General features: G+C 46.0%; 1 protein-coding gene and 1 non-coding gene across 5 annotated transcripts; both read right to left on the reverse strand.

Moving 5' to 3' along the window:
* Positions 1 to 149,007: 149,007 nt before the first annotated feature.
* Positions 149,008 to 878,398, reverse strand: ALLC (allantoicase). 4 transcript variants are annotated; one of them, XM_069605008.1, is made up of 12 exons: positions 878,263 to 878,398; positions 826,964 to 827,057; positions 724,557 to 724,607; positions 723,513 to 723,600; positions 675,065 to 675,190; positions 595,480 to 595,559; positions 534,806 to 534,938; positions 505,290 to 505,445; positions 422,296 to 422,369; positions 349,079 to 349,187; positions 281,752 to 281,879; positions 149,008 to 149,332 (listed from the first exon to the last, which is right to left on the reverse strand). In XM_069605008.1, exons 2-12 carry the CDS (start codon positions 827,051 to 827,053, stop codon positions 149,180 to 149,182), a joined length of 1,188 nt encoding a protein of 395 aa, XP_069461109.1. In that variant the 5' UTR covers positions 827,054 to 827,057; positions 878,263 to 878,398; the 3' UTR covers positions 149,008 to 149,179. The 4 variants fall into 4 exon arrangements, with proteins under 4 accessions (XP_069461109.1, XP_069461110.1, XP_069461111.1 ...); XM_069605009.1 differs by lacking the exon at positions 878,263 to 878,398 and adding an exon at positions 866,673 to 866,744; XM_069605010.1 differs by lacking the exon at positions 505,290 to 505,445.
* A 187,994-nt stretch (positions 878,399 to 1,066,392) lies between these two features.
* On the reverse strand, positions 1,066,393 to 1,066,508 carry LOC138460427 (U5 spliceosomal RNA). Its single transcript, XR_011263138.1, has one exon. It is a non-coding gene; the product is annotated as a U5 spliceosomal RNA (small nuclear RNA).
* Positions 1,066,509 to 1,082,486: the final 15,978 nt, after the last annotated feature.

A 1,082,486-nucleotide genomic window follows, 5' to 3' on the forward strand; every position in this document is an offset into this window, starting at 1 on the left:
GAAGAGAAGGAAAGAAAAAGCTGCGTGTCATCGGCATAGAAATGGTGAGAGATGCCAAAAGAGGAGATCACAGGTGCAAGGAGGGAGGTGTAGAGTGAGAATAGGAAAGGACCAAGCACCGAGCCTTGGGGAACTTCGTATTCAAGAGGGTGGGAGGGAGAGGAGTGGCCTCCCCAGGAAACAGTAAAAGAGCGGGAGGAGAGGTAAGAGGAAAGCCAGTTGAGTACAGAGCCTTTGAAACCAAAGGAGGAGAGAGTGTTGAGAAGAAGGAGGTGATTGACAGTGTCGAAGGCAGCCGAGAGATGAAGGAGAATAAGGACAGAGGATTGCTTAGCGTGTCGGGCAGAGAGGAGGGAGTTAAGGATGTAAGTGAGGGCAGTTTCAGCAGAGTGTTTGGGGCGAAATCCAGATTGAGAGGGGGGAAGGAGAGAGCGATTAGTGACAAAAGATGAGAGCTGCGAGTAGGCAAGGCGCTCAAGAAGTTTAGTGAGGAAAGGGAGAAGTGAGATAGAGCGGAAGTCAGAGGTGAGCATGGGATCAGCTTTAGGTTTCTTCAGAATCGAAATGATAGTGGCATGCTTGAAAGCAGAGGTGAAGGAGGCTGAGGAAAGGCAGATATTGAGGAAGGAGGTTAGGTAGGGAATAAGTAGAGGGAAGATCTTAGGAATAAGAAGGGAGGGGATAGGGTCAGATGGGGCAGACGAGGGATGGGATTTGGAGAGGAGGATAGAAACATCAGAAGGGGAGACTGGGGAGAATTCAGTCATGCAAGCAGAGGGTGAGGAGGGAGAAAGGGGAGGGGAGAGAATGAAGAGGAATTGATTTTTTGTCGAAGGGCAAGAATCTAGTAATTCAAGCATGCAATGCAAACTGGATATGGTGCTAATTTCGTCTTTTAGAAAACTCAACATAACAGTGACATTTTTGCAAAGTACAATACATATACACTGTTGGGCTGTTTTACTATTCAGGCTTGGGCTGCCCAGGTGAGGAAAGGAGTATGTTACATGCAGCTTGTAAATCAATTGTATGTTGTCGCATACATTAAACAATATAATTGGAAGTTTCCTTTCATGTGACCATCAAAATACCACCCGTCGAACATGACATAATTTCATAGTACAAAATGCATCATTTTAATTGGATGGCATTCTTCATGGTGTAATTGATTAAAAAAAAAGCTCTACCCTAATTGTACTGCAACACCTGAGACAGTTTGGGCTGTAGCATCCCACAAGGCGAACTTTGTTGCAACCCATGGAACACAATCCCTTACCCATAATTTGTCCCTAATGGCTTTCCGCCCCTTGCACCTGCTCACTCTGCAACTCCCATCTCGATGCATATTGACAAACCTAGAAGCAAACTTCTAGTTATTTTTTGTCATGGAGTAGCTGCATGAAAAAACATGACTGAGGCCATGCTACTGGAAATAAACGTCTCCTATTTATTAGTTTTAACTCCAACAATTAGCTGAACACTGTTCTGCATCCCTTTCCACCGTGACCGTGGCTGCTTGGAGCCTTCTGCCCAACAGCAGAAATAAAATTCTATTAAATGACTATAGCTCAGAAATGCGGCCTAGCGTACTAAATGGCAAAATTGGCAGCCTTTAACAATGGCCTATTCTAACATGGTAGACCTCTTGCTCATTAAGACTAACAACTATGTTTAATAAAGCTCCATCTACATATTCAAAATAAATCCAAGGTACATAACCTTATCTAATATAGGTGTGGGGAAATTAATAAAAAGAAAATCTTTGCTACATGTGTGTTTTATTATGCAGACGGCCTGAAACTTCTTAAAAGTGTGGAAAGAAACGAAGTCTACCCTATTGACAATGTCACACCACAAAAAAGTCACGTGATCACTGCATTGTTAAGGTGGCCCCAATATCCCAGCTATGCCCAGAAGTATCCAACTCAGTCCAAGCCAGACTCAATGACAGAGTAGACTTTATTCACATGGAAACAAAGCCGGGACAGCATACAAGTATTCAAGTCCCGCTGCTCTCAATATGTTAATCAGAAACATTAGCTTAAGTACTACAAACATGTCATCAATTACATCATATAATTTTACAAAGCCTACAGGGTAGGTTAGTGGGTTTGGCTACATAGAGATTCCATAGGGGTTAAACATTTCATTGGGTTACAAGTATCTGATGGCTCCACCTGGAACCACACCTATATTGATAAAGAGTGAAATGCATCACTTCTACAAGTGCCTGGTTGGTATACCACTTCATGGGCAGCGTGACAAGGATTCTGATGGGTTGGATCAAACCTTGAACACTTGACAAGCCAAGATATGAGCCAGGCACAGAGTAGGGGAGAGAGGCCTATGGACTGTTCATCTTTCAATTAATCTTTCAGGACAGTCCCCAGGAGTGCTTGAAATAGGTAGAGCAGTCTAGGGAGCGTCAGCATCTTCATGCACCATTCTACCCATCCAGGAGATCTTAAGCGCCTTCCACTTTAGGAGATCTGCCTCAATGGTTGCCAGCATGGACGGGTAGTTGGCTGCATACCAGCCAGCCAGGTTTCGAGTGATCCTAATTCCCAAGTATTTGATCCCCCCAGGGCTCCATATAAATGGTGACTCAGCCTTCAACCCTGCCACCTCCCTGCCCTTGACCTTGAGGTTCAATAGTTCCAATCAATTTAGTTCGGTTGATCTTGAGGCCGATGCCACCCCAAAGTCCAATAGGATTTCCCTACTTGCCCTCAAGGATTCCCCTGGATGTGCTAAAATCAAGAGCCTATCATCTGCAAAGGATACTACCTTGTGCTGTGTTCCACCAAATGGTATCCCATGCACCTCATTTCACTCCCTTATTAATTCCAGCAATGGTTGTAAGTATATGGCATATATCAAGGGCGAGAGGGGGCACCCCGGCTTGGTTCCCTCTGCTCAGTTGAGTACCACTGGACATTGATCCGTTAATCTGCAGATGCGTCATTGGAGAGACGTAATTTGCCTGTACCATTTACAGGAAGCTCCCTCCGAAACCCATCCTTTCCCTCACATGGAATAGAAAAGGCCACTCCACTCGATCATCCGGTCCTGGCGCCTTAATGGGGAGGAGTTCCTTATAACCCTATGGACCTTGTCTTCTGTGATCTCCAGCCCTAGCTGCTTGCTTTCCTCCTCTCCCACTTTGGGAAGGCAGATCCTCTCCAGGAGGTCCTCCTGGGCTCTATCCGGCGGGTTCTGAGACGTGTATAGATCATTATAATAGTTGACAAAGCACTCCTGAATCTTCTGTGTGCGGGTATGGCAGGACCCTTGATCGGCTATTATAGCAGTGAAATTATGCCCCCCTAAGGAGTCTTGCCAGTAACCTGTTGGCTTTATTCGCTTTTGCACAAAATCGCTGGTGAACAAACAATAACAATCTTTCTGCTTTCTTGGTCCTTAAAACATTGAGCTGGCCCACTGCTTGCTGATATTCCCTCAATGTTTTCCTAGATGGAGCATCTGTGGCCGCCGTCCTACTAACTTCAACTTTGGCCTCTAGCTGGGTTTCGAGGGCCCTCAGTTGTCTATCACTTTGTGCTTTTAAGGCGATAAACACCCCCCTAATTGTAGCATTGAACACATCCCAACAAACACTCTCCCCCGTGTCTGAAGCTTTATTGAGGGCAAGAAACTCCCTAATCTTCCCCTCCAATTCTCCCCTATTGACCGGGTCCCTCAGAAGTTCTCCCGGCACACTCTAACCGCACATCCCCGATCACCGCCCGGACAATTTCACGTCCATTGTGACCACTGCATGGTCTGCGATCCCTAATGGGCCCGCCTCAATACCCGACACTGCTCCCAATAGGCCCACCACAATTATACATCTGCCCCTTTTATCCGCCCGGGAGGCTTTAATCCTGAAGTCCAACCCATCCCTAATAGCTAGAGCCATTCCGCACATCTTCGGGTTGGAGGCGTAGTAAATATTAGTGTAGCCCCTCAATTTTAATTGTGCCTTATCTTTCCTCCGGAGGTGGGTCTCCTGAATTGCCAGCACGTTGGGGGTGAGTTTTCTAGTAAACAGTCCCATTTTCTCCTTTTGAGAGGGGAATTGAGGCCTCTCACATTATGTGTGGACCACTTGAATGGTTGCCCTCCAAGGATGCCCTCCCCATCACTCCCAATTCTGCCTCTTTCCCCTATTCGCTCTCCTACTCTGCTTCTCTCTCCTCTCTCCGCTTTCTCTGCTCACTTCCTGTTGCCCTATTGCCATATCTCTCATTTCCCCCACCTGTCTCCATAACCCAGTCCCCTGCTTTCCCCCTGTTCCTTCCCTGTGCCATCTCCCCCCCAACTTGGGGATGTGACCTCTCTCCCCCCAAACCCTTCCATCCTTCTTCTCCCATCTGGGCGCTACCGCCCTAACTGAAACCAAGATGGAACAACCTCCAATGCTCCTACCGCCCAAATCAAGTCTTCGTTGTCCACCACCCCTTTTAAATTTAGTCCAGTTATCCTTTTTCCTCCATTGTTGTTACCCATCTTTCCTCTTTTTAGCCCCCAGTTTCCCCCCCGCTTCGGCTGTGGACCCCCTAAGGTGGCTCTTCGCCTGCATCGTTCTCCCACTGTTGTCCATTCCCATACAATGGGCCTCGACCTATTCTCCGCCTGGAGGAGACAGTCTTCCTGGTGTCCTTGCGTCGTGTCCAGCTGTCGAAATTCTCCTCCCTGCACAGATGTAATACGTTTTTGGACCCTTTCCCTTTTAAATACCAGTCCATAGCGGAAAGTCCATTTGTAGCGGATTCCTTTACTGATCAGCTCCCTTATCACCAGCCCCATCTGCCTCTTCTTGAGCAATGTGCTTATGGCCAAATTCTGAAAAAGGGCTATTGTGGTGCCTTTGTATGTGACTGGTTCCTGCGCCCTGGCAGGACCGCTTCCTGCTGCGCGTATCGTGAGAATGCCACTAGTACGTCCCATGGCCTGCCACTGGGGCCCCTAGCTGTCCTGCCGGATCGGTGGATTCTATCCAGTTCAATGTTTTCCCAGGCTTGTAGCTCCCAGGAGGTCTGCGAAGATCTTCTGAACCTCCCACTGTCTGTAACGGTTTCGGGGAGGTTTTTGACTCATATTAATTCTCCATGAGCGGTTCTCCATGTCCTCCATCTGCAGTTCCAGGTTTTGTGTGGCCACCTGGAGCTGCTCTATTGCTTCTCCCTGTGCCGTCGTATCTTTGTCCACCTCTTGAGCCCCTTTTCCAGGAGATTCGTCCTTTCCCCTACCTGACCAACCTCCTGTATTATTTCCGCTAGGGCCAAGTTAAGGTCCAATCTCATTAACTTAAATTGTTCCTGGAATGCTTTTGTTAGTGTTGTCTGTAGGGACATCATGTCATTATGGAGATCCTGTCTTGAGATGGAACCCACCGGCTCCGTCCCCTCGGGCTCCCTTTGGTCTGACATTTCATGGGACCCTTTGCCAGGATCCCTCCCCTCTGCAGGGCCCCACATGGTAGGAATGGTGCCCGGCATGTGCGCCGCTGCTGTCCCCTGTTTTTTTTTTTTTTAACCTTTTTTTTATTAGTCTTGACAACTCACAGAAAAGACACAGGGAGCCACATGACTCCAGCAGCAATAACAATACACATACATCATTACCAGTATACCATGACCATCTTATGGAAGCGAGCCGGAGCTTCGGATAGCACGTAGAACATTGGCACTTGAGACAAGGAGACCAAGGTCACAGAGTGGTCTCATTATGGGGAACAACCTGGAGAAGAATGAGCAGAGTTTGAAGGAGAAGCCACTGTGCATATGTGGGTGCCTTGGGCCGGAGCCAACATAATAATATACAGCAGACCGCCAGCAACATACAGAGCCCCACCAGTTTCTTCGAGTCACGTCCCAACTGGGGGAAGTCATGGAAGAGACAATGCAGTGGGGTGGGGTTAATGGTGTGCTCCAATATATCCGATAACGTGGAGCAGATGTCAGACCAGAATTGGGTCAGGCACGGGCAGTGCCAGAGCATATGAATGTAGGTTGCCTGATCCGAGCCGCACCTGTGTCAGTAGGGATGGGATTCGCTGAATATACGATGTAGTCTCTGAGGTGTATGATGATACCTCTGCAGTACCTTGAATTGTATTAGCTTAAATTTCGAGTTATAAGACACATCATGGGTGCGAGCGCACATTCGGCACCATCTCTCGTCAGTGATCTCAACCTCCAGGTCCTCCTCCCAGCTGCGCCTCAATTTTGTAAAGGGTGGAGACACTCTAGCCTGTGATTGGGAGTAAAGCCTTGACACCTTGCCCCTGAAGGAGGAGTAGGGGCAAAGTTCTGCAACTATGGGTTCATCAGGAGGTAGTGTGGGGAAGTCTGGATATCTCGATTTGAGGTTCCTCCGGAGGGAGGAGTATTGCAGCCACGCTGTGGGCCGACGCCTGAGGGAAGGGGGGAGTTCAGTCCACTCAATAAAGTTGTCCTGTGTGTATATATCGCGGAGCGCCAGGAAGCCAGCATCTGACCAGCGGGTAACGATGGATTGTGGAACGGATGGGACATCAGGGACGAAATTCCATAATGGCAGGTCCCCTTGGAATGGGTGATGTGCATCAACCATGGCCCACAGCTTGGCTAATGCTAAGGATGTACTAGCTACAGGGTCTGCAGAGTCGGGGTCGGGATGTAAGGCTTTAAGGATAAGGGAGCCAATCACCCCGTCAGAGACTGTCAGTTTCTCCAATCGAACATGCGGGGGGGGGGTCAGTGGTATTGAACCAATGAGATGCAAATTGGGATTGAGCTACCACCCAGTATCTAGTGAAATCTGGGGCGTTAAACCCACCTAATTCCTTAGGGGTGGTCAGCGTAGAGAGTTTGAGGCGGACTGCGCCCGAGTGCCAGAGGAAGGTGTTACAGATTTGACGTAGTGATTTGAAGAACGTGTCCTCTGGCCATATGGGCAGATTGGTAAAACGATAAAGAAGCTGAGGTAATACCACCATTTTAAGTATTCCAATCCTGCCTGCAAGCGAAATGGGGAGCCTAGTCCAGCTTGACGTTTTCGTGGTCAGGTTCTCCAGATAACTCTGGTAATTGTCCTCGCGCAGCTGTGATGTGTGTCGGGAGACCGCCATCCCCAGGTAAGTGATGCTAGATTGAGACCAGGTGAATCCTCCCAGGTCCAATGGGGGTTGTGTGGAATTCGTAAGTGGAAACAACACAGAATTGGAGCAGTTAACCCTCTATCCAGAGATATCGCTGAATCGGGCGACGTCCTCAAGGATAGGGGCATGGTTGGTATCAGGAGAGCGGATGTACAGAAGAGCGGCATCTGCGTAGAGGGAAATTATATCGGATTGACCTGCTGTGCGTAATCCCCTATGGGAGTGAGACTGGCGAATCATGTCGCCAAAGGGCTCAATGGCAATGGCGAAGGTTAGTGGGGAAAAAGGGCATCCCTGCCGCGTCCCTCTAGATATCTGGAAGGGAGTGGAGCACCTATCCTCCGTGCGCACTCTAGCTGAGGGGGCTGTGTAGAGTAGCTTAACCCAGGCACGGAAGTTGGGGCTGAACCCGCATTTCACAAGAACCCGCCAGAGGTACCTCCAAGACACCGAGTCAAATGCCTTCTGCATGTCCAGGGTGGCCGCTATCACCTGTGTGGTGGGGTTGACCCTGCTGATCACATTAAAGAGCCTCCTTAAATTTAGGGATGTGGATCTGCCCGGGACAAATCCTGCCTGGTCAGGGTAGATAATGTGGGGCATGATCGGGGCTAAGCGGATGGCCGGAAGGTTAGCGTATATTTTAATATCACTATTAATCAATGAGAGGGGGCGGTATGAGCCACACTGTGTAGGGGGCTTGCCGGGTTTGCGGAGGACTGTTATTAATGCCTCGCAAAGGGAAGGAGGAAGTATACCCCTATCACATGACTTCTCCCATAGGGCCAGGAGTTGCGGGACCAGGAGTAACTTGTATTGCTTATAAAACTCCATGAGGAGCCCCTCCGGGCCAGGTGCTTTACTGGACGCCAATGACTCAATGGCCTCAGTGAGCTCGTCAGTGGTAATGGGGAGTTCCAGAGAGCAGCCAGCCTCCTCGGATAGGACTGAGAGAGGGAGATTATCCAGGTAGGAGTCGATTTCTGGTATAGGGGGGCCATCGACCTCCGAGTACAGGGAGGTGTAGAACGATGGAAACTCAGAATTATTGTCCTGAGGGGAAGTGGCCAATGAGCCATCAGATCTTGATATAGCTGGGATATTGGGGGCACCGAGCTCACGGCGGAGCAGTCTTGCCAGTATACGGCCCGGGCGTTCCCCCTCACCATATGTTCTTACCGAATGGGGAGAGTCGAGGAATTTGACCTCTCGTTCCGCCAGGCAGCGAAACCTGTCTAGTTCCAAGCCTAGTGCTGACAGAGTGGTTGGGGAGGGGTCTTGAGCATATTGGGTCTCAAGATTAGCTAGGGTTGATTCAGTAACGGAGATGTCTGCGCGGATTCCCTTTAGGATGCCACATCCCTTGGACATGGCGATACCTCTTGTATATGCTTTAAAGGATTCCCAGAGTATGGCTTGTGTTGTCACACAGTCTGCGTTGACCTCAAAGAATTTCTCAATGGAGGATTCCAGTTTGGTGGCGAAAACCTGATCTAGAAGAGTATGGGGACCCAACCGCCATTGTCTCGTCCTTTCGGCGTCTGGGCCCCAGTTCAGTGAAATAGGTATTGGCGAGTGACCTGATAACGTTCTGGGAAGGATAGACTGATGAGTATGGATCTAACTAGCATATCGGTTATGAGCCACCGGTCTATTCGAGAATGGGAATCATGGACTGAGGAATAAAATGAGTATGTGCGGGAGTCGGGGTACATTAGCTGCCATGCATCTACTAATGCCAAACGCGGGAGCACGGTGAGTATGGTATAGGCTGCTTTGGAGAGTTGGTGAGGTCGAGAGCCCGACCTGTCCAGGGTGACATCCAATATTGTATTAAAATCGCCGCCCCATATAATCGGTATTAGGGGGTAGCTTTCCAGGATCGAGACTAGGTGTAGATAGAAATCGGGGTCGTCAACATTCGGGCCATAGATGTTCAGGATGGCTACCTCCTGGTGTTGTAGTGTACCGATGGTCAATACATACCTACCCAGAGGGTCAACACTTGAATGGCTACACACAAATTTCAGGCTTCTGTGAATTAAAGTGAGCGTGCCACGGCTCTGCGTGGAATAGTTAGTGTAATACCTTTGGGGACCCCATTGTTTGGCAAATCGTTCACATTGTTCAGAGCGAGCATGGGTTTCTTGTAGGCATAACATTTTAACTCCATGGCGTTCCGCATGCAGTTGTATCTGCCGCATCTTTTTGTAGTTGCCCAGGCCGCGGACATTCCAGCTCATAAACGTCAGGTCGTTATTTGCCATTTGTGTGGTGGTGTTGTCTGGGATTCTGGACAGAGACTTCCAAGCAACAGAAAGACGGTCATTCTGGGTGTAAGTGGAACCCTGCCAATGTGTTCATGATGTGCTACTGTAGCGGACGCGGCGTCCCCGATGGTTGTCAAGAGTTTTTTAAAAAACATAACATTCCCCCCTCCACTCCACACCCACATCCCTCCACCAATCAGAGAGACGAAACCCCAACAAACTCATAACAACAACAATTCACTCGGCATCTGCGCCTGTGGGGCTGTTAGCCTGGCGATGGCGCGCTGGACTGGGGAAGAGTGTAAGGAGGTTGTACAATACAGCAACATTTAACAAAAGTGTTCAATGCAGCGGGAGGACACATAGAGCATCGGTCCAGGAGAAAGAGAGCAGCTGAAACAAGGATCTTTAACCGTGTACCCCAGAGCACTGATATAAGCGCATAATATCGGCCCAGGGTGGCTCAGGGCCATCCAGGATCACAGTGACCAATCACCGGGGGGAGGTCTGGGGACGGCTGTAGGATAGCTTCCCAACTGGGACTGCATCTGGGTATCAAACCGCTCTAAGCGCCATGAGTCTGCGCGACATATGAGGCCACATCGCTGAGGATCAATGGAGCAACAAAACGAACTATTAATCAAAACATTTCCATTGAAGTGTAGGGGTCAACTGGGAAAGTGTTCATCAATGAATTTCGATGCCTCCTCTGGGATGGTGAAGAAGTGTGTTTGATTCAAGCGTTCGATCCTCAACTTTGCAGGGAAGAGCATGGAGTATTTGACTCCTAAATCACATAGTCTCTTTTTCATATCCATGAAGGTTCTGCGCTCCTGTTGCATAGCGACACAGAAATCAGGGTAGAGATGTATCCTCGCCGAGCCCAGACGTAGTTGCCCTTGGTCCTGGCCGCACGTAGGAGGGCATCTCGGTCCCGAAAGTTCAGGAGCCTGGCTATGATGGGACGAGGTGGTGCCCCCGGTCTAGGTTTGGCAGTAAGAGATCGGTGTGCCCTTTCAACAGCAAACTGTGCGGAGAGATTCGGTGTATCCAGGAGTGTTAAAAGGATACATTCGACATAGTCCTCCATGGGCTCTTTGATGTTGTGCTCGGGGACTCCAACAATACGTAGGTTGTTACGTCTAGATCGGAACTCAAGGTCGTCGTTCTTCTTCTCCAATGCTGAGACTCGGTTGGTGAGTGCGGAGACTGTAGCCCGGAGAGCACCAAGATCATCTTCAGCTGCACCGACCCTAGTCTCGACCTCGGCGACTCAGCTGTCAGTTCTTTCGATATGGGCTTTTATGGAAGAGATGGTGCCGTTCATGTCGTCCAATTTAGTATGCAGCATGGTAAATCCTTCACGCATGTATTCCATCATCTTCTGTGAGTCATTAGAGGTTGAGGGTGTTGGGACGGTGGGGTCGCTCCCCGGGGGCTCAGGCGGCAGTCTGGACGGTGTCTTGGCAAACATGTTTAGCGAGCCCTGCTTCTTTCCAGCCCCGGATCCCTTTGTCATAGTGCCAGTAAGTGTAGGGTACCGGAGTCCCTGGGGGGCGTCAGCGATCAAGGGGAGCAGGTTTTAAGATGATGACTGCTCGAGTGGGGGAAAGCCAGGAGAGTGATGATGAGGCTCAGCTGGAGTAGTGTCTGTGGAGCGACCCCTGGCACTCCAATGCTCCAATGTATCTGCTGGCGTCCGTAGGGTACGTATGTTATCACACCACTGTGGGTCTGGTGTCTTCAGGAGCAGCGTGATCAGAGAAGCTCAAGGAAGGGCAACCCCACTCGAGATGATGGCAGTAGGGGCCCCTGGGGCGTGGTGCAGTGAAGCAAAACGCGTACGTAATGCAGTTCTGTGGTGAGCTATGAGTAGAGTTGGCCCGGGTGTCTGGAGTAGAGGGGTAGCCTCCAGGCGGGGACTGCAGGTATTATCCAGGTGGAAATAGCAGCCAGAGGGAGTGCCGGGGCAGCCCGAGGGGGCCAATGTCCGCCCCACGTGGCCACAGGGTCCCGGGGAACCCACACCAGAAGCAGGTGCAGTCGGTCGGCAGCTTGTGGAGTCCCGCTTGTAGGAGCAGAGTCTATGCCTGCAGTAATGAAGCTCAGGGATGGACGTCAAGCGTTACCACCATGATGGGGTGTGTAGCAGGTTTTACACTCAGGTATGATGTAGCACAGCGGGCCCCCGGGACCGCAACAGGTGTCAGGAGGCAGAGGGGGTGAACTGGGGTCTCCAGAGGTGACAATGCCGCGTAGACAGGCCAACGCGTGCAACCCCACGGCTCCCGGGGGGGGGAGCACCAACCCAGTGAGCGGCGCCAGCGGGCGCGGGACAGCTAGATCAGGCCGCAGTATGATCTCAGGCGTGGGTGAGGTTAATGGTGGCCCGGATAGCAGGGCCGGATGATCTGAGATACCACCCCCCGCACCCCCCTACCTTGTCGTGGGCACGTCTGATGGTCTGTAGAGGGGGGGCGGCAGAGGAGGACAGGCAGGTGACGTGAATCCGCGGGGGTCCGCGACATTGTCTCTGCCTTCCGCAGTGCGAGACCCCACAGCGGGAGAGTCCGGCGTCCAGGCGTCACAGCGGCCCACAGGAGGGGACAGTTGCAGCCCTCATTAGGATGCGTGGGGATCTCCGGGAGGGTGATGCTGGAATTTGCTTGAGCATAGGGCGACCCCGGGAGCCGGCGGGCCTGGGTCACCGAAGAGGGATCTGGTGCCCCTCCCGCACAGGGGCCCGTCGCGCCGCACCCTCAGGTAGAGGGAGAGAGCCGCAGTCGCTGGAGCCGCGGCGCGGCTCGGGACAAGCTCACTCAGTCCCGGCGAGAGCAAGTGGGCACACCACAGTTTCTGGAATGCAGCGGGGTCCCGAAATCCGCAGGGCTGCAGCAGATGTGATCCCGAAGGGGTACCGTCGGCTTGAGGCAGGATAGCCGCATGTAAGGAGTCTTAAGCGGGATTTGAACACTCTCCCCGTCCAGAGCTTTGCGGGTAGGCGGCCATCTTATTTTGGCGCAACAGCGCCCCCTTGCTGCCGCCTGTTTTGAGGCCTTCGCTTTGGATGATTTGGACATTTGTTTCGTGCCCATGACCTTCCTTTCAAGGCCCTCACCGATGATCAATAATCTTGTGCCAGGCCTCCTTATCCCCCCCTTTCCTATTCTTGTGATTGGCAAATAGGTCTCTAGGCCTCGCCACGTTGTCTGCTTTGTGCCTTACACTTCCTCCTGCCGGGTTCTCACCCTGTGAGTGTACTTAAATGGGTAAGTTCTACCTCTAGGCCTCTGGGTGGCTTCCTCTCCCTGGGCCTATGGCTAGGGGCCTGCCTGGGTGCTGTGTCTTGTGGTTCTCCCCCTCCAGGTCTCTCACCTTCTTATCTATGCTCTGCTCTGCAAGGGCTGCACTTCCCTTGTCTCCCACGATTCCAGCTACCGCTCCTTTACTTCTTTGTGCCGTGCATGTCTTGTGGATCTTCTCTTGTTGTTTGCCTGCTCCCGTGGTGCTTGGCTTTCTCCTTGTGACACCGCAGCCTGGGCGGCTCCTCGTCATCGGGTACTTTACCCTCTTTCCTTCCTCGCTGGTGTTCCCCAATCAGTGGGGATGCCGATCTCCCCACTGCCATGGGGGGAGAGGTGGAGAGTGAGGGACAGGCCCGACCGAGACCTCTCTGATCCCCCTCTCCTGTGCCGTGAGCCTTTTCTTTTATTGCAGCGCCTCCCCAGGTGTCCCCGCTCCTCCTCTTCTCGGGATCCACCGAGGTGTTTATGCTGCCTCAGCCAAGCTGCCGCCGCCCTCTCGCAGCCACAGGCAGCGGACCAAACCGAATCTTTGCTCCTACTGCCCACACGGATGTGCACTCCTGACAGCGGCCTCAGCTGCTCGACACCGCACTGCCCCGCACGCTGGCTCCAGTGTGGTTTTTCTGCTTGTGTCCCCTGCCGGCTCGTTTGCAGGAGCTCGCCACTTCCCTGAGCTTCCCTCCGCCCGACAGTAGGTTTTCTCGGTTCCGGGGTGGTGGAGAAGCCTTTAAACCTTACAGGGCTTGCGGAGCGGCTGCCAACACGTCACCTAGTGTCTTCGGCCATCTTGGAATCCTTATCCAATCTTTTGAGTAAATAAAATAGCACCTTTTGAAAAATCTTCACAACGTTGTCCTTAAATGGGTAAGTTCTACCTCTGGGCCTCTGGGTGGCTTCCTCTCCCTGGGTCTATGGCTAGGGGCCCGCCTGGGTGCCGTGTCTTGTGGTTCTCCCCCTCCGGGTCGCTCACCTTCTTATCTATGATCTGCTCTGCGAGGGCTGCCCTTCCCTTGTTTGTTTGTTTGTTTGTTTATTCATTCATTTGTATTGCGCTCCAGGCCCAAGGGTATCTGGGTGCATAGGTTGCAAGGAAGTTCACAGCTTATTGACACAATAGATAAATTATAAATTTCAGCATTATAGAATATACACATTACAGATGCATACATATGGTAGCCCCACAAAAGGAGTGATGTTAAGCAGGAGATGCAGATGACGGCATTGGGCCCCCGTGAGGATTGCTGAGATAGAACATGTTGGCCCAATTATAGAGGATAGCGAGCTGGGGTTAAAGATCAGTGGATTACAGCCAGTTAGCGTAGTTGTTCCTGAAGTTCTGGTATCATTGATTTTCCCGGATTGAAAGTAGCAGAGAATTCCAAAGCTGGCCCGCTTTGATAGGAAAGCTGCTGCCTCCCACTTTGGATAGTTTGAATATGGGGACGTGGAGGCAGTTTATTTTAAAATGTGTTTATTGGCATTTTTTAATAATAGCTGTTACATATCTTCCACATTGTGCCTTAGTCATGCTCAAATGCGATACATTTTACTTTTAACTTTAAAAAACAACAACAACTGTCTCCTTGATATTTTCGCATGTTTCAGCTTCCCTCGTACCAGGGGGGAGGGGAGGGTGGAAAAGGTCGATCAGGTTGGTCTTGGGGTGTGGGGGGGGGTGCTTTCCCGGGGCTCATAGTGTCTCTTTTGGGTCCCATTGGGTTTCCTTGCCTGACTTGCAGGTATGTTCGTTTCTGGGCATTGGCTCAGGGTGGTTTGTCGTCGGTGGGGAGAAGCATGTTCCTAGTGAGTTCTTTCCATGCCTCGAGGGCTCTGCTTGACTCGTCTGTAGATCTGGCCACACTTTCCTCCCAGGCCTTAGTCTCGGCCAGCAACCATCGTTCTGCCTCTCCTTGCCATGCTTTATATTGTGGTCCAGCTGTTTTTTTCCAGGACATGGCTATAGTTCGTTTGGCCAATATGCACGCTATGTCCATAAGTCTGACTGTGTGCTTTAACTTGGCTAATCTGGGATAGGTTCCCAACAAACACTCCTCGGGCGACCATTTGTATTTGGTCATGCCTGTTTTCTCGCATGTCTGTTTCACTTTTTCCCACAGTGTCTTCGTTTTGGCTATCCGTTTCGGAGTTAAGTAAGTTCGATGCAGTACATTCATCTGTATTTGCCGAAATCGGTGGTTTCTTGACACCTCTTTGGGAAATATTAGCGCTCTGTTCCACTCCCCCTCTGTCAATTCTTTGCCTATATCTATTTCCCATTTGCTTTTCATCTCCGTGCTTCGGGGATTAGGTATATCACTCAAGTGACTGTATATTTGGGATATTGGTCTGCATCCCTCTCTCATGTTGTATAGCAAGGTTAATAGTGATTCAGTGTCCGGTTCTTCCGGCCATGTTTCCCATTTGCTTCGTGCCGCAGCACGGACCTTCTGGTACCAGAGGAACTTTCCCGGGGGAATGCCTTCTTTGTCCTGTAGCGTGGCAAATTCTCTGAAGGTGCCTTCCTCGTATAGGTATCCCCAGGTGTACACCCCCTCCCTTTCCCATGATCTGATTTGGTTCAGGTCGGTAGCCGTTGTGTATAGATCTGCAAGCAGTGGGATTTCTGGTGCGTAAGCCTTCTGCGTGTGAGTGAGTGTTCTCGCTCTTTGCCATATGTCCCTCCCCAGGGTGACTATGTGGGGTGCTCTTCCCAGCAGCTTGGAGGGTACCCAGACCAGTTCTTTCAGGTGGAGCGGGAGACTCATGGTCTGTAGCAGGGGATTTTCATTGGTAGGTTCGTCAGAAAACCATTTAGATACAAAGCTAAGTTGGGCTGCTAAGTAATATTTTTCTAAATTAGGAAGCTGAATGCCACCCTGTTTGTATAGCAGGGTTAGTGTCGACAGTGCTATTTTGTGCCTGTTTTCTCCCCATATGAACTCCTTTATTAGTGACTCCAGCAGTCGGAAAAAGGGTTTTTTGATATAATAGTGTACGTTTTGGAACCCAAATAGGAATCGCGGTAATACAATCATTTTGACTATTGAGGCCCTCCCCATCATTGACAGGGGGAGTCGTGACCAGAAGCTCATGGAGCTGCGCAGTGCCGGGAGTGCTGCCTTTGTGTTGTGTTCATGCATTAGTGTGGGGGTGTGCATTATCTGGATGCCTGACGTGGAGGCAGTTAGTGTAGGCTAGCCTAGAGGGTCTATTGGAGGTTCTTCTATGGAATCTCTCAGCTAGGTAGCTGGGGGCAGCATTATTCAAAGATTTATGAGTAAGAGATGCAGTTTTCAGCTTGATTTTATTGTTAGTGGAGAGCCAGTTGTTTTGTTGCCTGAGATCAGAAATGTGATTTCTTTTAGCCACTCCAAGGGCCGCTCTAAGGGCGTTGTTTTGGAGGCTTTGTTAGAGCAAATGTAGAGGGCGTTGCAATAATCAAGCCTGGACAGAATGAGGGCTCGGGCCAGGATGATACAGATGTTGTTGGAGAGGAAGGGTTTGCCTGTTCTGATAATTTTGCAGGTGTACACAGTAGTGTAGACCAGGGTGTAAACTAGCTTAGTGAAGGAGAGGGTTGAGTCTAGGTAAAATCCCAAGGTTTTAACCTTGTTGGCCACTTCAATGAGGTTGCCATCAATTATGAAAGAAGTGTATTCAGAGCCTAGTTTATTAAGGCTGGTGGGGGTACCCAGGATGATGATCACTGTTTTATCATCATTCAGGCCTAGACCATGAGTTGCCAGCCATGCCTGGATGATGAGATAAACTCTATTCACCAAGGCCAAATCCTTAACATAATACCCTGAAAGTGGGAGGAGAATCTATGTATCATCTGCATAGTTAGTGTAGGTGATACCGAGATTGTCCAGATCATCTAAAAAGGGGCTTAGTGAGTATGTTATATAGCGTAGGAGATACACAAGATCCCTGGGGTACACCGTAGGTGTTGGGGATACGGTCTGCAGCAGCTGAGGGAGAGAATACCCACATAGTCCTCTCACTTAGAAATGACTCAATCCAAACTATAGCTTCCCTGGAGAAGTGGGCAGCTGAGTCTAGATGACTGCATAAAACCCTGTGGTCCACAAGGTCGAATGCAGCCGAGAGGTCGTGGAGGAGGAGGGCCGACTTCCCTTTGACCCTTAGTTCATCGACTTGGGTCTTCGGGTCAATGAGGGCAGTCTCTGTTCCATGTTGTGGACGGAAACCAGATTGGCGTGCTCCTAGAAGGTGGTGGAGTTCCATGTACTTCTGGATTTGTATGTAGGCAACCTTATCAAGGATTTTTAAAAGGAAGGGTACGGTTGTGGTAGGCCAGTAATTGGTAGGGATTAAAAGGTCAAGTGTTTGTTTTTTTAGTAAGGGGAGCAGCCATGATTCTTTGAGGTTAGAGGGGATAGTACCGGATGCAAATGAGGCGTTGATAAGCTTGGAAATAAAGGGAGCTAGATCCCTTGCTGCATCTTTGATAAGTTGGGCTGGGCAGAGTTTGCCCTGGCAATTGGACAGTTTAAGAGAGAGTGTAACTTTTTCTACCTCAAGGATTGTTTTTTTAGAGAAGTTGAATTGAGTGATTGAGGATTTAGGTGTAGTGGGAGTCATGGGGCGAGAATGTGAGACGTTGGTGGGAGGAGAGTTGGAAGTCGGTAAGTTTACAGATGAGTTCAAGGAAGATTTCTTTTGGGCTGTTTTATTTTGGAGGGTAGCTACTTTGTTAGATAGCGCATACTGGATACCGGAGCACCAGCTTTTGTCTTTAGTAATAGTGTCTAGCGTGGAAATGGGGGTTTCTAACTCTTTGAGGATTTTGAATAGCTCCTTCATACTAGAGTTGGCTTGAGAGATCCGGTTATTATACGATTTTTTTTGGCCAGGCATATTTCTTTTTTATAGAGTGAGGAAATCTTGCTAAGTTTAATTTTGTTGGCTTCTGATGGGAGTGGTCGCCAGGCGGCCTCGCAGGTTCTTTTTCTTTGCCTTAAGTCATTTAAGTGTGGGGTGAACCATTGGTTCAGATGAGTTCTGGGCTTGCTAGGTCTCAGTTTAAGCAGGGCAATAGTGTCTAGAGATGTTGCCATGATTTTGTTATACTCATCAACCAGTGTTCCTGGATCGGTACTATCTGGAAGGGAGTTAAGAGTGGGGAGGATAGCCGGGATAAGTCTTTCAGCTGTGATATTCTTTTTGTTTCTCGTTAAAGTGGGCGGGGCAGTGGGGACTCATGGTGGTGAGGGGTCTCATGGTGGTGAGCGCGAAGGACACAAGGGAATGGTCTGTCCAGGTTTGTGATGAGATGGAGGTAATATTAGCATGGCAGTTGCAGTCAGCCACCGTCTAATATTCTTCCTTTATTATGAGTCGGTGCAGAGACTTTTTGGAGTAGGCCAAGTTCAGTCAGAATGGTAGAAATATTTGTTGCAGATTTGTCAAGAGGATCATTAAATCCCAGATTGAAGTCGCCAAGGAATAGAACTTGCAATGAGTTTTTGAGATTGTTTGAGAGTATAGTGGAGATATCGTCCTCAAATGTTCCAATAGGGCCTGGTGGTCTATAGATCAGATGTATAGTTAGGGTTTGGGAGTTGACCAATGGTAATTTGAATGTAAGTGATTCGCATGATTGGAGGTTTTGGGAAGGGGCAAGTCTCAAGGAGAGACTGGATTTGGCGATGATAGCGATGCCTCCTCCTCGGGCATCAGGTCTATCTTGTCTAAGGATGGTGTATCCATCGGGCACTGCTAGCATTAGTAAGGGGCCTGCTGCAGCATGAAGCCATGTCTCAGTTATAGCGAGAAAGTCAAGGTTGTCTGCTAAGATAAAGTCTGCAATTTCTGTGGCATGTGCTACCAAGGACCTAGTATTTAATAGGGCCCCCTTGAGAGAGGGTATAGCGGGATCTTTTTCAGCCGTGTGGCGAGTGTCAGACATCTTGGGATGAGGAGCCATGCAATGCTTAGAAGTGGCATTAAGGGTGGGAAGGCGATGATTACGTTGTTTGGAATTAGTAATGTTTTGGCTAGAGGAGTAGTTAATATTTACTTTAGAGATGGGTGTGAATCAGGCAAGGGGTTCGAAGAGTTTGGTTAGTCTAGATCTTTGTCTAGTGTTCCTGCAATTAGTGTTGAAAGGGTAAGAAATATTGAAATTTGGTGTCAAGATGCTATATTGAGTTGCGTCCAGTGTAGCAATCGTCGTCATTGTGGGGCCAGTCGGGCACAGGGATGCACGAGTGAGAGGGCTGCAAGGCACAGAAGGGTATAGACCATAAGTAGTGAAGCTGGTGCAGAAAGGTGGACTGTGGTAGGCATACTAAGGTAGTACTCTTGGTGGTAAGGTAAGTGCAAACCGTGGCGAGGGCGGGCTTGGTGGAGCCGGTGGGGTGGACTAGACCGGCGGTTGCAGGGGACCCACTTTGGATTAGACAAATCTAGTAACGATAACAGGATAGGCTAGTCCCATATGTCATGGATAAGCAAGTAGTGTAGGCGTTAGCAGAAGTAGAGGCCTGCTAAGGAGTTATGAGGCCTAGTTGCAACAGCAAAATAGTCTAATGCAGTTTATCAGCAGGCTGGATAGATCAACATGATCAGCTAAAACTGTCAGAGGGCTAGATATAGCAGCAAACATAGGTAAAATCAAATGATCAACATGATCAGCTAATACAGTTTGTCAGAGGGCTAAATATAGCAGCAAAAATTTGCAGATTCAAATTTTCACGTGGCTCGATATGACACCAGGATCAGCTAGTGCAATATGTCAGAGGCTAGATATAACAAAGAAATTGCCTAATTCAGCTTAACAAGCATCAATGTGGGCTAGGTCGCTTTGTCATAAGTGTGTATGAGTATATCGTATCATGACTGTGCAAACGTTATTCAAAAGTTAGAATTTAGCAGCAATTGGGGTATGCTAAGGTGTTAAGAAGCCTAGTTGCATCAACAGAATAGGCCAATTCGATTATCGTTGGAGTGGTTCATAACATGGTTAACTTTAACAGTGAGCGGATAAATGGTATGATATGGGTAAGCTTACTGAGCTATGCAGAAGCTATGCATATGCAAATTCAATTGGGCCTGGCCGTACACACACAAGTCACACAATTGTTTCTTCACCGTTATATGCTCGACAAGATCATTGTAGGTACAATAATGCGGTAATATACAAAAGGGTAAGTATCGGAATATCTTGTACTAAATCACCAAGTCAGCGACTGGGATTTACAAGTGCGTTACCGCCAGAAGGTACAAGGCTACATGCCCATGTTTGGGCAGCCTACAGCATGTGCAGGGGTGGTATGCGCAAGTCACATTATGAGAGTTTCAATAGTCAATAGTCATAGGCTCATGAGCATGGGTAGGTAAGCGTGGAGGGCAGGGTGTCTTACCTCGAAGTAGGGACCTGGCATGGGACAGGCAACAGCACAACCAGTGCACGAACAGGTACCGAACAGGGCCTTTTCATTCTAGGCCTTCGTGTGGAAGGGCCGGCTTCCGCCTGCCGACGGAGCGTTGTGGGTAAAAGGTGTAATGTTGCCTAGTAATATGTACACAGCCTCATTTTCATGCTGAGAGGCATGGCGGCCATCATTGAAACAGGCGTTGTGTGGACAAAGGCCTCAATCAGGCTGGAATACCCCATGTATTTGGAATGATATTCAGAAGAAATTTCTCACCTCTCTGTAGGCAGCGCTAGATAAGTGTGTCGGATGGGCAATATGTAGCAGCAGTTGCTGAGGCACCAAGTGTGCGGCGATCAAGTGATGCTGTGCAGGCTCTTGTCTCGCGATTCCAGCTGTCGCTTCTTCACTTTTCTTTGTGCCACGCGTGTCTTGTGGATCTTCTCTTGTTGTTTCCTTGCTCCCGTGGTACTTGGCTTTCTCCTTATGACACCGCGGCCCGGGCGGCTCCTCGTCATCGGGTACTTCCCCCTCTTTCCTTCCTCGCTAGTGTTCCCCAATCAGCAGGGATGCCGATCACATCACCTAGTGTCTGTGGCCATCCTGCAATCCTTATCCAATCTTTTAAGTGAATAAAATGGCACCTTTTGAAAAATCTTTGCAAAGTTGTCCGCCTCACAATTCTGACCCCTCACAGACCTCCCAAGTAAAACAGTGTACACCACTTCAACACCCTCATATTAATGTTATAGAAGAATCGGTCTGGGTAGCCTACTATGGCAAAACATATGCTAAAATGCATCATTACAAGACAAGTAACTCAGAGTTTAAACACACAATGATAACATAGTTGAGTTTACAGTAGAGGACATTCATCTAGTGGCAAAAGTAAGCCCTCTAGGGCATCCGGCCCAGATCATATTGCCACAATTCCGATTAAGTATGATCCGGAGCTATGGAGGGCCATTCTGTTCCAACTCTTTCAAGATGTTGTTAAGAACCTAGTTATTCCACGATCTTCGCACATCTCATATATCATACCCCTGTTTAACAAGCATTGGCAATGCTAATAGTTTAGGAGTTTACTGCTGTTCTTTGCATTTTGCATTTAGGGGCACCAGGGGGTAAGGAGGAGAGTGCAAAGTTTGAAAGGGGTATGCAATAAGAGGTGCGGGTGTGCAATAGAATGAGAAGGGGAATAGAGCAAAGGAGAAAGCCATTGACAGAGGGTGCCATTGAATATGAGCAAGAGGAAATATGAGCGAGAAAGGTTGAGTGTGAGAGGGTAAGAAATAAAGTGAGTTTGAGAGGAAGGATGAGAGGGGCTAGGGAGAGGGGATAAGGTGGGGGGACAATACAGGAAGTAGGATGAAAGAGGGTGGGTGGGTTGGTGAAGTGTTGGGTAGAGAAAGAGGTAGGCTGGTTAGCAGGAGAGAGGGGGGTAGGTGGGGATAGAGAGAGTGGGCAGGGTATGTGGATGGGGCAGAGCGAGTTGGTAGCATGTGTGTGGCTAGAAAGACTTGGTAGGGTACAAGGCATTAAATAACCGGTATCACATCGCAATTCACTAGACAATAATGATTAATTGCTTTTCATTTCATAAATCATGTTGCACTAACTGCGATGTAATTTCAGAAAAGATTAGCATGTATATTATTCTTTGCACCAAGCTCTAGGACAGTTCACGCCCTATACAAAGGAAAGTAGAGATCCAGGCTGCAGGCTGACCGCAATGTTTACTTTTAATGAGCTCTTTGGCTGATGGAAACTGGAGATAACTAAGGGTGTGTGAGCTTGTCTGTCTTCCAATTTAAATATTAGGAAGGAGTCAGAATGATACTAAATAGGGTAGCCCTTCTCTCTGATGGGTCATTTCTTCCACCTCTATTCACCAGCATTTTTCTATTTAATTATTGTTATGCTCACTTTTGCACCCTTTATTGATGGTCTTCCCCTTTTATTCACGTTTCTCTGAAGTATCCAGCAGACCCTATAACTTTATCTCTTACCCATCTCCCCTTATCTCTTGTGAGAGGCTCTTCTTTCATTTATTACTTTCTCACACCTCTTCTTGCTGCGTAAATCAATTGTCTTATAATTACCCTTTATTTGTTGAGCTCTATATTCCACTCAGGCTGCAATGGCCTTAAATATGATGGGCTTGTTTTATTTATTTTATTTTATTTTGTATTTGTAGAGCACACTACAACCCACAGGCAATGAGGCGCTTTAGGGAAACTTAAGGAGGCTTGCTTGAGGGTTACAATAAACGGCCCAAGAAAGAATGCTTAGATACATTTTGTTAGGTTATAGTTGTTCACAGTTTGATACGTTGTAGTTGTTCACAGGATGTGAAAAGCTATTGTGCGTATGCGAAAAGCTATTGTGTGCATCCATCTGAAAGGATGTGAAAGGCTGTATGCGCATTTTTGGTGTGCATGCATGTGAAAGACTATAGTTTGTGTGCCTGAAAAGCTATGCTGAATATGAAAGGCTAGGTGTGCACATGTAAGACTGAGGTTTGTGTGCTTGTGAAAGTCTGCATTGCTCATACAAAGCAGTGGTGACTTGGAATGTGTTGCTCTGGGTATTGTACATGTTACTATTTGACCATCTTAATTTAATGACCGCAGCAAAAGCCAAGATTATGGTTAACCCATCTTTTACCAGGTTCTATAGTCCGAACAAAGCGTGTCAAGCGAGGGCCAATCTTTTAATTAATGCACATGCCATTTGATGGGAACTTGATGTGCATGCTGGATGTGCAAATGACATTCAACTTTCATGACAAACGTGAAATTTGCTTTCCATTGAAAGTTGCCAGCTGTACGTGGCTGTGTGAAAAATACATGCAACCCCAAATCTGCATATGTATCGACATAGCGGAAAGTGATACCACAGAAAATTAGCTCATGTGTAGCCTTCGATACTCAATGTGATGATAATACATTACATTACAAAACGTTTTTTAAGTAAGCCAAAAGACAAATAACTTTGATGTGCAGATTAACAAGTGCCATACTTTTATATGAAGCTGTACCTTGAGTGAGCCTTTTTGTGTAGCGTGCACATGTTAACTGAATGCCTTGTGGGTACTTCTAATTCTGGCAGATAACACACAGTGAGATAAAATGATTTGCCAAGGATCACACACCTTAGTTAATTGTGATGACAGGATTTGAGACCAGTCTGCAACGCAAGGCTCTTAATCAAATATCTTCCCAGCTTTAGTTGGTAGAAATAGTTCTTTGGTTTTAAAGAATACTCTGTTTTGTAGAGATGTTTTGAAACTTCCAAAAAATAATCAGCCAAGCTAAAAAATATATAAATCCATATAGAAATATGTTGAGAACAAATAATATGGTTGCAGCTTTATGTACCCATTCTTGAATTCAAAACTACAAGAACGCAATGTAATGTGAAGCCAAGAAACATCCTATAAGTTTGGGAAATGTATGTTTAAGACTTAGACATACATTAAAGGGTATTGTATGATAAGGTCACCTTCTTGTAGTCATTGTTTGACAGAATCATGCTGGCTACTGCATATCATGCGAAGGAAAGTGAACACTTGTCAGAAACAATGGTTGATCAATGAACCACCACTAATAAGGAGCTTGCCATTTAAATGCTCTTCCGATAGATACGGGTGTGTGTTTACTATTTGCAAGGCCCTACTGGGAAGCCCTGTTGATTTTGCAAGGGTAGCGGTGTCATGTCACATGTCCAACTAAAGGCATTCTCATTATAGTACCAGTGGTGAAACAATCCTGCGAGGTCCCTAGGCCTCCTGCTGCCGTACAGGGGGTAAATGTCTTGCATTGGCCCTGATTGAAAGTAAGGATATACACATTTGCTAATCAAAATATTATTTAGCAGTCTCTACTAATCAGTTTTGCAAGACTCATTTATGTCTTGGGGTGGGTGGGGGTAGAGAGTTGGTAGGCTGGATGGATGGCGGTAATGAGACATGGGTAAGGTGGGTGGGTGGGGGTGCAGAGGGGGTTGGTTTGGTGGGGGAAGAAGGGGAAGAAAGGGTAGGGGTTGGATGGGTGGGGTTAGACAGATTGGGAGGTGGGTGGGCGATGGTAGAATGAGTGGGGTGTAGGGTGGGTGGGAGTAGAGAGAGTGGGGTTAGGGTGTGTGGCAGTAGAAAGGGGTTAGAGTGGAGGGTAGGGTGGGTCTGGTGGAGAGGGGGTTGGGTGGGTGGGGGTTGGTGGTATAGAGTGATAGGGTGGGTGGGGGTAGAGGGAGTGGGGGTATGGTGGGTAGGGGTTGTATGGGGATAGGGTTGGTGGGGGTAGACAGTGAGGGTAGGGTGGGTGGGGGTAGAGAGAGTGGATGGAGGTAGAGAGTGGATGGAGGTAGAGAGTGGGGGTAGGGTGGGTGAGGGTAGAGAGTGGGTGTAGGGTGCGTGGGGGTAGAGTGTGTATAGGGTAGGTGGGGGTAGAGAGAGGGTAGGGCGGGTGTGGTAGAGAGAGTGATTGTATGGTAGAGAGCATGGAGTAGGGTGGGGGTTCAGGGTGGGTGAGGGTAGGATGGGTGGGTGGGGTTAGAGAGAGTGGCGTTTGGGTGGGTTAGGGAGAGTGGGGGTAGGGTGGGTGGTGGTAGAGGGAGTGGGGGTAGGGTTGGTGGGGGTAGAGAGAGTAGTCGTAGGGTGGGTGGTGGTAGAGAGAGTGGGGGGTGGGGGTAGAGTGCAGTGGTATGGTAGGTGGGGGTAGAGAGAGTGGTGGAAGGGCGGGTGGGCGTAGAGAGTGAGGGCATGGTGGGTGGATTGAGTTGATTGAGTGGGGGTAGGGTGGGTGGAAGCAGGTAGAGACAGTTGGAGTAGGGTGGGTGGGGGTAGAGTTGGCGGGTGGCCATAGAGAGAGTGGGAGTAAGGGTGGGTCGGTGGGGGAAGAGAGATTGGGAGTAGGGTGGGTGTTTGCAGAGAGACTGGGGGTATGGCAGTGGATGTGGGTACTGTGGGTTTGGTTAGAGAGAATGGGGGTAAGGGGCTGTGTTACAGAGAGTGGGGGTAGGATGTGTGGGTTGGGGTAGAGAGAGTGGGGGCAGGGTGGGCGGTGTATAGAGAGTGGGGTAGAGAGATGGAAGATAGCATGGGTGGGTAAGGGTAGAGAGAGTGGGGGTAGGGTCGGTGGTGTGAAAAACCTGAAGGTGTCTCACCCGCTAGTCTGCAGGGATCTGTCATCCAGGTGGCCAGGACATGGCCATCACTATTGGATCCAGTTCCTGGGGCTGGACCAGTGCGGGAGGATCACCTGGATGGGGGGGGCTTCAGGGGATTGGAAGTGGGAAACCGAAGGTTGAGACGTAGTAAACCCTTTCCTGTAACACCCTTTCCCCACCCTACCAGGTAGGATATCTAGAAGCTCAAACTTTCACGACACAAACACTTTCTCATGGACAGTTCATCATGAGCAACAACAGACTAACACAAGAGCCGTATACCTGACATGTCCCAACACCCTGGTCAGGCAAGGCCAGGCAATTACTAATCATTACACACAACTGACTCCCATCACACTTCGTCACACGGATAAAAGGCAGAGCACGAAAGCACACTCTGAGTGAGGAAAAGCACACGAGGAAGCAGCAGTTCCAAGGTGGCAATTTAACACGAGGAGAAAGGAAGCGAGACTGGAGAGGGTTGCAAGGAGGGAAGTACCCTTGACCTCTAGAAACCGCTACTTTCACAAGACTTGGAAAGTCTGAAGCCTAACACCGGGAGCTGAAGCTAACCTTCATTGTGCATCAAAGGTATCCAGTGCAATCCTGTGTCGATAACCCCGGCCGGGAGGAGCGATTGCTGTCATGGTACTGTCCCCAGGCTCCTGCAAGAAAGCAGCGCCAGTAAAGGCAGCACAGCCGGTGAGTCGGTGAAACCGATGCGAAATCAGCTTGTGTTTTAACCAAGGTTGCAAGAAGAAATCCATAAAGAACAGCGTTTGAAGCGCATGTGATGAGAGGCGCGATCAGGTGGAAACTATAGGAGTAAATGTACTTTGAAAAAGCTGAATAAAGATACGATGTACACAGTGGTCCGGCACCACATGGGTGCTCATTCGAAGGTCTCTGTTAGGTATCCAACTGGATGGCAACTGCATTGTGAAAAGAGGACTTTTTATCAAAATGGTCATGCAACGGGTCTTGCTAAACCATGCACATTCAGATGTGTTTGATAGTTAAAGTAAAGGCAATTGGTCTGAGGGAGACTTATTGAACCTTGTTTTGGTTAAACGGATCTGAGCCCGGAAGAGGGGGATCCAATATTGAACTTTCTATTTCTGAAAAGGATCTGAGCCCTGCTGAGAGGGATCCGGGAGGGAGCCGTGAGTCACCTGAGAATTACATTTTGGAATCATAAAATAAGAGGATCTGAGCCGGCTAAGGGGGATCCTGGGCGAGACACCCGAATCATATAGCGATAAGAAGAAAATAACTTTCTGTTTTTGGTTTGTACATCAGGCCTTCCAAATCAAGAAACTTTGATGGAAAAGAGACTTGAGCACAGAAGGCTCTGATGCTGAACTTGGAACTGTTTCCTCATTTCAAGGAAGCCAGAGTGTGCGCTTTTCTTGAGTGAACCGCCTTGCTCCGTGCTGAAAACGTGGGGAAGGGAGGCCAACGGCCCAAGTATCCTGACTTATCATTTTGTGAAAACTTCTTTCTTTTCATGAACTTCACCCCACACTATTTGTAGTTTAGTAGTAAGGTTTTGGCAATAGGTTTTTTAGTATAGGCCCTTTTTATGTTGACCAGACTCCACTAGGACTGCCTTCTTTATTATTTGATGGTCGTAGCTTGCTTCCATGTGTAGATTTAGTTTTAGATGGGCGTTATTCACCCCCTTGCAAAAGTTCAATAAACCCTGTTGAACTGTGGTCACTTCTGTCTGTCTTATTTCGATACAATGCCTTCTTTACAGTGGATGTAGAGAGAGTTGGGGTAGAGTAGGTGGGGGCAGAGAGAGTGGGCTAGGGTGGGTGTATAGAGAGTGGGGGTAGGGTCTGTGGGGGTAGAAAGAGTGTAGCAGAGTGGGTATGGGGGTGGGATAGAGAGAGCTTGGGTTAGGGTGGGTATGTGAAAATACATGTTATAGTAACATACACTATCCTAAGACTCTCACATGTGTCATAAATGTTTGTTATTTATAGATTGAACGCATTTTATAAATAACGGGTGGAGTGTGGGCGTGGGGAGAGTGGGGGTAGGATGGGTGCGTGGGGGTAGAGAGTGCAAATATGTAAATACTACTGGAGAATGCAGGCATCGATCCTGCTACCTCTCACATGCTAAACCAGCACACTTCCATTTGAGCCAACTCCAGTTCCATGTAATCTGAGGAGCATGTTCTTTAGATGACTCATGTACGAAGGTGAACTGCAGAGAGATATATTTCTATAAAGCCTGTGAAGGGGTCTTCCCTTTTCACGTAGTTTACACAAGTCAGGGCAAATAAAACCTAACATGGCATGCTCAAAGTGACAACGTTGTTCAATATATGTAAATTATAGTTGGGTTATAAAATAATATTTAAAGGGTGCAAAGATTGCTGCTGAAGGTAGCCCACAAATAGCCCAGTTGTATGCAAAACAGCCAAAAATTGGAGAAAATTGTGTTAGGGAGCTCCTCATTTGAAAGTACGGTAGAGGAGTTTGGAAAAAAGACATTTTAGTGAGTTGTCCATTTCATACGTGGCATTGCTGGTTGCTATGCTAACCAGATATTCTCAGTTTAGAGCCCCATTTCTGTTACGCTCACCTGGTATCCACAGGGACGCCACCTAGCTGGGTTACTCGCTGGTATGCTTCTCAGCTTTGCCCTGATGTGGTCTGCGGGGAAGGTTCTGCCTGAAAATAAGAGGAGGACTGTGTTCAAGACTGACCGACTGGGGTAAGTATCCTCCCTCCACCCCCGTATGCTTTCAGTCCCTCTGGTGCCCTCTCCTCACCTTGTGGTAGAATTAGGCGTGCTCTCCGTCCTGCCTTCTTTGCAGGGGCACGTTGTCTTTCATGGGCGAGTGCGGTCCAGTTACTTCACTGACGCCGGCCCGTTTGATATTGTGCAGGTAGGTCTTATTGCTGTTCTTTAGTTTTGTTGCTATCCTGCATGCCTTTCTTTTTTTAAAATGTCTCTTTGCTTTCCCTTAGGTATGCAGAGCTTCAGTGCAGCGAACTGACTCGGTTGAGCCCTGCTGGTAAATGATGGCGCATTAAGAGCGCTATGATGCGGTAAGTAAGCGCTATGCGCAGCGCTGCAAAGTCTTGCCTTTGCTAACCTGTGTTTTCCTTCCTTGTAGGTCGCGGTGTTCTCCAGTGCGAGTGGAATGTCCGGAGTGGTGCCAGCCGAGAGGCGATCAGCCAGGTAAGCCTTTTGAGCAGTTCATAATTTGTAAATGTCTCTACAGCTTTCTTTAATTTTGCCTCTATCTTCCTCTTTCAGGTTGTTCTGTCCAGGAGGTGTGTAGATTCGAGGAAGCTGTTCTCAGTAGCTGCGAGTGTTTAAAGATGAAGACTGCAGGTAAAATGCTGCTGCTAATGATGTTCCTTTTGTCTCCTTGCAGGTTCTGCTTCTCCGAGGTTCGAGGGAATAGCTGGACACGGTGAGCGTCACGTTGCAAGCTGCAAAGTAACACGAAGCATGTTCTGCAGTCAGGGTGTGGTTTATATAGCCCAGGTAAAGTAGTACCAGGGAAAGAAGTTCCAGGCCTGCCACACCCAAAACACTAGACCGCATAGCTTGGCTCTTAGGAACCAAGCTATGTGGATGCCTCCATGTTGGCTGACAATACAATAAAGTAGTTCCTAAGCACATTGTTGTTCATGGTGTATGAGCCTGGCACCATAGGCACCAGGACTGGCCCCATGAGGGCTTTTGAAGAGGATGCCAGGCTCTAGAGGCCCGAGTCCTGACTCCACCTGGCCAACGGGTTTGACAGATGGGATTTTGGGTGAGGGTCGTGACAATTTCCCTCTCTCTCTTTGTAACAATGCAGACTCTCACAGTGGGTAAAAACCACAGAACAGGTTATCATGCTATGTTCTTTCGAGAGAGGGGTCCTGCTAACTTTTTTGCCTCTTTGTAACAATAGTTTTGGCATGCGCCATAAAAGAATTGCCAAAACCAAACAGGGCGCTAGGTGTACATCTGAGAATGATCACCCTTTTGCTACCTTGGATGCCTCAAGCAGGGTTTTTGCATCTCTGCTTTTGGAACTTGATTTTTGGGTTGATAAATGGAACATACTCTCTAAGTTCCAGGTAGGTTTCCAAAATAAACTAGGTACATCCTTAAATGGTACTGTTATGGCCTACTTGCAGGAATTGGCCAAAGGTAAACAGGGTCTTTCAATCTATATTGCAGGTATGGATTAATCTAATCCATTTGATCGCGTTATACATGAAAAACTCTGGGCTAAAGTAAGAAACTGGGGAATTCCAGAAGCTCTAGTTACTCTTCTTTCTATGCTGCATGAAAACACCCATGTGCGAATTACAGTAGATAATGATGATATTCTTAGTAGACCTATCGATACCTATCTCGGACTGAGGCAGGACTGCATTCTGGCTCTGATGCTCTTTAACTTGTATATATCTAATATTCAAAGTTTCAAGACCAACTAAATTCTTTTCTTGCAAAATTGGGTGCCCTTGCATGCACTAGTTAGCCTTTGAAGACAATTTGCTTCTATTTGATCTGACTTCAATTGGTTTTCAACATCAGTTAACAAAGTTTACTTCTTATGCTATAGATCACACTCTTTTGATCAATGGTACTAAGTCCAAAGTTATTATATATTCAAATAGAAAAGTGCCCAAAACCAGCAATTGGTCCATTTGAGACCTTAAACAGGAAAGGGTGTCATCCATCAGATATTTGGGATATACTATCTCTATTAGTATATCTATCTAAGAAACAAAGGAGAGACTATGAGCCAGAATGCCTCCCTTGTCTGCTCATCTCAAAAGAATTGTTTTACAGTCTTTGCAAATACTCAATTTTACCTGCCTTAGAATTCTACACAGCTAAAATTGTTCCAGCCTTGATAAATGGCCTTGAAGTCATTCTTGCTGATTTGGGTCTATTAGTTAATACATTACAGGGTATTATATGGAAAAAGACCTTAAGTTTCTGACTTTACATATCCAATTTTATCATTAGACACGAGTTAGGGCTGACATCTTTGGATTCCATAGTATGCTAGAAAAAAATGCGCCTTTGTGACAAAATGATGTCCCTTTATCAATATTTTAACCAAATTTTAACTGAGAGATCTATTCCATCTTTTAATAAATATAGTCGTATTCTAGATGATCTCCTTAAAAATATCAGTTCTAATATAGACAAATTAGTCAATAATCCCAACAAGACGAAAAAGAGACTTTGAGGCAGATTGGATACAATCTGTTGATAAATTGCGCCATTGCTCACAATACTTTGAATGTACTAGGTTTATAAAAAAAAGAGAGCTAAATTATCTAAATATATTCACTTATTCTCTTGTAACTATGTGAGAGCCTAATATATTAAATTTAAATTGAATCAATTACCCCCTCTGGAATGTAGGTTGGGATTGAGCTTGGAGGATAGAACATGTAGGCTGTGTAGAATGAAGGCTACTCTAGACCTTGAAACTATCAAACACCTGGTGATTTACTGTCTGAAAACTGGAAAGTTTAGACAAGCCCAATTTTCGAAAGATTAATTTATGATTCCTTTGATGAAGATGCTGAAATACTGTGGGCTCGTTTAATGGGAGGACAGAACATTTCTGTGTTAGTAGAACTTTATTGTTTTTTACTGCAATGTAATGAACTTTTAAAACTGATTTATTAGAGCACTTTTTAACTGTAAGTATTGTTCATATGAACTAACAAATATATATTTTATATGTTAGGCACACTTTGTTCTGATTATGTATCTGACATATGTTGTATGGATTAATTCTTTTTTTATATCCTTGTGTAAGGTTTTAATTTATTAAGCCAGAGCACAATAAAACAATTTCAAACATTAAGAAAAGAGGTAATAAACTGTCCCCAAACCTGAGTTCACTCCAAAATAAATCTCCAGGGATCATATCTACCCCAGGGGCATTCCCTGTATTTGTTTGGCTACTGCTCATTTTATCTCACATATATTAAATTCTAAACCCCCTGATTCACAGCAATTAGAGGCACTTTGAACAATTTTGGGATTAATGGCCAATGCTAAATTATCAAAATAGAGGGTAGAAAAGTACCTCAGCCAGGATCACTAAATCGGGATACTAGGCTCCAGAAGGCAGCCTACCTAAGCATTGCCCAATTTATTGTGTTGATGATACTTTTATTTTTGGTTGATAAGAACTTTATATTGAGACAGAGAGACTTTAGCATTCTTGCATATTGTTGGTTTGGTCTTTCTTTAATTCTATTTGTAATCAAGATGTCAAGGCTCTGCAATTTTGATCTTACCATGCATTTTCCATTCTATATTTATGGCTCAACTTTCAGCCAACCGTCACGTGTTATAAAAGGTGTTATCGAATTACATAAATGTATATTATCTGATGATCCACTACAAACAAAGGCCTCACAGACTGTTTTAAGCCCTGAATACATTTCTGCATGATAATGTCCTGTTCTCAACTGTGCCATTTAGTTTGCTTCCTTTGGGTCTTACAATGAGGATTATTTTGGCAACAAGCATATCTAGGATAAATATCCAATACATTTAATCTCAGGCAGACTGCATTGTGGTCACACTCAGATCTAATAATCACTTCCAATATGTCTGCTTTCTAAATTCAGAAGGATATAGTCAAGATGAAACCTGACTGTGCCTCTCATGAAGTAGGGGCTGCTGAACGGTAACCTTGAAGCCTGCCATTAGTAGTTCTAAGTACTGTAAAGGAAAAATGCATTCACACAATCCAAATAATGATGAGGTAGGTTTGGTGAAGATTTTAATAGCAGAAAAGCAAAAAGCAATAACATATATCGACAGACCTAAGGTAGAAATTTGGTGGCATGACCTCCTGAAATGGGCAGAAGTGGAAATGGTGGTATGGAGTGAGGCAGTCAACAGAGGAGGGGATGAAGAGGCGGATACACTAATGGCCTGGAGGCACTTAGTGGCCACATTGCCCGGGTCCACTCAGACCTGCCTGGAGAATCATGATTCCTCTGGGAGAATGGAGGGAAGGGTACCCCCAGACAAAACATGATAGATGGTGAGGCGGAGTAGGCTCGAGTTCGGAGGGGTGGGTAACGGGGAGACGGTGGACATTTCATGATACTGCATATGATGCTCTGAACTGTGTATGATGTTCACTGGTTGGTTTGTTTTGTTGTTGATGGTTTATTGTTAAAATTAATAAAAATTGTTAAAAAAAACATATATCGACAGGACAGGTTCCACAAACAAAAACCAACCCAAACATGCCCCTCCCAGAGTACAGCAGATCTTCTACACTTCCAAGCACATCGAATCCTTTGAGAGGGGCATGGACTTGCAGATTCAGAGAGCATCTTTAAGGAGTACTCTTTTAGTTTCTTGCTTATGACAAGAACTTCAAAGAAGAAAAGTAACTCAACTTGCCATTCTGCAACTGCGGGCTTACTACAGCTGATCTAGCTTAGTCTACAAAGCAGTGTCAGCCAGTGTTATCCAGTGCAATTGTAATGGTTATGGTTTAAGAAAAACAACCTCACCCTCCAGTGCCTGAGTGACGAAAAAAATAATTCTTGCTTATGAGTGAGTGTATTCCATGTGCTGCCATTTTAAAGCATTCAAAATGGAGGCTAAGATTCTTTCTTAAATCAGCAATACATTGCTTCATATTGGATCAACACTTCATATTTCATAACGTACATATTTATTTTTCCGCCACAGTCCTGCCTTAAAGATGTGTTTAGTTCCATTCCTTTTAATACTTCTAGGAGAATGATATATTGATTTCCAGTTCCCTGTTTAACAACTCCACAGATGTCTTCATATGTAATAAAAAGCCGAATAAAGATACGATGTACACAGAACCCTCAAAGTACTTGTGGCTTTCTTCTCCTCTCATGAAAACAGACACTTCGCCAGGACAAATAAAGAGTAAGCTCCTAAAAGAAGTATGGAAAGCAACACGATTATATGTAAGCTAGAAGCTCCTAGTGAACTTATGGAGCCTGTCAGCCAAGACCACAGAGACCATGCAGAGGTAATGTCTTGATGAAGAGTGGCTACAGTTTTACAGACATAAGCAATGATGTTCGTGATATTGTCACCATAATTAGGAATACAAGTGCAACATTCAGACCCAATGAGAGTGCACACGCTCCTTCTACAGGCCAAGATGGTGTCTAGCGCGGTGTGCAGTCATAATGTCGAATGACAAAAATGTCGAAAAAAAAGTCGAATACTATTTTTTTATTTATATGTATTTTTTGGGTTTGGTAAGTATAAAAAATGGGTGAAATAAAAAAAAGGGGTTTGGGGGGAACCCCCCCATTTCGAAAAAAAAAGTATTGAAAAAAAAATCAGACTTTTTTTTCGACATTTTTTTTCGACATTATGACGTTCGACATTTTTGTTTTCGACAAAATGACTATAAACCGTCTAGTGCATTTTGATTTTCAAGTATCGTAGTTGGGATAGTTACCTGTTCGTGATTTACTAAGGAAAGGGACATGGTTGTATCATTGGCTACCTTTTTCAGCAAAAGGGAAAGCTTTGAGAATTTATCTCGATTCAGCTGAACACTAACTCTGGGCATTATGTATACCATGCACCCAAGGAAGGTCTCCTAGCCTGATTCTCTTTTCCGTCTGGGAGCTGAAGGTAATTTTGAAGAATGTCTGATCGGAGATAGGATTTAGCCCATACAACAACTCCCGCTGAAATCCATGGGCAACCAGGAATAAGCATTTACTCCAAATGTTAAATATGTTCTGCAATAGGTAGCATACTTGGACTCAACAAAAGTGAAACCCTTGTCAAAGGAAAATATAACATTGTTAAGGATCCCACTGGCCAAGGTCGAAAGGTAATAACATCTATTGATTCATATTTATATAAAACCCTGGTTGGTATAGCAGAGAAGACTTGTAGCAGGAGCGGATAGATGTATGGAAGCAGGTATCCTTGATTGGGAGGACCAGTAAATACCATCAGAGAATGGTACCCAGTGCAAAGTTTGGGACCTTGGATACCAGAATACAATCTAGGATCAGTGCACATCTAACCCCAATTAAATGTAACAGGAGCTACAGGGAACCAATAGGCCAGATTGTGGGGTAGATGATCACGAACCCAGCAGTTAGGGATGTTATTTTCTTTTTTTTTTAAATGTTGTATTCATTTATTTTACACAGGTAAAAGAAAAAACAATACATGGGTATAAAAGTAGGAAGCTCCAACATATTTCAACCTCAAGTAAGTTCAGACACTTGGTCACATACGGCAACCACCTTGAGAGTCCACTTCAAACGGGGAAGGGCCCGATATGCTCAAACTTGTGGCACACAAGCCATCATCAGATGGTGCCGAGGGATGTCCACGGAAATCTAACACGATATCCGTAGGCCTGCATAGGGACCATACTTAGCATAATGCTCAAATGGCCTGGAAGGTTTGCAGTAGAGGATGGGATCAGCAAAACACTACAAACATGAGCTAACTGGGCCATACATGTTGTTGTAGGAAAAAGACCAGACTATATTATGAAAAATAGGAGGGGGTGGTAATTGCTTGCCTGTGAACCCTGCATCCTGCATCGGCATTGGGTGGCTTCTCAAGAGGAATGGATTGCAACAATTTTTCAGCTCCTTCAGCGCCCCAAAAAAGGTAGTCCTTCCCATTCCAGGATACCCGGAGCTTCGTAGGTCAGAGCAGACCTGCTTTGCCACCGCGATCCAGAAGGGCTTTTTTCACGACATTTAGGGACTGTCTCTTCTTCTCAGTGGCTGATGAGAGATTTGGAAAAAGATGGTTTCTATGCTCCTTAAATTCCAGGATTTTCTTAACTGCTGCTGCCTTCAGAATCCTGTCTCTAACTCGGGAGTCACAACCAAAAGCGTAGGGCCCACCGATGAGGTTGATTTTGCTTTAGGCGTAGGCATTTTAAGCCTATAGCATTTGTCTACCCATATCGGGTCGTCTTCCACCTCAACGTTTAGCAGTTCAGGTAGCCAGGTCAAGACAAAGCCTATCAGGCCATCCCCTCCGCCTCCGATGGGAGAGGGATAGTACACAGCGGTGAAGCTCGGATTGCATTCTCGAGAAATTCAAGTCTGTTGTCTGTCATCTTGCTTCCCCTTCCCACTGACTCCGCTTCACAGTTGATTTTCTGCACCAAAGGTAATGTTTGTGTACATTGTTTGTCCAGCTTGCAGGTCTTCTGTTCCAGTGTAGAAGTTCTCGTTTCCAGCTGCGCCACTTTCTCCGTCAGTTTGTTAAGCTTGCCTTCTACTGCGACATCGACTGCTCAATCCAACCTAGCACTGCCATTAATGGATCCTGGGGTGCAGGTTTTTCCTGGCTACGCTGCCCACCCTGTGGAGCGAAGAAGTCTGCATCCTCAGCAGCAGTTGTTTTTGTTGATTTCTCCAATGCCATTTTCCTTCTCTTCTTATTCAACTACGGGACCTCAGAAGGGTAACACAAAACGTTTATGACCCACCTGTCTCCAGCCTCAATGGCCACAAGGATACAAATATTCCCCTGAGCTCCAGCCAACACATAGAGCACACTGCAGTATCCTCACTCACCTCATCCCAACCTGACTGACTCCGTCCCACCAAGGCTTCTTGGTAGGCCACACACTGTTTATTCTTCAGTGTCCGTAGTGAAGGTCAAAATACAAGTACTAATCCAGTCCCTGCTACATTAAACACTTCCAAATGTACATTTGCGGGAGATCACCCCTCATTCATGTAGGCCATGCGTCTGACAGCGGAAGCCAAGTTCCACTGTAGCCAAGCTCCCTGCTCGCTGGCCAGGCTGACCGAGCAGCGGCGGGTGTGCCAAGTGAGGAGGGTCTAGACCCTCATCCAGCGCCTGTAAAGGTACAACCACGGTGGAGCATCGCAGCTGCTTCGCCACAACTCCTCTTTCAGGTCACCTGGCAAACACTCTGGGTGCACTCCTGCTGCTCCTCTCACCTAGCCCCACCCTTTCGATTGGTGCCCAGCACCACGTTTGGGTTGACAGCTCCGGGGAAGCCAATCAATCTGGCTACTATCATGGCACAACACTGCAATTTAACAGTACTTCGTCTCGTCGGGCCCAGCCTTGCATTGCGGCACTTCACTTGAAGGATACCATCTTATTCGGGCTTGTGAGCGCACCCCTCAGGGATGTTTTAAATAAATGCGTACTGCAAGGCCGCATGAAGGAAGGTGTTTTTACTGTCCGTCCACCTAAGATTGTGCACCAGTGCCTTGTGATCTGTGGCAGATAGTAGTAAAAGGCAGATTTAATATTGGTGCTTACCTGATCATGGCATCCCAAGAAATTCTCAAAGGAAATTGTAACATTAAAAGAACAATAATTCAAAAGTTTCTTTCCAGGAAATAACTCTTGCCGCTATGCCAAGTAAAGTCAGTATCCAGTGATAATGTTGCAGTAAAAATGGCGCCCAGGTGGTGAAATTTCCTTAAAAATGCAGCCTCCAGACAATCAAACACTTTCGCAAAATATTCTATGATTGGCGGTAATAATACATAATTATACCCCTCCTCTCCCCACTGGACATAATCACATGGAACCCGCCGTAAAGTCAATGTTCTAGAGTTCTAGAACCAAAGTCAGATCAATAATTAAGCAATATTCCCTGAGCGCAGGGGGCATTACTGTGTCAGGTAATGCCCCCGCCGCGAGGGGCATATTGCTATTAGTACCCTGGCCCGCAAGATCTGCGAGACCAGGGTACTAAAAGCATTTTTTTCTGTCCCTAAACGCTGCGGCGTTTCGGAACAGAAAAGAATAAATCACTGAGAAAATGGCCGCCGGGGAAGGGAAAAACGAAGTCCGCTTTTCCTTTCCATGGCAGCCATCGGGAGCGGACGTGCTAGGAACACTTCTGTTCCCAGCGTGTCCACTCCCGATGAAAAAAAAAGAGAAGGTAGGTGGGGTTGGGAGAGCAGAAGGGAGAAAAAAAAAAGAAAAAATAAAACGTACTTGGGTCCCCGGCGGGGGACGATGGAAGCCTCCAGCCGTGTGGAGGCTCGGAGCGGGGATGGCCCTGCTTCGAGCCTCCTCATTGGCTGAGGGGCTGCCACGCCCCCCGCCGGGGACAAAGCAGTGGAATCCGAGGGATTCCCGGCAGGGTAATGCCCCGGCAAGGGCCAATCTGATTCTCCCTCGCCGGGTACTAATAGGAGTTAATTCACTAGTTGAGTCCAAAGTAATAGTTTTCCAGACAGAGAACAGAAGAACAGAAGAGTTGAGTAGGATGAAAGGCAGCCATACATCCTTATTAGGATTAGCAGACTGCTTATCAGTAAAAACAATGCAGCGGCTCCAGCACAGCAGGAAAATCAAAATCCTTTCGGACAAGCAATGTGATGGCAGCACCTTTGAATATCCTCTTTGCGCTCCTTATGATCCAGAGGAGACATTAAGTATGGAAATATTGGCTAGTGAGTTAAAACACAACTCACTAAAGCAGTATCTCCTCAGCTGTGCCAAAGGCCATCCTCTGCCCAATCGAAGATTGCATTTTCCTTGAGTGGCAAGACAGAATCAAGTTGTGCATCGACAAGCTGCTGGGGCTCTGAGGCTGGAGTCATCCTCGACTGTTAATGAATTTCCAGGGCTTTCTGGAGCTGACGGAAAAGCAACTTCTGGAGCATTTCCACAATCTCGAACAGTTGAAGCAGGTCAGGAAGTGGTGGAATCTGCAGGTGTCCCTGCTGCAATATCTATTGAAAAATCTGGTATTGATGAAATCTTGGTTGCCCGGGGGGCATTTGGTGGCATGTTTTGCAGTGAACAAGATTAGTTGAGGTCTGTGCCAGCGGGGGTTGATGTGCTGATTTCCAGTGGTGTACATGAAATACACTTAATCAGCAGGCTGCAGCGAATGACAGGGTTCAGGAACTAGTTCTGGCATGGCCTCCTGAAGCTGAAAATGAAGAATTTGAGTAGATTTTGCGAGGGCTTTACAATATCTAAATATTCTCTCTTCTTTTGACTGGGTGTTAAAACAGTGTGCTGTCACAGGAGGTAAAGTACCCAAACACAAGGCGATATACCATGCTTCTTGTGAGAGTTATTGTGCATATGTAGGAGGACTAAATGCAAGGTTCATGACACGTTTAGCCAGTTTCCTGACAGACTTTTGTAAGTCGAAGTTTAATATTTCGATTTCAGGGTTCTGTTGCACTGCTGGACTGGGAGTCATAAGCACAGTGAAATTGCTGGGAAATATTAAGGGCTTTACATATATCGGACAATGTGTCCAATAAAACGGGTCCCTTGATTGCTATTAATAACAAGTGCAAGTCCAAACACCAGCTCCATCTCAGACTTGAATGCTTGATCTTGTAGCACAACCAGACCTGAAAGAGTTGCAGTTTGTCAGAGTTCAGCTGAAGCACAGATATCATTAGTAGCCAGGGGCCCATTTAAGGCTACATTTCGGGCTGATTTATCTTCCAGATTGTTTCCCGCTGCAGTAAAGGTCTGTGGAGTTACTTTACCTCAGCATTTATTAACTGCCAAAGCATAAGCGAGCAATAAAGTTTACAATAATTCAGACACATATGATCGATTAAGAATGTGGGTACCAGCAGATGTCAAACAGCCTCTTTCTTGCCAGAATAAGATAAAATCATGCACTGCTCTGTGTGTGTATCGCTTTTCAATGTAAATAGTAGCAGACTTATTCTTTGCAAGGATAAAGATACGGATAAGGGCTGTCAGTTCAGCCACCTGAGCTGAATTTACATTGGGCAAAGGATGTTGTGAGGGTGTGGAAGAAGTAGACTGACACACAGGTGGCATGATTGTTGCTAAAGACTTTTATTCATGAGAAAAGGAAAACCCATATTTGACCCTGTTACTAAGAGATGTTTCCCCGCCTCAACTTAATACTAAAAATATGTCAGGATGTCAACAATCAAAAGTCCAGCATCCTGTGTCAAAACCTATTTCCTTCCCTTACATTTCTAACTAAACCAAAAGACTTGTGACTCTTCTTAATATAGAAGAATGACACCCTTCTTCAGTAGAACAAAGTCGTCTGCAGGGACACTTCTGAGGTTGCAGTTCTTTTCAAATGCAGCACATCAAGTTCCAGATTGACAAAAGTCTCAATTGAGAAAAATAAAGCAAAGTTCTGACTCAAAACCATGGTATCAAGAGAGTGCTTCCCTTCTCTTGGTCTTTCTCAGGCTTCTCACAATGTCAAGAAAATGGCTCCCTTCCCTTGGCCTTAATTACAATGTTCACAAACACCAGGGGGTATGACTCCCTTCACCCGGTCTTCCTTAGTCTTTTCACAATGCCAAGAGAATGACTCCCTTCCCCTTTATCGTAATGTTCACGAACACCAGGGGGTATGACTCCCTTCCCATGGCCTTCCTTAGGCTACTCACAATGCCAAGAGAATGATTCCCTTCCCTTGGCCTTAATCACAATGTTTGCAAACACCAGGGCGTATGACTCCCTTCCCCTGGTCTTCCTTAGTCTTTTCACAATGCCAAGAGAATGACTCCCTTCCCCTTTATCATAATGTTTACAAACACCAGGGGCTATGACTCCCTTCCTCTGGCCTTCCTTAGGCTTCTCACAATGCCAAGAGAATGACCTTTGCTTGGCCTTTATCACAATGTTCACAAACACCATGTGGAATGACTCCCTTCCGTTCTTTCTTTAGGCTTCTCCTCTCACAGCACACCTGGTTCACTTTCCTGCCTGGGACTGTGACTATGAAGAGCAGTGCTGATCTTCTTTATAGAGGTGAAGGTCTCCGACTCACATTTCTTCTTTAATGACCTCCTGGGTAGACTTGGTTCACTGTCCTTCCAAGTACTATTGGATGGCCAACCATATGAGTCTCTTGCCTCTGGTATGGATCCCACACCCTGCATTGGTGGACTCCTTTGCTCTGTTGTATTGCAGGCAACCTTCTTAGTCCCCCAACACCTTTCGGGCCACTCGTGCACCTTGCTTTGTGGTCTGCGAGGGCTCCGGACTCTCCAGGGCGTTTTCAAGCATCTGCAGGACTTCTGGGGCTGCCGAAGACTTCCAATGGACTGCAATCGCTGTGCAGTCTCCATTCTCCGTGTTACATGGTTCACTTTCTCTGTGCTTCTCTGGCCTTGTGGATTCCGGGAGCCTTTGTTCACCAGTTTATTCAGTTGTTGTTTTTCCGCCAACCAGCATCGGACCTTCGCACTCCCTTCTTGGCAGCCCTGCTTCCTTTGCGGCTCCTCCAGGAAGGATTAGAAAAGCCATGAAGTCCTTCTTCTCTTTTTATGGTGAGGTTGGAGTTGCCTGTTCCCAAGTATCTGGGCCGCTCATGTTGGTTCTGCAGTGCACTCTGCCTTGCTCTGCACTTCTTCCACTTCTCAGTATTGATATTCTCATTCTCTACTGGGTCACATATGCTCTTCTTCATCCCAATTTCCACACATGGCTCACATAGGTGGTCCATACTCTTCTTCGTCCCAGTACCTTTTAGTGAGGTCAAGTCATCTACTCTACAGAGGTGCAATCAAGTTTGTGGGATTATGGAACCCTGTAGTGGGTAGGAGGATGAGGGAGTTGGTTATATGTTTTGGGCATACCGCATTCTCCCAAGACAGTTGTTCCTAGTCCCATAGGGGTGGATCCCTCTCCCATGAGATCCACACGCTGATTACCACTCCCAGGGTAGTAGCTTCACCTCCCTGACCTCATGGGAAGGGGATCCTCCTAGGGGAGAAGGGACGACATCCGACGATTTGTCACAATATGCTTTCAGAACCTCATGGTCTGTACATAGAGAATAATCGGCGAAATGACCCCTCATTGTTATTACTTGAACAAGAACCATCATAAAACGAAAATCAGTTCATAATTATGCTAACGTTCATCTTTCAGATCAGCTCTAGTAGACATCAGGTTTTCAATTATTACAAAGCGATCATGGGGATCCCAGGCATAGGGGTTGACAGCAAAGAGGCAGGTTTCAGTACAGATGATCTATTTTGAGTGACAGCAACTGATTTGAGCAACTTTGCAACATTGTCTTGTTGTCCCTGTAATAATGCATCTCCTTTTTCAACTAATTGCGGTAGCCAATATGGGTCAAAAAAACAAAGGAATCGAGTTATCATATCGCGTGACGGACCCCGGTGAGTCCAGTCTGCCCAGAAACTCTGGTGGTTTTCCTAGAGGAGCTGCAGCTACTGTGTTCCAGTCCTCTTTCTCTGGCGACTATGTATAGCATCTTACCGCGCGGAGCGCGGCGCGGAGTCCGGCAGTGAGTCCAGTCTGCCCAGTCCGCCTCAGACCGCCCTCAGAGCGCCCTAGAACGCCAAAGACGATGTAAATGTCTCCAGGTGGTGCGGAGACACCACAACTGGGCGTGGGAGCGCACACGCGAAATCGTCTACATCAGCTACGGAAGCAGCACTCCAAATCAGGAAAATGCAAGGTAAGCGAGCAATGCCTTATTACCGATGTGCTGCCGCGGAAAGACGACTCGCGACTAATTGGCTCTATATCCTCGAAGAATGCGCTCTCGCTTCCGAAAGGAATCGATGAAAGAATGAGTATCGCTCAGATAGACATGACTGATACGTTTGCGGTATCAGCTGAATTTGCTGAGGTCGAGGCTGAGGCTGAAATTGTCAAAGCCACCGTCGACTACTCAACGCACGCAGGCAAAGTGGCTCCTGCCACTGAGGTTACTGTCATTGAAACTGAGGCGGCTCACCAATCGATTGCAAAAATTCTGTTGCAGCCAGCACTGAAGCCAAAGTTGACTTCGGACCTAAGTGCAATCATGGAACATCTATCTAGATGTGAAAGAAAATATTCAACATGTGAACCGACAAATCATCCCCAACTCGTTTTAGAAGAGCCGTTGGGGCCTCCTCCTACAGCATACTTAGATGCATCTGAAACCTTATCGTTCGATATAACTAATGCCGACCTGCTGGAAATGCGATCCCCGTCAGTCGGAATCTTGAAATCACCTTTACTGGAATCTTGTCCCAAACAGTCTGACACACTGACAAAAAAAAATGTGGCGCAGCATGGTCACATTAACACACAGGAACACCAAAAAATTACTACACAGACTGTCATGGGGCTTGTCACCCAAGAGGGTGCTTTACAATTGAGTGCAACAGAATTAAAACTATCATGCACCTCAAACAACGATGTCGTAAATGCACCAATCAATGAGAAAAATCTACCGACATCGTACGCACTGGAAATAAAACAGAATGCGGTGTCCTTGCCAAGACTGTTGCCGATTTCTAATACGAGCACTTCATTGTCTCATGATGTTGCGGCTCGCGAAGCACGGCTGACTGGCCGCCTAAAAGCAGACTTTAATCTTATGCGTGAACGTCTAAATGACAGTTTTTTAAGTGATCACGATAACGGGCGAACCCCAGCCTGCAAAGCAAGCACCCAGCGGTAAGAAGCAAACCATCTAGTCCACAAAGCTGTAGAGCCGCTTAACTCGAGTGCAACAGTGGGTGCTTTCAACCTGGACGTGCTGGATGACTCCCAGCAAAAAAATTGATGGAAACAGAGAACAGACAAAGAAAATTCCGAGGAACCTGAACTAGGTCAAAATGAATGCAATCTTTCAGGAAGAGGACAGTTTGAAACTGGTGCAAGTAAACCCGTAGATAATTCTACAAATACGAAAGGAAACATTTCTATCGCAGCTGGAATTCAGATTCATAACAATGTCCTAGCAGCAACATCAATAGCACTGATGCCATTCATGAAATTGTACGAAACACTGAATGATACAGTACGTGATCAAAACTCAATTTTGGCACTGCTAAATAACAAATTGATGGCACTGGAAAAATGTTGTGAGCAGTTAAGCAGTCGCTTAGACTTAGAAGCTGCATCCACACACCAATGGCACTCTCGTCTAAACGAAAAAACAAGGAGCCCCATGAAAAAATAGATCTTGCCGAGGCTCTCGTGGAATGTACCAAGTGGATTAGGCATAATGTTGCTGTTCAACCTCGAGGCAACATGATGAGAGAGTCTTGTATCTGCAATTACGACAACCCCGACCAAGGTACGAAGCCACCGCCTAATGTGCGACTTGACCATCTTCTGTTGCCATTTAACGAAACCGAGCTAAAAGCAGCAGAAAAAGAGATCAGTGGCTCAAAAATCATGAGTATGATTAATATAAACAAGGAACATTCAATCGTTCCCACCTCCGTCGCTGTGACAACCAACTAAATAAGATCTACAGATAGCGCTTCAACCCTAACAGATGCCTCTTTCACCACAACCTTAACAGATGCCCATCTCACCACAACTACAAACAATGTGGCACCCTCTGCAAACTCTGGAACAGCAACGATTGATATGAACTCAATCTCGCAGACTGGTTCTTCAAATAATGTACCATTAACAGAGAATAAAAAAGTCTCCTTTGACATATTCACCGGAACGGCAAAATCAATAAACTTAACAAAGACTCGGGCCATGCCGAAGGCAAAACCATCTAATACCTTGAAAACATCAAGGAAAGGTCCGGCACCAAAACGATCACATACAAATGAGGCCAAAAAATTCATAAGGAACTTGACCACGCCGCCACGCCCTGAAGCAGGAAAAGCCATAGTAGTGCCAAAAAGACTCGCTGACCAATTCGTCGACAACAACCAATCAAATGATAAAGTCAGCAACTGTGGTGAAACTTCAAAACGTGGACGCAACGACATCAGTCCATCTGTTGTCCAATCTACTGATGATTCAATAGATCTGTGTGATTTATCTACTTATACAGTTGACGAGGAGAATGAACTAGAAGGTGACTCACAAGCGAGGGGTGATCTGACAAAGAAAAGTGATGGTACAAAACAACCTACCTTTAATGAGAGAATTGTGCAACATGAACGTTTAACAAAGCTAGGGGTAGAGGTGCACTCCTTGAAGTTTGACTAAAAATTGAAAACAACTTAAGCAAATATCTTAATAGCCTTATCAAATTCCAGGTGCTCCCTAGTGAGTCTGTGCTACCAGACCGTAGAAAATGTGCAAAAGAGGATGCCCTGAAATAACAGGGTATAACTAGGGGCACACACAAAGAACTAACTAGTTCAGTATTTTAATTAAACAGAGTAAGTGATAAACAAACATTCAAAACAAATACTTTTCAATTGTTCAATGCTTAATGAATAATCAAGCCTATGTGTCACTTCCAGGTAAGTGTCGATCGTTTTTCAAGACTGTTTTAATTTCACCAAATAATATATACATAAACATTTCATTCAATTTCTCATGAAAAGTTTGTATTCATAAAAAAACAAATAACATCATTTTCCAACACTTCTAAACATATATGTGTGTATGTGGATCTCCAAATACACAGACAGGTAATGTTGTTCTATACCTATCTATCTAGCTACTACGCGTTTCGGGCCAATCCGGCCCTTCTTCAGGTAAAGGAATATCCAGAGTAATTCATTCATTAGGGTCTCCCAACTCCAAACTTTGTAAAAAAACTTTTGTTTGAACCAAAAACAATTTGTGTCTGTCAATATTCATTCATAATCATAGATAAATCAAAGAGATGCTGTTCTGTTCATCAGCCTTTACTGGGAGCGAGTTTTTAGGGCGAGATCCGCCACTTAGGTGTTCTTGACTGCAGTTTCCTTCTTCACAAAAGGACCCTGTGAGAAGACATCACTGTATTACTACCATCGATAGTATCGCCTAGTACAGTCATCATCGGAGTTTGTGTGGGAACAGGCGCAAAAGTATGCGCTGGGTCCCACTCCAAACTCCTAGTTACATAGATTCAAGTGTTATGTTCAACCATTCCAAAAGTACTCACTCGTGGTATTTTTTTGATCTGCTCCGAACTGATTGATATCTGCAGATTCCCTTGGACTGCCCTGTCTGTAATGAGATACCCGAGTCTCCATTAGTGTGTTTTAGATTAGCCATAGGCGTGTCTCTGGTGACTTGTAAACATAAGAATAGATAGGCATACCTGTGGGACTACGGTCCCCTTAGAGTCGAGAAAACGACCCCCGTTGGCATGGATGAATCAGTTCTCAGTGTTGCACTGTAATTCGTGTCGCCAGAGCTGTGATAATGGGCTCCTTATGAATGAGACAGTTCCAATTAGAAATAATATGGGTCTAAATTCAGGTGTAAAACCTACCTCGCGCGGACGCGCCACATACAGCACGGAGCATGAAATGCGCCCGGCTGGTGCGCGTGAGCCACGTTAGTGTTCGGCTGCTTCCTCCGTGGGTGGACAATCTGTCTGAGCTGCTAATTCTCCCGACTACTCTGACCGAGTGGCGGGTACTGTGAGTAAACACTGTACCTTGCTAGTTACTCCCTCTAATCTACGCTGCCACATCTAGTGCGTTACACTTCAGCACCTTGACCTCCATTTTGGGTGAGTATCAAAGCACTTACCAAGAATGGTGTAGATTCTGCAAGTCACGTGATACGCGTGTTAAGGTCACGTGATCTGTATTTACTAGATGCTAATATTTTAACCATCTATATGAATCAAAGTACTCACCCAGGAGGGTGCAGATTCTGCAATTTGATCATGTGATGGGCATGTTGTGGTAACATGGTTAATATTAATTAGATGACGATAGTATAACCATCTATATCATGGGTGCACAACATACGGCCCGCGGGCCAGTTGTGGCCCGCCATGCTCTTTTGTCCGGCCCGCGAGGCACAAAGACTTTCCTAATGGAGGGCAAAACACTGGCCCTCATTGGCTCAGCAAACACACGCATCACGTCGCTCCTACGAGCCACGTAATGCGTGTGTGCTGCACCAATGGAGGGCCAGCACTACGGCTGGCGTGGTCCATAAGGCTTGATGCCGGAAGCATTTCAGCCTTGGACCACGCCAGCCGTAGTACGAGTCCAGCGTTCCAGCTTACCTGCCGCTTACCTGCCTGCCTTCCAGCAGGTCTCCGGTAAGTGGTCTGTTTGTGTTTGTGTGTCGGGTCTGTTTTGCTTTGTTTGTGTGTGTATGTTGCGAGGGGGGGTCAGATGTGTGTCGGATGTTTGGATTTTAATGTTTTTTGTGTGTATGTTGAGATGCGGGGGTGGGGGGGTGTCGGATGTGTGTCGGATGTTTGGATTTGAAGGTTTTTTGTGTGTATGTTGGGGTGGGGGGTGTTGGATGTGTGTCGGATGTTTGGATCTGAATGTATTTTGTGTGTATGTTGAGATGCGGAGGTGGGGGGGTGTTGGATGTGTGTCGGATGTTTGGATCTGAATGTATTTTGTGTGTATGTTTGTGTGTATGTTGAGATGTGGGGGTGGGGGGTGTTGGATGTGTGTCGGATGTTTGGATTTGAATGTATTTTGTGTGTATGTTGAGATGCGGGGGTGGGGGGGGGTGTTGGATGTGTTTTGGATGTTTGGATTTTAATGTTTTTTTGTGTATGTTGGGGTGGGGGGGTGTTGGATGTGTGTCGGATGTTTGGATCTGAATGTATTTTGTGTGTATGTTGAGATGTGGGGGTGGGGGGGTGTTGGATGTGTGTCGGATGTTTAGATTTGAATGTATTTTGTGTGTATGTTGAGATGCGGGGGTGGGGGGGGTGTTGGATGTGTGTGGGGGGTGGGGGTTTGGGTATGTATGTTTGCATGTTTGAGAGTGTGCTGAGTTGGGGGGTGGGGGTTCGGGTCTGGTTGGGTGCTTGTGTGTGTGTGCTGATTTGGGGGTGGGGGTTTGGAGTTGGGGGGGTGGGGGGTTCGGGTCTGTATGGGTGCATGTTTGTGTGTGTGCTGAGTTGGAGGGTGAGGGTTCGGGTCTGTGTGTGTGCTGAGTTGGGGGGTGGGGGTTTGGGTCTGTATGTTTGCATGTTTGTGTGTGTGTGTGCTGAGTTGGGGGGTGGGGGTTCGGGTCTGGTTGGGTGCTTGTGCGTGCTGATTTGGGGGGTGGGGGTTTGGAGTTGGGGGGTGGGGGTTCGGGTCTGTATGGGTGCATGTTTGTGTGTGTGCTGAGTTGGGGGTGGGGGGTTCGGGTCTGTGTGTGTGCTGATTTGGGGTGGGTGTCGGGTCTGTATGGGTTCATGTTTGTGTGTGTGCTGATTTGGGGGGTGGGGGGTTGCAGTTGGGGGGGTGGGGGGTTCGGGTCTGTATGGGTGCATGTTTGTGTGTGTGCTGAGTTGGGGGTGGGGGTTCGGGTTTGGTTGGGTGCTGATTTGGGGTGGGGGGTTGGGTCTGTATGGGTGCATGTTTGTGTGTGTGCTGAGTTGGGGGGTGGGGGTTTGGGTTTGCATGTTTGAGAGTGTGCTGATTTGGGGTGGGGGGTCGGGTCTGTATGGGTGCATGTTTGTGTGTGTACTGAGTTGGGGGGTGGGGGTTTGGGTTTGCATGTTTGAGAGTGTGCTGATTTGGGGGGTGGGGGTTTGGAGTTGGGGGGTGGGGGGTTCGGGTCTGTATGGGTGCATGTTTGAGAGTGTGCTGAGTTGGGGGGTGGGGGTTCGGGTCTGGTTGGGTGCATGTGGGTGTGTGCTGATTTGGGGGGTGGGGGTTTGGAGTTGGGGGGGTGGGGGGTTCGGGTCTGTATGGGTGCATGTTTGTGTGTGTGCTGAGTTGGGGGGTGGGGGTTTGGGTCTGTATGTTTGCATGTTTGAGAGTGTGCTGAGTTGGGGGGTTGTGGTTCGGGTCTGGTTTGGTGCTTGTGTGTGCTGAGTTGGGGGGTGGGGGTTTGGGTCTGTATGTTTGCATGTTTGTGTGTGTGTGCTGAGTTGGGGGGTGGGGGTTCAGGTCTGGTTGGGTGCTTGTGCGTGCTGATTTGGGGGGTGGGGGTTTGGAGTTGGGGGGTGGGGGTTCGGGTGTGTATGGGTGCATGTTTGTGTGTGTGCTGAGTTGGGGGTGGGGGGTTCGGGTCTGTGTGTGTGCTGATTTGGGGTGGGGGGGTCGGGTCTGTATGGGTTCATGTTTGTGTGTGTGCTGATTTGGGGGGTGGGGGTTTGCAGTTGGTGGGGTGGGGGGTTCGGGTCTGTATGGGTGCATGTTTGTGTGTGTGCTGAGTTGGGGGTGGTGGGTTCGGGTCTGGTTGGGTGCTTGTGCATGTGTGTGCTGATTTGGGGGGTGGGGGTTTGGAGTTGTGGGGGTTCGGGTCTGTATGGGTGCATGTTTGTGTGTGTGCTGAGTTGGGGGTGGGGGGTTCGGGTCTGTGTGTGTGCTGATTTGGGGTGGGGGGTTGGGTCTGTATGGGTGCATGTTTGTGCTGAGTTGGGGGGTGGGGGTTTGGGTTTGCATGTTTGAGAGTGTGCGATTTGGGGTGGGGGGTCGGGTCTGTATGGGTGCATGTTTGTGTGTTTGCTGAGTTGGGGGGTGGGGGTTTGGGTTTGCATGTTTGAGAGTGTGCTGATTTGGGGGGTGGGGGTTTGGAGTGGGGGGGTGGGGGTTCGGGTCTGGTTGGGTGCGTGTGTGTGTGTGTGCTGATTTGGGGGGTGGGGGTTTGGAGTTGGGGGGGTGGGGGGTTCGGGTCTGTATGGGTGCATGCTTGTGTGTGTGCTGAGTTGGGGGGTGGGGGTTTGGGTCTGTATGTTTGCATGTTTGAGAGTGTAATGATTTGGGGGGTGGGGGTTTTGGAGTTGGGGGGGGTGGGGGGTTCGGGTCTGTATGGGTGCATGTTTGAGAGTGTGCTGAGTTGGGGGGTGGGGGTTCGGGTCTGGTTGGGTGCTTGTGTGTGTGTGTGCTGATTTGGGGGTGGGGGTTTGGAGTTGGGAGGGGTGGGGGGTTCGAGTCTGAATGGGTGCATGTTTGTGTGTGTGCTGAGTTGGGGGAGGGGGTTTGGGTCTGTATGTTTGCATGTTTGAGAGTGTGCTGAGTTGGGGGGTGGGGGTTCGGGTCTGGTTGGGTGCTTGTGTGTGTGTGTGCTGATTTGGGGGGTGGGGGTTTGGAGTTGGGGGGTGGGGGGTTCGGGTCTGTATGGGTGCATGTTTGAGAGTGTGCTGATTTGGGGGGTGGGGGTTCGGGTCTGGTTGGGTGCTTGTGTGTGTGTGTGTGCTGATTTGGGGGGTGGGGGTTTGGAGTTGGGGGGGTGGGGAGTTCGGGTCTGTATGGGTGCATGTTTGTGTGTGTGCTGAGTTGGGGGGTGGGGGTTTGGGTCTGTATGTTTGAGAGTGTGCTGAGTTGGGGTGTGGGGGTTCGGGTCTGGTTGGGTGCTTGTGTGTGTGTGCTGATTTGGGGGGTGGGGGTTTGGAGTTGGGGGGCGTGGGGGGTTTGGGTCTGTATGGGTGCATGTTTGTGTGTGTGTGCTGAGTTGGGGGGTGAGGTGGGCCAGGGTGAATAACATCAGAGACAACTGGCAGCCTTGCCTGGTTCCCTGTAGGATCACACAGGCAAGTGAAATGTGTTTGCCAGTGCGAACCCTGGCCACTGGCCTGATGTATAGCAACTGCACCCAGTGTGTAAATCCCGGGCCAAACCCAAATCGGCATCACCATGTAGCTCTGTTCCCATTTAGTGATGCTCTTTGGCATTCGCTGCAGTCCCCTAAAGATCATACTCCTAGGTCCAGAATTGTCCCTGGACATGGTATGATAGTAACAAATGTTTGCCCCCAACCCCCACTTACTATCCCCTCTCCCTCTCCAGCACTATCTGAAATGTCGTCAGGCCTAGTACGATAAAAGCTTGTTTTGTTCCTCTCCCTCCTTTCTCCTCCCCTCTCCCTCACCTTGTGTAATTCTCCGGCTCTACCAGAAATAAACTATCATAGCATATCATTAGAGATGTTGGGCCAGAGTGCCAAGGGTCAGCAGTGGGTGTGGTTATTTGTACATTCCTTAAGCTTTCAAAATCGGCTGCAGCCTTTTCTAGTAAGGTCCTGGATGATGTCTGCTCCTGTAATTTTGCAACTAAACCTCGATCAAGCGTTTGAGACCCATTGAGTGTGGGTAATTGTTACCTTTCTACAACCCCATCAAGCATTGTTTAGGGGGATAGAAGCACAAGCAGAAACTATTTCTCTGGCGCTCCTGCCAGTTTTGCCCTGCCCAGGAAGAAACTGAAATCAGTTTCTTTGTATGTTCACTAAAGTAATTGGTCATCCTGTGATAATTCCTTTCAAAAGCTCATAATTTGGCAACAGCTTGTGCTTTGAAATGTTATTTTTTTAAAAAAAAGTATGTCCTCAATTTCCACCTTAATCTCAAACATAGCAGGTTGATATGCTATGCAGCCCGCTATTCCTCAAAGTATCCATGAATAAGTGCATGAAAAGGTATGCTGGTAAGGCTATGTTCTTTATCTGATCTTGTTCTTTTGTCGCTTCTAGGATTCTCCAAAAAGTATATAATTTGTATATACTCTAGACTTGGACCGTCGTAGTGGGAGCATAACAGTGTATTTCGTATCTTTATCCAAAGATGTCCCTGCCAATGTTTAGTGCAGTAAAAAAAAGAAAGATTGACCAGGAGCACCGTCAATTTAAGGATGAGTGGACTGAGAAGTTTTTTGTCATCGAGTCCAAACCTGATGTGTACTCGTGTCTCATTTGTCTCGAACGCATAGCAGTCCCCAAGGAATATAATATCCGCCGCCATTGTGAATCAAAACATTCACAATATAAGGATTTGCAGGGGGAAGCGAGAATTAAGAAAGCTGGGGAGCTAAAAACACAGCTGGCTAAGCAACAGGGTGTTGTTGCCCAGAAAAAAAAAGAATCTGAATGTGCCACCTTTGCGAGTTATAAGGTTGCTCGGCTTATTGCAAGGTCAGCACGTCCTTTCACAGATGGGGATTTCGTTAAAGACTGCCTGATGGAGATTTGCGAGGCAGTGTGTAAAGAAAAAAAAGATGTTTTTACAAATGTTCCCCTTTCACGTATGAGTATCCAGCGGCGTATTGTAGATATGGCTGACAATTGTGACAGCCAACTGAAAATGCAGTGTAAGGATGTCAAGTTCTTTTCAGCTGCCCTTGATGAGAGCACAGATGCAAGTGACACAGCCCAACTCTTAATTTTCATTCGGGGGGTCGATAATCAATGCAAAGTATTTCAGGAACTGGCTTCCCTGGTATCTTTGCATGGCAGGACTACTGGTGCTGACATTTTTAATGCCTTTCAAAAAGTCATTGATGATTTAAATTTGCCATGCGATGCGTTGGTAGGCGTGACGACTGATGGGGCGCCAGCCATGGTTGGGGAGCAAAATGGGTTTATTGGCTGCTTGAAAAGGAACTTAGGCAAGAAGGCTGTCCATTTAAAAAATTATCACTGCATAATCCACCAGGAGGCATTATGTGCAAAACATTTGAAATTCACTCAAGTGATGGACTTTGTTGTGAAAACGGTTAATTTTGTCCGTGCACGCTCTTTAAATCACCGATTGTTTCAGGCGTTTCTAGAAGAGGTAAAGGCGGATTATGGTGATGTCCTATATCACACCGATGTTCGATGGCTTAATCGTGGCAATGTGCTGAAGCGATTCTTTGCTTTACGGCACGAAATAAAAGCATTCCTTGATGAAAAGGGAATGGACACTTCTGTCATGCTAGATATTGACTGGGTAGCCGACTTTGATTTTCTGACTGACCTGACAGGCCATTTCAATGATTTAAATTTACAGTTGCAAGGAAGCCAAAATCTCATATCGGATCTGTTTGAGGCAGTTTGTGCCTTTGAAATAAAGTTAAGGCTTCTGACAGCCCAACTGGAGAAAGGGATGCTGGCGCACTACCCCGCATGTGCAGAGGTTTTCCCCGAAGACAAGTATGGAGGGTGGTATCGGCATGTGAAGGTCCTGAAGGAACTGCAAAATGTTTTTGAGAATCGTTTCTTACAATTCAAAGCCCAGCGAGCCTCTTTTAAACTTTTTGCAGACTCTTTCTCAGCTGATGTTGACAGTGTGCAACCTGAACTGCAACTGGAACTGATTGAACTTCAGTGCTGTAGTGCCCTCAAAAATAAGCACAGAGAGATGCCTTTATTAGTCTTCTATCAGTCTCTGGACACTGCGCAATTCCCCAATCTTTCACGGGAAGCATTAAAGATGGTTTCTATGTTTGGCAGCACTTACATTTGTGAGCACGTTTTTTCACAAATGAAACTACATAAATCCAGCCTAAGGACAAGACTAACTGACCAACATCTCCATGCTATCCTGAGAGTAGGAACTACCTCACTGGAGCCCGAGATCCAGAAACTGACAGCTGAGAAACGCTGCAATGTTTCTCACTGATCAACTATGTCTGGTTCACTGTTTCATCCTGTATGATTTGGGGAAATGTATAGTACAACATGTACGTTTTAAATACAAATAAAATGGTACACCTCCAAAAAGATATTTTTTCCAACTGCTATAGTGTTTGGTTGGGGGTAACGGGGCCATGGGGCATAATGTTTGGTTGGATGTGAGGGGGCCATGGGGCATAGTGTTTGGTTGGGGGTGAGGGACATGGGGCATAGTGTTTGGTTGGGGGTGAGGGACATGGGGTGTAGTGTTTGGTTGGGGGTGAGGGTGCCATGGGGCATAATGTTTGGTTGGGGGTGAGGGGGCCATGGGGCATAGTGTTTGGTTGGGGGTGAGGGGGCCATGGGGCATAATGTTTGGTTGGATGTGAGGGGGCCATGGGGCATAGTGTTTGGTTGGGGGTGAGGGACATGGGGCATAGTGTTTGGTTGGGGGTGAGGGACATGGGGCATAATGTTTGGTTGGGGGTGAAGGGGCCATGGGGCATAATGTTTGGTTGGGGGGGGCAAGGGGCATAATGTTTGGTTGGGGGTGAGGGGGGCAAGGGCCATAGTGTTTGGTTGGGGGTGAGGGGGGCAAGGGGCATAGTGTTTGGTTGGGAGTGAGGGGGCCATGGAGCATAGTGTTTGGTTGGGGGTGAGGGACATGGGGCATAATGTTTGGTTGGGGGTGAGGGGGCCATGGGGCATAGTGTTTGGTTGGGGGTGAGGGACATGGGGCATAGTGTTTGGTTGGGGGTGAGGGTGCCATGGGGCATAGTGTTTGGTTGGGGGTGAGGGGGCCATGGAGCATAGTGTTTGGTTGGGGGTGAGGGACATGGGGCATAATGTTTGGTTGGGGGTGAGGGACATGGGGCATAGTGTTGCACTCCAAGAGTGAACCCAATAATAAAGCTAAAACAGGCACAGTAGGGAGATGTTCATCTTTGGCTTTTTGAGGAAACCTGACTCAATGAAGGCCATACTCCTCTTGGGCAACCCAAATAGCAAACTGTAGCAGTCCAAAATAACGGCATGTCCAATCTAGGGTCAATAAAATATATATAAGTTAACTAAACATGCGAGATACAATAACTAAATAGAAATAAATTATAACAATGGAAAATGTGTAGTACAAAATGTAAGTTTGAAATGCAAATAAAAATCGTTACCCCTCAAAAACATTCTTTTTCCATGTGTTTAGTAGAAATTGGGGGTTTAAAAAGCCTCCTGCCACGCCCCGCCTACAGCCCCGCCCACATTTACTTTTCGGCCCACCATAGCCCTCATGTAAGGTACTTTCGGCCCTCTGTCAAAATCAGTTGTGCACCCCTGATCTATATGAATAAACACCGTGGATGTGCTGATGTCGGATATATTTCTTTAAAAGTTGATTATGAATCAACTAAAAACCCTTCTTTAATAATGTAATCTATGCGTTTACAGACTGATTTTCGCGTGAACCAGCCCACAACATGTCTTTCTAATGTACGCTCAAGTAGGGAAATGTTGAATGCATATATTATACTAAATTCCTTACTTTGGTCCTCAGTGAAATGATTCAATTGCAGCAACACAAATGTATGTACAACTCTTGCTAATATGTAATATCTTGATTAAACATGCCTCTTGTTCGAAAAAACAGTGTTATCACATCTCCCTAGAAAAGCACCATATCGTAGTTGGCATAAAAAGTGATGTAACCAATTTCTGCTTCAGTACTACTATAAGGGTTCTCGGATAACTCAATAGACAGAACAAATCCAATATTGATAGGTGACATACCATCTGGTCTATACGTGTATTCTCATTGACATTAGTACATGAAAACATCAAAGCCAGGGAGCAAACTGTTTGGTATTAAAGAACAAATTTACAACTTGATTTTTCACAGGTAACAAGATAGGTCCCAATCTAAATTCATCCCCCGGGGGGACATTGAGGCGAGCGTGTCTATCCAATACACTTCTCTCTGTTGTAACAATTTCATTTGGTCCCCACCTCTTCTGGGTAAGAGCACATGCTCCAGGATTATAAACTTGACTTGTGCAACTGTATGTTTGTATTCTTTAAAGTGCATAGCCACCGGGGATTTAGGTGAAGGTTGTCTGATGTTCGACTTGTGTTCTCCCCATCTAACTTTGGCCTTCCTGCCCGTCAGGCCTACATAGAAAAAACCACATGGACATTTTAACCCATAAATTACATTCATAGTGTCACATGTGGACATGTGTTTTAGTGGTATTGAAAACCCTTTATGAGGGTGATTTACTTGGTTGCCTTGGATCACATTATGGCAACAATTTCAATTGTTGCATGGCAGTGTTCCCTTGTGGATCTTTAATGTGTCTTTCTTGTGACTGAAATCTGATTTGATCAAAGAATCACAAATACTCCTACTCTTGCTATAGGCAAAGAGTGGTGTCGTTGGGAAGAGTCTTGCCAGATTTGGGTCAAGGGTTAATAATCCCCAATTCTTCTTTAGTATATTTTTCACTTGATTGCTCTGCTGTGAATAGGTGGTAACATATACTAATTCTGTGCCTGATTTCTTGGTACTTGGCTCCAATGCTGATTCTCTAGTCATACTCTTGACTTTATCTGCCTGTGATTGTAATTTTTGAGAATCAGATCCTCTTGCCAGAAATTTCCTGATGAGATCAACCGATTTTCTTTCAAATTCTTCCTCTTCTGAAATTATTTGCCTATACCTAAGGAACTGGCTCAGTGGAATACTCTCAATGGTATTCTTAGGGTGAAAGCTTGATGCCAGTAGTATACTGTTCCTGTCGGTACTTTTTGTGTATACTGTGGTTTCTAGGCGATTCTCTTTGTAATATACAAGAACATCTAAAAATTCAAGTTGCTTCTTGCTTGATTTGTGCGTGAATTTGATCCTAGGTGATAGTGTGTTCATCCAATCAAAGAAACTATTCAATTCCTCGTTTGTACCTCTCCATATACCGAAGAGGTCATCGATGTATCTCACAAAGAATTGTAGTTTTCCGTTCCATAGGGTACTGTTTAAAATCTGTGTTTCTTCCATGTATGCCATATAGATGTTAGCGTAACTTGGGGCCATGGCGGCCCCCATTGATGTCCCAGAGGTTTGTAGGAAGTATCGATCTTCAAATTTAAAGAAATTATTATTCAGAATAATCTTGAGAAGTTTCAAAACAAAAACTTTGTCGGATTGGACATTTTGTATGGTATTCAAAAGCATCCATTCCACTGCTTCTAGACCACTCTGGTGTGTAATATTAGTGTATAAACTTGCCACATCCATAGTAAACAGGATGTCGGTTTCTTCAATGAATGTGGAAGCACTGAGTTTCCTCAAAAAGTCATTCGTATCCTTGATGTAGGTGGTGATCGTCGGCACCAATGTTTGTAGAATCTTGTCAACATATTGTGCTAGAGGTTCAAGTAGGCTGTTGGAGGCCGCTATGATTGGTCTTCCGGGAGGATTATGTAAGTCCTTATGAATTTATGGAAGAATATACAAAACTGGCATGATAGGGTGTGTATTGTTAAGAAAAGTTTTTGTTTTGTGAGTAATAAGTTCATCCATCTCTGCCAAATCAAGTGTATCTTTAATAAGTTCTCTGACTTGTGCTGTAGGGTCATTGTAGATTTCCAAGTAAGTATACTGATCAGATAGTTGTCTTTCTATTTCTGATTTGTACTTCTCTGTATCCCAAATCACGAGAGCTCCCCCCTTATCAGCGGGTTTTATAATTATTTCCGGATTGTTCCACAATTTTTTCAAAACCTGTTTTTCTCTATTAGTCAGATTCCCTCGAGATCGATTTTGAAATTTCATTTTCTTCATATCATTTAGTATAGATTTCTGTTGAGAACTGTTGTAATGTGGGACAAAGGAAATTCCTTTTTGCAATCGAAAAATCCCAGACAGCCCTATAATAGAGGAAGAAAAACGCCTTCATCCCCCCCAACAACATCGGACGCCTCAAGAACAGAGGCTGACAACACGGAAGCATCTGCCAAGAACCAACCAGAAAGGAGTGAAGAACCCAAGAGTTCAGAACAGAGACCCAGTACTTCCAGACAGATACCTTCAATCGATCCTGTCAGTTATTCTTTTTTAGATCGGGTCTGTGCAGACGAGGGAAAAAGAAAAAATCCACCAAGGAAAGTAAGTCAACCAATAAAGAGGACTTAGTTGTTAACATTTCGGCATACAATTTGAGTAAGTTTGAGAAAACTACCTTGCAAAAAGGAATTTCCTTTGTACCACATTACAACAGTTCTCTACTGAAAGAAAAAATTTCATTCTTCAAACTAACAAGGAAAATGAGGTTGAAGTTGTTCTTTGATTCAATAGACCTAACAGACACCAGGCCGGAATCAAAATATCTAGAGATGAAACCAAAAAGTGTTTTTATGCCGCCCATTCAATAAAACATAATGGATGCTTTTCAGAAATCTGTGCTAAATGATATGAAGAAAATGAAATTTCAAAATCGATCTCGAGGGAATCTGACTAATAGAGAAAAACAGGTTTTGAAAAAATTGTGGAACTATCCGGAAATAATTATAAAACCCGCTGATAAGGGAGGAGCTCTCGTGATTTGGGATACAGAGAAGTACAAATCAGAAATAGAAAGACAACTATCTGATAAAGATACTTACTTGGAAATCTACAATGACCCTACAGCACAAGTCAGAGAACTTATTAAAGATACACTTGATTTGGCAGAGATGGATGAACTTATTACTCACAAAACAAAAGCTTTTCTTACCAATACACACCCTATCATGCCAGTTTTGTATATTCTTCCAAAAATTCACAAGGACTTACATAATCCTCCCGGAAGACCAATCATAGCGGCCTCCAACAGCCTACTTGAACCTCTAGCACAATATGTTGACAAGATTCTACAAACATTGGTGCCGACGATCACCACCTACATCAAGGATACAAATGACTTTTTGAGGAAACTCAGTGCTTCCACATTCATTGAAGAAACCGACATCCTGTTTACTATGGATGTGGCAAGTTTATACACTAATATTACACACCAGAGTGGTCTAGAAGCAGTGGAATGGATGCTTTTGAATACCACACAAAATGTCCAATCCGACAAAGTTTTTGTTTTGAAACTTCTCAAGATTATTCTGAATAATAATTTCTTTAAATTTGAAGATCAATACTTCCTACAAACCTCTGGGACATCAATGGGGGCCGCCATGGCCCCAAGTTACGCTAACATCTATATGGCATACATGGAAGAAACACAGATTTTAAACAGTACCCTATGGAACGGAAAACTACAATTCTTTGTGAGATACATCGATGACCTCTTCGGTATATGGAGAGGTACAAACGAGGAATTGAATAGTTTCTTTGATTGGATGAACACACTATCACCTAGGATCAAATTCACGCACAAATCAAGCAAGAAGCAACTTGAATTTTTAGATGTTCTTGTATATTACAAAGAGAATCGCCTAGAAACCACAGTATACACAAAAAGTACCGACAGGAACAGTATACTACTGGCATCAAGCTTTCACCCTAAGAATACCATTGACAGTATTCCACTGAGCCAGTTCCTTAGGTATAGGCGAATAATTTCAGAAGAGGAAGAATTTGAAAGAAAATCGGTTGATCTCACCAGGAAATTTCTGGCAAGAGGATATGATTCTCAAAAATTACAATCACAGGCAGATAAAGTCAAGAGTATGACGAGAGAATCAGCATTGGAGCCAAGTACCAAGAAATCAGGCACAGAATTAGTATATGTTACCACCTGTTCACAGCAGAGCAATCAAGTGAAAAAAATACTAAAGAAGAATTGGGGATTATTAACCCTTGATCCAAATCTGGCAAGACTCTTCCCAAAGACACCACTCTTTGCCTATAGCAAGAGTAGGAGTATTTGTGATTCTTTGATCAAATCAGATTTCAGTCACAAGAAAGACACATTAAAGATCCACAAGGGAACACTGCCATGCAACAATTGTAGTTGTTGCCATAATGTGATCCAAGGCAACCAAGTAAATCACCCTCATAAAGGGTTTTCAATACCACTAAAACACACGTCCACCTGTGACACTATGAATGTAATTTATGGGTTAAAATGTCCATGTGGTTTTTTCTATGTAGGCCTGACGGGCAGGAAGGCCAAAGTTAGATGGGGAGAACACAAGTCGAACATCAGACAACTTTCACCTAAATCCCCGGTGGCTATGCACTTTAAAGAATACAAACATACAGTTGCACAAGTCAAGTTTATAATCCTGGAGCATTTGATCTTACCCAGAAGAGGTGGGGACCAAATGAAATTGTTACAACAGAGAGAAGTGTATTGGATAGACAAGCTCGACTCAATGTCCCCCCGGGGGATGAATTTAGATTGGGACCTATCTTGTTACCTGTGAAAATCAAGTTGTAAATCTGTTCTTTAATACCAAACAGTTTGCTCCCTGGCTTTGATGTTTTCATGTACTAATGTCAATGAGAATACACGTATAGACCAGATGGTATGTCACCTATCAATATTGGATTTGTTCTGTCTATTGAGTTATCCGAGAACCCTTATAGTAGTACTGAAGCAGAAATTGGTTACATCACGGTTTATGCCAACTAAAATATGGTGCTTTTCTAGGGAGATGTGATAACACTGTTTTTTCGAACAAGAGGCATGTTTAATCAAGATATTACATATTAGCAAGAGTTGTACATAAATTTGTGTTGCTGCAATTGAATCATTTCACTGAGGTCCAAAGTAAGGAATTTAGTATAATATATGCATTCAACATTTCCCTACTTGAGCGTAACATTAGAAAGACATGTTGTGGGCTGGTTCACGCGATAATCAGTCTGTAAACGCGTAGATTACATTATTAAAGAAGGGTTTTTAGTTGATTCATAATCAACTTTTAAAGAAATATATCCGACATCAGCACATCCACAGTGTTTATTCATATAGATGGTTATACTATCGGCATCTAATTAATATTAACCATGTTACCACAACATGCCCATCACGTGATCAAATTGCAGAATCTGCACCCTCCTGGGTGAGTACTTTGATTCATATAGATGGTTAAAATATTAGCATCTAGTAAATACAGATCACGTGACCTTAACACGCGTATCACGTGACTTGCAGAATCTATACCATTCTGGGTGAGTGCTTTGATACTCACCCAAAATGGAGGTCAAGGTGCTGAAGTCTAACACACTAGATGTGGCAGCGTAGATTAGAGGGAGTAACTAGCAAGGTACAGTGTTTACTCACAGTACCCACCACTCGGTCAGAGTAGTCGGGAGAATTAGCAGCTCAGACAGATTGTCCGCCCACGGAGGAAGCAGCCGAACACTAACACGGCTCACACGCACCAGCCGGGTGCATTTCATGCTCCGTGCTGTATGTGGCGCGTCCGCGCGAGGTAGGTTTTACACCTGAATTGTTTTCTAAGTTCGCTACTAAGCATATTTAAACACTGGAGTTCAGCGGGACCATAATTTAGACCCATATTATTTCTAATAGGAACTGTCTCATTCATAAGGAGCCCATTATCACAGCTCTGGCGACACGAATTACAGTGCAACATTGAGAACTGATTCATCCGTGCCAACGGGGGTCGTTTTCTCGTCTCTAAGGGGACCGTAGTCCCACAGGTATGCCTATCTATTCTTATGTTTACAAGTCACCAGCGACACGCCTCTGGCTAATCTAAAACACACTAATGGATACTCGGGTATCTCATTACAGACAGGGCAGTCCAAGGGAATCTGCAGATATCAATCAGTTCGGAGCAGATCAAAAGAATACCACGAGTGAGTACTTTTGGAATGGTTGAACATAACACTTGAATCTATGTAACTAGGAGTTTGGAGTGGGACCCAGCGCATACTTTTGCGCCTGTTCCCACACAAACTCTGATGATGACTGTACTAGGCGATACTATCGATGGTAGTAATACAGTGATGTCTTCTCACAGGGTCCTTTTGTGAAGAAGGAAACTGCAGTCAAGAACACCTAAGTGGCGGATCTCGCCCTAAAAACTCGCTCCCAGTAAAGGCTGATGAACAGAACAGCATCTCTTTGATTTATCTATGATTATGAATGAATATTGACAGACACAAATTGTTTTTGGTTCAAACAAAGGTTTTTTACAAAGTTTGGAGTTGGGAGACCCTAATGAATGAGTTACTCTGGATATTCCTTTACCTGAAGAAGGGCCGGATTGGCCCGAAACGCGTAGTAGCTAGATAGATAGGTATAGAACAACATTACCTGTCTGTTGATTTGGAGATCCACATACACACATATATGTTTAGAAGTGTTGGAAAATGATGTTATTTGTTTATTTATGAATACAAACTTTTATGTTTGGTACTTTTCATGAGAAATTGAATGAAATGTTTATGTATATATTATTTGGTGAAATTAAAAGAGTCTTGAAAAAAGATCGACACTTACCTGGATGTGACACATATGCTCGATTATTCATTAAGCATTGAACAATTGAAAAGTATTTGTTTTGAATGTTTGTTTATGACCTACTCTGTTTAATTAAAATACTGAACTAGTTAGTTCTTTGTGTGTGCCCCTAGTTATACCCTGTTATTTCAGGGCATCCTCTTTTGCACAACATGAAAGTTTCCCATTGGGCCCAGTCAGATTACGGTCATTGGGACGCACAAAGGATCAAGCGAAATTTTTACCAATAACACGTCTGATACACAATGCAAACGTTCCAGGGCGCCTGAAAAGCCAGTATTGAAACTCAACCCTAAATATACAAATGCGCAAACGAGAAATCTAAACCAGCAAAGCCCTCAAAGTAGAGCTGAGCAACAGATGCCAACAAATGGAAGTCGGTGTAAACTGGAACTCGAAAACATCCTAGAAGATATAAACGAAATAAATCTAAATAGAGCCAATGTGATGAGATTTCTGCATAATGTACCTACATTGCGAAACATCCGATCGGATGATATCGGAATTGTGGAATACAAAAATGAGTCAAGATCAGACTGGGTAATTCTGCATATGAGGTCCAAAACTGTAGCGAGATCACTACTGGACGCAAAGGATGACCAATTGTTCTTTGGCTTCAATTTAACAACTGCAATAGAACAACATCCCTCTCCTAATTTGACCATCGAAAAAGGCCAGCACCAAATGTCGAACATTACCAAAAGGGAAGTTTTGAGGAAGCAACTTAAACATCCGTCGACGTATGCTACTGTTGCTAACAGACGAAGAAGCAATGTATAGGATGACGCAGGGTCAAGTTGCACGACCCGATTGTTAACGTCATGGAACACCAGAGGATTCGCCCATTTATTCAAAGAAGGAAAATCCCAAGAAATTAAAAGCCTGTTCATCTGCCTGCAAGAAACTTGGCTCAGAAAAACGCCTTCTTGTGACGGCTATACTATTTATCTAAATGATGCCAGTAAAAACCAAATGGGCCGTCCTTTCTCCGGCTTACTTGCAATGATAAAAAATTCCTTGGGATGGGAAGTGATTAGAACCCAAAATCCGAATCTATTCGTACAAGCGATCACTCTTCAATCCTCAACCCACAACCAACAGGGAAATAAACAAAAACAACAGCTTCTGTTGTTAAACACCTATTGGAACTCAGCAATGATTTCTGACGTAGATTACCTGACGTCAGTAACTACGCAGATAGACAGCTGCCACGCATCGTTCGTCGATCCATTTATACTAATTTGTGGAGATTTAAATTACACTTGGTTCGACAAAACAAAAAAATGTAATGTGAATGACATGCAAGAGATTCCAACTGAAGATTCTGATCGTGGTACGAAATGGGCCTATGAATTATCAATACAAAATTGTGTACTGTTGAATGGATGTACCAGAGGTGATATTCCTGCGGCCACAACGTGGCACCGCGGTGGCATAAACAAAACCCTAGACTACATCTGGGTGTCTGAGAATTTACATGCTTCAATCTCAGACCTACATGTGAAAAAATCATCCACAAGTGACCATAATGCTCTTATTCTAGCTTGGCATACAAGCAACACAAGAACTTAGTCAAGTCATACTGCACAACTGGACATTAATAATACTCAAAACCGGTTGCGAATAAACAGTAAGCAGATTGACACATTGACAATGGATTTTATTCACACATGTTCTACCAACCTATATGTAGAATATGCATCCCTACTAAAACAGTATACCAACACAAATAAAAGGACGATTAGAGATTACATCCATCCCTTTAGTCCTGAATTATGCGAAGCAAAAACATCATTAGCTAGAGACTTGAAAAAACTGAAGGCAATTGGTTGTATCAACTTGTCTCAGCTAATAGCCAAAAGGCGTCAACGGTACCGAAATTGGTTAAAGTCTTTTAACAACATACACGACCAGGAACAAGCAGAACTAATGTTGCGCCTCCTAATTCAAAAAGATAGCACTAACATATGGAAGATAATAAATAGTGGCCATTTAAAACAAGAAAACTTTCTAGCAATTGGAGTGAACGCAGCCACTTGGATGCAACATTACAACGCGGTATTCAACAATGATAGTGCCGACAACATTCTAAAGAACAAAATGGAAGAGTGCAACTGGGAGGTCATTGAATCAGTTGAGGAAATTACACAAGCAATTCAAAACCTGAAATCATCACGAGCTGCAGGCCATGATGGTGTCTCAAACGTCATGCTAAAAATGAACAAAGGAAAGTGGGCACAATTCATCAAAATTCTATTTGACTAAATTGCCCAAACATCAAAGATCACTGACTCCTGGACTAAAGCGAACATAGTCCCGGTGTTCAAAAGAGGAAATCGAGAAGACCCAGCAAATTACCGGCCCATAGCGTTGCTAGACACTATGGGGAATATATTTGCATCATTCCTGCAAAAGAAAATCTCAAAATGGGCAGAAAAGAATATGATCTATGACGTGAGACAAACTGGGTTCACCAAAGGTGTTGGTGTGGAACTCAATCTGCTGCTATTAAATCTGGCTAAATTAGATGCATTGAAACATAAAAAAAGATTGTTTTGGGCTTTCATCGATCTAAAACAAGCTTTTGATAGCATCAATCGCAACCTCCTGTGGCAAAAACTGAAGAGGTGGGGCTGCCCAAACAAGCTACTATCACCGTTGATGGCACTACACGCTAATACTAGCATTCGCGTGCGCCTAAATGCAGAAGGCGAAATATCAGATGAAATAAAAACCACAAAGGGCGTAAAACAGGGTTGCCCTCTTGCAGCCCTGTTGTTTAAACTTTTCATTGCCGATCTGCCTGAGGCTCTTTCACTAACACAGTGTTTTCCTCCGAAAATAAATGGAACTCATGAAAGCCATATAATCTATGCGGACGACGTAGTTGCTCGACAGCACCGAAATAGGTTTACAAAGATCACTGGCAGCTTTACAGTCCTTCTTAACGGCAAATCACCTAATGATAAATGTGAAGAAATCTCAAGTGATGGCTTTGGGACGGAACACTAAATCAAACAAAGCGAGGTTCAACTGGAAAATAGTCAATGAGATACTATCCAGAACAGATGCCACTCGATATTTGGGCGTCTCCTTTAATATATCGATTAGAGAATGGAGTTAGACCAACAAAATCATCTCGCCTATGCGAATGTTTGCCTTGCAAGGACGAAAACTGCACACAAACTACGGGAGATTTTCACTTGAACCAGTGGTAACTTTTTACCTGCAAAAAGTGACACCGGCAGTATGCTTTGGCAGTGAAACGGGGTGGAACATCAGTGCAAGGCTCTGGACACAACTAGAGGGCTATTTTTGGCGCAAAGTTCTCCACCTGCCACAATGCGTCCCAATGGTGGCATTGAGGCACGAATTGGGTCTCGACTCCCTACATTCCACAGTACTGTGGAAATCCATTGCATTGTTAAGGAAAATGAGATTATCTCCTGCATCACAGGCATATTCAATCCTGGCCACCAAGAATCATGACACATCTGTCTCTTTAATAAACAGCTGGGAAGAGAAACTATTAGAAATTTTGGAGGAAGCAAACATAAAAATGTCTTTGGTCATAAAGATACCGCAATTGGCAAAAGTCAAATTCAAACAATGGAAGTGGATTAAAAATGCAGAAAAGCGAGTCGCATTAACCTCAGGAATAGATCTTGGTCTGAGCGCGCAACAAATGGGTGTACTGCCAAAGTATCTGGCCAAATGTCCATCTAACTACCACCGGAATCAATTCCTGTGGCTACGCCTTAACCTTTATAACACAAAGGAGCGACTGATGAGAATAAAGACCCAATGACTAGGAACGATAAATGTCGCTTTTGCAAGAAGGAGTCTGAATCCGAAAAACACCTAATAATTGAATGTCCACAGATTAACGGCCAACATTCCCTGCATCTTGAACGTTATGCCCCTAAAAATGGCAACATGACAGAATGATGGACCCATCTGATTATGGGAACAAATGTGCAGCTAACCTGTAACGTGATTAACTTCATGGACAAGATCCTACCACGATAATTGTAACTGGAACTCTTGACTAGCCCACGTCTGCAAAGTGGAGAAGTGCAATGCATAACGACGTGGGTTATGGGATTGGAAATGGGAATGACAAAAAGTTTGTTTTCTTTTACAAAACTAAAAGTCAATAAAAATAAAAAATTAAAAAAACAAAGGTAGCCCCTCAGCCACAGTGTGTAGTGCCAAGCTGCAATATGCAACCAGACAAGGATTGTGATCATACAGCTGCGTTGGCACACCTTGAACAAACCCACCTTGTTCATCACAAAACAATGTAGAAGACTGCTGATAATCAGGCAAACCTAGATCTGGATCTTTGGACAATTCTTGCTTATTACGACAGAGGTGCCAGAGGCCGCCACTGCTGCGCTGTGGTGTGGCTTGATGCTCTTGTTCGCTGTGTTGTTTATTTTTTTGTTTTATTTATTGAACATTTGTATGGCACCTATACATCAGAAAGTGTTTCCAGGTGCCACAAGACAAAAAAGAGGGGTGGGAGGGACAGAGGGAAAAAGGTAACAGTAACGGTCCTACTAGGCCTTGTGACATTTGGATCGTTCAAGGGCAGTATAAGGAAGTGCAGAGAGAAGGGAAGAGGGAGAAGTGTAGGAAAGATGGTCGTAGGAGGAGGGCATGTGCAAGGGAGGCCCAGGAGGGAAAGTGCTCAAGGGAAACGGGGGGAAGAGGGAAGTTAGTGTGAGGGAGGGTGACCCAGATTAAGTCAGTTGGTCAGGGAAGGGTACTCAAGGGCAAGTGCTGGTGGGGGTAGAGGGGGAGACTGGTTGAGGAGGGCCTGGACCTGTTAAGGCTCATGGGGGAGATAGGTAACCAGTCATAGAGGCAGGTGGAACTAGCAGAGGAGGGAGAAGGAGGAGAAGAGGAAGGTATTGAGAAGCTTCCAGAATTTAAGGAGATCCGGCTCAAGACAAAGAGGGGCAGGATGGCCATTGCAGAGGGAGGCTCCTGTCGAAGAGAGAGATCTACCCCCACTCTCTGCTTGGAGAAGCGTTTGACTTGCAGAGAGTTGGAGCTAGAGGACTGAAGAACTCTAGCAGGGAGGTATTTAGGGAGAGAGAGAGTTGGATGTAGTGAGGTCCCAGTCCCCAAAAAGCCTTGTGGATAGTGCAGAGGTGTTTGAATTTGATCCTTGCAGCCACAGGGAGTTCTTAGGTTCTCTCGTCAAATGTTGCCAGCTGTTGAGCTGGAGTTTCTATCCTGAGGAGCGGAGCATGTGTAACACTGGTGGTGGTTCTGCAGTTGTAATCAGTCGTGCCTGGGCCGTGGAGTCTGGAGAAGGCTTGTAGAGCTCTGAGCAGGCTTCACATTCCTGGGGAGAGTGGTTCTCACTATTGGGCAGCAAATTCTAAACAAAAATGCCTCTCTAGATCATGAAAGTTGAGTGCTACTTAAGCGCTATACTGTTGTTTACTGGCTGTTAGCTGGAGCTGTCTGTGGGCCTTTGATAGGTGGCATATGTGAGCATAGGCCCTAAAGGATCTCTGTGTGGACTAACAGTGAGGTGCTTTCGATCTTTTTCTATAAGCAGAAGGAGGGTGTTATTTTTATTTTTATTTATTTGGGACTTATATAGCGCCTTAATACAAAGCGCTGCACCTAGCAACATGGTGTTATGGTAATATATCTGTAGGACCAAAACCTCATATACATGCACCTACCCCTATTCCACCCATGATCAATTGATGACCAGCTGATCGTCTACTTCTATAAAGTAATTGGAAGCGGCCAGTGCACTGGTACAGCTTGTGTACTTGTGCTAACCTACTACAATGTCTGTGTGGGATATGGCAAGGCTCCTTTCTCGTGCTTGCCTGCTTTCTGGCTTTTCATGTGTTTTTTGCCTGCAAGGAGTGTTGTCGCTTTTAATATCTAAACAAGAGAACACAGAAAAGTGCAGTACACAAGGGCGACTGGGGCTTCCTACTTTCTGACAATTCAATTCAGATAATTGGCTGGTTATGAAGTCTTTGTAGCTGAGTGCCACTATTCGCAGTTAGAAGCAGGCTGAAGCTCTAACAAATGGTGTCGTAAGGTGCCCCCTTACATTATTACTGACTGTTGTGAAGCAGCAAAGTATGTCAAAGGGAAGTTGCAGTCTGCTAGTCGACGAGCGTGGAGTGTGCCCTACCTGTTTTAGATGGCGGGGTTGGTTGGCACTGTAACTTGCTTTACTGATTGTAGTTGCTCTGAACTCGAGAACATCTGTTGGTCTCAGGCAACTTGCCTTTGAAGGAAAATGTACAAACTTTACATCAGGGTGACTGAACCAGTAAAGTCCTCGGAGCCTGTAGTGGCTGATGCCCCGTTTCCCTCACCAAACATCTTCAAAATTAAAAATTCTCTTGAACTTGGTTCAGCAGCAATCAAAATGGTGCAGCATTGTAGAAAGAAAATACATGACTGCCCCACCTCCTAAAAATCTAGAGATCGGGAGTAATTCATAGATCACTGCATTGGGTTGTGAGGAAGTGGAAACCCCTCAAATATCCCCCGCTGTAATCAACTGAAGGCGGCTATATGAGGGAGAGGGGAATTTTGGCAGGCCATTCACGGATACTCTGGTTGGGTCACATATTGAGGAATTTTGCTGTACTGAAATTCCCTCAAAGAGTTTTTCTCTTCTAACACTTCTGCCATCTTCAAAGCTAATCTGGGAGATTTACTCTTAGATACCTGCATTATCTTCCCAGCGCCCGGATCAGGTTGGGGCCCTATGATAGAGACCTTCCTAGAGACCTTTCTTCTTTGGGGCTGGCCTCTAAATCTGCTTTGAACTTGTTTGTATCCTCATTGGTGACATATGACAATATACGGGTAGAAGTAAAGCATCACACTGATATCTTAAATGCTATGCAAATGGCTTTGGGAAAGGTCCTTGAGAGAGATGTCTGTCCTTCACATCTGAAAACAAAGCCACATAAGATTATACCTTGGCAGGAGGACAATATGGGGGCGGTGTTGCCTTTCATTGCGGACGTGCTAACAGATGACTGGGGTGTCATAGCAGGGCCCGATGAAAGAGAGATTGATATACATAGAGAAGAAACTATTGATGATCAGGTTGACTTGATCCCATCATCTGTCAAACTTGTTTCATTTTGGAGGTGGCAAGATTGTATGCCCTCCAATGATTATTTAGTCAATCTTGTCCCAGACTCATTTGAAATTATATCCTCCCGTTAATAAGAAAACAAAAACCAGAAGAGACCTAAGCATAGCAAGAAATCTTCTAGAAAATGTCTTCATGTACTTACTTTGAACGAGGTGTGGGAAAGGACAGCCCCCGCAAAGACTACCCTTTTAGTGAAACCCCCTAAGTATAAGAGGAAAATAAAGCAAAAAAGTCAAAACACTCCTGAGTGTGGTAAAGTGGAAGAGCATAGGGGGGATTCTGCTGGCGGGCAGCAGTCTCCATACCTAGACAATGCTGTTACATGTGTCCAAAAGACTTTAGAGGGTAAAAATCAGCACAAGTTAATCGACAAACCCTTGGATACTTTGGATATGAGTCCTGCAAAGTCACTACTGATGTGCCCTAGAACTGGCAAGTCAATTCTACATGTTCAGTCAGCAAAGCATAATCTGGGGCCTAAAACAGATCAGTTGGCCCCATTTTTTCATGTATCGAACATACTTAGTAGAACGCAGCCATACTCTTGTTTAAAAATTCAGATGCTGATAGCCTGGGTGCTCAACTCAGGGGAAAGCCCATTGGATCATTCTCTATGCAAAACAATAGATGCCTCAGGCTAATCTTGTTTATATTACCTGAAAATACAAACCCTTACTAAACCGCTCAAATGTGCTGGCCTTGTTTTATGAACTGTCAAGACTCAGATTAATTGCCTCTCATGACATTGAACAGGCTGAATTAATCCATGAGGGCTGGGTAGATGTTGTTACCCTTGAAATACCGTAAAGGATAGTCCAAGATTTGATATTTTCTGAACCTGAAACTCTGAATTCAATGGGGTGTGATAATTCACAGGATCTCATCCCTTCTCCCCAGAGGGGAGCCTTTCCCTGTGAGGCTATGGGGTTGAGCCCGATATGCAACATTCCCCATTAGGGGGGTCGGTAAATGGGACCTTTCAGGGAGAGACTCCCCTCTTTGGGACAATGACTCCCTTTCCATAATAGAACTAACTACCCAATGTTCCTATGAACCCTTCAGACCATCACTGCCTCAGAAGACACATCTTGAACAGACCATGCTGTGCTATTGTGATACCACTGCCAATTTTATTTATTTTTTTAAATATTTTTATTGGTTTGTTACAAACCTTTAAAAAAAGAAAGTGTACAAAACAATCATAAAATAATTTTTTCTTAAAAAAGAAGAAGAAAGAGATTCCTCAAGATGGAGCTTAAAGAAAAGAAAAGAAAAGGCAAGAATTAAAAAAAAAGCACAACTAGGTGCTTAAAGAGATAAAAAAAAATTATTCAAAATTAATTTTCCAATTTTATGCCGCACTTGTGACGGTTTTTAGTTCATTTTCCTTTTTTTACAATTTTTCAACCATCTTTTCCAATAGAAAGTCAGTTCGATTGTTCAGCTACGATCGACGTCTTGATACGTCTCTCTCCACCAGTCATCAGCAGACATTGTTGGTCTTGTCACGATGAACCTTCCCAGGTGTGTAGTACGTTCTTGCCTCAAGTTTGTACAGAGAAGTGTGAGGTGTTTTAATGTTTCATTTTCCTCCCCACATAAGCGACATAACGTAGGGGTAGCTCCATTCTTTTGTCGAATCGCAAGCATTTCTCTCGTAGGAAATTGATTCAAGCGATATTTCATGTACAGGAATCTGCGAACAGGGTCTGGAAACTAAAGCAGATAGGCTTGTGGGTTATTTAGTTTTTTTGCTTCACTTGGACATGTTTTCATGATCCTGTTGGACCTTTGTGTGTCACAAGTGGCAATCCAGTCTTGATGCCATAGTAATGATTTGATCTTGATTGGGTTGGCATGGAGAAGATCCCTGCTGGCACTTATATCACTTAAGATGTTTTCACATCGTGTTGACCATTGATACAGAACACTGTCCGTATTACTTGCCGGAGTATTGGATAAGATGTGATATTGTGGTACAGTTGGTGCAATGGTCATCTTTCTGTATTCATTTAATGTGGTCCACATAATTATTGCATTGATGGATAAGAGACTTAACTCATATTGTATGCAAGCGGTTGGAACACCAATTGGAAGTCTCAATACTTTGGACCAAAAATGATGTTCTAACGATGATCACAGCGTATCAGTACATCCCAGGGCACTGTTTGCTCCATGTGTTATTAATGGAATGAATTTCATTTTATAGAAATCCATAACAGGTTTTAGGGAGTGTTTACCATAATTCCTATTCAGGATGCATGCCTGGGCTGTCAGTTGTTTGCATTTGTCTTTTGCTTTTGAAACCCACGGAGAGTCATTGATACTAGAGCTAATGCACATGCCAAGATACAATGTCTGATCAACAACCTTTATTGACTCTTTCCCAATTCTCCATGCAAACTTTTTGCATCCCACACTTTTTTTATTTTTTTGAAGATTTTGCAGAGTTAGAATTTCTTTTTTTTTTAGTTCACGGTCAGACCATTTTGTTGGACATATTGGTCTAGTATGATATGATATGATATGGCATTTGTAACGCGCCTATACACAAGTGTTTCGAGGCGCAATGAGGCAGGGAGGGGGGAACAAGGGGAAGACAGACAAAGATCCTACTAGGCCAGGTGACATTCAGACAGTCAGTCAGTTTCCGTTGTAGTCCTATGGGTGTTAGATCAAGTAGGACTAGATCATCCGCATATAAGAGCCAGTTTACATCCTGCCCATTGATTTTTTGGGGGAAAGCTTTTATATTGGTGTATGCATCTCCCAGGTCTGAAATGAACAAATTGAATATTATGGAAGCAAGGGGGCAGCCCTGTTTCACTCCTCAGCATGTTTTTATTGGGTCCGAGAGGAGGCCCTGTTGATTCAATCTGACCCTTATTACTGTATCAGTATGCAAGGCTTTGATGGCCAAGAGGAGACTAAGTGGGCACTTCCAGTTCACCATTTTTCCCCATAATAGCTCTCTATCGATGCTATCAAACGCTTGCGAAAAATCCACAAACACGAGATAGATTTTCTTGTTCGTTCTTATTGCATCCATTTTCATTATATTCAATGTTAGCAGATTTAGGCCACAACCAACTGCATGGACGAAGCCCGTTTGTCGGCAATCCAAATGCTTAGTTGTTTCAATCCAATCCATCAGTTGTTTTTGAAGCTAGATAGCGAAAATGTTGCCAAAGGCCTATAGTTGTTAGGGTCAGCTCTGTTGTCCTTCTTAAATATAGGAATTACAATGGCCGATTTCCAGCTCGATGGTATGCTGGCTTTCTCTGCTATCTTTGTAAACGGGAACATCAGAAAATCAGACCAATCTTCAGGATTTTGTTTGATCAAAAAGTTTGTCAATCCATCTGGACCAGGCGCCCTTGAGGATTGAAGCATGTTGTATGCTCTGTGCTATGCTGTCTTTGTCAAATTTTAAGTCCCATTAGGTGAGCTGCTGAAGTTTAGGATCAATGGTTGTACTACTTTTTCTATAAACCAATTCAAAATGTGAGGACCACTCAGCTTGGGTCACCATATTAGTTTGAATTGCACTTTGTTGACAGTTCAAGTTGTTTATTAGTTTCCAAAAGTCTGAGGGATTCTGGTTGTTTAAAGACATGAGAATAGATTCACTGTCATGTTGATATTGGATGGATTTATGTGAAATTAGCCAATTTCTGTAGTGTTGCTTTGACACTTTTTTTGCATGTTGACATTGTTCAGACTCGAGTTGCAGATGTTGTCGCAGTTCTTTGCGCAATTGCCGCTTTTATATCACAATTTCGTGATCATAGCAATGTTTATGTTTAAAGTCCGGTCTTTTTAGACCATTCTGCACAGTCATAAACTGTTCTAAAATGGGAATATATTCAAGACTGTTATCTGGCGAGTTGGTTATGAGGTTGTGATATGATTCAATGACCAGTTTTACATGATGTGGTTTTATTTTCAGGCGAGTTCTATTAGGCTCAACTACAACTTGATTTCGCCAACTTTTTGGTGTTTCTGTGGTAGGCGAAAGCAAAGTAAGTGTTTACTTGCTATGATCGCTGTTTGGGTCATCGGTTATTAGCAGTGATACTGCAAATTGATTTAGATTTTCCGAAATGAAAAAATAATCAATGGTGGATGATAAGTTTCTACTTTTCCAAATGTTTTTTTGCAGGAATGTCTCTAGACATATTGTCGTTTGCCATTATTATGTTTCTTTCTTGCATAGCTAAACACCATTTTACAGCCAATTTTCCTACTGTGGCCGATGTAGAAGGGTCTGTCACATCCTCAATGCATGACAAGTTCATGTCGCCACAGCAGATTATATTGGGATCAAGTTGCTCACTGTTGATCTCATCAATCAGATCCAGAACTATGTTCATGAATTTGATTGTGCCGGCTTCTTTATGATGCCAATATAGATTGATTATGTTGAGAAGACATTTCTTTTCGGCAGCCATTAGTGTAGCTTCAACAGTTGTGTGTTGAATGTATGGAGTATGATTTGTTGTACCTATCACTTTCCATCCCGATTCTTTTTTCACCATGGTGATTAGACCAGCGGATGGTCGACCCTTTTTTCTTCTGACCCTTAGTCGTCTGACATTGGGCACAGAGACACCCAAGTTTCCTGAAGGCATATCACAGTTTGATTCAATGGGCTTTTTTTGAATTCATTGAAAAGGTGAGTAAATCCTCGGGTGTTCCATGAAAGGACGCTCAGGTGTGGGCTAGAACGCCCTTGTTGGCATTAACTAGAGTGCCCCACTAAGACTCCAGCAAGCCTATTCCAGTTGTTCGCGACGTTGTTGAGGTCTGGGTTTTTAGAGGAAGAGTTTCCCTCATTGTGGGCTGAAGTTGTACCCATAATCGTGATTTTGATCTTTTCCTCCATGTTATATTTTTCCTGGGAGGGGCTGTGTTGAATGATGTCTTTCACAGGATTTTTACTTGCTGTCAGATTGAAATCTCTATTGGTTAGTTTTATGTTGTCGGCGCTTCCAAAGGTAACCTTGCATATTGGAGGTGTTTTATTGATCATTTCTTTTCCAGACCTTGTCACAAACGGGGCTGGATCTTTAATTACAACTTCCTCATGAATGTCAAAGCCCAAGAACAGCAAAAAAGAGACCACATTTAGAAGTAAATCACAAATTAACCTGGAGTTTATATGTAATCGCACTTTATCATTCTGATGATCGTTGAAGAAGTCCACCGTTTGAATGTCGTTAGATTCAATTGAACGTAAGCCTGGGACCTGATGTAATAGGCGGAGCACATTATTTCAATTTAAAGTTAAGCCATCTTTTGTGTCCAAAATTCTTTCCATGATAAACGTGTAGTTGGCTGGTTTTCCGGTTTATCTTTTTTCAAAATTGAGTTTGGTACAGTTTTTCCTCGGTTTTTGCTATCTGGGTAAATTGTTGGAATTAATTTGGCTTCACTCGAGATTGGTTGTCCCGAGTTAGCCATATTTGTCGCTGTTGTTTTTTTTTTTCATCGCTGAATCTGTTTGCAGTTTATTGAGAAGAGTGAAGCCAGTCAAAGCGCTTTCGTTTACAGCCTTTATAGATTAATTCTCAGCGCCCAACCGTCTTCTTTTGTCCGCCATAGTTTCAAACTTTTTCTCTTTTTCAACAGGCGCCGGAGGGTCGATCTTAGCTGGCGGTAATATTAGCTCGCAAACTCTCCCACCATTTAAAACGGCTTCTTCAATCGGGGCGATTTGTCTATCTGATTTTGCCGAGGCATCAAGGCATACCTTTCTTTGCGGAAGACTATTGTCATCCATTTCCGGGCTTGAGTCGTCTTCATAGACTGATAGGTCCATAAGCTCCTGTTGATCAATTTCAGCACTTTCGTTGAGCGTAATTACAGAATTAGGTAATGTATTCTCGATTTGCTTAATTACCGGATTTGATTTATTGCCTGTTTCGGTAACCTTCTCTGTGTTGACAAAAACGTTAACAGATTTTAAATTCCTTAGAAATTTCCTTGAGCCTGTATTATTGCGTTTCCGTTTGCATTTTTGGTTTTTTGTTTTTTTTTCCTGCAATTTATTTGCCTCAGCATTTTGCGGTTTCTGGAATATATCATAAGTTTTGTCTTTTTTATCAGAACAAGTAATTTCGTTCTCACTAGAGTTGCCAGCGACTCCATCAGGATTGGCTGTTTTATCAGGGCAAATAGTTTCTTTTTCTCCAGGGTTGCCAACAACTTCATCAGCATTGGCAGACGTAGATGGTGGAGAGTTGTTTGCAACAGGCAAACCGTTGCTGATGGAGGCATCTGAAGCAGATGACGACATTTTTACTGAGATTCCAGGCTGAGCGGAGGTCAAACTGGTACTGATTTCATTGGCCAACTCTTCCTCCGTTTGGAAGGACCGTTGAAAGGTGATTACGTTGTCTTGTTTTGCCAAAGATACAGAGGCGGGTGCCGCCACAGGGTCGAACATTGTCGAGAGTGGAGGGCTGAAACTTGCTGACAATCCACACCCACTGTTTTGAGAGGCGTTACCAATCTGGGCATTTGATGCGACAACCACATTGTGAATGTTGGGCTCAGAGTGCTGGGGGACTGAAAGACTCTCTTGTTCATAGCTCATAGGTTTTTGGACTTGTTTCAACAGACTTAGGGCTTCTAGTGTTATTTCAGATAGTAAGCGCTTCTCGTCGCTGTTTGCGCATTTTTGATCCGCTAAGTCCTTGGTTAAGGCTTCAATTGTATGTATGTTTTCAAAAACTTTTGTAACACATCCGTTATGAGCCAAATCTGCAGCTGAAAGTTTGGAGTTTGTAAGGGCTGCAAGAGTGATTTGGTCTTTTAAGTTGTCGTTGATTTGTTCATAAAGCTTGAGCATTGGAGCTATAGCTATGGTCAAGGACGACATAACATATGGTCTAAGGTCACCTAGAGCCTCCTTCACAATGTTCTGTAGATTGGCCTCTCTCAATGTTTGTGTTGCACTTTTTCTAGGAATGCAAATTTTTCCTTTAATTTGCAGCGGTTTAAGGGGTGAGGCGTGCAGCGTCTCGTCTATGGATGAAGTCACATGCCCTTCATCGTCGCTCGTGGATATTGGGAGCCTTGTATTAACTTTTTTGAGACACCTAGGCGACAATGGGGAGTTAAGAGTCGTGGGTAGTCCACGCTGGGGCTTCCTGTTTTGAGAGCATTGCATCGGAGGAGAAACACTGGAATCGACTCGTCTTCTTTTTATGAGGCCTCTCGGCCATGAATCACATGGTCGATTGTTCTCAACCGATTCTGTGTGAACTTGTGTCTTTGTGCAGGACTCAGTAATAAGATGCTCACTGATGAGGCCAGTATCATTTGATGTTGGTTTGGCATTTATAGAGCTGTTCATCTTTTTTAGGTCTATTAGTAATTGGTTGACTATTGCCAAAGAATTGCGCCTTTCGTCGTGAGGTCTACTTGAACCATTGGGTTCAAGCGATTTGGCAATAGCTTGGGTGTCCTTCGGTTCCCCTGAGCCCAGATCCGCGCGATTTGGCAAGCTTACAGGTACGGTAATTGTCACAATTCCATCAGCATCCGCTCCATCATCTTCATTCATGAACAAATCACAGGAGGGTGTAAAAGTATCAGCATTCTGGGGGGCTGGAGAGTCTCTATTTCGTTGAGACTGTGGGGGACTTCCCAGAGAAATCAATGGAAGAGATGGCTCACAAGCACACTTTGAGAAGCTATGCATATCAAAGGCGGTTTCGAGCCACGAACTGGAGACTTCAGATGTTAGTCTTTGGGATTTGCGGTTACGGTTGTGGGGTTCCCGTGTGTCAACAGTCGGTAGGCTTATAGGCATTGCGTCTGTCAGTGAACGCATGGGCACAACCCGATCAGGAAGCTGAGTACAAGAGGACTGTTCCTCAGCTGAAGTGTCTGAAATGTCGGGTTTGCTTACTCCAATCAATTCGTCCATTTCGTGAGCCACACTCCTTGGGGACTCCCCCGCACTTACATTCCTGGGTTCAAAGGGGGCACCATTATTTTCCCTGTCTTCAAAGGACTCGCTCCCAGTCATCCTGAAACCGCAACCCAGAGTTAGATTTCCTATTTCTTTGGGAATCAGTGCTCTGTCAGAGAACGAACTACAATTCGAATCGTCAGACGCGCAGTTCGAAAGAGTAGCAGGGGCGAGCGCAGAGCTGGATTTACTTACGTGCAGTTTGTCCATGGGCGCTTGCGGTAGAGAAATTATGCGCGCAGCCGGGGAGGAATTAAGGTTAGATTTCCTTACTTGGTTAGTCCCGGCTGTATTGTTGAAGCGAGTCCAGCACTCAGGATGCTTAGCTTCGGGACCTTCACCCACGCGTTTCAGCTGCAAGCGCGTGAGTGGATGATGTATGACCATCGACGAAGCTCTTGGAATTTTCCCTCGATCCATGAAAGGTTGCAACACTCAGAGCCTCAAGAGCCTCCAGAGACTCACGAGACTCTGCACCGACTCTGCGCCGCTCCGTGCTGTTCAAGGGGATTTTAAAGTCCCCTCCCCTCAGCAAAGTTGATGGTAATAGAAAGGGGACTACACACGCACAGTAGTCCACAGTAGTCCAGCAGCAATCCATCAGGGGTTGAAGCAGAATAGCAGACTCACGAGACTCTGCACCGACTCCGCCCGATACCACTGCCAATATTAGATGTCAACACAAACCCACTGAGAAGAAGAAGAAGAGTGGAGGAGTAATGATGATCACTCCTCTATTGCAAATAGAGAGTACTGTGAAGAGTGGGAAGTATGGAGTAAGAAAGAATACTCCAGAGAAAGAGAAGGAAAATAACGATCATCCGCTGGGGAGGACCCAGCTAAGATGCATAAAAACCAAAGAAGGACTTGCATTCAGGAGTTGTGTTCAACGAGCAGGTGAAGGCTGGGAAGTTCAAAACCCGGGGGAGAGAAGCCAGAGCATTCCGGGGAGGTCCTCGGCGAGAGAATGTGGAGAACCAAGGAGGAAAACAGTGCAGGAGCCAGCAGGGAGCGGACTTGTGTGTGTGTGTGTGTGTCGCAAACATTGCCAGGTTGTGGCGTGACCTCGGGGAGGTGTACCGCGTGGTCCAACAACGACACTGAAGCCATACAGCAAGTTACTCTGTGGAGACGAAAGCAGAGAAGGAGAGGAAGGCACCAGAAGCATTTGTCGAGACAGCGTGCTCCCGAACCCACAGGAAGAATCAGTGACGCCAGCCCCGGCAAGTTAGAGGTAACGGGAATGGCGGGACCCTGAAGGGGCCACAAGCAGACTCTAGACAGCAGAGAGTATCATGAATACTGAAAGATTCATCATATTCATCCCAGTAACTGTAACAAAAATCACGAGTATAACAAATACTGAGAGACTCCTCATACCCGTCTCAGTAACAGTAACAGCAGTAAAGAATATAATTAATACTGAGAGACTCATCATACTCATCTCAGTAACTGTAACAGCAGTATAGAATATAACAAATACCAAGGGACTCATCATACTCGCCCTGGTCAGAGTGAAGGTGAAGAGTACATAGTGAATCCAAAGAGACTCCTCACGTTCATCCCAGTGATTACGAAGGTAGTAAAGTTTGTAAAGAAAGTCAAAAGACTGGTAATCCTTGTCTCAGTGGTCGAGAAGATCAAGACAATGGGGCCTATTGCGGGCCTGTAAAAAATGGCTGGCACCTGACTTCCCGATGCCACCAGGCTATTACAAGTACAGCGGCCGGAAGTCAGGAACCAGTAATTTTGTTAATCCCCATTCCCATCGGACTCTATGGGAATGGGGAAACGGAAGCACTGGTGCCGTTGTTAACAGTGCTGGTGCTTCTGTGACGGCTGCATCACAATCTTGCCTGAACGTGCCCCGACTCCAGCGGTAAGGCTCAAACAAGCACATTTCTACCAACTTTTTCTAGAGTGTACATCAGGGCTCCACCTGCACGGTCGAGGCAGTGGAAACGTGCCTTCAGGAGGCCAAACGTACCCTAAATGCACACACGGGTCCTGCTGTGAGCGTGGTTGTAAGCAATACCCTGCTGCTTTTGTGGATCACGCACAGGGGTCATTAGCCAGGGCAACTGTGGTTACTGAGAGTTACCTGCATGGGAGAGGCACAGGCATAAAACACAGTGTAAGGTGTGGTGGTGGACTTACACAATATCAGGTCAATGGACTACTTGTGCATGCACATGGACCTTCATTTCACGGAATTTAACTATTCTATGTCTGTGCATGCAGTGTCAGTCGTGTCATGCATTGTTGATGCTTCACATGCACCATGTTCCCTTGCAGCATATGTTGCGTAAGGTGTCTGTCGGTGACATGTGCAGCAGACATGGTGGCTGTCATGTGGCAGTGTATTTCCACTGTGCATGTGGCATGCTGGGTTTCCCATGGTGGGCACTCCCTCGGCATCTAGTGCCAATGGGGGGGTGTCGTGGGCTGGCCGCACATGTGTGCATGGCTGTGGTACTGGCATGGTTGTTGTATGAGGCAATGTGGCCATTTGTTGGCATTGAGTTGGTAAGTGCAGGTGGCATTGTGGTACCTGTAGTTATATTGGTGTAAATGGTTGCTACTGTATATGTACTACTGCTTCTCCATGCAGGTAAGTCGGACATGTGCAAGCTCCCTGGCCTGTACCCTGACGATAGTGCGGGAGGAGGTGAAGTACAGATCTTGCATTTACTTGCCATGCCTTTCTTTGTGTAGTCATTCGCAACCACCCATATGGGCATGTGCTTCGTGGCGCATGTGTGTTGGTCTTTCTACTCACCCACTACACAGGTCTGTTGTCCTCTGTGCCTCTCTGTGTATCCTGGCAGTGTGCTGTTTCGAGGACCATGGCATCGTGTGTTGAACCAGGGTAGCAGGCACAGCAGTGGGTGATGTACAGGTTGGGGTCGCAGGTTACCTGCACATTCAGGGAGTGGTAGTGCTTGCGGTTTTGGTACACTGCTTCATGGGCCTGGGGGGCCACCTGCGCAACATGGGTACAGTCCAGGGCAGCAATCACATTTGGGTAATGGAATAGGACTGTGCCTTCATAGCATTGACCTGGGCTGGGGAAGTAGGCAGTGAGATGTGGAGGAGGGCTTCAAGCACCTGGGCCAGCACTGCACAGATTGTGGGCGATGCCATGCCGTGCATCATGGCCACAGAGTGCTGGAAGGTGCCAGTTCCAAGAAATTGTAGAACAGACACTATCTTCAGCAGTGGGAGCACAGCTGTCCGGATGTTGATCCCGCTCACTATGTCGTCCTGTATTGTGGTGAGTAGCTCTGTTACGTTCTCCCTGTTGAGGCGGTTTAGGGTGACCAACTGAGGTGAGGGTCCAGTTTGAGGGCCTAACCCTGGGGATTGGTGCACGCCTTTCTTGGTCTCACCTCCCCCCTTGTACTCCCTGTGGCCTGGCCTGGTTGTCCTGCCTCTCTACCTCCAGGCACAGCATGAGCAGCTTCCCTTCCCAGCTCACAGTGGCTTATGGCAGCATGGTGTTGGAAACAGTGTATTGGGCAGGGGTGTACCTTATGTATCCCTTTGGGGTGGCAATTAAAGGATAGTTCCGGGACTTTTTTTTTATTGTCCCTACGGTTCGGCCAGGTGTTTTTAAGCATAAATCGGTAGATCGTAGAAAACTTTCCTATGGACCTTACCCGACTTTTCGTCCATTAACGCACTCGAAATCAGCCGCCATTTTCTGATAATCCTATCATTTCCCCCCATCGCCCTGGCTCACCTGCTTTTGCGGCACTAAATCAAATCCCCCGCCCCTGAGCCTGACATCAGCAGACGGGTACCGCCCATTTCCCAACGCCAAAGCACGTTTCGTGTCAACAATCGCTGCGCCTCAGCTAATGAAGTGTTGCCATGGAAATGGCAGGACGCCTCTTTCCTCTATAAGTATAAACACACCGTTTCACAACACACAGCAGCAGATTTTCGATTCCATTACTCTCTCTGTGTTACTTTGAGTATTCTGTGACTCGTTTCTGTGCTCTGGTCAGCTACCTTCGCCGCTTCTAGGCCTTGTGAACACCTGTACCATCTCTGTAAATTATTTTACTTTCTTTACCACACAATGGCTACAATAATGCCGTATATGTACGAGCCCGAGTACACCGAGGAAGAACTACTGGAAAGGCAAGCACGCGAAAACGATGGGGATTCGGACGGCAGTTGGGAGGACCAGTCAACGGATGAAGAGCCTGGACCATGTCGCATGGACGGCGTCTCCACCTGGTGCACGTGCAATCGGTGCGAGCTAATGCCAACTGAGGAGGAGAACTGCTGCTGCCGTGAAAATTCCGGGTGATTAGCCTACATTTCGGAAGGCGCGCCAAGTCCGCAATGCATCACCGAGCTGCCAGAGTTCAGGGAAGCCTGCCTCTCACGGACCGTGTTGAGGATGATGATGGTGCTTATGCACGAACTTCGCGGCACTGTTCGTCCGCGTAATCCGAGTAACGAGTAAGTATACTCTGGTTGTGATGTCAGTGATGCCACTACTATGTCATGGTCGTCTCCCACATATAAAATTACATCTACATATCATTCGAATGCATGTAAATTGGTTCCATATTGTGCATTTTCTAGACAGAATTTTTTTCAAAGCAGAATGACATTTTTTACCTGAATCGACAGTGATAAGAAAGTTTTGTCATTTTAATACAGTTTGCATCTTTCATTTTCACAGGTGGTACAGGCTGGTGGCCTATCGTTGCTTCACTTGGTGGCTTCACGGGAGGCTCGGACACCGCGTTCGGAGAGTAATACCTGCCTGTGCGGTACTTGCCATTAGACAACATTTCCCCAGCGACAGTGGACAATACCGCGGATTTTCCCTGGATGTGCTGCAACCGGAACTTTACAATGTGTAATGTTTATTATTTATGTTCAATTGAAATTAAGATCTAAAATAAAACCCAACATATATTTTAACAATGGTTGTTTTGATTTTTTAAATGAATCTAGTGTGTCTCCATTGAATAGTCTTCCTGTGCCTTGTCTTGTCACACCACATGTCTCCGGCCAGCATCCTCCCTCACGCTGGCCGCCCACCTTCAATCCACATAACCGTTGAACCCATATGCAGCAGACATACATATGTTATTTTGCGGGTTGGCATCAAGCCTCCCGGCCTTGCCTCCTCCCCCAAAAATACTTACCACACCACTTTGTTCACGCGTTGGCAATAAAAGGAAGGCCGTTGGATTTTATTGATACAAAACATGGTTATAGGTAAATAATCCATATGGTTGATCATAATAAATCATCCTTTTGGGCACCGGGTACAGAGATGACCCCCTCTGGCCCGTGCCGCCTTGCCACCACAGGCCAGCCTGCTGCTGACTAACTGCCAAGGCATCCAGGGTCTCCAGGGTGAACTGCACCCATATATTCTCCTGGGAGGGTGAGGTATTTATAAACTCACCCCCCTGCCTTCCATGTACTAGATCCTGCAGCCTGCCTCTTACATGCAGTTAGATGGCCTCTCCTTGGTGAGGCCCTGCGGCAAACGAGTCTTGTTTGCACGACCACCGCCCCAATCCACCCCCGCCCTATCAAAGGCAGTTCGCACCGGGGTCCTTGTGCTGGCAAGTGGAGCTGTCAGGGAGCGATAAAGGCCAAGAGGTGCAAAAGACCATGTACACTTCAAAGTGGTCTATAGAGCATGGGTTGTTGTTCCCATGTCTACCTCCAGACCCCGTGTCTCCTGCCAAGCATCCCCCCTCACGCTGGACGGCCCCCTGCAATCCACATAAGTGTGTCTCCATTCACGAGTCTTCCTGTGTCTTGTCTGCACGACCACCGCCCCAATCCACCCCCCCCGCCCTATCAAAGGCAGTTCGCACCGGGGTACTTGTGCTGGCAAGTGGAGCTGTCAGGGAGCGATAAAGGCCAAGAGGTGCCAAAGACCATGTACACTTCAAAGTGGTCTATAGAGCATGGGTTGTTGTTCCCATGTCTACCTCCAGACCCCGTGTCTCCTGCCAAGCATCCCCCCTCACGCTGGACGGCCCCCTGCAAACCGCATAATGCCACGACATATACACGTCATTCATTCACAAACACACCCCTGTTTCGAATTCTTTATAACCCACTTCATATTTCTAATGAGAACTTCTTTGCACTTTGCTAGTCAACCCGTGAAGGTGCTGGTTATCTGCTCTTCGTCTCTGTGAACTTCCGTGACCACTTCGAGGAAACTCGTCAGTTTGCAACCTGTGAACTGCTCCCTGTTCTACGACAAGAAACTACTCTGATCCCTGCATCTAACTGTTTGTTCGTCAAGGTAAGGCCATGTACCATAATCATTTTGCGTCCAATTTCTTTTCGTTCAAGTACATGCAAGGAACTAGTCACATGTTCTGAGTTTAGTCAAATTATCTTTCTATTTTTTTAAAGTTATTCAAATACTTATCCCCATGTGAATAACGTGTATAGTTCCAAAAACCAAAACAAACCTTGCATTGAACCTTTTATGTGTCATTTAATTTTTTAACACATTGGTATTCATAGAGAATTGTTGATCTCTACTTTTCAGAACTTTCCACAATGCCTGCCTGTTCCATTGGCGGTTGCCCTTCGAAGACCCATAATAAATCTGAAGGTACTATAATGCATGTTTTCCCTAAGACAATAGATCAGATAAGAGAATGGGTCTGATATTGCGGATATCCACCGTCTGAGCTTGAAAGTAGAGTCCTAGAAGTCTTTGCGGACAAGAGGGGTGATCGATACCGCATCTGCAGCAGGCACTTTAGCTCAGACATGTACTCCACATCATTGCTAATAAAGAAGAACACACCGCGAGCGAGGCGAAAATTGCTCTCAACCGCTATTCCCACTCTATTCGTCCACATCCCTCCACTGGTGAGTCAAGTTTACGTATTTATCTCTCGGCCTTGCGGTAGTGTGTAGCATTAGCTAACAATAATTTCCCCATTTATGTATCCACTCAATATGAAGGCGGAAGATTCTCCACCCGTGTCGTTATTGCAGTCATCAGCCACTTCAAGCGCCTATCGGGTAATCTTACTTAGCTATTCTGCCACTGACTTGTTTTAGGCATGTAAATCAATAGTTTTAATTTATCGTGTGATTATTCTACCTAATGGTACACCCTTGTACTCGTCCTCTAGTCTTTTATTTCAGTTATAATTATTGTTATCCAAAATAATGCAAGTACTGTCTTTCAGGGAGATGCTGAGGAGTCCAACGTATTGACGACAACCGTTGATGTCACTCAGATGCTCGAGGTACGTTTCCGGACAGTTCCATCGATGGAGATCATCAGATCTTGCATTCTTGTAGCGTGATTGTTACACACAATGTTTCTTTCGTTTTTAGCCATTGATATGTCCTTCTGTCGTCGCCCTCCTATGTGTCTTCTTTTTTCAATATTGTGTTCATTACTAATGAAAGTCCTATGTTTCAGGGAGTCGATGGAGCATTAGTCCAAGAAGAAGGGGGAGCATGCAGTTACGGGTCGGCGCAACAGCTTGCAGAAGTGTGCACCGCAGTTACATCGTCCCTTGATGTTCTTATGCATTTCGAGGTATGGATACTGACAGTTCGATCAAGCGAAATCATATGACGTGATTACATCCGCTATACTTCCTTCTTTATTAACGCAAGTACTATGTTTCAGGGAGATGAGGGAGCTTCTTCTACAAGAACATCACCCCTAGTAGTTGATGCAGATATCTGGGTGGTGACACTTCCAACGATGGAGCAAATCGAATCATATTTAGATATCCATTATTTATTTTAGACAACTGATCATTTGTGCAGGTCTATTTAGATGAGCCGTTGACGCCTGCACAAAGTGTATGTTCTTTTTAACAAAATAGAAAACCATACTAATGCAATTACTGTGTTTCAGGGATTTACTGAAGCATCATCTTCAATAATATCATCAATGGAAGTCTATGAGGAGCCCGAGGTATGGATCTTGACAGTTCCATCTAACTAGATCAACAATGCGTGAATAATTGTCGTTTGAATGTTCTACACAAAGCGTTCATTCGTGTTTTGCTATTGAGATGTACGTGGGTATTGGTCCCCAAGTACATTTTGTGTTTTCAATATTATTATACATACTAATGAAAGTTCTATGTTTCAGGGAGTCGATGGAGCGTCAGTGCGTGATGGATGTGCTTATCATGAAAATATAGTCGTTGCAGCGCAAGAGGAAGTGGAGACATGCACACACGAGTCGGAGCAACAGCGTCCCGATGTTGAAGTTCGAGGCAAGAAAGTTTCAAAGAAAAGAAAGCAAAAGAAGGTTAGTGCCTTGGTCACTATATTATGTTGTTTTTCACTGTTAATAGTTCAATACTGTAAGTTGTGTTTAAACTGAACATCCCTTTTCCAATCTGTCCTCTAGTTGCGAGTGGGTGTACGAACTAGATCTACACAGACAGTGAAGCGAACGAGAGATGTTGCTTGTCAAACCTTTTGGCAGGGACTTGAGACTGGAGATGCATCGTGCCAATGGGAAGAATATGAAGTGATTGACAAAGGAGCTATACCACATCCAGCCATTGATAGTGAATGTCCTCCTGGTAGTTCGGATGCAGTCGGAGATCAATTCACAGAATCCACACCCGCAAAAACTAAGACCGCGAGAAAGTTGAAGAAATTGTTTTATTCACCCATCGCCGGAGAAGGAACAGATGTTGCAATGGAAGAGAATGAAGTGGACGACAATGAAACACCATCAATATCACTGAACATAGCGGAAGACGATATCAGAGATTCTACCTTTCATGTGAGTGACATGTCCTCAACGTTACAGGCCGAACCAGCTGGGATGCAGAGTGACAGTATAAGGAAAGAGGCCAAATTCATTGTATTCGATAGTTGTTTGATTGATATTATTATTCGGATGAAATGTGGGCATTCGGTTGGTGGGGAAGTATGTGGGGAGCCATTGATTAATGTGACGCGTGCAATTCGAGGCACTAACCTTAAAATACATGCCACCTGTACAAAATATCATCCTTTCTCATGGTCTGCACAACCCATGCTGGGGCAACTGCCAGCAGGCAATCTACTTTGTGCAGCGGCTGCACTTTTTAGTGGTTCAAGTTTTAAAAAGTTAGAGTCTTTCTTTCAGTTTGTGGGAATCCATTTCATTGCGAAAACTCAGTTCTACAAATACCAAACCGATTATCTATTTCCAGCCATTAGCGAAGCTTGGAGAATGGAAAAAATGTCTATTGATAGTACATTCGCGGGCAAACGGTTCAGGCTAGCCGGTGATGGACAGTGCGACAGCCCAGGATTTTCAGCCAAGTACTGCACCTACCACTTTCAGGACATGGAAAGTAAGAAAATTGTGAGTTCGGTGGTCGTGCAGGTGTCACAAAGTACATCCTCAGTGGCCATGGAGAAAATTGGCTGTGTAGCATCATTGCAAGAACTACAATCGCGGGGAATGGTGATCGACCTGATAGCCACGGACAGACACGTTTCAATTGCCAAGACAATGAGAGAAGAGTACAAAAATATAAATCACCAATTTGACGTTTGGCATCTTGCAAAAACAATCAATAAAAAAATGTCGGCTGCAGGTAAAAAAAAAGATATGCAAGGTATTTCACAGTGGTCCAAGTCAATCAGCAACCATCTTTGGTGGAGCTCAAAAACATGTGGAGGGTCGTTGGAAATTCTACTGGAAAAATGGCGGTCAGTAATGCTACACTGTAGCAACGTTCACCGCTGGACCACAAACCAACATTTCCACAATTGTGAACATGGCCATTTGTCCACAGAGGAGGCACGGAAGAAGAAGTGGTTGATTCCTTCATCACCCACTCACAAAGCCATTGAAAAGATTGTATTTGATAAAACTATAACAAGAGATTTGAGGGGACTCACGGAATTCTGCCACACAGGAGATTTGGAGGTGTTCCACAATATGTGCCTAAAGTACAGGCCAAAACGATTGCATTTTGGCATGGAGGGCATGATAAATCGGACTCTTCTAGCGGTCTTGGCACATAACCATAATGTTGGCCGTCAACAAAGTAGGACGACCGGAACTTTAGGGACGCTTCGCTACAATAAGGCCTTCACAAAAAGAAGTAAACAATGGGTTATCAAACCAGTGTTTGAGGATATGCAATATGACTTTATTGAGAGACTTATTGTTGATGTCCTAGATAGGCACATACATGGAGTTGTGAACGAACCTGTGCAGGGGACAACTGCATTGCCACCCAACATTGCCTCTGTTCCATGTCCACCTAAAGAAGAGCTCATTGAGAAATACACATCACGGTTTAAATGATTGTAATTTGATTGTCTTTTCTCTCGAGTCTCCTCATGTCGCAGGCCCATTGAATATGTGTAGCTATGTATTGTGTAAATAAAAGTGATTGCTCTGTGAGTCCTGTGAGATGGCCTTACACTGAATGTAGCTAACTAGGAATGTGTGCTCGTTCAAAGTGAAGGTCAGCTGCTTTGATTTTTTTCTCGGGTGCCGGAATGGCCCACGACTCAGTATAAGGTTCTATTGTTATTTGACCTTGACAGGCCGGGACCATCCCGAAAGACTTCTTTTTGGGGGTGTGGGGCAATAACGTAAGAAACGATAATGAATATAATTTCAGAAACGAAAGCCATTTAATGTTCGTTCATTAGAAGAAATAACGTCGGCATAGAAGGAGTGGTATTTCGGGGCTGCCCTACGCACAAACACAATGGACAATGCAAATATAATGTAAGTAACTCTTTAGATGAGTTTATACCGCAATTTAATTACTATACAGTAGCTTTAAAGACGGGTTAAGTTGTACTTGTTCGTTCTATGTGGCATATTGTTTTGTACCGCGCACTATCCTACAGCCCCCCCCTTGACGTATAATACCCAGTTGCACTGTCCTAGCTATGAAATAATTTCCCGACCTAATATATAAAATGAATAATTTTAATAAAGATCTGATGGTGAGACTAATTTCATTTTTTATGTTTTTAAAACAGGTACATCCTTCATTAGTGTATGTGTCACGAGTACCAGACACCGGCGGATGGCTTTTATAACCGCCAGTTGCTTCTCCGCGTGAACAACGTTACCACCCTGACCATTTTATGGGACGATCGCCAAGTACAAGTATGCCCTTATGCGGTACTAACGGCTAGATGCAACATACAGACCATTGTGGTGGCCTAGTGCCTCGTTGTTGGAACAGCCATGCGATTATCAGTGCGACCGAAGAGCTTATTTTATCGTAAACCAACACCCTGTGTACTGCACACGAACATCGCTTGCCTCAAGACGAACTATTTTGGATCGAGAGCAAAGAAAAATGCAAATCGCAGAATATTCTCTAAAAATTTGATGTCCAATAAATGTACTTTGCCAAATGGACAATCTTGCTGTTTGCTTTTAAACCACAGTTTCATATTCCGAATTGTGGCGCTGTATTGTGAGATGATCTAAGACCCTGTGTACAGCAAAGGAACATTGCGTGCCTCAAAACGAACTTTTTGGAACGTGAGCAACTAAAAATGCAAATCGCTGAATATTCTCTAAACATTTGATGTCAAATAAATGTACTTTACCAAATTTACAATCTTGCGGTTTGATTTGAAAGTACAGTTTCATATTCCCAATTGTGGCGCGCTGTGTTGTGAGCTAATCTGTGTTGGTTTCCGGGTTCTGTGTGGAGTCGCGTAGAAGACGCCTGGGCGCGTTTGCCTATGCAGCACAGTCACGTCACGGATAGAGGCGGGGAATATGAATGTTTTGATAAAGTCTGTTTCAGGGGCGGGGGATTTGATTTAGTGCCGCAAAAGCAGGTGAGCCAGGGCGATGGGGGGAAATGATAGGATTATCAGAAAATGGCGGCTGATTTCGAGTGCGTTAATGGACGAAAAGTCGGGTAAGGTCCATAGGAAAGTTTTCTACGATCTACCGATTTATGCTTAAAAACACATGGCCGAACCGTAGGGACAATAAAAAAAAAGTCCCGGAACTATCCTTTAAGGGCGGCTGTAATAGCACTGGCTGCTTTTGCAGTCTGCAGTATTTGTGCTGGCTCATGATCCGGTGGAGCGGTATTCGCAGTGCGATAGCAGACACATAACCAACGACAGCATGAGACTTCAGCGCAAGTAATCCCCCTCCCTCCTGTGCCCAGGTCTCTTCTACCGACAGGGATACATAAGTTTCAATGGAAGGGGTGTGGTCTCCTTGCAACTTTATTACTGACCAAGAACAAACCCTCATTATACAGCCTTTTGATGCCAGCTGCGCCCAGCAGCTCTTGTTAGTGTTATCAGGTAAGACAAGAAAAAACGTTGTCCACAGTCCGTGGAGCACTGGTGTCCCCTGCACACCAGATGTGTTTGTAAAAACAAACAAAACTTTGAGATATGTTCAAGTAGGTTTTCTAACAAACAAGTTTAAAGAACGTCAAGGTCACAAAGAAGTAATCTACACATACATTTTGGCAATCAAAATTAATGTTATTTAATAAATCAGCATAACATGTGGATTGTACACATTTTTTTAGATCATACTGTATGATACATTTAATTAAATCAGTAAATACATGAAATTCTTATTTACTATAAAAAACCATGAGCTCTATGCGTTTCGGGACATGGGTCCCTTCATCAGGAGCAATATTTCATTGACTTTTCATCAATCAACCTTCAATCTGCACTGATCTGCATTTCAAAATAGGAAAAATAATGAACAAAATGAATGCTAGCTAATCTTAGGCTAATATTTATAAGCCATATTCGAAAATTCACAATTCATCAAGTGATGACTCTCATGTGTATAACTTGGACAATTACCTGTTGAAGATCAAGGAGAATACGTGACCGTAAGTTTAAGACGATTGCATATGGTGCCGATCTTCCTTGTGTATGGCAACCTGCGGCACAGAAAACAGTTTTACTCAAGCTGCCTTATGGATGTAGGTATAAGAAGAGGATACCTACCTGGGAGTCCAGGAAGATGATGTTCTTGATGCAGATTATAATGTGGACCTCCATCATTTAAATGGCTCCATGTTGCCATATCAGGCTGCAAAGGTTCCTTCAGAGCGGTGGGACCGTCTTGGCGGAACAGCTCTCTATGTGCGTAATAAGGGAAAAATAAAGTGTTTCAGGACAGTGTTTCTCCATACTATCTTCTGGAGTCACGATATATGCTCAAAGTCCTAATGCTCACCTGAATTAGGAAGGATTTCGATCTGTGGTGGTGTGTCTGCGTGCCGCTTGGGCAGCGTCCATATGCGTGTGAATCTCAGCCGATGGTGAATTCTATAGAGACCACTGCTCATGTGCAACCGCCCAGTGATATCACATATAAACAGATGACGTCACTGTGCGGAGACGCTGCAGGACCCGTAAGTGGGTTTATGGAAATTGCTTAGAAACACAGAGGAAGGTGTTTATTGGGGTCAACCCATAGCGGGAAATTAACAACATAGTTGAACCCTGCAAAATGTATTAGACACAGCTATTCTTTCGTCAAGTGCATAACTGGAGTTGTTATTTAATGTGCATGTAGGTGGAAGTCCAAGTGGTACACAGGCTCACATTCTGTTTTATGTCGTTGTGTATGTCATTTTTACAATTCCATCAATATACAATAGCAAGAATATCTCGATTTCTGAGCATGTTATTAAAATATTTTTAAGGAAGGTATAACTATTTCCCAGTAGTGTTACTGATACTGGATGATTCCTACATGGATGATTGTACGTGTTAACAAATAGATGTTAAAATGAAGTGTATAAAGTGTAGTACATAAAAGGTACATCTAGAAAAATGATAACATCTGTGGGTCTAAAAATTTGAGTACTATCCCAGCTAAGTAATTCATAAGAAAGTTGTCTCACATGAAAAGGTTTTACTTATTACTGGATGAACATTACAAGAAAACACCCAAATAAAGATCTTCATTCATTCCATTCGGGTTAAGACTGTCAAGCTTGTCAATCCAGTAAAGTTCTCTTTGATCGAGTTTCTTGGCATGATCTCCTCCTCTTGGTGATTAGTGTACAATTTCGATAATCATAAATCTGAGCTGCGCCACTGTATGTCTCTTCTCCAAAAAAATGTCTGGCCACAGGTTAGCGGGTATTATTGGTTCTGATGTTGCTTTTGAGTTAATTTCAGTGATCTTTTATTTTTATCACTGTTTGTCCCACATAAAATGTCCCACAGGGACAACTCAATCCGTAAATAACTGACATGGTGTCACATGTCACAAAGTCCCTTCATTTGATTTTGGCCCCAGTGCGGGGATGTCTAACATAACTGCCTTTCTTTATGTTATTGCAGTTGCTACAGTGCAAGCAGGCAAACCTGCCTATTCTTTTCGTGTTCAATGTGGTCTGCTTAGTCATGCTCACTGTCTCTGCTTTCACCAATTGGTCCCTAAGGTTCGTGCCTCTCTTGTATGCAATCAGAGGAGGTTGCAGGAATACATTCTGTAGTTGAAGGTCCAATTTGATTAGCCTCCAGTTCTTCTTAATAAGTCTGGTAATTTGATGGCTTTGACTAGAGTACTTAAGTGTACAGAGAAAAGGAATTTCTTGCTTTTTGGGCTTGCTCTTGAGGAGGTCATCCCGGATAATCTGATGGGCTCTTTCTCTAACTGCTTCAATTATCTGTTCTGGATAGCCTCTCTCTGTGTACTTAGAAGTCATCTTCCCAATCTCTAATACCAGAATATTCTCTTCTGAAATAATGTGTTTAGCCCAAAGGAATTGGCTATATGGGAGATTATCTTTAAGATGTTTAGAGTGTTGATTTAGGTAGTGCAGACTATTGTTAACGTCTGTAGGTTTGTGGAACACATTGGTTGTTATCTTGCCTTCTCTGAGTTCTAATTCCACATCCAGGTAATGTATTTGTGGAGTTCTTACCTCCATTGTAAATGTAATGCCGTCATTCACAGGATTCAGGTATGTCAGAAACTTGTTTAATTCATAGCTCTCCCCTCTCAAAATTATGAAGACAGTGTCGATGTACCTTTTCCAAGTCACCAATTTCTGGCCCCAATGTTGGTGGTTTAGTATCAATTGCATCTCTAGGTAATGCATACAGAGGTTTGCATAGGCTGGGGCCATGGCAGAGCTCATAGATGTTCCAGATGCTTGTAAGTAAAGCTGTTTACCAAACCTAAAAGGTTGGTGTATAAGATTATTTTTGTGAGTTCTAGTGTGAATAACTTAAATGCTCTGCAGTGTTCTTCTCTCAAGAGAGCCCATTGCAGTGCTTCCAGTACCCCCTCATGGGGGATGGACATATTGTTAAACTCACCTGGTCTCTGCGGGGGCGTCGGGCACTGTTTGGCGATAGACAATCTTCCCCTGGTTCACTTGTGGGGATAGCTTGGGACAAACTCCTTGGGATCTGCTCCTAATATTTTGTAATGATGGACTCTCTGTCCTGCCGTTCTTGCAGGGGCGCTATTCTTCCCAGAACCAGTTACTTCACTGATTCCCGATGAGGACTGACCCAGGCCTGCTGTGGTAGTCCTGTGTTTTTCTGCTTATCTTTTCTCCAGCAGTTCATTATCTGTCTTTGCCCCTTTATGTCCTCCTTGTTTTCCTCTGTGCATTGTCAGTTCTTACTGTCCGTGTGTTGACTTAGTCCCTTTTCCTTCTTTTAGGTGTTGTGGCGGCTCTTGTGTTATTTGTTAAATTGCTTGTTGTCCTTGCATTAACGCTGTTTTTTCTTTATCAACCCAGGTGTTGATGCAGCTCTGAAATTGTAGCACAGTAAGCGGGAGCAGCTGTGAAGGAGAAGGGAACCGCCGTATGCAGATGTGCCAGCCGCAGGCTGCAGCAGACACGGGCAGAAGGTATGTAAGCTCAAGCGCGAGCGCGAGTGACTTGAGCGCTGCACATGTTTTCAATGTGCTAACCTTTCTCCTCTCCTTCTCTTTACAGCGCCGTGGTCACGGTGAGGCGTCAGGTCCAACGGTAAGTATTTGCAGGTTCCAGGTTTATTCTCCGCTCCTACAAGTAAGGTCGACTCTGCATCTAAGCGTAAGTTGCTGTTTGCCAGGTTCTTGCGTGGATGAGGATGTGTCTTCTGTAGACTAGATCACTGCGAGAGTTACTGGATGAGGATGTTTCTTCTGCAGACGGATCACGGTGAGCGTTATGTTGCAAGCAAAGTAACGCGAAGCACGAACCAATGTGAGGGCGGGATTTGAATAGCCTTGAGCTGCTTAGCCCCGCCCTTAGGTAGCCTGGCTGTACACGCCCTGTCACACCCGATGGAAGATGCTGGACACACTCTGCAACACCCTATGCATGATGCACGGGCAGCATGAGCCTGGCAGTTAAATAGGCTCAGAACTCAACATGGTTTAGCCTTTCTCATGAGCCTGGCGCCCCAGAGGCGCCAGGACAACACCCGCCTGGCTCCATGATGCATTCCATGGGGAATTCTAGATTCCCTCAAGGAGTCCCCTGAATAGGGGTGGATGGGCATTGCTGCCCATGACTGGGTCACCATGACACATACAGAGGCTTTGTACATCAAAGGTTGCCAATAGGTCCCCGTGCCTAATGTCACTGAATTCTTTTAGAGTCTTTAAAAAGTATGAGGTATCTCTTAAAGTGGGCGTCAGGCTTTTGAACTATAGGTTGTAGTACTTGGTCAACATATATGGCTAAAGGATCAAAAATGCTGTCCGTCCCAGCCACAATAGGTCTGAGAGGTGGGTTTTGGAGATTCTTGAGAATTTTGGGAAGTGCATAAAAGACTGGGGTGATAGGATTAGTTTTGTTGAGGAATCTGTGTTTTTTTTATTAATCCAACCATTCTCCACTGCTTTATCCAGTGTGGTTTGGATTAGGGTCATAATCATTGGTGTCGGTTCTCCTTCTATGGGGACATAGGTATTAATGTCACTAAGCATTGCCAAGCATTGGGTGTTGTAAAAACTTGTATCCATAATGACAATAGCGCCACCTTTGTCAGCCGGTTTCAAGGGGATGCAAGTGCTCCACTGACTGTGGACACCGGTTTTGCTTGTCTTTTGCACCTGCAGCCTAGTGCCAAAGCTGCTACACACTCCCCTGCACCTCATCACAATCCAAAATAGATTACATTTTCTATGTTTACACCATAGGAGTTCACCTGTACAGCATTCATTTTCAGTTTCAGTGTTATCAGTTAAGACAGCACAGAGAAATACATTTCTTCAAGGTGAATATACTGCCTAAAGCTTCGCACTCACTTCGAGGCAGACGAGAGTCCGGCAGACGAGAGTCCTTGTAATATGATGACGTCTGCCAGCTAAAGCCAGCCTTCACTAAAAAGCGAGAAAATGCTAGCTATGCCAAAGAGGATATATGCGTGAAGCGTGAAGGCTAGCATTAATTTGCGGTGGGTGAAGCGATTTTCTAAAGGTGACATACGCAGTGTAGTGTACCATCTTGATTTATGCAGGCTAGAGACAGTGGTTTAAACATGGCGAGTGGCAAACAGAATATAATAGTACACAGTGACTTTATGACGGGATACATAAATGAGCATGCCTTATAACTTCTTTTCCTCCACAGTCCCCTCCTATGAGACCTCCTCTCTCCTCTCCAGTCTCATTACACACATTTTTAATAGAGCATACTTTGCATCTGGGCAGATCATAGCAAATCGTGTCCACTATAACCTGACAATACATTACTTGAGAAGCATCTGAGCAAGAACTGACTGCATGTTGACAGAGGCATTTACCCACCATTGACAGGCAGGGCTGACCAATGGATGTGCCTAAAGGTCCTAATAACCATACAATCCAGGACCCAGAAGACCAGGAGGTTTCATCATTACTGTGTAGTAGGGTTACAGTATGATGAATGTGAGTGATGATGTCTGTGATATTGCTTGCACAATTTAGTATAAAAGTGTAGCACTCCCTTTTTATGACTGCACAGATGCCCCCCTGTGAGGCTAATACAATATCCAGAGCCATACAGTGCTTGAGTACCATGGTTCAGATGAGTAGCTGTTCATGGGACAACAGGGATAATGATGCAGTGGTGGCACTGGCAATGTCCTCAACCAACCGGGACAATTAAGTCAATTGGTTCCTGTTTATTTTTACCCCAGGGGCTGGTATCAGATATCCCACCCCTACAATGAAGGACTCACAATCTGTGCTCCTCTTGGGTCGGGTGGAGCAGGAAGAGTGGGGGGGTGACACACAGTGGGCAGAACAAATCTCATGTAACAGCTCCCGTCCCAGTTGATGGGCAACCATGGATAAGTCTTATCCCTGCAGATTATCCCTGCAGATTAAGTAAATTCCGGGATAGGTTGAGTACCCGGATTGAGTGAATGAAAATCCGTGATCAAAGGCAAACATGACATTATTCATTATTACGCTAGAGTTGGTGGGCATGTAATATTGGCATTTGCTAGCTCCAATAGAGCTTTAATTTGTATAGCATAGAAGCCCAGTGCCTGCAGAGGACAGTTGAAGCATGGCTGGTTTGATCTGTAACTTGTCTAGGGTAGGGAACGTTGGGTGCCCAAAAAAACCTATGAGGGACTGGGTGTGTCGACAGCTCCCGGGTCCCACAGACTGGGTTATTAACTTAAAATCCAAACAGAGCTCTCCTCACTGAAAAGGAATGGGTGCAATGGGAAAGTGGGACACCAGATTGTGGGGCAGATGGGCACACACCCAGCAATCGGTCACATGGAAAATTCAGGCATATTTCCAGGAGATGTGCAAATAGGTGTTTGCACTATGAGTCCAGGTGTGCGCAGCAGGCCGTCATTCTCATGGCATGATGTGCGAAAAAGAGTCAGACACAATTACACAAGAGAACATTATTAATCATGCTATCACTACAATGAAAGAAATATATCCAGACATTTTTATTTTAAAATGTATTTATTGGGTATTTATAATGCGCCTATACACAATGGGCCTCATTACACGGAAGGCGGTGAGCCATGGCGCTATTAGCGCCATGGCTCATGCAGGTAAAATACCGGCACCGCCTTGGCGGAAAGGGGATTTACCGCCCCATTCCAAGGTTGGAGGGGCGGTAAATCCTCCTTCCGCCATTGCCCTTCCCCATTCCCATTTCTGCCCCATAGGGCTCTATGGGAATGGGGAAGGCGCTAATTACGGCACCGCAATTTTGCGGTGCCGTAATTAGCTCCGAGGTCCCTTAGCGGGTTGGTTTTTAATGCCTGCAAAAAACAGGCGTTAAAGCACCAACCCGCTAAGGGACCTCGTAGTAAGGCGGTAGGGATTTACCGGTACCGGTATTTTACCGGTACCGGTAAATCCCTACCGCCATCCGTGTAATGAGGCCCAATGTGTTTCTAGGAGCAACAAGACAAGGGGGTAAGGTGAAAAGGGGAGGACAAAACAAAATGATCTTACTAGGCCTTGTGACATTCAGATTGTGCAAGTGCAGTAAAGAGAAGTGCATGGGAGGGGGGGTGGAGAGGGGCATTCAGTGCGGCAGGGCAAGAGGGAAAGCGAGTGCCAGGGGAGGCCCGGTGGGCAGCGCCAGGGGAAAGCAGAGAGTACACAGGAAGGAGGTTCCACGAGCTAAGGTTTAAGTAAGGGGCTTGATGGGCTGCAGGGTGCAGGCCCAGCCAGGCTAGTGCAGGGGGAGTGGTCCAGAAGTACAAGTGCAGGTTGAGGGTGGGGGTAGACTGGATTTGGGGTGCCCGGTGCCCAGTAAGACGCTGAAGGGAACAGGCAGCCAGTCAAGAGGCAGACAGGGACATTAGCTGGGGAGGGGGAAAGGAAAGGAAGAAGAGAAAAGTAAAGTCTTGAGAAGCTTCAGGAATTTAAGGCGATCCGGCTCAAATCTGAGAGCTTCAGGGAGGCCAATCCAGAGGGAGGCACCTGCGGTGGAGAGAGATCTATCCCCCACTCTCTGCTTGGAAAAGCTTCTGATCTGTAGAGATTTAGAGCTTGACAACCAAAGGGCTCTAGCAGGGAGGTATTTTGGGAGAGAGAGTTGGATGTAGAGGGTTCCCAAGCCTTGTGGATGATGCAGAGGGTTTTGAACTTGATCCTCACGGGAGCCAGTGGAGAGATTTTAGGGCTGGAGAGAAGCAGTCCCTGGGCTTGAGGCCAAAAATAAGTCTTGCAGTCTTGTTCTGGATTAGTTGAAGGGGCGAAGGGAAGTGGTAGGCAGATTGAAGAAGAGGCTGTTGCAGTAGTCCAGCCTGGAGAGGACCACAGCTCTGGAGACATTGAGTTCCTGCGGGGAGGTGAGTAAAGGGAGAATACCTCTGAAGAGGTGCAGCTGAAAGTGGACCTTCTTGGCAAGGTCTGTGATGTGAGGAGAGAGAGGCATTGAAGATGACACCAAGTTTGTTTGCGTCACAGGAGGGTGAGAGGAGGGGGCCCATGGAGTGCGGCCAGTGTGTGGAAGGGAAAGAGTGAGCTGGGGTCCCAAGGAAAAGGATCTCTGGCATTAAGGCAACATGCCTGAATAGCAGACAGGCAGTCAGGAATGAGAGAGGAAGAGGAACAGACAGAGGAGGGAAGCTTGAAGGAGAGCTGTGCATCATCCGCATAACACTGGAAGTTTGGAGAGATGGCAGAGATTAAATGGACTGGAGGGGCCAGGTAGATGTTGAAAAGCCAAGGTGAGAGAAAAGAGCCCTGAGGGACACCGCAGGTGGAGAGCGAGATGGTGGAGAGAAAAGGGCCCAGTTGAACCCGGGAAGGTCGGTCAGAGAGGAAGGAGGTCAACCAGTCCAGAGACAGGTCCATGTTTGCAAGGGTATCACAGAGCCGATTTATCAGGGTGGTATTATTGACCGTAACAAAGGCAGAGGAAAGGCAAAGAAAAGTGAGAATGGAAGGAGAGCTGGAATTGAGATTAGCAGTTTCCGTGCCTCTGGCAGCTCTGAAGCCAGACTGGTGGTTGTGGAGACAACAAACAGATTCATTGTGGTGGATATGCTGGGAGATGGCCAGCTTCTCCAACAGTTTGCCCAGGAAGGGCGTAATGGAGATAGGGCCGTAGTTTGCCAAACAGGAGAGGTTGTCAGGGGAAGGCAGACATGGGAGTGCTTGAGGAGTGAAGGGAATGATCCAGTGGCAAAGCAGTGATTGCGGAAATCAGCCACGGCTGGAGCAAGGGAGACAGTGTTGTCCTTCAAAGCTGTGGAGGACCAGGGGAGCACCTGTTTGGATGAGACTTTCATAGAGCAGACTTGTTGAGAAACCTCATCAGGTGTTATGGGAGAGAAACAGGGGAGTAGGAAGGGAGGGGCAGGGGGCCCAAGGGTGAGGAGTAGAGGAGAGTGAGGACAAGATGTCCTGAGTTTTAGAAATGAAGTGAGAGGCCAGGGTCATGAAAGGCAGAAGAGAAGTGGAGACCGCAGTAGGGTTTGGCTGGTTCCTTGCAGATTTTGAAAAGTTCAGCCGTGTTGTTAGGGGCTGCAGAGATGCAGGCTTGGATATAGGCCCTTTTATTTTAGCAGATGCAGAGTCTGTATTGCCTTCAGAGCAGGCGGCAGGCCAGTTTGTCAGAGAATGTGCTTGAAGACTGCCACTTCCGCTCAGCTGCTCTGTACTTGCGTTTCAGAGCGGACATGTTGGAGTCATACCAGGAGTTACACTTGGAAGCAGGTTTCATGCAGATCCTCATGACAGGAGCAACAATGTCCAGAGTGTTGGCGATGGAGAGTTGAAGGTTAGTAAGGGCAGTGTCAGAGTGAGAGTCAGTGGCAGGAGTAGGAGGGGGAGTGAAGTTGGCGGCAAAAGCAGCAATTAACGCTCGCTTCATAGGTTGAATGACGGAGAAGGAGGCTAGCAGGGGCTTAGCCAGGGTACCCAGGAGGTCCAGGTGAGATGGCAGGAGAGCATGATCAGACCACGAGAGAGGAGTAATGAGAGGGTTGGAGATGGGGATGTCTGAAGAAATGAGAGCATCCAATGTGTTTCTGGCTGAGTGCGTCGGACTGGAGGCTAGAATGGCGAGGGAAAGAGAGTAACAGAGGTTGCGGAAGAGCCCAGAAGCTGCAACCGGGGAGTCAAGGTGAATATTGAAGTCTCTGAGGAGGAGGAGCTTGGAGGAGGAGGCCAGGGAAGAAGAGGTGAGGTCAGCCCATTATGGGAGGAAGTGAGAGACCTGGCCAGGGGCCTGTAGATGGTGGCCAGTGTCAGAGAGAGGCCAGGAGAGACACCAAGCCTGCAGACAAGGCATTCACAAGAGGCGTAGGCCTGAGTGGGTATGATATGATATGATATGGCATTTATAGCGCGCCCATACACAAGTGTTTCAAGGCGCGACGAGGCAAGGGAGGGGAAGACAGTGGAAGACAGACAACAATCCTACTAGGCCAGGTGTCATTCAGATCGCGCAAGTGCGAGGGTAGGAAGAAAGGGAAGAAGTGCCAGGGGAAGGGAAAGGGGAAAAGTGCAGCACATGGGAAAGAAGAATAATACAATAAATAATGGCCTGAAGGTGGCAAGTGCAAGGTAAGAGCAGACTTAAGTGCTGGTAAGGGACTGATGGGATACAGAACTAGTCCCCAAGGGCAGGGGGTTGCCAGGGAGGCAGGGCAGGTGAGCAAACGGTGGGACCTGGCCCCAAGATCAGAAAGGGTGGCCAGGTAACCAGTGCCAAATCGGCAGGGAATATCAGCAGGGGAGAGAGGCAGAGAAAGCAGAGGCAAAGAGGAAGGTTTTGAGGTTCTTCCAGAACCGGAGATAGTTCTCCTCAAGTTTCAGGGAGGCAGGAAGGCTGTTCCAGAGGGAGGCCCCTGCCGGGGAGAGAGATCGACCACCAACTCGTTGCTTGGAGAAGCGGCTGACCCTGAGGGAGTTGGAGGCAGATGAGCGAAGAGCCCGAGAAGGAAGGTATTTAGGAAGAGAGAGTTGAAGGTAATGCAGTCCCAGGCCCCAGAAGGCCTTGCGGATAATGCAGAGGGTTTTGAACTTAATCCTTGCAGCCACTGGGAGCCAGTGCAGAGATTTCAGTCCTGGAGAGATACGATCCCTGGGCTTGAGGCCAAGGACAAGTCTCGCAGTCCTGTTTTGGATAAGTTGCAGAGGGCGGAGAGTAGAGGCAGGCAGATTTAGATAGAGGCTGTTGCAATAGTCCAGCTTAGAGAGAAGCAGAGCTCTGGAGACGGAGAGCTTCTGGGGGAAGGAGAGGAGAGGAAGAATACCTCTGAGGAGGTGCAGCTGGTAGTGTGACTTCTTAGAGACGTCGGAGATGTGAGGAGAGAAGGAGAGTGTAGAGTCAAAGATGACCCCAAGGTTTTTAGCCATGCAGGTGGGAGCAGGAAGAGGGCCAAGGGAGGCCGGCCAGAGGGCTGAAGGGAAGGAGGGAGAGGGGGTGCCAATGAGTAGAATCTCGGTCTTACTGGCATTAAGGCAGAGGTCGTTGGCAGCACACCACTCCTGGATAGCAGACAGACAGTCAGAGATGAGGGAAGGAGAGGAGGAGGCCGAGGGTAGCCTGAAAATGAGCTGGGTATCATCCGCATAGCACTAAAAATTGGGGCAGAGAGCGGCAATGCGGCGGGCAAGGAGTGCCAGGTATTGGTTGAACAGCCAAGGAGAGAGGTTAGAACCTGGGGGGACGCCACAGGTAGAGAAAAAGATATCAGAGAGGAAGGACCCAAGTTGGACCTGGGAGGGTCGGTCGGAGAGGAAAGAAGACAGCCACGCCAGAGCCTGTCCAGTGATACCCAGGTTATCACGGAGACGGTTGAGCAGGATGGCGTGGTTGACAGTGTCAAAGGCAGAGACCCATAGTAGCAGGGACCCACTCAGGGAAGGTTGGGGCAACTCCGCTCCCGGGCTGGTTAGGCCTAGGCTTAGAGAGGATCTTGTACCCCTCAGGAATGAAAGTGGCAAAACTCATGACAGAGCTGGCCTTGAACCACGTCTCAGTGAGAGAGAGGACGTCTAGGTCGAGGTCTTAAAGGAGGTGGCAGATGTCAGAGGAGTGTTTGACAGTAGAGCGAGTTGAGTGTAGCTAAGTGGAGTAAGTTGCCACTTTTGAAGGTCTTCTGAGGAGGGGTACAGGAGTGTGGTACACCTGTCGGAGGTGGCAGAGGAGGGGTGGCAGAAAGAAGAGTAACTGCAGAAGGGAGGAAGTTGATGAGAGAGAGAAGACGCCCATCAAGGAGGAGGAGGGTTGGCTGAGAGCCCTGGACCATGACAATGCAATTTAAGTAGACATTCATGATGACCTTAGAGGAAAAGAAGGATGCCAAGAGTACCTCCCAGAGGGTGCCACCATTAATGGGAGAGGAAAAGAAAAGGAAGAGCACGGAGACTGTATGGGGAATCAGAAGGTCCAGAGAAAGAACGATAAAGAGGATGTTGGAGAGAGTCTGCCTGGAAGAAGCGTAGACTTAGGTGTTAGGGATGGACAGACCTGGATTGGAGACCTGGAGATCCTTCTTGAACTTTTTCCTTCGAGACCTCGTCAGAATGATAGGATAGGTGATAGAATAGCAATTAGAGAAGATAGGGGAGATTTAGAGCACCATTGAGGGAGGGTGCAGAGAGAAGGAGGGGGGAACTGCAGGGCACTGGATCAACTACAACCAACAGCAATGCATCATTCTACAGTCAAGTGTCCAGGAAGGGAAAAGGCCTAGATTACAACAAAAGCATAAAGCATGCCACCTTGAAGCGAGTTAACAGGAGCAGAGTGAAGAACTAACATAGAGGGGAAAAGCCTTATTTTTTTTTTATTTTTTTTTTATTATTTGTATTTAATCAGTTTTGATTTTTACAAAGACTTTTTCTGGTTGTAGAATAAAGAGAAGAGTTGTTTTCTGTACTTTAGTAGATTTCTCGAGCGGGTGCTTTAACGAAGAAAGGACTCTTTTACGTCACTTGCATAGTCTTCTCCATAGCGATGGTTCTAATTTTGGCTGCCGCTATTAGCCAACGCGTTTGGGCTCCTGTGATGAGGCGGTTCCACCAGATGTTTTCGTCAATGATGTGGGATGCTTTATACACAGGACCGAGGAAGGCCTCTCTTTCGAGGTCAATTGCCGGACAGACTATTAAAAGGTGTTTGATAGATTCAGTGGCTTGGAGGTCTCCACATAGTCTACAGGTTTTTTCTTTAGAAGCGGATCGAATTGCTAAGACTTCCTGCGTCGGTAAGAGGTTTAGACGGGCTTTCAGCAAAGTTCTCATGAGGGATTTACTTGGATATTTGGTGCAGTACTCCATCGGCTGTTTCAATTTGTTGAAGACTGGCGGCAGATGGGTTAGTAATTTGTTCGAGACTGCACTGTCGTTGGTTTTTATCCAATCAAGCCACTCCATTTTGGTTTTTCTTCTCATAGGATTCTGGAATAGCTCTTCTTCTGAGCAAGCTATTTCTTGCAATATGCGCCTTTGGTTGTCTGCCCAGTTGTTTAGGAAACTGTTGCTCCCTTTAGATATTTCCTCGGAAATCATCCTGTATATTTCCAGGCTATCTTGGCTCCGAATTTTCCTGTAAATTTGGATCGTACTCTGAGCGACAACTGCCTCCATAGAGAGCAGCCCAAGTTCACGCCTTATGGGTGCTATAGCTGTTGATTTCAGTAAGCCTAGTGTAGTTCTCCAGATGAAGCCTTCTAGTTTGGACCATAGGGTCAGTGGGATAGCGGGGTTAGCGTCCATGCCATATGTCAATGCTGGAATTACTTTTGACTTATACAATTGGATTGTTGGAGGAGGCTGTATTTACCGTATTATCTGTCGACGGCGTGGAGTTGGGCTGTCAGGTTTTTTGTTTTTGACCACAAAGTTTTCTGCATACTTAAAGATCTTTTCGAACTGTCGATGTCAACTCCAAGATATTTGAATGTTGAGACGATTTCGATTTTCCAGTGGTCTAGGAACCAATTCAATGGCTCCTTTTTTTTCCGTCCCTGCTTCTGTAGAATCAAAATCTTCGTTTTTGAGTTGTTCATCTCCAGATTGTTCTCCTTGGTGTATCGGGCCAGGTTGTTTAGTTGGCGTTGAAGGCCCACTTGAGTGTGGTCTAAAATAATGAGGTTGTCTGCATATAGAAGTCTGGCGACCCTTGTACTTCCGATTTTCGGTGGGAAGCATCTGATCAGTTCTTGTGAGGTTTGAAAATCGCCAAGGAAGGAGATAAAGAGTGCTGGGGCCAGAGGACAGCCTTCTTTGACTCCTCGATTAGATGGTATGGATTTGGACAGTAGCCCTTGGTGGTTTAACCTGACTGATACAGTATTGCCGGTATGCAGGGCGATAATTGGGTTGAGGATTTGGCTTGGACAGTTCCAGTTCTTCAATTTGGCCCACAGTTTTGGTCTGTCCACTTTATCGAAGGCCTGGGATAGATCCACGAAGGCAAGTAAGATTCGGGGAGCTCCAGGCAGAACTTTTTCTCTTAGGATGTTTACGATCATTATATTGGCAGCAGTACTGGCGTTTTTCGTGAAACCCGTTTGAAGTGGGTCTCTGGCTGGAGAAGATCTTTGGCCAATTCTGGAAGTGAGTCAGAAGAGAGGTAGCAAAGACTTTGCCGATGACATCTAATAAGGTAATAGGACGATAGTTGGAACGGTTTTCTCGAATGCCTTTTTTGAAGATCGGAACAACAATAGCTTGGTTCCAGGAACTAGGTATTATCTTTCGTTCTTTGCAGTGTTTGAAAATCAAGCTCAAGATCGCTGACCAGGCCTCCGGATGTTCTTTTAAGTCGGTATTTGCTAGACCATCTGGTCCAGGAGCACGTGATAGTTTCAATTTCGAGATGATTGCCCTTATATCATCTGTGTCGGAGAGATCGACCCAGTTTGATTTGGTAGGAGATGTCTTCTCCGTAGCAGAAGCAGGGCAATCGAACACTTTTGAAAAATGGGTGATCCATCGTTCTTCGGAAACCGCATTTATTATCTGCGAATTTGGCTGAGCTTTGATGCTGTTGATTAATTTCCAAAATTCTCATTTTTTTTTGCTGGATATGGTCTTGATCATGTTTTCAGCATCTGCTTGATAAAGTGCTGATCTGGTGTTTCTTAGCCATTGTTTGTAGGATCTCAGCTTGAGAAGATAGGATTTCCATAGCGTTGAAGAGCTCGCGGTCGTTGCCTCTTTTTTTAGTTTTCTTAGGTGACGACGCCTGATCACTAGGCTACGATTGTAAGTGTGGGTGTGGTTGCTAGTCAGGTTTCCAAGCCCTTTTCTGGGTTTTTGTATGTCAGAAGCAGTGGAATGTAGCTAGACTTAAATGTTGCATCGTTTGCTTCGATATCAGAAGTAAGAGTTTTATAATCATCTCCCAAAGTTTTTAAGCTGAGTATTGGTCTCGACCGCTACGTTGTAGAATTGTTGATCCCGATGCTGTATACTGCATGTGAGGTTTAGCAGGTTGTGGTCACTAGCCTCAGTTCTAATTACTTCAAAAGAGGATATAATCGCGTACATTTTTTTCTGAAACAAAAATGTAATCGAGATTAGCTGTTGATTGGTCTCGCTCCCATGTAGGAATGGTGGTTTGATTAGTGGATTTTGCAGCGCTCCAAAGGTTTTTAGATTTCATTAGCGATACCCACTGTTTTCCTCTTTCTGCTGCCGGTGTGTGATCTGACGGGTTCAAGTAGTTGGAGCTGAGGTCTCCACAAATAAGAATATTCGATGTTTTGTGTTTGATCATTATTTCATCGATGATGTTAGCTGCTTCGTCGCAGAATTTGTCGGCAGAAGTTTTTTGTGAGTTCCAGTAGGCGTTGATAATAGCCCAGACTTCAGAAGACTTGTTGTTGCCCGTTGTTATGAGCACTGCCAAGAAAGCATATGTGGCTATTATAGTCTTACTGATGATTATATTGGATCCCGTCCGAATTGCTATCAGGAGGCCGGAAGAGGGTGTACCCAACAGACCTTTTAAAGCTGGCGAGATTTCGATGGAATAGCCATCAAGGACAGGCTTACTCAGTAACTACGTTTCTTGTAGACATAGGATATCGTGGACTCCTATGTTATAGCTCCCAGTTTTGGTTAGGTGTGTGTGACCTCTGGTGTTCCATGATGCTATGGATATACTTAGGTTCTGAAGAGTTTCGTATTTTGCTTCGGGTAGCCGTGGAGACGGATAGGCTCCCCGCATTTGCTGCTATCTCTTGAGGCCTGGGGTGAAGGCGTCTTGCAGCCAAGACCATGGCCCTCATTACGACCCTGGCGGAGAACCATGGTGCAATTTGCACCATGGTCCATGGCGCTAAGCTGCCAATTCCGCCATGGTGGTTGGCGGACTTACCGCCCCTTCCCGACCTTGGCGGGGCGGTAAATCCCCAATCCCCATTTTGCCCTTCCCCATTCCCATTCTTGCCCCATAGGGCATAATGGGAGTGGGGAAGGCGTTAATTACGCCACCGTAAATTACGGTGGCGTAATTAACAACAAGTCCCGTAGCGCCATGGATTTTTCCGCCTGCAAAAAGCAGGCGTAAAAATCACCATGGCGCTACGGAAACTCGTAGTCAGGCGGAAAGGTACGCCATGCTTTACGCCGGCGTAAATCCCCTTCCGCAAGGGTCGTAATGAGGGCCCATGTATCCTTTGTTGGCTTAGGGTCTGGGTGGGTAGTAGACTGGTTTATGTTCAGTTTTGATCATCTATACTGGTCTGGCGATGCGGGTCTTCGTTCCTTATGGCGCTCTGATGATGTATAGGTGGACGTGGGTGGTTTTCTCAGCTCTTTGCTATTTCTTGAATCACTTTTTTCTTCAAATCTTGCATTTGTGTCCCGAAAATATTTTGAGTCGTTGGTTCGGGGTGGATAGTTCCCCGAAGTTCTAGGTTCATGGTGGACAGGCTTCTCCCAACAGGGCGTTGTTCTACCCTGTCTTCGCGATCTGTACAGATCCTCAGTTTGTGACTTGTAGCTGTAGTTTTTTACTGGCAGATTTTTGTAGCCTTAATTTTTTAAGCAAATGCAAGAACACACAGATTGGACTATCCTAGAAAGATGGAAGAACCCTAATTTTTAAACACAGCAGCAAATGGAAGAACACACAGATTGGACTTTCCGAGAAAGAGGGAAAAGACTAATTGTTAAACACAGCAGCAAATGCAAGAACGCACAGATTCGACTTTCCTAGGAGGGGGAACGCCTCCCAGTCAATGATGACAATTCACCAATGCCAGAAAAGGAATAACATTCAACTGCCAAGAGCAGCAGACTGTAGAATTAGATAATAGAAGTAATAAGAGAGGAGGGACAGTTAAATAGGGAGCAATAATGGCTGTTCTCCCTTACCGCACCTTTCTTACCTTGTCAGTCACTGCTGGTTGACGGCTGCACTGCATGCTCCCACGGCGAACACCAATGAACACCCTCTGGAGCTACAACTGTGGGAGCTGCCCTTTGCCTCGGGCTCATGGCCGGAGGGGATGCACGGGCAGAGGGGCTGCCCTGGAGAGTGGTGTAAAGATGGAATTATGGGCCAATCAGGGGAGGGAGATGGGCAGGAAGCCAGGAACAAGGAGGAAGAGGGAACAGGGAAACAAAGGCTACAGCGCTCTGAGTGCAGGCAGGTGGAAAGAATCAATTCATAGGGCTTCATTACATGGTAGGCGGTAACCATGGCGCTATTAGTGCCATGGTTGCCGCCGGTACCGTACCAAGTCCGCCATGGTAAATGGCGGAATTACCGCCACATTCCAAGGTGAGTGGGGGCGGTAATTCCCCATTCACCATGGCACTTCCCCATTCCCATTTGAGCCCCCATAGGGCTCAATGGGAATGGGGAAGGCGGCAATTACGGTACCGCAAATTGCGGTACCGTAATTGCCTCCAAGGTCCCTTTGCGGGCCCGTTCCTTAACAGCTGGTAAAACCAGCCGTTGAGGACGGGTCCCGCAAAGGGACCTCGTAGTAAGGCGGTAGGGGATTACCGGCACCGGTGCCCTTACCGGTGCCGGTAATCCCCTACCGCGTTCCGTGTAATGAGGCCCATAGTCTTTGACTTTCTCTGGCTATTTACCTGGCTATCCTTTTATAACTTCCAGCTTGTTACCAGGTTTCCTGTTTATTATAACCAGTTCTCTTATTTTACTTAGACCTCTTTGTCATGAATTATTATGAATTGGGTCATTCCCAGAATATTTCTCTTTCACTTCTCTTTCTATTGATTGTACAAAACCTCTGTCTCAACTAAGACAAATACGATTCTCATTCACTCTTATGTTTTCTTTCTTGACTGTGACGAATATAAGCATTCCAATAATGATTCTCAATCACTGTTGTTATATTTTCTGTCTCTTGACTGTGACGAGTGTGAGCACTCCAACAATTATCCTCATTCACTCTTGTTATGTTCTCTCTCTCATCTGTAATGAGTATGAGCTTTCCCATAAGGCTGTTCCCATTATCCCTACTACCTTTCGTTCTTAACGCTAACGTCACCAGATGTATCCTTTGATCGGCTTCCTCTTCTCCTAATCTGGCATATTGTATCTGTTCAAATTAACAAGGGGGTCCTGGGAGTCCCTCTGCCAGACATTAGTCCTGGTTGCGAGAGATGTACCCAGAGTCTTTAGCTCACTATCTTTCACAGAGAAAAAATATCCCAAACATATCAGTCTTTGTCCTGCCCTGGGGCAGTCCAGCACCGAAATGCTAGGCAATTCTCCTCTGAGCAAGAGTACCAACAGAAACCCCAGACACGTGTTTCGGTCTGGTTGGACCTCATCAGTAGGGTGGATCTGTGCCTCTCTAAGAATAGTGAGCAAGGCGTCCTCGTCTGGATTCCCCTAGTAACTTAGGGTGAGACCCAAAGTTACTGAAATATGCAAATTAACAAGGGGGTCCTGGGAGTCCCTCTGCCAGACATTAGTTAAAAATCATGCATTATAGAAATACATCAATACTAATTACCTGTAACCGGTTTAAGATGTCTTAAGTCTATGGTGGGCTTTTGTTACAATTAAATATTGGTGTCACTTCTTATGGTAGTAGAAAGTGCCTTAGGTTACTAATTATTTAGTATATTGTAATTAAATTATTTATTTATATTGTAAATTAAGGGCCGCTCCTCTGATAATTCATTTGGTCAGGGCTTGTAAATTAACTTTTAGCCAAACTTAATACTCACCAGCATTCTTTGTTGTGTAGCTGGTGAGCGCGTGGTACATGTGCATCAATTCACGGTACTTGCTAGTACTCTCTGATGTCAGTAGGCACCATGACCTGTTGGTAAAATGCACACGTTACGCATAGTAAATGCGTGCCATTTTATGTCTACATTTAATTTTCATGTTTGCATCCTATCATGTAAGATTGATATAAAAAAAAGTGAGTCTACTCACCCTCCACGGTTCAAAGATGCAAAGAATTAGGATTATCAGGTCTGTTTGTCGTGGAGCCAGGTTACCCCTGCCTCATCGGTCTCTGTGGGGAAGAGTCAGGATTAATGCTAGTACGACGGTTAGTGTTTCGTTCTCTCTAAGGTCCAAGAATTATCATGAGAGTTCTCTTACCTAACTGAATTTCAGTGTGTTCGTGAACAAAACTATCTTCCGCAGCAATGTTCTGTATGTGTTTGTTGCTAAGCAACATATTCTTCACAATTCAGCATGCCGTCTGTCTAACATGCCCACGCTCTATGAGCTAAGCCCTTTGGGATATTGAATCCACTTTAACCTAATGGTTTAATCATGTTACTGACTTGTTCTGAAACTGAAGTTTCAAGTATAAGGAAATTTAGTAAGCTAATCTCCATCATTATAAAAATCTTGTTTAATTATCCTGTTGTATTTATCGAGTGCCAAATTCCATATTCCTTCTTATTATAAATCAGCGTTACCTATTCAGTTTATGGTTGGGTCATAGTTGACTATGATGCATAGTGCTTTCTTCATTTCACAGCGGTATTCTATGTGCCTTATTAGATCTCATCAACGGAGCAATACTGGCTAACATTCTATAACTTGTATTGCAAAAATTCACTGTTAGGTCATTCACATTGTATTAAACTACAATTCAACATCAATTTTCATATTACATCAACAATTATTTTATAATCGGATGCAAACTCTTGCTTGGCTGTCAATCTCGTGATTCCTATTCTTACACATAGATTCAAAGAATACCAGATTTAATGATAAATGTGAAGGACCACTTCATACCCGAGTGGTAACTGTGTACATTCAAAGAAGGGGGTATATGTCATACATTTTTAAACTGCTGTATACAGTGTGATAAGTGTAATGGATGTATTTTGTATTGGTCATGGTACTCCAGTTGTTGGTTTTCCCGAGTTCCATCACCTTCATGACCTCAAGTGACCTCATCATTCACTTAGTAGTTACATAATTTTCACTCAATGATCAGGTACTGGCAGTCTGTCATCATAGCCATAGAAGGAAGTAAGTGGTTTCTTCATAGAAAGATGGCTAAAGAGAATTCTTCATTCATTCCTCGAGGTTCGAGTGAGTCTAACTTATGAATCCAAAACATCTCCCTGCGTGACATAATGTTTTGCAGATTCCCTCCTCTTGGTGGTCTTGTTATTGTTTTGAGGATTACAAATTTCAGTTGTGATATTGAATGATGTTTGTTTGCAAAATGTCTAGCCACTGGAGACTTTTCATTTTTTGTCCGAATGTTTGATTTGTGTTTCCGAAAGTCTTTCTTTTAGTTTCCTTGAGGTTTGTCCCACGTAATATTGTCCACATGGGCAGATTAATGCATAGATTACGTATCTGCTATTGCAGGTAGCGTAATCATGCAATTCTATTTTTTGACCTGTATATGGATGCCTTATGTTTTTGCCTTTTTGAACATTGTTACAATGGCAACAATTAAGGCAGGGGAATGTGCCTTTCTTTGGTTTCATAAGAAACATTTGTTTAACTTTCTCCACTCTTTCCGCTTTGACCAATGAGCCTTGTAGGTTCTTGCCCCTTGTCTAGGCCATTAGAGGTGGTTTAAGAAACAGTTTACTAAGTTGTGGGTCTAATCTTGTGATTTTCCAATTCTTCTTTAAAATGCGTGATATCTGAGAACTCTGTTGTGAATATTCTGTTAACTATATCAGGGGTGGATCATCTTTTGTTTTCATCAGTGGAGTTTTTAAACCTGATCTGCTTTTTACTCTGCACTTTTTTTGCGGCATCTGTTAGGATATTCTTTGGAAAGCCTCTTTCTTTGAATCTTTTGATTTGATTCTTTTCAGCCTCTTGATATGTATCTTCATCCGAGACAATTCACCTTATTCTTAATAAGTGACTTAGAGGTAAGTTATTTTTTAAGTGTTGTGGAGGATGGCTGGTATAGTGTAAGCTGTTGTTTGCATACGTTGGTTTTCTGAAGACTGTAGTATCTAGTTTGTCTTTCGGTGTGATTTTGACATCAAGAATGTTCACATCTGGCTTGCCAATCTCTAAGGTAAATTTAATTCTTGGATTACACGTGTTTAGGTAGTTTAGGAAAATGTCTAATTCTGTTGTTGGTCCTTTCCAGATTCCAAAAATGTTGTCTACATATCGCCTCCACATTGCTAGTTTCTTTGACCATTCGGGATGTTCCAAAATGTGGAGAGATTCAAAATGAAACATAAAAGTATTGGCGTAGGCTGGCGCCATTGCTGAGCCCATTGAAGTACCTGAGATTTGGAGGTAGAATTGCCCCTGAAATCTGAAGAAATGATCATACAAAATATGTTTTGCCAATTCTATGGCAAATACCTTGTTTTTTTGCAAAGTATTGCTCTTTTAAAAGTAACCATTCTAGAACTTCTGGGCCCTCTCCATGCAGTATTGATGCATATAATGATTGGACATATAGAGTGAATAGTGTCCAGTGTTGTACCATGACTTCGATTCCATTCAATGGCCCTCATTACAACTCAGGCGTTAAGGATTTAACCCTTAACGCCTGATTCACACTTTAACGCCTGCAGGCGTTAAAGTCCAAGGCGCTAAGCGACCTTGGTACTAATTACGGCACCGTAATTTACGGTGCCGTAATTAGCGCCTTCCCCATCCCCATTATGCCCTATGGGGCAAAAATGGGAATGGGGAAGGGCAAATGGTGAATGGGGAATTACCGCCCCACTCACCTTGGAATGGGGCGGTAATTCCGCCTCCACCATGGCGGAATCCGGCATGGACCATGGTGCTAATAGCACCATGGTCCACCGCCTGACTTGTAATGAGGGCCAATATATTTAAGAATAATATGTTGATGATTTCTGTATGATCGGTTGAAGTAATTTATCCAAATATTTAGACAGCGGATCAAAGATGCTTTCTGTCGCAGCGACAGTTGGTCTGCAGGGTGGATTGGTTAGGTTCTTATGAACTTTGTGAAGTCCATAAAATACCGGAGTTATTGGTGTTTTGTTTATTAAAAAGTCATTAGTTTTGTTTGTTATCCAATCTTCAGTTTGTGTGCTGTTGATAACCTCTTCAATCATTAGCTGGATCTCCTTTGTAGGGTCCTGTTCTAGGGTTATATAGGTCTCTTTTTCCTCTAGTAACAATAGGCATCCATTTTTGTACATTGTTGTGTCCATAATTACGGTTGCTCCATCTTTATCTGTGGGTTTGATTTCAATTGTTCTGTCATCTGCAAGTTGTTTCAATAATCTATATTGATTTTTACAAAGATTATGTTGTCTGGAGTCTGTGAATTTGAGGAGTTTAAATCCTTCTGCATTTTTATTTCAAATAAGCCCAAGGCTGAGTTTCTTACATTGGGCATAAAGTTACATTTTTCTTTCATTTCCAGTGTATCTGTAACGCTCACCTGATTCCCACAGAGGCGCAGGTCGTGGCAGGAAGGTGTCTGTGACTCGAAAGGTGATGTGCAGGACTCGATGGGCTTCTGGGGTCGAACCTCTTCGCACTGTGTGACGAACTTGTAGGGTGAGGTTTCTGCAGGTGAAAGAATATAGGGGTTAATGGTCTGGGTTGTTTAATGTCTCTCTTCCTCTCTCTCCCAAGCTTCTCCGTAGAGCCCCCAGGCCAACGTGCTCACCTTAGATAGGTGAATGCTGGACTCTCCATCTGCGTCTGATGCGGGGCGCTGTTGCCAGTTCCTTCACTGGTGAAACATAGGCCTGTTGGACTCAGAGGACCTTTACCGTCGTTAATCGCACGAGCGGTGAGTTTCCAGACACCTTTTTAGTCTTTATAGTCTTTAGAGTCTTTAGGTGCAAGGCACGTTAACATTGAACAGGACTTCGTATGATGCTTTTCTCCCCTTTCACTTGCAGGACTCTTGAGGAAGATGAAATAAAGCGCCTGGAAATGCGTGAGTAAATGTAAGCGCTCTAGCTGTTTTTTCCCTTGCAGCGTAGTTTGTGCTGAAGAGGCACCGGAGTATTTGCAGGCGTTCTATTGTGAAGAGCGCGATGGGCGTAAGTAAATACCTGTCTAATGTCTCTTCTTTTGTCTTTCAGAAGCTTGTTTGCAGCGCCGGAGTCCGCGGAAGGCCCGTAAGTAAATACGATGCTTTTATCTCCGCAGGTGGTGATGCAGCGTGAAGAATTCCAGAGTTCACGGAGTGCCGGTAAGTAATGACAATGCTTTTGTCTTCACAGGCGAAAGTACAGCGTGGCGAAATGACCGCAGCCGATGGATCAGGTGAGTAAGCACTGCGAGTTAAGACTGCCTTGCTAACCTGCTGTTTCTTGACTCTGCAGATGCTGCTGTCGACTGGATACAGGAATGGTGAGTATGATTCTTGCAGATTGAGGAAGAAAGGCTGGAACAGACTCGGTGAGCGTTCTGCTGCAGATGCAGAATAACGCGAAGCACGTTTCATCAATCGGGTGTGGTTTAAATAGCCTTGGAGTGATGAGGCGTCTTCTTCCACGGCCCCGCCTAGGTAAGAAAAGAGTTCCAGTTCCAGAAGCTTTCCCCATGCTGAATCCAGGGAATGCAGCTGCCCCACCCAGGTAAGAAAGTAGTTCCTGTTTACAGAGGACTTCTAAGTGGCTGGTAAGTAAGCAGCATGGTCTGCTGCAGGTAAGTCCACCCAAACATCTGCACACATATTATGAGCCCGGCGCTTCCAGTGCCGGGACCGATGATTCTGATGAGCCTGATGCCACCGGCGCCAAGACAAGGTCCAAAAGGTCCCCGTGGGGACCGGCTGGTGCCTAGGATTAGGGTTAGGGGCCTGCTTCCAAGGACGTTGGGCTGGTCCTGGCTCCTTGGAAGCAGTGATCATGACAGTATCAAAGGTAGTTGATTTTTCTTGTGTGGGTGAAATTGTATTGAAAAACACTTTTTTAATTTAATTTTCCTTTTTAGTTTGGATATGTTGATTTCTTCATTGAACAAATTTGAATTGTTCATGGGGACAAATGATAGTTCTAAGCTTAGAAGGTCCATTAGTGTCACGAGCCTCACCCCAGACCCCCACTGGCAAGCCCACTTGCCAGGTGGGATCAGGGCTCGGGTCTCCATTAAGGACCTGAAGGCCTGGCACCCACTTCCAAGGCTCTCTTGGGGCCAGTCCTGGCGCCTGTGGCACCAGGCTCATACACCTTGAAGAACATGTGTGCAGGGGACTACTTTTTTCATTTGGGGCCTTCAGCCAACATGGAGGCACCCACATAGCTTGGTTCCTAGGAACCAAGCTAAGTGGTATAGTGTTTTGGGTGTGGTGGCCTATGGTCTACTTTACCTGGACTACTTTGTTGAGGCTATTTAAACCACACCCGAACAAGCAAGCACGCTTCGCGTTACTTTGCAGACTGCAACGTGACGCTCACTTTGTCCTGTGATACCCAAGAGCCTCAGAGAAGCGAACCTGCAAGGAGACAAAAGGGACATCGTTAGCAGCATCTTACTTGCAATCTCCATCTGATTATCCACTCGCAGCTCCAGTGAACAGCTTCCTCTGGATCCGCATGCCTTCCGGACCGAAAGACCTGAAAGAGGAAAGGAAAGGATAATATTAAAGAAGACATATTTGACATTGCAAAACCACGAACTGCACAAGAAGCTTACCTGGCTGGTCGCCTCCCTGCTGGCATCGCTCCGGAGTTCCACACACAATGGAGAAACACTGAGACCAACAAGGAAGGAAGAAAACAGGTTAGCACAGGCAAGACAAGGCAGCACTGTGCATAGCGCTCACTTACCGCATCGTAGGGCACATTACGCACCATCATTTACTGGCGAGGCCCAACTCAACCAGTTTGCCACGCTGAAGCTCCGCACACCTAAGGGAGAAAAAAGACATTATTAAACAAAGAAAGGCATGCAAGAATAACAACGCTATGCATAACGGCTGCAATAAGACCTACCTGAGAGACACCAAACGGGGCTGCGCCAGTGAGATAACTTGGCCGCACACGCCCACAAAAGACAATGCCCCTCTGTCAAGAAGGCAGGATGGAGAGCACGCCTAATTCCACAACAAGGTGAGGAGAGGGCCCAGAGGGGCCAAAGTCACACGGGGTGGTGGGAGGATACTTACCTCAGTTGGCCAGTCTTGAACACAGCCCTCCTGTATTTTCAGGCAGAACATTCCCCGCAGACCACATCTGGGAAAACTGGGAAGAAGATAACAGCAACCAGCCCGGCTGAGTGGAATCCCAGTGGATACCAGGTGAGCGTAACAATTAGTTGTTTGGAGAAAGATTTAGTTGAAACGTTAATATTCAAGTTGGTGTTTCTTTTTGCTTCTTAGCTGTCTTACTGCCTCTTCTGATCTTCCAGGCCTCTTTCCGGTATTCGCACTTCTGGTATTTGTAGTCCCGAGTTTGTTGGTATTTCAGATGTTGGGTCTTTGCTACCACTAGATGTGTCACTAGATGGATATGTACTTTTACTCTCCCTTCTTGGTGGTTTTTGTGGAGGATACTTCTTAAAAGGTTGTTGTGGTTGCTTCTGTTGATAAAATTCCTGCCACGAATAAACTATATCACGGGAGTAATAAAGTGTGTCCCTGCGGAACTTCCTTTGCTCTGTCATGTTTGTATGCATCCAATTTTGGATTACTTGTCAGTAAAATGTTTTTAAATTCTTCTGCTGATGTCAGATTGATCCGTTGTTCCTTTAATTCAGTGATTTCTGAATCCAGTTTTGACAATGATGAGGCTAATTCTTCTATTGTCAGAAGAAGAATTAGATCTAATGAGCACTTATTTAGAATGCATTCCCATTTGGCTACAAAGTCACTGTTTTCACGGCAAAGAGTAGGTTTTAGGTAAACCATCAGTCCCCGAGGGATTTTTGTGATTTATAGTATTCTGTCAATGTTGATGCATGTAATTTTTGAGCTATTTCTTTACTAATCAATTTCTCCAGGTTATTGATTACTCTTTCTGGGTTTTCAGGGGTAGGAGTTGATTTGCCTGTGCTTTTAATTTGACCAAGAATTTGAGTTGCCTCTTCATCACTAAATGCTAAAGTTTTAGCGTGTTTTGTAGTTAAAGCATTGATCTTTGAAAGGACATAATGTCATATAAATTTTATAAAAAGGAGCTCCGATGCTGACCACTAAATGATACCACTCCAAATCAATGGGAAAATGTAATTCACAATTGAGAAGTGGTAAAGCACACCATATTTTGCTAATAATGTTGTGTTATAATTATTTAATTGATGATATGATATGATTTACATGATTTACATATGTGATATCTTCAAATTTTGAATGAATTGTCAGTTGGGTCAATTCAAATTTCTTAGGAATTATATTACCATTTACTCAGTTAAATAATTTTTATAAGATTGAAAGTATCCTTACAATTTGACTGAAATATTTCTTTCAGTGTCCATAGGTGTGCAGGGGACGGGAGTGTCCATGAAATATGTTCTCCATACAGGTTACTGACTTTCGATACCAGAGTCAGCTTTTTCTACCCTGCAACCTTAGTAAGTATTTATTAACTCTTGAAGAGCTACCATTCAGCTCTTTGTTTCCTCCTCTATCGCCGCCCAGAGGAGGAAACAAAGAGACTATGTTGCGCAAAGGTGAATCAAAATGGATTTGCATAATGGACACGTGTGTATCAGGCCTTCATTGTGACATAGAGATGTTTAATTGGTTATAAATTGACAACTATAATTTCTTGATTTGTTTACTTTTTTTAAAATTTGATTATTCATCTTTTTCTATCCCTCCCTTTTTTTCTTCTTTTTTCTTTTTTCTTTTTTAACCATTTAGCGTTAGTTAAACTTAAGTTCTGAAATATGGCCAATCATAAAGATTGAAAATCTGCACCCTTATGTGAAATATACACCAAAACGATAGGGTAAATGGTTAGCCAAGCAAAGCACTTTATTATATACTCTGTGTATATTTGCACCAACACCAGTGATTCCAATAAAGTAGACAGCCCACTACTAATAAAATGATCCCCACTGAGCTTGTGCTCTTATCTTGATCCCTACTCTTAATGAAAACTAGGACCCAAAAGAAAAATGATCCAAATATCCAATGAGTGTGTATTTGGAGTTTTTTTTTCACTTAAATGAAACAATCAAAAACAAATGTAACAATACAAAAAAACAAAAAATGCAGCTAGCGGTGGTAAACGCGGTGACATCATGATGTTACGCTGCAGCGCACGTGATGTCATCCTGTTTTTCGTGCCACAATTTCGGCAATATAAATAGACCCAATCAGAATGCATATGCTGTGCATCTACTTGAACACCACCATCCTGATGTTTAACATGGTATGCACTTAATCCTCAAAGGTAAGCTTTGTAGTTTTTTTGACATAGAACCTGATCTCTTTAATTCTTTCTTTATTTTCCAGCCAAAAGAATGTTTGACCACTAGCACTTTATTTTGCTAAAATTATTACATGTTTTTAACCAGCATTAGCTTAAAATGACAATATCATCTATAATTATAGATATTTTTCATATAATAAACAAGTAATTTCTTCCCCCTCTTTCTTGTGATAGTTAAAATATGGACGGATCTTTGACAAAACTTGGCATAACGTTTCCATATTACCAACTGGATTTTCATCACTATACTAAACCCTTGGATAAAATAAGAAATTTCTTTTGAAAGAAGGAATAAAAAGAATATTGGGGTGTCAATAAGTTATATATTTAATTTAAAATGGTGCAAAAACTTTGTCTTTCCAATCTGGAATTTGCAAATTTTATACAACAGCCCCTTGCTGACTTAAACAACTATATTCACTATCTTTTCATTCTCTTTTTTCCCTTCCTCTCAGAATATCCCTTTCTCTCCTGATGAACCATTGCTACAAACAATGGGGAAACACGTGTTGAAAGATTATTGAGAGATTATCATTAGCTTTACAAGCTAAAACAAGCAGCACTTGCTAGACAAAGCTACACTGTGGTTAATCCCAAATTCCTTGTTTGTTTGAATGAGGTGTGATGTAACACCCAACAATTTTCTTCAATTTTGCAACAAATTAAATTGGATCATTCAATTTTTTTAATCTAAAAAAATGTTGTTTCATTTCCTTAATTGGCTCACCAACCAATCTTTCACAAACTAGGTTGGCGCACTTGAGTTTCTTTCTCATCACTACCTATTTATCATTAAGCGTGTGTGGCAGCCACCCACATTGGTGAGGAACTTGTGCTTGACAACCATTTCCTTACCTTGATTACCAATTGTGCTTACTATTGCTATTGAAAAATCATATAGAAGAAGCGCCCAGGGAGAGCTCTGTAGGCTGCAATATTTACTTCTCATTTATAGCGTTACACTCAGCAATGTCGTTAGGCACTGGAACTTGCCCTTGTCGGGAATCGGTACGCCTTGGGGGGTGACAAGGCGTGATCTGTAGTAAGTTGCCCCCGCAGTTCCAGACCAGAGGTACAAATGGGCTCCCACGTCTTAACAGATACATGTATATTGTCGGATGTCCAGCCGCGCAAGAGGCGTGCTGCAGCAGTGTTATTGCCCACTCAGAGTTCTATCTTGTAGTGAGACTAAGGCCCAGATATGTCCCAAACATTAGTTCCTAACGGGGACACACACCGCCAGCTATTTATCAGGGTTTGTCTTGAGCGCGTTGTTTTTTCTTGGGCTCACTTCTATAGCAAACACTATGTCGCACAGTTTATGCAGTGTGCGTAGTGTTTCCTCACCTGTCCCGTATGCAGGATACAGTACGGGGTACGCCCCGTGGGGTCTCAGTCCGCACGCCGGGCTGCAGTCCACATCAACACCACAGGTCCCCTGGCACGCCGCACCCGTCACCCCCTGCCCTGACTCGGCCAGGGGCCGGAGCAGGAGGGATTTTAGTAGCCAGGCTCTAGCAATCCAGGTCTGCAGGGAGTCCTGTTTGGTCCGCCCCATGCCTAGTCGCGGTGTCAGAGGCCAAGAACCATTGAAGAGCCGGGTCAGGTTTCCACTTCCAGGTTAATCACCCTCCCGTAGCCTCTGCATTGTTATATACTTCAGCAGCCAGTGGGAGGAGAGTGTCGGGTCCTCACTGTTGCAGGGATGTGGATCGGGGTCTTGAACACGGATCTCCTTCTCTGTGTGTGCCGATCGGATCGCCAAGTTCGAATAGGGGCAGATCTACTCTTTGTAGCGGTATCCTGGTCATGGAGGTCGGCCACCACTTGTGAGCAATGCCAGTGTTTTAGTATAGCGGTGGTGGGCAGGGGAGAGCGAGTCTTCGCTTGTCGTATGGTGGTCAGTTATACTCCGCCCCCTGTGCGGCCTCCTGGTGTTTCTGAGCCTGCGATTTTGGGTGATGTCAGCGTGGTTCTCCCCTCCGGCACCCGCAATGGGTCCCCGGCGCTGAGATTTTCTCTCGACGACCCTCGCCTATGTATGTGCTGCAATTGTTCAGAGTGGATGCTCTGAGTGGCTCCAAAAAGGATGTTTAGCAGTTAGGATTTATTTTCCGAAGAGGAGCTCAGCTACTAAGCGGCCATTCTGTGTGCGCGCAACAGCGCCCTCTCGCAGGGGACTGTACTTTTAATGACAGAGCAAGTACAGATAGAGAGGGAAAGGGGTGGTGACTATATGGTAACAGGTTTGGTAACTCTAACAGTCTGTAATCAATTGAAATTTGAAAGGATCGAGTATGGTCTGGTTTAAGAAAAACACACATATACATGGTATTGGAACATATTATAATAGACTGTTAAGAATGTTCTTCGTCAGTTGGCGACAAAGTAGGCAGATAGTGGGTCATGGGATTAACGTCAGTAACTAAAATAAGTCATCTCCTAATAGTCAAAAGGCGGAAGGAATGAGTAGACGAAGCTGGGTGAATGGGTATGTATGTAGCTGCCCTGCTCTGGGATTGACTTGGCTTCCAGCCACCTTGAAGAACCACCAAGGCAGTGGGTATCGAATGAAAAGGGTAGTTGGTAAATTCTGTGGCCGAATACCTTTCTTTCTGATCCTTCTGTGTCTGCAGAGCTTTGTATTATTTTCTTTCCTCCTCAGTGCCACTTAGCAGAGTTTTCTTTTCCTCTCTCATTATTATAGTAATGAAAAGAAAGCCACTCCCAAACCTGCGGTATGTTTTGGATGATTTCAGGTACGGTGTTCCAATATGCAAATGTTGTGGTCTGATAACACTGGCAGCAAAATATTTCGCTCTGCAACAACCATAAATCTACCAATTAAAGCCACCATAATGATCTTGTTTGTCGATGCAACAGCTGCTGTCTGCCCCAGAGCACAGCTCGCTATGATCACTGACTCAGTGGTTTTTGTCTTTTAATGTTGCATTGTATAGACCTACATGGTATTGATATTGATATTTTTTTTCTATCGCGCTCGTACACAAGTGTTTCAGAGCGCAACAAGGCAAGGGAGGGGAGCAGGGGAGAACAAAACGACGATCCTACTAGGCCCAGTGACATTGAGATCGCACAAGTGCATGGGAGAGGAGGAGGGGAAAAGTGCATGGAAGGTGGGAGAAGTGGAAAGTGCGAAGCAAAGGAGAAACAGATAAATAATAATAAATAAATTAATAATAAAGGCAACAAACAGTGGTAGTGCAGCCAGCAATTGCAAGTGCTGGGTTTAAGGCAGCAGACAGGGTAGGTCTGATAAGAACAGAAAAAAGAGGGGGGGCTGTATGAATACAGATACAGACCCCAGAGCAAGGGATGGCCCGGGGGAGTGCGGGAGGGTGGCAGGGTGAGCAGGTACCTGGGCTCGGAGGACAGAGGGTGGCAAGGTACATGGTGCCAAGAGAGGACAGATCAGTAGGGGAGAGGGGGTGAGGGGGAGCGAAGGCAGAAGCAAAGAGGAAGGTCTTGAGGTGCTTCCGGAACCGGAGATGGTTCTCCTCAAGTTTTAGAGTGGCGGGGAGGCTGTTCCAGAGGGAGGCCCCAGTCGAAGACAGAGATCTACCCCCAGCTTGTTTCTTTGAAAAATGACTGACCCTAAGGGAGTTAGAGGTAGAGGAGTGAAGAGCTCGAGAGGGGAGGTATTTACGGAGGGATAGCTGAAGGTATTTTGGACCCAGGCCCCAGAAATCCTTGTGGACAATGCAGAGGGTTTTGAATTTAATCCTTGCATCCACTGGGAGTCAATGGAGAGATTTCAGAGCTGGAGAGATACGATCCCAGGGCTTGAGGCCTAGGTCAAGTCTTGCAGTTCTGTTCTGGATTAGTTGCAGAGGGCGCAGACTAGAGGCAGGTAGATTTAGAAAGAGGTTGTTACAATAGTCCAACCTAGAGAGAACCAGAGCTTGGGAGACCATGAGCTTCTGGGGGAAGGAGAGGAAAGGCAGAGTACCTCTGAGGAGGTGTAGTAGGAAGTTTGACTTTTTAGAGACATCAGAGATGTGGGCAGAGGAGGAAAGTGTGGAGTCAAAGATGACCCGAGGTTCTTAGTCTCGCAGGTGGGGATAGGAGGAGAGCCAAGAGAGGGCGGCCAGAGAATGAGGGTAAAGGATGGTGATGGTGTGCCGATGAGGAGGATCTTCGTCTTGCTGGCATTCAGACAAAGATCATTGGCGGCACACCAATCTTGAATGGCAGTTAGGCAATCAGAGATGAGAGAGGGAGAGGAGGTGGCCGAGGGCAGCCTTAAAATGAGTTGAGTGTCATCAGTGTAGCACTGGAAATTTGAGCAGAAAATGGCAATGCAGTGGGCGAGAGTTGCCAGGTATTGGTTGAAAAGCCAGGGCGAGACGTTAGAACCCTGGGCAACACGACAGGTAGAGAGGAAGACAGATGATATGATGGACAAAAGTTGGACCTGGGAGGGTCGATCAAGAGAGGGAAGAGGTCAGCCAGGCCAGAGTCTGATCAGTGATACCCAGGTTATCACAGAGATGGTTGGGCAGGTTGGTATGGTTGACTGTGTCGAAGGCAGAAGAGAGATCGAGGATGAGGACAGAGAGAATGTTAGAGTCAAGGTTGGAGAGCAGATCTTCACGGATGTTCAGGAGAGTGGTTTCCTTTATTCTGGCAGCTCTAAAGCCAGATTGGTGGTCATGGAGACAGCGAACAGTATTACCAACAGTGGTAATATAGAGAAAAAGAAAGTACACTGTAGTCTATTATTAATCAATTTGTATTGATGTTTCGAATTAACATAAACATTTCTTGACCTCCTCCTCTCACCCCCAGCTCCATCTGTGACCAAGGAGGCTGTCTGGGAGAAGCCACCAAATATGCCTTGGGGAGTTGATTGGCAATTGCAGCACTTCAGTGTCTTTGGGGTCACAGGTGCAGTAATATTATGGCTGCTTTCATTGAACACTGAAGTGAAGATGCTGGTCTGAAAGCTCCCGTAGCTAGAAGAGGGGAAAAGTCTATGATGCCTGGTGCACAATCATCCACTAACAAGGTCCATTTGAGGTCCATGGCAGGGGAGCACATTAAAGTCTGGAATGAATGTGCTGCTCTTCTAGAATGATGAGAAGATTCAAGTGTGGGGTGTATGACTGCAGCAAGGAAAGAGATAAGCTGGGATAGCAAGAGACAAAAAATTTGATTTGCCTCATCATCTGTGCTGTAATTAAGTAATAATGCACAAGAACAGTGCTGAATGGGTTGCCGGCGGCAGTTTGTGGGGAGTGTACACTGTACTGTACAGTAACTTGGAGGGCTGGAAAAACAATTGTCACTGTCATCATTATTGGAAATATCACCTGACACACTATGCACCTTTGCCCCAATACAAGACCCTTTGTCTCTGCGACTGACTTCTGTTTTGTGGTCAGGACTAAAGGATGTTATTGGAAATAGTGCTGCCCATGTGTAAAGTTTTGCCAGATCTGATTTAGTGTTATTTTTGTAATTGCAGAAACAGACATGCATTTGGAGAGGTAATGAGCGTCAGGTTGTACAACGCAATGTGATTGTCACTGTGCAGCTGAGTGCATTGTCACTTTGTTAGCTGAATGCATTTTGAGGTATGTGGAATGGATTGAAACTCATTTACATGTCTGGAGGCTGCATCATCACAGTGTTAGTTGGGAAGCGAAAAGTGTGTTTGCCTCCATTGTCCAGGAGCTGGGTTCGATTGCTACCTCCACCAAATCCTTCTTTTAAATTTATTTTGTTGTTTCTGTTTTGATGTCCTCCAGCAATTAGAATACAGAAAACAATACAAATAATAGAATACTAATATTTACACACATATTTATAATACCCAACAACGCTACCTCTAAATGTTGACTTCTTTATTCATATGTGTATTATGGATTGACATGCCTTTCTTACAGTATCATTGAATTTTGGATTTACAGGTGGCTAGGTTTGGCGGCTGTGGGGTGAGGACGAGAATGCACCAGCTATACGGAAATGCTAATCTCTGGTCATTTGCAAGGTGTTCACAACTTTTGACGTGTGATCCTGATTTTGTCAGGTGTTAATGGCTGGGGGAGGGGAGCTGAGCGATAGAAAGGCATCTTGAGATGAACAGAGCTTTTGGGTAAGGTGGTAGACTGGGGCTTATGGAGATGTGCACGAGTATGCCCTCTTGCACTCCGTATGTACAGAAAAAACAATAAACACTGAACACATTCATCACTGTTTATTTCAGCTGCTTATTTCTTGCACCCCTCAAAAATAGAGTATATGAAAGAATGTGAAAACACAGAGGATACATCAAAACCAAAGCCATAGAGAGATACTTATTAAATGCCACATGTGCCAAATATACATCAAAAGTTACAACATTGGGATGGATTGAATCAGGGGAACCAAGTTGATTAGCTGTCACAATGCCCCTTGAAGCATTTGGGATCCTTTGAGTACACTTTATACTTTCTATTGTCTGGATCAAGGAGCTTTAGTTTGATGCTGCGTGCCTGAAAGGTGTCCTTTATCCTACATAGTGCAAGGTGGATGAGACATTGGGCCTCATTACAAGTTTGGCGGTAGCCTTGACGGTAAAACTGGTAGGCTGCCGCCAAACTTGCACGTTTTTGCGGCACCAGAAAATGGGCAATTACCGGGTCATTACGGCCCGCCGGACCCGGTAATTGCCCATTTGTAGGCACATTAAATGCTCCCCTTTCCCATTGAGCCCCATAGGGCTCAATGGGAATGGGGAGGTTGGATGCACCAGCACCATCCATGAATGGTGCTGGTGTATCCAACATGCTCCGCTCTGCTCACGGGTGCCTGTATGCCCGTACAGGAACCCACGAGCAGAACTCGTAGTTTGCCGATCCGGTAAATACAGTACTGGCAAGCTTACCGGTACCTTAGTTACTGGACTGGCAAACTTCTAATGAGGCCCATTGTGACTCTACTAAGGGTACCTCTTGAGGTATTAAAACTTTGGGTGCCCCAGATGCATGCAGTATTAAGGAACAAACATAGCAACTCATGTTGGTCGTTCCTCTTCCCATGGCACTCATATCCGAGTACCAGCTATTCGAGTGCCCAGGATGGCGGAGGTCCTCCACTTTATCTAGTCCTAAACCAGGGGCGTAAGAGACACATAAAATCTGGGAGGGACAGGGGACACCTTGTGGACGTTGCTGTTTTTTAATTTATTGTGTTTTAGTCAAAGAACACGACTTCACAAAATTAAAATTAAAATAGCAGTAAGTATTAAATTACGTATATCATTACTGTATGAAACAAGTGAAAAGAAGAAAAGAAAACAGAAGAAAATTAAGAATAAGAAAAGCAGTTCAGAGTATAAAATCCTTCAATTTGGCGTCTCACTTCAAAAGGCTCAGTTTATGTAAAATTTTTACCACTTCCCAGGTCAAACAGCTTCCCAAAAAGATTAGCCACCCACCATATCTTGTCCACAAATCTCACAAACTTTACAACTGTCTTAACAGGGACTTTGCTGCAGACACAAACCACAGAGTAAAATGATCTGCCAATTATTTTGTAGTGAGTGATGATCATGAACATTTGTTCAAAAATCCATATCCCATAAAGGAGTGCTTTAATCTAATGTGTAATGTAAATATTGGAGAGGTGGCTTAAGACAGACATCCAATGTTACAATATTTTTTTTAAATCAGGCCTTCCGTGCTCATGGATGGCTTAGTGAATACCAGAGGCCATTAACAGCATGTACTGCAGTTAGTATCAAATTATTGGGCTAGGACTCACAACATCCCTTTACCTGGCACAGTGTCTATTGGGTGTGGCACCAGGCCATGCAGAAGCATTAAGTTAAAAAGCGCTCTCTGCTGTAGAGCGGAGCAGGGCATGCAGCGGGCTGTTGGAGTGAGAGCTGTGTGTGCTTTCGGTGGCAGTCCATCCCAGCCAGCCAGTCCGGTGTGTGACAACGGTCTCACAGTTTGTGACTAAGGAGGTAGAAAGGTATCTTGTACAATGTTGTATATAACACAGGAGGACAACGCTGTATCTCCCCAAAGTAATGGAGTGGTGGAAAGTGTTAATCGCTGCCTGATGGATGTGGTGCAAATGGCGAGTCCAAGTGATGTGGACAAGAAGGAGGCGATCCATGAAAGAGTGAGTTGATTGCACCGATTTCCACACAAGGTCATGGGAGTCTGGGATTGAAGGTTGCTGGGAGAGGAGGCTGAGGCTTGCCATGCAGGGGCTTTTTTGATGTATATGGTGTGGAACCTTCAGAGGTGGTCAAAGTACATGTGAGACATTGCTCAAATTGTGTACAAAGGGGAGATGTGTGTTTGTGTCATTGCTTGAGCTCATATGGCTCCCTCATTCCAAGTCCTTCCTAGAAGGGTGTCAAATGAAGAGTCCCAACCTTATAGGGTATTCTATGTCCACAAAATGACAAAAGGCTGTGCTCCCACATAAAAATAAAAGTTCCCTTCCTCTTTGAGGTGCCTGAGCACCACCAAACCGCAGTGGTTGAACCACTGCAGCTGGTTTCAATCTCGGCTCCTGTGCTAGTGGGCTCAATCCAAACAAAACACATGGTCCAGGATAATGCAATTTGCTTCACTGCAGGCCTCTTTTTGCCCACACCTGTGAGAAGAATGCATCAGCCCACCCGTTAGCCAAAACATGCCTTAGCATCACGTAAAGTAGGGCTGTGAGGGCTCCCCATATATAGGAACTGCCCTGTTCATGCATCCCCTATCCCACAATATATAAAGCTTCTTTTATTACAAGGGTTTATTTGCAGATGTTTATTCTACCGTGAATAACTTATTTTTGAAGTCCCACGTCTAAGTGCTTACATCTTACTTTCACCAATAGAGTACATGTACTCACACAATATCTTCTTCTATTGATTTTATCCTAATTGATTTGAAAAAGAACAAGCATTGGTAATGCCAACAGTTTGGGCTTTTGTGTCAGCAAAGTCACTTGCGGCGCAAGTACCTGAGCATCTAACAGCAGTTCTTGGCAAATGCCTAATACTTGTTCACAATATTTGTTTTTACCAGGACTTCAGTGAAGGACACACATAGGGCCTCATTACGACCCTTGCGCTCCTGGAATGAAGGGGGCCGGTACGGGACCGGCCCCCTTCATTCCGGGAGCGCGTATTACGAGGTTCCCTTTGCGGGACCCGGATCAGACGTCTGGTAAAACCAGACATCTTTTCCGGGTCCCGTGTGGGGAAGTGGGAGGTAATAACGGGCCAGATGTGATCTGCCCGTTATAACCTCCCTCACCATTCCCATTGAGCCCTATGGGGGCTCAAATGGGAATGGGGATGGGTTCCTGCAAGGAGGAATGACCCGGTTATTCCTCATTGCAGGAACCCGGTAAAGGAGCCTGGTTTGGAGGCAGCCATGGAGCTAATAGCTCCATGGCTGCCTCCAAACTCGTAATGAGGCCCATAGTGCTTATAAATCATGTGTCTGAGGACGAACCTGGTTATGACATTTTGATTACACCTAAAAGAGCATTGGCAGCCGCAACATCTCTTTCTCAGCTCTGTGCCTACAATCTGTGGGAGCTTACGTAGGCTGGTGTAGGCTGACGTAGGCTGGTTTAGGCTGGCATAGACTGGCGTAGGCTGGTGAGGCGAGCGTGTTTTGGCAGCATTCTGGGAAGTGCTGCGGCTGAATGGGACAGAACTTCAACTGAGTAAGCAGTGATTAAAGTACCTAAAGACCCTGGGTTCCAGACTGGTGAGGCTCCATGAGGCTGAGTGGAATTTACAATTAAGGTCGCTTTGGATACTTCTCTATTTCGAGCGTTACTGGTTGCGCAACGACATGCATGTGCAGTTGCTTCACGAAGATATTTTAAGAGAAGGAATCAGGATATGTGAATAAGGGTCAGGAGCTACTGTCTTATTATCTCACTGACGTCTGACAGACAGCAGCTTCTAGCTGCTATATGGTTAACAGCAAGGCCTAGGAGGACTGTCATTGGGGTTTTCTTCCCTGTCCCCCGCTCCCTTTTTTGTCTTGTGGTGCCTTGAAACACCATTTTTCTGTATAGGCGTCCCTTAAGTGCCAAGGACGAGTATGCTTGTCCTTTTTACATAGACTTGAATAATAGCCTGGCACTTAAGGGGTATACCCAATACATACATAAATAAATAGCTATGTTCTCATGACACCATGCACCCAGCAAAGCATTGGATTAGTGATGCACAAATGCAGGAGCTGAAAATGTCCTGTTGTTGTAAACACACCAATGCAAGTGTTGTGTTGCAAAGGAGCTTTCAATAAATACAAAGTTGATATGTTGTGGCAAAGGTTTCCGATGATTACTTCATGTAATCGGTGAATATCTGAGAATGATAAACTGATGATTTGATCTGGTTTTCACACTGACACTGCGGTGGAAAAAGAGTATGCGTTGCCACTCCTGCCCTCTGCACTCGGAAACCCTGCCTGTGTGCAGCACGTCCTCTGCCCCAGCATGCTTTGGTTGTTCCCAAATCACTTTTCTATCATGTTAATGGCTTTAGCATATACTGATATACATCCTAATCTTCAGCCGGGGTTGGTGGTGTGCCATCTGGCAGTCTTTGGGTTTAAATGCCATACCAAACTATGTAGTTTCTCACAGCTATGCCATAGGCTCCAAGGAATAGCTAGTTTACCTGGGTGTGGCAGAAACGGCGGCGGGGTTGTGCCATTTTGCACTGAGAGTCATTAGGGAGTTTTGTGTCAGCTGGGAAGTGCCGATCCCGACTCGTCAGCAATGTCATGTAAAGACACATTTTTGGGCCCGACTCATGGAATTTTTTGCACGGTTGAAAGTGCCTTTGCAAGTTTGCACTGCTGAAAAGTGACTTTGCACTGGCACTGCTGACCCAAACCCTGATTCATGGAACCGTGCATGTGTTTGCAGTGACCTTACATGCCAAAAATGCACTTTACACAGTTCCAAAAATCAGGGTTTGTGTTGGCAGTGCAAAGTCACGTTTCAGCAGTGCACAGCCTACAGAAGTATTTTTACATGCTGCATGCAACTGCAGACAGTGGCAGAGACACAGTGCACTGTGAACAACACAGACATATTCTGGGGGGGATAAATGCCATTATATCCCCCCCACTTAACATTGTGGGGGGGGGGTGATTTGACCCCCCTTTCCCCCCCATGTCCTACGCCCATGTCCTAAACCATGGTATGCATAATATTTGTGCTGGCGTGTTTGCCGTATTTTTTCACTATGGTGCAAAAGAGATTGTTGTTTCCCTACCAGGCTTCCACATGATCTTTTTTTTTTGTTACATAGTGACCTTTGTAATAGCTGGACCATTAAGCTACTGCACAGTGTGGACCGGGAATCGCAACACGCAGCATTTGTGGTGTTCGGTATTACAGACAGTTCACTACTCCTTGGTAAAACATTTTCTTCGTATGGAGTTTATTTAATTCGACTGTGACTAGGTGGGTGGGGTAGGATAATTTCCTTCCCAACAGCAGCTTGACTGGAAACTAGAACTCACCAAGAAAGAATGGAAACAGAAAGGCTCAATCCCCCAGAGATTCTGGGAACTGCTTAGTACGTATATTCTTACGAAATTAAACGAGCACACAAAATCCACCTCTCGCAGCTCATTCACAAAGGGACTAATAAACCTAAGGAATTATTTAACATAGTTGCTAAATTCACACCTCCCTTTGCCAATCACTCACACAGGCGTCTTTGCTAGACTGGTGCATCAAGATGCACAACTCTCTCAAATCCAAAATTAAGAGAATAAAGGGCATCCACCCACACAGAAGCCTGATGTAGGTGAGAATGCATAATTCAAATGCTTTGTTTTGTGTTTCTTCTAACTGAGGCCTAAATATTCCACTGTTTTATGTTTCTTTTATTCCATTCCTTCGGTTTTTAATTCTTTTCTTACAGCACGGACATTCAACATAGAAAAAGGCTGTACGGTTGCTGATGTATTTCCAGGACACAACAATGAATAAAGCTGATGGTACATTTTTATGAGGCCAAGCAACCTTAGGATGTCAGCACGATAACCTGCTGACTTAGCAGTGGGACAGATAACTAAACAATGGAGAACTGTTTAAGAATATAAGACAGTGGAAAGATACTGACTATGCAGGAAAGGTGAGTGGCAAGTAGCCCCAGTGATACCGCTGATTATGGACATTTGAGGACTCGGTCATGTGGTTAGATACCACAGGTACATCGGATAATGATGACGGTCTAATGGAAAAATAGTAGAAGGACTTCACTTGTCGTGCTTCCGAAGATGGCGAGTTGCGCCTTTCCTAGGAAAACCAAGGCCATATGAGATCACTTACTTTTCTTAAGTTTCTTTTTAGTCACTGCATACTTTTCATCTAAAACAGTGTGTCTCAGCTGTGGTTCCAGGTTGCTGCTGGAAGTTTAGAATGGGACATGCTGTTGATGTGTTTCTCATTGCTTTGTAATGCAATAAACTGTCTCTGTTCCTTAGTACCCTTCAAATTATATTGTGTGGGCTTTTCCAAAATATGGTGCCATGCAACTGCGACCTCTGAGGTCTCCCTTGTGACCTCTGAGGTCTCCCTTGTGACCTCTGTGGTCTCCCTTGGGACCTCTAAAAAAAAAAAAAAACGAAAACAACATTTTATTTGTTTTTGTACTGCAAGCTCCTGGGCTATGGCCAGCACCATGTGGCTCTTTAATTCTGGAGTGTCTGGCTTTCTTGTTCAGGCCCCTTAAAAAAAGAAGAAAAATAAGAACAGGAGTGACTTTCAGCACTGACGCTAAATATGAAAGAGTAGGAATACCAAATAATGTGTCTTTCTGGAATTCTATACAATAATTGCTAGGCTCATTAAAGGTTTATTTCAGGCACACTTCAGGGGGTGAGTCACTGATTTAGTCTGTTCTTAAAAGCCTCAACTCAGCCTTTCATCCTTCTGAGGTCGATAAATGAGTACCAACACAGGTTGGGTGATATTGGGTGTATATTCTTTCTATATAAAGCTCTTAAGCGAAAGTGCTATATAATAACACATCATTAGCATTTGGTTATGGACGTCTGCTTGCATTCACAGTAATTTGGTAATATGGGCCTATACACACTGATCTTAACGATACATATGGTGATCCATTCTTGTATGAAATGTACATCATATTGTAGTGATATCATAACCATATTTTTCGTAGTGTAAAATGCTATGTGATGCCACTTCCTGTTTTGTCAACGGTGAAAGGTCGTATTTTATCGCTTCCCGCGATATCTCTTTGGGGTGGGGTCAAATTACATCATTCCTGTGATGTCATCAGGGGGTCAAGGGTCGTGTGATGTCACTTCCGCTACCCCTGGCATTTTGGTGAAATAACGTCCCTGATCAGGCTTAAGAAAATACACATGTACATGGTATTGGAACATATAATATGTCACTGTTAAAAACGTTCTTAGTCAGTTGGGGCAGGGTAGGCAGATAGAGATAGTGGGTCATGAGATTAACGTCGGTAACCAAAAGAAGTCAGCTCCTAATAGTCAAAAGGCGGAAGGGATGAGTGGACGAAGCTGGGTGAATGGGTATGTATGAAGCTGCCCTGCTCTCGGATTAACTTGGCTTCCAGGTATCGAATGAAAAGGATAGTTGGTAAACTCTGTGACTGAACAGCTTTCTTTCTGTACCTTCTCTGTCTGCAGAGCTTTGCATTATTTTCTTTCCTCCTCAGTGGCAATTAGCAGAGTTTTCCTTTCCTCTCTCATCCCAAATGTTCCACATTCAGTGTGGCAGAAAAGTGGAGTTCAAGTGTGTGCGTGTGTGCATGTGCGTGTGCGTGTGTGTGTGTATAGAGCGGTCAAAGAAAGGGGCTCTCTGAGACAGTGTCTGATTACTTCCGTTAACGCCAGGGTTTCTTACACACGTGTGCCCAACATTTCTGCTTCCATAACAAAATGACTCTATTTATAGTGCACTGAGTGCTGATTAATTTCTCAGGACTAAATGCTTTCAAACAATGTTATTGTTTTTTTCTTTTTCTGTTCTTGCATCAATTATTTAGTGCAAAACATTTTTTTTCTTTTTTGCCAGTTTGTTATTCATTACATTTTCAGACCACATCAGAGGTATGTGTAGTGAACAACAATTGTGTACACATCCTATTGTGCAAAGCTACAGTGAAACAAAATTCTAAAAAATACCCTGTGCTGTGATATCCACTAGACACGCACATGAACACTTATTGACACGCATTTCAAATCAGGGTTTACATCTCCAAATTTATGGACAAGAGGACAATGATTTCTCCTATTAAGGCTTTGTACAGAGGGGCGTTTCAGTGGTTCTGTAATTGCACCACCTTACTCAGGACCTTGTGCAGCGTTGGGACCCTGGAAGAAAACCATAATTATATGTAATCTGAATTTAAAAATAATTTAGTAAAACTGGTCAATTAGCTGAAGTTCCTATCCTGTTGTAAATGTTTCACTAATTACTAACCTTACACTTCGCTTCACTTCTTCATTTCCCCCACTCATAGCATTTTAATATGCCTGCTGATTGTGGTTTAAGCATCTGGCGTTAACTGCATTAAAATAACCAAAAATGCAATTGTGACCTTGTACAGGTTCACTTGTGTACCAATTCTATCAATAGAAATGAAAGCTGGGTGTCTTACCGTATCTTGGTTGTTTATTCTTAAGCACACCGTTCGTCAATGCAAGGGTATGAGGGGTCATTGCAGTGCGTCACTGGTAACTCCCCTGTGTGTAATTCTCGTATTCCCAAATATTTTAAGAAATGTAACCTGTGAATGTTTTAGACAGGAGTCTAGAAACATTATTCTAATTGTAAATGTATAAGATTCAGGTACATTAACTTTATGCAGTGTTCCCCTTCAATGACTTACCTGTCCAACGCTATAATTTCCTCTCGTGTTGGTAAACTGTAGAACAGAGAAATCTTCTGCCGTACCTCATCAAACACTGTTAACTCCAGGGTTAGCAAATCTAGCCATAACAATGGTGACGGAAGAGTCTAAGGAGCTGCTGAGAACACCTGGAGGCACCCAAGCACAATACATGTATGTAGGAAAATTGGTATAACCGATTCCTGTGTTGGGGTACTTTTGATGGCAAAAGGGCCTCAAATCCAGCGAGGAAAGAACAAGGCTGGGAACAGGTGGGATTTTGACCCATACCTGGTGGAGTACCAATTGAAAGGTGTGCCCGTCCATCGCTTTAAAGAGGAAGGGAAGCCCCAGAACTACCGGACCCTTTATTGTAACCACATCCTCTTGCAAAGTGATGAGGTGGACCTTTCTGCCTGGCACCAGAAAAATCGGAATTGACAACAGGATCTGCCACCTGGAGGTGCCAGAAAACCAGATTACGACCCTATATTTATTCCCAACACTGGCCAGAATGTAAATAACCCTGATCCCTTTATACAACCTTCCCGATCAAAAGCTGCACCAAAAAGCAAGGATCAAAACAGCAGAGAAACTGGCCTAGCTCCTGAAGTGGAGAATGAAGAGGAAAAGCTAGAAGGCTTTACCCAGTTGTGGTCTTCCTCTCCTAATCCTGAATACCCCCTTCCTGTGATCCCAAGTCCAGAACCCAATGAAGAACTATCTACTCAACCTCCCACCGCTACCCTGTTGCAAGCCTCGATGGTACCTTCTTCCGTCCTACCTTCATGTTTTAATTCTGTACAGGCCAAACTGAATTGTGGGCTGTCCTTGCCCATCTTTTAAGTCTATTAATCCATCTGCATACCCACACTAATCTAAACATCAGATAATATCTTTCTGGTCAAGTTTCTTCTCCAAAAACTAAACATAGAGGATTACATCAGGGATGCATACTGGCAGTGTTTCTTGTTAATGTATACCTCTTGGATATGGGTATTGCACTATCTAGGGCAGCTTTTAGTTCTCCAAACATTTATAACACACAATTATCATGGATTTGTATGCTGATGGTGTTATTCTTTTATATTGCACCCAAATACATTTGCAGCACTTACCCTCTGCTTTCAAACGATATACAGTGGCAAACAACCCCGTCATTAATGCTAAAAAGACTAAGAACCTGCACTTCACAGCTGGATGAAAGCTGTATAGACACAACTGCTGGTTGTCCGGCCATAGATTAGAGATTGTTCTATTTATTATTTCAGCTCAGCCAAACAAAAGGTTTCTTATGCATCAATTGAAAAGTAAAACCTTCCACCTGTTATCACAAATGAAACATCTTCATACAAAATGTGGCATATTTTCACTCTTGTCGGTTAGTCAAATTTTATTAAATGAAAGTGGTGCCATCCCTAATTAATGGTCTTGAAATCTTTCATGTATCACTTGACTTCCATCTGACCACGCTGCAGGATTTGTTCTGGAAAAATGTCTTACTGTTTCCAAAAGGAACGCCAATGGCAGCAATCCGCTATGAATTCGAGATTATTTCCTTGAATATGCGTATTTTTTGGCAACGATTGATTTTGTGTGGGAAATTCTTTGAACCTTCTCGCTTTTCACTGTTAAAGGATTTTTCTTGTTCCAAAGTTGGTTTTAAAAATCTTTATGTAACTAAATGCTGTAATTTGTTTTCTACTAGTGGGCTAAATGTGGTTGATGACATTGCAAATCCTTCTTGTACAAAAAAAGCTTCAATTGTTGGATTAGTGTTTGACTTGTGAGAAGTTAGGGAGCTATAAGCACCTTTCAAATCTAGCAGCCACCCACAAAATGTTAGGCAAACAACCTTTATATTTGGAACGCTCTCCTTGCCCAAGGCTCAGGGACACAATCTTGAGATTCAAATTAAATCTCCTGTATACCAAAGAGAATTTGAGTTTGTGTGATTGGTCCAATATTTTCAGCCTCCTCACGAGTTGGGCGGTATCCCGACTGGGATACTGCCCAACTGTATTTGCGTTACCTCCCAACCCTCTGGCGGTAATATCGCTGGATCATGGGTTGGTCGGTGAGAGGATACATAAACTTTGCAGCCTTGTGGGCAACTATTGGTGAGTTAGATAGGGTGTCATTTTTTCAGTACCTGTTGGTAGTAGAGTGGGCTGTGGTCTTTGGTGTTGGCACTGAGGCTGCCTAGTGTTAATAAGTACTTAATCAAAACAGTAAGATCATCTTTTAGTTCCGTGTGCCCTTTAAGGGAGATGAAAAAGTCAAAGTAAAGCCACTTGTTGTTTGAAGTTTGTATTTGCACAAGTTGGAAGACAAAAGTAAATAACTCATTAATTTCACAGATTGCGTGACAAAAATACATATCTTGTTAGTTTCACAAGTTTTTCAAAGAACAATGTTGTTGGCTTGTTAATTTCACAAATTGTGTGACAAAAATAAATGTCTTGTTAGTTTCACAAGTTTTGCAAAGAGCAGTATTGTTGGCTTGTCCACAAAAGCGAATTTAAGAAACAATATTTTCTTTGTAGTGAGTTCACTTCTAGAAGTTGTTGCTCCAATTGGTTGTTAGAGAAGGTTTATTGAATGTTCTTTAAATATATGTTGCTTCACATATATTATTGTTAGGGGTAGTTTAAGTTCTTTATTGAAGCCCTCTTCTTGTATGGTGAGCTTCGATATATCAACCCCAGAATATTATGTTATTGTTGTGTGTGAAGGTCGGATTTTGCCATGCATGCTGTAGCTCATAATGGCCCATGTAGAGGTTGGCATATGCTGGAGCGAAGTTGGCCCCCATCGCTGTTCCTTGTTTCTGTTTGTAGATCTTAGAGTCAAATAGAAAATGTTTGTTGTTTAGTACAATGTTGAGCATCTCTAAGATCATTGCATTCTGAAGGTAGTAGGAAATTGAGAGAGTTTTCAGAAAATAGTGAGTGGTCTCGATACCTTTGTAATGTAGTATGCTGATATACAGCGAAGAGACGTCTAGAGTGACCAGTTTGAAATTATCTTCCCAGTTTACTGCTGTTAGTCGTTGGATGATATGTTTGGTATCTTGTATGTAGGATGATAGACTGGCTGCCAGGCGTTGAAGATGTTTGTCGATAAATTCTGAGATAGGCTCTGTGAGTGAGTCTATACCATTGATGATTGGTCTTGTTGGTGGTAGGTCCAAGCAGGGCTTATGGATTTTTGGTATAAAGTATGCTGTTGCTGTGATTGGGTAATTGGGTGTCATATAGTCCCTTTCTTCATCTGTAAATAATCCTTGTTCATGCCAGTAGTTGTTCATTTGTTTCCATTCTGCTGTGAGTGCTGGTATTGGGTTTTCCTGTATTTCGTCATAACATTCTGTATCTTGGAGATGAATGTTCGCCATTGAGATGTAGTCCTTGGCAGTAAGTAAAACAATTTTACCTCCCTTATCTGCAGGTTTTAAGATAATATCCTGGTTGTTTTTCAGATCTTTTATAGCTTTCATTTCCAGAGGTGTCAGATTGTTTCTGGTCTTTTTGTCTTGTTTGTGATACTCATTCAAATAGTGATGTCTGATGTCATTGATCACAAGTTTTTGAAATATATCAATTGAGGTTGTGATTGGTAGGTTAGGATAGAATGTTGATATGGATTTTAGTTTAATTTCAAGTGCCAGTCCAAGGTCTAGATTCAGTTCTGATGCTAATTTTTCAATGGATTTGTCTTTGGAATCATCTTGTAGGCTTAACAATGTGATGGTGTGTTCAGCCATTGTAGTTGTGATGGTTGAAGACGAAGGTGCTGATTTTTTGGGTTTACAGATTTTGGTAGAATAGAGCTTTTTCAATTTGAGTTTTCTACAAAACTTGAAGAGATCGACATTTATTTGAATATAGTCCATTTTGGTTGATGGACTGAAGGAGAGGCCTTTGTTTAGTACCTTAACTAGGTGTGGGGAAAGGTTTAATCCTGTTAGGGTCATTACTATATTTTCTTTTGTTTATTTGTTTTTTGACCTTGTGGAGACTCCTGGTCTGTCTGTGTCACTTGGAGCTCCCCTTCCCCCTTGCTCCTATCCTCTTTGGTTTCCAGATATTGAGATATTGTTGTTTGTTTTGGGTAGTAGTGATTTGAAGACCAGGTATGTTCGTGCCAGTCTGTATCGTTGCTATTCTTCTAAAAAAGGATACAAATTTTCCACCGTTGGTAGGGCGGTCAAGATATCTTCGGCTGTTGGCATGCTTGGAGTGTCAGTCTCGCTACCACTTGCTGAGTCTATGTCTGAAGATAGTGGGGTTGGTGTTTTGGTTGCTTGTTTAGATGGTTTGTTAATTTTTCTGGTGTTACGTGCTGTTGTGGAGAGTTTCTGGAATGTGTAAACTCTATTGTACTTGTAATCTAATTTGTCTCTGAAGAATTGTCATTGTTTTTTGCCCTTTAATTCGTTGGTGTAGATGTTGAGGAAACTATCTAGTATCTGATAGTTTTTAAAGGTGGCTTCTGGCATGTTGAGGTTTTTCATTAATTGTTTGGTAGTTTCCATTTCTTTGAGTACAGTAGCGTGAGTTTTTTTTGCTTGTTCAGTAAGTCTGGAAATCATTTCTTTGGAAGTATTTATAAGTAGTTGTTCCCAGTCTTTTAATGCTTCCACCTCCTCTTCTTCAAATGACGGAAAGATACAGATACGTAGCCCTCTAGCTATTCTTTTCACTTCTATATACTTTTCCAATGTTGCGATTTCCCACCATCTTGATATTTCTTTTTGGGATTGTTGTTCTAATTGTTCAAAGAGTTTCTTAAGTGAGTTTATGTTTGGACTGCCTTGTCCATTTTTGGATCCTTGACTTGGTGTGGTTCCCGAGAATAATTGTTTTGCCTCTTCCATCCGCGATTGAAAATGCTGGGACGAGCCACCAGGGGGCGCTGAGATGAGCTGAAGTCTCTCAGCCGATCTCCTACCTCCACATTGTTGAGCGGGTAATGTTTTGATTTTGAGCCTCCCCAGCCCGGTGTGTGCTGTGCCCTGACCCCCCCTGGTGCTGTTTGACACCGTAGAGAGTCCAAGGAGTGGAAACCCAGTCTACGGGAGTGCCGGGAAGCGGTCGTTTGCAGCTATTTTGGTAGACGACGGACAGAGCCTGGTGGGCAGCCCTGCCGAGAGAACCGCACGTCGATGGTCTTGCTGGCGGTGGGGGAGGGGCTGAAGCTCTCTGGGTACCCGCGCTTTCGGAGTGGAGGCCTCTGTCCTGCGGACCCCTGCACCCATGGACCCCCGCTCTGGAGGTGTGCAAAGTGAGTCACCGGGCCGGGGCGAGCTGTGGGCGGCCAGCAGGGGAAGAACTTGTGTGGCCCGTTGATCTCCCGTGCCGCGGACGAGCAGGAGGAGCGTCTACCCGCGGGAGAAGGTGTGGGGCTTGCACGTCCCTAACTGCAGCACGGCGTCTGCTGTTGGTGAAGGAGGGGCTTGGAGACAGTGAGGTGAGTGGCGGCCAGGGGACTGGAGGTGTTCTTCTTTCCCTGCTGTCCCGGTAAGTCTGCATTCAGCTGGGACGTTGCTGAGGGCCCCGGTGAACCTCCAATGGACCTGGCGGGCTGAGCGCCTCTGCAGGGACGGGAGACCGGGTGAGAGTTTCTTTGGTCCTGTGTGCGGCGGGGTGTGCAGTTGGCCCCCCCTCTTACTATCTTGGATGTTTGTCCTGGAGGGGCCGCCCGCTGCAATTTCTGATCCTGCACTGTGAGACTACCCTAATACCTGGGATACTTTTTTTTTCTTTTTCTTTTTTTCATGGTGTCTGACTGCTACGGACTTCTTGGAGTCTTGATTCCCTGACACCCCTGTGGGTCTCTGGGGTCCCCTCCACCTGTGGCCCAGTTTCTGCACGCGTGCCCTGTCTCCTGCACTCTCCCATAGTTGGATTGCCTCTGCCTTGGGGGACCTTGAAGAGACTCTGTTTGTTTGTCTCCCCACACACATAACGCCCAGAAATCTATTTAAGAGGCCTCTGAGACTCTAACGCCTCACTTCAGCAGACCCCTGGCCAGTACCTAGAGGAAGAGGGGGCTTGAACTGTTCCATAACTACCCTCTCCTGTGTGTCTTAACTGTATTGGAGTGCTTCCGGGAGCGGGGGGTAGATCTCTCCTCCTCAGTTAGAAATCCGCAGTGTGACTGGCCGGGGGTGTGCAGTGTTCCCTCGGAGCTGAAGAAGAGAGGGAGGGTGCCTGCTCCCCCCCCACCCCGTGGGTCACGCAGTCTGTGAGTGCGCTGAGTGCGGTTGTTGATGCGCGGAGTGCAGGCTCTGCAGCGGTTTAGGCGGTCAACTCAGCGGCTGGAGGGAGATCTCACCATGCAGGATACCAACCAGCTCGAAGCTGCGGACACTATCTATGAGTCGGAACATGGCAGCACTGCTTGAGGAGATTCGGGGTTTTAGAGCAGACATAGGTAGGAGGCTGGACTCCCTTGATAAAAAGGTGGTTGACGTGGAGGACCGCGTCCAGGCCCTTGAAGCTAACCAATCTTTGGCTGACCTTTTTCAAACCCAGTTTGACATGCGGCTGGCGGACTTAGAGAGGAGGGAGGAAAAGATCATGCTCAAGCTGGACGATTTGGAGAATCGGGAGCGACGCTCCAATCTGAGATTCCTTGGTATTCCAGAGCAGGAGGGGGAGACGCAGGCGGATATTGTGAGAAAGTTTAAGGAAATTGTCAAAACCTTGTGTGGTGGGGAAAATACCAGCATCCCCACCATTGATAGGGCTAACAGAGCGGGAGGTAGCGCAGGTGGTCCCCGCTCAGTCCTGGAGAAAATCAAGATCCTGGAGTTGGCTCGCCGAAGTGGTCCAATTGACTGGAACGGAGCTAAAACTTCTATATATCAGCCATTACGCTCGCCCGCCAGAGACTCTGCAGGCCTCTGACAACATGGTTGCAAGCCAAGGGGGTGCGCTACAGGTGGGGTCACCCGTTCTCGCCTTCTTTCGAATTCAACGGCAACAAGTACTCTCTCTCCAAATCGGACATACAGAGAGCGATGGATGAGCGTCTAAGGGACCCTCCTATGTTCAGCCGAGTGACGGCTCAGACAAAAGCCGTCAGAAAGGTTCCTCAGAGTTCTTGGGACGACGTCGAGGACATAGGAAGTATAGAAAGATGACTCCGCCCTCCCCGGGACAGTCAACTTCTTGAGGCGGAAACAGAGGTCTAGTCAAGGGTTGTGCTGACAAGTCCTTGAAACTTGGGTGAAGGGGTTGGGCCATGTTGGAGTTTATGATTGCATTTCTGTTTGAACTTCTGATTGATTTCTTGACTACTTTTTCTTTCATTGCAGAGGGGGGGCTCAGAACATTGTGCTGCTTTGAGGGGGTTATCGCCCAGGTGGGGGCGATCCATGGTGGTCTGGGGGCTCGGCGGTTGGATGTCGAAGTCCTTTCAGGCGCTCAAAGGTTGGGAGAAGGGGTGGGGGTTGGGTTTGTTGGGGAGGGGGGAGGTTTTAAAGCTACAAGTCTTGTAGGGTTCAGTGGCTTTCTTTTTGGTTCTCTTATGCGTACGGGGAGTATGGAGCTGGGTTCGCATGAAGGCCTCCCATGGAAGGTGGACAAGTTAACTGGCTTTTCCAATGGGTGATTCTGTTCAATACCTGTCGGTGGGATCCCTGAACAGGCGGGGCTTAAATTCTCTGACCAAGAGGTCTTTGGTGTTGAGGGAATTTGTAAGACTTAAACTTCACTTTCTTTTTGTGCAGGAGTCTCACTGGGTAAGGGGGAAGGAGCCTACTCTCAAGTCCAAAGCTGTCCAGCAGGTGTTTCGGTCCTCATACGGGTCGAAAAAACAAGGGGTTATTCTCTTGGTCTCTCCGAATGCGCACTTCTCCCCGAGGGCCCATAGAGTTGACTCAGAAGGGCGCTACGAGGGGTTATTCTCTTGGTTTCTCCGAATGCACACTTCTCCCGAGGGCCCATAGAGTTGACTCAGAAGGGCGCTACATCATGGTTAAGGGAGAAGTGAAGGGTCATAGCTTCACTTTTGTGGGGGTGTATGCCCCGAATGAAGGGCAGGACACTTTTTGGCTATTGATGGGGGGGGGGAAATTAGAGAATTTGCAGAGGGAGCTTTGATAGTCAGGGGATATTTCAACATGGTTCTGAACCCGGACAAAGACAGGAAATCCTCCAAGCCCTGCCCAGATCTCAGGTCCCAGCTTAAGTGTGCGGATTCATTCCACCGGGTCAATGAGGAGCTGGGTTTGGTTGATGCGCACCCTGCTGGGAGAAACCGGGATCCATTCTACACTTACTTTTCCACAGTGCACCAATCCTTCTCCAGGATCGACTATGTGCTTGTAGACTCATCCATCCATGACTGTATTTCTGAATTTAGTGTAGAGACTGTCCCCTGGTCTGATCACGATCTTGTTTGAGTTACATTCGGTGTTCCCCTGTTGGCCCGGAGCAAATCAAGATGGGTTTGTAATGATTCCCTGCCAATGGATGGGGAGATGAGGAAGTCCCTCTTGGCCTCTATCACTGAATTTCTTTTGTTAAACGACACTGGGGAAGTGGAAATTAAAAATGTGTGGGACGCGTTCAAGGCCACGATGAGAGGTGTCTTGATAGAGATGGGAGCTAGGAGGAAGAGGGAAAGGACTAGAGAGGAGCTTAAGTTGAGGGAGCAGATCTCTGCCATCCAGCTGGGGGGGTAAATTGAAGATGCAGATGGGTCCAGGCAAGCGTGAGAAGCTCCAAAATCTTAGGGCGAGGTTGTCCGCCCTCCTTGTGGGTCAGACTGAGAAAAAGCTTGCGTTCCTAAAGCAGCGCTACATGGAGAAGGGAGAGAGAGCGGACAAGATTTTGGCCTGGAGGTTGAGGGAGCTTCGTAAAAGCAGGCGAGTCAACTTTATTTCCAATCAAGAGGGTGAGAAGTTGCTTGGTGATGAACAAATAGCGGAGCAGTTCAGGCATTATTACAGAAACCTCTATACCTCTGAATATGCTGGGGATGGAGCTGATGTGGACCGGTTCTTTGACTCTCTCCCAATACCGCGTCTTGCTCAAGAGAGTTCTGCCTCCCTGGAGCTTCCCATCTCTTCTCAGGAAGTAACTGACGCGATTTCCTTTTTGAAGAGTGGCACTGCTCCGGGAGATGATGGGCTCACTGTCCGGTTCTTTAAGGTATTCCGGTCCGCGCTGGCTCCCTTTCTAGCTAAGTTATTTAACGACGCCTTGGACACGGGTTGCCTCCCCCCTTCCATGATGTCTGCTTTAATTGTGGTCATTCCGAAGGAAGGGATGTACCCTTCACATTGCCAGTCATATAGGCCCATTTCCCTCCTTAACATAGATGTTAAAATATTAGCCAAGCTCTTAGCAAATAGGCTCTCCAGATTCCTTCCTTCGTTGGTCCATGGGGATCAAGTCGGTTTTATCCCCGGGCGACAGGGCTCCGACAATATTCGGAAAATGTTGGGTCTTATGCATGAGGTGTCCATGCGGGAGTCTGAGGCTTGCCTCCTCTCGATGGACTCCGAAAAGGCCTTTGACCGCGTGGAGTGGCCATATATGGGAAAAGTGCTCCGTAAAATGGGTTTCGGTGACCGATTTTGTGGGTGGGTTTCGGCCCTGTATAATGGTCCCACGGTGCGGGTGTTAGTTAATGGTAGTACTTCCCAGGGCTTTTCGCTATCCAGAGGAACTCGCCAGGGATGCCCTCTTTCCCCCCTTTTGTATGCTTTGGCAATGGAGCCTTTTGCCAATGCGATTAGAGACGATGCGGGTGTCACGGGGGTACGGTGTGGAGATTGTGAATTCAAGTTGTCTCTCTTCGCGGATGATATCTTGGTGTATCTGACTGGTATTCACGACTCCCTCCCGTGGTTGTTAGACTTAATTCGTTGTTTTGGAGCGTTCTCTGGGCTTAAGATCAATGTGTCCAAATCCTGCATTATGCCGATGGGTATGGTAGACCGCGAGATTGGCGGAATGACAGAAATACTTGGGATGAGGGTTGAGAGCGTTAGTACTAGGTACCTGGGAACCAACATATCTAGGGATCTGGGGAAGATCTACGAGCTAAACTTTCTCCCCCTGCAGGCCCAAATTTTCAGGGATTTGGATAGATGGGCTCCACTCGCCCTTTCTTGGTTTGGACGTATGACCTCCGTGAAAATGAATATTCTCCCCCGGCTTCTCTATTTTTTTCGTCTCTCCCTTGTATCATTCCGAATTCTTTCTTTGACTCTCTCCGTCTTCGCCTTCTTCATTTTGTCTGGGGAGGAAAGAGGGCCAGGGTGAGATACAACACCTTGACTCTCCCAAAGGCGTATGGAGGTTTTGGCCTTCCGGACTGTAAACTGTATTACAAAGCAGCTCGGCTGTGGGGGATGCTGGAACACCTCAGGGAGGACCTTAGAACGTAGTGGACATATGTAGAGGATGTGCAGGTTCATCCTTATAAGGTCAGGGATTTGCTCTGGACCCCTTCAGGCGCTTTACCGGTGGTGGCCAAATCCCATCCAATCCTTCCGGTTCTCTGGGCACTATGGAAGCCGAATAGAGTCAACAGGTTCCTCTCTTCGTGGCCTTCCCCACTGTTGTCCTTGTGGGGCCCTCTGCTAAATCTAGGGACTAGAGGATTTCGAGGGACTCAGTTGTGGTCGGACCAGGGGCTGGAGAGGGCTGCACAATTGTTTAATCAGGGTTGTTTTGTTGACTTCGCCCAGGTGTCTGAAGTGCTCCCAGAGAAGGCAATCTCTATTTTCGATTATCTGCGAATTAAGGGCATTCTTACCCAGAAGGATTGGGTGGTCCCCCTCTCTCGTCCTCTAACTCCCTTTGAGAGAATCTTTGTGGAGGCCAGTTCCAGGAAAGGATCTCTTTCTAAAATGTATAATGTCCTGATTACAGCAAATTTAGAGGACAGGCAATCGTTTAAACATGGCTGGGAGGAGAGGTTGGGGGGGCCCTTGATGATCACTCTTGGGAGCTGGTTTTTCGGGATATTTACAAAGGGAGGCTGTATACTGCGGCAATGGAGCATTATTTTAAGATTCTCCATTCTTGGCATCAGACGCTGCCACCCTGTCCAAGATGTTTCCTAATGTAACCCCCATGTGTCCCAGGGCTTGCTCTGGCCAAGGCACGTGGTTCAACATGTGGTGGGAGTGTCCGATTATTCAGGTTTTTTGGGCAGAGCTGCTCAGCTGGATTAAGAGCATTCTGGGAACGTGTCCCTCCCTACATCCCATGGAGATCCTTCTGGGTGTCCCCAAGCATGAGAGTGAGATGTTGCCCTTCTCTACAGTGACGGGAGCTATGTTGAGGGCGGGTAGACTGACCCTAGCACAGAAATGGAAAAGTCCTCATGCTCCAACGAAGACAGAGTGGCTTAATAAACTTTTGGCAATCTTTACGTATGAGAAACTTGCGGCGATAGCCAATGACAACATGTCCTCTTTGTTACAGGAATGGATGACTGTGCAGCTAAGTGCGGAATGTGAAGCCCTAAAGCTCTAATCTCGAGCTGTGAATGGGGTTCAAGGGCGAGAGAGGGTGGCCTGTACTTCAATGTGCCTCGTTCAGTTGGGTGTTTGCCTGGGACCTCACCGATGGGGATGGGCTATAGAAAAGTCACACCTTGTTCAATTCCTTTGCTCTATCCTTCTTGCACGTTTTGTGTATTGCTCATTGAACCTTATGTAGCTCTCTGTTTGGGGGGAGGGGTTCTTGGGGTGGTGGAGGGTAGGCGAGGGGGGAGTAGGGAATACAATGTTTTATTTGTTGGAAATGTTTTGTGAGTGTTGAAATTTGAAATGCTCAATAAACACAAAGTGGGAAAAAAAAGAAAATGCTGGGACATGGGTTGGCCAGTAACTGTAATTCCCCATTCCCCATTGGGTCCGTTGTACCCAAGGGGGAATTTTTGTGCTATTGAAGCCCAGTAATTGTGCTGAAAATCTGCAATTTTGCAGCACATTTACCCCCAGTTTAGAGCTGGAGGTGACTGCTGCCAGACCGAGATTGGGCAGACCCTTAAATGCGACGGTAATAGCGTTAACGCTGCATTTAAGGGCTACCGCTCAACTCGTGATGAGGCCCTTTGTGGCCTTTATGTCGATACAGCTCACAACACATTGAAAATCTGAAATCGGATTTAAGGCTCTTGTGTTGTGGAAAATGTATTTGCAATCTCTGGTGTGCCTGCGGGAGATGATACTCAGTGGGAATTCCATTGCATTATCAATTTCTCTAACACAATTTTTATACAGGATCAATTAAAGCTGTTGGGGTTTTCCTTTTTAAAAATTTAGAAGGTGGGAAGAACGTACTCTCAGTTTTAACTTTGTTTACATTTTACACACATTGGGCCTCATTACGACTTTGGAGGCAGCCATGCCCTTAATAAGGTTCTCAATGGGAATGGGTGCTGGAGCTAACAACGGGCCGATTACGACCGGCCTGTTGTTAGCTCCCTGGTCCCCTCGGGGGACCCGCTCTCGACGTCTGATAAAACCAGACGTCCACATTGGGTCCCGAGAGGGAACCTCGTAATAGTGAGGAATGCGTTTAACGGCGCCGGCACCATTACCAGCGCCGTTAAACGCATTCCGCACAGGTTGTAATGAGGCCCATTATGTTTTATAATATCTATGAAATGTTGTTGTTAATTGTGTAATGTTTGATTTTAAACCAAGAACATAATAAAAAAATGATTCTGTACCTATGCCTGTGCTATTTCAGCAACTCAGTACTGATGTGCAATCCTTTGGACCCTTTTTCTGAAATGGGGATGTCGAGAGGATTTAGTTGAAGCCATGAAAGCCCTATACACTGACGCATCTGTCAGGATCCGTTTGTCAAAGAAGGGGTCTCTATCGGAAAAAATAAATACCTTTAGAGTATTAAAGCAGGGTTGTGCATTGGCACCTCTCCTGTTTTGTCTGTGGATAGCAGATCTGGATGAGTCTCAAGAACTAGTAAGGGCTTTCCCGCGGACGGTCTGGTCTTTCTAGATCAGACCCAGATTGGCCTACAAAGGAGATTAAGTGCCTTTGAGGCCTTCCTCTGCCAAAATGGCATGAAGATCAATGCCAAAAAATCAAAGGTCATGCCGATGAAAGCAATTGGTAGAAGTAGGAGTGAAAGGTTCACTTGGCGAGTGGAGGGAACTCCCTTAGAGATTGTCAAAACCATCATTTACCTCGGAGTAACCATCAATAAGAGCAGGTGTGAACACGATCACTACCTATATCTACGAGCAAGGCTTTCGATATTGATAAATCAAGGGCAGAGTTTCCAGAAGAAATATGGGAGATTTACACTCATACCGATAATTGCTTTTTATAAGCAGAAAGTCGCTGAAATATTAATTTATGGAGCAGAAGTGATCCTCCATCTGTCTTTCTCTGTGTGGGATAGGTTCGAGGGCCAGTTCTGGTGGAAGATTCTGGGGCTCCCAAACAGCTTGCCAACTAGTGTGATAAGACTAGAATTGAAATTACAATCACTGGAGTCCATGGTGGTATGGAGGACGATGGCTCTATACCGCAAATGCACAGAAAATCCCACTGCTCGTCCATTTGAATTAATGAAAGGGGATCATGAGATCTTTGATAAATATCTGGGTTGTTGGAAAGAAAAAGTTGAGAAACTTTTGAAGGGGAGGAACATTGTGATTGGAGAATTATTGACAAACTCTTGTAAGGTGAAGAAGAAGCCCCAGGCGTGGGACTGGATTGATACTGTAGAGCGGTGTGGGAAAGTTAAACTGGGGCATTTGTTGATTGAAGATGAAAAGGGTATGATCGTGCTTCCAATGTTCCTCCTGAAATTTCCCTCGCCAAAGATACGTGATCTTCTACCTCGATGTCATTTAAACATCTTAGATACAAGGGAAGTTCAATGGAGGAGGAAATTACCAGGGGTTTCAAATCCATGGTGTAGTTTTTGTAAGATACCGGAAATGATGGAATGGCCAATGCATTTGATAAATGCTTGTCAAGCACTGGTTCAAGTCAGAAAAGTCTTTTTGAAAGACTATATGGAAAAAGGGAAGACCCTGAGCCCGTTGAAATGGTGGAAATGGGTACTGAGAGGTGAGCAAATTGGATTGATAATTGCCACCATGAAAATGTTGGAGTCAGTATTGTTATTGAAGGGAGAGGGTGATGGGGACATATGATTTGCTCCTACCGCTGAGTTATTGAATGATATTTGACAGATGGATGTTGATTAAGTTGTAATGTTAAAGGTTTTATTTATTTAACAGGATCATGTAACATGTTTTTGTTCTTGAGTTCTTGTTTCTGTTTTAAACCAATAAAACATTTTAAAAAAAATAACAGTGAACAACACATCACTAAACAAAGTGTATGAACCATAATGCATATTGTAAACCATGTTCATTACTCTGGTAGTGCTACACAAGCGGCGCAATGAAACATAACATATTGATAACAGAGTATATACAATCATAATGCATAGTGAAAATTGGTCATATATAATGCAAGATAATCAAGAACAAACACACAAGGCCAGTGTTCATTCCAAATTTAAAAAAAAGGATGATCCACAAGCAAAAGACAAACATAACCACAAAACAGGAGAAAAAAAGAAAGAAAAAAGAGACCATGTCAATATTGCATTCTAGAGAAACGATGCATGCATGCTATGATATCATGATGCACGGAAGCCTCAATCGGGATCTACTCAGTGGTGACCGTAAAAACCTTTCCCCAAAAACAGAGCGTTACCTAGCAATATCCACACTGTTTTCACCAATGCTTCCAATTCACTTACCTTACTTTTCTTGCACTCTTTCTTTGTCCTGCTTGAGCAGTTTTTCGGTCATATTAAACTTGATATGATCTGTGTCTGGCATTCCTTGCTTTCATAAACCCAATTGCTCACTGTTCCAGTAGCATAGTGTTGGTCATGGAGGTCAGTCGAAGAGCGACTTAACGATCTGCCCAGCCTTACAGATAATTAGTAGCATGCTTGCGGAGCATTTCAATACTTTCTGCATGCGCGGTTAATAGATAGGGTCCCTCTTTCCTTCTATACATGGGGATTCTTAGGCATCCTCGTACTCATACTCCCTGGTGCGCATGTGTAGCAGTGCAAGGCAACACCCCAAGGCTCCTCATGCTCCCAGCATTGACCACACAACATGTCTCCAAGACCACCAATACCACCCCACTCCATGCCAGGCCATATAGGGTTACCTGTTGGTAATGGGTATCATAATGGAGGTAGCTCTTCTACCCTGTTCGTTGATGTATCATGCAGTGGCAGGGATTGAATACAGCCAGAGTTTGTACTAAAAGTGGTTGTCATGTACTGCAAAGGGTCAATGGGCAGATATTATTGGCCTTTTGGTCATATGTGATCATTGTGCAATGTTTCCATTGCGTGTTTATCCTTAAAACATGCTGTTTCCGGAACCCTCCACCAGCCCTGATTTTAAAATATGCACTCATCCCACGTCCTGCCTAAACCCTTGACCCATACAGTCTGGGAGGGGAGATTAGGTGGGCTGCAGATGGGTTCTGAGGGGATCTCCTGGAGCTCACTATTGTGCTCCACTTACACCCTTACCAGTCCCCGCCTTCCGGTCTCTTCCAGTCCACTTTCCTTTTCTCTGTGTTTCATCCTGGGTCTCCCTGCTCAGTCCCTCAGTTATACCCCTCTACCACTGATGTTCTCAGCCTCAAACATCTGCCCTCCCTCAGACCTCCTCCTACTCCCAGGACCCTGCCTAATCCCATCCCCTCCACAACTGCCAGCACTCCCATCATGCCTACACTTGAATGTTACTCACCACACGTTCAGCCCGTTGTCTTCTCTATGCACCCCCAGCTCTCCGTTTTCGTGCCTGTTTCCCACTAAGCCTGTCCACAAGCTTCCCACACTCATTTATTTATTTATTTATACATTTGTATAGAGCACAGGGCAGCCCCTAGGCATCGCGGTGCTGTTACTTGTAGTTACACTTAGTTACAGGAACAGTACAGTACATTATGCATTTAGGGGACGCTTACATTACATTATGCATTTAGGTGAAACGGTACATTACATTATGCATTCAGGCAGGTGTCGGTTAGGTAGCTGTTGTGTGGCGTGGTTACGTGAAGAGTAGTGTTTTGACAGCTTTTCTGAAAGCTAGGTGGGAGCTTTCACCTCGGAGTGTAGGTGGCAGCGTGTTCCATCGCGTAGCTGCTAGATAGGGGAAGCTGGTGCCACCAGCTCGCGCTCTCTTAAATTTGGGCACTGTGAGCATGTTCGCCTAGGGAGTTCTAGTAGGTCTGGATGTAGAGATAGGGTGGACGTTCTCAGAGAGGTAGGTGGAAGCGGTTTGGTGAATACATTTGTGTGTCAGTGCAAGGGCTTTGAAGATAACTCTCTCTTTGATAGGGAGCCAGTGTGCTTCTTTTCTGGCATCTGTGATGTGCTGTCTTTTAGGGATGCCTAGGGCTGCCCGTAGGGCATTGCTTTGAATGACCTGTAGTTTGGCCAAGTTTTTAGTGGAGGTTCCTAAGAAGAGGACATTGCAGTAGTCCAATCTTGATCCAGTAATGGCTTGTGCAATGGTAATGGAGTTTTCTTTAGTTAGGAATGTTCTGGCTGCTGTCATGAGTTTGGCATGGTAGGTTGCTGCAGAAGCGATAGCATTGACCTGCCTTGTCATTGATAGTTTAGAGTCAAGGTAAACTCCCAGAGTTTTTACTGCTGGCAACTGGGATTCTGATATTATTGATGCTGAAATGGCTTAACTTAGGGTCTAGGTTCCTGAGAGTATCGCTTGTGCCAACTAGGAGTAGCTCGGTTTTGTCTGAGTTGAGGCATAGACCATTTACGGCCATTTAGCTTTTGATTGTGTTGTAAATGTCGTTTAGGGTCATGGAGTCAGTGTCATAGACTCCTGTTAGGGTAAGGAGGATCTGGGTATCATCTGCGTAATTAGTATAAGAGATACCCAGTGCATCTAGAATGAAGAATAGGGGGCACGTAAAAATGTTGTAGAGGGTGGGTGAGATGCACGACCCTTGCGGTACAACGCACAGAATGATGGTGGGTGAGGCCGAGGCAGAGTACGAGAAGACTTGCATAGTTCTTCCTTGCAGGAAGGATGATATCCATGTGGTGGCTTCTGGTGAGAATTTGGCTGTGGTCCTTAAGTGGTGGCATAGGACCTTGTGATCAACAAGGTCGAAGGCTGCTGAGAGATCTAAGAGTAGGAGGAGAGCCGGTTTGCCGGCATCCCTAGCCTCATCCATCTGTTTTTTTAGGTCCAGTAGTGCGGTTTCTGTCCCATGTCCTGGGCAAAAGCCTGATTGGCGTACCCCAAGGAGTTTGTTGTCTTCAATTAATTTTTGCACCTGGAAGTAGGCTGCTTTGTCTAGTATTCTGAGTAGAAAGGGCACTGTGGTTATGGGCCTGTAGTTATTGGGAGATGATGGGTCCAGGGTCACTTTTTTTTTTATAAGTGGGCGCTCCCATGCCTCCTTGAGGCAGGTGGGGACTTATCCCGTGGCAAATGAAGCATTAACAAAAGCTGTAAGGAAGGGTGCGAGTGTGCTTGTGCATTCTTTGATGATACTGGCTGGGCATGTGTCCCCTTTACACTTGGATGGTTTAATGGATTTCATGATATTGATCATGTCCTTTTCTTCAATTTTGTTGAAAGAGAAGAGAGTGCATGGGTCCCTGGGTGATGGTGGTGCAGGTGTGGAGGGTGGTGAGGTCTTGCGTGTTTGGATGATTCAATTTTGATTTGGAGTGTGTTTGACAGAATACACATGGACGTTTGAAATGTGTGTACACACCCATACCCATTGGTAATGCTGCTCGTTCGTATCCGTTTGCTTTGGTTGGTCTTAGATTCTTGGGCCCTGTTTTACTAAGTTTGGCCTGAAAATGCGCAAAGGTAGCAAAATGCCCTCGAGCATATCTCTATGAATGGCATTTGGTCATGAGCATCTCCAAGACTCCTGGGCCTTACCATATTTGCTGCATCTTTACTTATTGAGAATCAGGTGTAAGGTGTAAGGTAACACGTGCACCTCCGAGACGCTCGTTGACATCTTCTGATTGGCTCCAGGGCACATCATCATACAGCAGGACCTTGGCGCTTGTTCAGCTGTGCTCACAGTAGCGGAAGCACGTGCATCTGCTGATCCTTCTTTGCCAATCTCGTTCACGTAATGGTGAAGCTCATATTATTTTACAAATGTTAAAGATATTACTGTTGTAGAAGGGGGTTGGCAGTCAAATCATTGACTGAAAGATAGTTAAGGCATTTGCTTAAACAAGTGACTTTATTGTATATATCCCTAAGAACGCAACAAGGAAGATATAGCGAACAGTAAATGCATTTTATTTTCAAGCCAATCATTAAAAAAGCTAAAAGAGTTTGAGTAAAATAGAAACTTAACAGGTGATATGGCAAGGTGTAAGCGTTGACATCACACAAGCTGTACTCTTGTAAAACATGTCATGGCACTTCCTATTCAGCTTTGAAGACCCATCGGTTTCACTTGATTGTTGAAGTTAGAGCTCGGGGAAAGCCCCACAGGCGCATTCTGCTGATCCCTCCATCAGGGGCCATGGTTAGCTTTACGTGGGTGATGACGTCACGGCATTCGAAACATCTGCTTTCAAAGAAATGCCTCTTGTGAGGGCTAAGCTGAAAGGGAAAATACACCTGTTATATCTGTAGCATTTTTAAATGTTACATCAAATTCATGCACTTGGAAAACAGCAGGCAAAGTGTCAGACGCACAACACCCATTGGGGACACACAGAATACTAATGAACTGAATGGGGGTGTTCACGCCCACTTTCACTGACCCAACGAGCAGGGGGGATCACACACATGCCGAGAGATAGACCTAGCCTCATGCCACTGTTATATAGAGGGAGGCTGACAGCCCATCAAGGGTAGGTCAAGGAGGGACACAAATAGTCGCAGCCAACCGAAACAAGCATTGGCAATGCCAACAGTTTGGGCGTTTACTGCTGTTCTTTGCATTTTGCATTTATAGGCACCAGGGTGCAAGGAGGAGGGTGCAAAGTTTAAGCCCGTGCACGCAAAGGGCGTTTACAGGACTACCTGCTGTTGTGCTGTGGCTGCGTGGGAGTGCCCACATATCAGCTGTGCTGCTCTGATCAGCTGTTCTACACCAGGAATCAAGTGGAATTGTGCGCGGAAGACAAATCGCTGTTGCGCTGAGAAGCCCCGCCCCCTTTTGCCCAGAGCAACGCCCCGCAGGAAGTGTGTCAGATAAAAGACCCTCCCAGGCACCCTTGCAGCGCTAAGCCTGTGCGCGCAAAGGGCGTTTACAGGACTACCTGCTGTTGTGCTGTTTGGCTGTTTGCTGTGGCTTTGCAAGCCACCTTACCCCTAGAGAGTGGCCAGCTGTACTCGGATTGGAGGAAAAGCAGAAAGAGGAGCTGCACGATGAAATGAAGGGCATCCCCGCTGAAACATCTACAGCTGCCTTAAGAATACGCCTTCTGGTAAAACAAAGGTTCAACTCCTTTCCGGAGGTTGAGGTAAACCTTGATCAGCCGTTGACATCAGTGCAAAAGGATATGACTTTGCTAAAGCAGACACGCCTACCCTTCAGCACCAAGAAGCGTAAGAGCCTCTCAGTGGGGGCAGATGTGACAAATGCTAAGAACTTACCGACTTCGTTGGAAGTCGACATCCAGAATGCTAGCCTGATTGACACTCCTACTGAGCCAATAATTTCACCATCCTTGGACCCTTGTAAAATTCAACCAGTTGAAAATGGCTCAGATCAGAGGACCTTGGGAGACAAAGAGGCAAATACCTCAGGAACAAATAGTCAGTCCGACTTCCTCATTCCACCCAAAGAGCATGGCATCAGCTTGAATCATGCAAGCTCAGACCCGCATGTGGCCATTGATAAAGCTAATGAGAGGTCGGCAACTGGGATTGATATTGTGACTCCAGAGCAAAGTGGAAAACCTAAAGTCAGAGAGGAGGATTGCTCCTATTACTCCCCCAGTGGAGAGTCACAATCTGGTGTACATGGAGAAGGCGAGCGAGCTATCAATCAAACTGCGAAAATTGGTATTGATGTCGATCTGGCCGTCACAATTGGGGACGGGCCGCTCTCACCAATCGAGGGTCGGAATGACCAGCTAGGCAGCATGACTGAAAGCATGAAAGGGGTGAAACTGAAGACTCCTCCTACCAATTTCTACACCGAAAAGTTACCCCTAAACCAACTCCCAGATGCATCTGCAGTGTTGGATGCCTCATGGGAAAATGCTGGTCCCTGGGACTTGACCGAGTTAGGCCACTTGGATGAGGCCCTTCGAGACTCCATGGTCGCCAAGGGAGAAAAATCTCAGGAAACATATCTTAAAAAAGAAGCCTTGAGGGACTCAATAGGGGTGGAATCTGCAGGATTTGATATTTTCCTGCCATATAGAGAAGATAGCCTAAACCTAGGATCCAAGGATAGTGAGTACCAAAGTAATACACACATGGAAGGAAGGACTTCGGTTTGTCTTTATTCTAAATCCATCCAGGAAAGTACAATGGACACTCCCAATCAGGGATGGAAAAACAACCCAGCCCGGCCGTTAGCTAGCAGAGTGCAACCATGTGGCAGATCAATGGACAAAGATCATCCAACCTCACTAGGAGTCAACCATAGTAATTCTAGCCTTGCAAATAAAATCATGGAAGACATAACGATTCTAACAGGGAAAATTGAAAGAGAGAAAAGGAAAAGTTTCTCTTTCATAAAGGAGAAGATGGCAGCGCTAGATAAAGAACCAGTGGTAGGGAGATCCTCCAATGATGAGATCCCCATCATGATCTCGCCTAAGCTCCATGAGAAAAAGACATCAACCAAAATGTCTCAAATAGCAGCCAGTGAAGAGAAAAGTCGGCCTCAAGTGGAACTGTACAAAGAGAAAAATCTCACAAATCTCACAAATAGTCAAGGACGCCTGCAAAGCAGAAAGGCAAATGGAAATTGATCATACCCAAAAAGTGGTCATGGCATTGAAGTGGGAGAATGGGAGAAAAGACTCCCCCCAATCTCCTCGCGCCCCTGGCCTAGAGGATCGCGACCCAGACACCCGCCACAAGATGAATTTGCCTATCTACCAGACGACTAAATACCCTGGTACAGGAACATACGGATGTGCCCATCAGCCTGCCCACCAGCCTGCCCTGCTCAAGCCGACACCTGCGGCATGGATGAACTCGACTAAACCCTTCAACAGTAAATAAACACATCATTAGAGATGCCATGACGACCTAGCCAACTGTCAGAACACCCGTGCAACCATGCACACTGGACACCCCCACACCAATCCACACGAAGAACATACTCAGTGCTATGACGTAGGTGACGGACACACCCACTGACGCACATCTTTATTATTTTTCACATAGGTTTTTCGAAATGCAGAAACGCAAGACGCACAAAGCACTCATCTAAATGCTTGCAGACGCTTCTCCTAACCCTTGCATTGTGATGAAAATACAACGAAGACATGATCCCGCCTATGAAGCAATGTGATACCGCATCTTAAAGTGCCGTGCATTTAACATCCCCACCTATGCACCAGGCCCAAGTAGGCCGCAAGCAAGAGCCTCCACGAACACTGGACGAGCAAGAGTACAATTGCTAACCATGCAGAACGCGCCCAGCGAGAACTTACAGCCAAGGTAGCGATGTTGCAACTCGCATGCCACCAGCCGACGCCAAGGTCACACCTGCACGCTAAGCCAGACACACAGTGGAAAATACAACTTTAAATGTGCAGAATTCTGCCTCAACCATGGTCCCTCCTCACGTGACCAAGCCAAACCTGACAGGGTGCCAGACCCAGGAGGGAGAAGTCGCCTGGGTCCCACGTTTGAGACACAGGCTGCAACAATGAAATGACCCAATGGACACCTACAGCGATGGAAATGGTCTGCTCTCAAGCATATGAGCAAATCCACGCATTGTCTGCACGAACACATAATTACATATTGTTGCAAATGACAGGTACACCGCGAGCTGGGAACGATGGTCCCAGGCTGGGGGGCTCGCGAGTCGACCAATCAGAACATGGGGCACTCATCACTGACGCCACTAACATTAACCAATTATTAGGGGTCTTCGTGTAACAATTTTCAAGTATCTAATAGAAGGGACAACCCAAGTATACCACCTGACTGACCCTTAACCACTAACAGCGTTCTCTATACGTATGCTATACTAACCCTACCACTCGAGGAACCAATCCAGAGTGGCGATAGGTTTTTTGCTAACTTTCCCAGGTGACGCAAGTAGCGCGTCATACTGAGGCAAAAAGGGGCCTGCGAGCCCCACAAATTTTGAGAGTCAGGACGGACGCGTACGATCCTAGACCCATCCCTGCCGTTATTCAATAAACAGCAGAAACACCTTGCTTCTTGTGTGTGTCTCATACTCATTTTTGGGATACGCTGGAGGAGTTGGGGCCTCTCAGCCCAGAGGTCCGCGGAAGGCCAGCCGACCCTGGGAGAAACCCCCCGACAAGTTGGAGGCACTGCTGAGATCTGTTTAAGATCTGCCTTTTATTTTCCCGAGTGCTCTCGTTGCGATGAGGCCCGACGGCGCGGCCCCCTCTGCCGCTGCCCCCTTTTTGAGGACTACAGGACCATCGTGGAACTGCGAGAAGACCGGACAGCGCAATCCGGATATTGGCCCTCGGGAGCCGGTTGAGAAGTATCCCGCCCGCGGTTGGCAAGTGTCCAGACGTGGTCCGGAGGAGGGGAGGTGGCGAGCCGCTTGGAGGGGTGCACGCAGTCGAGCGGCCCCGCATCAAGAGAACTTGGTGAGTATGCCACACCGAACAAGCAATGTGAAATTGTGAGGGAGGGGGGAGGAATAGAATACGGGAGGTGGGAGGTGCTACCGAGGTGCGCGGCGAAGATTTGATAAATTAGTGTTGACGGTAAAGTGAATGGTAGTTGGACAAGTGCGAGAGCAGTCCGCTACGCTACGAAGAAGGGTGGGCGGAGCACGAAAACATCACGTGCGGCCGCTCGTAGACACTGATTGGCCTAGGTCGCGACCACCTGTAAGGGTGTGTGTGTGCGCGGTTTCCTACGAATTGGCGATTATTGATCAATGAGTAGATGAGGATCCCTATTGATCCAGCAGAGAAACTCGATAGATAGATGACGTTTTCCTGTAGGCGGTAGCTAGCTGGTTGCCTAATACGGAAGATAATTGGCTGGTTAAGCCCTCCTTTTGAGGGGCGTATCACACGCGAGGCGACGCAGCGTGCGCAGTCTGATTATATTGTTGATTACCTTGTTCCAGGCGTGACAAGAGGACAGCTGTGGGGTTAACGGGGATAGATAGCAAACTTATTTTGAACTTTTGAAACATGAAAAGAACTTACCGGTAGTTTTGGAAGAGGTTGGTGACGTCACCGGTAGGGCTTTCATAGGATACCTCCAGCACAAGGCATTGTTGAAGAGTGGTGGGGAAGAGAATAGTGGTAAGGGAGTGGACACGGAGGTAAACGGTAACGATTATATCGGGGCAAGGTGGAGAGAGGGACGAGACCGCGCACGGAGAACGCCGGCCACGACGAGTGAGGAAAGAGGAGGAGGGGTGAAATAAAGTGGGACAGCTGTATAAGCACGTCACACAGGGCACGCAGCCGCAGGGGGCTACGTGCGCCTCGGCCGTAGAGGGGCCGTAACGGTGTTAGGTGAAAGAAGAAAAGACAGAAAAGAATATATGATTGCAAATGCTATATTTTATTATTTTCTTTAGCGGACGATCGCAAGTCCCCGAAATTACGGGGCCAGGTAAAATATCCGAAATTGTATAGCGTTCATTATTAGCAAGATACCCGCTACCATATCGAGGGAGGATAACAACACAGTGCTACCATGTCATACGGGACAGGATCGGGAGGGTGGGGGAACACCCTCACTACCCCGCTACAGCATATATGTAAAACACTGTCACCCCATAGGGAGAAACTGATTAAATGCAGCATAGAATGGACACAGGGGACGGACAACAAAATGACGACACCCTGGCCGCCTAATGGCAGTTTCGACCCATATGTCCAACACTCACTATTGACCCATCTACATAACACATACAAGGGGAAGAAGTTGTCACACCATGTGGAGGTGTTTAACTTATGGAGGATGTTCCAGGGGTCCCGACCAGGACCGAACGGAATGTTCACTGTGGGGGAAACAAAGGAGGAGAAGAAGGTTAAGGAGGAAGAACAGAATGGGGAAAAAGAGAGTGAAAACACACAGTGCACGGGGAAAGGACAAGAGGGAGGAGAAAAGAGTAGCAACGCAGATGAAACAGAAATAAAAAAGGAACAGGGCGACGACATGCCCCTAGCGAAAGTAGTGAAAAAGGAGGAAGGGGGCTTATATCCTATAACGGAACTACGGGAAATAGTGAGAGAGCAATTAAGGGCGGCTGAGGCGTATTCGAACCCAGCATACAGCCCACCACCATATACAGCCACAGGTGGCTACACGGGAGGAGAGGCGACAAGTACGGTAGGGTCAACTTATACGAAGATGCCCGTAGAGGAAGGGAAGACTAGCGAAGAACAAATTGCAGCCATAGGACACGACGAATGGGTAGCTGCGCAGGTGTTATTAAAATTGCGAGGTTCATTAACAGGAGAAGAGAAGGAGGTAGTAAGGAAAATGAACGAGGACAATGACAGTAAGAGCGAGATGAAAGGGTAAGGGGGGAAAAGAAAGGAGGAAGAGCTGTTACGAGAAGAAGAAGAGATTTTGGAGGAACGATTAGCGGAGTTAAGGAATGAGCAAAATGCCCTGATCAAACAGCTTGAGAGGGAGGAAAGAGAGAGAAGACGAGAAAAGAAAGAAAGTGAGAATGAGTTGGAAAAAATGAGGGAACGAACTGAAGAACGAAAGAGGGAAGCTGAAAGGGTGAAGGCAGCAGCAGAAAGGGTATCTCGAGCAGCACAGCGCGACAAGAAAAGGGAGGAAGAAGAGAAAGAAAAGGAAATGGAAATATGGAAGAGGAAAATACTATCAGAAACGACAAAGAAATACGAAGAAGGGAGGATGATAGAAAGCATATTAGAACGGGAAAGAGAGATGGGAAAGGAGGAGAGAGGAGGAAAGGCTATTGGAAAAGATGAGTAGTGAAGTAATGGAGGAATTAAAAAAGAAAAGAGAGGAAATGGGTGGAGAGATAGTAGAGAAAAAAGAAGGGGAACGTGAAGATAGGAGAGGGGAGAGTGAAATAAGGAAATATGTACGCAGGAACACAGAAGTAGCAACAACATCAGCGCAAAGGGGAGCAATTGGTAAAGAGGAAACGGGAGGAACGGATTTAATAGATTTAAAAACAGTGACGATTAGGGGGAAAAAGACGGATTGGGGGTTGTCACTCCTGGATGACTTTTGCAGCGAGGAAGAAGAAGGAATGGAGAGAGAAGGAAGAAATAGGGAAAGGGAAAGCTTAGATAAATTGTACATCACCTGGACTAACAGGGAGTCACCATGGGCCTGCAGAAGGAAGGAAGAACTGGGGGGAAGTGAGGGAGAGGAGCAAGGAATGGCGGGAAGGCACACACGTGCAGCTACACCCTCATCATCCCGTCCAACATGCTCCACCACCCCGCACTCATCCCGTGCAACATGCCCACCTACACCCGCACCCGCCCCTCACGAACACACACCCTACGCTGGCAGGCTTAGAGATCTCTCTGGACGTAGGCAGGAAGAATGAATACACACGCCCACATCAAATAAAGGAAATGATAAACAAAGGGGAAGAGATGGAGGGGAAACAGCTACGAGCAGGGGAAATATGGACATAACAGACGATGTAGACGACACGGAAGAAGAGGAGGGGTATACGGACTCAACACTGGGGAACCCGGGGGGTAAGATAGGACACAACCTAATGCCACCTTTGGAGAGAGGAGGGGTTAGACCACAATACATCCCTTGGAAGCATGCAGACAAGGAAAATATAAAGTGCAGGCTCCCATCACTAAGTGGAGGTGTGGGGAAATGGATATATGAGATGGAAAAACACACCGCAGGACAGAAACTGGCAGTAGGAGACGTGAAGGGCCTACTAATATCAATATTGGGGGATGCAGCAGATGACATCTGGAAGAGAGCGGGCTTCCCCGGGGTCCCAATAACAAACACATCACACGACGGGGCGCCATTCGCAAACTGCAGACATGCATTATGGCAAGCATTGAGGGTACAGTACCCAGACACATCAGACATAGGAGCAATTACATCGCGCAAGATGCGTGAGAATGAAGATCCTGTTGGTTATATCCAGGAAATTCAAGAGAAGTGGCGTATGGAAACTAGAGAGCAATGGGACAAGACACCAGCAATATTTTATCATATACTAATACAAGGGCTCCCGGAGGCAGTGCAGAAACAATTGAAGAAAGTAGTGGGGATGGAAGCAAAGGCTTGGCCGGAAATACAACTGACGATAGTACATCATTGTAGGACATGGCAAGAAAAGATGAAACAAAAGGAAGAGGATAGGAAAGCGGAAGAGGCTAAATTAGTGTAGAAAAAACTTACTAAGTACACGATGGAAGGTGCACTAATAACTACACCTACAACAATGACACCAAACCCCACGCAAGTAGTGGCCGCACAAGATCCCTCCCAAATACAATCACCACAGATTGTAGCACAACAGCTGCCACCACCCCCACCATACACGACTAACATGGGAGGAGGATACTCAACACCAGGAGCTGGATATTATAATTACAACAGGGGAAGGGGAGGAATGATGAGGGGGAGGGGATACGGCTATAACGCACAACAGCAGGGGGGAGGATTCAGAAGCTTCTATCCCACTGGGCAACAAGTATACCAGGACAATTCAGGAAGTTTCCCATGGCAGACCAGAGAACCACCTGTATGTTGGATCTGTGGATTGTTAGGACACATGTCACGCACATGTAGAATGAGACCCTCCACACCTGGGTGGGGAGAACAGGGACAACAAGGGCCTACAAGGGAACAGCAGGGTCACCAACAACAGCAGGCACTGCAACAGGGCAGTACGCAGCAACAGTTAGTAACGCAACAACAGCCACAGACATATTCACAACCGCAACAACAGGTAGCGATATCACAACAACACCAAGTGCAGCAAGTACAGCAGCGCACTCAAATTCAGGGCAATAAGGTAACCTCCACCAATACACAGCTACAGCAAACACAACTGGGAAGGGTGATTGTCCTGGGACACAACCCTTACACAGGAAGTGGTCCATCATTATACCCACAATAGGACAGCCCACAGACGTCCTTGGTGTGTCCCATCCTGTCGGTAACACCTAATAGTGCGGAGGAACCACGCATAGAGGTAACGATAGGTGACAAAAAGTTACCATTCCTTGTTGACACTGGGGCAACCCGGTCTTGCATAAGGGAAGGTAAATTTAAGATGTCAGGTGAGGCCATGAACACCCAAGGATTCTCTGGGGCTAGGGGGTTGGTTCCCTTTACTGATAACATCCCCTTATCAATAGGGGATTATGACATGTCCGTCCCACTTTTATATTCAAGGGACTCGCCAGTAAACATACTTGGGAGAGACATAATGAGCAGGTTGAATATGACAATCTCCTTCACGGAGGACGCCATAATTTGTTCCACCCCTGAAATAAACATGCTCACTTCACCGCAAATTATGCAAGCATACTGTGGGCAGACAGTGACTAGGGCTGAGCCAGTAGATGGAGAACTGTTCCAGTACGGAACAGACATGGCATTCGCATGGATGCCAGGAATAGAAGGGAAGATCTGGAGGAGGCCAGCAGCCTATCTGTTCAGACCTGAAACACCAGCCAATGAACCAGAAGGAAAGGTGATTTCAGTGAGCATCGAGAGCATTATAGCGACTGCTGATTATATCGCAGTACATGCCCAAGACCAGGAAGGAAGAGCATGGAGGGCAGTGATAGCGCTGGCTGAGGGATGCAGGCTCACCCAGGTGCCAGATGAGGAGCTCTTTTCAGAAGACAAGGAAGAGGGTGAAATGGTATTTATGATGAGTGTAGATATATGGCTAAGAGTGACATACAAGCAAGTGGCACAGAAAATTGCAATGGCACTTGAAGCACCCGCATCTACCCCAGTTCCCTTTTACGAGAAGGATATGGCAAAAGTTCCAACATCACTGTGGACCACTAGTCCCTATGACGTGGGTTGCATAAAGAGTATCGGGGGAGTAAGAATAAAACTGAAAAAGGGTGCAATACTCCCTAGAGTGAAGCAATACCCACTATCAAAAAAGGCAGATGAGGGAATATATGAAACAATAACGGCCCTTATAAATAATGGCATACTGGTACCATCAGAATCACCATGTAACACGGCCGTGTATCCAGTGCGCAAAGCTAAAGGAAGGTCTTGGCGTTTCATCCAGGACCTCAGGCCCTTGAACAACATTGTAGAAGCAGAATACACCATAGCAGCAAACCCAGCCACCATAATATGTGGAATTCCAGCAGAGGCCTCACGATTTACAGTGATTGACCTCAAAAATGCCTTTTTCTCAATACCCCTGCATCCAGATTCACAAGACCTGACAAGCTTCACGTACAGAAACACAAAATGGAAACACACCAGGTTACCACAAGGGTACTGCGAGTCACCCTCAATTTTCAACAGAGTAATACAGATGGTCTTAGGAAACAATGAATTGGAAAGTACGGTGCTGCAGTATGTTGACGACATAATAATTTGCAGCACAAGCGAAGAAAGGTGCAGGGAGGACTCATTGAAAATGCTGACAATATTGGCTGAAAAGGGGTATAAGGTAGACAAAGAAAAGTTACAGTACTATCAGGAACAGGTATTATACATTGGTCAACTGATATCCCAACACGGAAGAAAGATTGCACCACAAAGAGCACAGGCTATATCAAACACGCCATTGCCACAAACAGTGAGGGAGCTGCAGCAGTTCCTAGGATTGTGCAACTACTGCAGAGCATGGGTTTTTGATTACAGCTCATACATAGGACCCCTACTTGAAGCATTGAGAGAAGCAAACAAAGGGGAGAAAAAATTGGGGTGGACAATGGAAATGAAGGAAGCATTTGACGAATTGAAACACGCAATATCAACTGCTCCGGTACTGGCCACCCCAGATTATGAACGACAGTTCTTTATCTTTTCACATTGCGACTCAGCAGTAATGAAAGCAGTGTTGGCTCAGAAAACAAGCATGGGATACAAGCCAATAGCATTTTACAGCGGTCACTTGTAACCCTGTTATGTTAGGTCACTTCCCTTGTGAACAAGGCCTTGCTGCAGCTGCCTTTGCGGTAGAGAAATCATCATCTATTACAATGGGGTGCCCAACCACACTATTTGTGGAGCATGCACTATTTGCAATATTGAACAAGCCTAAGTCCACACTAACCACGCAGAGAGCGTCAGGTTATGAGATTATCTTATCTAGACCAGAACTATCTATTGTTAGATGCAGTACAGTTAATCCTGCAAGGTTTATAGCGGAAGTTATTGAGGAAGGTGACTATGCTCATGATTGTACCCAGACTACTGAAATGTACTCATGTACTAGAAAAGTCGAGGAGGATGCGCTAAATGGAGGAGAGCTCTTGTTCATTGATGGGTCATCGACAATTGACCAGAGTGATGGGATAAGGAGAACTGGGGCAGCAGTTGTAAAAATGACAGAGGAATTGGTGTATGTTGCGGTGAAATGTGTACAGTTACCACAGCATTATTCTGCTCAAGCAGCAGAATTGGTTGCACTGATCTTGGCGTTGCAGGAAAGCTTTTACAAAAGAGTTACTATATATTCTGATAACGCATATGTCACGTCAACTGTCCACTCAGGATTGACAAAATGGCGGAGAAGGGGGTTAAGGAGAGCTGACGGCACCCCAGTGCAACATGCTCTCTTGTTAGCTGAATTAATTGAAGTAATAAATAATCCCCAGGAACTAGCTTTGGTTAAATGTCCCGCACACACTAATGGAGAAGATCATATCTCAAAAGGGAATGAAGCAGCAGACGCACATGCCAAGTATGCTGCGTATTTTGGTGAAATATGGAACCCCCCAGAGTCAGAGAGAGGGAGAGGGAGGGGGATAGCTAAAGAGATGTTGATGAAAGAAGGGTACACCCATCTCCCAGCCACACAGATAATGGAATTACAAGCGGCCGCACCAATGGCAGAAAAGGAGATATGGGTAAAAAGAGGATGTACAATGTCACCAACTGACGCACTATGGCGTCAGGGTAACACTGGAAAAATGGTCATGCCGTTGGCACTATTGAACACCGTCCTGAACCAGCTCCATCACCCAGCTCATACAGGGAAGGAAGTTATTGCAGCACGAATTAGGGAAGACTGGTTCTGCCCCGAGTTAAATTCTCATGTAACAAATTTTATCAGCAATTGCCTTACATGTCAACAGTTTACGGCCGGTCACACGCTGCAAGTGATAAAAGGTACTATACCCCGGCCAGAGGGACCCTTGCTGCACATTCATATTGATTATGTCGATATGATCAATGTATGTCAAGGAAATAGGTATATGATTGTAGTGGTATGCCCATTCTCCAGGTGGATTGAGGCAGGACCCTGCTCACATGCGGATGCTTTCAGAGCAGCTAAATTTCTAGTGAGGGAGGTTTTCCCCAGGTGGGGAGTGTGCGAAGTACTGTGGTCAGATAACGGCCCGCACTTCGCTAATGAAATGTTTCAGCACATCACGTCCTTACTGAACATCAAGCATACATTTGCGTGTGCATATCACCCGCAGGCCAACGGTATATGTGAACGCCTGAATGGCCTATTGAAGGAGGCAATCGCAAAGATACAGCAAACAACAAAGAAGAGTTGTCTGTATTGTCTTCCGCTAGCTCTATTTGAGCTAAGGAATAGGCCAGGGTCCGACCACCACCTCACTCCTCACGAGGTGGTGACCGGACGTCAGATGCGCCTTCCCCTAACGCCAACATCAAGAGCATTCACAGACTATGAAAATACTGCAACTGTTCTTGGTGATGAAATGTACCAGTATGTGTCTTCTTTGATTACTAGTGTAGCGTTTGTGTCTCAACAGCTCGAGCGCATGCGGGCGGGTCTAAGAGTTACCAACAAGAAGACGCCGACAAAGAATTGGAAAAGGAAAGACTGTGCAAAATTGCTAAAGGTGACCACGTGCTACTCCACAACTTCAATAGAAGGTGGAACAGCCCACGCTTCACTGGTCCCCACTTGGTAGAGGAGGTATCTACGAGAGCGGTGAAGTTGCAGGATAAGCGTGCTTGGAATCACTTACACGACGTGAAGATCTGAAACTCCAGACCCGCCCTAGCGTTACCGACAGGGCCATTGGAAGAACAGCGACAGCATCACCTACGGAGAAGGAGACGTCTACCACAGCTGACGACCTCAGTGTCACTATACCTTATCACCCCCCCCAGAGTGCCCAGAGACAAGTAGTGAAATAGACACTAGTCATTTGCACACCGCCCATCCCATGGTCACAAGATTAAAGAGTAAAAAGACTTCCGCCAGTTGAGCCCCAAACCCCCTGCCCACCACAGCCACCACCCAATTGAAGGACATTGTTTTGCACACATACACATGTAAACACTTGTATGTTTTCTTTTTCTTTCTCGCACATGCAGGTACCGTGTGTAATTGTATTGTTAAGAAAGTAGGTAACTAACAGCGTACATTGCCCAGGAGTAGATGTTACCCACAGACGATAACTACCCTGAAGCCCTATCACACCAATTTGTATATCACATAAAAAGGCCAAAGTACCTAAAAAGAAGGAGGGTACGTGTTTACTACACCGCATTTATCTTGGCCATAGAACAATCAATGCCCCATCTTCACCAGCACTTACCTGCTCTAAGAGATAGATCGCTTAGATTGGCGTGGGAGCAGCTCTTCGCCTGGGCACTGGACGACTACCTGATAGGGAGGGCTTGATAACGACAACTAACCATAATAACAAGCGTATTGAGAATTTTCAGGCAGGCAACTTTAACGTCGCAAGAATAAGCTGCCGGACTGCAGCAAGGTAAGAGCAAATGCCGATGAGACTAGCTTTTGTAATAAAAATTATTTTTGGTCATCACTGGTTTTGTGGCTGCCTCTGTATGGCAGAAAAGTTATGCTATCAATATTATGGCTGCACCCAAACCTAACGTACCCCCACCCACGGCTGCAACAGGTGTTACGTCAGGTGGTACTAGCAACCCTCCACATAAGGGAAGTAGAGTTAAACGCAGCACATACTCAGATAATAAAGGTATTGATAATTACATAACAGATTGAGCACACGTCTCAAACAACATGTGGTACCAGCACATGACCCAAATAGGTAAGCAGACAACAGAAGACAGCTGCTATGTCTGCTCATTGATCCCATACGCTATGAGCGCTTCTCGAACATTCGTTGCCACAGAAATAGAAGAGAAGACGGCACGATGTATAATCTATCTGGCACTATTCCAAACGAGAGGGCGATTTCAAGGAACGGTGGTGAGACTAGTATGGAAAACGCGAGACACATATCCATACGAAAACAACTTCCTCAAGTCATATTTGAGTTACCACAAGAGCAGTTTGCATGCTGAAGCGTTCAGATACATGACAAGTGGTCCTGAAAAGGGAGAAACGAAGAAAGTAACACTACAATACCTACCATGTGACTGGTATGCCACTGAAGTTCCTGGTACACAAGGCTGTTGGGAAAGACCACTGGTAACAATAACCGGGAAGGTATACATGAACAATAAATGGGACATAGGAGTGGTTGGCAGCAACATGGTGACAAGAGAAAATATTACCACCATAGATGAACACAACAACAGATGTTGGACGATATGGGGCAAGTACGTACCCATGCTGACATGGATGGAGAAGGATGAAGACCCAATGAGCATACTGCCACTGACTGCACCTAAGCTATGCTACCAACACAGAGGAGATGTGGACGTGGGATACAACACCAACTGTGCAAGCGTGTTAGAGTTACCAGAGGGGGGAGCAGGAACAGCAGTGTTAATGGACCACTACTGGGCCTGCGGAAATAAGGCATACCACACCCTGCCCCCGCTGTGGAATGGTATAGGCACAATGGTACACATTAATGTACCATCACTAGTGGTGCCCCAAAAACATGTGAACATGGCGAACTTCCCCAAAATGGATGAAGGAAACAAGAGGAAGAAGAGATCGGTACAATCTCAGAGGGGGTCAGACAACGACAACAACAACAATAATGTCCTGAACAGGAAAAAGAGACAAGGAGAACCTCTGACAGGAAATTACCTATGGGGAAGGTCGGAAACAGCACTCACTTCAATCCCACCAGAAAACAGATTATTCAGCAGAGCAGCAATGTTTTTCTCGTCAATAATACACCCTGGACTACAAGCTTATGCAAACGCTAAATGGCTCCAGATAACCCAATGGGAGCTGATGATGACAATTAATTCAACAGTAAACGGATTCAATGCAATAAAAGAGGAACTACGAGCGGTGAGGATGGTAGCACTACAGAACAGATATGTATTAGATCTCCTTACAGCAATGGAGGAAGGAGTTTGCGCAAAGATAGGACAATCATGCTGCACATTTATTCCTGCTAACGATGCCGACAATGGTACACTCACCAAAGCAGTATCACAACTGGCCCAAATGCACTCCAAAATGATGGAAGAAAGTAAAGGAGTGAAGAAGGATGACAGCTGGTTTTCATTTTTATGGTCATGGATGCCATCATGGCTGGCGGACGGGCTGAAGATTATAGTTGGATGTATAATACTGGCTGGGGCTGCATTGATTATAAAAAGGTTCTGGAAAGCCCGGAAAGCACGCACTACAGACGAAATGATCGAAATGGTTGGTATGCACCCCTTGATGCCAACTGATGATGACCAGCACACAGACACAATAATAAAGGAAAGAGAAAAACTGCGCAAACAGATCATCACCAACCACCTGGACCCGCCATCAGTGAAGCTCGAAAACCCAAGAAACCCGAGGAGCTACATCGGGAAATGGGTATACTGCACACCGGGAGGAAGTTGTGTGTATATGTATTGGTCATTTGAGGACCATGTCAACCACTATGGACACCTGGGAGGAGTAACTAAAATATGGAGAGTAAGAGGAGATAAGGAAAAGGATATGTTTGTGGTCAACAAGTCCACCAGAGGGGGGACTGAAGTGGGAGAATGGGAGAAAAGACTCCCCCCAATCTCGTCGCGCCCCTGGCCTAGAGGATCGCGACCCAGACACCCACCACGAGATGAATTTGCCTATCTACCAGACGACCAAATACCCTGGTACAGGAACATACGGATGTGCCCATCAGCCTGCCCACCAGCCTGCCCTGCTCAAGCCGACACCTGCGGCATGGATGAACTCGACTAAACCCTTCAACAGTAAATAAACACATCGTTAGAGATGCCATGACGACCTAGCCAACTGTCAGAACACCCATGCAACCATGCACACTGGACACCCCCACACCAATCCACACGAAGAACATACTCAGTGCTATGACGTAGGTGACGGACACACCCACTGACGCACATCTTTATTATTTTTCACATAGGTTTTTCGAAATGCAGAAACGCAAGACGCACAAAGCACTCATCTAAATGCTTGCAGACGCTTCTCCTAACCCTTGCATTGTGATGAAAATACAACGAAGACATGATCCCGCCCTTGAAGCAATGTGATACCGCATCTTAAAGTGCCGTGCATTTAACATCCCCACCTATGCACCAGGCCCAAGTAGGCCGCAAGCAAGAGCCTCCACGAAGATTGGACGAGCAAGAGAACAATTGCTAATCCTGCAGAACGCGCCCAGCGAGAACTAACAGCCAAGGTAGCGATGTTGCAACTCGCATGCCACCAGCCGACGCCAAGGTCACACCTGCAAGCTAAGCCAGACACACAGTGGAAAATACAACTTTAAATGTGCAGAATTCTGCCTCAACCACGGTCCCTCCTCACGTGACCAAGCCAAACCTGACAGGGTGCCAGACCCAGGAGGGAGAAGTCGCCTGGGTCCCACGTTTGAGACACAGGCTGCAACAATGAAATGACCCAATGGACACCTACAGCGATGGGAATGGTCTGCTCTCAGGCATATGAGCAAATCCACGCATTGTCTGCACCAACACATAATTACATATTGTTGCAAATGACACGTACACCGCGAGCTGGGAACAACGATGGTCCCAGGCTGGGGGGCTCGCGTGTCGACCAATCAGAACATGGGGCACTCATCACTGACGCCACTAACATTAACCAATTATTAGGGGTCTTCGTGTAACAATTTTCAAGTATCTAATAGAAGAGACAACCCAAGTATACCACCTGACTGACCCTTAACCACTAGCAGCGTTCTCTATACCTATGCTATACTAACCCTACCACTCGAGGAACCAATCCAGAGTGGCGATAGGTTTTTTGCTAACTTTCCCAGGTGACGCAAGTAGCGCGTCATACTGAGGCAAAAAGGGGCCTGCGAGCCCCACGAATTTCGAGAGTCAGGACGGACGCGTACAATCCTAGACCCATCCCTGCCATTATTCAATAAACAGCAGAAACACCTTGCTTCTTGTGTGTGTCTCATACTCATTTTTGGGATACGCGGGAGGTGTTGGAGCCTCCCAGCCCGGAGGTCCGCGGAAGGCCAGCCGATCCCGGGAGAAACCCCCCGACAGCTTCCTTAAATATAACACTTGCTCCATTTCTGAAACTCTACAAGGTATTAAAGGATTCCCTCTAAGAAGTTGCTAGCACTAATACCCAAATAAAAGAGGCTAACTTGCAAATGGAAGCGTCCCTGCAGAGATTGGATATACGAACCAACAAGGAAGCCGAGCAAACACAACTCTGGCAAAACCGGCTCAGTGAATTAGCGAGAAGAGACGCAAATGATTAATCTCTACTGATGGAGGCAGTCCTTCAGGACTGTAAATGGATGAGAAGTCTCTACAAACAGAAAAACGAACCGGTTCATCTACGAGAAAACAGAAAGGCAAGTAAAGGCTCGATGAAGCTGAAACAAGTCGGCAATATACATCCTGAACAAATAGACCAACCACTAGAAGAGGTAATCCTGATCTCTCCGCGAACGAAGGCAGAGGAAAGATGTGCTCCTACATCTAAACTGCAGCACTTAAATTTTGCCATCATTGCAGGTGGCAACCTAAATGGCCAGGCCCTCTCGACTGGAAAGGAGGCGCCAATAAAAAAGCAGGAAAATGTGATTATATCAAAAAATGAAAACCTAAAACGGAAAGTAAATGGCTCAAGAGCTTTCCTGAGGAATTTGAGAACACCACCAAAAAGAGAAAGTACACAATGTGCAAAGAAGCCAAGAAGAGAATTGAAAATGAGCAAGCTGGCTCCGTCGGTTGATGACAGGGAAAAGTCAATCGAAAATGCAGCAGCAACAGATGAGGAAGAAGGTCCTGAGATGGAGCAAAGTGTCCACTTAAGTGATCTAATTGAAATAATGGACAAAAACAGGGAAGAGGAGAAATGGGATAACATCAGCCTATCTGAATGGCAAATTATAGACAACTGGGAAATTGCCGATTCAAGAGCGAAAGCTAAAGAGCAAAAGATGAGGAAACCACAAAATGACAATCTGTCAAAACCGAACAAAAACCCTGAAAAAAAGACAGATGTTTTGAACAGTTGTTCCCTTGACGGGAGTCAAGACGACTTCACCTCTTTTAAAACTTTGGAACAAAAAAGGAAAGAGTATGATGTCAAAGTCAAGCCCGTACGAGATAAACAAGAAAAGCCCCACTTTAATTTGAAAAGCAACAGAAATGAAGGGGAACTTACGGAAGATGATTTGAGCCCAGTCCCGCCTGTGCAGACCACCGGAAAATCTAGACAATCTAAAGGATGTTATTTAAAACTAGAAACAACATCAAAAGGTCCAAAAAGGGTGGTGCTAAACAGGAGCTATGTGATGACGCTCTGAAATCAAACTCCTGCACTCCGTATGATATCAACAGATGACATAAAAATCGTGGAATTTCCACGAGAAAAACGGATGGACCAAGTAATACTTCATCTAACCTCCAATAGGATCAAACCGAAATTGTTGGAGGCCAGTGACATCCTTAAAAAAAAAGGGCTTCCGCTTAGAAAATCTGGGAGAAAACCTAGAGACTAACAATAATAGAGAACCAAAGCAGCCAGAAAAGGAACACCAGGACCCAAGAAAAATAAATAATAGGGAAAAAATCAACGTAAAGGACTGCAGGGAAAAAACCAGGGTGATCCCAGTGGCTGATCCTAAGAAGGCCCCTAGATTAAATGAGAAAGAAGGCCAGAAACTCAAAGTGAAAATCCATCCATAATAAAGACAAGTGCTGAGAAATTGAAAACCTTGAGGTTCACCGTGGATAATTCAGGTAACCTGACCAAGAAAATAAATTCTACTGAGGGGAAAAAGAAGTCCAATGAATGGACATGGATGGCCAGCACTCTAAACACGAAGAGGAAACAATAGATTGATGAGGAGCCCCTAAGATCTGTCTTTTGTGCCTCATGGAACACCAGAGGCTTTAAACATCTGTTTTCCAAAGACAGTAGCTTCTTGGGGAAATACAACCTTATCTCTATTCAGGAATCCTGGCTGCACGAACCACCGGTGTGCGAGGGATATGAAGTGTATATAAATCCCGCCAGAAAGGGGCCAAAAGGGAGACCTTTTGCGGGCCTAATGATTCTAAAAAAAATAGACAGCCACCTGCAAGTACTGGAACACAATATCCCGAACCCCTACGTTCAATCGTAAACATTGAAAATTAAAATAGCATTTTTAAAAATAGCATTCAATCCAGAGGAGAAAGAAGGTCCATCAAAGATACTACTGATTAACACCTATTGGAGCGAAAACATGCCGAATCTGGAGGGGTACCTAAAAGCTATCATGAATGCCATTGATCAATCTATGATGGAAGACAAAGACCAGCTAATTCTCCTTAGCGGGGATCTAAACATCACATTTCTGGACATGGAGGGTAAAATTAAAAAGCCTGAAAATCTAGTAGGGAAAGAACAAAAATGGATGGAGGAAATGAGAATCCGAGATATGAAGATGCTAAATAGCCAGACGAGAGGCGATCTGTCGGGAGCGAATACATGGCAGAGCGGGAATTCAGGAGCCTCCCTGGACTATTGCTTTGTAGCAGGGAATACTCTTGCATGGATAAATTCATTCATAATCAAACAGCAAGCTCACAGTGACCATAGTCTTTTGGAAACAGAACTTGCTTGGAAAATTAGATCACTTCCAAGAAAAAAAGGCATAAAGGAAACTGAGGTGTCTTGGGGAAGAAATTGACTAAGGTTAAAAAAAACAAAGTTTGAAAGGAGGATGCGATAAGGGGTGCAGGTGTGCAATAGAATGAGAAGGGGAATGGAGCAACGGAGGAAGCTATTGATCGAGGGTGCCGATGATGAGCAAGAGGAAATATGTGTGAAAAGGGTGTCAATGAGAGGGTAAGAAATAAAGTGAGTGTGTGAGAGGAAGGGTGAGAGGGATAGAGAGAGGAGGTAAGGTATGTGGGTGGGGGAATAGAGGGTATAGGTTTGGTGGGGCTAGAGAGGTGGAGTGGGTAGGTGTGTGTGGGTGGGGGTAGTGTAGAGAGAGGGGGTAGGATGATTGGTGGTAGAGATGGGGGTGGTGTGGGAGGGGATAGGGACAGAGGGGGTAGGATGGGTGGATGGCAGTAGAGAGAAGAGGTGGGGGTAGAGAGAGTGATGGTAGGGTGGGTTGGTGTGGGTAGAGAGAGTGGGGGTAGGGTTGGGGTGGTAGAGAGAGTGGTGGTAGGTTCCGGTAGAGAGGGTGGGGTAAGGGAGAGTTGGTAGGGTGGTTGGGGGTAGATACATTGGAGGTAGGATGGGTGGGGTAGAGAGAGTGACGGTAGGGTGGGTTGGTGTGGGTAGAGAGAGTGGGGGTAGGGTTGGGGTGGTAGAGAGAGTGGTGGTAGGTTCCGGTAGAGAGGGTGGGGTAAGGGAGAGTTGGTAGGGAGGTTGGGGGTAGATACATTGGAGGTAGGATGGGTGGGGGTAGAGAGAGTGGGGTCGAGGCCAAATCTGGAAACATTTTAATAGAACTAAATATAGAGTTTGGACAACATTCTTGTATTGTAGCTTCACATTTACATTCTAAGAAACTGCTTCATAGAACAGTTTGTGAATGTTAAAATACAGCACTAGAGTAAACAAAACGATGGTGCTATAGCTGCCCTTCAGTTAACATTGGATGTACTTTGTATTACTATTCCTACATTGGATCACATTGTTAGATCAGTACCGGTGAAAACATGTTTACTACTATAATGCATTTTTCATTGGTTTACATTCCAGCCAGGTTGGATCGATTTTCCAGGCTGTTAAAGAGTATCAGGTTAGAAAGACTAACTGCGTATAACGAGGTTCATGCCACTGTTGGGGATCATTTAGCATATGTCAAAACAGGATTGATAGTTCTGGGGGTGAAAGGCTAACTGGACCATATGGCGATGCGTTGCATTCCATATGCTGACTTCCCGTGCATGCTTAAACAGGCATTACATATCTGTATCCTTGGGTAATCCAGCTGTGCCTTAGCACTGCAGTGATCAGTAGTAATGCATTCGTAAACAACCTGACAAGGGTAGAACAATATCGCTGCAAAGCCACAACCATCGCAGGGGATGCAAAGAAAATGCTGCTTGAGCAGGGCTGTCAGAAGATGTAGTGTGGCCCGGGGCAAAACATTTGGTGAGGCCCCCTTACAATTTTTTGCACTGGGCCAACGGCGGCACCTCCGCAAATAGGACACTCGAGAAAACTCCCCTTGAGTTTGTGTGCAGGATCCCAAATATGGTTTATTACTACAACTCCAAATCAACTAGAGCAAAGTTCGACTTCTCTACTGAATAAAGGTTTATGCCAGACTAACTTTTGTATCATATGCAAAAATATATATAGGATGGCATGAGCTCTCCACTGCACCACCTCCAACTCTCTGAGGGTCAGTCACTTTTCCAAGCAACGAATTGAGGGCAGGTCTCTTTCTTCGGCTGGGGCCTCCCTCTGGAAACAGCCTCCCTGCCTCTCTGAAACTTGAGCAGAACCATATCCGGTTCCGGAAGCAACTCAAGACCTGTCTCTTTGCTTCTGCCTTCTCTCTTCCTCTCCCTTGCTGATCACCTGCCTGATCCATGCACTGGTCACCTGGTCAAGCTCTGAATTCGGACCCAGGTACGTGTCTGTCCTGTTGCAATCACCCACTCCCTCTTGGCTACCCTGCACTTGTGGTCTGTATCTGTAACCCTACAGTCCCCTCCCTTGCACTTATTCTCCATCCATTGGCTGCACTTATGAGTACCCACACTTGCCACCCGTTGGCTGCACTCTTGTTTCTCCTTTGTTCCTGCACTTCTGCATCCTACCCCCCACTCTGCACTTCTCCCCTCCCCATTCCCTGCTCTTGCGCGATCTGAATTACACAAGGCCTAGTGAGATCTGTGTTTTGTACTACTCTTCGTTTGTTACCTGAGCAGCTAATAGCAGTGTCTGGCAAATGCCTAATCATATACACAAGCCAAAACTGTTGCTTTTGACAATGCTTGTTTTTAACAGAACTTCAGCGAAAGACACGCAGGGTGTTTGTAAATCGAGTGGCCAAAGGCAGATCTGATTTAGACATTTTTATTACACCAGTTCCGTGTTTACAACTCCAATGAAGTCATGAACTCTCAGAAGACTCCTCTGAGGAAACACTTGCAGGCACATTGAGGGCAAAGTTTGATGGCAAGGCTCGTTTAAAGGTAGCTCAAAGAGTTCTAGTGAGGAGGAGTTTTGGGTGGGGAGTGCAGGAACTGAGTGAGAATTGCCATAGGGATTAGCATGGCCATGAGAAGAAGGGAAGTGGTGACATGATACATCTCATTCTCACAGCAGTCCGTCCTTAAGTGTGACGTTTCAGAAATGAAGGCAAGAGGTAGCTGCTTGTAAAATTGAAGCTTCACCAGAATAGTCTCATTCGAATGTGGAAAGATATTAGGTGCCCCCACACAAGGAAGTTTGCCCCTCCCTCACAGCCTCTGATGTTAGCGCCTCTCTTAACATTTTAAGTGTTAGTCCCCACTACCCCCTGACATTTTAGCCTAGGTGCACCTCTGATGCCATGAACCCACCCCTTAATGAAGTGGCCCCCAGGGCGGCTAAATATAGGGGTGGGGCTGAACACACACTCACATAAAACACTTTCACCCATGCATTCATCCACCAGTTACACAACTCCATACATACATACATAAAACTAAACACAGCACTGACACAAACAAACACCAACATGCATGCATGCATTCATACATACACATATACATACTAATTTAAATACACATATATACACTTTTAATTTAAAATAAAAAACACTTACCTTCATGCACTCCGACACGTGGACATGCTGTCTGACAGGAGAGAACTCCTCTCCTATCAGTCATCGTGTTCACACTGAGCAACGTGAACACATTGATTAACAGGAGAGGAGTCCTCGCTTGTCATTCAGCATGTCCACGTTGTCAGCTGAACAACGGGAGGCAGCAGAGCTCACTTCTGAGCCCTGCTGTCTCCCATTATTTTGCTGTTTTGTTGCGGAGCCAAACGGCTTCGCAACAAACAGCAAAATCATTTCAGGGGCAGAGAGGAGACAGCACAGTCCCCCGTGTGAATAATGGACACGGGTGGACTGTGCTGCCTTCTACTTATGAGAGGGGGCTGCGAGGCCCCCCGCAAGTGCGAGGCCCGGGGCAGTTTGCCCCCCCCCCCCGGACCTCTCTCGTAACGGCCCTGTGCTTGAGCACACCATGGCACTTCTATGGGGTTATTGGGCGAGGGTTTAGCTTGTCGGGCACTGCTGGGAAGTGTGCGGGGCACGTACCAGTGAGCTACGGAATCACAGCACTATTGGGTGATGGGGCTTGATAAGCTTCAAGAAATGTCTATTTTATAAGACCCCGCTGTTTCAATTCAGAGGAATGTGCATTTCCATGGCCACACGGCTGCATGGCAATCTTTCTGGCATGGTTAGGCGAATAGTCGCGGGCACCACGCAGAGCTCACTAGCAAAGGCACCTTGGCAACAACACATCACACATGGTTTTCAGTAAGGGGGAGTTGGAAGGCTAGACAGGAAGCAGCATGCAAGCTTCAATGGCATTCTCATTTGTTGACGCTAGGGGCATCATGGAGGGAGTGCTACCTTAGTGGTCAAAAGGCCACGACATAGCAGAGCCGTTCAGAATGGCAGAGCGCAACAAGCGGACATTTTGTAGACCTACCCAGCACCCCCATGTTATAGTGATGTTCATTTCAAAATAATTCGGCATGAAAAAGTTAATACTGCGTCACAAAGCTTCTCGTTTAATATACACAGATTTGTTACAGGGGTCAAGTCCTAAAAATTGAAGTGGGGGGACTCATCAACAAACGCAATGGGATGTGACGTGGCCAGAAATTAGCACATCAAGGTGAAATATGCACATTTCATTAAATTGGCTTTGCATACCCACCCAAATTGAACAGGACGAATGGCATTTGCCTTTCATAAAATCAACTCACAAAACCAAGAGGGGATATTTCCTTCTAATAGTGTTTTTGAAAACTGTAAAAGGTGTGCATGTTTTAAACTCCAAGAACCAATACAAATGTTTTCCCTGGGACTTGCAGTACCAAAATGGTACATTTCACCTTTAGATTGTTATTTTTCCTCAGGTTAACTAGTGCAGTGGTGTCGCCTAGACAGTGTAGTAGTGTCCCATCTACAAAACTAATGATTGCAGTTCGAGCCTGAAGTCGGCTTTAATTCATAAATTCAAAGAGAACATTCAATGTTTCTCATTTTAGCTGGGGGGGGGACTGAGTCCACTCTCTGAATAAAGTGGGTGGACTTCGTTCCCCCGCGTGTGCCCTCGACTTGAGCCCTGGATTTGTAGCAACTAAATAAACACAACCCTATAGTCGTAGCACGTGTCCTGTCCAGACTGGAACCGAACGCTCACAGTTCATGGGGGCGCTTTGGGGCACTCTTGATGTAATCATTGAACACGAGAAGAGGACGTCCAATTTGTTGTTCACGCCACATAAACGTTTTGGACATTTTCCGACACATCTAAGGAACTCTTGCGAGGTCGCAGCCATGGTCTTGTACATTTATGGGCAGGTATTGCTACAAGCAGAAAGAGATTTCACCCATAGTCAGCCAGGTGAAGCAATAACATGGTCCGATTGTTGGGAGGGCGAATTATTGGAAAACCATGTATTGTGGGGCCGGCAGTGGGCACATCGCCGGCCTCACAGGTGCCTGGGGGCACAGCACCCTGTTGGGTTGCCGGGGCCAACCAGACTTATGGTGGTTGCAGGGTGGGTCCCTGATAGACCATTAGTACACGGCCTGGGTGCCGGCGGCACCATGGATGCCAGGAGCATCTGTAATGGAGGGTGCCTGGGTGGACCCAGGGCCCCAGGCTAATCTGGGGGGCCCAGACCAGCAGGGACCTGCAGGACCCTAATCACACTGCGTGGGCCTGCAGGCCAGGGCTGCAGGACCGTGGTCACATGGTGTGGGCCTGCAAGCCATAAATGAGAGACATTGTTGGAGTCTGCAGCTGTTCTGAGGCACGTGCATGCAGGAGCTCCTTTTTTATTAGGTATGGTCCATCTTGAAAGGGCAACACACTTGGGAGGGTCACACATAACACTCCTCCTTTTTCATAACGAACAAAAACAAATGTTACTGAAACATAAATGATTCCCCCCGTTACAGAACAACAATACTTATACCATTTGGGAATGGTAAGATAGACCAATGATATACACATAGGGACTCAGGTAATTGCAGGCATATGACAATTATCAAACACTGTACACATATTCAGCGGGTGACAGTCGTGATTGGCGAACTGCTGGTGGTATGTTGGCAGTTCTACCAAATTTTACAAGACCCTTTATTAACCTGGGGTAAGTTGAACTTCAACCACTGAATGATGTCATTGTTAGCTGCTGGCACCACTTAGTGCATGACTACAAACTACGGGAGCACAGATCCATTTAACCACTTTAAGCATATAATTTGCATGCAGGCTCATATCATCTAAACACATGTTTTCTTCGAGCACTTGCAAGACTGTAGGAGACCAGTTCATTTTGCATCAGTGTCTGTTCAGGATAGTCACTACCATGGGTCAAGGTCTGTTGATTGCACAGTTCAGCGGCCGGCAAAGGTGCACCCGGGCAAGTGATTGGGTCTAAGGAACTATCTAAATATACACTCTATACCAGTATGGGACAATGAGTGAAAGTGATAGGTTTCTTAACATCAGATGGGGCAACTAAGCCATCCCTTCAAAATGGCGACTATGAACGTCACTAAATACATAATGTCCCATTGGCTACACAACTATAGGACCCCTAATTACGTGGCCCCCTACAATTGGCTGGCACTCTAACCTTCGTCAGTACTTTTCCACCTAAATCTAGCAGCACACAGATTGGACTTCCAGGTGCTGGTGAGCTTGTTTAAAACAGAGCTTCCCACCAATTAGCATATTCTTCTATCATCACCTCAATGGTTTGCTGACAATTAAGACTTTGAACTTGTCCTTGAGAGTGTTCTTAGATCTGTAGAATTCAGGGGTGCGAATGCACGCTCTGCCCTCATGCGTAGGTGTGACCATCTCGTCTGTCCAACTTCATCTGTCCACGTGACTGTAGATCATGATTTTGAGCTTTTTGTGTATTAAAATACTATTTTCTAATAGACCTCTGACGTCTTTCTTGTTTTGTTCATGCCTTTGGAACAGGAGCTTGTTCTTTGACACGATTCTGTATCCAATGCCTGCTCATTCCAGCCTGAAAAGACCTTGAATTTCTTGGCTTGGCTTCATGGTTCATCCAGCCTCGCCTTTCTGAGATTCACTTTTAATTCATTTGTTTGCTTACTGCGACGCACTGAAAATGAGGCCTTCCTTTTTTCAGTCCAATTTTGCTACAACACGTAGTGGAAACATCCATCGTTTACTCTTTATGCATGTATGTATATGTTGGCGCATGCTGTAATTTATTCACTACTTAGCTAGCCTTAAGAATACTTTGTCTACTTGCGTTTCTCTGCATCTGTTCACGTGTAAAACAACTTGATATCTTTATCACTTCTGTGGCATAAGCTTCTTCACCTTGATCCCAAGATGCCACTTATCCTTGATGATTCTTTCTTGATGCCTTATTAGATTATCTTCATTCTCTTGTCTCTGCATCGCTTCTATGCACGTCAGCTTGATGCTGCATGACGTCACCATACATCTTGGCCTTCATTTGCTCTGCTTCTTCTGGGATTTCATTCAAATGGCCATCATGTCATCTCATATGCAGGCATGGTTTTCTCAATGGGAACCCTGCTTCCAGGATTCCCTTCAATATTGGTATTTTTACTGGTACCACACGTGTCTCACACTCTGGCTCCCAACATGTAGGCAATATGGGTGAAGTGGTTGAGGTGAGGGAACTTGGTTGCTCCTCTACTCTCCCCCCTCTGGGTGATTCATCAACCACTCTCCCATCATCCTTCATATCTAGACATCCTTGTCTGAAGAAATGCTTCTTTGGGACCCATATCTTTATGACTCCTTTCAGGCATCCAGCTGATTTCACATGTTCATCTTTGTTCCAAGTCATGAGCATGCACTGTCCACTTAGACTGCAGTAGATCCATCTTGCCACATACTTCTTATGGTTCTTAGGATACAGGAATTCCGTTCCCTCAGGTTCATGGATACTGGCCTTCATAAAGTCTCTGATTTCCTCATCTGTCAAATCTTTGGCCTTCCATCCTGATTCGACATCAATCATGACCTTTATTCCTATGGCTTTCTTTGCTGTCTTCTTGCATTGCGTAATTATTATCTTGATTACACAGAATCCAAGCAACACCAACACAATCAGGGCTCCAAGGAACTTGAACATATCTGCCATCCATTGTGGAACCCAAGAAAAGAGTAATCCAAACCAGATGTCATCAGCAATGTCCTATACTTCATCTATCATCTGGACATGTAGCTTCATGAGCATCCCTATGGCCTCCGTCAAGGTTCCATTCTCGTCATCATGAGAAGGTATGAATGTGCAACATGATTCTCCAATTTTTGCAGAAACACCTCCACCCATAGCTGTGATCATGTCTAGGACCTATCTGTTCTGGAGAGTCATCAGTCGTATGGCTCTCAGCTCCTCTCTGATAGCATTGAATCCTTTTCTGGTTGTATTGACCGTTTTCAGAAATTTCCATCTGGTAATCTGCAGCCATTTGGTATTTGCTCCAACCTGGATACTCGGCATAAAGATCAATGTGAAGACTGAAGCTGTCTGACTAAACAGTTTATGCTCATAGGGAATAGCATCAAAAGCTTCTATAGATTTTGCTGAGAAATAGTTCTCTCTCTTTACTCAATTTCAGCAGATCTCTTCTTTCTTAAATGTGCATCTGCTTTTGGAAATCCATCAATATTCAGGTCACTTTTCGGAATCACCAACACTGAAACATGAACATTCACCAGTGAACAATGTCCTCCCCAATCTGCAGGTAGCTTCATACATGCTCTGGATCCACAAGCCCAAAAGTGATCCATGATCACTGCTGTTCCAAGTTTCATTCCTGGTACATCAAAGATTCACCCACAATTCTGGTTCTCTCCAACTTTTCTTGTGCCATTATTTCTAAAGCACAATTTTGCATTTTCCAAAGCACTACCTGCGAGGGTCCTCCTCTGTCTTTGACCCAGGTCAGTAGCTTACAAGTCTCGGCCATAGTGGTTTGCATCCATTCTGCACTATGTCAATGGTTGGTTGATAACAACCAATGGCCACCCAGGTTCTGCAGATAACTACTCCTTTTTCCCAGCCAAATGGTCATAATACTGATCCCCAAATTTGCATCTGGCCTCTGTTTTTCCATCTACAAACCTCGTCTGCAGATTTTCCTGGACTCTCAAGTTTTTTCTTTACTTCACATCTAATTCCAGCTCCTTTTACTTCAGGTTTTTCATGCTTGATCACGTGATTCTTAGTGTGAGCTCTGTTTCTTGTCTTCGTGTCTTGTACATAGGCATCTTCATCTGGATCTGTACATTCAGTTGCCCAGTTGAGATAGGCATCTCGGTCCATAAACTAGCCTCTTGTGCGGCAAAGTGCTATGTGAGATAGACAATGTGCTGTCTGAACGTCTATTTCAATAGCTATGAAGATCTTAGAATTGCCCATGCCATAAGGCATGAGTGCACATACAAAGCATTCTGCCTCCGAGGTCCTCCTTCCAACTTCCTTCATATGCTGATACCACATGTTGTTTTCCAAATGTGCTGTACTATCCAGGTAACCATTTAACTCATGATCATCCTCCCTAGCACTTCTCCTAGGTCTCTTTATTTTCTTATGAGTTTCTATTATCATTTCTTGAAGTATGTTAGCATAATTCCTTCTTACTGGACCAATTACAGAAATATTTGTCAGTGGACTTGGTGTTTTTACATGTACTACCTGTGTAGGAGAAAGTTCCAGAAGCTTCATCCTGTCAACATAGATTTTAGGCATAAAAATGTCTTGCATAATCTCTATATGTGATCTCTGTCTAAAAGGTAACCCAGGCTTATTCATCACAGGAACAGGTGCTCTTGTGTGGATCTCTAAGGTAGGAATAATCACATAAGGTCTCAACTGCCTTGTAATTGCCACGTCTGTACTTTCCTTCTGTTCAGGAAGACTCACAGGAGTTCTTGCTCCATATATGTCTATGTAATAAAACGTACGCACTGTGAGTGAAAGCAATATCACTATAAACAAAATGCAAGCATAAATCACACAAAGATACGTCAATTTTCAGCAACGGTTCTTCATACATCATGAACATCTCTCAGGATCTGGCATGACGATATTGCTAATAATGCTGCCCATTTTTCTCTTCTTTTTTAAGGAAGGAAAAACACTTTTTGATTAGACAACACTATGCACTTCTTGAACCTGTTGAATTGGCTCTGTAAGTCTCCTCGATCAGCAGGCTGCTTACTGGATGATGAACACAAATTCCCAATGAATGCCACAAATTGGCCTCTCACCAGACGACATGATGATTTTCTTTCAGCATGAAACAAACGTTTCTCTTACCAATGGATCTCAGATCTGTCCCTCGAAAGAAAGTCTCATTCAGTTCTTAATGTTCTTTCAGAGAACCCATTCACTTGGTTTATAATGTCTCTTAAAATTTCATTAAGCGCTGCATTGTTCCTCGGGTCTTTTAGAAACGTTCGGACATCGGTCTGTCTCCCAACAAGATGTGGGCACTCTTCAATAAAGTAATAGAAGACTAAACTCACCAGTCTGTGTGCATTATCCGGTGATAGGGGCATTCGTATTTTCCCCACTGAACTCAGGAAGCTGTGAATCTGCTCAACAATGGCTATGAGCAATCTCCTTACGATCAGACTATTTTTAGGATCTTGCAAGAAAACATGAACGCTAGTAGTTCTCCCCACAAGTGCAGCGTATGCGTGCAGTATGAACACACAAACTGCAAGAATGATCCTTGAAACCTGGTCATTGGGCACCACCATATGTGCCTCTAAGCAGGAACTCAGTAAGAAATGTATCTGGATACCGCTCTCTTATCCATTTGTCAAAAATAAACTCCAGATCTGGCATATCCTTTTCTTTTCAATAAAGGCTTAAGCATGTCTCAGTCCAATGTCACCAAACTCCTGTGGCTTAAGAGCATAATAACTTCCCTTAGCTCTTTTTTTAATGACTGAAAAGAGTGTCCTGAACTTAGCCACAGTCCAATTAACTTTTTATCTTTATTTAGCAGCTTCTACGTCCTTCTTCCTCACCATAGATGTAGTCTGCACATGCTGTGGTTCTTCCCCGATGCTTGCTTCCGATGGGTGTGAGTGCGTAGAGGGTTCTCCAGCATAGATCTTTACATCACCTAGAAAAGTCCAAGCAAGTCTGCCCTGCACCTTGACTGCAGACGGGGTGACGTCTTCTACAATTAAAGGGCCATTGAAGCGAGGTTGTGCCACTTTCGAGTGTGATTGCGTATTAAGACCGCATTGCTGGGGAAAAGTTTGGGAAGACAAAGTTCTTTATTTCCATTTGTTGAAGCATCTCCTTCTGTGTTCTGCGCTGCCCCACACCCTTGTCGCTTGAGCTGATCTGAAATGACAGATATACTTGAAGTTATACAGATAAAGTAATCACGTAACTCCTTTCCTAACAGTTCTGCAGTTGATTGGGCATCCCTTCTAACCCTAGCTGGAGGTGTGAGAAGTGTCCTCATTCACCTCCCTGTCACTATTTCGTGCGAGGTAAGATGGTGGTCAGACCCTGGTTGATTTTGCAATGCGTACAATGCCAATGGTAGGCAATTCAAACATCCTTTCTTCAATGTAAGCTTCAATTTAGCTATTTTTTTTTTAAGCAAGCCATTGAGCCTCTCACAGACACTGTTCGCTATCGGGTCATACGCCGATGAAAACTTGTGCTTTATGGCAACCAACAAGCTTATTTGCTCAAAGACTGTGTTAAAAAAAATTAGGGCCATTATCTGATCTTAATATTTCACATATTTCCCATCTAGGAAACACTTCTTGTACTAAAAATTTAGCTGACAAAGAAAATGGAGAACCCATAGAGCATTAGTCCTCCCGTCCCCTGCACACCTATTAGCACTGGCAGTTATGTCCAGTCAATATTCATATGACTTTTATATTTAATACATTGAATGTTTGCTGATATCATTAGTTGTCCCTTATATGACTTCATTCAGATAGTAATTAAAGAAACAGTTAGTCATCAGTATTTTTATATCCAATGTATTATTCTCATACATCTATTTTGTACCATTGAGGTATTTTGCAAGAAAAGGTTTCTAACCAAATTAACACAATCAATTAAAGAAAACTTAGTCAAAAAAGAAAAAGAAAAAGTAAGAAGGAGGAGCTCAACGCGTTTCGAGAGATTAACTCTCTTCTTCAGGAGCAATATGATTTAAAGTAAAGTCTTTCAATGAGTCAAGTGATATTAGTTAATCTGTGCTGTCTTCTTCAGGTGCTGTTCATTCATAACATCAGTGATAACATTTAACTTGTCAATCACGTAAATTCACAGTGCGGAGTGATGGTTACTCTGATGCCATCAAGTGTGGCCTATAATTCAATATAAATAAATAAATAACATAAGGTTATTTCAATATTCCTATTTGTGGATTACTTCAATATGGATCTCCGTAATAAGATGTGTCCATTTACTTGTGCCGTGTTTAAGTGGTGTCCGATCTAGGTGTGGAGGTTGTACTGATGTTTGCAATAGGTTACTACCAACTGTGTGGTATCTGAAGACTTCCCCCTTTGTAGAGTGGATCCTGACCTACAATACAGGTGAATTGTTTTACTGTCTTTTATTCAATATGACTGTCCATCAATTAAAGAAGATGCAAATGTGCAGTACTGTGTGTTGTAATCTACTTTGTATGCTCACAGGGGTCACCTGTTAATGGTATTGTACTCCCCTATGTTGCTCACCTTATGCACTTTTGCTGCTTCCACGGCTAAGATTTAGTGCCGAGTATAACATCTTTGAGCTGGAATCTGATAGGTACCTGTTTCCATTCGTGATCTGTTAAAGATAATATCCTCTTAGTGTTGGACTGCGTTATGCATTCTAGAATGCTGTTCTCACAGCTAATACGAAGTGACAAGAAGATTAACGGATTCACTTACACTCGTGATCTGCGTCTGCTGCAGAGCTCATTTTTCATGTTGTAGCCACAGCCGTGTGTCTGAATGATGGTTGCTAGGAGACCGCTGTCTAGTGAGTGGCGTGTCTAATTCAAGAACATGCGCACGTAAGCAGCACAGATTTCTGGGATTTGAAGTACGTATCAGTTAGTTCCCTATTACAAATGGGTTAATCTGATAAAGATTATCTTCATCTATGTACTCTACTTCAGATTATGATTCATCATGAGAACATCAACTTCAGGTATCTCAGGCCAAACTCTTTACAATGAAAGCTCTATCCAAAAAGGCAATCCTGGTTTGTCCAGTATCAGTATATACATCATGCACAGTGATTTGGCCCTCAGCAGATCATTTTACATCATAAGTGTTAAGTATGTTCAATGACACCATAGTCCAGTGATGTCCACGTTAGTGACTATGAGACAGTCTGTCACTTTCATAAGAACACGTTTAAAGAAAATTCTTTGTTCATCCCTCAAGGTCCGAGGGATTCCAACTGAAATGTAAGCATTCCTAATTTACCTGAACAACTGCAACCCCAAGATCAAGTTTACTCTAGAAAGAGGCACACCAGAAGTGAACTTATGTCAAGGTAATTCCGAAAAATAATCAACTACACACCACTATCTTCAGGAAACCCACAGATGTCAATAACAGCTTATTCTACACCAGCCATCATCCACAACATCTCAAAAACAACCTCCCACTAAGTCAACTAATGAGAATCAGACGGATAGTATCTGAAGAAGAATCATACGCAAGAGCGGAGGCTAACCAAATCAAATGATTCCAAGAAAGAGGCTTCCCAGACGAGACCCTAGCACGAGCAGCGACTAAAGTCAGAGAAAAAACACGAACAGAGCTACTACAACCAGGGAACAAGGCACAGAAAGAGGAATTTCCCCTAATATATTTATCACAATTCTCACAACAGAGTCCACAAATTAGAAGAATAGTGACGAAAAATTGGAAAATCACAAGATTGGACTCACAACTGTGCACACTGTTTCCAAATCAACCACTAATGGCATACAAAAGAGGCCGTAACTTGAGAGATGCGTTGGTGACAGCCGAAAAAACAGACAAAACCAAACAAAGAGTTCTTTCCAAACCCATGAAGGGTACATTCCCTTGTCTAAACTGTTGCCACTGCAATAATGTTCAGAAGGGTAAATTCATTAGACATCGATACACTGGGCAAAAAATTGCACTTCATGACTATACAACCTGCGACAGCAAATGGGCGATCTAAGCATTGATCTGCCCATGTGGACAATACTATGTAGGGCAAACCACAAGGTGGGTCAAAGATAGGATCTCAGAACACAAATCCAACATCCGAACCAAAAATGAAAAATCTCAGTGTCCAGACATTTCCTGAATAAGCACCACACAATTTCACAGTGAAGATTTGTAATTCTTGAACTGGTAACCAGACTGCTACGGCGTGGAAATAGACAACTTATGTTATCTCGCAGAGAAATGTTTTGGATTCATAGGTTGGAATCCCTCGAACCTCGAGGGATGAATGAAGAATTTTCTTTAAACGTGTTCTTATGAAAGTGACAGGCTGTCTCATGGTCACTAATGAGGACATCACTGGACTATGTTGCCATTGAACATACTTAACACTTATGATGTAAAATGATCTGCTGAGGGCCAAATCACTGTGAATGATATACTGATACTGGACAAACTAGGATTGCCTTTTTGGATAGAACTTTCATTGTAAAGAATTGCGCTTGAGATACCTTAAATTGATGTTCTCATGTTGAATCATAATCTGAAGTAGAGTACAGAGATGAAGATAATCTGCTTTATATAATGTTTTATTGTATTTTATTTTATCAGTGATTTGCTTCAAATATAGGGTTAACATTATTTACTGAAACTCACTGTTGCCTAATTAGTGGACATAGGAATGTGTAATTCATAATAATATTTAATCTGCTTTAAATAACCAGTGTGAAATGATGGAAACCAATCTATGATGAAATGCTAAATTCGCTCATCACTGGTCAACAAGCGACCACCTGCAGAAATATACATGTACGTAGAGTGATTGATACTCACACGTGTCAGTCGTCTGATTTTCTGTTTATTCCGTTATATCAAGGTGGACATCTTTATCAGTTGAACCCATTAGCAATAGGAAATATACTCTCACGCACTGAAAATCCCAGTAATCTGGGCTGCTAATGTGACTTTGTTATATAAATGTGGACATCTTTATCAGATTAACCCATTAGTAATGGGGAACTAACTGATACGTACTTCAGATCCCAGAAATCTGAGCTGCTTACGTAGCACGTTCTTGAATTAGACACGCCACTCACTAGACGGCAGTCTCCTAGCAACCATCATTCTGACACACCGCCGCTGCTACAACGCGGAAAACGAGCTCTGCAGCAGATGCAGATCACGAGTGTAAGTGAATCCGTTAATCTTCTTGTCACTTTGTATTAGCTGCGAGAACAGCATTCTAGAATGCATAACGCAGCCCAACACTAAGAGAATATTATCTTTAACAGATCACGAATGGACACGGGTACCTACCAGATTCCAGCTCAAAGACGTTATACTCGGCACTAAATCTTAGCCGTGGAAGCAGCGAAAGCGCATAAGGTGAGCAACATAGGGGAGTACAATACCATTAACAGGTGACCCCTGTGAGCATACAAAGTAGATTACAACACACAGCACTGCACATTTGCATCTTCTTTAATTGATGGACAGTCATATTGAATAACAGACAGTAAAACAATTCACCTTTATTGCAGGTCAGGATCCACTCTACAAAGGGGGAAGTCTTCAGGTACCACATAGTTGGTAGTAACCTATTGCAAACATCAGTACAACCTGCACATCTAGATCGGACACCACTTAAACACGGCACAGGTAAATGGACACATCTTATTATTGAGATCCATATTGAAGTAATCCACAAATAGGAATATTGAAATAACCTTATGTTATTTATTTATTTATTTATATTGAATTATAGGGCACACTTGATGGCATCAGAGTAACCATCACTCCGCACAGAGCATTTACGTGATTGAGAAGTTAATTGTTATCACTGATGTTATGAATGAACAGCACCTGAAGAAGACAGCACAGATGAACTAATATCACTTTACTCATTGAAAGACTTTACTTTAAATAATATTGCTCCTGAAGAAGAGAGTTAATCTCTCAAAACGCGTTGAGCTCCTCCTTCTTACTTTTTCTTTTTTGACAAATCTTTCTTTAATTGATTGTGTTAATTTGGTTAGAAACCTTTTCTTGCAAAATACCTCAATGGTACAAAATAGATGTATGAGAACAATACATTGGATATAAAAACACTGATGACTGTTTCTTTAATTACTATGTGAATGAAGTCATGTAAGTGACAACTAATGATATTAGCAAACATTCAATGTACTAAATATAAAAGTCATATGAATATTGACTGGACATAACTGCCAGTACTAATAGGTGTGCAGTGGACGGGAGGACTCATGCTCTATTGGTTCTCCATTTTCTTTGTTAACTTCTGGTGACTTTTGATACCAGAGTCATTCTTCTCTCCCCCGCACCCTTGACACACAACTACCGCTGGTGAGCTTTAGGGGCTCTGAATGCTAGAATTTCTGTCATTTAAAATTGATTCTAACATATGGTGTGCTTGTACTCTATTTGTTCTAAACATTTAGCTGCACAGGTGGGGTCTGAGTGAGTACATGGTCCAGCCTCAATCCTCCTCCCTCGAGAAAGGACATACCACCACAATCATATATCTATATCCATTACATACTTGCAGCATGTCGACATAGTCGATATGCAAATGCTGAAAGGGGCCACTAGGTCTAGGAATAACTCCCCTGATTGTGCGCAATTTGTGCGCAGCAGTAAACTTTTGACAAACTATGCAATTCATTACATAGAACGCAATGTGTTCTAACAGATTTGGAACAAACCAATCCTCTGCAATAGTTGTAGCGAGGTTCTCTCTACTTGTGTGTGCAGGGTAGTGTAGTTGGTCCAACACCACTCTTAATAAGGCTACAGGCATCACTGATTTACCAGTACTGTCTTGTCGCCACATCGCTTCAGAGGGGTATAAAGAACACCCTCTCTGCTTTCATAAGTCCTTCTTGTCTTGGGGTGCTTCCCCCTGGATCTCTGTCAATTGAGTTCTAGACAGATTTTTATAACACTCAAACACACTCATCACCACCACCATGCTTTCATTCACATTCGGTGTGTCAAACGACATAATGTCATCTGAACATACAACTTGTTTAGCTTCCTCGTCTGCTTTGTGATTTCCCTGTGAAGTAAAATCTGTCCTTTTAGTGTGAGCTGCGCACTTGACGACTGCAATGGCTACTGGTAGTTGAAGGGCTTTAATAAGCCTGTCTAATAGGGCTGCATGTTGCACTGGAGTGCCGTCCGCTCGGAAGTAACTCCTCCTTTTCCAGCGGGCTAACCCTGCATGTACTGTCGACGTCACATAGGCAGAGTCACTGTACACTGTTACTTCCTGGTCTGCGTGATTCTCGAGCGCGACAATCAGCGCCACTAACTCTGCAGCCTGTGCTGAAAAATGAGACGGTAGTCGTGCACTTATCAATACCTGAAACTTCCCATTGGCCGTGTGCTTTACCACAGAGGCACCTGTATATCTTTGTCCATCATTTTGATCAATTCTTGAAGAACGGTCAATAAAAAGAATTTCCCCAGGTGCCAATGCATTCTCTTTACTCTTGGAATCTCATCATAGAACTCTTCATAGTTCAAACAATCATATGCATGCTCGTCTTCTGCCAGCGGTTCAGCTACAAACATGGCAGAATTCACTATTTTGCATCAAACTATTTTAATCTCTGGATTTGATATGACTACGTCATAAGCAGAAACCCTTTGAGAAGTCAATGTACCCTTAGTTTTTTCCAAAATGGCAAATAATGCATGTTAAACAAATAACATCATGGAACATCCCATTACTATACTGTCTGCATTCTCAATAGCGAACGCAGCAGATGCCAAAAATAGTTTGCAAGGAAAATGACCCTTCATTACTGGTCCAGAATCCCACTGTAATATGCAAGGGGCTTGTACCCCAACGTGGTTCTCTGCGTAAGAACGGCTGTCATAACAGTACCATCCGTGTGTGAAAACCAAAAGAATTCCTCAGCATGATTAGGAGTCCCTAAGACTGGAGCAGTACAAATTGCTTTTTTCAATTCATCAAACCTGTCTTCCATCTCCTCAGTCCAGACAATTTTTTCCTGAGTTGCCTGTGCTTTCTTCACAGCTTGCAATAAGGGGCTTATGTATGAACTGTAATCAAAGACCCATGCTCTCACATAATTACATAGCCCCAAAAATCTCTGCATGTGCTTTATCTTCTGTGGCTTTACTGTTTTCAAAATAGCCTCAGCTCTTTCAGGAGTAACCTTCTTTCCTTAATGCAAGATTAACTGGCCAATGTACAACACTTCTTGCTGACAGTACTGTAACTTCTCTCTGTCAACTTTATATCCTTTTTCAGCAAGAATAATCATTAGCTGAACAGAATCGTGTCTGCACTTTTCCTCTGTGGTGCTACAGATCAATATGTCATCTACATACTGTAAGACAACACTTTCTAGATCAATATTGCTTAGGTCCATCTGCAGGACCCTATGGAAAATCGATGGAGACTCACAGTACCCTTGGGGTAGACGAGTGCTTTTTAGGCGAGTCTGTCTGAACGTAAATGATGTCAGATCTGGCAAGTCTTTATGCAATGGGATTGAGAAATATGCATTTTTCAAGTCAATCACAGTGAAATATTGTGCCTCAACAGGTATATTACATAAAATTGTTGCAGGATTAGGAACTAGAGAGAACTCTGCCTCTACAATCTGGTTAATCAATCTTAAATCTTGAATTAGATGCCATGAACCCCTTTCCCTTTTTGATAGGATAGATTGGGGTATTACACGAGGACTCTGATGTCACTAAGATGCCTTGTTCCACCATAGCTGATATCGTCTTAAAAATTCCTTCATCTGCCTCTCGAGACATGGGATATTGCCTTGCTCGAGGTAAAAATGCTCCTGGTTTCAATTTAATCTTCACTTCTCCAATCCCCTTTAATAGGCCTACATCATAGGGGCCTGTTGTCCATAATGAAGCTGGCACTTTTGCCATGTCTTCCTCAAAATACTCAGGATGTTTTTGTGCTAGCATCATTTTCTGGGGAACTTCATGTTTAATTGCTCTCACCGAATAAGTAATACTGATCTCAAATATCACTTCATCATCTGATGGATGATCTCCAAACATATCCTCATCAGTGACATCAGTCAATCGGTAACCTTCCCCAATGGCAATCACTGAGCACCATCCATCGTCTGCCATCATGATCATTCCCATCAAGCAAAGCCATTTCTCCTCTCACTATGGCTGCTTGTAATTCCAAAGGAAAGATTTGCCCTTCCTCTTCATTCATAGATATCTTTGGCACAAATAAGAATTAATCAAGTATTATCATAGTCCTGCCCACTAAACCTGCAACCATGTTAACAAAATGCGTACACCAAAGTGAAACACTTCTGGTTCTAACGGTACTCCTCGTATGGCCATTTGACCTGCTAATGCCATAATAAATTCACTCACATTTAAATAATGCATTCCTGGTGTTGAACACACTATGCCTTCATCATTAAATTAAATTCTCGTATTTAACTTGGTCATCAAATCTCGACCCAATATATTAACAGGTGTCTGCCTTGAATATAGCAATGGCATGGACATATTACACTCTCCTATAGAGACTGGTAAATCTTTAGCAAAAGGAAATCTGCTTGTAGCTCCTGTGAAAGCTTGAGTATTCATGGCATTTCCATAAATCGAAAACTTCCCCTCTCGTATACATGAGCGCGTTGCACCTATGTCTACTAAAAATGAAAAAGACTTGCCTCTTATATTGACGTCAACCCTTGGTTCCTCTTGAGGATTAGGCGTCACAGATAGTACTGAACACATCATGCCTCCCAGTGAGCTGTCCTATTGTGGATACATGACAAAAAGTGAGGAACCTCCAGGGTGGGTATTCCTTTGTTGGACCTCAGCGCCCTTAAGTGTATTTTTATGGAAGTTTCCTTATGCACGGTCACATGGAATAGTAACAAAGGAGTTCTAGGTTCCTAGTTCGATAGGTTCGATAGTTTCTATGGCAGTGTTGTATCTTATGGATGTATAAAGGGATCTCACATCTCAGGTGGATAGGAGATGGTCTTCTTGTTGCCAATTTGTTGATTGCTGCAGTTGTGTCTCTTAGGTATGATTTAGTTTTCGTAGCCAACTGCCATAGAAACTATCAATTACATTTTTTCCAAGGAAACAGCATTTAACTATCAGTCAGTAAACATGCTTAAAGAAATGTTATTATTGACACTTGAAAACAATGTCTTCATATTTGATGGACAATTTTACAAACAAACCAGAGGGGTGGCAATGGGGATCAAATATGCCCGTCCCTTGCAAACTTAACAATGGCTCTGTATGAAGACAAGTACATTTATGTAGATGAGTCTTATGAATCAAATGTGGTACTATGGACATGATGCATAGACAATGTCTTGCTTATTTGGAAAGGGAAGGAAGAAGGCCTGGAGAACTTCAGAAAAAGAGCCAATCAGAACACAATGGGATAGAATTCACTGGCAACTCAAGTCCAAACGAGATTAACTATTTGGATCTTAATATCTATGTTTCACTCAACTCTCTTAAAACGAAAACCTACAGAAAAAGTACAGAAGCAAATTCAACCTTACTAGCTACCAGCTGCCACCATCACCCAGTGATCAAGAGCATACCCAAGGGTGAATTTATAAGAGCCCGTAGGAACTGCTCTGAACAAGAAAAATTTGAAAACGAATGTAAATTACTTACAAGGCGGTTCAGGGCAAGAGGCTACGGAAAGAAAACCATAGTGAAAGCACAAGAGAAAGCTACACAACTTAACAGGGAAAGTACCCTAACTACTCACAGACTGGATTCAACAGACAAAGAGAAAATAAGCTTCATTACCACTTATTGTGATGACAATGTTGTACTACGGAAAATACTCAAGAAGAATAGGCATCTGTTACAATTAGACCCTAATGTGAAGAAATATATTGCAGATAGTCCATCCATGATCTACAAAAGAGCCAAAACAATTAAGAACATTTAAGTGCGTCTTTCCTTCCAGAGATGAAGACTGTTAATCCAACAACATGGCTCCCGCCATTACCGAAAGGCTTTAGCAAATGTGGCATATGCTCAATGTGTAAATATGCATCTAACAGCACATCAAGACAAATATGGCATCACATATATGATTGAGGATCAGATCAACTGCAAAACAAAATATTTGGTCTATGCTATAATTTGCCAATGTCAAGAGATCTACATAGGAAGCACAATCCGGTAAATGAGAACAAGAATAAGAGAACATTTATCAAACCTTGGAAGCCAAAACATAAACTTTCCATTGGCCCAACATTGGCAAGGATACCAGCAGTTAAATGATAAAAAACTGCTGAGGTTTGTTGGTTTTAAGAGAGTGGTATTAGTCCCTGGGGCGGAGACCAAGAAATGAAGCTCAGACAAGAAGAAGCAAAATTGATATGCAAATTTCGTTCAGTAGAGAGGGGCCTGAACTCTGACAATGAAATGGCCTCTGTTTTGTAATAGGTAACCAACAATGATGTTAAAATGGCAATGTATGGTATTGGGTGATAGGAGACCCATCAAGGGTTAATAGTTCAAAATATGCAAATGACACATTTTGCACAATTTTAAAATATAAGTTGACAAGGGACTTACACCTAACACACTTTTCAGAAACTAACGGTACTCTTTACAAATAGACTGTCCTAACAAAGTGCAAACTGGCACCCCACTTGCTCCATTCCATTTAACCAAAAACAATAGATGAGAGAAGAACATGGGGAAACACATTTCAATAACGTGAATTTTAGCATAATTATTTTCAAAAGTATGATATAGCACAAAATAAATTCAGTAATGTTAATCAAAGAAACATGAGATCAGCGCTATTACAAAAGTATGAACCATGTAAGAGTAAAATGACATGCTGCACACAACATGGCCGCCGCAGTAAAAACAAAAGAGAACTTGAACACAACATGAGGCAGCTTGACGTACGTTGTATTTATTTTTATTATCTCACAAGACCCATCAGGTCTAAACAAGCGCTTACTTAGAGTAAATAAAGTAATGTGAGTCGAATCTAAAAGACACGTCAAATTGACTTACACAGTTTCATATATCCAACCAGAAAATAAGCCCAAAGTATGGCTGCCGTTAGTAACACAGGAGGTAGGACTAAGTTGCCTAGCAACACTTGTATTTACAGATTAGAGCTCGGCAGGGTTGCGGAGCACAGGAGGACTTATTCGTACGAGAACAAGAATGAAAGGTAAGCGTGCATGTGGGCCTCCCCAGGCACACTTTTGCTCTAGACACACGAGCCAAAACGTGATTTGCTTGCGCTTTCACAATGATGGCAACACGGATACAGAACAAGCATTATTGAACCTTTTAAGCACACTCAAAATGCCGGCATGCTATTTAAGTTATTTTTCAAAAACAAGGGGCAACGCGAAAGGACTGTATGCCAAAATGGGGCTTTTTAGTGCCGTAAAACTTATCAAGATTTTTGACAATACGGGGAAACTTTTAAGGACTAAGTAGCCGTTTTGCATATATAAAAGACAACGCTATGGGGGATTGTTAAAAGTGGATATCCTCCCAGAAGAATTTAGTAATAATTCAACATAACATGCAAACCACGTAGCGCATAACTTTTAAACCACAAGTTCACCATCAAACTAGAATAGGATTTCATCACGAACAACATCCATTTATATTCATTATATATATATCTTTTCAATCAGCTTGGGATTCAACCCGTGACTTGACACAAGAGACTGAGGCATAAACGTGGACAAGTACAATTGGGTAAACTCCACAACCTTAGTACCATACGAACCACTTATTCTAAAGATGGTAAAGTAAATGCAAAGAAATAAGAAATGAGTTACTGTGATAATTGCTTACTTGATGTTCCTTCTATCATCCCTAAACACTCCTACCCTTTACCCGTCCCTCAACGGCCAATCTTTCGAATGGGTTTTCTGTAATGGATGTTTAACAATTACAAAAATATATACTATGGCTGTTTATAAATACATTACACTTGAAAATGCGTGTTACAATTGCATACAACATGAAATGTAAATGGTACTCCTTTATGATTTTGTGAATTTGTAAAACAATAAGCCCTGATTTGAGAAAGACGGAGATATCCTCGAAACACATGTTATAAAGGGCACTGTTATTTGAAAAAAGAAAAAAACTGAAATATTAAAAAAATCCCAAAATTGCATTGGAAAACTGAGAAAGAGGTCATGTGTCTTTTTTCTCAGAACAAACGTGGGCGCATGGACTACATGTTAAAGTAACTGCACAGTTTTTCTATTGTGGAAACAGCCTCATCCCTGTACCTGTGAACGGATTCCCTCCATCAACAGTTACCCCCCTACCCTAGGAGTCATTAACTGTCCTGTGCTCATGCTTTGCTGTATCTGCATGGGCGAATGCTGTGAACGCCCTTGTGGCATGCTCATTGTCGCCTGCTGTGTCTGTAAACCTTGCTGTACTCTCGGCCCTTGTGTCTGCTGCACTGTTTGATTCTGGGCAAACTCATCTCCACTCTGTTGCGAATATACAGGCGGGTTTGAAGTACTCCCTCTCAAAAATTGATTATTTTGAACGATTCCTTGACTTCTACATGTGCGAGAAAAATGACCTGTCATGCCACAAGTCCAACATATAGGTGCAGGTCTTTCCATTTGTCCTCCCTGCATGCCTTGATTATCATTCTGAGAATTCTGAAACCCACCTTGATTATTCTGGAAATTTCCTTGACTGTTCTGAAATCCTCTTCCTCGAAAACCTCCCCTTCCTTGTGGTATAAACCCAGTATTTCCTTGAACAAACTGCCTCTGATTATTTATCTGCAGTATGTTTACTGCTTGCTGTAAGCTCAATCCATCCCCACTGGTTAACATTGCCCCTTCAATGGCATACTTGGAGAGTTTTTTCTGCACTCTTTGCCTCTTCGCTTTTCCTATTATCGTCTTTCTTGCAATTCTTTTATTGTAAGAGTCTGCAATAATGCACGATGGTCAGCTGTATCGTCGACCATAGTTTTGCCTCCATACCCACCAATTTCTTGAGCTGTTTCTGTACTGCTTCTGGCAGCCCCTGGCATAATATATGATAAAACACAGGTATAGATTTCCCCCAAGCTTCTTGTGTCTCCATGCTCCTCTGCTATTGGAAATTCTGAATGTAAACAAGCGGATCCTCCACTTCCTGCAGCTTTTTCGTCATTATAGCACCCACATCTGACGTGTCTGACTATATAGCACTCTAAGCGCTTTCCAAACTGCTACTCTGCAATTATTAAACAATGCTCCATCATGAGCAGTGTTTACTGTGGTAACACCAGAATATCCTGCTCGTGCCCAAATGTCATCAGCCCTTTCCCCAAGGATTGCAATCAGGAGACCCTTAATATCCCCTATAGCCAACATAATACCTCACGTCATTTTCTCTAGCTCATGTATCCATTTTCGAGTGCCAGAAGTTAAACTCGGGAGTTTACACCTTTAATTACCCTTGTCCATTTGTGGCCAAGGTATATACTGTGGTCTAGCTCCTCCCTTTTCCAACAAAGGAAATTGTGAGACCCCAAATTCGCCTTCATCTCTCATCATTTGCCTATCCATAGTAGGGACAATGGTTCTGCACCGCCTTCTTCCTGGCAATGGGGACCATGGGACTGCCCTTTAGTTGGTGGATTTAGCCGCGTCAGTGACTCTGACGTCTGAGATTTAGGTAGGTCTAAATCTGACCATCGAACTTCCTTATCCATTGTAAAACATGCCTCAGGTCTACATGCATTATCTCCCTCTTCCCCATGGAAGGTTTCTCTGACTTCATCTGATATCTCCTGTGCCCAACTCGTATGACCTCCCTCCTCCTCGTCTGTATCCAAAGTCAGTCTATCTAAAGACAGCTCTCTGGGCTCAAAACTATACAAGGCTTCTTCTTTATAGTACAACTGTGTACTCTCAACTCAGTCATTTTTGCCCTTCCACTGCACCGCTTTCTGAGTTTTCATATCATGATAAACCTTATCAATAGCATCTCCAATGCTTCTGAAATTGAACTCATCCTCTAGATTTACTCTAGATGGACCTGCTATTGGCTATTCTTCTGGCAAGAACTCTTCTAAATCTTCCAATGATACCACTGAATCAGGATTCTTTACCTCCTTCTCCAGGCGATCAAGATTGCATGCTCTCTGTCTTCTCTTTCGTTCCAACTCATCGTCAAACTCTCTTTGTTTTCTTGCTTCCTCTCGTACCCTGTTTTTCTCTTTCTTTTTCATCTCTTCTTTCGTTTGCCCTTTGTATTTCTTTATTTCTACGCCTTTGCATTCTTTTATCCCTTTATTTCTGTTCCTTTCTTCCACTCTTTTCTTTTCTAACCATTCCCGCTCTTTGATTGCTTTCTTTCTATTGTGATATTTTCTTTGCTATTCTGCTCTTTCCTGTTTCTTCAACTGTTCATCTTGTTATGTTATGTTATTTTGCACTTATATAGCGCCTTATATACCATTGGTATGGTCTGAAGGCGCTGGTAGGTTGAACGCCCTTGGGAACCGAAGTTCAGGTCAGTAGAGAGAGTAGGGAGATTCAACGGCGCGTGTGCGCACCGGTTATGTGTGCAGCTGGTGTGGTATTCGTGTAATAGCTGCTTCTTAGCGGTAGGTGTGGTGGTTGAGTTCAGGGGTAAGTGTTTGTTCTGGCAGGATTTATCCAGACCGACAGTGGCTGCGTTAGTGCCTGAGGAGAACGCCTGGCTGGGGGGTGTATAACCAGCAGTGTTTACTTAGAATGATGGGGAGTGAGCGGGAGATGTTGGTATGAGAACAGTTATACCGAATGGTGTCATAGTATCTCTGTGTTCTAGTTGAGTGGTGGTGTAAAGAAGAGAGTAAGCGTGGGGTGTGATATGATGGGTTACATGCTCTTTCAAACGTTCCCTGCATTCCAGACCATACTATTTATGTCGCGCAGTTCTATGCGCTCCAGTCCGTTCTATGGACTTTTATTTATTCCATGCATCCCCGTCTGCTACACACTCCGGTCTGCTCGACGTACTCATGCACTCCAGTCCGCCCCGCGTGCTCACGTCTGCCCCGCGCGCTCACGTCTGCCCCGCGCGCTCCAGTCTGCCCCACGCATGCACTCCTGTCTGCCCCTGTATTACGCAGTCACCCATACCCCGCATTCACCCATTCCCCGCATTCACCAGCTCCCCGCACTCATTTGCTCCCCGCACTCATCCGCTCCCCCGCACTCATCTGCTCCTCGCACTCATCTGTCCCCCTCATTCATCAGCTCTCCTCACTTCTCCACTCAATGCACTCATCCGCTCTATGTACTCATCTGCTCTATGCACTCGTGCTTTCCTCGCTTCACTCATCCGCTCCCCGCGCTCATCAGTTCCCCGTACTCATCTGCTCCCCATACACATCTGCTCCCCATACACATCCGCTGCCCGTACTCATCTGCTCCCCATACTCATCCGCTCCCCTTACTCATCCGCTCCCCATACTCATCCGCTCTATGTACTCATCCGCTCTATGTACTCATCCGCTCCCCATACTCATCCGCTCTATGTACTCATCCGCTCTATGTACTCATCCACTCAATGCACTCGTGCTTTCCACGCATTCAACTCATCCACTCCCCGCACTCATCCGCTACGCACACTCATCCGCTCTATGCACTCATCCGCTCTATGCATTCGCGCTTTCCACAAATTCAACATTAATATGCACTCATCAGGCCCTTAGAGTCATTTGCTAATACGCAGTAATCCTGTTCTATAAATTCATTTTCTCTCTACACTCATCCGCTCTATAACCTCATCCGCTCTATAACCTTGTCCGCTCTATAACCTTATCCGCTCTATAGCCTCATCCGCTCTATAACCTGATCCGCTCTATAACCTCATCCATTCTATACCCTCATCCGCTCTATATGTTCATCGGCTCTATATACTCAACCGCTCAGTGCACTCATCGGCTCTATACGCTCGTCCGCTCTATACATTCATCCGCTCTATACACTCATCCGCTCTACACACTCTCCGCACTTCCATACTCATCCGCTCTACGTACTCATCCGCTCTACATACTCATCTACTCTACATACTCATCCACTCTACATACTCATCCATTCTACATGCTCATCCACTTTACACGCTCCTCCACTCTACACGCTCATACGTTCTGTGCATTCATCAGTTCTACACACTCCTGCGTTCTATTCGCTCTTCTGTATTTATGCATTCATCCGCCATACACACTCAACCACTCTATACGCTCATCCGCTTAACATGTTCATCCATTCTATACCCTCATCCGATCTACATACTCATTCGATTTACACATTCATTCGATCTATGTAGTCATCTGTTCTTCCACTCATACATTCTTCCACTCAATGCATTCATCTGTTTACACTCAACCACTCTACACACTCAACCGCTTAACATGTTCATCCATTCTATACACTTATCCGATGTACATACTCATTCGATTTACACACTCATTCAATCTATATAGTCATCTGTTCTTCCACTCATGCAGTCTTTCACTCAGTGCATTCATCTGTTCAACACGCTTCATCCATTCTAACTATTTCATCCACGCCATTCACTTTGTTCCCTCCTCATGCATTATGTGCCTTTCAGCAGTTTACATCTCCTTACTGTTTCCCTATGATTTATTCTTATTATCCACTTCACTATTTTGATCTACTTTACTCGTTTAATTCTGTTTGTCTTTCTAGTTTATATTCAGGGTTATTGGCTGTCAATTTCTCGCATCAGGTAGTTTGTTGGGTTGGTGTCGTTGAGATGCGGTTTGTCTGTTTGGGTTAGTTTGGTACCGGTTGGTTTTAGGGGAAGAGCCAGGTTTTCAGTAGTTTGCGGAAAGATGTTAAATCCTCAGTTTGGCGGATGTGGGGTGGGAGTGAGTTCCACAGGGTGGGGGCCAAGGCTGAGAATGATGATCCGCCTAATCTGACTGAGTTTGTCTTAGGTATGACTAGGAGGCCGGCTGAGCTTGATCTTAGGGTGCGAGGGGGGTGGTAGGGTTTTAGTTTGTCTTGAAGATATTGAGGTCCTGTTTTATGCAGTGCTCGATGGGAGATGAATAAGGTTTTGAAAGTCACCCTTCGGGCTACTGGAAGCCAGTGCAGCATCTTAAGGGCTGGGGAGATGTGGTCTCTTGGGCCGAGCGCAAGTAGCATTTTGGCTGCTGCGTTTTGTGCCCTTTGGAGTTTATTCAGTTGGTACGCATGGATTCCGAGGTATAGGGGGTTTGCATAGTCCGGTCTTGATATAACGATTGATTGGACCGCAGAGAGTTTGTTAGGAAAGGAGAGATATGGAAAGATACGCCTAAGGGTTTTAAGGTGTAGTGGCAGGATTTTTAGATGTTTTTGACTTGGCGTGAGAGTGTTAGGTCATAGTCAAGGGTGCATCCAAGATTTTTCACTGAGTTGCAGGGGGTTGGTGAGCTGCCATGGCGGATGGCCAGGGTAGTGGATGCTGAAGAAGCTCGGAGTTGCGACATACCATGATTTCCGTTTTGGAGGGGTTTAACAAGAGGTGGCTTTGGGTCATCCAGAGTTCTATGTCGAGGAGGCAGGAGGCCAGGTTAGGTCGGGAGTTGGGATTTGAGTTTTAGAATTAGTTGAGTGTCGTCGGCGTAGTTGTAACACAGGATGTTGTGTGAACTAATTATTGGAGAGAGGGTGATCAGGTAGAGATTGAATAGGAGGGCAGATAGGCATGCTCCTTGTGGGACTCCCGTGTCGACTGGTCGGGCTTGGGAGGTATAGGTGGAGAGTATTGTTATTTGGTACCTATCTTTGAGGAATGAAGCTATCCATTTAAGAGCGGTTCCACAAATTCCTAGGGAGTGGAGGTGGTCTAGGAGGATTGAGTGATTGATTGTGTCAATGGCGGCAGATAGGTCAAGAGGATTAGTGCAGCGCATCCCGCGGAGTCTGCCGTCATTTTAAGGTCATCCCAGATTGAGGTTAGGGTGGTTTTGGTTCCGTGACGGGCTCTGAAACCTGATTGTGCGGGGTCTAGGAGATTGTTGGCTTCGACAAAGGCATTTAGTTGGGAGTAGGCGGTTCGGTCAATGAGTTTGGCAAGGAATCTGGTGTTTGAGATGGGGCGGTAGTTTTTGGGCTGGAGAGGGTCGAGGGAAGGTTTTTAATTAGCGGTTTGACATAAACCGTTTTGAATGCGTCGGGAAAGATACCAGAGGAAAGGGAGGCATTTATGATGAATCTTGCGTGTTCTCCTGCGCAGGTGGAGGCGAAAATTTCTTTGAGGGTTGTGGTCGGGCAAGGGTCCAGCGGGGAGCCAGATAGTTTGCGGGCAGATAGAAGTTTGAGAAATTGCTCTGGTGATATTGGACTAAAGGATTCGAACGTTGGTTGCGTAGTGGTCGCAGCTGGTGGGCTGGCCGCTATGGGGGGAGTATTGCCTGGTGGATGTAAGAGAGCTAGTTTGGTGGCTAGAGTATTTGTTCTTTCGAGAGCCGTGGTGTAAAGGTGGAGGGAGAGTGAGTCGCACAGTGATTGTGAGGGGGTTGGTGAATTCAGAGATGATTTTGTGGAGTTCCTTGCTTGGGTTTGTGCAGTTTAGGATTCGGGAGTTGTAGTGGGCTTTTGATACAGTTGTTCCTGTCTTTGCCTATCCTTTCTTTTTGCCCTTTTGTCTTTCAATCTTTCTTCATCCCTTTTATCCTGCACGTCTCGATCTTCCCTTTGCCTTACGTCCTCGATGCCTTTACCATTGAGTTTGATCAAAATCTGACCACCCGTCCATTCGTTCTGTATAAGTGCTAACTCATCAGCCTTATCTCTTTCTCCTTTCCATTTTTTATTTATCGTCCTATATCTAAAGATGTTCTTGACCGTTCACCTTTGTCTTTTTCGCGTCTCTCCTTGTCCTTTGGGACCTTAGAGATTACATCTCTCTCAGTATTTTTCTCTGGGCCCTCGTCGCTGCTTTGCGCAGCTGACTCATATGCCGGGTCACTATGCTCTGCTGCTGCCTTAATCTTTCTTACTATCGCCACTTATTTCAGGCGTGGCGGGTAGAGCAGAAGGCTCCTCACCCCCCTCTCTGCATACATTAAGTATCCAATCTACAGGAGGCGGCTCTTCTGTCTCCTCCTGATACATTTTCCAGAGCTCGCTAGTTGTTTATCTTACTTTTTCCTTGTATATGCAGCATGCAAATATGTCGTCATATGCTGCAGGACTACCCTCGATAGTGATCCCCTTGTGGCCACAACATGAACATTTTATCTGCAGTTCCCTTAACCCATTCTGCACTGTACTGTCTGAGCTTGGGTGCGTGTTTCGGCAGCTTTTTACACAAGTGTATAAGTGGAGTAATATCCTCCATTTTGATGTGTCACTCTTTTAATCGTCAATACTCACCTTTACTCTTTGCAAATTTCAATAATACGTTAATATGAGCGTGCACCAATCGTTGGAGGCTCCAATCCCTCTATATAAAATGTTTTACTTTAATCTGCAAAAAAAATCATCAATTCAAGTTCTTCAAAAAGACTCACTTAATTCTTTAACTCTCGTGTTTCTCCTTTTTACGTTTATCAATCTTGTTTATTATTTCATCATCATTACACAACCACATAAAACAAAACAGACAGACAAATACACTCGGCCGGCCACAAATATCTTAGTCTTTTTCCTCAAGACTTCTCTTCTGCCTCTAAAATAATACTCCTACGGAGTTTAAACTGCCCTCTTTAGAACCGTCTTTAACCGGGACTGTTTTCTAAGTCTTCCACTATGGGACTTTAGGTGCTGTTTCTTCTGACCATTCTTTAAAACGCAGGTATCTAGGTGTATCCTTTCCTCGTGGAATTCTCCCCTCACGGTATCTCTTAATTGCTTGGCATCTCTCCTCAAGCCAATTACTTAGTATTCAACACCCATCATTCTCCAATTTACTTTACCCCAACCACCCTCCGTTACTCGTTTTTCCCCTTATCACTTTTCTCATTCATTGCCCATACACACTTTTGCTACCTGGCGGATATTCATCTTCCGACTCTCGGGATCGTCCGCCTCGTTATTGCCTCTTCAACTTTCCGTTTGTTCGGCTTCCCATAGACGCTGGAGGGGATTCCATAGAAACTGGGGGACCCATCACACCCGACCTTGCAAGCACAACGTTTTTATCTAACACTGCTATCTACAGGGAGCCTCACGCACTTTCAGCCGAATGGCAGAGGTTGTGCGATATTTCCGGGACCCGAAAGCTTACTTTATCTGGATGGATATCTAACCATCCTCTCTCTGCTACCACGTGAACTGTGTGATCTACAGGACTTTAAGTTGAGTAGCAATACCCTTGAGATGGATGGGGATGCAGAATGTATTCAAACATCAATAATCGAAACAACTAAGGTAGTTGGAAAAAAGGATAACTGTTTTAATATCAATTATCTAAAACCGGGAGTACAACCGACATAATCTGACTTCGCAAAGCAAATCTCTCAATGCATTTAAAAAAAAGTAATCTTATATAGCAAAAAACGTCATAGGTGATGTTTAACCAACGTATTACTAATGTCATCCTCTGTAGCAAACTACAAAAACCTATTGAGGAAAGTGTTTGGGTCTAAGGAACTATCTAAATATACACTCTATACTAGTATGGGACAATGAGTGAAAGTGATAGGTTTCTTAACATCAGGTGGGGCAACTAGGCCATCCCTTCAAAATGGCCATTATGAACGTCACTAAATACACTACGTCCCATTTGCTACACAACTATAGGACCCCTAATTACATGGTCCCCTACAATTGTCTGGCACTCTAACCTTCGTCAGTACTTTTCGACCTACGTCTAACAGCACGCAGATTGGACTTCCAGGTATGGTGAACTCGTCTAAAACAGAGCTTCCCACCAATTAGCATACTCATCTATCATCACCTCTGTGGTCTGCTGACAATTAAGACTTTGAACTTGTCCTTGAGAGTGTTCTTAGCTCTGGAGAATTCAGGGGAATGAAGGCACACTCTGCCCTCATGTGTCGGTGTGACCATCTCGTCCGTCCAACTTCATCTGTCTACTTGACTGTAGACCATGGCTTTGAGCTTCTTGTGTATTAGAATACTATTTTCTAATAGACATCTGACGTCTTCCTTTTTTTTTGTCATGCCTTTAGAACAGGAGCTTGTTCTTTCACACGATTCTGTATCCAATGCTCGGTCATTCCAGCCTGATAAGACCTTGAATTTCTTGGCTTGGCTTCATGGTTCATCCAACCTCGCCTTTCTGAGATTCACTTTTAATTCATTTGTTTGCTTACTGCGACACACTGGAAATGAGGCCTTCCTTTTTTCAGTCCAATTTTGCTATAACACGTAGTGGAAAGATCCATCCTTTATTCTTTATGCATGTATGTATGTATATGTTGGTGCATGCCGCGATTTATTCACTACTTAGCTAGCCTTAAGAATACTTTGTCTATTTGCGTTTCTCTGCATCTGTTCACATGTAAAACAACATGATATCTTCATCACTTCAGTGGCAAAAGCTTCTTCACCTTGCTTCCATGATTCTCTTCGATATTGGTATTCTTTCTGGTACTGCACGTGTCTCACACTCTGGCTTCCAACATATAGGCAATATGGGTGAAGTGGCTGAGGTGGGTGTACATGGCTGCTCCTCTACACTTGCACTTCAGCGCACTGCTCTTAAACAGCAGGCGCATTTGTTTGAGGTGTTTGTATTGTGTGTGGGAGGGGGTGTGGCAATGGGGTTTGTGGGGAACAGGGCAGGCCAGCATGGAACATAGTTCCACTACTTCTTTTCATGCACTTTGACCACTGCTTGTTACACTTCTTCTTGGTAGCGGGTGTCAGGGCTGCATCACTTCTGCACTCCCATTGGAGCTTGATTGCAACACCTTCCTCACCTCACTTACTGCCACTGTTGCCACTGCTCCAATGCACAGCTACACAATGTTCACCCCATCACCCCCTACCAGGCTAGGGTTGTTGGCATGATACTGAGGGCACTTTCCCTCCCCCAGGAAGGAGTATTATTGCCATAGGAGGGCGCACAAACACTCATGAGAGCTGCAACCCAATGTTAGTTACACTTCCCCATTACCTTATCACTGTTCTTGTGCGGGGGGAGGGGTGCGCAGGTTACACATGCACCTTCATCACTTTCTGTTCTTCTCATCTCCCACTGGACCTGTGTAATGGCGTGGCCTGTTGTGCAGTTGTGAGATGCTAGGCTATGTATGGGATCTCGGCGTTGGGTTGGCAAGGTGTGCTCTTAGAGAGCATTTTACTTGGTTCACACTCGATGACAGAAGTACTGCATATTTCAGCGCTAGCTGGCCTGGGATTTGCAGGGGAGGGGCTCTCCATCATGTTCCGACATGGAGCGTATTACACTTCACCGTTGTGTGGCCAGGGATCTTACCAGGGTGTTTATTTTTACCTTCACCAGAGCTCAGATTTCTCACTGCTGGATGGCCCTGGATCATTAGAGGACCGCATGCGTGTGTGTGTGTTGTTCCCTTGCGCCACAATGGAGCACTTCCTTTTGCCATTCGCTCTTCACTATTACCGCCCTCTGGCCGGGATCACTGTGGGTGTTGTACGCTTTTGTTTTCTTAACGCCGACATGGATCACTACATCTTTTCACCAGAGGGCACCCTGAGAACTGTTCTGGGTGGCGGGGCCTTTAATTCCTTAGCTCCGACACAGATGGCCTCATTACACGTAGTGCGGTAAACCATGGTGCTATTAGCACCATGGTTCAATACCGGTAATTTACTGGTACCGCCTTGGAGGAAAGGGGAATTACCACCCTATTCCAAGGTTGGGAAGGCGGTAATTCCGCCTTCCTCCATTGCCCTTCCCCATTCCCATTTTTGCCCCATAGGGCTCTATGGGAATGGGGAAGGTGCTAATTACGGTGCCGCAAATTGCGGTACCGTAATTAGCACCCTGGTCCCTTTGCGGGTTGGTTTTTAACGCCTGTTAAAAAGCAGGCGTTAAAGTACCAACCTGCAAAGGGACCTCGTAGTAAGGCGGTAAGGGTTTACCGGTACCGGTGCCCTTACCGGTACCGGTAAACCCTTACCGCACTACGTGTAATGAGGCCCAGAGTTCTTTATGTGTCACCGGCAGAGGCTTGGGATTTTATTTTTTTCGCTCCGATACCATTCGCAGCGCTTCCTCCAATACTAGGAGAAAACGCAATTTACTGCCGGGTTGCCCAGGTGTCTGCAGAGCAGCAGATTCTTCCTTTTCTCCACGGGTAGTTAATCATTTAGGATGGCATGCCCAGCTGCAAACAGCTGCTTCACCGGCCACCCCTCCATGCATGCCGGAGAGGACTACCACTGCTGCGGCAGAGGCTGCTTCTCTCTGCCTCCCGGCGGCGCTGGGGGAACAACAGGGTTCTTTCTTTCTTTGCTCCGACACGGAGCACTGCGTTCTCCACGGCCGCCTGGCCCGGGATCTCAATGAGGGCTTCAGCTGGGGCGGGCTTGTCACTCACCTTCTTCATTTTCTTTTGGAGCTTCGTGGTGGAGCTGGGCATTTTCTGGGCATCCCGTTGACGAGAGCACAACGAACACACTTGCTGACAGATGCCACAGGGGCTGCGTGCCGCCCCTCATCCCGGCCGCACAAGCACCCTCTTCGCAGAGGGCTGCAGCCAAAGAGGGTCTGCCGGGCACCTACTCCTTTTCTACTGCAGTGGATGCCGCTTCCTCTTCTTTCAGGGAAAACCACGGCAGCGGATGAACCCTAACTTTCCTTTTCTTTATTCCCTTTTTTTCTTTTGAAAAGGGGGGGTCAACAGGGGACGGGGCGCATCGCAGGGCTTCTTCTCCTTCATCGCCATTTGTGTGTACTGTTGGGTTGCCAGGGGCCCCCAGACTCATGGTTTTTGCAGGGCGGGACCCTGAAAGGCCATGGGGACATAGCCTGCTGAGGCACGATGGATGGCGGGAGCATCCACTACAGAGGGTGCCTCCGATGGACCCAGGACACCAGGCTGATCTGGGGGGCCTAGAAGAGCAGGGACCTGCAGGACAATGATCACACGGTGTGAGCCTGCAGGCCCGAAATGAGAGACGATTCAGCAGTTCCATTGTTGGACTCTGCAGCCGTTCTGAGACACGTGCATGAAGGAGCTCCCTTTATTAGGTGGGGCCATGACATAGTCATGGCCCATCTTGAAAGTGAACTACACTTGGGAGGGACACACATAACACTCCCCATCTTAAAAGGACAAACCATAACACCATAACACCATGCTGGGTTAATTATCATGTTCGAGTTCAATGGGCAAGGTGAGCGACGCAAAAAGCGCTTGATACGATAGGCAGATATGGGCATTATTCAGAGTTCACTACCCCAATCGCATTTAGGTAGGGTTCGGGCTCCAAGCACAGTACACAATTGGAACACATTCTGCAGTACAATTCAGCCACTCTTACAATGTAGCACCTCACGTACTGCCTGATACAGAGGAGCTATTGGGGAGCAGGGACTGGCAGCCTGGCTCACAGTTGAGTGGGACACACATTAGTCAAAACAACAGGTGGCGCTGGGCATGAGGAAGCAAAGCCCGGGGGCCACGGGCAGCAGAGCCCTCGGGCACAGAGAATTCTCAGGAACTCTCGTATGTTGCTGGGGTACTCACTGTCGCTCCTCCGCTCAGGGTAGATCTGGTGGTGGGGGGAGGGCAAGAAGAAAAGAGGTTAATCACAGAGCTGCTTACAGTGATATTCAGGTGAGGGCGGGTAGGTCTAGTTGTGGAAAAGGGCACACAATACTTTCAAAACATACAAGTCTATTTTTCAAAAGCGGACTGCCGCTTCATCTTGTGTCTACAGGTCTTGGGGTCTTCCATGCCAGTCTCAGCCAGCTTCTAGGGAGTTAGTTCCTCTCGGGTAAATCACTGCTGTGGACCTGTTGTGTTCGAACCACAAATCAGAATCCTGCCGGGCTGTCTCAGTCTCCTCTTGCAAACATATCACTCCGAGGCTAAAGTCACACAGACAAGTGACATGTGATAGTACTCCTGTTTAGGAGAAAATATGTTAAACAAGCCACTATTGGACAACCTAATGACTGCTTCTTGGCCCTCAAGAACAAACTGAAATGTATGAGTTTTTATAACAAGCTGAGTAGCACCTGGGAGTACATTTGTTTAGGAAATTGTGTGGCAAATGGTGCCTCATTAAAGTGGTTCACAATAGACGTGAACACTGCTCCATACTTATCTGTCAGGTCAGCCCTTTGGACATTGCTACCTTTCCCTATGGGCCAGTCCGAGACTGAACACCATTCAGTCAAAAGCAAAAGATCATCTTCACTTTAATATCACAGATTCTGACACATTATTTCCCTACTCCTTCCTGCTGGATTCCTCAGCGCATTGCTTCAAATTTTCACCCAAGAATGTGAGGATACATCTACAAAGGGCTTTTGGTACAGTGAGGTCATAATTACGTATTCCAACTCACTTGTGCCCGTGTTTAGCGAGGGTCTCGGACTCTATGTTTCATTTATCTTTTAACAAAGACAAATGCTACCATACAGAACTCAATTTAAGTGAATCTTAGCCAAGTCTGCTGCGGTTAAAATCAGTGCCCTTCTTGGCAAGCCTGAGGAACTTTGGGCTAAGGTGGTCTGTATGGGATGAGCTCTGAGGATGGATTGGCTGCTGTATCAGAGACTATATTTAGTACACCAATCCACCTTTTCTTAGTCAAATCCCAAAATAAGGGCATGAGATCTCATGCCCGAAGATCAGGAACATTTGGAGGCTCAACTTGTAAGATTTATTTTCAACTACCCCCCCTCAGTTATAGGTAGGGGTGACCATTCTCACTACTTCTATTTCCACACAAGTAATATAACCATAACACCACAAGGGTGTGGTTGAGAATACGACGATTCTAAGTCAAGACCGGAGGCGATCATTATGCTTTAAACTCTTTAATACCACTTGTCATAGCAGCTCAATTCAAAACTTTTACTTTTCCCTTTTCAACAACTCAGAAAAACAGACTAAAAATAGTCCCAAAACAGTCCACAAAACTACAGCCATCCGGAACTACAACTCCCCAAAAGTCCCAGGGATCCTGTAGTTTTGACCTCGAACACATAACCAATCCAGTCCCAGCAACAGTCCTTGCATCACGTCCTGTTCTAACTTCTTCCTCGTTCTTTGCTGCTTCTCTGAGATAAGTACCCTTTTCAGCTGAGCTCTGTCATGTGGGGTTGTTTAGTATGTCTGTAAGTGGTGATGGTCAGGATTTGTTCATTTTCAGTAGCAGTTATTAACAATTGCGTGATATTCAAGTTTCGGAGAACTTACTGGTTTAGGAGCAGTGTAGCACAGCAGAGCCTCTAAGGAGGTGTGGTCCCAGGGAGCGTTTGCACGTGGCAGGAGCTTCGTAGAGAGCAGCAGAGCATTATTCAGGTGAGCACCGGGGCAGCGAGTCATCTTGCTCACTCTCAGGTGACCAGTGCTCTCCGTGGTAGGCTGTGGGACCGTTTAAAGAAACAGACTTCTCGCGACTGCGTATGCGGTTTAGAGAAGAGGACCCACAGGTTTCTCCCGATCACGTGACGGGAGCTATTTCCGTCCATGCACAAATCGGAATTTCAGCTGTATTACCGCGAGTGCGGAGTTGCAGCTACTTCTCTGGCCCACACGACCTCGTTAGCGGGGAAATTAAGCGCAGAGCCTCTTTCTTCAGGCCCCCTGCAGCTACACCAGGCACACCATAACAGAATTAGAAAAAAAAAGAAAAAAAGAAGGGACTGATTCTGGGATATTTCTATCATTTCTACAATGGAAGAAAGCACCACTCCTGAGTTCAGTGAGGAGGAGTGGGAGGGGGACAAGGATCTCTCCCTCAGCTTTAAGAGGGTCCTGGGTGACTCTCTGGCAGTGGCTGTGTCCCAGGGGGTTAAACCTATTCAGGGGCGCTTGGCGGCGCTAGAGTCCCTCATAACAACTAAAGTCTCAGAAAGAAGGAAGAGAGAGCTCAGTCCTGGTAAGGAAACCTCGCAGGGACCGCAGAAGAAAAAATTGACAGCGCTAAAGGGGGTGGACAAGACCCGGAAGAGCTCTCACTCTTCTAACCCCCCCCCCGGGTCAGATGTCAGAGGATCAGATCAAGCCCCGAGAGGTAGCCGGACCCTTTGATAAGTTGAAAGCAGCTTTTCTAAGGGAGAAGGCTGTGCTGAGCCTCGTACCACCTTCCCCAGGGGTGTTAAATATAGGGGACGCCGAAGAAGGCGACAGCTCCTCGAATGCAGAGGAGGAGGAGGTCGAGGAAGTGCTTCTGGAGGAGGAAAGAGTGGGCAGAGACAAGGCACCCGGGAGTCCACAGGAAGACGATATGATGGACATGTTTGATCCGGATGGTATCAGACACCCTAAGTCCACGGAATGGTCACCATACCCAAGAGTGGACCGGTATATGGCGGATCTGATTTGAAATCCCTTAGAGAGGGAAGTGCACTTCAGAATGAGGGCAGAGTGCCCCAGACCGGGACTCCCTGGTAAGATTATGGAAACACTGGAATTGGACGCCAAGATAGTCACCTTCGTCACTAAGGCGAAGGATGCCACGAGTGGAGTTGACCGTGCCTGGAAGTCCTGCCAGGATAAGATGCTGGATGTGGCTGGGCCTCTCGCTAAGATTATGGATCTGGCAGAGAGGTCCAGGGATACCGGAGAGCCGGTGGACCAGCAGACCTTGGCCAATTGGGCGCAGAGGGTCGTCTGTTTTTTGGGTAACGCCAGTTGTGCGATTTCAGCTGAAAGGCGCTGCAGCCTCTTGCTAAAGATTGACAGCAAGTTAGGGGACCTTGCTAGTTATGAGGCTGGCGGAGCGGCAAAATGTTCCCTTTTTGGGGAAGCTTTCGCCAAGGAGATGTCCCGATTTGTTGGGACCTACACAGCACTCGAGAAAGCCCAATCGAACATCCGTAAAATATTCCCCAGGCGTGTTTTCATCGGAAACCGGTCACCTCAGAGGCCGAGCGGCCGGTCGTGCTTTCACAAGACGGCCTCAAGGACCCAGGACCCAATACTGGGTGAACCGGCAGCAAGATGTCTTCTTTCCCACAAGAGGGAGAGATTTCTGTGGAAGGAAAGGCCGGGGGAATTTCCGGCAGCAAAACTCAGCAGGTGGTAAGTGTGCAGAGCGAGGAGTACCCCAGGGTTGGGGGGCGGGCGGCTTTGCATGTAAGCAAGTCGCACAAATTATCAAACGATGCTTGGGTGTTACATGCAGTGATAGGTCTGAGTCTAGAGTTTGTAGGTATTCCCCAGCAAGCCTGTATGCCAGTGAGCATGCATGTGTCGAAAGATGAGGAGTTGCTTCTGCAGAAGGAGCTGCTAGCCCTAGTACTCAAAGGAGCGATAGAAAGGTGTTCTAACAGTAGTCAGGGATTTTACAGCAATATGTTTCTGGTCCACAGGAAAGGAAAGTCGAGACCAGTGATAAATCTGAAGGAGTTGAATGGGTGGCTGGTTTACAGACACTTCGAGATGGAGGGCATTCACCTCCTCAGAGACATGTTACGCAAAGGAGATTGGGTAGCGAGATTGGATCTGAAGGATGCCTATCTAACCATTCTGGTGGCTCAGGAGTTCAGGGATTTTCTCAGGTTCCGATGGAAGGGACAGAGTTGGCGTTTCACGTGTCTGCTGTTCAGCCTGGCCTCGGCCCCAATGGCTTTCACGAAAGTCATGAGGCTGGTTGCAGAGGAGATCAGGAACAGGGGCATCAGGAAAATAATATACTTGGACGATATCTTAGTGCTAGCTCAGAGCAATGCGACCTTGGAAGCGCAGGTGCAGTGGGTATCCACGCTCCTGTGTTCCCTCGGATTTCCGATAAACCGAGAGAAATTGGAACCCAGTCCAAAGCAGCGTCTGGAATTTCTGGGGTTTGTGATAGATACCAGGAAAGCCACGTTGGAACTGCCGCAACAGAAGTTGAAAAGTATAAAGAAGGAATTGAGGACCGTGATGGGGAGGTCGCATATTTCGTTTCGGAGTCTAGCTAGGATAGTGGGGCTCTTGGCAGCGTCCATTCAGGCTATCTTTCCGGGGCCTCTTCATTACAGGGCGCTCCAGAGGCTGAAGATCAGGCATTTGCAAGGTGGAGTGAAGTATCACCAGTTAGTGCCGCTAGATGTCAAAGGGAGAGCTGAGCTACAGTGGTGGTTAGAGAACATAGAGGCCTGGAACAGCAGAGCCATTTTCGGAGACGTACCGCAGCTAGTTATAGAATCACATGCAAGCAGATTTGGCTGGGGCGCCAGCTGCGGACAGTTGCAGACGGGAGGAAGGTGGTCAGAGGAAGAGCTAAAACTTCACATAAATTACTTAGAGTTGCTGGCTGGGTCGTTTGTGGTGAAAGCTCTTGCCAAGGACAGAGTGAATTGTTGCATTCTGCTGAGAATCTCGGCAGTGCGGTATATAAACAAGTTAGGAGGAACAAGATAGAGATTGCTAGCCGAGATAGCAAAGGATTTCTGGCATTATTGCCTATAGAGGAAGTCAGTGATAACAGCGCAGTATCTTCCGGGAAAGCAGAACGTGATTGCAGACTGGAACTCCAGGTATCTGTTAGATTCCAGCGATTGGATGTTGAGAAGGCAGATGTTTGCTCAGTTGCAGGAGATTTGGGGCCCAATGGAGATAGATCTCTTTGCCTCCAGGTTGAACACTCAAGTTCACAAGTTTTACAGATGGAGGCTGGATCCTGAAGTTGTGGGGACGGATGCGTTTCTACACAGTTGGGCAAGAACTCTTTGTTATGCGTTTCCCCTGTTCATAATGTTGATGAGCGTGCGGGAGGTGGTCTGTCAGGAACGAGCAGAACTTGTACTGATTGTGCCGTTTTGGAAATCGCAAGCGTGGTTTCCGGTTCTGATGGAACTTTTTTCGGATTTTCCGAGGCTGATTCTGGGGGAAGCAGATCTTCTATGTGACGCAAGAGTTCAGGTACATCCCTTAGTCCACACGGGGGACCTGCAGCTGCTAGCTTGCATAATTTCAGGAGACGATGGGAGTTGCCGGGTCTTTCGAAAGAAGTTGCAGACTGTATCAATGAATCATAGGCCCCTTCCATGCTCAGGAGCTATGATACAGCTTGGGCAAAGTGGAAGAATGGTGTGAATAGCAATGTGTTCATCCCGTTTCGGCTCCTGTAGTGCATGTGTTGAATTTTTTGGCGGAAGCGTCTCGTAGAGGACGAGCCTTTCGCATGCTGGAGTGAAAAGTGGGAGCAATGGTGTGAACAGCAACGTGTTCATCCCGTTTCGGCTCCTGTAGTGCATGTGTTGAATTTTTTGGCGGAAGCGTCTCGTAGAGGACGAGCTTTTCGCACGCTGGGAGTGTATAGATCAGCAATTTCAGCAGGGCAAGAAAGTTATGAAGGTCGTCCGATCGGAGAGCATGCAGCTGTAATTAGGTTATTGAAAGGGATCAAGATGCGTAAGCCTCCAGTCCCCAGATATTCTGTTTTGTGGGATGTGGAGGTAGTATTTCTCCTTTTTTAAACAATGGCCAGATAATGAGTTTCTGTCAGTACAGCGGCTTTCCGGCAAGCTCCCTATGCTCTTGTGATTAGTATCATGCAGGAGAGTGTCCCATGTGAAGGCATTGGAGGTTAATAGGAAGATTTTCTATCCGGACGGACTAGCCTTTCAGATTGCACAGAGAACTAAAAGCGCATCTTCAGTGATTTCATATCCCTATTTCCCAGACAAACCTAAATTGTGTGTAGCACGCTGTATCAAGGAGTATGAGAGAGTGACTGAGAGTTTTAGACCTCCAGGTGTGCAACAGCTATTAATAGCGCGTAGGAAGCCATTTCATGCAGTAGCTACAGCCACCAGTGCTAGATGGGTGAGAGAGGTAATGCGCTGGGCTGGTATAGATCTGAATTGTTTTGGGGCTCACTCAGTCAGGGGAGCTATAGGGATGTAATTGTATGATATTTTGAAGGCAGCTGACTGGTCTTCGGAATCTACGTTTAAGACTTTTTACTTTAAACCAGTCTCTAATGTGGCCAACCGGGTGTTGGGAAGCTTTGAACGAGCATAATGATCGCCTCCGGTCTTGACATAGAATGAAGATTACCCAAGCATTAACCCTCCCTTATGTGCAGGGGAATGGGTGAAATGTGTTTTTCTTGGAATGTGTTTTTCTTGAAGTTTATTGGTCTGTGTAATGTATATATTGATGTGACTATGTCGGCGTATTCCCTCCCTAATGATGTGGAAGAAGCCAAGAACACCTGAGGGAGTAAGATGTCATGGCTAAGGAAGCCAGAGCAAGGAATCGACGGGAGGCCGATGGTCTCTAAAGAGTTACTGTTCCACGTTTGAAAGTTGATGAGTTTCGGTTCATGGTTCTAACAACACATCAAAGAAAGAGGAAGAAGTTATAACAGGACGTGATGCAAGGACTGTTAGTGGGACTGGATTGGTTGTGTTCGAGTTCAAAACTACAGAATCCTGGGGACATTTGGGGAGTTGTAGTTCCTGATGGCTGTAGTTTTGTGGACTGTTTTGGGACTATTTTTAGTCTGTTTTTCCGAGTTGTTGAAAAAGGAAAAGTAAAGGGTTTGAATTGAGCTGCTATGAGAAGTGGCATTAAAGAGTTTAAAGCATAATGCTTGCCTCCGAGTCTTTAATAGAATCAAGACTACCAGCGCTATCAGCCTGGCTAATCTTCATTGTAATCTCGAAGATGTGGACTCAAAGAAATGAAGAAAGTGATCATTCAATGACCACTGTATCCCTGGTCTTTATTACAGTCATAACAAATTGCATTTGGCAATGCCTCAGAGGAATATTTGAAATGCCTCTAGTAGAAATCTTCTCAGCCCATAAAGCTGCAGTCTCATGAATCAGCTGACCGTAGACCAGTGAAGTATAGCCAACTCACAACTCAAAAGTTGTAGGAATGGATAACCTTATTCATCGGCTCACAATAGATACTGGTGGCTTTTGACCCTGCTGACCAGACCCAAAGATCAAAATAAGATGCAAGTCTGAAATTCCACTGAACATCATAAACTATTAAAAGGGTGCAGAGCGCATCACTATTTGAATGTGTTTCTCTTCCAGGCTGACTGGATCTGGAAACAAGATGGCAAAGCAATAGCATACCCATCCTGGAAGGTGGAAAAAGATTGGGTTTAAATCCAAATAGGGTGAAGGACAATCTTGTTAAACACATCTTAAAAAGCAGCTCATTGCCCAACCACATCCAACACCCAAGCACCAGCAGAAACAATGAGTTATCTGAGCATCCCCAAAAACGAATCTAGGGGTACAAAAAGGAAGAAGCTGCATCTAAAGCTTTGGCATGGAGTATCATGCAGGCTGAATTTGTGCAGGAACAGTAATTTTTGTAGGGCTGTGAGGATGGAGGTAGGAGGGGAGACACCAAGGGAGCCGGACCGGGCTTGATGCAGGGTGCTTTGGGGGCAGCGGAGCAGGCAGCGCCTACTCTGCCGCGGCCAGCACAGTTACGGGACGTGAGGGAGATGTCGCCGCCGACGGCACTGGTGTGGAACGCTGGGAAGGGGCCGCGGACAACGGGGATGCCTTGTCGGCCTTCCGCACCGAGGCCGCCTGCACTGCCGCGACGCCGGCCCCTCTCACATTGGCCCAAGGCACTGGCGCTGCGGCAGGGCAGCACAGAGGAACCCCGCACCAGCAGGATACGGGCCGGCACCTTGCCCTCCGGCGTTGAGCAGCGGCAGAGCTTGGGGACACGAGAGCCAGGCTTGGGCCGGCCGTTCAGCGTCGGAGGGGCTCACTGTACCAGGAAGAACGAGGTCAGGGGAATAAGGCAAAACCCCCCCTCCTTACCTGAAAAGTCTGCCTACGCAGGACAGCCCACGAGACGGGCTGACAATGGAGCACCATGTTGGGGGGGTGGAGCATATGGGGAACACGCACGCCAGGCAGTGCTCAGGTGCAATGGCAGCAGGGTGGGAGCTAGAAACTTGGAGGGAGGTCTGGCACCAACCAACAGAAGGAAGGGAAGAGGAGGGGGGAAGGCAGCTCTATTTCTAGAGGGAGGGCTCCTTGAAGTTACACCAATCCGAAGGGGGGGAGGGAAAGAGTCCCTGATTGGCCCTTTTACAAACCTAGGACCAGGTATACAAGGGACTGGCCTAATGGTAGTGTGGTGGCTTTTTGCAGGGAGAAGGAGAGGAGTGTGGAAGCAACTGGTGGGCCTATCCGGGTCAGAGTGAATAGGAGACACATCACAAGGAAAGCAATTTCTGGCTTAATCCCACTGTGAAGGAACTGTGGGACTACCGGGACCCCAATGTTATTGATTAACACTGAACATTTAACCCGTGTATAAATAAAGTTCTCTCAGCATCAACCTCGACTCCTGTCCTGATTGTCAGAAGTGGCGTAGTCGGCAGGATTAAGAGAACGCCATGGAGAAGATCATCCAAATGCTGTCTGAGGGGCAACAGCAATTACAACAGGTCCTCCAATTACAGGCCCAGCAGGTGGCTGCTGACCACCAGGCCTTCCAACAGGCAATTCAAATGCAGGGTACCCTTCAGTCCACATCACAGGATAAACATCAAGAGACCATCCGGCACTTAACGGATGCGGTGACCAGCTCCCGAAACCAACCTATGGTCCCCTCTGCCGTATTTCTGAAATTTAAGGAAGGCGAAGACCCCGCTTTCTTTTTTACGACGTTTGAGAGAGTAGCCCGAAATGCTCAATGGCCTGCGGACCGCTGGGGGCAGTACGTCGCCCCCCTGCTATCAGGCATAATGCAAGGAGCCTACCAAGCGGTAAACCCAAATGGAACCACCCCCTATGCTGAAATTAAGAAGGCGGTATTAGATCGATTGAGTCTAGATGAGGAAGCCTACAGGATGAGGCTACGGGACACTAGACTTAAACCTGGTGAAAACCCCCATCAACTCTTCTACTGTGTTAAAGATCTTGTAGAAAATGGCTACTAGTGCCGGGTACAGGCATACAGGATGTATTGGATAAGGTCACCCTGGAACAGTTTATCGAGGCCCTACCCCCTCCAATGCAAAGGTGGGTCCGGCAACATCACCGACCCACCTTATCAGAAGCTGTGGACATAGCATCTGCCTACCAAAAGACCGGGGGGGGGGGAAGCAAACCCTTTGGAAGTGGCCCATCCAACCGCAGCCCGATACCCCTTACTGAACCGGTCATAGACAAGGGAAGAGGGGTTTTGCCTAGATGGAGATCGATGGAGGAACGCCCTACCAGCCCGGATGAGAAAAGACCAGCCCGAAAGCCGGTCCACCCAGTTGCCTACAGGATTCCGGCAACCACAATGTTATGACTGTGGCAAATGGGGCCATATATCCCCGTTTTGCCCCAGAAGAATAGGCACAGAGCCAATGGAAATCGGATTTATGAAGGCGGAACAGGAGCCAGGGTGCCAGGGACCCTACAACATGGACATCTGAGTGGACGAGATACCAACAAGAACCTTACTCGACAGCGGAAGCCGGCAGACAGCCGTACTACCAACCGTAAGTGACTTGCCTTACCTCTCTAATGTTCAAATTCCAATACGATGCATACACGGGGACCTAAAGGCATACCCCATGAAAACCATAACTCTAGAGGTGGGCCCTAACATTTTAGAGATGAGAGCTGCCATCCTACCTTCCTGGCCCGCCCCGGTGGTTATTGGAACCGATCTACCCCACTTCCACGAGGCTCTAAATGCCATGGACCAGGGATGGTGGGACGAAGCACCCTTTTTCTGAGAATCGATACAACCAGGCACCCAGGGCCGTAAGAAAACCAGTACGGAAAGAAGGGAAAGCCGACTTGTTAAATGTGAGTCTATGTATGCCACCCAACGGATAGCATGGAATCCCGAGGATCATGAAGAATCCATCCGGGGAGAAACCTTAACAGACCCCACCTTAAAAATGGCTCACGAAAGAGCTACCATAGATGAGGATCCAGACCTCACCAAGGGAGCAGGTTTTACATCTAGACATGGTCTACTCTATCGGGTCTACCAGACGGAGGGAGGAATACGAAAGGAGCAGTTACTCCTACCCAAAACCCATTGTGTGATTATCCTCCAACTGGCACATAATCATCCATGTGGGGGCCACATGGCCTCCCTAAAAACACAGCAGAATATCCTAAAAAGATTCTACTGGCCAGAGATCTATGGAGAAGTGGCGAAATTCTGCAAGGAGTGCAAGACTTGCCAGCTGACGAGTGGGGAGAAGCCAGCCAAGGCTCCATTACAACGGATGCCCCTAATCACCATACCCTTCCAATGGATCGGTATGGATCTGGTAGGCTCCCTAGAACCAGCCAATAGAGGGTACCGGTGCTTGTTGGTTATTGTGGATTATGCCACCAGGTACCCTCAGGCCTTTGCCCTAAAGGGGACATCCGCTAACCAGATATGCGATCAACTCATCGCTTTTTTTTCACAGGTGGGCCTGCCCACCGAAATCCTTACCAATCAGGGTACGAACTTCATGTCATCTGTCATGCAACAAGTCTGTGAAAGGCTGCAGATCAGACAGTTGCGCACCTCAGTCTACCATCCCCAGATGGATGGTTTGGTGGAGAGGTATAATCAAACCATAAAGAAAATGATTAAAAGAGTGGTAGGACCGGAGGGGAAGGACTGGGATAGAGTCATACCTCTGATCCTAATGGTGCTGAGTGACACGCCCCAGTCCTCGACTGGGTTCTCACCGTTCGAGCTGCTGTTCGGGAGACAGCCTAGAACCATTCTAGATCTGGTCAAGGAAGACTGGGAAAACAACAAGGAAACATCCCTAACCAAATACGCCGAGGAACTACGGGAACACCTATCCACCTTGAGAACAATGGCTGAGACCCATCTAGGTCTAGCACAAGACCATCAAGAGAGGGCGTATAACAAGGGGAGCCGTCTAAGGAAGTTAGAGCCAGCGGAGAGGGTACTCATCTTGTTACCCACCAGCACCAACAAGTTGTTAGCTCGATGGAGAGGTCCGTATGTGGTAAAGGACGTAGTGGGGCCGGTGAACTATCGAATACACCAGCCCGATCGGACCCCTACGTATAAAATCTACCATATCAACCTCCTGAAGAAATGCACAGAAACTGCCCCGATTGTTGTTCTGGCCACTCACAGGATTTGTGTGAATCCCACACCCAACCAGTTGGATGCAGTACAATGGGGCGAATTCCTGACGGAACACATAAAGAAGGAGATCCAGGAAACGCTCAAACCCCACAGTGAAGCCTTCTCCCCATTACCTGGCAGGACCAACCTCATAGAGCATCGGATCGAAACCCAACCCGGACAAATAGTCCGGCTACGACCTTACAGGATCCCGGAGGCCCGAAGACTGGTTATAAAGAGGGAAATAGAAGAAATGATCAGACTGGACATCATCGAACCATCGACCAGTGCTTGGTGGTCCCCCATCGTACTTGTGCCGTAACCGGACGGGGCTGTCCGGTTTTGCATGGATTATAGACAGCTTAATACGATCTCACAGTACAAAGCCTATCCCATGGCTAGAATGGATGAACTACTAGAAAGGCTAGGTGCTGCCCGTTACCTTAGCACCTTGGACCTCACCAAGGGGTACTGGCAGATCCCGCTCTGGAAAACAGACAAGGAAAAGACGGCCTTTGCAACACCTCAGGGGCTTTTTCAGTACAAGGTTCTACCCTTTGGGTTACATGGGGCTCCGGCCACCTTTCAGAGACTAATGGATGTTCTTCTGCAACCACACTGTCACGCTCACCTGATTCCCACGGAGGTGCAGGTCTGGCTTCGAGTGCTGATGCTTCTTCAGTGGTGAAGCGCAGGACTCTGAAGATGGACTGGAAGGGCCCCTCTACTCTGGTCTTTTCTGGCTCGCAGGAATATTCCCCTGTGCGTGAAAAGGGAGTATTACCTACTGATGGAATAATGCTCAAGCCTCCCACTCCCTTCCAGCCCTCCACGATACCCTTCCACGATTCCCCGTGAAGTCTCACCTTAGGGTCTGGAAGGATGAGTTCTCCATCCTGCTTCTGATGCAGGGGCGCGTTGAAACCCAGTTACTTCACTGGATTGAGGTTTGATGGGAGTTCAAAATAAGCTTGACTATTCAGGTGAGGCGCTGTAAGAGTTCTGTTGCAAGTTCAAAAGTTCAAGCTTAATAATAATGTTCATTGTCTTATTGCAGCAAGCGCTAATGCTTATGTCTTTTTTCCCCTTAGGGGCCGGGGTTCGGAATGCCGGAGATATGGCGCCGACCCGAAGTGAAACGTGCAGTTCCAGTAAATGACAGGTAAGTTCTGGATGAGCGTTCAGGTAATGTCTTTGCATTCGCTCATTCAATGTGCTTGTCTTTTTTCCCCATAGGGGCCGGGGTCCGGAATGCCAGGAAGCGGCAGGACCCGAAATGAAATGGGAATAACCCAACAGGTAAGTCTTAGAAGGAAACTGAGCCTTTCCTATTCCCTTCCTTCTTTCACCTTGTTTTCTTGTCTTTTTCTCTCTAGGCTCTGAGAAGTGGGTGCGGATCCGGATGATCGCTGCTGAAGATGGAGGCGCCCAGGAAAGGTGAGTGAAATGCAGCGCTGCAGCGATCGAAGCGAAATGCTTTTAAAATGATGTCTTCCCTTTCAGGATCGTCGGTGTGATGTCTCTGTTATGCAGCTTTAGCTGGTAAGGTCTTCTTTCTCTCCAATTCTCTCTTATCTCCCTTTGCAGGCGACCCAGGATGCTGACAGGCGTGGCTGAAGTCCAGATGCAGGAGCTGACACGGTGAGCGTCCAGCTGCGAGGAGCAGAACAACGCGAAGCATGAGTTGCTGATCGGGCGTGGTTTAAATAGCTTTGGAAGAAGGTCCAGGTATGTATCCTTCCACCGATCAGGTATGTATCCTTCCCCGACCACACCCAGGTGGAAAGTAGTCCCACAGGTAAAGTAGTTCCATTCAGGCCTCAAGAGGGCCTGGATGTAGCAGCATGGTCTGCATCAGGTAAGTGCACATTAAAACACTTGAACACATGTCTAGCTTTATGAGCCTGGCGCCTAAGGCGCCAGGACAGGGGTCTAACATGAGCCTGGCGCCTAAGGCGCCAGGACTGTGTCCAAAGGGCCCCAGCTTGGGCCCGCTGGCACTTCGGTGGGGGGAATGATGCCTGCCTCTGGGGTTGCTGGGTCGGACCTGGCTCCTTGGAGGTAGGCATCATGACAGTACCCCCCCTCAAGGCCCCTCCCAAGGTTGTTCCCTCCGGGGGTTTTGGCTTGTTCGGAAATCTCCGGTGGAACCTTTGTATTAATCGAGGTGCGTGAACATGGTTACTAGGCTCCCACGAACTCTCCTGAGGTCCATATCCCTTCCAGTCAACAAGATAGAAGAGTTTTGACTTTAACACCTTGGAGTTTAAAATGTCTTTAACTTCGAATTCTAATTCCCCTTCAATTTGAACTGGGTCTGGAGGCTTGGACAGTCGGGTCCCTGGTTGTACTGGCTTCAAAAGTGATGCATGAAAAACTGGATGAATACGCATGTTAGACGGTAAATCCAGTTTAAAGGCCACGGGATTGATTATAGCCTTGATGGGATAAGTTCCTATGAATCTGGGATTGAAGGTTTGCGGGCCCTTGAGGGGTAAATGTTTCGTTGCTAGCCATACCTGGTCTCCTACTTGGTAAGGAGGAGTTTTACTTCGGTGCAAATCAGCGTTTTCTTTATACTTTTTCTTGGCTTGCTGTAAATGAGTTGCAGCTTCTTTGAAGGCTCGGGTTATTGTGGAATGCAGATGATTTACTGCGGGCATTTCCAGGGTCAGAGGTGGGTCTAGGTCAGAGGTCCGAGGATGGTGACCATACAAAGTATAAAAAGGAGTTTGTCCGGTTCCAGAATGCACTGAATTGTTGTATGCATATTCTGCGATCCAAAGGATGTCTTTCCAATTTAACTCGGATTGGTGTAACATGCACCGAAGATATTGCTCGAGAGTCTGATTGGTTCTCTCGGTTTGTTCGTCGGTCTGGGGGTGGTGGCTGGTGGATAACCGCACATCTATTTGTGCTAGTTGGCAACACTTCTTCCAAAAATGGGAGATAAATTGACTTCCACGATCCGAGACTAATATGGAAGGGAAACCATGTATGCAAACTATATTCTCCAGAAATTCCTTGGCCAAGGTGGAAGCTGAAGGCAAGCCTTTTAAAGGGATAAAGTGGGCCATTTTGGAGAATAGATCCACAATTACAAGGATAGTGTTGTAACCAGCACAAGGAGGCAGGTCAGTTATAAAGTCCATTGACAAGGTGTGCCATGGTGCCGGTGGAATATCCAAGGGTTGAAGTAGGCCGGCTGGCCTTTTCTTTTGACCCTTGTTTTGGGCGCAAATTCCGCAAGACAATACAAAAGACTTTATGTCTTTTCTCCAAGAAGGCCACCAGAAGTGGCGTTTGATTTTTTCCTCTGTTTTAGCGATACCAGGGTGTCCTTCCATTAATGATTCATGATGATGGGCAATAACAAGTTCTTGCAATTCTTTACTTGGCAGAAACAACCGCTCCTGGAAGTAGGGTAAATCATCCTTAACGGTGTAATGAGGACCCTTTTGACTCCATTCCAGTAAGGCTGAAGAGTCTAGAAGTTGTTTTACTTGCGTTTGGATGTCCTCAATAGTTTGCAATGAAGTTAGGCCTAAGATTCTTTGTTCAGGTATGATTGGCACAGGTTCTAAACTCGAATTGGGTTCTTCCATGCCAATCCGGGATAAGGCGTCCGCTTTACCATTCTTGCAGCCAGGGCGATAGGTAATTACAAAATCAAATTCCGCAAAGAATAGAGCCCATCGGAGTTGTCGTGAAGATTGAGCTTTGGCCGTCTTTAAATACTGTAAATTTCTGTGGTCCGTAATTACGTTGATGGTGTGTCTTGCCCCGAGAAGGTAGTGACGCCAAGCCTTGAAAGCAGATTTAATAGCCAGTAACTCTTTGTCGGTAATTGCGTAGTTGATTTCAGGAGGAGAAAATTTCCTGGACCAAAAGGCCACAGGGTGTAGTTGGTTAGTTTCTGGGTCTCTTTGCGACAGGACAGCTCCCATGGCCGAACTGGATGCGTCGGTTTCCACAATGTAAGGGAGACCTGGGTGCGGGTGCTTCAATACAGGTGCAGAGGTGAATTTGGTTTTCAGGTCCTGAAAGGCTTGTTCGGCCTCAAGAGTCCATTCAAAGCGTTTGTTTTTCTTTAGGAGAGCTGTGATGGGTTGGACTGTTCGGGAAAATTCCGGGATGAATCTACGATAGGCTCTGAACTCCCTTCACCGAGCTAGGAGATGGCCATTTGAGGATGGCGTCCACCTTTCGCGAGTCCATTCGGACTCTTTGAGGTGTCAGGATGAATCCGAGAAACTCAACTTCTGTGGTATGAAAAACGCATTTTTCGAGCTTTGCAAATAGTCTGTGCTGGCGCAATTTCTCAAGAACTGCCCTAACATGTTTTCTGTGATCGGATTCTGAAGAAGAGTACACCAGGATGTCGTCAATATAAACAATGACACAGACATCGATAAGTTCCCGAAGAACATCATTCATAAAGTACTGAAAGGCGGCAGGTGCATTGCACAAACCGAAGGGCATCACCTGATATTCGAAGAGCCCAAATTTGGTGCGGAATGCAGTCTTCGATTCGTCGCCTTCTTTTATACGCACCAGGTGATAAGCTCCTCGGAGATCTAACTTGGTGTACACACAAGCGTCTTTCACCTGGTCGATAAGCTCAGGGATCAGGGGCAGAGGATAACGATTCTTAATCGTTATTTGATTTAGGGCGCGATAGTCTACACATGTTCTAAGGTCGCCCTCTTTTTTCGGCACGAAGAACAGAGCTGAGGAGACAGGAGACTTGGACGGGCGAATAAAACCATTGGCTAGGTACTGATCTAAATACTGACGCAGATGCAGGTTCTCAGGTTCCGTAAGAGCATAAATCCTACTACAAGGTAGTTGAGCATTGGGTACCAGATCGATTTGGCAATCATAAGACCGATGGGGAGGTAACGTGTTAGCCTGTTCCTTCTGAAAAATGTCTTGGAATTCTTGGTATTCTGATGGTAGCTGTACAGGGGTGGAAGTTGCTGAGGCTAGACCCATAACTGGATTTCTTGGATAACAAGTTGGTTCACAATCAGGAAAACTTATCTTCTTTGCTCGCCAGTCAATTCTGGGATTATGTGTTTCTAACCAAGTAATTCCAAGGATTACTTGAAATTGTGGGGCCTTGATCACATCAAACACAATTGCTTCCCGATGTCCATCCTGACCCACCAGTGTCACTTCAACAGTGGAATGCGTTACAGGCCCTGAGGCTATTTCGGTTCTATCTACTGTAGTAATGACATCTTAGGTTACTTTCGGGCGGAGAGGGAGCTTAATCCTAGAAGCCAATTCATGGTCTATGTAATTTCCAATAGCTCCACTGTCGATGTACGCTTTTATAGCATGCAACTGCTGAGGCTGTTTTGGGTCCACGAGCACCATTGGCATGACAAAATGCGAGGTCAAAGAGTTTGTTTTCAAGCTCGGCAAGCGGACTCCTACGCTTGTCGGGCTAGGTCGTTTCCCGAATCAGGTGTCAATAAATCGTTATCAGTGGCTCCAACCACCTTCTTAGGTGGTTTAACCGGACAATTTCGAAGAAAGTGACCGGAAGTCCCGCAATACAGACAAAGTTGCATTTGCCGCCTTCTCTCTTGTTCCTTCTGCGTTAATGGTCCTTTAACACCGCCGATTTGCATAGGTTCGGATACGTCGGGACTCTTGGAGTTAGCGTGGGTTTTGATCGGTACTCAGGTTTCGTACTTGAACCGATCTGCTTTTCTATTAAAGGTGGCAACGTAGGACAGGAGATCCTGATTACCTTGTCGTAAGGATAGCAGTTCGTTATCAAGGGCCTGTCCTTGAGAGTGTCGAGCAAACAATCTTTCCATGCTGGCCTGGAAGCCCTGAAAATCCTGGAGAATGGGATCATCCTGATTTACCAATGGAATAGACCAATCGGCAGCACTGCCACTGAGGTAAGATAGTATAAAGGCTACCTTGGTCTGGTCGTTAGGGAAGGCCCCGGGTCTGCATAGAAAGTGTAAACGACATTGGTTCATAAAGACGGCATATTTCTTGGGATCCCCCGCAAAACGTTCAGGCGGGGCCAAAGGCATGTGTCCAGGTAGATTGATTTGAACCGGGTTATTCAAACCCATTGATGTGGAAGTACCTCCGGAATTAGGTAAAGTATTGTGCCCTGCCTGGGCCTGCAATAACCTTTTGGCCAGGTCATCTGTTCTTTCCTTTGATAGGATCAGTTCTCTTTTGAGAGCGTTAGTCTCCTGGCGGGCTGAGTGCACTTCTGCCCGTAATTCCCCCAAAAGCTGGGCCAGCTGATCTGTCTCGGAAGTCTCCATAGCGCCCGGGTGGGAAATTGTGGGTAGGCTTCGCGTTCTGTCACGCTCACCTGATTCCCACGGAGGCGCAGGTCTGGCTTCGAGTGCTGATGCTTCTTCAGTGGTGAAGCGCAGGACTCTGAAGATGGACTGGAAGGGCCCCTCTACTCTGATCTTTTCTGGCTCGCAGGAATATTCCCCTGTGCGTGAAAAGGGAGTATTACCTACTGATGGAATAATGCTCAAGCCTCCCACTCCCTTCCAGCCCTCCACGATACCCTTCCACGATTCCCCGTGAAGTCTCACCTTAGGGTCTGGAAGGATGAGTTCTCCATCCTGCTTCTGATGCATGGGCGCGTTGAAACCCAGTTACTTCACTGGATTGAGGTTTGATGGGAGTTCAAAATAAGCTTGACTATTCAGGTGAGGCGCTGTAAGAGTTCTGTTGCAAGTTCAAAAGTTCAAGCTTAATAATAATGTTCATTGTCTTATTGCAGCAAGCGCTAATGCTTATGTCTTTTTTCCCCTTAGGGGCCGGGGTTCGGAATGCCGGAGATATGGCGCCGACCCGAAGTGAAACGTGCAGTTCCAGTAAATGACAGGTAAGTTCTGGATGAGCGTTCAGGTAATGTCTTTGCATTCGCTCATTCAATGTCCTTGTCTTTTTTCCCCATAGGGGCCGGGGTCCGGAATGCCAGGAAGGGGCAGGACCCGAAATGAAATGGGAATAACCCAACAGGTAAGTCTTAGAAGGAAACTGAGCCTTTCCTATTCCCTTCCTTCTCTCACCTTGTTTTCTTGTCTTTTTCTCTCTAGGCTTTGAGAAGCGGGTGCGGATCCGGATGTTCGCTGCTGAAGATGGAGGCGCCCAGGAAAGGTGAGTGAAATGCAGAGCTGCAGCAATCGAAGCGAAATGCTTTTAAAATGATGTCTTCCCTTTCAGGATCGTCGGTGTGATGTCTCCGTGATGCAGCTTTAGCTGGTAAGGTCTTCTTTCTCGCCAATTCTCTCTTATCTCCCTGTGCAGGCGACCCAGGATGCTGACAGGCGTGGCTGAAGTCCAGATGCAGGAGCTGACACGGTGAGCGACAAGCTGCGAGGAGCAGAACAACGCGAAGCGTGAGTTGCTGATCGGGCGTGGTTTAAATAGCTTTGGATGAGAAGTTCCAGGTATGTATCCTTCCACCGATCAGGTATGTATCCTTCCCCGACCACACCCAGGTGGAAAGTAGTCCCACAGGTAAAGTAGTTCCATTCTGGCCTCAAGAGGGCCTGTATGTAGCAGCATGGTCTGCATCAGGTAAGTGCACATTAAAACACTTGAACAGATGTCTAGCTTTATGAGCCTGGCGCCTAAGGCGCCAGGACAGGGGTCTAACAAGAGCCTGGCGCCTAAGGCGCCAGGAATGTGTCCAAAGGGCCCCTGCTGGCACTTCCGTGGGGGGAATGATGCCTGCCTCTGGGGTTGCTGGGTCGGACCTGGCTCCTTGGAGGTAGGCATCATGACACACACTATCAGTACTCCGCAGAGTATCTTGATGATATCGTAGTATACAGTGCGTCATGGAGTGAACACCTGGTTTATCTACAGGAAGTGGTCTGCGCCCTAACCCGGGCCGGGCTCCATATAAATCCAAACAAAACGGTCCTAGGGGCCCAAATAACCAAATACTTGGGTCATGTCGTGGGTGGGGGTGTGATCAATCCCCAGATATCAAAGATCGAAGCGATTCAGAATATTCTGGTTCCAACCACCAGAAAGCAAATAAGGGCATTTTTAGGGTTTATCGGGTACTATAGACGTTTTATACCCAGCTTCTCAACCCTTGCCGCGCCTCTACCGACGCTTTGAAGAATGGAGGTTCCCCGGACCTATCAGACAATTCTGCGGCTCTCCTGGCGGTGGAGGGATTGAAACGCAGCATATCCACGCATCCGGTGTTATTGTGCCCTGATTTCCAGTAACATTTCTACCTGCAAACGGACGCCTCAGGCCTGGGGTTGGGTGCTGTATTGACACAGGAAATCAATGGTTTCCTGCAGCCTGTCTGTTTTGTGATCCGGAAACCTCTTCCGCATGAAATTATGTATTCAACGATAGAAAAGGAGTGCCTTGCTATCAAGTGGGCAGTTGACACCTTGCGTTATTATCTGCTGGGAAGATTCACGCTGTATACTGATCACGCTCCATTGCAATGGCTGGCGAGACACAAAGACACTAACCAGAGTGTGTTGCGTTGGTTCTTGTCCCTCCAGCCCTTCCACTTTGTCACCTTACATAGGTCTGCCAGCTTTTAGTTGGTGGCGGACTACCTGTCCAGGTGCTCGCTCCGGCCCGACCGGCCTGGATCTGTGGTGGGGGCATGGGGGTATGTGAGGATGGAGGTAGGAGGGGAGACACCAAGGGAGCTGGACCGGGCCTGAAGCAGGGTGCTTTGGGGGCGGTGGAGCAGGCAGCGCCTACTCCGCCACGGTCAGCACAGTTACGGGACGCAGGGGAGGTGCCACCGCCGATGGCACTGGCGCTGGGGAGGGGCCGCGGACAACGGGGACGCCTTGTCGGCCTTCTGCACTGAGGCCGCCTGCACTGCCGCGGCGCCGGCCCCTCTCACATTGGCCCGAGGCACTGGCGCTGCGGCAGGGCAGCACAGAGGAACCTCGCACCAGCAGGATACGGGCCGGCACCTTGCCCTCTGGCGTTGAGCGGCGGCAGAGCTTGGGGACACGAGAGCCGGACTCGGGCCGGCCACTCAGCGCCGGAGGGGCTCACTGTACGAGGGAGAACGAGGTCAGGGGAATAAGGCAAAACCCCTCCTCCTTACCTGAAAAGTCTTCCGACGCAGGACAGCCCACGAGGCTGACAATGGTGCACCGTGTTGGGGGGCCGAGCCTATGGGGAACACGCACGCCAGGCAGTGCTCAGGTGCAATGGCAGCAGGGTGGGAGCTGCAAACTTGGAGGGAGGCCTGGAACCAACCAACCAACCGAAGGAAGGGAAGAGGAGGGGGGAAGGCAGCTCTATTTCTAGAGGGAGGGCACCTTGAAGCTACACCAATCAGAAGGGAGGGAGGGAAAGAGTCCCTGATTGGCCCTTTTACAAACCTAGGACCAGGTATAAAAGGGACTGGCCTAATGGAAGTGTGGTGGCTTTTTTCAGGGAGAAGGAGGGGAGTGTGGAAGCAACTGGTGGGCCTATCCGGGTCCGAGTGAATAGGAGACACATCACAAGGAAAGCAATTCCTGGCTTAATCCCACCATGAAGGAACTGTGGGACTACCGGGACCCCAACCATATTGGTTAACACTGACCATTTAACTTGTGTATAAATAAAGTTCTCTCAGCATCAACCTCGACTCTTGTCCTGATTGTCACAAGGGCCCACATGGAAAATGTCCTGTCAGATAGGGAACCAATTCCACCTCTGCTGTCACCACCCAGAGCAGCATTTTTACTTCCAGGTGTGGTACGGGGAATGGGGGATGTCCTGCAATAGTGCGAGTTACGTGGTTGCCAGATAAGGCATCTGGAAATACAAGGCACCTGGAAACACAATTCTGTTGTATAGGCATCTAGCAAATGCTCAATAAATTAATAACATAAATTCTCTATTTGTGATGCCCTCTACCTGCAATTGCACAATGAAAGGCATACTGTTAACGTCTTTTTAGAGTTACATGGTGCCATTCGTATGGGACCACCAAATGGCTCTTAGTGTGGAAGACAACCTGTCGATCTCTATGTAGCAGTTCTGTCGCTATTCTGGCTTTACAGGGCAGAGATAACCTGGCTCTCAATGTAGCTCTTTTGCCAAATCATGTATATCTTGACTTCACGTGCAGTTCTTGCCAGTGTACAACAGGCTGTATGAAAAAGTACACATACATATGACCACGGAACTGTTACATTTAGTATGTTGTTTTTGCTTCGTTGGAGCGGAGGTTTTATATCTGCTGGAGGTTTGGTGGACTACTCTGCATGCACCACAGGGATAATGTCCATCAATGAATGGCAATGAATGGCAATCCAGAAGATTCTGTTAATTTGCTCTGTCACCTTACATTTTATGATGACAATATCATTGCAAACTACAATGTTGCGCATTATTTTTTACTATTTGTACATACAAAGGGGAAAAGGGGCTTAGGAAAACAATAGCAAACACAATTTAGCGTCTTCTAAAAACGTAATTTGATTTATTTGATAGACACAGGAAAATGAGAGAAACTAATCACACAAATCAGAGACGCCTTGTTATACTCTTACAGGGGGACTGGTGATTATTTCCAGTTCTGTTCTCTTATTTCAAGAGTAAGATACTTTAAAAAAAACATATTTGTATTGCATTTAACAGTACAAACAACAACATTGACAGGACAATATAAGTGCACTTGGGCAGTGCCCATGTGGGGAAACCCAAGATACAATTAAAATTCAATTACCAGTACCATCCCCCCACTCCCAGCAATATCTATTCGGCATACCATTACTTCCCATCCTCCCAGAAAGTCATGTCCCCTTTCACCCCGATCGGAGCGTTCGCAGACTGGTCTTAATTTGGGTGTCGAGCCCCTTGAGGTATGGATCAAATAGTTCTTGTATTGTCCCCAAATATCCCTCTGTCTGGCAGGGCTCGCTACAGTGCTTCTGTACTCAATATGCTATATCTTGCATCCATGCCCGCACCTGTGGTAGGGAACCCTTCCCCCACACCTGAGCAACACACTGCCGAGCCAGTAACAACATTAGCCCGGTTAATTGCCTCGAGTGCTCTGGGCCATCTTTCATATACTCCAAAAATGATACCGTGGGAGACCTCTCAATTTGTGCTCCAATGACCACTTGGGTTCTCAAGAAAACCCCCTTACAGTTTACCCAGCTGTTAAATCAGACATACATCATTTGTGAGCAGCAGTATCTCCACACCTCATCTGGTATTTGGGTTTGGGTATATTTGACCTAAAACATTTAACCTAATCACATTTGATCTAATTTATTTTACCTTTTTTTCAGTCTAAAATGCGGGGGAAGTCCCCCCACAACCGCCCCACACTCCCTCTCAACCTAATCTATACCCATACCCACCCCATACATATATTTAATTAAATTTGACCGAAAAAAAGGTCACAAAAATTCGATCAAATGTTATAGTTCAAATGTTTTTAGGTCAATTTTGCTAATATCGGTATTATGTTGGTGTATTGCCTCCTCCATACAACACAAGTTGCCTCGGACCAGCCCATAGTTCTATCTAGTATCCCAGCATACAGGTCCAAAGTTAGCCTACCCTCCCCCTCAGCAGCCATGACCTGGTGCAAGAGTTGTGTAGTGTGAGGCTGGGACGGGAGCGTGGGGATGAGTTTCTTAACCACTTTACGAGTCCTGAAGTAAATGATGCTCTCAAGAGCAGATATATCTCCCTGCTCCCTAAACCTCTCAAGAGTTATACATTGCCCCCCAGGAAATATATCCAAAAATGTGCTCAGGCCTAGCTTCTTTGCCATACTCTGGATATACAGTTATTCACTTGTGAACTGGATCCCCGGTATATGTGTGATGGGCAAGTCAGGTGAATAGAGCATAGCCTCCCCCAGCTTCCCCTCTATTTTATCCCAGACTCAGCATGTTCAGGACACCACATCGGTCACCCCTGCCCGTCTCGGACTAGCTGCCAGTATAACAGACCTGAAAAGTGATGGGGCAGCAGTCGCCCTCTCCATTTGGAGCTCTATCTGGATGAAGAGAGTACCAATATGCCAAAATGTGTTCCTGGGCCGCAAGGTAATACAAATCAAAATCTGGGAGAGCCAACCTGCTCCTGACCAAGGGGGCCACAAGGTTGCTCCAGCTAAGCCTTGGCTGCTTACCAGCATATATAAAGACCGTGACAATGTTCTTCAATGTTTTGAAACATGTGCACGGTGGAACAAGAGGCACAGTAAGAAACAAATAAAAGAACCTCGGGAGAAGAGCCATTTTAATGAGAGATATTCTCCCGAATAGCGACAAAGGCAGAATCTGGCACCTGAGTGTTGCTTCTTTAGCCCTTGCCAGCGTTCTGCCATAATGTTCCTGTCAGACTATGCAGAAGTCCCTGGATATCTGCACCCCAAGGTACCTAGTCCTCACTGCATGCCATTGAAAGCCCTGTGTGTCTGGGAACATCATGGCCTTGTTTGTTAGAGGGAAAAGGACTGACTTCAGGGTGTTAATCTTGATCCTAGAAAACCAACCAAATTCTTGCACGTCTTGCATGCCTTGCTCTAGATTGGTCTGAATAAAAAAAAAAAAAATATGGCCATATCTTCGGCATGAAGGGAGATTATCAGTTTGTGCGAATAACGCTGACTACCACAGTGTATGTGGCGTTCCCTTATTAATCATGCCAGTGGCTCAATAGCCAGCGCTGTGGTAGCCAAGATCGGACCCCTTCCCAAGGGCACCCTCGGCATCCACCTCAGCTTCCAGCAAATAAGAAGATTAGACACAGACTGATGGTAAACCAAGATTCTTGTATTAGATATCAAATACACAGCATACAGAGTGGACAGCTGATAAGCAGAAAAATACAGCAGGACAAGTGTCCAGGCAGTCAGCACACAGAGCTCTGAGGGACCTTCCCTTAGAGTGCAGGTTATATAGCATATCCTAAGCAATCACTAATATATAATAGCAGTTTTACAATGGGGGGTGTTACTTGGCATGACATTGCAGACATTTGGCAATAACTGTCAGCATCTTATTTGCGACCTTGTGACGAAGCCATGCGGGTACGTTGTGTTGGAACATGGAAAAGGGGCTTTCACAGAAACACTATTGTTATCTGCCATATATGGTGCTCATGCTATACTTGGAGATAGCAAACGGAAGCGAAAGTCTGACGTGTCCCTTTAACTTGCTAAGGGGTGTCTAATCTGCACAAGGCAGGGTTTGGGCATGTCAGAGGAGCTGAGTGCAGAGGTAGGCAGAGGGCGAATTGGAGGCCTACATGTATGAGAGACAGAACCTTCTGTAGCATACAGTAGCATAGCATAGCCTAACATAGCATAGCATCACATCCTTACACATCAATCCCTGTTTGGTCGTCCCTGAGAGCAAGGGGGACAGGAGACACTCCCTGCCTGGTACCCCTCCCCATTGAGAAATTAGCAGAGAGAGTACCATTAATGATTAACTTGGCTGTGGGTTGAGTATATAATACAGACACCAGAGAGAGGAATTTAGTTCCAATTCCCATCCTCCCAAGGACCGCAATAATGAATGGCCACTCTATGGAATTGAATGCCTTCTCTGCATTTATTAGGGCAACCTACGGCTGAAAGGTCAGAGTCCATGGTGCCAATCAAGCCAAAGATCTGTCCAAGACCATAAGAGGTGGATCGGAATGGGATAAACCCGGACTGGTCAGCCATCGCACATCTGGACATGAAGGGTGCCAGCCTGTTCGCTAAAACTTTGGCAAGGATTTTGTTATCTGTATTTATTAAATAAATCGGGCTATATGCTGAATAGTCTAGTGGGTCTTTTGCAGGTTTCAGGGGCAGGTTAACTACTGCTTCTCTCTTTGAAGCCGGTAGTGAGTCCCTTTCCATTGCTTGCTGGTAGACTGCTGGGAGATTCAGGGAGTCTTCAGGACAAGAGACCCTGCATATTTCTCATAGAAGTCCGGCCCCAGGGATTTCCCCCCCAGGTAAGTTACGAATTGCCACTAGGATCTCCTGCACCATCACAGGGGCGTACAGTACCTCTCTCTTTGCTCAACTGAGAACCAATAAGGCACCAACCAATCCAAATATTCCTGTAGCTGCTGCGTTGAGATGGGGAATGCTGAGGCATAGAGCGTTGTGTATTATTTGAGAAGCACTCTCAAAATGTCAGCATCAGTGTGACACACAACGCCCTCATTATCCTTTATAGTGTATATAGTTGTTCTAGCCCTCTCTGGCCGGGCTACCCAGGCTAGTGTTTTTCCCAGCCTCTTGTCTTCGTCGTAGTGACAGTGCGGAGTGTATTTGCTCCTGGATACCCGGGTCATCAGCTCTATCCCCATGTCTCTCAAAATGTTCAATTTTCTGCACTTGTTCATAAAGCTCACGCCTTATTGTTCTCAAGATTCCACACTCCTTAGCAATGCAGACTGCTCTAATAATACACTTGAATGCCTCCAAAAGCATCAAAGGGGAGGATACAGAACCCATGCTTTCCTTAAAGAAATGATCAATACCAGCTTGGACGGTCTCCCAAAAAAAACAAATCAGACAGGAACCCTGGCTAAAGCCTCTAGTCGATTGCAGCATTCCTCCTGCCCGGGATCTCAAACCTCAAGATCACTTGGGAGTGATCAGACAGCATGCATGCAAGTATCTCACATGTTATGGACCACCTGTCCCCAAGGCTGGACATGAGAACAAAATCAATACGAGAGTGGTGCACCGACGAATAAAACATATACTTCTGTTCGTGGGGATGTCTTGCCCACCAGATATCCACCAGGTCGCTCATTTGTATATTCTTTCCCGCCGCTTTGGTGCACAATTTATGACTGCTGGTTGAGCTGCCTCTCATGGGGTCTAGCACCGTATTAAAATCCCCACCCCAAATGATCACATTGTCCCTATTGTGCAGCAACCGCTGACTATCCCACTCCAGGTATGCCAGACAATGTATTTGGGGCATAACATTTAATCAGCATGAATGCACAATTATTTATGGAGTACGTAACTGCCAGAGCTCTACCCTTAGGGCCCTAAACTACCTCAATAAATTTAAAACCTAGTGACTTGCGCAGCAATACGCACCGTCCTAGAGAATGATGTCTATGAGAAATAATAGCAATGGCATCCCCACTGCTTCCAAACCTCATTCCACGGGAGCAGATGTGTCTCCTGCAGGAAAGCTATATCTGCATGGTGTATGTTAAGGTACAACAGGGCTTTTTGCACTTTGGAGTGGCAGTTCAGCCCTCGAATATTCCATGAGAGGAGGTGAAGCCCCTTATCTGTATGCAGAACTATCACGCCTTGCACAGTCTGTGAAAGGGCACCCACCACCAGCGAGTATCGCCCGCAAATGACCATGTGACACCGTGCCGTTAATTACTAATGAGATCCTCTACCACTATTACGGGCCCTGTGCTCTGTATGTGCTGCCAAAAAATATAAAACAACTAAATACTTTCCTACAAACCTTGAAAAACATTCTCCTGTTCCCACCCCTTCCCCGACCAGCATTGCAACCTGACAGTCTGTCCTCCCTCCCCCTAGCCAACCCCACTGCATGTGTACTTCACAGACAGGCTCTCTAAGCCAACAGCCTACACCCCTAAGATCACTGTATAGTAAACCAGCTACATGTGAGGCAAGTGACTATACCCCATCCCTCACTCAGGATTACATACAATAGTTCCACCCAGCCGCACTGCCCTGGCGGTTCTGAAGTATTTTCTCTCAGAGGGCAAGGGGATCAGGCATTCGTCAGTAGCAAGGTGTCCCAGAAGTCACAAGCACTGTATGGTGTGGTAAAGAAGATGGCCTTCCCTTTATGTTCCACTCTAAATTGCTCAAGGAACAACATGGCATACTTTAAGCCTCTGGCCTTCATGTTGCGCTTAACCTCCAAGAAGGATTTCCTTGAAGCCTGAACCCTGGCAGAAAAATCTGGAAAGATGCGGACGTGATCCCATTGTACCACAGGGGACATTTCTTGCATGCCAGCTGAAGGCCATCATCGCAATCTCGATAATTGAGCAGGCGGACTATGGAGGTGGAGGAGCCCCAGGAATAGGCCTTTTTCCTGGGGTTCTACGTGCCCACTCCACCAGAAAAACAGAAGAGAAGCTGGTGGGCCTAGTACCACCACCAGGAGATTCTCCACAAACTGCTCCATGGAGCCATCAGCATTATTGCGCCGGTATCTTGACTATAAGTCATCCTGCTTGTATATGAGGGCCTTCGGTGCCTTCTTGACTTTTTCTATGTCTGATGATAGTGAGATCACTCCGTCTTCTGCTGTCAAAATGCACTCGTCCGTAGTATCCAGTTGTGCCCCATGCTTGTGCAACCATGCCTTCATATGGTCAACTTTCCACGTGAGGGAATCTAGTTTTGTGTACCGGTTGTGGATGCTTGCCTGCAACTGTAAAAACATCTATTTAACATCCCCCACTCCTACTGTCGCTTCTCCAGCTGTCTCTGGTAGGATCACCTTCTCGTGCTGAGTGGCACATGATACCTTGCCCTTCCCACCAGGGCCTCCAACCTCAAAGGACAATTGTATCTGGTTTATGTTGTGCTTGTGTTGGCGCGCTGGGCTCACTCCACAAGTCAGACCCACCACAGGTTCCGGCCCATGCTCAGGTGGTAGCGAGGTTGGGGCTAGGTTTCCATGCCCTCTCAGGTGCTTCCTGTCTGTGTTCCAATATCTTCAGGTCACATTCCTTTCATTTGTAGCTGGGATGCATGGCAGGCTTCTCTGAACAGGATGCAACTTGTGTCAGTTGCCAAATCCAGTTATAATCATCCCTCGCTGACGCGCACTCCAACTTTCAATGACAATGTGCCTTTGTCAAAACATCCATAAATAGCCCTTTTAAATGGGTGTACCATAGTTCTATGATGTCTGCTGTTTGGCACGTATCCCCAAGGATTTGTTTTGTTGCATCCCACTGGGCCGCTGTCTTGTTATCTGGGGTGCATCCCACGCTCCCAAGCGGGCACCTGTCCTCAGTGCACATCGCCTCCCACTTTGCTTCTGCTCCATCAGGATATCACCACAGGACAGGCCGGGCCAGGCAGTGAGGCAGTGAGGCTCCTAGGGATGCAGTGCATCCTGCTCTCCAAGCTGACCCACGCTAACTTCACTTCGATGCAGTCCTTAAATCCAAATGTCGCTTGACGGACTGTGAGCTCCTCCTTCAGTATCTACCTGCACTGTATTTGTGTGAAGGCTGCCAGCCGCTGGCCCGGCTGTATTCCCCAACGAACTGCTCCCCTGCCGGTGGTGTGCACGGCTCAATTGCCTCTGCGTTGTTGGTTAAAGGGTCTTAATGCAGGATTTGTGTCAGTGTTACGGGAGCTCAGCTAAGAGGGGCCATCTTGGCTGGGTTCTCGAGCGCACCCACCTCAAGTGTAAGATTCTGAGATACCCCATGTGCCACATTCCTCTCAAGGGCATACTTGCTCCTAATATTCTGGTGCAGTAATGTTTCTGTGGTGTCTTAAAAACTGCCCAAAGGGTAGGTTGTCCCCATGTGTTTATCAGGTGAACCTGTTGTACTGCAGTATGGAATTGCAGTCAGTCTTTTCAGTATGGCTTGACTATGAGTCGGCCTGCACCACTGTAAATTGTCATGGTTAGGATTGAGTTCCACTTCTTAGATAATATACGTAAACCGTTGAAATTGGTATAGGGTATTAAATGGGTATAAGGTATAAGGAAAACCTATGCAGCTTAATTGCACAGTCCACGGTCCACATGCTGAGGATGCCATCTATGTTTCTGTTGCACAATGTGATGTATTCAGCAAATGCATTAGATGAATGATAAAGATATGTTGCCTCGAACCATTCCATGTAGGGATTCACCACACTAGGGGCCATCATAACCCCATGGTCAGTACAGAAATGTGTTGGGAAAGGCTGCCATCAAACACAAACAAATTCCTGGTCAAGTCCATTACTGTGCACCACATGATGAAATTCTTGGGCACCTCCAGATTGTCTCCTGAGTAGACAAGTACATTGTTCTATTCTCACTGACTCCTGCTGTGGAATCCTCATATAGAATGGCTCGATAAGCAGGTCTTCACACCCAATAGGCAGTAAACCTTCTAGGGGCAAGATAATATGAGTAGTTCCCTTCAGACTCGAGAACAATAACTTCCACGAATGAAGTCAGCATATTGGGGTAGTGGTTCTAGTACTAAATCGATGCCAGAAACAATGACAAATCCTGAAAGATTGTCCAGATGTGTATGAATTTTGGACAGAAAAGAGAAGATAGTCCCAAAATCCTCTGGCACAACATATTCTGCCTTTTGTGTTGTTTACCAAACGTGATCTCTAGATTCTGCCACTTTCTGCTAGATGGTTTACACCAGAAATGAAGACCGCAAAACAACTATATAAATCCCTCGAACGCAAATGGCAGAAAGACAAAACCACCCCGAGCAGATCCACCTTGGCCTGGCACAATCGCCACTACAAAGCCAAAATCCGGAAAGCAAAAAAAGTCAGAATCCTGAACTGTGAAAACCCCAGCAAAGAACTCCTCAAAATCATCTCTGAATTCACCAAACCATCATGTACCACCACCTAATTGAGCCCCTCTCAATCACTATGCGACTCTATCTCCACTTCCACACCACTGCTCTCGAAAGAACAAATTCTCTAATCAACAAACTAGCCCTCTTGCACCCACCACACAATCCACCCACCCCACCCGCCAACCCATCACCTGCAACTGAAACCCACCCGACTTTCGACTCTTTCACACCAATATTAACTGACCAATTTCTCAAACTTCTCTCCGCCCGCAAACCATCCGGCTCCCCGCTAGACCCCTGCTCAGCCTCAACCCTCAAAGAAATATTTGCATCTACCTGTGCAGGAGAACACGCAAGAACCATCATAAATGACTCCCTCTCCTCTGGAATTTTTCCCGACGCATTCAAAACTGCTCATGTCAAGCCTCTTCTAAGAAAACCTTCTCTCAACCCAAATTACCGCCCCATCTCAAACACCAGGTTCCTTGCTAAACTCATCGACCGAACCACTTACTCCCAACTAAATGCCTTTGTTGAAGCCAACAATCTTCCTAGAGCCCGGTCAATCATGTTTCAGACCCCAACACGGAAACAAAACCACCTTAGCCTCAATCTGGGATGACCTTAAAAACACTGCAGACTCTACGGGATGCGCTGCACTAATCCTTCTTGACCTATCTGCCGCCTTTGACACAATCAACCACTCAATCCTCCTCGACCGCCTCCACTCCCTTGGAATCTGTGGAAATGCTCTCAATTGGATAGCATCCTTCCTCAACAATAGGAACCAAATAACCCTACTCTCCTTCTTTACCTCTGCCGCCCGACCAGTCGATACCGGAGTTCCACAAGGAGGGTGCCTATCAGCCCTCGTTTTCAACCTCTATATGTCCACCCTCCCACGAATAATCCGCTCGCACAATATCCTGTGCTACAACTACGCGGACAACACCCAACTAATCCCAAAAGCTCCTTAACTCAAAACCCAGCTGTCAAACCGACCTCGCTGCCTGCCTCCTTGACATTGACTACTGGATGACCACAAACCATCTCCTTTTAAACCCCTCCAAAACCGAAATCATGGTGTGTGGCAACACCAAACTTCTTCCGCACCCTCTACCCTGGCCACCTGCAATGGGCAATTCCCTGACAACCTCAACCTCAGTAAAAAACCTTGGATGCACTCTCGACTCGGACCTAACCCTCTCGCACCAAGTCAATAACGTCTCTAAGTCCTGCCACCACCACCTCAAAATCCTTAGGTGCATTTTCCCATATCTCTCCTTTCCCAACAGACTCAATGCGGTCCAATCAACTGTAATGTCAAGACTAGACTATGCTAACTCCCTCTTCCTCGGAGTCCATGCGTACCACCTGACTATACTACAAAGAGCACCAAATGCTGCAGCCAAACGGCTACTAGCATTTGGCCTAAGGGATCACACCTCTCCAGCTCTCAAAACTCTGCACTGGCTCCCAGTTGGCCAAAGGGTGACCTTCAAAACCTTATGCATCTCACACTGAGCAATGCATAAAACCGGACCTCAATTTCTACAGGACAAACTAAGACCCTACCATCCACCACACACTCTAAGATCAAGCTCTACCTGCCTCCTAGTGATACCAAAAACCAACTCAGTTAGGTTAGATGGATCATCATTCTCAGCTCTGGCCCCCACTCTGTGGAACTCACTTCCCCCTCACATCCGACTCACCGAAGACCTCATGTCTTTCAGCAAATTACTGAAAACATGGCTCTTCCCCTAAAAATCGACTCTTAACACAAACAGTATAAACAGCAACAATAAACAGTAACCCATGGTTGCTGAATCAAAAAAGCATCGAGAACCGATCATGAAAAATGGAAAACTAAAACTGCCAGTGTAAATTAAAATGGATAAACTAAACAGAATCAAATGAAATGGCTGAAAGAAATGAAATGGATGAAACAAATACAACGGATGCAATGGGTGAAACGGATGCAGTGGATTAAACGGATGAAATGGATGCAGTGGATGAAACGGATGAAGAGGATGAATCGGATGCAGTAGGTGTAACGGAGGAAGCGTATGGAAGGGACGAAGTGGCCGGAACGGATGAAGTGGATAGAGCAGATGGAGTGGATGGAACGGATGGAGCGGATGGAACGGATAGAGTGTATAAAATGGGTGGAGTAGATGGAACAGATGAAATGGATGGAATGGATGAAATGGATGGAACGGATGAAGTGAATGAAACGGATGAAGTGAATGAAACGGACTGGATGGAATGGATGAAGTGGATGGAACGGACAAAGTCGATGGAATGGATGAAGTGGATGGAACGGCTGAAGAGGATGGAATGGATGAAGAGAATGGAACGGATGAAGAGGATGGAACGGATGGAATGAATTAAGTGGATCAAACGAATGAAGTGGATGGAAAGGATGAAGTGAATGGAACAGATGAAGTGGATCAAATGAATGAAGTGGATGGAATGGATGAAAAGGATGGAACGGATGAAGTGGATGGAAGGGACGAAGTGGATGGAAGGGACGAAGTGAACGGAAGGGACGAAGTGGACGGAAGGGATGAAGTAGACCGAAGGGATGAAGTGGACGGAAGGGATGAAGTGGATGGAAGGGATGAAGTGGAAGGAAGGGATGAAGTGGACGGAAGGGATGAAGTGGATGGGAGGGATGGAAGGGATGGAACGGATGGATGAAGTGGATGGAACGGATGAAGCGGATGGAACGAACAAATCAAATGGATAGAACGGATGCAATGGATAGAACGGATACAGTAGACAGTACAGTTAGAGTTGATGAAAGAAATGGGGCGGAGGGAACAGATGGAGTGGATCGATCTGATGGAGTAGATGGAACAGATGAAGTGGGTGGAACAGGTAGAGTGGACGAAACTAGTAGAATGGATGGAACAGGCAGTGTGGATGGAACGGATGGAGTGGATGGAACGGATGGAGTGGATGGAACTGAAGGAGTGGATGGAACCGAAGGAGTGGATGGAACAAAAGGAGTGGATGGAACAGAAGGAGTTGAACGAAAGTTGGAATGGATAGAATGGATAGAGCTGATGGAACAAATGGAGCGGATTGGAGTGGATGGAACAGATGTAGTAGATGGAGTAGATGGATCAGGTGAAGTGGACAGAACAGATGGAGTGGATGGAACGGACAGAACAGATGGAACGGATAGAGCGGATGGAACCGATGGAGTAGATGGAACAGATGAAGTGGATGGAACAGATGGAATGGATGGAACGGATGGAGTAGATGGAACGAATAGAGCAGATGGAACAGATCAAGTGGATAGATCTGATGGAGTGGATGGAAAGGATGGAGGGGATGGAACGGATGGATCAGATGGAGTGGATGGATCGGATGGATCGGATGGAGTGATGGAGTGGATGGATCTGATCGGATAGAGTGGATGGAGTGAATGGATCAGATGGAGTGGATTAATCGGATGGAGTGGATGGATAGGATGGAGTGGATGGTTCGGATGAAGTGGTGGATCGGATGGAATGGATGGAGTGGATGAAGTCGATGGAATGGATGGAGTGGATTGATCGGATGGATCGGACGAAGTGCATGGAACGGATGGAAAGGATGAAGTGGATGGAACGGATGGAGTGGATGGAACCGATGGAGTGGATGGAATGGATAGAGTGGATAGAACAGATGGAGTACATGGAACGGATGGAGTGCACGGAACGGACGGAACAGATGGAGTGGATGGAACGGACGGAGTGGATGGAACAGCCTTACTGAAAACCACTATATCATACTACCACGCTTACTCTTGCCCATACACCACCACTCAACTAGAACACAGCGATACTATGACACATTCTGTATAGCTGTTCTCATACTAACACCTGCCTCTTACTCCTTAACATCCTAATTAAGCACAGCTAGCTGAGCACACACAGCTAGCCTAAGCGTCTCCTCAGGCCTAACACAGCCAGAAATCAGTCTGGGTGTCAACCATCCAGCATGAACACATATTCCTGACCTCCCAAACACCACACCCACCGCTAAGAAGTAGCTATCATGCAAGTGCCACACCAGCTGCACACATATCCGGTGCACCCACGCACCTTACAACTCTCTCTCTCTCTCTCTCTCTCTCTCTCTCTCTTTCTCTCCCTCAACTGACTTGAACTACGGTTCCTGAGGGGGTTCAACCTACCAGCACTTTGATGAGATCATACCAATGATACATAAGGCGCTGTATAAATGCAAAGTAACATAACATAACATTTGTTGCTGCAACGACACAGTCGGATCTTGAGTGAAGGGTAGATAATACCTACTACCTTCAGAGATTTTCCTAATACAATCTAAGACATTCAGAAAATCCCAGGCAGGAACAGGAGTATGCATAATTGCTCATCAAACCGGAAAATACATAATTATCAGTTATGGGAATTTTCTACTAACACTTTTGAAAAACCCAGATCCTTGCCTCTTGCTTTCTGGGCACCTGGATCATTAAAATCAACCTTTTACATGAAAAGAAATCACTCTTTTCCAGTCATCCATTGTCAGATAAACAAAATGTGCACTAAACAGATCCAATCCAGTCAAAGGTAGCCAGAGAATTATAATATTGTGTGCAGCATCAGTTTTCCATGTTTTGAGAATGATAATAAACTGTGCTGACAAATAAGATGCTGCTGCAGAAGGTGTGGCACGCGGGACATAACATTTTGCATCAGATAACAAGTGCACCTGCAGCTCCTTATGCTCTAGCAACTCTGAGCATTCCAGTCCTGAATGAAGTGCAGTAAAAAGGTCTGGATTTGTTTAATGAATGCATGGGCTGAGTAGGCTGCATACACAAGCGCTCAGAGTACCATATTCGTTGTGGAGTATGCATGCTTTAGTTTTGGCTGATTGGCGGCATGGCACCCAATGGCCAATTTTTGGACTTACTTAGTGGCTCATTGAATCGACTCGGGTAAGTGTTCCATTCCTCAGTGTCATTGTTTGTTTTTGTGTAACTTTCGACGTACCAAGTAATATCTTAGATGTTTAGCATGGATTTCAGTTGGTGGGGGCTTAGGAAACTATCATGTGTTTTGTTTATATATTTTTATTTTACTTAAACCTTTATATAGTGTTGGTCCCACCCAAAGGGCCTCAGAGCGGCACACACAGCTCAAAAGGGAGGAGGTGAAAAAAAGAAGTTACAATGTTTTCAGATTAGGATTAGAAAATTCGGATAGCAAAGGAAAGCAGAGGAGGTGATCTGGTTGGTTTAGGTTTGAGGAAAGAGATATTTTTTGAGGCTGGTGCGGTATGGATGAGGGGTGGGAGGGAGTTCAAGGCACTGGGTGCCAATCGTGCAAAGGATTGTTTTTGTGTGCAGGTTAGCTTGCAGAGTGGAATGCGTATGCGATTTTGGGTGGCTTGTCTGGTGTTTGTGTGGGTGGTGGATTTCTATTTGTGGCGGAGGTAGTATGAGTTTTGAGGTGGATGGCTTTGTATATAATGCAGAGTCTTATGAAAGCGATCCTCTGGGGTTTCTGGGAGCCAGTTGAGCTGGGAGAGAGCTGGTATGATGTGTGTGTGTTTTGCTACGTGTAGAAAATTAGACTTGCAGCAGCGTTATGTATGGCTTGTAGGGGTCTAGAGTGTTGTTATGAAGTCCAGTGAACATAGCATTTCCGTAGTTCAGCTTAGATAGCACTAAAACGTGGACTGTGGTACAGAAGTCATCTGAGCTAAGGATGTGCCTTATCCTATGTTGATGTAGCTGTGGGTTGCATATGTGGTGTGTGAAGGATATGTGGGGGTTGATGGTGAAGTCTAGCGACCTAACTCTTGTATAGAGGGATATGTTTTGCTTGTCTGTGGTGAGTTCTTTGATCGAGGAGGTGAAGTTGGGTTTGTGCCTGGGGGCAGATGAGGAGGTATTCTGTTTTGGATGGGTTGAGAGAAAATGGGCCTCATTACGAGTTGGATGGTGAGTGGAAAAAGTAACAATAATGGATTTACCACCCCTTTTTCAACTCCACTGAATTAAGGAACACTTTAAATGGACGCAAATACTTCCAGCGCAACTGGCCCCGGCGGTATTAGCACTGGCAGAATTAGTACCGAAAACAGACAGAATTAGCTGTGCCATGAAAAAAAATAGTAATTCCAACACATTAAAAGTGGAAATATATATAGCCAAAATACAGTCAAAAATGGCATTACTTCTGCAAAAAACACAGTACAGTTACCTCCACCCAAAAGGTAAATGCATACAGGTGATGGAACTGAAGCCACAGGTGCAACCAAATGGTCCTGAAAGGGTATGCAAGGCCCCCACCTTCCCCAAACACACTTCCCAGCACCATGCTGCCAGCAGAAGCAAACATCGAGATCCACAACCTCCTTCTGAACATTGAGCTGTAGAGAGGTGCACAGCAGCACCACAGACAGCAAGTGGCAGAAAGGCCTGTTAAGAAGAGTCCTCTTCCCCAGGACATGCCATAACACGGGACACTAAATGATTGACAGCTAGTAACACTGTGCTGCCTTGAGGGGAGACAATAGCAGGGCAACTCACTCTGATACAGGATGATCTACAAAGCAGGATTTACATAAGAACAGCAATACCACTACTGAGGAAACTTGAGTCAGTGCTGATTTTCTTGGCACAAGCTCTTTCCAGCACACTGTGGGCATGCTGCATGACATGCCAATGCCCATGTTTCCTTTCATTCCTGGCCAGGTCCTGGACATGCTCATGCAGCATGCACCCCAGCACATCTCCCTGCCCACTACCCCTGCATAGGTAAACGCAACTAAGACACACTTCTATGCCGCTTTCCATTTCCCTAATGTCATCACAGCACTGGATTTCATGCATGCAACAGTGGTGCCCCCACAGACATTCGAAGAGGTGTAAAGGATCAGGGAACAATAACATCCCCTTAACGTTCTGATGATCTGTGACACAGACCTCACAGTGACACACTGCTGCACCCAATTTCCAGGTGCCATGGGTCTGCGAAACAGTACATCGCCTGCATATATGGAGATCCACAGTCATCAACTAACCTGGATCCTGGGTATGCACAGTCACCATTATACACCCCACACATGCTTCTCAAGACAAAATAGTATTGATGATCAGTGGTGGGGTCGTAAACAACTATCTGATGTCTATGCAATGCATGCTCTGTCACAGCCCTGTGCATGAAGGACCAGCCTTCTGACACAGCCATCTGACACATCACATAAGAAGTAGCAGCCCACCGAGGGCAATGTCATAGCATGACAGAAATGTATGTTCCTAAATGTGCTAAGATTGAACTACAGGTACCACAATGCATAGGAAATCCATACCTACATAGGAAACAGCACAGTTTTCCTCTGGACAATGACAGCACAAAATTAAGAGGCAGTGATGGCATGATGGCATGAACGCTGCAAACCATGTATGTAATTTTCCAAGAGCAGAAGCACCATCACAATGAGAGCAAGATTAGCAGTACGCTTATCAGAGCACATGCATGAGTTCCCAGTACTGGACATCCCAAGCCAACATGTTCATTACAAATCCAGTTACTGTGTATGCCTGTTACATCTGGGGGTCTGTGATGTGTGAAATGGGGGATTCCCTGTGACATTGCCCATTTCTCTCCATATTCCCTGAGGCATATATAATGTTGGGATAGACAACTAGTGATTTCAAATGTGCCATGAGTATAGTAGCCGACATGTTGACCATGTTGACATGTTGATAATTTCCTAGAACATAGAGCCAATACTGCACTCATCACATTCTAGATGCAGTGACATTCGATTTTGTACACGGCCAGTTGGCTTGATGAATTTTTGTTTTTTTTAGTTTACTGGGCGCATGCAGTGGTTTCTATATAACTTGCTTGCACTCTGTTCAAGTGCTTGAGGTTTGGAGAGGGTCTGCAACGCGAGACTGTCGTGCCCATGGCTGACTAGTAATATTAAATAAAAATCAACAAAGCCAATATAGTCAACGGGGGAGAAGACATGACTGCATCAGATCACCAAAGTTCTATTGGATTCAGCCAACATCTGGTGCTACTGTTTTGACGTGCGACTGTGGGCGGCAAGCCTTTGAACCCCGATACTTGACTAATTATTTTCAGAGGGCGACTGCGGGCCATGAGCCTTTTTGGCCCTCAAATCAGGTTAAAACTCATTTTGGAGGGTGACTGTGGGCTTTGAACCTTTCCATCTGGTTTTGCTTACTTTGGAGGGTGACTGCAGGCCTTAAGCCTTTGAGCCTTCTTATTCAATTAACCTATTTTGGAGGGTGACTGTGGGCCTCGAACCTTTGAGCCTTTCCATCCGGTTTTGTTCACTTTGGAGGGCGATTGCAGGCCATGAGCCTTTGAGCTCTCCCTTTGGTTTCACTTTAGAACTTTGGGAATCCTCCACTGTTTATTGACTCAAGCTTGTGGTTTGGCAGGCGATTGAGGTCTATCCTTGGGTAATATACTTCTCTACCGGTTTTTGGTGATTATTATTGATTAATCTTACGCACCATACCATAGAATGCACCTGTGAAGTCATCTCTCAGGGGAGGAAGAGAGTTTGGGCACTGAAGCCATCTTGTTAACGATAAACACATCCTTGGTTCCTAATATTGTGGAAGTGATGGCTGGGGAAAAGGTTAATTTGACAGAATGTTCCAGTTATCTCTCTACTCCATTGAGAAATCAGATTTATCGTAAAGATTTAGAAGTTAGTCTAAGCAGAGTTTGGGATACATGACCCCCATCCCTGAGTTCTCCTTTGTACTTAACCCCGATAAAAGCCACAACCGAATTTGTGGGCGATGGAAGCATGTCTACAGCCATCTATGCTGCCGTGCGAATCCCCACAGGCCAATCGTCCACTACAGTCACACTAACTCCACAAAAATCTATTGCCCCAAATGGGAAAAAAATTATTGCAAGTACGCCCAGGCTGATGTTTTGTGGGCAAGATAAACAGCCTGTTCTGGGACTCTCATTACCCCTGTCTCAACATATTGAATTAAAGCCAGCTGGATGAAGTATTCTGAAACACAGCGAGTTTTTGGAAATGAATGCAGAGCTATTAGAGGTTTTGGCTAACGTCTGTGAAATAACTTCTAGACAGGGAGGGTGGCCGGAACATGGATTGTTTGGAACTAATAAATAACTCACTATTACAGAAGACTATGAATGTGGAAAGTCAACTAGTGAATAGTGAATCTTGCTTAATAGTGACCGATCCCATAGTAAGTACACTAGAAAAAGATAGGGCTCTTATTACTAATAAAGAGGCCACAACTCATAAGGTTATGGTCCATGCAGAAGGTTCAAACCATCACCTTAAAAAGAGTAATTTAGCTAATCAAGATCAGGAAAATTGTGGGTCAAGAAATCAGAAGACACTGAAAAAAAGGATTGTGTGGCCTAGACCATTTGAGAAGAGGCTTAGGTACTAAGAAAAATATTCCAGACTACTTTATGAAATCGGGACCAATGAGGAGTAAGGGGATTAAAAAACGTATATCTGAACGACTGGATGAGCCTTCTATTATGACAAATTCAGTTTCTATTAGTGAGTTTAGTCTTTTGGAATTGGCACCTCAAATGGATTAGTTAAAATTACTGCTTATGGAAAACGAGACATTCACTACCCCAAACTATTGGAGGTGGAAGATTTCCTGTTCCAAACTGATCATCAGACTAGCATACAGGAAATGGCGCAAGTACATCAGATGAACAATTCAGACCCCCCCCTCATCAGGTATTGCATCATACATTGCAAGAACTTGACAATCAGATTAGATTAACTGCATCTGAGATTTCAGCATTGCATATGGTGCTGAGTTCTTTCTCAACGCTATATGATAGTATACACTTGAAATTAAATACACACACGTTGAAGTTAGGTAAAATAAAGATTAATCTGGAAATGGTGCACGATTCTCTTAAAGACATTACTGGAACAGCTAACATACGTGGTAATTGGGAAAATGGAGCCCAAGATACTGATGGGCCAAACAAGGAGGAAGAAACAGCTCAAATTGTATCAGAGCGACCAATCCCAAAACATCTGAGATCAAAACAAAAGGGAGGGAAAAAAAGGGAAGAAAAATAGGAAAGCTGACTCAAGAAAATGTCTAAGAAAAGTCATTTTCATCAACGAATTGATAACTGCGACGAGAGGCATGAGCCCAGCTAGGAATCAAGAGTATGCCATAGTGGGCAAGGTAGTAATGAGTAAGCCTAATCCATTCCCTGAGGGAGAAGAAAGAGATACCGTAGTTGCTATTGGGGAAGTAATTGACTGTCCTATTTTGGTCTTGGATAAGGGTAATGAAGGAAATATAGTTGGCAAACAGGACATCAAAATAAATACAGTGAGTAATCAAATGGGAGACTGAGAGAAATTGGATAACCTGATCCCAGCAGTGGCGAGAGAGGAAAGAGACAATTCTACATCCACTGATGAACTAATAAGCTGTCTCAATTTATCTGAGAACTTGAACATTGCAGGTTCTTCTGCCTACAAATAATCTGGATTAAGAAAGGAAAAATGGTTCCCTATCATTAATTCATTATTACAACAAGTTGTTTTAAAGTCAAATATTGTTGAGCCAATTGTGAAAAATATGGCAGGGGAAACAGGAAGGGCTAGCAGCTCAGAAAATGTGGACATTCGGGCTGGTGTGGTCGAATTGAATCAGGGTTCCCATGAATTTAAATTAGGTCCCTGATTCGATTAGGAGAACAATGTGGTGATAGCTACATGTAAAGATATGGGTGCGGGTGTGGGGTCTCGGGCTGCCCCCTCCAAAATAAGTCAATTAATGTCTTTTGAAATCAGTGATAAGGGGAGGATTGATTCTAGTGTGCCCAATATGGCCTTGTTGATGAAGAATGTTGGTAATCCTCTGCTTTTTACCTCTAAGTGCACGTGGAAGACAACGACCAAGGGGTTTGATAGTCATATGCACCAGATTTCTATAAGTAAGAGGGGCCAAGCTTGTGATTTACCAGTTAAAGAGATCTGTAAGGCCCGTGATTTAAGTTTGTGCACTGATCAGGCAAGGTATACTTCCCCCTTGTTGTCAATTTTGACTCCTTCCAGAGAAAGTAGATTGGATAATGTACCCATTTGTATGTTTAGAAAGAATGTTCACGAACAGGACCAAGCACATGATATGAATATGGTGGGGTCTGTAAACAATCAAATTGTACCAGTGAAAAGGATGGAAAATATAAATCAGGGGAGTCAGCAAGAGCAAGCTAGTTGTAGCAGTCTATCACTGAAGATAGAAAATAGGGGGGTATCACAATGTCATCTGGGAGTTAATAGAATGAGACCTCTAGAACGATGGCACCTAGAAACACTTGGGTACAGGTGCATTATAAATGCCATATCAATCAATCAAAGCCCCTGAGAGTAGGCTCTCATTATCTGCTCAGTACCTGCAATTGTGGGAAGGTAGAATAAAAGCCTGCAATTCTATTTCAGATAAAGTATATAAAAATCAAAAAGAGGAGGGGTGTAATGTGTCAACTCTTCCTCTTAGATTTTTTTTCGAAAAGATTGTTAAAGGCCCGTATGAGGTCACATTGAAGCAGTCAAATATAATTTGATTATTTCACGTGATCCCACAACTGAGATTATTGGAGTCTAGAGATGTTGAAACGGTGTTCTTCCATGACTACGAAATACTAGACAGTGTATTATTGGAGTTTAAATCCAACATAGTTATTCAAATGATTTTGAGTGAAATTGACACTCTAAGGGCTCTCAGGTACGACTTAAGGAAATATGAAGAAGAAGCTGTTCTGGTGACTTAGAGGATGGATGAGTCGGGTGCAGATTTTGTCAGTTTGTGGTCTCGTCCTTCTATGAAGATTATATGCAAGACCAACGACATGACTGCGAGGAGGGTTGAAGAGCAAGTCAAAAAAGGATTCTCAAGATTGGCTGTAGTTGTCTCTGAATCTCACAAAACCATTTAGGAATCTAGAAGATCTCAGGACAGATATCTGCCACTATTCAGATTTTGAGTAGTAACATCTGGGGTTTTAATAGTTTCCTGGGTAATGAGATGAGATAGGGCATTTCTTAGGACAATCATATCCTGTTTCTGCAGGAGGTGTGGCTGACGGACCCATTAATTGTTGATGGCTTTACTAGTCACCAATAAATGGCATCAAAGGGGCAAGGAGGAGACCTTACGGAGCTCTTACCATCTTGGTACACAACTCTATCTTGGTAGAATCGCAGGTAATCTCAGATTCAACATATGGTTTGTTGGTTATTAGTGTAATTCTGAAGGGTGTAGTGCTACAAAGATCTCTTTTACTAGTTAATATCTACAGTAATCCTTGCCAGATCAATCTGTTAACGCTAATGGAAAAACTGGGTGAAGTTATGGGTCATTTTTTGTGCAAGAACAATGCAATGCATATAATGATATGTAAGGACCTAAATGCAGATTGCTTGCAGGACCCCAGGACCCTTCGGTCTACAATGCATCCGGATGCATCTTCACTGAAGGCACCACAACAGATGGCTCTACCTTCTTCCTAGGGGAACTGGACCTGACCACTCACACGAGGTAACATTTAAACCCCCCCTGCCACCTACATCTTTGCCAGCCACGCACGCATACCTACCTCGGCCCAACTAGCACTCAGCACGGCCGATCTGCGCTCCCAAGTACTCTCTGCAACCACAACAGAACTACCCCCTCTAACTGCCATGCATGTGGCATGCGATCCTACCCCACCTAATGCATGGTATGTCCATCGCACTTGCACTGCCCCAACCACCAGTATTCCATGTCCCGACCATCCTGAAGTAGGCGGCATCCTGCACCTGGTCTGTGCACTGCCTTAGCTACAAGCAACCTACCTATTGCTGATTTTGCACTGCCTCAGCCAAAATCGAACCTGCCTATTGTTGATTTTACACTGCCTTAGCTAAAATCGAACCTGCCTATTGTTGATTTTGCATTGCTCTAGCTAAAATCGAACCTGCCGATTGTTGATTTTGCACTGCCTTAGCTAAAATCGAACCTGCCGATTGTTGATTTTGCATTGCCCTAGCTAAAATCGAACCTGCCTATTGTTGATTTTGCACTGCCTTAGCTAAAATCGAACCTGCCTATTGTTGATTTTGCACTGCCTTAGCTAAAATTGAACTTGCATCTACCATGCTCCTTAGGGCGCTCATCCTTTTATTATTGTTGATTTTACTGTTCCATTCCCTGCCATCTGAAATAACAATCCTCACTCAGCCACGCACGCATCCGATACGGCCGACTCACCCTCAGCCACCCTCAGCCACCTGACACTATGTCACTATGTCTCGCCTCAGTCTTGTCCCACAGATTTTGCGCATGGCATCCAACACCTCATTACGACTTCAATCCCTACCTCAATGACCCAGCCCTCTGGCTGGAACACTTTGCCAGCAAACCTACTCTGACCCAACCATGCCCCTCATCTCTACCCGCTGCAACCTTCCCAAGCAATCACGACACACACTCCCGTGCCCACCCGCTGCACCCAACAACAGCAAACCCCCCTCTACAGAGGCGAAACTGCCTGTCATCAAAGGCGCCCTTATCAACGCTAGATCCCTCCCTGCCCACGCCTTAGACATAGCAGACCTTATAACATCGTCAGATCTTGACTTCCTTGCCATAGCTGAAACTTGGCTACATGCTGCTTCCGGTCCTTCACTGTCCCTTGCCATACCACCTGGCTTTAGCATAATGCGATGCCATTATCCATAAAATCACTTTGGACCTAAGAGTAATGACCAATACCAAACTCGAGTCAGCTGAACTATTATCAGTCAAACTCACACCAACACCCAACCAAACAGCCACCCTCCACCTAATTTACCGGCCCCCAGGCCCTGCACCCTCCTTTGTCGGCGACATATCCACCCTCCTCCTTGATAACGCCAAAACTAATTCACAAATCATCATTCTTGGCGACCTCAACTTGGGACTCGGTGACCCTAAAGATCCTACGGCACTTGATTTGGAAAACTCCCTCTCCAACTCCGGCTTCACCTTGCACATCCAAGAGCCCACGCATTCTAAAGGCAGGACACTTGACTGGCTAGCCAGCTCTAATTGTAATATCAATGTCCTGGCTATTACCCCCTGCCTCTGGTCAGACCACCACATTATCACCTTTAATATTGAAGCCGCACCCCGCATCCCGACCGCGATAGTGCCTGCGCTCCCGACCAGAAACAAAAAGGACATAACCAAAGAGAAACTCCTCCCTCTACTACTCCCTACACTTAAAGCGGCCACTGATTCCTGTAACGTCCCGACTGCCTTAGCTGACATCTACAACTGCAGCATGCTGACAGCTATAGATTCTATGGCCCCCATCAAACTGAGGAAGGCCAAACCACGTGCACACTTGAACTCCTGGTTCACCCCACAGCTAAGAGTACTATGTAAAACCAAACGCTGCGCCAAAAATCGATGGAAAAGCCACCCTTCTGACGCGCATAAAGACGCTTCTTCCTGGCCTCGCTCACCTACAAAGCAGCCATTATAGAGGCGAAAAAAGAATCCCTTAATAATCACATTCTGCATGCTGACTCCAACTCCAAGGAACTATTTAAGATTCTAAAAGAGCTCGAAACCCCCGTTACACGTCCTGACACCTGCATTAAAGACAGCAAATGGTGCGCCAATATTCAGGCAGTGTTACTGAATAAAATCACCATGCTTCAATCTAAAATCACAGCCAAACAAATTAGCCTGAAACTGGACAATCACCCTCCCACCTCCGCAGGGGCCCTCTCCCCTGACGTCCCAAACTGCAAACGATTTGCCTTCTCACCGCTCACCATTGCAGAGGTAGAAAACATTATCCTGAGGATCAAACCGTCCAACTGCCAGGGTGACCCCTGCCCTGCCCCAATTATTAAGGAATCCGCCCACGATCTGACCCCATTTATCACATCCTTCATCAACGCATCCTTTAAAACGGGAACCGTCCCCGACAACCTTAAGGATGCTTAGGTGATCCCCTTGCTTAAAAAACCTTCCCTCTACCCTAGCATACCTACCAACTACCGACCCATCACCACTGTCCCATTCCTGTTAAAAATTCTAGACCGTGCAGCATACCTGCAAATCCAAGAGCACTTGGAAGCCAATAATCTCCTAGGCCTTAGACAATCTGGCTTTCGCCCCAGACACGGAACAGAGACAGCTCTACTAGACTTAAAAACCCAGATCGAAGTGTTAAAGGACAACGGCAAACTTGCCTTGTTACTTCTACTTGACCTCTCTGCAGCCTTCGATTTGCTCAATTACCAAATCCTATGCAAGCATCTTCACTCGGCCGCCCATTTCTCACCATCAGCTACGGCCTGGATCAAATCACTCTTGAGTAATAGATCTATGCGGGTCTTCTCTCAATCTGCAGCTGCAGATCCTTCCCCAATTCACTGCAGCTTCCCTCAGGGCTCTTGTGTGTCGCCAACGCTTTATAACGTTTTTACAAAACCACTCTTTGATGTACTTAACTATCTGGGTGTCTCCTATACGAACTACGCTGACGACACCCAGATACTCATTTCCATCACTGGTGACTACGTGGCTTACACTAAGGCCCTGAATGAGGTCTACCTGGTCATCCATGCCTTAACGATGACAAGACTGAGCTCCTCATCTTGGGCACTACGCAACGTCTTAGTAAACTTGAGCCATCTGACCGATCATTTATCATCGATGGCAACACCATCCAAGTTTCGAAAGACACCAAGACCCTAGGCGTCTATCTTGATGCCACTCTATCACTATCCCGACAAACAAATGCAGTCAGATCTTCCTCAGCATACACCTGCAAACTCATTACTGCTTGCAGGCCATTTCTGACTACCCCCAACATGCTCACTTTGGCCAGAACTCTCATCATGGCCAAAATTGACTATGGGAGCGCCCTCTACCTTGGAACGAGCGAAGAGAACTTGAACAAACTGCAAATTACCCAAAATAACACTATCAGAGCAGCCCTAAACATCCCACGAAACCACCACATCTCGGAATCCAGATCCAACCTACACTGGCTACCGGTCAAACAGACAATTTCACTGAAATTCTTAGGCCTCACCCACAAATGCCTAGCTAACCAAGCCCCACCATACCTCTGTAGGCGGCTATCCCGACACGCACCTACCCGCCCGCAAAGAACGGCTCAGACCCACTGCCTAACCATTCCTAGGTTCAAACTACAAAAGGCGGGTGATCTAGCTTCCCCGTCCTAGCCTCCAAGCTTTGGAATGCACTCCCCCTCACCATCCGATCTGAAGAATGCTTTAGCGCCTTCAAATCTAAAACCAAATCCTGGCTATTCAACCAGCCATGATGCCCGGACCAACCCCGGGAAACGCCTGCCCTAAACTACGGTCTGTAAATATGTATATTGCTGTATGCCTCGAAAACTTTGTACTGTTAATGTGTTGAATATATTTAATTGTATGCTTATGTAACCATGTCTAAAGTTGCGCCCTGATGGTGCACGTTACAAATAAAACAAATACAAATACAAATAATGGGGAGGGACTATGAAAATAGACAACAGGGAGGAGGCAATACGTCACAAGCTAAAATCGACAGAAAAAAATGGACAGATTTTTTTGAGAACTGGGACCTAAAGATTGTGAATGGCACTACTAGGGGTGATAGACCTGCTAGCCATACCTGGGTATCAGGAAATAAGCTGGCGTTGCTTGACTATTTTGCCTTAAACTCAGAGTTTCTTGGACTTAGCATAGATATGTATGTCCAGGAGACAGATCTCAGTGACCATTCACAATTAAGATTGGAACTAAAAGGCACTGTTTTAAGGCCTCTGACCCTGCATCTGCCAATGTACTGATCAACCAAGGTGGAAATAGAATTAGCAGAAATATTTGTAATCTCAATAAGTATAATAGGAGGATGTTGGATTTTATACATGGCACCTCATTAGAGCAAAGACTGACCACCATTACCCCAGGGAATTTTCAGCCATTTTTGGATGGCTTTGATACGAAGGCCACTAGAGGAAGAATCTTGGAGAGAGAATTGGCCCGTTCTTATGATGCCATGGTTCAAAGTAAAAAGAAAGACTTGAGAGGGGAGATCAGAATCTTTATTGCGAAAGAGTCAGAGGCCTGAAGCAGAAATTTAAAAACTGGCTGAAAGGATATAGCTATGACTGAGGTAAAAAGGAGCCCCTGAAAATGCTGGCCATAGTAACCAAACATGAGTCTAGGAACGTTTGGGAAACGATTAACTTGAATAGATCTTAGAGTTCTTTGCAGAGCAATCCTAAAATAGGGGGTGACACACTTTGGTAAAGTTTACAAAAAATCTATCCGACCAATTCTGTTTAATATCCCAGACATCCCATTGAATATCTCTATTTCGGTAGAACACATCGAGAGACTCATAAAGAGATCTTCTAACTCCGGGGCCGCTGGCCCCAATGGGCTGTCTAATGTCATTCTAAAAGTATATCCCACCATGTGGTCTTCCATACTCTATATCATTTTTTTAAATTCTGTCCACTTGTATATACCAGTTTGATGGAATTGTGCAGTTGTAATCCCGATCTATAAGAAGGGAGATAGGGCTGATCCTAACAACTATTGCCCTATCACCCTTCGGGATATCAAACGTAATATGTTTGGGCCTCCTGTTCTCAGTGACATGGTGGACTGGGCCACAAGGGTGGGAAAACTGCAAAGATATCAAACTGGTTTTAGGAGGGGTCTGGGAGCTGAGTTGAACGGACTAATGATCAATTTACTAAAGGAGGATTCTGAAGTAGCAGGAACATTACTAGTATATGTGGCCACTGTTGATTTTAGCTAGGCCTTTGATAGCATCAATCATAAATTATTGTGGACTAAACTGCTGAATTGGAAGCTCCCGGAATCACTCTAAATGATCTTGGGTTATCTCCATGACCAAACATTGTTACAGGTGCAATTGTACAGGCAGGGTGCCCTGACAGAGGCCTTCCAGGCAGACAGAGGACTCTGCCAGGGCTGTGTTTTGGCTCTCTGCCTCTTCAATCTATGCCTAGCTGACCTGGGTGATTTCCTTTCTGGTTTTGTGTTCACCCCGGCCCGCATTGCTACAAAGATGGTGCCATATCAGCCATATGCTGATGATGTCGTTCCGTTAGACAGAACTCTATTGGGTCTACAGAAACAGCTGAACACCATCTCTGAATATGCAATGTTAAACAAATTAATTATTAATGGCAAGAAATCAAATTTTATTAGATTCACAAGTAACAGTAGATCAGAAATGGGCTCCACATGGATGGTTGAAGAACAACATCTAGAACCAACAACAAATTCTCTCACGTATCTTTTCTTTCAACTCCACACAAAGTAAAAAGTTGGTACTTAAATGTTGAGACTGATGACTAAGGCTTTGCATGGAGGTATCAAGATGAAAAAAATCAGGGCACGATACTGTAGGTTTACAATCTCTCCTGTGATAGATTATTACAGTATGAAGGTAGTACCTTCTCTACTGTATGGTATAGAGATCAGTCATGCTTCCAGAAATCTAGCTTATGATCGGGTGGAATCACGCGTCGGGAAGAGGGTTTTAGGACTACCAGAATGTGTTCGATAGCCGCGCTCAGGTTTGAGCTATGGCTTACATCATTGAGTTGTCTGGTAGACCTTAGAATATTGACAATGTACAGAAAGCTGTTGGTTCCACTAAAAGATTCTCTTTATATGGACTTGGCTGAAGGACTGTTGAGAGCAACATCGTATGCTATGATTAACTTAAAATAGAGGACCGAAAGAAAACTGGCCATAGCACAACTCTTGACTCAAGATCTAGTTGAACAGCCCGACCGGATAAAAAAGATCTTGATTATGCGGGACAAGATCAACACTTTCGGGAAAATGAGGGGATACAGACTTTATAGCAGTCTGTCCTCCCTAGATAAACCTCTGGGAGTAATCCTGAGGTATCTAAGGACATTTCCTAATGGGTATTGAGCCGGCAAGTTTCTCCGCTACAGGCTCAATCTCCTTCCAATGGGGGAAATCTGTAATGTAAGATCAATAAGTGAAGAAAACTTAAGAGGATGTCTTTTGTGTGATAATGTCACAGTGAAAAAGAATAGGGAACACATTCTTATAGATTGCCCTGCCCTGATAAGAGAGAGATCTATTTTGTTGGGAAGATTTGTACATAATTTTTTTTTAAAAATCTTTATTATTTCAACACTGAACAAACAACAAAACCAACAAAAAAAACATCACACTATAACTGGCACGTTGTGTTGGGAACCGCACTATATCTTCTGTCTCCTTGGCACCTCAGCTAGGCTCTCTCCTCGTCTGGCCATCACATTCAGTTCTGTACATCTTTGGTTCTCGCATCAAACTTTTGCGGCCTGTCCACCAACTCCTTTAAGTTTTGTCGCTCACATTGTCCTCAGAGGGTTGAGGGGGTGCCTCCTGCTCCAGCTCGCTCGAGCTTGTTGTGTCTTGCCCTTCAATGTTACTGAATAGATCCAGTATGAGTGAGTTCCATGTGAGTAGTTTAGCCCCGCTCTCATCCTCCCCCCTCTGTGTCGCCCTTGTCCACACTGTTGTTTCCACTTTTGTCTATTTTTTCGGGTCCGCCCCCCACATTTCTGCTGATGGACCTGTGCTCGTATTCCATGCCATCGCTATTCAGCGTTTCGCTAGGATACACGTTAGGTCTTTCATTTTCTCGATGTGGGTCCTTTGCTTGCCGTCCCTCGGGAATAGCCCCAGGAGGTAGGATTCCGGCAACCATGCTTCCATTTGGATCCCTCTCGCCTCTGCCCTCGTTTTCACTGCGTCCCAGAACTTGAGTATCAATGGGAAGGACCAGAACATGTGTATCATGTCTGCTTGCTCCTCTGCGCAACGTGGGCAACTTCGGGTTTGTCTGTGTCCTATGTGCGACATTCTCTTGGGTGTGAGGTACGCCCTATGCAAAAGGTACAGTTGCATTTGCTTGAATCTCGCATTTCTGGAGACTCTTTTTGTAAAATGAAGTGTCCTCTTCCACTCCTCATCCGTGAAGGTCTTGTGGAGCTCCTCTTCCCGTCTGGCTCTTGTTTGTAGCTCCCTTTCATTATTAACCTGCAGGAGCTGTTCATAGAGTCTGGATACCGTGTGCCCTCCTTCTGACACATCGTACCAGGCATCCAGGGCCGGTTTTACAACAGATTGCACACCAGGCGGGAAGCATCGTTGGCGCCCCCCCCCCCCCCAACCTTTGATCTCATGCATGTGTCATGGGCTGAGCAGTGGGAGTGGGAACTATGAGTTAACAAAATTGTCAATGCTGGCATCTGCTGAATTTCATGAACCTCAGAAAACAGCAATAAGAGGGTCAAACCCGAACAGGCCTGGTTATGTTAGTTTGCTTTTGCTCTTCATTTTTAGTAACAATGACCAGTTTGCTGCTGTGTCTCAGGTCATAGAATCGACAATTTCAGATCTACACTAATGTAATTCGAATGACCTCAAACATTTAGCCACTCTTAAAAAGATGATGAACTGGTCTTGAACAGAGTTACTCAAACCTCCAAGAACAAGCACCAGCAACATACCCACCGATAGCTGTACAATCCCGTCTATCTCAGCATTAAAATACATGCATTTATGCAATATGTATTGCATCAAATATTTCACGGGAAGTTATATATATTTAGGAGGGACGCACGTAAACAATATCACTACTCCATGTGAGTGATAAAGTCTACTTTAAACATATGCAGAGAGTCAACATGCATGTACAATTCAACAAAGCTCCCAATGTTAAGGTTGGAGAGGTGGCGTTCTAAAATTATGACATTACAATGTGGACTTTACATTGAAACACACTGCAGTGCATTACCGTGGAAGAGAAATGGCAGTTTGAGTATTGGGGTTTGTTTTGCTCATGCTTGTCAACGCTCCAAATTCTTAAATGTTTCCTTCGTGATCACTCATTTTAGCACCATGAAATTGTAAGATTACAAAGAAAAACGATGTCTACCATCCCACCATAAAAACAAAAACAATCAAATTCTTAAAGGGTGGAAGATGACCTTTTCTTGGGACTCGTTAAGTTTATTTCTCGCAAATTACTAGTCGCGTGCTGCTTGAATAACAGCGACCCTTGCACATTGTGCAGTGTATAGATGAAAATCATTTCAAGGCACTTGGAGTACTGCTGGTATCAGGGGAAGCATCTCCAGTGTACCCCAAGTGTAGTGCACTTTTCCCTCCACCGTCACCCCCCAGCCTTGCAGCCCTGCGCTTTTTCACAATCTCCATTATGGTAAAGAACATTGTCCCGAGCTTGGGAGAGAAATGGACTATGCAGAAGGAGCTGCCTTCCCAGGGTGTGTTTAGCTGCTGGTGTATGAAATGCAGAAATGGGTGGCATCAAGAGCCCCACGCTCAAACATCTTTTGCGCACTGGTGGGTCACACGACAGAAAGTATGAGCAGGTGATTTCCCAACACTTGAACCATTCTTTAGAGACCTGGCTTTGATTAATGTGGCGTTAGCTAGTCATGGCCATATCCCAGCGTTTGTGTTTAAGGAGATTGGAAGCTGCTCCGTGCAGTGTATTTTAAAGGCCATGAATTGATGCTACAACATGTCGCCCCCAATGGAACAAAGAAAGTGAAGCATGCATCCTACCAGTCTGGGTATTTGCATTATACGGAAGACAGGCCAACTCATCGACAGAGACGGTTTCTACTGTAGTTCCTGAGTCGCTTTCCCAAGCCAGCTGCTGTGCAGACTTCGCTCAGCTTTTGGTCCAGCGCCTGCATCGTTCCTTCACACCATCATTCACAAGGTGCGTTCGTGTAGGTGTTTGTTTATCTCGTTAGACTAGCGTGATTACTATTCCAAACAAAAGAAGCACAACGACAAAGAAGAGTATAAGAAAAGTCTGAGCGAACAGTGAAATGTATGAAACTCTTGCACTAAAATAAAGTCAGCAGTGCACGCCCAGGAAAGAGGGAACAATATGCTCGGGAGCGGGAACTAGTAACCCCCAAACCGGCCCGAGCGTGGTACCGGTCCCCAGGGCCTCCCACTGGAAGTGATTTTGGCCCGGCCAACGGACCGACCAATCCAACCCTGCTGGAACGTGCAACTGTCTAAGATCTGCTGACGGTGACACTCTGCCCAGGTCTTCCGAGAACCGGCCTTTTGATCTCCTGAGGAGAGTCCACCACCAGTGCTTGCTTCCTTTTTCATGACTACTTGAGCCTTGACAAAAGTGTCTAGCTTTGTGGCCTCCAGAGGCTGTTCTTGGATGGCCCAGTCATCTCCGCAGTACCAATTTAAAATAAATAAAACGCCTATGCAGCAATAGGCCTCACCTACGAGGACGGGAGCAGGAGGAAAGAAGTGTGCTTGCCTCGGCAGGCTGTAGTTACTGCCGGTTTTCCTGAAACAAGGCCAATCAGTAAGGGCAGGATGCAGAAACTGTTTGTATTTGCTGATTCTGGTGTTGCTTGGCAGTGTGTGCTTGTGATGGGAACAACTTCAGGATTTAGTGACCCACTCGCTCCTCTTTTCTGTAATAGCCGGGGCCGACAACACCAGCCAGCCCCAATCGATCAACACTTCAGTGTCAGTTCAGTGCACGCCCATAGCCTGGAGGAGGGCACACTGCACGTGCGCCCATGGGCCTGGCTGGCGCCAGCAGCGCCGGCGCCACCCGGGTCCGGGGGAAGGTAATAAAGAAACAAATGTTGCTAATTTATTTGCCAATTGCCCTGCCCTGCCTGAGGGCCGAGGGCAGGCCTGTTTCTTGGCCCGGACGAGGTGGGCAACTGACTGGGGCACAATAGCCCCAGGGGACGCAATTGCCCCGGTCCCTGGAGCCTCTGGAGGGAATGGAATTCCCCAGTTTGAGGGGCGGCGCACTGACGTGGGGAAAGTTCTGCAGGTCAGGTGCTGGCGCTTGCCCCTTCCAACTTTAATGTCACGTAGTACAAAATGTCCTGCCGCCATCTGCAGCGTCATCCTCACTCGTCGCTCCTTTAATTATGTTCCTTCTGGTTTGCTTAGCCTCACTCTCTTTGTCTTCTGGGCAGATTCACGTTGTTATTGGCATTCCTGAGTTCCCCTTGCAGGATTCCCTGTTGATCCATCCATGCCTGGGCTTCCTCTGTCTCTGCACCAGGATGGTATAGTCCGGATAGATCGTTATTCTGGAGGAGTTCCTGGTTATTATCCCTCCTTCTCTAGAAAATGTTAATATTTTCTTGCGGTCTTTAAAGTTCATTATCCTTGCAATCATTTATGACAGGGGGCGCCTGGTTGGGGCCTTCTGGTCTGAGCCCTGTGGGCTCTCTCCACTGCAAAGCCTTGGGATAGTACCTCTGCCCCAATCTCCTGGAGCAAGGAGTTCTCGACGTAGTTTGTAGGGTCCTGGCCCTCTTCTCCCTCCGGCAGTCCGACAATCCGAATGTTGTTTCTTCGAGCCCTTCTTTCTGCATCCCCTGCCCTTTGTTGCAGGATCTTGATCCTTCTGAGCACGCCCGACATTTGGTTCTGAGTGGCTGCGATGTCAGTAGTGTTTTGCACTTGTTGTTCTGTCGTGCTCACACAGTCCGCCAGGGTCCGTACGTCCTGTTGGAGGAGGCCCATGTCCACCATCACTGTGTCCATTTTATCTTCAAGGCCGCTATGACTGTGTCCACCTTGCTCTCAATAGATGCCTTCAAAGCCATTATTGCCTCCAGTATCGGGTTCTCCCCTTGATCCTGGTGTGCTGTACCTGATGAAGCCATGCTCGCCTCCGAGAGAGTAGGTTGGCCATTATCTGACTTCCTTGGGAAGGGCTCTATGCTAGTTTGCTTGCCCCTGTTTGTTTTGGCTTTGTCTGGCATGCCTTGTCCTAAGTGGGTTGTGTGCCTCCCCGTCTGGCAGTCTTCTCCCACCTGAATATGGATTGTTGTTTTGTCCTCCAAGTGGGTTGTGCTTTCCCATGTCTCCTGACTTCAGCCACTCTCGCTGCGTCTCCTGCGGTGGGTCGTCCCGTAGCTGGATGCTCGTGTTGTCACAAATCTCAGTGGGAGCACCTGCTGCCCTCTGTGCTCATTTCTATGTCTAGCCAGTCCTGTGCTAGGTTCTCCACGCTATGGCCGCAGGCCACATTGGGAGCTCGATGTCAACTCCTTGCTGCTGTTCTTCTCTCCTGGAAGGGGCCACCCTGTCCTGTAGACAAGGAGCCTTTTGTGTGTGTTCCGGTGACTGTATAGACTGTGCCTGCACGCTGGTGGTCCAAGGCGATCAAGCAGACCTTCCTTTCCTGCCTGTCTCCCCTCCTCGGACCTCTGTGCTAGTTGAGCCTGTGCCAACTGAACTTCCTGAGGTGCATCAAGGCGCAGTCCGATCTGGTCTCTGCTCCTTGATCCTCATCCTGCAGTGCTTCCTTGAGTTGGTGCAAGTCTGTGCTTCCTATCCCGTGCTACCTCTTTGCGGAGAGGCCTCCTGATGTTGTGTGGTGTGGAGCGGTCCGCTCCTTCTCCTTTCCTCCTCTTCTCTGGCCAGCTCACCTCAAAGGTTGCAGCTACTGTCTGTGCGATGGGTTGTTGTGGCCACTACCACGCTGCTTTCACATTGGGCACAATGTAGTAATGCAAAGTTTGCTTCCCTTATAGAGCCCCTCTTGCAGGATGGCCTCCTGTTGTGCTAAGGTACGGAGGGGTCTGCTCCTTCACAGTGTCTTCTCCACCCTGGCCAGCGCGCCTCGGAATTTGCAGCTCCCATATGTATCCATGGCGTGCTGTGCCCAATGATTCACTGCTGCGTTTGCCGTTTTGCATGGGGCGGACCCTAGAGGGAACCAGCATCTTTCCCTCCGAGTGCCGGTCCGACTTGCAACATTGTTCAGTATGTAATGAGGTTTGTGGGGGCGGACCACACTGGAAACCGAGCTGCTGCTCCCTTGCGTACGGCCGCCCAGCCTGTCTCCTTGTCCGCCTCCGTTTAGGTAGCGTTATATGTATAGTATTGGAGGCAGACCCTAGAGGGAACCATCCATTGTTGTTGTGCCCGCACTCCGCCGTGGCCGTCATTTTTAATTTCCTGCCTGCAGCGGGTTACTGCTGCTCCGCCGACTCGTGCCCCACTCCAGCACCGGCAATCCTCACTGTCTTCATGCACTTTTGTGCCCGTTTACCTCTGACAGCCAATTTTCCATGTGTCATGGACCCTCGCCAGCTGGGTCCACGGTTGCCAGCAGGATACTGTAGGATCCCCGGGAGCTCTCGATGAAGACATCCTCAAAGCATGGCTACCAAGCCACGCTGATAGATTTGTGCATAATTATGCATTACTTGACCCTGAACTTTTTTTGAAAAGATCTCAAGTGACGATGAAACATCTCTGACTATTGGTGTTATAAGGCTACTTAAGGCAGCAGTGTTGATTAAGCTGCGATTTTAATGGCGGGCTATTCTTTTAATTCTAAATTTTGTAATCATTATGTAGAAGTGACATTGTGTTATTTTAATTTCATATTGTATTTGTTTTTTTAATCATTGTATGAAAATGTATTTTGTTCTTTTACTTTTTACTGTGTAATATTGTGTAAATACAACTGAAATCCCTAATAAAATAAAAATATCATGCAAGTGTGAGTCTCACACTAGCTGTTCTCAGGGATTCTCTGCTCCCCCTTACAAGTGTCACCTGATGACACATGTCTGGTCTACTCACTTCAAGAGAAGGACATTAACTGGTGTATTGCCACCTCCTAAAATCTCTGCTACTTCCTCCCACAAAATTCATGTGAGGATCAGTCTTGCACAAGCTGCCCTCAGAGATTCACTGCTAGTCTAGCTTCTCCTCCCAGGTGTCACCCAATGGCAAATCTCTTGTCCGCTCATTTCAAGAGACAGATGTTAACTGCTATATCACCGGAGTATCTGCTACTTCCTCCCACACAAATCACAAAAGCATGAAGCTCATGCAAGCCACTCTCAGGGACTCCCCAGCTGCTGCTGCTCTTTCTCCCAGTTGTCACCTGATGGCACATTTCTCATCCACTCACTTAAATATACAGTCACTGACAGATGTATCACCTGCCTCTCTGAATCTCTGCTGCTTACTCCCACAATAATCATGTGCCAATGAGTTTAACCAAGGCTGCCTTCAAAGATTTCTTTCTCCTCCTGCTACTTTTTCCAGGTGTCACCCAATGGCAAGCCATCTCATCCAAACACTTACACTTAGTAGTATATCACCTGCCTCCCCAAGTCTCTACTACTGCCTCACATAAACAATCACACAAGCATGAGTCTCACAAAAGTTTCTCTCAGCGATTCCCTGCTCCTTCTCTTTTTACCGGTTGTCACCCAATGGCACATTTCTCATCCACTCACTTCAAGAGACAGACATTGACTGGTGTATCACCCGCCTTACTGAATCTTTGGCACTTCCTCACACACAAATCTTGCCAGTCTCAGTCCCACTCTAGCTACCCTCAGGGATACTCTGCTTCCTCTCCCATGTGCCACCCAATGACATGTGTCTCGTCCACTTACTTTACGACTACGGACACTGACTAGTGTATCACCCGCCTCCCTGAATCTCTGCTTCTTCCTCTCACAAAATTCAGTGAGAGTCTTGTACAAGCTACTCAGATTCTTTGTTCCTTCTGCTTCTCCACCAGGTGTAACCCAATGCCATTTGTTTTGTCCACTCATTTAAAGAGACGTATACTAATTGGCATAGCACTTGTCTCCATGAATGTCTGCTACTTCCTCACACAAGCATGAGTCTTGCAAAAGACGCCTTCCACACACACAATTAATTCTAGCATGAGTCTTACACTAGTTGCTTTTAGGAGGAGTTCTAGGGGTTCTAGGCTCATTTTGCTCTGGCTTAAACAGGTTTTAGTGGAATCCCTCCTGGGGTTTGAAAGGATTTATGAAGGATTTACCTTCCTAAGTACCGCCCAATTCCCCAGCTATCCTGCTTTTAGTGAACTACCAAGGTCTGGGAGTTAGATTTGAAGAAAATTAACCTGTATTTTGATAGATTCTAATGATATCTTGCCAGCTTGCAGTGATACATTTGAAAGAGAGTGAGAACCCTAATTTGTTTACCCCTACTTTTTTTGAAGTACACTTTCTCTCCGCCTTCATAGGGGTGCTACCATCATAAACACACAAACACTCCTGTTGAATGTCCACCTCCTTCCATCTTTGTCTATTATCTTAATTCTCCCTTCCAAATTTCGATTTTGTAACTCAAGAGCATTGTTTATTAGGGAGTTTTGCTAATTTCTCATTTTAGCTATGTGCATATTTACTTAACCCCCTAACCCCCACACTTCAAATTCTGGATGTAACTGAGGTTTTGTTACACAAGCACGTTATGATGAGGCATTCTATGTCATGCTATATCATCTCATGCTTTGTTATGTCATATTTGCAATGTCATGAGGATTTGTACAAGGCTGACAAGGGCTTGGTGACATGCAACACACAAACACACACTCGCACTCTGTATCTCTCTTAATGGCAGTCAGTTCAACAAAGAGCCACATCACCCAATGTAGACCTACAAAAGTAGATTTCTTTTCAAACTTATGTTTATTCAAATTATATAAACAAGAGCAATAATATGAATACAGTAGCTTTGATACCTGAAATAACATTTTGAGAGTACATCATAACAGCTCAATTCTCCAAAGGGTGTAAGAAAAATGGAAGATGAAGAAAATAAAAGATTGAGAAATGCCACCAAGAAGAAATGAAAAACGAGAAAGAGAGAGAAAAAAAACTTAGATTATGAGAAACAACTAAGCATATAGAACATTAAATCCTCCCCATATCCTCTCATATTTATATAGTTGATCCTTTGCATTAAAGGATACTTTCTCTCTCCAGGACAAGAAGGACATACTCTATAACCAATCATCCACACAGGGGGATATGTCGCTTTTCCAAAATTTAAGAATATGCTTCTTAGCGAGAAGAAGAGCTCTATATATCCAAACCATCTTACTATTAGACAACACAATACCTGAGGGGAACAGTCCCAACACACCAAGAAGAGGGTCTCTTTGGAGAGATTGCCCCAAAACCAAATCTATTCTCTGGAAAACAGCATCCCAGAATAGCTGAATCTTTCTACACAACCACAACATATGGAACGTGGTGCCCACCTCTCTTTTACAGTTCCAACAAACATCTACATTACACAGCTTACACGATCGCATCTTCCAGGGGGACCAGTACAGGTAGTGATTGATTCTCTGCTGTGTGTATCTTAGATCTAAGTCAATTATTTATATAATTGGCCCACTGCACACTTGGTTCCATTCAGAATCTGACAATATGCAATCCAAATCTGATTCCCAATTTCTTCTACCACATTGTGCTGTTAATTGAGATGTAGGAGGGGGGGGCAACTAACTTGTATAAAGTAGATGTAGACAAGGGCATACTCTTTGAAAGGCGCAAAATTGTGGGTGGATCATCTAATGCAGCATTCATTGAAGAAAGTACAGCAAAGATTTCTTTCAGAACATTGTAACAGCCAATTTCATTTGCTTTCAGCCTGTATTTAAAATGCTAAAACTCAAAGTGCACCATATTTTGACCATCATGCACTTGACCAATTCGCCAAATATGTGCTTTTTGCCATGAGACCCACGAAGCTACACAGTTACCCTGCTTTACAGCTGGATTTCTCCACGGACTGGAGTCTGCACATAGAAGGTATTTCTCATCATGAATTTCATTACTCTTGCGCCACTCCTTTACACCATGTTTTATAAAAGGTGGAGTTGTACTAACCGTCAAACTTTTGTCTGAAAATAGAATGACATCTAAGGTTGTGGGCGAAACAGATTCCTTCTCTATTTTAATCCACGCTGCACAACCAGTTTGGTCAACCAACAACCAATGATGCAGAGTCTGCAATGAAAATGCTGTGTGCAACCGTTTTATGTCTGGATAACCAAAACCACCTAAATGCACCAGTCTCAAAAGGACCTCTTTTGGGATTCTGGCACGACCTTCTTCCCCCCAAACAAATCTATTCAAGGACTTGTTAATACTCAGTAATAGTGTATTTGAGAGAGGTAGAGGGAGAATACTAAATACATAGAGTAACCTTGGGAGAAGGGTCATTTTTACTACATTAACCTTACCCCATAGGATCAATTTCAACTTCTCCAATTTACAGCACAATCTATTTATTTCCTCAATTTTCAGGTAGATATTATTTACCAGCAGAGATTCAATATCCCTATTGACACGAATGCCCAATTACTTAAGCCCTGAGCCTGCCCACATCTCTCGGCCCACATCAAACAGACCCCTGTGACAAGCAAGGGATATGGGCAAAATGAGAGTCTTTGTAACATTTATTTTATAATTAGAGACACGACCAAATTCCTGCGACGTCAATAAAAGTTCCAGATAAGAACGTTCTGGATTTGAGATTAAGACCAAAAGGTCATCCGCATACAGAAGGACCTTTGAGACATAATCCCCAAATGGAATACCCATTATACCCGGATGATTTCTAAGCAATGGCAAGGGGCTCAATAAATACATCAAACAACAATGGAGACAGGGGACAACCTTGTCGAGTCCCTTTCAGAATCCGGAAGCAAACCGAGCAACAAACACTAACGGCTACAGCTGCTTTCACATCATCATAGAGAGCACTAAAGAGTTTAAGGAATTGCGACCCACAGTTTAGTTTAAGCAAAACCTGACATAATAAAGCCCAACTATCGAAGGCCTTTTCCACATCTATACTGACAGCCGCGTATGCTTCTGCAGAATCTCTCTTCAGGTAGATAACATCTAGTAACTCTCGCAAGTTATCATTACTACTTCTTCAGCTTACAAAACCAGTGTGATTCTTATTAACCAGTTTTGGAATCAAGCCATTTACTCTTCTAGCAAATAATTTTGCTAAAAGCTTTACGTCTACATTTAAGAGCGAAATCGGCCAATAGTTTTCACATAATGAGGGGTTTTTACCTGGTTTTGGGATTACTGTTATTAATGCAGTTTGCATTGATTCAGAAACCTTTTCATTATACAAAATCTCTATGTATAGTTGTGCTAGATAAGGTAACAAGAAATTTGACTAAAGGTTTTATAAAATTCTGATGGAAATCCATCAAGACCAGGACATTTACCATTTGACGATGCTTTAATTGAAAATTCAATCTCCTCCAATGTTATTGGTGCGTCAAGATCTAATCTTTCGTGCTCATTCAAACTCGGCATATCAAAAGAACTGAGATCATTGTTAATTTCCAGTTTGGAAGCAGTTCCATCATCCTTGTATAAGGCAGCATAATACTGTCGAAATTCTTCACAAATTTCCTCAATCTTTCTCTTTATTATTCCTCCCTTATCTACAACAAAAAGTAACTGCCTATTATGCTCCCTCTATTGTATAAGGCTTGCCAACAAACCTCCTGACTTCTCACCCAGTTCCCAAAAAGCTTGTCGGCAATAAAAAAGTTGTATCTCTGCACTATAGTGAAGTTCACAATCCAAGGCTTGTTTTGCCTGGGACAGAGCCAACATTTTCTCTCTATTAGGGCTACCGCAGTAACGTACTTCACATGCCTTATATTCATCCTCTAACTTGACCATGACCTCCTCCCGCTGGCGTTTCTTTTATGAGGCAAAAATAATGATTTTACCACGTAATGTTGCCTTCAATGAATCCCAAATTACAGACATAGAACTAACCGTATTTAAATTCCTGCATAAACAAAGATGTTTCTATATATGTATCAAATTCTAGAACAGAAAGTGGATGTATATTCAAATGCCATTGTTTCTTAGATCCTGAACCACTCGGAGATTCGTCCAATGCCAACATAATAGGAGCATCATCTGTAATTACTACTTTACCAATATCAGCATTACAAACATCCCCACATAAACCTCTACTGACAAGGAAGAAGTCAATACGTGAAGATGTTCCATGCACCATTGAGTGAAAAGTATATTTTCTACTCTTCTCATTTAGATCTCGCCAAATATCATGTAAATCCCATTTATCTACAAATCTTAAAAGTCTTTTTCTTTCTTTAGCCTCAGCATAAGAATTAGCTTGCGTTGTCTTATCCACATCCATATCAATTGTGGTATTTGCATCTCCCCCAACAATAACATCTGTACAGTGTAGTTGTTCCAAAACTCCACCTAGCACTTCAAAGAAGGCAGCTTGGTTCACATTAGGCGCATAAATGTTCAGAATTGTGAAGCACCGATTTTCAACTTGTAATTTTAATGCAACATATCTCCCCTCCGGATCTACGCACACACATTCAGTTCTATATCTCAAGCCTTTACTAAAAAGAATAGATACACCACAGGAATTGCGTGCAAAATAACTCGAGAATTCTTTGACATACAAACACTTTAAAATATATCCTTCTTGGTCCCCTCTCAGATGAGTTTCTTGGAGTAATACTATATCTGGTTTTCGTTTACTGAGCTGCGATAATATTCCCCTCCTCTTAGTAGGGTTATTCACACCCTTAACCTTCCAGCTTATAAATGTTAGGCCTGCTGGCATTTTCCAAGACACAACAAGATACTAATGCCAACTAATCTGTACCCTTTGACACTTTGCTTCAATATTAAGTACGTCTTCTTCCTTGTACTCCTCCCTCCCTTCCTCCTCTCTCCCTCTAGTCCCCCACCTTTCATGCCCTCTCCAAGATAAACACATTAAAAAAAATCATGACTATTATAAATCGAAAGAAAAAAATAATTAGGTGAATGAGAAAAAGAACAGAAAAACAAAAATAGTGCGGGAAAGAGCATACACATCAGGATATTCAACAGTATTGTAGTCAAAAACAAACTCATTAATTTGCTCTGTATACTTTGCAACTAGAACCACCAACATCATGCGTACAGTAGCAAAACAGCCATAGATTACCCAACAGCCAAATATCAATGGTAGACCCATACTAAATTAACAGGTTGAAAAAAAGGGGAAAAAGAAATTACTTAGTCTATATTATTTTGCACAATAAAAGACAAACCGGAAGCTATGTACAATTACACATATCTACTCATTTAACTTCATGTACATGCATACAATACTCACATACTCATATCTATAACCGTACCTATATCCTTACACCCGTACCTAAGTAAATACAACAGGGAGTCTGACGTATCTAAGCGAGTGTAGCTCCAACCTAACTATTCTAAAATATTCATACCATCAGGTTGTGTCACTGACTATGCAATATGAACACCCACTGGAGAAGTCTAATTGAAACACAACAAACATGCAACCCCTCTATTGTTCCCCCATGGTCTTCAGCTCTGTAGGATATTAACAAAACAATCATGAGTGTATCCAAAAATAAATAAATAATTACTTCCCTTCTAATGACACTGTTGTGCTGATCATCTAAGCCACAACAGTAGCATTGATAACAGTACCATATATAGAGGATAGCCTTTGTGATTGACTCCTTTAGTCCAAGAGCTTAACAACAGCTCAAGCCCCTATGTAGTTCCGCTTTACAAAGCCCTTGTGATCCCCATTGCATATCCATGTGCTCTACACAGTGATGAATCACAAGGGGCTAGCCCCTTTTGTCTTGCCCCATAACTGGATGCATTTCATAACCTCCCGCAGACCCCACAGCCTTTCAGACCAGCAGTGCGGGCCGCGGCCTGGACAACATCATCCAACATTTACACTAATATAACTCTCTCAAATGTCCCACCTAAATAGATCTACCAAGGATGTCACACAATACATTTTTTTTAAATCTATAAGCCATTTTCATAAAACATTCAGGTTTGGCCCAGAGACAAAGTTTTAAAAGTACTTTTACGCAGACACCAGGTATACAACTACTCTTGCATCTCTGCTAGACCCATGCCCTCAACCTCCCTCTCACCCCACAATAAGAGCAAGCAACTATGCTCATCAGCATTTCACAACCACACCACTATGACAATGCTCTGGATTTATGTTCATTGCTCTCCACCATTGAACTTTGTATTTGGGAGAAAGTGAAAAAGAAAACATAGAAGTGGGACACAAGGCACATATTATTTCAAGGGTACATGCAGCACTGTGTGCGCTATAAACAGGCACCTTATTGATAACATAGAATCAATTCCACACGAACTGTGATGCCAATTCTAAATCAACAATCACGTTTGTTGTCACAGCAAGGCTTTGTTAATCAGAGACTTGACTGTGTCTTTCCCGAGATTCTGGAACAGTAATATTACAGTACAAGTAATAAACGTGCACGCCCGTAATTGCACCACAATAGCATGACACACAAGGCTTGCACAGTCCAATTAAAGCAAAACCCGAAGGTTCAAATGAGGTTCCGCCAGTACCCAGGCCAGTACATTTAAGCCACGTAGTAATGTAGTTCTCTGTCTCTCTTGATGAGCGACCCCATTGCGTGTTTTGTGCAGGACATTTGGATTGGAAAATATATTTTGCACTTTCCGTGCTTTTTAAAAAAAGAAATCGCATTTTGCTTGTTCCCACATCTTGCTTCCTGTTTGGGTATAGGCTCCCTCCTCCTCTCTGCCTTCCACCCAATTTGGAGAGATAGAGGTTGAACGGTTTAAACACCAAGAATGCACGTTTTAAGTAAAATAGGGTGCCCCTTAATACATTGCCCCATCATTTGCTTTACACCGTCCTTTTGACTAGTTAAAGCCATTTTTTCGCTCCATGTGAGAATTCAGGCAGGTGCAATGTAGATCCACATGAGTGCGCACCCCAGCACACTAGATAGCATAGCAGAGTGAGACTTGCGCAATGTTCCAACCGGGATGGGATGTACTCTTTGCCTCGGTCTATAAAAAAACATTTTCGTTTAAAGGGCAGGCAGCACACTGGATTGATCCATGAAGCACTTAACTAGAAAAACAGTCATTTGTGAAACCTCTTGCTTGTTGGATTTTGTACTTGCGCTTTGATTGATTGCAGAAAATTGTCATGTTCTTTTTGAATTGCTTACAAGTACCCCTTGTATATTTTCCCTTACGCAACACTAGAACCACATAACTTTATGTTAATTGTAGGAGTGTCACTTTGTCTCAGGCTCCAACCTCCCCTCCACTGGTCACCAGTACATACCAGGATTAGTTCAAGTTAGCCCGCCCAGCATTCAGATGCCAGCCATTCGCCTGCCACGCGATCTGGTACACTACATCCTTAAACATAGCCTGAGCTCTGTGTGGGAAAGCCTGGCCAGGCCAAGATCGCAACCGAATACAACGCAGCCTGTGCATTCTCGGAGCAGACAGCAAAACAATGGAATGCACTCACCCGCTTAAAATAAGATCTCTTCCTTTTCTGGCTGGCTGGCTTTCAAAAGTAAAGGAAATGCCCCGTTGTAGGCCCTGAAGCCGATGACCAGCAGAGAGAGACCGTCGGGAGTAGTGCACTTTAGAAGCATGCCTGCAAGCCAATAAGCCATTATTACTCTGGCAAACCAGCAGGAGACGGGGGTAGCAGGGGCAAAGGACCAGGAGTAAAGAGGCTTGCCGAGATGAAGAAGCGCACATGTGGAATGTTTTCTTTGGATTAGCATTTGTGAAGTATTGGAAAATCAGCTCATCTAATTTAATTATGAATCATTTCTTTTATTCCTTTCTCTCGTCTGATTAATGTATCTATGGTGGAAAAGTGTATTTTATTTTTTATTTTTTCTTCCCTTATTCTTTTGTTTGCTAGATAATTAGCTTTTTTAGTTCTGCAGTTATTACTCCTCGATTTTGTTGCTGCATGTTATTTTTGATTCTGTTTTTTGTAAAGGTTCATGCCAGAATCATATACAAATAAAAAAATAAAATAAAAACACAAACATAATCCAAACTCCCAACACTCACCCGACGCGCTACCCAAGAGGGCTTGCTTCCAGTATCGTGCGCTGCATTCCAGCTAACAGTGAATTCCCTGTTGCACCGTTCATCTCTGATGGCCACATCACTGTGCAAGTCACTGGAGCGCAAAAAAAAGATAAGGCTTCGAAACAGCCTCCGTAGTCAGTCGTAGATTTTAAAACCCTTCCGAAAGTCAGATTACCTTACTGCCCTCCATTAACAGGGTAAGGTACACCCTGCGGCCTGGTTTGAGAAGGGTAGGCAATACTGGATTATGCTGATTAATTCCCAGAAGAGCCCTGACTCACGCCAAGAGAAGTCCAACCTCCCACACCACTATTACCATGCCCATAAAGTCCCTAGCAGGCACAAAGAACTTCCAGGCAGCCCGATCCACTGGCCTGCCTCACAGAGAAGCCACAGATCACTTAGGCGTGCCATTAGTTCCTCCCTGCTTTTCTATATATAGAACAAGGCTGTTCCTCGGCCTAGGGAATAAGTAAAATGGTGTGTGTCTTCATGGTCCCTTTGGCATCGCTTGAACACAAAATCTGGAACTCCCTTCTAGTCTCCATCTGCCGCATAGAGGACCCCCTTGCCTTCAGGAAGGTACTCAAAACCTGGCTTTTCCCCCCAAGCACTGTTGCATATATAATCCAGACCTTTTCACCAACACGACTTCCTAATCTTCCACAAGCCTTCCTCGCAGGGAATCGCAAATTTCAGGGTACACAGTTAGGTGGTGCATCGACGAGGATAGCATGCAGTCTCTCTTGTGAGGTCCGGATACTCCCATGAGACCGGCAATAACACAGACATCAAGCTTCATCTTCCATAGGTGGCTACACAATATCACCTCCACGCATGAATCTGACATAGTAGTTTCTACTCAACACAAAGACGGTAATGACAAAAGGAAATACAGCATTGGCTATCCGTGTTACACCCTAGATTTGTGCCTGTAACTGCATGCTGTCTTCTTGCATGCCATAGAGGGAGAGTGGAGCAGAGTGTTCGGTGCTCTGTGGCTTTGTGGTGAATGCGAATGTCCATGTGAACATGATTGCTTGCACTTAGGAAGTTGGAGACTCTGTGGTGCATTGCATCGAACTGTAAATTGACAATTCCATCTCACATTGAAGATCTGCATAAAGTTAGCTGCGTGAAGAACTGCCTAAGACTTGCATAAAGTCTTGAATGAAATGATTATCGTAACCAGCAATTACAGGGCACAGGAAATCAAAGCCCTTTGAACCGGCAAGTGAAACTTTCATATGTGTATTTTCTGTCGGTGACTGCGGGGCACAGGAAATCAAAGCCCTTTGGACTGGCAAGTGAAACCTTAATTTGTGTACTTTCTGTTGGTGTCTGCGGGGCACAAGAAATCAAAGCGCTTTGAACCGGCAAGTGAAAAAACGGCCATTTGCGTTTTTGTTTTCTTTTTGTGAATTTGGAACTACTAAGTGCTCATATTTGAGCGCAGTGTGCTCTTGTGTGCTCTTGACCGCTTTAGTAAACTTCATTGATAGTGGATTAAAGGGAAGCACGCACAAAAGAAAGCTAATAGTTTGATGACGCATGAGTAAAATTTAAGAAGTGCTGCAATGTGTGATGATCTGCGTGCACCGGAGTGGGTTGAATCGGCTCCTCTGAGATTACAACATCAACAATTGAATGGATCATTATTCAGTCAAGAGCAGCAGAATTTTCTACCTGCTCCGATCCCAATAAGTATTGAACAAACTTCATCAGCCTTGGAAAAAGAGAGGCGCTAAAACTTGGCTGACGCTTTGATAGCATCTATTAGATTACATGACTCCCATAAATTGTTTGAAAAAGGTTTGAAATACACTCTAACACATCAATAACGAGAAAAATTACAGACTTTTTTATGAACGAGAAAAGCAAACGTTTGGGAGATGCTGAGTCTTTGGGATGTGGATTCGCACCATTAAAAGGGGTTGTTTGTGACCCTGGAGTTGTAACAGCGACACTGAATACCGTAAGTAGGAGACCAGTCTTAGCTGAGTGTTCATCTTGCTCTTTAACTGATTCTCTTTCAAGTCTGATTTTGTCCCACATAACATCTGCACAAAGGAATGGTCAACCAGATGAGCTGAGACTAACTGCAAGACAACAAACACCTTCCGCTGATGTAGATGGGTGGGGTGCGAAAGACATTAGTGGTGACGCATTGTCAGCTCTGAACTTTATTAATACTTCATTGGTAAATGTGTTTGATCTTTTGAAGAATGAAGTACAGAGCTTACAGGAATCCTTTTGGAATTAATGAGGGAAACTGCTAATTGTGATTAATCACTGGTGGGACTTCAAAAATACATCAATTTGAATGTGTTGAAGTCTTTGGAAACTTTGAAAAATGAAATTAAGCAACAAGCTTCTGGTCTCGTTAATTTACATGAGAAATGGTCCTCAACTAATATGGTTGTGGAGAGCCTAAGTACAAATGTACTTGTTTTAAAAGAGATATCAAATACTCAGGACCTGATTACAACTAAGGAAATTCCTGCTCTTACAACTACTATCCTTCAATATCCAGACGATACTCCTTTATCTGAATCTGTTGTGGAAGAATGTATAAGATTGGGCCAGATTTCTGAGAACTTACCGATTGACTTGACAAATGTTAGAAATGTAGATCAAAGTTCTACTGTGAATCAATGTGAAGTGCTGATTCCTATACCAAAAACAAATAAGAAAAAGCTGATTAAAAGAAAAAGACTGTCAATAATATAAATGAAGCGGAGAATTGTCAGATGGAACCAAAAACAAAGAATCAGAAATCCTGTAAGATTAGGAATAGACCGAAAACGTATTTTGTACATGCTATAAGATACTTCTAATAGAGGTTAGTGGCAGAAGGGGGAAAACTGTTAATGCATCAAAAAGTTCACCCCTGAAGTTGTTTCGTGATGTTGGACAACATACATCTAAGGCCCAAACTCCAAGGATTTCTGTACAATCTCCTCTTCTAGTGATTAAACTGTCTATTGGGGAACAAAATGGTGACAAGAAAAAAATGGGTCATATAGCAAAGATGCGGGGCCTAAAGATGCATTGGGATGCAGAACAGCAGACCTTTTGTGCTTTTAGTTCAGAGGAGAATACAAACAAATGTATCTTCCATCATTGAAGCTTCTCAGTCCTGTGTGACAGTAAAGAACATTACTATTGGGATCCAGACAGACTCTAAGCCTCCTCCCTCTAAATGGGAACCTATTTTCTATCAAACAAAAAAGTATCAATCTTTTCTCTCAACTCCTAGTGAGGGATTAGAAACTGTGATGATCGAGAATAAACAGAGTTCAATCAATGACAAAACGAGTGGTTGTTCAGGCATCGCTGCGAAGGCAGAGATTCTGCAGCGTAAATTATCACCTGTGTTGGTAGACATCAGATCATTGGGTGTCAAAACACTCATACAGGAGAGACTAAAATAGGTTCATCTCAAGATGTGCGATTTAACTCTTCCTTTGCAATTCCCAGAGTCTGGAAGAGTAGTATGAGAAATGATAGCAAAGCATTTAATCAGAGTACAATCTGAACGATCTCTAAGACTACTGTGACTTTAATTTGTTTTCTTTCACTGACATAGAGTACATTTGTTTTCCTCACTCCAAATGTACAAACATAGTTGAAATGGGCTTAAAGTCCAAACTGGGAGCAAATGCCATTCTGGCAGCTAATAATAAATTGAAAGAACGGGGCTGTGAGGTATCTAGTGAATTTATCAAAAAAAGTGTTCAGGGGAATTATGGGACAGAGGAGGATGATAAAGGTGAGACATTGTGGGATCAAAGAAATGTACATGTAAGCAAGCCCGGGGTATAGAGGGATGCCCGGTCTATGAACAACTGCTCAGGCGACACAAAGACTAAAGTTTGGTGCCTGCTAATACAAATTCTCTCACAAATCTTTGAGAAATTAGGGGCTATTGAGGATTGTCTCTAAAAAGAACAGAGCTTAAATGGATGGGCTGGAATACGAGGGGTTCAGTTCTTCTAAGAACCAATTGATGAGGGAGACAATCTTTTGCAAATTTGACATTATAATGCTGCAAGAGACATGGTTGACTACCGTTATAGAGTTGTAAATGAGGAGCCAAATACCTCTACCGGAAGTTCCGCCCCTATTTTGCCTATATGTTGGAAACTGGAAATTGCAACATGCACGACGCCGATAATGGTACCTATCCCACGAAGAATCCTTGAGACAAGGTATCCATTGAGCAAGCCCTATATAATGTACCCGTGGGGAAATGACAGTCTTTTAAAAGAGGCTACCTGAAGAAGTGTGAAGTGACAAAGGCAAGAGACTGGTGACGTCACATGAAGCAGGGATGACGCACCAAGAAGAGATGCCAAGGAAGAAAGTATATGGACCTTATAGAATCTGATGATAAGTGAAGAGTTCAGTAACATTTCATGTGCGAGAATGAAGATTGCACATGCGAAGAGCACTGAAGAAAAAGCGAATTGCTTTACAACTGTACAGATGCTGTAACGCAAGTAGACTAATCATAAGGCTGACTATACGTAGTGAATAGACTGCAGGCGGTGCCACCAATATATATATATTTGTGTATAGAATCTGGATGTTCCACGTCGTATTTTAGCAAACTAAGACCCCATGAGCAAAAAGGGCTGAAAGTGTGGTGCAGCAAAGAAAGACGGCTGACGATGGAGGAAGAATCGAGAAGGCTTGTCTGGCCCAGTGTCAAGGGTTGAGGCAGCCAAGAAACTGGTTATCTATTCGGGAAGCTACAATGAACGTGAGAAGCGAGGCAAACTCCTATTGAGGTGCAATGGAAAAACACTCTGAGTGCCAAGTCTTATTTATTTAATAGTATTAAATGTGAGGAAGGAGCTAAAACACAGTCTCCTGTCACATGGTGTAGATGGAAATAAACTTTGGGCAAACCACGTCGAGACTGAAGATAAGACTGTGCTCACTCTCCCCTTTATTCTCAGGCAGAGTGATACTTTGCAAGGCCGAGTTCAAAGACAATTCAAATGGAAGACAGCAGGAGTGATGATGGATGATCGGCTAATTGGGTGGGAAGGCATGGCCAAGTGCACCCACAAGCACCTGTGGTACCAGGTTGCGTGCTGATAGCGAGTGGAACATTCCAGAAGGGTACAAGCGTGCCAACCAATTATAGAGGGCCATATAGCAAAGAGCCCTATAGTTTGAAAGCCAATGAAACGTTGTGTATTTGATGACATCGAAGATAACTTGCACTAGGGTTGGGCATGAGTTTTCCACCTGACAATAGAGGTCCAATCGCAACCCTATCCCCATAGAAAGTATACCAAGATGTTCCCCTTAAGCCAACCACAACCCCAAGTAGGTGTTCTTATTTCCGCTTGTAGTATGACATCAGTCATGAGGTGTTTTTGCTATAAATATGTATTTTTTCATGTGAAACGTTGAGAGAGTAGAGCGAATGTCTGTTGATGTCCGTTGTACTCCCTGTTTTAGATAATTGCAAAAAAAACAGCTAAGTATTGCCAACTTCCTGAGTCGGTCTTATTATTGGTGTTAGAGTAAATTCTGCATCCCCATCTATCCAATAAATCATTACCTCGCTTAAAGGGCCTACGGGTTCAGAGTGGATGGGTTTCTGATTTTGGGGCAATTAGCCATTTACCGGGGAAGCGGATGACCAGTAGGGGGATTAGTGATTGCAGTTAGTAATTCAGTTTTCTCTAACATGGTATCATTGAGTGGGGATATCCAAGGTATACTGGTTGTAAAAATAGAATTTAGTGGAGACAAGGCTATTCAACCTGTTATAATAGTCAACCTTTGTTGGAACCCCTTTGATTCCAATCCGTCAGGTTTTTTTGTCATGATTATCTGCAGTATTGTTGGAAATTAAAATACTACACGGTCCGGAATCATTCTGGAAGGTGATTTTAATTCTCAATGTGTTTCATCTAGTATTCTGGGAGCTATGAGAGGTAGATAGCCTTGCCAGAATGGTCATCGCTGGTTTGCATTTTTCAAAGAGTGGAACCGTATGATGGCTAACGGGAACATAGAGGGGGACATTCCTTCGGGCTGTAAATTGAAGCAAGGTTCATCTTGGTCAACTATTGATTAACTAGTACTATCTGAGGACTGGTTCTCAAATTGTAAGAGCATTTGCATAAGAGAGGAAGGCACTAGTGATCACAGCATATTGACAGGGCTCTTTACTCACCCAGTTTTGATTTCAGACAAGCAGCATTTAGATGCTATGTGTGTCAATGCTGGACGGAACAGAGTAGTTAGGTTCAATAGGGGAGGTGCTGATTTAAACCGTAGCCTCCATTACAAGCTCCCTACTCTATCATAATTTGACTTGAACACTCTTTGTAGTTCAACAAATTTTTTGATGGATCTTCTTTGGAATTTTGCCATTGCAAAATCCAATGAAAAGTAACCAAGGGCATTTAATACTCACTCTTTTGATGAGGAAAGATGGTCACGCAAAAGGGTGTTGAGGAGAGCCATTAGGGCTTCAAAGGTAAACTCTTTGAGTAAATCAGAACATTTACTTGAGGTGAGGTGGTTACGTAATAAATATAAAAATTGGTCAAAATCTCATAGATTTCTGCGCCATCAGAGAGATGGGGAAGTTATGCTAAAGGAATTGGGGAATGCAAATGCCAGAAACCTCTTGTCCTTGATTAATTATACCCAGTCCACGCAAAGTAGTATGCAAACTATTGGTGTGTCAGAGAACTCAATGCATATTTGGAGAATTTATAAAGGAATTTATATAGGAAGCCAAATGATTTAGAATGTATCCAAATGAATAATTCCCATTGGTCTCTTTATATAACTGAAGAGATTGTAGCAGACAAAATCATTAGATCGTTGTCTTCTAGAGCAGTGGGACCTAACAGTCTTTCAAATCAGATTCTAAAGACAGATGTGGAAATATGGCCTCAGATCCTGTATGTTTTATTTAATCAGGTGCTGAAGAGGAGATGTCTGCCAGACTCATGGTGTTCAGCTATAATTATCCCGATCTATAAAAAGGGCGATCGAGCGTATCCTCCGAAATACCACTCGATTGACCTTTAGGAAGCGGATAGTAACATTTTTGCCTGCTTGATATTAAGTGAGCTGAAAAGCTGGGCAGAAAGTAAGGAGATCCTATAAAAACATCAGATAGGTTAACATAGGGGTCTGTCTACCTCCTTACATATAGTCGCCGAGAAATGACATAGGCAACATTATATATGGGGATAATATATGGGGTAAATGGGAACGGGGGCTGCAGGGTTGTCCCCCGGATGTTCCCTATGACAATCTTGCGACATTGTTGCGGGGAAATTATCACATGGAACCGCCATTAGGGGCCTGAAAAAAAGGTTTGGCCTTCCGGCGTTCCGTGGCACCTACCAGCATTGTTGTAATATGGTGGTCCGGAAAGGGTGTCGGTACGTTATTTTCAGACCACCATACTTATAATGAGGGCCTCTGTCTTGTTCTTCTGATGGTTCTCATGAACCATTCGACCATCCCGTTGGCTTTTGGCCACAACGGTGTGAGCTTTTGGTGTTGGAAGCCGAGATGAGCTGCACTCTTAGTAAATTTGTGAACTTGGAAGGGAGGTCCCTTGTCCATTTTTACCACGTTGTGTATCCTGCATTCACTGAACAGTTTATCTAGTGTTCTGACAACACTCTGAAATGCTGTGGAATGTACTGATTTGACAATGGGATTTGGAAAACTCATCTATGGTAACCAGAGAAATCCCGGGCAAGCTGTTGCCATGCTCCTTTGGGAAGAGGTTTTAATCTGGTGGTGTTGACCTTGCTGCGCATTGACACGCTGGGCGGTGTGTTAATATGTCCTCGACAACTGTGTCCATGTCAGAGAACCAGACCTGGTTGTGTAGTATCTTCTTGGTGTTGGAGAGCCCTCTGTGTCCTTCGTGCGCAAGGTTCACTACAGTTTTCCTTAGGGTCTGGGGTACCACCAGCCTGTTGCCCCTTAGTAGAATTCCTTGAGTGGTGGTCAGTAGTACATGGTTTACTTTAGCCAGTCTGTCCATTTCTTTGAATGTCCACCACTTGAGCTGACTGTAGTTTGCTTTTGTAGTTTCTCCACTTGTTTCCATTGGTGTATTGAACGGCTGTCTGGATGGTTGGGACCTTTGTGTTTTTGCAGGCAAACAGTGCCAGTGTGATGGTTGGGGGAAAGGGCATTCTCTGAGAGGTACTGAATGTATAACTCTCCTTCCCTTTCAAGCATGGTGTTCACTGGGGTCCATGGGTGTCTCGACAGGTAGTCCGCTGGGTTCAGTCCCCCCCCCCAGGTTTGTTCCTGTAATCTGATGCAGCATCATTCAATCTGTGGTGGCATACGGGTCTTCGGGTTGCGAAGCAGGGACAGTAACGCTTGGTGGGCCGTAACGAGGGTAAACTGCTGTCCTATGATGAAGTGGTCAAAACGCTTGCATGCCCACACTGCTGGCAGGCTTTCCTTCTCAGCATGCGAGTATGCTGTCTCAGTGTGTAAGAGGGCTCTGCTGGCATATGCCACATTGTGCTTTACCAGCTGGGTTTCTGAGTCGCTCTGTGCCAGGATGGCCCCAGGTTCTATGGGGCTAGTGTCCACCGTATCTTCTGTATACCATTGGGGTTTGAACTAGGCTAGTTGACGACTGGTGGCAAGTTCATCCTTGATCTCCTGGAAGGTCTTATTGCAGTTGTTGTCCCACAGGAACCATGTGTCCTTCTTTAAGAACTTCCTGAGTGAGTCTGTGAGTGTGGCGTAGTTTGGGAGGTACCGTGCACAATACCCCGTAATTCCTAGGAACGACCTGTGTTCCGTGACAATTTTAGGAGGCTCCAGGTTGATAATGGCAATCTTGTCTCAGTCCGCGGTCATGCCCTGGTTGGAAAAGGTGTGTCTGAAGGACTTTAATCGTGGTTTGTTAATGTCACACTTCTCCCCATTGAGGGTGAGTCCTGTGGCCTGTAGTATTTTGCACACTTCCACCAATGTTTTGTTGTGGAGTTCTTGGGAGGTCCCAAATACAAGAATATGGTCACTGTAATTGAATGCCGACACTACCAGTGATAGGAGCCTCCTGATGGTTTCTTGGAAAATCTCAGCGGCAGACGAGATGCCAAAGTTGAGTCTCTTGCACAGGAACAGACTGTCATGGGTTGTTTTCTAGCTCCTTGTAGCCATGATTCAGGTCGGTTTTGAGAAATGAACCACCTGGTGATCATGTCTAATATGGTGGGCCCTGGGTGTCTTTCATGCTGGATCGCAGCATTTGGGATGTGTATGTCCACACACAGTTTGAGTCCCCCATTATCTTTGGGTACTCCTACCAGTGCAGACACCCAAGGTGTCGACCCACTAACTCTTTCTATAATGTCATCTCTGAGAAGATACCTGAGGATGTTGTGGCACCGGCATGATCGACCGGTCTATGTGGACAGTTATCACAGTGTCCCTCAGCATGCCTACTCCTTTGAGAAGGTTGGGGAATTTCAATTATTTTATGTGTTGTATGGACAGGCGTTTCTCTTCCATGGTGCAGATGGTCCAGCGTGTGACAGGGTGTCCTTGGACAAATTCCAACTTGTCGTATTGGATGTCTATGAGGGCCAGGGCCTGAGCTGTTCTGTAGCTCAGCACACATTTTCCTATTATGGGACTCTGAATAACATGGATCATGGTTGAGACTATGCAACCTTTGTGGTATAAGTTGCAGGTGAATTATCCAGTTGAGTGCACTGGTTGACTTGCTCCCCATTGGAATGTTCTTGCGCTAGACATTGTCAGGGAAAGTGCTCCTTAATTTGTTGGTAGTCTTCCGTGTTTCTCACATTGACAGTGGCCCCTGAGTCAACAATGAACTTGTGATTTCGGCCTCCTAGCTACAATTTACTCTTGGCGCTGGGTCATCATCTTCCTTCTCACATATAAGACGTACACATTCTCTGCTATATCTGTTCTCATGAACATAGTATCCTTCTCCGGGGTCGGCTTGTTCATGATATTGTGACAGGTTGTCATATTGTTCCCTTTGGTATTGCCTCTTATAAGTGTCCCTCTGGTAATCTTATGCATCTCTTGGGATGTGATGGTATTCTGGCTCATCTTATTGTTCCTTTGGCATCTGCATACGCATTTCTTACATCGCCTGCATTATCTTTCATTAGGGTGTGAATGGCATGTTTCTTCACAGAGATGGTATTCGCAGGTAGTTTTGCAATTACTGTTTCTGCATGTTGGATGTCCTTTGGGACTCCTGGCATCCCTCTACTTCTTGTGTCAGTGTGCGTTTGTATCCTGGCAGGCATGGTGGTCTTTCTATGCACATTGATTGGAAGTGGTTTTCTTTTCCGCACCTAATGCATATTTGCCCCATTGCTGGGCATGGCCCACAGTGAGAAAACATAAATCTGCACCATGGTCTCTCTCCATGGTTTCTCGGAGGCAAGTTTTCATAAGGCTATCTCGGTGGTCTCCCCTGTCCTTGACCATTTGGTGCATGTGTTTGTTGCATTATTACTACGCACTCAGCTTTATTGGGGTTTTCCATTGTGCCCACCTGAACGTCCACCCTCCCGTGAATGTGAGCTAGTGCTATTATTTCTGTTAGGGTTATGGGTTTCTTAAGTAATTGTTTTCGGAATGCTGCTGAGGTACATCCCTTTATGATCCTTAGCTGTATGGCTTCTTCGTCTGAGAAATTTGCAAACTCACAATATGCAATTTCTGGAGGCGAATGACAAATTGGTTAAATGAGTATCTTTCATAGTCCCTGTTGGGGAGTATTATTAGTTTCTTGTTGAGGGCAGTTGCCCGCTTCACCCGGGCCAAGAAACCGGGCCTGGGTGGGTAGAAGGTGTGTACTGACTCATCACTCTCCCTCTGGAATACTGATGGTGCGCCTCCCCTTGTTGTCAATTTTCCTTCTGTTTTGTGTGGAAGTGTGCACTTCATATCTTGCTCTGGTGTATGTGATGATTGCAGGTCACGGTCTCTCTCTTCGTCCTTGTGGCCCCTATTTCCTTGAAGTTCTGATTGATCGTGATTTGTTCGTTTCTATTAGTGCACTCCCTTGGCATTACTATATATTTTTTTGTTTTGTGTGTAATGTGTGCCCTGTTCCCTTGTTATCTCTTTTCCCAAACGTTATTGGTCTGATCCTTCTCTGTGCTGGTCTTTTTTTTTTGTTGTTGTTGCTGGTGCTCTCTTTTGGCATCGCTGTACTTCTCTTCACTCTGAGCTCTATTTATATGGTGGGGCGTGGGAGGTGTAGCGGCCTGCAATGTAGGCCTGTCCCTGGCTGGTGAATGATGCACTGTGATGTGCTCCCGGGCGTGTGCATTACTTGTTTGTCTCTGTCTGGGTGTGGGGTGAGGTTGCACACCTTACCGGCGAGCTAACGTCTTTTCCCTTGCTCATGTCTGATATTCCTGGCCGATCTCCCGCTGCTCACAACATGCCGCAGGCAGGTGTCACTGTGCTCCGGTTCTCTTACCCATGCGTGGTAGCCGCTATCTCTTTTTTTTCGTGTCGTTGACGGTCTGCAGGATTGCTGCTGCCGTGGTCACTGTCTCCTCGCTCCTGTTCACACGTGGGCCTTTCCCTTCGTCGACAGTTGTTTTATGTGGTTCTGGGTATTCCTTCACGTGTGCATTACCCTGCAATGACCCAGGACACATGGGCCAGCCAGTTTCCAATTCACAATTGGGATACAGAGCCCAAAGCTAAATCAACTTAGTTTATTATCTCACAAAATCGCACTCCCCTTTCCTTCTCTTACCCCTGTCTCCCATTCCTTTCCTTTTTCAAAGTTGTCCTTCACTTAAGGACGTTCAGACCCGATTTCCATACATAACAGCAGGGTAGTAGAGATGATCCATTTGGGGTTCTTGGAGACCTTCCAGAAATTTGAAAATGGAATGTACTGTTGCTGGTTATAAGGACAGTATAGGACCATTGTTAGGTCCAGTGATAAGAACTTAGGATTACAACTACGGAGCGGCCTCGGATTCCTTCCAGAAAAAAACATGTAAAGAATCTATTTCTTTCTCTCAATATAGATAAAACGGTCAAGCAAAACCGAGGATCTATGCTAAAAGTTAACCAAAAGGGTTCAATCCCGAAATTAAGTAATAATATATCAATAACCGGTAAAGTCATGCATACTTGTGCTTCATTCCATCTACTTATGAAATGGTCATGTGTAATTTACATATTGTTTAGTGTTCATAGATTATGTACACTTGTACAATTACCTTAGTGATGGGGAGAAGAGGTTTCCATTTGCAACCATTATTTGTGCTCCATTTCTGCAAAATTTGTTCTTTTTCCTCTTGTGGGGTCAACACACACACATCAATTTTACATGAATCTGGGAAGTTACCTGAAAAAAGCAAGTCAGTTCATGAAATACCAAATTTGTATTCAAAACACACCTATGTTATAACTAATTGCTCCTTATAACTAGTTACTCCAAAACATAGCTGAACACTTTTTTGTATGTACAAAACAAATTAATGCAACACAATTTTAATGGAAGGAGCGATATCTTACTTTGTGAAAGAATAAATAACCCAGTTATTTGCTCAGAAACTAAAAAAGATACACAAATGATATTTTAGGGTAATATGGCAAACCTCAGCTGTTTACACAACTGTTGTAACAGTAGGATATAGTTACCTTAAGAAACCAAGCAAAAAGTGGTGTAGCATCATGCTTTGCAATGCAGAACTGGGATACTGCACTAGAATATGTGACAAATCGAGGGAATGTGTCCCTTCTCCTCAAGGGGGAGCCCATTCCTGTGAGGCTAGGGAGGTGAGCCTGCTCCACAACACCCCCCTTAGGGGTAGAGGCAAGTGGGACCTCACCGGGAGAACTTCGCCTTAGGGGACAAAGACTAACGTTCCTGTGTGGAACACTCTAAAGCTGTATGTGTCATGGCCTACATGAGATGCTCTCAAATACCAGAAACCTCTTTACACCAAGATTGGGACAAAGAAAACTCTGCAGAGATGTCGGTATCTTACTGAAAACTACTATGTCCCTTTAAATGAAAACCACCAATTGACTGAGATGAGTGCGTTGATTAACGTAACCTCAACGAACCAGAAGGGAGAGAGAGAGAGAGAGAGAGAGAGACTGAGGAAAGCATACGTTGGCCTGGGAAGAACCAGAGCGGCGTGACACCTGCAGGAAGCAGGAACCAGTGAATTTCAAACTCGCTCTACTGGACAGAGTGGAACGCCAGAGCGGCGGCATAGCAGCAACGTGAGAAACAAGTAGGGCAGGTGCCCGAGAATAGATGGTGTCAGGACCACGGGAAGCATACATGGTGGACCGCTGGTCCAACCGACTTCGCTGAGCCCTTTGTGAGGGAGAAGCCAGAATGTATCCGGTCCCCCATTTGAACTCTGGAGCACTGAGAGGAGGTGAGAAGCCATGAGGAAAGGGTAGACTGCAAGAAAGCAAATGCTGATGACAGAAAGGCACGAGCGGCCCAGTCCAAGCAAGAAGGATTCCGAGAGACCCGACTCCGGATGGCGTTTTCCCTCGAAGGAGGCGGCAAATGGGAGTACGGGAGTTGTGGGTGGCCTCAAAGAGGGAATCATTATGTTGTAGAGCCAACTCGTCTCAGTACTAATTATGAAACAAAGTTGATCTTGAAATAAGACAATCTAAAGAGAGAACATGAAAGAGGAAGCTATTGCAAAGCGAGAACCAATGATTGCTATACCCTGCAAAAAGATGAAAGAGTCTAAAGTAAATTAAAAGTGTGATAACCCGAAAGCACAAACTATTGAAAAGTTGAATGAAGAGAGAGAAAAGCCAGTGATAATAATACCTTGGGAAAAGGTGTAACACATACAAGGTCGGAGAGACCAAAGTGAACTGAACTGTAATATACCAAGGGGCACAACAGCCCTAAGCCATGACTATAGTCATGAATATACTGAGATAAACAATCAAGAGGGTGAAAGTTGTAAGAGATATAACAAGGTGATTCCTAAAGGAAGTCGAAAGCTCACAGTCCCATTGGAAGAGTTACAGAGAGCGATCAAAGAAGTAACCAGAGTATATTTAAGGATGTAATACTATTTAAAGACTGATACTAGAAGTATCCTAAGGAGAAGGGAGACATTCTCCGAGCCTTACTTAGTACATATGGTGGTAGGGTCAGTTTGGGAAGTTTTGGACAGTGGACTTCTTTAGTTGGACTTCCATGACAGAATGACGAGCACATTAGTTAGTAGGATAGGCAGGGAACACCCATAGTGATAGGGAAAGTTAAGTCTTACGATTTTTACTTTAATAAACCATCCTGAAAATGCCATCTGATACTCCGTGCCCTTCTTCTGACTTGCCACAGATAACCTAATGTACTTTTATTTATCATCTCAGAGACTTGCTTTACTTCAATCTTTCTCCTGGTGTATTTTTATTTCACTATGTTGCTCCTTTCTCCCATATTTGGAAGTGAAATAAACAATGGCGAGCATGTAGCAAGGGGGGGCCAAGGTGTTGTGGCAATTGATTGGTGTGTTATACTCATTGGCAAGTCTAATAGGCAATTATTATTATCAGGGTATAAATTGAGCACGGACCTAGCTTCGGGAAGCAACTGAGCGCTTTACAATCAATCATAGGGGGAAGAACACGGTGAGGGAAGCAGATAAATAAGGGAGCTTGAAGCTAACAACAGCAAATGGAGAGGGTGGGCAATTTGGCAGCAAGAGATCTAAAAGCAAGCAGGGGAGGAAACAGTAGGGACCGTCTGATTGATGGTCCTAAAAATGTAGCACAGTGCTGATTGGGTACGGAACAGAGTAACTAAAAAAAATGTTTATCATTTATATAACCACATAATTCATCAGCGGAGTCATGCGCAGAGTCAGTCTGCGTTAGTCCACTTGTTATTTTGTCTCGAGAGGAGCTGCAGCGACGTGATTTCTTCCGGCGGATTCATTAAAGCTGGTATCCGGCACTGTTGCTTTAAGGATTGCTGGCTGTGGGCTGAATTTATAAAACTCTCAACCATGCGCGGAGCGCGCGCAGAGTCATGCGCAGAGTCAGTCCGCGTTAGTCCGAGATTGGCCGTGATTCAGGTGGTGCTCCCCGCCATGACTGCGCAATCGGGCCATAGCGGTCCGGTAACAAGACGAAAGACCATCCAACAATGTCTGATGCAAAACCCGTGGACCGCTTTAAAGGCTGATCCTGCCTCTGATGTTTCCAAGGTAAGCACTGTCTTACGTGGTCGTGTGTCAAATGAGTCATTTGAATCTTCAGAAACCTCAGAACCTTCGCTTGACTCTGCGTCTCTTTCTATAGCAGGTAAAAACTCTATAGCTTCATCTTTGGTCGGATTGTGTATGCCAGTGGGTGAAAAGGGAGTAAAAAGTGCCACAAAGGGTCACTCTCCTTCATCTGGCAACCCTGATAACCCTGATAATCAGTTGGCCCAAGCCCACGCCCATTTCCACTCTCATGTGCAGTCCCCCGTGGCCCTAGCAGCTGTTCAAAATCAAACCGTTCGAGCTGAGGAGCTCACTGAGTTTGAGTCTGAGGAAGCCGAAGTGGCTGTTTTGACTGATAAGGCTGATTTGAATATTAAAATATCTTTACAGAGACCCCTATTAACTTTAATTGACTTACCTCCTGTTGCTTTCAGTTCATCAAGAACGTCTCCACTAAATGACATAACACAGATGACGTTGAATTTAATTACCTCTGAAACAGCGGATGAATTTTTTTCTCCCTTCGGGATAACGGATGCAGAGCTAATAGAAGCTTCTCAAGGTGACGATGGCAGCAATAATATCCACAGTTATGCCTGTTAACAACGAAGAGGTGGCCGCGGCTGATGGCTCTTCAGTTGCTGACAGTGCAAGAAATAATGTACATCGAGTCAACAGGAAAGCAATAATCAAAGCTTTCAATCCAGCGGATTGTGCAAGGAAAACGCCACCTACGATGTTACACAGCGTTTTTAACTTAGCACAGCCCCAGTCTGCTGAGGTACACGAGATGCTACGCACTTTCCAGCCTCCTCATGTTCATGTGCACTCCACCGTTAACTTAAGAGAATCAGACTCTCTACACCGTAGCAACAATGACGTTGGCACCGAACACTTGCCCGCATGTCAAAGTGAAATATCCTGCATTTCAACAGAGAAACCCAACATCACTGGACTAACACCAAATGAAAAAGGAAACACTGGTGTTGTAGCGGATCTTATTATGAACACGATCCACACTAAGTCACGTGTGCGACATAACAACAAGGATCCATCCAGTACTCCGAGAAATGTGGGCTCACGCTCCAAGTCTGTACATTTACTGCAAGACACCCCAGCCACTCCAGCTGTGAACTCATCGACAATCAGTGATCTCCACTCTGAGACTGTAAATAGTTCACACTCATGTCTGGCTGAAAAAACTGGCTCCAAATCAAAACCCGGCCTTTCTTCTGCTGCAGCGATGCAGATCTATAATAATATCCTGGCAGCTTCATCTGCAGCATTGCTTCCATTCCTAAAGATGTATGAATCCCTGCATGAGGCCTATAAAGATCAGACATCGCTTATAATAACTTTAAAGGAAAAGATGGACAAATTTGATTCTGTGACTAACTTTCAACAATCTCAGTTGACACAAGAAGCTAAACACACAATGCGATGGCAAGAGCGATTGAGTGATCTCGCTGCACGTCACCACTGTCAGAACGATACCCTATCTGACGGCCTGCTTGAAGCCATAAAATGGATGCGACATTCTTCTACCATGATGGGGTCAAACATCAAGTCACTCAAGGATCCATCGACGTCTGCTGCTAATTCCAATGAGGTATTTTCTTCCAAGTCTCAAAGACCTATCCTGGATCCCAAGGAATCGCATGAACGAATAATAAAAATAAAAATCAACACTAACTCCCTTGGTGAACGCAGCTCCAGGAAAGGACGCCCTTGGTCCGGCTGTCCAAGCTGGAACTATAAATTTGGACGTGCATCACTCTGACCTCGCCCCGGTTTCTATGCTGAACCAACAAGCTAGATGTCAAGCCTTAAGTTCTACCTCTGCAAATCCACTGGTTTCCTTTGGTATTTTCGAAGGATCCGCAAAATCGATAGAGGCTACATCGAGATTGGTTAAAAAAATACCGTTTATAAATGCTCAGCAAACAGCGCCTGTACAAAGAGTGCATGACACTAAAAAACGTCCACAGAAAGTGAAGCCACGGAAATACATCAGAAATGTAACTCCTTCTGTTAAGTCAGGCCTATTTTGCAGAACCGAGTTGCCAAAACCAGATGCTCAAAAAATTGTTTCTCCCGAGGTCAATTCGACCAGGGGACACGTCCGCACTGTTGTTCCGGCAAACAAAAGACAAAGAGCTGAATCAGACTTGGAAAGTATCACGAGTAAGTCATCAGGGTCAGAGATTGACATTTGTGACCTTTCCACATACTCTGATGAAGTTTCAAATGATCATACATCTGTCCACTCTCGTGTGGACTCTGAGGCTTCTCGTGTTGGGCTCCCGTTAACTTCAAAACCCGAGGTGCGTTGGGACAAGAAACTGGACAACAGGACGAAGGATTCCGAGCAAAGACCAAAAATGCCTGTACTGTTGAATCCCAAACATACTAGATCCCAAGAAAATAAGCAAGCTCGCTACACCTCACGTGCCCATTCATCCTTAAGTTCCGGAACAAGTTCCTTGAACTGTAAACTGAGATTGCAAAATTTGCATCAGGAAGATCGTGACTTGAATCTGAATCGTAACAATGTTTTGAAATTGTTTACTTGCATTCCCTCGCTCCATACGATAATGTCTGAAGACATACGAATTGTTGAGTATGCTACTGAGAAGTGTTGCGATCAAGTTCTGTTACACATTACCTCAGCTTCAGTTTGAAACACCATTCTGAATGCTTCAGAGGAACTGTTAGTCTTTGGGTTTGACATAACTGTTGAACCAACGTGTTCTAGGCCTGGCACGACTGCTTTAAGTCCAAGGAGCGGTTTTCAAGGAAATCAAGAACAAAGATGCGCCGACCTACGCAAAGCAATGTCAATTCCAGAAAATAAAAGACAGAACACTACCAGCGCTCCAAAGAATGCCATCTATAATGATGTAGCTGGTCGGCGTTAGCCACTAGTGACCGCAACTGAGTGTATGCGTGAATTCATATCCTGGAACACTAGAGGATTCATCCATTTATTTAATAATTTTGACGTTGAGTTGGAAAATGTTTTTGTCATCTGTCTTCAGGAGACATGGTTGAGTGAGCCACCGTCTAGAGATGGTTTTTTAACTTTATTAAATCCAGCTATCAAAAATGTAAAGGGGCGACCATCTTCTGGTTTACTGATGTTGATCAAAATAAATCCCTGGTGGCAGATCATGGATTCGTTCAGTCCCAACCCTTTTGTTCAAGGAGCCTTGCTCCAGACTGTTGATGAAAACCCCTCTACAAGGAAGCACTTGCTTATTCTAAACGGATATTGGAATCCAAACTAAATAAGCACAAGGACTTTTATAAACACGTTCACATCATATATTTATATGGTTCTCCTTAAAAACAAGAACCTATCAATAATATGTGCTGGTGACCTAAATTGTTCATGGTTTGAATATTACCATGTTTACCAGATGTTCAAATTGTTACCAGATGACGAGGTAACAAGCCGGGGGCATCAGTGGAGTCTTGCACTCCGCAACTATAACATGGTGAACGGAAATGTACCAGTCGACCAACCATCCCAGCTAACTTGGTCAAATCACAAAGCCCAGTCAATAATCGACTATTTTTGGGTATCCCAAAACTTATTCGAAAGCGATATGATGCTTTCAATAAGTGCTATGCCAAACAGTGACCATAACCTTCTCCAACTAGCTTGTATGGTGGAATGGACAATTGAATGTAAAAAATACTAAATTCCAATTTCTGTTAATGCTGGTGGTAATCTCCTCAGGAAGGACAGCTTCAAGATTCAGAAATTAAGTCAGAAATGTCTTCAAAACGCAGCACTGTCGGTTCACTATGCTCCTTTACTTCTTGACTTTACCATAGTCAAGGCTTTTGATCGTACAATGGGTTTAAAGCACAAACACTTATCGTCCATGGTTTTGTTGCAAGCAAAACGGGCGATGCGACGCAACATCAGAGCCTTGAAAAAGTCTAAAAATGTGGCCAGCGATGTCATGGCGATTAAAATTGCCATTCGCTTGCGTCGTCAAGCTTATCGAAACTGGTTAAAATCTACACAAAACACGAGCACATTACTCCAGCCCTCCGCTCATTAGACTGGTTGCCAGTCAAGTACCAGATCATTTTTTAAAGTATGTAACCTGTTTTTAAGAGCCTCTAACATCCCAGCAAAACTTCTCTTTGAATGGAGCTCAGCAGATATGCCTTCATGCGCTCTTCAACAGCAATATCGGACAAACGATTGACTGCGCCCAGATAAAGGAAAGAAAGATCAGGCAGACTTTCCGTCTTGGCCCAGGCTATTTGAATCTGGAACACCCTACCTTCCGATCTCAGGAGAGAGCCTAATCTTATGCCTTTTCGGAAGAAACAGAATACCTTTCCTTTTAATTTATAATAGGTCTTCCTGATCGGCTGCAGTAATTCTATTTTACACATTTAATTTCTCAAATAGCACCGAGATCCCCTCAGGTGCTTGCTGCGCTCTACAAAACTACCATACATCATAACATAACACCATGGTAAACATATGAGGTACTAAAACAGGAAATCAGTAGTAAAACAGCCCAGAGATTATCCCATCAGGGATGTCCCAATCAGTGGCGGGGGCAGCGGTTGGAGACAAGGGGGGCACCAGCTTTATATTTGATTTATGGTACATGGGCCAGAGAGAAGGCCTGTAAGGAATGGCCAGCCGTTGGCCTCTCACAGAACCTTGTCTTCCCATAGGATCCCTAGCAGTATGGGTGATTAATTTTCCAGTTAGGGATGACTCAGTATTTGGCCAAAATTGGTGCAGCAATCAAGCTTTATCTAAAGATCAAGTGCATCAACAACATCAATTGACTCAAGAACTGCATTTCCGTCATTCAAGCAGGGGATGTCATTTAACCAAAATGACATCACATGACCCTTGACCCCCGATGACATCACAGGAAGTGATGCCATTTGACTCCCACCTCCAAGTGACATCACAGGAAATGATGGCAAACAACCTTCAGATTTTTCAGATGCATCTAGCACCTGTGTTTCCAGGCACTCTGCTTTCAGCCAGATCTAAGAAGCGCAGCACAGAGGGAGGTGCGATTTGTCCACAAGCACACATTTGAGGAATGTCAATTTCCAGATTCGATGTGGGGTCTATATGTAATACATACATAATGCAGTACTTGTAACAGAGTAACTGAAATCTCTAACGCAGGCTACAGCTAGTATATAAAACATCTATAGATCAACGGACACAGAATTACTAGTTATCTGTGGCATTGCCGTGTTAATTTCTTTAATGTTTTCCTAGGAAATCCCCCATGCATGCCCAAGTTCACAATTCGTTGATGGGAATGAGGCTCAACAGATTCATGCCTCACCTATCACCCGCTACAAAATCTTTTGGCTTTCCTATAAACTTTAACATTTCTTTCAAAACACATATCGCCAAGAAATCCCAAGGAGCATGGTACTAGTTTGTGCTCCTCTGCAAAATTAAGCCTTTCATCATTGCCACATGTTCAGAACAATTGTCCAAACCAATAGCCAACATGCAGGAGTCTGAGATGCCACCTTGGCCTCTCTGAAAGCCTTCAAGCATGCTGCAACACGCTGTGGTAAATCAGAGTCAAGAGGTGAACAAGAGATCATGTTTCTGTTGGGATGCAAGTGCAGCATCACAATCATGGGAAAAGGTTCAGGTTGCACAACATATATTAATAGGCCTTTAGTGTTCCAATTTTACGGTTTGGCACGGCAGTTTGCACACGTGTCATTTGTAGTTAGCTTTGATATACATTGGAAGCATCACAAAGCCTTACAGAAATAGCAACAGTGCAATGACGTTGTGGATATCGAGGTTACAGCCAGGGCGACGTGTAGGACTTTGCGTATTTAGCAATAGCGACGTATGTAGTGCTTTAAGGAGTTTGCCAACAGGTAGTTGAACTAGGTTTCAAGCAAGAAAGGGAATCAAAGACATATTGTGGTGTACGCGGGGGTTATGTGCTGAGTTAGCGAGATTCTCGCCATGTTGGATCTATGGCGTAGTTGGAATCTGTGTCTTTTTTGGTAGTAGGAGAAGCAGGCCTCATTTGAAGTTGAGGCTCTGTCCATTTTGAATTACAAGAAATCCATTTTGCTCCCAGGGAATGTTCAGCCATCCAAAGTCGCAGGAAAAAGCGCTGTGCAGTGTGACAAATCAGAGGATCTTGTCCCTTCTTTTAGCGGACAAAATCCCACCCAGTGCCACCCCACCCCATATCCAAACCTAGGCTTTTCCTCAAAAGTCCCACTACACCACCAGTTCTAAATCCGTATACATTATCAAAATCCATGTGTTTTTGTATGATAGTACCAGTAAGAGGTAGAGTTAGTACTGGGCCAAAAAAGAGTAAAAGAAACCCTATAGAAAACAATGACTTAATTACTGAGACAAGGGGTGGAGGAAGAAAACACAAGAACCTAGGTCAAAGTTTTAGTTCTTCCTTATTAACCCAAATGAATAAAAACATAAGAAGTGAGGAAAGCCGAGGTAGCAGTGGTGGCTTGGAATGGAGAGGCAGTCAGAGAAGTGAAACTTGCAGAATCCAAATAATAACGGCTTGCAGGAAACCAGAAGGAGAAAAACAGAGCGAAAAGAGGAGTATCGAGCAGACCCGCAACCTCTTTGGGAGGTGGGGCACCAGTGACCGAATGCAGGTGCTGTTCCCAACGTCACAGGGAGCCATACAACCGACACCCAAGCACAGACGACGCCCACTGCCAGACCTGGATATCGTTTCCAGCAACAGTGCAGACAAAATGCCTGAAAGCTCCCAACCTTTTTTGTCACCTAGGCGGGTGAAAACACCCGATTTTCTTTTTGGCGGGTGAGAGGCCCATTGAAGTGAATGGGCCTTTGAGGGACTTGGCGGGTGATTCGTCTGCTTTGAAGGCGGGTGACACCCGCCAAAAGCGGGTGAGTTGAGAGCAGGCGACCCCCGACGCTCTTCGGAGGTCGGGTGAGGAGCCCTGAGGACCGGGCCTTTGTCAGTTGGTGTCAGCAACGTGGATCAACTGGAGAGTGGCAGCGTCCCTGGAACGCCCATTGGGAAGGAGTAAGCAGCTGTGAGGCAGGCCTTGCTGCATAGCCATATGAGAAGGTACCGCATGGGGGAGAGTGGGCTCTAGCATTCCGAGTGGGTAATGACAAGACTAAAATGGGGTAGAGAATAGCCCCAAAGAGTGTTATAAGCCTAAAAGTAATGTCACACCACATAACCCGTAGGACTACATAAACAATTGACAACATGTGGACATGAGAAAATACCAGGCAAACAAAAGGCAGCATAATTTAAGAGAGACATATGGAGAACTATTAGGCAGGTTAAGCAACCAGGTATATTTGACAAGTGAAAAGAAGCAATCACCTTGGCAGAAGAGTACACCAAGGCTATGAGTTAAATTGAAGCCCAGAAAAGATCCCAGTCTACCAAAGAGCCAAATTATGTAAAAGGTTCACATAGACCATGGCAGGAGAGTAAACCAGGGCTACGAATCAACCTAAAGCTTGATAAAGAGGAAGCACATTCCCTAAAACAACAGAGACTGTAAAGGGGAAGGGGTATAACCCTGTTTAAACTGTATGGAACCTTTCTTTTGGAACACTTTGATTTTCTTGTTGGAACTTTCATTTTGGAAACTACAAATCAAGGCTGCAGGAAACCAGCCAAGAGACACATTTCCTCTTTTGCACCTTTTTGTTGAGTTTAGATTGTGAGAGTCAGATTAGGTTTTGGACACGGGACGGAGCACTTTATTTTGGACATTCTGACACAGATATTAGTTAAGTTTGTTGAGGCTGGGGTACCCCTCCTGGGTTTAGGGAAAGTTAGGAGTTTTTCCCAACCCCCTCCTTCTTTTACTTTCAATAAAAGTGTATATGAAGCAAACCATTACTCCTGTGTCTGTCTCCTACCTCTGCACCCTCACAGCAGATAGTGGCTAATTGTATCAAGCTGTGCAGCTCACAGGCACTGGAACAGAATGTTGGGTCCGGACCTAAAGATTAGGGATCCATATGCACAGGCTAAGTCTGTGAGAATAAAGCAGAGTGTGCAGGGTGCCAAGTGTTTTAACTAGATTCCGGAGCAATACTCTATCGAAAAGCGGCCAACCCATTTGAATTGCAAGCGACTGCACAAACGGGATAAATGAATACGCAAATTCAAACCTAAAAAGTGGTGCTCCAATCACATCATTCATGGGCACCTGTGTTCCCAGGGAGATAAGGGAGGAAACGTGCTGGAGATGTACTGTGTTCTGAGACGGGAGTAGCAGGAAGTGATGCCAATACATATAATTACAAGGTTGAGGGAGATAATTGTGCGTGCCACAGTGTCTGGCATAATGAAAGGACCATGGTATTATCGAGCAGAGGTGACCTTGTCATTCACATTCACTTCCTGATTGGCTCCTGTTGGGAATATACACATCACTAGATGGTACACACTACCATAACCAATAAGGACATTTTATTAGTGCAACAAAGTAACTGAGTATAACACACCAATCAAATTACAGTGGTGTACAATGATTACACATTAGATAATCTCTGAGAGGTTATCTTTAGCTAAAGTATGACCAATAGGACCAATTGGGTAATGAACTATAGGGGGAGGTTTACATTTGTTGCATAGGTATTGACCAACGGAGAATGTGGGATTATGTTGTGAAACTAATTTGGTTAGTTTCTAGTTTCCGCTATAAAATATGTAACCTGAAAAAAACAAGCTGAGTTCTTAGTTTTGTTTTCAGTTCCATTGGATTTACGGAAATTCCCGGCCATATTTGTATGTAATACACTGCTTATTTGACCCTCTTGGATTTGTTTTTATCAATCAGGTTGTAGGTCCGTGCCTACAAATTGTAAAGCTTTTATTCTCAAAGTAAATAAAGCCTATCTTTCCCTAAGTCTAAAGCGGCCTTTGCATAGTCTACAAAAGAAAATAGTAAAGGTTCTCATCAGGGAGTCTTTACAATGAAAATTAGTCCTCTGTCACAAATCTAGTACACTCTAAGTCTGTCCCTACAACTAACGAAAAGGAATATCATACATTTCCCCAGAACACGCCAGGAAAGGGACTTTGTCTCAGTCCTCAAACTCTTGGCTCATTTCTGACCTCTGCCAAAATGTCTCTCTGTTGTCTTTGCAGTTATACAGTTCAAAGTTCCATATGAAATAAAATGTCTCTTTACTCAATTTTCTCCCAAGCTACATCCTTGGAGGTACAGTTCACAATTCAGAAGTATATTCTCTTCCCCTTCTCGGGTTTAGTCTCTGGTACTCCACCATAGGCTAGTTGGCTTGGAGGTCTTTCTCTCATACCCTGACTTGGGGATCTTCCTCTCTCGCCCAGGTTTGGGGTTCTTTCTCTCACATTTGTGCTAGCGGATCCTTCTCTCACACCCCCAGTTGAGACTCTTTCTCATCTACAAAACAGTGATGAATAAAACATCACTCTACCTGGCTGCAAAACTCACCATCTCCGAAGGTCAATGCACCACCAGCATCTGCAGACTGGGAAAACAGGACTGCAAGAGGGAGATCTGTCAGCTGTTTTGAAAATGTATTCGAGCAACCCCATGCAAAATGTTCAAATGGTAACAAGATTTGTTAAGAAGACGCTACACATCGTGCATAGATCTCACAACATGTTTACACTGTGTCAAAATGTAAAGAGGACTGCAAGAGGGAGATCAATAAGAAACTGGCCTCTCCCTGGTACATACCCTCTCTATAGAAAAGCACGGACGTCATTTAGGGGTCGCCAGAGGTTGCAACTGTGATCCCTAGCTCCCTCTTTGCCACCCATGGCCCATCCTTTGCAACCACATGGCTAGAGTCACAGTAGCAGCGTCAGGGAAAGAATGTAAACAGGGCCCACTCCCAGCCTTTCATTTTCCAGCAACAAACGGGATGCTGCTGAGCAGCTAGAGCCGAGAGACAAGGGGAGTGGGTGCACCCATTTTGTCCTGCCACAACCCCTTCAGCAACCCCCTAAGCAGGCTCTTATTTGCAGGTGAGAGAAAAGAGGAGGGGCGAGAGGTGGGTACCCTTTACTCCCCTTCCCAATGCCTAAAAGAGCGCAAAGGCTGGAGACTTGGATCAGCCCCTGCCCTCCTATGCGCAGCACGCAAACAACTCATGAAGGGCCCTTTAGTGTACAAACTGGAACATTGCACTGGGAGCAGGGTGTTAATATGGGAAGGGTCGTTGAATCCACAATTGCTGTATCAGTGCCCAGGAGCGCAGAGAACTGCTCACGTTTGTAAGTCGGAAAAGGTAGGAAACACTTTTGTACCAACATCTTAGTCACGTGCAATGATAGACTGCATCAGCATGAGTGTCGTTTTGTCTGTTCGTTTACTTTAGCGAAGTGGAATGTGCACTTTCCCAGAATGAACAAGATTTGCAGTGCACTGAGATCTAATATAGAAAGGCCTGGCGTTGGGGGGTGGGGGGGAGGGGTCAGCAGTGCTACATCTCTCTACCAACACATGAAGGCAGAAAATACAGATTGCTGTTTTTGTGGTGCAGCCGAAGCACACATATATGTACTGGTGGCAGGTGCATAGCTGCTTTTAACAATGACTCCTCGCTCAGGGTTTAAACAATGTCAACATTTAGCACATCTGTTTTGGATTAGAGTTGTGGGTGACATGCAATGAGAGATATCACAGAGATCTAAAAAGGGTAAAAAGTAACAGTGAATTAAAAAAAATGACAATGAAAATGAAAAGGAAAGCAAATAGTATAAAGTGAAAGATAAAGAGAGAATAAGATCAAGGAATGGAGGGGAAAAAAGATAGAAAGATGCCTGCACCTTGTCATAGACAACCCGGGTACAGGCCACCCTGCCAGAATTGAGGGGTGGGTGATCAGAGACGGAGATGCAAATTACATCATAAAAAAAATGAAGGAAAGGCTAAAGAGAAATATATACAAATGGAAAGAGTGCGCCAACGAGTGCTGTTTTGCTGTGTGACTTTGTTGGAACGCAGGTGTTTGGCAGCGTTTGGATCAGTGAATTTGGCTCTTTCCCCCTTCTTTGAACCTTCGGAATAAAAGCAGCTCTCTAGCACACCAGTTGAGTGCATCAATGACTGCTGTACTGATGTTTGTTTGGCTGTTGGCGCAAAGCGGTGAGAAGAGTCTATGGCATGTTAGAACTGCGGCCTGAGAGAGGTAATAAGGCCACAATTTAGCAAAGAGGCGTGGCTCGCAGTTGGGTACCTTGCTGCTCCCTTAAAATCCAACGCGTTTCTGTGGTATGTGGAGGAAAGGCGCCAGAGGCGTCCTGATGTTACAAGGTCAGGACGTAAAGAGAAGTGATAAAAAGCCCGACAGTCGGGAGTGAAAAAACGACCAGTGTGTCTGTGTCATTTGTGCTCCCCAGCCAGCCCTGCTGGACCCCAGCTAGCGCTGAGGACCAATCTCACAACACCACATTGGCGACGAAGTAGAAACGTGCCCACAGAAGGCGTGAAGCAGCTGACTTACCTGGTGCCTGCGGTGGTGAGAAAGAACAGCAGCTGAAGCACGGGAAGCGCGCCACCTAGTGGCGAATGCCTGGAACCCCACCCAATGGGGAAAAATAAACATACAGTTCCTGATAAAGCACACGTGCATGACAGGAGCAAGGGGCTCACAGCCTAGCCCAGAAGAAAAAAGCTAATGGAAGCCACCCCATAGCCAGGTAAGCGGTATCAGCATGCACCACAACATAGGAATTTTGATGCCCACTAGAGTAACAAGAATGGAGAAGCCCACCAGACACTAACCCACGTGGGGACAACTGCACTAGTGAACTGCCACCAAAAGGGACACAACCACAACTGCGCCAGGCGATCATCCAAATAGATGAGCCTGCAAGGAGACACCATGTCAGAAATGCAACAGGCGGCTAGTTCCCACAGCCCTAGAGCCTCGGGAGAACCCTCCAACCTACAGGCTGCGTGACCTAAGAGAAACATGTGGCATGACTCTGCCCAAGGAGCGTTCATGAAGCCATTCGACCTGTATGCGGAGGGGGCAGCCATTCAGTGGGAACTCTGGCTCCATCAATTTGAGCTACACATCAAATCCAAGAGAATCATTGCAGAGAAAAAGAAGCACGCACTCCTCATGCCAAACTTAGGCATGCTCGCACTGCGGATCTTCAACACATTACCAACCAGGGGCCAGGAAGACGACTACCAGGCTGCTAAAAGCGCTTTGAATGGAAAATTCCATCCACAACTGAATCCCGACTATGAGCGGTTTCAGCTGAGCCTAGCAAGGCAATGGCCGGCAGAAACAATCGACAACTTCTACTCGAGAATTTGTGAAATGGCTATAGGCTGCAAATTCCCCAATGAGGAGTTCTCTGTGAGACAGCAGAACATCCACAGAGTGCTGTCCGAGAAGCTCTGAAGGGAAATTCTATCTGAAAGAAACATTCCATTAGACTGCATTCCTGAGATGGGGCACCAGAGAGAGAGAACAGAAACCCAGCCAGCTGCAATGGAAGCAGCCATCAGTCGTCTGCCGATGGACACAGAGACAGAAACAGCGGTCGTCTCAACGGTCGACATCAAAAGGCGTCTAACAGGGGGAAAGCCCACTCTTCCAACGCAGTCAGTGCGCAATCAAATATCATGCAAGTGTTGTGGAGGAGCATGGCACCACGACAAACCCTGCCTGGCAATTGGAGCCACGTGCCGGTAGTGTGGAAAACTCAACCACTTTGCCTCAGTCTGCCTTAGCACCGACCCCCGAAGAGAAGGCCCAGAAACCCCTTTGCAAGAGTGATACCGTTCAAGAGCCAGCCCGCAGGCAAATCGCAAAGACAAAGCAAGAACAGGCGAGCTCTGAACTTGCACAAGCAGCAGTGAAAGCGAAGCGAGCGAGGGTTCGCAAGATGAATCGCCCCAGGGATGACACATGGGGCACCGCAAATGGTGCTCGGAAAGGGTACACCTCATTTCGGCAGTAGTGCCACACAAAAAGTCAAAGAAGACAACACGGAAATCCCAGCCAACCTGCACGGTGCTCATGAACGGCATGCCGCCCAGAGTGATCATAGACACTGGAGCAACAGTCAATGTCATACCTCTCACCAGACTCTCGACCATGCACGAGAAACTCATGTTGCAGCGCAAGACAGTTTGTTTATACGCTAATGGCAGCAAATCCCCCTTCCTTTAAAAGGATAATTCAAGGCAGGTGTTGTATACAATGGCGAAACCTGTAGAACCAGATTCTACATAGTGGACACCGGCGTCGAGACTCTACTAAACTGCAGAACGGCAGAGAAACTTCGGATAACCAGAGCTAGACAACATCATTGGGAAACACCTGAAACTCTTCAAAGGCATCCGCTGCCTAAAAAACAGGACGTGGCGCTCCGCATCGACCTGACCATCGAGCCAAGAGCAGTCTGGTATCGAAGGGTACCATCAAGGAGGAACTAAAAAAACTAGAAGATCTCCGTATCATAGCAAATACCTTCGGACCTACCCCCTGGGTCTCCCCTATGGTAGTTACCAAAAAACCTAAGCAGCCGAATGCAGTCTGGATTTGCATTGACATGAGACTCCCAAACCTGGCCATCGGGCGCAAACCAAGAATTGATGAAATGATTGTCGCGACTTTACCGGGGCGACAATGTTCAGTAAGCTAGATCTCTGCTCCAGCTACCACCAGATCCGACTGGCGAAGGAATCCAGGTATATAACAACTTTTTAATCGTAAAGTCCTGCAAGATCTGCCAGGGACAACAAATGTGAGCAATGATACCCTCCGCAGCTTCTGCAACCCTTATGAAGTCCAGCATCACAGGTAATGTATGATTCCCGCTCTTACTTTTTTATTTACAAAATTGTTAAGATTATAGAGAACATTTAAGCTTCCTCTGGGGCCTCTTCCACTACCCTTCATTATCACGAAGAGGGTGTCGGAAGGGTGGAATCGCCTGTCTCGTCTTTCTCTCCTGCTACACTGGATCAGGTCCTTAAAGTTGTTAATCAACTTAAATCTTCCTCCCCAATGAACCCAATCCCCTTAAAGATAATAAAAACGTTTGGCTTTAAATTAGTGCTGTTGCTTACTAATGCATTTAACCACTCCTTGAATTCTGGGTTTATTGCATCAGCACCGAAACGTGCTATTGTATCGTCTTTCCTGAAGAAACCCACCTCCGATCCCGCAGTTTTAGCACATTTTCAACCTATTTCTTTTCTGATGTCTCTGGTAAAGGCACTGGAAGCTATTGTCACCCCCAGACATAAGGATTTTTTAGAACACTCATCTATTCTTTATGTATTTCAGTCCGGTTTTCACCCAGCAATGGGCACTAAGGCAGTGCTAGTGTCTGTCAGTGACGATCTGACCAGTATCCTTAAGCAAGGTGCAGTAGGTATACTAATATTGTTAGACCTCTCTGCAAAATTTGACACAATGTATCATTCTATTCTGTGTCAGTGTCTTGAGGAGATTGGCATTGTGGGACTGGCCCCGGACTGGGTCAGGTCTTTTGTGGCTGACCGGACACACGTGCTTTCACTTTCTCCTTTTCTTTCTGTTCCTTCCTCTTTGACTTGTGGAGTCCCTCAGGGATTGTCAATTTCCCCTCTACTCTTCAATATTTATGCTCTTCCTCTTGCTAAACTGATCCATTCTCATGGGTATTGGTTCTATTCTTATGCAGACGATACACAACTTATTCTCAGAATCAATCGAGGCCAGCATTTGAGGGCTTTCCGGCTCAGAGACTGTTTAGCTGATATTGGCAGCTGGATGAATACCAATTGGCTAAAGGTAAACGCTGAGAAAACCGAGGTTATGGCTCTCTGCGTTCTCCAGCTATCCAATCACTCTGGACGCGTGACTTTTGGTCTTCATCACTGGGTTCCTTACCTACTCGGGTTTCTCTAGTAAAAATTCTCAGAGTAAAAATAGCCTTGTCTCTTTCTGCTTCCCCTCAGGTTAATGCAAGATGTAGTTAGTTCAGGCCACGCTAAACTTGTTGAGGAAAATGTGCCCATGTATTCCAGCAAACCACTGGAGTCTGGTTGTCTCTGCTTCCATCTCAGGGACTCTTGATTATTGTAACGCAAGGTTGCTTTCCCAACCCAAGTTTCTAATACAACGTCTTCAAGTGTTAGAAAATTCCACTGCTCGATGTTACTGAATTTAAGGCTCTATGACTGGTCCATCGGGCCTCTCATGGCTCAAGTGCACTTTTTCTGCGCAAGAAGCTCATTAAGTATGCCTGTGCGGAATCTTTAATCTGCAAACTAGCTCTTGCTGTGTGTCCCTCGTTTTTCCAGATCCACAATTGGGGGACAAGCTTTTTCTGTCTCAGCCCTGGGGTTATGGAATTCACTTCCCTTGGCACTGTGGGCCACTGTTGACCACCTTGCCTTCCGAGGGTGCTAAAAACATATCTGTTCTAGTTTGCCCTTTTGTCTCATTTCACTGGTCTTTCCAAATTGTTTTCCTTACTGATAGGGAACCCATAGCCCCAAGATACCCACGGGTCTAAGCTACACTTTAGAAGCTCTTTGACATTACATCACATAAAAACCAAGTAGCTTGAGTCACACCTGTCTGACATTTTTTTTACACTACGCACTGCTTTACAGCTGCTATTAAGACATTGGCCCTCATTACGACCCTGGCGGAAAGTGACTGACCTGACCGCCACAGCGTAAATAGCGTTTCCGCCATTGCACGACGGAGCAAAGTGCGGCTAATTCCGACCCATCGGGCACGAGCACTACTCCATGGCGGAAGTGCAATGTCCGCGATGGCGGAAATGTCCCCAAAACGCCCCCCACCGCCGTCGTACGGAGCCCTAGGTGCAATTCCGCCAACCATCTTAGCGGACACCGTAATGAGCGGCAATCGGAAAGTAGGGTGACCGTAAATATACGGAAACGGAAGTAAAAACATGGTCCCGGAACGGGAAAGAGCACGCCGTACACCTATAAAATCAGAATTCCCACACAACCATTAAAAATACTACCCTGAGACACATCACAACCCGTCATCCACCCTAGTGAAAACAATAACAATGGGAAAAGTAGCGAAAAAAGCGTGCGACCGCAAGCGGCAGGTCCACTTCTCCCGTGAGGAACTCACCGTGCTCACAGAGACCCTCCAGGAGAATGCTGCCGTCGTCTTCTCGACGCAAATGACCAGGACGGCACTTGCGAACAAGAAGGCCATATGGGCCCTGGTGGCACAGCGGGTAAGTGCGGTGGGGACCGCACCCCGCAACCCACAGCAATGCAGAAAGCGATGGGACGACCTGCGGATACGCGTCCGGAGCATACTTTCTGCCAACCGAAACATTGCCACAGCTACCGGGGGAGGATCGGAATCACCCATCAAGTTGACCCCCTGGGAAGAAATCTGTGCCTCCACCATTGGAATGGAGAGTATAGAGGGAGTCGGAGGGATGGAGAAAGGAGTGCAGACATCCGAAGAATCAGGTAGGTGGGCCAAATAAAACAATGCTAAATCCACAATGTCCAATCATGTGAAGTACCATGTGTCCACATAGTGCAACAGTAACACATGTCCAGGAGAACGTCCACATACATTGGCCTGATAGCGCACTTTAAAACTCACAATAAATACATAAATAATTAAAAACCCTAAAAACACCCTCTACACGTGCAGCATGCACACCCTAACTGCAGGCTGCAAAACAACTGCATCCTCAATCCACACAAAAATGAAACCACCTCCAAGGCCCCGACCCAAATCACCCTCAGGTACCACCCCAATGCATGTGATACATTGCCATTCCAATTTCAACAGACCCATTAATAACGCTCGCCCTCCTTTACTCCACCACAGGGTCCGATTCAAACGACGAGCTCCAGGACACCCCTACCAGCACACCTGCAAAGAGGGCCAAGACCAACGGCCAAAGACCCTCCACCTCAGCTGCACGCATCAAGACACGGCAGCAGCACAAATCAAGTGACAGCACACAGGAGGGAACTTCAACAGGCACCCCAGCAGCCAGCATGCCCACAACAGCACCACCACAGGTCCCCCCAATGGATGCCACAGAAGGCACTGCTTCTGGTGGCAGCAGCACCATAGGTGACACTGCATTAATGGCAGCATGCTCCGACACAGAAAACGGGGATGTCGAAGTAAGATCCATCCATGACCTGTCTCAATCCCCCTGTTTGTTCCATCCCGTACACCATGAGGATACCACGCAGGGGCACCCACAAGACGACGACTGGCCATCCCCCACAAGCCCTGTGGCAAGGCAACATGAGGTGACCAGCCCCTCTGTGACACCACCGCAAATGGCCACGGCCCAGCAGAGGCAACAGTCCCTCGACCAGGTGATCGTGCAACAGCAGCAACTGGCCACGCTCCTCAAGGACCATGCTGATGAATGTGGGGGTACTAAGTCAGCCATAGAAACATCTACTGAGACACTTAGGGCAGAAATGGAGAGAAGTACAGAGACACTAAGGGCACAAATGGAGAGCAGCACCGAGAGCCTGAGAGTACAAATGGAGAGAAGCACCGAGAGCCTGAGAGTACAAATGGAGAGAAGCACCGAGAGCCTGAGGGGGGAACTGCATGCGACGTCCAAAGACATATGTGCTGAACTTGCCGCTGTGCGCCGTGTGCTCACTGAGCTCTCACAAACCCTTAGGGACATGCATGGACGTGAGCAGGCAGAGACATCATCCGTTGCAAGTTCCGTCCAGGGCAGCCCCCAACGTAGATCTGGGAGGAACCTGCGCTCCACAGGCAGGGGTGCCCCTGATACCCGGAGAGGGGGCTTGCAATAGCGTCTGCCCACTGACAATGAGCATCTTTGGACACTGGTGTTCGGGGGGGAGGTAGGAGGCTGGAGGGGGTGTGTTGGGCTCACTTGGGTGGCGGGTCGATGGGGTGTGTAACATAATTTCACATATGCGATAAACATTTCACTATCATCCAATGAGATGTGTGGACATTGATCTTTGTGTACGAGGCCATTATAGGCGTACAGTCCATATTGTGCATGTTCCAGACACACACATTGCCACAAGTCCCGTGTCCATGTATCAGCCACCAGGCGTGAGTGCTAGAAGCATGAATCTATGAGAATCTGACGAATGTCTCGGCCCTCCTGTGCCTCGCGGACTCCTTGAGGTGCTGCCACATCCCCACCCTCATCATGACCATCTTCAGGTGCTTGCAGTTCTGCGTCAGGGGGCATGGGCACATTTCTACGTACGCACATGTTGTGTAGCATGACACATGCCATGACCATCTTTGCCACCTTCACATGGCGGTACAGGAGTGCCCCGCCAGACCTGCTGAGGCAGCGGAAACGAGTCTTCAGTAGACCGAATGCCTGTTCTATGACTACACGGGTACGTGAGTGGGCATGGTTGTAGTCCTCCTCATGCTGGTTCTGTGGGTTCCGGAGTGGTGTAAGGAGCCATCTCTTCAGTGGATACCCGGCATCACCTGTATGTGGACAATAAAGGATGTTTGTGGAATGACATTGCTACGTACGGCCCCCCCCCTTCCTGCCAGGTCATTGCCGCATCACATACCCCACATTATCATGCATGAAATGAGACTCACCGAGTAGCCAGGATCTGTTCCCTGCGTGTCGCTCCATGTAGCGTGGTATTGTAGAGTTCCTCAAAACCATAGAATCATGGGTTGATCCAGGAAATCGGGCACAACAATGTGTAATGATTCTGTTGGAGTCACACACCATTTGTACATTCAGAGAATGAAATTGTTTTCGGTTGCGGTACTGGGCCTCCATGGCATGCGGGACGACCAATTCCACATGGGTGCAGTCGATGGCACCAATGCAACCCGGTATGCCGCCAAGTGCATGGAATCCCACTTTTGTGTTCGTAATTTCCTGCTCCGAGCGTGGTAGAGAGATGTAGTCGTCTGCGTGCTTCAGGAGGGCATCGAGCACTTGCAATAGTGTCCGTGAGAACACTGGCTGTGAAATGCCATGCAACTGTCCGACTGTGTGCTGGTAGGTGCCTGTGGCCAGGAAGTGGAGTACAGACACCACCTTCAGTAGGGGTGGAATGGCGGTTGGGCTATCTATCATGCTGACAAGGTCAGCCTGTGTCATCTCCACAATGGCGGTTATGGTGTCCCGGTCCAAACGGTAGAGGGTGTGGATCTGCTCATCCGTGAGGTCGAACGGATGTGCTCGGAGGCGTGGGATTGCGGGCTGCCTGCGTGGTGGTAGTGGCTGTGCTGGCGGGCCTTGCTGGCCCTGCCTTGCCCTCCTCCTCCTCCTGCGTCTCCTCTGTGCGGCCGGTTGTTGTAGTAGTTGCTGTTCCTCTTCTTCTTGAAGTTGGAGTACTTGCAGTGCAATCAGGTCCCCCAGGGCCAACATCGCTAGTCCTGCCGGTAGCATTTTGGTGTGGGTGTGGGAGGGGGTTGGGTGTGCAATTTATGTGTTTTCAAGCTGTATTGCCTCCACCTGTGGTGATTCATTCCACCTGTGCAAGCTGCAATCCCCTTTGGGCGAGCACGTCCCGCACACAACGCTGCAATTCGACGCATGGCATCTTGCTATTACAATCATGTATATGATCCCGATGGCAGTGAAATATTGGTTCATATGTTCATTCTGCTATGGTCCCATTGTTTCACATACTATCTTTGCAGTCGAGAACAAACTTGTGAAGGGTCAGTGGAATGTAGTACTCGATTAACGGTGGACCCTCATGCAGCACTGTACCGCGGTTCACCGACGGGCGGGGCGTCCCATTTGTGAGTGAAGCCAGTTTGCATTTACACACAATGCCGCACTACATGGATGAATTTGTGATTTCAAGCGGTCACAGATGCCTTTTCGACGTGATGTTGCAAATGAGGTATTTGAAGGACGGCGCTTTCGGTCTTCAGCTAGCGGCGAGGAGACGCCCACAGGTCTGACTGCAAATATAACGTTCTATTGTTTAGTGTCCTTGGGACAGGGGCCATGGCGAGAATGCAATGATTGATATGAATAGTATGGGATGCGCAATAGCGTAGTGGACGATGAGGCAGGACGTTCCCAAATACATCTTACTTCACAACGCTGGAATCCCGGCCTGGAGCACAGTGGATTTTGCAGACTGCATTACGCACAGACTCAATGGAAATTTCACATGTGATGTGAGTAAATAATCATGCGTTTTCATACCGGGATGAGGAAATGATGTATGGATGCATGGACAGATGATTTAATGGAGAGTTTGCCATGTACAGGGCTTTTTGGAATCTATCCACCTCCCCTGCGCTATGTGATGCAGAGCTGCCATAGTGGGACCATCGTCTATCTGCCCTTGTTGTACCCTCCGTGTCTCGACGCGCCTTCATACACTTGTGTCTATGCACGTTACTAATCCCATCGAATGGATTCTGTTTTGACGGACGCATGCACACAAGCACTCGTGTGTAATAGTGTTCCCAGCTCGATTTTTATAGTTATGATTCGCAAGTGATTTTTGGGTGGGAATAATCCTTTGGAGTGGGCTAGCATGCATATGGCTGTAGATTTAGTGTGATCATTGAAGTGAGTAATACGAATCAAGTTCTGATGGCCTACTATTCTTTTTCATTTCATTTGGGTGACAGGTATCTCCTCCCCTTTTGCCGCTGCCATCTGTATGCCACTCCTGCAGATGGCTTTTACTCCCGGCAACTGCTGCTTCGAGTTAATCAGTGGAGCACCATTACGATCTTATGGGACGATCGCCAATGGGCCACATGCCCTTACGCAGTACTAGTGGCTAGGAGCAACATTTCGAGCTTTCAGCTGGACTAGTGCCTACCTAATGGGACGGCCCTGCGGTTGTAGGCGCTTCCATGTTGCCTTTTTGAACGTGAATGTAGCCCCTGTGTACCATGAAGGAAGAGGGCGTCACACAAGAAGAAGCTGGTCATTTATTGCGGATGCAGCCCACAATGATGAAATGTATTTTGGGGTTCATGACCTAATGGCTGTATGGGCTTGGTGATTTTGTGGTGCATTAAATGTCTATTCTGATTTTAACCGTGTAGCGTTCTTCTTTGTTAGTAATGTAGCATATTCCTATTTGTGGTGCGATGTTTTGTGAGAAGATCTGCATTGGGTTCCGGCTTCTGAGTATTGTTGCGTGGTACTGTACTGGCCGCGTTTGCCTACGAAGCCCAGTGTGGTCAGGGATAGGGGCTACCATTGTGACTGTTTTAATGATGTCCTGCTCATGGGCGGGGGATTAGCTTTTGTGTAACAGATGCCGGTCAGCCAGGTGGATTGGTGGAATGATGTGATTATCTGAATATGGCTGGTCACAGGTGCCTGTGTTTGCGTGCGTTTCTTGGAGGGAGACTGAGGTCATGTCCATTGGAATGGCTTCTGTATTCGTGCCATCTGTGCCCTGCAGCTCCCATTGGCCACTCTTGAGATGTGCCTGGCTGCTCAGTCACTCTGCCAACTTGTGTGGTCCATGCTTATGCTGATGGTTGGTTGGTTTACTGGCAGGAGTACAGGGCTGGTGCAGTCTCCCTCAGGATAGTGCTTTGTATGTTGCCTTACACTGGTGTCAGTCGATGGGGGGGCCTGTTTTTGTTTGTCTCATTTTTCTGCTCATGTTGCTGTACTTGAACCTTCACATGCCTGTGCTGCATCAGTGCGGCAATGGTGCCATGGCATGAATGGATGGCCACTCACAAGGCACTTGGAGCACCTAGATTCATTTGTTCGTTGGCATGCATGGGTGGCTTGTACATTTCACTGGTTGCATTTGTGTCTTCATTGCACCTACGAGGAGTTGTGCAATGTGGCCAGGGAGTGGTGTACAGGCACTCAGTAGGGCCGTTTACGGTTGATTCGCGAAGCCGTACTTCTCACCATGGCGGAATGGTACTTTCCGCCATGCTTGATGGCGTTAGGTACATGTCCGCTTGGATCGGAATTCGCGTACCATTACGGCATGGTGGTAATTACGGTTTGGCATGGCGCGCGTGCGCGTACTTGGTGCAGTTAGCGTTGGCGTTCACTACGGTGTTGCTAATGGCATCGTACTTTACGGTGACGGCTCATAATCGCACCGAGCGCTATTCGATGGCGGTATTGCATTTCCGCCATCGTTTTTCGATTTCCGCCAGGGTCGTAATGAGGGCCATTATCTTTCCGAATGATGCTTAGGGAGCCAGACCCATAGAGGCCATAGTTTGATGTTACTGCATCAGAAGAGCTTGCTCAGAGACTGGGTGGGTAGAGGTAGTGGTGGGAATGGCTCTGGTGACGGAAATTACCATGGGTGGTCAATGTGTGGCTAAAGACCCACAGGCCATGTGTCCCTCCTCACAATAGTTTCAGCAACCCTCAAAGCATCACTTAACATACACAACCAAAAATGAGTGCACTCGCCCTCCTAGCTGTGCTTTTCTTTAATCAAAAGAAGCCACATTGTACTCTCCTTGTAAATAAAGGTGACCTAAGTGTCTCTGCAGTACCTGTCACCCACACGTTCATTGTATTCAACTAAGACATGTTATGAGTAGTGGTGGATTTAGGCTTGAGCCCAAATAAGTGCATGCGTCCCACCCCAACTTTACCCTACCTCTGCTAGATTCTGCACCTTCACCAGATTCCGTCCCTTCAACAAACCCTGTCCATGTTGTCCAAACTACACCCCTTGGACCATATTTTGTCGCCCATTTTGGCTGCATAACAAAGTAAGGACGTTTTAAGGTTGCAGGGATTAGAAATGTATTGCTTCCTCTCTATTCATCCAAACCTATCATCTTCTGTGTTATGCTAGTGGAAAGAGTGTTTTTTTAGATCTCTGTTGCCCAAGATTTGGAAAAGGCAGTGTGTTCTACAGTTGAGTGCAGTAAAGGTAATTGTTACAGTTAATTTTCTACTTACGGTTAGGTCTGAAAATAATCTTTTAGAGGAAGCGATAAGAACATAAGCTGTCTGCCAACTAGACACAAGTGAGAGAAAGTTTGAACGAACAATTCTGGTTTCATTGCTAATATCTGGTTTCCCTCACCAATTGCCAGCTGTCACTCTATAGGAAGAACATAGATGGTCTGTAAATATTAATGCAACATAGCTACATTTCGACATCGGCTCTTGTGAAATGGTAAAGTTTACATATTAAGGGGGTAATTCATAGAATTCAGCGCACAAGTGGCGCACGCGGCTTTGCGCACAGTGTGCGCGTGCGGCAGTCTGCGCGAGCCGCGTGTGCCAAAATCCATTTCTGCGCATAGCATATTCATGGATTTTAACATCCATAACCAGCCGTGGTGCAGAGTGGCGCAGCGACCCTGCAGCTGCACCAGTTACGCCCCCAACCCCTCCCCGTGCGCCATGAACAGCGCACAAATCCCGTACATGGTGCACAGGCCAGTGGACCAGCATACAGTCCCCCAACCACGAAAACGTCCGTAAAAATCCCCGCGCACCCCTCCGAATACACGTACCCCGCTGCGTGGGAAGTGTTACACGCGATTGGCCCTGTGCGAGTGGGGTACATGTATTTTGGGGGTGCGCGGGAAGTTCTACACGTGATTGGCCTTGGGCGAGCGGGGTACTTGTATTTCTCGGGTGCGCAGGAAGTTTGCGAGCGGGGCACGTGTATTTCTGTGGTGTGCGGGAAGTTTTACACGCAATTGGCCCTGTGCGAGCGGGGTACGTGTATTTCGGGGTGCGCGGGAAGTTCTACACGCGATTGGCCTTGGGCGAGCGGGGTACGTGTATTTCTGGGGTGCGCGAGATGTTTGCGAGCGGGGTACGTGTATTTCTGTGGTGCGTGGGAAGTTTTACACGTGATTGGCCCTGTGCGAGCGGGGTACGTGTATTTTGGGGGTGCACGGGTAGTTTTACACGCAATTGGCCTTGGGCGAGTGGGGTACGTGTATTCTGAGGGGTGTGTGGGGAGTTGCACACGCGATAGGCCTTGGGCGAGCGGGGTACTTGTATTCTGAGGGGTGCGTGGGGAGTTCCACACGCGATAGGCCTTGGGCGAGCGGGGTACATGTATTTCGGGGGTGCGTGGGAAGTTTTACACGCGATTGGCCTTGGGCGAGTGGGGTACGTGTATTCTGAGGGGTGCACGGGGAGTTTTACACGCGATAGGCCTTGGGCGAGCGGGGTACATGTATTCTTGGGGTGTGCGTTAACTTTCACATGCAATTTCGCTGTCTGAGCGGGGTACGTGTATTCTGAGGAGTGCGTGGGAACTTTCATACGTGAATTCGCTTGCAGAGCGGGGTACGTGTATCCAGTGGGGTGCGCAGGGTGTTACACACGTGAATTGCCAGTGTGGGTCCTCCGAGGTGTGCCCTCGACCCCCTCCCCAGCCAGTGCAGGCAACCCACACCACACGGGACTACCCTGCAACCCTGGTCGCGTCCCGCAGGCAGCCCATCCACCATGGGCATGCCCCACAGCCAGCCCACATGTCGCCTTGCACTAGTGATCACTGACTCATGTCCCTCAGCACCCCCACCCACCCAGCATTGAGGGGCACCTGCCAGCAGGCCCCGACTCATGTCCCTCAGCACCCCCACCTACCCAGCATTGAGGGGCACCTGCCAGCAAGCCCCGACTCATGTCCCCCCAACACGTCATAAAGATGCACAATCATGGGCCTCATGTGCACCAAAATCCCACAGCAACCCAGCCCAGTCTTGAGAGGCAATCAAGTCCCCAATCCACCCCACACTGAAATGGCTTTTGCATGACACAAACCGAAAGTCAACTATGTACATCAAAACATGTCCCTCACACACTCACCCTGGGTGCAAGTGATTGTCTAAATCTACTTTTTCACATGCAGTAACCCAATGAGCGAATACCACACATGGAAGTAAGAAACAAAAATGTATTATGAACAAAATGAATGAAATGAAATGAAAGCATAAAACATATTTCAAACGATGAAATGAAATGTATGTCTGAAACATAATAAAAAAACATATGAAGAACCAATCCAAAGTGATGAAAAAAAACATGTGTCAAAAACATTTCCAAATGAAATCCAAAGGAAACGTAAATTGAAAAATCCATTGATCCATGGTAATAAAATAAAATAAAATCCTCACATGATCCACTGTTCAACTATGTACACAGAGTTCATCCAGGGTCCATGAGCCCAACGAAAGAAATGAAACCTATCCAAAAAACTACCTAAGAAAAGAACTATATACAAATGTGTGGGGCATGGTCCAAACACCCAAAATCAAAGGAAAATGAAAATGAAACCTAACACTAAAAACTATATCCAATGGCGGCGGGCTAGTCCGACGGCTCACTTTCCGATTTCCCGGGCCAGGGCATCATCGAACTCCTGCTCAATATTCTGGAGGCGGTCCTCTTCCATGGCCCGAGGGTTCGCAGGGACGATGCCATGTTCACCTCCAGCTCCCTGCGAATTGCCTCAAGGCACTCGGCCCACCTCAGTGCCCTCCGCATGGAGTTATCCGCCCTGACCATTGTGAGCCGTGCCTCTTCCGCCTGCCGCCACTCCGCATATTTGGCCTGGCCCAACCGCTGCCATATGGAAGACACTTCCAATCCTGGGTCCTCCTGCCCTCTGGCCGATGCCTGCCCCTCGGATGTTGAAGACCTCGAGCCATCATGGCTCCCACCTTATTGCTGCTGCTGCTGTGCCTGTGCCCTGGCTCTTGCTGCCTGCACGTCCTCCTCCGGCTGGGGTGCAGTTGTTGTGGTGGCCACCCCTGCTGGACGTCCGACTCCCGACTGTGGCAGGGATGTGTCCTCCACTAGCCTGGCCGCAGGGTCAGAGGCAGCTCCACAGGGTACCCAGGTGATACATGGGTGGGAAGATGGCATGGAGGATGACTAGCGCATAGGGGGTTCAGGTGAGGAGGGGGTCGGAATAAGGTCCAGCATACCGAGGAATCCAGCCCTGGTGACCCATCCCAGTAGGTCAACGCGATCAATGAGGCATCCAAGATGATGTGCAGTTTATTCACGAAAACACTGCAGGTCACCTCGCATGCCCCGTGTTGACGCAACGCTATCCCAGCCAGGACAGGCTCAACCCGGTCCCGGATTGCCACGTCCACAAAGAGAGGAAGGCCAGTTGTTATGCGCTCATCCCCTCCCTGAAAACGGGTCTGGACGTAGGCATCCCTGCTGGTGCAGGATGATGCAGTCACAGGATCGGGGACAGGATTACACACAGGCACCTCCGCGGCTGCCTGTGCTGCCTCCTGTCCCTGCCCCTGCACTGCACCACTAGCACCAGTGGAATTCCCACCTCCAGACCCTGTGTGTGTCCCTTCCACCGCCTCCTCCTCCACCAAACCCCCCACCAACCTGGATGACTCCATGCCATCTCCCTCCGTCGGACCCTGTGGGGTCTCAGCTGTACCTTCTGCTGCCGAGGAGTCCACCTCCGACCTCCGCCTCTTGGACATACCCTCAGCGGCTGCGGCCTGGGACGTGGCACCAGACTTCTCACTCCCCGACGAGATGACAACCTGGGAGGGGAGCCGAGCCTTGTGTCTCCGGCTGGTGGTGCTATCCCTGCCGCTTTGCTCCACAGCACCCTCTCCGCCCTCTTCATCAGTTGACGCTGCAGACAGGGAGAGATAGAACACAGGCATCAGGGCACTGTACAATGGACTGATACACACATGACAGTTGCACATGAGTGGCAGTGTAAAACTACAGACATCACACTCCCCAACACACATGCCATTTCAACTCACACACATGAGCAAATCAAGAGGAATCTTGCACCAGGCAGCACCGTCCATACACAAACAACAGCACGAGCAGCCGAAGGTGAGCCTGACGTCACATGAAACACGGGGAGTGCACAACACATGCACACACACCACCAGACACATGCATATGTACATCTCCACCAACTGTCGCAGTGATGAGATCGCCATCCATGTCACATCTCGCATTCAGCCTTCTACATGTCAGTGTCACATGAATCCATGTTGCATCACAGTTGCACACTTGTCAAATACACCCACATGCACATGTGCATAGTGCAGATACATGCAGCATGAACCAGCATCCATGTGTGACACCACAACCATGCCACAGTACATACTCATAATTCATTACATGTGTGCACCCACACATACATTTGCACAGCATGCTTACCAACACATACACCATCGATGTGTCTCACACTTGATAGGAATCACATGTGGCAGGTTCACGTCCCTGTACATACGCAGCCATACATGTCCCTACAAAGACATATATGCAACATGCACACTCCTGGCACACCACAACACGCACAGTGTCCGATCAGTATGCATGTACACGTACCGCTCGACTCCAGACGGGTCTGCTCCTCAAGGACATGGACGTGGAGCGCTGGGCGTATGCATTCCAGGACCCTCATCTGGTTGTCGGTCAGGTGGACCCGGCACCCCTTGGCATCCGCTGCCTTCAAGAGGCGCCGGGCCTTGTTGAGGGTCCTGGACCTGAAGTCCTCCCAGCGCTTCCGGACATGTTTGATCTCGCGGACTGCCACCCCCTCCTCGTTGATGGCAGTCACGATGTCCATCCAGATCCTCTTCCGTCCTTCATTGTCGGCGCGCAAACTTCCAAAGAGGGCATCATACTGCCCCAGGACTTGCTCCACCAGGACACCAACTTCACTGGCACTGAAGCTGCTGGCCCTCTGCCTCTCTGCCTGGGGGTTGCCAGTCGTGCCAGATGATGTAGTGTCCGACATGGCAACCCCAGAGGCAGGTGTGGGTGGGCAACTGGGTCCTGGGGCTGGGCTGTGGAGCGATGGTATCCCAGTCGGGAGTCTTCAGTTCCAGCAGGGGTGGTCACAGAACCTGTACCCCTGGCTGACGTGCAGGCACCAAATAGCAGGGCACGTGGGCAGCAGGCAGGCAGGCAGCAGCAGATGGCAGGTGGCAGCGTGCTCGTGGCTCTGGGGGCAGGAATATGGCCTTCTGGGCAGGAGCGTGGTCTTTCGTGTGTTTTCACGTGGCCAGCTTGATACGGAGTGATTTGGCACGTGAAAAAAAGTGCACGTCAGCGTGAAATCCGAGGAAAGGCCCTTAGCGCGTAAGCACGTAAGTGACATTACGCGCGCGGGCGTTCCGCACAACACGGGTGCATAGTGAGACAGCACGTGAGATAACTGCACATCACCATGCTATTGGAGGAAAGGGCCTTAGCGCGTAAGCGCGTAAGTGACGTTGCACTTGTGGGCTGGCTTAAAAGGTACGATTATGATGCAATTTTCTTGTATGTGCTTTTTGTGGAGAGCGTGCGGGTGATTCTTGTACTTGTTGGTTCACACGCGATTACTTCACAATGTTCTTCTTTTGGCGGGGGTGTTGCCAGCGTGCACACGTGTGTCTTTTTCACGTTCTTTTTCAAGGCAGATGGTGAGTCGTGCACATATTTTCCAACTGTGGTTGCCCCGTGTGTCGTGTACCCCTTCAGAGGACATTGTAGGCTGCGTGTAACACGCGTACGCTTGTTTTTGTGTTTCTGGGTGCCACAGCGTAGTGCGGGTTCATTTTTCCACGCACGTGGTCTACCAGGGGTTGCGTGCACTTGTACTTTTGTTTTTGTGGTGCCTGTGCGTTGCGTGACCCGTCATCTTCCCCCAGGGGTCACAGACAGCCTTGCTAAAGCACTAGGGTACGAATTCCATCTAGTACCCTTTCACCCCAATTGCCCAGGACAATTGTTTACTGCAACTCCCATACGCACAACAACATCAGTGCCATGGTTGGGAAGCGACCAAGCAGTAAGGGAGGCAAAGGTGGCCGATCTCAAAGAGGTGGGCGTGGTGGGCGCTGTATGGGACGTGGCCAGGATTTGCAGGGTGCCCCTAGAGCCAGTGTGTGGAGGACCAATCGGGGCTACCTATGCCCCCCCCAATGGTTGTGGGAAACGTAGCTGACACCATCCCAGCTCAGCCCTTGTTGGACCGGCCCATTCTGTCAACTGAACCGGCACAGGATGACTCCCAGGCTGACTTCCAGGTCACCAAGTCTAAGCCAGGTGTGGCGGTGAAAGTTGCTGTCACCAGGCCACGTGGATCTAGGGCAGCAATGTCATCTGCTGCCCCAAGTAGCCAGGATGGGGAGGCTGCAGGGGCAGCTGCAGCTGCAGCTCAATCCACCCCAGCTCCGAGTCTCCCAGCCGGGACACTGCGGTCCAGGTCCATCACACCGACGTTGGCCCTGCCACCATCACCCTGCAGCCAATGCCAGCACCAAGACCTTTGGTCAGTGTGCCTTTACAGGCTTCAAGTACCCAGTCCACCTGCACTTCTGCCCCTACTGACCAGAGCGGCATAAGCCACTCAGGATCTGCACCACCTTACAAGAAGAAGAATAAGGGTGCTCTTGCACTACAGGCTGAGACCCCAGACACGGCTACACACTCCGGCACGTCAAGGAAGCCTAGCTTCAATGACGCCGAACTTGATGCACTTGTGGCCTATGTGTTGGCACATAGCCGCAAAATGGTGGTGACTGCAGGCTGCAAGACTACGCCTGCTCAAAGTAGGGCCCACTGGCAGACCATCGCGGACCACATTAGTGCCCTTGGATTTGTGAGGCGCACAGCTGATGATTGCTACAAGCGGTGGATTGACCTGAAAAGCAGAGAAAACAACAAGCTGGCTTTCAATCATGCTTCTACTCTGGTGACTGGTGGTGGGTCTCCAGCAAAGGACGACCAACTCACTGAACATGAGTCTGTTGCTGGAACCTTCGTCACAGAGGAACAGATCCAAGGTGTGGGAGACCTACCAGATTATGAAGTATTGTCCGGTGAGTGCCCATGCATGTGTGTGTAATCCATGTGTATGTTGCTAGGGTGATGTGTTATGATTGAGTGCCAGGTGAGGGTGTGTACTCATGAGTGGTATGGGTCACCCATGTGCTTCCTCCAAACCAGTCACCGGTCTTGCATTTGGGTATGACAGTATCCCTTCTGACCACAGTGGCCAATTAGCACCACATTACTGCAGTTGCCCTTGAAATGTCATCTTGCAACAACAATGTTCGGAATTTTCATTGTTCATTCAGCCTGATTGTTTCAATAATCCCATTTTTGCAACACATTTTTCAGCCCTAATGCCACATATGTGACATGCTTCTGTCATAGATTACACCCCACAATGTCCCACATTTATTACCATGTTATGGGAATGATTTGACCATTCAGGCTGATTGAGTAAGTGCCTGCTCACATCAATTTTTGTGGATGTGGAACATGATTGTTGTTTCCTGTCATGTTGAAGTGACCAACCATTGATGTATCCATCTGCCTGCCATCACTGTATAATTGTACACTGGATGTGTTGCAGTGTGTGGCACATGCGTGTTTTGTCACACTATTTTGCATTTTTCATCTCATGTCCATCTCACATGGATGGGTGACAGTACTCATTGACTAACATATGGCTGTACTTGTCAAATGTACCATGGCTATGCTACGTGCCATCTGTGTGCTGGCATGTGTCATGTATGTGTATTGGACATGCCACTCACAGGCTAATGTGTGATGCCAGTGCTATTCAGCATGCAGCAAATGTGTTGCTTTTCCATCTTGGAGTCCTCAGTGTCTGCTTTTTGCCTCCCCTTCCAACTCATTGACAGTGCATGCATGCCAGGGTTATAGTCATGTGGGACATGTGTAATTCATGTACTGGATCTCTGGCTTGTCTGGCCTATGTGTGTGCTATGGTGCTCATGCCTGTTTCCATTTGTTGTCTTTCATGTTTTTGCAGGTGATGACGCACTTGATGCTGTTGAGGTGGAGGAGATGGTGCAGACCCAGGAGGAATCTCAGCCACAACCGGGCACCAGTGGAGGATGTGGGGTGGTGGTGGGTGAAAACCCAATCCTCTTGCAGACCATACTGTCCACCGGTGTCTCTGAGTGCACCTCCCCAGACCTCTATGATTCAGGTGCTGAATCGGAGAGTGAGATATATGTGGCGTCGCAGGTGAGTGTTACTGGGAGGGATGCTGGTCTGACCAACCCACCTGCACCAGGGGGAGACCCCTCTATGGGGATGTCAGTGTTGGTAACTCCGCCTTTGCCGGTTACGGATGCAGGGTCACGTTAAACAACATCTGATCCTGTTCCTGGGCCAGCAGATCAGAGGGGGAATGCAGTCCTGCAGCCTCAGGCAGTGCCAGCACAGCAAGGTGCAGATCGCCTTGCCCCAAACAGGTGTGGTGCCCACCGACGCGGTGGCCGTACGCCACCAGGCAATAGTGTATGGGAAAACTCCATGTACATTATAGCAGCACAACAGGGAGCATCGGATGAAATGATGGCTCAGGCAACGGATAGAGTGGCCACTTCCATTCTCCCCCCTGAAAGGCAGATGGAGCAACAACAGCAGGCAACAGACTCCATTTGCCAATCACACAGGGAAGACATGTTGGCGTCCAACAGGGACCGACGGGCGGCACTGGAGACTCTGCGTGAAGCCATATCTGTAGAGTCACAGGGCCACAGGGAAGCCCTGAGGTTAGAACTCCATTTCCTCAGGGAGACTCTGGGTGAACTTGAGGCTTCCCAAAATTTTAGGTCACAACAGCAGCTGGAGCAGCTCACACGTTCACTCTCAGCAGAGCTCCAGGCAACACGTGCGGAGGTCCGGGCATCATGCGAGGCCATGCAGGTAGAAATGCAGGCTACCCGTGAGGTGCTGCATGGGGTTCTCCGCACTATCATCCTCCAGAACTAAACCTTCCACGCCTGCATGCTTGCTGCCATGGAGGACCATACCAGGGCTTTAGGTGGGCTGCCTCCCATAGCACAGCCACCTCCTGATGTAGCAGCAGAGGGTGAAGAGAGCGACAGCAGTTTTCCCACAATAGCGTAGCAGTGCAGGCCATGAGTGTCATGATGCCTACCCCCGGGCATCCGGATCGAGTCCATCAGCCCCGGGACCAGGCATCCAGATACTCATTAAAACCCCAACAGCCCCGGCTGGGGGCTGTTTGGATTCAGTCCTGGTGCCTTAGGCGCCAGGCTCATCATAGAAATCAGTCCTGGCGCCATAGGCGCCAGGCTCATAGACCTTACTTACCTTATGCAGACCATGCTGCAAATGAGTCCAAGCCAACGTGAGGTCTGGATGGGACTATTTTATTACAGGGACTATTTTTTACTCGGGTGTGATTCTGGGGAACTTCTTACCTGGGACTACTTTGCAGGCTATTTAAACCACGCCCGAACAGCAGCTCATTCTTCGTGTTATTCTGCATCCAGCAGCGTAACGCTCACCATGTCTGCAAGTCAGCATCCAGTCTTCTGCCACGCCCACCTCGATTCCGCAGCTCCTAGACAAAAGGAAAAAAAGGAGAAGAGGTTAGATCACAGACATTAGTTGATTCCGTACCTGATTCCGGACCCAGCACATCTCCGAGCCTGGAAAGGATATTATTTCAGCACGCGTCGCTTCACCAGCAGCAGCGCCGCGTTATACTCACCAGTCCACCGCATCTTTCAACTCAGCGCTGCCTCCATCATTTTCTTCATCGAAACTCAGCACCTGGGGGGAAAACAAAAGGAATAACAAGGTGAGCCGGGAAACCGACAAAGACAATCTCTTTGCCACCATAGGCTTACCTGCTTTACCACCAGAGGTATTATCCTTTAATTCGCCGCATCTTTCTATGCTGCACCTATAAAGGGAGAGAAAACAGCAAGTTAAACTCATGCAACTTTTACCGGACAGTGTTTGGTAATACAGACTCTTACCTGAACGCCATCAGCTGCCTCCAGGCAATATTCTTTTGGACCCAGCTGCAACCTAACGAGGGAATGGAACAAGAGTGAACATCGGACATATTGAACTCTATGAACTTTATAGACACTGGAGTCAATATTCCTCCGGAACTCCTCCAGTACCTTCAAACCAGTGAAGTAACTGGTATCTACGCGCCCCTGCATGCCATGCAGGATGGAGAGCTCATCATTTAAAAACATAAGGTGAGGTTACCAAGAGGGGATATCGGAGGTGATTAGTGGGGAGAACGAGAACAGTTGGGGGGGGCATCACTAAAGTCCACGGGTGGCTAAATCCCTTTCTCCACTTGCAGGAGAATACTTCTACGAGTCCAGCAGACAAGATTAGGCGGGCCAGTCCAGACTGTCATCTCTTCACTACGCATCACGTTGGTGGAGACCGCAGCTGTCCGGGTCCGATCGACGCCCCTGTGGGAACCAGGTGAGCGTAACAATGAGCCCATGGAGGTATTTTTTTTCGTATCATCCACACATGTGGGTGTTGGTGTGCACCCTGTCCTCGAACCTCCTGGGTGGCCTCCCTCCCTGGTCCACACATTGCCATTTTTGGTTTTTATTTTTTTTTACAGTGTGTTTCCTTGTGTGGCTCCCGTGGGCATCCACTGTATATTCCGGCTGGGCACATGCAGGCTTGTCCTGTCTTTGGGTTAGATGCTTGGGTACCTGACACACACACCCCTCCTGCTTCCCGTTTCCATGGGCTTGCAAAGGGTGTGACCAGGTGACAGTAACCTACACAGTGACATTGGGCTCCCATGAGCTGTGTGGGAAGTCTGTAGTCAAAACCGTGTGTACATCCCTAGTGGGGCTTGTTGTTGGATTGAACACTGCATGGTGTATTGATATGTGCTTGTGCATCCATGACTTTCTCTTTATTCACATGTACCTTCTTCATGTCTTCACAAGGCCGTCTCCTTTGCAGATGCAGTTCATGTTGTATGCAGTACACTGACACATTTGCCTGACAGCAACACTCTGCAGTTGGAAGGGGTCGATGTGCTGCCTTAGTCAGGTTGCGAGACTTGCACTACTTTGATTTTGTACTGTCGTATTTTGACAGTGTTTTATCCTGTGTTGCTGTTCTGTGTTGCTGTTAAGTATTTGTTCATGTGTGCTGTTTCTTATTGATTACTGGGTGCATATTTTCTGTGGCCTGTTTACATTTAGAACAGTGCACTTTGTTACACTGGTGTCATGTGTTGTGCATTCATTTTGTTGCTTTCACATTGCATGACATGTCATGGTGTGTTGGGTAGCTGAGATAGGGAGGGGTTGGGTGACATGGCAATATTTTCATGTTGTATTTTTCAAGGGGGTAGTCATTCATGCAGCATGAAAGTGTTTTTATTTTGTCACACATTTGATTGGAGTTTTGGGATGGTCTTTGGTTAGATATTGTTTCTCTTTAATGGTAATAAGTTCCAAACCATACCATCGGTCCAACATGATGTCATATTGTACTTTGTACTCTGGGTAGGGGTTACAGGGCAGTTTAACATAATTACTAGTATCATTTAACTGCCGAGCTGTTTCTGTCTGATAGTCCTTGGTGTTAAGGACTACCACATTTCCACCTTTGTCCGAGGATCTGATAATGATCGATGTGTCCGCTTGTAAATTTTCCATAGCTGTATGCTGCGATCTCGTCAAATTCTGAACTGTGCTTCGTCTGATCGTCATTTTTTTGAGGTCATCTATAACAAGATCTTCAAATAGATCTATCGTGGGACAAAATAGATTGGAGGGATTGAATTTGGACTTGTTTTTCATGCCACTTGGAGCTGCCATACAGGAATCTATTTCTGTTGGTAATTCGATTTGCCACTCATCTTGTACTGCATGTTGAGGAGTCTGAGTAATCACCTTCTCTCCCAAGTTTACAAGGTCTCTTAAGGCTGGTATGTCACTGATGTTTAGATGTGAAGGAATTATGTTAGGTCCAGGCATTGACACGTTGTTCAGGTTGGCATGAAATTTAGTCAATCTTAGTTTGCGGATAAAGCAATATAAATCAATTCTTGCTTGGGAGTAATTGAAGTTGGCTGTGGGGCAAAAAGTCAGACCTTTTCTTAGTGCTTCCTGTTCGTGTTGAGTTAGGGGTCTGTCTGATAAGTTAATTACTTGCATTGTGTCCTTTACTGAATATTCTTCTTGGTTTTGCCAGAGCGTGTCAGACGGCCTGTCGATTGGTCTCCTTTTCTTCCTCTTTCCCCGGCGCCCCCTTGTTGGCCTCCTTTTGCTGACGTTGTTTTTTGAAATTGCTTGTTTTTGTTTGTATTTCGCACTTGTGTTGTTTTTCCCACTTGGTGTAAAAGTCTCATTTCCTCTAAAAAATTTAACCTAATAGGAGTGTCCTCACTGCTTGAGTTTGAGACATCTGTGGAAGTGCTAGCGTCTTCTTCAATTTCTGATTCTATCAGACTCGCATTTTCATCATTGACCTCTGCCTTTTTTTGAATGGTTTTGCGAACATTATCATATTTTCTTGCAAATGTATAAATACGACCTGTGGCATAGTCTTCTTTGTCTCTTAAAAACTTTCTTTGTTTGCGTTCCTTTATTTCTTCTTCATATTTACTAATATTGGTTTGCATTTGGGTCTTTATTTTACTTGCTGCTTCAGCATCTGGACCATTGTATACGTCCTGCTCAAGTATTTCAATCTCCTTGAGCGCTTTGGTTCTATCACTTTTAGCATATTTAACCAATATTGTCAACATTTTAAAAGAGCATTCACTGGTGGCTTCCCCCAATTCATTTAGCATTGCCGGGTCTGGGTCTTCATATGTTGGTATAGTGAAAATTCGAAGGCCTCTAGGTATTCTCCGATTGTCCAGGTAATTTTGTAAGGACTTGATTTCCCACCATTTGTTCGTTTCCTTTTTATGCAATTTTTCCAATTTTAACATCTTCTGTTGTATCGTTTTCATTTGTGGTGGCATTGCTTTCTCAGTCTGTTTTGGTAGTGATTGCAAGGTTTCATTAAATAAAATGGACGCCTCTGCATCTCTGCTGCCTTCCTTGTCTGCCATTGTAGTGTAGTAGTGCGTTTGATTTAATGAATAAACAAACACATGCACATTGCTGTTGTGGATAGAGTTAATGCCTTTCTTCCTTATTACATTAAGATGGGATTGAAACGTCAATAGTCTTTTTATTAGTATCCCATGGTGTAAAAGGAGTGTTGCCATGTGTGTATAAAACTCTGAATATACGGAGTGTTAATGCCGTTCTGTGTTTTAAATGGAGAAGATATAGATGATCAATGTTTTAAACACTGATGAAAATGTCAGGAAAACAGCTGCCCTACCTGTATTGTGCGGGTCCTCCGACTCGTATATATATATATATATACATTTTTCCATAGGAAAAGGAAATAAGGATTGCCCATTATGTCTAATAAGACATTCAGTTATGTAGTCCTTCCACCTGACTATGGTTTTTTATGACCCCAACCAATGAGGTGGCAGGGCTTAAGCTCCACCCAGCCATCTTCAGATTTTGAGCTGTATAGTGACTGCATATATGATGACTGCTGGGCCTTGGAGCAGCCTCTCAGGGGAGGCGGGAGGGCGTATGTGAATCTATGAAAATAACAATACTGGAGAAATACAGTCACAGGTAAGTAACTAAGACTTTCCCAACATTGAATATTTCATAGATTCACATGCTTGAAGCGAATACCAAACAGTAGAAGCATGCCAGCTACTTCACAGAAGCCCACATCAGGTCAACAATAGTACCAAAGAGAGTACCCTGAACACATTATGCATGCTTGGACCGGATGGGAAGGAGGGAAGGAACAAAGGCTGCTCCTACCTCACGCAAACATGTGCTGCAGGACAGCTTGTCCTGACGCTGACTCCTGTCTAGTGTTTTCTCTAAAAGACAGCAGTGTTTGGCGAACGTACAGAGTGTGCTCCAGGTTACGCCCTGCCTAAATCCTTCATTGCCATTCCTGCCTAGAAAGCCAGTGTAACTGCCCCCCCTCTGGTTGAATGGGCATTAGCTGTACTGGTAAGCGGGTTGCCCCAGATTTTTTGGTAGTGGGTAATGCAATACACCACCTGATAGGGCAAGGCCGTGTCTAGAGATGCCTTGGCCCAGGCAAGGCCCTACAACTGAAATGAACAATCTGGAAGACACTCTAAAGGGCACTAATGCGCTGCAAGTAACATTTACGTACTTGCGACTGGTGCAGTGAATGCAAGGCGTGTTGGTATGCCTGCCGACAAGAAATTGGCAGTACGGTGCGTTCTGACAGAGTGAAATCTGATACCACCTTGGGAATGTTAAACGGATGGTAAATGGGCAAGTCTGCAGTTCGCTTATTAGCCTAGCAGATGTGGTTGCCACTAGGAAGGTAACTAAGAGAGGAAGTTTAGATCGCATATGTGGATGGGCTCATATGGAGGAGCCCTTAATGCTGTTAACATTGTGCTGAAACTCTAGGTTGGAGTAGGTGCTGGCATCTGTGGGAAGGTCGTTAGCAAAACCCTTAAAGAGGGTTTTTACTGCAGGGTCAGAGATGAAGGATGTAGCTCCAGGACCTCTGGAGAAAGACGTGGTAGTTGAGACATGAACCTTGAAATAAAACCTGTGATAGGTGCGCTTTAGGCCAGTGGAGCAGGTAAGATAGTATATTGCTTACTGTGACCGAAAAATGGGTGAAGCTGTTGTGTTGCACACCAGGTTGTAAACCTTTTCTATTTCTTGTTATACGTGCCTACTGTGACTGAAGACGGGTGGATCTGCTATGTCCCACAACAGGTTGTAAACCTTTTCCATTTTTTGTCATACGTTTTGCGTGTGGAAGGTGTCTTGGAAGACTGAAATGATATCCCAACATTTGTCAGGCAGCGTAAGGTTGGAATGTTTTTGTTGCTCAGCAAGCAAGCCCTGAGAGATAGCGATACTGGGTTGTGGTGAAAGATGTGCTTCTTCGGATGCATAAGCAACGCTTGGTGCGCTCTGAGGCGGATGGGAATTGACGCTGCATTTGTAGGAGAGTCGGATACCAGACCTGCCTGGCTCATGCTGGAGCTATGAAGATCATCCTGCAGGGTATCCTGTGGCCCGCCTGAGTTCCCTGGACATCAAAGGTAGCAGCGTGAAGTGTAAAGGAGCTTGCCTGCCCATGTAAGAGAGTAGGCATCCCACAGTGAAATTTCTGTCGGGTAGCTGGATGCAAAATAGAGGGCAGAATTGGAGGTGAGCCCATGTTCTGAAAATGTGTTCGAACTCGGTCCAATCGAGTTCCGTTCAGCCTTGGTCCAATTGAGTTCCCAATCGTGGGATGTGGAGAATTCCCATCTCAGTTGATTTGCCAGAAAGTTGTCCTTCTCGGGAAGGTGTTCTGCTCTGACCCGAGTGTTGTGGGCGAGGGCCCATTTCTAGGGTTTGTGCAACTCTGCAGATCGCAAAGCTGACCTTTTGCCCCCTTGCATGATGGTGTAATGCATAGAGGTGGCATTGTCTGTGTAGGGTGACCACCGTCACGTGAGGATAGGTTGAAAAGACTTCAGATCCCAAGAAAAGGCTCTGAGTTAGAGGACATTGATGTGGTGGTTTGATTCTTGTGCGGACCATGTATCCTTTGTCTGTTAGCTTCCGAGATGGGCTCCCCATCCAGACGAGGATGCATTTGTTCTGAGAAGAAGCGTGGCGTGGGGGCATGGAAAGTTCTGCTTTATTCTAGGTTCTGCTCCCATCGCCAATCTGGTGGAAAGGAACTGGCAGGTGCACAATGTCCAGTTCAGTTCTCAGAAAGAAAAGGTGCATGCTTTTTGTTTGTCAGCTTGACCACTGATTTACCGTTGTGATGGAAAAAAGCTCTACCTTGTTGATGGTCTCCTTTGTTTGCCTGACCGCCTTGGTTGTGTGCATCCTTGACCTTGCTCTGATGAGCCAGTCGTTGAGGTCCTTCCACACCTGCTCTTCTTAGGTGCGCTGCCGCTGGGGCAAGACCTTTGGTGAAGACCCTAGATGCTGACCCTAGGCCAAAGGAAGCACCCGGAAATGAAAGTTCTTGTTTAACACTGTAAACCTGAGGTAGCACCTAGCACCAGATGAATGGGTACTTAAATTAAAACAGCTCATCACCAAGTAACTGTTGGCTGTTGAAGGGAATGTGGAAGATTTGCACCTGTACTTCATGCCTGAAGTTGAAGTCTTCATGCATGTTTGGAATCGGAGGACCGCTCCGTGAGCTAACTCTCTGAGCCTAGAAGCAGCCGCATCCCCTGCCGAGCAGATTGTATCATGTGATCGGGAGCTGTTTCTTCGTTTTGAATGATGGCATAAGCCTCGTTTTGAAATTCAGCTGGCAGTTGCCCCATGAACTTGGACCTCTTGTCCCACCCTCTGTCATATCTCGCTGTTAGACGAGAAGTGACACCCAAACAGGGACTTGAACCCTAGACACTCAGATAAAAAATCTGATGCTGTACTGACTGAGGTATCTGGGCTCTGGGAAAGCAAGCAAGGGCATTGGCTGTTGTAATAGACAATGATGCTGAAGCTGAAACTTTGCTGTCTACAGCCTCAAGGTTCCTGCTTTCTTTGCAGGCAGTGGTGAAGCAGGATTTGTGTTTCTTCCTGGCAGCCACAGTGGTGACTGGATCAGGTTTCAGGTGTCCCTGCAATATAGTGGTGTGTCATCTGGGGTCTTGTATTGTATTTGTGGCCTGGCCACTGTGGGGGTATGGTGTGGGGGTATGGTTATAGCAGTAAACCGTCCCCTTTCTTTTGACTCTATACCGATACAGCCCTGACTTATTCTCTGCAAACAATACTTGGAGATGAAACATTGCTGCAGTCTTGCAATTTGAATGGAATGAAGAGCTTCCATGGGAGTCATGCCGCTTTTGCTTCTCAATGACATACTCCTCCCATAGGTAGGTGTCCAGTTGGGGTGAGTTTGGAGGAATCTCCACCTTTTCAGGCTTGTCTGTTTGTGTTTCGGGTTCCGAAAAAAAGGGATCATGAAATAGGTTCCTGGCAGTCAGACACCGTAAAGAAGGTGCTCTTAATGACCGTTTTTGGGAGAGACTTCCATGTGTTCACGGTGGCCCAGGCAGAGCCCCTTGACTGACTGCTGATGATATGCTTGTCATCACCAGTGGTGGCAGCCAAGCGCATCCTTTGCCTTTGGAGTTTATTCATGGTGCTTCTAGAGGGTGGTGCTCCTTGGGTACAGACTGTGACCTGTCCTTTTTCTTTTTTTCTTTTTTAGTCAGAACTTTTGTCTTGCAGAATTATGTTAGGAAGTTTACCCATTTCCATGATGGGGGGACAGGTTAGCATTCGAAAATGAGACCTATGGCACTGACAGAGTATGTTTACGACTCTGTTCCGTGGAGTCGTGGACGAACAGCCCTTAGACAGTGTTTCACCCCCGTCAACTATGCCTTTCCCGTCGATTGTTTACCAACCGTCGCGATGTAGTCGTGGACGAGGGCTCCTGTTGACGAGGACTTCGGGTTAGCCATAGACAGGGATCCTCCAGTCGACGGGGGCAGATTAGCCATGGACAGGGATCCTCCCATTGACGAGGATTGCCATGAACGGCGGATCCTCCTTTTGACGTTGACCTCCTCCCCTCCATCGACGAGAACTTCGGTTAGCCATGGACGGGGATCCTCCCGTCAATGGGGACAGATTTGCAGTGGACGGGGATCCTCCCATTGACGAGGACTCCTCCCTCCCGTTGATGAGAACTTCCGGTTAGTCGTGGATGGGGAGGACCTTCCTAGACGGAGACCGGCCGTGTTTCCTTGATAGGCTCCTCGTGGACGAGGCACTAGTCGATGTCAATTAGCCATTGACGACAGGGCCATGGACGTTGATATGCCCGTCGAAGAGTGCCTCGTGGACGAGGAGGTTTTACCTGTGAATTATGATGTTATTTCAGCAAAACCTGGAGTGCTTTTGGATATTTCCGAGGCATCATTTACTCCTTTTGTGGCTGCATCTTCTTAAGCAGGCGGTGCTGTCCCCTTTTTTACTGAAGAATCTCTTCTCTTGGAACCTTGCTTCTTAGGGTTTTACTGAGGAAGCTCTTCTCTTGGAAGCATGTTTCTCAGGGGTCCTGTGGGAGTGACAGGAGCTATGCATCTGATGAATGACACTCACTCTCCAGAGAAGGAGTTTCCTGTGCCTGTCCTGTAGGGTCTTCTGAGAAAGGTTTGACCAAAGTGACATTCTTGAATGTCATGAAGGTAAAGACAGATATGCACTCCCGAAGACGTTTCTCATGAAGACAAACCTTATGGAGCACCTGGGGCAAAAGAGGTTTTCATTAGGAAGGGCCTTTATAGCCTGAAACCCCTGTTGCCATGAGGGGCCAGTTTTTAGGATTTTCCCGCAATGATTTATAGGTGAAGACTAACGTTTCCAGTACTGCAAAACACAGTATGTGTAGAGCAGAAGACACTCTCTCTGCTAGTGAAATATTTACTTGAAAAAAGACAAGGAAAAAACTGTATAATAAGACAAAGCTTAGGAGAGCTGTGGAGGATTCCCTAGTCACTAGACCGCGGTGAAGAATCTGAAGATGCTGTTATACAATGCCTTCCTGTGTATGTGTTGAGCTGGTGATGTCATGTGGAGTGTTGCCTTGTGAATGTCACAATGTTTACCCAAGGGTTCCACGCTCAGGCAGTTAGAGCTCCCCAGCCTGGTTAATGGGAGCTAGTGTTATGTCCTGTCCACTTATGCCCTTACCTTCTGCAACTGTATCTTAAGTACTTGTTAATAAACCCTTGTTGTAACCTAAGTAAGCCTGGAAGTCACTTTACTACTATGGTGACGAGTTGATCTTAAAGAAGAAGAACCCAAGTGCAATTAAGAGAAGAAAGGTGAAGTTGATGAAGCCTGCTGCGGTGGTGCAGAAATAAAGAAGGACAAGAAGATGCCCCAGGACAAGTAAGACCCATCACCAAGGGAACCTAAGGGGGGGGATGAGAGCACCATGACTGGAGGGATAAGCTGCCCATGTAATGAGGAAGGGAAGCTGTGTCCAGGGGCTGGAGAGGGAAGCTGCCTCGTAAAAAGGAGAAGGGAGGCTGCCACAAAACCTGGAAAAAGGGAAGCTGCGTCCATAACCTGAGAAAAGAGGGGGCAGTCCCATAATGTGGGGAAAGGGAAGCTGTCCCATAAATTGTAAAAGGAGAAGCTGCACCCATAAACTGAGGAAGGGTGAGGTCCCATATGCTGGAGAGGGAAGATGTCCCCATTATCTGCGGAAAGGAGGCTGTCCCCTAAAAAGTGTGAAAGGGAAAATTGTGCTCATCAGTTGAAGAGGATAAACTGTGAACATTAGCTAAGTGCTCGGGCAAGGCAGAGAACTTCCCAAGGTATAAAGATGGCCAGATGTGTGCATTGTGCGTTAAACCCTTGGTAAAATGAGGAAAAGAAGTAACGGTCCCATACCGTTGTATGCAGCGTTTGAAATGCCAGAGTTCTGCGAAGTGCTGTGGCCTGTGTGGGAATGGTGACGTCACAGGAGGCACTTGAGTCTTGGCAATCCGTTGGAACACTTAGGTGTGTGTTCCAATAAAGAAATGTTACTTTCCGCAGTTTGATACGCATCAAAGGCGTAACTGAAAATGAAGGGCACAGTAAGCTTGGAGAAGTATGGAGTGATCAAAGTAAAGGACCCTAGGACGTGCGTCGACGTGCCTAGGAGACAGCGCTGAGGGGAGCCTGGCTCCATGTTACTTGAACGCGGAAACCGTAATGGCCCTAAAAGAGGTAACGCCTCTGTAGGATGATGGCAGTTTGGAGGGCTTGGGTGGCACTAAAGGGAAAGAAACGCCTATGTTCTGGTGTAGATGTTCCAAGCAGACTTGGCGATCTAAAGATATTGCACGCCTCGTAATAGAGGGAAGCGGCCACGCTTCTGGTGGTGTGTTCACCGCAACTGTGCCTGTAGGTTTGGAAGAGAATGGTCGTAAGAGCAGCTAGCAATGCCACCCAAAGTGACAAGGATTTTGTTTCAAAAGTAAAGATGAATATGAAGCGGTCCATACCTTCATGTATCCTTTTGTAGAAGCTGAGTGGGGTTGGGGGTATGTGGACTGCAAATAATGGTGTAAGATGCACTGCGCATTAAATACTGTTTGATAGGCATTTTCTTATGTCAAAGGTTGATTAGATGTAATTTTTGAGGAGTTGCAGCAGTTATGTTGCCACGATGCGACATGGACTCTTAGGCTCTTGGTGAAGCGTTATGGTTGCCATTAACGCAACATGTATGTGTAAACTTCGATAGTGACAATTTGGTTAAGGGGGAGTAACGCCTAAAAGACTGTAATGTTAATATTACTGAAGAATATGGTAAATGCAAATCGGGATGTGGGCGTTTACTAGCAGTTGAGCTGCAAACATGAATACAGATGGATGTGAGTTGATAATAAGTGAGTCACGTGTGAAGACTATATATAACATTTTGAGGATTTTCAGATGTTACGTTGATATAAAGCAACATGGACTTTTAGGTTTGGTGCACGTTTTACAGCCTTTAATTGGGCATGGCCTTTTAGGAAAAATAAGCATAAAGTTTAAGAAGTCTGGAAAAGTTCTGGGAAATGTTTTAACGTTCTCAATCTGTAATATGTTGCTAAAGTAAGTAAGTTCAGAGTTGGTCAGTGTGAGTTGTGTTTGTGTGAGGCAGCGCCTCCAGTATTTAGTGTTAGTGTATTGAGTGTGGTAGGGTGTGCCACAGCGTGCTGGGTGGTAGCGCCTGCAGTTTTTGTATGAGTGTGGTAGTGTGTGCCACAGAGGTCTGGGTGGTAGCACCTCTAGTAGTGAAAGGTGAATGTGGAGAGTGTGTGACGTGAAGATGGGGGGAGTTTAGTGTGCTGCATTGTTTCCGGATGGTAGTGCATCTTATGTGACCATTTCAGTACGTTAGAGTTGTGAGTGTGGTCAGGAACACCACAGAGGTTTCTGGGAGGTAGCGCCTCCAAGTATAGGATAAAGGTTTTATGTTAGTTTCCTCGTCGTTCCAATCTGACTATTTGTGTGTAAAATGAAAGGTCTATCTTGAATGTCCTTTCTTGTGAGGTCTGGAACAATCAGCATCACACGATGTTCGTTGAAGAGAAGTGTTAGTTGGTGGAAAGTGTTATCTCTCTTTGAGTGAGGTTGAGGACATATGGCTTCCACTTGCCCGTGTTCTCTGCAAGGAAGTTTGCGCTGCCCCATCTCTATCAACACATCTTTGGTGACGTCTACGTGCGGCGCGGATCAGTTTTCGTGTGAATGAGCAGTGTGTGACATGATTCCCCATGTGTGGTGACATTCGTAAAGATGGGAGATGTGTTGTGTTGTGCTCCATGGTGTACCTGTGTGTGTGTGTGTGTGTGTGTGTGTGCTATGATTAGTAAGTGAAGGACATTTGTCATATAGTGCCTTCCTGTGTATGTGTTGAGCTGGTGTTTTCATGTGGAGTGTTGCCTTGTGAATGTCAGAATGTTTACCCAAGGGTTCCAAGCTCAGGCAGTTAGAGCTCCCCAGCCTGGGTGATGAGAGCCAGTGTTATGTCCTGTCCACTTATGTCCTTACCTTCTGTAACTTTAACTTAAGTACTTGTTAATAAACCCTTGTTGTAACCTAAATAAGCCTGGAAGTCACTTTACTACAGATGGCTGCCTGGTTGGAGGTTAAGCCCTGCCACCTCATTGGTTGGGGCCATAAAGGACCAAAGTGAGATGGAGGGACTACATAAGTGAATGTCTTATTAGACATAATGGCCAATCCTTATTGACTTTTCCTATGGGAAAAATGTATATATATATATTTATTTTTAAATTACCAAGGATTCTCAGTCTGACGACGGGGAATATTCAAGCATGTGGATCTATGAAAGATCCAGTGCTGGAGAAATACTGTTTACATCATTGCTGTTTGTGTAATTGTTCAAACTACCCAACACTCCAAGAGTAAAAACTACTGTTTTCTGGAATCAGAAAATTTGAAAGGAATTGGAGATGCAACTAAAGAGAAGTCAGCATGAGACGGAATAAGGCAAGATACATATATGAACTTAAAGCAATTGAAAAAGGCCTCAACAAAGAAGCAGAGCTTAGTATTATTTTAGACAAGATGCTAGTAATTTAACTGATTTTGAATTATGATGAATATAGTAGCATTGTGTGATTATGAAGTTGACCTGCTTTTGATTCCTGCCCCCATTGTGACTGCCCGGGTGCTTTCAGAAGGGCATAGCCTGATCCTTTGCAGAGGATGGAATTGTCATCTACCCAGCTTAGCTTTTGAATAATTATAGCTTTTGAATAATGATCATGTACTCAATTCAAGAAGCTCTGTATCACTAGATTTGGGTGATTCAAGCATTAAATATCAGCATTTAAACCACAACATTACCAGGGACTATTTGAGTTTGTAGGTACTATACATAATTTGTATCGCTCAATTGTAATTTGGGACTAATCCAAGGCTAAGTGTCCCAGAAAGGTGTCACCAGTTCGTATCCTAACAATATGCATAGGATTCTTTATTCTCCAATAACATTGAGAACTATCTTTGATATGCTATATAAAATATTCCTATATGTTGTCATTAATCCACATATGATCAGTATGAATAGAACTACACTACCTCCATTAATAGTGAGACCCATTTTGAACTTGACACAACTTTACCAGATTTTGCCATATGCTCTATCTGCTTTCCACAACTAATAATAATAATACTATTGTCTCATAGAATTTAGAGATTTACAGGAATTCAGGTATCACTTCATCATGAAGTAATAGATACAGGCACTTCATAGCGCATGAGACAATATTAAATGCAAGGGCACTAAGATGGTGCCCGCTGATCGTAGCAAGGAAGAGCACATACAATGAGAGTCCTTTCGCACTCCCCATTATACACGTCCCCATGACAACCCAAAAAGATATATATCATGTGCTTGTGTCAAGCGCGCTTGTATAATGAGGAAGAGACACTGGGAAACCGGACTGTCCATCAGATAGGTATTGTGGGATGTATTTACCCATGCATCAGAGCCCTACCTCAAAACTGTGCAGTACTGACATGGAAAACATCATGATGGCCAGAGCTTCCCAGAAAATGCCCAGGGAAGTGCATGAAGAATAGGCTGCCACCCATTTTTGCCAATGTTATGGGCACAGAAGGGCACTGCCTAAAAACCCCATTGGACTACCCACACAGTAGCCTGAAACCATTGGGAATGGAAATGCTGATTGCCAAAAGCCACCTAGAACTGTTGGGAATTCATTTTCTTAAATCCCCAAAAGGGGTGCAGTACCAGTACTCACCACTATCCAAAAGCCGGCGTTTTAAAACCACCAGCTTTTGTAGAAAACTGAATAAATGAACCCAAAACATGCCAAAGAAAGACATTTTAAGAGGTGGATCCAATGTAAGGTTATATTCTGAAATGACTTGAAGGTTTATAACAAGACTGGCTGAGCTGTGGATTTCAGCAGTTTAAGTAAATTTGGACTGAAAGACACTACAAATCTAAATGTTTAAAAGAAATGAGTGACCTACTTTGAGTGTCACATAGGTTACAATTGTTTAAATGTCATAGTTTTAAACTTAGAATCAGCATCCTAGCTGCATATGTAAACATTGTCTTGACTTAAACTGGGTAACAAAAAGTGACATTTTATCTGAAACCTGGCTTAAGGAACTGAATTCTGCCTGGCAACTACCCCCATCAGGAGTGAAACTTGAGTCACAGCTGTGTTCCCAGGCCTATCTGCCTTTTGCTGGCCACACTAAGGATATGCCATCTCTCTGATAATTGAATTAAGGGGAGCCCCCACTGAATACAGGAGCTCTGAACAAAGCCCTGTCCTGACTCAGGCAAATGTTTTATTGGCGGCAGTCGTAAATGGAGCTTCCTCCTGGAAGTAAAGGGGAGGAGCACTGCCTGTGAGAGCAAGCTGGCTTGGCAGAACTGGAAAAACCAGAAATTCAACCTTGTGCTGGGGGAAAACCACACCCCTTTGGGGCCAGAACATAACTCTAAAAAGATGAATTACTCGTAGTACGGACTTGTGAAAATTATTTAAATGACACCATAATTCTTGTGATTTTTCTGCCCACATTTTAAGAGGTTTTTAGAACCGGTGGCATGTTCAGGGGGGTTTTAGCGGAAAAGAGGATATTACTCAAAATGTGTGCATGTGAAAAATCTGACACTTCATCAACTAATGTCCATACTCCTTGCGCACATGTGTGTAAATTTGGGGTAATGTCCGGTATTGCAAACCAGTTAAAAAGTGCAAAATATTGCCATTTCTGAATGCAAGCTCCCAGGAAGAGCAGAGTTTGAACAGGGTATACCTCCTGTGATATGTGAGGGGTGCATATGATTTTAAAACAATATGTACCTCTGCAAATATGTATTTGGTTCAAATCTAGATTTGTGTGTAAGTTGACAGGAGGAGTGGACTTTCTGCAGGCTGTAAAATGACATCACTCTGACACAACTTAGCTCCCCCAATCAGGGGAGAAATGAAAGCTTGGCCAATGATAAGTGGAGAGGGGTAGGGTCTAGTGATGCTGCACACACACCCATAAAAAAAACACATAAAATCAGACAGACAGGACAGATAGGGACCTTCAAATCCATTTGCTGCGGGACGCTCTGCTGGAAAATCCATACTTTACCTCCATCAATCTCTAGAGAAAGCTGTGCAGAAAGATCCAGACTTTAAATCCCTCAATCTTCAGAATCCAGAGAGAGAGCAGACCCAGATCACTGTGAAGTGCAGAGACCAGAGTCCAGTCTAAAACCTGACCAGATCCGTGGCGAGGCCCATTCTAATTCAAGAATATAGTGTGAGTACCTAGCAAGACTGTGCAGAACCAATCTCTTAGTTAAAATAATATAATTCAATCCTATTTTAATCTAAGTAGAACTGCCTCCTAACTGTCACCTGTGAGTTGCTAGTTGCAAGCTGCACTTGTCTTTGTGAACTTTAAAATTTCAATCTGAAAAACGACCTTTATTTAATCGCTCATATCTCCGTGACCGTTTGTGCTAGAGACTTGCAGTAACTTTCCTCTGAAAGCTGAGAATCGTGGCTTTTCTACGAACCTAGAAGCGCATTCTTACCCCCTATAGTTTTGCCGCAATCGTGAAAAACGCACTCACGAATTTACCGCGATTTGCCAATTTCTCCACGTGTAAAAATCTGCTGTTGCTTGCCTTCCGTTGCAAAAATTCGTTTGCAACCTGACAACCATTATAGAGCATTGCTAAAGTGATCCTGAACTTATTCAAAGCATAGGTCACTCACCTAGAACCTCTAGAGGGAATTAAAAGCATTTTAGCATATTTTTCACTCCATTGCCAGCACATATAAAAGCATTTTGCCTGTGTTTAAAACTCCGATCTGTAGTCTAAGCTTGCTGGGGTGAATTGAATCACAGTTGATTGCATTTCTGAGAACTGTGTGCCTTCCTTCCATTTCCTTGCATTGCATAAAAGGGGGGGGGTGAATTGTCCAAGAAAGTGATTACATTGTCTTTTGCTGAAATCCTATCAAGTTATTTTCTGTACTGCATTTCATTCCACATTGCATCCATTTGAAACCATAAAAGTATTGTTGCTACCTTATCCATTTCATGTCAACTCCTTAGTGATTATAAAGAAGTGTGCTAGTGCCAGATTCTCCGTTGTTAATCTTTAGCATATCAGATTAAGTGTGATATTCAATTATTAATTATTAAAAAGTGTGATAGATATATATTGCTTTACTTCTCAAATAAACCTTTAAACTTGCAAAACAGAACTACTTCTTGGCTCAGTGGGGTCAGGGGGATTCCAAGGGAGGGGTGTTATATAGGGGTAGTCATCCAGAACGCATGAACTGGACATAAAGATATATCAATAAAGGTTTCCATTCAGTATCCCAGACTAGGCATTGACTTAGCTGTAGTGTTGAATTGAATCCTCTTACAAATTGGGGGCTCGTGCCGGATGTTTGGGTTAGATCTACCATTTGTGCAGATTAATACAGCGTGCCAGCTGACCAGATACACATATCCGGTCGGATCACCACGCTGTGTTACGCTGTAAAGCACTCGTCAAAGGAACGCTCTTAGGAAAAGGTCTGTTTTGCAAAAATAAAATACAAACTTCTGTAAGTCAGGACAGAGACCAATCTCTAGAATGACGACCTTAGTAGACATGAAAATAGCCAGAGAGCACCTCTTACATAAACTATTTGTGAGAGGTGAATGGACTGAACAGGGCCAGGATGCCTGGTTGCAGGCCATCACGCGACAGGTCACTGAAACAGGGTCAGACCTATGGAGAGATCAGGGTCCATTACATGTGGCCCTGAGTGAACTATATATGGCTCCTAAAGCCAAAGATGAACACAATAAGATTGCCAGGATAGCAGCATACCTGTACCTATATATTGGAGACATGCAGGATAAATGCACTGAAAGCCAAGATCTGGCAAATAGGCAACAGATGGCAGTAGAGAAGGCCCGATCTGATCTGGCCTCTTCTGAGCAGAGGCTGCAGAAGAGCCAAGCCAGGAGTCAGAAAATGATAGTAGGCAATATATCATTAAAATAAAAGAGGATATGGGCATCCTACAACAGGAAAAGACAGACCAGGATACCAGATTTCTGGCCCTGCAGAAGGAGCACCAAGACAGTTTGGAGTCCTTACTGCAGAACCAGAAAAAGTTGGAGCAACAGATCAATTTCAACAGGGCATGCGCGGAGCAGGTAGTCACCCTGCAAAGCCAGCTAGATAGAGAGAAAGAGGAGAGCAATAAACTGATTCTGAAAGACCTGGATACCCAGGCAGAGTTTGATGAGGAGCGCCAAAAAGCTGGTGCCTTTCAACGACAGAGGGACGACCTGGCAGCACAGATGCAGGCTCTTAGTCAGGAAAGGGATACCTTAGGCCAGGAAGTCTGCCACTTAAAAAAGGAAATTGAAGAAAATCACCTGGCCCTCCAGGGGCTGGGTGACCTCCAAAAAGAAAACCAGAACTTGGTAGAGCACACCAGAAGGGTGGAAGATGCTCTGGCAAGAAAGGAGCAGGCCAGTAGGGATGGGACTCAGGAGGTAAACCTCCTGCAGCAAAGACTGGCCCAGTTCTCCAGGACCAACCAGGAAGCACAGAGGGAAAATGAGGCCCTCTGTCAACACAATGATAGGCTCCAACAACAGGTAGCGATGCAGGAGAGACTGATAGAGTCTAGTAAGGCCTTGACTGAGGAACTGAAAGCACAAATGCAGGCTCTTGCATTGCAACAGGGAGCAGGGGCGGATAGAGATGAGGTCCGCTGGGAAAGAGAGACTCCTGACCATAACCTCAGGAGCCCTAACACCAGGGGCCTTCATCTCTCCCAGTCCCTGGACTCTACCACCCCCATGTCCCCTGGCGCACATGAGCACAGGGCCACAGGGATGGCAGATTACTATCCAGCTAAAAGTATGGGGCTCATAGGCCAGTACCACTCAGGAATGGAGGGGTGGGCATCCGGGTATGGGCACCCAAGTACAGTACAGTTCAGTGGGGAACCCCAGGAGAGTAGGCCCCTTAAGGGCATCCTGAAAACCTCTGCCCAGTTAGGTCAGTGGGGGGGTGCCCAGCAAATCCTGGCAGCAAGGAGGGATCTGAGGACTCCTCTGAGCACCACAGGAAACAGGAGACCAGGTCCCCACATTCTGCCAGCCATTCCCAGGCTCGCAGAATCCGGGAAAACCTGGAAGAACAGACAGGAACCTCTGGGAGCAGTGCCTCTGAGTCAGAGGATGAATGGACAAGGGTTACCCGAACCAAAAAGGCCAATAAGGCAAAAAGGGCCTTGCTTAAGGACCCCTTAAAGCAGATTAAGGCGATCAGGAGCGTCATCACGCCTTACCATAAGAACGCTAAGTATTCTGTTTGGGAGCACTTAGAGTTGTTTGAGCAAATGATGGAGACTTTCCATTTGAAGGACAGCCAAAGCTGTATTCAATATGTAAAGTGGACCTTCTCCCCGGAATACTCCAGTTTCTTTGCGGGGCTGGAGGACCAAAATCATTTAAGATGGTCCACCTATAAGGCGGCCATCTTGAAACATTTTTCCATTCATAGAAATCCTCAAGAGGCTCGCAAGGCAGCCTACAATTTGCAATGTGGGGAGGATCAGGCCCCACAAGAATTTGTGCAAGAACTGAAACGTGCTTTTGCGCAGACCACCAGAAGGGTGCGCACAGACAGTAGAGAATTCATTAATACATTTTTTCATGCCTTGCCCAAATACATAATGACACAGCTCGTGAGGGATTTTCACGAGAAAAGATCTTTAGACTGGGTCATTGAACAGGCTACCCGGATCTATGAGGTGCAGAAACCGGTAGAAAATAAAAATAATGCGCCCAAAAACCCCAAAGCCAACAACACCCCTGCTGCTGCCAAGGTGGCAGAGGTAAAGGTCACCCCTGTTTTAGAGTTGGAGATGGGGGGGCCTAAAAACCTACCTGCACCTAATAATGCTAGGCCCAGAAGGTCCTCGGGCCAGTCACAGACAGGGAGCCAGGGAGGCAGCCCCACAAATGGGGTCCCTCGCTCTCCTGATTATGTAAGTCCCCGTTACAAGGGAAATCGACCCATCCTGGGTTATGTGTGGACTCCTCCAGCCCAAGGGGGGGGATCCAGCCAAGCACCTAACCCAGGGAACTTCCCTCCCAACTTCTCACAGGAGGGCAGAAACTCACCAAACCCTGGGCAGAACTTCTTCCCCAGGTATCCACCCAACTTCCAGCCCCAAAATCCTCCATCCTTCTTTCCCCAATTCCCTGAGCCCAGACAACCTAATCCGGGAGAGGGGAGGCCAAGGGTGGAGGGGTACCCAAATCTTCCCAACCCGGGGTACTACCAGAGAAGGGATAGCTACCCTTCCCGGGATCAGCCCAGGGGAGAAAACAGGGCCCCGTATCAGCCTGAGCGGGTTTCCCAGTTAGAGCGCCAGGTTCAAAACATGGCGCGGGATCTGGGTCACATACTGAGGGCTCAGCAGAACCCTCAGATCGGCATGCCGGCGCAGAACGCACCCAACTCTGGACCTGGTGCTCCAGAACAATGACGGGGGCAGCACCCCGATAACTCACCGGTTCCCAGGGAGGAGGCACAAAGGGAAGGGGGGTGTAAAGCCTTGGAGGAAGCTTCCTTCCTCACTTGTAAACAGCCCCTGGAAACCCAGGAACCGGAAACAAAATCTCTTGCCCCTGAAAGTCTGCCTCCTAAGGAGCAGACGGGGGGTAGGAGAAACAAAAGACCCAAACAGACTCAGTTTGAGGAGGAGGTACAGGTCTTCCAATTTGAGGGAGAGGGATCCTCAGAGGATCCTGGGAAAAGGATCTTCTCCTTCAGAGAGGGGGGAACTCCTCCCAAAGAAAAATGGGTCCCTAGGGATGCAAATCCAGACTGGGGAGATGTGGAGACTGAGCTACCGCCGCCCACCATCTCATCCCAGAACCAACAGCAAGAAAATCCCCTGGTTCAAACCCATCCTGGTGACTGCCTCCAAAAAGGGGGGGGCGGCCCGGAACCGGAGCCAGGGGAACCCACAACGGCTCTGATCTCCAGTTGCCAACTTTTTCTTTCAGATTCCCAAGGCTCTCCACAGAATTCTGCCCAAATCTCTTCGCTAGCGATGTCCAAAACCAGAAAGTTAGCCCACCAGTTGTCCAAAAATGTGCATTATCTGTGCCCCCTTGAGGAGAAGGAGGGAAGATATTATGCCCCGGTACAAGTACAGGGGCAGGGTACGATTTCAGCGCTGGTGGACACGGGATCTCAGCCTACCCTTCTGTCCAGAAGGGCCTTTGATGAACTGAATGCAGGAAGGGGAGGGAATTACCAAATTCCTCTCACCTCTCTTCCTGGACAACTCCAGAACTTTGACGGGAAGGAAATTCCCGTCGAGGGGACGGAAGACTTGGACATTAAAATTGGGCGACACAAGTTGAAACACCCGGTCATAGTTGTGACCCCAGAGGGCACCCCTTGTTTACTAGGGAATGACCTCCTGAGAAGGTTGTCACCCCTAATAGATTGCGTAAACAAGGTCCTCTGGACCCAGACTAGCCGACCAATAAAATTAAAACGGAGTGTCAACCATGTTAGTTTAAACGGCACCTGCCACATGGTTGAACAAAAATCTGACCAAGTAGAATTTCACTTCCAGAATAGCCAAATTCCAGACGTGACAGTAATAGCAGTAGGACAACAGACTGGTGATGGAGGGTCCTCTCTATTTCTGAAAATCAACCTGCCTTCCAGTCTAAAGTGGTACTCCACGCTGGAAGGAAACACTCTGAGATTCTATACTAATCCACAATCAGAAACTCCCACTCCTATAGTCCAGAAAGATGTGAAATCAGCTCAGAGCCTGGCTGATATTCAGCAAATTGGAGAGCAGTTGTTCATCCCTGTCCAATTAAATGATGGGAAGGACTCTGTTCTCGCTCGAGTGTGTGTGAACAACGGTAAGAGCTTCATCAGCGAAGCCATGTTCCGCCAACTCCCAAAAGATCCAGCCATTCCCACATTCAAACTGATAGACAAATGGGAAATGGACCTGGAAGCGCCTAATTCCAAACATCTCCTGCCAAGCAGGTGTATGCTCAAAATCTCCATTGGCAACAAGAGCATAGTCCATAATTGTTGGGTCGTGCGAGACGTCCCTGCCGCCTTTTACTTAGGCAGTGACATTCTCAATCGCTTCGCCATTAGTTTGGACCTAATAAACTTCAAAGCTTGGTCCCGATTAGCGGATAATCCCATGGGCTTTGATGATCCAGAAAAAGCATTTAGGTCAGCTCAATTGCTACCTTATGCAGTTGAAATTCAGATTAAAGAGGAAGTCACCATCCCAGAAAGGACCCGACAATTCTCCCTGGAAGTGAAAGTTAAAAGAGGACAACATTTGAAAAACCCTGATGCTTACATACATCTAAATGCTTCTCTCCAACAGCAAGGGTTGGGGGTAAACCCAACACCATTAGTCAACATAGAACATGACACCATTCCAATAGAGGTGGATAACAGCGACTTAAAGAGTATTACTCTAGCCGCAGGCACCATTATTGGAATGGCGGTTGATGACCAACATTTTTCCATTGATCTTGGAAATGAACTGTTAGGGCCAATCCCCAAGGACTGTTTTGACAGTGACAGTGATGACAATACAACACCAGACAGGATTTTTACCCGGCATGGGGGGAACTTCCTGGTGTACACTTCCTGCCCCTATGGTAAGGAAGATGTGACTTGTGACTTCAGGAGGGATGAGGTGATTTTCCAGGTCCATGAGGGCTGCCTTTCCCACCTGAAGCCTCCGGTCCAAATCAGCACTCTGACCAGGGACTTCTCCACCCAGCTGGAGGAGGCCGCGGAGATAGCCAAACCAGAAGTCTTTCCAGGCTTCAGGCAGATGGTGGAAGAGAGAGTCAACCTAGCTGATGCCTGTGTGACTCTGGAACAAAAGCAAAAGTTGAAACAAGTTTTCTTGGATTTCCAAGATCTCTTTGCGGTAGACTCATATGACTGTGGCCGCACCGACATCCACACAACAACAATCCCCACGGACCCTGGCATGACTCTTGTGTTTGTGAAGCAATATCGCTTGCCTCTCGCATCAATGGAGTCCCTTACTGAAATAATTAAGAACCTTGAGTCCAGGGGAATAATCTGTCCCATCCACAGCACCTTCAATAATCCGGTGCTGGGAATATTAAAGCCAAACGGCCAGTGGAGACTCTGTGCTGACCTCAGGGAGCTCAACAAACGGGTCCATACTTCCCAATGGCCTCTGCCCTACATTGACCAAGGGCTGGCCCAGATCCAGGGGTCACAGGTATTCACAGCAATAGACCTGACCAATGGATACTGGACCGTGCCTATCAGTAGGGAGGACCAATACAAGCTGGCTTTTACCTTTGGGGGCCAGCAGTATACATGGACCCGGACTCCCTTCGGATACCTCAACTCCGGCAATGAATTCAACATTTTTCTACATAAGGCCATGCCCGACCTGGGTGCGAGGGGTAACCTGGCTTATGTAGATGATGTCCTCATCAAAAGTTCATCTGTGGAGGAACACATAGCGGAGATCTGTTATGTTCTGACCCAGTTGAGGGCCGCCGGAGCAAAACTTTCCTTTCAGAAAGCACAGTGGTGTAGAACCCGTGTTAATTTCTTGGGGCATGAGATTACTCCTCAGGGTCTCTGTCCCCAGGAAAAGAAAGTGGAAGCACTTCAGAAACTGAAAGACCCCACAACTCTGCGAGAACTAAGGAGCCTCCTTGGACTGACCAATTACAGCAGAAAGTTCATTGAGGGCTACGCAGAGATCACCAGACCCCTGATTATTCTCCTGAAGGGGGTGGTCAAGTGGGAATGGGGTCTAGAACAAGCCGAGGCAGTAAGACAACTCAAGAGAAGCCTCTCACAAGCGCCTTGCCTAGCTTACCCTGTCAGAAACAAGGAGTTCTTCCTGGAGACAGGGTTCTCTAATACGTGCTTGACGGCAGTATTATACCAAAAGCATGACAAGGTCAATAAAGTAATCTCCTATGCGAGCAAAACTTTATCCTCTGTGGAGGAAAAATTCAACGATTGTGAGAAGGCACTCCTGGCAACGGTGTGGGCATTGAAGAATTACCGCCCGTTTATCCAGGGGGAACACATCATAGTGGAGACTCCACACCAGCCTCTGCAATATCTCCAAAGTGATAGAATCCGGACCGGAAATGTGAGTAATTCCCGAATTACTTCCTGGATTCTGTCAATGCAAGGCTTTCCTGTGGAAATCAGATATGGCCAAAACAAGAAGAGTCCCCTCGCGCAAGGTCTGGCTGACTTGCATGATTGTGCCAGAGAAAACTGTCTCGAGGACGAAAGTCTAAAAATCAAGGACAACACGGAGGCATACCTTAATTCCCCACACAAAGTCTTTGAAGAAGACAAGTGTGAGGGAATGCCCACTGTGTATGTGGATGGATGCTCTTACCATGTTGACAACAACGGGGAGATAGAACTGGTGGCCGGCGTAGGGAATGCATGGGTGAATGAGTCCCCAGAACCCTCCGCTGGATACAAAGTTGGTCCCCGAAGTAGTCAGGTGGCAGAATTGATGGCTGTGCATCAGGCCATCCTCACTGCTGTCCAGCATCAACTCCACGAACTGGTCATAATCACAGATTCGGATTATGTACGGAACGGGTTCGTGGAGCACCTGGTTAATTGGAAAACCAGAGGCATGTTATGTGCTAACAACAAACCCTTGAAACATGGGAAGTTGATCCAAAACATTGATGATCTGGTCACCTCGAATGAGATGACCATCTATTGGAAAAAGATCAAGGGTCATTCCAAAGTAGAGGGACCAGACAAAGCTGGAAATGACTTAGCTGATCAGCTGGCCAAAACCGGGGCCATCCAAGGGGATCTAATTGAGATTGAGTCCTTGTTGGGGGAAATCCAGGTCACTGCTATCACTAGGTCCCAGACAAATGCTCACAACGACCTTTCAATTGCACAATGGAGTAAGGAGACCCCTGATGCTGATTTGATTACCGCTCAGAAGGGGGATCCAATTATTGGTAAGTTTTACCAGCACCTTGAGGACCCTGAGAACTTTCCCCTGACGGATACCGATTACATTGGGAAAGAGGACCTAAGGGTGTTGATGAAATGTCCAAAAATGTTCCGGATCCAAGACGGTTTGCTGGTAAGGAAATCCAAAGCTGGCCACGATCAGTGGGTGGTTCCTACCTCATTCCGAAGCCTGATGTTAAGTCACGCCCATGATGCGGCCACCGCCGGTCATAGGGGGTTTCACACAACATTGGAAATCTTAAGAGAGGTTGCATACTGGCCACACATGGGGCAGGACCTTGACCAATACTTGAAGGGGTGTCTTGTGTGTGCACAATTTCAGCCATCATCCCTCACGCACCGTGCGCCTGTCCAAAAGAGGGGGATGACCCTGCCATGGTCAGATTTACAAATCGACTTCGTAGGCCCCGTGATTCGCTCGGCTAGGGGGAATAAGTACATGTTGACTGTGACATGCTTGTTTACCAAGTGGGTGGAATGTCTCCCAGCCCCAAATTGCAAGGCAGAAACCGCAGCTGCCCTGATGATTAACCATATCTTTTCCCGTTTTGGTCTACCTCAAAGGATTGAGTCAGACAGAGGTAGCCACTTCACCAGTGAAGTAATGACAAAGATGTGGGAGATACTGGGGGTCAAGAGAAAGCTACACATTGCTTACAGGCCAGCTTCTTCTGGAGCAGTGGAACGCTACAACCGAACCATTGTGAGCATCTTAAAAAAGTTTGTGGCAGATTCTGGGCCAAGTTGGGATATCCGATTACCTCTGGTCCTAATGGCCATCAGATCTACCCCTTCATCTGCAACCAAAATGTCACCATTTGAGTTGATGACTGGGCGCAAGATGGTGCTTCCGCAGCATTTGCTCTATAGGACCCAAGAGCAGACACTGATAAATGCCTCCACTACTCATGAGTATGTGGAGAATTTAAGGAAACACCTCCAACATGCTTTTGCTTACGCTCAGCGGAATCTAGAAAGATCGGCTGATAGCATGAAGACCCACTATGACCGGAAGACTTCCAGGAAGGAATATCAGGTGGGGGACCGGGTCTATCTATACAATTTCCAAAGAAACCAGGCAAAACAGCGGAAATTTTTGCCTACATGGAAGGGACCCTTTGAGATCATCGACAAGATCTCCCCTGTGGCCTACAAAATCCACATCCCCAAAGGTCCTTTGGCAGCGGGGGAAGACAAGTGGGTCCACATAAACCAGTTGAAATGTTGCCATCCCAGGCACACTCTGCAACAACTGGAGGAATCCTCTGGAATCCTAGCGGGTACTGTCTCAGACTAATTCAGTTCCAACCATAAAACATACCACATCTAGTCTCTAAAATATTGTGATTTGCATGAAACTGTCTCTTAGTTATACTGTTCTTTTTTCAAAATAAGAATGTAATGTTTCGTTATGATGAAATGCATATGCTGCCCCACTATCTCAACAGTGGTGGAAATGTCCATGAATAGGTATTGCCGCTCTTCCTTTGTCGTCCTAGGAGAAAGAAAACCTGGAGACGGGCCAAGGAGGACGATCGGGAGACCGGGAGCAGAGACGCAATGGGCCCGGGGTACCGCCCAATATTCCCATCAGGACCGGCGAGGAGAACCGATCGATCAGTACCGGATGGAGGAAAAGATGCTGAACTGTGCCATCTACCGGAAGAAGATGAGAACTACATCCCAGATCTTGCGGGTCCCACCAGTGAAGGATCAGATGGCCACCGCAAGAAGGGGGGCTTGTGGGATGTATTTACCCATGCATCCGAGCCCTACCTCAAAACTGTGCAGTACTGACATGGAAAACATCATGATGGCCAGAGCTTCCCAGAAAATGCCCAGGGAAGTGCATGAAGAATAGGCTGCCACCCATTTTTGCCGATGTTATGGGCACAGAAGGGCACTGCCTAAAAACCCCATTGGACTACCCACACAGTAGCCTGAAACCATTGGGAATGGAAATGCTGTTTGCCAAAAGCCACCTAGAACTGTTGGGAATTCATTTTCTTAAATCCCAAAAAGGGGTGCAGTACCAGTACTCACCACTATCCAAAAGCCGGCGTTTTAAAACCACCAGATTTTGTAGAAAACTGAATAAATGAACCCAAAACATGCCAAAGAAAGACATTTTAAGAGGTGGATCCAATGTAAGGTTATATTCTGAAGTGACTTGAAGGTTTATAACAAGACTGGCCGAGCTGTGGATTTCAGCAGTTTAAGTAAATTTGGACTGAAAGACACTACAAATCTAAATGTTTAAAAGAAATGAGTGACCTACTTTGAGTGTCACATAGGTTGCAATTGTTTAAATGTCATAGTTTTAAACTTAGAATCAGCATCCTAGCTGCATATGTAAACATTGTCTTGACTTAAACTGGGTAACAAAAAGTGACATTTTATCTGAAACCTGGCTTAAGGAACTGAATTCTGCCTGGCAACTACCCCCATCAGGAGTGAAACTTGAGTCACAGCTGTGTTCCCAGGCCTATCTGCCTTTTGCTGGCCACACTAAGGATATGCCATCTCTCTGATAATTGAATTAAGGGGAGCCCCCACAGAATACAGGAGCTCTGAACAAAGCCCTGTCCTGACTCAGGCAAATGTTTTATTGGCGGCAGTCGTAAATGGAGCTTCCTCCTGGAAGTAAAGGGGAGGAGCACTGCCTGTGAGAGCAAGCTGGCTTGGCAGAACTGGAAAAACCAGAAATTCAACCTTGTGCTGGGGGAAAACCACACCCCTTTGGGGCCAGAACATAACTCTAAAAAGATGAATAACTCGTAGTACGGACTTGTGAAAATTATTTAAATGACACCATAATTCTTGTGATTTTTCTGCCCACATTTTAAGAGGTTTTTAGAACCGGTGGCATGTTCAGGGGGGTTTTAGCGGAAAAGAGGATATTACTCAAAATGTGTGCATGTGAAAAATCTGACACTTCATCAACTAATGTCCATACTCCTTGCGCACATGTGTGTAAATTTGGGGTAATGTCCGGTATTGCAAACCAGTTAAAAAGTGCAAAATATTGCCATTTCTGAATGCAAGCTCCCAGGAAGAGCAGAGTTTGAACAGGGTATACCTCCTGTGATATGTGAGGGGTGCATATGATTTTAAAACAATATGTACCTCTGCAAATATGTATTTGGTTCAAATCTAGATTTGTGTGTAAGTTGACAGGAGGAGTGGACTTTCTGCAGGCTGTAAAATGACATCACTCTGACACAATTTAGCTCCCCCAATCAGGGGAGAAATGAAAGCTTGGCCAATGATAAGTGGAGAGGGGTAGGGTCTAGTGATGCTGCACACACACCGATAAAAAAAACCACATAAAAGCAGACAGACAGGACAGATAGGGACCTTCAAATCCATTTGCTGCGGGACGCTCTGCTGGAAAATCCATACTTTACCTCCATCAATCTCTAGAGAAAGCTGTGCAGAAAGATCCAGACTTTAAATCCCTCAATCTTCAGAATCCAGAGAGAGAGCAGACCCAGATCACTGTGAAGTGCAGAGACCAGAGTCCAGTCTAAAACCTGACCAGATCCGTGGCGAGGCCCATTCTAATTCAAGAATATAGTGTGAGTACCTAGCAAGACTGTGCAGAACCAATCTCTTAGTTAAAATAATATAATTCAATCCTATTTTAATCTAAGTAGAACTGCCTCCTAACTGTCACCTGTGAGTTGCTAGTTGCAAGCTGCACTTGTCTTTGTGAACTTTAAAATTTCAATCTGAAAAACGACCTTTATTTAATCGCTCATATCTCCGTGACCGTTTGTGCTAGAGACTTGCAGTAACTTTCCTCTGAAAGCTGAGAATCGTGGCTATTCTACGAACCTAGAACCGCATTCCTACCCCCTATAGTTTTGCCGCAATCGTGAAAAACGCACTCACGAATTTACCGCGATTTGCCAATTTCTCCACGTGTGAAAATCTGCTGTTGCTTGCCTTCCGTTGCAAAAATTCGTTTGCAACCTGACAACCATTATAGAGCATTGCTAAAGTGATCCTGAACTTATTCAAAGCATAGGTCACTCACCTAGAACCTCTAGAGGGAATTAAAAGCATTTTAGCATATTTTTCACTCCATTGCCAGCACATATAAAAGCATTTTGCCTGTGTTTAAAACTCCCATCTGCAGTCTAAGCTTGCTGGGGTGAACTGAATCACAGTTGATTGCATTTCTGAGAACTGTGTGCCTTCCTTCCATTTCCTTGCATTGCATAAAAGGGGGGGGGGTGAATTGTCCAAGAAAGTGATTACATTGTCTTTTGCTGAAATCCTTTCAAGTTATTTTCTGTACTGCATTTCATTCCACATTGCATCCATTTGAAACCATAAAAGTATTGTTGCTACCTTATCCATTTCATGTCAACTCCTTAGTGATTATAAAGAAGTGTGCTAGTGCCAGATTCTCCGTTGTTAATCTTTAGCATATCAGATTAAGTGTGATATTCAATTATTAATTATTAAAAAGTGTGATAGATATATATTGCTTTACTTCTCAAATAAACCTTTAAACTTGCAAAACAGAACTACTTCTTGGCTCAGTGGGGTCAGGGGGATTCCAAGGGAGGGGTGTTATATAGGGGTAGTCATCCAGAACGCATGAACTGGACATAAAGATATATAAATAAGGGTTTCCATTCAGTATCCCAGACTAGGCATTGACTTAGCTGTAGTGTTGAATTGAATCCTCTTACAGTATGCAAATGTGACAAGGCTTAGATCTTCTAAGCATAGCTTGGAATTATAAATTTTTTGCATGAACACGCTTTTTTCTGTATGCAATGTATGATAAATTTAAAGTGAGTTGTTTACAAAACCAGCGTGAAATAACGCTGCTGCACAGGTTTTAGTTCATATTATACACATTTATATCTTTTCAGCTCAACGTTATCAGGCGTATGAGCCATGGACTGTCTACTTGCTATAATTGGACACATAACTACACGCACTGAACAGTACCTCATGGGTCCACTTCGATAACAAGAGATACGCAAATGATAATAAGCGCATTAACGATTTGTTTCCCAAATAAGAAATACACAAATAAAACTAAATGCTCATCACTTAGGCAAACACACATGTGAGTCACATAAATCAACTATGGTAGCTTCCTTAGAACCCAGTTTACAAGTAATTTAGCATATTGAAAACATGGGAACTTTTCTTATTTTTCGTGCAGCAGAGCAATCTTCAGAAGCTATCTACCAATCTGAAGACATTTCCGACTCTTGATGCATTAACATGGCATCTCCCAAAATATGGTTAGTACAACTTGCATCCTATTCAACACTTGGATATTTTATAGGGATCTTAGATGGAGAAGGTTAGAACACAAAGCTTAAAGCTAAAGATGCACCTTCACTGTTAATAATGTGTCATGTTTAAATTTAAGGTGTGCTTACCCACCTTAGGTAGCACTCGGACACAGCACGTCTATGGGGAATCACAATGAAAGCAACTTTTTTCACCACTGACGTGAATTGTACATGTAAGGTTATTAAACCGATCATTAGTGAATGTTCACAGAATAAGTGAATACCCCTATCTAATATTTGCTTTTTCATGTTCTTTGTTTGTCCTTCCCTCATGTTCACATTAATATATATTTATGATGACATAACGCATTGACAATTTATTTTCGAATGCTTAATCATCCATAAAGATTTAATTTTTCCATCACAATGTGGTGTGTGATTATGTTAACGGCAGTTTTAAAGTTACTGGCAGATGACAATAACATCGATCATGTAGAAATTACACACGGTACTGACATCACTCATAAGAAATATTGTTATGATTGTTTATGAAGAGCTATATCATTTATACTCAGAGCCCTGAAGAAGAGAAGCAGTTCGAGAAACACGTGTCGGCTCAGTGTACGTCGGCTTAGACTTATTGTAAATTGGATCAGTTCACTTCAGGTTCATAAGATTCACACATGAATCAATACATTTTGTTATCACATGTATATTTATTTTGACAGTGTATTCTGTATGACAGACCATTTCATCCACACCACCACGATAACAGGAGGTTGAGCGCATTAGAAACTTGAAGACATAAAGTTCATAGGAAGAGTACAATTGAGCAATGGATCGGGCGGTCCAGCACAACATTACCTTTGTGGGTGTGGTTTGGCTATGGGTCTTGGCAGCTTACAGTTAAGGTATTTTGAAATGTTTGTTAACTCCGTAGAGTTGGTTAGACTGTACAATACATATGAACATTTTGAGATATGTGGGTATAGATATAGATATAGATGTCCTGCTGTCGTTTGAAGTACTGTTTCACAGTAAAAGTATTAGCTTGCATTTAAAATATAATTAATGTAAAGATTACATATACTCATCACAGTCATGCATTGTGTGACATACTTTACTTTTCTGAAGGGAAAACCCCTATTTTTGGTTTAAAAAATGCATGTCGTGTATTTAAATATAAAAGTGATTGCTTAACACAAGTGTACGTGTGTATTGATTAGAAAGAACTCCAAAGATATTGTGAAGTGTCACCAATGAAACCAATTAGGTTTTGGCTGTTTTGCATATTAAAGATCATTTTGGGAAGATAAGAATGACCAAAGAGTGTTATATCTGATATATATGTCTGTGAGAATTGTATGACTGAATCACTAAATACCTAAAGCACAAGGGGTTTGGTATGCATTTCCTTTAAAAAAAAATGTCATCCTAACAATAAAGCGTTTGTAAATATCAAGCATAGATAGAAGTTGGCCACCAAGCAATTTAGCTGTCAGAGTGGAATGACTACTAACAGCTCAGAATTACTCACAGTGTTGTTGATTGGGCAAACAATATTGGCTTTATATTTAAATATTGACAAGCAGTAAATTGAAAATAAAATGCAGCTTCTCTGGCAATCTGCTTCCCTGGGCCTAGTAGGCTGTGTTGTAAATATGTCTATGGTTATGAAACCAGTCTTTAGAGAAATGGCTATGTTCCCGGGGCATGTCTTCCTCTTGGTTCGGAGTATGCCAGTCCGCTCTGCTGTTCAGGTTGAATCCTCACACCTACCCTTTCAGATACATCCAATGCCATGCAATGCCTTACATTTACAATACAAATCCCTAGCCTAACAATGCCCAATCGACCACTACAATGTTGCTGACCCCTTCCAATCGTGTCTACTGGAGGCTACCCAGGGATCTGTAGCCTTATTTGTAAAGACACTTTCCCAGTGACTACGCTTTCAAGCAGTAACTTCCTCTACATGGTGGTCTCTAAAACTAGAACTCTGCTGCATACTGTATGCAAATCTGGCTCCATGAACAGAAGATGAGAAGAACATTTACCAAATATCCCTTATGACTCCACTGCACGTATCCTTTATGACTTGTACTTCCTCTCCTCAGCTCCATTTAGCCAATACCTGATAACCTCGCATTTGCCTTCCTTGGATCTGCAAAAGGTTATCTGCCTTGTCCGTATGTCTAATTGTTTTATGTTTTTCATGATATATATATATATATATATGACGTGTAAGCACCAGAACTTCTGTAAACAATGGTGCCTTAGCAAAAGTATCAACCACACTTTGTAACACAACTGTCAGCTGTGATCTCTGATACCGACTGTAAGTAAGCAAACTATTTGGGCATGTAGCCTCATCCCATGCTTGCTATTCCTTGTATGTATGTCACAACTTTGAAATGTATCCAAGGTGCTGTTTTCTTTTTCCCGTGCGCTTTGAAGACACACACCTGTGAGTTAGCACATTACAAACTCAAACATAAATAAATTATATAAGTAAGTGTTTCAATCTCTGTTTTTGTCTATGTCGATTGTCTTCAGCTCTCTGATACAGTATTTACAATGCACATAAATGCATGCATATGTTAATACAATGTATACATGTAAATAGATATAATCCATGTTCATAGTTACCTTTAAAGTGATTTGTGTCTATCTCAATGTGCATTATACGACCAGTATGGCCCAGTCTGAAAACTGTCCACTCACTGCCTGACACCTGAAGGATACCATTGTCGTCAATCTGTATAGCAAAATTTAAGAAAAATCTATTAGAGACAGCACAAAATGAATAGTCATCAGCATATATTAAAAACTTGAAATGTAGGTGCTTGCTGTGGAAAAAGAGATCAAAGCAATTTGATTTTTCAACCAATTTGATTTTGCAACAAAGGTGTGCTCATTGTATACAACCATGTTTGTGTAAAAAGCATAGTCTGAGATACAGAGCACCTTAGGCAACCAGACATTGTTTAGTAGCAAAATAACACACTCCGTCCCCCAACCTGCTCTAGACCCCTTGTATCCAACAGCAAAACCCAAAAGTACAATCCCGCTCATGTCAGTGTTAAATCGCGCAAATAAATTGGTTTATACACTTTTGACGGGTTATCATTGCAATATTCTATCACTACTAGCGAAATCTTAAGATACACATCCATTCGATCTTCCAACGTAGCCAGAGTTTTCTCAGCAACCAGCACCTCAAAGACCTGAGCCCACCACTTAGGAAGCACCGGCCCCTCCATAGATTTCCAACATTTTGCCTCTGTAATCCTGGCAGCCAATAGCAAATTGTGAAAGCAGCTGAGCGTTGCTACCGATATGTGGATATACCAATTCATCCACTGTACCTAGTAGCACAACCCATGGGTCCAGTGGGAGACTCATACTCGTTATAGCCTTCAATGTATCTAGTATCTCGAGCCAGTAATTATGTATTCATGGACATGACCACTACAAATGGAAATAATATTCCATCTCACCACACCCCAGCCAGCGAACAGGAGAGTACGTTGGGAACGTCTTGTGTGAACGAGTGGGAGGAAGATACCATTTATAACACAAGTTGAAAGTACATTCCTTATTTGTAAAGCACCTAGATGCTGTGTAATTCCTTGACCAAATATCACTCCATACCTAATTATCAATAGGGTACCCCAGGTGTGCTTCCCATTTGGCCCTGTATTGTGAACCCAATTCCATGGTATACTGTTCAAGTAGTATATATAGTGTTGAGACACTGACACTACCAAGGCCCACCTCCTACGTCAATTTCAGTGCTAAAGCAGGTCTGGATCCATCCATCTTGACCAGTGGATGTGTGGCCCAGTGGCGAAGCTGCATGTATCAAAAGCATTCCGTCTGAACTACCTGAAATTTGGCTTTACAGCCTTCAAAGGATATACCCCTCTCATATAATTGACACAGTTTTGGTCCACCCTCCCTCCATTGTTGAAAGCAAGATAAACCATTGCCTGTAGCGAAATCAGGATTAGATCATATCAGCGTCATTGGGCTCCGCACAGGTACCACCCCCATCTGTGCAACCCCTTGCTCTAAAGAAAGAGGGCTATTTTTGTAAAAGGGAAACAAGGTTGAGGTGTGCCGGAGAGGTGAGGCGCTGGGTAAGACCAAATTTCGAAGAGCAAACTGAAGTAGATGAGACCTGGGTAAACAGATAGGGGAGGGTTGCTGCACGAGCGAGGGTCTAGAAGTCACCTCAAAACTTCTGATAGATATAAGCACTGAAAAAGTGTCACCTACGAGTCATTGCGCAGCCCTAAGCAAGTAATAAATGACACATTAAAATTGTGTATATAACTGAAAAGCCGATACAATGTAACCAAAAGTCCAAGGTAATAAATTCTTGAGCCAAAAATGCTATTTGAGCAATTTTATGAATTGGTGCGGAAACAGAAATGCCGACACGTGTTTCGACCCAAAACAACGGGTCCTTTTCAAGGCAAAGCGTGTGTTACTCGAACTGAATCGCAAAGCCCCGAGCCCTCCGTAGGAGCAAACATAGGGGCTGAATCTATAATGGCTGGTTCTGCTCAAAAGTATATGAATACCAAATAGCTGGATCAATCACTGATGCTAATGTAATGTGGTACAATCCCAGAACATGAAGGTTAATGCGAATGCTGTAACTGCAGGTTCCGGGGATGGATCCCCACTACGGCCATAATCCTCATGCTATGGAAAGTTTGTGTTGTGTTCTCTATCATTGCTGCATGTATGAAAAAATACTGAAAATAATGAAAGGCTCGCTTGTTTGTCCTATATTTGATATAGATATCTCTGTTTTTTATAGATACCTTGAGACAATACACAATTGACCTTGTGACATTCAGTACCCTCTAACACGAGGTTTTGAACTGTGTCCTGAAGATAGCCTTACATACACGGCTAACCAATATAAGAACATGGACAAGTCGTTGTGGAATTAAAACATTAAGGCTGGAAACGAATTTGCTTACGTCGACACAAGGAAAATGGGGATTGTTTAGCTTAAATATTAATAAGCAAATTCAAAGTCACCCATGTGCTACTAACATGACTTTTTGTTATAACGTATCATGTGAATGAACACAAAGATCCAAACTATTGATTCATTGTCTCTTTTTATGTTTTATGTTTGATGAGATTTGCAAATGTGACCGAATGGTCGGTTTTATTACAAAATATAATAAATATATGAGATATTTTTGTTAAAAGTGAGCCCTCCATCTCTTTATATTTGCTAAAAGACTGATGGTTTAGGAATACATGGACATGTTTTGAGATCCAGTTTTGTAACCTCTGGTGAGGATATTGAAAGGTAGCTTGTTGGTATTTCCCCCTTGTTTCTCTGTGTACTTAGTCCTCTGCCAACAAGCTCCTAGAAAAAAAGAGGACCCATGCTGAAATAGCGTGCTCATTGTTTTTTCATAGTTTTTTGGACAACCCTTTGGTTGGTTGAGTTTCTTTTCCTAAATCACTATGGAAAATGTTAACATATTGTCCTTTACTGACGATATATACAAACATTTTCTAGATTTACCATCGATTTTGGTGACCCCAGTCGCAGGTCCTACTCCTTCTCTACCTATAATCTCTAGTGATATAGATCTTCTGACACAAAAAACTAAGAAATGTACACAATCACATGGCCAGCTCATGATCGAGTACCTTAAAGCAGGGGTTATCCCCGAAGGCCTCCAAATAAAAAATATACCTAGAGTTTTGTTAGAGAATCCTAAATCCTATAGGCTTCAGTGGTGTTGGAAATAAATGTTCCCGCGACTGGGTGATCCTAATAATCGAGACAGCGGAAGAAGAAGGGAAAAACAAAAAGAAGAACTAGATTGCCTTGAAGCTAAAATTAAAGAAGAATCAGTCATTCCCGACATCAAAACTACTCTGGAAAAAATGAATGACGAAATGGCCAAATTTAAAACTTTGACTCTGGACAAAAAAGTTTGGAAACTAAAAAAAGACATTGCAAACTATAAAGAGGAAACTACATGCCCATACTTGGTTCCTGGATTTTTCCAGCAATATAATAAGAATCAAAACAACTGGAAAGGCCAAAATAGATTCCAACGCAGTAAGAAGTTGGTATCTTTTTCCAATTCCTCTAACAGCAGCAACTCTGACTCCACCCAAAATGGCCCAAGTACAAGTGGGGCACCGATACCACAAAGAGGCCCACATAATCAATTTTTTCAACCGCGAGGGAATCACGGAAAAAACAGATCATGGAACCACCACCCAATGCGAACACGACAGTGGGTCCCGCCTCAAACTTGGTAAATCCTATCTTAAATTTGAGGACACACATATTAACACCTGCGGAACAATCTGTTTTGAGCAAAGGCTTATCCTTTGTTCCAGTTTGCAAAGCCAATGCTTTCAGACTGAAATTGAGATGAGGAATTTTTTTCGTATCATCAGGCTTACATATTTTTTCCATGATAAAGATCCCAAAAATGCTATCGATGACAATCGTTCAGGCAAAAAGCCGCCCTCTATCTTTATACCATTACAGTCTATGGTATCGCCAGAAATTCTGGCCTTTGAGAACAAAATTCTCCGAGAGATGAAACTCCTTTGTGAACACAAAAATCGGTATAAAGATAATCTGTCAAAATCAGAATGAATAGCTCTAAAAAGCCTTGAAAACAACCCGCTATTTGTCGTAAAACCTGCCGATAAAGGGGGAGGGATTGTCCTGTGGGATTCTAATGTATATAATTCAGAAGTGGAAAAACAACTTGGTGATACATCAGTATATAAACGGATACCAACTGACCCGACTCCCGATATTTTGGAAGAAATAACAAGCCTGATGACACATGCCCTACAACAAGGGTGGATAAATGATGATGAAAATAGTTTTCTTATTAATAGACAATCAGTCATTCCAGCTTTCTATTGTCTACCGAAAGTCCATACAAATCTGAATGCTCCACCTGGTCGCCCTATTGTCTCGGCTATTGGTTCATTGCTTGAACCACTATCAGTCTATGTAGATGTATTTCTCAGGCCATTTGTTAACAAGATAAAATCATTCGTACAGGACTCCACTTCGAGGATAAAAATTCTTGATGAGCTGAAAATGGAATCACAAGATTTGTTGGTTACATTAGATGTGACGTCCCTCTACACTAATATACCACAGAAAAAATGTGAGGAGGTGATGCAAAACTTGTTGGAAACACGCGAGGATAAACATCCACCGTCAGCATTCCTTGCTGAGTGCATTCATCTTGCACTAACTAGGAATCTTTTCCTATGTAAGGGGGTCTTTTTTCAACAACTGTATGGCACCAGTATGGGGGCAACATTTGCCCCAGACCTTGCCAATCTGTACATGAACAATTTTGAAATCATGAACATCTATGCCAATGACAACCCATATCAGGAAAACATCAAGGCCTGGTATCGCTACATAGATGATATTTTCATGATCTGGCGAGGTACTAAGGATGATCTCGGTTTGTTCACCTCATGGCTGAACACAAGAGAAGCTTCAATACGATTTACATGTGAATCGAATTGTAGTGAAATGCCATTTTTAGATTTATCAATCTACCGTATGCCAGATAACAAGATTGGCACGAGTCTTAACAAAAAACCCACCCAGAAGAATACTTTTCTAGAATTCCATAGCTACCATCCGCAATCACTGAGGGAAAACTTACCCTTTGGCCAGTTTCTCCGTATTAGGCGCAAACTGCTCTGATATAGCTGATTTCAAAAATCATAGCCAGAGTCTGAAAACCAATCTAAAAGATAGAGGATATCCTTCGTATATTATCCGAAGAGCCTATAAAAAGGCTGCTAACATATCAAGGACAGATTGTAAATCTAAACAAGATAAAACTACGCTAGACAAAATTACCTGTGTGTCCTCGTTCACACCAATTAGCAATGATTTGAGAAAAACCATTTTGGCTAACTGGAAAATGATTAATACAGAAGATTTCAGAATCCCTCCCCCCCGCTTTGCATTTAAGCGCCTCACTAACATCAGAGACAAACTGGGCCATACTTATCTGGTGCCTAAAATAAATCTAAATGCCCAAACCACACTGTGGCAATTACCTCCGGTAATAGGACATTTTAAATGCGGAAAATGCAACATGTGTCAATTCACAAAGAATTTAAAAACTATTGACCTTAAAGGTAAAACGTGGAAGTTTGAGACCTTTAGTAGTTGTGCAACCAAATGGGTTGTGTATTGTATTATATACCCCTGTGGGCTTGTGTACATTGGAAAAACAAAACGCCCGGTGCGCGCTAGAATCGGAGAACACTGTGGGTGTATAAAAAACAACACGGCGGACAAGCCATTGGTCGAACATTACAAAAAAGCAAAACACACACACAATGATATCTTTTGGTGTGTGTTACAAAAGATGGATGACCATCCTCGTGGTGGTGACCGTGACAAAAGGCTGCGAAAACTTGAACAGAAATGGATATATAATTTGGACTCAGTAAAACACGGTCTGAATTTATATATTGAATGGGGACTATTTTTGCACAAATAATACGCCAATATTCCACTGTGGCAAACAATTCCGGAGGTACATTTACCAAGAAAGCCTCGGAATAACGCATCTGTTACTTTCTAAATAATATATAGTGACTCAATGTAGTCCAACATACTATAATTTGATTTGTTTGCCACACAGTGTATTAATTTGCTGATATCAAGCTCCTTTGCAAGATGGCCGGCCTCTGAGGAAACAGATTTTGCCCCACTGACGAGTATTTCCGGCCTTTGGCCGTGTCAAATGACCTGATCCACTATGGTAGTGTCTAAATGACGGCGATACGAATAGCAGCTCCATGCTAGTTGCCGGGAGCATTCGTCTGCAGTCTGAGTCGATCGAGAACTGCAAATAGAATCTGTACATCTCTACTACATTTAAAAGGTAATGTGGGAACACTTATAGAAATAGTTTAGTTTTCTTTCTTCTGAATTGGCCCGTGTTAGTAATCGCTGCCGCACACGTGTTCTTTGTTTCCGTCCTGCACACTAGGTCCGGGCGGACACTCGCTCCATTTAGTGACTTCATGAAACTTGTTGCTTTGAACTTGAAATCAGTAACTCAGAACACACGTGGTAGGTCGTAACACTTTTATTTGTCTGCTTCTGGTGTTAGATTTAAATCATTGACACTTTGTCTGCAAAATAGTAAAAGACCGCTTGGTGTCTTTTTCTTTGTAGTCACAGTAAAGACTGACTAATAACAACGGCTCGTGGAAGAATTGCCGTTCTAACTGCGAATTAATATATCGCTTGTAAGGAGCTGAAATAGGTATGCCTCCTTATATACATTTGAAAAAATAGGCAACCGTGGTGCTCGGTGTGAATATGACCAAAGAAAGATATGTCTACACTAACAAACAGATCCACTCTGTTGATAAATGGAGAGTTAGCTATCCCTCTCTGTTATATGAATTGTATAGCATAACTGGATTGACTCCACTGTATGATACCCACCCCACTAGATAGAGAGGTTTAACATAGGTTCTCTATCATTGCTGCATGTATGAAAAAATACTAAAAATAATGAAAGGCTCGCTTGTTTGTCCTATATTTGATATAGATATCTCTGATTTTTATAGATACCTTGAGATAATACACAATTGACCTTGTGACATTCAATACCCTCTAACACAAGGTTTTGAACTGTGTCCTGAAGAAAGCCTTACATACACGGCTAACCAATATAAGAACATGGACAAGTCGTTGTGGAATTAAAACATTAAGGCTGGAAACGAATTTGCTTACGTCGACACAAGGAAAATGGGGATTGTTTAGCTTAAATATTAATAAGCGAATTCAAAGTCACCCATGTGCTACTAACATCACTTTTTGTTATAACGTATCATGTGAATGAACACAAAGATCCAAACTATTGATTAATTGTCTCTTTTTAGAGATTTGCAAATGTGACCGAATGGTCGGTTTTATTACAAAATAAAATAAATATATGAGATATTTTTGTTAAAAGTGAGCCCTCCATCTCTTTATATTTGCTAAAAGACTGATGGTTTAGGAATACATGGACATGTTTTGAGATCCAGTTTTGTAACCTTTGGTGAGGATATAGAAAGGTAGCTTGTTGGTATTCCCCCCTTGTTTCTCTTTAAACTCTGTGCAAGTAAACTTTGGTGTGAAAAAACGAGCATCTACTTTGATAGCTGTATTTCTCCCTGCTTTCTTTCATTGAGATTAAAGCAGTGTTTACAATCTTTCTTTGGTCTGTTGATTATTTGGTCTGTGATAGTTATTGGTAATGCCATCTAGCCCAAAGAAGACGCTTCAAGGTGCTTGAGCACATTGCCCTCTACCATTGATCACAATCAAAGTGGTAGGCCTTTGATAATTAGTGTAAGTGGGACCAAGGTACTCTGTAAATAAGGCCAATCAACCCGATCAAATGCCTTTGTCACGTCTAACGAGATCTCCTCTGGGTCCAAACCGTGCATCTCTGCCACTTCAATTAAGTTCCCTCTTTTTTTTTGTTATTGTGAAATGTGATTCTACAAGCAATGCACACTGTTTTATCCGAATCCACCAAAGACAGGACAACCCTGGCTAACATGCTGGAAATCACCTTCGATTATATTTTTGCATTCTTAATCATCAAGGTTATCAGTCTATATGATGTGCAGTCGCCTGGGTCTTTACCTGGTTTTTACAATAGAATGGTTGCAGATTCGGCCATGGTCAGTGTGGCTGCCCCTGAGATAAGAAAGGAATTAAAGATAGACACCATATGTCGTACCAAATAGGATTTATAGGTCTTATAAAATGATGCAGGGAAGCCATCGGGACCAGGAGCCTTATGCTTCAAAAAAGCAATCGCTTCTTTCACCTCCTCTGTCAATATAGGGCCATACAGGAGTGTCTGATCCACATCTGATATGCATGGTAGGTAGGTCAGCATCCTATAAATAAACCTGCTGTGCCCGAGAACATAGCAGCTTCCTTAAAATTAAGGTCCCAAAAGATTTATGAACCATCTCACTCTTTGTATCCTCCCCACAATGCATCTCCCAATCGATGTCTCTCAGGCCCACTATATAATTCCTTGTAAGTGCCTTCTGCCGATTTTTGCACTGGTAAACAGTTAGCTTTGTTCTCGCGCCCTATCCTTAATAATACTGCCTAGTCTTAAGTATAGCATGTGCAGTCCTGTCAGCTAACAAGTGGTCCAGGTGTGCACAAGCTGTTTTGAGATCTCTAAAGGCTGTTCGTTTATGTTCAGTTTCACAAGCTTGAACTTCCCTCTCCATTTGTTCCTGTGGTTCCTAAGCGTACTTGTAAAAGCTGCAGTGTTTGCAATAATTTCCCCCCCAAACACTGATTTAATTGCATCCCAGAGAATTTCCACAGCACAACCTTCCTCCGAGTTCTACGCAAAGTAATGATCAATAACTGACACTATCACACAATTGCCACCGAAGTCTTACAGGTCGCGATAGTTCCTTCACTGCCAAATCTCCTTCCAGTAGCGCATGATCTGTTAGCATGCTGTGCCTGCCTATACTCGCGTTAGAGAAACATGGAACCAGAGTGTGAGAAACCGAAAGCAGATCCATCCTAGAAACACTCTTATTCACATGCGAGAAGTATGTAAAATCCTGCATGTCTTCATGCAGGAGCATGTAGTTCTCGGAGTACTCTTGTAAAGGCCAGTGCATTTCTAAAATCCATTAGTGTAAAGGGGTGAGATTTATCCCGAGTCGGGTCAGGGTCCATATTAACATCTTCCCCTAGAATAATCTGTCCTTCTACATAAACTGCCCCATCACACTGAAACTGCAAAAGGAATTCCCCCTGTTTTTGTTCTGTGCCATACAGAGAAATCAAGGTAAACAAATGACCAAACAACATTACCTTCACACAGATGTACCTCCCCAGGGGATGTTTTAGTATGTCAGGTTTTGTGAACCTGTCATTTCTTGCCATCAAAATCCCCAAGCCCCACTTCTTAGTAACAACTGAAGCTAAGTATAGCATTTCCTACTAAGCAGCCTACTCTCATCCTGGGGACAAGTGTGTTTCCTGAAGCATTGCAATCACCAATTCCTTATCGGCTAACTGCGGCAATAAAGATCTTCGTTTTTCTGAGGAGTTAAGGCCCCGTAATTAAGGGTTGCCATATGCAGCGTGTCTAGGGGCATCATCGCTAGTTGAGACAAATTCTCAAGTGTATCCCCCCATATTCACCATACAGCACACCTATTTTCTACCCCTTATGATGTCTATTCCTTCCCTTTTGCATCCCATTCAGACCACACACTTCAACCTTTTGAACAACTTTACCCTTCCCCACCCACACATCAACCCCCCCCCAAATAGAACAATGACAAACATATTGCCAAAGAAAGCCCTGTGGCACTGCCGCATGCAGGGGATCAGAATCATTTCAGCAGTATGTGTGTCCATCCCTATATGGTGAAGAAACCCATGCCCACTCTGGTAACAGTAGGACCAAAGCTTTGTCCAGCACACCCTACAAAAAGTCGACCAGGAATGAACATCTATGACATCTCTAAGAGCTGTGGCTTCTAAGAGGACGCACACCCAGTTGTAAGCCGATTTCAGCCACTGCCTTTCTTCAACGCAGACTTAAGTGCCTTCTCCACTTTCGACCAGCTGTTGTGCTGTTGTGCTGCTGCATTCGGGTCCCGCCTCTGTTCACACCTGGCAATGGAGTCCTCTGCATTCGATCCATCTTCCGTTGCCAACAAGTCTTCGGCTGGTTTTCGTTTCTTTATCGCCCATTTCTTGTTGTCATTGGAGAACAAATGCGTACTGGGAAAGCCTCACCTGTATGGTATCTCCCTTTCATGTAACCAGGTTGTGAAAGGCCTCAATTATCTCTTTTTTACAAGGGTGGCAGAGGAAGTCCTGATTGTTGGGGGGGGGGGGATCGCCTGCCATGTCGATCCGGCAGGCGCCCCCGGGGTGCTGCTTCCTCACAGCACCAAACAGGCCCAGCGCCTGTGGGAGTTTGGGGCCTGCCATGTCCATCCGGCAGGCCCCGTGGCACTAGGGGACATCAGTGCCACCGGGGTGGGGGACACAGCCTGCCAGGCTCCTGACCATGCGGACCTCTGCCACCGTCCTGGCACGATGGTCCCATGGCAACAGGGCCTGCAGGCCTGTGCCGCCCCGTGTAGGCATCCGGACTACATCAGGAAAGGAGACACGGACTCAGACCAACCTCTTATGGAGTCTGCAGCCGTTCTATCTCACGTGCCTGCAGGCGCTCCCTTTATTAGCTTGGGCCATGACGCAGTCATGGCCCATCTTAAAGAGGCAATACACGTGAGGGAAACACATCCCCTTAAAGGGGCAATACACACGGGAGGGTCACACCTAACACTCCTCCTTTTTCATAATGAACAAACAAAACAGTGCTGAGACATACAGGCGTCCCACCTGTTACAGAACAACAAAGTACTTCTGAGTTTAGGATTTGTGGGGTAGACAAACGGATATGCCACTGACACATACATGGCTAACTCCAACAGTCACAGACAGAATACATACCAAGCAATTCTAAACATGCTTCGCAGGTGACAGTCGTGACCAGTGAGCTGCCGGTGAAATATTGGCAGTCCTACCACACTTTACAAAACCCTTTATTAACCTGGGGTTCGGAACTGTAACTACAGACAAAGCGCCAGGGTTGGCGACTGGCACTATGTGCACGCCTCGCCACTGCGGGGCCACATAGTCACATTATTATTCTTTATTGAGACCACTCTTAGCAATCGCAGGACCGCAGGAGACCAGTTCTCCTTCCATCAGCATCCATCCAGGAGCCACTTCCCAAGTCCAGGGCCATTGATGGTACAGTTCACGGCCGGCAAAGCCACACCTGGTGAATACTAGGGGCCACTTCGGCATGGTCCTTGGATGTTCCGTGCAGAGCAGTGAGACACAGGTTGCATGGCGTCCATGCTGCTCCATGTGCTGTTGATAGGACAGTGTTCCCCCAGTCGGGAATATCTCTTTCCTCTCCCCTATGGACGCAGGAGGGTGCACAACAAACCATTTTCTGCCTGATGCACTGCCTCTTGGTATTGGGGCCCAGGGCTTCCTAGTTAAATGGTCGGACGCAGGTTATCGGCTGAACTTCGGGCTTCAGCAAGTATCTCCCTCACGCCCGTCTATCCTGGTCCTTCGATGACATGGCATGCAGGGTGTCCGTAGTGCTAGGCAGTGCGGGCCACCAACACAGCAGGCAGGGAGGCTTATGTTTGATGGGGCTGTGCCAGGAGACGATCGTTTCCATGCTGTTTGGCCTTCCATTTACTATTGCTGTTATAGGGCACCAGTCCTTATTTGGCTGGCAAACACTGTGCTGGATTGGTGCCCCAGGTGGTGCGTGGTGGGAGTCATCCTCTTGAACCACCCGACAGCGCCTCGTGCCTCCTCCTCAGAGTTGGGACCATTCACTTTGTCCACCCTGCACAGGCAGCATGACTTGCTCATACATCTTGGTGGGGGTGGGCACTGCCCAGAACACTGGATGTCCTATTGCTCCTGGTTCTGAAACCTGAGGGGCATGAGGGTGAAACTCCCACGTCGGCCACGGTGATGCCATTGTTGGTGCCGGGTCACTGCCGTACCATGACTGCAGAGGGCGGTCTTTTGTGCACATAGTCATCTGTCCATCGCGTTCAGCATCTGGGGCATCGCACTGGACGTGAGGTGCATGATGCACAGAGTACCGTGTGTTCACATACCCTGGGCTTGCCGATGTGGGGCTGGTACATTAGTGCTGTGCTGTGGCATGGGTTGGCATGGAGTACGCGACTGCCTACATTCTCCCGGGTGGATCTGGCTCATCCGGCTTGCCCTCCCTCCTGGTGCCTGCAGAGCAGCCTGCCTCCCAGCTTGCCTCCTCACTTCTACTCTGGTCTGGAGTACCTGTCGTTTCCCCCTTTTTCTTCTGCGCACCTTCCTGCAGTGCAGGGGCATGTTCACTCTCGCAGTGCTGCTTCCGACTGGAGCACGTCATCAACTTTCCGGCGAGTGGCAGGCAGGGCAACTGCAGCGGCTCGGTGGTGGGACTGTCCAATCGGGCAGACAGCCAGGGCGGCTTCCGTTGCTCTGTATTGGGCCACTTGTAAGACCAAGTCCTGTGGCCACTGATGTCTGCGGGTCTTGGGTCAGCTAGAATACGTGTGGTAGTGGAGCACTGTTGACTCACTAATGAGGCTTTCTCAATGTCTTCCCCACCCCCCTCTCCACCCCCAGGCAGGGAAGGGCACACCTCTGTCCTTCCGCTCTGGCAGCAACCACTCTTCCACCTTGGTTGTGTGGCCACCAGACCACCAATCCGGTTTCCCCATTCCGCCGGGGAAGCACTGTCCTCACTGCTCCAGACCGGAGCGGGTCCCTATGTGGCCCTCCCCATGGTCCGGCTTTCGGAGGACCATGTGTTTCTTGGTTTCAGTGCCGGCAGGGCAGGGAGCATGCACATTTTCAAATTATCACCGCCTGGCCTGGGATCTCAGTGACACTCGAACGGTGTGGCACTACCGGGGAGAGGTGCCGCTGTTTGGGCACTGACAGGAACCTGATCTGAAACCGGGGCAGCTTGACTCTCTCTCCACCGGGCCCCAGGGTCACTGAAGGGCTCGGGCAGCGGCATACACCCTCCACTGTGTCGCTGTCCGCAAAGGGGGGCAGAGGGGCCAGTGCGTCCGTTGTTCCGGACCTGGGCAATGAGGTTGCCCGCCGTCCGGCAGCCCCAGATCCTGATACAGGCTGTTGGCATTGTTGGAGCCTTTTGGGTCCCCCCCATAGCTCGGCCCGGGATCTTAATGGGGCTCTGGTGGATGGTGGTATAGCACAGAGTAGGATGGTGCTGTCGCCTGCGAGGTCATTCTTCCCCCGCACTGATGTTGCGTCAGCGGATGCTTGGTTCTTTTTGTTGTGGGAGGGCAATCGGGCCCTCCCCTTTTCCTTCCTTCTCTTGATGACAAATGCCAGGGCTTGGGTTCTGAGGCCGCACAAAGGCTATGGTCCGACCCTCCTATGGCCGCATGAGAACCCTCTTATTGGAGGGCCGCGGCCATGGAGGGTCCACTATCCGTGTCCCGCTCCTTGTCTTCTCTGCCGCGGGTGCCTCTCGGTTTCCTCTGATGTGCCAGAGGGCACAGACAGGCACACCGCTCGGGGTGGGCACACCCGGAAAGGGAAAATCTGCACCCCCCCCTCCGCGGGGCGTGCACGGCCCTCCTCACTTGCGGCGGGTGCCACCGCCATCCAGGCACAGAGGGCCACACCAGCACTTTCGCCTCAGGCGCTCCGTTTCTTCTTTCTTTTTTTTTTTATTTGGCAGCTCCGACGTCGGAGCTTCGTTTCACCGCCGCAGGGCCCAGAATCTTAATGGGGGCTCGAGCGGCAGCACAGATCAGGATGTTGCTCTGCCTGACTTACAGGGGCACTCATCTCCTCCCTGCGGCTGCATCCGCTTTAGCCTTGTGACATGGATGACCTGGTCTTCCCCTGTGGCCCTGCTTCTTTTGTTTCGGATGTGGGGGTGGGCACCCCACGCCTTTCCGCTCCACACCGGAGCATCAAGTCAGAACTTCTTTCCCTTCAGCAGAGGGCCACAAGGGTCTGTGGGCGACTCCCACCCCGGCCGCACGAGCACCCTCGCCAGAGGGCCGCAGCCGGGGAGATCGCGGGCAGGGCTCCTCCTCTCTTCTTTGAATGGGAAAAACAGAAGAGAAAAAACAAAGCAATGGTGTTTTCTCCTTTGCGGCTGCGGCAACGGCCACGGCCAGGTTCTGCTTTGTGGCGGAAAGCACAGAGAGGGGCACTCACACCCGGCCGCACGAGCACCCTCCTCGCAGGGCCGCGCATGGGGGCGATCGCTGGCGTAGGTCCCCTGCTTCCTTTCTCGCCATCCGAGCCGGGATGGATTTCACTGCTCCTCGCTTTGCAGCAATGAGAAAACTGCAATACAGGCACTCCCCATAAGGGGAACAGGCCACAGCCTCCCTCAGCAGCCGCAAATGGGAGAGGAAAAAATGAAAAAATCAACGAATAACGGGGAGAGGCAGTCCTCCCCCGGGTTCTTCCCCTCGTCGCCATTGTTGGGGGGGGGGGATCGCCTGCCATGTCCATCCGGCAGGCGCCCCCGGGGTGCTGCTTCCTCACAGCACCAAACAGGCCCAGCGCCTGTGGGAGTTTGGGGCCTGCCATGTCCATCCGGCAGGCCCCGTGGCACTAGGGGACATCAGTGCCACCGGGGTGGGGGACACAGCCTGCCAGGCTCCTGACCATGCGGACCTCTGCCACTGTCCTGGCACGATGGTCCCATGGCAACAGGGCCTGCAGGCCTGTGCCGCCCCGTGTAGGCATCCGGACTACATCAGGAAAGGAGACACGGACTCAGACCAACCTCTTATGGAGTCTGCAGCCGTTCTATCTCACGTGCCTGCAGGGGCTCCCTTTATTAGCTTGGGCCATGACCCAGTCATGGCCCATCTTAAAGAGGCAATACACGTGAGGGAAACACATCCCCTTAAAGGGGCAATACACACGGGAGGGTCACACCTAACACTGATACACTTGAATCGAGAAGCCTTCAGCACCTATTGACGTCGAATTTCGCAACACCGCAATGTTTTTTTCCTTCAAAGAGTAATAATACACTCTAGTGAGGACATCCATAGGAAGATCGTGTCTGAAGGGATTTTTAAAGCGTAACCTGTGGGTTCACCCCCTTTTCCAGTTCTAGCAGTACCAAAATAACTTGTCTACAATATAGAGCATTGTCAGCCAGCGATCTCAGGATTTCTCGCGGTTTGGAGTTGCTCCTATGGGAACGATTTTCAGTGTTTTCCTGTTTATGTTGAAGAGGTTCACATTTAGTTTCTAAATCTTTCAGGCGTGTAGGGAGTTCCACTGTTTTATAAGATTGTTTGCAAACCATTGCCTCTTCCTGTTCTATTCAGTGTTTAGCCTCGTCCATCCACTTATCGAGTGCCACTATTTTAGTAGAAACTTCTGCCATGCCGCCTTGGAAATCCTTTTAGATGTCATCCAATAAATTCATGAAATCCAATTTGGTGGCCGGTGAGCCCAGATCTTGTTGCCCCATAGAATTAACAGTCCCCTAGGCCAATGTCGGCTCAGACTTCTTCCCTTTGTCCTGTTGCTGCAGCATTGTGGCGATATCCACAGACTTCACTTGTTTAGCTTGTTTTTGCCATGCTGCACTGTCACTCTGGCCTCTGACCCCTTCAAACCGACACCCAGGCTGCAGATTTGGGTCACTATATGCACAGCACACCGTCAAGATACAATCTGTGAGTACTGACAGCCCCACTATCAAACTCAGCCATTTATCACCTGCTCCAAGACCTCTGAATGACTCATAAACATTAGAAAGAAACTAGAGGGCCTCCGATCCTCAATAACATCGGTGTCCCATCAACTGGTTCAACTTTGGGGCGTTAAACTGTTACTCTGACAAGGCATCAAAGACTCACTTGTGGCTCTTTAGAGGGTCGCGGCTAATACCCGTGCACCTGGCCTCTGCGCACTTGATTCGAAACAGCGAGTGTGTATAGATCATTAAAGGAACCAGAGGGCCAGCGCCACCAGCTCACATTCCAGTCACCATCTTGGTGAAGCTGCAACGACTTTGCGTTTACATCACTACCACAGGTGTTGCAGGGCCCCGTATGCCCCTTCTGCCTCGACACGGATAGGCACGTTTAATCTAATTTAACACCCAGAGGGTCTGTACAGAGAGCTTTTTGAACCCTGTGCACGCGAAGGCACTCAAGGAGACATCCTTCCACTGTCCCGCTTGGCGACACTCCGCTAAAACAGCTAAAAGTATCAAGAACTGACAAGTTAAAGCAGTCCAATAATTGTTCTGCTGTGATATTCGTAATGGGATCCGTCCCAACCTGTACTCCTCTCACATGTTTAAGACCCTTTTAATACTGACATTTGGCCCCTAGTCCGCACCAGGCGTGTATTATATTGGAATTATATTTGCTAACCACTTGGCTACTACAGTTTTGTAGCTCTTAGCATCCTGGTTCAAAATGACCATAGGTCTGTAGGATAAGTATTCTGTAATGTCCGTGTCTTGTTCCCCCAAAAGAATATGAGACGTGGCCATGGATTTAGCAATCGAACCCTGTTGGAGAAAGCAGTTGAACATTTTCATTAAAGTACATCTTTGAATTTTTTTTTTTTAAAGCAACGTTAAGGCATCAGGGCATGACGATTCATTGGTGGTAAAGAGACTAAAGGTGTATTTGATTTCTGCTTCTCAAATGGTTTCTTCCAGAGCCTCTCTGTCCTCGTCACTGAAGACTGGGAGTATAACAGCTCTTCGATGTATGTCCTAGAAGAATGGGTCCAGTTGTTCCCCCATTTATAGTGTATGTAGTTTCCTAAAGTATGACAAGACGTCTTTTCATCATCTTTATTTAAAATAACTACATTTCCACTTTTGATTGCTCTAATGTGGTTTCGTGATTGTCGCTGTTTAAGTTCATAGGGAAGGTGTCTCTTAGCTGTGTTGTTTCTATCATAGTAGAATTGCTTTGGAAGGAAGGAAGAAAGGAAGGAAGAAAGAAAGGGAAAAAGAAAGAACGTTAGAAAGAAAGCATCAAAGAAAGAAAAAAAGAAAGTTAGTTTTGTGGTCTTGAACTTTGTCTAATGATTTCTGTTAAATAAGTCTTACCAATGGAGATGTGTGCCTCTGTGCACATAGTGTGAGGAGGGGGCCTTGGAGCACGGTGTGGTATTGTTTCCTTGTGTATGGCGGTCAAGTGGCACAGCGAGTAGAGCGCTCGCTTTGACATTCGTGCAGATCCTGCTAACGCAGGTTCGAATCCCGGCGGGGCCAAACTCAGCCTTTCATCCTTCCGAGGTCGATAAATGAGCACCACACACCGTGGGTAATAATAAGCAGCGCTCAGATACCTGAGGGTTTGTAGCGCTATATAAAAGCCTAATTATTATTATTATTATTTATGGCTTTTATTACAGCCTCTCGATAATACGGTTTCAAAAACTAGACAAAACGAATGTGTGTGTCTGTGTGCACAGTGTATATGTGTGTATACTTAGGTTAAAGTATCCGTTTTCTTTATTCTATTATATTCTGTATTCCTACCGCTTTAATAGAATGACTACTATTGAGGAGGCAGTGTATTGAATTCTGGTAATAGTCCTGGAGTATTATGTCGTCTAGTAGTCTTTTGTCTAAACTTGTCTCTGATGAAAACTAGGGCTTTGGTGCTGTCATCAAAGAGGGACATCCAGTTGTTGCCCTTAGCAACACCGTTAAGTCTGCAAAAGATTCAGGCTCCCTCTGTTTGTAAACTGGCCCCAGATCTAAGTCACTGTGAATCAGAAAAACAATGCATTGGAACATCTCTCGCACCTCAAAACACCATATATTCATTTTATGGGTATCATGTATAATCTTCCATGTATTGCCAGCTTCCATTCATAACTTCTAGTTAACATGCCTTCACTACTTAATATGAATGAAATACAGGAAAGGAATCCGTTTTTTTTAATAGGAGAGAGGTTAGCCGTGACACCCCCGCATATGTGGGCAGAGAAATGGCGGAAGGTTGCCCTGAAGCAACTCCGGAAAAGCACGCTGGACCTCATTACAAGTAGACTAGTAAATTGGGCGGGAATTTCCGCCAGACGCAATTACCATTACTGCGGTGGTGTCCGACGGAATTCCTGCTATATTACAGGTTGAGGGAGCGTGCACAAACGATCAGCGGTAAGAGCCATTCTGCTGGCGGAATTAACGCCAGGGCTAATGACGCTGGACTTCAGTGGTAATTCCATTTCCTGGAATGCTTAATTGTGCAGAGTGGTAAAAGTGGCGGTAGCGGAATTACCACCACTTGTACCACTTACCGCCATACTTGTAATGAGGCCCCTGTGTTTGTAAAAGACACAACAGTAAGTTACTATTCTGTTCTATACTATATTCTATACTATTTTCTCTTGCTATTGAGCAGGGGCAGACTGAGAACCATGTGGTTCTCTGAAAATGTTTTTCAAAGTGGCCCCATACTATGCTCTACAAGCAAGTTGAACCCCTTTAATAGGGCTTGGGGGAGTTCTTCCACAAGACAATATGAACATTTGAAAAGAAATAGTCCGAAAAGTAGAATTTTAATGGCCACTACCCCTATATATGGATCAAAAATGTAATTCATCTTAACAAAAAACTGTTATGTAACGTGTTCAGCCTGTGAATAAGTAACTGGGCTCGTTTTAATCAATTTGTTACCCACACAAGAGGCCCAGGGTGCAGAGACCCACTTAGAAATCTCCAGACGTCCTGTAGGCCAATCCACCTCTGTGTATTGAGGGTGCAGCTCCATGCATGCATAACGGAAGAGCAAATTGTGTTAATGAGGGGATTAATGGTGGAGGGAAGCACTTAAATGGAGCATCCATGGGAGCTGGGTTCAAACGTCTCTGTTAGTGTTCAACCAGGCCCCATGATGTGCGTGATTGGTTGGTGTGCTGAATGTTGTTTCATGTGTGGGTGGCTTTGTGTTAATGTCTTTCAAGCATGCTACTTTAATCCTGACTGGGTCACTCCGGTGATATGGAATCATGTGTGAACATCCTGTTAAGTGCACAATACTGCACTGAGATTGTGTTGCCTGGCTTCTTGCCAATGTGTGTATTTGGACCTTCCAGATGGTCTAGTCATGTGTATCTGCGATGACAGGGCCAGGCTATTGAGGCGCCACATCTTGATTTCTGCAATCACACCTTTCCTCAATGAAATTCTCGACTTTCGAGAGCATCATCACCCCGCTTGCTCATACCCAAGGAGCTGTTTTATGCCCACTTTCTTCGCACATTGCAATGCATTGGCTACTCTGTTTAGTCATGCCATACTCTCCAATTTTTTGATACTGCACATTGCCTAAAATGATCAGGCCAGAGTTGAGCACCAAGCCGAGGGGGCTCTTTGCTGCTCCGTGTACCATTAAATAAATCAATAATTATTTTTAAGTCAGAATTTCCCTCGCTCAGTTTGCTATCCACTATGATACCGGCTGGAAAGCACATCCTCAGATGAAGATAACTAGTACATTCTGTAGGGTGTTGTAAAGTCAGTGCGGGACAATGGAGGAGCTCCATTTGATAAAGCAAGCGTTTCGCATGATCCTGAACACTAACCCTTTTACATTGCTTTTAGGCATTTGTGTGCGATCTGGAGAATAATTACATCTCTGCTGCCCACAATTCATGGGAATGAAATCAAAATGGATTACTATACCCTGTTCAGCAAGCGCTGAGTTGGAAATGGTACAGTGCACCTTGACACAACAGAAGGGGTGATGGCTGGGAGGTTTAGAATTAATCTGAACCTCTGGCATTGCTCTGGGCAACTCTCCAGACCATTGTTCTTTGCCTGCCAAGCCATTACAAAAGGGAAAACACCATATGCAAATCAGGGTTGGTTCCACCCATAAACGAGCAGTCTAGCCTGAACTGCTTGGTCAAATCCCTTCTATGCGAGACCACAAGCATCTCCAAACATGTTTCAGCTACATTGGGCCTCATCAGTGAGGAGTAGCTTGGGTCTCTAGGGCCAGGATGCACGAGACCCATGTCTGGGCATATCAGCCCCACTCGGGGTGACTATAGCAAAACAAACGGGGTGATGGCTGGAAGGTTTAGAAGTAATCTCAGTCTCTGGCATTGCTCTGGTCAATCTTCCTGACCATTGTTCTTCACCTGCCAAGCCATTACAAAAGGGGAAAGACTGTCATGGTCATGAAGTCAGGGGCACAGGCATGCAGAGGTCGCATGCACAAGAGACCTGGGTGGACACTGTCCTGGCGCCTTTGGCACCAGGCTCATGAACAAAAGTAAACCAGAACATCCATTTAACACCAAAAAACTTTTATTATGGACATACCACTTCAGATGCATTAACCTTGAACATTCCATCCATTAAGCAGGATGCATTAACCTTGAACATTCCATCCATTAAGCAGCCCCAAGTGTATTCTTGGGTGTGGCTGCTAATGGATTGCCTTCACACATGCTCACTCTCTAGAAGTGGCAGGGTGTTGCTGGTAAGCCGGCCCTAATGGGCGTTCCCACAATCTCAGCTTTATAAGCTGCCCCGATCCTCAAGACAGACGCTCAGCATTATTCTGCACTTGCAAGCAGTGTAACGCTCACAGTCGTCTGAGGTCAGACTTACCTTTGAAGATCCTGCTTCCTGGACATCCTGCTTCTTGCCAGCTTACTTACCATCTGGGCGAAGCTGTTCTTACCTGTACATCTCTTTGGCGAACCAAATATTTATCTTTACACTTTCCGGAACACCGCAATCTTCATCTTGGCACTGCAGCACGACACGCTCCATCGTCGACAGCAGCGCCTTCAAGGAAAAAGAGAAGACTAGGTTAGACAGCGAAAAACAGTCAGTTTAAGGTTGCGCTTCGCCATACTTTGTGCTTTTCTTAAACCATCACTTACCTGCTGTCGAACATTGCGGTAGCATCCATCTTCTATCCGGCCACGTCTCGCGTCTCACAGCTGCATTGAGGCCGCATTACCATCTAAGGGAAGAAAACAGAAGAGAGACATTATTGCGGGCATAAATAGGAGCAACATAGTAAGCGATTAAACAGAACGAACAGCATTGCAAGAGCTCAAGAAAGACTTACCAATCATAAGGAGAAGCATAGTCGCAGCTGGACTGGACTAATCCTTATCAGGGATCAGTGAAGGAACTAGATCCCATTTGACACCCCCTGCCAGAAGTAGCAGGACGGAGAGCTTATCTTCCATAATTCACAGGTGAGCTTTATGGGCTGGCATATGCTCACAGAAACCGTACTTTGGGGTGAAGGTTTCGAGAGGTAAAACAATCACAGATCGGCGCACTCACACACTCTTATCTCCACGCAGGAGCAGTATCACCACGTACCAGCGCTCACAGCTTTTCTACTGAGGGAGAGGCCTGAAGGGGGTGATTCAAGTTCACGGAGGACTGTAACCGTGCCCCAACGTCTCCGCAGATACCAGCGGAGCTTAACAAAGACCATATGCAAATCATGTGTGGCCCCACTCCAAAAGGGGAATTCCAGCGTGAACTGCTTGGTCACATCCCTTCTGCACGAGAGCACAAGCATCCCAAAACATGTTACAGCCACATTGGGCCCCCATCAGTGAGGAGTAGCATGGGTCTCTATGTCATCACCGTTTTGGTTTTGCTTTGATGCACCTTCAGTCAGACTTTACTGAATTTTCATAAGCAATAAAACCTTGTTCTTCCTGGTGAAAAATGCCCATCTTAAGGTTTTGTGTATGTTGAACGGTATCTTTACACTACTATGCAGTAGGAGATTCTCTTTCTGACTGTATGCAATTAGATGAACAAACATACTGTATGAGCGGTAGCTCTTTTAGAAACATGATATCAAAATCTGACATATGGTAGATATTGTGTAAACCTACAATTACAAATGAATAGAGGGGAGATGTAACACAAGGGGTCGGGGGTAAAAAGAGCTTAACTATTTGTGCACTGTTTATGTGCAGTGTTAATGTAGTGTACAGTATAGTGGGAAGTACCCGAAGTACGGCTGTTGGCTGGGAACGCTGGGACAGCTCGGACTGCTGGATTAAGAACGCCACTGAGACGCCGTTCTTCGCGGCGTCAAAATACCTCGTAGAAGAAGCGGTCAGGACGTACATAAAGGCAACACGGAAGTTGCCTGACTCTGAGGTGCATGACGTATAAACTTTAATAGCTAAACCTTAATAGCTAAAAGCTATCTGTTATAACGGTTCTGAATAATAAGGAAGAGGACGAGGTGTGTTTGTTACTGATGCTTTGCCCCTCCTCTTTCAGATGTTCTGATTGGCCATTTCGTTTGCAATCACGCCCTGACCCCGCCCACTCGTAGCGTCAAATACGCTGGTCATTGCGCACTTGCGCGCGCACCTGGGAAGTACCCGAAGTACGGCTGTTGGCTGGGAACGCTGGGACAGCTCGGACTGCTGGATTAAGAACACCACTGAGACGCCGTTCTTCGCGGCGTCAAAATACCTCGTAGAAGAAGCGGTCAGGACGTACATAAAGGCAACACGGAAGTTGCCTGACTCTGAGGTGCATGACGTATAAACTTTAATAGCTAAACCTTAATAGCTAAAAGCTATCTGTTATAACGGTTCTGAATAATAAGGAAGAGGACGAGGTGTGTTTGTTACTGATGCTTTGCCCCTCCTCTTTCAGATGTTCTGATTGGCCATTTCGTTTGCAATCACGCCCTGACCCCGCCCACTCGTAGCGTCAAATACGCTGGTCATTGCGCACCTGCGCGCGCACCTGGGAAGTACCCGAAGTACGGCTGTTGGCTGGGAACGCTGGGACAGCTCGGACTGCTGGATTAAGAACGCCACTGAGACGCCGTTCTTCGCGGCGTCAAAATACCTCGTAGAAGAAGCGGTCAGGACGTACATAAAGGCAACACGGAAGTTGCCTGACTCTGAGGTGCATGACGTATAAACTTTAATAGCTAAACCTTAATAGCTAAAAGCTATCTGTTATAACGGTTCTGAATAATAAGGAAGAGGACGAGGTGTGTTTGTTACTGATGCTTCGCCCCTCCTCTTTCAGATGTTCTGATTGGCCATTTCGTTTGCAATCACGCCCTGACCCCGCCCACTCGTAGCGTCAAATACGCTGGTCATTGCGCACCTGCGCGCGCACCTGGGAAGTACCCGAAGTACGGCTGTTGGCTGTTTGCTGCGTTGTGCGTTGTGCGGTGTGCAGTTGTGCATACGTGTGTGTGCTGAATTATATAATCGAAGGCCTGTACGAAGACTTAACAACAGGGCAGCCAGTTGACAAAGGTAAAACATCTATTGGAGGGAAAGAAGTCGATCTGAGTAAGGTACGTGAAGGTAATCACGTGTGTATGCTTGATTGAAGGTACGGTTTTTTTCGACACAGATCATAAGAGTAGTAATGAAAAGGAAGTTTGCCAGGGGTAAAAGAGACCCAGCTATAGCAATGAATATAATAAAAACGCGCCGTATGAGCATGGCGCATGCTATTGCAATAGCTCTTCCACTACCCTCCGATTCGGATGAGGACCTAATTGAATGTGCCCAAAATGAATCCGACAGATTAATTGTTGAAAATCTGAATGATGTGATCCCTGTCTCCTCTCAGTCCCTGTTCAATGAAGAGCAGAGACTGGATACTGTCTCATTTATTGACACACCTCACATATTTACCTCTGGAGAAATAACTTTACTGGGTTTATCCGAACACTTTGATTCATCTACACAATGTTCGAATGAAGTACGGAACATAGGGAATGTAGAGGAAGCTCTAAGTGAGCCCAGTCGATCTCCGAGATCAGAGAGAAAGGATGAGATTCAGGATCTCATACTAAAAGAAATGAAGTCGCAGACTCATACTCTAAAAGAAATCTTGCTTGCCTTGACAGCTCTCCCGGAAATGCTAGCTGAAAATATGAAAAAATGGAAATTAATGTCAGGAGAAGGCGCCCCCAATACTACACCCAATACACTGAACAATGGGGATCAGGACGCGGATGAGTTACACCTAATTCTCCCTAGTTCAGATACGGGTGACATTGAACAGAGTGTTATCGAGGTGCACAATACTAGGAAGAAGGATAGCTTGACGAGAGATTTGCATATTCCTGCTGCCGCCAATGCTCCTATCAGAGTGGCGGATATATTTAACGTCAGGATCTCTAAAAAAAAAATGAAAAAAATAGACAAAAACAGGCTCGTGCTCTAAAGGCCATGAATGCATCTGCCTTAAAGTCCTTGAGTGATATTGAGACACGTAACCCTGATTCAGCACGGGGAGTGAACTCAGCTACAGGACAGACAAAGGATGTGGTGGATGCATGTATGGACGCTGATAAGCTTAAGAGAAAAGGGTCAAAGTTAGGAATCACCTGTATAAACTCTACGAACAACAAGTTTGTGGGGAATAATGCCCAACCGAGCTCTGGCAATGGCTCAATCACTGATCCCAGTTTGATTTCGATCCTTGACACAGAGCTTATTAATGAGCCAAAGGTGTCAAGCTACTCGGATGCGGTCAACAACTTATCAGATGCTATGAAAAATAAAATAGTCACTGATAGAATTGATACTAACTTGAAAAATTTAGAACTGGGCATGCTGGATATCTTTGATTTATTCAAGAACTCGGATGCTCGGATGCGTACAAAGACACCCTTCAGCGAGCCGAACGGGAACGATAAGCCAATGGAAATTGTCGAGAATGCTAGTAGCTTAAGAACAATACATGACGAGCTTAAGGGTGCTCAAAGAGATAGATCTATGGAAGCGAAAAGTCTTGAGAGAATTAGTAACGAATTCTATCCTATAGAGCAGACGTGCACAAATAAAGGGGTTCAAGACAAACGAATCCCTGCGGAGAAAAGGAGAGATAGCCCAGCACGAATGCCTGTACCAGAAATAAGGTCAATGAGTGACATCGTACAATCTAAAAAAGAGGACACAGAGGAAAAAGAACAGCCCTTGACTGTTTCAAGTGTGAGAGAAATAATTCAGGAAATTTTGTCAAATAAAGTAGGAAGACTGCCCGCTTTAGAAAATGCAATCACAAGAAATGATATGTCGCTTAACAATAGAAATAATGAACCGAGTAAAGAGGCCTGGGGAAAACCTAGGCTTGAAGTGAGTATACAGGAGGCGACTAGTTCTCCTCATGAAGACGCTACTAGGGAGCGCGAGGTGCACCATCATCGAATGCAGGACATGGCATACGATAATTATGCAAATAGGAAAAATCTGAATGGTAATCTATATGATAAAGTGAGACGGCCTGAAGAATCTAGTGAACCAAGTTTGATTGTATATTATGTGTTTGATGATGGATATCATCCCATCTTAAATAGATCTTATATCTTGAATTTGTTTAGAGAGATACCAGAATTAACTCTTGTATCCTCATGCGATATTCAGCTAGTGGACTTTATTGATCCTCATAGGATGGATTTTGTGCGTTTAGTGATCACTTCGCCCATGGTGCGAGCTCTTATACTCAAGGAAGCCGGGGCCCTGCAAAAGAGGGGGTTTGATACGTATGAATATGTTGATCATGGTGAGAATACACGTGTGAGACATGTGGAGCAATACCCCCGTAGTAATAATAATACAAGAGAGAAATATAGGGCGGCGAATCAAGCAGGAGGTGAGCATTTAACCCTAAGTGAAATGGATGAATGGAGATTGATGGCGAACTCTCTTAGAGATACTTTGGAACAACTAAAGGGATTGGGTAAATCCCTTTAGCGATGAGAACTTTTTTAAATTGATATCCTGGAATTCTAGAGGACACACACACCTGGTACAAAACAAAAAAGTATGTATGAATTTAGAGAAATTTGACTTTGTTTTGTTACAGGAAACTTGGGCATGTGGTTCACTTCTCTGGGATGGATTTGTTGCCCTCTGTTTGCCTGGTACGAAGGGCACGAGAGGTCGCCCGAAGGGTGGCATGGCGCTTGCGTACCGTAATGACCCAGATATATCTTTGATAAAAGAGACGCATGTACATGAGTCATGCCTAATGGCCAATTTTAAAATCCTAACTAAAGAGAACATTATTCACCTCATGATCATTAATATCTATTGGAATGATGTGGAAAATGATGATTGTATGCTTGAAAAATTGTTGTCCGACCTGAATGTACTGCTAGATGAATGGATAGTGGCGACCCCAAATGGTTTGATAATTCTAGCAGGCGATTTAAATGCGGATTGCGATGTAACAAGTAGCGAAAGAGCAGCAAGATTAAGTGGGTGTTGCAACCAAAGAAGGCGACTAGATAATAAACGAAAGAGAGGAGCCCTATGGTGTAACTTTGCAAACTCATGGGGGCTGATACGGTTGTTTAATGACAAACCCACTTGGAAGGCGCGTGGACTTTCCTCAATTATTGATTTCATTTTCGCAAGCGAACATCTAATTGGTAATAGGACCAGTATGCATGTGGAAGACAATTTAGAAAGTGATCATGCAATGTTATCAATGTACATAAATATAAAGAAACAAAATAACCTTACCAAAGCATATTGTGCCCAAACAACTGTTAATGTCAGAGGTTCGAGAATTAAGTGGAACATGAAAAAAACAGCGAAATTTAATGCTATGATGATGCATGATTTTGAGAAACGTACTATGGAGGTAAAAAAGACCCAATACTCGGGTGACAAATTTAGTGAGCTCTTGGGTACAACCATGGCCAAGGTGGAGCAACCAACAGCCAGAATAGCGCTAAAAGATAAAAATCATAGGCACGCCTTTGATCTTGAGATTAAGATGCAAAGGGCATGGTTGAACAAAGATCTCCGTGTCATAAAAAAACAAAAATTACCTGTTGAGGATGTAAGGGAGCAATGTAGACGGAGACGTCAAGCCTATAGGAACTGGAGGCTGCACCATCAAGCCTACTTATTACAGAAGGATGGTGAAAAAATGCTGAATGCAATGAAGGAAAGCAACTCGCGAAATTATTGGGCCATCATCAATAGTACTGAGATCACTCAATCCCAATTAAACACTAATCCAATCAGTGAAAAGGTATGGTGTGAACACTTTGAGAAGTTGTATGCTCGCTCGGGTAATGAGGATTATATGTTTGAAAAGACGACCTGTCAATGGTCCCTTGATGTCTCTGTGGAAAAAATATTATCCATAATAAAGAAAATGAAAGCCTCCGGCACCCCGGGAACCAATAATTTGTCCATGGCGGTGATAAAGCAGAATGAAAGGATGTGGGCGAAAATACTCCACATACTATTTAAAAATGTAATTGAGACGCAAACTATGCCAGTTTCCTGGAAAGTTTCTTACGTAATCCTGATCTATAAAAAAGGGAACAGACAGAGTACGATTAATTACAGACCAATATCTTTATTAAATATAGAGACAAAGATCTTTTCGGCCATAATTTTAGAGAGTTTATTAAAATGGATGGAAGATAAAGATATACTAGATATCAGACAGATGGGTTTTCGTAAAAACTTAGGAACTGATGCTGGGGGCTTAGTACTTACAATTATGCAGAATCAAAGATCCAAAAAGGGGAATGGACCAATTTATGCTGCCTCAATGGACCTTTCGGCTGCATTTGATACGGTGGATAGGCTTCTTTTATGGCAGAAATTGGCAAGGTTAAACATAGAGGGCGGCTTACTTTCCATGATCATGCACCTGTATTCAAACACAACTCTAAAGGTGCGACTTAATAATGATGGACTGATGTCTAAGGAAATTCTTGCAAAGAATGGTTTGAAACAAGGCTGTGCATTGGCAGCAATCTTATTTAACCTATACGTCTCTGGTGCGAATGCAAGACTGGACCCTGCGGGACTATTATCCCCCAGGGTTGGTGGAATTGAGATTAAATGGTTGGCTTATGCGGACGATTTCATTCTTTTTGACAGAACTAAAATTGGTCTTCAGAGGCTTATTGATGCTTTTGTTAGATTTATAAGTGATCTGAAATTGAAAATTAATCCGCAGAAAACAGTGGTCATTAACCTAGGTGAAAGTAAAAAGAAATGTGCAAATCCGGTTTGGTATGTTGAGGGTATCGCAGTCCCCCTACAGAATGCATTCAAGTACTTGGGTTATTCTTTTGTTAGTAATATGTCATATAGTTTTGTGAAACAATGTCTGGAAGCAAAAACCACTGATGCGGCAAACCAAATGAGAGTTATTGAAAGCAAGTATGGTAAATTTTCGATGAATGCCTGTAGAGATTTCTATCTAATGAAGGTGGTACCAAGACTGTCTTATGGTCTTGAATTCTACCCAGAGAAAGAAGCTTTACAGCTAAAAAGTTTTGAATCAAGAATTTGGAAAAAGTTACTATTTTTTCTGCCAAAATGTATACCGATGGAGTTAATAAGATATGAGTTTGGTTTTAATTAATTAAAATGCTGCATGGATTGCAAAAAAGCGATGATTTATAGAAAATGTGTTCTTGCCAAACAGAATTCAATATACCAAGTTTGTAGGAATGATACGGGGACATATATGTCTAACTTGAAGGCAGAGGTGGAAAAGATCCTGAGAAATATGGGTGTTACAGTGAATGTCCTCCTAAAAAGACCTGACAAAATCAAAACAATGATCAAAGCCTTCGATTGGGTTGCGAATAATTCTGTAATAATAAACTCAAAATTGTATGCGCAAGTACTATCGGTCTGGAAATGGTTTCCAATACCCGAGCAATACCTAGTAAAATGTCCTTCACGGAATTTGAGACACAGTATTATGAGATTCAGAATGAATGTAATGAATACCAATGAAATATGTGCAATAAGAAAATTGACCCCACAGAATTTGAAAGTATGTAGATTCTGCAAGTCTGAAGATCTTCCTGAATCTTTGTCACATTTGCTGTTAGGCTGTACCATGCTAAAGAATGAAAGACTTGCCTACTTTGCTGAATTTGTCACGGATACCTCGTGTGTATTTAGAGAGCAAATCTGGTTTGAAATGCTACATGGTCGCAATATCATACTAAAAATAAGGGTGATAGCGTTTTTGGCAAATGTATGCAAAGTTACATAGAAGGATGGAAATCTGTCATGGGTGGTCACACGGATAAATGCCTGGGAAAAATGAACAAATGTATGTAGTTAGATGGAAAAGGGAATTATATACAGTTGAGGTCTCCAATTATGGATGAGGAAAAATCAAAGAATTTTAATTACCGTAATTTTTTATTTTTGTTTTTTTTAGCAGAAAGAAAAGAATTGAAGACTTGTATGTGAGTCCTTTTAGTTGTCGGGTGTAAAATGCTTATTATATGTGTAAAATGATGTTTTAAAATGGAGGTGAAAAATGATAAAATGTATTTTTGTACAATTTTACGTTTTGATAATGAAAATTTGTAAAGGTTTTTTCAAACCAATATACAATAAATAAAAAAAATAAATAAAAAAAAAAAAAGTATAGTAACAGTATGTTTTTGGAATGTCTTATGGGTCCCACATAAAATCAGTGTTGTGACCAAGAAGAAGTGGGTGTTCCATACAAAATACTGGATAGATACAAGTGAAGATTTAAAAAGGATGCTGTTCACTGATGAAACTTCTATGGTACTTGGAACTTTTCAAGAGAATGTCGTTTCAGACAAATGGATACCTATGTAGTAAATCACAGCCAAAACATCTAGTGAAAGTCCTCATCTGGGAGGCTTCTCCGAAGCATAGCTTAAAACCAATATCCATCTTTGAGGGATAATAAGCACTTCCTTCTTCAAGCAGAACGTTATCTCTGGGGCGCTGTCGAAAAATGTGAGAGCATTCTATGCCCAGAAAACCTGAAATTCCAGCTAATTCTGGACCATGACCAAAACCTTTCTTTAGCTAGGGCATTCACGGAGAGCCAGGGGCTTAGTTGGGTCTGGACTCCATCTGAGTTGTCAGACCTAAATGCAATGTGAATGGTATGGGCACACCGCAAGGGTCATTTGAAGCATGGTCACATGCAGGCCTAGCCTTGCTTTCCATTCTCTTGGATGCAGAGGATTTTCAATGAACTGTGCAGCCAGATGTGGTTTATGCAACAACTAAGCAACAACATGTGCTTTTAATAGATATAGTACAAACAGAGCATGGGGAGCTAGATGCAGAGGTCAAAAGGCAGGGAGAAACAAAGAGGGCACTGGTTGAGTGGGCACCCCAGAAGGAAGAACCCATTCATTCTTCTCCAGCCTCCCATACCTTCTAACCCAGCACCCTCAAATATCAATGCCAGTGCTCCACGGACTGAGTTCATCTTCACATCTTCATTCATCTCCTCAGTGCCCCCATTTCCCCCTGAACATGACTCCTACTGGAATTGACTGCTGAAGCCTCTATGACACCTGTTGCCTAAGTATCCTCTTCTGTGGGTTTGCTGCTGCCGGTGTGGTAGTAGTTGGATGGCCACATGAGGGAACCTCTGAGAGTTACAAGCCATTACTGGATTTGTTTAATGATATACCTAGTACCGAAAAGCTCCTGCAGCTTTGTTCTCATCTCTGGGCCAATGGTTTTAGGCATTTCATAGTTCAATGAAAAGTGTGGAGTGCAGCAGGGTGAAGTATCTCACACGTTGCACTGCACAAAGATGGAAAAATGTGTTCAAAAAGCACATTTTAAAGGAATAACAGGCAAGGGATGAGAATACCATTTTGGGTCTGTATAGACCTGGAGTCCTAATAATCAAGGACAACTAAGTTTATATCCTTGGTAGACAGAAATCACTCATATGAAAAAGAGCGACTTGGCACCTTGCAAGAGATCAGATGACAGGGGGAAGCCAACCTCAGTACAGTTCGGGGTACTTTCCAGGGAGCCTCACACAGTTTTACAATAGTGTGCAAGAAAGGCATTGTAGCAAGGACACTGATCCATGAGACAACAAAGACACTGAGCCACCCATTAGGCAAGACATGGGGCCTTGTACGTAAATAGAAAGCAGGCAGAGTGGGTTGAACACAGCAGACTGTATGGTGGTATGGTGACTACAAACAGTACACTGACCCATAAACACGCAATGGACTAACCTGTTCAGATGCAGCCAGCCGCAACGTTAGTAAGAATCCCCCTACCGTCTCTGCCAACCGCATGGAAAGAATTAGGTTTGCAGAACAGCAGTGAAACCCTCAAGGGGGGAAAAACCCTATGGTCCTATGTTCTTTGATAGTGTTGCCCCTGGCTCCTCCTGAAGGCTTTCCGCGATAGTTTTTCCCCTGTGCGTAGCAGAGAAGGGCTGGTAACTAGTGGTGGGCTGAGTTGGAGGGCTGTGGAAAGAGCAGAATGAATGCTCTGCACCGCTTTTGCACGCCAGACCAGTCTTCACCAGAGAAGGCAGAAATTACCTTTAACAGGAATAGGGAGGTTTGTGAACCACGAGTGAAGACGGGTCATTAGTGAGAGGATTACTTGCACACAGTTCTACAAGCAAGAGACATACAGTGAGTACACACAGGAAAGGACAAGAGCAAGGATAGTTGTGATTAGCACGGAAAGACAGTAGAAAAGGAAATAAACTCACAAGCGTTATGCTGAGACATAGCAACACACCTTATCTCTGGTCTCCCCTGTACTTGAGCAATTCTTCCACTGTTGACAGACGCTGAGGCTGCAGAATTCACGGACCAGAACGCCTCCATTCCGAAAGACTAGACTTCACATGGCACTTCCGTAGCCATGTTGGGGGAACCAGGGAATAATGCATAAACCCTCCTCCAGCGATGAGGAAACAAATGCTGGCGGAAGCCGGATATGACAGCTACATCTTCTACTGGATAACATTGCATTCAGTGGCTGTGGCAGGAATCTCTATGGGGATCTGATAGAGGGCACTCGTGCTCATTGCCCACAGACAATCTTTCAGATCGTGTCACTTCTTCCCAGGGCAGAATTCCATTCCATGAGGCTAGGCAGGTGAGGCCGCTGACCAATAGTCCCCCTAGGGGTGGTAACATGCGGGAGGATCTCATGGGAAGGGACTCCTCTCCTGGGGATAAAGATGTGATTGGGAGGTATGGCCCCTTTAAAACCCAACCCGGCAGGTTGAAGATAATGCCTGAATCCTCCACACCTAAACTCATATTTGAATTGATGTGTTATTTGAGATATCAAACCATCTTGATGTCATAGGTACAGAGACGGAGAAGAGCTTGCAAACGCTACAATCATGCGGGACAAAGTCTCAATCAGCTGCTGTCAATTGGACCAACGTTATGTTGGGGCGTCCTCGCTATTTAAACTGAACAGAAAAGGAGGACTGGGGTCTTCGTTATCCTCTGACCAGTCCACCAATAGCCCATGCGGTTCTGGCATGCCCGAGAGCTGTTGTACGTCCAGAAAGAGAACTCGATGTCCGAAGGGGCAGCGGCAAAGCCCATAAGACTGGACTTGGGTTTCGGGAAACAGCAGCGAGGCACGTCTCCAAAACAGAACAGAAAACAGTGGGACTCCCGAGAAGCGTCTTGTGAGTCCCAAAACTCCCACTTGGCCCCCCTTCTACTTCTCACCAGTATCCAATAAAGAAGTAGAAAGCATCATTAAGGGCCTCAAACCCTCCAGATGCCAAGGGGACTCATGCCCAGCTCCCATCATCCAGGAAGGCGCCAACATTCTGGCCCCCTTCATAACAGCCCTTATCAATGCATCCTTCAAATCAAGCTCAGTGCCCAGCAGCCTCAAGGAGGCCTGGGTCATGCCACTACTAAAAAAACCTAATCTAGACCCCAATAACCCAACCAACTACAGGCCTATCACCACCGTTCCCTACATCCTAAAAATCTTAGACCGAGTGGCCTACCTGCAAATACAGAAGCACCTGGAAGACAACAACCTCCTAGGTCTTAGACAATCCGGCTTCAGCCCAAGGCACGGAACAGAGTCAGCCCTACTGGACCTAAAAATCCAGATGGACGAGGCAAAGGACAAGGGTAATCTAGCCATTCTTCTACTACTAGATCTATCAGCAGCCTTCGACCTCGTCGACCATCAGATCCTCACGGAACATCTGACAACCTCAGCGGCCTTCTCTAACCAGGCGACTACCTGGATCCAGTCCTTCTTAGCCAACCGAACCACCTGGGTTTTCTCCCCGGGGGCCTCAGCACTCCCTGTCCCCATCACCTGTGGCGTCCCTCAAGGCTCATGCGTCTCGCCGACCCTATACAATATCTTCACTAAGCTATTGTTTGACCGTCTAGATAACCTGGGTGTCCCGTACACAAACTATGCTGACGATACCCAGGTTCTCATCACCCTATCAGGGTGCTACGATGAGGACTCCACCAAAATCAACAGCCTATATTTGGAGATCCAAGCCTGGATGGCAGAGCACGGTCTATGCCTCAACGACGAGAAAACTGAGCTCCTTCTTGTCGGCTCCCAACCACAGCTAAACAAACTAGACCCCCGTTATGCGTCCATCAACATAGACGGCAACCTAATCACAGTAGCTAAAGAAACTAAAACCCTTGGGGTTTATCTAGACTCTACTCTCTCTCTCAAAAGATAGGTGAATGCCATAGCCTCATCCACAGCTTATACAAATAAGCTCATCAACGCCTGCAAACCCTTCCTATCTCCTTTCAGCTGCATTACACTAGCCAGAGCGCTAGTGCTCTCAAAAATTGACTACTGTAACACACTCTTTCTCGGCACATCAGAACGCAACCTGAACAAACTACAGGTGCTTCAAAATAATGCCCTCAGAGCCGCCCTCAGTATCCCTCGACACGCTCACATCTCCAGCTTCAGGCAAGACGCTCACTGGCTCCCTGTACGAGACAGAATCACTCTCAGATCCCTCGTCATCGTCCATAAATGCTGCTCCAATGACGCACCCAAATACCTGACAGACAAGTTCCACAATCACACATCTACTAGACCAACTAGAACGCCATGTTCACATTGCCTCTCCATTCCCAAATTCTCCCTAAAAAAAGCAGGTGGCGCCAGCTTCCCGGTCCTAGCTGCCAAACTATGGAACGCTATGCCTCTAACTCTTAGAGCAGAACCCTCTTTTTGGACTTTTAGAGCCAATACTAAAACATGGCTTGCCAACAAAAATTCTGCTTAATGTACTCCATCTCCGCATGTCCTTGTTGACCATCTTGTAACCTGGTCCAACACACTTTAATGTTGTTATTTCACAGTCTGTATTATATATTTTGCCATGTTGTAACTGTCTCTAACTCTCCGGCGCTCGGTTACTCCAGGGTTCAGCGCGCGGTACAAATAAAGAAACTAAACTAAAATAAACTAATTGGTAACTGGCGTAATGAACCTGGAGAGAGTGGGAGTACTGTCGGGTCCGACAACAGTGCTGAGACGCCTGCCACAGCCTACACCAGAGCCATGTGGGCAAAATTGTGTAGAGTGCAAAAGACTGTGGGGTTGGCATGACCTGACATAGGTGGACAGAGGGGTCTGACAAAGACGCTGAGACCGCCAGTAGTAACTGGTTGTGGAGAGATGTATGCCGCAGAAAAAGCATATAGGAAGACATTTTAGTAGAGAAAGAGAACCTGCGACCCCTGGTGAAACCGGTGAAGAGCTCCCCGGGGAGAAGGTAACAGGAACAAGTATACGTCTGCGAGGGGGCTGGGAAGAAGCTTAATTGTAAACAATAGGGAAGCTGATGGAGTAGTGAACCATTTTGTAAGACAATTCGCTGGCCAGTTTGTTAGGGAGAATTCTCAAAAATGTGCCAATTCCCTTCACCTTAGAGACCCCCAGCAACTTTGCTGGATTTTGAGGACTTGATTTTTTTTACCTGGAAAGAGTGTGAGCCTTTTTTTCCCACTCTTTCATGTATTTTGATGTGTGTTTTACACGTGTTGTTTGATTATGGAGTTTTAGATAACTCCATAGGCATCATCTTTTCATGTGTGTCACACAGCACCTTCAATGGAGTGCTGGAGACGTTATATAGTATCCCCTGTGTCTAAATACTCATGTAGCAGTCAAATGCTACCCTTTCCTATTGAAAAGGCTGGTGGCAGTGGTTTTACAATGAACTACCATGATTTTTGCTGACCGCGAACACCAGTAGCTAAAAATCATGGGAGCCATGTTTTTCAAGATGGCGCATTAAGCCCCTTTGTTTAAATAGGTCCTGGTCTTCTTTTTTCGCCGTTTCTTTTTGGAAAGGTCCTTCTAGAATTTGGACTAATAGTGAAAAATGCCTCACTACCTGCGCTTCCCAACCGTCATTATGTGAATAGGCTATATCTGAATAGGTATATGTACCCACAAGTTTCACTTATAAAGTAAAATGGCTGACAGCAGTCTCATTCTTATAGTTACAAAAATTTATTCACAGAAAACACTACACGCCAACACGTGTTTCAGCCCTCTCTGGGCCATCCTCAGGGCGTTTAAAGAATGATATATATGTGACTGTCAATCAAATGAAACAATATCAAACATTATGGCAAAACATTGAAACATATCCATAATCGCCAAGTGGTAATTGTGACAATTGTGATGTGAAAACATAAGAGCAAAACAAAGACAAGATAGGGGAATGGGAAGAGAGAGCACAAAAGGAGAGAAAGAAACATATTAATTAGGACTGACAATTCCTCATTCTGGGCAATGTAATAATACATACTTCAAAATAGATAAGTAATGGGTGCTGAAGAACCACATCACAAAAAGAAAGAGCAGTCCATGTGCGCGGGCTACCTGATATAAGGAACACTAGAATTGTGTGTGTTGGTTAGGAAAGTTGTCAACTTGCATATATTTCTGTAAAAGCAAACAGGGCCTATTTTTAACAGATGTGTAAGGCATAAAGTAATTAATCCGTATTTGCAAAGTAAAATGAAATGCTCGAGTTTACCAGCAAGTCACGAGTTTCCCATTATACACGTGAGGTTATGAGCTTTTGTTTCCGTAACGGGTATCATTTAATTCGTCATCTTGTATGCTAGTTGAACGAAAATAGGGAGAGAAAGAAATAGGGGGTTGCCGTCAAAACCTGTATCCAACAACTTGCGGTGTAGGTGCTCTGATTAGCGGCGATGCAAAAATGTGCTTACCATTAGCCGCTTGAATGCGTGTCTGTCTGGTGATTCCTGCCGGCTTGCCGGTCGTACGCATGAAGGAATGTGGGTATTGTCTGGGCTGTCCTTTGGCAGCTCAGCAAAGATAATAAAGACATCGGTCATGTGACCTTTTGCAACCATGGTTGCCTAGCAACCTTGTTCGTAGTTTCAGCTTTGGGAAATTCCTTTGTGTTTAGTTTGTTCCCCGAATCCCGAAAGGATCTCTATAAGCGTCCCCATAAAAGTAAGAATCACATATGTCAAGCAGCAACATCTCTTAACAATTAATTCATAGTCCGTGCACTACGGAAAGTTATAAAATGACGGTGAATGCTGAGAAGGTACAACGTCTTAGAACCCCAGGTGCCTATCGATTTTTGAGCCGTGCTCCAAATTAACATGCTCTTTTGCAGGAGCTCCGCTAGTTAGCTGTAAGGAGACTGAAAACATGAACTTACTGAAAAGCACATGTGAGTTTTGTAATAAAAGATAAGATAATCAAGGCTTGGAAAAAATATGTAAATAATGGTGGGTTATAGTGAATTCGCACAGAATTATTTTTTTGAAAATTGAAACTGTCACTGTATATGAGTGGCTATAATGCCAATATGAATGTTATTTGCATCATGAATCATTTCCACTCCAAAATAAGCTACATTAATCATGTAAATCGGCATCTCTGTAATATTATTGGGAGCCGAGCTGGCCATTACACGTGCTCTTTTACAAGGGCTCCGTTGGTTTGCCGTATAAAGACTAAAAGCTCACTGAAAAGCACATGTGAGTTTTCAAAAATACCGGAATACCAGAAACAAGAAATACAGTAAGCACTGCTGAGGTTACCCGCGATCCAAATACCATTCAAATTAAAGAAAGTGAGGCACAACAAACTCTGTTGAATGGGCAAGCTCTTCCTGAGAAATTTGACATAATACCTCAGATCCTGAAGAGCCCAAGCATCGACACGGAAGTGAAAACAGTCTGTGAAGTATCTGTGCCCCACACGAAAAACCTGCAAAGGCCTCAGATCGAGCTCTGTCTAATCCTTTATCAATATTCGATCAGACCACTACACAAACACCAGAGGCAAAAAATCAGATCTTACACAAAAAAGAAGCTTAAAAAGCACATGCAAATCAAAAAATGCAAGGAACAAAGATTCAAAAAAGATGTGTGGTTCCAGAAGCTCCCTAAGAAATCTTAAAATACCGACGGAAGAAGCGACTCCAAGCACTTCTTCTGCCCTGCCACCTTGTGAGAAACTTCTAGGAGCATCGCTTAGTCCGCCTCCAGTGGCAAATTTGCCGCAACTACTATCATCCGACGATTTAAGTGAATATGATGCTAGTATCCAAGAATTGCTGGATTGTTCTGTCTACGAGACCGAAAACATAGTAGAAAACAAAAATGAATCTCAAGAAAGAGTAATCGTGGATTTTAACATATATGAAGCTGAGGATGCATGCATAGATCCCACAGTAAATAAAAATGAGATTCCGGAACAATTGTTAACCCTAAGTAAGAAACGAGAAAAAAAAAATCTCTAAATGCACAGAAGTAAGTAAGGAGTGGAAGACGGCACCGTCACAGAATAAGCCACCAAACCCAATTTTGAATAATCCTCGACCAAAGGAGTCAGACAGTGGGACGCCTACTCCAAATGAAATACAAAGAACAGAAAAAATCAATGGACCAAACAAAAAATGGAGTAAACCAAAACAAAAGCCCACAGCAAACACAGTGGTTGTCCTGGAAAGAATGTCAAGATCTTCAGATGGCCTAATACTGAATAGAGCAGCTATTATGAAAATCTTACAGTATGTAACGCAATTAAAAATCATAAAATCAGAAGAAATTCTAACTGTAAGTTTACCTAAAGAATCAAAAGTTGATTTAGTCGAAATTGTCACCAACTCTGTGATTCTTGCATCTATTTTGATAGAGGCTACTGAAAACTTCAGATTACTAGGTTTTAAGATTGGAAGATCAGAATCAGATGAAGGCCTAGTGCCAGAAATTGGAGTGGTGAAAAAAGTAAAAATTACACAAAGAACAGGAGAGGCCAGAATGATGCAGATCACCCAAAATTTTAAGTAAGAGAAGAGAAGCAGAGTGCAAAACATAGAGAAGATGTACAAAAAGGAAATACAAAGCTTTGTGCTAAAAGCACAAAGGAAAGAGAAAATACGGAAAACATTCCATCGCAGTACCAAGAAAATGAAAACGGAGAAATCCAAATAACAAATCTAAAAAAAACCATCTAAATAAAATAAAAATAATGATCAAAAGCACTCAAAACGTAAGCCAGCAAAATGCTACAACTCAAAAACCAAAAGACGATCCCAAATACTGGAATTGGCTGGCCGGCTCCCTTGTAATGAAACCAAAATGTAGCTATTTCAGAAAACAGAAGGAGAGTAGTGGAAAATAGGGAGCTGGAATACCAGAGGTGTCCGCCATCTCTTCAATGACTTCAATCAAAACCTCAGCAGTCTCGGAATTATTTGTATACAAGATTCTGGGTTAAGAATCGCGCCTATGGTAGACAGATACAATGAGCTACTCAATCCAGCCAAAGGTGGTTTGATCGGTAGGCCCTTTGCAGGCCTAATAACCATGATAAAAAATGGATCAGGGATGACGGTGATCGAGTCCTCAAACATAAATCCTTATATACAATCAACAATAGTGCAAATTGAGTCAGAAACTCCAACATCACATCAACCACTATTACTATTGAACGTATACTGGAAGCCTCTGAAGAAAGTAAGTAAACAATTCATAGGGCCTCATTACACGGAAGGTTGGTGGGGCGGTAAATCCCCCTTCCGCCATTGCCCTTCCCCATTCCCATTTCTGCCCCATAGGGCTCTATGGGAATGGGGAAGGCGCTAATTACGGCACCGCAATTTTGCGGTGCCGTAATTAGCTCCGAGGTCCCTTAGCGGGTTGGTTTTTAACGCCTGCAAAAAGCAGGCGTTAAAGCACCAACCCGCTAAGGGACCTCGTAGTAAGGCGGTAATGGTTAACGGTCACCGTTACCATTAACGGTGGCCGTTAACCATTACCGCCTTCCGTGTAATGAGGCCCATAGACTTAATCATGGACTGTCTAGATTGTAAAAGAGCGGTATACCAAGATATGGACATTATCATCTGTAGAGATCTTAATGCAAATTGCTTTGAGGTAAAACAGAACACACAGACAGGAACTGATGGCAGAATTGGGAAGAAATGTGAACGTGGACAGAATTGAAATGAAGAAATGGATGTTAGGTGACTCCATAGACTAAATGGAAACTGAAAGGGGGTATTCTGCCTGTTAATACCTGGACAAATGGTAAGACGAGCAAAATATTAGACTACATGTTCGTCTCAGAAAATGTCATAGGAAAGGTGGTCGATGACTGGAAAAAAAAGTGCGATCAGACGCTTGAAGAATTGGGTCTTAATACAAGCATCATAGCAGAAAATCCAAAATTGGTCAAAAGAACGATATGGGCTGAGGACTGGTCTAAAACTGAAATAAAAAGAGCAACATCAAAGACCCACACACTGCTAAAAACAAATTGTGGAGTGATGTCTATAAGACCTGAATATCTGAGAAAATTTCCAAACTGCAAACAAAGAGACCTATTGCTGCACTTCAGATTAAATGTTCTACACAACAAAACGAGTATGGCAAGATACAGCAAAGAATCAACATGTACAAAATGCAGACTATGGCCCTCATTACGACCCAGGCGTTGGACCATGGTGCTAATAGCACCATGGTCCATGCCGGTAACTTACCGACTCCGCCATGGCGGAATGGGGAATTACCGCCCCAATCCGAGGTTGGCGGGGCGGTAATTCTCCATGCCGCCATGGCCCTTCCCCATTCCCATTTTTGCCCCATAGGGCCCAATGGGACTGGGGAAGGCGCTAATTACGGCACCGTAAATTACGGTGCTGTAATTAGCTCCTAGGTCCCTTTGCGGGTTGGTTTTTTAACGCCTGCTAAAAGCAGGCGTTAAAGTGCCACCCGCAAAGGGACCTCGTAATCAGGCGTTAAGGGTTTAACGGCGCTGCCACCTTTTACGGCGCTGTTCACCCCTTAACGCCTGGGTTGTAATGAGGGCCTATGCAAACAAAGAGAAGAATCTATCCAAATTCCTAGAGCAATCACTTAAGGCGTTGGAACTTTTCCAGCGAAAATGATGAAATGTTGCCAGACACGACTTAAACGCCTTCCTTAAATCTAATGTTAAAATGTAAATTGATCATGTCCGCATGTGATGCAGCCTTTTTGTTTGCTGTGTCTGTTTTTCTTTTCTCTTTTAAAACCAAACTGTAGATTGTGAAAGGTTTGTAAAAAAAAACATATACACTTAATAATATAAAAAAATAAAAAAGGCCATGGGTTTAAAAGTGAAATGCACAGTGCATGCATCCAGGTATTCTCATAGCTTCTTTGGTGAACCGTCATACTTTCCAAAGGAAATACCTCCCAGGGGGTGTCGACTGGAGTGGGTTCTCTGGTGGCGAACAGGTGATGGAGCATTGCGTTTTCAGCCTTAAGGTTCTGTACCTCCAAAGTGAGGCTTTGAACAGCGTTGATTAGTTCTTGGATTTGTGCCATGGCTCCCGGTTCGTCTGGGCGTTGCAAGCTCTAATGAATAGGGCTCTTAACTCAGTGGGTTACCTTGTGCAGTGGTGCTGGAACAATTTTTTTGGTCGCGGGGGTGCTGACCATTGGCGGTGCCTCACTAAAATCATAGGACTTACAAAGGACTGTTACTTAGAAAGCAAATATGCGAATGAGCAAAACACTCAAAACCATTTTTGAATATTGAATATCTAAGTGCATTGTAGCACATTTTTTGTTTTTAATCTGATATGTTTTAAACATGTATTAAAGCTGTTATTCTGGCACTGGTTGATTAATCTTTATGTTAACTAGTATGCTGCTGATTGCCGTCGAAGAGAACACCTATATCCCTAGTGTTTCAGAAAAGTATATATGGTAAGAGTTTCCAATGTGGCTAAATCATGTTATAGTGGATTGCATAAATGGTGAAACATAATCTTCTTCAAAATTCTTGAGTATCCAAAAAGGAAAATATTTAATCTTTGCAGTGTACCTGTCTGTACCAACCCCTTCTTACATGGGTCATAATTGATACAGTATTAGTTACACTGTACTCTCCTACATTAACTCTATTGGATGGTTTTTCATTTTGTATTCAAGGAAATCTAATGTACCTAATGCAATGTCGATTCTCAGACCTCTAATTAACCATGACATATTTTCCTTTTTGGATACTTAAATAGAAGATTTGAAGATTATTATGTTTCACCATTTAAGCAAGCGGATATCGCACCATTTAGCGACATTGGAAACTCGTATTGTATATGTTTTGAACATACTTCTGAACGAAATCTCCTAAATGAACCCCATATTTCCTCTACCCCACACAAAGTAGTATCCTGCAGGGTGAAACTAATGTATATGCATACGTCATACACATCTTGTGCCCACTTGGAACGTTTATGGCTCCTAGGAACAAGGTTAGTAACAGAAAATGGATTTGCCAGAAGTATTCTACAGTAACAGAAGCAATGCTGCTATGCCCCTGTTGGAAAAAGAAGCATGAGCAGTACAGTACAAAAAATAATGCAGTATGAAATGTTCTGCATTCTGTATAATAATGCCCCATAGTGTACTGTGTCATTTCGTTATCAAGCCACAGAACATGTCTTCAGGATATTTTGCCAAACATAAAGCTATCCTGCAGTTAGCAGTCTAAATAAACAGTTTAATACATAAGAAGATATATCAAATGCCATTGTCTTACGTGGGAAAAAAGGTAGAGAAACATGCAAGCCTGACGTGCTGTGTAGCACTGAAGACATTTGAAATGCCGCCTGAGTGCATTGTTTACATAGTGTCAGGTACTTAAATCGACCTCTACTATAATAATCACACTCAGGGCCCGATTCTTAAGTTGTCGCAGTGAGCGTGCTAAAGAACACAAATCACTGTACCAAATCAGGACTCCCAGGCTCCACCACTACTCTCAAGTGGGCCTGGGCGGCCTTGTAGTGCACGAAAGTGCACCGCCTTCATTGCGCCCGTTTCTGGGTACAACAGGCGCAATGGAGAAATATCGGCAACAATTTTGTTAAATAACAACATAATCGTTATTTTACGAAAGTGCTGCCGAGAAGACGGGTAAACATGAGCACTTTCCTTAAAAAACGACATAATCGTTATTTAACGAAAGTGCTGCAGAGAATTTTTGTGCTTCAAAATGACATTCTTTTGACACAACAAACTGTCCCATTCCATGCTGCAGTACTATGGTAGAAGGAGGGATCTGGTCCCTTCTTCCATCGCAGTACTGCATCATGGAAGGGGGCATTTTTTTCATCCTTCTACCACCCCGCACTCCCTCCACCCAAACACTAATGTTTGGCCACTCACCTGCACTGCGACCGGCTTCCTGTGGCACTCCTCAACAATACCGGCACCAAAATGGTACCGTATATGTGCGCCACTTTAACGCACATTTAAAAGTGGAGGAGTGCCACAAGAATACCAGTCTTACATGGCAGGTAACAAATGTAGCAGTTGCTAGGTCGGTTTCCCACCCATCCTAGCAACCGCAACATATTTTCTGAAAGTGGTGCTTTCATACCGACTTCGCAGGAATGTGCCACCTTCAGAATAGGTCTTAAGTACCGAAAAGGTTGTTAATGCATTTTACTACCTTTTCGGTACTTAACACCCACTTGAGAATCGGGCCTTCAGTCTTGTTCTTTGCTCTAATAAAATGTTTTTAGTCTCTGAATGAAATTCTTCACATGGGTCTAAGGCAGATTGTTGCTTTGTGAAATTGCCCTCTGGTACAACTACTGATGATGCTCTTTACTGGAACATTATCAGTTTATACAGCTTCCTGGTTTGAAGCCTTAGGACTTGCAGAAAATCTGTGATGTAAGTTAATATTCCTTTTATGATTTCATTGGTGTAATTCTCTGAGTTGAATTAACTATCTCTAGTATGAGGTCGTTGTAGCCCCCTTTAGCATACATAACGTTCTGAGCTTGAAGGTAGGTTCTGTATCTTATAGCCCTTTTATCTATAACACTCCAGGGGCCTCATTACACGGTAGGCGGTGGACCAAGGTGCTATTAGCACCTTGCTCCATGACGGTAAAATACCGGCACCGCCTTGGAGGAAAGGGGAATTACCGCCCTATTCCAAGGTTGGCGGGGCGGTAATTCCCCCTTCCCCCATTGCCCTTCCCCATTCCCATTTTTACCCCATAGGACATAATGGGAATGGGGAAGGTGCTAATTATGGTACCGCAAATTGCGGTACCGTAATTAGCACCTTGGTCCCTTTGCGGGTTGGTTTTTAACGCCTGCTAAAAAGCAGGCGTTAAAGTACCAACCCGCAAAGGGACCTCGTAGTAAGGCGGTAAGGGTTAACGGTCACCGGTACCATTACCGGTGACCGTTAACCCTTACCGCCTTCCGTGTAATGAGGCCCCAGGATTGAAGTCAATGATGCAGTTATATGGCTGTGCTATTGACTGTCTCTAGTGCAGGGTTATCGGCTGAAAGTGAATTTTCTTAAAGATGGCTTGAGCTTCAATCAAGTGTTGGTGATGTAAGTGGTATGCCTTATGATATAATATGATAAGATATGATAGGTTATTTATAACGGCCTCTGTTGTAACACAAACACATTGGGCTTTATGTAGTTTTGTGTGGTAAAAGGTACTGATCTTGAGTCAGGTTTCTATGATGTAAAACACTGTATCTGATAGCATAATATACTGTCTGATCTTGTGATATTGCAATGGATAGGGCAATGGGTTTGAAGTAGCTTTATGTTTCTTCAATTAAGATTCGGTGTGTGCACTTTATAAATATCTCCGTTATTATTACCACCTGTAAGTGGCGCTGTGTGCCACTCCTCTGTCTGCTACACTCCGTGGCCTGACGAGCCCTGTGTGAGAATCAAGGCCAAAGATTTTACATGCCACAGCAGGGCCAGGCCTATGTATTTTTGTATTCAAAGTATGTTCGTGTTCCAAGCTATGCTTTTTTTTTTTTATTATTAAGTTTATTGAATTTTATAGAAAACATACAAGCAACAAACTTATCAGCATTGTAATCGTAGAACTCATTGCATAGAATCCACACCCCATATCCATCCCCAACCTTCACAGAATCTAAAAAGCAAAACAGGCCAACTTATTATCACATGTCATCCAAAAACCCACCCCACATATCATCAAACAATTTCAACTTTTTGTTCCTGCGAAGGATAACCTTCTCAATTCTGGCCACTTGCCTCAAGTCCTCCACCCATTCTGAACAGGTCGGTCTCTCATCACATTTCCATTTTCTCAAAACAATTTTTTTCGCAGAATTTGTAGCCCTAAAAAACCAGCATTTCTGTGGATAAGTGAGATCTTCCACTTTATCATCCTCACCCAAGATGATAGTGTTATAATCAAAATCCTCTTGCAGTAATAGAACCTCATTAATCTTTTCAGTGACACTCCTCCAAAATGTCCTCAGTTCATAACAGTCCCAGATCAAGTGTTCAAAGGAGCCGACATCATGCTTACACCTCCAACAGGACTCTGAGTCAATCATCCCTCTCGCATAAAGTCTCTGGGGAGTCCAAAACACTCTATTAAGAATTTTGATTTGGCGGCATTGTTCTCCAAGATTAATGGATGTCAGAGTTACGTTTTTACAAAGAAACCTCCACCTCTCCACAGTCATATCAGAGCCAAGGACCTCAGACCACTTAGTTAACAACCCCTCTGCTGGCGTGTACTGTTGGCTCAGATTTCTATATACTTTGGACGCCATACCACCTAATGTCTTATATTCAGGTAGCCATAACTGGCAACCACCGCCATCAACAGTTCTCTGGTTCCGCAGCAAACCTCTCAATTTTCTGTATTCACCCACTGTACAGTCTCTGAGATCTTTAATTTGTGAAAGTCTTCTATAGCTGATCCATTTGCCGTCTTCCATCAGATCACTCAACCATAGTACACCACTCAGGAGCCAGTTCAACCACAATAGCGGCCTCCCATTCAGCAAAATACCTGGATTCAACCAGATAGGGATGTAATCATTATCACATACCTTACGCTTACTTTTCTTCCATAGTTCCCTCCAACAAGTTCTCAGGAATCTTGTCGGCGGAAATGAGCGATATTACTGTTTAAAGGCCAGTGTTCATGGAGGACGAGGGCTGTTTTTCATGCTTTTCTCCAGTGTTAATGCTTTTTTTAACTAAAAGCCCAAATGTTTGCCGTTGATGCTGCTGTTGTTTTAAATAAATGAAAAATTGATTTAAAAAAAAAAAGATTCTGTGGTGTAGGAATCAGGGTATGGAGGTACTCTCTTTATACATTTTGTACTTTAAGTCGCTTTCGGTTCTACAAGGCTGTAACCTCGAGTCTTGTTTCTGTGGTCTACATCACTGTGCTGAATGATGTGATGTACTGCACTGGATAATACACAGGCTGGGATTGACTTACCATGGTATTAGGAATTGCTCTTGAATCAGGTTTCTGTGAAAGGAACACCTTGCCTGATGGTATTTTGGAATAACGAACTGGGCATGAAGTTAAATCCTGTGTCATTAGGCTCTGATCCTTAGTCAAGTTTCTGTGAAGTAAGGCACTGTTCTGTTGTTTTAGTAGTTTTCGCTTGTATAAGGGTCTGATTTTGAGAGAGATATGTCTGTCATATATGGCACCCTTCTTTTGGTATGATGCACTGAATTTAAAATGCTGCATTGATTAAAACAGTGGGTTTGAAGTTCATTTCTAATATGCAAGGCTCTCTTGATTCAGGTTTCTATCTGCTGATGATACTGGATGGTATTATATTCCAGGCACAGAATAGTCTTCTGTGGTATTAAATTCTGATATTGGATCAACTTTCTATGATGGTAGGCACTGTTCCTAATGGTACGGCAGTGTACTTTAGTACAGCACTGCGTATAATGCTGGACTTGACCTGTCCATGGCGTAAAGCTCTGATCGTGAGTTATGCTTCTGTGGTTGATGGCACTGTGACTGGTTTTGCTTAACGTATATCTTTCTGGTTAATAGATGCAGGCCAGAGGACCGTTTCTACTGGATTAGATATCCATTTCAAGCATAAAAGATTCAGAGCTCAAAGACACTCTTCTTGATATGAATCCTGTTATTGACAATTAACAGTGCTGTGCCTAAACTAACCATACCTGGTTCACACATCTCGATTTTAAGCCTTTGTCTATGGTCACAAGTTAACTATCTATGGTAAAAGGTTCCCGAGCCTGAAGCAACACTGTCTGATTTACGCTTATAGTATAAAGTGTGAGAATGATCTGAAAAGCAAGGGAAATAGTCTTGTGATGCTATACAGAGGCGTAGCCAGGATCGTCTTGCAAGTGGGGCCTGAAGCTAATGTAGTTGAGCCCACCACAGTGACATTAACGCTGCAAATGCCCACACAGCGCTGCTGAGTGGGCATTTATAGAATTTGGGTGTGCCTTGCCTGCTCTGGCCCTACCCTGTCTATGCCTCTGATGCTATATAGCACCAAATGTTTCTTTATAATCAGGTTTCATGCTAATGAACTTTTGCATCAAAGATTTGAAGTTGAGGCTATCCAAAATGTCACTATGTACATGCATAAGAGCCAGGTGGGTTAGTCTTTTTTGACTCATTAAGTTACCATCCTAAGTTTTCAGTCGTCGAAGAGCTGAAAAAGTGCACTCTGACCCTGCAACCGACACAGGTAAGCATAGACATAATTTAATTAGGTTTTCAACATTTATAAAAATTCCTCTAGTTTGCGGTTGAAGTGTTCCAAAATATTCAGCAATTGTTCCGACAGTAGGTAGTGCCTTTTCTTTACTCCAGCACATCCAAAATGCTGCAGCCAGACATCTGGCTAAAGCCAAAACCGTACAACAAAAGAAAATTCGGAGGCCCACCTTTCTCTCACCTGACACTAATAACCTGGCATGAGCTACCAAAAAACATACGTAACACAAGGGATAATCTTCAATTCAGAAAACTACTCAAAACTTGGCTGTTTGGCCCAGAACCAGAAAGAAATGACTAGGAAGCATATACAGCGGGAAACAATAATCCCAGAGAGGGAACCCATCCTGCCTAACTTCCCAACTTATCTTCCCTAACCAGTGGATGGGGGAGGATGCCATTACCGCCATACCAAAGAGGAAACGTAGGTAGGTCAGGATACCACCTGGGAATGGGCCAGGAGGAACACGGAGAGCAGGGGGAAGACGCCATGTCCACATCCCGCTAGTCCACAAAGGAAACATAGGCAGGTAAGGACCATCAACATGGGAATGGGCAGGATGGGACCAGAATCCTCTATACTTAGCATCGCCAACACCAGGGTGGGCTAACACGCCGGCTTCAACCAGGTACACAAACCAGTAAAGTAGCACGGAGGAAAATTGCCACCCCATCATACCTGCAAACTAGATGGACAAACTACAATTCCAAACTCACAGGATAACCATAGATGTGGAGCAAAAAAAACCACAAAGATTAAGAGGTAAGAAACTAAATTTAAAACAAAACTAACCTCAACTATAAAGAAAACTCAACTTTCTGCATGCACTTCTCACACAGAAACCAACAAAACCACAACCACCTCTCCGCACACCAATCTGCATGTACTTCAGCACACTGCCACAACAGACAGACAACACATAACCCGTATGAACAGCACATAGAAACTCTCACCGACCTGATAACAGCACTAAAGTTCAGCAAACAGTGAAAACCGAACTGAAGCTGCCAACAGAACAAAACAACTCTCACTCTCACATTCCCACTACACCCTACTGACCACCCACCCCTCCTCTTTCAGATCCGCCAGAGCACCTGGGGACCACTCGGGTGGTGAGGGTGCGCGGTACAAATAGTTTTAACATTAACATTAACATATCCCCTAACATTGTGAACTGCATATGTAACTCAAATACATCAAACTGCAAAGGAAGATGAAGCTCAGATATTGGTACAGAATCAGTTGACAATAACCTCTTGCCTCTAGCTCCTGCACACTCAATAATAAGCTGTTCCATGTGTGCTGCTACAGTCATGCCATGCTGGTTGAAACACTGCTTAAGCTCTGCACTAACAAGATCTAATGCTTCATGAAATTCCTGCTTCCAAGTACCTTTATTGGTTTCATGAATATGCTAATCAACTGTTGTCGTTTGCCGGAAGTGAATTGGAGTTTTGCTAACCCTTTTGGGCTGTGGTACCTTGAGACTATTCTTAGAAATGCAGATGTTAAGTCTAGCAAGCATATCTTGAAAGGTGGCATCCTTTCTCAGAACAGTTACCCTTTCTGTTAACATTTTTACAGATTCCAAAGCTCAGGTGCATTTACACTTGCATTTACACTTTGGAGGCCTTTTGCTACCATTTCACATGGCTAAATATAGCTTCACTCATGTGATGCCCTATGGAAATGAAACATCAATATTATGTTTCAAAAATAGCATGATGAGGAGAGGAGACTAAAGACTGTGGGCCTCATTACACGGAAGGCGGTAAGGGTTAACGGTCACCGGGAAGGGTACCGGTGACCGTTAACCCTTACCGCCTTACTACGAGGTCCCTTTGTGGGACCCGACCTTAAAGCCTGGCGTAGACCAGCCGTTAAAGTTGGGTCCCGCAAAGGGATCTTGGTGCTAATTCCGGTACCGCAATTTGCGGTACCGTAATTAGCTCCTTCCCCATTCCCATTATGCCCTATGGGGCAAAAATGGGAATGGGGAAGACCCATGAAGAAAGGGGGAATTACCACCCCACCAACCTTGGAATGGGGTGGTAATTCCCCTTTTCTCCATGGTGGTACCGGTATGGAACCAGCGGCAACCATGGTTTACCGCCTTCCGTGTAATGAGGCCCTGTACCTTTAAAAAGTCATTTTATTTTGTTATAATTTCATAAAAAACAGATAAAACAATTTCAATCAGACAATTTAGACAAATTAGACAAAACAATTAATTTAATCAACAGTACCCATTTTTTTTGTTCTTGTGCAAAATACATTATTTGTGCAACACAGAGCATTATTTGTGCAAAAAGGAGCATACAACAAGCATCTATTTATGCTAAACAAAATAAAATGACTTTTCAAAGGTATACAGGGTAATTCATAGAATTTCGCAGAAAAGTGTCGCAATCGGCTGGCGCAGAGTGTCCGCGTGCGATTGACTGCGCCAGGCACGTGCGATAAAACCGATTTCCGCGCACAGCGTATTCATGGATTACATGCTCCCAAACCAGCCGTGGCGCAGAGTATCGCAGCGACCCTGCAGCAGCGCCAGTAACGCCCCCAAGAACGCCCTCTCGCAAGGAAAAGCCAGCAAAATCGCTAAATCATCGCAAAGGGCTGCACTAACTCTGGACCATTTTACAGGGCAGCCAAACAAGGAACGCAAAGCGGGTAACGTGCATATCAGGGGTACACGTGAAGTCATACACGCGATTAGCCAGGGTACGTGTATTACATGGGTACGCGGGAAGTTTAACACGCGATTGGCCAGGGTACGTGTATTACAGGGGTACGCGGGAAGTTTAACAGGCGATTAGCCAGGGTACGTGTATTACAGGGGTACGCGGGAAGTTTAAAACGCGATTGGCCAGGGTACGTGTATTACAGGGGTACGCGGGAAGTTCAACACGCGATTGGCCAGGGTACGTGTATTACAGGGGTACGCGGGAAGTTTAACACGCGATTAGCCAGGGTACGTGTATTACAGGGGTACGCGGGAAGTTTAACACGCGATTAGCCAGGGTAAGTGTATTACAGGGGTACGCGGGAAGTTCAACACGCAATTAGCCAGGGTACGTGTATTACAGGGGTACGCGTGAAGTCATACACGCGATTAGCCAGGGTACGTGTATTACATGGGTACGCGGGAAGTTCCACACGCGATTGGCCAGGGTACGTGTATTACAGGGGTACGCGGGAAGTTTAACAGGCGATTAGCCAGGGTACGTGTATTACAGGGGTACGCGGGAAGTTTAAAACGCGATTGGCCAGGGTACGTGTATTACAGGGGTACGCGGGAAGTCCAACACGCGATTGGCCAGGGTACGTGTATTACAGGGGTACGCGGGAAGTTTAACACGCGATTAGCCAGGGTACGTGTATTACAGGGGTACGCGGGAAGTTTAACACGCGATTAGCCAGGGTAAGTGTATTACAGGGGTACGCGGGAAGTTCAACACGCAATTAGCCAGGGTACGTGTATTACAGGGGTACGCGTGAAGTCATACACGCGATTAGCCAGGGTACGTGTATTACATGGGTACGCGGGAAGTTCCACACGCGATTGGCCAGGGTACGTGTATTACAGGGGTACGCGGGAAGTTTAACAGGCGATTAGCCAGGGTACGTGTATTACAGGGGTACGCGGGAAGTTTAAAACGCGATTGGCCAGGGTACGTGTATTACAGGGGTACGCGGGAAGTTCAACACGCGATTGGCCAGGGTACGTGTATTACAGGGGTACGCGGGAAGTTTAACACGCGATTAGCCAGGGTACGTGTATTACAGGGGTACGCGGGAAGTTTAACACGCGATTAGCCAGGGTAAGTGTATTACAGGGGTACGCGGGAAGTTCAACACGCAATTAGCCAGGGTACGTGTATTACAGGGGTACGCGTGAAGTCATACACGCGATTAGCCAGGGTACGTGTATTACATGGGTACGCGGGAAGTTCCACTCGCGATTGGCCAGGGTACGTGTATTACAGGGGTACGCGGGAAGTTTAACAGGCGATTAGCCAGGGTACGTGTATTACAGGGGTACGCGGGAAGTTTAAAACGCGATTGGCCAGGGTACGTGTATTACAGGGGTACGCGGGAAGTTCAACACGCGATTGGCCAGGGTACGTGTATTACAGGGGTACGCGGGAAGTTTAACACGCGATTAGCCAGGGTACGTGTATTACAGGGGTACGCGGGAAGTTTAACACGCGATTAGCCAGGGTAAGTGTATTACAGGGGTACGCGGGAAGTTCAACACGCAATTAGCCAGGGTACGTGTATTACAGGGGTACGCGTGAAGTCATACACGCGATTAGCCAGGGTACGTGTATTACATGGGTACGCGGGAAGTTCAACACGCGATTGGCCAGGGTACGTGTATTACAGGGGTACGCGGGAAGTTTAACAGGCGATTAGCCAGGGTACGTGTATTACAGGGGTACGCGGGAAGTTTAAAACGCGATTGGCCAGGGTACGTGTATTACAGGGGTACGCGGGAAGTTCAACACGCGATTGGCCAGGGTACGTGTATTACAGGGGTACGCGGGAAGTTTAACACGCGATTAGCCAGGGTACGTGTATTACAGGGGTACGCGGGAAGTTTAACACGCGATTAGCCAGGGTAAGTGTATTACAGGGGTACGCGGGAAGTTCAACACGCAATTAGCCAGGGTACGTGTATTACAGGGGTACGCGGGAAGTTTAACACGCGATTAGCCAGGGTACGTGTATTACAGGGGTACGCGGGAAGTTATACACGCGATTAGCCAGGGTACGTGTATTACAGGGGTGCGTGGGAATCATCACACGCGATTAGGCTGGGTGGGTCCTCACAGGTGTTCCCTGTACACCCTCCACGGCCCCTGCAGGCAGTCTACAAAACAGGGGACTACCCTGCACACCTGCTCATGTCCCCCTGCACCCCCACCCCCCCAGCAGTGCAGGGGCAGCCTCCACCAGGCCCCCACTCATGTCTCCCACCACCCCCACCCTCCCGCCACCAGGGGCAGCCTCCACCAGGCCCCCACCCATGTCTCCCACCACCCCCCGCCACCAGGGGCACTCTCCACCAAGCCCCCACCCATGTCTCCCACCACCCCCACCAGTGCAGGGGCACCCTCCACCAGGCCCCCACCCATGTCTCCCAACACCCCCACCCACCAGCACTGTGGGGCACGTGGCCAGCAGGCAGTCAGGCAGCAGCAGATGGCAGGTGGGAGCGTGCTCAGGGCTCTGGGGGGCAGTAATTTCGCCTCCTGGCCAGGAGCGTGGTCTCTCGTGTGTGAACGTGTGGACAGCCTGATAGGTAGTGAAATCCCACACGTCAGCAAAGGCCCTTAGCGCGTAAACCCGTCAACAGCATATGCGCGCCTATAGTCACCTGCACGTGCAGGAAATTGTTGCGTGACACGTCCCAGTGTCAAAGCGTGTGATTGGTGAAAATGGATGTACACGTAGAAGTGACAAAGCGTGTGATTGGTGAAAATGGATCTACACGCAGGAGTGACAAAGCGTGTGATTGGTGAACGTACACGCCGCGTAAGTGACGCTGTACGTGTGGGCCTGTATATAAGGTACATGTAGAACACCATTTCCTTGTACGTGCTTTTCGTGGAGAGCGAGTGGGTGAAATCTGTACTTCTTGTCGTTTCACACGCGATTTACTTCACGGCGTTTCCAGTTCGTATTCCCTGTTACCTCTGACAGCTTTTTCTCTTTTTTCTCTTTTACTGGTTTACCTGGGCCTGTTCCCTCAAACAGTGTCCCCTTCTACTGTTGTCCTGTCTTCTCAGACAGCGTACACATCTTCTTTTGGCGGGGGTTTAGCCAGCCAAACGCGCTCATTCTTCACGCTCTTTTACCTGGCAGACGGTGAGTCACGCACGTATCCAACTTCTGTGCTTGCCCCGTGTGTTGCCTACCCCTTCAGAGGTCATTCTAGGCTGCGTGTGACACGCATACGTTCATTCTTGTGTTACTGGGTGCCACAGCGTAGTGCAGGTTTTTCTTTCTGCACACGTGGTCTAGGAGGGGTTGCGTGCACGTCATCTCCCTTTTTTGGGCCTCCTGTGCGTTGCGTGACCCGTCATCTTTCCCCAGGGGTTACAATCAGCCGTGCTAGAGCACTAGGGTACAATTACCATCTGGTACCCAACCCCTTTGACCCCCAATTGCCCAGGACAATTGTCTACAGCCACTCCCATACGCACATTAATATCAGTGCCATGGCTGGGAGGCGAGGATTCCGTAAGGGTGGCAAAGGTGGAAGAGCCACAAGTGGTGGCCGTGGTGGATCCGGTAGGGGACGTGGTCGTAACTTGCAGGGTGAGCCTGTCCCCCCATGTGTGGAGGACCAGTCAAGGGCACCCATCATCCCCCCCCCTCCCCCCCCTCCCCCCCTCCCGTTGAGGCTGAAGTGGCTGACACCATCCATGCTCAGCCCTTGTTGGACCAGCCCATTGTGGCACCAGACCTGGCTGACTCCATGGCTGACTTCCAGGTCAGCAGGGCTACGACACGTGTGCTGGTGCACGTTGATGCCATCATGCCACGTGGATCTGGGGCAGCAAGGTCATCTACTGCACCAAGGAGGCAGGGCGGAGTGGCTGCAGGGGCAGCTGCGGCTCCATCCACCCCAGCCCTCACACACCCAGCCAGGACAGTGTCGGTCCTAGTCCATGCTGCTGAGATTCCCCCTGACACCATCACACTCGAGCCAATGCCTGCACCAACTCCCATGCTGAGTGTGCAATCCCACACTCCTGATACAGAGTCCACCAGGGCTCCTGCCCCTAGTGTCCAGAGCGGCGCAGGACACTCAGGATCACCACCACCTTCCAAGCGGAAGAGGAAGAGTGCTCGTCCGGCACAGGCTGATGCCCCAGACACGGCTACACAGTCCGGCCCGTCCAGGAAGCCCAGCTTCACGGATGACGAACTGAATGCACTTGTCGAGTATGTGTCCGGACATGACAACGAGATGGTCATTGTTGCAGGATCCAAGACCACACCTGCACAACGCCAGGCACACTGGCAGACCGTTGCGGACATCGTAAGTGCCCTTGGAATCGTGAGGCGCACAGCCAATGATTGCTATAAGCGCTGGAATGACCTAAAGCGCAGGGCAAAGAGTAAGCTGGCCTCAAGTCATGCCGCAACTCTAGTGACTGGAGGTGGGTCTCCAGTAGTAGACGTGGAACTCACTCCACATGAGTCAGTCGCTGGGACCTACGTCACGGAGGAACAGATCCAAGGCGTGGGAGATCTGGCTGATTACGAGGCATTGTCCGGTGAGTGCACATGCATGTGTGTGTCATACATGTGCATGGTGTGTGTGTGAGGGCTTCTGTTTGGGTGCCAGGAGAGAGTGTGTGCGCCTCAGTCGTATGGGTCAGCCATGTGCTTCATGCAATACTTCCAGCGCAGCTGCATTTGGCCATAGCAGTATCCCTTCTGCCAACAGTAGACATCTAGCACAACTGCACGCCAGTTGCCCTTGAAGTGTCACCTTGACACAACAGATTTGCTTATTTTTCACTGTTCATTCAGTCAGTTTGTTTGCATTCCACCACTTTCACTAGGCATGTCGCTGTCCACTAGTCACATGTCTGACATGGGTATGGTAAAGGGGAGTGACTTTGTTACCTGGATATCATTTGTACACACATGTCCCTGTGCAATTTGACCATTACAGACTGGCAGCTCCAGGTGAAAAATCTGACCTGTTAGAATCAGAAAAGCTATTACATGCGGGAACTGGACTGAATGAATAGGTGCTGCCCTCCTCTCCATCTTCACTCAATAGCAATGGTACATGCCATCTGTGTGATGGCATGTGTGTTTCACCTGCCAATCACAGGCCAATGTGTGATGCCACTGCCAGGCAGCATGCAGAAAATTTGTTCATCTTCCATCTTGGTGTCATCAGTGTGTGCCGTTTGCCTGCACTTCATACGCAGTGAGGGTGCATGCATGGGAGGGTTCTAGTCATGTGGGACATGTCAATCAAGTACTGGTTCTCTTGCTTCTCAGCCCTCAATGTGTGCCATGGTGCTAATGCCTGTTTCCATTACTTTGTTTTCATGTCTTTGCAGGGGAAGACGCACCTGATACTGCTGGGGTTGTGGAGATGGTGCAGACCCAGGAGGTGTCCCAGGGCCGACCAACCACCAGTGAGGGACGTGGTGTGGTGGTGGGGGAGAACCCACAAGTGCTGCAGGTCGTGCTCTCAAGGGGTGTCTCTGGCTGCACCTCCCCCGAGCTGTACTCAGGTGTTGATTCGGATGAGACCTACGTGCCGTCGCTGGTGAGTGTTCCAGGGAGGGATTCTGTTCTGTCTCACCCACCTGCACCAGGGTCAGTACCCTCCATGGGGATGTCAGTGTTGGCAGCTACGCCTTTGGTGGTTACGGATGCAGGGTCACACTCCGCGACATCTGATCCTGTTCCTGGGCCAGCAGATCAGAGGGGGAATGCAGTCCTGCAGCCTCAGGCAGTGCCGGCACAGCAAGGCGCAGTTCGCCTTGCCCCAGACAGGTGTGGTGCCCGCCGACGTGGTGGCCGTACGCCACCTGGCAATACCGCATGGGAGCAATCCATTTACGGTATGGCTACCCAACAGGCTGCATCATCCGAGATGATGGCTCAGGCCATGGATAGGGTGGCCACTTCCATTGTCCCCCCAGAAAGGCTGATGGAGCGACTAGAGCAGGCAACTGACTCCATCTGCCAGTCACACAGGGAGGACATGTTGGGGTCCAACAGGGACAGGCGGGCGGCACTGGCGACTCTGCAGGAGGCCATCTCCATTGAGTCCCAGGGCCACAGGGAAGCCCTGAGGCAGGAGCTCCTACACCTCAGGACGACTCTTGTTGAGCTTGAGGCTTCAACACACCAAAGGACAGAACAGCAGCTGGAGCGTCTCACCCGTACGCTCTCAGCTGAGATGCAGGCAACGAGGGCGGAGGTCCGGGCATCCCGTGAGTTGTTGCATGGGGACCTCCGCACACTCATCCTCCAGAACCAGACCTACCACACCCGCATGCTTGCAGCCATGGAGGAGCAGACTAGGGCCTTGCGTGGGCTGCCTCCCATAGTGCAACCACCTCCGGATGCAGCTGCACAGGGTGATAATAGCGACAGCAGTGACACTCCCACAATAGGGTAGCCGTGTGGGCCATGAGCCCATGGAGGTGTTTTATTTTCCCAGGATCCACGCAGGTGGGTTCTGGTGTGCATCCTGTCCTCGGACCTCCTGGGTGGCCTCCCCAACCCCCCCGGGCCCATCAATGGCCATTTTTGATTTTTTCTTATTTTTATTTTTATTTTGATTTCTTTTATTCCCAATTTTTTTGGGAGGATCTGTTGGCTCCGATCTGTTGGCTCCGATCTGTTGGCTCCGATCTGTTGGCTCCGATCTGTTGGCTCCGATCTGTTGGCTCCGATCTGTTGGCTCCGATCTGTTGGCTCCGATCTGTTGGCTTCCGTGGTTCCTGTGGGCATACGCTGCATTGTGGCTGGGCACATGCAGGCTTGTAATGTATTTGGTTCAGATGCTTGGGTTTGAGTCACACACACCCCTCCTGCTTCCCGTTTCCATGGGCTTGCAAAGGGTGTGCCCAAGTGACAGTGAATTACACAGTGACGTTGGACTCCCATGACCTGTGTGGCCAGTCTGTAGTCAATACTGTGTATACATTCCTAGTGCATATTGCTGTTGTGTTGTACACTGCATGTTGCATTGATGTGTAACTCTTCTTCTGTGTCTACCTCCCAATTTGCAGGTCCCTTCCTCAAGTCCACACAAGGACCTCTAGTCTGGCGATGGGGACCATGTTGGCAGCAGTGCACCTACAACTCTACATGGCGCCAACACTGCACAGTTGGTAGTGGTGGGAGTGCAGGCATTTCCAGGTGGTGAGACTACTAATATGTTACATTTTTGATGTCATGTTAATGGTACTACGTGCTCAAGTATGTTGTTGGTCCGGCATTGCTGTGAGCATTTCAGGTGTTGCAGGTTTCTAATAGTGCCACTGTACATAGTGAGAGTGATGTCATGTTGTGGGGATTACTTTGTTTACCTGCAATTAGCATGACATGGCACGGTGTGTCGTGTGGCAGTGCTGGGGTTGGGTTGGCTGACATGGCACTGTCCTCTTGTTGCATTTTGCAAGTGGGTATTCATTTTAGCTGCTTCAATGTGTAACTTCACAAAACTGCATTGGTGGTGTCTGTGTGGGTAGGGATGCACACATTGTGACACTTCCAGGTGAACAATCTCAGGCTGACATGGAATTCCCGGTTCATTCTCCACACATTCAGGATCAGTGTCAGGTTGAGTCATCATTGATTGTCAGATGGAATGTGCCAGGGCAGTGTGCACTCCACAGGGGTGTGATTTCTATGTGAAGTAATTAGCCACTAGCTGTGTACGGGCTGCCTCCCCCGTGCCCTTTCCCCTCCCATGCGCAGCGGCTGTGCATGTGGTTGGGGATGTGGGGCCACCACCATGTCCACGGCCAGGCCCCGGCGTGTTGCAACGTTGTGCAGGACACATGCTGCCACTATGATCCTGCACACTACTGGGGGAGCGTATAACAGCTGCCCGCCAGAACGGTCAAGGGAGCGAAAGCGTGACTTCAGCACTCCGAATGTGCGCTCCACTATGCCCCTGGTTGTAATGTGGGCTGTGTTAAATCTTACCTGGGGTGGCGTGGTGGGGTTCCGAATTGGCGTCATCATGTGGGGGCTGAGAGGGTAGGCACTGTCCCCTGTGGAGGTGGGGATTGGTATCATTGGTGAGGTTGTGACCTTGCTCAGTATCCAACATGCATGCATGTGCAGTGGCATACATACTCACCAAGCAGCCATGTATCGCCATGCCGCCCAGCTTCTAGGTCCCGGCTTAGGGTGGACATTCGGTAAATGAAGCTGTCGTGGGTGGAGCCGGGATAGTTGGCATATACTGAGGTGATGATTCCCTTGGCATTACATGCTACCTGCACGTTGATGGAATGCCAGTGCTTGCGGTTCCTATAGATGTGCTCAGATGCCCTGGGGGGACGTAGAGCCACATGGGTGCAGTCGATGGCACCTAGCACTTTGGGGAATCGTGCCACTGCGTAAAAATCCAGGGCGGCAGCATGCCTTTCTGCAGGTGTTCTGGGCAGGTATATGTGCCTGCGGACTGATGGGCGTGCAGTCATGATGTTCAAGACCTGGTGTAGGCAGCGTGACTGGGTGGCCTGTGACACCCCACCCACTATGGCACTTGTCCGCTGAAATGATCCAGTGGCTAAGAAGTGCAGTACATTGAGGACCTTCTCCAGGGGGCTGAGTGCTTGGGAGCACAGGGTGGGTGATGTGAGGTCATCCTCCCACTCAGTCACCAGGTCCAGTATGATGTGTGGTGGAAACCTGTACCTCCCATACACCTGGTCATCAGGCATCCCGAAAAGGCTGGTTCTGGGTGTGAATATTCTGGCCCTGACTATCCTCCTCCTCCTCCTTTGGTAGCCCACTGCCACTGCTGCTAGGAACGGTATGTTCATCCTGGCGTCTGAGCTTGTTATTGTTAAAGTCCGCAATTTATGCTTAGCGCGTGTTCTAGGCGAGCGTGTGACCCGCGCAGCCCTGGAATCCTGTTGCCAGTCCAATAGCGTGTGGAAATTCACACGCACCACGGGATACAGCGTGTGACCCGCGCAGCCCTGGAATCCTGTTGCCAGTCCAATAGCGTGTGGAAATTCACACGCACCACGGGATACAGCGTGTGACCCGCGCAGCCCTGGAATCCTGTTGCCAGTCCAATAGCGTGTGGAAATTCACACGCACCACGGGATACAGCGTGTGACCCGCGCAGCCCTGGAATCCAGTTCCCAGTCCAATAGCGTGTGGAAATTCACACGCACCACGGGATACAGCGTGTGACCCGCGCAGCCCTGGAATCCTGTTCCCAGTCCAATAGCGTGTGGAAATTCACACGCACCACGGGATACAGGTTCGCTGACGTACTTGCGTGTGTAAGTGGCCGCGCACCCATTAAATACACGTACATAGGCCAATCGCATGTACGCGCACTTTTGTCCAATTACACGCGATGACACTCTGACGTGCAGTATCTCCACGTGTGCCCCGTCATCACGTCCTGAGTGGGGAACACCCGTGCGGGTCACGTCACAGACGCGCTTACGCGCTGAGGGACTCTGGTCCAATAGAATCGCGTATGCGTGCTGACGCGCTTATGCGCTAAGGGCCTTTCCTCGGATTTCACGCTGACGTGCAGGATTTTCACGTGCCAAATCACTCCGTATCAAGCTGGCCACGCGAAAACACACGGAAGCCCACGCTCCTGCCCAGAAGGCCGAGTTACTGCCCCCCAGTGCCCCGAGCAGCCTCCCACGTGCCATCTGCTGCTGCCTGCCTGCCTGCCTGCTGCCACCGTGCCCTGCCATTTGGTGCCTGCACATCAGCCATCTGCAGGGGTCCAGTTGCTGTGTCCACCCCTGCTGGAACTGAAGACTCCCGACTGGTATTACATCGCTCCACAGCCCAGCCCCAGGACCCAGTTGCCCACCCACACCTGCCTCTGGGGTTGCCATGTCGGGCACTTCCACATCTGGCACCAGTGGCAACCCCAGGCCAGAGGGGCAGAGGGGCACCAGCTTCACTGTCACCGAAGTTGGTGTCCTGGTGGAGCATGTCCTGGGGCAGTATGATGCCCTCTTTGGATCGTCCCGCGCCAGCAAGGAAGGACGGCAGAGGATCTGGGCCGACTGTGTGGTTGCCATCAACGCGGAGGGGGTGGCAACCCGCGACGTCCTGAAGATCAAGAAGCGCTGGGAGGACTTGAGGTCCAGGACCCTTGTGAAGGCCCGGCGCCTCGTGGAGGGGGGCCGGGGCCGCATGAGTACCATCCAGATGAGGGTCCTGGAACGCGTACGCCCAGCGCTCCACGCCCAGATCCTTGAGAGGGAGGCCCGTCTGGAGTTGAGCGGTAAGTGTCCATGCATTACTGTGTGAGACAGGGCATGTTGCGGTGTGCTGGTTCTATGATACTTGCCTGTATGTGTGCCATAGCCCATGTATGCATGTATGTGTGCAGGGACATCATGGTAATGCATGTGCGACCAGTGATGTGTGATGCACATGGTTGTTGCATGTGTTGAAATGCCGCATGGGGAGCCCTAATCAGATTATGAACATGAGAGCATGCCAGTCTCTGTACCTGAACATGGGTGGGGGTGAGGGATGGGTGCTGATGCCAGGTACATATATGGTAGCCATGTCTGTGTGCCTGACCTGCGTGTCTGTGACTTGTGCATGCCATGGATGCATGACACATGTGTGTGACAATGCAGAGATTCAGTAAAGCAGCAAAATTACCCTTGTATCCGCTGTGTTTGGTGTGTTTGGGGCCAGATGGATGTGACTGAGGTGATGTGTGTGCATGTGATGGGCATGAGCCATGATGCATGTGAGTTACATATCATTGAATGTTTCAAGAGTCCATTGGACATGCATGGAAATGTCCATGGCATGCACCATGCCTGTTACTGTGTGTGTTTTGCCTGGACTGGCCCATGTGTTGTGGAGGGACATGATGGAAGTGTACTTTGACAGTGGTGCTCATCTGCTATTGCTTCCTGTCTAGGGGACCATTGTACAGTGCCCTGATGCTTGTGTTCTTTGTCTCCCTCTACGCAGCGGCTAGTGAAGAAGAGGGCGGAGACGGCGCTGTGGAGCAAGGCGGCGGGGATGCCCCCACGGCTGCAGCGGAAGGGGTGGGTGAGCCCCCACAGGGGCCTGCTACGGTGGGAGACGGTGAGGAGCCATCCAGGTTGGTGGTTTGCACAGAGGAGGAGGAGGCCGCCACTGGGGCACACATGGGGCCTGGTGGGGGCATCCCTGCTGGTGCAAGTGGTGCAGTCCAGGGCCAGGGGCAGGAGGCAGCACAGGTCACCGTGGAGGGGCCTGTGCATGTCGCTGTCCCTGACCCTGTGAGTGCACCACCATGCACCAGCAGGGATGCCCCGTCCCAGGCCTGTCCGCAGGTAGAGGGGATGTCCATGTCACCTGACTCCCCTCCACCTGCGGACGTGGGAACCCCTGGCCGTGCGGAGAAGGTCCTGATTGGGGTCGCGTTGCGCACGGCTGCGATTCGTGATGCCGTGCGTGCTTCCCGGGAGGAGCACGCACGTCATCACGAAGTGCACCGTGCCGACGTGGCCCAATTGGGATCGGCCATGTTCGGGGGTTTCCTGCATGTGTTGGCCAATGTGGCGGCCCTCTCCTCCTCTGTGCAGGCTATCCACCAGTCGTTCTCCTTGCCGTCTTCCAGCCCAGATGCCACCAGGGCCCCCTGTGGACCTGCCCCGACCAATGCAGCCAGCTCGGTGGGGATCCCATCCCTGCCACAGTCGGGAGTCAGAGATCCAGCAGGGGTGGACACCAGAGCAACTGGACCCCAGCAGATGGAGGATGTGACGGCATCATCGGGCAGGGCACGTGCACGACGGCGTCGGTGGTTTCCATCAGCCTGGATGCCGTCGTGCTGGCACAGGCAGTTGCGTCGGAGGCAGCAGCAGGCTCAACGTGGGAGGCATCATGGCTCGGGGCCATCAACATCAGGGGTGCAGGCATCGGCCGGAGGGCAGGAGAACCCTGGAATGGGAGTGGCTTCCGTGTGGGAGAGGTTGTGCCAGCGGATAGGTGCGGAGCGGCAGCGGGCAGAGGAGGAACGGCTCACGATGGTCAGGGCGGAGGACTCCATGCGGAGGGCGCTGAGGCGGGCTGAGTGCCTCGAGGGACTTCGCAGGGAGTTTGAGCTTGACACTGCGTTATCCCTGCGGGACCTCGGGGCCAGGGAACATGCCCGCCTCCAAGCCATTGAGCAGGAGTTCGAGGATGCCCTGGCCCATGACAACAACCAGTGAGCCGTCCGAATAGCCCGCTGCCTTTGTATATAGTTGTATAGTTAGGGTTAGGTTTCCTTTGTTTTTTTGAATTTTTTTTGGGTTGCGATTGGACAATGCACCACTTTTTTGTATATAGTTCCCTTTTTAGTTAGTAGTCAGTTAGGTTTAATTTGGTAGGGCTCATGGACCCAGGATTATCTTCTTGATTGGCTTATTTTATTTTTTCATAATTTTTTCATGGACATTCATCTTGTTTTGTTTGATTTGCTTTGTGTTTTTTCTTATTTGCTGTTCAATACATATTATTTTTTTAATCTTCAATGTGTCGTATCATCTCATTGCTTTCAGGCATGTCATGTTGGGTGTTTTGTCATTCACTTGCTGCCATTGTGTGTGACAGACATGTGTTAAATTGCATTATTTACATTGGGGGTGTAACATGTAATTGCCTTTGATATGTGGGTGGGTGTGATAGTTGGTTGGGCCTTTTGGCAGGGGAGGATGGGCATTACGTACATGATTGGGGAATGTTGGGACCCAGGTGCAGGGGGGCATGGATTGGACATGGGTGGGGGCCTGCTGGCAGGTGCCCCACAGTGCTGGGGGGTGGGGGTGGTGAGAGACATGAGTTGGACATGGGTGGGGGCCTGCTGGCAGGTGCCCCACAGTGCTGGGGGGTGGGGGTGGTGGGAGACATGAGTGGGGCCCTGGTGGAGGGTGACCCTGGTGGCTGGGGTTTGGGGGTGGTGGGAGACATGAGTTGGACATGGGTGGGGGCCTGCTGGCAGGTGCCCCACAGTGCTGGGGGGTGGGGGTGGTGGGAGACATGAGTGGGGCCCTGGTGGAGGGTGACCCTGGTGGCTGGGGTTTGGGGGTGGTGGGTGACATGAGTTGGACATGGGTGGGGGCCTGCTGGCAGGTGCCCCACAGTGCTGGGGGGTGGGGGTGGTGGGAGACATGAGTGGGGCCCTGGTGGAGGGTGACCCTGGTGGCTGGGGTTTGGGGGTGGTGGGAGACATGAGTTGGACATGGGTGGGGGCCTGCTGGCAGGTGCCCCACAGTGCTGGGGGGTGGGGGTGCAAGGGGACATGTGTTGGTGTTCATTAGTTCAAGGAGACATGTGCCTTTGCTGGGGGGCATGCCCATGTTGGGTGGGCTGCCTGCGGGACATGACCAGGGATGCAGGGTAGTCCCCTGTGGTGTGGGCTGCCTGCAGGGGCCGTGGAGGGTGTACAGGGTACACCTGGGAGGAGCCACACTGTCAAATCACATGTGGAACTTCCCGCGCACCCCTGAAATACACGCGCCCAGGCTATTCGCGTGTGGAACTTCCCGCGCACCCCTGAAATTCACGCGCCCAGGCTATTCGCGTGTGGAACTTCCCGCGCACCCCTGAAATACACGCGGCCAGGCTATTCGCGTGTGGAACTTCCCGCGCACCCCTGAAATACACGCGCCCAGGCTATTCGCGTGTGGGACTTCCCGCGCACCCCTGAAATACACGCGCCCAGGCTATTCGCGTGTGGAACTTCCCGCGCACCCCTCAAATTCACGCGCCCAGGCTATTCGCGTGTGGAACTTCCCGCGCACCCCTGAAATACACGCGCCCAGGCTATTCGCGTGTGGAACTTCCCGCGCACCCCTGAAATACACGCGGCCAGGCTATTCGCGTGTGGAACTTCCCGCGCACCCCTGAAATCCACGCGTCCAGGCTATTCGCGTGTGGGACTTCCCGCGCACCCCTGAAATACACGCGCCCAGGCTATTCGCGTGTGGAACTTCCCGCGCACCCCTCAAATTCACGCGCCCAGGCTATTCGCGTGTGGAACTTCCCGCGCACCCCTGAAATACACGCGCCCAGGCTATTCGCGTGTGGAACTTCCCGCGCACCCCTGAAATACACGCGGCCAGGCTATTCGCGTGTGGAACTTCCCGCGCACCCCTCATATTCACGCGCCCAGGCTATTCGCGTGTGGAACTTCCCGCGCACCCCTGAAATACACGCGCCCAGGCTATTCGCGTGTGGAACTTCCCGCGAACCCCTGTAATACACGTAGCCCGCTCCCCCAGGCCCGATCGCGTGAGGAACTTCCCGCGCACCCCTCAAATTCACGCGCCCAGGCTATTCGCGTGTGAAACTTCACGCGAACCCCTGAAATATACGTAGCACGCTCGCCCAGGCCCGATCGCGTGTGGAACTTCACGCGAACCCCTGTAATACACGAAGCCCGCTCCCCCAGGCCCGATCGCGTGAGGAACTTCACGCGAACCCCTGTAATACACGTAGCCCGCTCCCCCAGGCCCGATCGCGTGAGGAACTTCACGCGAACCCCTGTTATACACGTAGCCCGCTCCCCCAGGCCCGATCGCATGAGGAACTTCCCGCGCACCCCTCAAATTCACGCGCCCAGGCTATTCGCGTGTGAAACTTCACGCGAACCCCTGAAATATACGTAGCACGCTCCCCCAGGCCCGATCGCGTGTGGAACTTCACGCGAACCCCTGTAATACACAAAGCCCGCTCCCCCAGGACCCATCGCGTGAGGAACTTCACGCGAACCCCTGTAATACACGTAGCCCGCTCCCCCAGGCCCGATCGCGTGTGGAACTTCACGCGAACCCCTGTAATACACGTAGCCCGCTCCCCCAGGCCCGATCGCGTGAGGAACTTCCCGCGCACCCCTCAAATTCACGCGCCCAGGCTATTCGCGTGTGAAACTTCACGCGAACCCCTGAAATATACGTAGCACGCTCCCCCAGGCCCGATCGCGTGTGGAACTTCACGCGAACCCCTGTAATACACGAAGCCCGCTCCCCCAGGCCCGATCGCGTGAGGAACTTCACGCGAACCCCTGTAATACACGTAGCCCGCTCCCCCAGGCCCGATCGCGTGAGGAACTTCACGCGAACCCCTGTTATACACGTAGCCCGCTCCCCCAGGCCCGATCGCGTGAGGAACTTCACGCGAACCCCTGTAATACACGAAGCCCGCTCCCCCAGGCCCGATCGCGTGTGGAACTTCACGCGAACCCCTGTAATACACGTAGCCCGCTCCCCCAGGCCCGATCGCGTGAATAACTTCACGCGAACCCCTGTGATGCACGTACCCTGCAAATCGCGTGTGACACTTCCCGCGCACCCCGGTATACATGCACACGTATTTTTTGTCAGCGGGTGTCCGTGTTTGTGGGTACCCCTTTGCACGTCATTTTTCTTGGAGGGCCACAGTATGGGACATTCATCATGGCAGTATATAGGTGCTATTTGTTGGCGCACCTTTTGGCGCACATTTCTTACAGCCGCAGAGACGCTACCGCCTCCTTTCTTGTGGCGGTCGTGTTTGTGCCTGTGCGCTGGTTTGAGCGTGCGCTTTTTTCCCCTATTCTATTCCATGAATACGTGTTGTAGGCGAGCGTGTGGGCGTTCCGCGCACTTGTGCCCTGTACTTCCCCCGTGACGCCCACGTTTTGGCAAGTTGTTCCCCATTCCGAGTGTTACGCCCGTGTTCCGCCTACTTTTATTGCGTGCGCCGCGCTATGTGCGATTTTCGCTGTGGCCTGTGCGATTTTCGCTGTGACCTGGCGCACGCTGTTAGATGGCCTGTGCGCTAACGTGCGCCGCGCACTTTTTATCGCACATCCGCTGGTTTTCTCGCGCACGGACTTCCATGAATCGACGTGCGCTGCTTTTCGTGCGATTTTCGCACGTTCACTGCGATTTTCGCTATTCCACTGCGATTCGCACGTTTTTGCCCACTTGCGCCGCGCTAATTATTCCATGAATCAGCCTCATAGTCTTTAGTCTCCTCTTCTCATCATGCTATTTTTGAAACACGATATTGATTTTTCATTTCCATAGGGCATCATATGTGTTTAGTATATATTGATTCCGACCCCAGATGCCCATGAAGTAGGGGTTTCCCACCTTTGGTTTTTGGTAAATATAGCTTCACAATATAGTAACTCAAAATAGGTGCTTGCGATTTTTAGCACATTTTAGTAGCCCGGAAATCTTTGCCCTGGTTTCACTTCTGACAGTGGCATCTTCATGAAATATTGCTAAAGTCTGCAGCAGGACACTGTAGGCTGAGCAAACTCTAGACATTGCCACTGCACGAACACATCATCTAGTGGGACAGATACTTAAAATAGTGCAGACAGCTTCTCCACACACAAATACTGAGTCTTATATATGTTTCTGTTTGGCAGAATCTCGGATGACAACTGACATTTCTTGAACAAAGATGTATGTGTCTGCTACAAGCTGTACTTCATGGACAATTTCTGGCAAAGCAGGATCTAGAGAATGATTGCAGCAATCAACAAAATGAGAATATGGATAGATTTCTTTGAGTCTAGCTTGAACACCAGAGAACCGACTAGACATGTTACTTTCTCCATCAAAGCAATAACGATTTAGACGGTCCAGAGGCAAATTGAGTCTTAAAAATATTTCCTTAATACACTTGAACAAAGTTTCTGCACCAGTATCAGGCGCATTACAGAAACCCAGGAACTGATTATGGACTTTCTGTTTTGGATCAACAAACTGTAGGTTACATGAAAACTGTTCATATCTGCTGATATCAGTTATTCCATCAGCAGTAGGTCCAAAGAATGGACTGTTCATTGCTTGCATAACAATCTCCCTTTGAATGGCTTGAGCAAAGATTTCAATTATTTCATTTTGGATTGTGTCCAACATCCTGTTGACTTGTCGATGCAACCATTCTCTTACATTGGCCTCAGTGTCTTCTGTTCGTTCCATCGTTAGGTGCCAGATAACTCTATCCCGATGTTGATGGCTTCTAAAGGGCATTCCTTAACGTCCAAGAACCATAATTGAACCAAACAACATTCTTAGTGCAATACGAGCAGTGGTTTGTTCTTTTGCAGCACGTGCTGACAGAACAGCATTGATGGGCACAGATCTCAGCCCTGTTATTTTCTCCACTGTTTCATACATGCCAACATTCCGACCCACCTGGTAGGGAGATTTTCTCAGAAAAATAGAGAGACAACATTTTTGCCATAGGAATGCATTGGGCAAAGATGTATTTTTGGCGGGAGAACGTAAAAAATAACAATATGTTTCAGGGAGAAATCAGGAGTCTCCCGCCTAAATTGGGAGGGTTGGCATGTATGCAGTTTTGTTGTGGAATTGTGAGTTTTCATGTTCTGAAAACTTTTCAGAAGCTTTGTGCCAATTTGAGAAACCAGTCCTAATGAAAGTCAATTTGCGCCTTACACTTTCACTGATCATTTTTTTCTGTACGGCGTTAATGCACACAAAGCAAAGAACCATATCATTTTCGCTAATGTAAGAGAACCACAGACTTTTTTTGAACCATCCAGGCCTGCATGATCGGGTGAATGATTCTTTACCAAAGATCCTTGGTGGAAATGGATAGTCATCCTCTGGCTGAAATGGGTTATCAAGTGACTCTTGTGTAGCCATAAACAGCACAACTTGTGGCTCACACAGGTTGCCAGCATCAGGAGCAATAATGGAAGGAGTAGCAGCAGGGACAGTAGTCAATGGAATATTGTCTGCTTCTGTATCACTAACAGAAACCTCCATAACTGAGACAGGATGGCGACTAATGGTTGGTGTGTTGCTGCCACAAGCTGCAACACTACTTCCTAGCACATGTGAGGAGGAGCAGCTACGCTTGGTTGTTAGAGGTTCTGTGGCTGCTGACTTCTCAAAAAAAATTGGATATCTTCTTTTGTGACATTATTTATTGGTAATGTTCTCTAATGGTATGGTACATCTGAAGAGACCAAGAAGAGCATCTACAAAAGAAAGAATTTGCCATCAGAGATTTCCACTTACATTATGATCTTTGATTGCATAGATTAGATTTGCAGAATTAGAAATTAACTTTATAACCATGTTGTTTGTTACATGTAAATTGTAATGACAATGTAGCTACCTTTATATAACAGAGAGAAGAATGCTGGGCTGGGACCTCAAATGCACTGATTGTCAAGAATTGACCCCCTGAACTTGGACCCTGTGCATGGCAGGCATCACGTTTTCTTCAGATGTACAATATTTTCTGTCATTACTAATAGGATAAGCTAAGGTTAGGTATAGGAAGCCCCAGTGGGTGTTTCTTTACTAGTGAACATGCCCATATTTTATTGTGTATAGAACAAAACAGAAAACATGGGATCAGACTTGTCTTTAACTATTAATTCTTTTATTTTTTATAAAGTGCTTAATACCGAAGACCAGCCTCTAAGCACAGGCCCAGGATTTGAACCTGTGTTGCCCTGTGTTGTCTTGCTTCCAAGACAAATGCATTGCCCCTGAGCTATCCTCTCAGACCAATTACAAAATATGATCCCCTGCCTAACCCAATGCTGACACTACCCAGAGCAATTAAATTCTTTCTCGTGTTGCAGGTCGTTTTTCAAATCATAAAAATAATTCTGCACTGTCTAAACTATGCATATTCTTCCTGCTTGGCCTGTTAAAATCCATGCTAAGCTATTTAGTAAATAAATCCTTCCTGGATAACATGCAGAGCCTCCCTGAACGAGACTCGGATTGCATGTGCCTCTTTAACCCGTGTTACCTGTCTGCAGCCCCCTGTATCTCCTTCTCAATGCACCCTTAATATTTAATATTCCTTCATTTAAGTTGTATCCTGTTAATCTAGACCTTGTAGTGAAATGCTTTGTTGATTTCTATCACTGTTTGGGATATAACTACAGACATACATGTTCATGCAAGGGATAGTCGAACCCTGTTAAAAACAAGGTTTTCTCTTGATACAATTATCCTGATAAATACAGACAAATTACAAACCTACCAGTACTTCCTAAATGTCTGGAGAAAATCATAGTTTGCCTGCCTAGAATTACTTGGAGGGTGAAGCCAAAATGGCATCCCGCCCCAGTCATGGAATACAAATTACATGGATTGATATCTGGGCTACCATCTTAAAGTATGTGGATGAAGGTAATACCTCAATGCTGGTCCTAGTTATAGCCCCTGCCATGTTTTGACATGGTTGACCACCCTCTTTCCGTGGATTGCACAGCTTTGATGAAAACATTTTGGGGATATAGCCTGGTTTCAGTGATTCCTGGAGGATTAGACCAAACAGATCACGTGGTACCCTACTGATTCCCCCTTATAAATCAAATGTGGAGTCCTTCTAGGCTCTCATCTGGCTCTGCTCTTGTTTGTTATCTGTATGGTTCATCTCTTATGAGCAACTAGTCCTGAGCAGGAAGTAACTCAAAAGCAAATGGCACACAGGTACTCATTGCGGTAGTCTCTGACCAAATCACTTTTGATCGTTTAGGAAGAGAGGTGGGCAGCATTAAAAACTGGATACAGTCCGGGTTAATGTATAACACCAAATTCATTCTTGTAAGGTAAACTTAGTGAATCAAAGCACTAAGCTTTCTGTTGTTGCTGGCAAAGACTCTAACTCTCTCCAACAAGGTAAAAGTAAATCTTGTTTTTTCTCTAGACCCCTCCGAATCACACATTTCCAGGGTAGTCCAAAGATGTTTCAATTAATGCCTGCTGCTCTGGAAAGCCATGTCTCTGCTATAATTCCAAAACCAAGGATCGATTGTGGGAGCAGCAGTAGCCCCAGAACTTGATTCTCAACACAAGCCACACCAAGGAGAGCTTTGCAAAACTACAACATACCAGAACACTTAAATTGGGCATGTCTGTAACCTAAGGACAACAAAGGAGGTAATGGCTGGAAAGTTTGGAATTAATCCTAACCTCTGAGATTGCTCTGGGCAACCCTCCAGACCATTGTACTTCAGCCTGCCAAGCCATTACAGAAGGGAAAACACCATATGCAAACCAGGCTTGGTCCCACCCCAAAAGGGGAAGTCCAGCCCAAAATGCTAGGTCACATACCTTCTGAACAAGACCACAAGCATCCCCAGACATGTTTTGTCCTCATTGGGGAGTAGCATGGGCCTCTAGGCCCAACAGGCTTAGGACCCACGTCTGGGCATACCCGTCCCAATCTGGAAGACTGATAACATTTCGACGGCTATCCACTGACTGCCTGTGGCTTCGAAAGTTAAATGTAATGCCCACATACTGGTGTTTGTTCCTAACGAAAAACCTCCTATTTTATTTCAGTAACACATTCAAACTGTACATTTTCCCATCCTTTCTTCATGTTCCAGAAAACAAATTGTCCCATTGTTTTAAGTTTAAGAATTAGCCATTCCATCTTGGTTCTCACAGCCAAAGTATTGGACGTACTCATCTGCTAGTATGCCACAATCCGGCCAATTTTGGATGCCTATTTAAATAGGAACTCTCTGCAAGTCTTCTAGATAAGCGACTCAAGCATTACTGAGTTAAAGGGGGCTACATCCATGTTTTATTCATTTAAATTCATCATTCAGGGCTCTTCCCCTTTTCTATCAAGGTCATAATTCAATTCTATTCAGTAATTTCAATTTCTTCTCTGACTAGCGCACTTCCTCAATACAGTAATTTTCATTTCCTCTCAGTTGGTCACAATTGCCCAGTTTTTCTGTGTTTTGACATTTATGTTATTGTAAATTCTTCAAAACCACAATGGGAAGCACAAAGGCAACCCGACAATAAAAGATGGGGGTGCGATCTGGGACATAGGTATGACTTAGAAATTGTCTCTGGAACTCCCAGCACTCTAATATTTACAGCTCACCTATGGCAGGGTTGGAAATTAAGAGGAGCTGGCAGCTATTTAGCCTGGTTATCTTGACTACAAGAGCTACGTTTGGCTCCCCAGACCAACTGATGCCTAACAAACACACCTATGTAACTCTATGTGTTTGGTAAAATCTATAAATAAACATTAGGATACATCTATGTAACATTTAAAGCTTAAAGGGTAATAATAAATGGTGAAAAATTAGACGTTTGCATTTTATGTGGAAGTTAGATTTGCGGAGCGCTATATACTAGTGCTTTGTTCCCTCGTAGTAGCTCCTGGTCACTGATCAATGCGGGATACCCAGGAGCTGCTTTTTGCTCCTGCGTAATGTCAGTATGTGTTTCTTTGTTTTCAAGTTTCCGGTTCCAGGAGTCCTATATCCTCTATCGCTGTAGTTCTAATATTCCCCAACACCTTAACCACAGCCTCCGGCCCAGTGATTCTAGCATACAAAACCTCCACTTGTGCCTTGTTTTTCCAATCTCCTTTTCATTATTCTTTATATGGCCTTCCATAAACTCCAGTTTCGATGTAGCAGGTGTCACAGTGTGCTGCAACTTATCCATTTGTCCATGCAGCACAGTAACGGCTCTGTAATCTCGCTGAACCCTTACTGATGTCACCACTATCTGACTCATCTCTTCCTAACCCCCTGAGCCCCTCTCTGAATAAGCATGGGGCTCGAAAAAAGTCTCCTTAGGTTCGTTTCAGGCAGTTGCCTGCCATGGCTAGTGATCTACCCAGCCTCCACACTGTGTGCTCTCCCTGCTTCACAAAAGGGGGGAAATGTGTTAGCGTTCACTTGCTTGTGCACTCTACAGGGTCCTGCAGCACTCAGGAAGCTTCAAAGATCTCCAAACCTCTCTGCTACCAGTGTCACCCAAGATCGGCCCGGCTCCCTCTCACAATGCTGTGGTGGGTGCTCTCACTACACAGAACTTCATTGCTCACACTCATGAAGGTGCCCCCATCATTGTTAAGTGCCTATAGAGGAGCCCATATAAATCCCCATAAATCCAGCACAGAAGAGCACAATGTAAAAAAAAAAAAAAAAAACAGTTAGTACACCTTTATTCCCAAGACCCTCACCAGGGCCCAGCATCAAGGGAGAGCACGTGCATACGTTCCTCCTCCGTCTTTTCTGGTCCTTCCCAAAATGCCACACTCCCCTGCAGTCATTTGTATTCCTTGCAGTAGGTATTTGCATTGTCCAATGTATATTACTTTCCATTATATGTCTCTTTCCCACACAGGCAATGCCTACATTTTCCTCAGGAAGGAAAATTACTCAAAGTCACTTTCTCAGGCTGTTACATTTCTTCACTGTGAAGGAATGCCACCTGATAAGGGTGTAGAAGCCCAGGCTTTTAAATGTTGTTAATAATAATAACATGATGCTGGTAATTCCATCTAATTAAGGAGGGCCTTCTAAATAACCCCCCTTACAACCAGCTAACCTTATTACACATTATCTGTAGTTGCATTCCAAGTGCTAAAAGCTCATTTACAAAATCCAGAGGCCACCTTTTCACACTGATTTGCATCCTGGCACTTGTAGTCCTCCATCCAATTTAGGGAAATCAATGCTACAATCAATATGTTTTTCTTACTTTCCTTAACATATTTGTACAATGATTTAAACATTAGGAAGAGTGGTTTACTGTGAATTGAGTACTTTTTAAGTCCACGAAATATAGTATTCTGGAAAAACAAACACATATTTCTTCCATCTACAGGTTGGAAGATATATGGACAAGTGCCTAAATTGCAAACTAGTCTTTAATCCCAGCTTCAATACTTAAATTAATTGTGTGATCCTGGGCATATTGTTTTCTTTCATTGTGCCTAATCTGCCGCCACCTCATTAGCCTACCACAAGTTTTATGGGCGAGGCAAGGCGGAATTCAGAAGAAAAACCCAGGGGGAAAAGCGAGAGGCTAAACAAACAACAATCTGATGGTGGTAGCAGCAGAATCAAGTAGTGCAGGGGATCCAAGATGGAGGCAGGGGTCTGCATGGAATGGGATTACAAGGCGGGGAAAGGAACTCAGGAGTACATGGATGGCAAGAAGGACAAACAGGAATGAGTTTAAGGAGGGGAAAAGGGACAAATGAATCAGGACAGTGCCTACCTTGATAGAAGGCAGTTTCAGAAGAGGGTTGAGGCACTCTGATTGCTGTCCGAAATGAGACTGAAGTTGAAGAACGGAGAATAGCGGGTGCCATCTTGAAAAAGACTAGACCGCATGGTCTGCTAATGATGTAATGGCTCCAGAACAGGATCTCCATCGTTTCCATCATTACCACTGCAACCACCAGGCCGCCGCAACCAGATCTTACTTGTGTCATAGTATCATGTCATTTTTCTATATAATATTTTAGTGAAGAGGATAATAGAGGATTCTCTATGAGGTGAATGCTTACTATGCACAAAGCAAATTAATCTGTATAGTCAGTAGAGTCAGTGTAATTTTGTGCATTAAGGTGTACATTCAAGACCCAGAGAAGTAGACTGATCGTTCCCCACCTTTAGCAAAAAAAGAAAATGCAATTTTTATGTTTGCCTGTTTAAGGAGTCAAACTATCATTTATGCATTTTCCGAAATTTCAATAACAAGATGACATTAAAATGTAATCCCAATGTATTTAAACACACCTTTTTCAATTACTATGGTGTTTTGGTAGCTGCTTTATAACCAAAAACGTTATCACTTGTACCTTTAAAACTGCCGGCCTGTCCAGTCTTCTCGCAGTTTCCCAGCCATCGCCCATATCATTAGCTCTTCCTGTGCCTGTAGTAAAACAGTTTATTTCAGTCTTTGCAGAATAAATGAGAAAAACAAAACAGTTAATCATCCATAAAAACACAGTCAGATCGATATATACATTAAATACTTTTTTTAAAATGTATTTTAATACAGTTTATTACAAACTTTTTTAAAACTTTTTTTTCAACACAAGGTTAGTGTACACATATAATTACATTATTTCGACTAATGTTCCAATTTGTTGCATTGTGTCATGTTAAGTATCATTAATTTATCCATTCTTTATTCAATTTCTTGAGGTAAAATGTCAAGGCAAATGTTAGTTTATTGTCGGCTCCTTCCGACATTGCCGACCACCAGTCTTTTCCGTTAAAGGATGGACTTTTTGCAAGTTCAAACCCTAGATGTTTAGTTCTCAATATTCTTAGTTCTCTACTGAATAACATAACGTGTTTTACCGTTTCTTTTGCATGCTAAAAAAATCGACATCTGATGTCTGTCACTGGGTCTTTTCCTTTTCTCCAAATCAGCACTTCTTTAGTATGGAATAGGTTTAGACGGAACTTCAAGAATAGTGTTCTCATGCGTTTGCTGGGAAACTTTTCCATGTATTTGGGCAGCTTGTTCAAAGCCCTAGATTCTGGTGCGCTCTGTTGCATACATCGATGCTGGGCTCTTTGTTCTAAAGTTTCGATCCAATTCTGCTCCCATAATTTCCTTTTGACAGCATTCGGATAGTTTAGTAGGAATTTTTTGCTGGTGTTTAGTTGTGTGAGAGTCATCTTGCAAGATTGCTTCCAAGTGTCCCATATTGATTCATTTTTGACAGCGTTTGATTTGTTCAAAATTTGGAACTGAGGAAGACAATTCTAGTTGGTCACTTTGCTATATACGGATAATGTATTCCAGATCACTCTTGCGTTGATTGATGTTAAACCTACCTCATATCTTATACAAGCTGTAGGACTGCCCTTGGGGAGTTGAAGGATTTTTTTCCAGAAAATATTTTCACACTGCGACCATGTCATACATGGATAACCCAAAATTGCTTCGGCACCATGGATCAAGGCTGGTATTACTTTGGCTTTATAGAAATTGATGATGGGTTTTATTGTGAATTTGCCGAACTTCCTTTGTATGACTACACCTTGGGCGGCTAATGCTTTGCATTTTGTTTTGATCTTTTGGACCATGGGCTCATCGTCGATGTTGGAGTTTATTAATACTCCCAGATATTGTGCCTGCTTTACGCATTTTATCCGGTCTGGACTTAGCTTCCAACAGAATTTTTTGTTATCGCTCCTTTTGGATCCTTTAAGATTTTCTATGACCAGGATCTCTGTTTTTGCTGCGTTTATCTCAAGAGCGTTGTTGTCAGTATATGTATATGTTTTTAAAGCTGACAGTTTGCGCTACAGACCAATACTTTACTATTGAGGTGATTCAACTTAATTTATAACAACCACAAATAATGCAGCAAACTACCAATAAATACACTAGCATATAAAAACAACACTTAATATTGCCATGTATGGTGCTTCATTTGATATTTTCGTACCTAGGGAAGGGTGCTCAGTCAATCGAGTGGCTGGAAGAGCGGGCGAGAATACACTGTGCACTGGCCTCTCTTTCCAGCCACCTGAAGCCCTACCCCGGGTGGCGCCACCTTGACGGTGGGGAGGCAACAGAGAGCCTCTCCCTGTTGGCGCCCCACATCCATATGTCCACCCACAACCCACAATGACATCCAAACCCAATCCCCACTTACCTTCTGGAGCAGAGCTTTCTACATCCCCTGCACACCTTGTATACTGATTTTATAATCAGTCAGTAGTTAAATAGTGGTGATGTTGTTTAGATTGAACGGTTTCAAGCAGAATAATTCATCTATCACTTAACACTTGTATCAATTGCATAAATATATAATTTATTCAAAACATACGAAATTTCTTAATCAACATGTTGCATGTAACAAAAGATCTTGATGCGTTTCGGGAGTTGGTCTCCCTTCTTCAAGAGCAAAAAATGTCATCCAGTACAAAGTTTCATAAGGTGCAGAACTGTAATTCAAACTGCTAGCTTCATGCTTAACCTTTCAATGGTGTCTATTATCGTAAAAGTAAGAGAATGCTGATCAGTGTTAATCTAATATTGAGGTGTCCTTGTTTATTATCATATTAATGAAGGGAGTAATCACCTGTTGTAATGTCATCGCGTGTGTTTGAGTATTCGACTCGATCTCTGTGTGAGGATTCATCCTTTAGAAGATCTCTCTGTGTGTCTAGCTCATGACGCAATAAATAAATAGTCTAAATGTCTAGTGGTTGTTGAATGATGACAAATTCTAATTCCAAAGTAAAACGGGACTTACCCCGAGACTGCAGTGTCAATAAATCTCTTGAGTTGTCATGCGGCTTGTGGAGCAGGTTGTCAAGGTAACGGGAGTACACTCGTTCTCTAATGGATGGAGACTTGCATTAGTATAGCCCCCTAGTGTGTGACTGTTAATTCCTCTGGTGATGAGGAGTCTCAGCGCTTACCTATTCTGAAGCGAAAGTAGTTTTCTGAGGTATCTGCTTGAATCTGGCAGGATCGTCATATGCGGCAAGATGGCTGTTTAAAAATGATGCCCAGTGCATCAGAAGAAGCGCACTGACGTCATTTGTTTTCATTGGGTACGGGTGTCTGTCGTGATGCCTGTTTAGGTTTCTCTTCTCCGTAGCGGTTTGGGGGTGATGTAATAATACTCATGGCCGTCGCCCTGGAAAGTCTCTTTTCCCATGGCGGTGGCCATCTTTTATTTTTTTTCTTCGGGAGATTGGTCTTGTCGCGCCCATCTCCTGAAAAAAAATAAAAGCAAACATTTTGGACCCTGTGCAAACTCTAGGGTGCGAATAGCTATCACCCTCCCGTCGGAGCCTGCCTAGGGTCAGCTGGCTGGCCATTACTGCCAGTGTACGCCCCCGGACTCGAGGGTGATTGCTCCAATAAGGCCTATTGGTGTCGGAGGTAATACATCACATTACATAGCAGATAAAAATCACTTCAGTTGTCACATAAAGTGCTAAATTAATGAAATGATTATGTGGCTATACATAACAATATTTTAAGTAGCAGGACAATAAAAACCATTGGTACTTACAAAATGATTCAGTCAAATTGTGCCATTCTTTTATACATTTTCAAAGATAAAGATACAACTTTTGCTTATTTTTGAAGATACAATTGAGATGTTAAGATCAATAAACACGTATCTGCCTCTGTATAGCCTCTAATCTCTCTCATTCTTAATAGGGGAATTATTCAGTTTTCTAATTCCTTGATATAGTCTGCAAAGGAAAGTGTTTTGTTAATCTTCTCTAAGGGCTATTCTGCAATCACAAGGGACTGAGACAAGTGTGGCAGTCCAGAAATAAGGATGCCGGTAGCAACGTACTGGCACCCTTTCCAGACCGCCAGACTCTACGGGCAGGGGCCGTTACACCCGGCAGGCCTGACCTGCCTGCAGAGTTTTTACAGAAGCACTGGCACCGTTGACAATGGTGCTGGTGCTTCCATGAACCCGTTCCCATGGAGTTCTATGGGACTCCATGGGAATGGGGACTTAATGATTCTGCCGCCTGACTTCCCGATCTGCCAGAATCTGTAATGTCCTTGTGGCACCGGAAATTCTGGTGGTGGAACGGCGTTATGAGTGCGGTGGAAACACGCTGGTAGCACTGGCCGGTTACCGGCCGGACTCGTAATGAGGCCCTTTGTCCTGATTGCAACGTCTCTGTCCAGACGCAATGTGGTTATTAAAATTATGTATATACTTATAGGTTTAAATTCAGTTAAAGATTATATATGTGCCTCTCAAAAAGTGGCTAATAAGCAACAACTCTCAGTTTCCCCTTTTCTCTCGACCATAGCTCATTGGCTTTCTTACTTAATACAAATATTCTGAGAATGTTTATGACCTGGGGTGGAATAGAGAAAGGATTATAAAACCAATTGTCGCTCTCAGTACCCATTAACAGATATGTCAGGGCACTTAGCCTGATCATCCTGGAGGATGATGCATCAGTGGGATGGATTGCCATCTGCAAGGGTGTGAACAGACTTTTTTTATTTTTATTAAAATGAAACAATGTGGGCAATTCTGTTTCTGAAAGGGAGGCCTGTTAATCAGAAACCCCTTTTCAAAATGCTCCATGCCAACATTATAGTTCACACAGGTGCCTTGCTGTTACCAGCCTACTGACGTGCAGTGTCAACTTCGCAGTGGCACAGGGCAGGTGTAAAGGTCCCCTGCACATTCCTGACAGCTGCTGGGACATGAGGTCACAGAAGGAAGAGGTAGCAATATAACTTCTACACCTCTAAAATAAATATGATTGTCTGTCTTAATCAGTCTGGTAGCAGGCAGATATCTAAATGTAAGCCACACCTGGTTGTTTCATGGTGACTGACAATTGCCCACTATTGTCAACTATGTGAGTAGGGCTTAACCATGACAGGATTCATGTGTATTGTGCTAGCTGCCCTGTGTAACAATAGCAATAATTCTGCCCCTTTAATTTTTCAGCATGAAGGGTCTCACTTTCTGCCAGTAGATTTCCTGGGAACAGCACTGACATAACAAAGCCAACCTCACACTAGGGTGGTGATCACTGGAATGCTTTTCAATCCACAAGGCACAGGATGGAGGTTTAGAGTAGCCAGGGAAGTATGGTAGGCCTGGACAGGGGTTCCATCATCTTGCTTTCTGTTAGGGCTCTCTGCCTTAATGGCAGGAAATTGTATGGACAGCAAAAAGAACTCTGGGTGTGATGATATAAGGCAAAGGTCACTTGATGATATAAGGCAAAGGCCACTTGTTACAACATCAGGGAATGGGCCCCCTTCAGCAGGCCTGCTTTGGACCTATCGCCTTGTGGCATTTTGCCTTTAAAAGGAGAGGAGACACCCCACATTCTTGGATTCATTCCTGGACCCTAAGAAGAACAAGAAGAGCACACTTTTGGTCCAGTTGTGGGTGTGCAGTCCATTCCAAGGTTCTCTGCCATGGAGGTGAAGGCATAAGGCATCTGTAAGGGAGAATTCTCATTTATGGCTAATTTCCCTCACCTAGTGCGCCCCCCAGCAGCTTTGCTGGACTTCTGGAGTTTATTTTATTCACTTGGTAAGAGTGTGAGCTTTTCCCCCACTCCTACTCATGTTTTGCCATTTGTCTTTCTCCTGTTTTTGTGATTGTGGGCTCTGGAGTACACCACTTCAGTAGCCCCCTTCTTTTGTGTGTTACACAGCGCCTTCAGTGCAGTGACAAAGGGTTGCCTTTTAGACTTCCCACCGACTCCATTTCTGGGGCTGACTACAGTCCCCCAGAAAAGGGTAAAGTTACCATTAACTTTACTTAGTCAATTTACCACAGATCCAGTACACCCCATCTTCCATGGAGTACTGGAAAGGGTTACTTCGTATCCCTTTGGATCTGTACCTGCTAGAGCATTGTTTCACTCTTTTAACATTTAGACTTGGCTGGTGGCAGTGGTATCTACCCTAACTTTTCTACCGCGATTATATTAGATAAACGTGGTATTGTTTTAGGCTATTATATTAGCCTCGAACTTAAACCCGCTTGACCAAATACTTTTTCTTTTGCTCCGGTCAGGTTTATTCGCCATTTCTTTTTGTTAAAGTCCTTCTTGTGTCTTACTTTGCGTGGCAAACCAGGTTTGCCTCCTTTGTTCACCGTCTTTTGGTGGGCTTCTGCTCAGAAGCCCTCCTCCAGGCGCCTGGGTGTCTAGGTGGGCTGAATGTGAGGGAGGGGTGTAGTCATCCCCTGCACAGGGTATCCTAGGAAAACCAAGTCGTACTTTGCCATGATTGGCTGAGGTGGTTGTCCGGGGCGGACAACCCCCCCTGCTGCGTGATTGACAGCCAGGCTGTGTGAATGGGGTATTTTTGCATAAAAGGCAGGTCTCTTGGGCTAGAAGTCGGAGAGTCGCCACTGGAACTACAAGGAACCAAAGAGAAGCGGAGAAGAAGACGGCTGCTGCAACTACCCCATCCCGGTGAAGCCCTGCTGCAGTCCTGAGCTATCTATCCTTCGACGACCAGAGAAGATCCAGTCCGGAGTCTTATTCCCTTGAGCTTGGTGGGGATAACCAGCTCATCTTCCACAGCCAGAGGATCCTCTTCTTGGTCGAAATCGCTGCTCACTGCTGTAGTGGTCCGGATAGCCATCTGAAGAGCCTCTCCTGTTTTTAAGGAGCGCACCTTCTATTCATCGTCGCTGCCTGCCGGCCTCATCCCTGTGTGGTGCAAACCCCTCCAGACGTCCTCCTTCGCATCGAGGCTACAGGAACTGTGGGTCTGTAGGAAACCAAGAGGAACAACTGCCAGGGCACCAGCTTCTCCATTGAATAAGGTACTGTGTTCTGCTTGAGGAATTAGGGTGAATCCCTTTTCTTCATCTCCAAGGCTTGCCCTTGTCTTCCCTCCTTCTTACAACTTTTGCTTCCTCTGTTGACAATATCTAAGTACTCCTGGCAACGTTGAATCTCGAACTATCCGACAACAGGAACCTGGTTCCACTTGACAATGGCTCCGGCCTATTGACTCTTGAATTTCTGTCTATGAGTGTTCTCTGATCTGTCTGCCTTGACAAAAGTATTGCCTGTGATTTTCGCCCCCAACTCTCTCTGGTTAACCCAGGTGGTAAGTGTGTTTTTGCCCCAGTAACAATTCTTGCCGCGGATACGCGTTTCGTTAGTAAAACCGAACGGTCAAAAAGTGATCGCAACTGTATTCCCGGTAACGTCTTTTGTTTCATAACACCGGTCCGTTAAAAAACAGGGTACTTACCTTGAGTTAGAGTGTACCAAAGTGAATTGGTTGGTTGTAGTATATTTTACATGCGGTTTTGAATTAATAGAAGTGTTGTGTTTATAACAAATGGTTTAAAAATAAATGTACTTATATTTTTCTACCTGAAACCTTGAGTCAGTGTTTGCTTGAGTCACAGTAATTATGGTCCCTTTTTGTAATCTCTGCTACTGTTCATATACTCTTGAGATAAGCCCGGCTGCTCCGCTACTGCAACCAGTTTAACATAGTAGTACAGGCTTGTAACAAAGGTAAAACTTGTATTGCCACCTGTAGTCTTTATTGTGTGTAGTGGTCCCTAAGGACACTGCACAGGATTCTGCCTAACACTGGTATACAGCGGTGAGTATTTGGAAGTAGAGTGATTACACTTAGAGTGCTGCTATTGCTTGGGTTCAACTAACCACAAGGCTAACACCACTAATTCTATTCAACTGAGAAATCATGTGAAATATGGGTAACTACACTGAAGAGGGTCTTGTAAACTACACTGCGGATGTTTTAAGAACCATGTGTAGGGAGAGGAGTCTTTCTGGTAAAGGAAAGAAATCTGAATTGATTGCAAAGTTAATGGGAAAACAAAGTCTGGAGATTGGGTCAGAAGGGCCTACCCCTCCAGCAAATGTGGATACTGATGTTTCTGATTCTGAGAGTGTTAATTTTGAAGAGGTAGACGAGTCCTTGTTAGGAAACCCTACAACTCCTTTGCCTGCTCAGAATGCACAACCTCTGTCCACAGGGACCCCCACAGGTCCTACACTTACTCCTGAGTTCATTGCACTTGAGAAAATTAGACTTGAATTGGAAGTGAAACATATTGATGTATAAACTGCCATGAAACATCAAGAGTTAAGGCTCAGAGAAATGGAGCTGAATCATGAACTAGAAATGAAGAAATTGTTTGTAGAAAATGCTTCTCTCCCATAGTCCTCTAGGTCTTCCAGCCCTAAGAGACCCTGTATGCCAAAGGAGATGATGGGTATGTATGAGAGTAAACTTGATGTTTTGGATTGGTTAGCAATGTTTGAGTACAATCATGGGATTCAAAGTATCTCAGGGAATAAGTTGATTCCTTGGCTTTTCTCTAGGCTTCCCCCTGTTGCAAGTGATTCTGTAATGGAGTTGGGGGAGGAGGATAAACAGGATTATGAGTGTGTGAAACTAGCATTAATAGCTAGATTTGGGAAGACCCCCTCCCAGTATCTTAAGAGGTTTAGAACCCTCAAAAAGCATGATGTTACCCCTTGGGCTACCTGGGTGTGTGAATATTTGAAAAACATAGATGGTTGGGTTAAGGGTTACAAAGTGAACACTTATGAAGGTTTGAGGAATCTTGTAATGTTGGAGTCTATTTTTGATGTCTGCTCTCCTGAACTTAGACAGCACTTGGCAGATTCAAAGGAGATAGATCCTAAGAAGCTAGCTAAGGCTGCTGACTTGTGGGTTGCCAACAGGGTTACTCACAAGGATTCTGGGGCTACTCAGAAAAAGGATGAGGGGAAGCAGCCAAAGAAAGACAACAAAGAGAATTCCAATAATTCAAATTCAAAAGAGGGCCCCAAACATAACCAGGGTAAGCCACAAGGGAAACCAAATCAGGCTATGATATGATATGATATGGCATTTGTACCGCGCCTATACACAAGTGTTTCAAGGCGCGAAAGGCTAGTGTACCATCTGGTTCTACACCAGATGGAGGTCAGAACAAACCCCCATTCCAAAGAGCATTTGGGAAATGCTTTGTTTGTGGGTTACCTGGCCATGTGAAAGGAGATCCCAGGTGTAAGGGTAAACCTTCAGGGATCACCACCGTCTCCTTAGCCTTCTCCCAGGTGGATGAAGTACCTATAGCCAGTGGAAACTTTCAGTTACTAGCTGATGAGCCCATGAGAGTCTCAGCTAGTTTTTATTTAGTGTCCTTGGGTCTTTGGGAACAACAGAACTTAGATGTCTATAACTCAATCCCAGATAATACAAAAGAGTATTACAAAGATAGTGTTCTTGTGAATGGTTAGGAAACCCCTGCCATCAGAGACACTGGAGCCAGCATAACTGTGGTTGATGAATGTTTTTTCAAGGCGGAAGATATTGCTAAGGCACCCAAACACCTAACCAAGTTAGCTGGAGGCCCTGTGCAAATGGTTCGACCAGTTACCAGCTCTCATCCAGTGTAATGACATGACTGTCAGAATACCTGTAAGTGTGCAAAATAACGTACCTTGGAGGCGCCTACTGGGTAATGACCTTAAAACTCTTGGAGTTGTGTCTAGTACCCCCAGGCCCCCCAGCAGAAGGAAGCAGGAGCTCACTAGGTCTGCAAGGGAGAGAACCTTGAGAGGATCCCCTGGGGACATGATAGAGGAAACTATCACCCCAAGTCCATAGGACTTACATACTGCTATTGCAGGTCAGAAAGAAACAAAGGGGAAACCCAAGTCTGCCAGCAAGAAACCAGCAAGCACTCCTGTGCCCAGAAGGACATCTCCAAGACCATCCAAAGTCACCTCTGTGACTCCTCCACCAGCGGAGGCTGAGTGTGAGGTTCAACCCTGTATGGTTAAGCTAGATACTGAGGAATCAGATCTAGAAGAAGATCTTACTCTGGTAGGAGATCTTGACCCTGTTGACCATCCTGAGCTGCAGTCTTTACTGGCAGAAGGTGTACCCAACAGGGCAGACTTCAGCAAAGAACAAAGAGAGTGTCCTACCCTGGAAGGTCTTCGCCCACAGGCAGCTTCTCAGCTCAATGGACTGAGCCTGGGAAGTATAGGTTACACTGGGAGGATGGCCTCTTTACAGTGAACCAACTGAGTGAACCCCTGGAGACTGCAAGAGACTTGTAGTACCTCTAATGAACCGACTCCAGTTTCTGCAGTTAGCCCATGAGGTACCTTTGGCTGGTCACTTAAATTTTAAGAAAACCAAAGAAAGGCTCTCTCTTTACTTCTACTGGCCTAAAATGGGTTCAGAAGTAGACAAATTCTGCAGAAGCTGCCACACTTTCCAAACTTCTGGCAAGTGTGGAGCCAAGAATGTGGCACCCTTGGTGCCTCTCCCAGTGGTGGGAGTTCCTTTTGAGAGGGTTGTGATTGACATTGTTGGACCTCTTGACCCTCCCACATCTTCAGGCAACAGGTTCATCCTGGTTGTAGTGGACCATGCTACTAGATTTCCTGAAGCCATACCTATGAGGACTGTTACGGCTCCGGCTATAGCTAAGGCCCTACTTGGTATTTTTACCAGAGTAGGTTTTCCTAAGGAGGTGATATCTGACAGGGGATCACATTTTATGTCCCACTACATGCAAGCCATGTGTAAAACCTGTGGAGTCACCTAATAGTTCTCAACTGCCTACCATCCCCAAACCAATTGGTTGGTAGAGAGGTTTAACAGAACTATGAAGAGCATGATAGGTGCTTTAGAAGAACCCCTTAGTAGAAAGTGGGACCTTCTACTGCCATGCCTTCTCTTTGCATGTAGAGAAGTCCCTCAGGAGGGAGTACGATTCAGTCCCTTTGAACTACTCTATGGCCATCCAGTCAGAGGTCCATTGGCCCTGATTAAGGAGGGGTTGGAGAGTGCTCCTTCCCCCAAGCAAGTCAGAGTGACTGCCTATGTGATAGGTCTCCAGAGGAGAATGTCACACGTGATGGCAGAAGCAAGTGATAACTTGAAGGCTGGTCAAGCTCTGGTCAAGCATTGGCATGACCAGAAGGCTAACATGGTTGAGTTCACTCAAGACCAGCTTGTTTTTTTTATGGTCCCAACAAGGCAGAGGACCTTACAGGACAAAAGGATAGGACCCTTCAAAGTATTGGGCGAACTTGGAGAGGTGAACTATCTGGTGGATTTAGGCAATCCTAAGGAGGCTCCCAGAGTCTTTCACACCAACCCTTAAAGGCTTATGTCTCTAGACCTGTCATAGGGGCTTTGTTCCTAGCTTCAGTTCAAGAGGAGGAGGAGAGTGAACCTCTGCCTGACCCCCTCAGAGGCGTACCTTTAGATGAGCAAGTGGAAGGAGTTAATCTCTCTTCCAGTCCCACATCTGACCAGCAGAATGAGTGCAAGTTACTGTTGAATCAGTTTGCCTCCCTGTTCTCACTTTCACCAGGCTTGACCCCTTGGGGCCAGCATGACATACTCACTGGTGACTGTTTGCCTGTCAAAAGCGGGGGGTACAGAATGTCAGACAATGTGAGATCCCACATAAGGAATGAGGTCAACAAGATGCTTGCTCTTGGGGTTATAAAGCCCTCTACTAGCCCATGGTCTAGACCAGTTGTGCTTGTACCAAAGGCAGGATCCAAAGAGTTGAGATTCTGCGTGGACTATAGAGCTCTAAATGCAGTCACAAAGACGGATGCCCAACCTTTGCCTAGGACAGATGAGCTGGTGGACAAAATTGGTGCGGCCAAGTACCTCAGCACATTTGACCTACCGTCAGGCTATTTGCAAATAGCTCTGACAGACCATGCCAAGGAAAAAACTGCATTCTCCACCCCAGCTGGCCTCTTCCAATTCAAGGTAATGCCTTTTGGACTAAAGAATGAACCTGCTACATTTCAGAGGATGGTCAATCAAGTTCTGAATGGGATGGAGGACTTCTGCATGGCATACTTGGATGACATTGCAGTGTTCAGCCATACATAGAAAGAACATATTGATCACCTAGGATATGTATTGCAGGTTCTGGAACAGGCCAATCTGACCATAAAGGCAAGCAAATGTCAAATTGGTCAGAGTTCAGTGGTCTACCTTGGACATGAGGTAGGAGGAGGTGAAATAAGGCCATTGCCTAGCAAAGTACAAGCTGTACAAAACTGGGCCACCCCTACTACTCAAACCCAAGTGAGAGCTTTCTTAGGTCTCTCTGGGTATTATAGGAACTCCATAGAGAACTATGGGACCATAGCTTCTCCCTTGAATGTCATCTCCTCTCCCAAATTCCCTAAAAGGTCAGGTGGAATGAGGAGTGCAATCAAGCCTTTGAAGGTCTAAAGAAAGCCCTTTGTCAAGCTCCAGTCCTAAGAGCTCCTGACTATCACCAACCCTTCATTATACAAACTGATGCTTCTAATGTAGGTATAGGTGCAGTCCTTAGTCAACTGGATGAGAAAGGTAGGGAACACCCCATTTGTTTCATCAGCAGGAAGTTAAAGGATCCTGAGGAAACAATAGAATGAGACTGTTTTGCTATTGTGTGGTCACTGTTGAGGTTTAGGCCATACTTGTATGGATCTACCATCATCATTCAGACTGATCACCAACCCTTGAGATGGCTGATGCAAATGAAACTGGAAAACCCAAAGTTATTCGGATGGTCAATCTGCCTTCAAGGATTTGATTTTTCCATTGAGCACAGAGCAGGAAGTCACCACCAAAACGCTGATGGTCTCTCTAGGATGTTTTTAACTGACTAGAGGTATGAGGTCCATCCAGGAGTGGATTAAATCCTCCTGTCCCTTAGTCTGGAGTGTTAGGGAGAATTCTCATTTATGGCTAATTTCCCTCACCTAGTGAGTCCCCCAGCAGCTTTGCTAGACTTCTGGAGTTTATTTTTTTCACTTGGTAAGAGTGTGAGCTTTTCCCCCACTCCTACCCATGTTTTGCCATGTGCCTTTCTCCTGTTTTTGTGATTGTGGGCTCTGGAGTACACCACTTCAGTAGCCCCCTTCTTTTGTGTGTTACACAGCACCTTCAGTGCAGTGACACAAGGTTGTCTTTTAGACTTCCCACCGACTCCATTTCTGGGGCTGACTACAGTCCCTCAGAAAAGGGTAAAGTTACCATTAACTTTACTTCTTCAATTTACCACAGATCCAGTACACCCCATCATCCATGGAGTACTGGAAAGGGTTACTTTGTATCCCTTTGGATCTGTACCTCCTAGAGCATTGTTTCGCTCTTTTAACATTTAGACTTGGCTGGTGGAGGTGGTATCTACCCTAACCTTTCTACCGCGATTATATTAGATAAATGTGGTATTTTTTTAGGCTATTATATTAGCCTCGAACTTAAACCCGCTTGACCCAATACTTTTTCTTTTGGCTCCGGTCAGGTTTATTCGCCATTTCTTTTTGTTAAAGTCCTTCTTGTGTCTTACTTTACGCGGCAAGTTTGCCTCCTTTGTTTACCGTATTTTGGTGGGCTTCTGCTCAGAGACCCTCCTCCAGGCGCCTGGGTGTCTAGGTGGGCTGAATGTGAGGGAGGGGTGTAGTCAGCCCCTGCACAGGGCATCCTAGGAAACCCAAGTTGCACTTTGCCATGATTGGCCGAGGTGGTTGTCCGGGCCGGACAACCCCCCTGCTGCGTGAGTGACAGCCAGACTGTGTGAATGGGGGACATTTGCATAAAAGGCAGGTCTCTTGGGCGAGAAGTTGGAGAGTCGCCACTGGAACTACAAGGAACCGAAGAGAAGCAAAGAAGAAGACGGCTGCTGCAACTACCCTGTCCCGGTGAAGCCCTGCTGCAGTCCTGAGCTATCTACCCTTCGACGACCAGAGGAGATCCAGTCCGGAGTCTTCTTCCCTTGAGCTTGGTGGGGATAACCAGCTCATCTTCCACAGCCAGATGATCCTCTTCTTGGTCGAAATCGCTGCACACTGCTGTAGTGGTCCGGATAGCCATCTGAAGAGCCTCTCCTGTTTTTAAGGAGCGCACCTTTTATTCATCGTCGCTGTCTGCCAGCCTCATCCCTGTGTGGTGCAGACCCCTCCAGACGTCCTGCTTCACATTGAAGCTCCAGGAACCGTGGGTCTGCAGGAAACCAACAGAAGCAACGGCCAGGGCACCAGCATCTCCATTGAATAAGGTACTGTGTTCTGCTTGAGGAATTTGGGTGAATCCCTTTTCTTCATCTCCAAGGCTTGCCCTTGTCTTCCCTCCTTCTTATAACTTTTGCTTCCTCTGTTGACAATATCTAAGTACTCTTGGCAACGTTGAATCTCAAACTATCTGACTGTGTGATCCTCGACAACAGGAACCCAATTCCACTTGACACTGGCTCTGGCCTATTGACTCTTGAATTTCTGTCTATGAGTGTTCTCTGATTCTGACTGCCTTGACAAAAGTATTGCCTGTGATTTTTGCCCCCAACTCGCTATGGTTAACCCAGGTGCTAATTGTGTTTTTACCCCGGTAACAATTCTTGCCGCGGATACGCGTTTCGTTAGTAAAACCGAACTGTCAAAAAGTGATTGCAACTGTATTCCCGGTAACGTCTTTTGTTTCATAAGACCGGTCCGTTAAAACACAGGGTACTTACCTTGAGTTAGAGTGTACCAAAGTGAATTGGTTGGTTGTAGTATATTTTACGTGTGGTTTTGAATTAATAGAAGTGTTGGGTTTATAACAAATGGTTTAAAAATAAATGTACTTATATTTTTCTACCTGAAACCTTGAGTCAGTGTTTGCTTGAGTCACAGTAATTGTGGTCCCTTTGTGTAATCTCTGCTACTGCTCATATACTCTTGAGATAAGCCTGGCTGCTCCGCTACTGCTACCACTTTACTTTAGTAGTACAGGCTTGTACCAAAGGTAAAACTTGTATTGCCACCTGTAGTCTTAATTGTGTGTTGTGGTCCCTAAGGGCACTGCACAGTATTCTGCCTAACAGCATCCAAGGCAAAGGGCAGATGTTTTCCCAAACCATTCCCTATAAAGAGGGGAGGTAACTACTGTTGGACCAAGGCTTCACTCAGGCTGCACTGGAATCAGGTCCCTGTCACAATGGAACCAGGTCCCTGTGACTGGAGGTGAATGAACACCTAGAGTGGGAATGTAACAGAAGGAGTCATCTTGTCTTTGGGCCCCAGGAGTAGCAACCATAAATCCAAGTCATCTTTGAGCTGATTTGGTGGTGCTTAATGCCCCTCGAGCCGACATAGGGCATGCAGTGCTGCATCTTGCACTCCACGAACTTCGAGCATCTCACCTGCAACTTCGAGCCGTATCAGTGCCATCTGGCACCAGCAAATATCACACCTGCTTTCAAGTATATGATTTGCCAGGTACCAAGCAGCACATCGACCCAACAGAACTCTTGATCCGCCCAACCGCCAAGGTGACCCACTGGAAGTCTTCGTGTCACTCACTGACTTGAACAAGGGAAGCATAGTTTTAGTTCAACTCAACTGCCGACCCAAACCTTTTGGGGTACATCAACTCGCACCACCTTGAGTTTTGACTTGATCAACACAGAGCCAGTCTCAATTCTGACTCAACACCAACTCACTGCTGGACCGAAATGTCTTGCACCGCCTCGACACTGGCTTCATTACAAGAAAGCACATAGAAGCCCAGCTCGACCCTGTCGAGCACACGAGACAGAAAATGAGGTACTGTGAAGAAGCCCTCTCCCCCTGTTGCACTTTTGGGACCATAGTGACTTTTAAGCCCCCTTTTCTGGCTTTTTTTAACAAATAATTTTCTTGAACACTGGCATTGTGCCAATGGAGTCCCTGAGCATCCGTGCTCATCTGTCCAGACTGCTATTCAATAACAGCTTTCAATAGCTGTATGTTTATGAAGGGGTGGGGTTTGCTTGTGTTTTAGTTCGTTTAAAAATATATATATATATTTATGTATTCATTGTAAAACAAACAATAATCTTATAAACTGCACAATCGTCAAGACACAACATAGATCACAACTACAACCAGTTGTCAGTAAGTGCAGTGGTGTCCTCTGCAGTTCCTATGTCCTATGTATATATTTCCACTGTCCACAAAGAGCTCTATAAAAATGCATGAGCAGGTTCAGAGAAGGAACAGAAAACAAAAAGACAAGAAACTAAAAACTAAAAAGCATAACTCGTCTACACTTAGTTCTGTCAGTATTCACTTCCCTTCCAAAATGTTATAAGCGGGGGAGAGGGGATTCTGCAGAGTCAGAATGGCCAGCTTCACCAGGGCTGGCAGCCATAGTTCTTCATAAGGTGGGTGTCAAAAGTATGAAGTATTATAATATTATAAGAGGAGTTTCTTTCAGGGTGTTTTCAGAACCTCTTCCCATTGTAGGAGTATGTCCTGCTTGGTATGTGCGTATCTGTACCTGTTTTCTCTCAGAATGGACGTCTCCACTCTAGCCCAGTCCTGTAAGTTTGTCATCCGTAGCATAATCATCGGGGGATTCGTGGATTTCCAAGCAATGGTTATCTTCCTAACCACTAGAACATTAGCTGGGTATATTAGTTTATCCAAACATTTCCTACCTCCGCTCATCGACATAGCACTATTAAGCATCCACCGGGGTCCGTAGGCACCGGTGTTACCCCGGCCTCTTGTAATATTCTGTGCATTTCCTTCCAAAAGGAAATAATGCATGGGCATTGCCAGAACATGGGCATTAAGTGTGCATTTTGCTTGTTGCCTCTGGTACAATGGTGCATAGAGGCAGGATACATTCATGACAGTTTTTCAGGGGTTGGGTATGAAGAAGGCTTTACTGGATCGCTCTAAGCCTTTAATTGTGGGTATCATCAAAGTTCATTCTCGAGTCGCTCTCCCAAGCCTGTTTGATGGGCAGCTCCTTGTGTGTCCCTTTCCTCAGCATGGTGACATATATGATTGCTATTATTCACGGACCCTCCCCCCTCTCATGAAGAGCCATAGAATTGTGTCCCAATCATCCAGGTGTACACGCTAAGCCTACCTAGCAGAGCTCTGCAAGACCGCAAGGGTCAAAAGCTGCCCTGTCTGTATGCCGTGACTGTCCTGTAAGTACGTCAAGGAGCACAGGACTCTTAAAACAAATCACCCCACAATGGCAGTATGTCCACCTCCCATAGTGTGCATATTTGATGGATATACGCAATTGGTAGTCCTAGTCCAACCCACATGTTGAAGCTCAAATCTGGACACCCAGGGTCACAAGCTCTGGGATTATCTCACTGTCTAGGGAGGGCAATAATGCCTCCATAATGGTATAGGCGTGCCAGCAGACCTCAGTAGTCTGGATTTGTAGGGTTCCTCATCAGATAGCCACTTCGCTATCTACGTTACTTGTGAGGCCATGTAATAGCTTTCAAAATCCGGGAGACGTAGTCCCCGTCTACCACTGGTCTCTGTAAAGTTTTCAGGGCTAATTTACGTCTGAAATTGGCCCACGGCAATGTTCACAATTTGACAACTAGCTCTCTAAAGAAACTTTTTGGGATAAGGCAAAGTATATTAGCAAAATAGTATAAGAGACGGGGCAGTTTCAGCATTTTAATGATGGTTACTTTACTCATTAAGGACAAGGGTAGGTTCTTCCAGAACTCAATAGAGTTGCCTATCTTGTGTAGAGCTTCGTACATATTGTGTAAATATGTGTTGGTTGGCTTATGATATATGTCTATTCCCAGGTATTTAAAATACTCTAGGCACCATGTCAATTGTCGAGTGGCATCTACCGTTTGGTTGTGATGCGCCCCGCAGTCTAAGCGGAAGATGCAGGATTTATACCAGTTTATACAAACTCCTGAATGTCTCCCAACATTTTTTAATATTTCTAAAACACAAGGGAGGGAGCTGTTTGGGTCTTGTAGGTACAGCCTCCACTCAGACTAGCCATGTTGGCTCATTATGCTCGTTGCTAGCTAACTGCTAGCTACTACTCCTCCATCCCTCCTCAGACACTGCACTGCCACAGTAGCCCAAACCTGCCTCAGTGCACATACGTGTGACCACTCTCTCAACATGTACTGATGGTCTTGCCTATGCCTATACAGGCTGACTGCTATGACCATGCCCCTAGCCTGAATCACGTGCATTGTTATCCTCCTCCCTACTCATCTACTCCCACTGCCAAATGTGTCTTGTGGGTGATGTCCCTGCATGTCTTGTTATACCTGGCCTTCCCGTCCTACTGCGCCATTTAGCGCCTACTGCTCAGCAGCACTATTACACGATGTACTTTATCTAAGATGTACTACGACACTCAATGGATGCATCGCACCCAAATGTCTCTTTATTTAGCATCAACTAGCCTAGAGGTGCCCTGCGCCCTGAATTGCATTTAGCCCATTTGTAATTGCATTGACTAGCCTAGAGGTACCCTGCGCCCTGAATTGCATTTAGCCCATTTGTAATTGCCCTGACTAGCCTAGTGGTGCCCTGCACCCTGAATTGCATTTAGCCCTTTTGTAAAGTGCATTGACTAGCCTAGAGGTACCCTGCGCCTTGAATTGCATTTAGCCCATCTGTAATTGCATTGACCAGCCTAGAGGTGCCCTGCGCCCTGAATTGCATTTAGCCAATTTGTAAATTGCATTGACTAGCCTAGAGGTGCCCAGCGCCCTGAATTGCATTTAGCCCATTTGTAAATTGCATTGACTAGCCTAGAGGTGCCCTGCGCCCTGAATTGCATTCCACACTGCCCTCTGCACACTGCAATTTGAGTTGACTGCAATTTGAGTTGATACCCATGTTATTGCCATTGAAACGCCTAACTAGTGTCCACACACATGTTAGCTGAACGTTCAAACTATTCTTGCTAATAATGTATGAACCTCACTGCCTCTATCTCCAGAGCCAAGTTACCCATGATGGCCTCACTTAGAGGTGCCACTCTAACTATGGCTACTCTCCCTCTGTTCCAGAATATCTCACTTCAGAACTGTGCCTACACAACCACACCACTTTACCCAGACTTACAGACTTACTATCTCCAGCGGACTGGATAAACAGATTCGCCAGCCCACCTACACCCTTAATACCCTGTCCCACACCTCTTAGAAATACAAGATTAGCTTCTCGCCTTGTTGTACCCTCTACCACCTTCTTGAACGCAGCCCCACCGACCATGATTAGAAACGCTAGACTCAGCCATCGCACTAATCCTGATGTAAAACTCACCAGAATGCTCACTAATCAGGCTAGGAATCTCACGCAGCCCACCTCACTTACTAACCCTCCACCGAGTCACAAGCCCGCAACACCTCACCCACCACCACACACGAAAGTCAACCTTCCACTGACCTCCATCAAGGGAGCACTCATCAACGCACGCTCATTGGTAGCCCACGTTACTTATGTCGCCGACATTATCTCCACCAACCACCTACACTTTATTGCCATCACGGAGACATGGCTCCACCTAGCAGCCGGTCCCACAATAGCTCTAGCCACCCCTGATAACTACACCATCATCCGAGCTGACAGAAAAAATGGAATAGGAGGAGGAATTGCAATTATTGCGAAATCCACCCTAAACATCAGAAAAGTAACTAGCACAACCCTACCTTCAGCCGAACTCCTATCCGTCAAACTCCCATTATCTGACACCCAAACTATCCTTCTCCACATTATATACAGACCTCCAGGACCCCTTCCCTCTTTGAAGAAGATATCTCTCTCTTATTCACTACCAACCTGAAACCTAAATCTCAAATCATCATTATGGGCGATATCAACTTGGGACTTAATGACCCCAATGACAATCAGGCCACCTCCATTAATGACACCATTACTCATATAGGCCTCACCCAACACATTAATAAACCTACACATACAAAAGGAAGATCCTTGGACTGGCTTGCAGACGCCAACTGCAACCTCTCACTGACCGACATCACTCCTTGTGCTTGGACTGACCACCACCTTATTACATTCTGTCTACCCAGATCCATACCATCTACCACAATACCCACTAGGTTACCTCAAATAATCTACAGAAATAACTGCAACATCACTATAGCGAACCTTAGACCTCTTCTCGTGCCTATCAGTAAAACTAATCTACCTACGCAAAATGACAACCCATCAGCCATTGTAGACCTATACAACAATACCCTAGAACTAGCTCTCAGCCAGATAGCGCCTCTTAAACAACGAAAAGCCAAACCCATTGCCCACTCCAACAAATGGTTCTCAGCAGAATTAAAGGCTCTCCGCAATATCAAAAGAACTGCAGAAGCTAGCTGGACAAAAGCCCCTTCTCTTTCCACTAAAGATAAGTTCGCCTCAGCAGCCTCCACCTACAAATCTGCCATCTTAAATGCTAAAAAAGAGATCTATAACCTGAGAATACAAAACGCCAAATCTGGCACCAAAGAACTATTCTCTATACTAAGGGAACTCGAATCACCACTGCCTCCTTCAGAGGTCTGCATTAAAGACAAGGCCTGGTGCAATAATATCCAGCTGGCCCTCGCTAATAAAATTGCCCTCCTACAAACTAAGATAGAAGCAAAAAAGCCAACCTTGCCTCCAAACAGAATCCCATCAGCATAATAAACCACACCACCCCTAATTGCCCTTCCTTCCACTTCTCACCAGTCACAGAAGAGGAAGTAATCAAGATAATCGCCAGTCTCAAACCATCCAACTGCAAAGGTGACATTTGTCCCGCCTCTGTCATCAAAGACGGGGCTAATGAGTTAGCCCCTCTCATCACCTCCTTGATCAATGCTTCCTTCAAAAACTCAGTGGTCCCCAATAACCTTAAAGAAGCGTGGGTCCTACCCCTGCTCAAAAAACCCAACCTAGACCCCAACGTCCCCACAAATTACAGGCCCATCACCACAGTCCCATTTCTCCTCAAAATCTTAGACAGGATTGCCTACCTCCAAATACAACAACATTTGGAAGACAACAACCTCCTAGGCCTGCGACAATCCGGCTTTAGAGCAAGGCACGGGATTGAAACTGCCCTCTTGGATTTAAAAATCCAAATGGATGATGCCAAAGATAAGGTCAAACTGGCCATTTTGCTCTTGTTGAATCTATCTGCTGCCTTCGATCTGGTTGACCACCAGATCCTCACTCAACACCTCTCCTCGGCTGCTGTATTCTCTCAGAATGCCACTAAGTGGATCCAGTCATTTTTGTCTGACAGGTTGACTAGGGTCTTCGCCCCCACCACGGCTGCGGACCCTATCCCAATCACATGTGGAGTGCCACAAGGCTCCTGCATTTCCCCCACACTTTACAATATCTTCACAAAGCTCCTCTTTGACCGTCTTGACGATCTGTGTGTCAGCTACACTAATTATGCAGACGACACCCAGGTCCTCATCACTCTCACTGGCAGCTATGAAGAGGATGTCGCAAAGCTTAATGAAATCTACTTAGAAATCCAAGCCTGGATGGCCACACACAGTCTTTCCCTCAGCGACGATAAGACAGAACTGCTTATCGTAGGCTCCCAGGCTCGCCTCAACAAACTTGACCAAAGGTATCAATCCTTTACCATTGACGGCAACATCATAAAAGTCTCCAAAGAGGTCCAAAAACTAGGTGTGTACCTCGACTCCACCTTGTCACTAAAAAAACAAATAAACTCCACCATCTCAGCCACCACATACACCAATAAATTGATCAATGCCTGTAGGCCTTTTCTCTCCACCTCTAGTTGCCTCACCTTATCAAGAGCGTTGATATTGTCTAAATTAGACTATTGCAACACACTCTACCTAGGCACTACCACAAAAAACTTGAACAGGCTCCAGATCCTGCAAAATAATGCACTAAGATGTGCCCTTAACCTCCCGCGCAAGGCTCACATATCCACGGCCAGAAAAGAAGTCCACTGGCTCCCGATCCACGACAAAATGAAGCTAAGAACCCTGGTCATCACCCATAAGTGCCGGTCACGCACCGCCCCTCGCTACCTCTCAGACAAATTCGCTAGACATTGCTCCACTAGATCCACCAGAACCCCTTACCTGCACCAACTAAAGATCCCCAACTAGAACCTAAAAACAGCAGGAGGTCCAAGCTTCCCAGTGCTCGCAGCACAATGCTGGAATACCCTCCCTCTTGCAATTAGATCGGAAGCCGCATTTTGGCCATTCAGAGCCATGGTGAAATCATGGTTACTAGCCTAAACATCCAATCTCTCAATGACACGTTCGGCCAGCCGCCGTTCGCCACCATGTAGTAATGTTCACCCTGGCTTTATCCGATTCAGGACCACCCTGTAACCCGGTCCTCACTCTCCACTGTAACTATCTTGTACCCTGTTCTCTGTATACTTTATTCTTCTATGTAACTACTCAGAGCCTGGACTAATGTATGCTCTGACTGGTGTATTATGGTGTTTGTGTAACGATATGTAACTCTGCTGTGCACATGATTATGCGCCCAGCTACCTGAGGGTTCGGACGCGCTTTATAAATAAACAAACTAAACTAAACTAAACAGCATGATATCATCTGCATAGAGAGATATCAAGTGGCATTCCACATGAATCATTGTTCCATTGCCAATGTATTGCCTACGGGACAAGCAAGCAATTGGCTCCATGGCCAGGGCGAAGAGGATAGGTGATAGGGCACCCCTGCCATGCTTCCGAAATGGTATTGTTTGTTTTCACCCTTGCAGTTAGGCTCTGGTATAATTGTCAAATCTATTTTAGGGTGGGCTCCCCTGGGCCAAAGCGCTCTAAAACAGCAAACATCCACCCCCAGTTAACCGTGTTGAATGCCTTAGCAGCATCTAGGGACAACGCAATATCCTCAGTGCACGCACACAAGGTTTCCACTATAATATGGTGGAGTCTGCTCAAATTGTGTATGGTGTCCCTACCTGTCCCTACTGTTGGGTATTAGGCTAGTAAGCTTCCCAGTGGCTTCTTGACAGTGTCTTACATGGAACGAGGTCTAAATGAATGTCATTCTGAGGGATCCTTTCCTGGTTTCAGAATGGTGATAATTAGGGCTTCCCTCATTGTTTTAGGCAATTCCGCTATGTGATAAGCATGTAAATATGCTTGCAGGAGCGGGTCCAGTAGTTGGTCATGAAATTATTTATAAAATTTGGTCAGGAAACCATTGGTCCTGGGGGCCTAATTAGTTACCAGCATGTTCAGTGTAGCTTGCAGTTCTTACAGTGTCACTGGTCTATTAAGAGCTTCCACGTGTTTCAGGTTAAACATCGGCAGGTCTATCAAGTTTAAGGTATCGTTTTTTCTTCCTGTTGGGTCTGCTCCAGTCAGCTATATAGGGCTTCATAATAGATTTTGAATGCTCTGTTCATGTCATGATGCTGGTGGCATAATTCTCCCTCATCTGTGTACAAGGAAAGGATGGTCGTGTGGGAGTTTTCTGACCTGAGTTACCATGTTCTCTCTCCCCGCACTCATGATGCTCTGTCGTGTTTGTCCAGCCTTCGCCATATCTCTGCACACTGTTGTCTAATGTCCTTTAATAGGTCCTCATCACCACTTAGGGGGCCGCCTGGGCTTTCCACCTCAGTTATCTGCTGTTCTAGTTATACTATTTATTATTCTCAGCATTTTGCACACCTCCACCGTAGCAGATATACATGCTGCTCTAGTTGTGACCTTAAATGCCTACAATTGAGTGAGAGGGTCATAGGACAAAGGGCCATTATCTGTAAAATAGTCGTCTATTGCCTCTTTAAATGTGGTGCGGTAGGTACTGTTGAGTAATTCATTGGAATTGAATTTCCAGGTCGTTATAGGGGGGCTCGGGCATTGCCTCTGGAGCGTGACTAGTAGTGGGGGTGGTCTGAAAGGGTCCGACCCAGATATGTTCCATCAGGAAACAGGTAAGCATGCTGCCTACCTGTGATGAAGGGGTCAATGTGGTGTGGGTGGGAATAGAAAGAACAAGCACATGCGCCTGGCTGGATCGTTCTCCAAATATCTATTAGGTTTAAGTGAGACATGATCCGCTGCAACGTCTTAAAGGTGGATAAGGGCTGTGCAGGCATCAGCAATGATTTATCTTTTGCGGGGCTGAGGGTGCAATTAAAGTCACTGCCCCAAATCTAGATTGCCACTCTGTCCAAATCAAATCTACTGGTTATTTGTGTGAAAAAACCTTCTGGATCAGTGTTGGGGGAATAGATATTAATTAGGCAAGCTTTAATATGTGCGAGGCAACCCTTAACTATGATCAGTCTTCTGTCTCTATCTCTGTGTACAGTCTCCACTCTAAATGGAGTGCTATTTGGCATCCAGATCAACACCCCTCTCTTGTAGTATGAGTAAATGGAAGCAAAACTCTGCCCGTCCCATCTCTTTAGTAGTTTGGTCTGGTGCTCAGATGTTAAATATGTCTCCTGCAGCATCACTATGGTGAACTTTTTCCTTGTGATATATTGCTTGACTTGGCAGCTCTTAGCAAAATCATGACGGCGCCTCACATTCCACGTTACTATTGTGTCAGTTGTGTTATGCATGTCTGGCCTGCGGGGTGAGTGTTCTGGCTATGGGCATCCCCCAGTGTGGTTCCCAGTCCCCCATTCCGCTCTATCAGTCTCTTAAGTCTGGAGGAAAGGAACTGGTCAATGTTTGAATCTGGGTGTAGGTAGTTGAAGGTGCAGACGTCAGTAGCATTTTAGAACTTTGTAAAACTAGAACAATAACTATTAAATTGAGCAACATTCCTCAATAGCTGGAGCTATTAGAGTTGTGCACGTATGTGAGCCCAGTGTTGGTCATCACACATGGTCCTCTCAGTCAGAAAGAGGTCACACAATGTGGCTTCAATGGGCTGCAAAGAACGCATGCGCTGGGGCAGAGGAATGGCTCCTTAGTCCAATCAAAGTCAACTAAGTGCGAGTTTGTGTCTGTGCCTACCATAGTACACACATTAAGTCAATGTCGGTGTCAGGGCATCTGTAATTGTATTGGATATTCTTCATCACAGGAGGTACCATGATGCTGCCATTCAACTATTATTGCACATGGGATAGTATCAGGCTATTGCATCGCAGGTTCCATCAGTTAGCGGTGTCTCCGCAGACGACTCATCAGGTGGTTCCAACAGCCTGTGTCAAGTCAAGCCATGTATCCGGTCTTGGCGGCTTCCTTTTAGCATTATCTGTAGGTTCCATCAACTTCTCGTTGCCCCCTAGCAATGGCGCACTGGGGTTGGTGGAGTCCTGCCAATTCTGAGAATCCTCTGGTGTCTCAAAGAAATGGGTTGCGCCAATATATATTATTCTCAATTTGACAGGGAAAATCAGCATGTATCTCAATTGGAGCCTTCACAATTCCGATTTAATGGGTTCAAATGAGCGTCTCAACCTCTGTATGTTTTTGGTATAATCCGGGTGTATCGCTAGAAAATGTAAGTATCGCTTCCCTGTCCTTATAGTTCATTTGCACCAGGGAGAGGCAGATTGACCAATCACAGTCCACCTTTTCCGGGCGCGATTGTGCATTCACCGACCGCGGTGAAAAAAAATAAGTCAATAAAAATGGCAGCGCCATAAAAATAGAAAATGGACTAGGTCCCTTTTCAGATGATGGTGGCCATTTTGGAACATAGTCCCTTTTCTATTTTAATGGCGGTGGCCAACAGGAGATGATCTCACACAGAGCTCATCTCCCGAAGGAAGAAAAAAAATGAAAATTGTCCGCACCCTGGGAAATCCTGGGGTGCAAATAGATTTCACGCCCCGGCTGGGGGGGCAGACATGGTGTTTAATGGCCCGCAGCCCGTGCTGAGGCCCGAGAGAACCAAAGCTCGGGCTGGCGGGCCGTTAAATGCCATGTCCACACCCAGCTGGGGCAGGAGAGCTACAGTATTTTGCCAAAGAGTGGGCTCATGGGGCTCCCAGAGGAGGCTTTTTAGTTCAGGCTCTGTGCGCTCGCTCAACCACAAATCCCTGGGTCAAGGTGCATGGTCCAATTTCCTGGAGCAGCAGGTTCTTCGTGTATTTGGTAGGATCTTGTCCTTCCATGCTCTCCGGGAGGCTGACAATTCTCACATTGTTCCTTTGTGTCTGTCCTTTCCCGTCTTCTGTTCATGGCTCATGAGTTTGTGCACGTTCTTGAAGATTGGCTATTGGTTTGCAGAGAACGGATACTTCTTGTTGAGTTTAGGCGATCTTAGTCTCTGTAGTGTCCACTCTATTTCGCAGATCTAAGGTGTGATACGTCCAGCTGCACTTCTCCCACCATGAATTCAACCCAAGAGCATAGGGCCGCTATTACTTGGAGCACCTGGTTGTTATCAGTTACCCTGGCATTCCCCAGTTTTATGGGATTGCGTCATAGTTTCAGATGAGCATAGACAAATGGGTCCAGTCATAGTGGATACACCTTGCTCATGCCCAAGGGGTCCAGTCCTGTGCCAGAAGCACTCCTCATTGTTTGCTATCACTAAAGTATGGGCTTGGTGTTGTGTGCCCTGTTCAGCTCCATGGTGGTCAGAATACACGTCTCTGACTCAGGGATAAGGCCACGTAGTTAGGTGCAAAGCTCTCTCTCCACCACCAGTGCCCATGATCCCTGCAGGGACAGCCTGTGAGGCCATACAGGGCACTGCAGCCTCCTCCTCAATACCCGGCTCAGCTCAGCTGTGGTAGCAGTAATTTCCTCTGCGGCATTGGGGATCTATCTGTGGGTCAGAAATTCTGCCGTCCTTGCATCTTTTTTTATTTGGCGCATGATCAACCAAGAATCAAAGGTTGCATCCCCAGGGCAATTTGAGTTCAGGCAGCTGCTCCGATCAGGCGCAGATGTCTGCTACATTGGGATGTCATCCCCTGTCAGCCTCGCAGTGCTCCACTCCTAGCATTCTGAGTCAAAATGGCCACCTCGTGTTTGGTCTAGCTGCGTTCGGGCCTTCAAAGTACACAGGGGCACTTCCATAGCTCTCAACTCACACGCTTTTGGCGGGTGTCACCCGCCTTGTAAAAGGCTGACTCACCCGCCAAGCCTCCTGCACGCCCATTCATTTCAATGGGCGTCTCACCCGCCAAAAACAAAATCGGGTGATTTCACCCGCCTTTGCAACACAAATGGTTGAGAGCTATGCACTTCAAGAAGAATTATTCCTGTGCCATAAGGATTGATAAAGTTTGCCACATTGGCTAGTTCATTTTGGACCTCCAAGGGAAGGATCCAATAGGATAAATGAGCGGCTATCAGTCACCTCACACTGAGCTCATCTTAGTCATGTCTTCCCCTTCGTGGCCACGCAGTGTTTTAGTTAGTTATTTGCCTTTTCATTGTTTAATTAAAACTCTTTATTTTTATAGAACGTTGATTGAACATTCTTTTATTTTCAGACTCTTGTATTATTGATGTTTGGGTTGCTACTGATTTCTGCTCACACCCATCTGAAGATATAGCCTGCCCTTGGCCTGCACTACAACACAAGGCAAAGGAAGGTATACCTTTTGCACTATGACTGTTTCACCTTTGTGATTAGGATCTATGCTGGTTTAGTAATACCGTGGAGTTGAAGAGGCGATTTAGCCACTACTCGTCCTTGTACTCCTGCAGAGTAGTAGTCATTTTGTCAAAATCGGACCAAGGTTCAACTACCAAGTTTCTCAATAATAAGCAACTCCTGGTCTTCATAAAACAAAATAAACAGTGTAACTCTTCTTAGAATTATGAAATCTTGGATTGATATATTTGATTCATTGCATATCAAAATGTTAGGGACTGCTTTCTCACAACCAAAACAGATATTAAAAAAGTATTCTCAATACGCTGCACAACAATTTTGAGCTTGAAGGCCCCAGATTTCGCAGCCGTATAAGGATCATTCACTTGCTTTGGTATCAATAACATTTATCGCAAACTTGAAATTAAGAATGCATTCATGTCCCCTGAAAAGGCGAGAGAAAAACACTAGCATCTGTCCAAAAAGCCCAAAGAAAAATATGGAGAGTATCACTGATGACTAGACATTTCCTGTTGTAGTTGTGAAGTCAAGAAAGGAGATGTCATTCATGGAACGATGGATGATGCATGTCTGTGACAAAGGCAAATAATGTAATGTGGAATGTTAACAGTGAAGCCTGAAAGTAGCTTTCATGCCCTGGCTGAGGGACAGACATGGAGTTTAACGGCCCACCAGCCAGAGCTTTGGTAGATCCGAGACTTTTTTTTCTCGATCACGGGCGCCCGCGAACGGCAGATTGTGATTGGTCAATCTGCCTTTCCCAGGTACGAATGAGTGTTCTGTACTTATTGGTTGGTTGCTGGAGCACATTGGTGGTTGATGAACATATGACACCACAGACCACTTTGCTTTAGTAGATGTTGAAAGAGTACCTGGAGATGATGGGTGGTAGTGAATCAGTAGAAGCAGAACTGCTGTGTGGATAGGAACCACACTAATTCATTGAGAGCTGCTGGCATTTCTGATGGGCTCCACTGGAATGCATTCCACATGGAACTCAAAACAACTTTCTGTAATATTTCAAGTCCAAAATTAAGCTGCATCTTCTGTGCCATGAAAGGGCTTCTCCCCACTCTGCTCAACTCACTGCTCCATCTCTAACATCCCAATTCACTCTGTAACCTAAGTGTAATTATTCTCATCTATATATATATTTCTATATATATATATTTGTGAAAATGTGTTTGCATGTTTGGGGTTGGCTCCAGCCCCATAACAGTGTGTGGTCCGGCCCTGTGCAATCAGTATATGTGATTTTTGGAGATTTTTTGCAGTTTTTCCAAAAATAGAAAGTTAGGACACATGGTTGGCATAGCAGTCTGGGGTGTACTGGCGATAGTGAAATCTGACCAACCCCACCCATTCACCCTGCACAGGGGTGGAGCGGGGTCCGGCCCTGTGATATCAATGTAGGCGATTACGGGAGATTGCGGATTTTGTGATTTTTTAAAAGTAGGAAGTTATGACACAATAAAAAATACACAGGGCTATAGCAGACCTCAACGTGCATGTCAGCAACAGATCTGTACAAAGTCGGGTGGTACCGCTGGTTATGTGTAACTGTCAATATGTACTATAGATGGTGCTTTCCAAAAAAAAAAAAAATGCTCTCATCACATGGCATGCGTGAAGTTCAGGACTGCAGGACAACTGCCCCTTCTGCCCGCCACCTCCATCACCATTGTGGCAGGCCTGGGCCCGACTGCATTTTTTTCTTTAAGAAACTGTAACCAAATTTAGTTACCAGAACGTATCAGTTGACTGAAAGCTCAGGGCTCGAAAAGAAGGGCAAACAGGCTCTTTGCATGGTGGGGCACGGGGGAGTTGCAGATGTGGGTATCTTCTCAGCATGCCCCCTGCACAGGATCTTGTGGGTTGCTGTGGAGCCTGGTAACCCTATTATTTGCTTACTGCTAAGCCACCTCTCTCCTTCCTTGTAGCCGGGCAGCAGTCGAAGGGGACACTGGATGCTCATATAGGCACACGTGTCCCACGCAGGCAGATGGGGCAACTCATGACCATTGCGGAGGAGACTAAATTTACCGGGCAGTGGATTATCGGATTAATAGGTGAGAGGGCAACAGCTCAAGGAGGGGGGTATTGCTGTGAAATGTGGGAAGAAAACAGTGGGAACGGGACAGGAGGACAAGAACAGGAAACAAGAGAAAGAGAAAGGGGTAATGGAAACATGAGTGGATCAGACAGGGACAAACACACACATCCAGGATAGCACTATGGTAATATGTGGATAGGGCATACGGGCAGGTGAGTGGCGGCAGAAGGAAGGGGCCGGACATAAGGGTGGACTACAGGACACAGGGATGAAGAGTTGAGACAGACGGGACTATAGACTAGAGAAAGGGAGATGGCACCCCAACCACAGTGTTGTGGACATGAAGATGGGGCCAAGGTGCATGGCAGAAGGACAAAGAGCGTTAGGCATAGACAGGGCAAGACCACAAAGACACGTAGACAGAAAGACAAAATAGGGGAATGCAGTGAGTACTAAGGGCAAGGGAGGGTGTGGGTAAATAAGTAAATGCACAGGTGGCAGAGAGCAGGAGTGGAGTGGGACAGTGACAGAAAAGCAGAGGCAACTAGGATGAGAACACAGGAGCAGGGCACAGAGGGGGCAGCCAGGCAGTGACTGGAAAGTCGGCATGCTGCATGCAAGAATACTTTTTGGCCGGCGGTGTCGTGGGCCATTCAGTGTGCAACTGAGAGAGGAGAGCAGGGGTCGAGGGTCCTGGCGGGGCAAGGGGTAGAGTCGTATCTAGGTACACACTTGCATCAGGGCACAAAGATTATGCAGCCTATGCTAATGATGTGAGCAACTCATACAGCTAAAGCGCTATAACAATAACAAAGTATCAGTAAATGCTTAAAAAACGGATTCCATTGTTTTCCATAATATTGCATTAAGCCACAGCGGCAGGCTCAAGGCCGCCCCCCACCCCTGAGGGGGTGCTACTGTTAGAGCCTGCAGCCTGAGCCAATGCCAGCCTGCCAGGCAGCCAGGCATAGGCATAACATTTAATTAAGACAGCGAGAGGGTTGGGTCGGTCCGTATGCATGATGCAGCATGGTGTTGGTCGGCTGTAGTCGGCACGGCGCCTCAGTCCTCACCTGCGTCGGACTGTTACTCTCTCACTCTCTCAGCACAGCACTGCCAGGGCGCAACCCTGGCCGCTCTCACAGGCACAGCAGGGGCCAACACCATGAGGATGGGTTGAGGGGGCTATTACAGGCACTGGCCTGGCACAACGCACAGCAAAAGGCTGCACAGGCAGCCACCACGTCTGAAGGTCTGGATAAATTCAAGTTAACAGGCTCAGGGGGCTCAGCCAGGATGCATAGTGCACTGCAGCATTCACTGACTCATACCATCAAGTCGACGATCGGTCGAGAGGGCACGTGCAGTGCTTTGTGACGTGCTAATACGCAGGTGCCAGCGCTGCCATGCCCATGCCACTCGTGACCTTGATCCAACCCCAACTACAAATCTTCACAGCGCCTCCTGATCTGCTGCTGCTGCAGCCAACCTGCAGGCAGTGTAACAACAGGGCAGGGCCGGTCCTAAACTACAGGCGAGGCAGTAATTAGTGTGGAGGTGTTCCAACATATAGGCAAGCACCTAACCTTGCCTAGTGATAGCACCGGCCCTGATCACAACTCTCTGCCATAATCTACTGAGAGTAGTCAGTATTCTATAACATGACACGGAGGCTCCTGTTATGCAGTGTTCAAAGCTGTGACACAGCATTGGCTGTAGCATGCACAATACTTTACAATAGAAAGTAAGGTCGAATCAGCTGCTTGTAGAATATCTTCCAACGTGGTGCCTGACCAAAAAGCCTCACAAGTCAAAGCACCCCTGAATTGATGGCCACTGAATGCACTAGTGTCAAGAGCTGCATCATTCATAACCAGGGCTTGCAAAATCTACTAGCCCACTTGCATTGGCGAGGAGATTTTATGAAGGGCGAGTACCATTTGCATGGTACTCTACCTTGCTGGCATGTGTGGGGATGTTTGAAACTTTTATTTGACATTTACTGCAATCAATCTTGGTTTGCAGTAAATGGCAAACATGTTGGTTGTGCATGGCTGGTCTTTGAGGTGGCAGCATTGCACAGAATATGAGGTGTGCTTATGGTGACCTGCACCATTTTACAGAGAGCACTGGTAAATATTTTGTCACCTGTACCTAGAGTGCAAGTGCATTTCTCTTAGGTAGCGTATGTAAAATAAGGTACTCGCCCTGCAGGTCTAATGGGATTTTTAAGAATGTGCATGGCCTGATAATCGCCTTAATCTATCTGGCTAAATTAGGAGAGGACACCGGAGCAAAAGAACTATGTTAGGAAATTAACAAATCCCCTGAAGATCTGAAGATGTTTTCAAATCAGCTGCCCATTTCTCATATTGTTTCAGACATCAAACAGACCAGAACTGTTGATTATTTGGAAAGGCAGGAAAGTCCATCATTTTAAAATATGTCAAGTACTTCGAAATAAAGGAAGGAAAACCCAGACAGTTTAAATAGTGTACCCTTAGGGTCCAATGCACACGTGTCTGAAACTCGCAGAAAGACCACTGATCACATTAAAGTGACTAATTTAGCTGATAACTGCTTTAGAGAGAGATGGGTGGCCACCTCAGGCCACCTCTCAAATAAAGAAAGGAGCAGGTTAATGTCCCATAAACGGGAATATTTCAGAAAGGGGAGGTCGAACTATGCACCCATTTTAAAAGCTTGCAAACCAAGGTACACTCCCTAACCAAAACACCCTCGAACAGATCACGGCATACCGAGTTGGTGGAACGATGGAAATTCACAGTCCAATATGAAGCTTTCCTGGCTAAGGGCCTCTTCAGGAGTTGGGCGGAGCGGTAAAATGCAGTGGTAACCCTATTTCTGCTGCATTACCGCTCTGCCCAATCATGAGTTTGGGCGGAAAGTGGGAGGTTTACCTTTAGCTTTTTGCTGGAGGTAAAAAACGCCCATTTCCATCCCTGTTCGGTTCTATTAGCGCAGCGCTAATTGCGCTGGCGCTAACCCATAGAGCTCTATGGACTCTTCAACAAATCGGGAGTAGCAGCCTTACCACAACTCGAGATCTGATGCTAATAGCGGTGAGTTGCGGTAACGCTATTTGCGTCAGCGGTATCCCAGCGCAGTTACTGCTGGGATACCACCAAGGCCGTTATGAGGCCATAAGTCTGCTAAAAATGCACCATAAAATATATCATAACTACCACTGCGGCCTCAGTCCCCTGTGAGCACCAGCACACCCAGGCATCCCAGGATGACTTGTAGGACCAAACGGTGCTTGCAGCCCGGGAGCTGTTGATAAGGAGGGAGGTGATCATGAAAAGCATCAGGGAGCCTAGTCTATACCCGATACAAGCCAGACCGGGCGGGCTATGTTCCAATGTTATGGGATACCAAGAATGAGAGACAAAAGGGAGTGAAAAGAACTAATGTCGCAACCAATGCCTTGAGATGTCACAAGACTTGAAGGATAATTACAGGTGTGGAACAACATACAGCATGCCTTGACCCCAGATTTGGTGGTGAACACATCTGTGGATAAGGCCATTGGCAGTTGTGCATTGAGCTGGAAACAAATAGGTAAAATTGGAGAGGACCTCAATAGAAATGCACGGCCATGCAGATGCTAATTTGACAAGTCTTCCCAGTGTCACAAACACCAATGTGCAATTTTGCTGGAGGCCCCGGAATCAACTCTGCTTGGAACTTCAGTTGTGATGGCTGGCAACATTTCCAATGACTTGGCCTATTAGAGTTCAAAAGATTTTGTTTTTTTCTCCTTGATACCACCTACTTGATGTTTTGCAAAGTTGTGGATGGGTGGTTTATCGCACTAGTTAATTATGATGGGATTTACTAGTGGCAATTTCTTTCTATGTGAAGTGTCAGTACATTATGATTTGTATTTTAATGATTATATAATTGTGTACATACATATGTATGTTTGGGAATGTGGTTGCTATCAATATGTTTTACAGCATTAATAAACTATATTTTTTGTACTAACCATTGGGACCACAAGAGTGTTATTCAGAGTGAGAACTAGGACTTATGATGGTTTTCAAATTGAAGTCTGATATGGTCTGATTTCACTTAATAATTTGTAGACATCTTCACACACCCCAACCCCTGTTTTTGTGACAAAATGTCGAATACATTTTTGCCATATTTGCCAATCCCTTGGATTTGATTCCCCCTAATTTTGTGATGTAACAGACTGCAGTTAGGTTGTCCTATAGGGTTGCAGCCTGACTGTGTACTGCACCTTGTTTAATGCAAAACCGCAAACTGCAAAGGACCTGAAAATAATTTCTCAACATTCTTTGTGCAGTCCAGAGTTCTGCTGGTACCACTGCCCTCCAGTGAAACGTCCACAGTATCGAGCTCCCCACCAGCTAAGGCTGTCATCAGACTCTCAGAGAAGATCTGAGCAGGAACAGAAGTTTGCCTTCCCATTCCAAGTGTCTAGATGTTTTAGCCATCAAACCAATTCTTCAGGTATCGCAGAAAAATGTAGTAGCCAATTAGAATGGTTGCAACCACGGTGGAGGCAAGTCTTTTCAGTCTTTGCATCAGCCTGTAATTTAAGGGGGTTGAAAATATGGCTTTAATGGAAGTTGATAGGAGCCCTCCAAACCTGGACAACACCATAAGGTTAAAATGAGAGCCCAGAGGGGCCTGGGAAATCACCTTCCTTCACACCTGCATCTTGTATTGGGGAAGCTGAAGGGAGGATATAATAAAATTCACTATGAAAACCAGAAATTGGACTCTCTAGGAGCACTCAATCTCAGATCTTTCCTATGTTATGAGAAACGCCAGGCCTTCCAACAATAGGACAGTCATTTGCATGTGCTTCTTTGCCCGAGATGGATGCTGTGCTATAGAAAGTATATTGGGCCTCATTACGAGGTGGGCGGTAAGATACCGTTATTAGCGCCTTCCCCATTCCCATTGAGCCCTATGGGGGCTCAAATGGGAATGGGGAAGGGCCCTGGTGAATGGGAAATTACCGGTCCCGCCAACTTTGGAATGGACCGGTAATTGCTCCATTCACCAGGGCGGAGTTGGAACGAGTTTGGAGGCAGCCATGGCGCTAATAGCGACATGGCTACCTCCAACCTCGTAATGAGGCCCATTGTCTAAGTAGATCAGTAATTTGATACCCTTTACAATTAAGAAACTTACAAAATACCAGAATAGTTTGGACAAACACAAAGGGACCGAGGACAGACTGAAGGAAAGTGAAAGATAGACAGTCACCAACAGAAGCAGAGAAAGCGCCTGTGCTCCTGAGCAAATGGAATTGTTAAAAAGGTATCTATGAGGTCAAAGCATACACACAAGTCACCTAGACTCAATATGTCTCATAACAAGGTGTAGTAATTTGGTTTATGTGTTTCCTAGGAGAGGAGAAGTGTAGTAATCTGGCTTACAGAGTAGCTGTCTGTAGCAGTGTGTGTGAGGTCATCTGCTAGTGGAATGTTTGGGTGGAAGTGTTCTGCTCGGTGACGGTTGGTCAGAGAGAGAGAAAGCTGTGAGCAGAGAAGATGGGTGTGGGGGTGAGCCCGGTGTTTCCCTTGTCATCTTGTGTCCCCTACCATCCCTGTGTCTTGTGGAGGAGTACAGGACAAGGACAATAAAGACACTGAGAACTTACCTGGAGTACTGGCGGTCATCATTGTTACACTGGCGACGAGGATGGGATGGTAGGTGGATTGCCTCCTGATGGCGCTGCTGGGGGGGGTGCAGCACTCCTGGAACACCGCCCCAACAGGTCCCCCCCCAACACTCAGGCGGGTCTGTTTTGAGTTGGCCCGCCGCTGTGAGCCTTGCCCCTGCAAGGCCGTGCCATGTTTGCCTTGCTGTATTGGAAGAGTAGCGCTGGACTTTAAGCGGGTCTGTGTTGGATTGGCCCGTCGTGTATGCTTCATGTCCTTCGTGTGCCATTGGAGGCATCTTGGTTGAAGCGGGTGCCTTGGAGTTAGTGCGGTCCTTCCCTGCCCTTAGTGAGTTGGGCTGAGTAACTGTTGTTGCCGCACAAGAGAGACGACTTTATGGGCAGCCTTGCACATCTGCCACTACCTACATCGGAGTGGCTGGGTACCGCGGAGTTGGGAGTTTCTGCTTGTTATTGCTGCGCTGTCCGCATTCATCGGGACATGCGCCCAGCTGGGCAAGTGTTCTCGCCTTCTGTCAGCGGCGGCAAGTGAGGAAGGGGTCCGCACTGCTGTCTGAAGGGGTCTGTGCGTGCCGGAACCCGAAAAGGCCTTGCACCGCTTTATGGACTGATACGTACTTTGCCGCAGGTATCTCTGGCTGTTCCTTTTGTGTGTGCCTTCGCACTGTGCCTGTGCCTGAAGGAGGGGCGTGGGAGAGCATATGGACATTCCATGTTTCTACGAAGTTGATGGTACGGCATCTTGATGCGCTCTGGTGACGTTTCAGCTGGGCGAGGCGTTCCCAGTGGGTCACGTGTCGGTGACTGTTTCCTGCATCTACGAGCCTCCTTCTCGGCGTGTTGGAGAAGGAAGTGCACGCCTGAGAGATACCGTATTCCTGGTATTTAACGGGCTTAGGACGAGCGGCGGGCTCAAGCCAGTGAAACCATCTTGGAGTTAAGGGGAGATTTTTGAAATGTTCTCTGATTTTGTGGCGGGGCACGACAATTCTGGATCCTGCTTTGTTTTGAGCATGGCTGTGGGACTTTCTGTCAGTTTAGTGTATTGGGCCGTGTGACTGAGCATGGGTGCGTTTTACATGTTGTGGCCCGTTTGTCTTACAGGTACTAAGAGCCCTTAATTAAGTCCCGGGGGGGTGTCCTGGGTTAGGGTAGAAGGCCGTTGTTTGTTCCCTGTGGTGTCTATTGTTGTGGCCTTTTGTGGGAAAGTAGTACCTTGAGTATAGGGGGTCAGGGTTTGTCCCTTTGCAACTCCCAGGTTGGTGAGGGGGTGGTTGTAATGTAATATTCTGCAAAAGTGTAATGTATTTAATTTTGCAAATGTCCTATGCCGTTGTTGTGTTTCATCTGGGGGGGGTGGAACAGAGTTTCTGGGAAATGTTAACCCCAAGGAGTGTGGATTGGGGTTTGAACTTATTTATTGAAGAAAATACGAAAATGCATTAATGTGACTTTCGTCATTTGGAACATTGACTTTCATGCAACATTGACATTGTTTGGTGCCCAGGAGTTCATGCCGGTTTACATCTGCGGGCAGTGCTGGGGGTCATCATCCAATATATTCACATGTATTATGCAATGTTTTCAGCTTTGAACATGTGTTTTTCATGATGCCTGCATTCAACTTTCATGTTATTATGCAATATTATCAGAATGTCATTTTGTGCATGATTAATGTTATCAGTGTTGGGGTGTGAGTGCGGTGTCTGGGTGCACGCAAGGAGTTGGGCGCACCTGTGGTTACATGTTTTGTTTACTGCATTTAGTTCTTAGTACCTGGCACTATTCGCGCTAGGGGAGGTCACTGTGTCTGTGTGAGAGAGTGCGTGTTGAGCTAATTGACATTAGGAGTTGTTGTTTTCCATGGTGCCCAGTTTTGATACTGGGGTTAGGTCGCTATGGCGTTGTGGTCATGGGTTTGGATTTATCCCCATCTGTTGTGTTAGGGTACTTGGTGTGCCTGTACTCATTGGATTGTTGTCTATTATGTAGTGCTGGTTTAGGCCAGGTTAAGTCACTGTGTTCCGTGGTGTACCTCGGGAAATGTTACCTGGGTTTCATAGTGCCTGATTTGTTCAGGGTAGGTTGCTTGGTGCTTTGGTCCCAGTTGTGATATTCCTGAGTGTGTAGTTGGAGTTGATGTGGCTGTTTTGGTGTGGTGTTATGGTCATTAGTGCCTGATGGTTATCAGGGTTGGTCACTTTTGGCGTGGGTGTTGTTCTTCTCAGGGCAGTTGTTTGCTGTAGAGTGTTTCATGGTGTTATTTTACCTTCAGTCTGGTTGCTATGCCTGAGATGAGTTGTATTTTTCATGTCGTCCGTAGTGCTTGGTCTAAGGGCCGAGGTAGGTCACTATGGGTTGGGGTTTTCATTTTAATTTTGCCAGTTTACCCCTGATGCCATGTTTGGTTGTTCAGGTTGTCTTCTGGTGTGTTGGAAATGCTGTATTATAGAAAGAGGAAATGGCCAACAGTTTTGTGGCAGAGGAGCAGTATTGGATGCGGTTCCTCTTTATACTGCAGTCAGGGTTGTGCTGCGTGGGTCCCTCGTTTGCTGTTAGGCATTTGTTGTTGCTCCCTTGGGGGCGGTTGGTTTGTGCTCAGAGGGGCAGCTCTGATACTCCGGGGTGGCAGACCGGAGTGGAAGGTGTTTAGTGCGAAGGAGGGTAAGTTGGTTAGGTTGTGGTGTTAGAGTTGTCTAACAATAGTGTGGCTAGGGTTGGCAGCCCTAGGTCCCGAGGGGCAGCTCAGGACAGGCATAAGTGCTCTGTTTATTATTTTTGAGGTCTCGAGGTGTTAACCGAGGGATTTGGTGTGTTGTGTTGTGCAGTTAGTGTGCCGTTGGCATTTTCTATTTGGTCCCGTTTGCCCTGTGAATCGTTCCTTTTGCGTGGTTCCTATTAATTGAAGTTGCTAGGGGTTCTGTGCATATGCGGCCGCTGTGTTGCGGAATTTCTGGTACTGTGTTGTGTTGGATGTTTAAGGTATGGTGCTGGTCACGTTACCTTAGTCATTCTTTTGTGTGTTTTCCTAGGGAGGGAGAGGTGTAGTAATCTGGCTTATGTGTTTCCTAGGAGAGGAGAAGTGAGGTAATCTGGCTTACAGAGTAGCTGACTGTAGCAGTGTGTGCGAGGTCATCTGCTAGTGGAATGTTTGGGTGGAAGTGTTCTGCTGGGTGACGGTTGGTCAGAGAGAGAGAAAGCTGTGAGCAGAGAAGAGAAGATGGGTGTGGGGGTGAGCCGGGTGTTTCCCTTGTCATCTTGTGTCCCCTACCATTCCTGTGTCTTGTGGAGGAGTACAGGACAAGGCCAATAAAGACACTGAGAACTTACCAGGAGTACTGGCGGTCATCATTGTTACACAATGCAATTGTCTCAATTCTGAAGAAGTGATAGGCAACATATTGATTCAGGAGTCTTATCACTCTCTTTTCTTCATAATGGAACCACCTCCCTCAGTAAAATTGGGACTGGTAGAACAATATGAAACTCGGGCCAACCTCAACAACAATTGCAAATTCCATGTGGTAACAAAATACTGTGTCTACAACACGAGGGCCTCTTGAAACATAAACAATTTTAGAAAAGATATTGAGTCTGGCCTCCCACTAGTGTGCCAGTTTAAAATCAGGTCGGCCCTAGGTTGGGTGTAGACATTCTGGTTCCTTTGATTCTGGGAGCCTGCACCATACATGTGTCTGACAGACTCAGAACAGACAGTTGAGCGACCCCTAATGTAGACAGTAGAGACCTGTGTCTGAAAGAATCACTTTACTGAGGCTTTAGCTTTATCCGAGGTATTGAATTTAGCAACACATTGGGCCCCATTACAAAGTTGGAGGTAGCCATGGTGCTATTAGCACCATGGCTACCCCCTTACCACATTCCGGGTCCGGGTTCACGAAATAGGGATTTACCGGGTCATTCCAACCTTGGAGGACCCGGTAAATCTGCATTCTGAGAACCATTCCCCATTCCCATTCGAGCCCCCATAGGGCTCAATGGGAATGGGGCTGGAGCTAATAACGGGCCCGCTAGTAGCGGGCCCGTTATTAGCTCCCTGGTTCCTTAGCGGCTCCCGCAAAGGGCGCCTGGTAAAACCAGACGCCCATTGCGGGACCCGCTAAGGGTCCTCAGAATATGGAGGTTAGGGATTACCGGCACTGGTACCCTTACCGGTGCCGGTAATCCCTTATCTCCAACCTCATAATGAGGCCCATTGTCTGATGAACAGAACCATCCCCAAAGAGCACCTCCTCTGAGCACACTTTAGTTTGCGGATGGGCCAGTCCTTTCACTTTGGGTTGATCTTCATCAAAATGCCCTTTTTCACTCCTGAATGATAGATGCGTTAATGTCCAACTGTCAGTGAATACCTCTGGGCCTCAGTGACCCCAGCTTCCTCTGCCATATCCATGATTTTTAATATAGATCCTACTGTTTTCAGTTGATGGTCTTGGCATGTTGCACATGCTTTGTCTTCTCCCTTTGTGACTTTGCCATACCGGGAGAATAAAACAGACTATTTGGGACAGAATGCTGTTTCCCAGACATAATTAACTTTGGACACTCTGCTCTCATCTTTTTTTCTCAATGTATTATCAATTTTTTTTGCAAAGAAGATGTTGTACCGAACTCTTCACATGACCCAGGACAAACCCATCTGTGGATTTTGAGTTCGTAAGATTAAACACGTTGAACATAAGCTCACCCATGTGGACTGAAACCCCTGAGGTACAAGTGTTAGGACCGGCCTCGGCAGTGCACACATTGACCAGGACAGAATGTGGCATCAATACTATTGGTCAGTAAGCGGGGTACAGAATCCCAAAGCATCTACCATTCCTTCCCTGAGGACGAACCGAGACCAAAACTATGTCTGTCTTCTGCAGATACTCTACATTCCCTCTTCCAGGAGGCCCATCTCCTGAAGCCAAGTCACCCATCATTGGCGCCCCCGTAGATGCCACAGCCATGGGGTCACTAGGGTAAAAATCCAAGGAATAGCCAGACCACTGACATATCTCCAAACAGGGCCTTTTCTGTGCTACTTTTCTACACAGAGAGGGAGGCCCTATGCCATCAATTCTCCTTGCACCCTCTTTGAGCATTTCTGTCAAACACTGCTTTTCTGCAGCAGCCTTGAATTTCCCGAAACTAACTGCCATGGAAGACATCAAAACCTTAATAGCTTTCTCCATGTTTCTGTCACATTGTTCATACATGCCTTTGCAACAGTGTTCTGAATAAAAGCATCCAAAATGCTGCACCACACATCCTAGCCTTCGTCCATCTCAGTAATGACAACAGGCTCAGAGGCCTCTTGCTCACCTTATCTGCCAGTATAGTGTCTGAATATCCGTCCCCCCACTGAACAAGACTGCTGCCTGTTGTTGTCCTACCACGGTTTTAGGCTTTGCACCAAAGTTTGGGGCCCTTTTACTTGAATGCCATGCTAGCATGGCGGATTCCAAAACTGCCGGAACCCTTGCTCCTCCACCTTGTACAGGACTCTCTGTACACTTAAACCCCAACCTGTGGGTGATCAAAGAAGGAGCAGAAAGGCATCTCTAGCACCTCTAACTGGCCTGACAAGAACAACTAAGTAAGCCCTGCCATATACAAACACACCCTGTTTCAGAAAACCCTCAGATCAAAAGTACACATTCAGGTAGACAGTCAATACACGATAAGAGATTAAACTTGCATGTTTGTTGTGATCAGCAAGAGAAGTACGAAAATGGCGGCCATGACCGGACTTTCTTTGGGACCAAGAGCACAATTGGTGGACACTAGAAAGGGGAATAGTACTAATACCAAGGAAAGTAGAAGTGGTCGTTTTCTTTCCACTGGTTTAAGCATGAGTATTATTGTTGTAGTGACTCATAAGATGTAAATGGAGAATGCCCTCCATAGTGTTTCTCCCCTGTGTGCTGAGTCCCAAGTATGATGTCATGGAATGTTGATGACAGTGTTCCTGGTTGGGGTTATCTGAGTGTTCTAATGTTGTCAGTTGGAGAAAGAGATGAAGGAGAGGAGTCTCTACATTGTTGGGGGTCTTCTTCCTGTGTTATATACTAATTAAAACTTATATATCACTTACCTGTCTGTGCCAGCCATCTTCATAACAATGGCGACGAGGATGGGATGAGGTGGCCACAGCGGACAGGCGAAAGGAGACCTCCAGCAGTCAGCCGTACCTGTTTTGCTCCTGAAGGCCGCTGAGAGACCGCAGAGCCCGGGCGAAGAGAAGCGGCGGTCCCACCCTAGTCAGCAGGAGCCGTGGTTCGCCGTGGGCTGCTCCGCATCACCTGTGCGTTGAGCGGCCCCCCCCAGTGCGGATGACAGGACGACCGGTGAGCTCCATCGGCGTGGAGCGGCCCGCAGAGGGACGATCGGTACTGCCCCAGAGCCCGTGTGAATAGAAGCGGCGGCCCCATCCCAGCCAGCAGGAGCCGCGGGTCGCCGTGGGCTGCTCTGCACTTTCCGTGTGTTGAGCGGCCCCCCAGTGCGAAAGACGAGATTACCGTCGAGCGGCCGCCTACCCTGGTGAGAGTTGCCTGGAGACGTGCTGGACAGGCGACATCAGCGCGGGGGGGGGGAGGCTGCTCCGCTGGTCCTGGCGTTGAGCGGCCAGCATACCCCTGCGGCCGCTGCCAAGTAAGTGCACATGTTGTATCTCGCCGCCGCGGATTAATGCACGGGCCATCTCCACGGTTTTGTTTGCTTCAAGCAGGAAGGAATACTGTTCGAGCCGAATTACCGTATTCCTCATAATAGAAGGACAGATTGCATCAGGAGGGAGCATGTGAAGAGGGTGGAAACTGAACTATACCAGCAAAAAGGGGCTCCAGTGACAGCAAAAGCATCCCAGCATCTAAAAGAAAAATCCTGTTGCGACAACTCAACAAATTTGAGTTTTTTTTCTCTTTTCCAACAAAAGCACAGGACTTAATTCAGCAGTGCAACAAATAAAAAAAAAAAACTCTGCTCTGAAATAGAATTGTGACCTGAAGACATGGCAGCTTTACCTGGCATATCTGGACCACCCATATTTATGCCCACGCCAGGGGCGGCAAAAATTGCTTGGCCCCAATGGCGCAAGGGTTTCATGCATTATATGAAGGCAGCCGGGGGAACGGCATATTCCAGCGAAAGGAAATTAGCGTTATTGCTTCATTTTTTGGGTTATGAAGGCCAAAGAATTTTTGAGACTCTCCCTCATTTAGCAAGTGATGGAAGCGGGGATGAATTGAATGAGTTCGAGTCAGCTTTGATGAGACTAGACAAACATTTCAACCCAAAAAGAAGCACGATCTTGGAACGTTACAATTTCCGCATGCGCATACAAGCCCATGGGGAGTCTGTTGAAGACTATGTAACTGCCCTCCGTCATCTGGCTCTAACGTGTAAGTTTCAAGGAAGTTTTGACGAACACATTCGCGATCAATTCATGACGCATTGTCGGTCAAATAAGATACGCGAGGAACTGTGGCTGAAGGACGAGCCGAACTTGGACGAGGTATTGGACTTAGCCAAACGTGTAGAACATTCGCTGGCATGTGTTGCCAAGCTATCGAAGGCTGAAGGAGGAGATACTAAAGAAGCCAAGACGGAAGTATTGAAGGTGAATGAAGGGAAGAACAAGAGGAAGGGAAGAAACAAACAGAAGGAGAGGAGCAATGTAGAAGAAAGAAGAAATCAAGAGTCAACGCAAAGAGAAGATAAAAAGGATGAGAGATTGTGCGACTCATTTTGCTTCTTCAGTGGTGTGTCCAGGGCGGAAGGCGATCTGCAATAAGTGCAAAAGGAGAGGACACTTTGGGACGTGCTGCAAGAACTATCAGTTTAGCCAAATGAATCAAAGGAAAGTTCTATACGTGAATGAAGAGGAAGGGGGGAGGTCATCAGAAGATGACACCGTAATGACTTTGCAAAATGTCATTGTGAACACTGTCAATGTTGTTGGTAGGGATGATATCCCGGATGATTGTGAGCGCCCATATACTGTCGTGACCGTGAATGGATGCAAGGTGTCGATGATGGCTGATTCGGGGTCGAAGATCACTTTGATATCCAAAAGCGCGTTTGAGGAGGAAATGAAAGGGGCGGTGTCGACATTATCGGTGCCAGATATAAGTCCAGGGGGGTATAACCAAGAAAAGATTGATTTGTTGGGGTATGTCTGGAGTAAGTTTGAATTTAAAGGACGATGCTGTGAAGGGAAAGTGTATGTGACAAAGAAGGGCCAATCTTTGCTGGGATGGAGAGAGCAAAAGAATTTGGGAATCAAATTAGATCCCAACCATCCTGATCAAGTTTTACAAGTAGCAGAAGTGTGTTCGACATATAGCAAGTATGTGAGAGAGCATGGGAAGGTATTTGACGAGACATTGGGAAGAGTGAAGGGATTTCAGCATCAGATATTGTTGAAGAGAGGCAGTGTTCCCACCGTGGCGAAACTCAGGCCCGTTCCTTTCGTGCTAAGGGACAGAGTAAAGAAGGAGTTGGAAAAACTTATCAAATCAGGTGTGATTGAAAGAGCAGGAGGGGTCGAATGGGTTTCCCCGGTCGTCATTGTGAAGAAAAGTTCAGGGGATCTGAGGCTATGCGTTGATATGCGCGAGTTAAATAAGTGTGTATTGGTGGACAGGCACCCACTACCCAACATGGGTGAATTGTTAACCATGGTGGGTGGAGGGAAGTACTTCTCTAAACTGGATATGACGTCAGCCTATCATCAGGTGGAGTTGGAGGAGGGATGTAGGAAAGTCACGGCGTTTGTGACACATGAAGGTGTGTTTCAATTCAGGAGGATGCCCTTCAGGTTAGCATCCGCTTCCTCAGTGTTCCAGAAAATTATGGATCGCTTGCTGAAGGGGGTGAAGGGTGTTTTCTGTTTTCAGGATGATGTGTTGGTGAGTGGAGTGACATTGGAGGAGCATGACAGGAATTTGTGTAAGGTGTTGAAGATATTCGAGGAAAGAGGGATCACTCTTAAGGAAGAGAAATGCAAATTTGCTGTGACAAAAGTGGATTATTTGGGACATGAAGTGTCGGCAAATGGTATCAGACCCAAGGAGGAAATGGTGAATGCCATAAAGAGGATAGAAAGACCGATTGATAAGAGTGAATTACGCTCCGTTTTGGGAATGACAGAGTTTTATCAGAAATTTGTGGTAAATTATGCTGTCAAAGTGCATGAGATGAGAAAAATTCTGAGGAAGGGTGCTGAGTTTGTGTGGAATAGTCAGTGCGAGGCGGAATTCAATGGTATAAAAGAAGAGATAAACTTAGCCCAACCCTTAGGTTGTTTTGACACTAGAAAGCCATCCATCATCACAGTGGATGCCAGTGAATGTGGATTAGGTGCGGTTTTATTCCAGAAACAAGACGATGGGTCTGAGGAGGTAATAGCTCATGCGTCAAGGGGTCTCAAGGGAGCGGAAGTGAGGTATTCTGTTCTCGAGAAGGAGGCGTTGGCATGTTTCTGGGCAGTGGAACGATTCAAAAACTTTGTGTGGGGTGTAGAGTTCGTAATTTGGACTGATCACAAACCGCTTAAAGCCATATTTGAGAACAAGGGCCTTGATAAGATTTCCCGCAGGGTGGCAGGATGGGTCACCAGAATGCAAACGCATTGTTTCAAGATGGAGGTCATTCCCGGGAAGGACAACGTATTGGCTGACAATCTGTCAAGGGTGAGAGTAATTGATCCTGGTGTTGTGGAAGATGAAGAAATGGAATTAGTGTTTGTCAACACAGATGGTATAGTGTCCAAACAGGAGTGGTTGGAAGGGATGAGGAGCGATGAGAACATAAATAAGATAGTTCCGTATGTTGTTTCTGCCACATGGCCAAAGAAAGTGGAAATAGCGGAAGGCGCGAGGCCGTATTGGGAAGTGAAGGATGAATTGTCGGTCATCGGTGGAGTATTGTTCAGATGGGGAAGGGCTGTGGTTCCGGTTGGATTGAGGAAGAGAGTGATAGAGTTGGCACACAGTGGTCACATAGGAGTTACCAAAACCAAAGGGGTATTGAGGGAAGACTATTGGTGGCCGGGTTTTGACAGGGAAATAGAAAATTGTTTAGAAAATTGTCAATTTTGTGTCAGGAGTGGGAAGGGATCTGTAGCTAAGAAGCAACCGTTTGTGGACGTGGGTCTTCCGTCCAGGATATGGAGTGATCTCGCCATGGATATCCTTGGTCCTGTGGAAATGGGATATGGACGTGGAAAATTCAAAGTACTGGTGGTGGATCTGTTCTCCAGGTGGGTGAATTTTAAAATAGTGAGAGATGTAACAGGAGAAAGCATGATAAAGACTTTGCAGGAGATATTTTCAAATGAAGGTTTGCCGGAGAGTTTGTTGACGGACAATGGTCCCCAATTTGTAGGGGGGAACTTCACCAGCTATTTAAGGAAATGTGGAGTGTCTCACAAAAGGACTTCATTATATCATCCCGAATCCAACGGTGTAGTTGAAAGGATGAATAGGTGTGTGATGGAGAGTATTCGCATGGGGGAAGAGTGCGGGTTGGATAAGTTGGCTGTGATACAGAATAGGATCTGGGCACTAAGGATGGCGCCTCATTCTACGACAGGTCTGTGTCCGTTTGAGCTTATGAGAGGCAGGAAACCATATTCCACAGCGTGTCCGCCGTGGCTGGGCAGGAGTAGGGAAACGGATCTGGTTATTGATGAAGTAAGAAAGTCATTGGTGAGGAAAAAGTCTGAATGGGTGGCGCGTGAGAACCTGAAGAGAGGTAAGAAAGAGTTGCGCGTACAGTGTGGAGATTGGGTTAGGATCAAGAAGGGAATTGTGAAGAGGAAAGGAGAGTCTCTTTATTCGGATCCAGTCAGAGTTGTAGCGGTCATGAAAGGGGCCGTACGTGTGACTGGAGGGCAAGTGTGGAATAAAGACAGAATTGCTGCAGTCAAGAGAGGGCATATATAGTGTGTGTCAAGAACTGAACCAATTTATGTGAGTTATTGTGGTTGTATACATGACACCCTTAAGTTGTTTAGGGTGATTGGATGTTAGATTATATAAGTGAAGTTAAAAAAAAAAGGGGAGATGTGTTGTAGTGACTCATAAGATGTAAATGGAGAATGCCCTCCATAGTGTTTCTCCCCTGTGTGCTGAGTCCCAAGTATGATGTCATGGAATGTTGATGACAGTGTTCCTGGTTGGGGTTATCTGAGTGTTCTAATGTTGTCAGTTGGAGAAAGAGATGAAGGAGAGGAGTCTCTACATTGTTGGGGGTCTTCTTCCTGTGTTATATACTAATTAAAACTTATATATCACTTACCTGTCTGTGCCAGCCATCTTCATAACAATTATACTGCTTGCTTCAAGAACCTGTGCCTCCTGCTCCATCCAGGCTATCAGTGTCCATGGTCACCAACACCTTCAACTCAATTATGTAGTAATTTCGTTCTAATGGTGTCGCACCATGAGTCCCCTCAGTCTGAAGAAGTTGGTGACACACCCTTCACCTCACACCAGACCAACGTTTTTTGAACTCATCGGTTGTTCGACTTCTTGATACAGAATTCACTCTGTGTACACATATCTCACAAATGGGATTCTTCACAATCAACAACGCATGGTGTACAAGAGCAGCAAGAAGAATCAGCTCCTGTTGATTCATTCTGTCCATGATGGTTTTGAGAGCATTGCCTGATGATGGAAGTTAAACATGAAGGATACCACCCCTGGCGACAAGGGTTTGAGGCTTATATTTATTTTTATTTATTTATTTACATTTATATAGCACGCAAGCAGCCCATGGGCATTGAGGCGCTGTTACTTGCAATAACTTAGTTACATGGTACAGGCATGGTAGCGATTGTTGACACATTATGAATGTTACAGGAAAACATACTGTTATTACAGATATTGCTTTCGGTCATATAATACATTATACATGAAAAGTATACGTATATGTTTGCTACTAGCTACTAGGCTTGACACTGACCAAGCCTTTCATGAGGGCTATGAGGCTTCTTAGAGGATTTGTATAGTTGAAGGCTTCCCTCGGTTCAGGTATTGCATGTTACCAATTCAGGTGTAAAACTCTTACCCATGCATGTAGGATTGGACTGGGCCATAGAATTGTCTCGGGCCCCAATAAAAAAGTGGCCCACAGTTGCAAATGGCTATTCATTCCTTTTGTGACACTGTTCGACTAGTACCCAAGGTTTTTTTATTGTTGATACAATGTGATGCAAATTGTGCATGTTAAAGATAATGGGGGTCATTACGAGTGAGGTGGTAAGGGGTTAATGGCGCCAGTAAAGGTGCCGGAGCCGTCAACCCCTTACCGCCTCATTACGAGTCTGCTCGCGGGAACCCGCTAAGGACGCCTGGTTTTACCATGCGCCCTTAGGGGGTCCAGCGAGCAGACCAGGGTGCTAACAATGGGCCCGTTATTAATGGGCCCGTTGTTAGCACCCTCCCCATTCCCATTGAGCCCTATGGGGGCACAAATGGGAATGGGGATGGGTTCCTTGAATGAGGAATTACCGGGCCCTTGAATGAGGAATGGCCCGGTAATTCCTCATTCAAGGAACCCGGACCCGGTACCGGGTAAGGGGGTAGCCATGCCGCTAATAGCGGCATGGCTACCTCCTACCTTGTAATGATCTCCAATGTATTTAGCAACACTGGTCGAAACTATTATCCATAGTGAAGTAACTCATCAAACTTGCCCATTTTGGCCAAAACAGTGGCCCACTTTGATCCAAAAACGTGGCCCACGCCAGCATTTTGCGTTTTTGGTTCGGCCATGGGCCCATTGCCCTATAGACCAGTCCGAACCTGCGATGCATGCCCCTAAGAAATGTTCCAGACATACCATTCACGGCATGAGGAAATCCATGAATTCACTCCTCTGGCAGTGGAAGCACAACTATCAGGTAGCAAGCAGGAAGCTAACAGGCAGCCCATACGCAGTCAAGGTCCTTAGAAACTGTACTATGATCTTGTGGGCAAACTCTGTCACCAAAGAAGTCCAGAATGCGCTCGATACCCAAGATACCTAGGAATCCAAACTTGCCTCAAAATAACCAAGGAGCACTTTCACTGTGGCAATGACAGGCCACACAGTGCAGGGTTAGCCACACGTCAGAGGTGGCCACACAGCAATCACACGCAGCAATCAGGATAAGAACCAAAAGAAACACGCTTCCCAGCGCCATTTATGTTAGAAGACCTGCCCTTATTTAATGAACTCATTGCTGATGGTTAAAAACAAAAAGTGTAGGCTCAGTACCGAAAAAGGAGCTACGACTAAACATCAACCGGTAAGCCATTTGGGGCATTATTCCAAGGTGCAAGCAAAAATAGAAAAGTGGTGTTGCTTGAAGGAAACTTTGGGCCCGATTCTGAAGTGCATGTAAAATAAGAAAAGTGCCTTCCTTTATAGAACGTCACTTTTCTAAATTGCACCATATTCACCTTAACCAAAAGGTTTCAAATTGGAATACAATCGGCCTTTCCGGCACTGTGTGAATTTGTCACCTTACCGCTGCGTAACCTCCATGCCTACCGCCCTATGGGAAAAGCGGTGGCTGCAAGGACATTCGCCTGCCCTTGCACCGTATTAGCACCAACATAAAAAAAGCACTAATGACTAACACCCTAGAGGTGTCGTTAAAGAAGAAAAGATGTGGAAGTTCATTCAAGTGTTAGCTTTTTAAACAAAACAATGAACAATGAACAATCCTGAAACCAATTTAAAAAACTAGTCAAAACTTGGCTTTTTGTTAAATACGATTAACTTCTGTTTTTGCAATGACTGTATGTTTGTGTTACTGTCACCGATTAATCTTACTGTCTGTAACAAACACTGTGATACCCCTGGGTTTGGGCGTTAAATAAATGCCAATAAATAAATGAACAAAAACAACTATTGAAAGGACATTCCAATGCTGGCCACAAGTTGGCAGAGCGAGCCATCATTTAGTATGTATAATTGAAAAATGTAAACTTATTTCAAGCACCAGCATTTTAGACCTGATGGCAAATCAAAGGCATTACAAGGACCATTCAGTGTAATTGATATATGAGACATTCTCTACAGCAAAGGAATACTGTCTGCCAAACTAGTTTTCTTTAACTTATGTCTGCCCACATTTTTAGTTTTGGCTACTAGTTTAGTTTTGGCTATTGGGTGGTGTTGAAAGCGCTACCTTTAAGCCAAATCTATTGTCGTTAAAATAAGAGCTTTAACATAAGCGCTTCAAATAGTGGCTTTGAATGAGGGTCTCTAATGCATTTGAATGCAGATGATATATGAGGATGGATTTACGTTGTTTGGCTATGTGTCCCACCCATTTAACACACATCTCCAAGTCAAATCTATTTGATTTTCTGCCAATTCCCACCCATCTTCACCGAAAACCATACCTCTTTTGCACTCTTTACCTGCATTTGTATTGTGTGTTGAATTTGTCAGCCATGTTTACTTCCCAAATGGCAGCCGCCATATGTTAATGTTAATGGAAAGTAATTTGACTTGTTTGATGCTTTAAAAAATATTGACTACAGGTTTTAAATTATGTAACATATTTCAATGTATGTTGTATTAAAAATAAACAAATGACTGTTATATATATACGTTTTGTGTTAAAGTGCCAGTGAAAATGTCCATGTACTGATTTCTGGGGGCTGCTCTAGTGCCTGCGGGTATAAGTAGTACCTGATTGGATGTGTAGTTATTGATGTCAGTATGATGTGATTGGCTCTCTAGTCTGTGTTTTTTTCTACAAATTAGCTATTTTTTTTCTAGTTTCACATGCCACCGATTCATATATGGATTATTTTTGTGGGTTATGTGTTCTGATAAGCACGGGTTCATGTCAGATTACTTGTTTTTATAGGGAAATCACATGTAGGCAGCTCTGCAACCTAACAAGGGTTGTGACGAAGGCACCCACGTATGCTGTTTCCTGCATGATTTCTGCTCCCGGATTCGAGGTTTCCATGCTCCTCTTTGTCCTCAGGATGCCCTTTGTCTTGAGAGCCACCAGTCTGGTGCCAGCTCTCCATTTGTTCTTGCCCCTTTGTTGTTGGCTCACCTTGACGTCTGTCGTCATCTCTTCTCAGGTTACTGTTTTCATTCCATAGTGTCTTAGGAATTTGTTTGAACCAAGTGGCATTCCGGGTGAGCAGCTTCCCATTTTTACTGGCATGGTTCCTTTTCGTCGCACCACTGTCCATGGTCCGGTCTCAAAAGTACTTGCTAGCTTCGATCCCGATGGGTTGTGGAGGATTAGCACCTGGTCTCCTGCTTTGGTGTGTGATTTCCTGGCTTGTCTCTTGTTACTCTTGTGTTTGTTCCTCCTCATTCTCCTCTCCCCTGTTTTGCTTTTGTCTATCGACTTGGCTCTGCTCTGGCTGTGGTGCGGTATGGAGGACCGTAGCATGGCCCGAAATGTGACATCAGCTGGGGGGTGTTTGTCGATGCGTGGGGTATTACGCGATAGTTGTGGAGGAATCTGAACGGTTCTAGTTTCCACAGCGCCGATTGAGATTTAGCAATTCTCAGGACTTTGTTCAGCGTCCTAATGAACCGTTCGGCATCCCCATTTGCCTGGGGTCATCTTGGCCTGATGAGGTGGTGTGTGATCTGGAGGTCTTCCATGTATTTGATGAATACAGTTTTCAAAGGTGGTCCGTTGTCGCTCTTCAACTTCTTTGGTAGTCTGTGGGTTGCAAACATTTTCTCCAGTGCCGGTAGGATGACTTCCGCTGCAGTTGATCAAACAATTTCGACCTGTGGGTAGTTAGAATGTCAATGACGACTAGAAGGTAAGTTCCCTCTTGTACTGTGCAAAAGTAAGCACACACCGACTCCCAGCATGATGTGTTTCTCACCGCATTCTGGATGGGTTCATGATTTGGCAGGGCCCTGGTGGATAGGCAAGGAAGGCAGGTCGTGACCACATCTTCGACTTTGTAGTTGAAGTGGGGGACCCATACCCTATCCCTGATTCTTGATTTTGTGTGCACCATCCCCTGGTGTCCTTCAATTATTCTCCTGTGTAGGGATGGCGGGATCACGATGCAGACCCTGCTTCGGATGAGGCCTTCCGTTGTGATTGATAGTTCATGGTGGACGGTGAAAATGCTTGTTAAGAATTCTTTTGCTTCTGCAGTGCGATTGTGGTTGTGTTGGAGGAACGTGTTCCACATCCCTCCTAGAATGGCATTTTACATCAGTGCACCAAGGGTCGTCCTTTGTGGCTTCTATGAGCTCTGCTATGCTTACTGCCTTGGGTATCGCCGTATCTTCAATGGAGCAGATGTGTTCTTCTGTTTCGTGTGACTCTGCTATTTCGGACGCTGTGGCAGCTGGTGGGTGTCTTGACAGTAGATCTGCGGAGTTGACCACCCCAGTTTGAATATAAGGTCAAACTGGTATTGTTGTAATTGGAGTAAATACTTGCCCACCCATGCTGGAGGGTATGGTGCAAAACCTGTGAAGAGGGAGGATTAGTGGCCTGTGGTCTGTAAATGTCTTGAACTTTCGCCCATACAAGTAGAGTGAACATTTCTACACCCCCACAGAACAGCGATGGCCTCCTTCTCAATGTGTGAGTAGCGTTGTTCTGTAGCAGTGAGGACTGACGTTGACGCGTAGTTCTATCTGTAGGCTGAAGTCATAGTATGCCATTGTGGTACTGGTTGCCAAAGTTTCCTCGATGTTATGGATGCCCTCTTGGCATTTTGCATCCCAGTCCCACTTTGCGCCCATCTTGGTTAGTGAACGTAATGGCTCAGATAATGTGGCCAGGTGGTTTATAAATCTCCCACAGTAGGTTCCCACACAGCGGAAGCTGCAAATTCCGGTTGGTGCTGTGGGTGGCGTTGCTTCTTTGATGTCGGCCACCTTCAGCAGGGTCTGTTGACACGCCCCGACTGTTGAAAATATAGCCGAAGAATGTGAGTTCTTCCTTGAGAAACTCACATTTGTCCTTGCATATGGATAAGCCTGATTTTTCCTGCCTGTCCTGGAATGCCGCCAGTCGAACCTTGTGTTCCTCTTTGTCTTTTACATGCACAAGAATATCGCCACTGACATTCAGGACTCCTGGAAGGTCTTGTCGGATGGTGTGGATTGTCTGTTGGAAGACTTCGTCTTAAGCGTTTTTGTCGCCTCAGCCCAAGGTGTGTTGAAAATGTGGTGATGTACCTTGAATCTCTGTGTAGCTTGAGTTGATGGTAGCCTGCCTTTAAGACTTGGACCCTGTGAGGTCTGTGATGATCTCATGGAGGGTCGGCATGATGTGTCTTTCCATCACAATGGCCGCATTCGGGAGGCGCATGTCGATGCAGATTCTAATTTTGCCTGTAGTTTCTTTTTGTTTGTGACGACCATCGGAGAGACCCATGGTGTTGGTCCGGTCACTTGCTCAATGAACACTGCTTTTTCCAGGTCCTGCAGCTCTTTTGCGACCAGATCCCTCATGTGAAATGGCGTCCGCCAGTGTCATACTGTATAGTTGTATAGTATAGTATAGTTGAATCGATGTGCAATTTTATCACTCTGCCTTTGAGCTATCCGATACCTCCAAAGAGTTTGGGTGTTGTGCTAATTGTGCACCTTTCAAAAGTACTTACAATGCGTTATGTCATCTTGTTCTCTGGTGTCGGTCACCATTGATCCTTTGATGGCCGTGACCAGGCATGGCTCCCGGTTGTAGCGGGTGTCTGTTTTATTCTGCTGCCTTTGTCGCACGAGGACCGGGTTGTAGCGGGTGTCTGTTTTCTTCTGCTGCCTTTGTCACAAGAGGACCCTCTGTCCTATTTCAAGCTGTTGCTCTTTGGCTTTGCCTTGCGGTCTGCCCATTCTTTTGCTTGTCTTTTCTTCTTGGCATCTCGTTCCCTGATTTCAGCGTCTTGTTCTGGGGTGCAGTCATCCCATTGGGGAAGGCGGGTCTGCGGCTTGTACCTCACCATGAGTTCTGCCGGGGTTCACCCCGTTGCATCGTGGGGCATGTTCCTGTAGCTCCTGAGCATGTGACATATCGCTTGCGGGTCCAGAATGGCTTTTTGTCTCGTCTGTTTGATGGTGGCCATAAATCTTTCTACCTTTCTGTTGGCCTGGGGCCACAGCAGTGTGATTTTCTGGTGGTGAAAGCCTAAGTGGTCAGCCAGCTTCTTGAACTCGTGTCCTTGGAACGGGGGCCCGTTGTTGGTCTTTACGGTAGCAGGTATTCCCCATTTGCTGAATAGTTAATCTATCACTTGCTCTACGTTGTAGAATGATGTTAATGATATTTGTTTGACTAAAGGGAAGCAGGAGTATTCGTCGATTGCCACAAATAGATGTCCTCCTTCCTCAAGGTGTCCGTAGAAATCTATTGCAATTCTCTGCCACAGTCTTTTGCGTAGCGGCACTATTTGTATTGGGTTTGGGTTTGTTTTCAGTGCTGCCTTTTGGCAGGGCTCACAGTGAGTTAGAACATCTTCCACAATGACGTCCATGTATGGGAACCATACGTGATTCCTTAAGATTTTCTTGGTGCTTCCGATCCCTCTGTGTCCTACATGGGCTATTGCCACTAGCGCTTTCCTCAGGTCCTTGGGGGCCACTAATCTGTTGCCTCTGAATAGTGTGCCTTGTTCCATTGTTGCCAGTTCCGATTGTATTTTGACTAGCCAGGTTAGATCTTTCTTGTCCCCCCGTTGAAATGTTGTGTGTAGAGATGATTCCATTTCTTCTCCCGGGTGAGGCGTATCGCTGCTTGCAAGGTAGGGTCTGCCTTGCTCCTGGCGGCAAAGTCCTCCGTGGATATGGTCGGGGGTAGGGCATTGGTGGATAGGTATGCAATGTAGTCCTCGGCTTCGTAGGCCAGGGTGTTGTCCTTGTTGTCTGCTGGGTGGCGGGATAGATAGTCTGCAGGGTTGGCATCTCCCCCCGGCTTGTGTATGATGGTGTAGTCATATTCCTGGAGCCTTATGCCCCATCTCTCAATTCGGGGTGGCTTTTTCATTTTGGGATTGCCGAATAAGGAGAGCAGCGCTTGCTGGTCAGTGACAAGTTTGAAGACCCTACCTATAACGAAGTGATGGAACTTTTCGCAGGCCCACACAGCTGCTAGGCCTTCGTGTTCTGCTTGGGGGTAGGCCTTTTCAGTGGGTGATAGGGCTCGGCTGGTGTGTGCGATAACGTCCTGGCAGCTGTTGTCTCCTGGCTTAGTTTGAGCCAGGATGGCACCAAGGCTGACAGGGCTGGCGTCAACGGTGATGATGGTGTCCCACTTTGGGTCAAAGTAGGCCAGTTGCCGATGGTTTGTCAGGCTCTCTTTTATATCCTGGAAGGTGTCTTGGCATTGTTGATCCCATTCAAAGGGCGAGTCCTTCTTGAGTAGAGTCCTGAGGGGGTCAGTGATGGTGGCATCATTTGGGAGGTACCTGGCACAGTATCCTGCCATCCCCAGGAAGGATCTCAATTCCGCGATGTTGGTAGGGGCATGCAGGTTGGTGCTTTGTCGTGTTTTTTTTGGCTTTTCCCAAAGACGAGGATATCGTCACTGTAATTTAGGGCATTGACCTCTGTCGATATCAGTTTCCGTATGGTTTCTTGAAACATTTCTGCCACTGAGGATATTCCAAAATTGAGTCGTTTATATCAGAATAATCCTTCGTCAGTGACAAATGTGGTGATTGGCCTGGATGCTGGGTCTATGACAAGTTGGTGGTATCCTTGGTTTAAGTCTAGTTTGTAGAAGTGTGTGGCTTGATTCAGCCAGCCTGATGAGCATGTCCTCAATGCTGGGTCCCGGGTGCCTCTCCCTTTGTATGGCCATGTTCGGTATGCGCTGTCATTGCACAGGCGTAGCCGTCCGGTGTCTTTCGGGACGATAACGAGGGGGGACACCCACGGTGTGGGTCCTTCTACTTTCTCAATGATGTCATTTTGGAGAAGCAATTGTAGTTCTTTGGTAACCTGTGCTTGAAGGTGAAACCCAACTCTGCGTGGGTGCTGGGGTACCGGTGTGACGTTCGGGTTAATATGTAGACTGATGACAAAGTTCTTGAGCCTGCCCACTCCTTCAAACAGTTTGGGAAAGAGGACTTTGAGGGTTTCGATGTTGATGGGTCGGTGGGTCATTGACCGTATCTCTTGCCTGCCTAGAGGACACCCCTTAATTATTTCAGCTGGGTCATAACAGAGATCAATGATGGCGAGGGCTCTAGCCGCCCGATAGCTGAAGAGGCAGCAGCCTATGGATGGACTCTGCATGACATGAATGGCAGTGGAGACTCGAAGACCTCTGTAGAATAAGTCACATAGGAACTGTCCTTTCGATGTTAGTGGTTGGGCTGCTCTCCACTGGAAGATGTGTGTGAGGGATTTAGATAGGGGGTACATGTCTGCAATTGCTTGGTATAGTTCTTCATTCATAACGTTGACGGTAGCCCCCGTATCCACAACAAATTGGTTCTAGGTGTTTCTGATCTGTACCGTCACTTTGGGAGCCAGCGTGTCATCCACGGATGTGCTGAGGAGTCTCATGTACTCTCTTTCATAGCCATCCTTTAGGTGTTAAGGGTATCGGTCGAATGCTGTTGGTGTTCGTGATGGCGAATTTTCATAGAGGTCACAGACAGAAGCAGTGATGGTGGTCGCACCTCTTTCCTGTTCGGGGCTTTCGGTGTATCCTCTGGCGTACATTGGGTCTTGAGTGGCGGTATACATGTCGACCTGGAGTTGATAGTCGTATGGCTCATATTGATTCTGGTCAGGTTCAATGTGGAAACTCTCCAGAGCTCTAACCGCTTCCGGGCAGGTGGTGGTTGTAGTCAAGTAGGGCACGGGTCTTTCAAACAGTCGTAGGTCAACAGAGTCCCTTGTCTGTTCAGCAGCTCGTGCTGGGCTCGTCGTTGGTAGTGGTCGGTGCACTCCAGGGTCAGGGAGTTTCTCCCTGCACATGGCTTGAAAATGGTTCTCTTGGCCACAGCGCATACATCTTTGTCCAATGGCTGGGCAGGGACCCCATTGAGAGTATTCAAATGATGTCATTTTGGAGAAGCAATTGTAGTTCTTTGGTAACCTGTGCTTGAAGGTGAAACCCAACTCTGCGTGGGTGCTGGGGTACCGGTGTGACGTTCGGGTTAATATGTAGGCTGATGACAAAGTTCTTGAGCCTGCCCACTCCTTCAAACAGTTTGGGAAAGAGGACTTTGAGGGTTTCGATGTTGATGGGTCGGTGGGTCATTGACCGTATCTCTTGCCTGCCTAGAGGACACCCCTTAATTATTTCAGCTGGGTCATAACAGAGATCAATGATGGCGAGGGCTCTAGCCGCCCGATAGCTGAAGAGGCAGCACCCTATGGATGGACTCTGCATGACATGAATGGCAGTGGAGACTCGAAGACCTCTGTAGGATAAGTCACATAGGAACTGTCCTTTCGATGTTAGTGGTTGGGCTGCTCTCCACTGATGGCGAATTTTCATAGAGGTCACAGACAGAAGCAGTGATGGTGGTCGCACCTCTTTCCTGTTCGGGGCTTTCGGTGTATCCTCTGGCGTACATTGGGTCTTGAGTGGCGGTATACATGTCGACCTGGAGTTGATAGTCGTATGGCTCATATTGATTCCGGTCAGGCTCAATGTGGAAACTCTCCAGAGCTCTAACCGCTTCCGGGCAGGTGGTGGTTGTAGTCAAGTAGGGCACGGGTCTTTCAAACAGTCGTAGGTCAACAGAGTCCCTTGTCTGTTCAGCAGCTCGTGCTGGGCTCGTCGTTGGTAGTGGTCGGTGCACTCCAGGGTCAGGGAGTTTCTCCCTGCACATGGCTTGAAAATGGTTCTCTTTGCCACAGCGCATACATCTTTGTCCAATGGCTGGGCAGGGACCCCATTGAGAGTATTCAATCCCACATCGGTAGCATTGTCTGTCACTCTGGGGGCGTTGTTGTGGACCTCTGGGGAATTGTCTCCCAGGCATACCAGGATATCTGGGGTACGGTGACAGGTTAAATTGTATGGCTGCGAAGGTGTCTGATTTCTTGGGATTCTCGATAGCTGCAGTCTTGGCGCCAACTCGTTCAGACACCCGTGCTAGGTCGAGTATTTCTTGTAGTGACAGGGGTTTCTTCAGGACGTGTTTTCTAAATAGGAATGAGACGCACCCTTCAATTATCCTCAGACGTATTGCTTCATCATCATTGAAGTTGGTGAAGTCGCGCCGTAGTATCTTCCTTTGCAGGCAGATGATGACCTCACCTATGGACTCGTGGGCTAGTTGGGCGTATTGATTGAATGCGTAGCGCTCATAGTCCCGGTTGGGAGTTATTATGAGTTTGCTGTTTATGGCCGCCAATAGGCGCTGGTATGTGTCTCTCTCTTGTGCTGGTATTGATTTAATTATGCCTTTTATCTCTCTTCCAGCTCAGTTTGTGAACATGTTTATCTTGTTTGGTGGGTCTTGGCTGCTTATTGCTCCTACATAATCTTCAAATCCCTCAACACATTCTTCCCCCCTTTGCCCCTGATCGTGGTGTGGGTTGAGTGTGAACGGGTTGGGGCGTCTCATCAGGCTGGCATGGGAAGTGGAACTCATATCTGCCATGGCTCGTGCACCTGTATCTGCAGCTACCTGGGCCTGGTCAACCATGGCTGGGGTAGTTCTCATGGCTGTAGCTGTGCCTTGATGTGTACGGTAGGCCTCAGGGTGGTGGGCGTAGGCCTGGAGGCATTGTCTCACGTCTGTGTCGCTGGTGCAGTACGTTTTGGGCTCTTTCTACCCCTCTCTCCCATTTCAGGTTGGCGTGCCTCGTCGTGTGCAACCCGGTTGCCACTAATGGCGCAGGTCGTTATGGAGCCTTGATGCTGTTGGTGCTGTTGGCGGTATTCAGGTTTGGGCATTTGTGCGGCCAAATACAGTTCGGGCAATTCAGTAGAGGTAACATGTGAGTGGCTGATTATGTCACACACTTGCGGGCGCTGTGACAGCTGTTGTTTTGTAGGTTCGCTCATATGTTTTTTGTGGCCTTGGGTGGGTGGTGCAGGCCCAGCTGTTGCCTCGATGGCCCTGAAGCATAGGTAATACGTGGTGATTGATGGGGTGGTATGCAATGCTGTGCGCCAATCTTATGGCCGCTGGCGGGAGGTGCCAGCACAATTGAGGCCCTGATGGCCCTACAATGTTGTACGCTGTGTAGTTGTCCATAGCGCCGTGGTTAGCTGGGGTCTGTGGAGCAGGCTGTGACTCGCGTGGCGAAGTAGGCGAGTGAGCGGTTCTTCAGGGTGGGCGGGTGTGGGTGCTTACCCGTTATCCGCCGTGGTCCATTTGGGGCATTCGCTGGTCGCTGCTCTGCTGGACGTGGGGGTCCGGTCATCCTCTCCTTCTCCGTTCATGTCGGCGGCTGCTCCTTGTGCGTGTCGCAGCCAGGCAGGTCACTAGGCCGTTCTGCGAGGGGCTGCCGGATTCACGTGTGCAGCTCCTCCGAGTACACTTCTCCTCCCAATGGTTCTGCAGGCGAGTTGTAGGGTTTCACCTGCGCAGTTTCCTCGAGCGTTTTTCTCTGTGCTTCTCTTGCTGGGCTGCCGTGCACACACTTTGGGCACACCTCCGTCAGGGACGCACTTCTCTGTTCAGTACACCTCTTCGATACTGCCGTGCCCTCCACCTGAGGGCACACCTCCGACTGCTGGATACTGCTGGTATCCGTAATGTAGGAACCCTCCACCAGCAACGCAGCGTTGCCAGTTGTTGGCCCCCTTGTGGGCCGTACCATGCACATTAAATGATCACGTAGGAGCCAGTCTCCATTCCAACCTTCCCTTTATTCCTACGTCATACAACTAACTTCCCTTTTCCCTTGCCCATCCCTTTCCTCCCACCTCCCACTCCCTCTCACCCTTCCGCGCCCTTTTCTCGTTAAATGAGCCAGGCCCTTATTCACTCACAAGAGGAGTGGAGGAGGGATGTTGTGGTACCAGCCAAGAAAAATAATATAAAAAGTGTGCAGATGAAGCGCTGCAGGGTTGAAGTGCCCAGAGGTCCTCTGTCTGGCCCAAATGCAAAATTCAAAGGCACATGTCTATAGTACAGACAGTGTTGGTGAGCTTGCAGATGCTCGGTAGCACTTTCTGTAAAGGAGAAGTGTGTCCAAGCCGTGTGTAAAGAATTTTTAAACTAACCATATATAATAAAAAGTGGTTGAAGGCACACTTGTTTAAGACATTTTTATGAAACCTGTAGCACTTTTGAATGTGCAATTAAGCCATTAACTCTAAACTCTCAGCAGCCTACTTACAATTAACACTGACCGGCCAACATTTGATGTTACTGCTTGATAGAGCTCGCACAAAGACATCCCAGGACGATGTGTTTTGGCGGGTCGTACGATCCGGTAATGGGTGGGAATGGCCATGGGGACCACAATGGCCATGCACAGTCAATTTGTTGGTAAATAACTAAACCACACCCTCAAAGTGTGTGTCCCTCCTCACATGTCCTCTCCTTCCTAGATTTACTCGAGTGCAATGCTTTCAGCTCAAAAGCACCACCTAACAGCCAAAACAAAAAATGCACAACTACGGTACAAGCAAAGTTATGTGGTTAGGTGTCCCTCTGGCCTTCGCCTCTCGGTCCCTTGGCTGGTCTGGTGAGTCACTCTCTTCTGGTCCTTGGCTCCCTTAGGAGCAGCTCATCTGGTCCTTCCCTTGACTGGTCCTTGACTTCCTGCTGAGTCGCTCTCAAAAACAAACTAAAGCAAAAGGCTTCTGTTTTCTGTGTGCTGTTTCTGTTTAACGTGCATGTTGAAAGCCTCAAAATTCCAGTCCTGCATGGTATGGTAACAATAGACACATCAAATCATTCTACCTCCCACCCAAACTGAAAATAAATTGCGGGACACAACCTGTGCATGGAAAAAACACAAAATACAGCAAACATCATCTGGACGCACGTATATGCACTAGATTTCCCTAAACACCAAACTAACCCACTACAGATACACCAACACAAGTCCCCAAACTCCTTAAGCACCACTCTGACAGACCCACAGAAAACCACACAAACAAGTATCTTAGTAACCTGGAGGGCACATTAACTATTGCATAAGCAGCTTACAAAATATCTAAAACCTACACCGCATAGAGCTGTATCTTCGGATCTGCAAACATCAATACTGTAACAAACCAGTCTTGCACTAGTCCCCATTTACTGCATTAGTCTCCTACCCCACTGCTTGAAGATCCGGAAGCTCCTAGATAGTGTAGAAATGGCAGCAGGTGCGCTATAAAATATGCAATTAAATGGCATAACAGTGCATATGAAAGAGTTTCATTCATTCTCCTGTATGGTCCAAGAAACATCAGTGACCAACAGTAACATTAGAGAAAATTAATGTTGGCTCCGTCACAGGGCTGGACTGGGAACTAAAAGAGGCCCTGGAAATAATTACTGGGGACCAAAAGAGGCCCTGGAAATAAAGTTCAAAGTGGCCCTATATGACACATTTTCAGCAAGTCCAATGCTTTTCCTATGAGAAAATTTGGAAATACCACAGAAAAGAGGCCCAGGGTGCAGAGGCCCACCGGGAAATCTCCAGAGTTCCCTAAAGGCCAGTCCACCACTGCCGTCACAGTGAACCAAACATTCTAGTGTAGTGGACTGATAGGCTGCTGAGACTATATATTTGCTTGTCAAATCAAGTGATGTAGGACTGAGGGAGGGCCAGTGCAACAATAGTGAAATATTAGATGACAGTTTTGGAGTCCACCAACAAAGGAGCACGAGTGTACACTATTTTCTCCCTACTCATTAAATCTGTCCCATTTGCAAGGGTGTTGCTTTTTCAAACAGTTTGATTTAGTTCACACTATTTGAAATAGGAACTCAATTGTTTGAAGTTAAATTAGAGTGGGATTAGATAACTGACCAGGATCACACACTTTGGCTAAACAGCAAATTTGACGACATACCTTCCAAGCTGTACTTGGTACAAATATTTACGTTTTGGACAATGTGATGTCATCTTTGATGTCCTGGGTGTTAGTCTTAGCAGTGCACAGTGGAGGCGTGAGTTATGGTTGCTTAGCTTACCATAACTGGCAAATTTCTGGAGGTTTTCGGTTGTTTTACTTGTTTGTTTTGTTTGTTTAGTATTTATTATGCGCACCGAACCCTGGGGTATAAGGGCGCATGAAGTAAGAAAACATACAGCTTAGTACAAGGTTACAAGTTATAGCGTGTCATTCATGTGACAGGGTTAACAGTTGTGGCAGGCAAGTAGGTAAGAGCAGGCGGGATCAAATTCATACATTCATTTACCATCTGTCGCTATCAACCAACTGATCACATTTTGCCTGAATTTGGTAAAGGATTGTTCTGTTCTCACTGTGACGGGTAGCTCGTTCCACAATTGAGCGCCTTTGACTGGGAAGCTAGTTCCATCTATGGTGGCGAGTTTGAATCGGGGTACTTGAAGGCGATTGGTGTTAGCTAGTCTCGTTTGTCTAATGGAGTTAGTTCTAGAGAATATGTCCGCTAAGTATTGTGGGGCTTTATTGTTTAGTGATTTGTGTGTGAGAGAAGCAGTTTTAAGTCACATTTTCTCATAGGTGGTAAGCCATTTATGATTCCTTCTTGTTTCCGAGATATGTTCTCTCTTAGGAATGTTCAGTGCTGCTCGAAGAGCATTATTTTGCTGTATCTGAATTTTGTTGATAGTGGATTTAGTTGCTCCAATGTATAGGGCATTACAATAGTCTAGTTTGGAGATGATTAAATCTCTGGCTAAAGTTAGGCAGCTGTTCTGAGATAAGAATTGTTTTCCTGCTCTGATTAGTTTACATGTGTAAGCTGTTGATGAGGCTAGGGTATTAACCTGTTTGGTGAATGATAAGGTAGCGTCAAGGTATATGCCTAATGTTTTTACTTCCTTGGCTACTTGGATACAGTTCTCGTCGATGATGAAGGAAGAGTAGTTTGTACTTAGTTTATTGATGAGGGATGTGGTACCCAGGATGAGAAGCTCTGTTTTATCATCGTTCAGGCATAGGCCATGGTTGGCCATCCATGCCTGAACGATGCTGCAGATTCTGTTCACCAGTGCTAGGTCCTCATCATAGTCCTCTGTGAGTGGGAGGAGGATGTGGGTATCGTCAGCATAATTGGTGTAGGTGATACCCAGATGGTCCAAGTCATCAAACAGGGGCTTAGTGAAGATGTTGTATAGCGTTCGTGAGACGCATGAGCCCTGTGGCACGTCGCAGGTGATGGAGATGGGGTCCGCGGCTGCTGTTGGTGAGAAGACCCTCATGGTGCAGTCACTAAGGAATGATTGGATCCACACTATTGCCTCAGTGGAGAAGTGTGCTGCTGAATCCAAATGGTTACACAGAACCTTGTGATCCACTATGTCAAATGCAGCAGATAGGTCTAATAGCAGGAGTAATGCCGGTTTTCCAATGTCGCATATTTTGTTTATTTGTGCTTTAAGATCAATAAGTGCAGTTTCAGTGCCGTGTAGTGGACGGAAACCAGATTGACGCAAGCCTAGTAGTTGGTTCAGTTCAAGGGCGTTCTGGATTTGGATATATGCCACCTTATCCAGAATCTTCAGAAGGAGCGGCACGGTTGTGATCGGTCTATAATTAGTGGGTATAGCTGGGTCTAAGGTTTGCTTTTTGAGGAGTGGGAGCACCCATGATTCCTTTCAGTTGCTCGTGATGGTGCCGGTGGTAAAGGAAGCATTAATCAACTTCGTGATAAATGGTGCTAGGTCCCGTGCAGCATCTTTGATCAGTTGTGCTGGGCAAAGATCTCCTTTGCAGTTGGAGGGCTTCACTCCAAGTATTACTTTCTCCACCTCTATTATAGACACTTTGGAGAAGTAGAATTGGGTGGACGGTTTAGTTTTGGGCAGTGTTTTTGTAGTGGGCAGTGTGGAGGTGGCTAGTGTCTCTCGCTTTAATTCTATTTTCTTTTGGAGGTTTAGGACTTTGTTGGATAATGCATACTGGATTTCAGAGCACCATTTTTTATCTTTAGGACAGTTGTCTTGAGGCGTTATGGGATTTTCCAGTTCTCTAAGTATGGAGAACAGTTCTTTCGTGCTTGAGTTCGCTTGTGTGAATCTGTTATTGTAGGTCTCTTGTTTTGCTGAAATGATCTCTTTTTTTATATTGAGATGAAATGTTAATTAGTTTCAATTTATTTTCCGTAGTAGGGTGACGTTTCCAGCTATTTTTGCATTTTCTTTTTTCTAGTCTAAGGTTTTTTAGGAGGGGGTTGAACCAATTGTTCAGATGGCTGTGTGGTTTGCTGTTTCGGAGTTTTAACAGTGCAATGTTATGAAGGGTTTTGTTTAGGATTTTGTTGAATTCTTCAACTAAGGCGTTAGGATCTATGTTATCTGGTTGAGCATTTAAAGTGGGCTCATTCACTCTTTGGGTGAAACCCAGTTCTGTCAGAATGTTAGAAGCTGCTGCGGCTTGTGAATCATTAGTGTCATCATAGCCTATATTGAGGTCGCCAAGTAGTAATGTTTGAGTAGTGGCTTTTAGGTTTTCTGAGAGGATGGTAGATAAGTCTTCTATGGATGTCTTGATGGGACCAGGAGGTCTGTATATCAAGTGGTGATTGAGTGTTTGAGAATTAGCTGTAGGTATTTTAATAGACATTATTTCGCAAGATTCAGTGACCGATGAGGGAATGAGTCTCATGCCAAGCTTGGTTTTGACGATGATGGCTATTCCGCCACCTCGAGCTTCACGTCTATCCATTCTGAGGTTAGTGTAGTTGTTAGGAACAGATAGGGACAGTGCTGGGCCTGATGCCTCATGGAGCCATGTTTCTGTGATGGCTAGGAAGTCATAACCTTCCGTGAGATGACTTCAGATATTTCTATAGCATGGGCGACTAGAGATCTGGCGTTTATAAGGGCGCCTTTCAGTTTAGGTATAGAATCGATTGTGGGGAGAGAGATAGTGATAATTGGCACTGTAGGGGTAGTAGTTTTTACTCTATTTATTTGGAAGTTGTTGTTCTTTTTATGGTTGTAAAAGTTAGGTTTGGGAATGGGTTCGGAGGCCATTTTAGTTCGATGGAAGTTGGTTTCATATTTGATAAGAGGACCAAAGATTCTAGGTAGTCGTGCACGTAGTCTGGCATTTCTCAAAGCTATATTGCATTGTGTAGTTAGTTGTGGTGGATTATGCTGATGGCTGGCTAGTGTAGGAGGCGATAGGAGGTTATTAAGGGTGTCTATTATAGCTCCTGTTGGGGACGAAATAGTGTGCAATAACACTAGTGTGAATAAAGTACCCAGGTATACTAGATTGGACAATATTAGGTACATTGTATGATATGTGAGGTATATTGGGTCTAGGTGATAGGACTAGTCTAGTAACGTTAGGCAAATGAGGTACCAGGTCATGGAAAGCTAGTCTGTTGGCGCATCTAGGTTCGAATTACAAAGAATACACCCAGAATCACAGTTAGAGCCACCTAATGCAGCTTACTCGAACTTATCTGTTGGCATATCTAGGTTCGAATTTCACAAAATACAGCCAGAATCACAGTTAGAGCCACCTAATTCAGCTTACTAGAATTTATCTGTTGGCACATTTAGGTTCGAATTTCACAAAATACAGCCAAAATCACAGTTAGAGCCACCTAATGCAGCTTACTAGAACTTATCTGTTGGTGCATCATCATACAGCACATAGTGTGGGCTGTAAACAAGTGATCAGGTATACAATCATGATTATGCTCGGGCGGAGGCCACCGGGTGTGGTGATCAAATGTGAATGTTAAGCGTTGTATCAAGTCTGAATGCAGCCTGGGAACCAGTGTCATGTGAACGACATGCCGATAGGCAAAGTTCGTAAATATGCGGCTTAATGTAGTAGTGGCAGTATCATTTACTTATCACATTGAACTCGAGTGAGCATAGAGGCACACATGGAGTGTAGTCGGTAGTACAAATTTTGCACCACCATAAGGATACTGTGTGCAGAAATAGGGAGAGATAAGTAAGCGCAATGCTAGAGATATGTTGTCCATGAAGAGTTACCTTAGGCAAGAGTTGCAGGGGGTCCGGCCCTAGGCTCTAGACAGCTCTGGACAGCCTCGGACAGGCGCTGCTCCTAGTGTGGGCCCTTCGTGTATGCGGCCCGGCTAACGCCTTCCGGTTACGCTGGTGTGCGGAAATGGTGTGCGCCAGCCAATCCGCTCCTCAGCTTGTTGCTTAGCAACAATGAATATAAACAAAATCGAGCAGCACCATTTTAGTGCTGCTTTCCTTGAAGTCCTTGGAATCCGATCTGCATGCATTTTTGATGGATCTGGTTGGCGGCGATTTGGGACAGCTGCAGGCTTAGGTGCTTGATGAGGCCAGCCTGCTATGTGGCCAGGTGCCTGGGTCCATGGTTCTCGGGAATTCCGGAGGATGAGGGAGGCTCCTGCCTCTACCTGGAGATCTGCTCTACAGGCTCGGACAGGCGCTGCCCTTAATGTGGGCCCTTCGTGTATGCGGCCCGGCTAACGCCTTCCGGTTACACTGGTGTGCGGAAATGGCGTGCGCCAGCCAATCTGCTCCTCAGCCTGTTGCTTAGCAACAATGAATATAAACAAAATCGAGCAGCGCCTTTTTAGTGCTGCCTTCCTCGTGGTCGTTGGAATCCGATCCGCATGCATTTTTGGTGGATCGAGTTGGCAGCGATTTGGGACAGCTGCAGGCTTAAGGTGAGGCATTGGATGTGATATGCAGCTTACCCATGTGTTTCAGGTGCTTGATGAGGCCAGCCTGCTATGTGGCCAGGTGGCTGGGTCCATGGTTCTCGGGAATGCCGGAGGGTGAGGGAGGCTCCTGCCTCTAGCTGGAGATCTGCTCTCGGACAGGCACTACACTTAGTGTGGGCCCTTCGTGTATGCGGCCCAGCTAATGCCTTCCGGTTACGCTGGTGTGCGGAAATGGCGTGCGCCAGCCAAACCGCTCCTCAGCTTGTTGCTTAGCAACAATGAATATAAACAAAATCGAGCGATGCCATTTTAGTGCTGCTTTCCTCGTGATCGTTGGAATCCGATCAGCATGTATTTTTGCTGGATCGAGTTGTCAGTGATTTGGGACAGCTGCAGGCTTAAGGTGAGGCGTCGGATGTGATATGCAGTTTACACATGTGTTTCAGGCGCTTGATGAGGCCAGCCTGCTATGTGGTCAGGTGCCTGGGTCCATGGTTCTTGGGAATGCCGGAGGGTGAGGGAGGCTCCTGCCTCTAGCTGGAGATCTGCTCTACAGCCTAGACAGGCGCTGCCGTCAGTGTGGGCCTTTTGTGTATGCGGCCCCGGTAACGCATTCCGGTTACGCTGGTGTGCAGAAATGGCGTGCGCCAGCCAATCCGCTCCTCAGCTTGTTGCTTAGCAACAATGAATATAAACAAAATCGAGCAGTACCATTTTAGTGCTGCTTTTCTTGTGGTCCTTAGAATCCGATCTGCATGTATTTTTGATGGATCTGGTTGGCGGCGATTTGGGACAGCTGCAGGCTTAAGGTGAGGCGTCGGATGTGATATGCAGCTTACCCATGTGTTTCAGGCGCTTGATGAGGCCAGCCTGCTTTGTGACCAGGTGCCTGGGTCCATGGTTCTCGGGAATGCCGGAGGGTGAGAGAGTCTCCTGCCTCTAGCTGGAGATCTGCTCTACAGCCTAGACAGGCGCGCCCTTAGTGTGGGCCCTTTTTGTATGCGGCCCGGCTAACGTATTCCGGTTACGCTGGTGTGCGGAAATGGCGTGCGCCAGCCAATCTGCTCCTCAGCTTGTTGCTTAGCAACAATGAATATAAACAAAATCGAGCAGCACCATTTTAGTGCTGTATTCCTCGTGGTCGTTGGAATCCGATCCACATGTATTTTTGCTGGATCGAGTTGGCGGTGATTTGGGACAGCTGCAGGCTTAAGGTGATTCGTCGGATGTGATATGCAGCTTACCCATGTGTTTCTGGTGCTTGATGAGGCCAGCCTGCTATATGGCCAGGTGCCTGGGTCCATGGTTCTCGGAAATGCCGGAGGGTGAGGGAGGCTCCTGCCTCTAGCTGGAGATCTGCTCTACAGCCTCGGACAGGCGCTGCCCTTAGTGTGGGCCCTTCGTGTATGCGGCCCGGCTAACGCCTTCCGGTTACGCTGGTGTGCGGAAATGGCGTGCGCCAGCCAATCCGCTCCTCAGCTTGTTGCTTAGCAACAATGAATATAAACAAAATCGGGCAGCGCCATTTTAGTGCTGCTTTCCTCGTGGTAGTTGGAATCCGATCTGCATGTATTTTTGCTGGATCGAGTTGGCAGCGATTTGGGACAGCTGCAGGCTTAAGGTGAGGCGTTGGATGTGATATGCAGCTTACCCATGTGTTTCAGGCGCTTGATGAGGCCAGCCTGCTATGTTGCCAGGTGCCTGGGTCCATGGTTCTCGGGAATGCCGGATGGTGAGGGCGGCTCCTGCCTCTAGCTGGATATCTGCTCTACAGCCTCAGACAGGAGCTGCCCTTAGTGTGGGCCCTTCTTGTATGCGGCCCGGCTAACGCCTTCTGGTTATGCTGGTGTGCGGAAATGGCGTGCGCCAGCCAATCCGCTCCATAGCTTGTTGCTTAGCAACAATGAATATAAACAAAATCGAGCCGCGCCATTTTAGTGCTGCTTTCCTCATCGTCGTTGGAATCCGATCTGCATGTATTTTTGCTGGATCGAGTTGGCGGCGATTTGGGACAGCTGCAGGCTTAAGGTGAGGCGTCGGATGTGATATGCAGCTTACCCATGTGTTTCAGGCACTTGATGAGGCCAACCTGCTATGAGGCCAGGTGCCTGGGTCCATGGTTCTCGGGAATGGCAGAGGGTGATGGAGGCTCCTGCCTCTAGCTGGAGATCTGCTCTGCAGCCTAGGACAGGCGCTTCCCTCAGTGTGGGCCCTTCGTGTATGCGGCCCAGCTAACACGAAGTAACTTGTAACCATAACGTCCCATTAACAGTTTTTCACTGAACTTCAAAGATTTTTATTATTGCAACTTAACCATAGCGTTCCTTTAACAAAGTTTTTTCACTGAATATATATACAGATAGATGTTCATGATGTTGAGAACATTTGATTAGTGACATTCTTTTTTTGCATGTGAAGCTGATAGATATCATGGATATCACCAAATCATTAAAAGGGTGCTTTGTGTTGCTCACTATAACTAGCATAGATGTGCAAGTAACTGGTGCTTTGCGAGGTCTTTCAGTTTGAAATGTACCAGCAGGAATATGAAAGGCTCTGCCACTGATAAAAGAAACGTGTTTGCAGGTTGTTAAGGTATTTGGCTGCAGAGCCAAGAACAGACGCTGTGTGTGTGTCTATGCGTGGCTGAAATTGGCAGTGCTTGAAGGTCCGGTCCAAGCTCATTCTATATTTGGCTTGGGAGGCAGAAAAAGCATCCGGGGCTCTTTTCTTGAGCCTTCGAACTAAAGGTAGGCTCTGTAAAAAGTAAATGAACTAGTGGTACAGCTTACCAATGATTATTTATTACACTTCCATCTCTGAGTAAAATGGCCTGTTTCTGAGGGTCTTGCAAGAATAGGAAAGGTTTCTTCCAGGAAGGACAAACACTTTCCTTAAAAACACCATATTCTGTCAAAGTTCAAAGGTGTTGGCCCAGCAACATAGCCTCATCTTTTGCATGTCAAAACAAAAGAGGTGTTGGCTGGAAGGTTTATAATTAATCTTAACCTCTGGCCTTGCTCTGGGCAACTATCCAGACCATCATTCTTCACCTGCCAATCAATTACAAAAAGAGAAAGACCATAGGCAAATAATGATTTGACCCACCCCAGAGGGTGCAGTCCAGCCGGAACTGCTTGGTCACACCCCTTCTGCACGAGACCACAAGCATCCCCAAACATGTTTCGGCCTCCTGGGGCCTCATCAGTGAGGAGTGGCTTGGGTCTGTAGGCCCAGCAAGCACGGGACACATGTCTGGGCATATCTGTCCCACTCAGGGTGATTACAGAAAAACAAAAGAGGTGAATACTGGAAGGTTTAGAATTATTCTTATCCTCTTCAGTGGCGTAGCACAAAATATTTACAAAACCTTTGTAAATAGAGCCTTTCGAACACATCATCCTGATTACCTTTTCTGTCAATGTCTTTGACAGATATACATAGGATTCTCCTACGTGCACCACGTTTCTCGTCCTGATGAAGGCCGTTCCACCTACATCTACCCAAGATAGCTTCTAGGCCGAAACGCAGTTGTGTTGACCCATGTCACTCGTGTTGTAAACACTTCACCATTGTACAGTTTCTACACACTTGTTTTAATATGTACCCAATTACATTCTCAATACCGTTATTCTTCACTCCTATTATGGAATACAGGATTTGTAATTGTTAGAAATCTTACCCAAATTGTATTTTTGGGCAATGTTACTTATGTACCATGCCATGTTTTGTATTCATGTTCTTTGATGAGTACCCTATGTCTCCACAAATGTAAATGTAACATATGCTGCTTCTATTTTAAAAACAGAGTAGCATTGATCTTGAACCGTTTGGTTTCTCGAAAATCAGGATTGAATGTTGTGTTTTACTGTTTGGGCTCCCCACGTGACCTACTCAATTTGTGTTTGATAAATGTTTACCCACATGGGTAGAGCAAGGCATTAACCAGGTGTCCTTTTGTTAAATATTCAACAAGTAATCAAGGCATTAAACACAAGTTGTGGTTCAACACCATTGAGCTAACTGGGCTTCAGCCCCTCCCACGAAATGTTGACCCGACCTGTCTGACCTACAGAACCGTTGCCGGACAGAACATGATGTTAAACTGTACCTGGAGTTCACTGTAAACAAAGGCCCGGGAATTACTAACGTAAAGCATTTCACTGTTAGTACCTGCATTCAAATGCATAATTGTTTAGGCAAGCGAATTTGTGATGTGGGTTTATTACTTGCATGCCAGGGGAGTGATTGCAAGGGTAGTGAGGGGACAGGAGACCACACATTTTCACAGCAGTCCATAAGTGGGTGCTTGCAGACTGAAAGGAGAGCGTTAACTGCTTGTTACATCAAAGCTGTACTAGAATAGACGCATTATAATGCATAAAGAAGTTTGATGTCCCCACACAAATAAGTTTGCCACTCCCCTGCCGCCCATGAAGTGAGCACCTCTCTCAACATTTGAAGGGTTAGTCACCCCAAAATGTAGGTTTCATTGCACCCCTAAACACAAGCACACACACACATCATTTATCATGCACACACACACGCACACCCAGCCACCCACACATGTAAGTGTGTACCCTTTCACGATAAATGCACACCCAGGCAACCACCCATACATTTAAGTGTGCACCCTTTTACCATACAGACACACCCAAGCAGCCACCCATTTATGTAAGGGTCCACCCTTTCAGCATACTGGCACACCCAAGCAGCCACCCATAAATTTAAGTGTGTACCATCCATCAAGGCATTCCCATGCAGCCACCCATACATTTAAGTGTGCACCCTTTCACCATACAGGCATGTCCATGCAGCCACCCATACATTTATGTGTGCACCCTTTCACCATACACTCACATCTGTACACCCAGCCACCTATACAATTAAGTGTGCTCCATTTCAACATACACTCACACAGGCACACCCAGGCAGCCACTGATAGATCATGTGCTCACTCATTCATGCACATTATATTACATTATATACATTTACACACACTTACATGCACACACACACACACACACATTTAAAGAAAATACATAATCTTACCTTTAATCCATTGCTCCAGTAAACGAGGCATTCAGCTCCCTGCAGCAGCCAGAAACGCTTGTTCCCGTCATCTGCAGAGGATCTGGAGGCCTCCATGTCATGGGGTGGAGGGGAGCCCTATGACATAAAAAGGAAATAGTTTATTTTTGAAGTTACTCTGACTTCATAAAGAAATTATTTTTGTTAAAGGACCAAACTGTAACAAAAATAATTTCTTTATAAAGGCAGGGTGACTTCAAAAAGAAACAATTTCTTTTTGAAGTCATAGGGCTACTCTTACCCCATAACATGAAGGCCTCCATCCTCGAGGCTTCCATGTCATGGGGTGGGTGGAGTCATCACACTTCAAAGAGAAATAGTTTCTTTTTGTAGTCACTCTGCCTTCATAAAGAATTGATTTATGTTACTCTTCAGCAGAAATAATATCTTTATGAAGTTTGAATGACTTAAAAAATAATCTTGTTTTTTAAATGTAAGTCTGAGGAGGCCCACTCCCAGGACATGTGGCGGGCCCCCACAGCCGCAGGGTGTTTGGGGGCCCCTGGTACACCAGTGAATGGAGCATGGAAATGCGCAGGGGCTCCATAGGGTGTGAGGGTGTGGTATTCTTCCACAGGGTTCCAAAATGGTCTATCGAACAGACTGAAACTTGAAACTCCCTCACCAACAAGTGCATACATTGGCTAAGAACTGTATATAGCTCTTTAATTACAGAGAGCATTATAAGTTGTAGTAGATCAAGTTACAACGTGGGAAGGTCTTATGATCATATTTGTATCGAACTAAGGGGCCCAGGAATGCCATGGGCCTGTTAAGAATTGGAGTGAGACGGAGCCCTCTAACAAGGTAGTTTGACTGTAATCAGTGCTTCCCATCCCTGTTGATTAGGAATCCCATGGTTTACAGAGTCTTGCAGGTCTGGTCTAGATTCTGCATCAACAACTCCCGAGATGAGGCCTTGACCATCCAGCCGTCTAAGTATGGGAAGACCTGGATTCCTCTTAGACAAAGGGAACCTATAATTGAACCCATAACCTTTGTGAAGACCCATGGTGCTTATTTCTGCCTGAAGGAGAGAGATCTGATTTGAAAGTGATCCTTGCAAAAGGTAATTTGTAGATGCACTCTGCAGGTTTCTTAACAAGGCAGAATTTTAGGTAATTCTCAAGTGATACTCCAAGGATTCAAGGTGCGGGGGAGGAAAAGTAGCCCTGGCACAGGTCCACTGATACGTCTACGTGGCGAATCACAGAAAGTGTTGGTGATTCTTTTGGATTAGAACATGCAAGTGGGCGTCCTGAAGATTCAGTGACACCAGAAAGTCTTTGTGCTGAAATAGGGGTGTAACCTTTTAAAGACACTCCTGAAATGCTGAGAAATTCCTCTGGAATTAGGGTCTTCAGATCAATTATCAATCTGTGCTTTCCCAATGGATTGGGGACTAGAAGCACACAAGAGTACACAACCCTTTCCTGGGCACACCTACCAGAATCATCTGAGGTGACCCTCGACTGGCATGGTGTCAGGGCTTCCGTATTCTTTGCAGGGAATGAAGGACGAATGCTTCATTGTCCCCATGTCTCTCGATTTCCCTCCCACCCGCAGTATCCATAGTAAGAAGCCTGGAAAATGCTGCTCAAATTGAAGTCAAAGGAAAACCTGGGTTTGGGATCAGCCTTCTTCCTGAGCTTCCTGGAATGTTTGTTTTCCTTAAAGACCCTGTGGACATCATCCTCCAGGGAGTGCCCAATAATATTTGACCTTCGAAGGAATCTTCATTGCAATTGGATATAGGATCTCTTCTTTTACTTCAGTAATCAGGGAAAGACAAACGTTCAAGGTGTGTTTAAATTGTATGGGAGAGGCCCTGGTGACTTTCTCCATTGCAGGAGGACGATCTGACTCTGGAATACCATATAATGTGCAACTTGGTTGAAAACAGCAGGGTCGGACTGGGAAAGAAATAGGACCGGACACCCAAAAAAAGTGGCACACCCCTCGCCTCACGACCCTTGACCTCTGAGGACATCAGCGGAAGTGATGTCATTTGACCCCACCCCAAAGTGACATCCTGGGAAGCGATGAAACATGAGCTTTCACCCCTTGACAAAACAGGAAGTGGCATCAAATAGCATTGTTCCTAAGTACACTAAATTACTATGAATCCAAGCAGACGTCCAAGGCCAAATGATATGTTATTGTATAGCATTAACGCTTAAGCTCTTTTTTTACATAACAAATATGCATACAATATCACTCAACCTGTGTTGGTGCTCATTTATCGACCTAAGAAGGATGAAAGGCTTTTTGAAAAAAAAATGAAATTTATTTTCCTTCCAAACCGCCACAGGCATGGCCAGAAACCGCCCCCACGCCCCAGGGACGATTTTGGCCCAGCCATGGGCCGAAAGGCAGAGGGGCCAATCCGACCCTGGAAAACAGAAGCAACTGCCTCCTTATCCAAATATTTCACTTTTGGATCTTCATTCAGTGACGACAGAGACTCATCTGATGAGTCAGAGGGGGATTAAGAAAAAGTAAAGGAGAAAGAGGAGGAGGGAAATCAATGTCTTCTTCTCTTCACCCATTCTTCCTTAATTGGTTTCCTGAAGAGTTTTGGAAGCCTTTCCTCTGATAGTTTGGAGTGCTTCCTCTTCTTTTTGGGCCTCTCAGGGGACCGAGATGCAGAAAATGTTTCAGGTTCCAGATGGCGCTGTTTCTCTGTGTGCGTCACCATTTTGCAAATATGTACTCACCAAAGTGTTTGCTCCCTTTCCTATTTATATCTGGTGGCACAACTCAACTTCAGAGTGCTGCTCGTGGTGGTTTTTGCCAAGGCAACTTGTACCGCTGCTATGGCAAACAAGAACCAGGCCAGCACATGGTTGCTCCCTTTCCCCCTTCTTACAACTGCCCAAGGCCAGCTCTACTGGCTGGGACAGCGTTGCTAACGAGTGGTGCTCCAAAACAAACTCTCCACGGGCAAGATTTTCAGTCAGCGCAGCTCCCTGATCCATGTGCAACACGTGTCGTCTTTCTCTGCAGAGACACTGGGAACTATGCTCTTAATGCAAAGCCCAGGAGTGTAGTTCTGACCATGGCTGACATTACGTTGACCCCCTGCAGGTGCAGGCGCTGACAGGGAAGGAAGCTGAAAGAGATGATGCACGCTGTGTAGGTCCTTGCTTGTGGCAGGAAAAATATAAATTAAGACTAATGGGAGGAGAGGGAGCCGTACTCTTGGAAGAAGGTGCGGGATACGATAAACAGTTGTGGACAGAGATGAGGGGTTCCTCAATAGGAGGTAAGGGTACCTAACAAATAAGTACTGTGTCAAAGAAAGGGGACATGGTGGTAACGACTCCAGATGGTTCAACATTCATATATTCTTTTTGGATTTAAGTGTCACAACTATAAGCTTTAAGTCTATAGAAACAATAAGCATGCATTTTACAAGTACATAGAAGTGAACAATTCCATAAATACAGGTGATCAAATGGCTAATGATATTTCAAGGGTACATAGAATGTAGCAACAAGATAAAAGTTAAAATAAATGTTGTTTCCATAAAAAACACATAAAAACCCATCAATTTACGGCGACCTAGCTGGGACTCGTGAATGGCATGCACGTATACTGGCGAAACTGATAGTTTGGCCAGAAACGTGATTGTGGCTCAACATGTGAGGTTCTCTTCTGGGCCTGCGCCACAATAAAGCTGCCCAGATCCCTTTTTGATGGGACTCATCCCCGGATTATACAAATTCATCGGCTGATCAACCCTGAATTACAACCTAACAAGGGATAGTCCCACAGGAGTCCTTCACTTACCCTGATCCCGTCTACGCAGCGCCCCCAAGCAATTACAAATAGTCTCCAGGAAGAGGAAACAGACCTCGCCGGACAATTGGTATGTGTATTACGAACTGATTCCGAACTGGCACAGATCCAGTGAAGACCATTGTGCTCGGCACAAGTTGGAATTCCGAGCTTCCCATATGCAACGGCATCGAGCCACCGAACACCGCATCTCCATTACTCAGAGCTTTGAATACGACATCAAGAGGAGCGGACGAGGTGTATGAATCCTCAACAGAAGCTAGCCATTTACCCATACGCCCCTAAAATTCAGTGCACCCCTGTCCACAAAATGGCCTCCACGTCAGGCTCGAATGTCGAAACCGCAGCCACAAAAGGTGACATCACTGCCCTACTCACAGAAATCAAAAACATGGGGACGAACGTAGGAGGAAAAATCGAAAAACGTACGCAACGCCTAGATAACATGGAGGGCAGACTGGAAGGAGTTGAAAACAATCAAGCATCCATACAAACATTACAAACACAACTAGCCCACAGAATAACGGACTTGGAACAGAGGGAAGACGAATTCAGACTCAAAATGGATGATTTGGAAAACCGCGAGAGGAGAAACAAGGTCAGTCCTTCGCCTGGTTCCACCGATATCAGGACAAAGCCAGGGTGCTGGCAAAAGCAAGAAATGGAATTGCCATTACCCTAGGAGGAGCACAAGTCATGATCTACCAGGACCTTTCCGCCCTGACTCTAGCCCTGAGAAGATTGTGCGCACCCCTCACGAAATGGCTCAAGGCGAAGGATACATGCTATAGGTGGGGATACCCCTTCTCTCTCTCCTTCGAACATGAGAGCACAAAGATCAAGCTCGGCTCAGAGAAGGAAATCAAAGCTTGCATATCAGATTTACTGGGCGTACAGGGACTAGAAGAAGATCAAGACGAATCAAGGAAGAACGATAGAGAATGGCGGATTCAAGGCCCAAAGAGAAGAAAGGTGAAAGGATCAAGGAAATATCATAGAGGTAACATCTCTCCTAATGAGGGCCGGTAACCTTCAAAGACTGAAGTACACCTGTCGGGAATGTCTCATGGGTTCAAAGGGACGGCTTTCCAACAGTCGAAATACCTGAGAGATAAGCGTCTGACCTCAAAAGAGGTGAAGATTCCACTGGGAGGTTAGTGGGGGCTCACTCGTTATAACGATTCCTTCTGATGAAAAGACCAAACAAGGCAACAGTCTCCACCGGTGGTTCGATACTGGGCCAGTGCTTTTTACTGGGCTCGATCGGATGCCACCAGACTGTGGGAAGGGAGCGGGGAGGGGGGAGGGTAATGGAGGCATGGGAAAACGACAGGAAAAGAGCTGGTACAGAATATGAAGTAATCAGAAATGTAATGTGGCTAATTGAGAAAATGTTGTCTAAGTGGACGCGGTCAGATGCTATGTATAACCTGAGTTCTTACAATTATGATGACCGCTAAACCTCATACCGGGAACTCCATAAGGGTGGGTACTCTCAACGTCAAGGGACTTAACTCACCGACTAAGAGATCACTTGTGTCCAGAGAATTCTGCAGATCGAACTTTGACATTCTGCTCTTACAAGAGACTAAATATATGAAAGGGGATGAGAGGGCGGTATTGGGGAAAAGGAACAGCACAGAATTTTGGGGCTCTGGCCCATTGAGAAGGGGAGGAGTTGGAATCCTCATTAAGAAGGGATTAGATTTCCAGATCGTTAAGATGTGGTCAGATACTGAAGGTAGAGCCTTAATAGTAACAGGATCTATTGGGAGTGTGGATATTACAATTGCTGCGATTTGCTCCCCCAATGTTAGTCAGTCCAGATTCCTATCCAGAACAATTCCCAAACTTATGTTGGAATCCACCGGGCACGTCATCTTAGGGGGCGATTTCAATATATGGGCAGACCCCGCACTTAATCGTAAATCCGCCAACCCTGACACACGAAACAGAGCTGGAGAAGAGCACACAAATTTTACGAATATGATGGATGTGTATGGAATGAATGATGTATGGAGGCGAATGCACCCCAATGAAAGAGGCTACATTTTTTTTCAACCCCGCACAACACCTTCACTCGCATCGATTACATCTACCTCTCAAAAGATCTCTATGATATCACAACACACACGGAGATCTCCCCAATTGCATGGTCCGACCACGACATGGTGATCGCAGACATGCAATGGGAACATCTACCGACCTGGGGCGGAAAATGGAGATGTAAAGAATCTCTATGGAAGAACCCTGTCTTTAGGACAGAGTTGGAAACGGAACTCACAGAATATATAAAAATCAATGATACTGGGGAGGTCTCCAAGCAAGTTGTCTGGGAGGCGGGAAAGGCAAACTGGAGGGGGATTCTCATGAGAGAAGGAGCCAAGAAAAAAAGGGAAAGGGCCCTGATTGAAACCAAACTTCGGAAGGAAATTTGTCAACTGGATGGGGATGCCAGAGAAGGGGACACACTAGATATCATCAAGATTCATGTGGCAAGGGACAAGAGGGACGAACTCCGCCTCTTAGAACATGATCAAATTGTACATAAACTCCAATTACTAAAGCAAACATTTTATGAGAAGTCGGACAAGGCAGACGCACTTATGGCTGCTAGGCTAAGATAACAACAAGCAGATCGCAGGGTGAAAGAGATAATAGATGGCAGGTCTAGCACTGAGGCATGTGAACCTTCTATCCCTACAGCCTTTGCAAATTATTACAAAACCTTATACACCCCAGAAACAGAACCAGATATGCCTAATATCGAGCCCTACTTAGCAAATGTCAGCATGCCCAAAATAACACACACAGATTTGACTCAATTAGAAGCTCCAATAACTGGGGAAGAGATACAGAATGCGATAAAAAGGCTAACCCTTGGAAAGTCCCCAGGAGAGGACGGCTCCACGGCTGGGTTCTATAAATACTTTAGTACCCAGCTCACCCCCTTTCTGGTAGACCTGTTCAACGGGATCCTCGAAATGTGTAAGCCCCCAGACTCATTTGTTAAGGCCCTCATAACAGTAATCCCGAAAGAAGGGAGGGACCCCAAAAGATGTGGATCATGCCGCCCCATATCGTTGCTCAATGTAGATGCAAAAATGTATACGAGAGTCCTCGCCGCAAGACTTGAGTCACTTATGCCCCACCTCATCCATCCCGATCAAGTGGGTTTTATACTCGGGCGGCAAGGAGCTGACACCATGCGTAAAACCCTTCACCTGATTCATGCCTCTCAAACTATGAGTGATGACCCCGCCCTGCTTTCTGTCGATGCTGAGAAGGCCTTCGATAGGGTAGAATGGGATTTCCTAATGAGTGTCCTACGCAAGATTGGAATAGGCCCCAAGTTTAGGAGAGGCATCCGGGCAGTTTATACCGCACCCACAGCTTCGGTGTTTGTAAACAGGGAATACTTGAAATGGTTCGAATTGAAACGGGGCACCAGACAAGGTTGTCCCCTATCGGCGATTCTCTTTGCCCTGTCGCTAGAACCACTGGCACAAAGGACAAGAGAGGATGCATGCGTACAGGGTATGCGCTTAGGTCAGATTGAGTACAAAATAGCACTCTATGCCGATGACATACTCTTGCACATAGTCAACCCTCAAACGTCCATCCCCAGAGCTACATCTCTTCTTGAAGAATATGGTCAGCTATCCGGATTCAAAGTCAATAGATCTAAATCAATCCTGTTCCCCCTTCAAGGATCCACACTAGCAAATGAAAGTAAATACTCATCCCTTCACTTTACAATTGAACATGACAAATTACAATATCTGGGAATACAAATTACAAAACAAATAGGAACTCTATATGATTTATAAAATCCTGAAACTCCTTGAAAGATTTCACGCAGATCTGGCTAGGTGGAGCAAACTGACAATATCCTGTTTGGGTCGTCTCAACGCGATAAAAATGGTTTGCCTCCCAAGGTTTTTGTACCCCTTCCAAATGCTACCCGTCCAGATACCATGACACTATTTCCTAGAGCTTAAGAAAGCGATTCTAAAATTCCTTTGGCAAGTGAAGAAGGCCAGAATTGCATATGACAACTTGATGCTGCCGAAGGATAGAGGGGGGGTTGGTCTCCCAGACCTTAAAAGATACTACGAGGCAGCCCAACTGCGAGTCCTAATTCCCCACCTACATAATCAGAAAGATCTGCAGTGGATCATGATGGATAACCATTATCTATACCCAGCCACACTCTCAGAGTGGCTATGGTCACCACGAAGGAGAGTATTTAAAAAAACAAAGGCACACCCTATCTTCGAGACAATATGAGAAATATGGAGGAAGGGGATGGAAATGAAGAAAGTTACCACATGGCCGTCACCACTGAGCCGTTTATGGTCCCCGGGAATTAATGATCACATCCCCAACATGAAGAGATTTCAGGCCTGGTGCGAAGCGGGACTGGAAAGAGTAGGTCAACTCCTCCGAAGTGAATCTTTCATCACATTCCCCGAACTTACAGGGAATCTGGGAATAGGGACGTTGTCCCTATTTCACTTTATACAGATTAAGGGAGTCTTAACAAAACTAGAATGGAAAAGCAAATTAAGTAGAGAACTCACTCCGTTTGAAAAGCTGCTCGACTCTAGAACTAATATGAAGGCCTGATATCTGCCATGTACAAAACCCTGATAGAAGCAGGTAGGGGGACTACAGAAAATCTTAGAATTAAATGGGAGCACGATCTGGGCACAGTGGTCGACCAAGAAACATGGAACAAAATATGCAAGGCGACGTCCCAAACTTCCTTGTCATGCCAGTATAAGTTACACGCCATCAAGCTTTTACATCGCTGGCAATATGACCCGTACAAACTCTCCAAAAAGTTTCAGACAGCTAGTCCCCTGTGTTGGCGTGAATGTGGACAAACTGCTGATTTTTGGCACATGTGGTGGGCTTGCCCTTGAATTAAGATCTATTGGGACAAGGTCTTGGGGTGGATTAGGGATCTAGATGGAATTCAGAGAACTGCAGAACCCCACCTTATCCTCTTTGGCTTTGAGAAATGTGAAGACGAATGGAGTAGAGTCCAGGGGCTGGCCCCGCATCTACTGCTGGCTGCTAGGGCTCTCCTAACCATGAAATGGAAGTCACCCACAACACCGACTGAGAAAGAATGGGTTAATGTGGCAATGAATATTTTCACCATGGAAAAAATAACATCCTCCCTGCATGGGAAAGCTGCACAAGCTGACATCCTTTGGATGGACTTCTTGAACAAATATATGCCAGGGATTGCACACTGAATGAACGTGAGGCGAAATAGAGGCTGACCACCTATCCCTCCTCATCAAGCGCCCACCCCCACCATTAAGAGACAAAGTCCTCCAGCTATTCCACACAATATCTATTAATGCACGAGGGTGCCCCCAACAAAGGAGGTCCCGATCATATTGGAAAAATAAACCACTGATACATAAAGAAACAGAATATGCACATGACCACTCTACTTCTAAACATCACGAACCTAGCCCTGAAGGGGAGGGAGGGAAGGTGGGTGGGAAGGGGAACGAGGAAAATAGAGCACAAATGTATACCCTACATTGCAATTTATTGAAGACAAACGAATGAAACTGTGAAGCTGATGTTCAATACTGTTAATGGAATCATCCGAAATTGTGCTCTAATTCAAAACTGCATGTATACTCAAGTGTTTATCTCTCTCTGTTCCTCGAGAGTATTGTTCTGTGTATAAAAATCAATAAAACTAAATAAAAAAATAAATAAAAAAAGATCAATTTCCCTGAATATGCAACAATTACTATACAAATAGGAACCAATCTATTCTTTATGAAAAGCATATCTTTATAAAATCAAGTTTCATTAAATTAATAGTTTCATGATTTCCTCCCATATTTAATAAACACTAAAATTTAACACAGTATTTCTACCTTCGTAGATCGCAAACCAAAACTGATTCATGTGTATAAAAAGATGTTGTGAACCAGAGTTTAATATACTTTCTAATGTATGGAACTTAAGCCAGTGCATTCAGTCAACAAGTGTCGAGAAGTCTCTAATTGTTCCCCACATAATCTGCATGCTCGTTCTTGTGTTGCGGTTTTACACCACGTGCCCATATTAACCAACACTGGGAGCTGGTTAAGCCTTAGTATAAGGATAAACCTCCTTACCTTCGTATTTTGCAGGTTAACAATGTAAGTACATTTCGAATCGGTATGGAATGCTTGCATAGAGTATATCTTGTAGTTAGATTTCCTCCAAGCTTAGTAAGTGGTTTGCATGTCCTGATCCCAGATCATTGCCATTTTTTCAATTTTCAAGGAATTTAGCGGCCAGATTATAATCTGCCAAAAGTGTGTGACTAATTTCCTCCAGAAATTGATTAATCTCACTGTACCATACCTTCAAGGCCGAAAAGGTGCACAATTTGTCATATTGGTCACAGAAATGTGAGTTACTTGCGCTTAACCTCATTTTGAGATAGAAATGACATGCTGCAATCATTTTTCGTCTGGTCAGGGAGATCAAACCTAACTCGCAGTATATCGCCTCCATTGGTACACATGAGGGAGACCCAGGGCACTCCTCCAGAGTTTCTCCTCTAGTTGCTTTAGCCAATCAGTCTCTTTAGCAGAGAATACTTCCAGTCCATAAAGTACACTTGAGATTATAATTTTAGGAGGCCCTCAACAGAGTACCCACCAGATTTAGAGATGAAGGATCTGGTTGCCTTAAACTTTGTAGGAGTTTTACAGACAATGTTCTTAGAAAGTATCTCCTTATTTAAATTATTTGTAATAAGCGTGCCGGGTATAGATAGCTTGCCACTTCTTCCAGTGTTGTTATTAATAGTCCATCTAAATCTCTTTATTCTTTTAGGATTTGATTTAATGGTCATAATTTTAGATTTGGACAAATTAATAATTAAACCATGCTTCTCAGAGTATTTCACCAGATTATTATGTTGTAAACCCATCACAGTCCAACCAAATATTACAATATCACCTGCGTAGGAAAGCCGGGCAATGGGAAGAACACCTATGCATGGGGGATAGTTATTGCAATTATTAAAGGCTCTTTCTAGATCTGAGATATAGATGTTAAGAAATATCAGGCCAATGTAAACCATTGTTTTAGTCCAAAATTTACGGGGATCTGTCCGCTCAACCCACCCTCTTCATCTACTTTGAGCTGTACCATTTTGTCATAAGGATTTAGCAAAATACAGGATTTGTAAGTGTAATCCGCCTTACTCCATTTTTTCCCAAAGCATCTGACGATCAACCATATCAAATGCTTTTCTGTAATCAATATAACAGACATACAATACTTTGGTTTTAGATAGTAGGGTACTGCGGATAAGATGTGTTAAGACCCAGATGTTAGACAGGGTGCTATTGCCCTTAAGGTAGCCCAATTGTTGATTACTGAGGATCTTTTTTCAGCTATCCATACATTTATGTAATTTAATAGCAATTTGCTAAAGATTTTAGCTCTGGAATCTATCATGGACAGGAATCTGTAGTTAGACGGGTAATCTCTAAGGCCTTTTTTATATTCGGGTATTAAGACTGAATATTTCCAAGATTTAGGTATTTGTCCTGTATATACAGTTTCACTGAAGATGATATGTAAAATTGAAGCCCAGACTTTTGCGTTTTCCTCCTCAGTCAATATAACAGGGATATAATAGTGAGCACAAAGTTAATATAACTCTGATTGTCGGCAGTCACTCGTCATATGAACCAACCTGCATTTGGCTGTTCTCCTGGTTCCATAGGGTTCCCACAGTGACCATGTTAACCACTTCTTCCACTTCTGTGCGCCATTCATATATGTATTAGCTTAAAGGAGTGTAGAGAGAGACAAAAATCATAGCGAGACGGGAAATAGAGGAGGACAATAAAGTCAGGAAATGACAGTTATTGCACCTGTCAACCCAAAGCACAGGTGCTGACTGCTTTTTTTATAATTATAGAAATGAAAAAACGTTACTTGTAGACTGCAATGCCACTTCATTTCCTTGAAGCCCGTTTTCTGTGTTGATGACGATAATGTCATTGACGCAGAAAAGAGACTTCAGGCGATATAAGCCGCGTTGCAAAGATTTCAGGTAAGTTTACTTTTTCGTTATTATATTACAAAGCGTTTGTGGGTGTTAAGGGATACACGGGCCGCTGCTGGGGCAAGCAGGAAAATGACAGTAAGGTACAGGAAGTGCTGACCCAGACTGCTTAGAACGTGGGCTTCCACTAGTGAATACAGCCCGCAATCAGAGCATCATTATTGGCTAGCTTCCTGCAGAGGGTGCTAATGTAATATGGAATATTGACAATGAAGCCCACTGCAGCGCTATTCAGCTATCAGTTGGTGACTGCAGCTAAATGGTGGTGGATGAAGTGGTCGAATTTCCTGCATGTAACTTGTGTCTTTTGACTTGTCACAAAAGAAGAATATATCTACTACATACATGTACATTCGTCTCCGGCATGCTTAGTATGTCCAGTTCACCACATGAGTTATTGCAAAGATTGTTACTCTTTGTAAAGTATAATGATCAGAATTAAAATCAATTGAATATATTTTGAATTTCTTGGAAATGTTAGGATATTTTTGCCACAGAGGTTTAAACCAAATACAATCTTCAAGTATTTACCTATAAGGTTTCTTGGGTGTCCAAAATGAGCATTGCTGAATCCGAGACAAATTCCTCCATGGGCCATTGCTACCAGGTCCACCATATCATTCTTGCCATACTCTGACCAGTCTATTTGTCCTACACCATATGCCTTGAAACGTGCAATTCCACCATCTACACGAGAAACACATACAACAAATTGAATTTCAGTAGGTTGTAGGTAGCTGACAAATATCAATATAGAGGCACCAGCCTGGAAGCCATAAATATGCACAGTGCAGATCATAACTGTAGTAGAAAAGACACAAGTAAATGTGTAGAGCAATGTGTGGTGGAGAAATGTGTAAAATGAAGGGGCTGTTCACCATCTCTATCTGCTGACCACCACCCATCAGTGGTCTTCAGGGAATGTTGGCCCTTATCCGTCATGTTCTAGCTTATCAATTTCCAGGGAACCATCACCTGAACCAATCCTGTGTGCAGAAGAGATTTATAATATTCTTGCAATGTTGCTTACATTCTTCTGGATGTAAAGTTGACAGGCAAGCAAATGGTGGTAGTGTCTCATCTCTGATTGCTCCATCCCTTAGTATATAACTCCCTCTGTCACTCAGATCCAAGGCCTTGTAGCTTTCCAAAAGGACTCCAAGACTTGACTGTTCTGACCCGTCTCTCATTTTGCTCAACCACTTAACCTCAGGGTCGTATACCAGCTTGTCTGCATCATCAGGGCATGCGTGATGTTTGCTCCTAAACGTTGCTTTCCATATGTGTAAATAGAATTCACTAAAGTATTGGTCCAAGTCTATTGTGCATAATTAATACAAATTATGCATCATACAGGAATTATTGAGCAACAATGATTATATTTTCAGCAATCCCGTGATACTCTCAAAGGCATAGTTGGCGTAGCGTATTTGGTAAACCAACTGAAAATGGTAGCTGTAAATAAACTAATTTTAGCAACTTAATTGGTGTCATTAATTGCAAGTTAAGAAGGATCTAAGAAATGTTACAATCATTTAACAGAGTAGAAATAAGATACTAATAAGCACTGAACAATAACTAGCACACACAGGTGATACATTGAAGAACTACATTTAAGGAAGCCACACGATGAAAGAAACCATCGTAGGTTAACAAAGCAGTGTAGGATCTTTATTTAGAGGTCTAGCAAAGAGATATCACCATAGCAAAATATTTCTTATTTGGATTACACATTTGGAGGTTAAAAACAATATCAAAGTACGTTTTATTGTATTGCAACATTCACTCACACATACCTTCTATTCCTCACTATCTGGTTTACAGACAACAATGTGAAGATATTTAATTTCTAGACCAAATAGCCTACAGGTGTTTAGTTCAATGCACGCTTTTGAATGCTGAAAAATTCTGTGTTGGCACCATATATTTGCTAGCATAAAAGGTAGCCCACCTGCGAGTGTGCAGTGAATTTCACCAGACGGGTATTCTTTGAATTAATGGTTAATTAGCCAAGAGTACCATGGTCTGGGTGGATGTATAATAGATCTAAAGAATACCAACAAGGTGACATTCGCTTCTCACTCCAACAGCTACCTTTTAAGTCAAGAACTATATTGTGCGAGGAGCATGTGCCTGCTCTTTGGTTTGGAACTTACTTATGTAAATATATGACACAATAAAGGAAGCACATATAACTCAATCGTCTGTATTATTTGTCTGGATTAAACCCGAAGAGGAAGTGCCAAGTGTCATTCACACTCCAGCCACCCCCTTCGTAGTACCCGGTACTTTCACGCCGAAGTATGTGACGTATGATGAACAAATAAACCAGCAAAGAGCAGCTTTTGGACTCTGCCCAGTGCCTATTAGAGTAACAGCACCTATTGAAGTACCGACACCTAGGAAAACATGGACAGTAAGGTACCCATTGAGAAAACCATATCTACAGTCAAGACAGAATGACGGTTGTCAGAACGGAATACCCGAAGAAGCCAAGAAGATAATAAAGGAAGACGAATGGTGACATCATAAGGAATCATACTGAAATACTGACAAAGAGACGAAATACCATGGATAAGTGACATCTTGAGTCTAAGGTGAAGAAGTTGTCAAGATGCAGAAACTTATGCCATATGCACGATGAAGATATTCAGTTAGTTTAAACGTATGCAGATGCAAGAAACCACAAGAAGCAAAGAAATCATTAAGCTTGCTAATGCTTAGTAGTAAAATAGATTGCGGCAAGCGCCAACATATACATATACATATACCTCAAAAGCACTTTATATATGAGTGTAAATCCACTACGCACATGAGCAGAATTGAACAAAGGTTACTAAAGGTCTCGAAAGGAGAGTGTTGCAGCAAACAAATCGAGAATTAAAACGGAGCGAAAACCAGCTGAAGGTAACCATGCCAAGAAGCCAAGGTCGTATCTGGTTGGAAAAGGCCAACAGTGGATACAATTAAAGAGAAAAGAACAGAGTATCCTGTTCAGAAAGGTCAAGATAAGCCACAGATGGTAGAAGACTGGCAGAATTAAATGAAATACATGAAAATACATGAAGAAGAGGCCGATTTAGTGGCGTCCTAGCCACGTGACAAGGCAGGCACGAAAGGATGAGACTTTCACACCTACGCATGGATCCCTGCCATACCCATACTCCTAAAAAAAATCTCAGACCAAGAAGCAGACTCGAGGCCAAACTACAAAGCAGTAATTGACACATGACCACTGAGGTGATGATTGATTGTAACATAATTGGAGGGAAGCTGGGGTGCAGATAAACTCCCTGCACCTGGCTGGTCTTTCTGCATGCTGCTAGACGTAAGTGGAAAAGTATGAATGGGGTTGATGCCAACCCAATCATAGTGGACCATGTAATCTAGGGTCCTATAGTGAATATAGCCAATGGGACGTCATACTTTTAGTGACGTTCATAGTGGCCATTTTGAAGGAAGGGCTTAGTTGCCCCACCTGACATTGTTTGTCCAATCCCCTCTCCCTGTTACCACATACAGATATAGTACCTATGATAAAGTTACCTTCCTATTATCAATCACAATGCATGTTATGTTTTTAAGACTGCGCGTCAGTGATGACGAGTTTTTGCTATAAATATTGTGTTTTTTCTGAAATTAAGTTGGAGTTGGAACAGAGAGAGAAGATCGAGCGGTTGCTGATGTTCATTGTACTCCCCGTTTTATGTACTTGTCATTAAATGGACTCCCTTTGCCAAACTATGAGTTGTCATAGTTATTTGACGCCTGAGTACGAATCTGCATCCCCATCTATCTCGAGGGTACTGCTACTCATCGAGGGATCAATGGGAATGGGCGCGGGAGCTAACAACGGGCCGATTATGACAGCCCCGTTGTTAGCTCCCTGGTCCCTGCGCGGGACCCAGTAAGGACGTCTGGTAAAACCAGATGTCCACATCGGGTCCCACGAGGGAACCTCGTAATATTGCGGAATGGGTTTAATGGGTCTGCCACCGTTAACCCATTTCCGCAATACTTGTAATGAGGCCCATAGTCAATTCTACTAACAGCTTTACCAAAGGGGCGTGTGCAAGCGCCTGTCTGGTCACCCTAACATCTGCATACACATATTCATACTTGTCATGAATCGTGACCACTTCTCGCCTTTGTTGTTAATCATAATTGAGTTCATTAGCCAGGTTTCTTGCAAGGCGAAAATGCCCAATAAGGTTAACAAATCAAGTGAGGTGTCTTCTGTGTGGAGATGTCGGTTACTGCTTGTGTTTCAAGATCCTATTTAAATTTGACTGTCAGTGTTAAATACTAGTCTGCGTTGTGACACAGTGCTGCTGAGAGCCAGTTCCAATTACAGTTAGTAAGATTAATCTTAGTAATTCTTTCCTTATTGGTTGGCAGGGAAACATGTTTGTACTAGAGACGTGGGTATTATTTTTCATACCCACTCTAGCTAGTATTTAACAATTTGTCAGGCGATTGCAAATAAGATGACCCACCTTGCTTACTTTCTAGGTTCTCATAATAATTACAAGTGTATCCCAGTTTAAGTAGGACTTTCTCGTGACACATTAACGGGTGGTTTTCAAAGGTATGATCAATGTACTCGTTTGAATATTCAAGAATATCAACTAGCGCAATATCGTCAAGATCAATGATGAAAAGCTGCCGTATGGTATATAACAGCTGCATGATATAGTGACGATTCATATTAAAGCTTTCTGCTGGACAAAATGGAAAGTTAATCTTGCTGCCCCCCCCCATGTCTCCTAGATATTAGATGATCTTAATAGTCTGCTCAAATAATTGTGCTATGCCTTTGTAATTGATTTTTTTAGCGTTTGTGGGAGCACAGTTTACATCAATTACTGGTAACATAATTCTAATGTCAGTGACTGAAGAATCTTTACTCATGCCGTGGTTATGTAGTGTTTGGAAAGAGAGGGCGCTACTGATTGTTTCCCCTCTGGTCTTTTTAGTGTTCTTTGTTGTGGATATTTGTGTGCCTTTGTGGATTTCTTGGCAGGTCATTACATCAACATTTTGATTGTGGGGCAGTCCTCTGTGTCGATGCCTGCGTTATCTGGCAATCTAGTGGAGTGATCATCTAACCTAGGCTGATTTAAATTCCTTTTCAATGTTATGTTAGCCCTGGTTTTTACTTCGCGATTTGCTCCCAGTAAATAACAAGTGATAGGGCCTTTCTTCTTCCTTTTTTTCTAGATTGACTGTTCACTGTTGGCTTACTATTATTTCCATGGTCTGCCCCTTTAACAATGACAATGCAACTTGCATCCGCCGAATTGGCTACCGACTCAGAGATGCTTCGTTCCCATTGTGTTTCATGTTTAGTAATAATCTGTTCCATCAAGCTAAGTGCTATAATTTGAGTTCTTTTCTGATTGCACTACAGGGGCGCCTTGCAGGATTGAAGGATTTTCTATATATCTGAATAAATAACTGCGACATTACTGAGGTTATCCATACAGCTGATAGAAAACAGTTCATCTGTTTGCGTCCCGACAGACTCAAATGTTGGCTGAGGCTTATCTTTGATGCAATAATGTTTCCATTGGGATCCAAGAGATTGAATGCCTCAGCAATAGCAGTAGTAAGCTTGGTATTTTTTGTTTTTTCTTCAAAGATGTTTTCACAGTGTTTGACTAGGGATGTCAATAGATAGTCCGGGCCGTGTAGTTGATCAGTTTTAATATAGCTAATATCATCTATAGGGCCCTTGCCTGTGTTTATGTCATTTGCAACATTATGTTATGTGTTTGAGTTGGTTTCTAGTGCCTCTAGTATTGGTGAGCCACTATCTAATGTAGCACTTCGTAGATAGTGGCATTCATCAGAGGTAGTTGTGGAGTCAATAGTAGGCACTCATCTGTTCTGACATGTTCAGTTTTCTGGATTTGGGAATGACATGCGGTGAGCTTTTTATGTTGCTCTGTCAGATGTTCAAATTAGAAGTAACTGTATTTTCGATGAAAACATTAGGGAGATCAAGTAGCGGCGTAAGTTGAACGTTTGGGGCCAGCATAGTTTGTAGTTGTTTTGAGCTTGGTTCTTCACATACTGTTTTGTTGATGTAATTACTTTTGGTTGGTGTGTGAAGTTGTAATTCCAAGGTTGAAATTAGTTTGAGGCCCGACCAATGCAACTAGCTAAGTATGTTGTTAGTGTCTCTCACTGTTTCAGTCAGTTGGAGTATCCTTAGGTTCACTTAATGTAGCGTGGTTACTCGTGTAGTATTTGGTGATTTTACCCTGTATTGGAGGTATATTATGTCTCACAACAGTCTTTCGCTACAATGTTTTTCAAATGTTTTCGTTTAAGTAAATTGTAAACGCAAGTGTCATTTGTGTGATTGTTATTACTAGAGTTGTCAGCTCTGACCTGTATCAGGTCCATTGTAGCGAGAGCACTCACTGTGTCTGTTTTCTGCTCCATAGTTATGATCGAGTTATGTAGCACTGGGCAGTTGGTGGGGCCGGGATGGGTGGAAGCCGGCAGGCGGCGAGATGGTGCTTCGCTTTGCGTCCTTCGCAAAGGTGTCGCTTTCGCGCTGCTGATGCGCCGCTTCAGTTTTTCCATCAGGATATAAGGGTACTTGAGGTAAGAAAGAAAATCTGGAGTTGAATACTGAAACTCAAAAGGTAAACCCCACAGTCTCCTCAGAAAAAGTAGTTTTCCAGTAGCAGCAGTGGCGCTAACGTGCCACTTCTGTTTGCCCATCAGGATATATGGGCTCTTGAGATAAGTAAGAAAATCCAGAGTGGAATACTGAGGCTCAAAGGGTAAACCCTGCAGTCACGTCAGAAAAGGTAGTTGTCCAGTAGCGGACACCATTTTTGCATGTCCGAGGCACTTGCACTTTATTAAAACAACTAGTCTGTATGTTCAACCTTGTGTTTCTTTCCATCTGCATTAATTCCTTCCTCTTCTTTGTATCAGTACTTGAGGCTTTATGGGAGTTGGCATTAATAGAACTCCCAAGTTTTGTAAAGTGATATTGTTTAGGACTTCGACTTAGAAAAACATTAGAAACAGGAGGTGTTAGGTAAGTGTCTTGTGTGTATGAGGTATGAATGCTATTTTGTCTACAGTGTCTTGCAGGAAGGGGGTTCTGGGTTTTACAACAGGAGGGCTTTATATAGTGACAAGCCATCAAGAATTCAGGAATTATGCGATCCTCTTCTTTACAAGGGAAAGAATACTGCATCTCTCCTGATGAAGTCATCACCTTCCCCCGACAAACGTCTCCTCCCACATGATTCTTCCTCATAGTAACACCCCAGGGTCAGGATCAGGTAGCGGCTGCCATTCCCTGGTCATATGGGAGAAAATCCCTGCTTGGAATTAGTGATGACTCCATAGGAGTCATCATATGCCCTTCCCCAAAGATCTGGCCTCCCGCTCTAGGGTCATTGGTTTGATGAAAACCAATAACATCCCCCTATAAGGCAGAGGATCCTTAGTTTGGGGTTTCCAATCCCAAACAGAGCCTGTTAAAGGAAATGGTTGTGTTCCCAAGATGATATGATATGATATGGCATTCATAACGCGCCCATACACAAGTGTTTCAAGGTGCGAGATGGATGGATTGGAGAAAATGAGGAGAGGGTTTTGTTATAGTCAATTTGGGTCTCTTTAAATCTGTTTGTAATAACAATGTCTTTGTGTATTTTAATTCCTATTTGGGCCACTTGCAAGATGCACTGGTCAAAGTGTGGAACATCGCTTCCTAATACCAGTTGGGTTAGTAGGTTGGGAATTACAGCTATCAATAAATATAATTTTGTTCCTAGAATTGTGATAGAGATTTGAGTTTATGGATGTTCCTCTGTATGGATATGAAATACACCCTTTGTCCTTTCGTCCAGTTGGTTTCCACCCATGGGGAAGTAAGTTAGATGTTATTGCACATCCCCTACTACCATATCTAATTGGGCCCAAATGGTCTTTCCTTGTAAAACAACTGGGATTTTGTAAAGATTGTTATCTCCAGTACAGAGTATAGTGTTGGATTTCCCTAGAGGCACTCTTTCTCTAGAATGAAAAGACACTGGGCCTCATTACGAGTTTGTCAGGAATCAGTGGTAATTCTGCTGCAGAGAAATTACTGTTACTGCTGTGCCATGCAGTGGATTTACTGCTGTATTCTAATATGGCTGGTGCACGCACATCACAATTGTGGTAAAAGTAATTCCGCTCAGCGGAATTTACTCTAAAGACCGGAGTTGAGGCAGAATTACCTCCATTAATTAGTGGAATTACCGTTACCACCTTGTAGGACGGCGGAAAATCCACCGACGGAAATGACGTCAGTGGAAAAACATCACTGCTATAAAAAGAAGCAGAGTGGTGGCCATTTTGGAAAACAAAATCCATTGGATATCACTTCACCGGAGTGCCATCCAAACCCACAAACAATCAATAACATGCCAGGAAGAAAGGGGAAACGCAGGGTCCTCGATATAACACTCAGGAAGCCCCAATTCATGGAGGTGGTGGCCCAATCAGCAATATGGGGCGACATCAGGGACGAAGGTGGTGGCTGTGAGCCTTGTGCAATGGGAAACCGATGAGATGAAGAAAAGGTAGAATGACCTGAAGGCCAGCCTAAGGAGTCTCATCACCTTCCAACGAAGGGAGGAGGCAGCCACTGGTGGCGGGTGCGTGGAACCCCTCCAACTCACACCCAGGGAGTAGATGGTCAGCAGAATACTACACATGGCTGGAATTGATGGCATGGGCACAGCAGATATTGGAGCCAGCAACCAGGGTGAATCTGGTGAGTACCTGAGTAAAGGAGTGAATGATGTATTCCCATAGATGTAAAATCATGAAGTCATACACAAATGCAGTGATTGCCATGCATTCATGCAACAGCAACCGCCAAAATGCATGAAGCAACCACGTGAGACAGCAGGCCACAACAACATGAGTCATTGAAGCCATGACACCCCAAACATGGCAACGAGGCAGGATCGGGAGGGGAATAGTCAGCCAAGCAGCACCATGGTACAGCAAGGTGGAATAAACAATGCACATCCATGACGCACTTCACAACAAACCCTTGGCCGCACACTGGTCACCAATGCACAGCCAACTCAGCAATGACTGAGTCCATGTGCAACACTGAACACCAGTGGACCTGTGTGTCAGCCCTACGAGCCCAGCAACTGCAACATACCAGACATTAACATGACAATAACCGACATAAAGTTGACATGACCCTCACAGAACATGATAGCGACCAATCAGCTGACTGCACCACATGCATGCAATGCATCTAATCCCAACGTTTATGTGCACAGGTTACCCAGTGTGACAATCAGTCTCAGGTCTGGATGAAGGGAACAAGCAAGTCACCCCACACAAACTATATGGATGCCTTGACTCAACGGTTGCAACTCCAACACTGCCAGTCACAAGTCTTCACCTGCTGCAGGCGCAGTACACTGTGAATGTTGTCTTGTCATGCACAACAAATACAATGTACTAATGCACATATCAATGTTTCCCAACAGGCACTCAAGACACCCAGGAAACATCTGAGTGAGCTGGACCGTCCACTACACCAGACCTCAACCCCCCCCACGCCCCCTGAAAAAGCTCCATGCAACTGGGCCAGCTACTGCCACATCCAATGTTGCAAAGGACACAGACACAAGGCCTCAACAGGCCACAACACAAATGTGCATGCAGCTACACCGGCAACAGGGGAAATCACCACATTTGGGGAGTCGGCAGACGCACACACGGGCCTGAGTGCGGAGGACAGCCTGCAAGGCTAACAGCACATGGATATCACAGCACATGTACACGCTGAGGCAACTACCGCACCATCATTCCATGCCCATTCTCCCATGCAGAATTTCTCCTGTGATTCCTCTCCACTGCGCAGCCTCTTGCCACTACACTCACCTCCTTCCCCACAATCATCTCGCTACGCACTGGAATTCCAACAGGACACGTCATCTGATGATTAGTCCAAGGCATCCCAAATTCTATTGTGGGTTGTTGTCCATGGCCATGCACAATTCCTGCAGCAAGTACCCCCTACAATACAGGCCATCTGTGACAGACTCAAACGCATTGAGCAGCGGCAGGACCAGAAACGCGTAATCATGCAACAACAATTAGACCATTCCCAGGCAATGCAGGATGTCACTCAGGGGTCCGGAGACGGATGTCCCAGTCCATGGAACGACTGTGCAGAAGCACAGTACACAGTAGTGCCAGCCACGTTCTTGTAAGCCAGAGGTTGAGGGAGCTGGCCAAGCAGCTATCGGCCTCCGATGAGACCATGGCCAGAGGCATAATACTCACAATGGAACACCTCCAGTCCAGTGTACAGGGGTGTTCCGTGCCCGCCACCTCTACTGAGTCAAGTCACACCACACAGGAGTTTACTGCAAGTTACAGGACAAAGGGGACAAGAGAAAGCGGTAGTGGGACACAGTGTTGGGGTTGGGGGTGGGGGTGATAGTTGGTATTAGGGTTGGGATGTGAGGGGGGGGTGGGGGATGAGAGTAAGTGTTGGGGTGGGGGTGGGAGTAGGTGTTAGGGCTGGGGGTGAGGGGTGGGAGTAGGTGTTGCGGCTGGAGTTCCTTGTTGTCAGAAATAAAAAATGTTGAATAATGATTATCTTGATGGTTTTTATTCAATGCAATTGAGCCATGTGCTTTTATTGCATGTATGGGCTGCATGTGTCCCAAGTGAAAAGAAGTTGGCCATGAGGTCCTGGCGGACCAATGGTCCTTCCCTCACATACCCACTTATCTCCTGTGGTGCCCTGTCCACACCTTCATCGTCTTCCTCATCTGAGCTAGGGGGGTCATGGTCCTCATCTGGAGACATTTCAATGTTTCTACCTATGCACAAGTTGTGCAGCATTGCACATGCCACTACAATGTTTCCAACTGTCTCAGTGCTGTACATGAGGGCACCGCCTGTGTGGTGAAGGCACCTGAATCTTGATTTCAGCAGTCCAAATGTCTGCTCAATGGATCATCTGGTCCTCCTCTGTGCCTCATTGTAGGCTGTCTCCTGTGGTGTGGCAGAGTTTCTCACTGGGGCCATCAGCCATGGCAACTGCGGGAAGCCAGCATCACCTGCAAAATATGAATGGACTATGTGAGACATGGCGGTGTGTGGGTGGGGGAACTTGTTAATGGTCCTGACGTGTCTACCCCCAGTGCATGACTCAGTGGTGGTGCACCGTGTGTGCATCGAGGTTGATGGGACTTGGGCTACATGGTTCCCTTGCAGTCATTCACGTTGTGCGAGTCGGCGGTGATGAGGTATTTGTCAATGCTATGTCATTAGCAATGCATTGGACAACTATGGTGTCGCAGTGCACCATGTCGGGTCCATGGCAATGCTTTCATGGGGTGTACGTTGCCGTGATTGCGTTGTGCTTCCTTGCATGGCAGGATGTCCTGTGCCGTCACATCGTTCTAGTCTGGGTACTGCGGTGGGTCAGTCGGGGTTCTAGGCCTGTGTGCATTTCTGTTGTTGCATCATGGGACTTGTAGTTGTTTCACTTTTCTACTACTTACGTACCCCAGGTGTGTGTCTGTGATTTTGGCAGTCAGGTCTGACTGATACCCACAAGCCAGGTGAGTTAGCCAATGTGCCTTTCCATGTACGCAAGTAGGGTGCAGCTCTACAGTATCTTGGAATCATGACTTTCACAGCAGTGGCTGACTCTCAGGACTGCATCGTATGTCATTTGCCCATTGATGGAATGGCACTGTTTCCTGTTCCGGTATGCCTGTTCCATTGCCTGGGGGTAAAGGGTACCAATGCCACATGTGTGCAATCCAATGTCGGTATGCTATTGGGCAAATGCGCAATGTTGTAAAAACGTGACTTTGCTGCGTGCACCTGCGCATGGGTGGTGGACATGGAGATGTGCTGATGGGCATGCCTCATGAGCGTCCACGACTTGGTCCAGCATCTTGGAGAAGGTGGGCTGTGACATCCCATGCAGTGTCCCAAATGTGTGCTGGAATCAGGGACGTCATTTAGGGGTCGCCACAGGTCACAACTGCGACCTCTGAGGTCTCCGTTGCGACCTCTAAAAAAATAAAATAAAAAAATAAAAAGGTTTTTCTTTTTTTTGAATGCAAGATCCTGGGCTGTGTCCAGCACCATGTGGCTCTTTACTTCTGGAGTGGCTGGCTTTCTTGTACAGGCCGCTTAAAAAAAAAGAAGAAAAATAAGAACAGGAGAGCCACAAGTCTAACACTTTCAACACTGACCCTAAATAAGAGAGAATAGGAATACCAAATAATGTGTCTTTCTGGAATTCTATACAATTATTGCTAGACTCATTAAAGGTTTATTTCAGGCACACTTCAGGGGGTGAGTCACTGATTTAGTCTGATCTTAAACGCCTCAACTCGGCGTTTCACCCTTGTGAGGTCGATAAATGAGTACCAACACAGGTTGGGTGATATTGGGTGTATATTTAGCGTGTATACGCTAAAGCGTACGTGCTATATAATGACACATCATTATCATCTGACCATGGACGTCTGCTTGCATTCACAGTAATTTGGTAATATGGCCCTATACACACTGATCTTAATGATACATATGGTGATCCATTCTTGTGTGAAATGTACCTCACATTATAGTGATATCGTAACCATATTTTTCGTAGTGTACAATGCTATGTGATGCCACTTCCTGTTTTGTCAACGGGTGAAAGGTCGTGTTACATCGCTTCCCGCGATATCACTTTGGGGTGGGGTCATATGACATCACTACCTGTGATGTCATCAGGGGATCAAGGGTCGTGTGATGTTACTTTCGCTACCCCTGGCATTTTGGTGAAATGACGTCCCTGGCTGGAATCCACCGTGCCACAGAATTGTAGGATTGCTACAAGCTTCAGCAGGGGGGATGGCGTTTCTGATGGCAATGTCACACTGTAGTTCTGCCTGTATCAGAGTGAGCAGTTCTGTGATGTTGGGACGGTCCAATCGATATAGGGTCCCTAATTGTCTGTCCGTCAGTGTCCATGGGGATTGGCAGGGATATGGTGTGTGTGCCCTCTGCAGCATACATCTCCTGTGCCTTTGTGGTGCCTGTCTCCTTCGCTGCTGTGGTCTGACATGCTGCTGTAGCTAGTTGTATAGTATGAGGTTGTGGAGCCCATAATCTCCATCTGCTTGTGGCTGCATGTTGCTTGGATGTCTGTTTGGGGTAGGTGTGGCCCTTTTATACTCCTCCTGAGTGGTTCTGGTGCAACTGTTCCTTGATTTTTGACACCTGTATGCATTTACCTCCATCTTTTTGGTGGAGGTAACTGTGCTGTGTTTTTTGCTGAATTACTGCTGATTTTTGTAGGTAATTCCGATGGTTTTGGACTTGTAAGTGGTGGAAGTTTTTTGTTTTTGGAGGTAATTCCGCCAATGGATTTAGCCCTAGCGCTAATTTCGCCAATTTTTGGAGGAATTTACCGCCAGAGGTAATTCCACCAGAGGGGATTCCGCTGTGGGAATTACTGCCAATTGTTCGGTTGGTCATAATTTGGCATAGTGGTAAAGTTGACAGTAACTGAATTACCGTCAATTTTACAACTTAGCGCCATACTTGTAATGAGGCCCATAGTGCTTTCACAGGAGAATCCAGTATCTACATTTCAAATGGATTGTGTCCTCCCACGTATTCCTCATCTTGTGATAATTTGTTATCGGCAACTTTGCTGCTTTGGAAAAATAATTTCTGCAGAGGGTGCTGTGCTCGAGGCCGTGGCGTCGATTGTCCCTTGACGGGCTCCATACCGTGTCGATGTCCCTGATGGTATAAGTAGCTCGAGCTGCGCCCTTTGGCTTCAGTTCCGTTTTTCCGATTGCTTCGCTCTCATGAACGGCGCGCTTCGAGATTTTCGGTCAAGAAAATGTCTTCTTCATCAACCGCTTCGACTCCCAAAACTGGATTTAAGAAGTATATTGACTGCGGGTCGAAGATGTCTATCACTGATCCTCACCGTATCTGTCTTTGGTGTCTGGTCTCATTACATCGAACTGGCGACTGTTGCTCCTGTCAGTCAATGACGGAGAAGGCCCTGCGTGAGAGGAAAAGTAAGTTAGCGGTGGGGCGGGAGGCGTCGAAGGGCTCTTCGAAAGCCTTATCAAAAAAACATAAGAAATTGCCTGATTCAAAAGAATCAGAACGTCATAAAAAACATTCGAAGAGATCCCGATCTCGTAGCAGGTCGAGACGATCTTCTTCGTCTTCTTCTAAAAAGCTAAAAAAGAGACACAGATCTCCATCGTCATCATCCGATACATCGACGGAATTGGTTCGATGTCCAACAAGATCGGATTCCCCTTCAAAATGGGAGAGCTTTAGAAGAAAAATGATGCAGGTCTTTGAGAACTCGGCCCCAACAGGACGACACAGGGAAGTCGGGAACTATGGCGGTAAAACCCAGTAGTACCCATAAAACTCGAGTCGACAAATCGTCGAGAGATCCTCGAGGATCGAGCGTTTCTCCGATCCCTCATAAAAGGCAGAAATTGTCGAAGTCGAGTACAACTTCGTCGACACCATCGGCCCCAACAGCTTCGATAACGAAGCCTATATTATCCTCAACGCCTTTATCAAAGGCTTCCTCGAGTGTGTCGAAGGTTCCTTCGACCCCTTCGAAGAAAACACCTATTCCTTCGACGAAAAATCAGGAGGAAGAGAGAAGGTTTACACCTTTTCCCAAATCGGACTTTTTTAGGTCCATGTCATTTTCGAAGAATCTGGCTCAGAGGATGAAGATGTCACTCCTTTTGGAGTACAATATGGCACTAGACAAGTTCCAGAGGAACTTATAAACCCTGAAACAAAAATGGGAGACCTATGTGAAACTCTGTATTCTGCTAGTGGTGTTGACACATCACCTGAATTGTAAGTTGCTGCACATGATCCTGCAGAACATGCAGACTCAGGGTATAGGAATTTGATGAGTAGGGTGATTGGATATATGGGTTGGGGAAGAGCCTCCCCTACTTTTGAGCAAGATGATATGACGGACATTATAGTCCGTGGACCCTGGAAAGATCCAGTTCTCCTTTCCATAGGGCGCTCCAAAGGACAGTTGAAAGGAACTGGGAAAAACCTGATAGCATTGCTGCAGTATACAGCAATCTTCCAAAGAAGTACCGAACTTCTACTTCTGATCCAGAATACCTGAATAGACACCCTACGCCAGAAAGCCTGGTTATTCAGGCCGCTACTACTTCCAGAAATACCATCTTACACTATAATAGCCACCATCCCAGAAACCTACGCGACAACCTGCCATACGGACAATTCCTCAGGATACGCAGAAATTGTACCGAAACAGGAGAATTCAAGATACACGCGAACTTGCTTCAACAGAAATTGGTGACTAGGGGCTCCCCCAAGAAACTGCTCAAAAACACATTGAAGAGGGCCCTCTATACACCGAGAGAAACACTGCTCACCACCAAAAATCAGGATGCTGATTCCGACACAGATAATATACTGGCATGCATTTCAACATTCGGTGCAAACACCTCGCAATTCAGACACATGATCAAAAAATATTGGCCCATCGTCCAACTAAATTTACCAGACGAACCATTACCAAGGATGGCCCTGAAGAGGAATAAGAACCTGAAGGACCTACTGACCCATGCTAGGTCCCGAAGAAAATCATCAAGGTCCCTATTATGGAACATGCGGGAAATACGTGGGCATCACCCATGTGGCTCATGTATGGCTTGCAGACAGACGCTAAAAATGAAATCCTTCCCTATAGGAGACAAGGAATGGGAGCTCAGACAATTTACTAACTGCAAAACATCTAATGTGATCTATCTCATTGAGTGCACCTGCGGACTCAGATACGTGGGCCAAACGTCCAGACCTGTGCACAAAAGAATAAGTGAACACAAATCAAGGATAAGGTGCAGAGTACACAATGCACCACTGGTCTCACACTTCATGGAACTACAACATGCCCATGATTCGTTTAAATGGTGGGTGATTGACCGAGTCATAGGTACCACCAACATATCCAACTCCCTTAAACATAAGGAATCCTGGTGGATATTCAAATTACAGACCCTGACAAATGGTCTTAATGAAGCAGCCCCCTTGGACTACCAGACTACCACCTGATAGTGTTCCCAAGACCTCCCATGGTGTATTTGACCATCCAGTACTGGCCGAGTAGCCAGGACCAGCAGCGAATTAATTGACTCTGGCAAATGGGTGGACTTCATATACTACTGACCAGGCCCCCTTACCAGTGCCAGCCAGAAGGGGGCCCCAATTATGCACATTTGCCTACACTAAGACAGTACGCACCGCTTTTTAGATACAACTGCCGCCTTCCCCTGAGATATCCACAGGCCATACTTTAATCACTTCAGTATCAGGTCCGGTGGCACAGCGATACAGCCACCTGCGCCCGTGCTCCTCTCTTCAGGGGAGTGGCTTCAGCGCCGCGTCATACATGGACGCCCAGTCGTATTGCAGGGTAGTGGCTTCAGCGCCGCGTCACACATGGACGCCCAGTCGCATTGTACCATAGTACGCGCGCGCACATTGTAGACACTAGCCTGCCCTGCCTCACGCATGCGCGCCAGCCTTTACACTATCCAGTATGCGCGCGCATATTGCAGACACTAGCGTGCCCTGTCTCACGCATGCGCGCCAGCCTTGACACTATGCAGACGCGCTTGCTCAATTAGACATATGACGAGCAGCGCGCTCTCTCTCTTATTCTATTACGGCTCCCCACCGGACGACATGCACACGGAGGAGTCGCCCAAGTCCCATCCAAACCAAATTTGATACAGGTGAGCTCTCTACGTAGTCTCTCTTAAGCCTCTCTTAAACTCCCGTTAAGGATAGGCACCTGATTTTCCATATAGGTAGTCATGACCTGAGCAAGCACTCAACAGAGGGCATAACTACTTACTTACACAGCTCCGCCTTGCCTTTCTTCCCACTCTCATTTACAGGGCCGCCACAAAGGACCCACACCCCCAGGCAATGTTTTGAATTTCATATCCAGCCTGCCCAGACTGCGACTCTTATGCACAGCCTAGGAATTACCACCCCCACAGAACTCGGGAACCACAGGAAGTTCAACGCAGCTCCTAGGAAAGGTCAGTCTCTGAACTCTGAGGGCCCACAGCCCTTCACTTCTTTATTGCAGCTACAGCAATATGAAGCTTTTTTATCCTTTCACTTGCATTTTTTATGGAAACACTTGGTACCCTCTTCTGAGTGGACACTTTTGTCTTTGTCTATCCTTAGGGAGACCTGCATATATAAGGCCCCAGAAGAAGATTGTGAATTTAAACAATCGAAACGTCAGTGATCCTTGTGGGAAATTGACTGCATACCACCTTTTTAGGACCACACTGAATTTCCTCCATTGTTTAATAGACGTCGGACCAGTCTCTCTTGACATCCTGATTTTCTAACCACGGTTATATAAACAAATATAATTGCTTGAATTTTGTGCTTTTCTAACTTCACTGTTATGTCTGATTGTATTGAGAAAAACAGTAATTGAATACAATACGTCACAGCATCGAATCTATGGAATGGTGTCCTTTATGAAGTAATATTGTGTTCACCTCTAGCTCTATTCTAACAAACACAAATAATTACTACATATTGTTTGTACAGACCAGAAAAGAACTGCACAGGTTTTCATGTTTTTCTTTTGCTTTATTCTTTTTTTTCTTTACCTCTATACATATGCACAGCTGTTGACCTGTTTTTGACCAAGTCATGTCAAGTTAAAATCATGGTGATCTTCTGTGCAACCTTGTTTTATCTGAACATTTGATTTGTTCTTGTTTTAAGAATATAACTAAAAAGACTAGCCACGAAAATAATAAAGAGGCTACCACTAAAAAACCTAACATTGTTAATGGTTGTTTCATTACCACATGATTAGGATTAAACACTAATGCATGGGTCTCCTTGGAAGGTTCAAAACATACACTGCTCTAAAATACTGCAGTATGGAATTAGAGAGGACAGGAACACTCAATGTATATACACGCTACTACTTCCAGGCAGACAGCATACCCAACCATACCTCCAGACAGGGAGGATAAAAAGGTTGATGCTTGGGCTTGCAAAGTTTTTACTTCAGGTAGCATGGCCTTGAAATCGACCAATGTCACCTGTACCCTGTGGGAATGCATTTCGGCGGCAGCTGAACATATTCCGGAAGCGAGGAAAGGGAAGGCTTCCTGAATATAGTCAATGACGGGAAGGAGGCAATGGGGGAATGTCTCCAGTCTGGAATGGATACTGCTGATAGTATTAGCAGGTCCATGGCATCAAGTACAGTGCTACGCAGATTTGCATGGTTGAGAAAGTCGGGGTTTGCACCAGATGTGCAGACCAGACTTCTCAACATGCCCTTTGATGGCTCGAGGCTGTTTGGTAGTAAGGCTGATGAGAGCCTAGAAAAACTACAGACCTCGAAAGCGGAGGCTAAATCCCTTAGTGCCTCTATGCGACAGCCTCAGAAACCCTATTCGGGCTCATTTTCCTGGCGGGTCATCCTTTTCGATACTACTCCTCTGTTGGTAGAGGAAGAGGACAACCTTTTCAAAGGGACAAAAGGAATGTCACTTGTGGTGGACGAGGAAAGACTACAAATCCATCTTCAGGAACGGCATCTATGCCCTCAGCCACTCCTGCAGCCACCTCCAAATCTCTCTAAGGTCTTATCATACAAAACACCAGTGGGAGGCAGAATCTCTCAGAATCTGAAAGAATGGCGAGGCAGATGCTTGGGCACTCGAAACAGTAGCGCAAGGTTACTGCCTTCCCTTCCTAAAAAGACCTCACGATCATCCACCGGGAGCCAGCTCTACCAAAATTCCAGACCCGCTCGTTTTGCAATAAATTATAACCCTGCTAGAGAAAGGTGCAATAGAACATGTACCTGTAGCGGAGAGGAACAAGGGTTGGTACTCCCCTTATTTTCTCATCCAGAGAAGGACGGAGGACTGAGACCCATCTTGGACTTAAAAAATTTAACAAGTTCCTCAGAAAGGACAAGTTCAAGATGGTAACCCTTTCTCAGATCCTTCAGGCTCTCCAACTCTAAGACTGGTTGGTATCATTGGACCTTCAGGATGCTTATTTTCATGTGTCAATCCATCCCAAACACAGAAAATACCTGAGGTTCGCAGTTGGCGGCTCTCACTATCAGTTTCGAGTTCTGCCATTTGGGCTGACGTCCGCTCCGAGGGTTTTCACCAAATGATGGCGGTAGTGGCAGCAAGTCTCATGAGAGGGGGGATTCACGTCTACCTCTACCTGGACGACTGGCTGATCAGAGCACGTTCTCCAGAACAAGCCCAGGAACATCTGTCGATCACCTGCCACTTCCTCCACAACCTGTGCTTCTCCCTCAACTTAAAGAAGTCCCACATGATACCATCTCAACAACTCCAGTTTATCGGAGGAGTCTTGGCACTTTCTCGGGCAAAGCCTCGCCGCCCGAGGTGAGAGCCCTCCACATCCAGCAGATGGTAACAAAATTTCAGAAAGCCCAGCATCTACCGGCCTTCGATTTTCTGAGGTTGCTCGGTCTCATGGCATCCTGCATTTTTCTGGTGCCAGAGATCCCTCCAATGGGCCCTCAGAACTCAGTGGTCCCAACTCTCAGAGAATATGTCAGATCTTCCTGCAAGTCCCGAGTGCAGTTGCTCGGGATCTATCATGGTGGGCTTGCAACGACAACATCCTCAAGGGAGGATCAAGGGAGATAACAGTAGTGACGGATGCCTCACTCACGGGGTGAGGAGCTCACACCAACGATCTGACAATCAGCGGACGTTGGTCTCCATCGGAGTCCAAACTACACATCAACCTATTGGAGCTGAGGGCAATGAGACTAGTGCTGAAGGCCTTCCTGCCCTCAGTACAGGGAAAGAATGTCCTGATAATGACGGACAACACAGTGTCCATGTACTACCTCAACAAAAGAGGAGGCGTAGGATCACTACCTATGTGCAGAGAGGCAATGCAGCTCTGGTTCTGGGCGATACAAGAAGGAATCTCTCTATCAGCAGTTCATCTAGCCAGAGAGCAGAACACGGCAGCAGACGCTCTGAGCAGGCAGAGTACAGTCTCCCACGAGTGGGAGCTAGCTCAGGAAGTCCTTCTGGAGATCTTTGCCCTTTGGGGAACCCCTCAAGTGGATCTGTTCGCAACCACGGTAAACCGAAGTGCGATCAGTATTGCTCAAGGGAATTTCTCCCGAGAGGAGCTCTAGGAGACGCGTTCGTAGTGGATTGGGATTTTGCCCTGCTGTATGCGTTTCCTCCAGTCCCCGTGATTCCTCAAGTAATCAGGAGGTTGAGAAAGTTTAGGAAAAGCATGATCCTAATTGCCCCGGATTGGGCCAGGAGGATGTGGTACCCGGACCTTCTGGACATGTCCATCTGCCCTCCAGTACGTCTTCCACAAAGAGAGGATCTTCTTTTGCAAGAGGAAGATCGTGTTCTCCATCCAGAGGTCAACACACTCAACCTTCATGCATGGTTTCTGAGAGGTTGAGATACAAGGATTGGGATCTTCCAGATGACGTAATGGAGATTTTGCTTTCGGCCAGGAGGCCAGCAACAAAATCCTTGTACCGGTGTCATTGTAATAAGTTCAGTAACTGGTGCAAAGATAGAGATGTGGACCCTTTTCAATGTAGCACACCAATGGTGCTTTCTTTTCTATTACATCTGGCCAATCTGGGGCTCCAGATCGGGACAATCAAAGGATATCTTGCTGCACTGTCCATTTTTAAGTGCTCCTCAGAAGAGGTTTCTTACTTTAAAATACCATTAATAATACAGTTCCTGAAAGGACGTACAAATGTATATCCACCAATACCATTTCATTTTCCAACTTGGGATTTACATTTAGTTCTTAAATTCCTGACATGTATACCATTTGAGCCTCTGCACTCCTGTCCATTGAGGCTTTTAACACTAAAAACTGTTCTTCTTGTGGCATTAACATCAACCCACAGGGTTAGTGAACTACAGGCTATCTCATGTAAACCTCCATATACCACATTTTACAAGGACAAGGTAGTTCTGAAAGTTAAACCATGTTTCTTACCGAAAGTAGTTTCCAACTTCCATTTGTCACAGAAAATTGTTTTACCAACATTCTATCCTCCTACTCATTTGGGAAAAGAAGAGGAGAGATTACATAGACTGGACCCCAAGAGGGACCTCAGATTTTACATTTCAAGAATGACAAAATTACGTCAAGACGACCAACTCTTTGTGGGTTACACAGGTTGTAAATTGGGGTTAGCTGTCACAAAACAAACTATATCCCGCTGGATCATTCTAGCTATATTGGAATGTTAAAGATTAGCAGGAAAAGACCCACCGGATGGGCTACGTGCTCATTCCAATAGGGGAATGGCTACTTCTGCGGCTATGAAGAGGGGAGTCCCTGCAAAAGATATTTGCTCGGCTGCAACATGGGCATCAATGCATACTTTTATCAAGCATTACTGCTTAGATGCCTCCTCCAATGAGGGGCTATTTGCCAGAGCGGTACTTCACTCTGTCCATGAAAACAAAAACTAGCACTCCCACCTCCAAATTGATCACTGCTATGGGAGTCTATCACAAGATTAGGAATACGTGGGAGGACACAATTCATTCGAAGAACAAGTTACTTACCAACTGTAACGTTCTTTCAACTGGATGTTCCTCCCACGTATTCCTCATCGACCCTCCCAGCCTACCCCGCAGTACAGTTTATGTTTTTCTTACAATTTCCTCTCACGATGGGCCTATCAGTCCCAGCATACGCCGGGATGTTCCACGAGTATTTCCTCGAAAACAACAGAACTGAAGCCAAAGGGCGCGGCTCGAGCTACTTATACCATCAGTGACGTCGACACGGTATGGAGCCCGTCGGGACAATCAACGCTGCGGTATCGAGCACAGCGCCCTCTGCCGAATTTTTTTTCCAAAGCAGCGAAGCTGGCGATAACGAATTATCACAAGATGAGGAATACGTGGGAGCAACATCCAGTCGAAAGAACGTTACAGTTGGTAATTAACTTGTTCTTTTGTGCTCTACTGAAAAATTGGAGATTTCGTGCCTATGAGATGGACAACGATGTGTAAGGTGTAGTTTACAATAGACTCATATTCTTCCCAAGAGGGATCTGATTCTTTCTCAGACAATAGTTTTTTTTTAGGTCAGGTTTTTATTTTCTTTGAGGAGCTCCTCTCAAAGAGGTTGACACATTGTGAGATTTCGGTCCCTTCCCTAAAGTCTCTTCTTTAGTTGAGTGACACTCTGTTTCTTTCATCAAAGGACAAACACAATTATCTGGGTTGGTATTTTTCACATAGTCTCTATGCTTTTCTTTGGTGGATTGGTCCCAAAAATCTTCATACAGCAGATGTCCCACTATTGTGCCCCTGTGGATTTTTATAGGAACTGGAGAAATATTTTAAAAAATAAACCTTGTTTCTTCTCCACAAGAAATAAGGGGTAACCGTTTTAACTTTCCCTCTTTACAGGTGATCACATAGAGGGATACACTGATGGGGAATTCTATCCTCAACTGCAAAGAAACTATCATTTTATCTGCCCCAGGTAGGGAGCAGAAAAGATGGTAAATATTGCTCTCCACAGTTTTTGTAACTGGTAAAATGGCTTGACTGGATAACAGTTGCAATTCAACCTCTAAATTAGAGTGTAAAGGAATAAGGTTCTCACAGACCTTTCTTAAAGATCCCAATCTACTGCCAGAAAAAGGAACCTCTTAGATTTCTTGGGTATAAGACCCATTAGTAGGAGGGGTATTGCTATTCCACTCTTCGCCAGATGTAACAAATGTGAGGATAGTATTTATCATACTCGTGTGGGATCCCCAGTTTGTATCAACTGAGTCTGATACCACTCATGACACTATATGTGAGGGATCAGAAATGAGAGGCAGACGCAAAGTTGTAATATTTTAATTATCAGACATCTTTATTAACATAAAAGGGTTAGAAAAAAGCCTCTCCCCCTATCCTAGAGAGGGTTTCCCTATCAAGGAAACTAAAACTAAATATCAGTCTGTGTCAAGTCATCAAACTTATAAATTGTCCTTGTGTCCAAAATATACTAATCTGACCCTCACACTAGAAATGAACAACTAAGGGTGCAAGGAAATGTCTCTGGCAAAAAGTGTTGCCATTTCAAACAACAGTTTCTTAAGAATGGCAAAAGTGTCTTTCAAACAACTGTTTTTTAAGGATGATAAAAGTATATCTTTCAAACAACAGTTCCTTAAGGATGGCAAAAGTGTCTCTTTCAAACAATGGTTTCTTTGGGTTCTTTGTACCAGGTTCAGAAAGTTCCCATGCAAACAATATTCCTCATACCATTTAGATCTTCCAAGGTTTCTTTGCACTCAGTTCACAAAAAGGATCTTGTTCAGATAAGGTGTTTCAAATATGTGTTTTTAACGTCTTTAGTCTCTTGGTGGATCACCTGATGTGCTTGTCCACCAGGTATCCTTTAATGAGCTCTTCAGGTCTCTGGGTATACCCCTCTGTCAGATATTTTGGTCTTAACATAAAAAGGTCTTTGTTTTATTTCACAACTTCAAATGCCTTGTATATCTATCCACCATGTGCTTCCTAGAGTCTCTGATATACTTTTCCACCATGTGATTTGCAAATTAAGTAAGTCTCTTTCTGTGCCTTTGGTAGATCTCCCGGTATACTCCCCTGCCAGGAATTCTTAGTAGGTTCTTCAGATCGCCTGGTATACTCGCCTGCCAGGTATCTTCCCACCACTTCAAATATGTTATTTAACTTTGAAATGCCCCGTGTTTTGATTGCCAGGATGTCCTTTCATCAAGCTTTTAGATCCCCTGGTACACTCCCCTGCCAGGTATCTTATCACAATGTCTCATGATTCCATATACTTTGAATGGATTGCCTGGTATACTCCCCTGCCAGGAATCCCTTTCTGGGGACTTGCAGATCCCCTAGTATACTTCTCTGCCAAGTATCTTCCCCCGACCCCCCAATGATCTTCACTCTGTGGTGTTCTCCTTTCACCAGGACTTCTTCTTTGTTTCATTGTCCTTTAGTATAGCACAGTTATATTACTTACTTCACTGTGCTTCCACCTCATTGGCTTGAGATACTACTTGTTTTAACTTTTCCCACACTAATATCTCAAACATGGGCACTTGTTCACGCTGTGCCTTTTAATATCTTCATTAGTATTTGTTTGCTTGGGGTAACACTTACTCCAACTTTCCCAACATTGACATCTCAAACATGGGGACTTGTTCAAGGTCTGTCTTTGCACTTAATTTGGTCCGTATTCAAATATTCTTATTTGCTTACATGACTGTAATAGCTCTGGCCAGACTCACTGGTGTCTTGCAGTACTCCCGACCCGTGGCACATTGCTGCGGGGAAGCTCCTTCTCTGGGACAGCCTCCCTTGCACTGCAGCCCTTCCTCCAATGCTCCCGGCATCTCTGCGCTCACCCGCTAACAAAACGACTGCTTCTCAGCACAACCGTATCTCTGGTAGCTCTGCTGCTAGTACTCCTATGGTCCTTCTACAGTGCCTGCTGCGTGTATCCTGGCCTTGCGCCACACCAATATGTAGCTGCTGCCTGGAAGTGCCTGCTATCTTGAGCACAGTCCTTTCCTTTACTGCTTCCTTTTCCTGCTTTGCTGCGTTCTTCAGCACAGACAACATTTTTAAATGTCCAGCGCACTCGCACTTTATTAAAACAACTAGCCTGTATGTTCAACGTTGTGTTTCTTTCCATCTGCCTTAACTCCTTCGTCTTCTTTCTCGTCTCAGTACTTGAGGCATTATGGGAGTGGGAGTTCATAGGCTACCCTGGTTTTCTAAAGTGATATTGTTTAGGACTTTCACTTAGAACAGTATTAGAAACAGGAGGTGTTAGGTGTGTGTCTTGTGTGTATGAGGTATGAATGATATTTTGTCTACAGGGATTTGAGGGAAGTGGGTTCTGGGTTTTACAACAGAGGGCTTTGTATAGTGAGAACCTAGGAATTATGAGGTCCTCTTCTTTACAAGTGAAAGAATACTGCATCTCTCCTGATGGGGTTACTACCTTCCTCCGACAACCATCTCCTGCCACATGATCCTCCCTCATAGCACCACCCCCAGGGTCAAGATCAGTTAGCAGCCGCTGTCCCCTGGTCATATGGGAGGAGACCCCTGCCGGGGAATCAGTGATGCCTCCATCGGATTCATCACAACAGTCTACCACTACCAAAATGTACTGGTTCCCCGAGGTGGTCTGAAGATACAAAGGGCCCACAATGTCCATGCTATTCCCTCGAAAGACCTCCCAACCACTGGTAGTGGAATTAATGGGGCTGTTGTGGCTCTGCCAGACTTACTGGATGCTTGGCAAGTGTAGCAAGATTTGACAAATTCATTTACTTTTACTCCCATCCAGGCCAGTAAAAACGGGCAAACAGCCTGTCAGCCAAGTCCAATAAGAACCCTTCTGTGGCATTGATGCAAACCAACTTTCAGATGGCCCCTGCTTCAGAATTTGTGGGCTCTAGGGCTCACTACTATAACAGAAAGCTTCTCTCAGTATATCCTGAATATCACAGGGTTTCCCCCTCAGCCTGTTTCTCTGCATGTTCAGGCAGATCAGCCAAAGTGGGGCAGTCTTGCTGCACCAAGCTGAAGTCAGCATGAAAGGCCTCCTGCTGTTGACAAGTCACTCAGATCTGGTAGACCCTTGAGTTCTAAAACCATGAAGTCCTCTATCCCAGGTTTTGGTTTTATGCCTGTAGGCAACCCTGAGAGAAGTGAGTCTGGCGCCACCTCAGTAGGCACTGTAATGGCCCATAGGTCCTCTCCTGCAGGAGTAGGTGGCTCTTTGGACTCTGGATCTGGACTGGGCACTACTGACATTGCCGGTTTCCCACCATCTCCAGCTGGAAGCGCCCCTGGGCCCATGGCCACCAGGGTTGCTTTCATGTTGCTTCGTTGGCCCTAGATCTAGTGACTGAGGCACTGATTTCATTATCAGGTAGGTCATTCCCTAGCAAATCGTCCACTGAAATTGCGTCCTTGACAATGCCACAGAGCTGAGAGTTCTCTCTCCAGCTGAACTCCATGACAGCCTGTGGGCATTGGGTAAGGCCATGAAATCCCCTAACTAACTTGTCAGGGCCAGGAATTATCTGGTTCTCTTGCACCCACGATTGTCAGACGACAGTGATACTTGCAGCAGTATCAGATAGTGCTGGGGCTTTGTTCCCATTTATGAATATTTGATCCAAAATGATCTAAGTATTAACGGGATCCAGGAATCTTTCCCACTCAGAGATAATACGGTGCATTTGGACAGCCCCTGGCCTAGTGGGAATTCATTATCTATGATGACCACGCTGACTATCTCTTCCACCTCTATGAGGATATCACTAACTACAGGTGGCTTGAGTCTACCCTTGCAGGCAAGATCTCTCTTTCTATGTTTCCTGTCTCCACATACAAGGTAGCCCTTTGGGGCTGAAAATGTGGGTGCCCCTGTGGTAAAGGTATCCTCACAACTTTCTGAGGAAGCAGATGAAACACGTGGCTTGAATTTACTGTCACATTTTTGGGGGCCTTCCTTAGCAGGAGAGTGCAAATCTTTGTACATACACTCCTTTGGTTTGCTTTAATCCATCACCCTTGTCAACTGGTTAAGGTGTAAGTGCTTGAGCCTTCTTCTGGACTCGAGTGCTCACATACTTGTTGGCCACTTTTGTAAGATCCCTAGATCCTATGATACTCTTGTCCAATAGATGCTGGTGTAACTCCACTTCACATATTTTAAGGATATTCTCACATGCAACTAAATTATATTTGCCCTCAAAAGTGAGAACTTCATTACTTGTGTCCTATCCACTCGGATATTTAAAGGGTTGATGTGAAAATGCCTCGACAATTTGACTACCCTGCTTGGTGAGCTCTTTACAGTCCATGAGGTATTGTTCTGGGGTTTTGCAGAACTTTCTGAGGATGGTGGCCTTCATTTTCATAAAAATGATTCGATCAGCTCATAATTGCAAATTCCCACAACTCCGCTTCCACCAGCTGGAGGCAAAAAGTTAAACCCAGTTGAAAGTATACTCCCCCTTTTCATATGGTTGCACTAAGCAATTGGGGTTGTGGCACTTAGGCTTTCCTTGGAAGTCACCACTGGCGACACTTCCCTCCCCCACTGGAAGCCTTTCTGGCCTTTTTTGGGAATCAAGTTCCATCTTGCACAGCATCACACAATCTCTCTGCTTCTGCTCCTCAGCCTTGTGCTTTTCCTTTGCTAGAGAAGCAACTTCCCTCTGCTTCTTCTCAGCTAAAGTCATCCTTCTTTTTTTCTCTAAGAGGTACTTTTTATGAGCTAGGTCGTCATAGTGAAATTCACTTGAGACCTAAGGAAGCTCGGCAATGCGCAGTAAAATGGTATCTAACAGATGCTTCTGACCGGCAGGACACTTGGGACCATTGGGACACTACACTACCTGCCTTTTGGGAGGAATGTTGGGAAGTACAGTCACTGTCACTCTCTCCATCTAGTTCCTTGTGCCCCAGAGACATGGGCAGTGGGGCTCCAGCTAACTGCTGGCCTCTGGCAACCCTCTATCCAACTAGATACCGTTGACTTGGGGGACAAGATTCCAAAGACCCCTTTTGTCAGGGAGAAACATGGCGGCAGTAGCCAGCATCTTTTCCAGGAACATTATATTGGTGACTCTGGGAAAAAGAAAAAAGACATGATAGGATTAAAGATTCTGACACCAGGCGAACAGCCCTGAAATAAACATTTTTAAAAAGAAGTTCAGAAGATATCTAACATAGAAGCGTGATGAGAGGAGGAATGATGGGATTAGAAAAGAAAAACTCCTGAAGAGCTTCCACAGATACAACAGACTTGGACTAGATGATAATAGATGTCTTGAAGATGGGCTTGATATTGATACGTTAATTCTATAATGTGGGTTTAGGATGTATCTTTATGAAACACTGCTGCAGTTAAAACTGCTAGGGTTACGAGAGACTCTATTGACTCTAAAAAGCAGACCCTAAAAACAGCATTGGTATCTTTAGAGTTCTCATTAAGATATTACAGGAGTTGTAAACAAAGGGGACAGTGGTATGATGGCATGCTAAAATATGCCAATATTTAATTGATTTGTGGCAACACTTTTCCTGCAGGAAAAAGTGTGCTTCCAACCAGGGAAAAATGTACTTCATATTCATTGATTTTGCTCTTCAAGAATTTGGAAAGTCACCGCTCATAAAAAGGTGCATACCTGCATCAATAATTTCAAAGTCCTTTTAGACCAATGGTAAAATATTTTCTTTTGATTCCTTTACACCTTTTTATTCCATTACATGCAACACGCCTTTCATGCCATACTTGGTGCTTTCTCAAGTCTATCGGTCCCAATGAACAGTACTTATCCCATGTCATAAATTAAAATTCCACCTCATAAACCAGAATCATAGCTATGGACACAAAAAGGCAAATTAAATATTGTAAACTTGCCCGCTTTATCATTAAGAGAAATACTAGAGTGTACCACATGCATCAATTTTACAAACACACCCCTGTTCATTCTTTCCATCTGTATATGCTCTGTTTTATTTGGCCATTTTTGGTTGGTGTGTAAAAGCTGGTAAAGATGCTAGGCAACCTACAGCTTTAGCTAACATTTATTTATTAGCCAGGCAATGGAGCAAACTATCACAATTGTATTTACAGCGTTCATTATTTTATGATCTTTTATTCAACACAAAACGTACTGTGGTAGGTATTACCCACTTTTGCCAACCTACACTTTTGGCACATTTCTTATTTTTTTTACTGCAAAATGGATATGGTAAAATGGGGTAAGTAAAAGGGAAGGGAGGTGTTAGGAGGCAGTGCAAGGGTTTCTCCCTACATATTGCAGTAAAAAAGTTGTAAATGCAGTAAACAAATTGAGCAAAAATATAGGTTGGTAAAATAAAGTCGGCAAACAATCATAGATCCATGTCAGGTTTTCAGGATTTTTGCAGTGAATGTACCTGGGTTATGTTATGCTAATCAGCTTTTATAATGGATCTGCCAACATCCTAGGGGTCCTACTTGGCCAACTCTTTTCCACATAGTTGATCATTGTGCCACCTCCCAGGTTAAACCGTACTGTGTTTGTTGGGGGCAAGGAAAAAGGAGAAGGTCAGAGGATGGGCAAATCAGGGACAGGATAATATGAAACATATCATACTATATAATAAAAGGCCAGATGTATGTTTGTCCGAAGCCGTGGTGCGCCCGCTTCGCCTCTTACCACCGCTAGAGGAAACTGTTACCTCACACATACAAAAATAAGACTTCAAGTTGTGCAGTAGAGACTGCCCGTTTTCCTTGTTATTATCACTGGAAGGAGCTGTTGCCTAACGCATACAATAATAAGATTTCAAGTTAATCTTCCAGGCAAAGAAAATGTGTATTAAAACAATTTAAACATACAATTAGCTGCCGAAAAGACCCCAGACAGGCATACCACTTTCACAGCATACTTCTAGTTGCTTACACTAAGAAAATATACACATTTAATAAAACAATTTGAACAGAAATTCATTTGATTAAGTCGTTCAATGGAAATTTAACCAAAACAATGATGGGAACACCTCCACCCAATATAACTTTGGCCAGTGTACAAAGGCATTTGCACTAATGTAGATATGATTGACCTGGACGGATACAGTGAGCCGTCAAACCCAGGCCTACGTTTATGCACCCGACATTTTAAGTGATTTTCTCTACATAAAAAACATAAATAAGGAATAAAATAATGTATAAGTTGCCATGCAATTATTCCAATTGAACTGTTGTCAATGTATATGTTTACACTTCCCACTACCATCGATCCATGTGCCGGAAAAACAAATCTTGGCTACATTTCATTCAACACAATCATTTTAAGTGTAACTAAACCCACATTTATTTCTTACCTGGATAGATATTGAGCCTTATGTGAGTCCATCTCTGTTCAGAACTGACAGGAAAATAATTGTGACTAATATCAGGATATCCTGCTTTTAGCTCCACCATAGGAAGCAGAAGATGCCACGAGTCAGATTTCATCTAAGGCAAATAGAATACATTGCTTTGGAATGAGGTAAACTGTGTAGATACTCACTTTCTCAATTAATGACAGTTACCAAATGATATACATGTGTCTCTTGCATGGTATGTTTTCCACGAATAAATGCTAATTGCATACGCTTTTACACTGTTGTGATCTCAGGTAATTTGGACAAAAAGCTGTGAAAACTAAACTGGGACTACACATGGCTCAGTTCATGCAATTGGAGAGTCCTTTTCCTTTCTTTTTTTCCTTTTTATTATTTTTGTATTATTGTTCATTAATCACACATAAATGAGCAATGGTGACATTATGAGCAGATATTTTCTATATTTGTAGCTGGATGGATTGACTTCTTGTTCACTACCCTACACTATCACCTAATCATTAGTGCCGTACTCAATTCACATGCTTGTTATCAATGATAATGAGGTAAACAAGACAGAAATAAAGCAATAATGGAATGCATTTGGATATAAATAACTAGAAGTCTAAGCTATGTCTTTATGGGCTAATGATGCCAGCCTCTCGCTCATTGTTCTGCTGAGTCTCTGCGTTATTCTTGGAGATCAAGAAGTTTCACTAATGGGTCAAAATGTATTAGGGCCTGGATACAAATATAAAAGAAATATAAAGGCCCCTTTGTGTACAGTTTAGCGATTACAGCAATAAGCAACATCTCACACCCAACAAGACACTAGTGGAGGATTATTATTGCCTAGGACATTCCAGTCCTCATACTAACCAGAACAAGCAGCAGGCCAGCCAGCTTCTGAAGTTCCGCGAGTGGGGGGCAAGTTCACATCTAATATCTTACAAATAATTTCAAACACTTTAACCCAAAAGTGTATCATAGTTCTGCATTGCCATGCCACATCATAAAAGTCCACATAGTCATTCATGTTGGGAGCACACACATTGATGTGATGTCTGTGGACAATACCTGTTTAGGTATGAGGGAGAATAGTACCATTGGTGAACACATTTAAAATGTGTTAGCTTGAATCTACTGTTAATGAGAAAACTTCAGTTTGAACTCATATGAATGCCCACTGCTCTGTCGGAATCTGCCGGCAGCTCTTCCATCTGTCCGCCGGAGAGGGAACCGCTAGAGATGGGTCATGTTCAGTGTTCGAATATAACTGGATACCAGTTTCGCACCCACCCCTCTATCAAGATCACATCATGGAATAGTTTAGACATTTCTGATTGTAGAGGCAAGGAGAGGAACATTTCATCCATGGTGTTATATAGCCTATAATAAAAACAACTCTAAAGTTGAGGTACCACCTCTCCCCATAAAACCCTCTAATGAGATGATTGATGATTGGAAACAGGTCACCAGTTCTGCTTATGTAAGGTGTTTCTCCCCTTTTTATCTGCAGTAATGATTGCACCGCATTGTAGGAGAGCTGAGCATAGGAGTGCAACACCTTACTGCACTCATGTGCAAAACAATGAAAACGCGGGGGGACTTTGGATAGGCCCTCTTGAGAGTCCCATGTGGATCAGCCCAGATGACTGACAGATAACCTGGTGCCCCTGGTTTAATAAACAGACACAGCCTTTGTTCTTATAATAAGCGTGAACCGCTTTAGTTTATTTAATAGTAATACGTAAACTCAAGCCATGGTACGCTTGGGTAATATTACCTACATTGCTCCTAACAGAGGAGCTCTCTGCTAGTACTAGAAAGAAAACTATACATTACATTTCTCCTTTCATCCCTTTACAGTGTCAACACTTTCACATTTGCTATAATAACATTGAAGTCGTTCTAGTGGGATCACCTTGAAGATACATGCTGTCACATTTGATAAATAAGCTCATAAATAGACCAGTGGTTTCCCTTTGAAAACCAGCACGTTCCCATTTGGTAAGTAAATACAAAAATACACCAGTGGGTTCACTTTGAAAACCAGAGCATTGACATTTGGTAAATAAATACCTCCATGTACTTTTGGGTTCTCTTAAGAACCGGTGCGTTCACCTTTGGTAAATAACTACTTAAATATACCTGTGGGTTCACTTTGAAGACCAGAGCTTTCACATTTGGTAAGTAAATACTTAAATATACTTTTGGGTTCACTTTGAGACCAAAGCATTCACATTTGGTAAATAAATACTTCAATATATTTTTGGGTTTTGTTGAGAACCAGTGCGTTCACATTTGGTAAATAAATACTTCAGTATACTTTTCGGTTCTCCTGAGAGCAGAGTATTCATATTTGGTAAATAAATACTTCAATATGCTTTTGGGTTCTCTTGAGAATCAGGGCGTTCACCTTTGGTAAATAACTACTTAAATATACCTGTGGGTTCACTTTGAAGACCAGAGCTTTCACATTTGGTAAGTAAATACTTAAATATACTTTTGGGTTCACTTTGAGACCAGAGCATTCACATTTGGTAAATAAATACTTCAATATATTTTTGGGATTTGTTGAGAACCAGTGCATTCACATTTGATAAATAAATACTTCAGTATACTTTTGGGTTCTCCTGAGACCAGAGTATTCACATTTGGTAAATAAATTCTTCAATATGCTTTTGGGTTCTCTTGAGAATCAGTGCGTTCACCTTTGGTAAATAACTACTTAAATATACCTGTGGGTACACTTTGAAGACCAGAGCTTTCACATTTGGTAAGTAAATACTTAAATATACTTTTGGGTTCACTTTGAGACCAGAGCATTCACATTTGGTAAATAAATACTTCAATATCTGTATGGATATTCTTGAGAACCAGTGCGTTCACCTTTGGTAAATAACTACTTAAATATACCTGTGGGTTCACTTTGACGACCATAGCATTCACATTTGGTAAGTAAATACTTAAATATACTTTTGGGTTCACTTGAAGAACCAGTGCATTCACCTTTGGTAAGTAGATACTGAAATAGGTCAGACCAGCGTCTCCTCACACTTGGTAGAGAGATTGTCACAGGGACGTACAACAATTGACACAACAATCAACAATAACCCAGTCTGGCTACCGGGCTGCCATCCACCTCTAATTTCAACTAGTCAACACCCAGTGCGGATAACACAGAGAGAGAGTTGGAACAGTACCAACCCTAACCAGCGAACTAAAGTGGGCCTCTGGAAAATAAACGAGACCTACGAACTACAAGGGTGAAACAAACCCCTTAACAGCACCAAGGCGCCTTACACCTCGAGTACTCTGAGTCATCTAAAACCCACCTCGCTTTAAGGCAAGTTACGAGATCCACACACCCCCACGGGGCAACTGAGCAGAGGAAATTCTCTCAGCGCCACCGGGGTGGGTGATGATAAGAATACTTTTCCTGAGGCACCTCCACCTCCCACGTGTCACTGCAAGCCGGCACACGCAGGGAACGTGGTCCCTTTTTTCTTTCTCTTTCCCTTTTCCTACCTGACAGAGAATATGCAGAGCTAAACCCGTATCCGCTCTTTATCACACGATCGGGGCCAGGCCGGGTGAAGCACCCGCTGAGCGCTCCTTTGGAGACTGTAACCTCGGCTCGCTCTCTTGACCCTAGATGGGGGAGAGAAGAATTCCGGCTCCGAAAGGCAGATGGCCTACGGGCGGTGGGCAGACCTGAAGCAAATGTGTGTCTGGGTGCCCTCCAGGTCAGTACGGAACTCCTTTCCCTCCTTGTGTCTCCAGGTGCTCTCCCCCTCATGATCCCCTCAGGGCTCTTAAGCTCCCCGGGGACTTTCCACCTTTCTCTGGCAGTAGGGGGGCTTGCGCCGGCCATGAGGTGAAATCATCTCACAGGCAGCCCCGTCCCCCGTGCTGGTGGAGCCTACCATGTCTCCCTGCTGGAACAAACCTGCGCGTCACAATCCGCGCTGCAAAGATGAAACAAACATAGAGAGGGGACAAAAAGAAACATACAGGCCAGACGAACAAACGTGACACATAGCCTATGCACAATACTGAAACCCACAGGAAATACGGGTTAGACTCACCCCTTCTCCTTCAAAAACCCTTGTCCCTAAGGGTTTCTCTGCTCCCGAAGTGCATACAATACAATATGACATTTGTCATTCAATAGCAATGGCACAGTCCACCATTGTTTAGAATAACCCATTTTTTCATTAGTACCATCATCTGTACATATAATGGTGTGAACAGGGGCAGTAGGGGGGCTTGCGCCGGCCATGAGGTGAAATCATCTCACAGGCAGCCCCGTCCCCCGTGCTGGTGGAGCCTACCATGTCTCCCTGCTGGAACAAACCTGCGCGTCACAATCCGCGCTGCAAAGATGAAACAAACATAGAGAGGGGACAAAAAGAAACATACAGGCCAGACGAACAAACGTGACACATAGCCTATGCACAATACTGAAACCCACAGGAAATACGGGTTAGACTCACCCCTTCTCCTTCAAAAACCCTTGTCCCTAAGGGTTTCTCTGCTCCCGAAGTGCATACAATACAATATGACATTTGTCATTCAATAGCAATGGCACAGTCCACCATTGTTTAGAATAACCCATTTTTTCATTAGTACCATCATCTGTACATATAATGGTGTGAACAGGCAGTCCTCTTCTGATAGTTTCAGTTTGGGCCCCAGGAGCATCGTAGCTCAATATTTTGACTGGCCTGACCTCGTGTTGGGATCGCCTGAGCTCATTAATGACTTCTAGATGATCCTCCGCTGCTGTTGCTGGAGGGTCTGTTGATGCAGGCAGTACGTCTCTAGTCACAGAGTCTGGCCTTTGCATGCTTTCTTCTTGTATTGGGAATAATGTGTTGGCGTCCCCAAAATCTGATACCTCTCCCGTAGTCCCTGACTGATCTGAGGGACCTGGAGTTGTATCTCCACTTCAATAACTGTATCCTATGGCTACCTTTTTAGCGTGTTCCTCTCCTTCCTCTTCTTCTTGACTGGTCAAAATTTCTGAAAACCTTTGGCCCAGTTCAGGGGTTGGAGGTTCTCTATCCTCCGTATTGCTCTTCTCTCTTGCCTTGGAGGCTACAGACAGTAGATTACTTGGGCCTGCTGGTTGTAAAATCTCTCTGTGGACAGATTCCTGTTGATGACTTCTGGTGCTCCTCTTACTGGGGGAAAAGGGAACTTCTGCAACAGTCGGATCCATTGCCATACCATCCCCTATGGGCAAGAGATGATTCCTGTGGAGGGCCATCACCTCCCTCGGGGGACCTTGCCTTCTAAATCTGAACATGGGCAACCATGTCAACTGTCATTCAATCAAATAGTGCTGCGACTCCCAGCAGACTCCCAACTTGTTTTGCCCTCTCTTTTCTAAACTTCTAATGAGCACTCGATCGCCTGGTTGCAGGTTGTGAAACCGGACCTTATCATCACACCTTTTCTTGTTTTGCTGCGCATTACGATCGGCCGTGGCTTGCGCTAGTTGGAAAGCATGGGACAATTGGTCCTGGAGGTCCCTCACATACGTGCGGTAGTTTTCTATCCATGTCCCATTAGAGGACACCCCAAAGTTCAAGTCTATGGGTAGCCGGGCAACCCGGCCGAACATTAGATGATACCGGGTGAATCCGGTGATGTCATTCCTGGTACAGTGTAGGCATGAACTAAAGTGGGCACATGTTGGCTCCACTTCAGTTTCTCTTTGGCACTCAGTGTCCCCAGCATACTCAACAAAGTCTGATTGAAGCGTTCATCTTGGGCATCCCCTTGAGGGTGGTAAGGGGAGGTTCTAGTTTTCTTTACCCCAATCATCTGCATGAGTTCTTTGATGAGTTTGGATTCAAAGTCTCGCCCTTGATCGGAATGTAGGCGAGCAGGCCAGCCGTAATTTACCAACAATGTGTCCCAGAGTACTTTCGCTATGGTAGTCGCCTTCTGATCTCAGTGGGATAGGCCTGGACATATCGAGTGAAGTGATCTGTCACTACCAAGATGTTCTGAATTCCTCGTTGCCATTTTCAAGGCTCATGATGTCCACACACCTAAGTCTGTGGGTCCAGAGCTCTGTAGATGTTGAAGTGCTGCAGCTATATGACTGACGGTTTTTTGGGCGATGCATCGAGCACAGGTGTGGCAATACTTTTCTACTTCAGGGCCTAGGCGAGGCCAGTAAAACCGATTTTGTACCAATTCTAATATCTGTTTGCTTCCCAGGTGTCCATGTTGGTCATGCAGAGCATGTAGGGCCAGTGGACTTAATGAGCACGACAACACAAGCCGGGGTATGTGGCACCCATGTATTCTACTCTCCTTGTACAGTACTCCTCCTTTCGTCACTAATGATTTCCATTCTTTGTGATAGATTTGGTAATCGGGCATGTTTCTGTTTTCCGGTGGGCCTTTTGCACCGTTCTCTTTGCTTTGCAGCACTTCTCGTATTTCCAAGTCTTGCAACTGCTTTTGTCTCAATTCCGTCTGGTTCAGATAGGGCAGCTCCAGAGCCATTAGACTCGTTGCGTCGCAATAGCTCAAGGGGACCCCCTTTTCGGCCCCTCCTAAGCAGTCGATAAAACGTATTGATTCCGTGGCCTGATCCAACAAGTTCCTTGTTGGATGATGGCTTTCATTGCGGCCACAGATACCATCTCGATAGGGTTGGTTTTGGAGCTGTTGTCAGATGGGGGTCTTCGGGACAGTGCATCAGCATCTACGTTGTTTATTCCCAGTCGATATCCAACTGGAAGTTGTACATGGACAGCGCCGCTAACCATCGATGGCCGGTAGCATTCAATTTGGCGGTCTTGAGAATGTAGGTCAGTGGGTTGTTGTCTGTTCTCATGGTGAAAGTTGCTCCGTACAGGTAATCATGCAATTTTTCCGACACTGCCCACTTCAGGGCCGAAAACTCCAGTTTATGGGTGGGGTAATTCAATTCGGAGGGGTTCAGCCACCGGCTGCCAAATGCCACGGGTGTGACGGTTCCCTGTTGCTCTTGATAGAGTATGGCGCCCAACCCATTATAGCTGGCATCCATGTGTAAGATATAGGGCAGGTATGGATCAGCGTATGCCTGTACAGGTGCTTCAGTAAGAGTTTTTTTTAACTGGACAAAAGCTTGTTCACACTTCTGACTCCATCGCAGTCCAAAGTTCTGTTTGAATGATACTGAATCGTGCACTGGTTCCCTTTAGTAACCGCTGTCTTCTGCAGTGCAGGATATCCCTTGGTCGTTTCTGTAAGCAGTCGAGCTATGTTGGTGAAACCTGGCACGAACCTTAAGTAATAGTTGCAGAACCCGAGGAAACTTCTCAATTCCTGCCAGTTCTACGGGCGGGGCCAAGTCTCGAGAGAGCCTCCATTTTGAAGGAATCCACACTCACTTCTTCAGCAGACACCACATGACCAATATACTTTACACTGGTGTGGCAAAACTGGCCTTTTTCCAGCAGTACTTTCAACCCCTGCTGCTGGAGACGATCCAACACCTTCAGTAACCTTTGATGATGTTCTTCCAAAACCCTCCCTGTGAGGGAGATTTCTCTCACAAGTGCTAAATTCCCTCTACCTTAGAGCCCTCCAGCTCTTTTGCTATATTTTTGGGCTTTGAACTTTTCATTTTCAGTGTGTTTTTCTTTTTGTGTTCATGGATATGGAGTCTCATCAACTCCATAGGCATCAACTTTTTACTGTGTGTCACACAGCACCTTCAGTGCAGTGACACACGGTTGTCTTTTCAGACTAACGACTTTAAACTCCATTTTCTGTGATTGACTACTGTCTCCCAGAACATGTAAAGTTGCCATTGGGGGTCATTCCGAGGTTGGAGGTAAGGGATTACTGGCACCTGTAAGGGCACCGATGGCAGTAATCGCTTACCTCCGTATTCCGAGTTCCCTTTGCGGGTCCCTCTTTACCTCCTGCTTTTAGCAGGAATAAATTACGGGACCTGCAAAGTGACCTTGGAGTAAATTACGGCACCGTAATTTACGGTGCCGTAATTACTTACTTCCCCATTCCCATTGAGCCCTATGGGGGCAGAAATGGGGATGGGGAAGGGCTATGGTGAATGGGGAATTACCGGTCCATCCAACCTTGGAATGGACCGGTAATTACTCCATTCACCATGCCGGTATTCCATGGAGTAAATAGCTCCATGGTTGCCAACCATGGAGCTATTTACTCCATGGTGTAGTCCTAACTCGGAATGAGGGCCATTGACTTTACAAGTCTTTTTAAATTTACAGACCCAGTACAAACTATCTTTCAATAGAGTACTGGAGGGGTTCCTAGTTATCCCCTTTTGTCTGATTCTCATGGAACATTAGTATGTTCCCTTTCTCTAAGATTTGGCTGGTGGCAGTGGTATCTACCATTTTTATATTACCGCAAGCTATGAAAATAGCCTTGGTACCGTTAGAGGCTATGGTGGTAGCCTCAAACTCTAACCCGCTGGACCTCTTTTATTTTTATTTGGTTCTGGTCAGGTTTGTTCGCCATCTCTTTTTGTAAAGGTCTTTCTCGTGTTTTACTCTGCGCGCCAAACCAGGTTTGGTTCCTTTGTACGCCGTCCTTTGGTGGGCTTCTGCACAGAAGCCCTTTTTAGGCACCTGAGTGTCTGGGTGGACAGGATGTGAGGGAGGAGCTTGAGGACCCCTTCACAGGGTCTCCTTGGAGACCCAAGTCGTACTCTAGTTTGATTGGCTGGGTGGCTGTCCTGCCAGGACAGCCAACTTGCTGTGTGATTCACAGCCAGGCTGTGTGAATGGGGGATTTGGTGCATAGAAAGCCAGTGTCTGGGACTGAAAGGCAGAGTCGCCACTGGATCGAGAGAACCGAAGAGAAGCTGAAGGAAGAAGACTGCTGCAACTACTGGACATCCCGGTGAAGCCCTGCTGCAGGTCTGAATCACCCAAAACTTCGACGACAGAGAAGATCTGTAAGGAATCTTCTTCCATTGAGCTTGGTGGGACCAACCAGCTCGCCAAACACCAAACGCCGGCCTCCCTCTCCTGGTCGAATTTGCTTTGCATCACTGAAGTGAACCAGATAGCCAAGGGGAACGGGACCTGTTTGGGTTTTAAGGAGCGCACCTTTTATTTGATGTTATGCTGCGCTGCTGGCTTCTTCCCTGGGCAGTGCTGGACCCTCCAGACGTCCTCCTTTTCGTCACCATGACTGAAGCTTCAGGAACTGTGAGCCTGCAGGAACTGCCAGGAACAACTGCCCCAGCTACAGCATTCTTCTCCATTTAAGGTACTGTGCAACTCTGGTTGTTCGTTCCGTCCGACACTGTGAAAGTGCTTGAAATCTTTCACCTCTCCGAAGGCTTGTCCTTCTCTTCTCCTTTGAATAATGTTTCCTCCGACCAACTTCATTTTGAACTCTTGGCAAAGACTTAACCGCAAACTACTCTGAACTGTGTGATCCTCTGCAAAGACTCTGAACTATTAACATTGGCCCAGGCCGATTGACTTCAATCCTAGTTGTAGTAGGCTTTTCTAGATTGCGCTGCCTATAACTTGTTAGTGTTGTTGATTTTGAATAACCTTGTCTTTCCTCCCTTTTAAATTGCTGGAGTGCCATTTTTCTCACACTTCATTTTGAGCCTAACTTGTCCAGAATTGATTGGGGGTTGTTGTAGTGTATTAAGATTGTGATTTGCTGCTGCTTTATGATAGTGAAATGTTTTATAACTGATGGTGTAAATGAATGTATATAATTTTACTCAGAAACCTTGAATCAGTGTTTGTTTGAACCATAGTAATTGTTGTACTTTGTGTAACCTCTTTAGTATTTATTGCTCACTTTACTCTTGAGATAAGTCTGGCTCCTCAGCCATTGCTACCACTTTACTGTGTAGTACAGGCTTGTACCAAAGTTGAAATTGTACTTACACTTGTAGTCTTAATTTTGTGTGGTGTTCCCAAAGCGTACTTACTGCATATCATTCTGCCTAACACTGGTGTGCGGTGGTGAGGATAAAGTATAGTGATTACACTTGGAGTGCTGCTATTACCTTGGCTCAATTAACCACAAGTCTAAATACCACTAAACGCAATTTTAATCATGTCTGATATAGAAAGCTACAGTCAGAAGACCCTCCTTACTTACACTGTTAATCATTTGAACAATCTGTGTAGAGATAGGAATCTCTCTGTTAAAGGCAAAAAGTTAGAATTAATTGAAAAGTTGTTGTAGAACCAAAGTCTGGGGAGTGGTTCTGAAATACCTAACCCTCCAGCAAATGTGGAAAATGATGAGGATGATAATGTGCCAAATATTATGGATGAGTTAGATGAGGCAGTCTCACAATGTAGGCCCTATTGCTACTCTACTTGCTCAGCAACCTCAACCTCTGTCCACTGGGACCCCATCAGGTCCTACACTAAGTCCCAAATTCATTGCTCTAGAAAAGATGAGGCTTAAATTGTAATTCAAACATATTAATGCTCAAACTGAACAAAAGCATCAAGAACTTAAGCTCAGAGAACTGGAGTTGAATCATGCACTAGAAATGAAAAAATTGTCTATTGAGAATACTTCTCTCCCAGAATCTTCTAGGTCTTTCAGTCCCGTAGGCCCAAATAAATAGTTGATATGTATGAGGCTAAGCTTGATATTTTGGATTGGTTGGCAATGTTTGAATATAACCATGGGATTCAAGACATTACAGGGAATCAGTTACTTCCTTGGCTCTTCTCTAGGCTACCCACTGTTGCATCTGATGTTGTGATGGAGTTGAGGGAGGTGGATAGGATGGATTTTGAGTGTGTGAAGCTAGCTTTAATTGCTAGATTTGGGAAGACCCCTTCCCAGTACCTTAAGAGGTGTATGTGGGATATTTTCACCCACGCAGCTGTGCTTACTACATCATGTTACTACATTGGTGCAAGAAACAGAACACAATGGTTGCGCTAACTCCTGCGCGCGCCAAGATCTCGAAACTGTGTTTTGTAACAACCAGAAATTGGCTGCACCGCCCTGCCAACACACATTTCAGGTGGGGTGGAGTACTCACTGCAGGAATGTGTCAGTGTGCTCTGCAACATTTTACATGGAGTGAAGTGAAAGAGGCAGCATCATTGTGCTGAAAACCCAAAATGCCTCTTTAAAATGACACATTCCCAACCTTAAAAGTGCTGTTTTGGCGCTAAATTCATCAATTTCTCCTGAACCACTTCGATTAAAGGACCCTGCAATGCCCAGGGTCATCCTTGTGTCTCAGAGGAACCAGGCCTCATTTGAATGACAGCTCCTGTCAAATGTATCTTTGGAAAAGCAACCAGGGACTGTGTTTTCATTTTACATGGGTATCGCGGCTAAAACTTTGCAAGTATATCTAAAGAATCAGCTGTAAGAGAAAGACTCTAAACAGATGCCTGATACATGTATCCATGATGCAAACAACTCCAGCACTCAAGGAAAGGATTAGAGCTGCCCAAAGTGTATTTGCTGCAGATGAAAACCAAATTTAAAGGAATAAGTTTAATGTGCTTTTTCCTGAAGGAAGAGCAAAATCGCCTATTTTTAAAGTATATTATTGTGTAAAGGCTTGATTATTTAAGAATGGAAAAGAATTTGCTACTGTTAAATATCCACCTATAAACTGTTTAATTCCATAGGTTTAAAGTAAAGATTTAAAATGTGAAACTCAAAGCTAAACCCAGGATAAGTTGGTAAACTATTTTTTTTTAAAACCTCCTCTGCCAGTGCTAGCCCTGAGAAAGGGTGACACCTCATAAACTGCTGGCACAGTAAAGGCTAATTGCTAGCTTGGAAGCTTTGAATACCCAGGACAATGGAACTTCCCAAGTCGTCATCAGACATACGTCTTTGCCCCAGGCTAAGACAATAGCAGGCTAAGACACTCACCCTTCCAGTGGGAGGGGCAGTAAGCTTCACTCTCAAGGGAGAGGCCCCTCATTCGGCTTCAAAGGGATTGACATGTGCTTACACTTGTGAAAAAGAAAAACAAAACTGACAAGGACATTTGGTGTTTAAAATGCCTATTTTGCAACAGAACTTTCAAGACATTTAACTTTGCAGCAAGAATGAGGAAAAATATGAAAGTTGGTAGTTTTAAATCTAATTTTATGCTTTTTCTGGGAAGACTTGGTAGAACCCACTACTGCATAAGAAACAGAAGTTGTAAAGAATGACAAATTGTGGAGAAAGTATTGATATTGCGCACGTAGCATTTTGTAAACACATTCCAGGGGTAAATGCACATCTATGTACAAAATTGGGAAATTATAGGCCAAATCTTTCATGGTTAAAATTGCCAAAATGTAGTAGAAAGGCAAAACCAGGTCCCAGAGACTTGGGGTTTGGATTGACCCACAAAATATGTAACCTGTGTATCTGATTTTCTCAGAGGTTATCACTGTATAAATATGTATTTGTGGTAAAATTATTTGGTTCTAGGAGCTTGGGGAGGTTTCTAGACATTGTAAAGTAACACCATAATTTCCTGTGTGGCGTCCTGTTCCTGATTTCTTCATCCTGTTTGATCCTGATTCCTGATTTTCATTGCAAAGCCAAGGCCTATGCATTGCTGAACCCTTTTTCAGCTGGGCCTCAAATCCTTAAATCCCCAAAATCCAAGGGAAGCATTCTGATCCAGCTGGCTTGCTGCTACTAACTGCAGGCCTGCTCCAAACTTGCCATCCCACTGATCTCCAGTCTCCAGTAACCAGAAGGGCCAGTCCAGTAACCAGAACGGCCTAGATGATCCTGTTCCACCAGATTTGCCCAGCGGTCCTTGGTTAGACCCGATCCTTGTGATGACCGGAACCCTTGACGGTCCAAAATCCTAAATTAAAGTGGACTGTAAGTATTAATAGGAATCGTAGAAAAACAATACCTTAACTTGCCTTGTTTTATCCCAATCTCTGAACCATCCTATCCTTACCTTAATAACTTTTAACATTGTCAGAATCCATATTGCCATCCAGTCTTTGATTTATCTTGCTAAGTGCCATTTCTTTAGTCATTTTATCTTGAGTAAATCTTAAGTTATCCGTCCTACTTCGAGTGATCCGACTGGTTCTGCCGGGGCGAGCACTGGGGATTTGGTGTTGAAGTCATGAATCAACTCCAGAGCTTACTTTGTCCCTCCTTGGTATTCTAGCCGGAATGCTCTAGTCATAGAGTAAAACTATAGTAAATATTTTCTTGTCCAAACTGAGTTTCTTTCCTGTTTTCACTAGCTGATTTTTCTAAAAACACCTCTCATTCGAACCTTGCATATCTTCATCAGTTTAATAGCTAGAGACTTCATTTGACTAAGACCTATAGCTACATCCCAACCTAAAATCAGTGTATTTCACCTGTTTTTCTTAAAAACCATTTGGTTAATTTTAGGCAGTCTGTGTGTTTGCAAAGTTTTACACGTGTGATTTTTGTTCTAAATTATTTTCAACCTTCCATTCAGATTCAAAGTGTTTACTTTTGCTCAAACTATAGCTCATGATTGTTAGTATCTTTCCGATTTTGCTCCCATAGAGGTTTGTACTGATTTAAGGATTTTTGCACACATTCATTGTTTTAGACAGCCATTTCCGAATGTCATTTTAAAGTGTAACATTTAAAATCCGTTTTTCTCTCTTGTTTGGGGAGGGAAGGTGGTATTTAAATTCTGTTTACTGTGCTTTATTCCTGCATACCTGTTGCTTCCTTATATCTATTCAGAATTGCTTATTGGTGGGTTGAAGAATATTGCAGGGGGAAATCCTAACCTAAGTGCTATCTTTTCAAACAAGCCAAAAGTGTTCTTTTCTCTGATGTTTTATATTCTGTGTTGCTAAAAGTGAATTTAACTGCCTTACATGCCTTCTTATCCGTTGTTGACACCACATTGGTGATTGCTGCTCCCTATCACAAAGTATATGTTTAATTTGAACTTTAAATAAATGAATAAATATTACATTTACCAACCACGGTTGATAATACCTGGTCCATTGTGACCTGGGGTATTTTGAGAAGGGGTGTGATATGAGTGGTATATCACTCAGAATATTGAACCTATGGACATAAAATAAGCATTTCAGCTGCGCGCTGCATACTAGGCTGAGACCAGGGTGTATCGCGTGATTGAAATACTTAACAGATTTGGGGGCTTGTCCGGGATTTTGAGCTTGAGCTTGAGTTACTACCCGTGACAGTCTAGCACAGCGGACTAACCTGCAGGGTAGAGACACTTTGCTTGGTTTGGTGTACTGTGCTACAATGTACAAGTGCCTCCTAAAACTAATACTTTCTTAACCAGGCCAGTCTGTAAAGGTAAAAGTAAATTAACCCTGAAATAATTAATAAAGAAATGGATATTTCCAAAATGGCAATCCCAGTGGAAATCAAAATGGCTAGCGAGCACCCCCTGCACAAGCGTTTTGTCAGGGGTGTGTGGCCAGAACAGAATGAACAGGTCGCTGCAGGAAATCACAGAACAGGTCACTGCCATGGACCTGGATACATGGCAGGACAAGGGCCCATTACACCAAGCACTTAGTGAATTGTACATGGCCCCAAAATTTAAAGAGGAGCAGAGTAAAATTGCCAGAATTGCGGCCAACCTATACCTCCACATAGGAGTGATGCAGGAAAAGCACGCTGAAAACATAGTTCTGGCACAGAATCAGGTTGAATCACTAGAGAGATCCAGAATGATCTAGACTATGCAGAACAAAGGCTATTGAAGAGCCAAGAATTAGAGGCAGAATCTAGACAGTATGCCACAAAATTAAATGAAGATCTGGCTCTCCTAGAGAAAGAGAATGCAGAGCAAGACAACCAATTACAGGCACTGAAACAGGAGTGTCAGGAAAGGGTTGACTCTCTGCAACAGAGTGAACAGAAACTGGCACAGCAATTAAATTATAATGGAGCCTGCGCAGAACAGATAGTTACCCTACAAAACCAGATAGAAACCTTGAAAGAGGAAAATAATACATTAATTATTAGAGACCTACACTCTCAAGCAGAATTTGATGAGGAGCACCAGAAATTCAATGCATTCAAAAAACAAAGGGAGGACCTGGCTGAACAGAGGGGCACCATAAGTCAGGATAGGGACGCCTTAGGCATGGAAGTAAGCCAATTAAAAACTGAGCTAGAGAGAAGAAAACCGGCCCTCCAGGAGCTCAAGGAATTAAAGACAGAGTATGGGAAGCTACTAGAGCACACCAGATGGGTGGAGGAAGCTCTGGAAGAGAACACCCAGACCAAAGATGCTAAAACTCAGTAGGTGAGTCTCCTGCAGCAGAAATTGGCCCAGTATTCCGAGACCATGCAGGAAGCGCAGAGAGACAATGAGGCTCTCTGTGAAAACAATGATGTGCTCCACCAACAAGTGGCAATGCAAGAGCGAATCATTGAGACCCGTAAGGCCTTGATAGAGGAACAAAAGGCTCAGATTTTTGCTTATCACCAGGAAATACGGGCTGAAAGAGAAAATGTAGAGAGGGACCCCTGATCCTAACAACAGGACCCCTGTACTCAGGGACTCAAACACCTACAATACCATGATCTCTGCCATGTCCAGTGGCTCATATGAACCAGGGGCCATGAGGATGGTAGAATTTGATAGAGTTGGTTAGTGGGACTGACAGATCAGCGCCCCTTAGAAATTGATGGACGGGCATCCCTGTACAGAGCTCCAAAGATCAGTGCTAATATCTCTGACCAGGAAGACTCATATGAGGGCAGAGTCAGGGAAATGGATCCACAAAAATACTGCCTGCAAAAGATCAGTTGGTGAAATTTGGTGGGGAAACCCCAAGAAATAAAGCTCAAAAAGAGTATTCTGAAGACCCCTACTCAGTTATGGCAGTGGGGGGGGGGCACTCCACCAATGCTGGGAGCAGGGGAGAGTCAGAAGACTCTTCTGAGCACCACAGGAATAAGGAAACTAGGCCCCAGCATTCTGCAAGCCCTTCTCAAGCTCACAGAATCAGGGAGTGCCTGGAGGATCAAGAAGCCACCTCCAGTAGCAGTGCCTCTAAGTCAGAGGACGAGTGGACTCGAGTGACTAAAACCAAAAAGACAAACAAAAATAAGAGAAGTACGCAAAAAGATCCCCTCAAGCAATCAAGGCCATTAGGAGTGTCATAACTCAATATCATAAAAATGCAAAGTATTCGGTCTAAGAACACCTAGAATTATATGAACAGATGATGGACACTTTTCATCTGAAGACAGCCAGATTTGCATACAGTATGTGAAATGGACATTCTCTCCTGAATTCTCCAGTTTCTTTGCGGGACTGAAGGATCACAACCTCTCAAGATGATCCACCTACAGGCTGGCCATCTTAAAACACTTCTCTGCACATAGAAACCCCCAAGATGCCCGCAAGGCGGCCTACAATCTGCAGTGCGGGGAAGATCAGGCCCCACAAGAATTTGTGCAGGAGCTCAAACGTGCCTTTGGACAGACCACCAGGAGGGTGCGCACAGATAGTAGGGAGTTCATCAACACCTTCTTCCATGCACTCCCCAAATATATAATGACTGAGCTGGTGGGGGACTTTCATGAGAAGAGATCACTGGACTGGGTCATAGAACAGGCAACCTGTATTTATGAGGTACAAAAACCTGAAGATAACAAGAACACAAATAAAAATCTCAAACCAGCCAACACCCCTGCTGCTGCTAAGGTGGAGGAGGTGAAGGTTGCCCCCATTTTAGATCTGGAGATGATGGGGCCTAAAAATATACTGGTGTAAAATCCTTCCAGCCAAAGAACCAGAAGGCCCTCGGGCCAATCCCAGACAGGTGGTAGTCAGGGAGGTAATCCCACAAATGGGGCCCCTAACTCCCCTGATTACATTAGCCCCCGATACAAGGGTAACAAACCCATCCTGGGGTATGTGTGGACTTCCCCAGCCGTAGGGGGGGATCCAACCAGGTGGGTACCACCCCAGGAAACTTCCCTCCTAACTTTCCCCAGGAGGGCAGTAATCCCCCAGATGCCAGTTTGAGTTTCTTTCCCCGGTACCCTCAAAACTTCAACCCTCAGAACAACCCTCCTTTCTTTCCCCATTTTCCAGATCCCAGACAGCCCAATTGGGAGAGCGGAGGCCAAGGGTAGAGGGTTACCCCAATTTTCCAAACTCAGGGTACTATGGGAGAAGGGACAGTTACCCTTCCCGTGATTTACCTAGGATGGACCAGAGACCCCCGTACCAGCCGGAACGGGTGTCTCAACTGGAGCGCCAGGTTCAGAACTTGTCCCAGGATCTGGGACGCATGTTGAGGGCTCACCAGAACCCTCAGATGAACATGGCGGCTCAGAACCCCACAAACCAAGGGTCTGGTACTCCAGAACAATGACGGGGAGAACTCCCTGACAATTCACCGGTTCCAGAGGAGGAGGCACGGGGGAAGGGAGGTGTAAAGCCTTAGAGGAAGCTTCCTTTCCCACCTGTGAAAGGCTCCTGGACACCCAGGAACCAGAACCAAAATCTCCTGCCCCGAAAGTCTGCAACCAAAGGAACAGAGGGCAGGTAGGAGAAATATCCCAAAAAGGCCCATTTTGTGGAGGAGGTTAGTGTCCTCCAATTTGAAGGAGAGGGATCCTTAGAGGACTCTGGGAAAAAGATCTTCTCCTTCAGGGACGGTGGAACTCCTCCCAAAGAAAATTGGGTCCCAGGAGATCCTAATGAAGACTGGGGGGAGGTGGGTACTGAGTTAGAAACACCCATCATTGAACCCCAGAATGATAATCAGGAAATACACACTGCCCAAACCTATTTGGGTGACTGCGTCCAAAAAGGGGGGAGGGGCGGCCCAGAACCAGGGGAGCCCAAAATTCCCCCAATACCCAACTGCCACACTTTTCTTGCAGATCCCCAAGCTCTCATACAGAATCATGCCCAAACTACCCCTGTGTCGGTATCAAGAATCAAGAAATTGACCAACCAACTGCCCCAAAATGCACATTATCTCTGCCCCCTAGAGGAGAAGGAGGGAAGATATTATGCCTCGGTCTGAATACAAGGGCAGTGTACAGTGACGGTACTGGTGGTCACTGGATCCCAAGCCACTCTTCTGTCAAAGAGAGCCTTTGATCAGCTGAATTCAGGAAGAGGGGAGAAATACCAGATCCCTCTTGCCCCTCTTCCTGGACAACTTCAGAACTTTGATGGGAATGAAATTCCTGTCGAGGGGACTGCGGATTTGGAAATTAAAATTGGGCGACACAAGGTGAAACACCCGGTCATAGATGTGACGACAGAGGGCACACCCTGTCTACTGGGGAAAGACATCCTGCGAAGGATGTCCCCCCTAATAGACTGTGTGTGTGTGTCCCCTAATAGACTGTGTAAACAAGGTCCTCTGGACCCAGACTAACCAGCCAATAAAATTAAAACATAGTGTCAACCATGTTAGTTTAAATGGCACATGCCACATGGTTGAACAAAAACAGGATCATATTGAGTTCCATTTCCAAAACAACCAAATCCCTGACGTGACAGTAATTGCTGTGGGACAACAAACTCGTGATGGGAACCCCTCTACATTTGTGAAAATCAACCTTCCTTCCAGTTTCAAGTGGTATTCCACACTGGAAGGAAATACTCTGAAATTCTATACTAATTCAGAATCAGAAAATCCCAACTCCATAGTCAAGAGTGATGGGAAACCAGTTCAAAGTTTAGCTGACATTCAGAATATTAGAGAACAGTTATTTATCCCTATTCAGTTAAATGAGAGGAAGGAATCTATTCTCGCCCGTGTGTGCACGAACAACGGTAAGAGCTTCATCAGCGAAGCCATGTTCCAAAAAAACTCCTAAAAGATAGAGCCATTCCCACATTTAAATTGATTGACAAATGGGAAATGGGTCTGGAAACTCCCAATTCCTAGCAAGTGTATGCTCAAAATATCTATAGGCAACAAAAGCATAGTGCATAATTGTAGGGTTGTGCGAAATGTCTCTGCTGCATTCTATTTAGGCAGTGACATTCTCAATTGCTTTGCCATTAAATTGGACCTCATCAATTACAAAGCCTGGTCCCAATTAGAGGGTAATCCCATGGAATTTGATGATTTAGAAAAGCATTTTGGTCAGCCCAATTGCTGCCGTATGCAGTTGAAGTTAAAATTAGAGAGGAAGTCAGTATCCCAGGACGGACACGACTATTCCCACTTGAATTAAAAATTAAAAGAGGACAGAAACTGCAAAAACCTGACGCATATGTTCACCTCAACACCCATCTCCAACACCAAGGGTGGGGGTTAAACCCAACACCATTAGTCAATGTAGAACACAACACCATTCCAATATTGATGGAGAACAGCGACCTTAGGAGTATCACTCTGGGCGCAGGCACCATTATTGGAATGGCGGTTGATGACCGACATTTTTCCACAGATGTAGGTAATGAACTGATAGGACCAATCCCCAATGACTGTTTTGACAGTGATAGCAAAAATGGCATAACACCGGACAGGATCTTCACCCGGCATGGGGGGAATTTCCTGGTCTACTCTTCCTGCCCTTATGGTAAGCAAGAGGTGAACTGTGACTTCAGGAGGGATGAGGTGATCTTCCAGGTCCACAAGGACTGCCTCTCCTGCCTGGAACCCTCTGTCCAGGTCAATACTTTAACCAGGGACCTCTCCACCCAGTTGGAGGAGGCCGCTGAAATAGCCAAACCAGAAGTCTTTCCGAGCTTCAGACAAATAGTTGAAGAGAGAGTCAACCTAGCTGATGCCTGTGAGACGCGGGAGCAAAAGCAAAAGTTGAAACAAGTTTTCTTAAATTTTCAGGATCTCTTTGCGGTGGACTAATATGACCGTGGTCGCACCGAAATCCACACAACAACAATTCCCACGGACCCTGGCATGACTCCAGTGTTTGTGAAGCAATGCCGCTTGCCTCTCGCATCCATGGAGTCCCTCACAGAAATAATCAAAAACCTTGAGTCCCGTGGGATAATTCGTCCAGTCCACAGCACCTCTAATAATGCGGTGCTGGGGATTTTAAAACCCAATGGCCAGTGGAGACTCTGTGCTGACCTAAGGGAGCTGAACAAACGGGTCCACATGTCCCGATGGCCTCTCCCCTACATTGACCAGGGGCTGGCCCAGATCCAGGGGTCAAAGGTGTACACTGCCATTGACCTGACCAATGGGTACTGGACCGTACCCGTCAGTAGGGAGGACCAATACAAGCTGGCCTTTAGCTTCGGGGGGCAGCAATACACTTGGACCCGGACTCCCTTTGGATACATCAACTCCGGCAATTAATTTAACATATTCTTATACAAGGCCATGTCTGACTTGGGTGAAAGGGGTAACCTGGCCTATGTAGATGATGTTCTGGTGAAAAGCTCAACTGTGGAGGAACACATAGCAGAAATCTGTTATGGTCTTACTCAGTTGAGGGTTGCCGGAGCAAAACTATCCTTCCAAAAGTACAGTGGTGCAGGACCGGTGTCAATTTCTTGGGACATGAGATAACTCCTGAGGGTCTCTGTCCCCAGGAAAAGAAAGTGGAAGAACTCCTGAAACTAAAAGACCCCACAACTCTGCGTGAGCTAAGGAGCCTCCTTGGACTGACTGATTACAGTAGGAAGTTCATTGAGGATTATGCAGAGATCACAAGACCCCTGATCAATCTGTTGAAGGGAGGGTAAAGTGGGAGTGGGATCCAGAACAAGCTGAGGCAGTAAAGCAACTCAAAAGAAGCCTCTTACAAACACCTTTTCTAGCTGACCTTGTCAAAAACAAGGAGTTCTTCTTGGAAACAGAGTTCTCAAATACATGCTTGACCGCAGTATTATACCAAAAGCATGACAAGGTCAATAAAGTTATCTCCTATGCAAGTAAGACTTTATCCTCTGTGGAGGAAAAATTCAACGATTGTGAGAAGGCCCTGCTGGCAATGCTGTGGGCATCGAAAAATGACTGCCCGTTCATCCAGGCGGAACACATCATAGTGGAGACTCCACACCAGCCTCTTCAATATCTCCAAAGTGACAGAATCCAGGCCGGAAATGTGAGTAATTCCAGAATTACTTCCTGGATTCTGTCAATGCAAGGCTTTCTTGTGGAGGTCAGACATGGCCAAAACAAGAAGAGTACTCTCGCGCAAGGTCTGGCTGACTTGCATGATTGTGCCAGAGAAAACTGTCTCGAGGACGAAAGTCTTAAAACTCAGGACAACATTGAGGCGTACTTGAATTCCCTGCACAAATTCTATGAAGAAGACAAGTGCGAGGGAATGCCCACTGTCTCTGTGGATAGGTTCTCAAACCATGTTGACAACAACGGGGAAAAGGAACTGGTGGCTGGCGTGGGGAATGCCTCGGCGAATGATTCCCCAGAAACCTCAGCTGGGTACAAAATCAGTACCCGTATTAGTCAGGTGGCAGAGCTGATGGCAGTTAATCAAGCCATCCTCACTGCTGTCCAACACCAACTCCACGAACTAGTCATAATCACTGATTCAGATTATGTCCGGAATGGGTTCGTGGAGCACCTAGAAATTGGAAAACAAGAGGCATGCTATGTGCTAACAACAAACCACTCAAACATGGCAAGCTAATACAAAATATTGATGATCTGGCCACCTCTAGTGGGATGACCATCTACTGGAAAAAGATCAAGGGTCATTCCAGAATAGAGGGACCAGACAAAACTGGAAATGACCTAGCTGATCAGCTGGCCAAAACCAGATCCATCCAAGGGGATCTGCTTGAGATCGAGTCCCTGTTGGGGGAAATCCAGGTCACTGCTATCACTAGCTCCCAGACAAATGTTCACAATGAACTCTCAACTGCCCAGTGGATTAAGGAGACTCCAGATGCTGATTTAATCCCGGCTCAAAAAGGGGATCCAATCATTGGTAAGTTTTATCAACACATTGAGGACCCTTAGAACATTCCCCTGACGGATATCGATTGCATTGGGAAAGAGGACCTCAGAGTGTTGATGAAATGTCCAAAAATGTTCCGAATCCAAGACGGTTTGTTGGTGAGGAGATTCATATCTGGCTGTGACCAGTGGGTGGTCCCTACCTCATTCCGAACCCTGATGCTAAGTCATACCCTTGATGCGGCCACAGCCGGTCATCGGGGGTTTCATACTACATTAGAAATCTTGCGAGAGGTTGCATACTGGCCACACATGGGGCAGGACCTCGCCTAATACTTGAAGGGGTGTCTTGTGTGTGCACAATTTCAGCCAACATCATTCACACCGAGCTACCCTCCAAAAGAGGGGAATGACACTGCCTTGGTCAGATTTACAAGTAGATTTCATCGGGCCTGTGATTCGCTCCTCTAGGGGGAACAAGTACATGTTAACCTTAACATGCTTGTTTACCAAATGGGTGGAATGTCTCCCGGCCCCAATTGCAAGGCAGAAACAACAGCTGTCCTGATGATCAATCACATCTTCTCGTGTTTTGGACTACCCCAAAGGATTGAGTCAGACCAAGGTAGTCACTTCACCAGCAAAGTGAAGACAAAGATGTGGGAGATACTTGGGGTAAAAAGGAAACTACACATTGCATACCGTCGTCCTCTAGTGGTGGAGTTGAGAGGTATAATAAAACTATTGTGAGCATACTAAAAAAGTTTGTGGCAGACTCTGGGCCAAATTGAGATATTCGATTACCACTTGTCCTGACGGCCATCAGATCTACCCCTTCTTCTGCAACTAAAATGTCTCGATTCGAGCTGATGACTGGACGAAGGATGGTGCTACTCCAGCATCTGCTCTGTAGAACCCAAAAGCAGACATTGATAAATGCCTCCACAACTCATGAGTATGTTGAAAATCTGAGAAAACACCTTCAACATGCTTTTGCATATGCTCAGCGGAATCTAGAAAGATCTGCAGACAGCATGGAGACCCACTATGATCTAAAGACAACTAAAAAGGAATATCAAGTAGGAGACAATGTCTACTTGTACAATTTCCAAAGGAACCAAACCAACGATTGAAAATGTTTGCCTGGCTGGCGGGGACCTTTTGAAATTGTAGACAAAATCTCATGAGTCGCCTACAGAATCTGCATCCCCAAGGGTGATTTGCCAGAAGGAAAGTGGGTCCACATCAATCAGCCACCCCACACTAAACCCAGTGGGGGATACTTCTGAAGCATAGAATATTTCAATGTTCACTGAATGCATGTATATCCCACTGCTGAAATCCCGTTTGGAGGACAGTTAGTGGTAAAATTGTCATAACCGGTTTGTGTTCTATCTTATAGATTTGTACTGATTATAACTAACAACCAAGGAGGACCACCTCGGTGACCCGGAAGGAGAAACCCAAGGAAATCCAGAGTGTCGCTCCACACCAGAAAAGAAAACATGAGAGAAGGCTGTGGGTATCGTTCCACATTCTAACCAGAGGCAGCGAGGAGAGTGTGCTGCATCGTTCGCTGATTGAAGAAGGACTCATACCCGATTGAACCTGCTTTTCAAAAAAATAAATAAAATCCCACTTGCCTGACTCCCCCACGACTGGAAGTCCATATGAAGTCGGGGTGGAGGATCTGTGGGTGACACCTCATAAACTGCTGGCACAGAAAAGGCTAATTGCTAGCTTTGAGGCTTTGAATACCTAAGACAATGGGACTTCCCAAGTCATCATCACACATTCGTCTTTGCCCCAGGCTAAGACAATAGCGGGCTAACACACTCACCCTTCCAGTGGGAGGGGCAGGAAGCTTCAATCTCAAGGGAGAGGCCCCTCATTCCACTTCAAAGAGATTGAAATGTGCTTACACTTGGGAAAAAGAAATAAAAACTGACAAGGACATTTGGTGTTTAAAATGCCTATTTTGCAACTGAACTTTCTAGACATTTAACTTTGCAGCAAGAATGAGGAAAAATATGTAAATTGGTAGTTTTAAATATAATGTTCTGCTTTTTTGTGAAGACTTGGTAGAACTCACTACTGCATAAGGAACAGAATTTGTAAAGGATGACGAATTTGGGGGGAAAGTATTGATATTGCGCGCATAGCATTTTGTACACAAATCCCAGGGGTAAATGCACATCTATATACAAAATTGGGAAATTTTAGGCCACATCTTTCATGGTTAAAATTGCCAAAATGTAGTAGAAAGGCAAAACCAGGTCCCACAGACTTGGGGTTTGGATTGAAATTTGACCCGGAAAATATGTAACCTGTGTATCTGTTTTTCTCAGAGGTTATCACTGTATAAATATGTATTAGTGGTAAAATTAGATTTTGGTTCTGGGAGCTAGGGGAGGTTTCAAGACATTGTAAAAGTAACACCATAAACATGACATCCTTTTCTTTGATTCAATCAGCGAAGAGCAAGGCTTTGATTTATCTTGCTAAGCGCCATTTCTTTATTCATTTTATCTTGTGTAAAGTTATCCATCCTAATTCGAATGATCTGACTGGTTCTCCCGGGGCGAGCAGTGGGGATTTGGTGTTGAAGTAATGAATCAACTCCACAGCTTACTTTTTCCCACCTTGGTATTCTAGCCGGAAAGCTCTAGTCATAGAGTAAAACTATAGTAAATATTTTCTTGTCCAAACTGAGTTTCTTTTCTGTTTTCATTACCCGATTTTTCTAAAAACACCTCTCATTCAACCTTGCATATCTTCATCAGTTTAATAGCTAGAGACTTAATTTCAACTCCACAGTGTAACTAAGAGCGCTAGCTACATCCCAACTTAAACCACACTCCAAATCAGTGCATTTCACCCATTTTTCTTAAACCCATTTGGTTAATTTTAGGCGGAAATCTGCATTTTTGCAAAGCCTTACACTTGTGATTTTTGTTCTAAATTATTTTCAACCTTACATTCAGTTTTAAAATGTTTACTTTTGCTAAACTATAGCTCATGATTGTTAGTATCTTTCCGATGTTGCTCCCATAGAGGTTTGTACTGATTTAAGGATTTTTGCACACATTCATTGTTTTAGACAGCTATTTCCGAATGTCATTTTAAAGTGTAAGATTTAAAATCTGTTTTTCTCTATTGTTTGGGGAGGGAAGGTGGTATTTAAATTCTGTTTACTGTACTTTATTTCTGAATACCTGTTGCTTCCTTATATCTATTCAGAATTGCTTATTGGTGGGTTGAAGAATATTGCAGGGGGAAATCCTAATCTAAGTGCTATCTTTTCAAACAAGCCAAAAGTGTTCTTTTCTCTGATGTTTTATATTCTGTGTTGCTAAAAGTGAATTTAACTGCCTTACATACCTTCTTATCTGTTATTGACACCACATTGGTGATTGCTTCTCCCTATCACAAAGTATATGTTTAATTTGAATTTTAAATAAATAAATAAATATTACCTTTACCAACCACCGTTGATAATTCCTGGTCCATTGTGACCTGGGGTATTTTGAGAAGGGGTGTGATATGAGTGCTATATCACTCAGAATATTGAACCTATGGACATAAAATAAGCATTTCAGCTGCACGCTGCATACTAGGCTGAGTCCAGGGTGTATCGCGTGATTGAAATACTTAACAGATTTGGGGGCTTGTCCGGGATTTTGAGCTTGAGCTTGAGTTACTACCCGTGACAGTCTAGCACAGCGGACTAACCTGCAGGGTAGAGACACTTTGCTTGGTTTGGTGTACTGTGCTACAATGTACAAGTGCCTCCTAAAACTAATACTTTCTTAACCAGGCCAGTCTGTAAAGGTAAAAGTAAATTAACCTTGAAATAATTAATAAAGAAATTGATATTTCCAAAATGGCAATCCCAGTGGAAATCAAAATGGCTAGGGAGCACCCCCTGCACAAGCGTTTTGTCAGGGGTGTGTGACCAGAACAGAATGAACAGGTGGCTGCAGGAAATCACAGAACAGGTCACTGCCATGGACCTGGATACATGGCAGGACAAAGGCCCATTACACCAAGCTCTTAGTGAATTGTACATGGCCCCAAAAAGTTAAAGAGAAGCAGAGTAAAATTGCCAGAATTGCGGCCCACATATACCTCCACATAGGAGTGATGCAGGAAAAGCACGCTGAAAACATAGTTCTGGCACAGAATCAGGTTGAATCACTAGAGAGATCCAGAATGATCTAGACTATGCAGAACAAAGGCTATTGAAGAGCCAAGAATTAGAGGCAGAATCTAGACAGTATGTCAGAAAAATGAAATGAAGATCTGGCTCTCCTAGAGAAAGAGAATGCAGAACAAGACACCCAATTACAGGCAGTGAAACAGGAGTGTCAGGAAAGGGTTGACTCTCTGCAAAAGAGTCAACAGAAACTGGCACAGCAATTAAATTATAATAGAGCCTGCGCAGAACAGATAGTTACCCTACAAAACCAGATAGAAACCTTGAAAGAGGAAAATAATAAATTAATTATTAGAGACCTACACTCTCAAGCAGAATTTGATGAGGAGCACCAGAAATCCAATGCATTCAAAAAACAAAGGGAGGACCTGGCTGAACAGAGGGGCACCATAAATCAGGATAGGGACGCCTTAGACATGGAAGTAAGCGAATTAAAAACTGAGCTAGAGAGAAGAAAACCGGCCCTCCAGGAGCTCAAGGAATTAAAGACAGAGTATGGGAAGCTACTAGAGCACACCAGATGGGTGGAGGAAGCTCTGGAAGAGAACACCCAGACCAAAGATGCTAAAACTCAGGAGGTGAGTCTCCCGCAGCAGAAATTGGCCCAGTATTCCCAGACCATGCAGGAAGCGCAGAGAGACAATGAGGGTCTCAGTGAAAACAATGATGTGCTCCACCAACAAGTGGCAATGCAAGAGTGAATCATTGAGACCAGTAAGGCCTTGATAGAGGAACAAAAGGCTCAGATTTATGCTTATCACCAGGAAATAGGGGCTGAAAGAGAAAAGGTAGAGAGGGACCCTTGATCCTAACAACAGGACCCATGTACTCAGGGACTCAAACACCTACAATACCATGAGCTCTGCCATGTCCACTGGCTCATATGAACCAGGGGCCATGAGGATGGTAGAATTCGATAGAGTTGGTTAGTGGGACTGACAGATCAGCATCCCCTAGAAATTGATGGACGGGCATCCCTGTACAGATCTCCAAAGATCAGGGCTAATATCTCTGACCAGGAAGACTCATATGAGGGGAGAGTTAGGGAAATGGATCCACAAAAATACTGCCTTGCAAAAGATCAGTTGGTGAAATTTGGTGGGGAAACCCCAAGAAATAAAGCCCAAAAAGAGTATCCGGAAGACCCCTACTCAGTTAGGGCAGTGGGGGGGGCACTCCACCAATGCTGGGAGCAGGTGAGAGTCAGAAGACTCTTCTGAGCACCACAGGAATAAGGAAACTAGGCCCCAGCAGTCTGCAAGCCCTTCTCAAGCTCACAGAATCAGGGAGTGCCTGGAGGATCAAGAAGCCACCTCCAGTAGCAGTGCCTCTAAGTCAGAGGACGAGTGGACTCGAGTGACTAAAACCAAAAAGACAAACAAAAATAAGAGAACTATGCAAAAAGATCCCCTAAAGCAATCAAGGCCATTAGGAGTGTCATAACTCCCTATCATAAAAATGCAAAGTATTCGGTCTAAGAACACCTAGAATTATATGAACAGATGATGGACACTTTTCATCTGAAAGACAGCCAGATTTGCATACAGTATGTGAAATGGACATTCTCTCCTGAATTCTCCAGTTTCTTTGCTGGACTGAAGGATCACAACCTCTCAAGATGGTCCACCTACAGGGTGGCCATCTTAAAACACTTCTCTGCACATAGAAACCCCCAAGATGCCCGCAAGGTGGCCTACAATCTGCAGTGCGGGGAAGATCAGGCCCCACAAGAATTTGTGCAGGAGCTCAAACGTGCCTTTGGACAGACCACCAGGAGGCTCCGCACAGATAATAGGAAGTTCATCAACACCTTCTTCCATGCACTCCCCAAATATATAATGACCCAGCTGGTGGGGGACTTTCACGAGAAGAGATCACTGAACTGGGTCATAGAACAGGCAACCCGTATTTATGAGGTACAGAAACCTGAAGATAACAAGAACACAAATAAAAATCTCAAACCAGCCAACACCCCTGCTGCTGCTAAGGTGGCGGAGGTGAAGGTTGCCCCCATTTTAGATCTGGAGATGGTGGGGCCTAAAAATATACTGGTGCAAAATCCTTCCAGCCAAAGAACTAGAAGGCCCTCGGGCCAATCCCTGACAGGTGGCAGTCAGGGAGGTAATCCCACAAATGGGACCCCTAACTCCCCTGATTACATTAGCCCCCGATACAAGGGTAACAAACCCATCCTGGGGTATGTGTGGACTTCCCCAGCCCTAGGGGGGGGGGTCCAACCAGGTGGGTACCACCCCAGGAAACTTCCCTCCTAACTTTCCCCAGGAGGGCAGTAATCCCCCAAATGCCAGGTTGAGTTTCTTTCCCCGGTACCCTCAAAACTTCAACCCTCAGAACAACCCTCCTTTCTTTCCCCATTTTCCAGAACCCAGACTGCCCAATTGGGAGAGCGGAGGCCAAGGGTGGAGGGTTACCCCAATTTTCCAAACTCAGGGTACTATGGGAGAAGGGACAGTTACCCTTCCCGTGATTTACCTAGGATGGACCAGAGACCCCCGTACTAGCCGGAACGGGTGTCTCAACTGGAGCGCCAGGTCCAGAACTTGTCCCAGGAACTGGGACGCATGCTGAGGGCTCAACAGAACCCTCAGATGAACATGGCGGCTCAGAATCCTACAAACCAAGGGTCTGGTACTCCAGAACAATGACGGGGAGAACTCCCCGACAATTCACCGGTTCCGGAGGAGGAGGCACGAGGGAAGGGAGGTGTAAAGCCTTAGAGGAAGCTTCCTTTCCCACCTGTGAAAAGCCCCTGGACACCCAGGAACCGGAACCAAAATCTCCTGCCCCGAAAGTCTGCAACCAAAGGAACAGAGGGCAGGTAGGAGAAATAAAGATCCCAAAAAGGTCCATTTTGTGGAGGAGGTTAGTGTCCTCCAATTTGAAGCAGAGGGATCCTTAAAGGACTCTGGGAAAAAGATCTTCTCCTTCAGGGACAGTGGAACTCCTCCCAAAGAGAAATGGGTCCCAAGAGATCCTAATGAAGACTGGGGGGAGGTGGGGACTGAGTTAGAAACACCCATCATTGAACCACAGAATGATAATCAGGAAATTCACACTGCCCAAACCTATTTGGTGACTGCGTCTAAAAAGGGGCGAGGGGCGGCCCAGGGGAGCCCAAAACTCCCCCAATACCCAACTGCCACATTTTTCTTGCAGATCCCCAAGCTCCCATACAGAATCATGCGCAAACTACCCCTGTGTCGGAATCAAGAATCAAGAAATTAACCAACCAACTGGCCCAAAATGCACATTATCTCTGCCCCCTAGAGGAGAAGGAGGGAAGATATTATGCCCCGGTCTGAATACAAGGGCAGTGTACAGTGACGGTACTGGTGGTCACTGGATCCCAAGCCACTCTTCTGTCAAAGAGAGCCTTTGATCAGCTGAATTCAGGAAGAGGGGAGAGATATCACATCCCTCTCGCCCCTCTTCCTGGACAACTTCAAAACTTTGATGGGAATGAAATTCCTGTCGAGGGGACTGCGGATTTGGAAATTAAAATTCGACGACACAAGGTAAAACACCCGGTTATAGATGTGACGACAGAGGGCACACCCTGTCTACTGGGGAAAGACATCCTGCGAAGGATGTCCCCCCTAATAGACTGTGTGTGTGTCCCCATTAATAGACTGTGTAAACAAGGTCCTCTGGACTCAGACTAACCAGCCAATAAAATTAAAACATAGTGTCAACCATGTTAGTTTAAATGGCACATGCCACGTGGTTGAACAAAGGATCATATTGAGTTCCATTTCCAAAACAACCAAATCCCTGACGTGACAGTAATTGCTGTGGGACAACAAACCCGTGATGGGAACCCCTCTCCATTTCTGAAAATCAACCTTCCTTCCAGTTTCAAGTGGTATTCCACACTGGAAGGAAATACTCTGAAATTCTATACTAATTCAGAATCAGAAAATCCCAACTCCATAGTCAAGAGTGATGGGAAACCAGTTCAAAGTTTAGCTGACATTCAGAATATTAGAGAACAGTTATTTATCCCTATTCAGTTAAATGAGAGGAAGGAATCTATTCTCGCCCGAGTGTGCACGAACAACGGTAAGAGCTTCATCAGCGAAGCCATGTTCCAAAAAAACTCCTAAAAGATCGAGCCATTCCCACATTTAAATTGATTCACAAATGGGAAATGGGTCTGGAAACTCCCAATTCCTAGCAAGTGTATGCTCAAAATATCTATCGGCAACAAAAGCATAGTGCATAATTGTAGGGTTGTGCGAAATGTCCCTGCTGCATCCTATTTAGGCAGTGACATTCTCAAATGCTTTGCCATTAAATTGGACCTGATCAATTACAAAGCCTGATCCCAATTAGGGGTTAATCCCAGGGAATTTGATGGTTTAGAAAAGCATTTTGGTCAGCCCAATTGCTGCCGTATGCAGTTGAAGTTCAAATTAGAGAGGAAGTCACTATCCCAGGACGGACACGACTATTCCCACTTGAATTAAAAATTAAAAGAGGACAGAAACTGCAAAAACCTGACGCATATGTTCACCTCAACGCCCATCTCCAACACCAAGGGTGGGGGTTAAACCCAACACCATTAGTCAATGTAGAACACAACACCATTCCAATATTGATGGAGAACAGCGACCTTAGGAGTATCACTCTGGGCGCAGGCACCATTATTGGAATGGCGGTTGATGACCGACATTTTTCCATAGATGTAGGTAATGAACTGATAGGACCAATCCCCAATGACTGTTTTGACAGTGATAGCGACAATGGCATAACACCGGACAGGATCTTCACCCGGCATGGGGGGAATTTCCTGGTCTACTCTTCCTGCCCTTATGGTAAGCAAGAGTTGAATTGTGACTTCAGGAGGGATGAGGTGATCTTCCAGGTCCACAAGGACTGCCTCTCCTGCCTGGAACCCTCTGTCCCGGTCAATACTTTAACCAGGGACCTCTCCACCCAGTTAGAGGAGGCCGCTGAAATAGCCAAACCAGAAGTCTTTCCGAGCTTCAGACAAATGGTTGAAGAGAGAGTCAACCTAGCTGATGCCTGTGAGACGCGGGAGCGGGAGCAAAAGCAAAAGTTGAAACAAGTTTTCTTAAATTTTCAGGATCTCTTTGCGGTGGACTAATATGACTGTGGTCGCACCGAAATCCACACAACAACAATTCCCACGGACCCTGGCATGACTCCAGTGTTTGTGAAGCAATACCGCTTGCCTCTCGCATCCATGGAGTCCCTCACAGAAATAATCAAAAACCTTGAGTCCCGTGGGATAATTCGTCCAGTCCACAGCACCTTTAATAATGCGGTGCTGGGCCTTTTAAAACCCAATGGCCAGTGGAGACTCTGTGCTGACCTAAGGGAGCTGAACAAACGGGTCCACATGTCCCGATGGCCTCTCCCCTACATTGACCAGGGGCTGGCCCAGATCCAGGGGTCAAAGGTATACACTGCCATTGACCTGACCAATGGATACTGGACCGTACCCGTCAGTAGGGAGGACCAATACAAGCTGGCCTTTACCTTTGGGGGGCAGCAATACACTTGGACCCAGACTCCCTTCGGATACATCAACTCCAACAATGAATTTAACATATTCTTACACAAGGCCATGTCCGACTTGGGTGAAAGGGGTAACCTGGCCTATGTAGATGATGTTCTGATGAAAAGCTCAACTGTGGAGGAACACATAGTGGAAATCCGTTATGGTCTTACTCAGTTGAGGGTTGCCGGAGCAAAACTATCGTTCCAAAAGTACAGTGGTGCAGGACCGGTGTCAATTTCTTGGGGCATGAGATAACTCCTGAGGGTCTCTGTCCCCAGGAAAAGAAAGTGGAAGAACTCCTGAAACTAAAAGACCCCACAACTCTGCGTGAGCTAGGGAGCCTCCTTGGACTGACTGATTACACTAGGAAGTTCATTGAGGATTATGCAGAGATCACAAGACCCCTGATCCATCTGTTGAAGGGAGGGTAAAGTGGGAGTGGTATCCAGAACAAGCCGAGGCAGTAAAGCAACTCAAAAGAAGCCTCTTACAAGTGCCTTTTCTAGCTTACCCTATCAAAAACAAGTTCTTCTTGGAGACAGAGTTCTCAAATACATGCTTGACCGCAGTATTATACCAAGAGCATGCAAGGTCAATAAAGTCATCTCCTATGCAAGTAAGACTTTATCCTCTGTGGAGGAAAAATTCAACGATTGTGAGAAGGCCCTCCTGGCAACGGTGTGGGCATCGAAAAATGACTGCCCGTTCATCCAGGCGGAACACATCATAGTGGACACTCCACACCAGCCTCTTCAATATCTCCAAAGTGACAGAATCCAGGCCGGAAATGTGAGTAATTCCAGAATTACTTCCTGGATTCTGTCAATGCAAGGCTTTCTTGTGGAGGTCAGATATGGCCAAAACAAGAAGAGTACTCTCGCGCAAGGTCTGGCTGACTTGCATGATTGTGCCAGAGAAAACTGTCTCGAGGACGAAAGTCTTAAAACCCAGGACAACATTGAGGCGTACTTGAATTCCCTGCACAAAGTCTATGAAGAAGACAAGTGCGAGGGAATGCCCACTGTCTATGTGGATAGGTTCTCAAACCATGTTGACAACAACGGGGAAAAGGAACTGGTGGCTGGCGTGGGGAATGCCTCGGCGAATGATTCCCCAGAAACCTCAGCTGGGTACAAAATCAGTACCCGTATTAATCAGGTGGCAGACCTGATGGCAGTTAATCAAGCCATCCTCACTGCTGTCCAACACCAACTCCACAAACTAGTCATAATCACTGATTCAGATTATGTCCGGAATGGGTTCGTGGAGCACCTAGAAATTGGAAAACCAGAGGCATGCTATGTGCTAACAACAAACCACTCAAACATGGCAAGCTAATACAAAATATTGATGATCTGGCCACCTCTAGTGGGATGACCATCTACTGGAAAAAGATCAAGGGTCATTCCAGAATAGAGGGACCAGACAAAACTGGAAATGACCTAGCTGATCAGCTGGCCAAAACCAGATCCATCCAAGGGGATCTGCTTGAGATCGAGTCCCTTTGGGGGAAATCCAGGTCACTGCTATCACTAGCTCCCAGACAAATGTTCACAATGAACTCTCAACTGCCCAGTGGATTAAGGAGACCCCAGATGCTGATTTAATCCCGGCTCAAAAAGGGGATCCAATCATTGGTAAGTTTTATCAACACATTGAGGACCCTGAGAACTTTCCCCTGACGGATATCGATTGCATTGGGAAAGAGGACCTCAGAGTGTTGATGAAATGTCCAAAAATGTTCAGAATCCAAGACGGTTTGTTGGTGAGGAGATCCATATCTGGCTGTGACCAGTGGGTGGTCCTTACCTCATTCCAAAGCCTGATGCTAAGTCACGCCCATGATGCGGCCACAGCCGGTCGTCGGGGGTTTCATACTACATTATAAATCTTGCGAGAGGTTGCATACTGGCCACACATGGGGCAGGACCTTGCCTAATACTTGAAGGGGTGTCTTGTGTGTGCACAATTTCAGCCAACATCACTCACACCGAGCTACCCTCCAAAAGAGGGGAATGACACTGCCTTGGTCAGATTTACAAGTAGATTTCATGGGTCCCGTGATTCGCTCCTCTAGGGGGAACAAGTACATGTTAACCTTAACATGCTTGTTTACCAAATGGGTGGAATGTCTCCCGGCCCCAAATTGCAAGGCAGAAACAACAGCTGCCCTGATGATCAATCACATCTTCTCGTGTTTTGGACTACCCCAAAGGATTGAGTCAGACCGAGGTAGTCACTTCACCAGCAAAGTGAAGACAAAGATGTGGGAGATACTTGGGGTAAAAAGGAAACTACACATTGCATACCGTCGTCCTCTAGTGGTGGAGTTGAGAGGTACAATAAAACTATTGTGAGCATACTAAAAAAGTTTGTGGCAGACTCTGGGCCAAATTGAGATATTCAATTACCACTTGTCCTGATGGCCATCAGATCTACCCCTTCTTCTGCAACTAAAATGTCTCAATTCGAGCTGATGACTGGACGAAGGATGGTGCTACTCCAGCATCTGCTCTATAGAACCCAAGAGCAGACATTGATAAATGCCTCCACAACTCATGAGTATATTGAAAATCTGAGAAAACACCTTCAACATGCTTTTGCATATGCTCAGCGGAATCTAGAAAGATCTACAGACAGCATGAAGACCCACTATGATCTAAAGACAACTAAAAAGGAATATCAAGTAGGAGACAGGGTCTACTTGTACAATTTCCAAAGGAACCAAACCAAAGAGTGAAAATGTTTGCCTAGCTGGCGGGGACCTTTTGAAATTGTAGACAAAATCTCACGAGTCGCCTACAGAATCTGCATCCCCAAGGGTGATTTGCCAGAAGGAAAGAGGGTCCACATCAAACAGCCACCCCACACTAAACCCAGTGGGGGATGCTTCTGAAGCATAGAATATTTCAATGTTCACTGAATGCATGTATATCCCACTGCTGAAATCCCGTTTGGAGGACAGTTAGTGGTAAAATTGTCATAACCGGTTTGTGTTCTATTTTATAGATTTGTACTGATTATACCTAACAACCAAGGAGGACCACCTCGGTGACCCGGAAGGAGAAACCCAAGGAAATCCGGAGTGTCTCTCCACACCAGAGAAGAAAACATGAGAGAAGGCTGGAGGTATCGTTCCACATTCTAACCAGAGGCAGCGAGGAGAGTGTGCTGCATTGTTCGCTGATTGAAGAAGGACTCATACCCGACTGAACCTGCTTTTCAAAAAAAGAAATAAAATCCCACTTGCCCGACTCCCCCACGACTGGAAGTCCATATGAAGTCAGGGTGGGGGATCTGTGGGTTACACCTCATAAACTGCTGGCACAGAAAAGGCTAATTGCTAGCTTGGAGGCTTTGAATACCCAAGACAATGGGACTTCCCAAGTCATCATCAGACATTCGTCTTTGCCCCAGGCTAAGACAATAGCGGGCTGAAACACTCACCCTTCCAGTGGGAGGGGCAGGAAGCTTCACTCTCAAAGGAGAGGCCCCTCATTCTACTTCAAAGAGATTGAAATGTGCTTACACTTGGGAAAAAGAAATAAAAACTGACAAGGACATTTGGCGTTTAAAATGCCTATTTTGCAACTGAGCTTTCAAGACATTTAATTTTGCAGCAAGAATGAGGAAAAATATGTAAATTGGTAGTTTTAAATATAATGTTATGCTTTTTTTGTGAAGACTTGGTAGAACTCACTACTGCATAAGGAACAGAATTTGTAAAGGATGACGAATTTGGGGGGGAAAGTATTGATATTGCGCACATAGCATTTTGTACACAAATCCCAGGGGTAAATGCACATCTATATACAAAATTGGGAAATTTTAGGCCACATCTTTCATGGTTAAAATTGCCAAAATGTAGTAGAAAGGCAAAACCAGGTCCCACAGACTTGGGGTTTGGATTGAAATGTGACCCAGAAAATATGTAACCTGTGTATCTGATTTTCTCAGAGGTTATCACTGTATAAATATGTATTTGTGGTAAAATTAGATTTTGGTTCTAGGAGCTAGGGGAGGTTTCAAGACATTGTAAAAGTAACACCATAAACATGACATCCTTTTCTTTGATTCAATCAGCGAAGAGCAAGGCTTTGATTTATCTTGCTAAACGCCATTTCTTTTGTCATTTTATCTTGTGTAAATCTTAAGTTATCCATCCTAATTCGAGTGATCTGACTGGTTCTCCCGGGGCGAGCAGTGGGGATTTGGTGTTGAAGTAATGAATCAACTCCAGAGCTTACTTTTTCCAACCTTGGTATTCTAGCCCGAAAGCTCTAGTCATAGAGTAAAACTATAGTAAATATTTTCTTGTCCAAACAGAGTTTCTTTTCTGTTTTCATTACCCGATTTTTCTAAAAACACCTCTCATTCAACCTTGCATATCTTCATCAGTTTAATAGCTAGAGACGTAATTTCAACTCCAGAGTGTAACTAAGACCTCCAGCTACATCCCACCTTAAACCACACTCCAAATCAGTGCATTTCACCCATTTTTCTTAAACCCATTTGGTTAATTTTAGGCAGAAATCTGCATTTTTGCAAAGTTTTAGACTTGTGATTTTTGTTCTAAATTATTTTCAACCTTCCGTTCAGTTTTAAAATGTTTACTCAAACTATAGCTCATGATTGTTAGTATCTTTCCGATGTTGCTCCCATAGAGGTTTGTACTGATTTAAGGATTTTTGCACACATTCATTGTTTTAGACAGCCATTTCCGAATGTCATTTTAAAGTGTAAGATTTAAAATCCGTTTTTCTCTCTTGTTTGGGGAGGGAAGGTGGTATTTAAATTCTGTTTAATGTGCTTTATTCCTGAATACCTGTTGCTTCCTTTTATCTATTCAGAATTGCTTATTGGTGGGTTGAAGAATATTGCAGGGGGAAATCCTAACCTAAGTGCTATCTTTTCAAACAAGCCAAAAGTGTTCTTTTCTCTGATGTTTTATATTCTGTGTTGCTAAAAGTGAATTTAACTGCCTTACATACCTTCTTATCTGCTATTGTCACCACATTGGTGATTGCTGCTCCCTATTACAAAGTATATGTTTAATTTGAATTTTAAATGAATAAACTAATATTACCTTTACCAACCAGCCTGATTCCCGGTCCATTGTGACCTGGGGTATTTTGAGAAGGGGTGTGATATGAGTGGTATATCACTCAGAATATTGAACCTATAGACATAATGAAATAAGCATTTCAGCTGCACGTTGCATAGTAGGCTGAGACTAGGGTGTATCGCTTGATTGAAATATTTAATATTTAGGACCCTCAAAAAACATGATGGTACCCCTTGTGCTACCTGGGTGTGTGAATGTTTGAAGAATTTAGATGGTTGGATTAAGGGTTACAGAATTAACACTTATGAAGGTATAAGAAATCTTGTTATGTTGGAATCAATATATGATGCCTGCTCTCCCGAGCTCAGACAGCACTTGGCTGATTCTAAAGAGATAGATCCAAAGACGTTAGCTGAGGCTGCTGACTTGTGGGTTGCCAACAGGGCTACTCAAACGGATTCTGGGGCAACTGAGAAGATGGATGAGGGGAAGCAGCACAAAGGTGAGAACATAGATAAATCTAAATCCATCCAACTAGAAGAGGCCCCCAAACATAACCAGGGTAAGCCACATGGGAAACCAAATAGGGCTAGTGAATCCTCTGGTGCCCAACCAGAGGGAGGTTAGCAGAAACCCCCATTCCAGAGAGCATTTGGTAAATGCTATGTTTGTGGGTCAACTGACCATGTGAAAGGAGATCCCAGGTGCAAGGGTAAACCTGGAGGGATCAACACTGCCTTCTTAGCCTTCTCCCCAAAGGTAGAAGTACAAATGGCTAGTGCCATTGTCAACTATTTTCTGAAGCACCCTTGGGTCTTCAGGAAACTGCTTCCTTAGAGTCCATGGGTCGGGGTAAGAAACAGAATATGGATGTGTACAACTCCATTCCAGAAAACTCAAGAGGGTATTATATGGACAGTGTTCTTGTCAATGGCCAGGATACTCCTGCCAGGAGAGACACTGGGGCCAGCAGAACATAGTGGATGAAAGCTTTTTCAAGCCTGAGGATGGTGCTAAGGCACCCAAAGGTCCCACTAAATTCTCGGGAGTCCCTGTCCAGTTGGTTCCAATTCTGCCAGCTCTCATTCAGTGTATTACATGACAGTGAGGATTCCTGTCAGTGTCCAGAATGATTGCCTGGGAGAGTCCTATTGGGGAATGATTTAAAAACTCTAGGAGTAGTATCCCTTACCCCCAGGTCTCACAGTGAGAGAAAACAGAATCAAACCAAATGTGCTAGAGAGGCAACCTTACAAGACCACTATGAGCCTGTGGGAACCTCTACAGAGAACCCCACTGCAAGCCCGATATACAACCACGTGGAGCAATGGATGGACTCCAATTGGATGTGCCTAAACGGAAAAAAAACGGAACTCATGATTTTCGGCTCATCCTCTGCTCGTGCTAAGCTACCCTCATCCTACACATCCTTCCACATTAAAGACACCCCCATTCCAGTCCTAAGCAAGGTTAAAACCCTAGGTATGCTGCTAGAAGCATCATTGGGGGCGGACGCCCAAGTACAGTTCATCAAAAAAAAACTGTGCTTACCACCTCCATCTAATAAAAGCCATCAGACCATTCATATCTGAGGAAAATTGCGCGACCATAGCAAGAGCCACCATCTTGTCGCGCCTTGACTATGGCAACGCCTTAGTCCTGGGTGCCACCAAGCAATGCCTACAAAGCTACCAAATTGTACAGAACAACGCGGTAAGAATTGTCAAGCTCAAAACTAAAACAGAGCATATCAGCAACTCCAGAAGGGAGCTTCATTGGCTGAAAATCAAAGACAGGGTGCATTACAAAACCTTAACCATCGTTCACAGATGCATTTACGGAAAGGCACCAACCTACTTAAAAACTAGGATCAAACCATACGTTCGTAATAGAACACTGAGATCATCCCAACTTGGTAAAATTGCTACAGCACCACACAAACTCAAAAGTGGCTTAGGTAGAGCCTTTCCAACCCTTGCAGCCAACCTTTGGAACAACCTACCAGACCACCTTAGACTGGAAACCAACTACTCGCGCTTTTGCAAACAGGTAAAAACCCACATCTTCAAATAAACGGCCATCACTGCCTATACCTCAGTTAGTTTAATTCTATGTGACTGTCCCATCCGCTCTGTCTAATCACTGTCCGTCCATCCGTCCTCGTGTCCTTGTTTCTGCACCCCGAGGCTCGCAAGCTACCGGCGCAATATAAATATTAAATAAATAAATGAATAAATAAATAAAGCCCTGGTGTTAGTAAGTTGACCTCTAACCCAAGCAAATATGAGGCTAGTATAGTAGGGAAATGGGAGCCCCAACCAAGCTCCATCATTGCCCATCCAATTAAAAAGTCTTTGACTCCCCCTGCTTCTGAGGAAGAGGTGGATAGACCAATTAGATCCTTCTCTAGGCCTGTGAGAACTGGTAATTCTCAAAGCTGGTGGAAAACCAGAAAAAATAAGTCTAAGGCTAGGCACCTTAAGACTATTGGAGCTTCTACTGAAGACTCCAATGTAAATCCTAGTATTAGGAGGGAAACATCTAAAATAGGTAAGGTCAGATCTCAGAGGAAGTGGCAGCATGTACCTTGCTTGACCACAGCCCCTCCAACCAAGATACCTGAGGCCCAACCTGCTCTTGAGAGAGAGGTTGTGGGGAACCATGGAGGCCCCTCTAGACCTAAGGGATTCCTTTCTAAGGACCCCTTGAAAAAGCCTATTGTAGGTTCAGAGCTTGTAAATGCAAACCTAGGGGTCATCAGGAGACAGTGCGCTCGCTAATACCGCCAATGGCTAATTGAACAAAGTATCTTTTGAAAGATTGGGTCTGCTGCGTCAGTGTACTTCCACTGGTGCCCCCTAGTGAGTACCAGGACACATGACATGCAAATTACAAAATGAAGGAAAGTCCAACGTGAAAATCCTGAATATTGTTATTAACGTCAATCCAAGTAGTTTTGAAAAAATAATATTGTGTTGCACATCAAATCTTGTAGTATAGCAAATGAAGTCTTTATGTTCATATCATATATTAAGTGGAACCGGCCGACACTTGTTTCGACCCTCACGGTCATTGTCTATCTAGAATATCTAGTCACATCTCATTGGATGTTGAGGAAGGGAGCCTATGATTTACTCTGTGTCTTCGTTCACTTCAGGCTTCATAGAATTCGTTTACCTTGGAGTCTTGAGGATTAGGTCCCGAGTTTGCATCACCACCTTTAGTGGATATTGGAGGTGAGTGTGAACTTATATAATTATGAACAGATTTATATGCATTATTTAACTACGGCAAAAAAATGAAAAGAGGTTGGATTGTAATTAGACTATGTAGTTTGTTTTTCTGTAGAGTGTTTTTTGGAAGACATCTTTCACCGGATTGTGCTATATGGTGGAGGCAACACTTATGCCTCACCTTTGTCCTGAAGAAGGTCGGAATAACATTGGACTGAATTTGGAAAAGCCTTATTTGCCGATTGAAACATATATAGACAATGTCAATAAGCTTCTAGTGCTAATGTACAAATAACACACTGTTAATGTCCTTTGGGTGTAGAGAATTGAAATGCCTTATGGTTGTATAAGAGGGTCCCACATTAGGGTTGACCTAGAATATTGTTTTAGTTGTTATTGGTTGTGTGACTGGTAGTACGTGTATGAATGTTAGAATGAAATGGATGTCAAATATATGTGATTGATTCTTTATAAATGAACAGTTTTAATGTTTTGGTTTATTGTATAATAAAATATTATTTTTTTGTATGCAAATAATCTGTTAGTGGTACTAGTCCAACCTCAAAACTGAGGTCCATTTTTTTGTTTTTTTGTTTTGTTTATTAGAATCTGGTTCAGGACCATCTACTGGTACAAGTACAGAGGACAGACCTAGTTAATTTACACCTTACTCTTCATTTGTGGGCCAAATTCGACTGTTCAAGGGCAAATTTATAACAGGTCCGAGTTCATTAGTCGTTTTTGTTAATCCCAAAAAAGTGTGATCCAAGATCACAAGATCAACTGCATATGCTAAACATACCATATGCCGGGGCTCATTCCTGGAGGATATCCAGCCACAGTAGACAAGCACTGGGGCAAATCAGCCAGGTACAGGCTGACAAGCAGTGGGGCCAACACACAACCCTGTTTTACCCCTCTACCAATAGGGATAGGATGTGTCAGCTCCCCCTTGCCATCCAACTTGACCTGGACCGTACTATCCTCTTGATGGGTGGTTGCCGACCCAGGCCTGACACCAGTCTGAAATAGATCCAGAATACCTGCTGCATCAACTCATTTATGGAGTTCGCACAATATGAATGATGCAAAAATTTCCCTGTTACATCTGTCATTGACAGGAGTCTATAATTACCAGGGATTGTATGGTCTCCTTTTTTATAAACCAGTATTAATATAGCTGTATTCCATGACAGGGGAATTTTCCCAGAATCCAATACCTTCTCAAACAGGATTCCCATAATAGTGGCCAAGATCCCAGAGTCTTATTTCAACACAATACTTGCTAGACAATTTGAGCCTGGTGACTTTGAAGCTTTTAATCTGCCAATTACAAATATATCATTATGATTTATCTGCAGACTAGGTTTGAAATTGGAAATCCTATTAGTAGGATTATTCTCCAGCATTTCTTGAGATGGTTCTACTTCTAGATATTCCAACCATTCCGCCTCATTCACCTGATTCAAAATCTTTTTTCTATTGACCTTTGCCTCACCCAGAATGCTCCATATACTCTTGGAATCTCTTGAATTCAGGGCTGCCAGCATTCTCTGCCATCCTGCACTTCTACATGAGGACCACCAACAGCGGACCCAGTTTCTATACTTATACTTATTTTGAATATTTCTGACTGTTACAATAACAATATGAAGGTCACTTCCACTTTTCATGGTCCGACGGAGTTCCCTACCCATTTGCCTTTTTTTAATCCCTTATAGTTTTATCATATTTTACAGTTCTCTGATCTTCTTGCAGAACAAGGGAATATGTATGGACTGCCACCTCACTAGCGACTGTTGAAACCACTTCCCAATTTCAACAATGTCCATTTGATTCATTTTAGTATATAGACTACTCCCTCTTTCTTTAATACATCTACTAGCTCTTGCAATATTTTGCTCTGACCAATAGATGTGGTTGCCAGCTTTGTTTGGTTCAACTGCACCAAATGTATAAGATGTATTTGTCAACCCCTCTATATTTAAAGAGATAGTCACTATAGCATGATCACCAAACGTATTTGGTACAGTTGTCATGCTATCTTTTGCATGTAGGCAAAGGGGGATTGGCAAAGAAGCAATCTAATGTAGCTTTATTTTTATCTGACCCCATGATTAGTTCCCAGGACAGTCCCCCTTCCATCGCCCATTCAACATACATAGTTCCCATTCCGCCACAAATGTTATCCAATTCCTGCCATGCACATTTGATTTATTGTGCCTCATGATACTTTTGATTCAATGTTTCCCAGTTTTCCAATATCATTAGTGGACACACAATGGGCATTGAAATCACCACCTAATACCACTAAATCATCTTCATATTCATCTCCACATCTCCACTGATCCACCCTACCAATATATGATGCAGTGTATTAAAAATTGCATTCTTGAAAACTGTCCCTGCGGGATCATACACATTTACAACCAACATTCGCCTCTTTGATCCTGCGACAAATCCTTTAATCTCCACTGCTAATACACTTTTTTGACAAGTTGATGTGTCTAATCTACATTCCAATAGAGAATGCCTCACAACTATCACCAAACCACCATATGGTCTTTCCACCCCCCCTTAACCGCTAGAGTTTGGAAGGTATGGTAGCCATCAATGTATACATTAGGCATCATTCATGTTTTCTATAGAAGAAATATTTGATCACAAAGCGGTAGTTTAAGAGATTTGTCAGAGCCCATAAAGTGCCCAGGACTTCGAGTATTCTAGGACACAATATCAAGGATTCAATGTGTCTTATTTGTGTAAGACAGGAGCAATTCAACCAGCCATTTCAAAACATGTGCACTTCTTCCAGTTTTGTCCCCTTTTCCTGACTGTTTGATTTATTACTGTACAAATGTTGGTCCATAGAGATAAGGTTACATTCACTCTTTCTCATATCTGGATCTGGCAATTCAGGGTCCACGTCCAACTCAGCACCCAGATGCATAAATTGCATGTGATAATTCCAAATCATTAGAGCTGTCTCATGATTTTTACAATGTTTTCGGGTCACATTTTGATTATTACACTGTAAAGGTTCTATGAATTCAAAATCATCTGTTACCAAGACAGACACAAGGGAGAAATTTGCCTCATGATACCTAGCAGAAAAGACTGGTCCAGCCATTTATTCCTCACTTTCGGGTTGGAGATTTTTTATCATAATTTTACTCCCCAACACCTTAGCAAACTGGATGTCCAGCTTTCCAGTAGCCAAATGCATTGCTACTTTAGGAACAAATGTTTTAGCTCTTTCAGGATTAGAGCTATATTCAACGCCAGTCTGTCTGCTCATGGATACCTCAGAATCCTTTTCAGGGTCACCCAGTTCCTTTAAAGAACTATTGCTGGCCATGGTTTTATCCGCATTCACCAGTCAGCTCATCAATGTCCCAGTGTTTTTTGATTGGTGTAATTTTTTCGTCGCAATCATCTTTCTGGTTATCTTGATGGATTTCCTCTGCAGTCTGGGGTTGGTCAATGAGTTGGTTTTGAGCAGCCTTTACTTTAACACCCTCATGAATTTTGCCCCATAATTTTAGTAATATTTTCATGTCAAATTGTATAGTGACCATGAATGACTGGAGTTCGACATAACATTGCCTACCTGCATTAGCCTCTTCCGAGTCTATTGAGTCTATTTGTGGGAATAGATTAGGAGATGCAGATAACCTATTGAGATCTTTATCCATAAGTGAACCCCCCTGTCAATTGTTGCTACTGTTATCACTGGAGCTCCACATTGAATAACTGGTTTATCCACTGCTGCAATGCTTCCTTGTAATGAGAAGCATAGATCAATTAGAGTTATTATTTATGCCCTAAAAATTGGAGCTTTCCTCTACTGATTGGCCTTTATTAAGCATTTTGCCCCAGCTGTCACTGGATCAGTAGGTTCAATAACTTGTATTTCACCGGTGGTCAGCAATGGGGGCTCAACTTGAAAAAGGGATGTTATTTTCCCTTTTACACCAGTATCCATTGTAGCCTTTGGTTTATTTGCATCATTAGCATCAGGCACACAATTACGAGTATTAATACCTTTAAAGCAGATTAAATATAGCGATACCAGCATTCACTTTAACCAAGTCCAATTCCTTCTTTGCTTACTGCAGACAGCGAGACAACACTCGCCCGAAGCACTCTCTCCAAATGCATGCATGTCGAATGTGCGCTGCTCGCTGTAGTTGTAGGTTCTGGGTCCTTGGGGGCGGAACTTAGTAATTCAACAATCAGATGAACGAGTGGCATTAGACTCTATCGGAATGCTGCGATTTTGCACCAGTTACAACTTTCACTGGCAATAATAGAAGAAACTAGGTATCAGCAAGGTAACAGTCACCAGCGAGACAGCACTCGCCCGAAGCGCTCTCGTGCAAATATGCATTTGTGTTTCTGAATTGTTTATTTTAGAAGAATAAAAATCAGACTAATGACTGAATGAGGCAATTCTGACATTGTCACAAGGCCTCATTACGAGTTTGGCAGTGATGTGTCAGTGATTTCGTGATACCCATGGCACTGTATCAGGCAACCGCAATCATGGAATCACCGGCACATCACAACAATGTGGGAGTGTGCAATCCGGCATGCCAGGCAGGGGCGTTGGTAGGTCTGGAAAAGATCAGGGGCTAAGCCAATGTCGGGACTGGCGGGATTCGGGGCTAGCTATAGTCTTTTGGTTGTAGCCCCTGAGCTTCTATCCGGGGCTGCAAACAAAAGACCCGGGGCTATAGCCCTCCTCAGTCCCCCCTAGCAACGCCTCTGATGCTGGGAACGGTGCACCTGGCATGATGGAAAACTGCCATAACCCACTAATCCTGGTGCCACCACCAGCAAAAATGCTGGCGGCACCATTACCAGCGTTTAACTGACAGAAACAACCGCAATGGAAACACAGGGACCAGAAACAACATCATTGCACGAACTGGAAGGATGCTGGCCACCATTTTGAAATCTCAATCCACCTAAAATGACCCACTTTCTGTTGCCACCCGGACACTGTGATGCCGGCATCTTGACTGCAGCTATGAACTCCTGAGTACCTGATGTTCGCAGCGGAAGCCATGATCCAGAGAGCAGGAATTGACTGTTCTCACTGACACCATTCTGGGCAATGCAGAGGAACTGTTTGTTTCTGACAAAAGCTGGAGTATTAAAATCCGGAAAAATGCCATATGGGAGGTGGCGGCACAGAAAGTGTTGGCTGTGAACCCTGATCCACGCACCCAAAGAGATTGCCGCAAGTGGTGGGTCGACCTCCGCCTGAGAGTCAGCAACCTGCTCTCGGCACACAGGAGAGAATGCATGGCCACTGGAAGTGGGACGCCCTCCCCAATGAAGCAGATGGCCTGGGAGGAGAAATTTAGCAGTATGCTGCACTTTGAAGGATTTGAGGGAGTGCAAGCGGCAGAGGCCTGCACAGGCACACATGCAGAGGGCAGTGAGTACATCGTACCATACCAAAACAACTAAACACAGTGGACTGGGAAATGCAGCAAACACTATATGGAGACATGTCCACTTGCCTGCCACCAAACCACATCCAACCCATGGAATTACCAAAATACCATGGCCGTTGCCCAAGGGTACCCAAGAATTGTCACTCAAGACATCCAGTCATCCAAACACATCCAAACACACATATCGCCACATGAGTACTGGTCATGTGCACAAAGCGACAACATGAGAAGCAACATATGCATGAGGCACACACCTGATGAAGGTTGGCGTGCATGCTCCACGAGCAATGTGCCCCCGTACCACACACACACATGCATGCATTAAAGCTGTCCTGACGTCATGACTCCATGTACAGGCATAATGACGAAACTGCATGTTGCAAGGCCGTAGGATGTCACAGAGATAATTAATGACATGCTCATCTCACCCTCACAGGCACCTCATCTGACAGCGAGCATGGTGGACCTACAACATTGCAACCACATGCACAGAGGAGGACGTCCACACCCAGCTCAACCACTGCCAAGGCCATATCGTCCCCAAAACCGCAACCTCCGGGCCCTGAAATCATGCCAGCTGCCTGTGCAGTCCTGCCAGCACCCATGGAGGCACAGCCAGCTGCCCCTGCAGCCCTGCCAGCACCCACAGAGGCACAGCCAGCTGCCCCTGCAGCACTGCCAGCATCCACGGAGGCACAGCCAGCTGCCCCAGTCACACATCTGTCTGGCCTGCCAAGACGGCCACTGCCCGTCCCAACAGCCACCCAGATACGTTGCCACATCCATGGACGACGATGCTGTGAAGGAGGGCAGGGACAGCACAAAGGGGTCCCCGGACCACACCCCTTAACATCATCCTGCCTTCAGCCTATCGGACCTGCACAGCCCATCACTACCACCGATCCCCAGTGTACAGGAAATGGATGCATGCATCCGGAGGGTTGAACTATTTTTATTTTTATTTATTTTTTATATTTATAAAGCACACAACAGCCCAGGGGCACCATGGCGCTGTTACAAGAAGACTACTTAGTTACATTACACATACAGAGGTGTTACATATGCAGATTACATACAGTTGGGTTTTAGATCAAATGGCATTTTTACATGGTATAGTGTGCGTAGCTAACAGTTTTAAAGTTCAGACAAATAGCAGTGTTTAGATGGCTTTACGAAAAACTAGGTGGGAGGTTTATGATCTGAGGTGGCATGGAAGGGAGTTCTATTGCATGGCAGCGATGAAAGGGAAGCTGGAGCCCTCGGCTCTGGCTTGATTGACTTTGGTCACTGTGAGGAGATTTGAGTATGGTGTACTGTTTGGTCTACCTAATGGTGATCTGTTTAATCTCTGTGTTAGGTAGTTAGTGGCTAAGTGATTGTTGCATTTATGGGTAATGGCCAGAGTTTCGAAGAGGATGTGTTCTTTGTTGGGTAGCCAATGGGCCTGTCTACTGGCTGCAGAGATGTGGTCTCTTCTGGGAATGCCAATGGCTGCACGGAGCGCATTGATTTGGATAGATTGGATTTTCACCACATTTCTTACTGATGTGTCAGCAAAGAGAACGTTGCAGTAGTCAAGACGGGATCCTATTATGGTTCTGGCTATGGTGAGGCAGTTTTCCTTAGACAGGAAGGGTCTGGCTGCGTTAAACAGCTTGGACTGGTAGGTTGCGGAAGATGCTATGACTTGCCTAGACATGGAGAGGTTGGAGTCTAAGTAGTCCTCAAGGGTTTTAACTGCCTGGGATAGAGTATTGTCGATCGTAAAGTCAAGGTATTGGCTGTCCAATTTCTTTAGGATTTCAGTGGAGCCCATCATGAGTAGTTAATTTTTTTGTCCCCATTTAGGCACAAACCATTTTCCGCCATCCAGGGTTGGATGGTTGAGTAGGGGCAGCGTTAAGACACTTGGTGTCAGAGTTATAATCACCAGATACGGGGATGAGGACTTATGTGTCATCCGCGTAGTTCATGTATGTGATACTTAGCAAATCCAGAATGTTCAAGAGTTGTTTCGTGAAGATATTCCATAGAGTAGGGAATATGCATGAGCCCTGTGGAACTCTGCATTGGATGGTGTCTGGTTTAGCAGAGGCTTGGTCAGAGTAAACTCTCATTGCCCTACCTTGCAGGAACAATGTGATCCAGGCTGTTGCGATGGGGGAGAAGCGTGCTGTGGAGGAGAGGTGGTGGCAGAGGATGTTATGGTCTACCAAGTCAAAGGCCGCTGACCGGTCCAGGAGGAGGAGTAGGGTAGGTTTACCAGAATCATGGATGTTATACATTCGATTTTTTAAATCAATTAAGGCTGTTTCGGTTCCGTGGCCAGGGAAAAAGCCAGACTAATGGAGTCCGAGGAGGCTGTTAGCTTTGAGGAACTGTTGAACTTGTAGGTACGCTGCTTTGTCCATAATTTTTAGCAAGAATAGCAGCGGTTATGGGTCTGTAGTTACTGGGGGAGGTGGGGTTGAGTGATGGTTTCTTTAAAAGGGGACAAACCCAAGCTTCTTTGAGGCAAGTTGGAACAGATCCTGCCACGAAGGAGGCGTTTATGAAGGCCGTAACTAAGGGTGCGAGTTCGCTAGCACATTTTTTGATGAGACGGGCCGGGCATATCTCACCTTTGCAATTGGATGGTTTGATGGTATTCATGATGATGATGAGATCCTGCTCATTGACCTCCTTGAAGGAGAAGAGCGGGGAAACATACCTTGTTCCATGCGGTGGGAGAAGGGGCGTGGCATGGCGTAGAGACTGTTGGTTGGCTTTGATTTTGCTGTGCAAGGTGTCTAGCCTGAGGAGGAGGGTAGGTGTTTCTAATTCCCTAAAAATGACAAAGATCTCTTTGGTATCGAATTTGGCATTTGCAATTCTTGTGTTGAAGTAGGAGGCTTTGGCTAGGATGATAGCGTTTTTATATTCTTTAGCCACTTTATGAAATTCTGGTTTGACAGAGTCAAGATGGTTTGCTTGCCACGTGGATAGTGCTGTCCGCTTTTTGGAGCGAAGTTCTAGTAATTCAGGGGAGAACCAGGCGTTGGTGTGTTTTGTCTGTTTGGCTTTCCGTGAGGTAAGGGGGCAATGGCATCCACTGCTAGTTTAATAGAAGTGTTGTACGTTTGAGCAAGTATTTCAGGGTCATTAGAGAAGATGTGTCTGAAGGCCGGAATTAGTAGGTAGGGTAGGAGCCTATCTTTGGTGAGTTGGTGAGTGCTCCTAATGAGGGTGGGCCAAAGCAGGCTGGTGTGCTTTTTTGGGAGTGGTGATGTCGAATAGAATAATGTGGTGGTCAGTCCAGGGGGAAGGGGCCTTCGCCTTGATGGTGAGTGGGCAATTTTGGTGACATATCCAATCTAGGGTGCGGCCCTTGATGTGGGTAGGGTGTGAGATGGTGTGTTTAAAGCCTAGGATATCGAAGGCCCAAACTAAAACATGAGGAGATGGCTGGACTCTTGAGGCAGCAGCTTGAGGAGACATGCATGATGTATGAAGCCACCGGCCGGCTCTGTGCCCATGCTCTGGGCCGCTCCACCTGTGCAATGGTCCTGCTGGCATAGAGGGTCCGGGAGGGGAGCAAGACCATCTCTGCACTTGCAGAGTCCCTCACCCTGTAGGCGGCCCTAGAGCACAGGGATTTGCCTGGTTCTGACCCCCTCTCTACCATCACCATGCCTGCCAGCTCCCAACAGTGCAGCCCAAGGCACCGCTCCCTGCGCCTACCAGGGTCACCAAGACAGGGCAAGTCTGGTGACAAGAGGCCACAGAAGTGACCCTGAACAATAGTTCATGTGACACAACTGCATCATAGGGGATGTGTTGGGGAGAGGGTGGTGGGGAGGGGGTGTTGGGGAGGGTGTGAAGTGTGTTTGGAAGGGGTGGTGCAGAGGGTGTGTTTGGTAGGGGATGGTGGGGCACACATTTTGTCTTGTTTGTTTCCTTCCTACCTAATGTAGTTGTGCAAATGCATTTACGTCTGGACATTCATTTTGTGAAGTGGTCTGCTTTATTGTAGTGCTGCATCACATTCAGTGTGTGCCATGGGTTCTTGCAGTTGATGGGTGCTCAAAATAAGTTCTCAATGAGATCCGGCGAGCTGCACACCCATCCCTGACATCCCTGTCTTGGTGTTGTGGCATGTCTACAGCTGCATCCCCGTCACCATCGCCATCAGCGCACATTGTAGCCATGTCAATGTGCAGAGACAGGGGTATGTTCTGCCTGATGCACATATTGTGCAACATTGCACAGGCCAGGACTATCTTGCCCACCTTCACTGGCCTGTTCATTAGTGCCCCCCCAAACAGAGAAGGCACCCAAAACATGGCTTCAACAGACCAAAGGTCTGCTTGATTGTTGTCCGTGTTTGGATATGAGCGCGATTGTAGGCTATTTCCTGCTGTATCTGGAGATCTCTCACTGGGGTCATCAGCCATGGTATTGATAATTGCACTCACCTGCAAGGAATGGGACACTGGAAGGGCTATTACATTCAAGTGACTGGACAGTGCATACATCTAGGGATGTGAGTGTGTGACACATGCATCTGATTCTGTGCACTTGCCGGGCCTCTTTCCTCCTGGTGCATGCTGTGACAGGCAATGTTGGTCAGGCCGTGTGTGCAATCTGTCTCCCAGGGATGGGTTGACCGGGGTGGGTGGGGCTGAGTTGGGATATGCTGGGTATTGTGACATGGCAGTGATGCATTCTGGTACCTGTAGTGCATTGCATGTGCCCGTCCATCCCTGCTCTGATTGTGTTGGTGTGTGTATCCGTTGACACATGTGGTAGATGCCAGTCGTGGCCACCGACCTTTGCATGCCATTTGTGTCCCTGCATTGGCATGGTGGTTGTGGGACATGCACTGGTGCCAGACAACGAATCCCCTCCATGCCCTGGTTCCCATTCGACTAGATGTGTGTGTTGATGCTTTCACTCACCCAATAGCCAGGTCCGATGTCCCCCATAATGTGCATGTACGCATTAAGAGTGCTGTTCCACAGGACCATGGAGTTGTGGGTTGATCCCGGGAAGCGGGCACAGCAGTGGGTGTTAGGTCCGCATCACAGACGACCTGCACATTCAATGAGTGGTACTGCTTACGTTTTCTATACACCTCCTCTGTGGCATGGGCAGCCACAGGATCAATATGTGCGCAGTTCACTGCTCCGAATGCATTAGGCATGCCCGCAAATGAATGGAAGCAGCCCTTGGTGTCGTTGACCCGCGCCTCTGTGGTTGGTAGGGCGATGGGCTGGGACACAGGGCACAGGAGGGCATCCAGGACCTGCAACAGCAGGGTTGAAAATGCAGGTTGCGAGATGCCATGCAGCTCGCCAACTGAGTGTTGGAATCTTCCCATGGCAAGAAAGTGCAGCACTGATGCCACCTTCCACAGGGGTGGTATGGCAGTCTGGATGCCTATGATGCTCTGGATGTCATCCTGGATGATGTCCACAAGGTCCAGGATGGTCTCCCTGTTCAGGCAGTATAGGGTATGAATCTGCCTGTAAGTCAGTGCCCAGGGTGTGGGCCTTGTGCAGGGCACTGGTGCACGCCTCTGGGGAACCACTTGCATCACATTGTTCATCAGCATTTTCTTTCTCATCCTCCTCCACCTTCCCCACTGCCTGTCATCCTGTTGCCACTGATGCAGCTCCTGCTCATAAAGCTGCACTCCTGCATGCAGCTCCTCCAGGTCCACAGCTACTGCTACGAGAGGCAGCATGGTTGTGTTGGCCATTGGTTATGATGAGGGTGTGGTGCTTTTCAGCAATCCTAGTGCTCATTGTGTGCAGCTGGGTGCAGTGGGTGCACCTGTGGCCTCTTCCTCCACACCTGGCCCTGGTTACTGCCTGCCCCACAGTGCTGGTGTTCCTCGCACGGTTTTCCTGGTGGCAACGGCATTTTTGTGCCAGTGTTTCCGGGAAAATTTCTATCATGATGCCACCTTGTTACTGTGGTGCCGGTGTTTCCGGCACGGTTTCCGGATAGTCCCGTAGTTTCCGTTCACTGTGCGATCAGTGCTGGTAGCAAAGGTAATGCTGTTACCGACACACTTGTTACTGGCATTGCCTCGCTTAGTAGTTGCTCCGGAATGAGTGCCGTTAATCGGAATTACTGGCACTTTTATGTCCGGACTGCCACACTTGTAATAACCCCTACTGTATTAAATTACCCCTTTGTCATCCTTAATTTTCTGCACCACATTGGATTGTATCTCCTTTTCGATTAACTGTGTCACTGTGCATCTCAGTCTCTGGTATTGGCGAGCTAATACACATCTACCCAGGAATCGTTACACCCTGTCAGACAACTCCCTGAAGTGTTAAGGGTAGCCGAAATCAAGGCGAGAGTGTCCAGATTCGTCAATGCAGCAAAGTAGTCTTCCAATGTCTTGCGGTGAACCTAGAGCTTGTCCATATGTGATCCAATAGAGCGTAGGACTGCGTCTTCCTTCGAAATACAGATTTCCTTATAAAGCAATTGAAGCTTTCCCAATCAACTGCATACGAACACACTGAATCCTCATTACTCTGAAAAATCTGTTATTTTTTATTTTTATTTAATTTATTTAATTGTTTAATCAACATGAGATGTTAACAATATTACAGCCATGTTTCTTCAGAGTCATAGTAGAGACATCAGTGCCGTTGTGTTATTGTTTGATTATTGCAAAATCTGTTATTTCCTTACATAGGTCAGAGCCAAACACTGGATCTAGCTGATATTGGGGTTTAAATCTGCAGCCGCTGCAAGGGAGCCCTCATGAGGGGATCTCTAAAATCATCTTGATTCATCAAGAGGGTGCAGGCCAGGATTTCACAATCTTGTACCTAATGGGACCGTCTTTACGATAAAAGAAATGAATCTTTTCATGAAGCTGCTGCATGGACTGAAGAGTTCAAGGTAAACTCATGACTCATAGAGCTCGCCAAACCGCGGGATGGTCTTTGAATAGTTAGATACTTTTCTACGAACTTAACTGAACTGTAACACATCCACATGTAGTAAACAATTAAAATCTGCCATGCACTACGAAACGCTGGTGCAGTGTACCTGAGACCCCAGAAATGCTGGCTGTTTTGTGTGTATCCACGATTTTGCTGCAGTGAGATCTGGTTCTTGGTAGAATGGTGCAGTGATCAGGGCCAGGGCACCCTGCACAAAGTAGTGATGTGCTAGTGGATTGTTACCAACTCCCGGCACCACGAATCAGTACCCTGGGATTTTATTTGAGCAAGGACAGCGCATGCACTGGTCCGGGTTACCGTGATGTCTGAGTGGAGGTGGTAGGTGGTAGATGATTGATGGAAAGAATACAGCAGAAGTGGGCTGCAGACACTGAGGGAAGAATGAAGTACCAAAGGAGGTATGGAAGCTAGTAGATAAGATTAAAAATAACAGGCAGTCAGGGCAGAGGAACGGAGAAGCAAGAGTGGTGCCCAAAAGGAACTTCATAGCGCAAGAGATGGAGAAAAGGTAAGGAGCATGCACACAAAAGTGTTGAGACACACTCTCATGAGTGCCTACTGCCAAGATGTAGGAGCAGGTGCAACAATCTCCTTTGTGGGTTGCCATGGCAATGAACAAATGCTGGGCATTGTGCATGCGTCTTGCAGAAACGGGACTCTCCCATGCATGTGCACCACAGGAAAGATGGCGGCACCCACTAGTACAAGGGGACAGAGTAGGCGAACACTGAAGGAACTATGGGTCCCCCCTATCGCACAGCCCATCCAGCACCACGTGAGGTACCGGCGCCAGCTGCCAGGTAGGCCATAGGGTTTCTCTCACCGCAAGACATGGCAAGTGCTGCAGTGGTGGGTGACACTCTGCCTCCCTCCCAAAAGAGCCAGGGTATTCACCTTCCAGAGATAAAGCTGGAACAAGCAACCAATTAATAGGTGGACATGAACGTACAAGGCATGTCTGGTCACATGATGTGTATCCTTTCCAGTGGATCAGTTATTGAAGATGACCCCACCAGTATCGAGATTCACAGATGGTGTTTACCTCATTTTTTAAGTCTCAGTGCACCAAAATCAGGTCTAGACGTTGTCTAGCTATCCAAGGATGATCATGGTGCACTGGTTTCAGTAAGGACACATGGAACACTGGATGGATGGGTCAGGTGTTAGGGAGTTGAAGGTGATAGGCAAAAGAATACAGTAATCTGAAAGGGGTCAACAACTCATGACACAAGTTTCCACAAAGGCAAATTGTGAGTGAACAGCTAATCGCAATCTCTGACCTGGAATGAGGGTTCTGGTGTCCGTTTCTTGTTGCATTGAACAGCTTGGGTGTTCTTTGTCTCAGCCAGTACCAAGGAGGAAGTATCCTATACTTCTTTAAGCCACTGGAGCATGGTGTTGACTGAAGGTAACAGAGTGGTAGAAAAAGGCAACATCGGGTGTAATTTAGGATTGTATCCATAGGTACAGAAGTACGGGCTGACTTTGGTGGCTGAATGTTGACAATCTTTATACGCGACCTCGGCAGTGCCCAAATGAGGGCACCCTTCTGACTGGAGGATGTTGGTGTAGCAATGGAGAAATTGCTATAGAGTCTGGTTGTAAGGGTGTCGAAGAAGGAAGCTGACACAAAGGTGGCATGGTTTTGGTTATAGACTGTTATTGCTGTGTGAAAAAGGTCCTTAAATATCCCTAACTTCTAAGAAGGGTTTCACTACCTAAAAACGAATACTAAAAGGGTCTGTCAGAATGTCCATCCATGTAAATGCCATTGCTCTGTGTCAAAACCCACTTCTATTCCTCACACTATATAACTAAAAGTTAAACTAACAAAACGTTCCTTCTTTAAGGAGAATGGCTCCCTTGTCCTTCTTCTTGAGTAATGTTCAAAAGAGTGTCCTCTCAAACCAAAATTACCAGGGGGGAATGACTCCCTTCCCAGGGCTTGCAAAATGTACTCATTTCTGGCACGACAGTAGAACCAGGAGAATGGCTCACTTATCCTGGTTTGGCTCTGTATACCCTTCAATAGAACTACGGGGAATGACTCCATTCCCCTGGTATGACTTGGTATATGCCACACCAATGCCAGGGAGAATGAATCCCTTCCTCTGGCTTCTTTAGCTCTACTCTCAGTTCAGGACCAAGAGAATACCCCCCTTCTCTTGGTATGCTACGGCACAGTTCAACACAAGGCCAGGGGGGAATGACTCCCTTCCCCTGGTGTCGTTATTAGAACTCCTGATGTGATACCAGGAGAATGACACCCTTCTCCTGGTATGGTTTGATATATTTCTTTCTCAATGTTTTCAACTTCAAGCACACTTAAACTTCAAGCAACAGTCGGAAGTAGCAAATTTGTATAATAGCATCCGCCATCTTGGACTAGTCACCATACCCCAGTCTTCAATCAGTCATAAGTGTAATGCTCCTCAGTATTGCAAGGATCATATTTGCCAAATAGAAAAACCAAATATGCGGTTTTCCTGTGTATAAACAAACTCCATATCAAAGCAGGGATCGCACAATTCCCACTGGTATACATTGCAGAGAATTTCGTCAGTTCCCGTAAGTTTCAAATGCGAAGTGTGGCATACACCCATGTATCTGTACAATACTGAGGGGTTATGAAAGGGCAGCAGGGGAATTGAAATAATAATTGGCGCAGTGCCATTAGTCCGACTTACAAAGTTTCACACCAGTCTGCAGTCTGCAACACAAATGTTGGAACCATAAAACAATCATGAAAAAGACACATGTTTTATGAGGCATCTCCCGAGCATACATGCAGTTAGTTTGTCAGAATTCCACTTGCCTATGCATGAATTTCTTCTGTTCCCTTAAGTTTCAATTGCTAAATCTGGCGGAAAGCTGTGTGTCTTTGCAATGCTGAGGGGCTATCCATCATGTTTATCCTATTTCCAATAGTTCATCTGACAAGAAGGACTCCCATATATATATATATATACATATATATATATATATATATATGGGACGCATGAGTCATTATTAACACTCTAGTAGTCTGCTTATCTAACCAACAATAGGTACGGATGAATACATACTTGGTACATTTGAAAGCTCTAGTTTGACATTCAGTTTGCTCATGTCTACTTCTAAAAATACAGCCAACAGATGATTCCCACATTCTTTTAAGCATGATTGTTTGGTAGCATTCAGCTAGTCTACATGTCTTTCCAGTAGTTAGTGAACACGTGTGGATTCTAGGCAAGTTCCCACCCTTCAGTCATATATTACAACTTACAGAAAAACATCAAATTCGTGGTCAGAGTTCAAGCCATGAGGGAATTTATAGATTAGTTTAGCATCTGATTTTCTTATTTTAAGCTTGCAACCACCTCCTCTCTTGGATGTTGTAACAGTCAAAAGTCCCACAAACCTCAGATCCTCTTTCTTGTCCATTTGGTGTTTTTTCTGCCATTGTTAGGCCAACCGATATTTTACTTCCTGGCTGCCAATGGTACTCAGATGTTCCTGTATCCTTGTCTTGAGCTCCCTTATGGTGCTGCCAATGTAGATAAGTCGGCAAACACAAATGATACAATACACCACGTATTTCGTTCTGCAATTGATGAACTGTCAAACCTTTGTGAGAATTCAAATGTCCAAGTTCTACTCTATTGGTGTTCAATACATATGGACAAACCAAACAGCTGCCACATTTATGTAGCCTGACTGTTTGACCCAATTTTAAACAATTGATATGATTTCAAAGTTGGAGCTTTATTGTAGGTAATACTAGGCTTGTCCTCCACCCAATCTTTCAAATCCTTATCAATCAGAAGTAAGTGCAAATGTTTCTGAAGGATGCCACACAACTTACGGCTGTGTGCATTGTACTTAGTAATAAAGCGAAGCTTGTTAGTGTTAATTGAACATGCTTTATCCTTAGGTGTCAAGAGTGAGGATCTGTTGATTGTGGCCACACTTTGCTCTGTATTATCTAGAATTACCCTAGGATAACCTCTGGACAGAAATCTGGCTCATAATTTGGTGCATTTCTTGAAACACAAAGAACTCTGACTGCAGTTACGTTTTGCTATAATGTATTCTCCTTTTGGGATGTTGGTGATGACTGTTTCCCTGTGACAACAGCTTGCATGTAATACTGAGCAGTCGATGTCCTGTGTGTATAAGTGTGGAAACCCATTGGTTTGATGCTGATATTGAGATCCAAGAAATCAATACTAGATCTGCTTGTTGTACAAGTGAAAGTAATTCCCTGCCTGCTAGCATTCAAATATGGCCCAAAGTCAACCACAAATCTTCAGAAACCCTCCAAATCATGATCACATCATCGATATATCTGCCCCATAAATGTATCAATGGCTTAAATTCCTGATCCACTAGGGCACATGTCTGGTTGAATTGGTGCATGAACAAATTGTCTAGGGCTGGGGCATAGATTGCTCCGATACCAATCGCAACTGTCTGTTTGTAAAACTGCCCATTAAACAAGAAAACATTATTACTCATAGAGAACGCTAACCTTTTTTTTTAGCATTTGTATGTGGGTATGGAAGGAGGCAGATTGGTGTTGATATGTATAGTCAATGCTCTCTATGGCGAAATCATGTCTGACAGATGCATAAAGAGATTTAACATCCAGGGTGACAAAAATACAGTCAAATTCCCAAACCAGGCTTTCCAATATTTGTAGAATGTGCATAGTTTCGCGCAAGCAAGGATCAAGGTGGCCTCTTTTTTTAGTGCATTATTGATGAGAGAGTGGTTCAGTAACACATCATATGCCACTTATTATGGATCTTCCCTCTGGTATACATTCAAAAGATGTATTTATCTTAGGTAGAAAATATATTGTGGGCATAGTGAGGTGCTCCACTAGCAGATATATCCTCTCCTCATCTGTCAGCAGGCCTGGCCTGTGCCAATTATTGATGAGATTCAATGTAGATAATTACATGGGCTTGGTTGGATTAGATGTTAGTCTCATATAACAGCCTGTGAGATTCAGATGGTTATCAGCCATTTCAATATAATCTTCCCTGTTGAGCACCACACTGTTGCCCCTTGTCTCCTCCCTGGATGATCAGTTTATGATGCATTGTTAGCTTGTGCAAGGCTTCTTTTTGTTTATTTGGTAATCTAGATTTTGGCTTACAAATGGTAGCTTTAGCTTTGTCTTCTAAAAGATGTTTGTCCCTAGTAGCTGCTTTTTGGAATATGTCAATCGCATTATATCCCTGAAGATTGGGGGTGAATTTGGATTTGCTCCCCATTCCTGGAATTGTAATATTCTGCTGTTCAATGTTCAGGGTACTCATCAACTCTTAAATTGATAAATCCTGAGTGATTTCGCTTGCTTCCAAGGATAGAAGCAAATGTGTGGATGCAATATTCTCGCTGATAATATCTGAGATTGGTAATATGAGTTCTGGTGAGACATATTCCATTACTTTTTTAGCAAATCATTTCTTTAATTTCGGTTTTCAGTTAAATTTAAGTCATTGGTGGATGAAGGTGCAAAGGAAAAACCTTTGTTAAGCAAAAATGTTTCTTCTGATGAAAGGTTATCAGAAGAGAGATTAAAAACCAAGGTATTCACCTCCCCTGCCTCTGCTGCCTCAGATGCCAGGATCTTGTGGCACATCTGTCTGGCTCTGGATCAATTTTTCTTGGCATATTACCCTCCTCTCCTGCCTCTCATCTCTTGCCCTGTGTTACAATATCTTCCTCTAAGGAGTCTTGAAATCTCACCTGTTTGATCTCCGGTTTCCCCTTTTGTACCTTTGGATTTGATCTAAAAAAGTTGAAGTGATTGAACCTAATTTATCAGTAACACTTAGTATTGGAAGACTTGTGACTCGCCCTGTGCTCCTTTCACCATGCGTATCTGGATCACTATCAATGTCGGAGCTAGCTGGTGAGGAAGCCGCACTACTTTCACAGGATTTAAAGGGATCATCATATTTTGGTTAGTAGGTAAACGTCCTATCGTCCCTATAGTCTTTGTCGTCTTGAGAACCATTTCCTAGATTTCCTTAGTTTTACTTCATCTTGAAGTTGCCTGAGAATGGTATATATACTTTTGTGGTTCTTATCTTTGGAGGTTGTTTTTGCCTCCATGTAATCAATTTCTTTTTTAAGAATGTCAATGTGTGCTACAATTGTCTCATGTTCTCCTTTCGCATGTTCAACCAACAGTTGAATCATTGTCTTGGAGCTAGCAATAACATTTTCTTTCCATTTAATGGCTAAATCACTATCTTGAAGATTTTCAAAATCAGGTAGGATCAATAGTCTAACACCCATAGGGATTTTATCTTGATCAAGGTATTATTTAATGGTGAGCTTCTCCCAAAATGTGTTTATCTCTTTAATACTGAGTCTTCTAATCTGATGAATGGAGATCTTCAACATTCCTGAAAGCATGTGATCTAGAGCCCTGTGGGACAAATGGGGTTTTGCTATCCTGATCTCTAGTGAGAATATACTCAGCAGTTTGTTCCATGTTGGAAACTGGGTGTAACCCGTAGCAGCAGCAGTGTTCGATACTGAGAAAGTATAGGAACGGAAATGGACACTTAGATGCTGAACCTACTAATCTTGGAAACAGCAACTAATATATTCATATAATGTTATAAGATACCAAACAAGTGTGCAGTGGGTGACTGAGAAAAAATGAGTCCCCGTGCCCAACTGAACTCTGCAGTAACAAGGTTAGATGGACGGTGTCACACTGCGCTGACTTGCAACAGATTTATTGACAAAGCATAAATGTTGCAGGTACTGATCCCATGTACAATGTTCTGAGAAACACAGCCCACACTCGTTTCGACCCTTCGGGTCTTTCTCTAGTGTGTACACATGCTAAGCATGAGATACAAAAATAGATCCAAATAAACACCAACCGGCATTCCATTGAACAGCATTCAATCATATGGGATTGTTATAGTGAGGCAGTACATATAATAGAGGACCAAATATACATCAACCAACATTCCATTGTCCAGCATTAATAAATGTTGGAATATTGCAAAAAAGCCTGAGAAAAAATACATTTGTAATGAAAAATCATAATCCCAATGTTTTGACAATATTTGTATAATCACACGACAAGCATGAACAAAATAAAGTCAAGGAGGGGATCAACTACAGGCAAGAAAAACACAAAATGAAATAAAGTAGCATTAATAGGTTTGTTATAGTATAAAGCACAATATTTTTACCATAAACCGTATCAGAAATAACACAGGGCAAGAGCCAGATCAATTCACCCATGTGGGCATGACTCACACAACTGTGATCCCTCCCCATGAGGTCCTCCCGCATTGAACCACTGCTAGGGGGACTATTGGGTAGCCGCCTCACCTCCCTAGCCCCATGAGAAGGGGCTCCTTGTTGGGGAGAAGTGACGACACCTTGTGAATCATCACATACTGCAGTCCAGAAATGGGACAGAAACTGCGGACTCTGATACAACACAATCATGTCAGGCAATGCGTGTAGTCGATATATGTCATGGATCAACACATGGGCCATCTAAACTGAGATAGGGACATTAGGTTAAGGAATGAAGTGTGCCAGTTTTCTGAATCAATCAATGACCACCAAAATGAACATGTTACTAAGGACTCGAACTGAGAAAAGAACTCTGACCATCGTGCTTGACGTCTGCTGATGAAGGTCAAGGAGCACATGTGCTGTAAATGACGGTTATCTGTATGGACTTCTACTGGGTGCCGACTACCCAAGAGGGGATGACGCCATTCCTTTAATCTTCTTTTAAGGCCAAACGTTCCTTTCAATAACAGCATGGTTATTTTCTCTGGTCGACGACTGTCTGCAATGGTAAGCGGTCAAGTCTGCATGCTTGGTTTCAGAGTTCCATTGCTGTAGGACAGCTCCCACTGTGTTAGCAGAGGCATTGGCCTCCATTATAAAGGGATGTTCATTATCTGGATGCTGAAGAATAGGGGCCTTGAATCCACAAGGGTAGCACTGTTAAGCTAAGCTGGGGATGAAGGGCATCATTATCAGGGAATGTGTGAACTAAGAAATGTGTGATGAATTATATTATAAAAAAGATTTATATAGTGTCTTTCATTTGTTGTCAAAGGTAATCAACATGAACAACGTATACCATATTGTACATGGACATTCAGACACAAACAATCTATATTTACCTTACCCCCGAGAAGTTTAATGACTCGTGAACATGTTGGCATAATCACTGGCACTTGTCAAAATATGCAGACCGTAGCCACACTTTCAGAGGTAATAGAAAATTATCCTTCAGTAAGTGAACAGTTCAAATGGCAGTTGCTCTGCATACATAAATACATGGATGCGTACCTTATCAACAGCCTCAAATTCTTCCTCAGAAGAAGTATGTCCGATTCTATTGTTTCTTGGGTAAAACTCGGGTATCTCTTCTGCATAGAAAAAACAGAACATTAGAACAGCTCTCTAAATGTAGGTGTTCTTAATATGGTACATTATAGAGAGAAAACAGAATTATACTCTTTGGTTATGACTTAAAGACATGTGGCTTTGCTAAGTCTGCCTATATCACTGCGCTCACTCCAACCTCTTTCAACCGATTGGCCCAGGTTTAAGGCTGAGCACCAGTGTTGGTGGAGTTCTTTATTTCTCTTAGGTGAGTCCAAATCATCTTATTTCTCCTTTTTACTCCATTACACATTGGATATTCTGAGGCATGCAGGCTTTCCAACCTATTGCTTGATTTGCTCAACATCTACTTAAACCAACTTCCCTTCATGTGTCAATCCTTCATCCTCACCTGCTAAATCTATGTCTGAGATACCAAAATCATTCTCAGACACCACTATTGACTCAAATGCCTACTTGAAGTTGACTACTGGATAGACCTTGAATTCATGCAAGACAGCCATTATAACTGGTGGAAAATGACTATCACCCATCTTCCGTGTGGCAGGTTGGGATGGGCACTATTGTACCATTATTTTCTTGGGAGACCTAGCAATGGCAGGTTTTGTAATATGCCTGCACTGAGCTACATTATCTATGCCCTGCTCTGTTTTGAAGTGCTATACTCAGTTAGGTTTTGATATACTGCACTGTGTTATTTTATGTTACACATGTCATGTTTTAAGCTGTAGAAACATGTTGTGTAATGTCTTGTTCTTGTGGGATCAATGTAGTATTTCCCAAAGCTAAATGCATTTTAACTAGAATCTACCTCGGCAATACTGTATCTACACATTCACTCCTTTTTCCAGAAGGTGGGGGTATGATGTTGGTTCCCTTTTATCATAGCTGGTAAGGTCATGTAAAACTATGTTGAGGTTTCATTATAATGTATTGCTTTAAATTACACATTTCCAAGTGCCTTTGAATCAGCCATAAGACAGCAGGTAGCAACCCCTTAAACATGAAAAAAGGTTGAAGGGTAGACCCCTGTTTTGACTTAATATGTACATCCTAAGGCCCTGTCTGCTCCCTGTCCGCTGCCTGGACGGGTCATCCCCCCCCTTCACCCAATATTATTACAAGGTAGCTGATGTGATCCCTGGCTCCTTTGAGTCCACTGAAAATCTTTGTGACACTTTCACCTTCCTGTAATGCTTCTTACAAATCTGACTGTTCCTTCATCACTCAGTTGCACCTGGACTCCCACTCTCATTACCTCTAGCTGTGCTCATTGGCTGTACTGTGTTTTTATTCTGCCCTGCTCATTTTGAATCTAGCTGTGCCCAGTGACTGCACCGTGTTTTCATTCTGTCCTGCTAATTTCAAATCTAGCTGTGCCCAGTGGCTGCACTGTGTTTTACTGTGTCCTGCTAATTTCCAATCTAGATGTGCCCACTGGCTGCACTGTGTTGTTATTCTGTCCTGCTAATTTCGAATTTAGCTGTGCCCAGTGGCTGCACTGTGTTTTTATTCTGTCCTGCTAATTTCGAATATAGCCGTGCCCAATGGCTGCATTGCATTTATTCTGTCCTGCTGATTTCTAATTTAGCTGTGCCCAGTGGCTGCATTGTGTTTTATTCTGTCCTGCTGACTTCAAACTTAGCTGTGCCCAGTGGTTGCATTGTGTTTTCATACATTCTGTTGTTCCTGGTCTTGTTCTATCTTTCCTGCTTGCACCCCCCGTTCTCTCCCCCAGTGTCTCCACCACCACTCCATCTGCCCTTCTCTCATTTCCATCCCACTCCCTTCCTCTCCTCCTTCCTCCATTTCACCTATGGTGCTCTCTGTTTCTCCTATCTTCTCCAACTGTTTCTCTACCGACTATCCTAACCTTCTCACTAAGTCTGGCAGGAAGAAGTTCAAAAAGGACATCTTGGTCTCCAACCCAGGCCTTCCTATCGTTGATACCTACACCAGCGCTTCCACCAGACAGACCCTCACCGGCATTCTCTTTGTTGTTCCTTTGCCAGACCTATGGACCCTTCATATGGTCTCTGTGCTCTCACCTTACTCTTCCTCTCCCATTAATGGCGGCATCCGTTGGGAGGCCCTCCTGGCTTCCTTCCCTCAGGCTAACCTCCTCCTCTTTGATAGACACTTCCCATGCCTTATCAATTTCCTTTCCTCTCCTGCTCTCCCCTCTCTCCCTTCTTCAGCGTCCTTTCCTACACCTTCTGCCACTTCTCTCGCGCCCTCTTCCTCCTCCTCGACTACCTTGCCCTTTCCTCCTATCTCCTCTGCCCTCAGGCTCCTTCTACACCTCTGCAGGGAGTACCTCTGGTTTGTACCCCTCCCGAAGTCTCTCCTCTGACATCTGCCGTCTCATGGAACAACTCGACCTTGATGTCCTTTGTCTCACCGAGACATGGTTCATGACCAGCTCTGTCATGAGCTTTGACACTCTTCTTCCTGATGGCTACAAGATCCTCTCCGCACCCAGACATAACTGTGCCGGGGGCGGGGGGTAGCCTTGATCTTCCCGGAGTTGATTCTTGCCTCTATCATTCCTATGCAGGCGTACTCCTCCTTTGAATGCGTGGTCTGTAGGATTTCTCTCTCCCCCTGGCCACTCTCTCATAGTGGCTACTATCTACCGGCCACCTGGTCAGATCACCCATTTCCTCTCCGAGTGGGTGGACTACTCTTCCTCCCTGCTTGCATCTACCACTCAACTCCTCCTCCTTGGAGACTTCAAAATCCACCTGTATACTCTTTTGCCCTGTCACAGGACTCTTTTGCAACCTTTGTGATTCTCTCTCTCTTTCCATTCTTCGCTCTGGCCCAACTCACTCTGCAGGGCACACTCTTGATGCTCTGATCTCCTCAGACCTCCCCAATCTAACCCTTGGTTGCAGGAATGAACCCAAAGGTGATTGGCCGGATGGCTGTCCTTCCAGGACAGCCACCCTGCTGTGTGAGTGACAGCTAGGCTGCAAATGAATGGAAGAAATCTGCATAAAAGGCAACGCTTTTTGCTTGGAAGGCAGAGGCAACCACTGGACAAAGGAATCCGAAGAAGAACTTGCAAGAGACGCCGGTTGCAACTCCTGGACCATTGGTTTGCCCGGTGAAGCCCTGCTGCTGTGCTGAAGCTCCGAATTCGTCTCGACTAGAGAAGCTCTGCTTTTCCCCTTGGATTGGTGGGACCAATCAACCCCAAAGTGAACTCATCTGGACGTCCTCTCAGAGCTGGCTGTACTTCCATTACTGCTGCAGGCACCAAAGTGCCTGGAGAGGAACACCAGACAGAGTGCATTGCTTTTAAGTAAGACCTGAGCTCCAGGAAGATCCTCCGGACTCCCTTAAACCAGGACTGACCAAGCCTGCGCCACCTCAACAGAGGGCTGGACCCCAGATGCCAGGAAAGTCCATAGCGGTATCCGAGAGACTGCGGTGGTGCTATCTGCGAGAGATGCGAGGAGCTGAAACCGCAAAGTGCTGCTGATCTGAAGTTTACCCATTGCTGGCGCCGACCTTCCAGTCGTAGTGCTGGAGTGCCCAGACCTCCTCCGTCTTGTCCCCACAACTGAGGCCCAGGAACAGAGGATCTGCAGACCTACACAGGAACAGAATCCAGCTGGGAGCAGTTTTTCTTCTAACCAAAGGTACTGTAAAACTAAGAGGACTTACCTCTTATCGTGTAGTGGGCTGGGTCATAGACTTGTCTTTGTTGCCTTGTAGAGTTGCTTGCAGCTTTGCCCCTCACAAGCCTGCCAGCTTGTAGCCCTTCAGTGATTTAATTTCTACAAACTTTTCTAAAACCATTGTGCAAGACTTTTACTTACCTGCAAGAATATCTCCAGCTCCCCTAGACTTTGCTCAACTAACATTGGCCCTCCTGGCTCCCCTGAGAGACTCTCCTTACCTCTGACCTGGTGCTTTTGTCTTTCCCCCAGGAAAGGGTTAATTTACTTTGCATTGGAGGGTTCCAAGAGTACTTACCAGTTTATGAATTATTTGTTAACCTTTTTTTTATTCCCCTATCTAACCTTTGCACCAAACTAAGTATGGCTTTAAATCTACCAGTGATATATCAATGTCCACAGTGTCCTAGCTATTTAAGTCACCTGAGGGTGTAGGAAGTGTCTCTGTGCCATCCCCAATGGGTATCATCTGATTAGAGAAACTAAGAGTGTGTTTTGAAGTATATTTTAAAGTGTTACATGCTTTGCTCCCTTCTAAAGAAGGCTTATTCAACTGAATAAATTAGTAATTGTTTAATCAAGAAACCTTGAGTGTAAGAGTTTATTTGAATACTTGACACTGTGAACCTCTGTGTAAGAACCCTACTGCTCACATTGACCACTCTTGAGATAATCCCGAACCACGGTGCGCTATTCGCCCCTATTCAGATTGGCTAACCACCCCACCACCCAGAAGTATTGTGAAGCACTCACCAGGCGCTACAATCCTACATAGGATCAACTACCATTGTCCTGCCTTGATAAAGATTGCGGTCGAAACACGTGTTGGCTCCCCTCTCACCTGTACCTAGCATGCTCTGCTAGGCTTCTGGTTTATGTGTGTAACAACATTAAAACCTTCACTGATGACAACAAGTCAGGGGTTTTGCTCCATTATTTCAATATCCAAGAACTAAGTAATTCACGGCTACAACCAACGGTTAAGAACCACCCACCAGCGCCATTACTTAACAAGGTTTGTCAAACCACCCAGAAACTCACACATTGGGAACTTTGGAGTATTGGTTCCCAGACAAATCATGTGCCTGGATGCAGGTCGCATTACAGCTAATACCTAATCTTACCAGTTAGCGCAGGGGTCCGCCATCCTCTAAACTCCAATCAACTGTACCCACTCTTGAGATAAGCATGGCTGCTCAGCCACACTACCAACCTGTGTAGTACAGACTTATGCCAAAGGTTGGGTTACCTCTTGCCAGGAGGACAAGGTTGGTGTAATCTCCCAAAAGGTACTGCCCACAATCTTGCCTAACACCTCTTCCCAAGAAACCCTGAGCCAACCTCTCCCTTCTGGCTATCGCCCAATTTCTATCACTCCTTTCCTGGGCAAACTCCTGGAAAAGCTGGCCATCCCCCAACTTAATCTTCACACTGAATCTATTGGTTATCTCCATGACCATCGGTCTGGCTTCAGAGCAGCAAGAAGCTTGGAAACTGCTCTCCTGAACATCCGTGAAGACCTGCTCTCCCACCTTGATTCTAATCTTCCCTCTGTCCTCATCCTACTTGATCTCTCTTCTGCCTTTGATATGGTCAACCATGACATTCTGCTCAACCGGCTCCGTGATAACCTGGGTATCACCGATCAGGCTCTGGTCTGGCTGACTTCTTTTCTCTCCGACCCTCCCATGTCCAACTTGGGGCCTTCCTCTCCTCTATCTCTCTCTCCACCTGCGGTGTTCCCCCAGGGTCCAACCTTGGCATCCTAGGGAAGTAAGTAAAAGGGCTCTGTGTCTGTGTTTTCTTGGGCATAGCTTCAGCATGCCCCAGCTCATCATGCATTGAGTAAATGCCATACATACCCCCTGGTGCAGCAAACACATCTTCTCCAGCTATCTCTCCTTTTGGCTCTGCCCCCCTTAGAATATAGTTGAGTCCCACAATAAATGTTGTCCATTTGTACAGATAGCACCTTCAACTTTTTCTTGTCATGCCTTCCCTTGCCTTCATTCCAACTATCTACTCGACTTTGCTCCGCCCCTTCCACTGCTAAATGTTCTATCATACTCGTCCTTCTCGTCCTTTGGCTCTCTGACAGGCAAAATCACGTTGATGCCATAAACTAGGGCAGGAAGCGCTATATAAACGCAAGATAATTGAACAGAACTCTGTAGCACCATAAGACGAGCAATGCAATAGAAAATATAGGGCTCATCCTAGACTCGAGTCTCGTTTGCCCTTTGAATCAATTCAGTAGTCAGGCAGGCCTCCCTTTGGCTGCTAAATGTCCTAAAGAAAATGTTCACTTCAGACCACAATGGCACTTACACCCTCGCCTTTCACAAGCATCTAATTGCCTTAACGTAGGTGTCTCAGAGTACCTGCTTCCTTATTCGCAGCATGTCAACATCTCTGCTGCTTGAGCCCCTCTCTTTCTCAACCATTGTAATAACGTCTCCCAGAACCCAAATTGCTTTACTGGTTACCAAAAATCTCACCTTTATGATACTATTCATCACTTTTCAAACCACCCCAATTTTGTGCTGTCCAAACCACGCAGTTGCTGACTGGGAAAGAGCTGCTGCTCAAAATCATACATTTGGACCACAATTCTCTATTTCTCCAAATTACACTGTTGCCGGTTATGCGGCACAAAGAAGGACGCACACACGGAGGTGAAAAGGAACCTCTTTATTCCCCTCAACATAACAGACTGACTGGCGCCTTTCCGCGCCTTCCCAGCAAACCCCCGCTTCCCTGCTCCCACGTCACACTAACACTTCGCCTCCCCAACGGAGGGGGCCGAGTGTGTTAACTCGTGGAGTGCCTGGCAACACTACCCCCGAACATTATATCCTAACATCAACTTAACACTCTTCAACAAGTCTCATTGGTTTCTTGATGACTCGTCGTGGCCTCTCCTCTTGAGCACTTGGCTGTAAGGCAATGGGGTTGTTCACTCCCTCGCTGGTCCCTCCTGGATCCCCGACCGGAGGGGTCCAGAGGTCGTCTCTGCATGCGAGGCTCTCGGGAAGTAGACCCCTGCAGCACTTCTGTGCCTTCCCTCTTGATATAATGTCTAAATTGTTGACAGTTCCTGGTGACAGCTCGATTCTGATCCTCAGCCGTCGCCATAGTGCCTTTCACTGCGACTACCCTCATGGGACTTGGGGCAAACCGCGGATCTGTCTTCCTGGTTATCGGTTGTTGCACAAGTGCGTCATCTCCTACCTGGAAATCTTTTATTTCAGCATGGCGCCGCGCATCAGTGTCACGTCTCGCCTTCTCCTTTGCTTCAGCATCACGTTGGAGTGTGTCCGTGTCATGTGTTTCTTCGCTTGACGGCCTACGTGGGATGCGGGTCCGCACCTCATAGCGAAACATTAGTTCAGCAGGTGTCTTGTTCGTAGCTTCATGAGGGGTATTCCTCTAAGCTCTCAGGAGGCGGCATAATGCCTGATGCGGGTGGACTAGCTCCACCTTGTCTCTCTGTATCGCTTTCTTGATTGAAGCCATAAAGCGTTCTGCCATTCCATTCGCTTGCGGGTGCCGGGGGGTTATTTTCATGTGCTTGAAACCCAAATGCATTGCCAGCGCCCCAAACTCGTGCCCACAGAATGGTGGTCCATTGTCAGACTTGACGGTTTTGGGAACCCCCCCACTCGCTGAATACTTCCTCTAGCACTGCTGCCACCTGGGGAAACGCTGTGGTGGAAACCGTTTTGACTATCGGGAATCTCGAATGTTCGTCGATTAGTAGCAGGAGGTACTCGCCAGCTTCGGTCGGCCCATAGAAATCCACGGCTACTCGTTCCCTAGGACGATCAGGTATCTGTGTGTGTTGCAGCGGGGGTGGACGTTCCATCGGGGCGGTGCACTGGCACGCATGGCAATTTCTCACCCATTCATCGACTGCCACCTCCAGGAAGGGGATCCAGACGTGGCATCTCAACAGTTTTTTTGTGTTCTCAGCCCCTCGGTGACCTTCATGGGCCGTGCGGACCACCTCACTTCGTAGTGTGGCAGGAATGACAATCCTGCAGCCTCGTAGAAGGATGTTGTTGTCTTTCACAGCCAGTTCACTGTGCACCCTGGCCAGTCGTACGATCTCCTGGTTGTTGACGCCCGGATGGGCTAACATCGCTCTGTGGTGGTCCTTCCATTTACTGGTTAAGGTCAGGCTGATAGCAAGAGCTGTCGTCGGGTCAGCAGCAGATGCGGCGGCCACCCTTTCAAGGGATAACGCTGGTGGCAGCAAATGATCTGCTACGTATTGCACATAGGCTACATCACCCTTCCTCGTTAGCGGGGGCCCAACAGGGTGTCGTGATAGATAATCCGCAGGGTTCAGTTCACCCCCGGGGCGGTGTATAATGTCATAGTTGTATTCTTGTAGCCGGATGCCCCACCGCTCAATACTTGGCGGCATCTTGGTGTGCGGGTTTCCGAACAAGGACAGAAGTGCCTGGTGGTCAGTGATTAGCGTGAATTTCTTCCCAATGAGGAAGTTGTGAAAATGCTCACATACCCACACTGCAGCCAAACTCTCCTTCTCGGCCTGGGAATAGGCCAGCTCAGGTGTTGACAGCGCTCTGCTCGCGTAGGCGACCACATGCCTAGGGTTGATGTCCGCACCACTGGTTTGAGCCAAAATGGCCCCGAGGCCGACTGGGCTTGCGTCCACCACCACCTCGGTGTGCCAAGCAGGGTTGAAGTAGGCAAGGCGGTGAGCTTCCGTGAGGGCCTGCTTGATGGCCGTGAATGCCTGTTGGCATGCGGGGGTCCACTCGAACGACGACTCCTTCTGCAGAAGTTTTCTCAACGGGTCGGTGAGGGAGGCAAAGTGGGGGATGTCCCTCGCACAGTACCCCGCCATGCCAAGGAAAGAGCGGACATCTGCAACCTGCTGAGGCTCGCCGAGGTTGGTGATCGTGTCGACTTTGTCGGGATCCGGCATCATCCCGTCCCTGGAGAAGATGTGGCCGAAAAATGAGAGTTTTGTCTTGCTGAATCTGCATTTGGAGATGTTGAGCGTGAGACCAGGGGCTTGAAGCGCCTCACACGTGGCGTGCAGCGCTGCGTCATGGGACTCCTTGGAAGCACCGAACACAAGTATATTGTCGCTATAATTCAGAGCACCCTTTATGGGTCTAATAATTTGGCGTATGGCTTCCTGGAAAATCTCTGCAGCGGACGAGATCCCGAAATTTAGTCTGCGATACCTAAAAAGGCCATCGTGTGTCGCAAATGTCGTGAAAACTCGGGAGTCAGGGTGCAACTCCAGCTGATGGTAGCCCTGAATCAGGTCGAGCTTGGAAAACATCTGGGCGTTGTTCAACTGCATGATCATGTCTTCTATACATGGTCCCGGGTGCCTCTCCCGCTGGATAGCCGTGTTGGCCACCCTCATGTCCACGCACAGACAAATTTTTCCACCTTCCTTGGGAACGACCACCAGGGGAGAGACCCATGGGGTCGGGCCTGTCGCGGGTTCTATAATGCCGTCAGAGAGTAATTGCTGGAGAGCCTCAGACACTGCCTCTTGGAGGTGAAACCCGATACGTCTGGGGTGCTGTGGCACTGGGCGTACCAGCGGGTCAATGTGCAGCCTGATAGGGGGGGCATTGAGTTTTCCCAGTCCTGTACACAGCTTTGGAAATCTTTCCATCACGTCGTCTTGTGTGATGAGATTCTGGTTTTGGAAACACGCTATTGCGCCGATCGAGTTCTTCAGGTCCAGGTTGTTTGGGGTTGCGGTAATGGTACCTCCCGTTTTCACGTGGATCTCGATCAGCCCCAGGCGGGACGCTGTGTGGTAGCTGAGTAGACATCTGCTCCTGGCGAGCGAGCGAATAACGTGGATGGTTGTGTCCACTTGTCGTCCATTCAAGAGAAAACGTCGAGTAAATTGTCCCACAGTCTGCAGGGGGGTTGCAGCGCCCCACTGGAAGATTCTCGAATATGATGGGTCAAGCTGCGGTGGGTTTGACATCCTGCCGTATTCCTGTGCGCCCATGATATTCACGGTAGCGCCCGAGTCGATTATGAACTGGAATTGGCAGTTTCCCATCTTGATTGGGATTTTCGGGGCTTCCCTCGCCTCTTCGTTATCAAGAATGAGATTGACGAACTCGTCCTGGTCATATGGATCATACGACACATTGTAGGCCGCCCCTTGATCTTCATGGTAAAATGTCTCAGGCCTTTGTTCCATTGGTGGGTTCTCGTATTCATCTGTGAAATACCTGGTCTGATCCGCCTGGTCAGGCTGAACGTAATATCCTGGTGTTTGGTACTCATCGATTGCTCTGACATCTCGTCTCTGGCTTTGTCCTTGTTGGTATTGCCTCGGCTGATTGTATTGTGGGAGGGGCGGCCGAAACGGCGTTCTGTTGGGTGCTTGTGAACGATTAGGGGAATCGGTATGCCTTCTCTGCATACAGAGTGAAAATGCCCCTCCCTCCCGCAGTTCGTGCAACGTTGGGATAGGGCTGGGCACGTCCCGGAGTGTGGGAAGGACATCCCGCAACAATAGCACTGTCTTTGCTGGCGTGGGACCTGCACCCCTGATGCTCTGTACTGTTGTGGTCCTCTGTCACCTTGGCGAGGTGGCTGTATGGCAGCTATGAGTTCATTGGTATCTTGTTTGGGGTTACTTGTGTTGCCCATGGACGAGGCTTGTGCATCGACTCTCTCATGTATGCGGGCAAGTTCGCTTACTTCGGGGATGCTGAGTGGTTTTTTTAAGAGTTGCTTCTTGAGTGCTGGGGAGAGGCAGCCTTCTATCACTCTCAGCCGTATTGCCTCTTCTAGGGAGAATGCGTCACATTGGCAGTTTGGGCCCTTCACTCTTAAGCGAGTTATGAACTCATCAACAGTCTCGTGTGGCAGCTGGGTGCACTTGTTGAATAAATACCTCTCATAATCTCGGTTGACTTCAATGATGAGTAGCTTGTCCAGGGCATTAATCAAGTTAGGGAAGGTGTTTTGTTTGGCAGCTGGGATTGTTTTTACTACCGTCTTTATTTCCCCCCCTACAAGGTTGAGAAAAATGTCCCTGATGTTGGGGGAGTCACCATCGCTGGACCCCCTCACGAAATGATGAAAATCCTCCATCCAGTCAGTGCACCTGGGCCCTTTGGTGGCTTGGGGCGTCATGGTGAATGGCGGGGAACACCTCAGCTGTATCGATTTCGCCGCACGAGCAGGCTGCGGGGACCCAGGATTGGACCCCTGGTTGCTCATGGTGTTGGAAAGGTGAGGCTCCGTGAGCGAGCTGCCACCACGTGGGAAAACGGGTAGTTGTCTGGGTTAAATGATCCACAGCCTCTGCGTGGCTCAGTCGTGTGCGGAAATATCGAAGTGCAGGCGTGCACCCACGCACTCACCCAAGCATCTGGAAGCAGGACCGGCTATTGGGCCTTTAAAGGAGTGAGGTGGCCCCTAAACTGCTTCTCTGGCGTGGTCCGTGACTCAGTGAAAGGAGGATGAAGCGGCAGCCGTGTGCGTGGGCGGGATCACCGGCCCGCATGCACCGTCTGGAGTCTGGCGGCCGGCCAGGCATGGAGGATGCAGTTCCCCATGTTGTCGTAGCAGGAGCAGCCTTGCGAGCGGAGGAGGAGGAGGAGGAGGAGGACCAGGCGTGTTCGTGGAGGAGGAGGAGGCGCGGCAGATCAGCGGCCGCCCGCGCGAGGACTGGCAGGTTTCAGCACCCCACACCAGGAAGGAGGAGCAGGAGGAGGAGGCTCCGCGTGATCATCATCACGCGAGCATGGACGCGGCGGATTGCCGCTGGAGGACTCCGGTGCGCGGGGGAAAATCCTCATCACCAATGTTGCCGGTTATGCGGCACGAAGAAGGACGCACACACGGAGGTGAAAAGGAACCTCTTTATTCCCCTCAACATAACAGACTGACTGGCGCCTTTCCGCGCCTTGCCAGCAAACCCCCGCTTCCCTGCTCCCACGTCACACTAACACTCCGCCTCCCCAACGGAGGGGGCCGAGTGTGTTAACTCGTGGAGTGCCTGGCAAAATACACCAGGCCTGAGCCTCGTGTCGGTTCAAATCTCCAAGCTCTGAAAAGCTTCAATTTTGTATCCGCGACCTGTAGGAATACCTTGCTTGAAGTTCTGAAAAACCCTTAAAACCTATTTCCCACTCCTGCCACCTTGCTGTCGTTAGCCAAATCAGTCAACAACATTCCTCTAATAAATGGCATTTCTCACCACAATAAATGCATTCAGTAAACAGTAACAATCTCTGCATGTACTAATATTTCAGGCACATATCGGCAGCACCACAATTGCACACATCTATTAACCTCCCCACCATCCCTCACATATACACCTTCCAACAACATAGACTCTGCTAGCTCCTATCAGTCACCTAACACCTTTCTCCTGTACACTGGCATGTCTTAGACTCGTGACAATTATGCAGTGCCATGACCATGCACAAAATCTACTATAACCTACACATAACAAACTTTGAACACACAAAGCTCCGGTTTGCATGGTCTTGGACAAGTCAATAGCACTATATGTGCTTTAAGTGCCGAGCGTGTTTCGGAGTTCATCAACAAAAGCAGAGTAATACAAAAATATTCAATATAATGTCATCTCCTGTTTTACAATATATCTATATCGAACCTGAAACAGAATAATCCTATAACAATCTATTACATAATATTCTGAGAAAACATTAGAAAGAAAATCTATGTTGAAACTGAAGCACAGAAGAATCCTATAACACTCTTTTACATAAAGTTCGTATAAAACATTGAAATATCTTGGAATAGCTTCATAAAAATAATTCCAGTAATCCCAGAGCCTCAGCGCCCCACGTATGCATAGCTTTCTACGGTAGAACACGGTGCACATGAGCAGGGCATTAGCTGGGCTTTAACAAATGTATGACCCAGCCCACAGGCCCTTCAAATTAAATTAGTGCCCACAAAGGACACTGCGGATCATATGTTACTAAACGCCCATAAAGGATCCTCCTATACATGACTTACGTGGCCTCTCCAGGAAGTAGTGTAAGCCATTTCCACCTTAAGGAGTTGTATGTTCTGCAACACAAATAAAACATTAAACAATGGGCCTCATTACACAGTAGGCGGTGGACCAAGGTGCTAAGAGCACCTTGGTCCATGCCGGTAAAATACCGGCACCGCCTTGGTGGAAAGGGGAATTACCGCCCTATTCCAAGGTTGGCGGGGCGGTAATTCCCCCTTCCACCATTGCCCTTCCCCATTCCCATTTAGATAATGGGGAAGGTGCTAATTACGGTACCGCAAATTTGCAGTGCCGTAATTAGCACCAAGGTCCCTTAGCGGGTTGGTTTTTAATGCCTGCTGAAAGCAGGTGTTAAAGTACCAACCCGCTAAGGGACCTCATAGTAAGGCGGTAAGGGTTAGCGGTCACCGGTACCATTACCGGTGAACGTTAACCCTTACCGCCTACCGTGTAATGAGGCCCAATGATTCTATTATATTATAAATCGCCTTGAAAGTATCCTGAAATGATTCCAGCTTTTCTCAAATAATATTTCAGAAGGGAATTACACACCCTGAGAGATTCCCATATATGAGGAAGTCACCAAGCATGGTCTTGGTGTAGTTGGTTGCATTATCAAGTATAAAATTGATTCTCACTAAGAATTACCAACCCAATTAGCCTTGAAGAAAACTATTGTGGGTCAAAACACGTGTTGGCTGTGACACAGTGGATAGTATTTTGAATCCATTTTTGAATATCAATTTCTGATAATTAAACTGGACACAGAACAGACATTGGAACTTGTGGCATCAAGTTTTCTTATATTAACAATTCAGTACCAATTTTATACATTTATGGCAGGACCCTTGCGTAGTAATGTTTTTGTATACTTAGGGCCTGGCCTAGGCCAGAGTCGAAGCCAGAGCAACAGAGGCCTTATGGCTGCCACTTGAACTATAGGCAATACGCCCAATTTCTCCCTCAACAAGACCCCGGAGCTCCATGTGGAAACACGAACGAGGCTTAAAAGAGCCTCCCTTCTTTAATTACCAGAGCCAAACCATTGGCATGACCCCAAATCTCAGTACCGTATGCAGCCCCAACAACAGCCTATGCTTTATAGAATCTAATCTGTGCTGATAACTGAGATCCCAACTCATTGGTAGAGACATAGCATAGCACTGGCCACCAGGCCCAGAGTAAGGGAACTTTTGTCCAGATTCCTTAACCATGACCCGGATGTTGAAAATATGATTCCTAAGTAGTCAAACCAGGGCACCTTCAAACCCTCAGACACAAATGTAGTCCTATGGTTTACCTGCATGAGGCTCCTCATGACCATCATCTTTGCTTTTAAGGTTAATGCTTCCTTAATAACATATTAGGCCTGAAAGCTGCACAAGAGTTTTAACACACTGTCCTCTTTGTGGGAGAGAGTAGAAACACATCGTCTACAAAAAGTAAAATCGATGCACACTCCAATCCCCTTCTGGGGACCTTGGATCACACTCTCTGATTCCAGCCCACCACATCATTAAGATACAGACCTCACCCAACTCAACTCTCTGCACCGTCTCGCCTCACTCTCTCACCTACCATTTTCCACACTGGCCACCCAACTCTGCCCCATCTCCTCTATGCCATCCTCCCTCCTATCTATCACACCATCCATCCATCTCAGCCATCCAACCCTTAACCCTTTATCTTACTGGCCACTCCTGATCCTCTTCACTCCCTTACCCCCACCAACGTTCATACACATTCCATCTTCCCTTCCTCCCATGCACATCTAGATCCCCTCTCACCCTCCCTTACTCGCCATAACTTAACCTCCATTGCCCTCAAACACTACCCTGCCACCCATCCTGCAACTCCTCGTACCCCTTCGGTACCCAACTCTATCCCCTCCATTTTCACCTCTACCTCACCTTCTCAACTGACTGGCACTCATCTCTCTTCTACTCTCTTACCTCCGCTACTTACCTCATTGGGTGAATTCCAGGAGTGGGGAGAGCATTGTGTCATACTTCTTTGTGTCTGTTCATGTGTGAAGCTATATGGCTTTAAATGCTTGATGTGCGTTAGTGTTTCCTCACTGTCTCGCAGACCATATGTTTCAGTCTTGGCCCCAAGCAGTGCTGTGACCTTGGGGACTGGTCTGTGTTGAGATAGACTTGGAATGCAGATCCTTCGCTGCCAGCCTTCATGCCTGTGCTGTTTGCCGAAGGCTCCTACCCAAAATAAACCCTTACCATGTCCCCCTAGTTGGGCTTCTAGAGGGGCCTGGACTGTGCCTTGCTAAGAGGTCTGTCCAGAGGGGTCTGGCCCTGGATACAGGCTCAGCCTTGTTAATGGATAGTATGTTACATACTGGGTCCTAAGCTTGGGGGAAACACTCCTACCTGGCCCAGACGAGAACAGCATCCATGTCACCATGTCCTAATGGCCTTCCTGCAGTCTTCTCTGATGTTGCCTTGGCTTGCTACTCTTCATTGGCAATGGCAGATAGGGCATTTATGTCAATGTTTTGCAGTGTTGTTCTGTCACAGATGCATTTTATGCTTTGCAATGGGAGCTCTGTCAGACTATACGAAGCTATATTTTTCTCTAATGTGCTATTTTTTCCCAGTGCAAGTTTCATGTCCATTGTCTCTACTTCATACCACCCCCTACAGTCTGTAGCTCCCTCTACCAGGGACAGCACCCTGCACCTCAATGTCACTGCCCTATGCACCCTTTACCTCCTTGAGCATCCAGATCAACCTGCGCGCTGCGCTATCCCTTTTACTAAGATCCCCTGCCCGTCCTCTTTCCATACTTCACCCCCGGGCCCGGCACCCGGTATCCGGGTAGCCATGCCGCTAAAAGCGGCATGGCTACCTCCATACTTGTAATGAGGCCCTATTTCTGAAGTTTATAAACCTGCCTGCATATGTACTTGATCTTGCAGCACAACAGTTGCTATTATCAGCAATGTACCTGCACCAGATAGAGGTTGCTATAAAACCGACCATGTCATCATTTTGGTGAAGGTCTAGAAATTGGTTTGTTCATTGGGGTGTTGTAAAACCTAGGCAATCACTTCCAATGATGAGTAAAAACTATTAGTTCAAGAGATGAATAAGTATCTGAATTTGGAACCAAAGCATTCATGCTTGTATCCTGGCTTAGCCAGCAGACAATACAGTTATCTGGGTCGATCATCTAATATCTCGCACATTAATGTACTGTCTTCTGTGAATTTTGCCTCCTTGCATGCTGGTGGCAGGGTTTAGCCCATTACTTGATCTTTCTTCTTATGTAGGCCATTTGAGTGGAAGGGGTGGTAGACAGAAGCCAGCAAACCAGATGGAGAAGGACTCGGGCAAGCATATTTTAAAGTCTGCTTGTTTATAAAAGTTATTTTGATAAAAGTCAAAGGTTTTTCTGCACGTTTATACATTACAATTTCACAAGCCAGTGTTTTGGAAGTATGTAAAGCTTTAAAATGCAAAATACCAACCCAGATTAAATCTGTTAAATCACACTGATTGGTATGCTGGTACTTATATACGTCTCTTGATGATGGAGAGAATATAGTTAGAATCATTCTGTGTTACACTCTTCTATAATATTTTGTTTTTAAAAATGTTCATGTTTGGTAATGTGATTGGTGTACTTTCCAAATCAGTTTTATAAAATTAGATTATTTTAGTTCCTGGTAAGAACTGGAAAACAAAGTGTTCAAATTCAGAAATTGCAGAGTTGGCACACATCCCAGATTCACCCCTTAACCAGTGTATGTAACGCTGGTCATCTAATTTAATCTTGTATTGCCTAGCCTCTCGAAAATGCCAGTCTCTAAACGTTTCAAAATTGTCAGCCCTTTAGAGAGATTTTCTTCTCAAATATGATCTTCAAAACAGCCTCACTCATGGTTTCACTGGCTATAGTGTTGCTTCCTCTATAACAGTGAGCATTGATATATTGCACACCAGAGGCACTTTATTCTTTTGATCTCTAATGGCAACACTATTTGAAAACCATCTCCCATTTCTAATCTCACTCTGTCTGGATACGGACGCCTTCCTGTTAGCTTCTAATCTGCGTCCACTATCCATGCTATGGTATATGTAGCTTTCTCCTTCCTTCCATTGGTCTCCTCTATCCCTGCTCGAGCATGTTTGCGTTCTGTGAGGCAGCAAATGTAACTTCTCTGTCTATTCTGGGTTACATGTACCTTTTACATACAGTCCTGCATTAATACTACAGGCTGAATACCTCCCTGGATTCTATTAATAAAAAGTCTCCTGTATCTATGCTTATTTGAAGGGAGCCCTGATCGATAAAGCCAATGTGAGGAACCTGCAATCTACTAACACCAATCAACTTAAAATCCCTAGATGCACCCTGTCTCAGACTTCCAAATGTGCTTTTTATATGGCAGCCCCCAGGGCCTGGAATGTGTTGGGAGGAAGATGGCTTATTCCGCCCCCTCACCACTCCTGCATGCACGGATCTGACTTGCGCTGAAGATGGGAGACGTCCACACTTCCGCCCAACTGTAATCTGTGTTCATTACTTATTAATTACTAACAAGGAAATCATGCAATTAGGCCTTACTAACGTACGCAGACCCCATTTTAGGTAACTCACAAGACGCCATCTTTTACTAGGCCTGAAAATGATCTCTAAAAGCCTGTCTCTCCCTTGGTCCAATGCCGCACACCGCCAGCCCAGGCCCCCACCCCACTGCCTCCTGCCAGCTTTGCACAAACCTTGTTCTCACAGAAGTACAGCTATTCATTGCTGCAACCTTCAGTGCCGTCCCAGAACAGATGATCTCACAGCAATGTGTGAGACCAGAACAGGCACCCGCCTGAGAGTCCATCCATCCCCATTAACTTGCTTGTGTCCCTCCCAACCCCCACCCTGCTAAACTGTAAACTACCAGGCCACTGCCCCTCTGTTCTTTGATACAGATACACATCTGGCCCCCTGTAATGACCCAACGAAGACACTCTCAAGAGCCCCGACCCCAGACCCACATATATTTCTTTCTAACTATAACACTTGTCTATTCGTACCATGAGGCATTAGGTGGATCAAAACCTCCAAGGTGGGCACCTGGAACAGGGATTCTAGGTTTATGGGTTACGGGGTGCATTGGGTACAATGCCTGCCTGTAACTCGTGTATGCACTCTGAGAAGGACCCACATTCCTACTTGACTTTAAGAGCGTCATTTGTCTCATGCTCTCAAATACTGTTTTTGCAAGATCAGTTAGTCAGGGAAAGTGTCATTTTGCCACCCTGACATTCACCTCGCAAAGATGAGCCCAGCTGACCCACGTGCTACAGGAGTGATGTCTAAGCACCCACCAATCCCATGAGGTCAACCTGTATGGATCCATACTGCATCGATAATTTGACCCAATAGAGTTGCGGGATTGTATACTGTAATGTGATGTCATTTAGAACGCTGGATGCCTGTTTAATGTGCTGCGCGTGTATCTGTTGGCAGAGCGCTCTCCGGGCAGCAGAGTTCTCTGCATGCACAATTTTCTTTATATAAACTTTGTTCAACTTGCAATCTCTCTCCTGGTCTCATTCTTTACTGGGGTGTGTCCATTATTCTGATTTTGGGATATTGTGTCGGGGAGTGGGCACCTTCAAATGCCCTCCCTCCTAACATTAGAGCACTGCAACAATTTTCAAGAAAAAACTTAAGACCTCGTTATTTCGATTGTTTTTCTGACTTCTTCCTATACTGGTCGGCTTCGCTCTCTATACCTGTTCAGATTGTTTGTTTATTGCACCCTTAAGCCTCCGGGTACCCAGGTGCATGTTACAAATACATTAAAGTAAAGAACAGAAGTAACATCTTCATAGACTTCTGATGTTGGCCTTCAAATGGTACATGTTTAGCATTCTGATTAGATCAGCAATTAAGAGGGTAAGGGAACATAAAGGGAGTAAACATCCTTATTTTGAATGCTGTGGGGCAGCATATCAACTTATGGGTTGTGATTGCTGAAGGGGGACTGGCCAGATATTCTTGATCACTTAATTCCTTTGGTTTTCTGGAGGGGGGCCCCAAAGATGTCCGTGCCCAGGGCCCCAAAAGTGCTTAAGGTGGCCCTGCTCTGTGTGAATAGTTGGCCGTCGGGTCAAACGGAACTCGATGACACAGCTCCTCATTTGACTTTTGATGTGCAGTATCACACTCCAAAGGTAAGAGATATCTTTCTGCATTCCTGCCTGATTATAATATTATCTCTGAATTGTTTTTTTAATGTACAGGTCCATGAAGGTAAATGTCGAGTCATTGACTTGCTTATTAGTTATTTGTCCCTCTAATTTTAATTTTGATTTTCACTGTCACAACCAGTCTTGTTTAACATGTAAAAGAAATTTCTCAAATAATATTGTTTGATTGCTCGCCCTTTTTTAATTTGGGAATTGGACCATGCTTCAGACCTATTTTGCTATATTGTAATATTCATGATTGCTTTTTATTGTTATTTAAAAAAAATATCTTTGTTAGGGGCACTTCTGTGGCAAGATGATTGCTTGTTAATTAAGCACTGACTCCACTCCGGTTTGATTTTACTTATCCTGATATATCCTGATCCCCTTAGGAAGAACCGGCCTCTGTTGTTTGAATTGCTGTGGCTGTGCTGCTGTTGGAGTGCCTTGCAGTGGGGCTGTAACAGCCATGCCCTTGCCCATCTTGCTGCCACCACTAGGCCTGCTTGCCTTTGCGTGACCACTGGAATGCAAGTGATAGTCTGCAATTAGCGCTACTGAGGGGTAGGGGCTCCTATTTGGCTACTCCCAGTGGCTTGACTCCGTATTCTGATACAGCTGGGAGGCTATGATGGGTTAGGCTGTGACCACTGCCCTCCTCATCCCTGACAGACGTGGTTCTTGACCAGGGGCTGAGGGATCCTGTGTTGACCCGCTTCTGGGCCCCGCAGCAGTAGTTGGCCATGGTGAATTCAAGTCTGGGCATCGTTGATGGTGTTTCCCTGGCCATCCTGAAATGGCCTTCAGAACTCCTATGATAGGCCTTCCTGAACAGCTGCGCACCAGTTGTTGAAAAGAGGAGGCCTGATGGATCTGGTGCCGTCTTGCTACCCACCACTGCATTTTGGGAGTGGACGGGACCTGGTGCCTGGCTGATAAGATCGTAATGCAATGAGAAAATGGCATAAGCACACAATGATGTGGATGGCTGCATAATTGTGTGCTGATTACTTTTTTATCTGAAATACTGTGACCCCTGCTAATGCCTGTGACTGCTGCCTATATATAGCAGTCACTCTGTTGCTTTAACCACCCAAGATCAATTTTGAAGGTGGGGGAAAGAGTCTTTGAGAGTCTCTGCTAGCAGTGCAGACCCCGGGACTGCTGGTAATGTTGCCCCTTGACTGCAGAGAGGAGTGCAGTGGCATGAGATCTATTTTTCAAGAGCTAAGGGACAGTATTGACAACATCAGGGTTAAGCTGGATAATCTGACATGCAAAGCAAGGTTTATCCAAGCTCGCTTGGACAACCAAGGTATCAGATTGGTTAAGGTTGAATAGCAAATCTTGACAGTGGAAGATAATTCTTAATTTTCAAACAATAAAACAAAGAAGGTATAGGTTACCCCCAACCCCCTCCCCATTCATACAGCTGACGCAAGATGGAAGACCTTGGTGGAAAATTGTGAAAGAATAATATTTGCATATTCTGTATTGAAGATCTATAATTACAGGCATTATTGCGATTTCGGTTGAGGTCATGATCAAAACATTGCTGAGTAGCTCACATCCCTCCCACATGTTTCTAGTCGAGAGGGCACATAGATCCCTGGAAGCAAGATGTGTCTCAGAAGCCATGCCACATGCAATCATCAAAACACAAGAATGCTCAACTTCCATGAAAAGGACACAAGTCTGCACCTCACAAGAGAAGTCGGCGAGCTGAAATTCAAAAGAAATGTTGATTTTTACCTTAACCTCACTGTTCATGTGGCAGGAAAACCTTTTTGGAGGTTCAGAAATAGTAGAGGGTGAAGCAAATAAAACATTAAATGCTCTCTCCTGCACATTTGAGCTTGATTTATGATGGTGAAAATACTGTTCTTCTCGACTCTTGGCAGCTGATGAATTTGCCACGTGCATACGAAGGATTCTCACTGGAGCTAAGCTACATGTATCACCTAGGAACAGGACTAATTGTGTTTGCTGTACTGGCTGCCAACAGGGACTCTTCACTTATTGGCTGTGGGATTTTCCCTTATCTGTTCAAGCCTGGCGTGGTCATTGGTGTTGGGTCAGAGTTTAGTTACCTCACATTTGTATTTCTGTTTCATCCTTCTTAGGCTCATCCACTGTGTATGGCATCCTGGGTGGAGGACACCCCTGGGTTCAAGAGCCACAATCACTGCCATTGATGTTCACTGTTTTAAAAGCTGAGGTGAGGTTAAGTGAAAAGAAATATTATGGCTGTTGGTAGGTGGGGGACATAGGTGACCGAGTTTCCCCTTTGTACATATTTGTGGCTTAAAGGAATAGTGCGCTCAAAAATATTATTGTCCCGAGGGTTCGGGCATGTGTTTTTAAGCATACGTTGACCCATCGTACAAACATTTCCTATGCACCTTACCAGAGTTTTCCTCTTTTTTACACATGCGAAATCAGGCAGCAGGTTGCGGCCCTCTTGTGCTAATCTTATCCGTTGCTGCATTGCCCAAGGTGGACTGCCCTGGCGCTACTAAATCAAATCCCCCACCCCTGAGACTGACATCACCAAACCTAGCGATATTCTCTGCCTTTCTCCATGACGTTACTGGGCAGCGTAGACAAACGTGCCCAGTCATCACTTACATGTAAACGTTAGTTGACGCAGAACCCGGAATATCAACACATATCATCTCACAACACAGCGCCTCCCAATTTTTAATGTAAAATTATACTTTTAAAGGAAATAGCAAAACTCTACAATTTGTAAAGTACTTTCATTTCACAATAAACGCTCCGAGAACATCCAGCGATTGCCATATTCAAGCAAATGGGTGATTTTTTTCTTTGTTCTCGATCCACAAATGTTTATCGTGAGTCATGCGGTGTTCCTTTTGGGTATAAGAAGTGCATAGGACGAATCGTGAATCATAAGGCTTCACCATCAGTTTGGCGCTAGGCCACCGTAAATGATGTCAGGTTGCTCCTTATCGCTGGTACCGCATAAGGGCATATCGGCCCGGGGCTATCGTCCCAAAAAAGCGTCATGGTGATCCAGCCATTCAAGTGTATCTGCAGCTGCCTTTTAAAAAACCAGTCATTTGGTATCTGGAATCTATGACAATCGGTGAAAGGCAGGATTTAGCTGTTTGAAAAACATAACAGAAATGTGTCTCAGTAGCCGATCTTTATTACAATTGATCATTTTACCCATTAATTTGGCCCCGTGTTCAAACTAATGATGAACACAGACGTGAAACAATGGGAACACAGAGAACACAACGTGGAAAGTAGTCTACAATTTGCTTCAGAGGTTAGTGCTATGGAGTATGTTCTGCTCAAAATGGGATGCGGAAGAACACAGACTGCATTTTAACTAAATATTAGTGTAGAATTTGGCGTTTGTGGAACCTGGGGGAACCCAGTTGTGGACTACATGCATCTCGATGCTGGACTGCCCATGTGCCCGGGACAAAGACAAGTATACACGCAGGTTGTATTTGCGTGTCGTTGCAATATGCCACAAAGAACAACCCAGTACAATGTAAGCCAGTAATAACTGTCGGCTAATGATACGTTGACTCGTTGGTCTATAAAATCGTCTATAGTAAAACTTACATAATAGTCAGCATTTCCATTCTCTCGGCGTAATGCAGAGACTCCATTCAGATCAGCACATTTTTGTAAAATGAAATTACATGTTCCTTTGTCCAGTTTTGGAATGGTGAACCTTATCATATTTGATGGTATTGCACCCCTCAATTCATGCATTCCTTTCGGAATCCTCCCTTTCTTTCAAGGTCGAAAAACAATTGAACCTTATACTGTGTGCGATACGTGGGTTTGCTCAGCTCGTAAGCAAAAATGAAAGCCGCTGACCTTCAAAGCCAATGCGACTGAATAGCCCTTCAGACCAATGAATTGTTTGCTGCCATCCACCAATGCTGCACGAAATTTCTAGTAATTTACTTTTTTTTAATGAAAACAGTTACAGTTGGTTTACTTCCAAAAGCCTTATTTGTAATGTTCCTCTGGAGAACTTCGCACTCTGTCAACGACTCCCACAGCCAGCCCACACCATCTGTTAGCTCAGCCCTTCTCCTGTTCACACGGCAAATCATGTAAAAAATGTTCACAAGGAGCGAGTCTCGAGCCCTGACAAAATGTGCTCATACGAGAATGTCCGAGAAAGCCCTGCTGCAACCCCCTCCTGCCAGGCCGCGGTCCCCTGAACCCATGACCGCAGTTCTCCTTGAACGCACCTGGTTACCAGACCCTAAGCCTGCACCACCTCAACCGCACCCCCCCATATACCTATTCTGTATTTGTCATATATTCTGGTAACGCTGACACCTACCCCCACTGCGTTTGAAATCATAAGACTCTGAGGGCTGCAAATCAAAGATCGGCCCCTGTGATAAGACATCCTATAGTGAAGGCACTCATTCCCCACACTGATCTACACACTTATTCCAGACATGCATTAAATAATGATCATCACTATATATTAGAGGCCTATAAATTGCACACGTGTGTTGGTACTATCCCACTTTTGGTCACTAGCGAGGTGAAGGGTGTGGGGTCTTGCCCCTGAAGTAAGCTGCGGGGGTCGGGATTGATAGCTGACAGGTCTGGCACATCAGAGCTAGAAAGGGAGTGGAGTGACACATGTTAGTTTAGGACAGAATATACTGTGACTGGGGTCTTGTTTTATTGGGAAGCACTCTGGGGTGGTCAACAAGGAAGGGTCACACTTCTGATACATGAAAAGAACAGCTTTGGACGGGCACAAGGTTGAACAAGCAGTAATTTTCCAGCAACGGGGGTGAGAGGTGCAGGAGAACATTTGTTGAGATGGATGAGCAACTACAAGTCATGGTTTGGCCCTGACACACACAGGACAGTGATCTCAGAGGAAGAATTAAATTAATACATTCTTTGTTCGCAACATCTTGTCTCAGCACATCCGTGAGAAAGGGACTTGGGAGACACAGTTGCAGGAGGAAAAAGGTGGGGGCAGTGCTCGCTGTGCACTGCGCTGCTGAGGGGGAGGTGAAACTTCGCAATGCCAGAATGCGGCCTAGTCCAAAGTTGGAGTTGAGGGTACACAAAATGGAGTCCAAGTGTGTCTAGCAATAGCCCCACCTATGCTTATGTCAGGGCCTTCTTCCCCATCGCTGCAGAAAGGCAAAGGAGGCATCCCCCACGAGTGCAAGAGCAGGGTATCAATTTCGCGTATAATATATGGGGGCTCAACCGACCCACTCCTTCCTTACATTAGCAACGACCCCCAACACATGCCCCCCTGAATATTTTGGTCAGAGTGCAGCTATTTCTCACCAACAACCCACTTTGATGCAGTGTTTTGCTCACAGTCAGTAGTTCTTAGCCTAGGTCTCATTCCTTTTGTGGGATGAGTAGTTATTCAGCTATTTGGGCAACTGTTTGGTAAGGCAACTGCAGAAGCCCAAAGTTGCTTTCATGCTGTCATTCATCTTACCCTCCCACGATCAGTGAAGGTCCCACAATAGCTCGAAGAAACGGGGAAGTGTGAAAGCACAGCGTTACATTGTACGGCATTTGTAAAAATGACACTTGTTGAAAAAAAAATTGACAAAAAGGATGGATTTCAAAAGACAAATTGGATGCTTTATTTGAACACTTTATATAAACATTGTTGAACAAAGAAATAGATGGTAATCATTTGAACCGGGAAGTGAACTGTTCCACAAGCTCTGCTTTAGGTGGACAGGACACGTTTGCAATGTTTTATGGCAATGTATGTGTCCTCGGAACAAAATCGTGTGCAATTATGTGACTATGTATGTCTAAAACATTCATAATAAGATCTTTCACAAAATCGAACTCCATTTCCTGGTATATTTGCTTGACCACCCATTTTTTGCTTCTTTTCGTAAAGGCCATTGTGTAGCGAAGCATCCCAAAGTTTCCCATGGTCCTCGATTGTTCATGCCCTACGTTCTCGTTATGCGCTGATACCTCTAGTAATGTCCTATATTGCATCCTGTCTATGCCGAAATGCAATCTCTTGGGCCTGTACTTTAGGCACATATTGTGGAACACCTCCAAATCTCCCGTGTGACAGAATTCTGTGAGTCCCTTCAGATCTCTTGATAGATTTTTATCAAACACGATCTTCTCAAGAGCTTTGTGTGGAGGTGAAGATGGAATCAACCGCTTCTTCTTGCGTTCCTGCTCCAGCCACAAAGGGCCATGTGCACATTGGTGGAAATGTTGGCTTTCTGTCCAAGAGTGAACGTTGGAACAGTGGTGCATTAGTGACCGCCATTTTTCTAGTAGAATTTCCACAGACCCATCACAGGTTTTGGAGCTCCACAAAAGATGGTTGCTGAAAGACTGGAAGCACTGTAAAATATTTTCAGAAATTTCTTTTTTCCTGCAGCTGAGATTTTTTTTTGGATTGATTTGACAACGTGCCTAACATCAAATTGATGGCAAATATTTGGAAACTGCTCTCTCATTGTCTTGGCTATTGAAAAATGTCTGTCTGAGGCTATGAAGTCGATCTTCCAGGGATTTTATAAAACCAAGTTTCTTAATGGCCACTGAGGATTTTCATTCGGATACCTGCACGATCACTGAACTGACAATTTTTTTAGTTTTCATGTCCTGAAAGTGGTATGTGCAGTACTTTGCTGAAAATCCGGGGCTGTCACACTGTCCATCGCCAGCTAGCCTGATCCGTTTTTCAGAGAATGTACTTTGAATAGACATTTGTTCAATTTTCCAAGCTTCACTAATAGCACAGAATAGATATCGACGTTCATATTTGTAGTACTGCGTTTTAGAAAGGAACTGGAGTCTCACAAATTGACAGAAACTGGACAACTTACTGAAACTAGAGCCACTGAAAAGTAAAGCAGCTGCACACAGAAGATTTCCAGCTGGCAGTTTCCCCAGCATTGGTTGAGCGGACCATGAACATTTTACATGGAGCATTTCACAGGTGGCTTGTATTTTGAGGTTACTGCATTGTGATTTATGAGTCACATTCACCAATGGCTTCCCGCATACTTCCCCTCTCACTGGATGCACACATTTCAGCATCATTATAATCTCCATCAAGCAGCTGCCAAATACAATGGCCCTCATTACGACCCTGGCGGAGATCGTGGTGCAATATGCACCATGGAGCACGGCGGAAAGCTGCCGATACCGCCATGGGGGTTGGCGGATTTACCGCCCCATTCCGACCTTGGCGGGGCGGTAAATCCCCATTCCCCATTTTACCGTTCCCCATTCCCATTTTCGCCCCATAGGGTATAATGGGAGTGGGGAAGGCGTTAATTACGCCACCGTAAAATACGGTGGCGTAATTAACAACAAGGTCCCGTAGCGCCATGGATTTCTCCGCCCGGAAAAACCAGGCGGAAACCGCTCCATGGCGCTACGGGAACTCGTAGTAGGGCGGACGGGTCCGCCGCGAATACCGCTGGCGTAAACCCACTCCGCCAGGGTCGTAATGAGGGCCAATGAATTTGGGCTCCTTTATTAGGCTATCATCCTGCATGAATTTTGTTACTGACTCAACTGTGGTTGACATATCAGCCCAACTGAACAAACTGTAGTTGAGATCTTTGGCTAGTTCCTCGGTCAATTGTGTAGATGCTTCAGTCTCTGTTATTTCAGTTTCTGTTACTTGAACATGAATCGGAGAAAACATCAATGCCGATTGTTTTTTGGGTGGCCCTTTTTTGTCGGATGTCGATTGTGTCAAGTGGTCTGCGACTAATTCAAAAGCATCTTCATTGCATTCAGTTTCATCTTCATCTGGTGGAGCTCTCGCATTGTAGCAATGGTCCAACAACACTTTGCTGGCTTTGCCGGTCACATTCAATTCATTTTCTGGCCATTAGGCAAAAGCATCTCGAATCTGCTTATTGATTTGAACGTGCTGTGCCTCAAATAATAGTTTTTAAAATAAAACAATTTGGTAAGCAGCATCTCTGATTTCTGTAGCTGTCTGTGTCTGCATAGTTCGTACACTTTCGGTCTTCTAGAAGATGGGTTGGAAAAACATGTTCAATGTAAATCCAACAGACAGTATATGGCACTTTAGATTTTACAAAAAAGCATGTCAGGAAGGCGCCAGCACAAAACACTGTTTGAAAATGAAATTGTTTGTTAGTTACCGTTGCTTTCTTAGTTTTCTGTGAAACCTTCTTCTTCACTGTAACGACTGCACCAGCAAGGAGGAAAGGAAATAGCAAAACTCTACAATTTGTAAAGTACTTTCATTTCACAATAAACGCTCCGAGAACATCCAGCGATTGCCATATTCAAGCAAATGGGTGATTTTTTTCTTTGTTCTCGATCCACAAATGTTTATCGTGAGTCATGCGGTGTTCCTTTTGGGTATAAGAAGTGCATAGGACGAATCGTGAATCATAAGGCTTCACCATCAGTTTGGCGCTAGGCCACCGTAAATGATGTCAGGTTGCTCCTTATCGCTGGTACCGCATAAGGGCATATCGGCCCGGGGCTATCGTCCCAAAAAAGCGTCATGGTGATCCAGCCATTCAAGTGTATCTGCAGCTGCCTTTTAAAAAACCAGTCATTTGGTATCTGGAATCTATGACAATCGGTGAAAGGCAGGATTTAGCTGTTTGAAAAACATAACAGAAATGTGTCTCAGTAGCCGATCTTTATTACAATTGATCATTTTACCCATTAATTTGGCCCTGTGTTCAAACTAATGATGAACACAGACGTGAAACAATGGGAACACAGAGAACACAACGTGGAAAGTAGTCTACAATTTGCTTCAGAGGTTAGTGCTATGGAGTATGTTCTGCTCAAAATGGGATGCGGAAGAACACAGACTGCATTTTAACTAAATATTAGTGTAGAATTTGGCGTTTGTGGAACCTGGGGGAACCCAGTTGTGGACTACATGCATCTCGATGCTGGACTGCCCATGTGCCCGGGACAAAGACAAGTATACACGCAGGTTGTATTTGCGTGTCGTTGCAATATGCCACAAAGAACAACCCAGTACAATGTAAGCCAGTAATAACTGTCGGCTAATGATACGTTGACTCGTTGGTCTATAAAATCGTCTATAGTAAAACTTACATAATAGTCAGCATTTCCATTCTCTCGGCGTAATGCAGAGACTCCATTCAGATCAGCACATTTTTGTAAAATGAAATTACATGTTCCTTTGTCCAGTTTTGGAATGGTGAACCTTATCATATTTGATGGTATTGCACCCCTCAATTCATGCATTCCTTTCGGAATCCTCCCTTTCTTTCAAGGTCGAAAAACAATTGAACCTTATACTGTGTGCGATACGTGGGTTTGCTCAGCTCGTAAGCAAAAATGAAAGCCGCTGACCTTCAAAGCCAATGCGACTGAATAGCCCTTCAGACCAATGAATTGTTTGCTGCCATCCACCAATGCTGCACGAAATTTCTAGTAATTTACTTTTTTTTAATGAAAACAGTTACAGTTGGTTTACTTCCAAAAGCCTTATTTGTAATGTTCCTCTGGAGAACTTCGCACTCTGTCAACGACTCCCACAGCCAGCCCACACCATCTGTTAGCTCAGCCCTTCTCCTGTTCACACGGCAAATCATGTAAAAAATGTTCACAAGGAGCGAGTCTCGAGCCCTGACAAAATGTGCTCATACGAGAATGTCCGAGAAAGCCCTGCTGCAACCCCCTCCTGCCAGGCCGCGGTCCCCTGAACCCATGACCGCAGTTCTCCTTGAACGCACCTGGTTACCAGACCCTAAGCCTGCACCACCTCAACCGCACCCCCCCATATACCTATTCTGTATTTGTCATATATTCTGGTAACGCTGACACCTACCCCCACTGCGTTTGAAATCATAAGACTCTGAGGGCTGCAAATCAAAGATCGGCCCCTGTGATAAGACATCCTATAGTGAAGGCACTCATTCCCCACACTGATCTACACACTTATTCCAGACATGCATTAAATAATGATCATCACTATATATTAGAGGCCTATAAATTGCACACGTGTGTTGGTACTATCCCACTTTTGGTCACTAGCGAGGTGAAGGGTGTGGGGTCTTGCCCCTGAAGTAAGCTGCGGGGGTCGGGATTGATAGCTGACAGGTCTGGCACATCAGAGCTAGAAAGGGAGTGGAGTGACACATGTTAGTTTAGGACAGAATATACTGTGACTGGGGTCTTGTTTTATTGGGAAGCACTCTGGGGTGGTCAACAAGGAAGGGTCACACTTCTGATACATGAAAAGAACAGCTTTGGACGGGCACAAGGTTGAACAAGCAGTAATTTTCCAGCAACGGGGGTGAGAGGTGCAGGAGAACATTTGTTGAGATGGATGAGCAACTACAAGTCATGGTTTGGCCCTGACACACACAGGACAGTGATCTCAGAGGAAGAATTAAATTAATACATTCTTTGTTCGCAACATCTTGTCTCAGCACATCCGTGAGAAAGGGACTTGGGAGACACAGTTGCAGGAGGAAAAAGGTGGGGGCAGTGCTCGCTGTGCACTGCGCTGCTGAGGGGGAGGTGAAACTTCGCAATGCCAGAATGCGGCCTAGTCCAAAGTTGGAGTTGAGGGTACACAAAATGGAGTCCAAGTGTGTCTAGCAATAGCCCCACCTATGCTTATGTCAGGGCCTTCTTCCTCATCGCTGCAGAAAGGCAAAGGAGGCATCCCCCACGAGTGCAAGAGCAGGGTATCAATTTCGCGTATAATATATGGGGGCTCAACCGACCCACTCCTTCCTTACATTAGCAACGACCCCCAACACATGCCCCCCTGAATATTTTGGTCAGAGTGCAGCTATTTCTCACCAACAACCCACTTTGATGCAGTGTTTTGCTCACAGTCAGTAGTTCTTAGCCTAGGTCTCATTCCTTTTGTGGGATGAGTAGTTATTCAGCTATTTGGGCAACTGTTTGGTAAGGCAACTGCAGAAGCCCAAAGTTGCTTTCATGCTGTCATTCATCTTACCCTCCCACGATCAGTGAAGGTCCCACAATAGCTCGAAGAAACGGGGAAGTGTGAAAGCACAGCGTTACATTGTACGGCATTTGTAAAAATGACACTTGTTGAAAAAAAAATTGACAAAAAGGATGGATTTCAAAAGACAAATTGGATGCTTTATTTGAACACTTTATATAAACATTGTTGAACAAAGAAATAGATGGTAATCATTTGAACCGGGAAGTGAACTGTTCCACAAGCTCTGCTTTAGGTGGACAGGACACGTTTGCAATGTTTTATGGCAATGTATGTGTCCTCGGAACAAAATCGTGTGCAATTATGTGACTATGTATGTCTAAAACATTCATAATAAGATCTTTCACAAAATCGAACTCCATTTCCTGGTATATTTGCTTGACCACCCATTTTTTGCTTCTTTTCGTAAAGGCCATTGTGTAGCGAAGCATCCCAAAGTTTCCCATGGTCCTCGATTGTTCATGCCCTACGTTCTCGTTATGCGCTGATACCTCTAGTAATGTCCTATATTGCATCCTGTCTATGCCGAAATGCAATCTCTTGGGCCTGTACTTTAGGCACATATTGTGGAACACCTCCAAATCTCCCGTGTGACAGAATTCTGTGAGTCCCTTCAGATCTCTTGATAGATTTTTATCAAACACGATCTTCTCAAGAGCTTTGTGTGGAGGTGAAGATGGAATCAACCGCTTCTTCTTGCGTTCCTGCTCCAGCCACAAAGGGCCATGTGCACATTGGTGGAAATGTTGGCTTTCTGTCCAAGAGTGAACGTTGGAACAGTGGTGCATTAGTGACCGCCATTTTTCTAGTAGAATTTCCACAGACCCATCACAGGTTTTGGAGCTCCACAAAAGATGGTTGCTGAAAGACTGGAAGCACTGTAAAATATTTTCAGAAATTTCTTTTTTCCTGCAGCTGAGATTTTTTTTTGGATTGATTTGACAACGTGCCTAACATCAAATTGATGGCAAATATTTGGAAACTGCTCTCTCATTGTCTTGGCTATTGAAAAATGTCTGTCTGAGGCTATGAAGTCGATCTTCCAGGGATTTTATAAAACCAAGTTTCTTAATGGCCACTGAGGATTTTCATTCGGATACCTGCACGATCACTGAACTGACAATTTTTTTAGTTTTCATGTCCTGAAAGTGGTATGTGCAGTACTTTGCTGAAAATCCGGGGCTGTCACACTGTCCATCGCCAGCTAGCCTGATCCGTTTTTCAGAGAATGTACTTTGAATAGACATTTGTTCAATTTTCCAAGCTTCACTAATAGCACAGAATAGATATCGACGTTCATATTTGTAGTACTGCGTTTTAGAAAGGAACTGGAGTCTCACAAATTGACAGAAACTGGACAACTTACTGAAACTAGAGCCACTGAAAAGTAAAGCAGCTGCACACAGAAGATTTCCAGCTGGCAGTTTCCCCAGCATTGGTTGAGCGGACCATGAACATTTTACATGGAGCATTTCACAGGTGGCTTGTATTTTGAGGTTACTGCATTGTGATTTATGAGTCACATTCACCAATGGCTTCCCGCATACTTCCCCTCTCACTGGATGCACACATTTCAGCATCATTATAATCTCCATCAAGCAGCTGCCAAATACAATGGCCCTCATTACGACCCTGGCGGAGATCGTGGTGCAATATGCACCATGGAGCACGGCGGAAAGCTGCCGATACCGCCATGGGGGTTGGCGGATTTACCGCCCCATTCCGACCTTGGCGGGGCGGTAAATCCCCATTCCCCATTTTACCGTTCCCCATTCCCATTTTCGCCCCATAGGGTATAATGGGAGTGGGGAAGGCGTTAATTACGCCACCGTAAAATACGGTGGCGTAATTAACAACAAGGTCCCGTAGCGCCATGGATTTCTCCGCCCGGAAAAACCAGGCGGAAACCGCTCCATGGCGCTACGGGAACTCGTAGTAGGGCGGACGGGTCCGCCGCGAATACCGCTGGCGTAAACCCACTCCGCCAGGGTCGTAATGAGGGCCAATGAATTTGGGCTCCTTTATTAGGCTATCATCCTGCATGAATTTTGTTACTGACTCAACTGTGGTTGACATATCAGCCCAACTGAACAAACTGTAGTTGAGATCTTTGGCTAGTTCCTCGGTCAATTGTGTAGATGCTTCAGTCTCTGTTATTTCAGTTTCTGTTACTTGAACATGAATCGGAGAAAACATCAATGCCGATTGTTTTTTGGGTGGCCCTTTTTTGTCGGATGTCGATTGTGTCAAGTGGTCTGCGACTAATTCAAAAGCATCTTCATTGCATTCAGTTTCATCTTCATCTGGTGGAGCTCTCGCATTGTAGCAATGGTCCAACAACACTTTGCTGGCTTTGCCGGTCACATTCAATTCATTTTCTGGCCATTAGGCAAAAGCATCTCGAATCTGCTTATTGATTTGAACGTGCTGTGCCTCAAATAATAGTTTTTAAAATAAAACAATTTGGTAAGCAGCATCTCTGATTTCTGTAGCTGTCTGTGTCTGCATAGTTCGTACACTTTCGGTCTTCTAGAAGATGGGTTGGAAAAACATGTTCAATGTAAATCCAACAGACAGTATATGGCACTTTAGATTTTACAAAAAAGCATGTCAGGAAGGCGCCAGCACAAAACACTGTTTGAAAATGAAATTGTTTGTTAGTTACCGTTGCTTTCTTAGTTTTCTGTGAAACCTTCTTCTTCACTGTAACGACTGCACCAGCAAGCTGTCCCGCCAACTCGGATCCACGTGCCTCCTCTTCTACATCCCGATCTTGTATACATCCCTAGAAAAGAGTATTCATTAAAAATAAGTTATTTGTATTTGACATCAAATTATTCCATCTGACACATGGCTTACACACATACCCTCATACACTGTGTACGTCACTTAGTCAAAATATACATTTAGAATGTCACCTGATTGATGGCTACTTTACTCGATCAAAGATAACTGTGCGAAACCCACTGATTGAAATGTTGCAGTGAAGCAATTTCCAAAAGATGATAGTTTATAATAATGTCACTGTCTAATGGTATCAGACCTAAAAACGACTTTCTTTCATTCGAGGGAACTGTCAGTACGCATACCTCTGGCTCTGGATCAGCTCTGAAGGATGATGAAATTGTAGTCGAAGTAGCAGCATCACCCTGTAACACAGTACTTGTTTTAGTATGGATGAAAAAAAGTGAAATTTAACACACACAATGTGATGCAGACAATGGTAAATATCAATAAAAACCCATAAATGAAACATTATGTAAACAAACGACAGGATACGTAAATTTGATCATAGCATTTCCGGAACTGAATAGCTAAATAAAACTACCTGATGCGTGCTCGAAATTGTTGTTGACTCCAGGAAAGACATGGATGCAGAATCTTGCTCTTTCATATTCAGTACATTGTCATGGAGTTGTAAAGGGAAAATTAGATTTGATTTAGAAATGCTAACCTAAACAATTGACATGTAAAGCAACCGATTACGAAAAGATTATGCTTATTTCCAAGGGCACTATAGCATAGTTATCTGTGCCCATAAATCGTTTTCTATGATGCTCCTAAAACCAAGGACAGATGTTTAGCAAAATGGGATTTAGTTATAAAGCAATACAATCTTGTAACTATGAAAAGTATTATAAGGGACATTTACACCTAAAACACCAATCTGTCCATGTAGTTACCTGTTCAGTACCCCAAGGCCCACCGCTAAATCAGGAACTGTGACTCACCTGAGGCAGCGTGTGCATGAATAGAGTCGGAATTGCATTTGGAAGCAATTTACGAGACGTTCCGAGTCGATGCTTCTTTGTGTACTGCTATTGGTCATACACATTTGTGGCAAAATGCAGGCTGCAGATGCGGAATCGATCACCCCTCCTGTCCCCCAAAACTTCATGGGCTCTACTTTCAAGCTCTTCCGGCGGAAATCCACAATATCTGACCCATTCTCTTATTAGATCTATATTCCTCGGGAATACATGCATTGTAGTGCCTTTAGGTTTGTTATGGGTCTTATAACGGCAACCGTAAACCGTACATTCAGGCATTGTTGGAAATTCTGTAAAAAAAAACAAATTCTACATCATTGGAAAATTACTTTGCATAAAAGCATGAGAAAGATGGAATTATATTATACATTTTTCTATGCAATCTATGTTTTGGTCACCGAAGCAAAACCTGTGTAGCGTAGCCGGCTGTATTATAGGATAACTTTCATACACAATTCATTGATGTGACGCAAACCGTAACTTGTTATTCGTCCCTTGAATGTACTATCATGCATAAAAAGGAAACATACTTATAGACATGGTCCGCGAAGGATGCAATTCGATCCCAATTGACACTGATGACAATTGCTATATATCGATAACATAACAAATTAAACTCAAGTCAATGGTAATGGCAAAAAGATGAATGAACATTACACTACTGGGTACGTTTGTTCGAAATCGATACAAATTTAAATATCAAGGAGATATTAATAGGTGACCTGCCCTTACCTTGACCAACAAACAGTTAGATTCAGCAAGCAGGGTAGTTAGTAGCAGGAGAACAGGGAGATGGTCACTGGTAGCACGACGACAAGCTGACTCGCAGTGGTCACAGAAGTTCTCAGGTAGCACGTTCACGAGTTGATTTGCAGTCTCAAAGATGTTCTCATGATACATATCAAGTGGTTAATAAAGAATTGGAAATGTGGGTGTGCATGTGAATGAATGACGTGTATATGGCATGGTTTTATGTGGATAGCAGGGGCACAGCCTGCTTCAAGGGGAGCCTCCCTGGAGACACGGGGTCTGGCTAGGCCATGTGCACAATGGCCCCTGCGCGTAAGATACCTTTGAAGTGTACATGGTGTTTGGCACCTTGGCCGATCCCACCCCTGCCAGCCCCCTTTGGCAGCGCACATCCACTGGTGCGAACTGCCTTTGATAATGGAGGGGGGATGGATGGGCATGAAGCGTGCAGACAAGGCCCGGAACACTGCTGAATGGAGACACAATTATGTGGTTTATAGGGGCCTGCTTCAGAAGAGCCTGCCTGGAGACACTGTGTCTGTGGAGGGCATGTGAACAATGACCCCTGTGCGTAAGATACCTTTGAAGTGTACATGGTGTTTGTACACCTTGGCCGTTCCCACCCCTGCCAGCCCCCTTTGGCAGCGCACATCCACTGGTGCGAACTGTCTTTGATAATGGAGGGGGATGGATGGGCATGAGGCGTGCAGACAAGGCCCGGAACACTACTGAATGGTGACACACTTATGTGGATTGCAGGGGCGCGGCCTGCTTCAGGAGAGCCTGCCTGGAGATACTGGGTCTGAGGAGGGCATGTGAACAATGACCCCTGCGCGTAAGATACCTTTGAAGTGCACATGGTGTTTGGCACCTTGCCCATTCCCACCCCTGCCAGCCCCCTTTGGCAGCGCACATCCACTGGTGCTAACTGCCTTTGATAATGGAGGGGGGATGGATGGGCCTGAGGCGTGCAGACAAGGGCCGGAACACTCCTGAATCACTTGATTCACTGAAAAATTGAAACAACCATTGACAAAAGTTCAGTTGTATTTTATTTTGTTGCTGATTTTGATGGCACACATGTACTACACGTTATAAACTTCGGGTTGCAGCACAGTGTGGGAAAATCCCCTGTACTGACCGTTGTCACTGGGGAAAGTTTCTCTAATGGCACCAACGACACAGGCGGGTATTACTCGTCGAAAGCGGTGTCCAAGCCTCCCATGAAGCCACCATGTAAACGAACGATAGGCCACCAGCCTGTACCACCTGTGTAAGAGAAAGATACAAACTATTTTTAAATTAACAAGATAAGCGTATTAAACCTTAGTTGAAAATGCAATATGGTATCCTATGGCATTGTTGCTAGTACAAATGTTACTTAGACACTGTACAATATTGAACGACTATGCATTCCATTACATTTGGGACACAAAGAAATATTGCTTCATGATTGTACATGAATGAAACATAAGGAGACCACTATGATTTCCCCAAATTGCGAGTGATGTATTGAATTTCAAGACTACATTAGTTTGGCAGTGATAGATCAAAGTTACGACAATATAGGAGACAACCATGAAATGTTAGTGGCCCAAGTGACATCACAACTAGAGTACACGTACTCGTTACTTGGATTGCGAGGGCGAACTGTTGCACGACGTTCGTGTATAAGCACCCTCATAATCCTCACCACGGACCGTGTGAGGCAGGCTGCCCTGAAGTCTGGCAGATCGGTAACACATTGCGGCCATGTCTCGCCTTCTGATATGTAGGACAAGCATCCAGAGTTTTCTCAGCAACAGCAGTTTTCTTCCTCGGTTAGCATTAGCACGCGCCGATTGCAGGTACACCAGGTGGAAACGTCGTCCATGCGACTAGGCTCAGGCTCTTGATCTGTTGAATAGTCCTCCCAACTATCGTCCGAAACCCCATCATTTGTGCATCTTTCTCTTTCGAGTAATTCCGCCTCGGAATACTCCGGCTCGTACTGGTAGGGCTGTATTGTTGCCATCATGGGGCAAAATAAAAATGGATAGTAATGGTACTAGTATCTGTTTGCACAGGATACGAGCAACGAAGGTAGCGGACCAGAGCATAGAAACGAGGCACAGAACACTCAAAAAAAGACAGTGAAAGGATTGGAAAAGCAAATCTGATGTTGTATGATGAGAAGCAGTCTGGTTATACTTATTGAGAAAAGAGGCGTCCTGCCATTTCCATGGAGATACATCATTAGCTGAAGCGCAGAGAAATTTGGACTGAGACGTGCATTGGCGTTGGGAAATGGGCGGTACGTGTCTAGTGATGTCAGCCCCAGGGGCGGGGGATATGATTTAGTGCCGCCAGGGCAGTCCACCTTGGGCGATGCAGCAACGGATAAGATTAGCACAAGATGGCAGCGCCCTGCTGCCTGATTTCGCATGTGTAAAAAAGAGGAAAACTCTGGTAAGGTGCATAGGAAATGTTTGTACGATCGATCAATGTATGCTTAAAAACACATGCCCGAACCCTCGGGACAATAATATTTTTGAGCGCACTATTCCTTAAAGTTCTTGTTACTGAAGTACAATTTTGGCCACATGAAAGTGCTCTCAGATGATTGATGACTTTTATACTCTTGAAGACCATGGGGCTCATTACAGTTTCCCCTGTCCGGAAGAAATTATGGTGCCGGTAATTACGGCACTGGCATTTTTACTGGACAGGGGAAACACAAGTTTGCCGGTGAGGGCCACGGATCTACCTCCAGATTTGAACTGCCACTAGATCAGGCCCACACCAGCCAAAAAATGCCACAAATGCTACTCCATGGAATGGGTAGTTACCGGGCATTCCTGCTGTCTGTAATATTCCGGTAATACCGGGATAACAGGTGGCTGGAATGCTAATTCTGTTTTGGTTGCATCCAGCGGCATCCCACTGGAATTACCGCTGGGTTACCGCCAAGCTGGCAATGAGAGCCCATGTCTCTTTATCATGGTGAAGTGCTTGTAAACGTCCTGTCTTGAAATGTGTGTGGCCTCGGTTTTATGTTTTACATCGACCACAGTGAGTTTGTGGTTTTTTATTTCGACGCTTGTAAATCCAGAGTTTTATGTACACACACACACGATTTATAAGAGTTTAACTATGAAACCACAAACTAACTGTGTTTGATGACTTTTGTCGTTGTAATCACTGTGAACGATATGGCCTCAGTCACCCCATCAAGGTAAAAAAAATGTGATGCTATAACTTGGAGCAATGATGTCTCAGCCTGCTTTGCATGGTGCCATCATTGCCCCACAAAACTGGGGGTTAACATTTGAAGGTGAATTGAAGGCAAGTTCTAAAAGGTGGGAGTCGATTAGACTCTTAGGGGGGTCATTTACTCTGGGGCAGTGCATGAAATGGAGACGATAAAGCGAGGCCTAATGCTGTCAAACCTACATTGTATGCTCTGCGCCCATTTTCGAGCCTTTCCAATGCATAATTGGGGCACAAAACAGAGTTTGCATCTGTGCTTTACTTTCCTCCTCCATCTTGGCAGAGCTCCTGGCTTTGCTCCTGCATGAGATTTTCATGAGATTTTCATGCAGGTGAAAAGCCAGTGGATTTCTATGGAATACGCCTCGCAATTGCATCTGATAAATTACAGCTGCATTCCATGGTAATTATTATAAAACACTGCCTCCAAAGTGTAATTAGCATGAGGGTATTTCATTTTATTTTTTTACAAAACGGACAATAAAAGTGAAGAGTAAAGACGATTTTGCCTGGATTTACTCTTCACAATTACACTCTGCTTTATAATTGATTAACATTACATGCAGGGACCCAACAACACATAGGTGTCCTTTGCATGCAATTTGCATTTCATTCAAAATGACCCCCTTGCAGTTTTACATTGTACATAGGTTAGGTCTATTTATGCCTTTAAGCCCAAAAAGGTTTTTTCCTGCAGAGTTTCTCAGTCTTTGTTCACCTTCGTATATGTTTTAAATATTGATATTTGAAAATGTAATCACATTGATATTTGACCATGTAACCGTAGAAAGTCATTGCTAAAACCCTATCCACCAATTTAATTTGTAAACTTTTATTTTGAATGTTCCAACAATAGTTAAAGAAAGAGTAAAATTTTGGTGGCAAAGCGCCCGGCAGGAAAGGAGGGGGCGCTTCACAGTCACATCTTCTGCAATGGATGGGGCTGTGAGCTTCACCTGGTGGGGACTGCCAGTTGTGCTGCAGCTCCTCTCTTAGAGTACCTGGCCATCATAGATGGATGGTGTGGTGCAGGGGGCCACCTGCTTGTTGAATAAATGGCCGACTGAACTGTTTCACTGAAACCAGTTGAAATGTGATGGAACCTTTGGGCAGCAGCCTGGAATTTTATAGTCCTGGTCCCATGTCATCTGAGGAGTCCCTCCCCTAGGGAATGGCATATTGTGTTCCCCACTGCCTGACTGACTTCTAGCCCTGCATCTAGTGTTACCTTGCTGGCATTGATTCCTTGTCAACCTCTGGCAATACACCATGGTGCATATCCTCATAGGCGTGCAATACCACCACAAAAGGATGTAAGGACTGCCTGTAGGAGCATTATCCCAACTCCTTGTCTGCTGAGAGTCACAGCCTGCAACACATTGTCCAGCATACCCCAGCCACTGGGGCTCTAGCCTGGGAGGTGCCGCTGGTACCAACAAGTTCAGACTACTTGCTGCGCTTGTCGATCCGGCTTCTCTTGGGAGTGGTGTGAGATGGACAACAGATGAACTTGCACTTAGGGAGAACCATCTGCTGGTGTGCTACGGGCTCCATCTTGTGCCTGCTGTGAACTTTGGTCGGCCTGGAATAGAAGCGGCCTGGGTGGGGGATTCCCTGGTGGCTTAGTGTGGATCAGCAGGTGGCGTAGCCCTTGCACGGGTGGTGAGCTGGCCAGCGACTTCCTCCTATGTCCATGATGGCGAAAACACCTAAAACGGGAAAGCAGGGGGATATCTCCACAATGATGCAGTCTGCAGATAATTGCAAGAGTCCTGAGGTTGTGACGGCAGAGGTTCATGAGGTCGACCCACTTCCAGCCATGCTTAGCAGATGTCTACCAAATCTGGCCTCCGGGAACTGCTCACTGAAATCAGCAAAACAATCCACAAAAGCATATAGGAACTCGACCACAAGATTCGGACATTGGATAAAAAGGTTTCGGAGGTGGAACACAGGGTGTCGGAGGAGGAGGACACACTCTGCCAGCAGTCCTATGAGGTCGGCGAGTGCTTCAACTGACTTGAGGCCTTGGAGGTCCGTTGTGATGTCTTGGAGGACAAGGAGGAGGATGGGGAGAATCGCTGCCGTAGAAACAACATTCAGATCTGGGGTATCTCTTCAACGGTGCATGATGACAAACTGCCTACCTTTGTGGCGGACCTCCTTTGATCTATTCTTGATCTGCCTGAGGAGACTGAGATTGAACTGGACAAGACACACTGTTTTAGGACCCAAGCTATAATGCCCCAGGACAGACCTGTGGATGTGCTGTCCCGGGTTCACTTCTTCAAACTAAAGGAGCGCATAATGGCTGTGACCAGACCCTTGTCTACCATCCCTTTTCACAATATGTCACTCTCTCTATATCAGGATTTGGCATCGACGACCTTGGCGAAGCGGAAGGCCCTGCAGCCATTGACTGAGTGGCTGCACACCAATGAAGTGTCTTATAGGTGGGATTTTCCAACTGTGGTCCCCTTTTCTTATTAAGGGAAGCGCTGGGTGGTTCACACACTAAAGGACGCAGAAAGTCTGCTGAACTTGGATGGATCGGGGGTTGGGGGGGGTGAGGAGGGGAGCATGGACTGGGCCTGAATTGTGGGCCAGAGCCCTCACAAAATTGCAGAAAGTGGGTAGAGTGAGGAGGGTAAACAGTCTGATCAGAAAGGCCGGAATAGGCTGGGGTGCCACATGGAGGATTGTGGGTGGTGGTAATGTCTCCTTGGGCACTGGGCTTGTCGTGTTGTTTGGGGGGGCTAAGACGTGGTGGGGATGGGTTCTTGGGTGAGGTGGGTGAACCGGGAGAGGGAGTTTAAGGGTGGCATGCTCTTTGTCGCCTTCCAAGTCAGGTTCCCTGAGGGGTTTCCAGGTGACTGGATTTGGTCACGTTTGAGCATGGTTTGTGGTTGGTTTGAGGAGGGAGGGGCGATTGAGGAGGAATGGGGTTTGTTTACAGATGGTTGCTGTGGGATGGGCATTTGGCTGGTGGCACTGCAGTACAGGTGAGCCGAGAGGTAGTTACGGGTGGGGGACAGCCTGATATCCAGGGGTATGTTGGCTAATGTAGCGGTCGAGGGGGAATGTGAGGATCTGGTATCGATGGGCACATGGAATGTACATGGATTAAACTCTACATTTAAAAGGAAACCTGTGTTAAGCAAACTAAAGGGCATGTCCTTTTCTATGGTATTCTTACAGGAGACCCATTTACTTGAGCGGGATGAGAAGCAAATGAAGGCTAAAGCATTTCCACAACAGTGCTTTGCTTCTGGGGGGAGAAGAAGAGGGGTGCAGCTGTCTTGGTGGGAGAGCAGAAAGATCCTTCATGACCCGCAGTGGCGCTATCTTTGTGGCAAGTTTATGCTGGTTTCCCTGTATGTTCCTAATGTGGGTCATGAATCTTTCTTGGTGACTTTCCTCCTTCAGGTGCTCCCTTTTGCTGAGTGACAGGTTCTGATTGGGGGAGATCTCAACTTGGTACCCAACCCTCTAGTTGACAAGATTTTGTCTCCCACCAAACTTGATTTTGAGCATGCTTAGCATTTGGGCTGTTTCATCTGAAAATGGGGCTGATTGACACTTGGAGGTTGGCTCACAGGGAGGAGAGGCATTTCACTTTTCACTCACACGTTCACAGGGCTTCTACAGATTAGACACTCATACTTATAACAAGTGCATCGTACCCATGTGCCCGAGTGGTGGATATAGGCATGCGCACTCTGTCCGACCTTGCCCCACTGTCACTGTCCCTGGTGATTGTGGGCGGGCCTGAGAAACCCAGGCGCCCGTAGAAGCCATATGACCCAGTGCTTAGAGACCCAGTGGTGTCTAGAGAGTAGAGAGATGGGTGAGGTTATCTCCAACTACTTTTGTGAAAACAGTGACTCGGGTCCTGCACGGGAATGGGATGTCATTAAGGTGGTTGTTAGGGGTGAGCTCATCATCAAGTCCGCAGCTTACGCCAGGAAGCGACAGGTGATTAGAATGCAGCTGGAGGGGGAGGACAGAAGGGCAGAACAGGAGCACAAACGACTGGGGTCCCGTAAGGCACTGCGCAAGCTTAGGATGACACCTAAAAAGCTGGAGAACACCTTGCTGACAGGACAGCTCAGGCAATGCTGAAGACTAAATAGTATTATTATGACAATGGGAACCAAGGCAACTGACTTCTGGTAGCCTAGTTGCGTAAACTCCAAAACCGAAATACAGTATTGACCCTTCGTGATAGTCAGGGGTTGGTGAAGTGGGATGAGATCTATAAACTGAAGATTTTTTTAGGTCCATTTTGGTGTGGTATTTATGGGGGCGGCACTGGTGGAGGCTCAGACCCAATACTTGCAGCTCGCAGTTCTCCCTAGACTGACTGGGGAAGAGCAGAAATCTCTAGAGGTGCCTATTGTCCCAGGGGAAGTAGAGTGGGCTATTAAGACATTGAAGAATAAGGCCACAGGCCCCAATGGGTTTACGGCTCTCTTCTATAAGATGATTTGCGCACTCCTGGTTCCTCCTCTGGTGGATCTCTTCAATTCCTGTATGGTCTCCGGTAGGATTGCTCCTTCTATGGGTGTTTCCACAACTTTCCCGATTCCCAAGCCTGATAAGGATCTGGTACATCATTTATTTTGCATTTGTCGCAGCACACTGAACCCTTGGGTAGCTAGGCACTAGTTACATTGTGAGACAAAAAATACAGAAAATGCAGAGAGGGGAGATAGAAAATACAAGAAATTCAGAGTAGAGAGAAAATAGGAAACAAAACGCGGAACACAACGGGTAGGAGGGGTGTCATGGTGTCTTAGAGTCTAGGTTTGAGGAGCAGGGGGGAGGAGGAGGAGACAGATATCCGAAAGTCTTAGTCTGCTATCTTAGGGAGCTTTTAGATGAAAAGCCAAGTTTTTATGCTTTTTCGGAATGTCCAGTATGAGGGTTTCTTTCTCAGGATGATGAGGACATTGTTCCAGAGGTTGGCCGCCATGACGGGAAAGCTCTGTCCTCCTGTGGTCTTTCTAGAGAAGGTGGGCACTGTGAGGATGCGGCTGTTTGTGGATCTTAGAGGGCACAAGGGAGTGTATTTCTCCACCTGGCATGAAAGGCAGGCCGGGGCAGTGTTCGTGGTGCACTTGTGTGCGATGGAGAGGGTCTTGAATTTAACCTGTTCACCGATCGGTAGACACTGAGCGTCTTTCCTGGATTTTGTGATATGGTCGTGATTGGACAAACCTAGGACAGCTTGGAGGGCATTGTTTTGTTATGGTGTGCAGCTTGCACAAGTTACATTCAGAGGTTCCTGCAAAGAGAGCATTACAGTAAACCAGTTTGGCTCCGGTGAGGGCTTTGGCTATGGTGAGTCTGTTGGTAGTGGTGAGGAAAGGCTTGCTGGCGTTTACAAGTTTTGCGGTGTAGGCAGCGGACGAGGCAATGGCATTGACCTGATGAGAGAGGTCCAGGGTGGGGTCTAGGTAGATGCCCAGGGTTTTGGCTGCAGAAGATGTTTTGATCTGGTTGAAGTCAATGTCAAATTCTTTGCAAGCTGGGTCTATGCTGTGGAGGGTGGAGTGGGAGCCTACAATGAGGATCTCAGTTTTGCCGTTGTTGAGGCATAGTTGGTGGGTTGCCATCCAGTTTCAGACAATGTCATGAACTGAGTTGATGGTTGCAGCGTCAAGGTGGTATGTGCCAGAGAGAGAGAGGAGGATTTGGGAGTTGTTGCCATAATTCGTGTAGGATATGCCGAGGGCATCCGGATGATCAAAAATGGGTTTGGTGTAAATGTTATACAGGGTTGGGGAGATGCAGGAACCTTGTAGGACTCTGCAGTCGGTGGGGAAGCATGGTCGTCCATAAAGACACAGAAAAAGTGTCTTTGCGATTCTTATCGCCCCATTACTCTTACTAACATGGACTTGAAGAGAGCGTCCCAGGAATGCCCCTCCTCACTCCCATGAACATGACGACACCCGAAGTGACTCATTATTTGGACAACCCCCAAGTGCACCACTGACTGGTACGTATGCAGAGAGGTATTCCCTCAGACAGCCATTCAAACCTTATCCAGTGCATGTCCTCACAGATACAGGTGACTCGACGGTAATCATGGACCCAAACACTATAATGGACTGCATTAAATACCAAGAAACCACTGTGCCAAAGTAGCTGTGTTAGCCGTGAAGAACACTCGCAACCATGCACAGCTTACACAAACACTCACTCGCATACACAAAGAACATGCTTGCACAGTTCTGTATATAGAGAACCGATACATATAAAAACTGTGAAAGCTTTTATTACTTTTCTCATTATCCAAGTGCAACAACACCAACTGCAAGGCAACAAGAGATCCTGAGTAAGCTTGCAGATGCTTATAGCAATTAACCCTATGGAACTACAGGAGTATATATGGAGCCTGGTAGGATCACGTACAACTAACCTATAGGTAACACAACACAATATACATATGTATTATAAGTCTAATGAAAATCACAAAAGGTTTTAAGCTGCAGGACATCAGACAAGGGAAGCAGACTCGGGCTGCGCAAAGTGGGAAGATCGAGTTTACAGCCAAGGCCAAGCTCCAAACAGCAAGGGGCCAGCTGCAGGAAAACAGAATACATCCTCATAAATGCAGACCCAAAGAGCTTGAGTTTGTTGTCCACAACCATGTGATGCGGCCGAACTAGACAATGGGTATTCACCCATGGTGGGAAGATGAGCCGTTCCCAGCAACCCAGATAAGAAGTGAAACAAATGTTGCAACGTGGAGCGCACTCTCATAGGCAAAGGTGGCGTTAATACCAGATACCTTTGGGACACATAGTCAATTCACATCACCTTGGAGAGGGGCACAGAGGGCTGAGAACCGAATTGAGTCCCAAGCCTGGTGAGACCAGTCCAGCCAATTAGGAGACCCTGCAACAATGTAATAGATAGTTTCATGGGGAAGGGGTAGACTAGCCAATTGATATGAGAAGGCCAATCATCTAAAATCCCTATACAGGATCCATAAGGTATACTACTCCGAGCACCCAACCAGATAGGGGGATAGGTTTTTGGGGGAGTGCTCAGGAGATGACGCTATTTGGTATCAAAACTGTGAAGCGTGTCTTGTGAGATTGAGAATTACTGGAGAATGGTGATTGTCCTGTATGGTCCCTGTCGGTTTTTGTAATAAATGAAAGTTCTAACTTGCCCTTGGCAGAGTCCTCCGTTTATTCTGGGGAAAGGGTTGTTGGGCCCTTGGGAGCCCGACAGGTAAGCTCCTAGCCATCCCCAGATCTCTGGCATACCCGGTTTTCTCGCCAACAGACTTGAAGCGATTCTCTAAAATGTTGGCCCGGCACATGGTGGAGGTTCTCCACAGGCTCATAGATGGCGATCAGACAGAATTTATTATGGGACGTAGCACCTATGATAATGTGAGGTGGCAGCTGAACCTACTGGGGGTGGGGCAATGCCTGGAGGTGGACCTGGGAATTATTGCATTAGATGCCCACAAGGCTTTCGACAGTGTGATTGGGTGTATCTCCGTGGAGTCTTGGAGTGGTTTGGGTTTGGACTGTGGTTTGTTAGATGGGTAATGGCAATCTACCAGAATCAATACACCTCCCTTTGAGTCAATGGGGTGCCATCGTCCAGCCGGTGCATCACTAGGGACACGAGACAGGGCTGCCCGCTGTGCTGCTGATTTTTGCTCTGAGTATGGAGCCGCTTTCCAGCTGTATCAGGGCTAATGGGGCTTTAGAAGGGATTTGGGTTGGAGGGTGAATTAAAAGGTTTCTCTTTATGCAGACAACATGCTGCTCACCCTGAGTAACCTCCATGCTTCATTGGCTGGGGTTTTCTGTGAGTTGGAGGAATTGGGTAAAATAAATTACGATAAGTCGCGTGGTCTGGACGTTTCACTGAAGTCTCAGGAAAGGAGTGAAATGTGTGGCCTTACCCCGATACAATGGACTCGGGAGACTATCCCCTATTTGGGTGTGTGCATTCCTAGCAATATTTCAGAGATCTTTAGGTCTAACTTTCCACCACTGTTTCCGGAGCTGTCTTATGACTTAACTAGGTGGGGCTGGCAAGAGATCTCGTGGTTTGGCCCTATTACAGCGGTCAAGATGAATCTTATTCCGAAGTCTTCTTTAGCTTTGCACGGCACTCCCGGTGAGGGTCCCGGACTCAGACCTGCGTGCGCTCCAGGGAAAGATTTTTAAATTCATCTGGGGGAATAAACGGGCTAGGATCGTTAGGAAGGTGCTGCTGAGGCCAAATGGTGGGAGGGGCCTTGGGGTTTCTGATGTCTTTTGCTATAGCCTAGCTGCACAGCTCTCTCACATGGTCACCTAGGGAGACGATAGTTTGCTGCCGAAGCGGTAGACAATTGAACAGGCCCAGTTGGCGGTTAGTCTGAATCAGCTGCCTTATGTGGACATGGGTTGTGTGGGACAGAAATGGGGATACATTTTGTTGGCCACAACTAAGTGCACATTTTATTATATGGGAAGCGTGATGCATAGATGTGGAGCGACTATGGGGTTGGGTCCTCTTACGCCTGTTTGGAATAACCCAAGTTTCCGGCCTGGGTGTGACCATGGACATTTTGGGAAATAGGTAGCAGGGGGCTTGACTTGCCTGCATCAACTAAACAAGGAAAACAGTCCCATGACCGTTAACGAGTGCAAGCTCTCCTTTACACTATCGGTTTTGTTACGCCCAACTACGCCACTGGATCTCACATCCAACCACAAAGCAGGGAGCCGGTAGGCCATTACATTCTCTCGAGTTGACATTACAAGGGGTGGTTGACGTGGGGCTGGGTATCAAAATGATATAATCTGCTGGACACAGGGGCCCAAGTGGTGTGTCTACCATACATCGATACGTGAGATACCTATTTGGCCAAGGAGATACCTATTTGGCCAAGGCCATAGATGATGAGACATGGCTGAGAATATAGGGCAGGATGCTCAGGTCCTCCAGGTGTGTCACTGATAGGGAATGTTCCTATACATTCTGTTACAGATGGTATCTCACTGCGTAAATGTTGCATCATATATCAACTAATCGTTCAGCTTCTTGTTGGCGGGATGTGATGCTGTAGGCTCTCTCTTTCATATGGTGTGGTTGTGTGGGAAGGTGAACCTTTTCTGGAAGGAAGTGCTTTCCAAAATCAAGGTCATCACAGGGTTATCGTTCCACATGGACCCACGGGTGGTAGTGTTGGAGGACACAATGGCTGGGTCGTGCTCCCTTACAAGTTCTATTGCTACGTTAATTGAGCATCTCCTTTTGGCTGCAGAGCTGGCTATTGGCTGGAATTGGAAGTCCGCTGATGGCCTGGTGATCCAGATGTGGTGGGTAGAAATATAACAAATAACAAGGGGGGTCCTGGGAAAGCCTCTGAAAGACATTAGTTCTGGTTATGAGCGCCTTACCCAGAGTCTTTAGCTCACTATCTTTCACAGAGGAGAAATATCCAAACCATATCAGTCTTTGTCCTGCCCTGGGGCAGTCCAGCAGCGAAAAGCTAGGCAATTCTCCTCTGAACAAGAGTACCAACAGCAACCCCAGACATGTGTTTTGGTCTGGTTGGACCACATCAGTAGGGTGGAGCTGTGCCTCTCTAAGAATAGTGAGCAAGGGCTCCACGTCTGGATTCCCCTAGTAACTAAGGGTGAGACCCAAAGTTACTCAAAATATGCAAATAACAAGGGGGGGGGGTCCTGGAAGTCCTCTGCCAGACATTAGTCCTGGTTATGAGAGCCTTATCCAGAGTCTTTAGCTTACTATTTTTTACAGAGGAGAAATATCCAAAACATATCAGTCTTTGTCCTGCCCTGGGGCAGTCCAGCGTCGAAATGCTAGGCAATTCTCTGAACAAGAATACCAACAGCAACCCCAGACACGTGTTTCGGTCTGGTTGGACCTCATCAGTAGGGTGGAGGTGTGCCTCTCTAAGAATAGTGAGCAAGGGGCCCACTTCTGGATTCCCCTAGTAATTTAGGGTGAGACCCAAAGTTACTTAAAATATGCAAATAACAAGGGGGATCCTAGGAGTCCCTCTGCCAGACACTAGTCCTGGTTACGAGAGCCTTACCCAGAGTCTTTAGCCCACTATCTTCCACAAAGGATAAATATCCAAAACATATCAGTCTTTGTCCTGCCCTGGGGCAGTCCAGCACCGAAATGCTAGGCAATGCTCCTCTGAACAAGAGTACCAACAGCAACCCCAGACACGTGTTTCGGTCTGGTTGGACCTCATCAGTAGGGTGGAGGTGTGCCTCTCTAAGAATAGTGAGCAAGGAGTCCACGTCTGGATTCCCCTAGTAACTTAGGGTGAGACCCAAAGTTACTTAAAATATGCAAATAACAAGGGGGGGTCATGGGAGTCCCTCTGCCAGACATTAGTCCTGGTTACGAGAGCCTTACTCAGAGTCTTGAGCTCACTATCTTTCACAGAGGAGAAATATCCAAAACATATCAGTCTTTGTCCTGCCCTGGGGCAGTCCAGCACCGAAATGCTAGGCAATTCTCCTCTGACCAAGAGTACCAACAGCAAACCCAGACACGTGTTTCGGTCTGGATGGACTTCATCAGTAGGGTGGAGCTGTGCCTCTCTAAGAATAGTGAGCAAGTAGAAGAATATCATAGGCGTACAATGATATTCGGTGTTCCGCCCCTCACATCTGTATGCCCTTGACCTCAGAATTTGTTCTGAACTTATTTCCAAGGGGTTCAATGGCCAAGGCATAAAAGACCCTTGTCTTGTGCCTGTATGTAACGGGTTGAGGGAGAAATATGACTATTCGTTGTCACTATTGCTCTGGGCTGTCGGTACAGAATCTTAACCATATTGAGAAAATATACCCCAAAGCCAAATTCAGCCAACACTGCATACATGTAGTCCCATCTAAGCCTATGGAGGGCTTTCTAAGCATTGAGGGATAAAACATCATCTTCTTGATACAACATTCCAATTATAATATTTAAAAGTTGCAGCATATTATCTGAAGAGTGACTGTTAATTGTCCAACCAATCTGGTCTTGCAGTAATAATCGCTCAAGGCGGTTTGCCCTCCATTTTGCCCGGAATTTTGTGTCTGAGTTAATCAGGGAGATCAATCTGTATGAGGTACATTGTGTCAGATCATGTCCTGCCTTATTAAAGACCATAATGTTAGCTTTGTCATGGATAAGGGGGATGTAGCCCCCTTCACAGGGACTCCAGTCTTCGGACCAGCGGTTCATGTAAAGGTTTATATAGGTAGATCAGAAAGTTATCTGGCCTTGCTGCTTTGACTCCCGCAAGTCCTGTTATGGCCCTGCTTATCTCTGCATCGGTAAGTGAGTTGTTTGGAGTTAAAGTCCTTGTCAGACATACAGGGAGCAGGTTAACATCTCACAAAAAGTCTTCTATTTGGGATTAGCTTGCATGGGGGGGGTGTAAAATTCAGTGTCAAATTCTGTGAAGGCTTTGTTAATGTGTTCCCCTTTGGTCACAAGTACCCCATGTTTGTTTTGAATATTATCCACAATGTGGGCCTACTGTTGGCATCTCAGAGAAAAGGCCATCAGCCGCAAGGCTCTATCACAAATCCTCAAAAAAGGATTGTGTTCACCTCCAGAAATAATTTAGCTTCTGGACCGTCGTGACTCCCCTTAATTCTCCATTTAGTCTATTTAATTGTGGCAGTAATGTCTCATCTCTGCTGGCCGATGTAGAAATTCCACCCATTTATGCTTAGCCTGCCATAACAGGTATCTCTCCTTGGCGGCAAGAGAAGAGTTTGAGAGCCCATACAGAGATAAATGTACCCCTTAACAAGACTTTATTGACCCTATAATAGGCTTTTGTGACTTGGCATAGTTGGTTCTAAAGCCACAGACTAGGTTAAAGTCCCTTAATGCGATTTATGCGGCTGCAAGAGACCTGTGAACCACAGTAACTGTTCAGACCCTTTTTTTGGGGGTGTTTTCTCTTTAGGTTATTGGCACAGAGGTTTAGGACCGAGGTCCTATTTTCACTACGTAGTCAGTACACACTTTTCTCAATATGCAGATGAATCCTTTGGCCCTTTTACTCAAGGTAACATGTTGTACTATGGATGGGACCAAAAATAACTTCTCAAACTATGCAAAAAGAAACACTCAGGAAGTTGGCAAATAACACTGTTTTATTAACAATTATCTAAAACAGATAGTACAAATGACATCAACGGACGTCGCAAAGCATGATCTCAACAACTTTTACAAAAAATCACATCTTTATAGCAGAAATGCGTCATTGATGACATCATACTACGTGGTAAATTAAAAGAACCTACATGGGATCGTGGTTGGCTCAAAGGGGAACATCTAAGTATACTTCTATAGGGGCTGGGACTGTGATTGGGTCTCTATAGTCAGGTGGGCTACTCATGCCTTCCCTTCGTGCAAGTCATCTTCAACAATATTTAGAAACACAACACCTCATTGGCTCTTAAACTATAAGGCTCTTTGTTATATGGCCCTGTATAATTTGTTGGCACGCTTATAACCTTCTGGAACATTCGAGACTCTAGCAGAACGTAAACTGGTACCTCAGGTGCTGGTGGGTGGACCCAACCTTATCTTCAAACCCAATTAGCCTGCTATCTTTCATCACTCTTTCCGTATGCCATTTACATTGTCTTTGAACTTGGCCTTGCAGTAGCTCCTCATCTCTGGGAATATATGGGAGTGTGAGCACGTGCTATTTCCAGTCCGGTGCACCATGCTCTTCATCTATTTTCATCCTCGGCTCACGTGATCAGCGCCCGTGAATTTGCTTGTATTATAACATTTGTTCGTCTTTGATGAAGGAACTTGGCATCCGTGGTGTTCCTGCTTTGCAACTTTAATAAGGGATGCCTTGGCTTCTCACGTGTACTGTTCTTGGCACGCTGATAACCAATTCTTGGATGCTTCCAGTTTTTGACATTAAGCCAGATAGCCTTTCTGATTTTGCTTTGAATTTACGCCTATTCTTTGCTGCGACACACGTAGCTTCAAATCCATCTTCCTTCATGGAGACTCGCTTACTAAAATATATCACTGAATGTCCAGAACACTATATACATATATGTTGGCGGCACTGCCTGCAGTCCATATACTATATATAGCCAGCCTTATGAATACTTTCACTACTTGCGTTACAGCATCTGTACAGTTATTGAACGGCTTGCATTTTCTTCAGTGTCCTTCAGACTCATGCAATCTTCATTCCGCAAATGAAAGTCTTCTTGATTCTTTACTTTGCCATCAGATTTGATATCAGCTATGCATTCTCTTCTCTGGTCATCCTTCTCGGTGTGTCATCCTCATTCCCTGTGACGTCACCAGCTTCTCCCTTACACATCTTCACACTTCTTCAGGCACTTTTCTCAGGAGATCATCAGCCTTTCAGGGGTACTTCTCATAGGGTCTTCTCAAGAGTCTTCGCAGTATAGGTATTCTTACTGGTGTTGCACGTGTCGCATTTTCCGGTTTCCAACATATAGGCAGAATAGGGGTGGGACTTCCTGTAGAGGCATTCGGCTGCTCCTCTACACAGAGTTTTTGGGTGAGATATTCATGGACTTTTAATATGGTAGCTATGGAACTATATACTTGTTTTCAGTTATAAATTGATAATATGTTCATTTCTTCTTGATCATTTAGGGATTTGAGCCATGGCAAACTTTATGTTCATAAGGTTGACTGTTGCTTTTCTTAATTTGGTTTGATGATCAGCAATTAGGTGAGAAGACTTTGGCTTACAAAACATACTATATGGAGACTATTAGTTTGTGGATACAGTGGACGACCACCTTTACAAGAGTCTTTCATATATTTACAGATTGATTTCAATTCCTATCAAGTGTCTGAGAAATACTACGGGGAAGAGTGCCCCCGTTTCGACAGTTCGATCAAATTTTTCACAAAAGAGGTGATTTACCAAGCCTATTTTGAGCTAGAGAAAGATTATAATATTTGGAAGAGTTTTTTGTTAATAATCTTGTTGTGATTATATTCAGAATCTGTAAAGATTATACCCCTGATGAAGAGAATTGCTTCTTCAAACACATTGGGTTTAGCTGTTTTTGCTCTAAAATACTATTAAAACATCCTTTTGGATGCCAAATAAGTTTTGTTTTCTAAGATTGTATGATTATTTGATGTTTATTTGATATTTATTTGATGAATATGTGATGAATATTAATGTTATTTGACATTCCTGTAAATTACTTTAAAATTGTTATTTTTACTCATAAATAGAACCTTTTGGCTTCTTTAGGCCACAGATAAAGTGCAGGGGACGGGAGTTCCCACAAATGGGAACTATTTTCCTTTTTCATGTTGTTGTACAGTTCATGTGCTATGACTGTTGTTTCTCTCCAGCACCTTGACACACTTTTGAGATTTCTTTACTGGAATTGATGTATACCATCAGAGACTTTTACCCACACTTGCTGTAGAGAGGTGTGCTCTGTGCTCTTTCCGTTCTATAACCACAGTAACTGTTAACAGGATGTCATTGGCTTATAATGATGTTTATGAATCAATGTCTACCAGAGTAATCCTCTTATTTCCCTGTTCATTCTAACTTTCTGAGCAAAGGTATCCATGTAAAGATCGGAAAGGACTGGTGCAAAGCGCCAACCCTGTCTAGTTCCCCTGGTTATCAGTATAGGAGTAGAGAGGATCCCATTCATACAAAACTTGGTGGATGGAGACCCGAAGTTTGAAAAGAAGAAGGAGTAAAGTCTGGGGCTAAAGCTGAATGATAGGATGGTTCCAGAGAAAGAAATTGATTGTACCATATTAAAGGCACTATGTGCATTTAGGGTCAGTAGCCCCATGGGGATCCCCTCTCGATTACTCAGGTTGAAAATATTCAATACTCTTCTAATATTGTTGTGTTCATTGCGATTGGGGATGAATCCAGTCTGATCCAAAATGATCAGCTTGGGTAGGACCCCTGCCAGATGAGCCACAATCTCCTTTGTGTATATAATTTAATGTGTACAGTAAGTAGGCTGCTGGGGTGATAACATGCACACTCGAAATTATTTTTCTAGTAACAGGAGAAGGGAGGGTGGTGGGTTGAGCCATAGTGAAGTCACTGAGTGGGTTGATGAATAGGAGTTGAAATGGTTCTAGGAGTAAGGTTTTGAATATTTTAAAAGTATGGGGAAAGCCATCTGGGGCTTTAATTTTGGGACACTACAAATGGCCTCATTTATCTCGGCTGCTGTGCTAGGTTGCTCTAATTCTATCTGTGGTAATCTAGGGAGATGAGCACCTTCAAAGGACTTCTCTTGAAGGGATTGGGGCAGGAAGTCCCCTGCCGTGTTCATTGTAAATGTTGATTAGGTGAGAAATGTGTACTTCTTTTTTTAAATCTCAAAATACTATTTTCATCTTTAAATCCTAGAAGTTACATTCACATTTTAGCGGCCTTAAATGTGTATGTTAGCAGGTGATTTGTCTTATTCTCTCAGAAGTAGTAATATTGTGTGGTTTTTAGTAGGGCTTGGGAGATTTTGGGCCTCATCGCGAGTTGGGCGGTATCCCGGCGGTAAGTTGGTTCAGCGCTATTAGTGCCGGATTGCAAATTGCGGTAAGGCTGTTACTTTCCATTTTTTGTAGATTCCATATGATTCTATGGGGCAGTAATGCGCAGATGGGGAGGTTTTTACCTCCAGCAAAAAGCTGGAGGTAAACCTCCCACTTTCTACCCAAACTCAGGAATGAGCGGAGCAGTAATGCAGCGGTAATATCATTACCGCTGCATTTTTACAGCTCCGCCAACTCCTGATGACCACCTTCATGGGGCATTTTCGGCATAATTACTGCTGCAGCAATTGCGCAGCGATAATTGTTCCAAAAACGGGGGGAAAATCGGTGCATTCACCTCCAGATCAGAGCTGGAGGTGATATGAGATGATTGGTTATTTATAACGCCCTTAATACTCAGAGGTTTCTGAGCACGGACCTGGGATTGAACCTGTGTAGCTCTGTGTCGTCTTGCTTCCAAGGCGAGCACGTTGCCCCTGAGCTATCCTCCTGAGACAGAATGCTCTGAGGTGAATGCTCCGAGGTGAATGCTCCGAGGTTCCCCCAAACTCGGGATTGGGTGGTGCATTAATGCGGCGGCAATAGCAATACTGCCGCATTTTTACCTCTCCCCCCAACTCCTAATGTAGCCCTTTGTCTCATAAGTGGCCTTCTAGATTGTTCTTGGTGATCTTTATGTCCCTGCCAGATATGCAGGCATTCACCTGTTTGTGTTGATTATCTTTTTGGTGAACGGTCTTCTTCAATTGTAGTCTGAGATGTTCCCTACTTCTAAAATATAAGGCTGAATGACAGATAAACTCCCCCATGCCCCGTATTGCAGCCTTAAGCCCATGTGTATCTCAGGTTTTAAATGTTCCTGAAAATATAGTTTGATTGCAGTTGCAACATTATCCCTGAGTACGTAGTCTCTGAGAATAGGATTGTAAGGTTTCTGCAGTGGCTGTTCGGGCGAGGAAGTTCTATTTATCCTGATTGCAACCGTAACTGGGGAATGCTCTGAGATTACTCTGGTCTCAGTCCGTTTTTCTGAAAGACATGGAATTAATTTTTCTGAGAGCAGGGCCAAATCATTCCAAGAATTATACATATATATAATTGATTTTGTGTACTAATCACTTGTGCATGAAATCCTTCTCATTGGGGTGGGCAAAACTCCATGAAACAATTAACCCTAATTCATGCAATATTCTAGCAAGGGTTACACAGATCTTGTAATTCGCGGGGGAGGGACAGAGGGTTTTGTCAGAGGATGGATCAGGAACCATGTTGAAATCTCCACCATTTATTAATTCACGTTCTTTGAAGGCCGTTCCTATGGAGAAGAGGTCAAACAGAAACTGATACTATTCATTGTTAGCTGCATATATAGAACATGATGTGTTCATGTGACAGAGGGTTACCCCTGTGCCATCCTCTGGGTTCTCTCAAAACTCTCTTTCACTTATAGAGGGTAGATTGGCAAGGCGGATCGCAACAGGGCCAGTTTTGTTTCCACTGAATGCGAAAAAGTGGCATGGTAAGTGCTTGCTGCGTAAACGGAATTCATCTCCAGAGAGAAGATGGGTTTCTTATAGGAAGACTATCGTTTTATCTGAGTCTAAGAGCCTTTTAGGGATGGAATTCCTTTTAATGGAAGAGTGGAGGACCTGGAAATTTAAGGAGGTTATTTTAAATGTCGATGTGAGTATATAACATGAAAGAGCTGGGATGTATGCCTGGAGAGCTACACCGAGCAAGGTATCTGGCTGCTATTAATTGAATATACACCACAGAACCAAGAATCTGACTGAGAAACAGAACAGTTATAACTACACAAGAGCACCTGTTTGGTGCTGCAAGAAGGTTTCCCTCGAAACAGTTGGGTGGAGCCTATTTTCCAGTTCATTTTCAGGCGGGTCTGAGGGCGTACTCCCCACCGAACATGTACATCTAATTGCTTTAAAACAGATACTCAGGGTCTGACGAAATCAGCTTTGAAATGTGCACATAAGTGGGAATTTCATGATGACTTGTGAATTTTCATCTCATCTTGTGGCAATTTGAGGGTCCCACCTTTCTATCTCTTTTTCCCTCTTGGTCTTACGATTCTTGAACATCTTTCCGAGAGGGCTTCAAAGTCTTCTCTGCAGGTTTTGATGACCGGGGTTGGTCGTCTGGGCGAAGGATGAGAAGTACCTCCTCTAACAAGGAAATAGATCACTGTTTCCATTCAAATGTGAAGTTGATGATGCATGGGAACCCCCACCTGTATTTGACGTGTTTAGATTGGAGCCAGTTGGTCACATGTTGCAAGGCCTTTCTTTTGTGGAGTGTAGCAGATGCTATGTCCTGAAAATGTGAATGTGTGCATCTCTGAATTTAATAGTGGACTGTAGTCTTGATGCTCTCAGAATGCGCTCCTTTATTTTAAAAAAGTGGTCCTCTGTTGGCACTTCAGGGGTCCAACCTTTGCATGGAGATTTGGGCAGCTGGATGTGGTGTGTGCAATCAAGTTTCATAGTTGTGTCATCTGGGAGCTGGAGCACAAAGCGGAAAAGGTCCTGCACAAAGGATAGTCGATTAGCATTTAAGACATTTTTTGGGATCCCCCGGATGTGCAGGTTGTTTTCGCTGCAATCTGTTTTCCAAGTCTTCTTGTTTCTGCATTAGGGCCGAGCAGCGGGTATCTAATCTATTGTCTTTCTCTGTTAATCTCGGGAGGATAGCCCAGGGGCAATGTGCTTACCTTGGAAACAAGACGACACGAACCACCACAGGTTCGATCCCCGGGTCCGCCGATCCCCGGGTCCGCGCTTAGGAACCTCTGGGTATTAAGCGCGTTATAAATAACTTATCATATCATATCAATGCACATAGTTTGTGTTGCTGCTCACAAATTGCAATCTCACTTTCTGTGATGCATTTCTCAGCAGTGAACACCTGCTTATTGGGGAGGATAATCTTTGGGAAAGTTGTGGTTTGCTTTTTTGAAGCTCCTTTTTGGTTTAAGACAGTAGGAGGAACAGATCAGATTTTGAGGCCAATGCATCAGGTTTGTTGGGTTGCTGAGGTTCTACATGAGCTTGTGCTTGGTGGTGGTGTTTTCATTTTGTCTATTTTTCTCCTGGTTACCCATCATTGATATATTACAAGGCAAAACAGCCTGCAACCCTGCACTCCTACTCCTGGCCTCCAGCAAACAGGTTCATTTCACTAGCTCACACTAGCTCACACTACCCCTGACAATCCTTCTGTCTCTGTCGCTCTCTCTCTCTCTCTCTCTCTCTCTCTCTCTCTCCCTCTCTCTCTCTCACACACACACATCGATACATGGTATCCCATGTGCAAAAAAACAAGCATCTCTGATTTGGAAGATGATGATGAAGGGGCAGTTGGTAAACAGTCAATTAACATGAGCTACTGCTAAGAGTTATGGGAGAAAAAAACATATGTATTAGAGAAATGGCTACTTGGTATTTGGGGCTGCAATCAACCATTTTGCTTTGCTTAGCATGACTGTTGTCAGGCTGAGAGATGCCTTAAAGCTCACTCTACCATGCTCTGTTGCTGTGCTCAGTGGCTTGCTGGAAATGTGCCCGTCAGGGCAGGGCAAGAAGGTGTTTGTCAGGAATTGGTGAGGGCAAGGACCATAATCCCTGCTAATTTCGTCCACAGGTCTACCCTGCCATCTCCCTCAAGCATCAAACTCCTCTCACACAGTCAAAATTAAATCCCCCCTTCACCACCACCAACAGACACAAACTAACCAGGTTTTGACGTTGCATCAGGCCTTCGGTATCAGAGTGCTGCTGCAACCTTGCAGGGAATTCTTCACAATATGAAGGGTGGGGTGTGAATTCCTGAAAATATGCACCACATTGGCCTACAAAAGGGGAAGGCCTGTGTAAAAGCTTCAGGATGGTGAACTGCAGTGTTTTGGCAGTGAAAAGACAGAGGTTTTGGGGCCTGGGGATATGAAGAACTTTCCAGTAAGGTTGCAATCTCGAGTTTGCTGTCTCTCTGGCCCCTTTCTAAGTAGGGGTTATGTTATGTTATGTTATTTAGACTTGTAGAGTGCACGGTCGCCCAAGGGAATCATGGCGCTAGAGAGGAGAGCTGCTCACAGAGGGGAGGCCCGGAGAGAATGGAGAGCTGGAACAAAAAGGTCTTAAGGGCTCTTCTGAAACCAAGATGGTTGGAAGCACCTCTTAGTGCCAGTGGGAGATTGTTCCAGAGTCTAGCCGCAGCAATAGAAAAAGCTCTACCGCCAACCCTAGGTACCCCACATAGGGTTTTGTGCAACAGCTATATGATGGTACCAGGGCAAAACCAGCCATGCTTTATTCTTCCAGATTCTAAGGGCTGTCCATTCAGGGGTAGGGAGGGGCTGGCAGCAGGGGTCAAAATTTAAAAATAAGTAGTGAAAGTATGTTTTCCCTACCCCACATATTTCTAATTTCCCCCACCCCATTCTACTTTCCCTTTGTTCCTCCCCATCAACCCCATACTCATTCCCCCCTCCCCCACACAATCCAAACCCCATACCTGGGTCCTTCCTTTCCTCCACTTCACCATACTATCAAGACAGACGAAAACACATTAAAAGAAAATGCTTTTAAATGACCACCACTTTGGCATTGTCCCACACAGCATGCAGCTGTATGCAGCCTCCCCCTTCTAATCGCCCACCAGTCACACCTCTTACAGGACATGCCCACTATTATAGCCACACACACTCCACCTCGCCTATTACCTGTACAGACACATGTTTCCTTTCAGAAATCAATCACAGATCGCTGCCGAGTGGAATTTAGTGGTGGCTCAGCAATGAGTGTCATGTCCCTATACAAATAAAAAAAAAGCACTTATCACCCTCGATATAACATAGTATGAGTTGAAACTGGAGTGTTACCAGCAGAGTCTGGGTTCGAATCCCAAATAGGAGAGAACTAAAATAAAATAAATAAATATTGGTGCGCTTCCCTGCCATCCGGGAATGGTCCTGCATTACATTGACAGCCTCATCACGAGTATGGCGGCATTCCCGGCGTAATTTCCATCAAGCGCTATTTGCATTAACGCCACAATGGTTGGCAGAAACAACAACAGATCATGAGTCGGTGTGCACACGCACACGGCCTTGGCAGTAACGCAAATAGCCTCCGGTAGAAAAAGTGGCTGTGAAGCCATAAATCTAGCGCACATTGCGCTATTGCCGAGCGGGAAACGCATCACTGCCGGAATGAGAAATAACGCAGTGGCCATCTTGGAAATCACAATCCGCCAAAAATGTCAGCCCCTGTAAACCATCCACTCTTCTAAAGCCTGAAAATGTCCCAGGAACGTACCAGGTGCAAGTCAGCCCTGTACAGGGTCCGAAAACCCAAGTTCATAGATCAATAGCTTGCTATACTTGTGTAGGAGGTGATAGGCCACCAAGAAGAGCTGTATGGGCCACAACAACGCAATACGAGTGCACAGCAGCGAGCACAGATCTGGAGACAAGTGAGCCAGAAGGGGTCAGCAGTGGGCCATGTGTCCAGGGCCGGGGAGGATTGCCGGAAGCGACTAAACGACTTGCGGGTCTGTGTCCGTGGTCTCCTGGCCCAGCACAGGAGCGAGTGCATGGGGACTGGGAGAGGGCCACACCACCACCACCAGAGATGACACCTTGGGAGGAGCAGATGAGCACCCTGATAGACATGGTCACAATCGAGGGAGTCGGTGGAGCGGAGGCAGGCACCGGTACCCAGGAGCCTGTAGGTGAGAACCTCTCACACCCCACTTTGAAAATGCATAATCTTGTTAGGCCCACCCCTCCAATCCCAGTGTGAATGTATGTGTTTGCAATGTGTGTGATGCACTGCAGCCACCCATTAGTGCTCCCTTGTACCACCGTACCCTAGCACCCCCTGGTACCATGACTAAGTACCTACAATGTACTAATGTAAGCCCCAAGGGAAACAGAACCATGGCCATGCCACAGCAACGTGATGTGTGCGTGCATATCAAAGCCCACCCCTCATGCACAATGACATGGGAGCTGTGCCTTCACAACAGACATCTGGAGATGTCACACCAACATGTCCGAGCATTGTCCCTCCCCTGTAGGACGTTCTAGCAATCACAAGATGGGGAATGACAAATATGCAATGGCCATGCATGATACAAACTGTGCCTTAACCCACTGTAAGGCATGAAATGCATGATACAAATGTAAGCTGCCCTTAACTCATACAACACCCTATGTGCCCTACAGGCATGCAGCGATCATTGAAGGGCAATGTTGATGCAGAAGCAGCACCCACATCCAGCTACATGCCCCGACGCGCATCAACCAGCACCACCACCCCGCAAAGGGATCGGCATGAGAAGGCAAGGCGCAGGACACATCCCGGGTCACCCCACCGGAGCCCAGTCAGACCGGCTCAATGTCCACAAGGCTGCAGGGAGTCACTGCCGCAAACGCCGGGAGCCACCAGGGGTCTGCAGGATGTCCAGGCAGCCACCAGAGGGTCAAACATGGATGAGGGCCACACATCCACTGAGGAAGGACACAGTGCACTGGTGTTCTCACCCAGCCAGGGTGCCACTCAGGAGATGGGCACACCCGAAGGGAGCCCGGAGCAGGTCCCAGTGGAAGCAGACACTCCCCATGTCCCTATGCGTGTAAATCGTGCCTGCACACCCCAGCCCGATGTGGACACACCTTCTTATGGTTATCCTGAAGGCAGCCCCTACAACCGCGGCAGCCCCATCAGAGAGGCTGCAATGTCCCCCAACAGCTCCCCTGCTGTAAAGACTGGAGGGGGGTGTCTGTACTCCTGCTCTCTATATGGCAGAGTAAAAGCAGAGATGCACCACAGCCAAGGTTCTCTATTCAGTAGCTGTGGTCGAGCAGCCAAGGCTTAAGCTCTCAGGAGGTGATGCAGGCTGGTTCTTAAGTACAGTGTAGTCCCCAAGCACCCACAAAGGAATGTCCACACACTGTATTAGCAAAAACACAGTCTTTATATAATTAAGGTTCAAGATTATATACACAATCACAATAACTCACTTTGTGCTTAGTTAACTACAATGGCAAATATATGCACAGTTCTACGTGGTACCACAATTACTATCAGATTTCATTAAAGTGCATCAATTGTACTTTGGTCAAATGTCACACAAATCAATTAATAAGGAGAACCAACAATAGACATAGGAGGAAAGCAGTTGGTTAGAACAATTGTCAGAATATTGGCCCCGTTTACCTAGACACAGTTCTGTGTGGAGATCCCCCCACCTGGGCAACCTATAAAATAAAGTTATACTACACGCTCATCCATATATTGTCACAAGAGTCTTATTTCCTTCTAAATAGTTCAACAACCCCAATGTACCTGGAATAGCAGAGTTCGACGTCGGGTCGTCGACGGATCCTTCTTGAGCGGCTCCCTTTAAGGCAGGAGCCACGGATCATCGAGATCACTCGAAGAAATGGTGAACAACGGGATTTAGGCAGCAGCTTCGGTCCTGGTGGTGCTCGTCGACGATCGGTCGTGGACGTCCTGCAAAGACGAGGCGTGCAGGGCACCTCGATGACGATAGTTTGTTACCGCAAAGAGTCTATGAAGAACTTTGGCCCAGCAAGGGCGTTGAGTCGTCCGGCGTCTCTGCGGTCTTCGGGTGGCGGGAAACCCACCAGCGGATACACCTTGTCTCGTCAGCGGCTTTGACTCTCTCCGGCGGGACAAAACGGTTGGTGGTGCGGCGAGAGTGTCCTTGGATACAAGTGTCTTAATCAATGGAGCGTTGCGGCTCCGGTTGTCGGCGGATCCGTGTCAAGCGTTTCCCGCTTCTGGGCAACACAGCAGTTATAGCAATCCTGCGAACCCTGGTGGATTACGGTGGACGGAATGTCCTGTGCTTCTCTTCGCTCTCCTAAGCGGTCCCCGTCTCCGGTCGGCAGCCTATCAAGGGTCTGACTTCCAGGGAGCTTCGGCAAAGGTTGGCGGTGCATGATGATCCCTCGTAGCTCTGGGAGGGGTCTCCTAATCAGGTCCTCTATCGGGTCAGTGTCGGCGTCATGGTGGCTTTCAGATTGCGGTGACGGTAACAGCGGTTAACCTTCTTCTTCGGGCTTGGCGGTCGAGATCAATCGTCAGTTTCGACTTCAGCTTCTGACCGATTTCTAGCAGTGAGAGGCCCCCAGATATACTGTTTGGACTCTCATTCATTCTGCTGGGTCACACTCAGGCAGCCAATCACTCAGAAGGGCATTCAGCAGTCAGGCAGCCAATCAGGCTTACAGTGCATTCAGGCCATTCAGACGTGGGAAGCATCCCCGACCATCGTAGACCACACATACACAACAAGGAATGTGTATTGGGACAAATACCCAGCCATTCAGCACTACACACTGCATTCATACCAGTTTAGGGCAGGGCTGTCTGTAACGCTCACCTGATTCTCGCAGAGGCGCCGGTCTTGACTGGGCGACTACCGTATCTTCAAAGGTGATGTGTAGCACCCGGTTGGCTCTTTGGGCTGGACCTCTGTGCACTGTATGCCTGACGTGTAGAGTAAGATGTCTGCAGATAGAAAATATGGGGTTAATGAACTGGGGTTATTGGGGTGTCCCTATCTCTTTCCTCTTCTCCTCTCCTGTAGACCCCCAAAGGTTAACGCTCTCACCTTAGGTAAGTGAATGCCGAGCTCTCCATCTGCCTCGGGGCAGGGTGCTGTAACCAGTTTCTTCACTGGATAGGTAGCGCAGGCCTCTTGACTTCAGAGGACTGCTGTCCGTCGTTTACTGCACGATCGGTAAGTTTCGAGTCATTCAAATGTCTTTAAAGTCTTTAGTAATGATGTCTCTTGTTTTGCAGGGTTCCGGCGATGGCGGATGACGGGCTGAAGTGAGTTGAAGATGGAGCCCGTGTGATGAATAGAAGCGCCTGGAAGCACGTAAGTAAGCGCTTGTTGCCTGCTTCACTATGCGCTCTAACTGTCTTTTTATTTTGCAGGTACGAGTTCAGAGCGGCTGCAGGGTGCCGGAATATCCACTGGATTAGATGTGGAAAGGAGTAATGGCACGTGAGTATTAAAGTTCCCCAATGTCTTTAAACGCACCTTGTTTTGTCTTTCAGATGCGGGATGCAGCGCCGAAGGCCTCCGGAGCGTGCGAAGAGTTGGTAAACTTTTGTCTTTCAGATGCCGGAATGCAGTGTGAAGACCTCCGGAGCGCATGAAGAGTAGGTAAGCCTTTGCCTTTCAGATGCCGGAATGCTAACCTGTTCTTTCTTGTCTTTATAGGTGTTGCTGAAGACTGGATTCCGGATGGTAAGCCTTTGCCTTTCAGATGCCGGAATGCTAACCTGTTCTTTCTTGTCTTTATAGGTGTTGCTGAAGACTGGATTCAGGATGGTAAGCCTTTTTCCTTAGGCCCAGGACCGGATGCAGAAGACACGATGAGCGTTCTGCTGCAGAGGTTGCAGAATAACACAAAGCAAGATTCATCCACCGGGTGTGGTTTAAATAGCCTCCTGTAGTGCTTAGGTGTCTCCTTCCACAGCCACGCCTAAGTAAGAAAAGAGTTCCTGGTAAGAAAAGAGTTCCTGCCTTCCAGAAGAGTTCCAGTGTTCTGAATCTAGGGAGTGGCTCCAGCCCCACCCAACAGGAAAAGTAGTTCCAAACAGAAGAGGATCAGAGGCTCAACTGGCAGGCAAGTAAGCAGCATGGTCTGCTGAAGGTAAGTCCACCCCAGCATTATGAGCCCGGCGCTTCCAGCGCTGGGACTGGGCATATTTATGAGCCTGGTGCCACTGGCGCCAGGACTGGGTCCAAAAGGTCCCAATTGGGACTGGTTGGCACTCGGAACCTGGGTTATGGATCTGCTTCCAAGGGAGTTGGGAAAACCCTGACCTTTTGGAAGCAGAGATCATGACAGTACCCCCCCTCAAGGCCCCTCCCAAACCGGGCTTCTCCGGGGGTTTTGGCTTGTCAGGAAATGTTCGGTGAAATCTTTTGATTAGGCGAGGAGCGTGGACATATTCAGCAGGTTCCCAGGATCTCTCTTGGGGGCCGTAGCCTTTCCAGTCAATTAGGTAGAATAGTTTAGATTTGGAGATCTTGGAGTCCAGAATGCTTTTGACTTCAAACTCGAGTTCTCCATCCACTAGGATAGGTTTTGGAGATTTGGTTAGTCGGGTTTGAGGTTGCACGGGTTTTAATAGAGAGACGTGGAAGACCGGATGTATCTTCATGTGCGGGGGCAAGTCCAACTTGACCGCTACTGGGTTTACTATGGTAGTGATGGAATAGGGACCAAGGTATCTTGGGTTGAATGTGCGTGGCCCTTTTAGAGAGTTATTGTAGGCATACTCGGCTATCCAAAGGATATCTTTCCAAGTTTTTTCAGTTTGTTGCAGCATGCAGCGTAAATACTGTTCCAGAGTTTGATTGGTCCTCTCGGTTTGTCCGTCGGTCTGAGGGTGGTGACTGGTCGATAGTCTCACATCAATTTGAGCCGACCGACAGCAACTTCGCCAAAAATGAGAAATAAATTGACTACCTCGATCTGAAATTAGAACCGAAGGAAAACCGTGCAGTCGGACGATGTTTTTGAGAAATTCTCGGGCCAGAGTTGCTGCTGTTGGCAAGCCTTTGAGCGGAATGAAATGCGCCATCTTGGAGAATAAGTCCACGATTACTAGAATCGTATTGTATCCGGAGCATGGAGGTAGATCGGTGATGAAGTCCATAGAAAGCGTATGCCAAGGGCGAGGTGGGATGTCAATAGGGCGTAAGAGGCCTGCTGGTCTTTCCTTTTGACTCTTGTTTTGGGCGCATACTCCACAGGACATTATAAAGTCTCTGATATCTTTTTTCCAAGACGGCCACCAGAAGTAGCGCTTGATCTTTTCTGAGGTCTTGGCTATACCGGGATGACCTTCCATTAAAGAGTCGTGATAACAAGAGATTACTTTTTTCTGTAAATCTGTGCTGGGTAGGTATAATCGTTCTTGGAAATACAATAAGTTGTCCTTTACTGCAAAGTCCTTTCCCTGCAGATGCCAATTCTGTATGTCTGCTGGAGTTACAAGTTGCCTGGCTTTATCCTTAACTTCCTCTATGGATTCTGTGGCGATTACACCCAGAATTCTTTGTTCGGGAATGATTGGTACAGGTTTAGGGTTGACCAAGTGTTCTTCCACTCCCATCTGAGAAAGGGCATCGGCTTTACCGTTCTTTGTACCAGGTCGATAGGTAATTATGAAGTCAAACTCAGCAAAGAATAATGCCCAACGGAGTTGTCTAGAGGATTGGGCTTTTGCGGTCTTCAAATATTGCAGGTTTCGGTGATCCGTAATCACAGTAACGGTGTGTCGGGCCCCCAGCAGATAATGCCGCCAAGCCTTAAAGGCAGACTTGATAGCCAGAAGTTCCTTGTCAGTAATCGTGTAATTGATTTCAGGAGGCGAGAATTTGCGGGACCAAAATGCCACGGGATGCAACTGATTGGTTACCGGGTCCTTTTGTGATAGAACTGCCCCCATGGCAAGGCTTGAAGCATCAGTTTCCACGATGTAGGGGAGTTCGGGGCGAGGGTGTTTTAAGATTGGTGCAGAGATAAATTTAGTCTTCAAATCCTGGAAAGCTTGTTCCGCCTCGGTACCATTCAAAACGTTTGTTTTTCTTTAAAAAGGCCGTGATGGACTGGACTATTCGAGAGAATTCGGGGATAAACCTGCGGTAAAAGTTAGCGAAGCCTAACATGCTTTGCACACCTTTTACGGAGGATGGTGATGGCCATTTGAGAACTGCATCGACCTTCTTTGAATCCATACGCACTCCGCCAGGTGATAATATGAATCCCAAGAATTCAACTTCAGTCACGTTGAAAACACATTTTTCCAACTTAGCGAAAAGTTTGTGTTGACGCAATCTTTCGAGGACCATTTTCACGTGTTTCCGATGTTCAGATTCCGATGAAGAATAAACGAGGATGTCGTCAATGTAAACAACAACACATACATCTATGAGCTCTCTGAGGACATCGTTCATAAAATATTGAAAGGCGGCCGGGGCATTGCAAAGTCCGAAGGGCATGACCTGATATTCAAATAGCCCATACTTGGTGCGGAAGGCCGTCTTCCATTCATCGCCCTCTTTTACTCGTACCAAGTGGTAAGCTCCTCTAAGATCCAGCTTTGTATATATGCATGCTTTTCTGACTTGGTCCAGGAGTTCAGGGATCAAAGGTAACGGATATCTATTCTTAACGGTGATCTGGTTCAGGGAGCGATAATCGATACAAGTTCTAAGGTCTCCTTCCTTTTTTGGAACGAAGAACAAAGCTGAAGAAGCAGGGGACTTGGAAGGACGAATAAACCCATTTGCCAGGTATTGATCCAGGTATTGTCGAAGGTGAAGGTTCTCAGGCTCGGTGAGGGCATAAATTCTACTACAAGGAGGAGTAGATCCAGGTATCAGGTCTATCTGGCAGTCATAAGACCTATGAGGAGGTAGAGAGTTAGCCTGATCCTTCCGGAAAACATCTTGGTATTCTAGGTATTCGGGAGGTAACTGGGGAGTCTCTGAAGAAATTGCGGCCAGTGCAATACCAGGTGGAGGGTGACAAGTAGAGACATATTCTGGAAACTGGACCGTTCTTGCTCGCCAATCGATCAGAGGATTGTGTTTCTCTAACCAAGGTATTCCTAGAATAATCTGAAACTGAGGGGCCTTGATCACATCGAACACGATCTTCTCATGGTGTCCATCTTGACTTACTAGCGTCACCTCTTGAGTGGTATGCGTTACTGGCCCGGAGGCTATCTCCGTACCATCCACCGTAGTAATGACGTCCTTTACAGCCTTGGGACAAAGAGTTAGATTCATCCTCAAAACCATTTCATGATCCACATAATTGCCGATGGCACCGCTGTCGACGTAAGCTTCAATTGCATGTAATCGATCCGGATTATCAGGGCTAATGAGGACCATAGGTATCACGAAATGCGAGGTCACGGAACTGGTTTTCACGCTCGGCAAGAGGACCTCTATTCTTGTCGGGCGAGGTCGTTTCCCTGCTCAGAGTTTGTAACTTTGGTAACTGCAGCTCCTACTGCCTTCTTGGCAGGTTTCACCGGACAGTCTCGAAGAAAGTGCCCTGAGTTTCCGCAATATAGGCATAATTGCAACTGTTTCCTCCTTTCCCGCTCCCTTTGTGTTAGAGGACCTTTCAGACCCCCTATTTGCATGGGTTCCCCGGAGTCTACTCCTTTGGAAGGAGTTGGCGGTTTGGAAAATACTCGAGCATCAAACTTGGAACGATCGGCCTTCCTGTTCTGCAGCCTGTGATCTATTTGAACGACCAAGTCTATATAATCCGAACAGTCTTGTGGGGGATTCACTACTTGGGCTAAAACGTCTTTGAGCTCTCCACGTAGACCTCTATAAAACAGCGTAATCCTTTTGTCCTCAGGCCATTGAGTTTCCACTATTAGTCTATTGAAAGATGCAATATAAGCCAAAAGGTCTTGATTACCCTGTCATAACGAAAGAAGCTCATTGTCCAAGGCCTGCCCCTGTGAATGTCTTGCGAACAGTTTTTCCATACTAAGCTGAAAGGCTTGAAAATCATGGAGAACCGGATCATCTTGATTAACTAGAGGGATCGACCAGTCTGCCGCATTGCCACTAAGGTACGAAAGTACAAAAGCTACTTTTGCTTGATCAGTTGGAAAGGCTGCTGGCCGGCATAAGAAGTGCAACCGGCACTGATTGATAAATACTGCAAACCTCTTTGGGTCACCAGAAAATCGTTCGGGCGGAGCCAGAGGTACATTCCCAGGTAGGTTGATCTGCACTGGATTCATAGAGGATGTTGAAGGAAGATTTGCCCCTGATGCGGGTAACGGGGTCTGTCCGGCTTGTGACTGTAGCACTTGTCTAGCAAGATTGTCTGTTCTCTCCTTGGAAATAATTAGTTCCCTTCTTAGAGCATTCGTTTCCTGACGAGCTGCATGCACTTCTGCCCTTAGTTCCCCAAGTAACCGGGCTAGCGGGTCAGTATCCGAGGTTTCCATAGCGCCTGGGCGAGAGTTTTGCGGTAGGCTTTGCGTTCTGTAACGCTCACCTGATTCTCGCAGAGGCGCCGGTCTTGACTGGGCGACTACCGTATCTTCAAAGGTGATGTGTAGCACCCGGTTGGCTCTTTGGGCTGGACCTCTGTGCACTGTATGCCTGACGTGTAGAGTAAGATGTCTGCAGATAGAAAATATGGGGTTAATGAACTGGGGTTATTGGGGTGTCCCTATCTCTTTCCTCTTCTCCTCTCCTGTAGACCCCCAAAGGTTAACGCTCTCACCTTAGGTAAGTGAATGCCGAGCTCTCCATCTGCCTCGGGGCAGGGTGCTGTAACCAGTTTCTTCACTGGATAGGTAGCGCAGGCCTCTTGACTTCAGAGGACTGCTGTCCGTCGTTTACTGCACGAACGGTAAGTTTCGAGTCATTCAAATGTCTTTAAAGTCTTTAGTAATGATGTCTCTTGTTTTGCAGGGTTCCGGCGATGGCGGATGACGGGCTGAAGTGAGTTGAAGATGGAGCCCGTGTGATGAATAGAAGCGCCTGGAAGCACGTAAGTAAGCGCTTGTTGCCTGCTTCACTATGCGCTCTAACTGTCTTTTTATTTTGCAGGTACGAGTTCGGAGCGGCTGCAGGGTGCCGGAATATCCACTGGATTAGATGTGGAAAGGAGTAATGGCACGTGAGTATTAAAGTTCCCCAATGTCTTTAAACGCACCTTGTTTTGTCTTTCAGATGCGGGATGCAGCGCCGAAGGCCTCCGGAGCGTGCGAAGAGTTGGTAAACTTTTGTCTTTCAGATGCCGGAATGCAGTGTGAAGACCTCCGGAGCGCATGAAGAGTAGGTAAGCCTTTGCCTTTCAGATGCCGGAATGCTAACCTGTTCTTTCTTGTCTTTATAGGTGTTGCTGAAGACTGGATTCCGGATGGTAAGCCTTTGCCTTTCAGATGCCGGAATGCTAACCTGTTCTTTCTTGTCTTTATAGGTGTTGCTGAAGACTGGATTCAGGATGGTAAGCCTTTTTCCTTAGGCCCAGGACCGGATGCAGAAGACATGATGAGCGTTCTGCTGCAGAGGTTGCAGAATAACGCAAAGCAAGATTCATCCACCGGGTGTGGTTTAAATAGCCTCCTGTAGTGCTTAGGTGTCTCCTTCCACAGCCACGCCTAAGTAAGAAAAGAGTTCCTGGTAAGAAAAGAGTTCCTGCCTTCCAGAAGAGTTCCAGTGTTCTGAATCTAGGGAGTGGCTCCAGCCCCACCCAACAGGAAAAGTAGTTCCAAACAGAAGAGGATCAGAGGCTCAACTGGCAGGCAAGTAAGCAGCATGGTCTGCTGAAGGTAAGTCCACCCAAGCATTATGAGCCCGGCGCTTCCAGCGCTGGGACTGGGCATATTTATGAGCCTGGTGCCACTGGCGCCAGGACTGGGTCCAAAAGGTCCCAATTGGGACTGGTTGGCACTCGGAACCTGGGTTATGGATCTGCTTCCAAGGGAGTTGGGAAAACCCTGACCTTTTGGAAGCAGAGATCATGACACTGTCTCAGCCTTTGTGTCACATACCAGAAACAAGACACCCATAACAAGAAGTGAATAATGGTCACCCACTCCATTCACCCAGGTCCCACCCACAGGGTGTACCCACAACATACAGTCAATGGGAGGGCTGAACCTCCCCACAATACCATGTACGGAACTTACACCCAACACCAGTCAGGGGGAAGGGACAGAGGCAGGGCTTCCCAGGACTTTGAGAAAAACAGGGTAACAGGTAATAGAAAGCAAAAGGCCACAAGGGCCATCTTGTTTCCTATCAGGAATCAACTGATTCCAATGGCAGGGACTGGGTATCCCCAAAATGGTGGATACTCAGAGCACCTGTCAAATTCAGCATGTAGCTGCCACCAGCCCATACCCTGCTCTGTGGGCCACACACAGGTGCCCAAAAACATACACTAGGAGAACAGGGTTGTACCCCCACCCATGGGTGCCATAAGGGTATCCCAAGGGTCTGTACACCAAACCAAAAATAGGAAGAGCTGCACTGCCAGGAGTCCCACATGGACTCCTGGGCAGAAAACAATGCAGAACACATATGAAAAAGGACTACAGGACCAGGACAGGAAGGCCCTGTCCCTCCATTGCATTTCCAGCATCACACCTGCCACCCCGCGCAGAGCTGTCAGTCCAATCAACAGCACACCTGACAGACCCATAGTCACGGTAGCTGCTGTAATGGGACGGCTGGATGTGATAGAGGAATGACAGCGGAAAATTTAGGCCATGGAAGCTGACCACAGCTACCACATCAAGGCAATAAACTGTGCCATACGGAATACAGCCAAGACCATGGCGCATGACAATGCCCGCACCCGTAGTGTGGTGGAGGGCTGTACAGTGGCCCTGACAGGTTTTGGACAGAGTGTTTGTGAGGGGCAATCTGCACATGCTGAGGAGCAGATGCAGGAGACAAACAATCTGCTCCGCCAGCAGCTGCAGTTTGCAGGTGCAATTCCATCTACTTCCACCACACCCATAAAGGGATCCCTGGAGGCTTTGCCCAGGTGCCGTTCCCTGAGCAATCTCTCACGCCACTCACCTGAGGGACCCTGACGTGGGAAGCAACCACCACCATCATAGATGGACATAGCACAGTTGTGCCAAGGCACAGGCACATGGACCCACTGGCACTGTCTTGGGGTGTTCTCATGGGGGAGGGGAGATTGTGTGCTGGGCTGCTCACAGGTGCGAGGGGGGATTGTGTGCTGGGGTGTTCACAGGGGGGAGGGGGGATTGTGTGCTGGGGTGTTCACAGGGGAGGGGGGATTGTTCCACAAATAATAAATCCTGTTCATAATGCATGCAAAGCATGGACATTCATGATTGTGTAAAAGTGCTCTTTATTTTACAAATGATATGTGTTACATGTACCCATCCACCAGATAAAAAATAATTGTCAATCAAGGCTTGCCAGGCCAACCTCCCCTACCTCACCCCATCCCTGTGTGCATTTCCCACAGCTACGGGCACATGCTCATCATCACTCCCATCCCCAGGTGGTTGGCCATCAGCATTGGGGGGCAGTGGCACATGCCTGCGACAGCAAATGTTGTGCAGCATGGCACAGGTGAGTACGATGTTGCCTATTTTCTCTGGTGCATACATCAATTCCCCTCCCGTACGGTCTAGGCACCGGAAGCGTGCCTTCAGCAATCCAAATGCCATTTCCACAGAGCTGAGTGTTCGCCAATGGGCAATGTTATATGCCAGCTCAGCTGGAGTGTGTGGATTACGCACAGGGGTCGTGAGCCATGTGTACTGCGGGTAGCCAGAACCACCTGCAGGGGACAGAACGCGTACATTAGGCATAGGTAGGTTCAGTGGATGTACAAGGCTCAGACATCAATGACATAAGCATCAAAGTACTGTATGTGTAGAAAAGGTACATGCTATCTCACTGCAATGTTTTCATAGATCCTTCAACTTCTGCGACATGCATGGGCTGAAGTATTTATGGAGGAGTGTATCAATTGATATGTTAATGGTTATGTGTGTCACACTCATGCTGTACAAGTACAGTAATTTTAAGATTGCCACTTTCATCATGGTGTGTGCTGTGCATGGTGCAGTATTCCATTCATGAACCACTTACTGCATGCACCACCACTGTGTCTAAATGCCACAGGGGTCTGTTCCTCAATTCAGGATGAGGGTACCCTTATATCTGACTGTTCACGTGATATGTTGTTAGGTGATGTGTTGTGGCATTACCTATGGCTGGTGTTGCGTTTGCTACTTGGCACAATCATGCACTTTTGGCCAGGCATGTGAATGGCCATTCAGGGGTCACTATCTCAGGGATGGTCATTGTCGTGACTCCAACTACTCATGTGAAGTGGTTTTGTGGATGTGCCTACATTAGGACTCTATTGGCATGACTGTCTGGTGGCCTGGGTGGGCTATCTCTTGTGTGTCAGGGTGAGGGGCAGCACTGTGACACACACATGATGCATTGTGGTAGTTGGGTTTCCATATGTGACTGTTCTTTCACAAGTGTGTGGCATTCAGATTTGTGTTCTGATGTGGGGAACATGTGCAAAAGTTCTCATGCGACACACATGCATTGAAATAGGGCAGTGATAGTGCTGGCTGTGTCTGCTGGTGGCATGCAGGGATCCCTGTGTGTATGACCCCCCCTTACAGGTGTAAATTTGCATGCATTTCAGACAAGATATGTACTCACCCAACATCCATGTGTTTTTGCCTCTCCATGTAGGCTGGCAGGGTACTGTTGCACAGGACCATGGAGTTGTGGGTGGATCCTGGGTAGCGGGCGCAGCAGTGGTTGAAAGTTAGGTCGGGCTACAGGTCATCTGCAAGTTCATGGAATGGTAAGTCTTACGGTTCCTGTAGGCTGCCTCATGTTCCCGGGGTGCTACTAGTGCAACATGTGTGCAATCTAGGGCTGCTATGGCGTTCAGGATTTGGGCAATGGCATGGAACTGTGCCTTCAGCTGGTTGTCCTGTGCCGGTGTGGCTGGCAATGCAATGTGCTCATTGATATGGAGCAGCAGTGCATCAAGCACGGCACTGAAGGTGGACTGGGCCATACCATGCATCATGACAACGGTGTGTTGGAAGCTGCCAGTCCCGAGGTACTGTAAGACAGACCAAGCTTCACAAATGGGGGTACAGCAGTGCTGATGGCCATACGGCTGCCTATGTCAGCCTGGATTGTGTCCAGCAACTGGGTGATGGTTGTCCTGTCCAGCCTGTACTCGGTCACCAACTGCCCATCAGTCAGGACCCAGGGTGTTGGCCTGACCCTGGGGATGGCTGGCCGCCTTGCTGGTGCTGGTCTCCGCCTCCTCCTCCACCTTCTCCTCATCCCCACCACCCCTGTGCTCACAGGGCACTGGGCTGGTTGGCAGGCCTCTGTAGCTCCAGGCGCAGCAAGTACATGTCCACATCAAGGCTCCCGGCGCCAAATGGCAACATGGGAGGGTGTGTTGTGCATGGGTGGGTCTTGTGTAGGCCTCTGGTGTGCATTGTTTTCATCTGGGCCCTTATTGCTGTCTCCTCCCTCCTCCCTGATGGTGAAATGGTGTTGGGGAGGGTGTTTTGTGCATGGGTGGGTCTTTTGTATGCCTCTGGTGTGCATTGTTTTCACCTGGGGCCTTATTTCTGTCTCATGTGTTCTTTTACCTCCAGCATTTGGCCGGGGGTATTTTTGACGGCTTTACCGCTGTTTTTCTGGCGCTAAGAGCGCCAACGCGGTACTTGTGATGACTCTGTAATAGCGCGTTTGGTTGCCGGCGGTATTACAGCCGGCTGTGCTAGCGCCGGCAGTGATTGCACCGCCCGGGATTTGCAGTCGTGATCCGGCCGCACGGTATTGGTGGCACAAATACCATTTCCGCCGGATTTAAGGGTTACCGCCCAACTCTTGATGAGGCCCTAAGTAAGGAAACTGTGTTGGATTTCAGCGAAAAGCAAGGGAACGTCATCCTGTTAGTTCCTGCTCACTTTGACCTCTGGCTGTCTGGGATTAGCCTATGTACAAGGTGGGAGCTGTTCCCCACAAGGTGTCTCCTGGAGTCAGGGAAGGTACTGCCTCACCCATTTACAGCTTTTTACACTACAGAAGAGAGGGGGAGAGAGGCTGTTGGACTGTCCCTCTGAAATACATGCAGTGGTGACTGAATAGTGTCCTTACATTTACAGAAGTTGGTAAGATGTCTGAGGAAAATGTCAGATAAGGCAGCAGTAGTACCCCACACTCTCTCCTAAACTGGGCAGCTGGTGTGTGTCCACTGTGACCTCAAAAGCAATGGTGCATTGCCCTCAGCTCAGTCTCGTGCTGATCAGCTGAGAAATGTAAACAGAGGATGCACATCTTCACCCGCTTCTTTGAACAGCAAAGATTCCAGTGTTCACTACTTCCATATATCTGAGATGGGCATTCATGCCCAACAGGAATATCCACGGGAGAAGTTCATTAACAAGACTTTGTCACCAAGGAGTGCCCTTAACCACTAACATGGCTTCTACCACTTTTCAAACGATTACATTACAACATTCTTAGGGCCTGATTCACATAACGTTTTCCTATGGGATTGCGCCATTATAAAACGCTTCCATGAATCAGGCCCATAATCTCTAATGTGAGGCGGAGAACTGCTTGTAGTTTTCTCAGTATTTAACATTTTATTAATGAAAGAAAATGCAAAGATAAACCAACTAAGCCTAATCTACCAGGGAATTTCCTACCTAGTCTAGGTTCTAAGGGAAAATCTCCTAGCATACTCAAAACTGGCCCTCACACTAAATAAAACATTATAAATAAATCATACATGATATAAATACATTATTACCAAATAACCAGTGCCTTGGATAACTTCCACTTGTCCTGGGTAGATCCCTTTCCCAGGAATGTCCAAAGTCAATCTTTCACAAAGAAAAGTAAAGTCTTGAACCAGTTCTTGAAAGTTCCAAAAGAAACAAAGGTTCACCAAACAGAAATGCACTGGTAACAGTTCTTTCTCCATTTGTTGGAAAGTTCCCTTTCCAATTTCCACACAGAAAACAGCACCAATGGTAATCCTGGATAACCTCCTTCCAGGATAAGCTTGACGAAGTTTAAAACCAAAGTACTTCACCAACTGTCCATCTTTTTGTAACTTCTGCAGCGTCTTTGGTATAACTTGTCAGGATGCTTCTTCTAAGGGGGTTGCTTTCCTCTTGGCAACTCCATTCTGCTAATGGTAATGTGAAAGCTGGCCCCTTGATTCACAGTATACTGCTGCTTCAACCACCTTCAATGTGATGTTGTCTGACAATATTATAGACAACCACAGTTCTGTTAGTTCTACTTCAACTTGGTACTTTGAGGATGTATTAGGCAACTTAAAGACCAGACTCCTAGACCTCCATGGGTAGGCACAGCACTCTTCCTTCCTATGGAACAAGAAAGGGGCAGCCTCTTTACCTATTCTATCTGTCTTACAGACACCACTAGAATCTGCTTTGGCTTCTAGGCTGCTTCCTTCTCTCAGTTTCAAAGTCTCAGCTTTATAGATTGTTGATTAGTCCTTTTAATAAGCCACCATTTCCCTTCCCCAGCTTTATGTACACTTACTTGATTCCAGCAGTTACTCCAAAGCTGTATTACCACTCTTCCAGCCTTGGATAACCTTTTTCATACCTTTATCAGGGGTCACTGGATTGGCAAAAAACTTTGATAACTTCAAAATGTAGGTGATTAGTTCTTATTAGGGCTTGTGTCACATTAGAAAGGGGTTTCCTACTGGCTTGGGTAATGTGTGTTGTTCTTGCTACTTCAGCAACTTCTAAATTAAAAGTACTGTGTTCAGGATGTTACAAGATTTGAGTTTCACAAGGGTAACAGAATTAAGTACACACAACCACTCTTTGATGGAGAATTTCAACTGGAAACTCTTGCCTTCCCTTTAATTCATACAGAATGCTGCTTTTATGTGAATCGGGAATCACCATCATTCACACGCAACCTTTCTTTGATGTTTATTCTTGTAACAATTTGGGAAAGTCAACTGCTACCTTTATGAGTGATAACAAGCAGCATTCTCCCTCTTAACTGGAGTAACGCGATCACTCCGGTAAGATTATTTTATTACAACAATGGATAATTAAAGGTTTTTCTTATACGAGAGCACTTGAGTTTGTTTGCGTGTGATACATTTTCTTTTGTAGCCCAGCCTTCCATGGCAATGAACAACTTTTATTTGCAATTACTTCTATGTGAGTTTAAATGGAGCTGGTTACAGTTACCTGCAAGGAGTTATTAGTGAATTGGAGTACAGAGCATCACTCACCGGCTCCAAAACACTGCAGTTGCGGGTGGCTTCCACTTCCAGACTTTTCTTCCTGCCACTACTACTTCAGGCACTCTTAGGACCCACGCCCCTCTGCAGCGCGGGTTTCCTTGATCTGGCACTGATCACGAAGAGTCTCCTTCTCTTCTACATCCCTCGGCTTGCTTCTGCACACAAGCCTCGGGTAGCTACATGACCTCAGCTCTGCAGTCACAGCTATTGGGCGTACCTGGGGAATCCATTAACTTCTTCAAGTCTCTCTCAGTGCAGCCACAGCCAGAAAGGCTTTATGAACGCAGGACCAACTCAGAACCTGCAGGTGAAATCTGCTCTTCTCTCGTCCCAGTGTCCCTTAAGTGGTCACACTTCCTTGTGAACTGTCAGCCTTGTGCTCTTCTCCTTATGCTAACCTGCCAGGCCCTTACTGTTAATTGCCTGAACCTGGCAAAGGCTGTTTGGCCTACTTGTCTGTCCTTTACTTCTGCATGCCTCGTCTGCCCTCTTCTTCGTCACAGTCCTTGAGGGATTCTGGGACACGTAGTTCATTTTAAGAAAATGTGTTTTTTTCAATTCTTTCAGCTGTCAAATAGCCATCAGAAGGGAGGAGTCACAGAGAAAGTTAAAAAGGGGTTCCTTCCAATCTTCCTGATCTGATTGCCTCCCTCATGTGATTCTCCCACAGTACACCACCCCCAGGGTCGGGATAAGGGTAGTGCCTGCCTTTCCCTGGCCACATGAGAGGGGTCCCAGAACAGGTTCCTGGGGGAAATTCCATCGGATTCTCCACAGCAGACAGGGCTAATAACATCAGAATGCAGAAAAAGAAAGTGGTGTTGTGATTCCCCTTTGCAGAGATGTCATTTTAGCCAAAGCCACTATCAGTTAATGAATGTAAAGTGTCACAGAAAGGTATTTTAAGAGAAAGCGCTTCTTTCAGCGCTTAGAAAGATGTTGGTCAAAACTGAACACACCAGGAAATTACACTTCTTATGTATTTATATGACAATTGTCTTCTTTCAGCCAAACAATCTTACTTTTCTGACCTACTTCACTCACAGTCTTCTCACCCTAGACGCCTCTTTCAAATTCTTTCTCGACTGCTTTTATCTCCTATTCCGGATCCTTCAACCAATTCTACTCTCACTGCCACAGATCTTGCGCTTTACTTTACTGCCAAAGTCTTTTCCTTTCGATCAGCGATTGAATATTCCCACTCTCAGGATAGTTCTCTGTCTTCTGTTCCTCTTTTGGAATCTCCTATGGTAACATTTAATGGGTTCACTCCTATTACTAATGAAGATACTCTTTGTCTTCTTGCTCGTGCTCACCCAACTTCTTCCCCCCTCTAATCTTATACCATCTGCACGCACTTACATCTAAAATCTTCCCTTGTCTCTTATATTACAATTTTATTTAACTCTAGTCTATTTTCTTCTACTTGTCCTTCCTCATTCATGCATGCTACTAATACTCCTATCTTGAAAAAACCCTCTGCTGATGTATCTTCTGCTTCTAATTTTCATCCTGCTTCACTTCTTCCATATCTTTCTAAAATTCTCAAGCGTGTAGTCTATACTCAAGTTTCTACCGTCATCTCTCAAAATTCTATTCTCCCTCGTTTTCAATCTGGGTTTCGTCCAGGATATTCTATTGAGACTGCTCTTCTTTCTCTCTTGGACTCTTTACATTCTGCAGGTCATGCTAAACAATCTTCTCTTCTTATACTTCTTGATCTCTCTGCTGCGTTCAACACTGTTGATCACACACTTTTGTTGTCTGCCCTTTCTTCCTTTGGTTTTTCTGGTTCTACTCTAGCCTGGTTTGAATCATATCTATCCCATAGAACTTTCTCAGTACTTGGTCGGGGGTTTCCTCTGAAACATATTCACTTACCTGTGATGTTCCTCAAGGCTCAGTCCTTGGCCCTTTTATTTTCTCTCTTTGTACTTCTTCGTTAGTGGGGTTATTTCTTCTTTCGACTTCTTGCATTACTTCTATGCTGGTGACACACAGCTTTATCTTTCATTCCCACACTTCACTGACGATATCCATCACACAGTTGGGAGTGCCGTTTACTGGCTAACCAATCATGGATTTCAGACCATTTCTTAGTTCTTAATGCTGCAAAAACTGAGGTTATTTTCTTCCCTTCTACTTCTATTTCTTTGTCTTCTTACCTTCCTCTATTTCATTTCCTCCGGCTCAACTACTCATCTCATCAGTAGTTCATAATGTAAGTCTTTTTCTTGATTCAGATCTTTCTTTCAGCCATCACATTTCACTATCTGCTCACTCCTGTCGATTTCATCTGAATAACAACCGGAAAGCCCATTTGTTTATGACTTGCAAAGCCAAAAAGCTACTGGTGTCTGCCATAATCTTTTCATGACTTTTTTAATGTTCTTCTGCACTCTTTGGATTTACTATATCTCGTTTAGGTCCACTGAAATCTATATATCATGCCTCTATTTGTGTCCTTTGACAATTGGCTCCTCATGATTATATTTCTTCTTCTTTGGTTCAACTTGGATGGCTCTCTTTTCATCACTGTTTAAAGTTTAATTTTCATGTCCGGTTTTTAAAGCCCTTCATGTCTGGCTCCTCCTTCTTTTCACTCATCTCTTTTTATCTTCCCTCTCGTTCCCCTCAGTCTGCTTCTCACTACCGTCTTATAGTTCCCTCTCCTCCTACTCAATCTCGTTTTCGGTCTTTTTCTCTCCTAGCATCTTTAAATTGGAATGCTCTCCCCTCTCTCTCTTCTATTACTGTCTATTCATCTTTTCGGTCTCTTTATGATCCCATCTTTTCTCATCTTGTTAATGAGGATTTTTTGCAACTGCTGAAATACTTTGGGCCTCATCACGATTTGGGCGGTAACCCTTAAATGTGGCGGTAACGCTATTATCACTGCATTTAAGGGTCCGCCAAATAACGGGTATGGCAGGATTTACCCCCAGCTCTGAGCTGAGGGCAAATCCCCCACGATTTTGCCAATTTTCGGCGCTAGTACTGCACGCTAATACCGCCGGCGGTAGTAGCACCAAAAATTCCCCATTGGGCCCAATGGGCAATGGGGAATTCCCGAAAGGGTACAATGGGGAATGGGGACTAACCGTTGCGCCAAACCCGTGATCCGGCGCTAATAGCGCCGGGGGTGTTGGCAGTGACGCATATAGCCCCAACTCGTGATGAGGCCCTTTGTGTTTTAAATATTGACTCCATTTTTTTTACTGTTTCTGAGTCTTATATACAGTGTAAGGTGCTATATAATATAAAATATTAAAATAGAAATAAAAAGGAATTTGAAAAGCTTGTCATGGCTGCTAGTGCTGCAGTGACAGCTGGTATTCTGCTCGGTGCTGGCTCAAGCAGCGAGCATTGTGACATCTCTGCTGAAGCGTAATCCCTTATTACAGAGCAGCAGTGATGTCATTTTCTTATCACAGGTCAGTAGTGCTGTCACAACTAGCTTGTAGCAAGAACATTATTTACATACTTGTATACGCATATTGTAGGCTGCCAAGTATCATATCGGATATCTTCTACACAAATGAGTTAGCTTCCCGCAAAAATGATCGGCATGCGTAGTACAAATACTTGATTGCAAGAAAGTGATATATCTTAAATTGTATAAATGTCAACAGTAAATCAAAATGTGTAGGTAAGTTCCCTTTACATTGAGGTCATTTTAGCTATTGATGGCAATTGTCTACCCTTTCTCCGAGGAAAACATACCTACATAAGCAGAGATTTGAACAAATATAATAGCAAACAACAGATCAATCTTAATGTACATCATTTAAACACGTTAGGGGCCATTTTCCAAGTCTTGGGGATTGGAAAAAATTAAGATAAAAGTGGTGGTACACTTGTACTGCCATTTTGAGTTATCCACATGATTTGTAATGCTTTTTCAGGCGAAGATGCAGAGCAGGACAGACTTTACATGTCCACTTGCTATATGAACTCTGCCTGACAAACACATCTGCATTACTGCCTGTATGTATTTTCATGCTGGCGGTAATGCAAAGAGTTCTGTGGAGCCCACCTCAAATTACCACCTGGTAAAAGAAGGCAGATTTCATAGACGTCTGTTGTAAATGGCTCACGCAATGATTTGTTGCAAGATGCATTCACACTTTTCCATAAACATGGTGGAAAATTTAAGAGTAAAAGCAATTTCACCTTAATTGAGCAATTTCACCTCCATTTTATTCTGAAATATTTCACTCCGTGGTGGAAAAGAGAATATTGCACAGGGGGGTCATATTTGAACACAAATGGAAATGGAGCTGGTCCCCTCAGTGCAATTAATGTTTTCACAAACATGGTTCCCTCTACCCCCAGAAACTCTGGGAATGTGTTAAAAATATCCATAAGTTGTTACCTTTGTTCAAGTTTGCTGCCTGGATTGATATTCTAGGAGCATAGTTGCCAGTAAAGAAGCGTGTGTCCACATCAAACCCATGGATAATACCCGGCACTCCCAACTGTATGAGGCACCAATCATGACCTAAACGACAGAACAACAAAACATGGAAAAGGCGCTGTTACATCTGTTAAATATATGCATATGTTTTTATCGGTTTTGCAGTTGGTTAGCTGTTGCAAGTGGATTTAAGCCATGCGACCCCTGCCCCACACCTCCACCTGTCAATCACTGCTAATCTTTTGGGTCCTTCCTCTTTGTACGCTACTTTTTTCCTTACGTAAGCAACCTCTTAGCCTCTTTTTTCTGTAGTTGGTCACCTGGTGCAAGTGGATCAAGGTCATGTGACCTCTGCGCCACCCACCTGCTAAGTATTGCCCCTTCCATTCCTTTCCTTTCTTAAATGTTAGATCACAGGGTGACTCACCGGGCGTCCGAAGTAAATGGCAGACAAAGAGAAGTGGAACTCTTGCTTGGTCTTATTTGGACCAGGATGACCCAGGACCAGGACCACTCTTCACCAAACTTCCAGTAAGCTCCATCAAAAATGTGTTTCACCCCTCTCTTCCAGGAACCCATCACCACCATTGCCACTCATCGCCAAGCACACTGCTGCTTATCAGCAACATCATGGACACTGAATATAATTTGAGTAATGTGTCAAAATGAGATTTATACCGCATACTTTCTGTGAAAAATTGGGTAAAAAGTCAAGCAGTTTTCAAATGGTTTTGAAGGGTGACTCATGGAAAATTCCAATAGATGCACGTCGAAACAGTGACCAGGAGCATTTCCTAATGCACTTTCATGATGCATTTCCCCAAACTATATGCCAGTATGAGAAACCTTTTCATGCTGGCTGTGCCCATATAGTTCCATGCTGGCTGCACCAATATATGCCAGTATTTCCATATAAGAACATGATCATGTTTGCTTTACGCATAATCCCAGTAATAGCACTATAAGAAAACATGTCTAAACTGGCTCTACTAATATCTGCCAGTACCCAAATGTAAGAACATACTTCTATTGGATTTGCCATTAAAGATGCCATGCCACAGCCTGAAAACATGTCCAAACTGACTGTACCAATGTAGATACGTAATAACACTTATCATGTTCCTTTATCAGAGATTCCCAGTAAGTAAATGTCATACCACAGTAAAAAAAATGCCATACTGGCTGCACCAAAATGCCAGTCTAACCACTTAATAACACTTATCATGCTTGCTTTATCATAGATGCACAGTAAACAAGAATTCATGCTACAGTAAGAAATGGTTCGTCTGGCTGCACTAAAATGCCAGTTTAGACACATAAGGGGGGTCCCAAAATTTCTATTTTCCATAGACTGAATGGGGAAAAACTTTGCGCATGGCTACAGTCCGAACAGCTGCATGATATTTCACCAAATATGCGGCAGGAGCAGGGCCTTGGGTCAGAAAGTGTCCTTTTGTGTGTTTGGTGGAAATCCGACCAGTACGTTTGTTGCAAAGAACTGAAATGTACATCCCAAAATATTTGTGATATCTGGGTCGGCTCTGTGGACCCATTTCGCTGTCGCTCCACGGACCAAAGTCTCATTGGCCTGCAGTACGCTGTAATGTCGGCGAACATTGGACGCGACTGGTGGTTGGCTGGAGGGAAGCGTGCTGCACATCAACGTTTTTGGGAAACGCTGCCATGGTGTATGGGAGGATAGTGTTGTGGTGAGTGTGGTGGTGTGTGTGGCAAGGCTCTAAGCCATTGTGTGCACGGCTGGGGCTCTTGTACATAGCAGTCTGCGCACTAAAATTAGTCATATCTGGCTCCGCTCTGGCGTCCCATTTCCCTGTTCACCGCACGGTCAAGATTTTGATTGTAACGCAGTGTGCGGTCACGGGATGTGTGTCAAAAGTGTTCCTTGACGCCGGCAGGTTGTATCGGAGGACAATGTAGCGACGAAAGAGCCTGAAAAACATAGTGTACGCCATCTGGTAGTGGGAAGAAGGGATGGAAAGGGTGCGGGAGAAGTGCTTCATGTGATATATCTCATTAGAATAAGACGGTGGTGTGCCAGCGCTATCTGTGCATGCTCTGCCAATGCGAGGATACCTCAACAGGAAACAATCTTGTGTGGTCATTGCATGCAGCCTTCGTTATGGCATGCCAGCTGCAGTGGTGATGTGTTTCTGTGATGATTGGTGGCAGGCACATTTGCAGAAGGGCGGTGCATTCCACGAGACATGAGGATTTAAACATAGCGTGTACTATGGTATGCTGTGTGAGGTAAGTCCATAGCCCCATTGATGCATGGCTGTAGCCCTAGCACAGACAAGTATGTCCACTGGTTGAAAAGGTATGTCCACTGGTTGAAAGTAGGTGCCACATTGTTGCTTTTTGTGTGCGGTTTGGCTGCAGTGCACACAATGTTGGTTGCATGGGTGTGGTGATTGGTAGAACAACCTACAGTTGTCGGTGTATGGGTGGAAATGCTGCAGTGAACAGTCGTGCAGTGTGTCCACTAGGTGCACTAACGGAATAGTGTACATATGGAAGAGGTCACGGTGCAACTGGTTCTTATATGTGCTTGCGTAGTGTGCATTGTGCAGATTAGTAAGTGTTGCCGTGCACTACGCACCATTGGTTCTATGCACATATTAGAGTGATGGGAGCAGGCCCAATGTTGTGAAGATTCTCTTGTTTGGTTGTCATGCTTATAATGCTTTGTGACTGGAAGTGGGTAGCAGTGCCAAACACAGCAATATGTTTCTGCATTACGGTAAGTGGAGCACGTGTCCTTGCCTCCCTGCTTATGATGCAGCAGTTGGGTGGAAGTGCTGGTGAGTATGTTGCCTTTGTGATTTCTGGCACATGCCTACATGGTCGCTTGCATGGCTCTGTTATGTTGTGGTGAGTGTGGCCAAGGCCGAGACTGTTGGGTTCATGGCCAAAGGCCGTAGGCCATAAGCCATGCACCCAACAGCCTAGGCCTTCACCACAACATAATGCAGATATGCAGTTTTCACTATGCATGCAGTTGAAGTTGGTGAGTAGCACACAATGGTTGCGGAGGACATTGTGCACTTGGTAGAACAGCGGACATGAACTGCTATGCGTACATTAGCACATGGTGTTCATCATTTCCCCTGGTGCACAATAGGGAGCCACTTGTCACCATTTGCGTATGCTATGGTTAGGCCCTTATAAGACCCTTGCTTGAGAATGTGTTTGAACACATTGCCCCATGAAAGGAAGTCATCAGCATCAGAAAGTTGCAATATGGACAATGTACACAGTCACTCACATACCGTTCAGCACAGGCAACACAACGGCATGGAGCCATGCATGTAAAGATGTGGCCAGGGTGAAAGTGGGCAGGTGCAATTGCAGATGGGGAGTGCATTACACATGACATGAGGAGTACAACAGGGGTTGTACTAGGGTGTGCTGTGTGTGGTGAGGCCCTAGCGGTCAGTGATGGTAGAGCAATGGCAGAAGGGGAGTACAATGAAGACCACATGAAACTTGAAACCTACACTGCAGTACGAAGTGTTTTGTGTATTAAGCCCGTAGTCCCTTCGATGAATGGGTGGCCACCTTGCACTGCCAAATATGTGCCCTGGGTTGATGTAGGTTTCACATTGTAGCCTTCAGTGCGTGGTTTGGGATCATTGCATAAAATGTTGCTATCATGGTTGTGGGGATTGGTTGCAATTCTTACACTGTGTAGTACATGCCTAGACCTGATGGAGTGACGACTCCTTTAGTGTGTCCTGTGGGTGCAGTGGTGAAGTAGTGAATGCTTAGAAGTGGCTAGAGGTGACCTGCATGTACCTGGCCACTTGTTCACCTGCATGACTCTGTTATGTTGTGCTGGGTGTGGCCAAGGCCTACACTGTTGGGTGTATGGCAAAAGGCCGTCGGCCATAGGCCAGGCACTGAAGAGCCTAAGCCTGCACTATAGCACGCCACCATAACGCAGACATGCAGTTTTAAGTATGCATGTTTCCGATGCTGGTGACATTCAAAAAATGGTTCTGCAGGACCTTGTAGATGTGGTAGAACAGCACTGGTGACCTGATATGCATCCAGTACCATATGGTGTAGATTATGCCACCACCTTGGACATTAGGGAGGCACATGGTGCTATTTGCATTTGGCATGAGTTGCCCTTTGCACCACCCATCCTATGTGACCTTTGTGGATTGTGATATGTGGCAAATGTTTCCCTTCATGAGGCCATTATGTTGTGCTTGGTGTGGGTAAGGCCTAGACTATTGGGTACATGGGCAAAGGCTGTAGGCCGTTGGCCATGCACCCAAGAGCCTACCCCTTGATGACAGCAAGCAAACCCTACTGCAGCCATGCAGAGTTCCCTCTGAATCTCTGCGATGATGGTGACCTTTGAATAATGGGTGTGGAGAACATTTTACACTTGGTGGAACAAACAAAGTGAGTTGCTATGCATTCACGTGCACATGGTGTCGGTCATTGCACGTGTTGCACATTAGAGAGCCATGCTACCATTTCCATTTGCTATGGGATGCCCTTTACAAGACCCTTGCTTGCGGAAGTGTTTTAACATATTGCGCCATGAAAGGAAAACATCAGCATCAGAAAGTTGCAATATGGACAATGTACACAGCCATTCACATACCGTTCAGCACAGGCCACGCAAAGTCATGGAGCAATGCATGTAAAGATGTGGCAATGGTGAAAGTTGGCAGGCGCAATTGCAGATGGGGAGTGCATTACACATGACATGAGGAGTTAAACGTGGGGTGCACTAGGGTGTGCTGTGTGTGGTGAGGCCCTAGCGTCTTGGATGCATGGCTGAGGCCTTACAGGAACAGCCATGTGGGTTGCTTGCAACTACTCTTCAGAGTGTTACGTTTCGTGTGTGGTTTGTGAATTGGCCATGCATTGTTTATTCCATGGGTGTGCTCATTTTTAGCATATGATACATTTTCCAGTTCATGGCAGGAGCTTATGGAGTGAACAGTTCTGCAGTGTGTGTGCCAGTGCATAGGGTTCACCTGCATAGTGTATGTGCTTGGGTAGTGTGCATTGCGTAGATTACTAGCTATTGGACTGCACTTTGAAGTATTGTATATTTGCAGTTGGTGGAGTGCTGTGAGGAAAACAAATATTGCCACCTGCAGTTCGTAGTGCTAGGTGCCGCTCTGGGTGAATGAGGACGCTGAAAGCGTGGATAGGTTTGGAGAACAGTTACCTGGAGGTACTTTCACATGACACAAGACCTGTACTGTGAGTGTGTAATGGTACGTCTGCAGTGCTGTACAGAAATTATAGTGTTCGCTGTGGGGGACTTGGATGTGAATGCTACATGCATGTGTGACTATTTAATACTACCTAATGTGGGTGTGTATCAAATAGAATAGTGGAAATGGAAGAAGGAGTGGCTATGCTTTACTGGGGTGTGGCCCTTGCTGTAGCTGGGAAGGCGCACGTGGTACACTCTGCCCTTCTCACCATGGTGCCTTTGCAAATGGAACTGTGTGGATTATCCAATCAGGTGTTGAGGGTGTGCTTTAAATGAAGGGGCGCTGATATATTTCCTGAAACCTCGCTTCAGTGAGGTTGGCCAAGATGCACAGACCTCGAATGCTGATCGTGGGTGGTAGCTTTGTGCAAGATCTGCATAGGTATGCCATGGAAAGAGGCTTTGATATTAACTTTCAGTTGGAAGGAGTGGAGGCTTTTTGGGGCACAGTGTATGAGTGGGGTTTCGGTGCCATGGTTCTCCTTTGTACATGTGTGGCCTCTGTTGGTACCGTGGATGTTGTGGTCCTGCATTATGGAGCACTACATTTGGGGTACATGTCGTGCTTACGTTTGCTTCGTCACCTCAAGAAGTTGATGACAGCAGTGATGCTGATTTTTCCCACTGCCCAGGTGATTTTCTCATCCATACCACCAAGAGGTGCATGGGACCATTCCTGTGTATTTTGTCCACAGCCATTGGTCGGTTGGTGTTTCATAAACAGAAGCATGTGTGACTTGATGTGCACTGCTGGGATGTTCTGTGCCGACTGACAGCATTAACAAGCAAGATTTGCAGTGATTCCAAGGAAATGGCATTTTTTTTTACTTCCATTGGCAATGCTGTTTTGTTTGCTACTCTGCACGGAGCATTGCAGAGAATCCTGTAGAAATGTAAGAAAACCATTGACGTTCAGTCCGTACAAATGTCAGCAGGAGAAGCAAACAGAAACGCATTGAAAGAGAAAAAAAAAGAAAATTGTATGCAAGCACGCACATAACAAAAACAGGACCAAAAAAAAAACATACCTTTTCTGAGACAGTACTACAGACCCAAACCCCTACCCTGTTTTACATTCCCTCCCCCCTCCCGCCCTAGCACAAAAACTCAGCGTAATACGCTGTACTTTCACGATTACACATGCCACATCCAGCCATTTTCAGGATGGGAGCCATGGAAACGAAACTGTAGAGCGAAAGACACTGCTGTATAAGGTTTGTGGTTCTGGTGTGTACGCAAACACTAAGGCAGAAGGTCTCTTTATACAAAGAATTTCAAAAGGCTATGGTGGAAGTGTGCAAGGTAAAGGGCAGGCATCCTGGGTGTATGTATGACCTATATGTATTTGTTTGAAGTTCGTAACGTGCATGCAGTGCTGCTTTTGAGTAATATTTTTTTAAAGTGTGAAGTAAGTGGGGTACTGCAGAACACAAAAAAAACATTGCAGTGTACATGGTAAGTGGCAGGCATCCAACTGTTATGAATGCATTGTGTGTATGCTATTATATGATGTGTAATTGTATGCTATGGCTTTTTTAATGCGCCTATACACACGTTTAGCAAAGCGCAACGAGGCAAGGGAGGCAGAACAGAGTGAAGACAGAGACAACGACCCTACTAGGCCAGGTCTGACTTAGATCGCCCAAGTGCATGGGTGGAGGGAGGGAAAGGTACAGTACATGAAAAGAAGAACAAATGACAATGAGCAAAAGTATGGGTCGATTATGCCAAGTGCACGGATAATTGCATACATTAGGTGGTGGAGGAACTGTTAGGGACACAGAAACCAGTCCCCAAGTGTGGGTTTATCTAGAAAGGCAGCGCAGGGTTCACCTAGCAGGGGGAGGTGACATGGGCCCGGCATCACAGAGTCGCCAGGTAACCAGTGCAGAATCAGTTTACGCCAGGCAGTCCGCTGGGCCGAGGAGCAGAAACAGCAGACGCTAAGAGAAAGGCTTTGAGGTGCTTCCGGAACCGGCGATGGTTCTCCTCAAGTTTCAGGGAGGCAGGGAGGCTGTTGCAGAGGGAGGCCGAAGGTGGAAAAAAACATCTGCCACCAACTGGTTTCTTCCAGAAGCAACTGACACTGAGGGAGTTCACAGAGATATATAGGAAGTCAGAGTTGAAGGTATTGAGGTACGAGGACCCAGAAGGCCTTATGCATAATGCAGAGTTTTTTCACTTCATTCCTCGCAGCCACTGGGAGCTATTGAAGGCATTTCAGTGCAGATGAGACAGCATCCCAAGTCGCGCACTCCTCTTCTGGATGCATTCCAGAAGGAAGACAGTAGAAGCGGGCAGATTAAAAAAAAAAAACAGTTGCAATAGTGCAGCCTAGAAAGAAGTACAGCTGTGCAGAAAGTGATCTTTTGGACAGTTGCTTTCGGTTGGTACGATACATGCAATGCTGCTTTTGGTTGCATATTTTTACGATTTATGTTGGAGGTGGGTTAGTGGGGAGCACAGTTCGTAGCATTGTCGGAGGGAAAGCAGAGAGTTCCTGTTTCGATATTATAATGTATGATATGGGTAACTGAAAACATTGCAAGTGCCTAACACTGAAGTGCCACTTGATGGTAGAGGATGGGAAAAAAACCAGTATGCTTCTAAAGAACGTAAGGGCCGCTCAGTGGCAGATACCGTGCAAAGAGGCACTTATAACACAGTTCTAAACATACTGCAGAAAAGGTTTTCGTACCTCCATTTTCTGGTGATGGGTGCTCATGTGGATGCACAAATCTTGCAATCTTTTACTGAACTTTCTACTGGACGTGATGTCCAGTGACAGCACACTAGCAGGCTGTTTTTCTAACGGTTCCTACAAAGTGCTGTGCAGTGTTAGATGCTAACATCTTGGATGGCATTGGTGGAATTGTGTGTGCCTATTTACCCGTACCCAATGAGGTAGTGTTGGACAAAAGGTAGTAGAAAGGGAAGAAGGACTGCTCCAGCTTTACTAGGGTGCGGCCCTCGCAGTACTTTGGGAAACGCACATGCCACAATCTGCGCTTCTCACCATGCTGCCCAATGGACATGGCACTGTGGGGATTATCCAATGAGGTACTGTGGGTGTGGTTCACAGGAAGGGGCGGTCCAACTGTTGTACATTGTATTCTGCATAGTGAGGGTGGCTAACATGGCGAAACGCATTGTGTTGACTGTAGCTGATCCCTTTGTCATAGATCTGCACAAGTATGCACTGGAAAGACACTTTGATGGCAATTTCGGTTTGGAAGGAGTGGACTCATTGTGGAACACTGCCTATGAGTACAGTTTCGGCGATATGCATGCACTTTGCAAAGACCTGGCCACTTTTGCTAATGTTGATGTTATCGTCATCCACTACGGCGGCATGCATATGGGTTACTTGGCTTGCTTAGATTTGTTCCGTCGACTGAGGAGATTGCTGAATGAAGTGAAGAGGCTTTTTCCCACTCCCAAGGTGCTTTTCTCATCCATAATACCATGAAGAGTATGGGGCAATGCTCATGGATGTTGTTCCGAGACAGACGCAGGAAGGTGTCTCATCAACAGAAGCATGTACACTTTTTTGTCCAATCGTGGAATGTTCTACTGCAACAATGACGTCATTAGTTGTGGAAATGCAGAGTTTTTCCAAGAAAATGGCATTTTGTTGTCACCCATTGGTAATGCAGTTTTGTTTGCCCGTCTACAGGATGCAGTGAAGAGTTTACTGTAATTATGTGTGCACAAGAAAACACAAAATCAAATAAAAACTGAAAAAAAGGTGTTTCTCTAGAAGCATCTAAAAAAAAAGCTCTTTTCAGAGCCGTGCCTTACAATGAATTCCCCCTCGCCTGGTTGCTAGTTATTCCACCACGCTCGCAAGCAGCACGAAAGCCACATCCAGGGATTTTCAGGATAGCGGCCATGGAAATGGGACTGTGGAGATTGTCCAATCAGGTGCTCAGGGTGTGAGCCACAGGAAAGGGAAGCAGTATATTTTTCCATTGCTATGTGTACTGAGAGTAGCATGCAGAGATGGAGAAACGCACTGTCTTGATAGTCGGTGATGCCTTTGTGGAAGATCTGTTCGAGTATGCTGTCGAAAAAGGCTTTTATGGCAATTTTCGATTTGGAGGTAGTGGAGGCTTTGTGGTGCTGTGCCGATGTGTGCAGTTCCGGCACTGTGCTTGCAGTATGTCGACAAGTAGCTACTTTAGCTACTGTACATAGTGTGGTCGTGCAATATGGAGCGTTGCATTTGGGTTCCATGGCTTGTACCCGTCTGTACCGTCAACTGAAGAAGGTGATGAAAGTAGTGCAGCACATTTTTCCCACTGCCAAGGTGCTTTACTCATGTATACAACCAAGATTAGTATGGGCCTATTCCAATGATTGCTGTAGCCTGCCAGAGGTCAGAAGGTGTCATGATCTCTGCTTCCAAAAGGTCAGGGTTTTCCCAACTCCCTTGGAAGCAGATCCATAACCCAGGTTCCGAGTGCCAACCAGTCCCAATTGGGACCTTTTGGACCCAGTCCTGGCGCCAGTGGCACCAGGCTCATAAATATGCCCAGTCCCAGCGCTGGAAGCGCCGGGCTCATAATGCTTGGGTGGACTTACCTTCAGCAGACCATGCTGCTTACTTGCCTGCCAGTTGAGCCTCTGATCCTCTTCTGTTTGGAACTACTTTTCCTGTTGGGTGGGGCTGGAGCCACTCCCTAGATTCAGAACAATGGAACTCTTCTGGAAGGCAGGAACTCTTTTCTTACCATGAACTCTTTTCTTACTTAGGCGTGGCTGTGGAAGGAGACACCTAAGCACTACAGGAGGCTATTTAAACCACACCCGGTGGATGAATCTTGCTTTGCGTTATTCTGCAACCTCTGCAGCAGAACGCTCATCGTGTCTTCTGCATCCGGTCCTGGGCCTAAGGAAAAAGGCTTACCATCCTGAATCCAGTCTTCAGCAACACCTATAAAGACAAGAAAGAACAGGTTAGCATTCCGGCATCTGAAAGGCAAAGGCTTACCATCCTGAATCCAGTCTTCAGCAACACCTATAAAGACAAGAAAGAACAGGTTAGCATTCCGGCATCTGAAAGGCAAAGGCTTACCTACTCTTCGTGCGCTCCGGAGGTCTTCACACTGCATTCCGGCATCCGAAAGACAAAAGTTTACCAACTCTTCGCACGCTCCGGAGGCCTTCGGCGCTGCATCCCGCATCTGAAAGACAAAACAAGGTGCGTTTAAAGACATTGGGGAACTTTAATACTCACGTGCCATTACTCCTTTCCACATCTAATCCAGTGGGTATTCCGGCACCCTCCAGCCGCTCCGAACTCGTACCTGCAAAATAAAAAGACAGTTAGAGCGCATAGTGAAGCAGGCAACAAGCGCTTACTTACGTGCTTCCAGGCGCTTCTATTCATCACACGGGCTCCATCTTCAACTCACTTCAGCCCGTCATCCGCCATCGCCGGAACCCTGCAAAACAAGAGACATCATTACTAAAGACTTTAAAGACATTTGAATGACTCGAAACTTACCGTTCGTGCAGTAAACGACGGACAGCAGTCCTCTGAAGTCAAGAGGCCTGCGCTACCTATCCAGTGAAGAAACTAGTTACAGCACCCTGCCCCGAGGCAGATGGAGAGCTCGGCATTCACTTACCTAAGGTGAGAGCGTTAACCTTTGGGGGTCTACAGGAGAGGAGAAGAGGAAAGAGATAGGGACACCCCAATAACCCCAGTTCATTAACCCCATATTTTCTATCTGCAGACATCTTACTCTACACGTCAGGCATACAGTGCACAGAGGTCCAGCCCAAAGAGCCAACCGGGTGCTACACATCACCTTTGAAGATACGGTAGTCGCCCAGTCAAGACCGGCGCGTCTGCGAGAATCAGGTGAGCGTTACAGAACGCAAAGCCTACCGCAAAACTCTCGCCCAGGCGCTATGGAAACCTCGGATACTGACCCCCTAGCCCGGTTACTTGGGGAACTAAGGGCAGAAGTGCATGCAGCTCGTCAGGAAACGAATGCTCTAAGAAGGGAACTAATTATTTCCAAGGAGAGAACAGACAATCTTGCTAGACAAGTGCTACAGTCACAAGCCGGACAGACCCCGTTACCCGCATCAGGGGCAAATCTTCCTTCAACATCCTCTATGAATCCAGTGCAGATCAACCTACCTGGGAATGTACCTCTGGCTCCGCCCGAACGATTTTCTGGTGACCCAAAGAGGTTTGCAGTATTTATCAATCAGTGCCGGTTGCACTTCTTATGCCGGCCAGCTGCCTTTCCAACTGATCAAGCAAAAGTAGCTTTTGTACTTTCGTACCTTAGTGGCAATGCGGCAGACTGGTCGATCCCTCTAGTTAATCAAGATGATCCGGTTCTCCATGATTTTCAAGCCTTTCAGCTTAGTATGGAAAAACTGTTCGCAAGACATTCACAGGGGCAGGCCTTGGACAATGAGCTTCTTTCGTTGCGACAGGGTAATCAAGACCTTTTGGCTTATATTGCATCTTTCAATAGACTAATAGTGGAAACTCAATGGCCTGAGGACAAAAGGATTACGCTGTTTTATAGAGGTCTACGTGGAGAGCTCAAAGACGTTTTAGCCCAAGTAGTGAATCCCCCACAAGACTGTTCGGATTATATAGACTTGGTCGTTCAAATAGATCACAGGCTGCAGAACAGGAAGGCCGATCGTTCCAAGTTTGATGCTCGAGTATTTTCCAAACCGCCAACTCCTTTCAAAGGAGTAGACTCCGGGGAACCCATGCAAATAGGGGGTCTGAAAGGTCCTCTAACACAAAGGGAGCGGGAAAGGAGGAAACAGTTGCAATTATGCCTATATTGCGGAAACTCAGGGCACTTTCTTCGAGACTGTCCGGTGAAACCTGCCAAGAAGGCAGTAGGAGCTGCAGTTACCAAAGTTACAAACTCTGAGCAGGGAAACGACCTCGCCCGACAAGAATAGAGGTCCTCTTGCCGAGCGTGAAAACCAGTTCCGTGACCTCGCATTTCGTGATACCTATGGTCCTCATTAGCCCTGATAATCCGGATCGATTACATGCAATTGAAGCTTACGTCGACAGCGGTGCCATCGGCAATTATGTGGATCATGAAATGGTTTTGAGGATGAATCTAACTCTTTGTCCCAAGGCTGTAAAGGACGTCATTACTACGGTGGATGGTACGGAGATAGCCTCCGGGCCAGTAACGCATACCACTCAAGAGGTGACGCTAGTAAGTCAAGATGGACACCATGAGAAGATCGTGTTCCATGTGATCAAGGCCCCTCAGTTTCAGATTATTCTAGGAATACCTTGGTTAGAGAAACACAATCCTCTGATCGATTGGCGAGCAAGAACGGTCCAGTTTCCAGAATGTGTCTCTACTTGTCACCCTCCACCTGGTGTTGCACTGGCCGCAATTTCTTCAGAGACTCCCCAGTTACCTCCCGAATACCTAGAATACCAAGATGTTTTCCGGAAGGATCAGGCTAACTCTCTACCTCCTCATAGGTCTTATGACTGCCAGATAGACCTGATACCTGGATCTACTCCTCCTTGTAGTAGAATTTATGCCCTCACCGAGCCTGAGAACCTTCACCTTCGACAATACCTGGATCAATACCTGGCAAATGGGTTTATTCGTCCTTCCAAGTCCCCTGCTTCTTCAGCTTTGTTCTTCGTTCCAAAAAAGGAAGGAGACCTTAGAACTTGTATCGATTATCGCTCCCTGAACCAGATCACCGTTAAGAATAGATATCCGTTACCTTTGATCCCTGAACTCCTGGACCAAGTCAGAAAAGCATGCATATATACAAAGCTGGATCTTAGAGGAGCTTACCACTTGGTACGAGTAAAAGAGGGCGATGAATGGAAGACGGCCTTCCGCACCAAGTATGGGCTATTTGAATATCAGGTCATGCCCTTCGGACTTTGCAATGCCCCGGCCGCCTTTCAATATTTTATGAACGATGTCCTCAGAGAGCTCATAGATGTATGTGTTGTTGTTTACATTGACGACATCCTCGTTTATTCTTCATCGGAATCTGAACATCGGAAACACGTGAAAATGGTCCTCGAAAGATTGCGTCAACACAAACTTTTCGCTAAGTTGGAAAAATGTGTTTTCAACGTGACTGAAGTTGAATTCTTGGGATTCATATTATCACCTGGCGGAGTGCGTATGGATTCAAAGAAGGTCGATGCAGTTCTCAAATGGCCATCACCATCCTCCGTAAAAGGTGTGCAAAGCATGTTAGGCTTCGCTAACTTTTACCGCAGGTTTATCCCCGAATTCTCTCGAATAGTCCAGCCCATCACTGCCTTGTTAAAGAAAAACAAACGTTTTGAATGGTCTACCGAGGCGGAACAAGCTTTCCAGGATTTGAAGACTAAATTTATCTCTGCACCAATCTTAAAACACCCTCGCCCCGAACTCCCCTACATCGTGGAAACTGATGCTTCAAGCCTTGCCATGGGGGCAGTTCTATCACAAAAGGACCCGGTAACCAATCAGTTGCATCCCGTGGCATTTTGGTCCCGCAAATTCTCGCCTCCTGAAATCAATTACACGATTACTGACAAGGAACTTCTGGCTATCAAGTCTGCCTTTAAGGCTTGGCGGCATTATCTGCTGGGGGCCCGACACACCGTTACTGTGATTACGGATCACCGAAACCTGCAATATTTGAAGACCGCAAAAGCCCAATCCTCTAGACAACTCCGTTGGGCATTATTCTTTGCCGAGTTTGACTTCATAATTACCTATCGACCTGGTACAAAGAACGGTAAAGCCGATGCCCTTTCTCGGATGGGAGTGGAAGAACACTTGGTCAACCCTAAACCTGTACCAATCATTCCCGAACAAAGAATTCTGGGTGTAATCGCCACAGAATCCATAGAGGAAGTTAAGGATAAAGCCAGGCAACTTGTAACTCCAGCAGACATACAGAATTGGCATCTGCAGGGAAAGGACTTTGCAGTAAAGGACAACTTATTGTATTTCCAAGAACGATTATACCTACCCAGCACAGATTTACAGAAAAAAGTAATCTCTTGTTATCACGACTCTTTAATGGAAGGTCATCCCGGTATAGCCAAGACCTCAGAAAAGATCAAGCGCTACTTCTGGTGGCCGTCTTGGAAAAAAGATATCAGAGACTTTATAATGTCCTGTGGAGTATGCGCCCAAAACAAGAGTCAAAAGGAAAGACCAGCAGGCCTCTTACGCCCTATTGACATCCCACCCCGCCCTTGGCATACGCTTTCTATGGACTTCATCACCGATCTACCTCCATGCTCCGGATACAATACGATTCTAGTAATCGTGGACTTATTCTCCAAGATGGCGCATTTCATTCCGCTCAAAGGCTTGCCAACAGCAGCAACTCTGGCCAGAGAATTTCTCGAAAACATCGTCCGACTGCACGGTTTTCCTTCGGTTCTAATTTCGGATCGAGGTAGTCAATTTATTTCTCATTTTTGGCGAAGTTGCTGTCGGTCGGCTCAAATTGATGTGAGACTATCGACCAGTCACCACCCTCAGACCGACGGACAAACCGAGAGGACCAATCAAACTCTGGAACAGTATTTACGCTGCATGCTGCAACAAACTGAAAAAACTTGGAAAGATATCCTTTGGATAGCCGAGTATGCCTACAATAACTCTGTCCATTCGGGAACTGGGAAAACCCCGTTTTTTCTTTTGTACGGCAGTCACCCTCGAACCTCGGAGTTCGATCCCCTCCAAGATCTTGAAACACCAGCAGTAGACTACCTGCATTCTACAATCACCCAAGCCTTTAAGGAAGCTGTTTCTCACCTTCAAAGGGCTAAAGAACAATACAAGAAAGGAGCAGATCAACATCGGAAGGAAGCCCCTCACTATCAAGTAGGGGATCAAGTCTGGTTATCCACCAAATATCTATCTCTAAAAGGGCCACGCACATTCAACCCAAGATACCTTGGTCCCTATTCCATCACTACCATAGTAAACCCAGTAGCGGTCAAGTTGGACTTGCCCCCGCACATGAAGATACATCCGGTCTTCCACGTCTCTCTATTAAAACCCGTGCAACCTCAAACCCGACTAACCAAATCTCCAAAACCTATCCTAGTGGATGGAGAACTCGAGTTTGAAGTCAAAAGCATTCTGGACTCCAAGATCTCCAAATCTAAACTATTCTACCTAATTGACTGGAAAGGCTACGGCCCCCAAGAGAGATCCTGGGAACCTGCTGAATATGTCCACGCTCCTCGCCTAATCAAAAGATTTCACCGAACATTTCCTGACAAGCCAAAACCCCCGGAGAGGCCCGGTTTGGGAGGGGCCTTGAGGGGGGGTACTGTCATGATCTCTGCTTCCAAAAGGTCAGGGTTTTCCCAACTCCCTTGGAAGCAGATCCATAACCCAGGTTCCGAGTGCCAACCAGTCCCAATTGGGACCTTTTGGACCCAGTCCTGGCGCCAGTGGCACCAGGCTCATAAATATGCCCAGTCCCAGCGCTGGAAGCGCCGGGCTCATAATGCTTGGGTGGACTTACCTTCAGCAGACCATGCTGCTTACTTGCCTGCCAGTTGAGCCTCTGATCCTCTTCTGTTTGGAACTACTTTTCCTGTTGGGTGGGGCTGGAGCCACTCCCTAGATTCAGAACACTGGAACTCTTCTGGAAGGCAGGAACTCTTTTCTTACCAGGAACTCTTTTCTTACTTAGGCGTGGCTGTGGAAGGAGACACCTAAGCACTACAGGAGGCTATTTAAACCACACCCGGTGGATGAATCTTGCTTTGCGTTATTCTGCAACCTCTGCAGCAGAACGCTCATCGTGTCTTCTGCATCCGGTCCTGGGCCTAAGGAAAAAGGCTTACCATCCTGAATCCAGTCTTCAGCAACACCTATAAAGACAAGAAAGAACAGGTTAGCATTCCGGCATCTGAAAGGCAAAGGCTTACCATCCTGAATCCAGTCTTCAGCAACACCTATAAAGACAAGAAAGAACAGGTTAGCATTCCGGCATCTGAAAGGCAAAGGCTTACCTACTCTTCGTGCGCTCCGGAGGTCTTCACACTGCATTCCGGCATCTGAAAGACAAAAGTTTACCAACTCTTCGCACGCTCCGGAGGCCTTCGGCGCTGCATCCCGCATCTGAAAGACAAAACAAGGTGCGTTTAAAGACATTGGGGAACTTTAATACTCATGTGCCATTACTCCTTTCCACATCTAATCCAGTGGGTATTCCGGCACCCTGCAGCCGCTCCGAACTCGTACCTGCAAAATAAAAAGACAGTTAGAGCGCATAGTGAAGCAGGCAACAAGCGCTTACTTACGTGCTTCCAGGCGCTTCTATTCATCACACGGGCTCCATCTTCAACTCACTTCAGCCCGTCATCCGCCATCGCCGGAACCCTGCAAAACAAGAGACATCATTACTAAAGACTTTAAAGACATTTGAATGACTCGAAACTTACCGTTCGTGCAGTAAACGACGGACAGCAGTCCTCTGAAGTCAAGAGGCCTGCGCTACCTATCCAGTGAAGAAACTGGTTACAGCACCCTGCCCCGAGGCAGATGGAGAGCTCGGCATTCACTTACCTAAGGTGAGAGCGTTAACCTTTGGGGGTCTACAGGAGAGGAGAAGAGGAAAGAGATAGGGACACCCCAATAACCCCAGTTCATTAACCCCATATTTTCTATCTGCAGACATCTTACTCTACACGTCAGGCATACAGTGCACAGAGGTCCAGCCCAAAGAGCCAACCGGGTGCTACACATCACCTTTGAAGATACGGTAGTCGCCCAGTCAAGACCGGCGCGTCTGCGAGAATCAGGTGAGCGTTACAGAAGGGGTCTCATCAATTTGCCCATCTACAGGATGCAGTGAAGAGTTTACTGTAATAATGTGAGCACAAAAAAACACAAAAGCAAATAAAAAACGAAAAAAAATGTGTTTCTCTGGAAGCATCTGCAAAAAAAACCTTTTCAGAGCCGTCCCTTACAATGAAATCTCGCCACCCTGGTTGCAATTTATTCCACCACGCCCGCACGCAGCATGAAAGCCACATCCAGAGATTTTCAGGATGGCGGCCATGGAAATGGGACTGTGGAGGCAAAGGGATTGCGCAACAACTTTTCTGAGCGTGGTGTGTACACAGAGGACTCTTGTACAGAACTGATACTGTTACATGGAGAGTTCTTCAATGTCATTGGTGGAAGCATATGCAACTTTTTAAGAGTACGCAATGACGGCATGCTGCAAAGAATAAAGTGGAAAGGGAAGAAGGAATGTTTGTGCTTCATTGGGACACGGCCCTCGCCGTCCTTGGGGAAACGCATGTGCACATACTCCCGATTTCCGTTAGCTACCCATGAGATTGGAAGACTGAGGACTATCGCTGCTGCGGGTGTGGGTCACAGCAAGGGCCGTTCTTTATTTTCTCCACTACTGTGCGTACTCAGCCGGACTGACATGGTTGCTATTAGTTGCAAACGCACCGTAGCACAGCAGATTTGGAGCACCATGACTTACATGGCAAACCTATATGGCCTGCTACTCTGTTCTGAAAAACTGCAAACAGATTGCAGAGCAGCTCTGGGGTGTGCCCTTTTGTAGGGTTGCTGTGGAGAACTTTCACCCGGAAAACAGGCCTACATTGTTCAAAACCATACATACATGTGCAACGGCACATTGTGGTGAGTTTGTAAGCGTGTTCTTTCCAAAACCCACTCTGGACATTGCTCAACCCTGTACTTTGCTGCTGTTCGAGGGTCGGGCTGTGTCCCCACAATAAGGGTCCATGCGCAGGGTGGGTGCATCGCATGGTGATGTCGCCACTGTTCTCCTTTGGGATGGCAGTCCGCTGGATGCGTTTTTGGAGGAATACGTTGTGCGCATGTGCATGGGTGTCCTATGCACACCGTTGCCACTGCTCTACTGACTAATAGTGCACCACACATGCACCAACCATTTTGGGAGATGCTGGCTATTTATTGGGTACAGCAGGTGGGGTGTTTATTTGTATAGCTACCTGTAGGATGTGTGGGGCCGCCTCGACCTAATTAACATTCCTTTGTATATGCTGTACAGTGCCGATGTTACCAGGACACAGAGGAACACATACACATGCGTGTACTTGCGCAACAAACAAACGTCCGCTCCCACACGCATTGATAGGTTGTGGACAACATGCGGACATGCAGAGCCTGCTGGCGTCTTATGGATGCCTCCATTCTCATTGTGTATAGGCCGGACAGCTGCGGGGACCGTAGGACACCTACCTTTTTCTTAATTGCGGTCATTGCAATGATGTGCCGCTGAGTTAGAACGGCATTTCTGGAAAAAAACAATAGCACACATACACTCAGCAACATTTTCATTATTAACGTTTACTTGTACACATTCATACACACCTTTAGCAAAGGGAAGTGGTAGTAGAAGTGGATACTTATTGTGGGGAAATTGGGATTTGCACAACTTGGTTGTGAGGGGAGGAACCCGTAACGTCTCCCATCACATGGAATTTGAGGGGATGGCGGCCTCAGACATGGGGAAGGAGTATGCGTGCAGGTGTGCCAGTGCTGTTTCATTTTGTCCAAAATATATTTCTGTACGCAATCTTCAAGGCGGTACATTTATTCACCAATTTGTCCACTTTAGCTTCCAGTTTCTTTCCTTTCCTATACTCGTATGCTGTTGTGGAAGGGTTGCCGCTTGTACTGCCTTGATTTCCTTTCCAATATGTTCTCTTACCGAAAAGAGAATGAGTTTGGTGCACATGCAGCAATAATATATTGCATAATTTATGGTTCACAGTACTGTACGTACCAATGGGGTTACTACATGAAGTCATTGCGTCATGAGGGAAATGTTCTTCCTGCCACTCGAAGGTGCTTGCCATTGCTGCGTTACAACAAACACACGTTATGCTTTTGTAACATTGTATACTGCAGCAGCTGTGCAATTATTATACAAAGTTTAGTGTCCTTACTACATTGTAGTGACGCACTGGTTTTAGTACTTTCCACTCCTTATTCTGGCTGTTCGTTCTTTGTTCCCATTTACAGTAGCAGTGCGGTAAGATTGTTGAAGGCAGGCGTCACTTCTGTTGTTGATGCATTCCGTTATGATGTACTCCCTATGCCTTTGTCCTGTTTGCTTCATAAGTACACAATTTGCAAACATACTCTATTCTCCCTTGCAATTCTTGTACATGGTGCTGTTTGTATATGCTCTTTGAGTTTGGTGATTGGTACTACTATGTAAGAGAGCACTTGCATTCCTGAGCAGGTTGGATGCCACCTGATCTCTGCAAATAGAAACATAGTCCGCGATTCCTATCCGCTTTACCATGGTGCCAGCAGTTTCACTATGTTGCACAGTACATCTTTACAAACTAAGGGTATATTGCTAAAAACCAATGAAATTCACTGACAAAAATAAAACGTTGTTAAAGGGATGTTATGGTTAAGTTGCACTAGTAAAAACCATGCAATTCAATGGACAAACGTTGTTACAGGGACGTTAGGGTTACAGGTAAAACCGAAAACCCCCAGAAATTAAGGTATGCAACCATAACTCACACTACCACTGTGCACTGCACGGACTAACACCCATGACCTCAAAGATTACATCACAAATGTCATTGATGACATCATTGATGCCATCACATGACTGGCTCCCTCTTTTTTTGTTCACTGACATATGTAGGGCATGTGGTTTTCTTCACTGACAGTCAGGAAGTAAACATTCAAAAGGTACTATATTTGTAGATCTTATCCTTCTCATATGTCCTTCCACTCCTTTCCTAGGGGTTCAGTCACATCATATGATACATATACATAGGGGAAGAAGCAGGCCTGAAACAGCAATCATTTCTGTGCATGACGATAATCAGTTAGGTTATGAACACTTTCTGCTAATACTGCTTCTTTTTTGCTTACTGTACTTTCCCGGTATATGGTCATATTTGTGCGCATTGTGGTCTCTTTATGTTTTTTGTGTAGTGATGCAAATATGTACTAAGTGAGGGGGTATGAGCTACTCATTACATGTTTCACAGTATGCAAAACTCTCAAAATAAAGCATGCATCATTATACTATAAATAACATCTACTCTATTATCCAGAACTGGATGGCAGCAAATAGCCTTTGCCTAAATGGAGAAAAAACTGAGATTCTCGTAGTAGGCTCTCCAGCCCGACTAGTGAAGCTTCCTCCTCAATCCTCAGCAATAAACATTGATGGTACCCCCATCTCCATTTCTAAACAAGTAAAAACTCTAGGAGTTTATTTGGACTCTAGCATCACCATGGGCAAACACATTAACGCACTTACCTCATCCACAGCCTATACGGCCAAATCTATCACATTGAGTAGACCATTCCTTACACAACATCATTGCATCACACTTGCTAGAGCCCTTATACTAGCCAAGATAGACTACTGTAATATACTTCTATTAGATATCTCAAAACAAAACATAAATAAAATCCAACTACTCCAAAATAAAGCCCTATGAGCAGCACTAGGCATTAGAAAAAGGGATCACATATCTCAACACAGAAGAGAAGCCCACTGGATTCCGACTGAAGCAAGGATACTTCACAAAACACTCACCCTAACACATAAATGTATCTCAGGTTCTGCACCTAGCTACCTTAATCAAAGTCTAAGCCAGAAAAACACAACCAAAACTCTCAGATCAAATGCCAACCTGCACCTGCTCATTCCACGATTTAAGAATACTAGATCAGGTAAATCCAGTTTCCCTATAGCTGCCCCTAGAATCTGGAACACAGTCCAAAGCAACATCACAAACAAGCCCTCACTTAACAAACAGAGCAAATTCCTTAAAACCTGTCTCTTTAATAAATACTAACCACTCGACTGACCTTCAGTTAGAATTCCTATAGTCCAGCCCCGCTCTGAACTACTGCTCCCCATCTCTATGTCTTTCCCTTTAACACTCAAGACACCATGCCGGCCTGTGAATAAATTGCTTGTGCTTGCGGCATGTATACCATTGTTAGACCTCCAAGAAGTGTAACACAATGTGAAAAATGTAACTTGCAATGACTCCTTTGTAAATATGTAACTACCAAGGCTAAGTATACCTGTAAAGTACATCAGATAGATACCTCCAGGTTTGGGCGTAAAACAAATGCAATAAATAAAAATAAAAATAAACTATCTAACATGGCAAAAATGTGAATATTGGACCTCTATGGCGCATGCTGCAGGCAATGCCTACGTTTCTGCATGAGTTGGTTGCTTCCCTGGAAAGAAGGCTGTAGTGCAATGGTGTTTATAGCAATGGATTGTGTAATGAATTATGTATGTCATGATAGTTCTCCCAATGACCACTGATAGTTTTGTAGCAACATTATACTGACAATCCCATGAGGAGGCTTGTTATGAAAACAAACTAAAGGCACATGTGATGGCATCAGTGATGTCATCAATGACATTTCATATGTCCTCTTTGAGGTCATGGGTGTTAGTCCGTGAAGTGCACAGTGGTAGCGCGAGTTATGGTTGCGTACCTTACCATAAGTGGTGAATTTCTGGGGGTTTTCGGTTTTACCTGTAACCATAACGTCCCTGTAACAACGTTTGTCCATTGAATTGCATAGGTTTTTACCAGTGCAAATTAACGATAACGTCCCTTTAACAACGTTTTTTGTCAGTGTATATGTATATACATACATACATACATACATAGATACACAATCACGTCTGACGCACACTCAGACATTCAAACATAAAAAAAAAGGTTTTCTTGCCTGCTTTCCACAGACACAACGCTCTGCCATCTCCCCAGGCCTCCAGCTCCTGCGCACCAATCAGACAGGAACCAGGGAGCAGGGAGAGCTTCCTGGTTCCTGTCTGACGTGCACAGTGGAGGCAGAGTGACCGTTTCCACATGCCAGCCAGCAACAGCAGCACTGCCAACATGCAGCAGAGGGATCTTCAGTACTCAAGGGGGCTACAGGATCCCCAGCTACACCAATATCAGGAACACATTGTACAAGGATAATACGTGCCTATACACAAGTGTTTCTATCCTCCCATCCTCAGTACTCAAGGCCCTTCTGACTGAGGCACTCCTCAAATACCTGGCAATCATTTACAGCTCCCTCAATGAACACACCTTCCTCTCGCCCTTCAAGATCAGACAAATTCTCTAGCTTCTCACGAAACCAGTACTGCACCTCTACAACTGCACGATGACCAGTGTTTCATTCTAGTAAAGATACTTGCGAAAGCAGTAGTCATACAAGTCCTCCCACACATCGCCAACAACCCCTTTCAGTCTTACTGATCTGGCTTCAGACCAAGGAGCAAAATAGAAATGGCTACCATCAAAGGGATTGACAATGTGCTTAACATCCTCAACAAAGGCCTCCTCGTTTTTCTCAACCTCTCAGCACGTTCGACACAGTAGACCCAGAGGTCGAAGTGAGCGGGAGCGATCGGGAGCGGTGCTCCTATACTTTTTATTTTTAAGTTTCACTGTTCCTATACTTTTTAAAAAAAGAAACCGTTCTGCAATGGTTTAGATTTAAAATAAAAGTGTGTGAAGAAGTTGAAGCTTGTACTTCAGTGCACTGCACTGAACATTCCCTAAAATAGCAGGTGTGTAGGTTTGGGTGTCTGGATTGTGTGTGGGAGGGGGCGCAGCAATGGGGTTTGTGGCGAGCGGGGTAAGACCGGCACGGAACATAGTTCCACTACTTCTTTTCGTACACTTCGATCACTGAGTAGACAGCCAAAAACCTACCAACATTCTAGACTGCTGCATAAGGATCAGCGAGACCACCATCAGCTGGTTCAAATAGTGCCTTGTTAACTGGCACCAATTAGTCCAAAATGGAATCCTCCAGATCATCAACTCTACCTATCACTTGTGTGGAGTCCTGCAAGCATCCATCATCTAACCCTTGATTGTTAAACTTTACATGAAACTGCTCAGAATCCTCCTGACTCCACACAACATCAACATCCACATCCACATGCTATGAAACTTGAGGGCTTCAAATCCAAACTGAGTACCTGCACCAATGTCCTTCAGTTCTACATAGATGATCAACTTTCTGTCAAAGAGCAAACAGTAAGGAAGAAACAAATGGCTTGGTGCCAACTTTCTTTCCTGTGGAAAATCAAGCCCTTCTTCCCAGAAAACAACTTCTGATCTTTTGTTCAAGCCTTGGTCCTCTCCTACCTGGATGGTATAATGCCCTCCTGAAATACCTCCCAGAAGCCACCATGGTACCCATAAAATGTGTACACGCTGAAGTGCAACTCATCAAAGGAAAAGTACATTCAACCATATCACCCAGACCCTCAACGAACTGCACTGGATCCCACTGCAAGCACATATCACCTTCAAATCCTGCTGCATGTTCCAAAAGGCCATCACCCTGAAGTTCCCATGCTACCTCACTGAGAAGTTCAGCATCTCCTGAGGCCTATGATCCACCAGCAGCAAGAACATGTGCAGACTTGAACTTTTTCGGTGCAGGAAGAAAAGAAAATAAGGCAGGTCTTCTCTGTCCATGCCCCCAGACTGAAACCTCCACCGCATCAACACCAGATTTGCTCCCTTGTGTCATTCCAGGAAGGCACTCAAGGCCCTCATCCTCAAGGAATAACTGCACCTCACCATCTAGGTGGCCACCTCCTCCACCCCCACTTTACCTGACACTGGATGATCTGCTCCCCCTGTTTCCTCCCCTGGTTGCTTGTCTATCCATTGCGCCTCAAAATTATTTCCCACTGTCCTCCTTTGTTAGCACCTGGTTCCCTTGAATTGATCCCTTGCAATCTGCTTCCCTTGCCGTGTACTTTCCTCTATGACTATGGAAGCACTCTATTGTATCCTGAAACTGGCCCACACTCAATAAATACCTCAATATTAATATTAATAATGATAATAATACTGGTTGCAAAGCAACTTGAAAATGGCTCAGCATGTGTATATTTTTGAATAGGGACATTCATCTACACTCCACACTGGCCCCACTCAGCTTCCCATTTATCAAGGGATGCACAGCAGAATCAAGCTCGGGAGGATAGGTCAGTGGCAACGTGCTTGTCTTGGAAGCAAGACGACACGGAGCAACACGGGTTCGATCCCCGGGTCCGCACTTAGAAACCTCTGGGTATTAAGCGCGTTATAAATAACCTATGATATCATATCATATGAAGCTGCAGAAGTGGGTATGCCCTATTTTGCAGAGGTATGTCTGCATGTTAGATTTGATGTTTAACATAATGTATATGAAACCCTGGATCATTTAAGTAAGCTAGAGCTGTACAGGGTTTATATTAATAGTATGGAGGGCTTATTGCATGATTATATGTCACAATCTTACGTTGTCAAGGCACCTTCACGTTTGTTCAGGTTAAGGTTATTAAGATTTAGGTTGAATTGTTTCCATACCCTAGAGCTATAGGGGCCTTGTATTGGCCTAGAATATGAAAATAGGACGTACAGGATTTGTAACTCTAAGGAGGTGTAATCTCTGCAAAACTTGATTTTAAAATGCGATGCTCTTTTGTCTAGATGAATATTTTATTTTAGTTGTTTTACTCACTCACCTGCAGCTTTCTTTACTGAGAATTTGTGGTGATGGTTGATGAGTACTATGTATTTATCCTACTCCATTGCCCTCTGAGCCTTTTTAATGGAGATTCTTGAATCATTAGGTGGTATCCCTCTCTATCAAAAGACCTCTTGAGCATAGGTGATTGATGATGGGAAGGCTTTTAAAATAACATTTTGAATTTATTTGTATAGTTTAGTGAATACGGGTTTTGTCATAATGATGTTTTATTTTTAAATTATTATGAATTTTAAATGTTTATGAATTGTATGAATATTGTTGTTTTGCGATGTTGATGTGTTTTAAGAATTTGTGTTAGAGATTGTGAAATGTTTTAATATAAAACATTAACACAAATAAATACATAATGTATATGAATGTTTCTGATTGAGCAACTTTTGCATTTTTTAAATGTATTTGAATACAATCGTAGCTGTCATGAAAGCATTGTCTTTGAGCTTTCAGGCAACTGAACTATTTCATTACATAACCTCGCTGCAATATAGTCCAGACTGCATAATCAATGTGTTGCATGTGTGAGAAACCAAATGGTGTCTCACTTACTAGTCCCCAGGGCTCTCTCTCTCTCTCAGGTTCCAGGGCACGGCCATCACCTTTGGATTCAGACCCTGGGGGTGGACCAATACGGGAGGATCACCTGGGTGAGGGATCTTTAGGGAGTGGGGGGTGGTGCAACCGATGGTGAGGCACGGTATTCCCAACTGTCCCGTGCCCATGTCCCATCCCTATTTTATAGGATCCGCCAATGTCCTACACAAACACTGGTCCAAGGAAAAGGGCGACTCAGAGTAAAGAGGCTAACACTTCATATCTGATTGGACATGTCCCGCTAATCGGGTCAAGCAAAGTCAGGCACTTGACTTTAATCGCATAGATCGGTTACCCATTATCTCTCCCCACACGTATACAAAGTGGAACATAGAGACACACTCTGAGCAAGGTGGAACACGAGAAGGAGCAGAACTTCTGGGGTGAAGGTGAACCTACTGGAGAAGGACGACTGATCAGGGGACTAGAGCACTGAAGTTCCCTGTAGGAGGCCGTTGCCTACGGGAAGCCGTGAAGGATACACAGAGAAAGCCAAATCATAGACACGAAGAACCCTGCAATGTTTTTCAAAGACGCCAGTGACCCTCCCCGGTGATAGACAGAGTTGGGGAGGTGAGGCCAAGCTTGTGGTATTACCCTTGACTCGTGAATCAAAGCCGCAGAGACAAGAAAGGAACGCTCACAACTGGTGAGTTAGTGAAAGACATGAAAGGCTGGTTTGTGTCGACCATCTACACAAACTACTGGCCTATCACCACCGTCCCCTTCCTCCTGAAAATCCCTGACAGTCGCCTACACACAAATTCAAGAATTCCTGGAAGCACATCTCATTTTCAGCCCTGCCAGCCTGGTTTCTGCCCCAGACACGAAACAGAAACAGCCCTCCTTAACCTAAAAAACAACTTGATAACACCAACGACTCAGGAAAGCTGTCCCTCCTTCTGTAACTTGACCTATCCGCAGTTTTCAATCTCGTCGATCACAAGACCTTATGCCACCATCTGACCTCGGTTGCATGCTTCTCTCTGGAATCCGCCACCTGGATCTTCTCCTTCCTAGACAATAGAACATCTTGAGTTTTCGCAGGTGATGCTGCTGCTCCCCCTATTCTTAACGCTAGTGGGGTCCCGCAAGGCTCCTGTGTTTCCTCCACCGTGTAAACACAAAACAGCTATTTGACCACCTTGACTCACTGAGTATCTCCCTCACAAACTACACAGGCAACACCCAAATTCTCATTCCCCTAACTGTTTCCCATGCAGAGGACTGCACCAATGTAAACACTGTTTATGAAACGATCCAAACCTGCATGATCCGTCTCAGTCTCTGCCTCTGAACAATGAGAAAACAGAGCTCTTTCTAATTGGCGCATCAGCGCACCTTGAAACCTTGACCCTGCATACCGTTTCTTCAACATCAATGGCCACAAGATCCATCTCTCCTCCTCGGTGAAAACATTGGGCATCTACATTGACTCCTCACTCAGCATGTCCTGCCAAATTAACCACATAACTTCGCCACAAAACTCATACGTGCGAGCAAACCATTCCTCTCCATTGACAATCGCCTCACTTTGAATCTATTGTCGTATTCAATGCTCTGTCTTTGACCCGCTTCTCTTTAAACTCTACAAGTCTGCTCTTGGGGCACTCTTTTCCTCCTTTGGGTTCACGTACCAACTCTTCGCAGATGACACCCAAATCGTTGTCTCTTTTCCTGGACTCTCCTCTGATCTCGTTATCAAAACTTCCAAATGTCTCTCTGCCATTAAATATTGGATGGCTTTGCACTCTCTGATGTTAAACTCTAACAAAACAGAGGTGCTCTTCATCCCTGCCAAAAGCTCTCTCTCATCTCTTACTTTGTCTATCCAGTTCCCACTGCACACTCTCTCCTACTCACTGTCAACCTCACTGTCATCTATGACCCTTCTCACACCTTCTCTACTTTCAACTCCAAAACCGTAACAGCAGCTTGCCTCAACCTCTTAAATCAGGCACCTCCTTCCTTTCAACACAGCCAAGAATGTCTTAACCACTCTTTTCTCTAAACCAGACTACTGTGCAAGCATCCTCTTTGGTCTCCCAACTATGCTTTCTATCCCCTCAACAAGATCATTAACTTCACAGCCAGGTCTCTCTTTGAACTCCCTCACTTCACACCTACTTCCTTGTACCGTCACCAGGCTGGATGGCTGACGATGCAAATTTTAATTTCTTGTCCTGGTTCACAAATCTATTCAAGATAAGATACCACTGTATCTAGCCTTCTCTATCCAACTCTACAAGCCTTCTTGTAATCTGTGCTCTGCCACCTCGACTACCCTTGTGGCTCCTCGTCCTCCCTGTGCTTCCTCTCGCTTCCACTCCTTCTCTCTTCTTGCTCCACTTGCATGGAATTCTCTTCCCCCGGTCATCCGAGAAACAGTCCACCCAGATTTGTTGAAAACCAAACTAAAAGTCTACCTCCTCACCTTCGAGTTACCCTTTTAAACTACCTCGCATCTGCCTACTAGCTAACATTTTCCCTCAGCTCTAACCTTCCTATGCCCCTCACTTCCTCTGCCTCCACTCTAGCACTTAGCCCATCATGGTCACATCCCGAGCACAGCTGGCCGTACCACCTACCTGAACTTAAACATTTCTAATGTTGGTTATCCTTAATCTATGTATGTGCTCCCATGTATTTTCCCAGGTTACTGTTCCATTTATTCCCCTCCATAACCTGGTCAGAACGTACCTCAAACTCACCCTATTGTAAGAAGCTCAATGCTCCCCGTCAAATCTGATTTCTTATTAATTGTTCGTTCTTTTGTGAGCAAAAGAGCATTGTTGCTCCTGTATATATAAATATACTAGCGGTTCCACCCGGCGTTGCTCAGGTCTGTAGCTGACATGCACGTGGGTGTCTGCTATAGCCTTGCGTATGTTTTATTGTGTCATAAAATCGGCAATCTCCCGAAATCACCTATACTGATAGCACAGTGCCAGACCCACTCCACCCCTGTGCAGGGCGAATGGGTGGAGTTGGTCAAATGTCAGTATGGCCAGTACACCCCAGACTGGTATGCCGACCTTGGGCCTCATTATGACCCTGCCGGTCCAGAAACAAGGGTGCCAGTAAACTTACTGGCACCGTTGTTTCCTGACCGGCATATTAAAGGTCTGCCTGCTCGAGCTGCCGTGCCCGCCGGGTCTGACCCTGCCGGGCACATCGGCCATGGTAGGCAAACCGGTCACGGAAGCACCAGCACCTTTAGCAACGGTGCTGTTGCTTCCTTGTCCCCATTCCCATAGAGTCCAATAGGACTCTTTGGGAATGGGGACTTACAATTTACTGGCGCCGGACTTTCCACGCCACCGGGGTTGTAATCTCCCGGTGGCACCAGGAAGTCAGGCGCGGTAAATATTTACGGGTCCGGTGGCAACCCGGCAGTAGCACTGGCACAGTTACCACTGGACCCGTAATGAGGCCCCTTGTGTCCTAACTTCCTATTATTGGAAAAGTCGCAAAATCGGCCGAAATCACCTATACTGATAGCACAGGGCCAGACCCCACCCTGTGCAGGGCGAATGGGTGGGGTTGGTCAGATTTCACTATTGCCATTACACCCCAGAATAGTATGCTGACCTCAAGCCAACATTTCAGCCCACCAACTTTTAACGGGGCTGCAGCCAACCCTGAACATACAAACACACTTTCACAAATATATATATATATATATATATATATATAGATAGATAAAGTAGTGTTCCAGAGAATGATAGCATGCATTTGGAAAGGCCTACCTAGGCTGAAGTTTTACCAGAATGACATGTTGGTTCATGGAAGAGGAAAATAAGAACATGTTGATAGATAACGAGCCGTATTGAACAAACTGACACAAAGTGGTTTAAAGAACTATATGCAGAACCTATCTTAGCTCACTGTGGGAGATTGAAAGTGATCTTAAAGACAATCCATTGTGGTTGAAAACATGTCTAAAAGAAATGGACTGGATTGATACCGTGAATAAAACAAGAAACTACAATTAGCATTCTACGTTCTCAAGAGTAGATAAAACATTGGCGATTTAAAATACCACGAACAATATCCATGTTTTTATTTTTGTGAACAATTTTTACAGTTTCGCTTAAATCTTTTATTCACTGGGGAAATGTTATCTGCTCGATCTAAAACTCGTGATTCAAGGCATGGCATATGTTGTTATTGTAAACAGGGGTGTTGCTAGGCCTGGAAAAGATCTGCGCTACGCTAATGTTAGGTCTGTCGGGACTCGGGGCTATCTAGCCTTTTGGTTGTAACCCCTGAGATTCTATCCAGGGCTCCAACCAAAAGACCCGGGGCTATAGCCCTCTCAGCCCTCCCCTAGCAACACCTATTATTGTAAAGTGATTCACAGAAGCATTTTATAAAGGCACGATCCCATGTGAAAACGTTCTGTGAATCAGGCCCTTAGAATCAGTACAAACTCTTAAACACATTGTAGTAGAATGTCCGGCCTTGTCAAGTGTAAGAACTAAATACTTCAGACGTTTCTTTTCAATAACATATGAAGTATATACTGCAGATATGTGGGAACGTCTGAATGCTGGCAATGACATTTTTCTAACTACAAACGTGATTAGAATGCTTCAAAGAAATGGGCCTATTGAATAATATGTATGGATAATTTTAATGATGATAATAATGTATTATTGTATGCTGTAATTGGGTAGTAAGGACTATGAAATTATAATTTTATAATTGAATGATAGATAATATGTTGAATTGTATAATTGTGTGGTTTTATATAATTTTGTATTCTTTGTGAAAAATCATAGTTTGATCATAACACAATTCTTTTAAAAAGATTGCGGATTAAGGATTGAATCGAGCAAGATTTAGAGAAAGTGAAGTGGAATATTTAGGAATATTTAGGACACGTAGTGAGTGGACAGGGTTACAAGCCAAAAAATGATGGTTTTGTTGCTATAAAAGGTGCTGCCATGCCAGCCACTAAGGATACAATCATTTCAGGGCTTTGCGGGGTATTATAACAATTTTATAATTAATTTTGCTAGTATCACGCAGACTATGAGGCTACCGATGAAGAAGCGGGCAAGGTTTGAATGGCATGAGGACTGTGAAAGATTGATGAATGGCATTAAGAATAGAGTGTGTAATGCGCCCAGTCTAGGGGGTTTGAGTTGGGGAGGATGATGAAATTAACAGTAGATGCCAGTGGATGAGGATTGGGCGATGTTGTCCCAGAGAATGGAGGGAACGGACAGAGTGATATGTCATGTTTCAAGGGTATTTTTCAGAAACAGACACTGTTCATAAACTGTTAGTAGAATTATTAACAGCAAAGGGCATCTATACGTCCATGCCATGATTGGCAAGATGGACTCTGAAGTTACAGGATTGTGATTTTGTAGTAAGGTATGTACCAGGGATTAGCAACATAGTAGTTGATATTTTATCAAGGTACCGATATTAGGGGAACATAAGGATGGAAGCGAGGAGCAGGATGAGACGGTGGATTTGTTGTTGGAAGCAGTATACAAAGATAAGTGGGATCAATAATTATTAGGTAGAGACAAGATGCTGATGGAAGTTAAGGAATATTTAATTAAGCGGTGGCCCAGGAAGCAAGGTTTGAGCCAACGAGTAGACGCATATTTGGAGCTAAAAGAAGAATTTCTGTTGAAAAGAGTTATTGTATTGAGAGGCACAATGAGAAATTAAATTGTACTGTTGGGTCATTAAGGGCACCCCGGTATAACTGGGACCAAACAAAGAGTTAGAGAAAGGTATTGGTGGCCTGCAATGGACGTTGATGTGGAAAGACAATGTTGGGCATGCCAGAATCTGGATAAGAGTTGCACAATAAAAAAGCAGGGAGTCAAGCCCACCCTGCCCCCCTCAAAGGGTATGGAAACAAGTGGTCATAGACATATTGGGACCATATGATGTATTAGAGCTAGATAGGTTTTTGTTGGTAATGGTAGACTATTATTCTAAATGGATAGAATTGAAATTTTTGAAGAACATAAGCACCACAGAGGCCAATACATTTCTTGACCAAGGGAGTAGGAAGCAAGGGTTTCCTGAAATAATGATAAGCGACAATGGTACGCAATTCAAGAATTAACAGATGATGGAGTGTCCCAGGGAGTCAGGGATCAAATGGAAGTTCTCTGTCAATTATCATCGAGAGACTAATGGGTTGGTCGAGAGGCACAACAGAGTCATAGTAGAGGCTATAGAGAGGTTGTAGAGCAGACGATCAGGAATTAAATAGATGTAGAGTCAGCAGAGAGAGCGAGACCCTGAATTATGAGAATGCATGTTAATAGATTGTTGAGGCTATTGCGGTTTAAATGGTATTAGGTCAAAAGACCTTTTTCTAAAAAACGATTAGAAAAAAGATCGATTTAGAAAGACCTTTCCATGACCGCACAGAGCGATCTTTCTAAATCGAACTGTCATGTCCCTGCCGCACACGAGTGCGCGCAGGGGCTGACAGGCTCTGTGAGCTCCAGTGGAGTCGTCGCAGATGTGAGAGGTGAGTTTTTGTCTGTATGTGTGTGTGCACGTATGTGTCTGTGTGCGTATGTGTGGGGAGGATGCTTGTGTTGAGGCAGGAAGGGGGTGGTGGATGTGGAAATGGAGGGGGTCAGAACCCCCAACACCCCCCGATTAATGAGAGAATCAGCGGGGGAGGAGGGAGAAGGAGGGGGGCAGTATGTAATATTTCTGCATTTTAAAGCCAACACAAAAACTACCAAAATAAACCAGTCTTTTTTGTGTTCAGCCTTTAAAATGTGGAAATATGACATAGAACCGTTGAAGTTCATGAAAGGTAACGAACCAAACACAAGGCTGAATCCTGCATGGGTGAATGTCACAAGTGCTCAACAAAGAGTGTTGAATGACCAAGTGAAGCAACACATTATGTTAGGACAAAAAAGGTATGAAAGGGAAGGAGCTGGTGAAAGGAAAGACAATGGTGAAGAGATTTCACCAGGCGATTGCATGAGGATAAAGAGAGGAGGTGGAAAGCATAGGGGGATGTCAAGGTTCTCAGAGCCAATGGAGGTGAAATATGTGTTTGATGAGGCAGAGTGAGTGATGGCTGTATATGGGATTTTAACAGGGTATACACATGGAGATTAATAGGAATGGATGCTAGGGAGAATTATAGGATGACCAACCCTGTCCTGTTTGAGAATGTGGTGTGTGATGGTTGCAGCAGGTGCATGGAAGTAGCAAGGGGGAATGATTGTCAGATGGGAGGAGCCAAATGTTTGCTGGAGATGAATTATAAGGAGAGTACAGACAAAAGAGCATGGAGGCTGCCAGTGTTGGCAATGGATTATTAAATGATTTAGGAGATATAGTCACGCAGTATTTGAAGTTCAACATTTTTTATTTTCATAATAACAAATAAGAACATAATATAGCGTTAATCTCTTAAATAACCACACAATCAACCAAAGTCAGAACATATTAAGTAATTCATCACAAACTTATTCTAAATAACAGATATAGGAGAAAGAATAGAGGTGTATGAGGGGGGAAAAAGAAGAAGAAAAAGAAGAAAGGAAAAAGAAAGGAAGCATTGAAACCAATGACTGAAAATTACATTTGAAATAAACCTTGCAGCAGACACAACAATATTACAAAACCATTGCATAAACTAATAATTAATTACACACATCAGTAATAATTAAAGCTAGAAGCGTATTGTTCCCAAATTAAAGTCCAGTTTCATCCATAGACATTAAGAAAACAGCTCCAAATGTCCCAAAATTTGTCAATTTAATCTGTGTTTTTGTAAATGGCCTTTTCATACGTTGAAACAGTAAGAAGCTCCTCCACCCAGTCATCAATATTAAAAGAATTACTTGATTTCCAGGACCTCAATATTATTTTTTTAGCAACCATGCATGCGCGCAGTAACCATACTTTCCTGCCAAAGTCAATTTCATCCAGCAAAGAGATATTGTCTAAAACTAATAAAGAAGTATTCATGGGAATCGCAATATTTAAGACTAAACTTAATCTTTCACAAACCCTTTCCCAGAACTGCATCATTTTGGGACAAAGGATTGATTGAACATATGCAGGCGGGTTGGGGAGTAGTACCATCGGAGGAGTAGTTTCTGGGCACATTCCCGATTGGTAATGCACAAGGAGGAAGAGTGTGTCCTGGACCATATGTCGACCCAGGATTGGTCTTCCAGAGGATGTCCCAGGTCTGTCTCCACAACACATTACCACAACACATTAGTGACGCTGTAAGAGGTAAGCCTTAGTGTATTAGGAATAACAACAGCACTACTTTCTCGAGTAATGACACAGACTGACAGTCCCCCCTCTGTTTTCGCCTTTCTTAGGGTGTGAAAAAGAAAATTGAAATGTCCCACGACACAAGTTAGATGCCCTTCAAACAAGATTGATGGAGCACAAGACAATGAATTTGAACACTGTCTTTTCTAATTTTAATTTCTGTTGATGTGTCCACCATATATACGGCCACAAGTCCTGAAGAAAGCGGAGAGAGGATCTAATTCCGCTGAAACCGGTTGACATATATTGGTTTGGGACGATTACCCGACCCCCCTGACTCACAAGAATAATAGTGAGCCGGGTTGAGTCACATCTTTAGATTTTAGATTAGCAGCATCAGGCCAGATGGACATGCTAATATGAAAAAAGTTGGAGGTCCAGATGTCTACATGCTCTTTAGCAAATTGATAAGTCACACCTGTTGGAAGCAATACAAATAAAAATATGAAGAATTGACTTCCATAGTGTGCTCCTATTTTTAGTATATGAGGAAAGTAGTGAGAGAGGACAGGGCAAGCTTTTCTCTTCTATCTCCTAACCTTGATAGGCGACACAACAGCGCACTACCAGGGCTAGTCACACTGATCTAGGTATAGAGAGTTACTCTGTAGGGATATTTAGAGAACTGTAGGGAACTGAGTTGGAGGAATAACTTTTTAAAAATAAATATGTTCTGTCTTTTGATGTGTTAAAATTATAGTGGGTTGAGACAGGACGTGCTAACCCGTTGACTTTAGTTGTATTAAACTGTCTCCAACTGTGCCATGTAAGGGAGTCTAGCACCAAGAATGTCATCCTGGAGTAGCTTGTAGAGAGTATTCGCGCAAGCTGAGTTCTATAGGGGTAGGGGCTCGTGTGGCTGCTTGTCGGGTCTGGGGATGGGAGTACCAGTGTTGTAGCTGAATGTAAGAATATCTATCAGTTTCTGTTAGCCGAAATGTCGATTTACATTGTTCAAAAGATCGGGGTAGACCATTTTCAAATAATTGTCTGAGGGATTTAAGTCCCCCAGTCGTCCAATTCTTGAAGCGCCCAGGGACGGATCCAGGAGTAAAGGCTGGATTGTGAAAAATCAGGGAAGAGGGACTTAAGCCGTGTGGGACCCCTTTGTGTTTTAATGGCCAGTCCCATGCACTGGGGGTGTGCTTTGTGGAGGCCAAGGTCCCCGTCCAGCCCGGCCTCAACAGAAGTGGGATGTGTGGGAGGAAACGGAGGGGTAGAGTGAGACGGGACTGCTCCAGTTCTACCCATTTCGGGGCCTCTGTGGTTCCGTCTCAAGCTTGGATATGCGCTAGTTGAGATGCCACGTAGTATTTACGTAGGTGGGGACAGTCAGTTCCCCCTAATCGGGAGCTGCTCGTCATCGCCTTTTGGGATATTCTCGCCTTACGGCCCCTCCATATAAACAACAGCATTTTCCTCTGCATACGCCACAGGGGGGAGCGGGATTGGGGTCGGCAGGGAAGAGCATGCGTAGAGGAATCGTGGAAGAAGGTTCATTTTTCAGGTGGTAATCCGCCCAATAAGAGAGATTTCCTGTGAGTTCCAGCTCACGTTCTCCCTCCAGGTCCTCAAAGAGGGGGGGGGAGTTTGCTGAGTATACTTCTTTGGGATGAGCCGAAATCTGGACCCCTAGGTATGGGATGGATTTCGCACTCCCGCGGATCGGACATAGGGGATCCAGGACCTTCAATTCCTCAGACTTTAAGCCTATTCCCAAGGCTGTTGATTTCTCATAGTTGATGCCAAACTCTGAGACCCTCCCAAATCTATGAAGTTCCTGGAGAGCTGAGGTCAGGGAGGGACCGATATCTGTCAATGATAAGAGAACATCATCAGCATAAAGCAAAATCTTGTGCTGAGAAGTGCCACTAGAGAGGCCTTTGATGCTTGGGTCTGTTCGAATTCGCAGGGCCAGGGGCTCCATGACTAAAGCGAATAGAAGTGGGTACAGGGGGCATCCCTGTCTGGTTCTGAGGTCAAGGGTATTGGTTCTAAGAGGTTGTAATTGATTCGAAGGTGGGTTTTTGGGGACTGGTGATTGACAAGGACCAATTTACGAAAGTTTGGGCCACAGTGAAAGGCTTCTAGGGTGAGTCGGAGAAAGGACCAATCCACTTTGTCAAAGGCCTTTGTGGCGTCCAGTGCCAGGAGGGCCAGTTTATGTAAATCTTGGTTTGCGATGTCTACTAAGTCCAAGGCTCTGCAGATGTTGTCTCCAGTTGCTCTATGCCGTATAAACCTCATCTGATCCGGGACGATCAGAGTGGGTAGGATGAAGGCTAAGGGATAAGCCAGGATCTTGGAGTATATGTTGGCATTGATGTTCAATAAGGAGATGGGCCTGTATGAAGCCTTGTCTCTGGGGTCTTTGCCGGGTTTAAGTATGAGCACCGTTATGGATTCATGTATGGATGGGGTGATCGTGCCATTGGAACTAAATGAGTTGAAGAGGGCCAGCAATGGGGCGACCAGCTGGGGGCAAAACAGTTTATAAAACCTTGTTGTGAACCCATAAGGACCCGGGGCTCTATGCTTCAGGGATTTAATGGCATCTTCCACCGCTTCACCTGTGATCGGGGCATTCAATCCCTCTTTGTTAGGCTCATGAAGCCACGGGAAGTTAGCTTCTTGTAGGTAGTTAGTCTGTTCTGTCTCGTCTCGGGGCTCAGCAGACATCGTTTCAGCGAGGTGGGCTGCCGCTAGAAGTAGCTTATCTCGATCAGCGTATTGGACTTGGCCTTGGGAGTTGCGGAGGCCCACTATAGTTTTCTTCCCTTTCGTTTTAGCCAGCTTATCTACTAAGAGTTTGATACTTCCCGCATAATAGGCTTGCTTGGTTTTGGCCATAAGTGCGCGGTATCTTCTGCGTAATGAGCCTCTAATTTATTTCGGGCCAGCTGTAGTATACGTTGGGTCCTTTGGGACCAGGCCTTTTTCACATGTTGGGCTTTGGCCCTCTGAACCTCCTCTTCTAGTGCTTGTTTACGTTTATGGAATGCTGCCCCCTGTGCAATTAATTCCCCCCTCACCACCGCTTTCATGGCATCCCAAGTGTTGGCTGGGGACGTGTCTGCCACTGGGTTCTCCCAGAAGAAGTTCCGGATCGTATTAGCTATGGAGTCTCTCAGTGGTATCTCATTCAGGATGGGGTCGTACAGGTTCTAGCTGCGTCTCAGAAGTGGATCGGGTTGTGGGCTCGCAGAGTCAATTTAATTGGGTGTGGTCCGATAGCCCTTCATCTCCAAGGTCACATCATCTACAAAGGAGAGGGTTTGTGGGGAGGTCAGGATTAGGTCAATTCGGGAGGATGTTCTGTGGACATGTGAAAAGAAGTAGAAGTCATTTTCGCCCGGATGGAGCACCCTCCATGAGTCTACCACCCCCAAAGTCTGGACGAAATGGAGCAGTTTTGTGGCAAGTTTAAAGTCTCGGGGGGGCTGGCGGGTGCGATTTGTCCCACACGGGATCCAAGAACCCGTTAAAGTCTCTTCCGATGATCGCTTGGCCCTCAACGAAGGGGAGCAAGGAGTCGCCCAGAACGTTGTAGAATGCCTCTTGACCTTTGTTGGGTGCATACACTGAAATGAAAGAGTAAAGCTGTCCGTACACGAAGCCTTTGCTGCAGTAAATCGACCATCTGGGTATATTAAGGTCTCCAGGGCCTGGAACTGAACCTCCCTGGGAAAAAGAATTGCAGTGCCTCCCTTTTTAGTCCCATTAGAGGCAAAGTATTGGAGCGGGAAACCTGTATAGGCAAGTGAAATCCTGTGGCAACAGATGCGTTTCCTGTAGAAAGATCACCGACCCTTCCAAGTCTTGTGGCCGTTTCAATGTTGCTTTTCGGTTGAAGGGGGAGTTGAGACCTTTTGTGTGGTAAGCAAAATGAAGTTCAACTTCTGGTGTGGGGGGGGTGTCCTTCGGGACGTTCGTGTTCTGCGAGTGAGTGGTTGGGGGCAGGGGTAAGTCAGTCGCCATCCGTGATCATTGTCATTGTGCCTCTGTGGTGCTGTTGGGGTTTTAACTTGGGCTTCGAACGTGAAGCCTCAACAGTGAACTTGTGGGAGGCCAACCCTTTTTTCTTGGTGACCTTCCTAACTAATTGAAACATATTTGTCTGTGAGTCACTCCAAGGGTAGGTTGTTGGCATTCACCTTAGAGTTGGGCAAGTGCCGTGTGAAGCCCGACCAGGTGTTATGTAGCTTAGCGTTCCCTAATGTTCCGCAGTCAGCTGGGCCGCCTATTCGAGATTGGAAGATCGGAGAAAGGGGAGCCAGCAAAATTGCAAGAGTCCCTCACACTTTGGATTCCAAACTGGGGTCACTTTGCGTTCCGGGCCTTCTGTACCCTCATCTAGGTCGAGCATTTGGGTTTGGGGGGAGATATTCCGGGCCATCTTCCAGGTGGTTGGGCGAGGCATCTTCGGTCCCTCCAGGAGATCTGGGGTGTAGGATTGATGCTGCATCCTCCAGGTGCCCTATCGTACAGGACACACCCTTATAAGTGAACTGAAGCACGGTTGGGAATAGCCATTGGTATCCAATGTGCTGATCCCAAAGGAATAGCGTCAGGAGCCTTAGAGCTCTCTGTTTTTGGATTGTCACCATGGCCAGGTCTTGGTAGATTTGGAGAGGGGAACCCTGGAACGACAGATCGTCTTGGGAGTGTCCTATTGCCATGATGGCCTCTTTCGTTGTATAGAAGTGCACCCGAGTAATTACATCTGGGGGGGAGTCCATGTCTACCCCTTGTCAGGGGTGGAGACGATGAGTGCTGTCCAGCATAAGTTGTCCTTTTTCCAGGTGCGGCAATAGGGTTTGGAAGAGATTGGCCACATATTCCGTGAGATTCTGGTTCGTGATTGAAGAGGGAACCCCCCGAATGCGTAGATTGTTCCATCGGGCCCTGTTCTCAAGGTCGTCCTGTTTAAATTCCAGACTCTCGTTCCAGCTATTTAGAGTTTGGATTGAGCGTTGCAGCTCCAGAAGAGTAGATGCATGTTCCTGGGTTAGGTCGTCTACTTCCCCAAGTCTCTGTTCCACCTCTACGACCCTCGGCTCCAATTTGGTGGTGAGCTTCATCATGCAAGATCTAAATTTGCCTTTGATGTCTGTCATAAAGGCTTGGATATCCCCTTTGATTGCAAGTTGACCTGCGCCCTTGGAGGGCATTTGGGGTGAAGATTTCGGCATTTGGGATTGTTTCCCCTTGTCAGCCGAGAGTAGTATGGTGGAGATATCAGCGCTTTTGGCAGCTTTGGGGTGTTTGGACGTTTCTGCGAGATATCGGCAGGATGCAGTGTGTGGTCTTTGAGGAGTGGAGGATGGGGGCTGCCTAGGACTCTATATTTTCAGCTAAGGGGGGGCAGTCATCTCTCCCTGTGCTTGTGAGGCAAGGACGCAACAGCACAGGCAAGGCATGGCTGTGGAAAGTACAAATGCCAGTCCTATAGATGTTGAAAGTGCAGCTTTGCTGGCAATAGGGGGGGGGGCGCTTCCAGGGAAGGGATATGTGGTCCCATTAGTTAATGTTTAGTGCTGAGTAAACTGCTGCTGCTGGATGCATCGAGAGTGAGGGGAGCAGCCGGGGACCTAAATTCCAAAGCGACGTACTGTGTTCAGGCGCTGACCCCTCAGCAGTCTCAGAGGTGTCTCTTGTGTAGATTGGCCAGTACCTGCGAAGGCCGGGTGGCCCAGTCACCAGGTCAGTAAAGAAGGTGGCTCTTGCACCCATCTGGTTACCCTGCCTTGTGCACCCCCTGTTTGCTGTACGGGAGAGATGGCTGTGGGTCCTGTTGATGACACTGTGCCGGAGCTGAGACTAGGCTTTGGAGAATTGTTGCCCCCCAAGGGTCACCTGTTGACCCGGAGACAGCCTATACAAGTGCGGCAGTGCTGTGGCTGGGCAGGGTGATCCAAAGTAGAGGAAGTGTGGGGGATTGTTGTTGGGGGTGGCCCCGTTGACCTCAGCTGCTTGTAGGCTCGATGGGCATAGAGGAATGGAAAAGGGGGTAGGCTCTGATTACCCCTTCTTTTTGTGGCACAACGTTCCTCACTTTTGGTAAGCTGGGGGAGTTGGTGGATCACTGACCGCGGCTCCACTGGGGTGAGGGGCCTCTGTAAGGCAGCGGCTGCAGTAGGCTCGGGAGTGTCTGAGAATCGCGATCCGTGTCTCAGCTGACAATGTGGTGCGATGGCTGCAGGTCAAACGGGGAGTCGGGGACTCACAGCATGCCATGTCCCCAGTGAAGATGGGCCCTCTGAGGTACCTTGGCTGGAGAAGGAGCCTTAGCGGGGAGAGCGGACCTTCTTTGGCCTGTGTGCAGCATCACACAGATTCTCTGCACACCACCGGGTCAGGGAGATGCAATGCTCCGTTGCTGCAGCGGCAGCTGTGTAACCTGTTCTGGGGCCGCAGGGTTAATTATGCTGCAGCACTGGGCAATGAAGCATGTGTCTGGCGGGCGGGATCCGATGAGGCTCCAGTGCATCCACCGCGGCCAACCGCACTGCCAAAGACCACTCTAGCAATATACATACTTCTCCCCATCCCGACTGATCCTCTTCCACTTCTCACCAGTCACAAAGGATGAAGTAATTAAAATAATTGCTAGCCTAAAACCCTCTAATTGTCTAGGCGACCTATGTCCTGTGTCAGTTATCAAGGATGGGGCTAAAGACGTAGCTCCCTTCTTCACCACCCTAATCAACTCCTCGTTCAAGAACTCTACTGTCCCGAACAACCTCAAAGAGGCATGGGTCCTACCTCTTCTCAACAAACCTAACCTAACCCTAATACACTGACGAACTATAGGCCCATCACGACTGTCCCCTTTCTCCTGAAAATACTAGACAGAGTAGCGTACCTTCAAATACAACGACATTTGGAATATAACAACCTTCTAGGTCTGCGACAATCTGGCTTTAGACCCAGGCATGGGACTGAAACGGTCCTCCTGGACCTAAAAATCCAAATTGATGAAGCCAAAGAAAAGGACAATTTGGCCATCTTGCTCTTGTTGGATATGTCTGTAGCCTTCGACCTAGTCGACCACCAAATACTTACCAAACACCTCTCCTCGGCTGCTGCATTCTCCCAGAATGCCACCAATTGGATTTGGGTCTTTCCTGTCTGACAGAACAACCAGGGTCTTCGCCCCACCAGGCGCCGCCGCAGCGGACCCTGTCCCAATCCAATTTGGAGTCCCCCAAGGATCTTGTATCTCCCCTACGCTTTACAACATCTTCAACAAGCCTCTTCGACCGCCTTGATGACCTGGACGTCACATAAACTAACTATGCTGACGACACCCAGGTCCTCATCGCGCTCACCGGGGGCTATGAGGACGATGTTGCAAAACTAAATGAGATCTACCTTGAAATCCAAGCATGGATGGCCACCCATAGCCTCTGCTTAAACGATGACAAGACGGAACTGCTTATCGTCGGCTCCCAGGCCCGTCTCAACAAACTCGACCGTAGATACCAATCCTTCACCATTGATGGCACCCTCATAAAAGTCTCAAAAGAAGTCAAAATGTTGGGTGTGTATCTCGACTCCACACTCTCACTCAAAAAACAAATTAACGCCACCATCTCATCCACGTCCTACACTAATAAACTTATTAATGCCTGTAAACCATTCTTATCCACCAACAGTTGCCTCACACTGGTCAGGGCCCTCATGTTGTCCACATTGGACTATTGCAACACACTCTTCCTTGGCTCCACTAACCACAACTTGAACAGACTACGGATACTTCAAAACAACGCCCTCGGATGTGCCCTTAATCTCCCCCGCAAGGCCCACATCTCCATCTTCAGAAAGGAGTTTCACTGGCTCCCTATCCGTGAGAGAATTAAATTACGAGCACTTGTCATCACACACAAATGCCTCTATCTGACAGCCCCACGTTACTTATCAGACAAATTCACTAGACAAAATTCTACCAGACCCACTAGGTCCCCAGACTTACACCAACTTAACATCCCGAAGTTCAACCTAAAAACGGCAGGGGGAGCAAGTTTCACTGTGCTAGCAGCGAAATGCTGGAACGCGCTACCCATGGTAATTAGAGCCGACACCTCGTTCTGGTCGTTCAGAGACAAGGTGAAGGAACTGTTCATAACTCAGCAATAGACTCTCAATTTGCACTTAGCTAAATCTTGTATCCTGTTAAATGTGTGCCACCGCTACTGCGGACCAACTTGTAACCTGGTACTTCTACAACTTTCGTATGCCCTTTTATCAGGGACCACTCTGTAACCTGGTCCCTTATGCTATTTATTGTACTGTATCATCCTCTGCTGTCTATCGTATGTGCAACTTTCTGTAACCTATGTTGCTCTTTAAGGTTAAAGCGCCCAGTTACCTCAGGGCTTGGCTGCGCTATACAAATAAACAAACTAAACTAAACTGCAGCACTGGGGGATCAGAAGGCTGGAGCTCATCGATCGAGGGCAGACTCCCTTCAGGTAGTTTATGCGTCGGGTCAGCTAGGCTTCAGGTCTGGGCTCTGCGCTTTCTCTCCTCCGATTTGCGGCGGCCACCTGCCATTTTGGACTGCTCAGGCGGCCTCAATCTAGCGATTAAGTGAGCGTTATGAGCTCAGACTTTCACATCCTGCAGGCGAAGCATTCCGATATTGTTATATCCGTTTCTTCTGTGGAAGCGAAAGCGGGAACGGCATCTTCTCTGACGGTAAAGCGGGCTTCACACGGAGGCCATTAGAGGAGCAGCCACATCGATGGCGCTCCAGGCCACGCCCCCCTGGATCAGCACTTTCTAAAGCTCAGTTTACCAGTGGAGTCCAAAACGTGTAGATTCTTGCTAGGTGAAAGCGAACAAACTAGGGAAACACGTAGATGGGATCTTTTCTAATATAGGCCAAACCTAACCTCATGGTGCAACGAAGGGCTTCACAGTGATGTATTGCATTTGTTGGTAGCGGCCAGACCCGGAGGTATCACAGCGCTAAAGTACATGGTTAGGAAAACATTATGATGTTACATGGTATCATAGCAATATGGTGGTTACATTGCGTCAAAGGTGAAGAGTCAGGTATGGAGTGGGAAGGGCAGATTGCAGTACATTACAGATATTTGTTGAACAGTAAGGTTTTTGCTTTCTTACGGCAGGTTTGTCTTGGGTGTGCTGAGGGAGGGCATTCCAAAGTGTGGGAGCAATGGTAGTGAAGCAGGAGCCGCCGGCTCTTTGTCTGGCAAATCTGGGTTTGCTCAAGGCAGAGGTGGTGGAAGAGCAGAGATTGCGCATGTTGTGTTTCTTGGTGATACGGTTTGTGAGATGGGGGCAGTGTTGTGTATACAGCGGTGGATAATGGTTAGGAGTTTGAACTAAATGCAGGCTTTGATGGGAAGCCAGTGAGCCTCCCATCTGATGTGGGAGATGGATTATAGAGTAGGAGTCTGCAAACTGCTGCTCAACATATGTTTTGGACTACAACTCCCATGATCTCGCACCATTGTTCATGATGGGTAGTCTAGGGCAGATGGGAGTTCTAGTCCAAAACATTTAGAGTGTCAAAAGACGCAGACCCCTCAATAGGGCATCATGCAATGCATAGGTTTACTGTAGGGGGAAAGTAAAATCATAGACAGAAGAGATAACTTAAACATTTGAATAAATAAAGGGGAAAGGGGAGGTTTCTGAGAAGAGAGTTGAGACTGGGGAGAGCAACTTGAGTTTTCTAGGAGGTAGGTTTTCAGTTACACCCATAAGGCTGCAATAAATAAGGAGTGTCTCAAATGGAGTGCAAGCTCCTCCCATTATATGGGATGCCCTGTCTGCATATGCTCTCAGGGTCCTAATAACCACTGACTGTGTTGTGCCTTATGGTCGCTACAGACCACTCTGATTGTGTTGTGCCCTAAGGTCGCTCCTAAACCTCACTGTAATGTGTTGCACCTCCTGGTCGCTCATCTGAGCTCTTGCCTCCCGCTGCTCGCCAGCCACATTGACATTCCCTGGTACCCTAGGTTGCTCCCTAGCTTTCCCAGAACCTAACCGTTCCTGCCCTCCTGGACCACCCCACCTAACCCGACTGCGCCAGTAGCGTACCGCAGTTTAAAATCATGCTTCTAGCGTCTTCAAAGCCTGCCACTACCACATTAGTACTGAGCCTCCTTACTATCATGACTCCTGCACCCTCTGCCACGTGCCCACCCAAAGACAGAAACATGAGACTAAGGGCTAGACTATCCCAGCTACATGAACCTTCATCCTATCACACTTTTAGGGGCTATACCAACCAAACCAACCTAACCAACAAACGATCTCAACACCCCAAGCCCGCTCCACTGACACCAGGCGCCTTACCCACCAAGCAGCCACTGTCACAAGCCACAACCTCAACCAAAAAAATACAACCCGCTACCACCTTACCAACTAGCACCCTGCCACTAACTGCCGCCCTCATTAATGCCAGATCAATGGTTGCCCACGCTACCGAGATCTCAGACACTCTAACAAACGAGAACCTAGATGTACTATGCATTACTGAAACCTGGCTCCATGAGGCTGCTGGCCCCGCCATTATGCTAGCAATACCAGACGGCTACCAACTGCTAAGAGCTGACAGACCCAACACTAAAGGAGGTGGCCTTGCCATTATCCACAAAGCCAACCTGCCTATCCGTCTAGCCACTACCACGCCACTCCAGTCTTGTGAACTCCTCACTGCCAAACTCCAACTTTCATGCAACCGCACTCTTACCATCCATGTGATCTACAGACCACCTGGACCATTAGGCACCTTCGAGGACGAACTAACCAGCATCCTAACGAATAATACAAAAGACCATACGCAAATCCTACTATTAGGAGATTTCAACCTTGGTTTTAACGACTGCAGCGACAAACATGCCACATCTGTCGCTGCACTACTGCATGACTACGGACTAACGCAAAAAGTCACCACCCCCACCCACTCCAAAGGCAGAACTCTTGACTGGGTCGCGGACCTGAACTGCAACACTAGCATCACTAATATAACCCCGCAAATATGGACAGACCACCATCTAATTTCATTCTCCGCCGCACTTGACCTTAACCACCCTAAACCTATAGTAATGGCCCCGCCACACCCCACTAGAAGTAAAAAAGAAATTTCAGCAGAACAACTCCTTCCACATCTCCTCCCCACCCTCAATAACATAGACAACATTACAGACCCGACCTTACTTGTGGAAACCTATAATAATACCATGACCATGGCATTAGATCTGATTGCCCCCACCAAAATCCGTAAAGGCAAACAACTCTCCCACCTGAATAACTGGTTCACACCCCAACTGAAAGACCTCAGAACTCAAAAAAGAAAACTGCAATCTATATGGCGACATTCGCCCTCTGAGGAGAACAAAATCAAATTAGCCACCCTTGCCAAACAATATAAAAAGGAAATCATTAGTACAAAAAAAACCACTTACAACGACAGGATAACCAAAGCCAAATCGAATACTAAGGAATTATTCTCCATCCTGCGGGAAATGGAATCGCCCATACCACAAACAGACAATATCCCCAAAAATAAACTCTGGTGCACTAACATACAAAACGCCCTAGCAGGAAAAATCAGCTCTCTCCAAACTAAAATTGCAATTAAAAAAGCCGCCTTGCTAGTGCCACCTGAGCCCACCCCCAAGGCACAGCCGGCCCCTAACCAGGCCGCTAACACTCCACACCCCTTCAGCTTCAAACAAATAACCATACTAGAGACAGAAAAAATCATACTCTCCCTAAAACCATCCAATTGTAAAGGCGATAGCTGCCCTCCTCAAATTATAAAAGATGCATCGAGAGACCTAGCTCCCTTCATCTCAAAACTGATCAACGCCTCCTTCAAGACTAACCTAGTGCCCAATAACCTTAAACAGTCCTGGGTCCTACCCCTGCTAAAAAAACAAACTCTCGACCCTTCCATCCCGACAAACTATAGACCCATCACCACCGTCCCATTTCTACTTAAAATCATCGACAGGGCAGCCTACCTGCAAATCCAGGACTACCTTGAATCCAATAACTTACTTGGCTCACGACAATCTGGCTTCCGACCCCTCCACGGCACTGAAACAGCCCTGATTGACGACAAGACTCAAATTGACGAGTTGAAAGATAATGGAAAATCAGCTATGCTACTCCTCCTTGACCTATCGGCAGCCTTCGACCTGGTAGATCATGCAGTTTTATGCAATCACCTCGGCTCTGCTGCCCATTTCTCAAGCGATGCCATAACCTGGGTTCAATCCTTCCTTGCTAACCGGACTATGAGAGTCTTCTCCCCCCTTGCAGCTGCTGATCCCATACAAGTCTCCTGCGGTGTCCCCCAGGGATCATGTGTGTCTCCTACTATGTATAACATCTTTACCAAACCCTTGTTTGACAAGTTGGATAGACTGGGTGTCATCTACACTAACTATGCAGATGACACTCAGATCCTCATCCCCCTTTCGGGCAACTTCTCGGAAGACTCAGCTCTGGTAAATAAGATATACCTCCTCATTCAGGCATGGATGGCATCCCACGGCCTCTGTCTGAATGACGACAAAACAGAGATTCTGATCCTCGGCACAGAGACAGCAATTAAAAAACTAGACCCCAACTACGCCTCATTTAACATTGACAACAATGTCATCAAAGTGATGCCCGCAGTCAAAACCCTTGGGGTCTATCTGGACTCAGCACTCACCTTCAAGCAACAAACTAATTCCCTAGCCTCCTCCACTGCCTATACTTGTAAACTGATCCGAGCATGTAGACCATTCCTAACGGAGGCCAGCTGTATTACCCTAGCTAATGCACTTATCATATCTAGATTGGACTATTGCAATGCCCTATATGCTGGATCTAACAAGTATATCCTCAACAAACTCCAAACTCTCCAAAATAACGCTCTTAGAGTAGCATTAAACTTACCCAACAGAGCCCATGTCTCCACCGCCAGAAGGAACATCCACTGGCTCAAAATTAATGACAGGATCACCCTCAAAACTATCTCACTCACATCCAAATGCCTCAACAATATAGCTCCCCCCTACCTAGTTAACAGAATCAACAAAAGAACCTCTAATCGCCCCACAAGAATACCTAACGCCTTCACCCTGCTGGTGCCCAGATATAAAAAAAGCACAGCTGGCGGCGCCAGCTTTCCAGTCACAGCGGCCCAAACTTGGAACAAACTCCCCCTAGAACTCAGAAAGGACCAACCTTACCCAAGTCTCAGACGCAAGGCACTCTTATGGCTACGATCTAACGACATCTAAGGTGATCCCCCTCCGCAACATTTCCATTCGCCTGAGAGACACCCTCTTGACTATGCCCTGCTAACTTGTCCCTAGGTACCCCTACCCCCACTGCCAGTACCCAGCTACAAACTGCGGCTGACCACCACTCAGCTCCTTCTTGCTTCCGACACTTGACAATCAACCGCACTAGTTCTCTCTTACTGCACACCTGACTGAACTGTACCACCTTCCACTCTCTTTCTGTTTCCAACATCTGGCATTAACTGTCCAACACATGCAATCTATAATGTTTCTGAATCTGCTCCTACCACTTATTTCTGTGTTTGTCACTGTAACCAAGTTCTCAAGTATTCTTGTAATGTTTGCGCCCGGCTACCTGCGGGTTTGGTTTTGCGCTATATTAAATAAACAAACAAACAAACAAACAAACAAACAAGGAGAATTCCATGTTCAGAGTTTCTTTATCGGGTCTGAATGGAATTCAAGTCAGTGTGAGGGGGAACCTCTAGTGGTGTGCATATGTCCAGTGGTGAAATATTTCATATGTCATTTATCCCTCTAGGAAGGAAAGATTTGAAAGGCCTGGCAGTACAGGCACCAAATAAAACCGTTTTATATGGATTTATTTGATATTCCATGAAGCTTTATGTGCATCTGTGATGCTATCTAGATGCACTTCATCAAAGATACTTAGCCTTGAATGATGCAAGGCTGAGTTGATCCTACAAGCACTGGAAATGGATATTAGAGGTTAAACACAAACACATTTCTGTGGTTGGCTATCACATGGCTCAATTGTCCTTTGCCATCTGGAAATTAAGTGTTCTATATAACCACCTAGAACATTGAATATCCAATAAATTTGACCTTCGTGTACAATTGTTAAATCATGCCTAATGGCAGGGGTTTCGCTGTAGACTATTAGGGCCTCATCACGAGTTGGGCGGTATCCCGGCTGGAATACCGCCCAACTGTAACAGCATTAGCGCTCACCGGTCCAGCGGAATTACCGCTGGATCACGGGTTGGGCATTAACGTTAAACGCCCATTCCCCATTAGGTCCATTGAATCCAAGGGGGCATTTTCGGTGCTAATACCGTGCCAAAAACAGGGCGCTGGATGGGATTTTCACCTCCAGAAAAAAGCTGGAGGTAAACAGCCCATTTATTGGCCAACTCGTGATAGGGCCAGCCTTTAAATGCGGAGGTAATACTGTTACCGCCGTATTTAAGGGCTACAGCCCAACTCGTGATGAAGCCCTAGACTTATTCTTAGCATATTCAGCTCATCAAAGTTGATTTACTCTTCATAATAGCTATCGAATGTCAGGATTGCACTTTAAATTAATGGTACCATACACCTGCACATGAGTTTGGTTAGTTCATTACCTGGCACCCTTTTCCGCCTCGTCTCCCATCCATCCATCCACTTGCCATAATCAGTGAATACATCTGCTTTAAATTCTGGAGGGTGTCTCTGTAAAAAAAGATAGGTTTTACTTGCGGCTTCTTATGCAACCCATGTCCTAAAATGACTGAATGACTAAAATGGGACCTTTGGTCACCTTATGAAAAGCTTTAGGCCACGCAGTTGGCATTCAGCACATGCTGCTTTTTGGTATAACAAGAACGAGCAGTGACCACGTGAAATACGCCATCTGTGGACATTTTTTAACCACCAGGCGCGCCTAAAAGTTCCTTCCCTCATTTACACCTAAATTTGGAAATTCATGTTGCACACTTGCATGCTGCCCTAATGGAATATGCACCAGGGTAAAAGCGTCTGTAGGAATCTTCAGCACCTACAGTAAGGGGGCATGTACATTTTGCTGCCCATTTGTGGGCATGGATTTGGGAGAGCTCCCACAAAGCCAGTCCAGAGGGATCGCTCCTACAGAGCCTGGCTCTGTGCTTTGGATGGTGCAGTCAGAATGTGTGCAGGCACACACCTCTTATAGTTCTGTTTAAAAGGAACAGCCAGGAACAACACCTCTGCTGGTGAGGGACCTTTGGCCAATGGATGGGTGAAATTACCGTCAGCCAATCGAAATCAGGGTTATTCGCCTTATCTTTTGCTTTTTCCTTTGCACAGGAAAGTGATGTTTTGTGCACCACAACCCATTGTGGAACCTACAATATATTGGCCCTTCACTGGGTTTGAGCATAGAAATCCTGTTTTTATAACTTCAGAAGCTATATCAGAATCTGGAGTACAATACATCACACAATCTGCCTAAAAGCATGAATTGATTCTAATGAAAAGGACCATGTTGCTAACACCTGCATTTATCCACGATTCAATAGTGCAGGCAAGGTTGAACACTTTTGTGCTTGTCATGAATTTAATCTGAGAATACTGTTTTACATAACATAGCTTTTATATATATTTAATCACATGTCATGACCACTTAAATAATAATTGAGTCAACAAACCTTCAAAAGATTCTCTGCAGGTGCAAAAAAATCATCTGTTGCAAAGAAAACCTAACACGAAAAAAGAAAATTGAAATTATTTTCAAAGAAAATGTCATTTAATGATATCCAACGTGATTAAAATTAAATCCTACAGTTCACAAACAATTGAGCTTAAAACATAAGTATACTAAATGTATATTCATTGAAAATAGATCTACAGTAATGTGGTCACCATGCCTCTGCCGCTATGATGATGGGTGAGGAACAGGGCACAACATTTACTCGTAGTTGTACATTTATTTAGCTTCTCCCATCTAATCACAACCCAACAATCTTGGCCACTCCTTAAAAATGCAGAAGCTTATTTGTAACCCGTTTTTACTGAATCTTGGCTCTACCTACGTGCTTGCACAGACACTGGTTCCACGTCATGCCCACCTGGATATTAGCACCAGTTCCAGGTTGCCCTCTAAGCGCTATGCCACTGCAAATCGTATGTGATGGTGTCTTCAACGTGCTCCAGTACCTCTATTACTCCAATCGGGCAAACAACAACCCTTTTGGAGCAAATGGGGTTGTGGGCAACTGCCCTCCTCTTGTCCTCTTGGAAATCAATATCATTTCACAGTAAACCGAATAAACTGTGGGGAGCAGGTGCAAGTGGATCTAGGTCACCTGGCCTAAGCCCCACCCACCTGGTGCCTTCCTGCCTGCCGCTCTTTTTCACCACTTAGCAAGCCCCGCCCACCTGGTGCCTTCCTGCTTGCTGCTCTTTTTCACCACTTAGAAAGCCCCGCCCACCTGGTGCCTTCCTGCTTGCCGCTCTTTTTCACCACTTAGCAAGCCCCGCCCACCTGGTGCCTTCCTGCCTGCCGCTCTTTTTCACCACTTAGCAAGCCCCGGCCACCTGGTGCCTTCCTGCTTGCCGCTCTTTTTCACCACTTAGCAAGCCCCGCCCACCTGGGGCCTTCCTGCTTGTCGCTCTGTTTCCCTACTTAAGGAGCCCTCCAGCCTCTTTTCCTTTGCAGATGTGGAGCAGGTGCAAGTGGATCTAGGTCACCTGGCCTAAGCCCCGCCCAACTGGTGCCTTCCTGCTTGCCACTCTTTTTCACCACCTAGCAAGCCCCGCCCACCTGGTGCCTTCCTGCTTGCCACTCTTTTTCACCACTTAGCAAGCCCCGCCCACCTGGTGCCTTCCTGCTTTCCGCTCTGTTTCCCTACTTAAGCAGCCCTCCAGCCTCTTTTCCTTTGCAGATGGGGAGCAGGTGCAAGTGGATCTAGGTCACCTGGCCTAAGCCCTACCCACCTTGTGCCTTCCTGCTTGCCGCTCTTTTTCACCACTTAGCAAGCCCCACCCACCTGGTGCCTTCCTGCTTGCCGCTCTTTTTCACCACTTAGCAAGCCCCGCCCACCTGGTGCCTTCCTGCTTGCCTCTCCGTTTCTCTACTTAAGGAGCACTCCAGCCTCTTTTCCTTTGCAGATGCGGAGCAGGTACAAGTGGATCTAGGTCACCTGGTCTAAGCACCACCCACCTTCTTAGCCCTGCCTCTTCCCTCCTGCTCTTAACTATTAGATCAAGGGCGTCTCTCGTTCGGGCGTCTGCAGTGAAGGGCTGACAAAGAAAAGGGCAATTCCTGTTTGGACCTGTTCGGACCAGGAGGACCCAGGGCCCGACCCCCTGTTCAGACAGCAGGTAAGCATGCACCAACATGTGTTACCCCCTCTGTCCCCACAGGCCATCCCCACCCCCTCTTGTCCCCCTGTGATGTTCCCTTGTGCCGCCCCCCCTTCTCGCACACAGGTGTTGCCTGTTTTGCTTGATTCTTCTACCCTGCTCCCCCTCAACCTCCTCCAGCCTACTTCTGCAGGAGTTTGTCCTGATACATTCTGGTTTCACCATCACCGTCTTGTGGCCAATGCTGGATTTGACTTTTATGGACTTCATTCATTCACAGTGCGTCACTCTTTCTCAACTTTCATGCTGGACTTCCTTTGCAGCTTGTACTCATGGTGGCCCTGAATCATGCTGTTCCCATCTTCATCTTGCACCCTGGCTTGCAACATTATGTGTTACTACTGACTTCTGCAATTGTATTCGCTCGCCACTCTTGCTTCTCCACTCTTTTTGACTGCTTACTCTCTGTTCTCTCCTCCTTTCCCTTCTCCCTTTTCTTATCTCCTACCCTTACTTTCTTCTATGCACTTACTCTATCAGAATGGTCCCTGGACCTAATATGATAGCAACCTCGTCTGTTTCCTCCACCCTCCCATTACTGTTTTTTTCCACCCCACCCCCCACAAGCACTATCTGAAATGTTGTCAGGCCTAGTATGATAGTCGCTTGTTTTGTTCCTCCCCTCCCTTTCTGCACCCCTCTCCCTCACCTTTTGTGTTTCTCCGGCTCTACCAGAAATGTCGTCAGGCCTAGTACGGTAGTCGCCTGTCTGTTTCCATTTCCTTCCCACTCTCTCCCTCCCTTCCTTATCTATGTCTTAGCTCTTGCACTATCTTAAATATCGTCAGGCCGAGTACGGTAGTTAATTTCACATCCTTACTGTTCATGGCCTGTAAGAATGTCATTGTATTTTCCCTTGTTCCCTCCCTTGCCTTAAAGCGCTTTGAAACACATTGTGTATAGGCACTATATAAATAAACTATCATATCATATCATATCAGACTACTCATGTACAATCACAGACACAATGAGTAACCAATGGTTGCTTTTGAATGGGGTTATTCACGATCCCATCACTGGGCTCAAAAAAGACAGTCAGTCATAAAAGTTTATTAAGGAATTAATTGCATAACACTGCACAATCACAAAAAAATAATTCATAACAATTTGTACAATTGATTTCACATAAATATTGATCATATATATAATGGTTAAAAATGATTGGCGAGTAACACTGTAATCAATATAACAGTAAAAGAGGCTAAAATGCAAAGTAATCTATTATTTGCAGACATTACCAGGAGTATGTGCACAAAAATAAGTATCTTTATAAATTCACATTGCAAATCATGTCCCATTGGTTCTTTCAGGTGAAAGATTTCTAATTTTCAAAGCTCTTCTCAAATAGCTTAGCATTGACCAAGCAATTGTAGAAGTATCGGCTGACAACAAATAATAAAATGCAGGTCTACATTGCAGGAAATTCGATCTACTAAGCAAAGGTATTAAAATAGTTTTAGGGGGATCCACCAGGGGGCGCTGAGATGTGTTGAAGCATCTCCGCTCGTCTCCCCACCAGGGCGCTGATTGAGGGACCCGAGCCCCCCCCCGACACCCCCGGAGCGAGACACCGACACCCCCCCCCCAGTACGAAGGTGCCGGGCACCCCTGGCCCAAACCTGAAACCCAGGAGTGGAGCAGAGCCGGAGCTGCGAGCCAGCGGTCCCCGAGGGCGCAAAACCCCTCCCTCCTGCGGCCCTGCGGCTCCGCGGAAAACAACTGCGAGCCCGGGCCCAGAGAGGCCTCGCAAAGGCCCAGGCGTCCGAGGCCGAGGGATCCTGCCGAGAACCGACGGCGGCTCGCGGCAACGGAACGGCCCAGGAGGTGGACCGAGGAGCGGGAGAAGGAGGCGCCGCACCAGGACGAGGAACCCCCCCAGCGGGGTGTCAGCGAGGGAGAGGCTCCCCAGGATTGCGCAGATTCTGGAGAAGCCCGCGCGGGGCGAACACGAGTGGCGTGGGAGAGGCCCCCCCCCCGAGGTAAGGAGACCCACCCCGGGGCTGGGCACCCACAGGGGGCAATAAAACTCACGGCCCCCAACACAACGGTGAAAAAGAAAAAAAAAAAAAAAAAAACGGGGAGAACCTGTGGAAGTGGATCCCCCGCCCACGACAAGTGATCTGCCTGGGGCTCCAGCCCCCCCCCACAACCTCCTCCCCGCCCCTGGCCGCAGAGCTACCAAGGGCCCCCGCTCCCCCTGGGACGCAAAGGAGACAAGCAGGCCCCGGTGGCCACAATCATTTGGGGGCAGACACCGGGGAGCAAGAGTGTCCAGGGAAGGCCTATGACCTGGAGGGAAACACTGCAGAGGTTTCGGCGCCCGTCCCTTGAGCCCCAAATAACCCCTGAAATGGCCGCCCAAACGCAGCAAGAAGCGGCAGACGCAATCTCGGTCTCCAGGGGAATGGCGGCCCTGCTGGATGAAATTAGAGGATTCCGCGCAGACATCACCCTTAGGCTGGACACCCTAGACAAAAAGGTTGAAAACATAGAAGACAGGGTGCAGTCACTGGAGAACAACACACCTTCGAATGACATTCTCGAATCGCAATTTGACATGCGCCTGTCTGAACTTGAGAGAAGAGAAGAAAAATGCTCATTGAAAATGGATGACTTGGAAAACAGAGAAAGGCGCTGCAACCTACGTTTTCTGGGCTTCCCGGAACAGGACGGGGAAACCCAGGCAGACATTGTCAAGGCAGTCAACGCGGTGGTGAGAGTGCTTTTTGACGGAACTAACACTAACGAACCCACCATCGACAGGGCCCACAGAGCAGGGGCAGCCTCCAGAGGCCCCAGATCCGTCTTAGTTCGCTTCCACTACTTCTCTGAGAAAAGCAGGATCCTCGAACTAGCTCGCAAGAAGGGCCCGGTGGAATGTGATGGGGCCCAGATCTCAGTATACCAAGATTTGTCGGCCTTCACTCTGGCGAGACGCCGTCTTTGTTCCCCTCTGACGAAAATGCTCCAAGCCAAGGGAGTCCGATACAGGTGGGGGTATCCTTTTTCACTTTCTTTCGAGCACGAGGGATATAAGTATACCCTGATCACCGAAGATGACATCCAACGAGTGACAGGCGAACTCCTAGATAACTCGGATTTTGAACCGAGAGACCGCGATCGTGAGCGCACCCCGAAGGGCCCTAAAAAGATCAACGCTCCAAAGGAGAGGCGCAGAGTACGAGGCCAAAGGAAATTCAGGAGAGTGGCACCAGCGTCGCCGGACCCTCAGAATAACTGAAACAAACTACTAGAATCTGATGAAATCTTTCTCCACTCGACGTTGCAAAGGGGGGATGTTGTTACATTTCAAATTCTTGCATCAAGCCCGCAGGGGCGGGGGGGGCTCGAATGGGAGTTTATAATGAGGTAACGAGCCCGGAGGGGGGAGACATGGTTGGCCGGTTGTGTGACTTTGAGACGATGCCTCAATACAACCAGGCGATCTGGGGGGAGGGGGGTGGGGGGAGAGAAGAGGGGATGTTGGGATGTTGGGGAATTTGTTATAATACGCCAAAGTTTGGGGTCTTGATCACACCCTGGGGGCTGTTCCTAACCCTCAGCGAGGTGCTGAAACATAGAGGGAGTAATGACGCTTGCATCCTTGAAATTGGAGTTAGGTGCTTCACAACGCATCCTAATGGATGATTCACTCCAATCCTTGTCAGTGGGGTCTCTGAATGTTCGGGGGCTCAACTCACCCACGAAGAGGTCACTGCTCATGCGGGAATTTACGAGGATGAAACTACAATTTCTCTTTGTGCAAGAGACCCACTGGGTTCGGGGGAAGGAGCCCAAGCTTAAAGCTAAAAATATAGATCAGGTATTCTCAGCCTCTACCCAGTCCAAGAAGAGGGGAGTAGCTCTGCTGGGGTCCCCCGGGGCTCACTTTGGATTTAAGGTGGCACAGGCCGACCCCGAGGGTCGGTATCTCATGGTAAAAGGGGATGTGCGGGGACGCCTGTTCACCCTGGTTTGCATATACGCCCCAAATGAGTCGCAGGACGTCTTCTGGGAAAGCATGAAGGGGACAATAATGTCATTTGCGGAGGGGACCCTCCTGGTGGGAGGGGACTTTAATATGGTGCTCTGCCCCGAAAGGGACAGAAAATCTGTGAATCCTTGCCCCAACATCCGCCTCCACAAAAAATTGGCATCAACCTTCCAGGCAGTGAATGGGGAATTGGGGTTGTGTGACACGAGTACACCCAAGAAAGGTCTGAACCCCGACTACACTTTTTACTCTAAGCCTCACGATGCCTTCTCGCGTATAGACTACATTTTGGTAGATTCAGCAATGCAGGGTGAGATCACCAGCGCTGGGGTGGAAATCGTCCCCTGGACGGACCATGACATGGTGAAGATTGGTATCGGCCTCCCCCCTACTCCTGTAGCCAGCTCCCGATGGAGTTGTAACGACCTCCTACTACATGACAAGGAGACGCGCCAAACCCTTCTTACAGCCATAGAAGATTATTTCTCCCTGAACAACAACGGGGAGGTAGGCACTATGGGAGTATGGGAGGCATTTAAGGCAACCATCAGAGGTACCCTAATTGGCATTGGGGCGGGGAAAAAAAGAGAGAGGGACCGGGAAGAGAAAGACCTGAAAACCAAAATAGAGGCCATACAACCGGGTGGTAAACTGAAAACTCAGATGTTCCCTGGGCAGTGGGAGGAATTGCAGAAGCTGCGCACTAGATTGGCTCACCTCCAGTTAGGGCAAACGGAAAGGAAGCTCTCGTTTCTGAAACAAAAATATATGGAAAAAGGGGAAAAGGCCGACAAGATACTGGCCTGGAGACTCCGCGAACTTAGGAACAGCAGGAGAGTGAACTCAATCCGCTCTGTGGACGGTAACTCGACCGCAAGGGACTCCAAAATAGCGAAACAATTCAGGCTATACTATGAAAAATTATACTGCTCAGAATACAAGGGGGATGGGATAGAAGTTGATAGGTTCCTGGATTCCCTCCCTGTCCCGGGCCTGCTACCAGACAAGGCCGACGCTCTGGAAATCCCTATTTCCCCGGAAGAGGTAATTGATACTATCTCCTCCTTAAAAAGTGGCACGGCCCCGGGGGACAACGGCTTCTCAGTCAAATTTTATAAGACCTATAGATCCACACTCGCCCCCTTCCTGGCCAAGCTGTTTAACTGTGCACTAAATCAAGGGTCCCTCCCTCCCACAATGATGTCAGCCTTAATAGTGGTCCTACCGAAAGACGGCAAAGACCCAGCCCTATGCCAGTCATATCGCCCCATATCGCTCCTAAACACTGACGTTAAAATACTGGCGAAACTCCTGGCGAACAGACTGGCAAAATTCCTCCCCTCCCTAGTACATGGAGATCAAGTGGGCTTTATCCCGGGGCGCCAGGGGTCGGATAACATCAGAAAAACCCTCGACCTTATGCATGAGGCTACCGAACAGGGAGTGGAGGGGTACCTCCTTTCACTCGACTCTGAAAAAGCCTTCGACCGGGTCGAATGGCCCTACATGATCAAGGTTCTTAGGAAAATGGGATTGGGAGATAATTTCTGTAGGTGGGTCGCAGCTCTATACAACTTGCCCTCGGCGAGAGTATCAGTTAATGGGGGCACATCCGACCCCTTTTCCCTTTCCCGAGGCACCCGGCAAGGCTGTCCCCTGTCACCTCTCCTATATGCCCTGGCCATGGAGCCCCTGGCTATAGCGGTTAGGAACGACCCGGAGATTAGGGGTATACGATGTGGTGAGTGCGAGTTTAAGCTCTCCCTGTTCGCGGACGACATACTGGGCTATCTGACCAACATTCACAAATCCCTACCGAGGCTGTTTGATCTCATAAACCTTTTCGGCTCCTTTTCGGGGCTGAGAATAAACGCATCCAAATCAAGTATTATGCCAATGGGCCCAGGGGAACAAGATATTGAGAACAAAACCGACATTCAAGGGGTTAGAATCGAGCGAACATCCACAAGGTATCTGGGCATCACCATCCCCAGAGATCTGTCTCATCTATACCAATGGAATTTCCCTGGAATCCTCGCCCAGGTCAGTAGCGATCTCAAAAGATGGGCCCCCCTCACGCTCTCCTGGCTTGGACGCATGGTCTCGGTTAAGATGAACATTTTACCTCGCCTTCTCTATCTCTTCTCAGCTCTCCCTGTCGTGATACCTGAGGCCTTTTTCGAGGTGCTCCAGTCTTGTGTCCTTCACTTCATTTGGAACGGCAAAAGGCCCAGGGTTAAAACTTCCACTCTGACCCTCCCAAAGTCCCATGGTGGCTTCGGTCTCCCCGATTTTAGGCTCTATTATAAAGCAGCTCAGCTCAGGGTGATGTTGGAGCACATGCGGGACGACATGCGTACATTCTGGACGTATGTCGAAGACACCCACGCACATCCGAGGAAGGTCAGGGACTATCTCTGGGCCTCTCCCAGGTCACTCCCCCCACAACTCAAGACACATCCTACTTTAGCAGTCCTTTGGTCACTGTGGAAACCCAGCAAAGCTAATAATTTGATATCTACATGGCCTTCGCCTCTGTCATCTCTCTGGGGCCCACCCATTGATCTGGATATGAGGGGCTTTCGGGACACCCAGGCATGGTCTGACATGGGACTGGAAAGAGTCTCCCAGCTTACACGAGAAGAGGGCTTCATTGACTACGACAGCTTGACAGAGGCTCTGGTGGACAGGCCCCCCACGGTTTTTGAATTCCTGCGGCTGAAAGGGATACTTACCCAACCGCGGTGGTCCGATCAGCTTAGTCGCCCCCTCACCCCACTCGAACTAATTCTGGCCAAAAGTAAATCTCGCAAAGGTTCGCTATCTAAGTTTTATAGTGTGCTGATTATAGCCGACCTAGAAGGCAGACAACCCTTCAAGCGCATATGGGAAGAGAGGATGGGGATGCCAATAGAGGACCACACCTGGAGGGCGGTTTTCAAGTGCATTTTCACAGGCTCCCTATACACAGCAGCTATGGAACATAACTTTAAAATCCTCCATTCATGGCATCGCCCCCCGGCGCTATTGTCTAGAATGTACCGGGATGTTTCCTCCCTCTGCCCCAGGGGATGCCATCAACGGGGAACCTGGTTTCATATGTGGTGGAGTTGCCCGTCCATACAGGTATACTGGACGGAGCTCCTAAGCTGGATCAAAGATATCGAGGGTTATGGTCCATCTTTGCACCCGCTGGAAATCCTACTGGGCTCCCCCACGCCGGAGTCGGAGGTGAATGCCTTCCCCAAGGTCATATGCGCCATGTTGCGGGCAGGGAGACTGGCGCTTGCGCAAAAATGGAAAAGTGTCCTGGCCCCCTCCAAAGAGGAATGGCTCTGCAAGCTCAGAGTGATTTTCAGCTACGAAAAACTCTCGGCAATAGCAAACAATACTATGTCTGATTTTGTCCAAGAGTGGACGGCAGTGCTGCTGCACGATGATTGTATTACTATGCGATTGTAGAGGGGCGATGGAACAAAAGTTTAAACCAATGGTTGCTATGCGCTGGTCCCCACGCCCCTCAGAGGGTTGGTCTTGCCCTGGCCCAATCACCACATGGCCTTACCCCACTGTCTCAAGGATCACTTTTCTCTATCGCAGCGCTATGCAAGTGTTCTTCCCTATGTCAAATATAGTTGCATTTTCCCTAAAGTTGGCGTAACAATTGTTTGGGGGGAGGGATCGGGAGGGGGGAAGGGGGGTTGGGAGTTAACCAGAAAATGTTTCTGACAATGTGATTTTTTCTTGCATCTATTGCGGGTGGAATAGGCCAGTAGGCCCACCCTGTCGTGTATGTTGTCAATAAAAATAAATTTTAAAAAAATAGTTTTAGGAGAGATAACATAAGTAGGACAACAAAATGCAATAGATCTTCTTTAGGTGCATTACAAAGTGGGCAACTATGGTCCAAGAAACAACCTTCTTACAGCTACCCCTTTTAACAAAAGCATATCAAAACATGGCCTTAGTGATAAAAGCCCCCTCCTATTTAAATGTGGCCATGTTAAATAACCGGGAGGTGGTCGGTAGTTAATATATACAAGTGATTTAGGGGCGTCACCAGTTCAGCTTTCCTATACAAGACACTAGTTAGACACTAGTTAATAACAAGGTGTTTTTTAAAGCTTTTAAATGTCTGACCTGGTGTTCGATTATCAAAATAAGGATGTAGATAGAGACTGTTTAATTTGGGCTAACCAGGGGATTGATTTGATAACCTCCTGCGTGTGTTTCAAGGTAGTATAGTTTTCGCATTAGCCCAGACTTTTAACCATAGCAAAACAGGGCGAGGGTCAATTCATATCAAGTTCTCTGTGAACAGCAAAGTGTGGTGCGAGCATGAGAAGTATATAGTCGATTTATATGTGGAGATTAAATCAGTACCTCTTATTATAGCTGGACGTGCCCCGTAATTCATATAAGATAGAACAATGCTTCAGCCCGTCAGCATCAGATACATACATATTCATTTCGTTCATATTGGAGCTATGCTAAATCCATAATTTACTAATTCACAGAATGTCCTTGCATTTGGAGAGGCTGCTGCAGATAGAAGAGTGGGAGCTGGAGTGGAGTGTTCCCGCTGTAGTACCATGGCTGGAGCCTACCGAAGCCTTCAGCAGCAAGCAGCACGTCTCAGGCCATACTTTACTTACCCCTCAACGCAAGCTGAGCAGGCTGTTCCCAAAACTCTGTGGATCTACGTGGGAAATCTTAATGCCAATGTGAAGAGCCTAAAGCTTTTTTGCTATGCCGCTCTTATTTGCTTTTCTTCATGCAGTTTGCCTGGCTCGGCTTGGTTAGATTATAACTTCCTGCTGCCTGTCACGTTTTTATGGGAGGGCAAAAGGGGTACTTGCCCAGGGCCCCCACCTTGGAAGGGCCCCCACCTTGGAAGGGGCCCCACAAGGCTGCCTGATCTAAAGAAGTAATATTCCTTTGTTCACCAGACTTAAATAGCACACATCAGGATATTGTATTGCATGTGCCAAGGCTCTAAACCCATTGCCTGTCTGTTTTGGCAATTACATTCTGCCTCGATCAATTTATCATGTAATGCTTTCTGTGTTTACTGTGGTATATATAGTTTGTGTGTTCCTTGCGGCACAACTCCTGTAGCATTCTTTCCTTCCAGTGGGAATTATGTTGATCATGTGCAATAGCCAAATTTGAAATGCATTTGGTAAATTGAGTGCCACAAAGGTTCAGAGGTTAGCTTACTGTGTTAAGCACTCATTGCCTAGATATGTGTTACTATTCAAGATTAGAATAGCACATTCCTAGAAGGCTGGCTGAGCCTTTCCTATCTCTGAAATGTATAAACCTGCCTGCATATGTAGTTGGTCTGCTATTATCAGGAATGTACCTGCACCAGATAGAGGTTGCTATAAAACTGAACATGTCATCCTTTTGGTGAAGGTCTAGAAATTGGCTTGTTCATATGGGTGTTGTAAAACCTAGGCAATCACTTCCAACGATGAGAAGAAACTGTTAGTCCAAGAGATGAATAACTATCCGAATTTGGAACCAAAGCATTCATGCTTGTATCCTGGCTTAGCCAGCAGACAATACAATGATCCGGGTCGATCATCTAATATCTTGCACATTAATGTACTGTCTTCTGTGAAGTTTGCCTCCTTGCAGGCTGGTAGCAGCGTTTAGCTCATTACTTGATCTTTCTTCTTATGTAGGCCATTTGAGTGGAAGGGGTGGTAGACAGAAGGGAGCGGACCAGATGCTGAAGGACTCGGGCAAGCATATTTTAAAGTCTGCTCGTTTGACACAAAAAAAGTTTTGCATTTTTGTAAAAGTCAAAGGTTTTTCTGCACGTTTATAAATTACAATTTTACAAGCTAGTGTTTTGGAAGTATGTAAAGCTTTAAAATACAAAAGACCAATCCAGATTAAATCTGTTAAATCACAATGATTGGTATGCTGGTACTTATATACGTCTCTTGATGATGTAGAGAATGAAGTTAGAATCATTCTGTGTTACACCCTTCTATAATATTTAGTTTTTAAAAATGTTCATGTTTGGTAACGTGATTGGTGTACTTTCCAAGTCAGTTTTATCAAATTAGATTATTTTAGTTCCTGGTAAGAACTGGAAAACAAAGTGTTCAAATTCAGAAATTGCAGAGTTGGCACAAATCCCAGATTCACCCCTTAACCAGTGTGTGTAACGCTGGTCATCTAATTTAATCTTGTATTGCCTAGCCTCTCGAAAATGCCAGTCCCTAAACGTTTCAAAATTGTCAGCCAGTTAGAGATATTTTCTTCTCAAATATGATCTTCAAAACAGCCTCACTCATGGTTTCACTGGCTATAGTGTTGCTTCCACTATGATAATGAGCATTGATATATTTGCACGATGTCCAGCCAAATGATCGAAAAAAAAGGATGGAATGCCCTTTTTTTCGAAACCAAAAGGACCGAAATAAAAGGGTTGAATGCTTTTTTATTGATTTATTTATGTTTTTTATTTTAGTATGCATAAAAATGTTTTTTTTAAAAAGAAAACGGGGGTTGGTGGGGGACCCCCCCATAAAAAAATGTAAAAAATCTTTAAAAAATTCAACCCTTTCTTTCGGTCCTTTTAGTGTCGAAAAAAAGGCATTCGATCCTTTTGTTTTAGATCCTATCACCTATAACCATATTGCACACCACAGGCACTTTATTCTTTTGATCTCTAATGGCAACACTATTTGAAAACCATGTCCCACTTCTAATCTCAGTCTGTCTGAATACAGACGTCTTCCTGTTAGCTTCTAATCTGCGTCCACTGTCCATGCTATGGTATGTGTAGCTTTCTCCTTCCTTCCAATTGGTCTCCTCTATCCATGCTTGAGCACGTTTGCGTTCTGTGAGGTAGCAAATGTGAGTTCTCTGTCTATTCTGGGCTACATGTACTTTTACATACAGTCCTGCATTAATACTACAGGTTGCATAGCTTCCTGGATTCTATTGGTAAAAAGTCTCCTGTATCTATGCTTATTTGAAGAAAGCCCTGATCGATAAAGCCAATACGAGGAACCTGCAATCTACTAACACCAATCAACTTAAAATCCCTACATGCACCCTGACTCAGACCTCCAAATGTGCTTTTTATATGGCAGCCCCCAGGGCCTGGAATGTGTTGGGAGGAAGATGGCTTATTCCGCCCCCCTCACCACTCCTGCATGCAAGAATGTCACTTGTGCTGAAGATGGAAGACATCCACATCTCCGCCAAACTGTATTCTGTGTTCATTACTTATTAATTACTAACAAGGAAATCATGCAATTAGGCCTTACTAATGCACGCAGACCCCATTTTAGGTAACTCACAAGACGCCATCTTTTACTAGGCCTGAAAATTAACTCTAAAAGCCTGTCTCTCCCTTGGTCCAACGCTGCACACCGCCAGCCCAGGCCCCCACCCCACTGCCTCCTGCCAGCTTCGCACAAATCTTGTTCTCATTGAAGTTCAGCTATTCATTGTTGCAACCTTCAGTGCTGTCCCAGAACAGATGATCTCACAGCACTTTGTGAGACCAGAACAGGCCCCCGCCTGAGAGCCCATCCGTCTCCATTAACCTGCTTGTGTCCCTCTCGACCCCTACCCTGCTAAGCTGTAAACTACCAGGCTACTGCCCCTCTGTTCTTTGATACAGATACACATCTGGCCCCCTTTAGTGACCCAACGAAGACACTCTTAAGCGCCCCAACCCCAGACCCACATATTTCTTTCTAACCATAACACTTGTGTATTCGTACCATGAGGCCTTAGGGAGATCAAAACCTCCAAGGTGGCCACCTGGAAGAGGGATTCTAGGTTTATTGGTAACGGAGTGCAGAGGGTACAATGCCTGCCTATATCTTGTGTATGCACTCTGAGAAGCACCCATATTCCTACTTGACTTTACGAGCGTCATTTTTCTCATGCTCTCAAATACTGTTTTTGCAAGATCAGTTAGTCAGGGAAATTGTCATTTTGCCAGCCTGACATTCACCTTGCAAAGATGAGCCCAGCGGACCCACGTGCTGCAGAAGTGATGTCTAAGCATCCACCAATCCCATGAGGTCAACATGTATGGCTCCATACTGCATCGATGATTTGACCCAATGGAGTTGTGGGGTTGTATACTGTAATGTGATGTCATTTATGACGCTGGATGCCTGTTTAATGTGCTGCCTGTGTATCTGTTGGCAGAGCACTCTCCGGGCAGCAGAGTTCTCTGCATGCACAATTGTGTTTATATAAACTTTGTTCAAATGGCAATCTCTCTCCTGGTCTCATTCCTTACTGGGGTGTGTCCATTATTCTGATTTTGGGATATTGTGTCGGGGAGTGGGCACCTTCAAATGCCCTCCCTCCTGACATTAGAGCACTGCAGCACTACAACAATTTTCAAGAAAAAACTTAAGACCTTGTTATTTCGATAATTTTTTTGCTTCTTCCTATACTGGTCGGCTTTGCTCTCTATACCTGTTCAGATTGTTTGTTTATTGCACCCTTAAGCTTCCGGTACCCAGGTGCACGTTACAAATACATTCAAATAAAGAACAGAAGTAACATCTTTGTAGACTGCTAATGTTGGCCTTCAAATGGTACTTGTTTATCATTCTCATTAGATCAGGAATTAAGAGGGTAAGGGGACTTAAAGGCAGTAAACATCCTTATTTTGAATGCTGTGGGGCAGCATATCAACCTATGGGTCGTGATTGCGGCAGGGGGTATGGGGCAGATATTCTTGATCACTTAATTCCTTTGGTTTTCTGGAGGGGGGCCCCCACAGATGTCCGTGCCCAGGGCTCCAAAAGTGCTTGGGATGGCCCTGCTGCCTGTCCTTGATTACTGTTAGCTGCTATGCCAGTTGCCATGCAAACCAGCAAGGTATTTATAATTGCCTTTCACATGTTCTTGCTCGAGCAGAGGACCATCTGCCCGCTCTCTGAAGCTAGCATCTGAGCTTTAAACATTTTTTAATGTTTAAAAAATATTTTTAAATGTTCCGATGCATTTTAGTTTTTTAAAAATCCTTCTCGTACTACAATTGAGCCCAGTAAATATGATGAATTGTCTCTTCTGGGCACTTCAGTCATTTGTTTTCATTTTAACTGGACAAGCATCCTAGGTGGGGGTGACTGTGGGCCTTGGGCCTTTAAACCCTCGAATTAGCCTCCCTGGAAACTCTTTGTGAATATTCAATTGAATATTGCCACTAATTATTGTGCATTGATCCTACCTTATTTGGCCAACCGTGCCAAATATTTAAGGAGGGGGTGACTGTGGGCTTTGAGCCTTTGAGCGCCCACCTCGGGTCAACTGTAAATCTTGCATTTCCATTGTATCAATAATATTATAAATTTTTGTTCATGGGTTTTATCTTGTATCATCCATTTATCTATTTTTTGTGTTTTTATTTGAAATGGGAGGCTGTGGCTTAGGGCCCAGCATACCAACTTTGGTGTTTGGAGCATGAAAACGCAGATCTTCATGAGAGGTATGGTCCTTAGAGCATGTGGTCTTGAAGTTAACTCCTTAAGTTATTACGTTTTCTCTCTTCCTTTAAGATATTGTAAGTGCTATGGAAAAAAAGGAAGGTGATTAACCAAGCTGACCCTTGTGTGGTAAAAAAGACAAGAAAATCCAATTTTCGACCAAACCTAGCTCCCACTCAAGAGCGGGCACACTTGACGCATACCTCAGAGAAATGTCTGGTACGGTAGAAGAAAGGATCCTTCAAGCGGTAAAAGGTCATGAAGGTATCCTAGGGTACATGCACTGAAAACTATATACACAGAAAGCTGCACTCTGAAGCAGAACTCAATTATACATTCTTTTACATTATTGTTTCCCTCATTCTGCTCATTAAATCCATGGCAAAAGGTGAAGCCAGAAGTTTGGATACCACCTGACCCCTCACCCTCTCATCTTTATTTAGGCACAGTTTAATTGATATTGTTTAATTTATATTGTTTATATTATTTATATCGTTTGTGGCACATGTTCCGAGAATCCTTAGGGCAGCAAGTCAGGTTAATGGAAAGGTTACATAAAACAAGTATGTGTCCTTGACCATTTGGGCATACCCCACAATTCTTATGACAAGTTTCTAATGCTGTTTACACATTAAACATTTTAACAGAACAGCTAAAAATTATCAAATTGTCTTTTTTTAATGGTAGTATGCTGGTAGTGTGCCAACACGTGTTTCAGCCTTCCCATGAGGTCTTCTTCAGGACGTTTCTTGTTGCGTAGTAAATTCACGCTCTATGCGATGTTCTGAAACTCCCTTGTTAGTTCCAGCTTCAACTCCTAATGGTAATGCGAGCGGGAAAGGTTAGGCATAGCTATACTGGCATCTCCGTGGGTGTGCATTATCTCAGCCCAGAAGATTTAGTCATTATATTATAATCTCTGTGGGAGATCATATCTATTAGGAGTATAGTAGGACCTCTATGGCAAAATGAGTTTCCCACTCCAACACAAAACTTGACCTTCATTTATGGTACATACCGCTTGGGTAAACATAAAAGCATCATTTGTTAAGTTAAAGTGTACAGATACTCGATTGGGTTTCAAAATGCGTTCCCAGTTCCCATCTACTTTTCTCATTTTGTCAGTCCATGCTCTGTCCACCTGGGAAACCAGGAGCTAGATCCCCTCTAGAGACCCTGTGAGCTCTTATTGTCCCCGATTCGATCGCAATTCCAGTTGATGCAACATGTTAGGGGGCTTCTTCCTGCAGAAGCATGAAGGGTGCCCTGGCAACCTCTCAAATGGAGGCTTTTGGGGAGATGTCCTAGGCTCTAGAACCCAGATAATTCAATGTGCATGGCTGAATTTCCAAGTGATAGTATGGCTAAGCAGTCAAGGCAAACTCTTTTTTAAAAATTATTAGTGAGTTGGTTTGATATATATAAAACATTTCACTATACAATATTAAAACGTATAGACATACATACATAACATCCATCATTTTGAAGATTTACATAAAAGAAAGCAACATAGTAGAAAAATCTAGAAATATGAAATATAAGATATAACATAGCTTCTTCAGACAAGGTAATCAAATTTGAATTCCTAAGAGTTAGAAAACCTCTACCAGCATCCAATATAGATTGTGCAATTTGGATATACTGTTTCCCAACATCAACTGTGACCATATAATATTATCACCCTCATTTGAACAATATTCAGTGAGGAATTGAAAATAGTTCTTCTTAATAGATCTGGTAAACTCACAAAAAAGAAGATGATATTGAATTGTTTTGTAATATTCTGTATTTTTGCAGGGATGGCAGATTCTAAGATTTTTCAACAAGGCAATTCTCTGACCCATACATTCCAAAGTAAGGAGTAGATTAAGCTTAAATCTATTATAAATGCCACAACGCTTATAACAAGCAAAAAGTGAGATATATTGTGGTAAAGATATTCTTTTCCTCGGAAAACAGCTATAATGTTTATAATGGAAATATATAGCAAGATTATCTAGACCAAGTCTGTTCAAAATCTGTTTCATATCGGTTCGAAAACAGTTCAGTGAAGGTATAATTCTTCCCAATAGCAATATATATTCAAGTCCACAAACATCGATTTGGATGGAGGATCCATTACTTTAGAAAACAATCTCAATTGTGCCCATGTCAAACAAGTTGCCAAGTCAGTCAACCCACATTCATGTCATATGACCCAAGTAGGTACTGCCATTGGAAGACCCATACCTTGCTTCCGGATGATTCCCTCTTGGGAATTAAGGAACAGGCCTATGTTTGTCAAAACAAATTCCAAACTGTAAAATAGAACTGGAACCACTGTGGCAATATAACATTTTCGAAATGGAATCAAGGAGAGCTTACATAAGCTCTTGCATAACCTCTTTAATTGAGTAATGAATGTTCAAGATTTAGTTCCTAAATACTCTTGTATAACTTCTTTTGAGAAATTTTATGTTAAATAAAAACCCAAGTATTTGATCGAGTGACCAATTTCTAGTCTGGCAGTGCCAATTACCCATCCAATTATCTTAGGTTTATGCTTTTGCGAGAATATAACTATCTTCGATTTGGCCCTGTTGACTGGAAGATTATTTATTATTCTCTGCATAAGAGGAAAAAGCTGTGAGTTTTTGTTGCAATCCAACCGGGGTCAAATTGAAGAACAGCAAGTCATCATGGAATGCCAACCAATTGAGCTTCAAAGGGCCCAATTTAACTGGGAAACAATTAATAGAATCCCACACAGAATCCAAGTCTTCAATGTAGATATTAAAAAGAATCACGGCCAAGAAACATACTTGTCTTAGCCCCACTAAAGTTGTAATTACCCTAGATAAATTACCTTCCCTGGAAATTCTAACCCTAAGAAAGGTATTGTTGTGCATTAAAGAGATAGGTTTGGCGAATGCTTGATGAACCCCCATATTAACTATGAATAGGCAGGTCAATGCCATTGCCTCTTCTTCGGTTTACTACTCTAAACTTCTCAATGCAGCAAGACCCTTCATATCTCGACAGAACTGCCTCACCATTGCTAGGGCAACTATCCGATCAAGATTGGATTACTGCAATGCCCTCCTCGTTGGGACCTCTGGCAAAAACATTGCTAAACTCCAGCTGGTCCAAAACAATGCTTTGAGGGCTGCCATAGGAATCTCCAAGAAGGATCACATCTCGGAGGTAAGGAGACAGGTTAATTGGTTTCCCATCAAAGAAATAATTGTCTTTAAAACCCTCGCTATATCGCATAAATGCCTCCATGATTTGGCCCCCCTACTTGTCCCAGAGAAGAAGCCAACTTCTTCTATGTCTATGAGAACGGCCTACAATGACATGATCTCCATGCCCAGGACCCGGAGAGTGTGTGCAGGTGGCACTAGCTTCCCAGCTCTGGCGGCGTCACAGTGGAACGATTTACCCACGCACCTTAGGATGATTGACTTCCACCTTGCCTTCCGCAAAGCTATTAAAACATTTGTATTTGTGTGACTTGTAAAATTCTGCGCCTGCCCCCACTGCTCATTTCGCCGTACTGTGGCCGGATGCGCAGCACCTCTGTCCTTGAAATCTTCCTAAAAAGTATTATTGCCAATACTGTAAGTAAGCTTTCATTGTTTCGCCTTTGTTGTAACTACCTTTTCTGCTACCAACTATATCTGTAACCAAAGAACCCTACTTGTTGCTGCCTCCAATGCAACTTGAATAAGGCCACCTACAATCTCATGTAACAGCACCTCGATGACTTTGGGCTGTAGCGCGCTCTACAAATGTAAACAATAAATTAAATAAGCCATATATATAGTTACCAAGGTGCCATTACAGACGGAGGCACACAGGTGAGCTAAAATGGTGATTCAAGGAGGTTCCACCCGTTTTTTTAAAATCCCACTTGATTATGGACCAATATATTAAGTTTATCTACCCATATTTCAAGTCCTTTAAGTATTATGGATGCAAAGATCTTGCTAGTTGCATCCAGAAGGGACATCGGTCTATAATTTGCAGGATTAGACCTCTCACCCTTCTTAAAGATTGGAATTATATAGGATAGATACCAGGACATGGTTAAAATTGCGGTGTCAAGAATTTCTCGAAACAAATGAGATAGAATGTTGGACCATAATTCTGTATCATGTTGTAAGGTTATCAAGGCCAAATTGTCAGGTCCAGGAGCTCTTTACCCTTTACTCTTTTGAATAAGAAGACATATCTCTTCAGGTTCCAGAGATGTTGTCCCCGACGCACCGGAGACATCGGTTGGGAAAATGGAAACTTTTCTTGTAATTCGTTTAAGCAAATGTGTTGGTATTTAGTATGGTATGTCACCCAAACATCTTCACTAATGCTGTTTGCAACTTCAGTCATCAATTTATCGGACGCAGAGTTGGGCATTTTACCAAAATTGGACCATGTCTTTTGTTATCAGATGTTTAACGACTGCTTGACTATCCTTACTGCACAGTTGTAGTCTCAATCTTTGCATGGTGTTTCGGTAATTTTGCAAAATTATCTTTTTGTAGACAATATAACCCTCATGTGTTAGTCCCTGCATACTTAATTTCGTATAAGAGAATTTTTCATTTTTTTGGCATTTGCCACTCTGCTGTCATACCTGTGTGTATGCAGTGATGACAGTGGACGAGTGCCCCTATTCAGAGACTTATTTAAACAGCTGTCGATAATTTTTCGTAGGTGACAATACACGATTCCCCACGCTAAATAACGTATTTCTCAATTGACTAGTACATAGTGAGTAAAGTATAGTCAGGGCTGGTGCAAGGAATTTTTCCACCCTAGGCAAACTGTCAAATTGGCGCCCGCCACTCCAGATCCTAACCGTTCTCAACCAACCGTCTTCCTACCAACCACACCCCCCACAGCCTTGTGTTCACGAGATGTGAATTGCCCTGCAGGAGGGGCTGACTTCTAGGTCAGCATGCATAAAAAGAAATCAACAAACGAATGTGGGGCAGATTAGGCGCCACACCACCAAAACAAAAGAAACAAGTATTGGCAACGCCAACAGTTTGGGCCTTTTAGAGACATGGGAAATGCATTTGCCAGGCACTGCCATGGTGCTATTAACTGGCAATTGATGGTAGTAGGTGCAAATGGTGCCTGGGAATATAACTGCAGCGCCTGGCAAATGCCTGATACCTATACACAAGTCAAAACTATTGGCTTTGGCAATGCTTATTTTTAACAGGACTTGAGTGAAGGACAGCATCGTGCTTATAAATCGAGAAGGCTTGGTAAGAAATGTGTATTATATCAGTAGCGCAGGTACAACTCAAATTAAGTGAATAACTCTCAGAAGACTGAATTGAAAAAACATTGGCAGGCACTACAAGTGCAAAGTTGTATGGTAAGGCTTCACTAAAGCGAGATCAAAGACATCCCAGGATTGGAATGCGTTTTGGGCAGGAAGTGGTTTAGAATGGCCATAGGGATTAGCATGGCCTTGGGTAGTCAATGGGTGGGTCAACAAGAAAACACCTCCCCGAGAATGTTTGTGTCCCTCCTCATGTGCCATTGCTCCCCATTCAGTTCAAATTATAGGTGGTGCTTTCCAGAACAAAAAATAAATTCTCTCATTACATGGCCTGCATGAAGTCCAGGACAGCAGGACAACTGTCCCTTGCGCCCGCCACCTCCATCAACATTGTGGCAGGCCTGGGCCAGACTGCATTTTTTTCTTTAAAAGGTAGTAACCAGGAGGCCACCAGGTGGCGCAGGCATGATGGCCGCCTGAGCCGTGAGCTCCACACACAGCCCTTTGTAAAACTGCGGAGAAATACTGGAGAAAGGGTTCCATCTCGCCAATGGAGTCGAGATAACGTTTTAGGAACCAATAACCCACCACAAGAATAAATTCCCGGGCTCAGAGGTGCCCCCAACACTGAGATACACCGCCGAGACTCTGGAGCACCCCTCCCCCAAGACCACACTCCGCGCAGCAGATAGAGACACCGAGGCCGTCCTGTGCCTGGACTGGACCTGAGGAGTTTAACCAAACCGCGCGGACCCGCCGTGGCACGCCCGTATCCATGACGTGCAGGCGGAGGAGACTGCCTGGCGATGAGAGGGACACCCTGTGCTTGGCGGGGCCGCTCCGGTCCGGCGGCCGCTCCTCTTCCCCGGGCGACCGGCGATGGACAACAAGGCCTGGGAAGTCGCAGCCACACGGGGAGCAGCTGGTAAGACCTGCAAGCCGCAGGTGGGGATTGGGAGGCACAACACCGGAGGAATCCACAGGAGCAGGCGCTGCTGCCTGGGCCGACGCGGGAGCGCGCCCACACGGCTCCACACCCTGAATGCCAAACACAAGGTGAGGAGGGGACCGGAAGCTGCCCCAGAGGGAACCTGGACAACCGCGGCCCCCACAGACCACATGTGGGGTCCACCCAGACCACAGGCGCGCTGTCGCCACCCAGGGGAGGAGAGACACCCCCAAGACACTTGTGAAACAAAACAATTGAGAACCCACACAGGAGCACACTGAAAACACACTGGGATTTGGGCCCTTGTCCTCGGGGACCCCCACCACACACATCCTGCTGGCCGCTGAGCAGCTGTTCGGGCCCAGCACCATCGCCAACGGGCCCCAGACCTCCGGCAGTGTCCCCCCAGCCTGGGCCGTCGCGGGAGCGCCCCCTTACTACTGCTGGCTGGGGAAACACAACCAGGGCCATATTGCAGATAGGAAGCTCGGTGAGTAGAGCCCCCCAACAGGACAGCACTTGATAAACTCCTTACAGCCAGACCCAAGAGGGTGTGCCGCCTTGACTGAGGACAACATCACCCCAAGGTGCACTGCGAACGGCACCCCCGCTCACACCTGTCAGTGCCTCCGCAACCATCTCTGATACCCCGCCTGCTCTAGATTGCTCTGTGCCTTCGCATGTTACTGCTTTAGACCCACAAAAAGATTGGGACCCCTGTGCGGAGAACCGAACACAGGCATCATACGAGTACTAATTTACAAGGGGGGTCCTGCGAGTCCATCTGCCAGACATTAATCCTGGTTACGAGAGACTTACCCAGAGTCTTTAGCTCACTATCTTTCACAGAGAAGAAATATCCCAAACATATCAGTCTTTGTCCTGCCCTGGGGCAGTCCAGCACCGAAATGCTAGGCAATTCTCCTCTGAACAAGAGTACCAACAGCATCCCCAGACACCTGTTTCGGTCTGCTTGGACCTCATCAGTAGGGAGGAGCTGTGCCTCTCTAAGAGTAGTGAGCAAGTGGTCCACGTCTGGATTCCCCTAGTAACTTAGGGTGAGACCCAAAGTTGCTTAAATATGCAAATTAACAAGGGGGGTCCTGTGAGTACTCAGCTGCCCCCCCCCCCGAGAAACTAACCTACTCCCTGAGCTACCACCCACAGGCGTGGTGTCCTGACCTCCGACACCATTGAAGCATCACAGAGGAGACACCTACGGACTTGCAGGCGGCACTCTCGTCACCACACGCTTGACATAGGGTGGTAACCTCACCCAATCCAGGCACGACTCCCATGAGCTGGAGGAAGCCCTCTCCAAATACCAATTCCACGCAGCTGAGGGCGAGATGGCTTCCGGACCTCGCGGCCATCCAAAACAATATCCAGATGATCCTAGAGGAAATTAGGGGGATAAGAACGGACATGGGAGCCAAGTTGGCAGACCTCACAACAAAAGTGACTTCCCTGGAAGACCACATGGAAGGGGTCGAAAATAACCAACTCTCCACAGCCCTCCTGGAAACTCAGATGGAGGCGAAGTTCATGGAGGTGCAACGTCGCGAGGAAGAACTACGATTCAAGGTCGACGACATGGAAAACAGGGAGAGGAGAAACAATTTATGCATCTTTGGCCTGGTGGAGACAGACGGTGAGAGCCCGCCTGGCCTTGAAGGCAAGGTGCACGACATCATACGAATTGTGTTGGGGGCAGACGCAGGGGAGGAGATCAAGTTGGACAGAGTCCACCGAGCTGGAGGGGGAGGCAGAGGCCTCTCGCTCGGTGCTGGCACGGCTACACTACTACAGGGATAAGCCCAAAATCCTAGAGAAGGCTAAGAGCCTGTGGAGCATACAATATGGGGACTCTAAGGTAGCCATTTTTCAGGACCTCTCGGCTCTCACTTTATTGATGAGGAAAAAGTGCGACAATCTCACTAGATGGCTCTAGGAGAAGGGAGTCGGCTATCGCTGGGGCCACCCCTTGTATCTGGCTTTCGAATGCAAGGGGGAGAAACATTATCTCGTGTCTGAAGAACACATTCAGAGAGTCACAGAGGACTTGTTAAGAGATCGGGACGGTTCCTCAGGAGGGCGTGAGGGAGATGCCCGGGACCACCCCCCTGTGGCTCGAGTGGCCCAGACACATTCAGAGGCAAAGCAAAGGTGAAAGGGTCCCACAAGTTCCAAAAAACTAGGCACTCCTCCTCGGCCTCCGAGGGACACCTAAAGTGACTCTTAAATCACTATCCAGCCATGGGGGTGTGTTGTTTATGTTCAGATGGCCCCGGTGGGGCCGCTGGAGGGGTGGAAGTTGAGAGGCCCAAAGCACTGTGGGCAAACGCTATGTTGGCACCAGGCTCGCTCTTATGGTAAAGGAGCCAGTTGTTGATTTCAAAACGGTTATCAGGGTGTTGAAGGGCTTGTTGCCCAGTTTGAACTTTAACAATGGTGGTTAAGAGATCAGGGGGGATCCGTGAGATCTTGTTTTGGGGCTCCTCTGATATACCTAGAGTGGGAAGGATCCTTACATGAAGACATAGATGGGCACCCCGGTAATTGAATTACCCCCGCACTGCACAGACACAAGGATCGACCTGCTATTGACATCAGAGGAAGGGGGTGGGAGGCTGAGTCCCCAAGGGTGGAAGCAATAACGTGGTTCGATCACAAGCTGTTGGTGGCAAACTGGTCGCTCCCCGTGTCCCCGAGATCCTCCCGATGGCGCTGTAATGACACGCTTGTAAGGGACCCGGTATTCAAGGACTTCCTAAGGAAGGAAATGATGGCCTATTTCGAAACAAACGATAACGGGGAAACTGACATGTTGATGGTGTGGGAGGCCGTGAAAGCCACATTCCGGGGTCTCCTGATAAGCAAGGGCTCCAGGCGTAAGCAGGAAAGGCGTCTCATTGAGAATAGGATCCGAGAGGAACTGAGGACCCTGCGGGCTAGACTCAACTTAGACGGGGAGGACTGAAACGCCCTCTTAGTGGAAATGCAAGAAAAAAGACAGGCACAACATACGGTCCTCATAGGAGAAGTGGTTAAGAAATTGAGGTATACATAACAAAAATACTTTGAACGGGTGGACAGAGTGGGGACTCTTCTGGCACGTAGGGCTAGGGGGTGCAGAGCAGAAAGGGTTGTGAGGTCCATTAGAGATAAAAGGGGCAACGATTGTAAAAAGAGAGTGCAAATTGCGGAATGCTTCGCAGACTTCTACAGGGAACTCTACACCAAACCAGGGGATGAGTCGCTGGAAAAGATTCGGGCATATTTGTCCGATAACCCCCTACCCCGACTGACTGACCTGGAGATTGAGGGCCTTAAAGGGGAAATATCAGAGGAAGAGGTGAACTGCGCTATTAAGAGGTTAAAGGCCGGTAAAGCCCTGGGCGGGGGGGGTACACAGTGGATTTCTACAAACAGTGCCAACCCGTTCTGACGAAACCGCTGGCCAAATTGTTTAACCAAATCAGAAATCAAAACTGAATCCCACCGACATTCCTGCAGGCCCTAATTTCTGTAATACCTAAACCTGGCAAGGACCAGACAGACTCTGCCTCATATAGGCCTATCTCCCTTCTGAACCTGGATGCTAAGATCTTCACCAGGATCCTGGCGACCAGGCTTGAGCGATACCTTCCCCGCCTGATCCACCCGGACCAGGCAGGATTCGTCCAGAACAGACAAGGCTCTGACAACATGCGAAAGACCCTCCATGTACTCAACTCAAGGGTGGTTCACGAGGAAGGGGCCCTCCTGCTGGCCCTCGACGCAGAAAAGGCCTTTGACAGGGTCAGCTGGGCCTTCATGGTGGAGGTTTTCTCTTCTCTGGGAATGGGACCGAGGTGGCCGGGCTGGATGTCAGCACTATATTCCACTCTCACAGCCAAGGTAGTGGTTAACGGGATGGAATCAGGGGCGTTCTCTCTGGAGAGGGGCACAAGGCAGGGGTGTCCCCTCACCCCCCTAAAATACGTGCTGTTCATGGAACCCTCGGCAATCTCCGTCCGGAAAGACGAAGCAATTGGTGTGGTACGGATAGGTGACTCGCACTGCAAGATAAGCCTGTTCGCTGATGATGCACTGCTCTATACCACAAGACCATCCCAATCAGTCCCCCTGGTGCTTCAGGGCCTAACACGTCATGGAGACCTCTCCGGATTCAAGGTAAATTTTGGGAAATCGGTGGCCTTCATGGAGGGAACCTATCAGACACAGAGGAAGAATATGTGGAGGGCTCCCCTTCAGGCTGCAGAGGGACGGGTTCTGATGCCTGGGCATCCAAGTGACACGCAAACCCCGGCAACCTCTTCCCTGAGAATTTTCTCCCGCTATGGTCAGAGGTCAAAAGGGACATAGAAAGATGGGCAAGATCAGGACTCTCATGGATGGCACGCCTAAACCTGGTAAAAATGGTGATCCTCCCCAAATTCGCATTTCTCTTCCAAATGCTCCCTGTGCTGGTACCCAAGACATTTCTAACAGAAATAAAATGCGTCCTCCTGAGATTCCTCTGGGCGGGCAAGAGACATAAGATCTCCTATGAGGTACTCATCAGGCCAAAGGAAGACGGTGGTGTGGGGTTCCCTGAATTTGAGACATATTATAGGGCCTCCCAGCTAAGGGTTCTGATAGATCACTTCACCCCGGGGACGGAAAAAAAATGGGTAGCGCTAGACAACGAAGTCCTTGCACCGGTCACTGTTGATGAATGGTTATGGGTTCCCAGATCGGCATTCCCTAGAAGGGTTTTGCACCATCTGGTGCTGGGGGGTCTTGTGATCGGTGTGGAGGGAAGGGGGTTACTATAGATGGCTTACAACCTGGCCTTCTCCGCTGAGTTGCATTTGGGCCTCGCCATTCATAGACAAGCTAGCCTAACCAGCCGCATTCCAAAAGTGGTTCGAGGCCGGCCTTAGCAGGGCAGGCCAGCTCTGGGTGGAGGGCTCTTTTTTACCCCTGAAAGAACTGGAGGAGGCTCTGGGGTTGGGCAGCCTATCACCATTCCAGCTCAAAGGAGTACTTACTGAACCTTCATGGGGAGACACTCTCAGGAGGGACCTGACGGACTTTGAGAGAATGCTTATCTCAACCCGAGGCACCAGGGGGTTGTATATCCCGTCTCTACAAATCTCTTCTACTCTCGGCTCCAGAGGATCCTCTGTCAGCACGGACACAATGGGAAAAGGACCTGGGGGGGGGGGTAATTGATGACAAAAGATGGTCCAAAATGTGTACACGAGCCAACCACTCCACGGCCTCGCTCCAGTACCGACACCAGGCTCTAAAGGTGTTGCATAGGTGGCACTATCCCCCGCAGAGGATTACCAGGATGAAGGCGGGATATGATCCCCACTGTTGGAAATGTCAGAAGGTTAAAAGGGGACTACATAGACATGTGGTGGCGGGGCCCAGTGGTCCAGACGTACTGGGGGGAGGTTTTGTCCTGGATAAAAGGGGTGGATGAAATGGAGAGGACCCTTTGACCTTGGCTCCTCCTCTTTGGTATTGAAGTGATGAATAACCACGGGGAAACACAAGGTCTTATGTTGCAGATCATGTTGGTGGCTGCTAGGTGTTGCCTGGCCCAGAAGTGGAAAAGTCCACACATGCCAGGAGACAAAGAATGGGTCAATAACGTCCAGGCCATTTATGATATGGAGTTCCTAACACACCTAATCGATGAATCCAAAGTGAACATTGAGGAACTATGGCTCCTCTTCTTTGAAAAATACGAATGCATGGGCTGAAATGATAACGTCACGCATGGGGCATCACCCAAACATGAAAACCCATCAGGAATGGTATTGTTTACAACCGATGTGACACACAACATAGGTCTCACAGGACTAACGAAGGCAAGCCCAAGACTCCAGTGTGCAAATAATTAACTGATTATTCCATGAACTCTTTCCTGAGAGCGTGCCAGACGAACTAGACACCTGAGCTCGATCCACGGCAGGAGGGGGGAGGAGGGACTGGGGTGGGAGTACGGTTAATGTTATAACTGTGCGAAGGAGAATAACGTTGATTTGTAATGTTTCATGTTATAACCTAAAAAACTAATAAATCACGATTTACTAAAAAAAAGTAGTAACCAAATCTAGTAACCAGAACATATCAGTTGACTGAAAGGCCAGGGCTCAAAAAGAAGGGCAAACAGGCACGGACAGGCTCTTTGCATTGTGGGGCACGGGGAGTTGTAGACATAGGCATCTTCTCTGCATCCCCCCTACACGGGATCTTGTGGGTTGTCGTGGACCATGGTAACCCTAAGATTTGCTTATTGCTAAGGGTCTCTTTCCTTGTAGCCGGGCAGCCGTTGGAGGGGACACTGGAAGCTCAAACGGGAACATGTGTCCCACGCAGGCAGATGGGGCAACTCGGCCTGCCCAGCATGACCACTGCAGAGGAGACTAGATTTACGGGACAATGGATTATCAGATTAATAGGTGAGAGGGCAACGGATAAAGGAGGGGGCATTGCTGTGAGATGTGGGAAGAAAACTGGGAATGGGACAGGCGGACAAGAACAGGAAACAAGAGAAAGAGAAAGGGGGCATTGAAAACATAATGGGATCAGACAGGGGGACACACACAAATCCAGAATAGAGCGATGGTAATATGTGGATAGGGCATAGGGGCAGGTGAGTGGCGACAGAAGGAAGGGGCCAGACAGAGGGTTGGATTAAAGGACACAGGGATGGCGAGTGGAGGCAGAAGGGCATATAGACTAGAGAAAGGAAGATGGCACCCCAACCACAGTTTAGTGGACATGTAGGACAGTGACAGAAGAGCGGAGGCAACTGGGATAAGAACACAGGTACAGGGCACAGAGGGGGCAGCCAAGCAGTGACAGGAAAGTCGGCATGCTGCATGCAAGAATAGGGTGGGCCGGTGGTGGCGAGGACCGTGCCGTGTGCAAATGAGAGAGAAGAGCAGGGGCTGAGTGTCCTGACAGCACAAGGGTAGAGTCGTATGCAGGTACACACTTGCATCAGGGCACAAAGATTATGTAGTCTATGCTAATGATGTGGGCACTCACACAGCAAAAGCACTATAACAATAAAAAATTCCCAGTAAATTCTTAAAAAACGGATTGCATTATTTTCCATAATATTGCTGTAAGCCACAGCGGAAGGGAGGTTAGTTTTTTGTTCAATGGTTTAGAATGATTAAAAACCTCCACTGCACATGTCGAATTAAAATCACCCCCATTTAGGATATTAGGCCCGTGACCATCTCCCATCCAGTTCTTTAGAACCTTTCCCAATGCACAATGAAACACATTGAGTTGACATTTTGTAGGGCTCGAGTATATGGTCATTATTAATAGTCCTTCTTTAGTTTAAAAACAATGTAGTTCCTGTTCCAGAATTCCCAGGACTGAGTCATAAATAATGTAGGTGCAAACATTAATACTAATGTCTATAGCGATTGATAGCCCTCCACATGGCCTCCCAAGAGACCCTTTTACAGCAGTCTGGGAGAACACCTGGAACCCATTCACGGAAATTGTAGAGGAGAGCATGGTCTCTACAAGCATATACATGTTGTAACCCCATACGGATGAGCCACAATTAGCCAACTCAGCAAGATTTGTTTTCCCACAACAATTCCAAGAAACAAAACTCATTTGACAGCTGTTTAAGACTGGGTAGGTGGTCTTTTGGTGCAATGTTCATATAAATCGCCTCCAATAGCCACACTCAATCTGTCATTTTGTTGTTAATTTGTGGGAGTCCCCCATTGAGTTCAGAATAGAAGTAACCGGTAGAACGTTCTTTGTTGACATTAGGTATTCAGATTCTTTTCGTTCGTCACATTCCTCCAAAAACGACCCATATCTTTCATGTTTTTGTATTCAAATCTTTTTATTAAAGTTATGCAAACAAAATCCAACTTGACAGACGTCGTGAATTGTGTCCCAAAACAAAGTTACTGGGAATCACATACAACGCGACTCTTCATGAAAACTACCATGACTGATTCAACCCTGTATTACAGTCCCAAGATTGGACCCTCCCATCCCCCACCCTACTCAACACTCCAGACACTCCACCCCCCACGTTCACAAGCCATACCATCCTCTATATACTCCTGCTCCACAAGGCTCAATCCGCCTGCTTCAACAGTCGGGCACACCATACGACATGTTAAGGAGCCCAAGGGCTCTGCATCTCAGGAGACAGGTGAAGTCCTTATTTGTTGATTTAATAAACTGCAGGAAGCTCTCCCATCTTTGAAAGAAGCGGGTTTGTTCATTGTGTAAGGCATACGTCACTTTCTCACAGATAAGAAGTCTCTACATTCCACCCATCTAGTCTTCCATGGATGAAAGTTAATCTGACCACCACTTTGCTGCTATGGCATTTCTGGCCGGTGAAGGGGCTGAATAGAACCCCTAACATTTTGCTCCATTCTTTGTACCCCCAGTCCCAAAAGACAAATTTCAGGAGCACAGTCAATCACCACATTGGTTATTTGTTTCTGGGTGAGGACTACCTCCAGTAGGGTTGAAGTTTGGGGCAGCTATATGATATGATATGGCATTTATAACGCGCCTTTACACAAGTGTTTCTAGGCGCGACAGATATGCTTGTATGTACCTGTCCTTCCACATCCCCTCCAACACAGCACCATGACCTCCTTTATCATATGTGCTTCTCACTCCGGGTTAATGTACAATCGCACCAATACCTTATAGTTCTGTTATGCGTAATGGGTGCTTACTGTCGCTTTTGAGATCCCACTCCAAATCCCTGCCCACTGCTCTTTGTCTAGCTCTTTCCCCAGCTCCTTGTACCACCTCTCCGTGTACGTTAGAAGGCCTATGTTCAAACAGCCATACAGCTGTGAGATCAGACCTTCTATACCTCTCTGCGTAAATATTAACCCCTAGAAATGGTGTGAACTGCCACCTTGCTCCCTCCCTATTTTCCCTCTGCCGAACCCAATGTCTCCCGCTGCAAGTAGGTATAGCAGCCCCTCTCCTCCACCCCAAACATGGTCTTGCAGGAGTCGAATGATCTCCCCGTCCTGTTCAAACATATGCGAGAGGAACTCACAGCCCCTTTCTCTAAAGCTGGAAATGCCTGCTCCCCATAGTCTGGAGTGAAGTCTGAGTTATGATATATTGGGGTATATGGACAGGGGAATGTCGTCAGCCCCAACCTCCTTCCAATCCCATCCCACACAAATTGTGGTGGCAGTGGAGGGCAACTCGTACATTCCCAAGGGGAGCTGTACCCGGGGATCCAAGGCATGTACCTGAGCGGTCTACCTATCACCTGCTCTTCCAGGCGTGTCGCCACCCTTTCCTCGAACTTGGGTCTACCCAGTCCTGCAATATCCGGAGTTGGGTCGCCTGATAGTATCTCCTTAAATGGGGAATGGCCAGACCTCCCCGATCCCTGGCTCTATACAAAGTTGTCCCTGTGTTTCTTGCAGGACGCTCCTGCCACACACATTTTCTTAGGTCCTGTTGGAGATACTCTAATGTTCGCCTGGGGAGCTCCACCGGAAGAACCTTAAATAAATACAGCACCCTATGCAGCACATTCATTTTTATGGCTGCTATTCTTCCCATCAGAAATAATGCCTGTGCGTTCCACTTTCCCATGTCTGCCTTAATTGCCCTTATCATCTCGGAATAGTTGGTCTTATAAAGCTTTCCATGTTTGGCCATTAATTGAATGCCCAGGTAGCTAATGCTTTTCGCCACCCATCTAAAAGGAGAGACACCCTGCAAATCCAACACCCTATCTGGTGTCAAAGACACATCCAGGGCTTCACACTTAAACAAATTTATTTCAATCACGATACCATCCGGTGCCGTCTGAGCAGCCCCAGTATCGCGCGGGGGGGGGGTCGTTCGGGTTCCGAGATGGCCAGGAGTTTATTGTCCAGGTATGGCGCTATTTTATGAGCCGCCCCCCCATATCGAATGCCTCGTATTTCTGGAGTCGCCCTGATGCGCTCGGCCAGGGGTTCTCGGACAGCCTCAAAAGTAGGGACAAGAGAGGGCATCCTTGTCTTGTAAGCCTGAACAGCCTAAAACCCGGAGACAGCCGGCTGTTCACCAAAACCTTCCCAGTAGGAGCCTTATTTAATAATAATTGTTCTTTTATAACGCTCTAAATATCAGCAAGTGGTTTCTCAGCGCGGGATCAGGATTGTAACTGATGTTGCGCTGCGTTGTCTTGCTTCCAAGACAAACTCATTGCCCCTAAGCTATCCTTCCTCCCCATAGAGCAAACACCCCCCTCGCCAAAACCGTATTTGCCCATCACCTGCCTTACAAAGGCGGTCAAAGGCATTTTCTGCATCTAAAGCCTGCATTATCGCGTGAACTGTCCATTTGTGGGCGATATCGATACATTCTATCACCTGTCTAGGGTTATCAGATGCCTGCCTTCCTCCCACAAAGCCTGATTGATCCTCTCTCACCAAATCTGGCAGCACCCTGTCTAGGCGTTCCACTAGGATTTCAGCATACAGTTTCCTGTCTACGGTTAGTACCGCTATGGGGCGATACGACGAGCATAGCCCTGGTTCCTTGCCCTCTTTATGTATATTCTTGTTGCATCCATAGAATCCTGGACCATTCCTTCCAATTGGGCCCAGTAGCTTCCCTGTATACATCTTATAAAATTCTGGAGTCAAACCGTCCATCCCTGGTGATTTGCTAATCTTTAAGGATGGAATATCTCGCAAGATTTCCTCCTTGGTTATTTTCCCATTTAGGGAATGCTGCTGAGCTTCAGTTGGCGTCGGCAACTTGGGATCGGTTAGGAAGGACCTGACCTCCACCAACGAGGAATAAAGGTCCCTATAGTAACAATCAAAGGCCTCCTGCTTGTCTAATTCCAAGCTTGCTATTTGTCAGTTGAGAAGTTTAAGTTCTTCTAAGGAACTCCAATTCACCCTCACTTTCAGCTTCCACGTGAGGAATTTACCCACCTTATTTCACTGCTCGTAATATCATTGCCTGACCTTCATCAATGCATACTCCACTGTATTCCCCTCAATAACTTTTATCTGGCTCTGTATTCCTGGAGGGCTCTGTACATATTCTGAGAGCTTGAGGTCTGATACTGTCCCTCCAACTCTTTCAATTGCATAAGCAAGTCCTCCAGCTGCCCCCTACAAACCCAACATAGCCCCACCCCTTTTGATATTAACGCCCCCTCATCTGATGGGATGCGCTTTAAACGCATCCCATCAGATGCCCTTGGCCTCAGCCCCTGTGCATTCTCCAGAAAGAAGTGCCTCGTCAATCTCCCTTCTGCACACAGGGTCATTCAAGAGGGTAGGTTTCAGCATCCAGTATGAGGGTCTGGTCTCCCTGGGAAGCAGGCTCCACGTGATGTGGACCTGTGCATGGTTTGAAAAGGTGATTGTACCGACCAGCGCAGACTCCAGCGCTGCAAGCACACCCCTCCCCACCAGTCTATTTGGGAGTATATATTGTGCATGTGGGAGTATTACGAGAATTGTTTCAAACCTGGGTCAAAGCCTAGCTTCTTCTAAACCCCTTAGTAAGTGCGCAGAGGTTTGATTCCTGTCTGTGTATATGCCCCGGGACACATCCCAGTTGGGGTCGAGCATCATATTAAGATCTCCAATGAGGGGGCGTGGCCAGCGCGCATGGAGTGAGGACGTGCTTTCCTCGCACTCCTGCCCGAGATCCTACAACGGACCGAATCGTTCGGCCTACTTAAGCTGAACAAGCACACTTGAAGTAGCTACGGGAAGAAGAACCGTTTCCCTACCCTCGACGAAGTTTCTGCATGAAAATCGGACCGAGATAACAGTTATTCGAGGCGAACAGAGAGGAGGCCCCCGCCCAACAAAAGGGCGGCGCCCGCGGTTCCTATCTGAGGCGCACTGTTGGAGAGCGGATAGCCTCCGGAAGCAAGAGAGAGGGGTCCGCCGCACCCAACCCGGGGATCCGGCGACACCCCGGGGGGGACTGACCCCCGCTGCTAGCTGCGGCCGGGATCTCTGCCTCCGTGACCGCGAGCTGAAGGGAGGAGACGAAGGAGAGGACCCTCCGTGCGAGACTGCTGGGTGCGCCGTCTCCCGGGATCCCGCGCACGCGGTGTGGAAGAGGGGCCCCGAGCGGTGCCGGCTGGCGGGAGACCGCAAGCGACACGGAGAGACTCGGAGAAGGGAGAAGGCGACGGGCGGTTCCCTCCAGAACATCCACGAGCTGACGGCTCCCCATCTGTGGCGACCGCCCTCGCAATCGACCCTACATACATGTTAGGTGGAAACCTGTGCAGTTCCCTCTGGGACCACTGCAAAAGATTTAGGACTACAGGCGTTTGGCGGTGAACCCACTTGGTAGCAGCCTGCACCACACAGATTCACTTGGTAGCTGTGGCTGAGCAGTCAGACTTCCCTCAAGAAGAGTTGAGCAGTATGTGGAGTATACAAAATAGGGCAATTCTTCACAGCAAGACAAGCAAACACGCAACAAGGCTTAGTGTAAAGATATTAAGTTATTTATTTATAACAAAACATCTATGGAAAACACTATGGCACTATCACGGCAAACAAGTCAAACACAATTACTCTACGAAGCAGAAACTATCAATCCCCCTAGCAATATTTTGACAAATCTAGGTTCTACTGGTACCACTTATTTTCAGACAGAGGTGTATACCTCAACCTAGATGACACTCGAATATTAGTTAGGACGGGAGAGAAAAAGATAGGCAGGTTAAGAAATCAACACGGTTCAATTTTTCGCGGATAAAATGCAAGGCAGGAAGGCAAGAATCACAATAGATCATAAAGTTCAGAGGCCAGGCCCACTCGGAGAGAGGCAAGGCGCGATGTCCCAAAAATCTGTAGTGGAGATGCATTCAAGTCTTTGTAGCAAATTGTTATCGGCAGATTGAACCAGTTCAGAACAATAAATGAGAAAAGCTTGGAGGCAACCCAACGGAACGGAGAGGATTAAGACACCTCACTCAAACCGATCGAAAGGGAAGCCAGGCGGACACGGTACCTTGTTGTGGAGGGCAGCTCCGGCGGGGGCAGTTGTTCCTGGTGGTGGATGCACGTCGGGTCTTTGCCAAGAGTAGAGATGTTCTCGTCGTCGATGAAAAGTGAAGTCCGGTGCACCACCAGGGAAGAGACCAGCCGCGGAGTGCTCCGTCACAAGGCACCACCTTTTGGTCGCGGTACAGGGGTAGTGGCTATCCGGTTGCCGAGGTGCTCTGCACAGGCAATTCGACCACTGCGTCCTGAGGCGAATAAAAAGCAAAGGGGACTGGTTGTTCCCACCAGCCAGGGGAAGAGACTCTCCGGCAGGGAGATCTCCTCTGTCGTCGGGAAGTGGTGAGTCGGTTCCGCAGGGCTCCACCGGAGGTGTCGTCGTGCAGGTCGGCTCAGCGTTACCCTCGTCGGATTCTTAGGTCCTGTGGTGACTTCTGGAGATCCAGTCCCAAAAGCCCTGCTTTTATGGAGAAAACCCCCATTCATTCAGCCTAGCTGTCAATCAACACATGCTAAGTGGTGAGCGGGAAGGCTCACCACTTGGGCCAATCACTCCAGAGTGCGACCGGAGTTGGCAAGGCAACTCGGGCCAGGGTGCCTAAACCCCCTCCCACACCCCTGTGGTAACCCAGACAGAATGGCACCACTTTGGAGGGTCTCTGTACAGAGCCTCCCAAAAGTGGAACAAAGGGCTCGACCTTTGGTTTAGGAGTCACAGAGACAAACACAGACGCCATTTTACAAACCGAGTTCTGGCAGAAAATACCATCCGATAAACTTATTTAAGATAAGTAGATCGTTGGTACGTTAGAGATTAACGAAGAAAAAGTATCAATCTCCAACAATGGGACGAATCCCATAGGGTTATGTTCGGGGTCGAACATAACAAGTAGTTTCCACTGCCACCAGCCAAAACTCGACGAGGGGGGACCGGACAGTGCCCCCTAGAATAACAGACCCAGGAGTAATCGAATTACCCCTACTAGTACGTCCACAATAAGATGGTTTGTACTAGTTCTCTTAGTAAATTAAAGTCTAGTAAAGCCAATGGTAACTTTACATGCCCGGGGAGACAGTAGTCAGTCCCCGGGTATGGAGTCTATGGTGGGGGCCCGCTAGGACGCCCCTGTGCTACGGCACGTAGGGTGCGGTGTAACACACATAGAAAAACATATGAGACCCTATGGAGTAAAAGACCCCATAGCCCATAGAACACATTGACATTCAAAGGAATTACACACATACATGTCCAAGAGTGGGAGGAAAAGAGTCTCACTCTTGGCGGGATGGAAAAAACAAACTCCAGAAATCCAGCAAAGCTGCTGGGGGACTCACTAGGTTAGGAAATTCAGCCTAAACAGAGAATTCTCCCTAACAATACACGTCCCTGCAGAATGTGAAAAGGCCGCAGAGCACACCCAAAGACAGGCAATGTCGCCCCCCAAAAGCAAACTAAAAACCGCAACCATGGACTCCTTCACCACGGTCAGGGTGAAACAACAACAGGGAACAGAAGCAGCAGACGACCCGACGACCAAGGAGGATGATCCAACAAATATGCAAGTGCTACAAGCTATAGCAGCGCTACGAACGTCCATCGAAACCAGGATCGATGAAATCAAGTCGGACATGGAGCTGATGAGACAGGATGCCGTAACCTTACTGAAAGGGTGACTACAGAGGAGGCAACGCAGCAAGACAATGTTAACGACACCAGAGAACTTAAATCTAAGGTCCAAGACCTTGAATTGCAAGTAGCGCGGCTAGAGGCGCTGTCATGATGCCTACCCCCAGGCATCCGGACCAAGCCCCTCAGACCCGGGAGCAGGCATCTAGACATTTAGTAAAACCTCATCAGCCCCGGCTAGGGGCTATCTGGGTTCAGTCCTGGCACCTTAGGCGCCAGGCTCATAGTAGGAATCAGTCCTGGCGCCTAAGGCGCCAGGCTCATAGTCATTACTTACCTCAGGCAGACCATGCTGCAAATGACTCCAATCCAACATGAAGCCTGAAAGGGACTATTTTTCTATAGGGACTATTTTTTACTCGGGTGTGGTTCTAGGGACTTCTTACCTGGGACTACTTTTGAGGCTATTTAAACCACACCCGACCAGTAACACACGCTTTGCGTTATTCTGCATCCAGCAGTGTAACACTCACCGTGCCTGCAGCCTGCATCCAGTCTTCTGCCACACCCGCCTCGAATCCGGAGCTCCTAAAACAAAGAGGAAAGAAAGGGACAAGGTTAGAAAACAAACTTATTTCTATTGCACACCTGATTCTGGATCCATCTTGTCTCCAGACCTGTAAAGAACATAATTTCTGCACGTGCCGCACCGCCAGCTGCAGCACCGCGCCATGCTCACCAGTCTTCACAGCATCCTTTGGGTCGGCGCTGCCTCCATCATTTCTTCGCCGAACTTCCACACCTAGGAGACAAAAGAAAACCACAAGGTGAGCCGAGGGAAACAACAAATATAATGTAATATAATAGACTTACCTGATTTACCACCAGAGGCATCCTTTTGTGACTCTCCATATTTTCACGTGCCGCATCTGTAAAGAGAGACAAAACAACACGTTTTCCTCATGCAACATTTACCGGACAGCGCCGGGTAATACAGACTCTCACCTGAGCGCTACCAGCTGCCACAAGAGCATCTTTTCACGAGCCAGCTGCAAGACAAGAAAGGAAGGGGGGAACAAGAGTGAACATAGGACATATTGAACTCTATGAACATAATACTTACTGGTCCTCACCAGGAACCTCAGAGTCAATACTCTCTGGAACTCTCCCGAGCCTTCAAACCAGTGAAGTAACTGGAATCGACACGCCCATGCAAATACACGCAGGATGGAGAGCTCATCTTTCAAGAATATAAGGTGAGATTGCTGTGAGGGCATTTCGGAGGTGATTAGTTGGGGAGGACTGTGGGGGTGCCATCACTTGAATCCACAAATGGCTAAATCCATCTCTCCACTTGCAGGAGAATATTTCTACGGGTTAAGCAGACAAGATTAGGAGGGCAGATCCAGTCAGTCATCGCTGCACTACGCATCACGTGGGTGGAGACCGCAGCTGTCCGGGTCCGACCGACGCCATTGTGGGAGCCAGGTGAGCGTAACAGGCGCGATCAGAAGACGCAGAAGGACGCGCCCGCCGTGGCAACATTCGAATCCTGGGGGTACCGGAAGACACGGAGGACCCAGACCCGACTGAATTCGTAGAAACAATGCTATTGCAAGAAATTGGGGCCGGCAAACTGACCCAGGGCTTCTCGATAGAACGGGCCCACAGGTCACTTCAGAAAAGGCCCCCCCCCCGGGCTCCCAACCGCGCCCAATAATTGCAAAAGTCTTGAACTTTCGCGACAGAGAGACTATATTGAGATTCTCAAGAGAAGGAGGGGAAATCGAGAAACATGGCGCCAAAATAGTCCTTTATCCAGACTAAACCCCCGCGGTGCAGCGAGCACGGAACTCATTTGTGCCGGTGAAAGCTAGGTTACGCAAGCTAAACCTCAAGTACATGCTAATGTACCCGTCCCGCCTTAAGGTACTATACAAGGGCAAAGCTATCTTTCTTGAGACCCCTGCAGCGGGAAATATGTGGCTTGAGGACAACAACCTTGCAGATGAATAGGAAAGCACTGCGCATGAAGTCACAGGCCATTGAATGCACCAAGCAACAGGAAGAATAAAGGTTTGCACAACTGCCGAATGAATACCGGACCGCTTGAGATTTACAACTCTATGAACGCTACGACGGGCAGGAGCGCACCGACCCATACGTATAACAACGAAGCCGACGCACCCGCCTGAAACACATGCAGGCCGACTGCCGACACAGCACCGGCGCCAGGAGGCCCGGAAAGGCCTAGAAGGATTGGGTGCCCCAGAGCGCTGCAAGTTTGAGGCAACTGCTGGGGGCAGTTCTGAGTTGAAAGGTTTATTGCCCTCATTCACTAGAATGAGGATCGTTAATGTTAATAAGTCTCCAAGTGACACTGATAGGGGAGAAGGAAGGGAAGGAGGAAAGGAGGTGGCTCGCGCCCCAACCCCAACACAGACCAACCCCTGGATAGCAGGCTCAAGCCCAGGGGCGGCAGAGGCGGGGAAAGGGGGGGACAACGGATCCGTTACCCAACCCCGATGGCTGCGACCACCATAAAAATAATGGCATGGAATGTAAGGGGTCTGAGGATTTATCTCCGAAGAAACAGGATTAAAACCTACCTGCACAGAAAAGGGGTAATGATAGCATTACTACAAGAGACCCACTGCACGGCAGACTCGGTGGCCAAGCTACAAACACATTGGGGAGGACAGGGATTTGGCACCACTTACTCTAAATACGCAAGAGGGGTCTACACCTGGATCTACCCACAGCTCCCATTCCGGGTGGCCAAAACAGAGATAGACCCGGAAGGTAGGATTGTCGTAATTTGGGGATTCATTGAACAAGAAGCAGTATGCATCATGAACTCCTATCTCCCTAATAATAACATACCGTCCTACCTGAACACACTGTACCCCAGAGTTGCACAGTATAGGAACAATCTCTTTATTTGGGGGGGGAGATTTTAACTGTGTACACGACCCAAGGCTAGACAGGTCCATACAACAGCTTGGAGGCCCATCGACCGTTACGGCAGCATTGTCCGCCATGTTGGGGAGGCTGGACATGATGTATGTGTGGCGGGAAAAACAATCTGAAGCACGCAAATACTCATTCTACTCATCTGCACATAAGCTACCCACAAGACTAGATTATATACTCATAGACAGGGAACACTTTCCCTGGGTGGAGGGAGCACAATACCTGGGGAGGACTATCTCTGATCACTCCCCGCTCCCGATGACATGGAATCACAAAGGACCCAGACCCCCCATTCCCATGTGGAAAATGCCCACAGACGCCCTGAAGGACCCAGCCTTCCGAGAGGAATTACGCGATTCTATTGATGCCTACCTAGAGGTTAACACCGGTAGTGTAGCTTACAATAGCACAGTGTGGGAGGCTCTAAAGGTGGTAACCAGGGGAGAAATTATTGCAAAGGCGGGAGGTATCAAGAAGCTGCTCAGGAAAGAACTAGATCTAGTGGAACGGCAAATTGAGCGACGCGAAGCGACCCCCGTAGATACCCAACAGAGAGAAGAGGAGCTTGTAAAATTTAGAGAGAGGAACATAACTGCGTGGAACAGGCTGGAAAAGTTCGACTATACTGCCAGAACAAACAGAGCACATGTTGAGGTAGACAAACCGGGCAGATTACTCGCCTGGCTCTGCTGAAAAGAACACCCCAAACACCCCACCACCTCACTACAAGATGAGGATGGAAACACACACTACACACAGCAGGGCATAAATGATACTTTCACTCGCTTTTACACCCACCTGTACTCACATGAGGAGCTGGTCCCCCATGAACGGTTGATAGAAACATTGGAGGAGATAGGGCTCCCTAGGCTTTCCCCTGAGCAAGCCGACTCCCTTGAAACAGAAATCACACCCGAAGACATTACCGATGCAATTAGGTCCCTGGCCACAAGCAAGGCACCTGGTACAGACGGGTTGCCCACAGAATTTTTTAAAACGTATGAGTCCTCCCTGACCCCCCTATTACACGCAGTATACCAGGAGGCATACGAAGAAGGAATACTACCCGAAAGCATGAGGGAGACGCTTGTGATTCCGATCCTCAAGCCCAACAAGCCGGCAGACCAATGTGATTCATATCGCCCGATTGCAATGTTAAATTATGATGTTAAAATCCTGACTACGATTTTAGCAAAGCGGCTGTCTAGAATAATAGGAGATATAGTTCACCCAGATCAGTGCGGCTTCGTGCCGGGCCGCAATACGTCCATGAACGTACGCAGGATACAACATATCATAGCACAAACCGATAAAGACAAGGACTCATATGCACTGCTGTCTCTGGACGCAGTCAAAGCGTTTGACTCCATCTACTGGGAGTGGCTTGTAGCAGTGCTCAGGGAGTTTGGCTTTGGCCCCGGGTTTATCAGGTGGATTAACATCTTGTATGCTAAACCTAAGGCAAGGGTGAAATCTGGTAAGTATGTGTCGAAGGCCTGGGATATATGCAGGGGGACTAGACAGGGCTGTCCACTATCCCCAATGCTTTATATACTGGGACTAGAACCTATAGCTGTCTACTTTAGAAAGCAGTTCTTCGATGCAGGCATAAGACTGGGAGACGTGGATCACATCATCTTGCTCTACGCGGATGACGTTCTCATATACGTCAGGGACCCACACCTCAACGTACCAACCATGCTAGAAGTATTGGACAATTATTCCAAGGTCTCTGGGATAAGCTTTAGCAGGTGGAAGTCTTGTATGTTCCCCCTGGCAGCCGTGAAAGCAGAGAATCTAGAAGCACTCCCTGAGGTGGGGATTCAGTGGCAGAATACGTCATTCCGGCAACCTTGGAGTGCACATAATGCATACCCCCAAGTTAATGCACAAACGCAACACAAAGGCAGCACTCCCAGCTCTACACAAATCAATGACGTTCTGGGTGAAACTCCCCCTTTCAATGATGGGCAGGGCTTCGATAATCAAAATGATCGTTCTCCCACGATTCCTTTATGGGTTTCAAAATGTACACTACTATATACACAGACCCTTCTTCCGACTGCTCGAGACCATACTGCGAGAGTTCTGATGGGGGAAAGGCAGGCATAGGATAGCGTTGTAGTTGCTAACCCTACCATATAGCCAAGGCGGTATTCAACTTCCAAATCTAGAAAGATATTACCTAGCAGCACAGCTTAGTTTTGTGACCAAATGGCTAGATGATGAACCCAATCTGAAACACCATTGCTACAGGCCATGCTGCCCCAATTCCATCTGAAAGAACTAGTCTGGGCGCCGTCCAAACTGCTGGGAACTTTACCCTTTTTGGCTGATCAAGGGAGGAAAATTTGGCACAGGGCAAAAATGCTCACTAACTCACAGAACCCCTATGCCCCGGAAGTTCCCATGATCGCAGACTTATGCACAACACTTTCTGACTTGAAACACATCAGGCTCTGGGAGAGGGAAGGGGTCTACACCTGGGGAGATCTGTATGATGAAGGCACTTTCAGGGAATTCATCTCGCTACAGGAGACAGAAGGCATACATACCGGCCAATTTCTATGGTATCAAAGAACCCGTGCTGTGGCCCGACGCAAATGGGACTCGTGGCCGGAAGAACCAGCTACAGACCCACTCCTCACTCTGATGTACAACTTAGGAGAGGGAGGTAGACCCATTTCGCAAATATATGGCCACCTGATCAACATGCCAAATCCTCGGAGCATGGAAATGAAAAGCAAATGAGAGGTGGACATAGGCCGGGAAATGTCTGAAGGGGAGTGGAACAGAGCTCTTATATTCCCCAAAACGGTGTCCAGAAACCATAGATTCAGGCAGATTTAGTTGAACATTCTGCATAGAACTTACCTGACCCCGTGCCGCATAGCCACCTTCAACCCCCAGGCACAACCGACCTGCAACTGGTGCAGGGGGGAAAAAGCAGATCTGATCCACATGTTATGGGAATGCCCCAGAACGAGGGCTCTGTGGGAGAAGGTTCAACAAACCTGCAAAAAAGCAAGCCTTAGCAAATATAACTGGACACCCGATGAGTGCCTCCTGGAAACCTACCCCAGACCAACCAAACTCAAGCACGCAACAAGACTCATGGACATATCGTGCATACTGGCCAAAAGAACTATCGCAATGGCCTGGAAAAAACCCATGGGCCCTCAGTTCAAACTATGGCACAAAGAGACTGAACGGTGGGTGCTAGCCGAGACCGTGGCATGGGAGGACTGTGTGGCCAGATCCACGGATGACTCCAGTATGTCACTCGAGGCATGGAAGGAACTCACCAGACACATGTTCCACCCCTCGGATGATAAACTCCCCTGAATTGGAACTCAATCCAGGCCCAAGTGGGACCTATCATAAAGCCAGCAGCAGCGGAAGTGCTGCAGAGGATAGAGACCTTTCAGAAACCCTCCCCCTTTTGAAGTTGCCAGATGGTTCCCCTTCGCTCCCACCCTCCCCCGTAGCAGTTGACGATATATGAAACGGACAGAATATGGAGACAGTTATGGTTGTTTTGTATTTGTATTTTCTTGACGTTAAGTTAAACATAAGACTATTGCTATTTGAGAATGGCTCTATCGCACACAACTTGTTTGATATTATTGAAAATGCCAATAAACAAATTTGAAAATAAAAATTAAGATCTCCAATGAATATCATGTCACCATTTGAAAATTCTACAAAGTCCCTCAGTGCTGCACAACAGAATTCATTTTGGCCCATATTGGGGGCGTATACAGAGGTAACCGATAACAGTGCTCCGTTTAACTAACCCTCAACAAACAAACAAGTATCTCCCCTCTTTATCCGACTTAGTTTTCCCCACTTCAAAATGGACCCTCCCTTTGCAGCCGAAAGAAATTGGTTTGGGAAATGCTGTGATCTTATCCTACACATTCCTTAGTTTTGAAGGTGTGTTTCCTGGTTGCACGCCACATCCACCCGGAGTCGCTCACGCTGTGTCAACAGTTCTCCCCTTTTCTGCGGGGTGCTGAATCCCCTTACATTATATGTACTGAATTTAAACATTCACCTGATAGCCCCCGCTGCTGATGCCCTCCGCCAGACCTCTCTCCCTCTCTGCTTCCACCAAGAACCATGAAGTTGTGGATGTGAACCCCCCCTCTCCTCTACAAACCCAACTTGTCCTCCCCTCTAGAACATGAGGTGAAAAACAGGTTTCTCTCGAACCACTCCAATAAGAAACAGAACATTATCAGCGAGAGACTGACCCTCCACCGATCTACCCCGGGGAGCCATCTTGCTCTTCACCTCTACCCCTACATCAAGAAAGTTTGAGTATTAGGACTCCTCTTGTTGCTTATCTGGCGGGGTCCCGAGGCTAGGCGGTCCACGTGGTCACCTGCACGCTGGGACATTCGACCAGCTACCCAGCTTCCCTTGATCACCTTGCAGTTCAATGACCAACAATTGGGCTTCTTCCTCTGGTGTTGTGCATCTGGTCTCACAACTGTGCCTCGTAAAGACTAATCTGAAGGGACATATTCATCTGTAGTGGACTCCTTCTTTCTGCAGTTTCTCTGTAATTTTTGTTGGAACGCCTGCCACTTCTCTAGTGTTAGGGCCACAATGTCCTGGAATATTAGAAGGGACTGTCCTTGAAAGGCAATGGTGCCTATCTTCCTGGAGGCCCTTGGAATTTCTTCCTTGGTTCTGTATGAATGAAACTTCATGATAATGTCTCTCGGTTGTGCTCTTGGAACCTTCTGAGTGGGTCCACTCTATGAACCCGATCCAAGTCTATGCCATCTTTATCCCCCTCAGGGGCGATCGACAAGAAGACCTGATGGACCCATTTCCATAAATCTGACCCCCTCCATGCCATCCGCAGCTCCCCGCATCCAGAGATTCTCTCGGCGATGCCTACTCTCCAGGTCCTTTAATAGTGGTGACCAGGAGGGTCATGTCTTGCTTGACAGCAGCCATCTCCCCTTGTAGGTTGGGCACATCCTCCTGGAGCGTCTGCACGTACGTCTCTGTGTCCCCCACCCTCGAGTTAAGTTATTTTGTGTCTTCAACAAGATCTGCAATCGTTCTCTTAATTTTCTCTGCACTCCTTTTCATCTCCTTTCCCACCGACTGCATAAGTTCCTCCTTTAATTTGTCCTTCAGAGTCTTTAGGCAGTCTAAAAGGTCAGATTTTGAGAGCACCTGTGCCTTTTCCCCAGCTGTCAATTCCATCTTCCTCCACTGCAGTGAAAGCTCTTGGGCTGCTGGTGGTCCCTCCTTAGCTCCGGCTTGATGCTGGGAGGACTACCAAAAGGTGTTCAGAGTCTGGCCATGTCGTGCCAACTTGTGCAGCGGCATCCACCCCACCTTAGTGAGGGGTCTCTCCTGTCGTGCGCCTACACTGCCTCAATGACCAGCTGCTCACTCCTCACGCCTGTCATGCAGCATTGCCACACAGCAAATCTGACTATGGACCTCACAGCCTTAGCCTCCAGCTCACACAGTGCTGTGCCTCACCACTGCATGTTAACAGGTGTCCAACACCACCTGCCTTCAAGGCCCTCTCTTCCTGGGCCGGCACACTTCACTCATTGTGCTGCCTCTATCACGAGGCAGGCCTCTCTTCTCAATAGCATGCTGCCTTTTCACACCCCAGCTTCATTTGTACCTTTCTGGCCACAATGTATGGACCTACACTCTGCCAGTCACCGCCCCAATAGTTGAATGGGTCAGCAATGACTATTGGGACCCAGCCTGAAACAGCCCAGGGGGCTCCCTCACTGCCACTCACACTGGGGTACCACTCGCCACTAGCGGGCCGCTCTGCAGATGCATATACTCAAGGGGTAGTCACATGTGAAGGTTTGTTGTTGTGGTACCTGGAAGACCTCTGGGAAAAGCTGCATTGGAAGTAATGCCCTCAGATTTGTCCTCAGACAGTACAGCATCGTCAGAATTAATCAGAAATGGAAATTGCAAAGGGCGATCAAGCACCATATGTAAAGTGGCTATACTGCGTAAATTGTATTTGAAGGCAGTCACGGTAGACATAAGAATTACCAGAAATTGGGTTATCAAAACAATGGTGAAAAAGGTCTCCCAAGAACAAGAGCTAAGCGCAAGAATTGGATCTCATAGTACAAAAAGAAAAAAAAGATTGTACTCACATAGACTCTTGTTGACTGGCCTCATTTGGCCCATCCACATACCACCGCAGACAACTTGATGCACCACTTGCCGCGCTGTGTGCAGCAAGTTGGTTTATTAAGGAAGCTGAGTTCTTCCTCGATGTAAAGCACCACCCTTGTGATCACGCTGTTCTTGCTCAACTAACAGCGAGGTGTGTAATCACAGCAAATTGATTATCAGGAAAGAAAGGAACATTTCTCCAAGATCCCCAACTACCTTACTGCCAAGAGCACTTCAAAAGCACTTCTCACTGTGGGAGAATGCACACTTGAGTGAAACCTGAATCCCACAGATAAAAACAGCCTGGGGGTCCACAACTCAAAGGATTTTCCTCCCGACAATCCCGCAATTACTGTGAAACAACCCGAGGGGTTTAATGGAAGCGTTCCCTGTCAAGTGTTACTAATGTCAACACTACCACAATTTACTATATTCACTAGTAATACTCTCTGCCTTAACGCCCCGTTGGGCGTCAGCCATCAGCAGCCTTGGAGATCGCCTCTCCCTTCCACTCCTTACCACCGAGCCAACCACAGTAGAAGAATCCTGCAGTCGCGTGGCACTACTCCCTTTGCCTCTATGTCCACTGAGCTCCACAAGATGAGAAATAAAGCAGTGCACGAGAGCGTGGATAGGTCTCACATCACCCCAGGTCTCACTCCTGGGCACTTGGCACAGATCTCACATGGCACAGCTCTCAATGCATCAAACGCCAGCTCTATGCAAAGCAGAGGCTGTAGAATGTTAGAGGAATGGACCTAGTTTTGGGCCAGAGCAAGGCAGCTCCTCAGGAGAATGTACGCTGGGTTTTCGTCCTGGTGTCCTCACTGCGGTTTATAGTAAACTTAACCAAACTTCAACCAATTCAGAGAGTAGAGTTTTTGGGGTTCATGAAAGATACCACGAAAGCAGTGCTCGAGCTCCCAACACACAAGATGAAAGAGCTGAGGGTGGTTTTACAGAAGAAGACTATTTCGCTTCGCAGTCTAGCCAGGATAGTGGGGATGCTAGCAGCCTCGATTCAGGCAATCTTTCTTGGACCTCTACATTACAGACACTTGCAAGGTGGAGTAGGGTATCATCAGATAGTGACCCTAGATCAGGAAGCACGGACGGAGCTCCATTGGTGGCTACAGAATATGGAAGCATGGAACAGCCGAGGGATTTTCGGTGACATGCCAAATTTAGTCATAGAGTCAGACGCGAGCGGAGCCGGCTGGGGAGCAGATGCAATCAGGCAGAGACAGGAGGAAAGTGGTCAGAAGAAGAATTGAAATTGCACATAAATTGTCACAAACTCCTAGCAGGGTCATTCGCAGTGCGCACATTTACCAGAGACAAGTCAGATGTTGTGTCTTACTCAAGATGGACAACATTTCGGCCATGCGTTACATAAACAAGTGAGGAGGGACCAAATCCAGGATGCTATCAGAGCTAGCGAATGATTTCTGGCATCACTGCCTACAACATCAGATTGCAGTATCAGCAGAATACTTACCAGGTGCGCAGAACAGCGTAGCAGACTGGAACGTTCAATATCTCAAATACTCCAGCGACTGGTGACTTCATCCCCAGGTGTTTAACACTCATAGAGGCAGGCACTCCCCACCTAATAGCCTGCAGGGATTCCGGAGGAGATGGGAGTTGCCAGGCATTTCGCAGCTCACTGCCGACTGCATTAGAGACTCCTGGGTGCCTTCCACCATACAGAGCCATGGTGCCGCTTGGGACTGTTGGTCCCATTGGTGCATGGAACGTAGTACAGATGCCGTTTCAGCCCCTATAGTCCACATCCTCAACTTCCTAGCTGACAGATTTCATGACGGCTGCACCTATAGAACACTGGGCATCTATAGATCAGCAATGTCAGCAGGTCATGATAAAATAGAAGGGAAACCAGTGGGAGAACACCCCGCGGTTGTGCGCCTACTCAAGGGAGTAAAGTTAAAGAAACCACCAGTGTCTAAGTATGCAGTGCTATGGGACGTCAGGGATTTATTCCATCTCTTTCTCAGCTGGCCAGAGAATAACAGCCTTTCTCGCTCCCAGCTTCCAGGGAAGCTAGTGATACTGCTCTTTTTAGCAGCATGTAGAAGAGTGTCAGATGTTAAGGCATTAGAAATAGACAGAAATATATTTTACCCAGAGGGAGTAGCGTTTAGCATAGCTAAGAGAACGAAGTGTGACTCTAAGATCATTTCCTACCCTTATTTTGCGGAGAACAAGAAGATATGCGTAGGGCAGTGCATAAAAGATTATGAAGTGGCAACAGCACACCTTAGACCGCCAGGAGTAATGCAATTTCTTATAGTGCACAGAAAACCATATCACGCTGCAGCTACAGCGACAATAGCAAAATGTGTTAGAGAAGTGATGCATTGGGTGGGCATAAACCTGTCCATATTTGGCTCGCATTCAGCTAGAGGGCCAAAGGCATCTAGAGCTTTCTCGGCAGGCGTGTCATTGCAAGACATCATGAAGTCAGCCGATTGGTCTTCTGAAGCAACGTTTAAGACGTTTTATTTCAAGCCTGTGTCAGAAATAACTAATAAGGTGGTAGCAAGCTTTGAACAGGCATAATGCTTGCCTCCTGTCTTGACATAGAATGAAGATTGCCCATGCTTACAGCGCAGGGTAGTCTTGATTCTATTAAAGACACAGAGGCAAGCATTATATCCCACTGAGATGGCAAAAGACTTGATGTTCAGCCAGGGCCATCACGAGGGGGATTCGGGGGGGGGGCAAACTGCCCCGGGCCTCGCACTTGCGGGGGGCCTCGCGGCCCCCTCTCATAAGTAGAAGGCAGCACAGTCCACCCGTGTCCATTATTCACACAGGGGACTGTGCTGTCTTCTCTCTGCCCCTGAAATGATTTTGCTGTTTGTTGCGAAGTCGTTTGGCTCTGCAACAAAACAGCAAAATAATGGGAGACAGCAGGGCTCAGAAGTGAGCTCTGCTGCCTCCCGTTGTTCAGCTGACAACGTGGACATGCTGAATGACAAGCGAGGACTCCTCTCCTGTTAATCAATGTGTTCACGTTGCTCAGTGTGAACACAATGACTGATAGGAGAGGAGTTCTCTCCTGTCAGACAGCATGTCCACGTGTCGAAGTGCATGGAGGTAAGGTGTTTTTTTATTTTAAATTAAAAGTGTATATATGTGTATTTAAATTAGTATGTATATGTGTATGTATGAATGCATGCATGCATGTTGGTGTTTGTTTGTGTCAATGCTGTGTTTGGTTTTATGTATGTATGTATGGAGTTGTGTAACTGGTGGATGAATGCATGGGTGAAAGTGTTTTATGTGAGTGTGTGTTCAGCCCCACCCCTAAATTTAGCCGGCCTGGGGGCCACTTCATTAAGGGGTGGGTTCATGGCATCAGAGGTGCACCTAGGCTAAAATGTCAGGGGGTAGTGGGTACTAACACTTAAAATGTTAGGAGAGGCACTAACATCAGAGGCTGTGAGGGAGGGGCAAACTCCCTTGTGTGGGGGCACCTAACATCTTTCCACATTCGAATGAGACTATTCTGGTGAAGCTTCAATTTTACAAGCAGCTACCTCTTGCCTTCATTTCTGAAACGTCACACTTAAGGACGGACTGCTGTGAGAATGAGATGTATCATGTCACCACTTCCCTTCTTCTCATGGCCATGCTAATCCCTATGGCAATTCTCACCCAGTTCCTGCACTCCCCACCCAAAAGACCTCCTCACTAGAACTCTTTGAGCTATCTTTAAACGAGCCTTGCCAACAAACTTTGCCCTCAATGTGCCTGCAAGTGTTTGCTCAGAGGAGTCTTCTGAGAGTTCATGACTTCATTGGAGTTGTAAACACGGAACTGGTGTAATAAAAATGTCTAAATCAGATCTGCCTTTGGCCACTCGATTTACAAACACCCTGCGTGTCTTTCGCTGAAGTTCTGTTAAAAACAAGCATTGGCAAAACCAACAGTTTTGGCTTGTGTATAAGTATTAGGCATTTGCCAGACACTGCTATTAGCTGCTGAGGTAACAAACGAAGAGTAGTACAAAACACAGATCTTACTAGGCTTTGTGTAATTCAGATCGCGCAAGAGCAGGGAATGAGGAGGGGAGAAGTGCAGAGTGGGGGGTAGGATGCAGAAGTGCAGGAACAAAGGAGAAACAAGAGTGCAGCCAACGGGTGGCAAGTGTGGGTACTCATAAGTGCAGCCAACGGATGGAGAATAAGTGCAAGGGAGGGGACTGTAGGGTTACAGATACAGACCACAAGTGCAGGGGAGCCAAGAGGGAGTGGGTGATTGCAACAGGACAGACAGGTACCTGGGTCCGAATTCAGAGCTTGACCAGGTGACCAGTGCATGGATCAGGCAGGTGATCAGCAAGGGAGAGGAAGAGAGAAGGCAGAAGCAAAGAGACAGATCTTGAGTTGCTTCCGGAACCGGATATGGTTCTGCTCAAGTTTCAGAGAGGCAGGGAGGCTGTTTCCAGAGGGAGGCCCCAGCCGAAGAAAGAGACCTGCCCTCAACTCTTTGCTTGGAAAAGTGACTGACCCTCAGAGCGTTGGAGGTGGCGCAGTGGAGAGCTCATGCCATCCTATATATATTTTTGCATATGATACAAAAGTTAGTCTGGCATAAACCTTTATTCAGTAGAGAAGTCGAACTTTGCTGTAGTTGATTTGGAGTTGTAGTAATAAACCATATTTGGGATCCTGCACACAAACTAAGGGGAGATTTCTCGAGTGTCCTATTTGCGGAGGTGCCGCCGCTGGCCCAGTGCAAAAAATTGTAAGGGGGCCTCACCAAATGTTTTGCCCCGGGCCTCACCTCATGACAGCCCTGTGTTCAGCATGTGTGTTCATACTGTGGAAGATCTTTAGCGCATCCCCACCCTCATGGTTTCTTCTCCCTCAGCCTGAGGTTTAACAGAAGGAAAGACGAGAGTATGGTCAGGGAGACTGCACATTATCCTGTTGGGCCAGAGAGACCGTGTAACCGATAGAACATTTGGAAGTTCGCAAGGAGCAAAGTTACTGAGTTTTGAAATCGGGCAGAGTTTGCTGCCAAAAGAAAGAGGAAGGGACCTAGAGCAATGACCTCTTATACTGGAAACTAGCACCTGATAGGTGGAGCAGATAAGCCTCGGGACTACCATGGACTAGAGGCTCATGGGGCTTGTAGTGTCAGTTTTGAATTTCTTGCCCCTTGAACTCTTTAAACTATGGGATTTCCATTTTCCTCAGGGATTTGCGAGTAAAACAGAAAACACTCAGTTTAAATGTTCAAAGTTTTAAAGTGCTGCGAGTTGCAGTAAGAAAGAAAGGAAAGCATAATGCTCACCTCTGTGTCTTTAATAGAATCAAGACTACCGTGCGCTGGGGGGCGTGGCCGACATGCAAGCCCGGTGGACGTGAGTCCGAAGAGCTTCTCTGCCAGCCGACAACATCCTGTATAATTTATCCTGTTTGGAGGTGCGGTTTCGCCTGTAACTACAGCAGCAGCTGGAGGAACATATGCAGCTACTCCGTTGAAACTTGCAGCCTTAAACTCGGTCTCCCGAGGGAGATAGACAAAGTAATCCTCGGTGGGTATTCAGCGCGAATATGGCACTGCAAAATGGCCGCAGCACCTAGGAGGAACAGTGAGTGGGAACTGCTCGGAGTGCAATGTGAATAGTGGCCCCCACATCACTAGAGGACTGTCCCCTCTGTGCCAGCACCAGAGACCCGAGGTACCAACGAGCGGGTGGCTGTGGAGGAGCGGGCTGAGTGGCGGTGCGGACTGGCAGAGACCCGACTACACAGAGAGGAACGTATCGGCCTTTCGCTGCACCTGGAGAGCTGCCCGAGACCTGAGCCCGTGGGAGCTGGAAGCCTGCTCGCCGGCCCTGCAACCGTGGCTGCCCATGCCGGATCTCGAGCGGGGAGAGCAGCTGCCAGGAGCGCAACCCCTTGGACTCCTTCCTGCTGGATCGAAGGATGCAACACTAGACTGTGGTCCATGCGCGTGCAGGAGTGGCACGCGCATGGGCCAGCGACCATCCAAGGCCCTAAGCGGGGGGCATATTAGTGGGGTGGCCAAACTCCGTGGTGTGCAGGAGCTGAATCTGGATCCCCCCACTCCTCCCCGCCATGTGATAAGAGACACTAAATCCGAACACCAGTGTGTCCCAGAATCTGCTTAGTGCAGCGAACGGGGTATCGGGTGAGGTGCTCGCGCCCTCCTGCCTAGCCCTGTGACATGCCAGGCCCCAACACAAGATTTCGCGTTGGTCTGTGGCGAACTTTGGGTAACAGAAGTCCTATCCGTAGTGCTGCCCCCGGATGATACTGTGATGCCTCGGCATCTGGGATGGCAGGGGGAAATATCCTAGGTGCACCGCCCAGTGCCAACCGGCAACTCGCTGGTGATGGAGCTCAGAGCACACTGAAGGAGGAGCAATCACTGCCTTACAGACTTGGAGGCTTGACTTTCCCCCAATGAACCTTGACACCTAACCCAGCTCTCGTCCATTGCTCCCAAGTGGGGGGCCGATCCGACCCAGTCGGTGCTGTGAGGGCTGTAACTGCTTGTTTTCTGGCACCACGGCCTATATCTGGCACTCCTTCCTCTGGACCCCGGGACCCCCTCATTCCAGCGCTGCTGCTTCCCACCCCCACGGGCCCTGCGGATGCGGAGGACATACCGTACCTATGGCACAACTGGGTGCGTCAGTGTTGGCTCTGTAGAGGAGACCCTGGATCATGTGGGATCTCTCCGTCTCAAAAAAGATACCCTGAGTTACAGGGCACACACTAGCTAATGCCACCAGCAGCCATTCATCTTGCCCTTGAGGGCATAGTGTTCAGAACATAGATACCTGTTGGGCCTTCCCAAGCTGGTGAGACTGTTAGCCTGAATTGTCTATCACAGGGCTCACATACTTCTGCAGAACCCGGCCCTACTAACGACCCGCCAGGGGTGCACGGCACTTAATACACTGCTCAGCCACACCCCGTGCAGACACGACTGAGGACATGGGGAAACACAAAAGCAAGAAAACCTCTACACAATGCAGCATGGACAAATTCGTGATATCCACAGCTACCACAGCACCTTAGGATGATTTGCAACCTTCCTCTGCCAGACCCCTTAACAATGAAGGATGTCATTGCCACCATAGCGGACTCTCGCTCCTCAATGGAGAAAAAGATGCACAGCATCTTAGCTGAGGTGTCTTTCCTCCACCATGACCTCCAGAAGTTAACTTCCCGGACCGGCGAGGTGGAACACTGAGTGTCCGGGGTGGAGGATGACCTTGGTGGGGGGCGTCAACAACTATTGCAGGCTCTGACCCACCTGAAATCATTGGAAGCCCGGGTGGACAAGAGGGAGTGCATCCGCATCCTGGGCCTTCCGGAGAAGGAGGAGGGGCCCTGTATGGAACTCTTTCTAGTGCAGTGGTTGGTGGATCTCTTCGCTCCTAAGTCTTTGTCCAAATTCTTCATACTAGAAAGAGCACACCAAGTTCCTGCGAACAGGCTGATCCCCAGAGCGCACCCAAGGACGGTCATTGCTAAACTCTTGAATTATCAAGATAGTGATGCGATACTGCAAATGGCCTGGACCAAAGGATCCATCACATACAACGGCACAAGGATCGCCTTCTTTCCGGACTACACCCGTGAGGTCCAGTGGCCCAGACAATCACTCGAGCACCTAAAGAGAAAGCTCCATTCCATGAATGTGAAATACTGCCTGCTATTCCGGACCCAGTTAAAGATACAGCATGGGGGCACTACGGTACACTTCACCGATCCGCCTGGAAGTGGCCAGAGAACCACATTGAAGGTGACTGGACAGCACGAGGCCTGAGTCCCGGAGACAGGCCTCACAACAGACCAAGACAAGACCGACCCCCACGTCATCCGATACCACAACAACAGCCCGAGCAAGCAGAAGGAAATGTTGAACCATAAAGTGGTAGACATACGTGATGGAATGCACTAATGTAGGAGATACAACCTTGGTATTCAGCGAAACCCCACTTCAATGCGCATGAGGACCAGGTTCAAAACACCGTCATCATCCATCCTGCGTACAATGGTCAATGGATCCAGACTCAAACTGGGACGAGAGGGGAAGGGACAGACTCTCCTTACATTCGGGGATTCATGTATGCTTATTCCCTTCCAACAAATGATCCAGCTACAACGCCGGCGACCGATGGAATGACTAACCGGATCCCTAAATCGTCATTAGAGCAATGAGTTGTTAATTGTACATGGGGGAGATAGCTAAAGAGAACTGCATGCTGCAGACGGCAACAAGATTCACAAGATGTGACCCAACGCGCTGATGTGTGAACAATCCTCATTTCCTTGACCTTAATGAGCTTAGACCCAGCTAAGACTGTAAACCCAGGATGCCACTGCTCCGCAGACGCTGGGCCCTCCTGATGACCACTGTATTGAAAAGAGCATCATACCCGTCTGGGAACTGCAGAATCATCTTTACCCTCTCTTTTTCGCTATATAGAATACTGCCATGTCAGCGGCCGACAAAGCCACCACCAAGGACCCCACACTTCCGGTTTGTTTTGTGAGTTGTTTCGGATAATTTTTGTTGTGGTGTTAAGCTGACGCCCTCGTTTTTTGAGTGTCAGCAATGTTCGGCCGACAGGTACTTCGTGTTGGGGTGGGGTATAGGGGGGAGTTTGCATTGTTTTCTGTTGTTTTTAGGCTACCACATACTTACACGGTGAATCAACCACACCACTTTGTATGCACTGTCTCATGTTACCTCGCACAGGCACCACATCCCTGTACTTAACACTAGCTGGACACTGTCCCTTCTCTCTGATCACAGCATCCTGCAGATCCTCCACTACATGCTGTAAATGGTGCCCCCAAAATCCCAAATACCATCTGTTAATTGTCCTAGGTCCCTTAAACTGCTCACATGGAATGTGAACGGAATGGGCTCTGGGATCAAAAGACGCCTTGTTACGCAACTTTTGAATAGACACTGACCCCGATATGGCCCTGATAACCGAGACACATCTAGCAGGGTTAAACTGCACCTTTTTCAGAGAACCAACTATCATTCTGCATTACACGCGGGATACACAATGGGATCCAGGGGCACTCTGATCCTGATACATAAGCGTGTTCTGTTTATTCCACAGGTCGTGGAGCAAGACCCTAGGGGTCGCTATGTGCTAATCCTGGGTACGCTTTGAAGAGAGACGCTGGCCATTGCTTCGGGGTACTCCGCACTGGGATTGGGGGAAGTATTATTAGACAAATTGACCACTCTTATCGCAAAGCTTCAACCCGACATGTGGATACTAGGGGGCGATTTCAACAATGTCATGTGTGACACCATGGATCGCACCCACATTAGGCATCGCAACCCAGACACCCACACGAAGATGGCTAAATTTATATCTGCCCTGGGCCTCCGTGATGTATGGCGGGAACTCCATCCGGGAATTAAAGGATATTAATTCCATTTGGGAGCCCATGGCTCCCTGTCCCGGCTGAACTACCTCTTCCTCCCAAACACCGAACTACACAGGGCAATCACCGCAGAGCTGCTTCCCTGTGGCATCTCGGACCATGCATGGTATAACCCCCCTAGAACATGGAGATTGAATAACTATCACCTTGGGTTCCCTGACTTTGTTGATCGCCTTACGGAAGTAACCAACTAATACTTCGAGATCAATGAAGCTGCAGTGGACAGCCCTGTGACGATATGGGAGGCCTACAAAACGGTGCTGAGAGGGGAAATAATCTCCTGGACGGCGAACAAAAGAAAAGAGCGGCTTCAAAAGATATTGGAGGCTGAAGGGGAAATGGGCGATTGGGAAACCAAATATATTCTCGATCCGACCCCTGAGATCCATGGGTCCCTTAAGCATGCCAGAGAGCGCCTTCGGAATATGATGCTGGACAATGCCAAACTTGCCCATTGGAATTCCAGGGCAAGGATATACGAATATGGGGACAAAGCGGGCAAAAGGGATGAGAGTCAACGCAATGTCAGGGAGATTGTAACCCCACAAAATGAGAAGTGCCAGTCGGATTCTGCAATAGTGGAAGCCTTTGCTGATTTGTACGCTGATTTGTATCGTGCCCCAACATCCCCATTGGACCCTCCTTCCTAGATGATATTACACTGCCATGCCTGTCAGAACAGCAAAGGCCGCAACTAGACTCCGATCTTTCCATGACAGAAATCGCTGAGGCTATGGCACAATTGCAATCTGGGAAAACGCTGGGTCCCAATGGATTCCCAGTTGAAACCTTGTAAAATTGGGTGGGGAAAAAATGGCATCCCCCTCCATAAAATGTTTCTCCATTGCCCGAGAACGAGGCACCGTTCCACCAGACCTATCTATGTAAGGCCACAATCGTAGTTATTCCCAAATCGGGCAAAACCCCTGAACGATGCGCTTATTATAGACCCATATTGTTAATTAATAGTGAAGCCAAGATCCTCGCCAAACTCCTGGCTAACCAACTACAATCGGTCATTTCCACCCTGGTCCACCTGGACCAATGTGGCTTTATACCACATAAATCAACTCGAATGAACCTGCAACGCCTCCATCTCTTACTAGAACGAGTTCCCATCATAGATACGCAACTTGCTTTATTGGCAATTGACTTTGAAAAGGTGTTTGATTCGGTCCGGTGGGACAGCCTTTGGAAGTCTATGTGACGCATGGGGTTTGGAGACTCTTTTCTGGGCTGGGTACAAATACCCTATACGCAGTGGCGTCGCTTGGGGGGGTGTGGGGGGGCCGGGCCCCCTGTGAAACCCTGTGCCCCCCCTTGTCCCCCCCTACCTAGGACGAGCAGTGACCATGTTCTCCCCCTACTTTTGTCTGTGCCCCCCCAAGTTTTATCTTTGGCTCCCTCTGTGCCCCTCCTAAATTTGATTCCTGGCGACGCCACTGCCTATACGAACTCCCAGGCAGAAGTCAAGGTGAATGGGTGGCTCTCTCAGCCCTTCCCTCTTGGTAGAGGTACGCGGCAGGGATGCCCCCTCTCCCCCCTCCTCTTCGCTCTCGCGATTGAACCACTTGCTTTGTGGCTTCGCCAGAGCACAGCTTGGACAGGATTCAGCCGATCATTGACCGGTTCATCAGCGATGGTCGCCACTGGAAACTTCTTCCCCTAACACTTGTGGGCAGAGCTACACTTTTCAAGATGATGACCCTCCCAAGATTCCTATACGTCTTGCAGAATGCTCCGCTCAAGATCCCAGACTCAGAATTTGACCGGGTTGAGACCCTCCTTAGGGAACTCATATGGGGAGGTGGACAGCCCCGCGTTGCGTGAACTACGCTTCAGAGATCGATTTGGGATGGTGAGATGGGGGTGCCCCGCCTCCAAACCTACTATTGGCCATCAATGCTAGCAGTGGTCAATGACCTGCTCCACGGTGACCGGGAACTGCCCCACATAAGGGCCGAAATTGCTGCTATTCATGACACAGACCTGCTTCATCTGCTATATCAACCTTTTTCAAGGCCCCTACCGCCCACAACTGCAGCACATATTACTACCATCTGGAGGCAGGCACACACTTTCGTAGGATGGAAGAACAAAATAACCGCTGCACAACCCCTGTGGCATAATAGCAGCCTGACCGAGACTGGGAACTCAAACCTTGGCCTATGTGGGTAGGGGTTGGGATTACAAAAATTGGGGATGTCCTTGAAGATGGGAAAATGGCCTTGTTCGATGCCCTGTGATTGAAATTCCAAATCCTGAGTACCGAGCGTTACCACTATATACAACTGGCTAACGCCCTGAAAACACACGTACCGGCAGGTAGTACTGTCCCTGACTACACACCCATAGAACTTAACATGCTTCCAGCATAAATCCCCATTAAATGCACCTCCATTCTGTATAACGCTATGTCCTCCTTCGCCACTCCTGAGCTAAATAGTCTCAAAGCTAAATGGGAAACAGATATGGGAATGATAAACCCAGAGGACTGGATTCAGGCGCTAATGCATCCTCGAGAAAGTGCTATCTCTTCTAGACTTCGCTTGATACAATTAAAAATCTTGCACCAAATATATTATCCTAGGACAATCTTATATGGTTGGAAACAGGCCCCAAACCTGAACTGTCTCCGGTGTGGGAAGCAGGAGGGGACCTTTATACATATCCTGTGGGGATGCCCCTGTATCCAAAGCTTTTGGAATGTATGGTGCAATGAACTAGCTAGGGTTTTGGCCCGCACCATACCGTTGGATTCAAGGCTGTTACTCCTGGGCAAACCCGACCAGAGTAATGCTACTAAGTGGGAAACACTGTTTCTAATCATGGCAATGGGTCTGATAAAACTTAACATTGCAAAAAAATTGGGAGCCCCAGAACCCCCGACACTGGATCAATGGGCAACAGATATGGGAACATGTGCCATGGTGGAGCGCAAATTTACAATGCAAGGGGCTGCCCTGCCAAAGTGGCTCCTTGCATGTAATAGGAGACTTTGAGCAGCATACAGATGTGATTACATGAAGGATTTCTTGTGATTGATGCCAAATTCAAGGTTATTTGTTTATTGATGGAAATGCATGTCTTTATTTGCTTTTGTTTCTGTGATTGTTGCTTAAAACAATAAAAAATGTTTTGTCCAGAAACAAAAAGACTACCCTGCGCTGTATGCATGGGCAATCTTCATTATCCAGTGCAAGTCTATGGGTGAATAGTTAAATTATGCATACATAGAAGGGAAATGCCCAAGGAAGACCCATAGGTGGATAAAGGGACCCAATGACGGGCCACAGCCTGAAGAGATTCACCTAACCTGACTACCGCAGCACTGACATGGAGATAACAGAGTGGAGCTATAATCTAAGCAGTTGGGTGTGCTGTTGTTCTGATGCGGATGGGCAGGGTTCTGCAACAAAGCCCCACAGCGCTGCACTATTGGTATAACAGCACAAAGGTGAGTCTTGTGACTCCCAAGAGGAGATGTCAAAGCAGCATAGTCTTTGAGGTTGCAAAGAAATCACCTTAAAGAAGCAGGTGAAGATTTTGCGCTTTGGAACTGGATCGGCAGTGTCAGCTGCAGCGGATCCTATGCAAACAGAAACAGAACCATGATGCCTGTCCGAGCACAAAGAGATGGAAACAGATAAAGAACTGCAGAAGAAGAGTGATGCCCTAACTTCACAACCAGAGAGGTCACTGTTGCCCACCATTGGGCTAAAACCAGCCCAAATGTACCCTGGCCCCGTGCAAACACACAAAAACCTCACAGCAAGTCCGGGGCCCTCACAAATTATGTTTCAATGAGGAAATCAAATCACAGTAACTTCTGGTTCAAGGAAGCCTGCAAGGCTCGACTTTGACTCTCTACCTTTTCAGTTTTTTCATTGTCCCATTGGCTAACATCATCCGAAAATACAGCTTACTTTCCCTAAATTATGGTGATGACACTGTCTGTATATTTATGCTTTGTTCACTATGCTGGGGCATTTGATACTGTGATATGTCATAAACTTTGGCACACATTGGATAACTGGGGACCTGAAGCTACTATTCCTAATTTAATTATAGAGCTCTATCAGGACATCATAGTCTCTGTGAGATTAAACCATGCTAGCCTATTATCTTCCTCCAGAGAAACTAATCATGGGCTTAAACAGGGATGCGTTTTGGCTCCCCTGTCATGCAATTTATATGTATCCGATATGCATGCAACAATTTTCCTCTGTGCATGGCACACACCATATTATGTGGCTTTCCTATGCGGATGACACTATTATTATGGGCAGAACTCTGATAGGTCTACAGCGCAGGTTGCAAGCATTATATGGGCATTCCAGGGATAATACATTAGCATTACATTTAAAGAAAACAAAAATTATGATAGTGGACTCTAGTAAAAAGACTGCTTGTAATTTTGCATGGAAAATTGAAGACATTCCGATTCAGGTAGTTAATGAATATGCCTACCTTGGAGTTCCTCTAAGCAATCGTCCTAGCAAGGTAGCTCTTGCTAATGCTCTCATCTCTAAAGCTTTGAGGACATTCCGGGCTGTCAAAGCTTATAGTACCTCTAGTGGGGGATATTCGCTTGAAGGCCTTTTAAAGATTTATAAAGCATGTCTGGTCCCTTGGGTATTTTATGGCCTTGATGGCTTTCGGAAGAAACATGTCTCGTGACTTATCCTACTAGACGGTAAACTCTGGCATTCCAGTTCTGGTCTCTCTAACTCGGCTCCTGCCGAGGCAATTTGTTGTGAACTTGGCTTGACCTGCTTAGCTACTGCTTGGAAGATAGCTCGTAGCACACTTTACCTAAAAATGCTGGCGTTCGTTCAAGCCGTGGGGAGATTTCATGCAAGCATTGGTTTCAATGCAGCAGCACTTCTTAACATAGGTTTATCCCTTGAGGAAATTAACAATAAGGCCAAACATTGGGATAGAGCATGCATCCTGGAAAAATTAGCCAAAGAAATGTGTTACTGGGAGTATTTAAAGCAAGGCTTTGTTTTCTTAAACCATTCAGTTATAAAATTAAAGCAAACAGCTCTCAAATGAGGCGTCGTATTATGCGCCTTCGCTTTAAATTGCTCCTGCCTTTGCCTGCAATGGGGCATGGTTACATTTTCCCCCTGATCAGAGATTGTGTCGTTTGTGCCACATGGAGATTAGAACATCTCGACATCTATTAACTTCCTGAGCAAGTTGGGAAACATGTAAACTGACCAATTTTGGGTGCAAGTGTTTTCAGTTAATTCTTTGGTGGTGACTGCAGCAACTTTTTATATTAGGACCAAAGTAGAAAAAATTATACTGATGCAATGTTTATAGATTGTACATATTATAGGTAATTGTCACTGTTAAATTACATATTCCAGTGATAATACATTAGCATTACATTTAAAGAAAACAAAAATGATGATGCATTAGATAAGGGCAACCACTCCATCCTCATAAAAACACTTCACGATACCCTTGGTATCTCGGATCGGGCACTGGACTGGCTGACCTCCTTCCTCACTGACCGCCCCTCACAGGTGATCTTTGGCTCTTTCTCGTCTCCCACCTCTATCTCTACTTTTGATATCCCCCAGGGCTCCAACATCTCACTGTGGCTCTTTAATATCTTTCTCACCCCACTTGCGCGCCTTATTTCTACTTTCTCCCTCCACGTCCAGTGTTATGCAGATGACACCCAACTCTTCTTCAAACTTCCCTCTGACCTTCTTGCTACCTTCTCTATCATTCCTGACTGACTCTCTGCTATCCTGTCCTGGTGTGCTTCTAATGACCTCTGCCTCAATGCCAGCAAGACTGAAATCTTTCCTATCAGGATTCTTGCTCCCACTTTCCTCCCTTCTCTCTGCACACCCTCGATGGGCTATGCCACACCTCCTTGTTCGGAAGCCAGAACTGGCTGGGTCATCTTCGACTCATCTCTTTCCTTTCTCCCTCACAACATGGACATTGCCAGGAAGGCCCATTTCCAACTCTACCTCCTCTGATGCCTCCTTCCTTTCCTCACCTTTCCTCAGAAGCTCAATGTCTCTGGAGCCCTGGTACTCTCTAGGCTGGACTACTGCTTCCTCTCTCCACCCCGTCCAGCTTATCCAGAATGGGGCTGCAAGTCTTATCTCGGAGGATAGCAAAGGGGCAACGTGGTGGTCTTGGAAGCAAGACCACGCAGAGCAACAGAAGTTTGAATCCCGGATCCGCGTTGAGAAACTGAACTCAGGTATTAAGCACGTTATAAAAAAACAATGAAATAAATGAAAATATAAAATTATCATTGGCCTCAAGCCCAGGGACCGTACCTTTTCAGCCCTAAAATCTCTCCACTGGCTTCCAGTTGCTGCAAAGATTAAATTGAAATCCCTCTGCATCATCCATAAGGCTGTCTGGGGCCAGAAACCACTCTATCTACAATCTGCTCTCACCAAATACTCTCCCTCCAGGTCCTTATGTTCCTCCTGCGCCAACTCTCTGTGTGTCGAGCGCTGTTCTAAGCAATGAGCTTTCCTCTACTGGTTCCCTCCTCTAGAACAGTCTCCATCTTGAGCCGGATCTCCTCAAATTCCAGAATCACCTCAAGACTTTCCTCTTCACCTGCCCCTCCCATGCTAAACCCCTCAGTTGCTGACATTGGTGGCCTTGGCCCTTCTACTGGGTCATGGCCGTCCTCCCAATTGCTTCCAGCCCCTTCCACTCCCAGCACTTGCCCATGGGCACCCAATGACCTTTGTCCCCTCACAGGACTGCACTTTATATTGGCAGATGAGCATTCCTTCTGTGCAACCTGTGCCTAGCACTTTACTGGTACCATGCAACTGACCCCTTGTCATCCCCTGCCCATGGGAATCTTCTTAGCACTTAGCCGCTCCCCCTCTCTCTATCTGCACTTGCACAAGCTGAATGCTCACAAGGCCTAGTTGGACCGCCTCTATCCTGTTTCTCTATTATATTCTATTGCCTTTCCCCATGTTCCCTCCATTTGCCCCATGGGAGCTTTGAAACACAATGGGCCTCATTACAAGTAGGGCGGTAAGGGTTAACGGTCACCGGTAACGAGACCGGTGCCGTTAAACCCTTACCGCCCTACTACGAGTTCCATTTGCGGGGCCTTCCTTAGCAGGCGTTAAGGACGGGACCCGCAAAGGGACTTTATAGCTAATAACGGTACCGTAATTTACGTTACCATTGTTAGCACCTTCCCCACTCCCATTGAGCCCTAAGGGGGCTCAAATGTGAATGGGGAAGGGCCCTGGTGAATGGGGAATTACCGGTCCCGCCAACCTTGGAATGGACCGGTAATTGCTCCATTCACCAGGGCGCAATCGGAATGAGTTTGGAGGCAGCCATGCCGCAAATAGCGGCGTGGTTACCTCCAAACTCGGAATGAGGCCCAATGTCTTGCTGTGTATACGCCTTACAAATGCACAATAAAATAACATTAAATTAAAGAAATATAGGCAGAGTCAGAGTGCACAGTAACATCCTCGTCTTCATTTCTCTGTAGTGCCAGTATCATTGCAACTAATTTTGCTGGTTGCGCTTAAAATTTTGATGGTAGCTTAACATTCTCCACTGTTTCAAATTTTCCATTTTATTTTGCTCATATTAATGCAGCTCCTGTCATACTTATTCCTGAATTCTGGTCTATTGTTCAACTGCCATCAACAAAGACCTTTACTTCTGTTTCTAAAGCCACATCCTTGGAGCAAGGTATCTCATCATGATAGTCTGTATATGTTGTGCAGTCATAATCATCTTCCTGTACAGGATTATAATTATGATAATTGTTTTTCTATAGCGTGCTTAATACCAACGAGTGGTTTTTAAGCACGGGATCAGGATTCAAACCTGTGTTGTGCTGCATTGTCTTGCTTCTAAGACAAACACGTTGCCCCTGAGCTACCCTTCCTCCGCTGCTATGTATTTTGCTGGATTTACTGGTTTTGTTAAGATGACCTCATATCCTGAAGCCCTCTGTGTAGTCAATGTGCTTTTGGGCTTCTCAAGTATTGCAGAACGCGCATGTTCCACGTATAATGTTACTGAGCAGCCCATCGTCATTGAGGACGAATTATCAATTGCAAATGCTGCTGCAGCTAAAGCATGTGCACATGGGCCTTTCATCACTGGGTCTAAAGCCCACTGTAATATGTCAAATGTTTGTGTCACAGTGAAGTCTTTTGTGTGAGGACAGCCATCATCACTACTCCATTACAGTGGGAGAATATGAACAATTCTGCTTTGTAATATGGGATTCCTAATACTGGTGCCGTACTTTCAGTTTATCAAATGCATCAGTCATCTCTCTTGTCCAATTGTATGACATCATTGTTTTTCTCTGCTTCCTTTAGCCCTTCTAACAGTGGTTGAATGTATGAGCCGTAGTCAAACACCCATACTCTGCAATAATTACATAATCCCAGGAACTGTTGTAACTCCTTCACTGTGTTTGGACGAGGTGTATTATTCATTGCCTCTGCTCTTTCAGGTGTCACTCTCCTCCCATCTCTTGAGATTATTCGATCCAAATAAAGTACTTCTTCCTGACAATATTGCATTTTCTGTTTGTCAACTTTGTGTCCTTTCTCAGCTAGCAATGTCAGTAGCTGCACTGCTCCAGGGAATCGCTGCACACAAGCAAGTCATTGACATACTGTATGATGGCACTGAGAGTTCGCATGATTCTGAGATTCATCTGCTGCACGCACCCTGTTAAACAAACTGGGGGTGCACAGTACCCCTGTGGGAGATGACAATAATCCTGTCTTACTCCTCTATGGGTAAATGTGGGAAAATACCGAGGATCTTCATGAAGGGGCATACTGAAAATTACATTTTTTAAATCAATCACTGTGAAATGTGTGGCTGTGGGAGGTATGTTACACAATACTGTGGCAGGATTAGACATCACCAGAAATTCAGCCTCAACAATGTTATTCAGGGGGCGTAAATCTTGTATGAATCTACATAATCCTCCCTGGGATTTTCTCACTGGGTACACGATAGTATTGCAAGGGGACTCTGATGGCACGATCACTCCCTGTTCATGAGGGCTTCTATTGTTTTGTAGATGCCCTCATCTGCCTCTCTGAACATTGGGTACTGTTTTACTCTAGGCAAAACTGCTCCTTTCTTCAGTTTTGTTTTTATGGCTCCAATCCCTTTTAGCAATCCCACATTGTGTGGACTAATCGTCCACAGGGTGCTGGGTGCTTTTGTCAAATCTTCTTCCATAAATGATGGTACTCTTATAGCTAGCATTATCTTTTGTGGCAGTTCCATGTAAAATCTCTCTGTCCTCCCTCACTACAGCTGTCTCCAATTCAATAGTAATCAGATCTCCTTCTGTCAAATCTGTAGGTATCACTGCTCTGAATAAAAATTATGTGGGTAATCTCAGTAACTTTCCCTTAATGCAGGGAAGCCATGTTAACACCACTTGTACTACATAAAGAAATATGTCAGGATCCATTAGTACTTCCCTCTGTACGTTTTGCCCATAAAAATCTTGTATGTACTCTCGTGCCATCTGGAAATGTGTGCCTGGTGTAGAACATATTATACCGTCCTCAGTGAATGATATTGTCATGTTCAATTTACTCATAAATTATCTTCCCAATATGTTAGTAGGTGTCCTTTGGGAATATAAAAACGGGATAGCGACCGTCTTGTCTCTTACTATCACGGGCAAGCTGTCAGTGAAAGAAATCATATTTGTCACCTCAGAGAGTCTTTGTGTGTCCATGGATATTCCCGACATTGGAACTTTCCCATCTCTGACACAGGACCTTGATGCCCCAGATCAACTAAGAAAGAAAGAGTCTGGTTGCCTATAGATACCTTCACCCTCGGTTACTGCTCAGGGTCTGTGGTTACTCATAAAATAGGTCACATCAAGTCACTCTGTGGTATGTCCTATTGTGGGTACATGTTCAGTCCTGTCCCTGTGGAAGGGTTCCCCCGACAACAGTGTTTGCAGCAAAATGTTTGTGTCCTATTGTGTCACTGCTTGTTATGAATTCTGTGGATATGGTGGTGGATATGCCATCCCCCCTCTTGGCCAATATGGCATCCCTCCATGCTGCATTGCCCCTATACTTCTGCATACTTGTGAAATGTGTCCCACTTTCCCACATGTCGAACATACTGCTCAAGGGCCCCCATGCCCTTCCAAATCATGGCTATCCTCCCCCAAACCACGCTTGTGGTGCTCCAAACCCAAATTCTCTCCCTCTTGGTGCAGATCCTGTCCCCTATCTGGGTTAAAAATTACCCTCTCCTACAAAGTGTCATGCGACATAACAGCTCCATGCATGTTGTTTCCATCTCCTGCATTTGTTAATGCTGACCTTTCCACTGCCATTTTGGATATTTTTTTCTGCACTAATTCTGCCTCTGTCTATTTTATTTTGATCTTTCTCCTCCTTTAACCTACAGTGATGGATAATAGTCACTTGTATGTCTTGCCATGCTCTCATTTCGATCCCCACAATCTTTTTTAACTGTCTCTGTACTTCTTCGGGAAGGCCCTGACATAAAATGTGATAAAACACTTGTATATTTTTATCCCAATGATGTTTAGTTTCCAAACACCAACGTTCCTTAATGTCTTGGATATAGGCAGCAGGGTCCTCGGTAGGCCCCATCTTCCTAGTCATTATGGTGCACATCTCAGATTGGTCTGGAAATAGCACCCAGATTAGCTTCCATACATTGGCTCTGCAATTATTCAATGGCAATCTGTCTTTTCTGGTGTTATTCTGCTCTGTCACAACAACACACCCCACCTTTTTCCACACATCCTCTGTCTGCTCTCAAAGTATGAACGCAAATAGGCTTTTCATGTCACCCATATCTAAGGCTATTCCAGCTGTCTTTTGCTGCATTCAGTTGATCCACTTATCTGCCCCTGCTGTGAGTGACAGCATCTTATCCAGGAATTATTTGTGTCAGTTTGGTTCCATGGCGTACAGTGGGGTAGCCCTAATCCCTTGTGGAGCAGCAGGAATTGCGTTATTCCCTGTCTGCTCATGGATGCAGTCGCACGCCACCTCTTTTTCCATGTCTCAGCCACACAGCTTTGCTGGCGTGCTGGCAAGTCTTGCAATAAATCTGGCGATCTATGGTCTTCGTTTATCAGGAGTACTGATGTAAGAGGCAGATATATACTCATATTTGGCCCAAGCAAATTAAATATCTCCCCTACAGCTGGTCCTATCATGTCCAGTTGTGGGGCTTGTGCCACCTCTTCTCCCCCATCATCATCATCATCGTCTTCCCACCCTGTCTCTGTCATTTTTTCTGCTTTCTTACGGGGTTCCCTTTCATATGTTCCACTCATTACCTCTGACAACACGTCCCTGCCCCTATTCTCTGGGGTTTCAGTCCCATTTCGTTCCCTAAATATTTTTGGCATCATTTTTCTGCTCACACTTCTGCCCACCTCCCTTCTCCTCTGCTCAATTGTTTCCTTTTCTCATGTCATTCTTTTATTTTTCTCATTTAATCTCCTTACATATTCATCCCTTTCCTTGTCTGTGATCACGTTAGCAATAATAGCATTGCCGATCTCCCTTTGCCTTCTTAGCTTTTCCTGTTCCCCTCTCTGCATTTCCTCTGCTGCTTCTCTCCGTTCCCTCTTTTTCTCTCCTTCTATTTTGCTCCATCTCCTCGTGCGTCTTGTTGTGGTTGGATCTGGTATGAAAGGGAGATGTTATATGTTGTGGTTGGATCTGGTATGAAAGGGAGATGTTATATTGTAGTCTTGTAGTCTTGTTGTGCTTGCTATCAGAATGTTGATGCATGAATGCATCTCAGGAGAATGTTGAGTGGATCTGTGAGTGAATGTTTGGAGAGTGTCAGTTGGAGGCCTGAGCTGGGATGATAGGATGGCCGGTGGGTCTGCTCCTTTGTATGTAGTGTACTTACCAATACCTGTCCCTAACCAGTAATCAATGTCACTGTATATACTTGAGAGTAACACGATTACATACTGTATAATAAAGTATACCTGGATCAATCTGAGTCTCCACAGTAGGGCTGTGTGTCTGAGTGACTACAAAGAGACTTTACAACAATTGGCGGAGGGTAAACTGGAAATCAAGAAAAATATAAGGAGAAGGACAGAACAGGATGAAGTTGCAGCGACTGGAAAATAAGTAAGGAGAGCTGTGGGGTGGGGGGGGCAGCTATTAGAGAGACCCACCGTTCCCCTGTGACTGTAATTAAATCTATCCTACCCAGCAAAGTAGTGATAAAATGCAAGGGATTCCCTGGGAAGGAGGCCCTCACCAACAAGCATGCCCAGGAATCCCGTATGCCACAAAGGATTATGTCCCAGTTTGTGAATGAGACTTTGGCAATGATAAAACAAAGTTGTTAAAGGGAGTGCATAGCCTGCTGAGCACATACTGGAAATATTTCATTCTGGATGCATACTATTTGACTTACTAGCGCTTGTTGATGGTCCACCAAGTGGCGCTGGGTTGGGCTGGATGTTCATGTGGCCAACAGGAAAAAAAGGCAGAGCATCATTTGCGCTGCTGCGAGGGCGCTTTATGTCATGATGCCAGTGTTTTGTGATATTGTAAATCTGGTGCCGGTGAGTGGTGGCATCACAGTGCTTGCTGCCGGGAGAAAATAAGAAAAAGGGGATGTGCCCGGTGCACCATATTAGACGGCTGGAAGCAGCGTGGAATCCTGACAACGGCAATGTGGCGCCGGCAGAGTGGCGGTTGGGATTTGAGGTCCAGCGTTGTCCGACTTCTTCGACGCTGCAGTGTTAATGATGACATTTTGGAATGTTCACGTAGTATTGGCGAGTCTAAGAACACAGTGGATGAGGTATTCACGGAACGTGATGTTTTCTGTCTTTGAATGTGGAGATCTTGACTTTTGAGTAAAGCATCTTAAAATGTGTGCCAACGCGACCAGGAAGTCATTCTCATTGGATCGTCTGTCACAGAAAAAGTTGTTTCTTCCGTGAGGCGTCAGAGGATATTTCATCAGAAAAAACTGCTTTAAGTGTATCACGGAACTGCAGCATGGAAGGCATCCCGTAGTATGGTAGAAGAATCTATACTAGGAATCACGAATGAAAGAGGTACATTCCACATTGTGAAATTAAAGGTTCAACTGTGAAAGTGATGCCATACACTGACACTAGCAGTGAATTTATGCTCAAAATATTCGGAAGCGTTTAATTTATGTATGGATTTTCGTTATGGAACAAGGTAACATGAGACTGATTGAAGTTCTATTGGGAGATGACACAAAGGCACGGTGTCAATCCACAGGAACAATGACACTGACAATTTATTGGGGATAAAATCATTATTGAGATTAAACAATTCAAAATGTTTTAGTTAAACAGCGCAAAAGGTTGAAATAGTATGATGCAAGATGTCAGGATGCTATGAAGTATTGTACTGTACGTCTTCTAATGACAATGTGATGAAAGCTTATGGAATCAAATGCTTATGAATTTTGGTAACTGTTTTAGGGTTATGGTGTTACCCGTTGGGGAGAAATTAATAGTACATAGATAACTTGCAAGGGTGTTGGGCCATTGTCTTGTTATGTTTGTGTAATGTTGTGGCCTAATTGTTATTTGTTTCATCCCGACCATGACACATGGGTTTGCTGATTATGGTCGCTGTGCAGGGTATTCTGGATGTAAATTATGGGTTTGATAGCAGGTTTTGGGAGGTATTTGGAATGTGGGGAAGAATTCCAAATTACTGTGAGGTTCATAAAATGTGGCGGTATGTATGCTCATATGTGAGGTACAGGGGTGGCCAAATGGTATAAGTTATATTTAATGTGGAGGATTTTTCTTTTTGACAAAGTTATATGGTGAACCATTTAAAGGTCACCATAGTGTGAGATATGGTGGAATATTATAAGTGTTAAGTTGAATTTGCCGGCGGATGTATCTAAAAGTATATAGTCCGTGCGCACTCTAGCTAATAGGTATTGTTATTATTTTAGCCATTGTTCCCTATTGGGTAAAGTTCTAGTTTGTTCAATGTAATTTTGTTGAATGTATAAGTGCTACCAGGAGCACATCATTTGTTACATGTGTTTTTATGTGTATGATTTTGGTGGTGTTTGGGTTGTATGACGCTTGCATGGGTGTATGGGTAAGGATGTACGTGGCGCAGTTGGGAATGATTTGCCCATCTGTTGTTGAGAGGACTGGTTGTGTGTATGCCGCCTCGCTCCACTGTCCACTCCTACATTTATGTGAACACTGAATGTGTGCTGTGAGTGATGTGTGTGTGTTTACTTGAAGCTTAGTTGGAGGTTGCTTGAAGTTGGTTGGTGATTGTAAAGTTTGGTCAATGGTTGTGTCTTGTGGGATGTCTGTAGGGAGATAAGTGGGAGCGGTTGTGGGTGAATGAGATATGAATGTGAGAGCGGAAGAAGTGTGATCAACGCATCCCTTCTGGAATCGTTGTCCTGGACGTGGCAACACCTCTCTCTGTTTGCTAGCTTGCTGGATTTTTACGGACAATAGTTTCCGTTGGGTGCTGCTTCACGGTTGTGGTAGCACCCGGGTCCGTCACGGGGCGATCCGTGGTCCCCCCCTCCTGTTTACCCACCTGTTTGTATGATTGCTGTTCCCCTGGTTGATTGGTTGTGTGCCAGAGTGTGGCAGGCTGTGTGTCTGGATGTGGTGGGTCCGGATGGGAGGTTGTTAGTGGTGGTGTTGGAAGGCTTTTGTGTGAAAGGGAGATTTTGTGGTTGGATCTGGTATGAAAGGGAGGTGTTATATGTTGTGGTTGGATCTGGTATGAAAGGGAGATGTTATATTGTAGTCTTGTCTTGTCACTGGCCAGGTGTGCTTGCTATCAGAATGTTGATGCATGAATGCAGCTCAGGAGAATGTTGAGTGAATCTGTGAGTGAATGTTCTGAGAGTGTCAGTTGGGGGCCTGAGCAGGGATGATAGGATGGCCAGTGGGTCTGCTCCTTTGTATGTAGTGTACTTACCAATCCCTGTCCTTATGAAGTCATCAATGTCACTGTATATACTTGAGAGTAACAGGATTATGTACATACTGTGCATACAGTACAATAAAGTCGATCTGAGTCTCCACAGCAGGTCTGTGTGCCTGAGTGACTACAAAGATACTTTACAACACGTCTCTCTTCTGAATTCCTCCCAACCTGCTTCCTTCCTTTCTTCATACTCCACTACCTTCACATAATTGTTTTCTGTGCCTTTCCCATTCCCATTCCGTTTGAGTAATATGTATCCTCCTACCTGCTTCTCTTGTTCAATTGTTGTCTCTCCACGACCTTCACCATCCATCTGTACACATATCACTCTTCCACCACCTGCTTGCATGCCCCTCACTCTCTGGAGCTCCTCCTTAGCTTCTTCTAATTGTTTTTCTAAGCTGTATAGCTCTCTATTCTCTTCCACATCTCTTAGCTGTGTCTCTAGGCTGTGCCGTGCTTTACTTGCCATTGGCACTGATAGTGCCCTTCTTTTTACTACTTTCACACTCCTTCTACTATTGTCACTGTCATCATTAGGGGCTTCATACCTGGGATTACTATATCCATCTGCTGTTGCTTGTAATTTGTATATTTCTGGGATAATTGGGTTCAGGGCGTTCTCCTCATAAGGAGGCAGCACTGTGGGCTGCGTGCAAACACTTGCCTTGGGCAGCGTAGGCGGAGCTGTGGGCTGCACACACGCGCTCTCCTCAGACTGAGAAGGTGGCAGCGCTGTGGGCTGCTCACGCTCTCCCTCATGCACATTAAGAATCCATGTTGTCTTAGGTCCCTCTGTCCCTTCCTCAAAGGCCTTCCAAAGCTCTAGTATGCCTAGCCTGCTCTTAAGCTTCTTGCCATTGTTTATGGCATGTAAGTATGTGTTCATATGTTATAGTAGATCCTTTGAGTGAGTGCCCTCTTGTGTCCATGGAATAAGCATCTTTCCAGCAGCGTCTTTCACCCACTTGGGATGATTTTTAGCAATCTGTGCGCTTTATTTAGGGAACACCTTGCATAGGTGGATTATTGGTGTATCTGACATGATGACAACTTTTAAACAGTGCACAGCTTTGCACTAAGCAAATAACAAATATGAAAAATGTTCAGTTTACCAAGAATCAAAATAAACTTCTTTTCAGAATCTACTCAAGTTCTCCCCTTGCTCACACCCTCTCTCCATTTCAAATCTCCATCACACTTCAATCAACCATAGTCATTTTCTGAGGCCACGCCCCAATGCCCCAATCCTGCTTCTACATCAGATCAACAATAACTGCTCACAATTTAGACCATACTTACCCCATCAGCCTCCTCCACAAAATACTCTCTGGTATGCTCACACTGCACAAGGAAAAACACCTATGTAGGATATATGTCAGAACACAACAACAATGCCGGCAATTTGGGTGCTGTTGGACGCCATCTAAGATGGCCGCTTAGTTTCGGAGCTTGTTAAAGTGTTTTGGGGGTAAAGTTGATATCAAAGAAAAACCTGACAGAAACATGTACTTCGTGAAAGATTACAGATGCTCCAGAATAATTCCATTCAAGACCGAATACACGCAACACCCACATTAGGCCGAGTCCAGTCGTGTAGACTCCTGTCATGGAATGTAAGGGGTATTGCCAACCCCATTAAAGGGAGGAAACTTCTCGCATACGCCAACAGACACAAAATTGATATCCTTCTGCTTCAAGAAACTCATGCAACTTCAAGGGTCATTACCACCTTCGCCCGAGGCTGCGGTCTAATCAGAGTTGGGACTAATTACTCCTCACAGTCTAGAGGCATCTTAACCCTTGTCCATCGCCACTTGGGGTTCCACCTTACAAACTCAGAAGTTAATGATGATGGGAGATATGTAATCTTGTGGGGTGTGATGGATGGTCAGGAACTGATTATAGTAAATACATATTGGTCGAACATTGACACTCCCGAGTTCTATCTCACAGTCATTTCGTGGATCATGCCACTAGGGGAGGCCAGGGTGGCGTGGGGTGGAGATTTGAAAACAATACTCGACCTAGACAAGGACAGGACATCAAGGGGCCAGAGACATCACTCCAAATCCGCACTAACCATCCTTCAGATAATGTTGACTCTCCCTCTCGTAGACATGTGGTGTCAAGGAGTTCCCCCCTTCTCACCTGAGTTCGATCTTTGCTGGATTTCTTGGTCGATGCCTTCTTGCGAATTGATCGAGTCTTGAATAAAGCTGCACAAGTCTCTTCCGACTCCAGCGTGCGTTCAAGGTTCCGGGATGCAGGGATCCAGGAGTCTGGGAAAGTAACAGGGTTTGCGCAACAAGCACACAAGTCCAGTAACCAAGAAAGGAAGGAAAGGGACTAGTTTGGGGTAAGCTGGAAGAAGCAAAAGATACAATACCGCGAGCTACAGAGTACACGTCTGGTCGCTACTTCGCAATAGCATTGAGACGCGCGGGGCCGCGGGGGCGTGGCACATTTATGGGACGTACAACGTCCGCCGTGAAGGCTGGTGCGAGGCGTGTCATGTGATACGGCCATGTTGGAAGAAACAATTAATACAAGCCCCGTCGCGATAAGGACCAGGAAGTCCAGAAGGGGCACGTTCTGTGTGTCATGACAGCATGCCTCCTCCGAAAACCTGTTCCACCAGGTTTGCCTGGGTGTATAAGGTGAAATCTTCTGAGTAGTCGAGGGGCCTTGAGATTAGAAAGTGGCTCCCAGTTTCTTTCACTATGAGGATATCCTTTCCATTTAACCAGGTATTGAGGCTGACCCCGTTTATACCTGGAATCACATATTCGGGATACTTCATACTCCAATTGGTTGTCGACCAGTGGAGGAGGAGGTCGGCAGGATTTCCGGGAGGATTGGTTGTAGGGTTTTAATAAGGATGTGTGGAATACTGGGTGAATTCTCTTCCAAGAGTCTGGTAGTCTAATCAGGTATGAAACTGGATTGATAATTTCCTGGATGGGAAATGGACCATAGTACCGAAGGTCCAACTTGTTTGGCCGTAGATGCCGGGGTAGTAATTTCGAAGACAACCAGACTTGATCACCGATAGCATAAGAAGGACCTGGTCTCCTTTCTAAATCTGCATACCTCTTAGTCTGTGTTCTGGCCCTGTCTAAGTTTTCTTTGGCCTCCTGGTGAACGTTGATGAGGGTTTCTATCCAGAAGTTGACAGTAGGAACTGGTGTAGGATGAGGGAGAACAGAGGGTAGAACGATGGATGGAAACCTTGGCTACAAAAAAAAGGACTGGTCTTAAGTGCTGAATGGTCAGAATTGTTGTAGGCGAATTCAGCCAAGGGTATCAGGAGCGACCAGTCATATTGAAGGTTGGTGGCGAAACATCGAAGATACTGTTCCAGGGTCTGATTAGCACGTTCTCTGGCCCCATTGGTTTGGGGATGATAACCAGACGAAAGGGCGCGTTGGATTCCCAAAATGCGACAGAGATGTTTCCAGAATGGAGAGACGTATTGAGGTCCTCGATCAGATATGATCTTGGAAGGAAGTCCATGTAAACGAAATATGTGTTCCAGGAAGATTCCAGCAAGCTCGGACGAGGATGGCAGCTTACACAGGGGTGTAAAATGAGCCATATGAGTTAACAAGTCTATGGTTACCATGATGGTCGTGTATCCTCGGGAAGGTGGTAATTCCACAATGAAGTCTGTAGCAATGAATTCCCATGGTCTTGTTGGCAGCGATGGTTGCAGTAGAAGATCCGCCGGTCTCTTGTTATCATGTTTGTTTTGACTGCAGACAAAACAAGCTTTGATGTACTGTTGTACGTCGGTCTTCATTCCAGGCCACCAAAACTGTCTTTGTATAAAACGGAGGGTGTTAGTTATGCCACGATGTCCGGAGTGAAGGGTATCATGGCAGAGGTTTATCATTATTTCTTGTAATTTCTGTGTAGGAATGACCAGTGGATTGTCCTTGAATAAATATCCTTCCTTAACTCTTAGGTTCCATGGATTCTTCCTTGAAATATCCTTCCAGAGGTCAGAGGACTGGGTTTGCACTCGGATTTCTTCCAGGAGGTTGACTGCTTGAGCTACAAAGATCGTGTGGGGAAACATCTTAGAATAGGCCTTGTCTTCAGTGGTTACATAGTCAGGACGTCGCGATACAGCGTCAGCAATCATGTTTTGCGATCCGGGAACATGAGTGATTTGGAATTTGGTACTGGGCAAAGAAGTAGGCCCAACGCGCCTGACGACTGTTCCTGCACTCCAACGACTGTAGAATTTGAAGATTCCGATGGTGCGTGCGGACCTGAACTGGATATCTAGCACCCAGAAGTAGATGTCGCCATTCAGTGAAGGCTTGGCGGATGGCTAACAGTTCCTTTTCCAGGACGGAATAGTGTGTCTCTCTGGGAGTCAGGGTTCGTGAGAGGTAAGCAATGGGGTGTTCCAGTTTATCCTCAAGTACTTGTTTCAAGACCGCTCCTATGGCGTAGTTAGAGGCATCCGTTTCCATTAGGAATGGGTGATTTATGTCGGGTTGGGCCAGGATGTGGGCTTACGTGAACTCTGTCTTCAATCGTTGGAATGCTTTATCTTGCGGTGTAGACCAGATAAAGGGGGTGTCTTTCTTCAAGAGAGCAACGATCGGCTGAACGATCTCGGAAAAGGTAGAAATGAACTTCCGGTAGAAGTTGGCAAGCCCAGGAAGGATTGAACTTGTTTCACAGATGTGGGAGCGGGCCAAGCCAGTATGGCTTTTACCTTTGAAGGGTCCATACCAATTCCTCTGGGCTAAGGATGAATCCTAGGTAGTGAACAGAAGTAACGTGAAACAAGCATTTTTCGGGTTTGGCTAAAAGTTTGTGTTCACAGAGTCGCTGTTATACTGCCTTTACATGTTCTTCATGCTTTAGAGGATCCTTGGAAAAGATCAATATGTCATCCAGATAGACAATGACGAAGAGGAATAACATGTCAGAAAACACCCTGTCCATAAAATGTTGAAAAACTGCGGGGGCATTAGCTAGTCCAAAGGGCATGACTAGATATTCATAGTGACCAAAGGGTGTTTTAAAGGCTGTTTTCCATTTGTCTTCTTCCCAGACATGGATTAAATGGTAGGCATCCCGGAGATCCAACTTCCTGAATATGACGGCGCCTCTCACAGCTTCCAGGATATCCGAGATCAGGGGCAGTGGGTACCGATCTTTGAGGGTGCATTGATTTAAGCCACGATAGTCGAGGCAAGGTCTGAGTTCCTTGGTGTTCTTCTTGGGAACGAAGATCAACAAAGCACCCGCTGGAGATTTCTAGGGTCTTATGGTGCCGTTTTCAAGATTGGTGTCCAGATATTCTCGGAGGGCCTTTTTCTCAGGTTCAGAAAGAATGAACATTCTGCCGAAGGGAATCACTGCTGAGGGATCTGTATCTATGGCACAGCCTTCAGGTCTGTGAGGGGGTAAGGCCTGGACTATGGCAGTTGAAAATACATCAGCATATCCCTGATAGGCCTCTGGGACTTGTATGATATTGGAAACCATGAGTGGTGTTTTCTGGTCTCTTATTGGTTCTTTAGGAGGTGTCGAGGAGGGATCCAGGGATAGACAGTGGGACATACAAAACTCTGAGCCCAGGAATAGTGATCCTGCTGTCCAATTGATATACGGATTGTGCTTTTGTAACCAGGGCATACCCAATACCATGGGGTAATGGCCTGACTTAATAATGTCGAATGTAATCCTCTCTTGGTGATGGTTTATGGAAAGTTGGATCTCTTTTGTCTGCAGGCTTATGGGTCCTGAAGAGAGGGGTCTTCCATCGATTGCTTCCACTGGCTGCATGGTGCTTCGTGTCTCGTACGGAATATGATCACTAACAACCCAGTCTTGATCAATGAAGATTCCCATAGCTCTGCAGTCCACCAAGGCCAGAATGGGATAGGGGCGACAGGAAGGCCTGTAGTATCACCAAATTGTTTTGTCCAGGAGAGTTCAAGGATGGAATTGATGTGGAGCAAACATCTCTCTCCCGAAGCTCTGCTCCATCTACGATCGGGAGCTGGCGTTTCCCGAACGCCGAGGAGGGGCTAGAAGACACTCCCTAACCAAGTGTTTGTCTGAGGCACAATACATGCACAACCCCGTATGAATCCTTCTCATTCTTTCTTGCGGGGATATAGGTCCACGGAAGGCTCCTATCTGCATGGGTTCAGGTTCAGAGACTGAGCCTGGGTTTGTGTCCATCTTGGTGGTATTCTCGAAAGACAGCTTCGGAGGATTAGCTCTGGATTTCTTCTTCTCTGCCTTCCTTTCCTGGATACGGAAATCTATTTGCAAGGCAAGGTCCATTAGTGCCTGAAATTAGTTTGGGCGAGCCACTCTGGCCAACTCATCCTTAATCCCCTCATTCAGTCCTCTCCTGAAAAGGGTAAAACTAGCCTCCGGGGACCAATCAGCTTCCTTGACTAATTGCTTGAATCGGGTAACATAGGTGAGCATATCCTGGGATCCTTGCTGGAAGTCTAACAGGCGTTCCTGGGCACTATAGACCTGCCCTGGACGGTCAAACATGGTCTTAAGGGCTTGTATGAAGCCATCATAGTCATCCAGAAGAGTATCGCCGGAATTAACGAGGGGTGTAGCCCAGGTCAAGGCATTTCCTGAAAGGTGGGAAATTATGAACCCCACCTTAGCCCTGGGAGTTGAAAAGTAATAGGGCTTAAAAGTAAAGTGCACCAAACATGAATCCAGGAATCCACGAAGGGTTTTTGCTGAGCCATCGTATTTGTTCACTATGCCGCTCAGAAATACACTTTCTTTTGTGGCAGAATTACGGGATAGAACTAATTGTTTGAAAGCGGCGTTTTCCACCTTTAGATTCTGCACCTCGGTTGATAGCTCTTGCATGCCACGCATCAAATCCTGGACAGCCGCTTCCATGTCCATATCGAGTTCGGTCGGGTAGCGTCTCAAACTGTCAAGGCGTTCCTCCCGTCTCACCTGAGTTCGATATTTGCTGGATTTCTTGGTCCATGCCTTCTTGCGAACTGATCGAGTCTTGAATAAAGCTGCACGAGTCTCTTCCGACTCCAGCGTGTGTTCAAGGTTCCGGGATACAGGGATCCAGGAGTCCGGGAAAGTAACAGGGTGCGCAACAAGCACACAGTCCAGTAACCAAGAAAGGAAGGAAAGGGACTAGAATGGGGTAAGCTGGAAGAAGCAAAGGATACAATACCGCGAGCTACGGAGGACACGTCTGGTCGCTACTTCACAATAGCATTGAGACGCGCGGGGCCGCAGGGGGCGTGGCACATTTATGGGACGTACAACGTCTGCCGTGAAGGCTGGTGCGAGGCGTGTCATGTGATACGGCCATTTTGGAAGAAACAATGAATACAAGCCCCGTTGCGATAAGGACCAGGAAGTCCAGAAGGGGTGCGTTCTGTGGGTCATGACATGTGGAGAGAAACCCACCTGACACAGGAAGAATAAACATTTAATTCGATGTCCATAACTCTAGCTCGAGGATCGATTACTGGTTATGCTCCCCTGTATTGAGCCTGCAGACACAAGACTGCCACATATTGCCATGTACATTGTCGGACCATTCGCCAGTCCTTCTCCATCTGAGAACAGCAAACCTAGAACAAGTCCCCAGTTATCCAATTTTTGCCAAAGTTTATGACACATCACAGTATCAAATACCCCAGCATAGTGAACAAAGCATAAATATACAGACAGTGTCATCACCATAATTTAGGGAAAGTAAATGTATTTTCGGATGATGTTAGCCAACGGGACAATGAAAAAACTGAAAAGGTAGAGACTCAAAGTCGCCCTTGCAGGCTTCCTTAAACCAGAAGTTGCTGTGATTTTATTTCCTCATTGAAACTTCATTTGTGAGGGCCCCTGACTTGCTCTAAGGTCTTTGTGTGTTTGCACTGTGGTCAGGGGCCATTTGGGCTGGTTTTAGCCCAATGGTGGGCAACAGGGACCTCTCTAGTTGTGAAGTTAGGGCATCATTCTTCTTCTGCAGTTCTTTATCTGTTTCCATCTCTTTGTGCTCGGACAGGCATCATGGTTCTGTTTCTGTTTGCATAGGATCCACTGCAGCTGACACTGCCGATCCAGTTCCAAAGCAAACCCAGAACAAGCCCTGAGATGCCCCGAAATGCTAGCGCATGCGTTAAGTGACGAGTCAATGATTGAGCCATTAAGGCCTGAGATTCTAGAATTTTTTTAACAAAACATCGGCTCAATGGGTTCGGTGGCCCCCGTATGGGCATCATTCAAAGTGTGGTTGCGAGGGTACTTGATGTCGCTGACACTGGGAGAGATGAGCGAACTGTGGAGGGATTTGGGTCTGACAGAGGACACTCTAAAATTCTTCGAAATGACATACACCCGAGCCCCCAGACCCAAAACCCTTAGTCCTCTGCAAGCCCAGCTCACGAAATTCAGAGCCCTGACAGAGCACAAGGTAAAATATACACTGCATCCCATAAGAGAACGAAGGTATGGGGAAGGAAATAAGGCCGGCAGACTAATGGCCAATCTGATTAAGGCTGAACATGATGCTAGGCCTATAACGGCAATAGCTGAGTCAGATGGTGTGATACATACAGTACCGCAAAGGATAAATGAGACATTTCAGAACTTCTACTCCTCGTTATATGCTAACAAAGACCAAGCCATAACAGACGAGATTGAGCACTATCTCACTTCTTTTCCATTACCCCGACTGGACAGGGAAGATAGGGAATTGTTGGACCCCACCCTCACAGCAGAAGAGATCACACTTGCCATCAAAGACTTAACACCTGGTAAAGCACCGGGACCCGACGGTCTCCCAGCTGACCTATATAAAGAATTCAGCACATAAATAACGCCCACACTGCTTGCTACGTGGGAAGAATCCCTAGGTACTGTCATGCTCCCGAGCTCCATGAGGGAAGCCATGATATCTGTCCTCCTTAAACCACAGAAACCACAACATGACCCAGCCTCATATCGCCCACTAGCCTTAATAAATTCTGACGCCAAGATCATTGCTAAAGTAATTGCCAATCCACTATTGCCCCATATGAACAAGTTGGTACACCCCGACCAGTGTGGCTTTGTTCCTACACGTTCCACCGCACTGAATCTGCGTAGATTCTTCGCAATAACCTCACAGCTAAACCCTAAAGCCAAAACGGTTGCCACAGCACTTGATGCCGAAAAGGCTTTCGATTCAGTCTCCTGGGGCTACATGTACGCTTTACTACGTAAACCAGGTTCCGGACCGGGCTTTTTAAAATTCATCCAGGTATTGTACAGGGACCCGAAAGCTAGAGTCAGAACAAACAAATCGATTTCACCAGAGTTCTCACTGTTCCGAGGCACACGTCAGGGTTGCCCATTGTCCCCTCTTATATTCGCTCTCACCATTGAGGGGATGGCGAGGTATCCGCATCAGGGGCCCACCCCAGCTTATTTCTTTATATGCAGACAATACCATGGTATACCTAAGGGACCCTGAACGCAACCTTCCCCCAGTTATGCAAGAAATCCAGAAGTTTGCGAAATTCTCAGGCTGCAAAATCAACCACTCCAAAACCGAGGTCATACCACTAACAAGAGGAACGGTGCAATCGCAAGCCACCGTGCAGATCCCATAGTCCCCCATCTCGGCCAGATACCTGGGCATAATTATGGCCACAGACAAAGAAACCCTGTACAATTCAAATTACGCACCCTATCTGGCAGTCCTCGAATCCAAACTAGGGGTCTGGAATAAACTAACGATTTCACTGTATGGTCGAATAGCCCTGCTCCAAATGGTCATTCTTCCCAAACTGCTTTACATGTTCTGTAATATCCCAATCTGGCCAGGGCATTCCGTTTTGGACAAGCTCCAAAGGTTTGCCTCCACTTTCCTATGGGGGATTAGTTGGCCCAAAATTTGTGAACGCTAGGCCACAGGCTGCTTAGCCGCCCCGGTCTTCCTATTATATTATCACGCAGCGCAAGCACATTTTGTGAAATACTGGTCCCCTGACTCACACATACAAGCAGAAAAATGTGCTGCAGCTCCCATGAACTTTCAGTCCTTCATTTTTAGTAAATATAAGCAAAGAAAGGAGGAGCTAGACCCGATCTCCTGTACGTTGCAAGCGTGGCTGCCACTATTCAAGAGAGTTCGGTGCGCCGACCCATACTGGCCACACAAGCCCTTATGGCACCACCCAGACCTGGAACCCACGCTGGACACAGCCTTGCAGAAAAGATGGGACCCGGGGATGGAAATGCGGGTGGATCACTTGTTCCCAGAAGGGAGATTTGTACACTTAACAGCACTACAAGAGAAGGTAGGAGTCAATCTCACCACGACAATGCAATACCGCCGCATACAAGCGGCCTGCAGGTGCAAATGGGCCCCCTCCCCAGCCGCCCCAGTTATACACTCATTTATTTCCACAGTTATGCAATAAAATGGATTCAGGGGGGTATACCCACACTATATAATGCGGCCCAACTACATGCTCCTACACTGAATACAATGAAGACTAAATGGGAAAGAGACTTGAGCGTTACCATAGATGAAGCGGAATGGACGAAATACTGCCAGTTTACCAAGACGGTTTCCCTGTGCGCCAATTTCAGGCTGATACAGTACAAGCTTTTGAACCAACTTCATATAACCCCCAGCAAGATGGCGAAATATGGTCTGGTGACCCAGGCTTGCTCCCCCAAATGCACAGCCCCGGAAGCAGATACAATACATTTGTTTTGGCCATGCCCCTCAATTAAAGAATTCTGGGAGGAAGTGGCCGCCAAGCTTGAGGACATGCTAGACATGCGCATCCCAGTGACACCACTGAAATACCTACTCGGGGATATAGGTAACGTCTCAATTAAAGTCAGACGACTCTTTTCTGTGGCAGGGGCTGTCGCCAAACGGAACATTCTCAAATGCTGGAAAGCAAAAAAGCCCCAAGTATACACATGTGGCTCAAAGATCTGCTATCTACATATGAATGTGAGGAAAGCTATGCAATGGGGATACCAGCCACCTGCAGACCCAAGGAAATATGGGCACCTCTGCGGAGATACTTGGAGGAGGGAGCTGTCGACGAGGGGATGAAGATTTGCTCTGATCTCACAATGTACTTGGATTCATAACTCTGCGAAATGTTTTGTTTACCATATTACGCCTTTCAAAATGCATTGTATTGAGAAAGTATGATGTTAATATGTACTGTCAGTGAAAAATAAAGTTAAAAAAAAAAAAAAACAATGCCGGCAATCAACAATTTAAACATTTTCCATAAAATATAGCTATCATCCCGCTTCCTGGGGATTCTTATCTCTCTTTTCTTTACCTTTTCTCTACCCCCCAAAAGGAGGTTTGGCCCTAATCCCTGCTGCACAGCCTTTTTACAGGCCTTGCTGTAAGGTTTCTCGTATTCCTTTTTCACACTTCTCTATTTATGCATAAAATCATTTCTCAACTTCCCAATTTTTCGACCACGCACATGACATGCTCACATCCGCAGATCTTTGAAGGTTCTCAGCAATGAGTCCCCTCAATCTGCCAGCTCCTCCTCAGCATCCAGCGGGTGGCTGAAAACCGGGCCGGACTTCACTCCAAAGCAGGCTCCTACAGACCTCGTGTTCAGTTGTGCACAAAACTCTGCTCTTCAGTCCGATCCGCTGTCCGCAGGGCCCCTAACAGTCTGCAAAAACACAGAAAACCATCCTCCCTCTGCTACCAAGATGTAATCAGGTGCCTAGAAAGTAACACAGACCTCTATCAGGTATTTGCCAATAACCGAGGCAACACAGATTTTGGAGTATGTAAATGTGAGGTAACACAGCTTCTATTAAAAACAAAAAATATAGCTGGGGGAATCAAAACTGACAGACACGCTCTCACTCGAGTTCACACAGTTCCAATGGATGACAACAGTTTATGAAGTGTTTATTTGTCACTGCTGATGTCATGATGACAAACAAGTTACAAAAACATCTACTATTCATTGGTTCACACTGCTAAGCTACCCTATTTCTTACAGGTGCACTACTTCTGATTGGAAGGGTCCCTTTCTAAAGCTCCACCTAGAGGACATCCCGCTACACATAAGAAGCATAAGACATAATTACTTTAAAACTCTATTGGTTAGCGCTAAACTAGGGTAAATAGGAGGCCTCATTGGTTGGCATGTAATATGGCCAACCTTGGGCACTGACAAGGGTCGAGGTGTAGGGTAAACCTCCAACAACCAGACAGATAAATAACAGGCTTGGTGCTGCCTTTTGTGAGAAGAACAAGAGCTTTTTTTTATATACAAAAGAAAATGGTGACAGGGTATTATAAGTATCTCTCAAACATTGTCATCTGTGACACACACGATACACAGTGTTCATCCCCCACCCTCATAGATTTCCACCTATATACATAATACTGATTACATATGGGCCCCCAGTTCATTGGCCACATCCTCTTCGACTCCAACTTCTTCACATGTGGCTTTCGATCTCTTCACCTTGGGTTGCTTTTAGGTGATTGATTAGGTTACTGAAATCACTGCTTTGCCCTAAGGCCTAATCATGTGATGTGCACCTGGTCGTCAACATGAGTTTGAGGTCAGTTTGTTCCTTGCAAATAAAGCAACTCTTTTCTCATCCCAGACACACAGGCAAGCATGCCCACCATGCCTCCCTGTCGCAATGTTCTGAGTATTTGCATCACCCTTCGCTTTCCCTGGTACAAACCACAGGCCCATTTGTCCTCTCCTCCCTCCTTGTCATTTACCCCTCCCTGGTGTGGGTGTCAGGGGTGGGTGGTGGTGGTGCAGGCCTGGTTCTCCTGCAGGTCCCACCAATCAGTCAAATTTGTGAAGGATTTAGGTGGTGTTCACAGACATCTGGTAGTTCAAATGGGATGGCCATTATCCCGGGGGCGGTAGTGTGGGATTGAAGGTTGGAGACCTTACCACTGATCTTTGGATATTCTACACCAGTGTCCTGTAACACTATGGAACTTGATCCCAACAGTCTAGGACATAAGGCTCACGTGAGGATGCAATGGCAATGGAAACTCTGTAATGGTGTCTCTGAAACCCTTGACAACCCAATGGCACAAATCCGCTACTCCTGTGACTAGAGGGAACACTGTTTGCCATGCCTTCCCCTTGATATGGTGGGACCAGTCAGCTCAAAACTTCTGCAAGGTGTTTTTATGGGACAGGTCAGCTCACCATTTCTGTGAGGTGTGTTTGTCCTCTGCTGCACTTCAGGACTCGTCTATCACATGTCCCTGACCCAAGGGCACAGCATTCTGCCAGACGCTAAGCGTGTCTGTCTCTGCTCATGTGCCCTTTCTTTGACACCAGAACCATCTAGCAGCATTCTGGTACTGCTCCAGAGTGTGGGGGTCTCCAGTTGCTTGTCCTGCTGCTCACAGTTCAGACTGCAACCTATGACCATGTCTAGGGTCACTATTTGTTAGGCAGAATCCTGTGCAGTTCCCTTAGGGAGCACTACATAAGATTAAGACTAGAGGTATATGCAAGAAAATTCCCTTTGGTATCAGTCTGTACCGCAAAGATTCTAGTTGGTAGCTGTGGCTAAGCAGCACTATGGAACAAGGAAACACTGACCAAAGCTTTGTATCAAAAAGAATATATATTTATTTTACACACTCTGATGTTCACACACAAATCACTATTATAAAAGCAAGTTAAATCAGTCAAGAAAAGTATACACAACTCCCTATTTAAATTGTAGTCAAATTTGAGCAAGAGTGAAAACTGAGCAAAACGGCACAGTGAAAACCATGCAGAAATGGCACTCTAACAATTTCTCAAAAGGGAGGGAAAGGACAAGTTATAAAGGAATATACTCTTTAACACACCAGTAACTCTTCCCCAGAAGATTGTGATCAAGTTAGGCAAGGCAGTACTTTAGCATATGCAATACTGAGGTGAAAACCGAGCAAAATGGCACTTCACAAGTTTAACAAGAGGGAAGGAAAAGGTGGTTATAAGAATTCGGTGCACCAACACATTTCTAGGAGAGAAGCAATCTAGAGAAGGCAGTTGTAACAGATTTAGCCAGAGTCAATAGGCCTGCGTCAGAGTCAGTGGTAGAGGGAAAGGGTTCAAAATGTTCTAGTCGCTGCAGTTAAGTCTTTGTTTAACGATTTGAAAGGTTGGTTGCAGAAGGTGAAAGACAACGTTAGATGAAAAGCGCGGCCAACCCAGTAGGTCAGACAAGGATTTAAAACACCTTTAACAGTACCCAACGAAAAGGGCGGCGTGGCGGATCAATGTACCTTAACAGTGGAAGAGGCTCCTGAGGTGGCGGATGTTCCTGGCAGTTCCTGCAGTTCCGGAGATCCAGCAGAGGAAGAGAGGCTCTCGTCGTGGTGGAAGGTTCGAGTTACTGCACTGCCCAGGGATGAAACCAGGGATGAAACCAGCCGCGGTGCTGCCCGACAAATAAAAAGGTACGCTCCTTTAAATCTCAGTCGTGGTGGATAGGTGCCTGGCTATCCGGTCTGCTAGTGCTTGGCACTGGCAATTCAACCAAGGCAGGTCCTGGAAGGCAATTGTCGAACTGGTTGGCCCCACCAGCTCAAGGGAAGAAGACTCTTGCAAGTGAAGATCTTCTCGGGTCGTTGGAGAAAAGTGGTGAGGATCTGCAGCAGGGCTTCACCGGTGGTTCAGTCGTTGCAGATGTCTTTGGCTTCTCTCCTCTTCGACTTCTTAGTTCCAGTGGCGACGTCTTGTCCTCCAGTCCTCAGGACCCTGCTTTTATGCAGCAAGACCCCCATTCATACAGCCTAGCTGTCACTCACACAGTGGGATGGCTCTCCTGGCGGGAGAACCCCCCAGCCTATCAGGGCAGAGTGCGACTTGGGTTGCGTAGGCAACCCGGTCCAGGGTGCCTATTCCCCCTCCCACACATCCAGTCTACCCCAGACTCAGTGGCGCCTAGAGGTGGGCTTCTGTGCAGAAGCCCACCAAAAGGATGAACAAAGGATCCCCGACATGGGTTAGGGTTACAGAGGAAGACACGAGAAAGAAATATTATTCAAGTTCTGGTAATAAAAACCCACCAGAGTAAAGTTAATATTAAAATAAACTGGCAGTATGTCAGTAAAAGTGGTAGCCTCGAACAATGGGAAAATCCCATAGGAAAATATTTGCGGTCGAATATTTCTGGTAGTAACCACTGCCACCAGCCAGAAACTCTTGAGAGAGGGACTGTACGGTACGCCCTCGAAAATGAACACTAGGGAAAAACTATTAACCCTTCCCAGTACCTCCATAGTAAGATGGTTTGTACTGGTCCTGTTCATAACTATTGACTAGTAAAGTCAATGGCGACTTTACATGCCCCGGGAGACGGTAGTCAGTCCCAGGGTATGGAGTCTAAGTTTGGGGGTCGCTACGACACCCCTGTGGTACGGCACGCAGGGTGCTGTGTACCACACATGTTAAAAAGATGATTCCTATGAGGGTGAGAAAACCCCATAGACCATAAGCACACAAGATAGCCTAAAATACACACTAGCAAACTGTCTAAGAGTGGGAAAAAGGGTCTCACTCTTAGCAGGAGAAGAAACTAAACCCTTCATATCCAGCAAAGCTGCCGGGGGACTCTATAGGTAAGGGAAATTAGCCCTTGAAGAGAATTCTCCCTAACACTATTGTATTTGTATTTGCAGCAGGGTTTAATAAAGTGCATCTGTCCACCCAAAGTCATCATGGAACTATAAAAGGGCACAATATACAGCTGTGCAACAAGGTAGAAACAGAAGCACTGAGAAATCGCCAGTTTACCAAATAAGGAAGTAGCATCTAGAGCAGATTATAGGAATGTTTACAAATAATGCCTCCACTACAATACATGAGGGTTCTTTCTCAGGCAAGGCGGAAGATAATTCCACAATTTAAATGCCATTAATGAAAATGTCCATCCACCAATCCTGGTTATGTTAAACGTTTGAATAATAAGGGTACAAAATACTGGCATCTAAGAAACCTGCAAGACTGATGTTGACCTCATTTTACAGATAAAGGGTTCACGTGATTTACGGGAACAGATGTATACACAAGACACACACAGAAGGCGTTTTCCAATGCGTAATATTTAGCATTGACCATCGGAGCTTCTAATTTGGTGAGATTCATTTTAAGGCACTTTGCAACCATCCAATCTTCAATTGCCACCAGACAGTTCCTCCTTAGGGTGTTGGGGGAGGTGTCTCAACACACACAAAGCTTTATTATTTTTTATTTTTAAAAAAAGTGTGTTTGGTTTACAAATAAACCCTTTACACAAGAAATTCCATGCATGCTATATACTAAGAGAATAACATGTAAAATAGTAAAAAAAGCAACATTTCACGATATCTTTGTTATATAAATACAAATCAGTTATAATCATGTTTATCATACACTCTGTGTACTAGAATGATATACAATGAGGAGAGATTGAGTAGAATGAGAATAGCAGGAGGGTTGGAGTCCATGGATGCAAGCAGTTCTTCACAGGTGTTCAGGAGAGCAGTTTCCGTGCCTCTGGATGCTCAAAATCCAGATTGAAGGCTGTGGAGGAAACCAGCAAACTCAGTATGCTGAGTCAGTTATGGGAGGACAAATTTCTCTAGGGGTTTTCCAAGGAAGGGGGTGATAGACATGGGGCGATAGTTAGCCGGACATGAGGAGTCTGCAGAAGGCTTTTCAGGAGGGGCGCACAAGAGAGTGCTTCAGAGAAGAAGGGAAAGACCCAGTAGAAAGAGAGTGATTGCAGAAATCAGTAAGTGCAGGGGCAAGGGAGCCGATGTTGTTCTTAATAGCTCTGGAAGAACAGGTGGGGACCTGTTCGGAGGAGAACCTCATAGAGCAGACAACCCTAGAGACCTTGTCCGATATGATAGGAGAGAAGGAGGAGAGAAAGGCAGAGGGAGGATGGGAGGCCAGTGGTGACAGGGGGATGGGAGTATGGGACGAGTACAGAGTGCTCAGGATGTCCTGAGTTTTAGCAGTGGAGTGGGTAGCCAGTGTGGTACAGAGGGCCTGAGAAGGAAGAGGCATGGTGGAGACTGTGGAGGGATTGGCTAGTTCCTTGCAGATTTTAAAGAGTTCAGCCACGTTGTTGGATGCACAGGAGATGCGAGCCTGGATGTAGGCTCTCTTCTTGGAGCAAATGGAGAGACAATATTGCCTTTGGAGAAGGCGGCAGGCCAGTTTCTCAGAGGATGAGCTTGAGTTCTGCCACTTCCACTCTGCAGCTCTGCACTTGTCCATTCGGAGAGGAACAGTGTGATGAAGCCAGGTGATCTATAGATAGTGGCAATGGTCAGGGAGGAGGTAGGAGAGATGACCAGCTTGCAGACCAGGCTCTCGAAAGAGAGGGAAGACCGGACCCACTCCGGGAAGATTAAGGAAACCCCACTGCCATCTCAGTTGGGGCGTGGCTTAGAGATGATCTTGTAGCCGTCAGGGAAAAGGGAGTCAAAAGCAGTGACTGAACTGGCATTGAACCATGTTGCGGTGAGGGTGAGGATGTCGAGGTCCAAGTCTTCAAGGAGGAGGCAGATGTCAGCAGAGTGTTTAATTGCAAAGCTGGCATTTATTGTAGCCCTGTGAAGCTGGTCTCTGCCTTGAAAGGTATTCCGGTGAGGGGTACAGGGGTACAGGGGCGCGGTACCCCACACAGAGGGTTGACGTCAACTGTGCATTCTAAAAGTCGATTAATGGATTACCCAAACCATCAGGGCTGTGTTGAAGTGCGTAGCACACACCAGAAGCTCACAGTTAATTTCTCATGGAAGCGAAGTGAAGCGACAGATGCCAAGGCCAAAAGAGCAGTGTTTTTGCCAGAAATAGTGAAGATACCAACGTCCATGAAACCACATGCAAAAATGACGGCAGTGATTGAAAGCTACAATACACTGCCAATAGCACAGTTAAGAGAGATTCAAGGGCACGCATTACCAGAGGAGCAGTAATTGTGGAAAAGGCAGGACTGTTCACTGTGCCTGTCGATCTTCTGTGGAGACAGGGAAACACAAGGAAGCCTGTAATGTCACTAGAATTACTCCCAGTGGCATTAGAACAGTTACACTACCCAACACATGTTTACAAGGAGTGCATTGCAGTACAGATTTCTAGTGAGTGGTTTGTGGCCAACTTGCATGAACACTTGGCAAACTTTGTCATTAACTGTGCAACCTGCCAGAAATATACAGCAGGCCATACACTGGGGATACTGAGATTAACAATACCCAGCCCAACTGGCCCATTCAGACACCTGCATGTCGATTATATTTATATGGCCCAAACATGCAGGGGATACAACTATGTGATTGTGGTGGTGTGTCTCTTCTCCAGATGGATATAAGCAGGAACATGTCCCCACCCAGACACCATGTCAGCAGTGAAATTCTGCACTTGTGAAGTGTCCCCCGATGGGGAGTGTGTGAAGTACTAAGATCTGATAATGGACCTCATTTCACAAACAAGTGTTTTGCCAAGATCACCTCTCTACTGGGCATAAGACATACGCTCTGTTCAGCCTATCTCCCACAAGTGAATGGCATTGTGAAGCCCCTCAAAGGCCCCCTAAAGGACTGCATTGTAATATTGCATGACACGCTGCATAAGGACTGGCTATACCGCCTTCTGCTGGCTCTTTTTGTCTAACACAATCAGCCAGACTCAGACAATCACCTGACTCCTCATGAGCTAGTAATCGGACGCAGATTGCACACACCCATTGCCCCACCAACATGCGCGCAGACCGATGCCCAAATCGCTGTCACTGTTTTAGGGGATGAATTGCATGATTATTTGATGTCTATGACTAAATGTTGCTCATTAATTTCTCGATAGGTGAGGGAAAGGCATGGGGTATCGCAAAAGGCACAAAAGAAGATGAAATAGAATTGAATCATGACACAGTTATCCCTGCTCTCCTACTGTTTACTGGGGACCTTGCGCTGTGCCATAACCATGTTTGTAAGTGGCACCATGTACCCCTACATCAGTGAAAATGCAGGATCGCAAGCCGTGGGTACACATTACTGATGTAAAGGCTTACAGGTCTGCTGCTCCCCTGCCCAGCGACCAGGAACCAGAAGGAGATGAGGATTGAGGGTCCACCACACAAGCCAGAACTAGAGCTGCATAGAACTGTGAGTGAGAAGTGACAGAAACTTGGAAAGATTGTTTTAAATGATCACAGAGGGAATTATCATAAAAATCCTCCCTGGATACGTTGTTGAACAGTGCTTTCCAATGGATGAGTTACCCGAACAATTTATTGAACTCTGCTTAGAATGGTAGTGTGGCGTGCCTTGAGAATACATTTCCGGAAGATTTAAGAGACCATTTTTTAGAGCATATTTTTTGCATTTGTTTTTTTCTCTTTTTTAATATCGTGTAATAAAAACATGTTTATTATAATTACTGTTGATAAAAAAAAAAGGCTCGATTCACTCACTATTGCACAGTAATAGGTAACCTGTAAAAATCTTCACTTATCCCCATGTTAGTGATTTCTTCCTGATACCCCGATACATACACCACAAGGCAAAGTTACAGACAGTCAACATCATAGCTATTATGATTATTGTTTTCTTCTTCTCTTCTTACTGTCTCTATTTCCTATATTGCCTCACAGTACAGTTGATTAATGTTGGAAATGTAAATATGTCCCTATTGTATAACGTTTGTGAGCGAATAAAAGAGATGCCAATTTCCCAGTCACAGCAAGAAACAGTATTCTACCCAATTAAGGAGAAAGTAAGGACTATAAGAAGTCCTGCAGATGATCAATATTACATGAAAAAGTACTTCGATAACTATACATAGCGATAGAAATTCTTGGTATAGGTCAATGGAAAAGGTGGGGAGAGAAATCAAGTGAAAGCTGTGTTGTCTACTCACCTTTCCCATACGCCATGACAGACTCTAGAAGTACCTGAATCCAGAGCACATTGCTAGGTACATCTTTCACTGTGCCTCTCACAAGGGAACAAAGCCAAGGACAATCGGTCATGATAAAATATGTGACATCAGCAGCCTTCCCATACGTAGAAAATTATATAAAAGAGAAACAAATGATGGATAATGTTGAAGCACGTCTGATAGATAAAGAACTTTCCACCAAGGTGCTGAAATATACTCTGACAGGTCCAAACAGAGGAGAGTTTCCGGTAGTGGCTCATGAAATATTAAAATGCCGGGATGCCCAGGGAAACCGGTATGTTATTGTTTTTAACAGGCCACAATTGTAAATAGCTGGAAACGTATTCTCCTTGGGGGAATGGGTTGACAGAGTAATTTATTTATTTGCATTTTTAAAGCGCTCACACAGCCCGGCGGCATCGAGGCGCTGTTACAGAATTTTTTGTTGTTGTTTTCTTAGTTGCATATTTATAACGCACTTATACCCAGAAGTTTCTAAGCGCGGACCCGGGGATCAAACCTGTGTTGATTGGTGTTGTCTTGCTTCCAAGGCGAGCACGTTGCCACTGAGCTATCCTCCCGGGATGCAGTAATGGGATGCAGAGCAGAGTGTCTGCATCCATAAATCCGATCGAAAATGCAGATAAAGTGTGCTGTGAAGAATAGAAACAACCTGCCACATTTTTAACATGGGTGGAAGATGAAGCATGACCACTATCCATAACGAAAATACAAGAGCTGAAGTTATGTTTTAGGAATAATGGCCCAGTGAAAGTTGGTGAAAATAAGGGGTGCAAACGCATTATGGATATACCAAGCATGAAAATTGGCACAGCCATGCTCATGGACCACGATTGGGCCTGTGATAGAAGAGCATGTATGCAGCTTCCACCTGAGTGGGGTGGCATATGTTCAGTAGTATTATTAAACGGACCAGCATTGGTAATTCCACAAAGTGAGGTTCAGATTGGGACTTTTCCTTCGATGGCACACAACAGGAACAAAAGATCCCTAGGCCTAAAGCGCACTAGAAGAACTAACTCATTTTCCCGAGATGGCCACTACAGCATACAATGAAATACCAGATGATTATAAATTGTTTGGAAAAACAACAGTGTTCTTTATATCCTTTCTTATGCCTACCCTGAAAGTGTCAACTAATGCACAATGGATCCAAATAACAAGATGGGAGCTGTTACAAACTAACAATGCCACAGTAAAAGGCTTCAATGCCATGAAGGAGGAATTAAGAGCAGTCAGGCTAATGACCCTACAAAACAGTTATGTTCTGGACCTCCTCACAGCTATGGAGGGAGGCGTGTGTGCAAAGATAGGCCCAAGTTGCTGAACTTTTATGCCCTATATAATAAGAACACAAGTCATGTCAGCGGAGTAAGAAAACAAGTTATAAAGGGGACCGGCACAAGACCAGATCAACCAACAAAAAATCTAAGGAAAAATTTGATTATTTTATTTAAATTTCATTGTTTGTTTAAAACATACATATTAAAAATCATTATGAGTTCACATTCAATATGAACATATTATTAGCAACAATAAAGTGCATAATCATATAAAGTGCCTGTGTAAAGCCAAAACTGTCAATCCAGTCAAAGCTAACATGATGCTACTGAGCTATCTTGCCACCAAAAGGGTGAAGGGGATCACCCAAGTGGGGGTCAGAAGCTGCAGATGCATTAGCAATTTTACAGAACAAGTTTTAAAAAAGAATCACAAATATACAATCAAAACAGTGGTGATTTCTTCAATGACTAATAAAGGGGTGCCGTACATCTGACCTTAAATGCCCTCACACGATGAGAAGAATGGGGCCTTGACAGAGGCCATACACTCCTTGCAAGAGCTGCACACAGAAATCAAAGAGGAAGTGAATAATATTGAGGACGATAGCTGGCCCAAATGGAAATTACAGTAATAGTGAACGTAGTTAACCCAAAGGATGAACACACTCAAAGAGAATCAACACTCTTAATGTCCCCTAGTGGGCCGATGCTAGGGCCATATGGTGCATTGTTTAAGCTTCCTGTAGATCCCCAAAACTACACTAAGCATTGGGTGGATTGTAGTCCCAATACTTGTTTATGCAATTAAGCTCTGACAGTGTGCATGCAAACAAACCTTTCAGTGACCAGAGAGAGGTGTGGCCCTGCCAAGTGAAGAGAACTTTCCTTGACCATTGGAAAAAGCTGTGACTGTAAGCTCTCCAGAGCCTCTTCCCCAATACAACAGGTTCAGACCTCTGTTTGGATCCTGAATGAGGAAGGCAAAAACATCAAAACCCTGAGGACTACGACAGTCAGCAGTAACAAACACAATGGGATGAACTGTCAAGATCGTCGGTGTCCCAGAGTTTGCAGTTTCCAATCCATTAGTTATCCCTGTGCCCTATGTCCTGTGGCAGCAAACAGAGGTTTTGGGAACTACTACATCATCCACAGAGACTGTTGGAGAAGACTTCAAAGTGTTTGTGAGACAATCTTGCTACCGCTCTCACAAGAGCACTTTAAATTCCTGAACTTGATGGAGATCTGAGGAAAACCTAAACACAAGGTAAGGAAATGGAGCGTTGGGCTTATATAAGAAAGAAATAAACACAGCTGTTGAATTGTAGCATTATGTGTCGCTGAAGAAGCATCTGAAGTGAAGCGTAGCATACGGCATTCATCAGAATACCACACTGCTACATAGTGAGCTCTTATTAAAGTTGTGTTCTGAGACCACCGACGTTCCTGGACCGTGAGCTCTACTGAGAAACATTGGGCTATTAGTTTACTTAAACCTATCAGGTGACTTATAGGGCAAAGGGACTGTAAACAAAGGACTGCCAATACATTTTCTTTATTTTGTTAAGGCACGGATTGCCTTTAGAAAGGAGCCACCAGATGCACCAGCCACTAAACAATTACCCAGCACATCTGTTTGAATGATTGTTGTTACTTTGTAAACACTGAGACTGCAGAGACTGTAGGAGAACCGCAAAGCTAACACAAGGTCATCTTGGATCTGAACACTCTCTGGCTTTATCATTAAGTCCGGATATGAAAACTCTGGCTTTCAATACTTTCCTTGTGTCCCTATTAACCTTTGTTAATCGTGTATTGGTCTAAAGAACGTTTCGAGATGTCTTTTTGTTTTATGGAACTTGAATAACTGGCGTGCTTTTATTGATATTCATTTTCCTTACCAACGTTCAAATAAAGGATTCTATTTTTGGAAACACAATGTGGGCCCACATGATTTCTTTATGTATTGCCTCTAGGCAGCATCATATAATGCTCAACCATAGCTACTGGAAGCAAGCAGAGAACAGTTAAGGCATACCAAAGCTTTCTTTTCTTGGGTGGGACCTCACCAGGGAAGTCATTTGGGGGTCACAGCTGCTGCAACCCCTGTCGTCTCCATTGGTACCTCTGCCGTCTCCCTTGCTACCCCTTAAAAAAAAAAGGTTTATTTTTTTTCTTTAAATGGAAGCTCTGGGCTGTGTCCAGCACCATCTAGCTCTTTGTTTCTGGAGTGGCTGGCTTTCTTGTTCATGCCTCTTAAAAAAAAACTCACACTACCAGCACATCATGAATATAATGGCTCAAAATTGTGCACTTTAAAGCAAATGTTTCCATGGCTGGTATCCTGCCTCCCCCTACCAACATAAATACGATACCTGATGTGCCAATTGTTCCAGATATGGCACAGTGAGATCAAATAATTTTCCCACGATCACACAAAATGGTAGGGTGGAGCTACGATTTAAGCCTCTTCTGTACTTAAGACAGTTGACCATATATCTTCACAGCTCTGGCTGACAAATATGTCACTGATTCCCAATGTTTACACAATGCATATAGAAAAAAAGAATGCCTGGACCACCTCTCTCAGTCCTTGAAGGCCACCCTATCCATATCCCTTACCCTCTGCAGTCCAGAGTTGGAGCTCATGCATGTGGCCAGGATCGATGGCTGGCATCTCTTATAGGTACTTACTGCCCTTCCTTTCATCCTCTCAGCCTAATTGCTCCTGGGGCAACCAGAGGCTGAATGTTGCTTATAAGTGGCTCAGGGGTCTCCGCTAGAGGCAGAGGCAACATTTGGTGTTCGTGGACGAGGTGGTTCCTGGAGGTGGAATAGCATTTTAAATGATTCAACGTTAGTGGTGGCTGGTTAATAATTTCATTGGAGGAGCATTATCATCTCCCCCAACTTAACATGAGTGCCCAAGCTTAGCAATGTATTGAAAATTTGCATTTTACTGCACATTTTTATTTTTAAATTGGGGTATATAACTTACATGTGAATAACACATGAAAGAAATTGTATAGATACCTCGTAACCAAGAGCACACAGAAGCATTTTGGAACATTTGATAGTGGGGTTGAAAATGTGAATTGATAATCTGTGCACCCACCAAAGTGGTCCATGATAACAAATCATTAAAAGGAGATGCACGTTTATGGAAATTCAGTAGCAGAGTAGCTCTAAGTACCTTGTTATAACCAGGTGGTGGCAGGAAACCAGAGAGCTGCACTTTTCATAAAGGACAGGTGCACTGCAGTGTACTGTCATCACCTTGGTTCTCTTTCCAGCACTTTCCACAGAGTGTCGAACATTTAAATGTGTACACCTGTAGTTTATCTGGCGCAGCAGAGGGTTGGACCCTTGAATACTGCCTTAAAACAATGCCAGCCTTTAGATGAGAGTCTCTCATTTCGTGCCATACCAAGTGTTTGTCTATGCCTATGGGGAATTCGGGAACATTTTGCTTGGCTCTTGAATTAAAGGCACCAATGATTTTTGGAGGTTGTGTTGACTTGAATGGCACTAGTAAAAAGCAGCAGGGTGGCGTAAAGCAGCTAGTAGTGTATTTCCACAACCCAAGTGTGCAGTTGGTTTATTGGCCCAGATTCAAGGATAAAACTATGACCTCACACGTTGGGTAGTCAACTCAGTGGCTATTTGCAGCCTTTGCCCCAGCGTTGGTGACCAGTAGGCTTACACTATGTGTTCAAGCTGCTGCTCCCACTCAGCACTGTATATTGCAGGCTGTAAAATGTAGCTTTTTTCCCAGAGAGTATCGGTTTTCTTCAAATTAGGAGCAGTGACGGTGCTAGGGGGTGCGAATGTGGCCCCCTGCCGTCCAATTGCCTGCGAGGCAGTGGCTCTTGCGAATACAGTCTATGGCACATCCTCCCTTTTCCAAGTGGAAACCTGTAGTAAATCCACTGAAAAGAGCAATAGGAGAGATAGGAAGTAACAGGAATTACTAGGGGGAAAGCTGAAAGAAGAAAACGCACCATGCAATCAAAACAAACTTGACTCAGGGATCGTGAAAATACTTTTTTATTGCTGGAGTCAGGAATGCTGCACCATTGGTTGCAGTAGGAAGACAGAGCTTCCTGCAAAGCTGCTGACCCTTATTAAGTTTATTCACAGTGGCAGAGCCAGGCTTTGGGGGGGGGCAGACGGCTCTTTAGATGGTCAGTACAATTTCACTGCTTCAAAACTGGCTACAAAGAGGGAACCCATACAACATGCACCAGAATCACGGTCTCCCCACACATCTGTCTATTGCTTTTTCCCTTATCTCTCACCTTCACTTATTTCGCCTGCTGCTTGCTCTGCAGTAAGATAGGTCAAGAAGTTATGCATTCATCTCGGGCATTTGTGTTCACCCTACAGGACGCAGGTTTGATTCCAGACAGGGCTCTCTCAGGTCATGTGTGATAAAGCCACATGTTTATAGTCATTGTTTGTCAGTCTTGCAGATTTGTATTAAAAATGTGAAGAACAACGTGAAATGGTAGAAAACAAGTAAACTGATTTTTTTGTTCAATAACTCAATCTGAAAAGCCTCTGACATTTGTTCAGCTCTCATGTGTAACATGCTTTTCACTCAAATGGCCTGCATAATAAGAAATAGAAGGTGATGCGCTAAACAGTGCCATATGAATGTGAATAGGCAAACCTGAGTACACATTGAGATAAAATGGTTTGTCGAAGATCACAGTATTGTCAGGTAGCAAAGCCACAATACAGGTTCTACACAATTCCACCTATCCCAGTCCCAACAGAAGCTTTATGCACTTCATTGGGGTGGCTAGCCAGTTTTATCAATGCTTGTTTAGAGGAACCAAGCTCTAAACCTGCTCCTTTCTGATGCTATGTTAGTTTTCGATAAGCGCTTTCTGGTGCAGGTAAGTGATTTTGTGGGACAGTAGATGTTACTAGCACCAACGTTTACATACACAACCTATCCACCTCAGAAAGAGAGGAAAGGCTGAGTCCCCTTGCTGGCATTTGGTACTTTAATCTGGCATGTGAACTCAGATCTCTGCAACAAGTGATTAAGACACTGAACCAGGACCCAAAACGAGTGCTTGCAACTAGTCATTATCTAGTGGGAAATGAAGCATGGAAAGTAAGAAATGATTTGTTGGTGTATGTGGACAATTGAGGGGACAAATGACTTTTTATCCCTGGCTAGTAGCTTCCAATTTATAATTTGTACCCTTGCTCTCAACTACCTTGTAATCCATTTTGTCACTCAAACTTTCCAACATGCATTTTAACTTTGGTTATTGCACGTGATCAATGCAGTCCCCCAAGAAAAGAGAAAACGCTACTCAAGTAGTGATATAGCAAATTAACAAACTATATCTGCAGTTGTCTGCAAGAAACAGCTCACCACATTTTGGACTACGACTCCCAAGAGTACTCATCATTGACAATTCACACTATAGCCGATAGGAGTTCTAGTCCCAAACATCTGGAGAGCGACAGTTGCAGACCCATGTACAGTGAACACATTATAGGTTTAAATGATAAGATCGGAAGGTAGCTCCCAACACTAGCCAGGAAGAAGGCTCATGGCCTCAGTGCACTATGTATCATGAAATGTGTCATTTATGTTTTGTAAAACATGTGCAATGACGAATATCTTTCAAATAGCCAATTATCCCGAGGGCAGCCCCTCATTGTAGCAGCCCCTTTTGTCCTTCCATAAAGACGTCACTGCCTACACGTCCCCTACCTTATCTGCACTTAGTTATGCTCCCCAGTCTTCCCTGTGTCCCTCTCCAAGACTCAACTCTTTTCTGTATACTAATCCATTGTTGTTTGTGCCCTTTTCTTTTACACTGCTGTGTGCCTCATTCCACTGAACTAAAATCCCCTCTGCCCCACGCTCTGATGCACGTGTCTTCTCCTTGGCACTTATTCTCCCCCTAAACCCTTTAGCTTCTGCAGTAATGTACTTCAGCCTCTCTCTTATTTACTGTACCACTCTCTTTTCTACAGGTACCATTCCCCATACATGCACCCTTCTTTTTTTTTACTCCTTTCAGTTTCATTCTGCACTGAAACCTCTCTTCCAGACTTTCTACAAATTCTTGTCACTGGTAACACCCCTCTGTCGTTCCATACTGAGTGCTCATGTTCTGGTGCACTCCTCTATGTTAGTGCTTGGGATGGTTCTTTTCAACTAAAACATACATGATCCTACCAATTATGCTATCCCCTCTCTCCCCTACTTTAAATTGTCACTGAAAAAAGTGGTGCGATATTATGCCTTACTGGTGTGATAATCACTGCCCATTGTGAGCACTTTTGCACACCTATGAATCTGTTCACTTTAGAAATTATGTATTGCATAGTGTTCTTCGAAATCGGACTATATTTTACTGTTTATTCTCAACACACTCTCACCTGAGAGCCGTTGATTTCCAGTCCATCGCACAAGACAAGGAGCCAGGATCCCAGTGTCGGATGGAACAGCCACCCAGGGATCATGCTTTGTCTGCAACAACCCCAGCTCAACCAGCCCATGAGAAACTTGAACGTGCAGGCTGGGTAGGCAGAACAGATACATTCTAGCTCAGTTGCCTAGCAACACAAGCTCTGCTAGTTTCTAGTCCCTTTACAAACTCTCCAGCAATCTGTGTGTGTCAGTTACACAGAGCCGAAGCTGCAGGACAAATTGCTATGACTATCCTGACAGTGATACTCTCACGAGACAGCTCAGCCTAGAATATGTTCATTTCAGCAACGAAAAAATAGAAAAAAAGTGTTAAGAAATAGAAGGGAAGTCAGGCACGCCACTGCTAGTGGAGCACATAAGAGGCCCAGGGTGCAGAGGCCTACCAGGAAAACTCCCGGTTTCCCGCCAGGCTAGTCCAGGCCTGTACCTAACCTCCTTCTTCAATACTTGTCTCTCCATGGCCACCTTCCCTTCTGCCTTTAAGCATGCCACTATCATCCCTATACTGAAGAAGCCTTCTGCTAATCCTCTTCTCGCTTCCAACTTTCGCCCAATCTCACTTCTACCTTTTCTCTCTAAAATACTTGAACGCTTAGCCTATTCTCAGCTCTCAACTTTTGTCACTACCCACTCTCTCCTTCTCCCCTCTCAATCTGGCTTCCGCCCCAAACACTCTACTGAGTCCGCTCTTACCTATGTCCTTAACTCTCTCTTTACCGCTCGCTATTCTAAGCAATCCTCAATACTCATACTCCTTGACCTCTCTGCTGCTTTCGACACTGTCGATCAGCCCTTACTTCTCAATACTCTTTCCTCCCTTGGATTCAAAGAGTCTGTCCTTAACTGGATCTCCTCTTACCTCTCCCACCACACCACTCTTTCGCCGTTTCTTGGGGTGGACAAATCTCTACTACCTTCCCTCTCGAATACGGCGTTCCCTAAGGCTCTGTCCTGGGACCCTTCTTATTCTCTCTTTACACTTCACTCCTCGCCCCTATTATCTCCTCCTTCGGGATTTGTCACCATTTCTACGCCGATGTTACCCAGCTGTTCCTCTTCTTTTCTTCCTTCACCTCTGACTTGCATCCCAATCTCTCTTCCTTTCTTACTGCCATTAAAAACTGGACTTCATCTCACTATCTCTCTCTTAACACTGACAAGACTGAAGTCTTGTTCTTTCCTTCTAACACACTTCCTCCTCCCTCTACCCCGCCTTGTATTCATTTCCCCCTTCCAATCTTCCTATTTCCAACCATGCTCGTAATCTTGGCACTTACTTTGACTCTTCCCTCTCCTTTACTCATCATATCTCCCTTACCTCTCGGGCAAGTCGCTACCATCTCTTTAACATCCGTAAAGTCCGTCCCTCTCTCACCTTCCATGCTACCAAACCTTTAATCTCCTCCCTCATCTTTTCTCGCCTTTTCTATTGTTCTTCTCTCTTCTTCGGTCTCCCCGCTTCCCATCTTGCCCCCCTCAAATCCCTTTACCACTCTGCCATCCGCACCCTCTGTCTTCTCTCTCCCCACGACTCCATTTCCAACTCACTTTCCTACCTAGGAGGGCTTCCTTTCCACTCCCAACTTAAATTTCACTTCCTTTGTCTTGTCTTTAAATCTCTTCACGACCTTGCCCTTCCTTACCACTCCTATCTTCTCTCATTCTATACCCCCTCTCGCTCCCTTCGTTCTGCTGATCTCTTCTTACTTTCTGTTCCCCCAACCCCTTGTGCCTCTTCTCGTTTCTGCTCCTTTCAGCTCCTTGCCCCCTTACACTAGAACTCCCTACCCTTTTCTATCCATTCCACCCCCACCTATACCTCCTTCCGCTCCTCATTGAAATCACTCCTTCATTCCCCTCCCTGACACCTTTCCTCCTCTGACCCTTCTCTCCCTCCTTCTAGTACCCTTCTCTTTGTTCTCTTTATCTTTCCCCTTCTCTCCTAAAATCTCCTTTCTTTCTACTACTCACTTTACTCACTACTCTCTCTCCCTCTTCCTTCCTTCCCCACCCCCTCCTCTCCTCTTCTTTCTCATATGCAAATTGTTCTACATGCCGATTTTCTGGTTTGATTCAGGTATATTGTTATTGCTTCTACTGTTCCATGTTTGATGTGTTTTTGTTGTTAACTGTAAAGCGCCTTGGATTAAGGCGCTATATAAAACAATAAATACAAATACATGTGCCCATCTGACAGTCCTATGGGAGTCTATGGGAATTGGGACTTACATTTTACCGGCGCCTGACTTCCCGGGCCACTAGACTTGTCAGGCACCAGTAAAATATTACGAGTCTGGTGGCAACCCGCTGGTAGCAGCGGCAGTGTTATCTCCGGACTCGTAATGAGGCCCAAAAACCTCCAAAAAGCATTGAGAGTAGAATAAGCATCAATTTCGGATTATGTATTTTGCTTTTCACAAGTTGCAGTTTTTGTATGTTTTTTTCTACTGTTGTCTGTTACAATCATCAGAAGACATTCCATCTTGGTGTCCTCGGACAAAAGCTTGTGTACATTGTAGAAATGTTTGACTCTATCACATACAGCGGCCCTTGATTTCATTGTGCCACAATTAATGCTTTGTTGTAATATGTCTATCTTTCCTATCTCCCTGGCATGCTGTTCAGCATGTTTGTTTGCATGTGTGAGGTAACCAGTGGCCAGAGTACGGGATGCTGTGTGACTGACCTGCTTTACCTGCGCGACTCTAAATTCTTTAATACACAGTTATGAACCCAACCCGTGAGATGTATTTTGCCAACCTCTGAAGCCTCAAAAGGTAGATCCATGCTGGCTTGACATGTGGGCAACTTTGCACCAGACCTGCAGATGAAGTGGCCTGCTGTTAAATCTCAGTTACCAGTTTTAATGGTATCAACTACAGAGTGTAATTTGCTTTCTGACTTTGAGAATATTCAGACATGTAATTGCTTATTTTACTATAGTTGGTAAAATAGCTATAGCTGGTAAAATAGTTCAGTGGGTTGAGCGCTCACTGCTGCGATTTGTGTGTGATCAGCAGGTTACAAGTTCAATTCCCAGCAAGGCCATCTCAGCCTTCCATCCTTTGGAGGTCAATAAATGAGTATCATTACAGGTTGGGTGATATTGAATGTATATTTGTTGTATATAAGGCGCTTAAGCATAAGTGCTATATTATAACACATCATTATCATTTGGCCTGAGACGGCGGCTTGGATCCACAGTAATTTTGTAATATGGGCCTATATACACTGATATCAACTATACATATGTTGATCCATTCCTGTATGAAATGTATATCACATTACAGTGATATCATAACCATATTTTTCGTAGTGTACTGAAGAACAATGCTATGTGATGCCACTTCCAGTTTTGTCAAGGGGTGAAAGGTCGCGTTCCATTGCTTCCCGTAATATCACTTCAGGGTGGGGTCAAATGACCTCACTTCCTGTGATGTCATCAGAGACCAAGGGTCGTTTGATGTCACTTCCGCTATACCTGGAATTTGGGTGAAATGAAGTCCCTGGACCTCACCAAGTAGTAGGAACCTAAGGACAGGGCTTGCAGCGATTCCTTCCATCACTCATCATTTACTTCTGGCACGTTCTGTCAAATTCACTTCTCCACACCATGCTGCACTGTGAGTAAGCAATACACCTATCCACTGATGTTACTTGCAGGTTCATGCACTTGGAGAACAGTAAATGTTGAGACATGTTATACTTTTTCATTCCTAATCACATTGACAAGTGCATGCTGCAGAATATTGAGTGGTCTGTCACCAGAGAGCTGCTGTTCTGTAATTTGAAAAGGCACAAGCGAAGACAGCTTGTAATTCCATGCCTGCGTATCTGCAAGTGTTCGCTCAATGGCAGGTCACAAAAGATACCTACATGTCAAATTAGGTGCAAGTGTGTCTCTGTTGCTGCTGTACCGCAATGCATGGATCTGCTCTCAGATGTCCAGGACCTGACACACTATTTGATTACAAATATAGACACTGGAGGCCACATCACTATTTACCATGATCATGTACAGGAGATCAGAATTAGCTTATTAAATTGCCCCAAATCCAACGCAAAAGAGCTAAATATTTGTTTGCGGTAAGAGATTTTTCATGGCCACTAACTGGGACCACATCAGGATATTTCAGAGAGGGTTGTGCGGGAGGCCACCTGTGGTAACTATGACGTTTAACAGAACATTGAACCTTCTGGTGGAGTTCATTGAAACTTGGGACAATCGCAGATGTGGAGAGATTACAAAATATGGGAACACACAAAAAAGAAGCACATATACATATGCATCACCTTCAACGATGGCAGGTGAAGCGTATTGTTTGAGGAAAGAAATGTTTCTAGAAGAAGCTTTATTAATTTGAATGAAAGTGGGACACCCATTCTCCAAGTGTATTGACCACTGTGGTGATCAACAAAACATCCAAAATATCCACAAAAGTTGTTTTCTGAAACTTTTATTAGTAGTATCAGCATGGCTTTTAAGAAAATCAACAAACATGTCACTGGGAAATACACTTTCCTCTCTGGGATCCAATTCTGCTAGCACTGGTAACAATCTCGGAGAAATAGCACCTCTCATGCTGGCCCTGAGCTTCCAGCACCTATTGCTCTTCTGCTTTCTCAGTGCCATCAGGAGTACCGCGCTCTGTAGCTTTATCAGCATCTGGCACCAGGGATATGGCCCCAGCCCATGATACAGTGGTTGGGCCTCTTTCCAGTTGGCTCTGGCTTCCAGACCCATTCTCTGCTCTTGCAATTTCCAGATCCCAATCTCCACTCTGTCTGCCTCTACCTTCACACACTTCCCTCCAAATCAACACCTAATCCTGCTTCAGATTAGGATGCATCACTGTTTATCAGCTCATGGGTAACACTGCGAACGGAATGCTGGAATGTTTGTACAGTATTGAACAGATTATTTGTTATTTATGTTATGATCTTGTAGTGTCAATATAATGACAAGACTAACAATAAAAAAGTGACTTTACCTTTCCCCCCACAGTTTCACTAGCCAAGTCATTCAGTTGTAGAAAATCGGGAACTGTTTCAGTTGCTACTTCTTGTATTCCAGGTTCCATCTCTCTGGAAATAACCGAAAATGTGTTTTCTTTAAAGTATTGTTTTTTTGAAGAAACACACATTACTACAATGCACTACATGCTTTTTTATACAAATAATGTCTTAATCTAATTTTTCTATTAAATTGGCAACCTTTTAAACCTGCACAAGATAATGTAATGGAGAACGATATTAAAACATATCTGATGATACCTCTGGGTCTGGTGCGCATTATAAATGATTAAACAAACAAACAAACTTATCAGACTTTTTACTCACCGGAAATGGCCATTTCATCACCACATATCTCCTCTATTATGGACCTCATTATAAGTGTGCTGGTGCGGTAATAACGTGCTGGTATTAATGCATGCTGGCATGTTACCGCACCGGCACACTCCAGGTTTGGTGGTGGGTTGGCCGGATTTACGTGCAGCACTGATCTGCCGGTACTGATCTGCCGGTAGCAGCACTGGTATTATAAGCAATTCCTCCCATGGGGTCCTATGGCACTCCACAGAATGGGGAATTCCCACCCTTCCCACCACTTGTAATCTTTTGGTAATTCCGGCAGACCAAGTGGCTGGAGCAGTATTACCGTTTGGTGGTGTCTCGCTGGATTTACCAGTGAGATACTACCAAACTTATGAGTCCCATAATGTCTCTAAAATCTCGACTGCAATGAGGCCGCACAAGGCACTATCAATAGTTTTGCCACTAGATGTCTCCTGGTCATTCCACAGATGTCCTCATGCCTGCATGTGGAGTCCTTGTCCACAAAGCACACAGCATTACATACTCAGGCACACCAGCACACAGATGCATGCCATTCTTGATAGTGGTGGTGGACTAATAGGGTGACTAGATTTTGAAAATAAAAAACCAGGACAGGCCAAAAACATAAAAGTAGGACTAGCACCTCAAGCGCATTCAAACTCCCCCCTGCTCCGTCGTGCCCCACTTCGATGGTACCTCCTACCCCATGGGATCACGGATTAAAATAAATATTTAAAGCACTTCTCATATATATATAAACTGAATGGTTGTGAAATGATATGTCACTGGAGCCATTTCAAGAGCTTTTGCTTTGATTGTTGTTACAGGCTGTGCTATGCTAATTTTTTAACCAGTCTTTGTGGCGCATTCATTAAATGTATATGGTTATGAACAAAAAGGTTGTAGTACTGTAGATAGGTGAAACAAGTGTGCATTTGATGATAGAAGCATTCATTTTGACACACCTTTAGACCACAACCTAATGAACATTTTAGGCTGTAAGGTCATCTCAGATTTTTCCTGTAACAAAGTTGGCAGCCGTTTCTAAATTAGTTGTCATTTAGGTGTCTTCATTTTTGTAGATGTGTATTGTTTAATCATTTACTTGTGGTCATGCAATGCCTATTGTACACTTTAGAAGTATAAATGAAGCCTATTAGTAAGTAATAATGAGTTTTTTTCATAATTTATAGCAGAATGTATGCATACATTGATTTTGTCAAGGGAAGAAAAACAAAAGTATAAACAATTATTGATTGATATTTATGTAATGCAAATACATTGTCTTATATTACTGATGTTATGCTATTGTTCATTATTAAATACATATTGATACTTTCCCTAAAACAAATTATTGCTAATAATGCCCCTGCCCCTGAGTTCAGTCAGTACAAAGAGCACCACAAGTACAAAGAGCAGTACACTGTAGGACAGCCTTCCTACACTTACACTGTAGTGTGCAGCCTTTCTTGCAGCCACATCATAAGAGTTCCCTGCAAGCTTGTGTAGCTTGTGGTAGGGTTCTCCAAGATATTTCCCATCCACCTTCATCCTTCTGCCATCTCCAATCACTTGGCGATGGAAGTTGTGGTGTTGCGACCATCGTTTGGGCCAGCAGTAACCAGCCTGCTAGACAGCTCTTTTTGTATGATGAATGGCCTCATCCTGGGTGGGAGGTAGATTGTCAATTGATCTACCATTCTGAGTAAATACCTATTTTCTTGCCTCATTAACATGTTCGCCGCTGCTAGTGTGGTCGTATAGCAAAAATACAAATCTCTCCAATGGCTTCAGCATTTCTTCTACTGCCTGCTGACTAGGCCTGTCAGCCACACCACAAATATCTAAAGTGACATCACCATATGCGTTCCAGGTGTCCCATGCAGCCCATTTGCCTCTTTCTTCAATAAAAGACGAAGTGTCACAGCCAGTTATTACATAAAACAATGGTAAGGCAGTACAACAATCAGGACCCAATGCTCTTTCTAACTCATGAGTGGCAAAGAACCAGAGGTTCTTCCCAACTTCAAATGTAACCTATAGATCCTCAATGTTCAGACATGTGATGTGATGGCGAGAACTACAACGTTGGTGTCCACAGTGCGTATTTCGGCTTTGTTATATCCTTGCCTCACAGCATTACATAAATGGAGTAGGACGCAAGTCTCTGCTTCTTCGTGTGAGCATGGAGCCAGTCCCAAGATATCTTGAAGATTTATAGAAAGAACATTGGTACTATTTGTGGTAATTACCTGCTTGTTCGTGTCAATAGCTGTTGAGGCTTTTGCCATGAAAGAGAACAATTCAGTCTTATTTTCATCACATTGGAGAAAATCCTGCCAATTATTTGGAAGTACCTTTCTTGGTTCAACATGTTTATGAACACCTTTTCCCCTTTCACTGCGTGTGTCACTCTTCAAGCTGTCAGGCTTGTACACATCCCAGAGGATATCTAGCATTGTAACATATTGAAACTAGATGTAGAATATGGAAACAGTACTGACATAATCATCTAATGCTTTCGCAAAACCTGGTCGCACCATGTTCACAATTGCAGCGCTGTCAAGGATAGTCATTTGGACTGTTGGTTTTGAAGTAGTGTTTTTTCTGTGTGTGAGTTCTTCCAGGCAAATCAATAAATCAGACTGTGTTCTGGTTCTTAGACTCCTTAACTTCCACAGTGCTGGAGGATAGGCATGTTTTTCGTGTCTAAAGAAATCATCCAGATCTCCATTACGTATTTGAGACGCAATGTAGAGTCTAGAAAATAGTGAGCAGTCATTCCTCAACAATATCAGTTGTAACTGTTTATTTGGCTTTTCACGAACTGGAGGACGGCTGAGAGGTGAAGGTTATTTCTGCTTAAAAGGATCTGCAATACGTTTAGTTTGATTAATAGGGCTGTTGCAGATAAATAACTAAAATGTTTCCAATATTTAGCAATGTGTCTGCAACTGCTGAATGTACTATATTCCTGCTGTTAAGTACAATTAGATCACATTTGGTTTCACCAAATGGGTTTCCCGTAGCTTGTATTGCATGAGTAAGAGACTTCTGTGAAGACATCTGTGAATGCTTGTTGGCCTTGTGGTGACACTGATCTTTTTCCCATCTCTCTGTCTTTGTAGAACTAAATTCTTCAACTAAGCGGGGCATATCAGGATCAAAGACCATCCAATGATGCAGAGCTATTGGGTTTTCTGTCAGGCCTACAGCCCCTCTATCACCTTTGACTGATGTGTTATATTTTTCATGGGCCGGATCAATGGCAAAAGACGAGAATGGATGCTTTGAATTTTTTGTACATATTTTCCTTTCATGAATTCTGCATGAATTTAGGGTGATGCTTTTTAAGGGAAACCATATCACGTATGTGGACAGGAATCCATTGCCAATAGTGAGTATGGTCCAAGGAAAAGAACCAGGGAACAATATTGAATAGCGCCTCTAAATTGATCTGGAAATCTCCTTCTCGTATCGCTCTTATAACAGTCATCAAAAGGAGTTTTAGTTTTAGAATGATGTACCAGAATCTAAATTGGGTACATACATCACTTCTTTCTTTACACCAGTCTTCAAGCGACTTAACTAGATTGCCATCCTCTACCTCTTGGCTGTTGTCATTGTATGTCTACTGCAGAAGTAAATAGGGACTACTGGCTGTGATTTGATGAGCCCTACGGGTACGATTCACATGGAAACCTTTTATAAACAAATCTTCTTTTCCAGCTGTGGTAATATCATACAGAACAAGTGCTCCAGTCCACCCACTTTTATCCAAGAGATTTCCAAGAACCTTGAGAACTGCCATCTCAATATGGAGCACACCACATATTACAATTAATTGATCTTCGCCATGAGTTGTTGGCTAGTTCCACTGGATTTGTTTTGCCAGTGCGTAAAGTGGCTGCTCAAACATAATTATTGGAATTTGTCCAGGATTAAGGCCTTTAACTGCTGTCTTCACAATATCCATTGAATGGCAAATCATGGCCACTGACATAGCATGACCTGGAAATAGAGGAAGCAGCGATGAAAGTGTTAATTCACAATCCTTTGGAGTTTCTTCTTGTTGGCTTGCATGGTATGCTGCCCAGGTGATTATTTCATCTCCTTGTAGGGTGTCACTAGCCAGAACCTTTGTTAATAGCTTCAGCCAGATGCATTCTTTCACCATAGCTTGCGACGTAACTTGGTAGTCAGCTAAGTTCTCTTCTACTGTCGGCACTGGATAATCAGTTCTCATAGGAGGAACAGCGGGCACACTGGTGGAGCACTAAGGAAGATGCTTAATCACTTTCTTGGCACAAGGATTTTTAGCCATAGTCCGATCTGTCCCCATAAAAGTATCATCTGAATTTTGAAATATTGATATTATTGTACCTTGTAAAGAGTTGTGAACTGTGGTAGAGCTTGGATTGTGGTCTATATTGTCAACCACTCTAGTCGTGAAGAGCCCTCATTTTAACTGAAGATGAATGACAGCATTTTCTGTGTGATAGTGATGACCTACTTCATTGCCAAGTTCTGATGAGATGTGTAGCACACGGTCATATGATATGCTTAACCAAGCTCGTGCAGGGTTTCAAAAAGTTCACGCTTGCAAGTTCTTGTGTGGATTAAAATACCTAAGTAGATAGGCAAAGGAATTGCCCGTTATCGTTGTGCCTGAAGGCTCAATCAAACTCATACTCCTGATGTCTCACCATACTTCTGTACATTAGTAACTGTGCAACCGTGAGGATTGGTTGTGGCAATGTTGAAGAACTTGAATGTGCTTTAATGTTTGGGCTGTTCGTAACCATAGCAACCTTTGTTAATAGAAATGTTTGCACAGAGTCTTCCTGACACTTGTTTCCAAAAGATCTGTTGAAGTGATTTTTCATTTTGAAGATACCCCTTCTCACTATATTTGCTGCTTTCGCAAAATGAACAGCTTCACTATCTGCATCGTATTCACAAGCTTTGCTCGGTGCAGATGCAATATCATTGTTAGATATAAGTATCACATGACGGCCTTGTTTATGTGCTTCTATGTCAGGAAAATAAGCACATATCCTGTTTTTGAGTTTCGTGGAAGGTATTCGTCTTGAAAGTTCACCCCTATGTTGTTTCATCCTCATGCTGTACAGATTGCATAGCTCAACACATTAAATATGGGTGGAATTTCAGTCTGTTGGAGCATCTTCGATGTATGATATAAATTCTGCAAAAGCAATACCATGGTTAATATGGTCCATTGCAGTTTCTTGTGTTTTTTTTTGTCTCTTGCTCTATTTTTTAATATTAGTACCTGGCGAGAGCTAACCAGAATGTAAAATACATTCTGATTGGCTCTCACCGGGTCGTTACGCAGCCAGGAATTTCTCGGCCGGGATTCCATGGCCATTGTTCCCCGCGGGGGGTGTGGCAGCCCCTCAGCCAAAGAGGAGGCTCGAAGCGGGGCTATCCCTGCTCCGAGCTCCACGCGGCTGAGAAGCTGCCATCGTCCCCCGCTGGGGACTCAGGTATGTTTTTTTTGTTCTTCCTCCCGATCTTCCCACCCTCCCAACCCCACTTACCTTTTTCAGGAGTGAATGCACTGGGAACACTTCTGTCCCCAGCATGTCCACCTCCAAATGCCGCCATGGAAAGGGAAAACACTCTGTTTTCCCTTTCCCAGCGGCCATTTTCTTTACCATTTATTTTTTCCCATTTCAGGACAGAAGAAAATGCTTTTAGTACCCCGGTCTTGCGGGCCAGGGTACTAATAGCAATATGCCCCTTGCAGCAGGGGCATTACCAAGTCAGGTAATGTCGCAGGGGCCTTCGTTAAGGCGCTCGCTTCGCTCGGGCCTATAACTATGGGCCCCGGGGCATTACCTGACTCGGTAATGCCCCGCCGCTCAGGGCACGTTGCTTAAATATAAGGCAATGAATATGGTACATCTTGTGCAATAATATTGCCTGCACTCAGTTTACCAAGCAGGGGGTTTCCTTCTAGTTTAAGGGAACATTCACGAACGCAGGTATCAAGACCGAATATAGATACAGTACACAATGATCTACCAGCTGGGACAGGCATGTCACCAAAAAGAATATTGGTTTTGTTTTCAAGGAACTTTTTTCTTGAACATTCTGACGGGTGAATTAGGTTGAACTATCAGCATTACCCATTGGTGATATCTTCCTTTTCTTCACTCTTTGCAGTTTTGTTATATTGAACTGCAATTTTCTGAGGCCGCCATTTTGAATGTCTGGCATTACTGTTGGGGGTGGAGGGGATCTGGGAGGGCCTCATAGCCAAAATATAATCTTTCCATTTGTAGTATATGTGCCCCAAGTTTCATGCTTCTATCATCAATAGCACAATTCCTCCAAATATTTCAGCTAACTGCTGTACTATTTGAGGTTCGAGGCTACCCTGGGGTGTCTGACAATGGTAATGCTGTGAAACTGGTTATTATGTAAAAATACCAGCTTTAATTGTTGCCTTTCTGCAGCAGCCACCTTCCTTTTCCAAAACTGGGAGGTGGTTTTTAAATGTATCTAACTCTTGCGACGGGGGGACAGCAGGCCGAATTCCTGGATCGTCCCAGAAAAACCGGGACGTCTAGCCACCCTACTAAATGTTAAAACACTAACCTGGGAAGCGCGCAGCCATAGTAGCTGTGGTTTTGATCCGCACAACGAAATGACCTCTTAATATTTAATATGATACGTTTTTCCTCTGCCTATTATTAATAATAATATGTCTTTGTGTCATATAAGGAAACCTTCAGACATCTTCAGAATAACGTGCTTCGTCGTATCCTAGTAGAAGGGGTGGAATGTGGATTGAGAATGTAGTTGTATGGTGCATGGAGCGGCGGTTGGCTGAGTGAAGGAGAAGTTGGAGAAGGAAGATGTCTGATGCTGGTGGAGCTATGAAACCATTACACTTACCCATAATAAATAACAATTTAACATACCTGAAGCGTCCATATACCTACAAGCTTAATATACAGCATGGTGGCAATTAAGTGTCCAGTAACATACTCTGTGAACAATATGATTGTTAAGGCGTTCCATCTGTCATGTGCTTTTTAAGCATGATTATGTTATTATTCGTGAGATGATTGCCCAAAGTGTTCCTTTGCATTCTGTTTAAAGGTGATTAGAGTTTATTTTTAGTGGCACAAGCACAAAAACCCTTGAATTTGCCACTGACTGTGCCCCACCACATAATCACCAATTCCATCCAGCAGTAGCAGGTCTGGATGCCCCTCCCTCTGCACCACAGCAACCATCAAGGGTGCTTTGCCACTGTGTTTCATGTCAAGCAAGGAGGAATGGCTTCCATCCAAGGTGGTGATCAGCAGCTTAAAGGTGAACCCAACATCCATGGCATGCTCCCGGCAGTCAACTAACTGCATTCCGCTGCCTTCATGCCCCACAGCCCGTCCATCACAGCTGTCCCTGTCCGCTGAAGTGGCTTCAGTGTGCCAAGCTGCTGCTCCTTCCCATGACACTTGGAACAATAACAAGGTGTTCTGATGGCTTGGATAATCACAGCTGCATGCCTCAGTCATGGGGTTTCTTTTCTCTATGAACTGCATTCATGGTGTTGAAGTCACTCAAGGGGCACTGTAACTTGTAACTTGTAGTGCACAGAGTGAGTAACCACAGCAACTGGGCATGAGCCTCACCACTGATACTCTTCTATTACTAGAATATATATATATTTTGTTTATCAGCCCATTGATAATCAGATTATTTTACTTTGCAATAGTACATTTGCTTTCCAGGTTTGCTTTCATCATTTGCTTATTGATGCCCAAGCCACACCGTAAGATGTGTTATGTAAGATCTAGGGTGGTAGCTCGGGCATGTCATTTGTAGCCTTGTGGACATTTTGCGAGATATCCTAGTGGTCAAAACCTCCAGACAAGATGCTTCTAATAACTCGTTTGGTGGTGCACTAATCTAGGGGTGATGGGCGTCTTGGACAATAACTGCCCTTGGTGCTGCTTTTTGCATCTACAAATGTCCTCCTGTTTTTATACTGTTGGACTTAGAGGACCCTCGCTAAAGTTGCCATGAGCCCACTTCCCTCACACTAGAGGCACTGTCCAGCTTTGACCACAGCTCTGAGACGACACCTTGTTGTCAGAAGTTAAAGATGGAAGAGTGCTACTATGTCAACCTCAATGCAGTACTGTGCACTTTTCAGGATTCCATATCAATGGAGCGGCCAGACTTGGATACAATAAGAATTACCATACCATGCAAGTAAGCTTCACTGCAAAGTCCTCATCTCTGAGACATCATGTCACACTAACCTATCACGCATGACATTGGGCCCTGGCGTTATGAAAACATATAAATAGTCGAGCTCTGGCGGCAAGATTCAAATCCAGCTGTAGAATTACAGTGGCCCTGGGGTTCATATTTGATTCATGAAACATATTCACAATAGTGCATGTTTACGATGGGCACTGGCATAGAGATTTGATGACAAGCATTCATGAACACAGAACGAGGATGTTGCATGTTGCCTACAGTGCAGGACCATAGATAATGCAGCATGTTAGATATGGCTAAGCTTTGCGCATGTGCAGCGCTGTTTGCATCTGGCGCCACACCATGTAGAGTGTGGAAAAGTGCGTGGATATAAGTTTTCTTTTAAGCGTATCAATGACGGGATAAAATAAATAAATGTTCGGGCGGTGTTCCACTCAGATGGATGTTACTGTATCACAGCAAAGGCTCATGACATTTTGGAGGAGATTACAAGTGTCAATGACAAGTACTGTTGTGTTTTTTCAATTCATTTCACATTAACCCATAACATTTGGGTAATTGCTGTGGTGCATATGATGACCGTCTCGTGAAAGTTAAGCAGTTTGATAATGCCAAAACTGCAATATCTTCTTTTCATGTTAGAGCAAAAAGCATTTGCAAAACAAAGAAAACATTAAAACTAAAAGAGAGATTATTAGTGGCTTGTGTAGCTGCTAAAAGCAGCACTTTTGAGGGGCATTTGCAGATACGTAATTCTGAAAAGCCTCAGCAAAGGCAACAATCGTCGTTTTTTTTTCTCCAATCGAATGACTTACATCAGAGGTTCATAAATGCAAATGAGGTTGCAATATTCTTTGCTTTAATCGCTGTAGCAATCGGTGGTCCATCACAGCTAACCCAAATTACCAATGCCGGAGGGGGCAGTTGAGAAAAAACAACACTGACAAAATATGATGCCTATGTATTATGGTGATAAAGTGTCAGTATTTGTTACCAGCTACCTGACCAAATGGGTTAAGCGACTTCTAAATCCGGGACCTCAGGACCTCACTCCCCACCCGCCCCCTGAGGGACCTTACGCACTGTGGTACCAGAGTGTGCCCCCAGTACTTTTATAGGAGTGCATACAATATGGCGAATTCCTTCACTGGCATGACATATTCTGATTACGCACTTGCGAAGCACCTGCTCCCTTTAATTGCTTACTGAAGTGACCGTCCCTAAAGCTGTCAGTGTCACAGCTACTTTGCCAAACCTTTTGGTAGTCAAAGATAGACAGAATGCTAAACACACTGTTTTTCTTAGTTCTGCATGTGCGCTTGGGGCCAGCTATATTTTCTGGTAATGCCGAGCAAATCTCTGACTTGTGCCTGGTGCAGCATGATTGAATTGTTCCAGGATAATAAACGCCAGGCTTGAATATTCCATCCCATATGCTAAGTGAACTTAATGTGTTCTCATAGCCAAGACGTCAGCTTGCAACTTAGAGCCCAGGATATAAAGTTCAGCTACCTTTTGTTTTTTAATAGCATTTTCAACAGATACAAAACAGTGCCACCTCCCTTCTTCACCCCTTCACCCCATCCCCGTGCCTGATTCGAGACCGATAAGACCAGGCATGCCCTGTTACCACCGATCGCTGCTTAGCATCTACATTATGTCCAGTATTTTCAAATTTTGGGGGCACAATTGTTGCATATAGTCTCCCTGAAGGTAGTCCAATATCATTCCCCAGTCCTTGCGAAATAAGTCTCTCTACCCCTGTATCTCATACATTACCCATTCCATGGATAGAATCCCCCAAATCGTATGTAACTATTCAATGTTCCCGGGGGGCGCCTTTTGCTCCATTTGCTGGCCAAAACTAACCAGGCTGCTATTAACAGAATCATGAATGCTTTCCGTTGGGGTTTCATAGGAATCTGGAACTCGGGGTCGAAGAGACCGCACATCCATTCCTTGGGGGAGTACGTTGGTGGCCCGCTTACCATTTGTTGTACCTGGCCCTTTATTTCTTCCCAAAAAACCTCCAATATCGGGCAATCCCACCATACATGTCTCCAATCCTCTCTCTCTGAGCAGCCCCTCCAGCATTCTTGGGTTACCCCTGGGTTCATTGAGTGCAATCTTTCGGGAGTGTAGTGCCACTGTATCATCACCTTGTACCATGCTTCCCTGGTTTGAATGGCTTGAGTTAGTTTTGGTATTTGTTCCCAGAGTGTCTCCCGGTGTTTTACAGGTATGGCTTCCCCAACAGTGTTCTGCCAACGCTTCATGTATGTCCAGGTGCAGTCCGGGCCTCCCCTTGCAGTATCGTGTATAGCTTTGATACCAGCTATTTGTCGCCTGCATGTGTTGTGATGAACTTCTCGAATGGGGTCAGACCCCTTAGCGCTGCCTTTTTTTAATGTAGGGTTGTTTCAACCAGTGCCTCAACTGATAATACTCTAGTCTGTCTTTCTCTGTTAGCCCTCGCTGTGGTTTACAATTCTCGAATGACCTGACTTCGCCATCCACCATCATATCTCCCACCTTTCTACACTCCACTTCTTGCCATTTCGCAAATGAGCTTGGTTTCATCCCTGGAGAAAATTGTGAGTTACCAAACAAAGGGGTGAACAGAGATGGAATTGTCGTTAGGGGACCTTGACTAAGAAGGCAGTCCCAGAGGTCGCAGACTACAAGCAAAATCAGACATAACCCTGCATTACGGGGCCTGTCTTGTTTTTTTAACCATAACAGTCCCTCCAAGAGAGCCCCTGCTACCGCCTGATCCATCCTATCCCCCGGCTTGGATCTATCATTCAAGAACCATTCGCGTAGAACCTGAAATTGGGCAGCTTCATAATATTTGGCGAAATTCGACAACCCCAGTCCACTTTTCAGTCTAGGAGCCATCAGGGTCTCTAGTGCTATTCTAGTGCATTCATTTTGTCATATGAATTGCGATAGCAGTTTATTATCTGTCTTGAAAAAAGATTGTGGATCTTTAATGGGAAGTGCCCGGAAGTGGTATAGTAATCTGGGAAGCATAGTCATTTTTATTGTAGCTATCCTATCCAGCCAGGATATGCACATGGGGGTCCATCTGCTTAGGTCGGCTTTGATCTTAGAGAGCAGTTTTGGATAGTTTCCCACGTATAACCCAGAGATAGAATCTGTTTAGTTCACTCCCAAGTAAGTGATCTTGCCCCTAGCCAACTTTAGCAGGGAAAGCGTTGGCAGTGTCATTACCCGATTTTCTGTGGGCCCCAAGCTCAACAGCTCGGATTTAGTCATATTTATTTTTAGTCCTGCGACCTTCTCTATGTTGGAGAGCTTGATGAACAAAGCTGGTATAGAAGTGTCTGGATCTGTCAGGGTCATCATCATGTCGTCGGCGATGGCCGCTACCTTGTGCTCCTCCTCCCCAAACCATATCCCTTTTATGACTGAATTTTACCTAATGTATGTCAGAAGCGGTTCTAAATACAACGCGTAAAGAAGTGTCTTGTCCCTCTTGAAATTTGTACCTTAACTTTTCTGATTGGTGGGAGTTTATTGAGAGCCGCATCGTGGGAGTGCTATAATTGGCCTTAACCATGCTTATGAATTTAGGGCCTATCCCCATTCGTTCCATTGCCTCAAACAAAGAGAGCTATTCGGCCCGGTCCAAGGCTTTTTCAGTATCAAGCGAGATCACAGAGGCACTCCACCTTCTCTATCAGGTGTGCTAGCCTTTTAGTGTTATCCCATGGCGGTCGACCCCTTATAAATCCTGCTTGGTCTGCGCCCACCAGGTCCGGCAGAAACGGTGACAATCTATTCGCTACGATCCCCGTATAGATTTATATGTCCAGGTTTAGCAGTGCTAATGGGCGATAGGACCCACACAGCATCGGGGCTTTGTTGAGCACTACCACCTTTGCTTCTGTCATTGACTGAGTCACAGAGCCGTGTGTAAGACGCGAAGGATGGAAATATGTGCAACAAGAGTAATGAAGGTGGCACAGAAGTAGGAGAGGTGAAGATAAAAGGTCTAGCACCAGCACAACCTTTGTTGAGAGTAGGCTCGCGATCTGGGGGAAAGGGGAGTTGAGGGAAGTAGATACGGTAGCATGGCTTCAGGATAACAGAAATGAGAGAGTGAGCAGAGGAGCAATTGGTCAGGTTACAGCCGCTTGCCAAAGTGGGATTTATGATTTTCTGCTGCTAGAAGCAGAGAGATTTTGGCAGCCTGCACAGGTCAACTATGTAGTGAATGTAGTGAATGTGCAGTGCGAGGCAGGTATTGCCTTAAAGTTTGTGAACAAGCAAATTATCCAATATTGGTGATCTGAGTGGTACCATGTGCAGGAAACGTCAGAGGAGAGTGAGGCCCAACAGGCCGTTGTGAAGGAAAAAAAAGGTGACAGGTGGATGGATACCTATATCTTAAATTGTAAGAACACATAATTACCCAGAGGAGAGCGTAGATAGATTACGAGACTAGCAGTGCTCCAGATAAGATTTGGAAGTGGGAGTATTTTACTCCCTATTTTTTAAGTTTGGGAGTATAAATGATTTTTTAGTGCGTAAAAATGTAAGTCCAGTTCCCAATTGGAGTATTATTTTTTTTTAACATCTTTATTTAAGGTTGGTTGCAACAGAGTCATTACAAAAACCTATGATAAGACAATGTTAAGGTTGTATCATGATTACTGCACCCCAACCCTTTCCCCTTTTTGACCCCCTGATCAGACTGCGGTGTGGTTCTCCCTTCCTCTAGGAGCGTAGGGTCAGCTATGCCAGCTTTGGTTTAAAGGTGATTGCTGGGTATACACAGTCGTATTCCAACACGGGGACCCAACAGTCTGTGAAGTGATGCAGGACTCCTTTGCATGCAGCTGTGACCTTTTCTGCTACTAAGATGTCCCAGACCTTTACCCACCACAACGCTAGTAGAGGCCCCTCGTGCGACTTCCATTTCCAGGCTATGGTGATTTCCGTCGCCAGAAGGAGCTGGGTTACCAGTCTTGCCATTAGTCCTTTCCTTGGGTAGCAGTCTGCTAGAGGGGCCCCCAGCAGAATTACCTCTGGGTCCATTGGTAATCTGCGATGTGTGATCGCTTCAATGCTCTGAAGTACCTCTTTCCAGTATTTCCGGGCCACTGGGCAGTCCACCACATGTGGAGATATGTACCTCACGCCCCACATTGTCTCCAGCACTCTGGGCTTCCTGAGCTCTTAAAGTGATTCAGGCGCTCCGTGGGTAGTACCAGCGATAGAGTAATTTAAGTGTGCATTCTTTATTTGTTACGCATCTTGTGGCCCAAATCCTTTTCCCATTGGACTATGTAGCGGGGGCGTTCGACCAGCATGTCCTCCTGTAACAGACTATATCGCCTCGAGACAAGGCCTCTCCTAGAGTCCTCCTGCAGTGCTAGTTCTATAGGGCTCAAAGTTCTGGTGACTCCCCGTTTAATGAGTGGCTGGGAGATCCAGTGGTGGATTTGTGTGTATGCAAATCTGTCCATCTCCAGTAGGGAAAATGTGGCCTTACATTCCTCAAATGTTAAGTGGGTGCCCCCTCATACAATTGTGCGATCAGTTTCAGCCCTCCTTGCTTCCACTTCTTGAAGTTGGTTGCCACTAAGCCTGGAGTGAAGTTTTTTCAGGACTGTAGAGTTCAGGCTCAGTCCTTTAGAGATCCCTTTCTTTCTTTGGGCCCATTCCGAGGCCCTCCTAGACGTTCTCGTTGAGGAGAGGATGGTTGTCCGTTACCTGCGGGCTGGCCCCGAGGTGTACAGCAGGTAACTTAGTGAAGGGGGGTATCTGGCTTGTTCTATGATCCCTCGTTCCGGGGTCTGAGTGGGGGCTGTCCACGCCACCGTATTTGTGAGTTGCTCCGCCACCTAGTAATGGCACAGCTTTGGCACTCCCATACCGGCCCATTTAGCCGCCCTGTCATTACTGTTTTGGGATCCGAGCCTTTCCTTTCTTCCATATAAATCCGGAGATTAGCTTTTGGATGCGTAGGAGAGGCTTCACAGGGACTTCCACTGGAAGGGCCGAGCATACATACAAGTATCTAGGCAAAAGGTTCATTTTGCAGGCTGTGATCCTTCCCAGCAGGGATATTTCTTGGCTTGTCCATCTGTTGAGGTCCGCTTCTAAGTTGTTGAACAGTTGGGTGAAGTTTGCTGCATAGAGGTCTTTAGGGTTGATGTGATTTGTATCCCCAGATATTGTATTGCCTTTGTGTTCCAAGCCAGAGGGCGTATTTGATGCAGATCGTTTAATGTACTCTCGGCCATCCCTATCGACAAGGCCCCTGGTTTGGGATAATTGATGGAAAAGCCTGCCACTTGTTCAAAATGGTCCAATTTGGCCAGGGATTCTGGTAGGGAAGAGATAGTATCAAAGAGAGAGAGCATTACGTCGTCTGCGTATAGGGATACCTTGTATTGTTCACCTTTAAATTTGACTCCTCTTATGGCCGGATTATTGCGAATTCTTTGGGTGAAGGGTTCTATTATTAGGGTGAAAATAAGCAGGGAGAGGGGACATCCTTGCCTTGTCCGCATGAGAGTGGTATTGGGGTAGAGCATTTCTGGTTCACTTATGAGAAGGAAAAGTTTTTGGTATCTGGGTTTAGGACTCCCCAGGTGTCTACCCCTTAGCAAGTTTGGAAGAAGTGAAGCAGAGCCAGTGCAATTTTAAAGTCTTTTGGTGCCGGTTGATGGGATTTATCTGTCAGTGGGTTTCCCATCATTATGTGGCCTTCCAGGAATGGATGGAGATCTGTTTCTAACTCTTGGTAGAAGGCTTCTTGCATCTCGTTGGGGGCATATATTAAGTGTAGAGCTGTTGAAACAGCCGGCACTTCACCGTGATATAACGCCCTTCAGGGATTTTGAGAACCTCCAATTCTGTAAACGGGACTCCTCTGGCAAATAAGATCGCTGTGCCCCCTCTTTTGGAGCCACTGGATGCTAGGTATTGTTTCGGGAAGGCTCTACTCCTTCGGCAGTGAAAGCCAGCTGGGACCAAGTGGGTCTCCTGGAGGAAGATCACTGAGCCTGTCAAGTCTCCGAGCCTGAGCAGAATTGACTTTTGCTTGCAGGGGGGGCGTTTAGGCCTCTGGTATTAAGGGTTATGAAGTGAAGTTTTTGATGGGGTGGAATGCTCCCCGGCGTGTCTGCCTCATCTACCGTTGTGGGGGGTCTTGGCACTTGGGGAGATTCCATTGCTGTATTAACCTGTGATATTTCTGTCAGTCTGTTGCAGCCAGAGTTTTACCTGTTTGTGAACGTGTAACATTTCCAACAATGTAACTTTGAGTGAACACTAACATCCTGTTGGCCCTGCGGGGCTTTGAGCTGGACAGAGTGTACACTCTTAGGGCCAGGGCGAGCCGCGCAGATTCAGAGCAATTCTGTTTTATCTTGGGGAGCTACGATTGGTTCTGTTGGGGTCCGGGGGTTGCAGGGCTTTGTGAGAGAGTTTGAGGAGGATGTTCATGACTTGAAGGGTGGGAATGTTGTTTTCCCCTGGCACGCCACCCTAGCCCAGGAGTTATGTTGTGTTTTGGGGTCTTCTCTAAGGCCTCCTGAGGGTGATGGATTTGTTAAACCCTCGTCCAGGGAGCGGGGCCTCCCGTCAGTATGCCTTCGGCTTCTTCCATAGAGTTGATTGTACGTAGCTGGTCTTCAAAGGTGAAGCTGTGCGTTGGCGATAAGAGCCAGCTGTATTTTGTCTTCTGGTTATGGAGGAATGCTGTTAGGTGTTTCAGTGTCTTCTGTTTTTGTATTGTAGCTGTCGCCAGGTCCTGGTATATTTGGATCTGAGACCCCTGGTAGGTTAGGTCTCCCTGTGTGCAACTGGCGGGCATGATATTCTGCTTAGTTGAAAAAAAGTGGGCCTGTGTGATTACATCTGGGGGGTGTTCGGCGGGGGCCTCCTGCGGTTGCGCAGCCTGTGAGTTCAATCTTATAACAACAGAGGTTTGTCGCAGTCTGGGAGGAGTGTTTGGAAGAGGTTGCCCACGTATGTTTGTAAGGCTTGGTCTGTAATTGTTGTTGGGATCCCTCGGATGTGGATGTTGTTCCTCCGGCCCTGTTTTCCATATCTTCTTGCTTAAGTGCCATGTCTTCCCTGTTATCTTCCAGGGCTTGCACTCTCTTCTGGAGCTCCGCCAGTTGGGCTGCATGGCTTAGGGTCTGCTCCTCCGTTTCGCTAACCCTTTGTTCCACCTCCCCCATGCGGTTGTCGAGGTTTTCCACCTTAGATGATATTTCCATCATGCAGTTCCTGAATTCTGCTTTAATATCCATTAGAAGGGATTGTATGTCTTCCTTCGTGGCCCAGTGACCCGTAGACCTATCCGGCGAGTGGGCTATAGATTGTCGGGGGTCTGATTTCTTGTTCCTGTCTTTCTGGAGCATAGTGGCGATGTCTGTTGCCTTCTGGGGCTTGGGTTGTTTGGCCATCGTGGTTGGGGATGTCTTGGGTTGCGGGTTTGAGCCGATGTGAGTGCTGCCGCTGTACGATGTTCACTTCGTTACCTTTCAGCCGCCCCTACGAGGTGTCAACGTGGATGGCCACCTGTTGCTGCCTGGTGATCTGTAGGGCTCTACGCTGCTGGTGCCACCGAGGAAGGAGGGCACTGTGGCGTGCTGGTGTCAGCTTCCCCTTTCTTGGCCCTTCTATTTTCAGGCCTCGCTGATCCACCTGCTCTTCTGTTGTCTTGGTGCTGGCATCTATGCTAGAGCTTCAGGATGCTTCTATATAGTGCTGGTGGGGGTGCTCCTCTTCTTGCCCCTCACAAGCTGTCTCCGGATGAATGTTTTAGTGGAGGGGGAGGGCGAAGTTCAGATGCCTTCTTTAGTGCCGAGTGGTTCGGCTGCCTTCTGTAGTGATTAGAGGCCTTTAGTGTCTTTAGTGTCACTGCTGTTCAGACACAGTTGTCTGGTGGCATCCAGTGTTCAGTGGTGTCTGGTATCACAGTGGCTCTGTTGCCTGCTTTGGTGCTTAGAGGCTCAAATGCTTTCTGTAACGCTTAGAGGCCAGTAGTGCCTATTGTGCTTTGAGGCTTTGATGCAAGCATAGATGTCCCCTGGTGATGCCGGGTGGAGGGAGTGCTCTATGTTGTGCTGGGGATAGGTTTGCCTCTCTTCCCTCCTCCTGGCTCCTTCCATACGCTGGGGTACTGCTTTAGGTGTCTCTGGGCGGGGGTCATCCGGATCTCACAATGCTGCCGCGTGCTGGGGAGGAGGGTGGACTTACATCACTGCGCCTCCCGCACTGGTGTTGCGTAGTGACTACGCGAATGTGCACATGCGGGAGCGAGATAGAGGCTCGCGCAAGCGCGGTGAGAATAAAGACGGTCCCACGGGAGTTGGCACCGGGGACCTGAGCAAGCAACACGTTTCTGGCACGCGTGTGCGTGTGTGCCGTATGAATGCGGGTGGGGGCCCAGGTCAGCCCCCACCAACACAACACTGGCGACAAGGACGGCTCCGGAGCAGTTCTCCGCTTTGACAGTGTTGAGGAAGGAAAACGCTGCTCCGTGTCGGCACGGACCTACACACATGGCCGGCGGCCATTTTGAATCGCACGCGGGATACAGTGGTTGCGGCCCGTGAGGGTGCTCGTGCGCCATCTGTAATCCCAAGAGCTTTTAAGCTAAGGTTTGGACACTCCCACGGCCCTGGCTGTCGCAGGGCTGTGGCACAAAGGAAAGGAGGAGGAGAACACTGGTGAGAGTGCAGAACTTCAAGGCACAGGTGGATCCATTGGACCAGGGTCCACATTTCTGCACCTGAATAACAGACAACTTCGGCACCAGAAAGGCTACGAAACTCCTGTGAGTACCCAACACTGAAATGGGTGAGGAAGGAGAACAAGAGGGTGCCCTTGCCCGAGTCTCACGCAGGATGCACAGTACCCTAGCCCTCATGCCCGAATTTGATACCACGGGCCCTCCATCTAAACTAGGGCCGAAGTGGCTCCTATGGGTCGAAAAATTGGAAATGTTTTTCAGGGCCTCGGGGGAAGCGGATGACGAAGCAAAGATTGCCATCATGGTATACTCCGCAGGGACGGAGGTTCACAAGACATATGACTCTCTCAACATCCCAGTAGTCACTTATGACGCAGTGAAGCAAGCTCTCCGAGGCCATTTTCTTCCCATGGCAAACGTAGACTTTGATAGATTCGTTATGTACGCAGAAAAACAGATGGAAGAAGAATCGTTAGACCAATTTTGCGCACGACTGAGGCACCTAGCAAGTTTCTGCAGGTGGGTGAATGAAGAAGAAATGGTTTGCAACCAGCTGCTGCAGGGGTGCAGTTCCAGGAAACTGAGAAGGCAAGTGTTGAGAGAACCGGGGTTGACCTTGCAACAGATTTTGGACACGAGGACATGAGGAGAGCATACGAACTGGCAGAGGCCAGAGGTGCGAAAATGGATGCAGCCACGCACTCGGGAAAGGCAGATGAGGCGTTTGCAATCGGGCACCCTACTCCAGGGAAGGCAAGATGGACACCAAGTAGGGGAGAGTGCCCTACAGCACCGGGCAATGCTCCATCGTGCCCATAGTATGATCTGCCGCACGTGGGTGAGTGCCCTGCCAAATCAAGAGTCTTTGGTCGGTGTGGCACACCAGGGCACTATGCTAGAGTATGCTGAGCCACTGCACCAGTAGCAACCTCAAGAGGACCGGAGCGAGTTGGCGGAGGCAACGCCAGGGGGGGTGAGGGGAGTGTCAGCCGTCGAACAGGGCATGCAGGACCTCAACATCGCAGAAGAGGAGGAAGAAGAAGAAGAAATCTTCTTCATTTCTAGCATCGCCAAGAGCCCCAGAGGAATCCGACAACCGACGTGCACAGTAAATATTGGGGAAGTCCCCACCCCAGTCCTCATAGACACTGGGGCATTGGTCTGTGTGCTAGCGACCGAACACTGCAACGCACTCCCAGGCCCGCCAGAACTGACAGGATCCACAGCACGAATGTATGCATTTGGAGGAGACTCGCCCCTTCCCATCCAGGGAGTGTTCGTGGCTCCAGTATTTTATGGGAATAACAAGATAAAAGCGAGATTCTTCGTTACAAGTGTAAGCCCACACTCCCTTTTAAGATGTGCTGCGTCGGAAGCGCTGGACATTGTGCACTTCACTTTTGCAGTATATCATGCTGACCTGGAACATCTGCTACAACGTTTTGACAAAATTTTCCATGGCATAGGAAAGTTAAAGGCAGATCCCATACGACTACACATTGATGGGTCAGTGAGACCGACAGCACTCAAGCATCGCCGCATCCCATTCCATCGGCGGGCGCAAGTGGAAAAGGAGCTGCAGACTCTGGTCGACCTAGACATTATTGAGAGGGTGGAGGGCCCTACACCTTGGGTCTCTCCAATCGTGGTGGCCCCAAAGCCCAAACAGCCGGGGGCTGTACGCATCTGTGTGGACATGAGACTACCCAATGTAGCAATCAAGAGGGAACGCCATCTCACACCCACCCTAGACGACATTGTTGGCGAACTCCAAGGGGCGAAAGTTTTCTCAAAACTAGACCTGAGATCTGGCTACCACCAGTTAGAGCTCCACCCTGAGTCTAGATACATCACAACCTTTACAACGCACGAGGGGTTGTATCAGTACAAGAGGCTCAGTTTCGGGGTCTCGTCCGCGGCAGAGGTCTTCCAAAATACCATGAGGGGTGCCCTGTCAGGACTCAAGGGGGTGATTAACATGTCGGACGACATAATGGTATTTGCGAAGTCAGAAGCAGAACACCTGAAGCACCTAGAGAACACCCTTGAGAGGTTGCACAGCCTCGGACTGACCCTGCACAAACAAAAGTGCGAATTCTTAAAGGACAGACTGGAATTTTTTGGGTTTGTGTTTCATGCCGGGGGCATCTCCCCAGATGCCGAGAAGGTGAAAGACATTCAAGAGGCAGCTCCGCCAGAGTCCCCAGCAGAGGTAAGGAGTTTTCTAGGGATGGTCACCTATTGCGGACGATTCATCCGTGACCTAGCCTCCTTATCAGAACCACTGCGGGCACTTACCAGAAATGACGTGGTTTGGACCTGGACAGGGAAGGAACAGTGAGCGTTCAATGCCATCAAAAACGCCCTATCAGGACAAGAAACGATGGCCTATTTCAACCCGGATCGGGAGTCATAGATTGTGGTCGACGCCAGCCAAGTGGGACTGGGAACAGTCCTCATGCAAGCTGATACTCAGGGAGCTATGCGACCCATCGCCTACGCCAGCAAGGCCCTCACTGAGACTGAGAGGCGCTATCCACAAATAGAGCGAGAGGCCTTGGCGATTCTATGGGGCTGCAAACATTTCAGGATTTACATTCTAGGGAAGCCAGTGGTCGTGGTGACAGATCACAAGCCTCTCATCCCAATCATGTCAGGAGCCTCGTCCAAACCACCACCACGCATAGAAAGATGGATGCTTTCGCTCATGGAATATGGGGTCAAGCTATTGTACCGTCCGGGCACGCAAAACCCTGCAGACTACTTATCCCGACATCCAGGAGCGGGGAGACCTAGGGACTCGCTGGAGGTGGCAGACTGTGTGGAAGCCGTACACATGGTAGTCAAATCGGCACTCCCAGTTGCCCTAGCACGCCAGGAGATCGCAGAAGAATCCAATGTAGATGAGGCGTTCCTGAGGATAAAAGAAGCTGTGGCCAGCGGTGAGTGGCGTGAGGTCCTCTTAAACAACTCCCGAAGGAATAGTGGGGCACAAAATGATTTGCAAGCACTCTGGAGGACAGGCCATGAGCTGTCGGTCGCGGAAGACGGTCTCCTTCTAAGGGGACACCAGATCGTCATTCCGAGAACACTGGTGGGAAAAGTGCTGCAGCTTGCCCACAAAGGGCACCAGGGGATGGCTAAGACGAAAGCTCGTCTTAGGTTGAAGGTCTGGTTCCCAGACCTGGAAAACAGGGTCGATGAGTTTGTGAAGGCTTGCATCCCCTGCCAGGCAGCGAACCCCGTGGAGAGGGGCCCACCCATTCAGGCTATGGAGAGGAGTGACCACCCATGGGGCACCGTACATGCATACTTCGGGTCCACAGGCTGTGACATGTACTTTCTAGCAGTAACTGATCAATGGTCGCGCTATCCTGAAGTAGAGCTAGTCGAATCCACAGCCAGTGACCACGCCATCCTAGCCATGGAAAAGATGTTAGCCACCCATGGATTCCCTCTCGAGATATGCTCGGACAATGGAGCACCATTCCAGGGGCAGCAATTTGCTCGCTATTGTGAGGAAAGGGGGATAAAACACCGGAAAGTCACCCCACTCTGGCCGAGAGCGAATGGGGAGCTAGAACGCTTCATGCAAACGCTCAACAAAGGGTTCCGCATATCGCTGAATGGGGGAGAAGACCTCCGACGCAACCTGTTTGAATTCCTCCGCGAATACCGCACGACCCCGCATCAATCCACCGGGGTCGCGCCTGCGGAAGCCCTTTTCAAACGCACACCAAGAGGACTGTTACCTGAAGTGGAAGGTCGATGTCCGGGAGAGATTGACAACAATCTGGTGCGTACAGAGAGGGCAGAGCAAAATGAAAGAGAGACAATACGGCGACAATTATCAGAGAAAATGATTGCAGTGGGAGACACAGTGTTGGTGCAGAATAGGAGGTCAGAAGGAAAGTTATCACTGCCATATGAAACACAACCGCTAGGAGTGACCCAAGTAAATGGTTCGATGGTCACAGCAGCTAATGCATGAGGGACAGTCACCCGGAATGTTTCATTCTTCAAGCGCATCGAAGCGGCAAACCCGGAGGAAGAAGTCATGCAGGGCCCACTACATGAAGCAGGACTGTCACCGAGAAACGATGGACCGCCAGAGACTCCTGGGACACCAGAGGTGCCTATAGCTGAGGCACGCAGGTATCCGAGCCGGGCGTGGCGAAAGTCGCCGCAGAGGTTCCAAGACTTCATTATGGACTCTGCCGCGTAACTAGTGACACACTGCCAGTTAAAGTTTGGGTATAACACGTTTAATTATATTGTTTGTTGATGTTTCCTGTTCGGGGGAAAGGAGGGATGTTGTGTAGTGACTACGTGAATGTGCGCATGCGGGAGCGAGATAGAGGCTCGCGCATGCGCGGTGAGAATAAAGACGGTCCCACAGGAGTTGGCGCCGGGGACCTGAGCAAGCAACACGTTTCCGGCGTGGTTCCTGGTACGCGTGTGCCGTATGAATGTGGGTGGGGACCCAGGTCAGCCCCCACCAACACAACAACTGGTATCCCTCCGGTGACTGCCTCCTCCTCCTTGCTCTTCCCTCTATCCCTCAGTCCGCCGAGGATCTGCTGGGGCCTGGCACAGCAGGGACCGGCTGCTTTCCGCTCCTCTCCTGCCTTCTATGGATGAAGCACGCCGTCAGCAGCTATGCGCATCCCCCGCCGGCTCCGCATGTGTCATGGGTGCCGTGTCGGGGGTGGATGCTGTGGGCATGTTTCTCAGGCCTCCAGGGCTTGCTTCACACCTTGGGACCCACGCTGGATTCCAGCAGCCTCTGGATGCACCGAGGCGTCTTATTTCTGCGTTTTGCTTGCAGATGCCAGCTCGTTGCAGGTGTCTAGCGGTGGGGGCAGGATAGTGTAGGGTGTCCTGACCCACGTTTAAGCTACCCTGCTACAACATTTGGTGCTGTGGGCTTAGGAAATTCAAGATGGCGGAAAACCCACATGTGCGCCGAAATCCAGGAAAGCTGCGCAGTTGTGCGCACACCAAAATGGTTACCTAACTTGCCACCCACCAGGGTAAAGAAAGGTCTTTGTTAACAAAATCCACTTTTACTGATGTCAAAAAGTTGCTGAAATCGTGACTCATTGGACCACTTTAAAGATTCAACCCTTTTTGTGGGGTTCCACATAACCATCTTACTGTAAGGAGCCCCATCAAAACAATGTTAAGCAAGGATTTACTACCATGTAAGAACCATTCCTGTTTAGAATGCATTAATCCAAGAAAATCCCAAAAATGGGTGCAGTACCAGTACTCACCACTATCCAAAAGCCGGCGTTTTAAAACCCACTGTGTGTTTTTCTGAAGGCAAGCAAAATGCCTATTTCAAACCTTGCAACATGTGCAAAATATTCACTGAACACCAGCAGACATTTGGCAGAATGGAGTTTTGTGTGCCTACAAAATCTGGGAAATGAAGAGCCCAAAAACAATGCTTATAACAAAAATGCTATGGAGTCAGCAGCTTAAGCCTAACTGCAACTGGATTTAAAACCACCAAAATCGAAAATGTTAAATTAAATGAGTGACCTATGTTTGGTGTCACATGCCTTTGTAACTGTTGAAATGTCATAGTTTTGCACTTAGAATCAGCATTCCAGCTGCATGTGTAAAATTACAAGTTATTTTAAAAGCAACAAAAAGTTAGCTGAAGGTCTGGCTTAAGGAACTTGATTTTGCCTAGCAACGGATCCCATCAGGAGTGAAACTTGAGTCACAACTATGTTCCCAGGCCAATGTTCCTTTTGCTGCCCACACTAAGGATATGCCATCTATCTGATAATTGAATTTCCTGTGCTCTGCCAGAGAGTGAACAAAGCCCTCTCCACTCAGGCAAAGGTTTTTATTACAGACGTCGTAAAAAGTGGCTTCCTCCTGGAGAAGCTGGGAGGGGCACTGCCTGTGAGAAGCAAGCTGGCTTGGCAGAAACTGGAAAGACTGGTTTCTGTACCATGTGACCTGAAAAGACACACCCCTGCAGCAAGGATATGGTTTTATAAAAAGGGGGATAATTCATAGTGCGGACATGTGAAAATTTTATAAATGATACCATAACTCTTGTGATTTTTCTGCCCACAGTTTAAGACGTGGTAGGAACCGGTGGTATGTTCAGGGGGGTTTTAGCGGAAAAGTGGATATTACTCTAAATGTGTGCATGTTAAAAATCTGAAACTTCATCAGTTAATGTCCCTACCCCCTGCACACATGTATGTAAAGTTGGGTCCATGTCGGAAATTGAAAAAGCAGTTAAAAAGTCAATTATGTACACTCTTTGAATGCAAGCTCCGAGAATGAGCAGATTTGGACATAGACATGGCTAAATTCAGCCACACCATGTATATGTAATTTCAAACAACTGTGTAACTCTGAAGTATGGATTTTGATCATATATATATTTGGGTGCACAGATGATAAGGGAGGTTGTTTCAAGAGATCATAAAATGACATCAATCTGACTCACAGTTCAGTTTGCCAATCAAGCGGAGGAATGGAAGCCTGACCAATGACGAATGAGAGGGGCAAGTCTAGTGATGCAACACACACACCCATTCTCAAGAAACAGATAAAAGCAGAGAGTCAGGACACATAGAGACATTCAATTTCATCTGCCGCTGGAAGCCCTGCCGGAAAAATCCATACTTACCTCCATCAAACTCCAGAAAGCCAAACTAGAGACTTCAATCTATCCAGAGCAGAGACCAGACCAGAGAGAAAGCAGTGCTGTGCCTAGCAGAGACCAGACCAGAGAGAAAGCAGTGCTGTGCCTAGCAGAGACCAGACCAGAGAGAAAGCAGTGCTGTGCCTAGCCGAGACCAGACCAGGCGCTGTGAGCAGAATCCGGAAAGACCTGACCAGACTGAAGATCGTGACCAAGTCGCTTTCCTGTTCAAAATCTCTTGTGAGTACTTAGCAAAACTCAGAACACATCTCTTAGTTTAAATTCATCTAATTCAATCTATTTAACCTAAGTAGAACTGCCTCCTATCTGTCACCTGTCATTTCTAGTAAAATTTGTCATTTTGAAAAAGTGTGCGTTTAAAATTTACAAAACCAAAAACGACCTTTACTAAATTACTCATATCTCCGCAACCGTTTGGGCTAGAGACTTGCAATAACTTTCATTTGGAAGCTGAGATCCCAGGCTTTCCTAGGACCCCAAAACGGTAGAGATAGTCCTTGCGGTTCCTTTGTAATAGCGCTCGGCGCATCCGCGAATTTTGCCGCGATTTGCAATTTCTTCACATGTAAAAAAACTGCTGCTGCCTGATTTCATTTGCCAGAAATTCGTTTAACCTGCTAACTATCCCTGCATCATTGCTAGTGTGAGCCTGGACTAATATTAACTAGATACCACTCATCCTGAACCTCTAAAAGGGAATTAAGAGCGTTTCCAGCATATTTCTCATTCATTGCTAGCACCTATCAAAGCATTTGCCTGTGTTTTCAAACTTCTGTTTAAGCTTGCTGGATTGAACTGAATTACAGTTGATTGCATTTCTGAGAACTGTGTGTTTTCCTTCCATTTCCTTGCCTTGCATCAAGGGGGGGAGGGGAGTAGCCAGAGAAAAGTTATTACATTGTTTGGTTGAAATCATATTGCGTATTTTCTGTACTGCATTCATTGAATATTGCATCCACCTGAGCCTACATAAAGCATCCTCTACCACATTATACTTTTGTTCCTATTTACCAGTGTGCTACCTTATCCATTTCATGTCAACTCATTAGTGATTAAAGAAGTGTGCTAGTGCCAGATTCTCCGTTGTTAATATTTACCATATCAGATTAAGTGTGATATTCAATTATTAATTTATTAAAAAGTGTGATATATATTTTAATTTATCAAATAAACCTTTTAAACTTGCAAAACAGAATTACTTCTTGGCTCAGTGGGGTCAGGGGGATTCCAAGAGAGGGGTGTTATACAAGGGTAGTCATCCAGAACGCATGAACTGGACCTAAAGATATATCAATAAGGGTTTTCATTCAGTATTCTAGACTAGGCGTTAACTTGGCTGTAGTGCTGAATTGAATCCTCTTACAAAGTGGGGGCTCGAGCCGAGACGTTGGGTTAGATTTACCAGTTGTGCAGCTTAATACAGTGTGCTAACTGACGGGATACGTACACCCGGTCGGATCACCACACTGCATTACGCTGTGAAGCATTCCTCAAAAGGGACACTCCAAGAAAAGTTCTGTTCTGCAAAAAATAAAATACTAACTTCTGTAAGTCAGGACAGAGACCAATCTCTAGAATGACGACCTTAGTAGACATGAAAATAGCCAGAGAGCACCTCTTGCATAAGCTATTTGTGAGAGGTGAATGGACCGAACAGGGCCAGGATGTGTGGTTGCAGGCCATCACACAACAGGTCACTGAAACAGGGTCAGATATATATAGAGATCAGGGTCCCTTACATGTGGCCCTGAGTGAACTATATATGGCTCCTAAAGCCAAAGAGGAACACAATAAGATCGCCAGGATAGCAGCATACCTGTACCTATATATGGGAGACATGCAGGATAGATGTGCTGAAAGCCAAAATCTGGCAAATAGGCAACAGATGGCATTACAGAAGGTCCAATCTGATCTGGACTCTTCTGAGCAGAGGCTGCAGAGGAGCCAGGAGTCAGAAAATGACAGCAGACTGTACATTACTAAAATAAAGGAGGATATGGATGTGCTGCAAAAGGAAAAGTCAGAACAGGATACTAGATTTCTGGCCCTGCAGAAGGAGCACCAAGACAGTTTGGACTCCTTACTGCAGAGCCAGAAAAAGCTGGAGCAACAGATCAATTTCAACAGGGCATGCACAGAGCAGGTAGCCACCCTGCAAATCCAACTAGACAGAGAGAAAGAGGAGAGCAATAAACTGATCCTGAAAGACCTGGATACCCAGGCAGAGTTTGATCAGGAGCGCCAGAAAGCTGGTGCCTTCCAAAGGCAAAGGGACGACCTGGCGGCACAAATGCAGGCTCTTAGTCAGGAAAGAGACGCCTTAGGCCAGGAAGTCTGCCATTTAAAAAGGAAAATGGAAGAAAATCACCTGGCCCACCAGGGACTGGGTGACCTCCAAAAAGAAAACCAGAACTTGCTAGAGCACACCAGGAGGGTGGAGGATGCTCTAGCAAGAAAGGAGCAGGCCAATAGGGACACAGCTCAGGAGGTAACCCTCCTGCAGCAAAGACTGGCCCAGTTCTCCAGGACCAACCAGGAAGCACAGAGGGAAAATGAGGCCCTCTGTCAACACAATGATAGGCTCCAACAGCAGGTAGCGATGCAGGAGAGACTGATAGAGTCGAGTAAGGCCTTAACTGAGGAACTAAAGGCACAAATGCAGGCTCTTGCATTGCAACAGGGAGCAGGGGCGGATAGAGATGAGGTTCGCTGGGAAATGGAAACTCCAGAGCATAACCTCAGGAGCCCTAGTACCAGAGGCCCTCATACCTCTCAGTCCCTGGACTCTGCCACCCCCATGTCCCCTGGCGCACATGAGCACAGGGCCACAGGGATGGCAGATTACTATCCAGCCAGAAGCATGGGGCTCATAGGCCAGTACCATCCAGGAATGGAGGGGTGGGCATCCGGGTATGGGCACCCAAGTACAATACAGTTCAGTGGGGAACCCCAGGAGAGTAGGCCCATTAAGGGCATCCTGAAAACCTCTGCCCAGTTAGGTCAGTGGAGGGGGTACCCATCAAATCCTGACAGCAAGGAGGAATCTGAAGACTCCTCTGAACTGCGCAGGACACAGGAGACCAGGTCCCCACATTCTGCCAGCCATTCCCAGGCTCGCAGAATCCGGGAAAACCTGGAAGAACAGACGGGAACCTCTGGGAGCAGTGCCTCTGAGTCCGACGAAGAATGGACAAGGGTTACCCGAACCAAAAAGGCCAATAAGGCAAAAAGGGCCTTGCTCAAGGACCCCTTAAAGCAGATTAAGGCGATCAGGAGCGTCATCACGCCTTACCATAAGAACGCTAAGTATTCTGTTTGGGAGCACTTAGAGTTGTTTGAACAAATGATGGAGACTTTCCATTTGAAGGACAGCCAAAGCTGCATTCAATATGTAAAGTGGACCTTCTCCCCGGAATACTCCAGTTTCTTTGCGGGGCTGGAGGACCAAAATCATTTAAGATGGTCCACCTATAAGGCGGCCATCCTGAAACATTTTTCTGTTCACAGAAATCCTCAAGAGGCTCGCAAGGCAGCCTACAATTTGCAATGTGGGGAGGATCAGGCCCCACAAGAATTTGTGCAGGAGTTAAAGCGGGCTTTTGCACAGACCACAAGAAGGGTGCGCACGGATAGCCGTGAATTTATAAACACGTTTTTCCATGCCTTGCCCAAATATATCATGACCCAGCTCGTGAGGGATTTTCACGAGAAAAGATCTTTAGACTGGGTCATTGAACAGGCTACCCGCATCTATGAGGTGCAGAAGCCCATAGAAAATAAAAGCAATGCCCAGAAAAACCCCAAAGCCAACAGCACCCCTGCTGCTGCCAAGGTGGCAGAGGTAAAGGTCACCCCCGTTTTGGATTTGGAGATGGGGGGGCCTAAAAACCTACCTGCACCTAATAATGCTAGGCCCAGAAGGTCCTCGGGCCAGTCGCAGACAGGGAGCCAGGGAGGCAGCCCCACAAATGGGGTCCCTCGCTCTCCTGACTATGTAAGTCCTCGCTACAAAGGTAACAGACCCATCCTGGGTTATGTGTGGACTCCTCCAGCCCAAGGGGGGGGATCCAGCCAAGCACCTAACCCAGGGAACTTCCCTCCAAACTTCCCACAGGAGGGCAGAAATTTACCAAACCCTGGGCAGAACTTTTTCCCCAGATATCCACCCGACTTCCAACCCCAAAATCATTCATCCTTCTTTCCTCAATTCCCTGAGCCCAGACCACTGAATCCGGGAGAGGGGAGGCCAAGGGTGGAGGGGTACCAAAATCTTCCCAACCAGGGGTACTACCAGAGGAGGGACAGCTACCCTTCCCGGGATCAGCCCAGGGGAGAAAACAGGGCCCCGTATCAGCCTGAGCGGGTTTCCCAGTTAGAGCGCCAGGTTCAAAACATGGCGCGGGATATGGGTCATATACTGAGGGCACAGCAGAACCCTCAGATCAGCATGCCGGCGCAGAACGCACCCAACTCTGGACCTGGTGCTCCAGAACAATGACGGGGGCAGCACCCCGATAAATCACCGGTTCCCAGGGAGGAGGCACAAAGGGAAGGGGGGTGTAAAGCCTTGGAGGAAGCTTCCTTCCTCACTTGTAAACAGCCCCTGGAAACCCAGGAACCGGAAACAAAATCTCTTGCCCCTGAAAGTCTGCCTCCTAAGGAGCAGAGGTGGGGTAGGAGAAACAAAAGACCCAAACAGACTCAGTTTGAGGAGGAGGTACGGATCTTCCAATTTGAGGGAGAGGGATCCTCAGAGGATCCTGGGAAAAGGATCTTCTCCTTCAGAGAGGGGGGAACTCCTCCCAAAGAAAAATGGGTCCCTAGGGATGCAAATCCAGACTGGGGAGATGTGGAGACTGAGCTACCGCCGCCCACCATCTCATCCCAGAACCAACAGCAAGAAAATCCCCTGGTTCAAACCCATCCTGGCGACTGCCTCCAAAAAGGGGGGGGCGGCCCAGAAACGGAGCCAGGGGAACCCACAATGGCTCTGATCTCCAGTTGCAAATTTTTTCTTTCAGATTCCCAAGACTCTCCACAGAATTCTGCCCAAATCTCCTCGCTAGCGATGTCCAAAACCAGAAAATTAGCCCACCAGTTGTCCAAAAATGTACATTATCTGTGCCCCCTTGAGGAGAAGGAGGGAAGATATTATGCCCCGGTACAAGTACAGGGGCAGGGTACAATCTCAGCACTGGTGGACACTGGATCTCAAGCTACCCTTCTGTCCAGAAGGGCCTTTGACGAACTGAATGCAGGAAGGGGAGAGAATTACCAAATTCCTCTCACCTCTCTTCCTGGACAACTGCAGAACTTTGACGGGAAGGAAATTCCCGTCGAGGGGACGGCAGACTTGGACATTAAGATCGGGCGACATAAGTTGAAACACCCGGTCATAGTTGTGACCCCAGAGGGCACCCCTTGTTTACTAGGGAATGACCTCCTGAGAAGGTTGTCACCCCTAATAGATTGCGTAAACAAGGTCCTCTGGACCCAGACTAGCCGACCGATAAAATTAAAACAGAGTGTCAACCATGTTAGTTTAAACGGCACATGCCACATGGTTGAACAAAAATCTGACCAAGTAGAATTTCACTTCCAGAATAGCCAAATTCCAGACGTGACAGTAATAGCAGTAGGACAACAGACTGGTGATGGGGGGTCCTCTCTATTTCTGAAAATCAACCTTCCTTCCAGTCTAAAGTGGTATTCCACGCTGGAAGGAAACACTTTGAAATTCTATACCAATCCACAATCTGAAACTCCCACTCCTATAGTCCAGAAAGATGTGAAATCAGCTCAGAGCCTGGCTGATATTCAGCAAATTGGAGAGCAATTGTTCATCCCGGTTCAGTTAAATGATGGGAAGGACTCTGTTCTCGCTCGAGTGTGTGTGAACAACGGTAAGAGCTTCATCAGCGAAGCCATGTTTCGCCAACTCCCAAAAGATCCAGCCATTCCCACCTTCAAACTGATAGACAAATGGGAAATGGACCTGGAAGCACCTAATTCCAAACATCTCCTGCCAAGCAGGTGGATGCTCAAAATCTCTATTGGCAACAAGAGCATAGTCCACAATTGTTGGGTCGTGCGAGACGTCCCTGCCGCCTTTTACTTAGGCAGTGACATTCTCAATCGCTTTGCCATTAGTTTGGACCTAATAAACTTCAAAGCTTGGTCCCGACTAGCGGATAATCCCATGGGCTTTGATGATCCAGAAAAAGCATTTAGGTCAGCTCAATTGCTACCTTATGCAGTTGAAATTCAGGTAAAAGAGGAAGTCACCATCCCAGAAAGGACTCGACAATTCTCCCTGGAAGTGAAAGTTAAAAGGGGACAAGAGTTGAAAAACCCTGATGCTTACATACATCTAAATGCTTCTCTCCAACAGCAAGGGTTGGGGGTAAACCCCACTCCATTAGTCAACCTAGAACATGACACCATTCCAATAGAGGTGGATAACAGCGACTTAAAGAGTGTTACTCTAGCCGCAGGCACCATTATTGGAATGGCGGTTGATGACCGACATTTCTCCATTGATCTTGTAAATGAACTGTTAGGGCCAATCCCCAAGGACTGCGTTGACAGTGACAGTGAGTACAATACAACACCAGACAGGATTTTCACCCGGCATGGGGGGAACTTCCTGGTGTACACTTCCTGCCCCTATGGTAAGGAAGATGTGACGTGTGACTTCAGGAGGGATGAGGTGATCTTCCAGGTACATGAGGGCTGCCTTTCCCACCTGAAGCCTCCGGTCCAAATCAGCACTCTGACCAGGGACTTCTCCACCCAGCTGGAGGAGGCCACGGAAATAGCCAAACCAGAAGTCTTTCCAGGCTTCAGGCAGATGGTGGAAGAGAGAGTCAACCTAGCTGATGCCTGTGTGACTCTGGAACAAAAGCAAAAGTTGAAACAAGTTTTCTTGGATTTCCAAGATCTCTTTGCGGTAGACTCATATGACTGTGGTCGCACTGACATCCACACAACAACAATCCCCACGGACCCTGGCATGACTCCTGTGTTTGTGAAGCAATATCGCTTGCCTCTTGCATCAATGGAGTCCCTTACTGAAATAATTAAGAACCTTGAGTCCCGGGGAATAATCCGTCCAGTCCACAGCACCTTCAATAATCCGGTGCTGGGAATATTGAAGCCAAACGGCCAGTGGAGACTCTGCGCCGACCTTAGGGAACTCAACAAACGGGTCCATACTTCCCGATGGCCTCTGCCCTACATTGACCAAGGGCTGGCCCAGATCCAGGGGTCACAGGTATTCACTGCAATAGACCTGACCAATGGATACTGGACCGTGCCTGTCAGTAGGGAGGACCAATACAAACTGGCTTTTACCTTTGGGGGCCAGCAGTACACATGGACCCGGACTCCCTTCGGATACCTCAACTCCGGCAATGAATTCAACATTTTTCTACACAAGGCCATGCCTGACTTGGGTGCAAGGGGTAACCTGGCTTATGTAGATGATGTCCTCATCAAAAGTTCATCTGTGGAGGAACACATAGCGGAGATCCGTTATGTTCTGACCCAGTTGAGGGCCGCCGGAGCAAAACTTTCCTTTCAGAAGGCACAGTGGTGTAGAACCCGTGTTAATTTCTTGGGGCATGAGATTACTCCTCAGGGTCTCTGTCCCCAGGAAAAGAAAGTGGAAGCACTTCAGAAACTGAAAGACCCCACAACTCTGCGGGAACTAAGGAGCCTCCTTGGACTGACTAATTACAGCAGGAAGTTCATTGAGGGCTACGCAGAGATCACCAGACCCCTGATTCATCTCCTGAAGGGGGGGGTCAAGTGGGAATGGGGTCCAGAACAAGCCGAGGCAGTAAAACAACTCAAAAGAAGCCTCTCACAAGCGCCTTGCCTAGCTTACCCTGTCAGAAACAAGGAGTTCTTCCTGGAGACAGGGTTCTCTAATACGTGCTTGACGGCAGTATTATATCAAAAGCATGACAAGGTCAATAAAGTAATCTCCTATGCGAGCAAAACTTTATCCTCTGTGGAGGAAAAATTCAACGATTGTGAGAAGGCACTCCTGGCGACGGTGTGGGCATTGAAGAATTACCGCCCGTTTATCCAGGGGGAACACATAATAGTGGAGACTCCACACCAGCCTCTGCAATATCTCCAAAGTGACAGAATCCGGGCCGGAAATGTGAGTAATTCCCGAATTACTTCCTGGATTCTGTCAATGCAAGGCTTTCCTGTGGAGGTCAGATATGGCCAAAACAAGAAGAGTCCCCTCGCGCAAGGTCTGGCTGACTTGCATGATTGTGCCAGAGAAAACTGTCTCGAGGACGAAAGTCTAAAAATAAAGGACAACATGGAGGCATACCTTAATTCCCCCCACAAAGTCTTTGAAGAGGACAAGTGTGAGGGAATGCCCACTGTGTATGTGGATGGATGCTCTTACCATGTTGACAACAACGGGGAGAAAGAACTAGTGGCCGGCGTAGGGAATGCATGGGTGAATGAGTCCCCAGAACCCTCCGCCGGATACAAAATTGGTCCCCGAAGTAGTCAGGTGGCAGAATTGATGGCTGTGCATCAAGCCATCCTCACTGCTGTCCAGCATCAACTCCACGAACTGGTCATAATCACAGATTCGGATTATGTACGGAACGGGTTCGTGGAGCACCTGGTTAATTGGAAAACCAGAGGCATGTTATGTGCTAACAACAAACCCTTGAAACATGGGAAGTTGATCCAAAACATTGATGATCTGGTCACATCGAATGGGATGACCATCTATTGGAAAAAGATCAAGGGTCATTCCAAAGTAGAGGGACCAGACAAAACTGGAAATGACTTAGCTGATCAGCTGGCCAAAACCGGGGCCATCCAAGGGGATCTAATTGAGATTGAGTCCCTATTGGGGGAAATCCAGGTCACTGCTATCACTAGGTCCCAGACAAATGCTCACAACGACCTTTCAATGGCACAATGGAGCAAGGAGACCCCTGATGCTGATTTGATTACCGCTCAGAAGGGGGATCCAATAATTGGTAAATTTTACCAGCACCTTGAGGACCCTGAGAACTTTCCCCTGACGGATACCGATTACATTGGGAAAGAGGACCTAAGAGTGTTGATGAAATGTCCAAAAATGTTCCGGATCCAAGACGGTTTGTTGGTAAGAAAATCCAAAGCTGGCCACGATCAGTGGGTGGTTCCTACCTCATTCCGAAGCCTGATGTTAAGTCACGCCCATGATGCGGCCACCGCCGGTCATAGGGGGTTTCACACTACATTGGAAATCTTAAGAGAGGTTGCATACTGGCCACACATGGGGCAGGACCTCGACCAATACTTGAAGGGGTGTCTTGTGTGTGCACAATTTCAGCCGACATCCCTCACACACCGGGCGCCTTTACAAAAGAGGGGAATGACACTGCCATGGTCAGATTTACAAATCGACTTTGTAGGCCCCGTGATTCGCTCGGCTAGGGGGAATAAGTACATGTTGACTGTGACATGCTTGTTTACCAAGTGGGTGGAATGTCTCCCAGCCCCAAACTGCAAGGCAGAAACGGCAGCTGCCTTGATGATTAACCACATCTTTTCCCGTTTTGGTCTACCTCAAAGGATTGAGTCAGACAGAGGTAGCCACTTCACCAGTGAAGTAATGACAAAGATGTGGGAGATACTGGGGGTCAAGAGAAAGCTGCATATTGCTTATAGACCAGCTTCTTCTGGGGCAGTAGAGAGATATAACTGGACAATTGTGAGCATATTAAAGAAGTTTGTGGCAGATTCTGGGCCAAGTTGGGATATCCGATTACCTCTGGTCCTAATGGCCATCAGATCTACCCCTTCGTCTGCAACCAAAATGTCACCATTTGAGTGGATGACTGGGCGCAAGATGGTGCTTCCGCAGCATTTGCTCTACAGGACCCAAGAGCAGACACTGATAAATGCCTCCACTACTCATGAGTATGTAGAGAATTTAAGGAAACACCTCCAACATGCTTTTGCTTATGCTCAGCGGAATCTAGAAAGATCGACTGATAGCATGAAGACCCATTATGACCTGAAAACTTCCAGGAAGGAATATCAGGTGGGAGACCGGGTCTATCTATACAACTTCCAAAGGAACCAGGCCAAGCAGCGCAAATTTTTGCCTACATGGAAGGGACCCTTTGAGATCGTCGATAAGATCTCCCCTGTGGCCTACAAGATCCGCATCCCCAAAGGTGGTTCGGCAGAGGGGGAAGACAAGTGGGTCCACATAAACCAGTTGAAATGTTGCCATCCCAGGCACACTCTGCAACAACTGGAGGAATCCTCTGGAATCCTAGCGGGTACTGTATCAGACTAATTCAGTTCCAATCATAAAACCTACCACATCTAGTCTCTAAAATATTGTGATTTACATGAAACTGTCTCTAGTGATGCTGTTTTTTTTTTTTCAAAATAAGAATGTAATATTTCGTTACGATGAAATGCATATGCTGCCCCACTATCTCAACAGTGGTGGAAAAAAAAATCGTCTATGAGTAGATATTGCCGCTCTTCCTTTATCATCCTAGGAGAGATGAAACCATGAAGGATGACCAAGAAGGACGATCCGGAGACCGGGAGCAAAGACACAACGGGCCCGGGGTACCGCCCAATCTTCCCATCAGGACCGGCGAGGAGAACTGATCGATCTGACCGGATGGAGAAGAAGATGCTGAACTGTGCCATCTACAGAAGAGGAAGAAGATTATGCGGACAGACCGGTGCGTGGGTCAAAACCCTTGGGCACGCGACTCCCCATCGACCCAAACTCAAAGTGCAGTCACGTGGGGGGGCTTGTAGGGTGTCCTGACCCACGTTTAAGCTACCCTGCTACAACATTTGGTGCTGTGGGCTTAGGAAATTCAAGATGGCGGAAAACCCACATGTGCGCCGAAATCCAGGAAAGCTGCGCAGTTGTGCGCACACCAAAATGGTTACCGAACTTGCCACCCACCAGGGTAAAGAAAGGTCTTTGTTAACAAAATCCACTTTTACTGATGTCAAAAAGTTGCTGAAATCGTGACTCATTGGACCACTTTAAAGATTCAACCCTTTTTGTTGGGTTCCACATAACCATCTTACTGTAAGGAGCCCCATCAAAACAATGTTAAGCAAGGATTTACTACCATGTAAGAACCATTCCTGTTTAGAATGCATTAATCCAAGAAAATCCCAAAAATGGGTGCAGTACCAGTACTCACCACTATCCAAAAGCCGGCGTTTTAAAACCCACTGTGTGTTTTTCTGAAGGCAAGCAAAATGCCTATTTCAAACCTTGCAACATGTGCAAAATATTCACTGAACACCAGCAGACATTTGGCAGAATGGAGTTTTGTGTGCCTACAAAATCTGGGAAATGAAGAGCCCAAAAACAATGCTTATAACAAAAATGCTATGGAGTCAGCAGCTTAAGCCTAACTGCAACTGGATTTAAAACCACCAAAATCGAAAAAATGTTAAATTAAATGAGTGACCTATGTTTGGTGTCACATGCCTTTGTAACTGTTGAAATGTCATAGTTTTGCACTTAGAATCAGCATTCTAGCTGCATGTGTAAAATTACAAGTTATTTTAAAAGCAACAAAAAGTTAGCTGAAGGTCTGGTTTAAGGAACTTGATTTTGCCTAGCAACGGATCCCATCAGGAGTGAAACTTGAGTCACAACTATGTTCCCAGGCCAATGTTCCTTTTGCTGCCCACACTAAGGATATGTCATCTATCTGATAATTGAATTTCCTGTGCTCTGCCAGAGAGTGAACAAAGCCCTCTCCACTCAGGCAAAGGTTTTTATTACAGACGTCGTAAAAAGTGGCTTCCTCCTGGAGAAGCTGGGAGGGGCACTGCCTGTGAGAAGCAAGCTGGCTTGGCAGAAACTGGAAAGACTGGTTTCTGTACCATGTGACCTGAAAAGACACACCCCTGCAGCAAGGATATGGTTTTATAAAAAGGGGGATAATTCATAGTGCGGACATGTGAAAATTTTATAAATGATACCATAATTCTTGTGATTTTTCTGCCCACAGTTTAAGACGTGGTAGGAACCGGTGGTATGTTCAGGGGGGTTTTAGCGGAAAAGTGGATATTACTCTAAATGTGTGCATGTTAAAAATCTGAAACTTCATCAGTTAATGTCCCTACCCCCTGCACACATGTATGTAAAGTTGGGTCCATGTCGGAAATTGAAAAAGCAGTTAAAAAGTCAATTATGTACACTCTTTGAATGCAAGCTCCGAGAATGAGCAGATTTGGACATAGACATGGCTAAATTCAGCCACACCATGTATATGTAATTTCAAACAACTGTGTAACTCTGAAGTATGGATTTTGATCATATATATATTTGGGTGCACAGATGATAAGGGAGGTTGTTTCAAGAGATCATAAAATGACATCAATCTGACTCACAGTTCAGTTTGCCAATCAAGCGGAGGAATGGAAGCCTGACCAATGACGAATGAGAGGGGCAAGTCTAGTGATGCAACACACACACCCATTCTCAAGAAACAGATAAAAGCAGAGAGTCAGGACACATAGAGACATTCAATTTCATCTGCCGCTGGAAGCCCTGCCGGAAAAATCCATACTTACCTCCATCAAACTCCAGAAAGCCAAACTAGAGACTTCAATCTATCCAGAGCAGAGACCAGACCAGAGAGAAAGCAGTGCTGTGCCTAGCAGAGACCAGACCAGAGAGAAAGCAGTGCTGTGCCTAGCAGAGACCAGACCAGAGAGAAAGCAGTGCTGTGCCTAGCCGAGACCAGACCAGGCGCTGTGAGCAGAATCCGGAAAGACCTGACCAGACTGAAGATCGTGACCAAGTCGCTTTCCTGTTCAAAATCTCTTGTGAGTACTTAGCAAAACTCAGAACACATCTCTTAGTTTAAATTCATCTAATTCAATCTATTTAACCTAAGTAGAACTGCCTCCTATCTGTCACCTGTCATTTCTAGTAAAATTTGTCATTTTGAAAAAGTGTGCGTTTAAAATTTACAAAACCAAAAACGACCTTTACTAAATTACTCATATCTCCGCAACCGTTTGGGCTAGAGACTTGCAATAACTTTCATTTGGAAGCTGAGATCCCAGGCTTTCCTAGGACCCCAAAACGGTAGAGATAGTCCTTGCGGTTCCTTTGTAATAGCGCTCGGCGCATCCGCGAATTTTGCCGCGATTTGCAATTTCTTCACATGTAAAAAAACTGCTGCTGCCTGATTTCATTTGCCAGAAATTCGTTTAACCTGCTAACTATCCCTGCATCATTGCTAGTGTGAGCCTGGACTAATATTAACTAGATACCACTCATCCTGAACCTCTAAAAGGGAATTAAGAGCGTTTCCAGCATATTTCTCATTCATTGCTAGCACCTATCAAAGCATTTGCCTGTGTTTTCAAACTTCTGTTTAAGCTTGCTGGATTGAACTGAATTACAGTTGATTGCATTTCTGAGAACTGTGTGTTTTTCTTCCATTTCCTTGCCTTGCATCAAGGGGGGGAGGGGAGTAGCCAGAGAAAAGTGATTACATTGTTTGGTTGAAATCATATTGCGTATTTTCTGTACTGCATTCATTGAATATTGCATCCACCTGAGCCTACATAAAGCATCCTCTACCACATTATACTTTTGTTCCTATTTACCAGTGTGCTACCTTATCCATTTCATGTCAACTCATTAGTGATTAAAGAAGTGTGCTAGTGCCAGATTCTCCGTTGTTAATATTTACCATATCAGATTAAGTGTGATATTCAATTATTAATTTATTAAAAAGTGTGATATATATTTTAATTTATCAAATAAACCTTTTAAACTTGCAAAACAGAATTACTTCTTGGCTCAGTGGGGTCAGGGGGATTCCAAGAGAGGGGTGTTATACAAGGGTAGTCATCCAGAACGCATGAACTGGACCTAAAGATATATCAATAAGGGTTTTCATTCAGTATTCTAGACTAGGCGTTAACTTGGCTGTAGTGCTGAATTGAATCCTCTTACAATAGACCCGCTCCTGTCCCCAGCTCAGCGGGATGATCCCCTTATCGATGTCGGCATCTCAGGTGGCGCGGGCCTCCCTGCGAGTATTTTCAGGTGGCTGCCCTGTTGTGGGCCGACCATTGGGAACAGACCTGATCTTCCTTCATGGCTTCTCTTGACTGTGGGTGCCGGTTTCCACTGCAAATCCAGGGGGTTATTCTTTATACGTTCCGCCGCCTATTAGTGCCACTCGTAGCTCGGTGCCATGGGTTTAGCCCCATGTAGATGTTGTTACGGCTCGGAGGCCGCACAGAGCTCTCAGAGAAGCGTCTGCATGGCCGGCACTTCAAGCCATGCCCCCCAATGGGAGTATTTTATAACAAGTTTAAATATGTTTTAACTAGAAAACGGAAATGCTTTTTTAAATAATTATTTCTTGAGTTATTCATGAACATTAAAATATGCATGCTTTCTATGCACTCTTGGAATTTTATGTCTTGTAGATTCCTGGGTAGCTCATTGGTTGGGGGAGGGGGCGGGTGTGCGGGAGGGCTGGGTGGGGGTGTGGGGGGTTCTCAGTTGGGGTTGTTTACTTTTTCTTGGATGTTTTGATTGGTATTGAAAAATTTGTAATAAACACAAAGTGGAAAAAAACAAACAAAAAAACATATGCATGCTTACTTCTTCCGATCAGGCTTTAATAATAGTAGTTTCTTCCTGTGGTACTATGTTCCAAACATATCCATGGAGCTGTATGGGTGAAAGCAGAGGGTACGGTTTACATGTCTAGTTTCCTATTTTTTGTTGGGAGTATTTTTCTATTTTTAGGAGGTAAGAGTGCTGATGCACCGCTTATCTGTAGGGCTGGAGACTAGCAAGGAATGCATTGTTCTCCTGCATGAATGAGAAGTAAGAATCACAGTGTAAAAGGAAAGAAGCTCAAGGGCGGTTCTCATCAACAGCTGTGAAAGAGGAGGGGTGGTTTTAATTTGGTATGCCACTAGGATAGTAAGGAAAGTAGCCCTAGGATAGTAAGGAAAGTAGCCGCTAGGATAGTAAGGAAAGTAGAGTGGCTGCAGAAGTCTGTGTGAATTGAGACGGGAACAGTTGTCTAGGTGGAGACAAGGGAGGGGTAAGGGTTGGAAATGCAGAATGTCGTTTATAATGTACCCATTCTTAATGTCAAAGGCCGTGTAAGAATGTTATTGTTTCCCTTTCTCCCTCCCCTGCCTTGAAGCACTTTGAAACACATGTGTATAGGCGCTATACAAATAAACTATCATATCATATCATAAGGGCATAGGCAAGTAAAGGTGACAGGATGGCAAGAAGGACGTACAATAGGTGGACCTCCAGAAGAAATGTGGGGGTTGGGGGTGGATGGTACAAAAGAGCGGGCATAAGGGGAATATAGTGCATGGATGAGTACCGGGGTGCTGTGAAAGAGAAAAGAAAGAAAGCAGTGAATCTGAGTTAGTTCCCATAGGGGATAACAAACCCCACAACGGTCTGGCAAACGGTGTCAGTGAAAGACAAAACAGCCACTGTGCCAGTTTAGGCACCAGGGAAACAAGTGCTGTGGGCGGCATACCGCTGCAGTGATGATGGCAGGGGAATTGTGGTTCAGTAAGGAAGTATAATGGGAGATTGTGGAAACCCACTCAAAGGACTGAAATGTAAGGAGTGGTTGTCAATTTATCTGGATTGGGAGGGGGCGCAGGTGCTGCAGGAGGGTCCGGAGCGCAGTTCCAGATTAGTAGGACTGGGCGAAGTTACCACCAGTGAGTTGAAATCTGCCTTCAGTTTCCCTTCACCCAGCAGAGCAGATTTTGTCACAGTTACCCACTTTTTAATAAATGTCTGCCTATCTAGAAGCCAACATGTTTTTCAGTCCCCTAATTGCCCAAATGTTCAGGCAGAATCACCCAAAAATGAAATATTTGTGAGAAAATGCCCAAAATTGTCAATTTCTCGTAGTGGGTAAAATTGCTGAAGCAGACTCCTTTTGTCCAGAATTCGCAAATTTCTTTGCAGCATGCATTTGTGTCATTTCGCCCAGCCCTGGAAATAAGGGACGAAATGTTAAGAAACAGGTGGACAACTTTAGGTCAGCAAAGTAGAAGTCAGGAATGGTGCATTTGAAGTCAGGGGAGAGGCGAACAAATGGTAAAATAACCCTTAAGGATTGGTCATCGTAATACAAAATGATATCCCTATTTGAGTCGTGCCAAAAAAGGAGTCTGGGCTATTTAGAGCCAGCCACTGCTTCCTGTGGTTAGAGGTTAGGCCGTTAAATGACTTTATAGATCACTGGGATTATTCCCTTGCATCTGGAAACATGGAAACATGGATGAAGAGGTGAGGAATGAAGGCCATGATGGCCGCATGTGGTGTGAAATCTGGAACACAGAGGATGTTTTCTTTGTTGGATGCAATGTGACTGCAGCATAACAGCAGAGAAGGGGCGGTTGTGTGCCCTTTCTAAAATGTTCAGCATCCTCCCATTACTGTTTTTTTCCTCCCCACCACCCTTTCAGCACTATCTGAAATGTCGTCAGGCCTAGTATGATAGTCGCTTGTTTTGTTCCTCCACTCCCTTTCTGCACCCCTCTCCCTCACCTTCCTTATCTATGTCTTAGCTCTTGCACTATCTGAAATGTCGTCAGGCCGAGTACGATAGTTAATTTCACATCCTTACTGTTCATGGCCTGTAAGAATGCCCTTGTATTTTCCCTTGTTCCCTTCCTTGCCTTGAAGCGCTTTGAAACACATTGTGTATAGGTGCTATATAAATAAACGATCATACCATATATCATTTTTGGCACTGTTTAAGAGGACAGGGATGTGTCTACAGGGGCACCCGGCTGACTGGTCTAGTCAGATGTGTTGGGGCATGAGGGGGTGAGGAGGATTCAGACTGAATTGACACAGGAAATGGTTTGCAGGGTCCTGGTATTTGCATTGGGATTCAGTTGCAGGAGCATATCCTTTCTTGCACTTGTCTTGACACTTGCCTTGTGGGCAGTGTTCTGCAGAACAAGAAGGTGAATTTTAACGTGGACAACGTGGTGGTGGTCTCCCTGTTGAGCGCCTGACGGCCTGCCGACCAGTGATAAGCAGGTACCAAGGCTGTGATGGGTGTGGATGTCAGCTTGCTCGAAATGTAATGTGCTGTTTAGAACAAGGTACATACCAGGAATGGTCAATGATATAAATGATGAACCTTGACCCTTAAGTTCGAAACACTGAGTTGACAATGCAGGAACTGAGTTGGCAGATGGGGTGGGGGAAAGAGTAGGTTTATGCAAAGGGGAAGACTTCAAGAGGAGGTTATTTAGGGGATGAGGGTTGAGTTGGAAAGTGTTTTATCTGAGAGGATAGCTCAAGCACAACATGCTCTAGTAAAGCCGTTTGTCATGGCTCCTATACCCGAGTTGGGTTACCGTAGCCCATCAGACGATGGCAATACGTGATATTGTCTACTAAGTGCTCTGAAACTGGATTGCTAGTGATAGAAGTGCTATACGAGACACAGATATTATTATTATTAAGGCAATGAGCCCGAGCCGGCAGGCCTTTACCTCATCTGGTAATTCCCCTGGGGCCCATAGTTAACAAAGGCCCTGGGGGCATTACCAGACGTGATAATAGCCCGCTGGCAAGGGGCTTATTGGCATTAATACCCCGACCCGTTAGACCGGCGTACTAATGGTGCTTTTTTTCGGCTGCGAGACGCGTTGCGTTGCACAGCCGGAGAAAAAAAAGAAAAAAAAAGGCTGCAGCGGACTGGGAAACGTAGTCCCTTTTCCCTTTCCATGGCGGCCATTAGAGTAAATGAAAAAAAAGGTCAACAAAAAAATGGCCGGCATGGAACGGGGACAAGGGAGTACCTGTAGCCCCTTCTCCCTTTCCATAGCGGCCCGTCATCGAAGGAACCTCAAAGCCGCAGCAGTGAGGGAGCCTTGTCGGCCGGCTAATGCCCCAGTGAGGGCCAATGAACTTGCTTGTAACACGCTCATTGACCCTTGCTGAGTACTAAATGTTTGTAAGCTATTGAAATCGTTTTAGCTTGTGGTGCGACTAGTCAGTAAACTGTTTATAGGCCTAGATCTTTTTCACACGTACTGTAGTTGTGTTGTCCAAAGCTTAGCCCTTCTTCAGTCCCATTTTATATGGCACTTGATGCCGGATTCATTCTGATTGCAAGTGCTGAACCTGCTAAGCTGCCGAATAAGGGAGATTCTGGCATGGCAGTGACTGTATTTATACTGCTTAGCCTGGGAAACGTGGTTTAGATGTATGTAGGTAAGAAGAGTTAAATATGTTTGGTAATCATGGTTTGCCTTATATTTCCTATCGATGTTTTCAGTACAAATGACGAAATATAAACATTGATATAAAAAAGAGAGTAGCAAAATAACAACCCAAACATGACGAACAGGGGTCCGCAACCTTTGCCACTGCAGATGTTTTGGACTACAACGACCATCAGCCTTACCTAGCATAGTCAATCGTGAGGGATCGTTCACGAACGTCATAGCCCCGAACATGTGGAACAGTGGCGTGGCCAGGGGGTGGCACGTGCTACCCCTGAAATCTGATTAGCCACCAAAGGTGCCAGCCCAGTATCCTAAACTATGATCAAATGTTAAACACAGGAATGTAAGACATTACTGTTAGTAGTTAAAGTGGATATGGGTAGTGGAGACAAATACTAAGTGTGTGTGTGTGTGTGTGTGTGTGTGTGTGTTTGTTTGTTTTCGTTCGTAGCCAGGACACGCCACTGATGTGGAAAGCCACTGGTTGCAGCCTGCTGGTGTAGAGTACTCATATATCGACCTCTTATGGAGAAAATTGGACAAAATGCAAAAAAATCAACCTCCTGTTCATTAACTTGAAAATATATGTAGAAAATTGACTGTTGTAAGCTGCCCAACTTTTTTCTCAAAAATGAATAGGAGGTTATGTTGAGACCGGAAGTGCATGTGCTTCGCCTGCAGTTACCGTTATTCCTTCCTCCCTGCTCCCTGCTCTTCCTCACTACTGGGACTTTGAAAGAAGCCTAGTAGGATTTGTTGAAGAAGATATGCATTGAATTAGTATGTCTATACAGTCAATAATGTGCATTCTTCATGTGTGCGCTCTTATTTCCACTCAATAGTTTGACCTGTCACCTAGCAAATATGTCAAATAACAATAATAGTCCTTACCCTTTAACAGGCTTTGCTTTCACAAAACTAGAAGGACCTCTTGATGAATAAGCATTGGCAAAGCCAGCAGTTTGCATAGGTATGCATACGCTTTTTCTAGGCACTGATAAAATGGCAATACCTGGCTATAGGATCACGCATTAGCTGGGCAGAAGATGGCAGTACCTGGCAAATGCCTATCTAATACCTGAAGCCAAAACTGTTGGCTTTGTGCTTGCTTGTTTTTAACGGTACCTCAGTGCAAGGAAGAGATATAAATCACGCAGCTGAATGCACACTTGGTTAAGGCATTTGTATTGCACAAGTAATGCCATGTACAGCTGCAATTAAGCCATTAACACTCAGTAGACTGCTTAAAAAAGACTAATAGGCCAACGTTTGATGCAGTGTCTTGATAGAGCGAACTCAAAGAGCTCCCAGGAGGATGTGTTTTGGCAGGGTGGGGCAGGTGGTGAGCAGGGTCGGACTGGCCCTTTCGGTCTTTCGGCCCGTGGCCGAACGACTTTGGGGTCCCCTGGGGCCGGTTTTCCGGCAGCCACCTCTGGGCCGTTTTTAAAAAAAAAAAAAATGTCTTTTTTTTTTTATTGGCAGGCCGGGCCAGCGGCCCCCCGGGCCCGGCCTAGTGTGTGTGTGTGTCAGTGTGTGTGTGTGCGCTACAGTGTGCCGAGCCGCGGCGTCGCGAGTATTCGCGGCCTGCGGCCAAATCAGGGGATGGCCGGATGGGGGGGGGGCCGGGGCTGGAGGAGTGAGTCTCCTCGCCTGCCCTGGGCTGGGCGAGCCAGCCAGTCAGTGGAGGGCGGGAGCCAGGAGGGGGAGTGAGAGTCTGCTCTGCTCTGCACAATCATCATAGCAAGGTAACACTAGTCAGTTACCTTGCTTTGATGAGTGCATCTGCATCATGCATGCATCATAATTTATGATGCATGCAGATGCAGATGCATGTGCATAATTCACAGGCCGGTGGGCCTGGGGCCTGGCCAGGCCGGCGGCATGCCGCCGCCCGCCCAGTGCCACTGCAGGGGGCCGGTGCGCCTGCCGTCAGCTCACGAGCCTCTGGCCTGCGGCTGCGGCGGGCGCGGCCACAGAGAAAACAACTTGTTTAGTTGTTTAATCTGTGGTGGGACTCGGGAGCCAGAGGGAGGCAGGCTGAAGCAATTGCAAACACAAAGCAATTGTAACACCTGCCTCCCTCCTCCCCTCCGAGTCCTCCTGACCCTGGGGGGTGCAGCCTGCCTGCAGGCTGACTGAGGGCTCCGCTGAGCTGGGGCCGAGCCTGGCACTGTAAAACACAGTGACACATTTCACACTTGCTTTCAACTTTGCTGCAGGAAGTAAGTAACACTTCTTTGCAAAGTTGAAAGCAACTGTCTTCAAATTGTGCGCCTGGGGGCTGGCTGGCCTGGGCCCCCCCCCGGCCGCCGGCGCCGTGGACGGATCAGACCCATTGACCCAATGAAAATTCGGCTGGGCAGGCAGAGCCTGCCCACCCAATTTGCCGCCAAATCGGCGAAATCGCCAATGCATACATTATGCTACTGGCTGGGCTGCTGCTATATGAGCCCCAGTGCCCCACAAGCACACACCGTCTGCAGTGGACCTCGAGACCGACAGTGCCAGTGCCCACAGCCACAGCCCACACAGGACAGGAGGACCACAGCAGCACTGAGGCGGCCGGCCAGCAGACAGACAGTGGAGTGCCCAGTGCCAGTGCCGGCCACACAGACAGCAGGCAGCAGCCCAGCCAACAGCCAGCCAACTGAGGTAAGGACTGGACTGGAGTGGGACTACTGTGAGCATTGAGCAACGTAAACATTAGGGCAGAGTCTAACAAGTGCCTGTGTGTCTCAGCCACACCGTCCCTTTCCAGGGGCTTTCCCTGCCATGCCATGCCATGTGAGTGTGCCTGGGGTGGGGGGTGCATGCAGGTCTGCTGTGAAGTGATATACATTTCATACAAGAATGGATCACCATATGTATCATTAATATCAGCGCATATGGGCCAATTTACCAAATTACTGTGAATGCAAGCAGATGTCCAAGGCCAAATGATAATGTTGTGTTATTATATAGCACTTACTTGTAAGAGCTTCATATAGACCAAATATACCTACAAAGTCACCCAACCTGTGTTGGTACTCACTTATCAACCTCAGGAGGATAAAAGGCTGAGTTGACCTGACCTCTCTCTCTGGGAGCTGAACCTGCAACCTGCAGAGCACACGCACATTGCAGCAGTGAGCGCTGAACCCACTGAGCTATCTTACCGGCTATAGCTATCAGAAAACTAGCCACTTAAGAAACACAGAGCCACATGCTGCTGACCACAGCCCAGGAGCCCCAATTTTAAATTAGGGGTAGCAAGGGAGACCACAGGCGTAGCAAGGGAGGCTTCAGGGGTCACCAGGCAGACCCCTGGCAACCCCTACATGAGTTGACATCCCTGCCAGATGTGGTTTGATTTACAAATACCCGTTTCATAAAATGTGTATGCAATGGTCACCATATGTGCAGTGAGATACATAATTGTGTCGGCTGACGCCTCACGTTCGGTTTAGCTATATTTTATTTTATTTTGCACAATGTTTAATTCCAGTGTCCTCCATAATACAAATAGAGTTCGGTTGTGCCGTTGACCAGGGCAATGATGTGTATTATTACATAGCACTTAATGCCGGACACCTCCCTGCTAAGGTGAGAGGCACTGCTGCTGCCCACTTGCTGCCTCTGATCCAGGGTTTCCCGTGCAGGTCTGCTGTGCCAGTGATGCGCACACACACTCGGCACTCGCACATCCCGCAGACCCATCCCTCTTCATTACCCTCGTGCCACGGAGATTAATGCATAATAGCGGCCTCCGGTTTGGACACAGAGATTCAAAGCAATTGGAGAACCAATTCATGACTTCCAACATGTTGGTCAATGGTCAGTTGCCAATCCCTGGCAAAATGGCACTCTAGTAGGCCACTAGCACTCCCTAAAAGATGTGCATCTACGCTGTTTAATAATTATTAGATACTGATGTGCATTATGACAGACAGTGAAGCCCTCTGCAGAAAGGCAACTAACCTCTCTGTGGCACCAAAGGCAAACGTTATCATGCGATCACATGGATCCCATTAACTCAGTAGAACAAGACATAACACAGGTTTCTGATTGGCTTATGAATCCCAAATGCAGGAATGATGTGATGCACCCCCGCTCGAGCAGCTCGTTACTGCCCCAGTGTGGTGTGGTCGTGCGGCTGCATCTGCTTGCTGGGTGCCAGCTCCAAGCAACTTGTTTTTCAAACACATTGCAACACATAACGCCCAGATCTATAGCTTAATATTTAGCCTGGGATTCGCAAACCTTTCTTTAGTCACCATTCCATTATATGTGTAGGCGTAAGCAGCGCATTCCTTTCAATGGTGCATGACGTTACCTGAAGTGCCGGATGGGGCTCCCCCAGACCCTTGGGCTCGCCCCATACTCTGAGCCCCCTTTCTCAAACCCTTTCCTTCCCTCGGTTCACGCGTGTATACCTTCTGTAGACAGTAGACCCCTGCAGCCTGACACAGGGTGGTACCTCTGCCCCAGGGGCTCTCCCCGACACCGGAGCCCACCTTTCCTCTTTGTTCCCTTCCCCCTATCTCTCTATTACCCTCTCACCGAACAAACAAGTCGAATCTTCCCGAGTCGGGTAATTCCCCAGTCCTGGTCCCAATTCCAGCTCAAGTCTTTCCATCTTTCCTTCTTCTTTGACCAAAGGCTTTCTGTCCATTTGTTTTAAAATGTTCAATATTCTTCCTTTTCTCTCATCAAATGTTACTCAGTTTCCTCTGCACACCTGCCTTTTATAGTTTCCATCGTCTTTTAATTTCTCTCTCTTCAGACTCACCTTTTTTTGTCCTTAAGCTATCTTGCAAACTTCTGTTTCCGTTTATTTTTCGAATTTTACCTTCTCTTTTGTGTTAATATTTATCAATTTCAAACTATTTTCCTACCCTGCTAAGTCACCAAGTGTTTGTTTCTGATTTCATTTTCCTTTCATTGTGTATATCCCTACTCCATAGTCCAAACTTATTTTTCTTTAGACCCCACCCTTACTGTACACTTCCTCTGCCTGCATACACCCACTCTCTTTTTGCCTCCTGCCTGAGTACCAAAAGCATACCTGTGTTCTTCCCCAGCCCCCACCAGGGCCCATCAATCACTCTTTTTGCACTTGTTTGCCCATCTAGAACTTACCCTCCTCCCTAGGCTGCATCTCAGGTTCTGCCCTTATTGGCCTGCCTTGCCCCAGCCCAACTCCCCAGGCTCCATCTCTCCTCCTGCCCTTGTTGGTCTCTCTCGTGCCCCAGGGCAGGCTCTATCTCTGTGCACCTCAAATGTTGTGTATGTTTGTGTGTGTCCAGCATGGACTCTGCTATGTTTACACTCTGTTTCCATCATGTGACAAGCTGTTTCTGTAATTCTGCGCCACATTGTAGGTTTGGCGGTATCAACTATGGTAATACCGCTCAACTGAATTCCTCTTACTGCATGCGGCTACGATAATACTACAACTGATTTAGGGTTGGTGCAGTACAAGTTATTGCCCCCTTTTGAGGCCAATTGAACTGCATTGGGGACATGTGGTAATACTGCATGGGGCAAGACCTCCATTGAAGATGAGGCAACAAGCAGGCAGCATATGCATGGGCTGCAAAGGCCATTATTGTGTGTTTCGGCAAGATAGGCGCTACTCTGGAATGCCACCTGTTACCACCATACTTATAGTGAGGCCGACAGTGGCAGACTGGCCCATAAGGAACTTGGGAACACTCCAGAGGGGCCTATGCCTCTGGGGACCTGTCTGGGGCTGATCCAGTTACAAGCTTTATTTTTCCACCATCCGACAAGTATGTCATAATTTATTCACTGGTCTATTGCAAGACTGAGCTCAGCTGTTCTTGGTGAGGGCAGCAGTCAGAATTAGGTGGCACAGCCATGGGCCAATGTATTGCCCTACTGCCATGCTTTCATGCTTAGTCTCCCTACCTTTCCGCATCAGTTTCCAGTGTTACATGCCTTTCGAAACGGAGCCTATAGTATGGACATTGTGAGCTAAGGGGGGTGGGGTGGGGCTGGGCATGTTGAAGGCTATAGCTGTACCAGTTCCGGTGATGAGTGCGAGGAGTTTGGGTTGTAAAAGCTACTGGACGTGAGCAGTAGCTCGCTGTCCCTGTTAATGGAAATGGTGTTACCTTGCGCTATCTATTGCCTGACACATGTGGGAATTTGCTCCTCTACCTGTTACTAAATGGGTGCAGCAACGTTCACAGAGAATGATCAGGAGCCGATTGTGTTTGAACTAGCTTTACCATAGCTGGGAGCAGGCTGTACCAGTTATGCTGTACGGCTCCTTGGGCATCAGAGCTGGTTGTATTTGTTGGGCAATGTGGGCATGAGCGAAATGTAACCGTATCCGTTTTGGAAGCTGGCTGTACCTGTTCATTGGCATGAATAGTTAGGTAAAGAGTATTGCATGCTGCTACATTGCTCTCAAAGCATTTAGGCTTCCTTGATAGAGATGGATTGTGGCCCTGCCCATGGTAAAACATGACTTTTTTTTCTGTGGGTAGGGGTTGCAACTGGGGGAAAAGATGAGGGAAAAAGTGTCAGTACTGAAAAGTCAGTTGAGCTGTGAGCAGCCTCGGACTGGCCTGTAGGACTATAGGCCCAGGGCCAACCAAAAACACAAAATGCTGGTGTGGGACCGTTTTATTGGCCAAAGTGGGACCCTTGTTGGCCCATGTGGGCCAGTTTGATGAGTTAATTCACACTGCGACTAGTAGTTTTGACCAGTGTTGCTTGCTGAATAAATATTCTTTAAAATATACAATTTGCATGCCACTTTATCAAAAAGCTCCGCCTGGGTACTATTCAAACAGTATCACAAAAGGAATGAAAAGCCATTTGCAACTGCGGGCCACTTTATCTTTGGTGCCTGAGATAATTGCATGGCCCAGTCTGACCCCGGATGATAGCTAGCCTTTGTTGCTGACTGTGTGCAGTTCGGAAGCACCCCACAGTGTCTTTGTCGAGGGCATAGGGGCATTGGTATCCCGAAAGGGGCCACTTTTTTTGAGGCGAGGGGTGGGCCACTTTTTTGAGGCGAGGGGTGGGCCACTTTTTTTTTGTTGTCCGGGCCTATTTCTTGTCCCAGTCCGACCCTGGTGGTGAGTGGGAATGGCCATAGAGATTAACATTGCCAGGGGCAGTCAATGGCTGGTTAAATAACCAAACATACCCACAAGCTGAGTGTCCCTCTCCAAATGCCATCTCCCCTCCGACCTGTACTCCAATGCAATCATTTTGGCTTATAGCATATGGCACTAAAGCACCACCTAAGAGCACAAACTAAAAAAGGGGCGGGCATTATACTTTCAAACTAGGCAAGGAATGTTTTTTAGGAAGTGCTGCGTATTGCTGCTTGGCATCATTCACCCCGACACCTGCCCACCACTATCCATAAAGTACTCTCTCACTGCGTGACTTTTCCAAAGATCTAGATTTGATGGGTTATTTATAAAGTGCTTAATACCCAGAGGCTCGCAAGCGCTAACGATCTCGTGTTGCTCTGTGTCGTTTTTGCTTCCAAGGCGAGCACGTTGCCCCTGAGCTATCCTCCCAAGACAATAGTCAATCCTAATCATGCCTCGTTCCTGGGGTGATTGCTTCTGGGGCTGTGACTACCCCATTGTGCTATATGGTGTGGATTAAGATTCCACTTCCTGCCTAATTAGCTGTCCTTCAGGTGCCTGTTCTTTAAATGTCTGAAGAAAAGAAAGGATGGAAAGTCTCTATTTCCTTAGGGAAATGTCTCTCTTTAATGCCAGTCTGTCGAAACAGCCGCTGTACATTCTAGTCGTCGGAGCATTGGAAAGATACACAGAGAGTCTCCCTTCCCAGATGGTGTAGCTCGGCATATGTACATTGAAATATGCTTTAAAATAGAAATGTCAAAGTAATGCATTTTTTAAATAAATAAAAACGAAAATAACATTTAACACGTGATGGTAAGAGATACATTTGCTTACCTGATGCTTCTTGCTCTGCCAAAGTCTGTGAAAAAACAACTTTCTGCGGGGTCAAAGTTTTAAAAGCCTGCTGTTCTAATCACAAAGTCAACAGAGAGCAACACATTGCATAACGGGACAGAGTGCATGAGTGAGGGACTTCTTTCCGCAGGTATTAGATGCGGCTTCTCCTTTCACTTTACTCTCCCTTTTAACTTTTCTATGTGATAAACATATTCTGTTATTTATTTATTCGGGAAACAGGGCTCTCCATACTCGTACACATGGTTCATAAAGTACAGTGCAAACGTTTAACAGTTGCATAACCTTAAATCGAATAACAAAGTTTGTCTCACGGTGATGTACCACTACATTAAAATCCGCCATACAGAATAAACCTAAAGCAAGCATTGGTAAAGCAAAAGGTTTAGCTCTTGTTTTTTTTTTCTTACTGCACTTATCAGACCTACCCTGTCGGCTGCCTTAAACCCAGCACTTGCCACTTGCTGGCTGCACTACTACCGTTTGTTGCCTTTATTTATTTATTTATTTATTTATTTTTATGTCTCTGTTTCTCCTTTGCTCCGCACTTTCCACTTCTCCCCCTCTCCCATGCACTTGTACGTTCTCAATGTCACTGGGCCTAGTAAGATCGCTGTTGTTCTCCCCTGTCTCCCTTGCCTTGTCGCGCTCTGAAACACTTGTGTACTAGCACGAGAGAAATAAAATATCAATTCAATTCAATTAATAGGATAGGCATTTGACAAGGAACTGCCATCATATGCACAGGCAGTCACAACATTTGCCCACTGTTCATATGTTATGGCCAGGTAGTAGTGTTGTTAACATGCACTGGAGTCTTGGGTGTCTCTGTCTGATTGGCCAGGCTGTTATGCCATGACAAATCAGTTTGACACGCCTGCTAAAAGTAGCTTTCAGCTTGAAAAGACTGTGTTTTGTTTTGTTGACAAAGAGTTGTACATTTCCATGTCTGCTGTGCTGCTAGAAACAGCTCAGGGTTGAAAATGAGAGCCAAATACGGTAATAACGAACAGTCGCAACACTGCCAGCAACTATGTATTACGCTAGGATGTACAGAACTCACATGTGCCAAAGATACTGTTAAACCAACAGAATTATAATAAACATGTCTGCAAGTTAATCTTTCAGACCCTTAACATGAATGATAGTGTAAACAGGCTGCCCTTTTTTACAATGGGCTTTGTCACGAGTGGGCGGTATCCCTGCGGTAAATCCGCCAGGATACCACCCAATGCTATTAACGTTCAGAGGCGTAGCCAGGATTGTCTTTCAAGTGGGGACTAAAGCTAATGTAGTTGGGCCCACCAAAGTGACATTAACATCCGTAAATGCCCACACACCGCTGCTGAGAGGGCATTTACAGATTTTGGTTGGGCTTTGCCTGCTCAGGCCCTTCTCTGTCTACTCCTCTGTTAACCTTACCGCAACTTGGTCCGGCACTATTAGCCCCAGATCCCAAGTTGCGGTGGGGCAGTAAGTCCCCATTTATATTGGGTCCCCAATGGGGCATTTTCGACGCAATCACGCTGCAGTAATTGTGCCAGAAATGGGTGGAAAGTTGGCGGATTTACCCCAACTCATATTTGGGCAGAGTGGTAATGCGGCAGTGATATCGTTATCGCCACATTTTGCTGCTCCGCCCAACCCGTCATGACCCCGTATGTCTTTTATTAAGGCTATGGGACAGCAAACACTAACTTGCAGAATATGTTTTGATTTTCAAGTAATGACGTATTCATATGGTGACGGTTTTGTCCATTTTCAGTTGTTCACATGACTAAAACTCACTGTAGAGTTGCTATAATTGTTTATTTGGGCAACACGTACCCAGTAATTAATTGAAAACCAACAAAATGCATGCAAGTTAGTGTTTTCAGCCCATCAACATTAATAATAGATGTAATAAAAAGACTTCCACTTCTGTTATGTCTATTACTAACTAATGTTGTAGGTCTGGAAAAACTAACTTGAAGGCAGTGTTGATAATCTGTCAAGCAACTACCTGGATATGTAGGGCATATTTGATTAATTATGGTGATGTCTTTGAGCGATAGAGCTAGCTCAAATAAACAGGAAAGAGGGTTGGATGGCAATGGGAAATTTGTTGGTCGGAATGGGTATATGCATTAGCATACCCATGGGCGGTCAATGAATGGATAAAAAGACAATGCCCTCATTTGCACCGTGTGGGGTGCCTTCCACCATTGAGAATGCTCGGAATATGGGCTGTATTCCCTAATAAATGTCTGCATTGCGAGCAGTTTTGTTGGTGTTGGGTGATTCGCATCCCCGCGCCCGCCTATACCTTGGCAACTGTGTATTGCCCTACATGGGTGCTAATGGTGTTTCTTCTTTTTTTTCAAAATGAAAAAAAGAAAATGTACCTGTCACTCGCCGACCGCCGCTGCAAACTGCTGTTAGCCAGACAGTTCCTCTAAAATCAACATTGAAAACTGACTTCCTGGCTGACAGCACTGTGTGGTGTCAGGCGGCGAGAGAAAGGTACGTTTTCTTCCTTTAAAAAAAACAAAGAAATCAGCACCCATGTAGAGATCTACATAGGTTCTAATGATAGGCCCCCAAGGTAGCGGGCCCACCCTGTAGGTAACAGCCTGCCAACCTTTTTAAGGGATGCCTCAGGATGTGCCTCCCTTCTCACATCCCATCTACCTATGCGCCAATAGGTTAGCATAACTAAACAAATAAACAGTAGTAGGTGGACTATTAACATTTGACAACAGAATAACTGTGGACTCCATGCTGGCTCCCTTAAATAATGACTGAGTAGAGTCCCAGGTCATGAGCTGTGATCCCACAAATGAAGCGGCCGCTCAGCAGTCTGTAATCTTGCATGTTGGAGAGCCTTCATCCTGATTAGCACAGTCCCTAGTGTACAACAAGAATTGCAGACCCTTGGTAGGAAACGTTACATACTCAGGAAGAGAGTGCAGGTAATAGTAAGGCAATTATTTTTAAAGGACAGTCCAACAGCTCTGTGACCAATGTAAACACTTCGAGTGGATGCCTGGTGTGTGGTATGTTTGCCTTCCCCGACTGTTTCTCTTCGGAAGGAGGATTAAGCCTAGAAGCAGTGATAGTGATTGAGTGCCTGTGACGAAATTACTTCTGCCATGCAGGAGTACAAGGATGAGTAGAGGCTAAAGCGCTTACTCAGCCCTCACACCTCTTTTTTTTTTCTTTTTTTTAATTAAAATGATTTAGCTTTGAAAACAAAACTTTTTCATTTATACAAATTCGCATTTTTTGTAGACGAGAAAAAATAAAAAAAATGAAAAGACAAAATTATGCAAGTTCATTAAAGTTCTAGTTGCAATGTTCCGGTGATAGTATTCAGATCTTTACATCTCTTAGTTTCATACACTGGTTGCTGCAGATCGTTGAGTAGTCAATTACTATTCAGTAAGTATGATAATATTATTCCAAAATTGGATAACTGTGATTGTCAGACTTCTATTTTTTCCAGAAAGTATTAGGTTCTATCTGTCTCTTTGAGGAGAGACCGGGATAGTTTTTCAGTATCATGTCTCTAAATAGCATTCTTTTTTCCCTCGGTGAAGGACATTCCATGAGGACGTGAAATAGGGTCTCAGTTATCTGTTGTTGTTCACAGAAGTGACAGTAGGATAGGGCTTTCGGTATCTGTCTGGTAGTTGTTAGAACTTCACGTGTAGGTAGTTGCTTGAGTCTTAGCCTCATGAACTGGCCTCTGATACATTTGTCTGGAAATTGGATGAGATAGACAGGAAGCTCATTAAGAGCTCGGATATCTGTTTCGCAATTAATATTCAGATGGTAAGAATTTTTCTTTGTTGTCGTATGTATCCAGTCATTCCACTGGATTTTTTTCTTAGCACATTTTGGTCGATTAATTATCATCTCCTAAGTGATGTAATTTATGGTCAAGTGATTTTTGACTCCAGTTTTCCATGCTGTAAGTGCCGTATTTGCCACCGGATTTTCTTTTTCACGGAAGATTTGAAAAGCTGGAATGTCATCAAAAGAGACAATTTTCCTGAAGAGATCGTTGTTTCCAAATAATTATTGAACGCAAAGATTGTATGGTGACCTCATGGCGTATTCTGGTCATAGGAAATGATCTGGGTAGACTTAAGATTTTCCTCCAAAAAAGACCTTCAATAGATTCCCATATTGTTTGATCTATATTTACTAGGGTTTCACTTCCATAGCTGATAATTGCGACGACTTTCTGTCGATAGAAAGTAAAAATCAGTTTCAGGGAGTATTTTGCAAATTTTAAGTGTATACAGGCACCTTGGCGGGAGAGGGAAGACCTCTTGGTTTTCAAATGTACAATCCAGTTTGTCTCTACTTACGATTGATTGACTAGAGTGCCAAGGAATTTTGTTACCGTTTGTTGTTCAAGTTTCTTGTCATTCATGTAGAAGTGGAAGTTCTTGATTTTTTGTTTCTGAGTTGATGTCAAGGCCATAATTGTCGACTTGGAAGTATTTATTTCTAGGTCATTTGATTGCATGTATTTTTCTAGGTCTTTTAGGCTTCTTTGCGGACTGTTCAGAGTTTTGTCAAGGATGACAATGTCGTCCGCATACATGAGATGTTGAACGTGAGTAGAATTCAATTTCGGTGGATTTGCTAATTGAAGGCGAAGAGCATCCGTAGTATCAGATGTACAGATATATAGTGTTGCTGCGAGGGGGCAGCCTTGTTTTAGACCATTATCAGAGATTATTGGAGCTGATAGAACTCCATCTTGTGAGAGTTTGATCTGCAACGTGGCGTTGCTGTATAGTTGTTTGATAGGCCCTAATAAGTTTGTTGGGCAGTTCCAGCCTTGCAGTTTGCTCCACAGTTTCTGTTGATTGACTAAATTAAACGCCATGTGAGGGTCTATGAATGCTGCATAGATAGGGAAGTTGTGGATCCATGCTTCATGTTTTAGGAGGTTTAGTATCATAAGGTTGACATTGGTACCTGTGTTTTTGGTAAACCCAGTTTGTCTGGTGTCAAATCTCTTTGTTTGTTTTTGTTGTCCACAGGGTGAGATCGTTAAGTAGTAATGTGGCAAATATTTTCCCGATGGGATCGAGCAGCGTGATTGGACGATAGTTGGTTGGAATATCTTGGTCTCCATTCTTGAATATAGGGATCAGGATAGCTGATCTCCATGTTATAGGAATTTGTTTACACTCCTTAATGGCGTTAAATAGGAGTGTGCAGAGAATCATCCATTCGGTCGGGTTTTTCTTAATAATCGCATTGCATAGGCCATCGGGCCCTGGAGCTCTTGATGTGTTTAAGTTCTTTATGATTGTCAGGATAGTCTCAGTGTCCCAAACATTAGGCCATGGTACATCATCTAGTTCTATTGTGGTTTCTGCCTGTGCCATGGTGTTTCGTTTGTATATAGTCTTGTAATGGCGCATCCATGTTATTTCTGAGATTGTCTGCATCTTTTTATGTTGCATCTCAACTTGAGGATTTAATAGATTTCACAGACCTCTGGTGTTATTGGACTTCATTAATTTCCAAATAGTTTCTGCGTTGTTTTGTGATAGCGCGGCTTTGATGTTTCTTTTTTTTGAAAATCAAATTTTATTAGATTTCGCACCTGTGTTACAACAATGCATGGCATATTTAAACAGGAAACCAGTTATAACCCCTCGCCGCCCACCCCTTAAGAACCCCTGCACCCCCACCAGTTCAAGTTCTCAATAATTGCGTATTTGACGGGTTCCGAAAAGAGCATAGCAAAGTCTACATGTTGTGCACTTGGCACGTCGAAGTCATGGGCCGAGCTTTGAAATACTCGGAGTTGGACCAGTGAACGCTGGCCTGAGGCCCCCAGAGGGGAGGTTCTCCGGGTCCGGAGCCTAAGATTACACTGTGCGGCCGTATTTTTCGAAGAAGGGGAGACATATTTCCTCGATGTTGGATCTAGATGCGTCGAGTAAATGCGTGAGGAATTCCATGTCGTAAATGGCCCGTACCTTGGTTACCCATGCTTTTTCCCCGGGCATTCCGGGGTTCTTCCATTTTTGTGCCAGGCAACATCTGGCCGCCACCAACATGACCTGGAGCATGTGGTCATGGGTATTTTCATGATCGTCCCCAATGTCAATTCCGAAAAGAAGAAGCCAGGGGCAGGAAGGCCGCTCCACCCCATCTATCCCCTTAATCCATGTCAAAACCTCCTCCCAGTACTTTTGGACCACCGGGCACCTCCACCACATGTGAATATAATCCCCCCTTTCGGTCCTACACTTCCAGCAATGTGGATCGTACCCAGGCCTCATTCTAGCAATCCTCTGCGGGGGGTAGTGCCAGCGATGCACTACCTTGAGGGCCTGGATGCGATATTGGAGTGAGGCCGTGGAGCGGTTGGCCCGCCTACACATCTCCCTCCACCTCTCGTCATCGATCTCCTCACCCAGGTCCTTTCCCCATTGTGTGCGTGCAGGTGGGGGGTCTCGCGGGACAGAAAAGAGGAAGAGCTTGTAGAGGTGGGATATTATTCCCTTGGAACCCCTCGCCGAAAGGAGGAGTTTTTCGAAGGCTAAAGGTCTCTCCTGAGGGTGTCCCCCCAGGATGGTTCGGTCAGGACTCCCTTAAGCTGGAGATAGCGAAAGGGGGCAGGGTGCCTATCCCCAGGGCCTCCTCCAGATCTTTCAGGGGTAAGAAAGAGCCCCCACCCAGAGGTGACCAGTCCTGCTAAGGCCTGCCTCGAACCATGTCTGGTACGCCGCTGGCTCCGCTATCTTGGCCAGGAAGGGGGGGCCCAAATGCAGCTCAAGGGGGAGGGCCAGGTTGTGACCCAGCGGTAGTAGCCCCCTCCCTCTTTCCATAGGACTGGGTGATACAAGACACTTCTGGGGATCTTTTTCCTCGGGACCCAGAGCCATTCCTCTATGGTGACGGGCGCGAGAGGCCCGTTGTCCATGGCTACCCATTGTTTTTTCGTCCCCGGGGCAAAGTGGTCGACCAGGACCCTCAGTTGGGAGGCCCTATGGTATGTTTCAAGGTCAGGGTATCCCACCCCTCCATCCTCCTGACCAGAGAAAGGTGAGGAGGACACGCTTCGTTTCCTTGAAAAACGCTTTGGGGATCAGCATGGGGAGCATTTGGAAAAGAAATAAAAACCTGGGAAGGATTACCATTTTTATGAGGTTGAGACGTGCCATCCAGGAGAACCCCGACCCTGACCATCGCTCTATGTCTTTCCTGATTGCTGACCAGAGGGGAGGGAAATTGGCCGGGTATAGGCCCTCGGGGTCACGGGTGACCTGGACTCCAAGTTACCGGAATCTGTCGTCTCTCAGCCTGAAGGGGAGCCCGTTAACAAAGGTCATCTCTGAGTCTGGTAAATTACCCCCTACTAATGCCACCGATTTCTCCAGATTAACTTTGTACCCCGATAGGTCCCCATAGCGTGAGAGGCCCTGCAGCATTCGGGGGACTGTTTGGGATGGGTTTGTGATGTAGAGCAGTGCATTGTCAGCAAAGAGGCAGACTTTGCACTGCATCTCTCCGACCTGTACTCCCCTGATGGCCGCATCGTTGCGGATCGAGATTGCCCATGCTTCCATCACGAGCGTGTAAATTAGGGGGGACAAAGGACATCCCCGCCGTGTACCACGCTCGAGGGGGAACGTCCTCGACTCGGTCCCATTTGCCACCACTCTAGCGGAGGGGGAGGAGTAGAGCGCAGAGATCCAACCCAGCCACCTCGGGCCCATACCCAGGGTCGTAAATACCTCCCTCATAAAGGCCCAGCTGACCCTGTCAAAGGCCTTCTCCGCGTCAAGGGCCAGCCGAAGCGCTCCTTCGTCGCGGACCCCTCTCGAGGCAAGCACATGGAGCGTCTTCCGCATATTATCAGAACCCTGTCTGTTCAAGACAAATCCCGCTTGGTCAGGGTGTACCAGGCGCGGGAGGCAGCCCTCAAGTCTGGTGGCCAGGATTCTGGCAAAGATCTTAGCGTCCAGATTGAGGAGTGAGATGAGCCTATAAGACCCACATTCCGCCTGGTCCTTGCCGGGTTTGGGTATAACAGTGATGAGGGCCTGCAAAAATGTCGGCGTGATGGAATCCCGGTTCCTGATCTGGTTAAACAATTTGGCCAGGGGCTTCAGCAGGACGGGTTGGGTCTGTTTGTAAAAGTTGGCTGTGTAGCCGTCTTCCCCCGGTGCCTTTCCCACCTTCAGTCTTTTGATGGCGCCCTCCACCTCCTCCTCCGATATCTCTCTCTCCAGGACCTCTAGCTCCACATCGGACAGCCTAGGCAGAGGGTGTTCTGCTAGGTAGGCGCGGATGTCCTCCAGTGATTCGCCTGCCTTTTCGGAATAGAGTTTGCTGTAATAGTCAGAGAAACACTCCACTATTTCCTCGCGGCCCCCGTGAATCCCGCCCACTCCATCCCTGAGACGAGTGACTCCCCTCTCAACCCTGCAGCCCCGAGCCCTCTGCGCCAGTAGGGTCCCCACCTTGTCTCCCCGTTCATAGTACCTCTGCTTAGTGTATCTCATTTTCTTGATGACTTCCCCTATGAGGACTGTATGGAGTTCCTGTCTTTTGCCCTGCATCTCCTCCAGGAGAGCCCCTCGATCCACCCCCGGGAGGCCCAGTATGGCTCGCAGAGCGCCCAACTGTGCACGGAGTTTACCCTCGATTAGGCCTCTCTCCCGTTTGCGTCTCAAACCCTCCGCTATGAGAAGGCCCCTGAAAGTGGCTTTTGCGGCATCCCACACCATGGACATATCTGTTTCGCCGGTGTCGTTTGTCTCAAAGTAGGCCAGCATTTCCTGCCTCATGAAATCACGAAATACTGGGTCCCTGAGGAGTGTATCATTGCAAAGCCATCGGGAAGATCTTGGGGAGATGGGCAGTGACCAATTCGCTATGAGGAGTTTGTGGTCCGACCAAGTTATGGTCGGCCTTCGGCTGTTGTGCCACCCCGTTCCCCTCTTCCGAGATTAACAAAAGGTCGATTCTGGTGTAGGTGCAATGAGGGGGCGAAAAAAAGGTGTACCCACCCTGGTTCAGGATTGCTGTTCGCCAGATGTCCACCCAAAAGTGCTCCCTCAGGAGGGCCTGCAGGGCCAGATTATCCTTGGAGACGCCCCTGGGTGTCCCCCCTCTCGCGGACCACCAGTCAAGCCTCGGGTCCATTATAAGGTTGAAGTCCCCCCCAGTATCATGGCTCCCTCTGCCCACTCATCCATGACATGAAAGACCTGGGTGAGAAAGTGTATTTGTTTTGAGTTGGGCGCGTATAGAGTGGCCAGGGCAACACGCTCTCCCTCACAGGTTCCCTTAATGCCCAAAAAACGCCCATCAAAACCCCTCTTGGTTTCTATGTCTGTGAGATGGAACGCCCTGCTCAGGAGGATTCCCACCCTTTCCTTCTTAGAACTTCTGTGTGAGGCCCAGTAATTGCACCCAATGTCTTTCCCCTTGATCTTCGATTCCCTGCCTTGCCTGTAGTGTGTCTCCCCCCTTCCCCTCCCTTACCCGTTTTGTGGGGCATTTGCCGCCGGGTCCCCGGGTGGGGATGTGACTGGCAACAAACCACCAGGGTCACTTCCCTGGCCCCGGGAAAACATTTTCTTAGATGTAGCGCTTTCCAACCTGTCTCTCTTCATTAAGCACCGGCCCTTTCTGATCCGCAATGGGGAACTGGCTGTAGCAACTCCCGAGCCAGGCCCCCCCCGGCCCTGGTACCTGGTCGTGTCTCCTTTGCCCCTGGCGGGGCGTATCCCGGTGTGAGGCCTGGAGAGGCACCAGCCGTTGTCCGTGTGGAGTCGCTGTGCAACTTCCTATGAAACCATACAACAGCCTCTAAATGGGCAACACTTCAACCCTGACTGAAGTCGATTAAACAAAGAACTCTCCACAGGTCGTGGGGCGAAAACACTATGAACGGCGGGCTCCATGAATCGTCGCGTGCTCCCATGGGGTGTGGATCAGGCCTTCTGTGCAGAAAGGCGAGCCTTGGTTGCTGCTCGTAAGCTCATATAGGACCTCCCTGGTCTGTGGGTGGATGTTTGGTTTTCCGGAATTTACGTGAGCCTTTGACCTTTAGCTTCCCCTGGGAGAGGTCTGGGCCTCGAGGGGCAAGAGGGCTGTCGCTGTTGGTTTCGTCCCGATTTTCTCATGGTCCCGCGATGTCGTCTGTGAGATCCTCGGTGGCCCTTCGGATTTCCACCTCCCTGACTAGTTTAGTACCTCTGGCCCTGCCATTCAAATGCTAGGTGGAATGGGTGGCCCCAGCGATAGCGTGTGCCCTTTTCTTGTAGCCACCTGGTGATAGTGCCGCATTTCTTTCGCATCTGGAGAGTGAGGGCCGAGAGATCTTGGTAAATCGTCACCCTGGAGTTACCATGTTGAATATCCCGTAGGGTTCTAGCCCTCTTCAACACCCTAGCCTTGTCTTTATAATAGTGGAATCTTGCAAGAACTGAGCGTGGACCTCTACCCCCCTTCCGCCGGCCCGATAGACTCTATCAAGCAAGAGAGTCTCCCCCGAGTCCAACCCCAGGACAATCCTGATGATGTCTTGGATTTTGCTTTCAAGTCCAACCGGGGTCTCTCCCTCCGTCTCCTCAAGGCCAAAAATTCTCAAGTTGTTTCTCCTCTCCCGGTTCTCCATGTCGTTGACCTTGAGCTGGAGGTCCTCCTTGCGGCGTGTAGTTCCTGAAATCTAGTTTCCATTTGTGCCTCGAGGATGTCCGTCGATGCCTGGTTGCACTCGACCCCTTCTACCCGATCCTCCAGCGTTGAAACCTTGGCCGTGAGGTCCGCCAACTTGGCCTCCATGTCTGTCCTCATACCCCTAATCTCTTCTAGGATCGTTTGGATGTTGCTCTGTATGGCATTCATGTCCGGGGGTTGCGAGGCTGCAGGGCCGGTCTCCATTTCGATTTCGAGGGACCCAGGCGTGTATTGGGATTGCGCAAGGGTCTCCCCCCAGTTCATGGGGTATCGATCGCACCAAGCTATAGGGTTCTCCTGAGGTGTCTGCCGGGTGGTGGGGTGGCCCAGGCGCGCTACCGCGACGGCCTGAGCCTTCTCCGGTGGTCGGGTGGGCGCCTTCGCCACTAATCCGGAGCCCCGTGGGGGCTCTACGGAGGTAGGCCGTTGGGGCGGTGGTCAGATGTGGAAATGTGGGCCGTTGAGAAGGTTCCACGTTGTGCCGGGCACAGGCGAATCACTGGTGGTGAGAGCGGTAGGTGTGGCGGTGGTGCCCCCGTGCCCCCAATGATGGATGGGCCGGTCGCCGGCAGCCGTTGGAACTTCTCGGAAGGCCCGCCCGGCTTTGGGCCCTGTGTGTTGGTTGCACGGGCCGTTACTCCTCTCTGGTGGGGTCGGATGACCCGCCGCATCCGGCGTGGGGGCTCCTCTGAGATGTCCGGAGAGGCAGGGGCCGTCAGCTGTGTGGCCCAAGCCGCTGAAGGGGATCTCCCCAGGGCCTGCCCTAGCCGTCGAGAGGACCTCAGGCCTCGGTGCGCGAGTCAGAGCGGGTGGGGAATTCGACTCCTCCCCCCGCTACGCAGCTAGGCGATGTGCGGCTCCCGCCTGGGGCCTTCCCTCAGGTGCAGGGGGGTCGCCGTTCACAGGTCGTTATCTCGGGAACAGGGGCATCTCCGAAGTCCGGACCAGCTTCTGGGTAGTCCACAGCGGTTCCCCTTCTCAATGATCTCTGATAGATGGGGTTAAAAAGCACTTAAGGCATGTTTTTCCGTGAGTTTCCCGGGGCCATGCGGGGAGCTTGAGATTCAGGCGGCCATCTTGCCCGCGCCCCCTGGTGGCCTCCTCACTTTGATGTTTCTTATTGAGTTTCTGTATTGTTGTTTAACTTTATGAGTCAATAGTTTTTCATTGTACGGATTCAGTCTTTTGATCTCCCTGAGTTTTCTCTTAAATTCTTTTTTCCTTTCTACCAACTTGGGATTGTAGGAGTGTGCATGTCTTTTCTTGATCGGATCCAGCGGATTAATACTTTGCAGAAAGGGTCTTAGCATCCACTCATAGTTGACTTTACTGATGTTGGAAAGTTGTGATCCAGTATACGATTTTATTAGATGGTTGATTTGGTTTCCCGGGAATTCGTATTCTGGATACTGAGCTGTTTGTTTCAAACTGTGGCACCGAACAAATTTCTATCACAGTACTAGACGCTTTCCATGTGCTACTGATAAAATGGTGGTCACTATTCTTAGAGCTGGTGTTGTCTGTCATCAGAACCTTTGAGCTGAGCGACTGTGACATGAAGATATAATCAATGCCAGCTGTTGAGGTTCCCGAGGTCTACGTTGGATGGATCTTACTTGAATTCTGTGTTTGTATAAGAATCAGATTTCTGAGCTCAAGTTCTTTAGTCCCTGTTCTTGCCCATTGTGACAGCTTATTTCTTGGTAGCATATCTCCATTTTTTCCATATAGGTGGTTGTTGAGATCACCGCATATTATCATTTCGATCCTCTCATGTTTGTGAGATAGTTTCTCAATGGCAGAGATGACGATATCAATAAAATCTTCTGTCTGTATTGCATGAGGATTCCAGTAGAGATTGAACAGTGCTAATTTCTGAGCGGGCGATATGGAATGAGGGCCAGATATTTCTGAACCAGTCTGTGGGTATTCACAAGTCGTCACTTGTATCAAAGGATTCAGGTTATTTGTGCTAGTAATATGCATATTTGCTTCATTTTTGACTAGAGTGAGGAGTCCAGAAGATAGTCTTCCCTTTTTAATATGTATTGCAGGGTTGATTGCAGTCAGATATTCATCAAAGCCAGGCATGGTGGTCATCCAGGTCTCTTGTAAACAAATAATGTTATATTTCCACAGATTGTCCAGGTTAGGTTGGAAGAGATGTGAGAAACCTCTGGTGTTCCATGGGCAGATTGAGATGGTCTGACGAGTGCATGTCAATAATGGTTATGCCTCTTGCTCGATGGCCGAGTTTGATGACGATCTTGTTCTTTCATGGTCTCGCCAGAAAGGTGTTTTTATGTGATTCGCCTGTGCATAGTATCTAGTTTCTTTTTCATATAGCCTATAGATATTAGAAGCACCTTGAGTATGGCAAGTTTGTAAAGGAGCATGCGCAGTGTCTGCCTCCTTATCTCTCTTGCTAGCTGTTTTTTTTATTGGTGGAATCGTATGGTTTCTCCTCTTTGTCAGAGGTCAAAATGGTACATTTGAAGCCAAGTTTTAGGAGAAGTGTTGATTCTTCAGCTATCCTTTGCAAGATTTCTTCAGAATCAAGTTGTAGTCATACTTTATCCATTTTTATATCATTGAGGAACTTAAACAATTTAATATGTCTTGTGTTAATCCATTTTAAGGGTGGAATTGCTTGTAGCAATCGCAAGGTGTTGGTGCGATTCAGTACCAAACTATGTTTTCCGCTTTCTATTTGTTCAGTTCTGAGTTTTTTCTTTTCAAATTGGTCCGTTGGGTTAACGAAGATAGGCGATCATAAAGTGTGTGAGTCGTTCATATCAGTATATAGGGATCTGTTGGTAGAGTAGCTTACATAAGATTCTTCTGATAGCTGGGTTAAGTTCCCTTCATTAATCGAGTTATGGTCAGATCTGGTGGAGTGATCAGCTATCGATGTTTCCATCTCTATATCTGAAATGTATTCACATGTGAGGTCTAGGAACTCTGTCGATACTGTCTGACCTTCTTCATAGCTGTCAAGAATGATAAGGGATTGATCGTTGATTGGTGGATTACAGTTGATGTTCGGATCCTGTTCATCAGTTGGATAAATTGATAGGTTTAGCAGTGTCTCTAACGTTGCTGTTCGTCCAAGGTGTCATTTTTCTCGTTCTCTCTATTGAGGCACTCTGATTGATTTGTCAGTGAAATAGATGGCATCTCCACATTGGCTTTCGTTTTTACTAATCATGCTTATATGCCCTTCACTATTATTCGATTTAGGCACTTTCGGTGTGGTCAAGTTCCGTAGGAACGCTCTGGATCCATTCGGTTTTCTTTTCTTTTTTGTTATAGCTTTTTTTGAATCAGTATTGGTCTGATTTGGATGAGGCATCTTAGGGTTCTCGAAGACTGCAAAATGTCCTATTTTTTTTTTGGTATGGATTCTTTGTTTGTCTTTGCTGTTTGGAACAGTTGTCAGAAATGATATTGGGGCTACCTCATGGTTATCTGTTGGAGCTTCTAAGACCTCAGTAACGGGGCTTGGAGTGTTTATAGGCTCTTTATTGCTTGTTGTGATGAATTTAGGATCTCGGTTGTGCCTTGCTAGTATTTCCAACATCCCGGCTGTCAGTGTAGGTTTTTCCTCACGCTCTTGTCTTGCAACCTCAAGAAGTCTGATTTGCCACTGTGTGCTTGTTTCCGCTTCGTGGTTCAGTCAATTCTGTATGGAATTTGTGAATGCCTCTATGTAAATCTGTTTTGAATGAATGAGCGCCAATAGGGTGGCTTGATCCTTTTGTGCTTCTCCATTTGCTTCCAGTAATTTCATGAATGGTATCATTGCTTGGGATGTTACTGCTAGAAGAATGTTTTGTAAGTCCAACATAGTGGTTGGCACAGTTTCAAATGGTTTCCGTGGGCTGATATTATGTTGGTACTGACATTTGTGGACAGCAGGCCGTTATATTAGAGGTTCAATGTTCTGTGTCTCATTGGCATGTGCCGAAGGACAGTTGGGATGTGCGTTAAGGCTCATGTCAAGGATGGGCATTCTGGGGGTTGAGGTAGTCCAGGCAGGAACACTAGTTGTCTTATGGGGCAAGTGAAAGACCTCATTCCTTTTCTCTTGGTTGTTTATAAAATTTTCTATCTCTGTTAGGTCCAGAGAGAGTCGCGGATGCTGTGTCTTTGTTGTGTTATGTTCAAGATAGTGATCCTTTCCGACTGGATGTGTTTTTGATTCCAGTCATTCTTAGCAGCAGTGGTTTTTCTTTTTGTGAAAGGGGGATAAACAGAGGGTTCAGAGGGGTCCGTTGAGTAACGGTGGTGGCTGGCAATGATAATATGGTTTGGTGGTCATAGGGTGGCTTCTCGCTTTTCCACTGGCACAAGTGTGGCACCTCTCTGTTAGTGCTGGAAAGTTTTTGAGTCAATGTTGATAGAGTGACAGGTTGCCCTTGTGGGGGTTGAGCCGTATCTTCAAGAGTCTCAGCAGTACCGACAGGGGCCTGTGGCCTATCCTGTTTCTTTGGTGTGAGAGCGTCTTTCCCAGACTCTCTTTGGGCATTCGGGTGCAATCTTCGAGTTGCTGACATAGTATCATCAAATGGCATTTTAGGGTCATCTAGGAGTTGTTGATCTGATACAGATATAGTTTGTGCTGCTACAGCAGTGGAGAGTGTCTTGTTTTTTGATCTGGTCTCAGGGCCAGAGATGGACGCCATATCTAGGATAGTATTCGATAGTTAATGTGATGAGTAGGGGGCGGTGTAGGATGCAGAAGGGTCGCAGGCAGGTTCAAAGGGACAAGCCCCGCAGTCTCATGCTTGCGTCACACAGTCACAATGGCAATCACTTGGATTTGATATTTGTAGATTCCAGATACGAATTAAAAAGGTTCAGATTGCAGAGTACATTGGAGGGAGTCAGGGGGACGCGAGCAGGATCAAAGGGCAAAGCCTGACTGTCTCCCACTCGTGACACACACAGGCCATACACTGGCTCGCAGATCACCAGGTTAGCGTTCCTTATTCACAAAGGCTAACAAAGTTGAGGCTTCAGCAATCAGTAAAATAATGGTACGGGTAAACAGCTTAGCCGTGAGGTACAGGTGCAGGATGGAAACACCTTTTATCTTCTCTCCCTTGTGATTGCCAAGTTACTTGATGGTCGGCGAAAAGCTTTGATGTGGGAGTTCTCGACGGCCGGCTCAGTGCTGACCGTGGTCACCGAGGGGAATAGGGGAACAACACTGCAGATCGCTGCAGAGCTGCAGAGCCAGGAGACAGGAAGCTCTGCCCCGATTCCGCAGCCTGGTAGTCTCCAAGGAAGGCAGACTGGCCTGAGACTGGGGCTAGAACAATGTAGCACATGGTCACAGTTTTAGAGGGAGGGTCAGTGATTCTATCCCAGACTGCAGTAGTTATGTGAGCAGAAATGGGGCTTGCCTAACAAATCAGTATTAAATCATGTATAGATCAGTATCAGACTCACCGGCGCTAGCAGTCACAAGAGCATCGACAGGGGCGGTCTCTCGGTACTTGTGTAGAGATTCCTATTATTTCAAAACAGCAAAAAAAAAAAAGAACAAGGAAAAGAGGGGGGTGGTGGTGTCGCAGCAGCGATGCCTCCAAGCTGCTGTCTCCACTCCCGAAGACTCCCAAAGACTTGGCTTGACTCCGCTTCGCTCTGCGAAGTTGCAGGATCCTTATGGTAGAAGCTCCTCCTCCAAGCAATGAGGGCTGTAAAAAGACTTGACTCAGCAGCAAAGTAGAGAGAAAACCAAGGAGACTCCTTTCACTCCCAAAGACTCGGCTTGACTCCCTCACACCTCTACAAACCCAGGGCCAACACAATCATAAAGGTAAAGAATACGCAGTTAAGACCTCCGTTGCCTTTTGTGGTAACGTGGGGCAAGGGAAGGCTATACTCTCAACCCAAACAGTGAAGAATAAGAGTCCAAAATAAAGGAATGTCCAATCAAGGTTCCATAAAAATATATATACTTGAATTAAACACAACATGTACATTAATAACTAACGAGAAAAACAAAACCCACCCATGAGGAAAAAACGCATAGTAAGCAAAATAGCAAGATGCAGTGGTGTAAGGCACATAATATCCATAATGTTGTTAAAAGGACATGTTCATGGGTGCAAAAGGGATAGAAGTGGCCTAACCAGCCTCTAGGGCCCAAACATAGACCAAGGGGGGGCAGTTAGCAGACAATAGTGTCATATTGGGCTCTTGGGGGTCCAGCAGCACCAAATCAAACTTTTTGGCTCTGTGCTTGCAATTTGAAGATCGGAGAATGCAAAAGGCATCACCGGAGGGTCCTGGTGTTTCGAGTGTGTCAAACAAGGTGCATTAGAGTTTCACTTATTGTGTGACCCAACAGGAGCAGGCACATATAACAGGGCCCCTTTCTACTTTCCTATAGTTGATGCAACAGATAGTCATGAGGCCCATCACATTTTGCCAAGCGCTGGGTGAAAGTTTGAAGGATGCCAACTTATTCCTTAAATTGTTCAGCCAACTTATGTTTTTTCATATCTCGCAATGTATAAGATCTTTAATAGTATGTTGGGTCAGTACAGCAAGAATGTTAGGCTAGACCAGTGGTCTTCAAACTTTTTTGGCCTGGGCCCCCCCTGAGCAAAGTTTGGGCAGGCCGGGCCCCCCCAAAAGTGCCAGTTGGACAGTATGTAGAAATCGCTATGAACCTTTGCGTGCCGTCAATGCACCCTACTCCCAGTACAGACCCTGGGCTCTCCCCACCCTACTCCCACCACTATCCCAGTGCTAATGCCCATCCTGCTCCCACCACAGTCCCTCCCATAACACAAGCATACACACATCCATACACATTTAAATACATTTAAAAAAATCGCCATAACGGTACCTTCTGCTGGGGCCTGCGCGTGGTTGCTAAAATGCACCACTCTAGGTTGCTCTGCCCGTATGAGCGAGGAGGTGCAGGAGCACCCCCTCGCACATACATACATGCAGTGCCCCAGCCAGCATTTCCAATGAGCTAAGCAAGGCTGGCAAAGCAAAACACCCCCAGAGTTGCATGGCTCAGTGATTATGTGCGGCTGGAGAAATTAACTGTCAAAGTCAAACAGTGTTTCCCTTTGACAGTTCAGCCAGCCTAGGAGCACTCCCTCAGCTGGAAAAAGCAGCTGTGGGAGTGCTCAGTGTTTCACTGGGCTGGCTCCTTGGCTCCTCCATAATGGGTGAGGTGGCCAGTGGGTGGACGCCCCCTCACCCATTATAGATGAGCCGGCACACTTGGACTGGCCTATAGGGCAATAGGGCGATGACCATACCAAAAATGCAAAATGCTAGTGTAGGCCAGTCAAAATGGGCCACTTTTTTGGCCAATGTGGGCCAGTTTGAGGAGTTACTTCACTATGCAGCTAGTAGCTTTGACGATTGTTGCTGAATAAATATTCTTTAAATATCACAATTTGTTTACATTTGAACAAAAAACAACCCCTTGGGTACTATTCAAACAGTCTGTGACTAAAGGACTGAATATCCATTTGCAACTGCTGGCCATTTTTTCATTGGTACCTAAGACCGTTTTATGGTCCAGTCTGAACATGTGAACTGCCCCTTCCCATTTCCTCCAATCTTAAAAAAAAAAAAAAAAAAAATTTTTTTTTACATTTCATGCTGGGCTCTGGCGCCCCCCCTGGTATGCGTCCGCGCACCCCTGGGGGGGCGCGCCCCACAGTTTGAAGACCTCTGGGCTAGACTGAGGCCTAGAGTTCATGGGGGCTAGATTCACTCACGTTAGCAGAATTTGAAATTCCCAATTTCGAATTAACTATGTTTATATGGTGGAATTTTGAGGTGTCCCATGTAAACATCTCAAAATGGACTTCTCCATAATGTGAATTTTATTGGTATTAACAAAGCCCCATATACCAGTACCATACTCTACACTAACACAGCTTTCACCGCATATAGTTTTGCAGATGAATCAAGCAATGATATTAGGCGATAGCTGAAAAATAGCTCTACGCTATACGCTAGCTTGTAAAGATGTAAAGTACCTGCCTCTGCACAGGCTCTGGAGACCTGAATCATGCACAGATTTATAAGAGACAGTTAATTCAACATCTTTGTTCCTTCTTCTAGGCAGTGAAGAATGGACTGCCATTGCCAGGTCCTACAGTTCTAGGCCATAGAATGCTCCAACCACCACCTCGAGGTCAGATAGGCTTTTCAAATAGAGAAAGCAAAGGGACATATAACACAAAGGGGGAAGCAAATTAGGGAGTTGCTGTCTATCCGAACAATACTACTCTGTTAAAACAGATAACTTTTTATTTGATCAAATCTGGGGCAGGTTTTTAGATTTGTAATATTATTGTCAAATTGTTGCTCCCTGTCTGATTCTATAATATTTCCTTTTTTACGGTTTGAAGTTACCTGAATGTGATGAACCTAGTTGTAAAATTCTGTTTTTTTGATGTTTACGGTTTTATGTTGTAATATTTATAAAATTAATAAACATGTAAATTAAAACAAAAAACAGATAACTCTCTAACGGTTTTCTACCTTTTTCTAATCATGGATCTATAGGTATATGAAAGTAAGCATCTTCTGAGTCTGAACATAGCTGCAGTGTAGCAGGGCTTTGTATAAGTGTTGCCCGACAAAAGACTTTGGTTTCACAAGTTATGTTCCGGGGGTGTATTTGCAGAAGGTATCAGTACTGCATGTCATTGACAGAAGTTAGTACTGCAAGCTGGTGGTAGAGCACATGCCTAGCCTTTATCATGCCAGAGCCTCTATGCATTCTTGGAGTTGTATATCTTTTTTCAATACATACAATGGGAGGCTTTTAGGGATGTTCCCTTGTTGATGTAGATCTTACTTTCACCAGGCCATTCTCCAGAGAGGATTCCGTAGTCCAATAAGAGGGGATTCTATGAACTCTACGTATGGTAAAAGTATGAAGACATATCCAAAGGGGAGATCTAATGGTGGTGCGAGTCCTGCTGGTGGTGTACTACCCATTGGACCTAATGGAGAGATATCTGGTGATGGGAGTGACAGTGGTGAGCTTGATTGTCATGCCGAACAAGCATAGCACCGTCAGCTTAGTCCAATCTTCAAACTTGGGAGGAAATGTATTTGTTGTATTGTGCATTCTCTATGTTATGTTGAGCACTTATAGACCATGGAATCTTGGGTACTGGAACTCCATGGTGGAATGTTTATCTTGGAATTGAGTCTATTGGGAGTTGGAGCAAGATCTGATCAGAGCTGGGGGTTGCTGTGAGTTATATTATCTTCAATAAATAGAAAATAATTCCTTTACCAGAGCATGGCAGCATCATCATTTAACTAGCGACGAGTGAACCATGTGCCAGTGACCCCCAGCAGGATCCAACGCAGAGAGCAGGCTCTGTGGCATCGCCACTGCAGCATAAGAGTACCCCTAGAGAAGGACGCATTGGTGCTGCTGTGTTTGTGACACCCTAACATCGTGATGTTAGCAATGACCAGCACCAGCACACTCATCGCCCGTGTGTTGTGGCATAAAAGTTTGAATCTCGGAGCAGGGCACCGGCAAAGAGAAGAAAGATTATCTCCTCGTGGATTCAGAGGGGAGCTCTTCAGAGGAAGCAGAATTGAGGTAAATTTGGTGTGCATGCACACGCTTCATCCCTTAATCAAGTGGGCTGCACAACCGATGCAAGGCGTATAACTGTGCATCCAACCTTCTGTTGTGCTGCGTTCCTTAGCAATCAGGAGCTACGCAGAACAGGGATGAACAAAGGAAAGGACCTCTCGGCGTAAAGAACGTGCAACTGCCATTTTGTTCAGCAACCATTTCTAGAGAGCTTGTTTTCACTGCTATATAAAAAAGGAGTGCTCCAGAGCCTGCAAGTGAAAAACTACGTACCAAACTTCGTTCACACAAAAGAATTTGTGCACTACCAAGGATTATGCAAGTTGGCACAGCAGGAAAGGATTCTTTTTTCTCTTTCATTCACTACCCTGTGGTGATATATTGATTACCTTGTGCAAAAGAGGTTAAAAAAAAAACAGAATATGAGGAAGATTTCCTGAGCAGCATATAGTGAAAAAACATTGGTACCTCTGCTAAGTGTCCTAAAGCATTTTGGTGATGCCAGGAATACCTGTCCACCTGAATTTATGCCTAGCCCAAGCCCTGCAAAAGTTAAGTGGGCACAATGGAAGAAAGGATTTCCGCACTACTTAAGAGTTGCTTGTGGCAATACCATGTCTGCAGGTCTTGCATTTAATGCAGTTTCCGGGATATGAGGGGCAGCGTATATATAAAACATTGCCAGAATTGGATCAGGCGAGTGAGGAGTCAAATGAATTTGACACTGCCCTGCAGAAGTTGCATGTCCATTTTAATCCCAAAATCAGCACAATCCCGAGAGATATCATTTTGGAGTCGGAGTGCAGGAATATGGGGAATCGGTAGAGGAGTATCTGACAGCCCTTCGCCATTTGTCCCTGCCCTGTACATTTGGTGACAAATTAGATGGATATATAAGGAATCAATTTATAATTTACTGTGGTAGTGACAAAATAAGAGAGGAATTGTGGCTCAAAGACAAGCCAAGTTTAGATAAGGTTATAAGTATCGCAAAAAGGTTTGAGCATTATATGGCATGTGTGGCTAAATTGTCAAAGAAGGAGAGTAAAGGAAAAAAGGAGAGGAAAGCACCCATCTCTAAAGTGCTGTGGGGGGGGGGAGTTGGTAAAGGGAAGAAGAAGAAGCAGAAGTTAAATGGTCAGCATGTCTGAGGGACTCCTGATGCCAAGGGTGGTAAATTCAAAGGGTAGAAAACAGAAGAACGATTAAGTTTAGGTATGCAAGTGAGTGTAAATCATTCTGCTGGGTCCCCAACATGCCCAGGAAGAAAAGGTACTTGTTCTAAAAAGGTCATTGTTGGTGCAATGTAAAAGATGGGGCCATTATGCAAACTGTATAAAACCCTTTCACTCGCGGCAGGGCAGAGAGTGTTTATGTGACAGAGATGGGGCAGAAATCCTCCCGAGATGAGGATGACGATCAAATAGATGGGATTTCAGTAAATATGGTGAAGTGTGCTGGTGATGAGGATTGTGAAAGTTCATTTGCAGAAGTTGGAGTCAATGGAAAGTATGTGAGAATGATGGCAGATTCCGGAGCAAAGGTTTTGTTGATGTCATGGGAGGTGTTCCTGAGGAAGGTGGATGGACAAGTAAAACAGCTACTGCCTGCCGACATCAAACCTTGTGGATGTTATTTGGGGAAGATCGATGACATTAGATACTTTGTTTCAAGTTTACATTTTAAGGGCAGAGAAGCATGCAGCAAGATTTATGTCACTAAGAGTGGTAAAACACTTCTGGGGTCGAGGGAGCAGAAAGGATTAGGCATAAGCCTTCACCCCAACACCATCAAACAAGTGCTGCATGTATGAGGGTCTGTGAGTATAGTTGATTTCCCAATGTGTTCTCGAAAAATATTGGACGTGTGAAAGGCATGAGACACAAAAAAGTGCTCAAAGAAGGAAGTGTTCCAATTGCAGCAAAGTTGCGTTTGGTTCCCTGGTAATCAGAGAAGGAGCAGGAATGGAACTGGAGAGAATGAGGTCATCAGGTGTTATAGAGAAAGCGGGAAGTGTTGAATGGGTGTCTCCCTTGGTGGTGGTGAAGAAGCCGAGCAGTGAGTTGAGACTCTGTGTAGATTTACGTGGACTCAACAAGTGTGTTGTTGTGGAGAGGCATCCCCTGGCTATTTTGACGGAGACGCTAACAACGGTGGGGAAGGCAAACTATTTTTCAAAACTAGACGTGGCATTGGCTGTCACCAAATAGTGTTAGATGAACAGTCAAAGAATGTGACTGCTTTTATTATATCTTGGTGTTTGGGGAGACTCTGGAAGAGCATGAGAAAATGCTGAGGAAAGTGTTAGACATTTTGAAAGAATGAGGTATTACACTTAGGGCGGATAAGTGCATATTTAGGAAGGATATTGTGGAGTATTTGGGGCACATGATCTCTGCTGAAGAACTGAGGTCCAAGAGTGACATGGTTGATGTAATAAAGAAGGTTTCTTCTCCAAAGGACCAGGGTGAACTGAGATCATTCTAAGGAATGATCGAATTTTATCAGAAATGTGTACATAACTTTGCACATAAAGTGGCTAAGATGAGAAGTTTGTTAAAAAAAAAAGGAGTGCATTTTGTGTGGGATGAGTAGTGTGAGAAAGAATTTGGGCAAATCAAAAGCAAAATTGACTTGGTGAGGCCACAAGGCCAATTCAGTACCAAGAAAAGGTGTGTCCTTACAGTACATGCCAGTGACTGTGGAATTGAAGCAGTTTTGGTACAAGTTGGTGAGCATGGTTCGGAACATGTGATCATTCATGCTTCAAGAATATTGAGAGGGGCAGAAAAAAACGACTCTGTTCTTTAAAAGGAAGCCATTATTTGTCACTGGGCAGTAGAGAAATTTCAAAATGTTGTCTGGGGGACAGAGTTTACCATAAAGATGAATCATAAGCCTCTTAAGGTGCTCTTTGAAGAAAAAGTGTTGGACAGAGTGTCGAGGAGGGTTGCTGGATGGTTAACTAGAATGCAGGGACACAAATTTGCGGTGGTGGTAATACCAGAGACGGGAAATGTTTTGGTGGATCGTTTTGTCCAGATTTGATCATGAAATAGAAAGAGTTCTGGAGAAATGTGTTGAGTGTGAGAAGTCGGGTAGGGGTGTGGTGGCCCATTTGCAGCTGATGGTGAAAGTGTATGTGCCAGAGAAAGTGTGGTGTGAATTGGCCTTAGATATTTTGGGTACAGTCGAGCTTTGTAGCGGTCATGGGAAGTTCGTCTTGGTCCTAATTGATTTGTGATCACGATGGACACAATTTAAGATTGTTTGTGAGATTACAGGCAGTGCTGTGGTTGAACTCCTATAGTGTGTATTTGAGAGAGAGAGAGTATACCCAATTCCACGTTGACCGATAATGGCAGGCTGCTTGTAGGAGGGTGTTTTGAAGAGTATTTGAATCACTGTGGTGTGAAGCACAAGAGGACCACAGGTTATCATCCTGAAGGAAACAGTGCTTTGGAGAGAGTAAACAAGTGTGTGATGGAGGCAGTGAGAATGGTAGAAGTTTGTGGAAAAGATAAAAAAGGTTGCAGTGACGGAGAGGCTGCATGCATTGTGCATGGCTCCCCATACTACCACAGGGGTAAACCCATTTGAGATGATGAAGGGGAGGAAAGTCAATACCAAGCTATCATCTCCCTGGCTCGGGAGGGCAAGGGAGGCATATTGTGTCGTGGAGTAGGTGAGGAGGACTCTGGAGTGAAAGAAAGATACGTGGGTAAGGAAGGAGAATGAGAAATGGGGTTGCAAGAGACTTGACGTGAGTGTGGGAGATTGGGTACTGATTAAGAAAGGGGAGGTGAGGAAGAAGGGGGAGTTGTTGTATTCCGATCCTGTGCAAATGATGGAAGTGTTGAGAGGTGCAGTGAGAGTGACTGGAGGGCAGGTTTGGACAGTGGCACTGACCAAAACGCAAGTGAAAGTAGCAAAATAAACCATAAACATGCAAATTAATTGTACATAGTTGAGGAAAGGAAATGTGTTGTATTGTGCATTCTCTATGTTCCGTTGAGCCTTGCCAGGCCATGGAATCTTGGGTACTGGAACTCCATGGTGGAATGTTCATCTTGGAATTGAGTCAGTTGTGAGTTGGAGCAAGAGCTGATCAGACCTGGGGGTTACTGTGAGTTATGTTATCTTCAATAAATAGAAAATAATTCCTTTACCAGAGCGTGGCAGCGCCATCATTTCAGTATTTGTATGTTGTGGAATGTTCCTGATGCATGCTGCATGTTGCTAGGGCTAATTCTGGTTGCTTAATTGTTTTCATGTTGCAATTAACATCCACTGGACACTCTAAAAACATTGACAAATCCAACAGTTCTGCTTTTGTGTAATCATGGGATAGGCATTTATCAGGCACTGCCATAATGGTTCTACCAGGCCTTAAGATTGCAACAGCTTGAAAATGGTATGATTACCTCGGGATATGATAGCAGTGTCTGGCAAATGCGACCTAATGCCTATACACAAGCCAGAATTGTTGGTTTTGTGAATGCTTTTTTTTATCAGGCCTTCAGTGCAAGAAACAAATATCAATCAAGAGGCTAAAGGCGCACTTGATTAAGACCTTTTTATTACACAAGTAGCACAATAACAACTGTAATGAAGTCATTAACTCTCAGAAGACTGCTTAGAAATAACACTTGCAGGCCAATGTTTACTGTTACCGTTTAATAGCAGTAGTAGTCATTTAAACAGCGCCTTTTCCCATTAATATGGTCTCAATGCGCTTTTGGTGGGAACACCCTCTGGGACCGCAGTCCAGAGTATGGGAATATTCTCAGAAAAGGCTTAGAATGCGTGTGGGCATTTGTCAATATAAGGAATTAGAAGGGCTGGCCGGGCTCCAGTAAGCAACCTAAAAGAGCAGGCATGTGGATGGGTGCTGAGGGAGGTCTGGAGAGTGTGCGAGTACAAGAGACTATGGGCCTCATAATGAAGATGACGGCACCCGTCCTCATAACACCAAATCTAGCGCCTGACTTCCCAGTGCCAATGGGACATTACAAGACCCAGTGGATCGGGAAGTCAGGCACCAGAAAATGTTAGTCCCCATTCCTGTGGGAATGGGGACTCTTAAGCACTGGCACCGTTGCTAACAGTGCCAGTGCTTCAGTGACAACTCTGCTTTCCGGGGCTGTTGCACCCAGCAGGTCAGACCTGCCGGGCGCAACGGCCCTGGCGGGCAGAGTTGTAGTATGCCGGTCCGGAAAGGGTGCCGGTAATTTGCAACTGGCACCCTTATTTGTGGACCGGCAAACTCAGAATGAGGCCCTATGTGTCCAACTGGACGGACGTCTTTGTAGTAGGTCGTTGCTGTATTCATGGCAAAGGTGTTCAGGGTTAATCTGGTGTAAGGTGGTGAAAGCTTTATGTGCCCAGCTAGACCAAATTTGTCATAGGTCATCACTGCATTCTGATGCATGTGTGTGGGTAGCCATATACGTACCTTGAGGATGGAGCTTTGTTATTTACGTCACTGTTTGATCAGGTTGTCTGAGTTAGAGAGTCCTCTCAGCGCACTAGCTGGGTTGCCATAATAGGTCTTCTAAGCGTCATGAACAAGCCATCATAATGTAAGTGCAACACATTATCTGCCCCCCAAAATATATCTAAGTGCAGCACGTTTCCTGCCCCAAACTACATCTAAGTGCAACACTTTTCCTGCCCCCAAAATACATCTAAGTCCAACATATTTCCTGCCCCCCAAAATAAATTGTAATTGGTTATTTATAACGTGCTTAATACCCAGAGCTTTCTAAGCGCGGACCTGTGGATCGAACCTGTGTTGCACAGCATCATCTTGCTTCCAAGGTAAGCGCGCTGCCCTTGAGCGATCCTCCTGTAAGTGCGGCCCACTGCCAGGCCCCAAAATGCCTAAAATGGAACACAACGCCTGCCCTCCAAAATACATCTGTCAGACTATCTAAGGAGTCCAGCAGATAATTTAAACACTGTTCTTATTTGAAGGTATTAATGAAGAAGTGTTGGGGTTTTCATTGAACACAGTAATGGCTGTGCTGACCGCCCGTACCACCTTACCTTAGTTGTTGCTGTAGGGTGCAATGTTATGTGTCCATGGGCAAACAAAGGCAAACAGGAATGTGAGCTGCCCAGAACTACGGGAGCTGCCCTTTGCTGTGGCACTTGACCGGCTGCCTGGGCGAGGCTGCCCTCGGGCCCTCCATAAAGAGGTGTAGTTCTCAGTGGAGGCAGCCAATCACAGGCCATGCCACACACTGTGGCAGAGGTGAAATAATTAAAATTAAAGCAGGAAACCAGAGCAAAATAAAAACAAACAAAAACGGGAAAACAGAGCAACTAAATATTTAAATAAAGAGGGAAGAGAGATAAAGAAAGAAAGAAAAAAAGAAAGAAAGGCAGGAGTGTGTGGGGAGCAGGGATTACTTACCAAAAGCTAATGCATCAGAAAAACCTGAGACTGTGGTGGACCCACACTAACGGACCAGCAGGGAGAAAAGGTTCCCACTCACTCAGGAGAATCAGTCCAAAAATCCAATGGTCCACCAGAAATGCTGGGGAACTCACAAAGTGGGAAGCATTTCACACAAAGGGCCTCATTACGACCCTGGCGGTAAGGGGTTAACGCCAGCGTTAGCTGCGCCGACCCCTTACCGCCAATTACGAGGTCCCCTAGCGCCATGGTGCTTTTAACACCTGCTTTTAGCAGGTGTTAAAATCCATGGCGCTAAGGGACCATGGAGTTAATTACGCCACCGTAATTTACGGTGGCGTAATTAACGCCTTCCCCACTCCCATTATGCTCTATGGGGCAAAAATGGGAATGGGGAAGGGTAAATGGGGATTGGGGACTTACCGCCCCGCCTAGGTTGGAATGGGGCGGTAAGTCCGCCAACCACCATGGCGTAAACGAAGTTTACGCCATGGTGGTAAAGTCACGGCCCAGGCGGTAACTTACCGCCTGGGTCGTAATGAGGCCCAAAAAAAGGAAAATCTACCTAACACTCATCTGTTGTGTGTAAATGAAAAGGTTAGTTGCACAGTTGTAATAGTTTTTTTTGTATTGTATTTCAACTTTGTTTTAATTTAACAATGCTGTTTCTTGTGGTGTTTTGTTTGCCATTGCTGACAGTGACATGCGTAATATTGATGTAGTCACCCAATTGAAATTCTGCATGTGCTGCTTCTCGGCTGAGTGTTACTTTGATTGAGTCACTTGAGTCTTCGAGGGTTACTGTTTTGAAGTCTGTTGATACTTCATTGAGGGGGTACTGTTCACATTGATTGTGCCTGTAATTAGAAAAGTTTAAAAATATAGAACTATGCTTTGGGTTGGTAGGGGCAGGAGGTGGGTTGGAATGGCCAGTTCCAAGTGCACTAACAAGGAGGCCCAGCAGATGCTGAGTTTGCAAAGCTCTGCCGTTTCCTGAGCACCGCCCACTCTCAGGTGGAGGTGCAGGCCATGGGTGAAGGCTCAGCGCCAAGAAGACTTAAGAATCTCTAGAGCATGTGAGTCTACGCTTGCATGAATGTGCAGTGCCGTGCATGTGTGCATGCAGCTGGTTTTTTTTATGGTGTATAGGATGCATCCAACAGGTGGGAGGACTATTGGATGTAGTAGTCATAGATATTAGTTTAACACCTCCGATTGGGATTTGTGTTATATATATAGATATATATAATGATATATATACATAATATATATACAAAATTGGGAGGGAAGCTAAATTGCATGAGAATAAGGAGAGGGAATGCTAGACTCTGGTAAGTGAGTTGGAGTGAACTATTGGGTGGACGATGATGTTTAATGGAAGAATTGACAGACCCCTGGGCCACTTGTGTAATTAATTGCCCCAGTATCACGATAAAATGTTAAAATATCACTTCCAGTGGGTGCAGGACACCACTGGGCAGTGCTTTTGAGAATGGCCAGGAGAAGAAACGTTTGATGGCAACACCACAGAAAACATTTTCTCATATTTGTTGGTGACATAAAGGCACCAAATTAAACAATAGGCAAAATATGTTAGGCTGAAGGAAGCTCTATGAACAGAAAAAGGAGGAACCCAACAAAAGGGTCAGGAAAGGTAGTGACACGACGGTACCACCCACCACACTGCCCCCTCCCTATGTGATGTATCCTACGCTGAGGCCTGCAGCGGAGTACACAAACCCACGAAGGGTGTGCCCAAGTAGGGGAAAAGCAGAAATACGGAAGGGAAAGCCAGAGGCTAGAGTCACAACTGCTGATAGAACAGCTGCCAGGAAAAAGAAGTACTTGGCAGATAGAAAAAAATGTACAGCTGCAGTTACACCTGTGTTCAAAGTAGCTAAAAGTATATTAGAGAAGGAGGTCTTAAAAAAGGAGGACTAGCAAGGGGCGCCAGGGACATTAGGTGGCTGGACCTCTGGGAAAATTATGTTTAAATTAGATAAAGAGACAGAAGAAGAGAGGGAGATGAGCTCCGGGGGTCCAGAGCAGACCCGAGGACACCAAGGAGGACACAGGAGCAGGGCCTGAAAGTCAGGAAATATGGGACAATGAGCAATGGGATGAAGACAGGGGAAGGAAAGGAAAGAGGGGAGAATGTGGAAAAAGAGAGCGAGAGAAAAGGAGAATGTAACAGAGATAGATTGGGGAGCAGTAGGGACTGGTCTCAGACCTTCCGAAATAAGATAGGGAGTATGGCAGTAGCTAGTATCACAAGAGGTCCCACACCACGAACACAGTTGCCTCTGTTGCAGAAAGGTAGAGGAGGAGCACAGTATGTACTGTGGCAGAGCATATATAGAGATAATGTAATGTATAGCTTGCCATCCCTTGCAGCGGGAGCGGGCACATGGATATCTCGAGAACGAGACAGCAGGGGTTACCCTGGCCATTGGCGACATGAAGAGCTTATTCACGGTCATATTGGGTGAAAGGAGGGGGGCAATAATGGAGCAGCCTGACTACAGCAGAGTAAAATTGAGTAGTAACATACATATGGTGCGCCCTTTAACAACTTCCACAGAAAATATTAAGCACTATGTACCTAGATACATTAGACATGGGGGACATTTTGGCATGCAAAATTAAGCCAGACAAGTACCCCGCAGAAAATGTACAACAGATACAGGAGATGTGGACACCATAAAGGTGACAATTATGTGATGTAAACATACCAATGTTTTCTCACATACTGGTTCAAGGACTCCCTTCAGATGTACAGACATCCTTAGAGATGGTGGTTGGGACTGAGGCAAAGGGATGGCCAGAAATACAGACCAACATAGTACACTTGTGTAGGAGAAAACAGGAAAGAGAGAAGTACACAGCAGATAATGCTATTAAGGCAGAGGCAAATTGGGTGCAAAAGAAACTAGCTAAAATATCCATGGACAGGGCTTTACATACCAACATTGTCCCAGGACAGCTCGAAGTTGCCCCTGTTCAGCAAGGGGGTTTCTAGCAGCAGGGAGAGTATCCCTAAGAGGGAGTATATCAGCAACAGGGATATTATCAGCAAGGGGGGTATTACCCATAGATGGAATATTACCAACAGGGCAGAGGACACTCACAGAGACTAAGGGGGATTTGGATATGGTGGAGTGTGACCTAGATTTGGAGGACAGTGTTTTCATTTGTGGGCAGAGGGGACACTTTGCATGAATGTGTCCATAAGGACAACAGCAACAGTATGGTTAAGGGGGGCCACATGGGTATGTGCAACCCATGCAGTCACATGGGCAGCCTATACAAGCACAGATGCAGCCACCTCAACATAAATGCCAGCCCTGCAGTTTCAGGCGCCCTTCACACAGACAATGCAACCTGGAGGGCCGCAGTCACCCTAACACTGCAGCAGACGACAGTACCACAGAATGCCTTACAGGCTCAAGCACAAATATACATGCAGGTAGACAGCACATTGCTAGCCCATAATACAGTGCCACATTACACAAGAGTGACAGTTCTTGGAGGTAACCCATTTCCATTTCCAGGACATGGCCCAAATGCCCAATAGTCCAGCCCACAGAGAAAACATGTGGCCCCAATCCTTTCAGTAACTGAAGACCCCCATGAGCAGTCAAGATTGGACAAAAATATTTATCATTTTTGGTCAACATGGGAGCCACCAAATCCTGTATTAAGGAGGGGATCTTTCCCCTGCCGGACAAAGTAATGGACATACAGGGATTTTCTAAGGACATTGCAACGGTTCCTATCACGGAAGATTTACCACACACAATAGACAAACAGCAAATTGTAGCATGCCTATTGTGTCCAAAAGACACTCCCATCAATATATTAGGAGAAAGATATGGGGCCTCATCACTAATTGTGCCGGGATACAGCCCAATGCAATTAGCATTACTGCACTTTGCACTGGATCCCGAGTTGCTGGGGCGGGTGGCACTCATACCGCCGGAGATAATAGAACTGGCAGTAATAGCGCCAAAAATGACCTTGAAACCAGCGCATTCACCTCCAGCTCAGAGCTGAAGGTAAATCTTTTTTGAGTGAGTTGCAGCCATCACACAGTACTTTGCGCGGATCACCACGCCACCCCAAGGTATTCCTTTATAGGGTACAAGTATTTCTAGAGTGGGTGCCCAGAATGAAGACAAGGTATTTCGACTTGCCACAGAATTTTTGTACAGACCAGCAGTACACAAAGAGATAGTATCAGGAACAACACTCACAATACATCTGAAAACTGCACTCACAAGGAAGGAAATGGTAATATTGTGTGGGACAGATGAAGACGATACAGAGTGGCACACGGTCTTCTGCATTGACCCGACATTACGACTAACAGACTTGACTGACGAATAGCTGTTCTCAGAGGATGAAGAGGAGAGGGGCATTGTATTTCAAATATGCATTCAATGTCAGGTATACATAGAGGAGAGATAGGTCCCCCAGAGGATGCAGATAGTAATCAAGGCATCAACTTACTCGGGGAAAGATCTGAATAAGTACCATAGGTACTATGGACCATTGGCCCGTATGACATAAGGTTGTTGAAGGGATTTGGTAGGCCCCACGTTCTGGCAACCCCAAATTATAAAGAAACATTATTTTTATTTTCACATTCTGATGACACAGTGATAACGGCTGTCCTCACGCAAAAGAAGCTGAGAAATCTGTAACAACGATGGGCTGCGCAGTCATGCTGTATGTGGAGCATTTGCTTTTTGCAATATTCGAAAAGTCAAAGTCCACATTGACAACTCAGTGCATGTCAGGGTATGAGGTGATTTTGTCCAATAAATCAATTGAGGTGTTGAGTTGTGCTCCCAGCGACATTCATAGCTCAATAGGCAGAGGTAGGGGAGTATGTGCACGACTGCGCCTCATACATGGACAGGATGAGGGCGGCCCCAGGTACACAAAGAACTCATGGAAGGAGGAGAGATGCTCTTTGTTGATGGGTTGTCAATGATAGATTCATGCACGGATTGTTGACACATGGGTGCAGCAGTGGTTTGTTATGACAAAGGAGATTTTTAGGTATGGGCTCAGATGTGGTAGACACTACACTATTCAGCAAAGGCAGCAGAATTCACAGCCCTCATAACAGCTGTTAATGTTTGCATCCCCTGCACACCAGATGTTTGAAAAACAAACAATGCTTAGGATAAAAATGAGTTCTGTATTGTTGACCAAATGATTATAAGGTCATTTTCTAAAGAAACACATTTACAAATTAATTGTGCAATTACAGTCAATATAAGGTCAATACTAAAATGATTGTAAATTCAAAGTACAAATCATAAATCAAAGCTTTTCGGGATATTTATCCCTACCTCAGGAGCAAAAATATTCTTTGAGCCAGTCTTTATAGCATCTTCTTACTGATCTACAATCACAAAATAAAGAGAACCTATATTAGTTTACATCTTAGATTTCAAAATAGAGGTCACCACCAACACTTCTATATCATTGGCCTATCATGACCAATTGTAAGTCCATTCACCTGGTGTATCTCTCGAGTAGATCAGCCAATGGGATATCTTGAATGCAGTTGTGCTTTGATACAATTGTAGTGTACTCGCACTTATAAAAAAGTGTGATCAGTTGTCTTGTCTGTATACTGCCCCTACAAGATAACACTTAATTTGCTATTTCTTTTGTATCACCAATAATCCATCTCAGGAGCGATGCATCACATGGACTATGTCTGCCACATACCTTAATTACTTCGGTGACTTCCTAAAACAATTATAGAACTTCAAATTATCTGGTTTCTCCCAAGGTTTCTCCCTAAAGGGTCAACAAAAGCTTGATTTAGTGTCACACATATTGCAAGAGTTACAGTAGCGTCACGTGTGCAAATTATATAGAGCCAATTCTCTAGAACCAGGCTTACCTCTCCCAAAAGGGTTGGTGTGGTTTGGGAATAAGCTGTAGGCTGCCCGCCTCTCAATAGATTGACATACGCAAATTCCAACTGGCCCTGTAGATAGGACAAGAACGTGCCCCATTAGTCTAAGTAATCCTTTAGTGTCCCTGAGTCTCTAGGTTTAGCTGCAATCTCAAGACTGTACCAGTGTCCTTACTTACAATGTGTTTCCGCTGTGTAACACCTCTCATGTTCTGCCTCCTATCCTTGTCTCACGGCGAATGTCAAAATGGGCGCTTTAAGTAGGACGTCATTGTGACGTGCGCGATGATGTCACTGGTAAACAAAACGCGTAATGATGCAGTCAACTGTTCGCGATCCAACTTGTGTCTTAAAATAGTGTGTTGGACACCTAATACGGTAGATACTATGGTGTAAGAGACCAAATAAGCTCCAAAATGAAAATCATTTTCTGTGTACATCGTGTCATGGGGGATAAGCGGGTGCATAAAATCCACCCCTTAATTGATGGAGGTTACTCGGTAGAGGTACCCTAGGTGAATGTAACCCAAGGGAAAAATCATGCTTACAATCTAGTAGGAATTCAAATACATGCAACAGATATAGTTATTATGATTTCACTACGTTCATTGAAAGTGATACAACCCATCTATAGGTTTTTCTTGTTGAGTATTCATAAGAATGATCCTAAGTGAAAGTCTTTTTTTCATATCATTTGGAGTGAGACTGTCTAGTTTATCATAGAGTTCGCTCTGGTTAGGTTTCTTTGCTAAATACCCACCTCTACTGGCTTTGCTTATCACTTCCAACACCATGAATTTGAGTTGGGCCACGGTGTATCTTAGCTCTGTGAAGTGTGAGAAACCTGAAGGTGTCTCACTTACTAGTCCCAAGGATCTGTCATCCAGGTGGCCAGGACACGCCCATTGCTATTGGATCCAGTTCCTGGGGTGGACCTGTGCGGGAGGATCACCTGGATGGGGGTTCCTCGGAAAGTGGAGAGGGACACCGATGGGAGGGACGCGGTACCCACTCCCTTACAACACCTTTTCTCCATCCTACCCTTTGGGATATTTAGAAGCTCTAACCCCCGCCCCCTTTTCCGACACAAACACTTTCTCGTACCATGAAAAACAATGGACTAACACTAGAACCGTTTACCTGACATGTCCCAACAGAAGGGTCAGGCAGAGTCAGGCAATAGACAATAACTACGTACACCTGACGGCCCTTTCCCTTCCCCACAGGGATAAAAGGCAGGGCACAAGAGCACACTTTGAGCAAGGCTGAACGCACAAGGAAACAGCTATTCCGATCTGGCAGTTCAAACGGAGGAGATAGGTGGTGAGAGCTGGAGGGACGACAAGGAGAGAATTGACCTCGCCCTTTTCAACTCAGACCTGCGAAGCCTCCGAAAGGGAAATCATAAAACCTGGAAGTCCAGCTGGTGTGTGGTGTGACATGTATCAACGGCACATGGGCCCTCCCGCGCAGATAGCCAAAGCGGAGAGAAGTGCTTGCTGCTCTGATGCCGTCCTCGACTCCCGAGACAAGAAGCTCCAACAGTTCAGCACAGCCAGTGAGTCGGAGACGACTGATAGTAAACCAAACTGTGCTAGGCCCAAGGTTGTAGGCGGCAACATTGTTGAACAAAGAACTTGTGTAAATGAACTTTAAATAAACTGTACTAAAAGGTCCAGAAGCAAAGTGATCCGGTGCCATTGAGGCGCTCAGTCGACGGACTCTGACTGAAGCCTTTTTGTGCTGTGTTGTTTAGTAGAAAATACAAGAATCAAGAGGCCTTAGGAAAAGCTTACGCGAAGTGTCAAAGTGGTCCTACAAAGGTCGAGCAAAACCCATTGTACACTCGAAAGTCTTTGACACATTGAAGAAAGCTGAATGAACTGTGAAATTGGAAAATGTGAACCCGACTGAGGGATGCCCAAAAATCAGGGTAACCAGTGACACACCCGAGAACAAGGTATTAATAGAACTTTGTGAAGCCTGGTTGGGGGCTTTTTTGAGAAGCCTGGCTGGGGGCTTTAAGGAAAGCCTGACTGGTGGCTGAGACTCAAACTTAGGTAAACGGAAGAATCTAAGGGGTCTTGTGAATTGTGGCAAGTGTGAACCCGACAGAGGGATGCCAGGAGAAAGCTAGGGGAATGGAACCCCGCTTTCTGATGAGATTGTGAACTTTGATATGGGCAAATGTGAACCCGACTAAGAGATGCCTGCCAAGACATTGAGACTTTTTTTTAATGTTACGTTTTGAGTGAAAGGCCGTAGTGAACCTGACTGAGGGAGACTAACATTGCAAGAAGGATCAGAGCCCGGCTGTGGGGGATCCAAGGGGCAAAGAGCAATCACCCAACGTGAAAGATTACCAAAGGACATTTTTTTGTTTATTGTTTATGGTCCAGTAGGCCATCCAAAGCAAGAGACTTTGCAGAAAAGACACTTGGCCCCACACGTTCCTGGCATCACTGAAAGGCTCTGTAACCTTGTGGTGGCGAGGCCCAGGAGTATGCTATGCTTAAGAGTCTCACCTTGTCCTGTGCTAAAAATGTGGGGAAGGGAGACCCCAGTCATACCATCCTGATTTATCATTTGGTGAACACTTCTTTCTTTTGTTGTGAACATTATCCCACACTAGTTTGTCACTTAGTTGTAAGGGTTGGCAATAGGTTATTTTTAGTATAGGCCCTTTTTATTTGTCAAGACATCACTAGGACTGCCTTATTATTATTTTATGGTTGTAGCTTGCTCCCATCTTAAATTTAGGTTTAGATTAGGCATTTTTCTCACCCATTATACAGTTTAATAAACACCCTTGAACTGTGATCACTTGAGTCTGTCTTTAATGTTGCCACCATGGGTTCCTTACATATGGTGTCAGGGTTGGGACGTGATTCAACTGATAAAAATTGAAACCCATGCTAATAATTGTGGTACCACCAGAACGGGAGAATAAAATAGTTGATCTCCTAGATTCAAACTGCGTATACACATTGAAAGAGGTGTTGTCCTCTCAATTGCTTGTCCCACCTGGTCAACAGGATCTGTTCTTTAAAACTCAAGTGTTGCTAGACACCCTTTCTCTCTCCCATTACAACATACTACCTTGGGAACTAATAATCTTAAAAGTGTGGCCTGTCTTTTCTTTCATCAGATCAGACCCAGTGCTCTGAATCCCCCTCCCTCTGAACCTTTTTCTTATGGTACCCAGTCATCATCTGTCACGGGACGATCATGGTTAAAGATCAATTTACCAAAGCCCTCTCCTTCGACAGTCTCAGAATCAGAAAACTCTGAGGATTTTGAAACCTTATCCAGGGGAGTTAAGAGTTATTTCTTTTCTGATTTGGACACCACTGAAGGAAACCTTATACGCCCGGAAGAAATGGCTGACCTAGCCAATATCATCACCCAACTGGCGGCCCATCAGATACAGCCTGAAAATAGACTCCAAGAAAATGTAACTAGATTAATTGAATTGCAAGTGAGCCCCTTCCTATCACAGGGCGTACTTCAACCATATCTTGAAGGTGAAGATTTCAGAGATTTTTTTTTCTAATCTTCGAACGACTGGCCGAACAACTGGGATGGGAAGAGAACCTTAAAATATGCTATTTGGGTTCCTTATTGAATGGCGAACTACAAACTTCCTATCAACTACTTAACATTGCAGAGGGAGCCACCTTTCTATCCATAAATGAAGGGTTGTTAAAAAGAGTGGGGCAGACCTGCACATTTCTTCAGCAGAAATTACAAGCCATTCAGTTAAACCCAGGAGAAACTCTTTTAGAGTTGGGTGAATGTGCAAAAACACGCAGGCCCTATGGACTGATATCAAATCCCTAGAAGAACTGACAAAGATGATTACCCTAGAACAATTTACTAATTCCTTAGCCCATTGTTTTGCAAAAATCTGATCTTCAGTTAAATCGACCGACCCTAGCCATGGCCATTGAGACTGCACAAAACTACTCAGATGTAGCTAAATATTTCCACTTGGCCCATCGATGGAAAGAACAGAAAGAGCATAAAACCGTCCATCGACCTCATCCTCAGGGAATAGATATACAAGGGGGGGTTGCATAGGATCAAGGAAGGGATGCCAGAGAGAGAGTAGAAATCAGGAAAACCTATCCGAAGGCCAAGGAGGAAAGCAACAGTGTGGAATTAAAAGGAAGCAGACCACATCCTACGGTCTGTTTTTCCAGTAGAGAAGCAGGAAATGTAGCTAGGCACTGTCCAAAGAACATAAAGGTCAAAACTATGGAAATAACAAAAACTTGAAGCCTTAAATGACAAACTGCGGCGAGTATTGTGTAGAAATACAGATTGTTAATGGTGGTTTAATTGGTCGGTGCTGCCTTCATTCATGATTTGTTGCTCTAAGGGCTGCACAGAGCTCACAATTGTATATCCAAAAAATACAAACACTGTTGGCAGGCGCTCTAAAAGATAATTTCTTTATTAGTCTCTGTTTTCTCCACAGTTTAGTAGCATCATTTGCTCAACGTGTTAAACAATCCTAATTGCCCCCAACATGTGTTTCCCCACTTATCATCAGTGGTTCATCAGGAGGGATAATACAGTCGATCTTTCGAGTTACTGCAAAATTAAAGTGAACAAGAAAAGACTTGAGTTTTTGATTACTCTTCTAATATGCCTAATATCAACAGAAACATTTTTTTAAATGTACTACATAACATAAAATAAACAAAATGTTAATGCAGCATATGTTGATTGTGCTAGATAACATTTAATAAACAAAAATAATTCATTTTTGGAAATCCACTTGCGCCTTAATAGTGAAGGATAGCGATAAAAATAATTTGTTGGTGTTACTTACTATTGTTTAAATGTAGTCCTCATAATTTGGTTTAGTCACATTTCCTTGTGATAATATTAAAGATTGCCTTCATATTTCAAAATTTATTTTCAATTGTTAGTTTCTTTTATATTATAGATTCTTGTAAGTTTATAATCTTGTACACAGTTCCTAGGGTAAAAATTATGGTTAGTGTTAATGTTTCTAAGTTAAATTCAAATAGAATGCTATTTCTTCTAAATTTTGAAGATAGCTCTCAAAGCATACTGTGAATAACCCAATAGTACCTGGATTTCTCCTTTCTTCCCAGCGTTGCTTTTGATTCTGGTGGATGCGGCTTTCGATGCTGCCCCGATTCTGGAACTGTTTCCATTGTTACAAAATGGCTGCGTTTTATTTATGCATTACAGCGTGATGATGTGATACCCGTCATCACGCTGCACTGCCATTTTGGATCGGGAAATTGTCTTTTTCTATCGTTCGTGAGGATTAGATTGTTTAAACTTTAGAGGTTATTTAAATTGAGATTCATAAAGATTTGTTGCTTTGAGTCTTAAATTACATTTTTTAGTTTCTGTGCTATCTTTAAGACGGCATCTAAGCGGATTACCTTTTTTTAAAAATGAAAGTATATGCTATATGATGCGCTATACACATCACTTGATTTAGTGACCCGAATCTTTAATAATGTGGAAACTTATTAACATACTTCCTGAATCAACCTCTTTGTAATTAAGAGTTATATAAATGAATACATTGAAATGACAATTAAAGAAAATGAATACAACAAATAAATAAATGAAAGAATGTACAAGTAATTGCAAACTAAATAAGTGAAATCATTAGGAGAATGACTCCCTGATGTGTCCTAGTACATTGAAAAAACTCAATTATGGTGATAAACAACCAAACCGAGAGCAAATATAATAAAGGATAGGTAGTCAATAACGTGCATAGATGCTGCTTCATAGGAAATGACCTAGTTCGTGATCTGAATTTAATCCTATTGTGCAGCTGTCCATAGAATAAATTCAATTAGTTTCTGTTTGTCATAAGCATTTTTCTCTGTTTCCTCCTCTTTTGGGAGGAGTCACATGTTCTATACCAAATAATTTGATCAATTTTATGTTTTCTTCCGCATGGTTTTCCAAGAAGTGTTTACTCAAAGTATAGCATATATCTTGCTGTTTAATCATCCGAATATGTTCTGCAATTTGGATTTTCAAGGATCTTATTGTGCTTCCTACATAGAGTTTTAAAAATACACCTTTGATGGCATAAACAATGAATTTTGTATTACAATTTAGGAAGTTTTTGATGATATTTTTCATGCCATTTGGTTTGATGATTTCTTTTAAGCCATTGTCTGAATAGGGACACATATTGCAGTTTCCACATTTGAAATATCCTTTCAATTTGTCTGTTGACCATAGTTGTTCCTTGCCTCCCGATGTTTTGCATTTTGAAAAATGTGAAAGGCAAAGAATATTCTTGAGGTTAGGTGCTCTTCTGTAGGTAATGCACGGAGTATCTGTGAGAAAGGGTATAAGGTCTTGGTCCATCATTAACAAATTCCAATATTTGTTTAGAATTGTTTTCAAAGTGTTAGCTTCTGTGTTGAAAGTTGTTATAAATGTAATTTTTGATATCACTTTTCTCCTCTCTTCTTTGTCTTTGTGTGGTTTTGTTTTCAACAAATCTTTTCTAGTTTGTTCATTACTTTTGTTTTTAGCCAGATTCAGGTGTTGATACTTATACACCCTCATGAGAAATTTTTCTTTTTCGAAACTTAAATGTCTTTTCATTTCATCTTCCTCGGTGCAATTCCTTTTAATCCTCAGGTACTCCCCATATGGGATATTATTTTTGATATGTGCTGGATGGTAGCTTGCTACATGTAAAATGCTGTTACCTGCAGTAGGTTTAGTGTATAGCGTAGAATGAATTTGATTGTTGTGGATATACAATTCCAAATTAAAAAAGTAAATTTTCTTTATACTTTCCTCCATGGTGAGTTTTAAGTTATATTGGTTGTTATTTAGATGTTGATGATAATCAGATAAAGATTTTCTATCTCCTTTACATATTATTAAAATGTCATCTATAAATCTACTCCAGTAGATTATTTGGTTTTGTTCAGAGAAAGCTGGGTGTTGACAAGCGTGATGTAATTCATAGGAGCCCATATATAGATTAGCATATGCAGGGGCACACTTTGCCCCCATTGCTGTTCCTTTTCTTTGCTTGTATAGTAATTCATTGAAAAGAAAAATGTTATTGTTTAAGGTGAGATTCAACATCTCAATAATCATTTCATTTTGTTTTTATACAAAAATGATCTAGTTTGCAAGAATTCTTGGGTTGTTTCCAAGCCTTTGTTGTGTAGAATGCTGGTGTATAGGCTAGTAACATCAAAGGTGACTAATCTGTAGTCAGTTTTCCATTCAGTTAGTTCAAGTTGGTTAATCACGTCTTTTGTGTCTTTGATAAATGAGGCTAAATTAGTGGCCAGTGGTTGAAGATGTTGATCTATATATGATGAGAGGTCAGAGGTTCTGTAAGGGACCCAATGCTGTTTATTATTGGCCTACTTGATAATAGTTATTCATATTCCTTGTGTATTTTAGGTAAAAAATAGATGCTTGCTGTGATTGGAAAGGGATTGCTCATAAAGGTGAATTCATCTTCTGTGATTAATTCTTCCTCAAGATAGTGTGAATTTATATTATGCCATTCTGTGACCAGTTCTGGTAGAGGATTCATTTTTAATTTTTCATTTTTCATAATTTCTTATATCTATGGCACAGTGACACACAGTGGCACACGCGGCTGGCACACAGCAGGTGCAAGCTGGCGCCTGCTCCCTCTGTGTACCACTTCTGTGCTTGATTCCATGAATTACCCTCTGAATCTCAACAAACAGAAATCAAGGAATTATACTTGCAACCTGACTAAATCGGAAAGAGACCTTGACGCACAGCGTATTCATGGATTCTTACATCCATGACCAGCCGTGGTGCAGCGACCCTGCAGCAGTGCCAGTTACGCCCCCAACCCGCCCTGTGTGCCAAAAACATCCGCACAAATCCCCTACTTGACGCAAAGGCCAGTGGACCAGCATACAGTCCCCCAACAACGAAAACACGCTAAATGCACCACACACCCCTCACGCGAGAACCCAATCATGTGTTAAACTCCCCGCGCACCCCTTGGAATATGCAAACCCTGCTCGAGCCAGCGGAATCGCGTGCAAAACTCCCCACGCACCCCTCGAAATAAGCGTACCCCGCTCGCGCCAGGCCAATCGCATGTAAAACTCCCAGCGCACCCCTCAGAATACGCATACCCCACTCGTGCAAGGCCAATCACGTGTAAAACTCGCTGCATACCCCTCGGAATACGTGTATCCCCAAATAGCCGACATTTCAAAGCAAACTGTGTCACAGAAACAGTGTGTGTTGTGGGGGAAAGGGAGAGTGCAGTGGAGGTGAGGAGGCAATTGGGGCAATGGTGGAAGCTGACATAGACGATGCATGCACTTGGTGAGGGCTTGGGGCCAAGAAAGTATTTTTACTCCAGTTTTCCCCTCTTAAGGAAACTGCAGATAGCCGTGGCAATCTGTAGTTCGGTACCCATGGTTATAGATTTTTGTTTTCATATATTTTTACAATTAAAGTGTTGTCGGGGGTGAAAAATCACTGGATGATAGCCATCCAGGTGTCCCACCCATGAACTATCCAGGACAGGCGCTACTTAGCTTCAAAGTGGTGAAGGGACCAGCCGCCTCAGGCCATGTTTCCCAATAGATCAGCCGAAGTTACAAGACCACTTAGAGAAACCTGGCTTGAGGGGGCTGGTCCTTTTCTCACTTTGAAGCTACTGCTTTACTGCATGAATGGGCATCCACATTATTTGCTACTGTCTGTCCATGAAAGTTTTTCACTCAGAGGCCATTTTCTTGCCTTTTGCTGTATTGCATTCTGGTATTTGTACTCTCCCAGTCAAGATGGGGGGAATAATGCCACAATTGTACACTTTTTGCCTAACATAGTTCTATAAGGATTTATATATGTGAGTGACACTGTGATATGTGTCCTTTTCAAGTTGTGTTTATAAAGCAGCGTATTGATGAAAACCAGACATGGGGGTGAGGAGGGGAAACTATGAGAGGGCAAGTAAATCATGAGTATTTGCCCACGATGTGGCAAGAGAGTTTGCAATCCTGGACATTGATACAGTTATTTTCCCATGATTGTGGCAGCCTTTCAGGGCAAAAGTAAAGGACACATTTTGGTGGACAGCATAACTTCTTTTCAGAGGGCGGACGCAACCCCTTGGGTTTCTTTGAGGTTAGCAAGTTTGCTTAGGTATTTGGCTACCAGAATTTTACTCCTGTTATCATTTTCCCAGTGCAGACGCTTACCCACAAGACCACAAGCACTTGTTTCGTAGTGGGATTTTGTTTTCCAGGGAATATTTCAGGACAGATTGCTGGGTTTAAAACATGAACACCTTTTATACTTTGCCAGCATATTTATAGGAAGATTTCCTCTATCGGTTTATTTTTCTGGTGTTCATTATTTTGTTTAAAAGTCCAATGCTATTTTGTCTTGCACACTTTATTCTAAGGAGAAGATCAATTGAACTACATTTGTATATTTCACTTTAAGATATATGTTCACTTACTGTGCGTAAATTCATGGGGGCCAGCTTTTGATTTTCACTGTGGGGGCAAAAGTACCTGCATATGTTATTCTTGCAGGCATTCATTTTTTACCTTTCCAATGCTGCTTAAATGTGGTTAGTTGGGGTTGTGCGAAGTATCACAACAGTCACCAAGAGATCGGTCATAAAACCAGGGGCTTGTAGCATGCTGCTTAACCAAAGCGAGAGATCCTCTGCAAATAATTTAATCTCACTGCCCATTGCCTAAAAACATTGTGACTTCTCAAAGCCTGCAACATTTTATACATAACAATAGCACTGTCAAAACAGGTCAAAATCAGTTTGTGATTGATGAACATGTTTGAATGATGGGTTGAAAGTGTTTTAAAATATAAAGTGGCTGTGCCCAACGGCTATGGCCAAAGGCCATAGCTAGCGGTCTGGTAGTGTTTGAAAATATACAGTGGGCACGGCTGTAGGCAGTGACAACTAGCTATGTGTGGAAACTATCTATGGAATAACAAAATGTTCTCCAACAAAATACATTACTAAGATTTGTCACATTTCCTTTATGAACATCCTGACAGTATGAATACCTAAAATCAATTCATTTTGCAAAACTTCCGCAGATCACTTAAGACTCTTGCTCTGAGCTCAGTAGGACCTCTTTCTCTGTCAGGGTTTTATCTTTCCCCTCCTTACTGAGTTTACTAGTGCCCAGATACCTTTACAAATTGTATTGCATTACATTACATTTCCATACAAAGGAAAAAGCGCCAGCAAAGAAATCTGCTGCCATGGAACATTCTGCAAAAATCTACATATGCAGCACATTATAAAGGTACACAGCATCATCAGTGACATAATTACATACAGTAGAAACACATGCGGCTGATTAGTGCGACCCTACACATAGATCACCAGCTCCATAATGCCAGGCCATTGATCCCTGCCCTGTCCATCCATCTTCTTCCACTTGGGGGATGCTGCATTCATCATCAGTCGCAAGCCGAGTAATAGGCAATTATTTTGCAAAGTAAACAACACTTCTCTATCTATGTAGCAGTGCACCTGGTACAAGTAGACAGGGGCCCAAGGGGAAAACTGAGGTTATCCTAACTCATACACTTCACTCACTCCTAGACAGGCCAACACCTCTCCAATGGCTTCCAGCCTCGTTCTGGGCTATAATTCCATCCCTCGCTGTACCTCGCAGCACAAATCACATCACCTAGAAGTGAAGGCAGGAAAGACCTGCTTTCTGATTTTTATGATCGATTGGGTGTCTAACAGGTTTATGATCAGTGGTGTGGGGCTGGATGGTACCTTGGAATTCAGCAGTCCTAATACTATGGCCTTTGGGTGTCATAACTTAGAATTGGAACTGGTGGTGTTTGGCGGCCGTGCCCTCCTTCTCATGGGATCGTACTGTTCACAGACACTAAGTTCTCTCCAAATAGCCTTGCAGGGCACATTCTTCCCAGGGCGCAAACGGTAGGCAAAATTTTAAGACACAATCTGAAACAAAAAGTGTCCACTCTACAATCTGAGTTAATGGGGAAGTATTTGAAAGTTTAGGTGAGTTTTGGAAAATAGATTTAAATCTATACGTGGAAACAGTAATTTGATAATAACTCATTTCCTTTACAGTTTGGTTTCCACTAAAAAGAATATTTACGCAAAAGTTATTTGATTTGGCCAGCTAGGCTTTAAGACTCTACTGACCCACCTCACTGATTGGGGTGATCACTAAGTGTGGGCTCTATAACACGTTGAGATTTTAACTGGGTGACTAATGGCTGTTTTTGACTTACATTAAGGGTGTCCTTGTTCACCATATACACTATGGATACTCACGGTCAATCACAGAACTCAATATGTAAAACGTATTGCATGGTGACTACGTAGATCTAAATAATACATAACTTAGTTTGTAAACCTTATGGCATGTTGAGCATCTGGATTTGCACAATATTGCATACAATGTATATAAGTAAAAGATTATATATAAGAAATTGGCCCAGGTGTTTTTCTGTCTGCAGAATTTTTTTCCCAAAGAAGGGGAATATATCCCAGAAACATGTAAAGTAGTATTGGCTGGGATTTGATCGTGTAAAAGAACATTGAATGAAGAAAATTGAAAGACTTCAATTGAATTTGAATTATGAGAAACTGTCTCGAATTTATTTTTGAATTTATTTTTGAATTTGGTCAAAGTAAAAATTAACTGTTTGGCTGATTCCTCAGCATTAAGGTGTGCAGGGGATGGGAGTGTCCATAGAGTGGACACATTGGCCCTCATTACGAGTTTGGCGGTAACCATGCCGCTATTTGAGATGGCCCGTTGTTTGCTCCCTCTTCCCTTCGCAGGACCCTGTAAGCACACCTGGTTTTCCCAGGCATGCTTACCGTGTCCCGCAAGGGGAACTTGTAATGCGGTGGTACGGAGCGAACGGCGCCGGCACCTTTTACGGCGCCGTTCACTCCGTACCGCCAGGGTCGTAATGAGGCCCATTGTGTTTTAGATTTTGTCATGGCTTCGTGTCAGGGCTGGTATTCCTCTCCTGCACCCATACATCATTTGAGTTTTTGACTTGTAGTCAAGATTTGTAAAATGTACCCGGTGTGCACTAATTGATGTAAATTTGAACATTTTAGGACAGTGAAGGTTTATGGATATGTGTAGCTCTGGCCTTTCCCATCCATGTCTGGAATACAACCTATTCCTTTACTCATGTTCGCGGCATAAGCCTGGGGTGCTGACTCCCGGGCTACGTTTACAGTTTGTGCTAGAGTATGGCTCTCAATATCTAGGATGGCTGCTATTCCCACATGTGCACTGCATCTATGAAGCATGCAATAATGTAATTTCAAAGAAGCCTTTGAGGGCACCCCTCTCTCCCCTAGTCTCTTGCAGTACCTGTGGTGGCCTTTGTCTTATTCTGAAGAGCCTGGGGGTGCGGGAAGATCAGGGCCCCTTCCCAATAACATGCTATGTTATGTTGATTTTTATCATGCACCGCTATCACCCAAGAGCAGCCTCTAGGTGCTCATCACAATCCTTCATAGGCCCAACCTTCAGCAGCCCAATTGCATATGTCTCAGGGACAAATAAAACAATAGACCATTCCATTCTATGTTTAACCTGCAATTTACTGTATTCAAATGTTAAATCCACTTCTGTTCCAGCTTTTTTAGATTGCGGTCCAGGTCCTCTCCTGAAGGGTATGGTGATATCTGTTGCAGTACAAACCATTTAATATCTATATTGGCGTGCTCAAATCTTTTGTGATGTTCTAATAATGGTGTGTCATGCACATTATTCTGTATGCAACTTCTCTGTTCAGATATTCACTGTTTCACGGTCTTATAGTTCTTCCCACATACAATAAATAGCAATCGTCGAATAATGTAATTTACATTTGGACTGTTGCAATTTGTGTTAACCATCATTGTACATTTGAAGTTGTTCTATTCAAATTGTTTCATGGTAATTGACAAGCTACACAATAGCCACATTTATAATTCCCATGGATCAGTTCCATTTCCCACATTGATGTGATTGATTGTTGTGTCTTTAACACTCTATAGGTCTACATAAGTCTTTGGCACAAATGTGCCTTCCTCTTAAATGCAAAGATTGGTTTCTATGAAGGAATCCCTTGTTGTTTGATCAGATGCCGACTTTTAAGTACCGGTTTTCTGATCTTGTTGCTAACGGGGCTGAATGTGATTACACAGACTGATTTTTCAGTCTTGTAATTTCTTTTTGTGGTCAGGAACAGGCTCCTGTCCATATTTGCTACTCTTTTATGAGCTTGTTTAGTAATGTTCTTGGTTTAAACTATAATCGTTTAATCGTACATGTAAATGTGCAGCATGTTAATGCTAATCCTCTTTCATGGCACAGTTTCGTCTTATTCTAAGAAACTGTCTGTAGGGTAAATAAGTCTCCACCCTGCTGGATGAAAGCTGTTATAATGTAAAACATTGTTTTTATCTGTGGGTCTTCTATACAATTTTAAGTATAGCCTGTTATCTTTGTTTAATATATGCACATTCAAAAATGGTACTCGCTCAGGATCAAAGAATAAAGTGAATTGGGTATGTTTCAACAACAAATAGTAGAATGAACTAGGTATGTTACAAGATCAAAGAGTAGAGTGAACCTGATATGTTGGTCTCTATTATTCAGCCATGTAAAGAATGTATTAAACTCATCAACATTTCCTCCCTGTAACTTAAAGATGGCTTCAATGTATCTTCACTATACTTTAATGTTGTGTTTGTAGATATTGGCTGCTGTCTTATAAATGTATTTTTACAGATTTTTGCAGATTTTCGATGTCTGAAGAAAAAGTAGCACCTATATTGGTGTCTTGTTTTTGTTTGTGTAGCTGATTTTTAAACAAGAAGACGTTTTCTGTCAATTCTGGCCAAGTATATTCCAGATTAAAGTGTGCAGGCACTTTATTTGGTGCAGTTCTATTGTTTAAAATGCCTCCAGAACTATGAGGCTTTCTCCTTGTAGGGTGCTGGTATACAATGCTTCCACACCTACAGTAACAGGTATGTCTGAAGCATCCACAATGACATCTGCAATGTTAGTGATCATGTTTTATGAATCCTGGACATATGATGGCATTTCTTGGATAAAGGATTTGAGGAAATAATCCCCATAGATTGATAAGGATTAAAGAATTGACTCCATAGCAGCCATTATTGGTCTGCCTGGAGATTGTGTTAAGCTTTTGTGAATTTAAGGTAAGATATAAAATGCTGCCATTTATAGACTTTGTTTTATTCCAGAACTAACATTCCTCATGACTTATACATCCATTAAATACAACTTATTCGGTTAATGTTTTTATTTCTCTTTCTAGTCTGCCTGCCAGGTCAGTTGCCAGTTTGACATGTAATGTTCGATCGAAGAGGAGTTTCTAACATTCTTTTTCATAATCATGAGTGTCCATGAGTATTATTCCTCCACCTTTGTCTGCAGGTTTTATTGTGATCTGCTTTTCTCCACTTAAGGTGAGCAGGGAGTTTCTCTCATTTTTCTTTTGGTTATCTTGTCTATAATTACGATGAATTAAACTTCAGAGATCTCTCTCAATACTCTATTACCAAATGTTTCAATCTTTGCTGGTATCACATTTGATGGGGGACAAAATTTAGAGCAAGCTTTTGAACCTGTGATGTTTTCATTCATAGACTTAAAAGTAATGGAAAAAATCACTTTTGTTGCTCGGGCATATGTGCATCCAAGAAGCTTTTAAAATGTATACTTACCAAAAATATTTTGAGCTCTATTTCTGTTTGGAAGGGGCCGGTTTTAGTGGTTTGAACAAAAGTTAGGCTTTTACTCAGCAAACAACTCTCAAGGTTGTTGAGGACATGTTTCAAGAGATTCACTATTGGTATTGTGTCATGTATAGAATCTCTTATTGGTTGTGGTACCATTGCCTCGTTCTCATTCTTAAATCTGACGGGATAAATCGTCTTCTGTTTCTCCCTCTTACACTTCCTCTGGGATAAAAACAGCTGTTTCTGTTGTTTGAATTCAAAGTACAGGGTCCTAATCTCGACCCAACCTGTTCTACGTAACTATCTCTCAAGGACTTAGAGGTTTCAGAAAAAGTCACAAATCGGATTTTCTTCCTTGGCGTGCAAAATATTTTTTCTGATTTTGTTTCTTATTTTGATTATAAAAATCTGGACAACATGTAGGACAACATGTAGGTACGTTTTTTCTTCCATGTTATATCTTTTTGCAGTACAAGCCATTTAATATCTATATCTTTGTGCTTAAATCATTTATTGTTTTGTTCTACTAATGGTTTGAGTTCCACATTATTTCGCAGGCAACCTCTATGTTCATATATTTGCTTTTTCACAGGTCTTAATGTTTTACCACAAAGACAGTGTTCTGTTAAAGCATAACAGTTAGCAGTATTGATAAGCAACTTAAGCATTTGTTTTTTCTAGCCCCACTGACAAGGGTTTTTTGTACATCTATAGGCGATAAGTGCTCCTATTTACTGCATTAAGTCCCAATTTTGGGATGATATATAGAGAGGCAACTGACCAACCCTCTCTCTAAGGGCCCGCCGTCCGAGTTAAGGGCCTGAGCGAAGCGATTGTCCCTTAAAACAGGTGGTAGTGCCATTACCAACAGAGTCAGTCCGCGGCCGGGGTTTATATTTATTTGAGAACCTGTGTAGTTCCCTACGCAGATACTAACAGTGTTTATTGATTTATTTTTTAAACGTATCTTGTGGTGCAACGCTCCGTAGTTCCCAAGATCCATTTCGATGTTAATGACTGTGATGTCATCAACAACGAAATACATTTCAGAGACTACAAGGCTAGTGGCACCACACCACAAGGTACATTTTCTTTTTTTAAAATAAATTCTCTTGGCACCCATAAAGGACTACACAGGTGCTAACAGGTAAGGGTGGGAGAGAGGAAGGAAAGGAGGAGCGGGGAAGGGGGCACTGGCTAGCAGCACCCATGCTACTCAGAAATCTGGGTTGTACCAGACAATACAGCCAGTGTTCTGAGAATCCTGATTGCCAACGCCCCCTCCTTGGGTGCTACTCTGGAATAGAAAGGATACACTTGAAGGTAATCTATGGCTTTAATATATCTATTTGAACAGTAAAATGGATACACAGAAAATATGTAAATGATTAGTGTCCCACTTTATAGTTCAGGATTAATTCCATTCCAGCTTGCACAGAAAAGCGCAGTCCGGGCTATTCATGGCATGTCTAAATGCGCTCATGTGTCCGATGTGCGTAGGACGTTGAACTGGCTTCCTGTACAACATAGGATCACGCACAAGATCCTCACATTGCCATTCAAATGCCATACCAATGCCTGTCCCACATACCTAAAGGATAGAGTGAAGACACAAACATCAGGGAAACATCTCCAATCTTCTGTCTTCCCCACCTTTGCCCAGCCTAGATACAAGCTGGTGTGTTTTGGAGGGACATTGTTTGTTTCTTCATTGGAACTCACTCGCCGAGCTTATACGCCTAACTGGGAATCTGGCACTCCCTAGCTTCCTGCCTGATTCCCCTGCTTGACAAATGACTTTTGTTGTCTTGTTGTCTCGTTTTTGTCTGTTCTTCATGTGCGCTCGGAGGCCTATGGGCATGTGGTGCGTAATAAATATTAAAATAAAAAAATATATAATATTAAATGCGTTAATGGCCAGATGCAGGCAAGTCAGCGCTGGTCAATGGGCCGCGTCTTGCCGGGTCCGAGATCCGGCATCACATGTCTCCCGGGATCTCAGGACCCAGCTTGCCTCAGCCCTGCCCTGGTGCCATGGTACCAGAAAGACAAGGCTTTCAGTCTGGAGATAAGGGGGCAGAGGTGCGCACAGCAAGTTGGCATCATGAGCTCCACCCCCAAAAGTATGCACACAGTGGCAGACCAGTCCAAAGGGCTTCTTAAGGATGGTCGCAACCCGCCAACGCCTTCAAGATTCGCTGCAACCATCTTCAAGAGCTTCTGCAGCCGCCATCATCAGGCTCCACTGCAGTAGCCGCCAGGTAAGCATGATGCCCATGGCCCCACACCAGGGTTCTGGCTCCACATCACAGAGACGTTCCCTCGGCATGCAGAGCAGATTACGTTCAGAGGCCCCAGCTTCGTTGAGGGACAGGTGTCCTTGAAGAAGCTGGGGGCTTGGTGAACTAATCTGTCCTGTGCTCTCTAGTACACAGAGCATATTACATTACTGAGCCCCCAGCTTTGCCGAAAGACAGGCATCCCTAGTGAAGCAGGGGTGTCAATGATCTAATCTGCTCTGATAATTTACCTTTTCCAGAATTGTATTTGTAGTCTCCCATGGCAGTCAAGATGGGGAGGGGGGGAGAATAATGTCACTATTTCACACATTTTGCCCAACATATTTCCATATAATATATTTGTGTGAGTACCCTACCATGGTTTGTGCACCTTTCAAGCCATCTTTATAAAGCAGAGTATTGTTGAAAGCCAACAGGGGGGCTAAAAGGGGAGGGGGGTGAGAGTGTAAGTGAGTCATGAATATTTATCCATGATGTGTCAAGAGAGTTTGCAATCCTGGTGACTGGAGCCATTATTTTTCCCTGATTGTGGCCATTTGCTGCTTTTCAGGGTACAAGGAAAGGATGCATGTGGGTGTTACTTTTTTCAGAGAGCAGACGCTTTTTGAGGTTGGCAAGCTTGCTCTAGTGTTTGATTACTAGGATTTCAGCCAGGTAGTCACGTTTCCAGTGTTAACGCTTACCCACACGACCACATAAAATTGGCATCAAAGCACATGTCTCATATTTGGATTTTGTTTTCCTGGGAACACTACAGATTTCTGTTGATGGAATCCTAAAGCGATTTTAAAGTGGCAATGATAACATATTTTGGGTGCAACACTGCCATGGAAGTGATTTAAAGTGGAATTGAAGTACAGTGCAGACTTTGGAAAGAAGCAGCATGAAAGATATTGCACCATTTTTAAACTATTATTTTGAACATTTCCTTTTAGCAGAGTTCAACTGCCAGCTCTGCCCCCTCTGAACTCTGCCTCCTTGGGACTCTGCCCCCTCGCCCAAACTCTGCCCCCAACCCAGACACTTATGGGATCACCCTTTACATTTTGTCCATTTCCACCACTGAGGCCAGTATATTAAAAGTACATGCAGACTTCTAGAATAGCGTTTGACAGCACTTTTTGAGGTTCTGTTATGCCAACTGGCCATGCACATCTGGTTTTCAATCAGAAATAGCTTTGACATGATGCCCCAAAGATTTGCAATTGAACCGCCTCTTTTAGATGCAGCCTAGGTTTGATTGGACTGCCGACAACTCTAAAGTGTGCTGGTCAGATATCATATACCATATTTGAGGAAGTGCATGAAGAGGGATGGTGAATGCTACTACCCCCTCCCCGTCCAACAAAATTCAAGACAATAAAGAAGACCAGTAAACACCGCAATCACCCATTCTATTTCGGACAGATTTCCAATGGACCCATGATTGATAAGTACGTTGAGAGATATTCCCTCAGCCAGACATACCGATCCAAGGACATACAGATCTATCCCTTTGTGGACGAAGAGCCACAGGTCATTTTCAAAGAAACCTCTATTGACAGCCTGGACTAAGCACCAAGAAGCCATGTTGCTGACGTCGTTAGTGACACCAAAACACAGCTGCATTAGACATGATGCACACATGCCATCCGCACTTCGGGACATAAAAATGCACTTGAATCCATGAAGAACACAAGTGTACAGTTCGATAGTTAGAGGACAGACACATATACATACTATCATTGCTTTTATTATTTTTTCACTAGCCAAATGCAGCAGTGCAGAAACCAAAAGAAACAAGAGATCCTGAGTAAAGCTTGCAGATGCTTACATGCGGATGACCCTATGGAAGTACAGGAGCACCTATGGGACCTGACAGAACCAAGTGTGACTAACCTATGGAGAATGTAGCATAGCATGAACACTGTAGAAACTGCATTATAATGGTTTAGGAAAATTACAACAGGCCACAGGCCTCTCAGTAAGAAACGAGCTGAGCTGATTCAGGCTGGACAGAGAGTAAGATTTGTGAGACAGGACCCGCTGTCAAGGACAAGAGGTACGGATTACATTCCACTCCCCAGACAACAAAGGCACCAGCTGCAGTAAATACGAATAAAATACGAAGAATTATTCAGAGCTGCGCAGCTCAAACCCATGGTCCCGGAACACGTGACACTGCCGAAGTAGACAATGGACAGCGATCAGCGGTGGGAAAGGGAGCCGATCTCAGGCTACCAAAGATAAGACCGCAACAAATATGCCACAATGTGGGACAAGTGTTGCACCGAACAGGAGAGCACTCTCAAGGACTAAGATGGAACACACAAGTTACAATGCAGACAAGTAGTCATTCTCATTACCTTGAAGACGTACACAGAGAGCTGAGAATCTTTGCCTATACCAGGCCTGGGGACGTCAGCTCCAGCCAACCACAGTTTAGTATCCTAGGGGTCGGTAGCAACGGGCAAGAACCAATAGTAAGTCCACCACGCTGCAACACTGTTATAGATAGTGACTTGGGGATGGACCAGACCAGCCCCTGACATGCGAGGGCCAGTAGAATAACATCTTTTTTAAAAAAAAGTTTTTATTAAATTTTACAAACAACCAATAAAAACCAAACAAAAAGTGCATGTTCCAACAGATTCATTACACTTTCCTTAATTCCTAACCACTACTCCCTCTAACCCACCCCCCTTGCGAGTCTATTGCGTTAAACCTTCAGTTTCCGGATCCTGTGGTTCGGTCTCCTCCTCCACAGGCTCAGCCGGGTCGGCTAATGACCCAAACAGTTCGGCTATCAGTGATTTCCAGGCCATCAGGGATTCATTCTCCTCCTCCCCCCCCCATTACTACACGCCTCTTGCCATGCCATGGTTTCGGCTTCTGCCCATTTTTGCAAGTCTTTCCACCACACCTCTATCTTCGGCGCATGGCATGACTTCCATCCCATGGCAATCCTTCTTTTTGCAAGCACATAAGCCAGGCCCCTCAGCTTGCTTACATGCCTGAGCTTCTGTGGTCTGGGGAACCCCCCCCCCCCCAGCAGACAGGCCCACACCGTATCCACTACTATCTTGACCCCTCTTTCTTCTAGTTTCTCTTTCACTCTCCTCCAGAACCTCTCTATGATCGGGCATGACCAGAACATATGCACCATGCCCGCGTTCTCTTCGTCACACTTGGGACATGCTTGCCGTCCTGCATTTTCAAACCTCGATATCCTCCAAGGCATCATATAAGCCCTGTGTGTTATGTACAGCTGTATCTGTTTCAGCCTCGTGTTTCTGGACACCTTCTTATGATACCCTTGCACCCGTTCCCACATCCCATCTCCCATTGGAGCCCCGACCTCCATTTCCCAGTCTAGTCTCAACTGCGTGACCTCCTTCCCCACTTAGACATCAACATCTCATACAGTCTGGAAATCTTGTGACCCCCCTCAGCTATGTCATATATCATGTCTATGGTGGCGTCTAATTCTTCCTCCAACACAATTTCAGGCCATGTTCTCTTGATCCTCTGTACCAGGCCTGCTCCTGCTCCCCCCTCTCACTTCCTGGTCCTCCTCTCCCTCCCCGCCTCCCTGCCCGCCCACCCCCCCTCTGATTGGCTGTGTGCCTGCTTCCCCTCTGGCCTACTCAACGGCCGTTCCCCCCGCTCGCTTCTTTCTTTAGCTGAGCGTGGAGAGCGGTCGCCGGTAGCCCAAGGGGAACAGCAGGCCTGGGAAGCCCTGCCAGGGCCTCCGTGAGTGTTTTTGATTGTAAAATATATAATAATTGCTTTTCGCGCTCTGAGCGCGGTGCTTGGCCTGCTCCTGCTCCCCCCTCACACTTCCTGGTCCTCCTCTCCCTCCCCGCCTCCCTGCCCGCCCACCCCCCTCTGATTGGCTGTGTGCCTGCTTCCCCTCTGGCCTACTCCACGGCCATTCCCCCCGCTCGCTTCTTTCTTTAGCTGAGCGTGGAGAGCGGTCGCCGGTAGCCCAAGGGGAACAGCAGGCCTGGGAAGCCCTGCCTGGGCCTCCGTGAGTGTTTTTGATTGTAAAATATATAATAATTGCTTTTCGCGCTCTGAGCGTGGTGCTTGGCCTGCTCCTGCTCCCCCCTCCCACTTCCTGGTCCTCCTCTCCCTCCCCGCCTCCCTGCCCGCCCACTCCCCCCTTCCTCTCCCTCTGCCTATAACCTCCCCCCTCCTGGGCAGCCCTCTGCCCGGCAGCCCCCGCGGCTAAGGGCCCCAGGCCAAGGGCGACTCCTACAGTGCGGCTCCCTGTGTGTCTGCAGGTGTCCGCAGGGGACGCCAGGCGCCAGTTCCACCTGTTCTCCGTTCCCCGGCCCACCCCTCCTACTCCTGGTTACATCCGCATGGGGCCTTGCCTCACTGTATTCACAGTTGAGGTAAACTAGGGTGTTTTTCTCCCCTCGCAGGATTTTCAAACTTAGGTGGCCCGGTACCTAATACGCATTACTGTTTGCTCTGAACTGTGGTAAACTAGGGTGTTTTTCTCCCCTCGCAGGATTCTCAAACTTAGGCGGCCCCGTACCTAATGCGCATTACTGTTTGCTCTGAACTGTGGTAAACTAGGGTGTTTTTCTCCCCTCGCAGGATTCTCAAACTTAGGTGGCCCGGTACCTAATACGCATTACTGTTTGTTTGCTCTAATTGTGGTAACTTGTGCTTGCCGCTCACTTCCTGTCTGCGTGCTCTCGTTTTGTCTGTCTCCCCCCCCTCCCTCCTACTCCATGGTGCTCTCTGTCTCACCTATCTTCTCTAACTGCTTCTCCATTGACTATCCTGCTCTCCTCACTAAATCTGGTAGGAAAAAGTTTAAAAAGGACATCCTGGTCTCCAACCCAGGCCTCCCTATCGCTGACACCTACACTAGTGCCTGCTCTAAGGAAACTCTCACTGACATCCTCTTTTTCGTGCCTTCGCCTGACCTATGGACCCTTCATATGGTCTCTGTGCTCTCTCCTTTCTCCTCCTCTCCCATTAATGGTGGCACCCGTTGGGATGTCCTCTTGGCCCCCTTCCGCTCCTCTAAGGCCATCATTAATGTCTACGCTAATGGGACCATCTTGGTCCAAGGCCCTCAGGCCAACCTTCACCTCTTTGATAGACGCTTCCCACACCTCATCAACTTCCTCTCCTCTCCTTCTGTCCCACCTCCTCTATCCTTGGCTACCTTGCCTCTACCCTCCCTCCCTGCCCCCTCTCGTGCTCCTTCTTCACCTCCTTCTTCAACACCTCCGCAGGGCGTACCTCTGATCTGCACCCCTCCCCGGAAGTTCTTCAAGGATGGCAACCTTCTCCACATTGCCACTCTAAATTCTCGCTCTGCCATCAAGCACTCCTCTGATATCTGTCACCTTCTTGAGGAACTGGACCTCGACGTCCTCTGTCTCACTGAGACATGGTTCACAGCCAGCTCTGCCACCAGCTTTGACACACTCCTACCTGACGGTTACAAGATCCTCTCCATGCCCAGGCCTAACCGTGCAGGGGGTGGTGTTGCCCTTATCTTCCCTGAGTGGATTCCTGCCACTGTCACTCCTACGCAGACCTACTCCTCTTTTGAATGTCTTGTCTGCCGACTCTCTCTCTCTCCTAGCCATTCCCTTACCGTGGCTACTATCTATCGGCCACCTGGTCAAATTTCCTCCTTCCTCTCTGAGTGGGCTGACCTCTCCTCCTCACTCCTGTCCTCAACCACTCAACTCCTCTTACTTGGCGACTTCAACATCCACCTGGATGCCTCCAGTCCCCCCACTGGTCTCTTTCGTGACCTCTGCGACTCTCTCTCACTCTCTATTCTCCCGTCTGGGCCTACTCATTCTGCTGGGCACACTCTTGATGCTCTGATCTCTTCTGACCTTCCCCTCTCCGTCCCTCTCTCCACTCCTCTCTCCTGGAGTGATCACTTTCTCCTATCCTCCCACCTCACCCTCCCTACTCCACAGGCAAAGCCATCCTCTTCACTGCCACCCACCTTCTCGGTCATCCGACCCATGAAGCGTGTGTCAGTTGAGGCTTTCGCTGCTACCTTCTCGCCCCCTCCTCCCCCTTCGGCTGACTCCCATCCTGACACAGCCCTCTCCATGCTCCACTCTGCTATATCTGTTACTCTTGATATCCTTGCCCCCGTCATGAGAATCCGCCTGAAGCCCAAAGCCAAATGGAACTCCTGGTATGACTCGGATCTCGTCACCCTAAAACGCAAGTGCAGGGTTGCAGAGAGGAAATGGCGTGCTTCATGTTCATCCTCTGACAAACTGGCCTGCCGCCTGCTCCAAAGGCAGTACCGGCTCTCCGTTCTCACCAAGAAGAGAGCCCTTATCCAAGCCCGCATCTCTGCGGCATCTAACAACTCCGCCGAACTCTTTAAAATCTGCAAGGATCTGGCCAACCCTGTTGCAGTCTCTACCTCTCCTGTCCCCTCCCAGGCTCTCTGCACTGCACTGGCCTCTCACTTCATCTCTAAAACTCAGGACATCCTGTCCTCGCTCTCCTCCTTTCACCTCCCTCCCTCCCTTCCCGCCTCTTCCTCTGGCCCTTCTGCAGTCACCCCTTCTCCCTCTTTCTCTGCCTTTCCACTTTTCTCTGCTGACGAGGTTTCCAGACAAGTCCAATCTATGAAAGTCTCGTCTAAACAGGTTCACCCCTGTTCCTCCAAAACTATCAAGGACCACATCGACTCCCTGGCTCCTGCCCTGGCTGACTTTTGCAACCACTCCTTCGCCTCTGGAGTCTTCCCTTCCCCCCTCAAGCACTCCCTTGTGCACCCTCTTCTCAAGAAACCCTCTTCCGACCCCTCCTGCCCGGCTAACTATCGCCCTATCTCCATCACTCCCTTCCTGGGCAAGCTCCTGGAGAAACTGGCCATCTCCCAGCTTAACCTCCATGCTGAATCTGTTGGTAGTCTTCATGACCATCAATCTGGCTTCAGAGCTGCCAGAAGCACGGAAACTGCTCTCCTGAACATCCGTGAAGACCTGCTCTTGAACCTCGATTTCAACACTCCGTGTGTTCTCATTCTGCTCGATCTCTCCTCTGCCTTTGACACTGTCAACCATGCCTTCCTACTCAACCGTCTCCGTGAAAATCTGGGTATCACTGGTCAGGCTCTGGCGTGGCTAACCTCTTTCCTTTCAAATCGACCCTCCCAGGTCCAACTGGCCCTTCCTCTCCGACATCTTTTTCTCCACCTGTGGTGTCCCCCAGGGATCTAATCTCTCTCCCTGACTGTTCAACCAGTATCTGGCACTCCTTGCCCACCGCATCGCCGCTCTCTGCCCTAATTTCCAGTGCTATGCGGACGATACCCAGCTCATTTTCAGGCTACCCTCAGCCTCCCCCTCTCCTTCCCTCATCTCTGACTGTCTGTCTGCTATCCAGGAATGGTGTGCCGCCAATGACCTCTGCCTTAATGCCAGTAAGACTGAGATTCTACCCATCGGTACACTCGCTCCCTCCTTCCCTGCAGCTCTCTGGCCTGCCTCCCTTGGCCCCCTCCCTGCTCCTACCTGCAAGGCAAAAAACCTTGGGGTCATCTTCGACTCCACACTCTCCTTCTCTCCTCATATTTCTGACGTCGCTAAGAAGTCACACTACCAGCTGCACCTCCTCAGAGGTATTCTTCCCTTCCTCTCCTTCCCCCAGAAGCTCACTGTCTCCCGAGCCCTGGTTCTCTCGAAGCTGGATTACTGTAACAGCCTCTATCTTAATCTGCCTGCCTCCATTCTCCGCCCTCTGCAACTCATCCAGAACAGAACTGCGAGACTTGTCCTTGGCCTCAAGCCCAGGGACCGTATCTCTCCAGGACTGAAATCTCTACACTGGCTCCCAGTGGCTGCGAGGATAAAGTTCAAAACCCTCTGCATTGTCCACAAGGCCTTCTGGGGCCTGGGTCCTAAATACCTTCAACTCTCTCTTCCCAAATATCTTCCTTCCCGATCCCTTCGCTCATCCGCCTCCAACTCCCTCAGGGTCAGCCGCTTCTCGAAGCAACAAGCTGGGGGTAGATCGCTCTCCGCGGCAGGGGCCTCCCTCTGGAACAGCCTTCCTGCCTCCCTGAAACTCGAGGAGAACCATCTCCGGTTCCGGAAGCACCTCAAAACCTTCCTCTTTGCTTCTGCTTTCTCTCTCCCTCTCCCCTGCTGAACAGCTAATATTCTTCACTGAAACTGCACTGATTCTGCAACTGGACCACTCTTAACGGCCTCAGTCCTGGGCCCAGCCACTCTCCACTTGCACTGATGCCCTGGAACCCCTCTGCACTGCGGGACTGTCTCTGTATCCCTACAGCCCCCCCTCTTTCCCAGCACTTGTTCTGCACTTACCTTGCACTTGCCACCAGCTGGCCCTATTTATTTATTACTTTACGCCACTTACCTTGTACTGCACTTCCCCCCTCCCCTTCCCCTTGCACTTTTCCCCCTCCCCCACCCCTGCACTTGCGCGATCTGAATGACACCTGGCCTAGTAGGATCGTTGTCTGTCTCCCCTTGTTCCTCCCCGCCTCGTCGCGCCTTGAAACACCTTTGTATAGGCGCGTTACAAATGCCATATCATATCATATCATACGTAATGTACTGGCCTTCGTGCAACCCAGCTTCTTCCCGCAGCCCCTCAAAAGTAACACTTGAGCCCCCCTGCCATATATCACCCATCGTTGCCACCCTAGCCGGTTCCCAGTGGGTCCGGAGTATCATTCGCAGCTGAGCATCTGCCCCCGTCAATACAACCAATGGTATCTGCAGTGAGCATGGGGATTGGTCCCCCATCATTTGACATGCCCTGCGCCACACCTTCCACCCCAGTAGCATCATTTTAGGGCGCCCCATCATTTCCACCTTGGGTGCCCACATCACTTCTTTCAAATAAAAAGGTGCACAATCACGCGCAAACAGCCTAAGTTCAGAGGTCTCTTCATCAGAGAGCCATTTGGCAACATACTGCAACTGGCTTGCCACATAGTACGCCTCATAGTTAGGCAGCTTTATTCCCCCTTTGTCATGGAAGTTCTGAAGCTTCCATAACGCCACTCTGTCTCGCGTGCCATGCCACAAAAAGTCCCTACACATGCTATTCAGTTTGATGAAGAACCCCTTAGGAATCAGGTACGGTATATTCCCGAAGTAATGTAGGAGCCCCGGCAGGACCACCATCTTTAGCATCGCTCCCCGCCCCATCATCGCCAAAGGCAGCTTTGCCCAAAACTGCATGCACTTCTCAATTTATTTGATAGCTACTTCTGTATTACACCTATGCTCCTCCTCCACGGTGTGATATATGTCTATCCCCAGGTACCGAAAAGTACTAACCGCCCGCGGTACCTGCAATACCGGTAACCTCTCCGCTGGACTCCCTATGTACCCCCCCAACGGGAACAGGCTAGACTTCTGGGGGTTCACCGCTATGCCGGACAGCACAGCGTATCTCCCGAGCACTTCCAAAATGTACTGGAGGTTTTCCTCTGGGAACCGCACGTACAGCAGCATGTCATCTGCATATAGGGAGATCAAATGCCGCTCCCCTTTCACCTCGATGCCTATGGTGTCATATTGCTGCCTCAGATAAATCGCAAGAGGTTCTAGGGCTAGTATGTAGAGCATAGGAGACCACGGGCATCCTTGTCTAGTACCCCTGCTAAGCTGCCACCTCTCTGATATCACAGATACTGTTTTAACTGTAGCCACCGGTTCGCTATACTAAATCTTCGCCCACCTTACATAGCCAGGCCCTAACCCGTAGTGTTTCAGGGCCGCCAGCAGCCATGGCCACTTGCCGGAGTCGAAGGCCTTGATCGCATCCAAGGACACGATTGACATTTCCTCATCACCTTCTCTGCCCAACTCAATGATTCTCTGGAGTCACCTATGATTATTGGTAATGTTTCTATGGGGGACATAGCCCGTTTGATCCGGATGTATTAATTTGCTAATGACCCTCTTCAGTCTATTCGCTAAGACAGCAGTTAATATCTTGCCGTCTTGGTTCAGCATCGACACGGGTCTAAAGGAACCACAGTTACGCCCAGGTTTATTAGGTTTAGGGAGAGGTACTATGACAGCCTCTCTCAGTGACTCCGGTAAGCGTCCCATCTCGAATGCTTCGTTTATCATTTCTAGCAGCGGGGGGAGGACCTCTCCTGTATATACCTTGTAAAATTTGCTTGGGAGCCCATCTGTACCCGGGGTCTTACTAGTAGGCAGCTGCCTCACCACCTCCCCCACTTCTTCCAGGGTAATCGGGGTGTCCAATTCCTCTCTTTCCTCCTCGCTTATCTTGGGCAGCCCCATATCCTCAAGCGTTTCTTCTATCATTGCACGGCTACTTTCCCCATCTTCTCCGTATAACACTTTATAATAATCCACGAATGCTTGGTTAACTCCCTGGGTGTCCTCTACGCTACCGTCTTCTCTTTCTATAGCTCTAATTGTGGCTCTGGGGGTCTCGCTCTTATGTAACTACGCCACAATTCTTCCCGGTTTATCACCTCCCGCATGCTGTCTCTCTATGTATTTTTTATAATTAAGGTTACACAACCTGTCCCAGTATTCCACACATTTTTGCTGTAGCCTAAGTATCAATTCTAGCTTCTCCGCTGTATCGTCTCCGGCTTTTAAGGCCTCTTCCAATTTTACTTCCGTCTCCCGCAGTTCAGCCGAAAACCCACCCTGCAGGCCCTTGGATTTCGCTATGGCCGCACCCCTCATGACAACTTTAAAGGCCTCCCATAGTGTTCCCGCTGAGTCCACACTCCCAGTATTTGTTTCAAAATAGTTTACGATCTCCTCCCTCAAATCCTCTCTAAAGAAGGGGTCTCGCAATGCCTCTGCTCGTAGGCGCCATGTCGGGATCCTCGCCCTCGGGGGGCAGTATGCCACACAAGAATCAGGGGCGAATGGTCCGAGAGGACCCTGGCCCTATACTCTATGTGTGCAATCTCCGCTATCATTTCAGGTGATGCGAAGACATAGTCCAGCCTCGTTGATAACTGCTGTGGAGCAGAATAATGTGAATATTGCCTTTCCCAGGGGTGCCACACTCTCCATGCATCTTCCAACCCAAAGTCATCAAGCAGTGTCTGTAGCGCCCAACCGATCTATCCACCCTCCGGTTCAATACGCAGTTGAACTCCCCTCCCCAGATCACAGTGCTTCCCACACATACGCTCAGGTTCGCAATCAATGTCCTAATGTATGCCGCTGTGTTCTGGTTCGGGGCGTACAAGTTAACAATACTTATCTCCCTGTTCTCTACCAGTCCCCTCAGCATAACCATCCTCCTGTCTGTCTCAGCCACCACTTGCAATCGCTGAAATGGGACATGTGGCGCCACCCATATAAGTACTCCTCTTGCGTAGGCCGAGTACGATGAGCCCACCAACACCCCCTTTCACTTTCCCGCAATCATGTCCATCCTCTCACGTGTAAGGTGGTTCTCCTGCAGCAATGCGATATCTATTTTCTGCCTGCGCAGATACAGCATAACCTTGTTCCTTTTTAAATAGCTATTAAGCCCCCGCACATTCCATGTGAGTATTTTAAGGCCCCCCATTGCCTGATATAATCCCATTCCCTCCCCTCCAGGTGCAGTTTAACTTTGAGTTGCAGTCCAATCTGTATAGGCTTGCATCCCATTCTAAATCCCCTTTAACCAAAAACACACCAAACTTCCCGCTCCCTCTCCCCCCCACCTCCCATCCCTTCCCCAACATCACCAGCATTGTATAATCTGGGTATGCCGTGATAGTGCTCGAGGCCCTCTCGATTGTTCCACCTTTTCGAAAGTACTCCAGTATTTTCTCGCAGTCTTTGTAGTTCAGTATTTTGGCGATTATCGCTCGTGGAGGGGCCATAACATCTATAATGTCCACTATAGGTAATATAATACTTAATCCCCAATCATGTGGTCCAATAGGTTTTCTGGAGAAGGGCCCAAGTTGTGACGTGGAGCTGACGCCACACTAGAGTAAATCCGGCCTGCGTGCCGAGGATGAGCAAGATGTGCATGGATTTTTCCTATTCCTGTGATCATCCCTGTTGGTTTTGTCTGTAATAAACTGCAGTTTGTACTTACCGTTGACTGAGTCGTCCGTTTATCCTGGGTAGGGTGTTGGGCCTTCCAAGAGTCTGCTGACTTCCAGTTCTTCCCAACATGCAGAAAACTGCTGAGGTGATTCCGTTACAAGTCCTCCTCCTGTTAAACCTCATAGGTAGCGCAGAAACCCAGGTTTCATCTCAAATCGACTTCTGCAACATCTATTACCTGGGACCGTCTAAGTGCCAGATTCATGGAATTATTTGTACGGTTAAAAGTGACTTTACACTGATGAAAAGTGACTTTACACTGCCAACACAAACCCTGATTCATGCAACTGTGCAAAGTGTATTTTTGAAGTGTTAAGTCAGTACAAAGTAATTTTGTACTGCAAAAACGATTTTGTACTGTCTTTGCACTGACTTCCATAAATACTCTTTGCACAGTTCCATGAATCAGGGTTTGTGACGGCAGTGCAAAGTCACTTTTCAGTAGTGCAAAGTCACTTTGAACCGTGTAAAAAATCCAATGAATCGGTCCCAAATTGTGGAAAATTAAAGTTGAAGCACATTCAGAATGCGCCTGACTGAACTAGCTAGAAAGACAGGTCAGAGGGTTGAATGCTCGCTGCTGCAATCTGTGTGTGTGATTTGCAAGTTGCTCATTCAAATTCTACCTGGTTTATGCCTCTAAAAACATCGGCTGAATTCCATAGGGCGTCATGCAAGTGCCATGTCCAATGCACCGATATTGCAGATAACATTTAAGATTGATTTCACAAATTGGTGTTAATTCTGCATCGAAACCTATGTCTGCACTTTTTCCATGCAGATTTAAAATGCATTCGTAAAGGCAATAACAATTGCACAGAGAGCACTTGCTATGCGTAATTGTATATGCACGAGGTCCTCTATGTTCAATTTACAAGGAGATCCAAATTACTGCTCTAGTCTTCTCATCTCGATAATCTCCACATAAGGCATACTCAACCTTATAGGCTTATAACTCTCTCAAAGAAGAACTAAATTTACTAAAGTAGGGTTTTAATATATCCTGCTCTATATCGTTAGATCTGATGAGGACATAAAATATCTTTAGAATCTCTGTTTTTATCTACTCTGAAATGAATAGTATAAACACAATTGGCACGTAGCCATCCAAAAATATCATCAATATATTCACAGCACAACACACCATTTGAGGAGTATTTAAACAATACCAACACCAAGTTAAAGACAATGAATTAATAACTGGTGGTAGTTAAGTTCCCAAAGGAGACTGCAATCAGTGTCAAGGGATTCCAAAAAGATGCCATTCCTAAGGTCACTCCAACATTGGCCTGTTACTAGGTGAGGTATCAGTGACTCCCTAGTCAAGTTATTACCACATGTTACTTGCCTCTCCTAACTCATAGTATCATCTTATTCATCCTTACACACTTTATTAGGTTTTGATTTCTTCAGGCTGACCTTAGAAATTGCATCATTTTGGAATCCTGTTACATTGATTTCCCCATTTAAATATTTGTGACTGGAATTCATGGGGGACCATCTGAAGTGTCAGGCACTTTGTGAAGGAAACACAAATTAGAAACAGACACAAACAGATAAGACATTCCAGAGGTGAATCCTTAAATTATTCTGCTGTTCCAAGAGCCTCATTCTTCTTTGCATGTTGAAGTAATCTGAAGATTAGGAAAGTTTGCAAATACATTACTTCGGTAGACTAATTAAGGTATCATTCTGTTGTATTTTTTGGAGCAACAATTTTTATATTATCCATGGCTAACACGGTGCAAGAAAATTGAAAATATATGTATATATATATATATATATATATATATATATATATATATATATATATATATATATATATATATGTATAGCTAAGGTGAGTTGGACTCCGATAGGAAACTTGAAACATTCTATTGTTAATAACTTTTGATTTGAGTAACGGATTTGGCCGAAATCTTGAAGTTGGTTAGGGATGCGTGCCCCCCCCCCACCCACCGCCCCAGACTGTAAAGTTTCCTAAATATGGGTTTGAAAATAAAAAAGTTATTAAGAAGACAAAAAATGTTTTCCAGTGTTGTAGCCTACTTCCCATTCATTATTCCATAGAGGTCAAAGTAATTTTTTGCCGGATCGCACAGCCCAAACCGCTGGACGGATTTGGGCCCGGTCCCAAACAATTTGGCCATGTGGTTTATGGTTATTCCGTGAAGCTGTTTTTTAAATATTTGACGTAGAAGGAGGTGCTCCCTCCTCAAAAATAGGTAGCTATATCTCGGGTAAATTGCCAAACCGTGGGTTTTTAGAAATGGAACGGCTGCCATCTTTTTTTTCTCAATGGAGAGATAGCTATGGGTACCGCCTAGGTTATGGGAAAACTAAGCACAGGAGAAAAGCCATTTGCTGGTTAAAAAAAATGCAAATGCCATCAGTCTGGATGTGGGGGTGGGGAGTTGACTGGAGGGCACCAAGTAAAATGTGGGAGTTGGAGGGCGTCTAGGGACTGAGTTTTCAACACAAAGCTTTTCTGCAGCCTCAGCTATATCCGCGAACAGCCATTTCAAAGCAAACTGTGCCACAGAAACAGTGTGTGTTGTGGGGGGAAAGGGAGAGGGCAGGGGAGGTGAGGAGGCAATCTGGGCAGTGGCGGGAGCTGACATAGATGATGCGGGCAGTTGGTGAGGGTCTGGGGGCCAAGAAAGTATTTTTTACTGCAGTTTTCCCCTCTATAGGAAACTGCAGATAGCCGTGGCTATCTGTAGTTCCGTACCCGCGGTTATAGATTTTTAAAAAATATATATTTTAACAATTAAAGTGTTGTTGGGTTGAACAATCACTGGATGATAGCCATCCAAGTGTCCCACCCATGAACTATCCAAGACAGATGCTGCTAAGCTTCAAAGTGGTGAAGGGACCAGCCGCCTCAGGCGATGTTTCCTAATAGATCAGCTGAAGTTACAAGACTGCTTAGAGAAACCTGGCTTGAGGAGGGCTGGTCCTTTTCTCACTTTGAAGCTAAGCAGGGTCAGTCCCGGTTACTGCATGAATGGGCATCCACATTATTTGTTTTATACCATGCTACTGTCTGAAAGTTTTGCACTCAGAGACTATTTTCTTGCCTTTTGCTGAATTGCATTCTGGTATTTGTACTCTCCCATTCAAGATGGGGGGAATAATGCCACATTTGCACACTTTTTGCCTAACATAGTTCTATAAGGATTTATATATGTGAGTGACACTGTGGTATGTGTACTTTTCAAGTTATGTTTATAAAGCAGCGTGTTGATGAAAACCAGACATGGGGGTGAGGAGGGGAAACTATGAGAGGGCAAGTAAGTCATGAGTATTTGCCCACGATGTGGCAAGAGAGTTTGCAATCCTGGACACTGATGCAGTTATTTTCCCATGATTGTGGCTGCCTTTCAGGGCACAAGTAAAGTACACATGTTGGTGGACAGCATAACTTCTTTTCAGAGGGCGGACTCAACCCCTTGGGTTTCTTTGAGGTTGGCAAGTTTGCTTAGGTATTTGGCTACCAGAATTTTACTTCGGTTATCATGTTCCCAGTGCAGACGCTTACCCACAAGACTGCAAGCACTTGTTTCGTAGTGGGATTTGTTTCCAGGGAATATTTCATGACAGATTGCTGGGTTTAAAACATGAACACCTTTTATACTTTGCCAACATATTTATTGGAAGATTTCCTCTATCGGGTTATTTTTCTGGTGTTCATTATTTTGTTTAAAAGTCCAGTGCTATTTTGTCTTGCACACTTTGTTCTAAGGAGAAGGTCAATTGAACTACATTTGTATATTTCAGTTTAAGATATATGTTCAGATTTTGATTTTCACTATGGGGGAAAAAGTACCTGCATATGTTATTCTTGCAGGCGGTCATTTTTTACCTTTTCAGTGCTGCTTAAATGTGGTTAGTTGGGGTTGTGCGATGTATCACAACAGTCACCAAGAGATTGGTCATAAAACCAGGGGCTTGTAGCATGCTGCTTAACCAAAGCGAGAGATCCTCTGCAAATAATTTAATCTCACTGCCCATTGCCTAAAAACATTGTGAGTTCTCAAAGCCTGCAAAATTTTATGCATAACAATAACACAGGTCAAAATCAGTTTGTGATTGTATGAATATGTTTGAGTGAGGGGTTGCAAGTGTTTTAAAATATAGAGTGGCCGTGCCCAACGGCCATGGCCAAAGGCCATAGCCAGTGGTCTGGTAGTGTTTTAAAATATACAGTGGGCACGGCCATAGGCAGTGACAACTGGCCATGTGCGGAAACAATCTATGGAATAACAAAACCCTTGAAATTCAAGCAAAAAACTTCAGTTGCAGGGACGTAAAGGTGAGAACTTAACGCAACAAAACCCCTGAAATTTAGCTAAAGCCACCTAAACTTCATGCCCCCTGTTGCACAGCCTATGACCCCATTGATGACATCACTAATGGCATCATCTATGACATACACACAAGTCAATGGTCCTCATTACGAGGAAGGAGGTAACCATGCTGCTTTTTGCGGCATGGCTACCACCATTCCGGGTACCGGGTCTGGGTTCCCTGAATGGGGAAATACCGGGCCATTCCGACCTTGGAGGGCTGGGTATTTCCCCATTCAAGGAAATACACGGTCCATCCCCATTCCCATTTGAGCCACAATAGGGCTCAATGGGAATGGGGAGCATGCTAACAACGGGCCTGCTAATGACGGGCCCGTTGTTAGCATGCTGGACCGCTCACGGTACCCGCTAAGGACGTCTGGTAAAACCAGGCGTCCTTAGCGGGTCCCGCGAGCGGACCTCGTAATGAGGCGGTAGGGGGTTAACAGGGCCGGCAGCTCTACTGGCCCCATTAATCCCCTTCAGCCTTCCTCGTAATGAGGCCCAATGTAACAAAAAATTGGATACCATATAAGGTTACTTTTACTTTGTACAGTATGTGTTTTAATCACTTAAAAAAGACACACAGAAATAAATATACATATATGTACATGTTTTCAAGCAAATATTGAATTTAAAACTTCATTTCTTTTCTATGCATATATAAATGTAGAGTAATAATCACTTTATTTTCAATAACCATGTATGGAAATCTTAAAATATAAAGTTGTTTCTTGTTTTAAAGCACTTCTCATGTCTCATGTCATTAAGAAAATAATAAAACAATTGAGTATTTACATATGTTTATTTTAAAATGTAGTAAATTATTAGGGTTAAACATGCGTCTCTTTCAATTTATTTCAACTCATTGTTTTGTAAATCTATATATATATATATTATGTTATAGTGAACATGCTTTAGATATATTTGGAACAAACAGGAACATTCTAAGCAGTGTTCTATTTTTTTTTATTGGGTTTTTATAATGCGCCTGTACAGCAAAACGGTGTTTCAAGGTGCATCAAGACAAGGGAGGGGAAGTACAAGGAAGAAAAAAAAACCAATAACGTTCCTACTAGGGCTTGAGACATTCGGATTGTGCAAGTGCAGTAACAAGAATACAGGGGAGAGGGGGAGGAGACGACGTGTAGGTTGGGGGAACAGGGAAGAAAGACAAACGATAACGTTTCTGCTAGGTCATTAGACAATTCGCAGCGTGCAAGTGCAGTAACAGATATGGGGGATGGGGAAGTGCGGAGGTGTGGGTAGGGGATGAACAGGGAAGAAAGACAAACAATAGCATTCCTACTAGGTCATGCGACAATTCAGAGCGTGCAAGTTCAGTAACAGAAGCGAGGGGAGGAGGGGAAGTGCGGGACGGGGAAGAAGGATTCATGCACAGGCAGGAGGGAGGAGAAGGGTACATTAAGTGCAAGTGAAACGGTTCAAATACAGCACAAGGCTGGAGCTCAAGAAAACGACATCGGAGTGGGTGCACAATTTTGGAAAGCCTTACCCTATGGCGCAGGGGGCTACATCAGATATGCAAGTACAAGTAGGTAAAATGCAACAATGGATGGAAATCCTCACCATGTGGAGCAGGGGGATACACCATGTATGCAGGCAAAAGTAGGTAAAATGCAACAATGGAAAGCCTCACCCTGTGGTGCAGGGGGATACATCAGATATGTAAGTACAAGTAGGTAAAATACAACAATAGATGGAAAGCCACACCATGTGGCGCATGGGGGCTAGATCAGGTATGCAGGCAAAAGTAGGTAAAATGCAACTATGGAAAGCCTCCCCCTATGGTGCAGGGGGCTACATTGCGTATGCAGGTACAAGTAGGTAAAATACAACAATGGAAAGCCTCGCCCTATGGTGCAGGGGGCTACATTGCGTATGCAGGTACAAGTAGGTAAAATACAACAATGGAAAGCCTCGCCCTATGGTGCAGGGGGCTACATTGCGTATGCAGGTACAAGTAGGTAAAATACAACAATGGAAAGCCTCACCCTATGGTACAGGGGGCTACATCACGTATGCAGGTACAAGTAGGTAAAATACAACAATGGAAAGCATCACCCTGTGGTGCAGGGGCTACATCACATATGCAGGTACAAGTAGGTAAAGTGCAGCATTGACATGCCAGGCCTCATGGGGAAGTGGGTGAAGACAAGTGTACAGGTACTGTCAAAACCGGTCAAAATCAGTTTGTGATTGATGAACATGTTTGAGTGAGGGGTTGCAAGTGTTTCAAAATATAGAGTGGCCGTGCCCAATGGCCATGGCCAAAGGCCATAGCTAGTGGTCTGGTAGTGTTTTAAAATATACAGTGGGCATGGCCGTAGGCAGTGGCAACTAGCCATGTGCGGAAAAAAATCTATGGAATAACAAAACCCCTGAAATTCAAGGAAAAAACTTCAGTTGCAGGGACGTAATGGTGAGAACTTAACGCAACAAAACCCCTGAAATTTAGCTAAAGCCACCTAAACTTCATGCCCCCTGTTGCGCAGCCTATGACCCCACTGTTGACATTACAGATGACATCACTAATGACATAATTTATGACATACACACAAGTCAATGTAAAAAGAAATTGGATACCATTTAAAGATTACTTTTACTTTGTACAGTATGTGTTTTAATCACTTACAAAAGACATGCAGAAAGAAATATACATCTATGTACATGTTTTCAAGCAAATATTGAATTTAAAACTTCATTTCTAGTAATAATCACTTTATTTTCAATAACCTTGCATGGAAATCTTAAAATATATCCTAATACAAAGTTGTTTCTTATTTGCAGACTGCAGGTCTGAAGAAGAGGATGCAGAGTGCCAGAGCTGTGACCAGCATTTAGTCCCCTGGCCAGGTGTGGCCAGGTGTGGCCAAGTGTGGCCAGGTGTGGCCAGGTGTGGCTGAGCATTCAGGCATCCAGGTACTTGAGGCCCATGGTCAACAGAGGCAGTGCTGCCGAACGGGAGCTAAGGCCAAATGCGGCCAATGCCAAAGGAGAGCCGTGCGTAACTGAGTAAATGTATGTCGCGAGGAGAGTAAAGCACAAAGAGTAAAGGAGTTAAAGTCTGAAGGGGTCTGTATGCTCACACTCAAAGGATGCCCGAAGTGGAAGTCTCAAAGGCCTTTACAAATCCCCTTAATGACCTCCTTCAAAAGGCACAGAGAGGTGGTTCACCTGGCTTACCTGCAAAGAGCATGAGGTCTATACCTCCTTATGCGTCTGCCCAAGAGCCCTCACTGCGATGGGTGCTCTGCAGCAACAGTATAAGTAAGAGCAACAGTGCTAGTAACAATATGGGCCAGGTAGCTGGAAGTCAGAGTCATCCAGATGGGTAGCACATACTCATGGTAGGTGTGTGTGACCTGATTCCCCTGACTATAAAACCTAAAACCCCTGCCGGTGCAGATATAAGTGTGATTAGGCACCCAGAGAAGGCAAATGCTTCTAGCATGGTATGGGATCCGGAAGGCATTTTGATAACAGCATATATTATCTTGTCGCGAATGACACCCGTGGCCGTGAATGGCGCGCAGAACCCCATGGAAGTGAATGACGCTGATGATTCTCCAATGGGATCCAGGGATTCTAAGGAGACTTTGGAGGAACTATTCATGTCAATCGACACTGAACAGGAGCACAAGACACAGGGGAAATAGGGTCACGAGGAGCGGGAAGTGGAGGACCATCAGAATTCATCCAGTAACCCTTCTCGTTGCACGGTAAAAAGCCAGAAGGTGTGTCTGGAGAAACCGCCCATATTGCTACCAGCATCTCTCTCTGGAAAGCAACCAATAGGCATGAAAGATGGGAAGGCAAAAGTGGGAGAATAAATAAGTCATGATCTTCAAGATCCTCTTGCAGCCTAAAATAGTCTGATGACTTTGGTTTCTACTCTGTCCCATGGCCCCTTCACAGATCGAGTGGGGGCTAAGATATAAGAGCTCTTGAACTCTTTCTCTATAATGGCTAGGCTCTCACTGATGTCAAATGGGGACACGTTAACGAACGAACAATAAAGACAATCAAGTCCCTCAAATTGCAGATGGCTGTACAAGGGGCAATCAGCAACATGGTAGGGTGGTACCAAAGGCCACCCCAGCTCTGCCTAGAGAGAATATAGACGTTAGGGATCAGAGTAAACAAAGGGGAAGGGTGAATGATAAAAGTAATATTCTGGCTTGCTCTACTGAATTAAGTGATGCAGGTTCCAGGAGAAAATCATACGGTCAACAAGGGCTTGTAACTAAGCAGGATCCTGTAACGAATCTTGAAGATTTGACACAAGCAAGAGAAGTCATTTAGTTCTGTCCTTGCAAGGTGGGAAGGTGCAGCAAGAAATTATTTCTTTGCTGGAGAGCAAAATGTGTTGCCACCACAGAATAGCTTCTTTGCACACGTAACAGGAGATGATGGTGCTTCAGCCGCAGAGAGAGAAATAGAGTCTGGCACCCTCAATGACTCTTTGCAGTCACAACTCCTGAGACTGGAGGTTTCTGTAAAAGAACGAACTAGAGCAGTGATATATCTGCAGGAGGAGAGGATCCAGGATCACATTCTTTTTTTAAAAAACCCTGGATCTTGTAAAAGATCTGTGCGGGCAGAAGAACCCTGGGTTAACACTGAAAAAATTAAGGGAAATCAGGACCGGACAAATGTTTTCAGTCTATGGATCATCTACTCCACCTAGTTGTCCAAGTGTGAATGGATCTAATGTAATGGGGCAAGGGAGAAGCTGTTCCGTACATTCAAAAAGGAATCATGCCTACAAATTGAATACCTTGTTCTACATACAAACGATATTCCAAGGAGCATTAACCTAAGTTGGACTGGGCCCACAGCAAGTGCTCATTTGTCAATGGCTGGCCCTAGCCTGCACCGGAAGGATAATGAGATCACTAATTTAAAACATAGTGTGCCCATCACCCAGCATACAACAGTCGGAGAAACCTGTTAAAGTTTACCCCATAGCTGGCTGGAGATTGAATAATCTTTAGCTTGTGAAACATAAAATGATTTGCACACCTGTTACTGTGTAAACAAACAAACTATAGAGGATCACAAAGACATCACAAAGACACAGGAAATTGGTTCAATTCCATTGCAAAATTGCATCTTTATTCATGGCTTGCATTGCATGACAAAATGACAGCAAATCACTACATAAGCAAGCAAATCAGCACTCTCTAAGTATAAATGCAACTAGCCCAGCCCCTCTGGCTTCTCCTAGCAATGCTCTCAGACCAGCTGAGCCTAACCTAATGCATCTCTAGCAATGCTCTAACCATACTAGTCATGGTGACATTTCTACATTCTAGGGACAAGCATATTGTATAAGAATCCTGTCTTCCCTCTCTAGACAGTTCACTTGCAGAACCCAAAACATTATTTCTCCAAACTCAGCTAAAAATGTTCGCTCTCTAGCTCTGCAGTCAGCCTAAGTTGTCTTGAAAATAGCCGATTGTCTGCCAAAGACTCAAATGTTATCAAAACAATTTCACACTGTGTGTGCTTCCGAAAACAATTCTTCCACGCACGACAAGAGCCATCAGAAATGGACAGAGACAGAATAGATTCATTTCTACCCCTTAGAAGCATGCTATATTGCTATAAAATGACAAGTGTACATGAATCACATGTCTTATTCTCGATGAAGGCAAAGTGAATGCATGAACAAATTCAATGGCTTATTCTCATGATAACCATCATAGACAAAATGTGTTTTTCACAAATCATCCTTTTATCATGAGATAAGACAATTCAGAAGAATACTTATACTATACAGATAGTGTCAGGTCAAAACATGGCTACAAAAGCAAGTGATGTTGCTAGTTTCTCAAACATAACATGAAGTTCAATAGTGCCAGTGAAACAGTAATACCATTGGACAAGCATAGTGCAAATCTCTATCAGTAGTGTTCTGGCAAAACGATAAAATACATAGTTGACAAGCGTATCAGATCAGATTTATGGGAACATGCACATGGCATGGAAACTAAGCAAGCTGTGGCAAAAAGTGGTGCATTAATTCTAATAATCTGTCTAAATGATGCATAGCAATTGGTGTAAATATCAAACAGCAAAATATCAGGATTAACAGGGTAATTCATAGAAATTCGCACAAAAGTGGTGCACGCGGCTGGCGCACAGTGTCCCCGTGCGATACACAGCGCCAGCCGCGTGCGAAAAAATCCTTTTAATCGCACAGCGTATTCATGGATTTTAGCCTCCGAAACCAGCCGTGGCGCAGAGTGGCGCAGCGACCCTGCAGCAGCGCCAGTCACGCCCCCAAGAACGCCCTCGCGCAAGGAAAAGCCTTCAAAATCCCCAAATCATCGCAAAGGGCTGCGCTAACCCTGGACCAGTTCACAGGGCTGCCAAACAGCAATCGCCAAGCGGAGAACGTGTATTTCAGTGGTTCGTGTACATCAGGGGTGCGTGGGAAGTAACACACACGATTCCATCAGGGCACGTGTATTCCAGGGGTGCCCGGGAAGTATCACACGCAAAAACAGCAGGGTACGTGTATTCCAGGGGTGTGCGGGAAGTATCACACGCAAAAGCAGCAGGGTACGTGTATTTCAGGGGTGCGCGGGAAGTATCACACGCGATTCCATCAGGGTACGTGTATTCCAGCGGTGCGCGGGAAGTATCACACGCAAAAGCAGCAGGGTACGTGTATTCCAGGGGTGCGCGGGAAGTATCACACGCAAAAGCAGCAGGGTACGTGTATTTCAGGGGTGCGCAGGAAGGATCACACGTGATTTCATCAGGGTACGTGTATTCCAGGGGTGCGCGGGGAGCACCACACGTGAATTGCACATGTGGGTCCTCCCAGGTGTTCCCTATACACCCTCCACGGCCCCTGCAGGTGGCAGACACCACAGGGGCCTACCCTGCACATGTCCCGCAGGCATCCCATCAACCATGGCCATGCCCCCCAGCCAACCCACATGTCACCTTTCACTACTGCCCACCAACGCATGTCCCCCTGCACCCCCAGCCACCAGGGGCACCCTCCACGAAGCCCCCACTCATGTCTCCCACCACCCCCACCCCTCAGCAGTGCAGGGGCACCCTCCACCAGGCCCCCATTCATGTCTCCCATCACCCCCACCCCCCAGCAGTGCAGGGGCAGCCTCGACCAGGCCCCCACTCATGTCTCCCATCACCCCCACCCCCCAGCAGTGCAGGGGCAGCCTCCACCAGGCCCCCACTCATGTCTCCCACCACCCCCACCCCGCCGCATCCAGGGGCAGCCTCCACCAGGCCCCCACTCATGTCTCCCATCACCCCCACCCCCCAGCATCCAGGGGCACCCTCCACCAGGCATCAGCTCATGTCTCCCATCACCCCAACCCCCCAGCAGTGCAGGGGCAGCCTCCACCAGGCCCCCACTCATGTCCCCCTGCACCCTCACCCCCCAGCATCCAGGGGCAGCCTCCACCAGGCCCCCACTCATGTCTCCACCCACCCCCCAGCAGTGCAGGGGCACCCTCCACCAGGCCCCCACTCATGTCCCCCATCACCCCCACCCCCCCCAGCATCCAGGAGCACCCTCCACCAGGCCCCCACTCATGTCTCCCACTACCCCCACCACCCAGCAGTGCAGGGGCACCCTCCACCAGGCCCCCACTCATGACTCCCACCACCCACACCCCCCAGCATCCAGGGGCACCCTCCACCAGGCCCCCACTCATGTCTCCCATCACCCCCACCCCCCAGCAGTGCAGGGGCAGCCTCCACCAGGCCCCCACTCATGTCTCCCACCCCCCACCCCCCAGCAGTGCAGGGGCAGCCTCCACCAGGCCCCCACTCATGTCTCCCACCACCCCCACACCCCAGCAGTGCAGGGGCAGCCTCCACCAGGCCCCCACTCATGTCTACCACCCCCCACCCCCCAGCAGTGCAGGGGCACCCTCCACCAGGCCCCCATGCATGTCTCCCACCACCCCCACCCCCCAGCATCCAGGGGCACCCTCCACCAGGCCCCCACTCATGTCCAACTCATGTCTCCCTGCACACCCACCCCCCAGCAGTGCAGGGGCAGCCTCCACCAGGCCCCCACTCATGTCTCCCACCACCCCCACCCCCCAGCAGTGCAGGGGCAGCCTCCACCAGGCCCCCACTCATGTCTCCCATCACCCCCACCCCCAGCATCCAGGGGCAGCCTCCACCAGGCCCCCACTCATGTCTCCCATCACCCCCACCCCCCAGCATCCAGGGGCACCCTCCACCAGGCCCTCACTGATGTCTCCCACCACCCCCACCCCTCAGCAGCGCAGGGGCACCCTCCTCCAGGCCCCCACTCATGTCTCCCACCACCCCCCCCCCAGCAGTGCAGGGGCAGCCTCCACCAGGCCCCCACTCATGTCTCCCACCACCCCCACCCCCCAGCATCCAGGGGCACCCTCCACCAGGCCCCCACTCATGTCTCCCACCACCCCCACCCCCCAGCAGTGCAGGGGCACCCTCCACCAGGCCCCCACTCATGTCTCCCACCACCCCCACCCCCCAGCATCCAGGGGCACCCTCCACCAGGCCCCCACTCATGTCTCCCATCACCCCCACCCCCCAGCAGTGCAGGGGCATTCTCCACCAGGCACCCACTCATGTCTCCCACCACCCCCACCCTCCAGCAGTAAAGGGGCAGCCTCCACCAGGCCACCACTCATGTCTACCACCCGCCCACCCCACAGTAGTGCAGGGGCAGCCTCCACCAGGCCCCCACTCATGTCTCCCATCACCCCCACCCCCCAGCATCCAGGGGCACCCTCCACCAGGCCCTCACTCATGTCCAACTCATGTCTCCCTGCACCCCCACCCCCCAGCAGTGCAGGGGCAGCCTCCACCAGGCCCCCACTCATGTCTCCCATCACCCCCACCCCCCAGCATCCAGGGGCACCCTCCACCAGGCCCCCACTCATGACTCCCACCACCCCCACCCCCCAGCATCCAGGGGCACCCTCCACCAGGCCCACACTCATGTCTCCCATCACCCCCACCCCCCAGCAGTGCAGGGGCAGCCTCCACCAGGCCCCCACTCATGTCTCCCGCCCCCCACCCCCCAGCAGTGCAGGGGCAGTCTCCACCAGGCCCCCACTCATGTCTCCCATCACCCCCACCCCCCAGCAGTGCAGGGGCAGCCTCCACCAGGCCCCCACTCATGTCTACCACCCCCCCACCCCCCAGCAGTGCAGGGGCACCCTCCACCAGGCCCCCATTCATGTCTCCCACCACCCCCACCCCCCAGCATCCAGGGGCACCCTCTACCAGGCCCCCACTCATGTCCAACTCATGTCTCCCTGCACACCCACCCCCCAGCAGTGCAGGGGCAGCCTCCACCAGGCCCCCACTCATGTCTCCCACCACCCCCACCCCCCAGCAGTGCAGGGGCAGCCTCCACCAGGCCCCCACTCATGTCTGCCATCACCCCCACCCCCAGCATCCAGGGGCAGCCTCCACCAGGCCCCCACTCATGTCTCCCATCACCCCCACCCCCCAGCATCCAGGGGCACCCTCCACCAGGCCCTCACTCATGTCTCCCACCACCCCCACCCCTCAGCAGTGCAGGGGCACCCTCCTCCAGGCCCCCACTCATGTCTCCCACCACCCCCCCCAGCAGTGCAGGGGCAGCCTCCACCAGGCCCCCACTCATGTCTCCCACCACCCCCACCCCCCAGCATCCAGGGGCACCCTCCACCAGGCCCCCACTCATGTCTCCCACCACCCCCACCCCCCAGCAGTGCAGGGGCACCCTCCACCAGGCCCCCACTCATGTCTCCCACCACCCCCACCCCCCAGCATCCAGGGGCACCCTCCACCAGGCCCCCACTCATGTCTCCCATCACTCCCACCCCCCAGCAATACAGGGGCATTCTCCACCAGGCACCCACTCATGTCTCCCACCACCCCCACCCTCCAGCAGTGCAGGGGCAGCCTCCACCAGGCCACCACTCATGTCTACCACCCCCCCACCCCACAGTAGTGCAGGGGCAGCCTCCACCAGGCCCCCACTCATGTCTACCACCACCCCCACCCCCCAGAAGTGCAGGGGGACCCTCCACCAGGCCCCCACTCATGTCTCCCATCACCCCCACCCCCCAGCATCCAGGGGCACCCTCCACCAGGCCCTCACTCATGTCCAACTCATGTCTCCCTGCACCCCCACCCCCCAGCAGTGCAGGGGCAGCCTCCACCAGGCCCCCACGCATGTCTCCCACCACCCCCACCCCCCAGCAGTGCAGGGGCAGCCTCCACCAGGACCCCACTCATGTCTCCCATCACCCCCACCCCCAGCATCCAGGGGCACCCTCCACCAGGCCCCCACTCATGTCTCCCACCACCCCCACCCCCCAGCAGTGCAGGGGCACCCTCCACCAGGCCCCCACTCATTTCTCCCACCACCCCCACCCCCCAGCAGTGCAGGGGCAGCCTCCACCACCCCCACCCCCCAGCAGTGCAGGGGCACCTTCCACCAGGCCCCCACTCATGTCTCCCAGCACCCCCACCCCCCAGCAACTAGGGGCACCCTCCACCAGGCCCCCACTCATGTCCAACTCATGTCTCCCTGCACCCCCACCCCCCAGCAGTGCAGGGGCAGCCTCCACCAGGCCCCCACGCATGTCTCCCACCACCCCCACCCCCCAGCAGTGCAGGGGCACCTTCCACCAGGCCCCCACTCATGTCTCCCACCACCCCTACCCTCCAGCATCCAGGTGCACCCTCCACCAGGCCCCCACTCATGTCTCCCACCACCCCCACCCCCCAGCAGTGCAGGGGCACCTTCCACCAGGCCCCCACTCATGTCTCCCACCACCCCCGCCCCCCAGCATCCAGGGGCACCCTCCACCAGGCCCACACTCATGTCTCCCATCACCCCACCCACCAGCAGTGCAGGGGCAGCCTCCACCTGGCCCCCACTCATGTCTCCCACCACCCCACCCCCCCGCAGTGCAGGGGCAGCCTCCACCAGGCCCCCACTCATGTCTCCCATCACCCCCACCCCCAGCATCTAGGGGCACCCTCCACCAGGCCCCCACTCATGTCTCCCACCACCCCCACCCCCCAGCAGTGCAGGGGCACCCTCCACCAGGCCCCCACACATGTCTCCCACCACCCCACCCCCCAGCAGTGCAGGGGCAGCCTCCACCAGGCCCCCACTCATGTCTACCGCCACCCCCACCCCCCAGCAGTGCAGAGGCAGCCTCCACCAGGCCCCCACTCATGTCTACCACCACCCCCACCCCCAGCAGTGCAGGGGCACCCTCCACCAGGCCCCCACTCATGTCTCCCACCACCCCCACCCCCCAGCATCCAGGGGCACCCTCCACCAGGCCCCCACTCATGTCTCCCATCACCCCCACCCCCCAGCAGTGCAGGGGCAGCCTCCACCAGGCCCCCACTCATGTCCCCCAGCCAACATGTCACCACAATGTAGATCCCTGACCCTTATGGTCAGCCTCCAAATGCCAAACACCCACCCGAGTATTGCATCCACCCACTTAGAAATGGCAATAACATGATAGAACCCCAATTGCAAGTTTGGAAATTAACACATGTCCCTAACATACACCCAATGTGTGTCAGTGAATGTCAAAACCCATATCATGATAAGCATTAAACCAATGAGATGATACTACACATTGATGTTTTAAGAAAAATATGTATTAAAAGCAACATAAATTGAATAAAAAATAAACAAACAATAATGGAAATTTTAACAAAAAAAACCAGCAGGTCTGTGAAATAATGCAAAACCACAAATCATAATGCAAAGGAAAGGTGTCCAAAGTCACAGTCCACAAAAGTAAATCCAATGGAAAATTAAAATCAAAAACCATTGCTCCATGCGGAAATCATAATAAAAATTGAAAATCCAAAAGTCAACTATATACAGATAAACAATCCAGGGTCCATGATCCCAACTGAAGAAATGAAACCTATCTAATAACACTACCTAAAAAAAAAAAACTATATACAAAAATGTGGCCCATTGTCCAAAAGGTCCAAAAAAAATGCAAAACCAAAGGAAACCTAACACTAACTACAAAACTATTTACAAGGGCAGCGGGCTAGTCCGACGGCTCACTTTGGGATGTTCCGTGCCAGGGCATCATCGAACTCCTGCTCAATGTCCTGGAGGCGGTCCTCCTCCATGGCCCCGAGGGTCCGCAGGGCCGTCCACATGTTCACCCCAACTCCCTGCGGATTGCCTCGAGGCACTCGGCCCGCCTCAGGGCCCTCTGCATGGAGTTCTCCGCCCTGACCATCGTGAGCCGTGCCTCTTCCGCCTGCTGCCGCTCCGCATCTATGGCGTGGGCCAACTGCTGCCACACGGAAGACACTTCCCGTCCCGGGTCCTCCTGCCCTCTGGCCGATGCCTGCCCCTCCGATGTCGAAGGCCCCGAGCCATCATGGCTCCCACCACGTTGCTGCTGCTGCTGCGCCTCTGCCCGTGCACTGCCTCCTGCTGCCTGCACATCCTCCGCTGGCTGGGGTGCATTCGTTGATGTGGCCACCCCTGCTGGATGTCCGACTCCCGACTGTGGCAGGGATGCCTCCTCCACCAGCCTGGCCGCACTGTCAGAGGCAGCTCCACAGGGCACCCAGGTGACTGATGGGTGGGAAGATGGCACGGAGGACGACTGGCGCATAGGGGGTTCAGTTGAGGAAGGGTCGTAGCAAGCCCCATCAAACGGAGGAATCCGGCCTGGGTGACCTGTCCCAGTAGGCCGACGCGGTCAACGAGCCATTCGAAATGACGTGCAGTCTCCTCATGAAAAGACTGCAGGTCACCTCGCATGGCCCTTTGATGCAACACCACACCAGTCAGGACAGGCTCAACCCGGACCCGGACAGCCATGTCCGCAGGCAGAGGAAGGCAAGTTGTCGTGAGCTCATCCCCTGCCTGAAAACGGGTCTGGACGTAGGCATCCCTGCTGGTGCAAGATGATGCAGTGACAGGATCAGGGACAGGATTGCACACAGGCACCTCCGCGGCGACCTGTGCTGCCTCCTGTCCCTGGTCCTGCACTGCACCACTAGCACCAGTGGAATCCCCACCTCCAGACCCCGTCTCTGTTACTTGCACGGCCTCCTCCTCCACAAAACCCCCCACCAACCTGGATGACTCCGCGCCATCTTCCTCCGTTGGGCCCTGTGGGGTCCCAGCTGCCCCTTCTGCTGCCGAGGAGTCCAACTTCGACCTCCGCCTCTTGGACCTCCCCCCGGCAGCTGCGGCCTGGGACGTGGCACCGGACTCCTCACTCCCCTACGAGATCACAACCTGGGAGGGGAGCCGGGCCTTGCGTCTCCGACTGGCGGTGCGATCCCCGCCGCTGTGCTCCACAGCACCTTCTCCGCCCTATTCATCAGTTGACGCTGCAGACAGGGAGAATCAAAACACAGGCATCAGGGCACTGTACAATGGACACATACACACATGACAGTTGCACATGAGTGGCATTGGCAAACCTCAGACATGGCATCCCAATCGCCAACACACATGTCATTTCAACTTGCACACATGAGCCATACCACAGCCACATCACAACTGCCAGCACCATCCATACACATACAACAGCATGAGCAGGCAAAGGTGAGCCAGACATCACATGCAACACAGGGAGTGCACTACACATGCACGCACACCACCACACTTGCATGCATGTGTACACCTCAGCCAACTGTCGCAGTGTTCAGATGGGCATCCATGTCACATCTGCCAATCAGGCTTCCACATCCCGCTGTCACATGCATTCATGTTGCATCACTGTTGCACCCTTGTCAAATACACACACATGCACATGTACACAGTGCTGATACATGCAGCAGAAAACTACATACATGCGTGACATCACGAACATGCCTACTTACATACACATTCATCCAAACATGTGTGCCCACACAACTGTTACGGGCCACTTGTCGGAAGATCAGATGAGGGTCCTGGAACACATATCCCCAGCGCTCCACGTCCAGGTCCTTGAGAGGCAGACCCGTCTGGAGTCGAGCGGTAAGTGCACATGCATCATGATTGTAAGCTGAGCGTGTGCCAGTAGTGTGCCGGTTGCACATATGTTTGTATGGGGCCAAGTATGGGTGGGAGTGTACAGGGCCGTGAGTCTAACACATGCGAGGGCTGTCATGTGTGAGACATGGATGGTGCTTGTGTGTGTAGGCTTGCATGCCAAATGCAGTTGTGTGGGCACACATGTTTGGATGAATGTGTATGTAAGTAGGCATGTTCGTGATGTCACGCATGTATGTAGTTTTCTGCTGCATGTATCAGCACTGTGTACATGTGCATGTGTGTGTATTTGACAAGGGTGCAACAGTGATGCAACATGGATGCATGTGACAGCGGGATGTGGAAGCCTGATTGGCAGATGTGACATGGATGCCCATCTGAACACTGAGACAGTTGGCTGAGGTGTACACATGCATGCAAGTGTGGTGGTGTGCGTGCATGTGTAGTGCACTCCCTGTGCTGCATGTGATGTCTTGCTCACCTTTGCCTGCTCATGCTGTTGTGTGTGTATGAATGGTGCTGGCAGTTGCAATGTGGCTGTGGTATGGCTCATGTGTGCAAGTTGAAATGACATGTGTGTTGGCGATTGGGATGCCATGTCTGAGGTTTGCCAATGCCACTCATGTGCAACTGTCATGTGTGTATGTGTCCATTGTACAGTGCCCTGATGCCTGTGTTTTGATTCTCCCTGTCTGCAGCGTCAACTGATGAATAGGGCGGAGAACTCCATGCGGAGGGCCCTGAGGCGGGCCGAGTGCCTCGAGGCAATCCGCAGGGAGTTTGGGATGAACATGTGGACGGCCCTGCAGACCCTCGGGGCCATGGAGGAGGACCGCCTCCGGGACATTGAGCAGGAGTTCGATGATGCCCTGGCCCGGAACATCCCAAAGTGAGCCGTCGGACTAGCCCGCTGCCCTTGTAAATAGTTCTGTAGTTAGTGTTAGGTTTCCTTTGGTTTTGCATTTTTTTTGGACCTTTTGGACAATGGCCACATTTTTGTATATCTTTTTTTTTTAGGTAGTGTTATTAGATAGGTTTCATTTCTTCGGTTGGGATCATGGACCCTGGATTGTTTATCTGTATATAGTTGACTTTTGGATTTTCAATTTTTTTTATGATTTTCCCATGGAGCAATGGTTTTCGATTTTAATTTTCCATTGGATTTACTTTTGTGGACTGTGACTTTGGACACCTTTCCTTTGCATTATGATTTGTGGTTTTGCATTATTTCACGGACCTGCTGGGTTTTTTTTGTTAAAATTTCCATTATTGTTTGTTTATTTTTTATTCAATTTATGTTGCTTTTAATACATATTTTTCTTAAAACATCAATGTGTAGTATCATCTCATTGGTTTCATGCATATCATGATATGGGTTTTGACATTCACTGACACACATTGGGTGTATGTGAGGGACATGTGTTCATTTCCAAACTTGCAATTGGGGTTCTATCATGTTATTGCCATTTCTAAGTGGGTGGATGCAATACTTGGGTGGGTGTTTGGCATTTGGAGGCTGACCATAAGGGCCAGGGATCTATATTGTGGTGATATGTTGGCTGGGGGACATGAGTGGGGGCCTGGTGGAGGCTGCCCCTGCACTGCTGGGGGGGTGGGGGTGATGGGAGACATGAGTGGGGGCCTGGTGGAAGGTGCCCCTGCACTGCTGGGGGGTGGGGGTGGTGGTAGACATGAGTGGGGGCCTGGTGGAGGCTGCCCCTGCACTGCTTGGGGGTGGGGGTGGTGGGAGACATGAGTGGGGGCCTGGTGGAGGCTGCCCCTGCACTGCTGGGGGGTGGGGGTGGTGGGAGACATGAGTGGGGGCCTGGTGGAGGCTGCCCCTGCACTGCTGGGGGGTGGGGTGATGGGAGACATGAGTGGGGGCCTGGTGGAGGTTGCCCCTGGATGCTGGGGGGTGGGGGTGTTGGTAGATATGAGTGGGGGCCTGGTGGAGGCTGCCCCTGCACTGCTGGGGGGTGGGGGTGATGGGAGACATGAGTTGGATATGAGTGGGGGCCTGGTGGAGGGTGCCCCTGGATGCTGGGGGGTGGGGTGATGGGAGACATGAGTGGGGGCCTGGTGGAGGTTGCCCCTGGATGCTGGGGGGTGGGGGTGTTGGTAGACATGAGTGGGGGCCTGGTGGAGGCTGCCCCCTGCACTGCTGGGGGGTGGGGGTGATGGGAGACATGAGTTGGACATAAGTGGGGTCCTGGTGGAGGGTGCCCCACAGTGCTGGGGGGTGGGGGTGCTGAGAGACATGAGTTGGACATGAGTGGGGGCCTGGGGGGGTGCCCCACAGTGCTGGGGGGTGGGGGTGCTGGGAGACATGTGTTGGTGATCAGTAGTGCAAGTTGACATGTGGGTTGGCTGGGGGGCATGGCCATGGTGGATGGGTTGCCTGTGGGACATGAGCAGGGGTGCAGGGTAGTCCCCTGTGGTGTGGGCTGCCTGCAGGGGCCGTGGAGGGTGTAGAGGGCTTATCTGGGAGGACCCATACGGCCAAATCACGTGTAACACTCCCCGGCACCACCGAAATACACGTACCCTGCTGAAATCGCGTGTGAAACGTCCCGCGCACCTCGGAATACACGTACCCTGCTGAAATCACGTGTGGGACTTCCTGAGCACCCCGAAGTACACGTACCCAGGCCAATCGTGTGTGGAACTTCCCGCACACCCCGAAGTACACAGGCCAATCGCGTGTGGCACTTCCCGCCGTATCCCGAAACACAGGTACCCAGGCCAATCGCGTGTGGAACTTCCCGCGCACCCCGAAGTACACGTACCCAGGCCAGTCGCGTGTGGAACTTCCTGCGCACCCAGAAGTACACGTACGCAGGCCAATCGCCTGCAGAACTTCCCACGCATCCCGAAACACACGCACCCAGGCCAATCGCATGTGGAACTTCCCGCGCACCCCAAAGTACACGTACCCAGGCCAATCGCGTGTGGAACTTCCCGCGCATCCCGAAACACGCGTACCCAGGCCAATCGCGTGTGGAAATTCCCGCGCATCCCGAAACACACGCACACGCTATTTTTCACACAGCGGGTGTCCGTGTTTGTCGGTACCCCTTTGCACCTCATTTGTCCCAGAGGGCCACTGTATGGACCATTCATCATGGATGTATATGAGTGCTTTTTGTTGGTGCACATTTTGGCACACATTTATTTCAGGCGCAGGGACGCTACCGCCTGCTTTCTTGTGGGGTACTTGTTTGGACCTGTGCGCGTCTTTGACCGTGCGCTGGTTTGCCCTATCCGATTCCATGAATACGGGTTGTAGGCGAGCATGTGGGCGTTCCACGCACTTGCCTCCTGTACTTCCCCCGTGACGCCCATATTTTCACGCGTTGTTCCCCATTCCGAGTGTTCCGCCTACTTTTGTGATGTGCGCCGCGCTATGTGCGATTTCGCAGTGGCCGTGGCGCACGCTGTTGGATGACCTGTGCGCCGGCGTGCGCGGCGCACTTTTTCAGCGCACATCCAATGTTTTTCTCGCACACGGACTTCCATGAATCGATGTGCGCTGGTTTCCCTGCGATTTTCGCACTTACACTGCGATTTTTGCACTTTTACTGCGAATCGCACGTTTTGGCACCTCTGCGCGGGAATTTTCGGCGCACATTAATTCCATGAATCGACCCCTAAATATATCTCATCCTGGTGCTCAAAATGCATAACTATCAAGCATGTGTATTCAAAAAGAAAACAAAGCATAGCAGATCAAAGCATAGAAAGTCAATGCATGTGTTCTGTGGACATAGGCCAATCATTTCAGTTATCTCTGATGTTGTACATATCATTTCAATTCTCTCTTGCACACAAGAGACATTTCATGAAAATGTCCAGTCATTAGGGAGTGACAAGTGCCACATAGTCATTCTCTAGCTGAACAGATCTGATCATTTCAGTCTGTGGCCAAACAGTATGTGTGGCCTCACATCTGCACAAAATTCCAGTGTAGTATGCGGACCGTCTTCAGTGACTTTCATGGAGCCTCACTGACATAGGCTCATTCACAGAAGATCAAATCATGGTTCACTGCTCACTGCATTGAAATCAGGCATCTTCGAGCAAAACAGATCACACAATACATTGGTTTCATGTGGGTGCCAAACAGATTCAATGCTGCAATCTGCAATCTGGCACTTTCCTGAACCTTTCCCTCAATCGAGAAACTCTCCCTAGTCTATAATTCGATACCGATGTATCACTTGTGGCACTCTCACATGTCAGTGCCTATCTTTTTTTTTTTTTTTGCCCATACGTATCAACCCCATCCCCTATGCCCCCCCTTCAGCCCTCCATTAGGGTCAAAGGTAAAGACATTCTTCTGTTGCTGCAAATGCATTTCCCATCTCGAAAACATCCGGAACAAGCACACACCTCTGTGTGAGGATTTCTCTCACGGCAAATCTCTCAACCTGGAAATCAGCCAGCAAGCAAGCTTCTCCTACGTACTTCTCAGGGTAGAATGGATATCGTGTTCAAACCCCAATGCCTTAAGTGGCATTCAGCAGAATTCTTGCTGCTTTTCGGCAACATCGCATCTCACGTGTGTTCAGTGTCAGGTCATCAGCTCAAAATGTAGTCAGTCTGGGTCACTCAGGCAAAATCAGGACAGGTCAATCTGGGTCGATCAGTTGTCATACGTAGGCAGTCTTCCCAGCATCAGATGTAACTCAAAACCAAAAAGAAAAAGCGCAGTATCAGGTGTTGGCATATAACAAGCTGTATTCCAAACAAAAGCAAAGCTATTAATTGCTCTTTGCACTACTGCATCAACTAGGCAAAAACTGTGTCTGTGCCTCAGACAACAATGCTGAAAGCTCTATCATAATTCAAGCTGATGTCAACTCTGTGAAGCATAATACTCCCACGTTCTCTGCACACTGCATTTCTATCTTTCAAAAATGTAAACAGAACGAATTTCTTCAAATAATTTGAAAACTCCAAGATTGGAACATAACACAAAGCTATATTCAGTGTGACAAAAGCATCTTCTATCTGACAGCAAGCATCCCATTGCAATGGTGATGCAACATGCATGCCCTCTGGCACAATCTCTATGCCATTACCATACCCTCTTTCATCAAGCGGCACTCCACATTGGTGTCCTCAGGTTGACAAAACTGGTACTCATTCAAAGCATACCCTCTGTGTCCTGCATCTGCAAGATCATTCAGTAAGCTAACGGTCCCTCCTGGCATACTGCAGCTAGTAACAATGTGCAATAATGTGGCATGTCTAATCTATCAACCCGCATTGTACTATAAACGCTAGTACTATCAGTGTCTCCCCGAGGCATTCTAGCAAAGCTCAATGTATTCTGCACATCAAAGCATGTTCCCTCTACAGAATTCGTAGTCAATTTGTCATCTAAATGAATCCCGAATGTGTAGGGCAAAATATTGTCATCCTCCCCACAAGCTGGAAAAATGGTGCTATTACAATTTATATCAAATATCTTCACTATTTCACATCACCCCATCAAATCAGAATGCAATGCTTCGTGTTGCTGTGCAGAAGCATTTCTCTGCAAGGTTACATCATCAGAACTGTACTGTCATTTCTCTACAAAGGGACTCACAACAACAATGGGTACTATTTCTAACATAGGACATATCTCTGGTATACATGCACTATCTACTGAAACATTCTGTCGCCCTGCTGACATGGCAGCGTTATCTTGAACCACTGAACTGTCAATGGAACAACATGTCTGTGACTGTGACATAGCACCTTTAACACTTGAGTGTGCCCTAGCTAACTGCTTCTCCTCCTTGGCCACCCCTGTCTCATAAACGTGCACTCTTTTGTGCTGTGATTCTGGGACCTTGTCCAAATTCTCTAGCATTTTCTGCTGTCGATCTCTTATTGCTCTAAGGCCATTACGGTATGGACTCACTATTTCATCATTGAACCCTCTGGGTTTATCAACGAACAAAGCCTCACAACTTGTGCGAGTTTCCAAACAAATCTCAGACATCTCTAAACAGGTAGATCCAGCCTGGCAAATCAAATAGGGGCGCACATTTCAAAAAAATTCCAAACAAAGTTGGATTTCAACAAATAAATCCGGATTTCAAAGTCGGACAACTAGGTCTTGCAGACTAATGTCTAAGAGCATGCTCACCAAATTCCAAAGATTCCAAAGAGAGTCGCGCACTCCCACATCAAAGACGTAATCCCCGATTTACTGTGTCTGGGAACCTCTCAACTGAAAACAAAGCTGAAAACAGCAAACAGGACAGCATCACAGCTGGACATAACGCAATGTTCGAAAACCTTCTCCGGATGATCTCGGTCAATAAGTGGATCGGAAGCTGCTGCCAATTGTCAGAGTCTGTCCCAACCACGTCCTCGACCGTCTCGTGAAGGCCCAACGTTGTGCGCCATTCCGTGAAACAAAGAATGGTGTGCACTCTGTTACTGTGTAAACAAACTACAGAGAATCACAAAGACATCACAAAGACACAGGAAATCGGTTCATTTAAATTGTAAAATTGCATCTTTATTCATGCCTTGCATTGCATGACAAAATGAACGCAAATCACTACACAAGCAAGCAAATCAGCACTCTCTAAGCATAAATGCAATTAGCCCAGTCCCTCCGGCTTCTCCTAGAAATGCTCTCAGACCAGCTGAGCCTAACTTACTGCATCTCTAGCAATGCTCTGTCTATCATTAGCAAATAGCAAAACCCTTACTAGCGCTCAGCATTTCTCTGTCCCCACACAGCCAGTTCTCTCAACCTCAGATGAGACAGCTCCCTTCCCTCTAGCTCTCTCCAACAGCAGCTCTCCAACACTCCCTTACACCCCTCGTCTGCATCTGCCATCTGCATCTAGCGTCTCATCTTGTCTGCATCTGCTGTCTGACTCTCACGTCTGCCGTCTACTCAACAGAAACCCCACAGTTATACATTAGCATTGTGGTACTGTGACACACTAATTTCTACATATGTTCACAGTAAGCATTTCATGAAAAACAGCATGCGTCTATCTAAGTGCATACATTGTTATGGCTTGAACCATACTAGTCATGGTGACATTTCTACATTCTAGGGACAAGCATATCATATAAGAATCCTGTCTTCGCTCACGAGACAGTTCACTTGCAGAACCCAAAACATTCTCAGCTAAAAACCTTCTCTCTCTAGCTCTGCAGTCAGCCAAGGTTGTCTCGAAAATAGCTGATTGTCTGTCAAAGACTCAAATGTTATTGAAACAATTTCACACTGTGTGTGCTTCCGAAAACAATGCTTCTGCGCACGGCAAGAGCTCTCAGAAACGGACAGAGACAGAACAGATTCATTTCTAGGGCTTAGAAGAACTCTATAGTGCTACAAAATGACAAGTATACAAGTGTACATGAATCACATGGCTTATTCCAGATGAAGGCAAAATGAATGCATGAACACATTCAATGGCTTATTCTCATGATAACCATCATAGACAAAACTCTGCACTTTAAAGGGCTGTCTACATGGGAACAAGAACAGTTATCGCAGGGCCCTGTCTCGTGTTGTGGCAGATAACCTGGGAATCATGAGAAACGCAAATAAAATATTCCCCTCAATGTGCATCCTCTCTGATTGTATGTACTGTGGGGGATGTAGCAGTTGAGTCACTTTAGCTGACTCGATAAAGCAACATTTATTTTGGTCTAAGCGGGAGCTTTTCTCCGATGTGGGAATTGAAATCTATCTGGACAGTGGGGCTCTGCAGTGCCATCTACATGAGCACTGGTGCCTTCCTACAATGGGAGAAAATCTGACTGTGAGCAATCCCATCTTTCACACTGGCTACATCAAATATTATGGATTTAAATCTTGGTATTTTGGAAAATGTACTACTGCATACCAGCTAACTGGAGCTTTCAGCGCAGGCCAAAGACCTGAGTCAGCTTTAAAAACCACTCAAAGTGAAGTGAATGCTCAGGGATCCAGGGTTGGAATTGTATCCTGGAATATCGCTGGTGTGGAAAGACAACTACGGGTCCCAGATTTTGTGTTGTTTTGTCTAGGTTTGACATTATATTATTAAAAGAAACCTGGGCAATTAACCCGATGGTGGTAGATGGCTTTGTGACTTTAATTTCCGTTGCAAGAAAGAAAAGCTGGAAAGGAAGAAACAGTGGAGGACTGGTGACTTTGGTGGCAGAACCTCTTGACCCTTATTGTTCTGTGCTAGTATCGACTCCTGTGATTTTGGCTGCATCTGTAAAAATTCCTAATGTTGATATTTTCTATATTGTGCAATTTTATAATTCATTTCACGGCCAGGATTTGGGGGAGGACATAATGGAACTTTGAAATGTGGCCTGGACATTTCTGGCCAATGCTCAGCCATTTGGGTGTAAACACCCTGTTCTTATTGTAGGGAGTGATTATAATGTAAGATTAGGGGATTGCTCTGGGATGGAATCAGATGTGAGGGATGAAGATTCAGCCTAAAATATATAACAGCCAATGGTTAATGATCCTGGGATGTCTAGATCAGGCAGGCCTTTATTACCTTTACTATCTGAATTAGGCCTGGGGTCTGTAAATGGGAGGTTTCCATCTGTTCGGCCGGGTAGCCTGACCTTCTGGAATAATAGGTTTGCATTATTAATAGATTATTACTTGCTACCATCGCAGGATTGGCATAGCATTTCTAACTTCGAGATTGAGTCCCGGGCGGAAAGTGATCACGATCCCCTAATTTTTATGCTTTGGGCTAGGTCCGGTGGTACTGATTTTAGTAAGCGGTCGGTACGCACACGGCAGGGTCCTGTGATAAGGCGTATAAAATGGGACAATGCAAGTGGAGGGTTACTGTCTGACAGCGTGATTGCTCACGACTTACCTTTAATTGACGTCTTATCACTGACAGTGTATGTGAAGATACTTTCGTGTTATTCAACAACTTAATGGCAACCGCAAGAACTGTCGTAACGAGGTGCTCTCACTATTGTTTTCAGCGACCAAGGTGGGCAATTTGGTGAACCAAAGAATGTAGGAGGCTGGAGGGCGGCCTAATTAGAGCTGTAAAAGGTGCCCTAGAAACGCATCTGCAATCAGCACTGCTAGATCAAAATGTAAGCAGGCGATGAAGGAGGCATTATCCTGTCAGAAGTGAAAGTATGGAGTGAATTGCAGAACGCAGTTTGTACTAAGAATTGTGCCATGTTTTGGAAGATAGTAGCTTGTGGGCTAGATAACAAACAAAATGAGAATGTGAGTCCTATTTCAGTGGGGGAAGCATTTTTCCACATTATATAACTTTACCCCAATAGAAGCGCATGGGCCGCCCACAAAGTATTTAACAGCTTTCTTTAGTTCGCCCTCTATAGATGAAGATCCTATAGTGTTTTCTACTTTTGAAGTTCGACAAGCTCTACCAATCTTGGCGAATGGGAAAGCACTGGGGAGTGACATGGTTCGGTTGGACATTTTAAAATAAAATTTACCAATTTGGGTCCCAGTATTCATGAAGCTGTTTTATGTAGTTAGTAGAAACTATCTCTTCCCAGCAAGTTGGAAGGAGGCGATAATTGTACTGTTTTTCAAAAAGAGAGACACAGCAAATCCGTGTTGTTGTTGCCATGTCTCTCTGATTGATTGATTAACAAAATGGTTCAGGAAGTAATTCATGAAAGATTAATCGAGTGGGTTCAGTCCAACGGATTCTGTGTCGAGGAGCAGTAAATCTTTCAGAGGGTAGTGGGGACTATTTAACAGGTTTTAAATTCACGCTTCATTTTACGTAAATATGTATTAGGACATGGTATACTGTTATATCTGGGTTTTATGGACCTTAGCTCAGTTTTTGATAATGCCAATCGGGAGAAGCTTTATGAATTTTTGTGGCGTAGAGGTCTGCCTAAACCTCTTTTTGCTATTTGTGTGTCCCTGCATGAAAACATGATTGCTAAGGTCTGCATATCTCGCACAGGCAAGTTGTCGCTGGTTTTTAAAGCCACACATGGTGTCAGGCAGGGTTGCGTCTTGGCACCTCTGTTGTTTAACTTGTAAATAGATCCTTTATTTAGTGAGTTATCGGCCATAGCAGCAGACACGCTATGATGAATTCGACCAACCGCACGGGAAGAGTGCGCTCGCCTGGGTTTTTTGATTTTTGTATAATGAAAAGGAATGATGGTAGAGCAACCTCTGAGGACTGTGTGAGGCCATTCCACACACAGTTCATCTGCTTTCCACAGAAAACATATAGTCACATGTACTCCAGGAAGACAGAGCCTACAGGCACTGTCTTCCCTTGTCATATTCAGCTGCAATGTGACAGCCCCAGGTACATCAAAGCATCTCCAGGAGGGGGAAGGCACACCTTCCTCCATCCATGAGCAGCCTAATTTAAATATCAAAGTCTCCATGGATCTGCATTCCTTTTGTCCTACGGCTGGTGGCAGTGCATACTAATGAGAGATAATTGAAGCAAGCCTGCAGGGGCGTGGTTGCTGGAATAGACAACAGGAAAGGCGGGGGCTACCATTCCTTAGGTGTGCCATGTGTCAACTTGAAGCTAGTTCCCACCCCTCTGTATGAAATGCAGTGAAATGCATGTCTGGGCCCACTATTTACAATAGGCAAACCCCTGCAGAGCTGCCGGAAGTCTGCTCCCAGCACAGGTTTTGGAGATTCGTATATTGTGTGTTTAGTGTGTACTTTTTTTAATGAACATTTCGAAATAAAGTTGTTTGACTGACATAATCAAGCAATTTCCTCAAAGCAATCATTCATCATGTATCATCATTTCCTGCAACTGGCAGTCTCATGGGCTTAGACTGAAAAAACATGTTTACTTTCTAGTTGCAGTATAAATACATTGCAACAGTATTAGAAGGATGTTTTGTTAGAAGTCATGAACCAGCACTTTTTTCTTTGTTAGTAATCAGTCTCTGGAAAGGCACCGCGGGATGCTTATTGAGCCAACAGCAATAGGACAACTCAAAAATCCATTACGTTATTCCTTGTAGGGGAAGCATATTAAAAAAGGAAAACGCTTAATGTCTTAAATTACTTTTCCCATTTCCAACACGTTTTGTTGTACTATGACTGAGTAGAGAGCACCAATATATTTCCTTGCCCCCTGCCCCCCAAAATATGATTTCCCCTGGGTTCATTTTTATTTTCTGTTCAATAAAAGCTCCCTCTGGTTAGTTCTAAACATAATCTGGCCCCCAAAGGTTGACTCCTGTAATGGAATACTTATAAAGGTTACAACTTGTTTTATTTTTACAAGGACATCAATCTTAATAAATAGCGAATCATTACTTCAGTTTTACTCCTCGTTCGGCGTCAACACAATTCTAGCAAATTATTAGAGTAGCAATAAAAATGAAAGTAGGCCCTGTACGGAACAACTCATAGCTTCCTGTCAATGCAGTGATTATTATCCAAAACATGTTCATACAAGAGTGGAAAATGCAAGTATTCTTTCAGCAAATCTTTTTTTTTTCTGTTGAATTTTTTATTTGCGTTGTAATACAAAGAAAAAAGGGCCATCAGAACTGTTCAGTATAGAAGTATGAACAAGCAGCAAAGGATCTATGTATAAGCGCGAAGGAATCCATTACCTGCGTTGTGTCAGTGTCTGGCATGTGCAACAAGTACATGGAATGTGTGGGGCAAATATAACATCAAATGTGCATTAAATACAGCAGACTTCCCGCTGTAGGGGCAGAGCAATGCTGCCATATCATGCTGCACATTCTCTACGGTATATGTACCCTGCAGTAGGACAATGCAATGCAAAAAAGAACAAGCGAAGAAGGAGGGGAAATAAAGGGACAGGGAGTGTGCAATAGTACACACCAAACAGTCCACAACTATGGACATCCTTATAGCTTTTTGGCGGATTCCCGATTGAAATGCTGCATGGGATAAATAACATTACGCCTTGTAGCATTTCTGCAAACCCATAGCCTTATGAAAAATCCACCACGTTGGTGGTAACAGATGCACCTATGTGGCAAAAGCAATGCTACTATAAAGAGAGATGTTAATCAGGGCATTTGAGAAACATGGTTGGCATGGTAAGTTACAATTCCAAGACATTGAATAGGAAAACGACACATTGTTATATTCGGTTTCTCTATGACGTTTAAACCAATTCATTTTGTATGCCTCTGAGCAAGCAAGGCATTTGTTACTGGGAATATACGCCCACTAAAAAATGCCAGGGCTATACCCTGTGCCCCAGCACCTCGCTCGCACACATGAACATTCACCCTGCTCAACGGTCTGGGCCTCCCTGCCCACTGCGTCCACCTAGTAGACCCACAAATTTAGGTTTCACCTGTTATAATATGCAATGTCACCGTATTTAAAATTGCTTTGTGAAACCTAGGCCTTTCTCCGTCTATTCAGGATTCTCGATTTTGGTGTGTCTTCTCTCCTGTCTTAACTGCGCAAGATGTTAGCTCTGTAAGCCTGAGTGTCATCATCTTGTCCCATTGCACAACTTACTGCCTCTCATCCCTGTCTGCCTACTCTTGTGTCCTCCTCCAGTACCTCCACCTCTCTCCTCTCCCACCTACTCTATGGTGCTCTCTGTCTCTCCTATCTTCTCCATCTGCTTCTCTATTTACTATCCTGCTCTCCTCACTAGACCTGGTAGGAAGAAGTTTAAAAAGTACATCCTGGTCTCCAACCCAGGCCTCCCTATCGCCGACACCTACACCAGTGCCTCCTCTAAGGAAACTCTCACCAACATCCTCTTCGTCGTTCCTTCGCCAGACCTATGGACCCTTCATATGGTCTCTGTGCTTTCTCCCTTCTCCTCTTCTCCCATTAATGGTGGCTCCCGCTGGGACGTCCTCCTGGCCTCTTTCCATTCCTCTAAGGTCATCATTAATGTTTACTCGAATGGGACCGTCTTGGTCCAAGGCCCTCAGGCCAATATTCACCTCTTTGATCGACGCTTACCGTGCCCCATCAACTTCCTCTCTTCTCCTGCTGTCCCCTCTCTCCCCCTTTCCGTGGCTTCCTCAACTCTACCTTCTACCTCCTCCTTGGCCACCTTGCCTTCTCCTTCCCTCTCTGGCCCCACTATGCCTCCTTCTACACCTCCGAAGGACATACCTCTGATCTGTACCCCTCTCCGGAAGTCCTTCAAGGATGGCAACCTTCTCCATATTGCCACTCTAAACTCTTGCTCTGCGGTCAAACACTCCTCTGATAGCTACCGCCTTCTGGAAGAACTTGACATCGATATCCTCGGTCTCACTGAGCCATGGTTCACGTCCAGCTCTGTCACTAGCTCTGACATGCTCTTACCTGATGGCTACAAGATCCTCTCCGCGCCCAGATCCAACCGCTCTGGAGGGGGTGTTGCCCTGATCTTCCCTGAGTGGATTCCTGCCTCTGTCACTCCCATGCAGGCCTACTCCTCTTTTGAATGCCTTGTCTGCAGGCTCTCTCTCTCGCCTAACCATACACTCTGGATGTTCTGATCTCCTCAGGCCTTCCCCTCTCTGATCCTCTCTCCACTCCTCTATCCTGGAGTGATCACTATCTCCTCTCCTCCCACCTCACCCTCCCTACCCCTAAGGCCAAGCCACTTCCATCACTGCCACCTACCTTCTTGGTCATCCGACCCATGAAGCGTGTGTCAGCTGAGGCTTTTGCTGCCACCTTCTCCCCCTCCTCCCCCTTTGGCTGACTCTCACCCTGACACAGCCCTCTCCAAGCTCCACTCTGCTATCTCCGATACTATTGATATCCTTGCCCCTGTCATGAGATTCCTCCTGAAGCCCAAAGCCAAGTGCAACGCCTGGTACGATTCAGACCTTGTCACCCTAAAACGTAAGTGCAGGGTGGCCGAGAGGAAATGGCATGCTTCATGTAAATCCTCTGACAAACTGGCCTGCCGCCTGCTGCAAAGGCAATACCGGCTCTTTGTCTTAACCAAGAAGAGAGCTCATATCCAAGCCCGCGACTCTGCAGCATCTAATAACTCGGTTAAACTCTTTCAAATCTGCACGGAACTGGCCAATCTTGCCGCAGCCTCTACCTCGCCTGTCCCTTCCCAGGCCCTCTGCGCAGCACTAGCCTCTCATTTTGTCTCTAAAAATCAGGACATCCTGTCCTCACTCTCCTCCTATCCCCTCCTTCCCCCTACTCCCTGCTCTTCCTCTGGCCCATCTCCAGCCACCCCTCCTCCCTCCTTTTCTTCCTTTCCCCTTTTCTCCACAGACAAGGTTTCTAGACAAGTCCGATCTATGAAAGTCTCGTCGAAACAGGTTCACCCCTGTTCCTCCAAAACTATCACGGACCACATCGACTCCCTGGCTCCTGCCCAGGCTGATTTCTGCAATCACTCCTTCGCCACTAGAGTCTTCCCATTCCCCCTGAAGCACTCCCTTGTGCACCTCCTTCTGAAGAAACCCTCTGCCAACCCTAGATGCCCGGCTAACTATTGCCCAATCTCTATAACTCCCTTCCTGGGCAAGCTCCTGGAGAAACTGGCCATCTCCCAGCTGAATCTCCACACTGAATCTGTTGGTTGTCTTCATGACCATCAGTCTGGCTTCAGAGCTGCCAGAAACACAGAAACTGCCCTCCTGAACATCCGTGAAGACCTGCTCTCCAACCTCGATTCTAACACCACTTGCGTCCTCATCTTGTTTGATCTTTCTTCTGCCTTTGATACTGTCAACCATGCCATCCTGCTCAACTGTCTCCGTGATAACCTGGGTATCACTGGTCAGGATCTGGCGTGGCTAACCTCTTTCCTCTCCGACCGACTCTCCCAGGTCCAACTTGGGTCCTTCCTCTCCGCTGTCTTGTACTATACCTGTGGTGTCCCCCAGGGGTCTAACCTCTCTCCCTGGCTTTTCAACCAATACCTGGCACTCCTTGCCCACCGCATTGCCACTCCCTGCCCCAACTTACAGTGCTATGCGGGTGACACCCAGTTCATTTTCAGGCTACCCTCGGCCTCCACGTCCCTCATCTCTGACTGTCTGTCTGCTATCCAGGAGTGGTGTGCCACCAAAGACCTCTGCTTTAATGCCAGTAAGACTGATATTATCCTCATCGGCACACCCGCTCCCTCCTTCCCTGTAGATCTCTGGCCAGTCTCTCTTGGCCCTCCTCCTGCTCCCACCTTTGAGGCTAAAAACCTCGGGTCATCTTCGCCTCCTCATTCTCCTTCTCTCCACACATCTATGACGTCTCTAAGAAGTCACACTACCAACTGCACCTCCTCAGAGGTATTTTTCCTTTCCTCTCCTTCCTCCAGAATCTCACTGTCTCCAGAGCTCTGGTTCTCTCTAGGCAGGACTATTGCAACAGCCTCTTTCTTAATCTGCCTGCTTCTACTCTCCGCCCTCAGCAACTTATCCAGAACAAGGACTGCGAGTCTTGTCCTTGGCTTCAAGCCCAGGATCGTACCTCTCCAGGACTGAAATCTCTGCACCGGCTCCCAGTGGCTGCGAGGATTAAGTTACTCTGCATCCTCCACAAGCCCTTCTTGGGCCCGGGGCCTCAATATCTTCAACTCTCTCTTCCTAAATATCTTCCTTCTCGAGCTCTCCGCTCATCCACCTCCAACTCCCTCAGGGTCAGTCGCTTCCACAAGCAACGAGTTGGTGGTAGATCTCTTTCTTCGGCTGGGCCCTCCCTTTGGAGCAGCCTCGCTGCCTCCCTCAAACTCGAGAAGAACCATCTCTGGTTCCGGAAGCACCTCAAAACCTTTCTCTTTGCTTCCGCCTTTTCTCCTCCTCTCCTCTGCTGACCTCTTGGCTGTTACCGGAACTGCACTGGTGACCTGGACACCCTCTGATCTCGGGCCCATGTCCCCCCCCCCGCCAGCGTCACACACCTGCACTTCCCACCTGGCAACCCCCGCACTAGGGGACTGTTTCTGTATCCCTACAGTCCCCTTACCAGCCCTTGACACCTGATGTATGTACTTACCATTGCACTTGCCACTTGTTGGCCATACTTATTATTGTTATCTTTTCTCTGTACTGCACTGTCCCTGCCTCCTCCCATGCACTTGCGCGATCTGAATGACACCTGGCCTAGTAGGATCGTTGTCTGTCCTCCCTTTGATCCCCTCCTTTGCCTTGTTGCGCCTTGAAACACTTGTGTATAGGCGCATTATAAATGTCATATCATATCATTATCATGTGTGTTTGTCAGGTGCTGCAGCCTACGGGCAGGAATTGCATTTGTTACTGGACATCTATGATAAAACAAGCATGATAAATGTTATTATGTGGCTAGACTGGCATTTTGATGCGGCCAGTCTATCCATTTCTTACTATGAAATAACATTTTGTATTGAGTATCTTTGATAAAGCACGCATGATAAGTGGAATTATGCAGCTAGAGTGGCATTTTGGTGCATTCAGTCTATCAATTTCTTACTGTGGCATGACATTTTGTATTGGGTATCTTTGAAAATGTGAGCATGATAACTGTTATTACATGGCTAGTCTGGCATTTCTGTGTAGACATGTTTTCATAATGTGGCATGGCATTTTTAATGGTAAGGCCATTTAGAGTATGTTCCTACGTGGAGACACTGGCATATATTGGCAGAATAAGCTTGGAAATGTTTTCTTAAAGTATCATTACTGGCATTATACACAAACCAAACATAAGCAACACTAGCAAACATGAGCATGTTCTTATATGGTAATACTGACATGCATTGGGGCAGCCAGCATGGGAATATATGGGCACAGCCAGCATAAACATGTTTTTATACTGGCATATATTGTGGGCAAAGGCATTATGAAAATGCAACTATTTAACCCATTATTTTAAATATGTTCTTTGGGGAGAATCCCCCCGATCTCACTGAGCCCACCTTGATTGGTTTGGGCTCCCTCGTTGCACTCAGTCGCTTGGGTTTATTTGGAGGAAACATTTACCCCCTCCAGTGAAAACATTCCCTAATCCTAGTTCATGCATTCCTACCTATCTCATCGCAGCCTAATATCTCCTACCTTAGCTCACTCATTCTCCCTTCCACCTTAACTCCCCCATACTCCATTATCCCAATTTACCCTTAAAATCACTGTGCTTACCTTAACATTTCCAACATAGTGTTTGCTGACAAGTAACATTAGTAAAGCACATAGTAACTAGACTTATGTGCACTACAGTGAGGATGAGTCTTTCTACTATATATATAACTACTATTATTTTTCTGCAAGCACTAATTTTCAGTACTGTTTGGAATTACTGGATATGAAGAGACCAAGCATTTATTGCATTCTCGCCTATAAATTTAAAATGCAATTAACATCGATACACGCCAAAATTATAGGCTTTGCCAATGCTTGTTATTGTAGGCTATTAGGTGGCACTGAAAGCATACCTCTCTGTCTGCTTCCATTCTAAATTGGTTTAAGGCAGTTCAGGCCACGGCCAAGAAGTTGGCAGAGCCGCTCACCCTGTTCCTGACCTCCAACTCCACCAGAGTGCTCTCTAGCACCCCCAGTCTGCTAGGTATACCCTTCAGTACCCCACACTCTATTGAAATGCAGCAACCACTCAAGTTAACCTTGAATGCCTCCCAAAGGCTACAAGCAGATGTTACTGAGCCCTCGTTTGTTGCGAAAAACGATGAGACAATTTCCTATACCTCACTGCTCTAGACTATGTCCAGGAGACCCTGACCCTTAAAACGCCAATGCGGTCGCACTGTACGCAGTCCCGTCAAACGGAACCACCACACCAATAAGGAGTGGTCAGAGAGAGATTGCGGTAGCATAACACAGGATGCACTACTACGGGCCAAAGCTGGGCTGGTTAATATGTAGTCTATGCGTGAGCTTCTTTCGTGGACGAAGGAATAGAAGAAGTAGCCCCGCTCCTCCGGGTGAAGAATCCTCCATAAATTCCAAATCCCCAGATCTTCCATTCTGCCATGAAGCACCCTAGTGACAGATGACTCTGACCTCACACTTATAGAGGATCTATCTACTCCTGCATGCAAGACCGGGTTCAAATCCCCAGCCACTAGTTGAGTATGCACATATTTTCCACACCCAGTCCACAGAGCCACGGAGAAACCAGGGTCCTCCATGTTCAGTCCGTACACATTGACTAATGTAATAAGGTACATAGCCAACACCCATGAGAGTATTATATACCTTCCCTCAGGGTTGCATTCCTTCTCCAAGAGCTTAAACCCCAACGGTTTGTGGATAGCAATGAGCACACCTCGAGAGTAGGAGGAAAAGGATGTGTAAAACCAAGCGTCTCCCCAAGATCTTGCTGTAACGCTCACTCACGGGGACGTCACTCAGCCTGTTCTGACCTCTTATGACCTTGAACCCTTCCCTGGAGGCTATTCGACTGGAGACTGGGCCTGAAACACAGGATTGGTAGAGTTTAACTCCCTATTGTCTCTGTGTGACCCCTTCTTCCCCGGGGTCCTACCCTTCCCTTTGATCCACAGCTCACCTTGTTTTCTTGGATAGTGTGCTCTCCGTCCTGCTTTCAGCGCAGGGGCGCGTTGATTGATGCGGGCTCGTTGCTGCCTAGTTACTTCACTGGCAGGAGTCCGACAGGTAAGTATAATGGGCCTCATTACGACCCCGGCGGTAAGTGACAAACTTTGCTGGTAAATGATTACCGGCATCGCTTACCGCTAGGTCCGATCATGACCTGTGAAAGTGCAATTAGCGGCATCGTAGTTAACGGTGCCGCTAACAGCACCAAGCTCGCGTGCACGCGACCTTCTACGCCGTAAGTACCGGCATCGTGCAAAGGTGGGAAAATCACGAGCCAAGCGGACATGCTCTTAACGCCATCGCGAAGGACGTAAAGTACCTTACCGCCATGGTGCTAATTCCACCATCGCGAACCAACCGTAAATGGCCATGTGCAGTGTTCCCAGCTGCCACAGGTGCACAGAATCAGCACAGGTGGCGGCAATACAGACTCACCAAGTACAAAAAGAGCACACCCCACCCCTTCCCACACCCAGTCACACTCCACAATGATTCCAATACGACTAGCAATGTTGGGGCTGGAGGACCTGATTGCAATCAAGTGCTACAACAACAACAACAACAACAGGCAGCACAGAGGAGTCGCAGGAGGAGAAGGAGGGCAAGGCAGGGCCAGCAAGCCCCACCAGCACAGCCAGTGCCACCACACAGGCAGCCCCCAATCCCACGCATCCGAGCCACTCCATTCAACCTCACCGCTGAGCAGATCCATACCTTGTACCGTTTGGACCAGGACACTATCACCACCATCGTTGACATGATACACAACGACATCGTCAGCATGATAGAAACACCCACCACCATCTCCCCCCTACTGAAGGTAGTGTCCGTGCTCCACTTCCTGGCCACAGGCACATACCAGCACAAAGTGGGGCACTTGCATGGCATTTCACAACCATTATTCTCACGTACGCTGATCCAAGTGCTCGATGCCCGCCTCAAGCACACAGACGACCACATTTCCTTACCACGGTCTGCCCAGGAGATTGCAAACACCAAAGTGGGTTTCCATGCACTAGCCGGCATACCTAGTTGCATTGGTGCCATCGACTGCACCCATGTGGATTTGGTGGTCCCACATGCCATGGAGGTAGCGTACCGCAACCGTAAACTATTTCACTCAATCAACGTGCAAATGGTATGTGACTCCAACAGGATCATCACACAATGTTGTGCCCGATTCCCCGGATCAACCCATGATTCAATGGTCCTGCGTAACCCCACAATACCACGCTACATGGAGCGACATGCAGGGCCAAGATCCTGGCTACTCGGTGAGTCTCATGTCATGGCCATGGAAATGTGAAGTGGGTAGGTGATTGACATACCAATGCATACTTTACCTGGCTGAAAGGTGGAGGGGGGATGATGCATACGTTACCTGGCTGAAAGGGGGGGGGTGATGCATACTTTACCTGGCTGAAAGGGGTGGGGGAATGATGCATACTTCACCTGGCTGCGAGTACCAGAGGCAATGGAGCCAGCTCATACCCTAAAGCAGCCCAAACGTCAACTGACACCTGTACACATAATGCCCGATGTAAGCAGCCCTACCATGTGAATGAAGGTGTGTCCCAACCATGACACAACCATCTGCAAGTGCATTGTACCGATTCGGACCACATTCCCCTCAACGAAATGCACCTACATGCAATGACTTCAGCAAATACACGGCACCAAACAACATCAACTGAAAGGCCAGTCCCCCATAACTGCGCACAAAGGAGGCACATGACGGACAAAAACATCAATACACCACTACACAGACACTGAGGCCCAAAAAATGTGCCTATCAACATTAGTAGTGCTCAGTGGGGTCATCATGAGGCTGACAGCAATGTTGCCATGATGAGAGCGTTGATATCACAGGACACCTGCCAGGTCACCAAAACAAACGCCATGAACGAACACAGTGGATGGGCACTCACAAGGCACTGGACCCCCTGCATACATTGGTTGATGGCATGCAAAACAGTTCATGAGAGGAATACACATATACCGGCCACATAGTGTGAATCCATTTGTGCATGTATAAGTGGTACAAAGTAAGAGTTGAATGCATGCCATGGTGGCACGTCATGATTTGAGATTTGATGTCATGACTGACACATACATTGTTGCCCACATACAGGTGATGCAGGCTATCCTCTGAAGAGGTGGCTCCTTACACCAGTCTGGAACCCACAGAACCAGCACGAGGAGGACTTCAATCGTGCGCATACACGAACCCGTGTGGTGATTGAGCAGGCATTTGGCCTATTGAAGGCACGGTTTTCGCTGCCTCAGCAGGTCTGGTGGGGCACTCCTGTACCGCCATGAGAAGGTGGCCAAGATCGTCATGGCATGTGTCATGCTACACAATATGTGCATCAGACGGAATGTGCCCCTGCCCCCTGACGCTGAACTGCAACCACCTGACGATGAGGATGAGGAGGGTGGGGATGGGGCACACCTCAGGGAGGCAGCGATGCACAGGAGGGAGGTGACATGCATCAGACTCTGATCAACCAATGTTTCTAGCACACACGGATGGGGGGTGTCACATGGAGATGGCAATTGGGGCACTGTGTGTGTCTGGGATATGCACACTGTGGACTGTTCACCAATAAAGCACACATACGCAATGAGCAATGTCCACACATGTGATTTGTGATCAAGCAAAAATTGTATTGTAAATGTGAATTCAATTAACACACCCCCTCCCCCCCCTCCCCACTCAACTCCCCAACACACCCACTCCCCCCTCACCCTCAACTCCCCAACACACCCCCTCCCCCTCAACTCCCCAACACACCCACTCCCCCCTCCCCCCTCAACTCCCCAACACACCCACTCCCCCCTCCCCCCTCAACTCTCCAACACAACCACTCCCCCCTCCCCCCTCAACTCCCCAACACACCCACTCCCCCCTCCCCCCTCCCCCCTCAACTCCCCGCAAAAGTGCGTGGATGCCTGTGTTGAAGTGCCTTATGTGGAATTGTTCCACTGGGCGGTCTCTATTGGCAGCCCCTTATGCCGGCCCCCGGGGCACCCCTGCCTGTACTCTGCAGGTTCCTGGCCGACCTGCGGACGGGGCTGCTTGGGGCAGAACTGGCAGCGGAGGAGGTACTCGGCTGCTCACTAGGACGCATGTCCCTCATTGTCTGTACAAGCTCCGAGAGCACGTGCCGCACTACGGCAAGTTCGGCACAGATGTCCTTGGTGGAGGATTGTATGGCTGCCTTCACAGTCTCGGCACATTTTTGCATGTCAGCATTTGTACCTCCACATTCGGCCACATGCTGAGTGAGGAGTGAGGACAGTTGGTGTTGCCTTGTTAAGATTTGGTCCAGCGACTGTTGGTATTTTTGGGCATTGGATGATGCCATTGGCGTGTTCATTGGGATACTCCCCTCCTCCACACCTTCCACTGGGCATGGAGTGGCTGGCAAGGAGGCATCAGGGGATTGCCCCTGTGTGCTATCAGCATGCAGGCTACATGGGGACAGGTAAGGGGAATGAGGGTAGGCAGTGGGGGGACATTCTATGACATCATCATCATTCCCCACATCACTATCCGAGCAAGCTGCAATGGCAGCAGTGTCCCCAATCGTACTGCTTCCTGCAGACACAGTCCCTTCAGTGGCCACCAGTTGTTGGATGTCTGTTGCTGGTGGTACCATGCTGCTTGCCTTGGTGCTTATCGTTGCCTTGGCCTGTGTTGTGGCAGTCGATTTTGGCTGCTGTGGTTTTTTTTTTAGTCCAGCAGAGGTGGAGGGTTGGTGTGGTGTTGCCTCGGGCCTGGTCTTCTTGGCAGGTGTGGTGCCAGTCTCGTCCTTGCCAAGGTCCGAATGGGAGCCTGTGGTGGAGCAAAGGAGGGAAAGTGTTATTGATGGGTCTGCGGACATTGAGCAGGCATTGTGATGACTGCCATGATTTTGATGACTAGATGGTGCACTTTGGAGGCAGTGACATACAGGTTGTCTCCCTTTTGGGTGGGAGAAGCATGCATGAATGTGGGTGCCTACAGTGAGAGTGTGCATACTGCATGTGTACAGGGTGTAGGTCAATGATGCCTGTTGGCAGTCTTCTGCTGATGTGTTGCTTTAACCCTATTAGGCAACATTGTGCTTCCCATGAAACTAGACTTCAAGAAGTTTAGCATGGCGTAATTTGAGGCACCTACCTGCGTCACCTGATGTCGGGGCTCCTCTCTCTATTTCACTGACCCCCTCGATGCTCTCGATGCCAATGGTTGTGGCACATATCTCCTCCCACGGCTCCATTTTTATAGTTGAGTCTGCTCCTCCACCAGTTGCCATGGCCAGGTTTCTGTTGGCAGACAGTATGCTCCTTACACGGAGCCGGAGGTCGTCCCACCTTTTCCAGCACTGTTTTGTGGTGCGGGGTGTTGTTCCTACTGCACTGATCCGCTGTGCGACTAGGTCCCATATGGCCTTCTTCCGTGCTATTGCCGGTCTGGTCATTTCATGGAGAATACAATGTCCGCGTTTTCCTGTAGGGTTTCTGCCAACATGGTGAGCTCTTCCCTACTGAAGCGCTCCTGCCGCAGCCGATCGCAAGATTTTTTGACAACTTTCGGCATTCTGACGATGGGTGGATGTGGGTGAAGGTTTGTGACGGGTCTTGGGGTCAGATGTGCACTGGTTGTGGAGGATTGCAATGGATTGTGTTTTTAAAGATGGCCGCAGTGCTCTTTCCCGTTCCGGTGCGATGGCGCAACTTCCAGATCCGCTTCTTTACGGTCACCGCTATTTGCGGTGATCGCCAATATCGGTGGGTAGGGTGGCGGTGGTGCAGCTTGCACGGCATACGATGCCGTTAGGTGCCGTTTTTGGGACGTTAACGGCATGGCGCCGATTACATTACCGCCATGGCGCAATGCTCGTGCCCGAGAGGTCGTAATGTACCGCTTTTAACGATTTCAGGCCAGCACGGACACGTTAGTTGCGCCATGCCGGTAATGTCCATTACTTACCGCCGGGGTCGTAATGAGGCCCAATGAGTCTTTTGAACCGTTCTCTAACTTCGTTCCTTTCCTTCCTTAGATGATGGCCAGCGTCCAGGGATGGCGGCGTGCTGCTGAGATGAGTAGCGCTGAAGATGAGTGAGAGCGCGATGCGCGATGCGCGATGCACCCCTTTCATATTTGCATTAAACTGAGTTCTTTTTCTGTGTCTTTTAGGTGCTGCGACGTTTTCAGCGTGGATGCCAGTTATGAAGAACAGATGCGGTGGGTAAGCGCGGTATGCGGCACCTCTAGATGTTTCCACGCTAACCTGGAGTGTCTTTTCCCTCTTGCAGATGGATGAGAAGTTCCAGAGACAGAGTTCCCCAAGAGCGGCTGGGATTCAGGTAAGCGTTTGAAACTCGTACAGTATTTAAAAATAAGCGAAGATTTGCAGAATGCTTACTAATGCCTTTTTTCTGTTGTTTTCCCTTTTCCTTAGGAAGCGGCGTGCTGGGATGGGAATGACACCGCCGAAGATGCCCGCAGAACAGAAGGAGCGATGAATGATGGGCAGAAGCGCTGCAAGGTAAGGCTGTTCCTAACGGTGTTCTTGTTCTTGCAGGAGCTGAGCGCAGAAGAAAGATGCAGGCCTACTGGAGACCGATTCAAACACGGTGAGTGTCACGCTGCAGGTGCAGAAAACGCAAAGCATGTTTCTCAGCCTGGGTGTGGCATAAATAGTCTCTGGGTATCCCAGGTGTCTCTGAGCTGAACCACACCCAAAAGACTAGACCGCACATGCAGTTCTGGGAACCGAAATATGTGGGGGCATCCATCTTGTCCCCATCAATGCACTACAAGTCCAATCCCCAATGTTATCCTATGGGAGTGAGTGAGTCTGGTGCTGACTCCAAGTGGGTCTTTGGAGGGATGGAGAGGCCCTTGAGGGCCATGTTGGTGATCGTGGCCTGGCTCCAGCCTGACATCTTGGAGGGCTGGGGACATGAGGGACAGGAATCATGACACTCGCAAAACCAGCATTCAGCCCCTCCCATCAAGTGCATCTCTTGTAAAAAATAAGATTTTAGCCCCATGGCACTCACCATATGCCACCACATTGCGCATGTTCGCTTGATTATTGAGGCCCCGGACAGTCCAAATAAGTAGAGTGCAGACGTCAAAGACCTGGTCTCCTGCCATCATTCCTGTATACCAAGTTGTCTGTTCCCCACAGCCTGTATGCATTCATGGGACCTGAAGTTTCCGCAGATGCCCACCTGGAGATACTGAACAGCCAGAGCAGCATTTCTGTGCACACAGCTCTGATTTTACGCCACATGTGAACCAGCTTTCTTATAACATCACCAAGATGCTGCCACCTCACTCCTCTAAGAAATCCGGACTTCCTTGACTTTGCCACCTCCAGAACAATGGGTAAGTTCCCTCCTTATGGTCTCACTTCTACTGCCTTTGACTATCACTGTTCTTTCTGCTTGTTGCTCCCATGTTGTCATCCTGCTGCGCAGTGCTTCCTAAAACCCTTTGCTAACATCCGATTACAAGATTGAAAAAGTCAAATCTTGCTGTTTTTGCTTTGTGCTAAAAAGTCAAATCTTGCTGTTTTTGCTTTGTTCAAAAAAGTCATATCTTGCTACCCATTGCGAAATTCTCTGTATTTTGCTTGTATACTGTTTCTTCTCTGTAACTTGCCAGCCCAGTGACCTCACCACTCTCTTTTGTCTCACACCTACCTGCCTTAGCCCCCCCCAGTATCTCCATCCTCTGCTTACTTCCACCCCAATGGTGCTTTCTGTTTCTCCTATCTTCTCCAACTGCTTCTCCATTGACTATCCTTCCCTTCTCACTAAGTTTGGTAGGAAGAAGTTCAAAAAGGATATCTTGGCCTCTAATCCTGGTATTCCTATCGCCGACACCTACTCCAATGCTTCCGCCAGACAGACCCTTACCGACATCCTCTTTTTTTTTTTTTTATTTCTTTATTGTTTTTTTTAAACAACAACAAACACATAACATGCAAACAACTTTAACATAGATGGCTTATTGGCACTTCTTCCAGATCTTGTCTTTCCATTGTAGTTTCATAGTTTCCCCAGCGACCTTATCAGTTCGGTCTGGACCTCCCATGGAGTCGGGCACCAGGTCTGGTACGCACAATGTTCTATTCTTGGGCTTCGTGCTGGCCTTACTATTTCACCTACGGATCCTCTATTTCCGAGGGATCTTCAGAGTTTCCTTCCTCCGGGTGGCCAAAGAGGTCTTGTTTAGTGTGTTCCATGCAGACAACTTGTGCGTAGTTTCACCTTCCCCTCTTGTCACTGCTCTTGTACACACCACTGTCTCTGCCTGCGCCCACTTCTGAAGGTCGGACCACCATGCCTCCACACACGGGCCCTCCTTTGACTTCCATGTCATTGCTATCCGTCTCTTGGCCAGTATACTTATCAAATATTTCATCTTTGCCAGATGTGAATCATGCTTACCCCCTCTCGAGAAGAGGCCCAGTAGGTACTTTTCTGGATGTTCCGCCTGGATTTGAAGCACACTTCCCGCTATCTTAAGTCTGATCCCGTCCCAGAACTCCTGTATCACTGGGCAGGACCAGAACATGTGTACCATGTCCGCTTCTTCCGACGAGCAGCGGGGGCATCCGCTCTGAGCTCCTGTATGGATTTTATTCATCTTCTTGGGTGTAAGATATGCTCTATGCGTTACGTATAGCTGCGCCTGCCTAAACCTTGCATTTCTGGATACCTTTTTTGGGTATCGTAAGGCACTGGTCCATTCTTGATCGCTGAGGGGCCTCCCCAACTCCTCCTCCCAACGCTGCCTCGTGTGTTGTTCCTGTGGGTCCTTGGTCTTCAGTAGCTGTTCGTACAACCTAGAGGTTGTGTGCGTTCCCTCTGCAATGTCATACCATACATCTAATGCTGTTTCCTCGTCCTGGTCTTCCCAATCTGGCCATCTTCCCATGATGTTTCTCAGCATGCCGGTATGTAGGATGAATTGACCCATATGTATTTCGTATTCATCTACCATTTCGTGGAAGTCCGCCCACCTTCCCTCCCTTCTCAGGTCTCCAATTTGTGCTGCCCCTTTACCTTCCCAGTGTGCTCGGTGTGTTGCTAATGTATTTGTGTTCCCTCCAAGGAGACCCGCTAAGGGGATTTGCGTTGACTGCAGATCCTTTACCCCTTGGAGTTTCCACACTCTTTTCCATAAGTCCACTGCGATGTTAAGCATGTTCGGCAGGGTTCTGAGCCGGGGTCTATCGAGCCATAGTATTTCCCTTAGGTAATACTGTTTCAATGCAGGTTGGAAAATGCGAGTGTCTATTGTTTCATCTTCCCCCAGCCATTTTACTGCAAATTGCAGCTGCCCCGCTAAATAGTACTTCTCAAAGTCCGGTAGTCTGATACCCCCTTCTTCGTAGTCCTTCTGCAGGGTCCTTATTGCGATCCTATTTCTCTCTCCCCCCATAGGAATGAAAGTGTTATTGTATTTAGTTTGGTGAAAAAGGCCCTGGGTATGTTGTATGGGATGTTCGTGAGGAAGTATAGTAGGCGGGGCAGCACCACCATTTTCAGGAGGGCTGCTCTTCCCATCATTCCCAGTGGTAGTGTCCCCCAGAAAGTCATTGACCGCTGCGTTTTATCTAGAGCGACAAGCGTGTTGGATGCATGGGTATCAGCGGTATCATGATGTATCCCTATACCCAAACATTTAAAGGTGCGGGGTGCCCACGTCAGGCCCAGGTCCGGCAAACAATGGGGGGGGGGACTTATTTCAGTCCTGCCAAGGGGAAGAGGAGGGACTTCTCTTTATTAATGGCTATTCCCGAAAGCCTACTGTACGCCCCGATCGCCTCTAGGAGGCAGGGTAGGTTAGTGGTTGGCTCGCATACGAATAGGAGCATATCGTCCGCTTATAGCGAGATTTGGTGGAGCACCCCATCTATGTCCAGTGCGGTGTCTCTACATTCTGCTCTAAGGAATACCGCAAATTGCTCTTGAGCCAGGATATATAACATTGGCGATAGCGGGCACCCCTGCTTGGTTCCCCTATATATCTTCCACTCCTCGGAAATGAATCTCCCCATTTTCACCCTTGCTCTGGGTTCCCTGTATAGTAACCTGATCCACCGGAGGTACCCCTCCCCGATACCAAAGTGGGCGAGTACACCCATCAGCCACTCCCAACGCACAGAATCGAAAGCTTTGACAGCGTCCAAAGACACTAATACACTCTCGTCTTGCAGTTGATTTGTCTCATCTATCACATGGTGAAGTCTGCAGAGGTTCCAGGACGTGTTCCTACCCGGAACGTAGCCCGTTTGGTCTGGGTGGATCAGCGTGGATATTACCTGTTTTAAGCGGTTGGCTAGGACTGCCGTTAATATTTTGGCATCCTGATTAATAAGTGATATTGGCCTATAGGAGGCGCATTTCCTGGGGGGCTTCCCTGGTTTGAGAATCGGGACAGTTATCGATTCCGACAGGCTTGCCGGGCGACGCATTGTCTCATGTGCGTCTTGGAATGTCTCAAGCAATTTCGGGGCAATGGCGCTCTTGTACGTCTTGTAGAATTCCCCCGGAAGCCCATCCGGGCCCGGGGTTTTGCCGGTGGGAAGCTCTGCGATCACCATCTCTATTTCTTCCACCGTGAGGGGTGCATCCAGCAGCTGGGCCTGTTCCTCCTCCAGCCTCGGCAACCCTATTTCTACCAGTGCATCTGTTACGTTCTCTGGGTCTATTTCTGGATTCGAGGCGTACAGTTGCTCATAAAAACGCGCAAACATTGCGTTACTGTGCCCTTGGTCCCTAATCTCTTGTAAGAGGATTCAATTCAACACTACAGCTAAGTCAATGCCTAGTCTGGGATACTGAATGGAAACCCTTATTGATATATCTTTATGTCCAGTTCATGAGTTCTGGATGACTACCCCTATATAACACCCCTCTCTTGGAATCCCCCTGACCCCACTGAGCCAAGAAGTAGTTCTGTTTTGCAAGTTAAAAGGTTTATTTGAGAATTTAAACAATATATATATATCACACTTTATAATAAATTAATGATTGAATATCACACTTAATCTGAGCAGTAATCAATAATGGATAGTCTGGCACTAGCACACTTCTTTATAATCAATGATGAGTGGTTATAGGATGGATAAGATAGCAACAATACTTTTATGGTTTCAAATGGATGCAAGGTGGAATGAAAATGCAGTACAGAAAAAAAACTTGATAGGGTTTCAGCAAAAGACAATGTAATCACTTTCTTGGACAATTCACCCCCCCTTTTATGCAATGTAAGGAGATGAAGATGAAGATGACACAGTTCTTAGGAATGCAATCAAATAGAATTCATTTCAATTCCCCCCCAGCAGCTTATACAACAGATAGGAGTTTTGAAACACAGGCAAAATGCTTTGAATATGGTGACAATGCAGTGAGAAATATGCTGAAAATGCTTTTAATTCCCTTCAGGAGGTTCAGGGTGAGTGGTATCTAGTTAATATGAGTTCAGGCTCACTCTAGCAATGATTCAGGGATGGTTCTTAAGAGGCAAACGAAATTTAACAGTTCAGGCAAAAGCAGCTATCTTTTTACAAGTAAAGAAATCGGGCCAAATCGCAAATCGCGGCAAAATTCGCAAATGCGTGAATCGTGATTGCGGAGAAAGTATAAGGAGTAACGGTTACGGAGTTATGAACGATTTTGTGAAGGTTTTGTGAAGGTTGTTTTTTGGACTTGAAATTTTAAAAGTTCAAAGCGACAGGTTACAGCTTGCAGCTAGAAAATGACAGGTGACAGCTTTGCAAATTACAGGTGACAGTTAGGAGGCAGTTCTGGTTAGATTAAAATAGATTGAATTATATTATTTTAACTAAGAGATTGGTTCTGCACAGTTCTGCTAGGTACTCACAATATATTTTGAAATAGGCCTCCCCACGGATCTGGTCAGGTTTTGGACTGGACTCCGGTTCTGGTCTCGGCACTTCACAGTGATCTGGGTCAGCTCTCTGGTTCTGCTAACAGCGGTCTGGGTCACTCTGGATCTCTGACCTCTGGTTCTGGATACTGCTCTGCTTTCTCTGGGTACATCACTGCTTCTGGATCTTTCTGGCACAGGGTTTCAGGCCAGAATCAACACCTGGGTCCGGCTGTGAATAGTCTGCAAATGATTTTTGGGCCTGCTGACAAATACTTTTGCTTGCAGTGGGCCTTCTTGGTTCAAAGTTCTGTAGTCTCTGTTTAGCTTGGAAGTCTAAGTGTAGGATCTCTGGATGTGAAGTCGTCGGTCAGCATGCTCCGCAGCAAATGGAATTGAATGTCCTCTCTAGCTTCCAGTGGCTCTTTTTATGTCTTTTGAAAGTGGGTGTGTGTGCAGCATCACTAGCCAGCCCCTCTCTACTTGTCATTGGCCCAATTCTCCCCTCTCCCATGATTGGGGAAGGAACTGTGAGTCAGAGTGATGCTGTAGGTTTTATGGGTCAGAGGATCCTCCCCTGGTCAGTTTGCCCACAATCTATATTTGACCCAAATACATATTTGCACAGGTACACATTTGTTTAAAATTACATGCACCCATCACATATCACATGAGGTATACTCTGTTCAAACTCTGATCTTTCTAAGAGCTTGCATTCAGAAACGGCAACATTTTGCGTTTTTTAACTGGTTTTGCAATATTGGTTTTTCATTAAAAAATTATACACATACACGGCCTGTCCATACATACTCCAGTAAATTCCCATGTCTCTAGCTTAAACACTGAGTCTGTAGTATACATAAATAGCAGGGTTTTGCCCCAGAACATCACACAAATTGGAGTTTGGGCTTGAATCGAAGGTACATTTTTTAAATGAAGGCTCTCAAAGTTATACATTCCTGTCATTTGATTACAAAGAGTTATCAGTGTTTCTGTAAAATATATATTTTGCTTTCAATTCAGTTCTCAGAGTGTTGGAGTCCGCCTCCAAGACTTGGGTGGGTCAGTGATCACATGTGTCTTCTGGCAGGCAGGCCTTTGTTGACAGGAAACAGTCAAAATCAACATATTCTATTCAAGTGCAAGAGCCTATTGTGTGGTCTCCAGGAGGCTCCCAGCCAGTCTGCCTTCTATCAATCAAGAGGTCATGTGAGATTCTAACTCCTGGTGTGAATCTCTGGAGGTGAGAGGTTTCCCAGGCTTTGGCCTGTTAATCAAATCAGATTGTCTTCTGGGAACAGCATGTGGTTAAGATTTTAATTAACTCCCAGCCTTTGATGTAAAGGCCTCTCCTGCAACTCCTGACGTGCAGTTTCCCTGTCAGAGTTTAGACCGCTAGCGCCGCCCTCAGTCAAAAGCGGGTACTGCATGCACTTTTTTTGGATCAGTCTTGAATTCAAGCATTTCAAACAAGAGATATTACATGGAAGTATATTGTCCAGGTTCAACAAATGGCATTGGTGTAGTTCTGCAGTAACATAATTTTGTGCCCATAAATTAGCCATGTTTGACCTGAAGAAAACGAATTCCCACCAGTTATGGGTTGCTTTTGGCAATCAGCATTGCCCCTTTTACAATGGTTTTAGGCTCTGTGCCCTTCTGTGCTCACAACATAGGCAAAAATGGGTGGCAGCCTATTCTTCATGCATTTCCCTGTGCATTTTCTGGGAAGTTCTGGCCATCATGATGTTCTCCATGCCAGTACTGCACAGTTTTGGTGGTAGGGCTCGGATGCATGGGTAAAAACACCCCACACTCTGCCCCGGTGTGATCTTCTAACACCGTTATGGGATCTTTTTTATTCTCTTGTCTGGTAAGCCAGGCCAGGAGCCTGCTAGGTTTATCCCCTTCCGCGTGTAACCGCTGTAGGTACCTCCCATAGTTTAGCCTCCCTAGTTTTTCCCAGAGCAACATACATTTAGTTCGCAGCTCTATCAGCTCTCCAGGTTCCTCCCCCTCTAATCCTGCTCGTTGTTCTCTCAATTCGATCACCCTCTCAAGTTCATTCAATTCCCTCATGGCCGCCCCCGTCAATCCTCCTGTTTTGCCTATTGCCGCTCCCCTTATTACCACCTTGGATGCGTCCCACAATACAGCGCCACTCTCAACGCTGCCCTCCTTTTGCTCAAAATAATCATCGATCACCTCGCAGAGGTGTTCCTCAAACTCACCCTCCCTCAGGGCCTCTGCTCGAAGTCGCCACGTTGGGATAGGGGCTTTCCTATTGGTGTGTGCCCATGTCGCCACTACTGGGGCATGATCAGAGAGTGTGCGTGCTTTAATGGTGATTCCCGTGATATCTTGTAGTGATTCCCTGCCCACGAATATGTAGTCTATACGTGTAAATGTTCCATGTGGTGCGCTGTAGTGTGTATAACCCCTCCCCTCCCCATGTACCTGTCTCCATACGTCTTCTAGCTGTAGCTGGTTCAGGATCCTACACAGTTCTTTGGCTGGAGGCGCCGGCTTCTTGTATTTATTATCGGATCTGTCGAGGAGGGGATTCAAGGTGCAGTTGAAGTCGCCGGCCCAGATGAACGTCGCCTCCCTATATTGCGCTAACTTGGGCGCTAGCTTTCTGAAGAAGTCTGTTGCATCAGTATTCGGTGCGTAGGTGTTGACCAGGCATACCTCCTTGTTTTCTAGCATGCCATGCACCAGTACCAGCCATCCCTCTGTGTCGGTCTCCTGCTTGAGTAGCTGGAATGGGACCCCCGGGGCGATCCATATTAGTACACCTCGTGCGTAACCTGAATATGTGGCGCTGTAAATCTGTCCTCCCCATTTCTTGTCCACCTTGGCCTGCCTGTCTCTTGTGAGGTCTTGATTTTCATCCGGTTTAGCCAGGCATAAAGCCTAAGTCTCTTGACATACGCATTGAGTCCTCTCACATTCCAGGTAGCTATCGTCAGTTCATCCGGTTCCATGATCTCCTTTCTTTGCTTGGCTTCATTGTCCCACTGCCATGTCCTTGCACCCAGAGCTTTATTCCTCTCGTGCTCATCTCCCTCGGTGTCCTGGTCCCGGATCTATGCCTCTTGATGCAGCGGCTGCTGCTGTCAAATGGGTCCTGTTCCAAGTTGCTCCGGTCGCTTATTGTCTGTATTATTTCAGTGTTCTTTGGAATAGTCCTTCCGTAGTGTGTGCCTTGTACTGCCCATTCACTCCATTCAATGGCCATAACTTCAACATAAACTGAAAAACTAACGCCCAGCCACCCTCCCCCTGCTCGGGCTCCGCCGCTTCTCTCGCCATGCTGCTGTAATGGGCGCAGACTCGCCGCAGCGTGATGCCTTAAAACTGACATCCAAACTGATAGTTCATTCTTCCCGGGGGCGCCGCCTCTCTCAGCCAATGCAGCTAAAGTGGGGCCGATTGCTCCTCCATGCTTACTGCTAGCTTCTTTTAACTTACGTAATGCTTATTTTCTTGTTCCAGGTTGCCTTTGTTACTTCTCATCGGGGTCTATTTCCAGGATTATTAGCGTTTCTCTGCCTCAGCTGGGGGAAGCCTTGTGTGACCATCCAACTGTGGGGTTCTTCAGTGGAGTCGAAAAAACATGTTTTGCCTTGGTGTATCACCTTGAGTTTAGCGGGGAAGAGGAGCATGTATCTCACCCCCACGGTCCTGAGGTGTTCTTTTGTTGGGCCGAACTGTGCTCGTTGCCTCTGTACCATGGCTGTATAGTGCGGATACATTGTGATCTTGGAAGAGTTCCTGATGATTCCCCCCCCCTCCTTGAGAACGCTAGTATTTTCTCCCTGTCTTTGTAGTTCATGATCCTAGCAATCATCGCTCTCGTGGGGGCACCCGGTTGGGGTCTTCCAGTCAGGGCTCTGTGTGCCCTTTCTACCACAAAGCCCTGGGATAATGAACCCACTCCGACCTCCTGGAGGAACATGTTCTCGACATATTCAGTGGTGTCTTTGCCCTCCTCACCTTCCGGAATTCCAATTATGCGGATGTTGTTCCTCTGCGCTCTCCCCTCTGCGTCTTCTGCTCTCCTTTCTAGAACCTTAATTCTCTGTAGTACCTCCGACATCTGTGTCTGCATTACCGCAACCCTGCCGTATTTTGCTGCACCTGCTGTTCCGTCGCCGTCACTCTTTCTGTTAGGTTTCTCGCTTCCTGGCGGAGAAGGCCCACATCTACCATTACCAGTTTATTTTCTAGAGATGCTTTCAGGGTCCCGATTGCTGTGGCCATTTTGTTTTCAAGCAATTCTTTCATGGAGGCGATTGCTTCCAGTATCGTGCCTTCGTTGGCGGCTTCCACTCGGCGCGACGTGTTATCCGCGGCTGCTGCTTTGTCCACCGACGGTGACAGTCTGTGTCCGGACGCCGTCGTAAAAGTCTCCATGCTTACTTGCTTGGTTTTCCCCTCCGCTTTCTTGTTCGGCATCGCGGGCGAGCCGCCCTCTGCCTGCGTCGCCAGTACCAGTCTTGGCTGCGCTCCACGTGCCGTAGCCCCTGCTTCTTCCGGCGCCCTGCTCCCGGTGTTTTACGGGATTATTGCACTCTTCCAGCGGGTGTATTCGTTAGGCCCTCGTTGCGGGCGTCGCTTCAGGTTTGGGCCTTCCTGTGCCTGCTGTGTATGTTGCCTCACTGTGTCAGGGGCCTTCCCGCTTCCACGTCCCACTTCCACCGGCCGCACCGGTCTCCATGTCGCGGGGTTGACTCAGGTCTACCCTGCACTGGTTTCTTTGTTATGCGCGTGATGTGTCCCTCTCTCGTGGATTCACCGGTTCATTCTGTATTACGCGGCCGGGGTCCTCCCACAGTTCGCGCGTCTGCCATTTTGATTTCGCAGGGCGATTCCCCTCTGACGGTTTATCTCCTTTTCCACCGCCCGGTTTCCTCCGGGGGCTTCGCCGGGTGGGCAGCAGGTGTTCCTGTCTCTGTGAGGAGACTTTGGCGGTCTTCTGGAACCAATTTATGCTAGTTTTTATCGGATTTTGTCAGGATCGCTCCGGAGCTCCTCAGCAGCGCGTCTCACTACATCGGCCGCTAAGCCACGCCCCCTACCGACATCCTCTTTGTCGTTCCTTCACCAGATCTATGGACTCCTCATATGGACTCTGTGCTCTGCCCTATCTCCTCCTCTACCATTAATGGTGGCACTCGCTGGGAAGTTCTCATGGCTTCCTTCGACTACTCTAAAGTCATCATTAATGTCTACCTAAATGGCACTATCATGGTCTAAGGCCCTGAGGCCAATCTCCTCCTCTTTGATAGGCGCTTCCCTCGTCTCATCAATTTCCTCTCATCTTCTGCTGTCTCCTCCTCTCCCCCCTTGGCTACCTTGCCCTCTCTCTTCTCCTCCTCCTCTGCCCCTCCCAGGGCTCTTTCTCCTCCGCAGGGCATACCTCTGATCTGTACCCCTCCCCGGAAGGTCTTTAAGGCTGGCAACCTTCTTCATATTGCCACTCTCAACTCTCGCTCTGCCGTCAAACACTCCTATGACATCTGCCACCTCCTTGAAGAACTAGACCTTGATGTCCTTGGTCTTACTGAGACATGGTTCACGGCCAGCTCTGTAACGAGCGTTGACACTCTCCTCCCTGATGGCTACAAGATCCTCTCAGCACCCAGATCCTCCCGGTCCGGTGGGGGAGTAGCCCTGATCTTTCCTGAGTGGATTCCTGCCTCTATCACTCCCACTCAGACCTACTCCTCTTTTGAATGCCTTGTCTGTAGGCTTTCTCTCTCGCCTACCCATTCTCTTACTGTGATTACCATCTACCGGCCTCCTGGTCAAATCACCTCATTTCTCCCTGAGTGGGCAGACCTCTCCTCCTCCCTCCTGGCCTCTACCACTCAACTCCTCCTCCTCGGTGACCTAAATATACATTTAGACTCTCCTTGCTCCTCCTCTGTACTCTTCCGTGACCTCTGCGACTCCCTCTCCCTGTCCATCCTCCCCTCTGGCCCGACTCACTCTGCAGGGCACACACTCGATGTCTTGATCTCCTCTGACCTCCCCCTCTCCATCCCTCTGACCACTCCTCTCTCCTGGAGCGATCACTCCCTCCTCTCATCTCATCTCTCCCTGTCATGAGCACTACTCCCGAGGAGCCAGGACTGGCCCAGCGCCCCCGGAAGCAGACCCTTCTTCCACATCTCCGGACCCAGCAGACCCCTACAGGGGCCCTTTGGACCGTGTCCTGGCGCCTTTGGCGCCAGGCTCATAAAGGACTTCAGTCCCGGCGCCATAGGCGCCGGGCTCATATTGATAAACTGTGTAATAATGCTTGGGTGGACTTACCTGAGGCAGACCATGCTGCATACTTACCCAGAACAATCCAGTCTGGCTGAAGTCCCCAGCCATTAGGGCTGGGAGGAACTATTTCCTCTATTCAGGAACTCTTTTCTTACCTGGGTGGGGCCGGTGGAAGAACACACACCTGAAGCACTTCTCTGCTATTTAAACCACGCCCGATGGAATACACGTGCTTCGCATTATTCTGCATCAGCAGCAGGACGCTCACCGAGTCGGCTCCTGCATCCTGGCTCCTGACACGTCCGCCAGCACCCGGAACACCTGCAAACAGACAAGAAAAGAGAAGGCGAGCATTAGAAATTACTTACCGGAATCCGGCCTCAGCAATCCTACCTCCGACGATCCTGCAAAGGAAAGGTACAAGATTAGCAGCGCTCTCAAACGTTCGCAGCCGCGCCGCCTCGCCAAACTCCACCGCGGCCACGACGCTGGCAGCATCTCGGCACCTGAAAAACAGAAAAAGACAGTCATTAGAGGTGCCCGCTCTAAAGCGGCCACATTTCTTCCACTTACTTACGTGCCTCATCACGCGCGACAGCGGCTGTGTCGCCGGCAGCATCTCGGCACCTGTAAGCAGAAAAAGACAATCATTAGAAGTAAGCAGTCACTTTTCTTTCACTTACCTTCCTCCACCGCGGCTACGACGCCAGCTACATCCCAGCACCTGCATAAGAGGAATACATGGTGAGCACTAACTAAGCACGGAGAACAAATACTCACCAAGAGACTTACCAGCTTTAGGTTTCTGGGCCCCGGCTCCTGTGGAGAAAAGACACTCATACTTACGGCTACCGCAGGAGAGACGAAGGACACAGTGTCCGCAACTATTTCCCATCCAGTGACGTAACTGGATTCTACACACCCCTGCACCTGAAGCAGGATGGAGAGCTCATCTTCACAATACCTAAGGTGAGAGCTCGCAGAAACCAAGTTGGGGGTCAAGAAGAGTGAGAAACGGGAGATTGGTGGGAACACATATCCACCCCAGCTGGTAATCAATCCCTTTTCTTCCACCTGCAGAAAACTTACTCTACAAGCCAGGCAATCCAAATTCGGAGGCCCCGTCCAGAGCATCTTCCGGGCCCTGCGCCTCATGATAGAAGAAACGGTAGCAGTCCAGTTCGGGTCAGCGTCTCTGTGGGAATCAGGTGAGCGTTACACTCCCTCTCTTCCCCCCAAGCCAAGCCTATCCCAACACTGCTGCTTACCTTCTCAGACATCCGGCCCATGAAGCGTGTGTCTGTTGAGGCTTTTGCCGCCCCTTTCTCTCCCCCCTCCACCTTTGGCTGTCTCTCATCCTGATACAGCCCTGTCTCTGCTCTACTCTTCAATTTCTGATAGCTTGATGCTCTTGCCCCTGTCATGAGGATCCGTTTGAAGTCCAAAACCAAGTGCAATTCCTGGTATGACTCTGACCTAGCTACACTTAAACGTAACTGTAGGGCAGCTGAGAGGAAATGGAGGACTTCCTGTTCATCCTCTGACAAACTGTCCTGTCGCCTGCTACAAAGGCAATAACGACTCTCTGTCCTCACCAAGAAGTGAGTCCACATTCAAGCTCGTGTCTCTGCAGCATCTAACAACTCGGCCGAACTCTTTAAAATCTGCAAGTAGCTGGCCAACCCTGCTGCAGTCTCCAACCCTCCTGTTGCCTCCCAGGCTCTTTGCAATGCCCTTGCCTCTCACATCATTTCAAAAATCCAGGAGATCCTGTCCACCCTCTCCACCCACAGTCCTCCTCTTCCCTCTCCATCTGTGCTTGCGACCCTCCTTCAGCCACCCTCCCACCATCCTTCTCGTCCTTTCCTCTTTTCACCCCTGACGAGGTTGCTAGACAAGTCCGATCTATGAAAGCCTCTTCAAAACAGGTTCATCCCTGTTCCTCTAAAACCATCAAGGACCACATTGACACCCTCGATCCGGCCCTTGCTGATTTTTGCAACCACTCCTTTGCCTCTGGATCCTTCCCCTCCCCTCTGAAGCACTCCTTTGTGCATCCTCTTCTCAAGAAACCCACAGCTGATCCTTCTTGTTCAGCTAACTATCGCCCAATTTCCATTACTCCCTTTCTTGGCAAACTCCTGGAAAAGTTGGCCATCTCTCAGCTTAACCTTCATTCCAATTCTGTTGGTTGTCTCCATGACCACCAGTCTGGCTTCAGAACTACCAGAAGCACGGAACCTGCTCTCCTAAACATCTGTGAAGATCTGCTCACCAACCTTGACTCTAACATTCCCTCTGTCCTCATCCTCCTCGATCTCTCTTCTGCCTTTGACATGGTCAACCATACCATCCTGCTCAACTGTCTCCATGAAAATCTGGGTATCACTGATCAGGCTCTGGCCTGGCTGACCTCTTTCCTCTCAGATCGATCCTCCCAGGTCCAACTTGGGTCCTTCCTTTCATCTATCTTCCTCTCTACCTGTGGTGTTCCCCAGGGGTCTAACGTCTCGCCCTGGCTTTTCAACCAATACCTGGCAACTCTCGCCCACTGCATTGTCATTTTCTGGTCAAATTTCCAGTGCTGCGCTGACGACACTCAACTCATTTTCAGGCTGCCCTCTGCCACCTCCTCTCCCTCTCTCATCTCTGATTGCCTAACTGCCATTCAAGATTGGTGTGCCGCCAATGATCTTTGTCTGAATGCCAGCAAGAAAGAGATCCTCCTCATCGGCACACCTTCACCATCCTTTCCCCTCACTCTCTGGCCGGCCTCCCTTGGCCCTCCTCATACCCTCCACCCTTTCCTTTTCCGCCCACATCTCTGAGGTCTCAAAAAAGTCAAATTTCCGACTGCACCTCCTCAGAGGTACTCTGCCTTTCCTCTCCTTCCCCAGAAGCTCATGGTATATCAAGCTCTGGTTCTCTCGAGTTTGGACTATTGTAACAGCCTCTTTCTAAATCTACCTGCCTCTACTCTCCGCCCTCTGCAACTAATCCAGAACAGGACTGCGAGCCTTGTCCTTGGCCTCAAGCCCTGGGATCGTATCTCTCCAGCTCTGAAATCTCTCCACTGGCTCCCAGTGGATGCAAGGATTACATTCAAAACCCTCTGCATTGTCCACAAGGCTTTCTGGGGCCTGGGTCCAAAATAACTTCAGCTATCCTTCCGCAAATACCTCCCCTCTCAAGCTCTTCGCTCCTCTACCTCCAACTCACTCAGGGTCAGTCGTTTTTCTAAGAAACGAGCTGGGGGTAGATCTCTGTCTTCGGCTGGGGCCTCCCTCTGGAACAGCCTCCCTGCCACTCTAAAACATGAGGAGAACCATCTCCGGTTCCGGAAGCATCTCAAGACCTTCCTCTTTTCTTCTGCCCTCGCTACCCCTCTCCCCATCTGATCTGTTCTCTCTTGGCACCATGCACCTGGCCACCCTCTGTCTTTTGGGTCCAGGTACCTGCTCATCCTGCCACGCTCCTGCACTGCCTCCGGGACACCCCTTGCACTGGGGTCTGTATCTGTACCCATACAGCCCCCCTTTTTTCTTCCTGCACTTATCCGACCTACCCTGTCTCCTGCCTTAAACCTAGCACTTGCATATTGCTGGCTGTATTACCACTGTTTGTTACCTTTATTATTTATTTATTGTTATTTATCTGTTTCTCCTCTGCTTCGCACTTTCCTCCTCTCCCCCTTCCATGCACCTTTCCCCTCCCCCCTCTCACATGCACTTGCGCGTTCTCAATGTCACTGGGCCTAGTAAGATCGCTGTTTTTTTCTCCCCTGTTCCCCTCCCTTGCCTTGTAGCTCTCTGAAACACTTGTGTACGAGCACGATAGAAATAAAATATCATATCATATCATAACGTGAAGTAAACCCCCTGCCCCAACTCCCCTCTCCCCTCCCAGACCCCCTCACCAACCGCTGTCTGACCAAAGAAACACCCAGCCCCACTGCCCAACCCCAACCAGCAATGATACCCCCCACACCTATCGCTCATCAGAGCAACTGCCCGGGGGCACCGGACTCAACGACCTTGTCTGGCCACCCATCCTGAGCTCCTTCCCTGGGGGAGGAGGCCTGGTATTGCCAGGATAACTAGCTACTGACCCATTTCTTTACATTATAAAACTATGATTGTACCCAACATGGTAGTAAATGCAAATAGCTATCTGAAATACCAAATCCTCATTCAGATATGCCCGGAAGTAGGCCCTGGGCTCGAGCGTAGTAAATTCCCCAGATTGGATTAACCATTCCTGCAATATGAGTCTGTGAACTTCCCCCTTTTTCAAGTCTTAGGGGGTGAAAAAAAAAGTTTTGTTCTCATGGATTACCCGCAATTTTGATGGATAAAGCACTCCCTATTGCATCCGCTTGTCTCTTAGCAGTCTCTCAGCAGCTAGGAAGGAAAGGAGGGCACAGACAGCGTAAAGTCCTGGTAAAAGGATACCTTGGCTTCCTTGTACTGTAGCTCACCCAGTTCATGTGCCCTGTGAAGGATAACATCCCGGGCCCGATAATGCAGTCTAGCAATGACTGGACAGAGAATCGGGAAGACAACGAGGGATCCTGCAGGAGCTCCCTCATAAAGGTCTCCATAAATAACTCCATGTTCTGCACCACCATTCTGATATTATTGCGTCTGGACCTTACTTACAGGTCCACAATCTTGTCATGGATCTCTTTCACTTTTCTCTGCAGAGTGCATCTCGCCCGAGTCACCTCACTGCTAGTATCCTCCAGTACTCCCACTCGGTGTTTCGCTTCGCGTATACAGCTGCTCTCCTTCTCGATCCTTTCCTGCATTTGGTTCATCTTGTATTCCATGACGCCAAGTTTACTGTTTACTGATCATACCCATCCTTCATTTCTGCTACCACCAGGCTGAGTTCTGAGGGTGGCCCACCTGACTCTTCCAATGCAAATGAAACCAGTTTGGATGTCTCCTCTGTCTCCCTTCTCTCAAGACCCAGAGCCTCCTTAGTGCCCTTGCTCAGCGCCAGGCCACCCTTTTGCATGAACTGCAGGCGGCCCTGCTTCTTGTTGCCTTTAGCCATCTGAGTGTAGTCGGCAGCCCCTGCCCGCCTCGGCTTCCCTCACAATGCAGTAGCCATCCTGTTGTAGCAGCCCTGACCCACGCCTTCTCAGACCCAGCACACGTGCTCCGGTGAAGCCTCCTTGCTCCAAAGTTACCCTCTAGCATCCGGGTGGGACTGCCCCGACACTCCCGGACCCAATCCTGTCCCTGGATTCCTCACCAATCTCAATTTCTTCTCTTGCCCCCTCGGCCCACAATTGATCACCAGCTGCACCTCTGGGCTCCAGTAGTTGGGGGGTGGTCCACCACCAGACTAACAAACTGGATCCTCTGCTGCCCATTGCCGCTGGGCTTCAGATCTCTCAGGGCATGTATGCCCTCTAGGCGATGCTATAGTCCAGTGTGCCTCGCTGCACCCTCGTGTGAGGCCAACTGGGCCACAGGCCAGCAGGTGCCACTAGCTCTTGATGTTGTTGTCCCCCCAGCCCTGCACTCACATAGGCCTGCAATACTTCCAGATATACAGTGGACACTTTGCTCCTTCTCTTTTTTTTTCTCCTGCGGCTCACTAGTAGCCTAAACTATGCATCTATATTTGCTGCAGCCATCAAGCCTCGGTTGCGTCCCCCGTGGGCCGGCATGGTAGAGAGGCGGCACCGGCCCATCCACTTCTGAGGCCTTCAGCGCACCACCAGTCTGGCTCCTCACCCTACTGTCCGGGTGGTGGGGTGTACTACCCACACTTGGGCAGTTCAGATCCTCGCTGCCCCCTCTCACGAGGGCCGCGCTCCCGGGTCAACGCAGGCTTAGCAGAACTCAACCTACAGCCAAGCCTCATGCACCCGCTCGAGGGGACCATGCTCCTCCTCCACAGTATGGCTCCAGGTCTTGCACTTCTCAGGTCACCTCTCCAGCCAGACGGAACCTCCATCAGCAGCTTCACATATAAGGCAGGGAAGACTCAGACCTGGGGGGCACAGCCTAGTGCACACTCCTCCTCCCAGCGCCTCAGTCACGTCACAGTGCCAGGGGTGATCCCACCCTCCAGCAGTGATTCCGCCACAGATGCTGTTCACCAAAAACACAGCAGGCCTGCAGCACCGCTTCCTACATGTGTCCAGCTAGTTTTCACTTCCACCGTTGGGCCAGATCAGCTCATGACCTCCTCCTCCCTCCATACGCACTCAGTGCTCAGTAGGTCGTGGCCATCTTGGTCGCGAGCTAGAAAGTGCCCCCTCTCTTGCTGGTGTTTAATAGAACCAAGGATTGATCAGCGTTTGCTGAAGACATTTTTCCAAACGTAAACAGTCTCTTTTTTACCCAATTCTCTAAATCAGTTGGGTGTGAGTTTCTTGCTGCTCTTGACTGTTTTACATTTGTCAGGTTTCTTGGTAAGGACGAAATTCCCCATGCCATCAGTTTCACAGTATGAGAACCAATGCCTTCAATTATTGAATAAAAGTGCTCTGTATTTTGTAAATTGGAATCCATACTCAGGTTTTGCTTCTTAGGTATTTTGGTTACATATTTTGATTGAAGTTTAACAAACATACAATACTTGAAAACATCACCATATAAATAACATCTAATATTTTATAAAATCATGTAAAACATCAACAGTTTTATCTTTCTTTTGATATGACATTTTCTTTCTGTCAGATAAAATAGCTGTATCATGCATCCAGTCCTCACAAGTTGCTTTTCTTACTCTTTTCCAACACTTTGACATTTGTTCATTGGCTACAATTAGAGCTCTTTAAAACCACATTGGGCCTCATTAGGAGGCTGGCAGCCGCGGAATGAACGGCTGCCACATTATGGGTTTCCTCGCGGGTGGCAGAAGGCACGTCTGGTCCAAACCAGACATGCATACCGCCACCCGCGAGCAAACCAGGATGCTAACAACAGACCCGTCATTTACGGGTCCATTGTTAGCATCCTCCCCATTCCTATTGAGCCCTATGGGGGCTCAAATTGGAATGGGGATGCACCGGGTCCGGTTCCCGAGAATGGGAATTACCGGGCCCGCTAAAGTCGGCATGGCCCAGTAATTCCCTATTTTTGGGACCCGGACCAGGTACCCGGTTTGGGGGTAGCCATGCCGGTAAGAACGGCATGGCTACCTCCAAACTCCTAATCAGGCCCTTGTCTTAATCTTAGTAAGCTGTCTTTGAGGGGAAATCAATCCCAACACACATGCGATCAGAGATCTTGGAAAAGACAGACCCAAAATCATGTCAACTCTTTGAAGAATCTCCCCCCAGAATGGTTTAACTTTCCTACAATTCCAAAACATATGAAAGAAGGTTCCAATTCCTTCTTTATAGTACCAGCATTCCGCAGATGAAAGTTTACTAGCAAAAATCCTGTTCAGTGTCCAATACAACTGATATATTGCTCTTTGTTGTGTAAAGCGAGATTGAGATCACTATTTTCCCCGATAAGAATTAGAGCATATCCTTTCCCAATCCCTTACATGAATTTCCTGACTGAGTTCCACTTCCCACTAAATATGACCATGCATTATTAGTAGTAGAGGACAGAGTAATTTATATATGGAGGAGGTGGTCATAAAAGATGATTTTATAAGCATATAATGACCAGGAGAATCATGTATCTTCAAATTCAACAATTCAAAATTAGACAAAAAATAATAAACGCAGCTTCTGCTGATGAGCCGCTTCTCTCTATGCCTTGTTTATATTTAAATCTCAGAAATTCAAAATCTAACAAATTGTCTTCAACAAGCACCTGACAAATTTGCCAAATGCCTGCCTTCTGGCAACTTTTCCATTGGATCATACGATAATTGATTTGCACAGCAGAGATTTTACATAATGATGTCTCTTTAGGCAAGAGATACTTTTCCCCATCACCAAATTTATTTTTTTCCATTCAACTATCACATACCTAACCATCGAGAGAGCAGCCTCAGCAGACATACTTTTTTCCATAGTTAGAATACAATCCAGTGGGATAGGTCCAATCGAAGCAGCTTCAATCTTCACCCAAGTCAAAACAGACATCACAATTACATTTAGCCAATAATGTAGTGATCTAGGCATATAAACCCTGTGATATAATCTAACATTTGGATACCCAAAACCTCCTTTAGTAATTGGGCTTTGGAAAATAACAAGCTGAATTTTTGGTATGACTCGTTTCCCCCATAAAAATTCTTTCAGCGTCTTATCCATTTCACGCTAGAACTTAGCAGAAAGAGGGAGTGGGACCATTTGTAAAAGATAAAGGATCTTCGGCAACAGGTTAATTTTAATCACAGCAACTTTTCCCCACAAAGTCAACTTGAGCCTAGGTCATTTCCTACATTGGATTATTATCTCAATTAATTTCAGACGAATATTAGTCTCTAGAAGTCTATTAATAGCCCTATGAATCTTCACACCTAAATATTGAATTCCCTCTTTTGCCAAATTGAAATTCCCTTCGGATATGAAGCCCATATGGTGAGACCCTGAAATTGGCAATACTCCTGTCTTAGTTTCTATGATTTCCCTTTTTGCTTCTTCCTGGTTGCTTTATGAACCGGGGTTCCACCCATTGCTGCTTGACTACTCGCAGATCTAATCACCTCATCCTCCACAGCCGCAGCGTTGTTGTGATCATTGTCACTGTTCTCAACTCCAACCCAATCATCATCCAAAACGACTTTCTTGTCAGCCTAAGTACCGCCAAATTTCATGATGCTTATCGATGTTGGCATTATTGGTAACTATGGTCTCAGTGAGGATCTCATTTCTAGTTTTGCTTGGTAGAACTATAGCACGTTAATCTAGTCATTCCAGGAACAGGTGTACTTTACTCAGTATGTCTTTATGCTCACGCATCTCATTATACATGTTACTACAGTGCTTCACTAATGCCTTAAGAGGGTAGTCAAGGGCATGCATAGGAGTTTTTGGAGGTGGTAATGAGGTGGGTATGCTTGAGCTTGTGCTGCATGTGCTGATTAAAAGGTCAGGACTGTCAAATAAACGTTTGTTTAGACATGCAGGCTTGTTCATTCTGTGTGCAGATGTAGAGTTATTTATTTCCTCAGCAATACTGCCAGCAGTGACAATTTTCCATAACCTCTTGTACTTCATGTGCCTCCTTCAGTACGCTGCGGCACAAGTCCAACAAAGTGTGGCTGAGAGGAGTGAGGTAGCGGTCATGTGTTGCTGTAGAGAGCCCACAATGAGCCCACGTCCAAGGAGCAGAGTTCCTAAAAGAGAAAACAAATGTCTACCACCCGACAAGACCATTCAGATCATCCGCATATAACCAAATCCATACAAGAAAAGAAAATATGGAGGAACATCTTTCTCTCACCTGAAACCAATAACCTGGAAGGAGCTACCAAAAAACACAAGGGGTCATCTTCATTTCAGAAAACTACTCAAAACTTGGCTCTTTGCTCCAGAAGAAAACAACCAGGAAGCATATACGCAGTGGGAAACAAGAATCCCAGAAAGGGAACCCATCATCCATAACTTAATCATCCCTACCCAGAGGGCGGGGGGAGGACGCCATGTCTCCATACCGCTAGCCCACATAGGAAACATAGTTAGGTTAGGACCCCACACGGGAATGGGCAGGGAGGGGCCACAATCCTGTAACCTAAACATCGCCAACCCCAGGCTGGGGGAAAACGCCTGCTTCAGCCAGTTATACAAACCACTAATGTAATACAGACAAAAACTGCCACCCCTTATCATACCTGCCAACTCAGCGAACCAACTGCAATACCAAACACACAGGATATTCATAGATGTGGACCAAAGAAACGCAAAGACAAAGAGGTAAGAAAAACCTGATAACCCAACTATCGAACCTCAAATTTCCCCATACACTTCTCATACTGAAACCCAGACAACCACTTCTCTGTACAGCAATCTGCATGTACTTCAACACACTGCAACAACAGACCAACAACACATAACCCAGATCAGCAGCACATGGGAACTCGCACCGACCTGAGAACCGCACTCGAGCTCACCAGACGGTGCAAACCGAACTGAAGCTGACAATAGGACATCACAGCTCTTACTCCCCTATTCCCACTACACCCTACTATCACCCTACCCCTTCCTTTCAGATCAATCCTAGCGCCTGGGGACCACTCGGGTGGTGACAGTGCGCAGTACAAATACCTTTAACATTAACGTAAACAGAGCAGGGTTGTTTGCTGTTGGAAAACAAATGGAAAAAACAGAGCTTCGCACAGCAGTGCTTTTGCAAATAAGCTTAGTGGGTGATGGTAGACCTGCCAGAAGGGCAGGCCAGGCAGCAAAGATGGGTTCCCTTAATCTGCATTCCACAAAATGGCTTATTTAGTGTCAATACATATCATTGTTTATTTTCGTTTTTCCTTTGGTGCCAATGTATGTGAAGCACCTTTTTCAATGGACCCAACCATCAAATGTGGAAGACTAATCACAGGAATTGGGACATGATGTTTAGGAACAGCAAATAAGTGCAGAGAAATACTGTCAGCACTTTCATAGCTGAGAACAATACCATAATAAATCCGTAGAATGACGGCTGTGAATATTTCCAAGGCCCTAAAACCTATCAATCTCGCCAAAACATGCTGAGCCTGAGTCAATTGAAAACCAGCTTTACTCTGCTCTTATTTGGAAACCAGGTTCACATGGCGCGCTCCATCACTGTGGGTTCACTGGTATGTGAACACACTTTATCGTTTTATCTTATTTTATCTTGACCTTGGAAGCTGCCTCAGCCCTGCTGGGTGTGGACCCAGTGACTGCCAGCAGGTGTCAAGAAACGCAACCAATCCTTATCAAAGGGCCATTCTATAATCATCACACTGCAGGCCAATGCAATCATTTGATTTCACTAGGCGGGCCCTTGAACACGCTTGACTAACTTCTTAACTAAAAGTACAGCATTTTAATCCCGAATAGCGGAAACCGTTTTTAATGAAACAGCGTACAATTCAGTTATTTACTAGTATTAGATTTTACTATCTTCCACATTCATTTAAATAGTGCACGTGTTTACAATATCGATGTAATCAATACCTGCTTAATTTTCAATCGTGTGATTAATTTACCGTTTGAAAGGTACCCTTTGTAATTTTAGACATTTCAAGTAAAATTCAGGCTGACACATCAGCCATTGTATATATTAGTTGTATGCCCCGAGATAGCTTTTAAAAAAAATTGTAAATTGATTCACATTGTCTTATCCATGTCTGTATCTCATTATATTGAGGCACATTAATTTGGTTATTTCCATTAATTCAAAAACATTTCGTCTAGTGTTTTGTTTGACTTTGCAGTGTGCAACCCCCAATAGGATCCTATCTGGCTATTTTCCATTGACGTCAGAAGTGTCTGTTATTCCATACATGTGATGTACTTTTTCCAATTACCTTTTCACATACATAGGATTCTGGGATATCCATCTTCAAGCTGCAGAAAAGGATTAGAAGCGAGTCCACAGTTTGATTTCTCTTTTTTAGTTTTGGCTATTAGATGGCGCTGAAATTGCTTCCTATAAACTGAAACTATTGTCATGGGAAATGAAGATAAGAGAGAGATGCAATGTTTGGAGTGACTGACAGCCTCTAGGTGGTGTTTGGTTATTCACCCATCCATTGAACTCCCTAGCCATGCTAGTCTTCATTGTCATTCCTACCCATTTCCTGACCCTCTCCACCCAAAACACGTCCCACTGGGGTCTCTTTGAGCGAGCTTTATCAAGCAGTTATATAAGACTTAGTTTGGTGAAGGGCCTGGGAGTGTTATGCGATGGCTATTGTATCCTTGATAGCTGCCCGTCTTGGGGTGACAAAGCTATGCATAAAATAGTACTGTCATATAAAACAATCACAATGTTCTCATTTGAAACAAAAAAACGAACTTTTCAGATAATTTGCATACCCTTAGTACATTACGGCATGGCTCGGATCTGGAGGAGAACTTCCAGTGATGAATTTGAGGTGAATCTGTGAATGTTGGGCTTGTCAGCTGAAATTGTCTTTTCTACTACCACATTGCAGGCAGAAGTGATTGGTCATTGCCTTTTTCAAACCCTCTGTAACATTGAATGTGTCATTTCTAAGCAATATTCTTTTACTTAATGGTTTGCTTGTAGTTCTAAATGTGCTGCCTGTGTAATACAAAGGTCTTAACTAGGTGTGCCTTTGCGGTCACTTGATTTAAAAGCAGTATGTGTGTCCTCGCATCTAAAGTCCTGTTTACAACGAGCCTGTTTAAAGGCATTAGTCAGGCCATGCTACCATAGGCTCAGGTACTCACACCATTTTACAGCTGTTGCAGACTTCTGGCTACAATTATTGCAGTACCTGGCAAATGCCTATCTAAGGCCTACACAGAAGCCCAAACTGTTGGCTTTGCCAATGCTTGTTTAAAGATGGAAATTGATTGTATGCAGTAGCAATTCACACTGATACTATATCATATATTTTAAATGCATGAAAAAGGTAAATGTTGACCCCTGTGTGCATTAAATCGTAATGGTTGTAAATAGGCGTGGATTGGAGAAGAGCGATTATGCTCACCTTTAGCATAGAAAAGCATGTTTTAAACCTCTGGAACGATTTAAAAGTTTTGACAACTACCTTTATGGTGGAGGTAATAATTACAGTAAAGAATTACGTATTTGACCTCATAATATTGAAATAGTTGCTTCATGCAGTATGTCTCTGGTCTACCACACTTAGTAATTCTGCCAGGCCGTAATAGGGCCTTTCATTACTAAGACCCCCATAGTCACAGTGAGGTCCCATTCGTTTTTAAATAACATATCAAAAATGGAAGTCAGTCTGCCTGGGTCAACTGATTAGGGTAATTGAGGTCTCCCACGATTGTGTAACATAATAAGGCACAGCAGTTGTGTATGAGGTTGAAAGATACAGAGGGAATGCTGAAACACATACAATTACCCAATAGGAGAGAAATGAAAGAAGCATGCCAATATCCCATAAAGTACATTTGGAAAGATATAAACAAATTGAATTAAAAATCTCAAATATCTTGTTGAGTAGGCCTGGGAAAATAAGCCCTAGGGAATCCACAATCACCTGTTTTCACTGTTTTCGGGGTTCATTGAATGTTTAAAATGTTTATGAAATGCCAATATTGAAGTTAGCTCAGTTAGTTAAGCCTGCCTATGAAAGGACCTACCTCTGCTGCTTCTCCTTTTTCTCTGGGAATCTTGCAGAGAGGAAGGAATGTGGTGGTTGTGGTTGTTAGGCCTCATTTTCAAGAGAGGATATGACGTGACCTTGTAAAATAAACACTTTTAAAAAGCGAGAAGGAAACACTTTATGTTGTTTCAATGAGTGAAAGTAGGTAGATTGATTTTAGAAACTGGGATAAATGATAATTTATTTTATTTCTACAGAGGGTGAAAAGGAAACCTCTTGAGAATAATATTTTGGAAAGATTTCATATAAAGGCAAACCTGGGCATGGGGCAATTTCTTTGAGACAGATTTTCTTTCTGTCCAGTCTGCAGCCAAAGACCACAAGAGACTCCTCTGGAAACACCAATCAGGATGAAATTGCCTCATTCCGGCAGCACTGGGGACAAAATCAGAGAGACCAACCACTGATGGACTAGGCAATCAGGAGACGAGAGCATGTATCATGCCTTTACTTTTTGAATTAACTTTCTGTAACTTCACCTCCAGTGGTCATCTTGGATTTGTGACATCACTTCCTGCAGTCAACTAGATTGTGACATCACTTCCTGTGACCATTTTGGATTGTTGACATCACTTTTTGTGGCCATCTTGGATTGTTGACATCACTTCCTGTGGCCATTTTGGATTGGTGACATCACCTCCTGCAGCTATCTTCAATCAGCCCAACCTCAAGCAGAAGGCCACAAGAGACATCTCTTGGAACAACAATCAGGAAGAAGTTGTCTCATCCCAACAACACCAGGGACGAAATCAGAGAGACCAACCACAGATGGACTAGGAAATTCAGTGTATCATCACTTCTAAACTCCCTAGGGGCATCCAGCCATGGGTGTCCCAGTTAAGAGCGGCAGAGTGAAGGGTGAAAAACAGCAGTTGACCAGCCTCTTTTCCTCTTAGCCTATGAGCCTTTGCTTTGCTGTGCCCTGCCACTTGTCTGTAAGTACCCATTATCGCTTTTTCTTAGCTTCAACCTCACTTTGCACTTCTCATGCTATCTCTTCCTTTCCCTTCTATTTCCTCAGCTCAGAACCATGTCAACTCTCTTCCCATCCCTATCATCTCTTCTCCTCAATGGCACCACTCTTCTCTTTTCGCTCCAATGCTCTCTCTATTCACAAAACCTACTCCAACCTTGACTTCCTGTACATGCCCTCTTCTCGCATCTACCACATGCCCCTCTCTATTTCTCAGAATCAATGTCGCAATGCTTCGACAACTCACTCTCTTTCTATTGCTCTTTGGAATGCACAGTATGCCTGCCATAAAACCTCCTTTACTTCTGACTTCTTCCTTTCTCGTTCTCTTGACCTCATTTCCTTTTACTGAACCTTTGATTACATCGACCATTCTGACCTTCTCTCCACATTATCTCTCTTTGGTATCAGAGATAAGGTCCGCAGTTGGCTTGCTTCATAACTTGCCCCCATACACTTTCAGGTGTCTTGGAACAGCGTTGCCTCCCCACTCACCCTCTTACTATTGGAGTTCCACAAGAGTCTGTTCTTTGTCCTCTTATCTTCACTCTTTATACTTCAGCTGTTGGTACCCCGATCTCCTCTTATTGCTTCTCCTATCAACGCTTGAATGAAGACACTCAAATCTTCTTCTCCTTTCATTCCTTATCCGATGAGCTGTTGTCAAATATTTCAAACTGTCTCTCTGCCATCAAATATTAGATAGCATCTCAATCGCTCATATTCAACTCCCATAAGACTGAAGTTCTCTACTTCCCAGCCAAACAGGCTATCTCTTCCTCTCCCCTCATCTTCTCTTCTCTCCCGACTACCTTACTTAATCTGCTTCCGCTTGTAACTTTGGTGCCATCTGCTTTCCAACACACAACTTCTTGCTCTTCATCTCCAAATCTGCCACTGCAGCCAGAATGAACCTCCTCAATATCAGAGAAATCCATCATCTTCTTCCTTTCAATACTGCTAAACAACTAATCTCCTCCTTAGTCCTTTCTAGATCTGACTGCTGTGCCTTTATCCTCTATAGTCTTCCCAACTATGTTTTTTCACATCTGGATAAAGTCCTCAACTTTACAGTCCTGCCTACCTATGAAACAAAGGACTAAGTATACACTTCTTTTCATCATCTTCAAAATTATCCATGGACTAGCCCACCCTACCTAGCTACTCATCTCGCTCCCTACTCTGCTCCTCACTCGTTACGATCATCCTCCGCTCACCTCCTTGCCACCACCCAAGCCCCCTGTGCTCCCTCTTGTTTCCACTTCCTCTTTCTCCTCGCTCCACCCATCTGGAATGCTCTTCCTCTCCCTCTCTTTAGTACTCCAACACTACCACTATTTAAATCCAACCTCAAAACCCTCCTTCTTTCTGAAGAACCCAATTTCCTAGCACTCTACGCAAATGCATCACCCTGTTTTCATCTCTCACTACCGTTCAGAGCACATTTCTGTCACCCCCATCCTTAATTCAACACTTCCTCCACCGTTCCGATGTCATTTTGTCCTGTCCTCCTCCCTGGTTTATATTTCCACCGTCCCCTGCAACTTCTGGTCTTCATGCCACATTCTCTCACCCCATTGTAAAGGACCCATGTCCTCTCCACTCTGTTATCAATGGTAAATTCTGTAAGCATGTATTGCATCCATAGTTACTGCATAGATTGCTATCGTACCTATAGACTACTATTGTATCCAAAGACTTATCACATTCAAAGATAAAGCTTGCCTTAGCCAGACCCACAGCTCCAAAACTCAAAAAACTAAAACGGAAGACTTCCCCTTTAACCGAAAACCTCTAACTGAACGGCAAAGGTAGCACGTGCAATAATTCTGTTAATAATTCGCTCAGTAAAGGAATTACGGTTGGAAGTCAGTGACTGGGACGGGTATGCCCAGAGAAAGGTCCTGAGCCTGCTCGACCCTCAGACCCAAGGCCAAAAAATGTCTGGGGTTGCTTGTGGTCTCGTGCAGAAGAGATGTTGCCAAACAGTTCTAGCTGGACTGCCTCTTTTGGAGTGGGCCCAGGTCTAATTTGCATATAGTTTGCCCCTTTCAGTAATGGCTCAGCAGGCAGAAGAACGATTGTACAACAATGGTACAATGATGGAGCAATTGCCAGAGGTTAAGATTAATTCTACACCTTCCAGCCATTATCTCTTTGTTTCATATACAGATTGTGCCATCCCATTTAAACAGCTGCATCTCATAGGCTGATTGCTATATTGCATTATTTTAATTCTCTGCTTCTGTGGTTTCAGCACCCATGGTTCAATTGCTACAAACCTTTGCTTCCGTTTGTTTGCTGCACAATCAGGCTATCTGCTCATGTACCCACTTTTGCATCCCATTTACTTCATCCTAAGAACTGCACTCTGGGATTCATTGATGTATCTCATTGGCGAATTGCTGCCACTTTAGTGTTGCATCCCACAAATTGCCTGTGCAATCTACAGGCCCAGCGCATATACATGGACTGTTGCAACTCCTTTCTATTTTGCTAGACATATGCATCACATAGATTCTCTGCATATATACTTTTGCTGCTCATATCCCACTCTTTGACCATTAGCATCCCTAGATACATTGTTGTATTCCATATAATGATCACTGTTGACAAATGCCTTGCAGCTCTTGGATCTGTTTTCCCAAAACCAGCCTGCAGTACCCTCAGTAGCAAGCCCAAGTTTCCCACTTGTCTGTAAGCTTTGATTTCCAGAACCTCTCTGCAAAACATGTGGACTGCCACACTAACAGACTGCAGCATCATGACAAAGAACCGTAAAGATAGCCGAACACGAGCAGCAGAGAAATCATCCCACTCCCCCACGAATGAAACAAGTGCACTGATGCAAGATTCCGATCAACAGCGCTGCAGGAATCACCAGCTTTGGCAGAGACCAGCCACCTCATGCATCTCAAAGTACCTCATAAGATATCAACAAAAATCAGGAACTGAAACTCACCTACCATGACCAGGCAATCCCATAAATGAAAGAACCGAGAGAAGAAAGAGAAGAGACTAGAACGTTTGGAGCCCAATTAAACCTGAGTCGCAACTCCTCCATGGAACACAAAAACCAAATCCAAGCACACCGCTGCTCCATGCTCCAAAGATACTGCCTCTGATGTACTTTTTACCATACTTTGACTCACCTCTGATCACACCATTCATCAGTAGAGACTGCCTTAATAATGGACTATTTTGGAGCCAGGAGGACAATGTCACACCTCAGAGGAACATCTCTGAAGATAGATCGGACACACAATACACACATGTCATGATTCCCTCCAGCACCAAATAACACAGAACAAATACCCTGGATCCATTGAGAGGACAGAAACCAACCACAGACTGAACAGGCTACTCATCCGTGCTTGCTCCATAACTAAACACAGCACAGATGTTTATGACCTGCTCATTAACTGCAATACAGACTTACTCTTAATTAATGATATCTGGTTAACAGATGAAGACTGCACAGTGATATGGCTCCCCCACTTGAGTACAGAATCAGAATGCCATCAATAGCAAGGCGAAGAGGGCAGGAGGAAGTGCATTTGTACCTCTTCAACACTTGGATATCACCCTCTGATACCATCCTACACTGCACATCTCTCCTATTACTCTGCATTACAATATATTTCACACATCCATGCTTACCTGTCATCAAGCCTAGTACGGTAGTCGCCTGTCTGTTTCCATTTCCTTCCCACAAACCCCCTCCCTTCCTTATCTATGTCTTAGCTCTTGCACTATCTGAAATGTCATCAGGCCGAGTACGATAATTAATTTCACATCCTTACTGTTCATGGCCTGTAAGAATGTTGTTGTATTTTCCCTTGTTCCCTTCCTTGACTTGAAGCGCCTTGAAACACATTGTGTATAGGCGCTATATAAATAAACAATCATATCATATCATATCATACCTTTCTATTAATGTATATACAACCCTCCTATGACCCTTCATTTGCGTAACTAGTACAATTATAGTAAACCCATCAAAACCTAGCCACTTTTGGGACTACCCCCTGTGGTAGGAGAAAAAGGAAACACTACAACAAAAGCTATCTCAAGAAACCTTGATGCCCTCTGTGTCAACCATTCAGTGAGTCAACAGACACTGGATGGAAATCTTTTCAATGAGACTTAGTGACCTCACTGTTCCATGTACCATGTTCACATCTTTTGCAGTACTACCCAAAGGCGTCAAAGCCCCACTGCCAGCCCATGGAAGGACATTATGCTGGGTGAGCACCTGAACACTCTTAAAGTCCCCTGCTAACCAGCAAGGAATGTAATTAAGACAATGTAATGCTGAAGGTAAGCACATTGATTATTCATTGCTAAAGTAACGTTCCTCTTTATTACTCATGTACCACCTAAATGGGAACGGCCTTTCTGTCCTGTCGTAAAATCTTGAACCCCTCCTTGCATCCTGCTTTCACCTCCTCTTCAGCTGATAAGAATGTGCGTCATCATGGCAGGTTGAGACTGTAACCCTGCTAAATTGTTGAGACGTGAACAGTACCTATATTGCTTCTATGAGCCTATTACATGCTTAGACCTTACATAAGCCAGAGTTCTTTTTACTTCGAATGGCCTTCCAGCTAAACATTGAGAGGACTGATCGATCATAATTCTCTGCTGACATGATGGACAGTTCACCACATTCGTCACACCGCATTCATCTTCATATTGTTTGAAGACGGATTTGTTTCCAGTATTAGTGCAATCTTTACTTTTTGCATTTACCACAGATCCCTTGACTTTTATTATTTCTAACAGTGAACTGTCGAAACAGGTGTGCATTTTTTTCTCCTGTGGTCACTGAACCAGTACTTGGTCTCCTACCTCTGGTGACATTGATCTGGCATGTCTTAGAACATTTGCATACAATTTCATGTTGTCCTTTTTTAATGTTGTCAGTTTCAGCAATAGCTCCACGTTTAGTTGTAATTTGTGATGGTGGGGTAGACGTGTGCAGATCTTGCAACCAAACATGGCATCTACAGGGCACATATTGGTGGTGCGATGAGGAAAGTTTAGGTAATCACAATGTATGGTGCAAAGAGCTTGATTTACAGATTTACAAATTATTGCTGGTTGCTGTACTACTTTCTTTAGGGTCCCTATAAAGCTTTGAATCATACCATTAGCTTGGGACTAAAGTGAGGTGGTTATTTTCTATGTCTTACTCCCATCTGAGGCATGAATTTGGTGAAGTTGTGTCCATTAAAGTGTCATCCATTGTTGATTTTTAGCACCAGGGTAATCTTCCAAGCAGCAAAAACATCATCAATTAGTGGAATCATGGCTAATGCAGAAGTGGAGGAAGATATACATACCAGGGGACATTTGGAGATGTTTTCCATTAGAACAAACAAGTATTTTCTGTCTGGTAACGGTCTGAAGAACTCTGCTGCTGAATATCCTACAATCCATCCAGAAGCAGGCACATTGCTAGCAGTGGAGATCTCTAATGTCATTGAGTGCATTGACTCAGGTGGCAGGACCTCACAGTGCTCACTACAATAGCGTTAGGTAAGGGAAACCACAATGCATCCTGAATGCGTCTCTTTGTCGCTATCATGTCCTGTGCCCTTCGTGTGCTCTATTGGCAATTGTTTCAGATTCCTGGGACTGATTGGGCATGACCCTCTTAGAATGACATCCTTATTAGAGATGGGAAATGTGCATTGTAATGCAACATGGTCAGCGCTCTCAGAGTCTTGCGGCTGAAGGTTTGATCACCATCTCCTTGTGTTGATCAGTTCAGCTACTTTACAGAATACAGGGTCTTGTTTGGTGTGTGCAACTATTTGTTGGAATGAAACAGGTTCTGCCAGCAATGATCCAGTGATCCAGTGATAAAAATGATGTATTGCGATAACATTGATATATTCTACTAGTGACGAAGAGAGGGGTTGTCAATAGATTTCTGAGGTTGTCTTGAAATGTAGTCTGCTGGGGTCAATTCACTTGCTGGCTTGTATGGAGCTAATATTACTCCCTGGTGTAAATTGCCTGGAGGGGTCTTGTCATGTCTGCACGTACATGTAAACAAGTCCCTTCTGTGCAGTTTCGATCATTTGCACTGTAAAGTGCAAAAGGCAGTTGTAAAATGCTGGCAAAACCGCCTTTACACCTCCCGTCACAGGGAAGGGCGCCCCTCTGCGGAGAAGTGACAAGACCCTGTAAATCATTGCATACCCTTCCCCTAATGAAATTGCTTTCCCCTTCTTCATTCAGCATAGATCTAGATAGGAAATCTACATTCACTTTCCTATGTTCAACAGAAAAGCAGTATGGCTGGAGATCTAAAAACCAACACATTATAGGGGGATTTCTGTCTTTCCTCAAGCCTGGCCAAGTCAAAGGGAAATGATCAGTCACTAACCTGAATTTGCAGATGGTTAGATAATACTTTAAGTATGTTATGGGCCATTTGATGGCTCGGGAGTCCAGCTCAATAGTGACATAGTTCTTCTCTCAGAGGAAGCGTTTCCTGCTAATATACAGGACAGGGTGTTCTACTCCTTCATACTCGAAGGAATAGACCCAGGGTCTACTTTGGATGCATCCGTCTGTAGGACAAACTCCCTGGTGAACGTAGGGACCTTGAGAACAGGTTCACTACATAGTATATGCTTTAACATATTAAAGCTATCCTGATCTTGTTTATCCCACCAATGTTTCTGGGGTTCTGCATTTTTAAGTTTATCCGTTAAACATGAAGTTATTTTTTTATTTATTTTTTTTTATTTTTTTTTATACGGTTTGTTCAACCTTTAAAAACACAGGACAGGAAAATGACACCCGATCAACAGTATCTCCTAGACCTTTTTTAAAGTCCATTGCCCTCGCCACCCTTCTACACCCAATTTCACAAGTTATATGAATCTTGGTGTCCAAGCCGTGTTCACTGCAGAGGTTCATTCGACTCTGGGCACTTGAGTTGGATCCTTCATGTCTAATCTTGTTTTTAAGACCTGTAGCAGCGTTATCAGATTAAACAATATAGTTCGGTTTGAGCCTTCGAAGAACATTTCCCACCATTTTTCCGAGCTCCTTGGGCTAATATTATGAATGATTGGCGAAAAAATCCGTCCTCTTTCTTTCTCAAAACTCGAGCATGACATGATCAAGTGCTTTAGAGATTCTATATCAAGATTGCAGAAGCGGCACCTTTGATCAATATTTGCATACTTAGGCCAAGAGCTTAAACGTTCTTTTGTATTTAGTGCGTTTAGTCTGAATCTCATGTACAATGCTCTTGCGTGCTGATTTGGCAGATGCGTTAGGTAAGAGTGGCGTTGGTTGAAAGCTTTCGCCTCGCCTGGGACTTCGTGCATTAACTTGCACTTTGTTCTTTGATCACAAGTCTTAATCCAATCTAGCCGCCAAATCTTCATCTTTGCTGCATCCGGATTTTCCACTAGCAAAGCAGGAGTGATGTCGTACTCACCTAACAGATCTTGGCACAGCTGATTCCACTTGGCGAGTATTGTATAGTTCTTTGCACTGTCAGGCATATGTACAATTAGAAATTGGGGTGCCGGAGTCCTTAGCACCGTTTTACGATAAAGGCTTAGCAGGTTCCACAGAACTCTTGCATGTATTGAAATTAAGCCAAGCTCGTATCGTATACAAACAGTTGCGACCCCCCTCGGAAGGTGAAGTACACGAGACCAAAAGATGTTTTCTAGTGAGTTCCATAGAGCAGCCGAAGGCGTTTTCCCCTCCGTATATCAGACTCGGGACCACTTTCTGCTGATAAAATAAAATTTGCCATATTTGTTATTAATTAGACATGCTTGGCTTGCTAATTGCCGACATTTACTTTTCACCACTTCTGTCCAAGGTGCATCGTTTCTGCTTGCGCTGATGGTCATACCTAGATATTTCGTACATTTTACTGTCTTGATGCGTTCGTTGTCAATATACCAATGATCTTTCGACCCCTTACCGAGGCCTCCTTGAAGGTTACCCAATATCAAATTTTCAGTTTTTAGTCTATTAATTTGCAATCCGTTTGATGTTATGTAGATATTTATCAGATTCATTTTACACTGAAGACCTATCGGCGTCTGGTCTATTAAGACAAGATCGTCAGCGTATAGTTGATGGTAGTTGATGGGTACTCCGTGGATTTTTGGGGGGAACAGATTGTTACCATTAAAAATCTCGTTCACATCCGATATAAACAAGTTGAATAATGTTGCTGCCAGGGGACAGCCCTGCTTCACACCCTTAAGTGTTTTGATTTTTGCAGACAGAGTGCCCTTCAAGTCCAACCGAATTCTAATAGTCGTCTCCGAGTGTAGTTCCTGAATTGCACTCAATAAACTAGGCGGACAGCCCCATTTACTCAGTTTTTCCCACATCCTCTCTCTGTTGATACTATCAAACGCCTGTGAGAGGTCAATCAGAGCCAAATAAATTTTTGTATTAGTTCTGAGTGCTTCCATCTTTAGGAGATTTAATAGCAACAGGTTGAGGCCACAACCTACTCCTCTTACGAATCCAGCTTGTCTCTGATCTATGTGCTTAGATTCTTTTGCCCACCTCACAAGTTTGCGTTGAAGCAGCGTTGCATATATCTTCCCCACAACATCAAGAAGTGCTATTGGGCGATAGTTTTTAGGGTTGGTTCTATCACCTTTTTTAAAGATGGGCACCACAATAGCACTTTTCCATGAGTTGGGGGTAGATCCACTCATTGCAATGCGATTGAACAGTGTGACACAGAAGTCTGCCCACAGTTCTGGATTACGTTTGATTGTGTAATTAGTTAGTCCATCAGGACCTGGCGCTCTGGATTCACTCAATCCCTTGATTATTAAGAGAATTTCATCTCTTTCAAATTGCAAGTCCCATTTGGATTCGGGCAGGAATGTACTGGCGCTTGTTGGATCGTCTTTGCTGAATAATGTAGAGTAGAATTCGACCCAGGCTTGCTCACTAACAGCGTTAGCCTGTAGAGCATATTGTGATGTTGCACTGTTGTTTATTAGACTCCAGAATTCAGCTGAATTGCGCCCCTCCATTTTTTCCATCATCTTCTCAGAGTCATTTTGCAATATAATGGCCGCGTGTGACTTAAGCCAATGTTTGTATTTCTGTTTGATCATTCTTCGAATTTGTTTTACGTTTATATTGGAGATGTTTTTGGTTTTCCTTAATTCTTGTCTCATCAGACGTTTATGCTGTAGCACACAAAGATCAAATTTGTGTTTACGGTGTAATTGAGCATGATTCATTTTAAATCTTCTTTCTTCGAATTGAACTAGTATATGTTGATATTCGAGAGCCTCAGTAGTTCCTTTAAATTTTGATGTAATTGCCTCTACTTCAGTATCTAAAAGATTAAGTCGAATCCTGCTTGGGCCTGTTTTTACCATATAAGGCCATACTTGCAGCGGACAGGCACATTTTTTGTGAAGAGTCAGTTGTACCATTTCATGATCACTATGAGCCATTTTTTGAACGTTGAGGTGCAGAACTCTTTTAAGAAGATTTTCGGTTACGAAAATGTAATCAAGTACTGATGTTGATTCATCTCTTCTCCAAGTTGACTGTGCCGGAATATCGCCTATGGTGTTGCCGTTTAGCATGTGTATAGCACGAAGGTCCATTTCATCGCACCATTGAGCTGCTTTAGGTTCAAGTTGGAATTTCTCTTTCAAGCAGTCCAGGTTCAAATCACCACAAACAATCAGATTCAGCGAGGCTTCTGTCTCAAGGAGGTCGTCTATCGCAGTTGTCACAGTGTCAAGAAAAGAAGATGCAAGTTTGTTTCGATGGTTCCAATATACATTAAGAATATGTAGGCGGTCAATGTTCTTTTCATTAGGTTGGGATCTGCCAATTGTTGAAAGTTGAATAAATGGAGACAGGTTCTGAGAATCTAAAATCCTGAAACCCGCCGCCTTTCTCACTGCTGTCATCAATCCCGACATAGGTCTTCCTTTGGCTTGGCGAATCGCCGGGTTACAAACAATTTCAAAGCCTTCTAAAAGAGGACTGGTGCTTAGCCAAGTTTCTTGAAGGCACAGCAAGTCCAAATTAGATGCCCATGATGTTTGAAACAAGTGGCTAAAGCCTCTAGTATTCCAGGAAGCCAGTCGACAGACATTTTGCGTCTCCGACGTCTGGCGTTATTTATTATCACTCTTGTTTAACGAGCCTGCAAGCCAAGACCAATCAGATTCTACTTGAGTTAAAGCGGGCTCACTTGCACTTTCCGCAAATGTCTTAGAACTGCATATGGGTCTATTCACAGTGATTTGTATACACTCTCCTGTCAGCATGTGTTTAGTTGATTTTGCCACAGAGATAGGCTTCAGTGCTGGGCTTTTTGACAATATAGCGGTTGATCGTGTTTCAGGCTGCTGTGTGTAGGCTCGACTCTTCCCATCTACTGTGCCACAAGGATCTCTTTTGTGAATTGGCAATTGCAAGCAGCCATCTGCTCTTGATATATCGAACCCCAAGGACATTAGGACAGGCCCAGCATCAAGCAAAGCTTCAGCGATCAATTTTGATTGTAGATGTAAAATGACAGCATCATTTTTCTTCTCGTCATAGAATTCTACAATTCTAAGATCATCAGATTCAATTGCTCTTAGGCTAGGGATCAGGTGACACAACCAGAGTACGTTATGCCGATTTAAGATTAGATCATCCGAAGATTCAATACGCTCAAGTAGCAAGCGTTGCAGACTATGAGAATCTTGTTTCGCTGAGTACGATTCTCTTTCGTTATTGGGATTTTGTTTCATCTTCGGTAATTTCTGCATCTCTTGTTGTAACTTAACCCGAGGGCTGAGTACTGGACCCCTAGGAAACCTTCCAGGGTCACAAGATACACTTGCGGGATCGGGGAGCACTGTCTCGCTAGCCGTCTGGATCTTCACCTGACCGTTACATCCTATATTGACATCCTTATTAAACGGTAAGGCACTAGACGCTCTCGCCCTCACTTCGAGCATCTTTCTTTTGTCCTCTAGCGTTGTAAATTTCAAATTTACCGCTTCTTTTTCAGGTGATGGACTGATTAATACTGGAATCAATTGACATGTTCTGGATAAAGTCTGTGTTTCGTCTGAGATTATCGTTCCGTTATTATGTGCATTAGAGGACATCATGGATAGCCGCTTACCATCACCTACAGCCTGGTTAGCCGTCGACTGTTGTACCGGGATAACAGATTGAGCCGTTTTTGTGGCCAGAGGTGACAGATTCTCTTTTGCTGTTGGTACTTTAAGAACAAACGTTGACCGTTCATGATCGACTTCTATTTCACTGTTGCACAGGACTTCTTCCTCATAGGTTGAAACATTTATCAAAGTGTCGGATATATCACTGATGTGGGTATAAGAGACATTCGAATCCTTATCGGCTTTTGAACTGCTTTTTTCAGTTTGGTTACGAGCTGTTTGAGCTAAATTTGTGGACACACCGTTCACCCTTATGTCCAAATTTTTAAGGTTCCTCAGGAACTTGAGTGAGTTATTATTGAGTCTCTTAGCTTTCTTTTTCGGTTGTTTTTTAGTCTTCATTCCTAAGGCCCCATTTTCGGAGCTGTTTGAATTACTCGTCTTCTGTGAATCCCCAGCAGGTTTAAATATAGAAAATAGCCCAGTGGGTTCCACCTCAATGTTCTTAGCCGTCTGGGATAGGACGGAGAAATGCGGCTCCTGAATGATGGCTTTATTCGACGTGGATGGTCTTTGTGGATCTTGTAGAGTCAGGTTTGCCACGTCCTGGACCTCCATTACCACTTTGGCGAAACCGGACTTGTGACTCGTTGCTTCACTACTAATTGGAGTGTGAACCTTTGATGCGGCCATGCAACAGTCGTTATAACCATCCAAACTGGCAGTAGAATGTTCCTCGAGCACGTGCGCCTTAGCATGCGTCTGTTGGACGGAGGCAGTTGCTGTTGATATCTGTACATCATTTACAGATTTTTGCGTTTGGCACTTTAGACAAAGAGGATCACTTGTTTGCACATCGCATCTTTTATTTGTATGAAATATTTTCAAGGCTTCCTTAGCAACCTCTGCCAGTAGTTTTTTGTCAATATTTGCATTTGTAATTTGATTTAGAAGTGCGGCCTCTGTTATATCTGACTTCCTAATCAACTCTTCAACCATATTCTTAGATTCCGACATTTCCTTTCCGAGATTTGCTGAGTTATTGGAAAATCTGCAGACCCCTGCAGATAGGTCTATGATTGTATCATTTAGACTTTCATATAGTTTAAGAAAGGGAGCAATCGATAAGTTTAGAGAAGACATTATCAAGGCCTGTAGATCTTGCATTGTTGGCATGTTCCTTGCAGCTTCAGGCATGGATACTTTGCTAGGCACACCTTTCTTTTTGTAAGCAGGCCGTCTAATCTTGGGACATGGCCGCTCCATCAGCGAAGAATCGGAAGACACTTGTCCAGCGAGGACGTCACTAGGTGCTTCGTCCGAGTTACAAGAGTCATGTTCTATTTCTGGGGGCAGAGTGCATTGAGGTGAAATATTGTACGCAATCCTTTTAGCCTTTTTATTTTGAGAGCATCTCAAACTGGGTGAAAGGCTTTCATCACATCTCGTGCGCTTCGTCAGGTAACCAGTTCCATTCTTCTGACGCTTCTCAAGTAGAGGGCGTATCTCACTGTCCACTTGGCAGCCTTCGCTTTCCATGTCAGTCGTTTTAGAAACATCGATGTTTTTGTCGATTTTGACCTTAGATGTTCTTTGTTGATTTATGCGAGTGAGATCAGCCAGCAATTTGTTAACCACTTCCAGCGAGTTTCTTCGTTCTCTACCATATACTATGTCGGTGTCAATGATGGGTTGAGTATTCGGTGAAGCTTTATGTTGGAGGTCTAACGCGGGACTCAACCGCCTTATTTCACAACTTTCTAAAGATCCACTAAACACAACATCGTCGTCAGCACTACCTATGGAGTGCCGTGGGACATCAGCTGTAAGCCCGGTAGTGGATCGTGCAGATTCTAGAGTCACCAGGTCACAGCATTGCGTCGACTTTTTGGGAGGTTCTGTTTCACAAAAAACGCTCTCGGTGTTACTATTCGGGGAGTCATCATTAGGCGACCGTCGGCGAGACTCGCTTAGATTCGGGCTAACCGGCTCTGCTGTTAAATTGGGGATCATGCCCAACTCTTGAGGGGCAGTAAGTGAAGAATTAGAGGAACAGAGACTTTCTAGCACTGGCACGGACAAATGGCCAGTCGCTAGCGTCTTGCCTTTGCAGTTTTTATGAATTGCATCACACGTATCAGACCCATCCAGCACACAGGCAGGCCTCGCTCCAACCACAAGTTCGGCCGCTCACATTGAGGGCACATCGTTCGAGTCAGTCACCGCAGACTGCAAGCCACAGGGCTTTTCCGACAAACCATGCAGCGGGCTTATCAAGGGGCTTAACAATATTCGCTGTGTAAGTTGCTCGGCAGTTGCATGATTTGCCACTTTAGGTGTGACTAAGAGTTCAGGCATGGTAAATTGAGCACAGGCATTCGTGTTGGCACTTACTTGTTGAGAGGCAGCAAGAGATAATTCCGTGGAGGCGTTAGTTACGTTGGAGGTCAATTCAGCCGTCTCTTCTAATGCACTGCACACCGTTTCAGCCCAGGCCGCCATGTCAGCCCTGCCTCGTTTTCTCGAGGCCGTTATTTCCATTCTGGCAGCTTCGAACCTCCGCTGCGCCCGCGTTTTGGGCGAGAGGACCACCTTCATCATCTTCTCGAGGGAATGCACGGGACCTCGCACCCCAGACTCCTAAGACTCCCAAGACTCAGTGCCGCTCCGCGGGAGAATCGGGTCTTTCAGCACGCTCGACACGCCCACGGCAGAGTCAGGACTCAGGCCGCAGTGAAGGCACACTGCGAAATCAAGGTGATCAGGGAGACACTCTGTCAACTCCCAAGACTCAGCGCCGACTCCGCATACTGTCTCTGAGCAATCACACCCGCTGCTGACAACGTCTGCCGTTACGTGCTGTGGGACTAGAGTAGACTGACAATCACCTTAGTACTCTGCGGTATATGTTGTACGCACAATGATATTGCTGGTGTAGCTGCTCCGCTAAGAAAATTGATACGATGGGAATATGGCTGAAGCCACCATCCGCACAACAGCCGTTGGCCTTTACGCCTGTCGGGCTTAACGCCGCAAGGGTGTGCTGAGCTCTGTTTATTGTGCCTGGATAGGTCAGGTGATCAGTCACGTGACGGCACAACGCTCCGCCTCCTCCTGGAGGCTGGCGAGCTGGAAATGCGAAATGCGCGAGTTCTTAGAACTCCCAGCGCACGTTGACAGAGTACAGCAGCAGCAGCAGCAAGAAAGTGTTCTCTCCTCACCGGAATGGCATGAAGTTATGGTGGAATAACTAGGGATAAACGGGCAACATCAGTGAGCTAGAAGAATGCCTGAAGTTCCCTTTTGGTTTTAGGGGGAGATGTTTGTTGGACGGCTTTTAGCTTTTCCACCTGGGGCTGCACCAAAACCATTCCCAACCAAGAAAAACAGTTACTTGATGGCTGACTGTGCCAGATGGCATTTCTTATGGTTGGCAGTCAGACCAGCCTTCCGTAGGACACTTATGATTTGTTACAGGTGGAAAAAATGAAATGTTCTTCCCACGTTTGGCTACGATCAGAAAATCATCTAGATATGCACCACAAAAGTGTCAAAAAGGTTGCAATACCATATGCATCAACCTTTGAAAGGTGGTAGAAGCCCCATTGAGCCCAAAAGGAAGGGCTTTGAATTAGAACAACCCTTGGGGAGTAGAACAAGCTGTCTTCTCTTTGTCGGAGGGGTTCAAAGGAACCTGCGAATAGCCCTTTGTCCGATCCATCGTGGAGATGTACTCCCAGTTTGTCTGTTAGATCATCAATCCTAGGCATAGGATAATTGTCAAACTGGGTGATGGAGTTGACTTTTAGAAAGTCAATACAAAATCTCCACAAATTATCTGGTTTAGTGAATAGGAGTTGGGAAGGACCAAGGACTTTCTGACAGCTCAATGATATCTGCCTCCAACATGCTACCTACTTCCCGGAGGATTGCTTCCTTTTTGGCCTCAGGGATTCAACGCAGTTTTAGGTTTACCACCTTTCCTTGTGGGGTTCGAATGTGGAACATGAAATTCTTGACACTCTCTAGCTGATCATTATAGACATCAGGAACCTGAGGAAGAAAGTATTGGAATGTATTCCTGTTGTTGCAGTGTTAAATCAGGAGACGCCAAACTCTTTTCTGGGCATTCCTCTGTCGGTAATGTAGCTACAGTCACCAAAGTGACTTCAATGGGGTCTACCTTCCACTTCTGTTTACGTGGTATACTTGGGTTATTACCCTTCGATTGGGCTGGGCTACCAGATAGTTATATGGTCCTTTTTCCTCTGGAATTTCATGTGTCTCGAACCATTTAGAAACCATCTTTTGGTCAGAAGTGGGCAAGAGTACTAGCACCTTTTGTCCTATCGAAAAGAAACAGTGGACAGCCTTTTGGTCATATTGAGTCCTTTGATTCTCTTGGGCTTTTTCAAGCTTTTTGGTGACTATTTCTCTTACTATAGCCATATATGTTTTTAAACGTTGGATAGTTTGCGAAAAAGGGAGAACTTCTCCTTCCTCCTAGGTCTCATGAAGCATGTCTAGTACATCCCTCAGCTCTTGTCCGTAGAGAAGCTCGAAGGAGGAAATCCCAAGGAGGCCTAAGGGGATATCCATATGGCAAATAGCACCCAAGTAATCACAGTATCACAATTGTACCCATTAGTGTCAACCAGTTTCTTAAGGATGTTCTTTAATTTCTGGTTGAAGCGCTCTGTCAATCCATCCATTTGGGGATGCTAAATGGAGGTACATACATTATATACAGCCTCATTACGACGAGTTTGGCAGTAATTGGTCATGTTGGCGGTAACTGTGTTACCACCAACTTTACCGCTATGCCAAATTCCAAGTTCAGGCCTGGAGTGGAGGATTTGACACCAAGAAAATCCTGGAGGTAAATCCTCCAACTCATCGCTGAAAAATCGGCAGAATCGGTGGAATAGTGCAGCAGTAAAAAAGCCCCATTGAGTCCAATGGACTCAAAATAATGGGGGATTACACCGCCACCACCAATTGTGGTAACAGTAATTCGTATAGGCAGTATTCTTTCAGATTTACCGCCGAGATACCTCCCAACTCATAATGAGGCCTATAGTCTTTTTATTTGTAGTAATTTCTTCACTTCTGCCATTAGGTTGGACAAGAATGTACTCCCTTGATCCGTTAGAACTTCTGGGGGAAACTCCACCCTAGACAGAAAGGGGATCAGATGTTTTAAGATCTGTCGAGAGGTGTTGTTTTTGAGGGTAAATACTTCTGGGTATCGATGGCATAATCATTGATCACCAATATGTATTTATTCCCCAATTTAGAGGGCTGCATTGGACCCACTATGTCCATTCCGATCCGGGAGAAGAGTACTTCAATAAAAAGGAGAGGATGTAGTGGAGCCAGAGATACCATAGGGCGGGGGGATGTCTTCTGGCCTAAGGCGCAATTGGTCACAAATTTCTTTACATCTGCATGGAATCCTGGACAGTAGAATTGTGGGATGAGCTGTCCTTGAGTTTTTGTCAACCCTAGGTGTCCAGATGTAAGGTGAGAATGTGCCAATTCCAAGACTACTCGTCTGTGACTATTGGGGTCTACTAACTGGGTCTTTGACTGGCCCTCCATAGTTGTGTCACCTATGTATAGGAGCCCATGTTTTAGAAAAAAGAAAGGACCGCCTGTGCCCTACCTTCAGCCTATGGAACTACTTTCAAGGAAGCCTCTACTAGGGGGCGCTGTGACATGCCAAACAAGATGGCCACCTGACCTGTGAGCTGCGCAGCAAAAAATATCCTGTCCTCGTTATCCTGCGGAACGGTGCTGCTGCCGACAGTTCTACATATGAGGGACTGTGTCTGATCATCTCCGGCATAACCTGTGTCGGTGGGGTGAACACCCAACCCTCCGGTCCAGAGAAATGCTGCCGGGAGTGTGGGGCACCTCCCCTAATGGCTGTGGGCTTTTGCGCCAAAAATTGCAGTGCGTATGTAGCCGCACTCGGGTCGCTAAGCCGGCGTCGCCCACAGAGCCTGACTGCTGCCACCTAATCACTCAAACTGTTCCTGCGAGTGCGTTGCCAAAAACACCTGAAGGGAGTATGCCGCAGACCAGTCCGTCCCCCTCCCACGCTGGTGAACTGCACCCAGACCTGCTGCAACCTGGGCGGACGCGGGAGCCGTCCAGCCAGATCTATGGGTTGGGTAGAAGCAGGCCTGAGGCACGATTGAGACCGGTGCTCAGAGCGCCCCGCTCCCCGACGTCAGAACAAGCCGAAATCCTCCGCAGCCACTGAGGTACATGGGGGAAAACAAGTGAATAGTACTGTTTCCCCCGAAGGAACCAGCTGCCCCCCTGCCCGCTCGTTAGTGGGGTTGAGACGCTGAACATGGCCCCCCGCCCTTTCCATCAGACTAGTGCATGACTGGGCAAGTCTGCCCCATATGAACTGGAGCCATATCCAGGGCTCGCGAGTAGACATAACCAACATACCTCTGGTTGGGACGCGAGACAGGCCATATCCTCTTCAACTAAGCCAGTCAACAATAACTAAGCAGTGCAACAACACTTGCCACAGGAAGCAGATGTACACTGCTCCCACATAAACTCTTCCTGCATACTGAGACACACCAAAACACTGCGGATGGGGCGCCAGCTGCCTTCAGCCAGTACTCATTTACCCCCTGATCCAGTGACAACTATATACAAAAACTCAATATATTGCCATGGCCGGGGGCACCAAAAACAAAGACAAAAAGATAGGCCCCATTGACGCATTTGCTAACTCCACTAACCAAGACCACAATGCAAAACCTGCTGAATCCTCCAACAGCCCCCTGCTGGACCCCCCAACACAGAGTATGGCTCCGTACATGGCTGCCATGGAGAAAGGTTTCGCAGCAATCAATGGTAAACTAGACGACATTGGAGACAACATAGCCTCTATCCAAACTGACATTAAGCGGGTCAATGCCAGGGTCTCGGAGGCGGAGGACCTGGTCTCTAAACTGGAAGACACTTCAAGCACGCAAAGCAAACTATCAATGAGATCCAAAAAGACGTCAAAACACTACGGAACAAATGTGAAGATTTAGAATCCCGATCTAGACGCAATAACATAAGAGTGGTCGGGGTTGCGGAACGCAAAACTAATGTGCCCATGGAACAATTCCTGGAAGACATGCTCCACTCTTTATTCCCAGACGCACAATTCTCAAAAAAGTTCCTCGTGGAAAGGGCACGCAGAGTGCCAACCCCCTTACCCAAGTCGGGGGTACCACCACAAACAATTATAGCTAGAATACTTAACTACACAGACCGGGATCTGGTCCTCCGCCTGGCACGAGAGCAGGGCCCCCTAACCCTTGAATCAAACCGAGTCTACATAGACCCAGATTTTTCAACAGGGATACAAATGGTTTGAGGATCCTTTGACCTAGTGAAGAGAGTACTCAGGGAGCAGAAAATAATATATGCAATGCTGTTCCCTGCCAGGCTCCGAATTCAATATAAAGGCAAGACACAGTTTTTTGAGTCACTAGAAGATGCCATGGCATTCATTGAACGCCATATACCGGAGATGCCAAACGAGACTTAAAAGCCACGCTTCCAGCAAATATGGTGTAAACGAAACACAGGCCCACATAGCGCGCCCCTGCAAAAGAACAGCACGCGGATCCACGTGACCATGGAAGCTGCGGCCCTTCAATGGGGCAGATCCATACACGCCCCCTCTTTTAGTTCTGTTTGAAGTTACTCTTGCGAAGTTGCAAATGGTTGTTTGGGATACACCGCCCGATTGGGAGGAAGGTGAGGGTGGGGGGATAGATGGGAAGCAGGCCAGCTGCCTGTGGATACAAAGTTCCGTAACAAAAGGCACCACGGAATAGTTTGCATAGTTACTGTATGCTGGTATAATAATAAGAAAAACCTGGCCCTGCTACTTAGGGAAGTAGATCTTCACAACAAAGTGGTCACAACAGACATGACATTAACAGACTGCAAATGGCACCTCAACAAGTAACTAGGGGCACAAGACTTTTATCCTGAAATGTGAGGGGACGCCTTAATCCGATCAAGGCCATGCAAATTGGTGCCTACGCCAATAGACACAGGATTGATATTCTCCTACTGCAAGAAACGCATACCACGGAGCATGTGTCTAATGTACTTGGCCAATCCTGGGGCCCGCAGGTATACTCGACAAATTACTCATCTCAGTCCCGCGGGGTCCTGACGTTGATCCACCGCAGACTCGGATTCCTAGTGCAGAAAGCTACAATAGACCCAAATGGCAGATTTATAATAATATGGGGTACACTACACGGGCAGGAGACGATAGTCATAAACACTTATGGGCCCAACATTGACTCACCTGAATTCTATCAGCAGATTGTTTCTTTAATATCCCCAGTTTAAGAGCCATAGTGTTGTGGGGTGGAGACTTCAACACCATCCTCGACCCTTCCCTCGACAGGACATCCATGGCTCAACGGGCGAACGTGAAAGCAGCACTCACCATAAAACAGACCATGTCTTCCCTCCCGATTGCTGACGCCTGGAGAGAATTACATCCAGTCGACAGAGACTATATTTTCCATTCGTATGTCCATGGGTCGAGCTCCAGAATTGACTATTGGCTTTGCTCTGCAGTCAGCACTACGGACCTGAAGGAATGCACAAAACTGCCTAGAACACTTTTGGATCACTCCCCAGTGGTGCTCAAGATCCAGATTGGATCAACCACACCGGAATATTGCCTATGGAGAATGTCCCCTGACTTCCTGCGAGATGGCTCGCTCCACGAGCCACTACGGACCGAGGTGAATGACTTCTTCGAACATAACCAAGGCTCAGTTGGCTCGCACCACAAAGTCTGGGAGACGTTTAAAATGTGGACACCTGATCTTCAAGGTTCACGGCACACTGAAAGACATACGTACCCAACTAACCCTCACCTAAGACGATATTAAAGACACAGAGGCAGCATACACCAAAACCCCAGAACCAGGGACACTAGTCACGCTGCAAGATGAGCTGGGCAAATTTACAACATTGGCGGAACTAGAAGTGTGGTACATGGCGCAACCAATCAGAGCCAGGAAATATGGCGAGGGCAATAAATCCGGTAAAGTGCTGTCCAACCTCATTAGGACTGAACAGGGCCATACGCTGATCCTGAGCATCAGTGATGAACAGGGCACAACGCACGTTGATCACCTGAAGATAAATGAGGTGTTCAGAGAATTCTACAGCAAGCTTTACTCGTACTCAGACCAGGTTACAACGGAAGAGCTACATGAATGTTTGGACTCCTTCCCACTCCCTAAGCTCACCCTAGAAGAAAGTGGTACTATAGACCTACCCCTCAAACTAGAAGACATACAACAGGCGCTTAAAAATCTGAAGGCTGGAAGGTCTCCAGGATCGGACAGCCTACCTGCAGACCTCTACAAAATCCTCATATCCTGCAGACCTCTACAAAATCCTCATATCCTCATCTTGCCCCGCGGCTTCTAGAAGTATGGGAAGAAGCCCTGGAAATCGGCACACTCCCGCCATCAATGAGAGAAGCCATCATCACAGTCTTATTAAAACCACACAAACCCTCACATTCTCCTTCCTCTTACAGACTATTGTCCCTCGTCAACGTCGATACCAAAATTTTCGCTAAGGCCATAACTAACAATTTAAACCCATACACGAATAAACACGTACACCCGGATCAAGCTGGGCTTATTCCCAGTCGCTCCACTGCTCTGAACCTCAGACATTTCTTTGCCATCACGTCTCAAATGGACCAACGTGCACAAACAGTGGCAGTTACATTAGACACAGAGAAAGCGTTTGACTCCATTTCGTGGAATTTCATGTATGCAATCCTTGGGAAATTTGGGTTTAGCTCAGGTTTCCTTCGATTCATAAAAATACTGTATCGTAATCCCACGGCCAGAGTGCGGACTAACAAAAAGATACCGACCAGCTTCATACTACAGAGAGTTACTAGGCAAGGCTGCCCATTCTCACCATTAATTTTTGAACTAACGATTGAGGGAATGGCAGCATACCTACGACATACGCATGCATGGAGAGGGATACGAATAATGGGATCTCTGCAATTCATCTCACTCTACGTGGATGACACAATGCTCTACATCAGAAACCCGGACATTCATCTAGCTCTGGTGCTATGAGACATAGCTGACTTCACCAAATACTCCAGGTACAGAATCAACCATGCCAAGTCCGAAATCATCCCTCTGACGAAATCCACAATCCAGACTGCAGCCATGCCTGACTTGCAGTGGTCCCCCACCACTGCAAGATACCTGTGCATCATAATAGCGCCAGACAAGCAATCTCTGTTCGCAAACAACTACGCCCCATATTTGGCACAACTAAAATGCAAACTAAACGCATGGACTAAGCTACCACTGTCCCTATATGGCCGCATATCTCTACGGAAAATGCTAGTATTACCAAAGCTACTATACCTATTTAAGGGCATCCCGATATGGCCAGGCAGGAAATTCTTTGATACATTACAAAAGCTTGCCACTCATTTTGACTTGGGGGGGGACAATCGCCTAGACTAAGCTGGTCCAAATTATGTGAGAACTATGACACTGAAGGGCTAGCAGCCCAGGATTTCCAGCTATATTACTATTCAGCGCAGGCACACTTCGCTAAATACTGGACCAACACTGCTGAACAATTTGCACACATACACGCTGAACAATTCACTGCATTGCCTCTGAACCTCAAGAGCATGATATTTGCCAAGTGAAAAGACATTGGCCGACCCTATGGAATCAACAGTGAGAGCATGGGCGCAGATCCTTAAGAGAGTTGGATGTAAAATACCATACTGGCCACACCTACCCTTATAGCACTACCCAGGATTGGAACCCACAATCGACCGCACTATAAAATCGAAATGGGATCCAGAAAGACAAGCCAAGATTGGAGATCTCTTCCCCGAAGGCCGGTTCCTTACTGTAGCAGAGATTCAAAACAGAGCAGGTAAAGGCCTAACCATGACCTTGCATTATCAACGACTAAAAGCGTCCTGCAAGAAGAAGTGGCCGTCTTTCCCGGCTGCACCACCAACTCACAAGTTCCTAACGGAAATACTGACGGAGGAGGGCTTCGTAGGCAATGTCTCTATGCTCTATAGGATAACTCAGGCTAACACGCCATCAGAGAACGAAATGAAAAGTAAGTGGGAACGGGACCTGACTGTCCAAATAAATGAGCAGCAATGGACAAACTACTGTAAATACACAAAAACCATTTCCCTCAGTGCTGGTTTCAGGCTTATCCAATTCAAAATCCTGAACCACCTGCATATTACTCCGGACCAAATTTCAAAGTTTGACCCTTCCAAACCAATTGCTTGCCCCAAGTGTGGAACATCCTCTGCAATAGCTATCCATATGTATTGGGAGTGCCCACCAATTCAGCAATTCTGGAAAGAAGTAGCGACAACCTTGAATGCCATACTAAATACAAACATCCCGCTCACACTGGCAAAGTACCTGCTAGGCGATATCAGGAAGGCACCTGGCAGAACCCATAGACTATTCGCAGTCGGGGGAGCCGTGGCGAAACGGAACATTCTCATGAAGTGGAAATCCAAACACCCCCCTAAACACCAATGCTGGCTTTGAGGCCTAATAAGCACACAAGACTGTGAAGAGGCCTATGTTCGTGGGATCCAATCCACATCTAGACCTAAGGACATATGGGCCCCCCTCCGAACATACCTAATGACCGAAGAGGAGGCGACAGATACCACGAGAAATTAATAATTACTTGAATGACTCATTGTGTCTTGCTCCCCCCACACCCCCATCCCCACCATACCCTTTGTCCAACATAACGTGCCTCAATATGCGCCCATGTCATGCATATTCAATATACTGTCATACTGTAAATGTGAACTTCCCACTATGTTAAGCTGCCAGTATTAAATAAAGTTTTTTTAAAAAAAGGAAAGCCTCCACCAAGATTGGATCGTTATGTTGGGTGAAGGCTAGATTTGGAATGCGTTCTGCCTCTTCAGGGCAGCTGGATTCTCATCGAAGGGAAAGACAGCGTTTTCCAAAATGCCTTCTCCTTTCTCCTATTTTAACCTGGAAGGCCTGTTTCCCATGGTTATGCATCAATAACTTGCTGTCACCTCGATAGTCAGGATCTATTAGACCAGCTATGACACCCAGGCGATACCTCCTATTTAAACTTGACTTGGAAATCAACCGTATATCTGTCCCTTTCGGAGGGGACAAAATTAGGTCGGTAGGGACTAATTGATGTTCTCTTACTACAATGGTGACCTCACTACTACTATGAAGATCAAAGCCAATAGACTCATATGTGGTAAGTCAGAAGAAAGAGTCGGACAAAAGGGTGGCATTTCAACTCAAGGTTTTTATTAAACACAAAGGAAAAGGACCTTTCTTTCCCTACAACTAAAGGGATCGTCCTACCTAACTGAATTCTGATGCGAGTGCTAGTCGCCAGGGTGCTTGTCAAACTATAACGTCTGTCTTCTGTCCAAAAACTATCCTACTCTGACCCTACCACCAACCAAGGGTATTCAGCCAACAAACAAAAAAAAGGTAACCAGGAGAATGACTCCCTTCTAATAGTCTCTGGCAATATCTTTGATAAATCCTTGTAACTCCTCCAAGGGACGTCTGTGGGCTTGGTTAAATGTCCAACAATTCTTCTTCTTCAGTGATATATATATATGTTCCTGGATTTTCTTCTTCTGCTCTATTGCAACAAGGGAGATCACTCCCGAAATGTCTCTGGCTTTGGGCGTCAATTTTACGACTACTCCCATGGTGACTTTTGTTCTTGATATCCCTTGGGCAATTGCTCTAATGAGGGATATTACCCCTGAAGTATTCTTCAGCCTTGATATCTTTTCTATAGTCACTGTGACGTACTCTTTACTCTTGATAATCTCTCTGTAATTACAGTGACAAGCGAGATTACCCCTGAGGTAGTCTTTACTTTTGATGCCTTCTCAGTAATTACTGTGCCAAGGGAGATTACTCCAGAGGCGTCCATCACTCTTAATACCTTCTCGGTAATTACTATGAGGAGGGAGATTACTCCTGAGGTGTTCTTCACTCTTAATAACTTCTCTGTAATTACGGTGATGAGGGAGACACCTCACTAGGCTCACAGGGAAGGGCTCCCCTCGGCGGAGAAGGGACGAGACCCTATGAATCATCACAAAAGCCAATTCTAAAGCATTTTAGCTAGGTTTGCTCGTACTGTGAAATGGCAAGACCCACAAGGCACTGCAATTAGAAAGCTGTAAAACCAGTAGGACACTGTTGGGGAGACAGATTACTGAGTGATTTATAGAATGTGACCAGGTGGAGCGATGATGTGTAAGCGATAAAAACGTGCAAAGGCATGAGAACAGAAACATGTCTGAAGTCATAAACTGTTCCCCGTTTGTTAGATTATTTCAAAGGAGCTAAAAGGTGTTAAAGAGCTCTGCTTTACGGACTCGGGTGTTTCATTTACACAGACAGGGAAACTGTGGTTGTTTCCTTGCATTGCAATGAAAATAAACAAACTCATATCCTGTTGCTAACCTAAATCGCAGAGTGGAGTTTGTTTGCTTTGACATTTGCCAACAATGACTCTTCCCACGCTCAAGACATGTCTGCTTCATAACTCTCCAGTAACAGACTCTCTCCATCCCACACCTACTGCTCTATTGAAGCTAGGATTTATTGTTCCAAGGTAAACCTCGAAAAATTCCATTCTTTGCATTAGCTGTTTTCATGTAGTTTGTATGTGTTTCAGTGCAGGAGACACATTTTCACCTACTCTCCTTACTCAGTGTTGTGGTTCTACTAGACACATCTATCTCGTTCATTTCGTTCTTTTAAGAATGTGCTCTCTGTACTCAGTGTCTTACTTTTCTAGACCCCTCCTTCTTCATTATCCATGGAAGTGTAAGGCTGAGTGTCAATTTCCCTCTTATAAACGGAAAGGGGGACATTCCTGTGAAACTGCTATAAGTGGTTCAGATGACTCCACTGCTTGTTGTACCTTCTCCATTCTGAGGTTGAACAATGCCCGAATGGCTCCTTTTATAAAGGGGTTCACCTTCTCTGCGTTGCTCTTTCCTTGGGGATGGTAAAGGGATGCTTTCATATGTGTTTGGCATTCTGGGGTAGAAACATATTTTATTCGTCTCTGTGGATGCAAATTGGACTTTTCTCTCAGTCATCATTTGGCATTAGCGCCTTTCCTGACAGAATACTGCTTTGAAAAAACTGCTGGTTGGCCTTGTGGTTCTCTCTTCCTGGACTTGTATCTGCAACAACTGGAATGTGCAGCCCACCATCACCAGAGGGTACCCCTGACCTGCATCATGCCGTCAATGGGTCCAATAAATCATCTTCCATCTTTTCCCATAGCTCTCCTCGATCTTTGACAACCTATGAATTGCAGGGGCAGGTCTCATGCTCAGTTTCTTATCATTTCTTTCTGTCTTACCTTACTTGTTTCTCAGTTAGCACATCTCGTAGTTCCATGGGTCTGATCCATGTGTCTGTTGATGCAGCAAAGGTGTCGCTTCTAGAGATCCTTGCATGTGCAATTCTAAGGATATTTGCCTGTAATTCTCCAGTTCTAGCTGTACTTCCCTCTCATCTGGCCATCCTACAGCTAATGACTTGCTGCAAAACTTCTTCCTCCTTTCATTGCCTTTACATGTTGGAAAAACAGGCAGTCTGCCTGGTGGTTCTGCTATGCTCGTATGTGCTCAGTACTGTAACTGTATTCCTGCATCTTCAAGGCGTCTTTTCTCCCTCTTTTGCCTTCCGACATCTCATGTTTTCTTTCTAAAGCTCATTCTACTGCTGCCCCTTCTTATCCTCTTACCTTCCCTCTCATGCTTAAGCTCTATCCTTGTCTTCTTCCTGGCTTGGCTACTATTTTCAATCTCCCTCTTCAGTCCTCTCCCTTCCATTCTTTATCCAAGCATGCCATTCTCACGAAACCCTCCATGGATTCTTACTCCTCATTATCATCTGATCTCACTCCTTCCATTTCTTTCTAAGCTTTTGGAACGTGTAGTCTACTCGAAAGTCTTGTTAATACTCTTTCTTTTCTTCCTCTACGTCAGTCTTGTTTTCACCCCCTACACTCCAAGGAAACAGCTCTTCATTCTGTCTGTGATTCTCTTTTGTCTGCTCGTTACTCTAAACACTCTTATCTTTCGGTTCCCCTCCACCTCTTGGCAGTTTTTGACACAGTTGTTCAAGCTCTTCTTCTTTGCTCGCTTTCCTCTCTCGGTTTTAGGGATTCTGTTTTGAATTGGTTTCTTTCCTACATCATTGACCATTCTTATTCTGTCTCATGGGCGGGGACTTCACCAATTTTCCCTCTCCAATGTTGGTGTTCCAATGGGCTCCGTTCCTGATCCTTTGCTATTCTCGCTTCATACAATTCTCCTTGCTTCTGTCATCTCTTTTTACGGCCTGTCCTACCACTTCTACACTTCTTTTTCGTTCTTTCTCCTTCCTCCATTCACTCTTTTCTCAGATTTTGTCTACTCACTATCCAGTTTTGGATGGAGGATTATTATCCTTATCTAAATCCATCAAAGACTGAGGTTCTGTTTTTTCCTTCTTCCATCGTCCCCACTCTGCTACCGCCTAGTCCATTTTTTTCCCACCCACCCTTGTTTAGATCTCTTCATCTGCTGGAAATCGTGGCGTCATTTTTGATTCTCTCACTTTCTCTTCACACATTTCTATTATTTTGCATTCTGGTTGCTTTCCTCTATTCAATGTTTGAAAGGCAAGGTCTTTCCTTTCATTTAATGCCACACAAATCCTGGTCCCCTCTCCCATATTCTCTCATCTATTTTACTGTTCCTTCCTTCTTCTTGGCTTTCCTGCTACTTTTCACCTGGCTCTGCTCTGTGCTATATATAATTCCTCTATCTGTGTCCTCTATCTCTGTCCTCTTTTCTCTATCTTCTCGCAAATGTATTTCCCTACTCTTTCTCCTCTTCAGTGCCTCGTCTTAAAGTTACTCCATGGCCTGGCTCCCCCTTATCTTTCCCCTGTGATTTCTTTTTACTCACCTTCTCGCTCTCTTCGATCCCAATCTCTCTTTCTTCTAGATGTTCCCCGCCCTCCATGTGCTACATGACACTTCCCCTCCTTTTCTCTATTGGGCCCAAAACATTAAAACACTCTGCCTCTCCCCCTTTGCGCTCTTTCTTCTTTTTCTCTTTTCCGTTCTTGTTTTAAATCGCATTGCTTACTTGGTTGTTGTTTAGGTATTTCTGCAGGAATAATACCGCTATTCTTTTTGTTAAAGCGCTGTCGCGTATAGCGCCATACAAATCAAATCAAGTCAAAATCAACACGAGTTAGCATTGTCTCAGGGTTTGATTTCATGTGCAGTTTGGCACCAGTATGTTCACCAATGTTGTGTGATCCATCTGTAGCCTAAACCATCGGCACACAAGGTTTCTGAAGTAGGGGACACCTTGGAGAACACTAACCTTTATTTCTCTTCTTTTGAGTTGTGTTGGTGAACATGTGTGAGGTCCTTGGCTGCAGCTGTGTTGAGTTGTTTATCTAGTGACTACGAGCTTCCCCTTTGCTTTACACACTCGCATCTACTGCCACTGTCGTTCTTAGGCTGAGATGAACGAGTGCAGAAATTGTGCTGTTCTCACTTTATTAGGAGTGCCCTCAATCATTATGTTTTCGAGGTGATATAATTTGGTCTAATGTTCAACTATACTAGTGAATTAATTAAATTGTTCCTTTTCTATGGAATTGCAGCCTTTGACAATATCTTTCACTGAGTTTTAGTTGGGCTGTATGCATGCGGCTGATATTGAGTACCCCATAAATGTGACCACTGTTGCTAAGATCACCAGTTCAACTGGATCCATTCCTAGGTGTGCAGCCAAAGGAACTATGTATGCTGGGACTTGTAGCTATGTTCTTTTTAACCAGTATGAGTATGGGCCTACAAGTCCCGGGGCTAGATGAAGATGTTCTGACGTTCTGCAACCTACTTGCATTGTGGTATTACTGCTCAAGGGAGGAGAACTGTAAGAGGTGTTATTGCCCCATACCTGAGTTTTGGGCCTGAGTAGAAGCCAAGGGTGCATAACATGGGTAAGAGAAGATAACTCGTGGCCAGTGGTAGTTGGCTATGGATTGAAGTGTCAAGGTGCGAGCCTTTTTTCCTGGACTGTGATCTGTATGGAATGGTTGTGCTTTCAGGCATTTACTACATTTAGAATCATTAGCCACAGAGGTTAGGTGCTGAAGAAGAGAGTTTCGAAGCTGGGAAAATGGGTGTGAGGTGTTCTGCTGCCGGCTTCTGCGGATTTGGACCTGTGTAGTGGTAATTAAGTACGGATATACCCTGTATTGATCCAGCAGTTGAGGAGCATTTGGAAAGTTAGCAGAGAGGTAATAAGTACAGCGCTCATTTAAATTCAGGCCAGATCTGAATATTTGATTACTGTATAAACTTAAACACTTGTAAATAACACTCACAGTACATTAATTGGAATTCAAGTGGCATATTCAGTGTGTGCAGGATATATAATGCTGCAATACACATTGGCACACTGATAACAATATAAATGTATTTATTTATATATACGCGGTTAAGCATCTCTAAAGGGAAGACTGTAGTGGAGGGGCTCTCATGTCACAGAGGCAGAAAAGTATTCTGAATCCAAAGGAAGGAATAATATCCTGACTATGCATCTGAAAAGCAGAGGAGAAGCAAAGGAGGCAAAACAAGAAATATGAAAGAACAGAGGAGAGGGCTTTGGGATAAGGAAAGATGAAATAGATGTAGAGACTTTTTTAAGAACAGGATAGTTGAGCTACGATAAAATAAATCTGTGTGCCAGCAGATAACTTACTATATAAAAATCTGAGATAATCTGTCAGGAATCAGCCACCATACTGTCTGATCTAATGATTTCTTCTCCTCCCACCCTCTCCCACTCCCGTGCTAAACTCTCCATCTGCTGCTGCGACTGGGGCCTGGTCCCTTCAGAATCATACAGGAGCCAGACCACCCCCACCCCATACCCCACCCCATACCAGTACCCCCCGAGCATCCTTTGCCAGCACATGCCCTCGAGATCCCTTTCCTGGACTATCCCAACTTAGGCAACCCTGTCTACTGCACCCTTCCTCCCCTCCCCCGCTCTTTCCCCTGGCACTTGCACCATGGCCCGACCAGCACTGCCTGCCCCCACTCTTGCGGGTAGCCCAGTCCTGCACTTCTCCCCCTACCCCTCACTCCCTTTCACTTATCACCTTGTCATGCACATGCACGGTAGGATTGTCACAAGGCCAATATAACAGTCCTCTGTTGTTGTATTCGTATGATGTCCCATGACCCCCCAACCCTGCCGATCTGTGGTTCAGTGTTCGTTATCATGAATATTCACTTATTTACAAACAGACCTTCAGTCAGAATTTGCAGCTGATATTTAAGCGCTGAAAAGGTTAGCAGATGCTACATAAGGCAATTTCACTCATGGCAGTGCCTTTTGTAACAGGCCATTATAACATATCTAAATGGAAACTTCTGTGGTCTCGGATGCATCGACATTGATTCCAATCATGGTGTTCTGCTCTTAGATAGGATCATAAGGGCGGCTGTAACAGAATGTGGAACTTGATCTTATCCCTTCATCAGACCATTGTTAAACACCTAAGTGGAGTGGGGATCTCCAAAGATATGGGGAGCACCAACCCTCCAATCAATTAATGACGTTATATTTTTTATGGGATACAGGAACTGGTGTAAGAGAATGAGAAAGTTGATCTTATCCCGTCTCGAGCTTAGGAATCTCAATGTGGTTGTGGCCATGCAGAGCAAGGAACATCAATTGTGGTGTGTCTAACAGGGTAAGTACAAAAATACAGATATTATCTGGATGTGAGCAAAAAGTACCTATGTAATGAGGATAGTTCATATGTTTTGGGTAATGTTGATCGGTCCATCATCTTCATTAAAACGCTCCAATTTTAGAAACTCAAAAGTTTTGATCCAAAATGTCTCCCTGTATGATAGGCATCACAAAGTATTACAATATGTTTCTTTGTTATATTTATCAGTCAGGTCACTTCTGAATGCTGTATAATTGAGGTCTCCCCTTTCCTAGGACCAGGAACAGGAGATCTCTGCCAATTGTTGCTCACTATGGAATCACCTTTAAATAAATGCCAATATCGTGCTATTGATTGCATGATCAGGGTGGAGGCGCTATTGGATAAGGTGAAACAGGAGATATGATATTTGTCTCTTAGATTGTGTGTGATTTAGATTCAGGGTGTTTACCTAAGCAGTGACCCCGGTGACAGTTGGGGCATTAATTATAATATTGCTTAAGGTGTAGTCATCTTTTGGCACCTGTTCTCCCATCCTACCCACCCCCATTTGATCACTACAGCGTTTGAGTCTTTCCCTTTACTAATAAGCTCACAGTCTTTATAGCAGAATGGTCTTTAAAAAAAAAAGGTCTGCCACACGGAAGACTGCCTAATGTGGTGTCTGCATGCCGAGAGCTGGAGCAGTAGAACAGAAAAAAACACCTGATAATGACCTGCGTCCTTTACTTTTGAGAGAGGAAAGAAAGATTCAAGTTGAAACTCCTTCGTGTTTGAAATTTGTCTTTTTGCAAGTTCAAAATTAAACAATGGTTGAAAGTAAAACACTTATCAGTAACATGTTGCTCCACTTGTTATATGAGGAAATTTCACTTTGTACAGATCTTTGCAATATTCTTAACGTTGTCAACAAGTTATCATTTGCCTTTGTTGCCTTTAGAGTGTCGGATACATGTTGCTTCACATGTTATAGTCTTTGAGAAAAGGTGTCTTCAAAATTCTATTGATAGAAGTATATGTTAGTACCCAAAGCTGGAGCAGTGCAACCCCTGGATCCACTGGATCCATTGCAACCTTTGTTAACAAGAAAACATTCATGATCACGAGCACTCAACAGAAGGTCTGTGCCATGTGACGAAGTTTATTTATTTTCATTGCAACTGAAGCTGGTACATTGTACTATACAGAGCATCAATAGCTACATGTGATAGCTCTAGATCAGACAGGAAGGTCGTTTATGATTTGCTTTTGGTCTATTTACTAAAAATTCAAATTGATTTGCCAAGAAACATTGTAAAAAGATACTATAGACCGCTGGGATAGACCCTTCACTTTACAAATTTTTATGAAGTCATGTGATAGGTAACTGGTACTTTAAACTGCCTGGTGGTGGGGAAGAAGCTGGGAATACTTAAGGAGTGACGCAAGGAACACTTTAAAGAAATCTTCAGTATTTATATGTGTACACAGATATGAAATCCAGCAGTATTGTTGGTTCGGGATCATTGGTAGGTGCTACTGGCATTATAAGTCCATTATAAGTTCTAGCCAAAGAGAGATCCTGTAATGAAGAGACAGATATTAGTTGAAGAGAGCGTTGGCATGCAGAGTGCAAGGAGTGAGTTTCAGTAGATAGATTTGGGAGGGCAAGTCTAGCCAATGGATGCATTTAAAGACAAGGAGGAGGAATTTGGATAGAAAGCAATTTTGCCTGGACAGTCACTCTACCTGAAAGCAGCACATCAGGGTTGGAGGGGATCATTGGAAGTGTAGTGGGCATGGATAGAAAAATTATATTCCTTGCTGAAATGAGCAAAGAAGAAGCGGGCAGTCCTAGGCGGAGGCTGGAGGAGCAATCCAGAATGTTGCGGACCAATGCTGCGATAATTTTGATGGACTGAAAAATGTGATGGTGGTAGATTTTACAGATGTTCAGGAGTTTAGACCTGGCAGTCATAGCAGTGGAGGTGATGACATGCTGAATCTCAGGTTGCAGTCAAAGAGAACCTCAAGATTGAGAGCCTCAGGGTTGGAGTAAGGAAACTATGTGAAAAACAGATTGTAGAGGGGAATAACGGCACTGAAGGCCAGGAGAATGATCATGGATTTAGGGCAGTTGAACATGAAGCAGCGGAGCAGCACCCAATGATGCATAATAAATGGTCAGTAAATAATGTGAATTGACAAATCAAGGCTGTAGAAGGGAAAGGAGAATGAGTATTGTCTATCAATGTCAAAAGAAATGCTTTGAGAAGACAAAGTTGAGTTTGCAAGGGGAGGAGGCCTAGAGTGTCAAAATAAGTGGACGAATTACAGCCTGCTAGGACAATTCAGCCATGGGAAGGATTGCACAGGAGGATTCAGCATTTCTGATAATGGAAAAGGAGTAATCATCCATCTTGAAGATCTCCCAACTGGGGATATGCCTTGAAAGCCCAGATGTGACAGTCTGAAGTAGGAGGAGATTATTATTGTTTGTTTTTATTGTTTATTGGTTTAGAACGTATTCAACCTTAACAATACAATCATTAAAACAAATACATAACCAATTCAAGAATATCATCACACAGATAAAACCAACATACATTAAAATACACATTTCCTTCAAATTGTTTTTTTTTAACCAACAATCCAGAACATTTAAAATTCCCCAATCAGATATAGAATACACTTCTAAAACCTTTTTTTTTAATTTTTTTATTAATGTTTGGTTTATTACAAACCTTTCACATGCATTCCATATACAAAAAATACAAGCATCCAGTACATTTCCTATCTAGTACAATTCGATACAAGGGAAAGATCCATTTACATTAAAAAAACACTAGAATTTGCAATTCATTTCTACTTTAGTGTCAAGAAGAAGGTTTGTCAAGTTCATATATTTTATATATATATATATATTTTCCAGTAGGTTGGAAAGGTTGGAAATAGGGTACTGTTTTCCTTCCTCCACAAAACAGTGAGGTAAGGAAGGGAGCAAGAGGGAGTATCAGTAGACTTCATTACAGAGTGTAAGGACATGTTACTATTTAATTCCAAAATGTCATCATGGTAAAAATCATATTGTTATGTTCCCCCAACGATAACAGCTTCCACCATTTATCCGCCTACATGGGCGAAGGAGCACATATCAAACGGGCCCCGAATTTGCTTCTTCCAGCAGTCAACATGCCACATTCAATCATCAAATGCTTTGATGTTTTGATTGAGTGGTGCTCCTCGCAGAATCTGCAGGTCAAAGGTTGGACATTCAACTGTCTTGCTGGCATAAGACTTCCCTTGTAGAAAGAAGGTTTAGTCTTAGCCACATGAAGAGATCTCTTTACCTCGGACAGGGGAATTTTACTAGATAGTGAGGTAGCTTATTTATTGAATGTCTTTCATGCAAGTAATTATTTGATAGTTTATACAGGGATCTCGTTTCCTATGTTTCTATCCAGTCATTCATCAGTATTTTCCCTTTAACTTTGATTGTGCTGTTCTTTTTTAAGATCTCCGTTGTGAAGCCAAGTGATTGTACCCAATTACTGCATTTGACTTTCCGAAGATCTAAGAGCCCATTGAGGCCCCTGGTCTGCTTCGTTCTTAAAATGTATATAGGAGGAAGATCGTCATCTATTACTGTTTTCCGTTATATATCTAACAATTTCCAGAGAACCTTGTACTGAAGTGACTGCAGTGCCAGTTCGTATCTAATCATAGCCAATGGCTTCCAAATATCCCAGATTTCCCATGATAAGTTAAGCACTGTTTCCACTCCATAAATCAAAATTGCAGTCACCTTCTTTTTATAGAAGGTGAACACCTGAAGCGCTGAGAAATGTCCATATTTTTTGTGTAATATCAACCCTTGTTGGACCAAGTTCTCTGCACTTGATCTCAGTGCTATTTCCCATTTGTGTTCTCTAATGCTTGAATTCTCCAAAACTCTGAGATATTTTATTGAATGGACTTGGTTCAATTTCCTGGTACCCAGAAATAGCTTAAACTTCCCTTTGTGATTCCCCTGTTGGGCATAGAAGGTCATTATTTTGGTCTTTTTAACATTCATTCTTAGGTCGTTTTCCTGGATGTCGAGTTCTAGGCCTTTCAATCTCCTCTGGAGGCCCATAGGGGACTTGTTGAGAAGGACAAGGTCATCGGCATACATGACCCAAGAAACAGGTTAAGTATTCAAAATTGGAGGATAAGCACTTATTTCCCTTTGACTCTTTACGAGATCAGACATGTAGAGATGAAAAAGTATTGGGGCCAAAGGGCAGCCTTGCTTAAGGCCGCAGAAGGTTTACATTTTTTCAGAAAGGGATCCAACGCCTGATAGTCTGACCGACATTGCTGAATACAAGGATTGGATGGTGTCAACTAGGTCAGGAGAGAAATTCCATGATAAAAATGTGTTGCTAAAGCTTCTCTGTGTCAATGCTATCAAAAGCCTGTTCTAGATCTACAAAGACCAGGTATGATTTAGTTTTGGTCCTTAAGGCTTTCAGCTTTATCAAACTGAGCAGTAGTAAGTTGATGTTCGTGCCTACACCCCTGACAAAGCCAGTCTGTCTAATGTCCATCCTCTTATTCTCTGTTGCCCAAGTGGTTAGACGGGGCAGTAGAATTGAGTCAAACAGCTTCCCAGGGGATACAAGAGGGCTATAGGTTGATAATTTGAATATAGGGACTAACACAGCATTTTTCCATCTAGAGGGAACTTCTTTAGTTTTCCTCGTAGGCTGACTCCCCTGTCCCAGCATGTGACCCTCCAGCACTCCAAGGAGCAGGAGCCTCCCAACACTGCCGGAGCAGTGCAACGCTGCGCGATGAGAAGCAGGAGCTTCTCCTAACACGAAGAGGTAAGCATGTGGGCTAACCTATAATTCCTCTTGACACCGCCACATCGCCTACAAAAAGCGCCACTCTACGGAGCAATGCGCAATCCGCAGCATCCTTCCCACATGTCCTGCAATGTTTGCCAATAACTTCAGAAGTACTGCCTTTCTTCACCATATTGTGACCCGCTGCCGCCGCCATTCCAAGATGGCCACCCGCCACCATCAGATCTGCCACATCCCCAAACAGGCACCTCCAGGCTGTTGCCTTGCCTGATTGGCCCTCCAGCCCTGTAAAATCAGCCACTCTACGAGCCGGGAGGCGTAGCCGGCCCGAGCACCAAGGCCTGCACGAAGGCTGACTCCCCTGTCCCAGCCTGTCCTTGCCTTTCCGGCCATCGGCCAGAACCCCTGCTTCACCACTGGTAAACATAGAACTCCTGTCGGACTCTTTCTACTCATGTACACCATTGCTGAACACTTCTCTACTGCCTGTACCTCCCACATGTGAGTACTAACGTGCATGTACGTGCGTAAGTGAACCTCTACCCCTACTACTGCACATGATGCACGCTCACCACACGATATTCTTTTCGCTGTGTTTCCAAGCAACTTACTATCTGCTGGAACTATATGATTAACACAACTTTGCAATTCACCTCCTTTGGAAACTCATTTCACGCCACCCCTAACAAACTGCATCTCGGATCTTGAACACATTGCAATCACTGACTCCAAGTGAACTGCCTTCACCTACCTGATTATAAATGACCCACTCATGTTTGTTTATACACTATATCTGGCCTCTTTGGCAAAATTCGATTCTAGGTGTACCATTGAGGTTAAACTGTTCGTAGATAAGCATATTGCTACCTATTTTGAGACCCTTTGGTCGCTTGCCACTACATATTGCTACCTATTTGAGACCCCTTGGTCGCTTGACACTGCATATTGCTACCTATTTGAGACCCTTTGGTCGCTTGCCACTGCATATTGCTACCTATTTGAGACCCTTTGGTCGCTTGCCACTACATATTACTACCTATTTGAGACCCCTTGGTCGCTTGGCACTGCATATTGCTACCTATTTTGAGACCCTTTGGCCGCTTGCCACTGCATATTGCTACCTATTTGAGACCCCTTGGTCGCTTGACACTGCATATTGCTACCTATTTGAGACCCTTTGGTCGCTTGCCACTGCATATTGCTACCTATTTGAGACCCTTTGGTCGCTTGCCACTACATATTGCTACCTATTCGAGACACCTTGGTCTCTTGACACTGCATATTGCTACCTATTTTGAGACCCTTTGGTCACTTGCCACTGCATATTGCTACCTATTTGAGACCCTTTGGTCGCTTGCCACTACATATTGCTACCTATTTGAGACCCCTTGGTCACTTGACACTGCATATTGCTACCTATTTGAGAGCCCTTGGTTGCTTGACACTGCATATTGCTACCTATTTTGAGACCCTTTGGCCGCTTGCCACTACATATTGCTACCTATTTGAGACCCCTTGGTCGCTTGACACTGCATATTGCTACCTATTTGAGACCCTTTGGTCGCTTGCCACTACATATTGCTACCTATTCGAGACACCTTGGTCTCTTGACACTGCATATTGCTACCTATTTTGAGACCCTTTGGTCACTTGCCACTGCATATTGCTACCTATTTGAGACCCTTTGGTCGCTTGCCACTACATATTGCTACCTATTTGAGACCCCTTGGTCACTTAACACTGCATATTGCTACCTATTTGAGACCCCTTGATCGCTTGACACTGCATATTGCTACCTATTTTGAGACCCTTTGGCCGCTTGCCACTGCATATTTCTACCTATTTGAGACCCCTTGGTCGCTTGCCACTACATATTGCTACCTATTTGAGACCCCTTGGTTGCTTGACACTGCATATTGCTACCTATTTGAGGCCCTTTGGTCGCTTGCCACTGCATATTGCTACCTATTTGAGACCCTTTGGTCGCTTGTCACTACATATTGCTACCTATTTGAGACCCCTTGGTCGCTTGACACTGCATATTGCTACCTATTTGAGACCCCTTGGTCGCTTGACACTGCATATTGCTACCTATTTTGAGACCCTCTGGCTGCTTGCCACTGCATATTGCTACCTATTTGAGACCCTTTGGTCGCTTACCACTACATACTGCTACCTATTTGAGACCCCTTGGTCGCTTGACACTGCATATCGCTACCTATTTGAGGCCCTTTGGTCGCTTGCCACTGCATATTGCTACCTATTTGAGACCCTTTGGTCGCTTGCCACTACATATTGCTACCTATTTGAGACCCCTTGGTCACTTGACACTGCATATTGCTACCTATTTGAGACCCCTTGATCGCTTGACACTGCATATTGCTACCTATTTTGAGACCCTTTGGCCGCTTGCCACTGCATATTGCTACCTATTTGAGACCCCTTGGTCGCTTGCCACTACATATTGCTACCTATTTGAGACCCCTTGGTTGCTTGACACTGCATATTGCTACCTATTTGAGGCCCTTTGGTCGCTTGCCACTGCATATTGCTACCTATTTGAGACCCTTTGGTCGCTTGTCACTACATATTGCTACCTATTTGAGACCCCTTGGTCGCTTGACACTGCATATTGCTACCTATTTGAGACCCCTTGGTCGCTTGACACTGCATATTGCTACCTATTTTGAGACCCTCTGGCTGCTTGCCACTGCATATTGCTACCTATTTGAGACCCCTTGGTCGCTTGCCACTGCATATTGCTACCTATTTGAGACCCCTTGGTCGCTTGACACTGCATATCGCTACCTATTTGAGGCCCTTTGGTCGCTTGCCACTGCATATTGCTACCTATTTGAGACCCTTTGGTCGCTTGTCACTACATATTGCTACCTATTTGAGACCCCTTGGTCGCTTGACACTGCATATTGCTACCTATTTTGAGACCCTTTGGTCGCTTGCCACTGCATATTGCTACCTATTTGAGACCCTTTGGTCGCTTGCCACTACATATTGCTACCTATTTGAGACCCCTTGGTCGCTTGACACTGCACTTTGCTACCTATTTGAGACCCATTGGTCGCTTGCCACTGCATATTGCTACCTATTTGAGACCCCTTGGTCGCTTGACACTGCATATTGCTACCTATTTGAGACCCCTTGGTCGCTTGACACTGCATATTGCTACCTATTTGAGACCCCTTGGTCGCTTGACACTGCATATTGCTACCTATTTTGAGACCCCTTGGTCGTTTGCCACTTCACTTTGCTACCTATTTGAGACCCTTTGGTTGCCTGCCACTGCATGTTGTATCTTGCCTCCTATCTGAGACCGCTGGTCACTTTCCACTGCATTTTGCTACCTATTTGAGACCCCCTGATAGATTGCCAGTGATAGACCCCCTGGCCGCCTGCCACCTCACTTTACCAACTAACACCGTAATGACATCTCCAATGTCTAACACACCTATATGCTACCTAGCCATGCTCTCTACACTTACCACCCTAGTTATCATGGGAACCCCCTAACACAAACTTCCTACAGAAAGGGATGTGACCAGAAATATGCATACACAGCTACCACAACAACAGCGTGCCCCCCTTACCCAGACTCAAACCAATCAGGCCTGCCCTATAGAATTAAGAAACCTCAGACTAGGCACCAGACTACCCAAACCACCACGCACCCACCTACCTCACGGCCTCCCTAAGACGGAGCTAATACACCGCAGGCATAAAATGTACTTAAGGAAACCCAGTCACAACCAAACACCCTGTGCTAAATCTCCCAAAACCTTGCACAATAAGGTACACAGTAGCAATAACTCCAAAACAATACACAACATTAAGGGAGGTCTCATCAACGCTAGATCTCTAATAGCCCACGCCTCTGAAATTGCAGACATCATCGCCTGCAACCAAATCGAATTTCTAGCAGTCACAGAAACATGGCTACACAAAGCTGCAGGCCCTGCCCTCCTGCTAGCCGTTCCCCCGAGCTTCACCATCTTCAGAAAAGATAGAGAGATCTCCAAAGGAGGTGGCGTAGCTCTGATCTGCAAAGCCAACCTCACCATTAAAGAAATAGACATCATCACTATGCCATCAGCCGAACTACTCTATCTAAAACTAGAAATGTCCGCGTCCCGCACTATCACGGTACACCTCATCTACAGACCCCGTGGTCCACTAGGCACCTTTGAAGATAACGTAACCACCCTCCTAAACACCAATGCCAAACCGGGAACACAAATCATCCTACTAGGCGATTTCAACTTAGGCTACAATGACCCCAAAGACACCAATGCCTCTACCATAGCCAACACCATCTTGGAAGCAGGACTCACCATACGGAATAACGGCCCCACGCATTCTAAAGGCCACACATTGGACTGGGTTGCAGACATCAACTGCGCTTCCCTTATAACGGCCATCGAACCATGCATATGGTCTGATCATTACTTGATCTCATTGACCATCTCAGCATTCCCCAACCTAAATCCACCAAACTACTTGCTCCTCCTGCCCTCACCCGCTGTAAAAAAAAATATAACACTCCCAAACCTCCTCCCACTGATCCAACCTATCACTAACCACTCCAGCCTAAACACTAACCCCAATGACCTAGCTGACCTGTACAACAACACCATTAACTCAGCAATTGACGCCATTGCGCTGCTGAAGCTCACCAAATCTAAACCTATTGCCCATCTTAATACTTGGTTCACTCCTACGCTAAAAGCCCTACGCAAGGAGAAACGACATGCAGAAGCCTGCTGGAGAAAAAACCCTTCTACCCATAACAAAAACCTCCTCACCACCCTTACCAGCAACTACAAAAAACAGATCATTCAGGCAAAAAATGATACCTTCAATGGCAGAATCAAAAAAGCGAATTCAAACAGCAGGGAAATCTTCTCTATCCTGAGAGAATTAGAATCCCCAATTGCACCCATAGACTCTTGCGCCAAAGACAAAGCCTGATGCACAGACATTCAAATGGCCTTATGCAACAAAATCACAATGTTACAAGACAAAATATCAGCCAAAAAATCCTCCCTCCACAACATTACCCTCTCCACGCAAGAAACCATCCTTCAGGAACTTGCCGCCAACCAAACTAAACCTCTTAACCAATTCAGTTTTAGAGACATCTCCACTGCGGAAACTAAGAACATCATCACGTCTCTTAAACCGTCTCGATGCCTTGGTGACTCCTGTCCAGCCCCAATTATTAAAGAGGCTGCACATGAACTAGCCCCGTTCATCACATCATTTATCAACGCTTCATTCAAATCATGGTCTGTGCCAACCAACCTCAAAGATGCCTGGATACTACCTCTCCTGAAAAAAGCAAATCTGGACCCTAATGTCCCAACTGTAACGCTCACCTGGTTCCCACGGAGGCGCGGCGTCGAAGGCGCAGAACTCTGAAGATGGACAGGAAGGGCCCCTCTATTCTGGCTTCCCTGGCTCATTGGATACCCTCCTTAGGGTTTGGAAGGATGAGCTCTCCATCCTGCTTCTGATGCAGGGGCGCGTTGAAACCCAGTTACTTCACTGGATTGAGGATTGATGGGAGTTCAGGTAAGCTTGACTGTTCAGGTAAGGCGCTGTAAAAGTTCTGTTCAAAAGTTCAAGCTTAATAATAATGTTTGTTGTCTAATTGCAGCAAGCGCTAATGCTTATGTCTTTTTCCCCTTAGGGGCCGGGGTTCGGAGTGCCGGAGATATGGCGCCAACCCGAAGTGAAACAGTTCTGGATGAGCGCTCAGGTAATGTCTTTGCATTCGCTCATTCAATGTCTTTGTCTTTTTTCCCCATAGGGGCCGGGGTCCGGAAATGCCAGGAAGCGGCAGGACCCGAAATGCAGTGGGAATAATCCAACAGGTAAGACTTAAAAGGAAACTGAGCTTTCCTTATTCCTTTTCTCCCTCTCACCTTTGTTCTTGTCTTTTTTCCTCTAGGCGCCGGGGCGTAGCTGAATCCGGAAGATCGCTGCTGAAGATGGAAGCGCCTTGCAAAGGTGAGTAAAATGCAGCGCTGCAGCGATCGAAACGAAATGCCTTTAAAATGATGTCTTCCTTTTCAGGGCCGTTGGAGAAATGACTCCGGGATGCAGATTTAGCAGGTAAGGGCTTTTCTTCTCCTATTCTCTTCCTTTCTCCCCTTGCAGGTGTTCCAGGGTGCTGGCAGGCGTGGCTGAAGTCAGGATGCAGGAGCTGACACGGTGAGCGTCCAGCTGCTAGGTGCAGAACAACGCGAAGCATGTGTGGCTGTTCGGGTGGGGTTTAAATAGCCTTGGAAGAAGTTCCTGGTATGTATCCTTCCACCAATCAGGTATGTATCCTTCCCCGACCACACCCGGGTGGTGAAGTAGTCCTACAGGTTAAGTAGTCCCATTCAGGCCTCAAGAGGGCCTGGATGAAGCAGCAAGGTCTGCATCAGGTAAGTGTGCACCCACGCACTTAAACACATATCCTCTTCTATGAGCCTGGCGCCTAAGGCGCCAGGACTGGGGTTTGCTATGAGCCTGGCGCCTTAGGCGCCAGGACTGAGTCCAAAGGGCCCCGACTTGGGCCCGCTGAGACTTCCCTGGGGAAAATGATGTCTGCCTCTGGGGTTGCTGGACCCGGCCTGGCTCCTTAGAGGTAGGCATCATGACAGTACCCCCCCTCAAGGCCCCTCCCAAGGTCTTTTCCTCCGGGGGTTTTGGTTTGTGCGGGAATCTTCGATGGAATCTTTGAATTAATCGTGGTGCGTGAACATAGTTACTGGGTTCCCAAGATCTTTCCTGAGGTCCATATCCTTTCCAATCAACAAGATAGAAGAGTTTCGACTTAACTATCTTGGAATCTAAAATGTCTTTCACTTCGAATTCTAATTCTCCATCAATTTGGACAGGGCCTGGGGGCTCAGACAGTCTGGTTCCAGGTTGTACTGGTTTAAGAAGAGATGCGTGAAAAACGGGATGAATCCGCATGTTGGATGGTAAATCGAGTTTAAAGGCCACTGGGTTGATAATAGCTTTGATGGGGTAAGGCCCAATGAATCTGGGATTAAAAGTTCGCTGACCCTTGAGGGGTAGATGTTTAGTTGCTAGCCATACCTGATCTCCTACTTGGTAAGGAGGAGTTTTACTTCGGTGCAAATCAGCGTTTTCTTTATACTTTTTCTTGGCTTGCTGTAAGTGGGTTGTAGCTTCTTTGAAGGCTTGGGTTATTGTGGAATGTAGGTGATTTACTGCAGGCATCTCCAGGGTCAGAGGTGGATCTAGGTCAGAGGTCCGAGGATGGTGACCATACAGGGTATAAAAAGGAGTCTGTCCGGTTCCAGAATACACTGAATTGTTGTATGCATATTCTGCAATCCAAAGGATGTCCTTCCAATTCAACTCGGATTGGTGTAACATGCACCACAGATATTGCTCAAGAGTCTGATTGGTTCTCTCGGTTTGTCCGTCGGTCTGGGGGTGGTGGCTGGTGGATATCTGCACGTCTATTTGTGCTAGTTGGCAACATTTCTTCCAAAAGTGGGAGATAAATTGACTTCCACGGTCTGAGACTAATATGGAAGGGAAACCATGTAACCGCACTATATTTTCCATAAATTCCTTGGCCAAGGTGGAAGCTGACGGCAATCCTTTTAAAGGGATAAAATGGGCCATTTTGGAGAATAGATCCACTATTACGAGAATCGTGTTGTAACCACCACAAGGAGGCAGGTCAGTTATAAAGTCCATTGACAAGGTGTGCCAAGGTGCTGATGGAATGTCCAAAGGTTGAAGTAGGCCGGCTGGCCTTTTCTTTTGACTCTTATTTTGGGCACAGATTCCGCAAGACAACACAAATGACTTTATGTCTTTTCTCCAAGAAGGCCACCAGAAGTGGCGTTTGATCTTTTCTTCTGTTTTCGCGATACCGGGGTGTCCTTCCATTAATGATTCATGATGACGGGTAATGACAAGTTCCTGCAATTCTTTACTTGGCAGAAATAACCGCTCTTGGAAGTAGGGTAAATCATCCTTAACGGTGTAGTGAGGACCCTTTTGACTCCATTCCAGTAAGGCAGAAGATTCAAAAAGCTGTTTTACTTGAGCTTGGATGTCCTCAATGGTTTGCAATGAAGTCAAGCCCAGAATTCTTTGTTCCGGTATGATTGGCACAGGTTCTAAACTCGAATTGGGTTCTTCCATGCCTATCCGGGATAAGGCATCTGCCTTACCATTCTTGCAGCCAGGGCGATAGGTAATTACAAAATCAAATTCCGCAAAGAATAAAGCCCATCGGAGTTGTCGCGAAGATTGAGCTTTGGCTGTCTTTAAATACTGCAAATTTCTTTTCTGTGGTCCGTAATTACGGTGATGGTGTGTCTTGCACCGAGAAGATAGTGACGCCAAGCCTTGAAAGCTGATTTAATAGCCAGTAGTTCTTTGTCGGTAATTGCGTAATTGAGTTCAGGTGGAGAGGATTTTCTGGACCAAAAGGCTACAGGGTGTAGTTGGTTAGTTTCTGGGTCTCTTTGCGACAGGACAGCTCCCATGGCCGAACTGGATGCATCGGTTTCCACGATGTAAGGGAGATCTGGGCGCGGGTGCTTCAATACAGGTGCAGAGGTGAATTTGGTTTTCAGGTCCTGAAAGGCTTGTTCAGCCTCAAGAGTCCATTCAAAGCGTTTGTTTTTCTTTAGGAGAGCTGTGATGGGTTGAACAGTTCGAGAAAATTCCGGGATGAACCTTCGATAGAAATTGGCAAAGCCAAGCATGCTTTGCACTCCCTTCACAGAGCTAGGAGATGGCCATTTGAGAATGGCGTCCACTTTCCGCGAGTCCATTCGGATTCATTGAGGTGTCAGGATGAATCCGAGAAACTCCACTTCTGTGGTATGAAAAACGCATTTTTCGAGCTTGGCAAATAATTTGTGCTGGCGCAATTTCTCAAGAACTGCCCTAACATGGTTTCTGTGATCAGATTCTGAGGAGGAATACACCAGGATGTGGTCAATATAAACGATGACACAAACATCGATAAGTTCCCGAAGAACATCATTCATGAAGTACTGAAAGGCGGCAGGTGCGTTGCACAAACCGAAGGGCATTACTTGATATTCGAAGAGCCCAAATTTGGTGCGGAATGCAGTCTTCCACTCGTCGCCCTCTTTTATACGTACCAGGTGGTAAGCTCCTCGGAGATCTAGCTTGGTGTACACACGAGCATCTTTTACTTGGTCGATAAGCTCAGGTATCAGGGGCAAAGGGTAACGATTCTTAATCGTTATCTGATTTAGGGCGCGGTAGTCAATACAGGCCCTAAGGTCTCCTTCCTTTTTAGGTACGAAGAACAAAGCGGAAGAGACTGGTGACTTTGATGGGTGAATGAAACCATTGGCCAGGTATTGATCCAAATACTGGCGCAAATGCAGGTTCTCAGGTTCAGTAAGAGCATAAATCCTACTACAAGGTAGTTGTGCATTGGGTACCAAGTCGATTTGGCAATCGTAAGATCGATGGGGAGGTAAGGTGTTAGCCTGCTCTTTCTGAAAAACGTCTTGGAATTCTTGGTATTCAGATGGTAGCTGTACAGGGGTGGAAGTTACAGAGGCTAGACCCATAGCTGGATTCCTTGGGTAACAGGTTGGTTCACAATCAGGAAAAGTTATCTTCTTTGCTCGCCAGTCTATTCTCGGATTATGTGTTTCTAACCAAGGGATTCCAAGAAGTACTTGAAATTGTGGGGCCTTGATCACATCAAACACGATTGCTTCCCGATGTCCGTCCTGACCCACCAGAGTGATTTCAACTGTGGTATGCGTTACAGGCCCTGAGGCTATTTCGGTTCCATTAACTGTAGTAATTACATCTTGGGTTACTTTCGGGCGGAGAGGAAGCTTAATCCTGGAAGCCAATTCACGGTCTATGTAATTTCCAATAGCTCCACTGTCTATGTATGCTTTTATAGCATGCAACTGCTGAGGCTGTTTTGGGTTCACAAGCACCATTGGCATGACAAAATGCGAGGTCAAAGAGTTTGTTTTCAAGCTCGGCAAGCGGACCCCTACGCTTGTCGGGCTAGGTCTTTTCCCGAACCAGGTGTCAATAACTCGTTATCAGTGGCTCCAACCACCTTCTTGGGTGGTTTAACTGGACAACTTTGAAGAAAGTGACCGGAAGTTCCGCAATACAGACAAAGTTGCATTTGTCGCCTTCCCTCTCGTTCCTTCTGCGTTAATGGTCCTTTAACACTGCCAATTTGCATAGGTTCGGAAACGTCAGTACTCTTGGAGTTAACGTGGGTCTTGATAGGTACTCTGGTTTCATACTTGAGCCGATCTGCTTTTCTATTTTGAAGTCTGTGATCAAGTTGAACCACTAAGTCTATGTAGTCTGCGCAGGCCTGGGGTGGATCTACTATCTGAGCTATAACATCTTTAAGCTCTCCGCGCAGGCCTCGATGAAACAATGTGATCCTTTTATTTTCAGGCCATCCGGTTTCCACAACTAGTCTATTAAAGGTGGCGATATAGGACAAAAGATCCTGATTACCTTGTCGTAAGGATAGCAGTTCGTTGTCAAGGGCCTTTCCCTGCGAGTGTCGAGCGAACAATCTTTCCATGCTGGCCTGGAAGCCCTGGAAATCCCGGAGAATGGGATCATCCTGATTTACCAATGGAATAGACCAATCGGTAGCACAGCCACTGAGGTAAGATAGTACAAAGGCTACTTTGGTCTGGCCGTTGGGGAAGGCCCCGGGCCTGCATAAAAAGTGTAAACGGCATTGGTTCATAAAAACGGCATATTTCTTGGGATCCCCCGCAAAAAACGTTCCGGCGGGGCCAAAGGCATGTGTCCAGGTAGATTGATTTGTACCGGGTTATTCGAACCCATTGTTGTAGAAATATCTCCGGAAACAGGTAAAGGAGTGTGCTCTGCCTGGCCCTGCAATAACCTTTTGGCCAGATCATCAGTTCTTTCCTTGGATAGGATTAGTTCCCTTCTGAGAGCATTAGTCTCCTGGCGGGCTGAGTGCACTTCTGCCCGTAATTCCCCTAAAAGATGGGCCAGCTGATCTGTCTCGGAAGTCTCCATAGCGCCCAGGTGGGAAATTGTGGTATGGCTTCGCGTTCTGTAACGCTCACCTGGTTCCCACGGAGGCGCGGCGTCGAAGGCGCAGAACTCTGAAGATGGACAGGAAGGGCCCCTCTATTCTGGCTTCCCTGGCTCGTTGGATACCCTCCTTAGGGTTTGGAAGGATGAGCTCTCCATCCTGCTTCTGATGCAGGGGCGCGTTGAAACCCAGTTACTTCACTGGATTGAGGATTGATGGGAGTTCAGGTAAGCTTGACTGTTCAGGTAAGGCGCTGTAAAAGTTCTGTTCAAAAGTTCAAGCTTAATAATAATGTTTGTTGTCTAATTGCAGCAAGCGCTAATGCTTATGTCTTTTTCCCCTTAGGGGCCGGGGTTCGGAGTGCCGGAGATATGGCGCCGACCCGAAGTGAAACAGTTCTGGATGAGCGCTCAGGTAATGTCTTTGCATTCGCTCATTCAATGTCTTTGTCTTTTTTCCCTATAGGGGCTGGGGTCCGGAGATGCCAGGAAGCGGCAGGACCCGAAATTCAGTGGGAATAATCCAACAGGTAAGACTTAAAAGGAAACTGAGCTTTCCTTATTCCTTTTCTCCCTCTCACCTTTGTTCTTGTCTTTTTTCCTCTAGGCGCCGGGGCGTAGCTGAATCCGGAAGATCGCTGCTGAAGATGGAAGCGCCTTGCAAAGGTGAGTAAAATGCAGCGCTGCAGCGATCGAAACGAAATGCCTTTAAAATGATGTCTTCCTTTTCAGGGCCGTTGGAGAAATGACTCCGGGATGCAGATTTAGCAGGTAAGGGCTTTTCTTCTCCTATTCTCTTCCTTTCTCCCCTTGCAGGTGTTCCAGGGTGCTGGCAGGCGTGGCTGAAGTCAGGATGCAGGAGCTGACACGGTGAGCGTCCAGCTGCTAGGTGCAGAACAACGCGAAGCATGTGTGGCTGTTCGGGTGGGGTTTAAATAGCCTTGGAAGAAGTTCCTGGTATGTATCCTTCCACCAATCAGGTATGTATCCTTCCCCGACCACACCCGGGTGGTGAAGTAGTCCTACAGGTTAAGTAGTCCCATTCAGGCCTCAAGAGGGCCTGGATGAAGCAGCAAGGTCTGCATCAGGTAAGTGTGCACCCAAGCACTTAAACACATATCCTCCTCTATGAGCCTGGCGCCTAAGGTGCCAGGACTGGGGTCCGCTATGAGCCTGGCGCCTAAGGCGCCAGGACTGAGTCCAAAGGGCCCCGACTTGGGCCCGCTGAGACTTCCCTGGGGAAAATGATGTCTGCCTCTGGGGTTGCTGGGCCCGGCCTGGCTCCTTAGAGGTAGGCATCATGACACCAACGAACTATAGGCCCATAACAACTGTCCCGTTTCTCCTCAAAATCTTAGATAAAGCAGCATACCTACAGATCCAATCTTACCTGGAGACTAACAATCTAGTAGGGACTAGACAATCAGGATTTAGACTGAGACATGGAACCGAAACGGCTCTCCTTGATCTTAAAAACCAACTAGATGAACGTAAAGATAGAGGAGACATTTCTATTCTCCTACTCTTAGACCTATCAGCCGCCTTCGACCTGGTGGATCATAAGGTACTTTGTAACCACCTTAAATCAGCAGCCAACTTCTCCACAAAAGCTACGGCCTGGATAAACTCATTCCTGGATAAAAGAACTATAAGAGTCTTCTCACCCACATCAGCAGCGGATCCAGTCCCCATTACCTGTGGCGTCCCGCAAGGGCCATGTGTTTCCCCCACAGTGTACAATATTTTTACAAAGCCTCTCTTTGACATATTGGACAAACTAGGGGTCGCATATACCAATTACGCTGACAATACCCAAATTCTTATCCCAATCAAGGGTGACTATGACAATGACACTAGCCACAAAAATAAAATCTACCAAATTATCGAAACCTGGATGGCCACAGATGGCCTTTGTCTCAACGACGACAAGACCGAGCTCTTAATCATCGGGCCCACCAGTAAACTTAACAAATTATCTGACTCATACAACTCCATTACTATAGACGGTATCAAAATCAAGGTAGCCAAGGAAGTCAAAACCCTAGGATTCCACCTAGATTCAGCTCTTACCCTGGACAAGCAAGTTAACGCTACAGCCTCTGCTACCAGCTACAACTGCAAACTTATCCACGCTTGCAAACCATACCTATCCACAGACAGCTGTACCACCATTGCACGAGCCCTCATCCTCTCCAAATTAGACTACTGTAATGCACTGTACCTAGGCACCAGTAAATACAACACCAACAAACTCCAAACCCTGCAGAACAACGCCCTTAGAACAGCACTAGGAATCCCTAAAGGGCAGCACATTTCTGACCAAAGAAGAGTTGTCAACGGGCTGGCTATCAATGACCGTATTAAACTCAAAACTTTGAATATTACACATAACAGTCTGAACAACAAAGCACCTGCATACCTCACAGAGAGATTCACCAAACACACCTCTGAACGCCCCATCAGAAAGGCCCACACAAATAGTATCAAAATCCCCAACTTCAAACTGAAGAGAACTTGAGGGTCCAGCTTTCCAGTACTAGCAGCTCATCTCTGGAACTCTGTCCCAGACTCACTTAGAGCTACCCCTTCCCTACATGTGTTCAAAGCTAACATCAAACTATGGCTTCATACTAACGACTGCTAAATGCCTCAACTGCATCAAACATTATGTATATTCAATGTAAATATATGAAACATATCCTACCTGTAAGCTATGTGACATTGACATCCATGTGTCATCGCAATATAAGCATTGCAATCCATCTGTCATCGCAACATAAGTTTTGCCTGACATACGAACTTGTAACATAAGAAATTGTAAATACTCTTGGACTTTATAACATAAGAAATGCCGATTTATGTTTCTGTAATATAAGAAATTGTATATTATTCTTGTACCTGTAACTCAAGTTTTTATTTCTTTTCAAGCACCCAGTTGCTTAACGGCCAGGTGCGCTCTATAAATAAATAAACAATACAATACAATACAATACAATACAATACAATACAATACAATACAATACAAGATGTTTGTGAACAAGAGGACACAGAATTCAGTCCAAGCCTCAGGGTCGGATCTCAGCCTGTCGTTGCATAGACCATCCAGTCCCGGAGCTGAAGAAGATATAAGTTTGTTGATCAGCATCTTCTTCTCTGTCTAGTTCAATTTGCCATCTCTGTGATTGCTTGCCAAGTGGCCCCTCTCTTCTTTTGGCTCCCCTCACAAAGAGAGTTGAGAAGTGGGCTACCCAGGCCTCTTCCGCTACTGCTGCCATCAGGAGATGGAGCTGTCAAGTTTGCCTATTTAAAAGGGCCCACAGAGTACGTATATTCTGGTCGCAGATTGCCCTCAGCATCGTTTCGGCATCACATTGCATGCATTGTGATTGTGAATTCTGTAGCCAATTCCTGCATTGCTGTTTCCTTTTTTTCATACATGGAATCCATTCTTGAAGCAGGAGAGATTACACGTTTTTTAAGTCTGCTCTATAGATTTTTCTGACAGCCACTAGCTCTTTGTTATACGTGTTGTTATTTTTAGAGCTGGTTTTAGGACCTTTTCGATTTTGAAATTCAAACGGTAGTAATACTCAATCAAATTCTAGAGAATGCTTCCCAGTGTCCCTTCTTGCTGCAAATTTAGATGTTATTCCCCAGGCGTCATTGGGATAAATCTGCAGTCTATTTGTCCCATTAGATGGATTAGTTGAGGGAGATTATAGGGTTTTCTACCTGGTTGTGTCCCTTTTCACATCAGGGTGACAATTTGGTGGTCGCTGCTGTCGGTAGGTATTACCGATAGGAGTGCAAAAGACTAAATCATCTTAAGGGAAGCAAAAATATAGTCTAGATACTCTATCAAGTTATTCTGCCAAGTCGGAATAGCCGGTGTGTCTCCTGCCATCTCTAAAAGGGCTGCTTCATCCAATGGTGAAGATAGATGTAAAATGAGCCAATCCGTCCTTCTTTCTTCAATTGTATTATTTGTTTATCATCCGAGTCTATATACCTGAGCTTAGGTATGTAGTGGAGAAGCTTTAAGATGTCAGGTCGGTTTAGGATCAGTTCATCCTCGATTATCAGGAGGCGTTCTATCACTACCGTGTGTTCATCCCGTCTGCTTTCAGGAAGTTTGGAGATAGGTAACTTTGGGTTGATCTTGTTTGATTCCTCTCTGTTTGTATCTTGATCAAATCCTTTCGAGTCATTACTTAGATTTAAAAGACACTTCTCTTCTCTTCCAGTGTCAAAAAAGGTTCTCTTCAGGAATGTTTTTGTTTAGCCTGGTGGAAGGGTTTTTGTACTGTCCAAGGCACAAAGTCTTCTTCATCACCAGCTTCTTTCTCTGAAGTGTCCAGTATAGTTTCTACAACTAGGATTGAGTGTGAGGCCTTATCGTCCATCTCCTCCTCAGACATATGGATGGACAGGTTCAAAAGCGTATTTCTAATTTCTAGTTCTGAAGTGTTCAGAGCGGTGGGTTCCATGCCTTGTCTTTCCAATGCGTTTTTATTGTTGTTGTTCTCCTTTTCTTTCTGTGGGCTTGTTTTGGGCCTCAGAAGGGATACTAAAATTTCTTAGAAAGTTTTGTGAGCCATTTGATTTGGATTTGGCCCCCGTGGCCTATTCTTAGATTTCCTTTGCTGGATCCCCGAATCCTCATGCCTGCTTGATAAATTGTCAAATATAGGAAAAGTTTTTTTGGCCGTCATAATTTCAATTCTGGGGTCTGCAGTGGGGGAAGTCAGTTGCCCATGTTGGAAAGGCTGGTTCATGGCTAGTTGTCCCGGTGATGTTCCACAGATGAGAGGCAGGTTTGGATCCGTCACTATATGGTTTAAGAGTTGGGCCAGCACTGTATCACTCGAGACCCGGTTGGCCTGGCGAGGATCTCTTGTATCTCCATTGGTGATTCGTTCTATTCTTTCAATATACGATTTTCAAAGATTTTTGTCGAGGACCACTGGTAAGGTTATCTCCTTTCTGGTGGTTTTTGGTGGTTCTATGGCCATAGGCATCATGCCCAGCTTGTCCAGTGTGTCACTATGTTTAGAGTCAAATCTACTTGTAGGGCCCCAGTCCCTCAAGCAGGACCATTTCATCAGGTTGAGGCATCATGGCTGTTTTGTCATATTTCTCCGCTTTTGCCTGCCAAGTCACTCAATCATGGCTGCCATTGGGCTGACGCTGCCACCTTCTTGTTTAATCTTGTTTGGACCGTCGACATGAATGATTCTAGAAACATCTCTTTTGAATTAAGTATTGTTAACAACATAGACTAATCTTTTAGTGCGTCTCCTATAGTTTCATAAAGTTTCATGAAGGGAGTTAAGGAGATGGATAGCACAGCCATGAAATTGTTCTATATTTCCGCCATGCACTCTGGAGATAGAAATTGACACACCTCAATGTTCGTTTTTGATGGTTTAGGTGACCTTCCGCTGTGTCATCCTGGCTGCTCTCATCCGAACTGCTTTCCGCTAAGATGGAATTTAAGAACAATAGCTTTGAGGGTTGTACTTCTAGGGCAACACAAGCCGAGAATGTAGGTGCCACTGGGCTTCTAATGGGTATAGACGTAGCAGGACTAACAGGGGGCTCGATCGAGACGTCAACACAGTTGAAGCGACTGATGCACTGCTTCTGCTTTCCGGGGATCTCACACCAAGAAAATAATTCCCATGTGTTGTGCCATTAGAATTGTTCCGGGGGGAAGGGATTTGAAGTGGAGGCACCCACTAATGGAGTTTGTTCGGCCTGAGATGACTGTTGGCTGAAAACATCATTCCGTATCTTTTGGCTGATTACCAGGGATTGAATTTCCGCCATGTCATGACATAATCGAGTGGCCTGTTTTGAAGGGTGTTTTGTTTGCCTCTTACTCTTCGCTTGATTTTTGGGTCGCTGGATTGTGGGAGACACAAATCCAAGTCCCCCTCTTTATCTACGGCATCCTGAGTAGGGTTCCTTAAGCTAGTCATGTGACTCTGGTCTGGCTTATCGGCACTCAAGATAGATGTAGCGCCATTCTCCAATCTATTGGTGGCTATTATGACATTCTGAGATGGATCTGAAAGAGTGTCATTAAGAATGTCCGGGCGGGGGGATTGATTTAGGGGTGCTAGCATCCCCTCATCACACCGGCCAGCTTTAGCTACTTAAGTTACTTGAGTTGCTTCAGTTACCATAGCGGTTGCCATTGTTATAGAAGGGGCTGAACTGAGATTCAGAGTAGGTGAAGTAGAGGGGGAGGTGTCATTCATTGTGCCCTTGACTGACAACCCACCTTTTAAGAAACTGGTCCCCCCCTTTTTGGGGGAGCATTCACCTTCGCGATTGAGTGGAAATTCTTGCTCGATCCCCAAGAGTCTTCCACAGCAGTCAGTGTTGATATCAGCAGGAGCGTTCCCGCTAAGGGGGATTTGTGATGCATCTGGACGAGGCTCTATATTAGAGCTCACCGCTCTCCTTAATACGGCTTATGCTTCCTGCTGCATAACTGAGTCGTTTTTGCTCGGTGGTCATCGAGGCTGCCTCATGGCGTCGCACTTGGCATCTCGTCCTCGAGCAATTATATTCAATGCGGCCGACTCACAGCTGACTAAACTCCAACTGAACTCCTTTGCCAACTCACTTAAAACCCTTGATCATTTAATTTCAAACTGTTAAGAAAATTCACCACTGATATAACAATCGATGCTCGATGACTGAGTACACATATTTCCTAAAATAACTCACAATCAATACTAATACAAATATAAAAAAACATCTTAAAGTGCAAATATCTCTGTGTCCTCAAACTCAGGCACTCAACTAGTAGATGCTTAAGGGTTTCGATCATTTTACTTTGCTTACAAAATCTACATTCTGCCCCAATTTCCTGTACAGGTTTGCATCTTAGTAACACCTCTATGGTTAAATGCAGGTTCCAACGAAAGCAGAGAAAATCCTTCCTAGTCCTAGCACAAGAAAAGATTTCAAAGTAATGGGCAATAATACCCCTCTGCCTGTGTTCGCCCCATATAGATGACTCAGACTAATATAACCATGCAACTGTTGGAAATATAAACACCAGTCCTGGTTGAGCATGGATCGTTTTACGCTAGTTGGATCATTCACTAGGTCATCATTAGGAAGGTCATTAGCCCTCAGTATTAAAATGCAACGTTCAGCATATTCTACCAAAGTTGTAACCCGTCGCTTCTCCATTATTTCAGCAATGTATTATCTGGAGCTTGCAGAAATGTCCGATATAGTAGCATAATATGCCACTGACCTTTAACTTTCATGGAATTTAATCCCAGCTCATGTCTTATTGCTGATATTAGGACGGTGTTCGGGACACAGAGCCCCCAACACCAAATAACACCTATCAACACTGTTAAGTAATCCAGCGCCCAATCTTTCCACAACTCATTACTATATAGTAGCTTTGGGCCTACTTTGCCCTCAAAGAATTTAATTAAGGTTATAAATGAAAATGTACAGTAATGAACCCTATTCATAGTTAAGCCGTTCAAAGACCAACGTAGTATTGCCTTCCTTTTCTTCTTTGTTAATGACCGAATCCTAGTTTTCCTAGGATTAATCTTTAAGCAATTTTCCCTAGCGAAGAAGTCAAAGGTGACCAATAGTCATTGCTACCCTTTACCTGTACAATCTATCAGTAAAAAGTAATCGGCATACACCAACCAACATACCAAGAGATTCACAGTGTTAGGGGTAACAAATGCTGAGGATTCTAAAAAACTGGCAGAATCAGATACATATAAATTGAAAAAGTAGAGGGACAAAATGCACCCCTGCCCAAGTACATTATACGTAGCAATTATTTGTGATAATGTACCTTCTTGGTTTAGCCTGACACGCACATTTGAACCTTCATGCAGTTTGACAATCAGTTTTATGAGGGGATTATCAACTGTGCCACAGGTAACAAAGAGATAAGGAGAATGAGGATACATGGCAGTGGTGAACCATAATGAGGGCATTAGTGTTATGGTGAGCACTGTCTCTTGTGCATTGTCTGCTGCAGAACCCAGATTAGAGGGGTTCACTGAGTCGGTTTGTCTGTCGGGGCTAGCCTCTTGAAGTGGTGCACCAGTGCAAATGCAGTTTGAAATAGCATGAGCACTAGGGTAGACATTTCAAAATACCTGCGCTAGGGTAAAGTTTACCCTAGTGATAATATGGAAAAGTACTAGCACTATGGAAAACTTGACTGTTTGTGGGATCATCAGACAAATATTAAGGTTTGGAAGCCTGGAGAATAGATCTCAGCTCAGCTCAGCTGGGGAGGTGGGCGTTGGAGCAAAAGGAGGTTGGGGAGGGAGCGAGAGGAGGGTATACTGGGTGTCCTATATTTTTGAATTAGCTGGAAATGTCATCAGCTGTGATGGAAAAAACTGTCTAAGCGTGATGACGCATGGATTGGAAGAGCATGGACTGCTTGCAAAGATGAGAGCAGAGACAGAAAATAAAGTTGGCATATTACTTGAACTTGGCAGAGCAGTAGACTGAATAATGAGTGACTCCTTTGCAGAACTAAAGTGAAAAGGAGACTTGGCTTTATGCCTGCTTCATTCTCAGCTGTTGGATAGCTGGGGAACTCCACAATTGAGTGCACGGGCAATAGGGAGTGAAGGAAGGAATTGTGCTCAAAGAGAGTTATCAGTGCTGAATCTAGGGGTATTGAGAGAGCTTAAAAGGCAGTTCAGGCTTGTTCTAGGTATAGGGCCATAAAGTTATGTTAGAATGATCATTTTATGATTTTTGAAGTAGGAGAAAGGAGGAGTGGAGTGTAGAAGAGATTGGTGAAAGTTGATGGGTCATAGGAGGTAGAGGCTTTGAGTAAGGAGAGAAAAACCTGATTGGGCGAGTTACCATGATTGCATTATGGAGGTGACCACAGAATGTTCAGTGAGAGTGGAGTTCAATTCTATATTGCAGCCATGATCATGTCAGGAGGTTGAGGTCCCACATGAGCTTGACTGGGACCTCATTGGAAAGAGATATGAGGAGGAGGAGGTCAAAATCATGGAGGAATGGGTTGAGAGTCCCAGGGTCTGGTAGATAGGGATCATGACTCCCCGCTCTTCCTCTGGCCCTTCTATGGCCACCTCTCCTCCCTCCTTCCCTGACTTTCCCCTGTTCTTCCCAGACGAGGTTTCTATGAAAGTTTCATCAAAACAGTTTCTCCCCTGTTCCTCTAAAACCATCAAGGCTCCCACTTTGGCTGGCTTCTGAAATCACTTCTTCACCACTGGAGTCTTCCTTTCGCCCCTGAAGCACTCCCTTGTGCACCTTCTTCTTAAGAAACCCTCAGCCAATCCCTCCTGCCCAGCTAACTACTGCCGAATCTGCATCACTACTTTCCTGGGCAAACTCCTGGAAAAGCTGGCAATCTCCCAGCTTTATCTTCACACTGAATCGGTTGGTTGTCTCCATGACCGTCAATTTGGCTTCAGAGCTGCCAGAAGCATGGAAACTGCTCTCCTGAACATCCATGAAGACCTGCTCTCCAACCTTGATTCCAATACCCCCTGTGTCCTCATCTTACTTGATCTCTTTTCTGCCTTTGACACGGTCAACCATGCCATCCTGCTCAACCGTCTCCGTGATAACCTGCGTATCACCGATCAGGCCCTGGTTTGGCTGACCTCTTTCCTCTCTGATCAAACCTCCCAGGTCCAACCTGGGTCCTTCTTCTCCTCTATCTCTATCTCCACCTGTGGGTTCCCCAGGGGTCTAACCTCTCTCCCTGGCTGTTCAACCAATACCTCCCACTTCTTGCCCACTGCATTGCCACTCTCTGCCCCAACTGTCAGTGCTATGCAGATGACCAATGATCTCTGTCTTAATGCCAGTAAGACTGAGATTCTCCTCATCAGCACATCTGCTCCCTCCTTTTCTTTCGCTCTCTGGCCAGCCTCTCTTGGACCTCTTTCTGCTCCCACTTGTGAGGCTAGAAACCTCGGGGTCATCTTCGACTCCACACTCTCCTTCTCTCCTCACATTTCTGACGTCTCTAAGAAGTCACACTACCAGCTACACCTCCTCAGAGGTATTCTTCCTTTCCTCTCCTTCCCCCAGAAGCTCACTGTATCCAGAGCTCTCGTTTTCTCCAGGCTGGACTACTGAAACAGCCTCTTTCTAAATCTGCCTGCATCTGCACTCCGCCCTCTGCAACTCATCCAGAACAGGACTGCAAGACTTCTTGGTTTAGCCCAGGGATTGTATCTCTCCATGATTGAAATCTCTGAACTGGCTCCCAGTGGCTGCGGGGATTAAGTTCAAACCCCTCTGCATTGTCCACAAGGCCTTCTGGGGCTGGGGTCTCAATACCTTCAACTCTCGCTTCCTAAATATCTTCCTTCTGGAGCCCTTCGCTCATCTGCCTCCAACTCCCTCCGGGCCAGTCGCTTCTCCAAGCAACGAGTTGGTGGTAGATCTCTATCTTCGGCTGGGGCCTCCCTCTGGAACAGCCTCCCTGACACTTGAGGAGAACTATCTCCTGTTCCGGAAGCACTTCAAGACCTCCCTCTTTGCTTCTGCTTTCTTTCCTCCTCTCCCCTGCTGAACTCCCGACTGAAACTGCAATGGTCACCTGGCTACCCTCTGACCTTGGGCCCAGGACCCCTCCCCCGCCAGTTGCACACCTGCACTGCCTCCCGGGCACACCCTGCCCTTGGGGGCTGTTTCTGTATCCCTACAGTCTCCTACAAGCTGTTGACACTTGATGGCTGCACTTACCCTGTACTTGCCACAAGCTGGCTGCACTTTTTACCTATAGTTTTCATTTATTTTATTTATTTTTTACTGTTGAGCCTATGTATTGCACTGCCTCACACACCTTCCCCCTGTAATTTTCCCTTCCCCCATCACCTGCACTTGTGCGATCTCAATGCCACCTGGCCTAGTAAGATCATTGTTTTGTCTTCCCTCTGTTCCCCCTCCCTTGCCATGTCGCGCCTTGAAATACTTGTGTATAGGCGCGTTATGAATGCCATATCATATCATATCATGACACCACTACCGCCTTTCTTAGAGAGGTGAGAGGATTGATAAAAGGTAGCAGTGTCCTGTGGAGTTTACCATCTTTTAATGATATTCATCACTATAACATTGAGGTTGTGGGAGTCAGGGGGCAGTAAAGTGGGGTGTTGGATTACAAAATAACGGGCATTCCACAGTGGGTTTAGTAGGGGTTGCAGGCTGAGGTAGAGAGAAGAGGGGCTGCTCCTTTAGGAAGACAGGAAGAGTAAAAGAGGTTGGAGTGGGCGTAGGTTGAATGACTTGAATATCATCCTGGAGCGGGGAGGAGGATAACTATGGAGACCATACAGTCGAGTACATTGTGATTAGGTCATGGACAAGTATGTGGTGGGAAAACAGCAGAGGACAAGACAGAAAGTCACATAGGGTGTTGCATACTAGTATCAAAGAAGAGTAGAGCAGCAGGGAGGAGGGGATTTTGCCCTTTTTTCGTCCACCATTCTCTGAAAGATGCCAAAGGTGTTTGTCAGGGGTCTAGCCCAAGGATCTTTGTGGCTCTGACAGGTAAGGTACGCTGCCTTTGGCCCTTGGCTCTGAAATGTCGGCTGGACACCATGTGGAAAGTGAATAAGGAGGAAGTATGCCACATGGCCCACTGGGAGACAAGATACTTGGCCATGATGACTCCCACTAGGTCCGGGAAAGGTTGCTTCTGTAACATGAGAGCCATGCCTTTGCACCCACCACTGACCTCTGCATAAGTCTATAGGGATGGTACTGTTGCTACATGCTGATTCTTCTGGGCCATTCCGACAATTGCTAGCCTCTGTTTCTTTCTTTTAAAAAAGTGCATCCCCGTCTCTCCACCTGATGAAGGTATCACTGAAGTAGGAGGGCAAAGACCTTGCCCCTCCCCATCTTTCCTCCTTTCGTTACTGCACTGGGTAAGTTCCACTTCTCATTCTTTTTTTTTTCTTTTTTCTTTTTTTTTAACCAGCATAGGTAACCCTGCACGTGGCTGGGCTTCAAAAAATTGAGTGAAACTCTTTAATGTTCCTCTCCACGGAAATCTTTAGTAAAAGGCGAAAGATTTATTCGGTTTAAAGAGAAACCAAATTCTCACTTCTCATTCTTTATCACAGTTTGTCTGATAATAAACGATTTGTGTCTGTTCCAGTGTTCCCAATGTTTACTGTAGAGTTAAATATGATGCTTAATTTGAACATCTTTCTTCAATAATATGTATTAACTGCTTTATGCAAACAGTATGTACATTAGTTTTCATGTGTCAGTGCACAGCGTAATTGTACTCCCCAAACTCAACCGATCACTGGTGTTGCACACCCAAAAGCTTGTGCATATGAGTGTGTAGCCAATGCACGAGGGATCAGGGATACCCAACCCTTGTTTCTGACTAGTTGAACATAATTTACATCACACTGCATTGTATACTATCTGACAACTAGAAACAGAATAAGAAATACTGAACCATGAGATATTTCACACATTGTAATTCCCAAGCTCCTGTTTTTGGTCTCGCCTGTGTGAGCGTTAGCTCCCTGACAGAGCTTTTGAAGATACACATTAGAGGGATTCTGGTGTCAATCTACTACTCTGCAATGCAGAAAGAGTGCATGCTGGTGATTTTGCTCAACTCAACAGAAATTGAGATGAACAAAAGAAAATAATGTCTTGGAGGGACAAGAGATACACCTGCATATTCCCCAAAAGTGTTATGTGTAGAACCAACTGTTTGGGCGAGTGAAGAATTTGACTTTGGCCAATCAAGATCGCCTCAGAGCATCTACATCCAAGATGGATGGGAAAGACGTTGCACAGTTTACTGCACAATTTGGGGGCAGGTTTGCTCAGATCCAAAATTAATACTATCTAACTCTTTGGAGCAGATATCTGGGCATTGTCTCCCCCCAAGTCAATGGGTGTTGAGCCACTCAAAGGAATCCTGGGAAAAACTAAATTCAGTTCCCAACAGCCTCCCTTTCAGCAGAATTAGTGGTGGGCTGTGTGTTAACTCCGCTGATTCCAGTGGAAAGAAAGATCCTAATGGCATATTCAGCCAAAAGATCAAAATTGGAGTTGGAACCCCTCGTGAATAGAACTTGGCAGTTGACAGGTTTACCAGTGGTAAAGGACACCAAGCAAACTTCCATGTATCCGCTTTGCTGCCCACCTACACCTCAGGACACGTGTAAAAGGAACTGAAGTGTACAAGGAAAGCTTATACTGCTTTTTCGCTTTCCTTTTATGGCCCACTTCCTTGGAAAATTACCCTGATGTGTGCTTAGGCCAAAGCTTCATTTTCATGATTGCTAAAACAGGTTATATGTGCACATGTTAGAAAGTACAAGTCCCCCTATTCGTTTTATGATCACGTTCATGCGGAGATCTGTGGTGCAGTTTTCCCCACTAATAAACCACAGAACGCAGACAGGCAGCTTCTGAACACAGGATTCGTTTTCAATTTCACGTGGCTTGTTGCCAACATAGTTTATTGACGTTTCTGTTCACCTAATGTTGTGAAAGTGACCTTTTGGGGGTCATTTTATAACACATGGACCTCATTACGAGTCGGGCAGCGGTACAGGGTTAACGCCATTGGAATCCATATTATTTACGCCTGCATGAAAATCTCATACAGGTGTAAAAGGAAGTGCTCTCCTGAGATGGGGGGGGGGATGGGATCAAAGCAGAGGTGCTACCTCCGCTTTTCTGGCCTCCTCTTCCTCAGGACAGCTGCAAAGTGAGCATGAACGGAAAAATAAAGGGGAAAACAATGTTCTGCTTCACTCCTTTTAAAATTGCACCCTATCCCAAGGGTTCTTCCGGTAAAGTCTTCTTTGGTGCTTGTAAGCATGCGCTGATCCGACTCTTCTGCTGCATTATGGAAATTGTAGTGAATGACTTGTGAATCCCTTTATAGATCATTCTGTTTTCCTATCACTTAATTAATAACTCTAAACCAATAGACAGTGTTAAAGACGGGACCTCTTCTGCACTTTTACTGTGACTGTAGGTGACAGGTGGTTAGTGTGCTGTGTCTGTAAATCTGTGCACACTTGGCCAGGTTTTCTTTCTGGTTTCTGTAGTTTGTAGTTTGGCTCTTGGATGCATGGAATAATATATTTCTCTCTGCGTCCTGTAACATGTGTTGTAGTGAAATGTGCAGTGCCACACAGGGATCCGATCATTTCAAACAAAGCTGTACTAACATTTGACATAGATGTGCCCTCTGGTGATCAATTGTGGCGGTCATGCAGGTACTGTATTGGAACATAGAGGTGTGTAAGTGCCGTCAAGGAAATGAGTGGCTAAGCTTGAGTGATTGCTTTTGGTCAGTGTGTGGCTGTAAAGGCACGACAGTTGTGAATTCTTTATAGAGACTCGTATGTTAAATGCTGAAATGCATTATTTCTTAATTCAACAGCTTAAATTCAGCAGCTAATGTTATTAAATTTGGCTTTTAGTAGACAGAAGATCTGCAAAATAAGACTCTGCTGTTTATTATTTTAACACGGTCCACCTGCAGAAGGGTGAGCACATAACTCTCAACCTTTTCGCCCCCCAGGGCGGGTGAAAACATGATATTTTGTTTTTGGCAGGTGATAACCCATTGACATATATAGGTGATTAAGGGGCTTGGATGAGGTAGCTAATTACATGAGCTGCGACGTATGTAAGCAACGAGAAAGGTTGTGGAACTTTTGCAATGCAACCATACAATTTCAGAACCAATGTACTCAAACCTGAATGAACCTAAATAAACGGTTCTATGTATGTTTTTCTAATTTAACCGGTCAAATTGATTTGCACACTTTTTTAACAAATGGTTTCCCACAGAATGTGGGTGAGATCCCCCCTCTGCGGCCATCCCTTCTTCTCCTCACCCCACCCCAACCCGCAATCTACATTTTTGTGGTTAAATATGGTGAAATAAATTGAGCACAAAATAAACAGTTTGAGCTTGAGCAAACGACCCAATGCCGAATAAATCGGTATACCATTAGATTAAACTATTAGCATGAACTAATTGTCTCATTGCACTATACGTTCAATGAGGGTGGGACCTTGGACCAGCCACCGACCCATTCTCAGCGTATTCTCAGTTTGTTCGCAGGGCCACATGACTTTGGTTCCAGCACCATGTTACCACAAGTGTATACTGGCAAATATTATCTAATATTGATGTCTTTCACACTTTTGGGCTGCATTACTCTATGCTTGGTATGTTCATTATTATTATTATTGTTAATATGTTTTGAGTGGACAATGTTTGGCAAGTAAGTTCCCAATCCATAATGGCTGTTATTGGCTAAAGCCAATTTTGCTTCAATAGCCCTTTATGTAATTTCATAATGCTGAGCAGGATGGATTAAGAGTCTCTTATATGAACCTTTAGGAGGCTCCGAAACCATCATGGCTGTCAGCATGAAAATAGAGAAAAGACTAGCTAGCAATCTTCTGCATCCCATCACTGATGACATCAGTGGAGGATCGGCACAAGGGTCCAGGAAGTGTGACCATTGAAGGTGCAACCTGAGCAGCTGTGTTCCAATGGATGACCACTCCACTCCTGCTTTACAGGCAGAGACTAATCCCCAGTCCGCAGGCACCACTGGCTTTAAAAGCTGCTCAGGTAGTAGAACCACAGCCCTATTGCTAGTGTTCAGCAGCGGTTTGTATAGGGGAGGTAGTACAAGATAACAGCAAGCCTTTCGATGGTGAGAGTGGATAATGAAGTGTTTAATCTTCTGTCTTTTCAATACTTTTGAAAAAACTCACTGTTACAGTGAATAAATACCATTAGATGGGGGTGGGGGATGTACAATTTCCCATGATCCACCACAATTAAATAGGGAAGTGCACTTCAAAACACAATATAATTCCCGCTTTTTTAAAATCATTATGCCGTTACCCCCTTTGATACTTATTTATACCTCTAAATCTATTTCATGTTACGTTAATATGTTTTTATACTGCGTCAAATCACCACAGTAGATGTTTCAGGGCACCTAGGCTTGTCAGGGGATTGGGATCCAAACCCGGGTCTGCTGGAGGAAAATAAATGAGCAAGGAGCAGATTACAGGATGGGAACGTGGGAAGAAGATACCACTTACACAGGAAGAGAGGGATACAGCGGGAGGAGAATATTTTGTGATAACGTGCGCATATCAGTCCTGTTCAGTGGACCATACTTCTTCAAGCAGATATGTCCTCAAGCGCTGTGATAATTGGGTTGTGTTTCCAAGGCACATTTTCAGAATTTTGTGTTAGTAAAGAATATAATGTTGCATGCATGAGGGTCTTGAGAGGTTGCTCTGGAAATCCTGGAGGTTTGGTGGCTTCTTCACGCAGGTATCTCTATACGTTGTATTGCAGGTCAAAGACCAGAATGTTCATTCTGCTACAGTCAAGTACATTTTAGCCATGTAAAATACAAGATGTTGCTTCAATAACTAAAACTACCTGTTTTATCACCGCAAAAATGTAGAAATACAGATACGTTTAATTTTAAATATTTCAACATTCCTCACCCCATGAAGGCATCCCTCTCTCTGCAAACTTGAAATAGTGGCATCCAGCACAAGGATTTCATGTCAGAAATTCGATCAGTAGCCACGGGCTTTTCCAAAGCACAGCTGATTTCCTGACCAGGACACCAGCAGGCCTGCAGGGCTGCTCCATGATTGGTCCTGTCCACAACCTTGTCTAATAGTGCTACATCATTCATCTTCCCCCTCCCAATCCTTCTCACAAAAAAAGAGGCATCAAAGATAGCTCGCTTGGCATGGAATGCTTCTGGTTGTGCAGAAATGCTTCTAAACCTATGGCTTTTATGCCTGTGTATTTGAGAAACAGTGAAAATCTCCTCGACAATCATAGGCAAAGAAAATATACCTGGCTTTTTTAATGTTCAGGGTAAGATTTATTTGTTTGTCCTGTGAAGGAGAGCAGACTCTCGTAGGGGGTGTAGATATTTTTTTGTTAAGACCATAAACCAAAGAAAATGCAAAGGCCTTACACTCTGCATTTACTGAGCCAGACGTAGTTGCAGCTATAATTCTTTTTAAATACAACTACTTTTTTGCCCCTCATTCCATCAATCACATAGCATAGACTGATCTGGCATTCTCTCAACATTTAAACAGTACAAATGTTGTTCAATTCTACGAAAAACAATATAAATGTTTTTATTTTGAAGAATACATCACAATAGGAAGAAAGGACTCTCCACCGGATATGTCATTGTAAATACAATAAACGTATTACTCATGAAAAAGAAGGTCTTATGAATACAAAACATAATTCCATTAAGAACATATTCAAAATAAATATCAATAATACAAAAATGGCCTTCACATATAACTCCTACATCAATCACAGATTTTAATCAGCTGAAAGATAAAAACAGGGACAATAGTATTTCGTCTAACTCTTTACCTGTTGAAATTACCATCACCACTATCTTTCTTTCCTTCATGTGCTGCACTCCTGGATTCCCAAAGATGAGAATGCATTGCTTGAAGTAACATCCTGATCAATTTGCTGTGGCTACAATTCAGCATTTGCTGTGGGTTTGGTTCATTGAGTACCAATGAGTGCAGACTTTTCCTGCCTGAAGGAATTTGGAAATCTACAGACGATATTACATACATCGCTCTAAATCATGATAATGCACTGTGGGTTGAGAGTGTGTGTCTGCTATGAGTGTCCTCGTGTGGCCTGTGGTGTGCTGGGGATGACGGGAGATGCTAGATGTCACTGGATGCTGGTGTTCTGAACGCCCCACTGGTGTGAAGATCTAGCCCATATGCATGTACACAATGTGGCACTCACACATATGCTTATTTTTTGACAAGTGTGCATTTTCCCAAACGTAGCTTGCAGGGTCCATCTGAAGTCTCTCAGGAACATGGAAATGCCACATGCATTGCTTGCTAGCCACATTAATGTCTGATGCAGCCACATAGGCTCTCCGAGGCCTTCTTGATTTGAATTCATGGTACTTTCAGTAAGCATAGGGTGACAGAATTTCCTTAACTTTTCAAATAGGGTTAGGGAGATTTCCATGCAGTTGTTTTGTGAAATGGGAGGAAATTGTGCTCAAAGGGAAAGGCATACAAGATGGATGCTTGTATGCTCTTGAACTGTTCAGTTACATCACTCTCAAACATTGTTTCTAACCACCAGTGTGCTTCCTTCCATAAAGGGCCAGTAAAAAGGACTACCTTCCCAAACATGTTTTATTTTTACACTTCATTAGGAATCTGGTCGGCTATTTTGGCTGCCAAGTAAACAATGAAAACCCTTAAGGCACTTTTAGAGCTTTGGGGGGAATGAGCGCCAGCTATAATATAGCGTTAATACCCGATCTGGCAGGCCGGTGTTAACGCTATTAGCACCCAGGGTTTCCAATCTGGTAACCCGGGATGCTGAGACCAGTGTATTTTCTTTCAATGTATTTTCAGTGTATTTTCTTTCAATGAACAGGACTGAAAGAAAACACTTACATAAGATGGCCACCACGGAGCTGGCAGGCAGGGCTCCATATGGAGCCCCTCTTCCATGTCCATGGCGGCCATCAAAGGGAGACAGAGTGAAGCTGCGGCAGAGATGAGCGTCGCAGCTGCCACAATCAGGCAAGTGGGGCTGGGCAGGGGAGCTGGGGTTACTTAAAAAATGACGGGAAGGGAGGGTGGGGAGAAGATGGCGGCGCAGGTCGGTTGGCTGATCCCCCCACCCCCGGTGCTAATAATATAAATTAGTCCTATATAATGCCGTTACTAACATTTTGAATGTCACTCAGTGCTGTGAGAGGACTTTGTCCCTAATTAGAGCAGCTTTTGTAAATGACATTTACAGTTTTGAAAAACAATAGACTTTGGTAGAAACAGTGATGTCCAAAAGAAAAAATGAAACCCCAGTTAATTGCATTTGTGTCGAAACCATTACATTGATACTATTGATAATTGCGTTCTGCTTCAGCTGCGCTAATACCATCTAGATCAGGGGTCTGCAACCTTCCATAAAATAATGCCTATTTGCTAACAAAATGTATAAATATTTGATTCTAGTCATGCATGACTTTCTTCATCGATTGTACCCGCTACCTAGTCCGCTCTGGTGATTAATACTGGAACGCAATTATTTGAGATATGAAGAACATCTAATTCGACTATGTAGAGGATACCTAGAGTGTTCCTGAAGGTACAATTTATCTCTGCTGATTCATGTTCTGTCAACTAGCGGAGAGATTCCCTGGGACAGGATTTTCCCAGTTATTTATGTTGCTTTGTCATACCGGCAATATCCATCTCCTAACCATGCTGTTTGCTTGCCCTGCTCAGTGACTTTGTGCTCCTTCCTTCTTCCTCTCTTATGCATTCACAGGGGTGATATAGCTACCCACACATATTATCTGAATCAGGTGAATGTGAACCTAGTGTCCAACTCCATTCATGTGTCAGACTGTATGAAGCTCTAGAGTGAAATCTGCATGTACGAATTTAAGTTATTAAAATATGCCATTATTACTTTTAATAACATTTTAAGTCGTTAGCAATAATTTGTTAATTTATATTAGTGCATTTGGTTAAATCTAAACCTTTAATACTATAAAACAATTGACATTTTATAAGAGAAAGATATTCTTGATAAAAATGTCATTGCTACACATAGGGTACATGATTAATAACCACTCCTAGTAGTGAGAAATAGAAAATGAAATGCATTGAGAATTATTCATCCTATCATAAATACAGGTCCTAATAATAAAATACATGAATATGAGCAATTAGCAGCAACACCAATTCCAATCTATTTTTTAGTTTGCCTATGTTAAAATAATTCATAGCAGGATAGATTTATTTAGTGCAGTGAGAGTTAAGATCTCAATTCGCTTCCGTACATGCATACATGTAGGGCAGCAGCGGGCAGGACCAGAGACTTAAACGACAAGAGATAGGGCCATAATTTATCTTAACGTATGTTACTACAATCATTAAAGAATATGGAATAAGCAGCTCTATAAGATGTTATTAAGAACTCACACAGAGTCGATAAATGCCGATTCAATGCTGGAAGAGCAAAAACGACATATTATATTTACAACAGGTTTTTTTTCCTCCATACCCTGTTTAACACACACGTTGGCAGTGCATCAAATCTTAAGGACATAATAAAGCGTCTCAGGGTTTGATCATAGCCGTTGATGACGTGATCAAAAGGTGCCAGCTGTGGAAATCCTTGTCTTGCATAATCAAAGAACCTTTTCTTTGGACACATATTCAGTATTGCTCACTCTGTCCCAGTTTAAGGCTTCTACTTTGATTTCTTTTCTGGCTGCACTAAGGTTAAGAGGGTCTTCGGTGACCCAGCAAATGTCATAGAATAGTCTACAAGGTGATATTAAGGGTGCGATTTGCACAGCTTTTTTCAGTGGAACTTTCCCATTGATATATGCTTTTGTAAATTAGGCCATAGGTCTCGTATGTGTTAATGTGATAATAGCTACTCACTAAGAATATGCACAAATTAATAGAGTCATTTAAAAAATCATACTGTGAGAGTTGTTCCTTAAGACATTGCAGTGCAACTGTTCCCATATAAGTGTAAGTAATAGATAATATGTGACATTGAACTCCATTTCAGGCGCTTAGCATATTTCTACAGTTGTCCCTTCAGGGCCAAAACTGCATGATTTTTGAAGTCCTTCTGAGCAGCTGTTCTGGCATGCAGCTCTCCAGGGTCACATGCAGGTGCACAAGCAGCTCAGCAGTACATACCAGCATATTGATTATAAAGGACTGTAATGGGCAAGTCCTCCCTACCTCCACGAATATTGGTGTTATGACTCTCTACTACCCAAAGGTGCAGGGTAGGAGAACGAGGATGGGTAGAAGCTGCGGATAGGGCCAGCAAGATTGTGCCAGACCTTTAAAATGTACCTAATTTAGTGTCATTTAATTGATTGGATTTGATCAAATCGAAACGCACATCTTGTTCACAACTGCACAGCGCATACACATAAATAGATTTTCATTGGAGTATTTAATGCAGATGAAGATAGCCAACACAAGTTTTAACCACACAGTCTTCTTCTAGACTGAGCTGAATTGTATACGACCTCTTAGTTTGAGGTTAAAGCACTGTCTGCACAAAATCCTGAAACCCGCAATTGCGCCAATCCGCTTAGTCTGTCGTCCCTGGCAGCCCGCTGTATCTAAACTATCTGGGGCCAAGATAGTTTAGATACGGCGAGCCGCCAGGGACGACAGACTAAGTGGATCGGCGCAATTGCGGGTTACAGTGTTTTTGTGTATACGCAATGTGGTTGTGAAAAAGTTTTGCATTCTATTATTGTTGGTTGGCCTGGGCATAGGGTCCAAACCTTCACCACCGCCCGCAGCATCTCTTTTGGAGTTACTATTAATTGTCAACTTTTACCTATAGTTATATTAGTTCTGCACTCAAAATATCATAGCGCTTAGAGGTCCCAGTCTCATGCCACACAATCATTATGATAAAATTGGCGTTTTTGGCTTGTAAATTGAGACTTTTATTGACCTTTCAGAACCCTAGACCTTGGAAATGTTACTACTTGTTGCATGCTGCTGTAAGTGCTACTTCGTACTACAACAATGTATGCTAGTGAGACTCACTTTTTTTTACATGTTGCAATCCACTGGTCCCACTTCAACCTGAAAATAATTCCAATGTTCAGAAACGAATACTATGTCAAGACAGGAGGCGAGCATTATGCTTTCCTTCTTTATTACTGATCTGACTTTTCTTAAAACTTGAAAACACGTTTTTGTTGCCCAGAGCTCCTCTGGAGGTCCAAACAAAAAGGGGGTCGTAGAGTTCTAACCATAAAAGTAAAATGTCTCATGAACTACAAATCCCCATAATCCTCAGGTTCGGAGTAGTCCTGTGCTGCTCCTCCTGTCCTATAAGGTCTGCCCTTGCCTATAAGAAAGCCTCCTCAGAAGCCTACTCCTCTTTCTTTGTTGCCGCCTCCAGAAATAAGTAATCTTTATGTTACACTTTCATTGTATAGCGTAGATACATATATATATATTTTTTTTGTGAAAAAGCGGCGAGTTGGCCGCGAAACGCGTCACGCCTCGAGTGCTGCACTTGGGAGGACCCACATTGGGGTCATACTTTCTACTTTTTGAAATGGATTTCCATGATTTTTAAATATTTTTTCCCGTGTGGATCAATAAAAGAAGAAAATTAACAAAACGGAAAGCGGTTGGTGTGGAGTTTTACTTCCCCCCCCCCTCCTTTGTTTGCTGTTTGGTGGAAATTGGGCAAGCATGGCTTTATGGAGAGTGCAGCTCGACTTGGCTACCCTAAGGTAGAATTGACAATATATATATATATATATATATATATATATAACTGTTTTAGCGACACGTGTATTGTATATTGCATTACTGCAGTGAGCAGCGCATTCTCATGTGCTGCTGGTGTAGAAGCTTCGTTTTGACATTTTGGGGATTCGTCCGTATTCTCGTTTTTCCCTCATCAGGAGGACGGGGCCAGAGCCGCGGGCGAACGCGCCCGCATTAGGCAGCTGGAGCCGCGTGTGAACGCGCCCGATTAGGCAGCCGGCCCCGCCTCCTCACAACATAATTAGCGTGTACATGCTCGAGAGCGCAGGGCACAAGGACCCTGCGGGAGTCTGTTTCTGCGTCAGAGCGGCACACCGAGACACAACTCCACAGGACAGAAGGACCCTGCGGGAGCGTAAATAGTGCCACACCATCCCAGAAGGCACCGCCGCACATTCGAACAGCAACCTCACACAGAGATCACGTTCTCCTGACTGTACGGTGCGGCAAAGGCATATATTTACAAACAAAACAAAAAAAGAATAACGTTTACACGACATCCCTCAGGCCACTGCAGCTGAGTTCCCTGGCAGCTCGCTTGTTCGAGCATTTGGAATGGCACATTCTTAAGGTCCTAGGATGTCTCAGACCACCTCCCCTGAGTGGAGCTCAGAGGAATGGGTGGAAGAGCTCACAGGAGGAGATGAAGACCTCTCACTTAGTTTTAAGAGTGTATTAGGTGACTCATTGTTACAAGTAGTGTCAGAAGTGGTGCAGCCCCGGACACAGAGGTTAGATGTGCTGCAAGCCATGCTTACCAAGCAGAAGGCGGACCAGGGCAGGCCCAGAAAAAGAAGGGCAGATAGTCCCGAGAGGCAACCTCAGCACAACACCCCTTGTCAGGGGATGAACAAGGGGGCTGTAATAAGGCTCGCAAGAGGACTACCTCTTTGACGCTTCGAGCCACACAGAAGGGGTAGATATGGGACCCCAAGAGCCTGTCTACCCTGTCAGTAGGCTGAAGAAAGCCTTTCTATTGAAGGCGACAGTGCCACGCTCGCAATTCCGTACCCCAGGGGTGAATAATGAAGGGGATGAAGAGGATGCCGGTTACACACCGGACGACAAAGGGGGGGAGGAAGAAGAAGCTCCTCAAGACCCCATCGTCGACAAACAGCCTCCAGAAGAAGAAGAAGGTTTAGTGGACATGTTCGACCCTGAGTCAATTAGGCATCCTAATTCCACGGAATGGGTGCCATCGCCCAGAGTGGCGCAGTATATGACACAACATATAAGGAGTCCATTGGATAGAGATATATGATCCAAGATGAGGGCAGAATGCCCTATGCCAGACCTCCCAGGCAATGTGACAGACACCCCGGAATTAGATCCGAAGATGGTGACCTTTGTCACCAAATCATCCAAAGACATTAGGAAAGGGGTGGACCGGGCTTGGCGAGGATGCCAAGACAAACTCATAGATCTTGTGGGCCCACTCGTGAAGATTATGGACCTGGACGAAAGGGCCATAGATACAGGAGTGCCAGTAGATGCGCGAGCCCTAGGCAGCTGGGCACAGCAAGCAGTCTGCCATTGGGTAACGCAAATTGAGCTCTCTCATCGGAGAGAAGGAGAGGAGTGTTGTTAAAAATAGACAACAAGCTCAGTGACTTGACATGGAACAGTTTGTGGGAACTTACTCAGCCCTGAAAAAGGCTCAGAGCTCCATTCGAAAAATATTCCCAGGATGGGTTTTCACAGGGACCGGATGGCAGCGGGGTCAGGCATCTGGTCGTTTTGGCATGCATCAGAGACCCCAAGGACCCCGGGTGCAGTACTGGGAGAGTAGGCAACAAGATACCTTCTTCACAGCCAGAGCCCGCTTCCCCAGGAATCCTAGAGGGAGAGGAGCCTACAGACAACAAAGTGCACCTGGCGGTGAGTACCCAAAGGACAGTTGACCCAGAAGTGGGGGACAGGATGCTCTTGTTTTTGCATGCATGGCGTGAGCTATCCAGCGATGCCTGGGTGCTGCAAGCAATATCAGGCATGCAACTAGAGTTCATATGCATTCCCTCCCAAGCGCGAGAACCTCCAACAATGTGCATGCCCCTAGGGGAACAGGAACAGCTCTTCAGCGAATTGCACAGCCTAGCGGACAAAGCGCAGGAGGGCCCATGTTTCCTCAGCAATTTTTTCCTAGTGCGCAAGGGCGAGAGGTGAGACCAGTGATCATCTTGAAGAGTCTGAACAAACGGATTACGTACCGACACTTCAAGATGGAAGGGATCCACCTTCTATGAGACCTCCTCAGGACGGGAGACTGGCTCGTCGGATTAGATCTCAAAGACACGCATTTTACCATTCCAATAGCACCAGAACATCACAGATAACTCTGTTTTTGGTGGCGCACAGAGATCTGGAGATTCACGTGCCTACCCTTCGTGCTACCCTTGGGCCTTTACCAAGATTATGCGACCAGTGGCAGCAGCCATTCGAGAGAGAGGGATCAGGATCATCGTCTACCTGGATGATATTCTTATTCTGGGCCAGAGAGCCGCCATCCTACGAGAACAGGCCACATGGGTATGCAACCTAGTATCCTCCCTCAGTTTTTTCATGAACGCAGAGAAGTCGGACCTTCGACCCACTCACAGAATAGAGTTTCTGGGGTTCGTCATAGACACCAGAAAAGCCTCCCTCGAGTTGCAGACGCACAAAGTGAAGGCTATTAAAAAAGAGCTGAGGATGGTTTAGCGAAGAAAGTTGTTTCACTTCGCAATCTAGCTCGGATAATGGGTCTTCTCGCAGCCTCAATCCAAGCAATCTTTGCAGGGTCGCTTCATTACATAGCTCTTCAGAGGTTGAAGATCAGGCATCTCAAGGGGGGCCTAGGCTATCATCAGTTTGTTACTCTAGATCAGGAAGCTCTTACAGAGTTGCATTGGTGGTTACAAAACATGGAAGCCTGGAACGGCCGGGCAATTTTTGGAGACACCCCGGACCTAGTGATAGAGTCAGACGCAAGCAGAGCCGACTGGGGAGCGCAGTGCAGAAGTTTAGAAATAGAAGGGAAATGGTCTGAAGAGGAGCTTTGCCTTCACATAAATTGCCTGGCAGGTTCCTTCGCCGTACGCGCCTTTACCAAAGACTGAGTCAATTGCTGCATCCTTCTCAAGATGGACAATATTTCGGCCATCAGATATATAAACAAGTTGGGAGAGACCTCCTCCAGGATGTAAGCAAAATTAGCAAAGGATTTTTGGCACCACTGCCTACAGCAGTAAATGTCAGTGTCTTCGAAATACTTGCCAGGGGTGCAGAATATAATGGCAGACTGGAATTCTCGATATCTGGTAGACTCCAGCGACAGGAGGCTACACCCAGACATCGTCGCACAAATACAGGGTACCTTGGTCCCCCCTAGACATCGACCTATTTGCATCCAGGTTCAACACCCAAATCCCCAGATACTTCAGCTGGAGGATAGATCCAGGAGCAGCAGGGACAGGTGTGTTCTTGCAACAGTGGACATGAGCAGTTAACTACATGTTTCCTCTGTTGTCATGCTGACGAGACTGGTAGCGAAAGTCCACAGGGACCAAGCAGAGTTGGTGTTGGTAGTACCGTTATGGAAGTCCCAACTGTGGTTTCCAGTAGTGATGGAACTTTACACAGATTTCCCGAGGATACTTTCTTGCAGGAGAGACATCCTACGAGGTCTGAGCGGACAACTTCACCCTCTAGTGGAGGAGAAAACCCTGTGCCTGATAGCATGCAGAGTTTCAGGCAGCAATGACACTGCCTGGCATTTCACAAATCGCTGCCAAATGTATTAGAGACTCCTGGAAAAGCTGGTCCATCTACTGCGTGAGCTTCGGTATTCATCCCGTTTCGGCCCCTTTAGTCCACATTATGAATTTCTTAGCGGAGAGGTTTAACGACGGCTGCGCCTACAGGACAGTCGGAGTTTACAAGTCCACTATATCAACAGGGCACAATAAGGTGGAAGGGAAACCGGTAGGAGAACATCCAGTGGTACTGCGTTTACTTAAAGGGGTCAAGTTACGAAAACCACCAGAACCTAGATATTCCATGCTCTGCGATGTGCAAGTAGTCTTTCAGCTATTCTTAGCTTGGCCGGATAATAAGAACCTTTCGCTGTCCCAGCTTTTGGGGAAGTTGGCCATGCTTCTCTGCTTAATAGCGTGTAGGAGAGTGTCAGACGTGAAAGCACTAGAAATAGACCGAAAAGTGTTATATCTTGAAGGGGTAGCCTTCAACGTAGCGAGTAGGATTAAGTCAGACTCTACAATTACTTCATACCCATATTTCCCGAGCAATAGTAAGCTATGCGTGGCACAGTGTATCAAGGACTATGAGTTAGCCACAGCAGCGGTGAGGTCTAGAGGGGTCACCCAGCTTCTAATTGCACGCAGGAAGCCCTATCATGCAGTAGCAACAGCCACGATTGCGACATGAGTCATAGAGGTTATGCATTGGGCAGGTATTGACTTGTCGAAGTTTTGCATGCATTCTGCAATGGGCGTGATGGCATCAAGAGACTTTACGGCAGGGGTACCATTACAGGATATCATGGAATCGGAAGATTGGTCTAACGATCAACATTTAAGACCTTTTATTTTAAGCCTATTTCTCAAATAGCGAATAGAGTGAAAGACAGCTTTGAACAAGCATAGTGCTTGTCTCCTGTCTTGACATAGAGTGAAGATTGCTCCTGCTTACAGCGCAGGGTAGTCTTGATTCTATTAAAGACACTGAGGCAAGCATTATATCCCAGTGACAGTGTCTCCATTTGTTTCAGGAGATGAGCAGAACGCAACCTGAGCGATGAGCAGGACAAAGATCACAAGGGAGAATTGTGAGAAAACCTCTTCGTCGTCGACAGGACTGGGTTTCAACACAAGAAACAGTTGCAGTTGTTCAGTTGATTTCAGTTGTCTGTTGGTGTTCCGATTAAGGCGGAGTTTGCTGCCAAAGAAAGAGGAGAAGACTTCTGAGGAGGCTTACCTATAGGCAAGGGCAGATCCTGATAGGACAGGAGGAGCAGTCCAGGACTACTCAGAACCCGGGGGTTATGGAGATTTGTAGTTCATGAGACATTTTACATTTATGCTTAAAACTCTAGAACCCCCTTTTTGTTTGGACTTCCAGAGGAGCTTTGGGGCCAACCAAAACGTGTTTTCAAGTTTTAGGAAAAGTTTAAAAATGTTAAAACTTTGAAACGCTGTGAGAGCAGTAGTAAAGAAGGAAAGCATAATGCTCGCCTCTGTGTCTTTAATAGAATCAAGACTACCCTGCGCTGTAAGCATTGGCAATCTTCATTAAGCAGCTTGAGCTCACAATCATACATGCAATAAAATGCCATATAGTTCAAGAACATGCGCAACACTGATTGGCTGATGAAAGCCATGTGATCTATGAATATAGCATGCATCAGATGTACCCAGTATTATATAGAATGTATTGTCAATCACGATTTATAAAAGGCCATATCTCGTGAGAGACAGCGCCTTCAGTGAAACAGAATTCTTCATCTCTCAGAATTGACAATGGACATTCTCGGTGCAGCTGTATCCTTGATTCAACTCTTGTACATTCAGGCGATGAAGCGCCCAAAATTTTGTTTTAAAACTCTGAACTGTGATTATGATTTTCATACCCTGCTCCAGAAAAATGGTTTCCTCATGCCTGTCGAAGTGACCATATATTAACATGG

The sequence above is a fragment of the Ambystoma mexicanum genome, chromosome 4p (genome assembly GCF_040938575.1).
Source record: "Ambystoma mexicanum isolate Mex_15411 chromosome 4p, UKY_AmexF1_1, whole genome shotgun sequence".
NCBI lineage: Eukaryota > Metazoa > Chordata > Amphibia > Caudata > Ambystomatidae > Ambystoma > Ambystoma mexicanum.

Bases quoted from the DNA above. Each gene is read 5' to 3' on its own strand.
- ALLC (XM_069605008.1), bottom strand. From the start codon at position 827,053: ATGGAACCTGGAATACAAGAAGTAGCAACTGAAACAGTTCCCGATTTT. The intron at 724,608-826,963 runs GTAAAGTCACTT...TTTTCGTGTTAG, and splicing joins GTGAAACTGTGGGGGGAAAG to GTTTTCTTTGCAACAGATGA. The intron at 534,939-595,479 runs GTACGCATCCAT...TATTTGCCTTAG, and splicing joins AATTTGAGGCTGTTGATAAG to ATGAAATCTGACTCGTGGCA.